The sequence below is a fragment of the Dasypus novemcinctus genome, chromosome 2, assembly GCF_030445035.2.
Source record: "Dasypus novemcinctus isolate mDasNov1 chromosome 2, mDasNov1.1.hap2, whole genome shotgun sequence".
In the NCBI taxonomy this organism is placed as follows: Eukaryota; Metazoa; Chordata; class Mammalia; order Cingulata; family Dasypodidae; genus Dasypus; species Dasypus novemcinctus.
The window spans coordinates 146395213-147504545 of record NC_080674.1 but is presented as its reverse complement, the minus strand read 5'-3'; the positions used below and the strand labels follow the sequence as shown (position 1 = coordinate 147504545).

The window sequence follows — 1109333 nt, the reverse complement described above, 5'->3', positions numbered from 1 at the left end:
AGGCATTCCCAGATTTGATTGCTGAGACAACATAGTTGGAGATTAAACGATATGGAGGAAACTCATTAATAAAAGCAGATAGATGGCTGCTGTGGTTGAGTAAAGGATACAACCCAAGCAATTTGGAAACTCCCTATTTCTAGACCTCAGCAACTCTAGAGGAGAATTCATTGTATCATGTGAGAATGGCTGAGGATTGAATAACCTGGAATTGATTTTCTGGCTGCACCAATACAATCCCTTTTCATGATATGTTTTAAGGTATACTTTTAAAACGTACGTTGTCCCCAAGACAAGTCACTGTAGCCAGACAATTTAAGGTAGTACTACCAGTAAAGGCTGACTGCTCTTCTATTTCCTTGGAAAGCTGGGCTTTTGAATTTGTAGTTCTTTTTTTTTTTCATGAACAAAAATCAGAACAGTGGTTTAGCAAAGGAATTGTACTTGATTTTACATTCTTTTTGTACAGCTACTCTCTATTATTATGTAGTTTGATATGGGATGGGCTCTGCCTAATGGTATTTAATCTATTGTTATTGGAATCTAACCCCATATCCATGCCCTACTTCATAGGAATTGCTAAGTAAAGAAATGACACTAGCTTTGCCACCTGACTCCAATAACACTTTCTTATGTTTGTCATCAGTCTGGTTTTAGCCTAAAAGTCACTTCTTTCAGGATGCTTTCCCTGACCAGCCACTCCAGACTAGGTAGGTGTCCCTAAGTTAGGATCCTGCTGTCAGAGATCGATCATGCTTTATTGTAATTATTGGACAACTGTCTCATTCAATAGACCGTCGGTTTCTGGCGGGCAGAGATGTTCCCCGTATCGTTCCTCTTTTAATTTCCAGTGCCTGGCATATGCAAGACACTTGATAAATACTTACTGGATGAATTCATGAATGACTGGCAGAATAATAAGCAACTCAGGAAAACCCCTTTCACTTTCATACTCACAGGTTGTTGAATAAGACAGCAACTCCCTTAAAAAAAAAAAAAAGAGCAGATATGACTCAAGTGGTTGAGTGCCTGCTTCCCACATGGGAGGTGCTGGGTTCAGTTCCCAGTACCTCCTTAAAAAACAAAAATAAACAAGTAAAACAAGTGAAAAAAACAACTCAGGGGAGCCAGTGTGGCTTAGCAGTTGAGTGCCAGCTTCCCACAGATGAGGTCCTGGGTTCAATCCTAGGCCCCTGGTAACTCAAAAGGAAAAAAAAGGAATCGATGTGGCTCAAGCAGTTGGGCACCCACCTATCACATGGGGGGTCTCAGATCAGTTCCTGGTGCCTCCTAAAGAAGACGAGCAAAATAGCAAGCTGATGCAACAGGTTGGTAGGGCGAACTGACACAACAAGATGATGCAATGAGATGACACAATGAGGAAATGCAATGAGGAAACACAATGAAAGACACAACAAGCAGGAAGCAGATGTGGCTCAAGCAATTGGGCACCTCCCTCCCACATGGGAGTTCCCAGGTTCAGTTTTCAGTGCCTCCTAAAAAGAAGATGAGCAGACACTGAGGGCACACAACGAACAGAGAGCAGACAGCGAGCACAAATGAGGGAGGAGAGAAATAAATAAAATAAATCTTTTTTTTTTTAATTCACTTTTGAGAAGTGGATGTAGCTCAGGCAACTGGGCTCCCACCTACCACATGGGGAGTTGCTGGTTCAGATCCCAGTGCCTCCTAAAGACAGCAAGCTGATATGATGGGCAGGCGTGGTGAGCTGATGCAAAAAGATGATGCAACAAGGGACACAGGGAGGAAAAACATAATGAGAACACAACAAAGCAGGAAGCAGAGGTGCCTCAAGTGATTAGGCATCTCCTTTCCACATCAGAGGTCCTGGGTTCAGCTTCTGGTGCCACCTAAAGAAATAAGAAAGATGAACAGACACAGCAAGTGAAAAACAACAAGGGGGATGGGATAAAGAAATGATTTTTTTAAAAATCACTTTCACTTAAATTTTTTAAAAAAAGTAAAAGTACAATCTATAGTATTCCAAGACTTTATGCCACAGAACTATGGTTGAAACCCAGTGTAGAGGGGTTAAAAATCCACTAGGAAGGAGGAGAGAGACTGCCCCTACCCTGTCCTCAGTGTGGATATCACTTCGCAAATGTGGACTTTCCTCTGGTGCAATGGTCCCAAAGGAGGAAGAGATGGTTGTGCACACTTGTGCTTCTCCTATTGATGTCAGTGGTGCGGAGAAGCAGAATATACAATGATACAGTGGTTTAGAATCAGGGCTTTGATGTCAGTGGGTTCAAGCCCTATTCTGCTACTTACTCATAGTATGAGGCTTAGACCAGTTACTAACCTCCTGAACCTCAGTTTTTCTCATCAGAAAAACATGGATAATGTTAGCATCTTCTTATGTTGTGTGGTTAAATAAGACAATGTATGTATAAAGTTCCTGGTCTAAAGGAAGTGCCCAACAAATATTAGCTATGATGACGATGATGACAACGATGATGATGATGATAATGATTTTTCTGAGAAAAATGGGATTATAAAAGACTGGTCCAGGTCAACCTATTGCCCTTGAGAGAGGTCAGCAAGCTCAGTCACTGTGTAGCTGGGCTCGATGTCCTGTTTCATGTTCCTAGTGCCCTCAACAATTCCTCTTTCCTATGGATCTTGTAGCAGGGGATTGAGAAAATATCAACTTCCTGTAGGCTCAGCCCATATTCCGTGTGGTAGCAATCTTGGGGGCCTCGGCCTGGAAAACAAACAGCTTGGCCATTTAATTTGAAGATCGCCCACAGACTCTCCTTGTGTCCTGGTGGAGAAGTGGGAAAGCAAAGAACGCTTGACTGGGGCAAGTTGTCCACTAAACTGTTAACCATGATTATTTGGATCCTTCAAAGGGAAGGTTAAACAATTTTAAAGTGTGACTCTGTTAGTCATTAAGTCTGCTGCTTAAATAAAGGATTTACCTATTTATAAAAGTGGCTTACATAGCGAAGGATGTGGACAAGTCATCTACTTATCCTGGGGTGGGATGGGAGGAAGGATTTGTAAAGATAAGAACAGAAACGAACTGGGAGTTCCAGATGAGTCTGGGGCCCTTAGAGAGGAGGGGAATCTAGGGGTTGCCCAGGGGAAATGGGAAGAGGGGCTAAGGACAGTGAGGCAGAATGGGGCAGAGCAGTGTAGAGAGCTGAGTAAATTCTGTATTTCTGAGGAACTTGGTAATTCTCAGTCTGTATCTTAAAAGGGCCCAGTTTCTTCACAGCTGGGGAGGAGATGAGGATTCAGAATTCAAAACCTGAGGGCTTTGACAGCAAACAAGATGTATAAGTCAAGTTGTGTTTTCAGTAGTATAGAAGACTACACCATATAGTGATATATTAATTAGTACATGCATAGAAAAATATCTGTATCTGGTGGTTATATGAGGGGAGATTATGAAGGACTTTTGCTTTCTAAGCTGTACATTTCTGAAATGTTGAATGTTTTACAATGAGCATATATTACTCATATACAGAGAAAAATCAAAAGTTTTAAATTTTTAAAATCTAATAACATATAATAGGAAAAATTGAACACAATCTATTCATTAATAGGGAATAGTTAATTCGATTACTATAATTCATATTATGGAATACTCTGCCACCACAAAAAGAATTAATTAAATCCCTATGTCCCACAGTAGAATTACCATAACGCTGTTGGTAAAAAAAAAATGGCAGGGAATGTGGTTGATATAATTCCATTTTCTGTGGGTTATGAAAGTCTCAATGATGTAAAAAAATATAAAAATTCCTCTAGCTGTAGTCTTAAGATTTGCACAATTTATTGTGTTACACCTCTTTGCAGTGGGAGCAGTGTCTGCTCATCTTCTTTAGGAGGCTCCGGGACCCCAACCAGGGACCTCCCCTGTGGTAGGCTTGCTCTCCAACTGGTTGAGCCACATCGGCTTCCCCAACACCACATTTTTAACAGTGATTTCTTAGTTGTCCCTGTGGAATTTCATGGGAAAAGTAAGGGAAGGATCTTTCTTTTTTTGCCTTATACACCCCTACATTCTTTACATATTTTAATAATAATCATGACTTGCTTTTGTTATTAGCAACAATAACAAAAAAGAAATAGAAAAACATATATATACATTTGTCTTCTATGGGATTCTCTAAATCATTCCATTGATTTCAAGAGCATTTTTTGCTGCCCTTCCCTCTCAGTGGGAAAAGAAAATGAAGAAAAAGCTTATCAAAGGCTTCAGGCAAATTGTATCCAGTCCAGATAAAACGGTTTTTGTTGTTGTTTTTGTTTTTCCCTGACTTCCCTCGAATGTGCCTTAAGGAAATTGAACTTTTGGGTGAAGCCCATCTCGTTTAAGCGAGAAAGCAGGTGAACCTTAATTGCTAATACCAGCAAGGCTCTCGGGAAAGAATTGGGATTTGGCAGCGAAGCTCTGCGTGGACGGTATCACTTTCTAAATGTCTATTTTCGCAGGTGCCCTAGAAGCATTTCTTGGGAAAGATTCCCGTGCCAATAAAAGTTAGCCAATGGAAATCAGGCACGGAGGCCCCGCAGGAGGGAGACGCAGGGGCTGGTTTTGAGAAACAGCGTCCCAAGGGAAAGCCGCGGGTGCAGCGGGCCTCCGCGCAGCCTCGCGCTCCGCGGCCCCGGGGCTCTGCCACCCGCCGCGGGCGCGGATCTGAGGGCTGCTGGGGTCGGAAGGAAGACGATGGCCAAAGACAAGAACCTCAACGGGGGGCGCCAAGAGGGGACGCCCGAGCAGAGGCTGCGGGCGACCTTGCCAAGCTTTCATTTTTCAACGTGACTAATGTAGAATTACCCAGGTCTGTCGTTAGAGCATGGCCCGGGAGAAGGGAGGCTCGCTAGGTTACCGTTTGTGGTGTTTATTTTTCTAAATGAAAATTTTTTTAAATATTTTTTTTAATCTGATTATAAAAACATGTTTGCTGCAAACGATTCAAACAATGCAAAAATCTATAGAGTTGAAAATGAAAGCTCTCTTTCCCTAATTCTACCCTCCCAGCAAAAATCACTGTTAACACATGGGTGTGTGTTTGCTCGAAGTTGGTACTGCAAACATTGCATGTATAAATGCACACAGTAAGTCATAGTGGTTAAAAGCACAGGCTGATTTTGACAATCAGCCCTTAACCTGAGCATTGGTTTTCCTAAAGGTAAAATGAGAAAATAATAACTGATTTTTAAATTAATGGGCTCACACTATACATAAAGTTTTGTAAATTTTACTTTTTTAAAACTTTATTTTGAAATATTTATAGATACCAAGGAAATTGCAAAGTAGTATGAAGAATTCCAGTGTGTCCTTAATCCTGTTTCTCCAGTGGTTACATTTTACACAATTAAACTACAACAGCAACATCAAAAACCAGGAAACTGATGTTGGTACAGTGTGTGTAAATAGTTCTATGTCATTGTGTCACATGTACAGATTCCCGTACTATCACCACAATCAGGATTCAAAACTATTCTGTCTGTACAGAGTTCTCCCTCCTGCTCTTGCTAGTCACACCCCTTCTGCCCAGCAACCTTAGTCCCTGGCAACCACTAATCTATTTTCCATCTCCAAAATCTTGTCATTTTGAGAATCTTATATAAATGGAATCATACAGTATGTGAACTTTTGAGATGGGCTTTTCTCACTGAGCAGAATGCCTGTGAGATGCATTCAAATGGTTGTGTGCATCAATAGCTCGCTCCTTTTAACTGCCAAGTGATATACAATTCTGTAATGTACTTTTATTTTTCAATACTGTTTCATGCCACAGATTACCTGAATAGTAGATGGGAAGAAGTTTCTTTTAAGAAGGAATGATACAATATCAGCATTTTGCAACCTCCAATGAATTAATGGATCTAGGCATAGAGTATCAATGGCTGCTAAGTACTCAGGAAGAGACAACCACACACTATGTGCCTTGAGGTAGAAGTACACAATACCAACCATGAAGTAGTCTTGCCAAAAAAAAAAAAAAAGGAAAGAAAGAAAAGAAAAAATCAAACCAGAATCTGATAGAACCTCTAGATCCAACAACTAATTCACAGGAAATATGAAGGACAGAAGAGCATGTTAGAACTATACCTTTGAAGGCAACCAGCAAAATATAGATTGTAAGAAACGCTATGTGACAAACAGCACAGTTTTTCCCCCAGCAAATAAGTTGCAAGTAAACACACAGAGAGATGGAGAGACCCATAAAACAAAAGAAATGTAGGAATCCCTACAAAAATTTGTTGACAAATGTTCATAACAGCATTATTCACAATAGCCAAAAAAATGGGGAAACAATGCAAATGTCCATTAACTGATAAAGGGATGAAAAATGTTATATCCATATGATGGAATATTATTCAGCAATGAAAATAAAAGAAGTATGTATTCATGCTACGACATGGATGAACCTTGAAAATATCATGCTAAGCAAAAGAAGCCAGTCACACAAAATACCACATAGTATGATTCAGTTTATATGAAATGTCCAAAATAGGCAAATACGTAGAGACAGAAGGTAGATTATTGGTTGCTTGATATTGTTTATAAATTCCAAAAATAGATATTGGATTATACTTGTGAACTGGTCTTTTCCTCTGGGCATATTATATTGTACTGGATTCTGAGGTTTCACTTTTACTTGATTAAATTATGATTAAGGCTTTGATTGGGCCATGTCAGTAAGATGAGGGTGGGGACTGACAGAGAAAACTACCTGGCAGAGCACAGGAGTTAGATGCCGAGTTTTGAGCTGGGGCTCCATGAAGTAAGCACACAAGAAGCAGAGCAGCTGGGCCAGGAGAGAATTGAGCCCCAGGGAGAGAAATAGAGCTGGTTACCTGATGGTCTATAGCTGACCTTGTGGAGCGAGCAGGGCCACTGAGCCCAGAGAGAAACAAGCTCGGAAAGAGAGGAACCCAGGAAGCCTGAACTTTTGGCAGACATCAGCAGCCATATTCTCCAACATGTGGCAACAGACTTTGGAGAGGGAAGTAACTTATGCTTTATGGTCTGGTAACTGTAAGTTTCTAACACAAATATTTTGCATCAGCACCCTTTTACCTGACTAATGCAGTTGCCTAGAGATGGGAGGGATAGGGGATTGAGTGATGGCTAAGAGGAGGTTTACTTTTGTGGGAGAGGGTGAAAATGTTCTAAAATTGGCTGTTGTGATAGATGTACATTTTTGTGAATATACATAAGTCCACTGAACTGTATATACACATTAAATAGGTGAATTGTGTGATATGTGAATTATATCTCATAAAGCTGTAATGAAAAAAATTTAAGAAACATCAATCACAACATGCAGGACTTATTTATATTTTGCTTCAAACTACTAAAAATGACATTTATGCAACAAGTGTTTAATATTCAGAAATAAAAAGAAATCCTACAACTCAACAATAAAAAAAGCAAGTCCTGAATAGACATTTCTCCAAAGAATATACATAAATGACCAAAAAGTACCTATTAGGGAAATGCAAATCAAAACCACAGGGAGATACCACTTCACACCTACTAAAAAGGCTACTATTTTTTAAAATTTTGTTTGTTGGGAAGTGGACTTGGCCCAGTGGTTAGGGCGTCCGCCTACCACATGGGAGGTCTGCGGTTCAAACCCCGGGCCTCCTTGACCCGTGTGGAGCTGGCCCACGCGCAGTGCTAGGAGTGCCCTGCCACGCAGGGGTGTCCCCCGCATGGGGGAGCCCCACGCGCAAGGAGTGCGCCCCATAAGGAGAGCCGCCCAGCGCGAAAGAAAGTGCAGCCTGCCTAAGAATGATGCGGCCCACACGGATGCAGCAAGATTACACAACAAAAAGAAACAGTTTCCCTTCAACAAAAAGAAACAGAGATTCCCATGCCGCTGACAACAGAAGCGGACAAAGACGACGCAATGAATAAACACAGAGAAGAGACAACCGGGGCAGGGGGTTGGGGATAAGGGGAGAGAAATAAATAAATAAATCTTTTAAAAAATTTTTTGTTTATTCTTAGCTACTAATTTATTTATTTATTTGTTTGTTTAAAGGAGGTACTGGAGATTGAACCCGAGACCTCATACATGGGAAGCAGGCACTCAAGCTACTGAACTACACCATCTCCTCTCTACTACTATTTTAAAAATTGAAAATTACAAGTGTTGGAGAGGATGTGGAATAATAGGAACACTTATTCATTGCTGGTGGAAATATAAAATGGTGTATAGCTGCTGAGGAAGACAGTTTAGCGGTTCCTCAGAAAGTTACAGAATTACCATGTGACCTGTCAATGCCACTTCTAGGTACATCCCCAAAAGAATCGAAATCAGGGACTCAAACACATACTTGCACACCAATGTTCATAGCAGTATTATTCACAATTGCCGAAAGATGGAAGCAACCCAAGTGTCCATCAACCAATGAATGGATAAATAAAATGTGGTACATAGGGAAGCGGACTTGGCTCAGTGGATAGAGCATCCGCCTACCACATGGGAGGTCCAGGAGTCAAACCCAGGGCCTCCTGACCCTTGTGGTGAGCTGGCTTACGCACAGTACTGATGCATGCAAGGAGTGCCGTGCCACACAGGGGTGTCCCCCTCATAGGGGAGCCCCATGTGCAAGGAGTGCGCCCCATAAGGAGAGCCGCCCAGCGTGAAAGAAAGTTCAGCCTGCGCAGGAATGGTGCAGCACACATGGAGAGCTGACACAACAAGATGACGCAACAAAAAGAGACAGTTTCCTGGTGCTGCTGAGAAGAATACAAGCAGACACAGAAGAGCACACAGCGAATGGACATAGAGAACAGACAACTGGGGCAGGGGAAGGGGAGAGAAATTAAAAAAAAAAAAAAAGTGGTACATACATACAATAGGATATTATTCAGCCATAAAAAAGAACGACATTCTGATACACATGACAGCATAGATGAACCTTAAAGACATTGTGCTAAATGAAATAAGCCAGATACAAAAGTACAGATGTTGTATGATATGAAATAATTAGTGTAGGCAAATTCATAGTCAGAAACTAGAATATAGGTTACTGTGGCCAGGGTGGAGGTAGGAAACAAGGAGTTAATGCTTAAATTGTACAGCATTTCTATTTGGGTTGATTGTAAAGTTTTGGTAATGGATAGTGGTGATGGTAGCACAACACTGTGAACATAGTTAACATCACTGAATTATATATTTGAGTGTGGTTAAAAGGGCAAATTTTAGGTTGTATATGTGTTACCAAATAGACTGTAAATAAACACAGTGAGTCCTATTGTTAACAATGGACTATAGTGAATAGTACAATTATAAAAATGTTCTTTCATGAATTGTAACAAATGTACCACACTAATGCAAGGTGTTAATATTGGGATGGTATAAGGGAACTCGGTATTTTCAGCATGATTTTTCCGTAAACCTACAACTTCTCTAATAAAAGAAAATGACATTTATGGGACAATTGAAATTTGAACATTGACGAGATATTTGAGGATACTAAGGAATTATTATTAGTTTTTTAAAGTGATAATAATATTATGGTTATGTTTTTTAAAGAGTCCTTTTCTTTCAGAGACACGTGTTGAAATATTTACATGTGAAAGGACATGATTTCTGGAATTTTTCTCAAAAAATACAGACGGGTTGTAAGTGAATGGAGATATAAATGAAACAAGATTGCCATGAATTAGTAATTGTTGAAGCTGGTAATGGATACAAGGGGTTCATTATAATGCATTCTGTCTCCCTTTACATAGGTTGAAATTTTTAAAAAATGATAAAAATACATATCATGAACATCTCTCTATGTCAAAACATAGATCTGCCTCCTGCTCTTTATGAGCTGTATAGCCTTCCATAATTATTTAACCAATTCCCTATTAGAGGACATTTGGATTGTTTCCATTTTTCTGTATTCTAAACAATATAGCAGGAGTCATCCTTGTACAAATGTCTCTGTCTAATTAACTGATAATTTCCTTAGAATAGATTCCTTGACATGAAAGTACTAGATCAAAGGGTTGGCATGATTTGAATTTTTGAATATATATAGAGATTGTTCTCTAGAAAAATCCTTGAGATTACCTATATACTGACACTAGCGATGGTACAGTGGTCATTACCAATCCTTTTACCATTTTTAAAAAACACTTTTATTGATGTATAATTTACTTTCCATCAAATTCACTTGTAGTATTCCATGTATGCTTAGATATACCACATTTTGTTTATTCAGTGACCAGCCATGGATAAACAACCCAAAGGTTGTTCCCACTTTGTGGCAATTGTAAATAATGCTACTATGTGGATGCATGTCTTTGTGTGGACATATATATTTTCATTTCTCCTGGGTAGGTACCATGAGTCACATGGAAATTCTATGTTTAATATTTTGAGAAACTGCTGCATTGTTTTCCAAATTGGCTGCACCATTTTACATTCTCACTAGCAACATATAAGAGTTCCAACTTCCCCACAATCTTCACCAACACTTATAATTATCTTTGTTGTAGCCATCCTGGTGGGATGAAATGGTACATCATTGTGATTTTGATTTGCATTTCCCTGATGACTAATGATGTTGAGCACCATTCATGGACTTATTGGCCATTTGTAAATATTATTTGGAGAAATATCTATTAAAATCCTTTTCTCAGTTTAAAATTGTATTATTTGTCCCTGAATCCTGTTATTCTTTGCCTGCATGCAAGGTGAAAATTTTTTCCATTTATTTTAATTATCAAGAGTTGGACAACTTTTCACATTTATTGGCCAAATGTATTTATCTTTTATGAACTTCCAATTGTTTGTTAATTAAATAAATGTTAATCCTTTTTTATAAATGTTAAGAATAGTCCCCATACTTTGCATTTTGATCACAGTAATTATATTTGTCATCGTCATTCAAATAGCACAAACTAATAAGGCCATAGACAGAGCCAGTACTTGGTCCCAATGCTCTGTGAATCTCCCCAAAAGCTTCCATTGAGGATTCTCCATCCTCTGGCCATACTGAAACAATCAGACCAATGGAGAAACTGTCCTTTGACATGGCGACTCAGACCTGCTCCTGGATGATCCCCTGCAGGCAAACACAACGATAATCAAGAACTGGTTTTTACTCCCAATCCACACTCTCCCTCTTTTCTAACAAGAACCTTAATAATATTATTTATCGAACACTTACTAAGTGTGCCAGACACTACACCAGCGCCTTATATATATATATATACCTCAGCAACCACCCTGTAAGATAGGTATAGTTATGGTATTCATGTTACAGATGAAGAAAATTAGGCCTAAGAAAGTTAAATATTAATAACTTGCCCAAGGCCACAGAGCTAGGAAGTGATGTGACTGGGATTGGACCTGAGTCCATCTGAAGGGCACCCCAGAACATGTGCCCTTGACCGCTGAACGGTGTTTCCCCACTTCTGCAGTCAAGGAGTCCTGTTGACTTCAGATGTGCTTGGGGAAAAGTCCAAACTGGAAAGGCGAAGGGAATATCCATCTATGAATACTCAACAGTGGGAACTAGAGTAAAGATTCTGAATCCTGCCATCCCACTGAAAGGAGAATGATCTTACCATGAGTGTCTCAACTTTTTCTGTCCTTCTTTCAACAAATAGTTTCTGAGCACTTAACAACATCCAATGCCTGGCACAATGGATGATCCATCAATAATATTTGTTGGGAGCGAATGTGGTTCAAGAGGTTGAATGCTGACCTACCACATGGGAGGTCCCAGATTTGGTTTCTGGTGCCTCCTTAAAGCAACAACAAAAACAAACAACAAGCAAACAAATGAAAAAAAACAACTCCAGGGAGCCAATGTGACTCAGAGGTTGAGCGCCAGCTTCCAAAATACAAGGTCCTGGGTTCAATCCCTGGTTCCAGTACTTAAAAAAAAAAAAAAAATCATTGAATGAATGAATAAATCATTGAGTGAATAAATGGGCATCAACTGTGTTTCAGGCATCATGCCTGGGTCTAGGGGAAATAATGAACAAGTTGACATTAAGTGCTCATGGTCAAGTGGAACAAAGGCATATATGTAAGAAATTATAACCCTGTAGGGGGATAAACCCTATAACAACAGCAAAAACAACAGTCATCATTTTTACTGAACCTTGGCTCTGAGCTTTGCTTCATTTAAATCCTCAATCACCCTATGAAATGGGTGCCATTTTTATTTTACAGATGAGCTAACAGATTCCAGATGAAGAAAATAAGGCCTTTTTAAAAAAAAAAATTATTTTATTTATTTCTCTCCCCTTTCCCCCTGTTGTCTGCTCTCTGTGTCCATTTGCTATGTGTTCTTCTGTGTCCTCTTGCATTCTTATCATGTGGGACCAAGAAACTGTCTCTTTTTTGTTGCGTCATCTTATTGCGTCAGCTCTCCATTTGGGCGGTGCCACTCCTGGGCAGGCTGCACTTTTTTCGGATGGGGCAGCTCCCCTTGTTTCTAAGGGCTGGGACAGCAGTGGGTGGGCTGGCTTCTCCAACTGGACACACAAAGCTCTAGCAGCTCAGAATGGTCCTGGGGGAAACTTAAAGCCACGTAATAGATGAGAAACAACTTCCCAAATGTCACTTTTCCTTAATAGTGATATCAATTTTTTTTTCAAGACAGTATTTATTATGGAGCAGAGTGCCAAATTTGTTTGGAGTTCTAAGATATAGCACAAGACTGACTGTGGCTTCCCCCCACCCCCCTGAGATGGCTCCCTCATCTGTTTGCTTGTTGTTTCTGCATGTTGTCTTTTGCCCATTGTGGCAGTATGGTTTTGTTTATGAATTTCCAAAAATAGATATTGGATTGTGTTTGTAAACTGGTCTGCTCCTCTGGGCATACTAGATTGTATTAGGGAAGTGGATGTGGCTCAAGCTACTGAGCTCCTGCATACCTCATGGTAGGTCCCAGTTTTGGTTCCTGATGCCTCCTAGCGAGAAGACAAGCAGACACAGAGAGCACACAACAAATGGACGCAAACGGCAGATAGCAAGTGCAAACAATGGGGGGGGGGAATAAATAAATAAAATAAATCTTTAAAAAAAGATTGTATTAGACTCAGAGGTTTCACTTTTACTTTATTAAATCAAAATTAGGGCTTTTTATTTGACCATGTCATTAGAGCAACTCGGTTTGGGTCCCTACCTACAGCTAGTGTACAGCTGTGGGCTATATAAACAGATGCTCAATCAAAGAGAGGGAAGAAAATTACATGGAGAAGGAGAGCACAGTGAGTTCAGTTTTGGATGCTGGAACCCAGGGAGAGAGTCAAGCTGTTCAACTGATAGTTTGCAGCTAAAGAGGCCAGAGCCCTGAACACTTGAGAAAGCCAGGAAAGAAACAAGCCCACAGGAAAGACAATCCTTATGCTAGCCTACAGCTGAGAGTGGAAGGAGCTGGGACTACAGAGCCTTAGGAGGAAGAGGAAGTCTGAACCCTCACAGAGACCAGAAGCCATATCGCTCCAACGTTGTAGCAACAGACTTTGGTGAGGAAAGTAACTTATACTTTATGGCCTTGTGACTGAAAGCTTCTACCCCAAATAAATATCCTTTATAAATGCCGACAGATTTCTGGTACTTTGCATCAGCTCCCTTTTGGCTGACTAATATACTTGTCTGTTAGTTTGTTTTTTCTTTTAAGAGGCACTGAGAACCAAACCTGAGAATTCCCATGTAGGAGGCAGGTGCTGAGCTGCTTGAGCCACATCCGCTCCCTGCTCATTTGTTTTTGCTCATTGTTTGCTTATTGTCTTGGTCGTTGTTTTTGCTTATTGTTTTGTTTTGTTTCTCAATGTTTGCTTGTTGTCTGCTCATTGTTTGTTTTCTTTAGGAGGCACCAGAAACCAGACCCAAGATCTCCCATGTGGGAGGCAGGCACTCAATTGCCCGAGCCACATCTACTCCCCAGGACTATGGCTTTTTTAAGGAAGATTTATTTATTTATGTATTATTTATTTATTTCCCCCCCCCCTCCCCGCATTGTTTGTGCTTGCTGTCCACTCTTTGTGGATGAAAGAGGAGCATCAAGAGTAGTGGGGGGAACAGATGAGGCCCAAGTGGTTAAGTGCCTGCTTTCTACATGAAACACTGTGTTCAGTCCCAGTGCCTCCAACAACAAACAAGCAAACAGAAAAAACAATTCAGGGGAGCCAGTGTGGCTCAGTGGTTGAGCACTGACTTCCCACATACAACGTCTTGTATCTAGGTTCAATCCCTGGCTCCGGTACCTAAAAAAAAAAAGAAAAGAAAAGTAGTGGGGAAAGTCAGAGGGCCTGAGCTGAACTGTGGCTCCTCAAATGACTTGTTATTTGAACGTGAGCAAATTTCTCTCTCTTAAAAATGTATGTGTGTATGCAATCGTATAAAACTAAAAGTAAAATTTCCACCCTTTTCACACTTTCCCTAAATCCCACTGCCTGGGACATCCATTGTTACCAGTTTGATGTGAACCTTCAGACCTTTTTCTTTCCATTTTTTATCTCTTTTTATAGATATATAAATTTGTGGTCCATTTATGATCCCATAAATGGGATCACACCGTTTTTTTCTGGCACTTGCTTTTTCACACATCAAGATAGCATGGTCATCTTTACTTGTCAGTAGATGCAGAACTACCCTTTCCTTTTTAGAGACTGTAAAGTATTCCATATATTGTATAATAATCAATTTAACTATCCTCCAGTTGAAGCATATTTAAATTGAGGCCAATTTTTTAGCACATTTTTCATAGATAAAATATTGCTGGGCCAAAGGATATGCAAATTAAATTTTTGATAGATATTGCCAGATTGTTTACTGAAGAGGCTGTATGAATTTATACCCCTACCAACAGTATATAAGACCACTTGTTTCCCCACACCTGAAAACATCCCCTATCATGTGTGAGGCCAGGCACACTTTTTCATATGCTTATTGACCACTTATTGGCTTTATGCCTATATCTTTCTGAAGGTCAGTTTCTTCATACAGACAAAAATTGGGATGTAGACTTCTGGAAATATCAACCATGAGAATTACAAGATCATGACTAACGTCAATTGCTGCTTCCCTCACTCCTGCTGCCTCATGTAGGCTTCCCTTTTGAAGAAGGCCTCAGGCACTGGAGGAAAGTCAGCAGGGGTTTCTGCTCTAAGTGGCTTTTGGGCCATGTAGCAGGTTGAAAAGTGGCACCCAAAAAGATATATCCAACCAGGACTGGCAAACGTGACCTTATTTGGAAAAAGGGTCTTTGCAAATATAATTAAGTTAAGGCTCTAGGCCCTGAGATCATCCTGGGTTAGGGAGTACCTAAATTCAATGACTTACAAGAGATAAAGAGGAAGAGAGTGTGGAGAAACAAGCCCAAAGAAGAAAGTCATGTGAGGATGGAGGTGGAGATTGGATTGATGTGGCCACAAGCCAAGGAATGCCTGCCACCACAAGGTAGAAAAGAAAGTGCGGTAGTTTGAGATTATTTATGAATCCCCTCAAAGACACTATGTTTGTAAACTGGTCTATTCCTCTGGGTGTGATCCCCTTTGATTGTATTAGATTCAGCTCAGATGTCTTTGATTAAGCTACCTATTAAGACTGGGGCTTTGATCTGACCACAGGGTTGAGTCCCTGCCCCCTTGGTGAGCCAATATATATGGGTACACACTCAAGACAACACACAGGAAGAGAGAGGAAGACAGAAAAGGAGAGAACTTTGTCAGTTTTGATCCTGGAGCCCTGTGGAGAGATGAGCCATTCACCTAATAGTTTGCAGCTGATATATATATAGGAAGCGCTCAGAGACAAGCCTTGTGCCAGCCTACAGCTGAGATTAAAACCTGGGCCCACAGACTCTTAAGAAGGAAGGATCTTTCTTCGCCTGCCGTCTTGCTTTAACACGTGGCAACAGACTTTGGTGAGAAAGTACCTCTTATGGTGCCTTCAGTTGGACTCTTTATGGCCTTGTAACTGTAAGCTTCTACCCCAAATAAATACCCTTTATAAAAGCCAACAGATTTCTGGTACTTTGTATCAGCATCCCTTTGGCTGACTAATACAGGAAGGATTCTCCCCTAAGCATAGGCCTGCTGACATCTTGATTCCCATTTCTGGCCTCCAGAATTGAGAGAGAATAAATTTCTATTGTTTTTAAACTACTAAGTTTGTGGTAACTTGTTACGGTAGCCCTATTTTCCTAACATATTGGAAACCCCCCAGCCAGTAGTAGCCAATGACAAACAGCATGTACATGGCATCAAAGGTGACACCGCTTTATGGAGCTGGCCAGAGACTCTGAAAATTAAACACAAGAGGCATCACAGAAGGTTCTACATCGGACCCATCTTACCCCTCCCTGAAGGTGGATGTCCAAGAGAAGGGTTGCCCAGAGGATAGAGCTCCTGGAATAGCCACTTATTTTACTGAATAATATTGAGCAGCAGCTTCTCCAGCTCTAAGCCCAGTTTCTTCATCTGTAAATTGGGTATAATAATAACAGGGTTGTTGTGGAAATCGATGAACTAATGTACGGAAATCACCAGGCATCTCACCAGGTAGTAATTTTAGTTCTTACAGATCTCCAGTAAAAAGCTTTCATAACTCTTCTCTGTATAGCTCACTTAAAAGTTGCTGTCAGTAGGTAAACAAATTCTCTTGCAGTCTAATTTCAATCTCTTCTACTGCAATTCCAGTTCATTCACTTGAGCTTCACAGTGAGAAGTAATTTCTAAGGCCTTCTTTAGCCTTTCCTTTTTTCCTCTGGTTCCAGGCATAGTCTGCCAGCAAGGGAAGGTGGCACGGGGTGGGGGGGATGGGGTGTGCTCTTGGGGGGTACCTCTCACTCTTTCCTTTCCTATCTCTGGAGACTCAGGTGCTATCTACTGGCCAAGGAGGTGTGAGTGGGGAACTTGAGGGGGTTGCCAGTACTCCCCCATGGCCAGTTTCTGTGTAACCTTCTTCTATCTCCACCTGAGATCTTCATACTTCTACCAAAACCTCAGCGGGCTTTTGACCCCTTCCAGGGATGAAGCAGGGTAGGAGTTGATTGGGCTAAGCTTGGTAGTAAGCCCCTGTCTCTGGCTTAATAACCATCATAAAGGCCTTCCTAAGGTCCCACGAACTTCAGTGCCTCCTAGGGGCTTTCACCTTCGGGAGGCTCAGTCACCTTTGATCCCTGGCTCCAGCCCTAGGCTGGGCCTCCTGAGGCAGCCAGGTGTGCATAACAATTCCCCCAGTTACCAGTGCTCACCACTCTCAGGGCCCTATCTTTAGCATTATGTATTACTAATGGTGAGCATTTATTGAGTGCTTATTAGGTACCATACTCCTCACAATTATTCTGGGAGGAAGCTACTGCTACAGGGAAGGAAAAGAAGGCGGAGAGCGTCCTTAACTGCTCAGATGACACAGGAACAAAATGGCCCTGCTGGTACTTGGAGGCCAGCGCTCTACCCCCTACACTGACTTCACTTCCAAACCTGCCAGTCCCCTCCGTCCTCAGTTTTCCCTGCATCCCCTAAACCAGGGAGTTTTTTTTCTACCAGGCCCTCCTCTCATCTCCAGCCCACACACTGGGATTTTCAATTCCTTCCATCATCAATCATTATCCCTCTAGTTACTCAAGACACCCTGGGGTCACAAAGGGATCAGCTGCGCTCCTTTCTCACCCTAATCCCTCACGGTCCAGCCACTCCTCCATCCTTTCTGGTACCACAGCTCACTGGGGTGAGGGTCAAAGGTTACCAGTGCTGGGAAGTTCCTGACCCTGGGCACTTTGTGGCTCCTGGAGAAGGCTGGGATTCGGCCTAGGCCAAAGCTTCAAGCTCTTTTGCCAAGTCCCTCTTTCCCAGAGTGACCAAGTCTGAATCTGACCCAGGCAGCCCACCCAGCTGTGTATCTTCAGAGTTCTGGCTCCACTAGCTCTATGGCTTCAACCAAATCACTTTGTTTTTCTGTGCCTCAGTTTCCTTATCCATAAATTGGAAATAAGGATTAGACCTATTTCCTCAGATTTGGTGAGAATTAAATTAGGTAATGCACATAAATCACTTAGCACAATGCATAAAATTAAATACTTGGGAAGAGTGGAGTGGTTTGGATTCAGCTTAGCTCCATGGCCCCAGATAGAGACTATCTCTCCCTCACTCCCCAACCGCACACTTCCTGTTGATAAAAGTTTCTCTCCCTTGCTAAAGAAGTCCATAATAAGCCCAGAGTGTAAGGGAACTGGGACAGCAAGCAGGGATGCCAGAATGCAGTGGCTAACTTGGCCCCATGATTATTTTCTAGTTTTAGTTCCCAATTCTCCCCAGGAATAGCTGCGAACCAACCCCACTCTACCCTGACCCTTGTACGCTTCTCCTCCCGCCCATCTACCTCCTCCTGGCAACAGCTTTTTCTGCCAACTTGACCCCTAAAATCTGATGCTAAATAGGTCCATCTGTATTTTGGCAATGTAGTCAAAGTTTTAAAACAATGTGACCCAGCAAGTTCATATCTAGAATGGTATCCCAAAATAACTAAGAAGTCTAGCAAAAAAAAAAAAATTTAACTTTTAACTTTCATTCTGAAATAATTTCAAACTTAGAGGATTGTTGCAAAAGTCATATAAAACCCATACAAAGAACTCCAATATATCTCCCATCCAGATACCAAGATGCACCAACTTTTAACTTCTCGACACATTTGCCATATCATTCTATCTATCTATCCATCTATCCACCTGTCTATTTTCTACATATCTGAGAGTAGGTACCTTAAAGACTTAATATTTCCATGTACATTTCCTATGAACAAGAATATTCACTTATGTAACTACCTTACATACTGTTATCAAGTTCAAGAAATATAACATATAAAACGTATAGTCTATATTCCAATTTTTGTCACATGTCCCAATAATGTCCTTTTGGGCCTTTACTCCTCCGTTATTCCATTATTAGATCCAGCCAAGGATCATGTGTCTGATTTGTCATTATCTCTTTAGTTGCTCTATTTTTGTAAATTGTGGAAACATAATACAACATAAACTTTTCCAGCTCAACCACCCACAAGTATACCATTCAGTGGGATCAATCACATTCACAATGCTACTCTCACCACTGTCCATTACTAGAACTTTCCCGTGACCCCCAGCAGAAACCCTGCAACCCACTGAGCATTAAGTCCCCACTCCCAGCCCCCACCCCCCTAGCAAGGATTGTGCTGTAAGGATGGTCTTGTCAATGTTTTTCATAACAGAAACAATAACCTCCATGTCTTATGATAGGAGATTAGAGATCTATATATACAAACACATACTTATATCTCTTCAATGAAGCAGTCTAAAACCGTTATAAATTGTGCAGCAGAAGGTTTCAAAGATGGGGCAAATATTCAGGATGTATTTTACTTAAATTTTCATATTTTTGAGGAAAATGTACAATATTTCTTTGTCACTTATCTGTGGTTTCTAATTTATTTGCAAATGGATCATGTATTAGTCCTGTATTGGAAGGGGGAAGCTCATATTTGGCAAAGCAAGTACGTATGGGGGTTGTACTTTGATGGCTTTGTACTTAACCTCTGGGTAGATTCCTGTCTCCCTGTGGTAAGAAGTCCCAGCAGATCTAGAAGTCTGGGTCAAAAGAAAGCAGCACCCAAAGAATCCATAAGGAAACCAGAGCTAATAAAGGAATTCAGTAAAATTTCAGGATGTGAAATGAATACACAAAAATTAAAAACAATATGAAAAGGAAATCAAGGAAACAATTTAATGTATAAGAGCATCTAAAAGAATAAATATCTAGGAATAAATTTAACCAAGGATAAAAGATTTGTACACTAAAAACTACAAAATATTGCTAATAGGAATTTAAAAAGACCTAAGAAATTGGAAAGACACCCCGTGTTCATGGATCAGAAGACTTAATATAGTTAAGATGTCAGTACTACCTACAGCAGTTTGATATAATTGATAAATCCCAAAAAGAAATACTGGATTATGCTTGTAATCTGATCTGTACCTGGGCATGATTGAATTATGATTAGGGCATTGAGTCCCCACCCAGTTCCCACCCCTTGGTGGGTGGGGACTCAAAGATAAAAGGCATGGCAAAGAGCAGAGTTGAGGGTTTCTGATGTTGAAGTTTGTTGTTTTTTTTTTTAAAGATTTATTTTTATTTATTTAATTCCCCTCCCCTCCCCCGGTTGTCTGTTTTGTGTCTTTTTGCTGCATCTTGTTTCTTTGTCCGCTTCTGTTGTCGTCAGCGGCACGGGAAGTGTGGGTGGCGCCATTCCTCGGCAGGCTGCTCCCTCCTTCACGCTGGTCGCTCCTTCACGCTGGGCTGCTCTCCTCATGGAGAGCTCCTTGCGCGTGGGGCTCCCCTACGCGGGGGACACCCCTGTGTGGCACAGCACTCCTTGCGCGCATCAGCACTGCGCATGGGCCAGCTCCACACGGGTCAAGGAGGCCCGGGGCTTGAACCGCGGGCCTCCCATGTGGTAGATGGACGCCCTAACCACTGGGCCAAAGTCCGTTTCCCTGATGTTGAAGTTTTGACGATGGAGTTTGATGCTGAAGACTTAAGCTGGAGCTCCGGGCAGTAAGCTCTTAGAGGAAAAAGAAGCCAGCCCCAGAAAAGAAACCTTGAACCCAGTGAAAAGCAAGCCTCAGGAACGTAGGAACCCAGGAAGCCTGAACCGTCGTAGCCATCGGCAGCCATCTTGCTCCAAATAGACTTTGGTGAGGGAAGTAACTTAAGCTTTATGGCCTGGTATCTGTAAACTCCAACCCCAAATAAATACCCTTTGTAATGCCCAGCAGATTCCTGGTATTTTGCATCAGCACCCCTTTGGCTGATTAATACACTACCCAAAGCAATTTATAGATTCAATACAATTCCTATAAAAATTCCAGCAGTATTTAAACAAATGGAAAATTCAACCATCAAATTCATATGGAATGGCAAGGGACCCCAAATAGCCAAAACTCTCTTGAAAAAGAAGAATAAAATTGGAGGGTTCACGTTTCCAATTTCAAATTTTATAACGAAGCTACAGTAATCAAAACAGTGTGGTACTGAATAGAATTAAGAGTTCAGAAATAAGTCCACATTATCTATGGCCAATTGATTTCGACAAGGGTGCTAAATCCATGCAATGGAGAAAGAATAGTCTCTTCAACAAATTGTACTAAGGAAACTGGATATCCACATGTAAAAAGAATTGAAATTGTTCCCCACCTCACACCAAATACAAAAATTAACTCAAAATGGATCAACAACTGAAATGTAAGGCCAAAACCATAAAACCCTTAGAAGAAAACATAGGAAGAAAGCTTCAGGACCTTGTATTAGTCAATGGATTCTTAGCTATGACAACAAAAGAAAAAATAGATAAATTGGACTTCATCAAAATTTAAAGCTTTCATGCATGAAAGGACATAATCAAGAAAGAGAAAAGATAATCCACAGAATGGAAGAAAATACTTGGAACTTATATATCTGATAAGGCCTTGATATCAGACTATACAAAGAATTCCTACAACTCAACTACAAAAGGACAAACAACCTACTTAGAAAATAGGCCAAAAACTTGAATAGACATTTCCCTAAAGAAGACATTCAGATGCCCAATAAGCACATGAAAAATTGTCCAACGTCATTGGTCATTAGAGAAATGTAAATCAAAACTATCTCACATTGACGAGAATGACTATTACTAAAAATAATAAGAACAACAACAAAAATAGAAAATAAAAGTACTGGGGAGAATGTGGAGAAATAGGAATGCTCATATATTGTCAGTGGGAATGTAAAATGGTACAACCACTATAAAAAACAGGTTGGTGGTTCCTCAGAAAGTTAAACATACAATTACCATATGACCTTGGAATTCTACTTCTAGGTATAGCCAAAAGAATTGGAAATAGGGATTCAGACAGATGACTGTACTACAGTTTTCATAGCAGCCTTATTCACAATAGCCAAAAGGTGGAAGTAATCCTGATGTCCATCAATGATGAATGGATAAACAAAATGTGATATATCCATACAATGGAATTTTTCTTTAAAGATTTATTTTATTTATTTCTCCCCCCTCACCACCCCATTCCCCCTGTTGTCTGCTCTTTGTGTCTGTTTGCTGTGTGTTCTTCTGTGTCTGCTTGTATTCTCACTAGGCAGCTCTGGGAACCAGAGTGGGAGAGAGGTGATTACTCTCTTGTGCCACCTCAGCTCCCCTGTTCTGTTATGTCTTCTTATTTTCTCTTCTCTGTGTTTCTTGTTGTGTCATCTTTTTTTTCCCAAAGATTTATTTTTTATTTATTTCTCTCCCCTCCCCCGCCCCAGTTGTCTGCTCTCTGTGTCCATTCTCTGTGTGTTCTTCTTTTTGTCCACTTCTGTTGTCAGTGGCACGGGAATCTGTGTTTCTTTTTTTGTTGCGTCATCTTGTTGTGTCAGCTCTCCAGTGTGTGCGGCGCCATCCTTGGGCAGGCTGCACTTTCTTTCGCGCTGGGCGGCTCTCCTTTTGGGGCACATTCCTTGAGTGTGGGGCTCCCCTACGCGGGGGCACCCCGATGTGGCACGGCACTCCTTGTGTGCATCAGCGCTGCGCATGGGCCAGCTCCACACGGGTCAAGGAGGCCGGGGCTTGAACCGCGGGCCTCCCATGTGGTAGACGAACGCCCTATCCACTGGGCCAAGTCCGCTTCCCTTGTTGTGTCATCTTGCAGCACCAGCTCTCCATGTCAGCTGGCACTCATGTGCAGGGCAGCTTTCCCATGCGGACTGCATTTCCAAGTGGGCCAGCTTGCCCTCACCAGGAGGCCCTGGGCATTAAACCCTGTACCTCCTATATGGTAGACCAATTGGTTGAGCCACATCTGTTTCCCCATACAATGGAATATCATTCAACCATGAAAAGAAGTGAAGTACTAGTACATGCTACAACATGGGTGAATCTGGAAGACATCATATTAAATGAATGCTAAGTGAAATAAGCCAGACACAAAAAAACAAATACCGTATGATTCTATTTATAGGAAATTCATAGAATGAGCAGATTTATAGAGACAGAAAGTAGATTACAAGTTACCAGAGCCTGAGTTTGGGGGTGAGGAATGGGGAGTTATTGCTTAGTGCATACAGAGTTTTTATTTGGATTGATGAAAAGATTTTGGTAAAGGATGGTGATACTAGTAACACAGTATTGTGAATGTAATTAACACCACCTAACAGAACACATAAAAGTGGTTTAAATGAGGAAGCAGATGTGGCTCAAGTGACTGGGCTCCCGCCTACCACATGGGAGGTCCATAGTTCAGTTCTTGGTGTCTCCTAAGGAAAACAGCAAGCTGACACAACAAGATGATGCAACAAGAGACACAAGAAGAAAAACATGAGAGAGACAAAAAAAGCAGGGAGCAGAGGTTCCTGGTGCCTCCTAAAGAGAATGAGCAGGATGGCAAGCTAGCGCAATGGGCAGGCACAGCAAGTTGCGCAACAAGATGACGCAAGAAGAGACACAAGAGGAAAACATAACCAGAGACACAACGAAGTAGGGAATGGAGGAGGTTTAAGCAATTAGGCGCCTCCCTCTCACATCAGAGGTCCTGGGTTCAGTTCCCAGTGCCTCCTAAAGAAACAAAACAAAACAAAAAACACAGCAAATGCAAACAACAATGGGGTGAGGAGAGATAAATAAAATCTTTTTTAAAAAAAGATTAAAATGAGGGAAAAAATCAAGTCTGATGCCAGAGACCATTTTCACAGCCTTCTTCCTAACACCCCTTATGGGTGAGTCAGTATCTCTGATATTGTGAAGTTGTGTTATGATTCCTTCTATGCAAATTCAAAGTGTATACCATACAGTGCAAAAATACCAACCTGAAAGGAAAAGTTTGCAAGAAATGTAAAAATCAGTAAATGAAAACTTTAGAAAGGCAGTAGCAACCTGAGCACTTCCATAGTTCCCTTTTAGCCTTTTAGATACTTTTTGGCATCTTTGGCAGGTCTGTTCAATGATCTAGAGAGTTGGGAGCATGACCCTGGCAGTGCCAAGAGGGGCTTGGAGCCTCCTTTTCTTTCTTTGATATGAATAAACGATACTTTTTTGTTCTCATGTAAATATAATTCCAAGAAAATTCACCCAGGGGTCCCCTTCCACCAGATGGGCCCCCTTGGTGTCTCCTGGCCTTTAGAGGTGCCAGGCCCTGCCCTAGTCCTTCTTTCTCCTATTGTCCCCCCATCCATTTCCTCTCCTCCCTCACCCAACTCCTCTGATATTGTCCTCTGTTCAGGTGGTGATCATACCAAGCTCAGGGTGACTGTGAATGACAACAACAGAGCTTTAACAGGGGGTAGTTCACACTCCTTGGGGAGCCTGCAGAAGGCTGAGAAGAAGATCTTAGCATCTTCAGTAGCATCTTAGGTAAATAGTATCAGGTAGATATTTATTGGTCAACACATGTCATGCAGGGCACTAAGCACTCTTACAGCATCTTCTGAGGCCTTTAACCACAGCACCACATTGCCTATCACTACTTCACTTAACCCACTCGCAGCACTTATCATATATTGGCGTCATGGGTTTATTCTTCTTTATCCTCCACCAAACTGTGATTCCCAAGAGGACAAGGATGACATTGTTTTATCTGCTCCACATGCCACACATTGCCTAGCCCACGGTCTGACACACATATTCGTAAGTACCAGGGAATGACTGAGATGGTGGGAAGGGGTTTTACGTTCCGCATCCCTCACTTCTCTGAGGCCAGCTCAGTTGAGAGAGGCTCTGGATGACCTGATTTGGGGGGGGGGGCAGGAGGGGCTGAAGGACATTGGGCATAGGCAAGGTTGTTATCAGGTTACTTACAGAGGTCTGCTGCTGAGGACTGCATTCGATCTCCACAGAGGCTGCCAGCTCAGGCCCTCCAAGAACACACATTGTCCTGGATCTGGCCTGCCTCCTCACATGTGCCTGCCTCTGGTTTTCAGGATACCAGATGCTAGTGGGCGGGTGACTCAGAGGAACCCATTCTCACAGCTGGAAAAGTAGTTCAAAGTGGGTGTGCAACACCTGTCTCCAAGAAACGATAAGCCAGTTCTGTCTGGAGATTTGACCTGGATCCTGGGCAAGTGGCCTCCTCAAGGGCCCCTTCCTTTTTTTTCCTTCCTCCTCTTTTCTAATACCCCAGCTTATTCACCTCCCAGCCATGTTCTGCTAATCCATTCTACCTAGAAGTAGTACTATTTTTGTCTCTAAAACTAAGCACAGAGTGCTCAAGCATGTTTATGATCATCACATATTGTCTCTTAAGACTTTTCATTTTATTTCTGATGATGCCAGTTCTGGGCATCTTAAAACGTTAAGAGCAAGGGGAACCTTAGAGAGATTGAGAGGTGATTATTAAGGGGTAGAGGGTTTTTGTTTTTTTTTTGTCTTTTTATTATTATTACTAGAATAATGAAAATGCTCTGATAATGACTGAAGTGATGAATGTACAATTATGTGGTTATACCATATGCCATTGATTGTACACTTTGGATGGATTGCATGCTTTATAATAGGTATCAATAAAATTGTTTAAAAAAAACACTTTAAGATAATTGGGTGAATGTGACAGGAAGGCTTTTGAGTTAGGTCTCAAAAGGTGAGGAGGGTTTTGGCAGGTGGAGTGGGGAAAAGGGTATTCCTGTCGAGGCACAGAGAACTCTATGATAAGGCCAAGAAAGGATATGGGGAAGGAAGATATGGAAGATGGCTGGGAATGAAACTGCAAGTCTTGATTGCCAAGCTAAAGATTTGGTCTGGATCCTGAGGGCAGCAGGAAGTTATTGAAGAGTTTGCGGCCTTTGCCGATATTCCAGCAATACAGAAAAGAGATAAAAATAGCTGGTATTTCATAATCACTTGCTTTGTGCTGAAATTATTTAACTTAGTTCTCCCAACAATCTTATAAGGTTATTCATGTTATTTTCATCTCATTTTAAGGAAAACTAAGGCATGGGAAGATTGTTTCCTCAAGGTCACACAGCTAGGAGTTGATCGAGAAGCCTATTCCCTTCATCATCATGCTAAGCAGGTCTGAGAGAGAGCAGGGGTCAGGAAAGGGTTCTGGATACATTTCCGATCACAGAGCCTGGAGAGCCACTACTCGGAGATGTGCGTGTGTGGATGACTGCGCTCTCAGGGATGATGCACAGGTTCCTTGAGCGACTGAGAGAAGAATGCAAATACGCAGGCTCTGGGGAAGAGCGCGGAGGAGTGAGCCAGAGCCACCCTGCCAATGGTCCCAGCTTCCGGGCGGTGATATTCCCAAGCTCCCCTGCAAATCGCGGCCTGCAGTGTGATCCGCGCAGGTGCAAGTGACAGCTGCCGCGACGGGTCTTTCCGGTCCTTCCTCTTCGTGAGCCGAGCGGGGCCGAGCGGGGCCGAGCGGAGCCGAGCGGGGCCGAACGGGGCCGAGCGGGGCCGAATGGGGCCGAGCGGGGCCGAGCGGGGCCGAGCGGGGCCGAGCGAAGTCGAGGTGGTCCGCGGAGAGCAGTACGATCTAGCGAAGCGCGGGGCCGTGGCGCTTGGGCTCGATGAGGTCACCACTGAGGGGCATGCCGGGAATTGGAGGCTCTAGGGCGGGCCACCAAAGAGGCGGGAGGAAAGGCAGTGGGTCCGGCTACGGTCTGGGCATTTCTGGCCGCTGTTCAAACAGTGGGCTCAACGCTCATCCGAGGGCGGGCATCCTGACTCTGGGGTCCGGGAAGCCGGCTTCACCCAGAGGCCTGCAGTGCAGCTCGTCCTATCTTCTCCACCCTTCAGCCTCTGTCCTCAGGCAGCAGCCGCGGCCAACGGGCGCTGACCCTCTCAGGGCCTTCAGAGTTCGCCTTGAATCTCCGTCTCGCTTCCTCACACTCCTCCGACTTTCTCACCTTGTTTTGGCTCCTTCCCCCCATTCCTTTGCCCTCGTGTTGCCTCCACTTTTCTTACACCTGACAGTCGCACATCACTCGCATTAAGTGGTCCTGCGGGCACCCCCATCCCCACCCTGAGCTGGCCACTTCTCTTTGTCCCCACTGCACCTTTTCTAATTCAGGCGAACATCCGCTGCACGCTGGACGACCACACAAACTAGCAGTCCAGCCCTCTTCCACCCGTTTTCCACGCTGCAGTCCGAAAATGGATCTTTGTAAAGATTCTGTTGCTCCCAGAACTGTGCTCTTCAGTGGTCTCCCGTTACCTTTGGTTTAAAGATCTGATATACTAGCGTTTTATGGCCTGGGCACTGTGACCTCCAGCTCATCGTTCATAATGCCTCCCTCACATGTTGACCCACAGTCCACTTGCATCAGAAACCACTGGTGGAGCTTGTGAAATGTGCAGATCTGGGTCCTCACCCCAAACTCCTCAGATCAGAATCCCTGTGAGTGATACCATGTACAACAAGGCCCTGGTGGTTAAGACCCACTTTTTGCAGCTCCTCAAAAAACACTAGGGCTCTCTTCCTTCCTGTACACAGGTTCATTTGCCTAGATGATATATCTCCACTTCCTTCAGATTGAAGTTTAAAGGTCATCCCTCCCCTGCTCTCTGAAGCTTTTACCACTGAAGCAGCACAAATGTACATCACTATTGCAAGGTGGTAAGAATGTGGAGAAGCATGGAAAAAATACAATTAATGTAATTTATAGACTATAGGCAACAGCAGTACTGTAATAGTCTTGCATCAATGCCAAAGATGTACTGTGTTAATAATAAGAGGATAAGGAAAAATGTACCAAATGTTCAGTATAGACAGGCCATAGTTAGTGGTAATAGTTTGATGATATTACCTCATAATTTGTAACAAATGTTCCACAGCAATGTACTGTGTTGGTGGAGGTGTGTCGTATGGAAATTCCACACATGTACATGATTGTTTTGTAAGTTCACAACTTCTTTAATAAAAATATATTTTTAAAAAAGCACTTATTAAATGGAGTTGTACATGTCTGCTTCTTTGTCCCCTCAATCAGAATGTAAACTTTCCATGTCAAGAACTGTATCTGTCTTGTTCATGTAGCAAGGTTCCTGACACAGAGGTGGGCTCAGTAAATATTTCAGTATTGAGTGAATAAATATGTGAGCACATTCCAAACTCAATGTACTTCTAGCACCTACAATGGCCCAGTGAGAGGGAAGAGGGACCCAGAATAAGCTGGGCCTGGGGATGGAAGAGAAGGGATGATAGGGGAGGGGGGTGAGTGGGCTCTTCCTGTACCCCTTAAGCCTGGGGTCTGGTGTAGGGACACACCTCCTCCCAAGAATGCCAAGGACAGCCTGTGCCCATATATCAACTTTCTTCTCTGTGGCCTCATGGACCCATCTCTCCTCCTCCTCAAGGATGTGTCTATGTAGTTGGGTCTTAGGGGATCTTTAGAATAGCAAAGGTAATAGCAGCTATGATTCTTACTGAATGCTTACCACGTGCCAAACGGTTCTAAGCGCTTGACATGCAGTCCTTCATGCTTCAAACCATTCCTTTGCGGATCAGGAAACAGTCTCAGAGAGGTTAATCCAACCCATACACTTGAAGGATCACTATGAAGCAGAGTGGCTGATAGGAAGTTACCTGGACAAGTTGGGAGCGGATGCATACTTGGTTTGGGGTGATAGTGCCATAGCTCTTTAGCTGGAAGAGAGGTGTGCTTTGGGAAGTATCAGCAATGATTGGCAAACCCTTCTTCTCTGCCTTTCCCCTTCTCCTCCTCTTCCGCCTTCTCCTTTGGCTTAAAACAATAGAAATTTATTTTCTCACAGTCCAGGAAGCCAAAAGTCTGAAATCAAGGTGTAGCAAGGGTTAAGTCCTTCTGAAATCCTTCTGGAAACAGTCCCATGCCTCTCTCCTAGCTTCCGGTGGCTCCCAGCAATCTTTGGTGTTCCTTGGCTTGCACCACTCCAACCTCTGCCTTGGTCTTCACATGTCTTCTCTTTGTGTCTCCTCTTCTTACAGGGACACCAGTTACTGGATTTAGGGCCCACCCTAATCCAGTATGACTTTTAAAAAAATTATTATTAGAGCCATTGCAGACCTACAGAAAAATCATGCAGAAAGCACAGAGATACCATATACCCCCGCCACATAATAATAAATATTATTATATATATTATAATTATATAATTTTATATGTTATTATATATTATATTATATTGTATTGTATTATATTATATTATTATATTTATCCTATTAACGATGGCCCACAGTCTACATTATGTTTAACTCTTTGTGTTGCAGTTTTTTTCCTAACATAAACAACCTAACATTTCCCATTTTATCCACTTTCAAATACATAATTCAGTGATGTTAATTACATTCACAAAGTTGTGCCTCTATCACCGTTATCTATTACCCACAATTTCCTCACCCCAAACTGAAACTCAGTACCAAATGAACATTAACTCCCTATCTGCCTCCTCCACCTGGCCCCTGGTGACCCATACTTTGTGGCAAACCCTTCTGGCCACGCTAAGGTGCCTGTGCTTGCTCCTCTAGGACCCACACCAGCTGTCGCTTTTCTTAGGTGGTCAAGTAGTATGGCCTACGAAACTGGAGTTGGGGGTTCTGGGCCTGCTAAGTCTGGCTTGCGAACTTCGGCAGGCTCCTGCCTTCCGGGCCTCTCTCTGAAAGAATCCTTGCCCAGACACTTCCAACCCATCCCACGGGCCTCTATTCATAGCCTCAGAGCACGATTAAGCTCAGATGCAGAAGCAGCTTTAATTAACTTCAGCCTTTTCCCAAAATAGCCCCTTCCCCCGTCTCACAGGTGCCCCTGGAGCACAAGATGGGCACAGAGGAGGGAGGCAGGAGAGAGACTGCAGAGGCCCTTCTGTCTGTACCTCCCTGACTGGATGAATTGTCCACTCCCCCTGCTGCAAGGCCTGGTTCGTTCCCTGGCTGGGGCTCCAGGCCCAGAGAGACAGGGCTCTCTTCTTCCTCCTCCTCTTCTTTACAGTCTGTCTTCCTACATTCATTCCTCAAAGGTGAGGGCCTCCTCTGAGCCAGGCATTGTGGTAAGCCCTGGTCTATAGCCATGAACGAGAGGACAGGTGGGTGATGGGGCTGCCTGTGTCCTAGTCAACTGGCCACCAGGTGTCACCAGCGCCAGCCACATGGCCTCTTGCAAGTGGGAGGAGAGATGGGCTGGGGAACTAAGGTTGGGTGAATCTGACAAACTTTGCTCAGCTTGTCTGAATCAGAAGCAAGTTCCTCAAGTGGAGAAAAATCCTCCCCATTTACCCCCTGCTAAAAAAGAATACTTTCATGTCTTCCTCAACAACCCAGCTCACCTAAGACCTTGGGAACTCACAAACTCTGTCCTGTTTGGAATCCTCCCTGCCGCCCCTCCCTCACAGAGAGCCCACCTTTCAGGCTTTTGCGAAACTTCTCCTGTGCCTGGCTATTTCACAGGGTAGCCTGGATTAGAAGGTTCTTCCTGACTTAGAGTCAAACTTTGAATCTGATTTTGACTTGTCATATTACTGCTCTCTGTGGTCACAAAAAAACAAGGATCTTCTGCCCTATAACAGTTCTTCAGACATTTGAAGAGGCCGTACAGGTCCCCTGGGTTTGTTTGTTCACCTGTTCATTCATTCATGACTATATACAGAGCATTTACTCTGTGTCAGGCCCTGGGGCTGTACCAGAGGACAAGCAAGGTTGGGGCCTGTCCCCCTCATGGCTTATGGTTTGTCTCAGAAACTAACACCCAAACCAGCCATAACAATACAGCATGTGCAAGGCCGAATTGGGAGAGATTCAGGCTGACCTAGAGCAGGAAGCAGGGCCCTTGCCCAACGTGGGGCCTGGGAAGACCTCCTGGGGAAGTGATGTGTAGGGATGAGTCCACTGTGATCAGGCAATAGGTGAGCAACTTCAATTCTGTTAAAATATCAATGTCTTTAAGAAAAACTGGGAGCATTTTGCTGGTGCCCTGAGTTTGGGCTTAGACTGTTCAATGGGAAATGCAGCATCATGGGGGGTGGAGAAGGGGGTGGTAAGAGTCATCCAGGCAATGAGTGAGAGCATGGAGTGAGGCGGGATTGACAAGGCCCAATCTTGCTGGAGTGATCAGTGAGGAAGGAGGCCTGAGAGCAAAGAAGAGGTACTTTCGGGCCCCTCAACGTCTTCTGGACACCAGTGGCCAATGCCCAGGTATGTTCTTGCATACAAGTTCACACCCACAAAATGGATTAAGCTTAAGAACATGTTTTTCTGGGGTACGTATAGCCCGAAACCACCACAGCAAGGGACAAGGGAGCCAGAAAAGCTTATTCTTGAGAAAGAACAAAGTTGGAGGACTCATATTTCCCCATTTCAAAAGTTACTACAAAACAACAGTATTCAAGGACAGACATATAGGTCAATGGAAGATAAATGATAATCCAGAAATAAACCCTCTTGTTTGTGGTCATTTGATTTTTGACAAGAGTGCCAAGACAATTCACTGGGGGCAAAGAATAGACTTTTCAACAAAGGTCCTGGAACAAGTAGATATCCACATGCAAAAGAATGAAGTCGGATGATTGCCTTATACTATATACAGGAATTAATTCAAAATGCATCACAGGGGAAGCAGATTTGGCTCAATGGATAGAGCATCTGCCTACACATGGGAGGTCCAGGGCTCAAACCCAGGGCCTCCTGACCCATGTGGTGAGCTGGCCCATATGCAGTGCTGATGCACACAAGGAGTGCGGTGCCATGCAGGGATGTCCCCCACATAGGGGAACCCCATGTGCAAGGAGTGCGCCCCCTAAGAAGAGCTGCCCTGCGTGAAAAAAGCACAGCCTGCCCAGGAGTGGAGCCGCACACATGGAGAGCTGATGCAGCAAGATGATGCAACAAAAAGAGACACAGGGGCAGTGCCCATGGCTCAATCAGTTGGGCTCCCATTTACCATATGGGAGGCCCTGGGATTGTGTCCTGGGGCCTTCTTGTGAAGGCAGGCTCGTCTGCACACCATGGAGAGCTGCCGACCCACAAATGCCAGGGAGCGCCGCCCACCTGCAAGCACCACGGAGAGCCAGCTCAGCAAGGTGACGCAACAAAAAAGGGGAGACAAGGAAAAACACAGCAGAGCGCTCAGCAAATGGACACAGAGAAAGGAAAAAAAAAACAAGCAAGCCACAAGGGGGAGCGATAAACAAATAAATACAGACACACAGAAGAATGCACAGTGAATGGACACAGAGAGCAGACGGTAAGTAAAAACTGTAAGGGGGGGGATAAAAAAAATAAAAAATAAAAAAATTTTTTTTAATTAAAAAGATTCCTGGTGCCCCCTGACAAGAATGCAGATGGACACAGAACACAGTGAATGGACACAGAGAGTGGACAATGAAGGGCGGGGGATGGGGAGAGAAATAAAAATATCTCTATATTAAAAAAAAAGAATAAATATAAAGTTTTTTTTTTAAGGTTATTGATCTTTTTTTTTATTATTCTTTTTTTCTCTTCCCTCCCTGCCCTGCCCCAGTTGTCTGCTTTCTGTGTTCATTCGCTGTGTGTTCTTCTGTGTCTGCCTGCATTCTTGTCAGGTGGCACTGGGAATCTGTGTCTCTTTTTGTTGCGTCATCTTGCTGCGTCAGCTCTCAGTGTATGCGGCACCTCTCCTGGGCAGGCTGCGCTTTGTTTGTGTGGGGTGCACTCCTTGCACATGGGGCACCCCTGCGTGGCACGGGCACTCCTTGCATATGGCAGCACTGCTGTGGGTCAGCTCACCACATGGGCCAGGAGGCCCTGGGGATCAAACCCTGGACCTCCCATGTGGCTGGTGGACACTCTATCAGTTGAGTCACATCCACTTCTCTAAATATAAAGTTACATCATTGTTTTTAGTGGTTACCCAACATTCCATTGTAAGATGAACTACAACTCAGTTAGCCAGTCTTCTAATGTTAGGCATTTAGATAATTTTTAGTTTTTCTCTATTGTAAACAGCACTGTCACAAGCATCTGATTCTTTTTTTTTAACAAATCAATTTTATTGAAACATATTAATAAGCATACAATTCATCCAAATTGTACAATCAGTGGTATTTGGTATAATCACATAGTTGCACATTCATCACTTCAAGCACTATTAGAGCATTTTCATTATTCAGTAATAACAATAATAAACAAAAGACAAACAAGAAAATTCTTCACCTCTCAATCTCTCTCTATTTCCCCTGCTGTACATAGCTGTTATTTCTGGCTATTCTTGCACATTTATTTATTTATTAAGCCTTTTTATTGAGATACATTCACATACCATATAATCTATCTAGTGTGTATGATCAATGGCTTTTAGTATAATCACAATGTTGTGCACTCATCATCACAAAAAATTTTAGATTTCATTACTCCAAAAAAGAAAAATTCCACACTCCTTAGCATGTTCTCCCTAGCCCTACATAACCACTAATCAAATTTCATCTTTATAAATTGATTTATAGCTTCATTTTATATAAATGGAATCATACAATATGTTACACAATATATTTACTTCATAGTAATGCAATCATACAGAATTTGTCCCTTTGTGTCTGGCTTGCTTCACTCAACATAATATTCATCCATGTTGTCATATGCTTTATGACCTCATTTCTTCTTACAGCTGCATAATATTCCATCTTGTGAATAAACCACAGTTTGTTTATCCGTTCATCAGTTGATGGACACCTGGGTTGTGTCCAACTTTTGGCAATCATGAATGACGCTCCTATGCACAACATTGTGCAGCTGTGTATTTGTGTCACTGCTCTAAGTTCTGGGTATATACCCAGTAGTGGTATTGCAGGGTTACGTGGTAAGTCTATATTCAGCTTCTTTAAGAACTGCCAAACAGTCCTCCACAGTGATTGTACCATTCTGCATTCCCATCAACAGTGAATAAGTTCCTATCTCTCCACATCCTCTCCAACACTTGTAATTCTCTGTCTTTTTAATGGTGGCCATTCTGTTACATGTGAAATGATATCTCATTGTAGTTTTGATTTGCATTTCTCTAATCATAAGTGATGTTGAACATTTTTTCATGCGTTTTTTTTGCCATTTGTATTTCTTCTACGGACAAATGTCTCTTCAAGTCTTTTACCCATTTTTTATGTAATTGGGTCATTTGTCTTTTTATTGCTGAGTTGTAACAGCTCTTTATATATCCTGGATATTAAACCCTTATCAGACATGTGATTTCCAAATATTTTCTCCCATTGACTGGCTGCCTTTTCATCCTTTTGAAAAAGTCCTGTGAGCTATAAAAGTGTTTACTTTTGAGGAGGTCCCATTTCTTTATTTTTTCTTTTGTTGTGTGTGCTTTGGGTGTAAGGTCCAAGAAACCACCACCTACCATAAGGTCTTGAAGATGTTTCCCTCCATTTTCTTTTTCTTTTCTTTTCTTTTCTTTTCTTTTCTTTTCTTTTCTTTTCTTTTCTTTTCTTTTCTTTTCTTTTCTTTTCTTTTCTTTTCTTTTCTTTTATTTATTTCTCTCTTCTCCCCCCCACCCCACCCCACCCCAGTTGTCTGTTCTCTGTGTCTATTTGCTGCATGTTCTTTGTCTGCTTCTGTTGTTGTCAGCGGCAAGGGAACCTGTGTTTCTTTTTGTTGTATCATCTTGTTGTGTCAACTCTCCGTGTGGGCGGCACCATTCCTGGGCAGGCTGCACTTTCTTTCGCGCTGGGCCGCTCTCCTTATGGGGTGCACTCCTTGCGCATGGGGCTCCCCTGCTCGGGGACACCCCTGAGTGGCACGGCACTCCTTGCACGCATCAGCACTGCGCATGGGCCAGCTCCACACAGGTCAAGTAGGCCCGGGGTTTGAACCACAGACCTCCCATGTGGTAGACGGACGCCCTAACCACTGGGCCAAGTCCGCTTCCCTCCATTTTCTTCTAGTAGTTTTATGGTCCTGGATTTTATATTTAGGTCTTTTATCCATTTTGAGTTGATTCTTATATAGGGAGTAAGATAAAGGTCCTCTTTCATTCTTTTGGTAATGGATATCTAGTTCTCCCAGCATCATTTGTTGAAGAGGCTGTTTTGTCCAGTTAGCATGAACTTGGCAAAATCAGTTGAGAGAAGCAGATGTGAAACAAGCAGTTGAGCTCCCCCTTACCACATGAGAAGTCCCAAGTTTGGTTCCCGGTACCTCCTGAAGAAGACAAGAGAGACAGTGAGCTGGCACAGTGGGCAGGTGCAGCAAGGATGAAACAAGATGACACAACAAGAAGACACAAAGAGCAAAGACAATGAGAGACAAAATAAAGCAGGGAGCTGTGGTGGCTCAAGCTATTGAGCATCTCCCTCCCACATGGGAGGTCTCAGGTTCAGTTCCTGTGGCCTCCTAAAGACACAGAGAGCACGGAGCGAATAGACACAGAGAAGCAGACAGCAAGCGCAAACAATGGGGGGGGGCGGGATAAATAAATAAAATAAATCTTTGAAAATAAAACAGTTGAGGAAGCAGATGTGGCTTAAGCAGTTGAGTGCCCACCTCCCACACGTGGGAGGTCCTGGGTTCAGTTTCCAGTGCCTCCTTAGGAAAAAGCAGACAACAAGCAAACAGACTGAGGGAGTCATCTTGGGGGGTGGGGGGGGGCACACACCAGTTGACTGTAGAGGTGAGGGTTTGTTTCTGGACTGATCAATGTGACTATCTTTATGTCAATACCTTGTAGCTTTGTAATATGTTGCAAGGTCAGGTAGTGAATGTCATCCCATGTCGCTCTTCTTTTTTAGAATGCTTTTGGCATTTTTGCACTTCCCCTGATTATTTCTTTATGAAGGATTCCAAGATGGATTGCTAGGTCAATGACTGTGTGTGAATTTTAAAGCATCCGGTGCATGCTGGTGGCAGGAAGAAGGAGCAGATTTGGAGGAAATGACGACTGGTGTGGGGCAGCTGAGCTGGCAGCAGTGGCGGAACTCAGGGCGGTTGGTGCTGGGCAGCCAGGCAGGCTCATGGAGGCACGTGGCTTCTTGGAAGGCGAGTCCTTGGGAGGAGGTGTGCAGCTGCCCCCTTGGGGAGGATCCTGCTCAGGCCTTCTCTTGGGCAACCTTGACATTCTTGGTCTTTTTTTTTTTTTTAAGGATTTATGTATTTATTTATTTCCCCTTCCCCTCTCCTTCCCCTCCCCCTGCCCTGCTGTTTTTGCTGTCTGTGTCCATTCGCTGGGTGATCTTCTGTGTCTATTTCTCTTTTTGTCTTCTCTTCTCATTTTTTCTCCTCTAGGATTCACCGAAATTCAATCCCGGGGACCTCTGATGCGGAGAGAGGTTCTCTGTCAGCTGTACCACCTCACTTCCTGGTCTCTGCTGTGCTTCACCTTGACTCTCTCCTTTGTCTCTCTTTTGTTGCGTCATCCTCTTCCTGAGTGACTCACTTGCACAGGCACTGGCTCACCTCATGAGCACTCAGTTTGCCACACGGGCACTTGTGTGGGCACTTGACTCACTGTGTGGGCACTTGACTCACTGTGTGGGCACTTGACTCACTGTGTGGGCACTTGACTCACCTTGCAGGCACTCAGCTCACCACGTGGGCACTGGCTTGCTGCACAGGCACACTTTCTCTTCTTCTTTTTCACCAGGAGGGCCCAGAGATCAAACCTGGGACCTCCTATGTGGTAGGTGGAAGCCCGATCACTTGAGCCACCTCTTCTTCCCCATTCTTTGTCTCTATCACAGCTGAGCCCTTGTCACCTCAGGGGTCCCTTTATGTGAACCAACATTAGGGGAAAGAAAGTGTAAGGAATGCCTTTCATTCTCAGGGAATGATTTTCCTAAAAGAGAATTTCCAGGAAGGCTTGGTTCTCCTGGGAGGCCAGTGGCATCTAGGAAGGTTGTGTTTTCCTGAGTCTGGTTGTGATGTGGGGCAGGGTCTGGGTAAAGACCTTCTGATCTTGGCAGGGATGAACAACTGCTGCCCTGTGGTTGCCAGCTCAACCCTATTCCCCCGCCTGTCCCTGCCTTCCGAATAGCTTATCAGCTTGCCAGGGATTGGCCAGAGACATCCCTCCTCTCAGAAACTTTAGGCATGAAATTTGGTCCTGGCACCTTCAATATCTCCTGTGAAATCGAGGCACTGGGCAAGGTGGACTTTGGAGCAACTCACCCGGCTTTAAGTCCCCACTCCCTCACTTCCAGCGATGGGACCTTGGGCAAGGTACTGCACCTCACTGAACCTCAGAGTAGCTATCTGTAAAATGGGATAATATTATACCTATCCGACAGGGTGGCAGGACAGATTAAATGAAATAATATACGTTAACACTTGGCATCAAGTAAGGAGCACAGAAAGTCCTTTTTTAAATCCACGGGACTGCCTGTTTAACTAGAACCTCTGAGTTCTCTGAGAAGTCACGGGCGCGACTTCTGCACGCCTTCCACTCCCACCCAGCCCTTTCCTAGAGAGCCTCTGCTTCAGGAGCTTTGCTCACTTTCCCCACCTTCTTCCTGACGTCATAGTCTTCAGAAAACGAAAGTCTGCCTCTGGAAATCAGAACAAAAATAGGGAGGAAGGGCAGCGCAGGGTAGTGTTCTGTTGCCTTGGGTTGGGTGTGGGGGTGCTGCCTTGGGCGCTGGGTGGGATGTGTCTGATCGTGGGCACGCGAGGGGGCGTGAGTGTGAGTCTCTAAAAACCCTCAGTGTGTGGGATGGAAGGGGGCCTTTCTCACGCTTTGCTCCCAGCCCCAGTACTCAGGGACGGCTCGAGGGGCTTGGGGGAAGGGTCCTTCCTTCCTCCCTGGGCGCACGCACCAGGCTCCTCCCGTGCCCACCCACAGCTGAGGTCTGGTGAGGTGCCAGGGCTGCAGCATCGCCGGGGAAGCTCTAATTTAGTTTAGTGTTTCATTGTTAGAGCGGCTGCCCTGGGCTGCCGGGAGCCGTCGAGCCAGGCCTTCCCTCCCTGTCGTCTCCCAGGAGCAACCTACGTTAGAGGAGGGGGAGGCAGCGCCAGAGCCCGCAGGGCCCGGAGGTGAGAGGGGCACCGGGGGCTGCCCTGCCCCCACCCCCTAAACTCTGGTTTTCTGCTCTGCGGGCTAAGGTCCCCCTGGGTGGATTCCAGGGGAGGGAAGCCCAGGTCCCCAAGGGTCTGGTGTAAGTCCGGTGGCAGTTGCTGCCGTTCTTTACTACGTCTGAGGTCTCACTGGGGCGGGTTGCACACAGGCGCGCACCTCTCCGCCTGCTCCACTTTTTCCGAACCCCTCCTGACACGAGCTCTGGGACGTTGTATGCCCAGCCTGCCTCCTAGACGTGTCTCCAAGACCAGCCTCTGGGTGGGGCTGGGTACCGGGCAAGCGGCGAGCTGGAGGGGGCTGCTCGCTCAGGTGGCCCCCTCCAGCCTGCTTTTGTCCATCCCATGGCCCAGGGATCTCAGGGTCCACAAGGCAGCCTCGGTCCTGCTGCGTGGCTGTCTGGTGGTCCTTTGAGGACCAGAGGCGCTGGCAGAGCACACGCTCCGGGGGCTGGTGCTCCGCCTAGCCTCCCTGCATCTGGGACTGCTATTAAGGGGTCTACAGTCTGGCCCAGGAGCGGTTCCACATCCACTCTAGGTGACTCCCTGCAAAACCCCGCGGTGGTGAGTGGACACCCCACATGTGTGATGTCCTTGACCCCCAGCCCCACAGCTCCCTGAGGCTCTCTGGCTGAGCTGGGCTGGGTCCTGGGGTTGGCTGTCACCTGCAGGTACCAGGGCAGCTCCTGGGTGGGCTGCCCCCTCTGCCGTGGGGCCCTGCTGCTGCTGACTTGCTACTTCGACTGCTCCCTCTCAAACTCGACTGGCCTGCCCCTCACTTGGGTGCTTGCCCTCCTGGGCCTCTCACAGGCACTGACCATCATCTTGGACTTCCAGGTATGACACAGAGGGAGGTGGGGGGGTCTGTCCAAGAGCAAGCTACAACTAGCGTGGTCTGCTCTGAGCTCAGTACTGGGAGTGCGGCATGCAAGCTCTGGGACTAGTTTAAGGCTTAGTATCCTTGGGGTGGAACCTATAATGGCCTGGAACAGTGGGTGCAATGATGATAGGGAAGCAAGCTGGGAAGCCTACTTGGAGGAGGAGGGCTCTGGGTGTCCTTCATGGAGGCCTCCTGGCCCCGCTGAGGTCTCTGCAGTATGTGAAAAAAGGAATTTCAGCATGGCCCATGGGCTGGCCTGGCCGTATGACCTCTGGTGTCCTGCCAGGGCCTTCCCCTTTCTCCTTCATTTCCAGACCTACCAGACACAGTAGGACCCACAGCCTCTTCTGCTTCCATAACTCACTCTACTTTTCAAGGCATTTTTGTGACCCCCAAATCATTTGACTTCCACAGTCTCCCTGTGTATTTTTTTTTAAGATTTTATTTTATTTATTTATTCCCGTTCCCCACCATGTTGTCTGCTCTCTGTGTCCATTTGCTGTGTGTTCTTCTGTGTCTGCTGGTGTTTTCTTCTCATCTTTCTCTTTAGGAGGCACCAGGAACCAATCTCAGGACCTCTGGTGTGGGAGAGAGGCTCTTATTTGCTTGAGCCCCCTCATCTCCCTGGTCTGCTGCCTCTTTCTGTGGCACAGGCTGCCAGCTCGTGGTGTGGGCCAGCTTGCCTTCACCAAGAGGAGAATTGACCCGGACCTCCCACGTGGTAGATGGGAGCCTAATTGCTTGAGCCGTATCTGCTTCCCCTATGAATTCTTTTATTATTTTTTTAAGCTTTTAAAAAATTTTGTTTTTATTTATTTACTTATTTTATTTATTTCTCTTCCCTTCCCCCTCGGTTGTCTGCTCTCTATTCTATTTGCTACATGTTCTTCTTTGTCCACTTCTGTTGTTGTCAGCAGCACAGGAATCTGTTTCTTTTTGTTGCATCATCTTGTTGTGTCAGCTCTCCGTGTGTGCAGTGCCATTCCTGGGCAGGCTGCACTTTCTTTCACGCTAGGCGGCTCTCCTTATGGGGCGCACTCCTTGTGCGTGGGGCTCCCCTATGCGGGGGCACCCCTGTGTGGCACGGCACTCCTTGCGTGCATCAGCACTGCCCATGGGCCAGCTCCACACGGGTCAGGGAGGCCCAGGGTTTGAACTGTGGACCTCCCATGTGGTAGACGGACGCCCTAACCACTGGGCCAAGTCCACTTCCCCCATGAATTCTTTTTTTTTTTAATGCTTATTTATTTATTTTTTTTAAGATTTCTTTATTTCTCTCCCCTTCCCCCCACCCCGGTCGTCTGTTCTCTGTGTCTGTTTGCTGTGTCTTCTTTGTCCGCTTCTGTTGTTGTCAGTGGTGTGGGAATCTGTGTGTTTTTTTTGCTGCATCATCTTGTTGTGTCATCTCTCGGTGTGGACAGCACCATTCTTAGGCAGGCTGCACTTTCTTTGGCTCTGGGGGCTCTCCTTATGGGGCACACTCCTTGCGCGTGGGGCTCCCCTACATGGGGACACCCCTGCATGGCATGGCATTCCTTGCGTGCATCAGCACTGCGCATGGGCCAGCTCCACACGGGTCAAGGAAGCCCGGGGTTTGAACCGCGGACCTCCCATGTGGTAGACGGATGCCCTAACCGCCGTGCCAAGTCCACTCCCTTCCCATGAATTCTTTCAATAAGCATTTCCTGTTTGCTGTGTGGCCTGCATGTGCATTTTCTCTTTTAATTCACACCCTGTAAGGATGGGACAATCATTCTCCCTATTTTAGAGATAAGAAAATTGAGGTTCCAAGGGATGAAGTAATTTGTCCAAAGTCACAGAGCTAGTGAAAGGAGGAGCCAGGATTTGAACCCAGGTCTGCCCAGAGCCTGGCACCTTGACCATTCCACATGTCTCATTCCTCTGACTTCCAGGCCCAGACTGTGACTCTTCCATACCTCATTGCTGTCTTCCCTTGACCACTGGGGCTTCCACCAGGAAATAAATCTGGAGCTAAAGGCTTGGCTCTGTGCACCTGGGAATGTCACCTTACAGGGCTTTGTTTCTCAAACTGGGGAATATGGCTGACCCAGAAATCTGGGAAAAGAAGTGAGGGGGAAGAGCTCATTTGGTCAGGAGAAGGGTAGTGGTAGTGTGTGGGGGGTGGTGAGGGTGTGCAGATACTCTGCTTCTCCATGCAGGGGGAGGGCACTGGACCCTTGGTTCCCTTGCACCCATACACTGAGGGGCCTAATGGCCTCGGTCTCTGTCTGGGTCAGTTGGGATATGGGGTTCGTGGAAATTACCTTTCCTTTTCTTGGACCTCCCCACCCCAGGGTTCCAAGCCTGAATCTGAAGTTTCAATAAGCTGCACGTCCTCTTCCCGGTGGACTGCGGGGTGCCTGATGGCCTGAACGTGGCCGAGCCTAACATTCGCTTCCTGCGCGCTGCCCCAACTGAGTGCTGACATGCTGGCATCAAGGGCTGGAGCTATGCCAACCGGGTCCCTGAGCTCCTGGAGCACGGGCAGCCGGTGAGCGGGCAGGGGGTGGGGTCTCTGCGGAAGGGTCAGAGCCCTGGGCCCCAACCAACCACTGGTGAAAAGTCACTGCCCTTTTCTGAGCCTTAGTTTCCCCAATTGCTGGGCAAGGTTCAGCTCTGGAGAACGATGATGATGATGATGATAAATAAACGTTTATTGAGCACTTACTGCATGCGAGACACTAAGTGCTCCATAGGACCTGTTCACTGAGTCCTCGCCACTGCTTTCTGGGGTTGGAACCATTATCCCCCCACTTTTCAAGTGAGGAAACTGAGATTCAGAGAAACAAAAGATGGATGATTTCAACTCAAATATACCATGCTCTTGGCCATAAAGATGCCCTAAATTAGGGGTTCTTAACATTTTTTGTTCCACAGACCCCTTTGCCAGTCAGGTGAAAACCACAGACCCCTTCTCAGAATGCAGCGGTAGATAGTTTTATGGCATACCAGCACCAATGTGTCCCCACAAAATAATGTCTTCGTGAATTTTAATTCAAGCTCACGGACCCCCTGAAATCTTTCCACGGACCCCTGGCTACCTGGTTAAGAACCCCTGCCCTAGACGATGGCAGTGAGAATTTGTGAAGGATTTCACAGGTGTGGGAGGAACCCAGAGCTGAAATCCAGAGTCCAGCCCTCACCCTTGCTGTGTGTTGATTCCCAGTGGAGTAGTTGACGGTTTTAGGAAAAGGATCTTTGAAGGGTAGAGTCAGCCCAGCCTTGGACCTGATTCATTCTCTCTCTCTTTCTCTCTTTGTCCCTCTCCCTCTTCCTTTTCCTCTCCCTCTCCCTCTTCTTCTTTCTATGTAATCTATGTGTGTGTGTATATATATATATATATGTTTTAATTAGAGAAATTGTAGGTTTACAGAAAAATCACACAGAAAATAAAGAGTTCCCATACACTGTCCATAAACAGTTTTTCCTATTATTAACACTGTACTTAGAGTGGTTACCTTTGATGAAAGAATATAATTACAACTGTGCTATTGGCTAGAGTCCAAAATTAGAGGTCACTGTTTGTGTTATACAGTCCTATGTGGTTTGGTGTATGGTTTTTTAAAAATTTTTTTGTTCTAATAACATGCGTACAACCTAAAATTTCCCCTTTTAACTACATTCTAATATATAATAGAGTGTTGTTGGTTACATTCACAAAGTTGTGCTTCCATCACCACCATCCATTACCAAAACTTTCCCATCATCCCCAACAGAAATTCTGTATCAACTAAGCATAAATTCCCCATTCCCTACCCCCACCCTGGCTCCTGTTAACCTGTATTCTAGTTTCTGACTCTATGAATTTACTTACACTAATTATCTCATATCAGTGAGATCATACAATATTTGTCCTTTTGTGCCTGACTTATTTCATTCAACGTGATGTCTTCTAGGCTCACACATGTGGTTGCACGTATCAGGGCGTCATTCCTGATACATGACCATGAACCTGCCCTGACTTTGGAAGTGTGGGTGTCAGAGGCAAAGGCAGGCGAGACAGCAAAGACCCCACCAGGACGGCCACCTCCAGGACTCATCTCTGTGGACTGAGGGAGCGGGGCGCCGGCCCATGGCACTGGGGTCCAGGGTCTATCTGCCCGGCCCTCGACTTTGTCTGCTCTTCCTCTCCCCTCCGCCAGGCAGGCATCTGTGTCCTGGAGTACACTGCCCCCTTGCAGACCCTGTTTGCCCTGTCATGGGATGGCTGAGCTGGCTTTAGCCAGAAGGATCGGCTCAAGCAGGCCAAACTCTTGTGCCGGACATTCAAGGACACCCTGACAGGTACACCAGAGTCTCAGAACAACTGCCGCCTCATTGTCACCACCACTGCCATCTGCAGAGATGTCTTCTGAGGGTCAAAGTCACTATGCCCAAACCCATGGTGATCCTCAAGACTCTGGATCAGGCACTCTTCTCAGCAGCTGGAGGTCTCCAGCAGAGCTGTTTCCTTCCATTGGGGTGGCATGCAGGCAAGGGCCCTGGACTTGACACCTAAAGATGAGTCCTATGGCCTTGGGCAAGTCCTTTCACCTCTCTGAGCCTCAGTATTCTCATCTATGAAATGGGATTATAATCATTGTCATATTTACCTCACAGGGTTGTTGTGAAGGCTAGGAGTGTTTGGATTTTTTGTAAATTCTAAATGCCAGGTAAAGTAAACTCAAGGGACGTGCCCGGTGTCTCCCATTTGCCTCTCCAGGCCTACTCTCCTCCCTTCCCTGACCTGGGATGACCTGTCTGGACAGCATCAGCAGGCTCCCTCATCCTCTGGCTCCTGCTCATGTTCGGTCTACGGGGCGCACCAGCAAGACAGAGGAAGGAGGGGGTGGAGTTGGGGATGTGGTCCCCTGGCTCCCTCCCTGCAGTCTCGAGGTTGCTGTGGGCGCTCTGCGTCTCTCAACCTAAATCGTCGCTCCTCCCAGGCTGCCCTCTCCTGAGCTGCCTATCGCCAGGTCCCAGGCCCTGCGTCCTCCACTTGCCCCTTCAGGCCTGGCGGGGGTGTCTGCTCCCCACTGATCTGGTGCTCATCCTGGAGTAATCACTCTCACTCGTGCTTTCCCTATGCCCTGCCCTTTCTAAATAGTCCCTTTTTAAAGGGCTCCCCAGATTACCCAATTTGAGGGCACCGTTGTTTTCCTGCTGGGACTCTGGCTGATACAAGGGAGTTCCCTTGATTACCTCAGTGTCTGAGTACACTCGCACATACATGCTTCCTTGCCCCCTCTTCATCCTCCCACGGGCAGTGGGCGTCATTTCAATGTGGATGGAGCCACAAGCTGGATGAAGGCATACAGTGACATCCCCTGCCTGCCCTTTCAGTGTCCTTGTCTCCAGTGAGAGGCTTAGGGGGCCGGAAGGGGCCATGGGCTGGGCTTGAGCCAGCACAGCAGATGCCACGAGTGCACACAGCTGCAACCTGGGAGAGAGGCTGCCCAAAGGAGCAACGTCCCTGAGTGAGAAAGCCAGCGAAGGGGTAAGGGAGACAGGGCTTTGTGTGCAGAGATGGGACATCTCGTGGGGCCCCTGGGACAACACCACACCTTAGCCATCACTATTAAAAGAGAGCCCCTGGGATGACAGCATGATGGCAAAATAGCCCCCGCCTGGGAGGGAACACAGCCCATTCCTGCTGGTTCCACAGGTCCCACCCACTGCGCCCAGGCTGGGCTTGTTCCCTCCCTCCCACCTTTGTTTTTCTCACAACTGCTCAGGAAGCATTTCCGAACATAGCATCACTCGCTGTGGAGAAATGCGTGCCCCCAGCCGGCCCCTGTTTTCCAGGCTGCCCCCGAGGATGACGGCAGAACCACGGGGAGAGGGGGAAAGCCCGCTCCTCTCCCCAGCTGGCCCCGAGGCCTGAGGAGCCTCTGGCATCCCACCCGCCATCCCTACACCTAGAAACCAGGCCGGAATCATGTGGTTCCCAAATGGGACCTTCCCCCACCCATCCAGGCCCCAGCGTGGCACTCGGGTTGTGGAGTCTGACGGCTCCAGGTTCAAATCCTGACTCTGCCACTTAGTACCTGCATCCACTTGGGTATCTTGTTAAGCCTCAGTTTCCCCGACTGTAAATGGGGATAACAATAGCCCCTCCTCCCACGGTTGCTGTGAGAAGGGAATGGAATAATGTTCGCAGGTCCAGGCATGAGCCCGAGGCCTAGCACATAGCGGCCGGCAAGGAGGAGCATCTGTTAACGGTAGAGCTGCCTCTCATGGATCCCAGAGGAGGCAAGTCTGTCCTCTGCCCATACCACAATCCCCACCTCTCTACCGCTCCATTTTCTGTTATTTCCTGGACTTTATGACTGTGCTTGGGGTCTCACAAAGGGTAAGCTCCAGAGTGGACTTGTTGCCCTCAGGTGTCCCCCAGGATGAAGCACTCAGAAGCCTTGCCACAAGCGTCTGCCTGTATGTTCTTAACTGCAGGTGAGTGGGGTTCAGCGGTGCCAGGGAAAGGAGCACTCTGCCAGGGACCTTTGCTTTCCTCACCTGCTGCATCGCCCCAACCTTCCTGTTAACTCTCCTGTCTCCTGGTCCCCATCCCACTCCCTCCTGCCCCACACAAGCTCCATGGAACTCTTTTTATTTCCTGTTTTTCCCACCAGTCGGAATGTTCTGGATCTAGGCTGGTTCCAGCAGTCCCATGCATGCAGAAAGTGGGTATGGTGGGTAGTAAGAGCTCCACACTCCACTCTCCCCGCTCTGGGAAGGCCAACAGAGGCAGTGGGGACCATTCAAAGCCAGTCGTAGGAATTACAAACGGCACTTAGGGCTGGCAAGGGCCTTGGAGAATGTGAGCAAGGCCTGGAGCCCATCGTTCAAAGGAATGCCCTACAGTCAGTCCCAGGGAGTGTGAGAAGGCAGGACGCCTGCGTTCTTCGCCCCAGCTCTCCCTGACCGGCCGTCATGGGACCCGGCGGCAGGGCAGGGCCTCTCCAGGCTTCTGACACCCCTGCGTGGGGGTAGGATGAGTGGTGGGATCTTCCAGGTTAGACTCACTCCGATACCACAGGGAAGGAGATGAGGGATGTGAGAAAGGAGCAGAGAAGGAGGTCCAGGGGTTTGGTGTCCCCGTAGAGGGACTGGCTTTGTAAGGGTGACCTCGAACACGGGGATGCTCACAACAGCAAGTTTCTGGGCAGGGCCCTCAAGCTTCTTTTATTTCTCCTGTCCACAAAAGGGCTTTCTCTATAAATATTCTGCTGAGAGGGCAACCCCAGTGGACTCCATGTGTGCCTCCCTGAAGCCCTGATGTCCAGGCTCCAATTTGCTTCTGACCTAATTCTCTGTCAGTTTATGTTCTGAGCCAGATCGAGCCAACTTTCCAAAGTCTTCCTTCTACAGAATTGTGACTTCCTCGATGCTGGACCTGCCATCAGGTGCAGGCCCCATCTGCGCTTCTTCATGACTGTCCTGGGGGTACAGAATCCGCCAGTGGGTGAGGTAGATGCCACCCTCCGGCTTTGGGGCTGGTGGCTCTGTGGGCAGGGTGGCGTGGCCTTGGTGCAGACTTGGCCCAAAGTGGACGGCCACCACGATGCCGACTGCCAGCAGGACAAAGACAGCGACGATCGCAGTGAGCTGGGGCAGCCCGTCCCCTCGAGGGGGTTCCCAGGCCCCACCCAGCACCTCTGGCAGTTGCTTCTGGGGCTCCTGCCCCGCTGAGCTGTTCACAGCTGGAGAAGGCCAGGAGTAGTGGTCAGCCTGGGAAGGGAATGACAGAGAGGGTGACATGAGCACTTAGACACAGAAAAAGACCAAAACAGACAGAGATGGAAGCCCAAAGGGAATTGAGAGAAGGAGAGACAGAGGCAGAGACAAAGGCAGAGAAAGAGAGAGAGTAGTCATGGGGACTGTGAGAGACAGAAGAACGGAGAAAGACAGAGAGAAATACAGAAATAGACACACAGGCAGCAACAGAGAGACCCAAGGAAAAAAACAGAGATGGATACACAGTGAGGGAAAGATAAAAGAGAAAAATAGAAAGAAGGGAATGAATATGTCTCAAGCAGTTGGGTACCTGCCTCAGACATGAGAGATCCCAGGTGCCTCCTACAGAAGATGGGGGAAACAGATGTCTCTCAACCAATTGGGCTCCCATCTATCATATAGGAGGTCCAGGGTTTGATGCCCAGGGCCTCCTGGTGAGGGCAAGCTGGCCCATACAGCGAGCTGGCCCATTTAGAATGCTGGCCCACACAGGGATGCCACCCTGAACAGGAGTGCCGCCCTGCATGGGAATGCCCAGCACGGGAAAGCTGCCCCGCGCAGAAGTGCCAGCTAATGCAGAGCTGACTCAGCAAGATGGTGCAACAAGAGACACAGAGGAAAGAAAATAAGAAGACATAGCAGAACAGGGAGTTGAGGTGGCACAAGAGAGTAATCACCTCTCTCCCACTCCAGAAGGTCCCAGGATCGGTTTCCGGAACTGCCTAATGAGAATACAAGCAGACACAAAGGAACACATAGTGAATGGACATAAAGAGCAGACAACAGGAGGAATGGGGGGGGGGGTAAAGAAATAAAGTAAATCTTTAAAAAAAAAGATGAGCAAGACAGTGAGCGGACACAAAGGGGCTGATGTAATGAGGAGACACAACAAGCAGGGAGCAAATGTGACTCAAGTGATTGGGCGCCTCTCTCCCATTTGGGAGGTCCCAGGTTCGGTTCCCAGTGCCTCCTAAAAGAGGAAAAGCAGACACAGAGCACACAACGAACAGACACAGAGAGCAGACAGCAAGCACAAACAACCACGGGGGAGGGGAGATAAAGAAAGAAAGAAATCTTTTTTAAAAAAGTGGAGACAGAAATAGAATTAGAGAGAAGAGAGGTAACAGAGAAAGGGAGACAAAGTCGTGCATAGGGACTAAGAGAGAGAGACTTCATTACGGTTTCATTTAGGGTTGGATCTTCCAAGTCCCCTCTCACTGGCCCCTCTTCCCAGGTCCCCAGCAAAATTCCTAAATAGAGCCTGTGCCCTGCGTCAGGAATCTTAGTACACTTTGGGCTGGTGTCCCACATACAGGGCAGTGGGCAGTGAGCAACTGCTTCTTAAAGGCCTGGACAAAGGGAGCCATTGTCCGGCATCCTAAGGCCTCAACTCATGGGGAGAGGCAGAGACTCAGGAAAGAAGGAGTACCCTGGAGGGAGAGGGAGAGGAAGAGAGAATAGGAACTCCAGAATCTTCATCCCACTATCCCCCTCCCCACTCAGGTCTCAGGACCAGGTTCGGGGGCCTGGGTGGGAGGGGGTGTCCAGTGTGGCTTCCTGGCTCTGCTCAGGATGTATCGAGGAGACCCTGTGCCAGCCTCTACCTCTGTCAGGGCCCCAGGGTTCCTCCAAAAGCTGGGAGCCTTGATCCCTGCCTTGAGGTGCTGGGCAGAGATGGGGCGATCGCAGAGAAGGTGGTAAAACCTCTCAACTTCAAGCCCCAGAGCTGGCTCAATCAGTTCTTTCTCTCTAGCCTTCTCCTTTCCCTACTGGACAATTCTGGGAGCAGATAGACCCCCCCGCCCCCCGCCGGCCCTGCCCCTGGGAAGGCAATTAGAGAGGCTGTCCAAGACAAACCCATCCCCTTTCATCCCTCAGTCGCACTGTCCCCCCCATCACGTGTCCCTTGGCATGTGGACAGCCCAAATGCCGGCTCCCCACCCCCTACAAGTATGAAGCTCTCTAGGGCCCACACTCTAGAAACAGAGAGAAAAAAGGGAAGCCCAGGCCACTGAAAGGCTGGGGGCCCCTTCAGGGCATCAGGCCAGCCTGGCAGGAAGCGGTGAGCGTGGCGTCTACCTGGTGCATTGTCCGGGACGGGTGCGGGCTCCCTCGGGGCTGGCGGGCAGCGGGTGAAGGAGAGCTGGCTGCCCAGCTCGGCCCCTACCCGAAGCTGCCACGTCTGCGGGGCTCCCGGGGCACACACCCTCTGCACACACACCCTTACCGCTCTCTCCCGCGCTTTCACTTCCGTGAGCGCGTGGGCTACTCGGGGCCCAGTCCCCTACTCTGCCTATACCTGAGCGGACTCGCTGGACCTGCCAGCTTCAGGAGCCTGGGGGCCTGCCCGCCCCTCCTCCACCAGGTCCGGACACCTGCCCCCCACACCCCCCTGTGACACCTGACTACACTCCAACCGATTTCCTGAAGTCTGTTGTCCTTTGATCTTTTTTAAATAAATGAAATATCTCAGACACACTGAAAAGCATAGATTAAAACACAATAAATCTCTGTGGCCCACCCACCTGCTTTGTTCATCTCTTGACAGTTTTGCCACATTCGTTTCAAAAAATTTTAAGGACCAAAATATTTACAAATAAAACAGAACCCACGGTCCAACCTACCCCTCCTCCTTACCCCCAGGGCTAACCACCTGATTTAATTTGCCATTTACCATTCCCAGGCAAGATACTCTCTTCCCTTTGGGATTTTAATTTCCCCTTTGTTTTTCACAAATATGAATTACGTGTACCTCTTTGCATTTGTTTAAATGTAACTTAATTTGAGAGAGAGAGAGAGAGTGTGTGTGTGGGTGTGTGTGTGTGTTTTAAAGGTCTAAGTCACAAAAGTGCCCACTGATCTCTCCTCTCTCTGGAGAGTTTTTTAAAAGAGAGTTTTTGTCCCAGCCAACTCCATGGGACCAACCATGCCTCATTCTGACCCATGCTGTACACGAACCCTCTCTCCCCCCATTCTAGCCAGGAGACCAGAGCCCCCCCACCCCCGGGAACTCCCTTCACCCAACACCTAGAAACAAGGAGGCAGGATAAAACTTCCTGGTTCTTTGCCCCTCAGCCAAGCTGCTCCAGGGCTGTGGGCCAGGCCCCAAGCAGAGAGAGAAGGAAGGGATGACAAAAGAGGGAAGAACGTGCCAGTGAGGGCCAGGCTGAGGAGGCAGGAGGCAGGGACTCCAGTCCAAGCCCTTCCTCTGCTAAGGCAGGGGACATAGTTTCCCCCCACCAGGGGCTGCTGGCCGTGAAGTTCCTAGGCTGACCGCCTCCCAATGCGGTGGAAGGCCATGGTGTTTCTCTGCCTTCCACCTTGGCCCATTTACACATCAGCCAGAGGGAATCTGGACTCTGCCGTAAGTCCAGAGCTCCAGTCACTGCTGTTGCCTCCCACTGAAGCCGGCCAGTAAGATAGGGAACCAATAGATGGATCTGGAACCTGGCAAGAAGTCCACGTGGACATCAAAAACGCCGAGATGGCTGCTGGACGACCCTCCCTGAGGTTCTGCCATTCAGAACAGGATTTCCTCTGGAAGCCAGGAGAAGCCCCGGGAATCCCCCCAGTACTTTATCATTGCGCCCTCACAGGGAATTGAATGGTGGGGTAATCAATCAAAACAGCAAACAGCTGGAACTCCTTCCCTGCCATTAGCAAACGGGTGGAATAATTAATTGTTCAAAAAGCAGGTTCAAGGCCTGAATTTGCTCTCTCTTGCTTTTGGACCCCTCTTCCTGCCCTCTGCACCCTGCTCTGGCCATTTTTCCTCTGCCATGTGGCCATGCAAGTAAAACTTGGCATTTATCATCTATAATGGGGAATTGTAGTCTGTAAATCAGCCCTCTTTATCACTTTTCAGCCCCTTCCTCTCTACCTGGGACCCATGACCTGTTCTCCCATTTCTCGTCCCTCCCTACCTGAATAAATTACTGGCCTAACTCATCCAACGTGCTCTTGAAATTCATTTCTGCAGCATAGTCAAGAACTGAGACAAAATCCAAAATTTTAACACCACCTCCTCAAGACACATGCCCCCTTGCTCTTTCACAGGCACCAACATTGGGGCTTGCAGTCCCTTAGCCCAAAAGCCCGAGTTCTAAGCCTTCTCCTGGCTAATTCTTTCCTGTCCTTCCCTTACCAGTCCTGGACTTAACTGCCTAGAAGGCTTCAGAAAGGATAAAGTGATGGAACTTCTGGGGTCAGACTATTGCCCCAGCCTTCTCTATCACTTCCCCATCTCTATGCCTGTGCACTGTTGTGCGCCTCCCTCCCCCAACCCCATTTTCAAAATCTTAACCGTCTTTTATGGCTTAGATCAAGTGTCACTGTCTCAGGGAGTGTATTCTCTAGCCCATTACACTTGAGTAGCTTTTTCTTTTCCTTGAACCCTATAGCAGTGTTTCTTGCCTTGCTCCCAAAGTTTGTCAAACTTTGTCATAGATTACAGGTGTGTGAGGTTCCTTTTTCCTCTTTCTAGGCTGTAAACTCCATGGGGTGGGGACCATGACTCATTCTCCTGCATTCCAGAGTCCATCACAGTGGCTGGTGTTACACAGCAGGTGCTGCACATCCTGCCCTTCACCCTGCAAACTCACAGAGAGCACCTTTCCCCTGAGGGAGGGGCCGTCTGAGCCACGAGCCAGTGTTCCCTGACTCACTCCCTTTGTGTCATCCTGGCTTTTGGCTGTCACAGAATCTATGGGGAAGGGTTCAAGAAGCTGAAATGATCAAGAATCTGCCCTTATTTTACAAAGAAGAAAACCTCTTTCAAGGCTTGAGAGTTAGGACCAAGGATATAGAGGCCCTGGGGTCCTCCCCACCACCACCCTTCTGGGTTGGAAGCCCCTTCCCCTCAGTTATGTACACTGGGGTCACACCCAACTCCCCAGGGAGGATGGAAGTGGCCCTGCTGCTCTGCGGAAGGCAAGAAGCAGCCCTTCCTCCCTCACCCTGTCCCCATGGGAGGAAGCCAGGGTTAGGGGTCTGTGGGGGCAGTTGAAGGAGAGGGGCTTCTGGGGACATCCTGAGCAGGCTACAGGAGGGTTGCCACGGTAGATGCAGGGGACTGTAAGAGCCAGTTGACTTTCCGGGCTCATCTTAAGCTCTGACCCCCTGGGATAAGCCAGGAGCAAGGGCTAGTCACCTTAATCACACCCCATTTCTAGCCTTCTTGTGAAAAGCTACAGCCTGTCAGGGGTACAAGGTTTCTTTTTGAGGTGATGAAAATGTTCTAAAATTGAATGCAGTGATGGTTTCAAACTCCCTGAATATACCAAAAGTCATTAAATTGTACAGTATAAATGGGTAAAATGTATAGTATGTGAATTATATCTTTTTTTCAGATTTATTTTTTATTTATTTCTCTCTCCTTCCCCCTCATTATCTGCTCTCTGTGCATTTGCTTTGTGTTCTTCTGTGTCTGCTTGCATTCTTATCATGCGGCACTGTGAAAGTGTTGCTTTTTTTGTTGTGTCATCTTGCTGCATCAGCTCTCCATGTGTGTGGCACCACTCCTGGGCAGGCTGCACTTTTTTTGCACAGAGCAGCTCTCCTTGCAAGGAGCACTCCTTGGGCATGGGGCACCCCTACATGGGGGACATCCTTGTGTGACATGGCACTCATTGTGCCTAGCAACACTGCATGAAGGCCAGCTTACTACATGGGTCAGGAGACCCTGGGTATTGAACACTGGAGCCTCATATGGTAGGTGGACACTCTATCAGTTGAGCCACAACTCCTTCCCTGAATTATATCTCAATAAAGCTATTTTTAAAATCCATCAGTGACATACCAGTACACACTTATTAGAATGGCTAAATCAACAACAAAGCCGTAGACCTATAGCTAGTCACAGTACTACCAGTCATAAAAGGAAAAACTGGAAGCAGCTTACATATTCAAAAACAGGGAGATGATTCCACAGACAACAGAAAAGTAAATAAATGACCATTAAAAGTGATCATTATGACACTCCTTCTCTTTTGGTGGAAATGTAGAATGGTGCAGCCTCTGTGGAAGACAGTTTGACAATTTCTCAGGAAACTAAATAAAGAACTGCTATATGATCCAGCAATCCCTCTACTAGGAATATATTCAGAAGAACTGAAAACAGGGACACAAACAGACATTTGCACACTGATGTTCATAGCAGCATTATTCACAATTGCCAAAAGTTGGAAACAATCCAAGTGTCCATCAACTGATGACTGGATAAACAAAATGTGGTATGTACATATAATGAAATATTATGCTGCTGAAAGGAGAAATGCAATTGGGATATATATGACAACATGGATGAAATTTGAGAACATTATACTGAGTGAAATAAGCCAGATATAAAAGGACAAATATTGTATGGTCTCACTAATATGAACTAAACACCAAGAATAAATACATGGAGTTAAAACTTAGAGTATAGGTTACTAGGAGATAGGATGAGGGCTGAGAAGGAGTACTGATGCTTAATGTATGTAGAATTTTTAATTAGCTTGACTGTAAAAGTGTGGGGATAGAGTTGATGGTAACACATTATAATGAGTAGAACTAACATGGCTGGTTTATAAATGGGATTGTGGCTTAAAGGGGTAGTTTAGGATGTAAATGTCAATGGAAAGAAAGTTAGAATATAATCTAGGGACTGAATAACATATTGAACCCAGAGGTGGATGAAGATTGAGGTTAATAGTACAAATACAAGAATGTTCTTTTATGAACTAGAACAAATGTACGACACTATTACCAGGTGGTAAGAGTATCATGATGCATGGGAAAATACAATTAATGTAACTTATAGACTATAGTTAACAACTATATTGTAATAGTCAATGTCAAAGAAGGTGCTATATCAACGTTAAGGGTCAATAATAGGGGGTATGGGATTTTTTCTTTAGGACTAAGGAAAACATTAAAAAATTTACTGAGGCGATGGCTGCACAACTCTGTGATGAAAATGAGAGCCACCAAGTGCACACTTTGGATGGATCGTATAAGGCATGAGATTGTATAACACACTGAACCATGGGTGGATGATGGACTGTGGTTAACAGTACAAATATGAGAATAGTCTCTCATAAACTCTAACAAACATACAATACTAATACATGGTGTTATTATAATAGGGAGTGTATGGAAAAAATATATCAAATGTAAGCTATGGACCATATTTAGTGGTAATAGTCTGATGATGTTCTTTTATAATCTGTAACAAATATTCCACAACAATGTAAGGTGTTGGTGGAGGGGTGATGTATGAGAATTCTGCACATAATGCGTGATTGTTTTGCAAACTCACAACTTCTCTAATTTAAAAAAAAAGCATATATATATGTATATATATACATATATATATAAAAAAGATCAATATGAAGACAGTGAGTCAGCAGAAAATACTTGTACTTTGAAGATAAGGTAAACATTTCCATTTCCTCTTCCCTTCCCTCCCCCTCCCTTCCCTCCCCCTACCTCCCCTTCCCTCCCCTTCCCTTCCCTTCCCCTACCTCCCCTCCCCTCCCCCTACCTCCCCTCCCCTCCTGTCCCCTCCCCTCCCCCTACTTCCCCTCCCCTCCTGTCCCCTCCCCTCCCCTTCCCTTCCCTTCCCTTCTGGAGTAATTCAGCCCTAAAGGTGGGGCAGAACAAGGTAGGCATCTGTGCCAGTGGGGGTGGGGAAGCCACAGTAGCCCGGAGCAGGGGGGGGCACAACCGCACTGTGGGGGACCACCCAGTGTGGAGAGTCACAGGCTGACTGGGGTATGGGAGGCATCCACGAGGCAGAGATGGGGGCAGAGATGGTAGCTTGGATACTACAAGGGGAGTGGTCAAATAAGTAAATATATTTTTAGGAAAGTCAAGGATAGTGGGAGGCATAGTGCTCACTGTCAGAGAAGAGCGCTGGAGCAGCTGTCCCCTAGAAGCAATGAAAACCCTTGCACCAGATCTCAGTTTCTAAACACCATTCTCCATTAAAGGGAACTAGGGCTCCTGGGAATAAATGGATGGTGCATTTCAGGGCTGGGGCAAAGTAAAGAGGAGACCGGAACATCTCATTATGCCAGAAAATAAGGAAGTGCTCAAAGAATGAAGGAGACATGTCGAAAGGGATGTGGAAACCAGTTTGAAGGAGCTCACAGTGGCCAAACGGGACAATTTGAGCATTGAATAGTGTAATGCATTGAATAAAACAGGAATTTTACATGAATATGTACAGATATGATTAAAAGAAATGAATAAATTGAGAATTTGAAGAGGAATGGAATATTTACATAGTTTCAAAATATCTCTTCACAAAATACTTAATTACACAGGGAAAAAGAGTACCTTTGAAAGTGGGGAAACCTGATTGTTGTAGACTGAATGGTAGTCCCCAAAATGATAAGTTTATACCCTAATTTCCAGAACCTGTGAATGTTATCTTGTTTGGAAAAAGAGTCTTTCCAAATGTTAAATTAAGGATCTTGAGATGAGGGAATCACCTGAATTTTCTAGATCCAGTAAGTGTCCTTAGAAAAATGTCCTTTAGAAAAGAAGACATGGCAGAGAAGATGATGGGACAACAGAGGCAGATAATGATATGATGCAAATACAAGTCAAAGAAAGCTAGGAATGCCAATGGCCATCAGAAGTTGGAAGAGGCAAAGGATGGATTCTTCTCTAGAGCCTTCAGAGGGAATGCAGTCCTACCAAAACCTTGATTTCAGACTTCTGAGTTGTAGAACTTTGAGGAAATGCATTTCTGTTGTTTGAAGCCACCAGTTTGTGGTAATTTGTTACAGCAGCCACAGGAGACAAATACACTAGCAGACACCAGCTTAAGGAATTGATCAAAGTGAACATCTCCAGTAATGGAACAAATAAAAATTGTGCACCATTTAATGGAATGCAATGAGGGGCAGACAGCATTGCTTCTGTGACATTCCTGCCAAAGATGCATAACCCAAATCTAATCACAAGGAAACATCAGACAAACAAACGAGGGCCTTTCTATAAACTGGACTGTAACTTTCAAAAGTATCAAGGTCATGAAAGTCAAATTAAGTCTGAGGAACTGTTCCAGATTAAAAGAGAGTAAAGGGACTTGATAACTAAATGCAATGAGTAATTCTGGACTGGATCCTTTTGCTGAATAGGACATTATTGGGACAATTATCAAAATTTGAATGAGATCTGAGGATTAGATGGTATTAATAAATCAATGCTAACTTCCTAATTTTGATGGCTGTACTGTGATTATGTAGGAGAATGTCCTTGTTTGTAGGAAATACACACTACAGAGTTAGGCGGAGGGGTTGATGGGACATCCTGTTGGCAATTTACCCTCAAATAGTTCAAGGGTAAAAAAGTTCTTTATAACATACTTCCAACTTTTCTGTAAATTTGTGGTTGCTTCAAAATAAAATATTTACTAAGAAAAGAAAAAATAAGGAAAAGAAGGATGCCCATCCTGCAAATGATTGCACAGATACGTATGTACACAGTTGCAGGCTGAGGCAAAGACTGGAAGGGAATCCACAACAATGATAATTGTATGAAGGAGGTAGGGTGATGTGTAACAATGATCTCAAATCTTTTTTTTTTTTTTTTTTTATTTTTATTGACTTTGTAATAATATTACATTAAAAATATATATGTGAGGTCCCATTCAACCCCACCCACCCGCCCCCCCCTCTCCCCCCCCCAACAACACTCGTTCCCATCATCATGACACATCCATTGGATTTGGTAAGTACATCTTTGGGCACCTCTGCACCTCATAGACAATGGTTCACATCATGGCCCATACTCTCCTCCATTCCATCCAGTGGGCCCTGTGAGGATTTACAATGTCCGGTGATTACCTCTGAAGCACCATCCAGGGCAGCTCCATGTCCCAAAGACGCCTCCACCTCTCATCTCTTCCTGCCTTTCCCCATACCCATCGTCCACCATGTCCACTTTTCCCAATCCAATGCCACCTCTTCTATGTGGACATTGGATTGGTTGTGTCCATTGCACCTCTATGTCAAGAGGAGGCTCAGATTCCACATGGATGCTGGATGCAATCCTCCCATTTTCAGTTGTAATCACTCTAGGCTCCATGGTGTGGTGGTTGTCCTTCTTCAACTCCATCTTAGCTGAGTGTGGTAAGTCCAATAGATCAGATTGTAGGTGCTGGAGTCTGTTTGATCTCAAATCTTTTGTGTTTTGTTCAATACATATGTGCTGAGGCCCTGTTATATGGCAGGCATTGTGCTGGCTTGTCGGGATGCTGAAAAGAGTAACACCGTTGGCTTGCAGTCTGCAGGAAAGAGTGCCGTGACATCTGTGCTGGGTGGACCCTAAGGACGGGGCCCTGCCCGAGCACAGGGCACACCTAACCCAAAGTGGGGGAGTGCCCCACAGGGAGACCTGTTTGAATGTGGTCCTCTTGCTTTTCTGTTAAGAATAACAGTAACGTTTGTAAGGCCTCCCTGAAAATTGTGGGTGTTCCATCTGCAGTGGGAGCTCTGAGGAGGAAGAGGAAGTCTACAGAGCATGGATGGCTGCTGGGAGGACCTGGCTTGAAACAAGTTAGATTCCAGGAAAAGTCACCAGATGATGTGTAGAGGGACCCGAGGGGCTCCTCAGAGGGGAGGAGACTGGAAAGGGGGCCAGTTTGCCGGCACTGATCACCACACATGTCCCGGGGGATACCACACTGGCTCTGGCCTAAACCACGCAGGGCCCTGGGCACAGTCGCTGCTGCTTCGACATCACATCCTCATCTGGGCTGCCGGGCTGAGTCCGGGAGCCAGTCTCAATCTGTTTCCTTCTATTCTTTGACAGGAAGCTCCTGGAGAGCCAACCCCCACCCCCTCACCCCGCCCCAGCACTCCCTCTCTCTTTTCCACTATGGACAGAAGCTTCATGAGCGGCTGCCTGCCCACCACATAACCAGCTGACATGGGGACCGCAGGAACAACACAGCTGTGCTGCGCGATCCTGGGTTTCCTCCTACTCCAAGGTAAGAGGCGCCTGCCACCTTCCTTTAGCAATTCCCCGCCGGAGGCTGGCGGTCCTGGGCGCTAACCCCTCCTTCAGGACCCACACCGCGAGCTCTCCAGCACTTCCCCCAGGGGAAATTCCAGAACCTCTCAAGACCGGATCAGTTAGATGAGGGGGAGGGTACTACGCTTAAACCTTTTGGTGGGAAAATTTCCGAGGTGATCCGGGGTCCCCACAGAGGCTGGCCTCTGAAATGTGGAAAGTGGAAAGCGCTTTGTATTGCGTGCGTGGCCCGAGAAGCCCACAGCTACTCCATCAAGCCTCGCCCTCTGCTCTGGGTCGACTGTTCCAGAAAAGAATTGTCTGTACTTAGGGGTCTTTTTTTCTTCGTTCAAATGAAGAGTACAACCTGGGAAGCTGGAAAATTGACTTTAAGCTCAAATGAGAGCAGGGGGGACTCTGGTTAAGGGGAAGAACTATTTGCCCAGGAGAATGTACACGACATCCTCACCCAGGGGGCTAGATCGCATGACCTCCAGGGGAGGTTCCACCGAAACGACTCTCTTCCAGGGCTTTGCCAGTTGATTCCTGGAGCAGCACACAGGGTCGTCTCATTAGGGAGCAATTGCTGGGAACCATGAAAAGTCCAGGAGATTGTGACTCACAGGGCAGCAACATCCTACCCCCACCCCCACTTCACCCCCCACAAGGCCTCTGTGGAAAAGTTTTGAGCCTGTGTTAAAAGCAACAGAAAAAGAGATCAAGAGTGCTGGATGCGGAAGGGTGATGGGAAATCTACTGGGCTGGCCCTTTCTTGGTGGTGGGGAGGGAGGGCCTGAGCACCAGAATATGCCTCCTGGAGAGGCTGGCTTCTCTAAAAACCCATGGGCTGGGGATAAAACTCTGATTGCTCCCCTGGAGGAAAAAGTCACAGATTCCATCTAGGGCTAGGGGGATTAGCCTGTGTGGAAACTGCAGAGATGGCAGAGGAGGAAATTAAATGATGAGACTCGTGGGATGGCATTTTCATAGATCTAAGTTTTCTCAGATTCCCTGCCCACGTCCTGGCCCTGGCAAGTGCCAAGGCTCCTGGATACCCTGTTTAAATTCCACCTAAACTACTATCACCCTTTATGTTTCCTAACCTCTCATCCCTAGAGCTCAGAACACTTACTATCTCCATTTGGGTGAACTGAGGCATCCTTTCGAGGATTTTCTGGCCCACAAAGGGGCATAACTGAGTATACACAGTCAGGGCAGGCTTGGAGGACTTGAGAGAACAGAGGAAAAGTAAAATAAGTCCAGGATTTATTGAGCACAAACTATCTGCCAGGCACTATGTTAAGTGCTTTATATACATTCTTTCATCCTCACAACAACCCGAGACATTGCTATTATTAATATACCTGAATTTTAAAGATGACAAAATGGAGGCTCAGTTCCCACAATTAAGTGACACAGCCAGGACTTGAACTCCAGCCTGTCAGACTCCAAAATCCATGATTTTAACTACTAAACTAGGTTTGCTGAGGAAAACGGTGGGGAAGAAGGGCAGAGAGAGATGGAGTAGAAGGGAATGAAGCAGGTAGGCATCAGGGAGCTCCCTGTGGCCTGCATTCTTTGGGCTCCTGCAGGCCCAGTGGTAAGAGGCACCCCTGCCTGCAGAAGCAGGTGCGCCCTAAGCGCCTCACCTACTCACAGAGGAATCTTCATTGGTGACAACAACAACAACAACAAAAAAAAAACTGGAGAAGGGGAGCAGAAAGGAGGCAAAGAGCAGACAACTGGGACCTGATGCTTGTGACTTTGGAACTCCTTTCAAGACACTAGTTTTCTTTCTAGATAAATGTGAGAAAGCAGTGAATTTAGTCCTCTCACTGAAAAATGAAGTTATGACCTTAGATGTTACATTAGGTATGCTTGATCAATAACTGATGATAGATGTTTTTAGGATGTGCCTTGGATTGAAAGCATTTTCCCAGAGTCATTCCAACTATTCTGCCTAACCCTGCTCCAGGCAGGAAGAGTTCTTTCTAACCTGGGCTTCCTACAAGTTTTAAGTATCCTCTTTACCCGCCCACCCAACAGAAGAATGGGGCTCATAGAGATGGTGACCTGGAGAAGCATGGCCCAGAGTTTGGGCCGCGTGGGCTTGGAAATAATTCATTCTACGCTATCCAAGTGATAGCACCATGGAGGAAAACGGTGGCTTAAGGAAAATAAACAGACCAGCAGGCTGCCACGGGCAGGGGTGGGCCCCTGGCACCCAGCCGCCTCTGTCCACCCAGGCCTGGGCTTAGTGCGTCCCTGATGATGAGAGGCCCAGGGAGCAGGAGGGCCAGGCCAGGGGCTACAGTCCCAGGCCAAGCAAAGGGACAGGAACTCAGCTGGGTGGCTCCACTTCCCCCACGCTGTTTTCCTTTCACATTGTTCACAGGTTTCTAGAATGATTTCATTGTGGAAAATGAGCGAACACAGCTTGACCTTACAGGTCCCACGCACATGACAGGACACATATATGGGTACATGCAGGCATCTGCATAGAGGCTCAGACATACACGTGTACGTGCAAAAAACTAATGAGGGGGATGCAGATGTGGCTCAAGTAGTTGAGTACCTACTTGTTATGTGGGAGGTCCCTGGTTCGGTTCCCAGGGCCTCCTAAAGAAAAAACCAAACAGATAGCAGAAGACAACAAACAAAAACAATGAGCAGGCAACAAGCGCAAACAATGAGCAAAAACAAGGAGCAAACAGATGAGGGAGCCATCATTTCAGGGAAGGGGGTGAACAAGTTGAAAAAACAAAACAAAAAAAACACAAAAACACTAAGAAGGGCTTCTGACTGGGAACTCCTGGAAATTGACCTCAATCTGTATTTGCAATGACCATTTCCGCCGTTGCCCCTGCCCGTAAGAGTAAATTTCCTGTGTGAGTAAACTGGCCGCTTGATCTAGAGCTGCATGCCTCCTGTATGTACCTCAGAACTTACTTCCTACCTCCAAAACCGGAAGAGGCAGAGAGCTAGCCCAGACAATCCCTAGTCCTTAATCCCATTTTATTCACCATATCTCCCCAACCCCTTCCTTTAGGGGTGGAGCCAGGATGACAATCTTCACAGAGGACAATGAATGGCCCAAAAAATTAATGTTACCTATAGCAGGTCTCTGGCCTTCTGTCCTTGGACATGCCACTTTTAAAAAATCACCTTCCCCTGATCTTGTGTCAGGTTGGTGTAAGACCCCCATAGGATTGAAGAGACAGGACAGGACTTTGGGACTCTGAACCACGCGGTGGTGATGGTGCTCGTGTGTCAGAGCCATCACCAGTCAGCCCTCTGCCAAGTGTGCCTGTTGTCCAGCAGGAGAGGCCTAGAAAGCCGAAAGGCCTTGGTTCTCGATGGGCTCTGTCCTGGACGAGAGACTTATCAAGCTGGTCTGTGTGTTTTGCTTTTTCTTACAGGCCACAACACCCAGCTCACGACAGCCCAGACCTCTAGCCCTCAGGGTAAGACCAAACACACAGGACCTTGAGGCCTGGGAGCTTCTGATGGGTGGCTGAAGGAGCTCTGGGCTAGTTCCACGCTGACCTTGGGTGATGGCGGCTGGGGCCAGAGCTCTCAGGACATCCAAAGCTGAGCACATGCCTTGAAAGAGGAGAGACACGGATGGTTGGCGGTGGGGTGGGGTGGGGAGAAAGCCTAGAAGGCATCAGAAATAGGGAAGAAGTGGGGGAGACAGACCAATGGGTAGCCTCAGATCATATGTTTCAGGAGCCTTCAGCCATCTAAGTCTGACCAGAGAGCCAACTACTCCCATCACAGGTGAGTGTGGTTGCCAAGGTGCCAGCCCCATCCACACCGCCTGGCCGTTCAACCCTGCTTGGAGCCCAAGGAGGGAGTGTGGGTCACCACACCTACTCCGTCTCCACTCCACATCTGCCCTGTCTCAGAGCCTTGCAGCCCAAGCCCTCTGCCTGGCACTGATACCCCAGGGACCCTGCCCTTCAGGTGACCAATCCATCTAGGCAGGGCCTGGTGAGGAAGCAGACAATTTCTGCTATAAAGGTGAATACAGACTACCGGGGGAACAGATAAGTAAACAGAAGCCCAGACTGGCACAAAGCAGGGTGAGAAGGTCGTGATGGGCGTAGCCCAGGAAAATGTCAGCCACTTCAGACTTGGGGGGCCAGGGAAGACTTTCCTCTGAAGCCGAGGCCTGAGAAGGAGCTAACCAGATGAGGACTGTGGTGGGGTGGGGGGTGGGAGGGCGTATTCCAGACAGAGGAAGCTGCACAGATAAAGGCCCAGGGGTGAGAGAAAGAAGAATCCCTTCTCTTGCAATTGAATGGACTAAAAAGCCCCCATGCACATGCTGACTGAGGCCCTCAGCAGGCCCATGGCGTCTTCCTTGTCCACAGCAGCTCTAAAGAAAGCCTCACAAGTCCCCACGGGAGCAAGTAAACCTGCTACGCTGGGGTCAAGCACGGTGGATGGTCACTCGCCATCCTCCCTGGACCTGGCTCAGTCCCAGCCTCAGAAGCACACATCAGGACTCAGTGAGTACCCAGGGCCGGGACAAGGGTGGGGGCGAAGGACCCTGGTTTATGTCTTCCCCACTTCAGGAGGCCCAGGTCCTGCCCGAAACCGGGGTCTCGAGGCCAGGCTCCACATCAGCAACACCCTGGTGTGGGGCGGCGTAGGAGAGGTGTGGAGCAGAGGCAGGAACTTGGGCCTGGGAATGACGAAGGTAAAAGGAACCTCAGCTTGGGGCTGATAAAGGAGTAGAGGTGAAGAGAGAGGGGTAGGAGAAATAATAGGAAAGAGAGGCAGGTAAAGTTGGGAAAGGGCCACTCTCCTCTCCTCTCACTGCTGGCCCTCACTGAGCAGTGTGGGAGCGACACTGGGGGTGTCCTCCACCCTGGCCACCCTGCTTCCTGGGGCAGCCCCAGGAACTCCAGGCAGCAGTGGCAGCCCAAGCAGAGGTATGTCCTGGCAGTGCACAGCAAAGAGGACCTGGTGGGATCTCTTCTTTTCTCTCATTCTATCCCTTGGCTCTGGGGTTTTTACACCCTCAGACTTATTTGGTGGAGTACATGGGGAGATAAGGAAATGGAATAGGAGCCAGGCCTTAAGTACAGAGGGGATGAGAGGAGCAGTCACCCCACTTGTTAAGAGGACCAGAAAGTTGGGCCTCTTAACTGGCAGCCTGGCTTGGTAGATCAGTTCCTGAGGATCAACGTCCCGTGCACTTCTTTCCTCCCACTTCAACCTGTGGCAAAACGTAAATGGCTCTTCCTTTCCTGGTTCGGCTCCCTATCTCTGTGGCATAAATCCCTTTCCTCTGGACCTCATGGGGTGGTGGGAAGAGCATACTGAGGGAAGGGGCCCGAACTTCCTGGAGCCCTCTGGAACCAGCAACTTGAGGAACTAGCAATACCATTCACCTGGCACATCGCCACAGGGCTAACCTCTTTCCCCATTGCATCTGGGTGGAGGTGCAGGGAGGGAGTCTTTCTTGGAGGGCATGGGTTCCCTCTGCAGTTCTTACCTGGGAGAAAGAGTTAGGGAAGCCAATGGGTCCCTAAAAGTCTGTGTTGGTCTCCTTTGCTGAGGTATACATCCCTACTTCGTCTTAGACACATCCCAAAATGTTACCCCCAAATCAGCCACCATGGGCCTGAAGCCAAGGGAAGACGTTACCATCCTGCCTAGCCCCACGTCAGAGACGGTGCTCACTGTGGCTGCATTTGGTAAGAGAGGGAGAAGGGGGTGCGTGGGAGGAGACCCTGACCCTGGAATTGACTTAGATCCAAGGTCTGAAAACACAAGTTCGAATCTCACCCGTGTGTTCTAGGAGGGCTTGGCTGATGGAGTAGGCCCTGGTGGGGGAGGCCTCCACTGGCCCTCCAGTCAGCAATCCTTGGCTCTGTTGGGTTCATGTTCCAATGGGATGTGGGGCTCCAGCGTGGAGCCCACCCTGGCGAGGGGTAGCAGACCAAGACCTCACTTGTTCAGCAGAGAAACGTAATTCACTTTGCTTCCAGAGCCTGTCTACACAGTTCTTAGCTAGGAAGAGAATTCTGGATTCCTGTTTCTCCCTTTTGAGCCCCCTCAGCCTCCCCTTCACCCTATTCTTTTTCCTGTTTAGGTGTTATCAGCTTCATTGTCATCCTGGTGGTTGTGGTGATCATCCTTGTCCTTGTGGTCAGTTTAAGGTTTAAGTGTCGGAAGAACAAGGAATCTGAAGGTAAATGCCCAGACCCTCCATGGGCCCCCTTTGCTCCTCTTTTCTGGGGGACCCAGAGCTAGGTTACATGACTGAGACCCAGCCTGGAGTTGCAGGAAGGATTGGCACAAATGTGCCCCTTGAGAACTAAGAGGGCCACCTGGACGGGCTTTGAGGGGCAGGCCGGGCTTCTGAGTTACAGCATTTGACGCTGAATTTGTGCCTTTGGGTTTTTACAGATCCCCAGAAACCAGGGAACTCAGGGATATCTGAAAGGTAAGACTGTCAGAGGTAAGGGAGAACTCATCCATCTGACCTCCTGCTCCTCTAGGAGGAACCTACACTTGCTGCCTTCTCCACACATGTAAAATCCTCACAGCCTCTAATGAGTTCAGGGCCAGGGTGGGCAGGACAGGGGCAGAACAGGAAGGAAACAATCAGGTGCCTGGAGATGGACTGGAACCTTTAGCTGCAGAGCGAAGCCTCTGTAACCCCCTCATGAAAAGAGTGGGAACTCAGGTTCTAATATACCCTTAAATGAGAAGACACTCCCTCATAGGCTGAGGAAGCAAGCGCTATGGTAGATACTTCATAATATCATCTCAAATTTCTCACAGCAGTTCTTCAATTTTACATGTGGAAAATTGAGGCTTAAGAAAGACTGTAATATGGTCAAGATCATACAACTAATAAATTGTAAAACCAAAATTTAAATGCAGATCTTTAGGCTTTAAAGCATATTCTCATTTCATTATGGTCTACCACCAAAATAGATTTTTCAAAAGGAAGGTCAATGTTCAACAACCCAACCCCCAGTTCCTTGATTCCCCATTGCCCTCCTTCCTCTCTGTAACCCAGTCTCCCTCCCTGCCCCTAGCTGCTCCACAGCCAATGGAGAGAAAGACAGCATCACCCTCATCTCCATGAAGAATATCAACGTGAATAACAGCAAAGGATGCCCCTCAGCAGAGAAGGTGCATTTTTCCGGGTTCCTTTCTCCCTTCTTTTTTTCCTGAGGCATAAAGAAGATACCTTCCAAGACTCAAGTTCTTCTCCCCTTTTTCCTACGTGCCACTCCCAAGAAGTCCACCCTTCCTGATTGTGTGTTTATTCTGCAGGTTCTTTAAAGGCAACCTTGGGGCCTTGCAGCTGATGCAGCTGCCCTGTGACTGTGAGGAGGAAGATTGGGGACTGGTGGGGGCATTGAACCACATATAAATTATTTTATTGTTTTGCATCTACTCCCAGATCTAAAGGACACTAGCATTCCTGCAGATCTTGGAGCAAGCTACTGATACAAGAGACTACCTTATGGACAGTCACTCTAGAAACACAACCCACTCCTCCACCTTCTCAGAGTCCTAAGAAAGAGGAGTGTATAGCACAAGAGCAAGGAAAATGGCGAGGTGGATTGGTCATTTCTACTTTACATTAAAATTATGTTCTGGTCTGAAGTCTAATTTCTTTTAAGGTTTGTGTTCCCATGTGTCTTTCTTTACTGAGTGTTCCAGAAGCCTTGGGACCTCCTTGCCTAGGCTAGGCAGGCATGCAAGTTTCTGCCTCCATGCGGAGCTCACTGAGAAACCTGGGAGGGGTGAGAACTTTTGTCAGGTCTGTCTCAGTTCACTTGGTTTATTAAGTAGGGTTGAGTGACTGAATCACCACCCTGAAAGAGGAGAGAGAAAAGGACTGTTATCAGTGAACCAATCATCACCAGTAAAGAAGTTTCAAGGTGGAAAGAAAGAACATGGGAGGCACAAAGCATTCTGACAAGGCAACTCCAATGGTGAGAGCTGAATAATATGAGATTGGCTACTCTCTGCTTGTCCCAGGGTAGATATGTGTCACCTTGGTCCCAGCCATGGGAAGAAGCCATTTTACCCCATAGAGCTGTTATCTTTGTGTCCTAGAAATAGAATAAAGAATCACAGAAATGCTGTAAAGTCATTTAAAGAGAAGGAAGAGAAGAAAGAAAGAATCTGTTTTCTTAGCAATAAGTCTCTCTGCCATGATACTGGTCCGTTAATGAATCTTGGTTGAGGAGAATCAATGGAAAAGTTATCTGTGTATGTCTGCATAGATTGTTTAAATTTATAAGGATTTATTAGTCAGCAGTTTAGAATACATAGAGATACAGATCCTGCCTTCTGAGATTACTCATTCTCAAACAACAATATGATATTTTATTCTGGACTTGGACTTCACAACATGATATGGGAGAGAAAGCATAGAACAAAATGTGTCACTATTCCTCTTAGTTTCCTAGGGTTCCAGTAACAAAGTACAAAAAACTGGGTGGCTTAAAATAACAGAACTTGATTATCTCACAATTCTGGAGGCTAGAAGTCCATATCAAGGTATTGGCAGGGCTATGCTTCCTCTAAGTCTGTTGGGTTCTGGCAGTACCTTGCCAGCACAATCCATGGCATTCTTTGGCTTGGGGCATAATTCAGTCTCTGCCTCCAGGACGTGGCTGTCTGCTCTGTCTGTCTGTATCCAATTTATAAGAATACTAGGCATGTTGGATTAGGGTCCACCCACCCAATTTGGACTCATCTTAATAACATCTTTATTTGGAAATGTATTTGGAAATAGGATCCCAATCATGAGACCAGAGGTTAGAACTTGAACATATCTTTTCAGGGGACACAGCTCAACCCATAACACCCTCTGTCTCACCAAACGATTAAAATGAGACTGAAGACTACTGGATTCCAAAATCCTCTAGGGCAGGGCCTATAACCATATGTTTGTGGTTCCTGATTGGTAGCACTGTGCCCAGCACATTGTAGGTAAAGAAAAATGACCACTGAGTGACAGAATCCTGGCCTTGAGGCTGGTCTCTGCCACAAACTTGCAGCTTGACTTTGGCTAAACCACCCCCTTTCTCCAAACCTATTTTCTTTTAAAACGAGGAGGAGCCTGAAATACTTGACTTTGCTTTTTTTTTTTAGTTCTTCTATTCCACAGTTCTATAAACTCCACACATAAGGAGAAAAAAAAGACCTGTTGAGTAGAAACACCCTGGTGTGTGTGCTAGAGACAAGCCTTATGTGACTAAAGCTGTGTCTGATATCCTCTGGTCTTCCATTTCCCTGAGTATTAGTGGGAGAATACACAGGTCTGGCCCTGTTCTGCCATACAGGAGGATATTGGGTAGGCGAAATGGAATAATAAATGTGTAAACGCTCAAGAAATAAAGGTACTAGTTGGCATGGTAGTAAGGTGGGCATTACCACCCATCCACCCCCAGATCCCACATCAGCATCAAGGCATTCGTTCTTCCAGCTCTTGGGCGTGTTGGCCGCTGAGGACTCACAGTTGAAGGCAGTTGTCTCACCTAAGTTTCCACCCCTCCCTAGGGACAGCCTGCTTCTAATTGTTGGGGGACGGAGGTAGAGCTAAAGACCTGGACCCCTTCAATTTCTCCCTCTGCCCAATCTTGCTTCCCTCACCCCTCACAGCTGTTCCCAGGAGCAATAAACCTTTGGCCTGCCATTCACAGTGTCTCAGAGTCTATTTCCTAGAATACCTAACCTACAACAGCAATATTATCATATTATTAAAAACAAAAACAAACAAACAAAAAACCTCAGGTATATTTGACCTAGACCACATCAAAATTCTAGAACAAAAATCTGTCATTGGGATAGAACTCTCTAGGTGACATAACAATGTCTACAAGTACTGGATTCTGTTTGAATTGTTAATGTTATTGTAACTGCCATGGGTACTTAGTTCAGCAGTTTATCTTACTGGATAATCAGGTCAAGGACATGGGTTTCATTCTAGGTAACTTAATTGATGTCTCCATTCTAAGGCCACAAACTTTCCCCTGACTACCTACAATGTCCTGCAGATATGAGCTGTTAGTCAAAAGGTATTTATGTGGTGGGGGTTGGGGGAGTGGAGCGAGGGGGGTGAAGAGATTTAATATCTCTGAGGCAAAAGGATTTTTACCCTGACACTGACACTGGAATACCACATGAGCCATGTTGATTGTCCTTTCTCTATGTAAGTATATCCTTTGGGAAAAGGTCCAGGATGACCTCAAACTGAATTATGCTTTTATGTATTAGAGGGGGGTCTGCTGGGGGATCCTATTATTTATGCAAATATAAGACTCCACCTCTGACAGGAAATCTGAGTGCAGCCTTCTGCAGCCCCTGCAGCTTCCCTGAGACCACATCCCTTCCTTGAAGTCTAGAAAACAGGATGATGGCCATTTACAAGATAGCTTCCTCTGACTGCATGGCCCTAAAGCAGGAATAGGTGGTGCAGGGTGGGGAGTTTCTGGGGTGCATCCTTCTCTCATTTCTTCCCCCGTCCTGTGGGAGGGCAACCAGTCAACCAACTCAGGCGTACAGACCCAGTCAGACCAGGAGATAATTTACTCTATCTTTCTTGCAGGGCTAGATGGGGCAGGTTCAGCATTTCAATCATATAGGGCACAGAACAACCTCAGAATCACCAGCAAAAATTCACTACAGTTCAACCAATATTTTTAAAAGTAAGTACAGAAGACTGATAGAAAACTAAGACTGTCCCTAGGTAGAATGATTTGGCAGACGAAGGATCACTGCAGGCCCCTTGGTCTAGTTCTTATGCACAGTTTCCTAAAGCCAGGCTAGTACTAATAAATTATATTTGAATCTACTGGAAGACAATGTGACTCTCTGCTCACTAGTCTCTCCCTGGGTCTGTAGACCCTCCCTCTCTCTCCTCTTAAAACTTCTTTCTATATCTATCTCCTTCTCTTTGAGAATTGCCTCTGAGATCCTAATTTCTCTTATCTCCTTCCCAGTTGCTCTTTGCTCTTCCCATTGGTTACCATCCCCTGGCACTCTTGGAGCCCACAGCTTTCTCTTGTACAGAACACAGAGACAGAATTTGACAATGGAAATTATTTTTGTTGAGTGGTCTGTGAGCTTAAGCGAAAACTGGCACAGAGGTGTTATAGTTGGGTTTGGGATTCTACATTAGACTTAGTGCTATAATCACAGAAAACTTCACCCCAGAGTATTAATTTAGATGCAAATAAGGGTATATTGCATGGCAATATCTGAGAAGGTGGCAATGTGGAATGACTTTTTGCTGGCCTAGAACTAAATGAATCAAGACTAGAAAAGAAGGGAGTGAGGTTTCATAGGATGAGGAGAGGTGAGGATGCTGAGATACCAGACATCTCCAACAGGCCTCGGCTTCCCAACTCTTGCCCAGCATCCTTGCCTGGATTCTGCTTCTAAGGAGCCCTATCATTCATAGCAACCTTTCTCAATCCAGTTACCCCCTACAGTACTCTAGCACCCTGACTTCACGGTACTCTGACATCTCCGAGACCTTTTCTGTGTCCCTGGACTCCAAGGCAGACCCCATACTCCCCTGTCCATCTTCTAGTGCATGCTGGCTAGCCTCCCCAAACCAGAGGAACTTCCTTCTCACAGTCACCTGATTGCTGTCCCTGATCAGGTTTCTCAGCTGCAGAGAACAAGGGACTCTTCTTCAGGACCCAACTTTCTGTGATTACATTGTTGCCTGGGGTGCATGACTTGGTCAAGGACCCAAAGTCCCAGAGCAGGGCTTTTGATTCACCCCAAAGTTTTCTCAGGTTTATTGGCATCAGGTAATTCATCTGATTTTGGATGGTCTGGAGTTTTCTGTACTAGTTCACTTTCCCCTACTCTTTTCTTTTTGGAAGAGGAGGCAAATCATCAGTTTTGGATTCAGGGACCAGAGTACAGGGAAAAGCAGCTTTCTAGCCCTTTTTGGTAGTGTTATGCTTTTTGCCTAATTTATGGATAATGATTACCAGACAGACTGGCATGGGGATCAAATTAGACATATCAGGACCTTATGACATACCCAATATACACTATCCTTCCCCTCCACACCACTACCTTACAATGTCAAGCCATACAAAATGGCTTCTCTTCCTCCAAGCCAGTCTATAACAGCGGCTAGCATTAATTAAGCACATCCTGCCAGATACGGTGCTGAATACTTTAGCATGATCTTATTATGGCTGACAGCAATCCCAAACTGATCTCTCTCTTTTTTTAAAAAGATTTATTTTTTATTTATTTCTCTTCCCCTTCCCCGCCCCAGTTGTCTGCTCTCTGTGTCCATTCGCTGTGTGTTCTTCTGTCACAGTTTCTATCCTTATCAGTAGCACTAGGAATCTGTGTCTCTTTTTGTTGCGTCATCTTGTTGTGTCAGCTCTCCGTGTGTGCAGCGCCATTCCTGGGCAGGCTGCACTTTCTTTCACGCTAGGTGGCTCTCCTTATGGGGCACATTCCTTGCGCGCGTGGGGCTCCCCTACGCGGGGGACACCCCTGCATGGGGGGACACCCCTGCATGGCATGGCACTCCTTTCGCGCATCAGCGCTGCGCATGAGCCGGCTCCACACAGGTCAAGGAGGTCCAGGGTTTGAACCGCGGACCTCACATGTGGTAGGCGGCCACCCTATCCACTGGGCCAAGTCTGCTTCCCCCAAGCTGATCTCTTAACCTCTATGCTAAATCTCCCCCTCCTAAGTCAAATGAAAATTATCAAATATCTAGACTGCTGTCATATTGTCAGTGCTTATGGGTTAGGGCTAAGGGCAGAGCACTGTTCTCAAGTGCTCCAAGGAAACTGACATTAGAAATGACAAAAGCCTCTGGCAGGCAACTAGTTTGGTAGTTTTCACACTTTTTTTTCCTTTTTAATATAAAAATCTTTTTATTAGACCACAAAATATAAGACAGAACAAAGCACAGCTACTTTGATTGAAGAAGGGTGAGGGGCTGAAGCTTTCTTTCTTTGGTGTGCCTTCCTCTTGTTTCCCACTCCCTGCCCCCGCCCCAGTATAAAATCTCAGAAGTATCTGCATATGGAGCTTTAAGAATTTCTTAATTTAAAAACTATGAGTCTAATCTTTTTTTTCTGATGATCATATTCTTTTTTTTTCTTTATTTTCTTTTAAATGTCACATTCAAATAATATGAGGTCCCCATATAACCTCCACCCCACCTCTCCCACATCAACAAACTCTTCCATCATTGTGGCACAATCACTGCACCCAGCAAATACATTCTGGAGAACCGCTGCAGCACACGGACAGTGGTCCACATTGTAGTCCACACTCTGCCCCAGTCCAGCCAGTCCCTGCAACACCACCATAACTCCAAATCCTGAAAATTCCCCCATACCATATCTCTTCTTCCATCTCCTGACCATCAGCAGCCACCGTGGCCACCCTCTCCACATCACTACTACAATTTCTTCCCTTACTAATCACAATAGTTCCCCAGCAGAACACCAGTAAGTCCACTCTAATCCATACTCTATTCCTCCATCTTGTGGACCTGGGATGGCTATGTCCAGTCCCCTCTACATCAAGAGGGGGTTTAGATTCCACATGGATGATGGGTGCAATTCTCCTGCTTGCAGCTGTAGGCACTCTTGGCTCCCTGGTGTGGTGGTTGACCCTCTTCACCTCCCTGTCAGCTGGCCAGGGTAAGTCCAAGAAACCAGAGGGTAGAAGCTGCAAGTCTGCTGAGGCCCAGGGCCTGGCCGTCACATGGACAGTTCTGAGATTCAGGTCTCCTGAGTATACATCAACCCAAACGCTGACCACAGGTCTGGTAAAAGTAACAGAAGAGGCATGTGTAGAAAGGTTATATCTGAGTCCAACTCCATCACAGGATCACAAACGCCAAAGTAGGGCCAACTGACATCGCCCTGAACTCCAGAGCCATCTGCCTTGACCATAGAACTTGTGGGTCACTGCAGCCCTCAGGAGAACCAGCACCTGGGTTTCCATCTACCTAGGCTGTCTCTGGTACCTTGCTGAGGCGTGCATAAGCATCACCCCCTGATAACCTCCCAGCTCTTTTTTGGAGACTCATAGCCATATAAACTCATTTGTCCTTTCCATTTCCCCCTTTTATCAAAGGTCAAAATGCTGTTTTTAACACCTGATATTACACGTAGGCTGAGATATTCTGCTGGTCTGAGCTGACCTCTTTGTTCATGGTCTTTTTGTAGTTTATGAATCGAATCTAACCTCATTTTATAGGTGAGGAGTCTGAGGTCAAAGGAAGAGGAAAAGGGAATTAGATGTGGTCACACAATGATTTACAGCAAACCCCAAACTAGAACCTATATCTAACTCTTAGGCCAGTGCTTTTTCCACTGAAAGTTCTTGTCCTCTTAGAGCTCCTAAGTGGGCATGACATTAATGATGACAGTGCCATTACTGCAGGGAAGAGCTGAATTGCATGCAATTAGGGGCTTTTACCCTTTTTCTGGTTTGTGTCCAGCAACCCCTTACTCTCCTCCTAACCCTAAACCCCTAACCTCCCCACTCCCACCCAAGTCTCTGCTGGTTGATACCATAACTGATTTGGTCTTCTTGGGTAATATCTTGGTGAATTCCAGGTAAATTTTTGTTTGGGGATGATCTTTTACCTTTTGCAGACCTGATATTTGGTCATCCCAACCCACCCATCTTCAGCAGCCATGAGTTAATAGGACACTGTACCCAACCACCTACAAAGAGTTGCTTTTATTCTTTGCTAGACCCCATGCAAACCTGGGTGGGGATCTGCAGCAGCTATTTCTTCATTTCCTTTTCACTAATCTCCTAGAGCCTGGTCCTTCAGAGAGGAAGTGAATGGATTAAGAAAAAGACTGGCCTGGAAGAGAGGGGGAAAGGGCTCACTCAATTGGGCCCAGAGCAGGCTGGGAAGGAAGGATAAGGAAAGAGGGGACTCTAATGCCATCCCAATTCTTTCTCTACTTCTGACCCCTAGCGGCCCCTGTGCAGGACTGGAGTCTGTGCCTGAGGAACTGGGAGGCAAGGAGGGAGCCCAGATTGCTCCTAACCCCTTAAATCGACCTCGTTTCCCTAGTTTTTTTTGACACTTAAGCTTGCCGGGGCTGAGTTTGCATCTCCAAAACGCATCTCAATCTCCAGAGCCTTGCGTAAGCTTTGCACAAAACCGGCATTAGAATATATTAAAATGGGCATCCCTGAGAAGAATATTAGTCCCAATGTCACTCTTTAGCCAATAATTTGCGAAGTCTTTCCCAGGCAGGAGCGCGGTCGTTTCTCCACGGATGTCCCCAGGAATAGGCGGGTCTAAATTACCATGTCCACTCTACAGACGAGGAGAAGCTCGGTCCTCAGTTACCACAGTTTCCTATCCTGAACAAGTAGCCGCACAGTAATCAGTGTGCAGCAAAGCCTCTCCACAGCCCCCGACCCCTACCTTTACCCCCACCCCAAGGTCGTACCCCTATACTCCTCCGTCTCTCCCACGGCCCCTCGCGCGGGGCCTGCCAGGAGTTGTAGTCCGAGCCCTCGCGCGTCCCCCGTAGCCTATATAGATCGGACTACAAAGCCCAGCATGCCCCGCGCTCCGCGCCCCCCTTTCCTTTCAGCCTCGGGCGCGGGGGAGGCCGGGCAGACCTGCTGACAGGGAACCGATATGTCGGCGACTCTGGGCAACGGGGAGCGCTGGACCGAAGGTACCCTCCGGGTCGGAGGGTGGGACGGGGCCGGGGACTGGGAGAGATCAGGAATGGGCTCCTGAAGGCGCATAAGGGCTGAACTCCTGGGCCTGAGGTGAGAGATGGAGGCCTGTGAGAAGATGCTGAGCCCGAGAAGGGTCCCGGATGGAATGGGGCAGGGGTCGGGGTCCGGAAGCCAGGAAATTTGGCCCGAGCTGGGGGCGGATTGGAGCCGCGTCACCAAAGACGACTTGTTGCCTCCAGCCCCCAACCCCGCCCCGCCCAGGGCCCCGCCCAGGCCCGCGGCGGTTCGGCCTCTCGGGACTAGAGGCCAGTTCGGTGATGCAGTCTCCTGCAGCTTGCCTGGCCAGTCCTTCTCCCCACGGACCCACAGTCCCTGGGTGGTCTTGTCTCCCCAGCCTGCATCAGGATCGATAAGCTGGTCTTTTCCTTCCTGGCCCGTTTTGCATCATGCCATGTACCTACAGTCAGGCAATAAGTATTTATCCAACACCTGTTATGTACCCTTTACTATGCGGAGTCTGGAGGTGCAGCCGAGATTTGAGAGATAACGGGCCTCTGAGTTCACAGCACTGCCAGTCCACTGAGGGAGTTTGATGGGTAAACAAGAAATTACAAAGCAGAGTAAATGTATACAAAGGTGGGGGGGAGGGCATGCTGACAAGTCACCACCAGCTTGTGCCAGAGGAGGCCTCATATAGGAAGTGTCACATATGACATGAAAGATGCATTGAAATTAGCCAGGCAGTCTGAGAAGATTTGTTCCAGGCAGAGGGAACAGCATGGACAAAGGCAAGAGAAAATAGAAACTATTGCTGATGTGAAAGGTGTTTGGCGGGGTAGGGCATACACTGCAAAGGTCCATGTGGGGAGATAAGAGGCTGGAGAGGCAGGCAAGAGCCATGAAATTTGGACAAGGAGAATTCAATAGTCACTGAGGAATGGTAAGGAGGAGAATGTGATTATATTTGATCATGCTTTTAAAGCCCTTCCTAGGTCCTCCAGATCAACATGAGTTCTCTGCCCTCTTTGACTTCATTGCTTGTGGCCCTCTTTACATTCTGTGGGCATCATGAATAATTAAACCTCACATTAGACTATAACTCCTTTATGGTCAGGATTAGCTCTTACCCATATATCCCCCCTGATCTATCTAGTCAACTTGTACATTTTAGTTCTTTAACTCTTAGTTTAAAATTATTGAGTTCATCTCTACTTTAAATCTTAGCGGTAGGAGGCATTGCTTTATGAGCAGTCTCTGACGAGGGACCATAAAGAAGAAACAGGCTTTCTCTTGCCCTAACACTAAAGGCAGGTTATTGGGCAGATGCCTCTTAAGCCCCCTTTATGGCTCTGAGTCAAGATTATTTGCTGACTGGCCACTGTAAGTTTGGTGGACATTATTATGCTTCATGTTCCTGGCATTTATAAATTTTTCTTGGTTGCCTCCCATATTTTCTGTGTTGTTTTTCCATGAAAGATGTTTATTCAGCTTTGTATGGCTGCTTAAAAATCAGTTTGATGTCCATAGTCTGGTCCTCACATTCACCTGTTCATAACTACAACAGTCTTCCAAAGAGTTGATTTACAGGGTTAGAGTGAGGCTTAATTGAAGGGCTATTGCTTTGCAGCCTACTTTGATGCAGTTAGAAGAAACAAATACCCGGAAGACAGACCTTCTGAGAGTCATGACTCCTGTGGTTGCTATAATTGCATGAAGGCCCAGAAGGAAAAGAAGTCTGAGAATGAGCGGTATCCAACCCGGCAGGGTGAAGGGAGTGCCACCTACACTGAGGAGCAACTGCTTGGGGTGCAAAGGTGAGCCTATGTTAGGATTAAATGAGTGGTTTTATGTGAAGTAATTAGAAAAGTGCCTGACACAGGGGATTTGTTATATAAGTTTTTTTAAAAAGATTTATTTATTTTTTATTTATTTCTCTCCCCTTCCTGCCCTCCCCCCCATTATCTGCTCTCTGTGTCCATTCACTGTGTGTTCTTCTGTGTTCTCTCGCATTTTTGTCAGCAGCACTGGGAATCTGTGTCTCTTTTTGTGTGTCTCTTGCTGTGTCAGCTCTCTGTGCGTGCAGCCCCACTCTTGGGCAGGCTGAGCTTTTTTTCACATGGGGCGCTCTCCTTGCGGGGCATACTCCTTGCACATGGGGCTCCCCTATGCTGGCAACACCCCTGCGTGGCACAGCACTCCTTGTGCATGTCAGCACTGTGCGTGGGCTAGCTCACCACACAGGTCAGGAGGCCCTGGGTTTGAACCCTGGACCTCCTATATGGTAGGTGGATGCTCTATCAGTTGAGCTAAATCCACTTCCCATGTTATATAAGTATTGACTGCTATTATTATTATTTATTGTTATTATTAAAGCACAATAGAACTTTAATAAAAGAGCTATGACCCCAGAGAGAGGACCAGGTGGAAATGGAAGATTAGGGTACAATCTGAGCTGACCACCCTGCTTCCACTTTGACAGGCAAAGAAAACGAACTAGATGTGGTAGACATTTATAGAGCACTCAAGAACAGAAAACACTTTATTTTCAAATACACATGAAATATTCTCCAGGATATGCCCTATGTTGGGCCATATAAGAAGCCTCAATAAATTTAAAAGGATTGAAATCATACAAAAATATTCTCTCTAAAATCAGTAATAGAAGGAAATGTGGGAAATTAACAAATATATGGAAATTAAATAACACATTCCTAAAATAACAAATAGGTAAAAGAAGAAATCACAAGTGAAATTAGAAAATACTTTGAGATGAAAGAAAATGAAAACAACATTCTAAAACTTACAGGATGCAGCTAAAGCAGTGCTTAGAGGGATATTTATAGCTATTAAATGCTTATATTAAAAATAAAAGATCTCAAATCAATAACCTAATCTTCCACATTAAGAAACTGGAAAAAAGAACAAACTAAACCCAAAGCAAGCAGAATGAAGGAAATAATATAGAGTGGGATTCAATGAAATAGAGAATAGAAAAACAATAGAGAAAATAATGAAACCAAAAGTCCCTTCTTTGAAAACATCCACAAAATTGACAAACATTTAGCTAGACTGACCAAGAAGCAAAGAGGGAAGACTTAACTTAGTAAAATTAGGAATGAAAGAGGAGACGCTGCTTACTGATCTTACCAAAATAAAAAAAAAAGTTATAAGAGAATAATATGAACAATTATATGCCAACAAATTAGATAACCTAGATGAAATGGACAAATTTACAAACTACTGAAACTGACTCAAGAAAAGTAGAAAATCTGACTAGATCTACAACAGGTAAAAAGATTGAATTAGTAAAAAAAACTTCCCGCAACTTAAACATCAATTATGCTGATCTTGAGATGGGATTTTCAAAGCAGCCAACCAGTGTTTCAAACTGGAACCTTGAGGCTAGTTAGTACCAAACTCAGGCCATCCTCAGCATTTGCCCACTCTTTTTTTCATTTTTTATTTTTTAAGGAAGTACCAGGGATTGAACCCAGGACCTCATACATGGGAAGCAGGTGCTCAACCACTGAGCTACATCCACTCCCCAAGGAGAGTTGGGTTTTTTTGTTTGTTTTCAGGAGGTTCCATGGATTGAATCCAGGATCTTGTCCATGGGAAGCAGGTGCTCAACCAGTCGAGCCACATCCACTGTCTACTCACTCATTTGTTTATTGCCTTGTATTGTTAATAGTATATTTGTCTGTCTGTCTACCCCCACTAGATTATATGCTCCTTGTAGGTAGGGACTGGGTCTTTCTTCAACTGTCTTTCTCATGGCACCTAGCATAGTGCTTTGCACATAGTAGTCACTCATTGACTAGTTTCAATAAAACTATTAAAAAAACACTCCTTACAAAGGAAAACTCAGGCCTATCTGACTTCACTGGTGAATTCTAGTAAATATTTGAAGAAGAATACCAATCCTTCACACAAACTTTTCCAAAAAATACAAGAGAAGGGAATTCTTTCCAACTCATTCTATGAGGCCAGTGTTACCCTAAGGCCAAAAACACTCAATGACATCACAAGGAAAGTAAACAACAGACCAATATCTCTTATGAAATACATGCTAAAAATCCTCCTCAACAAAATACTAGTAAACCAAATCCAGTAACGTATAAAAATAATTATACTGTCAGGGTTGCTATGACAAATATCACACACTGGTTGGTTTAAACAATAGGAATTTATTGACTCATAGTTCAGAGGCTAGAAGTCCAGCATCACGATATCCACAGGCCATTTTTTCTGCCAGAATCTACTATTCTGACATTGGCTTACAGACAATCCTTGAGATACCGTGGCTAGTAAATGCATCTCTGTCTCTGTCACATGTTTTAGTCTGCTGAAAGCAATATACCAGAGATGGTATGACTTTTGCAAGAGGGATTTATTGGTTTACAAGCTCACAGTTTTGAGGCTGAGAAAAATGTCCAAATTAAGACAATATCAGGTGATGTTTTCTCCCTGAAGATCAGCTGCCAGCAATCCTGGACTCCTTCATTACATGGCAAAGCACATGGTGGTGCCTGCTGGTCTCTCCCTTTTCCTTCAGATCTCCTCACTTTCAGCTTCTTGTTTCCCTCGTTCTTTCTCTTCTCTCTTCATATTTATCCCGTTTATAAAGGACTCCAATAAGAGGATTAAGGCCCACACTGGCCCTTACCGTAATTGAAGTAACCTAATCAAAAGGCCCTTAACTGAAGTAGCCTAATCAAAAGGCCCCACCCACAATAGGTTCACACCCACAGGAATGGACTAGCTTTAAGAACATGATTTGATTTTGGGGGGTACTTAAAATCTCAAACTACCACATATGATGATCTCTCTATCCTTCTCTGGCTTCTCCTGTGTCTGTACTTCCTCTGCTTATAAGGGCTTCAGCCATATTAGATGAAGACCCACTTTGATTCAGTTTGGCCTCATCCAAATAGGATCTTTGAAGGTCCTATTTACAAATGAGTTCACATCCATAGGACTAGGGGTTAGGACTTGAAATTGCCTTTGTAGGGGACATGATTAAATCCATAACATATACTATGACCAAGTAGAATTTATCCTAGGAATGCAAAGTTGGTTTAACACATGAAAATCAATCAATGTAATATACTATATTAAGAGAATAAACAACAAAAAATAAATAAATGATCATCTCAATAGAAGCAGAAAAAGCATTTGACAACATCCCACACCCTTTCATGATGAAAACACCAAACTAGGAAATAGAAGGGAACTTCTCAACTTGATAAAGGCCATCCATGAAAAACCTACAGCTAGTTGGACTTGCTACCAAGTCCAGATCCTACTGGGGCTCACACTGTCGATGCCTGCCACATGTGCAATCCTGGCTTCTTTCTGTTCCAACTCCCAAAGTAATGACCCTCAAGGATCAGCTTCTTCAGAATCTTTTTTGTTTTTTCTATATATATATATATATATATATATTTTATTTTAAAAAGATACAGAGAGCATACAAAATGTTACTTTAAAAAATACAGGGGAAGTGAATGCGGCTCAAGCAGTTGGGCTCCCGTCTACCATATAGGAGGTCCAGGATTCAATATCCAGGGCCTCTTGGTGAAGGCATGCTGGCCTGTGTGGCAAGCTGGCCCACACGGAGTGCTGGCCTGCACAGAGTACTGCTCCACACAGGAGTGCTGCCCTGCGCAGGAGTGCTGGCCCATGCAGAGAGCCCTGGGAAGTAAGCTCACAGAGGAGAGAGAAGCCAGCCCCAGGAAGAAAGTAACCTTGAACCCAGAGAAAAGCAAGCCCCAGGAATATAGGAACCCAGGAAGCCTGAACCCTTGTAGACGTTGGAGCCATCTTGTTCCAACACATGAAAACAGACTTTGGTGAGGGAAGTAACTTAAGCTTTATGGCCTGGTATCTGTAAGCTCCTACCCCAAATAAATACCCTTTATAAAACGAACCAATTTCTGGTATTTTGCATCAGCACCCCTTTGGCTGACTAATACACATGTACTCAACCACTTGAGCTATATCCGCTCCCCAAACTGGTATCTTAATAAAGGACTTGGCAGATGAACTTGCTCTTGTTAAGGTCATGGAAGACAAATTGAAGGGAGAGATGATGTATCTTCAACAGGGCAACCTTTTCCTTAGAACACCAAAAAAATTGTCTCTGGCAAAGACTATAATATGACTGTAAAATCCAAACTGGTTTTTATCATTGGGAAGAGGGAGAAAGCCATCTTAATTTGATCCACCATAGCATGAACATCTTTAAATTCATCATTCCTAATGTTCTAAAATGAGCCTAAACTGCAATTTAGCTTGCTGTTTCCAATCCAGTGGATATATTAACCTATGTGGCTTGGAAGATAAATGGCATTCCCAAAAATCATGTGATTGGAAGTGTTTGCATTCTGGAGTCAACCTGATTCTATTACCTAATGGGAGAGAGGCTCTGAATTCACCCATTAAGCTGTCATGGGTGGGTCCTTGGCAAACATGGAGATGGTAGTGTGCTGTTTGGAGTGGAATGAATGTTGCTGATGTCTTCCTAGAAAATCTGCACCCTGATTTAGGTACTTATGAGAATAAGAAACAGTAGTAAGAGGTTCACAAACAGGTGGTTTCTAATGTGTAGCAGTGATCACTTTGAGACCTTATATCTCTTGAGCCATTGGACTGTCTGTGGCAGATTTGGCAGAAAAGTATAATGAAGAATCTTCAATTTCCATCATAATTAAAGATCTCTATGGAATAAAAGGTGGTATCTTCCATTATGTACTTTGCATCTTGGGTCAAAATGGAATCTCAGGTATTGTAAAGATGTCTCCGACTCCTAAAGTAGAGGCCTGTTTGAAGAAGAGTGCAGATATACTTTAGGGGATCCAAAAAGAACTTCAATTTTTTTTTTAAGATTTATTTATTTATCCCCCCTATGCCCCTGCCCATTGTCTCTTCTCTGTGTCTACTCGCTGTGTGTTCTTCTGTGTCTGCTTGTATTCTCTTTGGGCCGCTCCAGGAACCGATCCTGGGACCTTCCGGAGTAGGAGAGAGGCAATCATTTTCTTATGCCTCCTCAGCTCCCTGTTCTGCTACGTCTCTTATTGTCTCTCCTCTGTGTCTCTTTTTGTGTTGCATCATCTTGCTGCTCCAGCTCTCCACATAGGCCAGCATTCCTGAGTGGGTGGCACTCCCATATGGGCTGTCACTCTGTGTGGGCCAGCTAGCTGCACAGGCCAGCTTGCCTTCACCAGGAGGCCCTGGGCCTCGAACCCTGGACCTCCTATATGAAAGATGGGAGCCCAATTGCTTGAGCCACATGCTCTTCCCAAGAAATTCAATTTTAAAGTTTTCTAATGTTGTACTACTTCACTTTCTAGGCTACAGGAGGATATTAGTTGGGAGTTGTGCATATTGTCTTTTTTTATCTGATCTGTGATTAAAGTTGGAATATTAAGACAATCTAGGAAAAACATCAATTTCCTAAAGTTAGAAATAAGAAATTTTCATACAACTTAACCGCTTTAGCCTGATGTTTAATGATATTTATCTTGGTGTAGTCCTGAATTGATTCTATAAAATAATTCTACCACCCTTAACTGGTTAGTATAAAATAGTTTTCCCACCCCTCCCAATGTTGCTTATGCTGCATTTGCCCTTCATACCAGAAGAATGTGAGTTTACTGTATAATTTCTGGTTCTTTCACCCAAAATGCCTAGTCTAACTTTTTCCCCCCATTCGTTCCTTGGACTCCAATGTGTAAATCCAATATTGCATGTCTTGTGTATAACTGCTCTAGAGGATCTTATTTTGTGTACTATATGTATCAGAGTAATGTATATTGCCATATAATGTTAAAAGAAAGATCTACATATAAAAAATGGAACCAACTATCCAAATGTTATACCCCAACTAATATACCAAATAAACTATGAAGAGTGAAAAAAAACCTAAGTTAATATTATACTTAATGGTGAATGACTGGATTCTTTTCTACTAAGATCAGAAACAAGACAAGGATATCTGCTCTTGCCACATCTATTCAACACTGTACTAGAAATTCTAGCCAGGGCAATTAGCCAAGGAAAAGAAATAAAAATCATCTAAATTGGAAAGATGAAGTAAAACTACCTCACTCACACATGACATGATTTTGTATATAGGAATCCACCCACAAAAAATTATTAGGACTAATAAATAAGTTTAGCAAGGTTGCAAAGTACAAGATCAGTATACAAAAATCAATTCTCATTCTATACATTAGCAATGAACAATCCAAAAATGAAATTAAGAAAATATTTCATTTTTAGAAGCACCAAAAAGAATAAAATACTTAAGAAGAAATTTAACAAGAGAAGTGTAAGGTTTATACTTTGAAAACTACAAAACATTGTGGAAAAATTAAGAACCTAAAAAAATGGAAATGCATCCCATGTCTATGGATTAGAAGGCCTAATATAGGTATAATGGTAATACTTCTTAAATTGATCAATCAAAGCAACCCCTATCAAAAATTCCATGGGAAACGGACTTCGCCCAGTGGTTAGGGCATCTGTCTACCACATGGGAGGTCCGCGGTTCAAACCCCGGGCCTCCTTGACCCGTGTGGAGCTGGCCCATGTGCAGTGCTGATGCGTGCAAGGAGTGCCGCGCCACGCAGGGGTGTCCCCCGCGTAGGGGAGCCCCACGCGCAAGGAGTGCACCCCGTAAGGAGAGCCGCCCAGCGCGAAAGAAAGTGCAGCCTGCCCAGGAATGGCGCCGCGCACACTTCCCGTGCCACTGACAACAACAGAAGTGGACAAAGAAACAAGACACAGCAAAAAGACACAGAAAACAGACAACCGGGGGAGGGGAGGGGAATTAAATAAATAAAAATAAATCTTTAAAAAAAAAAAATTCCAGCTGCTTTTTTTGCAGAAATTGACAAACTGATCCTAAAATTCATACAGAAATACAAGGGACCCATAATAGCCAAAACATTCTTGAGAAGAACGGAGGTAAAGGAGTCACACTTCCTGACTTTAAATTTTACTACAAAACTATAGTAATCAAGACATAGGGTCGATATATAGATCAATGGAATAGAATTGAGGTTCCAGAAATAAAACTTACATTTATGGTCAACTGATTTTTGAAAGTGTGCCAAGACAATAGGGAAAGAATAGTCTTTTCAACAAATGGTGCTGGGGCAATTGAATATCCACATGCAAAAGAATGACCTTGGACCTTTACCTTATATCTACAAAAACTAACTCAAAATGAATCAAAGACCTAAATATAAGAACTAAGCTATAAAAACTCTCAGAGGAAAACATAGGCATAAATCTATATGATCCAGTATTAGAAATGATTTCTTAGATCTGAAAAAGCACAAGCAAAAAAAGAAAAAAATAAATGGACTTCATCAAAATTGAAAACTTTTGTGTATCAAAATATACCATCAAGAAAGTGAAAAGACAGGGAAGCAGACTTGGCTCAACTGATAGAGCATCCGCCTACCATATAGGAGGTCCAAAGTTCAAACCCAGGGCCTCCTGACCCATGTGGTGAGCTGGCCCACGCGCAGTACTGATGCACACAAGGAGTGCCGTGCCACGCAGGGTTGTCCCCAGCATAGGGGAGCCCCACAGCAAGGAATGCGCCCCGCAAGGAGAGCCATCCCACGTGAAAAAAGTGCAGCCTGCCCAGGAGTGGCACTGCACACACGGAGAGCTGACACAGCAAGATGATGCAACTAAAAGAGACACAGATTCCCTGTGCCACTGACAAGAATGCAAGTGGATACAGAAAAATACACAGCAAATGAACACAGAGAGAAGACAATGGGGAGGGGGGAAGGGGAGAGAAATAAATAAAAATGTAAAAATAATAAAAAAAAAGAAAGTGAAAAGACAATCCACATAATGGGAGAATATAAACTTTTAAGAGTGTGAATGTTTTCTGAAATCAAAAAGTTCAGGAACTCCTTTTCTAGTATAAACCATTATCCCCTACTTCTTCCCATCTCTCTGTATTTTATGAATCAGTCTCCAAGATATATTGTTAATTTTCAAAAAGCAAGAAGTAGAAAGGTGTCTATAATTCCATTTATGTGTTTTAAAATGGGGAGGTCTTTATACATATGTTCTTTCTGTATTTAAGATTCACAGGAAACTTTTAATAGTCGTTGTCCCTCGGGGTGGAGATACGGGGACAGGGAATGTGGAAGGAAGAAGATTTTTCACTGTGTGTACTTTAGTACGTTGGATTTTTTCTTCGTGTATACATTGACTTTTAAAATTTAAAAAGATACCAATAAGGAAAAAAGATGAAGAAAAATAAACAAGGTGACTAGGTATTTCCTCTGGCTTTGCTATACTGTGGTTCATCTCTCAGGGCCTTAGCCTGCACCTTGATGTAAGGATTAGCATAATTGTTATACCCACTTGGCAGGGATAGAGAACAAATAAAACAATGGATGTGCAAATACTTTGAAAGGCATTAAGCTTAGGATGGAATGAGAATGTTAATGAATTTGACCGGTTCATTGTTGTGCTCATCAATTTTCTTTTAGCTTTGTTTTGGGGTTCCCAGATTAGAGGGAGGACTGATAGTATCTTGCAGTTAGATGTACAAAAGGGGCCTTTGTAGACCTACATATTTGCAATTTTTTTTTTTTTTTTTTTTTTAGGATCAAGAAATGCAGAAATTACTATGAAATTCTGGGAGTTCCACAAGATGCCAGTGATGAAGAGCTTAAAAAAGCTTATCGAAAACTCGCTCTGAAATTTCACCCTGACAAGAACTGCGCTCCTGGAGCAACAGATGCTTTCAAAGGTCTGATCCTGAGCTAATGCTTAATTCTGCTCTTCTATGGGCTTTATGATGGTTGATCACAGCAAATTATTTTCAGTCTCCTCTGAAATTTTTGTATAAGGTCATAAGCAGGCTTTTTTTCCTCCTAACACCTCTTAAATAGTGATTTTCAGCATAGCTCCCTGCTGCTTTCATTCACTGTTTTCATTTCCTAGCTCCTAAAACAAATACCATACCGTGGGTTAGTTTAACAATAGGAATTTACTGGCTTATGGTTTTGAAGCTAGGAGAAGTCCAAAAATCAGGCATGAGCAAGTTGATACTTTCTCCCTGAAGATGTGGCATTCTGGGGCTGGCCGCCTGCAATCCTTGGGTCCCTTGGCCCTTCTGTCCCATGGCAATGAGAAGCAGTATCTTCTTTCTCTTCCAGGTCTGTTAATTTGCAGCTTCTTTCCCTGTGACCTCTATAAGACCTCCAATAATAGGATTGCAACCCATTCTGATTCAGTTGGCCACAACTTAACTAAAAATAACATCTTCAAAAGGTCCTATTTATAATAGGTTTACTCCTACAGGAATGGATTAAGAACATGTTTTTCTGGGGTACATAACTCCAAGCTACCATTTTTATTTACCTTTGGGGGAAAAAATTGTATTTTTCTAATATCTATTAGAGCCATTCATTCACTGATTTCAGCACATATTTATTGGGGACCATCTATTTACCAGGTGCCAGAGTCAATAAAACATATGATTCCTCTTGTGGAACTTCAAGCCTGATGGCAGCTTGCAAATAAGGCATAAGTAGCATCCCCAAATTTCTTTGACCATGGACCTCTTTGTTCATGAATTCTCTATAATTAACATGTTCATTATGAAAAAAGCTGTGTATAAAAAATAAACAGTTATAGGTCAAGTCTTTTTTCCATTGTCTTCTATGATGATTTCAGAGATGTATTCTCAAAAAATATTTTGTACCCAGCATGTAAGTAAAAATTTGCTTAAGAGCTTCACTCCCAGTAGAGTCATTGATTCAGGCAAGGATCATCTATGGATTCTAAAACCATTGGATGAAAGGTTCTTGGTGAACAGGATATTCACATGATCTCAAAGTATCACCCCATGGAATATTTACTGATTTCAAAGGAGAAAAATTCCTTTGTGATAGAGATATCTGGCTGCCATCACATTAACTTAGTGATCCAACTTAGCATCACCAATAGTGGGACAAGTTAACGTTATGTGTCTCTTGATGTTGATACAGAAGAGCACCTAAATGGTATTCTTGCCAAAATATTTGACCTGAAACTAATAATGGGGCAACAGTCAGAATATAGAACATTCGATAAGAGCAACGGCCTGGACTCTTTAAAAAATTCAATATAATGAAAAATAATAAAGGTGGGGAGACTGTTGTAGATTAAAAGAAACTAAAGAGACATAAAGCTAAATGCAATACGTAAGCCTTGAATAGATCCATTGAATGATATTGAATCAAATTGATATATATATATATATATATTTTTTTTTATTTTTTATTTTTTGGTGTGTTAATATTGTGGTCATGTAGCAAAATGTCTTTCTTCTTAGGAGAAAGTCATATAACCTTCAGCCTACTTTAAAATGGTTCAGCAAAAGAAATTTATATATTATATATACATACATATTTGTATATTATATATATAATATATGTGTGTATGTATACAGAGTAGACAGAGTAGAGAGAAGGAGGGGGATGCTATGTAGCAAAATGTTAACAATTGGTGAATCAAGGTGAAGGTTATACATGTGTTCATTGTACTATTTTTTTCAATTTTTCTATAGGTTTGAAAATTGCCTAAAGAAAACAAAAAAACTGAAAAACAAACAGGACAGATCTCAGAAATTTTTAAATGGCAACATTTACCTCAAGGGACAATGCCTTTGTTAATATGCCATTGAGACTCTAACTCTCCCCACAAGTTTTACAAGGAAACGAATAACCCACTTTCTTTTAACATTTTCATGTAAGGTAAATTTCACAGATTAATGTCATTTCTTTGAGAAATTTGCTAGATTTCAAGGAACATGAATACTTAGGAAACTTTAATTTTTGTTTTTGTTTTTTAACAGCTTTTCTTTTTCTTTTTTTCTTTTTACTTTTAATTTTGAAATACTTTCAAACCTATAGGATAGTTACAAAAACAGTACAAACCCCACATAGGGAAATTCAACATAGCCCTACCCCTCCAGTTACCCACATCCGCTAATTAAACATTTTGCCACATTTGTCATGTCATTCTATCATCCATTTATCTACCTATTCATCAATCCATCTGTCTATCTGTATTTCTATTTATTTACCAATCCATTTTCTGAACACTTAAGTATAGGTTGAATACATCATGCTCCTTGAATACTGAAACATTACCAGGTACCTGTCCTAAGAACAAGGATATTCACCTGAGAAACCACCCTAAGTGCAGTTATCAAGTTCAGGAAATTTAACATTGATATAAAGCTTACAGTCTATATTCCAATTTTTTCATATGTCCCATTAATGTCCTTTTTTTTTGAGGTACTGGAGGGATTGAACCTGGGACCTTGTATGTGGGAAGCCAGCACTCAACCACTGAGCCACATGGGCTTCCCTGAGTTGGTTTTTTCATGTTTTGCTTTTTGTTTGTTTTTGTTTTTTCAGGAGGCACTGATAACCGAACTCAGGACCTCTCATGTGGGAGGCAGGAGCTCAACTGCTTGAGCCACATCCACTTCCCCCAGTAAAGTCTTTTTGAACCTTTTCTACACCCTTGTTAGAGCTTGTCCAAGATCATGTATTGTATTCAGTTGTCATTGTCTCTTTAGTTTCTTGCTTTGCTTTTTTATTGCAGTAAGACTTTAATACAATTCCCTAGCTAGAAAAATCATTTTAAAAATGCTCTTTCTGAATGTTTCTGATAGTGTTGACTAACTTAGAGTAGGGAGTAGGTGGAGATGTCTTGAAAGATTTTTTTGAGGTTTCTATTGCTCAGTGGTACAGAGATCCTATATGTTTAAATAAAATTGGACGAAGTTTATACATTTGTACATAGGAAGAAGTGATGGTAAGCATATGTTACCTGTTCAGCCTTTGAACCCTCATTAAGACATTAGCGATACATTTCTTCATTTCAAAAGACATTTTCAAAAGTAAGCTGAAATAAGATCATGTTGAGGATTTTGCTTTTAGCCAAGAAGGAGGGTTTTTACTAATTATTTAGGATATTGTTTCTAATTTCAAATTAGAATACCACTACTTAGGTGTGTACTGTTTCTAATCATAAACTATTACTCTTAAGTAAAATAAGGACACAATTTTGGTGAAATCCCTTGTCTGGGATTTGTAGTGACTGGGACCCTGGTCTGTGGGGTTCCTAACTTGTAGGGCTACTGTGATGACTCATGGACTACTGATGAGGAGTTAACTCTCACTTTAGCAGTAGTTCTTAGTTTGATTCCAGTGTTGTTTCTGACTTATCAAGAAATGGAAAGATCATGAAAAAGTTCAAGGGACAAGACCTTTGGTAAACTTTGTAGGACCGAACACCTCTCCTTAGGCCCCTGTGAAGTTATCCAGCAGCAGTCGCCTTTGGGCTCTTCCTCACTGTTACTGCAATCACCAGCTGCGTAGCAAAGAAGGTGTGCTCACAGGCTTTCTGTTTTGGGTCGCAGCAATAGGAAATGCCTTTGCAGTCCTGAGCAATCCTGATAAGAGACTCCGCTATGATGAATTTGGGGATGAACAGGTGACTTTCACTGCCCCTCGAGCAAGACCTCATAATTATTACAGGGACTTTGAAGCTGATATCACTCCAGAAGAGCTATTTAATGTCTTCTTTGGAGGACATTTTCCTACAGGTTAGTATCCCAAAAATTATATTTTGAAAAATTATATGTATTTATAGCTCTCAACAGAGGGTCAGTGTTATAGTAGAAAGAGCAAGGACTTGAAATCAGGTGATCTGGAATTCGAGGCGTCTCCAGCCCCGAGCTGTGCATGATTTTGACCAAATCACTTGTCTTGTGAACCCTCGGTTTCCTCACCTGCAAAGTGTGACTGATAATACCTTCCTCATAGAGCCACTATGGGAATTATATATATTTTTAAGTGCTTTATAAACAAATAGCAAAATGCTTGTTATCATTATCATCATTGCAAAATAGCATCCACATAAAGATAGAAGCTAGAAAAGTACCCTCAGAGATTTGGAGGTAAGTTAAATTTTATGAGTTGCTATTGAAGACACCAGTGATGGCAATCTGATAATGGGCAAGGAAGCAGACATGGGCATGCCTGACAGGATTCATGGCCCAAATGCTCATCTTTCACTTGTTAATTATAGGGGACTATTTAAATAAAGCCGGGAAAGATAAGCACATTCCAATTCCTGTTGGTTCACTTGGCTTACCTAGTGTCTTATTTTTCTACTGGATTAAATGACAGTACCTTCCAAGAGCCTAGTCAAGGGCAAGGACCTTAAAAATGGCAAGGAAGGAGGTTTGTCATGTCCCATACTGAGTTTTGGTTCTCTTTCTTTTAACCAGGAAATATTCATATGTTTTCAAATGTGACGGATGACACCCAGTATTACCGCCGGCGTCACCGACATGAGAGGATGCAGACGCGGAAGGAGGAGGAGGAAGATAAACCTCAGGTGCCTAGGGAGGAGAAAAGAGCTGTTGCCCACAAAGAGTTGTACTGAGCTGATCTTTATGATGTTATGATGTATGGTCAAGATTTATAAGTTAAACTTGAGAAATATTGCTAAAATATGTTTTAGGAAAGCAGAGCAATGGTGAGAGTTGGATAATTGGCGTAAATAGGCAAAAATGGTACCTCCCAATTCTTTGGTCACTCTTCTTGGATCTCATTTCCCCTGTGGGACTGTCTTGATTAATGTTTTCTTTACTGCAGAAAATAGGAACCTCCTTCAAAATATTCAGAGCTATACGAAGATTTAAGGTCAAGGGACTAAAGGAGTCTCATAAAACTCAAGGACAGGAAGTTATCTAGCCCTCATTACAAATGGGAACAGGAACTGAGAACAGCACCTGAGTTCTCCCTGTCTCTTTGGGGCCAGATTGTCTCCAGTTTTCCCATTCCTCTGTGTATCTGCTTTGTTCTCTCTAAGCCTTCTTGCTTGTTCTACTTCCTCTTGCAAATGGCCAGTCCACAGTGCCTAAGAGTATGAGTCCTTTCTTCAAATGACTGCCTAGCAGTAAAGGCTGATGAATCTCAAACTCAAATTCCTAGAAGAGAGAATGTGTTTATCCTCCTAGGTTTAGATATCTCCCCAGTCCAATCAGCTGTAAAGACAACAGAGTTGCCTTAATACTAACATTGCTCCTAGAGGCCCAGCCTGTAAGGGTCACAGTCTGGATCCCTTGGGTCCCCTTGAGCTTTATGGACCCTTTGGTACAATGAATTAGCAATTCCTATTTCCTTTGTGGAAAGTATCCTATTTTCCAATAAGGTTTATGTTGAAGAATAACATTTACACCAATATTTTTTTCCTTTTTCAGACTACATATTCTGCATTTATTCAGTTACTTCCAGTTCTTGTGATTGTGATTATATCTGTCATTACTCAGCTGCTGGCTGCTAATCCCCCTTATAGTCTATTCTACAAATCGTAAGTAAAATATTTATAAATCTTTCTTAACAACAGTCTGAAGTGTGCAAGACTCGAAGGTTTTATTGATACATTACTAACATTTCATTCCACCTTTTACTATAGAAATTATGGATTTTATGTGTAAAGGAACAGCTGGATAGTAATATTGCAGACAAAAAAACTACAGGCAAGCTCTTGTGTCCCTCAGGAGATGGGTTATTTTGTTCTACAGTGACATCATCTGGTCAGCTGCAGAACAGCAATAACTTTTATAAAGGATCCAAACCAAAAAGAAAAAAGAAAAAAAAAAAGGATCCATAGAATAACTTGATCTTCAAATTAAATCCTTATCATCTGTTAGAGTTGGAAAGGAACCTATTGGGCTTGTGATAGATCACTGGACTCCCATGGGTCTGGGAACACAGTACTGGAATCTAGTGATTATTTTCTATTTAGAAAGTTGTAAGACATTTATTGACAATAAGGCTATATAGTCCAACAATAGGATCACATTTCTTTGTTCTTTGTTTTTGCTGAAAATATAGAAATTCATTATAATGCTGGTTATTACATATAGATTATAATCTACAATAGGAAATTTTTTTGTGTCTTCATTTAATTATTTCAATAATTTAATTGATTTAGTTCTCAAAATTTGGTCGCTGGACCAGCTTCATTGGCGTCTTATTAGAAATGCAAATTCTTGGACCTCATTCCTCGTCTATTGAATCAGAAACCCTGGGGGTGGTGACCAGCAATCTGAGTTTTAACAAGCCTTCCAGATTATTCTGGTGCATACTAAAGTGTGAGGATCATTGGATTAATTATTTCTTTGATTAGCAATGAATAATGAGAACGGATGTGGCTCAAGCACTTGAGCACCCACCTCCTACATGGGAGGTCCTGGGTTCAGTTCCCAGTACCTCCTGAAAAAACAAAAACAAACAACAAGCAAAACAAATGATAAACCAAGTCATGAAGATGTCTCAGTGGTTGAGCACTGACTTCCACATACGAGGTCCTGGGGTTCAATCCCCAGCCCTGTGCACCTAACAAGAAAACAAAAATGAGTTTACTACTCATTATTGTAGTTTAGTGAACAAAAAAGCCTTACAAAATGTGGGATCTATGGGGTGATACATAGCTGGAAGAGTCTTTGTTGTTCATCATTGGGGACTGAAGACTGTCACTCTAAGTCAGTATGTCAGTTTCCTTGTACAGAGAAGAAAGCTGAGACTCAGAGAGAAGGACCATCACCAGGCCACAATGGCCTGATACCCTCTACTTCCCAACTTCCTATGTGTCTTCCTATGGTACTTCTACCTCCTTTCTTGTCAGGCCAGTGGGGTGGGCAGGAATCTGCTCTTCTAACACCTTCCCGAAGTGAAGTGGAAGCCATCATGGCCTAAGTTCTTAGATATTTGGCAAGATCCCTGGGGGAGCAGATGTGGCTCAAGCAGTTGAGCACCCACCTCCCACATTGGAAGTCCCAGCTTTAGTTCCCAGTGTCTCCTGAAAAAAAACAAACAAGCAAAACAAATGATAAAACAAACTCAGGGAAGCCAGTGAGGCTCAGTGGTTGAGTTGCTGGCTTCACATATACAAGGTCCTGTGTTCAATCCCAGACCCCTGTACCTCAAAAAAACAAAACCAAAAAAGATCCCTAAGTAGAAACATAAAAGGAGAAGCCTGAGGAAAAGGCCTATTATAGCTCTTTTAAGTTAGATTGTTCCATTTGAACAAAATAAGCTTGAATTTTGCCAACCTGTCAGTTTTAATTTGAATTTGAGTTCCCTTCTATACTCCCTTATGGTTAGAATTTAGTTAACTCAAGCCTCTTAATATTTTTGAACACTAGATACTGGTGGACATCTTAGACCCAAAGAAGTTAGCCCAGAACACATCACTAAAATTTTTCAGTTTTTTGTAGTTCTCACATGGCAACTATGTATGAAGTATATTTTATCAGGCCCTAAAAATTGGTGCTAGGTTGGTACAAGCAATCTGGTTATTTGTAAATAATTTACTGCAACATTAATGAGTTTATTCAACCACATTTACCAGTAGTTTATTCATTGTCAGGTACACTACACAATATTAAAATTATTTTTTTAAGCATTCAGCAGTCTACTTTTAGCATAGAAAGTAATAGAAGGTGAATCCTTTTAAGAAAATTCACAGTATGAACATGCTTACATAATATCAGTAATGATGACATTATACTTACTGCTTTGCTAGGGAAATTGTAAAATTCAGGTGTATTAGAAAATATGTGCATCTGCCCTAGAAGAAGTGATTGTGATATCTGTGAGGCCAGCGCTAAGAGTGTTATTTTCAGATATAACAAGCTGAACTGAGTCTTTCTGTCCTTGTTTCAGGACCTTGGGCTACACTATTTCAAGAGAAACCCAGAACCTGCAGGTGCCTTACTTTGTGGATAAAAACTTTGACAAGGCCTACAGAGGAGCATCTCTGCGTGACCTAGAGAAGACAATAGAGAAAGATTACATCGATTACATACAGACAAGTTGTTGGAAGGAGAAACAACAAAGTAAGATGTTCTAAAAGGGGTCTTAGCAGGTGGCCATGATTCTTAACGTAGGCCTCTGCTGCTTCCTGATCCTTCCTCTCTCTTCGTTTGGGTCACACATGTTTGGCTCATTCAGGATGCTACAAAAAGAAAAGTAAAAAAAAAAAAGTTTATTGACAGCACAAGTGTAGCCAGGACTTGGAAACCTTAGGAATTAGATGGTGCAGGGGGCTATCTGTGCTTATCTGTCTCTTTTTGGATCTCTGCCTCTCTGCCCATATGCCCTTTCTCTGCCAGTTGTCTTCCTTTGCTTCTTCAGGCTTTCCTCCTTCATAATCTTGTGTGGCCATGGTTTATTGTGGTGCTACCTCCTAGTCGTTCTCCCAACCCTACCACTTTATGCCCCTTTCTACATCACAAACTTCCTCTTTTGGTTTTCCTCACCAACTGTTTTGGTCCACGGTTTCCTAATTCAGCCTCCCTAGAGGGAAATCTGATTGATATTGCCTAACTTTTTGAGTCAGGCCAAAGGTTTGTAGGTTGCTGGTCTTGAGTCAGGTGCTCTGCTCCCATCCTCCTGTCAGCTGTGGCCACACGGAACAAAAGTGATCTGCCCCTTTATGGGTGTAAGTAGACTTTCTACTCTCTTTGCCTTTCTGAATACAATGGGGATGACAGTGTCTGCCACTTGGTTTATCAAGTCCAATGAGTGTGACTGGGAGTTCTGGTAGCAAGGGTAGGCCTGTCTCTAGATCAACAATGTTCACTTTTTATCCCACTTGAATTCCCCCCACACATACAATTAGTAACTGTACCTTATAAAACTTCAGTTTAGTTATTTTTTTTAATTAGTAGACTTTATTTTTAGAACAGTTCAGGTGATCAGAAAAATTAGGCCTAAAGTAAAGAGTTCACATATACTCCCCCTCCCCACCCATAAATCCCTTATTATAATCATCTATTGTTAACTATTGCATTAGTGTGGTACATTTGTTACAAATTATGAAACAATATTTATATAGTATTATTAACTAAAGTCCAGAGTTTACATTAAGATTCATAGTTGCTGTTGTACTTTTCCATGGGTTTTTAAAAAATCTTTAAAAAATTTTTTAATTATGGTAAAATATACATACATATAAAAATCATTTTAGCCCTTTTAAGTGGACAATTCTTTGACATTAAGTACTTTGACAGTACTATGTAACTTTCACCACTATCTATTTCCAGACAATTTTCATCATCCCAAACCAAAATGCATACTAGTTTAGCAATAACTCCCCATTCCTCTCTCCCCCTACTTTGATAACTACTATTCTCCTTTCTGTCTCTATGAATTTTCTTATTCTAAGAATTTCATATAGGAGAAATCATGCAATACTTGTCCTTTTGTGTCAGGCTTATTTCACTCAACATAATGTCTTCAGGGTTCATCAATGTAGTAGCATGCACCAGGACTTTACTTCTTTTGGGGCCTGAATAATACTGTACTGTATGTTTATCCATTCATCTGTTTATCCGTTCATCTGTTGATGGACCCTTGAGTTGCTTCCACCTTTCAGCTATTGTGGATAATGCTGTGATGAACATTCATGGAGAAATATCTGTCCTGCTTTCAATTCTTTTCAATACCTAGGAGTGGAATTCCCAGGTCATATTGTAAATCTATATATAATTTTCTGAGGAACCGCCACACTGTTTTGCACAGTGACCACCATTTTACATTCCCACCAACAATGTACAAGTATTCCTATTTCTTGCATCCTTGCCAACACTTGTTATTTTCAATTTTGTAAATAATAGCCTTTGTAGTAGATGTGAAGGGGTATCTCATTGCAGTTTTAATTCCTTTTCTTTAATGGATAATGAATGGATAATGAATGGATAACGGGAATCTTTTCATATGCTTATTGACCAGCTAAGTATCATCTTTGAAGAAATATCTATTCAAATCTTTGTCCTTTTTTATTTTATTTTATTTTTTAAAGATTTATTTTATTTATTTATCCCCCCCTTTGCCACTTGCTTCCTGTCTGCTCTCTGTGTCCATTCACTGTGCATTCTTCTGTGTCTGCTTGTCTCCCTTCTTGCATCAACTTGCTGTGCCAGCTGTCTGTGGGGTGTGGGCTGGCAGCTCTCCTCGGCGCGGGCCATCAGCTCTCCATGGGGTGCGGGCCATCAGCTCTCTGTGGGCACGGGTCAGCTTGCCTTTACAAGGAGGCCCTAGGGAGTGAACCCATATGGTAGACGGGAGCCCAGCCATTTGAGCCACATCTGCTTCCCCTTTGTCCTTTTTTAAATTGGGTTTGTTTTTTTGTTGTTGAGTTGTAGGAGTTCATTATGTAGTCTAGATTTTAAACCCTTATGAGATATAAGTGTATCAGGTCTTAAACTAATAACAACCTAGTTTGACTAGTACCAACCTAGTTTCAGTAGTAAACAAACACAGTACTCCTATATAGCTCCATCCCTTCCTGCTTTATATTGTTATTGGGTCAGTTATATCTTTATACATTGTATGCCCTTTAACATAGATTTAAAATAAAATGTTATTTTACACATTTGCCTGTTAAGTCATATAGGGGAGGGAAGCAGTTACAAATGAAAAGTACAATAATATAGGATATTATATTTACCTATGTAGTTACCTTTATGAGTGTTCTTTATCTCTCTTATGGCTTCAAGTTACTGTCTAGTATTCTTTATTTCAGCCTAAAGGGTTTCCTTTGGTATTTCTTGTAGAGCAGGTCTTCTGGTAATGAACTCTTTCAGCTTTTATCTGTAAATGTCTTAATTTTTCTTCCATTTTTGAAAGATAATTTTCTGGATATAAAATTCTTTGTTGTCAGTTTTTTCCTTTAAGGACTTTAAATATGCCCTTCCACAAACTTCTGGATTCCGTGATTTCTGATGAGAAATATGCTGTTAACCTTATTTGGGACCCCTTGTGTGTTATAACTTGCTTTCTCCTTGCTGCTTTCAAACTCCTCTTTGACTCTGGATTTTGACAATCTTGTTATAATGTGTCTTGGTATAGATTTTATCCTGCTTAGAGTTTGTTGGATTTCCTGGATGTATATATTCCTGTCTTTCATCTGATATGGGACATTTTTGGCCATTGTTTCTTCAAATACTTTTTCTGCCCCATTCTCTCTCTTGTTCTTCTGGGATTCCAATAAGGTGTATGTCCCACCTGTCCCTCAGACTCTGTTCATTTTTGTTCATTATTTTTCCCTTCTGCTTCTCACACTGGATAATTTCCATTGTCTTCAAGTTCACTTATCTCTTCTGCCGGTTCAAATCTGCTATTGAATCCATCAAATGAGTTTTTTGTGTGTCAATTACTGTACTTTGCAGCTCCCAAATTTCTGTTTGGTTCTTTTTTATAATTTCCATCTCCTATTTTGTTCAGAGAGCATTTCCCTAATTTCCTTTAGCTCTTTGTATATGGATTCTTTAGCTCATTGAACATATTTAAGACAGTTGAATTAAAGTCTTTGACTAATAGTTCCAATGTATGAACTTCCACAGGGATGGCTTCTGGAAAATTCTTTTTTTTTTCTTGTGAATGAGCCATGCTTCCCTGTATCTTCATATATTTTGTAATTTTTTGTTGAAAACTGGACATTATGAGTATTATGCTGTTATAACTCTGAAAATCTAGTTCTACCATTCCTCTGGGTTTGCTAAATGTTTTTGTTGTTGTTGTTGTTATTTTTGTCCTTGAGGGTTGGAACCATAAATCTATGACTTTTCTGAACTATTTTTGCTCCAGAATAGGGAATGGAAAGAGAGAGAAAAAAAGGTACTGTCTCTTTAAGACTCCTTTGTTGCTTTTGCCCCAGAGGGGTTGGAACAATAACCAACCTCAAGGCCACCCTCCAACTAGTTGAAGTAGCTGATCAAAAACAATGATCAGCAACCATCAGAACACTGCCTCCCACCAGCAAGATTTTGGAGACTTAGGTCTTTATAGCCCACCCTGGCACCAGCAAGCTGCACCAGAACTGAACCTGTAGTCCCCACTGCTGTCTGCCAAACATTAAGGGGAGAGGAGATGGTAGCTACTTCCAGGAGAGTGAAATTCACTGATATTTATCAGCTTCTTCCTCCAGCTCTTCCCTGGATGCAGGATAGTGTTCCACTGGGCTCCAGAGTTTCGAAATTGTTGATTCAGACACTTCCAGCTAGTTCAATAGTTGTTGTTTTTTTTTATTTGTTTATTTTAAAGTTTTTGTTGAGCTTTTATTGAGTTTTTAGCAGCATAACATCTACTTATCTTTTCCATTTTGTATTTAATAATAGATTCAAATTTATCTTTATCATATATGTTTTCATACAAGCTAATGCACTTTTTTTAGCAAATAAATTTTACTGATGAATATTAATAAAGCATACAATTCATCAAAATGTATAATCAGTGTTAACTAATATAATCACATATTTGTGCATTCATCATTTCAATCATTATTAGAGCATTTTCATTATTTCAGTAATAATAATAAACAAAACACAGACAAACAAGAAAATTCTTTACCTCTCAATCTCTCTGTTTCCCCTACTGTACAGAGCTCCTATTTCTGGCTATTCTTGCACAATTATTTATTTATAAAGCAGTTTTATTATGATACAGTCACATACTATATGATCTATCTAAAGTGTGTAATCAATGGCTTTTAGTATATCAATGTTATGCATTCATCATTGCAAAAAATTTTAGAAATATCTCATTACTCCAAAAAGAAAAACTACACACCCCTTAGCATGCCTTCTCTAACCCTACATAACCACTAATCAAATTTCAACTTTATAAATGGATTTATATTTACATTTTATATTAGTGGAATCATACAATATGTTACACAATATATTTGGTTCATAGTAATACAGTCATACAGTATTTATCCTTTTGTATCTGGCATGCTTCGCTCAACATAACGTCCTCCAGGTTCACTCAAGTTGTCATATGCTTTACGACTTCGTTTTTTCTTACAACTGCGTAATAGTCCGTTGTGTGAATATACCCAGTATGTTTATCTATTCATTGGTTGATGGACATCTGGGTTGTTGCCAACTTTGGCAATTGTAAATAACACCACTATCAACAGATGTCTGTTCGTGTCACTGCTCTCAGTTCTTCTGGGTATATACCCAGTAGTGGTATTGCAGGGTCACATGGCAAGTCTATATTCAACTTCTTTAGAAACTGCCAAACAGTCCTCCACAGTGGCTCTACCATTCTATATTCCTACCAATAGTGAATAAGTGTTCCTATCTCTATATATCCTCTCCAACACTTGTAGTTCTCTGTCTTTTTAATAATGGCCATCCTGATAGGTGTGAAATGATATCTCATTGTAGTTTTGATTTGCATTTCTCGAATGATTAGTGATGTTGAGAACTTTTTCATGTGTTTTTTTTCCATTTGTATTTCTTCTTTGGACAAATCTTTCTTCAAGTCTTTTGCCCATTTTTTAAGATTTATTATTTATTTATTTATTTCCACCCCCTTGCAGCTTGCTTGCTGTCTGCACTCTGTGTCCATTCGCTGCACATTCTTCTTTGTCTGCTTGTTTCCTTTTGTTGCATCATCTTGCTGCGCCCAGCTCTCCATGGGCGCAGGCTGTCAGCTTTCTGCGGGCATGGGCCAGCTTGCCTTCACAAGGAAGCCTTGAGACGCAAACCCAGGGCCTCGCATATGGTAGATGGGAGCCCCATTGATTGAGCCACAGCTGCTTCCCTTGCTTATTTTTCAATTGGGTCATTTCTCTTGTTATTGTTGAGTTGTAACATCTCTTTATATATCCTGGATATTAAACCCTTCTTGGACATGCGATTTCCAAATATTTTCTCCCATTGAGTCAACTACCTTTTCACTCCTTTGAGAAAGTCCTGTGAGGTACTAAAAAGTGTTTAATTTTGAGGGGGTCTCATTTATATATTTTTTCTTTTGTTGCACATACTTTGGGTGTAAGGTCCATGAAACCATCACCTACTACAGGGTCTTAAAGATGTTTCCCTTCATTTTCTTCTAGTAGTTTTATGGTCTTGGCATCTATATTTAGGTCTTTGATCCATTTTGAGTTGATTGTTGTATAGGGAGTGTGATAGGGGTTGTTTTTCATTCTTTTGGTTATAGATATCCTGTTCTCCCAGCACCATTTGTTGAAGAGACTATTTTGTCCTATTAACATGGGTTTGGTAGATTTGTCAAAAACCAGTTGACCATAGATTCTCAATTCTATTCCACTGATCGGTGTGTCTGTCTTTTTGCCAGTACCATGCTGTTTTGACCACTGTAGCTTTGTAATTTGTTTCAAGGTCAGGCAGTGAAATTCCTCCCATGTTGCTCTTTTTCAGAATGCTTTTGGCTGTTCGGGTGCACTTTCCCTTCCAAATGAATTTGATAATTGCTTTTTCTAATTCTGTACAGTAGGCTGTTGGAATTTTTATTGGTATTGCATTGAATCTCTAAATCATTTTGGGTAGATTTGACACCTTCACAATATTTAGTCTTCCAGTCCATGAACATTGAATGTCATTCCATTCGTTTAGGTCCTTACTGATTTCTTTTAGCATTGTTTTGTAGTTTTCTGCATATAGATCCTACATGTCTTTGGTTAAATTGATTCCTAGATATTCGACTCCTTTTGTTGCTATTGTAAATGGAGTTTTCCCCCTGATTTCCTCCTCAGATGGTTCAATACTAGTTATAAAAACATTACTGCATGTTTATCTTGTATCCTGCCACTTTGCCCAACTCGTTTATTAGCTAAAGTAGCTTTGTCGTAGACATTTCAGAATTTTCTAAATATAGGATCATGTCATCTGCAAATAATGAGAGTTTTACTTCCTCTTTTCCTATTTGGATGCCTTTATTTTTTTATTTTTTTCTTATCTAATTGCCCTAGCTAGAATTTCTAGTACAATGTTGATAGTGGGGGAAGTAGATTTGGCCCAGTGGTTAGGGCGTCCGTCTACCACATGGGAGGTCCGTGGTTCAAACCCTGGGCCTCCTTGACCCGTGTGGAGCTGGCCCATGTGCAGTGCTGATGCGCGCAAGGAGTGCCGTGCCACGCAGGGGTGCCCTCTGCGTAGGGGAGCCCCACGCGCAAGAGGTACACCCCATAAGGAGAGCCGCCCAGCGCAAAAGAAAGTTCAGCTTGCCCAGGAATGGTGCCACACACATGGAGAGCTGACACAACAAGATGACATAACAAAAAGAAACATAGATTCCCATGCGACTGACAACAACAGAAGCGGACAAAGAAGAATACTCAGTAAATAGACACAGAACAGACAACTGGGATGGGGGGGAGGGGAGAGAAATTAAATAAATAAATAAATCTTTAAAAAACAAAAACAGTGGTGATAGTGAGCATCCTTGTCTTGTTCCCGATCTTAAAGGGAAAGCTTTCAACCTTTTGCCATTGAGGATGATGTTGGCTGTGGGTTTTTCATATATGCCATTTATCATATTGAGGAATTTTCCTTCTATTCCTATCTTTTGAAGTGTTTTTATCAAGAAAGGATGCTTGATTTTGTCAAATGCCTTTTCTGCATCAATTGAGATGATCATATAGTTTTCTTACTTCAGTTTGTTAATGTGGTTTATTATATTAATTGATTTTCTTATGTTGAACCAGCCTTGCATACCAGAAATAAATCCTACTTCATTGTGATGTGTAAGTTTTTATATGCTGCTGGATTCGATTTGCAAGTATTTTGTTTAGAATTTTTGCATCTTATGTTCATTAGAGAGATTGGTCTGTAATTTTCTTTTCTTGTAGTATCTTTATCTGGTTTTGGTATTAGGGTGATGTTGGCATCATAAGAACTGTTGGATAATTTCCCTCCTCTTCAATTTTTTGCAAGAGTTTTAGCAGGATTGGTGTTAATTCTTTTTGAAATGCTTGGTAGAATTCATCTGTGAAGCCATCTGGTCCTGGACTTTTCTTTGTTGGGAGATTTCTGATGATGGGATTTAATCTCTTTAAATGTGATTGGTCGGTTAAGTTCTTGTATTTCTTGTAGTGTCAGTGTAGGTTGTTTGTGCATTTCTAGGAATTTGTCCATTTCATCTAGGTTGTCTAGTTTGTTGGCATACAGTTTCTCATAAGACCCTCTTACGATCCTTTTTATTTCTGTGGGGTCAGTTGTAACTCCCCCCCCTTTCATTTCTGATTGTATTTATTTGCTGCTTCTCCCTATTTTTCTCATCTACCTAGAAATTTGTTAATTTTATTGATCTTCTCAAAGAACCAGCTTTTGGTTATGTTGATTTCTTCTGTTGTTTTTTTTTTTTGTTCTCAATTTCATTTATTTCTACTCTAATTTTTTTTAAAGATTTATTTTCTTTCTTTCTTTCTCTCCCCTTCATTGTTTTGTGCTTGCTGTCTGCTCTCTGTGTCTGTTCATTGTGTGCTCAACTTCCTTTTTGGGAGGCATCGGGAGCCAAACCTGGGACCTCCTATGTGGAAAGGAGGCACCCAATTGCTTGAGGCACCTCTGCTCCCTCAGCTCTAATCTTATGATTTCTTTCCTTCTGCATGCTTTGGGATTGGTTTGCTGTTCTGTTCTTTTTCTAGTTTCTTTAGTTGTTCAGTTAAATCTTTGATTTTAGTTCTTTCTTCTTTTTAAAGCCAGAACCTCATATGTGGGAAGCCTGCACTCAACCACTGAGCCAAATTGGCTCCCCTTCTTCCTTCTTTTTTAATACAGGCATTTAGGACTATAAATTTCCCTCTCAAGACTGCCTTCACTGAATCCCATAAGTTTTGATAAGTTGTGTTCTCATTTTTATTTTTCTTAATATATTTACTGATTTCACTTGCAATTTCTTCTTTGACCCACTGATTATTTACGAGTGTGTTGTGTAGCCTCCACACATTTGCACATTTACTTTTTTCCTGTATATTATTGGTTTCCAGTTTCATTCCATTATGATCTGATAAAGTGCTTTGTATAATTTTGTATTTATTGAGAGCTGCATTGTGCCCTGGCATGTGGTCTATCCTGGAGAAAGATCCATGGGCACTTGAGAAGAATATTTAACCCATTGAATTTGGATGCAATGTCCTGTATGTGTCTGTTAAGTCTAACTTATGTATCATATTGTTCAAGTTCTCTGTTTCCTTGTTGATTTTCTGTCTAGTTGTTCTATATAATGATGTGAGTGGGGAGTTGAAGTTTCCAACTATTATTGTAGTGATGTTTATTTCTCCCTTCAGTTTTGCCAGAGGTTGCCTTGTGTTTTTTTGGGCATCCTGGTTAGATGCATAGATATTTATGACTGTTATATCTTCCTGGTGGATTGTCCCTTTTATTAATATATAATGGCCTTCTGTATCTCATAAATTTTTTGCATTTAAAGTCCATTGTGTCTGATATTAGTATAACTACCCCTGCTCTTTTTTTGGTTACTATTTACATGGAGTATTTTTTTCCAACCTTTTACTTTCAGCTTGTTTGTATCCCTGGTCTAAGGTGAGTCTCTTGTAAGCAGCATATGGATGGCTCATGGTTTTTTTAATCTATTCTGTCATCTCTATCTTTTGATTGAGAAGTTTAATTTATTTACATTCAATGATATTATTATAGCTGCATTATTTACTTTCACCATTTTCTTCCTTGATTTTCATATGTCATATCATATTTTTGTCTTTTTACTCTTTGGTTATCCTTTCTGCTATTCTTTCTTCTATACTGTCCTCCAAGCCTCTCTCTCTGGTCTTTTTCTTTCAGGTGCTAAGGCTTCCTTTAATATTTCCTGCAAAGTTGGATTCTTTTTCACAAACTCCCTTGGTTTTTATTTGTTTGTGAATATTTTATACTCACCTTCATATTTGAAGGACAATTTTGCTGGATAAAGAATTCTTGGATGGCAGTTTTTCTCTTTCAGTATCCTAATTGTATCATACCACTGTCTTCTTGCCTCCATGGTTTCTGATGAGAAATCCAGTCTTAGTCTTACTGGGTGTCCCTTGTTTGTGAAGGTTTGCTTCTCCCTTGCTGCTTTCAGAATTTTCTCTTTATCTTTGACATTTGACATTCTGAGTAGTATGTGTCTTGGAGTAGGTCTGTTTGGATTTATTCTGATTGAGGTATGGTGCACTTCTTGGACATGTAAGTTCGTTTCTTTTGTAAAAGTTGGGAAATGTTCAGCTATTATTTCCTCAAATACTCTTTCTGCCCCTTTTCTCTTCTCTCCTTCTGGAACTCCCATAACATGCATGTTTTTGTGTTTTGTGTTGTCGTTCAATTCCCTGAACCCCTGTAAAATTTTTCCTTTTTTTTTTTTTTAAAGATTTATTTATTTATTTATTTTCCCCCTTCCCCTCCTCCTGCCCTGCAGTTTTTGCTGTCTGTGTTGTCTTCTTTTCTCATTTTCTTTCCTCTAGGATTCACTGGGATTCAATTCTGGAGACTCCTGATGTGAAGAGAGGTTCCCTGTCAATTGCACCACCACACCTCCTGGTTTCTGTTTTGCTTCACCTTGACTGTCCCCTTGTCTCTCTTCTGTTGAATCATCATCTTGCTGCATGACTCACTTGCATGGGCACTGGTTCACCATGGGGACACTCACGCAGACGCTGGATCACCGTGTGGACACTTGCACTCACCACACAGGCACTCACGTGGGCACTGGCTTGCTGCACAGGCATGCTTTCTCTTCTTCTTTTTCACCAGGAGGCCCCAGGGATCAAACCCAGGTCCTCTTATATGGTAGGTGGAAGCTATCACTTGAGCCACATTCACTTCCCCCATTCTTCTTTTCTTTCTCTGTTCTTTTCTTTCTTCAATTTCAGTGGTTCTGTCTTTGGTATCACTAATTTTTCTGTCATTTCAAGTCTGTTGTTGTATGCCTCTAATGTGTGTTTTGTTGTTGTTGTGTTTTTTAGGAATGGGGTTGGGGATTGAACCCAGGACCTCATATGTGGGAAGCCAGTGCTCAAACCACTGAGCCACATTGGCTCCCCTGTAATGTGTTGTGGTTTTTTTTTTTTAATTTTTAAATATATTTTATTACAGAAGTTGTGAACTTACAAAACATCATGCACATATGTAGAATTCCCATACAACACCCCTTCACCAACACACCACCTACTGTGAACATTTGTTATAGATTATGAGATAATATCATCAGACTATTACCACTAAATATGGTCCATAGCTGTTTTTTTTTTTAAGATTTATTTATTTATTTATTTATCTCCCCTTCCCAGCCCCCCACCCCAGTTGTCTGTTCTGTGTGTCTATTTGCTGCATCGTCTTCTTTGTCCGCTTCTGTTGTTGTCAGCAGCACGGGAATCTGTGTTTCTTTTTGTTGCGTCATCTTATTGTGTCAGCTCTCCGTGTGAGGTGGCACCATTCCTGGGCAGGCTGCACTTTATTTCGCGCTGGGCGGCTCTCCTTACGGGATGCACTCCTTGCGCATGGGGCTCCCATATGTAGGGGACACCCCTGCATGGCACGGCACTCCTTGCGCACGGCAACGCTATGTATGGGCCAGCTCCACGTGGGTCAAGGAGGCCTGGGGTTTGAACAGCGGACCTCCCATGTGGTAGATGGACGCCCTAACCACTGGGCCAAGTCCGCCACCCATAGCTGTTTTTGTTTTTGTTTTTGTTTTGTTTTGTTTTGTTTTTAATATTTATTTTTATTTATTTAATTCCCCTCCCCTCCCCCGGTTGTCTGTTTTTTCTGTGTCTTTTTGCTGCGTCTTGTTTCTTTGTCTGCTTCTGTTGTCGTCAGCGGCACGGGAAGTGTGGGCGGCGCCATTCCTCGGCAGGCTGCTACCTCCTTCGCGCTGGGTGGCTCTCCCTATGGGTGCACTCCTTGCGCGTGGGGCTCCCCTACGCGGGGGACACCCCTGTGTGGCACGGCACTCCTTGCGCGCATCAGCACTGTGCATGGGCCAGCTCCACACCGGTCAAGGAGGCCCGGGGCTTGAACCGCAGACCTCCCATGTGGTAGACCGACGCCCTAACCACTGGGCCAAAGTCGGTTTCCCCATAGCTGTTTTTGATCTCACCTATTGTGTCGTTCAAACCCATGAGCTCTATTACTTTTCTATTCAGGATTTAAAATTTCTTCTTTGTGCTCACTAAGTGTCTTCTTATGTCATTTATCTCTTTAGCAATATTGTCTTTCAATTCATTAATTTGATTTTGGAAATGTGTGTGCATTTCTTTAATTAGTTCTTTCAAATCCAGTGTCTTTTCTGGAACTTCAACAGATTCCTTTTCTTGGGCCATGTCTTCCATTTTTTTAGTTTGACTTGTAATTTTTTGCTGATGTCCGTGCATATGATTAGGATGGTAGTTTACATCAGATGCTCAATTTTTTTCTCTTTAATAGGAATTTAGTGGTGGGAGGCTGTGTGTCACTGCTGTTCTTTGTCCTTGTTAGTTGCTCAAAACTGGGCTCTGGACCCAGTAATGGGTTGCAGACCTGCTTCCTAGGACCTGCTTTCTGGCTATAAAGGCCAGAAAAAGCCTCTCTTAACTTTTTTCTTTCTTTATCCCCCCTCTTGTGGCTTTTTGCATGCTGTCTCCTCTTTATGTCCATTCACTGTACGTTCTTCTGTGTCTGTATTTTATTTATTTACTATTTCTCCTCCCCCCTTGCAGCTTGCTTGCTGTCTGCTCTCTGTGTCCATTCTCTGCGGGCTCTTCTTTGTTCTCACTTGTCTCCCTTCTTTCTGTTGCATCACCTTGCTGAGTCAGCTCTCCACAGTGTCTGCAGGCTGGGCAGTGCTCCACAGTGTGTGGGCAAGCCTGCCTTCACAAGGAGGCCCCAGAATGCGAACTGAGAGCCTCCCGTATGCTGGACGGGAGCTCATCTGATTGAGCCATAGCCGCTTCCCTCTTAATTTTCTCATGTGCACTTCCTTATTCTGCCAGCAGATGGTGCTCTTTGGCAGACGTCTCAGTTCAATACCAGTAAGAGTGTGTTTGCAACAACACACACTGTGTCAGTGTGGTAGTGTTCCTGCCTAGAGGCTAAGAGCCTTGTAATTCAGACTTTCTCAGAGACAGTTCTCCAGCCTTCTCTGGCAGCCCCCTCCATTTTCCCGGGTAGGAAATTGTTCCACTCCTGTTTTCTCAACAATTAGTCCTAGTCAGTAGAGAGGGAAATTGGGAGGGTGAACTCTCTTTAGTCCCTTGCAGCACTCAAGGCAAACAATGGCACAGCCACTCAAGCCCTTCCAGGCCAGGTGGGACACAGCAGACGAAATTCGTAGTCAGAAGCTGAGTCAGCATAGGCTTGTCCCTCTCTCTCCCCTTTCCTGGGGTATTGGATCCCTGGAGCCCCCTTTGTCTGTAGCTGGCCCAGAGGCCTGAGAGTTTTAAAGTGTCCTTAGTGTGGGGGAGGGTGTCAGGAGTAGCAGCTGCTGGTTTCAATTCACAGTTTTGCCATCACGATTTCCTTCCTTTGTCCCTCTCTCTTCTGGGCACTGTCCAGCCTTCGCCTAGTGTCCTAAACCCTAGAAGATCTTTTTCCAGGCCATTCCAACCTGTCCTCTAGCTATTTTTCTGGCAGAGAAGAAAGTCCTGTGTCTTTCTAGTCCTCCATCTTCCTGAAAGTCTTTAATGGAGGGACTAATTCCTGGAGCTTCCTACTCTGCCACAGTCCTGTAATCAGTTGTTTGGTTTTTTGGTTTTGTTTTGTTTTTTTAAAGATTTATTTATTTATTCCCTGCCCCCTCATTCTCTGCTGTCTGTGCATTCTTCTCTGTCTGCTTGTCTTCTCTTTAGGCAGCACCAGGAACCAATCCTGGGACCTGCTGGAGTGGGAAAGAGGTGCTCAATCTTTTGCACCACCTCGGCTCCCTGGTCTGCTGTGTCTCTTATCATTGGTCCTCTGTGTCTTTTTGTTGCATCATCTTGCTGCACCAGCTCTCTGCTCGGGTTAGCTCACCATTCAGGCCAGCTTGCCTTCACCAGGAGGCCCCGAGAATTAAACCCTAGACCTCCTATATGGAAGAAGGGAGCCCAATTGCTTGAGCCACATCTGCTTCCCTCTAATCAGTTTTTTAAAAAGCAAAGTCTGACTCATTTTTAAACCTTATTACTGGATATTTTTAAACATCTAATAGTGTCTGATAAAATTAGCTCTTCAGTCACAATGCTACTAAGCCCTGCTGACCAATCACACACTCCCAACACCTCCCCAAGTTAATGTCTCCTTCTTCTGTGTTCTTTTTTTTTTTTTTAAGATTTAATTATTTATTTACTTCTCTCCCCTTCACCCCCCTCCCACCCCGGTTGTCTGTTGTCTGTGTCTATTTGCTACATCTTCTTCTTTGTCCGTTTCTGTTGTTGTCAGCGGCACGGGAATCTGTGTTTCTTTTTTTGTTGCACCATCTTATTGTGTCAGTTCTCCATGTGTGTGGCACCATTCCTGGGTAGGCTGCACTTTCTTTCGTGCTGGGCGGCTCTCCTTACGGGTGAACTCCTTGCACGTGGGGCTCCCCTACGCGGGGGACACCCCTGCGTGGCATGGCACTCCTTGCGCGCATCAGCATTGCTCATGGGTCAGCTCCACAAGGGTCAAGGAGGCCCGGGGTTTGAACCGTGGACCTCCCATGTGGTAGACGGACGCCCTAACCACTGGGCCAAGTCCGCCGCCCCTCTGTGTTCTTAAAGCACTTTGTTCCTTCTGCTAACATAGTTCTGAGAACACAAATTTAGTGTTCTTAGGTACATGATGGTCTCCCCTGCTGAAATATGCACTCTTTGAGGACAAAACCATCTTACTAATTTTGCATTCAAGGCCTCTGGCACAGTCCTTGCTTCAGAGCAGGTGTTCAACAAATGTCTTTTGAAAAGAAGGATCTCAGACCTAGAAAACAATAAAAATTCCAATGATTGTGAGTAACAGAATAGGGTTAGTGTCCTAACCCAAACCCTCAGGACCTTATCTGTTTCTGTTGGGCAAAGCCAGGTGAACTATAAAAGGCACTTTAGGAGATGGGTAGGCAATGTCTCTAGGGTATAAGAGGAATTCAGCAGGAAGAAGAAACTGCTTTTTTATTGAAAAAACTACCAGAAGGGTCAGGAAGTATTCTACCCCCATTGTTTAACCAGGCTTTGCAAGTTTCAAAAATCAAAGAATTTTGGAGCAAAATAAAGGCCTTGGAGTAAAAAAAAAAAAATGCAGTACATACATGGATCCAAATCCAATGAAAGCCATAGTGTATGTCCTGAAAATCTCCATTGTTTTGGGCCCTGAGAGGATTTTGCACTTATTTCTTTCTGTAAGAACTGGATGAATATCTGCATTTCACATCCTTCAAACGTGCACACACACACTACCACACCCTCCTTTGTAGCAATGAGATGCTGGAACTACACACTCTCTGCAAGGATTATACTTAAGTGGGTCCTAGGATTTTAGCACCATCCCCATGAGGCCTAGTTTCAGGGCTTTGGCACAGTCCAATTCCAAATAAAAATCCAATGGGTAAGCGCCATCTGCATACCCACAAGTTCCTAATGGTAGGCGGGGGTTGTTATCAGCACATACCCTTAAAAATCTATTTCTGACATTTAAGTATGGTGGCTCTCTGGAGTCTCCACACAACCCAAGTGCCATTTGAGAACAAGCAGCATCTGCTTTCTGGATCCAGGGGCAAGTGCAGCCAGCGAGGTTAAATTTAGCTCTTGGAAGTTGTAAAAATAAATGCACTTGAGAACAAAGTTCACTCTTGGCAAAATACCGAATGGAAACTGTTTTTAGCAAAGTTAGTCATTGTCTTTTTGGATCCTTTGTTCATTTTTTTTCCCTTTGCTTTTCCTTAGAATGTTTGTCTGGATGAACTTTAATGAGTAGTCCCTTTCTATAAGCAGTAGCTGCGCTGTTGACTTCTTCACAGCTGCCTCTGGATAATAGACCTGATGCCAGGGGAAGTCGCCATGCCCTAGCTGGACTGGACAAAAGTAACAGGCAGGATCTGCCTCTGCCCTAGCCAAGCCAAGCTGAGCAGCTGGCCCTGGCTGCAGAGGGACACTTGTTTCTGTGCCCTCGAGCAGAGTAGCAAAGTAGGTAGAAACTTAGGCTTCAAAAGGTGGATAAAATTAACTTCCTCCTAGAAAGGTTATGTGGATTCTATAGGATGGTGTGGGCATAACTTTTAGCACAGTATATGGCTGATAGTAAGTGCCTGGTTCCTGGTGGAGTCCAGGCCTTGCTTGGCTGTTCATGTAGACTGGACCTGGGTTCACTGTCTCCTGGGGCTGGATCATGAGGATGGTTGGAATCTTTTGGAGTCTTGCAGCTGGTATGACTATGATCTGGGCTGTTGTGCAGAGTGCTTGGGAGAGGCTCTGGGACTTGCTTCTCTTGGCAGTTTGCATTTAAGGCTCAGTGCTCTGTCCATCTGTTATAATAGCATTCAGGGCGTTGAAACCTAAAAGGGATCTTTATGTGAACATTTTGATAAGAATAAAAGGTATTCCCTTAATTCTGCCCCTTCCATAGATTTTTTTAAAGTTACTTAGAAGTTACTGAATACTAACAGAGCTTGTCAAAAGTAGCATATTTTTTGAGTTGACCTTTTGTTCATTGAAGGGTGAAAAGATTTCCTGGCAGTTTGGTGAGAAGTTTCTCTAAGCATGGTAGTGGGGGTGTGAGGCATGCTTCCTTGAATCTCTTGACTTTGTATGTGCAAGTGCATTGCTCTAGAGCAGAAGTCTGTGAGCTGGCTTTAGTGAAGCTTAGGAAAGTTTTATTTTAAAAAAATTTTTAATAAAGTAACTACAATGGAAGGCAGAATTCTATATTTTTTAAAAATTTTATTTATTTCTCCACCCTGCCCCGTTGTCTGGTCTCTGTGTCCATTAGCTGTATGTTCTTCTGCATTTGCTTGCGTTTTCCTGTGGCACTGGGAAATTGCATTTCTTTTTTGTTGCGTCATCTTGCCACATCAGCTCTCCGTGTGTGCGGTGCCACTCCTGGGTGAGCTGTGCTTCTTTCACATGGGGCAGCTCTCCTTGCGGGGCACACACCTTGCACATGAGGCACCCCATGCGGGGGCATCTCTGCATGGCACGGCACTCCTTGCACATCACAGCACTGCACATGGGGCAACTTACCATATGGGTCAGGAGGTCCTAGGGATCAAACCCTGGACCCTCTATATGGTAGACGGTTGCTCTATCAGTTGAGCCATGTCTGCTTCCCCAGCAATGTGATGTTCTGAGAAAATCATTCATATATGTGCAGTTACAGGAAGAGAGGGATGTTAACTTTCATCAGCTTTGTTGTGGCCTTCAATCCAGAAAATATTAAGAATCACTAGCCCTTAATGTTTTCTGCAATGAGATTTCAGGCAATGAGGCTTTAGAAAAGCTCAGTAAACAAAAAAACAAAGGAAATAATCTCAAGGAAAAGAAAAGTACAGAATCTGTCCCATACATTGGTGTAACTAAATGACTCCAGAGGATCAAAGGCGTATATCGATTTCATGCGGGCCTCCCAAATCAGTTTCCCGTATGCCAGAGGAGCCAGAGAAATGGAGTTAGTGCTGAATTTTGGGCAGGACATAGGAACAGAGGGCTTTCATTTGGGTGCAGCACATGATCCCGTGAAGCTCCATCACCTGCAAGGATGACTGTGCCAAGGCAAGCTCTGGCTAACGGGCATGGCAGGCACCCATGCCAAGCGCTGAGAGCACTTTGTTCTGGAGCCTGGGAGACCTGGTGCTTGCCAAGCAGCTTCTGGGCTGGAGCCCAGGCTCTGCAGCCTCCTTTGTAGAGGGAGGATATTCATGCATTCCCACCCCTCGCACTGGAGTCCTGCACTTGATCTGCACTTGGGGCTTTCCTTGGTGTAAACAGAATAATTGTGAGCAGGAATGCCAGACAGTATTTTGTGTTGATAGAAACTTATTCAGAAATCAGTGCCGATTGTTCCTCCTGACTAAGTAGTAATTCCTGTTTCCAAGCTGTTTGCTAATTAATCTGACAGGTGCTTCTCATTTTACCAGGAAAAACAAAATCTGTCAGATGAGTAAGAATGGAAAGGAATATTTCAAAATGATTAAAATAGCATTTTCACAAGTATGGTCCTTAAACATTGCATAACTGCCCTCTGTCGAAGGCTTTCTTAAGCCACACACGCCACCCAAGTATGCCATCCTGTTTGTTAATACACAACCTCTGGAGGTGCTTTTCACGCATTCCTCCCTAAGAATGTCTCTGAAACCTTATAAAAGAATAAAAAATAGAGGCAGCCAAACAGTGGCACCATTAGGTCGGGGAAGACAGCAGAGATTATATTCTGGTTAAAAATAGAATGACCTCATTTAATCAAGGAGACAAAGGTCCCTGGATCCAGATATTTCACTTTTAAATAGTCCAGCTGTTTTCTTGGCCTTTGAGTTGTAGACCCACATGTGGTGAGGGAATGGATAAAACCACCAGCAACCTGGCCTTCTGTAGAAGACATACCCACCAGAGGTAGGCTCTGGTCTGTTTGTGTGTGAGTTATGATCCAGTGACACAGGGGAAAGAATGAAGCAGCTGTCTTTGTTTCAGATGACAGGAATAGGCGACTGGACTCCACTCCTCCCCAACTGCCATCTGAATACCATTGTAGGAAGGCTGTGAAACAGTCTCCTCTTACTGCACACGTGCAGGCTTCCTAACTCCGGTGCCAAATGTTTTATAGATAAAAACTAAGTCTGGTGCTTTTATAATAGTGCACAAATACTGTAGGACGCCAGGATCACAGGTGTCTTTTAATCCTCAGCACCTGGTGGAGTGTAGCTGCCTGTTTCTTGGGTAAAAGTTTCTTAAATTTAATTGAAAGATTAGTGTTAAATAAAGTAAAAGGGGGCTTTGATCCCAAAAATATTGAAGTGAAACAAAAGGTCTCAACTCTCTTGATGAACTGGTTACCTCTTTTATCTTTCAGAGTCGGAGTTGACAAATTTGGCAGGATTATACAGAGATGAACGATTGAAACAGAAAGCAGAGTCGCTGAAACTTGAAAACTGTGAAAAACTTTCCAAACTTATTGGCCTACGTAGAGGTGGCTGAGAAGACAGTAGTCCTATGCAGAGTCAGGGTTTTGCTACTTGTTACTATTTATGTTCCTAAGCCATTTTATAATACAGAATTAGGAGTTGAACATTTTACTATTTGCTAGCTTTGGTGGGCAAAGCTGAAGGAGCTTGAGTGTGGAGCCAGACTTGTCATCACAGAATTCTTCCTGGGGATTGGCTTCAGGGACCAGGAATAGTTCATCTAAACTGAATTAATGGCAAAGCATTTGATTCAGCCCCCCTGCTCCATGCCTACCCTGTCTCTATGAATTTAGTTCAGGGCATCTCAGAGCAAATCCATGTTTTCTTCCTTCTTCCCTTCTTCAGGGATGTCTTAATACCCAGGCAGTCCTAGGCTTAACCAAAGCAAGTTAGTATTAGTTATTTACCATGCATACAAAGAATTATATCTCTCCCTTCATTAGAGTCATCATCTCGCCCAAGATTCAGCCTTTGGAACATGCTCCTACTCAATTTTGCATTTTCTAAGGGAAATGTGGTCAAATGAAATATATGGAGAAATTTAAACTCACTGTAGCCAATAGTCTTCTATTTCCCCAATCTCTGTCCAGAGTAACCAACATTAACAAACTGCCTGACTTAAGGTTCTTTTGTTTCCTCAACCCTCCCTCTTAGAGGGTCCAAAAATTAAGAACCATTGACATGCATTGGTTCAACAGACATCTCAGTGGGAAGCAGGGAGCTGGGGGTGCAGGTAAAATGCAAGGCTTAGTCTCTCAGCAATTCAGTGCAGTTTCCCTGCTCCATAGTAGAACCCAGAAAATGTCCTTTTTGTCATTTTCCCTTATGGCATCACATTTGAGCTAAGTTTCTATATTCTACAGGGGTTGTCAGACCCAAGAGAAGGCATTTGCCAGCCAGTCAGGCTGTTTGTTCAAGCTTAGAGATGGAGGGGAAAGGTCCTCTCTCTGTGGCTATGGGGGTAATCAGCCCTGTAGTTTTATATGAGACGCTTTTTCAGTCATTCAACATTTAATGAATTCCTACTGTTGGGCAGAGGCTCTTTTATATATATATAGATACAGATATAGATAGATATAGATTTTTTTTTTAACTTAAGCTTCTTCACAACTGTGAAGTAGGTGTCTTAGCCCTATTTCTTTAAAGGAGGACACCGGCCCAGAGAAGATAAATGGTTTGCACCGGGTCACACAACCGAGTGGCAGAGCTGGATGGATGGTAAACTGATGATCAAGTAGAAAGTGTAATATCATCCCCATCACTCGGGTGATTCTAGTCAGAATCTGTAAATCAGAGTCTTTCCTAAGGGTGCCCCTGTCCCTGGCACCTCCACCTTGGGGCACTGCATCCCTTCTACGGCAGCTCTGCATCCGTTCAAGACCCCTTTCAAACTGGTTTTTAGAAAACAGGATCCTCTTCACATAAATTGTGTATACAAATTAAGAGGGCCCTCAAAGGTAGGCAACCCCTCCCACTGGTGACAGGGAAGAGGCGAGTTATTGCTCAGGCTTGGTGATTCTGGGCCTTCCTGCTGAGGTGAACTACCTGGATTAAGCTACCCAGATTATCATGAATCTCTGAACTAGGAAGGATCCAATAAGTGACTGCAGTCTGCACTCCTTGTTTTCTTCAGGATGAAAGGAAAATTCCTGTTGTGAGGAGAGTATATACTAAAACTGGCTTCCAAAGTGGAACTTCCCCTTTCAGATGCACAGCCATATTTTAGGCAGAAGTGTCCAGCATGGTTCAGTCTGTGGGCACTTCACAGGGTCCATAGGTAAAGAGGGGGCTTTGGCAGATGGTAGAGGACAACTGCTCAGCTGTGTGTGTTGTGTGTGGGGGGGAATAGTTGTAAAGAAAGCCTGATTTTGCTGCCAAATGAGGTCCATCCTTCTGGTTTTGGGTGGCCTCCTTGACCCCTCTATATGACAGTGACTTTATACTGTAAAATGTGCCATTAAACCAAACAGGCCTATGAAAAGTTATTTACCTATACACCCCAAAATCTGAGCTCTTCTCTCCCAAACCCTAACCCCTAACCTCTGCTAGAAAACGGACCATAATTAAACTAACTTGACAAGTTAAAAGATGCTGTTCTAGATACCCAGGAATAGTGTAGTCACACATTTTATGGATTTCAGGGCAGAGAAGAATTATCTGTGATGATACTAAATGGTGGCAATACTAACTAACTCTATTAAATATCAGGTCTATTGTCTGTTACTATAATGTTGATGGTACAATTTTAGTTATTACCTAATAGACCAAAACAATCACATCTAGTTTTTTTCAAGGGAATGGTATTTGCTTTTGACTAAAGAACAGTTTTATCTATTTGGTACTATCCAGAGTATTGTTAAACTGCAGCTTCCCAGTTATATTTTAGATGGGTTGCCTGCATGGTGGTAAAATAAGCTTTTTCCTCTTGCCTATTTCCATTAAAAGATTTCTTGATCATATATAAACTATTTAGTTAAGACTTATTCTTTCCATCAGAACTTGATATTCAGCCCCAGACTGTTTCTATGAGCATTATTACAGTTTGGAGATGTGTGCGAGGAGAGAGGGGTTTGAAAAATAAGGCTTGAGACTCAAGAAGAAACTGAAGCTCTCATTTATTAGAAAAGGCGCTCTCTGTGCACTGCATGATCAGCACTGAGGAGGAAAGGATGAAAATCCTTCTCACCACAAAGAATATTGCTTGAAGGAATCCATGCCCCCAGATTAGGAACCCTGGGGTTCATCTGCTTAAGCCGGAAAACTTCTTAGCTTCCTCTTGATCAGCTCCAGGCCTCACAGTTTGAGAGAAGTGACCAGTAGGAAGACTGGTCTGCTTTCTGTTGCAGACTACTACTGCTTTCTATTGCAAGCCATTGGGAAATCCACAAGAACAAGAGAGCCAGGAGCCTGGCCAAGCTATGTTATTCTCATTTTCATCCTCACACTCAGGATTGGCTTTGTGAGGAGGCACTGTTGGGATTCCAGCAGCTTTCTGTTAGAACTAGTTACACATGCAAGGTCATTGTCTCTGCATGCACTGCTCCTCACAGGAGCTATGCTTAATTTGGATTTATTTTGGACTCATTTAAATTTAAGCTTAGTGTCCTAGTATATTTATTTCTGAAAAGGGCCAAGCTACTATACATCTTAATTTTGAGTCTTCATTATAGGTACCTTGTGCAGTGACCACTGAGTAATTAATTATATGTCCACGAGTTAGATATTGTCCAAGAGTTAGATATTGATTACATCATTTGCATCATACCAGTATTTGGAATTAAAGTTGCAAATGTTCTGTGACTAGAGCTGGGGCTAACACAGATGGAATCAGCTCCTGAAGGAGTAAGAATCATGAAAAAACTGGTCACCTGATCCACTGCATCTGAATTGAGTGTATTTTAACAGAGAAAACAAATTAAATGACTTTATACAAAAAGAATGGCTTTATATTTTTCCTTTGTTCTTTTACCTTCTTCCATGGCATCCTTGGGCATTGCACATTGCTTGACTCCCTTGGAGCCATTTAGGACTAGAGAATCTGTTGACCTCTTTTCCAGTCTTCTTTCACCTGTCAGTGGAATAAATCATGCTTAGGACAATAGATAGCATTTGTGGCGCCACCCATTCCATATTATTTTTCTATCAGAAAATAGCAGCTGTAGTATATTACAACCAATCTACAGATCAAAGCTACACTTAGCATCAGAAAATCAGGTGTCGTCCCAGTACCTCACTGAGCTTGTTCCCACAGCCTCATGTTTGGGAAAGTCTTGTTTAAGCATACAGTAGCACACGGATCTGTAAAGAGCCCAAGTGGTCATGATAACTTTCATTTGAGGGAAAGTCGAGATGAGATTTAATTCGGCAAATAGAATCTTTTGTGTGCCAAGCAGGCCGAGGTTATGGGTTGGGGGTGAGGGGGGATGCTGCAGGGAACAAGTGAGACCCAGCACCAAGGCTCCTGGAGCTCATCACCTTGTGGGGAAGCACCCCAGTAGGATGAATGTCAAAGGAGAAGCCCATGGGACCGCAGGGATCTATAACAAATGGATTTAACCCAGTCTAGGGGATCAGTGAAAAGAACTCGATGAAAAGATATTTGAAATATAATCACCCTTCACACAGAAGCAATTTTTTAATGTAAGTAGCATAGAAGTAGAAACGTCCAGTCTTTGTCTATGAACAGTACTATCATCCAATGAGGTACAAAATAAGAAAACTAGGAAACTGGTAATTGTTAATTTGGTGTCTCCCAGTGAGCCACATATTCATGCCCTTGTGTAGCCACCTTTCTGATCTGGGCTGGCCTTGGATCTACTCTGACCAATAGTGGCAAAAACTGGCCACTTCCATTTTTGCCCTTGGGGGAAGTCAGCCCCCATGTAAGAAGTGCAACAACCCTGAGACCACTGTGATAATCACATGAAGAAATCACGCAAGGAGAACCAGGGAACTGCGCTGACAGCAAGAATGGGTCTCAGACATATGACTCAGGTCGAATTGGTCACACCACCCAAGCTGAACAGAGACAAACTGCTCCGCCAAGCCCTGTTCAAAGTGCAGAATTGTGAACAAATAATAAAACAGGCAAGCGGATGTGGCTCAAGATACAAGGCCTCTGCCTACCATATAGGAGGACCTGGGTTCAATCCCTGGGGCCTTCTGGTGAAAAAGAAGAGAGAGCACACCCGCACAGCTAGCTGAGTGCCCATGTGGTGAGCTGAGTGGCTATTTGAGTGCCCACGTGGTGAGCCGAGTGCCTGCATGGTGAGCAGAGTGCCCACATGAGTGCCCGTGTAGTGAGCTGAGTGGCCATTTGCGTGCCCACGTGGTGATCCGAGTGCCTGCACAGTGAGCTGAGTGCCCATGTGAGTGCCTGCATGGTGAGCCAAGTGCCCGTGCAGTGCCCGTGCGGCAAGCCAGTGCCCATGTGGTGAGCTGAGTGCCTGTGCAGCAAGCTGAGCACCCGTGCAGTTAGCCTGTGCCCACACAAGTGAGTCATGCAGCAAGATGATGATGCAACAAAAGAGTGACAAGGTGAAGCACAGCAGAGACCAGGAACTGAGGTGGCACAATTGATAGGGAACCTCTCCACATCAGAGGCCCCCAGGATCAAATACCGGTGGATCCTAGAGGAGAAAAACGAGAAGAGAAGACAAAAAGAAACAGATACAGAAGCTCACACAGTGAATGGACACACAGCAAAAACAGCAGGGCAGGGGATAGGGGGGAAGAAAAAACAAACTGTAAAACAACAACAACAACAACAAAGGTCCTTAGCATGGCCTACAAGGCTGTGCCAAGTTCCTGGCCTCTACCCACTGTCCAAGTCCCCTTTTGCCCTGGACATCTTTTACCTTTCTGCTATATGGCCTTTTTGTTCCAGGGTCTCTGTACATACTCTTCCCTCTTTCAAATCCCTTTCCTACACACCTACCCCCTTTGCTCAGTGGCTACTAGTTATTTTGATTTCAGTTTAATCAGCACCTCACAGAAGCCTTCCCTAACACCCAAGATTGAGCTAAATTACTCTCCCCTCACTTCCTTAAAACCCATCATACCTGTAAAGTTATTTGAATAATGACATACTTTGAAGTTTATTTGATTATATATTATATGATCACATATTTGTCTTCCTCCCCCATAAGTCTAATTTCCAGTATGGTTTTATTTGAGTTGAACCTTGAAGGCAGTGACATGTCCATCTGTTATACAGATTTGCTCTGGCAGTGTAGCCCAGGTTCTTTGACACTCCTCCTGTCAAAAGACGGGGTCTACCTCCCCTCCCTTTGACTCTAGATTCCTTAACAGGATATAGCAAAAATGACATTATGCCACATTTCAGGCCTAGGCCTTAAGAAATGGGCAGCTTCCATTTCCTGTCATTTAGGATGCTTGCTCTTGAACCCAGTCACAACGTTATTAGAAAGTCCCAGCAGGCCACAGAGAGGAACAAAGACCCTTGGCCCTCAGCCTCAGCTGAGCTTTCCAGCTGACAGCTCCAACTTGCCAATCACATGAGCCATCTTGGAAGTGGAACTGCTAGCCCCCCGCTGACATTACATGGAGCAGAGGACATGCTTTCCCCCACTGAACCCTGCCCAAATTGCAGATTCATGAGGAAAAAAAATGATTGGTTTTTTTGTTTTATAAGATCTAAGTTTTGGAGTGGGTTGTTACACAGCAGTAGATAACTGGGACATCAACCAGAATGACAACACTGCAGAAAGGCAGCCCTCCCCCTGCACAGGATCACAGAGCTGATTGTGATGCCATGCCATCCTGAGCCTCACTGAGTGCTGGTGCCAGGGCCTCAGAGTGTTGGTTGGCATATGAAGTGGAAGTCTGTGGGAGTTCTCTACCTGGATGTCCACCCCTCACGTCCACTCTGGTAGGCAGGGTGAAGACCTGGATCTAGGGTTCTCCCTTGCTCCTAACTCCCTCCCCAGGGATCTGGCTGCTGGAGCTACAGCCTTTTCGAACTGGCAGAGCTGAATGTTGAGCAGCACCCCTGAAAGACCCTAGGTAGGGGATACATTCGGGGATCAATAGCCCAGAGGACATGCAGCTTCCTCCAGGGTGATTCGGGTGAACATTCACATTTGGCAAAGTTCTGAGAGAGCTCTGTGCTGAGGCACATGCCCACACAGCACCCTGTAGGTACACACTGTCCAATACAGTAACCTCTAGTCATATGGTTATTTAAACCTAAATGTTGAGAAGCAGACATGGCTCAACTGATAGAGCATCTTCCTACCATATAGGAGGTCCAGGGTTTGGTACCCAGGGCCTCCTGTCCCGTGTGGTGAGCTGGCCCACAGGCAGTGCTCCCGCACACAAGAAGTGCTGTGCCACACAGTGGCGTCCCCTGCATAGGGGTGCCCCATGTGCAAGGAGTGCATCCCGCAAGGAGAGCTGCCCTGTGCAAAAAACACAGCCCATTCAGGAGTGGTGCCGCACACATGGAGACCTGATGCAGCAAGATGATACAACAAAAAGAGACACAGATTCCCAGTGCCAAGAATGCAAGTGGACACAGAGCAGACAACGGGGGTGGGAAGGGGAGAGAAATAAAATAAATCTTTAAACATAAATGTTAACTAATTTTTTAAATTAAAAAAATCAGTTCCTCAGTCGCATTAGCCACATTTTAAGTGCTCAATAGCCACAGGTGGCTGCCTTATTGGATAGAATGGATAGAGAACATTTCCATTATGTTCTGTAGGACTGTACTGCTCTAGGCCCTTTAAGAAAGGTCAGCAGAGAAAGACAGTCTTGCCCTCAAGGACACGAAAACAGATGCAAGGAACAAGGAAAGACAAGGCTACCAGTGAAAGACCCACAAGATATTTGTCACGTCAAATATCCAGCTCAAATAGAAGCCCCTAAGGAGCTTCAGGGAGCAGCCTGTGTGGCTCACCTGAACTTTCAGCTTCCCTTCCTGGTCACTGATAACATTTATTCCAAACCCCTACTTAATATAGTCATTTCCTACTTGGGGGTTCAAATTCCATAAATTTGTTATCAATTATGTTCAACCAAAAAATGCAGCAGAGCATCATGGTTACAAACAGGGACTCTGGCATCAAACTGCCTGTGTCAGTGTCCTGGTCCACTGCTTTACCAACTTGGGTAACCTTCAGCAAGTTATTCATTCTCACAGGCCCTTCATTTCCTCATCTGCAATATGAGGATAATAGAACCTACTTTGCAGGGTTGTTACAAGGGTCATATGAAATATAAGTGTCCTGAAATAGCAAACTCAATAAATACTAGTTCTGATTTTCCCCAAGTGTAATCTTATTTGGGTTTCAAAAACCGTCCCCAGTGTTCCCTCCTGTATGTGGGGATTTGGTACACCTGTGTGATCAGCTTATCCCTCCCTGCTTTAATTTTAGAACCCTCCTCCTGCCCCACTTCGGCCCTCCTAATCTCTTCAGGTTCTTTAGGGCCCTGACATGGTGGCTCATGGCTCCAGTGTGCTTGTGCAGAGCCTGGTATCAGAGTTTGAAGACTGTTATTTTGGGGAGGCCATTCTGTTTTCCTATGACCTTCCTTCATTGCATAGGCTCAGGTCTCTTAAGTACTAAGTGTGTTCTAGAGGAAAAGAAATTTGGAGATTAGGGTGGAGATAAGAGGCAGGTGAAGGCGAAGCTGCTGGGGTTTTGCCTTCTGGCTCTTGTAGTCTAAAAGGCCCAGAGAGAAGGCTGAGGGCTGGTGTCTAAGCTGGGCCCTGCCTGCTCCTCAGGACTAGGTAAAAAAACACATGATACAACGAAAGTGCAAATTCCCTATAAACTTCAATTCCTAAAGGTTGTTTGAGTGTCCCCTCTCCCCTGGAGGCACCTTTAAGAGGCGGGCCCCACCCCTGCGGACAGACGAGGCCCCGCCTCCCGTTGCCAGGGTGCTCTGTGGCGTCTCGTTCTCATTGGTGGGCCACAGCGGGGAGGCGCCCCGCGGAGGCCATTTCCAACGAGCTGGCGGGGGCGAAAGATGGCGACGCCCCTCGGGTGGTCGCAGGGGGGCTCAGGATCGGTGTGTCTCGCCTTCGATCAACTGCGGGACGTGATTGAATCTCAGGAGGAACTGATCCACCAGTTGAGGAACGTGGTACGCAGCCCGAAGAGCTGGGCAGAGGCTGGGCTAGACGGCTCGCCGGTGGGAGCAGGCCAGACCGGGCTCCATGAAAGGGGCGTGGCCAGGGCACGTTTCTCCTGGCGTCATCGAGGAGGGGCCCGGATGAGTTCTGTCTGGCGGGGGTGGAGGCAGGGGAAGGGCGGAGATTTTTTGAAAATCTATCAGGGAATTTTAACTGACACCAAGCATGGCTCTCTTCTCTCTGCTTGGTTGCCGGAGGGCCTGCTAGATATTTTCCCATCCATTCACTGAGGCTCAGTTTCCCCATTTTTAAGGGAGATGACTGCGCTGACTTCCCAAGGCCTTCGCGTGCAGGCAGAGAAACTAAACATCCCTTCTAATCTGGACACTTCCCCCTCCCCGGCGCAGAGGGGCAGTGCCATGTAGAGTGCAGTAAGCACCGAGTTGGCCCTTTCCCATGTTAACTCTATAGGTCTCTGACTTTTCCCGTTTCTACTCCCAGTTCAGGCAGCAAAGCATGGGAGCTACAGATGACCTGAACAGGCCGTCAGTAAAATCCTGGCCAGTTGGCGTTTTCCTGTGTTTTGTTTTCTATATTAGAAGGGATTAGAAGATTGGGATGTATCCTCATCTCAGGAATAAAGCCAGAGTTCACATATATTCCTCACTTTAATGGTTCTAATTTAGAAACAGTTTTCCCTTCTGAGAAATTGGAGGGGGCAGGGCAAGGAGACACATGCCCTGTGTGTACTCTAATTCCCTGATTCCACAAGCCCTGTGTGTACTCTAATTCCCTGATTCCACAAGCTGTGTTCAGCTCTAGCCTCTGGATTACTTTCAGTTCTCTAAAGGTGCCCCAATCTTTTCTCTGGTAGGAGGCCTTTGCACGTGTGCTCTCACTGTTTGGAACACTTTTCTCTTCCATCCCTCTTCTGGCCCACTGCTGCTCAGCAGTCTGATCTCAGCTCTGGGGTCCCTCCTCTGCAAGCATTTCCGACCCTCAGGCTGGGTCAGGCGCCTCCTCTGGGCGCCACAGCCCTGTGACTCCCCTTGGCAGCACACACCCCTGTTAGAAGTACCTGGTTATAGGCTCCCTCCTCTATGAGACTGCTTGTTCCTTGAGGACAGAACCCAGAGTTGAGGCTCAGTTCATCTTGGGAACTGAATCTCCCTTCCCAGGGTCTCATTCTCATCACCGGTGCCCTGGGAATCATCCCGTTATCCCTCTTTGGTCCTGGTCCCTAGAAGACACCCTGCCCACCCCAGACCCAGGCCCTCCCTCAGCCAGGCTCTATTGCAGATGGTTCTCCAGGATGAAAATTTTGTCAGTAAAGAAGAGTTCCAGGCAGTGGAGAAGAAGCTGGTGGTGAGTAGTGGCCTACACAGGTTCCTGATCCTCCCGCATTTCCCAGGGCCCTTGTGGTTGGGGAGAGTAACTGAGTTCTGGCCTCGGAGAGCCTCCAGCCCCAGCAGTGAGGCCTTACGGAACCTGGCTTCTCTATGTAAAATGGGGCTGGTTAAAGGAGCCTGGAGAGCCTTGGGGGCTTGGAGTAATGAGGTCACTGCTGCTGCCCCTGCAGGAAGAGAAAGCTGCCCATGCCAAGACCAAGGTCCTCCTGGCCAAGGAAGAGGAGAAGTTGCAGTTTGCGCTTGGAGAAGTAGAGGTGCTGTCCAAACAGCTGGAGAAAGAGAAGCTGGCCTTTGAAAAAGCGTGAGTGGTGTGGGTGGGGAAGGGCAGGTGAAAGTTTGAACGTCCTGAATGCCTGCCAGCCCGCCCACCCGCCTGTCTGCTCTCCACCCCCCACCCCAGGCTCTCCAGTGTCAAGAGCAAAGTCCTGCAGGAGTCCTGCAAGAAGGACCAGCTCATCACCAAGTGCAATGGTAGGCGGGAGGGCCGCACCCCGCCCCATGCTTACATGCATGGGCTCTTCCCTAACAGCCCAGTGCCTGTGTCCAGGGCAGGGTTCCACCCCAACTTCTGTCCCCGGCTGAGGATACAGGCAGGCCCAGGCGGGCCACACCTTCGCAAAGGCCCTCAGGGGCCAGGGAGGCCCCGGAAATGAGGGAAGCAGTCGGTGTACAATATTCTTCACGGCCATAAAGAAACGGGCTCGCTCCCATTTTTCTTGAAACCTACAACCTTCTTAGTCCACCTTATTTCCCCCCCCACTTTTGATGGGTACTAGAAATAGTTGTACTTTTCTTATGACCATTGTAAGAGGAACAGGGCCAGCTCCTCTTTGTCTGGGACCCAAAAAGGAGAGGAGACTGTGGGGACATGGAGAGCCAAGTCCTCTCTCAAGGGCTTAAGCGCTTTGCTGTGGGAATGTGGGCCCAGTGTCTTTAAAAAAGAAAGTAGAAACCAGATTTTGACGGAAACTTTTTTGATTTTCTTGGTGTTCACTGATTTAAAAATTTTAGAAGCACTGCGTAGGCCAAGTAGAACATGTGTGTAGGCCACCAGTTTTCAACTCCGCTCTGTGCAGAGGCCTGCAACCCACTCATTGGCTTTGGTTGATGCCATGAGTTGTGGGGCACTTTCAGAGTCAGCTGCTCAGCTTCTCTAGACCCAGGAACCCCTTTCATTCTCCCGAATGCTAAACTCCCGTTACCTAGTTTTAGAAATAGATACGAGTGTCAGAGGCACCACCTGCTTCGTTAACTGTAGTAGATCTCAAGCAGACCAGAGCCCAGAGCCCAAGCCACAGGAAGTTCAAGGTCCCTCCTGGTGGAGTTCCCACCTGGAGCCTTGAGCACCCCCCCACCCGCCCACCTGGCCCTCTCCCTCGGGCCACTCTCACTGATAAGGGGCCAGCAGACAGTGTCAACCGTGCCAGTGAGATGCCAGGCCTCACGGTCCCCCCCCAGCCAAGGGCTGCAGCCAGGGTCTCTGGGGACCCAGCAGGCAGCCACTGCCTCCGTACCCAAGGCCCCTCATCTGGTCCTTTCCCTCTCACTGGGCATCCCCTACCTCCCTGAAAGGAACCAGGGCTTCTTTCCTGGTGGAGTGGGAGACATCCTCTCTCTAGGGCCCTTCCTACAGAGATGAGCCGAGGCCTCAGGGCAGGGTCTGCATGCGGAAGGTGTGTGTGAGTCTTGGGGACAGGGCCTGGCTGCTTCACCCCAGAATGTCCTGGACCCCTCCTGTGGGACCCAAGGCCTCACTGGAGCAGATCTGGTGACCTGAGACTCATGCTGGCCCGTGGGTCCCTCCAGCCCCACCTTGCATGGTTTGGGTTTGATTCTTTTTTTTTTTTTAAGTAGTTCTTTATCTTCTCAAAAGGATTTTTCTAACCGTTCTCTCATTTGGGTGCCCCAAGCTATTGCTTTAAAAGATTCACACAAATTTCTTACTCTTTTTCCCAAAAGAATTCTACAAACAATTAGACCAGATGAGCTGGATGACCTCAGACAGGGATGTTCAGTAGTCCTGGGCGCATGACCCGAGGAACTCATGTTCTCATTTCTTCCCTGCTCCTGGGTCTCTTTTCTCTTTTCTCTTCCATGCCTTAACTTTTTACTAGATCTCCTGTTGTGAAATCTTAAATGCTTCCACCTTTCTGCATTTTCAGAGCTTGTGTTCTTGTTAGTTCATCTTTTTTTTTTTTTTTTTTTGAGGTATCGGGGCCAAGAATTGAACCCCAGACCTTGTATGTGGGAAACCAGTGCTCAACCACTGAGCCACATCGGCTCCCCTAATTAATTCATCTTCGTCCAACCTTTGAAGACAGAGGGATTTTCTTCCTGTGAGGATCAGAACTTTCTAGGGCTTCATGAGGGGCAGGTTATATAAATGTAGCACCCACCTCCACCCCCAGATCCCTATACCCCCTTGGAATTTGACCTAAGACACAAAAATCATCCTTACATCTAAAGAGCACCTAACTGGGGGGTAAGCTTTGCCAGGCTGTCATGACTGGCTCCCCCGACCCCACTGTGGAATGCAGATTGTGGCTGTCTTTGTCCTCATATTACAGATGAAGGAACAGGTCAGAAAAGGGAAGCACCTTGCCCAAAGTGGTGATACTCTCTCATCAGTATTCGCTGCATTGAAATATAACTTGTTCATTGAGCCTCAACTTCCTTTCATGAACTGCCTCCTTGAAGGCAGGGACCCTGTCTTCTCCCACCATTCCTGAAGCCCCAGCGTCCAGCGGCCCTCAGTAGGTCAGGTTGGATTGAGGTGACTGACCATGTGATGTTTCTAAGTCCTAAATCCCCAGAGGACATTCCATTCATTCCAAAAATAAATTTATTATGCACCTACTATCTGCCAGTCACTGTTTCAGGTTCTAGGGATATAACCGTGAATAAAACAAAGATCTTTGTCCTCATGGAGCTTACATCCTAGTAGGGGATAAGACAAATGGGGAATACATATGTAGTATATTAGATATAAGTACTAAGAAGAAAAGTAAAGCAGGAAAAGGGCTAGGAAGTATGGGGAGGCATTGTAATTGTAGACCGGGGAAGGTCTCGCAAGGAGGTGACCTCTGTAAAGACCTGCAGGAGTTGAGGGCAGGAGCCCGTCATCTTCTGCCTTTGGGCAGGACTGCCCGCCTCTCTCCAAGGGCTTTCACGTACCCTCATGCGGGTCACTGGTCCAGAATAGAGTTGTGGTGTCACCGACACAATCATCGGACATCCCGCCCCCCCACTCCTCACCCTTTGAAAATTCCATAATAAATTCATTCATACAAAATGTTAGCAACTATTCGTGGAGAACCTTCGGGCAGGGGGGATCCAAGTTCTGAGAAGACCTTATTTCAGGAAGGAGCCCGTGGGATGGGGAGCCACCCCTCCTCCCTGCCTGTCTCCCCACAGAGATTGAGTCTCACATTATAAAGCAAGAAGATATTCTTAATGGCAAAGAGAATGAGATTAAGGAGTTGCAGCAAGTTATCAGCCAGCAGAAACAGACCTTCAGGTGAGGGGTCCAGGCCAGGCTGGGGGTTGTGATGGAAGTGGGAGCCAGACCTCCGGCCCCCACCCTCGCTGTCCCCAGCCCACACCCAGCCGGCTCCATTGCAGGAATCACATGTCTGACTTCCGGATCCAGAAGCAGCAGGAGAACTACATGGCCCAGGTGCTGGACCGGAAGCATAAGAAGGCCTCAGGGACGCGTCAGGCCCGGAGCCACCAGCGTCCCAGAGAAAAATAAAGTTGTAGTTGCTCTCCTGTTCTCTAGCTCTAGTGCCCGGCCTCTGCCTTCTCTGCTCTGGAAGTCCCCAAACCTGCCCTTCCCATCCCTGTGGGTCCTTCCCGGGCCTGGCCAGTGGCCTGTCTCCCTGGAAGGGCTCAGGGAGGAGGCAGCAGGCATTCCCCTCTCTTCCTCCCTGCCTGCCTCCTGGGCTTGCCAGGCCTAAGGGAGAATCCAGTTACCAGGGACTGGGTGGGGGACAGGCCTTGGACCACCTCCTGCTGGCCTCCCCTGGGCTCCGAAGGGGATGCTGCTCAAAGCCTGCAGCCTATAGCCTGTTTCTTCCCTGCCTCCCTTGAGTTGTAGTGGAGGCCGTGGGTGGGAGGAGCTGGGTCGTCGTCGTCTAGAAGGCTTATGGTATTTAATTTCTCCCGTCGCTAACAGCCCTGGTCATCCCATTAGCACCCCACCCTGTTCCCAGTGCCCTGGTAAATTTAACTCTCCCAGTGTGTCTGCAGAGCAGGAAGAGCTGTGCGTGTGTGCGTACAGGGAGCGTATGTGTGTGTGTGTAGCCACACCAGATCAAAGACTTCAAAGACATTGGGTTCCAGGAGCACAATAAAGTTGGAAAATCTGTTTCTATCACATAACAAGAATGATGTTATAACCTAATAACACATTTGCACCTTTTTGCACCTCCTCAGACAGAAGCTGATCAGTCTCCGCAAATGGGAGGAAGGGAGAAGGAAGGTGCTTTATCTATTTTTAAGGTGGGGAAGCAGTCTGGGGAGGGGCCCCGATTTGCTCAGCCTGCACAGGCAAGGCTGGCTGTGGTGGACAGGCTTGCTCCTCAGAGGCCATCGCTGATGGGACCCTAGGTGATGGTGGGACACATCCTGCCATGGGACCCGCTTCCGGCTGAGTCAGATTTGTCTAGTCTAGCCTCTCATCAGTGTGAGGGTGGTAGCACAGGAACGGCCAGTGCTCTGCGCCAGGGCCAGCTGGGGCCTGAGTCATAGCAGGACCTTGAGAACAGAAGTTTAAGGCAAGTGGTGCCCACTGTTTTAGGACAGTGACAGGTGGTGGCTGTCCCACTCCCCCCCATCCCCAGGGCAGGTCCTGAGGTGGGGGCTGGAATGAGGGCCTAGTGAGTATCCCTGCCTTAGGGGGGCTTTAGAGAGGGGATCACAAGCTACCCCAGAGGTTCTCAAGGTACCCACATCGGCAGCTAGGGCTTGTTCTGGGTGCTGAGTTAGCTCGTCGAAGCTAGAGCTGTCCATTCCATCCCCTCCCAGTGGGTCCCCAATGGGTCCAGCCAGGTTCAGAACCTCCCTGCGCCCTTCAGGACACCTTTTGTGGGGGTGGGGGGTGGGATCCCTCCTTTAATGCTCTTCTCTCGATCCAAGGTGGGGCAGGGAGTGGCTGGACTCTAGGCAGGTGGTGGGTGCTCCCATATGAGCTCTAGCCTGGGTAGGGGTTGGGAGGGCTGGGTGTAGGGATGTCCTGCAATCCTGGGAAGTTGCTGGGGGCTGAGAGGAAGACGAAGTTGCTGGTAAGACTTGAGTCGCCTGGCCTGCTGGGCTGCTTCCCTCTCCCAGGCTCAAACCCTGATCCGCAGGCCCCAGTGCTTGACCTCAGTTCCCTGTTGGCCTCAGTTTCCTCCCCTGTAATCGGTGGAATTGAGCCTAGTCCCTGGCTCCAAGTTGGACACCTGCCTTCCCCTCACCTGTCAGCCAAAGCCTGCAGGCCCACCCCAGGAACAGGACGGGGTTGGTTCGGCGGAGAGGGGAGGGCAGGTCGCTTCTGCTGCCCACGCCGCTGGCTGGGGAGCAGACACGGCCGCTTTAAGGCGCGGTGACCCCACGGCATCCGCGGGCGGGGCGGGGACAATGAGGGCGGCGGCGGTCCCCGCGGAGGCGAGCGCGAGGGAGGTAGTGCGCGGCGCCCGGCCCCACCATGCTGACCGCGCTCGCCCCGCAGGCTCTGCCCGGGCTCTTGGGGCGGCTGCCCGCGGCGGCCGCACAGCGCCAGGACTCCTCCGGGTCCTCAGGCTCCTACTACACGGCTCCGGGCTCTCCAGAGCCCCCGGACGTTGGGCCGGACGCGGAGGGCCGAGAGAGTTGGCCCTGGGTGGCCCCAGAGCAGGGGGCGGGCGCGCAGCCTCGCCTGTCCATCAGCGCCCAGAATAGCCGCCAGCGGCCGGGGCCCAGCTCGGGTTTCCCGCGAGGCCGGGGCTCGGGCCCGCGGCCACCCCAGCCCCAGCTGCGCACGCTGCCGTCGGGGGAGATGGAAGTCATCTTCAGCGCGGGGCCGCTGTTCAGCCCCTCGGACGCAACGGATCGCGAGGTGCAGCAGCTCACGGCGCCGACCTTCCGCAGCTTCTCGCCTCCCGGGCCCACGACTCCCGCTCTCGCCCCACCGCACTCCCAGGACCCCGACTGTGGCTCCCGCTGGGCCACCTACCTGGAGCTGCAGCCCCACGGGCCGAACCCCAACGCACCAGCGCAGTTTGAGTGTGTGGAGGTGGCGCTGGAGGAGCGCGCCGCGCCCGCCAGGCCGCGGACTGTGCCCAAGCGTCAGATCGAGCTGAGACCCCGGCCCCTGAGTCCTCCGCGGACGGCAGAGCCGCTGCGCCCCCGGCTGCTCCTGCGCACCGGCTCCCTGGACGAGTCGTTAGGCCGCCTGCAGGCCGCCGCGGGCCTCGTGCAGACCGCGCTGGCCAGAAAGCTGAGCCCCGCGGCCCCTGCCCCGAGCAGCGCCGCCTCCGGGCCCTCGGGGCGGCCGGAGCCTGCGACCCGGGAAACGGCCCGCAGCGCCCGAGGCGTCCAGGAAGAGGCCAGGTCTCGGCCACCCCGCGTGCACGATAGTTCGCTCTCTGCCAGAGCCCCAAAGCCGTGGCCAAGCCTCCGCGAGCGCGCGATTCGGCGCGACAAGCCCGCGCCGGGGACTGAGCCTCTGGGCCCCGTTAGCTCTAGCATCTTCTTGCAATCAGGGGAGAAGACCCAAGAGGTGCGCAATCCGGAAACAAAGACTCAGTTCCCGCGGGAAATCCCTTCGAATCGATCCATCCGGAGGGCAGAGAGCCCAAGCTTCGAGACTAGGGTCCCCTGGGACGTCCCGAATAGGGCCGTGGTGCCGAGGAGCCCTTCTCAGCCGCAGGGGGCTGCGAATGGGATCGCGCGGGGACCTCACCACTCGTTCCCGCAGGCTCCGTCCCACTGGGCTGTCGGGAGGGCGAGGAGCCCGTCGTTCCCCGAAGCTCCCTTCACACCGGAAAATGGGAATCCGACTGTCGAGGAAACTGTTAGCGGAAGGAGCCCTTCCCCTGCAACCCTTTCCCAGTGGGATCAGGGTGTTGCCAGGACAAGAAGCCCATCTCTCGAAGCTCCTCCGTTCCTTGCGCATCAGGCAGTCGGGGGTACAGCAGGGGACAGAAGAAGCAGGTCCCCGCCGGCCTTGTCCCCGTGGGAAGTTCCAGACCGTCCTCTTGGGGAACCGTGTAGTTTATCTCCCCAAAAGATGTGGCATCCCACAGTGCAAGACTCATCGGTAGCATCTACGCAAGGTCTGAATGGTGCAGCTCAGGAGCAGAGGGCGGCGTCTACACCATCTACACCAGGGACCCCGGAGCCCACGGAGGTGCAGAGTCCATCTACGCGGGACATCCCTGATCTTGCCTTCCCAGGCAGGGAGCCGTCGCCAGAGGTGGCTGCACCCGAGCCGTCCCGCAGTCGCCTCGCAGGCGCCCTTGACCCCGACGCGCGTCCGGAACCCTTGGGCCCTGGAGAAGTCGCCTCCGGACGCCCGCGAGTGGCCATTCCGCGGCCCTGCGACGTGCGCAAGATGGTGAAGACCACTTACGCGCCCACCTTCCCCGCGGGAACCCCAGGCTCGGGGCTGCCCGTGCCTCCTGCCGACCCCCGTGGAGAGGAGGGAGGCTCATCCGAGATGCAAGAGCTCCAAGCGCCGGGATCCCCAGCCCCGGCTCACTACACCTCCATTTTTCTCAAGGACTTCCTGCCCGTCGTGCCGCACCCCTACGACCTCTCAGAGCCGTCCCCCAACCCGGACACTGTCCCCCGGGACGCCTCGCAGCCCACCGGGGTCCCACGGCGGAGAGCAGAGAACAGCACGGCGAAACCGTTCGCGCGCACTGAGATCCGCCTGCCGGGTGCCCTGGCGTTGGGCCGCCGGCCCGAGGGAGCCCCGGGAGTCCGAGTGTGCAGCGCCGGAGGCGCGAAGAGGGATGCGGAGGCCCCGCGCCTGGTCCCCGAGGGCGAGGGTCGGACCAGCCCGTTAGGCGGCGCTCGCACCTCACCCCAGCGGCTCCCCAAAGCGCCAGCAGGGGCCCCGCCACCCCTTCTCAGCTCCCCTCAGGCGCACCCCAGCTCGAGCCCTGGGATAGCCCCCAAACCCGAGACACGCTCTGCGGCCCGCGAGCCCGCGCCCGCCGTCCAGCCGCCGCTCGGGCGGGAGCCCCCGGAGCCGACGGGCAGAGCGGCCCCGCCCCCGCCGCGCGCGGCCTCGGCGCCCCCCACCGACCGACCCCGCGAAGGCCCCCCCCGGGGGGCGCGCAGGCCACACGCGGCCGCGCAGCCGGGCAAGGTCCTGGTGGACCCCGAGAGCGGCCGCTACTATTTTGTGGAGGCGCCGAGGCAGCCCCGGCTGCGGCTGCTTTTCGACCCGGAGAGCGGGCAGTACGTGGAAGTGCTGCTGCCGCCCTCGCCCCCGGGGCCGCCCCGCCGCGTCTACACCCCGCTGGCCCTGGGGCCCGGCCTTTACCCGCCCGCCTACGGGCCTGTCCCTGGCCTCTCACTGCCGCCGTCCCCAGGCCCGCCGGCCCTCAGCAGCCCCCAGCCGCCCTGGGCCTCTGAGGCAGGGCCCCTGGACGGGATGTACTACCTGCCTGTGAGCGGGACCCCCGGCCCCGCCCCTCACCTGCTTCTCTGCGCCCCGCCTTCCCCCTCAGGCCCCTCCCAGCCCGGCAAGGGCTCCTTATTTCCCCTGGGAGGCCCGAGTACCTGGTCTTCATAGTGTCCACTGGTGGCCTTAGAGGTTCTGGCATCCAGCGTCCTGTTGTCCTTTCCTTCTGTCACCTCTTTCCCTGACCCATAGTCTTCCCACAGTCCATCCTGTAATCTTTAGTCGAGGTTACCTAAGAGAATGTATCTGACACCCCAGGGGCTGATGGAGCTGAGCTCAGGGAGAAGCTGCCTACTTCCCCTAGCAAAATTGTGTATCCTTTTCCCAAGCATAACAGGGTGTGGTGTGTGCATGTGTATATGCCAGCAAGCAAAGCAAAAGAAAATAGTAAAAGTGAGGAGTCCCAGAGCTTGTCCCCAGGAGCTGGCTTGAGGATGGGTCTGGGTTGGGAAGGCGGGGGAGGCAACAGGGAGTGGGAGCAGGAGACAGGGCTGCCCCCAGAGGAAGTGAGAGCTGCCTCTCTCCTTGAGGGTAGGCCCTGGTGGAATGGAGGGGGAAGGACTCTGGCCATCAAATCTGCTGTTCTTTGGGAGAGGATTTGAGCCTTGGCCTGCAAGTCTATGGGGAAGCAGGCTAATGCAGCCCCCAGGCCAGGCAGGGTCTGCGAGAGCTGTGGGTCCGTAGGTGGAGGTGGAGCAGGGAAGTCATGTGGAGAGCAGGTGTGGAGGGTCAGCCTGGGATTGGAGGTGAGGCGACTAGGGGTGAGGTGGGCAGAGGTGGCTGTCGTCCCCATGGGAGCCCTACCCCTCCTTCCACCCCTCAACCCCACTCTCCAACTTGGCTTCTCCTCCAAGCCCTCAGAACCGAGTTAGCTCATCCTGGGCCCAGGGGTGGGGGACAGGAGAGATGAGTCATCAGGAAGGTCTTATAGCAGGGGGGATTGTTGTCCTGTTGTCCTGGAGGAGCCTCTTGACCCCTCTGGGTGGGGTGGAGGGTGGGTTAGGGCTGACAGTGGAAGGGAAACCCCCCTGTGGGGCAGGCCAGAGGGACCTGCGGCCTCCTGGTTCCACCCCCTCAGTAACAGATACGGCCACCATGCCTGCGGCTGGTCACAGCTCGGATGGGGACAGGACCCGGAGGCTGTGCTCCAACTGCCTGGGGACTGCAGGAGCCTCTGGCAGGCCTTGCATCGGGGCTGAGGGGGATGAGGGGAGATGAGGAGAGACCTGCGGGATGGGAGTTGGTCTGTGTGGTTCTCAGCCTGCAGGGGCTGAGCTTTGCTGGCCTGGCCTGTGATGTGATGAGTTTGGGGAGGAGGGGAGTGCCAATAGTCGGGTGGCCTCCGCTAAGCTCCAGGCCTCTGGGTGTGTGTGTGGGGGGGTGAGGCAGGGACTCTGGAACGACCTGGACTGGAAGCCACGTGGGAGAACTATGGGTCAGGAAGGCCTGGACATCTCCCCTCAGCCAGTGACACCAACCACCCCTGGGTCCCTCACCTCATCCTGTGTGTGCAATAAATTGCTGACCTCTTGAGACATGATGGCTGAAACAATGTGTGTGAGGTGCCTGATTCCTGCCGCGTCCCTTTTTAGCTGTCCCCCCACCCCCCACGGTGCCCTCCCATGCCTGGTATGGCTGTGTGGAGGGCGCCAGGGAAGGATACCATTTGTGTCTTTGCACACGGTGGTGTTCCACCTCAGCGAGCTTGACACGCTGGTGGCCACCCCGGGGGCCTCATTCCTTCCAGCAACTGAGTGGCCGGTGGGTTTCGGGGTTGATCAGGCTAGCCTGGCCTGAGGTTTGTCACTTCTGCCTGAGTTCAGAGTCCTCTGCAGTAGAAAGTTGGCAGTGACCACCTCCCCCCCACCAGGTGCTCAGCACACTGTGTGGCACACGGCCAGATCCAGGACGTGGGAGGTATCGGCCTCCAGCATCCCTGCCCAGGGCCCGCCCCACCCCGGCCCCCGCCTTGCCTCATTGTTCCCTTCTGTGAAATGGGGCCGAGATGGCTGGAGCCAGGCGGTCCTGCCAGAGAAGGTGCACACGTGGCGTCTCCAGGGCCCGGGGGGAGGGCGCCGGACGGAGCATGAGGTGTTGCTTCCCCATTGGTCTGGGCCAGGTGTCCGGGGCAGCCCCACCGCGCGCACGCACATGCACAGCTGCACCCCAGCCAGAGTCCACGCTCCCCAAGCCCGCTCCGGAGGCCATGCCACTGCCACTGCCGCTGCTGCTGCTGCTGCTGCTGGGGGCGTGCGCCATCACAGGGCGCCCTGGGGACAGGGTCCCGCTCACCGCCACGGCACCACAGCTGGATGACGAGGAGAAGTACTCGGCTCACATGCCCGCCCACCTGCGCTGTGACGCCTGCAGGGCCGTGGCCTACCAGGTAAGGCAGCCCCTCGGCCCACAGTCCACTGCCCTGCCAAGACCCCTCCTCAGGCCAGACCCCTCCGTGTTTCCTGTCTCAGACCCCACCCCTGGCCTTTGAACCCTAACCTCCCACCCCCAGGCAGCAAGCCCCAGGTCAGACTTCCATGATAAATTGGCACCCACACCTCATCCAAAAACCGCCATCCCCCAGTTTGCCCATCTGCCTGATCAAGAGGCCAGGCATTCTGGGGCACCTCAAAGGGTCTTGGGATCTCAGGAAATCATTTATTTGTCTTCTCAGACTTCTCCCTTTCCAGGGCCATCTTAAGGTCTGAACTTCCTCCCAGTGCATGACCAGGGGTGCACTCGTGTGTACTCGTGTGCATGTGTGTCGCGTGCATGCATGTGTGAGGCCGTGGTCTGCGTGCACACACGCACCTGTGCTGCAGGTCTGTGTCTCCGTGTCTCTGCGTGTTTGTGCACATGGCCTGTAAGTACCAGCCTCTGTTGTTTCTTCCCTCGTTCCCCTTGTTTAAAATAGCATGTGCTAATGGGCAGAAGTTTCAGGGCAGGTGTGCCCTGGGCCTCTCCTGCCCCCGCAGCGTTTCCCATCCCCACCCCCATCCCAGGGAAGGGGTTCCGGCCTCAGCTGGCCCAGACCCAACTTGCAGGCTTCGGGGAGGGGCCACTGCGCAACTTGCCTCACAGGTGCTTCCTGCCCCAACGGCTCCCGGGAGCCGCCTGGGCGCCCACCCTCCGTCCTGTGCAGTCCTGAAGCCCTGGCTCCTGCTCCCTCCTTGTTCCAGATGTGGCGACATCTGTCAGAGGCCGAGGCCAAGCTTCACACCCCAGTCTCTGGGGGGCAGCAGGAGTTGAGCGAGTCAGCGTATACAGATGTCCTGGACCAGAGCTGCAACCAGAGCTGGCAGGAGTGAGTCACCTCTCAGCCCCTCCCTCTCTCCTCCAGGGACGAGCTGGTGGGTGGTGATGCCACTGTCACACAGCTCACACACGCTCCCCGAGGACTCTGGCCTGTGGTTGGGACAGGTTGGGGTGATGTCTGGGTGCCAGAGGTGGGAGAGCAGCCTCACCGGCTCTCTCTGGGACCCGGGATCCCGGGCTCCGCCTTATCAGGTCTCAGTTTTCTGTCAGAGCGATGCTGGGCACTGAGCTCTACAAATGCCTGTGAGGCGTTGTAGCCAACTCAGCTCCTCGTGGAGACGGGCCGCTCTCCAGCTGGGCTTCCACTAACGCTGCACCCCCCTGCTCCCCACGGCTACCAGATATGGGGTCCAAGAAGTGAACCAGGTGAAGCGCCTCACAGGCCCAGGGCTCAGCCAGGGGCCACAGCCCAGCATCAGCGTGATGGTCTCAGGGGGCCCCTGGCCCGTCAGGTGAGGACAAGGAGAGAGGGAAGGAGTGGGGCCCTCGGGGCCTTGGTTCGCCCCCCACCGCCGGCCCCTGTGGCTGGGTGGAGTCTGAGGCCCCTGCTCCTGCCGGGCTCCCTTAGGCTCTACGGGACATGCTTGCAGTATGTGGGGGAGTTTGGAGAAGACCAGATCTATGAAGCCCACCGGCAAGGCCACGGGGCTCTGGAGGCGTTGCTGTGCGGGCACCCCCGGGGGCCCTGCTCCGAGAAGACTCCAGGCACAAGAGAGGAGCTCTAATCCCACCCCTCCCGGTGTCATCAGCCCAGCTGGAGAGAGCTGGAGCTTCCTCTGGGCTGTCCCCTTTCCTTCCTGCAGGTTGGCCCAGGGGGCAGCGTGGCCATGCCCTGCTCTGCCGCTCTCCCTCCCTCCAGCTTTGGGGCCCTAGGGGCCTGGATGGGGACCAAGTCTTTTCCCCTCTGGATTCTAATAAAACCCAGTGGTCTTGACTCCTTCTCTCTGCAAAGGGTGCTCAGCATGGGGGGCGGTGGGTGCTGGGAGGACAGACATGGGTACTTCTGCTGATGTCCCTCCTACAGTGGGCCAAATACATGTCCCCACAACTTCCTGGAGGGAAGAACTATCTGTCATGGTTGGAAATGCGAGCGAGCTATCAAAGGCACATGGGACCAGTTAAATGCACCGTGAAACCTCAGGTCCTCAATTATCAAGAAAGAAAAGGAAAACAATGCAGGCCACCGTGTGGACACACCTACCATGCCACCTCCAAGCTACTCGTGCCCCTCCCAGAATGCTCTTCTCTCGCTTGGCCCACGTCCAGGGGCTGCTCACTTTCGAGACTCTGCCTCTGACCCCAGATGGCATGGCTGGAACTTGGGTGCCCGCCTGGGACAGGGTGGGGCAGGGTTCCTTGAACCAGCTGGATTCAGTATCTCCACTCCAAATCCTGCTCTCCCTAGTAGCTCCTCTGGCCTGAGACCCTCTCCCTAGAACAGAGCCCTGCTTGCCTCCTGGGTCTGAGAACCTGGAGTCAGGTGGGGTTGCCTCTTGCAGTTTCATTTATGGGTGTCTCTGACCCCACTGGCCCCTCGCATTCTCATCCCCATTTGACCGATGCAGGAACCAAGGCTGAGACCACAGGAGAGGCGTGGCCTAGTCCCAGGCTGGGGAGTGGCAAGGCTGGGAGGCGTGGGGGTGCCCCAGGCAACCTGACCACCCCACACTCCCTGCCACCTGCCTCTCTTCAACCCCCCGTGCCATCGGCGATTCCAGGACCAGCCTGGGGACTTTCCAGAGCTGAGCTGTCGGTGGGGTTGGTGTGGAGCCTGTGACCTGCACCTGGGGCCCCTGAGTTTGTGTAAAGGGAGACTGGGTGTTGTGGGTCCGTGTGGCCATCTGTGGCTCCAAGGCTCCGTGCACCTCCCCGGTCTCATCTCCAGTGTGCTGTGGTGTGGTCCGGTCTCCGGTGTGCCGTGGTGTGGTCTTGTCTCCAGTGTGGTCTCGTCTCCAGCGTGCCATGGTGTGGTCTCGTCTCCAGCGTACCATGGTGTGGTCCCGTCTCCAATGTGCCGTGGTGTGGTCTGTCTCCAGTGTGTCATGGTATGGTCTCGTCCTGTCTCCAGCGTGCCATGGTGTGGTCTGTCTCCAGTGTGCCGTGGTGTGGTCTCATCTCCAGTGTGCCGTGGTGTGGTCCCATCTCCAGTGTGCTGTGGTGTGGTCTGTCTCCAGTATGCTGTGGTGTGGTCTGGTCTCCAGTGTGCCATGGTGTGGTCTCGTCTCCAGTGTGGTCTCGTCTCCAGTGTGCCATGGTGTGGTCCCGTCTCCAGCGTGCCGTGGTGTGGTCTGTCTCCAGCGTGCCGTGGTGTGGTCTGTCTCCAGCGTACCATGGTGTGGTCCCGTCTCCAATGTGCCGTGGTGTGGTCTGTCTCCAGTGTGTCATGGTATGGTCTCGTCCTGTCTCCAGCGTGCCATGGTGTGGTCTGTCTCCAGTGTGCCGTGGTGTGGTCTCATCTCCAGTGTGCCGTGGTGTGGTCCCATCTCCAGTGTGCTGTGGTGTGGTCTGTCTCCAGTATGCTGTGGTGTGGTCTGGTCTCCAGTGTGCCATGGTGTGGTCTCGTCTCCAGTGTGGTCTCGTCTCCAGTGTGCCATGGTGTGGTCCCGTCTCCAGCGTGCCGTGGTGTGGTCTGTCTCCAGCGTGCCGTGGTGTGGTCTGTCTCCAGCGTGCCGTGGTGTGGTCCCGTCTCCAGTGTGCCGTGGTGTGGTCCCGTCTCTAGTGTGCCGTGGTGTGGTCTCGTCTCCAGTGTGGTCCCGTCTCCAGCGTGCCGTGGTGTGGTCTGTCTCCAGCGTGCCGTGGTGTGGTCTGTCTCCAGCGTGCCGTGGTGTGGTCTGTCTCCAGCATGCTGTGGTGTGGTCCCGTCTCCAGTGTGCCGTGGTGTGGTCCCGTCTCTAGTGTGCCGTGGTGTGGTCCGTCTCCAGCGTGCCGTGGTGTGGTCCATCTCCAGCGCGCCGTGGTGTGGTCTGTCTCCAGTGTGCCATGGTGTGGTCTCATCTCCAGTGTGCTGTGGTGTGGTCCCGTCTCCAGTGTGCTGTGGTGTGGTCTGTCTCCAGCGTACTGTGGTGTGGTCTCATCTCCAGTGTGCTGTGGTGTGGTCTCGTCTCCAGTGTGCTGTGGTGTGGTCTCGTCTCCAGTGTGGTCCATTGTGCTGTGGTGTGGTCTGTCTCCAGTGTGCCGTGGTGTGGTCTGTCTCCAGCGTACTGTGGTGTGGTCTCATCTCCAGTGTGCTGTGGTGTGGTCTCGTCTCCAGTGTGCTGTGGTGTGGTCTCGTCTCCAGTGTGGTCCATTGTGCTGTGGTGTAGTCTGTCTCCAGTGTGCTGTGGTGTGGTCTGTCTCCAGCGTGCTGTGGTGCTGTCTGGGTTGAACGCAGTGTCCTGGCACTGGGTGTGTAGGGGTGGGGCTCAGTCTCCACAATCCCCAGGGGAGTTCTGAGGAGGCCAGGGAGGTGGGGAAGTGCTGAGGAGTGGCTCCAAGGCTTCCAACCGGTCAGACAACTTTGAGAACCTAGTAGAGGGCGACAAGCAGGGAGAGGAGGACATACGACAGAACGGGCTGGAGACTAGACGGTGGACAGACAGATGGACTCAGGGCTGCGGCATGAAGCTGCTGCCCAGCTGGAGAGCGGTGCTGCTCATGGGTCTCTGGGGCAGGGCCTGGCCGTGGGCACAGCAACCCAGGAGTAGGTGGGCCCCAGGGGGGCTGGGGCTGGGGCAGCACAGCGGGGAGCAGAGCCGGGGACCCAGGCCTGGCCCCCAATAGCTCAGGCACCTCCAGCCCCTTGGGCCCTCCCATGTCGCCCTCAGGTGGCCAGGCTGGGCTGGGCTGTCGGGAGGGTGGCGGGCTGGAAGCAGGATCAGCCCCGCGGGCTCTCGGCCCCGCAGTGACCCGGGACCCAGCCCTTGGTTAGAACCCAGCGCCTTGGCTTCAAGGCTCGGCCGCCGCCGTCCTACGCGTCTTCAGCTTTGAACCAGGAGCTCTGCGTTCTCAGCTGGCCCTGCCTTCCGTCGGCGGTCCTGGCTGAAGCTGAGGCAGTCCTAGCCCTGACTCAGGGCACGGGAGCCCAGGCCAGCCTGCACGGCTCCTCCCCCAGGGACCCCTGCGCTGTGTGCCGCAGGCACCCTAAGGTGGGGGTGGGGTGGGGAGCGGTGCCTTAGCCCTTCCCCTAAATCCCGGGCTCCAGGGGGTGCACGGCAGAGACTCAGCCCGGGGCGCAGACCGCCCTGCCTTTTGGAAACGCTGTTCTAGAGCCTTGTCCCGCAGGAAGTCTGTTTCCTCAGCTGTGAAGGGGTCCGTGCCACCCGACGCCGGGTTACACGTGGCAGTGCAGATATGCTGCTAGGTGGGTGGTCGCTCCCCGGAAAGAGAGCGGCTGCAATGGTGATGAGAAAGGTTAACCTGCCGTCAACAAGTGGGGAGGGGCTGCAGTCTCCTCCCGTTCGTCACCCTGGGCTTGGTGGACTTCCAAGACTCGGAAAACAAGAGCAGGCCCCGTGCCCGGGTGCGGGCGCCGGCAGGGAAGGGCTCAGGAGGGGAAAAGTGGCAGAGGCTTGGGTGGCCTTTACCTCACAGCCAGGGTTAATGTGTTACCTCCGCCTGGACTCCCCTTTCGCAATCTGGCGCTGGGGATCTGGTTACAGATTGATTTCAAACCATGTCTGATATGTGGAGTAAAGTCCTCCACGGTGTTCGTGCAGCCATCCCTTCCTCTCCTCAGGAGCTGCTCACACCCGAGCCCAGCGATGAGGGCACAGGAGGACCCCGAGGGCCGGACACAGGTGCTGGGGGAATGGGCAGGAGCCGGGTGGAGGCAGGTTGGGTGGGGGCGCCCGAAGGCCCGGGCTAGGCCTTCTCCCTGGTGGGACAGGGACAAAGGAGCTGATGAACTTGATGGAGGGCGGCCGTCCCAGCGCTGAGTGTGTGAACTGGGGGATGGGAGGGTGAAGGAATCCTCAGCTTTGCGATTAGCTGACACCAGGCTGGGGGCCAGTTGGGGTCCTTCCTCCCCCAGGGACACCCTAAGGGCCTCCAGGGGGTAGAGGTGGGACTGGAGTGGGGCCCAGCCCAGGGAGGGCCTGCCCCGCTCTTGAGCCCCTTGGCCCTTCTCCGGGTCAGCGCAGGCACCTGGCTTACATTTTCCTGGCTAGAATGCCCAGGACCCAGCACCGTGGACTCGTTCCTGTGCGAAGCAGCATGAGGTGGGAGCCAGGTGTGGCCAGCCCGGGTGAGGGCGACAACAGTGGATGGGCTGTGGGGGAGGATGGGGCCCCAGGTGGGACCCCACTCTGAAGAGCTGCTGGCCACTTGGGCTGCCTACCCAGCTGGTTCTGGGTGGAATGGACTTTGCCTGTCCTTTGTCACCACAACCCCCCCCCCCACTGAGCCACTTCTTCCTACTGCCTGCAGCCTGAGTCCCTGGGCCCAGCGGCCGCCACGGATCCCCCGATGTCCCTGGCCACAGAGCCCAAGCTCGACATGTTGTACAAGATCGAGGACGTGCCACCTTGGTACTTGTGCATCCTGCTGGGGTTCCAGGTGGGCTTCCCGGGTCAGCAGGCCCCGCCCCCCTCCCCGGGCCAACAGGGCTATCTTGGGCAGCAGGAAGAGAAATCTAAGGTCACCGCAGTGGTTGTCACCCAGCAGGGGTGGGGAAGAAAGAGGCTCGGAGGAGCCTGTGTCACTTGCCAGGCAGGATCGGTGCCCGGGAGGAGGGACCACTGCGGCCACAGGGAGATTAGTAACGCCAGAGAGTGAGCGGGAGTGAGCAGGGCGCCCAGAGCAGGGGCCGCCTGGCTGAGGCCGCCGCAGGGGCTCCTGCACCCCGAGGCCCACGCGCCGCCCCGCGCTCCCCGCAGCACTACCTGACGTGCTTCAGCGGCACCATCGCCGTGCCCTTCCTCCTGGCCGAGGCGCTGTGCGTGGGCCGGGACCAGCATATGGTCAGCCAGCTCATCGGCACCATCTTCACGTGCGTGGGCATCACCACCCTCATCCAGACCACGCTGGGCATCCGGTGAGCCGCCGCGCCCGGCCCGCGCGGGCACGCGCACGAGGGGAGGAGGGGTGCGCGCAGCCGCGGGTGCACGCGGGCCCTGTGGTTTAGAGCGCCTGAAGGAGTGCTGCCTACTGGATCAGGAACCTGGGGCTTTGAGGGGACCAGCCCCTCAAAGGGGACCGAACCCCACACCAGGTACCCAGGACCATGGACTTCCCTGCCCAAATGGCCCTGAACCCGCTTCCAGGCTTCCAAGGGCCCCCTGGACGGCCGATTGTCCTGGGTGCTACCGCACCTGGTGCACAGCCCTAGACCTGGGTGGTCACAGGATGGTTGTTTGGGTGGTGGGGTGCGGTGAGGCTGTGAATGGAGCTTGGATGTCAAAACTAGCTTGGGGCCCTTCGCGGTGCAGGGGCCGTGCTGAGAAGGGAAGGGGCCTCCGTTTACTCTCTTCCTAGGGCCCTAAAAATGTTAGGGGCAGTCCTGCCTGGGGCCTCTGCCCTGCCTGTCCCGTCCTCTGTGGCCTGAGTCCCTCTCTCTCTGCGCCCCTCTCCCTCTCCCCCTTGTCTCTGTAAACCCACCTGCCTCCCCACCTGGCTCCGTGCCTCTCCCCACAGGCTGCCGCTGTTCCAGGCCAGTGCCTTCGCGTTTCTGGTCCCAGCCAAAGCCATTCTGGCCCTGGAAAGATGGAAATGCCCCCCGGAAGGTGGGTGCACTCCTGGGGTCCGCACTGGATGAGAAGGGAGCCATGGGCCTGGAGGCCTGAGGGACAGTCCTGATCAGATTCCAGGGCACACTCGTGCAGTGTCCCTGCCAGCCTGTCCCTGTCTGTCTCTCCCTCCTCCCACCATGCTTGGGTGTGTTTCTGTTTCTGCCTTCAGAGGAGATCTACGGGAACTGGAGTCTGCCCCTGAACACCTCTCATATCTGGCACCCGCGGATACGAGAGGTGGGTTTGCACAGGCGGTAGGACAGGCCTGGACCTGAGGAGGGGACTGGATGGGAGTGAGAGTCACTGATGAGTTGGGGGCTGTGGGGGGGTGGGTTAGTAGCTTTTTTCCAGCCAGTGACCAGGTCATGGACCTCTGTATGGCCACTGATAGGTGACCTTTGCCCTTTCTAGGTCCAGGGTGCGATCATGGTGTCCAGCATGGTAGAGGTGGTGATTGGGCTGATGGGGCTGCCTGGTGCCCTGCTCAGCTACATTGGGCCTCTCACAGTCACCCCCACTGTATCCCTCATTGGTCTCTCTGTCTTCCAAGCCGCTGGCGACCGAGCTGGCTCCCACTGGGGCATCTCCACTTGGTGAGGAGGTGCCAGCCCTCATCCCCACCCGGCCCCAGCACACCCCCACACTTTGTCCTACCCTCTTGTCCGACCTCCTGGCCCCAGCCTACCAGTCACCTCCTTCTTGTGCCTCTGTCCCCAGCTCCATTCTCCTGATCGTCCTCTTCTCCCAGTACCTCCGCAACCTCACCTTCCTGCTGCCTGTCTACCGCTGGGGCAAGGGCCTCACTCTCTTCCGCATCCAGATCTTCAAGATGTTTCCCGTGAGGAGCCGACGGGCGGCTGGGGCTGGGAAGCGGGACGGGGCTAGAGCAGGGGCTGGAGCTCTACCCAGGGCTGAGGCGGGCGCAAGGGCAGGGATGGCACGGGACCCAGAGCAGGCGGGGAGGAGGGCCCGGCCCGGGCTGGAGCAGGTGCTGGGCTGGCGCTGGGCTGAATGCAGTGGGGCTGCTTAGCCAGTGCCCGCAGCACCGCCCCCCGGCCCCGCTTCAGATCGTGCTGGCCATCATGGTCGTGTGGCTGCTCTGCTACATCCTGACCCTGACGGATGTGCTGCCCGCGGACCCGGCAGCCTACGGCTTCCAGGCACGAACGGACGCCCGCGGGGATATCATGGTTATTGCACCCTGGATCCGCATCCCCTATCCCTGTAAGCGACCCTACCTGGGCCCGAGATCCCTCTGCCACCACTGAGACCATTTACAAGGCCCCCGGTGACCCCAAGATAGCTGATGACAAACTAGCATCCTGTGTGCCAGAGGGGCGTTTTCTTCACAGCTGCGCTTCAGCTTCCTCACTGAGTGACCCCAGACAAGCTCCCACAACGGGCAGCTCCCCTCCCAGCCTGCGATTCCATTCCCCCGGCACCCCTCCACGGTCCTGCCCCACCCATTCTCCGACCCACTACTGTCTCCTCACTGTGTCTGTCCTCCTGCCTCCCCCCACCCCAGGTCAGTGGGGCCTGCCCACAGTGACTGCAGCTGCTGTTCTGGGCATGTTTAGTGCCACACTGGCGGGCATTATCGAGTCCATCGGAGATTACTATGCTTGCGCCCGCCTGGCTGGTGCGCCACCCCCCCCAGTACATGCCATCAACAGGTATGCCACCTGCCCTCCCCAGGATCTGACCTCCTCTGAGGCCACCCAGGAAGTGAACTTAGGGAAGGGGTTGAGTCACCGAGGTGTAGTTTCAGGTCAGCCACTCCCATGCTCCTGGTCTCATTTTACTTGCGAATGAAATGGGAATGCTCTCATTGCCCCCTCAGTGATTGTTGGGGGCAGCTGAAGCTATAACGGAGTCCGAGAGAAACCACAGTCCTTGACAACCTTCCCTGTGCATTCTTTTATCTGGTCTCTTACCTGTGAGGCAGGTACTGTGATTACCCCCAGTTTACAGATGAGGAAATTGAAGCCCAGATTTACCCAAGGGGGTAAGTGCAGGTGCCCTGGGACTAGCACTCAGACCTGAGCTCCTGACTCCCAGATCTACCCCCGGCCTGGAGAGGGGAGTACGAGGGACAGAGAAGGAGGAGAAGCCCGCATGGCTCCGGAGAGCGAGGGCAGCTAGCACGATGGGAGGACCCGGGCCTGGGCAGAGGCTGGCCCAAGCTCCCACTCACCCTCTTCTTCCAGGGGCATCTTCACTGAAGGTATCTGCTGCATTATCGCGGGACTGCTGGGCACGGGCAACGGATCCACCTCGTCCAGCCCCAACATCGGTGTCCTGGGGATTACCAAGGTGCGGCTCCTCCGGGACGAGCCTGAGCAGAAGCAAGCTCGCCCGCAGCCCACACGCGCGCCGCGCCTCGCCCGGGTTTAGTATCCCCTAGTCTTCGGCTCAGGGCGCGCCCCGCCCCCCGACCTGACCCTGCGCCCGGGCTCCCGGGGCTCCCCCTGCAGGTGGGCAGCCGGCGCGTGGTGCAGTACGGGGCGGGCATCATGCTGGTCCTGGGCACCATCGGCAAGTTCACGGCCCTCTTCGCCTCGCTCCCCGACCCCATCCTGGGGGGCATGTTCTGCACCCTCTTCGGTGAGTGAAGGGTCCGCGCCCGGGCGCGAGGGAGGGAAGGCCGCCCGGTCGCCGAGCCGCGAGGCGCGCGTGCGCGGCGCTCCAGCGGTTCTCCTGCGCCCTCAGGCATGATTACGGCCGTGGGGCTGTCCAACCTGCAGTTCGTGGACATGAATTCCTCCCGCAACCTGTTCGTGCTCGGTTTTTCCATGTTCTTTGGGCTCACGCTGCCCAATTACCTGGAGTCCAACCCCGGCGTCATCGACACAGGTGGCCCTTCCCCTCCCTGCCTGCGGGCATGTGTGTGTGTTTGGGGGAAGGGGGGTGATCCTGAGCACAGCCCTCTTCCTCAAAGGCTCCACACAGCCAGAGCCACAAATCCTGCCTAACTCTGAATGTCAATCAGCCACTGAGAGGATAATTAGCAGCTATCCTTTACTAAGACAATTTCTGTGGCCAGGTATTGAGTTTTACATGTGCTCACTTAATTTTCACAACGGCTACACCAGACACACCCTATTGTTATCTGTTTTATAGATGAGGAAAGCAAGGCTCAGAGAAGTTGATTTGTTCTAAGTCAACAACTAGCAATTGGCAGAACTGGGATTTGAACCCACGGATGGGAGACAGAGGAACAGGCTCCAAAGGCGGGGGTTTTACGTTTCCATCTGTGTCTGCTCAAGGGAGACAGTAGGTTGCACAAGGGAGAAAGCCCCTGAGCTACACTCACCAGATGGGCCATGATGCCCATTGGTACTTGGCTTATTCCACAGGCATCCCTGAAGTGGACCAGATCCTGACTGTGTTGCTGACCACTGAGATGTTCGTGGGTGGGTGCCTTGCTTTCATACTGGACAACACAGTGCCAGGTATGAGTCAGCCCTGGCAGGGGATGCAGAGCTAGGCAGGACTTGTATGCGCTCCAGCAGGAGGCCCCTGAGCAGGAGCTATAGCCAGGCCTGACGCAGGCCCTGCAGGGAGAAGAGGAACAGATGGGCTGGTGGAGCCCACTCTAATTGAAGCAAGAGACTACAGCACAGGCATACCTTGCAGGCCGTAAAGAAGATGGGCTAGAAGAGTAATTCCTGGACCCAGTGGGTCACTGTCACTCATTTCTTGGTGGCTACCAGGCAGAGGGGTGCCTTTGGCTTTCTTATAAATAGGATGGACACAAATGCAGTATCAGTTTGCTGGCAAAATCCATTCCAAAAATGCCAGCAGTTGACACACTAACTACTAGAAGAGCCTCTAATGCTTCCCTTTGGTACCATGGACTTTTTGCAAGGATTGTGGGATACCTCCTGGGATCCCCAAGAACTCTCCTGACCCATATATATGTGTCCAGTAAAAGTATAAGAAAAATGTTATAAGGTGTTCTAATAACCAACATATAATATTTACTGGACGACTGTTTTGGGCCAGGCATCGTGTTTAGTGTCTCATTTCATGCTCAAAAACCATCCTGTGAGGTAGAGGCTATTAACACTGTTTTATAGATGAGGAAACAGAATTAAAGGTTAAGTGATTCACCTAAGGCCACAAAGCTATGATGTTGCCAATCTGGGATTTTAACGAAGTCCACCTGATGGTAGTCCATGGTCTGTGTCCCAGCCAAGGCACCATGCTGCTTCTGCTAGAGGGCTTCAGGGGACCTGGGCTGGAGAATTGCGGATGGTTCCATGGAGACAAGGGTTAAAGCCTGCATCAGTATAGGGAGGTGAGAGAGGGATGGGAGTAGCAGGATGATGGCTCTCTGTTCCCAGCCATTTACCAGCCTCAAGATAGTCCCAGGCTCCACGTGCCTCCCTCTTTCTGAAGATCCAAGTGTCTATTTCACAGAGTATAGGAGTCAAAGCCTATCGACACAGCCAGTGGAAGGGAGGGTAGACAGGGAAGGCCAGGGCTCCCTGGGGGATTTTAGGCAGCACTAGATGATGGCAGAGTTCCTGGTAGCAGTTGTCCCTTGAATGGGTGGGTATCTGACCACAGTACCAAACCCTTTCCATTTAGAGGAAACTGGACTGGGGACTGGAGACCAAGAGTTTTCTTTGTGATTTGGGTGGCTGTTATTAAACTACCCAGATATTGTTAATGTCAGCTTCAGAACTGCCAGGCTGAATTCCTGGCATCCTCATCCTTCAATCCAACTGAGCATTTAGCAACTATCCCCGCCGAGGATCATAATATGCTTTATGCCACATAATCAACAGTCCTTCAATGTGCACTGATGAAGAAACTGAAGCTCAGAGTGGTTAAGTCACTGCTTAAGGTCACACACCTGCATTCAAACCCAGGTCTGACTTGCTCAGAACCCACCCAGATTTTAACCATGGATGGAATCACACTCTTCTGTAGCCCTTAACTTATTAATGGGACATTTTCCATTTGCTTGTCATTCTTTACCTATCCACAGCCCAACCTTAGAGAAACTGTCAATTTGGTTCAGCAAATGCTAGTGGAGCTTACCAACTTGACCCTGGGTTAGAAACAGGGGGATGTGCAAACAAAGCTTTACTTCTTAGCCCAAGACAGGAAGTAAAGCTGGGTTAAGTGAGCAATAAGGTCATTGAGCTGGGCTGGAGTCATCTGGAGGATTTCTTGGATGAGGGCAATTGAGTGGGGCCTAGGAGATTGGAGGGGACTTGGAGATGCAGGAAGGGCACAACAGGAAGGGATGTGGAGGGTATGCAGACTTGTCTGCCAGAGGGAGGGAGCTCTGGGCCAACTGTTGTGGGCCCACTGTTGGGTGCACTGGCAATGGGGAAGGGGGCAATGAGACACTGGTCCTGTGCCACACCAACAGCTCCTTCCCCACTTGTGTTCTTTATGCAACCAGGCCCTGCTCAGACGTAACCCCTCACCCTAGCCCAGAGCCCTCTCTGAGATTCGGGGACACAGTTTGGTCTGCATCTCTCATGGGTTCTCAGCCTGGGCCCCGGCTTTGTGGAATGTGCCTACATTCATTCACAGGGCACGTGGAAATCTCTCACTTCTTTCGCTACATTTGCAGTGTTTCAAAGCCTTTGCCAACCCCAGCCTTCTTGTGAAAGCCTCAGAGGTCTCACACTCCTCTCCCCCACCTAGTAGGGGAGAATGCCCCTAGTTATGAAAAATCCCTTTTGTGTATCCCTACCACCAAAAAGATTTTACATAGCTTGACTTTCTGGAGTTTGTATTATAAAAACAAGAGAGTTTGTTTTCCAAATACGAAAGCATAATATTGAGTATTAATACTGAATATAGTATTTCAAACTGTACCTCCTTGCCCACAGAGCATAGATGGGCACTATTTATCCCCACCCGCCACTCCTGGGGCCTAGCACACAACACATACTCACAGATCTTGACTGCCAAATTACTTAATCTTTCTGCCTGTTTCTTCATCATAACATTTTTTTTTCTTTTTTTAATGAACATGGGTGTGCAAATATCTGTTCAAGTCCCTGTTTTCAATTCTTTTGGATATGTTTCTAGGAGTGGGATTGCCAGGTCATATGGTAATTCTATACTTAGCTTCTTTTTTTTTTTTTCCATTTTAAAAACAATTTATTGAAGTATATCATTCATATATGAACACACATAAACAATAAGTCTATAGTAAAAGTTGTAAACTTACAAAATAAACATGCATAACATCATACAGGGCATCCCATACATCACCCCACCAAAAATACCTTGCATTGTTTTTTAAATTTATTTCTAAAAGATACTTCAATTACTAAAATGTTATAGAGAATATATAGAGGATTCCCACATGCCAAGCTCCCCACACCTCCTACATTTTCCCTCCTACATTTTCCCTACATCTTTCTACATCTCCTACATCTTTCATCAGTGTGGTACATTCATTGTAATGGATAAACACATTTTGGAGCATTGCCACTAAGCATGAATTATAGTTTACATTGTCGTTTACATTCTCTCCCATTCGATTCTGTAGGTTATGGCCAGATATATAATGGCCTGTATCTGTCGTTGTAATGTCATTCGGGATGATTCCCAGGTCTCGAAAATGCCCCCCTATTACACCTGTTTTTCTCTCTCCCTAACCCCAGAACATCCATGGGTCACTGCTCCCACAATAATGATATTTCTTTCATTTGTTGCAAAACATTTTAATAAATTATGAAAGAGCATCATCAAAGTATTACTACTAGCTATAGTTCATATCTTACATTTGGTGTATTTTTCCCCCAACCCACCCTTTTATATTTTTGTTCATAAACCATAATATTTATCTAAAGTGTATAAGCAATGGCATTTGGTATAATCACAGAGTTATGCATTCATCACTTCATTCAATATTAGAGCATTTTCATTACTCCAAAACAAAATAAACAAACCACTATCATATCCATATGTTAATGCCACTAATTACAAATCCTATGATGTGTTTTCACCATTTCTATTCATTTCCAAACATTTACAAACAACTTTTTATCAATTCTCTACAGATTAAAGCCCAGCTTTCCATTCTCTAACCACATTCTATTCACTGGTGACTTATAGTCTAGCTATTAACTCCATGAGTTTGCTCATATTTAGTTCATAATAGCAAAGTCATAAAATATTTGTCCTTTTGTCCCTGGCTTGCTTCAACCAACATAATGTCCTCTAGTTTCATCCAGGTTGTCATATGCTTCATGCCTTCTTCTTACAGATAAATAATATTCCATCTTGTGTATACACTGAAGTTTGTTTATCCATTCACTGGTTGATGGACACCTGGAGGCCCCAGAGATCGAAGCCAGGCCCTCCCATATGGTAGGCAGATGCCCAAACACTTGAGCCACATCTGCGTCCCCTCTTGTGTCTCTTGTTGCATCATCTTGTGTCAGCTTGCCTCACCCACCTGCGTAGTAGGCGGGAGCTCATCACTTGAGCCACATCCACTTCCCAGAAGTCTTTAATTTTGAGAAGGTCACATTATAAGGTTTAAGGGACCCCCAGTTACTACAAGGTCTTGTAGATGTTTCCGTACATTATCTTCTAGGTGATTTTTGTTCCTGGCTTTTATGTTTAGGCCTTTGACCCATTTTGAGTTGGTTCTTGTATAGAGAGTGAGATGGGGTCCTCTTTCATTCTTTTGGTTATGGATATCCAGTTCTCCCAGCACCATTTGTTGAAGACTGCTGTCCCAGAAAAGCAGACTTAATAGCCTTATCAAAAATCAATTGACTGTAGAGGTGAGGGTCTGTTCCATTCATCAGTGTGTCTATCTTTATGCCAATAACATGTTCTTTGACATTGTAGCTTTATAATACATTTCAAGGTCAGGAATTGTGAGCCCTTCAACTTCACTTTACTTTTTTAGGATGTTTTGACTATTTGGGACCCTTTTCCCTTCCAAATAAATTTGGTAGTTGACTTTTCTATTTCTGTAAAGTATACTGTTGGAATTTTGACTTGTATTATGTTGAATCTATAAATCAATTTGGGTAAAATTGACATTTTCACAGTGTTTATTCTTTCAATTCATGAGCATAGAACGTCCTTCCGTTTAGATCTTTGATTTCTTTTATCAGTGTTTGGTAGTTTCCTGAATACAGATCCTTTACATTCCTGGTGAAACTAATTTCTAGATATTTGAATCTTTTTGTTGCTATTGTAGATGGAATTTTCTTGATTTCCTCCTCAGCTTGCTCATTACTAGTATATAAAAATGCTACTGATTTTTGCATGTTGATCTTGTATCCTGTCACTTGCTGAGCTCATCTGTTAGCTCTAACAGCTTTGTTGTAGATATTTCCAGATTTTCTGTACATAGGATCATGTCATCTGCAAATAGGGAAAGTTTCACTTCTTCCTTTCCAATTTGGATACGCTTTATTTCTTTTTCTTGCCTAATTGCTCTAACTAGAACTTCTAGCACTATGTTGAATAACAGTGGTGACAGTGGGCACTTTTTTAAAAAAAGATTTATTTTTTCCTCTCCCCTTTTTTTTTCTAGTTTCTCCAGTTATTCAGTTAGGTCTTTGATTTCAGCTTTCTTCTTTCTTAATATAGGCATTTAGGGTTATAAATTTCCTTCCCATCACTCCCTTTGCTATATCCCATATTTTTATTTTGTTTTGAGATACCAGGGCCAGGGATTGAACCCAGGACCTCGTATGTGGACAGCTGGTGCTCAACCACTAAGCCATGTCAGCTCCCCTGAGCTGGTTTTTTCATTTGCTATTTTTTTTAGGAGGCACTGGAAATCGAACCTAGGACCTCCCATGTGGGAAGCAGGTGCTCGACTGCTTAAGCCACCTCTGCTCCCCACATTGTTTTGATAAGCTGTGTTCTTGTTTTCATTCGTCTTGAGATATCTTATTTCTCTTGCAATTTCTTCTTTGACCCACTGATTGTTTAGGAGTGTGTTGTTTAGCCTTCATGTATTTGTTAATATCCCCCTTTCCTACTATTCATTTCCAGCTTTATTCCATTATGTTCAGAGAAGGTGCTTTGTATAATTTCATTCTTCTTAAATTAATTGAGAGCTGTGTTGTGGCTCAACACATGGTCTACCCGAGAAAGATCCATGAGCATTTGAGAAGAATGTATAACCTGCTGATTGTTCTGTATATGTCTGTCAGGTCCAGCTTATCATATTATTCAAGTTCTCTGTTTCCTTGTTATCTTCTGTCTCATTCTATTGATGCGAATGGTGTGTTTTCTAAGTCTCCAACTATTATTGTAGAGACGTCTCTCTCTCCTTTCAGTTTTGCCAGAGTTCGCCTCGTATTTTGGGGCACCCTGGCCAGATGCATAGATATTTTTGACTGTTACTCCCTTTTATTAATATATAATATAAATTCTGTATCTCACTATTTTCCTGCATTTAAAGTCTGTTTTGTCTGACACCAGTATAGCTACCCCAGCTCTCTTCTGGTTACTATTTGCCTGAAATATTTTTCATGCAACCTTTCACTTTCCGTTTTTCTCATGCTTGGGTCTAAGGTGAGTGTCCTTCGGATAGCATAAGGACAGTTCATGTTTTCTTACCCATTCTGTCAGCCTATATCTTTTCATTGGGGAGTTTAACCCATTAACATTCAGTGTTATAACTATAAAGGCATTACTTACTTCAACCATTTTATCGTTCGGCTATCCTGTTTTTGTCCATCTTTTTATCCTTTGGGTTACCCTTTCTGACAGTCTCTTCATCATAACATTTTGTAAAACAGTGCCTATATACCTCTCATTTGAGAAAATGAGAAAATGAAATTAAAGCACTTAGCACAGCGCCTGATATGCTGTAAGTTCTCAATAAATACTAATTATAACCAGTATCCTATAGGGTTTTCTGGTGCTCGGGCCAAGTTTGGCAATCAGAAATCATGGATTCAACTTTTTAGGACTGTAAGGTATTTGGGAAAGATACTTGATTCAGAAAGTCTGCTTCAGAACTAGGTTCTGAAAGGGATAGAGGAGAGGGATGCTGGTGCTGGTAAGGGATGCCACTGTCCTCTTACAGGGAGCCCAGAAGAACGAGGTCTGATACAGTGGAAAGCTGGTGCTCATGCCAACAGTGAGACGTCCTCCACCCTCAAAAGCTACGACTTCCCCATTGGGATGGGCATAGTAAAAAGGATTGCCTTTTTGAAATACATTCCGATTTGTCCAGTCTTCAAAGGATTTTCTTCAAGGTCAAAAGACCAGCTTGCAGTTCCAGGAGACACTCCAGAAAATATAGAAACTGTGTCTGTGTGCACCAAGATCTGAAAAATTACTTCCAGGAAAGGTAGGATATGTATTAATTAGTCTTTGGCTTTTGTGGGAGGTTTGAATAATCAAAACATACTTGTGCTTTAGTCAAAGAAAAATCAAACTACTTAGGTTCTATTTTTTGTGTGTGTGTGAGTGTATGACCTATTTGAGTATCCTCAAAGGAAAACAGACTGAGTAAAAACTCAGTTTATGAATTTTGAGTGGAACTCCTCAGCCATTTTACAGTGAGATAGAACAGAACTTCCCAATTATGTTTCAAGTATGCTGAAATATACTAATCCCTCTGGGAACCTGAGCAGAATCTGGACCAAGTGGACTCTATTAGCCAATAGTTCCAGCTAGGCAGTTTCATCCTTTCACTCTAATATGGTAAACAAGTATCATTTTATGACAAGGAAATACATACAACAAGAATAGGGAAAAAATCCTCTCATATAAACTGCCTTGTTCCAACAGTGATCATAAAATTAAAACCGTCTGAAACAGGACGACTTCAGTTACCCTAAAACTATGCCAGTACTAGTCCTGATAGAGTGATCACATGTCCGAAGGGTTTCATACTGATCAACTGGTGCTTCTCTGAAACCTTCCATTTCCATTATGCAGAAACCTGGCTATCCAATTAAACATCAAAGTAGTTTCAATGTACATATGCTCAGAGAGACAGGAAAAGTTCCAACAAAATGACAGGACTCTTTCATATTGATAATAATAGCAATCACTTAAATAGAACTTTCTATGTGCCAGGTACTATCGTAAATGCTTAAAATCTATGAACTCCTCACACAATCCTGAGACAGATACTGTTGTTATTATATCCATTTTAAAGATGTGGAAACTAAGGCAAAGAAAGTCAAGGGACTTGCCCACGATCAAAGTAGTCGCATCCAGAAAAGTCTTAACCATTAGGTTATGTCTCTCTAATTCCAGTTTATAATCTCCAATCTTACTGCACTATGACAATTTGGCAGTACATGGAAATAAACCCATTTGTCCCTCAGCTCAGAGAAAGGTTCTATAAGCCTTATGTATTTGGCAACCTGCTGTGCCACTGATGGTACTGAGCTGTTAGATAACAGAGAGCAGAGGAGGAATGGCTGTATCATGACTCCAAAAAGAACAAGAATCAAAGCATGATTGTCTCTGATTCAGTTTCTTTAAAAACCCATCCCAAACATTAGTTTGGTTAACTTGGCAGTTTATCCTACTGGGACATAAGTGTTCACACGAGAGAATCCCCAGGAAGAATGTGAGCCAGAACTGACTACATGCCCTTCTTTATCTTTCTGAGTGAGACTCCTCTCATGGGGCTCTTCTTATTGATGGGAAAAGCCAAAGAAACCCTGGCCATCCTGACCCATCATTGCCAAAATTATGGAAATGACTTATTTTAGGCTAATACCAGGTACAAAAATCAAAATTCTTGAGATCAACAAGCTCATGGAAAGTACAGAGGACATTATCAAGAGCTGAGTAGGTCCAGGAGGCAGAATTGTGTGTAGAACCAGGAAATTGCTAGCTGGTTGATAATTTAGCCCAAATAAAGCTTAGCTACAAACATATAAATAAGCTTATGGTGGGGGTGGGGTGTCAAGGTGAATCGAAATTGTACACTCGCCCTATTAGACCTGCTATGACTTGTGAAAATCAGAAACCACAATGGAAGTTATCATTATGTTAGGTAATCAAAAAGTTTCTCAATATGGCTATCTATGATCGCCCCAACATTGCAGCCTGAGGACATCAAGAGGGTTCAGAAGGGAACAATCGGATTTATTTTACTACTGTATTTCAATCAGATACTTATATAGCAGCATACTTGTTACTATGCAATCTAATAAAGCCTGTTCTCTGCAGATCCTGCCAGCAGGGTTGTCCTGACATACTGAGTCCACACTAAAGTGGGTTATCATCAATGAAGGGTCTGCATTCAGGCATCCAATAAACACAACCACCAGCTCAGTTCTACTATTATTTATTTTTTTAAATATTTTTGAAAAAATATAATTTTTTTACAATATTTTCAACTTAAACACTATTCACACTGAACACGTATGGCAGCTTAACCTACCCAAATATGAAGTTTAAGAAGCCAAAACTGTTCTAGCTTTGTTAAAAGAAAAGTTGTGCTGCAGACTATTGTCGTGATGGTTAACAAAGCAAGGAAAAGCACCACTCAAATCATAGTGTTACAATTTCTTTGTTCATTTGGATTATGGATTCTTCAAATGTTAAATTTCACACAGGCATATAGCTATGATACAGTGGTCTTCTTAGAAAAAGATGCAATTTCAAATTACACATTTACTCAGATATAACATTAGGAGCAGAGTTCAACCTTTCTAATGTGATAACATAACATAAAAGGAATAGTTCTCATCTGTCATATTACTACCTTGGAACCTCAATAACCAAAGGCATACTTGGTCTGTAGCAAATTACTTCAAATTAACTAACAGCCTTCTTCAGAGAAAGGAGATTCTTTTTGATGGTGACAAAAGTCAATTGACATCTGAACTGAGAAATATACTTAACAATCAGAACTTAAATTTACTCATTAAGAAAAAAGTTTAGACATTAACAAGAGTTAGTTAACCCTAAGGAACCAGTTTAGCTTCAAGGAAGATTTAGTATGATTTAGAGGTCATTTTATTTGGTGCTTTGTTATAACTTGACTGGTGCTTCTTTCCTCACTGTCTTGAAATTAAGCCACAGGGACAATTCTATTTTCAGTAAATGTTTGAGAGCTTTTTACTTAATAACAGTCTCAGCACTTTTATTAAGCATGCAAGACTAACAAAACTTTGGCAATGCATAAGTGTAACACAGTGACAAGAGAGAGCTTTTACAATTAAGTCTTCTAATACTGCCTTCACAGTGTGGAAATTGTGCTACATCCACCAAAAGAGGGCCCCGTCTACTCAAATATTTTAGTACTTCACCCCAGGAACAAACTCCTTTGCATTTGGATTCAGATTGCTCTTGACCTGGAAAATAAATACATAAAAAAGCAAGTTCAATAACAGATAGCTCCAGATACCCAGAAGCATTCAACCCAGATCCACAGTCAAAACATCTTCCAAAAAATACAAGACAAAAGCAAGAACTCATACTGTTAGTTCAACTTAACCCAAAGTTTATGAAAGGAAAAGGAGAAACCAGATGTGAGCTATGCATAACATTATATCAAATTATATCAACCTTTCTAAAGAGAAAGTAGGAACTGAAATAAGTTTGCTCAAGTGTAATCAGAAACCCACTAAAAACTTTGCATAAACTAAAGGAATAGTACTCAACAAGGAATTCTATTAAATTATGATATGTGACTTTCTTTAAACACTTTCACACCATACAAACATGTTAAATAAATGTTGCCATTATGATTAAAGTAATTGGGGGAACTGTTTATAGATTAATTTTACTTTATGATCCTCAGTGAAAATATAGAGTTATTTTTCTACAATTGCTGTTTCCTAATTTCCACAGGAAGCAGTCAATAAATGAAAAAGAAAACTTCACGGGGAGTCAGAAGACTTAAGTCAAATCCCAGCTCTGTCCCTAACTTCCTATATAACCTTGGATAAGTCTCCACTCTGGGACTCAGCTTTTCTATCAGTCAAAGGAGGTGGGGGAGAGGGAAGGGGTCGGCCAAAAGCTGTTAAGAGCCACAGAGACTTCTATAGCTCTTAACTTTATTTTTCTAAGTCGATGTGCAAGAGTATAGGGAAGAATGGCTGGAAATTCTACTCTATCACATTTTGGGCTGCAAGTTGATAAAGAAAAGAAACCAGGATAGACTCCAGGGCCTGAAACGTACACATGCTGGCAGGCTCTAAGATAAAACCTGACCCCTTATTGTCACTTACTTCAAGACCAAAGCATAATATTAAACAGCATCTTAGAGCAATGAATCTCATAATTCATATACAACTATTTCCTTGGACAAGATAATTATTCTTCTCCACAGAGGAAGGTAAAATTTTAAGTGTGAGGTTCAAATTTTAAAAGCAGTGTTTTCAATGTGCAACCTGTTGGCAGCTACAGAAGCAGAGTAAATTAAAATAATCAAATAGACTTGAGTGGAACAAACAATTTTCTATACTACTGACTTATAATGGGTTTTCCAACAGACTATTCTGATCATACAGCTGCTCAACTGGGTTAGTGCCATTTACTGCAACAAAGGCTACACCACAATGTAAAGTTCAGTGTTTTCTATACAGTTCTTTAGAAGAATGGTTTCCAAATTCCTGTTTGGGTCAGGATGGTTGTATATTATATCCTCTGGGAATGCTTTTTAAAAACTAATATGCCTAGGAGATTAAGGGGCAGAGCCTAGGAACTGAGTTGGTTTTTTTCCCCTAATGCTTCACAGGTAATTATGAGGTACAGCCAGGGTAGGAAATCACTGCTTTTTAATCCTGCCCTAAACATCTGATGAAATGTGTGAAATTTTATCTGAAAGATTATCTAAAGTAGTGGCAAGAAGTCTCCTTGGTCTAAGACTAGCTCCAGAATGTTGCCAGAAGTCACTCCATGTCATAAGTGAGACTGGTGGAGGCCTGTTTTCATTGTAAATTGCAGCACAATTTCTGAAGGGGAAGATACACAGAACTCTTCTTAAACAGATGGTGGCTGGTTTTTCCACTTATGAGAAAGATGAGCTAGGTTTTTAAAAGATGAAAAATAACTTTTACCACAAGATCTTCCAGAGAAGAGCCATCACTGATAACAAGGTCGTTAAACTGGTCCTGGATTTGGTCCATAGTTTGTGGGAGATCTCGAGCTGGAATAAACCACTCATGTTCTTCTTCCTCTTCCAGCATTTCTTGGAAACAGCGTTCAATAAATTCTTCTTCCCATAACTCCTCTTCTATCTGGATTTATAATAAATAAAAGATAATTTATAGCATACTTAACCACCACTATGAATGGCTTAAAATAGCTTGAAGTCAGTCCATTTAAAAACACAATATTGTACTTCCTTCTTTCCTTCTGTGCCAAAGCAAAAACTTCTCCACATAAAGCCCTGAGAAGATCTGTTTAGAATTCTGATATCTTTACTTGTATTAGCAGAATATTATTTTTTCCACTGAGGTTGGCAAGGGAGAAATAGCAAATAAAGGAATAGCTCTCGGTGAGGAATGCACATCAGAATTATATACTTTAAAACTATATAAATACTCCAATCCCACTCAAAAATGACTGAGAAAGAATCTCTAAGGTGGTAGGATCAAGGCATGGGTAATTATAAACAAACAAACCAGGTGATTCTCACTGAAATAAGACCAAACAAATTTTTATTCTTAAACATTCCTTATGGTATATGGAGAGATTTAACTCTTCCATCACTACCAAAGCCAAAATCAGGGGAGTAACTAGAAAGAAGATGGGAACAAGTGCCAGAAATATGTTAATAAGAGACAATGTTTATCCATGTATTTGAGTTCTCTAAAGAGAATACTGGTGCCAGATATTTCAGGCTGATCAGATTGAGACGCTCAGGAAAAACAGCACAATTCTGTATCACAGTACAGGTGCCACCTGTCCCAATTCCTGAATTCTCTTGACTTTTCATGCAACACTGCAATCTAATTGGTCTGAGACAGTGGTTCCCAAACCGGACTGGTCACTGGAACCATCTGGGAGCTTGAAAACACATGATTCCCAGGCTCCACCCTAGTCCTCCTGAGTCAGAATTGCTAGGGGTGGGACCCAGAAACAAGTTACCCAAGTTATTTCAATAAGCAGTTAAGCCTAGCAGTAATCTGGTATCTAGACTATCCAGGACCCAAATAAAAATATAAGTGGTGACATATAAATCTACACATATCATATATAAGGGGCCGGATTAAAAAAACACACTTCAGGAAAAAATAGAGTCATTATTTGAAGGCTAAAACAAGCTATGTGAAGAACATGTTTGCACACAAAACTAACTTGTCTGTTGAATTCTTCTTCATTTTCCATCCACATGTACTCTGCAAATGGATTGTCATCTTCATGAGAATGACCATTAATAATCACATCTTCATTGATGATGCTTGGGCTAGTACTGCTGCGACTTGGATCTTTCATGGTTGGCGTTACTTGTAGTTTTTAACCTTATGAGAATAATAATACAGTTAATCTGTCAGTCATTCTTTCAGTTCTCAGTCAGCATCTACTATTACTAGGCATCATGGTTAGATGATGCACATGAAATATTAAGTGCACAGAAGTTGAGCAGATGAAAAGCTTCAAATAATTTTTTCAAATGATTTTAATGTTTAAAAAAAAATAGCTGAGAACAGCCTAGATTCATCTAAAGTTTTCTGTTAACAGCAAAATAAGATAATCAAATGCTTAAATGGAATCTTCAAACCATCCAATTTATATTAAATACCTCTGCTTCACAAAACAAGCATGGTGTGAAAGATTTAGTCAATGATTGAGAGACTTTATGAAAAGAAAATTCTACTTTAAACTTGTCCCTAAAGTCCAGAGATTGTAAGTGAAAATTAACAAACTTTTAATAACCTCTTGGTTTCTCAGTCCCAAGGTATAGCTCTTGAGCTCTCCTTCATAGCCCGTTTTCTTTTTGCCTTTTCTCTGGGTCCATCAAATTCCTCCATGTCTAGATTTCCCCAGTGTAAAATGAGTTTCAGGCATCTCTTTTTTTTTTTTATCTGAGTAAAAGGAGTATCTATTACAGTAGGTCTGGTTTCTTCCATTCACAAGTTGATACCATGATCTAACCAAATTGACATATTGCAGACTAAAACTTCCAAGCATGAGGGTTCAGATTCTACAATATTCTACCAGTTCATAAAGTTTGAAATACCTAAAACAGGTTTACATAAAACAAAAGTCATGTGTACATGAATACAGGCAGTAGTGTAACTTGTGCCAAAGGAAGGAAACAGCATATCTAATATGAAGGTACAGCTCCAAGAAGGCCTGTCTACTCCAAAGTTATCATAATCAAGTAACACTGAAACCAAATTTCCTACCAGAAAAAAAAAAAGGTTCAGAGAAGACTTGTTCTATGTGTGTTAAATGGCCCTTTATATTCAGTCTGTGGACTCATTCTTAAATGGTCATAAATTTGATAAAAATACATAGCTGTTTAGTATCTAACCTCGGCAGTCAGAGACAGAGAAGCCCCTACACACAAACATTTTCTCAAATACTAAATACTAATGACAGCATTAAGGGAGTGAAATTTTTAATTGTTAAGATGTCCTCAAATTAATATTACTGGGAACTTCTGCCTTATCTGTTGTTATATGTAAATGTATGAAAGATGCAGAGACAGACTGAGAGTTATGTCGTAGGGTATCACTAGGAAGAAAACATGATTTGGGTTAGTAAACAGCCACTGGGAAAGCAAACAAGACAGAAAGCAGATAATGCTATTTTTTTTTTTTTTAAAGATTTATTTATTTATTTAATTCCCCCCCCTCCCCTGGTTGTCTGTTCTTGGTGTCTATTTGCTGCGTCTTGTTTCTTTGTCTGCTTCTGTTGTCATCAGCGGCACAGGAAGTGTGGGCGGCGCCATTCCTGGGCAGGCTGCTTTTTCTTTTCATGCTGGGCGGCTTTCATCATGGGTGCACTCCTTGTGCGTGGGGCTCCCCCACGCGGGGGACACCCTTGCGTGGCACGGCACTCCTTGCGCGCATCAGCACTGCGCATGGCCAGCTCCACACGGGTCAAGGAGGCCCGGGGTTTGAACCGCGGACCTCCCATATGGTAGACGGACGCCCTAACCACTGGGCCAAAGTCCGTTTCCCAGATAATGCTATTTTTATTCATCATTAAACTTTAGATAAAAACCTTTTATTTTGATAAGTTTTGACTAAATAGCAATCAGTTCCTCTAAAGAAAACTACTTGTTTTTTTAATAAGTCAAATATTTCGGGAAGTGGACTTGGCCCAGTGGTGAGGGCGTCCGTCTACCACATGGGAGGTCCGCGGTTCAAACCCTGGGCCTCCTTGACCCGTGTGGAGCTGGCCCATGCGCAGTGCTGATGCGCGCAAGGAGTGTGGTGCCATGCAGGGGTGCCCTTGTGTAGGAACCCCACGCGCAATGAATGCGCCCCATAAGGAGAGCCGCCCAGGGCAAAACAAAGTTCAGCCTGCCCAAGAATGGCGCTGCACACACTGAGATGCAGCAAGATGACGCAACAAAAAGAAACACAGATTCCTGTGCCGCTGACAACAAGAGAAGTGGACAAAAAGAACATGCAGCAAATGCACACAGAGAACAGACAACTGGGAGGGGGGGGGAGGAAGGGGAGAGAAATAAATAAAAATAAATCTTAAAGAAAAAAAAACCCATTTATATGCTCATCCTTAAATGAAATATAGTTGAAATTTGACTTAAATATTATATATATAGTAGGGGTCAATGCTGCCACTGGGTGGAATCTTGCCTAATCTATGTATGAAACTATCAGTAAGCTATATTCAAAGATACCCCAAATTTATAAAAGCTTTTCATTATTATTTTCCCAATTTATATCCTACAATCTCTGTAAAGAATACTCATTAAGTTTTAACTTTTAGAAGACCACAAAATTAACAAATGACAGGGAGCATGTCACTTGTATGTTTAGTTAAAAACAGAAAAAAAAAAATAGAGCATATTCAATATTCAAATGAAATTGAATAATTAAATAGCAACTATATGAGACATTCCATCCAGAAGTACTTCTAACTTGATTTTAAGTATGCTGCATTTGACTAAGTATAGCTCTATATAAATGCAATCTTATTTTTAAAGCATTTTACTCACATTTTATGAGCACAAGCCTGTGCTAACAATGAAAATCTATAGCCTGGAAATCACTAAGCAACTCCTTCTCTCCTTGTTTGATGCCAATCAATCAATAAAATATAAACAAACAGTGCTTAGCCAACGTCCAATACCTGCTATTGACAGGGCCTAGGTCAGTGTTTTGCCCATTATCACCTCATCAAACTACCTGTGGCTTTGGTACAATTCCCAGTGAAAGAGTCTATAAAAGACCATAAATGAAACTACTTTCAGTTAAGCAATATTTGGGAAACAAATCATGACTGAAGCCACTGAGAACAAACTGGAGCCTGGGTAAGTAATCTTATACCTTAGACAGCTGAGAGAAGTAACAATTGCTGACGAGATTTCTGGAGACTGTCAGACAAATGAAAGCCAGAGGGGTAAGGATCATCTACTTCCAGAATGGCGACAAATCTATAATCATTAAGCATCAAAATGTACTAATATAAGTAAAGTATTGGATTTTTACTTTTCTTTCTATTAGAACCTATTGTTGATCCTTCTAGGATCACATTCTTTATACAATGTCCTCTGTGTATCTGTATGTATTGTGCTATTTTAAAAAATTGATAATATTCACATACTATAAAATTCACTTTTAAAGCACATAATTCAACAGTTTTTAGTAAATTCACAAGTATGTTTATGAGGTTGTACAACTATCACTTCTAATTCCAGAACATTAGTTCATCACCTCAATAAGAAACTCTATCCATTAGCAGTCACTCCCATCCCTTCCTCTCCTATCTCTGGTAACCAATAACGTACTTTCTGTCTCTATAGTTTTGTCTATTCTGGACATTTCATATAAATGAAGTCATACAATATGTGGTCCTTTGTTTCTGGCTTCTTTCACTGAGCACAGTTTTTTCAAAGTTCACGTACGTTGTAGCATGTATTAATACTTCATTCCTTTATATGGCCAAATAATATTCCACTTTACGGATATACTACATTTTGTTTTATATCAGTTGATGGACATTTGGGTTATTTCCACTTTGAGGCTATTACAAACAATCTGCTATAAAATTTGTATACAAGTTTTTGTATGAACAGATGTTTTCAGTTCTCTTGGGTCTGTATCTGTTATCCCTGTGTTGTTGTTTTTTAACTTTTATTGTGCTATCATATTTACATGTTATATACAAAAGAACAAATTTCCCCTTTTAAACATTTTTTATTTTTTTTTTAAAGATTTATTTATTTATTTAATTCCCCCCCCCCCTCCCCTGGTTGTCTGTTCTTGGTGTCTATTTGTTGCGTCTTGTTTCTTTGTTTTGCTTTTGTTTCTTTGTCCGCTTCTGTTGTCGTCAGCGGCACGGGAAGTGTGGGCGGCGCCATTCCTGGGCAGGCTGCTCTTTCTTTTCACGCTGGCCGGCTTACCTCACGGGCGCACTCCTTGCGCGTGGGGGCTCCCCCACACGGGGGACACCCTTGCGTGGCAGGGCACTCCTTGCGCGCATCAGCACTGCGAATGGCCAGCTTCACACGGGTCGAGGAGGCCCGGGGTTTGAACCGCGGACCTCCCATATGGTAGACGGACGCCCTAACCACTGGGCCAAAGTCCGTTTCCCCCCTTTTAAACATTTTTAAGCTTACACTTCAGTGGTATTAATTACATTTATAGGGGAGCGGACTTGGCCCAGTGGATAGGGCGCCTGCCTACCACATGGGAGGTCCATGGTTCAAACCCCGCACCTCCTTGACCCGTGTGCAGCTGGCCCACGCGCAGTGCTGATGTGCACAAGGAGTATCGTGCCACGCAGGGGTGACACCCGTGTAGGGAAGCCCCACGTGCAAGGAGTGCGCCCCATAAAGAGAGTTGCCCAGTGCAAAAGAAAGTTCAGCCTGCCCAGGAATGGCGCCACACACATGGAGAATTGACACAGCAAGATGACCCAACAAAAAGAGACACAGTTCCCTGTGCTGCTGACAAGAGAAGTGGACAAAGAAGAACACGCAACAAATAGACAAAGAACAGACAACTGAGGTGGGGAGGGGGAGAGAAATAAATAACAAAAACATTTATAATGTTGTGTTACCATTACCGGTATCCATTACCAATTCTTTTTCATTACCCAAACAGAAACGTACAAAATCTGTTCAAGTCTGTTTTCGATTCTTTTGGGTATCACCTAGAAGTGAACTGTTGGGTCGTATTAATGCTAACTTTATGAACTGTGAAACTGTTTTCCCAGTGTGTTTAATGTTAGCCTTTTAGTTGTGTGTTTTGTTTTAAAAAAGGATTTATTTATTTCTCTCCCCATCGCACCCCCCCCCCACAGTTGTCTGCTTTCTGTGTCCATTCGCTGTGTGTTCTTCCATGTCCATTTGTACTCTTGTCAGCAGCACCAGGAAATCTGTGTCTCTTTTTTTTTTTGCGTCATCTTGCTGCGTCAGCTCCCGTGTGTGCGGCATCATTCCTAGGCAGGCTGTACTTTTTTTGCGCGGGGCAGCTCTCCTTACGGGGTGCACTCCTTGTGTGTGGGGCTCCCCTACGCGGGGGACAGCCCTGAGTGGCACAGCACTCCTTGTGTGCATCAGCACTGTGCATGGACCAGCTCATCACATGGGTCAGGAGGCCCTAGGTTTGAACCTTGGACCTCCCATGTGGTAGGCAGACGCCCTATCCGTTGGGCCAAATCCGCTTCCCTAGCTGTGTGTTTTCAGCTTTGACAAAATAAGTGAGTGAAAACGATGGCTGACTCATTGACCATCAATCCAAAATTCTTTTCCCAAAGGGTAAATGCTGTCAATAATTTCTTATGTAGTTTTCTAAAAAATGTACATTCTTATGTAGTAATGGTAGTTAAGTACTGCATTTTAGGGTATAATTGACCACATCTTTACTAAAAATAGCCCTATGAATGCACTGTTATGGCTCAACTAATTTCAAAGATAAGGAAACTAAGCCTTAAGTAACTTGTTCTGGGTTACATGGCTAGTAAGTGGTGGACATGAAATTCAAACCCACAGCCTGACTCTAAAACATGCACTGGGTATCAATGCTGCTTTAAAAAATTTATACAAATCAGACAATTGATGCTCCAGTTATTTTTCTTCATAATATTAAAATTCAAGTAGTCTGTAGCTTCTAGGAGCAGTAAATCTGCAATATTTACTCTATGTAAAAACATTGATATACAATTTGGGAGAACATTAGAAGTTATCAAAAATAAAAATATGAGGGAGCAGATGTGGCTCAAGCAGTTGAGTGCCTGCTTCCCACAGGGGAGGTTCCAGGTTTGGTCACTGGTGCCTCCTAAACACAAAAAATAAGCAAATAAATGAAAAAACCAACTCAGGGGAGCCAATGTGGCTCAGTGAGAGCACAAGGTCCAGGTTCAGACCCTGGTACCTAAAAAAAAAAAAAAAAAAAAAAAAGATGGGGGAATGGGTTTAGCTCAGTGGTTAAAAGCCTGCCTCCCACATATGAGGTCCCAGGTTTCATCCCCGGTACCTCCTAAAAACAAAATTAACTCAGAAAAGTCACTAAACTAACAAAGAACTACTATAAAAGGAGCAACGATAAAACCCTGGAGAGGGGAAAGAATCTGATTTTCAGAGTTGCTGCACCATAATATTCAAAACTTTGTTTTCAACAAAAAATAATGAGGCATACAAAGAAAACAAAAAAGTATGGTTAATGTAGAGAAAAAAAGAAAGAAACAGAAACTGTCCTTGAGGAAGCCCAGTCATTGGACTTACTAGATAATTATGCTCAAAGAACTGAAGGAAACTAAGAGAATATCTTACAAATTAAAGCATATCAACAGAGATAGAAATTAAAAAGAAACCAAATAGAAACACTAGATTTGGAAAGACCAAACTGAAATGAAAAATTCACTAGGGGTGCAACAGCAGACTTGAGCAGGAAGAATAATGAATCAGCAAATTTGAAAATAAGTTAAGTTAGATAATCCAGTCTGAGCAGGAGAAAAGAATGCAGTAAAACAAACAGCATCTAAGCATACCAACATATGCATAATGGAAGTCCCAAAGGTGAGGAAAAGAAAGGTTAGCAAGAATATTTGAAGAAATAATGACTGAAAACTTCCCCCAAGTTTTTGAAAGACATGAATCTACACATCCAAGAAGCTCCACAAACCCCAAGCAGTGACCCAAACACTGAGACACATTATAATCAAAGGGTCAAAAGACAAATACAAAGAGGGACTCTTGGAAGCAGCAAGAGAAACAACTCCTCCTTTATAAGGGATCTTGAAAGATTAGCAGCTGATTTCTCATCAGAAACGGTCAGAAGGTGGTAGCAAGACATATTCAAAATGCTGAAAGAAAAAACTGCCAACCAGGAATTCTATATATATAGAAAAACTATCCTTCAAAAATGAAGGAAAAATCAAGACATTCCTAGATAAAGAAAACTTGAGAGATCACTGCTGGTAGAGCCCTACAAGACATGCTAAAGGAAGTTCTTCAGGCTGAAATGAAAGACTTCAGAATGAAATCAAAGAGCAGACAGTAACTCAAATCCACATGAAGAAATAACACCATAAAGGTAATGCCGTAAGTCACTATTAGTATATTTTTGGCTTATCACTCCTCTTTGGTTCCTACATGAGTTAAAAGACAAATGCAAAAAACAGTAATTATAAATCTATGTTAACAAGTACAAATATATAAAGATGTAACTTGTGATTATAACAACATAAAGGGGAAGAAGATGGAGCTATATAGAAACTAAATTTAAGCTGAATTGTAAATTAAGATGCTAACTGTAATCCCCAAATGTGTACTGCTGGAGTGAATCATTACCCCATTTAGAGGCAGCCAGAAACAAGCAGCTTCAAGACTCCAAGAGTCAATGAGCCCAAACCTATATGTTAGCCTTCCTTGGCTGGGACAGAGCTTTTCTCCACAACAGTACTTACAGAAAATACTGGAAGCACATATTTGACTGAATGATGTATGAAGGCTCAAATAAGATAACTTTACAAATATAGAGAAAAACAAACTCTGGGGTAGGAGAATGGGGAGTTATTGTTCAATTGATATGGAGTTTCTATTTGGGTGACGGAAAAGTTTTGGCAATGGATAATGGGGATGGAGGCCCAATTTTTGAGTATGTAATTAACAGCACTGAAGTGTATTCTCAAAAAAAGATAAAAGGGAAATTTTAGGTTGCATATAAGTTACCAATACACACACAAACCTACAGAGAACTGTACAACACAAAAAATGAACTCTAATGCAAACAGTGGGTTAAAGTTAACAATGTAATTATAACAATATTGTTTCATAAACTGTGACAAAAGTTCCACACTAATGAAAAATGTTAATAGGGAAAAGAAAACCACTTATGAGAAGGGGATATATGGGAATTCTGTACTTTCTGCATATTTCTGTAAACCTACAATGGCTCTAAAAACAAAAAAAACCCTCAGAATTCAAATGGTTGCTATCTTACCTTTGCTTTTATTTTTATCTGAATCACTTTAAAAGTGCTAGGAATAAACTGAAAGCCATTAATTTTTTTTTCCAAAATCTTTTTCCTGTTCACTATTTGTTTCAAGACATGTTTACAATGTTTTAAAATCCTAAAATTATCAGAAAATATAATTCAAAAGTCATCATTTTCCAGCATTAATTTCTCTAAAAAATTTTTGTTACCATAGTAGTACCTCAGCAAAGTAGTTCAGTATGTCTAACAGTTATTAAAACACATGCAGTAAGGCTTCTCAAATGAAAACTACAAAATAGTAATATGTTTGACAACCATCTAAAAATTTGAGAGCAGCTAGTCTTTATACATACTTGGGATAAATTTTATTTGAACAGGGAGCATTAAAGTGAAAGAAGTATTTGTAAAAAGTACACACTACAAAAAAAAAAATAGTTGTACAAATTAGGGTCTAAAGCAAAATCTAAGTTTTCCCCTCATTTCTGATCCTATCCGTAAATAATCAATATTAGCATCTTTGAAAGTATCCTTACATGTGTCTTTAGCTTATAGAAACATGCATAAAATAGTTTTTGTATTTTAATAGAAACATACTAAATATATTATAGTAAATATCTTTGTTAGTCAACACATACAGTTATCCTTCACTTTTTTGTTAGAACTGCTGGGTCAAAAGATGTGTGCATATACAATTTTAATAGCTGAGAAATCAATGGCCAAAAATATTGTGGTAATGTAACATTCTTAATACAGTGTCTGATCGGACCCATTTCTTTCCATCCTCAACAGTCCTGGATATTATCAATACTTCAGCAAATTGATAGACTAAATAAGGAATCTCAATGTTTTCCTTTATAGCTTCTAAGATAGTCTTATCTTGCTTAGTTAGGAAGTCCTTTCCTATCTTGAGATTTTATTTCCTTTACTTTCTCTCTTTATGTATTCAGGCATCTCATTTTTTCCTTTTTTAAAAACATACACAGATGACACAAAATGTTACATTAAAAAATATAAGAGGTTCCCATATATATTTTAAAACTAAATCACCTTTTACTTCACTTTTTAAAAAGATTCATCCATTCATCATTCATTCATTCATTCCCCCCTCACTCCCTACCCCCCAGTTGTCTGCTTTCTGTGTCCATGCACTGTGTGTTCTGTGTCTGCCTATTCTCTTTAGGCAGCACCAGGAACTGATCTCTGGACCTTCTGGAGTAGGAAGGAGGTGCTCAATCCTTGGCACCACCTCAGCTCTCCAGTATGCTGCATCTCTTATTAACTCTTCTCTGTGTCTCTTTTTGTTGCGCCATCTTGCTGCACCAGCTCTCCACTTGGGCCAGCTCGCTGTGCAGGTCAGCACTCTGTGATGGCCAGCTAGCCACACAGGCCAGCTTGCCTTTACCAGGAGGCCCCGGAAATTGAACCCTGGACCTCCCATATGGTAGATGGGAGCCCAATCTCTTGAGCCACATCTGCTTCTGTCCTCTCAATATTTTTATTGCTTCATTTCTTACATTTACATCTTTAATTCATGTGATTTTACCTTTGAATATGGTGAGGAGTTATCTTTTCATTTATTTTAAACTTTTAATTTTGAAATATTTTCTTTTTTATAAAATAACATATCTTTTTTAAAAAAATATTTATTTTTTAAATTTACTTCACTCCCCTTCCCTGCCCTCCCCACCCCAGTTGTCTCTGTGACCATTCACGGTGTGCTCTGCTGTGTTTGCTTGTATTCTTGTAGCAGCACCCGGAATCTGTGTTTCTTTTTGTTGCGTCATCTTGCTGTGTCAGCTCTCCGTGTGTGCGGTGCCATTCTTGGGCAGGCTGCACTTTCTTTCGCATTGGGTGGCTCTCCTTACGGGCCCACTCCTTGTGCGTGGGACTCCTTGTGTGTGGGGCTCCCCTACGCAGGGGACACCACTGCATGGCATGGTACTCCTTGTGCGCACCAGCACTGCGCATGGGCCAGCTCCGCACAGGTCAAGGAGGCCTGGGGTTTGAACCGCGGACCTCCCATGTGGTAGGCAGACGCCCTATCCATTGGGCCAAGTCTGCTTCTCTGAAATACTTTCAAACTTAGTGGACAGTCACAAAAAATACCCTATACAGACAACTCCAACACAGACTTATCAATTCCCAGATACTCAGATCCACCAATTTTAACATATTACCACATTTGCTATATTATTCTACTATCCACCCACCCATCCACCTATTTATCATTCCATTTTTTGAACACTTGAGTGTAGGTTGTATACATCATGCTCCTTGAACACTTAACACTGCCATGTACATTTCTTAAGAATAAGGATATTCACTTATGTATCCACCTAAGTACATACTTGTTTGTATGTCCCAATAATGTCATTTTTTTTTGTCCCAATAATTTCATTGAGTCTTTCCTTCCTCATTATATCTTACACAGGATCATGTATAGCATTTAATGTCTCTTTAATTGCTCACTCCTTTTTAATTGTGGGAATATACAGGCAACATATACTTTCCCATCTCAATCACTCTCAAGCATACCATTCTGTGGGATTACTCATATTTACAATGCAGTACTCTCATCAACTTCCATCACTAAAACTTACCCATTTCCCCAGACAGAAACTCTACCCCCATTACACATGAACCCCACCCCTCCCTGTTTCTCTGGCAACCTGTACTCTTTATGTGATTATATGAGTTTGCAAATTCTGATATTTTCTTTGTAGCTACCACAGGGCTTAAATTGAATATCCTAAATCTGTTAACACTCTTGTTCACTTTGATCAACTTAATTTCAATAGTATACACAAACTATGTTTCTATACAGTCCCAACACCACTCCTTTATGTACTTCTTGCTATAGCTTACCTATATATATACTATGAATCCAAAACTACTGATTTATCATTACATTTCAAATATTTGCCTTAGATCCTGTAGGAAGTATAAGTGGAGTTATAAACCAAAAATATACAATAGTACTGACATTTATATTTTCCCATGTCATTAACCTTACTGGAGGATCCTTATTCTTTATGAGGCTTCAAATTATTGTCTAGGGTCTCTTCCTTTTGATCTGCAGAACTCTCTTTAACATCTCCTGTGGGCCAGTCTTATCGTGATGAACTTCCTCAGTTTTGATCTGGGGATGTCTGAATCTCTTCCTCATTTTTGAAAGAGTTTTGCTGGATATAAACTTGATTGGCAATATTTTGCTTTCAGCATCTTAAATGTCTCCCACTGCTCTTACCTTCATAGTTTCTGATGAGAAATTGGCACTTAATTTTATTGAGGCCTCTCGCATACATAACATGTTGCTTCTCTCTTGCAACTTTCAGAATTCTCTCTTTATATCTGCCATTCAACAGTTCCATTGTTTATTTGATTATTCTCTGCCCCCTTCTCTCTTTTTTACCCTTCTGGGATTCCCACAATGATTCTATTGGTAAGCTTGATGGTGTCCCACAGGTTCCTCAAGATCTGTTCACTCTTCTTTATGCTCATCAGAATGGATAATTTCAGTTGTCTTATCTTCAAGTTCACTGACTCTTCTGCCAATTCCAACCTGCTGTTGAAACCCTCTAGGGAATTTTTTAAAAAAGATTTATTTACTCCCTGTTGTTGTTTGCGGTCGCTGTCTGCTCTGTGTCCATTCACTGTGCACTCTGTGTCTGCTCATCTTCTCTTTAGGAGGCACTGGGAACCCAACCTGGGACTTCCCATGTGGAAGAGAGGCTCCCTGGTTTGTTGTGTCTCTCACTGTCTTTCCTCTTTGTGTCTCTTTTGTTGCATCAGCTCACCTTCTCCAGGAAGCACCGGAAACTGAACCTGGGACCTCCCATGTGGTTAGTGGAAGTCCAATCACTTGGGCCACATATGCTTCCCTCTAGGGAATTTTTTTTTAAGGACTTATTTTATTTATTTCTCTCCCCTTCCTCCTGTTGTCTGCTCTCTGTATCCATTCGCTGTGTGTTGTTCTGTGTCCGCTTACATCATCCGGCAGCACTGGGAAACTGCATCTCTTTTTTGTTGCGTCATCTTGCTACGTCAGCTCTCTGTGTGCGTGGTGCCACTCCTGGGCAGGCTGTGCTTTTTAAATGTGGGGCGGCTCTCCTTGCTGGCGTACTCCTTGGGTGTGGGGCACCCCTATGCGGGAGCGGCCCCTGCATGTCACAGCACTCCTTTCTCATAACAGCACTGTGCGTGGGCCAGCTCACCACACAGGTCAGGAAGCCCTGGGCCTGAACCCTGGACTCTCCACATGGTAGACGAGCGCTCTTTATCAGTTGAGCCACATCTGCTTCCCTCTAGGAAATTTTTAATTTCTGTTAATTACTATTTCTTCATCTCTGTCTGGTTCTTTTCATAATTTCAGTCTCTCTACTGATGTTTTCTTTGTGTTCATCTACTGTTTTCCTGATTTCCTTTAGTTCTTTGTCCACGTTTTCCTTTTGCCCTTTGAGCATATTTAGGAACATATTTTTCAAGTCTTTTGTCTGGCTTGTCCCCTGTCTGTTCCTCCCCATTAATGGTTTTAATGGTTTCTAATGCTTTAATCTTCTCCTTTACCTGGGCTGTCATTTCCTGTACCTCTGCATATTTTGTAACCTTTTGATGAAACCTGGACATTCTTATATTTTAACATATTATTGTTGGAAGTTTAGACTCTGAGTCATTTGTTACTTTAAGTTTGCTCAGTGTTATAACAGCAATCTTTGAATGCCAGGAGCTAATTCTCCCTGCCTCCCCAAAAAAAGGAAAAAAGAAAAAAAGAAAACATTTTCCTGTTTTTGGAATTTGAACTGTGCAAAGAACTTATCCATACAATGAGTGTAAATAACTCAAGGCCAAAGTGTAGGTTGGGGTTGCCCTGATCCTTGTTGTAGTCATGTGTCCATAGGAATTCCCATTTTTAAGGATTTGAATGACCTCTCTTCCCTAGTAAACTGAAAGGTCCCAGGCACAGCACTGTCTGTTTTAAAGCTGGGAATTCCTTGCCCTAGGCAGTCATTTAAATGTTCTTCCACAGCGTTCTGATTCTGTGAGATGCCTTCTACACATAAGGCATCTTCTGGGAGGTTGAGTATGCACCAAATGTCCTGGTTCAGACCCTCAGGCCACCATCAGAGAAAACAAGTCAGATACACAAACTCCCAGTATGTACACAAAGACTACTCTGCTCCCTCTGAAACCAGGACCAGGGATCTGCACTGGGAACATAGACCAACTCTATAAAAAGCATGTGAGAGGTCGGGGAAGGGTCAGCCAGGGCACAAAGAGATTCTACTACTTTTAAGTGGGCTTTTTCTTGATTCAGTGCATGCCCTGTTACTGCAGTCCTTTACCTGTTTTCTGAAGCTGTGAGAATGTTTCTCCCAGTTCTTAATGGTGGTTCAAAAGTCTGTGGAAAGACAGAACTCTGAAGTGTCGCATTCTGCCATCTTCATCAAAGGATCTATATTTTTCCATGTGAATAATATCATCCCACCACTATTTAATGGAAGCCACTCTACATTTTTATCCTAATTATCACACTGTATTTGTTTCTATATTCTTTACTGTTATTATATAACAGCACAATTCATAGTTTTCTCCCCAACTTTTTACTTTGAAGAATATTAAACCTACAGAAACATCACAATAACAGTAAAATGAACACCTTACTTTTCACCTAGTTTCATCAACTATTAACGTTTTATCAGTTTTCTCTTTCTAATTTTTTCACCCCCCCCCCCTCACCGCCATTGTCTGCTCTCTGTGTCCATTCACTGTGTGTTCTTCTGTGTCCACCTGTATTCTCATCAGGTGGAACTGGGAATCTATGTCTCTTTTTTGTTGCATCATCTTGCTGTGTCAGCTCTGTGTGTGTGGCACCACTGCTGGGCGGGCTGTGGTTTCGCACAGGACAGCTCTCCTTGCACAGGGGCCAATCTCTGCACAGGGAGGGAGGCATCCTTACACCGGGACATCCCTGCGTGGGCCGGCACTCCTGGCACGCATTAGCACTGCACGAGGGCCAGCTCACCACACAAGCCAGGAGGTCCTGAGTTTTGAACCCCTGGATCTCCTATATGGTAAGTAGGCGGACGCTCTATTTGTTGAGCTACATCCGCTTCCCTATCTCTATAATTTTTTATTTAACAATCTGAGACGTTGCAGACATTATGACCTTTCACTCTCAAGTATTTCAGCATTATAACTTACTGTTTTGATTACAATAGCATTTTATTAAGTTTTAATATATTATAGTACAAGCCCCACTCCCAGTCTTTCAAGTTTTAGGGGGAAATTTTCATATGGACTTTTTATTCTTCACCTGAACTTTAGAATCATGTTGTCCAGTTCCCAAGAAAACATCCCATTGAGAGGAAATCTGACTGGCAGTCCACTAAATTTAACAATCTGAGGATTAATATTTTTGTATTAAGCTTTCTAGCCAAGAACATGGTACATCAATTTATTCAGATCTTGCTTAAGTCCTTTAAAGATGAATGAATCAGGGAATTACTTCTCCAATAATGCTGGGCTAGATTATTTGGACAGTCTTTTCCACTGAATATTGGAAGTGTTAGATAACATTATTTTCAAAGAACCTAATTAAAAGCCAGAGTGTTAACAAGATAGTAAGAAACTGCTAGACCAAACTTTAAAGGAAAGTGGGAATCCAGAAAGCTAAATGCAGCTTTTAAACACAGGAGCTGCTTTTGTCCTGAGGGCTTTTGCCCATTAGCCTTGTATGGACTCTCCTTGGCTGTCTGAGGAGGCAAGGACAGAAGTCAAGCTGGAAATCTAACAGAAGACCCGCTCCATACTAAACTCGAATACCAAAGGGATATGCTCAGAGTTAAGGGTGAATCAGAAGTAATGCCGCCCCCTCCCTGCCCCTGCAAAGTTCCTTGGCACTAGAGTATATCAAGAGGAAAAAAAGGTGTGAGGGGACCCTGAAACACTGTGACCATGGCTGGTCCTGTGGACGGGAAGAATTAAGTTCCAGAACATCTGAAGCTATGAAGTGAGTATAAGGTGGGCTTAAACTGATTGTGCCCTTAGTGCCAGTCAATGCCTGGCAAAAGCAAAAATGTAAAGCTTCTTGGGAGGAAATCAGCTTCATTCTAGGCAATAGGGACGGACCCCCACAAAGAATTTTTCAAGGACAATGAATAGCACACAAAGACAACCAAAGCCATAAGAAATCAACAGGCACGATGAGTAAAAACCAGCACCATCAACAGAAAACAGAAACAGACCCACATCAGGCTTCAAATAATGGAATTACATGGCACAGATTAGAAAATAAAAGATCATTACCTATCAAGCTTGAAAATTTCTTAAGAGAACAGCAAAGTATAAAAAAATGAATACATTTGGGAAAGAGCCCAAAACTTCTAAATATATAAAAACTTACAACATAAAAACTCAATAAATTTAACAGTTACAATAGAACTGGAAGATGGAAGAAACTGTCCAGAGAGCAGCAAAAAGCGGGGGAAAAAAAAAAGGAAGAGGTGTTGTCACGCATTACAGAGGAAAAAGAACAATCAAGGGAAACGGACTTTGGCCCAGTGGTTAGGGCATCCGTCTACCATATGGGAGGTCCGCGGTTCAAACCCCCGGCCTCCTTGACCCGTGTGGAGCTGGCCATGCGCAGTGCTGATGCGCGCAAGGAGTGCCTTGCCACGCACGTGGGGAGCCCCACGCGCAAGGAGTGCGCCCATGAGGAGAGCCGCCCAGCGTGAAAAGAAAGAGCAGCCTGCCCAGAAATGGCGCCGCCCACACTTCCCATGCCGCTGACGACAACAGAAGCGGACAAAGAAACAAGACGCAACAAATAGACACCAAGAACAGACAACCAGGGGAGGGGGGGAAATTAAATAAATAAATAAATCTTAAAAAAAAAAAAGAAAAAGAACAATCAAGTTCCAGAAAAAAGGAAAAAATGGGGCAGATGCATGATCTGAATCATTCCAGATGTGATGAAAACATCAATCTTTTTAAGCCCAAGAATCTCCAACTAAGTTATATAGATACATACTGAGTACATGATAGTCAAAGTGCAGTATATCAGAGAATTATTAAAAGTAGAAAAGACACAAAAGAGAAACTAATCAGCTACTTTTCAACAATATTAACAGAAGCCAAAAGACTACACTGAAAGAAAATAAATGAAAACCCAGAAAGCTAGACTTTGCAGAAAATAGCTTTCAAACATAAATGAATTGAAAAAATTTCCCTCCTTATACCTGGGACTAGTCTGAATAACAAGGACTATATAACCCTTAAAGGCAATAAAGGAAGGCAAATTAAATGGGCTTGATATTTTAAAAAATAGTACATCTTTAACAACCTTTAATATTCCCCCCCCCCCCAGGGTGTTATGACTGATCTATTCAGGTTTTCTACCACTTTGGTTAATTTTGGTAATTTCAATGTAACTCTTCAAATTTCTTCTGTCTCATAGATAATTTGATGTTCTTTTCCCCAATAAGGCCTAGGAATATATCTTACCTTTGAAAAAATATATTCCAAGTTTTGGAATGTGTAGAACTCTTTACATTTAAAAGAGGAAAATATGTATGTATGTGTGTACGTATTAGTTGTCTCTAAATGCATAATCTCTAGAAAGATATAAAATAAACTGAGAAGTAAACCATATCTGACAAGGGACTTGTATCTAGAATACATAAAGAACTATTACAAGACAAATAACCTGATTTTAAAAAATGGGCAAAGGATCTGAATAGACATTTCTTCAAAGAAGCTATACACATAGCGAACAACAAGATAAAAGAGTTCCCCGTCCTTAAACCATCAGGCAAATGCAAATTGAAGCCATAATGAGATACCACTTCACACCTACCAGGATAATAACAAAAAGGAGATAATAATTTTTAAAAAGTAACAAGTATTGGCTAGGATGTGAAAGATCTTAAATCCTCAAATCATTGCTGGTGAGACTGTAAACTGGTGCAGCCCCTTTGTAAAACAGTCTGACAGTTTCTCAAATTTTGAGATTAAAGCTAAGTCACCATATGACTGAGCAGTTCCACTCCTAGATATATACCCAAGAGAAATGAAAACATGCCCACACAAAAACTTATACATGAATATTCACAGCGGCATTATTCACAATAGTTCCAAAGCAGAAACAATCCAAATGTTTATCAACTGATGAATGAATAAACAAATTGTGGCATATCTACACACTGGAACATTATTCAGGCACAAAAAGAAATGAAATACTTGATACCTGATACAAAGTAGACGAACCCTGCAAAATGCCAAATCAAAGAAGCCAGTCAGAAAGGACCACATAATCTATGATTACATTTATATGAAATATCCAGAATTGGGCAAATCTATACAGAAAGAAAGTAAATTAGAGGATGCCTAGTATTGAAGATGAGAGGGTAATGGCTACAGAATACAATGTTTCTCTTTGGGGTAATGAAAATGTTCTAAAATCACTGTGGTGATGGACATACAAGTCTGTGAATATACTAAAAGTCACTGAATTGTACACTTTAAATGGGTGAATAGACTTATAGTAATTATACTTCCATTAAACTGTTTTTTAAAAATGAAATAATACTGGTTGCCTCTAGAGATGGGAACTAGGTGGGTAGATATTTTGCTGTATCTTTTGAGTTTTGAATGGATCATTATTAAAAATTAAACTTTAATAATAATAAAACCCTGTTTTTGGTTTTATTAATCTTTCTCCTTGTTTTCTATTTTACTAATCTCAGCTTTTCTCACTTTATTTCTCTTCTCTACTTAATTTCAGTATTTTTGCTGTTTCTCAAGTGACAAACACTTTTATTTTCAACCTCTCAGTAAGATTTTTATATCTGTAAATCTTCCCCAGACATTTTGACATAGAATATAATTTTCATTTATATAATTACAAATTATTTAATTTATAATAAGCCAGAGCAAGAGAATATGCAGAAGAATATTTTCTTATATTTCTTAATATCCAAGTGGCTATGGTACTTTTGGATTGCCTTTTAAGGCCCTAATTCTGGTTTTATTATAGATATAAAACATAGCCAGAAAAAAGCTTCACTTTTTGGAATTTAGTTTTTGTAAAAATATTCCTTGGCTCTGAAGAGAAGAACGTGTGATTTCTATGTCTAAGGAATAAAAATGATGTGTATGTATTAGGGTTGATCTTCTATATTCTTTGTTTTTGACTTTGATCTGTTAAATTCTGAAAGTGGTATATTCAAGTCCTCCATTGTAAGAACTGGATTATTTGACCTAGCCTAAGAATCTTTGTCTTTCATTGGGAATTAACATTTTTGATAACTTACATCTGGCTTTATGTCTTCTGTAATAAATTCATGTTTACTTTTTCTTAGTTTCTCTATAAATTCTATGAAATACTTTTCTCCTACTTACCCCCTCCCCCATCTCTTAAGTTTTGTGGAAATAATTTAGCAAGAAAAGAACTTTCTTTCTTTTGTAAATATCTTGTTTCAGCTGAGAGTATAAGATATTTTAGCACTGAAATTCAGAAATTTCACTAGATTTTGGTCAGATGAATAATTTTTTCCTATTAATGCTGCTCAGCACTCAGCGAACCCTTTTCAATCTACAAATGTAAGTCTTTATTAAACTAGTTATCTCTCAACAGAGTTTGTGAGAGAGAACAAAGAAATTCCTACACCTAGAAGTGTATTTTATGTTCTAATATTTGGCAGTATAGACAGTTAATAAAGTAATGACAGTTAATAAAGTAATGATTAAAAGCATGGATTCTGGAATCAGGCTGCCTTTCAGCTGTGTGACCATGGACAAGTTATTTAAACTCATCTGTAAAATGGGTAAGAATCAGAGAAACTGGAACATAGCAAAAAGTATTATCTATTTTGATGTTTATTAAACATTTATACAGTTAAACGTTGTTAGAACAAGGTACAAAGCAGAACTCACAGGTTGTAAACCTGTAAGAATAAAAAAAGTCACAGCAAAATCCCAATCAAAGGCTGAAACCCTAATCTCAACTGTAATGTAATAAAAGTGATCAGGTGAGAGTATGAATGAGAGTTATCAGAGTATGAATAGCACTGCCTGTCATCACTACTAATAAAAGCTCAATGTACATAAGAAATGCCTTAATTTCAAGTACCCAAGAGTGCATATAGTTAATAGCTACGTTATTGGACAGCACTGCTCTAAACAATAATATTAAGATAAAAAGAATCATTGGACCCGAACCTTGGACTGTATATCAAATGCAATTTATTAAGACATCCGTCTAACAGGATGGTCTAGATCACAAAGGTGATAATTTGGACAACTTTAATCTTGGATCAGTCAGAACTAGGTTCAAATCCCAGAGGTGTTGCAATTATGCCACCTTCAGGACCTTGGATATGTCACTGAATCACAGGCATCAGAGTATAAGGGTTAAAAGCACACAATCTCTGAACTACTTGGATTTGAATTCCAGCACTTACTAGCTGTGTGAAAGCGAGTGAATTAACATCTTATCTTCATTTTATAGTAGTAGCTACTCCCTAGAGATGTTAAGAGCATTAAATTATTAATATTTATGAAAGCACTAGAACAATGTCTGGTATTACTAAGTATTATGTAAGTATTTGCTAAATAAAATAAAAATAAATCAATTTTCTCAATTTCAATATAGGGAGAATAAATTTGCTCTGCCTACCTCAAAGGCTGTTGTGATAACAGGAAATATTCTGTAAATACCAAAAAGAAGTAAGGGTATAAAAGATCACTAGATTAAAAGAAAAGGGACAGGCCCCTTACTTCCCACCTTCCTTAATCTCCCACAATATTCATCAGTACTGCTGTGGTAAATGAACATTTTATAAATGTTCATATTTTCATTAAAACTGGAGCACCACACTCTAGATATCTAAAGAGATTAACCTAATAAGGTGCAGGGTTGCTTATTCAAGGAAGTCTGCTAGAAACTTACTCTGTCCCAAAGAGGGTAGCAATTACTTCAATGTGAGCTCTTAAGGAGCAATACACTACACTAAAAACACACCCAAGGCTTTAAACACTACAGTTAGTCTCCATTCCCTAACCCCAATTCCTTAAGAAACAGAAACAGATATAATTTTTTATATTATCTGTGAGGAATGATGAGGTTTCGTTCAAGTTCACAATTAACAAGGAGCATAAACAGACTAATTCGTCCCAAATACTCAATCTTTCCCACATCGGAAACAGAATCACAAAATGGCAAACACTGGGATTTTCATTAAAAATCCTCAGAGACCCTTTTCCTATTTGCAAACACAAACTGCAGGGGAAAAAATTTCGAAGGCTATTTGGTAAAAATGCAAACCACACCTAATCAACTGCTCATATACAATCTGTGAAAAACAATGCTACCAGGATAAACACAAAATTACCCTGCATATACAAAAACGCGAATATTTGTTTTCTGTTGAAATAAACGTCAAAGCTTGTCAGCCATGCTAAACCTTTTTCCAAAGGAAACTGGAAGCCAAAATCTTTCTAGAGTTTGGGATTTCTGTGAGGTGAAGGAATTGCAAAATCAGGGAAAGCAAGACAGCAAAATGAAGCAGAAAAGGCTCCTTTTAAAGAGTCATTAAAAAATACCACTGCTGGCTGGCTGCTTCAACAAACATTTTGAAAACAAAACTTCGCAAGTGCTATGGGGGAAAGAGTAGACGCAGAGTATTAAAGAGAAATTATAAGGTGAGAGGACCAGAATTCAATACGGTGAATTGGATGGGCCCTTTAAAATTCATCTAGCTCAAGCCCGCATGAAGAAGGGGTCCTCAGTATACCAGATAAAGATCATACTATCCAAAGCAATGTAAAAGGTAGGAAAGGCGAAGAAACAGTAGGAAGGGGCTCAGAAAGGTACAGGACCGCCAAAGGTTCCAGGCTACACCCCTAGAACTCAAGCCAGCCAGCCAGTCCCTCAGCCCCCTTCTACCATCACCTCCCCTTCGGCGGGAGCGCGCAAGCGCAGCGTGTAGGGAAAGCACGCGGCGACGCGCAGGCGTAAAGTGGGTAGAAACAATGAGCTTTGTTGCCGAGGCGGTGTGGGGGGCAGGGGGAAAGGGGGAGGGAAAAGGGGCTGGAGAGAAGGGGGGCCGAGAAAGTGCTATCCCGGCAACCCCCGCGCGCCACCAAGGACCCGGATAGAAAGCTGCCAGACCCAAATCATAAATAATGACAATGAGGAAAAAAAGCGACGGCCATTTCTCAGAGAAGAAAGAAGCCAAATCGGTTCATGTTCATCCCTCACACTCGGGGGAAATGGGCAAGGGACGACAGAGGCCATACGGGGGAGCGGTGGCCAACAACCCGCGGGGACCCCTAGGCCCCTCAAGCGTCGCCGAAGTCTGTTCCTAACCGCCGGGGCCGCCGCATCTTTCTCGCCACTCCGCCCGAGGGGTTTCCTCACCCAGTGCACGGCAGCGGGGACGGCAGCCAACGAATCCAGTCGGCCTCCGCGGATCTCCACAGGCAGCGCCGCTCCCCCGCTCGACGTGCGCTTCGCCCGCCGCCTCCCTTCTCCAGTCCAAACAAACACCCAGCCCGGAAGTGACTTCACTTCCTCCGCCACTGGCCCCGCCCACTCGCTGTCAACGCTGTCCTCCGGGGCCAGTAGAGGGCGCGCAGGAGAACGCGCGATCCCGAAGGTCTCTCCGTCGCCCAGGCCGCACACGTGTACGCGCAACCGCCTTCCCAGCGCTATCCCGTGGGATAATATACTGGGAGCCCTGTCCCGTCATACTAGGAGGGAGTGGAGTGGAGCCAGTGATCCCAAACCCACTAATTCTTTGGAAGGATGGAAAGCAGTTTGATGGGGGACCTGGGGAAAAAAACAGATCCGGACAGATAGCCCGATTCCCTCAATCACACACAAAATGAGAACATCTAATGACAGCTCATCCACACACCCTGACACACACGCCAAGTGATAGTGTCACACTAACAGTGTCATGTACCTAGTCACATATCCTGACACAGAACCAAAATAAACAATTCAAACTCATAGAGGCATATTAACTTGACCCACAAGCAACTGCATTCGGACACGTGCAGGCACACACAACCATACTTGAAACTGGACCTTTACAGATGCAAAAATAGGAATACAAGGGTTCCCACGCAGCCTGTGGAACTTTTGTGGGTAAGGGAATAAATGCCCTATCCAGACACGGGATAGAAGGGTGAGGCCTCAAGGCTCTAGATTTTCCTAGGCCATGATCCTGGGTGCACTAATCCATATTGTTCGGTATTTACTCATGCTTTCTTGCTGACATTGGAAGCCCCAAGATACGTTTGCAAAGTGAAACGAAGCAAGGTACAGAATAGTGTAGTAAATTTTTTTTTGAAATGTACACAATATATTTTGAAAGAGGACACATGAAAACATTTTCTTGGCTCTGGGGGGAAATGGGTGCGATTTACCCTCTATTGTAAACTCAAACTTTTAAATATATGCTTGCAATATCTATTAAAATAAAAACTCCCACCATGGGAAGGCTTGAATCCTGAATTAGGGTTACTCCTCCTAAGGGCCATTTCATTCCTTGAAAACCTTTAGATCACATCCCAAATCCCAAAGAAATAAACAGAAGTGTCCTGCCTTAGCACCCGGGTCAACTGCTTTGGATATATCTGCAGACATGTATCCTAAACTAGGAGGAAAATTTTGGCTATGCTGCCTGTTGAGCATACCAGCTCTGGGGGAAAGGAGATGGTGCTGCTTTACTTGTCTGTGGAATATGATACATGCAAGATGAGGAACCTGAAAGATAAACTATTAATCCAGTACGCTGGAAGATGCATGAACAGAAAATCAGAACAGGTGTTTGTTCAGGTTATCTGTAATTGACCCAGACACTTAAGTTTATCATGAGATGAAGTGAACTGGTTACTTAACGCAAACCGTTTTGATAATGGTGCTATTAAAGTAACCTTTGATAAATCCTCACTTTAATCTTAACATCTGAAAGGCCTACATTGTTTTTCTCAAGGGGGTTAAGAAAACTTAATGGACTTGAGTTCTTCCTGTTGCAAAATGCTCACAATACCCGTGGTATGTTTGGAAACTGATGGTAATCGTCTATGGATGAAAAACAGAAGAGTGAAAGCTAGACAACTATGAAGTCCACAGATTTAAGACTGCAGAACTCAACTGTTTGACTCAAATAGTAATAATCCTATTCTGAGATGGGGGTTGACATAGGAAATCAGTAGAAAAGGTCAGGAAGGCTCAGTGTGTTTTGTCTCCCACTCTGAACTATTTTTCTAGAGCTCTCCAGGTTTTATATTAAAATGAGTATACTTTGTAGTATGTATATTCTAAAATTGTATATGTAAATATACGAATGGATATAAGGCAAATACCTAAAAGAATGGACAAAAATGTTAACAGCCATGAACTTGTCAGATTTTGAAGGAATTTTACCATCTTTTCTCTATTGTTCAATTCTCTATGATTGCACTAATAGGAACTTTATAAATCCATACCCCAAGTAATATTTAATATAGGTCCCTATTGTAGTTATTGGTTTTGTTTCAATGCTTATTTTTATGATGGGAAATCTGCATTCTCTACGCACCCAAATAGTACTTAAGAACCTAGTGCTGTGGGGGTAAACAAAGGTTAAGTGCCTTTAACAAACCTGACTCCTAATACCTCAACAAATAAATGTCTACTCGTGCCAGCACTGTTTGATGTACTTAGAATATGACCCAAATCAGTGATTAGCATCATCTTCCCCTAGAAAGTGTTTTAATGAGGCTCAGGGCAGAAGTAATTCCTCTCCTCCAGCCTGGGACAAATCCTTGCCTTTTTAGGGCAGCTCAGCTACTACTTAAAACCAAGATGGGTCAGAGACACACTGGAGCTTGTTAGCAGAAGCCACTAGCAGGAAAACTAGGAGTTATTAAAATCTTACTGTTAAACCAATGATGACAAACTGAAATCACAGGTTTTCAAGATACTATTCATTTGCTAAATAGATTAACACACAGGGCATAAACTGGGGCTTATCCTTACACAAGTGGAGGGAAAACTCACATAAGAGTAGACTTAAATTTCTGTGAAAAACTTCCTTCCTTTGTAATAGCCAATTGAAAAGCCAACCCTGGCAAAGTTTAGCAGCTAGGAACTGGTCATGCTTTGGATGGTAAGGGACGAGAGTGAAAATTGAAGCACATTATTGTCCTAGGGCAAAGTAGGGCTCTTGCTACTGGTTATGTTCCCATTTGAATCAGATCCATAGAACTAACACCACTTCATTAATGGTGTCACATATGAAGCACATCAGTCCAGAGAAAGGTCATCAATAAGACTATACTATACCTAAGACTACTAATAACCATGCTGCGTTGCATGTATACAGCTGACAAAGGAGTAGGAAGGCACTTGACTTTTTATCTACACCCAGAGGTTGCATCGTGTTTGACATTTTCATTTAACGTTCATATTCCATACAGTACTTTGCAGCATTTCAAGTTTTGTATAAAAACTACAGCGGAGCAGGTGTAGCTCAGTTGGTTGGTTACTTGCTTCCCACATATGAGGTCCCAGGTTTAATGCCCAGTGCCTACTTAAAAAACGTCAAGGGCTAAAATTCTTTAAGATAAAGAATGTACGGTAATGCACTAAAAAAAAAAATTTAACCAGTCTTATCCAGAATTTAAAAAAATCTTACCCATTAATACTTTGACATCAGTATTTTCAGCGTTTTATCCCATTACTAGGGTTCCAACTGATCTTGTCTGTCTCAACTATAAAACTTACCAGGTAACATGCACCTGAGCAATGGAAGAGGTGCCATTCACTTGACACCAAGCCTTTTCACGAGTTCCTGTTTTTACTGAAAGCAGTCCTCATTAGAAATGGTATAAAAAAGAAAAAAAAAGAAAAAAAAAAAAAAGGAAAAAGGGAAACAACCTGGTCAGGCAATATAGTTCATTCCCATGACTTCACTAACCTTCCCTGAAAGGTCTGATTGTATTAGGTTCCCCACAAAACTTTTCTTCTGTTCCTAGCCAAAGAAAAAGAAAAGATGGTCTGAGGAGTGCAGTTAATTATAAACAAAAGGAACATCTAGGGTTCTGAAACAGGATGTCATCCACTGAAAATTTTAAAAAGGGGAAAAAAAAAAAAAAAAGGCTTTGCACAGGGGATAAACCCTGAAATGATGCTAACTACTATTTTCAGGCTCGGAAAAAAGACAAGATTTGCAAAACTTAACCAAAACTTCAGGTAAACTAACTAAACCAGGTACCTGGTTACCACTAACATTAAAACACTTAAGCTAAAAGAATGGTTCCTAAGAGTGAGGTCTCTAACCTCCATTAACTGAAAACTTGACACAAATTTCTCAGGATACATCCCTAACCCAGTAAATCAGAATGTTTTAACAAGCACTCCAAGTAATTTTGATGCATGTCAACCACTTAAAAACCATTAGCTTAAAGAAAAAGAATTCACACATTAATTTCAAGAAATCTTGGCTGTACTCTTGCCAGTCAGTGGACTTCCATCAGAATGAAGGGGCAGTTTCCCAGAAAGTATTTTTGGCTCACCTTTTAAAAGTTGTTTACTTGAACCCAAGCTCAAGAACGAGTTTAGTGCCTTGCCAAGGAATACAACCTCAAACTCATAACCATTCAATACTTAAGCTTTCAGATATAATAACCCATAGTCTATGATTAGAAATACCCAGAGCTGATCCTAGTCCCAATGCAAGCTATATCAAATATCCACTCCCTTTTAACCTTTGACCTAGAATCCCACTGTGAACAGAGATAGGGAAAAATCTAATTATACCATTCCTTTATTACAATATTTAAGTATTTTCCCCTCTTATCGAGTCATAAAAAAACAGGTGGGTGCCAGGCCACTCCCTCTTCAAAAAGCATTGAGAGAATGGATACGACCATAAAAGGTTTATTAGACTTTTTATTTTACCACCCAAAATCTCTAGGCAATATTAGTGCACACTCTATCCAAAAATTCATCTTCCTCAGAAATAAAATCTCTCAGATCCCCAAATTTATCACCAGTAAGTTTAAAAGAAATAATTGTAAAACCAACTCAAGGTGTTTCTAAAATTCTCCTTCAACTTACAGAAAAAACTTAAGATGAAAGTGAAGACTGAAAAGATGGTGGAAAATATGTTTTTGGAGTAACTGAAAACATTCCTATTGTGTAAAATGAGGTTTGTCCTAATTGGTGAAAAAAAAATTTTTTTTTACAGATTTAATTATAACAGTTAAGAAAGTTTATACTTTGTAAAATGGGACCAAATAAAGATATTAAAACTAAAGGTACTCCTTCCTTAGCCTTGGTGTATATATATACACAAAAAGCTACCACTGACAATAATTAAGAAAATAAAAACCAAAAGACCAAAAAAAAAAAAAAAAGGGTTCCATTGTACATGTACTTTCTATAGCTGCTGTTAGTTAAAATTTGAACCGAAGTTAGTAAAGGCTAAAATCAATTGCAGAAGTAAACTGGCAAGGATTTTTTGCACATGTTACATTAAAACACATTATTTGGCCTATAGTGGGAGACACCATAAAATTTCACCCAACTATCTGAAATATCCTCTAATACTTTGGGCATAAAAGTTTGAAAGAGAATCCCTCTCTATTTTTAAACATGTTTAATTGGGAGAACTAGACTCTAACTAATTACTATGTTAATTTCCAATTTAATTAAATGCTCAGAAATGTCTAAGACAACTTTTAATGCTTCTTCACCCTTAACATTTTAAGCTCACAATCTTTTCAAAAACCACAACTGGCCTGTCTCATTTTCAGTTACGTAACAGGAACAAGAAATCCACCAGCAGCAAAAGATTCAAAACTCAGATCTTTAGTAGCAGTCTAGCATATTCAATCTAGATTTAAAAATCAGTAATTTGTTAAAGCATGCACATAAGTATAACAGTGAATAAAAACCACAAGTGACAAATGTATTTGGTTAACATTCCAAACATGTATAACCAATGAACATGGCCTACGTTTCTTTATTGGTATTCACTTCAGTAACTTGAATCCACAGATATAAGCAGAATATAAGCAGAAAGTTACAAGTAAACACAGATTATACATGCAAATTTCTTTTCACAAAGGTCACAATGTGCAGGTACATGTTACATGTATTAGAAGCGTGCGTCTAGAATTATGGCCAAATTTTTAAAATGCAGAAATGTAAAATTACATCTTGAAAATATGAAGAGATGGTCTACACACTTCAAAACTCAAATGTTGCTTATACCAGAGATGTATGACAGCTACAGGATTCAAGTGACAAGCAATAAGATCTCAAGAAATTAATACTGGTCAAAGAGAACAGGAGTATTTTTTACATTTCACTGAAAATACATCAGCTACTAGAATACGAAATCTAGCAGGAACTTAGGGAAAAAATTACAAAATCTAAAGCCAATTACTTAATATTTCTTATTACCTAAACAACTGCATGACATTAAAAGAAAACTGCACCTGCATCTTAACTGCCAATTTCACATTAATGATGTTCTCCAAAAATGAAATGTAACCCAAAAGCTTCAAACTCCAAATAAAAAGTCTGCAAGGCTCAGATTAAAACGTGGAATGTTTCAGATGAAAGTAATAAAAATACAATTGGTTTTGTTCTTTATTGAATGGAATCCAAAGTTGTTGACATTTCTTTGAAGCCTGTAACTACTAAATTTCATTTCTCTGAGTGTTTCTACATATTTTTCTCAGTGGTGCAAGTTATCTTAAGTAGCTTACGTTGTCAGTCTCTAGAAAGTACTTCTGTCTGTTGCCATTCTTATAAAACAAAACTATTCTTCATTAACTTAACCGTGTATGTATTTTCGCTATAACACTTAAACACATGAACAGACGTCTATTATTTTTTCCACTAAAACAAAAGAGTACAATATTTTTTCTAGCTATCAGTACTGTATTTAAAAAAGGTTAACATTAAAAACAAAGAACCATTTTCTTTTGAAATCATTAAGCATCTTGAGTATCTTAAGCTTCCTTCTTCTGCCTGCGTTCTTCTGCCAATTTATTCAGAAATTTCTAAAGAGAGAAAAAGAATTACAAGGATTAAGTTACCTAAAAGAAACATAAATGGAAGCTAGAAACCAAATACCGAAATAAAATCCCTGTTTAGGGACTTGCATATAATTTAAAATATAACCTTGTCCAATATTTTTGCAGAAGGATTTTTACCATTTTAGTCAGAGTACAAAACTAAATTTGTTCAGAGGATGCAACAAAAAGGCAAGAAAAAAATGACAAAAGATGAAAACTGATTATTTCAATGTGAAATTAAACCATAATTTTTAGAGACGAGAAAACAAAAGACTATAATCACGCAGAAGAGCTGGTGCTACTCCAAGACAAGGGAATTGTTAAAAGTGACATGCATTCATTCAAGGCTCTATTCATTACTGTAGAGTTTGACAAGCTAATGGTCTGGTAGTAAATAACTTAGGTTTGTGGGCCATTTGGGCTCTGTTGAAACTAGTGAATTATTATTACAGTACTAAAGCAGTCACAGACAATACTTAAAAAGGAATGATTGTGGCTAGGTTCCACTAAAACTTTATTTACAAAAGCATGTCACTAGGCTGCAGAAATAGGTTGTAATCCCTGCATTATTTACGGCCCGTGGCTTCAAATCTGGAGTTCCTAGACACCTAAGACACTAAAGGAAATTTAAAATAAAAGATACAGTAAAAAAATCTAATCTAAAAGTTTCTTTGGAATCTATCAACACTGCAGCTACTAAAAATTGATGAAAAAGTTACAAGTCAACACTGTGTGAAAAGAATTTATTATCTATTCATTCATTGGTAAGATACATTACATAAAATTTAAGTTCTTAATGAAGTTGACAAAGTTCCTTCAAAATAGAAGAAAATAAAGAAAACCACCTACAAAAGACCAAATATCTAATTACAAAGCACAACACTATATATCAAGTACCAAGTACCTAGAGATCTTTCATTGCTCCAGTATCTGAGTACATATACTTTCTACCCTCAAACAGCCTGACATCAGAACAGTTAAAATAATCATACAATTTAAACTGCTGTTGGTCAAAATAGCCACCCTTTTTTTTTCATGTCCAAAATTGTTAGAGACAGGTAGTAGCAAAGAATATTGACGTTTAAAAGAAACAAGTGATAGAGCCAGTAAGTGGAATAATTTCTGAAATTCAGGCCTGTCTTAAATGTGATCTCCAGGACAAAGCACTATGCTGCTGGATCCACAGAAGGTACTACAAACATTTTACTTATGTATATTTTTCACTTATTTTCATAACTTACATGATTTGTTAGTTTTAACAAAAGAACTCTCTCTCTTTTAGAGTCAGCCTTACCTTCAATTTCTGATAATGAGGAAGGCTGCTGCAATGGGTATTCTTTGCAACTTCTTCATTAGTATAAAAGAGTGAACACAGCTTACAGTAAAACCCTGTTTTAGGTATCACATAGTCTACACCTAAAAACACAAACATATATTCTTACAAATTAAGTAAACTCAAGATTTTAATTAGTATTCCCATAATCTTTTTTTTCCTGTCAATATAATTTGAATGAGATTTGTGTGAAGTCCAATGTGGATCAAGCTAAAAAAAAACAAACAAGCAAAAACCAACCAACCAACAACACTCTTAGTAGTTGAGTTTGTACTTAACCGATTAGGTCCAACCTAAATGTACTCTTAAAAAGACAAAAGCAATGCTAAATTTTCAAACACCTTTATGAGGAGAAAAGAGAACATATTGTGGCATGGTAACACAAGAGTACAAGATCAAGAGACAAATACGAAGGAAAGAGTATATAATGATTAAGGTTTACAAATAGTTTTGCACAGAAATAAAGCTAATTAAAAATGCTACTAGAAATTTTAAGACAAATTTTTAAACCTTAGTTTAATAAATTTGTTTGTGGGGGAGAAAAGAGATGGAAGAACAAAGTCTTAAATCTCACCAACAGGAACATTGGGCTGATATGGTCCAATTCTATACTCATCTGGGATTGTATAGTCCTCCTTGTTTTCATCGCTTTGGCCATCTGCATTTTCACTTGTATCTTTGTTGGGATCATCAGCATTCTCAGCAGATTCAGCGCCTGGCTCTGTATTTTCCTCATTTTTAATTCCATTTTCCAACGCTGCTTCGTTTTCTTGATCAAGTTCCTCGATCTTGTCCACCTTAATTTCAACCAAACCATCATCATTTTTGTCACCAGATTTAAATGCCATGCCCGATTTACGAAGTTTTTGAAGTTCCGAATCTTCCTCATCACCAACCTCATCTAGAGTGACAAAACCTTCCACACTCCCTGGGAAACGACGCTGTTAAGAAAGACAAATTTACTCTGCAACAATTATCCTGCAGCATCCCTTCCATTTGCTTTACTTGAAGGGAAAAGGATAGCGTCTTTGCCTTTGCCTTTACCTGTCCTCTCAAAAACTTGACTTTCTTCTTCCAAATCACTGATGATTCAATTTAGCCTGTTTTAAAAACTAAATAACGGAAGACCTGCCCCATAAAGAGCAGGGAATAAATGATACAGTAACAACCCTATTCTACACTTTCTAAGATTATGCTGCTAGAGAATATCAAAGAACTGAATTGATAAAGGGAGTTTAGAGTTGTCCTTTTAAGACAGTACCTTATAATGAGATAATACTTGTTTAGAGAACATTTAGTCTAAAATAGTGTAGTGTTTAAGAATCAAACTCTGGAGCCTAAGCTCAAAATTGTGGTTTTGTCACTTATTACCTGTATGAACTAGGACAAGTTATTGAAATTCTGTGTCTCAATTTCCCCATCTACAAAATGCAGATAATAACGACATCTATCACATATGGTTACTGTGAGGATAAATTTAATTACCACATATGAAGAACCTAGAAAAACTTCAGGCATTAATAAATGTTAAAAAAACAAAACAAAACAAAACTTTGACAGCACTTTAGTATGCAAACTTACTACAAAACAATCATTCACTCCAGTCAGTACAATAGCCTTAACACTTGAAATTATTTGACCAAGCCATCAAATCCTGGTGACAATTATTTAATAATAGGTGTATGCTGCTTAGAAGGAACCAATGAAATACCTCATTTCACTCTACATTTCAAGAACCATTTAACACATGGGGCTTCAAAGGCATCAATTATATTCCTTAAGCTAGGTACTCAGTACATGGGTCATTTGTTTTATCATTTTTTTTATGCTGTGTGTGTATACATGCATTTATTTTCATATTGGTATTTACCTTAAAACCACTAATGTGACATTTTCTAATAAAAAATGTAAAGGAACAACAAAAAAAAAACCCAGTAGAATTATCTAATCAAGCTTCATTTTCCCAAATTGGAAGATTCTTTAAAGTTCAACAAATTTTGAGGAGTGGCAAATTGTTTTAGTACTCTGGGAACTTACTGTAAACTAATACCTCAAAACATTTTAAAAACAAGCGGAATAAAGGCTACCAGAACTTAACCACTATCATTACAACACAGAAGCATATGTCATTTTGTCTTTCTCCTTTATTATAAAAAAGTTCTCTTCCCAAGTTGAAACTTTTGCAACTCTAATGAAAAGTTCTATTTAATTTATATATTGCAGATTATTTATTGAAATGTTTATACTATAGTTTTTATATGGCATTTTTCAGAATACAAACGGCTTATTTTTCTTCCATCTGATCCTGCTAGGGTAAATAATTTATCTAATCTAGTATTTTAAAAAGTAAAACTGGTCAATATAAAACTCTTTACCTTTTTAAGTTTTTTCTTTGCTGCTGAAGAATTTGCATTTGCATCTTTTTTCACAGCTTTGTCTGAAGGTTCCTTTTTCCCATCAGAAGCCACATCACCTAAATTTGCAAGATCTGTCTCATCTCCCACTGAACTACCACTTTCTAGCAGTGCTGCTGCTTCTTCTTCATCTACAAGGAGCTCATCTTCAGATTCAAGAAGCATGTTAGGTTCTTGTTCTGTCTGGTCATCTTTTGTATCTTTCTCACCATCTTCACCTGATTTCTCTTCTTGTTCTTTACCTTCACCGGTACTTTCAGTCTTCTGGGAACCATCAGTTTTGGATTTCTTATCACTTGGAGATTCTTTGCCATCTGGAGAATAAGATCTTTTTCTGAAATAAAAAGTACATACGAATTCACTTGTGTGGGTTGGAAAAAAAAAATTTAATATACCAGGTACATGTAAACACAGAATGAAATTACCGGGATTTATCTTTTTTCAGTAAGTCAATGCCTCTGTTTGGAATCTAGAAGATAAAAAATTTTGCAGATGTTAAAAGAATACATTAAAATATAATCATTTGCAGATTATACAAGCATCAGAGTAAGTAAAAACTAGCGACTGTCCCTTAAAGGCATAACTGTAGAACTTATAAAGTGTCAGAAAATTTTTGGTATGGAAAATTTATTACAAGAGGGTATTTCCTAAGATACATAAATCAGGTAAGCATAATGAAAGGGCTATTTTGCATTTAAGGCAGTTTATTTAAAGAAAATATTCATTGCTCTAAGAATTATAAATCTTCAAAGATTTTACTTGCTAATAGTTTTTTCAGAAACAATTGTAAGCAAACTATAATCACCCCATCTTATTCAATCCCTTTAACCATAGCCAAGTATTCAAACTGCTTACAAAAATCATTCCAAGAGAATAGTGGCTTATAACATTTATGGTTAAAAGAACTCTGTTCAAATAAAATAGAAAAAAAAACAACAACAACAATGAAGGGGCAATTTACATACTATCGATTAAAATACTTTTGCTATCATAGAAGACCATAAAAGAAAGGTTGCTGTCATCCAGTAAACAAAACTTGCATTTTTATCATACAAAAAACATTTACAAGAATGCCGGATCCACAGGGTATATAGTCGTGGCAGATGGATTTGGAGCTCTGAGACATGTCAGAGGGCCCTACTTTGGAATTTGTGCTCCTGAGTGTGATGGAGCTGGACTCAGAAGTGACTTTTCTACACATGCCTCTTCTGTCACTTTTACTGAACCTGTGGTTGGTGTAGGGATGGTCCATACTCAAGAGACTTGAATCTCTGGACTGCCCACATGTCCAGCTGGGCCCTGAGCCTCAGCAGAGTGGCGACTCCTACTCTCTGGTTCACTGGTCTTACCCAGGTCAGCGAACAGAGGTGAAGATGGTCAACCACCACACCAGGGAATCAAGAGTGCCTACAACTGTAAGCAGAGGAATTGCATCCATCATCCATGTGGAATCTAAGGCCCTTCTTGATCTAGAGGTGGAGGGGACATCACCATCCCAGAGTCCACAGAATGGAGGAATAAAATATGGACCAGAGCGAACTGACTGATATTCTACTATAAAACTATTGTGATGAGTAATAGAAAATTTCAGCATCGAGCTGGAGAAAGTGGCCACAGTAGTTGCTGAGGGCAGGAAGAGGGTAAAAGAGATGTGTTGTGGGGGCATTTTGGGATTTTGAATTGTCCTTAATGATACAGCAGGGTCAGATGCTGGACTTTATATATCCTGCCATAACCCACTGAATGTACTGGGGGAGAGTGCCAACTACAGGGTAAACTATTATCTGTGTAGAGCAGCAGTGCCCCAAAATGTGTTCACTGAGTGCAATGAGTGTGCCGCAATGATGAGGGAGGTTGTTGGTGTGGGAGGAGTGGGGTGAGGGACTGGGGGGTATATATAGGAACCTCTTATATTTTTTAGTGTAATATTTTTTTTGTGACGTATGTATCTTCAAAAAAATACAATTTACAAAAATGATGGGGTGGGGGTGGGAAGTGGGTTATATGGGACTTCTTTTGTTTTTTAGTGTAACATTCCTTGTAATCTATTAACTTAAATTGAAAAATAAAATAAAAGAAAGCTGGGACTTGAAAGATGCTTAACAACAAACATTGACCAATCAATCACTACATACCCTCAGTACCAGTTTTTTGTACTTTTCAGACAGATCAACCTTCACACATCTCCCCTGAAACCAAAGGGCCTTTTTCAAACAATGATCAACCATTGCCATTGCATCTTCTCTGGTCTCCATCTCAATAAAGGCCTAAAAAAATAAATAAACCAAGACAGACATTATTTCTCAGATTTTATAGTACTCTAGTGTTTTATTATTATTACTGCCATCTATTTGTTAGGAAACTCCTTGGCATACAGATGCAGATAAAAGTCAGGTCAATGAATTTAATAAGGATAACCTGTCATTTTGTAAATTTTGTCAGATTTACAAAATTCCCCAAAATCACTGTAGGACAAAGATATTCAGTCTTTCTGGAAAAAAAATAATTAAAGCACTAAGCATAGACAATATTAAATCAAAATACTGGAAGTTTTTGTCTGGTGGATACAAACTTGGAATGCTCAGTTACAAAACGGTGTTTCATAGAAAAAGAAATAAACATCATTAAGGGAAAGACTGTCCTCACTCTGAGTTTTTAAAATGAAAACAAGGGAAGCAGACATGGCTCAACTGCCTACCACATAGGAATGTGATCCAGGGTTCAAATACAGGGCCTCCTGGCCTGTGTGGTGAGCTGGCCCACACGCAGTACTGCTGCGTGCAAGCAGTGCCGTGCCATGCAGGGGTGTCCCCCACACCCAAGGACTGCGCCCCACAAGGAGAGCTGCCCCGCATGGAAAAAGCACAGCCCGCCCAGGAATGGTGCCACACACACGGAGAGGTGATGCAACAAAGAGATGCAGTTTCCCACTTCCACCAGAAAATGCAAGCAGACACAGAAGAACACAGTTCCACCAGATAGCGCAAGGAGACAGAGACCACACAGCGAATGGACAGAGAGAGCAGACAACCGGGGGGGGGGGGAGGGGAGAGGGGAAAGAAATTAATAGAATAAAATGAAAGAGAAAATGTAATTAATTATCTTAATTTCACAGAATTTGAAGTTTGTAATGTCCACTGTGACACACCCTTTATAACACAACGATGGCGTAATAAATTGGTACAAACTTTTGGAAGAACAATTTGGTAATATCAAAGTAAAGTGCAAATATTCAGATCCAGAAGTGCACATTCTGAAATTTTATCCAGTTATATGCATAAAAGTATGCAAACATGCACATGTTGCTAAATCTATAGCAGCACAAAAGGTAAAGCCAAAAAACTAGCAACTGGGCATGTAAATACAATCATTTACTTAAAGGAATCAAGTGGAACGAGAAAAAGCAACTTGCTATAATATCATCTCAAAGAAACGGGGGTGGGGAGGGGGAAGTATACTTCTATACATAGAGGAAAATTTTGGAAGCAAATCCAAAAAACAGCATATTTAGTAAGCTGAGCAAAGAGATCTTTCTTTTCATATTATACTCATTGGTATTTATCAAATATTTTACCACAAACAGTTATTACGACTTAAAAAAAAGTCACCACTCAGAGAAAATCAGGAAGATGGTTGAAGAGTAGAATGAGCTCAAGGTACAGGGCAGTTATTAATCACCCAGACTTATCTAAACCACCTGTTTGGGGACTCCAGGAGACCAGATGAGCACCCTGCAACATCCCTGAATGAATGGAAGGAGGAGACTGCCCATGTGCAGAGAAGTTTCATAAGTAGAGCATTCCACACTGTGGAGGCCGGTGCCCATCCTCCACTGGTGGCACAAGCCGAGGGAGCTATTCTGTGGCAGGAATTGGTAGTCGACATTTTAACCCCATCCCCAGCTTGAAGGGCAGCGGGGCTGAGTGAAAATCACATTGACAGTAGGGACCAGCTACTTTCCACCCAGATAGAACTGAAGCTCTAGCCCTAGTCCCAGAGGCCCACTTCTGATAGAAGAAAGCTGGGGGTACCTGCACCAGACTCTACGGGAAAATACAGACCACACCGAGGAGGCTGGTGATCATCCTACTCTGGAAGCACAAGCCATATTAGGAGCTATTCTGTGGCTGGAGTTGGAATTTCCATTTTCCAGTAATGGGAGGAAGAGACAGATGGTCACAGACTTCAGCTATTGATTAGTAAATTTGGCTGGCTAAAGTAAAACCCTAAGAATAGCTAAAGATTGAACTGTCTAAGTTAGAAAGAAGGTAGTTGCCATTTTTGCTCAGCCCCTGGCAAGAGGGGAAGCTAGGCTGACTGAAAATCACTGTTGGGAAGCGGATCTGGCCCAACGGATAGGGCGTCCGCCTACCACATGGGAGGTCCGCGGTTCAAACCCTGGGCCTTCTGACCCGTGTGATGAGCTGGCCCATGAGCAGTGCTGATGCGTGCAAGGAGTGCCGTGCCATGCAGGGGCGTCCCCTGCATAGGGGAGCCCCACATGCAAGGAGTGTGCCCCATAAGGAGAGCCGCCTAGCGTGAAAAAAGTGCAGCCTGCCCAGGAATGGCACTGCACACAGGGAGAGCTGACACAGCAAGATGACACAACAGAAAAGAGACACAGATTCTGGGTGCCGCTGACAAGAATACAGGTGTACACAGGAGAACACGCAGTGAATGGACACAGAGAGCAGACAACTGGGGGAGGGGGAGAGAAAAAAATAAAAAATACATCTTTAAAAGAAAGAAAGAAATAAATAAAATCACTGTTAATGGAAGGGACTGGCTTCTTTTCACCCAGATGGGACTGTAGCCTTATCCTAGGCTTCAGCCCCATCTCTGGAAGGGAAGGTGGGAAGACCAGCACCAACTCTCTGGTTAGCTGCAGGTAGGTTCAGCTGGCACAGATGAAATAGTTTCAAGTTTACCAGGGTCATTTCTGACACACAGGGCATAGACTGCTGCCCAATCTGCAGCTCCATCCCCACCTCAGGCAGGGAAGGAGGGGGTGTGAAGCTTCATCAGTCTCTCTGGGCAACTACAGTCTAGGCCTGTACAAACTTAATTATTATTACACACAGCTGTGGCTCTGTCCCTACCCCTGGAAAAGGAGAAAGGGGGAAGAAGCTTCACAGATCCCTGAGGCAATGCGAGCAGCTTGAGCTTCCACAGCTTAGGGTACCGACTACTTCCCGGACCCTTACTACACAATTAGTAAGGAAGAAAGAGCAGGAAGCCCGAACCTAAAGAGAGAAACTGCACCCAGAATAAATACATCTAGTAAGCCAGATGCCAAGACACCAAACAAAAAATTACAATCTGTACTAAGAAACAGGAAGATATGGCAAACAAGATAAGCCTCCAGATGACATAAAGGAGTTAAGACAACTAAACACAGATGCTCAAACCAATCTCCTTAATAAATTTAATAAGCTGGCTAAAGAGACTGAGAATATTAAGATGACACTGGATGAGCATAAAAAAAGAACTTGAAAACATACAGGGAAAAATAGCCGATCTTATGCTTATGGGAATGAAAGGCACATTAAATGAAATTAAAAACATACTGAAAGAAGGAAAAAAAAACCACCACACTGGAGGGAGACGATTTGGCTCAACTGATAAGAACATCCACCTACCACCTGGGATGTCCAGGGTTCAAACCCAGGGCCTCCTAACCCATGTGGTGAGCTGGGCCACGTGCAAGGAGTGTGCCCCAAAAGGAGAGCCAACCCATGCAAAAAAGTGCTGCCCACCCAGGAGTGGAGTCGCACACACAGAGAGCTAACGCAGCAAGATGAGGCAACAAAAAAAGAGATTCCTGGTGCCGCTGACAAGAATACAAGCGGACACGGAATGCACACAGCAAATGGACACAGAAGAGTAGAAAACTGGGGGGAGAGGGGGGTAAGGGGAGAGAAATAAATAAATAAATAAATCCTGGGAAGCGGACTTGGCCCAGTGGTTAGGGCGTCCTTCTACCAAATGGGAGGTCCACGGTTCAAACCCCGGGCCTCCTTGACCCGTGTGGAGCTGGCCCATGCGCAGTGCTGATGCACATAAGGAGTGCCGTGCCACACAGGGGTGTCCCTGCGTAGGGGAGCCCCCCGCGCAAGGAGTGCGCCCCCCGTAAGGAGAGCCGCCCAGCACGAAAGAGTGCAGCCTTCCTAAGAATGTCGCTGTCCACATGGAGAGCTGACACAACAAGATGACACAACAAAAAGAAACACAGATTCCTGTTCTGCTGACAATAACAGAAGCGGACAAAAAAGACACAGCAAATAGACACAGAGAACAGACAACCGGGGTGGAGGGGAAGGGGAAATAAACAAACAAAACTTTTTAAAAAATCTTAAAAAAAAAAAAAAAAAAAAGGCAGCAACACTGGACTCACATAACAGCAGATTTGGGATCCAGAAGGATTGGTAAGCTTGAAGAAATGGACTCCAAAAGTGAACAAACAAAACAGAAGAAGGGAAAAAATTGAACAAGGTCTCAGGGAACTAAAGAGAGCAAGAGACACGCAAACATGTGTCATGGGTGTACCAGAAGGAGAAAAGGGCAAAAGAAATAATGGTAGAAAATTTCCCAATTCTATTAAAGGAAATATTCATGTCCAAGAAACACAATGTACTTCCATGAATAAATCTAATGGACGAACGAGACACATATAATCAGAATGGCAACTGTCAAAGACACAACTCTGAAAGCAGCAAGAGAAAAGCAATGCATAACATATTAGGGATACCCAATAATATCAAGTGCAGATTTCTCATCAGAAACCATGGAGATAAGACGACAGTGTATGACATATTTAAAATACTGCAAGAAAAAAAACTTCCAACCAAGAATCTTATATCCGTCAAGACTGTCTTTCAAATGAGGCGGCGTGCTAGAATATTCACAGATAAAGAGAAACAAAGTGTGTGTAACCAAAAGCCCAGCTTTCCAGGAAATACTAAAGGGGGTGATACAGTCTGAAAGGAAGAGACAGGAGAGAGAGACTTAGAAGAGTCTAGAAATGAAGATATATCAGTAAAAGTAAATAAAAGTCTTAAAAGAGTGGTAAAAATAAATGACAGATAAAACCCAAAGGTCAAAATGTGTAAAATAAGAACTGCCTTTATAGTAATAACAGTGATTGTTAATGGAGTAAACTACCCAACCAAAAGACAGACTGGTGAAATGGGTAATAAATATAAGCCACCTATGGTGCTGTGTGAAAGAGACTCACCTTGAGATCCAAGGATACCAAGAAATTGAAAGTGAAAGGCTAGAAAAAGATATTCCATGCATGCAGTAAAAACAAGAACAAAAAAACCCCAGAGTAACTATTCTTATATCAGATGAAAGAGACTTTAAAAGACACTAGTAATGTGCAATCTGAGAAGGAAGTCAGGAAAAAATTCCATTCATAATAGCGACTAAAAGAACCAAATATTTAGGAATAAACTTAACCAATGATGTAAAGCACTTGTATTCAGAAAACTACAATGCATTTTTAAAAGAAATTAAAAATTCACCAGCATTTTTCAAATAAATGAAAAACACAATTACCAAATTTATTTGGAAGGGCAAGGGGTCTGGAATAGCCAGAAACATCTTAAAAAGAAAAAAGCAAAGTTAGAGGACTCTCACTTCTGGGCTCTAAATCATATTACCTAGCTACAGTGGTAAAAACAGCATAGTACTGGCATAAAGACACATAGACCAAAGGAACCCAACTGACAGTCCAGGAACAGAGACTCTCACATTTATGGTCAAGTAATTTTTGACAAACCTGTCAAACCCACCCAGCTCAGACAGAACAGTCCATTCAACAAATGGTGCAGGGAAAACTGGACATCCATAGCCAAAGAAAGAGGACCCATATCTCACACCTTATACAAAAATTAACTCAACATGGATCAAAAGCCTAAATAGAAAAACAAAAACAAAACGAAAAAAAAGAAAAAAGAAAAGAAAAGAACCATAAAGCTTCTAGATGAAAACACAGCAAAACATCTTCAAGACATGGTGGTAGGTGGTGATTCTTAAAGGTGATAAGGACGGCTGAGATGGACTAATGACACTTAATGTATGCAGAAGCTTCAATTTACTGTAGAAGTGTGGAAAAGGGTAATCTAGGGATGTAAATGTGAAATGAAAGAAAGCCAGATAATAATCCAGGGACTGAGTAACACAGTAAACCCAGAGATGGATGAGAATTTTGATTGCTGGTAAAGATGCAAGAGTGTCCTTTTTTAGAGCAGATGCACATTCTTCTGCCGGGTGACAGTAATGTGGAAAAGCATGAGAAAACTACAATTGGGAGTGTCCTATGGACTGTGGTTAACAATAATACTGTAATAATCGTCCATCTATGTCAAAGATGTACTGAGATGATAATGGGGGAAGAGTATGAAAAAAGTGCACCAAACATACACTATGGACCATGGTTAGTGGTAATAATGTGTTATTACCCCATAATCTGTAACAAATGTTCCACCACTGTGTGGTGTGTTGATAGAGGGGTACTGTATAGTTAATTCTGCACATGTACATGAATTTGCAAGTTACAATTTTTGCAATAAAATTAAAAAGAAAAAAGAAGGGTGGATTTGGGGAAAAATACAACAAATAAGATAGATTTGGACTATAGTTAGTACTAAGAGTTTGACAATATTCTTTCATAATTTTTAACAAATGTTTCACAACCATGTAAGGTTGGTGGTGGATGTTTTATGTACGTTCATGTATAAATGATACAAAAATAACAACAGGGTGGGATGGGGGGAATTACACCAAATGTAAGATACTTTAGTAGTAATCTTTCGAGGATGTGCTTTAATCATTAATTAAAAATGTTTCACAACAATGCAAGGTATTAGGGATGGTGACGTATGAGAGCCCTGTATGATATCATGTATGTTTGTTTTTTAAGTTCACAACTATTACTATACACTTATTATTTATGTATGTTTATGCATGATACACTGAAAAATCTTACAGCACTTTCAAATGCAATCTTTTTCAAAAACTCCACATAAATATTACCTGACTTTTCATCCTCATCAGTATATAATTCTTTATTTTTCCATAGGGCTCAGCAAGTTTGAGGACAGCACTGTCAGAATAGCCAGAATGGGGTAAATTGCTGAGGTGTATCACACGTCCAAGTTCTTGCTTTTGATCAAACTTCTGATCTGGCTTCCCTTCAGGTTTCTTTATTTTTAATAAAAAGAAGAGAAAGTCAAGTTAAATGTAGGCAAATCTTTTAGAAGAAGAAGTCAATAATTAAGATTATCCCATTTATTCGCAACAATTTTAAATAGCCAAAAGTATTAAAATGATATATTAAAAATAGTGGGTTATACAATCTAGAAAAAAAAGATACTCAACTTACCTTTATTCTTTTATACTTCTGGGACAAATGGACTCTCACTGGCTTCCCAAATACTAATGCTGGTGTGGTTGTATAATAATCAACTGCAGCCTGAGCATCTTCTGTGGTTGCCATCTCAATGAATGCCTGAAATTAAACAAAAAATTATATAATATCACCCCAAACCAAAGTATTGAATCTCAAATGATTTGGCTCTACATTGGTACAAGTATTACATGGTTCTCCAAAAACAATTTTCCTTTTATAGCCATTATAAGCAATGTAATAATAAAGACAATTGTAGCTTAAGGATAATTTATTCAATTACTCAAAATCCATTAGTACTACAAACTGACTATAGATGATTAAAGATTAATGTTTAGCTCCTTTAAAAAAACCATTTGGTCCCTTTAGAAAATTATATGTATGAATAAAAAATATGCTCAATTCAACTCATACCTCATTAATTTTATTTAGAATAAGATGATTTGAGATGACTCCAAATGGTTCCACCAGCTGTAACAGCTGGTACCTCAAGTTTTTCCCTCGCTGAAAATCCATGATGTGAACAACTCTGCTAGTTTCCTAAAAGTTAGGGAAAAAATCAAATCAGGCCTTCTCTTTAAAATCAACAAGATACAGATTATCCACCATTAAAATTAGTCTATTATTAACCAGAAGATTACATACTTAAAGCAATGAACTTCTAACATCTTAGAGAATGACTACAAGCAAGAAGTGATACTATCTCAAAGTTGCAGAAATAGTCTATGCACTGATTTTTAAAAATTCAAACACTGTAAATATTTGGATAGCAAAGTCCTTAACAGTCTTGAATTAAGGTAAGAGCGCCACACTATGGGCATGTGACAAGAAAGTTTTAACTGCTATCAGTCTCACAGTTTTCAAACTAGCAATCTTCCTATAGTAAAGAAATGATACACATTCATTCAAGTAGTCTTTAAGTCAAATCACATTCCCCAAAGCAGAAAATAAAGTAAAACCAAGAGCTGCATTACTGACCACTCTGCCTTTTTGCATGTGTCTTGGTCCTTGCAGGTTTCCATTTCCAGCACCTTTGCAGGGGATGGAAGGAGAGAAGTTACTTTTTTTTTTGGCCTTGTAATATACGTGCTTTAACAGGCTATTAAAAAAAAAAAAAAAAAAAGACCCTATTCCAAAACGAATGAAAAAATATTACAAATATCCTCTTGTCTTATTATGCCATGTTATTCTTGAATTACATTTTAACTAGTCTTCTTGCCTGTATTTAATTTTTATGGTAAAAGCACTTAGATAAATATTAGCATGCATTTTATATAATCACCCAGATTTCCTCTTGGTCCAACTGCTGGCCCCCCAAGATGAAATGAGGGAGGTGGAGGTCCCAGAATTCCTGGTGCTGGATTTGTAGACTGCTGCAACATGAATGGATCCCCCCTAGGATTGTGAAGATATAAACAGAGCATCACAAACAGTCTATAGGAAATAATTAAGATTTATTGTTAAAGCACCTTTGCATGACTATGACTTCAATCTTGGGGGCATTTATGTGTGAAGGAATACTATAAAATAGCAATAAAACAAAAAATTTCTACAAAAAATGTTTTTTAAAAAATTCTTTCAAACACAGTAACTTTTACCAGACTCTCATATTCAATAAAGAAATTCTTAAAATACATTTGTTTGTGAAATGTTTAAAGTTAAATCTGAATTCCTTACATTGATCTCCTTTTACAAACAATTGCTTTAAAAATTTTAACTTACATTGTATGTCCTGTATCATTGTCAGGATTCCATTCTGGGTAGCTTTAAAAAGACCAGAAAATTAACTTTAAAATAAAACTGTTCTTTTCATAAAATAACCTTGTTTGGCCTCTAAAACAGATTATTTTGTTATATAAGAGCCTAAATATTAGAAATATTAGTGTTTAAAGCATGTCATATAGATAGTTCCAAAGATAAAATTTCAGAGTTTCAAAATAATAGATGAATGAGAATAAACTTGTTCTGTTTATGTTTGAAAATGTCAATAATGTATACTGAATTAATTTTTTTCCTATCATAAGGAGGAACATGCTGCACAAGGAGTTAGAAATGTAGGTTATATAAGGGAAGTAAGAACAGATCATAGGTCTTCTTTCTCCAATATTAAATATCAAGAACAGAGCTGAATTGTGGTACCAGAAAGAAGAGCCCCAACAGAGCAAGGCATATGTGAAAATTGCCACTCCAGTGAACAATGGGTATTGTGTGCTGCTGAGGAAGAGGGTACCTTGAAGAATTCAATTTCATTCTAGCAGCTTACACTAAGAAGAGGAAAAGGTATCTCAAAAGCTAAAAAATATATAATGAAGGATTTTGCTTGACAAACTAAGCTCTAATTTTAATGACCTTTCCCACAATTTTTTGTCTTCTACATATGAAAGGCTATCTCTTAAAAACCCTTTAAATAAAAAAAAGTTTATCTTAAAAAACATTCAGTAAGGTATTACTATCATCTTCATCTAGTATTCCATGAGATCCCACATGTAGACAACTTATTTGCAATAAATACTGCCTGGATAATATCAACAAGGTGGTAATAACATTGTGGATATAATGAAGAATTCCCCAAAACCAATCAATGGCTGTTTTTGATTCATGATAAGGATGCTTTAAAGGTATTTCAAACTCCTACATTTCAAGAAGAAGCTGGCATCGACGACTGTGACTTGCTCCATTGATATGTTGGCTCCACTCCTGCAGCAAAGTAAATTAGAATTAACAAAAATAAAGCGAAAATATATTTACGCAAACCAAACTCTAGCACATTAATCTCTATGCAGTTATCATACACTGTACACACACCTGCCCATTCATTTAATCACACAGATTTAATTTAAAACCGTTTTTCTGAATTGTTGTAGCTTGATCCTGCCCTCAAATACGCTACGCACATTCTTGGAAAAACTGAGTAACCTGGGTCAACATACCTTATAACAGATCTAACTGGGAAAAGATACATAGACTATCAAAAGATGAGTAGTAATTGATCTTCATATTAGCTAGGCAAATTAATTTCTGCTATGGACCAATTGTGAAATATTCATGATTTTAGTATTAGAACTGCTACTTCATAATGTATTATAAAATATCCATGTTTAGATCTATTTTTCCAGAATATGTATTCTTTAAATATGAATAGTCAAAAAATAGAATCTTTTAATTTCATCCAGCCTGAAAGACATGTGCCGAGAGTACTTCCTACTTAATATGCAATGAAAAACACGACATATTTGTGCATAGAGTAGCACTGCCATAAAAAGCTGAGTTGATTGAGAAGCTGAGCTGATTGAAAAGCAATGCTTTTTCTAGAAAATGCTCATCAAAAAACTAGTCTCCCATTATATTTCCCAAATATAAAGAGGAAAATTTCGGAGGGAAACATGACATTGCCAGTATTTGCCTCTTTGTGGTTTATTTTAAATTTGAAGGATTCAACTTTTTTCCTATTTTATTCAAATTAATTTCCCTTTATTTTGAAAACAATCTATGTGAGTTAACTTTTTAGGCAATCTAAAAAAGAAACTTGGACTCTGGTACCAAACCGCCTAGGGTTCCATTTCCAAAGAGGCCACCTAATACATGAGGTCCTTGATACAAGTTATTTATATTTAATGTGACTTAATATTCTCACAAGTTGTTGTGGAAAGTTAATAAATATAAATTGCTTATGAGAACGTTGCCAGGCACACAGGAAGTGCTCAAAAAAGGTGAACTAGGATTACACTGCTTATAAGGCCATCTTGCTTTACAATTCTTACTTTACAACTATTATTGTTTCACAAATTGAAGCAACTTCTACAATACCCACATTACCTGATACAATTATATTTGGAATAGAAAACATGGTCAGGCAATGTTTTGTTTTAAGGGAATTTTAAGAGTTGAGCTAAAATAAGGCATCAAATAATAAGATTTCTTTTTGGAAAACTTCAGAATGGTACTTCATAAATAGGATCCTAAATTACAAAAACTGATTTACATTACACAACAGCTTACATATATTCCTATGCCCTATTAGAAGGAACTAAAATTCCACAGGATTAAAATGGAATACACCCAGACATAAAGGTCCTTTACTTCCTCAGAAATTTGGTTAGCCATTAGCTACTATCATGAATTTCAAGCTAGACTGTTTCAAAAATAATGGCTGACAGCAATGGAATTTGGAGAGATCTCTCCAGCTGTCTCTACAATGAGGTATTTGGTGATATAAAAAGTTCCTACTTGTAAAGCAACAGGCCTTGATTTAGTTGAGGTTATTTTTATATGGCTATAAGCAAGATGGTGTTAAAAGATAAAATTCACAAAATTCGGAAGAGATTAAATAAATACCCTAATTTGTAATTTTCTTAACTAAAAAATCTATGGATTTTATTTAAAATATATTTAGTAGTGTTTTGGGAGAGGAATAAAAGTTATCCTATTAGGCATGTTTCTAATTCATAGGAAGAAATGAAAGGGTATATAGCTGAACAGGAATTATTTATAGCCAATCTCCTATGCTCTTTAAAAGCTCAAACTTTGAGTTGAGTAAAAGTGGAGTTCATCTTTCAAAGTGCTAGAAGGCCAAGATCATAATATTAGATATGTAACTCTGAAACCCACCTATTATTAATCTGCACTCATCTCTTACTGCCTGGTTTAAACTGAAGACTAAGGGTCAAGATGATTGAGGGAAAAAAAAAAAAAAAAAAACCCAAAAACTCAGGTCAGATTGATAAAGAGTAAGGATTCACTTTTTAAATTCAAAAGTTCCTTAAGAAAAATTACATTCACCTCGATGTCTTTTTGAAATACCAAAAGTTAAAGAAAGGATGTCTTGGAGAAGCATTTCCAGAGTGAAAGAATAAAGAATAATTTAAGGGCTTACTTATAGACTTCTACAAGGGAAGTTTAAGGTTTTCTAGAAGAGACTTAATGTTCTAAAATGATCTGGAAAGAGATAAAATCAATACCATCACTAAGGTTGTTTAAAAAAAAAAAAGACACTCCCATAATGACCAATTAATGTTTTTCACCTAAAAGTTTATTTCATAGTAAGAACTTTTGATCATGAGGGCTATTTAATATTTCAATTAAGTGAAAAGAACAGATTTTCCAAGTTATGCAGCAATACCAGAGAGCAGGATTAAACATTTAAAATCTTTTCATTATCTCCTTCTACAACAGTAATTTCCTCTATATTCATTGTTCCTACACCAGTTATAACAGGGGTCCACCGATAAGATGAATATTTGTTCTATCAATATCAACTATGTCAAGGAAACGAAAAAACATTAAAAAAACCCATGTGTTTTAAACTCCTTAAAATTGGTCAAATTTATAAATACCATCTATTTTGTAAATCAAACAAAAGGCCTCTAAAATAGTTCTTTAAGGTACCCAATTCCTTGGCAGAACACCAAAAATCCCTAAGCATTTTTACATTGTACCTCCTTGAACTAGATTAAGATTTTACTTTTGAATATCCAAACTTTCACCAAATATTTTCAAACAGCTCCTTTGTTAACTTAGATCCATTTAAATCAGCTTTCTTCAGGAACTAGAAGGTGGCAAAACTTAGAAAAGAATAATCATATGTAAAAATAGACACTTTTCTCTGATAAAAGTCCTCTTATGGTTCCCCTTTGTGATCCATTACAGCATTGAACTTTTCTATGTGCAAGCAGTAAAAAAATTAAAAGCCAGGATAAAAAGGCTTCCACCAACAGCTTTACAGTAATCTATACTGACTCCAGTAAGAAAGATTTTAAGTGCTCTAAAATTATTTTCATTTTAGACACTGAACAGGCAATTTTCCTCGGAATTTAGAGATCCTTTTTCAGAACCTTGGTCATATTGCCATTTCTGCTATTATAAAATTGGAGCCCACAGTTTAATGGACTCTTTCATTATAGCAACTCACCAAACCTTAAAATTTACTGAACAAAGGCTAAATTAAATCCCACAATATACTAAGTATATTTAAAAAAATTTGAAAAAAGGGTACCCTAAAAAGCATCAATCAAATAAAATATGATGACTTATGAGTCTGGGTTCTATTTCTTAAATGAAAATAAATCAATGACCTAAATTTAGCATTTATGCTATTTTATTTGGGTATGGATTAAAGATTACTCATTTGTAAACTAGTTTATCCATTATTTCAAAAAGGTTTTTTATATTACAGATACACATATGTATGTTTAGCTAAGAATTATTTTTAAAAGACATTTTCCAAAATACTCTATAAATTCAAAGAGGTCTCTTCTTTTAATTATCTAAGAGTCAAAAATTCTGAGATCCAAACAATGAAAGGGATGACTGGTAATACTTTTTAACAGAATTATAAAAACAAAATCTCTAATATATATGATTTAGCCTACTTAAAAATCAATACTCACTAAAAAGTGAATTTCAAAGGAATAAGCTGTGAAAAGAAAATGACCCTTCCAGATGTTGCTGTAAAAAAAAAAAAACAAACCCTATAATAGTAACCATCAAATTAATTTCATGGCAGTATAACATATTCCAGTTAAGTAGAATTTAACCAAAGAGCCCACCAGGAAAAATGGATGGTCACAGATTATAGATCAAGCTAGTGAAGTGCTACAAAGTTGACTTTAAGTCAACGGCACTGTATATTGAAAAAAAAATCAGCGAGAATGAATAATATTGAAAAAGTTGAAAGAGAAAGGCCAACATATTTAAATGGGCATGTTGAAAAAGTTCCCATTTTGCCAGATGTGATATGATAATTAAAGCAAAGGAGAATTGATTTTTTTTTTGTTCAAACGACTATATCAGAAATCTAAACCTAAGTCAGAAAAAGAATATGATTACGAGGAACATAGAGCAGGATACTGCAGCAGTTGATTTTTTCAAGTCTCTAACAGGATAGATGCAATATGGGTAATAAAAATGAGTTTGAAGTATGTTTTAAGAAAGTGTGGAAAAGGAGAAAAAAAATGATGAAAAATTTCAGTCACAGTATGAGAGTTTGTGTTAAAGGGAAACTAAAAAAGGAAGAATGAACTAATCTAAAATATGAAACATACTGAAACAAATACCAGGGCTCTACATTAACTCTTTCCCTGTAGCCACAGATAAGGAAAAAAAGAGACTTGTTCAAGAATACATCTTTACAAATCAGCAATCAAGACAGATGGAGAGTTGAAATCTAGCATCCTGAATGGCAGAGTACATTGACTGCAAAAAAAATTACTTAAAACAATTCAACAAAGCAGACAAAAACAAAACAAAACAAAAAACCCTGCTTAAATATGTGATTAAGAAGAACATATTGATGCCAAAAACCAACAAGATAATCCCAATGGATGACAGTTTTGTGGCCAGAAGTAAACTAAGACTGTATTAATGTAAAGCCCTGGTTTAAAATGCTCAAAAACAGTTACCTTCCAAATAAAGCAAGTGTTCTCAAAAGTATAAAAATTCTTGATCAACTCAGTGTCAGACTACAGAAATAGAGTAAAAGATATGGGTAAAAACAGAATAGGCACTACAATGTAAAAGAAATTAGAAGTATCTGTTGCATTAACTCACCTTATTAGAATGAACTGGCAAATCACATATAGAGCACAGATGGGGATAACCCTTCGGTAAGAGTCCATGGAAGTCTTCAATATTGCTACTTGGAGGAGCGCCTCTCTTTTTCTCAAAGAGAGATCTCTCTTGTAAGGGGCCAGGACCACGTCCCATCCTCTCATACTCACTGTCAAATTTATGATAGTTATGCGAGGTCTCACCAAAAAAAGAATCATCCCTACACCTTTCTCCATCTCTTAATCTGTCATCTTCATAATCCATTCTGTCATAATAACCAGATTCTTGAGAACGACTTCCATGGTCATAATCAAGCACTGGGTTGAGACTAGGACCACGATCATCAAAACTATCTCTTCTAAAGTGCCTTTTTTCTTCCCAATCATCCCTAGGTACTCTGTATGGTGGCTCCCGTGTAGCAGATCTGCCATCTCTACCATAACTCAATGTAGGGCCTTCTTCAGTTCTCCTCCTTTTAAGCTGTAGAAGGATTTGGGGCAAATTCTCAGGAGTAATCTTGTCCTCTGGATAACGACTCAGTTCATCTAAGTCTCTAGCAGACAGACCAAAGCTGGCCAAAATATTACTGGCCTGGTCTGCATCTCCACGGTGTTGAGAAGACAAAGGGAGTGGACCTCTACTTCCAATGTTAAATATAGATTGCAAATTATGGGAAGAAGTACTAGCAGAAGACAGTGCACTATGAGCTCCTTGTTGATTCAATGAAGAACTCATTCCAAGATTCATTAAACTAGCAAGGCGTGCAGTACCCTGGTTCATCCTTCCAAGAGATGCTGGCATACTTAAAGACTGGGTAGCAGCAGCAAGAAGGCCTATTCCTGCTGCAGACAGGTCACGCCCATGACCCTGCGAGTCCCTACCGAGAGATGACTGCTGGAATGACTTGGACATTGTAGAACTATTGCTTGTCTAGTTTTTAGATTAAAAAAAATTATTTTAAGATGGCCAAAAAGAAAGCTCACACTAGAAAGCTAGGTTAACTTTGCTTCAAAAAATGGTAACGCCAAGAAAAAGGATCAATAAGGACTGTAGAATCTTCTTCAAGCTGAGAACCAGCGGACAACTCTGTAGAAAAATAAGCAATTTTAGTCATAAATCCCTTTAAGTAGATGCTGTTTTTTAGAAAAAACAAAAAACAAAAAAAACAAAAACAAAAACTTATGCATCACGTTGATTTTAAAAAAAGCATTAAAGATCTCAAACTTATTACATATCTTAAACAGATTCCAGATGTATGCAGAGCCTGCATATAGATATTCTAAAAGTCTTTTGTGCTAAAGTTTACTAAAGGGAATTTCACAGAGTTTAAAAACATTTAAATAGAAGGGTTAGATGTCTGATCTGAGTACATCAAAATTTCAATAAAAATATAGATATAGATGGGTCTCTTCTTTTAGAAGAATAAAAATACACCCTATAGTATGATGCTTAAGTTCCAGAAGACTAAAAACAAAACAAAACAAAAACAAAAACAAAAACAAAAAAAAGGCAAAGTCAGCAAGTCAAAGATGAATCAGTTGTACTGTGATTTGGAAAATGAGACCTATTATCACTATCAGAAAGAACCAAGTAAAATCACAAGTAAATGAAGCTTAAGGTGTCAAGTACCTACTATAAGATCTAAGACCAAACATAATAGTTGAGACCTTAATGCAGCAAAATCAATTTGAGGTGAAGACAGATGTAGTAAGAAAAATGTCATTTCCTACAGTTTTAAGATTTTCTATCCACATTTAAACCATATAACTGCCTTCCTGTCTATCCTACACCAGGCAGTGCTTATTACATAGCTAATCTTATAAAGTAAGGAAAACTAAGTCTGATCAGTACATGAAAAGAAACCTCCCAAGAAAAACCCAGGTACAGGAAGCACAAGTAATTTAAAGAAGTGACAGTCTCCCCAAGTTAGCATCAAATGATGCTTATTTATTGCTCAGGGCTATAAGCACACCTAGAGCCCAAAACAGACAAAATAAAAATGAGATCTTAGTTACAGATTCCCTAAACTTTTCACAAGAATAACCCAATCGCATAGAAATTTTAAATCCTATTGAATATGATGTATAAGATGGAATTTTCATTTTCTTCCTTATCATTTTACCTCAGAAATCGGTTCAGTTACGTAAGAATTTGCAAAGCATTTATTTATCATAAGATAGTAGTTAATAAAGATGTACACAAATGTCTTCAGTGAAACATTTTATAACTACGTAAATCTTGTTATGTTTTCCATAGAATTAATTCTATTACAAGGCACCACTCAGAAGTTTTACACATTTGATCATTCATACATTCACACTGGTTAACTAATATATTTAATTTCGTTACAGCAAACACAAGTTAATATTCAATAGTTACAAGTCTATTATGGGACCAATTCCACCAATGATAGATTAAAGCAAGGATACACTAGACAAAGTGGAAGAAATAGTTTAAAAAAATAAAAGCTAGAGGTAAGAAAGATTTAGGTTAGATTTTTCAAAAAGATGTTATAAAGTTTAAAAAGACACAGAAATGCTATCAGGTGGCTGGAGTTAAGGATAATGTTTTTGTATACCAAGAAAGATGAATCTGAGAAAAGACACCAAAGAAACTAGTGCTAGATGAGATTCACTATATAAACTACTTAAAGCTTTAAAAGACAAGAGTAAGAATTCTCTGGATGAAAGTTTCTTTGATATGCGTTATAAATGCCACAAGAATGGCGGCTGAATTCACTGTATAATCACTGATAGGACTCTAAATTTTCATGCATACTTCCATTTTTTAAAATCTTAACCGTTAGAGGGTTTTTCAAACCCAAGTATCAAGGTTATTAATTGCAGCTTTGACCTTCAAGCTATAGCTAAAGCTTTGTATTGGAAAGCCAGTCTTTTGAAAGAATTACTCTTTTCCCTCAGGAAAATTATGTAATAGTATCATGATCAGTGTAAAATTTTAAAACTTTACAATATTTTAAGGGCCTAGGATTTTGAGATTATAGAGCTCTCAATTACTTTATCTGTATCTTACATAAAAATGGTGAATCTACAAAAGAAAAGGCTGAGAAGAAACAATAGAAGATAACCTTAAGGCAAAACAGAAAATGAATGTCAGGCAAACAGAAAAAGGGCAAGACAACGTAAATTCCACAACAATCTGTAATTTCAGAAAAATAACCTTAATATTTTTAAGAGTAACTTAAATGGTCGCCCTTAAGAACTTGACAGTTATATTACTGAAAAGCAACTTAAAAGTTCTGCTGTATATGTGACTGACGCACAAACCAAATTCTTAGAAACTTTTATTAAAACTAAGACGATAGCACTGTTGAAAAAACATTTATGAAAAGTTCTTTTATTACCTCTAGCTAATGTTTACCATAAAATGTACTATACAAGCCACTTAAATAGGACCTGCTGCCTATCAGTAAAGTGACCACAATACTAAGACATTTACTAAAGATCTTTATTTGCTTCTTTTACTGTTTTTACCCATAATGAAATTTACTTTTCATAGTAAATTGTACTAGAATCAGTGTCATTTTGAAAACCATTCCTTTGAAAGAACTCATCTAGAATGAAATGTCAATATCCAATCTACCCTTAAAAAAAATTTTTTTTAAATGGTGACAATAGTTTGATATTATCTCATAATCTGTAACGAATGTTCCACCACAGTGCAGTGTGTTGATGAAGGGATGTTCTATGGAGTTCTGCACTGTGTATGATTGTTTACTAAGTTCACAAACTCTGTGATAAAAATGTATTTTAAAAAATTATACAGTGGGTTGGGGGAAAATCCACCAAATATAAGACATGCACTATAGTTAGCAGTAAGATTTTGATGATACTCTTTAATAATTCGTAACATGTCTCAACAACGCAAGGTGTTGGTGGTAGGCTGACCCATGAGATCCGTATGTTATGCATATTTTATAAGTTCACAACTTTCACTATACACTTATTGTTTATGTATGTTCATATATGAATGATATACTTCAATAAAATGTTAAAAATTAAATAAAACCTTTTAAATAATTTTAAATGCCCATCCTTGCACAATCTTTCACCTCTACCTCAAAACCAGGAAATATTAAAAAAATAAAAATAAAAAAAGACTACCAACAATACCCATAATCTGGCTTCACAAATGCAGCTTACTACAATCTAGTGTTCAAATTTTTTACAACTTAGTGTTTTCAACATCTTTTTTTTTTTTTTTTAAGGAAGCACGAAGGGATTGAACCTGGGACCTAACATGGAAAGCAGAAGCTCAAACCACTGATACACTCACTTCCCGGATATTCAAATTTTTAGCCTAAGGGCTTAAAACTCATTAATGTAGACAATTCTATGGAAAATAATTAACCTAGAACTTAAACCTATTTCATGGTACAATTTTAAACCGTCCTAAAAATATCAGTCTGTTTTCAATAACTGAGCAAATATCTGTGTGATTAGGAAATAAGTTAATACTATTCTATCTCTTCATGAACAGTCATCTGATATTCTTTATTGGATTTCTCCTCTTCTCCAATTAAAAGTAACGAATACTAAAATACTTCAGAACACAAAGTTTAGCACACCCAGAAAATTCATGGGAAAGGAAAGTAAATGGTCATTTTACATATAGACATCAGTCATTTCTTCAGGATTATTTAGCAGGTTTGCTCCTTAAAAGGTATTGCACCAAAAAAATGAAAAACAAAACCTATAGCTTTTAAGTTAAAAATAAAAATGATACGTTTTAAAAGATATCTTTAAAAACAGCCTTGACTAAGTTCTCACTCATGTGAGATAAACACTTCTTAGAAACTAATTTTTAATGATTTAACCATAAAATATTGGTAGAGTAACTCATGAAAAAAAAGAGCTCCATGTTGACATTATTTTAGCCCTTTACTCTCAAATAAAAACTTGTAAACAACAGTTAGAAAACTATAGCTTGTTACAGTAGCATTTCCCCCTTTTTAATTATAAATACACAAAAAAGTAGTGTAGTGAGACTAAGAAGTTTTCCAGTTTTCCAAATGTTCTCTCAAGGCTGAACACCCTTGTGATTTCATTAATGTAAAAATTTAAGTTATATTTAGGGTAGCAACCAACAATACCAATACAATTGTATAGAATAAACAAATGTCCTAACCATGTCATAAATGACGAATAATTCACTATCAGCAATCTCAAGGAGGCATAATTTAGAATGGCAGCTGCTTGATTTTAGCCATCAATCACACACACATACAAAATACTCGTTATATATTCAAGATTCCTACAGTTAGGACTTTTTAAATGAAGTAGCTGACTCATTTATAAAGTACAAGGATAGGTTAATTATTCTTTCTTCCCCCAGATTACTGCCTTATCTTTTCATCAATCTTATCCTCATACATTAATTCAAAAATGGGTTTATAAAGAATTTACCAACACAGTTTCCATTTGATAAACGTTTAGAATTTCTTCACTTTAAGATTACAGTTTGAGTCGCCGATCTTTTCTCAATATATTTTAACATATGTCTTTTAAGGGCTTTTAAAAATGATTACAATATCTGAGGAACTACTTAATTTCTTTCAAGAGTTAAGCCACTCTAAATATAATGCTTTGTGTTTTTGAGTGCGATAATCTCATTTTATATACCTTTGGGTGAGTTTTTAGTAAATTATACTAAAAATTTTTAATTATAAACCCTTTAAGAAATAAAGTCTCAGCTCTAGCAATTTCAATTTTGTATAAAGCAGTATACGTATTACCACAAAACAGAAAGACTAAACATTACAAAACCTAGTGCCAGGAAGGATGATAAAACAAATATTAGTATTTGCAAGTGCTTTAAGACTTGCTCTTAATCCAACTGACAGACCTGGATTCAACTTCTAGCCCACTTCTTGATCCTTACGTCAATGATAGATAAGAGTGTTGCAGAATGCCTTCAGCTGCTGAGAAGATAAAAAACCTCATGTTAATCAGAAGGAATTCCTATTCGGATTTGGTATATTTCTTTTTTTCTAGGCTTAAAAAAATTTCCTAGTGACTTCCAATTAAGGCACTAAATATTTTCAGATTACCTCAATATACACAAGAAACTGGTTCAGTAAATCAAGCAACCCACAGTATAAGAGAAAGTTATCCCACTTGCCTGACACTGACTCTTGGTTTTATCTATGATACAAACTTGGTTTATCCCCTACTTATGGTTTCCCTCACTGCACCCGAAAGATATCCCCCTCCATTTAATGTCTACTCTTTTGGCTTCCACAAACATTTGTATAACTCTCTGATTTGGTATTAACAGTGATTTCTGGAGTCCATTTGCCTTGATTTAAATCCTGGTTCTACCACTTAAGAGTTGTGTGAAACTGAAGAAATTACTTTTCCTCACATGCAAAATGAAAATAAAAAATAATATCTCCCATGACAACTAACAAGGAGGTGATGATGGACAACCAACATACCAAGGAACTGAGAGAGTCTACAACTGTAAGCAAGAGAGTCCCATCCATCAGCCCTGTGGGATCGAAGAGCCCCCTCAATTAGAATCCTCAGGTTTGGGTAACAAACTATTGACTAAGGTAGGCTGGTATTTTACTACAGACTCATTGGGATTCTAACAATAAAATAAACTATCACTGATGTGGAAACAGTAGCCACTGGAGGTTGTGTGGGCAGCAAGAGGGAAAAACAGGTGTTTAATAAGGGGGCATTTTTGGGATTTGGGAATTGTCCTGAATGACATTGCAATGACAGATTCAGGCCATTATATATCTTGCCATAATTTATAAAATTGTGTGGGACAGAGTGTAAACTATAATGTAAAGTGTAATCCATGCTTAGTGGCAATATACTAAAACGTACTCATCAATTGCAATGAATGTACCACATTACTGAGAAATGTTCATGTGGGAGACGTGGGGGCCAGGGCATGTGGAAATCCCCTATATTTTTTATGTAACATTTATGTAATCTAAGTATCTTTAAAAAATTTTAAAAATTATCTAATTCCTGAGGTTGTAGAGAAAGGATTAAATAAAGCAACTAGAATAGTGTCTTGTATACAATAAGCACCGTAGTAATTATCTTACTTTTATTTAACTTTGTCTTCACAACCCTGAGAAAAAGTTAAAACCTATCTTTATTTTTAAATAAGAAAACAACCTTTAGAGGTGAAAGGACTGATCCAGAGATACATGATGAATTTATAAGCCTTTCCCTACTTCATGTGTATCAACTTTAACGTTCTATTTCTATTCAGAGCTGGAAATCAAATTTTAACGTTGTCACCTCTCACCAGAAGGCAGCTTCAAAGACCAGATTTTAAAACTTTCACAATTAAGACTGAGGAAGAAAAGATGTATTCTGCTGAAAGTGGACAAATTAAATCTCTTCCTTCTTCATTTTCTATTGCCAATCTGTCTTCATCTTTCAGCCCTAGTCTCTCTAATCCCTCTGCCACAGTATTACTCGAGATCCTTAGTTGTTGTGACTTTCAGCTGGCAACCTTGCTCAAAGCTCATCACTTTCCAATATAAACCTCCCGAAACATCACTTATTACTTCACCCTCTTGTCAAAAACCTATAATAGTCCCTACTTCATCTCATGAAATTTCACTATGCTTTTTGATACCTTTCATAACCTGCTCTGGTCCCACTCTACTTTTGTAAGCCTAGTTCCCACCATAACCCAAAATTATATGGGGGGGGGGGGGGGGATTGCTTGCTATTCCCTTTACAAAGCTCAGTGCTTGTATAAACATAACAGGTGGAATTTTCCTCTCTTCTCATTTAACATAATACTAGTAATTCTTTTAAATCCCAGTCCCCTTTTGTTATTACCCAGAGTGTTGCTATATGTTTTGTGTCTCCTGGTGCTTAAGTGCAAAAAGCTCCCTCTTCCATGGTGTTTTTCCAGAAAACTATGGAGCTCAGATGGACAGATACAGTCAAGCATTAAACTGGTCTGCTATTTCACATCTTCTCACAGCAAGAATATCTTAAGCACAAGTATTTGTGTTCCTTCCATAACTATTGGCAGAGTCAGATACTCAAATACTTGACTTCCAAATTTTCATGTATGGTATTCTTTCTTCTATGAGGTACTATACTAACGGAAGATGTTTAATATCCTTCTCACATACTAGGGGGAAAAAACATACAAATCACCTTGAAATATCTGAAAGGTATGCATCTTCATTAATTGAAAGCAACCGATGATACTAATAAGACTGGTATATAAAAAAATATTCTGCCTTAGTAGGGTATCAGCCACCACAGGCTACCGGTACTACTAGTAGGACACTAAGTCAAGGAGAATGTCAGAGATATGTTTTTTTAAAAGTTTCCAGAGAAAAAGCAAGTCTTTTATATATCAGTTTTTTAAGAGTTTGAAAAACTTAAAATCCTAAGGTTTCATTGCTACTTCAAGTAGATTCCATCCCACGTAGTCCTGCCACAGTAATAAACATACTCGAGTCAGAAGAAATAGTACAGCACTTTACAATTTCTGTATTACAAGTTTACATTTAAACTTATAAAAGAAATGAGCAGCAATAGGTCAAAGCTAAAGTTGTACTCAATTTTTTAAAAATCACTTGTGAAAACCTTTCTTAAGGATACCTATTTAAAATTTCTCTCAATCCATAGGCTTATTTCCTTTCTGTCCTACTTCTAGGTCTCCACTTTTCTACATATAAAAACCTTTTAAATAGAATTTCAGGGCCCTTGGTCATATTGTAATGACCCCATAATAATTATACCAAAAATTGCAAAACTACACTCCCCTCTCTGCAGCCCTTCCACCCCACCCCCCAAAACCTAGTTTCATCTACCCCAAATATTAGTCATCTACTCTTTACAACCTGTTGCCACACGGAGGGGCAGTTTTAACATAATCCTAAGGGAGGGACAGAAAAACAAGAACACAAATCCTTATCCGATTCCACTTACAATAGTTTTTGACCATTCTTTCAATAGTAAATGCCTGCAATTCATATTTTAACCTGGCAAGAATTCGTCTCAATAACAATATAACCAAATTAATATTTTTACATAAGAACATTTCCACATTTCTATTTGTCTACATACAATAGCCAAAATACCTTACACAGCAAGCACTAGCTTTTGTCATTTTTGAATAATCTGCATTTCAGATTTCAGGAAGCCTGCTCACTTCTATCTCAATTCCCCTTAAAAACATGATTTAAAAAAAAAAAAAGGCCCATGAGAATGTAAAGCAGTTCTTTATACACTTCTAAATACAAAGCTTTTTAAAATTACAAAAGTAAGTGCGATTTGTGAAAATTTCTGAAAAATTCAAAGGAAATACAAAAATACAACCATTCATAAAGCCAACACCCAGCGCTAATTACTGGACATTTTGGCGCGCGGGGGGGGGGGGGGGATCCTCTCAATTTTTATGATTATTTGCATATTATATTAAAAAACAAATCAAATTTCACATCAGCATAGTTTTATTTCCAGGTAATACTATATAGCATTATCACTTTCCCATTACTACTCTCCTCCTAAAACGTTGTTTTCAAGAGCTGTATAGATTTACAGATCTCCAACTGTTGAATCTTTTGGATTTTTAATGTTTAATAACCCAAGATAACATTTCTGTACACAAACCTTAGAAGTTATTCCCTGTAGACTAAATCCTTCCATTATTATTAGGCTTAGTTATTATTGAAGAGCCCTGTACTGAATTAAGATCCAAGGATTCTAGACCAGACAGGCAGCCATGCCACTGGTTAACTAACAACCACCCCCCTGGGCTTTAATCGCTTTTGTAAAATTAGCAAGTTGTTCCACATGGTATTTCTGAAATTATATAATGGACTTTATCGTTGCATACCTCACTTATTTATTATTAACTGATTTGTTAGCATTTACACTTCCCTTAAAAGCATTAGTAATAAAATTAAAATGCCTTAAGATTCCTTTAAAATACAACTGTTCAGACGAAAGGTGGTCAAGTCCTTCTGTATTGGTTCAAAATGGTATATAAATGCAACTCCAGTACACAGCTGAAAAGGGGATATATAAAGATGGTAAAGTGAGGAAAAACACACACACCCTCATTCTCTCTAGATATATAAACTCTCTCGGTGCATAAACTGTTATAACTATAACATGCATATAACGTTAAGTGCAAAGAAAGAAATGTAAACTTAAAGCACTTCAACACAAACATCTTCTGGCTAAACATTCTTTTCCAAATCTTACATAACCAATGAAAAGAATCATGTTGTAATTCTATTTTGTTTAATTTTAAGTTTACAAAAACATTTTCAGTCAAGTGGAAAAGGGATACCCAGAGCGTTTTTGCAATAAAATTGTCTCCCCCACCCTCGATTTATAAAATACTAATGTTAAAAAACATTGCCGATAGACTGTGTAGATAACTGAGCCATTAATGAAGTGAGTTTTTTAAAGGAAACGGGTTTTTTTTTTTAGGACAATTATGAAGAGATCCTAAAATTAAAATTCTGCCCACACAATCTGTTAACTGTTTACAGTGATTTTTAAATCTACGTGAGAAAAAAACCTTTTACCGACTATTTTAAATCTTAAACCAACCTTTGTATAACAAGCACAACACTGTTAACACAAAATCTCATGACTACCACCTGCGAAATCAACGACTGGTTTTTCCAGCGCTCTTAAAAGACTAGAAAATTCTCAATCGCCATAACCGTTCTAGAAACGTCCGGCTAGCCCTGAAGAACTGTAACTGATCCAACGGGAATATGCCAAAGAATAGTGCCACAGAACAGGGCAAACACCTTGGGGGATATTCATCCACAGTAATGGGTGAACTAGCAAATCCCTGTAGAACATAGAACATGGCACAGCGCTAGCAATGAAAAGAACAACGATGCGGCAACTACACCGCGGTACTCCAAACCCTTTGTCTGGAAACCGGAAGGTCCCACACCATACGATCCTCACTAAAGGAACTCAGACTAATAATTTGATAAAAAAGAAATGAGGAGACACTATAAACAAGCGCAAATCTACTGCCTCACTGCGTACTACTGGAGGCTTTATCCAGACGCCAGACGAAAAATGAGCGTTTTAACGTTTCATTTTTCGGCCATTTTTAACGCAATGGGGGGTGGGGAGGAATTGTTCCTGAGGAACGACTAAAACCGCGTGTGGGGAGGGGGCGGTGGACTGGGAAGCCTTAGAGGGCGCTGTGAGGATATAAAGCGAGCAGCGGCGCTAAGGCCGGGACAGCAGGGAAAGAAACCTTTCTTCAAAGAACTACGCTACCCAGAGCCTGCGAAATCCTCCATTTTGGAGCACACTTTGAGGCGCAAGAGAAAAACGCAAACTTTCTGAATCCCCTAACTGGGGTTGGCGCTATCAAGGACTTCGCTTTCCTAACCAACCTCCCCAAACGGCAGACAGCCCCCCCGCGACACTCCGTCCCTCAGGCCTCGTGCGCTCCTCCCTCCACCTCAGCGCTGGGGCCCGCGTGTAACGGGCTAGTCGTCCCGCCCCCGCCCACAGCAAACCCAGAACGCAGGAAGTTCGCCGCACAGCAACCCTCAGAGCCCCCCGACTCTCCCGCCGCACCCCTGGTCCTCGACTGGCCGCGTGTATCCCTCTCGGACAGCTCACCTCCGCCGCCCGAGGAGACTGGTTGCGCCGCCACTGAGCTCCTAACATGGCGGCCGCCGAGCAGGCGGCTCACATACGCAGCGCGGAGGGAGGCAAAGCGAACGAGCGGGAGCGAGCAAAAAAGGCGCGCCACCGGCCGCCCGCGGCCCCGGTCGCTGTCATTGCCCCATCCCGGCGGGGGCAGAAAGCCCCCAGCCATCCCACCCCGACTCTTACCCGCTTCACGCCTACCTTAGGAAAAGGGAGAGGGAAAAGGAGAGGTACCTCTCCCAGAGAGCGGGACGCGGAGGATCCCACAATCCTCCGCAGCAACGGCGCTGGCAAAAGGTGGCGGCAGCAGCACAAGAACAAATCTATTCTCGCGAGAGACTTTGCCCCCACCCCTTCAGGCCCCGTTTCGGCGCGCGCCAGGCCCCTCCCCCATCTCGACGCGCGCATCTCGCACGCGCACTGCCCTCTGGTGCCTACGCTCTCGGGGTGGAGCCCGCTTTCTCCGTAGCTGACTGAGGAGGGAAATGGGGAACCACAGCGCACGAGTTCGAGTCCCAATCTTCGAAAAGGTTTTCGTCAACCTCTAAATTGCATAATGTACAGATTTAAAGCGCCCGGGAATGGGGCCAAAGAGGGAATCAGTACTATTTTGGTTGTTTACTAATCGCAGGAATTCGGTGCTGGAGGAGAAGACCGAAAGCGCCCTCCTCCCCTCGAAATGACCATCACCGCCATTTGGTGAACTTGATTGACTGCAACATACCCATGTTACTGAGATACTTGGTCCAAACCCCCCCCCTCCCCCACGCCATCCCCATGTAGGAGGGATTTCGCGCTCTCTTTTTCTTTAGAGCAAAGGCGACGGTTCCGCCTTCCCGGGACACCTCCCAGCCCCAGACCTGATCTCTAGGCAAAAAATTGTTTGTGACTGCACCACCATCCGCCCTCCCCTCCCACATACTGTACTGGACTCGGCGCCTGGAGGGTAGGGAATTTTCCAGCACAACTACTGATTATTAGTAATAAGACATTTCTGGAGTGCTTAATACAGGCAGGGCAATGGAATGAACAGTTTACACACAACCTTACAAAAACTCTAAAGGTAGGTGTTCTTTTCATCCCATTTGATAGATGAGAAAAGCAGCACAACAAGGTTATGTAGTTTAACCAACATATAACTTGTTAACCCGAAGAGGCCTATCTTTAAAAATGAAATTTAACCTCAGGCTAGGGGCTTTAGTTATACTAAGAAATATGTTTTGGACCGGTACTTTTTACCAGGGATCCCAGTCCAAAACAAGATTGGGTGGGGATCACTTAAGGCTGCCCTTTTCAAAGTACAAGCTGAAAAAAATTTAATGGGTCCTCACTATCAACTTATTCAAAGAGAAAGGAAACGCTCCGACTGCATCGCATTGAGTAAACATTTGTTCCTGAAACTTGTTTCAGTTGCATATGAAAAAAATTGCTCTGGATCACAATATTGCTTTTTCTCAATCTAGTTTGATTTCAGTCCTTCTGGAGCACAGGGTTGGGTCACTGAGTTTGGCCTCAGGGAAATAATAAACTAGTCAAGTCAATATTTGCCCTCATGCATTTCCTAAGAAACTTAAGTTTGAGTTGTTATCTGATGCTGTAGGGGTTAAATAGGTGAAGGGGAAGCAGTACAGAAACTGGTGAATACTGTTTAATTGTAAACAGTATTCAGGGAGAACTGGGAAGCAGCTGGGGAGGCAAGAGGGCAAGTTCACTTGGGAACACAGGGAACTAAGTGGACAATGGCTTTTAGTTTAATCAGTGTTGTGCTTTCTTCACCACAAAGTTTTAGAGCAGTATCACTACTTTAAAAAGAAAAAATTCAAACCCCTTTGTAACCCCTGGATCCCTCTATCCTTCCCCAGGCCTACACAACCACAAATCTATTTCCATCTTTATAAATTTGATTTATATTTACATTTCATATAAATGGAATCATACAATATGTAGTGCTTTGTGTCTGGTTTGTCTCACTTAGCATGGCTTTTTTTTTTAAGGCATTATTTTGGCCAGTTAGTAAAAAAATCTCCTTAGATTAATGAGGTACTAAAGGATTTTTAAGTAGTATCCTAGATTTGAATTTTTGAAAATTCATGAATGCCATTTAGAAAACAGGGGCCAAAGATGAAGACATTTAGTCATTTTATTAACTTTGTTGGATGTGGAGGATGAGGGTGTCATGGAGAAATGACAACTAGATGGTTGTCTGTACTATTCATTAAGATAGGGATAACTGAAAAGGAGCAGCTGGGGAGGCAAGAAGGCAAGTTCAGTTTGAGACACAGGGGACTAAGTGGACAAAGGTGGGACAGGACAAAAATTATGGGGGACTGAGGCACAGAAATTATACTCTGAAAGGTCTAATTAAGAGCCATTGTTGGAAAGTGGATGTGGCTCAAGTGATAGGGCTTCAGCCTACCATATGGGAGAACCCAGGTTTGATCCCTGGGCCCTCCTGGTGAAAAAAAGTATGCCTGCATTGTAAACTGAGTGCCCACGAGAGTGCCAGCTCAGTGAGCCAATTGCCCACACAAGTGAGTCATGCAGCAAGATGATGACACAACAAGAGACAAGGTGAAGCCCAGCAGAAACCAGGAAGAGAGGTGACACAGCTGACAGGGAACCTCTCCACATCAGAGGTCCCCAGGATTGAATCCTGGTGAATCCTAGAGAAAGAGAAGACAAAAAGAGAAATACAGATTACACAGTGAATGGACACAGACAACAAAAATACAGCAGGAAAGGGGAGAATAAATGAAATTAAAAAAAAAAAAAAAAGATCCAATGTTGATAGGAAAGATAGCAAAGAAAAGAGGTAGTTGAAAAGATTGGGAAGGGATAATCCATAATGGAGGCCCCTAAAAGGATGAGAATGGGATCTGGAAGGATACCTCTAGTTGAAATGGAAAGGATGGTGGAATACATGGGCATTATACTCAAGTGACTTCAGTTTTCTGTGAAAAATCTCATGTTGAAAAGTGGGGAAATTTTGCAATGGCTGTGTGAAAAGTGGGACTACTGGTTTAGACCCCCAAAGGAATTTCTATTGGCAATGTCATGTATGATTTTCTAATCTTGGAGAAGGCATTTGTTACGATTAAGGGCTGGGACTCCTCTGAAAAAGAATTGTTTAAGTCCACTTTATAACTTTAGAAAAAGAATAAGGATCCACATTCGTCAGTCAATCTTGGCTCTTCTTTCAACTCAAAACTACTCAGGGTTTATTGATTCCTAATGATCTAGATTCCCCCCTTGTTTCACCAACTTTTAGATGACAGAATGCTCTGCCCCTCTAGAAGCCTAATATGCCTGCATGTCAAATCTGTTCAGATATGTACCTTCCTAGCTTTTGTATAAGGCTGTAATGCCATCTGGTGATCACATCGAGAAGAAAAACCAGAAACTTTTTCAATAAATTATTTATTGAGGGTCTGCTTAGTCATGTTGCAGGAGACTCAAAGGAAATAATTACAGGTGCTTAGAGCTTCATCAATGAATGGACATGAGAAATCAAGGTAATAATACTAAGATTTCATTCATCCATCAAATATTTATTCTATACAAAACAAGCCATTGAGAATCTTGGTCTGAGGTAGATGGACAAGGAAACAAAGTCTGGCCTTGAGGGGGCCCCCAAGTGTGAGCTGAGACTGATCAAGAGCTCTACTTACTTTTTGGTGTCTTGAGAATGGGTGTGGTATGCACCAGAGATGATAAACAAGAATTGCTGTTGAGACTTTGGTAATATACTAGGTAGTGCTAGATGGTGAGAAGGCTTTAAATGCTAGGATAATATAGCTTTAATCTGATAATAGGGACCTTTTATATTTTTTATACCACCCCACCCATTAAAACAGATTCATTATGTGAATATGGAAGTCATGCCACTGATAATATACTTTTAAAGTTTCTTTTCTGGGGAGAATAAAGGAATTACATTTCACCAAGGTGCAAGGGTTAGTATTCAGCAGCAAAACAGGATTCATACCCTTGAAGCTATCATTTAACATTCAGCAGCCAATATTTGAAAGCCTACTATGTGCCAAGCACTTGCCATTACACAGTAATAAACAAGATGAAGGGTCTGACTCCCATGGAGTTCAGGAGTCTAGTAGAATTGACAGCTATTTATGTACTATACTAAGCAGTTAATACATTTTAATTAGGATAAGCTTGAGGGTATTATCCCTCAATTTCTGAATTTTGCCTAAGGTCATGCAGCTAACTAGGGTGGAACTACCTGGAACTTCTATATAAATCTAAAACCAGAGCTTTTGAGAATTTGGTTATCCTGCCTCCAGTAGCACTGTCATCTCAGAATCTCCTGGGAATCCATCATCTTTGTTATTTTTTAACAGAGTTAATCTATTAAAAATGTGATTTAGGCTAGACCCAGTCTGTATAAAAACATAGAAAAAAATAAAAATTAAAAAAATAAAAACATAGAAAACCGTTAGGCAGTAATTCTTTTAGCACCTGGCAAAGTAGGGTCAGGTAGGGGTGCTAAAAGAGTTTTTGAGTACACTCCCTGTAGTGGTTTGAAGCTCTATGTACTCTTAGAAAACCATGTTTGTAAATCTAATCCATTCCTGTGGGTGTGGACCCATTTTAAGTAGGACCTTTTGATGAAATTACTTCGGTTAAGGTGTGACCCACCTCATTCAGAATTGGTCTTAATCCTACTGCTAGAATCCTTTATATAAGAATGAAATTGAGACAGCCATGAAAGCAAGAAACTGAAATCTATAAAACCTGGAAGAGAAGGGAAAAACCAGCAGACGCTGCATTGTGCCTTGCCACGTGGCAGAGGAGCCAAGAATCTCCAGCAGCCCATCCTCAATAAGAAAACATAGCCTTGAGGATGCCTTGATTTGGATATTTTCTTGGCATCAAAACTGTAAGCTCATAAATTCCTGTGGTGTAAGCCAACCCTTTTCATGGTATTTGCTAGAGCAGCCTAGGAAACTAGAACAATTCTCTTACATAAATTCAGTAACTATCAACTGTTTCTTGTGTAGTATAAGGATTTTCTATACACATATGAGCATTCACATGTTTGTGTGTATATATACACACGTGTGGTGAATTAAGGATGGCCAAATTCTTTGCCACTCTTCTCATCAAATGGTGTAATCTATCTTCCTTCTTGTAATTTGGAGGTCTCTGATTAAGAGACTACAGAAGAGACACTAACTTTTAAGATCTGCTTTCACCAACTTGGAATCCAGTTGCCATCCTGGGTTTCAAGCCATATGAAGAGGCTCTATGCACAAGAAGTAAGATGCTCCTTCCAGTCATCATCCCAAACTTAGCTCCCAGGTGACAGCCAGCTCCAACTGCCAGCCAAAGCAAGTTATTAGTGACATCATCAATATGGTGGGTTCCATCTTCCCAAATAATTTTTTAACAAGCAAAAACTTGCAGAATCAATTTTCTCAGAGCTCTGGAAAAAACAGTTAAAAGGGCTGCAGCAACTAGATGAGTTTCAAATCAAGGAAAAGGCCATTAAAAAACAAAGAAGGAAAACCTTGTGACATTGTTGCTGACTATAGATAGAAAATCAAAACCACTGTGGGGAAGTGGACTTGGCCCAATGGATAGGGTGTCCTCCTACCACATGGGAGGTCCGCGGTTCAAACCCCAGGTCTCCTTGACCCGTGAGGAGGTGGCCCATGTGCGGTGCTGATGCACGCAAGGAGTGCCCTGCCACACAGTGTCCCCTGCATAGGGGAGCCCCACGCGCAAGGAGTGCACCCCGTAAGGAGAGCCACCCAGCGCAAAGAAAGTGCAGCCTGCCCAGGGATGGCGCCGCACACAGAGAGCTGACACAAGATGATGCAACAAAAAGAAACACAGATTCCTGGTGCCGCTGATAAAGATAGAAGTGGTCTCAGAAGAACACACAGTGAAGGGACACAAAGCGCAGACAACTGGGGTGGGGGTGAAGGAGAGAGAAATAAAAAAATAATAAATCTTAAAAAAAAAAAAATCCACTGTGGAGGAATGCTTGGCAGTTCCTAAAGAAGTTGAATATAGATTTGCCATGTGACCCAGCAATATCACTGGTAGGTATGTACCCAGAAGAACTGAGAGCAGTGACACAAACAGACATCTGCACACTGATGTTCATAGTGGCATTATTTCTCAAAAGTTGGAAACAACCCAGGTGGTCATCAACTGATGAATAGATAAACACACTTATCTATTTGGTTTTCAAACTATGTTCCTATAACTCTGTCCTCCTCTCTACACAAATTTATGTTCGTGTCACACATTACATTTTTATACACTGTGTGCCAAGTACCATAGATTTATCTTTACTTTTTATGTATTTGCATTTTGCCTTCTGTAAGAAGTAAAAAGTTCAGTTACAAACCAAAAGTACAATAGTACTGGCATTTCTATTACCCATGTAATCCATCACACGATGGAATGTAATGCAGCTGTAAGAAATGAAGTCCTAAAGCATAACATGGATGGGCGGACTTGGCCCAGTGGTTAGGGCGTCCGTCTACCACATGGGAGGCCCATGGTTCAAACCCCGGGCCTCCTTGACCCGTGTGGAGCTGGCCCATGTGCAGTGCTGATGCACGCAAGGAGTGCCGTGCCACGCAGGGGCGTCCCCCACATAAGGGAGCCCCAAGCGCAAGGAGTGCGCCCCATAAGGAGAGCCACCCAGAGTGAAAGAAAGTGCAGCCTGCCCAGGAATGGAGCCACACACACAGAGAGCTGACACAACAAGATGACGCAACAAAAAGAAACACAGATTCCCATGCTGCTGACAACAGAATCGGACAAAGAAGAAGAGGAAGAAATAGACACAGAGAACAGACAACCAGGGTGGGAGGGGGAGGAGAGAGAATAAATAAAATAAATTAAAAAAAAAAAACAAACAAACATGGATGAACCTGGAGGACATTGTGTTGAACAAAGCAAGTCAGACACAAAAGGACAAATACTGTATGACTGTGCTACTATGAGCTAAATATATTGTGTAATGTGGCGTTAATAACTTGAATATGGGTCACCAGAAAATAACATCAAGGTTAGAGAATAGAAAGGGGAGGGTTAACTTGAGTAGAATTGGTAAAAAAGGATGTGTATTAATCTTTGGAAATGAATAGAAAGGTGAAAGAAAGCCCAACATGATGTTTGTAACTAGCAGTACTATTATGTGGGTATGAAAATGGTTGAAAGGGAAATCTAAAGTCATGTATATTTCTAAAAGGAAAGCTAAAAAAGTTAACATGGACCTGTAGAGCATATTAAAACTGCACTGAAATATGAATATGGGTAAAATCACATACAAGACTATTTTTCTTTGAAACTGAGCTAATGTATGTTAATATTCAAGAGGTTAATAGCATACAAAAAATATTCTATGTCAAAGAAACCAAAGTACTACATATTGTATGATTCCATGTATATAAAATGTAAATGTAAATCAATATATAAGGATGAAATTAGATCAGTGGTTATATAGGGCTTGGGAAGGACTGCTATGGGGTGTGGAATTTTTCTTTTCTGAGTAATTAAATTGTTTTAAAATTTTTTTGTGGTGATGGATGCACAGCATTGTGATTATACTAAAAGCCTATGTGATTATACCAAATAGCACTGATTATACACTTTGGATGAATTGTATGTTCTACTACTATGTATCAAAATTGATTTGTTAAAAAAACAGATGTATGAAGAAATAAAGACTTCTAGAAAAGGTAAATAACTACATGGGTAATAGAAATGCCAGTATTATCACACTTTTGGTTTGTAACTGCAATTTTCACTTCTTACAGAAGCCAAAATGCAAATACATAAAAAGTAACAGTAAATCTATGGTATTGGGCACACAATGTTTAAAACTGTATTTGTGACAAGAACATAAAGGGGATAGAGGGAAGGACAGTGATATTAAGAATATAGTTGGAAATCCAAAGAAAGTTAGCCAAAAACCAGGGCATTGCAGGGACTATTCCAAATAGGAAAAAAAACCTGATGGTTTAAGTTTCTTTTAAAGAAATTGAACAACTGATGGGTTAAATGTATGGCTTACAGGTGTTATGAGAGGGAGAATAGAGAAGTAGATGGAATCTTAGAAAGCAAGTGTAAAAAATACATCTGTAAAAAGCAAAACTACTGAAATAAGACCAGTTGGAGATGCTGCACCAAGGGTGGTTAAGATACTGATAGTGGGAAGTGGACTTGGCCCAGTGGATAGGGTGTCCGTCTACCACATGGGAGGTCCGCGTTCAAACCCCGGGCCTCCTTGACCTGTGTGGAGCTGGCCCATGTGCAGTGCTGATGCGTGCAAGGAGTGCCCTGCCACGAAGGGGTGTCCCCCGCATAGGGGAGCCCCACGCACAAGGAGTGCGCCCGGTAAGGAGAGCCGCCAAGTGCCAAAGAAAGTGCAGCCTGCCCAGGAATGGTGCTGCACACACAGAGAGTTGACACAGCAAGATGATACAACAAAAAGAAACACAGGTTCCGGGTGCCGCTGATAAGGATAGAAGCAGTCACAGAAGAACACACAGCGAATGGACACAGAGAGCAGATAACTGGGGGAGGGAGAAGGGGAGAGAAACAAAAAATAAATCTTTAAAAAAAAAAGCTACTGATGGTATTTGTCATTTGGAATAGATCTAAAAGACAAGAAAACCATCATTTTAGTAGTTAATCTGAAAGTCTGATGATTACAGGGGACAAGTGGATATTTTTGAGAATGTTAGAGAAAGACCTGAGGGCACTATACATGATAGCTCCCAAACCAAACTTACTAGGTATGTGGTCTTGGGCAAATAATAGCATTTACCTCGTAGGGCTGATGAGAAGATTAATGTAAAGATTTAGCACAGATCTGGCACATGGTTAACATCCTGTAAATGTTGCCAGTATTCTATAGCACATGACTCCTATATTTTTACATGACTATCCTAAAATGACAAAGATCCCAGATTCAAGGATTATTCATTTTTATAGAGTCCCACAGCAGAAATGTTAAAATTATCCTTTGAAATCTGGTTGTAACATAAGCTTTATCATGGCACCTACTTTCCAGTGCTACGTCTTCAAGTAAACGAGGTTCTGCAAGTTATCATTTACAAGGACATTATACATGATTTTAAAACTATAAAGATATTTATGGATTATAAAAAAAAGTTAACAAAAGCCCACACATATATTTTAGTTATCAGATGTCTCAAATCTGAATGGCAAATCAATTATTTTCATTTAATAGTTTTTGAGGCTAAACTTTGTTTCAAATAATTGTGTATGAAGTTATAATTTTACAGTCCACTAGCAAAATATTTGGAAATCTTACACCCTTATATGTCCCAAAAATGGTAAAAAACAAACAAACAACACACAAAAAAACCAGTGCATGTTATCCTCACTTAACTGAGCTATTATTGAAAAGCACAGTATTTTTATGCCCTTACTTTACTCTATTTTGAGTACATTATGACACATAGATATTAATATTCACCAACTGAGGCTTTTTAGTTAGCTGGCAGTAGAATTAAGGCTTCTTGGTGTAGGGAAGTGAGGTAAACCACAGAATCTGGTGAATAATACCTTTTCAAAGCTTTCTTACATGGTCTCTGTCTGTGTCTGGCTTTCTAGTAAATGTAATGGACAGGTACATAGTGTACTGTCACAGGCAAGGCTTTTCTGCAGAAGTACTGACTCAGCTGAGACCTCAAAGTAGCCAATTATCCAAGTGGAGAACAATGAACCAGAACCTTTGCAGTGGCCTAGTGGCAAAAGAGGCAATACGAAGGACTGAGTAGGGGGAAAAAAAACTCTAGCCAGTGTGGCCAGAAGGGAATCTGCAGACACAAAGATGAGGAACAAGAGAAGGAATGGTACGTAAAGCCTGATAGGCCGAGTTAAGATGAGAACTGTGTCCAGTTCACCCCAATGTCCAACAAAGAATTCATTTAATGAAAGCCCTAAACCAGTAAAAAGGGAAGAGTTATGACAAGGAATTAACATAGATTGTTGGCTCTTCCTCAATCTCAGCCCTGGAAATATTACACAAATAAGAGGTTGGGGTATCTAGGGAATATTTGAGAATCTCTAGTGGGACAGATCATGGCTGGCTCTGAGTACTGAGGGGTAAGATAAAGAAAATTTTCTGCTCTGTCCTTCAATTCTCCTTTTTATTGCCCTAGATCTGACTCATCACTGTATCCACTCTTCACTTTGGCTCCTCCCTTCTACCAGTAGGTAGAAAATCCCCATCCTCTGTGCTCAAAGGGTAAAAATAATCAGCCATCCCGGCAATAAAGCACTTACTATAAATAAAAGACAATAGTTTTAATCACCATTTCTAGATAAAACAGTTAAATGAAGCCCACAGAATAAAGTCTTAAACATGCATATTAAATATCCTATAACAAGTGAGGAAGCTATTAGAAACATAAACAGAAACAATTAAGAAATAAGAAACTCAGTGGGGACGGACTGATCAGCACAATACAGTGAAGGAGGAGATGACATCAGAAAGCATAAGCAAAAAAAATATTAAAGCTAAGAATTAAGGATTCCAGTAGGAATGTTAACAGTAGTTAAGAGTCCTAGAAAGAGAAAAATTGTATTGAAATAAATATTTGTTTATAGAACATAATAAGTGGCAATGAAGATCACAGTTAGAATGGTATTAATTTCCTATCCAATTCTCCAGCAGAAGGAAACAGGCTCCTTAAAGAAATGGCTGATTCTGACTGGGTCAGGAAATAGACAAGATGAGCCTGGAGCATCTTGTGGTTTCATAAAATGAGGAAATACTTTTAAAAGCAAAACAAAAAAACAACCCACAATGATAAGGTATGTCAGAGGGGCACAGGAGCCAACGGAGTCCCCAATGGCCAAAAGGGGAACAATTCTTGGGCAACAGAATACAGTAGTAATAGGTGATAATCCCAAATACAAACTAAATATCCATGCCCATAATAACAGAAATAAGTAAATAAGTAAAATGGGGAAGACAAATTTGTGTAGAGTAACACCATATTTAAATAGATAGTCTTCAAGAAAGTGGAGCATAACTCCCCACAGGTTTAGTGACTTCCTTCAAGTTAAATGTGGAAAGGTAGGCTGGAGGTAGTAACTTTACAGTAAAGAAACCTGACAAGCATGACCTCAGCCCGTTGATCAACGTTAGCATCAGCAATGCTAAGTCATTTACCCTTGAAAGGATGTGAGGAGAATGGCACTTTACATGTCGGTTTTCCAAGCCATAACCCCAGCCTAACAAGAAAAAAAGACAAGATTTCAATTTAGACATTGTGCAAAATACCTGACCATTACTCTTCAAAACTGTCACGGTCATAAAAAACAAGGAAGTCTGAGAAATTGTCACAGCCGAGAGGAACCCAAAGAGACAGTACAAGTAAATGTAACATGGTATTTCCTGAAACAGAGAAAAGGATAAATTAAGAAATTATTAATGTCAGCTCATTTATTGTTAAAAATATTAAGGTATCAATGTAAGATATTATGAGAACTCACAACTTTTTTGTAAATCGGAAACTATTTAAAAAAAAAAGTTATTGACAGGTCCATTAACTGGAGTTGTTCATAAAGCCCTATAAGTAAAAGATTCAGGAATCACTGTCATTTTTTAGTTCTTAATTAGTTCCTCTTAGCAGGATGTTTTCCTTCCTGAGAATTCTTAGGCACTTAATCACCTTTTTTGTGTTCCCTCGGGGCCTGCAGAATTTATTCCTTTGGAGTTTTGTGTTCCTGACTAAAATTTGGGAATGATCCCAAATACCAAAAATTTTAGAGGGTTCCCTGCCCTCCTTTAAATATTTTTCCTCTTTATGGTACAGGCCTAGGAACCTGAAATTGGCCAAAGAACTGGAGAGGCGCTTGTGTTTATTGATACTTATGGCAGGAAGCATTAAGTATCCAGTAACTCAGCCAGTCCAATCCCAATTCTCATTATAGCAGTGGAAAAGGATGAGAAAGGGAAGGAACAAATAAAAAGGCACCCTGAAATATTTTACTTCACGTCTACTTAGGACTCACTAGGAAATAAATTTCTTTGGTTTAAAAAAAAATCAAGACAACAGGAATAAGTAGGTGACTAATTAACTTCATTTATCAAGTAGGAAATTCCATTAAAGTTATTTTAACTGCATGATTAAGCCATTGAAACCTATTGGGGCAATGAATACATGCACACAAGCAGCAAGTTAATTATCCCTTTTCAAACCCCTCTTTGCACACCAGGTAATCCTACAGTGGTCAGAAAAAACAGCCTGCATGCTTAGAGGAATTTGATACCCCACATCTTAAACCTTAAAATTTTGACTGAAAATTTTATGAAATTCCAATTTCAGTCCCCACAAATAAATAAAGTTTTATTGGAACACCAACCAACCATGCTCATTTGGTGTCATATGGTCTATGGTTGTGTTCCATTAAAACAGTAGTTGCAACAGGGACCATATGGCCTAATTTATTTACTTTCTGACTTTACCGGCCTGGATGACATGACACCAAGGTCACACAGAAAGATTGCAGATCTCTGCCCTAGAATGATGCAGTATAAACCCATCTGGGCTGAAGCTAACTTAGTAAGGACCTATATGACAAAAGAACTACATACGTATCTTGTTGTACAGGTCAGGTCTGTCCGACATCTGAGATTCTGATGGAAGCAGATTTCCTACTCAGGTCAAGGCACCTAGTATTCAAGGAGGAAAAGTTATTACAGGCTGTCTCTAAGACAGTCCTTTTCTAACATGTAACACACAAAAAAACTGTTTGCACCCAGACTAGGACCAAGCCCACAAAGGGAGCCACTCCACTCTCAGAGGTGCAAAACACTGCCCTATAGGTACTTGCCCTCATCACCAAAACAGTGCTTGGGGCCAGACCACAGTAAAGGTAGTGCTTCCTCTTCCAACAGTGTAACACCATCACAGGCATCACACTGGCCTGGAAAGCTGACAACTGCTGGTTAATTCCTGAAACAGCTTTACCATTCTTATTTGTTTCAGATACCCAGGTAACCCAGGTAGAAGAATGGATAAAGATAACACTATAGGGAAACGGACTTTGGCCCAGTGGTTAGGGCGTCCGTCTACCATATGGGAGGTCCGCGGTTCAAACCCCGGGCCTCCTTGACCCGTGTGGAGCTGGCCATGCGCAGCACTGATGCGCGCAAGGAGTGCCGTGCCACGCAAGGGTGTCCCCCGCGTGGGGGAGCCCCACGCGCAAGGAGTGCGCCCTTGAGGAAAGCCGCCCAGTGTGAAAAGAAAGAGCAGCCTGCCCAGGAATGGCACCGCCCACACTTCCCGTGCCGCTGACGACAACAGAAGCGGACAAAGAAACAAGACGCAGCAAATAGACACCAAGAACAGACAACCAGGGGAGGGGGGGAAATTAAATAAATAAATAAATAATCTTTAAAAAAAAAAAAAAAAAAAGATAACACTATGAATTTAATGTTACTGTAAAAGGGGCATGGAAGCACTGGTCCCAGAATAAACTGCCAAACCCTTTGCACAAATAGGAAAAGCGGAATCTTTTTCCAATTACTTCAGTTATCTCATTCACCATTCTGGTTGTTCCTGCCACGTGCCAGCACTGTGCTTGGGGTCTGGCAGTGAATAAGTAAAGTACACTATCTTTTCCCTCATGAAACTTAACAAACTGCCAAAGGACAATACTGTAACTTCAAACCAAAGTCCAATTACTGGCAGATTCTGACAGTTTGTATTATTCAATTAAGGCCTTTCCTGTCCCTATAAATTCCTAAGGCTGAATGATGCAGATACTTAGAAAACCTACATACCTTCAGACCATAGCCACCAAAATCCTACCCAGAGGCTGAATTTGTTGGGAATAAATAAGTGATTTTGCCTCCAAATTGTTTCCAGATAGATGGACACCAACCAGGCCTGGTACATAGGAGGTAGTCAATGTTTGAAGGAATAGGGATATTTACCTGCAAACTCCATGAGAAGACTGCCTGCCTGCCACAATTTCCTTTCTTCTGGAGGCCAAGGATGCTCTACTATCGAATCATCCTAAAAAGAAATAGATAAGCCAAAGTGGTATATTTCCCACAGATTTTACTGTTCAGCACCTTAGCAGCTTACAAAGCTGCCTTTCTATAAAAACTGAAAGAGGATGCTGTCTGTCATTTATACTTTACCACCATTTCTATATCCTCAGTTAACTTTTTTATTTTCCATTATTTGCCTTTTTCTTGCCTAAGAGATGAGTATGATTAAAGCCCACCATTCCCCCAGCTCTCTAGACATTACTAGTCTTAAGACCCCATATGTAATAGGCTCTTCACAATGAACATTTGAGGCATTCACACAAAGCATTCGACGTTTGGCTAAGAGAATCCTTTCAAGAGAAAGCCAACTGATGGAACAAAACATGCTTTGATAAATACTACCCCCACCATCCATACCAGTTCCTCCTGTGGAAACTAGGATGTTGCTTTTCACAGAAGCAGCAATTATTGGACAAGCTCCAGCATCAGCCTGCGTGATAAGTATTTGCCTAGAACTGAGAGTCATCTCTTCTCAGAAAATTAGCATTCCCAAGTAAAATTACTACAAAGTGGACTCAATACTTACTGCTCAAAAGGGGCAACAACTCCTGAAATTCAGTAAGAAGCCAACACAAGTATGTCAGACCAAATCAGTAAGGTCTATCAGAAACATTGTACCTAGGCCTAGCCCCTCAATCCTGTTTTCATAGTTTATTAAAGAGCTAAAGACTATCCACACTTTTAAAGCAAATACAACATTCCCTGAACACAGCATTCTCAGTTATAAAACGCTAACACAAAGGGATCATGGTGACTGGCTTTGTATATTGGGAGAGCCTACACTTTGATTTCAGTGTAATTAGCAAATCCCCCATGTACTTCCTCCTCCCTATCAGGCCCCTTCCCCCCCACCCCCAGATGGCTCCCTCATCTGTTGATTGAGCTCATTGTCTGCTTGGTTTTTTTTTTTCCTTTAGGAAGCATGGGAACTGAAACCTCCCATGTGGGAGGCAGGCATCCAATCACTTAAGCCACATCCGCTCCCTGCTCATTTTTTTTTTTTGCTCTATCTTGTTGTCTGTCTTCTTTAGGAGGCACCAGGTACTGAACTTGGGACCTCCCATGCAGAATGTGGGTGCTCACCACTTGAGCACCTGCTCCCCCAGGTGATCACATGGCAGGCACTCTCCAAACAGAAAGAAAGCTGCTATAACAAATAAAAACCTGACTTTTCTTCTCTACTTGTACATCCCTCCCTGGGCTTGATTTAGCTTTGTTTAGTTTCCCAAGTATGATTCAAGTGACTTCATACTAGCCAAACTTGCTGGACCAGAACCACTGATGAAAATCTGGATTTTTAGGCTTCTCCCTACAAGTCAAGCTCTTGTAGGTTTAACTTTAGTGTATAAGCAACTATGCTGGCATCCTGGTATAGTTAACACAAAGTTGCCATAAACCATGCCCAGAATGCCAACCAGCTCTGGGCTGCTGTTCTCCCAGCAGTGTAACACTTGCCTAGGTACAAGGCAACCTAGGCAGCTGCCTACAGCTGGAGCCAAAGTGAGCTGAGAGGGTTGCACTCACCAGGGGTTGCATCTGCCTGAAGTCCATGGCTGATCCCTCTGTAATCAAAACATTCTGGGTTAAAGTCAACTAACAGTGAACACATGTATGAACTTCAGGGGCCCTACCCTCAAAAGCCCACAATCTTGTGAGCCACAAGAAATAAAGCCAACAATATAACTAGTTTACTCTTGGTTAACTTTGTTTTCATATTTTATTTGTTATTCATGTACCAGTGATTTCAACTGTTGCAATTTAATGGTCTAGTCCACAAGTATCAGGAAGCTTGACTCCATCACTTAGTAATACTGGGCAAGCAACTTAACTCTGTACCTTAGTTTCCCCATTTGTAAGATGGGGATCTTAATAATAGTACTTACTACGTAGAATAGTTGGAAGCCTTAAATGGAATGGAAGTTAAGCCCATAGGATAATATCTGGTGTCAGTGGGCACACAGTACTAGCCATCATCAGAATCTGGGTGAGTAAAGAAGTTACCCTCGGAGAACAATGGGGAACGAAACTGCAAAGGCTGGTTAAAACCAGATTGAAGAGGTCATTCCTGCCTCTTAAGGCCCCTCGAATGTGGGACCTCTTGAGGACAAAAGTAGCACTTTAGAAAAACTGGAAGCAGTAATGGGTGTGAGGGGAACTAGAGGCAGATAGGTTTCCATTCCTGCTAAGGAACTCAACTGTGGCTCAAAGCAATCATCAAAACGTTGCAAGAATTTCAATAAACATTCCTGCCCACTCCCCCATCACATAATTTACATTATGTTGGGTTAGGGTATCAAAGATCAGGCCTTTTTCCAGCCGTCCCCCAATTTCACTCCTGACTGCCCCCAAATAATTTTAAAGTAAGAAGAAACTGAATAGAAGAGGTTCCATATCCGGGTATGAAACTATCCTAAAAATAGCCTGCTCTTCTCAGGAGCTTGGATTGAAGAACTGGACCCGGCTATCGGACACGTGTTCCTCACAAACCCTCCTACGTCGCTAGCGCTGGCGCCTAAGGAGCAAGGCGCTCGGAATCCGTCTCTAGGTGACCCTCGGGGGTCAGGAGAGAGAGCAGAAGTTGGGGGAGGGCGGGTGGCGACTCCAGACCCACGACCTCCCAGCACCTCTTCAACATGCCCTCCACGCCCGGGGCCACGTGGGAATGAATCCCGATTTCGTTCCGAGCCCCGGCAGACGTCCTCCCACAGCTGCCTCTCGCTCCGGGCTAGGAAGCTTCCAAGGCCTCCGCCCGCGTGGTCCTTACTCACCGCACGTGTCCGGAGCTCGGCCAGGGACAGCCGCGCGGGCAGAGGCCGCGGGGGAAAGGGCGCCGTGCGCGCAGCCGAGCCCCGCCCCGGAGGCGCGCGGGGCCGGGCCCGAGTGGGCGGGGCCGGCCCGCCCAGGAAAAGCCGCTGTTTGAAAAACGCGTGTGCGGTGCTGAAGGTTTAAGCCTACTCCTTTTAAGGCGAGACCCCAAAAAGAGAAGGGCTGCATTTATTTGGGTCCCGTCGCATTTCTTCCTGAGGTGCTACAGAGGGAACCTGGACCAAGCTTCCAGCCTCCCCATACCCAGCGCCCCGGGGACGCTGTCGTCTCCTTAACGTGTGTGACGCCTTTTGGTTTCTGCAGGCCCAGCCCACGTTTTGGTTTTTTTTGTTTCCATGCAGACCCTCTTTCTGGCTTTCTGCGGCAGCTCTGTCACTCAGTTAATGGCTCGCCATCCATACGGGTCACCTTGGTCCGGCCTTCAGGATCTCTCTGAGAGGTTTTCGGATAGATTGTGCCTGTCACTCCTACAGTCTAGCCCTGCGGGGTCCCATTGGTGCAGAGGGATCTTTAGCTGAGCGGCAGACGCTAAAGAACACTGGCTTTCTCTGTCAGCTTTGTCCTGTCCTTGATCTGGACAGACTGCCCACCAGGAACCCAGCATTTCTGTTGAACACTAAAACTGCCTTCCGCCACTAGCTGGAGTCAGCTTGTTTCTGCTTTCCTGGGCAGACGGTCAAGTTGGAACCCAGTGGGGCAAGGCCCAGCAGCAGGAATTCCTAAATCCATTCCCATAAGTCTCCAGATTCTAGAGCCCTTCCCTTCCAGACCCTCTGAGATCTCCCAACTCCCAGCATCCTACTGGCTCTGCTGATCTACTGCATCAGGCACCACTGCCAGGAGATTCCACCCCTGGGAATCAGCCACTAGCCATTGGCATCTGCCAGAATGTTATATTATCTTATCTCTCAGCTCTTTCATAATGAAAAAAATGTGCTGCGTACCCCAATTCTGGCAGATCTCTCCAGAGAAAGCCTAGAGCCCTAAATTGACTCTAGCAAGAGACGCTAGTTTCTGGGGTTAAGAAAGCCACCAGAGGAGAAGTGACAAACAAATCCTCCTCAGTTTTGATGAAGGTGGACACAGACTCTGGCTTACATAAATACAGTAATTTAAAAGGTCACGTGACTGGCACTAGGCTGGTAGGCAGAACTCTGCTTTGCAGTTAAACAGGAATGTGACTGAGAACTGCTGCCATAATCAATGCCCGCATCCAGCTGTCAATGTGTTCATAAAAGAGGCTTATGAGAGCTATAAAATCAGGCAGATTGGGTGGATAATTGTCCTGCGGAGCTCTGCTAAAGGAGAAATTGAACTGGCGTCTCGTATATTTTGTTTTCTTTCCTTCCAAACTCGCAGATTGTAGAAGGCAGAGCTACCCTGAGGATTCATGAAAAAGAAAGATAAGGTTTGTGTGCGTATCATGTGCATGTGTGCTTTCAGAGAAGAGAGAGGAAGCAACTGAGGATAGGGAAATATTAGGCCCTTTGTGGAGAGAGGGACCAATGACCTGGCGATGATTGAATTCACGGATTAGTCCAGGTAGTGGCCAGGATTTGTGAGGAAGGACAGACAGCCATTATGGGTAAGGCCATTAGTGGACCAGGTCTCATGTCTTATTGAAAATGCAACTGCCTTTTTAAGGTATAGGCCATTCAGTGTTCTTTGAAGGAAAACCTGGATTATGGTTTCTACTTTCCTAGCTAAAAGAAAAGAAAAAAAAAAATCCTTATATCCAACTTTCTTGACCTTTCATCCTTTTAAATTCCGAATGCATTTTGGTGAGTTGATTTATTGTCTATTACCTGTAGTATCAACTACTTTTCTACTTTTTAATTTCTTACAAAGACAAAATTGTCAGAGATAATAATGAAAAAGAAAAGGGAAAATATCTATCACCAGAAAAAAAGGCAAAGGATTAGGACAGGTCCTTAGCTCTGAAATTATCCTCATAACTAAAAGGCTTGCCCCAAGTGATACTAGGTCCCCAAGCTTCCTGCCTGCCTTTGTTTCTCCTCCATCTGGCCTTCTCTTCTTGATGCCTTCTGCCCCCACGTCTGCCCATTTCCTCTCCTCCCTGGATAGAAACCACCAATAGAGAAGTATTTGAGCAGCTACTATGTGCTATATCCTGATTGGGTGCTGCAGATAAAGTACAAGCAATAGAGTTCCTGCCTGCCTCAAGCTTCATCTAGTGTTGGGGTGAAGACAAGAACTATAGGCATCTATGGGCCTTTGTAAGGGGGCAGCTAACCTAGCCTGGGAGGTCAGGGAGAATACTAGAGATGACTGTGTTCTCTCTGGATGATCTTAATGGCTTAGTGTAGAGGAGGGAACCCACCTCCACAGTGCTTGTCTTGCTGCTGCTGTGTAATTTTGAGTTACCCAAGTTAGAATGGGTGCCCTACAGTTGTCCTAGTTATTTAATTCTCAGAAGTATAGTTGAGGGCCTAAAAAACATGCAGTTCTGCTATAATTGTGGGCTGTATGGTCAGTGCAAATTATAAGGACTAGAAAGGACTTTTCATCCTGGTGATCTCAAAGCTCCTTCCTCAGTCTACAGAAAATCTTAAGGCATCTGGGTGAGCACATATGCAAAGAGGTTGACTATGTACTCCCATAATAATTATTCTGTTCAACATTTGCATACCTACCATGTAGAAGGCATGTAGAACCTGAAAGAGCCAGTATCTTTATCATCTCCAATAGTTGAAATTATATTATTAATATAATACCCTCTGTATAAACAAATAAAGTTCCTTAGACAATAGGCAATGTGGTACAAAGAACAATTGCAAGGCAGCCTGGGATTCTGGGTCCCTCTGCAGCATGTAGGGAAACATGTCTGGCTGGTGACATCAGCCAGAGCAGGACCAATTCCCATTCCTTCTTGGAGATAAGCACGTTGCAGGACTTGGCTCCCTCCTCATATGCCTCCAATTCATTTGGTTTCTAGATTCGATTTGTTAGTCTATTTCCATATCCTTCATTTGCTTACCACCCCAACCCCTACAAAGTCCAATGGCCCTCCAATACTGAAACCATTTGCCAGAAATTCATTAAGCTAAACACATGGGAAATTACAAAGGAGATTTCACTTGTCACTTAGGCTCAAATATAGAAAGTAATTTTAGAAGGATAGTGGTGAGAAGCTATTTTTATCTTGCTTGTTTGTGCTGAGTTTTCTTATCTAGCTGCCTTTCATTCTCTTCTTGGCTACCACTCTCCTTCCCTACTTCTTGAAACTAAATGTTAATCTCTTTAATCTTTATCCCAGATTCTTTATCTTCTGCCTTTGTCATTCATTCATTCAACCAATATTGAGTATCTACTATGTACAGGACCTGTGCTAGGCACTAGGAGGGATAAAATAATGAATAAGACAAACATAGTACTCACAATTATGGAGTTTACAGTTTAAAGAAAGGTAGACATTCTATAGAGTGAGTTCAGATTGGTCACAAGAAAACCTTGAGAGAATTATTTGCACCTTTATGATGACATTTACCCTCCAGTAAATTTAGCCTGAATCCCAGTATGTTTGGTGGGTATGATGGTTTGGATCTGTATGTGTACCAGAAAAATATATTCTTAAATTTAATCCGTTTCTTTGGGTATAAATCCATTGTAAGTAGTATCTTTTGATTAGGTTACTTCAGTTAAGACGTGTCCCACCTCAGTAGACACAGAGAGACAAAGCCACAGAGGAAGGAGCTGAAAGGTAAAATCAAAGGAATCTGGAAGGGAGGGGAAAGACCAGGAGATGCCGCCATGTGTCTTGCCATGTGACAGAAGAACCAAGGATTGCCAGCAGCCAGCCCCACAATGACACAGTTTTTGGGGAGAAAGGATTGCCTTGATTTGTACATTTCCCTGGCCTCAAAACCATGTATGAACAAATTTCCATTGTTTAAGCTAAACCATTTCATGGTATCTGCTTGAGCAGCCTAGGAAACTAAAATACTGGGTTAAAGAATAAACTAAATATCTCTCAAGAAATGCAAGGAAACCAAAGATACAGTTTTCTGTGTGATATATACAAGTCCCCCGGGGTAAAGAAAGCATGAGTTTGGGAGTCAGGTGTAGATGATTATTATTTTTTAAAATAACTTTATTTCAAATTGAAAAATGAAACAACAGGAAAAGGCATCTCAACAAGCTATGGAGGGAAGTGGATGTGGCTCAAGTGATTGAGTTCCCACCTATCACACAGGCGGTCCTGGGTTTGGTTCCTGGTGCCTCCTGTGGAAGATGAGTAAGACAGTGAGCTGGTGCGATGGGCAAGTATGGTGAGCTCCTGCAACAAGATGACACAACAAAGAGGCACAAAGAGAAAAGACAGTGAGAGACACAACAAACCAGGGAGCTGAAGTGGCTCAAGCAGTTGAGTGCCTGTCTCCCACATGGGAGGTCCCAGGTGCAGTTCCAGGTGCCTCCTAAAGGGAACAGGACCAGACACAGAGAACACACAATCAATGGACACAGAGAGCAGACAGCAAGTGCAAAACAAGGGGAGTGGGGTGATAAATAAATAAAACAAATCTTTTAAAAAACAAGCTGTGGAAGCATTACTCCTAAAAAGTTCTGATCTGATTCTGCCTCCGCCACTTGCACATTTGTTGTGTGATTTTAGGTAAGTGACTTAACCTCTGGACCTCAGTTCTTTATCTATAAATGGAAGAAGTAATCTCTACATTTTAAGTTTGTTGTGAGGCATGAATGAGATATATAAGGGACAAGGTGATATGTCGCTCCCCTTTCCATTACCTTCCTAGCTCAACCTTGAAACCCACAATTAAACACACACACTGCATAAAACAAAGCAATGCCTTGTCTCCTAATTGGTTCCTCAAATAATATTCACCAATCATATGCCCAGAGAAATGAGTTGTTACTATATTGGTTACTATACATCCTACTTTTGGCAGTAAGATCATTTGACTCCCTTCTGGGGTAAGGGAGAGGTAGAAAAAACGAAATTACAGGAAAAAGACCGAAATGAGCTGAAGTGAGATAAGGAAGAACTTCCTCACTGTGAGTGGATGCCTGGGAGAGGCTCTCCTTTGCTAAGAGTCTGTTGACTTGAGCCCACGGAGGGTCTACCTGCAGGTAGAGAATGAACCAGCTGATTGCTTCATGTCCCATTTAACCTAAGGAATCCTTACAGGAGGAATTGCTTTTTCTCTTCCTTTCCCAAGCCAGGCAAGCTCTGGGGAGATGAATGCTGCTAAGGAAGGCTTATTGTTCATAAGGAAGGGAAAAAAACGACAGCTGCCATTTCAGACACTTAATACACTACATTAAGAAGCTGCTTATTTGTTTTTACCTGATTCTGCCTCCCTGATAAAGAAGAAATCTCTTCAATCAGAGGTTCCTTGCAGCTGCCGCTTCCTCAAAAAGAAGCCTGGGCTCCAACTGTGGAAACTAGCAGAGGCAAAGCTCAAAGGACTATTTGGGGCTCTACAGGCAGCACTAGGATTCTTAGATTCCCCTCCTCCGTCCCCATCCGTATAAAATGTCAGGTTGCCTTTTTCTACAGAGTCCTTTTCAAAGGGAATTGGTTTAGTTGTCCTTTACTTCCCTCACCATCATTTTTCTTTCTTTCTCCTCCTCCTTTTCCTTGTTCTACTTTCCTTCCCTCCTCTCTTCAGTCTCCTTTTCTGTTTCTCCTCCCTCCTCCCAATCTCCATTTCAACTGTGGGGATCTCATTGCTTACTCCCACAGGGATTCCTGTTTCAAGAACTTTGAAATTCCTTCTTGACCTGAAAGAACAATACTATCAAATACAAATGCCAACAAAGGTTTGTTTGCTGTGTTTGTTCGGAGCAGGGTTTCCCAGACTTTGCTGGGGGGAAGACCTTTCTCGGCAAGACTCTCAGAGTCTTTTCGTGTATTAATGTGAATTGTGAATCTACTGGAGAGGGGTGTTGGAACCCACATTTCCCAAACCTCTGTGACCAGGGAATCTTCCTCCTCACCTTCCTCTGAACATATCCTGAGACAGGTGGCTTTTGAAACACGTTTCAGTAACACTTAAAATGTGTTGGATTTTTTAAACTGTTGTAACATTCATTGTCTTATTTGCCTTTACACCCATCCTAGGATAGGACAAGGAAGTTATAATAACCTCACTTTACAGATGAGTCAAACTGAGGCTCAGATAGGTTACTGCCTGGGCACATAGTCATGGAGCTGGCCAATGAACAAGAAAGCTAGGTCTTCTGATTTATGATCCTAGTGTTTCTCTACTGTCTTGTAGCACATTTAAATATAACACATGTGACAGAATAATAATGCCATGTGATAATAATATGGGATCTAGAAGATGATATACTGTTAATTGGTAAATTATGACAATTTTTTCCCATTCAACTAAATATATATTGTGCATCCACTATGTGTGAGTCACTATTCCAGGTGCTGGGGATAGAGCAGTGATCAAAATAGACAAAAAAGCTTACAAATTCATTTCTTCATGAAACTTATATTCTAGTGGGAGAGATAGAAATTATAAGATAAATACGTAAAATATGTTTTGTTATATATGTTATAATTATAAGGGCTAAAGGTAAAAAATAAAGCTGGGAAAGGGATAGGAAGTATGTGGGAGATGAAATTTAAAGGGTGGGAGTTCAAGGAGGGCTACACTGAAAAGGAGATAAGTGAATAAAGACCTGAAGGAGGTAAGGGAGTGACCATGCAGAGATGGGGCAGGCATTGGAGGCTCCAGCAAAGAAAAAAGCAAATGGGAAGGTCCTGAGGTGAGAGACACCCTAGGATTGATGCTGAGCTGAGGGGGTTTGGGGTGGTATGAGATGAAGCTAGAGAAATTGAGGGGGTGGGGGCCAGGTGCCAGATCTTACAAGGAAATGAGATGATATAATACAGATGATATGCCATGATATAATAACAATACCATATGACTGTTGTATTATGTTGCTGCATAATACCCCAAAAGCTTTAAGAGCTTAAAACAATAAATATTTATTAGCTGATGAATGTACAACACTGTGATTATACGAAAAGCCATTGATTGTACACTTTGGATAGAATGTATGGGAAGTAAATAAATCTCCATAAAACTACTTTTATTTATTTCTTAAAATAAATTATTTACTTATTTTCAAATATACTTAGATTACATAAAATGTTACATAAAAACTGCTTTTAAAAAATATTTATTAGCTCACACTGTTTCTGAAGGTCAGAAGCTGAGAGCACCTTAGCTAGGTGATTCTGGCTCAGGGTTTCCAATGAGGTTTCAGTCAAGTCGTCTGGTAGGACTATAGTCATCTGAAGACTTGAGAGGCCTGCAGATCTGCTTTCAGGCTTACTCATGTGGTTGTTGACAGAAGGCCTCAATTCCTTGCTCCATGAGCCTACCCACAGAGCTGTTCAGGACAGGATAGCTGGCTTCCTCACGGGTACCTGATCTGAGTTACAGAAAGAGAGACAGAGAAACAGAGAAAGAAAAAGAGAGAGAGAGACAGAGAAGCCACCGTGTCTTTTATAACCTAATCTCAGAAGTGACATACCATTACATCTGTCATGTTCTATTGGTCACACAGGCCAACCCTGGTACAGTATTATGTGGGAAGGGGCTTCACTGAGTATAACTACCAGAATAGGGGAATCCTTGGGGAACATTTTGGAGGCTGCCTACCACGACTGATTTGCAGAAAACATCCTTAACCTAACCATTTCTTCAACAAATATCAAACACCAATTCTGTGCCAGGTATTGGGGTGGGAAGCAAAGATTTATGGAGTGTCGCCCTTAAAACCCTGGAGCTCACAGTCCTACCTGGGTAGAGGCCTGGACAAACACACACAACACAGAGAGCAGGAGCTTCAGAAACCTGCTGAGAGGCTGAAGATTTTGTTTCAATGCTGTATGGACATGTTTATTTCTTCAAAGCCCTACTTCCTCTAAGCCTGGCCTCATTATCTCATTCACCCAATTAACAAGACTTGGAATAATCTTAGTTAAACCTGCAAAGAAAAAAAGAAAAATTGCTTTGAGGAGAGCTTTAGAACTCCAAAGGCAGTTTGGAACCAGTCTAGGTAATTTGACCAAGATGACACCGGGCTTTTACAAAGGGCAGAGTAGACCCACCCATCCCCTCAGAACCCCTTGGGGCCTCCTGTGGAAGAAAGGCATCCTGCAGAGATCCAGAAGAACGGTGACAGAGAATAGAGTGCTTGCTCCATCCATCCCTGAGAGCCAGTACTGGGTTTGTCTAGGGACCAAGACATGCATGTCCTGGGACTCAGGGCAGCCCTTCTGTCCACCTCCAGCCAGGTTAGGCCTTGGCCATGCAGCCAGATTCTGCCAGTTTCCTAAACTGAGCAGCAGATGGCATCACAGCCTCAGGAGCGAGCAGTTAAGGCAGCTGGCAAGAGCAAAGTCACTATAAGGAGCTCCTGGCCTGGCATCAGGGGCTGCTGGGGCCCGGCCCCTGCCTCCTCAGTTCTCAGCTCAAGTAAGTTTCTGCTCTGACCCCACAGTTAGGATGCTCTCAGGAAGATCCCAGAGCAGATCCTGCAGCCTCCAGTTCAAAAACAGATGGTGAACATGGGGTCTTTCCTGCGTCTTTTCTGAGTAAGGAGAAAATCAGGGGTTGCTATTCCCAATGCAACTGTTTTTTCTTCTGTCACTGCTTGTTTCTCTTTCTTGTGAGGTTCTGCAAGGAGTGTATCTCGGTTTGGGGGCTGGCAGGTCCCTGGCAGAAGGCTCCTGGGCTCGGCAGGCAGGGCCTGAGACAACTTTAGGTACCAGTTGGCTCAGGAAAGCATCTACGAAGTCCCATGGGATTGAAATTGAATCTTTTCTTCCCCAATGACCCAAATGGGGAGATACACCCCAGAACTGTCCTTCAGCAATGCAGGCAGGGCAGTCCTGGGTGCCTTCTGTCTGTGTCTCAACCTCCTTCCCTCTATGTTTTGGGCCCATTTTTTATCTCCTTCCCTTTTCCTCTGTCATCTTTATCCCCTTATGTCTTTTCCTCTGTGGATCTATTTCTTTCCTCTGCTCCAGGGTAGGGAAGAAAACTGGTTCTCAAACTGTCTTGGCAAAGAGGTGATGGGCATAGTGGCTGCCTAACCATTTCCTTTCTTTAGGGACTTGGACCCTCTCTATCCCCTCCCTCCCTCCCACCCTTCTCTTTCCCTCCCTCCTTCCTTCTTTCTGACCCTCCCTTCTTCCCTGCTGCTGCTTGATGGGCTAGTCCCTAAGACACCTGGACAAAGGGAGGTACAGAGGTCACTAAAAATATATACTTGGTGACCTTTAGCTCTGGAATTCTCTCCACCTCCAGAGCTTGTGCTCCCTGCTTTGTAGCTCTGGACAGGAAAGCTCCCAGGGGCAGCAAATGTTCTCAATAAACTTTTGGTGTTATTAAGATTTTGGTATGAGCCAGTTGGGGCCAGGGGCAGCTGGGGATGGGGGTGGGGGGGAGCAGAAAGAGATAGAAGGGATGTAAGACAGGACTGAATGGAAGAGGGGTAAGTTCCAACCTGTTCAGAATGCTTGACTGACTTCCATGACCTACAAGACAAATTCTCTGCCAATCCTGGCTCCCATCTGCCTAAAATGCCTTATCCCTCATTCCTCCTATACGTCACTTTACAGACTAAACTTAACACCACCACTTTCCCAGAACATGCCCGGTTCTTCAAGGCTTTGCCTGAGCCGTTCTGGAGAGAAAATTGTTCCTTGAACCTGTCTTTATACCAAATATCAGGAATCTTTCAGAGACCAGGAGCAGGTGTTGGGAAGAGACAGAGAGTATGTGTATTGGGAGAGGAGGATGGGGGTACTAATGAGAGGAGGGAGCAAGAAAGCTAACACGGCCCAAATAATTGACATTTGACAGAGGGCTTAGGCGAGACTGAGGGACAGGAAGACTGATGGGCATGCTTCTCTTGGCCGTGAGGCTAAGACTGGAGAAGAGGAAGGAAAGAGGAAAAGTGCTAGGGCGCCCCAGTGAAACCCTCATCCTCCTCCCTCTCCCCTGTTCTGTACTTCCTTCCTTCAGGGTCCAAATCCCCTCAGAGTGAATTGCAAGCCTGGGAGTGTTGCTAGGACTCACTTGTTTCTCTTAGGAGCTTCAGCTAAGGCCTTAGGAATCAAAGTCCAATTATAATACAATGTGGAAAGTGCCTTATGAAGACAAGTGTAAAAGACTAAGGGAGCCTGGAGGAGGATGTAGCTAACCCTGCCCAGAGCAGCCTGGGAAGGCTTTGTGGAGGGAGGCAAAAGAGATTGCCAGATGGACACTGCCTGACGGAAGGAGGTTTTGCCTGGTTTTGCCTGGTCCTGGTAAAGATGGAAGTATATTCTTCACTCCCTTTCATCCATCTCCAGAACTGAACTCTCTATGCTTCTCCTTCTCCCAGTCCATCCTTAGAATCACTGAATATTAGAACTGAAAGAAATCTTAGTGAACTTCTAGGGCATCCCTGTCTTTTGCATTTTATAGTTGGAGAAATTGAAACCCAGCAGGAGAAAGAGACTTGTCCATGGTCTCTCAGTGTCTGAGGAACTTAGACCCAGAACTCAGGGTTTCAGACTCATTTTCTGCTCTCATTTTACTTCCTCACCTTCTTTGGCCCCCATCCTCCACCCCCAACCCCAGGGGCTGGGGTTTTTTTCTCTAGCTGAGAACCTAACCCTGTTTTATCCAGTAATAACTATAATAGTTTCCTCAATTGAACATTAACTGTGTGTAAGACACAGTTCTAGATGTAGGGGGCACAGTCTCTATTCACATGTAGCTCTCATTCCAGTGTGGAGACCGAGGTTAAACAAATGAACAAGCTTACGATACGTTAGGTGGTAATAAGTGCTATGAAGAAAATTAAGGTTAGCAGGTTATGAGGGAGCCATTTTAGACAGGGGGGTGGATTAGTTATCTATTGCATAACAAATTACTCCTAAATTTAGAGGCTTTCGACAAAAATATATTTATTCTTTGTCAGTTTCTGAGGGGCAGGAATTTGGATGGCTCTGGCTCAGGGTTTTTCATGACCTTGTAGTCAAGATGTCGTTAGGACTGCAGCTGTCTGAAGCCTTGAACAGGCCTGGAGAACCCACTTTCAACACGGCTCATGCACGTGGCTGTAGGCTGGCGGCCTCAGCTGCTCACCACATGGCCCTCCACCGAAGGGCTGTTTGAGTGTCCTCATGACAAGTATTTACAGACTCTGCAAGGAGAGTACAGAGAGTTCCCATATCCTTCACCCAGCTTTCTCTAAAGTTAGCATTTTATACAACCATGGTACATTTATTAAAACTAATTGGAGGTGGTGCCGGCGCCGCGACCGCGGAGCGGACGGATCCCCAGCTCCCCGCAGGGGGCGCCTCCGAGCGGTGGCGGGGCCAGGGAGGCCCCGAAGAAGGTCACGAGATTGCCTGGGGCGGGGGCGGCGGGGGACTGCCGGCTTTCCGCCCCTCCCTCCTCACGTGACAAGCCCGGCGGAAAGAGGGAACTGGAGGCCGCGGCGACGCGCGCCACCGGGAGCAGGTTGCGCCTCCACAGCGTGACCCAGTCCAGAGTGACGCTTGTGGCTCGGCCAGGCTCTGGGCAGCACAAGGGTCTCGTCTGTACCAAGTTCCTAGCCCAGCCGGGCTCCCTGTACATTGTCCTCGGGGAATTCGAGCACCAGAAGGATGGAGGTTCGGTGGTGAAGCCCGGGTGCTGACTTGTGTGGAAGGAATCAATCTACCCCTGTTACAACCAGCCATCCAGGAGCAGAGGCTGTACTGCCAAGAGAGGGCGCAGCCAATAGGAAATGACAACTCCTAGCAACACCCCCATCGCTGCCACCTGCCCTGGGCCAAACCCAGGAGGTGCCCCCCCCATCGGTGGAGGTGCTGAACTGACAGCCTTTGGCTGGGGCCACAAAGTGGAGGGGAGATTTTTGTTTTGTGTTGTGTTTTAGTTTTTAATCCTTTCGTTATTCTTTTTTAAGGGAGGGGTTGTGAATCCAGCCCCTTCCCCTAATTTGGTACTGTTCCAGAAATGAGAACCTAGAGCAGGCGCCAAAGTCTGGCACCTCTCTCTCCAACCAAAGGCCAAGCGCTGGGGCGCGGGGGGGGGGGGGGGGGGGTGGGGTGGGGTGGGGGTGGGGGGGGTCGCAGGGAGCCTGTGCCTCCCTTGGAGTGATGGAGGGGTCCAGAAGGTCCTCGTGGATAAAGGCACCAGAGGGCGTGACAAAAAAAAACAAACTAATTAACATTTGTACAATACTCTAATCTGCTGTCTTCATTCAGACTTCACCAGTTTTCCTACTAATGTCCTTTTTCTGTTCCAGTATTCAATCCAGGATACCATGTTGCATTTCATCGTCATGTTTCCTTAGTCTCCTTTGATCTATGACAGTTTCTCAGTCTTGCTTTGTATTTTCATGACCTTGAAAATTTTGAAGAGTACTGATCACGTACTTGTAGAATGTCCCTCAGTTTGGGTTTGTCTGATGTTTTTTTATGATTAGACTGGGATTTTAAGCCTTTTATGACCCTGTCTTAGAAGTCACACCCAGTTACTTCTGCCATAAACCCAGCCAAAGCTCAAGGGGAGAGGAATTATGCTCCACTTCATGAAAGGAGGAGAGTCTAGGAATTTGTGGGTCTATTTTAGATTATTTTTTATTTTATTATTTTTTTAAAGATTTATTTATTGGGAAACGGACTTTGGCCCAGTGGTTAGGGCGTCCGTCTACCATATGGGAGGTCCGCGGTTCAAACCCCGGGCCTCCTTGACCCGTGTGGAGCTGGCCATGCGCAGTGCTGATGCGCGCAAGGAGTGCCGTGCCACGCAAGGGTGTCCCCCGCGTGGGGGAGCCGCACGCGCAACGAGTGCGCCCGTGAGGAAAGCCGCCCAGCGTGAAAAGAAAGAGCAGCCTGCCCAGGAATGGCGCCGCCCACACTTCCCGTGCTGCTGACGACAACAGAAGCGGACAAAGAAACAAGACGCAGCAAACAGACACCAAGAACAGACAACCAGGGGAGGGGGGGGAATTAAATAAATAAATAAACCTTAAAAAAAAAAAAAAGATTGATTTATTTATTTAATCCCCCCCCCCCCCCCCCCCCCCCCGGTTGTCTGCTCTCTCTATTTGCTGCGTCTTGTTTCTTTGTCCGCTTCTGTTGTCGTCAGTGGCATGGGAAGTGTGTGCGGAGCCATTCCTGGGCAGGCTGCACTTTCTTTCGCGCTGGGCGGCTCTCCTTATGGGGCGCACTCCTTGCGCGTGGGGCTCCCCTACGTGGGGGACACCCCTGCGTGGCACAGCACTCCTTGCGCGCATCATCACTGCGCATGGGCCAGCTCCACACGGGTCAAGGAGGCCCGGGGTTTGAACCACGGACCTCCCATGTGGTAAACGGACACCTAACCACTGGGCCAAGTCCGTTTCCCTGTGTGGGTCTATTTTAAAACCACCTGGTGAGGTGACATGTAACCAAAGACTTGGAACAAGCGAAGCAACCAAGTCATGGGGACAGGGTAAAGCACTGCAAACATAGGGGACAGTGAGAGCAGATGACCTGAGATAGGTGTGTGTGTGAAGCACGTTTGAGGGATATCAGGGAGCCAGTGTGACTGCACCAGAGAGCAAGGGGAAGAGGAGTAGGGCATGAGGTCATAAAGCTTGTAGGCTGGGGGTTGAGGGGGTAATATAGGGCCCTGTAGAACATGGTAGAGACTGTGTATTTTATACTGAGTGAAAAGGGAAACCATCACAAATGGGCAGTGGGAAGTTTTAGAAGGGTGACGTGATTTAAAAAAAGAAAAAAAAAGATCACTAGACTATTGGTGGCAAAGGCAGAAGTTGGGTGTTAGATGAGGAAGAACTCAGTGCTGCTCCAGAAGGAGGCTCTTTCCATAGTCCAGGTGAGAGATAATGCTCATTGTCTCATTTAATCCCTATCCCAGGGGCCATTATGAGGCTTAAATAAGATAACACATTTAGGGTGCTTGGCACATAGTAGGTGCTAAGTGCAACAAAGTCTCAAGGAGCAGTGAGTCTAGAGGAAGAAAATGAATATCTGTGGGCCTGGATAGTGTTCTTGTTTTACGCCAGTATGTGGCTGCCTCTGGAGATACGAAGAAGAGAAAATTCTTTTCTTGTGTCTAGGAGCTCAGTCTGGTGGGTTGGGCATTTCTACCATAAAGAATCCAAGTATAATGGGTCAAGTACTACAACTGGTTGGGCACAAGGGGGCTCTGAGGGTCCTGAGAGGAATGCCTGAATCTGGGAATTGGGGACAGCACCAAGGAGGACTTTAAGCTAGATGGAGAAGAGGGAAAGGGACCTCAGGGCAGAAAGAATAGCATGGAGGTCCCAAGGAGGGCAGCATGCTTCTGTGCCCACTTTTATACCAGTCCTCCTTCTGTGAAGCTCAGAAGAGGTGGCTGAGCCAGGCTTTAAACTCAGAGCCGCCCACACTCTGATACACTGCCAGCCCTGTGGTGACATGGGCCCACTGCACTTAACCCGTGGTCTTGCCAGTTAGACCCTCAACAGGCCCTACTGTGCTTCTGTTTTCAAAACCCTGAAGAGAGAGGAAAGGCCAAGTTTATTATCCCTGATTTATATTTACTACAGGTAACATTAAATAGCACCTACACAGAGGAAGAGAAAATAGCTCTTTGTCAGGGTCTGGGACTCCTGTGGCCAAGGCTCTGGCGAGGTTTGTCTGAATGAGGATGCAGGAAGATCAGTGCTATGGCCCTGAAACCCCCTTCCCTTACAGGCCTGCCACTGGTTATTGAAAAAACCGGCAGGATTAGTAGATACAGAGTTTCTGTTTGGGATGATAGGAAAGTTTTGGTAATGGATAGTGGTGATGATAGCATAACCTTATGAATATGATCAATGCCACTGAGTTGTACACTTTTTAAAATGGGAAATTTTGTTATATATATGTTACCACACCCAAAAAAAAGAAATCCTATAGAAGGAGGACTGAGTGGGGAGGGCTCTGCCCATTTTACAGGTGAAGAAAGGTACCTTGTACAGGGAGAAGACTCTGGCATGACACTGAACTTCCACTCGGCCTCTGAAATCTCCATTTGCATTCAGTCGGGTAAGCTTTCTCTCAGGAGAGCCACAAAAAAGAGAAACAGGAAAGTCAAAAGAACAAGAATGAGAGTGAGACAGAAATTGAGGGAAGGGGGCACAATTAGAGGATACAGAATTAATCATGGGACAAAAAGGGGGCAGAATGACTGAGGGAAGTTATAAAAAAGAAAACAGCTGAAGAAGAGGGAGGAAAAAATGTACTTTTTCTTCACTAAATAAATGTCAGCTGATAATAGTCTCCTCCACTTCTATGGAGCGATATAGCACCTTCAGAACCTGCCCTCAGTTTACCCTCACCCTCATCTATGTGGGAGGCAAGACCAGCCTTCACTCCTCATGAGCTCTCACTCTTTCATTCACACAACAAATATTTACCAAGAATCTAGTATGAGTCAGAAGCTGTTCAAGGTGCTGGGCATATAGCTGTGAACAAGGCAGTAAGAACATTTTAGAGAGTGGTATATGCTAGGAAGAAAATAAAATAAGATAATAGGATGGTGTTGGAGGGGGACCTGCTGCAGCTAGGGTGTCCTTATCTGTCCAGTGCAGGTAATAACAGGACTTTCCTCAGTGGGTTGATGTGAGGATTATAGGAGTTAATCCAGGTAAGTGCTTAGCACAGTGTCTGGCATAGGGTGAGCTGTCACTACTATTATCCTGGTGTGGTCAGGGCCTGGTTCTCTGAAGATGTGTTATCTTTATTGGATTGTGTGCTCTTTGAAGGCAAGGCCTATTATCTATCTTGTTTTCTATGTATAGCCAACCCCATTTCACAATGCCTGGTGTACAATCAGTAAATATTTGTTGGATGAATGAATAAATTCCCACTTTACCAATCAGCAAACCAAGGCTGAGAGATTTTAGGGGCTTTGTCTAAAGCCATCCAGCTAAGTTAATAGCAGAACAGGGACTGGAAGCCAAGCCTCTGGATCAGAAGGACTTTAGGCCTAAGGATTCTTAGAGCTCAGTCGTGATGCCCCTAGAGCCCAGCTGTTCTCTGGATACAGGTGGATGGAGAGTGTGTGTGGGGGGGTGTTATGGGAAGAGGTCTCCAGTGGCCTTTGATGCCACCTTCAAAGTGGACTTCAAAGAAGCCCTGTGTCCTGTGACTCTCCTTCTTTTCCCAACCTTTCCTGACCAATTAGGAAAGTGAGAGACTGGCATCCACCCAAACGATCCCTGAATTGTCTCTCCTGCTGCTGTGTTCCCCAGCAGCCAGCCACCCTTCCTGCAGAATCGTTGCCATTTGTTCTCACCTCTAAACCCTTGACTGCTGAGACAGTTTCCCTCCCTCCCTTTCTTCCTTTCTTCCTTCCTTCCTACCTTTCCCTTTCTATCGCTTATTTTTGCCCACTTGCCAAAAAGGCTCTCCGTTTCTCCCTGCCTCATCACCTCTCATTCATTCCTCTTTACAGATCTTTGATCTTCTTCGTTCCCCTTCTTCTTTCCCTCCTTCCTTCCCTCCCTTCATAAAGCAATAGCCTTGCTCTTTCCTCCCTAAATTGAAGGGCAGTAGTGTAGTAAAACAAATCGCTGTCAACAAAAGTACATTTCCACTGTATTCATCCCCATGCAGAAAAGATTTATCAAGGTCTCTTACTGTGTACTGTTATGTAAATGTGGCAATCCAGTGGAAATATGGTATCTGAGGAGTCTGAGGATAAAGTCACCATAAAAACTATTAGTTATCCACTGGGGCTCAGGTTTGGTAAAATCACTCACTACCGTGCATCCTTCCTGCCTCTTTCCCTCTAGGGGGAGAACTTGACAGGTGGTGACTGCTTATTAATTGTACTTCCTTCCTCCTTGGGCCCTGGGAGGTCACACAGAGGATCGAATGTTTGTAAAGTACCTAAGAAAGTATAAAGAGCTACATAATTCAAGGATATTATTATTTCTGTTGTCATGTGGGTTGTCTCTGTGCCTCTTCAGCTTGATGGATGGCTGTTCTGTTTGCAAGCCTGGACTAACCCCAAGCTTGGGTATCTGTGTCCTCCTGCCTGGCTGCAGCTAAAATCAATGCCTGCTCTTTTTCCTCTTTCTAGGCAGCCCTTGGACACCCCAGAATCACACTGATGTCTTAGAAGTTTGATAGGAAGATGAGCCCTTGAGGGGAACAGCATCCTCTGAGAGCTGCCACATTCCTACTCCACAGGCAGCTCCACAAGGTGATGGGGAACTAGGAGACAGGCTGGGGTAGAAACTCTTAGCCCCAGTCCGACCCAGGATAGGTGTACCAAGGGCCTCAGGATTGCATGTTCTGCTTTTACCGATGTAGATTCCTCAGGGGTCATCCTCAAAGACCCTTACACTGCCCTCTTCCCAGTGCAGGCAGGACAGCCTGGTGGTTAAGAGCCCAGGCTGTGAGTCCTGGGGTTAAGCCCCAGCCCTGCTACTTTCCAAGTTAGATCCCTCTCTCTTTTCTCATTTGCAAAATGGCAGTCATAATAGTATCTGCCTCATAGAGTTATTGTGAGGAATAATGAGACAAAACTTGACAAGGGCTTAGCATTTAGTGAAACAGTTTTGTTGTTGTTTCAAGTGTTGATCAGAATGCTTTCTTGATTGTGGGCCTTGTCCCTCAAAGGCCTGGCCATGGAGATTCAGACCTTATCTGGACTTCCTCTTCCAGGAAAGGACCCCTTGTTTCCCTTGGGGTCAGGCTGTTTCAGCCCAGCAGTCCCTAGGGACTGGAGCTGAGGAGCTGGAGGAGGCAATGGAAAGGCAAGAAGAGTTTTGGGGGAGGTGGGTGTCTCCTATGTTGAAATGTCAAGAGTCAGATCTGGAAGTGAGGAAGGTAGCGGGGGAGGAAGGAAGAGGATAGGATGTTTCTAAGCTGCCAGAATCCGGATAGGGCTGCAGTTCTGGGGCCCTGGCACTTCCTACCACCCCCAGTCTTGGGAATGAGTCACCAGAGGGAGGAATTGGGGAGGCATCACTCTCTGCCCACAGAGCAATGGGCTTTGCTCTCCAGAAGAGGGCTGGTGGGAGGGGAAGGAAATCTAGAACTCAAGGACCAAAAGGAGCTAGGATCAAGGGGAGAGAGAAAGAGCTCCTCAGACTCTTATTACCAGGCCAAGGAGGCCAGACCCCATCCTTCACCTTCTACACCAGCTTCATTGTCCTTCCTGGCCATAAGTAGTCAATCCACAATTGATTAACCTCTGCCCTGCCAGCCCTGAGCCAGCCTTCTAGTTTATAGACTCTACCAAGTTTTCTCCAGAGAAGGGTTCTTCATCTCCTCTGGTCACCACAGTGGGCATGGGGATGAGAGGCCACTCAGCCCTTGTCCAACTGGTCAACCTTTAAAGATCTCCTACTCTTTAAAAGCCTTTCTTTGCACCTGAGCAAACTGCCCATGATTCTTTTGCAGAGCTTGGGCTCTTTTAATTAAAAAAAAATTTTTTTAGGGAATGCCTGATCCCCTGCTTTCTAGCTCACATCCAACTTCTAGCCTTCTCTGTGTCCCTAGAACCCAGCCAAAGGTCAGGTACAAAAATTTGAATGTGGCCTTCACCCACAAGTGCTGTTTTTCCTTCCTCTCTCCTCTTCTTACTGCTGTTCCCTGACTCTATTTTATAGTTCCCATCTGATGAGCTCCTGCTAGGTGTCAGGTGTCTTTGCACATGAATTTATTTAATACTCAAAATGATCAAATGCCCATTTTACAGATAAGAAAGCTGAACTCATTGAGGTTAAGTAACTTTTTCAAGGTCACAGAGTCAATAGATGGTAGAACTGAAATTTGACAGCAAAGTCCTCACTTTTTTTGGTGTAAGAATCCCTTTATTATTTTTTTTAAGTACAACCATTAGATGTCTTAGTTGTGAAAAATTCATACAGAATTTTAAAGTTAATTTTTGGGTTGCCAGTTGCTTTTCATATATATATGTATATATATGAGAGAGGAAGAGAGGGAAAGTGGAAGAGAGGGAGAGCGATGTGGTGGATTGAATTCTGTACCCCAGTTTGGACATGTTCTTGTCTTGGTCCACATTCTGGTGAGTGTGGACCCATAGTAAATAAGATCTCTTCAGGTCGTTTCTTCAGTTAAGATGTGGCCCAACTGAATCAGGTTGGGGCAATCCAGATTAGTAAGGTCCTTTATAAGCAGAGTGAAAGTCACACAGAGGGAGAAGTCAGAAGATGGAAGTTAATGGAACCTGAAGGTGAAAGAAGAAGGCATCACTATGTGCATTGTGATGGAAATGCCAAGGAACCTCAGAGATTGCCAGCCAGCCAGGAAGTGCCAAACTCAGGAGAAAGCATGTCTTCTAGCCTCTGAAACCATGAGCTAATGAATTCCTGTTGTTAAGCCAACCCATTGCATGGTATTTGTTTTAGTAGCTAGGAAACTAAAGCAAGATATAATCCACATACCCTACAATTCACTGATTTAAAGTGTACAATTAGATGGCTTTTAGTATATTCACAGAGTTGTGCAACCAGCACCACTGTCAATCCTAGAACATTTTCATTACCCCATGAAGAAACTCTGTATCCATTAGTAATCATTCCCCATTTCCCGCTAATTCCCCCAGGCCTAGGGAACCACTAATCTACTTTGTTTTTTTATATTTGCCTATTCTGGACATTTCATATAATTAGAATTGTATAATACATGGTCTTTTGTTGCTGGCTTCTTTCATTTAGCATAATATTTTCAAGGTTCATCCATGTTGTAGTATGTATCAGTACTTTCTTTTTTATTGCTGAATACTGATCCACTGTATGGATATACCACATTTTATTTAGCCATTCATCAGTTGATGACTCTTTAGGTTGTTTCCACTTTTTAGCTATTATGAGTAATACTGCTATGAACATGTATAAACAAGTTTTTATGCTATGAACATGTATATACAAGTTTTTGTGGGGGCATATATTTTCAGTTATCCTAGGCGTGGAATTGCTGGGTCATATAGTAACTCTATCTTTAACCTTTTGAGGAACAGCCAGACTGTTTCCCAAAGTGGTTGTACCGTTTTACATTCCTACCAACAGTCCAAGTTGGTTCCAATTTACTTCACATCCTCACCAATACTTGTTATTATTATTATTATTTAAAGATTTATTTTTTATTTATTTCTTTCCCCTCCTCCCAGTTGTCTGCTCTCTGTGTCCATTCGCTGTTTGTTCTGTGACTGCTTCTATCCTTATCAGCAGCACCGGGAATCTGTGTTTCTTTTTGTTGTGTCATCTTTTTGTGTCAGCTCTCCATGTGTGCAGCGCAATTCTTGGGCAGGCTGCACTTTCTTTTGCACTGGGCGGCTCTCCTTACAGGGTGTACTCCTTGCACGTGGGGCTCCGCTATGTGGGGGACACCCCTGCTTGGTACGGCACTCCTTGCACGCATCAGCACTGCTCAGGGGCCAGCTCCACACGGGTCAAGGAGGCCTGGGGTTTGAACCGCGGACCTCCCATGTGGTAGACGGACACCCTAACCACTGGGCCAAGTCTGCTTCCCTGTTATTATTTTTAATTAGAGCTATCTTATTACTGTGAAGTGATATTTCATTGTAGTTTTGACTTGCATTTCCCTGATGACTAATGATGCTGAGCATATTTTCATGTACTTATTGGCCATTTGCATATCTTTGGAGAAATGTATAGATCCTCTCCCATTTTTAATTGGATTATTTTAGTTCTTTTTATATTCTAGATACAAGTCCCTTGTCAGATATATAACTTGCAAATATTTTCTCCCATTCCATGGGTTATCTTTCAAATATTGCAAATATTTTCTCCTATTCTGTGGGTTTCACTTTCTTGATGGTATTCTTTGGAGCACAAAATTTTAAAATTTTAATTAAATATCAATTTTTTTCTTTTTATGGTCACTTGTTATTTTGGTATTACATCTAAGAAGGCTTTGCCTAACTCAAGATCATGAAGACTTATTCCTACATTTTTTTCCAAGAGTTTTATAGTGTCTGCTCTTACATTTAAGTCTATGATATATTTTGATTTAATTTTTGTGTATGGAATGAGGAAGGGGTCCAATTTCATTCTTCTGCATGCAGATATCTGGTTGTCCCAGTATCATTTGTTGAAAAGACTGTTCTTTTTCATTGAGTTGTCTTGGCACCTTGTTTAAAATCAATTGACTATAAATGTGAGGGTTTATTTGTATAGTCTTCTGTCTATTCCACTGATCTATATGTTTATCCCTATGGTAGTATCACACTGTTTTGCTTACCATAGCTTTGTAGTAAGTTATTTTTTTAAGATTTATTTTATTTATTTCTCTCCCCTTCCCCCCCACTGTCTGCTCTCTGTGTCCATTTGCTGTGTGTTCTTTAGCGTCCGCTTGCATTATCAGGTGGAACTGGGAATCTTCATCTCTTTTTTGTGCGTCATCTTGCTGTGTCAGTTCTCCATGTGTGTGGCGCCACTCCTGGGCGGCTTTTTTCACGCGGGTGGATCTCTTTGTGGGGAGCACATCTTGTGTGTGGGGCACCCCTATGTGGAGGCGCCCCTGCGTGGCACAGCACTCCTTGCATATGGCAGCACTGCACCTGGGCCAACTTACCACACAGGTCAGGAGGCTCTGGGGATTGAACCCTGGACCCTCCATATGGTAGACAGACACTGTACCAGTTGAGCCACATCCGCTTCCCTGTAGTAAGTTTTGATTTTTTAAAAAAGATTTATTTATTTATTTATCTCTCCCCTTCTCCCCCCACCCTGGTTGTCTGTTCTCTGTGTCTATTTGCTGCGTCTTCTTTGTCTGCTTCTGTTGTCGTCAGTGGCACAGGAATCTGTGTTTCTTTCGTTGCGTCATCTTGTTGCGTCAGCTCTCCGTGTGTGCAGCGCCATTCCCAGGCAGGCTGCACTTTCTTTTGCGCTGGGCGGCTCTCCTTACGGGGCGCACATCTTGCGCGTGGGGCTCCCTATGGGGGGGACACCCCTGCAGGGCAGGGCACTCCTTGCGTGCATCAGCACTGTGCATGGGCCAGCTCCACATGAGTCAAGGAGGCCCGGGGTTTGAACCGCAGACCTCCCATGTGGTAGACAGATGCCCTAACCACTGGGCCAAGTCCACCGCCCCTGTAGTAAGTTTTTAAAGCAGTAAGTGTGAATCTTTCAACTTTGTTCTTCTTTTTCAAGATTGTTTTGGCTCTTCTGAGCCTCTTGAACTTTCATATGAATTTTAGGATCAGTGGTCAATTTCTGCAAAGAAGCCAGCTAGGACTTTTTTTTTCCAGCTAGGATTTTGACAGGGATTGTGTTGAATCTGTAGGTCAATTTGGGGAGAAAGCCTTAGCTCTTAGTCAGGACACCATGTTATCTATCAATCCCAATGCAAAAGAGAAGGGAAGAGCATGCAAGAGGAGAAGAGAATAAGAGAAGAGGAGAAGGGGAAGGAGGATGAAGAGAATAAAGCAAAAAGGATAGTGATCAATATAGAACAAGCAGAAGTGAATCCAGGTATGGGGAAGTCCCAGACCAATTGTAACTGGATTTTGTCTAGGTTCTAGACTATGCTGCAGAAATGAATTTCAAGAGCATGTTGGTTTAGTTAGGCCAGTGATTTATTAAGGTAGGGAGAGAAGAGAAATAGGAGAAAATTACAGATCATGGGTCCCAGGTAGAGACGAAGGGCCTGAAAAGTGATGAAGTGGGCTGATTTACAGACTACAATTTCCCACTATAGATTATAAATGCCAGGTTTTACTTGTGTGGCCATCATGGCAGGGGAAAAGTGGTAAGAGCTGGGTGCAGAAGGCAGGAACAGGCATGGGGACAGGGTGAAGGCAAGAGAGAGCAAGAGAGAGATTTGGCCTTTGCACTTGCTTTTTGAGCCATTAATTATTCCACCCCTTTGCTAATGGCATGGGAGGAGTCCCAGCTGTTTGCTGTTTTCATTGGTTACCCCACCCATCAATCCCCCAGGAGGGCCCAATAATAAGGCCACTGGAGAATATCCAAGGCTTTACCTGGTTTCTGGAGGAAATCTCATTCCGAATGGGAGAATCTTGTATGTGGGGTGGGTCTTCCAGTAGTCACCTTGGAGGTATTGATATCCATGTGGACTTCTTGCCAGGTTCCAGATCTATCTATTGATTTCCTATCTAGCCAGCTTCAAAATCAAGAGGTAGCATCTTGGGAACACAGAATTCTTCCTTACCAGACATATCTTCCATTAATCACACTTTCAACCCATATGTAGATAGATGGCCTGTCTCCTTCCCCACTGAGATCATTCTCCACTTTTCCTCAGGATCTCTTCCAAATACCTAAAGATTATGAGAATGCCTTATATATCTAGACAGTATATATATAAGTATATATATATATACTTATAGCCCCATGTCACAATAATGGAGAGAAATAAAATCTCATCTCCACCTCCTTTCCACAGTGGAAAGTGTTACAGCCCCTTCTTGGTTAGTAAAGGGAAGTTGGCCTGCCTTAGGGACTCTATTCTGGGGAGACTGGCATACAGAGGGTATGCATGGGTTTCAGAGGGTGCTCTGGAGTGTGTACAGGGTTGGCACTGAAACTGTGACTCTCTAACAGCCTCATGATCCAGTGAACTGTACTGGGCCCAAAGTGTCTTGCTACAGTCTGTACTTTCTGTACCTCAGTCAGACCACTTTTTCCAGCTAAGACCTGATGAAGGAGCGAGGATATGGAGGAATAGGCTGGAGGAGAAGTGAGCTTAACTCCCTTGAGGGGATAGTGAAGGGATAATTGAAGTTGTTCATTTGGCAGATGGTTTAGCCAGCTGTAGAAAATCCTATTAAATGACAATTCTTATCTCAGTGCCTGGATCCTGAGAAGAGCAGCTCTGGGCTTTGTGAAGACCAGGGCATAGTTTTGTCTGAATTCGGTCAAACAATCATCACTAATAAGAAACTAAAAGCTGACAGCAGGCAAATTTCAACCAGGTCTCCCTGCCTCTTCCCATCCCTCAAATCATCCTTCAATTATCTGGTTAGTTGAGCCTTTTTTCTCCCTCCTTGTAATATAAATAGTAAGCATTTTATGGGTCCCCATTAAGCAATATGATCAGCATCAATTACCTAATGAGACTCTGGAAAGTCGTGATTTAAAATCCTGTCCTCAATTGTGACTCGGCTTTGTCTGGTGCCAATGTGATAATTGCGGTGACATCCAAACTAATTGTACTCCAGATGTGGGGCTTCTGCTCCCAGCCTGGGTTTGACCCTGGGGAAAATTCACCCTCTGCCCAGGAGGGGCTGATCTCTGAAAAGGAGAGTTATATATGTCCTCCCAGGACTCAGGGGATGATGGATCAACCTGTCAGTTCTGTTCTGTATCCTCAGGATTTCTGGGCACTGAAGGAAGATGATGAGGCTAGAGGGAAGTGCAGTTACACAGGAGACTATCAGTTCCCTGAGGGCAGGGAGTTTTGTCTGATTTCTATGCCATTGAGTAAACAATACCTGGCACACAATAGAGGTTCCACAGATACCTGATGAATGAAGGAATGGAATCTCAGGATTTTCCTTCAAGTCAGCAGCAAGCCCTTCTCTTTGTAGATTCCCTTGAAGGGGAGACCTGGTAGAATAAGAAGTACTGGAGATAAAATTTTTAGACTTGTGGTTAGTTTAGGTGTAATTCCCTGAAGGTGAGGAGCTATTTTGGTGTTTCATGATGATCTTTTTAGCCTGAAAATTCTGTAAGTGCCCCATTTGGGCTAGTGGTCTGAGACACAAATATTTGTTAAAATCTAGAGAGGATTCATCTTCTCTCCCTCTCTCTCTAAACTCCATTCCCCCTCCCATAGCCTGTTTAAGTATGATATTCTGGCTTTCCCCCTCACTTTCTTAGCTCCTCTCTTGGATAAGAAACAACCTGAGGCCACTTGCCAAATCTACTCGTCAACTTTCAGTTGTAATTTGCTCGGTATCTCAGCAGCATTTGACCTAGTTAATCACACCCTTCCTTTTTTTGTGTGTGTGTATTTCATGGATTTTTAAAAAATTCTGGTAATATATATATATACAACATAAAATTTCCCATTTTAACTCTTTTCAAGGATACAATTTAGTGGAATTAATTCCATTCACAATGTTGTGCTGCCATTACCACCATCCATTACCAAAGCTTTTCTATTATCCCAAACAGAAACTCTGCACTCATTAATTAGTGAATCCCCATTCCTTCTCTCTCCTTCCTGTGCCCTGTACTGTATTTTCTGTCTCTATATGAATTTGCATATTCTCGTTATTTCATATATGAAATCATACAGTATCTGTTCTTTTGTGCCTGGCTTGTTTCACTCAGCATGATGTTTTCAAGGTTCATCCATGTTGTAGCATGTATCAAACTTCATTCCTTTTTCTGGTCAAACAGTACTCCGTTGCGTATATATCATATTTTGTTTATTCATTTATCTGTGGGTTACTTCTACCTTTGCTATTGTGAATAACGCTGCTATGAACATCTCCATTTACCTGGTTGTTAAAGTCAAATACTTAGGGGTTGTTCTTTACTCCTCTCTTTCTCTCAACCCCCTTTTTCAATCTATCAGTGAACCCTGTAAGCTATATTTTCAAAATATATTCTACATCTGATGACATTACACCAACTTAATCATTACAATCCTAGTCCAAGCCATCATATGTTTCACCTAGATAAGTGTAACAATTTAACTAGTCTCGTATTTCCACCCTTGCTCCTTACTTCAGAGTCTACTTTCAACCCAGTATTCAGAGTGATCTTTTTTTTTTTTAAAGATTAATTTATTTATTTAATCCCCCCCCTCCCCGGTTGTCTGTTCTCGGTGTCTATTTGCTGCGTCTTGTTTCTTTGTCCGCTTCTGTTGTCATCAGCGGCACGGGAAGTGTGGGCAGCACCATTCCTGGGCAGGCTGCACTTTCTTTCACGCTGGGCGGCTCTCCTTACAGAGGCACTCCTTGCGCGTGGAACTCCCCTACGCGGGGGACACCCCTGCGTGGCAGGGCACTTCTTGCGCACATCAGCACTGAGCATGGACCAGCTCCACACGGGTCAAGGAGGCCCGGGGTTTGAACCGCAGACCTCCCATGTGGTAGACGGACACCCTAACCACTGGGCCAAGTCCGTTTTCCTCAGAGTGATCTTTTAAGAACATTAAGTCAAATCATGCCTCTCTTTTACTCCAAGTTGTCCAATGAAATGGTGCTCGACATTATTATTCATCAGGGAAATGCATATGAACAGATTTAAAGTAGCTTTCTCATTACATCATATCAAGGGTACATACTATCCACATGACTTATCACTGTTGATGTTGACCTTGATCATCTGACTGAGGTCATGTTTGCCAGGTTTCTCCACCATAAATTTGCTCGTTTTCTCTTCTTTTCCAAACTTATTCTTTGGGATAAAGTTACTATGCAGTCCACACTTCAGGAGCAATGAGTTGTGTTCTACCTCCTTGAGAATGGAGTGTCTACATAAATTATTTGGAATTCTGTAATTCCTTTCTCCTGAAATCTGGAAAGCCCTTTCCTCACCTCCATAGCTCAGAATTCCTACCTGTCTTAAGTTGTTGAAAGCAGGTACTTTTGCAGTTGTAGTTATGCTTATTAGTAGATCCAAGACTAGGGTGCAAAATTTGAGGAGAGTTGTGCAAGTGAAAGTGAGTTTGTCTTTAAGTTTTGTGCCTCGTTTGCCTTGCCCTAGTACTGGCCCTAGAATCTTCTGCTAGACTGGGAGCTTCTTGAGGACAAGAATTTGGTCTTTTACTCTTGTAATCCCTAACACAATGACTGGTGCTTAATTGGTGCTCAGTAAATGTTCGTGAAAGAGAAGAAGGAAGGATGAATTAGAGGTTCACTGCCTGAGCCTCAGTTCCAAACTCTATCTCTTACTAGCTGTGGGAATCTCAACAAATTACTTCTTTATGTTTCAGTTCCCCATCTATGGAAAAGGGATAATAATAATATCTCCATCATAGGATTTTTTTTTCTATTTTAAGGGAAATTATTCTTTTCATTAAAAATTTCAGGGAAACGGACTTTGGCCCAGTGGTTAGGGCATCCGTCTACCATATGGGAGGTCCGCGGTTCAAACCCCGGGCCTCCTTGACCCGTGTGGAGCTGGCCCATGCGCAGTGCTGATGCGTGCAAGGAGTGCCATGCCACACAAGGGTGTCCCCCACATGGGGGAGCCCCACGCGCAAGGAGTGCGCTCGTGAGGAAAGCCGCCCAGCGTGAAAAGAAAGAGCAGCCTGCCAGGAATGGCGCCGCCCACAATTCCCGTGCCGCTGAAGACAACAGAAGCGGACAAAGAAACAAGACACAGCAAATAGACACCAAGAACAGACAACCAGGGGAGGGGGGGAAATTAAATAAATAAATTTAAAAAAAAAAAATTTCAAATTTATTGGCTTAAATTCTTTACAATATTCTCTTATGAATTAAAATTTTCTACTATATTTGCAGTTATGCCACTTTACATTTTTTTATATAGTTTATTTATGCCTTCTCTTTTCCTTGACTCATCTTGTCAAAATTTCTGGTGATCTTCTATAGTATCTCTATTTTTTTTTATTTTTATTTTTTGAGGTACCAGGGGCCAGGGATTGAAACTGGGACCTCATATGTGGGAAGGTGGTACTCAACCACTCAGCCACATTGGCTTCCCTGAATTGGTTTTCTTGTTTGTTTTGCTTGTTGTTTTGTTTTTGTTTTTTAAGGAGGCACCAAGAACCAAACCCGGGACCTCCCATGTGGGAGATAGGAGCTCAACTGCTTGAGCCACATCCGCTCCCCTATTTTCTAAATCATTAATTTCCACCTTTGTCTTATGATTTCTTCTCTCTATTCTCTTTTGAATTAATCTGTTTTGTTTTGTTTTTTAAACTTCTTGAGGTGGATGCTTTTTTCAGCTTTTGTTTTTCTTTATATAAGCATTTAAATCCATATATTTATTTGGCCCAACGGATAGGACGTCTGCCTACCACATGGTAGGTCCAAGGTTCAAACCTAGGGCCCCCTGACCCGTGTGGAGCTGGCCCACGCACAGTGCTGATGTGCACAAGGAGTGCCGTGCCACGCAGGGCTGTCCCCCGCATAGGGGAGCCCCACGCACAAGGAGTGTGCCCCATAAGGAGAGCCGCCCAGCACGAAAAAAGTACAGCCTGCCCAGGAGTGGTACCGCACACACAGAGAGCTGATGCAGCAAGATGATGCAACAAAAAAGATATACAGATTCTGGGTGCCTTTGACACAAGCGTACACAGAAGAACACACAGTGAATGGATACAGAGAGCAGACAACTGGGGGGAGGTGGGCAGTGAAGGGAAGAGAAATAAATAAAAATAAATAAATCTTTAAATCCATATATTTCCCTTTGAGAACAACTTGAGCTGTACTCCACAGCTATCTTTCATTTCTTTTTTTTTCTGTTTAAAAAAATATGATTGTTGGGGAGCGATGTGGCTGAAGAGGTTGAGTGCCTGCTTCCCACATGGGAGGTCCCAGATTCAGTCCCTGGTGCAGTCCCTGATGCTTCTAAAAACAAAAACAAAACAACAAACAGACAAATGAAAAAACCAACTCAGGGGAATCAATGTGGCTCTAAGGTTGAGCACTGGCTTCATACATATGCCCTGGGTTCAATCCCCTGCCCTGGTACCTCAAAAAAAAATCCTTGTGTGATGTGGGAAATCTGAAAACTATCTTACTAAAATATGATCACTCAACTTTTTTTACTAGACCTTGTTTAAGAAGTATCCAGTCACTGCCAACATAGATATACTGCCAAATAGGATAAATATTATCAAGCTAATTTGTTTATCTTTGCTGTTTAAGGAAAATTTTCCATGGTAGGAATCATTTCTAAATATCTCCATTTTGATTATTTTCTGTCCCATGAATGTAGAGTTATTTCCAAATCCATGTGGCCTTGTTATCTTTCTGTTGTTCAGTTCTATTTTGATTAGTGAAGGGGTCTATTGTATCTGATGAAATGTGCTCTCTGGCCTTGTATATGATTAGTATTTTTTTTTCTTTTTAATTTTTAAAATTTGGAAATACTTTCAAACAAATAATCACAAACCATACAGTAAACTCCAATATACCCTCACTCCCCACCACCCCCAAAATATACCCAGAAGTATCAATTTTAACATTTTGTCACATTTGCTTTCCTTTTTTCCCTCCCTCGCTCCCTCCCCTCTTTTTTCTTTCATCTACCTACCTACCTACCTATCATCAATCTATCTAATCTATTTATCAATCCATTTTTTTTTTTTTAGTTTATTTACCCCCCCACCTCGTTTGCGCTGTTTGCTCTCTCCATTTGCTGTGTGCTCTCTGTGTCTGCTCATCTTCTCTTTAGGAGGCCCTGGGAGCCTGGGACTGCCCAGGTGAGAGAGACATACTCATTCCCTCAAGCCACCTCAGCTCTCTGCTTTGTTGTGTCTCTCATTGACTTTCCACTTTGTGTCTCCTTGTTGCATCAGCTTGCTGTGCCTGCCTGTCATACCAGCTCACTGTCTTGCTCATCTTCTCCAGTAGGCACTGGGAACCAAACCTGGGACCTCCCATATGGTTGGCAGGAGCTCAATCACTTGAGCCACATCCACTTCCCCAAATCCATTTTTGAACACTTGAGTGTAGATTGTATACATCATGCTCCTTGAACACTTAAAACTGCCTGGTATATTTTCTAAGGACAAGGATATTCACTTATATATCCACCTAAGTGTAGTCATCAAATGAATAAATTTAACACTGATATAAAGCTTACAGTCTATATTCCAGGTTTTTTTTTTTAAGATTTATTTTTATTTATTTATTCCCACCCCCCCCCATTGTTTGCTCTCACTGTCTGCTCTGTGTCCATTTTTTAAAGAGTTATTTATTTATTTATTTCTACCCCTCCCTCCATCGACTGCTCTCTGTGTCCATTCACTGTGTGTTCTTCTGTGTCTGCTTATATTCTCATTAGATGGCTCTGGGAACCCATCCTGGGACCTTCCAGAGTGGGAGAGAGGCGAGTATTCTCTTGTGCCATGTCAACTCCCTGCTCTGCTACGTCTTCTTATTTTCTTTCGTCTGTGTCTCCTGTTGTGTTATCTTGCTGCACCAGCTCTCAGTGTTAGCTAGCACTCCTGTGCGGGGCGACTTTCCCATGCTGGGTGGCCTTCCTACGCAGGGTGGCACTCCTGCCCGGGGCAGCATTCCAGCATGGGCTGGCACTCCGCATGGGCTGGCTCGCCGCATGGGCCAGCTTGCCCTTACCAGGAGGCCCTGGGCATGGAACCCTGGACCTCCCATATGGTAGATGGGAGTACAATTGGTTGAGCCACATCCGTTTCCCTCTTTTTTCTTCCTTCCTTCCTTCCTTCCTTCCTTCCTTCCTTCCTTCCTTCCTTCCTTCCTTTCATTGTGGAAACAGATATACAACATCATGTGATCAGGTTTTGTCTACAGTCCATGGGTGTTTGAAAAAATCATTGTTGGCTACCTCATGGTGTTAATGTGAGTATAAACATTAGATAATACACACTAAGCACTTAAAACAATGCTTAGGGAAGCAGATGTGGCTCAAGTGATTGGGCTCTCATCTACCATATAGGAAGTCCAGGGTTCGATGCCCAGGGCCTCCTGATGAAGGCAAACTGGCCTGCACAGCAAGCTGGCCCACATGGAGTGCTAGCCTGTGCGGTGAGCTGGCCCCAGTGGAGTGCTGGCCCATGCAGCAAGCTGGCTCAAGCAAAGAGCTGGCACAGCAAGATGACGCAACAAAAAGAGACACAGAGGAGAGACAGTGAGAGATGCAGCAGACCAGGGAGCTGAGGTGGTGCAAGAGATTGAGCACCTCTCTCTCATGCTGGAAGGTCCCATGATGAGTTCCCAGTGCCACCTAGAGAGAAGACAAGCAGGCACAGAAGAACACACAGCTAATGGACAAAGAGAGCAGACAATGAAGGATGGGGGGAGAATAAATAAATAAATAAATAAATCTTTAAAAGAAAAAACAACAACAGTGCTTAGCCCTTAATAAGCAATCAAGAAATAGAGGTTATCGTCCTTGTCGTTGCTGTTGTTATTGACTGATGACAGTCTCAGTGGTTTCTCTGCGTGTCCCTGGGTGCCCCAGGAATTGGAGAACTTGAGCCCTCCCTCCTCTGTAAGTCAGTGCTCTACACATCAGTGTCTACACTGACCATAGGGCCTTTTAATCTTTGGTGCACAGAGAAAGCACCACTCAGCTCATAATACTTTAAAAAACTCAGGATTTGGGTTGAACAGACCTGTACTGGGGCTCTAGCTTGGCTCCACTTTTCTTACTTGTAAAAATGGGGATGATCTTGAGATTTGCATTGTTGTTGGGAGGTTAATGTGAAAGACTTCAGCACAGGGATGGGCAAAAAGCAGGCCTTTGATGAGTTTATTTCCCCCCCCTTTGAGCATGCAGGGATGGAAAGGAAACAAAATTAGAGTTCAGCTGACTGCTCTTACAGTATTCTCCACTCCCCTCTTCTGGAAGTCTCTCTTCTTAGAGAGCCTCAGTCTTCTCTTGCACGACTGCACTTTCTGATCCCCCTTCTCAGGGAGCAGCTTGAAATCAGCAGTGTCTTAGGGAGAGGGGAGAGGGAAGGGAAGAGCATGCTGTCACATGTGAATTAGCACCCAGTCTCCTGCCGAATTCCCTGACACATCCTTGGCCAGAATTTTCATTATCTCCAATCTGGAACAACCCATTTAGTTTTTCAGGCCTCCAGTTACCACATTCCACAGATGACAGCTCCTCAGACCCTAAAGTGAGAACAGAGTCATCCTCCTTGCAGTCGTACAAACTGCATGTCAGATGAACATCACTGGAGGCCACCCCTGCCTTGCCCTGGCTTACTGTTGAGTATTTCAACACTCACTGCGACTTCTACCTTCTCTGCTTGAGGCCTTAAGCCCAGTGTGCAAAAGGGGTTGGCTGATTTTCCTACCTTTGCTTCTAAGTTGGAAAAGGAGGCATGAAACACGGAAGCACAGGAGCTAAAGGGAGCAGGATAAGGGAGTCTTTTGGACTCTCTAGGGAAGCAAAAGTACTCTCAGACTAAGATCATTTTGCCTCTATCCTCACCACAAACTCTAGTTCCTTCATCTCCTGTCATTTCATTCCTCCAACTCCAGTTCTCACACAGAGATCAGACAAGGTTCATGTTCTCTGCTCCTGCCTCCAGGCTGCTAGAGAAAACCACAGAACCATGATCTCTTGCTCCAATATCTGATTTCCAGTCATGACTGGACCTTCATTGCCCTTTGGTAATACTTACAATCGTTCTCAGCTCCCAATTTCTCTCATTCTTCTGTTATGGGAATTTGGAATTGTTTCCACTTTTAGCTATTATAAATAAAGATGCTATAAATATTCTTGCCTTTTTGTGGACATATGTTTTTCCTTTTCTTGGGTAAATATCTACAGAATTGCATGTCATAGGAAAATGTATGTTTAATTTGGTAAAAACTGCCAAATGATTTTCCAAAATGATTGTACAACTTGGGACCCTTTTAAAAAAGAAAGATCCCTGGTCCTCATGCTGGATTTACTGAATCAGAATATTTCAGGGATAAAGGCCAGAAATCGTCTTTTTAAAAAGCTCTTCACGTGATTTTGATGCAGCTGATTCATTGATTGGTGTTTGTAAACCACTGGACTTCATTTGGTATCTTTGCTTTCTCATTTTTCATTTCCCCATCAATAAATGTAATTCTGACCTCTCTGTCCACCATGTATCATGGTCGTGTGTATTGGAATAGTTGACTAATAGTGATTTAAGCAGTAAGAACATTTGTTTATCTTAGACAAGAAATCCAGAGGTAGGTGGCAGCAGGTTTTGTTAACTCAGCTACTCAGTAAAGTCATCAAGGAGCCAGGCTTGGCGGTGGACTTGGCCCAGTGGTTAGGGCATCTGTCTACCACATGGGAGGTCCGCGGTTCAAACCCCAGGCCTCCTTGACTCGTGTGGAGCTGGCCCACGGGCAGTGCTGATGCACGCAAGGAGTGCCATGCCACGCAGGGGTGTCCCCCGTGTAGAGTAGCCCCCTGCGCAAGGAGTGCGCCCCACAAGGAGAGCCGCCCAGCGCGAAAGAAAGTGCAGCCTGCCCAGGAATGGTGCCTCACACAGAGAGCTGACACAACAAGATGACGCAACAAAAAGAACCAGATTCCTGTGCCTTGGACAAAGAAGACGCAGCAAATAGACACAGAGAACAAACAACAGGGGTGGGGGGTGGTTTGGGGGGAAGAGGAGAGAAATGAATTAAAAAAAAAAAAAGAAACACAGATTCCTGTGCCACTGACAACAACAGAAGCGGACAAAGATGACACAGCAAATAGACACAGAGAACAGACAACCGGGGCAGGGGGGAAGGGGAGATAAATAAATAAATAAATAAATCTTTAAAAAAAAAAAGGCTTTTCTTGTTTTCCTCTTTGCCATCCTCAGGGTATTTGCTCCATTCTTGGTCCTTGCCCCCTCACAGTCCCAAGATGCTGCCACAGCTCTGAACAGCATAAACTTTCATGACAACTTCAAAGGCAGGGAAGAAAGGAGTTGAAGATTTCTCTCTGAATATATCTCCTGTATTAGAGAGGAAAATCTTCTCCAGAAGCTTCCAGAAGACTTCCTCCCTAGTCTCATTGTCCAGAACTGGGTCCCTGTTCACCCCTTGATTTAAGGAAGGGAGAGGTGATGAAAAAAATATCTGACATTTTTGAGCCTCTATAGTGGGAGATAGTCCCAGCCTGTAAGGAAGAAGGATGGGAAAATGACTTTGGGGTAGGTAATCAAAAGTGTCTCCCCCAGACGTCATTGAAACTGCTCTTAGAAGGTTGCTATGGACCTCCTTAATTGCTAGATCCAAAGTCTTTTCTCCCGTTTTCCTTTTCCCTGAGCTCTCTGTGGTGTTTAACATTGCTGGCTCCTTTCTTTCTCCTCTTTATTGAAGCTCTTCTCTTGGTTTCTGCTTACACATTCTCTTTACCTCTGCTAACTCTCAGCCTTCGCCTTGGGCTCCCCTCCACTCTACTCCTCTTTATATGTTGGTATCATGCTGGGTTTTGAACCTGACCCTCTCTGGGCAGCTCTGAGCATTTAAAGCAGGCAATCCACCCTAACCATGTGACCGAGACCTAATGAGAGCTATTTGTGTGTCCTTCCCCTTAAACCTTTGTGTTTGGCCTTTAGCTTCTTTCCCCCACTCTGTCCTCTTTCTCCCTTAGCCATATTGTTGCTTCTTCTCTCCATTACAGAGTCATTGATCTTGATAAGGTTCTTACCAGGTTTTTTTTAAGTACAGACTTAAAGTTATTTATACCCTCGCATAAGGTGAATACTGGAACTGAAGGGCTCTTTATTTTCCAAAACACCCTGGAATTTTAGAGTAGAAGCTGAATTGCTCTGCATAATAAAGAGATGATGGATTTGGTGTCCCAGATTTTAAAAGATCAAGAAGAGAGAGACTAGTCAGTTGAGAACTGGGTGATAGAAGCTGAGAAGGACCCACAACTCATGGTTATATAAGAGGATTTGGATGAGACTGAAGCATGTCTGAAGCATGTAGCGTGATTCAATTTTACATGGACACTAGTGAGGGGACGACAGGTTTTATGAGGCTGGTCGTGTTGCACAGCCCCCCATCTGAGTCATATCCAGACTCCTGAAGCCTCTCGCTTATCTCCCTGCCTCCTGCCTTGTGCCCCTTCTGGTCTCCCCTCCACATGGCTGCCAGAGTGATCTTTCCAAGACATAGACCGAAGTCATTTCCCTGCTTATATTCTTTAATGTTTCCCCAACTGGTTTTTCTCAAAGCTGGGGTTCTTGGATCTCTAGGGACACATTCTCTGGGGTCTTGAGTACCCTTCAAAAAATTTATCTGTTTGAATTTTAGGATTATTCTTAAAAAATAATAATAATATAAGCATAGTGTATAATACAAAATGATTGCTTTATAAACAAGCTCTTTTAGGAGATTGGTTTGCACTTGTATTTATCATTTGGGTTGGTACCAAGTGAAATGTTGAAGTGACAGCATTTAACTTTTAATGCTGTAATTATTTTTTTATCTCAATGTTCACAGATATATCTGCAGCACCTAGAACACTGCCTGGCACACTGTAGACATTCAATAAAGATTTGCTCAATAAATAAATGAATGATGTTTCTCAAACTGAGTTCTGTGGACAGATTCTTAGGGATCTCCTACAGTTTGAGACTCTGCAGCATGACAAGTGAGGCGCTTCACAACAAGTTATCAACTAAGAATACTCAACCAGTAATTTTACCAGATTGTCTGGACAGGATGTGGGGGTGTAGTCCTCTTTGGAAAATAAAAAAGTGAAAGCATAAAGGATTTATGTGCATTTTGACAGGGCAGACGGGATATGCAATTGACTTGCAAATGCAGTGCAAATGACATGCAACTCCTCATGCAAATGAGCATCCTGTCTTTGGAATCAACTGCCAGGGTTTACACTAATTTGTCTGCAGTTCTAGCAGTACATCTTTCAAGGGTTTAGGATGGGAGTTGCTTTGGTGGGAATGTATGTGCTTTGGGGAGGAAGGGTGACCAGGAGGGTTTTTTTAAGAGGGAGTTAGTGTGGAGCTTTAAGCTGGCAGTTTAGTATACATAACTTATTTTGCTGAGCTATTCCAAGGAGAATCAGGAGGGGGAGCATGGGGAAAAGAGGGAGGACAGTGAAATTCAACTCCCTATGCTGCTTCAATTCTTTGGCCATCCCATATCTCCTGTCTCACCCATCTCACACCATCAGGGCTCTGGTCTACCAACTGGAGTAAAATATCCAGAGTCGAAGATCTCTGACCTTAGATCCTCCACCATAAAGACCACAGAAGAGCCCTAACTAAGAGCTCTTGCAAAACATATATGGAGGAGGTTAAGAGCATGGTATGGAGTTCTGCATTTCCTAATCTCATGACAAGCAAAATTTAGCTGAATTTCTATTAGTCCTGTTAGAAAAAGATGGGTGGTTATAAGAAGCATGGGGCCTCTCTGAGAAATATAATCTCAATACCAATGATGCAGTGTCTGACAAAATTGGAAACTTACTTAGAAATCTAAAGGAAAAAAGCGTTAACTGTGACTCTTTTCATTATAAAAGCGTGTTCTGCTTGTCTTTGGTATGAAAGGGAATTTTTGGTTACACAGACTTTCTCCTCAGTGATTATAAAAATACTGAGCAAATGAAACAAAAAGTCTCTAGCAGGTATATTTTTAATATAACTCAAAATCTGTTTTTTTCTCTGACACTGCTTTGCAATCAGACCTGGGTTCAAATACCCACTTCCCAGCTATTTAAACTTGGGCAACTTATTCAACCTCTCTGAGGGTCAGTTTCCTCATCTGTAAAATAGGAATAATAGTAGAACCCTCGGGAGGTGCTGTGGGAGTTAAGAGAGAGAATGTGTGCACTTACCATAGTGACTGGCTCATAGTAAGCATTCAATAAATGTAGCTGTTTACAGTGGTCATCTGTGGATTTACCACCTAATGTCCATTCCCCCTCCTTGTGTACTGTACCCCACTCCTTTTGGTGAATCATCATCCTTTTTCAAGTCCACATGGTTGTGATGAAGTTGACTACATCCTCAGCACCAGGAGTACAGCACATGATGTAAGTTTAAGCCAATCAGACCGCCCCATCCTCCAGGCCACAGTGATTGGTTCAGGAATGGGCTCATAGGTAATGACCATATGGCCCAGCAATTCCACTCCACTCCTTGGTATGTGCTCAAGAGAACTGAAAATATGTTCACACAAAAACTTCTACATGAATGTTCAAAGCAACATTATTCATAATAGCCCCAAAGTGGAATCAATCCAAATGTACATCGCCCGATGAATGTCTTTAAACAAAATGTGGTATATCTATACAATGGAATATTGTTCAGCCATAAAAGGGAATGGAGTATTGATTCATGCTACAACATGGTGAGCCTTGAAAACATTATGGGGAGGCAAATGTGACTCAAGAGATTGAGCTCCTGCCTACCACATGGGAGGTCCCAGGTTTGGTTCCCAGTATCTCCTGGAGAAGAAGAGCAAGACAGAGAGCTGGCATGATGGGCAGGTGCAGCAAGCTGACACAGCAAGGAGACACAAAGAGGAAAGACAATGAGTGACCCAACAAAGCAGGGAGTGGAAATGCCTTAAGCGATTGAGTGCCTTTCTCCTACACGGGGAGTCCCAGGTTCTCTTCCTGGTGCCTCCTAAAAAGAAGATGAGCAGACACTAAGAGCATATATTGAATGGACACAGAAAGCAGGCAGTAAGCACAAAACAATGAGGGGGGGTGTGGAATAAATAAATAAAAGTAAATCTTTAAAAAAAAAAGTTAAAAAACATTATGCTAAGTGGGAAAGAATTTAGGCTGTCTTTAACTGCCTCAGGACAATGTCCATAGTATCACTGTATCACCAGTTCTTAGCACAGCACCTGAACTCAACACATTTATTAACTGACACACTCAGGTAGGTGGAATATGTCTGATTTGTAATATGAAAAGTATTAGAGGGTGCAGATGTATCTCCGTGGTTGAGTACCTACTACCTATGTATGAGGTCCCAGGTTTAATCCCTGGTGAAGAAAGAAAGAAAGTGAGAAAGAAAGAAAGAAAGGAAGGAAGGAAGGAATTGCCTTGACTCTAGAAACAAAACAAAACACAAGGACTTCATGAAAAGTATTAGATTTGGTGCTCAATCAAAGCTGAGGTCTACTTGGACCCTTGGGGCTGCCATGTGCCTGGCACCATGTATTGATTAGTGCATTTGAACTTCAGTTTACTTTATGGTTAATGAGGGGCAATAAAACCTCTCAGGATTCTTGAGAGATTTAAATGACATAGCAAGTGTGGGAAAGCTTTACAAAATGTAAAGTTCTATTTAATGTTAGGGTATTATATTTGCTGTCATTATTGCCTATGGTGGGGGTGGTCAAGGCCAGAACTCCTAGACCCCTGCCACAAGGACGGGTCCCTCAACCTTACCCAACTCTCCATTTCTCAATCCTGCCAATTCCCCTGGAGCAGGTGTTAGGAGAGGGAAGGAGGATTCCTATGGCCTTACAATCCAGGCCCAGCCAGTGAAGATTTATTTTCCCATAGTGCCTCTAATGATGGCTCAATGGGTCTCATAATTCCATAATGATCTTGGTGCCAATACCTCCCACTGTGGATGTTCCTGCAGAGGCTGTGGAAGATGGGAAGCCACACTAGCTAAACAAATAAGAATGATTAGCTGCATGTGGCCAGTCCCTTTCTGCCCAAGCTGGCCTATTATGTGCTCCAACATATGGTGTAATAAAGACATTGTTGGGAAAACAACATCCAACTTTTTTTTTTATCCCCCCCCCCTTGTGGCTTTTTGCATGCTGTCTGCTCTCTGTGTCCATTTGCTCTGCGTTCTTCTGTGTCTGTATTTATTTATTTTATTTCCCTTCCCCACTTGCAGCTTGCTTGCTTTCTGCTCTCTGTGTCCATTCACTGCGCACTCTTCTGTGTTTTTGCTTGTCTCCCTTTTTCTGTTGTGTCACCTTGCTGAGTCAGCTCTCCACAGCGCTTGCAGGCCAGGTGGGCAGGTGAGCCTGCCCTCACGAGGAGGCCCTGGGAGATGAACCCAGGGCCTCCCATATGGTAGACGGGAGCCCAACTGCTCGAACCAGAGCTGCTTCCCAACATCCAACTTTTTTTTTGTCTTTATTTATTTTTTTAATGTTATATTCAAAAAATATGAAGTCCCCATATTCCCCCCACCCCCCTCACCCCATTCCTCCCCCCATAACAACATTCTCCTCCGTCATCATGAGACATTCATTGCATTTGGTGAATACATCTCAGAGCACCGCTGCACCTCATGGTCAGTGGTCTACATCATAGATCACACTCTACCACATTCCACCCAGTGGGCCATGGGAGGACATACAATGTCTGATAACTGTCCCTACAGCATCACCCAGGACAACTCCAAGTCCCAAAAACACCTCTACGTCTCATCTCTTCCTCCCATTCCCCACTCCCAGCAGCACCATGGCCACTTTCTCCACACGAATGCCACATTTTCTTCGATTACTAATCACAATAGTTCATGAATAGAATATCAGTAAGTCCACTCTAATCCATACTCTATTCCTCCATCCTGTGGAGCTTGGAATGGTTGTGTCCACTCCACATCTGTAACAAGAGGGGGCTTAGATTCCACATAGATGCTGGATGCAATCCTCCTGCTTTCAGTTGTAGGCACTCTTGGCTCCATGGTGTGGTGGTTGATCTTCTTCAACTCCATGTTAGCTGAGTGGGGTAAGTCCAATAAACCAGAGTGTAGGAGCTGAAGTCTGTTGAGGCTCAGGGCCTGGCTATCACATGGTCAGTCCAGAGATTCAGGTCCCCTGGGTATATATTAAACCCGAGAACCAACTACAGTTCTGGTAAAAGTAACAGGAGAGGCTTGTGAACAAAGATCACATCTGAGTCCAGCTCCATTGCACAGAAACACAAACTCCAAAGTAGGGCCAACTGACATGGCACTGAACTCCATCTGCCACCAACATCCAACTTTTAATCCTCAACCAGCTTGTGGAACAGAATATTCCTTTTTCCAGAAAAGCCTCTAAAACCTTGTGTCCCGGGAATACTCCCATACTTCTCCTTTCCTGTGGGTCTTATTTTTAACTGGAGGGAGAGTTTGTCTACCTGGCTAATACATCTTCTTTCTTTTTTTCTTTTTTTTCCTAAATACTTATTTTATTTATTATCGGCCCCCCCCCCTCACTGCGCTCACTCTCTGCTCTCTGTGTCCTTTCACTGTGTGCTCTCTGTGTCTGCTCCTCTTCTCTTTAGGAGGCATGGGAACCGAACCTGGGATCTCCCATGTGGGAGAGAGGTGCTCAGTTGCTTGAGCCACCACTGCTCCCTGCTTTGTTTTCTCTCTCATTGTTTTCTCTTTGTGTCTCTTGCTGTGTTATTTACCTTTTTCTTTTTTTAAAAAAAGATTTATTTTATTTATTTCCCTCCCCTTCCCCCCTGTTGTCTGCTTTATGTGTCCATTAGCTCTGTGTTCTTTGGTGTCCGCTTGCTTCTTATCAGGTGGCACCAGGAAACTGGTCACTTTTTTTGTTATTGTTGTTGTTGTGTCATCTTGCTGTGTCAGCTCTCTGTGTGTATGGTGTTACTCCTGGGTGGGCTGCGATTTTTTTTTTGCATGGGGCAGCTCTCCTTGCAGGGTGCACTCCTTGTTCATGGGGCACACCTACGCAGGGGACACCCCTGTGTGGCACAGCACTCATTGTGTGTGGCAGCACTGTGCGTGGGCCAGTGGCCTACCACATGGACCCTCCATATGGTAGGCGGACGCTCTATCAGTTGAGTCACAACCACTTCCCTTGCTGTGTTATTTTGTTGGTCACCTTCCCACACCAGCCCATTGCACCAGCTCTCTGCCTTGCTTGTCTTCTTTAGGAGGCACTGAGAACCGAATATGGGACCTCTCATGTGGTAGGTGGAAGCTCAATTGCTTAAGCCACATCCGCTTCCCCATCTTCTTTCAACCTTGCTATAAAAGCCCCCATATAGCATGAGCATGATGTATATAATATGTGTATTATGTGTGTGGGATCATTACTGGAGAATAAGTAGGGACAAGAAGCAGGGTCTCCTCTGTGAGTTTGTAAGTACTCACGTGTTTTGTGTGTGATTTATCTTGGCCCAGCCTCCAGCACAGGGGTTCTTAACCTTTTTTGTTCCAAGGACCCCTTTGCCAGTCAGGTGAAAACCATGGACCCCTTCTAAGTCCATACTATACTGTGTATTATTTATTTATTATTATTTTAATTAAATAATTTATACTGTGTATTATTTAATAAATATATCACACCCACCCACACCAACACATCTCCACAAGAATAATGTTTTTTAGAATTTCAATCCAAGCTCACACACCTTTGTTAAGAACCCCTGTACAACACCTGTGTTGTTAACCGCCATGAAAAAGAATAGTACCAATAGCTAAGATATATTCAGTACTTCCTGTGTGCCATATTCTGGACTGAATTCTTTTTTATTTTATTTTATTTTATTTATTTTATTTTTTGAAATATTACATTAAAAAAATATGAGGTCCCCATGTATCCCCCACCCCCCTCACCCCACTACTCCCCCCATAGCAACATTCTCCTCCATCATCACGACACATTCATTGCATTTGGTGAATACATCTCTGAGCATCGCTGCACCTCATGGGCAATGGTCCACATCATAGCCCACACACTCCCACAGTCCACCCAGTGGGCCATGGGAGGACCTACAATGTCCAGTAATTTGGACTGAATTCTTTATGTTTATTATCTCATTTAATTTTTGTAACAATTGTTGAGATCAGTACTAATATCATCTCTACTTTAGGGATAAGGAAACTCCTCTGTAGATTGGGTAGGGTTAAAGTGACTTGCTTAGTCAAGATTTGAACTCAGGCCTGTCTGATTCTAAAGCCTGTTTTTAACTTTTATTCCACAACCCCAATTCAGGTTCTCTGCTGATAATGATATTGGATTTGATAATCTAATGCTTTGAGATAGCAAACTTATTCTCTATATGTGGTCTCCCCAAGCTTTGGCCCTTGGTAATCTTCATTAGGGATAGTGTCAGAGGAGGGAAGGACTCCCATTATTGGCTTGTGGTGCAGGAGTGTGCTAGTGTACTGAGTTACTGTACCCATCATGTCCAGGAGTCCCTTGCAGTAGACACTATCCCTTCTGCAGCTCCCTACATGGAGAAATGGCCCTGGCCCTTGTGTTGGGGTAGACTAGGGGTGGGATATAGATTGCCTTTCAACAGCCCTAACGTGGCCTGTTTCTTTTTTTTTTTTTTTATCCTTTTATTATTCTTTTTTTTTAACAAACAGCCCCAGGGTTTGGTTCTTAAAACTCTTCCAGGTAAGGGACTAGAGATTGCAATGAGTTAGTTCAGTCAGCCTGGCTTGCTCTAAAGATAGACTTTAGATATTATTATTAGGGATTGTGGGAAGATGGCAATGACTAACAGGCAGAACTGAATGCTCTCACATAAACAATGGAAAAAGAGCCAAAAGCTATCCAAGGGACCTGCTTTGGGGGTCAGCACACCAGGATAGTGCAATACAACTACTAGGAAGGTGAGGGACAGGGAGAGGAAGAAACTGAAATGACAAACGGAGTTACTAAGGCCCTGTGACGGCTGGGAAGGGCTCCCCTCCCCCGCCCCCAAGATATTAATCTGGGGTAAAACCTCTGGCTCACAGCACCCAACTGAGAGGGAAACTAACATCTTCCTCCTTAGCAGCTGTTTCAAAGGAAAAGGACGGGGTGATTGGGGTGCTTTTCTTCCGTGTATTCGGCCAGCAGAGCCCACCTTGAATCTCCCATCTGGGATTCAACATGGGAACACAGGAAAGTCTAGACTGAATCACCTCCATGGAAAGATGTGCTAACTAGTGCCATCTACTAGCCAGTCTGGGAATTGCATGGACAAAACTCTGCACTCTGTCCAACCCTTAGGAGAAAATTTGTGACCCACTAGTGAGTCCCTGGTCCTATTTTGAAAACTTAAGCTGGGCAGTTTTTAAAGGCTGAGAATAAGTTGAACCAAATACCAAAGAAAAACTGTGAAAGGAAAAAAAAAATTAGGTGAGAGAGAAATTAGCCATCAGAATAAATTCACCAACATATTCAGATTCCTAGACATCAGCAAAAAATTACAACCCATACTAGGAAACAGGAAGAGATGGCCCAGCCAAAAGAATAAACCAAACATCCTGAGGAGATACAGGGTTTAATACAAAGTCAGTGATAATCACATAACTCTCCTAAATCACTTCAAAGAATTTAAAGAGAATATGACTAAAGAAATAAAGGATATTAAGAAGACACTGGGATGGGAGGAGGAGGAAGTGGGGAATCCATTTTTTGTTTTGTAGATGGCCAGGAAGGCATTTATTGGAGGGCACAGTTCTGGTGAGGGCAGTGCTGGCAAAGCGCTCATGAGTGCAGGGCCCACCACTTGTCCAAAGGGCCACAGTTGGGGATGTACTTCACCCCACAGCCATCTGGATGAGGTGCTTCTCAGTCACTATGTCTTTGAATTTGTCAGCATTGAACTGGGTGAAACCCCACTTCTTGGTGATATGGATTTTCTGGTGGCCAGGGAACCTGAACTTGGCCCTGTGCAGTGCCTTAGTGACATGCTCCTTGTTTTGAAGCTTGATGCGGATGGACATTATGACTTGGCTGATGTGGACCCCAGCCACCGTCCCCTGAGGCTTTCCAAAGACATCTCACATACCCGTCTGGAGCCTAGATTGGGGATGGCACAAGGTCATAGATGGGACCATCAGCACTCAATCCCATATATTTTTTATGTAACGTTTATGTAAGCTAAAGCTTCTTTTTTTTTTTTTTTACTCTTCCATTTTATTAGAGGCAAATGTTTTATTTCAATAGTTACAAAAGTTTTTTTCTAATAATATGGCAGACCTGTCTTTAAAATGACAGTATTTTGCCCTTTTTGCTACTTCTGTGCTCCATGTTTCAGCCCAGATGATGTGTCTTCATTTTTTTCCCTTTCCCTCCTCCTCCTCCTCTCTTTCCTCCCCCTCCCCACCCTGCTGTTTTGCTGTCTGTATCCATTTGCTGTGTGATCTTCTGCATTTGTTTCTTTTTGCCTTCTCTTATTTTCTCCTCTAGGCTTCACTGGGATTCAATTCTGGGGACCTCCAATGTGGGAGAGAGGTTCCCTGCTGCTTACACCACGTCAGTTCCTGGTTTCTGTCTTGCCTTGACTCTCCCCTGCATCTCTCTTTTGTTGCCTTTCATCTTGCTGCATCGCTTGCCAGGCCTGGTTTGCTGCATGGGCACGCCTTTACCAGAAGGCCCCAGGGATCGAATCTGGGTCCTCCCATATGGTAGATGGAAACCCAATCACTTGAGCCACATCCGCTTCCCTGTGTCTTCATTTATAGAGAGAATACTATAGAGTTTCTCTGGCCATCTCAGCTGGTCTTTGGGCAAGCTGTTGAGCCTCTGGATCTCTGTTTTCCTATCTTTATCATATCTCTGTATCCTTCTAGCACTTTCTACAACATGTAGTTGTTATTTTCCTTTGCTTGCTTTGGGCTACTCCCTAGAAGACAGTAGCTGCAGTGGGGACAGAGCCATGTCTGTCTTGTTCACCCTCATGTCCTTGTGCCAGGCACTGTCAAGGACTTCGCATGCATTTTATGATGGGATCCTGACAACAACTCTATGAAGCAGGCATTACTAACGTCATCGACATCCTACCATTGAAGAAATGAGGCCCAGAGAGGTTGAGAGACTGCCCAAGGTCACACAGTCTGTGTTTGAGGGTCATTGTCCTGTGTTTCCGAGTGCCCTCCATTTGAGTGTACAAGTGTCTCTGTTCATTCGTGTATCTGAGACTTGTCCTATTCATGTCCCTGGGGCCTGGCCTGTGTGCATGGTCCTGGGCCCAGGGCCTTGTGCTATAGTTTCTTCAAAAATAAAAAAATTAATTATAAAAAAATAAAAAATAAAACAATGGGAGAGCATAAAGAACAATTTGAAAGTCTGCAAACTAAAGTAACAGACCTTATGGGAATGAAAGACCCAAAGGATGAGGTTAAAAATACATTAGGTGGGCGGCAGACTTGGCCCAGTGGTTAGGTGTCCGTCTAGCACATGGGAGGTCTGCGGTTCAAACCCTGGGCCTCCTTGACCCGTGTGGAGCTGGCCCACGTGCGGTGCAGATGCGCACAAGGAGTACCGTGCCACGCAGGGGTATCCCCCACGTAGGGGAGCCCTACATGCAAGGAGTGAGCCCCATAAGGAGAGCCGCCCAGCATGAAAGAAAGTGCAGCCTGCCCAGGGATGGTGCCGCACACACGGAGAGCTGACACAAGATGACACAACAAAAAGAAACACAGATTCCCGTGCCGCTGACAACAACAGAAGTGGACAAAGAAGAAGACGCAGCAAATAGACACAGAGAACAGACAACTGGGGTGGGGGCAGGGAGGGGAGAGAAATAAATAAATAAATAAAAATCTTAAAAAAAACACATTAGGTGGGGAAGTGGACTTAGCCCAATGGATAGGGTGTACACCTACTACATGGGAGGTCCGTGGTTCAAACCCCAGGTCTCTTTGAACTGTGTGGAGCTGGCCCATGTGCAGTGCTGATGAGTGCAAGGAATGCTGTGTCATACAGGGGTGTCCCCCACATAGGGGAGCCCCATGTGCAAGGAGTGCGCCCCGTAAGGAGAGCCGCCCAGTGCGAAAGAAAGTGCAGCCTGCCTAGGAATGGTGCCACACACGCGGAGAGCTGACACAACAAGATGACACAACAAAAAGAAACACAGATTCCCAGTGCCGCCCAGAAGCGGTCGTGGAAGAACACGCAGCAAATGGACACAGAGAGTAGACAACTGTGGGCGTGGGAATGGGAGAGAAATTAAAAAAAAACATTAGGGGAAACAGATGTGGCTCAAGTGATTGAGCTCCCACCTACCACACGGGAGGCTCCAGTTTGGTTCCCAGTGCCTCCTAGAGAAGACAGCGAGCTGGCACGATGGGCAGACATGGTAAGCTGATGCAACAAAAGACACAAGAAGAAAAAAAGAAAACATAATGAGAGAGATAACAAAACAGGGAGCGGAGATTCCCAGTGCCTCCTAAAGAGGACGAGCAAGACAGCAAGCTGATGCAACAGGCAGGCACGGCAAGCTGACACAGCAAGATGACTCAACAGGAGACACAAGAAGAAAAACACAAGGAGAGACAACAAAGCAGGAGTAGAGGTGGCTCAAGCGATTAGGTGCCTCCCTCCTTTATAGGAGGTCCAGGGTTTGGTTCCCAGAGCCTCCTAAAGAAATAAGGAAGACGAACCGGCAAGTACAAAACAATGACGGGGTGGGGAGAAATAAATAAATAAAGTAAATCTTTTTAAAAAATATTAGAGGCACATAAGAGCAGATTTGAATTGCTTGGAGACAGAATTAGTGACTTTGAAGACAGAACATCTGAACTGGAAAAAGACAGGAGAACAGAAAGAGAAGAGAATGGAAAACATGAACAGAGTCTCAGAGAATTGAATGATAATGCAAAATGCACAAACATTTGCATTATTGGTGTTCCAGAAGGAGATGAAAATGGAAAAGGGGCAGAAAGAATATTTGAGGAAATAGTGACCAAAAACTTCTCAACTCTTATAAAGGACATAAATATCAATATGCAAGAAGAACAATGCATCCCAAAGAGAAGAAATCTGAACAAATCTACCCTGAAACACCTACTATTTAGTATGACAAATATCTGAGATAAAGAGAAGATTCTGAGAGCAGGAAGAAAAAAGCAAATAATCACATGCAAGGGAAACTCAGTAAGATATAGTGCAAACCTCTTATCAGAAACCATGGAGGAGAGAAGAAAATGGTGTGATGTATTTAAGGTACTGAAAGAGGAAAACTGCCAGCCAAGAATTCTCTATCTGGCAAAGTTGTCCTTCAGAAATGAGACTGAGTTCAAAGTCTTCTCATACAAACAAAAACTGATAGAATATGTTATCAAATGACCAGATTTGCAAGAGATACTAAAGGGGGTGCTGCAGTCTGAAAAGAAAAACAAGGGCAAGAAATTTGGAGAAAAGTTTAGAAATGAAGATTATTAGGAAAGGTAAACTAAAGGATAAGAAGACAGACAATAGAATGATATTACAACAGAGAGCTGAAGGATAAAATGGATGAAGTTGGTAATGCCTCTACAGTAATAACACTGAAAGTTAATGGATTGAATTCCCCAATCAAAAGACACAGACTTATAGAATGGATAAAAAAATATGAGCCATATATGTGTTGTCTACAAGAGACCCACTTCAGATGTAAGGACACAACCAGGTTAAAAGAGAAAGGTTGGAAAAAGTTATTCCAAGCAAATAGTAACCAAAAAAGAGCTGAAGTAGACCAGATAAATGTAAAATTATAACATTACAGTATATGAAGAATAATTACTCAGTGCCACTGGCAAATTGTTCCTGTGCTCAGTATTTTGTAATTTTTTTCATACAAAATAAACACTTGCTTTTAATTGAGGAGAACTGGAGAAGAGATATATTTTTGGGGTACTTCATTTTTCTTTAACCCTTTCTTATGCATACTCTTTAATTAAAATAATCTATCCGGATCAATAATGATTAGTATGACTACCGATGAAAAATATTTTGAGTTTTTCTGCCTTATAAAATTAGGAGTTGTTATGTGCTGTAATTCATTCCAATTAAATGTGAAGAATTCCCAGGAAAGAATTAGGGCCTAAGTGGAAATTTAATAACTAAGCCAATAACTTATTTCATTCTTAGAGATTAGTATGTCCAATAGTTAGAGCTGCAAGATAAAAATTAGAATTATGTTATAATTAATTTCTATTTTACTTGAATTATTTACATTTATAAATGTTTGTTGCTATGCTATCTATTTTTAAAATTGATTATATTAAATCTAACCTGGCCTTGCACTCTCTTTTTTTAAAATATATTTTTAATTTATTTTTAAAAGATACTTAGATTACATAAAATGTTACATAAACAAATATAAGGGATTCCCATATAGCACACTGCACTCTTTTTTAAAATTTGTAATTTCTTCCAATCTATTTTTCTATTTGTCTTACAATTTTACAATAAAGGACTTTTTAACAACTAAAAAAGCCATTGATTATACACTTTGGATAGATCATACGATACATGAATATATCTCAATAAAACTGCTTAATGAACAAATAAATAATTTTGCTGCTGACGCAGCAAGATGACGCAACAAAAAGAGACACAGATTCCCGGTGCTGCTGACAAGAATAGAAGCGGACACAGAAGAGCACACAGTGAATGGACACAGAGAGCAGACAACTGGGGGCGGGGGGAAGGGGAGAGAAATAAATAAAAATAATCTTTTAAAAACCCCAAAAGGACCTCATATTTTTTGAATGTAATATTAAAAAAACAAAGACAAAAAAAAACCCAAAAAAATGAGGTTCCCATATAACACACACCCCTCCCCCACCCCCATCATTTTTGTAAATTGTACTTTTTGAAGATACATACATCACCAAAAACATTAAATTATGAAAACATAAGAGGTTCCGGTATACTCCCCATCCCCCCACCCCACTCCTCCCACACAACAATCTCCCCCATCATTGTGGCACACTCATCGCACTTGGCGAACACATTTTGGAGCACTGCTGCACCACGTGGATAATAGTTTACTCTGTAGTTCACACTCTCCCCTGGTACATTCAGTGGGTTATGGCAGGATATATAATGTCCAGCATCTGACCCTGCAATATCATTTAGGACAACTCCAAAGTCCCAAAAATGCGCCCTCATCACATCTCTTCTTCCCACTCCCTGCCCTCAGCAACTACTGTGGCTACTTTCTCCCTGTCAATGATACAATTTCTTCTATTAGTAGTCACAAAAATTTTATAGTAGAATATCAGTAAGTCCACTCTAATCCATATTTTATTCCTCCATTCTGTGGGACCTTGGATAGTGATGTCCATTCCATCTCTATATTAAGAGGGGCCTTAGATTCCACATAGATGATGGATGCATTTCTCCTGCTTGCAGATGTAGGCACTCTCAGTTCCCTGGTGTGGTGATTGACCATCTTCACCTGCCTGTTAGCTGACCTGCATAAGTCCAAAGAACCAGAGAGTAGGAGTTGCAACTCTGCTGAGGTTCAGGGCCCAGCTGGCACGCGGACAGTCCAGAGAGTCAAGTCTCCTGAGTATACACTAATGCTGTTTTAATTTATCTACAATGGAATGTAGTAATGTAATTTATCTACAAATGTAAACATTTGTATGCTGTATGTATGAGTCTGAATATGTAAGTTATATGCACATGTGTGGGTGTTTGTGCCAGGTTGTATGTGTTATCTATGGAGCTTGGGGCAGATTGTATTTCTCAGAGGTGGCTGCCATGATATATCCCATCCCAAATATTCTTTGTACAATATGATGTAGCTACTCCTCCTATTGAGACGTGGGATCTCTTTCTCTCCCCTTGAATGTGGGTAGACTTTTGTGAAGGTCTCATCTAACAGTATGTAAGAAGTGATACCTATGTGACTTCCAAGGCTAGGTCATAAAAACTTTTATGCCTTATTCTCTTGAGATGTTCACTCTTGGAAACCAGCCACCAAGCTGAGAAGCAGCCAAGCAGCTACTTGGAGGAGCCCCTTGTCTGTGTCCTGGCTGACAGAACCAGCTGTGGTCCCAACCGATAGCTAGCATCAACTGCCAGCCATATGAGTGAGCATCTTGCCTTAGTTCAGCCACCCCAGATGACAGTACATGGAGCAGAGTAGATTCTTTCCTGCCAAACCCTGCCCAAATTCCTAAATGATTATTGTTGTTTTAAGCTACGAAATTTTGGCATGCCTTGTTATGTAACAGTTGATAACCAGAACAGGGCTATAGCCATCTGTCCTATACTTATTTCTGTGGTTCAGTGCTTCTGTGGGTGTGTGGGTACTTGTAGGCAGTGTTCATTTGTGTCAGATATCTGTGCGCATGAGTAGGGGTGTGGTCGAAGGTGCTTCTGGAAGCAGAATCATGGTTCTTGGGGCTCCACTTTGGCCTCAGTCGGATACTCTTTGGTGACAACCTTTTGAAATCTTACCTGTCTTCTGGGTCTTTTGTGTGCTTTTCTTTGAACCAGAAAGGTCTGTTTAGCTGAGAGCAAATGCAGCTAAAATTTACTGACCTGCACCTGGCCTAAGCCCTCTGACGCTGCAAAGGCCTTCCCAGCAGGTGGGAAGCTATCATCTAGAGCTCTTTCAGGTGCTGGAAATGCTGTTTTTCTCCTTTTCTTTTTCTGTTGCTGAGGAATTTAGAAATGAACCAGAGACACAGCAGAGTACAGCCAGTACGATCTTTGAGATCTCTTGAGGGTAGAGAGGCCTAGAATTCTTAATCCGTATCAAGGAAGCTGCTGATAGAGGCTCAGGGGTACTCAGATCTCACAGAAGAGATCTTTGGTCTCCACCCTGCTTTGGCTGCTACAGTCCATTCCATCTGAGTGCAGCTCAGAAAGTGGAGGCACCTGGTTCTAAAGATGCTCAGTTGGTCTCCCCTGTAGAACCCTTCAGCTTCCATGTTGGCAGCTGGACATAGCTTTTCTGGGAACACTGAGGGCTCTAGTTTCATATTCCTGCCCTTCCACTGCCTTTTAGGACCTCTAAAGCATTTGTGTCCAACAGATATTTCTGCAAGGATGGAAATGTTTTATAATCTGTGCCACTCATGGCTATTGAGCACTTGAATTATGCCTAGTGAAAGGAATTTTAATTTTAATTTAATGTTAATTAATTTAAAGAACACTTACATGTAGTTATTGTTTACCATATTGGACAGCAGAGCTCTAAAGATTTCAGAGTTTTATCTGAAAATTGGGGATAAAATCTGCCCTACTTACCCTCATAGGGTGGTCCAGAGCAAACTGGAGAGAAAGTCAGCAACATGAACTGAGTGAGCTTATTCTTATAGCTCTTTGTTAATATTTCTGTTCAATGGCCTTTTCTGGGCTGTTTACATTCTGTCTCTCATCTGATCCTGAACCCTTTAAGACATGAACTAGGTAGGGCTGTTTCACAGTTGTATCCTCACAGCCAATGGTTGGCACGTAACTGAGTGCTTATGTTCAAGTGAATGTAATGTCTGGAGTCCAGAAGAGATTCCTGGCATCATGATATTTGAGCCGGATGGTGATAGCAGGATGGGCAAAGAGGAAGAGGCAAGACAGTTTGGTGGTGGGGCCACAGCTAGGCCTTCTGCTCCCTATGCTCAACATTCTAAGCCCATCCAGACAGAGTAGTGAATGAATTCCTGATGTTGAGAAGGCTTCCACACAATGGGGTATCAGGCCTGTGGAAGATGAATTAAGAAGCTGATCAGAAGAGAAGTGATTTACACAAGATATACTGCTTGTTGAGGAAGATCAGATTTATCATAAAAATCTGCCTAGCCAGGGTTCTGGGGTAGGTGCTGTGGTTTCCTCTGATTTGATTGCTAGTGGCCAGGTTGAAGGTGATTCTTTGGGCTCTCTACTCTTCCAAGCTTCAGTTTTTCTAGGAAGTGTAAAATGGAAGCTAGAAGCTCTAACAGGGCTCCAAGGGAGAGACAACTTTTTGGTTGTTGTTTACTTATTTAAAAGGAGATTTTAAATTTATTTTTGCTCGATTACAAGAGTAATACAGAGAAACAAAGAGAGGGGATTACAAGCTCCTATGATCTCACCACGGACTTTGATCCCTGGACTTCAAACTTTCTGCCTTTACAGTGGTCTTCCTGGCTTGGGGGTATGTAAATAGAAGCTTGCTGCTTATCTTGGCCCCAATCCTGGCTTCAGCAGCTCAGGGGGCTTTAGTTCAGAGCTAGTTCTCCTGAGAAGGTAGTTCTCAGTCAGGATTTTTCAAGGCTTGGGATCTGGGGTAGGGGACAAGGATATCCCTTCCCACCCACCCGAGCTGCTTAGATCTGTTCCAAGAAGGAAGCCAGCCCTTGTGAGTGTCCAGGTGGACTCTTCTCGTTGTCTGTCATTCATTTATTCATTTATCATAAGATTTGAGCTTATTCTATTTTAAGCATCTTATTCCTATTAATATCTTTATTATAGCATGTGCCAGGCTACAATTTATAGAATTGAAATTTATTTTTTTCATTCTGAAGTTTATCACTCAGGCAATAGACATTTGCAGAGCATTTCTTATCTGTCCTTGTGGTACTAGGCAGTGGCACAAGTTCAAATTATTCCTGGGCTCAACTACTCTCACAGCTCTCCTGGATGTTCCATGAGAAAGTGAACTATTTTCTGTGCTTTCCTACCTAGTACCCAGAGAACGGTTCTATCTAGACCTTTCTCATAATTGGATACTACCCACTCATCTACTGCCCAGGGACTTGTCCTTAGCCCTGCTCTCCCTCCCCAGGCCACCAATCAAGATTTACTCAGGGACTGTGAAGTCAATTTTCCATCTGATTGAAGTAAACATAATTAAAAGGTGAATTGACTACTAGAAGCTCACATCAAAAAGGGAAAGGAGGGAGTGGATGTGACTCCAGCAGTTGGGCACCTGCCTCCCACACGAGAGTTCCCAGTTTTGGTTCCTGGTGTTTCCTAAAGAAGATGAGCAAGACAGCGAGCTGATGTGAAGGGCTAGCGCGGTGAGCTGACACAACGAGAGACACACAAGGAGACACAACAAGCAGGGAGTGGATGTGGCTCTAGTGCGTGAATTCCCTTCTCTTACTTCCTGACTGTATGACCTTGCATAAGTCCTTTAACCTCTTTTAGTCTCTGCTTCCTGTCTATAGGAAGGGGATGACAGTTCTGATCTTAAGAAGTTGTTATGAAACATATATATAATGTATATGCAGCACCTGGTATAGATAACATATTCAGCGGCAGAGCAGAATTAGAACTGCAAGTGACTATTTTAAAAACAATTGATCATTGTCAAAAATTCACACAGTACACAGGTATATAAAGTGGGTGGCTTATCTTGCAAGAATTTTCGAGGGACGGTTTTTTGAAACTCTGCTTCACAACAGCTTTACCTATCTTTTCCTCCTACTCATTCTGTTTTCTTTCTGGGGATCCTTCCGCTAGAAGGAAATGAGACTTGGGAAATCAGAGAAGAAACCTCCAAGATGCATTTTAGCAGAGGGAGGGAAGAAACACCGCTAACAACTCAGAGTGCAGCAGAGAGAGGGAGGCGGAGCCCGCAGTCCTGGCAGACTGCAATTGGGCGAGTCGGCCATAGACGTAACAGTCGCGCGCTCACGGGTCCCGGCGGTCGCCGTTGCGTCTGCGCAAGGGGAAGCTGGTTGCCGGTGCAGCCGCCTGGAATTGTGGGGCTTTTATCTGCCCCTCGGCTGCCGTGCGGGAAGCCGAAGGTAGGGGCGTGAGGGCCACCCGCTCCTGACGCTGGACAGAGGTCTCAGGGCGCTGCCCGGGTCTCCTTCTGTCACCGGCTCCTGCGCCCAGCAATGTTCCGGGGTCCCCACAATTCCCTCTCCTGTCCCCCGCCCCCCCCCCCCCCCCCCCCGTTACTGTTTCCGTAGCGCGTCTTACTGGTGAATGCTGGGCTCCTCAGTAGAGTCGGCAGACCATGTCGCTTGGCCCAAGGGTCTGGGGCCGCCATCCCTACATTTCTTACAACTTCTCCAATAACCCTTCTTCAGCGCTAGGGATAGTCCAACTGTGGGGGTGGGAGGTGGGGGCGGGGCGGGTTCTGGCTTTGCCTCTTTTTTAGCTTCCTTCCCTGCTCCCCTCTCCCGGCTTAAGTTTCTGCATCCGTTCAAAGAGGGGATGGATGAGGTAATCTGAGACCCCCTCCAGTGTTGACATTCTAGTTCTCGTGTGTGTCTCCTCTCTACCATATGGAATTGCACTCTCATCCCCCTCCTTTTGTATTTCTACTCTCTTATTCATGTTTTCCTTTGTCCTGGTACCTGGGAGACTTGGCTTTATAGTAGGGTTTACAGACTGGCTGTGCCTTAAATCACCTAGGGAGTTTGTATGTAGCCCAGGGCTTCACCCCTAGGGATTTCAATAAGGTGGGGCCTGGGAATCTGAAATGCTCGCAGGCGATTCTGATTCAGGTGGTCCCAGAATCCTCTTGGAGAGTCTGCTTCAGGGGGCAGGAGACTGGATGTGTGAGCCACTGGGAAGGGCCCCAGCTGGGAAAGTCCAGGAATCAGGAAATACCTAATACATGAGAGGCCATGGTCTTTGCCCCGTAGGAGCTAGAGGGCCATTCAATGCCTTTTTTTTTTAAATGCATTTTGACTGGATATGTAAGGTTAGTTTCCTAATAAATATTTTTAAATGACTGGCTTTGATTCAAGCCCATTTGGCTTTCTTGCCTCTATAAAAAGAAAACCACAACCGCTTTGGGGAATGGAATAGACTAGATTAATCCAGATTAGGTAAACAGATCCTGAGAAGAATTAATCCTCCCTCTTTGCTTAGAGAAGAAACTGATGTGTTTATAAACACTAACTGTTTGTTTTGACAGTGTGAAAAGATGTTTTGTTTTCTTGTTGTGTGTCTTTTTTATTCTTACCCCAATCAAGCTATTTTCTTTTCTGATAAAAATGTAATAGGATTTTTAAAATCTCCGCCCCCTTTGCGGCTTTTTTGCGTGCTGTCAGCTCTCTGTGTCCATTCACTGTGTGTTCTTCTGTGTCTGTATTTATTTATTTTATTCCCCCCCCCTTACCTTGCAGCTTGCTTGCTGTCTGCTCTCTGTGTCCGTTCGCTGAGGGCTCTTCTATGTTCTCGCTTGTCTCCTTTTTTTGTTGTGTCACCTTGCTGAGTTGGCTCTCCGTGGTGTCTGTGGGCTGGGCAGTGCTCTGCATTGTGCAGGCGAGCGTGCCTTAACAAGGAGACCCTGGGACTCAAATCAAGGACTTCCTATATGGTAGGCAGGAGCTCTTCTGATTGAACCACAGCCACTTCCCTGTAATAGGATTTTGATGAGCTGGGCTTGTTGATGTTAGGATTGATGTTTGTACAGCAGGGGTCAGGACTTGGTCAGTGACTTCAGTTGAGAACTTGACTCTTGGGTTCTTAAAATGCTGTTGAGGGGAGTGGGTATAGCTCAGTGGTTGAGTGCCTGCTTCACATGTACAAGGTCCAGGATTCAATCCCCGGTACTGCCAAAAAAAAAGCTGTTGCTATACTAGATTTATTTTAGTCTTTCTTTAGGTTTCTTTTTTTTTTTTGAGGTGTCAGGACCTCATGTGTCGGAGGCCAACACTAAACCACTGAGCCACATCAGCTCCCCTGAGTTGGCTCCCTTGTCTATTTGCTCATTGTTTGTTCATTGTTTTTGCTTGTAGTCTTTTTGCTTTCTTTAGGACGCACCAGGAAGCAAACCCGGCACCTACCATATGGGAGGTGGGTGCTAAACTATTGGAGCCATATCCACTTCCTGCTCGTTTGTTGTCTGCTGCTCACTGTCTGCTGTTTACAACTCATGGGAATGGAGAATATCATGTTAGTAGGGCTCTCTTGGCACAAGAATCAAAAGTTGCCTGGTACTCTGATTTCTGTTCTCTTCCCCTTCCCTACTGTCGTCTGAAGGCCAACTATTACTTGTTTTTCTGCAGAGGCCAATTTTGAGCCCTGATGTCCTTCACTGGCAAGAAAAAAAGACTAATAAGTGAAACTGAAAAGTGACAAAATAGATTTTAAAATAACAAATATGATAGAGGTTAATTCTCCAAGGAGTGGTGGTCTTCATAATGTGAGTATGGAAGAGGGGCTTGAGTGTGGCATCACCTAAGAGACAAGGCCATTATCAAAACCAGTTTTGAAATTCCATTTCTGGAATTTTCTTCAGAGACTTTTTTTTTTTTTAAAGATTTATTTATTTATTTAATTCCCCCCCTCCCCTGGTTGTCTGTTCTTGGTGTCTATTTGCTGCGTCTTGTTTCTTTGTCCGCTTCTGTTGTCGTCAGCGGCACGGGAAGTGTGGGCGGCGCCATTCCTGGGCAGGCTGCTCTTTCTTTTCACGCTGGGCAGCTTTCCTCATGGGCGCACTCCTTGCGCGTGGGGGCCATGTGGGGGACACCCTTGCGTGGCACGGCACTCCTGCGCGCATCAGCACTGCGCATGGCCAGCTCCACACAGGTCAAGGAAGCCCGGGGTTTGAACTGCGGACCTCCCATATGGTAGACGGACGCCCTAACCACTGGGCCAAAGTCCGTTTCCCTAGAGACATTTTTGAACAATATATGTCTCATCAATACATGGCATCATACTTTGTATGTATATCCCCATATGGCATGGTTAAGGAATCTTGTCACCTGACTTGTCTTCAGTTTTTTTTTTTTTAAGATTTATTTATTTATCCCCACCCCGCCCCACCTTGTTGTTTGTGCTCACTGTTTGCTCTCTTTGTCTGTTTGCTGTGTGCTCTCTGTGTCTGCTCATCTTCTCTTTAGGAGGCACCTGGAACAAAACCTGGGATGTCTCATGTGTGAGAGAGCACTTCAGCTCCCTGCTTTGTTGTCTGTCTTATTTTCTTTCCTCTTTGTGTCTCCTTGTTGCATCATCTTGTTGCATCAGCTAGCTGCGCCTGCCTGTAGCACCAGCTTGCTGTCTTGCTCGTCTTCTCCAGGAGACACTGGGAACTGAACCTGGGACCTCCCAAGTGGTAGGCAGGAGCTCAATTGCTTGAGCCACATATGCTTCTCTCTTCAGTTATTTTGAAGTGGACATATTAGGTTTTATTTTCTTTTTTAATTTATCTCCCCTTCCCCAGATGGTTCTCTTATCTGTCTGCTCATTGTTTACTCACCTTCTCCAGCAGGCACCGGGCACTCAGTGCTCAATGGCCTGAGCTGTATTCACTCCCTGTGGGCTGCAGTGTCTGCTGACTTGTGGCATCTGCTCATTTACGCATCTAGCTCACTGCGGCGGGTGCAGCATCTGCTTGTCTTCTTTAGGAGGCATTGGGACCCGAACCTGGGATGTCCCATGTGGTAGGTGGGTACCCAACAGGTTGAATTAAATCCGCTCCCCCCATTATAGGTTTTTGAAGTTTGGCGAACATCAGTTTTGATTCTGAGTCTACCACTTATTAGCCATATGATCTTGGACGAGTTACTTCACCTCTTAGACTCAGTTCTCCACTCCATAAAAAATATGAACAATACTTTGAGGAGTGGTTAAATAAGGTAATACACATGGAAGCTCTTGGGACATAGGAAATGCTAAATGTTTGTTTTCACTCAAAGAATGAAAATTTGTTATTAATGAGAATATTCAAAAGAATATATTGGTCTTTAGAGGCAAGTTGTACCTTTTTCCAAATAGGTGGATGCTTTCCAATTCTCTTCCCCTTTATATCAATATGTTTTTGAATTTATATGCTGAACTGCCACCTGTGTTTTTCTTCATTCATTTTCCATTTTTGCCTAAGTGAAGCTGTGCTGCCAAAGGCCGTCTGCCAGGCTCTTGGAATAAGCCTCTTTTTTTAGGAGAGCTAATCTGAACGTTCTTACAGTGCCAGCCCCTTGGTTGTATGTTCCTGGGGTCCCAGCAGGTACTTAGGTCACGGTTTGTAGCACAGGCATCTCTAACTCCTGGATTTGGTGTCAATTTGCAGACCCATCCTTGTGGAGCTAATCTTTTCTCTTTCTGAGAAAGGATGAATACTTTATCCTTTTCTGAGTCTGCCTTAAGCTGCAAGCCTTAGTCTTCCACAGCAGAGCGCTTCATGTTTTAATTATATGTGGTCTAAAGAGGGAATATCCTGCCTTTTTCTTTTCTTCATTTACTTTCACCAAAGGCATAACTACTGAGTGGGAGAGGAGACTAGCCTGTCGCCGTTCTGTTGGGGCTTTGGGTAATCCCTGATTCCTAGCATCAACAATAACCATGTTTGTCTTTGGGACAAAACCTTCCTGTAAAAGGTTCAAGCTGCTTAGGACACATGTGGAGAACCTCGTGGAATTTTCCTGAAAATTGTTTGTCTTGTGAGTAGTTCACACCTGGCATCCTTATTTGAGCAATTTCTTACCCTGGAGACAGAGAGACTCCACTAGCAACAGAGCTATGTTCAGTCTGTTCCTGTAGTTCCTTTAGTTTCCACCAGGCAGCTGGGGGTGGGGGATTGTAAACAAGGCTGTGCTTGTGCTGGCTAACTAGGTCTGCCCTCTTATCCCTCCTAATATACTGCCCTTGGCTTTGGCGTTTGAGGCATTGAAAGGGAAGTGGCATAAACAATGCAGTGTAATATTCTATGCTAAGGCCTTAAGGGAGGTCAAGGAAGAGAGATGGGAGCCCAGGTGCAGTTGTATTTAAATGCAGCTCTAGCTGACTCAAAAGCTGGACCAGGTGCAGTTGTATTTAAATGCAGCTCTAGCTGACTCAAAAGCTGGATTTGTGAGCTAATGGTAGCGCCCTTTCTGTTGAACTTTGCTGCCTCCCTGATGAGTTATCAGTAGGATATTTGACCTTTAGACTTACTTTTCTGGAGGACCTTCTAAGTGCCAGGCCCTGTGTAAGACATTATGGACTCTAAAGTGAAAAAGTCAATTCCTGCTGCTGAGGTGTTCACCGAGTTGTTTTTCCAGGGTGGGCATGCCTTAAGGCCAGTGCCCTTGTCATGCTCTCCTGGTTGTGCTCCTTGTGAGATGGCTGGCAGTAGTAAAGACAGTCATGGAAAGAATTAAGCTACTTATCCTTTAGGAGGGTCAAAGCTGTGAATTTGTCCTTACTAGTTCCATTTTCCAACAGTTGAGTTGGTGTAGCAAGTCCAGTAAACTTCTTGGCTGTAAAATATTTGTGAGCATAAGTATTAGTAAGAGTGACATTTCTGCTTTGCATGTTGATATTCCTAATAATTTAGAGCAGAAGTTGTTTGTCCCTTTCTAAAGTTGTTGTAGATTGTCTTAAAGCCTGTTAATTCTGTTAAGAGAATCAGAGAAGAAATGGAGTGGGGGTGGGTGTGGATATGGGAGAGATGAGTTTTACCAAAAAGGCCGGAACTGAGTTTATTCTTTATTTTTATTTTCTTCCAAAGCTTTGGCTTTTGAGGTGTTCCATTTACCATTTGCTTTTCTGGTATCTACTGGGCCTTCCCTTTCCAGAGTTGAGCCTGCTGTGCTAGCTCTAGTGTTCCTGCACTGGGGGCTGGAGCCTCTGGGTAATGTCTGATGTTTAGCCCATGTCACATTTTCACACCCACAGAGAAATGGGGAAGGGTATGCTTCCAAGGTCTGCTCATTGGCTATGTCATAATTGAGGAAGTTCTTGATTTTGTCTTTTTATTACCACTTACTATTATCATAGGCAGAGGAACATCCCACAGTCATCAGTGAACCAGTCACTACATTACCACAGAACTTTGCAAGTTCTACCCTCTCTGTGTTGTGAAAGACAGGAGTTCTAAAAACTGGAAGAAGAGTCTGAGATACCTCCAAAAGGTCTGGTGAGGAAGGCTAATGCCTATATACTTATAAATAGACATTTCTTTACCTCTGGGAATAGTCTCATGCATAAATGCCTCTCATTTCTGTGAGGCTCCCAAGAGGGCAGCAGCTTTCTGATGAAGCTCTAGAAAACTAGCAGGCTTCAGTCCAATGGAAATAACATGAAGTAGGACAATCAATATAGACACCATTGATTGGTCACTCTTTGAGTCCAGTGGGTAGCAGGCATTGGACACTTGAGCCAGCTCCTAAGCCAAGTATGTAAAGTCAATTTCATGTCCCCTCACCATCCTGAAGACAATTTTCCATCTTTGGGCTCAGCTCCTGAAGTCTAAAATCATGGCGTGCCTGGGCTGGAAGAAATCCTCTTTGAGATCTTTTAGTTATTTCCTTGCAACCACCAAGGCTGATCTAGTTCAGTTGCAAGGTGTGGCTATTTGTAGGTGAATGAAGACTCCAGTAATGTTGCTTTAATTCTGCTTCTGCCCAAAAGCTCTGCTTTGTAATATAGGTAGCATTCAATGGGTTCTTCTTTTATTGGTGACAAAACTGAGCCCTGGAGAAGTGAAGTGGGCCACATACCTTTTTTTTAAAAATGTGTTTTTATTAAGAAGTTGTGAATTTACAAAACAATCATGCACATGTGTGGATTCCCATACAACACCCCTTCACCAACACACCACACCGTTGTGAAATATTTGTTACAGATTATGAGATAATATCATCAGACTGGTACCACTAACTATGGTCCATAGTGTACATTTGGCATATTTTTTTCCATACCCCCTATTGCAGTTTGATATTATTTATGAATTCCAAAAAAAGATTTTGTTTATGTTTGTAAACTGGTCTGTTTCTCTGGGCTTGATACCCTTGGATTGTATTAGATTCAGCTGAGCTGTCGGATTAAACTATGTTAAGATTAGGGCTTTGATTTAACCAGGTCATTAGAGTGCCCAGACCCTTGGTGGGCTGATAAAACAGACTCTCATACAGAAGTAGAGACACAGAAAAGAAGAACCCAGAGATGGAGAGACAGCTCCATAAATCTGGCAGAGGCTTTGGGAAGAGAGATGAGTCTAATAGTCTACTTCTGACCTTGTGAAGAGACCAGAGCAGTAGAGCCCAGAAAGAAACAGGCCCCAGGGAGAGAGATGGGTCTATGCCAGCCTGAGATCAGAAGAAGCTGTTTCCACGGAGCCTTAAGAAGAAGGAGGGAAATGGACTTTGGCCCAGTGGTTAGGGCGTCTGTCTACCACATTGGAGGTCCGCGGTTCAAGCCCTGGGCCTCCTTGACCCGTGTGGAGCTGGCCCATGCGCAGTGCTGATGCGCGCAAGGAGTGCCCTGCTACACAGGGGTGTCCCCCGCGTAGGGGAGCCCCACGCGCAAGGAGTGCACCCATAAGGAGAGCCACCCAGCGCGAAGGAGGGAGCAGCCTGCCGAGGAATGGCGCCGCCTACACTTCCCGTGCGGCTGACGACAACAGAAGCGGACAGAGAAACAAGATGCAGCAAAAAGACACAGAAAACAGACATCCGGGGGAGGGGAGGGGAATTAAATAAATAAAAATAAATCTTTAAAAAAAAAAAAAGAAGAAGAAGAAGGAGGGCTGAAACTTCTCAGACATTACCTGCCATCTTGCTTCAACACGTGGCCATTGACTCTGGTTAAGGAAGTATCTCTTATGGTACTTTGAGTTGGACTCTTTAGGGCCTTGTAACTGTAATCTTCTACCCCAAATAAATACCTTTATAAAAGCCAACAGATCATGGTACTTTGCATCAGTACCCCTTTGGCTGACTAATACACCCCCCTATTATTAACACAGTATATCTTTGGCATTGTGCAAGAATATTACAGTATTGCTGTTACCTATAGTCCGTAGGTTACATTAATTGTATTTTTCCCAAGCTTGTCCACATTCCCACCACCCTACAGTAATGATATATATCTGTTCTAGTTCACAGAAGGACATTCTTGAATTTGTACTACTAATCACAATTCTCATCCACTTCTGGGTTTGCATACCTTTTTTAGGGCCACTAGTGTATGAGCAGGAGAGCTGGTACTGAAGCCAAGGGGCTCATACTTACAGACTGTAGAAGTTGCTAGAATTGCTTACAGTGTTATAAAGAATGCAAGATGCTATTATAGTTAAAATTTTATCTCTGGGTAAGAAGACTCCATCTCCACTGACTGTTCATTACCTTACAACCCTCACTATGGGTTTCCATTGACATGCTGGTTTTTCTCCTACTCATGTTGAAGTGTGTTTCTTCTTGTTCTACCTTAGAGGAAATAGATTGGTATTTCCCCCTGTATTGTGAGCAAAGAAATAGTGCTCAGACTAAACTGCTGTATTTTCTGTCAAGAATGGGGCTGGGTGCATCAGAGAACTGTATCTGGTGACATAAGCAAATCTTTAGTGTATCTTTAAAAGGAAAAGGGAAGGAATGGATAGTATATCAGAATGGTTTAAAAACATTTTAGAGGGAAGTGGACTTGGCCCAGTGGTTAGGGCGTCCGCCTACCACATGGGAGGTCCGCGGTTCAAACCCGGGGCCTCCTTGACCCGTGTGCAGCTGGCCCATGCGCAGTGCTGATGTGCGCAAGGAGTGCCCTGCTATGCAGGGGTGTCCCCGCGTAGGGGAGCCTCACGCGCAAGGAGTGCGCCCCGTATGGAGAGCCACCCAGCGCGAAAGAAAGTGCAGCCTGCCCAGGAATGGCGCCGCACACACGGAGAGCTGACACAACAAGACGACGCAACAAAAAGAAACACAGATTCCCATGCTGCTGACAACAACAGAAGCGGATAAAGACGATGCAGCACATAGACACAGAGAACAGACAACTGGGGTGAGGGGGAAGGAGAGAGAAATAAATAAATCTTTAAAAAAAAAAAACAGAAAAAAAAACCCCACTTTGGAGTGAGTCTTAGTTGGATTCATTTTCTGCTATCTACTTAATACCTGTCAGATTTTGGTCAAGTTATTTCTTTTCTCTAAACCTTGGTTTCCTGATCTGTAAAATGGAAATAGTAATAGTTACTTTTGTAGCTGTCTTGAGAATTAATTGAGAGAATACCTGGAAAATGCTTCTTCTGGCACGGTTTAAGGGCTCTGTATTATCTATATTATCATTATCAACAATGACAGCACCAGCAGTTTCTAGTTTCTGACCAAGACTTACTTTGAGCTAAATTATGCTGATCAAGCAAGTTTTATGTTAAACATTGCATCCTTGTCTGTCTTCCTTTGTTGGTTGGTTAGTTATTCCTATCAGCAGTAACAGCTAGTTCATGTTGAATAACTAAAAGTTGTGAGTAGGAAATAACTTCACAGCCTTCCTGCTATGTCCCCGGGTGCAGTTCTCACCTTTCTGAGGAGGTTTTTTCTAAACAGGAGCCTGAGCCAGTGGGCTCTGTTTTTTGGGCAGTGTCTGACATGGGACTTTTATTAGAGCAGGGCTGGCTAGTCCAGAGCTCGTCTGAGGCTGTCAGAGTGTGTTCTTGTCTCTTGCTTTCTGCTCTTCAGCCAGACATGAAGCAGTTAGCTTATTAGGAAACCTTGACTTCTGTCATGGCTTTCCTCTGATTTGTATGCCCATTTTTGGTCCTTGTGCAAGATTAGGGAGGTACAGTCAAATAAACTTGACTGAGATTTTGTGTGCAAGTTGACTCTTTTGCCTTTGAGGTTTACAGTTGGTTCATTGTAGCAATGGGAATGAGAACGAGAGTGGGAAAGAGCCCTGAAGCCACCCCCATTATATTGAGTTCAAGCTGAGTTTTTAAATAATCCAGTCACTATCATCACCATAGCCTGTTCCTTCTCTGAATGAAGCAAATATTGTACAATCTCATTGCTTTTAGGAAAGGCCAGCTGGTATTAAAAAGTGCTTCAAGGAAGTGCCATTGTCTTGAATTTTTTGGCAAGCCTCTGCAGTATCTTCCTCACCTTACTTCCCCTATTCTCCCAAGTTATTACAGGAACCTCTTCCTATCTCTTCTCTCCACCTTCTTCAGCGAGTTTTGCCTGATAAGTACGCTTCTGTATCCCTTTAGCAACACCCTGATTATAGAATTCAGCTCACTTAATCCTGGTTAGTTTGTTTGTCTCTTATTTGAGCTTCTCAAGAACGTGGACTATGCTTTATCTGCATCCCCAGCATAATGCTGAGTGTAACATGGACATCATAAATGCTTGTTGAATGAATGCATTTATGAAAGCTTGAGAAACAGCAATCCTGTTGAAATCCCTCTTCCCTGCAGCATTCCTGGACTGCTCCCTGGCCACAAGTTCAGCATGCTCAACTCCAGCAGCCCTTTGTATCTGAATCAGTATGATTCCTTAGAGTAAGTCTTTTCTCCCACCTGAATTTTAAATTTCTGGAGGGAAGAGATTGCATACCTCATTCCTCTTTGTGTTCCCAGCCCCCAGCATAATCTTGGCACATAGTGGATGTTCAGTAAATGCTTGGGAATGCAAGAGTCTTGCTCTTCGGTCAACTGACGTGCCTGTTTAGTTGATCAGCCTCCTCTGTCACTCACTGGCAAGGGGTCTCCAACTTAGATGTTTTCAGGGCTAGGCAGGGAACAATCAGTGTGATGCAACAGGGAATGATAAGCCTCTGCCAAACTGGAGAGCTTGTGCCCTGGGGGAGGGACAGTTGCTACTCAGTCCATTGTTGTCTGGAGTGAGTGTAGCTGTACTGTGACCTGATAATCTCATATTACAAGAGAAGCCAGAAATCCACATTTTTACTTGAAATCCCTGGGGACTACCAAAATGCATCTATGGTCCAGATTTGACCTATAGGCTACCCATTTATGACTTCTGGATAGAGGCTGGAGTTTCATACATTTAAGTTCTTGTGGAGGAAGAAATGGAGGAGAGACATAATCTGAAAGCTTTTGAGGGAATTTTGGTGAAAGCCTAGCTTTGGTTGTGAGTGTTCTGATTTTCTGTGGGAGTAATTTAGTCTTTTGCACTAGGTCTTATAGAGCATCAACTACGGTTTTGGACTTCATCCTCCCTTATATTCTGATTTCTTTGGGGTATGAAATGCAAATTTTGTCTCTAGAAAGATGGCGATCCACGGCCTTCTGTGATTTTTGCCCAGCCTCTGCTGAGGTAGGTTTGATGCTACTTCAAAGGGCCTGGTGGTCAATCTGGTACAACATGAGGATTTAGGGTCAGGCTTGACTCCAGAGACCTCTTGTGTAATGACATCTCTGAGAAGGGGTGCTGGGTGAAGAAAACACAACAGAAAGAGAAATATAGTGTAAGAAATTATTGCTTAAGTGCAGTCAGCCAAGAGGCAAGGCAGTATAATAGCCAGAGGGAAATCAGCACCTCCATGAGCCTTTAGCAAGGTAATATCTTATCCTCTGGCTGTCTCATTCTTTTCATAGTCCCTGAGTGCCCCTGGCAGTGCTTATTTACTTGGCTTTAACTTTCTATATCTGAGAATGCTGCCATCAATGGTATCCCCATTTGAGGCAGAATGTAGCTGACTGGAGTATCTTTGGAAGGATATATGAGAAACTGAAAAGGGTTGCCTCTGGTGAGGGGCCCTGGGTGGCTGCAGAACAGGGGAGGAGGGAGAATTACCTTTCGCTGTATACCTTGGTGTGCCTTTTCAAATTTGAACCATGTGCATGTATTGTTATTTTAGTGTATACGAGCAAACTCAAGTGTGGTCTGCTCTTCGAATTCCACTCTGTCTTGTATTTACTCCTTAAGTGTGGGTTTCTCTGCAAAAGAAGAGTAACTGTAAACTGCCAGTTGGAGGTAACAGCCTTACCTCCTGCTCTGCAGAAGTGTCTTAGGGGTTCTCGTCCAAACATCTCCTGGAATAACAATCAGGGCTAGTGTATGTTCAGTGCTTTACTTTTTTTTCATGGGCTTTCAAATACATTGTTTTATCTGATCCTTACAGCATCCCCATTTTATGGAGGGAAGAAATTATGTTCAGGGATTCTAAATGATTTACCTGGAGTCATACAGCTAGTCAGGGGAGAACTATAACTCATTTAGGTAGCCTTACCTTATTCATGCCCCTTGCTCTTAGTTTTTTTGACAGTGGTGTAGTTCTCTTTTTTTTGAATTCTTTTATGGGTTTCCAGAGCTGTTTCAGTTGAGGCAGGAGTAGAACTGTGGTGCTTCCTCTTCTTTCTTCAGGATACTCATTCTTCTCTGGAATCAAAGGGTCATTAGTAGGTTTCTCGATTCCTAGATAGTGTAAACTAAAGCTTCATTGGGGTGATAAAAGAAAGCTCAGATTGACAGCCTGGTTTCCTATTCTTTGCTAAGTATTATTGCTTGTATTAAGCAGAGGGCTTTGTTTCCAGGTTACAAATCTTTTTAGCAAAAAAAGATGTGTGAAATAGAATTGGAAGGCATAGAGTAGTCCTTGGATCTAATGTAATGCTCCACATCCCAGAGATTGTAAACATTATAAAGTGTACAAAATAGGTAATAGATTTGGATTAGTATCCTGACAACATATGTCTTGGCATGTAGGACATTTCTTGGAGATCCTTCTCACCATACACAACCTGCCTTTGCTGGGTACCCCCTTCTGGCAGGTCTTCCTAGCAGCCATTGTGCACCTGGGTGAGCTATCAGCTTCCCTAAGTTAAAAAAATTTTTTTTTAAATGATGAAAGCCCTCACAGTAGGCAAAATAAACAGACAAATCTAGATACAGTGCGTTTTAGTATGATTTAGCTTTCCCTGGGTTTGTCTAGTGTATTCACTTCCATTGGAAACACTGGCCAATCCTTGCCACCAGTCCCTTCAGAATACAACACTGAAAAATCACCTTACCCTTTCTTCTCTGATGTCCCTGATGTCATGGGTGTGGCAGTTCTCTGAAATCTCCAGGAGGCACTGAGTATCATGCAGGGAAGGCTCACTTGCTTCTAAGGACCAAGCAGAAATCCTTAGATTTTCACTTTTGCTACTTCTTACTTAAATCAGAATTAGATGACCTTCAAAGAGAATTCTATGCATTACAGACACAGCTTGGAGTGGGGAGGTTTCTGATAGCTCTTCTTTGCAGTCTCTGAAGAAAACTGATTGGGGGCATGCAGAGCTCATGCTCAGATTATGTATTCTTCATCTACCCTTGATTTGTCCTGTGCTAGGAAGAGTTGTCCTAGAGAGAGGTTCCAGTTGATGTCTTCATCAAGACCTCACTTGTGGACAGCTTTGCAAGTCTTGAAACTCATCTTTCATAATTCAACGAGCTTTGCTCAAGTTCCAGGGGGCTGTCTCTAATATGTAAAATTGATAAGAGAATATCAAGCCACAGGTCCTGGTAATTAATTAACTCTGAGAAACATGATTACCAAGAGATTTGTGTGCACAGGAACTTTATAGGAAAGGTTAGTTGGGGAACCAGATCACCTTTGGAAGAAATCAAAGCAAAATCAAAGCAAAACTCTTGGGCTGTAACATCAGATACACCCAAATTTAAACCATGCACTTGCTGTGGGACTTTAGATGAAATAGTTAACCTTGCTGATTCTATTTCTTCATCTGTAAAATTTCCTGGAGTTTTCAGATATATACACAAAAGCACACAGTAAATGTTTTATCCCACTTGATTTTCTCTATCCTTCCCTCCCTTTTCCTCCCCTCTAATCCCCTCCCTTCACGTGATAGGCTTCTAGGTCTATATCTGTAGTCTGACCAATATACACCTGTGAGTCTGTTAGGGCACCCTGGAATATATTGGAGATAGACTCATTTTTATTCTCTAGGTTCCCTTTTACATACTCTTTGCAGACCATGGCCTGTCTACCACAGGTTACAGTAGGAACAACCAGATTCTCATAGTTGTTTCCAACCCAAGGATTCTTTCTGGTCACCATTCAGTTCACAGTTACTTGCTGAGCACCCACTACATTCAGGTACTGCTCGGCCCTGGGAATATAGTGGGGAACAAAACAGACATGGTCTCTGCCCTCAGTAACACCTCTCTAATATCCCTCGTTAGGTGGGTTACTTCTTGGATGATGGTCTTGTTCATTCTGTGTCGCTTTATATTAATATCCTTCTGAGAGGGCCATCTTCTTTCTAGACCTAGGGGGAAGTGCCTTTTTGTGCTACCTGGGTCTTGCCTACTCCCAAGCAATGAGAGCAGTGTGCTGAGGCTGAAGGAGAAAGCCCCACGGTCTACTACTGCCTCGGCCATGTATGACCTGAGAGCCTGCGCTTGGCACTCCTGAATGTCCCTTTTCTCCTTGTACACAGATTATAGTGTTCACTGGTAATTTAAATTCAAGTAACCTTCCGCCCCCTCTCCATTAAAAAAAAAAAAAGCCCTGTGTGTTACAGGATAGAGAACAAAGGCCAGCGCTGGTCTCCTGGCAGGATTTGTTTTATCATGTGTTTTTTAATGTAGCCTCACAATGGGTTGCCTTTGCTTTAATAGGACTAATGTGTAATTCAGGCATATTGATATTCTGCAGTCATTGAATCTCACATCTTCTCTACCTTGTTTGTCACAAATAGCATAACAAGTGGATTTGGGGACCTTGGCTGACAGGAAGTAGGACTTGCTTCTTTGCTTTGGGCTCTGTATTTCATCCTGGCTCCCCGTGGGCCCTGGTAAAGAAGGCCTAACAGTCCGGATAATGGATTTCTCAGCTTCAAAATAGGGACTTGAAGATAGCACTCTGCTTCCCCCACCTCTCCCTGCTGCCAATTTTACCAGCAGTTGCCAAGAAGTGTGTGTAGGGAAGCAGGCAGAATGGCTCCCTGGGAACTATTTATTTTAGAACTCCCAGTGGAAAAATGCATTTTCCTCTTCTCTTGCTGTGGTGTGTGGCATTGTGATTTGGTACTGTTTGTCTCTTTGCAATACTGAGGCCTATTTACAACTCCTGCAGCTCTGTTGGGGTTTCAACAATAAATTCCTTCCTGAGTGGTGTTTCCCCCCAATTCCATCACCTTCCCAGGAGGCCAGGCAGGGGTGTCGACAATTAAACACCTAGCTGAGCCTATGTTTCTTGTACTGTGACCACTGGAGGTGGGTGAGCCCAGATGAGCGGTGTTTCTCACTGCTGCTGGGGCTGGGCATTTGCTGCAGTTGGATTTTGCTTTAAGAGTCACAACAGAGGCTTGGTTAGAAAGGAGAGCACACTGCGTAATTATTGCTTATGTACCAGTTAAACCTATCAGCCAACAGATGTCAAGTGCAGGGAAAAAGTTCAATAATGTTATTATAATGGCATAATAGTTATCATTATAATAATCAGCTGGCATAGCTTTTGATAAGAGGCAGATCCTGAAATGAATGCGGGGGAACGGTTAACCTTGAACTCTAGCACAATGAATGGGTACTTACCCTTGCAGAAAATGCCCTGTAGTTGCAGAAGATTTGGGTGTGGAGTTGCTTGCTCCCCTCTCTGCATAGCCAGGGAAGCTATGGAGGCTTCAGCTGGGATTGCTTTCCTGATGGTGTGACTGGAGCACACAGTCCTTTGGTTGAAGGTGCTCTGGGCTGCATGATCATTCCATCCCCCAGCACCAGGGGGTGCTGGGAAAGGTATGCACTTTACCTCTGTGGGCTCCTTTAAAATTTTCACAAAATGCAGCCTTATGTCCATTACTGCAGATGATGAACACCACTCCCTATAGTGAACTATGCTCCATTCCTGGGATGAGGGGGTGGATCTCAATTGTGCACATACCAGTTGTGTGGACTGTACTCAAGTCAGGCAGGCTTTCTCTTCCCAGGAGCTTACCAGGGGCTGCAGTCCCACTCTGGTTAGGAAGATCGTGGTAAAGGGGCGAGGAGCTGGGCTGGGCTCTAGGTGACACACAAAGGCAGCACTGGAGTAGAAGTAAGAGTCTCTGCAATCAGGAAACCCTGTGTTTGGCGTCTGACCTTGCCACTCATTGGCTGTTGGGCAAGTTGCTTAGTCTCTGTGAACATCAGCTATTGTATCAGTGTATCTGCTCATATATATATATATATATATATATATATTTTTTTTTTTTTTTTTTTTTAAAGACTTATTTCTCCCTACCCCCTCGTTGTTTCCATTGGCTCTTTCTACTTTGTGTCCTGGTCTTCTTTTCAGGAGGCAGGGAAACCGAACCCAGGACCTCTGATGTGGGAGGGAGCTGCCTAATCACCTGAGCCACATTTGCTCCCTGCTTTGTTGTGTCTCTCATTGTGTTTTCCTCATGGCTGTTGTTGCATCAGTTTACCATGGCTGCCTGTCACGTCTGCTTGCTGTCTTGTTTGTCTTCTTTAGGAGGCAGCAGGCACTGAACCTGTGACCTCTCTTATGGTAGGTGGGAGCTCAGTCGCTTGAGCCACATCTCCTTCCCTCTGCTAATCTTTTGCTCATTATTTTTCACTAACAGCCCTGTCTGAAGTTCACTATGCCTGGTAAAAAGCAGTGCTCTGGAAAGCCTTTTACCTCTCCTCCCCCTAAAGAATAGAAAGGCAGGGAGAAGACCCTCCTGCTTCTGGGAGAAGAGCTGGGGAGGGAATTTATGCTTCAGTTAGAGCTTCATGGGAGCTTCTTCAGGTGCTGGTGTTGCTTCTTGGCACCACAGTTATAGACCTTCTCTGAAGCTGCCTCTTCAGGGGATCCTTTGATAGTTACTGTTTGGAAGATAGGGTCTAATTGCCTTCCTTAGTGTCTGTGGCCCTGCCTCTCTCCCCTTTTTTCTTGGGTTGGATCACCTCCCTTGGGGAGTACTTGTTTCTTGCAGGGGCTACTGGTTTTTTGGATCAGTGACTTTACTGGGTAAAGATTTTTGTGTTTCTATCTGCCTGAACCTTTGCTGAGGACTTTTATTTTGATGATCTTGCATTCAGACAAGGGGTTGTCTTTTTAGACTATTTTTGGCTGTAGGCCAGCAGATCACTATGGCTACCTGCAGCCATAGAAAGTAACTTGTAGAAGAAATTCGGAGGAAGCAGATGTGGCTCAAGTGATAGAGCTTCTGCCTACCATATGGGAGGACCTGGTTTCGATCCCTTGGGCCTCCTGGTGAAAATGAAGAGAAAGCATGCCTGTGTGGCAAGCCAGTGCCCGCGTGAGTGCCTGTGAGGTGAGCCAGTGCCTGCATGAGTGTCGGCATGAATGCCCGTGCACAAGAGAGTCATGCAGCAAGATGATGATGCATCAAAAGAGAGACAAGGGGGGAAGCAGCTGTGGCTCAATCAGTTGGGCTCCCATCTACCATATGGGAAGCCCTGGATTCATGTCCTGGGACCTCCTTGTGAAGGCAGGCTCGCCTGCATGCTGCAGAGAACCGCCTGGCCCGCAAGTGCTACGGAGAGCCAACTCAGCAAGGTGATGCAACAGAAAAAGGGATACAATAAAAAAAAATATCAAAAAACAAAAAATGCAGAAGAGCACAGCAACAGATACAGAGAGTGAGTAGACAGCAAGCAAGCTGCAAGCAGGGGAGGGGAAATAAATAAAAATAAATACAGACACAGAGAGCAGACAGCATGCAAAAAAAAGCTGCAGGGGGGATTAAAAAAAAAAACAAGGGGAGAGTCAAGGTGAAGCACAGCAGAAACCAGGAACTGAGGTGGTACAATTGACAGGGAACCTCTCTTCCCTTAGACGTCTCCAGGATTGAATCCCGGTGAATCCTAGAGGAGAGAAAATGAGAAGAGAAGACAATACACAGCAAAAACAGCAGGGCAGGAGGAGGGGAAGAGGGGGAAAATAAATAAATAAATAAATCTTTTTAAAAAACATTTGGTAAAGGGGTAGGGGGATGGGAAAGACTACTTTAGCTTAATGTCATGTGGGGAAAACATCTCTGAACAGAACCCTTTGATTTGGACAGAGCTTCATTTCCTTTCTCTCTGAAGTTTTGTTCTTTCAGTCAAAAAATATTACATTCCAGAGATTATGGTACACCCTGGGATACACTTGTGACCAAGTCAGAGTTCCTGCTTAGAGTGTATTAATGAATAAAGACATCAATCATATTATAATCACACACATAAATATTGCAATTGTAATAAGCGTATTGAAAGAAAGGAATGTGGTACCATGAGAACATTTGACTGGGTGCTGGAGTGAACAGGGTGCTAGGGAAGTTTTCCCTGAGGAAGGTATATTTGAGTTAAATTTTTAAGAACAAACAGGTACTTACTGAGCAAAAGCAGGAGAGGTTGAAGAACATTTCAGGAGTATGACATCTATGAGGAAGTGAGAAAAGTGTGGCTGGCACAGGGAGTGAGAATGGGAATGGGTACAAGATGAGGCTGGAGGGATTGGCAAGGGCAGACAATGGGCTCTGAAGGCCTGGGTAAGGCATTTTGTATTTACCTGGAGAGAATTGGGAAACCTTTGGAAGGTTGTAAGTAGTGGTTGTGATGGAGAAATGATTGGATTTGCATTAAAAATTTTTTAGTTTATTTCTCCCCTTTCCCCCTTGTTGTTTGCACTCACTGTCTGCTCTCTGGGCCTGTATGTTGTGTGTTTGCCTTCCTTTTTAGGAGTCATGGGGAAACTGAACCCGGGACCTCCGAAGTGGGAGGGAGGTGCTCAATGGCTTGAGCCACCTCCGCTTCTGCTTGTTGTGTCTCTTCATTGCACCATCTCACTGTGTCAGCTCGCCACGCTAGCCCATGGTGTCAGCTCATTGTCTTGCCCATCTTTTTCAGGAGGCACTGGAAACCGAACCCGGGACTTCCCAGGTGGTAGGTGGATGCCCAACTGCTTGAGCCACATTAGCTTTCCTTGATTTGCGTTTTGAACAGATCACTCTGTTGGGTAGTATGTTAGATGTTTTTTTGTTATTTTTATTTTAAAAAGTTTATTGAAGTATGTCATTTATGAACATGCATAAACAGTAAGTGTACAGTAAAAGTTGCAAACTTACAAAGCAAACATACGTAGAATCATACAGGGCATCCGTGTCACCCCACCGCCAACACCTTGAATTGTTGTGAAACATTTCTAATAAATTATGAAAGAGCAGATTAGTTGGGTTTTGATAAGACGGTGAGAATGAAGATCAGAAAAGGAACGTTGCTGTGATAGGGGACCTGTTTCCCTTCAGTCAGCTTATGTGGCAATCCTGAATCCTTCTGATTAAGTCCCCCTTTCGGTTCTCCTAGTCAGTGTGTGGTTGGGGCCACTGGCCCCTTGGCAGACGTGATGACTCAGGGTGCCAGCACTTGACATCTTTACACCTGGCCAGAAAAAGGCCTGGAGGCTTCAGGCCCATCACTTGTTAACATCTGACAGCTACAGACCCCTTTGTAACCTGCTGTCTCACTGGTCCTCTGTTGGTAGCCACTGCTGGGTAGGGGCTACCCCTTTCACCTTCGATCACTTAAGCCACTAAATCTGACAGTCCTTAAGATGTGATGTGCCAAGTTGGCAGTGCCAACACCTGCGTTTTGTGAAACATTCAGCTCTGGATGATGTAGGTGTGCACATGTTCTCTCTCGGCCCCAGCCATTGTCTGTAGCTGGAGGGCAGGAAAGAGACTGGTGTTATTCTTCCTATTGTGTAGCTGGGAAGACTGAGATAAGGAGCGGCCCATCATATAAAGAAGCTGAGTGAGAGTCAGATGTTGTCAGACCAAGTGTAGGTGCATGGTGGGGCAATTCTAGGCCTGATTCCAGAGCCCTTCCTCAGTGGTACTGTGGTCTTGCCCACCGCTCCTTTCGCTCATGCATCTGAAGGCCAGTGCTCATAGGGGTTGGTCTTTGGACTCGGACAAACATTAGAATCGCTTCTGTACCACTTATGAGCTTTGGGACCTTACTTCACTTCCCTGACTCTTAGTTTTCTCAGCTTTAAATGGGGAATAATAATAGTATCTACCTCACAGAGCTCTTGTGAAGTGTAAATGAGAATATGTGAAAGGTTCTTAGCACAGTTTCTGCACAGGATAAATGCTGAGTAAAAGGTGGTAATGATCATTGTTAAGGTTAATTTGGCCAACATTTAGGAAAAAAAAAGTTTGTTATGTGGAGGGCTCCAGGCAGGATACTGGAGAAACAGAGGCATAAAGATGTGATCCTTTTGTATGACTTCACTTATTTGAAATAATGAAAATATGTAAGTTCATAGAGACAGAAAGTAGATTACAGGTTATAGGGCAGAGGGGAGGGGGAATGGAGTCAATACTTAATGGGTGTAGAGTTTCTATTTGGGGTGATGGTAAAGTTTGGTGGTGATGGTAGCATAACATTTTAAGTTTAATTAATTCCACTGAATTGTATACTTGAAAATGGTTAAAACGAGAAATGTCATGTTGTATATGTGTTACCACAATTACGAAAAGCGAAAAACATGTCCTGATTTTGAGGCATACAGTCTGTGGTTACTTCTCCCCTGCAGCTTGTCTCGTCCTGCGTGGTCATGCTTCAGTCACCCAGGGAACTCACCTACAGAGTATCCTGAAAGGGCTCCAGACAAGATGCCACTTGGTTGATACTACCGTTGGTGAAACCATTCCAGTTTCTCCTCCAGACCTCCAACACTCCCTGATTGTTGTTTGTTCCCTGCTAGTGGGGATGGTGCTGAGCTCTCAGTGTTGTGGTCCACTTCACTCTAGGACTGCACAATCTGGAGCAGCCTTCTTTTTTTGCTGCCTCTTATCATGAAGTCTCCATTTCCTGTCATGAACATCACTGGCCCCTCTTCTCTGATCCTTAAAACACTCTCCCTATTGCTGCTGTTAATTTTCCTTTGTGAAATATCATGTAAGATAGTTGGCATGGATGAGACTATGAAAAATAAGCTAGGTTGTATTTTCTACAAAGGTTTGTTCAGTACTAAGTTATTGAAATAAAATGCTTCCCAGTGGTCTTAGGGAAATGACTTTTGTAATGGGATTGCATTTGGTGGAGGTTTTGAAGAAGGTTAATTTGATTATATTTGATTCCTTTGTCAGGGGACAAATAAGCTTTTCACATCCTCCAAATTGGAACCTCTATTGATTGAGATGAGAAGATGTGCTTGTCTAGAGCTGGGTGTGTAGGTGCAGGTGCTGACCTGTGCTGGTATTTTCTTCCTCATTCCTTGGAATCTGGGGGTGCCATGATGAGTGTGTGTCCCTTTACTCGTCATTTTTTAAGTTGTGTGCACTGCATTCTTTAGGAAAAAGTAGAATTTCACTTGTGCTACTTACTAGCTTTGTGACCTTGTGCTGATTACTTTTGCAGCTCAGTTTCCTTATCTGAATAAGGGTATAGTGATATCCACCTTCTGGGGCAGATAGGATGAAATGAGATTCTGCATGTCAATATGCCTTGATGGACCTGGCAGATGGTAGGTTCTCAGTTAATGGAGATGATTATAATGCCTTCAGAGAACTCAAACCCCATCAGGGAGAAAAGCCAGAATAGGACCATAGGTGTTGAGAGAGGTGATTCAAGACCATGGGAGCAGTGAGATTGGGTTTAGCAATTTAGGAAAGATTTCTTAGAGAAGATGTTTGGAGTCAAGTCAAGCTCTAAAAATCTGTGTCCTTCACTGGGGAAGATGAATGGTTGCTTCAGTTAGAGGAAAAACAATGGTAACCCCAAATAACTGTTGTCTTCCCCCCTGTCAGAGAAATGATTGAAGTCATTAGTGCAAAGTGGTTGGGAGGCCCAGTTCTCTTGAGTCAGATTCTGGGTTCTAGCCCTGGCTCAGCCGTGCCCTTGTTGTGTGACCTTGGGCAAGTCAGTTCACCTCCTCTTTCCACCTTGTTTATCTCACATGTAAAATGGAAATGATATTATCTACACATAGGGTTGGATGATGATTAAATAAAATAATGTCTGTAAAACACTTAGCACAGTGTCCTTCATGTAGTATGTATTCAAGGCAGTATGTATTCAATAACTGGTAGATTAAAAGTCAATTAAGCATTTCTATTGGGAAATTAAGCTGTTCAGAAGCTCTGTGGCCAGAGAACATTTTTGAAGAGTTAGTCTACATCATGGAGTCAGTTATCAATTTTCCTCAATAAGTTGCTGTGACAGTTTGAAGCTTTTTGTGAATCCCAGAAAAAGATCATGTTTGTGAAATTAGTCCATTCCTGTGGACGTGGGATCCTTTGATTCGATTGAATTCGGTTGGGACCTTTGATTGGAGTACTACATTGAGGTGTGACCTGTGTGACCCAGGGAGGAGGCCTGCTTTGGGTAGTCTTACTTTTTTCTGACTTAAGGTAACTGCTAATGTCACCATAATGTAGCCATCCGATATTTTTTTGGTTTGTTGACTTCTTGTTGACTCTCCGATTTCCCTTCACTAGAATGTAAGTTCAATGAGAGTAGGGTCCAAATCTGTCCAGTTCACAACCATATTCCCAGCGCCAGACACATAGTACACGATCAGACATCTGCTGAATAAATGAACTTGTGAATGAGAATGTGTTCACTTTTCCTAGCTTTCAGAATCCAAGCACACTGGTATTCACATTGATACTGTTTTGTTTCCTAAATAAGTAGAATCAAGGTGATTTTTTTCCCTGCTCATTCGTTATTAGTTGGAACCTTCCCCCACCCCATTAGCTGGAACCTTCTGAGGAGAGACTTTTCCCCTTGCTTCATTTTATGTGACTTTCTTTCTTCCTGGCATTTTGTTATTGGAAAGGGGAGTTTGTGGTTGCTGGGCTTTGGACATTGATTTTTAGGCTTTCTATTATAAGGAACAAGTTTTAGTGCATTTGCTTGGAATAAAACAAACACAAAAGCTCACTAGGACATGGCAAATTTATCTCACTGATATTCTACTGACACTTTTTGCAATATTGCCTAAGTTCTTAGACAAGGACTTCTGACAAGAAATGACAATGGCTAGATAGAAACAAATTCACAGAATGTGAGTGGGTAGGAGGGTGAGACATGGACAGCTCAGAGGGGAGAGTAGCCAGGTTTTCAGGGCAAATGTTGGTGGGTTGAGTGAGGCCCTGGGCCTGTGGCAGGACTGCCCAGTGCTAGTGTGCCCAACTGGCAAGACCTAGGCAAACCTTCTTTGCTTTACTAGGGAAGTGCTTTAGGCTCCCTGGAGTAAGAGAAGTTGGGACTCTAGCTACCTTTTCAAATGTTTGAGTCCTAAATCCTGTCTGGATTTAGTGTATAAAATCTTAGGGATGGACATGAACAGGAGAGAGTGTTAGGAGCAGGTTTAGACAACAGAGAAATGGGTTTGTAGTTCTAAAAATGTGCTGTTTATTGAGAATAGTAGCCCTGAAGGTACTGATCTCCATTGGTTCCTAGAATTCCCTTTCTCCCAACCAAAGCCACTTAGCTCCTTTTCCTTCCTTCTAAGCACATGGTTACCTTAACTGGTGCTCTAATCTGTTCATATTTCTCTATTTATAAAGCTTTTAGATGCAGGACATTGAACAGCCTCCTTGTCAGCTCTCTCCTTTGCTTATTTTCCTCTTTTGAAGGACTTAGACTTATGGCTAACTTAGGGTGCTTGGACACTCTTGCTCCTACTTAAGGCCAGTGTCTTAACTTGCTATTGTTACTGATTATCCTCTCTTCCTCTTGGATTTTCTTTAACTTATGTTTATTTATTTATTTTTAAAGATTTATTTATTTCTCTCCCCTTTCCCCCTGCTGTCTGCTCTCTGTGTCCATTTGCTGTGTGTTCTTCTGCGTCCGCTTGCATTATCAGATGGCATTGGGCAACTATGTCTCTTTTTTGTTGCATCATCTTGCTGTGTCAGCTCTCCGTGTGTGCGGCACCACTTCTGGGCGGGCTGTGTTTTTTCCAGCGAGGCGGCTCTCCTTGCGGGGTGCAATCCTTGCGCGTGGGGCGCCCCTGCGTGGCACAGCAGTCCCTGCGCGTGGGCTGGTTCACCACATGAGTCAGGAGGCCCTGGGGATTGAACTCTGGACCCTCCATATGGTAGGCAGACACTCTGTCAGTTGAACCATGTCTGCTTCCCTAACTTATGTTTAAACGTATCTAGAAGACCACTTTTAGTGAAGGCATTAAAAAAAAAATTATTCTGGTAACATATATACAACCCAAAATTTCCCATTTTAACCACTTTCAAATACACAAATTTAGTGGTATTAATTATATTCACAGTGCTGTGCTACCTTTGCCAAACCTTTTTCACAATCCATTACCCCAATTTTTCCATCACCCAAACAGAAAATTCTGTACTGTCTAAGCATTAACTCCCCATCCCCCATGCCCCTACCCCTGGTTACCTACTCTATTTTCTCTCTTTCTGAATTTGCTTTTTTCTAGTTATTTCATATAAGTGAAATCATATATTTGTCCTTTTATGTCTTTCTTATTTCACTCAATAGATGTCTTTGAGGTTCATTCATGTGGTCACATGTATCAAAACTTAATTCCTTTTTTATGGCCAAATAAGTTTCTACTGTATGTAAATATACCACATTTTGTTTATCCATTCATCTGTTGATGGACACTTGGGTTGCTCCACCTTTTGGCTATTATGAATAATGCTGCTATGAACATTGGTGTACAAATATCTATTTGAGTCCCTGCTTTTCATTCTTTTAGGTATATATGTAGAAGTGGGATTGCTGGGTCATATGGTAATTCTATATTTAACTTTCTGAGAAACTGCCTAACTGTTTTGCACAGTGGCTGCAACATTTTATGTTCCCACCAACAATGTGCGAGGGTTTCTCTTTCTCTGCATCCTTGCCAACTTTTGTTTATTATTATTATTTTTTTAAACAGAGCCTCTCTGGTCGTTGTGAGGTAGTATCTCATTATGGTTTTGATTTGCATTGCCTTAATGATTAGTGATACTGAGCATTTTTCAAGTGCCATTGGCCATTTGTATATATTCTTTGGAAAAATGTCTATTCAAGCCCTTTGCCCATATTTTTAAAAAAATTACTGTTTTTTTCTATCAGTGTTACAAGTTACTCGGTTAACACAAGATAAAACTACAATAACAATAAATCCGGGAAATGGATGTGGCTGAACCAATTGGGGTCCCGTCTACTATATAGGAGGTCCAGGGTTCGATGCCCAGGGCCTCCTGGTGAGGGCAAGCTGGCCCACGTGGAGTGCCGGCCCCATGCAGAAATGTGGCTCCACGCAGGAGTACTGCCCTGTGTGGGGATGTTGCCCAGCGCAGGAAAGCCGCCCCGCACAGGAGTGCTGGCTGACATGGAGAGCTGGCGCAGCAAGATGATGCAACAAGAGACACAGAGGAGAGAAAATAAGAAGATGTAGCAGAACAGGGAGATGTGGTGGCACAAGAGAATAATCGCCTCTCTTCTACTCTGGAAGGTCCCAGGTTTGGTTCCCGGAGCTGCCTAATGAGAATACAAGCAGACACAGAAGAATGCACAATGAATGGACACAGAGAGCAGACAACAGGGGAAATGGGGGTGGGGAGGATAAATAAAAAATAAATCTTTAAAACAAAAACAAAACAAATCTGCTTTAATCAGCTCGTACATGCCCCCCTTATTTTTGTTCATGTCTCAAAATTGAGAGACTTGGGATGATGTCTACTCTGCTTCTGGCTGAGAAGGGATGTAGATATTATGGGGCAGAGGAATGGAATTGTTTTGCTTGCAGTTAAAGATACTCCTTGATTTTGGGTGGGACTGGCCCATCATCATCATTTTGTTAGTTATCCAGGGCAGGCCCAAAGAGCTGGAGAGTAGGAGTTGGCTACATATCTGCTGGGTTTCAGGGCTCACCTGGCATCGGAACAGTATGAAGGCTTTATGTCCCTGAGGAATAAACTTAACAAGTAAATTGAAAATTATAGGTTCAAATAAAAAGTAGAATAATGATTAGGAGGTTTATAAATGAGTATAACTATGTTTTATTGGGGAAAGATTTTTCATGTAATCCCAGATATAGCTTACCAAAGGGGTGTTGATTTCTTGTGTCTGTGGCTTGCCTGTGGTGTCTGGATGTCCCTAGCGCTCTCAGGAGCACTTTTTAAAAAATCAAATTTTATTGATATATATTAAGAAAGCATCCAAAGTGTACAATCAGTGGTATTTGGTATAATTCCATAGTTGTGCATTCATCACTTAACTATTAGACCATTTCCATTATTCTAATAATAATTAAGAAAGAACAACTCAGGAAGCGGATTTGGCTCAAGGATAGAGCATCCACCTACCACATGGGAGGTCCAGGGTTCAAACCCAGGGCCTCCTGACCCGTGTGGTGAGCTGGCCCACTCGCAGTGCTGATGCGCGCAAGGAGTGCCCTGCCATGCAGGGGTGTTCCCTGCGTAGGGGAGCTCCACACGCAAGGAGTGTGCCCTGTTAGGAGAGCCGCCCTGCTTGAAGAAAGTGCAACCTGCCCAGGTGGGTGCCACACACACACAGAGCTGATGCAGCAAGATGATGCAACAAAAAGCGACACAGGTTCCTGGTGCCGCTGACAAGAATCCAAGCAGATGCAGAAGAACACTCAGTGAATGGACACAGAGAGCCAACAATGGGGTGGGGGGAGAGATAAATAAAAAATAAATCTAAAAAAAAAGAACAACTCATCACCTCTCAATCTTTCTTTGGTTTCCTTACTGTACATAACTGCTATTCTGTTTCTCTCTCTCTAGTTTATTTGTATTTATATTTTGTATAGCTGGAGTCAAGCAATATGTTGTACCTTGTGTCTAGTTTCTTTCATTTAGTGTACTTTTTTTTTTCTTAACCCTTAATGGAAGATTATTAATATATTACTATATAAAACTGTCCATAGTTTGCTTTGGTTGTACTTTTGCCTGATACTAATACCTTGTAACAGTAACATTTGTTCAGTTTCAAAGAAAAAGTCATATGCAGTATTGCCCATATTTATATTTCACATGAGGTTTCACTATGCTACACAGTCCCATGTTATATTTTTTAGCTTTCCTTCTGATAATATACATGACTTTAGACTTTCCCTTTCAACCACTGTCATACCCATGTAGTAGTACTGCTAATTATAAACACTATAATGTGCTTTCATTTCTACTCATTTCCAAAGATTAACAAGCAACCTTTTTACCAGTTCTGCTCAGATTAACCCTTAGCTTTCTATTCTCAAACCTCATTCTATTTTCTGGTGACCTATATTCTAGTTATTGTTATTTTTAAAAGATTTATTTATTTATTTTATTTCTTTCCCCTCTGCCCCCCAGTTGTCTGTTTTCTGTGTCTATTTGCTTCGTGTTCTTCTTTGTCCGCTTCTGTTGTTGTCAGCGGCACAGGAATCTGTTTCTTTTTGTTGTGTCATCTTGTTGTGTCATCTCTCCATGTGTGCGGCGCCATTCCTGGGCAGGCTGAACTTTCTTTCGCGCTGGGTGGCTCTCCTTATGGGGTGCACTCCTTGCGTGTGGGGCTCCCCTATGAGGGGACACCCCTGTGTGGCAGGGCACTCCTTGCGCGCATCAGCACTACATGTGGGCCAACTCCACACAGGTCAAGGAGGCCCGGAGTTTGAATTGTGGACCTCCCATGTGGTAGATGGATGCCCTAACCACTGGGCCAACTCCACTTCCCTATATTCTAGTTGCTAACTCCATGAGTTTACCCAACATATTTAGTTCATAAAAGCACAATCATATGGTATTTGTCCTTTTATGTTTGTCTTGCTTCCTGCAATGTAATGTCCTCCAGGTTCCTGCATATTGTCGTATGTTTCATGACTTCATTTCTTCTTACTGCTTCATATATCACAATTTGTTTATCCATTCATCAGTTGATAGATACCTGGATTGTTTCCATCTTTTTGCAATTGTGAATAATGCCACTATGAACATTGCTGTGCAGATGTTGATTCGTGTCACTGCTCTCAATTCTTCTGAGTCTGTACCTAATAATGGTATTATTGCTGGGTCATGTGGCAGATCTATATTCAACTTCCTGAGAAACTATCAAGCAGTATTCCACAGTGGTTATACCATTCTCCCTTCTCATCAACAATGAGTAAGTGTTCCTGTCTCTCCACATCCTCTCTAGTACTTGTAGTTTTCTGACATTTTAGTAGTGGCTGTTCTAATAGGTGTGAAATGATATCCCATTGTAGCTTTGATTTGTGTTTTCCTAATTGCTTGTTATGTTGACCATTTTTTCCTGTGTTTTTTTGCCATTTGTATTTCATCTTCGGACAAATGTCTATTCAAGTCTTTTACCCATTTTTTTAATCGAGTCATTTGTCTTTTTATTGTTGAATTGTAGCGTCTCTTTATATTTCATGGATATTAAACCCTTATCAGATATGTGGTTTCAAATATTTTCTTCTGGTGAGTTGGTTGCCTTTTCACCCTTTTGACGATCCTTTGAAGTGCAAACGTGTTTAATTTTGAGGAGGTCCTTTGTGTCTGTTTTTTCTTTTGTTGCTCGTGCTTTGGGTATAAGATCCAAGAAACCATAACCTGTTAGGCTTCAAAGCCATACATCCATCAAACCTACCACAAGATCTTTTTTTCCTTTTTTTTTTTTTTTGTTCTTACCATCACGAGATTTGAAAGATGTTTCCTTACATTTTCTTCCAGTAGGTTTATGGTCCTGCCTTTTATATTTAAGTCTTTGATCCATTTTGAGCTGATTTTTGTATAGGGAATGAGATAGGGGTCCTTGTTCATTCTTCTGGTTATGGAAATCCAGTTCTCCCAGCACCATTTGTTGAAGACTGTTTTGTCCAATTAACGTGTACTTGATAGGTTTGTAAAAAACCAGTTGGCCATAGAGGTGAGGGTTTATTTCTGGAATCTCAGTTCTATTCCAGATTGATGTGTCTATCTTTATGCTGTTTTGATTACTATAGTTTTGTAGTATGTTTCAAGGTCAGGCAGTAAGAGTCCTTAACATCGTTTTTCTTCTTTTAGGATGTTGTTGGCTATTAGGGTACCCTTTCCCTTCCAAATAAACTTGGTAATTGCCTTTTCTATTTCTTTAAAGTAGGATGTTAGAATTTTGATTGGTATTGCCTTGAATCTATAAATCAGCTTGGGTAAGGTTGATATCTTCATGATATTTAGTCTTCCAATCTATGAACATAGAATGTTGTTCCCTTTGTTTAGATCTTACATGATTTCTTTTAGCAGTGTTTTGTAGTTTTTTGAATATACGTCCTGCATATCTTTGGTTAAATGAATTCCTAGGTATTTGAGTCATTTTGTTGCTATTGTAAATGGAATTTTCCCTCTGATTTCCTCTTTTTCAATACCAGTGTACAAAAATATCACTGATTTTTGCATGTTGCTTTTGTATCTTGCCACTTTGCTGAACTCGTTTATTTGTTTATTTATTTAAAAGATTTATTTATCCCTCCCCACCTCCCAGTTCCCCCCGTTTCCCCTGTTGTTTACTCTCTCTGTCCACTCACTATGTGTTCTTTTGTGTCTGCTTGCTCTGGGAACTGATCCTGGGACCTTCTGTAGTGGGAGAGAGGTGATTACTCTCTTGTACCACCTCAGCTCCCCTGTTCTGCTACATCTTATTTTCTCTCCTCTGTGTCTCTTGTTGTGTCATCTTGCTGCACCAGCTCTCTGCATCAGCTGGCACTCCTGTGTGGGGCGGCCTTCCCATGCAGGGCGGCACTCCTGTGTGGATCCACATTCCTTCATGGGCCGGCTCTCCGTGCGGGCCAGCTCCTTGCCGTGTGGGCTAGCTTGCCCTCACCAGGAGGCCCTGGGCATCGGACCCTGCACCTCCTGTATGGTAGACAAGAGCCCAATTGGTTGAGCTACATCCATTTTCCTGAACTCGTTTATTAGCTCAAGTAACTTTGCCATAGACATTTCAGGATTTTAAAAATACAGGATCATGATATCTGCAAATAGAATTTTACTTCCTCTTTTCCTATTTGGACGCCTTTTATTTTTTCTTTTCTAATTGCTCTAGCTAGAACTTTTAGCACATTATTGAGTAACAGTGGTGATAGTGGGCATCCTTGTCTTGTTCCCTATCTCAGAGGGAAAGCTTTAAACTTTTCTGCATTGTGTACAGTATTGGCTGTGGGTTTTTCCTATATGCCCTTTATCATATTGAGCAATTTCCCTTCTCTTCCTATCTTTTGAAGTGTTTTTACCAAGAAAGGATGCTGGATTTTGTTGAATGCATTTTTTTTTTTTGTATTGTGAAAAAAAGCATATTTTTATATTGTCTTTTTTTTTAAAGATACATAGATCACACAAAATGTTACATTAAAAAATATAAGAGGTTCCCACATACCCCAGTCCCCACCCTACCCACTCCTCCCACATCAACAACCTCTTTCATCAGTGTGGCACGTTCATTGCATTTGATAATACATTTTGGAGCACTGTTGTGCCTCGTGGATTATAGTTTACATTGTAGTTTGCACTCTCCCCAGTCCATTCAGTGGGCTACAGCAGGACATATAATGTCCTGCATCTGTCCCTGACATATCACTGAAGACAACTCCACATCCTGAAAATGCCCCCATATCACACCTCTCCTTCCCTCTCCCTGCCCTCAGCAACTCCTGTGGCCACTGTCTCCACATCAGTGATACAATTTCTTCCATTGCTAGAGTCACAATAGTTCTATAGTAGAATACCAGCAAGTCTACTCTAATCCGTATTTCATTCTTCCATCCTGAGGACCCTGGGATGGTGATGTCCACTCTACCTCTAAATTGAGATGGGGGTTTAGATCCCACATGGCTGATGGATGCTATTCTCTTGCTTGCAGTTGTAGAGTCTCGGTTCCCTGGTTGGTGGTTTACCATCCTCACCTCCCTGTTAGCTGACCTGGGTAAGTCCAATGAACCAGAGAGGAGGTATTGCAACTCTGCTGAGGCTCATGGCCCAGCTGGCACATGAACAGTCCAGAGATTCAAGTCTCCTGAGCATACACGAACCCCAGCACCAACTACAGGTTCAGTAAAAACTGGCAGAAGAGGCATATTAGAGAGGTCACTTCTGAGTCCAATTCCATCAGACTCAGAATGCCTTTTTTATTTCGGTGGAGATGATCATGTGGTTTTTTTTCTTTAATTTGTTCATGTGGTCTATTGGTTTTCTTATCTTGTACTACCCTTACATACCAGGAATAAATCCCACTTGGCCGTGGTGTATAATTCTTTTGATATGCTGTTGAAATCCATTTGCAGGTATCTTGTTGAGAATTTTTGCATCTATGTTCATTAGAGAGATTGGTCTGTAATTTCTTTTCTTGTGTCTTTGTCTGCCTTTGGTATTAGGGTGATGTTGATGTCATAAAATGTGCTGGGTAATTTTCCCTCCCCTTCAATTTTTTGGAAGAGTTTTAACAGGATTGGCATCAATTCTTCTCGAAATGCTTGGTGGAATTTACCTGTAAAGCTATCCGTTTCTGGACTTTAATGTTTTGGGAGTTTTTTTTCTTTTTTTAATTTTTTATTCATTTTTAAAAAATATTACATTAAAAAAATATGAGGTCCCATTCAACCCCATCGCCCCCACCCCACCACTTCCCCCATAGCAACACTCTCTCCCATCGTCATGATACATCCATTGCATTTGGTAAGTATATCTCTGGGAATCGCTGCACCTCATGGTCAATGGTCCACATCATACTCTCCCACGTTCCATCCAGTGGGCCCTGGGAGGATCTACAATGTCCGGTAATTGTCCCTGAAGCACCACCCAGGACAACTCCAAGTCCTGAAAACGCCTCCACATCTCATCTCTTCCTCCCATTCCCCGCACCCAGCAGCCACCATGGCCACTTTTCCCACACCAATGCCACATTTTCTCTGTGGACCTTGGATTGGTTGTGTCCATTGCACATCTATGTCAAGAGGAGGCTTAATTCCACATGGATACTGGATGCAGTCCTCCTGCTTTCAGTTGTAGGCACTTTAGGCTCCATGGTGTGGTGGTTGACATTCTTCAACTCCATGTTAGCTGAGTGGGGTGTTTTGGGAGATTTTGATGACAAATTTAACTCTTGAAATGTGATGGGTTTGTTATAAGTTCTTGAATTTCTTATAGAGTCAATGTAGGTAGTTTGTGCGTTTCTAGAAATTTGTCCATTTCATTTAGGTTTTCTAGTTTGTTGGCATACTTTGATTCTTGGTTCAGCCTGTTTTAGGTATTTAGAATTGTCACTTGTTGGAAATTGAGGCACAGTGGTCTGGTAAGGAGAGACGTGCTGTTTCCAGGCTATGCTTGCAACCTAATGAATGCAGTAATTAAGAGTTCTCAGCAAACAGGATGAAGCTGTTAAAGGCTGAAAGAAAAAATGAGCAGATAACGTTTTGTAGTAAATAGAACACTTAGACTTTATACCTTGAAAAGATTTTTTGAATTCCTTAGGCCATGAGTAGTGCTACTAGTTAACTGCATGTTGCTGCTTGTTTCCATGTGGACTGGGGTATATATAGAACCTCTTGTGAATAATAAAGTTGTCTGATGAGTCTCTACTCACAGACCCCCCTGTTCTCAGCTCTCTCAGTCTTTCTTTCCTTGTCTTTCTTTCTTTTTTTCTCTTTCTTTCACTCTCCTTTTTCTCTTTCTTTCTTTCCCGATACCCTTTGGGCCCAAACCTCCAACAGTTCCTGTTAGCTGCTCAAATCTGGGCCATGGACCCAGTAATGGGTTGTGGATCTTCTTCAATGGGCCTTAAAGAGGGAGGCTATAAAGGGCGGAAAAAGCCTCTCACTTAAAAAAAAAAAAAAAGATTTTATTTATTTATTTATTTATTTATTTATTTAATCTTTCTCAGAGGCTGTTCTCCAACCTTTGTTAGCAGCTGCCTCCCTTTTTCTGGGTAGGAAATAATTCCACTCCCCTCTGTCCCTGTTAGTAGGGAGGGTGATTGAGAGGATTTGATCTCTTTAGTTCCATGACTGCTCTGACGGCAATCAATGGCACAACCTCACCCAGCCTGGAAGTGCTTGTGGGACATAGCAGACCAAATGCATTTTATTTAAAAAAAATTTTTTTTGGTGGAGGGGGTTTGTGTATTCTTTTTTTTTAAATGTAAAATATACTTAAAATTTTTTTTTAAGATACTTAGATTACATAAATGTTACATAAAAAATATGGGGGGTTCTCATATGCCCATTCACTATCCCTTGGACATTTCCCCACATTAACAACATCCTTCATTTGTGTGGTACATTTGTTAGAATTGATGAACACATTTTGGAGAATTGTCACTAAGTGTGGATTATAGATTACATGTAGTTTATACTCTCTCCTGCACAATTTTGTAAGTTATAACAAGACATATCATTGCCTGTATCTCTCATTGCAATGAGCAGACCAATTTAGGGCCCAAAGCTGAATCGGCTTTAGGCTGCTGTCCCTCTGTCTCCCATTTCCTGAGACAATTAAAATTTTGTCTCCTCATAGGTTGGGGAAAAGCCACCAGTGGCTGTAGCTTCCACTCATAAGTCTCTCCATCAAGGTTCTTTTCCTGTGCCTCTCTCTTCTCTGGGTGGTGTCCAGCCTTTCCCTGTTCTAAACACTAGAACATCATTTTCCAGACCATTTCTGCCTGTCCTCTTGGAGAGGAGAGAGTCCCTTGTCTTTCTCGTCTGCCATCTTCCTGGAAGTCCTAATAATGTCATTTGATGCACCAAAGATTTTAATTTCTAAGAATTCCCATTTATCTGTTTATTATTGTAGCTTGTGTGTTGGTGTAAAGTCTAAGAATTCATTGCCTTATACAAGGTCCTGAAGCTATTTTCCCTTGTTTTTGTCTGAGTTTTTATTTTATTATTTTTTTAAAGATTTATTTTTTAAATTTATTTCTGTCTCCTTCCCCCCCCCCCCCCAGTTGTCTGCTCTCTGTATCCATTCACTGTGTGTTCTTCTGTAGGAATCTGTGTCTCTTTTTGTTGCATCATCTTTCTGATCATCTTTCTGACATCAGCTCTGTGCGTGTGCGGCGCCATTCCTGGGCAGGCTGCACTTTTTTTGCGCTGGGCGGCTCTCCTTACAGGGCGCACTCCTTGAGTGTGGGACAACCCTGCATGGCGTGGCACTCCTTGTGCACATCAGCGCTGCGTGTGGGCCAGCTCATCACATAGGTCAGGAGGCCCTGGGCTTGAACCCTGGACCTCCCATGTGGTAGGTGGACGCTCTGTCTGTTGGGCAAATCCGCTTCCCTCCAGCACAGTTTAAAGAGACAATTCTTTCCCCATCAAGTGGACTTGGAACTCTTGTTTTTTTTTTTTTAAAGATTTATTTATTTATTTCTCTCCCCTTCCTCCCCCACCCCAGTTGTCTGTTCTCTGTGTCTATTTGCTGCGTCTTCTTTGTCCGCTTCTGTTATTGTCAGCAGCACAGGAATCTGTGTTTCTTTTTGCTGTGTCATCTTGTTGTGTCATCTCTCCGTGTGGGTGGCACCATTCTTACGCAGACTGCACCTTCTTTGGCACTGGGCGGCTCTCCTTACGGGGCGCACTCCTTGCGCGTGGGGCTCCCCTATGCGGGGGACACTCCTGTGTGGCAGGGCACTCCTTGCGCGCATCAGCACTGTGCATGGGCCAGCTGCACACAGGTCAAGGAGGCCTGGGGTTTGAACCGCGGACCTCCCATGTGGTAGATGGACGCCCTAACTGCTGGGCCAAGTCCGCTTCCTTGGATCTCTTATTAAAAATGAATTCCCTATAGATATGAAGGTGCATTAACGAAAAACAAACAAACATTTTAGCTATAAGCCAGCAAGACAGGTATTTGAAGTTTCTGGGGCCAGAGATGGCTTTTTTTGTTGAACAGTGAGTGACTCTTTCAAGCAACTTTCTCTGGACTCAGAAGTCATTTTTTTTTTTTTTAAAGTTATTATTAAGCTTCTCACTTATTTTGCACAGCCTTTTCTGAGCTATATGATGATCCCTGTTCCTTTAATCTTTTCTCACGTGCTCCTTTTCCTGCCCTAGTGTTGTTTCTGCAATTCCTGTTCAAAGGAGTATTTTCTTTTAGAGTTTTTCACAAATGTTTACATTGGCAGGGTTGTAGGTAATATATTAGGCTCCATTTCCTTCCCCCCGCCCCCCAACATGCTTTTCTGTGATTGTAGAAATGCAGCTGGGATGTGTATTAGCCAAAGGAGTGCTGATGCAAAATACCAGAAATTGGTTGGTTTTCATAAAGGGTATTTATTTGGGGTAGGAGCTTACAGGTACCAGGCCATAAAGCATAAGTTACTTCCCTCACCAAAGTCTGTTTGGAGCAAGTTGATTGCCGACATCTGTGAGGGTTCAGACGTTCTGTGAGGAACGTCTGTGAGGGTTCCTACATTCCTGGGTTTGCTTTTCTCTGGGTTCAAGGTTCCTTACTTCCTGGGGCTGTCTTCTCTTTCCTCTGTGAGCTTACTTCCCAGGGCTCCAGCTTAAGTCTTCAGCATCAAACCCCAACATCAAAACTCTGATATCAGAAACCCTCAACTCTGTTCTTCGCCATGCCTTTTATCTGTGAGTCCATACCTGGTGGGAACTCAATGCCCTAATCATAACTCAATCATGCCCAGGTACAGATAAGATTACCAAACATAATCCAATATCTATTTTTGGAATTCATGACCATATCATACTGCTACAGGATGGTTTTTATTTTATTTTTATTTTTTTAAAGATTTATTTTTTATTTCTCTCCTCTTCCCCACTCCCTCCCCCGCCCCAGTTGTCTGCTCTCTGTGTCCATTTGCCATGTGTTCTTCTGTGTCCACTTGGATTCTTGTCAGCAGCACCCGGAATCTGTGTCTCTTTTTGTTGTGTCATCTTGCTGCGTCAGCTCTCCGTGTGTGCGGCACCATTCCTGGGCAGACTGCATTTTTTTGCACTGGGCGGCTGTTCTTACGGAGTGCACTCCTTGAAAGTGGGGCTCCCCTACATGGGGGACACTCCTACATGGTACGGCACTCCTTGCACGTATCAGCACTGCGCATGGGCCAGCTCATCACACAGGTCAGTAGTCCCTGGGTTTGAATCTTGGACCTCCCATGTGGTAGGCGGACACCCTGTCTGTTGGGCCAAATCTCCTTCTCCAGGATGGTTTTTAAAATGCACTGGTATAGTCTTCCACCTCATTTTGACTACTTCCATGATTCTGTCATTTAAATGTAGTTCAACCAAAGAGTCCCCAAATCGGGAGATGCTCCTGACCTTCAGGGGTGGTTGATGATGTTTCTGTATAGCCTATCAGATACCCATTTTTGTTTTTCAGACCTTTGTTTGTTTGTTTGTTTGTTTAAAAAGTTAAACTTGGGGAGTGGGTGTAGCTTGGTTGGTTGAGTGCCTGCTTCCCATGTATGAGGTCCCAGGTTCAATCCCCAGTGCCTACCAAAGTTAAAAAAAACTTTAACTTTTCTTTTCTCTCTCTCTCTTTTTTTTTGAAGTACCAGGGCTAGGGATTGAACCTGAAACCTCTTATGTGGAAAACTGGCACTTACCCACTGAGCCACATCAGCTCCCCTGAGTTGGTGTTTTCATTTGTTTTGCTTGTCTTTTTTTGTTTTTAGGAGGCACTGGGAACTGAGCCCAGGACCTCCCATGTGGGAAGCAGGTACGCAACTGCTTGAGCCACATCCGCTCCCCTTGAATCACTTTTTATTTTGACTTGCATTGATTTCCTCTTCTTTCCTTAAATTATGAGCAAGGATTTCTTCAAAACTGGTTGCCAACCTTTGTGTTCACAAGGATTTGGAGGTTCAAGCCTCTCAGCTTGGCCGCCTCCCCCTTTTTCTTCACCTGTTCATCTGATAGACTAATAGACTGGTATGAAAACAGGTCTCAAATGTCTCTCTTCTCTTAGACACACGCGTACGCACACACACATACACAGCAGCAGCATTCTAAGGAATGGGCACTGCTTTGAGAGGAATTCATCCTATTTTGCGCATATGGTCTTCATTGCAGCAAAATCTGAGAGACATCGATAGAGGTAGAATTAGTGAAGTGTTGTTTTTTTAAAATTTTTTTCTAAGAAGTCTCAGAACTCTTAAAATAAACTTGAAAAAATCTGGTGCTCAGAGCTTCAGCTCTGAAAGCAGAAAAATTGCAAACCTGGTGCAGTAAGACTCTCCTTCTCAACTCTGATCTTTTCTGTTTTTTTTTCTCTCAATTTATTTTAACATCCCCTTTCATGGTCTTACCTTTCTAGAAAGTCAATTCAGACTTTCCTTGCTGACTCATGGCAGGAGAAGCAGCAGGGCTTCTGGCCCTAATTTACGGCTCACATTTCTTCTCCATCCCTTCTCTTTGTTGCCCCAGTTTCTCATCTTCTAGTATCCTGCTGGCCTCACCCCCATTAGAATGGACAGTGTCACCTGGAGTGACATTTAGCCTTGAAATTTGGTGTTGTCAGGACTAGTGTAGTGATTTGGGGAGAATTTGGGAGCTGTTTTGTACAGTACTGCTAGATCAGGAGATGGGGATTTTTTTTTCTCTTCTTGGTACAATCTTTCTTTCCCCTTGCCTGTCAGTCCCCAGCCCTGGTGAGTCCTGTTGCTGGGGGAAATGGAGACTTCTTTACCATGATTAATTCTAGGATATTATCCTATGAAGTACAAAATAGCATTTCAAAGCAAGATGTCAGAGAATCTTTCTGCAGTTCCCATGGAGCAAGTTGACCTTTTAGCTTTTTTCAAGATCTTTGGGGGCTCATTTGAAGGGAACTAAAGCAATAATTAGGACTAAGCAAAGAAAAATTATTTGAAACTAGAATATTTTAATAAGAAGCTTAAAAAATCAGAACTTGCTGATACATAATAAATAGGAGTTTGAGCTTTGTTCTCACTTATTCCTTACCTTTTTGTATTATTTTTTGTTTTTCTCCCCCAAACTTTGGGACTCTCCATTATACTTTTCCCATTGTTGTGGAATTATATATTTATGCTTTGATAGGCTTTATTTCTTAGGGTACTTGTAGGTCTCTAGAAAAATTAGAAAGTAGTTCCCAAGTACCTTCAACACAACGTTTTCCGTATCATTAAAATTTTGCACGAGGGTGGTTCATTTGTACAATTGATGAACCAAAATTATTAGAATTATATTATTAGCTTAAGTCCATAGTTTACTTAGGGTTCATTCTGTGTCATTTTGCTTAATTTTTATTGTGGTAATGTATGTACAACATAAGGTTTCCCATTTCAAATTCAGTGTTATAATTACATTGGCAGTGTTATGCTACCATCATCAGCATTCATTACCAAAACTCCATCATCCCAAATGGAAAGTCTGTAGTCATTAAGCATTAAATTGGGAAGTGGATGTGGTTCAAGCAATTAGGCTCCTGTCTACCATATGGGAGGTCCAGGGTTCGATTCCCAGGGTCTCCTGGTAAAGGCAAGCTGGCCTGTGCAGCAAGCTAGCCTAAGCAGAGAGCTCGCCCACACAGATGGCTGGCCCACATGGCAAGCTGGCCCAAAAGCAGAGTGGTGACCCGCAAAGGAATGCTGGCCCATGCGGCAAACTGGCCTAAACAGAGAGCTGATGCAGTAAGATGACACAACAAAAAGAGACAGAGAGGAGAGACAGGAGAGACGCAGCTGACCAGAGAGTCAAGGTGGTGCAAAAGATTGAGCACCTCTCTTCCACTCCAGAAGGTCCCAGGATCGGTTCCTGGTGCCCCCGAAAGAGAAGACAAGCAGACACAGAAGAACACACAGCTAATGGACACAGAGAGCAGACAATGGGGTAGGTGGGTGGGAATAAATAAATATATATAAAAGCATTAACTCTCTAGTTCCCCTGCCCTCACTCCTGCTGGATAGATAACCTATACTCTACTTTACAAAAAAAACTTAAAAAAAATTTTGCACTTTTATTGACAATGAACATTAAAAACAAACAAAAACCAAACCAAACACACACATCCCAGACTTTTAGCAGATTGCACGTGCAGATACTTATGCTCTGTTTTTTGTCATATTGTCCCATGTATTAGAATTTCATTACTTTTTATGACCAAATAGTATTCCATTGCATGTATATACCACATTTTGTTTATCCATTCATGTGTCGATGGATACTTGTGTTGCTGCCACCTTTTGGCTATTGTGAGTAAGGCTGATACGATCATTGGTGTATAGATACCTATTTGAGTCCCTACTTCCAATTCTTTTGGGTATATGCCTAGAAGTGGGATTGCTGGGTTGTATGGTAATTCTATATTTAACTTTCGAGGAACTGCCAAACTGTTTTGCACAGTGGCTGCAACATTTTACATTCCCACTAACAATGTATGAGGGTTTCTCTTTCTCTATATCCTTGCCAACTTTTATTTTCTTTCTTTCTTTAATAACCTTTCTAGTGGTTATGAGGTAGTATTTCATTGTGGTTTTGATTTTTATTTCCTGAATAGCTAGTGATGTTGAGCATCTTTTCATGTGCGTTTTGTATATCTTCTTTGGAAAAATGTCTTAAGTCCTTTGCCCATTTTTTAAGTTGGATTATTTGCCATTTTGTAGTTGAGTTGTAGGAATTCTTTATAGATTCTGGATATTAAACCCTAATCATATACTGAGTTCCAAATATTTCCTTTCAATCTGTAGGTTGTCTTTTCACTTTTTTTTTTTTTTTTTAAGATTTACTTTTTATTTATTTCTCTCCCTCTCTCCCTCCTCCCTCCCGCCAGTTGTCTGCTCTCCATGTCCATTCACTGTGTGTTCTTCTGTGATGCTTCTGTCCTTATCAGCGGCACTGGGAATCTGTGTTTCTTTCTGTTGCATCATTTTGTTGTGTCAGGTCTCCATGTGTGCGGTGCCATTCTTGGGCAGGCTGCACTTTCTTCCCCTTCCCCATTTTCACTTTCTTGATAATGTCTTTTGCTTAAAAGGTTTTACTTTTTAAGACTTTCAGTTTATCTGTTTTTTGTTTTGTTGCTTGTCTATTTCGTGCAATGTCTAAGAATCCACTGCCTAATACAAAGTCCTGAAGATAATTCCCTATGTTTTATTCTAAGAGTTACATGGTTTTACCTCTATTTTTAGGTCACTGGAATAAGGATCTTGCTGTGACAGCCCACTGAACTTCAGGCAGGTGGAGGGTTCAGGGGTGGGCTGTCTTCAGGGATTGCTGAATCCAGGTGTTTGGTTCATCTGGGGGTGGGGGTAGGCTTGCTTTCATTTTTCCATCCATTTATTTACCCCCCAGGATTCTTCAGTACTCTCTGTATTTTTCTGATGATTCTCTCTGAGGAAATTAGGAATAAAAGAAAATTTCCAGGCAATTCTAAGAGCATTTTTTTGCCAGTCTTTCTTGGTACTTCAGAGGTGTAAACCAAAGATACGTGAGTTTGTCTCCTTATGGTCTTCTCTAGGTGATGATAATAGGGTCCCCCAGTTCACTTGGGGGTAAGCAGTTGTTATTGTATTAAGAGCTTGGACTTTGCAGTCAGACTTGCTTTCTAATTCTGATTATGCCAAGAACTTGCTGAGTGACCTTGGGAAAGAGACTTAACCTTTCTGAGTCTCACCTTCCTTAAAATAATGGTACCTATGAGACAGGATTGTTGGAAGCCTGGTACTTGGTAAGTAAATACTTTCTAAATGTTTAGCTGTAATTGATATTTTGAGATATCAATGGAAAATCAGATTGAATGTTCTTGGCAAGAAAAATAAGAAATGAAGTTACTAGAAGGACCTTGAAGGAAGTCATGGGATCAAGAGAGAGAAAAAAGAATCTAGCAAAATGAAAAGTAAGAGAACTCTGAGTACTCTAGTGAGATACCTCTTGTTTTTACTACATTAATAAGTTCCTAGTCTCCCATGTTAGTAATCCATCAAGATGATTGTTCTCCCAGGAAACACAAGCTGGTTCTTTTGGTTCCTCAGCAAAGATTTATTAGTCATGACAGCAGCCACAGTGTCCCCAATTACCAAAACATTATTATTTTAATAAAACATACTCTGTTTCATTGCCTGTGCTTTGAAGTGTTATAAATAAATAATTAAAGCTGAACTATACTTGTCAGAATAGGTTAGCAGAGTGCATTTTGGGATGCTGTCCTTTTGCTCTGACAATGTGTTTATTAAGTTGTCTGTTAATTCCAGGATTGTTTAACCCAAAGCACCTCTGCGTTGAGCCTGTTCACACCAACATTCATCCCAAAGACTTTGAGATAGGAGCTCAATGTTCCTGGGAAGTTATCAAGTGGTGAACAGCAATTCTCAGAGGGCAGAGGTGCAGCTGAAGTACAGTGATGGTCAGGGAGTTGTGGGTTTATGCTCATCCCCCATCATATCTGTGTGGGAAAGAATAAATTGTGGACTGGCTGGAGCAGAGCGACAGAAGTTAGGAGCCTCTTGACATCTTGGAAAGTAGTTAGTGCAAACAAATTAGATGAAAATTTTAGATGGTTTGTTTTGCTTTCTCATGAAGATGTTGGAGTCTGGGCTGTTTCTTTCCATGTCTGATAATTAGAACACTAAGGTGTTAGTTCAGTCTCTGAGAAGCCTGTGCCATGTCATTGGTGGAAGAAAGGAGAGCTCACCTGGTGCAGTGCAGGAGAGCTATCTGGTATCGATTGTTCAAGTCTTGGCAGAGTCACTGGTCAGGCATTGGATGGGTCTGGCTTGGGGAGGCTCTGTGCAGCAAAGGTGTGAAGTACAGGGCTCAAGAGCACATGCCTAGAGTCACAAGGACTCAGGTTCAGAGCCTGGCTTTGCCACTACTAGTTGAATGTATTAGTTTCCTGTGTTTGTGGATCAAATGAACACAAACTGGGTGCTTAAAACAACTGAACTTTATTCTCCCACAATTCTGGGGGCCAGAATTCCAAAGTTAGTATCATGGGGTTGAAATAAATATATTGGTCTCCCTCCAGAGGCTCTAGGGGAGAATCTGTTCCTTGTTCCAGCTTCTTGTGGCTGCCAGCATTCTTTGACTTGTGGCTGCATCAGTGCAACTTTCAAATCTTCTCTACCCTGTCTTCATATCACCTTTCTTCTATGTCTCTGTCACATCTCCCTCTGCCTCTCTTGCTTTCCCTCCCTCCCTTTTTTTCAGAAGCTCTAGGGGAGAATCTGTTCCTTGTTCCAGCTTCTTGTGGCTGCCAGCATTCTTTGACTTGTGGCTGCATCAGTGCAACTTTCAAATCTTCTCTACCCTGTCTTCATATCACCTTTCTTCTATGTCTCTGTCACATCTCCCTCTGCCTCTCTTGCTTTCCCTCCCTCCCTTTTTTTCAGAGGCTCTAGGGGAGAATCTGTTCCTTGTTCCAGCTTCTTGTGGCTGCCAGCATTCTTTGACTTGTGGCTGCATCAGTGCAACTTTCAAATCTTCTCTACCCTGTCTTCATATCACCTTTCTTCTATGTCTCTGTCATATCTCCCTCTGCCTCTCTTGCTTTCCCTCCCTCCCTTTTTTTTTATTGAGGTAAAATACACACAACATAAAATTTACCATTTTAACCTTTTTAAGTGTACAATTCAGTGGCATTATGGACATTCAAAATGCTGTATAACCATTACCACTATCTACTTCCAGAATTTTTTCATCTTTCCAAACAGAAACTCTGCAGCCACTAGATAATAGCTCCCCATTCCCCCTCTCTCCAGTCCCTGGTAACATCCAATCCAGTTTCTGTGTTTAAGAATTTGCTTATTCTAGATATGTCATATAAGTGGAGTCATACGTTTGTCTTTTTGTATCTGACTTAATTTCACTTGGCCTAATTTCTTTAAGGTTCATCTGTGTTGTAGCATGTATCAGAACTTAATTTCTTTTTATGGTTGAATAATTCAGCCTCTCTCTTATAAGGATACTTGTTATTAACTTTATTTTTTATTTTTTCCAAAGATTTATTTATTTTTATTTCTCTTCCCTTCTCCACCCCCCCATTGTCTCTTCTCTGTCCATTCGCTGTGTGTTCTTCTTTGTCCACTTAGATTCTTTTTTTTTTTTAAAGATTTATTTATTTCTCTCCCCTCCCCCCTCACCCTGGTTGTCTGTTCTCTGTGTCTATTTGCTGCTGCTTCTTTGTACCTTCTGTTGTCAGCGGCATGGGAATCTGTGTTTCTTTTTGTTGCGTCATCTTGTGTCAGCTCTCCGTGTGTGCAGCACTATTCCTGGGCAGGCTGCACTTTGTTTCGCGCTGGGCGGCTCTCCTTATGGAGCTCACTCCTTGTGCGTGGGGCTCCCTTACACGGGGGACACCCCTGCGTGGCAGGGCACTCCTTGTGCGCATCAGTACTGCGCGTGGGCCAGCAGCACACAGGTCAAGGAGGCCCGAGAACTGAACCGCAGACCTCCCATGTGGTAGACGGACGCCCTAACCACTGGGCCAAGTCCGCTGCCCTCCACTAAGATTCTTGTCAGAAGCACCGGGAATCCGTGTCTCTTTTTGTTGTGTCATCTTGTTGCATCAGCTCTGTGTGTTTGGCACCACTCTTTTTTTGCCCTGGGTGGCTTTCCTTATGGTGCGCACTCCTTGCACATGGGGCTCCCCTACTGGCAGGGCACTCCTTGAGTGCATCAGCCCTGCGCGTGGGCCAGCTCACCACAGGGGTCAGGAGGCCCTGGGTTTGAACCCTGGACCTCCCATTTGGTAGGCTGATGCTCTATCAGTTGAGCCAAATCCGCTTCCTGTGATTGGCTTTAGGGCCCACTGGATAATCCATTATAACTGTGTCAAGGTCCTTAATTTAATCACATCCACAAAGATTTTTTTTCTTATAATGGAGCGTTTACACATTCTAGGGATTAGGACCTGATATCCTTTGGTGTGGGAGGAGGGGCACCCGGCTTGCCTCAGTGGCAAACAGTGCGGCAAGAGGTGACACCGCCTCTGCCCACTGGGCCTAGACAAGGTGACCACGCCTGACTAGGCCTTTGCTGCTAACAGCTAGCCGGCACCGCCCTCCCCCTTCCTATCTCCCGCCTAGCCCAGCTCTCACTTCCCCTCCCCCCTCCCTTAGACCTAATCTCCTAGTACGCTGTTTGCCCAGCAACAGCTTACAACCACCTATCAGCTTAGTAACAGTGCCAGCCTATCAAGAGTTAGCACATACTCTACTGGCCAATCACTAGCCCAATGCCAGAACATTGCCTTATATGGAAACAGCATTTGCCCTAGCCAATCAGAACCTGCCACACCACTCCCCAATCTATAAATCTGCATCCCCTTCCGCAATAGACCAGACTTGTGCCATCAGCCTGTCTCCGTGACTTCCTCCTGGGTCGTGCGCCCTCCATGCCTTCGGAGCCCCCGAGGGAAGCCTCAGCGGCCGTACGAGGCTTTCTTCCCCACTCCAGGAACCCCGCTCGTCCCACAACGGGACCCCACTCGTCCCTTAACAGGGACCCCGCTCGTCCCACAACGGGACCCCACTCGTCCCTTAACAGGGACCCCGCTCGTCCCACAACGGGACCCCACTCGTCCCGCAACAGGGACCCCGCTCATCCCATAACAGGGACCCCGTTTCGTCCCTCACTTTGGGAGGCCATTATACTCTCTACCACACTGGGTAACCTTGGGCAAATGACTTTCACTAATCTAAACTTGTTTCCTTATCTGTGAAATAAAAATGGTTATCACATCTTCTGCACTGAATTGCTATGAGGCTTAAATGAAATCTTGGGTGGAAAACACAGTACCAGGCATATAATTGGTGCCTAGTACCTATTATTATTTGTATAAATAAAAATTTTGTATACAAATTTTTATAATTTTTATTATTTATTGAAAGGGAGGGAAATAGTTCTTAAAGAGTTTGACTTGGGACAGTCTCTACTCTCTCCACCATAGATGGCCCTTTTAGCCCTAGAATCTCTGGCCATGTCCCTCATAGTCAGTAGATATTCCCAAGGCCACCCTCATATACAAGCCTCATTTTTTCCTCTTTCAGTACATGGGTTGGCTTTTGGGAATAGTTTTAGCCCTTTGGAGAGTATCAATTGGCTCCTGCCCACTTTTGCCTAAACACTTAGGAAGAGGCTTTGATTCTGGAATTTTTCCCAATTACCATTTAAGGCAGTTTGCTGTGTTGCTGCTTCCCCATGGATAATTGTAACTCCATAATGAAGGATGGAAGAATATTATTTTTACAGTGGTATATAGTATCTGATAGCTATTAGCCAAAAGGTAAGTGTCTCCTGTGAGGTACTGCAAATACATTTTATCTATTCTATTATCGCTGTTTCACGAACACATCCCTGAAGCATTTTAATCTTGTTTCTCATACTTGTCTTCAAGTGAGGAATTGTTCTGATTTGCAACTTTGGGGGATAATTACTATGTTCATTAATTTCTGTTCTTTTCTTCCTCTCCATTTATTACTGGTTCCTTGAGAAAATTTTTCCTTATATCTACAGTAACGGAAGACAAGTGAGTTGATTAAAAGAGTGTTTTGCAATACTGGTTTTTCTAGCTCCCTTGGCACAGTGATTGGAGGACTGTGCCAGCATCTTCTTAGTTGGGATGAAGGTATTGCTGATCTGGGCTCAGATGACTAAGAGGCTTGGGGTAGGGGTGGGAGCTCTAGCCTCAGGCTGCATTGCAGATATTTTTTTTCTACTGAGGTATTCTTGGGCAAGGAACAGGAGAGGCTCACATGTTTTCCTTCTTACCAGTGATTCACTTGTAGACGTTATTGGAGCCTGTGCCGTGTAGAGGACATTGTGCTCCAGTATTGTGGGGGATGTGAATCTTGGCTTACAGGGGTGCTCAGTACATGCTGGTTAAGTGAATGTGTGGCTGGATTGAGTGGTTTAGTATTCAGAGAAGCTGTGGGGGCAAGCCAGTGGGTCAGTGCCTGGGGGCTAATGGATAAGGGGGCACTGTGACCTCTCTGGAGATGTAACAGAATTGGGAGCAACCTCTTGAGGGCTATGACTCTATAGCACTCTGATCTGCAAGAGGAAACAGTAGGGGAGGAGAACTATGTTGATGATGGCTTATTTTTTATTTTACTTTAAAACTTTTTATTTTGAAATAATGTCAAACTTATAGGAAAGTTGCAAAACCAATACAGAGAACTCCAGTATACCCCTTACCCAGATATCAGATTTACCAGCTTTTAACATTTTGCCTCAGGAATCCCCTCTTCTTTTTATTGTAGACTGGGACCGCTACTCAGGTTTGGTATAAATGCAGATGTTTTATAAATGCAAAGTAATTATCCAGGACGGTTGAGGGAGAAGATGGAAAAATAGTGGTTTATGCAAGTTGGCTCAGGACAGGGCAGAGGCAGAGATGTGTGCGAGTATGCTGTTTGGGAAAAGAATTGAAGAAGGTGAGAAAGCAGAAACCTGAAAGAATTTGAATTAATCTAGAACAGAATGGGAGCCCAGCTTAGATACACCTGTTCTGGGCAAGACACCCAGGAAAGAGCACTAAAGGGATTTCTGGCTGTGGGAATGAGGTGGGACATTGAGCGGTTAGCTTTGGATACTGGGAAAGGGAGACTGGGAAGAGAGAAAGGCTTAATTCTGAAGCTGGAGACCTAGCTGGGGGCTGGAGGGTAGAGGGTCTGGGTATGGAATTCGGCCTTTCTTCTGATGGCCCAAAACCGTTGAGTGGTTTCAAGCAGGGGAGGATAGAATCAAACTCATGTTCTGACTATGGAATAATTCTTCTAACATTTAGTCAAAGTGTGTACTTGCTATTTGCTGATCTCTTACCCCAATGTCCTGTGACACTGCAACAAAATCTGCCCATTTGCCAGAGCCCAAAGTTGCGCTGATAAGCCTAAGGGGTTCAGGACTGCAGCTCCAGCGTCTTCTGCAGCTCTCCCCGTTCTCACTTAAGCACTCCTTCACTGCAGCTTAAAATTCCTCAGCCACTGCTCCTTCCTCTGCTCCATGCTCTCTACAAATTGAAAATTTTTATGATAATGTCAAATCAATGGGGAAAGTTTTGAAAGGTAGGATTGAGAAATAAAGACTTCTTTGCCTTTTTCTCCCTGCAAGGGAATTTGACAAATATAGAAATTCTAAGTTATATGTTAAATATCCTTAGGCTTTCTTTTCCTTCCCTTTTGAAAGTTTTTTCCATTAACCAAAAATCTGACAGAGACGCTTGTGGGAAGATAATTCCTTTTGGCTGGAGCTTAAGCTCCACGTTGTGAGCTTTTTAATTTTCTTCAGTTGGCAGTGTGTTGGGACCCAACTGTGTAGTCGCTGGAGCTCATCACTGTCCTATTGCCGGAGAGTTATCTCTGTGAATCTGTATGTTTTCCCCTTGTACTTACGTAAGGAAGGCCAAATTAAATCAATTTTTAATCAAGTAGATGAAAGAGTTTTTCCTTAGAAAAGAAACCACAAGGTCCCCAAAGTACTGAATACAATAAAAAGTGAAGTTTTCATTTGCATGTGTGCCGTTAGGCATGGCTGTAATGTCAGAAAACAGGAGGTGTTGTTAAAGTAGTTATTTGGAAAGATGCAGGGCCAGGGAGATGAAAGAGAATACTTCTCTCTCTTCCCTTCTGCTCTATAGTAGTTTGTGCATGCCTATGTGTTCCCAGCACTTTGCACAGGTACCTGATTCATAATAGATGCTTGGAGATAACCTGAGTGAATGGAAGGATGGTTTTGAGCAGGGTCAGCCTTCTCTTCTGTTGTCCCCTTCCTCCAGCACCTTAGTCTGCTGTTTGTTCATTTCTTTCATCTATTTTTTCCTTCATTTAACCAAAATTTTTTCTTCCTGGGATGGTAAGGACCAATGGTAGAGAATGAAGGGGTTTCCAGGGAGCTGAGCCTGAGAGACATGGCCAGTCTCTCCTTCCTCTTCAATATCGATTTTATCCTTTATTTTGGGAAATAGGCTTTTAACTGCTACCAACACCAACATCATCCTCCAGAAATTTGCCTTATTCCTCTTGCTTTGATGGAAACAAATGGTTCCACCAAATGGTTTCCCTCATGGGGAAAGAGGGTGGTGGAGGGATGGAAGAGGAATGAAGACTTTTATGTCTGTATGGGCTGGGAGGAATGGGGTTGTGTGGACGTGAGCTTGCCTTGTCTGGGAATTGATCCCTGTCATCACAGGTGTGGTTTTGGGCTGTGGGCTCCCAAGGCATTGACATCTCCGGAGGATTCGCATGAGGCATCAATCATTGCTCCCAGCCCGTGTTTCTCCCAGCCCATGTTCTAGCTCGCTAATGATTGAATGGGTTCCCTCAGTGTCTCTCTTCACCTGAGGAAGAAAGTGACTTTTACTGAGAGCCTCTCAGAGGGGCTTAGTAGACTGGTTATTGAGTATTCCAGAAACACTGGTCAGAGCAAATAAGAGATTCATTACAGCTGTGTTCTTTCTTTGTTCTCATTATTTTGCTCTGCTTGGGTTTCCCTTACCTAAGAGGTAGGAGTGGCTTTAACCAATTCGTGCAGGTGATCAGAAGTGTGTGTGTGGGAGGGAGATATTTAGTAGATAAAACTGATTGTACCTGATGATGGATGGACATGGGAGGGCTAGGGAGGTGTTGAGAGAGTGCTAAGTTTCTGGCTTGAGCAATGGAGTGAGGCTGCTGTAGAGGAGGATCAGGATTGTGGAGGGAAGAGCATGAGCTCATCTTTGGATTTGAGAATGAAGCAGTCATATCCTATGGAGAGGCGACACGAAGACTATGCACAGAATCTGAGGCTGCTTTTTTTTTTTTAAAGATTTATTTTTATTTATTTAATTCCCCTCCCCTCCCCCAGTTGTCTGTTTTCTGTGTCTTTTTGCTGCGTCTTGTTTCTTTGTCCGCTTCTGTTGTCGTCAGCGGCACGGGAAGTGTGGGCGGCGCCACTCCTCGGCAGGCTGCTCCCTCCTTTGCGCTGGGCGGCTCTCCTTATGGGTGCACTCCTTGCGCGTGGGGCTCCCCTACGCGGGGGACACCCCTGTGTAGCAGGGCACTCTTTGCGCGCATCAGCACTGCGCATGGGCCAGCCCCACACCGGTCAAGGAGGCCCGGGGTTTGAACCGCGGACCTCCCATGTGGTAGACGGACGCCCTAACCACTGGGCCAAAGTCCGTTTCCCTGAGGCTGCTTTTTATCTTTATTTTTTTATTTTTTATTTTTATTTTTCAGGCAGCTTTTCTGTTCAAGTTGTCCACTGGGGTTTCAGGCCAATTCCAGGCTCTGTTTACTGGCTTCTTTTATTAATAGATGATTAGAATTTGCAAGCGCTAACCAACCCGTGAACTGCAAGGCAAAGGAGTGAGTTTATAAGCAGAGTTCATCAACAATGGTGACCAGTTAGCAGCAAATTGAGATATGTCTGAAACCTATCTGATCTGTTGGGCAAGAGAGTTTTTTGAATATTGTCATGCCACTCCCTGTAAGACCTTTGCTCCAGTTTTGCTTATTTGTTTGTGCATTTTTTGTTTTTTTTTAGGTACCAGGGCTGGGGATTGAACCCTGGACCTCATATATGGGAAGCTGGCACTCAACCACCAAGCCACATTGGCTCTCCCAAATTTTGTTTAAATAAATGCATGTTCCTAGTTTCATGCCTCCAGGCCTTCAAGAAATACTCTCACTTTTCTGAGATGCCTTTCTACTTTGTCTAATTCCTTTTCATTTTTTAATCTTTGAAGCTCACCTCTTCTAGGAAGTCCTCCCTGACCCCCATCTCCTGATGGAGATATCTGTATTCTCCTGCCTCAGAGCTCTCTGAACCATCTCTGTAATGATTCCTAAAACCTGGTACTTACTGTAAGTAAGTACTTACTTACTGCTGATTAACTGCCTGTCTCCATTGCCCGACTGGAAGCTCCTAGAGGTCAGGACCCCTATTTGTCTAGTTTTTGTATCCCTAGCACCTTGCACATGCCTGTGATGCAGCAGCTCTTAATAAATAAATGTGTTGAAGGATGAATAACCTGCCAGATGGAAGTGGTGGTGGTGGTGGTGACTGGATGTATGTACCCTTGTAGGCAGTAACGGTTTCTTTATCTTTTCATAGTACACCAAAAATGGGAGAGCAAGCAAGGTCTTTATAAAGTATTTATCTGGCTTGATGTGCCTGTTAACTCTCATTTGAGGGTGACATGGCTTTGGTGTGGGTGTGGAACCACAGGTAGTAAGTAAGCAGTGTGTTTGGGTTGCGTGGGCATGTGCTATTGTATTTTTCTAGATGCTTTCCATGTTTATGTGAGCCACAGCCCAAACATCATTTTTATGTCCCCCTGGATTTGAAGTGAGGGCTTGTGCCTAGTTGTTTATGGGAGTGGCTGCCTTTCAGGATGAGAGACTAACATCAACCAGACTACCTCTACACAGTATTTCCTACCGGCATCACTAGGGGCTGCAGTAGCTGTTTTAAGGAGAGCTGCCACAAGAGGAATCTCTGAGCAGTGAAATACAGGATGAAAGAATTGTAAAGAATTGCCTCCTACTTTGTGGGGAGGGCAGATCCTTTAGGCAGAAGAGAAGGTCTAGGGAGGGGCTGAGTGACAGAGACAAAAGGTAGTGCCATCCAAGAGGTGAGGAAGTGATTCTGGAAGGCAATTAAAAAGAACTGGGAATCCTGCTTTAAGGGTGAGACAAGGGAGGGCTACTTGGCATTTCACAGTTCCTTGGTGCTCTTAAAATGATGTTGTCTTACTTATGACCCAGTGGGATTGGGTTCAGAGCATCTGTTGCCCAAAATGTAGACTCTAAATGCTTACTGATCCTTGACTGAATGAGCTCTGCCTGGAGGTAGACAGACCGTTTCCTGGATATTTTTACCTGGGCAGGTAGCTAGCATGTCATCCCTTTTCAGCATATCTGGGATGATGAGAAGGCTAGCTGGCACACATTTCTCATGGAGCCTGCTTTGGCAGGAGAGACTTCCCAGGGTCCTGCTGGCATCCCTATCACAAGCTCACTCACTGGAACCCAGGGTCCCTCTGCGGGTTTCAGTCTAGCATACTGCTGCTGGCGTCGCTCTACCCTTGTCAGTTGCAGGCTGATGACTCCTGGCAGGCTGGGATTTGGTTGGTGGTGTCTTGCAGGACTCCCTGACCCTTACCTGCTGTCATGAATTCTATTGTGCCCCCGCAAGCACATGCCTCAATGTTTCATGATAGACTACAATTAAAGAAGAACAGATAACCAGATGGGAAAAGTATCTCTTGGGTTTATTTTTTATTTTTATTTTTATTTTTTTAAAGATTTATTTATTTACTTAATTTCCCCCCCTCCCCTGGTTGTCTGTTCTTGGTGTCTATTTGCTGCGTCTTGTTTCTTTGTCTGCTTCTGTTGTCGTCAGCGGCACGGGAAGTGTGGGCGGCGCCATTCCTCGGCAGGCTGCACTTTCTTTTCACGCTGGGCGGCTTTCCTCACGGGCGCACTCCTTGCGCGTGGGGCTCCCCCACGCGGGGGACACCCTTGCGTGGCACGGCACTCCTTGCGTGCATCAGCACTGCGCATGGCCAGTTCCACACGGGTCAAGGAGGCCCGGGGTTTGAACCGCGGGCCTCCCATATGGTAGACGGACGCCCTAACCACTGGGCCAAAGTCCGTTTCCCTCTCTTGGGTTTATGTGTGCTTTTTTAAAAAAAAATAAATTGTAGCCTAGTTTGGTGATTTTCCACGTTGAAATGTGCTTATTTGTGATGTTCTTGCTACCCTATGGAGACCAGCAGAGTTGTGAAGAGTAACCACCTCATTAGGAGACTTTAGGAGGAAACTGGGGCTCTCTTGGGACCTCTCCTAGGATATGCGCCTCTCCCTTTCCACAGCCTGCCAAGGCCAAGGCTCACAATGGGTCCCCAGGCAGTGTGCTCTGTGCCAGTGTCCAAGGCTCTTGAGGAATTTAATTAAGCAACTAATAGACTAGGGGATGTTTAAAGTTAAAAGTATGGTTTTATTGACACTAAATACAGTTATTTAAATATCAGTTAATTAGTGCTTTTTAATATTGTTTCTTTTTTTTTTTTTTAAGATTTATTTTATTTATTTCTCTCCCTCTTCACCACTCCCCGCCCCCGGTTGTCTGCTTTCTTGTGTCCATTTACTGTGTGTTCTTCTGTGTCTGCTTGCATTCTCAGTGGCACCGGGAATTTTTTCCTCTTTTTGTTGCATCATCAGCTCTCCATGTGTGCAGCTCCACTCCTGGGCGGGCTGTGCTTTTCTTGCACGGGGCGCACTCCTTGCACGTGGGGCTCCCCTACATGGGGGATACCCCTGGTGGCATGGCACTCCTTGCGCATGGCAGCACTGCACATGGGCCAGCTCACACACACCACAGCAAGGAGGCCCTGGGTTCGAACTCTGGACCTCCTGTATGGTAGGCGGATGCTCTATCTGTTGAGCCACATCTGCTTCCTTAATATTGCTTCTTGAACTCAACTTTGGTTACTACAGTTGACATAGATACTTAACAAACCCAAGTTCAGTGTGGAGGCCTATGGCACAGTGAACATGGACTTGGAAGAGAAGGGGAAGAGAGAACACATTTACAGAGAACAGGTTTACAGCTGTTGAAATAATTCATCTCTTTCCCTTGCTGATTGCTCTCATCTTTTGTGCTGCTGATGCAGTGGATTGTTAATGGGATGGGCTCTTGCTGTGCCAATCAGGGTTGGATGAAGCTGTTTTGATTGTTGGAAGTAAACTCTGAGTTTGGGAAGAACACTTTAAGTTTGAAATTAATACCATGCTCCCCTTCAGCCCCAGGACAGGATCTAAGCTTCGGGGTTATGAGGACAGCACCCTTCTAAGTAAAGGTAGGCCCATAATTGTGGAATATTATTGACTGGGCAGTGAGTGAAAGTGGAGAGATGAGAGTTTAGGTTCTAGGCGTAGGGTTCAGTTTACAGAGCTACAGACAAACTGAGTTATCCCAAGACAGAGCAGACACCTCTATAGAGGAGCTGGCCCTTTGAAGGTCTTCTTAAGTGAAAACAGCTGCTCTACATGCCTGACAGGTGAATATCACTATTCTGGGTTAAGGTGTTCATCTGCTCACCAGTGTATCTCTCCACCCACCCATTCATTCACTCTCTTGTTCATCAGCTATACTTTGAGTGCCTCCTGTGTGTTAGGCCCTGTACTAGCTAGTGATAGAACAGTGAATGAGAAAGGGTTCTTAACCTTGGAGGTTCATAACTACAGTACAGTTTGGTGGATCTTATGATAGAGAGCTGCACAGAGTATTATAAGAGTATGTGGATGACCAATAAAATATGGCAAGTCAAATCCAGGGGGACATAAAAATGATATTACAAGCTGGGCTTATCTCAGAATGCAAGGGTGGTTTGACATTAGAAAATCTGTGCACATAATTTGCTACATTAATGGGTTAAAGGAGGGAAGCGGACGTGGTTCAACTGGTAGAGCATTCGCCTACCATATGGGAGGGTCAAGTGTTCGAGACCCAGGGCCTCCTTACCTACGTGGTGAGCTGGCCCATCCACAGTGCTGCTGCATGCAAGGAGTCCCATGCCATGCAGGGGCACCCCTGTATGGGGGTGCCCCACGTGCAAGGAGTGTGTCTTTCAAGGAGAGCCGCCCTGCGCAAATAAAGTGCAGCCTGCCCAGGAATGGTGCTGCACACATGGAGAGCTGATGCAGCAAAATGACGCAACAAAAAAGAGATGCAGTTTCCCGGTGCCGCCGAGGGTGCAAGCATACACGGAAGAACATACAGCGAATGAACACAGAGAGCAGACAAAGAGGGGGGAGGTGGGTGAGGGGGAGAGAAATAAATTAAAAAATAAATCTTAAAAAAAAATGGGTTAAAGGAAAAACTGTATGATCATCTTAGTAGATGTAGAAAACATACTTGATAAACACCCATTCAGGAAGCAGATGTGACTCAAGCGATTGGGCTCCCATCTACCATATGAAAGGTCCAGAGTTTGTTTTCTGGGGCTTCCTGGCGAGGACAAGCTGGCCTGCGCAGGAGTGGTGACCTGTGCGGCAGGCTGGCCTGAGCGGAGTGCTGGCCTGAGCAGAGTGCTGGCCTGAGTGGAGTGCTGGCCCATGCAGGAGTGCTGGCCTGAGTAGCAAGCTGGCCTGAGCAGAGATATGGAGCAGCAAGATGACACAACAAAAAGAGACACAGAGGAGAGACAGACAAGAGATGTGGCAGACTGGGGAGCTGAGTGGCGCAGGAGATTGAGCACTTCTCTCCCACTCCGGGAGGTCGGTTCCTCGTGTTGGCTAAAGAGAGGTCAGGAAGACACAGAGGAATGCATAGTAAATGTACAGAGAGCAGACAGCGGGGGTGGAGGGCTGGAGGGGAGATAGATTTTTTTTTTAAAGATTTATTTATTTAACACTCATTCATAATAAGTAAGACCTCTTAGCAGTTTGGAAATAGAAGGGGTTTTCTTTACCCTATGACAGAGAATATCTACCAAAAAGGTATAGAAAACATCATTTTTTGTTTCTTATATTTTAAGAAAAGAGAAATATATAATGTACCCTTTACCCAGCTTCAGCAATTACTAATGCATGGGCAATCTTATATTCTTAGGTATCAAATATTCTTGTTTATCATATGTTACCTAAAGTGATTGCAGGGGAAGAAGATAGTGAGTTCAGTTTGAAATATTTTGAATGTGGGCTATTCAGTTGGAGGTGTCTAGTGGGAAGCTGGAGAGCTGTTTTAAGGAGAGTAGCCTCAAGAGTAATCTCTAAATCCTTGTTCCCCCAGTATGGTCCATTGATCAGCAGCACCAGCATCACATGGGAGCTTGTTAGAAATGCAGAATCAATCTCAGGTCACAACCCAGATCTACCAAACTAGAATGTACATTTAAGAAAAGCAAACAGCTTTTTGAGATTTAATTCACCTATCATAATATTCTCCCATTTATATTGTACAATTCAGTGGCATTTTAGTATTTGCAGAATTGTTCCCTATCTAATAACAGTTTAGTCACTTGCCTTACCCTCTACCCATTAGCAGTCACTCCCTATTCCCACCTCCCTAGTCCTTGGCAACCACTAATCTTCTTTCTGTCTCTATGGATTTGCCTATTCTGTTTCATATAAATAAAATAATTCAATATGTGGCCTTTTGTGACTGGCTTCTTTCACTTATCATAATGTTTTCAAGGTTCATCATGTTGTAGCCTATTTGGAAGAGAAGTGGTGAGAGCAGCATTCTTGCTTGTTCCTGATCTTAGGGGGAAAGCATCCAGTCTTTAACTACTTAGTATGATGTTTCCTGTGGGTTTTTCATAGATATCCTTTATCAGACTGCAAAAGTTTTCTTCTATTCCTGGCCTGTTGAGTGCTTTTTTTTTAATCAAGAAAGAGTATTGGATTGTGTCAGATGCTTTTTTCTGTCTATTGAGGGTGATTTTGTCCTTTATTAATATGTGTATTACTCTGATTTTTATTTTTAAGATTTATTTTATTTATTTCTCCCCTCCCCCCACAGTTGTTTCTTTTTTTTTTTTTTTAAGATTTATTTATTTTATTTAATTCCCCCCCTCCCCCGGTTGTCTGTTCTCTGTCTATTTGCTGCATCTTGTTTCTTTGTCCACTTCTGTGTCGTCAGCGGCACGGGAAGTGTGGGCGGCGCCATTCCTGGGCAGGCTGCACTTTCTGTCGCGCTGGGCAGCTCTCCTTACGGGGTGCACTCCTTGCGTGTGGGGCTCCCCTACGTGGGGGACACCCCTGCGTGGCACGGCACTCCTTGCGCGCATCAGTATTGCGCATGGGCCAGCTCCACACGGGTCAAGGAGGCCCAGGGTTTGAACCGCGGACCTCCCATGTTGTAGACGGACGCCCTAACCACTGGGCCAAGTCCGTTTCCCCACAGTTGTTTCTTGTCTCTTTTAGGAGGCATTGGGAACTGAACACAGTACCTCCCATGTGGGAAGGAGATACCCGATGACTTGAGCCACCACTGCTCCCAGATTGATGTTTGTATGTTAAATCAGCCTTGTCCTTAGTTAATTAAACTAACCTTGGATAAATCCCACTTAGTTATGGTGTATAATTCTTTTTGTATGTTGCTAGATTCAGTTTGAGCATACTTTGTTGAGGATTATTTGCAGGCGATGTCCTTTTCTGGTTTTGGCATCAGGGTTATACTGGCTTAGAATGAGTTGGAAAGTGTTCTTTCCACCCCTGTATTTCAGAAGAGTTTTTGAAGGATTGATAATTTTTCTTCGAACATTTGGAAGAACTCACCAGTGAAGCCAGTGGGGCCAGGGCTTTTCTGTGTGGGAGGTTTTCTGATGATTAATTCAATTTCTCTACATGTAGATCTGTTCAGATGTCCTATGTCATCCTCTTTTTTGTTTTTTAAAGAATTTTTATTTTATCCTTCCCCCCTTGTTCTTTCTTATGCTTGTTATCTGCTCTCTGTGTCCATTTGCTGTGTGTTCTTCTTGTCTTTCTCTTTAGGAGGCACCGGGAACTGATCCTGAGACCTCTGATGTGGGAGAGAGTCACTCAGTTGCTGGCACCACTTCATCTTCCTGGTCTGCTGTGTCTCTCACTGTCTTTCCTCTGCATCTTCCTTTGTTGTGTCATCTTGCTGCATCAGCTCTCTGTGGTGCAGGCCACCTTGCCTTCACCGGTAGACAGGAAGCCCAATTGCTTGAGCCACATCTACTTCCCCTGTTTCTTCTTGAGTCAGTTTTGGTGGTTTTTGTCTTTCTAGGAATTTGTCCATTTCATCTTCATCTAGGTTATTTAATTTGTTGACATACAATTGTTTGTAGTGTTACCTTATAAACCTTTTAGTTTCTATAAGGTTGGTGGTGATGTCCTCTCTTTTGTTTCTGATTTTAGTACTTTGAGTCTTCTCTTTTTTTTCCTTAGTCAGTCTAGCTAAAGGTTTGTTAGTTTTATCGATCTTTATGATGGATCAGCTTTTGGTTTTCTTGATTTTTCCCCCTATTGTTTGTCTTTTTTCTGTTTCATTTATTTCTACTCTAGTCTTCATTTCTTTCATTCTGCTTGCTTTAGCTTTAGTTTACTTTTCAAATAGTTTCTTAAGATGGAAGATTAGGTTATTGATTTTAAATTTTTTTATTATTAAAGAAGTTGTGAGTTTATAAAACATTCACACCTAAAATACAGGATTCCCATACACCACCCCACCATCAACTCCTTGCATTGTTATGGAACATTTGTTACAACTGGTAAAAGAACATCCAAACATTACTACTAACTATATTCGATAGCTTACATTAGGTATGTTTTTCCTACAAACCACCCTATTATTAACACCATATGTTAGTATTGTACATTTGTTTTAATTCATGTAAGAATGTTCTCATATTTGTAGTGTTAACCATAATCCATCATCCACCACAGGGTTCACTATACCTTGTACAATCCATCCAAAGTGTACACTTGGGCTCTCAGTTGCATCTCAGAGTTGTGTTGTCATATCTCAGTCAATGTTGAAGCATTTTCATTACCCCAGAAAGAAAAAATCCTTTACACTCTTAGGGTCTGCCATTGTAGATCCTTAGCATTGATACAGTATCTTCATTGCCATTGATGCAAAACTATTACAATATTACTGTTAACTATAGTGTATAGGTTACATTAGTTGTATTTTCCCCATGGACCATCATATTCTTAACAACTTGTAATAGTGATGTACATTTGTTCTAGTTCATAGAAGAACATTCTTGTATATGTACTATTATCACTAACCTCATCTACCACCGAGTTCACTATGTTTTACAACCCCAAGATTATCCTCTAGCAATCTTCTTTTTAAAATACAGGCCTTTATAGCTATACATTTCTCTTTTAAGCACTGCTTCAGGTCCATCTTATAAGTTTTGGTATGTTCTGTTTTTGTTTTCACTTAATGTATTTTCTAATTGTGTGATTTCTTCTTTGACCCATTTGTTATTTATGAATGTATTGTTAAATTTCCACATATTTGCCAATTTTCCAAAATTTTTTGTTGTTGATTTCAAAATTCCATTTGTGGTTGGAGAACATACTTTGTATGATTTTAATCCCTTTAACTTAATTGAGGCTTGTGTTGTAGTCTACCATATATCCTGGAGAATGTTTCATCTGCACTTGAGAAAAATGTGTACTGTGCTTTTATTGGGCAGAGTGTTCTATTTCTGTAGATGTCTGTTGGATTTATATTGTGGTTCAAGTCTTCTGCTTCCTGGTTAATCTGTCTAGTTGTTCTAGGCTTTATTGGAAGTGGGATACTGAAGTTTCCGACTTGATTTGTCCAGCTCTCCCTTCAGTTCTGTCAGTCTTTCCTTCCTGTATTTTGTGACTCTCTTGTTAGATACATAAACAATTATATGTTTAAAATTGTTATATCTACTGATGGATTGACCTTTTATCATTATAAAACGCACTTCTTTGTTTCTAAAAATAATTTTCACCTTAAAATCTATTTTGTCTGATACTAGCATAACTCCTCCAGGCTCTCCCTTGGTTACTGTTTATGTAGTGTATAATTTTCCATCCTATTCCTTTCTATTTATTTGTGTCTTTGAATTTAAAATGTGTCTCTTGTATTAATAGATAACATGTAGTTGGACCATTTTTCTAAAAATTCATTTTGTCAATCTCTCCTCCCTCCAATGCTGAGAGATGCTGGTTTTCATGGTACTATAGTTGCAAGGCCATTGGTTTTCACGGATTAGTCCCGGGATGGGGAGAGAAGAATGGGAATAGGGGAATTGAAGTGGCACGAAGCTCACGGTTTTTACCAGGATTCAGCCGTTTCTCTTGAGTAAATGCTCCTTGGATTGATGCAAACCTTTGGTTAACTTCCAGAATTCTGAAAAAGTTGATTTTCACAATTTTTGTTATTATTGCTTTTGTGGAGGAGCAGGTTTTCAGAGGTCCTTACTCCACCATTTTGGAAGTTTTCTTCCTAGAATGTACATTTTAACAAGATCCCCAGGTGATTCATATGCACATTAAAGTTTGAGAAGCACTTAATTAGGTAGTAAAAATAGGTTGGAATCATTCTGTAAACTGGCCTGCCAGGGCTGTGGCATGAGGTGGTGAAAACAGGTAGGTTTGCTCACAGAGGAGAGGAGTGAGTAGAAAGGGCTACTTTGAAATTTAGGGGAAAGGTATGACTGGAAATCGACATTTGACAGTCATTGGTTTAGAGGCTGTAATTGCAATCACGAGAGAGGATGGGATCCCCAGGGGGGAAGAGTGAGAAGAGTGGTGACTTGAGGACAGAACCCCAGGGGGAACCTCTCTCTTTAATAAATGGCAGCTGGAGGAAGAAGAGGCCATAAGGAAATGAGGACCGTCAGAGGACCAGAAGAGCCAGGAAGATGAGGGTCAGGAAAGCATGGCCACTAGAAGGCATCTGCTTGTTAGCTGGGAAAGGCTCAGCTACCTCAACCTGTGCAGGTGGATTGAATTAAATTACCAGCTGTCCAGCAGCAGAAAATTAGTTTTGAGGAGGGAAGATGAGCAGTGCTTTTCAGACTTTAGCATTCATCACAGTCATCTCCTGGGCTTGTTAGAACAAGTTGTTGGCCCCTTCCCCTAAAGTTTCTGATTTGGTAGAGTGGGGCCCCCACATTTGCATTTTTAACAGTTCCCAGGTGCTGCTTATGCTGCTGGTCTAGACCTTGGGGCTAGTTTCCAAGGATGGGAAGGAAACCTTATGTAATCACATGAGAGCAAGAGCCAGCGTCAGCTAGAGGACTGTGCAAGAACACTGGATGCCTGGCTGTGGGCAATCAAATTGGAGTGGAGGCTCTAGTGTACCTCTTGCATGGTTTGAGGTTTGGTTCACGCTGTTCTTCTTAATAGGCATTTTGCTGACCAGCAGGCCTGGGGCTGTGAGGCCCAGGCATTCCTATCTGGAACTCTGGCCTTGAAGTTGGAGTAGGTCAACTTTTCAACACTTACCTGTGCAGGCACCTCCATCTTGGCCACCCGTCTAGGGAGCAAATCATATTGATGATGCACACTGGAAGCTGCCCTGGCAAACAGGGGCAAGCTGATAAGGTGGACTTTTAGACTGCAGACTTTTCCCCATGAGCTCTTGCTTTCCTTGGGATGATGGATAGTTGATCTGGGGAACAAGAGGAAGACTTTGAGCCATTCCAGGACTAGATCAAGTCAGCTGATAAGGGAGTAGTTTCTGTGTTGAAAATAATATCTTCTTCATGTTTTCTTATATAAGTAATATTTCAAGAATACTCCACTGAGTGCAGCTTTCCACAGTTCTGAGTTCATATCTGATCATAGAGGTGGCCACACTTTCCTTCAAAGCAGTAATTCATACACACATGCTGTTGTGTTCTGCCTCCATTCAACAATATTTTATGTAACTGGTTTCATATATCACCACAGTTCATATTTTTACTCACTTTAATGGCAATATCCTTTTCCATTGTGCTATTCCAGATGACTCCTCTTTTAGAATGTTGATTTTGTTTAACCAAAAGATATTTTTTGAGTGCCAGGCACAGTGCTGGGCAATGAGCACATAGCAGTGGGTTAAGTGGACAGTTGTCTTTCCTTTTATGGAGCTCCCAGTCAGGGGGTTCTAGTTATTATAGGCCTGTGCAATGGAACTTCACTGACTTCTTGGAGAGTATAGCAGTTTGATATGGTTATGAATTCCAAAAGTAGATATTGGATTATGTTTGTTAATCTGGTCTGTACCTGGGTGTGATTAAGTTATGATTACCCTTGATAGGTGGGGACTTACAGATAAAAGACATGGCAAAGGACAGAGTTGAGGGTTTCTGAGTTTTGATGTTGGAGTTTGATGCTGAAGCCTTAAGCTGGAGACCTGGGAAGCCAGTACACAGAGAAAACAGAAGCAAGCCCCAAGAAGAGAGGAACCCTGAGCCCAGGAAGAAGCAAGCTCTGGGAAGAAAGGAACCCTGAACCCAGAGAGAAGCAAGACCCTGGAAGAGAGGAACCCAGGAAGCCTGAACTCTCACAGACGTTGGCAGCCATCTTGTTCTAAAACGTGAAAATAGACTTTGGTGAGGAAAGTAACTTATGCTTTATGACCTGGTATCTGTAAGCTCCTACCCCAAATAAATACCCTTTATAAAAACCAACCAATTTCTGATATTTTGCATCAGCACCCCTTTGGCTGACTAATACAGAGAGGGTGAGGAGGTTGTGTGTTCCTAGCCCTGGCTTCTATTGTTGCCTTCTAAAATGCAAGTGAGGCCTTGGCAGGGCAGTGGCAGTTCTGCTTGTAGCTTGGCTCTCAGTGAAGCTCAAAATCAAGAGCCCTGGTACCATGGCAGAGGCGGCTCAGAAATAGGGCTGTCGCAGCAGGGAGGCCTGCTGTTTCCTAGGCAATACTCTGCTTAATATTTTCAGTGCGTGGTCATGGCAGAACTAAATGTGGTTTCTGATCCCAAATTGGTAATAAATGTAGACATATTTAGAGTCAGAAACAATGCATTTAAAATCCTCTGCTCCTTAATTGTCCTGCCAAGTGCTGAGTTTAGTTTTCTTTGTTCTTGGCTACCTCCCCAGCCTCCCACCATCTCTCGGAGAAGGCACCGGAATTTCTCTGGGCGTTAGGTGGGATTGTGAAAGCCATGAGTTATGGCTCCCTGAGCTGGGTTGAGAAGCATCTGATTTTTGTGTTTCTGCCCACGTATGTAAATGTGTACACTTTAAAATTCATCTCCCTTTCAACTTTTTAAGGATTTGGGTTTATAAATAGCCTTGGACTCTCAGGCATGTTAAAAATAAAATACAGTGTTTCAGTTGCTGACTTACCTGGAAGACACAAGATGCCAACATGATAGTGGTGAGTTCCTGGTTTGGTGACCCATCCTCGTGCTTCCACAAAGTGTTTTTGTGAGTACATGCTGTTTTCCTGGGGCTCCTGAATTAGTTTAAGGAGCTCTCTAATCGTTGCCTTTCTCATTTCAAAGATGTAATGTGAGTTGCCCAGAACAGTAGCCATTTTCTCTTGGCATATTCCTTAGTAACAGTAGTACTGTTCTGAGACTCAGGCGTGGAAGGCTTGCCATCCATTGATTGGCAGGGCATCTCAGCCTGAGGACATGAGGGTATCCTTCGTATGTTCTGTTGCATGGTATGGTGTCCAGTGTGTTGAGGACTGAGGCTCATCTGATATATCTTTGCGTGGTACCTGCTTCTAGCATGTGAATGCTGAAATGCTTATAAACCAAAGCACCACAGCAGCTGGTACAGAATACGTGTTGGTGTGTTTTCTGATTGGCAGATGGCCAGTTCGTATCTATGGACTGCAAGTCACACCTGCCTATCTTAGTTCCACTAAGACAGGGGTTCTTAACCTTTTTTTGTCCCACGGACCTCTTTGCCAGTCAGGTGAAAACCATGGACCCCTTACTAAGACCACACTGTACTGTATATTATTTAATAAATATATCACACCTGTACCAGCATGTCCCGACAGAAATAACTTTTTTTTTTTTTTTTTCCAATTCAAGCTCATGGACCCCTTGTTAAAATCCCTGCACTAAGAGCCCCTACCCTCTCTGGAAGATTGGAGAGAGAAGAGGAAAAAGAGGATGAATTCTGATCCTTCTCCCACCCCAAGCTGTGGTGTGTGTAACTATAGAGAAAGGCCATTATACCTACTCTCAAGAGATCTAGTTATTATTTTCAAAGGGAAGGGAAGAAGGAGGCCCTGTGGTTCTTACTCTCTGGATGCTAGCTGACTCTGTCTAGGGTGGTCCCAGCCGTCTGGGTCTGCTGAATTTGCCCTGGCAGCTTCTGCCCTCCCTGACTCCCCCTTAGAGACAGGAGAGCAGCAGCAGGAATTTGGAGATGGATCTGAGTCCTTGGGCAGCTGGGCTCTGAAGTGGCTACTCTCAGCCAGCTCTTTGGTGGGCACTGATGTGGGTCTAGCCAGCATCGCCTGAAGCCTGCAGTGGGATTGCATCGGTGGCCCAGAGTGCAGTCTGAGTGTGTGGAAAGACCTGCAGCTTACGGGAGCTGGGCTCCGAGGAGGGAGTTGGTTGTCAGAACAGAAGACCATTCTGGGGGGATGGGGGGTGGGGGCGGTAAGGGTTCACTGCTTTTGCCTGTGCTGCTTTTTGCTCAGATTTTCTCTAATAGTAGTTAGTAGTGAGAGCTATCAGCTTCCTTGGCCCTCATTTGTGTCAGACACTGTACTGTTTATATTTTATTTATATTGTCTCAATACTGACAACCGTCCTACAAAATAGTTACTGTGATGGCCCTTCTACAGATGAAGAAATTGAAACTTAGAAAGTTTAAGCATCTGGGCCAAAGTCACACAGCTGGTCAGGGTAGACCTGGTAGATCTCCAGAGTCCCTGCTCTTTCTATTCCTTAAGAGTGCAGATGGATTGGACACAGACCAATCACTCTCAGGACTTCAGGTAGGGTCAGCGGGCAATATAAGGAACAGGTTCCCTCACCCCTTCCTGCCAGGAACTTATAGTCTAGGAGCTAGTGGGAGGCATACTGACCAAGTCTGGGATAGTTTTGAATTCACCAGGTCACTTGCTGGTGTGCTTAGGCAAGCCCCTCCACTTTAGTGGGCTCTATTTTCTTCACCTGCCATGTGGAACGGAACTGTCCTGTATATTTCCTGGATGGGGAGTGGGATGTGAGGATGTGAGGGGAGTGGGATAGACTAGTTGGAAATGAGCTTAGATATTTTCTTGGAACAACTTTTACCCAGTATAGGTTTTTCCTCTTCTGCTGAGCTCCTGCCAGATGGTTAGGAATATGTGAGGGAAGCAGTTGGGGCTAGGCTCTGTAAGGGGGAGCAGGGACATTTTTACTTCTTGTATAGCTGGGAAACTTGAATGGTGGGTGTTTAAGAGCACACCTCAAACTACAGAGGGTACAAGTGGCCTGGCTGCAATCTGAGTCAAGGGCTTTCTTCTTCCTGAATGTCATGTCTTTGCTTCTGCTGTGGGCAGGGCCATGCCAAGGGCATTCAGTAATTCAAGTATGTGTGTGTGTGTGTGTGTGTGTGTGTAATGTGCAGACAACTTGGACACTGTTGACGTGGATTTTTCCACAAGAGGGCCCCAGTAGGCTCATTTAAAAATTTCCTGTCCGGACACAAAATATGTGCCTTTTTATTTTGTGGCAGAACAAATGAAACGATTTGTCTGGTTTCTGTGGCTGATTTCTCAGGCCGCTGGAGATGCAGCATGGCCTGTGGAAAGAGCACAGGTTCTGGGGCCATATTGGCTGTATGAACTCTGGCAAGAGTTTAACCTCTCTAAATTTCAGGCTCCTTGTGGGTAAAATGAGCAGAATATTGGAACCACCTCAGAGGGTTGTAGTGAAAAGTAAATTAGCTTAGTACTATACTTGGACATAGAAAGTATCCCACAAATGTTGACTATGAATATTATTTGACAGAATTTATTTTTCTCTGGGATGCCCAGATATTATATCTGAATATTAGGGGAAGGTTATTTTTCTCTCTCCCCCATCCCAAGTGTGCTACAGGTATGAATATTACAGCTTTACAGAATGTAAGGACTAAAGCTGCTGAGACATCTGAGGCATGGCTGAACGCTCAGAGAAAGTAGAGTTGTGTCTGATGGGTGTTTCTTATTGGAGAGTTTGATTCACTGCCCCCTTGCTGTGCTGGTGTGACTTTTCCCATCACTTTTCTAACACATATGTGTACAAGATGGGTAGCTTTGCACCATCATAGGAACCTGTTGTATGCTTCAGAGAATCCCTCTGTAGTGCCACTGGGGCAAGTTTCTTCTATTTTCTTGAAGACCATAGTGAAAATGTTGAAAAATGGCATTTAGAGAAGTGACCCCAAATCTACAAATTCACTTTTCATAGTGTCCTATTCTCTTGCCTCCATTTCTTCACATGTGGACTCTATTATGAAGAGACCTCTGTCTGCCTCATTGTCAAGTCTGGTGGATTTCCTCATCTTCATTCTGACTGATCTCTTGATGTTGTTGCTCACAACTTGATTTTTCTCAGGATTCTTTCCACTCTTGACCTGTGTGATTCTACCTTATTCTTGTTGCTCTTATGCCCTGATTGTTTTGTCTGATTTCCTTGATTGCTTCTCTTTCTTTTCCTAACCAATAATGCTCTATTCTTGGCCCATTGTTCCTTTCTCTCTAAGCTCTGTAAGACAGCAACTCTGCTCTTGCTGCTTTGTGCTGATAGCACCAAAACTCTTGCCTTGTGCCTGCTCTCTCTGCCTCTTTGTCTTCAACAGATATAAAGTTACCAGAGCCTTTCTGGATCCACTGACAAACTTTTTACCTATGGCACTGAACTCTGATTTGCTTTGTGCAGATGTTGAGTGCCTGCCATCCACCTCTTGGGAGTTCAGTATATATAGAAAAGACCAGGAATGTCCTGCGCTGCCCTTCCCATTTCATCCCACCCCGTGTTGCCGGCCAGTGGATCCCTTTTTGGCTCCATGTGTTCTCAGGTGGAGCCAGTACTTGTCCCTGTACTGCCACAGGAAAGGCTTCTCTTGGGTTCTGCCTTGAGGGCAGCAGGAGGCATGAGAGTATTTTGGCCTTGTAGCTCTCCAGTTGGGAGAGCATTGAGTCCATATTAACCTTTTACCCTCCAGCAGCTTCCTCTGATTGCTTTCCTTTTTTGGGTGTCTTAGGTTGTTGAGAGCTATCATTTGCTTGGCCCCAGGCATGACTACTCAGGGCAGACTATGTCCCCATTGCCCAAATGGCCAGCTTGGGAATGTTCCAAGTCCAGCCTCCTAGCCAGTTAGGAGCTAGGCTAGGTTAGAAACTATATTTCCTTATAGTTCAAGGGTTTAATTGCTGTTCACCACCTGATTTTCTGCTTAGTTTATGTCTTAGGTGAAAAAAGGCCTGTTTGCCCAACAACTCCAGACATTTCTTTTGTCCTTCAGATTCTTTAAAAATCCATTTCTTTTCTTAAACCTTTGCACCCTCTTCTCTCTTGTCAGGGCTGTCCTTTCAATGTCCTCTTTGCATTGTTTCTTCAGCTTTGTATTTGCTCAGATTAGGTGGCGAGCTTCTGTTTGTGAAGAGGTGAGTGACTGTGTATGCACATGCGTTCGTGCTGCCCATAAATAGTAATGAATGTGTGTCTGTGGGAAGAGCTCATCCCCTAACCTTCAGTTTGTAAAGCAGGGTATTGTCTTATAGCTGCTTTTGCGGCAGGCTGTTAGTTCTATGTGGTGGTGGCCTGGTTCTCTGGAAGTGAAAACATTGGGAAAAAGCTCTGTACGGCTGTGTCTGCTTTGTTGGTCTCAGCAGAAAACTGACTTGGTCTCTGTTACCAGCTGCTGGGCAGGGCTGGGGTGGAGGGGTCGGGGAGGAGGGTTTTCCTTTAAACATCTTTTAACTTCACTTCTTGGGAGTAGCTATCCAACAAAAGGCTTTGGTTCTCACGTTGGAGGAATAGGGTCAGCGGCAGTGTCAGCAGGAGGCAGGCGCTCTGGAGCATGCTTCCATGGTGCCTGTGGGCCCACGAACAACAGTCATCCTCCAAGCTTCAGTGTTGGAGGGATATCTAGGGGCCGGGTGCTGGACCAACCACTTCCCAAGCGTTGTTTTAGTTAATCCTCCTTACCATTCTTTGAAATAGGAACTTTTGTTATCCCCATTTTACAGATGAAGACATTGAGGCCTAGTGAAGTTGAGTCCAAGATCACATATAGAGGAATTGGTGGATCCAAGAGTTGACCCTCCATCTGTCCAACTCTAAATCCATGTCCTATACTTCCTAACAAATATTTTCTTTATCTTAGTTTCCTCCTTATAAAATGGAGGTAGGAGTTCTTTCCGTTTTACTGTTTCCCAGAAGATTAGGGAAGACAAATGCATAAATGAACACTGTAGATTAAGAACAAGAGCATTTTATAAGATGGAGCTCTAAGGCCTCTGAAGTGGGCTGCTGCAGTGGCTCTGCTTGCCCAGGATACTCGGGACCTTTCCTTGTCCTCCCTCTGCTCTGGTCCTGAGACCAGGGCAGCCACTGTCTATAGGGCCTGTCAGTCATGTCAGAAGCTGCCACCTTTCTCTGTTGGCATCTTGCCATCCTCATCTGATTCTTTTGTTTTTCTGCCTTGAGAGAAGAAAAGTTAGGGGAGGATGTCTTTTTTTTATACAGGGCCTGGTCCCTTCCCCCATTCTTGTCTGAATTAAGAGAAGGACATGAGTTGCCAAGGGAGGCAAAGGCTAGAGAATCGGCAGGCCTCCTCCCGCCTGCTCCCTGAGCATCTGCTCCAGGCTGCAGTAAGCTGGCAATACAGATTGCTGAGAGCATTCAACCTCTATTTAAGTAGAGGTACAGCCTACAAATGACCAGTTTTGATAGAAAAATGGGCATTTCAAGTTCCTTATCTCTTTTGTCCTGAAGCCCAAGTATACTTAAGGAAAGACTTACTGGTGGAACATTGAAATTTGTTTTCCTTTTCCAGACTGAGTGATGGTGTTTTAAGTTGGAGGAAGGCCATAAATGTGAAGATGTAGGTCTGTCCTCCATTGAGGGCCAAGGATGATGAGAAGGTTTGTGCTGCAGAGCATCCAGGGGCAGGTGATCACGTGAACTGGGGTTATTGGGTGGCAAATGGTTTGGGGAGGGCACTGTCAGGCCGAGTGCGCCAAACCAAACTGTCTCAGGGGGACACCCTGATTTGGGCTTTGCATATGACAGGGACTGAGGTTCCTTTTTGCTGCTGCTGCTGCTTAAGTCCCTCCCTTTGATGGTGGGCCATCCTGGCAGGACCTAGCTGTGTGCCACTTCCCCTGTCCTCTTTCCTCCTCCTTCCCCAGCTTCAGCATGAAGCCCAGGGAAAACTATGTCTGTTTTCTCTCCACCTGCCACTGCCTGCATAAAGGATCAAGACCAGGTAACATGTCTGTAGACCAGATCTTAAGAGGACACTGTTTACCCATACCTGCATATCATAGAGTTTGCACCTGCTTTCTGGCTTCCCCTGCCAGGCCCGGGAAACCATCTTACACCTTTTTCACAGCCTAACTTTTCCGGGTCTCCCCGGTCTCTACTCCTGTTCACATTCTTTCCTTTTCTTTTCCACCTCTCTCTTCCCTGTTTTGCAAGAAAATATATAGAGGCAATAAATAGGTCAGGTGTACAATCCATGTGGAACTATTGGGGGGAGATGAGGGATCCACTAGTGAACCGATCTCTCATCCTGAGTATTGGCAGAAATGCTTCTGAGGGTGTTAGTGTGTGAGCAGGAGATGGAGGCTGCTGGGAGCCCTGTGGGAGCTGCCATTTCATTCCCCGCTGCCCCCTTCCCACTCTAGTTGGCTGGGGAAGCCGCTGTTTGTACATCCACAGTCCCGTACCTCTTCTTCCTCAGTCCCTTCCAGGTCTCCTTTTCCTGCTCATTTGTCTTCTTTACTCTTGTCTTCTTCCTTCTCTTCTCATTTATGTCTTCCTCTTTGTCTTTTTCCTAGCACCAGTTCCAGCATTTATCCCTGACTTGAAGAAGGGAGCGGCTGACTCTGTGTGTGTGCACATGCATACACATGTGAATACTCTCATGTAAGCCAAGGGAAATCTGTGGCTTTTAGGAAATCTTTGTTCTCTCTTATTATTTTCTGTTCTGATAATGCTGTGTGCCCCTTCCTTCTATCCTTTATTCTTTTTCCCCCCATAGCCAGAGCTGCAGGGTTAAGAAAGATATTATAGGAAGCTACAGGACTGTGCCCTCTTGTGACCCTTCTCCCTTGGTCTCCTGAGCCTTCTCCCTTCTGATGTGGCTGCCTCTACCCCTCGTTCCTCCTCACCCTGCCTGGCTCCTCTCCCTTTCATAACCAGGCATGCCTAGGCACCTGTCCAGAACCTAGTGTGGGACTGTGAACACACTCCCAGTCTGTCAGTGTGATTGGGGCCCCAGGGAGCCAGGTTGCTGGTGGAAGCTCATGTGGTGCTCAGTCATTCCATTTTGTCGACAAGAAAAAGAGGGGGAAACTGGCAGAAAGCAAAGGCTTTTGCTGCTGGGTGAGTGTAGCAGCTATTTTTAGCTCCCAAGCCTTTGCTTTTCCATTTGGCTGTACTTTTTTAACTCAGTGTGGGTCCAGCAGGGCTGTTTTCCTTCATGGCTACAGATGTCCTTAGGGAAAGTTTCCCTCTGCCCCTGAGGTGTGGGCTGAACAGGGGTTGCTAATTTATAGTAGGCTCTAGCAGGGCTTTAGGTCTCACTGCAGTCCTGTCACAGGACCAAAATCTTGAGGTAGAGCAGAGGAGTGTGGCAGGGGTGGGAGAGAGAAAAGGTGGATACTACACTCTTCAGAGATATTCTCCCATAATTTACTCGAATAAGACTTTATTAAGTAAACTGCCCTAATGAGGTGTTTTAGGGCTGAGTGATAAACATGCCAACCTTTGATAAGGGTCTGGGCTAATACACAATCTGTATTTTTCTGTTTTTGTTACAGTTTTTGTTGTTCATTTTGTTTTCTTTCTGCCTTTCTTTCCTAGATCATTTGCCAATTTGGATTAAGTTTTCTGGTTTAATGACAAACAGAGCATGAGTAGTTTGGCGAAAGAGCAGTTCCAGATTGGGCAAGCAGTTAGAGGTGTGGTGTGGATTATGGGGCAGGACAGGGGGCTCTGATCTCTGATGGCTGGGAAGGCAGGCTCTCTTTGGGGAACTCAAGTAGCATCATAGGGCTCGCCTGCCTAATATCTTTCCTGTGGCCTTGTGAATATAATCCAAATTCCTTTCCAAGCCCTATAAGGCCCTTTCCTACTCCTTTGACCTTATGTCATTTCACTGCAGATCTTTTAATTTTCTTTTTTCGATTCCTCAAAAATATCATGCTTCATCCGGCCTCAGTGCCTTTCCATATGCTGTTCCCACCATGTAGGCTCCTGCTTTTTCTCTGGTTGGCCCTTCTCATCCTCTAGATTTCAGCCCAAACTCATCTCAGTGAGGCCTTCTCTGAGCACCCAGCATGGCAGTGCGCTGTCCTCTGCGCCACTTATCCTGTTTCTCTCTCCCTGTGCCCTATTCCTTTCTATTAATACGACCGTGATTTATGTAGTCTGTGATTACTTGTCCATCTCCTGGATAGACTGTGAGCCCGTGACAGCAAAGACTGTGTCTGTTTTGTTTACCCAGTGTCTTACTACAGTAGATGATCAGTGAATATATTGAATATGTCAGATGGATTGAGATGATAGGGGTGGTGGCTGCGGCCTCAAGGGAAACTGGCTTTCCTGGGAATGAGAGAGCATCTCCTGAGGAGTGACCCTCTGGTTGACTCTGCCTGAGGAGACCGTAGTTGAGCTGAGGCAAAGGGGAACTGGATCGTTTTTGCTATGCCCTGCCCCAGGGGCATTGTGGACCCCTCTTGGTTTGACATAGGTCACCATCTCCAGTTTCAGCTTTTTTGATCTCCTAGGCCTTTTGGGATGAACTTGAACTTGTTTGGACTCCCTCATATGTGGGGGCATCCTGTAGAAGCAGGGGTCATTCCTTTTCCTTTCTGACCTGGAGATCCTGGAGATGGTCGTTTGTTCTTGCTCCGGGTTAGTGTTTCCTACCCTTTCTTTTTTTTAAGATTTATTTATTTATATTTCCCCCCACCCCCACCACCATGTAATCTGCTCCCTGTGTCCATTTGCTGTGCTCTTCTTTGTCTGCTTGTATTCTTATCAGGCAGCTCTGGGAACCAATCCTGGGGCCTTTCGGAGTGGGAAAGAGGTGGTTACTCTCGTGTCACTTCAGCTCCCTGTTCTGCATCTTCTTATTTTCTCTCCTCTGTGTCTCTCATTGTGTCATCTTGCTGCACTAGCTCTCTGCATCAGCTGGCACTCCTGCACGGGCGACATTCCTGCATGGGCTGGCACTCCACATGGGCCAGCTCACTGCATGGGCCAGCTTGCCCTCTCCAGGAGGCCCTGGACATTGAACCCTGGACCTCCTACATGGTAGATGGGAGCCCAACTGCTTGAGCCACATCTGTTTCCCATCCTACCCTTTCTTTTTCTGGTGAGAATAGTAGTGCTTTTTCGGAAATACAGGGTGGCATGTGGATAGGGCCAAGCTCCCATCCTCCGTATCTACCAGTAATGATCTGTTGCTTTGGACTTTGGGCTTTCATTTGGCCTGTGTGATCATGTTTGCACTTGACAGTAGCTCTGTGAGGCTGGTCTTTAGGTATTGAACTCTCCTTTTTATGGATGATGAAACTGTGAATGTGATAATGAGCCCTCAGTAAGTGGCAGATATTATTCTATAACTGGCTTGAGACTTCATAAGCATTATCATATAATCCTATAACCCTGTGAAAGAGATTACTACTCCCCCTTATTTTTTTAAACAGATAAACTGAGGCAGAGAAAGGTTAAGTAACTTGCTCAAAGTCACCTATCTAGACTTTGGTGGAGCTGGGACTCAAATATAAGTCTGTCTGCCTATAAAGCCCAATCTCCTATCCATGTTGTTGTGACTGCTCCTCAGAGTTATCATATGTCCAGGCCAAGATCATGCCATAGGTCACCAGAAAAGTCGGAACCATGGCTTAGGCATCCTCACTCCTGTCCTAGGCAACTTCCATTATACCATTCTTCTTCTTCCCACTGGGTCTATCTTCTCCTGCCCTAAATTTACCTACACATTCAGGTTTCCAGGTCTGAAGAGTGTTGCAGTTTAGGTCTCTGTAAGTCCCCATATAAATGATGAATACAATGCAATTTTGAGCATAGATTATACATTTAAATTTAGTGGTTTAAGTTTTTTTTTTAAAGATTTATTATTTTTATTTATTTCTCTCCCTCCCCCCCACCCCTGTTGTCTGTTCTCTGTGTCAATTTGCTGCGTCTTCTTTGTCCACTTCTGTTGTCAGCGGCATGGGAATCTGTGTCTCTTTTTGTTGCGTCATCTTGCTGCGTCAGCTCTCCGTGAGTGTGGCGCCATTCCTGGGTAGGCTGAACTTTCTTTCTTGCTGGGCGGCTCTCCTTATGGGGTGCACTACTTGCGCGCGGGGCTCCCCTATGCGGGGGCACCCCTGCGTGGCAGGACTCTCCTTGTGTGCATCAGCATTGCACATGGGTCAGCTCCACATGAGTCAAGGAGGCCTGGGGTTTGAACCGTGGACCTCCCATGTGGTAGACGGACGCCCTATCCACTGGGCCAAGTCCGCTTCCCCGGTTTGAGTCTTTGCAGTTACTTTAATGAGCAGAGTTGCTTAAACAGAGCGTCCTTGTCTCATTTAAACTTTTAACAGCTACTAGGTCCTGCACTTTGGTTTTTAAAGCAGCCAGGGCAAGTAGAGTCTCTACTAGACCCAAGGTCTGGCATCACTCTTAGACTACATTCACATCTTAGAATGATTACTAAAATTATCTCCTCTCCTAGAAACTTCTGGCATGGCTCCAGATAAATGGGAAGGATTGAATGGTGATGTGAAAGGCTTCATGGCTTGCAAATGCTGGTGACATGTCATCAGGCATGGCAGTGGTTTGGTTCAGAAGTGGATGGTTATAAAGGCTTATGTGGATTTGGGCCCATGTTACTTCACACACAGATAAGGTGGTCAGTATTTCTCTTTCCCTGGTGGAGCCAACACCACCTTCTACAACCTGATACTTTTTTTTTTCATATAACAAATTTTATTTTTAAAGGAGTTTTAGATTAGAGAAAAGTTACATTGAAAGTATAGGGAATTCCCATATACCACCCCCCCACACACATTTTCCCCTCTAATAACATCATACAGGGAAGTGGATGTGGCTCAAACAATTGGGCTCCTGCCTACCATATAGGAGCTCCAGGGTTTGATGCCCAGGGCCTCCTGGTGAAGGTATGCTGGCCTATGTGGTGAGCTGGCCCACACAGAGTGCTAACCTGTGCAGAGTACTGCCCTGTGCAGGAGTGCTGGCCCACGTAGGAGTGTTGGCCCGCGTGGAGAGCTGGAGCAGCAAGATGACACAACTAAAAAAGACACAGAGGAGAGAGAATAAGAGACGCAGTAGATCGGGGAGCTGAGGTGATGCAAGAGAGTGATTGCCTCTCTCTCAGAATGTCCCAGGATTGGTTCCTGGAGTCACGTAATGAGAATATAAGCACTGAAGAACAGGTAGCAAATGAACACAGAGAACAGACAATAGAGGGAGGGGGGAGAAATAAATAAATAATCTTAAAAAAAAATGACATCATTAATTAGTGTGGAACATTTGTTACAATTGATGAACAAATATTGACACATTGCTACTAACCATGTCTGTAGTTTACATTATGGTTTACATTTTGCACGTACAATTTTATAGGTTTGACAAAATGTATAACGATCTGTAACCATCACTGCAGTATCATGCAGAACAATTCCAATGCCCTGAAAATGTCCTTTGTTCCACCTGTTCTTCTCACCCTCCCCTCAGAACTTCTGGTAACCACTATCTTTATATCAGTGTTACTGATAACAAATCGATGATGAGGAAGGAAGGGACTGGGAACGGTTCTAGCTCATGCAAGAGTTTTGAGTGGCTGTGCAGTCCAATCAGGAGATATCTGCTTTTGGGTGGCTCGCAACCTTATAGGACATAGAGGCTTGCTTCAAGTTTGTCTACCCCTGTGGTAGAAGACCTGTGATATGTTCATAGAGGAAATGTCTGACATCTGTCCAACAGGTGACATCATGAAACTCATGATGCTGGGCGACCAGATACCAGCCTCCCATCGACCTTCTGTTTTCCAGATTTGCGGTCATCAGTCTCTAACTATGGTGCCCCGGGACCAGCCTCCATCAAGGAAAGCTCCTGTGGGCATGCTGCTCGGGCTGCTGATGGCTGCCTACTTCACCTTCTGCCTCAGCCATCAGATCCAGGTAGGGGTCTTACCATAAGTGGGATCCTTGTCGGGATCACCAGGGCTTGGGGTCACTGGGGCTGCTGTGGCTGTGGCTGTGGGGCAGGCTTTTGTTTTTCTTTCACCAGCACTGTGGCCAGTGCTGAATCTTGGTAAGTGTACTTCTTCCTCCTCATCCCTGAGTCCTTTGGCCTCTGTTTAAAGCTTGTGACATGGTTTCCCCTGGGTGAAAGATGCTGATGTTGATATCATCATTAGCAGCAGCAGTTTACCGTATGCCACGCATTATATTAAGTGCTTTATGTATATTCTTATGTAATCCTCCCAATAATCCTGTGTAGACAAATATAATTGTTATCCTCATTTTGAAAAGGAGGAGACCAAGGCTCAGAGACATTCAGTAACTTGGCCAAAATCAAACAGCCAGTTTGCAGCTGAGCTGGTAAGGTCAGGATTCTCTGTAGGAGCTGGATGCTTATGCAGTGAGTCCCAGTCCCAAGGAAGACTGCTTCTTCCTTTGTTCCTTCCTCTGTTCCCCTCCTTCTTGAGCTTTCTTAGTCCATCTATATCTCTGTCTCCTTCCCTACTCTTTCCTTTATACTCTGTCCTTTCCAGCCTTCTTTTCATTAACCTAGACCTCATTGCTCATGTTTTCTTTCATTGACAATGGCAGGAGCAGAACTGGCCTGGCTTCAGCACAATGATGCTCCTGGATCTATTTCCCTGTTTTACCCCAGCAACATGCTGCCCTTGACCAGTTCCTGATGCCCTCCTTTTTCTCTCCCTTGAGAAGCCCTCACTGCCAGCTCTCTGACTGACTTATCCTCCCCTGGCCACCTTCCCCAACCACCCAGGGCTCCTGGTACCTGTTAGGTAAAGCGCTGGAGGCTTTGGAGCAGGAGGCCCTTGAAGTGCAAATGATGGTCGTGATGAATTTAATAACAATCCAGCTTAGCTGAGGTTCACCTCTGGCTCATGGCAAGCTTCCACCTTCCCTCTGAAGTCATTTGTTTTCTCTCTGCCTTTCTCTCCACTTTTTGGAACAGGAGAGAACATAACTGTTAGGAGTCACGAATCCTTTTGAGCTTTTAATGTTCTTTAAGATCCTCTTCAAGGGCAATGAGAATGGGATCCCAGCAGCCCCTGGGGATGGGACTGACCACAGCATGAGGTTGAGGCATTCTCTGGCATGGACTGGCTATGGAATGGCCCAGAAAAGCAACTAAGAGTCTTGAGGGAAGATTGGGGCTCGTTCCCCTCCCTCACCTTTAGCTCATGAGGATCCCCGTGCTCCCCATCGTGAGCTTTAGCAGATGCACAATTAACAAAAGCATGCTGATGAATTTACTTAAGGGCTGCGTGTTAGTAAGTCCCTTTTGGATAATAGTCCAACCAAATAGATGAGCTTTCAGAGCCATAATTATTCTGGCCCATTTATATTAGCTCTATTGAGTCTAGTCTGAGAAAAATGTTAATACTGACTTTCATCAACAGAAGCTGCTTTTATCCTTATGTCTGTTCCTAAGCTATATCCATTTGTCATAATCTTTCATCATGTGCTAAGCACAAGTAGGAGTTGAAGCATCTTTTCTCTCATACCATAAAAATTGCTGCCCTGATGGCATTTAAAATCCAAATTATGCATCCAGCCGCCTTAACAATAGTGAAAACTGGGGTGGGGGTGGGAGGGCTCTTCTGTTCTCCAGAGTCTGGAGTCTAGGCAGGTGTTCCTGGTGACCTGAAATTACCTATCTGTGCAGGTTGATGGCCCTCCAGGAAAGGTTGATTATGTGTACCAGGGTAGGATCTGGAGCCAGTCTCCCTCCCCTATTCCTGCTATGGCACTTTCCTGGGATGCCACATTTTAGGTGCGTGGCCCCTGCAGGGCTGTGGTTGTGTGGAACTTGGCCTTAGAAGATATGGTGAGTGAGGAGGGAGGTAATGGAGTCCAGTGGGAGGAGCACATACCCTGGGTAAACCACGTATTACCACCTCCTCTGGCAAGTTGTTGACCATTTCTGAGATTTGTTTCCTCATCTATAAACAGAGTTGGCACCTTCCTTTTAAGGTTTTAGTGTAGATTAAATGTGCACCTAGCACAATATGGTCAATGGATGGTCAGTAAATGTCAGCTGTTATTTTTTAGTGAGGAAGTGGCTGCTTCTGTGGTTTAATTTGGGCAGTGTCAGACTCCTGCCCGAAAATGTTATCCTGACACTCTATCTCTATCCTAGTATCTATCAGCCCACCATTAGAGACTCATTCATTTTCTTGAATCTTAAAGGCCTTGGTGTTTAAGAATCTCTTCTTCACAAGCGCAAGGAAGTGTGACATGGTAAGCTGTTGTCAGCTAACACCTTAGCTGAGATTTCTTGCCATTCAGTTGAGTGGAAATTGGTACTTGGAGTGTATGGTGGTATGCGGAAGACAGTGCTGGGGATCCAGGAAGGGAGCCCTGAGAAGCCAGCTGGAAGGCATAGAACATGGAGTTTTATTTCAGAGCTGACCAAAGGGCTGGCCTGCCTTGCTCACCTCTTGGTCTTTCCCTCCTGTTCAGGACTCTGCCTGGGGAAAGAGAAAACCTAGATTTGCTTGCCCTTTCTCTGGGACTATAGTTTCTTACCTGACCCAAAGAAACCTTTGCTTGCAAAGGGAGAAGTGCTGCTAAATGTGCTAAGATGATCTCATTGCCCCAGCTTCATTTCTTCAGCACCCAGAATGCAACCGTTAGTGCACATAACCAAGTACAGAAACACCAAAAGTGAGTCAGAATTCTTGCATGGGCTTTGGAGGTAAGCAGGCCCAGATTTAAATCCCAGTTCTGCTCTTCTTAGCAGTGTGAGTTTGAGCAGGCTCCTGTTCATCCTTATCTGTAAAATGAGAATAAGGAGTCATTACTTTGCAGTTCAAACTCAGATCAGTTGAGGCATGGGAAGCACTTTTGCCAGTGCCAGTCATATGGTAAGGGGTCAATAAATGGTAGCTGCTGTTATTACATCCTCATCCCAGTGATCTGCTTTTCCTCAGAACCTTTTCTGAAACTTCTTTTTGAGCCACCTGTCCAACCTGTGGTATGTTCTTATGACTGAACTTCCATTGTTGCTTCTGAGTTCTTGGCCTTTGAGAATGGTCAGATGGGATTTGGGGAAACTGTCTACAGTCACCCGGAGCCAGATCTGGTGAACAGGATGGGCTGACCAGATAGGGGAGAACTGATTTTGTATCATCCCCACTAAAAATTGAGTGTACTATAAAATAATGAGAAGTGCATGTGTGTTTGTGTGTGTATGGCTTATATCTGGTTCAAAGATTCTGGTTCTGATTCAAAAGATCCTGGTTCAAACAATTTCGAGCAGTGGCAGGATTATTGCAAAAGTGTTTGGCCTCCCTAGAGCTTGAAGCATGTGATTCAGTGGTTCATCAGTCTCCTTTTTTAAATTCTTTTTCTCGAACCTACTCTGTTAATCTTGTTGAGGAAATCTAGGAAAAAAGGCTTTCCTGGTCAGGAAAATGATCAGGAAATGTCATCAAAATGATCTCTAGCCCTTCTCAGCACCTACTTTCCCCTTGTCTCTTTTTGTTTCTCTTGATGATGTGAATTCAGATGCTTACATCTGTCAAGAGTTACATTGCTAATAGATACCCTAGAGCAGGGGATCTTAACCTTTTTGTTCCACAGACCCCTTTGTCAGTCAGGGGAAATGACTCCTACTGTAATTTATTTATTGCATGCATTCATAAGTGAAGGAAATGCCAGATTTCAGTTAGAGGTCAGAGAAAATAAAGATAAGATAAGTTGATTTTTTCCAATTCAAACTCACAGGCCCCCTGAAATCTTTCCATGGACCCCTTGGGGGTCTAAGGATCCTTGATTAAGAATGCCTGCCCTAAAGCAAGAGTTGCAATTTGGAGCTTAGATATGTTTAGTTTGGCCCTCAGAGTGTTCTAAAAATAAGAAAGTTTCAGGAAAAAGCTGGATTTCTGTTTTCTCTTGAAGTTGAATGCCTTCATGGCAGTGGTGGACCAGCTGAGAAGCAGCTGTTTCCTTAGTCAAGGCAGGAGGGCTTCTCGTCCCACAGTCCCCACCACTCCCTGTTGCTTTACACCTGCCCACTTCTCTCATTTACATCCATCTCTGCCTGGCCCCTGGAGGCATTTTATTGACACACCTCTGAGGTAAATTTTATTAACCTTCTTCCAGTCCTATGGTCTAGTTTATTGTGCTTTAGGCAGGGCCTGACCAGCATGGCTGGGCCCTGGAGAACATAGGCTCTGGGTACTTTGCTGACAAGGTGGTCTTTGTTCTGGAGTGAGGGTCAGGGGACCCTCATGCCTGGTCTCCGACTGACTCAGGTACCTTGGCTTGCCTCTGAGATACCCAAAAGACACATCTGTCTGTGGTAGTGCCTTGTAAGGCTTAGGATGCAGGGAGGTAGCAATAAGTCAATTATTTTTTCCCCCAGCTGTTACAGATTAAGCCCTGTGCTAGGCATGGGGAATACAGTGATGAAAGAGATTGACACAGTTGCTTGCCCTTACAGAACTTGGATATTGGAAGTCCTTGATGCCTGTGTCCTTAGAATGTAGGATGTCTCCTGCCAGTCTGTCTGCTCTTTAACCTTATAAGCCAATGCTCTTCTGTTCTTGTTTTCTTTTGAGCTCAGATTTGTGCAAACTTCAATTTGAAAGTATGGGAGGGATTTGAGGATCAGTTTACACAGGCAACTGCTTCCCTAACCCTATTGGCCTGAATGATGCCATATTGTACAGTCACCTTTAGATGTCACCTATAAACTGCCTTTGCAAGTAATAATAGGAGTGGCTACCATGTACCCAGGTTTAGTGTTTTACAAATAGTGCCTCATGTAGTATACATGCTAGATACTGTTATTATTTCTACTCTACAAATGTGGAAATTGGGGCCTAGAAAGTTGTCATTTTCCTAGAGTCACAGAAACTGGGATTCAAACTTTGGATTTTCTGATGCAGTTTGAGTTCTTAACCACCATGCCTTAATCAGTGTCTCTCGTTACTTGTGATGTGATTTGAGGGTCACTTCTTGCTCAAGATATTTTCCTTACTGGTCTTTAACAAGGCCTGAAATTCTGCCATCTGAATTTCATGACTTTATTTCTTGTTAAAAGGCAGAAATCCTTGGAGGAGCTTTACATTGTCATCACCAAAACCTTAATACCTTAACTTTACTTCTGACAGCTAATTAAAGATCAGACTCTGGGAGATGAGGGGAGATGGGGAACCTATCTGGAACTGGAGCACTGCTTGAAAGAGACACATTGTTACCTCCCATGCAAAGTTAGCCTTGTTGGGAAACCTGATCTACATAGAGTACCTAGCAGAAGTTTGGGCTCATAGTTGAAATTCAAAAAATATCCCTTTTATCATTAGGGCAGGAATTGGGAGGTGGAGGAAGAGTGTTAACAGAGGAGGTAGGAGGGCTGAAATAATCTGGTATGCCAGTGCAGCTTCCTCCTTTCTCTCCCAAATGTAATTTCCAGTGCTCTGGAACCCCCTGATCCCAATTTCCTGAGGCCTTACTGCTTTTATGGAAGAACAGGTTTAAAAATTGGACAGGAAGGGAGGCTGGAAAGGAGCAAAATGAATAATACTTTCATTTTATCTTACATCTCTGTTTCCTGAGTTCAGAATGCTCTGTAGACACCATCTCATTAATCCTCCATGCTTTTTCTAGGGTGGAAGGAAACAGGTTTTAAGAAGCAGTTTCCAACTTGATCATCTTTGTCCCTCAAACCAGCTGAACTCCCGCCTTCCCATTTGCAGCACTTCCTCCATGGATTGGAATGTCCCAGAAGGGACACTACTTTCCTGCTGGGCTGCTTGAGAATCATTTGAACCTCAGCTGCTAGTGTTGGCACATCTGTGGTGGCCATTTGAGGTCATAATCTTCCTGTCATATGTGTGTTTTTTCTTTTATAAGTATCTTTCTTTTTTTGGTAAAGGTAGTAGGTATGAGTTTTAAATGTCAGACAGTATAGTAGCATATCAAGTAAAAAGTAAAAGGCAATAAAATTGTTAAAAGAAAAAAGAAAAAAAAGTAAGTCTCCCTTGTGTCCTTTTGCCAGTCCTTCTCTCCAGAATGGTCCTTTGTCCCCCACCCCTCCCCAATGATAGTTGTAGAATTTTATGGACTTTTTCCTCATGCATGTTCAAAAGTACCATATACACACCAAAACATACTATGCTGTGTTTATTTAGTCATATCACCTTGCATGTGTTGGTTCTTAGATTAAACGTGTCAAAGGAATTACAGGTGTCCAAACATATCTGGGAAGGGTAAGAGAGGCATGGGGGAGGTATCAGGGGAGAGTGTACCACCTCGGGCCACTTCTTTTCTGCTTTCTGGAGCCTAGTTGTCATCAGTCAAGCCCTCTGTTTGTTTTTTTTTCTCAGAAGGAGTTTGCACTGACCAACCCAGAGAAGAGCAGCACCAAAGAAACAGAGAGAACGGAAACCAAAGCAGAGGAGGAGCTGGACACAGAGGTCCTTGAGGTGTTTCACCCGACCCATGAGTGGCAGGCCCTTCGGCCAGGTACCAGCCCAGCCCTGTTCTCATACAACACATTCTGAATTCAAACTGCATATGTCCTTTGTCCCTACAGGGCTACTCTGAAGGAGCAGCCACTCTCTGGTCTGCTGGAGGAAACAGTGTGGTGCCTCAGAGCAGTGGCTGCCTCCACAGGGCTCAGGGACCTTCCTTTTTCCAGCCAAGCAGAGATTGAGGCATCTGAGTGCCCTGGAGGGAAGGCAGATGGTGGGTGGCCGGGCTTCCAGAGCAAGTGATTGAAAACTTTCTTTCCTTGCACTTCTGAAGCACAGGAGTGGCAGTGACATGTGCCTCGTTCTGCAAATGCTATTTTAGGCTCTGCTGCTCGGCTCAGGGCTGCTGATACATTGTTCATGGGAGAGTCCTGAGCACTGGTGTGGGGTAGGAGTAGTGTTCTATGTTAAAGGAGCCTATGCCAAGAAACGGGTTGGTCCCGGCCTGGATTTTAAATGCGGGACTTTCTGACCCTTTCACAGCCTGAGCCCAGGGCTTAAAATAATAATGAAAATAGCCAGCAATTACGGAGTGTTTACCATGTACTGGGCCTGTGCTAGGTGCTTGATGTGCATAATCTTGTTCAATCCTCACAATAATAATAGTAACTATTATTGGTCTTTATTTTCAAATGAAATCATTGAGGCTCAGGCTGGTTAGATAACTTGTTCATTGTCATTCAGCCACCCAGATTGTTTGACCCCAGGTCCTGGAGTCACCCTCTTTCACTTTCCTTTCCAGTCCCAACTGTCCTTGACTGGAGCCCTACTATGCTGAAACCTGGACCTGTTTGCAGAAGTAGACTGTTGGCATTCTGCACCATGGCAAGGTGGATGGCAAGTCCTGGCAGCTGCCGCAGTGCCATTTCATCAGCCTCTTGCCGATATTCATTGCCATGTCCTTGCTGCTCCCATTGCCACTAGTTGGCAAGGGCAGCATTGGCTATGCCAGCTATCTTTCTGTTAGCAATATTGTTCCTGCTGGGCTTACGTATGGGTAGTAGCTGCCACAAAGGCATGATGAAGCACTAAGGAAGCCAAGTGGAAGCTGATGGTGTTGGCAGTGGGAGGTTTTAGGCACAAAGGTACTGGTTCAGCAGATCCAACCCCTGGCTGCCTTCTCCCAATTTCCTTGTGAACTGGGAGTCCCTGTTCCTTGAGGACTAAAGCCAGAAGAGTATTAGGGATGGGGTGGCGGGGAATGTGGCTGAATCTGCTGGTTTTCTGTGATATAGCTTGTACCACTTTGACCAAAGTAAGTGCCGAGGGCAGTTGGAGGTTAATGTCCTGTGGCTGAGTTAGCAGCACCCTTTAAGGCCCTGGGTCCACATTGCAGAACAAAGCTGAAGAGTCTAATTTGGCCTTTGCCCAGCTCTCTGGGCAGTGGGGCTGCTGTTCATGGCTAAGCAAAAAGCCCTTCCCTATGTCCCTGGGGAGAAAAAACCAGAGCCTGTGTGACACGGGTGAAGTGTGGGCTGTTAGAACCTCCTGGAGCATTGGAGTAGAGCACTGATGTTTTACATTTAATCTGGGGCCTGATGCTCCATTGGCACCGTACTCTCTGCATTCCAGTTTCTCAAGGACCATCATAAACTCTTCTGCCTAAATTTCCCTTGAAGCTGCTCCAGCAGCTGTGTATTGCATATGAGCATGGACACTCGGGCCCTGAAGCTCATGGTGAAGCAGCTCTGGTACCTGTCAAAGCAGAACTAGTGAGGGAGGAACCGTGGGAGGCTTGTTCTAACCTTAGTGTCTGATGTGGGGTGGTTGAGGATCTGGCACCATGGAGTCAGTCAGACCAGAAGAGACAGACAAGACATTCTTAGGCCCCAGTCCAAGTTTGAGGTGTTTTGTATGTATATTGAGAAGGTTTTGTATATATATGTATGTATATTGTTTGGAAAATGACCTCAGTGATCTGTGTGGATAGCTGGCATTTGCCTTCAGCCACTGTATAATATTTACCACATTCCAAATACTGCCTGGAATCTTCCACCACCACTATCTAAACCTAAAAAAGAACATAGCCTATCCTGGTGACTTCTTTGAAGGGTAGGTGAATGGAGAGGTAGTATAATTTAGTGGTAAAGAGGACAGACTTCAGAGTCAGCCAGTCCTGGGTTTAAATCCTTCGGGGATCTTAGGCAAGTCACTGAATTTTGCCCTTTGGTTTCCCAATTGATGATGTAGGGGAAATGCCCTGCCCTACCTGCTGCAGAGGCCATGGTGAGGATGGGTAAGATGATGACTGTGAAGCCCCCTGCCCCGTTCCTGGCATAAAGCTATTACTCAGTATATAGAAGTTCTGATTTTGAATTGTTCACTCTTTTTTTTTTTTTTTTTCCATTCTTTTCTTACATCACCCCTTCAGCTCAATTGTGGGATTGGCTGCCAGTGAAGGTACATGAGTTTGTAGTCTTCTTGTTTTCTCCAGTCTTAAGATAGAGAAGATGTTATGTATGATATTAAGGAGAGACTTTCGTGGTCATGAAGTTTGGTCCTGCTTCTATCTCTCCCCAGACATTATGGTCAGGGAATAGGGTTAAGCACAAGCAGAAGGGGTTAGCAGAGCATTTCCTGCCTGCGAGTCAGGGACATGGCACAGGAAGATGGTGAAATCTCTTTTGGGGACTTTTAAGAAAATGGCAAATTGGGCTGTTTATATTGACAGTTACTGACCTCAGTTCAGTATGTTCTTTCCCCTTAGGTCTTTGGACAGAGCCACAGCTCTGTTGTTCTCGAGCCTCCAAGGAGGGGTTATGGGGTAGATGACCTGTTTTGATTGTGGTCTGGGTTCAATTGAAGGTAGATTTCCAGAGTGCCTGCTCTGGGCTGGAATTCCAGGGGACCAACCAGTGATTCATGGTGGGAATTAGGTCTCAATCATTCAGTACTGGAGCAGGTCACTCTCCTGCCTCTGTTATTACTGTCAGCGTCCTCACTGTGAGCTGCTTGTTCCTGGAAGTGATTTTTTTGCCTCTCTTTCTTCTGGTTTATTTTAGGATCTGCCTTACCTTACAGAGGCACAGCAAGCACTTGAGTGTGGATTCAGCTGTTCACAAGCAAGCAAAGGAAAGTTGCTTGCTGGCAGTTCTCTGGGTTCTTGGCAAGGCATTCAGGAATTTGTCCTGAGGTTGAGGATCCCTGAAGACCAAGACTTTGTGTCTGTGTACTTGTTATCACAGAAAGCTGGTCACAGCCAGATTTGGTGGGGCTTCTGTTCCTTGGCCATTTTCTGAGATCCTATTCAGTGCCAGGCACTGTACTGGTAGCCAGAGAGACAGATAATAGCTCACATTTACTGAACATTGCCTTTGCCAGGCATCCTTTGAGGACAGGTGCTGTAACTGTCCTCATTTTTACAGACAAAACTGAGTCTCAGAAGTGACTTAGTCAGACAACCAATAAATGGTAGAATTGAGTTTCAAACATAACTTTGTCTGGATCTAAGGCCTGAGATCCTAACTATAGAAACAGTGCCCTACTGTCTCTGAGTAGCAAATAGGACATGACCTTTACCTCTAGCAGCTTACAGTCTCACAGAAGATACAGAGAATGAGAAAAGCACCAAAGTGTTATGGATGTCCAGATAGAAGTGTCTGGGGCTCAGAGAGGAAGCAAAGGAGAATATAGCAAGGGCAAGTTCTTCTTTCTCTACCAGTAAAATCTTGGGAGGGGGACAAGTAGTCAAATTTTACTTATGCTGAACCTTCAACCTATCTTCAGCTCTGTTTGAGCTATGTGACTTTGGTCATGTTGCATAGAATCTCTGAACCTTAGTTTGTTCATCTGAAAATAAGGATGAAGATATCTACTTCACAGAGATGGTGTGAGAATTAAACAAGGTTAACATGTAAAATGTTTCTCAAAGGACCTAGCACAAGTGGCTGAAGTTATCATTTTTAGAAATATACCTTAGCCCTTGAAGTGACTTGTCTCTTTTCTTAGGGACCTGCAGGAGAAGTGGGGATGAGGAGGCAGCCTGGGCAGGGGGCCCGTTTGTCCTGCCCATTAGCCAGTGCCTGCATGTTGGCTCCATATGGGCCCAGGACAGCGCAGCCAGGCTCAAACTTGGGATGCCTTACTGGCCTGAGCTGACTTCCCTGCATGTGGCTGTGAGAGTCTCTGAAATATTGGCATTAGCACAAAGAGCCCACTTGATGGGAGCATGCAGGAAGCCCGTGCAGGGACACGTTCATATGAGGAGGGAAAAAAGGAAAAGGGAAAAAAAATTTCAAATCATCAACAACTGATGAGAGCAATCCAAGAATTATAGAGCACCAGCCATCTGGTCAGATCATTTCAGATCTGCACGAGCAATAGGAGGGAATTGAATTTTAAAAACCTCATTTATAGTAGACCAACTACTTTGGTTTTGAGTATTTAAGGGATAAGTCTGATTTCCTGTAGGCCCTGGACATCTGTTTGAAGGAACGCCTGACCCTGGTCTAGGTGACAGCAGGTTTGTCTCTTTGTGACCTTTGGTCCCTTGCAGCTTGGAAGGGGCTGCCTTTAAGGTGGGGCCAAGGGCCAAAACTCCCAGTGCCTTCTGCATGGCTCTGTGGCTTTGAGGCAGGTGACCCTTCCTCCCCTAACGTCTGCTTTGAAGCCTGGAAGGAGCTCCTTTATGGGTCATCTCATTTCCAGGATGCCCTGCAAGGGTGTGACCTGCTTCTGTCCCATCCTTCACAGACAGACATGCATACACACACCTGAGGCCCATGAGGCACTTGGGAAGCTTAGTTAAGGACAGTTCACACCCAAGCCCTGGTGTCTTATCAAAGCCAGGCAGTGGGGATTCTTGGCTGCCCCCAGGATATAATGACCTGGGGGACAAGTATAGCCATGGATCTCTGTTGAATGGTCTTCCCCACTGGCTCAAGCAAAGTGCTGTAAAGGTAGGGCAGGAACTGGACAGAGGAAACGGTGAGGTTTTTGTGTGAGTGTTGGGGCAGTTTCTCTCTTCTCTTGGATATAAGCTCCTATTTCTGGCAGCACCACTGCTCATTTCAAGGTGAGATGTTCACCAGAACTTGTTTTGGTACTGTTAGCTGTTTCCTCCTGCAGTGCCTTTTCTCCCCCACTTTGAGTCTTTTCAAGTCCCCTGTTGAACTTGAACAGTTTCCTGAGACTTTCATCTGTTCTTTTCCCTATACTTCTGGCTGGTTCTTCCCTGTTAGGCAGCCTTTGTTAAGCATTCCTCACTTTAAACATCTCCTTTGCTCCTTGATAGTACAAGTTTGCCAGGGGAAGAACTTAGAGGATGGTAGGTTGCCAGGCTTTTTGAGGCCCTTAAGAATAGTTTCTGAGGCTTCAAATTACCTTGTACTAGGAGAGAAAAGGATAGTGGGTTGGGTTACATGAAGGCCCTAGAAAGCTCCATGAGGACAGTTTAGATCTCTTCATTTCAGGGAGTCCTCATTTCCCATGTGTGAAGGTCTCTTTCTAGCCTCCTAAGAAGGCTGGCTGAGCCCCTCTGCAGCCAAATCCCACAGTGCCCTGAGTGAGTACATGGAGGCCAGGGCAGGAAGACTTGTGACTTCCATTGCAGCCACTGCCAAGACTGAGGCCATTTTGAGGCCACTGGCCAAGCTCTGCTGGCACTAGAACTCTCTGCCTGGGCTTTGGCCTTCATTACCTAGATGGGGCAGGCTCAGGTTCAGTTTGCAGTCTGTGGGCTTGGGTGATGGTGACTGGCTGTTGGCCAACCTCTTTATTACAAGCATCCCGAGTACTTCTCCTCCCCTTCCTCTGCTTCCAACCACCTATTCTCTCTGAGGTTTAAGCAAGAGTGCTCAGCACAGGGGCACAGCCTCAGGTCTCAAAGGCCTGGGCATCCAAACTGGCTGGAATAAAAAACAAACCTGTGTGGGGATAATGGAAAACCAGCTGCCCAAACCAGTCCCAGCCCTATGCCAAGAGTTTGGCTTTAGTTCAGAGACCCTGCATTGCCCTGACTTCCCTTCTTCCTCTAATATTGACCTCACCCCACTGGCTAAGATGGTTCAGGCCTCTCCAGTGTTAGGACTAACCAGGGGTGAGAAATAGCTCCCAAGAGCTGTCCTGAAGCTGAAATGAGAGGCCCTTTTCCAGAACTTCTTACAGTCTTAGTTTAGAGGTAGGAATTGATCTGTAATTTAAAGGGACATAATACTTGCCTAGGTAGAGAAGAGGACAAGCTAGGGTAGAGGGGACGATGACACAGTGTATCTGTCTGGGTGAAGAGACAGGTATGTGTAGAGGACTAATGGAATGCATGGTTGGCTGCATCCAGTCTGTGAGACATGGGAAAGGAGGAGGAAGGATGGAGGGAGATGAGGAGAACTGACAAAGGACAGAGGTTTAAAGATATAGTATTAAGTATAACCTAAAAGCACATGAAAAGATGTTCAGTATCATTAGCCATCGAGGAAATACAAATCAAAACCACAATGATAGGGAAGCAGACTTGGCCCAATGGATAGGGCATCCACCTACCACATGGGAGGTCCGTGGTTCAAACCCTGGGCCTCCTTAACCTGTGTGGAGGTGGCCCATGCTCAGTGCTGATGTGTGCAAGGAGTGCCCAACCACGCAGGGGTGTCCCCCGCTTAGGGGAGTCCCACACGCAAGGAGTGCGCCCCGTAAGGAGAGCCGCCCAGCACGAAAGTAAGTGCAGCCTGCCCAAGAATGGCACCGCACACGAGACCTGACACATCAAGATGACACAACAAAAAGAAACACAGATTCCTGATGCCGCTAATAAGGATAGAAGTGGTCACAGAAGAACACACAGTGAATGGACACAGAAAGCAGACAACTTGGGGTGGGGAGAGAAATAAAAAACAAACAAACAAAAAACCCACAATGATATACCATTTCACACCCAATAGAATGCTGCTATTAAAAATGGAAAATAACAAGTGTTGGAGAGGATGCAGAGAAATGGAGAAATAGGAACACTTATTCATTGCTGGAGGCAATGTAAAATGGTGCAGCTGCTGTGGAAGACAGTTGGCAGTGCCTCAGAAAACTAAGTATAGAATTATCATATGACCAGACAGTTCCACTACTAAAATTAAAGCAGAGACTCAAACAGATATTTGCACACCATTGTTCTTAGCGGCATTATTTACAATTGCCTAAAGATGGAAGCAATCTAAGTGTCCATCAACTGATAAATGGATAAATAAAATGTGGTATATACATAGCCACAGAATAATATTCAGCTGTAAAAAGGAATGAAATCTTGATACATGCAATAACATGGATGAATCTTGAAGACATCATGTTGAGTGGAATGGAGCGGTGCTTTCTGTGTAGGGTGTTCTGGAAGCCTTGCTTGCACTCTAATCAGGCTGATTGTATTTCTGTTCATGTTAGGGATTTGTTTTGTTATTATTCAAACTAGCATGTTGTTAGTCATACCTTTTCCCATAACATGTTGATTTTTAGCAAACAAAGATTGAGTTGTATTTTAATTTCTTTAGTTTCTAGAATAGTCTATTCAGGGTTTGTAATAATGCAGTTGTTTGAAAGAAGAGAACCATTTCTTTGGATTAAAAAATTTGCAGAATTTAAGGCAGTTCCAGTTGGTCAAGATGGTGGAGTAAGATGCTTCAGGGTGCTGTTCTCCAAATAGTAAGTTTTGAACAGCTAGCAAACACAGTTAAAGGGTTGCAGTAATTAGATGAGGGCCGAATCAAGCAAATTCAACTTTAAAAATTATAGGAGAAGCTCATAGTGCCCTTGGTGGCCCTGCCTCAACCTTCAGTGGTTGGGGTGGTTGTAGCAATTTCTTAAAATAAGGTAACAGTGAAGTTTGCCACATCAATTCTGTCTCCCTTATTGTCTCTGTTTGTTGTCTCAGCCATACTTGCTCCCTGCTGGTTGTGTCAGCTCATTGCATCTGCTTGTCGTCTATAGGAGGCAACTGAACCCAGGGAACTGGGAACTGAACCCAGGGCCTTCCATATGGGAGGTGAGTGTCCAACCACTTGAGCCACATCTGCTCCCTGCTCATTGCATCAGCTCGTTGCATCTGCTCATCATCTTTAGGAGGCACCGGGAACTGAACCCAGGACCTCCCATGTGGGAGGTGGGCACCCAACTGCCTGAGCCACATCCGCTCCCCATCAACTGACTTTTCATGGACGATTTCTCTTTAGCATGCAATGCTGTTTGATAGCATCTCACTCACAGTAGAACTTCTTTCAAGATTGGAGTCAATCCTCTCAAACCCTGCTGCTTTATCAACTAAGTTTATGTGGTATTCTAAATCCTTTGTTGTCATTTCAACAATGTTCACAGCGTCTTCACCAGGAGTAGATTCCACCTCAAGAAACCACTTTTGGGGAGCGGGTATACCTCAGTGGTTAAGCACCTGCTTCACATGTAAGAAGAGGTCCTGGGTTCAATCCCAGTACCTCCTTAAAAGATAAAAAAGCCACTTAAAAAAAAAAAAAGAAACCACTATCTTTGCTCAACTATAAGAAGCAACTGCTCATCTGTTCAAGTTTTATTATGAGATTGCAGCAATTCAGTAGCATCTTCAGACTCCACTTCTAATTATAGTTCTTTTACTGTTACTACTACATCTGCAGCTACTTCCTCCACTGAAGCCTTGTCCCTCAAAGTCATCCATGAGGGTTGGAAACCACTTCTTCTAAACTCCTGTTAATGTTGATATTTTGATCTTCACTCATGAATCACAAATGTCTTTAATGGCATCTAGAATGGTGAATTCTTTCCAAAAGGTTTTCAATTTACTTTTCCCGCATCTGTCAGTAGTCTATGGCAGCGTTAGCCTTACAAAATGTATTTTTAAAATAATAAGCCTTGAAACTCAAATTACTCCTTGATCCATGGGCTACAGAATGGACCCTGTGTTAACATGAAAACAAAACATTGATCTTTTACATCTCTTTCAGCACTCTTGCATGCCTGAGTACATTGTCAGTGAGCAGTAATATTTAGAATCTTTTTTTTTTTTTTCCTGAGCTATAGGTCTCAACAGTGGGCTTAAAATATTCAGTAAATCATATCGTAAACCAGGAGTTCTTAATCAGGAGTCCATGGATCCCTAAGGGGTCCATGGAAGGATTTTAGGGGGTCCATGAGCTTGACTTGAAAATTAAAAAAAAAAATTCTTGTGGGGATGCGTTGGTGCGGGTGTGATATATTTATTAAATAATACACGTATAGTGTGGACTTAGTATGATTTTGATTTTGATGTAGCGTGTTCCGAGTGCAGTGGATAACTGCCTGCAAAAAGGTTGGTAAGGATGGCAGAGATGGTTTTATGATGCTGTGGGAAAATTTGAATTTCTAAATGATTACCGAAAATGACTGTTTGAACAGATGTTGAACCATGTTAGGTTATCAGGTATTGAAATTATGGGAAAGTTGTAAAACATACTTTTGAATAATCCTAAAATTTAGTTTAAAGACATGCAGATGTTGAGTGTCATAAAACTATCTGCCACTACATTCTGAGAAGGGGTCTGTGGTTTTCACCTGACTGGCAAGGTGTCCGTGGAACAAAAAAGGCTAAGAACTTGTGAGCCTAAGTCCCTGAAATAAGAACTAGTCCTGGAGCTGCAGGGTGCCTAAGAGTTACCTCCTGAGAGCCTCCATGTTGCTCAAATGTGGCCAGTCTCGAAGCCAAACTCAGCATGTAAATGCATTGCCTTCCCCCCAGCATGGGACATGACTTCTGGGAATGAGCCTCTGTGGCACTGAGGGATTCCTACCAAGTACCAGCTGATGATATGACTAGAGAATGACCTTGAATAAAAGGGTCAACTCAGATCAGCAGAATATCTCAGCCTACATGTAATATCAGGAGTTAAAAATGCTTTTTGACCTTGAATAAAAGGGGGAAATGGAAAGGACAAATGAGTTTATATGGCTATTAGTCTCCAAAAAAGAGCCAGGAGGTCATCAGAGGAGTTGCTCTTACTCACACCTCAGCAGAGTCCCAGAGACAGGTAAAGTAGATACAACCCCAGGTATTGGTTCTTCTGAGGACTACAGAGACCCACAGGTTCTATGGTCATGGCAGATGGAGTTCAGTGCCATGTCAGTTGGCCCTAGTTTGGAGTTTGTGTTCCTGAGTGTGATGGAGTTGGATTCAGATGTGATCTTTGTTCACAAGCCTCTCCTATTACTTTTTACCAGACCTGTGGTTGGCGCTGGGGATTAGTGTATACTCAGGGGACCTGAATCTCTGGATTGTCCATGTGATAGCCAGGCCCTGAGCCTCAACAGACTTGCAACTCCTATCCTCTGCTTTGTTGGACTTACCCGAGCCAGCTAACAGGAAGGTGAAGAAGGTCAACCACCACCCCAGGAGGTCAAGAGTGCCTACAACTGCAAACAGGAGAACTGCATCCATCATCCAAGTAGAATCTAAGCACCCTCTCGATACAGAGGTGGAGTGGACATAGCCATCCCAGGGTCCACAGAATGGAGGAGTGGAGTATGGATTGGAGTGTGCTTGCTGATGCTCTATTCTGGAATTGTGATTAGTGATGGAAGTAAATGTGGCGTTGAGGTGGAGAAAGTGGCCATGATGGCTGCTGGGGGTGGGGAGTGGAAAGAAGAGATGTGATGTGGGGGCATTTTCAGGACTTGGAGTCGTCCTGGGTGGTACTGCGGGAACAGTTAGTGGACATTGTGTGTCCTCCCATGGCCCACTGGGTGGACTGGGGGAGAGTGTAAATTTAAATGTGGACCATTTACCATGTGGTGCTGCAGTGCTCAGAGATGTGTTCATTGAGTGCAGTGAGTATCCCATGATGATGGAGGAGGTAGTTGTTGTGGGAGGAGTGGGGTGAGGGGGGTGGGGGGGTATATGGGGACCTCATATTTTTTTAATGTAACATTAAAAAAAAAGTAAAGACAAAAATAAATAAAACATACACTAAAAAATAATAATAAGGAAACCTGAATTGCAGGGGTTTCAGCCTCCTTGTGAGTGTGCACATGTGCTAGAGACCACTTTGACATTGTGGGGAAGCCTAGAGACCCCTTCTCAGAAATATTTTTAAATGAGTAAAATAAAATACTAGATTAAAAAAAAAAGTTTAAGAACCCCTGTTGTAAACAGATGTGTTTTCATCGGGTTTTGTTGTGCCATTTATAGAACACAGGCAGAGTAGATTTAGCACAATTCTTAAGGGCCCTAGGATTTCGGAATGGTTAATGAGCTTTGGCTTCAGCTTAGTCACAAGCTGCATTAGACCTGAATAAGAAAGTCAGTCTGTCCTTTGAAGCTTTGAAGTCAGGCATTGACTTCTCTCCAACAAGGAAAGTCCTAGATGGCATCTTCTTCCACTATAAGGCTGTTTCATCTTCACTGAAAATCTGTTGTTTAATGTAGCTACTTTCATCGGTTTTTTTTTTTAAGATTTATTTTTAAAAATTTATTTCTCTCCACTCCCCCCCCCCCCAGTTGTCTGCTCTCTGTGTCTATTTGCTGTGTGTTGCTCTGTGACCGCTTCTATCCTTATCAGCAGCACTGGGAATCTGTGTTTCTTTTTGTTGCATCATCTTGCTTTGTCAGCTCTCTGTGTGTGTGGCGCCATTCTTGGGCAGGCTGCACTTTCTTTTGTGCTGGATGACTCTCCTTACGGGGCACACTCCTTGCGCGTGGGGCTCCCCTATGTGGGGGACACCCCTGCGTGGCAGGGCACTCCTTGCACGCATCAGCACTGTGCATGGGCCAGCTCCACACAGGTCAAGGAGGCCTGGGCTTTGAACCGTGGCCCTCCCATGTGGTATGCGGACGCCCTATCCATTGGGCCAAGTCTGCTTCCCTCATTAGTTATCTTAGCTAGATCTTCTGGATCTTGCTGCAGCAACTCTACTGGCACCTGCTGCATCACTTGCAGGTTTATGTTATGGAGACAGCTTCTTTCCTTAAAACCTCATGAACCAATCTCTCCTAGCTTCAGACTTTTCTTCTGCAGCTTCCTCACCTCTCTCAACCTGTGTAGAATTGAAGAGAGTTAGGGCTTGCTCTGGATTAGTCTTGGTTTAAAGGAATGTTGTGACTGGTTTGATTTTCTATCCAGACTACTAAAAAACTTTTCTATATCAGCAGTAAGACTGTTTTGCTTTCTTATTATTTGTGTGTTCACTGGAGTAGCACTTTTAATTTCCTTCAAGAACTTTTCCTTTGCATTCACAATTTGGCACAATAGGCCTAGCTTTCTGACTGTCTCGGCTTTCGTCATGCCTGCCTCACTAAGCATAATCATTTCCAGGTTTAAAATATGACTCTTCCTTTCACTTGAACACTTAGAGGCATTGTAGGTTTATGTATTTGTTTGTTTTTATTTTTTTTGTTTGCATTATGGTTTACATTTTAGACTATACACTTTTATAAATTTTTGATGAAATTTAACATGGCCTATATCCATTGTTTTGTTTTGTTTTAAAGACTTATTTATTTATTTTAAAATTTATTTCTCTCCTCTCCCCCCCCAGTTGTCTGCTCTCTGTGTCCATTCGCTGTGTGTTCTTCTGTGTCTGCTTGCATTCTTGTCAGCAGCACCGGGAATCTGTGTCTCTTTTTGTTGCATCATCTTGCTGCGTCAGTTGTGTGTGTGGCGCCACTCCTGGGCAGGCTGCACTTTTTTCACACGGGGCGGCTTTCCTTATGGGGTGCACTCCTTGAGTGTGGGGCTCCCCTAAGCGGGGGACACCCCTGCATGGCACGACATTCCTTACACGCATCAGCACTGTGCATGGGCCAGCTCACCACATGGGTCAGGAGGCTCTGGGTTTGAACCTTGGACCTCCCATGTGGTAGGAGGACGCTCTACCAGTTGAGCCAAATCCGCTTCCTTATATCCATTTTTGCATGATCTTGTGGAACACTTCCATAGCCCCCTAGTTACCCCTCTTCCATCTATTCCTTTTTTTTTTTATTTTTAAAATTTAATTGCCTTTTTTTTTTTTAAAAGATACATAGATCACAAAAAATACTACATTAAAAAAATATGAGGTTCCCATATATCCCACACCCTACTCCACTCCTCCCACATCAACAACGTCTTTCATCATTGTGGCACATTCATTGCATTTGGTGACTACATTTTGAAGCAACGCTGCACCACATGGATTATAGTTTACACTCTCCCCCAGTACATTCAGTGGGTTATGGCAGGATATATAATATCGGTGGACCCAACAGAACACAGACATTTGTCAATTAAGGTCGCTGTTTTATATGGATATGGTCTTTGGTGCCCCAAACAATTATAATAGTAACATCATAGATCACTGATCACAGATCACCATAACAGATATAATAATAATGAAATGTTATATTATAACAGATACAATATAAATTTGAAAGAACTATTGTGAGAATTACCAAAATGTGACACAGAGACACAAAGTGAGCACATGCTGTTGGAAAAATGGTGCCAATAGATTTACTCAATGCAGGGTTGCTGCAAACTTTCAATTTGTAAAAAACATAACTGCAAAGCACAGTAGAGTGAAGTCCAATAAAATGAGGTACGCCTGTATATGTCCAAAAGAATTGAAAGCAGGGACTCGAACAGATATTTGCACACCAATGTTCATAGCAGCATTATTCATAATTTGCCTAAAGATGGAAGATGAGTGTCCATCAACAAATGAATGGGTAAACAAAATGTGGCATATGTATACAATGGAATATTATACAGTTATAAAAAGAATGGAGTTCTGATACATGTGATAACATGGATGAACCTCAGACATTATGTTGAATGAAATAAGCAAAAAAGAAAAAGAAAAAGAAATAAGCCATACATAATAAGACAAATGTTGAATGATCCCACTGATATGAAATAATTAGGATCAGCAAATGCATGGAGTCAGATACTAGAATACAGGTTACTGGGTACTGAGGTCAGGAGTTAATGCTTGACTGGTATAGAATTTCTGTTTGGGGTGATGGAAGTTTTGGTAATGGATGATGGTGATGGTAGCACATCATTGTGAATATAATTAACACCACTGAATTATATATTTGAACAGTATTAAAAGGAAAAATATTAGATTATATATGCATTAATAGAATAGAATTTTTTTTAAAAGTTTGCAGATAGGATTTCAGTGACCATAAGTAGTATACCTCAGCAGAGGTAAGTTTTTTTTGTTTTGTTTTATTTTTTAAAGATTTATTTTTTAAATTTATTTCTCTTCCCTTTCCCGCCCTCCCCACCCCAGTTGTCTGCTCTCTGTGTCCATTCGCTGTGTGCTCTTCTGTGTTTGCTTGTATTCTTGTCAGCAGCACCCAGAATCTGTGTTGCATTTTTGTTGCATCATCTTGTTGCATCAGCTCTCCATGTGCGCGGCGCCATTCCTGGGCAGGCTGCACTTTTTTTGCTCTGGGCGGCTCTCCTTACGGGGTGCTCTCCTTGTGCGTGGGGTTCCCCTATGCGGGGGACACTCCTGTGTGGCACGGCAATCCTTGTGTGCATCAGCACTGCACCTGCGCCAACTCATTACACGGGTCAGGAGGCCCTGGGTTTGAACCTTGGACCTCCCATGTGGTAGGCAGATACCCTATCTATTGGGCCAACTCTGCTTCCCCAGAGATAAGTTTTTATAGAATAGTAATAATGGTGTATTTGTTAAGTTCTTTTTGCTTGGGGAAAAAAAAAGTTACTCCTTCACCCTACTCCAGCAGTACTCCAGATGTTGCATAGACATCATCTTGTTAATATCTCTTCCAACATCCTGGTTGTGCCAAGTCAGGCTTTTAAATAGAGGATGAGGAAGTTGTCTAGAGTCCCATGTCCAAGAATGACTGAGGAGGGATAGAACCCAGGAATTCTAGTCTAGATGTTGGGGGAAGGGGAGAAAACGAACATTCCCCCCCCCCCCCCAACCCTCTAGTATTAAATGCTTTTTGTACATTATTTCAGGGAATCTTCAAGGTGCCCAATAAGGGAGTGATTACATTTTCTCTTAGTCCCTTTTGGAGCCTGTGGTCAGTCAGTGAAGGGGATTAAGATCCCATTGGTTTTCCCAGGATTTCCTTTATTTCTTCTGCAGATAGTCCAGTACCTGAAAATAGTACTATTTGAGATTTATATGGGGACAAAATGGACTGTAATGTGAATTTTGGAGGCCATTGACATTGTGTATTAGTGAGGGGGGAGATAATATTCAAGAGGATACAGCTTAGATCTGTCTTATCTTGGTTTTCTAGGTGGGATCTTAGGAGTAGATCCAAATGTCCTTAAACTCAGTGGATTAAGTGGCCCTGTGTGCAGTGTGATTTGAAGGATATTAATAAGCTGGCTTTAGATCCTCATTGGGTCAGATAGCAGTTGGAGGGGCAAGAGGAATTGTTCTCAGAAGACCTTTAGCATTTCAACTTTCAGTATTTGATCAAAATGAGTAGTAGATGATACCTTGGAATTAGGTATAAAATGGTCGATTCCAAATGGGAGGGGTTCTTTCTTGCACAAAGCTGTCAGTAATAGGTGCAGTCGGATGAAATGTTTGCTTTGCAGGCGTTCATCTTAGTGATAGGATTGGGGGAAGCACGTTGGGGGGTGAAGGGAGGAGGAGAAGGGTAAGGGGAAGACAAGTCAAAGTAAAACTGAGTCTTTTTCATTTATTTGCTGGCATCATCTGTCCCTGCTTATGCATGTCAGTGAAAGTTTAGGTTCTTTTGTGGCCCGTTTGAACAAAATATTCTTTTTCTCTCTTCACTGTTTTCATGTACCCAGTTCCATTCCCTCCCTCACTGCCTGCCCTTTCTGCCTTCTTTCCTCCGTTCCTGTAATAGCCTTTACCTGAAGCTGAGTAGGATATGGAGATGTAAAGTTGAGAGAATATTTTCTCAGTTCTGCCAGCATCCAAGAAATGACTTCCAAGCCAATCCTTCTAGTCACGTATTCCACTGGTAAGTCAGAATGAGAGGAGAAACACATTAGCATCGTCAGAGAGGAGGTTTGGGAAAAATCAAATCTGTGTAACTGAGTAGTCTAAAGTCATAAGCGTTAAAAACAAACCCTGGAGTTCTCAGTTGTCCCCAGCCTCCCTCCACCGTTCTGTCCCTTGACTCAGGCACTTGCACTTCATGAATGGTTTGCACCTCAGCTTTCTCAAAGAGCTGATAATAAAAAGGATATACTGGTTTGTGTTGCTTGTCATTGGATATTTCTGGGCATGCCATGGAAAAGAAGCAATCCCGGAGGGATTTTTTTCCTCCTGTTTTTTTGTTTTTTCTTTTTTCACTTTACCCTGTGACCTCTATGTTTCCAGTGTACTTGGAAAGGCACCAGGAGGAGTGTTCTCCTGAGGTAGGCACACCCACACGTGCATGGATTTCCCCTCTGCCTTGTTTCAGTTCAGAGTGAAGTTTCAGAAGATCTGTGGCCTTCTCTGTCCTTAGGCCAGGAAGATGCTTCTTGTCAAGAGAAAGAAATCTTCTGGTTTTATGGGCGAACTTAGAAATTAAAGCTAAGTAGTTTGTCTCCTTTGGAAAAAAGATGAAAGCCTAGAATGCCCTTCCTTCAGAGAGGTGATTCCTTTAGAGAGGGAAGAGTCAGAGGGCAGAGCTAAGACTATATTTTAGCATCTGGTTGTTGTTACAGTGCCTTGAGCACAGGACACAATACAGTTTGTAGTCAGTCTCCTTGGGTTCACACCTCAGTTCTGCCTTTTACAGCTAGACAGCCTTGGGCAAATTACTTAATTCCAATCCGGTTTAATGAAATATCCCTATTGGTAAAATGGCGATAGTAATACCTACTTCATGGGGTTATTTTATTATTTTTTTATTGTTATTTTTAAAGATTTATTTATTTCCCCTTCACTCCCCTCCCCCCCGTTGTCTGCTCTCTGTGTCCATTTGATGTGTGTTCTTCTATGTCCACTTGTATTCTCATCAGTTGGCACTGGGGATCTGTGTCTCTTTTTGTTGCTTCATCTTGCTACATCAGCTCTCTCTGTGTGTGACACCACTCCTGGGCAGGCTGTGGTTTCGTGCAGGGTGGCTCTCCTTGCGCGGGGGCCCCCCCTTGCGCGGGGACCCCTCCTTGCGCAGGGGTTGGCAGTCCTTAGCGCATAGCAGCACTGCGTGTGGGCCAGCTCACCACATGAGCCAGGAGGCCCTGGGTATTGAACCCTTGGACCTCCTATATGGTAGGTGGACGCTCTATCTGTTGAGCCACATCTGCTTCCCAGAGGGTTATTTTAGACAGGGAAAGACTGAGGAACTGTCATGTATTGGAGGAGACTTAAGGAAATGTGACAACTAAAAACAGTATGATATTAGTATCCTAGATTAGAACCTGGAACAAAAAAGTTTGCTAGTAGAAAAACTGGTGAAATCCAAATAAAGCCTGTAGTTTAGTTAATAGTATTTTACCAATTTAATTTCTCAGTTTTGATCATCGTACTGAATGTTATGCATGATAATATTAGGAGATGCTGAATACAGGGTGTATAGGAACTCTCTGTACTATTTTTTACAATTTTTATGCAAGTCTAAAATTATTTCACAATAAAAAAGTTAAAATAAGTGAATATCCAAGTGATCTGTTAGGTAAAGGAGAAACTGACCAGGGTAGAGCCATGCCCCCCAGTACAGAAGATGTGCCATACTTAGTCTGACTGCTGGCATCAGAACAAGGGCTCTTACTAAGAAGCCCCATTGCCTACCTTTTTAGCCCAGGCACACCTGCTGTATAGAGGATAAATCTGCTGTAGGCCAAGAATTGGTCAGGTAACAATGCAGAGGCACACCTCAGGTCTGATCCTGCAGCCTGCCACAGAGATCCGAGAGGAAGCCACTCACTTGGTATTAGAATTGGCTGCAGGGCTAAGTGATCAGGACCCTTGTCTCTATTCCTTGGAATATAAATGAAGTTCTGCCTGTTTTATTCTTCTGTCTAAGCACCAATCACTGTGGCAATATGTTTGAAAATCGCAATGTCTACCCCTGTGCTTACTGTTTGATCATCCAGAAGAAAGAAAAATAAGTTCAAACAAAGCTTTGCAGTAATTTATTATTTTCTTTCCCATTTTAAGTGCCTTGCTCTTGCACTAAGCAGGTATTTTACTTGCTTTTCTTGAGCACAAAAGGTACATGTGCTTTTCTTATGACTGATGTGGCCATCCCTGCCATGCTAATAGCAGGGTTTGTGGAAGAAGGCCATTATTATCATTGGGAGAATGTGAATCTTAGAATTCTTATTTTTACAATGAAATCAGCTGTCAGGTGGTCTGGAAAGTATAGTCTTTCATTCCAGCACACAGCTCCCTCACAAGTATTTACCCTTGGAAGCCCGCGTTTTCTAAGTTAAAAAAAAAATCAATGCTAAAAAATGTTCTTTGTATTTCAACGCAGTGGCTGAGGTGTACTGCTTTTTGCTATTGAGTTATACATTTTATTGTCAGGCCCTTGGGATGCGTGTAGATTACTCAATTGTGTAACAAATGGCTGGTCTCTGAATTATGTATTGTATTATGGGTGAGTTCGTAAACCATATTTCTCTATAGGTTATTTTAGGCATAAGACTAGTGAACTGTCATTTCTCTTTTATTCACACATGACTAAAAAAAGATGGGGGATGGTGGTGGAAGGGAGAAATGTCTGGCTCGAAATTGAACAGTAAACCAACCCTGAAAGCTTGTGAATGCAGAGGCTTGAAGTGGACAGACTTTGGGATAGAGGAGAGAGAATCTGTTTAAAATTAAACCTTTTGCCATACCTTTGTTCAGGCTAGAGCCCCGCAGAAAGATGACTGGCTTTCCCGCTTCTGATCCAACAAATAATGAGTGGCTAGAGACAGAGAGTCCTGCCCCTTGAGTGGGCCTTTGGTACTCTTGCCTCTCCCCTCCCGCACATAGCCACTTGTGCTGATGGATGTGCAAACCCTGTACACATGGTTTGGCACTGCTTGACTCATGGAGATCGTCTTATCTCTTTTGAATGAGCAACTTTATGCTTGTAGCTCCTTTTCCTTGCACAGAGAGATTACCTTGTGCCAACTTCTGCCTTGTGATGGGAATGTTTACCTTCCCTAGGGACAGACACTATTCTTTTGGGGTAATGTCTGCTAGTGCTCTCTGCCCCTCATGGGAACATCAGCCTGTGCTCAAGGGTGGATAGTAGGAGGCGGCTAGTGGGGCGTGCAAGATTGCCACTGGGGCAGCCATCTGCCAGTGTTGCAGCTCCCAGCCTGACTCTGAGCAGGCTGCTGGGAAGGAGTGTCTGCACTCCAGGGCCTGCATATGTTATGCACTGCCCATTCCCTAAAAGAGCTTTCTGTGTATATATAACTCTTTTCTACCCTATTCCTGTATGGCCTGCCTCAGGGCACCGTTCAGAATCTCCTCTAATTATGCTGGAACTCAGCTTCTAATACAAAGCATTCAAGAGTTTCTGGTAATAGCTGTGTTTTTTTTGTGTGTGTGTTTTTTATAGATTTCTAAAATTGCAGTGAGCAACTGATTTATGGTTATGGGAAGATTTGCTTCTTATGGGGAAATTATCAACATTGCCCTGTTTTAGCTCCTTGGCAAAGGTATTTTGACTTCATCTGAAAGTACATCCTAGCCCTACAGTCTCGCCACCCACCTCCCACCCCCAAACTGGCCTAGCCATTTCCGGAATGGGTCCTCTGTAATTTGAGGAGGCTGCTCTAGCATTGGAAGGAAATTTGTGCTCAGCTGGATCACCAGTTGAGACCGCTACTTTTCCTGCACGTCCCTGCACATCACCCCCCTCCTCCCCACCTCCCCTTCCTGTGATGGAGGAGTTTTTTGCACATGCTGGTTAGTAAAAGGAGATTCATAACATGACTCAGTCCTCACCCACGGATCTAGGATTTCTGCCATCCAGTAAATTTTGGCAGGCAGACCTTGAGAATGGAGAGCAGATCCTGTCTCCCTTTTCCGGCACTATTCCCCTCATTTTATATGCCTCTTGGGTGGAGTCTGGGGTGTCCAACCTCTCATTTCTTCTGCTTTTCCTCCTGAGAAAATCTTGCTTCTCCTTTATGGCTGTCCTTTAGTACCTATGAGGTACAGGAAACTGTCTCTACATCTGAGACTTTGTGGAGAGACCTATGGCAAGAGTTCCACCCTGTGGTGTTTTGAGTGATTGCTTGGTGGCTACTACTGTGTTAGATACAGTGAGGGCATAGCAGATTGCCTTGGACTTAAGCTCCATAGCCTACCTGGGAATCCATTAAAACACGGAGATTGGCAGTCCCACCCCTCTATTCACTGGGTCTAGATGTACAGGTATGATTGTGTCTGTCATTACAACATTGACCTCTGAAGGTCATTGAGGCCTCCAGGCTAGTGCTGGTGAGACCATGATGCTGTTGAATGTGAGCTGCTTTTGGCACTGGGCTCTTCTCTGCCTTCTGAGGGGAAAGGAGCGTTAGGTTCTAGAAAATCCTCCTTGGCTATGAAGACTTAGTTAGACTTTGTCTTCTCACTCATCCCTAGATAAGTCAAAAGTACCCACAATAACAGAATGGGAGCCAAATGTGATATAGGGGGACTTGAGGCCACAAGAAACCTGGGGGGAAGGACAGAAAGAGAGAGAAAGCTGCTGGCCCACCACCTACTAGGACAAGTGAAAGGAGTACCTTCCTCAGCCTGGCCAGCTAGGGTGACATGTGCTTGGTGTACTCTTGGAAATCTAGGAGGAAGGCATGAGGCATGTACGATGTCTGCTCTCTTTGGGTAGATAATTGCTGCCTTTGAGCATAATGCCTCTGTCACCACACAGCTACACAGCTTGGGCTAAGCAAAGAGTCCTGAGTTTTTGGCTCCTACAGCAAGGAGACTGACCATAAAGGGGAGAGATTTAGGGCAAATCTGGACCAGGCCGAAGATGTGTCTTCTTTTTAGCTCAGCCAGTAGGGAGCTCTAGTTCTAGGAACTGCTGACCTCTCCCTTCTGCCCCTCACCCCCCACCCCCAGCAAGTCTGTGTGGATGTGTCTGGAGCTGAGGCTCTCCCTTCCAGCCTGAACTTTGTGGGCTCTCCTCATCTCTGGCTTCAACAAACTGACCAGCTGGCAGGTTCTGGAGACATCCCAGGCCCACAGCTTTTAAGGCTCAGCAGTGACAAGATATCTGTATTGTAGGACTGCATTTATTGGACTTCTTTTGAGATTAACTTTCCTGTAGTCCATGAGTGCCTCAAGGGGACCTCTTCAGAAGTTTTGGCTTCTTTTAAACTTCATGCTTGTGCCAACTCCCACATGCATTCTTGTGTTTTTTCATTTTAAACATGGTTGATGATGAATTGGGAAGAGGGAATGGGAATTTGCTTCCCTCAGCACCAGAAGTGCAGTGCCTCTAATTTCATTCTCTGCACTCTGTCTCTGAGATGAGCAGAGTCCTCTGTGCCCATGTTTAGTACCTCTGTGTTGCTGGACTCTCCTGGCAAAAATTAGGCTAATGTCTCCAACGACTGCATTAGCCACTAAAATGAGGTTCTAAATTGAAGGTACTATACCAAGTCTCTCTCCAAGGTATCGCCTTATTCTGGCTTTTATTATTCAAATTCATTCTTTCAATGATTCTCTGCAGACCGAGTGGCTAGTTCATTGTGGTACATTGTGGTAGCTGAAAGCCAAGATCACCTTTTAAAAAGTGAGGGAAAGAAAAGGAAGAAATAAAAAGCAAAAGATGAATGCTATGGTGCAAAGAGTCAGCATTTGTCTGGTCCAGGGGCCACTTGGCAGGCCTCTGCATTGCCCAGAATACGAGAGGAAGATGGACCTTGGAGGGGATGGCATGGAGTGGGGCGATGTCATTACATTAGTTGCATCTGTGCTTTGTACGTTCACCCCACCTCTCTCTTTCTCTTTTGTGTTTACTGAGCCCCTAAATGTACCCAAGTGCGTAATAGGGTGCTGAGAACTCAGGGGTGGGAGACCAAAGATCAAGACAGGATCCTTCCCTCAAGAAACTCTTAGTCTTATAGTTTTACTCATCTTCTCTCTGTTTTGGGTGTGTGTGTGAGTATGGAGGTTGAATCTTGGGATTCTTACATGTTACATTGAAAGTAGGAGAGTCTAGCGTTTCAACGCTTAGATAATTGAGAATTTGAGTCTTACATATTTGTTTTTAAAATGCTTTTTTTTTTTTTTTGACTGCTGACAAAGTAAAATGTTTTCAAAGGAGAAAACTTGGAAAACATAGAAAAGCACAAAGGGAAAAATCATCTACAATAAAACTCACCCAAATCTCACTACCCAGATATAAAGTTAACACCATGGCTTGTGTCCTTCCACTTGCTTTTTACAAAAATGCTGTCATTTTGTACATACCATTTTGAGACTGATACCTTCCATTTAGAAATAGGGAACTAAATTTTGGAGAATTTTGAACATTACAGCCTCTAGCACATAATTAGACACACAGTGAACATTTTCTAGGAACTGGTCTTCAATATATTCAATTGTATGATATACTAAATAATACTTTATTATTGTTGTTGGGCATTTAGGTGGTTTCTAGTTTTTCACTGTTATAAATAATTATTCAATGAACATGAAAATACATATGTATTTTATGTGCTCTCTGACTGTTTGTAGAAGGGATAAATTCCCCAAAGTAGAAGTGCTAATCTTTTCTTACTCTTTTACCCAGTGCTTCAGGTGGGGCAACCTCTTGTTTGGGCTGTTTAGATAACACCATAGTTTTGAGTAGCTCTCATTCCTGATCTGTACCACACATTAGATGCCTGGGATTTTGCCTCCACAGGGTACCTGGGTACTTCCCTCTTGACCAGGAAATCAAATAGTGGGCTTCAAGTGAGACAGGGCAGGAAGCACAAAACACATTTGTTCATTGTTTTGTGCCAAGACTGCAAGTTTCTCAGGGAAAGGGTGCTGGTTAACGTCTTCAATAGTCAGCAGTTATTAAGTGTTGCCTACTGCTGTCCAGCTCTGCACCAGATGGAGGAGCTATACAAAACAAGTCCCTGCTATCAAGGAGCTTACTGACTGATTAGATAACCCAAATGACATGAAACAATCCACACATATTTATTGAGCACCTGCTATATGGTAAATACTTGTGCCAGCTTATTGTGGAGGGGCCAGAAAAGGTGAGATGCTGTTCTCCTTAAAGGAAACTACAATATAAATAAGAGGATGTATAGGGAAAGTTAACTAGCCACACAGGTCAATAAGTGATAAATATCCTGTCATATAGACAGGGAACATTACAGAGGCTCAAGGTTGGTGGACACTGGAGTGTTAGGGCTGCTTCGGAGAAGAGGGTCATTTCATAGTGAGTCAAAGTAGTCTGATAAGGATGTATGGTAGCTGGTATTTGCCATTACAGCATTATTCAGGATGGTTCCAGTGTCCTGAGGGCACCCCACATTGTACCTATTTTTCCCCTCTCTCCCCTTGGTGCCTCCAGTGACCACTGCCTCCACATCAATGACAGAAGTTCTTCCATTACTAGAATAACTGGATCTGTGGTGGAATGGCAGTGGTTCTGCTCTGGTCCATTGTTTATTCCCCAATCCTGGGGATTCTGGGATGGTGGGCCTACTATGCCTCTAGTTGAAAGGAGGCTTGGATGGATAGGACTCTCTTGCTTGCAGTTGTAGACTCTCTCTGTTCCTTGGCATGGTTGTTGTCCATCATCATTTCCTTGTTTTTGTCCTGGGTGGGTATGGTAAACTGGAGAGTGGGTGTTGCTTCTCTGTTGAGATATGAGGCCCAACTGGCACATGGAAAGCCCAGGGATTTAAGTCTCTTGGACATGGGCCTGTCGAATCTAGTGCTAACTCTGTGTTTGAATATACGGGGCAGAGGAACTATGTGTGGGGAGACCATGACTGGGTCCAACTCTGTCACACTGGGGAGTATGGCTTTGAAGGTGGGGCCCACTGGCAGGACACAAGGCTCCCGGACTGTCAGCCCTGCCTGTGGTGTCTGGATGCCTCCAGATCCCTCAGGAAACCTGCTATTTGAGGCAATATTTACTGTGGCTGTCGATGAGATCCTGCTGAGACATGCATGAGTATGGCCTCTAGAATGACCTCCCGACTCAATTTGAAGTCTTTTAGCCATGTAAACTTATTTGTCTTTGCCCCTTTCCCCTTTTGGTTGGGGTCTTTTTCCAGTTGCATTGCTAGTTGGTGCTTGGTGGTGGTCCCTTGGTGCTGGGGAAGAGGGGCTCATCCCCAGGGGTCATGTCCCACACTGGGGGGAGGTCAGTGCATTTGTGTACTGAGTTTGGCTTAGAGAGAGGCCACATTTGAGCAACAGGGAGGCTCTAGAGAGGTGGTTCTTGGGCAGCCTCTAATGCTAGGTTAAGTTTTGATTTGAAGAAAGGGTTTGTGGGTACAGTCATCGGTATCGGGGACCTTTTGGTGGTCCATCCTCCTTCACTGGTTGCTGCCCCTGTGCTTGGGGCCTTCCTGCTGTCCCATTGGAGGGTATCGCAGGGCTCCCTAGGATGGAGGTTGGATATTCTTTTGGTTGTTGTGTGGATCTCCACCCACTGTGACTGTGCCCTATGAACACTTTGGATTTTTTCATTTGCCTTGTGGATGTGCCCCAGGTGGGCCTCCTCCCAGGCATCCCCCATCGCTGACACCCCACACCTGTGGTCCTCCCCTACCACGGTTGTGACCCTTCTGTGGTCCAGAGCTTCTTCAAAGATGAAGCCAATGGGATGGCTGAATGAAATTAATAAGGGAATGAAATAGTAATGGTGGTTTTGAAAGTGATGACTAGAATACAGAGAATGAGAGATAATCTGAAATAATGAAATAATAAAATAAAAAAGCAAAACAAAACAGAGTAGTCAGATAAAACTCAGAATAAGACATTAGTTGGGGCTTGAAGAAGAACTAGATGAGATGGACTGGGAAGGGTTTTCCAGGTGGTTTGGAACAGCTTGCAAAGGGGTGGTGGCAATAATGACTGTCCTGTGATGAAGAGCAAGTGCAGCACATCCACAGGAGCAGATTGAGGGTGGGGGATTACAGAGAGAGGAGTGTGAGTTAAGGTTGCATACTGAGAGTCCTGAAAGTTAAGGAATCCAATGCAGTACTAGGTATATAGTGGATGGCAACAAAAACTTGTTATGTTTGTCTCTCATGAAGGCACAGGCAAGAAGGTCTTAAATTCTCTCAGTGCCAGAATGCCCCAAGCTCAGTCCTTTGTTATATCTGCTCTTCTCTGTTTATATTTATATTTATGCTCTTGGTGATCTCAGGCAGCATTACAGGCTGCCTGAGAGCCACCTCTCTAGAGCCTCCCTGTTGCTCAAATGCGGCCTCTCTCTAAGCCAAACTCAGTACACAAATGCACTGACCTCCCCCCAGTGTGGGCCATGACCCCTGGGGATGAGCCCCTCTGCCCCATTAGGTCTAGCCCAATGGCTTTACATTTCATCTGTATGCTGATGACTCCCAGATTTATTTCTCCAGCACAGACTTTTCTGATCTCCAGACCCATGTATCTACCTGAATATTAGATATCTGCTTGGATGTTTTATTTATTTATTTATTTATTTATTTATTTACTTACTTACTTACTTACTTACTTACCCACCTACCTCCCCACCTCCCCACCGTTGTTTGTGCTTGCTGTCTGCTCTCTGTTTGCCTTCTTTTTTAGGAGGCGCTCGGAACTAAACTGGGACCTTCCATATGGTAGGCAGGTGCCCAGCTGCTTGAGCTACATCCACTTCCCTTGGGTGTTCAATAGGCATTTCAAATTTAGCATGTGCAAAACTGAGTTCCTGTAACCTTCCCCACCTCTATCCTTCCTAATACTCCTGCCAAAATTCTTGCAGCTTTTCTTGACTCCTTTCTTTCTCTCATACCCTACATTCTATCTGACAGCAAATCCTAACAGCTTTACCTTCAAAATATATCCAGAATTTGACCACTTCTCATCACCCCTATTGCCACCATCATCTCTCACCTGGATTATTGTAGTAGGCTCCTCACTGGCCTTCCTCCTTCTATCAGTAACCTGTTCTCAATACAGCAGAGTGACCCTTTTATCATTTCTTCCTGTGCTCAAAAATATCCTTTGGCTTTTCTTCTCACATAAAGTAAGAGTCATAATTCCTCCATGATCTCCACAGCCCTATGTGATGTGGGCCGTCATTGCTTCTGTCCTTTCATCTCCTATTATTCTCCCTCTTATTCTCTTTTCTAGCTTCCCTTACTTCCCTCACATCCCCTAAACACTCCAGGCCATCACACTTTGGGACTTAAAACATTCTTCTCCTAGATAGCTTCTTGACTAGAGTTCCCTTGCTTTTCTTAGGACTTTACTCAGAAGTGACCTTCTTTCCCAATGGCCAAAGCTAGAATGATTTTTTTTTTTTTTTTTTTTTTTTGAGGTACCCGGGACTAGGGAATGAACCCAGGACCTTGTATATAGGAAGCCACACTCAAACACTGAGCCAAATCAGCTCCCCTGAGCCGGATTTTTCATTTGTTTTGCTTGTTGTTTGTTTTTTTCTTTTAGGAGGTGCACTGGGAACTGAACCTGGCACCTCCCATATGGAAAGTAGATGCCCCACTGCTTGAGCCACATTGGCTTGCCTAGAATGATTGAAACAACAAAATTAATAATTATTTAGTTATAACTCAAAGTATAAAATACACATGACTCTCAACTGATATAAATAATGATTAAATAAATAAATAAATAGGGGAGAAAAGACAAATCTTTTACTTTTTCAAATCTTTGTAACTTTACAGTGGAGAAACTAGCAAGCACTACCTTGTGATCAAGGTAATATCACCTGTATTGTCGTGTAGGTATGATGTACCACCTGATATAATGGGATGATGAGAAGGGCACTTAACTTGTATGATTTTCTTCCTCAAAACCAATAACTCCTATCTGATGAAAAACATCAATCACACCCAACCTGAGGGGCATTCTACAGTACTGACCAATACTGACTCCTCAAACTGTCAAGGTTATGATAAACAAGGAAAGACAGAGATTCTGTCACAGATGAGAAAAGATATGACATCTCAATGCAACATGGTACCTGAATTAGATGCTGGAACAAAGAGGTGATATTAATGGAAAAACTGATTAAACCCAAATAGAGTCTGGAAATTAGTTAATAGTATATACCAATGTTGGTTTCTTAGTTTTCATAGATGTACCATGGTAATGTAAGATGATAACATTAGGGGAACTGAAATTAGGTGACAAAAGTAACAGGAACTCTCTATCGTTGCAGCATTTCTGTAAATCTGAAGTTATTCAAAAATAAAAACTTTATTTTAAAAAAGTTACCTTTCAACTAGGCCTTCCCTAGCCACTGTCTAAAAAAAGTTTTATCCCTCATTGACATTTCATATTCTTTTTCCCTGCATTATTTTACTCCTTAGCCCTTATCATTATCTAACTTACTATAGCCATACTTTGGTATTTGACTGCTTTGAAACTTGTTGAATTTGGTACTTGACGCATTTTGATGTGAAAATTTTGTCCGGTACTCATCATTTGTTTGGTACTTGAGGCAAAGCTAGAACTTGTTGGTATTGGTTGCCTCATGACTCACTACCCTTTCCAGCTGAAACAAAGGATCATGTGTTAGTCACCTGGTAGCTTCTGCCCTGTGCACATTCCATTACGGTTTTATCTTAGTTTCTGTGGTCATTTTGTATATTTTTGTGTTCTTTTTTTTTCATCATGGGTCCTAAGAAAATGAGCAGTGCTGAGCAGAAAAGAAAATTATTTTGTACAACCATTGAGCAAAAAAAAGAAATAATAGGTAAATAATGAGAGTGGTATTCGCATTACTGATCTTGATAGGGAATACTGGATGCCTAGAACAATGGTCTCTACTGTCATTAAGAATAAAGAAGTGATTAAAAAAAAAGGCTGATGTTGCTAAAGGAGTTAAAGCAGTAACAAAGCAGCATTCCCAGACACTTGAGGAATTGAAAAGCTGTTATTAATTTGGGTAAACAAGAAGCAGTTGGGGGAGAGGGGGCAGTATATCGGAAGCCATGATATGTGAAAAAGTGGCATGCCGATCTTTTGAAAAATTGGAACCAAATGAGAGAGTGTTGAAGTTTTTAAGGCCAGCCAAGGCTGGTTTGATAATTTTAAAAAGAGGACTGGTATCCATAGTGTTGAGAGACATGGAGAGGCAGCGAGTGCTAATAAAAAGGCTGCTGCTGAATTTGTCAGTGAATTTCAAGACTACATAGAGTGTGGCGGACTTGGCCCAGTGGTTAGGGCGTCCGTCTACCACATGGGAGGTCCATGCTTCGAAACCCGGGCTTCCTTGACCTGTGTGGAGCTGGCCCATGCGCAGTGCTGATGCGCGCAAGGAGTGCCACGCCACGCAGGGGAGCCCCACGTGCAAGGGGTGCACTCCATAAGGAGAGCCACCCAGCACGAAAGAAAGTGCAGCCTGTCTAGGAATGGTACTGCACACACGGAGAGCTGACACAACAAGATGACGCAACTAAAAGAAACATAGATTCCCGTGCTGCTGACAACAACAGAAGCAGACAAAGAAGGTGCAGCAAATAGACACAGAGAACAGACAACCGGGGTGGGGGGGAAGGGGAGAGAAATAAATAAATAAATCTTTAAAAAAAAAAAAAGACTACATAGACACTGAGGATTTTATTCCCCATCAAGTTTTTAACTGTGATGAGACTGGAGTTTTTTGGGAAAAAAAATGCCGAGTAGAACCTACATCACGAAAGAGGAGAAGGCATCAACAAGCCAGAATTTGTGGCTAGAAGCTTTTATTCAGAGAGACTTAGAAGGGTTTGAGGCTGACCCCAAGCCTGCAGGTACGGAGGGTACAGTTGTGCAGGGTATTGTATCTTTGGGCCACTCCATGGCTCTGGTGGTTGACGCTGCTGATGTTGAGGAGGTGGTGGAGGAACGTCGTGAAGAGCTCAGCACTGGGGAGCTGCAGGAAATACAGAAGGAGCAGCAAGAAGAGGAGGCTGAAGAGATTTCTTCAGATGAGGAGGAGATAAGGGAGGATGTCCCCAGTTTCTTGATAAGAAAAATGTGTGCAAAATGGGCAGAAGTTTAAAACTTGGTGGAGAATTACCATCCGGACAAACTACTGACTAGCAGAAATGTGAATTTATTGAATGACCAAACAGTTTCACACTTTTGAGGCATTCTGAAAAGAAGACAGGGGCAGTTCTCACTGGATACGTTTTTAGTGAGGGTGACAGAGAGTGTCAGAGTCAGTGGTGCAAGTTGGAAAAAGAGAGAAAAGAGAAGGAACACGTGAAGTGCAGGTGCCCGATGTTCTATTGGAGGGGGCTCTCCTTTCAAGCAACACTTACGTACCCTCTCCTCCTCACCACTCTCCTCCCACCATCCCATTAGGCCATGGGCTCGTCTCAGTACAGGTAGAGTGAAGTTTTTATTTTATTTAATCTAAGTATTTATTAACGTTTAGGTTTATTTCACATGTAAAGTAGTGATATACAACCTCATCTTTTCACATATTGCCTTAAAAATGTGGATTGTCTTTGGTTTGGGAATGCATTTATTTACATTATCCCTTATGGGAAAAATTTGTTTGGTACTCATCATTTTTGGTATTTATTGTGCCTCTCAGAACCAATTAACAATAAATACCCAGGTATCACTGTATGTATTGGGTTTCTCTGTGCCAAACACTGAAAATTTGTATGGTGAAGATAGTGGGAATGTGGACTATTTCAACAAATCCTGGTCAGTAGAACTTAACAATACTGGTTCGTCTTAAGGGAATTAAAATTCAGGATAATCTAAAGAAAATATCAAAAATGAAAAAACAAAACATTTTTTTCCTTCATTTTTTTTTCGTTAAGGAGACCTCGACTATGACATTAATCTGTTGCAGTTAGAATTAGATGAGATAAAACTGCCTGAAAAAAAACTTTTTTTGAGTTATGTTTCTATAGCTTGTTGAGCTGCCTTTTTCTGTTATTTTTGTGAATTTGAAATAAAGTTATTAATTTAAAAAAAGGACAAGGAAAACATTTTGAAAAAAAGAAGAAAATCTGCCTCATAGTGAGTAGTAAATACACAGGTTGGAAAAATGGATTAAAAAATACTTTAAAAAATGCATGGGGGAAGCAGATATGGCTCAATTGATAAGAGTTTCCACCTACCATATAGGAGGACCTGGGTTCGATCCCTGAGGCCTCCTGGTGAAAAAGAAGAGAAAGCGTGCCCACACAGCAAGCCAGTGCCCACATGGTGAGCCAGTGCCCTGCGCAAGTGAGTCATGCAGCAAGATGATAACCCATCAAAAGAGAGACAAGGAGAGAGTCAAGGTGAAGCACAGCAGAAACCAGGAACTGAGGTGGTGCAATTGACAGGGAACTTCTCTTCCCATCGGCGGTCTCCAGGATCAAATCCCAGTGAATCCTAGAGGAGAGAAAATGAGAAGAGAAGACAACACAGCAAAAACAGCAGGGCAGGAGGAGGGGAAGGGGGGAAAAATAAATCTTTTTTAAAAAAATGCATGGGTGATAGCAGTGCCCTGAGGGGTTGAAAGAGATTTGAGGACCTTCTTTGAACATCATGGAGAAGGACCAATCTCCTCCACGCCTATGCTTATGCCAGGGTGTCCTAGGTTGGATGCCCTGTAAGTTCCACTGATAATTTTATGGAAGTGGTGTTACATAGACATTGTATTGTTGGCATTTCTCTAGGTGCAAGAAGTGGAGGAGGATTGGAAGAGAGATAGGGCTGACTGAGCTCTGGAGGATTTGGGGCAGCGCCTGTCCAATAGTACCTGCTTTTTCTTGCCTTGGAACTTTAGTCATCCCATAATATATTTTAAATCCTCCATAGAACACACTTCTCAAAGAATGGAGTAGTACTGATGTGAGGCCTGAACAAAGTCACCAGGAACAACAAAACTCTTAAGGTAAAAAATACCCTTATGTCTGATACTCTCCATCTCCTGTTGTTTTCTAGTTCTTGTCTTCAGCCCAAAGATACAGCAGTTTTGCTTTCTGTTTTTGGTGCTGTGCTCATCATACCTGTGGTGCTCCCTGAACAAAGGCCTGTGCCATGCTGGGTACAGGAATTGAGCCTGGGCCTGGGGCTAGATTCCTTTGGAGACAAATAAGCAGGCATCTTGCATCCCCTTCCATCTTGTCTGTCTTAAGGAAGAGGCCAAGGGTCCCCCCTTTCCCTTTGTAAGTAGGACAAAATATTCTTTCTTAAGCTATTCAGATATCACAGTTGGGTTCAATCATTTGCAGAAATAGACTTATTATAAAAGGAAAAGCATTCAAAGAAGAAATTGTAACAAATAATGGGCCACCTTTTTGTTAAATAATTTTTTTCTTTTTTGGAGACCATTTAAAGTCTGAGTGTTTGGGAAAGAATTAAAAAAGTAAAAATAAAGAAAAGGAAAGAAAGGAAAAGAAACAAAAGTATTTACTGATTCTTAAGGGTAAATCTGAAGTTTCAGTGACTGTAGACTGCCGGAGGATTTCCCTCCTTAGCCCTCTTCCCCATCTTCCCCTACCTGTACACAATCCCCTTTTGGATGGTTAGGCCAGAAAAGCTGATCTCAAGAACCTGAGCTGTTCTAAGTCTCCAGCTTTGCCTGTCTGCTGCTCTGGCCAGCCTGGATAGCCCAACGTCTCATACAGCTGACTTGTTTTCATCTCCATGTCTTGGTGTGAACCCTTTCTACCATCTGCAGGGCTCTATTAGTTTTCTACTACTATGTAACAAATTACCACAAATTTCATGGCTTAAAACAACACCCATTATTATCTCACAGTTTATACAGGTCAAATGACTGGGCATAGATTAGCTGGGTAGTACCGTTTTGCTTTCCCAACAGCAGTGTTTGCAAGTGTCTATTTCCCTGCAGTCTCACCTGCAAAGTATGTATTTGCCAATCTGATAGATGAGAACTGGTATCTTCCTGCAGTTTTATTTTACCTTTCTCATATTGTGAATAAAGTTGAACATCTTTTCATATGGTTAAAGGCTTTGCCTTTCTTTTTCTGTGAATTGCCTCTTCATTATCTTTGGTCCTTTTCTCTGTAGAGTTGATCTTTTTTTTCTTTATTTTTAAAAGTTCTCTATATTTTAGGGATATCAACTGTTTGTGTTATAAGTTGCAGTTACTTTTTCCGGTTTGCAATTTATATTCTTAACTTTGCTTATGATATTTTTCATTCATTTAAAATTTTAAAAAAATCTTTATTTTTACATAATCAAATTTATTAATATTTTTGTTACTGCTTCTGGATTTTAAGTCATAATTAGGAAAATATTCACTATTCCCAGGCTATAGAGGGATTTACCCATGTTTTCTCCTGGTACTTGCATGGTTGCCTTTTTTATATTTAAATATCTGATTTATTTGGAATTTATACTAATATGTAGACATAAATAATGGATTTAATTTTTATCTTTTCCATATGTCTCTTTAGATTATCTCTACACCACTTATTAAAATGTCTATCCTTTCCCCACAGATTTGAGATGCCACCTTTATTGTATGCTATGTGTTTTTTTTTAAAGATTTTTAAATTTTTTATTTATCCCCCCCCCCTGGTGTCTGCTGTGTCCATTCTCTGTATGTTCTTCTGCGACCACTTCTATCCTTATCAGAGGCACTGGGTATCTGTGTTTCTTTTTGTTGCGTTGTCTTGTGTCAGCTCTCCATGTGTGTGGCGTGTGTCATGTGTACGGCATGTGTCAGCTCTCCATGTGTGCGGCGCCATTCCTGGGCAAGCTGCTTTCTTTTGCGCTGGGTGGTTCTCCTTAAGGGGCGCACTCCTTGCACGTGGGGCTCTCCTACACAGGGGACACCTCTGTGTGGCAGGGCACTCCCCGCGCGCATCAGCACTGCACATGGGCCAGCTCCACATGGGTCAAGGAGGCCCCAGGTATGAACCATGGACCTCCAATGTGGTAGGTGGACGCCCTATCCATTGGGCCAAGTCCGCTTCCCTGTAAGCTATGTTTTTATATGCAGTTGGTTTATTTCTGAATTTTATTTTCTGTTCCATTGGTCATTATGTGTATTTATGTACCAGGATCAAGCCATTTTAATTATAGAGGCTTTGCAATATGTTTTATTATCAGGTGAGTCCTTCTAGTTTTATTTCTGTGTATTCCTGTGTGTGTATGTACAGATGGCAATTAGATTCATGGGAACTGATGAACTCCAGTAGAGAGCCAAGGACTGAATATTTAAAGGCAGATAGAAGACATTAAGCTGGCAAAAGAACCTGGGGAAGGAGAGACTCTAGACCAGGGGTTCTTAACCATGGGTCCATGGAAAGATTTCAGGGGATCTGTGAGCTTGAATTGGAAAAAATCAATTTACCTTTATTTTCTCTGACCTCCGATGTTGAGTATCATAAAACTATCTGCTGCCACATTCTGAGAAGGGGTTCGTGGGACAAAAAACAGTTAAGAACCCCTGTTCTAGAAATAGAGAGGATCAGTGGAATGTAGTGTCAAGGAAGTCAGGGCAGAGTACTTTAAGACTGAGGTGCTGGGAGAGGATTGTGGGATGATGATGGGGTTGAACTAGTTCAAGATGTTCATTGTAATTACAAAGGTAACCACTAAGAAAATAATTTAAAAATATAGAGAAAAAGAAAGAAAAATGGAATTGTAATAGTCGGCCAAAGGAGCTCCCAATGCAAGTACCAGAAATCTGTTGGCTTTATAAAGGGTATTTATTTGCAGTAAAAACTTATACTTACAAAGCCATAAAAAGTCCATCTTAAGGTTGCTTTCTTACCAAAGTCAGTTGCTGCATGTTGAAGCAAGATGTTTGCAGGTCTCTGCCTTCCCCTCTAGGCTCCTCTTCCTCTTGAGGCTCCGTGCTCAGCATCTTCATGATTTCAGCTGCAGTTTGGCATAGGGTGTCCAATATCAGTCTCAGCTGTTCTTCCCAATCTCAGGTATAAGGTATCAGGCAAAATGACTCGTCTCTCCCTAGGTCTTCAGCTTGTTAGAGCATTCTTTCTGTCACATCGCCGAATCAGAAATGACTGAGCTCTCTCTTCCTGTGTGTGTGTGTGTCTCTGTGAGTGTTGTTTATATCAGATCCACCAAGAGGGTGGGGACTCATGCCCACTGATGTAGTTATATCAAAAGACCCCTCAACTGAATTTAATACAGTCAAAGGGTATCACACCCAGAGGAATAATTAGTTTACAAACATAATCTTTCTCTTTTTGTGATTCATAAAATAATCTTAGACTGCCACAGGAATCAAAATGGTGCATTAAGAAAAAGTAAGGGTAAAGCTACCATCTGTGGGATTATGACTGAACACCTCTAAGTCAGAATCCTGCCCAGGCAGAACAATACACAGTGCCGCAGAGCCTTGGTTGGCCTTGGTTGGCCTCAGATAGTCAGTGTCATGCCCCCCTCTCCCCCCTCCCCACCCCGCAAGGAGAACTGCCTCCCCCCACCTCCCCCCCCCCCACTTCATGAAAAAAGCACAGCCTGCCCAGGACTGGCACCACACACAAGGAGAGCTGATGCATCAAGATGATGCAGCAACAAAAAAGCAACACAGTTTCCCAGTGCTGCATGACAAGAATGCAAGCGGACACAAAAGAACACACAGCAAGTAGACATGGAAAGCAGACAACGGGGGGCGGGGGGAAGGGGAGAGAAATAAATAAAATAAATCTTAAAAAAAAAAAAAGTAAACACAGTGCCATTTTGTACATTCACAGTCTAGTTCCAAAACATTTCTATCACTCAGAAGGAAACCCTGTACCTGTTAAGAAGTTTCCTCTGCATTTTCCACTCCTCTTAGCCCCTGGTAACAATTTGCTTTCCGTCTTTACATGTTTATCTGTTCTAGATAGTTCATATACTTAGTCATATGTGACTTTTTATGGCTGGCTTCTTGCACTTAGCCTAAAGTTTTCCAGTTTTTTCCATGTTGTAGCATGTATCAGCACTTCATTCCTTTCTATGCATGAATAATATTCCATTTATATATATATACCCCAATTTGCTTATCCATTTATCTGTTCTGTTGGTGGACTCCCTATGTCTTTTTTTAACAAAGAAGCTGGAGATTATGTATTCATTCTAATGGAAAGGCTCCAGTGTACAGAGACAGGTGGAAGATTCAGAAGAAAGGGTGGGTAAGAGGTCAGATTCTCAAAAAGGCATACTCGATCCATTTGGAAATGGGAAGTTGGTGAAACCCATCTGATAGCTTCTATTTGCTCTGTGATGTAGAAGGCCAGGCCTTCACCCTGAGTGGGGAGTCATAGGTTCAAGGGATGGGTAGTTTATCTGAACAGATTGAATAGAATATGAGAGTGTGCTAACTAGAAAAATGTGTTTGTGATTGGTGGGTGGTGGTGGGTAGATACTTTCAATCTTTGCTCACTGTTTATTTCAGTTCACAGGTCTTTTGGGCAGTCCTTCAAATGCTGCATAGTCATGGAGGGGATGTTTAATGTGTTGTTTCTTTTTCCTTCTCCTTTCAAGAAAGTGTTCTAGTCACAATAGAACCTGGGGTCCTGTCACAGAGAGGACTCAGTAAAGTGTAGCCGCTTTACAAGTTTGAAAAGTTTTTGGTAAGTATTGCTGCTCAGGTTCTCCTGAAGCAGACGCTGAGACAGAGGTTGGGGTATAGAACGTTTCATTGGGATCAACCCCTGTGAATGAAAGGGGGAACAAACAGGATTGGGGAGACTAAGAAGTCAACTTGGGATGCAAAGCTGACAAAGGGCCAACCCAGTGAGTTTGCCCTTCTGATTGTCTTGCCAAAATAGCTAGGTTTTTATATCTGTACCTTGCTCAGTCGTCAGATGCAGACTGTCCTGGAAGGTCACAGTCTCAAGCAAAGTGGCTCACTGTAGTAGAGGCAGATCTTGAAGGAGCTACACCTGTAGGCTGACTGTTGACCAAAGGAAGTTTTCCCTTAAAGGGGAATCTGGGGATATCTGCTCCAGTATAGGCATTCTGGAACAGCTAGGATCCAGGCATGTGGGAGGTATGTTTCTTTAGGAGGATTCTTCCTGTTTGTGCCCTGGAAATTGTCCTTGGAAACTAAGCTGATGGACAGGAGCTGGGTGAGCTGGTGACAATGGTGCTAGAAGTTCTATTCTGCTTCTCAGGTTGAATGACATAAGCCCTGGCATTTGAGGACAGGGGCATGTATACCCATGGGGAGAAAAATCTTGCTTATTGGAAAGGCTTTATTCTTAATCAATGAACTGACCAAGAATGATTTGGATTTTGAAAACCTTTCAAGATATATTTTACCTCAGTATTCTTTGCCAGAAAATTGATGAAAATGAAAGGGCACCTAGTCAGCAGTCAGCAAATGTTCACTGAATGAGTAAATGAAAGGACCATTGTGGGCTGAGCAGAAGCAGGAAGCAGAGGGTCAGAGTTCTGTGTCATCTTTTCAGAGGGGTCTGAGCTCTAGACCTAGTGACTCAACAGGCTTAATAAATGCTTAACATGGAAAGACAGAGAGAAGGATAGAGCCTGGAGCATGGGCAGTGTTCCAGGGTGGAAGGAGGAGGTACCCAAGTTACACTAGATGTGAATGCCAGCTGCCTGAGCTGGCCTGTAGGAGGGGAGATGGTTGCCAGACAGAGGATGGCTGGCTGGGTGCATGCCACGGATAGCCCCTTGGGAAATGAAGGGGTGTGGTCTGGTAACCTTTTCCTCTCCCCATTGTTTAAGAACTGGGCACACATATAGGGGTGTCCCCCGAGTAAGGGAGCCCCACGTGCAAGGAATGCACCCCATAAGGAGAGCCGCCCAGCACGAAAAAGTGCAGCCTGCCCAGGAATGGCGCTGCACACATGGAGAGCTGACACAGCAAAATGACGCAACAAAAAGAAACACGGATTCCGGGTGCTGCTGACAAGAATACAAGCAGACACAGAAGAGCACACAGCAAATGGACACAGAGCAGACAACGGGGGCGGGGAAAGAGAGAGAAATAAATAAAAAATAGATCTTAAAAAAAAAAAGAGAGAGAACTCGGCATAAAGGAGAAAGTCTTTTACTTTAGCCCAGTTCCTCCTATATACTGAGAAACTTCAGGGTTCATACCCACTTCTCCTCTGTCATTCCCCTGTTTCTGGCGTCTTCCTCCCATAGCCTCATAACCTCACCCCCTCTCATTTTCCCCCCATTACTTAATACATTATGACACTATTGCCAGCACCCTTGATTCCCTCATCTTGTTGTCAGATGGAGCAAAAGGTAGGACTATAGAAGAACATTGGGTTAGGAATGAAGAAATGGCTGTTGGTATTGTTTATGTATGTTCATGTATGAATTATATACTTCAATAAAATGTTTTGAAAATGGATCGAAGAAAAAGAGCTATTAGGGTCTGGACTGGTGTTGATGTCTCATTGCCTAACCCTGGGAGGGGAGTGGTGGTAGGAGAGGGGAAGGGGAGGAAAGTCTATAACAATTTATTATTTTATGTTGAAGTTAAATTCTACGAATTGCTTCTTCATCTGTTACTTAAATGGAGTCCATTCTCATTCTTTCCTGATAACCTTTTCTCCATCCTATTTTTCAGATGTAGCCATGTCATAAACAGTTTCTTCTCTCTTTGCTTTCTTCCTCAGAGATTTCTAGCTTCATCTCATCACAGTGCAGATAGATGAGCCCCAAACTTATGTTTCCTACCTCAGCCTCATTCCCCGAACCCCCACTCCATATTTTCAGGCACTTAATAGATATATCAACTTATCTTATTGGTGCTACATACTGTTTTTTTTTTTCCCCTGTAGTGATCTTCTTTTTATTATTATTATTATTTATTTCTCTTCCCTTCCCCCCCCCACCCCCCAGTTGTCTGCTCTCTGTGTCCATTCACAGTGTGTTCTTCTGTGACCCCTTCTATCCTTATCAGTGGCACCAGCAATCTGTGTTTTTTTTTTTGTTCCGTCATCTTGTTGTGTCAGCTCTCTGTGTGTGCAGTGCCATTCTTGGGCAGGCTGCACTTTCCTTCGCGCTGGGCGGCTCTCCTTACGGGGTGCACTCCTTGCACGTGGGGCTCCCCTATGCGGGGGACACCCGTGCGTGGCACAGCACTCCTTGCGAACATCAGCACTGCTAAGGGGCCAGCTCCACACGGGTCAAGGAGGCCCGGGGTTTGAACCGTGGACCTCTGATGTGGTAGGCAGACTCCCTAACCACTGGGCCAAGTCTGCTTCCCACCACATCAGTCTTTGCAAGCCATTGTTCTTATCGTGCCATGATTTTTTTTCCCTGAAGAAACTGAAACACTTCTCCATTGTCTAGAGAGTCAGGGTCTGAGCGCTCAACCTGGAATGTAAGGCTCCACAACCTCTGTTTCTTCTCTTTATCTCCCACTGTAGCCCTACAGACACACAGACGCTTTCTAGCCATAGGACTGCTTCTGTTTCCCTGATTGTCCTCTCAGCTTTCCTTCCTCCTGTGTTTGTTCATGTTACTTCTTATCCACAGCTGCTGCTTTCATCCCTTGTCACACCCCCCAGTCTACACAATTTCTACTTGTTAAAATCAGATCAATTTATATCCATTGTAATGGACTAATATGATGCTGGTGAGAAATGAGGTAGATGTACATGTGCTGACGTGGAATGATATATTCAAGGCATACTGCTAGATGAAAGAAAAAATATGTACGGTATGATCTCACTCTTTAAAAAATTATTGTTCATAATTTAAATGAATTCAGAGAGGAAAATTGGTGAAAAATAGGGTAATTATATATTCCAGTATTTAAAAAAAAATAAAGGTTGCATATTTCTTTAGCAGTAGTCAGAAAACATAAAGCAAGAACAAAAAAGTGGGAAGAAAAAGTTCTCCTTAACCTTCAAGGTACATCTGAATTTTTTCCTCCAGTTTTTTCCAGTGGTAGGTGCTTTTACTCATATCCTCCCCTCCCCGCATATGCCTATCACATAAAGCTCAATCAAGCCTCTTATTACAGTAATTTATAGATTCATCTTATTCTCCTCTTCTTGCTCAGTGAATCAGGAACAATTGATGACATTGAAATTTTGAGCCCCTGAAGGGCCTAGCCCAGTGTCCATGCTCATTGGCTGCTCCATCAGTGTTTGCTAAGCTGGGCTGCCATACCTCAGGCATCTCTGGGCATCCTAGGGACTTAGAGCAGGAGCTCTCTGATTGATGGGGCTGATTGATCAGACTTTAATACATTTCCAGCTTCCTGACTAGGATCCAATTGATTATGATCAAAAAGGATGTGATTGGAATTCTTATCTGTGTTCATCCTAAGCCCTAGAGGAATCCATTCTCACGTAGCAACCTGGGCCCTAACCTAGCATTAGAAAAATTCAATTCAGCAATCCATGATGATACAAAGTAATTGAAGTATAGATTAATGCCTACAGGAGGAAATGATGTCCAGGCCCTAGGGAATCCCTTATTCTACCAGCCCACTGTGCTGTCCTGGATTGGAGCATAGATCCTGGTCTTTGCATCAAAGGATGTATAGCCACGTAGTGCATCAAAGGACGTATAGCCACGTAGTGAGAGACTTTTCTCTTTGGCCTCCCTCAGTTAGTTTTCTTGGAGTGAGCAGGGGTGGTGTTAAGAGCTAGTTAGGATTTGGTTGTTCCTAAGGGGCTGTCAGGTTCAGCATGTCTTCATCCTGACCCAGGGAGGCAGTGTTAGGTGATGGAAGAATCACTTTTTTTTTTTTAATCAAAGATTTATTTTATTTATTCCTCTCCCTTCCCCTCCTCCCCTGCCCCAGTTGTCTGTTCTCTGTGTCCATTTGCTGCGTGTTCTTCTTTTGGTCCGCTTCTGCTGTTGTCAGCAGCACGGAAATCTGTGTCTCTTTTTGTTACATCATCTTGCTGCGTCAGCTCTCCGTGTGTGTGGTGCCATTCCTGGGCAGGCTGAAATTTCTTTTGCATTGGGCGGCTCTCCTTACCGGGCGTACTCCTTGCGTGTGGGGCTCCCTTACGTGGGGGACACCCCTTCATGGCGCAGTACTCCTTGCGCGCATCAGCACTGTACGTGGCCAGCTCCACACGGGTCAAGGAGGCCCCGGTTTGAACTGCGGACCTCCCATGTGGTAGACGGATGCCCTATCCACTGGGCCAAGTCCGCTTCCCAAGAATCACTTTTGAAGTAAGACAAATCCGAGTTGGAAGACCCACTTCGGCCAACAACCTGAAGGCTACCGTAGGCAGGGATCACTGTGGGTCACAGGATCTAAAAGCCTGTAACTGAAGTATTCTCGTCTAAAAAGTGGGACACCTCCTCCCTCCCATAGTATTGTTGAGAAGATTAAATAAGATAATACAAATATAGCAGATATTTTTGTGCCTAGCACCCAGAGGTTATTGGTACCTGCTAGTTTCCTTTTTCTGCCCCCTTTACCCTTCCGTCTTTAAATGTTGGGAGTCCTATGACTTACCGTGAAAGTACTTACTAGGCTGCAATGTGAATGGCTTGGCCGGACCTCATTTTTTAGCAGCTGTGGCCTTTCTCCTCCATTAGGATTTTCTTCTCTGGTCCTTAGAGCCATCCACAAGGTCTACAGGTGGCTCTGTTCACAGTGGTGGCTCAGGGCACAGCAGTGTGGTACTGTGGAGATAAGAGAGGACTAGGGCAGGTTACCTGAGCTCTTTTTCATCTGTTTTCTTATCTGTAAAAGAGTAATATTCGTCCTGCCCCAAATTTGTATTGTGGTTCAAATGTCCCTCTTTCTGAGAGTCCATTCTCCCATTGTTCCTACAGGATGCTTTATCCCCAAAGCATGCTTCCCTTCTCATTGCCCAGCCTGTACTCCCTTCCCTACCCTTTATTGTCTAGGACAGGGATCTATTAAGCAAACCATCACTGATGCCATATTGTGGTAACAGTAGTTAAGGCTTTGCTCATAGTGTGGATTTTAAGTAGTTTTTAATAGAAGACACATATGTAGAAAATTGTATAAATGTAAATAAAAAATAATTTAAATTAGGTCCACCATAGGAGGCCCCGCGGACCACCTGCGGCGCATTTTGGCAGGGAGGGGTGGAACATGGAGGTGGCATAATAGGTTCTGACTGAGCACAGACCCTTCAGGGACTCTGCCGGGTCAAGTTGGTTGGGGGCTGCCCCGGCCACATTTGTCCGGGTGCGGGGAGTAGCTCACCCTCCTGTGCAACCACCTGCCAGAGTTTTGATTCCACACTACTGGGAGGCGTCCAGGCCTTGTAGGCATCCTTGCTGTGCTCCAGCAGGAACTCAGAGACCAAGCCAAGCCAGCAAGGAATGGGATTTCATATTTGGGGGAGTGGAGTTGAAGGGAAATCAGCCCTGCCCCTCATAATTGCTGCAACATGTTAATACCCCTCCTGGGGCCACATAGTCCCTGCACTGCTCAGGAATGCAGTAACATCTTGGTGGCCCTCATTCACCCAAGCTCCTCCAGTTTAGGCCACAACAGGAAAAGTCTTGCAGCACAGTTTTTATCCCTCCAGATCGCTTCAGCCCAAGAAACTTACTGTGTTTCAGACACCTCGGTTTTTACTCCTTAGGGTGCAGAAACTTGGGAATTAAGGAAATTATGCACTTATATAAAACGAAGCATGGTCCCAAGTTGACAGAAATGCAAAAATTTAAGCAATAAAGAAATAAATTATCTTATTTTTTTCTTCCTAGAATCCTGGCAAAAGCATACTTTTATGATCATTATCTTTACTGATTATATACACATGTAAGTTTGAGTTTCCAGTAGGATATTGTACTTTACTCTCCTGCATTTCATTTAACGTATAATTAGTTAAAACAAATCCCCAAAGTCCTTAAATCTGGAAAATTACATTGTAAATGAATCTATCTGTGATACAAATTAAAATACGTAAATGGCAAATAATTGCTTTTCAAAAAAATAATTTAAACTCTCCATGGGGGCGGGGTGGCAGTGGCTAAAACAAATATAGTAATCACCTTGGCTACTTTGGTTACAGAATCTAAACATTAAACGTAGTTCTGAATGTCCTGGCATTCAACAAAAAAAGGAAAATTACATAATATCATTTAATAAAAAAGCAACCGTTATATCATTTGTCTGCTGAGGAAGAAGCATTTTCCTGATACTAGTAAGAATTTATCTAAAAGTATTTTTTTTAACTTTTCATTTTGAAATAATTTCAAACTTTAAAAGCATTTTTTATTTTTTAAATTTATTTTATTTTATAATCAACATTAAACCATTTATTGGACAATGTCTTTAATAAGTTTTTAAAAACTGAAGAAATATTTTTTTGTAGTCTGTTCCTTATCTAAACCCTGAACAAAATCTGGGCATATACAGCAAAGAAGGGTTCAGTGAATTTGTTTTTTAGGGGATGAATCCATCGAGCATGGTTCTGTTTTAACTTGTTGCAAGGGTATAATATAGAACCCCTGTAGCTGAATGGGTAAAGAACTTGTACTTTAGACTGCCTTCCTCAAATATCTGCTCTGTCATATTTGTTTTTGGCAAAGATGAATAGTAGTCAGATTAAGATTAAACTATCTAGCCAGGATTTGGCACAATCCAGTTAGCCAGTGTTTCATTTTTTAAATAACTTTAGCTCACCACTCTTTATCTGGAATGATCCTTTTGTGTTCATACTGCATGCTTTGTAGCAATGTGAAAATCAACAGACACATGTTGACTTTTTAAAAAACCTGATCATTTGGTTAACTGTCTTCGTTAGTGTGTCCAGTGGGTGACAAATCAGTATTCAGCAGGTTTTGTGTATGTACATAGTTTTATTTGGAGATGAATACACTCATTTATAATCTTTTTTCAAGTGCAATAACACGTTAACCACCTCACTGAAGATGGTGGCCTTCAGTTCATAAGAGATTCTTTTGTATGAGATCAGAAGTATAAATATAGGCATTGGAGCCTTGCTGAGAGATGTTAGGTGTGGCTACATGAGAGAAAGTAGAAATCTTAGCTTTTCCTCTCAGTTCCTTTTGGTTTTCTCTTCTTAGGAACTTGAAGTTGGAGATGGGGAAGAAAAGAGTCATTGGAAAATGTTGGTGTGGCTGCTGCATGTTTGCTAATGGGAGATAATTCCTTCAGGCCCGGAAATGAAGGAAAACCAGAGGCTGTTTATGAATAAAGTGATTATGAAGTGATTTTCTTACTTTGTTGAACCTTTTGGTTTCAGATAAGAGGTCCAATTAGAAGTGGACTTTCATTTTCTTTAGTTCTTTTTACCATCACATGAGCCAAAGAAATCCAGGACAGTCCATTATACCTTTACCCCTTATTAATAGGCTATTTCCCATTCTGTCCCCCTCCATCTCTTAAAGTTGTTATCTGAATTGTTTGGGAAGACAGGGCATTCTATACTTATTTTCATCCATTATTTATGTTGCATTCAATTATATTCAGGCTTCCTTTCAGTTATGGAGACGGCCCTTGAGCATTTTTTGTTTTAGGGAGTAGGTATCTGTTATAACAATTAGCTCTGGAGTGAGGGGAATTACTTATAATTCTTGTCCTCAGAAGACATGGTACTAATGGATCCCTGGCCTCCTATCTAACTCCTCTAGAGAGCCACTGCTCTTGCTTACTCCTTGCTCAGGGTCTCCTGAATTGGATGTGGCAGGAGACACTTGGCATTGTAAACCAGATTTGAGTCCCCCAGACATGTCTCTGCTGCAAGGCCTCATGATTCCAGCTTATGTTTGTGCTGCCATCATTATTCTCTAAGCACTTTTCCATCTGATGTTTCACTGGGCCCTCACAGTACTCCAGGGATGTGCCATTTATGGAATGAATGTCTACTTCTGTACCACTAGCTACATGCAACTATTTAAATTATATAAGAGAAGCAGATTTGGCTCAATTGATAAAGCGGCTACCTACCACATGGGAGGTCCAGGGTTCAAACTTAGAGCCTCCTAACTCACGTGATGAGCTGGACCACACACAGTGCTGATGTGTGTAAGGAGTGCCGTGCCACGTAGGGGTGTCCCCTGTGTAGGGGAGCCCCACATGCAAGGAGTGCACCCTGTAAGGAGAGCCACCCGACGGAAAAAAAGTACAACCTGCCCAGGAGTGGTGCTGCATACACAGAGAGCTGATGCAACAAAAAGAGACACAGATTGCCCGTGCCGCTGACAGGAATGCAAGCAGACACAGAAGAACACACAGTGAATGGACACAGAGAGCAGACAACTGCGGGGGGAGGGGGAAGGGAAGAGAAATAAATAAATCTTTTAAAAAATAATAATATAAAATTTAAAAATTCAGTTCCTTAGTTTTATTAGCCACATTTCTGTTGCTCAATAGCTACATGTGACCAGGGACTGCTGTAGTAACAGTGCAGATATAGAACATTTCTATCATCAGAAAATTCTGTTGCACAATACCAGGCTAGAAAGTGGGTGGCTGATGCTGCTCTAACTTGATTGGCTGCTGGTGTGGAAACACAACCTCCTTTTTTTTCTTTTTTCAATTTATAAAATACAAATCAATTTTATTGATACATATTAATAAAACATACAGTTCATCCAAAGTGTGCAATCAATGGTATTTGGTATAATCACATAGTTGTTCATTCATCACGTCAGTCATTATGAGAGCATTTTCATCATTTCAATAATAATAATAATAATAATAAAAACCTAGCGAGACAAACAAGAAAATTCTTTACCTCTCAATCTTTCTTTATTTCTGCTGCTGAACATACCTGCTATTTCTGGCTATTTTTAAAAAACTATTAAGCAATTTTTTTGGATTTAATAACATACCATATGATCTATCCAAAGTGTACAATCAATTCTTATGTTGAACCATAAGAATTGCATACCAAGAATAAATCCCACTTGGTTGTGGTATATAAGTCTTTGATATACTGTTGGATTCTATTTGCAAGTGTTTTGTTGAGGATTTTTGCATATATATTCATTAGAGAAATTGGTCTGTAATTTTCTTTTCTTGTAGTATCTTTGTCTTTGGTGTTAGGGTGATGTCAGTCTCATAAAATGTGTCGGGTAATTTTCCCTCCTTCGATTTTTTGGAAGAGTTTAAACAGGATTGGTGTTAATTCTTTTTGAAATTCTTGATAGAATTCATAGATAGAAGCCATCTAATCCCAGTCTTTTCTTAGTTGAAAGATTTTTGATGATGGATTCAACTCTTTAAATTTGATCGGTTTGTTAAGTTCTTGTATATCTTGTAGCATCAGTGTAGGTTGGTTGTGCATTTCTAGGAATTTGTCCATTTCATCTAGGTTGTGTAGTTGGTTGGCATATAGTTTCTTACAATATCCTCTTATGATCCTTTTTATTCTGTGGGATCCGTTATTACTTCCCCCCTTTGATTCCTGAAGGTATTTATTTGCATCTTCTCTCTCTTATTTTTTTGTTAGTCTAACTAGGGGTTTTTCAATTTTATTGATCTTCTCAAAGAACCAACTTTTAGTTTTCTTGGTTTTTCTGTTTTGTTTTTTTTTCAATTTCATTTATTTCTGTTTTTTATTATTTCTTTCATTCTGCTTGCTTCGGGATTGGTGGCACAACTGGTATCTCCAGTTATTCAATACGATATTTGATTTTAGCTCTTTCTTCACTTTTAATATAGGCATTTAAGGCTATAAATTTCCCTCTTAAGACTGCCTTTGCTGTATCCCATAAGTTTTGATAAATTGTGTTCTCGTTTTCATTTATCTCAATATATTTACTGATTTCATTTGCAATCTCTTCTTTGACCCATTGATTATTTAGGAGTGTGTTGTTTAACCTCTACACATTTGCAAATTTACCTCTTTCCTGTCTATTACGGATTTCCAGTTGCACTCCATTATGATCTGAGAAGGTGCTTTATATAATTTCATTCTTTCTATATATAGAGCTGCATTGTGACCTAACATGTGGTCTATCCTGGAGAAAGATCCATGGGTACTTGAGAAGAATGTGTAACCTGCTGAGATAGGGTGCACTGTTCTGTGTATGTCTGTTAGGTCTAACTTGTTTAGCATATTGTTCAAGCCCTCTGTTTCCTTGTTGATCATCTGGTTGTTGTATCTAATGATGTGAGTGGTGTGTTGAAGTCTCCAACGATTATTGTAGAGATGTCTGTTTCTCCCTTCAGTTTTGAAAGAGTTTGTCTCATGTATTTTGGGGCATCCTGGTTAGGTGCATAGATATTTATGGTTTATCTTTCTGGTAGATTGTCTCTTTTATTAACATATAATGACCTTCTGTATCTCTCTTAACTTTTTTGCATTTAAAGTCTGTTTTGTCTGATATTAGTATAACTACCTCTGCTCTTTTTTGGCTACTATTTCCGTGGAGAATCTTTCCAACCTTTCACTTCAACTGATGTATTAGTCAGCCAATGGAATGCTGATGCAAAGTCCCAGAAATTTGTTGATTTTTATAAAGGGTATTTGGGGTAAAAGCTTACAGTACAGAAACAACCAGCAAGATGGTGGCAGAATAAGGAGGTCCTAGAGTTAGCTCATGCTACAGGTCAGTTAGTAATCAGTCATAGCTCTCTAAAACACCTGTTTGGTGGCTCTAGGAGGCGAGAAGAGTATCCTGCAACATTCCTGAAAGAGTGAACAGAGGAGATCGCCCATCTGCAGAGAAGATTTGTAAGTAGAGCATTCCATGCTGTGGAGGCCAGTGCCCACACTCCATGGATGGTACACTGGCTGGAATTGGTAGCTCCATTACTTAAAAGTGGGGAGGAAGAGAAGGTTGGGCACCAGCCTCAGCTACTGATTAGTAAATTTGGTGGGCTAAAGTATAATCCTAAGAACAGTTGAAGTTTGAATTTTCCTAAGTCAGAAAGATCTGTCATTTTAACTCTGCCCTTGGCATTAGGTGAAGTGGGGTGGACTGAAAATTACAGGGCTGGTAGGGACCGGCTTCTTTCCATCCAGATTGGATTGCAGCTCTAGCCTAAGCCCCAGCCCCACCTCCAGCAGGGAGGAAACTTGCAGGACCTGCACCAACCTCTCCAGGCAACTGCAGGTACATTTGGCTGGCACAGGCTGAATAGTCAAAAGTCTAGTGGGGCAACTGCAGTTATTTTGAACTTGCACAGCACAGAGTGCTGCCTATACCTGCAGCTCCATCCTTGCCCCAGGCAGGGGAGGAAGGGGTGTGAATCTGCATCAGTCTCTCTGGATAACTACAGTCTAAGCCTGCATGACTTGGATTATTGCATAAGACTGTGGCTCTGTCCCTACCTCTGGCAAAGGAGAAAAGTGAGAAAAGCTTCATCAGTCTCTGGGGCAATGCTTGCAGCTTGAACTTCCACAGCTTATAGCACCAACTATATCTTGGGCTTCTACTACACAACCAACAAGGGAGAAAGGGCAAGAAAGCCCTATACTCAAGAGAGAAATTACACCCAGAATAAACTAGTAAGCCAGATGCCAAAACACCAATAAAAATTTGCAGTCCATTCCAAGAAACAGGAAGATATGGCACAGTTTAAGGAACAGGATAAGCCTCCAGATGACATAAAGAAGTTGCAACAACTGATCATAAATGTTCAAACAAATCTCCTTAATAAATTCAGTGAGATGGCTAAAGAGATTGAGGATATTAAGAAGACACTGGATGAGCACAAAAAAGAATTTGAAACCATACATAGAAAAATAGCAGATTTTATGGGAATGAAAGGCACAATAAATGAAATTAAAAGTACACTGGATTCATATAACAGCATATTTGGGAAGGCAGTAGAAAGAATTGGTGAGCTTAAAGAAATGAACTCTGAAAGTGAACATACAAAAGAACAGATGAAAAGAATGGAAAAAATTAAACAAGATCTCAGGGAACTAAACAGCTGTAAGAGACGTGCAAATATATGTGTCTAGGGTGTCCCAGAAGAAGAGAAGGGAAAGGGCAGAAGGAATATTTGAAGAAATACTAATTTCCCAACCCTGTTGAAGGGCATAGATATCCATGTCCAATAAGCACAACATACTCCCTTCTGAATAAATCTGAATAGACCAACTCTGAGACACATACTAATTAGAATGTCAAATGCCAAAGACAAAGAGAGAATTCTGAGAACAGCAAGAGAAAAGCAATGCATAATATATAAGGGATACCCAGGGAAACGGACTTGGCTCACTGGTTAGGGCGTCCCTCTACCACATGGGAGGTCCGCGGTTCAAACCCTGGGCCTCCTTGACCCGTGTGGAGCTGGCCCATGCGCAGTGCTGATGTGCGCAAGGAGTGCCGTGCCACGCAGGGGTGTCCCCCGCTTAGGGGAGCCCCACGCGCAAGGAGTGCGCCCATGAGGAGAGCCGCCCAGCAGGAAAGAAAGTGCAGCCTGCCCAGGAATGGCGCCGCCCAAACTTCCAGTGCCACTGACGACAACAGAAACAGACAAAGAAACAAGACGCAGCAAATAGACACAGAGAACACACAACTGGGGGCGGGGGGGGATTAAATAAATAAAAATTAAAAAATCTTTAAAAAAAAAAAAGGGATACCCAATAAGATTAAGTGCTGATTTTTCATTAGAAACCATGGAGGCAAGAAGACAGTGGTATGATATTTTAAGATACAAGGGAAGCAGATGTAGCTCAAGCAGTTGGGCTCCTATCTACCATATAAGAGGTCCAGGGTTCAATGCCCAGGGCCTCCTGGTGAAGGCAAGCTGGCCCGTGTGGTGAGCTGGCCCATGCAGAGTGCTGGCCTGTGCCGAGTACTATCCATGCAGGAATGCTCCCTGTGCAGGAGTGCTGTCCCACACAGGAGTGCTGGCCCATACGGAGGGCTGGCACAGCAAGATGATGCAACAAAAAGAGACACAGAGAAGAGATAATAAGAGATGCAACAGATCAGGGAGCTGAGGTGGTGCAAGAGAACAATCGCCTCTATCCCATTCCAGAAGTTCCCAGGATCGGTTCTCGGAGCTACCTAATGAGAGTACAAGCAGACACAGAAAAACACACAGTGAATGGACACAGAGAGCAGACAATGGTGGGTGGGTCGGGGGGGGGGGAGATAAATAAATCTTAAAAAAATAAAAGATAATGCCAAGAATCTTGTATCTGGAAGATTGTCTTTCAAAAATGAGGATAAGTTTAGACTATTCACAGATAAACAGAAACTGAGTTTGTAACCAAGAGACTAGCTTTGCAGGAAATACTAAAGGGTGTGCTACAGTTTGAAAAGGAAAGACAGGAGAGAGAGGCTTAAAAGAGAGTCTAGAAATGAAGATTATGTCAGTAAAAGTAACTACAAGTGTCAAAAGAGTGGTGAAAATAATATATGACAGATAAACCCAAAGGTCAAAATGGGTGAAATAAGAACTGTCTTTATAGTACTCACATTGAATGTTAATGGAGTAAACTCCCCAATCAAAAAACAAAGACTGGTGGAATGGATAAGAAAATAAGAGCCACCTATATGCTATCTGCAAGAGACTCCTGGATACCATAGATTGAAAGAGAAGAGCTGGAAAAAAATATTCCATGCACGTGGTAACCAAAAAAAAAGAAGAAAAAGGAAAAGATAAAAGCTGGAGTAGCTATACTTAGATGAAATAGACTTTAGAAGACACCAGTAATGTGCAATCTGAGGAGGAAGTCAGGGAAAAAAGTCCATTTACAGTAATTAAAAGAATCAAATATTTAGGAATAAACTTAACCAATGATGTACAGCACTTGTATTCAGAAAACTACAATGCATTGTTTAAAGAAATTTAAAAAGACCTAAATAATTGGAAGAACATTTCATGCTTACAGATCAGAAGACTAAATATTATTAAGATGTCAATTCTACCCAACTTCAAACACAGATTCAATGCAATCTCCCCAAGAAAATTATACCGGCATTGTTTAATTAAATGGAAAACATGTTTATCAAATTTATTTGGAAGGGTGAGTGTTCCCAAATAGTCAGAAACATCTTAAAAAAGAAAAGCGAAATTGTGGGACTCTCACTTCTGGACTTTAAACCATATTACCTAGCTACAGTGATCAAAACAGCATGGTACTGGCATAAAGGCAGACACATAGACCAATGGAACCAAATTGACGGTTCAGAAACAGACCCTCACATCTATGGTCAAGTGATTTTTGACAAATCTGTCAAACCCACCCAGCTCAGGCAGAACAATCCATTCAACAAGTGGTGCTGAGAGAACTCGATATCCATAGCCAAAAGAAAGAAAGAGGACCCTGTCTAACATCTTATACAAAAATTAATTCAGAGTGGATCAAAAAAGCTAAATATAAAAGCAAGAACCATAAAGCTTCTAAAAGAAAGTGTAGGAAACATATTCAAGACCTAATGATAGATGGCGAATTCTTAAAGGAGATAAGAGGAGGACTAAGACAGACTACTGATACTTTTTTTTTTTTTTTTTAAAGATTTATTTATTTTATTTAATTTCCCCCCCTCCCCTGGTTGTCTGTTCTTGGTGTCTGTTTGCTGCGTCTTGTTTCTTTGTCCACTTCTGTTGTCGTCAGCGGCACCCGCTTCTGTTGTCATCAGCGGCACGGGAAGTGTGGGCGGCGCCATTCCTGGGCAGGCTGCTCTTTCTTTTCACGCTGGGCGGCTTTCCTCACGGGCGCACTCCTTGCGCGTGGGGCTCCCCCACGCGGGGGACACCCTTGCGTGGCACGGCACTCCTTGCGCGCATCAGCACTGCGCATGGCCAGCTCCACACGGGTCAAGGAGGCCCGGGGTTTGAACCGCGGACCTCCCATATGGTAGACGGACGCCCTAACCACTGGGCCAAAGTCCGTTTCCCTACTGATACTTTTTTAAAAATTTATTTCTCCCACCCTTCCACTTCCCCCACCCCATTGTCTGCTCTCTGTGTCCATTCATTGTGTATTCTTCTGTGTCTGCTTGTATTCTCTTTATGCAGCTCCAGGAACTGATCATGGGACCTTCTGGAGTGGGAGAGAGGTGATTACTGTCTTGTGCCACCTCAGCTCCCCTGTTTTGCTACGTCTTCTTATTTTCTCTCCTCTGTGTCTCTTGTTATGTCATCTTGCTGCGCCAGCTCTCCACATTGGCCAGCACTCCTGCACGGGGCGGCTTTCCCAAGTGTGCTGGCACTCTGCCTGGACCAGCTTCCCTCACCAGGGGCCCTGGAACTCAAACCCTGGATCTCCTATATGGTAGATGGGGGCCCAATTGGTTGAGCCACATCTGTTTCCCTACTGATGCCTAATGTACGTAGAAGTTTCAATTAGCTTTTACTGTAAAAATGTGGAAATATTTAGAGTTGATGGTAGCACATTATAGTGAGTAACAACTGATTTATAAATGGAATGTGGCTGGAGTTGTTAGTCTAGGGATGTAAATGTCAACTGAAAGAAAACTAGAGCATAATCTAGGAACTGAATAGCACAGTAAACCCAAAGGTGGATGAGAATTGTGTTTGATGGTACAGATGGAAGAGTGTCCTTGTGCACTAGAGCAGATTTATGTCACCATTGCAGGGTGATGGGAATGTGGAGAAGCATGGGAAAAATACAACTGGAGTGACCTATGGACTGTGGTTGACAGTGATACTGTAATATTCATGCATCTATGTCAAAGATATATTGTGTTGATAATGGAGTATGGAAATAGTCTGCCAATGTATGCTATGGACCATGGTTAATGGTAATAGTCTGATGATATTATCTCATGATCTGTAACAAATGTTCCACTGTCATGTGGTGTGTTGATTGAGGGGTGTTGTATAGTAATTCTGCACGTGTGCATGACAGTTTTCCAAGTTCACAACTTCTGCGATAAAAATATATTTTAAAAAAATAATAGGTTGAATTGGAGAAAAAATACACCAAATGTAAGATATGGACTATAGTTAGTAGTAAGATTTTGATGTTATTCTTTGATAATTTTTAACAAATGTCTCACAGCAATGCAAGGTGTTTGTGGTGGGTTGATGGATGGGACCCCTGTATGATATTGTGTTTGTTTGCTTTGTAAGCCACAACTTTTACTATACACGTACTGTTTATGTATGTTCATGTATAAATTATATGATAATAATAGGGTGGGTTGGGGGAAAAATACACCAAGTGTAAGATTAAAAAAAAAAAAGAAAAAGCCTACAAGTTACAAGACACTAAAAAGTCCAACTCAAGATACCACAAGAGGGAAGTGGATAGAGCATCTGCCTACTATATGGGAGGTACAGGATGCAAACCCAGGGCCTGCTGACCCATGTGGTGAGCTGGCCCACATGCAGTGCTGATGTGTGCAAGGAGTGCCGTGCCACGTAGAGGTGTCCCCCATGTAGGGGAGCCCCACGCGCAAGAAGTACACCCCCACAAGGAGAGCTGCCTTGAGCGAAAAAAGCGCAGCCTACCCAGGAGTGGCACCACATACACGGAGAGCTGATGCAGCAAGATGATGCAACAAAAAGAGACACAGATTCCCAGTGCCACTGACAAGAATGCAAGCGGACACAGAAGAACACACAGTGAATGGACACAGCAGACAATGGGAGGGAGGGTAGGGGAGAGAAAGAAATTAAAAAAAAATTTTTTTTAATCTTAAAAAAAGATACCATAAGAGAAAAGCTGATGTGGCTCAAGTAACTGAGCTCTTACTCATCACATGGGAGGTCCTGGGTTCAGTTCTTGGTGCATTCTGGAGAAGACGAGCAAGGCAGCAAGCTAGCATGATGGGCAGGTATGGTGAGCTGATGCAACAAGATGACACAACAAGGAGACAAGCAGGGAGATGTGGTGGCTCCGGTGCCTCCTAAAGAGAAGATGAACAGACAGAGAGCACACAGGAAATGGACACAGGGAGCAGACCAAGCACAAAAACAATGGGGCAGGGGGAATAAATAAATAAAATAAATCTTTTTTTTTTTTTAAAGAAAGATACGCTAAGATGTATTTTCTCACCCAAAGTCTTTTTTTTTGCTTTCATAAATACATTTTCTTTCTTTTTTCTTCTTTCTTTTTTTAATGTTACATTAAAAAAATATGAGGTCCTCATATACCCCCTCCTGCCACAACAACAACCCCCTCCATCATCATGGGATACTCACTGCACTTGGTGAACACATCTCTGAGCACTGCTGGATCACATGGCCAGTGGTTCACATTATAGTCTACACTCTCCCCCAGCCCACCCAGCAAGGCTACAGGAGGACACATAATGTCCAGCAACTGTCCCCACAGTACCACCCAGGACAACTCCAAGCCCCTAAAATGCCCACACATCACATCTCTTCTTCCCACTCCCCACCCTCAGCAGCTACCATGGTCACTTTCTCCATCTCAATGCTACATTTACTTCCATTACTAATCACAATAGTTTCAGGATAGAATATCAGTAAGTCCACTCTAATCCATACTCTATTCCTCCATTCTGTGGACCCTGGGATGGTTATGTCCACTCCACCTCTGTATTGAGAGGGTGCTTAGATTCCACTTGGATGATGGATGCAGTTCTCCTGTTTGCAGTTGTAGGCACTCTTGGCTTCCTGGTGTGGTGGTTGACCTTCTTCACCTCCCTGTTAGTTGGCTGGGGTAAGTCCAATAAACCAAAGGGTAGGAGTTGCAAGTCTGTTGAGGCTCAGGGCCTGGCTATCACATGGACAGTCCAGAGATTCAGGTCCCCTAAGTATACACTAAACCCCAGCGCCAACCACAGGTCTGGAAAAAGTGACAGGAGAAGCTTGTAAACAAAAATCACATCTGAGTCCAACTCCATCACACTCAGAAACACAAACTCCAAAGTAGGGTCAAGTGACATGGCACTGAACTCCATCTGCCATGACCATAGAACCTGTGGGTCTCTGTAGCCCTCAGGAGAACCAATACCTGGGCTTGTATCTACTTTACCTGTCTCTGGGACTCTGTTGAGGTGTGCATAAGGGTGACTCCTCTGATGACCTCCTGGCTCTTTTTCGAGACTCATAGCCATATAAACTCATTTGTCCTTTCCATTTCCCCCTTTTATTCAAGGTCAAAAAACATTTTTAACTCTTGATATTACATGTAGGCTGAGATATTCTGCTGGTCTGAGTTGACCCTTTTACTCAGGTCAACTGAGTTGACCTGAGTTGTGGCTAGGTCGTTCTCTAGCCACATCACCAGCTGGTACTTGGTAGTAATCCCTTGGTGCCAGGGAGGCTCATATCTGGGAGTCATGTCCCACATTGTCACCCAAAGTCTTTTGCCACATATTGCCACAGGATTGTGGACGTTATCTGCTAGGATTCAGCTTTCCTCTTTTCTCTTAAGGCTCTGTAGGCCTAGCTTCTTCCAGTGTTAACTGTAGGCTGGCATAGGGCTTGTCTCTTTTCCTCTGGGGCTTCTTTCCAAACTCAACTGCTATGTTCTCTTTACAAGGTCAGCTGGAAACTTATCAGGAGAATGGCTCATCTTTCTTCCTGGGGCACAGAATTATCTTCTGTGTCTGTGGCGCTTTCTCTCTTCTCTTGCATATCTGCTTCTGTGTGTATCCTTGGTTGAGTGTCCATTTATTTAGCTCACAAAGGAAGCAGGGATTCAGCTGAGTCTCCCTAATGGTGTGGTCAGTACAAAGCTGTGGTCAAATCAAAGCCCTAATCTTGATTTAATCAAGTAAATGTAAAACCTTTGAATTTAAACCAATTAAAGTGTATCATGCTCAGAGGAACAGACCAGTATCTCTTTTTGAAATTCATTAATAATATCAAACTGCCACAGGTTTGTATCCCTGGATCTAAGGTGAGTCTCTTGTAACCAGCATATAGATGGCTCATATTTTTTTATCCATTCTGTCAGCATATATCTTTTGATTTGGGAGCTTAATCCATTCACATTCAATTATATTACTGTAAATGCCTTATTTATTTCCACCATTTTATTCTTTAGTTTTCATATGTCACATCTTATTTTCATCTGTCACTCTTTTTTTTTTTTTTTAAGATTTATTTTTTATTTATTTAATTCCCCTCCCCTCCCCCGGTTGTCTGTTTTCTGTGTCTTTTTTTTTGCTACGTCTTGTTTCTTTGTCCGCTTCTGTTGTCGTCAGCGGCACAGGAAGTGTGGGCAGCGCCATTCCTTGGCAGGCTGCTCCCTCCTTCGCGCTGGGCGGCTCTCCTTACGGGTGCACTCCTTGCGCGTGGGGCTCCCCTACGCGGGGGACACCTCTGTTCTGTCACTCTTTTGGTCATCCATTCTACTATTCTTTCTTCTCTTCTCTCCTCTAAGCCTCTCTCTCCTGTTCTTTCCTTTCAGACTCTAAGGCTTCCTTTAGTATTTCCTGCATGGGTGGATTTTTTATTTTTTATGACCTCTCAAGTTTCTGTTTGGTTGTGAATATTTTATACTTACCTTCATATCTGAAGGACAGTTTTCCTGGATAAAGTTTTCTCAGCTGGCAATTTTTACCTTTCAGTATCTTAATTTATCATACCTCTGTCTTCTTGCCTATATGGTTTCTGATGAGAAATCTGCAGTAAGTCTTACTGGACATCCCTTGTACATGATGGTTTGCTTCTTCCTTGCTGCTCTGAGAATTTTCTCTTTATCTTTGACATTTGACATTCTGAGTAGTACGTGTCTTGGAGTAGGTCTGTTTGGATTTATTTTGATTGGGGTATGGTGTGCTTCTTGGACATGTAAGTTCATTTCTTTTGTGAGAGTTGGGAAATTTTCAGCTATGATTTCCTCGAATACTCTTTCTGCCCCTTCCCCCTTCTCTTCTGCTTTTGGAACTCCCACGACATGTATGTTTTTGTGTTTCATGTTGCCATTCAACTCCCCTGCTCAATTTTTCCCATTCTTTTTTTCTCTTTTCAACTTCAGCTGTTCTGTCTGTGGAATCACTTATTCTTTCTTCTGTCATTTTGAGTCTGCTGTTGTATGCCTTTAATTTGTTTTTGATCTCCCCTATCATGTCTTTCATTCCCATGAGCTCTGTTACTTTTCTATTCAGGTTTTCAAATTCTTCTTTTAAAACATGTAATATTACACCATAAACATATAGGGGACGACAGACTAATAAAGTAAACCACAATGTAAAACATAGGATAACTAAAAATTTAGAAAACTGTATATCCTAAAGTATGGAACACAATGTAAGCACGGATGACACCTTGTTTGAAAGCTATTGTCTCAGAGTCTGTACATCACTTTAAGTAAATATGATATGAATAAGTTATAAGAACATCGCTGTGGAAGGGAAAGGTTTAATGGTAGATGTGGGGGAGTACTGTATATTGTATATATGAATTACTGTGGACTAGGGCTCTTGTGAAGAGAAGTTCAATAATTAGGAAAAAAAAAAGATAGGATGTAGAATTTTTCCAAGTCAACACATATTCAATATCTAACCTTTAAACCCATCGCTATATGCCATTTTACTAGTAAGGGAACCTGACATTATATTGGGCTTCAATTTTCAGGAAGTTTTGGATCACAGAGTGGTTCAACAATGGCAGCGGAGGAATACTGGTATAGGATACTATCGACAGGTGATATATGGCTGACAGGGAGCTGTACAGGGCATATGTCCAGGGTGCATGGTAATGTTTGGATATACTCATAGTGGCAACAATTAAAAACTACAGCTGGGGGGGTACTGAGTTCCTGGCTGGAGGTGCTCTGTCGTGGTCCCTAGGGAACAGTGGCAATCCCCCAGGTGCAACGGTAAGGACCAGGAAGGAATGAGGGTCCAACAGGGAGAGCATGATACTAATGACTATGCTTGTGAGCCTATATGCCTGAAATAAGAACAAGGCCTAGAGCAGCACTGTGCCTGGGAATTTCCTCCTGACAGCCTTCATGTTACTCAAATGTGGCCAGTCTCGAAGCCAAACTCAACATGTAGATGCAGTGCATTCCCCCCAGCATGAGACATGACACCCGGGGATGAGCCTCCCTGGCACCGAGGGATCACTACCAAATACCAGCTGAAGATGGAACTAGAAAATGACCTTGAATTAAAGATTCAATGCGGATCAGCAGAATATCCCTGTCTACATATAATAATATGACCTTAAAATGCTGTTCGACCTAATGTAAGGGGGAAATAGAAAGCAGAAATGAGTTTATATGGCTACGAGTCTCTAAAAAAGAGTCTGGAGGCTGTCAGAAGGATTGCCCCTGTGCACAGCTGAGCAGAGTCTGGGAGACAGATGGAGTGGATGCAATCCCCAGGTGTTGGTTCCTTTGAGGGCTAAAGAGACCCATGGATTCTATGGTCATGGCAGACGGGGTTCACTGCCATGTCAGATGGCCCTTCTTTGGAGCTGGTGTTTCTGCGTGATGGAACTGGACTCAGATGGGATCTCTTTTCATAAGACTTTCATCCTACTTTACTGGAATTGTAGTTGGTGTTGGGGTTTAAGATATATTTAGGGGATTTGAATCTCTGGACTGACAATAGGATAGCCAGGCCCTGAGTGTCAACAGACTCCAGCTCCTACAGTCTGATTTATTGGACTCACCTCACTCAGCTAAGATGGAGTTGAAGAAGGACAACCACCACACCTTGGAGCCTAGAGTGCCTACAACTGAAAGCAGGAGGATTGCATCCAGTATCTATGTGGAATCTGAGCCTCCTCACATAGAGGTGCAACAGGCACAACCAATCCAAGGCCCACAGAGAAAAGGTGGCATTGGAATGGGAAAAGTGGACATGGTGGCTGATGGATATGGGGAATGGCAGGAAGAGATGAGATGTGGAGGCGCCTTTGGGACTTGGAGTTGCCCTAGATGGTGCTTCAGGGGCAATCACTGGACATTGTAAATCCTCCCAGGGACCACTGGATGGAATGTGGGAGAGTAAGGGCCATGATGTGGACCATTGACCATGAGGTGCAGAGATGCCCAGAGATGTACTTACCAAATGCAATGGATGTGTCATGATGAAGGGAGTGAGTGTTGCTGGGGGGGGAGTGGTGGGGTGGGGGTGGTGGGGTTGAATGGGACCTCATATAATTTTTTTTTTTAATGTAATATTTTTACAAAATCAATAAAAAATTAAAAAACAAAAAAACAAGAAACCAAATTCTTCTTTTAACTCATTAAGTTGATTTGGGAAATTCGTGTGCATCTCATTAATTAGTTGTTACAAATCCTGCATCTTTTCTGGGGCTTTGATGTGTTCCTTTTCTTGGGCCACGTGTTCCATTTTCATAGTAAGGCTTGTTATTTTTTGATGATATGTAAGTATCTGATTAGGATGATGAGTTTGTTCAGATGCTCAATTTCTCTCTTTCATTGGGATTTAATGGTGGGAGGCTGTTATTGCTGTTCTTCAATTTTTTTTTTTTTAAGATTTGTTTTTTATTTATTCCCTTCCTTCCCCATTCTGTTTTTTGCACTTGTTCACTGTTCTCTGTGCCCATTTGCCAGGTACTGTCTGTGTCTGCTTGTCTTTTCTTAATTGTCTTCTCTTTTAGGAGGCACCAAGAACCAACCCTAGGACCTTTGATGTGGGAGAGCAGTACTCAATTACTTGAGCTACCTCAGCTCTCTGGTTCGCTGCATATTCCATTGTTCCTCCTCTGTGTCTCCACTGTTATGTCATCTTGTGATTCCAGCTCTCCTCGTGGGCCAGCTCTCCTCATGGGCCAGCTCACTGCATGGACTAGCTCGCTTTCATCAGAAGGCCCTGGGAATCAAACCTGGGGCCTTCTATATGGTAGACGGGAGCCCAATTCCTTGAGCCATGTCTGGTTTCCTGTTCTTTGATTCTTGGTTCAACCTAGGTCTTTAGGATTATCCCTGTTAGTTGCTCAAAACTGGGTTCTGGACCCAGTAATGTGTTGTAGAGCTGCTTTCTAGGGCCATAAAGACCAGAAAAGCCTCTCACATACTTTTAATTTCCAAACATGATACTCTGTGGTACCCCTCTCAGTTCAGTGTCTGGTTAGAATATGTTTGCTGCAACACAGACTGATCAATGCCTAAGAGGATTCAGCTTGGAGGTTAAGAGCCTTGTAATTCAAACTGTCTCAGAGAGGGTTCTCCAACCTTCATTGGAAGCCCCCTCCCTTTTCCCGGATAGGAATTAATTTGACTCCCTTCTGCACCTCTACAATCAGTCCCGGTTAGTAGAGAGGGAGATCAAGAGGGTCTGATCTCTTCAGTCCTGGATCTCTTTAGTCCCCAGCTGGCTCTCAAGGCAAACAGTGGTGCATCCCACCCATCCTAGAAGGGCTTGTTGTACACAGCAGACCAAATTGTGGGTCAAAAGGTGAGTCAGCCTTAGGCTGTGTCCCTCTCTCTGCCCTTTTTGTGGAGGTGCGTCTTCAACAATCAGTCCCGGTTATAGAGAGGGAGATCGAGAGGGTTGGATTGCATTAATCTCTGATTTCTAGTCCCAAACTGGCTCCAAAGGCCAACAGTGGGGTAGCCCCCCCCCCCCCCCCCCCCGACTTGGAAGGGCTTCTGGGACCCAGCAGACCAAATTGGTGGGTCAGAACCTGAATGAGCCTCAGGCTGTGTCACTCTCTTTACCTTTCCTGGGGAGGTGAATCCTGGGACCCCTATATCTATAGCTGCCGGCCCAGCAGCCTGAGAATTCTGAAGTGTCTTTAGTGTGGGGGAGGGTGTTGGCAGTAGCAGCTGCTACTTTTGACTCATTGTTTTGCTGTCGTGATTCTTTTCCTTTGTTCCTCTTTCTTCTGGGTGCTGTCCGGTGTCCAGCCTTCTTCTGGTGTCCTAAACCCAGGCCGTTTTTGCCTGTCCTCTAGCTCTTTTCTGAGAGAGAAGAGAGCCCTGTGTCTTTCTAGTCTATACTGTCTAGTCTGTATGTCTCTTAAACAGCTGCTTGGTGGTCATTATTTAATATTTTGCTGTTTATTAATTTGAAGTCATCAAGTGAAAAGTGCTAGATATTTTTTAGCTAAGATTCTCAGTGCTTAGGTCCTCTGCCTCTAGCTGCCTGGCATATTTTGTGGTTGTGGTTATCCATCTGCTGGGAATGGTGAGGAGTTGACATGCTGGTTGTGAGGATGAGCTTCACAACAGAGGCGAGTCTGAGCACATGATTGGCCTCTGTAGGTTGCTTCTGGCCTTCTCCTGCTACTCTGACTCTTCCCCAATAGGGAAGTGTGGAGAAAATAGGTCTGATGAAATCTGGAGGTCCAGCTGGGAAGATGCTTAGATGTTAGGAAGGACCTAGATTTTGAAAATCAGGACTAAAGGGTTCCAGGAGAGTTAATGTGGTTCTAGAAACAAAGGGAATTCTTTGTTCCCTAGAAATTTCCATGAGAGACTGAGAAGCTTTTTTGTCTTTTGGGCAATTATAACTTCCTTGTAATTTTTTTCAGGCAAAGTAGAGACACAAGCATGTATAGAAACCAAATATTGTTTGTTTTGGTACCCAGAAGTGTAAATGTGAGATTTTACATGGAAAAATATAGCCACATTACACAAGTGACCCTAGAGGGACATCTTTGCTGCATGGAGGATCCCTGGGCTCATACCACATCTTTCCCTCTCCGAGCATCCCCTCTAGATATATATCTCCTTGCTCTGTGCTTTGGTTTGCTTGGGGTGCCTTAGAGGGAATGAGGACAAAGGGAAGCACACTCGTATAAAGCATTCCTTCCACCCTGCCATCCCCTCCTCTTAGGTGCACTAAAGCCTATTTTTTCTCCTAGTGTAAGCTGAAGATTTGATCCAAATAAATTTTTCTCTAACAATGAGATTTAATTAGTAGGATTTTGGGGAGTTTTGGGGTTTCGAGCATTTCCCTGATACCTCTCCAATCTCATTATATCAGTGACCACTTACCTATCCAGATAGTTTGTGTATAAGTTTTCTGTGTCTGTTTTTCAAAATTCAGAGCTACTGCTTGTACATTTGACTCAAATAAAGGCAGCAGACTGCTTGGTTGCGTCTTGATGGAACTGTGTCTACTGCTTTGCCTTTTAGGCTGATGGCAGGTTTATTCAGAGGGCAGGCTTTGTGGGAAATTCCTTCTATTGTGCAGTGAGACCTCATTGACTGGGCTCAGGAAGTGATGGTAGCTATTAGGAAAAGCTATGGGCATTAAACAATAAATCCCTAGAGAAAATTAAAAAGGTTGCTAGATTGGAATCACAATCCAGAGAGGAGCAGTTATGGGAAATGGAGTTTTTTTGGTGGATTGGAACTCTGGCTTCTTTTCCTGAATTTGTACTTATTAGAATTTTAGTTAGGAAAAGCTGATGAGAGCTTAGAGAAGCACCGGTTCCACTTGATGGGTGGTCTGTCAGATAATAATTTTTCTTTGAGGCCTCAGTATCTCCCTAGCGATCATAGGAATGTCCCCTCCATTCCACTGAGTCTACAGTCAGCAGCTGTCCTTTATGGGACATGCTGCCCTGCTGGGAACTGTACAAAAATTAGTTTAATAAATCATTGTCTCTGGCCACTGTGAGCTTGTAATTGAATGTCATGGAGAATATTTAACTGGTACTTGTGAAATATGTAAAATATCTAAAAATGTGAAATAATGAGAGAGTCTTGGGGATTGGATAAAAGAAATTTGGGGAAAATGTAATACATGTCATAGTTTAAAACTTCTATAATTTCTAAGTAATTTTGTTTATTTTGGAACCAAAGAAGGAATTAATTGTAACATGCTTTGTTCCTAAAAGTATCATGTATTTAGAAACAGGAAATCCCATCAAAATTTGGGAAACAATTTGTTTTGAGATTGTATATGGGGCAGGGGATGCTTAAAGAACCAGAGTTAGCCCTGAGAGACGAATAGATTTTTCCTTTTTGCAAGAGGCTCTTTCAATGCTCAGGTGTGTCTCAAAGGTCTTTGTATAAGAGCGACCATTAGCTGTATCAATTGATGGAAAATTTGTTTCCTAATCACTGCACTGGTGAAATAATGCGGTGACTATAAATCTGACATTTTTGACATGTGGCCCCAGTTTTTCCAATTTCTACCCACATGTCAAGGCTCAAGGAATAATCATTTGCGCTTCTAAATGGAGAAGCCCTGAGGTACTGCAGCCCAGAGATTGGTCGCAGGATGGGGTAAAGCACAATGACTGTATCAGTATCAAGCTTTTGCTGTTCCCAAGGTCTATATATTCAACCATTTTAGTGGCTTTCTGTGTAATGCATTTGACTTTTAGCTTCTGTTACTAAAGTAATGGTAACATATTCTGTTTTCCATTTGTTTATTTATGGTCTTGTTTTCTGCCCTTGCAAAACTTGATATAGGTACAAAGCTTCAGAAATGTACACATACTAGAGTAATAGATAACTCTGATTTGGTTCCAAGGCAATAATTTAAGTTGACACGTTTAGCTGATAACATAAAACACAAGAGAGAAATAGGATCAGTTTATAAATGCCAGCTGAAGCCTGGAGAGTGAGTTGCTGCCTTGGAGCTGACTCTGGTACTATTGTTTTGTTTAATATATTATGAGGCAAAATAAACTGATGTCTGTGAAAATCTGGCTGACCAAGATTAAAAGAATAGGACTGTAAATTAGCTGCTTCCTTTATGCCACTTTAAGCAACTTTCAGAAGGGACTAAATGACAGGACTTTAGGGTTCTGGAAAGGACTCGAGGTCCAGCTTCTCTGAAATGCCAAGAGGCCGAGAGAGGAGATGGGCTTGCTTGTGCAAGCCTGTTGGGAATAGAAGCTTGTCAGCTTTCTATACCCCATTGTGCCTGTCTCTGTCCTAGGTAAATGGAACCTTAGAATGGAGGAGATTGTGAAGTCTTAAGTGTCTGGAAGCTAGATCTTATGGAAGGTCATCGTAGATTCTGTCACTGTGACAGCCATATTCATCCAAAGTGATGATTGTGACATATTTTAGTGATTAGGCAAAACTGGAATCAATTCAGCATAATGGGGAATTGATACACAGGATCACCATCTCCCACATCGAAAATAAATATTCCTGCTTTATTTTGACATTTATTCCCCATAAATGCACTAGCATGTGTTTACCACTATTATGTGGTTGTGTTTTATTCCCGGTGACATGCTCTATTGTTAATGTTTACAGAGCCAGGGAAAGTGGCAGAGACTGTTTAGGGAATCCAGGAGCAGTTTGTTTTTAGGAAACTAGTTTCAGTTTTGCATAGTTTGTAGGATGGACATAAAAGCTAAGTGCATATATCATTTTCATGCCTCTCAGTGTTGCCACACACTCAGAAAAGTCTTAGGAGTATTACTTTTCCTCTGTAGAGATCTGTCTTGCTGCAAAGGAAAAATAAAATTCTAGAGGAAGAAAATTTTTAAAAAGTCATGCTTTTCCATCCATCTGCCTCAAGGCAGAACTGCACTGAACCCTGTTTATGTTGGTCAGGACACCCCCCCATTCAGAGGTTTCTGTGGATAATGTTCTGATACTTGTAGACTGGTGATTTGTGCTTGTCAGTCATGGGCAATTAAAACATAACTTAGAGATGCTTAGTTTTGGAGGCAAGAGGGGGTAAAGGAAAATGATTCTTATTTTAAAAACTCTTTAATCTCCTCTGCTCCTACCTCTCTCACCATTGCCAGTGTAGGTACAAATCTCCCTCACATGCCCATCCTCTTCCCCTCTTTGGCTTTTTTGCATAAGCTTTGAGGGTACATTGGCTGTTTGGGTAAGGAATCTATTTAAGGTAATTTGAGATAAAAGCATTGAGGTTGAATTCAGCATCTTGTCAGGTCGTGTGTGAGCAAGCTCCCTGTCCCAGGTTTCTGGACTGCCTTCTTGTAAAGACATAATCCTACCAAAGTTCGTTGCTGCTTCGTAAAACGTGTTAGAATGAGTCTAAGAGTGTATGTTGATTATAACTGTGGTTTTCTGATTTTTTATTTCTGATTTTAGAATAGTTTATGCTGTAGGTATATAAATTTGTAGAGACCCCAAATTATAACAGTATATTTTAAGACACCCCAGATGAACCCATTCAAACTGTTGGTTGGTTTGTTCTTTCTAGTCCCCTCTTTTTTTTTTTTTTTTTTAACATAGCTTTATTTAATTTTCTACTAATAAAAGTGTGCAGTAAAGGGTTAACTCAGCAGGCTTAGGGAATTCAAACCCTGTACATTTCAAAGAAAGGCCTGGTCCTTGACCTGGCTCCTGGGAGATAACCTCTGAGTCCATGGAATATCCTGCTTGATTGGAGTATTTTTATATACCTAAGATCTTGGACCATGCCAGATAGTTTATACTTACAATGTGATTTATTGTCCATTAAGCAATAAGTCCCCATCCCTTTTTTCCCTCAGCCCTTGGTAACCGCTATTCTGCTTTCTCTTTGAATTTGCTTATTCTAAATGTTTAACATAAGACAAATCATACTATAGTTGATCTTCTGTCTAGATATTCTATCAATTATTGAAAACAATGTATTGAAGTCTCCAGCTATTATTGTAGAATTATCTCTTTCTCCCCTTAATTCTGTCAAATTTTGCTTTGGCTCTGTGGTTAGGTGCATATATATTTATAATAGTTATATCTGCTTGCTGAATTGAACATTTTATCAAATATAATACCTTTCTTTGTCTCTTGTAACCTTTTTGACTGAGTCTATTTAGTCTGACAGTAATATAGCCACCCTGATTCTTTTTTAGTCACTATTATCACAGAATATATTTTTCCATCCTTTTACCTTCAACCTTTTTGTGTCTTTGTATCTAAATTCATGTAGAAAACATATAGATGGTTCATATTTGTTTATTCCATCTGCCAATCTGTGTCTTTTTATAGCAGAGTTTAATTCATTTACATTTAAGGTAATTAATAAGGATTTACTTCTGCATCCATTTAGCTATTTGTTTTCTATATTTTTATATTTTTTTTGCTCTTAATTACTGTTACTGCCTTTTTTGCATTTAGTTGATTTTTTTATAGTGACCATTTTGATTCCCTTTTTCTTTACTTCTCTCTGTGTTTTTTAGTTATTTCCTTTGTGGTTACCCTTTTATTACGGTGAATATCTTAAACTAACAACCTAGTTTGAATAGTACTAATATAGTTTCAGTGTTATACAAATACTCTACTCCTATACATCTTCACCTGTCCCCTTTAATAATGGTATTGGCTCAGATTACATTTTTATACATAACATAAATTTTTATGTTTTACACCTTTGCTTAAGTCATATGGGGGGAAGCAGTTACAAATTAGAAGTACAGTAATATAGGACTTTATATTAGTTTGTGCAAAAGTAATTGCGGTTTTGTGTTGTTGAAATTTGCCATGTGATATTAGAATACATTCTTAAATGTTGTTATGTTATACATCATTTTAATGTGTATTTCTCGCTTTATGTTTTTTTGCTAATGACTTATTACTTGCTGTTTATTTTATATTTATTTTAGACTATGGAAATGATGTTAGACAAAAAGCAAATTCAAGCAGTTTTCTAATTTGCTTTCAAAATGGGTCGTAAAGCAGCAGAGACAACTTGGATCATCAAAAATGCATTTGGCCAGGAACTGCTAACAAATATACTGTGCAGTGGTGATTCAAGAAGTTTTGCAAAGGAGATGAGAGCCTTAAAGATGATGAGTATAGTGGCTGGCTAGTGGAAGTTGACAATGACCATTTGAGAGCAATCATCAAAGCTGATCCTCTTACAACTACCTAAGAAGTTGCTGAAGAACTCAATGTCAACCATTCTATGGTCATTTGGCATTTGAAGCAAATTGGAAAGGTGAAAAAGCTCAATAAGTGGGTGCCTTGTGAACTGACTGAAAATTTTAAAAATTGTCATTTTAAAGTGTCGTCTTCTCCTTTGCAACAACAACAAACCATTTCTTGATCAGTTGTGACTTGTGACAAAAAGTGGATTTTATACGACAACCGGCAATGACTAACTCAGTGGTTGGACTGAAAAGAAGCTCCGAAGCACTTCCCAAAGCCAAATTTGTACCAAAAAAAGGTCATGGTCCCTGTTTGGTGGTCTGCTGCCGGTCTGATCCACTATAGCTTTCTGAATCCCGGCGAAACCATTACACCTTAGAAGTATGCTCAGCATATTGATGAGATGCACCAAAAATTGCAATGCCTGTAGGCGGCATTGGTCAACAGAATGGGCCTGATTCTTCTCCACGACAATGGCTGACCACACTTCGCACAACCACCGCTTCAAAAGTTGAACGAATTGGGCTACGAAGTTTTGCCTCATCTGCCATATTCACCTGACCTCTCACCAAATGACTACCACTTCTTTAAGTATCTCGACAACTTTTTGCAGGGAAAATGATTTCACAACCAGCAGGATGCATTAAATGCTTTCTAAGAGTTCGTTGAAACCCGAAGCATGGATTTTTATGCTATAGGAATAAACAAACCTATTTCTCATTGGCAAAAATGTGTAGATTTGTAATGGTTCCTATTTTGATTAATAAAGGTGTGTTTGAGCCTAGTTATAATGATTTAAAATCCACTATCCAAAACTGCAATTCCTATTGTACCAACTTAATATTTATCTATGTAGTTACCTTTATTTTTTATTCTTTTTTAAATTAAAAAAATTTTTTATTTTATTTTTTTTTCTATCTGCTTGTGTCATTTTTTTGGTGTGTCGCTTTGCCACATGGAGGCCTGTGCCTCTTCATGCAGGTCTGGGATGCCTTTTTTCTTTTTTTTCCCAGGAGGTCCTGGGAATCGAATCTGGGTCCTCCAATATGGTAAATGGGAGCTCAATTCCTTGAGGCACAGTCACTTCCCTGTAATTACCTTTAACATATAAATAAAACAAATAACAAATAAAGTCTTCTTTATTTCTTCTTATGGCTTCAGATTACTTTCTAGTGCCCTTTTATTTTGGCCAGAAGGACTCCCTTTAGCATTTCTTTTAAGGCTGGTCTTCTGGTAATGAACTCTTTCAGCTTTTGTTTATCTGTAAATGTGTTATCTCTCCTTCATTCTTTAAGGATACATTTTTTGCACACAGAATACTTGATTGACAGTATGAGAAATCCACTCTTAATCTTTTTGAGGATCCCTTGTATGTGACAAGTCACTTCTCTCTCATTGCTTCCAAACTTCTCTATTTACAATTTTCATAATTTTAGTATAATGTGTTTTTGTGTGGATCTCTTTGAATTTGTTCTGCCTGGAGTTTGTTGAGCTTTGTGGATGTGTATATTCATGTCTTTCATGAGATTTGAGACCATTTGGGCCATTATTTCTTAAAATTCTTTTTCTGCCTCTTTCTCTCGTGCCTTCTGGGACTCCTATGACATGTATGTTGGTGTGCTTGATGATATTCCACAGGTCCTTTAGGCTCTGTGGATTCTTCTTCATTCTTTTTTGTTTTTGCTCCTCACCCTGGATAATTTCAGTTGTCTTATCTTCAAGTTTATTGATCCTTTTTTCTGCTTGTTTAAATCTGCTTTTGAATACCTCTAGTGAGTTTTTCAATCCAATTGTTATGCTTTTCATCTCCAGAATTTCTGTTTGGTTCTCTTTTATAATTTTTTTCTCTTTATTTTGTCCAGAAAGAAGTTTTCCTGATTTCCATTAATTCTTTGTGGTTTCCTTTAGTTTGTTGAACTTATCTAAGTTGATTTAATATCTTTTACTAATAGTTTGAATGTATGAACTTCCATAGGAATGACTTCTGGCAATTTTTTTTTCTCTGAGAATGGGCAATACTTTTTTTTAATGTTTTACTTTTTTTATTGCCTACTGGACATTCTGAGTATTAGGTTGTAACTCTGGAAATCTAATTTTCCCTCTCTTTTGGGATTACTGGTTTTTCATTTCTAACACAGATGGCTTGGATGGACAGATAGATAAGATAACATGGCAAATGCATAGAATGTTAAAAATTGGTGGATATGGGTACCTGGGTGGTGGGTATGTAGGAGTTCTCTGTATCAGTTATGTATTATTTTTACAGTTGTCATGTAAGTTTGAAATTATTTCAAGATTTATAGATAAAAAAAGTAGAGAAGTCATGTCTTATCCTTGATTTCCCTAAAACCTGGCACATAGTAGGTGATCAGTAAATGTCTGTTTAACGAGAAACAAGAACCCAAATAACTAAGAGAAAATGAATAGAGTAAATACCATTAAAAAGGAATAATATGATATTCTGGAGATTAGGAAGAAAGAAGCACAATGTGTAAAGTTGCATTTATGGGGTTGGTGTTTGAGCTAGGCCATTAAAAATGGGTTAAACTTGACAAGCTAAAAGCAAGGAAAGAGTATCAAGGACCAAGGAAAGCATGGGGGTGAGTTTGGCCAGTGCATGGGGTACCTTTGGATAAGGGGAGGTAAGGCAGAGAGAATCAGGAAGGGATCTTACTGGGTTTGGTAGATCTGGAACAGCACTGGGGGTATTGGTACTTTGGAGGGCAGCAAGGAATCACTGAAGGTTTTTAAGAGGGGAAGCCCTTGGGGGTGCTTCTCCTGGCTGCAGTGGATTATGTGTTGGCACAAGGTGGGAACATTTATCTTTACGGTGGAGTTTTGTTTCATGATCTCTTAAGGTTCTTTCTAGCTCAGGATGCTGGGGCCCCTGGAGTTTGCCTTCTTTTTCATAAAATTGAAATGGGAGGCAGGAAGAGAGTGTCCTCAAGATGGCTCATTGGGAATTGACTTCAATCAAAGAGGCTCTTGACCAAAAGTGTTAGGTAGGAACTGAATCCCCTTATGAGTGGGAGGGGACCATCAACATCTGAGCTTCCAAGTACTGCCTGATTACCTGTAGGGGACTTGAGAGTGTAGAGCAGGTAGAAGTGTATATAATCAAGTGACAGTTGGAAAGGTCTCATGAGGTACTCAGGATTGATAGCATTGGTGGACGGAATAGCCGGTGGAAGGAACAGCTGTTTGGAAGGCTGTGTGGATGTCTGGAGCAGGCTGCTTGTAGGAAGTATACACATCAACATGTTTGCTGGAGCATCAGCATTGTACTCAGTGGCCCAGAACATCTAGGCCTCCTCACCCTTGCTTGGATGGATACCTGTCAGCATAGCCCCTGAGAAACGGAAAGCCAGAGTAGGGCAGCTGCTTTTGTAAGCTCTTTGGTGAATTGTTGCAAAACTGGCTTAAGGCTATGCTTGAGCTAAGTTTATCAGGAACCAGAAACCTTTCTCCCTTGTTGCTGGTGGGCAGTTGTTCTTATTTAAATCCTCCCCACATTTACCAAGCTATGCTGCTGGATATAGTTTCTTTGAATTCTGTTCTGTATCTGGGGAAGTGGGACAGAGACTGCCCCATCTTAAATGTATTTGGTTAGCCTGCAGATGACCTGAGCCAAGGAACGTTGTAGTGGGTTTTTTCAGTGTCTATAGGCCTTATTTAACTGGCTCTTTTGCTGCCTTCTCAATTTATATGTCCTTCAGGCTTCATTGTTATTGAACATTTTGCAACCTTAATGAGGCAATCTGATATGGCAATTCTACAAAAATCATATATTCACCTCTCCTTTGCAGAACTCACCCTGGTATGTTTTAAAAGCCTATTAACACCCAGTTTGACCACCTGGCATGACACTGGCCCCTCTCTCATAGCCAGGTAAACTGAGCAAGTCACAGGAGAAAAGACCCAGGCAAATACCATTATTGAGAGTTCTTTGGCCTCAGTCCTAAGCATCTCACATACATTCCCTCTTACTTCTCACAATGAATTTTGTGGATTCTGTGAAGTGGGTACTGTGAGCCCCATTCTGCAGATGAGAGTCAAGGTCTCAGATCTGGTAAGCAGTGGGACTGAGCCTGGAACATGGGTCTTCCTGAGCCTGTGTCCTCCACCACTGGACTGAATCACTGCCTGGGTCACCCATATGCTAGAGGCTGTAGCTCTAGCTCCTTCTGGTGAAGCTAGCAGTGCCGATGAGGAAAGCTGAGCATAGCGCTTAGTAGTTCTCTTATTTTAGATGATCCCAAACTTTAAACTGAGAGGCAGCAAATTGGGATCAACATTAAACTTTGACAGATGAAAGAAGGCTCAGGTGACAGACCTTTGTTTTGTTGTTCCAGTTACCATGGTTAAGGAGGACCCATGTACAGTGGGGAGGTGGGATAGGCAAGGAATTGGGGCCACTTGCTTCTATGACTGCCTTCCCTACACTGTACCTTTTGTTTCATCTGCCTCTTTCCCACTCTGATTTGCATTCTCTCCACCCTTACCCCCCAAAAAAGCCAGAGATTGCAGAGCCCCATCCTTTAGAGCAGGATCAGAGAAATTCTGCCCTTGGAATTCTGCTGCAGTAATACCTATGAATTTCCTCTCTTCACTGCAGGGAACATCCCAGGCAAGGGACTTTTGCGATAGGCAGTAGGAAATTTGTAAAGGTCCAGAGGACCTTGAAATAATTCTGAGCACCATGTTTACAGATATAAAAGAGAACAAATGGAGCCAATTATAATGTCAGGATCCCTGGAGACTGACGGGGGGGTTGGGGAAAAAAGAATTAAAAATTAAAGCACAGTATCTTGGCACTTTGCTTTTGTAACCCTCTTATTAAATTATGACTTCTGTTTGAGGTAAAGAGATGAGAACAAAGGGTATGTTTAGAACACAATCTTTGTGTTTTTAATTTGGCTAATGAGTGGTTTTAGCACTTCATTTGGTTCTCAGTCAACCTGTGTTCAAAGTGTCAATCAATAAAGATCATGAAAAACAAAGACTCAAAAATGGTTATACCACTCCTGCTAATGAGCTCCTAATGATATTGTGCCTGGGTGGGAAATGCAGCCACTCTGGAATCCTCTAGTGTTCTCCAGAAAATGAGCAGTAGTGGGGTGAAGGCCCCTGACCCCTGAAATGGGACTTCACTCCTAGTCTGCTGGTTTTTTCCCCTCCTCATCATGAAGTAAAGCTCATTGTCAGTATCTCACATTTAACTTCAAAGATAGAAATTTTAAAATGCAATTTTCCCCCCCTCAATAACTCCTAAGTGGGTTTGGAGAGCTGGAAAAACTATAGCTGTGCTGTGGTTTATTTCCAGCAGCTTAGCCTTAGGTCTCTCAGTGATTCTCTTCTTCTAGTTGTTTTGTTTTTGTTTTGTTTTTTTTTTTAGCCTTTTCTCAATCTCCCCACCCCCAGCACACACATGCATGCATACAGTTGAAAACAGAGTGAAATATAAACATGTTCAAGATTTTGTGGGGGTGAGATGGTAGAGATTTGATAGTAGAACTACAAATTCCCTAGTGCCTTCTACAAAAGTCCCTTGCCTGGGATGCTCCCTGCCATGAAATGAGAGGAACTGCATAGGTATCATTGGAGCAGAATTCCAAGGGCAGAATTACCCTGGACCAGCTCTCAAGGATGGGGCTTTCTACCCTTATTTATCTTAACAAAAGAGAAATGGCTGGTGCTAGTGGAACATAGTTGTCAGGGTTATTGAAAACCAGATTCCCAATACAGATGTAAAAGCCCAAGTGCTCTGCTGAAGAAGAGGCTGTGTCACCTGCTAGTCTGACTGTGTGGTCTTTTTTTTTTTTTAAGATTTTTATTTTTTATTTATTCCTCCCCCCACCCCGTTGTCTGCCTTGTGTCCATTCGCTGTTTGTTCTTCTCTGTCCACCTGGATTCTTGTCAGTGGCACCGGGAATCTGTCTCTTTTTGTTGCGTCATCTTGCTGCGTCAGCTCTCCGTGTTGTGGTGCCGTTCCTGGGCAGGCTGCACTTTCTTTCGTGCTGGGCGGCTTTCGTTATGGGGCGTGCTCTTGCGCATGGGGCTCCCCTACGTGGGGAACACCCCTGCGTGGCACGGCACTCCTTGTACACATCAGCTCTGCATGTGAGCCAGCTCACCACACAGGCCAGGAGGCCCTGGGTTTGAATCCTGGACCTCCCATGTGGTAGGCGGACACTCTGTCAGTTGAGCCAAATCCACTTCCCTGACTGGGTAGTCTTTTAAGCTAAAGAGGCACATAGGACACATTGTGGGTGGAGATAGAAGGGGGGAACAAAGGAATAGATAGGCCTGGAAGCAGGCACCAGGAAACCCATCATGTGTGTCGGGGTGAAAGCAGCTTTTCTCCCTTTCTTTCCTGTTCTCCTATTTACCCTTGGGGTTTATTAAATTTTGGGGCCCTGACAGGTTCCCTGGGCTTGGGAGAGGAGTCACTGTACATGCTTAAAATCTAGTGTTTTGAGGTGAAGGAAGGCTGACAGGCCAGTGATGGGATACCTAGTTTTTCTGGCCAAAATACTATCGTCCATTACAAAAGGTTGTCTCAGTCTTACCTTCTTTACTCATTCTCCTAGTTCAGGCTTCATTTTGTCCAATTAGGAAAATTATAGCAGCGTTACAATTGGCCTCCTTGCTTCTTCTGTCCCTGAGCTTTAAGTGCTTCAGATGGCCTCACGAGCATGCCCACTTCTTTGCTTGCCTGAAAACTGTTTCAGGACTTGGAACCCTTAAGTTTTTCTTTGCCCCCTGCCCTCTTCAAAGGCAGGGATTAATCTTTTTCATTGTAACTTTGCCAGTGCCCAACACTGAGAATGCACATAAAAGCTATGGTACAAGTAAAAAAAAACACTCTTGCCCAGTCCTCAGTCAATGACCTTGAGCAACTGGTAGAAAGAGGCTTACTTCATCCTAGACATGGTTGCTTTTAGCCCTTGTCCTGATGGCTGTGGAGGGAACTCCTCCCTTTGTAACACAGGAAATTGAGGTAGCATTTATAATCCTTGTCCTTGGAAAGCAATGCTCTTGTAAATTCTGTGTATAGAGGCTGATGACCACCTGCTGTCTTTCCTCCTGAAAACTGGGAAAAGAAATTGCTTAGGTCACACCAGATGAGATTTTTTTTTCCCATGAGAGAAAGCAGGTTTATTAATGCTGGCAGAAGGACAGGAGACAGGGGTGTCTCAAATCTGCCTTACTTGAACCTCAGGGAGCAGAAGTTTTTATGGATTCAAACAGGGAAGAGTAGAGTGGTTACCATCACAATGGCAAGTATGCACTAGGGTGAGCCTAGTACTGAAAGAACCATAAACAAAGGTAAACTCAGACTAGAATTACCATCACGATAGTAAGTATACGCAAGAAGAAGCTAAATCTAGAGTACCATGAACAGGGGTGAGGTCTGTTTAGAATGACCATCACAATAGCAGGTCTAGGCTAAATTCAGCCAGTTTCAGCAATTTCAGATATTAACGTTTTGCTATTTTGTAATATAAAGGCATCTATATAATGATATTGTAATAATAATTATTTGTTAATTCTTAACTTTTTTTTTTAAAGATTTATTTTTATTTTTATTTATTTAATTCCCCTCCCGTCCCCTGGTTGTCTGTTTTCTGTGTCTTTTTGCTGCGTCTTGTTTCTTTGTCCGCTTTCTGTTGTCATCAGCGACATGGGAAGCATGGGCGGCGCCATTCCTCGGCAGGCTGCTCCCTCCTTCACGCTGGGTGGCTCTCCTTACGGGTGCACTCCTTGCGCGTGGACTCCCCTATGCAGGGCCCCTGCGTGGCAGGGCACTCCTTGCACGCATCAGCACTGCGCATGGGCCAGCTCCACAGGGGTCAAGGAGGCCCGGGGCTTGAACCGCGGACCTCCCATGTGGTAGACGGACGCCCTAACCACTGGGCCAAAGTCCGTTTGCCATGTTAATTCTTAACTTTGAGTTACAGTTTCAGGCTTCATTTTCACTTCAAAACAAATTGGGCACTTTTGTTTACCAACTAAGTAACTAAAACTATTTTAATGTTAGGTTATGGGGGACAGGACTACTTCAGTCAAGACCCTGGTGTTTGTAGAAACCAAAATGGGGCTGGATTCAAGTTGCTGTGTAGAGGCTGATGACCACCTGCTGTCTTTCCTCCTTGAGAACTGGGAAGAGAAATTGTTTAGGTTACACCAGGTGAGATTTATTTTTTCCATGAGAGAAAGCAGGTTTATTAACACTGGCAGAAGGACAGCATCCTGGAATAGGATCCTTCACCAATCTCAGGGAAGGGACAAAGACTACTCTTAACTGCTGTTACTGGATTTTATTTAGGTTCTTGGCTATGCTGCAGAAGTTAATTTCAAAAGCACGCCGAGTGAGTTAGGCCAGTAATTTATTCAGGTAGGGAGGGAAGAGAAATGGGAGAAAATAACAGAAAATAACAGAGCAGGGGTCCCAGGTAGAGAGGAAGGGAGTGGAAAGGGATAAAGAGGGCTGATTTACAAGCTACAGTTCCCCATTATAGGTTATAAATCCCCAGGTTTATTTGCGTGGCCACATGGCAGAGGGAAAAAAATGGCGAACACGGCACACAGAGGACAGGAAGGGTCCGCAGGCAAGAGAGCAGGGCAAGACCATGCTCAAGCCTCTCGGTTTGCTTTTAAACTGTTAATTATTCCACCCATTAGCTAATGGCAGGGGAAGAGGTTCCAGCTGTTTGTTGTTTGGCTTGATCACCCCACCCATCAATCCCTTTGTGAGGACTCAATGATAAAGTTCCTAGGGAACATCTGGGGCTTTTCTTTGTTCCCAGAAAGAAGTCTTTGTTCTGGATAGCAGAATCTTGGGGGTGGGGGTCTTCCAGCAGCCACCTTGGGGGGTTTCTGATGTCCACATGGACTCTCTGCCAGGTTCCAGATCCATCTATTAATTCTGTCTTACTAGTCTGCTTAACTGCTACCTGCTGGCAAGGAAGCGATGTTAGGAATTTTTCTGGTGAAAGGTGGGATCAATGCAATGAAGATACTGTTGATCAGACATTCCTTTTTCTGGCAACTGGTCTGGAGAGTCTGGTTTGCTACAAAGAGCCCAGTAGCCTAGAATTGCTTAGAAATACAAAGATATGCTTAGTTTTATGATAACTTACTCATAAGGCAAGGGAAGCTGTGTAGGGACAGAATTTCAAGGAACAAAAATGAAGGAAGCTATGCTGGTATTTAGTGGAGTTTGTTTAGGAGAAAAACCCATAAATTCTACTTAGCTAGGCTCCAGATAATCCCTGCTACTAGGAAAGAGATTACAACAGGAAAGCAAGGCCAGCAAGGGTGTTAAGTTAAATATGCATGTTGGGTGTTTTCCTGAGCATGCAGTGTTTCCTGAAAAGTCATTCAAGGTTGCACCCAGAGATCTAACATAGTGGATAGTGGTTAATTCAGAACTAGCATGAATGTTACCTATATACTCATTTTTAAGAAATGGCCTTCTCTAAATCATTTTATTTTATTTTTTTAAATATTTATTTTATTTCTCTCCCCTCCCCCCCATTGTCTGCTCTTTGTGTCCACTCGCTGTGTATTCTTCTGTGTCTGCTTGCACCCTCAGTGGTATTGGGAAACTGCATATCTTTTCTGGTGCATCATCTTGTGCGTCATCTCTCCATGCGTGTGGTGCCACTCCTGGGCAGGCTGCGCTTTTTTTCACGTGGGGCGGCTCTCCTTGTAGTGCATACTCCTTGTGAGTGGGGTGCCCCTGCGTGGCACAGCACTCCTTGCATGCGGCAGCTCTGCATGTGGGCCCGCTCACCACATGGGTTAGGAGGCCTTGGGTATTGAACCGTGGACCCTCCCATATGGTAGGTGGACGCTCTATCAGTTGAGCCACATCCACTTCCCTAAATCATTTTATAAGAACTTAAACCAAGTCCTCTTTGCAGAGTGGTTCTTACTGCTTGTTTGCTGGGGAAAATTATCCCTGAAGTCCTGTCCCATATAGGGGATGTCTAGTGAGAGTTGGGCTTAGAGAGGCAGGACCCTTTGAGTAACAAAGAGTTTCTCTAGAGGTTACCCTTTGGCATTAATTACAATTAGTTTAGCTTTGTCATTACAGAAGTAAGTTTCATAAATGCAAGCCTCTAGACTCAGGGCTTCGCTTATTAGCATGTTTCTTTTTCAAGGTTTAACTTGTAATGTTATGTTTCTCCAGTCCCTTAGGGAGGCTAGCAAATACCTTTCTATTTTATGCCCAAAACAATTTGAAATGCATTAGGGTATTACACCAGTTCTGTACAGAATATCACAATCTTAGTCACTGTTTTAGGCTCTATGTTAGATATGCTATTTAAATAGGCTGAATAGTCAGGTTAAATTAGGTAGTATTCTACAGAAATTTAAAGAATTTTCTTGACAAAATAAATTTCTTCTTTCTGGTCCCCATTGTACATAAAGTTTTAAAATATGGATAATATTACTTTTTTCCTTGTATCCTGATTCTCCTTAGTCTTTAGCTTAGGCCCATTTACCTTTTAATTGAAGTATGATTCTTTTTAGCTTCTTTAATTGGGGTGGTCTTTTAGACTTAATCCTGCTTTTACAGCACCTTTAGAGCTGGTTAACATTAGCTCTGAGTTCCAGATGTGGTACAGGCCCTTAAAACTTCTAGGGAGAGAAGTGGATATGGCTCAAGTGATTGGGCTCCCATCTACCTTATAGGAGGTCCAGGGTTCGATTCCTGGGGCCTCCTGATGAAGGCAAGCTGGCCTGTGCGATTAGCTGGCTCGAACAGAGAGCTGACCCATGTGGAGTGCTGGTCCACATGGTGAGCTGGGCTGAGCAGAGAGCTGGCGCAGCAAGATAATGGAAGAAAAAGAGACACAGAGGAGAGACAACAGGAGACACAGCAGAATATGGAACTGAGGTGGCACCTCTCTCCCGCTCTGGAAGGCCTCAGTATCGGTTCCCGGTGGGGCCTGAAATAGAAGACAAGCAGACACAGAAGAATGCACAACGAATGGACGGACACAGAGAGCAGACAATGCGGGGGAGGGGATAAATAAACCTTTAAAAAAAATTCTAGGAAGCTGTTAGGTTATACACAAAGAATAAAGCATTTTAGGACTTAGAAATAACAATTAGAGATCAGAGCTCAGGTATAAATATGACTGCTACAAGAGTATAATCTAGACCCTATTTTCTTTATGAATATAAATAAAGCTGTTTCTAGAAACCATCAACTACAGACCATAGTAAGAGTTTTGTTTCATTGTACTCCCACTTTTACCAAGATTATGTCAATCAGCAAGCAAAACATAACTTACAGACTCTTGCCTTTTCTTTTAAAGTCCCTTTTTGCTGAAGATGGGCTGCCTGCATTCTCTTTTAGAGAAGCATCAGAGCAAAATAGTGTAATGGATAAGAGATTTTGGTTATTTTCGTAGCATATCACATTCTTCTAAGAATAAAACTATACACAATATCATCATGCAGATCAGTTTTAGGATAGAGTAGACAGTGAGATCATTAAAACATACAGTCCTCAAATATATAGGTTATTTTCATACAATCCCCAAATATATAGGTGAATTGCACATTTAATTTCTCCTTCATGTATTTTCTTCTAGAAGGATACTGTTTACCCCAATGAAACGTCAGCAGTACTAGAAGAAAACTACTTTTCTATTATTTTATGAGAACCTAAGATTCCCAGTGGAATAAAGATTAACTTCTTATTATCATTGTATATATAATATTTCCCTTAGTAGTAAACATAATAAGCCTGCACATTTACAATAGTCTTCAGAAAAACATAGTTCCTGAGTGTGATGGAGTTGGCCTCAGATGTGATCTTTCTACACATGCCTCTTCTGTCACCTTTACTGAACCTGTAGTTGGCGCTGGGGTTGGTGTGTAGGCAGGAGGCTTGAATATCTGGACTGTCCATGTGCCAGCTGGGCCCTGAGCCTCAGCAGAGTTGTAACTCCTACTCTCTGGTTTGTTGGTCTTAACCCAGGTCACCTAACAGGGAGGTGAGGATGGTCAAAGGCCACACCGGGGAACCTAGAGTGTCTATAACTACAAGCAGTAGAATCACATCCATCAACCATGTGGGATCTAAGCCCCCTCTCGATATAGAGGTGGAGTGGATATCACCATCCCAGGGTCCACAGGATGGGGGAATAAAATAAGGATTAGAGTGGACTTACTGGTATTCTACTATAGAACTATTATGACTAGTAATGGAAGAAATTGTAGCACTGATGTGGAGAAAGTGGCCACGGTAGTTGCTGAGGGCAGGGAGAGGGAAGAAGAGATGTGATGTGGGGGCATTTTTGGGACTTGGAGTTGTCCTAAATGATATTGCAGGGACAGATGTGGGACATATATCCTGCCATAACCCCCTGAATGGACTGGGGGAGAGTATAAATTACAATGTAAATTATTATCCATATGGTGCAGCAGTGCTCCAAAATGTATTCACCAATACATTGGGTGTGGGTGTGGAGTATATGGGAACCTCTTTTATATATATATATATATATATTTTAAAGATTTATTATTTATTTATTTCTCTCCTCTTCTCCCACCCCAGTTGTCTGCTCTCTGTGTCCATTCACTGTGTGTTCTTCTGTGGCCACTTCTATCCTTATCAGCGGCACGGGAATCTGTGTTTCTTTTTATTGCGTCATCTTGTGTCAGCTCTCTGTGCGCGGCGCCATTCCTGGGCAGGCTGCACTTTCTTTAGCGCTGAGTGGTTCTCCTTACAGGGCGCACTCCTTGTGCGTGGGGCTCTGCTACGCGGAGGACACCCCTGCGTGGCAGGGCACTCCTTGCACACATCAGCACTGCGCATAGGCCAGCTCCACACGGGTCAAGGCCGCCCCGGGTTTGAACTGCCGACCTCCCGTGTGGTAGGCGGACACCCTATCCATTTTGTCAAGTCTGCTTCCCATCTCTTATATTTTCTAATGTAAAAATTTTTGTGATCTTGTATCTTCAAAAAAAAATACAGTAAAAAAAGAAATAACAGTGTGATTATGCACAGTATTTTATGAGAAACCAGTTTTTTTAAAAAAAGCAAGTTTATAATCTTGTTAAAAATTCTGATCAGATTAAAATTTGACTAAAACTAGCATTGTTTAACGTCTCATTTAAATTTTTCAACAGTTTACACAAATATTATGAGCTTTCAGTTCTGGAACATATTTTTCCATTGCGAATTAAAATATAAATAGATTGATGTTAATTTTCATAAACGTATATTCTTTAGCACATCCCTTTTTACAAGGTGAAAGAATGAATTCTTTTGTAACAATTCAAAATTAAATCCTTAAGGGTTTTATTAGAATATTAAAAGCTGTCAGGTTTGAACATTATATTTAAACAGGCTTAACAGGCCTCTATCACATTAACAAATAATTTAGTTAAATAGTTTGGAAAAGATAACTTCTAAAATAGCAGCAGGTTTGTATGTTTTAAAACCATTAAGGATATGAAAAGGTCAACATGCTTAGTTAGTATTGATCATAATAGTTTAAGGTGGTGTCTGACAGGTTTTTCTGCTATAATAGAAAAATTATTTGTATTCAATATCAACTCATAGATTTCTACTTAATGATTTCCCAGAATCAGTCATTTACATTGTGATCTTTCAGTTTAGAAAATGCTTTCACAAATTTCCCATAACTATTCATAACCATGAAGACTAGTTACTTCATCTCAAGACAAATTTTATCTTTAAATAAGCTTATTGAATTACTGTCAGCAACAAGTAAAATTTACTTCCACTAGCCCTTCTACAATTTTCCATATCCATTCAAGTCTTGTACATATTTCCACCCTCATTTTATGAAAACCAGTCATTTTATTTTAGGACAAAACATACTCCCTTAAACAAGCTTTCACAAACCTGCTGCTGCTTCCTGTATTCATTTAAGTTGTGTGTCTTTCATTCTGTTCTGTGAAGAACTAGTCATTGCACTTTAGCAAAGCAATTGTTTTTGAAAGAAGTAATTTCATTAAAGAAAAACTTATAATTTTCATCATCTTAAAGAGTTAACAGACTTCATGCTACTTTATTTTATTAGTATCCATATAAATTTAGTGAGATTACTCCCGATAGAATAAAATAAAAATAATAGTTTACGTAAGAAATATTTTCTTTTTTCTTTTCCTCCATAGGTTAAAACCTCTTTGTTTTCATAATTGTTAAGAACTTCAAAAGCATACTGGCTATCAGGCTCTGGAGAATATTTCATAATTGTTTTTCTTTTAATCATAATTTCGAAAAAACCTTTTTCCTAGCTTTCAAGGACTTTTTCTTTACTTACTGAAATTTGGCCATTGGATTATTAATTACTTTCATCTCAAGGCTGTTAAAATTTAAGTGGGGAGTTACAAAACAAACTATACACCACAAGGCTTATTTTATAATATCCCCTTTGTCCCTATCACTTTTAATCTCTAATCCTAGTAGACAGAATTCTAAACTAAACTTGCATCTCTCCCATCTTCCCACACCCAGCCCATCCCCCATAGTTTCCCAAAGTGGTCTTAATGAGTCACTCAAATTCATTCAAGGTTAGGAGAAGACCCTGGGGGTAGGATAGGCTAGACAGTTTATAGAGGAATTCAGGGCAACTTTTTTAGTTTTAGGGTTTTTTTCCCCATTTAAATAGTTTCTTTAGTCAGATTTTATATGACCTTTTTAAATCCTGTTTGGCTTTTCTAATTTGGGCTCCAGAGTGTTCGTTTACATATATAAGTGCTTATTTAAATTTTTAACAAGTTGGATAAAGCTCTCAAGGATATTAGCTTCCAGAAGTATGAAAATATACATTGAACAAATAGATACAAACAGGGAGTTAGACACAAAAACACAAAACTCACTAATTTAACTTAAAATTCTTATTCTCTTACAAAGTAAGTTTAACTGTAAAATGAAATTATATTCAAAAGATCTCTTTGAAGGCTGTTTCTGCTTATTCTAATCTACACTTCTACCACACAGTTTTGCATAAGAATTTCGTGCCTTTTAGTGATTGACTTATAACCAAATTGTTCCCAATGCTTTAAAATACAATCTTTCCCCCCAGCGTGGGACATGACACCCGGGGATGAGCCTCCCTGGCAACGAGGGACCACTATCAACTACCAACTGATGATGCAACTGGAAAATGACCTTATACGGAAGGTTCAATGCGGACCAGCAGAATATCCACGTCTACATAAAATACCATGACTTTAAAATGCTGTTTGACCTAAAGTAAGGGGGAAATGAAAAGGAGAAATGAGTTTATATGGCTACGAGTTTCTAAAAAAGAGTCTGGAGGCTGGCAGAAGGATTGCCCTCATGCACAACTGAGCAGAGTCAGAGAGACAGATAAAGCAGATACAACCCCCAGATATTGGTTCCTTTGAGGGCTAAAGAGACCCATGGGAGTTATGGTCATGGCCGATGGGGTTAACTACCAGGTCAGATGGCCCCTCTTTGGAACTGGTGTTTATGTGTGATGAATCTGGACTCAGATGGGATCTCCCTTCATAAGACTTTCATGCTAATGTGCTGGAGGTGCAGTTAATGTTGGGGTTTAAGATATATTTAGGGGATTTGAATCTCTGGACTGACAATGTGATAGCCAGATCCTGAGCCTCAACAGACTCCAGCACCTACAATCTGATCTATTGGACTTACCACACTCAGCTAAGATGGAGTTGAAGAAGGACAACCACCACACCATGGAGCCTAGAGTGATTACAACTGAAAATGGGAGGACTGCATCCAGCATCCATGTGGAATCTGAGCCTCCTCTTGACATAGAGGTGCAATGGACACAACCAATCCAATGTCCACATAGAAGAGGTGGCATTGGATTGGGAAAAGTGGACATGGTGGACGATGGGTATGGGGAAAGGCAGGAAGAGATGAGAGGTGGAGGCGTCTTTGGGACATGGAGCTGCCCTGGATGGTGCTTCAGAGGTAATCACCGGACATTGTAAATCCTCACAGGGCCCACTGGATGGAATGGAGGAGAGTATGGGCCATGATGTGAACCATTGTCTATGAGGTGCAGAGGTGCCCAAAGATGTACTTACCAAATCCAATGGATGTGTCATGATGATGGGAACGAGTGTTGTTGGGGGGGGGGGAGAGGGGGGGTGGGGGGATGGGGTTGAATGGGACCTCACATATATATTTTTAATGTAATATTATTACAAAGTCAATAAAAAAAAAATATTCCCAACAGAAAAATAAATAAATAAATAAATTTGTATAAACAAACAAACAAAAATACAATCTACACCTTTCCTTTACTTCAGAGCTCTACTTATTTCCCATTTAACTTCCAGACAGACCTCGCATGGGTAATACCAGTTCCAGTGTATTTTCAAGACAGAAACCAAGACCTAGGCAACTTAGCTTAGCAACACTTCCTTATACCAGGGGCTGCTCCCGTCCTTATTAAAAAACCAGGCATTGAAAAACCACTTACAGCTTTGGCAGGAAACTAATGTGATGCTCAGGATACTTGCTTGGCACTCAATGGTGAGATTGCTCCTTGTGAATAGTAAGGGGTCTTCGGCTGGAACTCCAACCTGCAGTCCTTAGACCAATTCCATACCCAGAACTAGAAACCTAGAAGCCTAAAAACCAAGAAAGCAAGTGTGGGCTTGCCACTTAAAGAGTCGGCAGGAGATTTAAACTATCCCTCCAGAACCAAAGAAACTAAAACCAAGACCAAAACCAAGTTAATTTTATACTCACTGAGGTCATTGAAGCCTCAGGGAAAACTGGGTTCTCTCATGACCTACTGCTTTCAAGATCCTTGATGCTTGGGGTGGGAGGTGTTGTGTGTTGTGTCATGCCCCTCCCCACCCCAGTCTTAGAGATAACAGGACTCTGGCGCTCACTGGACTGGAAGTGTGGATGTCTAACCCCTAGGGTCGAGTGTTCCACTAGGTAGTGATCTCCTCATGGGTTGCGGGGTCCCATCTGGGGTGCCACATTGAAGGATACCCACAGAGGTCCCTCTCATTTTTGCCTGGAGCAGCTGAATTGGAGTCTACCCCAGGATGGTCATGAGAGGAAGCAAGTTTATTAACTTTGGAGGAAGAACAGGAGAAGGAGGTGTCTCAAATCTGCCTTCCCAAACCTCTTATGTTTTTTAACGTAACATTTTATGTGATCTATCTATCCTTAAAAAGAAAAGACAATTTAAAGAAATTAAAAACAAAATCTTCCTTCCCAGATGAGACTTTGAGGGGTAGTTCTGGGGAGTGGTGGGGGCTTTCAGAATAGCTGTTCCCTGAGGGAAACTATGGAGTCTCTTACTCTGATGGACTTTAATGCAGGGATGGGATTTCTGCCCATAATGAAAAATTAGAGAGCTCTTCTAAGGCCTTTCCCAAATTCTAGATTCTATAATGCAGGGTAAAAAAATCACTTTGGAGAATATTTTTATGTTTCTTATTTTGCCATTGTTTAGTCCTTTTAGAATATGCATAAATAAGTTTCAATTTAGATTGGATCACTGTATGTTTTGCTGTAAAAGGTCTCTGTGTTTCCCTTAATAATATAATGTGAAGCCCTTAGTTCAGGATTCAACACCCTGGAGAGATTTGGGCACATTTCTTGTTACTGGTTCAGTTCAAGTCTCTGCCTTGGAGACAGGATAGATGCTCATTTGTGTAGAGGCGAGGATTTTGCCAGGACTTGTTTGAGGGTTTTGAATAAAAAAGCAGGCAGAGAGGGCTGTAGTAGTCATGACAACCTATGGCAGCCTATGCAGCCTTTGCTCTGACCAGCCCTGGTTAGGAGCGTGGAGGACCCAGTGAGGTGAGTGCCTTTCCTTCCTGTTCCATATTCTTCCTATCTTTCTGGTCTGGGGTGGTGGGAGGGAGAGGTGGTTTGGCATTCAAGATGACCTTTCTGGAGGCCTACTGTGTGTCTGGATCCGAGCCTGAGCGCTGGTCCCTGCCCTTCAGAGACTGAGCCTAATTGGGTGTTTTTATTCTTGTTAACACATACCTACAGGACTTGATAAGTAAAATGTCTCTTTCATCCTGTTGGCATTTTATCTCTTTTGGGCTGTGTCCCCTGGAGCACTTTTAACTTCTGAGCACAGACACAGTTGTTTTCTCATTTGTTCTTACGATCTAGCACAGTAAGGAAAGCAGATATGACCAGTTCTTCTCATTTGACACATAAGGGATTAAGATTCAGGAGGATGAAGAGATTTGGCTAAATTCACCCAACCATCAAAAACAGAGCTGAGTGGGCAGCAGTGTACCTGGGCTCATGGTGGCATGGCTAGCTCTCATCTGAGCAGACCATGCCAAGGCAACCCTTGATTTTCTGCCTTTGTGTCCAGGAATGACTTGAAGGGTCCTGGAAATGGAGTGGGAGTTTTCCAGGCAGGATATAGACTATACCCTGTGTCTCTCACTCCTCCTAAAGCCACTCCCAAGCCTTCTGATGCCAAGGCAGACAGGCAGAGCAGGGAGACATCTCAGTTGGCCCTTCCTCCATCAAGGCAGGCACTACCCAGCCGGGCCCTCTCACTCCAGCAGGGCCAATTTTCTACTCACTTTTGGGCCCTTGCATGGGTTGGGATGAAAAGACTGAGCTTATTAATAGGTGAAACTTAGCTTTTCCAGCAGTCGCAAATTGTCGGTGAGCTGAATTCCATTTATAGATATGTTTTGTTTGACTTTTACATTTTTAAATTTGAATGCTTTTAGAAGGGGCATTGTTCAGGGCCCTGACTGCTCCCTCATCTTACAGGTCCTCCTCACTCCCTTCTCTTACCTACCTGCCTCCCATGAGCATTTGAGTTGGCTCCTACCTCTCGGGTCCCTATTTCTCACCTGCTGTCCTACCAAAGTTTCTTTTGCCCTGGTGCTTCATGGCTTCAAGCTTCCTAGGCTTCTTTTCCTCTTCCTGCTCTGTGGAGAACTGCCTTCCAGGGACTCTGGCTGGGCTCTGAGCTTAGCTCTCTATCCTGGTCCCTAGCAATACTTGCTATTGCATCAAACTGCATCTGATAAACTAATTGCTTTTCAGGGATACAAAAGGAGAGGGTACTACTTTATCCAAAAGATGGGATATTTAGTTATTTATTTATTTTACATTTAAATACATTTCATTTTGTGTTTTCCTCAAGTCTAAACAAAAAGATGGGATATTTAAAAAACAACTTTATTGGGGCATAATTTACATATCATAAAATGCACTCATTTTAAGGGTACAATAGGAAAAATCATCAAGCATTCTAGGGAAGGTTATAAGAATAGTCAAGTGGTTTCTAGAATATGGTGTTTCATGGACCAGAAGAACTTCAAAAGAAAAGTTGGGGGACCAAAGGATGACTTTTTAGTTTGCAGATTTAAGGGCCTTATCATCAAAATAACCAACTACCTTCCATCATCATAGTTATCGCATTTTATAAAAGGACTTTTTAACACTAAAAAGCTAGAAACTATCTTTTCAGAAGAAAATAAATATATTGCTTATTCTTAACTTCCTTGTTTCTGGACTGTTGGAGCAGATTGCCGCAATAAACAAACTACCTCAAAACTCAGTGGCTTAAAACAACAGTAATTTCTTTTTGTATAGCTCTGAGTCTTAGAACGTAGTAATGGTTCACATGCTTTTCATAAGTCCCCACAAATAAACGATTAAACCAAGCAGCATCGGGGTATGGGGGGAGACCACAAAATGGAATACAGCACAAACAAATGAGCCCGAGTTCATTACAGATAAATAACATAATCATACTAAATAGGGTAGGGAAGAAAAGAACTAATCTGAGTAACTATGAAAAACCGTGTCTTGGCTGGATGCTGAAAGGCTCAAGATAAAAGAGCTGTACATAAATGCTGTAATCTTTTTGGTAAAAATGTTTTTCACAGGGGTATAAGTTAGCAATTCTGAAACTACTTCATGTTTATATTAGAATTGAACAATAAGTAAATATATTGTAAATAATGACAGCCCAGTTTCTCACTTTTAGAGAAAGAAGGTACAAATAAGGGATGAGGGATGGCTAACAGGAACTCTATGCTGTTGGATTGGAATCTGAGCTATCAGTATAAACTGGTAGTTTTTAAAACATATATACAGATAAATAGATACAGAAATATAGATGTGTATATGTGGATGGCTAGTACACATACGTAAACTTTCTAGCTCTGACCACTAAGATGGCCTAGAAGCAATGACCCTCCAGTAGTGAAGAGCAAACTAAGCACTCAGATTTTAGTTTCTAAATACTGTTCTCTGATGAAAGGAATCTTTGAAGTGGTTAATTCTAAGACATAGGCAAGGAAAAGACAAGATGAGTCTGGAACATCTCATGGAACTAGAAAATAAGGAAATACTTTAAAAAAAAAGGAAAGCAGATTTGGCTCAAGTGATAGGGCCTCTGCCTAGCATATGGGAGGACTCGGGTTCCATCCCTGGGGCCTCCAGGTGAAAAAGAAGAAGAAAAAGCATGCCCATGCAGCAAGCTGGTACCCATGTGGCGAGCTGAGTGCCCATGTGGCAAACCAGTGCCTGTGTGGCGAGCCAATGCCCACACAAGTGAGTCATGCAGCAAGATGATGACACAATCCAAGAGAGACAAAGGGGAAAGTCAAGGTGAAGTGCAGCAGCGGGCCCAGGAACTGAGGTGGTGCAATTGACAGGGACCCTCTCTCCACATCAGAGGTCCCCAGGGTCAAGTGCCAGTGAATCCTAGAGGAGAAAGACAAGAAGAGAAGACCGAGGGAGAGATAGACACAGAAGATCACACAGTGAATGGACACAGACAGCAAAAATAGCAGGATGGGGGAGGTAAGGGGAAAAGGGGGGAGGGAAGGGAAAAAAGGTGAGGTAAAGGGCTTGTCAGAAGAACACAAAAACAAACTAAAGGGGCTCCTAATGGCCAAAACTTGCACAACAAACTAAATAGTGATAGTATCAGATTATAACCAATAGAAAAAAAAACCAATAGGAAAAAAATATCCATGAGTCCATTTTGTTATAAATAAATAATTAGGTAGGTAGAAAAGTTACATTTTTCCTTGTAGTGAAATTCCAGTTAATAAATGTAGAAGGAAGGAAGGAAATATAAAATCACTAATAAGCAAACACCGCAGTGGTAATATTGCAGATCAGTTCCACTGGTGGGCAAAACTGAGGAGAAAAGAGATTTGCATAGTGTGGCAGTTTGATATTTATGAATTCCAAAAAGAGAGATTATGTTTAAAAACTGGTCTGTTCCTTTCCCTTTGATTATATCAGATTTAGTTGAGATGTCTATATTAGTCAGCCAAAGGGGTGCTGATGCAAAATACCAGAAATTTGTTGGTTTTTATGAAGGTGTTTATTTTGGGTAGAAGCTTACAGTTACCAGGCCATAAAGCGAATGTTACTTCCCTCACCAAAGTCTTTTGCCACGTGTTGGAGCAAGATGGCTGCCGATGTTCTGCCAGGGTTCAGGCTTCCTGGGTTCCTCTCTTCCCAAGGTTCATTCCTCTCTGGGCTCAGCTCCTCTGTTTTCTCCACAAGGTCAACTGTAGACTGAGGCTCTCTAGAGTTTGTTTCTCTCCACAAGGTCAGCTGTAGACTATCAGGTGAATGACTCAGTTTCTCTCCCTGTGGCTTCTGCTATGTCTAAGGAGCTGTCTCTATTCCTCTGTGTTCTTCTGTGTGTTCACTTCCCACACTCCAACTCCAACTCCAACATCAAAACTCCAACATCAAAAACCTCCAGTCTGTCCTTTGCCATGTCTTTTATCTGAGTCCCCACCCACTGTCAACACCCTACTGACTTGGCCTAATCAAAGCCCTAATCATAATTTAATCATGCCCAGGTACAGACCAGTTTACAAACATAATCCAATATCTATTTTTGGAATTCATGATTATATCAAACTGCTATAATGTCTTATTAAATTATGTTAAGATTAGGGCTTTGATTCAACCAGGTCATTGGAGTGGGACTCAGCATTCAGTCCTAGTCCCCTAGGTGGGATGATAAAATAGATTCCCCCCTGGAAGTAGACAGACAGAGAACAACAACACAGAGGAAGAGAGACAGCTCATTAGACACATAAGAGGCCCTGGAAAGAGAGATGAGCCTGATAGTTTACAGCTGACCTTGTGAAGAGACCAGAGCAACTGAGTCCAGAAAGAAACAAGCCCTGGGGATAGAAACAGCCATATGCCAGCCTACAGTTGAGATTGGAAGAAGCTGGGACTAGAGCCTTAAGAGGATAAAGGAAGGCTGAACTTCACAGACATTACCCGCCATCTTGCTTCAACACATGGCAACAGACTTTGGGTGAGAAAGTAACTTTTTGGTATCTTGAGTTGGACTCTTTAGGGCCTTATGACTATAAGCTTCTACCCCAAATAAATACCCTTTATATAAGCCAACAGATTTCTGGTACTTTGTGTCAGCACCCCTTTGGTTGACTAATACACATAATATCAAAGTATTTTCTTTGTAATTTTTTTTCTTTTACAATTCATGGTCCTTTTTAGTATATTCACAAGATTGTGCAGCCATCACCACTGTCTAATTTAAAAACATTTTCACCACCCCAAAAAGAAATCCTGTACTCATTAGCAATCAGTCTCAATTCCCCTCTTCACTACCTCCCCTGGCAATCACTGATCTGTTTTCTGTCTTTATGGATTTGCCTATTCATATAATATATATTTATATTTCATATAAATAGAATCATATACTATATGGTCTTTTGTGACTGAGTGCTTCCATACTTTTTCAAGGTTCATCCATGTTGTAACATGTATCAGAACATCATTTCTTTTTATGGCTAGATAATATTCCATTGTATGGAAATATCACATTTTATTTATTCATTTGTCAGGTAACGGGCATTTGGATTGTCTCTATATTTTGGCTATTGTAAATAATACTACTCTGAATATTTGTGTACGAGTTTTTTATGAACATATGTTTTTATTTTTCTTGGGTATATACCTAGGAGTGAAATTGCTGTTTCATGGGAAATGGACTTGGCCCAGTGGTTAGGGCGTCCGTCTACCACATGGGAGGTCCACGGTTCAAACCCTGGGCCTCCTTGACTCGTGTGGAGCTGGCCCATGGGCAGTGCTGATGCGTGCAAGGAGTGCCCTGCCACGCAGGAGTGTCCCCCGTGTAGGGGAGCCCCACGCGCAAGGAGTGCGCCCCGTAAGGAGAGCCGCCCAGCGGGAAAGAAAGTGCAGCCTGCCCAGGAATGGCATCGCCCACACTTCCCATGCAGCTGATGACAACAGAAGCGGAGAAAGAAACAAGACGCAGCAAACAGACACAGAGAACAGACAACCGGGGAAGGAGGGGTGGGAATTAAATAAATAAATAAAATAAATCTTAAAAAAAAAAAAAAAGAGAATAGAAAAACAATAGACTCAATAAAACCGAAGGTGGTTCTTTAAAAAAAAAAAAAGAAATTGCTGTTTCATGTAGTAACTATGTTTATTTCAGAATCTGCCAAACTGGGTTCCAGAGAGGCTTCTTCTATGCTTTTTGTTTATTACAGTGAAGAAGCTGAGTGGAGATTATCTTTATTAAGTGATCAAGGCCAGTATCACCAGTTACAAAACATTGACATCATGATCCCTTTGCTATAAAGCATGGAGAGGGACATGGCATCATTTCTGTGGTGCTTCTGCCAGGGATATATGATGTCATCTTATCTTGAGAACATATAAAAAAGGCTCAAATAACTAATCAATAGTTTTTGGGTGTGTCAAGGCCACTAAAGATAAGGAAAGACTGAGGAACTGTTGCAGACTCAGGAGACTAGGGAGAAATAACATCAAAGGCCATGTGGGGTCCTAGAACAAAAAAAAAAGGACATTAGTAGACACTGGTAAGATTTGAAAATGATCTTTAGTTTGGTTAATGGTAGTGCTAATTTCTTTGTTTTGATAATTCTATGATTATGTAAGATGTTAACAATGGGGAAGGCTGTATGTAGGATATAGGGAAACTATTATGTTTTACAACTTTTATGTGAGTTGAAAGGTAGTTCCAAGTAAAATAAACAGTTATTTGTTCTCACTCACATGTCTGCAGATCAGCTGGGCTTGGCTGAACATGAATGAACTTGGCTTGGTGCCAATCTGTGGTTTGCATCCATGTCTGCTACAAGAGTATCTCACCCATCTTGGATCAGGAGGCCAACAGTGGCATATTCCTCTCATGGTGATGGCAGAAGTCCATGACACAAGTCAACAGTGCAAGCACATTTTAAAACCTCTTGTGACACATTTGCGAGCATTCCATTGGCCAAAGCATGTCACAAGTCATGTCAGAAGTCAAAGGGTGGAAAAGTACACTCCACCTGTAGAGGGTGGAACTGCAAAGTCTTATGGCAAAGGGTGTAGATATAAGGAGGGGGGAAGAAAACTGGTAAAAATGATGAAATCTCCCACAGATTTTCCTTTTCTTGGGAAGAGCAGGAGGATATTACCTAGGTCTTAGGCTGTGAATTGAAGTCAGTGGCAGAATGTGCTAATGGGCCTTAGTTAATATGGATAGCTCACCTCATGCTGGGGTACTCAGCCTTGGGATCTGACCCCCAAGAATCCAGTGGTGGGGAGACTAACATTATAGGCTTTGCAGGCCAGTTTGTCTTTCTGGGCCCCTGTCTTTTGTTTTTCGTGTTTTTGTTTCTTTGTTTGTTTGTTTATTTATTTATCTCCTCTTCCTCCCCCACCCCCCAGTTTTCTGCTCTCAGTGTCCATTTGCTGTGTGTTCTTCTATGACTGCTTCTATCCTTATCAGCGGCACCTAGAATCTGTGTTTCTTTTTGTTGCATCATCTTGTTGTGTCAGATCTCCATGGGGGCAGCGCCATTCTTGGGCAGGCTGCACTTTCTTTCGAGCTGGGCGGCTCTCCTTATAGGGCGCACTCCTTGTGCGTGGGGCTCCCTTACGCGGGGGATACCCCTGCGTGGCACAGCACTCCTTGCACACATCAGCACTGCGCATGGTGGGCCCCTATCTTATTTTCTGGCTCTCCCCTTGGTTCCCACCCTCCAGTGCTTATTAACCCTACTTGTAGAAGCATGTATCCTGTGGCTCCTCTTTGCCACTCCTCTTCCCCAGTGTTCACAGAAGACCTAGAAGGACACAAGTCAGATCACACTTGCTCTGACTTGGCCCTTTTCCCAGTGGGTTGGAAACATTTGAATACTGTATTTTCTGCTGCCTCTTCCACTGCTGCTACCATGGCTGGCTTTGTGTATTTTAAATGAACGTAACCTGTATTTTAAGTTAATGCTATTGTCGTTGCTCTTGCCCCCTGTGGTGGCTTATGTGAAGGGAGTAATTTTGGAATTTTCCTCAAAGAAATTAATTGATTCACATAAGATCCTAGTCTCTTCCTTGGCCCACTTAGCACGGTCCAACCTGTTAGGTTTTGAAGCTTATAGACTCACATACTTTCTTCTTTTCAGTCTCTTCCTTTGATTTTTCAGAAAAATCAAGACATTATTATTTCTATTACTAGTCTTAGTACATCCCTACTAAAAATAACTATTACCATGACTGCTAATTATTATGAATCTACCTACCCTAGTGAAAATCTTTGTTGGCCTTTCCATACACCCCTGGGTCAACTAGGATTTTCTTTCATTTTCAATTTTTCACTCAATAAATATTTTTGAGGGTTTATTATATACTAGGCCCTTGGGATAAAATGGAGAGCATTTATATTAACCACATAAATACAATAACTAAAATATAACCACCAATTGTGGTAAGGGTTATAAAGAAAATTTTTGTGAAAAGCCTTTAGAGGGCACCTGGATCTGTTCTTGGAGAATGGAGGATGCCTGTCAGAGGAATTGACTCTAAGCTGGGAGATGGACACTGGGGCTGCAAAGAGTGTTCCAGACAAAGAGAATAGCAAATAAAATGTTCCCATGGTAGGATGGAGCATTGTATTTCCAGTGTGGTCTATAGTGTGGGAAATGAAAGTTAAGCAAAGCTGGAGAGGCGAGCAGGGACTAGACACTTTAGGGCCTCATTGACCAGGGTGAGGATTTTTATCTTTATCCTAAGAACTTAGGAAATCATGAAAAAGATTTGTAGGAGGAGAATGACATGGTGATGTTTGTATTTTGGAGAAAAAAATAATTAATTGTAAAAAATAGCTGGATTGAAAGTTAATAGTAGATAGAGTAGGCTAGCTAGGAGGCTTTGCAGTGTCCAGAAGAGAGATGGTGATGGCCTGAACAACAGCAGTGGAGGGAAAGATGAAGAGGAGTATGAATTCAAGAGACATATAGAAGGAAAAATTGAGAGGTTTGAACATAGATAGATTGGGTATGGGAGTATAGAAGTTTGATATGGTTATGAATTCCAAAAATAGATAGTGGATTATGTTTGTAATCTGGTCTGTATCTGGGCATGACTGAGTTATGATTGGGGCTTTGATTGGGCCACATCATTAGGGCGTTGAGTCCCCGCCCCTTGGTGAGTGAGGACTCACAGATAAAAGCCATGGCAAAGGACAGAACTGAGGGTTTCTGATGGAGTTTTCATGTTGGAGTTGGATGCTGAAGTCTTAACCTGGAGCCCCAGGAAGTCAGCACACAGAGGAAAGAGAAGACCTGAGCCAGGAGAAGAACAGAGGAATAGAGATGGCTCCTTAGACACTGCAGAAACCTCATGGAGAGAGACAGAGCCATCCACCTGATAGTCTACAGCTGACCTTGTGAAGAAACCAGAGGACCTGAGCCCAGAGGAACAGATGTCGAGAAGTAACTTATGCTGTGGCCTGGTATCTGTAAGCTCCTACCCCAAATAAATACCCTTTATAAAAACCAACCAATTTCTGGTATTTTGCATCAGCACCCCTTTGGCTGATTAATACAGGGAGGGAGGGTGTAGTCCCATCCAAGAAGGGACTATGTTGTTTGTTAGGTTTTAGGTCTCTCCATGTGAGGCAACCTCTCATCTCACAGAGGAGTGTACTGGAGTAGTTACCTCCCCCTACCCACCACCATCTTAGGAACAAGATAGGAGTTGCCAGTTCTTTGTTGTCCTTGCCAGTCTGTGTTCTGCCTCATCTCCCATAATCATCTTCTCAGTCATTATCTTTCTTTTGCCACCCCAACCTGACTTTCTGATGGCCTGCTGTCCTAGCGGCTTCCCCTGTTCCACCAGCCTCTTCTGCTCTTTAGGTCTTGAATGAGGCATGTCAGTTTTTACATCTGAGCCTTTGCATGTGGGCACCCTCTATTTGGGTTTCCCTTTTTACCTAGATGAGGTCTCACTTTTGGCCTCATTTAACCCCCAGTTCACCTTATTTGGAATCCTTCCCAGAAGGATTTCCCTACTTCACTCTGAACTTATATATGTATAATTATTGCAGCATTTTGGGTGGATTTTGGGTGAGAAGAAAGATCCCATATGTACTGCAAGCTTCCATTAGTCAAGGATACAGAAACTCCCCTTGAAGCAGGTAGCAGGAACAGAAGTGGCATGATTTGGCATGGTGATTCCCTGACTCCTTGGTTCTCTGAGGGGGGCATAGTCAACTGGTAAAACTTGAAGTTCAGTACGGTCCTGCCAGAATTAAGATAACTATTGAATTCTTGCTGTACCGTTACCCTTTTATACTCAGGGTTTAACTGATCATTCAGAGAGAATTTACACTATGTGTTTCCCTGGAAGGAATTTTTTTTCCCCCCAGGTTTTCATCCTTTTTTGGTTCTTGAATCAAACTCGGCAAGGCACTGTAATCCTCTGGAGAGAGAAAGCAGAGTCAGTGCAGTCAGGGATCAGAGAAGAATCGCAGTTTCTAGATTTCTAATCTAGTGAAAATCCTTTTCCCTGAATTCTGTATCCAGAGGCTATTAAAATTTTTCTTTGTATTCCTAGTCCCTGACACAGTGGCTGGTATATAACAGTTGCTAGGCAAATATCAGTTGCATGAATAAATGAATGAATGTAACATTCCATTTGTAGTATGTGATCTTGCACAGTTGCTTTTTAACTCTCCTTGGGTAACTTTGTGCAGTTTATATGAATATCCCATCCATTCACAACACTTGCTTTCCCAGCCAGTGGATAAGCTTCTCTGAGACAGGTGGGCATGGGTTTTCAATTTCTCTTGGATCCATTCCTTGCATCCTTGGCTTGCTACATCTCCTACCTTCTAGTCTCTTCCTTTTTCCTTCTCATAAATGTTAAGTGCCACAAATTTTATGTGCCAAGCTCTGTTCTAAGGGCTGGGGAAATAAAAAGGGAGGAGACATAGTTCCTGGGAGGAGGAAGCCTCATAGAAGGAGTCTCGTTAGCAGATGGGGTTGGGGAGGCATAAGCATGCCAGGATGGCAGGCTGTCTGGGGTTCTGTGGGACCGAGGGGAGGGGAGGAAGGGGGTCATGGAGGAGCTAGTAACATAGCTGCATCCTATGGGATAAGTAGGTATTCACCTAGGCATTGAAGGTATATAACAAAAAGGCTTGTTAACTCAATTTAAAGAAAAAATAGAATGGTTTAAATATTCAGATTTTTATGGGGAGGATATTCGTTTCTGGATTCAACTGTGGATCCCATTGCCCACCTTGCCTAATACCCTCACTAGACACGGATTAGAAAAAGGTGTGTGTGTGTTAGAGAGATGAATAGTTTGAGGAGGTAACTGAGCACAGCAGAGTCTGTTTTCCTTAAGTGAATAAGTTCTGTTGGCTTGTTAGCCAATCATTCCATTCCTATATCTCTCCGAGGACCCTGTGCCTCATGAGCCTTCTCTCTTCTTGGCTTTCAGGTCAGGCTGTGCCTGCAGGATCCCATGTGCGGCTAAATCTCCAGACTGGGGCAAGAGAAGTGAAACGCGAATATGAAGATAAATTCCGAAAGAATTTGAAAGAGTTGAAAAAAGGCAAAAGGTATATGATCAACCCTAGACTAAGTGAAGGCATCAATTTTGTAATACTGAAAATAATGACAATGTGATGTTTCTTACCGAAATTGATGCCTTTTTTTTTTTTTTTTTTGAGGTACTGGAGGCTGGGGATTCAACCCAGGACCTCATATGTGGAAAGCCAGCACTCAGCCGCTGAGCCACATTGCCTTCCCTGAGTTGTTTTTTGTGTGTTTGTTTTTTTAAAAATGCAGTTTCCCACCCCGCCCCCCTTGTGGCCTTTTTTTTTTCCTGCTTGTTGTCTGCTTTCTGTGTCCATTCTCTGTGCGTTCTTCTAAGTCTGTATTTATTTTTATTTATTTATCCCCCCCTTGCAGCTTGCTTACTGTCTGCTCTCTGTGTCTATTTGCTGTGCGTTCTGCATTTTTGCTTGTCTCCCTTGTTTTGTTGCGTCACCTTCTGAGTCAGCTGCGCTTGCGGGCCAGCGACTCTCCGCAGCGTGTGGGTGAGCCTGCCTTCACAAGGAGGCCCCAGGTCGCGAACCCAGGGCCTCCCATATGGTAGATGGGAGCCCAACTGATGGAGCCACAACCACTTCCCTTTCGTTTGTTTTTGCTTGTTGTTTGCTTTTTTCAGGAGGCATCAGGAACTGAACCCAGGACCTCCCATGTGGGAAGCGGGCACTCAACCACTTGAGCCACATCCATACCCTTTTATTTTAATATGAAATTTAATCTCCTAGAATTTATGATAAATCTGTCAGGTTTTTATGGAAGTTTACTTCTATAGTCTTTGGAAAGAAACAGTTTGCAAAGCAAATTGATACTTTAAAAAAGGCTGTAGGGGGAATGCTTAACCTGCTTTTAAAATGAAGCTGTTTTCCCAGTACTTTAAGAGCACCCATTTGAATCCCAACAGTTAATGCACTGATTACAGATGAGTCATCTATTCATTAAAACAATCCTGTTAGGCCTTCTGCTTTGCAGTAATACTTCCTTGGTGAACAATAAAATTGCATTGTAAAGTCTTTAATTCAGACTAACTTTTCCTCTTGTAGTCCATATTAAAACAGGTTTTCTTATAATATAAAAGTAGAAACAACTGCAGTTCTCCAGTGGCTAGAGGTTCCCTTAATTTTTAATAATGAGTTTGGATTATTTGATTTTGGAGAATTCTCTTTTTTCCTGTTCTTCACTTTGAATTAAAACATTTTCTCTGCTTCATATTTCCTGCATGAAGGGGAAGGAGGTTGAGGTATGTGGTTGTAGGAGCTGCAAGACTTGTGTACTTGGAAAGGTCAGTATTCCAGCCATGAAGTTTCTTATACTGGGGCCAGCATACTATGACCTGCAGGCTAGATTGAGACTGCTGCCTGTTTTTGTATGGCCTGCAAGCTAAGATGGATTTTCATTTTTTAATGGTTAGAAAAAAATCAAAAGAAGAATATTTCATGATACATGAAAACCAGATGAAATTTCACATATCAAAGTCCATAAATAAGTCCATAAATATAGTTTTATTGGAGCATAGCCATGCTAATTCAATTATGTATTTTCTGTGGCTGCTTTCTTGCTACAGTGACAGTGTTGAGTAGTTAGGACTGAGACTGTAAATCCCACAAAGCCTAAAATATTATCTGGTCCTTAACTGATGGTTTACCTGAAAGTATTGGGAATCAGTCCTGGGTTGAGTGGTTTAGTGTTACTCAGTCTTTTGATTTTTGTTATTTTAATGACCCTTATTTATGAGGCATCCTAAAATTAGAAAGGGATCTTAGAGATTCACTTCTTACCTGAATCCTTTCCACAATACTCAGCCTATTCATATGCACCTTCAGTCATGTGACACATGTAACCTCACCAAGCAGCCTGTTCAGATTTGGGCAGTTTTCACTGATAGGTAATTCTGCTTTATACTGAAATTGAGGTAGTTGGCCTCTTTAGTCACTGCCAACTGAAGGACCTTTCATCTGCCTCCTTTTGTCTAGATTGGCCATATCTGGAGTGGCCCAGGACACAGGATTATTCCTTTCTCACACCATCTAAGAAAAAATAAAATGTCATTGTTGTAGCCTCTGCCAACTTCCCTCCATCCCCAAGACTACTTTCAGGTAGTCTTTTTATTTTATTTTTATGAAATAGACTTTATCAGGTAGTCTTTTCTCACATTTAAGCCAAGTCTTTCTTTTTAAAGAAAAAACCTATTTTTTTTCTTGGTTTAAGAATGCTGAGTTAGAAACTAGGCTAATTTATAGTTTTTTATTGTTGGTTTCTATTCCACACAAAGTTATTTCTCCAATACCTGACCATAGATCATCAGTAGGAGCTGTCTGTTGCTCATATCATTTAGAATATAAAACCTCAAATAGAGCGCCATGTATTTGATCCAATCTAGTCAAAGCATAAAGAAAAAATACTTGTTCCCACTTCTGCCTCTTTTGCTTGGGAGTTTTTCTAAGGACTGGGTGCTGGACTGGCCTCTGGGAATGCTGAGCAGGTCCTCTGCTTTCTCATTGTTTTCAGCTAGTGACAAACTTGTCTGAACAGAATCCCAAAGGCATTGACAGAGTGGTATGGATGTTCAGTGCTGTAAATTCAGTGAGTCTGTGGCTGCCTTAGGCAGTGACTTACTCTTCCTGGAGTGGACCTCATCCTGTGCTTCCCGCAAGTCCACCTAACAGTGTCTTCCCAATTCTAGCACTGAAATGGGAACAGAAACCTAAGGGCAAGGCAAATCTCCTGAATTGTTAGAGTATTTTGCTTATGTGTTTATTTTGCTTTGGGAGACAAGATACACAGTTTCCATCAGATTGTCAAAGAAGCTGGTGATCCTACAATGATAAGAACCACTGTTCTGGGGAAATGGACTTGTCCCAGTGGTTAGGGAGTCCTTCTACCACATGGGGGGTCCACGGTTCAAACCCCGGGCCTCCTTGACCCGTGTGGAGCTGGCCCATGCACACTGCTGATGCGCGCAAGGAGTGCCGTGCCATGCAGGGGTGCCCCCTGCATAGGGGGATCCCACACGCAAGAAGTGCGCCCCGTAAGGAGAGCCGCCCAGTGCGAAAGAAAGTGCAGCCTGCCCAGGAATGGCGCCCGCACACAATGAGAGCTGACACAACAAGATAACGCAACAAAAAACACAGATTCCCGTGCTGCTGACAACAACAGAAGCAGACAAAGAAGAAGATGCAGCAGATAGACACAGGGAGTGCTGTGCTACGCAGGGGAGCCCCACGCACAAGGAATGCGCCCCGTAAGGAGAGTCTCCCAGCGCGAAAGAAAGTGCAACCTGCCCAGGAATGGCGCCGCACACACGGAGAGCTGACACAACAAGATGATGCAACAAAAGAAACACAGATTCCCGTGCTGCTGACAACAACAGAAGCGGACAAAGAAACAAGACGCAGCAAGTAGACACAGAAAACAGACAACCGGGGTTGGGGGGGAGGAGAGAGAAATAAATAAATAAATCTTTAAAAAAAAAAAAGAACCACTGTTTTAAGAGATGAGGATGCTCCATTAAGGATAATCTATGCCAGCCTCCCCACTAGTCTGCTGGATGTGTGGCTGGCCATTCTGGTATCTAGAGTTACAATATCTGTGAACTCTAAGACCTCTAACAGGGCGATTGACACTTTGGCTTGTCCTAGAGAGTCCTCTTGGCACCCCCTGATGTCCTCCTAGCTGCAGGATTCCTACTTGTTGTTTATGCTTTGCAGTATCGTCTTTATGGGTTTTAATACGTAGTACTGGTGTTTAAATATCCTTGTCATCATCTCCCCAGCCTATCTGTCTTTCTGCCCTTAAACAACCAGCTTTGTTGAATCATCCCCCCATGCTTAGGGGTCTCAGGGATGAAGTATGTCCAAGTTGTCCAATCTTGGGTAGAGCACCGACCAGGGGGTGGACCAAGGACAGGGCCACTGACTTGATCTATTCATTCATTTCATAAGAGACTTATTAAGTGCTCATGTTCAGATACCAGGGATATAGAAGTAAACAGACAGACAAGCTGGCAGATAGAAAACAGGTAAATAATACAGAAATAAGTTAATTACAGATCGTGATAAGTGCCAGGGAAGAAATAAGGTGATGAGTCCCTGGGGCAGGCTATTTTAGATAGGATGGTTTTATAAGGCTTCATCAAAATATTTGAGCTGAGATCTGAAAATGAGGAAGATTTAGCCATGCAACAAGATGAGCTTGTAGGTTTAAAGTTAGAGCATTTCAAACAAGAAGAACAATCCTTGGCTTTATCAAGGAGAAGCAAGCCTTTGTCAAGTTTGAGAAATAGAAAAATGATCAGAGTGGATAGAGAGTAGGAGAAGGAAAGAGGCTGATAAAAAATGAGGATGGAGAGGTAGGCAGGGGCCAGAACTAATGGGGTTTTGAGGAATGTGTTGAGTGTTCTTCATTTAATTATTTTTAAAATTTTTTAAAATTAGAGATGTAGATTTACAGAACAACCATGCATAAAATACAGGATTCTTGTATACCACCCTATTAAGACTTTGCATTGGTGTGGTACATTTGTTAAAATTGATAAAAGCACATTTTTATAATTGTTCTATTTACTATAGTACATGGTTTTTGTTAGGGTTCACTCTTCGTGGATTTTTAACAATTTTTAAATTCTAGTACCATATGTACAACATGAAATTTCCCCTTTAAAAACCACATTCCAATATATATTAAGTGCTTTTAATTACATTCTCAGTGTTGTAGTATCATCACCACCATCCATTACTAAAACTTTTCTGTCATCCCAAATAGAAGTTCTGAATGTTTTAAGCCTTAACTCCCGATTGCCTACCCCAACCCTGCTCCTGGTAACCTGTATTCTATGTTCTGATGCTATGAGTTTGCTCTATTTCATATCAGTGAGATCAAATAATATTGTCCTTTTGGGTCTGGCTGATTTCACTCAACATGATGTCTTCAGGATTCATCCATGTTGTTTCAGGTATCAGAACTTCATTCCTTTTTATGGCTGATTATTATTCCAATATGTGTGTATCTACCATATTTTATTTATCCGTTCATTGACTGATGAACACTGGGTTGCCTCTATCTTTGGCAGTTGTCAACAGTGAACAGCATTGTGCCAATATATGTTTGATTCCTTGCTTTCAGTTTTTTTTTGGTGTATGCCTACAAGTGGGATTGCCTGGTCACATGGTAATTCTGTACTTAAGTTTCTGAGGAACTACCAAACTGTTTTCTACAATGTATGCACCATTTTATATTCCTACTAGCAATGAATGAGTGCTCCTGTTTCTCCACATCCTCTCTAACACTTCTTAGTTTCCTTTTTTTAAAAAAAAAATATACTAGCCATTCTAGTAGGTGTGAAATGGTATCTCATTGTGGCTTTAGTTTGCATTTTCCTAATAGCTAATGATATGAGTATCTTTTCATGTGCTTTTTGACCTTTTTTGTATCTTCTTTGGAGAAATGTCTTCAAGTCATTTGCCCATTTTTAAAAATTGGATTGTTTTTTTTTTTTTTTTGTTGAGTTGTTTTCTGGATTTTTTAAAAAAAGATTTTTATTTATTTCTCTCCCCTTCCCTGCTCCCCCCCCACCCGTTGTCTGCTCTCTGTGTCCATTCGCTGTGTGTTCTTCTGTGTCCACTTGTATTTTTCTCAGCGGCACCGGGAATCTGTGTCTTTTTTGTTGCGTCATCTTGCTGCTTAAACTCTCCGTGTGTTCGGCGCCACTTCTGGACAGGCTGAACGTTTTTCGTGCTGGGTGGCTCTCCTTACAGGATACACTACTTGCAAGTGGGGCTCCCCTATGTGGGGGACACCCCTGCGTGGCACAGCACTCCTTGTGTGCCTCAGCACTGTGTGTGGGCCAGCTCATCACACAGGTAAGGAGGCTCTGGGTTTGAACCCTGGACCTCCCATGTGGTAGGCGGATGCTCTATCCATTGAACCAAATCTACTTCCCTGTTTTCTGAATATTAGACCCTTAACAGATATGTGGTTTCCAAATATTTTCTTCCATTGAGTAGGTTGTCTTTTTATTTGCATGATAAAGTTCTTTGATACCCAGAGCTTTTAATTTTGATGAGACCCCTGTAGCAGTTTGATATAGTTATGAATTCCAAAAATAGATATTCCTGGATTATGTTTGTAATCTGGTCTGTTACTGGGAATTAATGAATTATGATTAGGGCTTTCATTGGGCCACATCATTAGGGTGTTGAGTCCCCACCCCTTGGTGGGTAGGGACTCACAGATAAAAGGCATGGCACAGGACAGAGTTGGAGCTTTTTATGCGGGGGTTTTTGATGTTGGAGTTTTGATGTTGGAGTTTGATGCTGAAGCCTTAAGCTGGAGCCCTGGGAAGTAAGCTCACAGAGGAAACAGAAGCCATCCCCAGGAAGAGAGGACCTGAGCCAGGAAAAGAACATAGAAGAATAGAGACAGCTCCTTAGACACAGCAGAAATCCCAGGGAGAGAGACAGAGCTATTCACCTGATAGTTTACAGCTGACCTTGTGGAGAGAGGCAAAGTCTAGAGAGGCTCGTAGTCTATAGCTGACCTTGTGGAGAAAACAGAGAAACAAGCCCCGAAAGGGAGGAACCCAAGAAGCCTGAACCCTCACAGACATCGGCAGCCATCTTGCTCCAACACATGAAAATAGACTTTGGTAAGGGAAGTAACTTATGCTCTATGGCCTGGTAGCTCCTACCCCAAATAAATATCCTTTATAAAAACCAACCAATTTCTGGTATTTTGCATCAGCACCCCTTTGGCTGACTAATACAACCCCATTTGTTTTTATAAGGTTTATTTTATTTCTCTTCCCCTCCCCCCCAGATGTCTGCTCTCTTGTGTCCATTCGCTGTTCTTCTGTGTCCACTTGCATTCTCGGTGGCACCAGGAATGTGTCTCTTTTTGTTACATCATCTTGCTGCATTAGCTCTCTGAGTGTGTGGTGCCACTCCTGGGTGGGCTGTGCTTTTTTTTTTGCACGGGGCTGCTCTCTTTGTGGGGCGCACACCTTGTGTGTGGGGGTCCCTAGCAAGGGACACCCCTGTGTGGCATGGCATGCCTTGCATGCATCAGCACCATGTTGGGGCTAGCTTACCACATGGGCCAGGAGGCCCTGGGTTTGAACCCTGGACCTCCTATATGGTAGGCGGATGCTCTATCTGTTGAGCCACACATATGCTTCCCAATACAGCCCCATTTATCTATTTTTAGTTCATTGCTTTTGCTTTGGATAAAATCTAAGAAACCATTGTTCAACACAAGCATTGTTAAGCTTCTGAAGATGCTTCCCTATGTTTTCTTATAGGAGTTTTATAGACCTGGTATTTAGGTCTTTGATCCATTTTTAATTGGCTTTTGTATATTGTGTGAGGTAGGGGTCTACCTTCATTTGTTTGCAAATGGAGATCCAGTTTTCTCAGCACCTTTTGTTGACAAGACTATTCATTCCTAATTGCGTGGACTTGGTCACAAATGTGAGGTTTGATTTCTGATTTCTAAATTCAATTCCATTGATCTATATGTGTCTCCTTGTGCCAGTACCCTGCTGGTTTTGTTTTGGGTTTTTTTGGTTTGTTTTTTTTTAGGAGGTACTGGGAATTGAACCCAGGACGACCTCATTCACAGGAGGCAGGCACTTAACCACTGAGCTACACCTGCACCATTATGCTGTTTTGATTACTGTGGCTTTGTAGTAAGTTTTAAGATTGGGAAGTGTGAGTCCTCTCACTGTTCTGTTTTTTAAGATGGCTTTGGCTATTTGGGACCATTTGCCTGCCCATATAAATTTAATAATTGGCTTTTCCATTTCTGCAAAGAAGGTCATTGGAATTTTGATTGGGATTGCATTGAATTTGTAAATTGCTTTGATAGAATTGACATCTTAACAATATTTATGACGGTGGACTTGGCCCAGTGGTTAGGACATCTGTCTACCACATGGGAGGTCTGCAGTTCAAACCCCGGGCCTCCTTGACCCATGTGGAGCTGGCCCATGCGCAGTGCTGATACGCGCAAGGAGTGCTGTGCCATGCAGGGGTGCCCCCTGCGTAGGGGAACCCCACACGCAAGAAGTGCGCCCCGTAAGGAGAGCCGCCCAGTGCGAAAGAAAGTGCAGCCTGCCCAGGAATGGCGCCCGCACACAATGAGAGCTGACACATCAAGATGATGCAACAAAAAACACAGATTCCTGTGCTGCTGACAACAACAGAAGCAGACAAAGAAGATGATGCAGCAAATAGACACAGAGAACAGACAAACGGGGTGGAGTCAGGGAAGGGGAGAGAAATAAATAAATCTTTAAAAAAACAAACAAACAAAAAACAATATTTATTCTTCCAGTCCGTGAACACGAAATGCCCTTCCATTTATTTAGGTCTTCTTTAATTTCTTTTAGCAATGTTTTGTAGTTTTCTGTATGCAAGTCCAAGTCCTTTAGTCCCTTGGTTAGATTTATTCCTAGATATTTGATTATTTTAGTTGGTATTGTAAATGGAATTTGTGATTTCTTCTCTCAATTGCTCACTACAGTTGAGATACTACAGATTTTTGAGTGTTGCTCTTGTACCCTGCCACTTTGTGGAATTTATTAATCCCGGTAGCTTGGTTGTGGATTTTTCAGCATTTTCTGTATATAGGATCGTGTCATCTGAAAGTAGTGAATGTTTTACTTCTTCCTCTCTGATGTAAATGTCTTTTATTTCTTTTTCTTGCCTAATTGCTATAGCTAGAACTTCAGTACAATGTTGAATAACAGTGGGGACAGTGGGCATCCTTGTCTTGTTCCTGATCTTGGAGGGAAAGCTTTCAGTCTTTCACCATTAAGTAGGATGTTAGCTGTCAGTTTTTCATATGTGCCCTTTATCCTGTTGAGGAAGTTTCCTTCTATTCCTAGTGTTCTAAGTGCTTTTATCAAGAAGGGGTGCTGGATGCCATCCAATGCTTTTGCTCCATCAGTTGAGATGTTCACATATGCTGTTTGTTCGTTTTTCTTTCCTTTGTTCTGTTAATGTGGTGTATTACATTATTTGATTTTCTTATCTTGAACTATCCTTAGAGACCCAGGATAAATCCCCCTTGATCCTGGTGTATAATTCTTTTGATGTGTTGTTGAAATTGGTTTTCTAGTATTTTTTTGAGGCTTCTTACATCTCTGTTCATGAAGAATATTGTAGTTTTCTCTTCTTATGTTATCTTTTCTTTTGGTACCGGTGATGTTGACCTCATCGAATGAGTTAGGGAGTGTTCCTTCAGTTTTTTTGTAAGACTTTGTGCAGGATAGGTGTTAATTCTTCTTGGAATATTTGGTAAAATTCCCCTTTGAAGTTATCTAGTCTTGCCTTTCTTTTTTTGGAGGGTTTTAATTAGTGATTCAATCTCTGTACTAGTTGTTGGTTTGTTCAGATCCTCTATTTCTTCTCGAGTCACTATGTGTAGTTAGTGTTTCTAGGAATTTGTCTCTTTCATCTAGGTTATCTAATTTGTTGGTGTACAGTTGTTCAACTCTTTTTGTCCTTTGTATTTCAGAGTGCTTGGTGGTAATGTCCCTCTTTCATTCGGATTTTAGTCATTCATGTCCCTTTTTTTTAATTTTTTGTCAATTTTGTTGATCTTTTCAGAGAAACAACTTTGGTTTTCTTGATTATCTCTATTTTTTTTTTTCTGTCTTAATCTTTATTATTTCCCTCTTCCTGCTCACTTTGGGTTTTGTTTGTTCTTTTTCTAGTTTTTCCATTGTTGAGGTTAGGGCTCTGATTTGAAATTTTTCTTCTTTTTTAATGTAAGCATTTAGAGCTATACATTTCCCTCTCAACACTGACTTTGCTGCATCCTATAAGTTTTGTTGAGTTGTATTTTCATTTGCCTCAAAATATTTTTCTTTTACAGATTTATTTATTTATTTAATCCCCCCCCTTCCCCCGGTTGTCTGTTCTCTGTGTCTATTTGCTGCGTCTTGTTTCTTTTGTCTGCTTCTGTTGTCGTCAGTGGCATGGGAAGTGTGGGCGGCGCCATTCCTGGACAGGCTGCACTTTCTTCCACGCTGGGTGGTCCTCCTTACAGGCACACTCCTTGCGCATGGGGCTCCCCTACGCGGGGGACACCCCTGCGTGGCACGGCACTCCTTGTGCGCATCAGCACTGTGCATGGGCCAGCTCCACACGGGTCAAGGAGGCCCGGGGTTTGAACCGCAGACCTCCCATGTGGTAGACGGACGCCCTAACCACTGGGCCAAGTCCGTTTCCCTCAAGGTATTTCTTAATTTCTCTTGTGATTTCTTCTTCAATCCATTCATTGTTTGAGTACATTGCTTAATTTCCATATATTTGTGTATTTTCCATTTTTTCCCGTTAATTGATTTCTAGCTTCATTCTATTGTTGTTGGAGAGGATACATTATATGATTTCAGTGTTTTTTACTTTAATGAGACTTGTCTTGTGACCTAAGATATGTTCTATCTTAAGAATGATCCATGTATACTAGAGAAGAATGTGCATTTTGTTTTTGTTGGGTGAAGTGTTCTATATATGTCTGTACTAAATATATTGTTGGTTTAGGGTATTGTTCAAGTCTTATATTTCCTCATTCTGTCTAAATGTTCTGCCCATTATTGAAAGATGTCTATTAAAGTCTCCTACTATTAATATAGTACCATCAATTTCTCCTTCAAATCTGTCAGTATTAGCTTTATATATTTTGGGATTCTGCTGTTAGTTGCATATATATATTTATAATTGTTACATCTTCTTGTTGAATTGACCCCTTCATCACTATATAATGACTGTCTTTGTCCCTTGTAACTGTCTTTTACTTAAAAATCTATTTTACCTCCTTTTAGTATAGCTACGCTAGCTTTCTTTTGGTTAATACTTGCATAGTATATTTTTTCCATCCTTTCACTTTCCATCTATTTATGTCTTTGAATTTAAGGTGAGTCTCTTGTAGATAGCATATAATTAGGTCATGCTTTTTTAAAATCTGTTCTGCCAATCTATTTTTATTTCATTTTTTTAATCTTTTTTTTTTAAAAGATATAGATCACACAAAATGTTACATTAAAAATATAAGAGGTTCCCATATATCCCACTCCCCACATCCCTCACTCCTCCCACATCCTCACCTTCTTTCATTAGTGTGGTATATTCATTGCATTTGATGAGTACATTTTGGAGCATTGCTACACAGAATGGATTATAGTTTATGTTGTAGTTTACACTCTCTCCCAGTCCATTCAGTGGGTTATAGCAGGATATATAATTTCCTGCATCTGTCCCTGCAATATCATTGAGTACAACTCCAAGGCCCAAAAATGCCCCAGTATCACACCTCTTTTATGATCTCCTTGCCTTCAGCAACTCCCATGGCTACTGTCTCCATATCAATGGTATAATTTCTTCCATTGCTAGAGGCACAATAGTTCTATAGTAGAATACCAGTAAGTCCACTCTAATCCGTATTTTATTCCCCCATCCTGGACCCTGGGCTGGTGATGTCCACAACTCCTCTAAATTGAGTGGGGGTTTAGATCCCACATGGCTGATGGATGGAAATCTCCTGCTTGCAGCTGTAGACTCTCTTAGTTCCCTGGTGGTGGTTAACCATCCTCACCTCCCTGTTACCTGACCTGGGTGAGTCTAATGAGCCACAGAGTAGGTATTACAACTCTGCTGAGGCTCAGGGCCCAGCTGGTACATAGATAGTCCAGAGATTCAAGTCACCTGAGTGTACACCAACCCCAGCACCAACCACAGGTTTCAGTAAAAGTGACAGAACAGGCATGCATAGAGAGGTCACATCTGAGTCCAACTCCATCACACTCAGGAACACAAATTCCAAAGCGGGTCCATTGACAAGGTGCTGAACTCCAGAGTCATCTATCATGACCGTAGGACCTAGGTGTCTCTGTAGCCCTGAGGAGCACCCCTACCTGGGGTTGTGTCTACTTTGGCTGTCTCTGAGATCCTACTGCGATGTGTGTAAGTGTGACCCCTCTGATGACTTCCCAACTCATTTTGAAGTCTCTTTGCCATATAAACTCAATTGTCTTTACCATTTCCTCCTCTTATTCAAGGTCTTTTTCTTGTATCACCAGCTGGTGCTTGGTAGTAATCCCTTGACTCCAGGGAGGCTCATCTCTGGGGGTCATGTCCCATGCTAGGAGGAAGGTAATACATTTACATGCTGAGTTTGGCTTAGTGGCCACATTTGAGCAACATGGAGGCTCCCAGGAGCCTCCTGAGACTTCTCAGGAGGTTACTCTTAGGCACCCTGCAGCTCTAGGCCTAGTTGAAATTTCAAGCACACAGGCTCATAAGCATAGTCATCAGTATCAAGGGCCCATCATTGGACCATCCTTTATTTATTTATTTTTTTCACACTTTCTCCCATCTTATTCCTTTTTTTTTTTTTGCCTTTATTTTTTTAATGTTACATTAAAAAAATATGAGGTCCCCATATACCCCCCACCCCCCTCACCCCACTCCTCCCTCCATAACAATAACCTCCTCAATCATCATGAGACATTCATTGCATTTGGTGAATACATCTCTGAGCACCGCTGCACCTCATAGTCAGTGGTCTACATCATAGCCCACACTCTCCCACAGTCCACCCAGTGGGCCATGGGAGGACATACAATTGGACCATCCTTCTTTACTGGTCTTTGCCCTTGTACTTGGAGATTGTTGCTTCTCCATTGGGAACGTGACAGAGTTCCTGGAATGGGAACTCAGCACTCCCTCAGTTGTCGTGTGAAACTCTACCACCTATGTCAATACCCAGCGAACATACGAACATATAATATATGCCCTATATGCATGCCCTGGAGAACTCCCTCCCACCCATGCATCCCCCATCAATGATACCCCACATCAGTGCTCCTCCCCTGCCATAGTTGAACCTCTGTGATCTAAAACTTCTTTAAAAATGAAGTCTAATATATTGCCAAATTGAATTAATAGGAAAATGAAATAGTAATGATAGGTGTAAAGATTAGAAATAGAATACACAATAATTTAAAAAACTAAAGTAAAAAATAAATTGGGGTATTAAAAAATGAAAAATATAAAAAAATTTTTTTTGACATTTTGCCTTTCACCACTGTAATAGGTGTTGCTCTGTATGTACAGTGCAAGGCAATCTCTTCCATTTCTTCCTGAGTGTCTATATCTTTTTTTTTTTTTTTAATTACATCTTCAAAATTTTAAGTGACAGTAAACTCACTTATAGAATACAGGGAATTCCCATATACCCAACATCAAACTCTTTTCCCCCTTTCCCAGCAATGATCTTTTTACATGTGGGTGTTACCTTTGCTGCAGCTGATGTACAGATATTGAAACATAGCCGCTAACCATAGTTCCATTCTGGTTTGCATTCTGGTTTACATTTTAGACTGTACACTCGTATAAATTTTTGGTTACATTATGGCTTACATTATGGTTTACATTTTAGACTATACACCTTTATAAGTTTTTGGTGATAATATCTCGGGATCATGCAGAACACTTCCATTGTTCCCCAGTTACCCCTTATTCCAACTATTCTATTCCTCTCTCCCCCTTCCCTTGAGGCCCACAGTAACCAAGCTTCACTGCTTGAAGCACAAGATTCATAGATACTTGCAACAATGCTGAGGGCTTGATACACTAATCTGTCCTCCCCTATTGGGAGGCACCCATGCTCTTGAGAGACACCCTTCTCTCTGTTTGAAAATGTCAGGCCTCCCCAGGATGGGGGCATAGCACCTTCCTGCTCACTGTATGGGTCTCCACCCACTGATATAACACAGTTTTTTTTTTAAAGATTCGTTTTTATTTATTTCTCTCCCCTCCCCCCCACCCCCACTTGTCCGCTCTCTGTGTCCACCTGCTGTGTGCTCCCCTGTGACCACCTCCATCCCCACCAGTGGCACCCAGAATCGGTGCCTCCCCTTGTTGCGCCATCTCTCTGCGTGCAGCGCCACTACTGGGCAGGCTGTGCCCTCTTTTGCGCTGGGCAGCTCCCCCTATGGGGCACATTCCCTGCGTGCAGGGTTCCCCCATGTAGAGGACACCCTGGCACAGCATGGCACTCCCTGCGCGCATCAGCACCACGCATGGGCCAGCTCCACACCGGTCAAGGAGGCCCGGGGTTCAAACCGCAGACCTCCCATGTAGTAGGCAGATGCCCCATCCACTGGGCCAAGTCCGCCTCCCTGATACAACACACTTTGACATGATGAGCACTCACACACTCCCTAAAAGCCTGCCCCAGGTGCACCCTGTGCCAGATGCCCCCTGTCAAACACATTATATCAGTAACCCTTCCTTATTAAATTTTCTAAAGAGTTTTCTCAACATTATAGTTTGAACTACATACCCGACAATTTCCTGTGTTAACTTGCTCTCCCCCAACTTTCCCCCCAATTCCTTGGACCATCTGACCCATCCTCCCAACCCTAGCCCCCTCAAGCCTGCAAAACCCAACCCAGTAGTATCCCTGTACCCCCATCTTATCCCTTCACTGCACAACTTCTTACCTCTTCTTTATCATAGATTTTTGCCTGTGTCAACGTTGGCTCACAACCTTCCTCTCCCCCCCTATTTCCTATAAGTCTATCTTCTAGTCTCTAGCTCTCTGAGACAGCTTGATTTGCTTAATTCATATCAGAGAGATCATGTCATATTTGTCCTTCAGTCCAATCTGTCCATTGATGAAAAGTTTAATCCATTTACATTTAAAGCCACTACTAATAATGAAGGACTTTCACCTGCCATTTTGCTAGTTAGTCTTTTTAAGTCTTATGCCTTTTTTGTCCCTCAATTCTTCCATTAATGCCTACTTTCATATTTATTTGATTTTTTTTTTGTTATTATATATATTGAGTCCCTTCTTGTTTCTATCGATATATTTTTCATAATTTTCCTTGTGGTTACTATCAGGTTAAAATTTAACATCCTAAATATATAACAGTCATATTTGATTTGATACCAATTTAACTTCTATAGCATATACATATATTGTTTCTATACCCCTCCTTTCCTCTTTTTTTTTGTGCTTTTTACAAATTACTGTTTTGTGCATTATTTCCAAAACCATAGATTTTATCATTACTTTCTATGCTTTTGCATTTTAGCACCTATAGGAAGTAAGAAGTGGAGTTACATGCCAAAAAATGCAATACAAGAGTGCTGGCATTTATAATTACCCAAATGGTTACTGTATTAGGGTAACAGATCTGACAGGATATGGATGCAGTCACCTTGATGATTTAAATCCATGAAATTTTCTCACAATACTGTCAGACCAGTGCTTGCTTGACCAAACAACTGGGCACCATAACTTGTCCAAGTTGACACATGAACTTAACCACAAATTACCTTAACTGGAGGTCTTCATTTCTTTATGCTGCTTTGAACCTCTGTCAATTGTTTTTTCCTTTCAGTCTGAAGAAATCCCTATAACATTGCTTGTGGGTGGGTTTAGTGGTGGTGAACTCCCTCAACTTTTTTTTTTTTTTTTTAACCTGGGAATGTCTTAATTTCTCCTCATTTTTAAAAGAAAGCCTCACCAAATATGAAATTCTTGGATGGGATTTGTGTTCTTTCAGCACTTTAGGTATTTCAATCCACTGTCTTATTTATTGCGTCCATGGCTTCTGATGAGAAATCAACACTTAATCTAATTGGAACTCCCTTAAACATAAGATGTTGCTTTTTCTCTTGCAGCTTTCAAAACGTTCTCCTTTCCTTTGCATTCGACAGACTGAGCAGTATGTGACAGGGCATATTTTTCTTCAAGTTTATTCCTCTTTGGTGTTCTCTGGGCTCCTTGGATATGCACATTCATATCTTTTGCTCATTTTGGGACTTTTTTTGTTTTGTCATATTTCTTTAACTATTCCTTCTGCCTGCCCCGTTCCTCCTTCTTCTCCTTCTGCAACCCCCAAAATGCATATATTGGTGTGCTCGATGGTGTCTCAGAGGACATTTAGGCTATTTTTACTTTTAATAAATCTTTTTTCTTTCTCGTCCTCAGCCTGACTTATTTCAAGTGTCTTGTTTTGGAGTTCACTGAGTTTTTCTTCTGCCAGGTCCACCTGCTGTTGAAACCTTCTTGGGAATTTTTTATTTCAATTCTTGTGTTCTTTAACTCCATTAGGTCTGTTTGGTTCTTTTTTAAAATTTCTTTCTCTTTATTGAGATTCTCATATTGTTAATTCATTGTTTTCCTGATATCCTTTAATAATTTCTCTCTGTTAATCTCAATCTCCTTGAGCATAATGAAGATGACTTTTTAAAAGTCTTTGTCTGGTATGTCCACAGTCTGGTGTTCTTCATTGATGTTTTCTAGATTTTTATCCTCTTTTTTTGTCTTATAATTTAGTAATATTTTGTTGTACACTGTACATTTTAATACTTTAAAATGTAAACTCTGAGATTTATTCCCTGAGTTGTCTGTTTCTTGAGTTTGAAACCACCTGATGATTTGACAGAGATTTTCTTGAGTATTTGCCCTCTTATCAGGAAGGTCCACCCTAGGCAAATTTAAAGTGCAGTGTCCTCACTGTCTTTTCTGGGCCTGTGTCTTGTCCTGGGCTTCTACCTGCTAGTGGCCTATAAAGAGTTTCCCTCTTTATAGGAGTTTGAATGCCCCCTTTACTTCCCAAAGACAGACATTCTCCCTTCCCCAGGTGTTCACTGCCCAACTTAGAGGAGGTAAGCTTTTGCCCCAACTGTATCTTACACTGCTTTCATTGTCTCAAGTTACTTTTGCCTGGGGGGCAAATTCTGGAGGGGTGGGGGGGATGGGGACAGCTGGAGAGAAGTTTCCCAAGTCAGTTTTTCCCTGTCAGAAGAAGGCCCGGGAATCAATAAGGGAGCACTGGTTGCTGGTTGGCCCCAAACTGCTCTGGAGAAGAAATAGGGAGGGATCAGGAAGGGTGCCAGGAACTTCTTCCAAGGCTCCCCAAAGCTGTGCTTTCTTTACCTATGCAGCAATTGTGGCCCTTCATCTGTCTTTTGCAGTACTGAGGAAGATTACTATCTCCCCCCTGCCACTCCAAATTGGTCCCTTGTCTGTTTGCTTGTTGTTTTTGCTTGTTGTTTTTTATTGTTTTTGCTTGTTGTCTGCTTGCTTTTTTCTTTAGCAGGCACTGGGAACTGAACCTGGGACCTCCCATTTGGGAGACAGGATCCCAACTCCTTAAGCCACATCTGCTTCCTGTTGTCTTTTTTTTTTTTTAAGAAGGTACCATGGATTGAACCTGGAACCTTGTACATGGGAAGCAGGTTCTTCACCACTGAGCTATACCTACTTCCCGTACTGTCTTTAAATCTCTTCTGCCACCTTTGTTTGGGGTGGGCTGGAACAGTGGCTGCCCTCAAAGCTGGGCCCTAGCAATCTGAAGTAGCTAATGAAAAACTATATTTGGTGATCAGCCTGTACTGACCCCATATCCTGGGGTAGTGGATTTTTCTGTCCCTTTCTGGCACCAGCAAGCTACACCAGGGTCTGGACCCCGCTGTAAGCCTGCTGTGAGAGTATGTTATGGGTACAGGTAACCCCCATGTGGAGAGAGTGGTTTACTGGTATTTACCATAATTTATCATCCTCTTCCTCCAGATCTTCCCTGGATGCTGTGTAGCGTTTTACTGGACTCCAGACAGAGTTTCTCAATAGTTAATTCCTGCCTGTTTAATAGTTGCTTTTGTTGAGAGACTGTTTCCTGGAGATTCCTACTTTGCTGTCTTCCTACAATTCTCCTTTATTTCATTTTCAGTGTAATAGATAGTCACTGGAGGCTTTGAAGGAGAGTGATTTGACCTAGTGTGATAATAGAAAGATCACTCTGGTTGCTATGTGTGTGGAGAACAAATTAAAGGTGGATGTAGCAGTTTGATATGGTTATGAATTCCAAAAATAGATATTGGATTATGTTTGTAATCTAGTCTGTACCTGGGCATGATTCAGTTATGATTAGGGCTTTGATTGGGCCACGTCATTAGGGCTTTGAGTCCCGATCCCTTGGTGGGTGGGGGCTCACAGATAAAAGACTTGGCAAAGGACAGGGTTTGAGGATTTTTGATGTTGGAGTTTGATGCTGAAGCCTTAAGCTGGCGACCCGGGAAGTTAGCACACAGAGGAAAGAGAAGCAAGCCCCAGGAAGAGAGGAACCCTGAGTCCAGGAAGAAGCAAGCCTTGGGAAGAGAGGAACCCTGAACCCAGAGAGAAGCAAGACTCTGGAAGAGAGGAACCCAGGAAGCCTGAACCCTCATAGACATCGGCAGCTGTCTTGCTCCAACATGTAAAAATAGGCTTTGGTGAGGAAAGTAACCTATGCTTTATGGCCTGGTATCTGTAAGCTGCTACCCCAAATAAATACCCTTAATAAAAACAAACCAATTTCTGGTATTTTACATCAGTACCCCTTTGGCTGACTAATACAGTGGACAACAGAGAAAACACAGAAGCCATTGAAACACCATTTCAGTAGCCCAGGCATGACATAATTGTGTTTAGTCTAGGATGTGACATTGGGGAGTGAGTGAATTTAGTGATTTAGTTTGGAAGTAGAGCCAACAGGGTTTGCATATGGTTTTGATGCAAGGGCTGAAGGAAGAGGGGTTGAGAGCAAAACCTCATTTTGGGATTTGTGCAAGTGGACACTTAGAGATACCATTTATGAAAATAGATAAGAGTGGGAGAGAAACAAGTTTATGAGAAGAAAAATCAAGAGCTATGTTTTAGATGTCATAAATTTGAGGTACCTTTTACACATTGAGGTGAAGATATTGGATGGGTCGAAGATGTAAATTTGGATATCATTGGCAGATAGAACTAAAGAACTAAAAGAGCTAGGGGAGTGTGGAGATAGAGAAAATTGTTCAGGATTAAACTTTGATGCATTCCTGCATATAATGTTCAGGTAGGAGAGGAGAAAGTAGCAAAGGAGTTGGAGACGGAGTGAGAAAGGGAACAGCCAGGAAGGGTATGGTAACAAGAAGCCAAGGAAAGAGAATATTTTGAGAAGGGAGGGTGACTGTGTAAATGCCACTTAGTGATTAAGATGAAGTTAGTGAAGGTTCCATTGGATCTGGCCATCTAATTTTTTGGTGATTTTAGTGTAGTTGTGGAGGCAGAATCCAGAAGACAGTGAATAGCAATGTGAGTAGGAGTCAAGAAGTGAGCATAGTGAGTGAAGCCAACGTGTTCACAAAGTTTTATTTGGAACAGGAGCAGGGAAATAGAAGATAACTGGAAGAGACTGTGGGGTCAAAAGAATGTCAGTATGCTAATAAAAACAATCTTATCAAAAGGGAGAGAGTGTGCAGGAGAGAGGTATAGTTATGGGAGTTCAAGGTTTTAAAAAGGCAAATGGGATCTGGAGCATAAGTTTGATAGGAGCAGGGATATCCATTATAACAGAAGGGAAAATAGAGAGTGATTCAGGTACAGATTGTTTATTGAGTTGATGGGAAAATGAGGGAATTCCTGCTGGTAATGTCTGTTTTGTCAGTAAAGAATGAGGCTAGATTGCCAGCTGGGGTGGTGTTTGTGTAGATTTGTGTGTGTTTTGTGTTTGTATGTGTAGTTGGGACTGAGAGTGAGTGATGATGGATTACGTGGGAGGGTGAAGCCTTAAGGCAGTAAACTGAGATACCAGTCAAGATAGGATTAGTTCTGACCACATTTTTTAGAGGTTGGAGGAGATAGTCTCTTCAGGTTATAGCCCTGGTTATGTAGCTGCTGCAAAGAGTGGGGGCAGGGCAGTGACATCCTCATTCAGTTTTCAGTGCATGGTGCTCTGTGGGAAAAGGGATTCTACCTCCTACTTACAGGATTGTGGTGATTTGAATGAAATACTACCTTTTTTTTTTTTTTCCTCCTCTTTTTTGAGTTACTGGGGACCGGAGATTGAACCCAGAACCTTGTATTTGGGAAGTTGGCACTCAACCACTGAGCCACATCAGCTTCCCTCAGTTAGTTTTTCATTTGTTTTGTTTGTTCGTTTTTTCAAGAGGCATGTGGAATTGAACCTAGGACCTCCCATGTGGGAGGTGGGCTCTCAACTGCTTGAGCCACATCTGCTTCCAAAATACTACTTTTATTTTATTATTTTTTTTAAGATTTATTTATTTACCTTTCCTCTCCCCATTGTTTGTGCTTGCTGTCTGTTCTCTGTGTCCATTCATTGTGCGTTCTTCTGTGTCTGCTTGTCTTCCTTTTTAGGCGGCACCAGGAACCGATCCTGGGACCTTCTGGAGTGGAGAGAGGCACTCATTCTCTTGTGCAGCTTCCTGGTCTGCTGCGTCTCTTATTGTCTCTCCTCTGTATCTCTTTTTGTTGTGTCATCTTGCTAAGCCACTTCTCCATGCAGGCCAGCACGCCTTTACCAGGAGGCCCCAGGAATTGAACCCTAGACCCCCTATACGGTAGATGGGAGCCAATCACTTGAGCCACATCCGCTTCCCCCAAAATACTACTTCCAAAGGATTAACACAGTACTTGACATATGGTTAAGTGTTCAGTAAATAGGAGTGGTTATCTATTATTAATTAGATTAGGAGGACTGAGGTTTTAGAGAAGACATTGTTTTCCCCAGGTCCTAAAGCATCTCTAGGATGAGTCAACGACTAAATAAGCAAAGCCTGGAGAGTTTGTCTCTTTTGAGAGTTGAGGCCTGCTTGGGTCTTAGACGGTGAGGCTGTTGTGCTCATCCTTCCTGAAGTAAAGCAGGCCAGTAGCTCCCTTCTCCCCTCCTCTGAAATATCCTGGGTTATCTTAGCTCACCCAAAGCTGGACAGTTTTGCCAGGTACACAGTCCATACTCCACACTTCCCTTTGTCTGCATCACCCTCGTTCTTACCTTTATAGCTGAACTGAAATGGGTACTGGTGGCAAAACCTTGACCCTGATGGATGCCCTCTCTCCAGTCAAGATGAATGGCTGTGACTTGGATCAGCTCCACGGGTCTTTGTGGGGATACCACTTGTAGTCTCAACTTCCTGAGATCACAGCTGCGTTGCTTCCTTTTCCGTTCTCCCCTTGGAGGTTGGCTGTGAAAGGTAGTTGGCCTTGCTTCTAGTCCTCGGTATGTCAAACGTATTCCGGTGCCAGGTTGACACATACTCCTGCATCTCCTCTGTGCCCAGGGTTTTTTTTTTTTTTTCAATGCATTTAAAAAAAAAATTTTTTTTTTTTTAAGATACATAGATCACACAAAGCCAGTGTGAATTTTCCAACCTAGTTTTGTAAAAACACGCTGTCTTGTCACACCAGGTCATGCACACACTGGGGCAGTTCAGAACCCTGTTTTTCCCTTTCCTAGATGAATATTTAAATAGGATGCATGTTACTCCCTGTGTCTGTGCCCACTGCTTTCCCAGAGGTCCTGCCCTGGCCTGTGCTGAAAGAACAGCATCATACGGACATTCTGGGCTTGTTTCTACCTGAGCAGCTGGCTGAGAGCTATCCTCCCTGGTGGGCTTCTGACCACCCCATGCCTTTTCTTTCTCCCTCATAAAGAGACTCCATCTTCAACAGTGCCTTTCCTCCCCACAGCTTCAATTTAAGGTCGTCCTCTTGGACTTCTGTCTGACCAAAGGCAGTGATCGGATAGTGCACTCAGAGTTAGAGCTGCCTACCTAGCTCCTCTTGGGGTGCCAGCCACCCAGGGGTCTTTTCTTTCGTGGGGAAGATAGTGCCTCCCTGCTGACTCTCAGCTTCTTTTTGGACAGGCTGGACATCAACAGCAACACCTACACATCTCAGGACCTCAAGAGTGCACTGGCAAAATTCAAGGAGGGGGCGGAGATAGAGAGTTCAGAGGAAGATAAGGTATGTGATGTCCCTTTCAGGGAGTTATTTAAGCCTGTAGGATGGCCTTGGTGTTTTTGCAGATAAGGTAATCACATTTTCTTGAAGCTTTTGCAATAAATGTGGGATAATAATAATGTAAAATAAGTTAAAGAACATTTAACACCAACTAAGAAGCCCTTTACAGACTATTTTAAAACCTAATGCTGGGAGCATTTCTGTCATAGTAAAAGGTTAGGATCCAACTTTCCATTACATGGTTGGGAAAATTGAGATACAGAGGTGGCCATACTTTCCATTATCATAGACATGAGGGGAAGAACAGAGATTAAAACTCTTATATCCTGACTTATCTTGGATTAGGCAAGCTTGTTCCAAAAGGACAGTTGTTTGGCCAGGAAGGAAGAAGCCTTGGTCCTTGTCCTTGTCCTTTAAACCTAAAGGAAATTAATTCCTTTTTCTAGACCTCTGCTTACTGAAATGTAGATCATGGGGCTGAGATAAGAGGATGGCTGAGGTTTCTTCTAGCTCTAAATTTCTCTACAAGGTCAAGGACTGAGAAGGGAATAGGGGCAGGATCACAGCAGACAGATGGTATGTAACCCCTTAGCTGTGCTCCTATAGTCAGGGAGGGCTTGTAGTACAGACCCATACCAGAAAGAAATCTTATTCTTAGGTGGATCATGCTTTCATGTAATGGGCAAAGAATGTCACAAATAATTCCTTCACATTTCCAAATGAGTCCTTTCAATCCTTGAAAGAATCTTCTTAAATAGCCACCTTGGAGACTTTTGACTCTAACTTTACCCTTCTCCTTCTCCTCCCAGACCCTTTGGCCTTTGTCTACCTTTCTACCCTTTCCCCAGAATCCTGAGCTGTCTGGGAGGGGAAACCTCAGGTTCTTACTGTTTGTGTGTTAATGGAAGAAGCTAGGTCCTTCAGATCTTTCAGAGCTAAGTATTTCTGAAACAAATGAATCAGTTTTGTTTTTTGGAGCTGGTATTGACCTAATTAAGATGTGTTAATAAGCAAGCCAAGTCATGTGTTTTTTTACTTAAGTCATTACAACTTTGGCATGGAGAGTACATGTGGTGTGGGAGGGGAAATAGCAATGGATGATGGAAGATGATGCTGAAATTCTGTCTTACCAATTTTGCATTAGCTGTGGGGGATAAGGAAAAGCAAATCCCCTACTTTGTGAAGGAGAGGACCAGAGAGGACAGATGAGGAGAGGAGAGGAGAAAGAGCATGTCTAGGAGCCTGGGAGAGTGACTGGTTTTCCTGTAGGTTGAGCTCATTCCCACGTACCACCATTCAAGTTCCCCTCACCATGGGCTCCATGGTGCTGATGGGAAAACAGAAATCAGTCCCTGCACCAAGTCTTCTCTGAAGATGGAAGACTTACTCTACCCTTTCTCTTTGCTCTCTCTTTTTTTTGGAGTGTAATTGGATTTTCTTTTCTTAGGGAATGGCATTTTATTTATTTTTTCCCCCATTATTCAGTCAGTATATAAAAGTAGGAATATCTATGAAAAGATTAAAAAAGTGGAAAAGCAAGAGATTATTTTAAAGTTTTCAGTTACTCTTTTTTTTTCGATGAAAAATAATCTTTCCCCTTGCAAGGGGAAGCTCTCAGTACCAGTACCCAGATGCAAGATGCCAAGTTCCAGCTAATTTAAGCCAGCTGCCCTCTTCTGAGGCAGGACTGTGTAACCTCTTTCTTTATTTTCATAGAGTTTGAATTGTTAGCTCCTTCATTTATGTGGTGGGTCCCAGGATACTTTTCTTGCCTTCAGTTGGAGCTCACCTGGACTGACTCAGCTTGGTGCCAGTGTGCTTGCTGAGCTGACTCTGGAAATGGCAAATCACCTGGCTTGAAGCAGGCTGGGGAATTTCTTACATGTCTGAAGATCCTGGCTGCAGTTGCCATCATACTTTTTGTTTATCCGTCTTTAAACCCAGCCTTTGTAATGGCTTACAAGTTGTTTCAGTTTGCCAAAGGGCTGCCAGTGCAAAGTACCAGAAATGGTTGGCTTTTTTGTTTGTTTTAAAGATTTATTTTATTTTTTCATTTCTACCCCCATCCCCCTTTTTGTTTGTGCTTGTTGTCTGCTCTTTGTGTCTATCTGTCTTCTTTTTGGGAGTCACCAGGAACTGAACCCAGGACCTCTCGTGGGAGGGAGATACCCAATTGCTTGAACCACATCTGCTCCCTGCTTGTTGTATCTCTTGTCATGTCTCCTCATTGTGTCATTTTGTTGCATCATTTTGTTGTGTCAGCTCACCATGCCAGCCCATCCCATAAGCTCGCTGTCTTGCTAGCCTTCTTTAGGAGGCACTGGCAACTGAACCCAGTACCTTCCATGAGGTAGGCGAGCACCCAACTGCTTGAGCTACCTCCACTTCCCAATGGGTTGGCTTTTATAAAGGGGAATTATTTGGGGTAAAAGCTTACGGTTCCAAGGCAGCAAAATATCCAAATTAAGGCATCAGCAAAGATTCTTTCTCACCAAAGCCAGCTGCCACATGGGGAAGCAAGATGGCCACCCATATCTGCCTTCCCCTCTAGAATCTCTCATCTCCCAGAGCTCAGCTAAGGGCAACCAGACATAGGGTTTGTCTCTTTCTGGGCCTCCTCTATCAGTCTAGGCTGCTCTACTTTATTCGTGAGTTCAGCTGCATGGTATCAGGCATATGGTTCATTTCTCCCTGGGCCTTAACAAATTTTTTTTTTTTTAAATAAATAAAACCAAACATTTATTTACACCAAAGATTTCCAACACTGGATCTTTCACATATGAATGACAAAGTATTATATATATACACACAGCAAGGGGTGGCAGGGCTGTAACAAGAGAGTTTATAGTTTTCCCACAATTACAGGTCTACTTTTCAGTTTCATTGGAGATAGTGGCTCTGTGCCTGCCCCTCAGATGAAACTTACATGACTGAGGGGACAGGCCTTCTCACTGGATGCCATGTGAAAGAGAAAAAGAAGGTAGAAAGCTTAAAATGAAGCTAAGTGTGGCCACATCTCCCATTAGCTCTTCAAGAGTTGCTAGCATGAAACCTATATAGACAATGTTTGTTTCTTTTGTAAAATGCAAGAATGAATGCCCAAGTAACTGAATACAAAATGGCCAAGTCAAAGAAAACTGAACACAATTCTACCTTCCCTTCTACCATTTATAGAGCACAGCGTGTTGGGAGATAAAAGGGAGGGATGACAAAGTGAGGAGTCTGGGATGGAAGGTATTAAAATTTTAAACTAAATTTTAAAATTAAAAATTACAAGTAAATTGGAATTAGGGTTAGGTCAATAAGACATGATTCACAATGAACAGAGGTTTTTAGGACCGCTCTGCAATTTGGATAGATTTTTAACATCTCAGTGCAACTAAAACTTGTTTCCACTAGATCACCAGGATAACCCCACGGAAACAATTCTGGAGTAAAGTGATGTAAGTGACTACATTACACTGTTCTTATAGGTTAGGTCCTCTCTTCCTCCTTTCCTTTCTGCCTCCTTCCTCCTTTCCTGCCTCCCTTGAGAAGCTACATTTTTGGGAATCTCTGGAGAAAAGCACGAGATACAAAACTGCAAGCTGTGGGCTGGTGGGGGAGCAATGGTGGGAATGGAAAGAAATCTCCACTCAAACGCAGCAGCCGGGATTGAGGGCCTCAACAATTTGAGCCTCTCAGGGGCTTCTCTCTTTGCAGCTTGGTTGTGGGCAAAACTATAGTCCTTTTCCTTATATTGCAGGATCCCTAGGGGTACTTCCTTTTCCTGTATTTTGTTTTTTATCAGACCCAGCAAGAGGGCTGAGACTCAACCTGAGCCATGCCTCATTGATGTAGATCAGTTGAAAGGGTCTCATACCCACAGGAATGGATTAGTTCACAAACATAATCTTTCTATTATTGGAGTCAGAAAATAATTTCAAAGTGCCACACAACTATGGGATCATGCTTTTGCCGTTTATAAGGACAATACTGTTAGATATTGGGCCACATCCTATCAATTGAGTGTTTTTCTGGTTTTGATTCTTTTGGAGAAGAGTATCAATTCTGTTGTATCCAGTGGTACCTTTGTAGATTTGCGTGGTTCAGTTCTTCTCAGGGCCCCTTGCTTCTTGGAAAAGCCTTATGTCTCCCCCCGCCCCCAATAGATGAGGACTTTTGTTGTTGAGTCTGATCCATTTATCCCTTTGTTATCAAACAGATTCCTTGGTGCATTATATTTTATTGTGTCAGCTATTGTTTACCTGTGTCATACAAATTGCTCCATTAAAAAATATGGCCTTCCTGAGCTTCTAATTATGGACAACATGGAATTGACTCATTTATCCCTATTTCTCCTGCAAAGATCAACAAAAAACCCTGGACATAATACACAAAGTAAACTTAGGAAGACTCTGAAAGGTGGAAGGAAGAAGATAGGCCTTCAGACTAGAGGAATGATATGGTAGTGAGTTTCCTGGGCTTTCTTTTTTCCCTCTATGTAGTCCAGACTAGGCACTGGAAAAGTCTGTAACCTGGAAATGCCATCAGGTGCAATTAAAAAAAAGCCCTAACAAAAGCCTGCTCTTTCTAGACAAAGGAACAAGAAAAGTATAGCCTAACAGACAAAAACCTTTTTGAGAATACCCACCCTACTTCACTCAAAGACTATGGGAACTTCACTCCCTCTACCAGTAGTGCCAGTGGGAGCTGTGTGGGGAGTCTGGACTCCATCTCCCTTCTGGCAGTAAGAAACTATTCCTCCACCAAGGTAATGCCAGCAGCAACTTAGTGGTATAAGGTAGTGTTCTGCTTCCTTAGTCAAGGGTGGTATTAGTGAGGGACAAGCAGGGGACTTGAATTTCTACCTCCTGCCTAGTAGGGAAGCCTAGACCTCCATCCCCTGCTCAGTGGTAAGAACCTACTCCCTGTTTCCCCTGCTGGGGTGGTGCCAGCAGAGGCCAAGCAGGGAACTTGAACCCTTATCCCCTGCCTTCAAGCACCGAGGTAGTGTTTTTGCTTTGCCCTGCTGAGGTGAATAAGGAGCCTGTCCTTAAGCCTTACCTATAGGCAAAAGGTAGTATGAGGCAGCACTCTTTCTTCCCCACTGGTATACTGTTAGTGGGTATGAGAATTTTTAATTTCCACTCCCATACTAGTGGTAATGAGGCTGTACTTAACTTCCCCCACAAAAAATGGCATCAGTGGAGGCCAAGAAAGGAGCCTGATTTCCACTACCATTGTCCATGGTAGCAGGTGATACTCTTTCCCCACTCAACTACAGAAAGGGGGGAGGATTTTGGAGAGGAGGGAGATAGAGAAATGGATTTTGAATGTGAAGTCCTGGGCAGAAGCCCTAGTGACCCACTAAGAACCTGACTAGAATTAACACAGCAACTGACAACTAAAATACAACCATGTGGAATATTGTCCAGGTTTTCAGATTGGCTTTTGAGTAGCAAACAAGAGAAACAGACCATAATAGTACTGTAGAGTCTCTGAAAACGAAATTGTCATTGGTGTCATAGCCCACGAAAGTAGTCCACAATCAGCACACCAACCCCAGAGTGACTGTGTACTAAAAAAGAAAGTTAAATACCACCCACAATCTCAAAACTTAATACCTAAAATATCAAGGATATAATAGAAAATTACTCATCATACCAAAACTCAGGAAAATCACAACTTGAATTAGAAAAGATAAGCAATAGATGTCAACACTGTGATGACTCAGAAATTGGAATTATTTAAAAAGGATTTTAAAGCAGTCAACATAAAATGCTTCAACAAGCAATTATGAACACTCTTGAGACAAAGGAAAACTTCAGAAAAGAAATAGAAGACAGAAAAAGGACCAAAAGGAAATTGTAGAATTGAAAAAAATAAACTCACTGGATAGGTGTTTTAGTTTCCTAGGCTGCTCAAAGCAAATACCATTAAATGGGTTGACTTAAACAATGGGAATTTATTAGATTACAGTTTTGAGGCTGAGAAAATGTCCAAACCAAAACATCATCAAGGTGATGCTTTCTTCATGAAGACTGGCTGCTGGTGATCCTTGGCTCCTCTGCCACATGGCAGGACACATGGCTGTGTCTCCTGGTTTCTTTCTTCTTTCTGGGTTTCTTTGATTTTGGCAACTTGCTTCCTGTGGCTTTCTCTCTGTGTCTGAATTCATTCTCTTATAAAAGACTCCAGTAAGAGGACTGAGACTTATTCAGATTGAGTGTGTCACATCTTAAATGAAGTAGCCTCATCAAAAGGTCATACTTAAAATGGGTCCATACCTAAGGTATGGATTAAATCCAAGAAAATATTTTTCTGTGACACACAGCTTCAAACCACAATAGGCTTAAAGCAGGGTAGTGATGACAGAGGAAAGAATCAATGGATTTGAAGACAGGCAAATAAAAATTATGCAACCTGAGTTACAGAGAGAAAATTGAGAAAAAGAACAGAGCTTCAGAGACCTATGGGATTATAAGAAAAGATCTACTATTTTTTTCATTGAAATCCCAGCCAGAGAGGCTAAAAAAATATGGGGCTGAAAAAGTATTCAAAGAAATAATCATTGAAATTTTCCAAATTTGATGAAAGTCATAAAGTGTACAGATTTAAGAAGCTGAGTGTACCCCAAACAAGGTAAGCCCAAAGAAATCTACACAAAGACACAATAGAATCAAATTTCTGACACTAAAGAGAAAAAAACTCTTGAAAGCAACTAAAGAGAAACAGCACATATGGGAACAATAATTGAATGACGGGGAATTTCTCATCTGAAACCATGAAGGCCAGAAGGATGTGACACAACATTTTTCAAGTGCTGAAAAAAAAAAAAGAACTCTACACTCAGCATTCTATAACCAATGAAAATATCTTCCAGGAGTGAAAGCTAAATCAAGATATTCTCAGACAATGGAAAATTAAGAGAATTTGTCACCAGTGGGCCTACTTAAGAAGAATGGTTAAATGGTATTCTCTAAATAGAGAGGAAATAGTAGCAGAAGAAATGTAGGATATCAGGAAGGAAAAAGGACCAATGGAAGTAATAAAAATAGGGGAAATTATAATAGACTACTCCTCGTGAGTTGTAAAAATTATGTTTGATAGTTGAAGCAAAAATTATGACATCATCTAATAGAGTTTGCAATATATGAAGAGAAAATATCTGAGTATTAAACAGGGGAAAGTATTAAGGGACTAATTGGAGATAAGATTATTTCTATACTTAAAGTATAAAATATTTATACCAATAAGCTATGATACATTATTTAAGTATAATATAATACCTAGGCAGTAATTTTTAAAACTGTACAAAGAGGTGCAAGTCCAGAGCAGATCCAAGTGGAGGGACTTGGGTCACAGCCACCGAGATGGGGGAACCTGCCAAGGAGGCCTCATCCTGATCTGGGTTGCTGCTCGCTGCCCCACACACTTCACCTGCTTTCTTTCCTCCCTAGCCCTTGTCCAGAGGCCCACATTGCCACCCCATTGTGCCCGCCATGGAGAAGACGGAGTTGATTTAGAAGGTGAAGCTGTCCCAGCGAGCCGTGCTTTACGATGATATGACAACCTGCATGAAGGCTGCAATAGATCAGGGGGTCAAGCTTTCCAAAGAAGAAAACAACCTGCTCTCAGTGGCCTACAAGAACATGGTCGGGAGCCTGAGGTCCACTTGGAGGACCATCTCCAGCGTTGACCAGAAAACTGACAGCTCTGACAAGAAGTTGCAGCTTATTAAGGACTACTGGGAGAAAGTAGAGTTGGAACTGAAGTCCATCTGCACCATGGTCCTGGAATTGTCAGATAAATATTTAATAGCCAGTGCAACTAATCCAGAGAGGAAGGTCTTCCATTTGAAGATGAAGGGAGATTACTTCCAGTACCTTGCTGAAGTGGCATGTGGCGATAATCAAAAACAAATAAATAATAGTGAATTCCCAAGGAGCTTACTAAGAGGCATTTGATATATGCAAGAAGAAAATGCAACCCACACATCCAGTCCACCCAGGACTGCCTCTTAAATTTCCTGTATTTTACAATGAGATCCTTAATAACCCAGAACTTGCCTGTACACTGGCTAAACAGCTTTCAGTGAGGCTAGCGCTGAACTTGATACACTGAATGAAGACTCATACAAAGACAGCACCTTCATCATGCAATTGCTTAGACACAATCTAACATGGCCATCAGACAGTATAGGAGAAGAATGGTGATGCAGTAGAAGAGGCAGAAAACTAAATGCATACAAGAGTCATCTTTATCCTCAAGAAACCTTTTTACACATCTCCGTTCCATATTCCACTTGGATTTCCTATAGCAAAGAAACCCATTCATGTGTATGGAGTTCATACTGCAGCTTTGGGAAAACTCCATTCCTTGATTTATGTTTGTCTTGGCCTTCCTGGTGTGCAGTACTGCTGTAGAAAACTATTAATAGCTTCATTTCATATAAGCATAAGTGCTTCCAAACACTTATGTAGAGGACTAAAATGTATTTGGTATTTAGGCAATCTGAACCAATTCTGCAAGTTACTGTGAAGATATGAAAATGTAGTTAATTACAATTAAAGAATATTCTACATAACTTCTTTTTTTTTCATTTTTTAAAAATTTATTTTTCTACATAACTTCTGAATTTCTATATTCTCCCCCTTACTCTTCTTTAGGGATTTCCTTTCAATAAGCAACTTTTCCATGCTCTTAATATATTCCTTTTTTAGTAGGAATCCAGAAGTAGTAGATTGGATGGAAAAACATTTGACATTTCTAGGCTGAGGGTGACTAATTGAAATGCCTCCTACATAATATACTATGGAAGTCAAGTATATCTGTGGCAACAGGGAATTTCCTTATTCCCTTTTCATATGCTGCTGTTTAAGTTGACAACTTCCCTTCTCAATAAAAATTCACTTATACTCCTAAACAAAACAAAACAAACAAAAAAAAAACAAAAAGCTGTACAAAGAGATATACTGAAAAACACTATAGATAAACTAAAATGGAATTTAAAATATGTAACCCACCAGAAGACAAGGGAAGCAGAAGAACAAAGACAGAGGGAGCAAACAAAACAAAAAATAAAATGGTAAACTTAAACTCCACCTTATGAATAATTACATTAAATGGCTTAAATATACCAGTTTAAAAAAAACAGGGATTGGCAAAATGGATAAAACCCAACTATATGCTACCTACAAGAAACATACTCAAATATAATGATACAGGTAGGTTGAAAGTAAAAGAAAGGCAAATATATGTGTTAATCCAAGACAACAACAACAACAACAACAACAACAAAACAAGAGTAACTATCAGATAAAATCAACTTTCAACAAAGAAAATTATCAGGGGCAAAGAGGAAATCATGTGTAATGATCAAAGTATCATCTCATCAGGAAGATACAGGAATCCTAAAGGTATATGTATCAAATAACAGAGCTTCAGAATACACGAAATAAAAACTGATAGAACTGAAAGGATAAACAGACAAATCCACAGTTATTGCTGGGGACTTCAACACCCCTTTCTCAGCAATTGATATGACTACTAGAGAGAAAATGAGCAGAAATATAAAAGAACTGAACAGCATCATCAACCAGTAAGTGTTGTTGATATTTATAGAAAACTTTCCAACTATAGCAGAATGCACTTTCCAATAGACCATATTCTTGGTTATAAAACAAACCTCAACAAATTTAAAAGAATCAAAATTATACAGTGTGTGTGCTCTGACCATAATGGAATCAAACTAGATATCAAGGGAAGTGGACTTGGCGCAGTGGTTAGGGCGTCCGCCTACCACATTGGAGGTCTGCGGTTTAGACCCCGGGCCTCCTTGACCCGTGTGCAGATGGCCCATGCTCAGTGCTGATGTGCGCAAGGAGTGCTGTGCCATGCAGGGGTGTCCCCGCATAGGGGAGCCCCATGCGCAAGGAGTGCACCCTGTAAGGCGAGCCGCCCAGCGTGAAAGAAAGCACAGCCTGTCCAGGAATGGCGCCGCACACACGGAGAGCTGACACAACAAGATGACGCAACAAAAAGAAACACAGATTCCCATGCCGCTGACAACAACAGAAGTGGACAAAGAAGATGCAGCAAATAGACACAGAGAACAGACAACCGGGGGCGGGGGGGAGAGAAATAAATAAATCTTTAAAACAAACAAACAAACAAAAACTAGACATTAATAACAGAAAGGTAAGACAAAAATACCCAAAACACTTGAGTCAAAGAGGAAATTTCAAGGGAAGTAAAAAAAGAAAATATATTGAACTGAATGAAAATTAAAATATAACATTGAAATTTGTGGTATATAACTAAAGGAGGGAAATCTATAGCACTAAATGCTTATATTAATAAGAACTGAGGGAAGCGGCTGTGACTCAATCAATTGGGCTCCCATCTACCATATGGGAGGCCCTGGGTTCACATCCCAGGGCCTCCTTGTGAAGACAAGCTGGCCTGCACTTGCAGAGAACTGAAGGCCCTTGCCCATGGAGAGCTGGCACAGCAAGGTAACACAACAAAGGGAGATAAGAAAATACAGAAGAACGTGCAGCAAATGGACACAGAGAGCAGACAGTAAGCAGGCTGCAAGGGAGGGGGGAATAAATAAAAAATAGAATATAAATAGATGGATGGATGGATAGATGGATAGATAGATGGATAGATAAATAGACAGAACTGAGGTCTCAAAATGTGCTCCTACCATAAGAAATAGAAAAAGACAAGGAAAATAAGCTCAAAGCAAGCAGAAGAAAAGAAATAATAAAAATCAGAAATCAATGAAACTGTTAAAAGGAAAACTCTAGAGAAATATCAATGAAACTAAAAGCTGACAAACCATTAGCAACACTGAAAAATGAAAGAAAAATCAATAAGACACAAATTACCAGTAGCAGGAATGAAACAGGAACTAACACAGATCCTGCGGATGTTAGAAAGTTAATAAGAAAATACTATGATCAACTCCATGCACATAAATTTGGCAACTTTGGTGAAATAGTCCGATTCGTTTAAAAACACATACTACCCAAATGTACTCAATATGAAATTGATAATCCAAATAGTCCTATAACCATTAAAGAAATCTAACTTGAAGAGAAAAGCCTCCCCCAAGAGAAAACTCCAGGCACAGATAATTTCACTTGAGACTCTATCAGTCATTTTAGAAAAATTGATGTCTTAGTTCTGCAAAATGAAAGAGGGAGCATTTTTTATGCCCCTCACACACAGTTTTCCCTCTTACTAACATTTTGCATTAGTGTGGTGCACTTGTTACAATTGGTGAGCCACTATTATTATATTAACTAAACCTTGTAGTTTACATTAGGATTCATTCTTTGTGTTGTACACTTCTATTTTTCTTTTTTAAAAAATTCTATTGTGGTAACATATACAAAATAACATTTCCCATTTTAACCATTTGCCAGTATACCATTCAGTGGTGTTAATTACATTCACAGTATTATGCTACCATCAACACCATCTGTTACCAAAACTTTTCCTTTTCCCTAGACAGAAATTCTTCTCAGCTTATTTTATAAATCCATTATTATGCAGATACCTAATTCAGGCAAAACACAAAAAAGAAAACTGTAAAACAGTATCTTTCATGAATATAGATGTAAAAATCATCAACAAAATATTAACAAATTGAATCTAGTAATGTATAAAAAGAATTATATACCACAACCAAGGCTGGTTCATTGTACAGTAATCAACCAATGAACCATATCAATAAGCTGAAGAAAAATCACATGATCATGTCAATTGATATAAAAAAAATGTTTGGGGGAAGCAGACTTGGTCCAATGGATAGGGCATCTGCCTACCACATGGGAGGCCCACTGTTCAAACCCTAGGCCTTCTTGACCTGTGTGGAGCTGGCCCATGCACAGTGCTGATGCGCACAAGGAGTGCCCTGCCACGCAGGGGTGACCCCCACACAAGGAGTGTGCCCTGTAAGGAGAGCCACCCAGCGTGAAACAAAGTGCATCCTGCCCAGGAATGGCGCTGCACACATGGAGAGCTGACACAACAAGATGACGCAACAAAAAGAAATACAGATTCCTGGTGCTGCTGATAAGGATAGAAGTGGTCACAGAAGAACACAGCGAGGGGAGCGGCGGACTTGGCCCAGTGGTTAGGGCGTCCGTCTACCTCATGGGAGGTCTGCAGTTCAAACCTCGGGCCTCCTTGACCCATGTGGAGCTGGCCCATGCACAGTGCTGATGCGTGCAAGGAGTGCCCTGTCACGCAGGGATATCCCCTGCGTAGGGAAGCCCCATGCGCAAGGAGTGCACCCCATAAGGAGAGCCGCCCAGGGCGAAAGAAAGTGCAGCCTGCCGAGGAATGGCACTGCCCACACGGAGAAGTGACATAACAAGATGACGCAACAAAAAGAAACACAGTTTCCCATGCCTCTGACAACAACAGAAGCGGACAAAGAAGACGCAGCAAATAGACACAAAGAACAGATAACCAGGGGGGCGAGGGGGGAGAGAAATAAATAAATTAAAAAAATCTAAAAAAAAAAAAAAGAAGAAGAAGAACACAGCGAATGGACACAGAGAGCAGACAACTGGGGGATTTAAAAATAAATCTTTTAAAAAAATGTTTGGGAAATTCATAATAACTCAGAAACCTAGGAATAGAGAGGACCTCCCCCAACTTGATATAGAGCATCTACAATAAATTACGTTCAACATCATACTTAGTAGTAAAAGACTGAATGCTTTGCCGCTAAGATCAAGAACAAGACAAGGATGTCCACTCTCATCACTTTTCCTCGTAATAGTCCTAGCCAATGCAATAAGGCAAGAAAAGGAAATAGGCATATGGATTGGAAAAGAAGAAATGAACCTACCCATCCCTATTTCCAGAGGACATGATTTCTATGTAGAAATCCCAAAGAACCTACCAAGAAACACTCCTATAATTTATAAGTGAATTCAGCAGGATTACAGAATATAAGACCAATACAAGTCAATTGTACCTCTGTATGCTAGGAACAAACATGTGGAAACTGAAAATAAAAACAGTACCATTTACAGTTGCTCCTCAAATAATGAAATACTTAGAAATAACTCTAATAAAATGTTGAAAATTATAAAATGTTGATGAAAGAAATCAGGAAAGACTTAAATGGAGGATATACCATGTTCCTCAATTGGAAGGAAGCACAGTAAAAGTCAGTGCTTCCCAAATTGATCTGTAGGCTTACTGCAATTCCTATCAAAATCCCAGGAAAATTTTGTAGATATAGACAAGCTTATTCTAAAATTTACATGAAAAGACAAAGGAACTAGAACAGTTAAAACAATTTTGAAAAAGAATACTACAGCGGAGGAATACTGGTATGGGATGTTATTGACAGACGGAATGGGGTTGACAGGGAGTTATACAGGGCATGTGTCCAGGGTGCATGGAAATGTTTGGATATACTCATAGTGGAAACAATTAAAAACAACAGCTGGGGGGGTACTGGGTTCCTGGCCGGGGTGGGGGTGGCTCTGTTGTGGTCCCTAGGGGAGCAGCGGCAGTCCTCCAGGTGCAATGGTAAGGACCAGGAAGGAATGAGGGTCCAACAGTGAGCCCCTGATACTAATGACTATGCTTGTGAGCCTATACACCTGAAATAAGAACAAGGCCTAGGGAAACGGACTTGGCCCAGTGGTTAGGGCGTCCGTCTACCACATGGGAGGTCCGCGGTTCAAACCCCGGGCCTCCTTGACCTGTGTGGAGCTGGCCCATGTGCAGTGCTGATGCGCACAAGGAGTGCCCTGCCGCGCAAGGAGTGCGCCCCATAAGGAGAGCCGCCCAGCGCGAAAGAAAGTGTAGCCTGCCCAGGAATGGCGCCGCCCACACTTTCCGTGCTGCTGACGACAACAGAAGTGGACAAAGAAACAAGACGCAGCAAATAGACACAGAGTACAGACAACCGGGGGAGGGGGGGAATAAAATAAAATAAAATAAATAAATCTTTAAAAAAAAAGAGAACAAGGCCTAGAGCAACACTGTGCCTAAGAGTTCCCTCCTGACAGCCTCCGTGTTACTCAAATGTGGCCAGTCAGTCTCGAAGCCAAACTCAGCATGTAAATGCAATGCCTTTCCCCCAGCGTGGGGATGAGCCTCCCTGGCACCGAGGGATCACTACCAAGTACCAGCTGATGACGTAACTAGAAAATGACCTTGAGTTAAAGGTTCAACGTGGACCAGCAGATTATCCCTGTCTACATATAAAAACAGGAGTTAAAAATGCTGTTTGACCTAAAGTAAGGGGGAAATGGAAAGGACAAATGAGTTCATATGGCTATGAGTCTCTAAAAAAGAGTCTGGAGGTTGTCAGAAGGATTGCCCTTATGCACACCTGAGCAGAGTCTCAGAGACAGATAAAGTAGATATAACCCCAGGTATTGGTTCTTTTGAGGGCTGAAGAGACCCACAGGTTCTATGGTCATGGCAGATGGGGTTCACTGCCATGTCAGTTGGCCCTTCTTTGGAGCTGGTGTTTCTGCGTGATGGAGCTGGACTCAGATAGGATCTCTTTTCACAAGCCTTTTATGCTATTTACTGGAATTGTAGTTGGTGCTGGGGTTTAAGATATATCTAGGGGATTTGAATCTCTGGACTGACAATATGATAGCCAGGCCCTGAGCCTCAACAGACTTTAGCTCCTACACTCTGGTTTATTGGACTTACCCCACTCAGCTAACATGGAGTTGAAGAATGTCAACCACCACATCATGGAGCCTAGAGTGCCTACAACTGAAAGCAGGAGGATTGCATCCAGTATCCATGTGGAATCTAAGCCCCCTCTTGACATAGATGTGGAATGGACACAACCAAGCCAAGGTCCACAGGAAGGAGGAATACAGTAAGGATTAGAGTGGACTTAATGATATCCTGTTCATGAACTGTTGTGGTTAATAATTGAGAAAATGTGGCATTGGTGTGGAAAAAGTGGCCATGGTGGCTGCTGGGTACAGGGAATGGGAGAAAGAGATGAGATGTGGAGGCATTTTTGGGACTTGGAGTTGTCCTGGGTGGTGCTCCAGGGACAATTGCTGGACACTGTATGTCCTCCCATGGCCCACTGGATGGAACGTGGGAGAGTGTGGGCTATGGTGTGGACCACAGGCCATGGGGTGCAGCGATGCCCAAAGATGTACTCACCAGATGCAATGGATGTGTCATGATGATGGGGGAGAGTGTTACTGTGGGGGGAGTGGTGGGGTGGGGGCAGTGGGGGTGAATGGGGACCTCATATTTTTGAATGTAATATTTTTTAGAAAATGAATAAATTGAGTAGAATTTGGGGAAAAGAAAAAGAAAAAGAATACTAGAGTGGGCAAAATCACTCAGATTGGTTTTTAAGACTTTGTAGCTACACTAATCAAGACTGCAAGGTACGAGTAGAGAGAAAGACACACAGATCAATGGAGCAAAATAGAAATAGTTGAAATATATACACAGCAATATACCCAACTGATTTTTTACAGAGATGCAAAAATAATTTTTTAAAAAAAATTTCTCTCCCCTTCCTTCCCCTGCCCCCCCCCCCCAGGTGTCTGCTCTCTGTGTCCATTCGCTGTGTGTATCCCAGTGGCACTGGGAAACTGTGTCTCTTTTTTGTTGCATCATCTTGCTGCATCAGCTCTCCATGTGTGCAGTGCCACTCCTGGGCAGGCTGTACTTATTTTGCACTGGGCAGTTCTCCTTATGGGGCACACTTCTTGTGCATGGGGCTCCCCTACATGGTGGACACCCCTGCGTGGCACAGCACTCCTTGTGCGCATCAGCACTGAGCATGGGCCAGCTCACCACACGGGTCAGGAGGCCCTGGGTTTGAACCCTGGACCTCCCATGTGGTAGGCGGATGCTCTATTGGTTGAGCCAAATCCACTTCCCACAAAAATAATTTAAAGAAAAATAGTCCTTTCAACAAATAATGCTGAACAACTAGACATATATAGGCAAAATTGTTTCACCTTTGTTTAAACTCACAACTTATTCAAAAATTCAAAATCTGTTAATTAATAGATTTAAATGTAAAATATAAAACTGAAAAACTTTTTAGAAAAAAACATAAAACATCTTTGGGAACTAGGGCTAGGTAAAGAGTTCTTTTTTTTTTTTTTTTAAAGATTTATTTATTTAATTTCCCCCCCTCCCCTGGTTGTCTGTTCTTGGTGTCTATTCGCTGCGTCTTGTTTCTTTGTCCGCTTCTGTTGTCGTCAGCGGCACGGGAAGTGTGGGCGGCGCCATTCCTGGGCAGGCTGCTCTTTCTTTTCACGCTGGGCGGCTTTCCTCACGGGCGCACTCCTTGCACATGGGGCTCCCCCATGCGGGGGACACCCTTGCGTGGCACGGCACTCCTTGCGCACATCAGCACTGCGCATGGCCAGCTCCACACAGGTCAAGGAGGCCTGGGGTGTGAACCGCGGACCTCCCATATGGTAGACGGACGCCCTAACCACTGGGCCAAAGTCCGTTTCCCGGTAAAGAGTTCTTAAGACACAACACCAAATGCACAATCCGTTAAAGAAAAGAAATATAAATTGGGTTACATCAAAATTAAAACCTTTTCTCTGTGAAAGACATTGTGGAGAATATGAAAAGAAAAGCTACAAACTGGAGGAAATATTTGCTAGTCATATATCAGCAGTGTTCCCTTTTACAAGATATGTGGGACTGTAAAAATGTCCTGCACCCTGAAACTTTGCAAAGCAATCTTAATAATCAGTGGGAAAAATGATTGTTTCATGATCTTTAAAATTTGTTATCAGAACATTACTGTCAGTTTTTAAATGTATAGTGAAGTGAAAAAAGTAATGCTAATATTTATTTAGTCCACTATAACTTAAAACATTAGAAACGTTGAGAATTAAATTCTTTCATTTTTTGTAAAATAGCTACTGAGTGGTGTGAATAGTGTTTAACTTCTTATTGTGTGATTTATGATAAGGAGTTTGCATATGCTGAGAGTTTATTTAATGTGAATTTTTTCACATTCACTTCATCCTTTTCATCACTTTTCTAATTTATATTGATAAGTCTTCCTTCACTTATTTTTTCTGGCTCCATAGCTAGAGTATATCAAATGGCAACTGTGTGGACATTTTCATGGTCAGCTATTTCTCCTATAACCCCATTTATGTTCAATTTGAATTTCACTAGAAGAATTACCATTTTTGGTTTCTTTGCTGCACTTTGATAGTCGTTGGTCAGTTCCTTCTTTCTGTTATCATGCTTGTAAAATGTTATATGGACTTATCACTGGGAGACAAGGAGGCAGCACAGCTACATGTTTTGCTGTCTGTGGGAACTAAGTCACAGATGCAGTGACCAATCACCAACAGACTTTGAAAGAAGTGATATGATTGGTCACTGATCATGAAGGGCATCTGTTATTTGTGTAGTCATTTGTAGACTGAAGAGCCATCAGCAAAGTTTGTAATTTATGCAATTACCCATAGCTAATATACTGTGGTAACAGAAATTTGAATCATGTTGGGGAACTGGGGTTATTTAACTAAACCATGGTATTAAAAACTGGTACATATCAGAACTATGCAAAGTAAGGACTACCAGTGTCTGATAAAGGACTTGTATCTAAAAAATATATAGTTACTTTCAGAACTCAGCAGTGAAAAACCAATAACCTGTTTAGAAAATGGACAAAGGACATGAATAGCTATTTCACCAGAGGATATATGAATGTCACATAAACACGTGAAAAGATGTTTAACATCATTAACCACTGGGGAAATGAAAAGTACATCCACAGTGAGGTATCATTGGACATCTATCAGAATGGCTAAAATAAAAAGTGGTAATAATACTAAATACTGGTGAGGATGTGGAGAAATTGGAGCTTTCATACATTGTTGGTAGGAATATACCAACATTATTGGTACATTTCAGTTGTTCTGAAAAATAGTTTGGCAGTTTCTTATAAAATTAAACGTGCTCATTATATGACCCCAGAAATTGCACTTTTGGGTATTTATTCCAGAGAAATAAATCTGTTCATACAAAACCTATGTGTGAAAATTCATAGCAGATTTATTTATAATAGCTGAAACCTGGAAGCAACAAAGATATTCTTCAGCAGATAAATGGTTAAACAAACTGTGGTATATCTATACAACGCAATACTACTCACCAATTAAAAGAGATGAACTCTTGATATGTAAAATAATTTGGATGGATCTCAAGGACATCATGCTCAGTGAAAGAAGTCAGTCTCAAAAGATTATAAACTATGTAATTCCATTTATGTAACCGTCTCAAAATGTTCAAATTATAGCAATGAAGGACAAATTCGTGGTTGCCAGGAGATAGGACAGGAGGGGAACTGGAAGGAGGATGTCTGGCTATACAGGGGGGCAGCACAATCAAGTTCTTTGGTAGTTGTGGAACAGATCTGTAGCTTGATTGTTCTGGTGGTTACACAAATATACTTGTGGGTAAAATTGTATAGAACTATATACATACACATACATACATTACATGTAAAAACTGGTAGAATTTGAAAAAGACCTGTAGTCTAGTTATCAGTATTGTATCTTAATTTGATGGTGTACAATATCAAAAAATATTTTATCATAACTTTGTACAGTTATGATAATGTACTTTCATTAAATAGGATGTGGTATACCACTGGAGGAAGTTGGGTAAATGTTACATGATACTCTCTATACCATTTTTGCAACTTCCTCTGAATTTATAATTATTTCAAAATAAAAAGCCTTCCTGAGGGCCAGGCACACATAATTTTTGTGGAGCAGAGATGGGTAATTTCCTATCCTAACATCCCATAACTCATCTTGCCTTTCATTCCATAGCTCTAGACAGTGACTCAGCCTTGCCAGAACCCTTTGCCTAGCCTTCAGCAGCCATGCAGGATCCTGTAGCTAGGTACAGTGAGAACATTTCTCTGTAGTTTTAGCTCCAAGAAGCAGAATTTAGCTCTCCATAGATGTGATTGTTTTGCTAAAATTTTGGTCATTTTTTAACAAAAATTATTTTGTAAAATAGAGAAGTTGCAAGTTTATAGAAAAACCATGCATAAAATACAGAGTTCCCATATACCACCCTATTATTACATCTTACAATAGCCTGGTATATTTGTTACAATTCATGAAAGAACATTTTTATAATTGTATTATTATTTTTTCTATTTTTTATATGAGAAGTTGTGGGTTTATAGAAAAATCATGAATAAAATACAGGATTCCCATTTACCACCCTATTATTAACACCTTGCATTGGTGTGGTACATTTGTTGCAATTGCTGAAAGCACATTTTTGTAATTGTACTATTAACTTTAGTCTGTGATTTAACTTAATATTCACTGCATGTTGTACAATTCCAAGGATTTTTAAAAAAATCTTTATTCTAGTATCATATATATGACCTAAAATTTCCTCTTTTAACTACATTCCAATATATAATTCAGTGCTGTTAATTATAGTCACAATATTGTACTATCATCACCACCATCCATTATCAAAACTTTTTCATTATCCCAAATAGAAGCGTTTTATATTTTAAGCCTTAACTCCCTATTGCCTACTCCAACCCTGTCCCTGGTAACCTGTATTATGGGTTCTGACTTTGCTCTAATTATCTCATATCAGCGAGATCATACAATATTTGTCTTTTTGTGTCTGGCTTATTTCACTCAACATGATGTCTTCAAGGTCCATCCGTGTTTTTGCAGGTATCAGAACTTCATTCCTTTTTATGGCTGAATAATATTCTATTGTGTGTATATGCCACATTTTATTTATCCATTCATCAGTTGATGGACACTGGGTTGCTTCCTTGTTTTCAGTTCTTTTGGGTATATACCTAGAAATGGGATTGCCTGGTCACACGATAAATTCTATAACTTAACTTTCTGAGGAACTGTCTTCCACAAGCAGCTGCACCATTTTACATTCCCACCAGCAAAGAACGAGTGCACCTATTTCGCCACATCCTCTCCAACACTAGTTATTTTCCTTTTTTTTTTTTTTAATATACTAGCCATTTTGGTAAGTGTGAAATGGTACCTCATTGTGACTTTGGTTTGCATTTCCCTAATATCTAATGAAGTTGAGTATCTTTTCTTGTGCTTTTTAGCCATTTGTATATCTTCTTTGGAGAAAAATCTATTCAAGTCATTTGCCCATTTTTTAATTAGGTTGTTTGTCTTTGTGTTGAATTGTAGGATATTCAACCTTTATTAGATATATGGTTTCCAAATATGTTCTTCCATTGAGTAGTTTGTCTTTTTACTTTCGTGATAAAGTCCTTTGCACAAAATCCTTTAATTTTTCTCTTTTTTAAAAATATATTTTTATTACAGAAATTGTGAACTTACAAAACCATCATGCGCATGTGTCGAATTCCCATTCCATATCCCTTCACCAACACATTACATCACTGTGGAACATTTGTTACAGATTATGAGATAGTATCATCAGATGATTACCACTAACTGGTCCATAGCCTACATTTGGCATATTTTTCCCATACTTCCCTATTAACACAGTACATCTTTGGCACTGATGTAAGAATGTTACAGTACTGCTGTTAACTATTGTCCATAGGTTACATTAATTGTATTTTTCCCATGCTTCTCCACATTCCTACCACCCTGCAATAGTGATGTTCATCTGTTCTAGTTCACAGAAGGACATTCTTGCATTTGTACTATTAACCACAATTCTCATCCACCTCTGAGTTCACTGTGATATTCAGTCCTTATATTATTCTCTAGCTTTCTTTCAATTGACATTTACATCCCTAGACTACCTTTTCAGCCATAATCCCATTTATAAACCAGCTGCTACTAACTATAATGTTACCATCAACTCTATGCACAAAAGCCTTTCATTTTGAGAAGGTCCCATTTATCTATTTTTTTCTTTCCTTGCATGTGCTGTGTGTATAAAATCTAAGGAACCATTGGATACTGAAGATGCTTCCCTATGTTTTCTTCTATTAATAGTAGTTTTATGGTTCTGGCTCTTATATTTAGGTCTTTAATTCATTTTGAATAGACTTTTATATATGTTGTGAGGTAGGGGTCCACTTTCATTGATTTGCAAATGGAGATCCACTTTTCTCAGCACATTTGTTGATGACACTATTCACTCCCAATTGAGTGGACTTGGCACCCATGTAAATAACTATTTGCCAACAAATGTGATGTTTGATTTCTGAATTCTCAGTTCAGTTCCATTGGTCTATATGTGTCTCCTTGTGCCAGTACCTTGCTGTTTTATTACTGTGGCTTTGTAGTAAGTTTTAAGATCCAGAAGTGTAAGTACTCTGACTTTGTTCCTGTTTTTTAAGATGACTTTAGCTATTTGGGGTCCTTTATCCTTCCGTATAAATTCGATGATTGGCTTTTCCATTTCTGCAAAGAAGGTCGTTGGAATTTTGATTGGGATTGCATTGAATTTGTATAATTGCTATAGGTAGAATCGATATCTTAACAATATTTAGTCTTCTACTCCATGAACTTGGAATGCCCTTCCATTTATTTAGATCTTCTTTGATTTCTTTTAGCAATGTTTTGTAGTTTTCCGTGTATAAGTCCTTTACCTCCTTGGTTAGATTTATTCCTAGTATTTGATTATTTTAGTTGGTATTGTAAATGGGGTTTTGATTTCTTCTCTCAATTGTTCAGTATATTTGAAACAATATAGATTTTCAGGTGTTACTCTTGTACTCTGCCACTTTGTGCAATTTTTTTATTAGTTCCAGTAGCTTTGTTGTGGATTTTTCAGGATTTTCTGTGTATAGTATCATGTCATCTGGAAGTAATGAATGTTTTACTTCTTCCTTTCCAACGTGGATGCCTTTTATTTCTTTCTCTTGCTTAATTGCTGTTGCTAGAACTTCCAGTACAATGTTGAATAACAGTGGGGACTCTGGGTATCCTTGTCTCATTCCTGATCTTGGAGGGAAAGCTTTCAGTCTTTTACCATTAAGTAAGATGTTAGCTGTGGATTTTTCATATGTGCCATTTATTCTGTTGAGGAAGGTTCCTTCTATTCCTAGTGTTCTAAGTGTTTCTATCAAGAAGGGGTGCTGGATACTGTTAAATGCTTTTGCTGCATCAGTTGAGATATCCATGTGTTTTTTTCCCTTTGTTCTATTAATGTGTATTACATTATTTGATTTTCTTTTCCTGAACTATGCTGGGAGACCTGGGATAAATCCCCCTTGATCCTGGTGTATAATGCTTTTGATGTTGTTTGAAAGCTATTGTCTCAATATCTGTACATCAGTTTCAGTAAATATGGTATGAATATGTTAAAAGATTATTGCTGTGGAAGGGAAAAGGTTTTATGTTGGATATGTGGGAGTATTATATATTGTATATATGAATTACTGTGATCTAAAACTCTTGTGAAGATAAGCTTAATAATTAGAAAAAAGAAAAAAAGATAGGGTATAGAATTTTTCCAAATTAATATGTATTCTATATCTAACCTTTAAACTCATTGCTATATTCCATTTTACTATTAAGGGAATATATTGGGCTTCACTTTTCAGGAAGTTTTGGATCACAGAGAGGTTCAACAATGGCAGCGGAGGAATACTGGTGTGGGATGTTATTGACACGGGACACATGGTTGGCAGGGAGTTCTACAGGGCATATATTCAGGGTACATAAAAATGTTAGGATATTTTCATAGTGAAAACAATTAAAAACAACAACTGAGGGAGTGCTGAGTTCCTAGCCAGGGGAGCTCTATCACAATCCCTAAACGAACAGCAACAGTCCCCCAAGTGCAACGGCAAAGACCAAAAAAGAATGAAGGTCCAACAATGAGCCCCTGATACTAATGACTATGCTTGTGAGCCTGTGCACCTGAAATAAGAACAAGACCTAGAGCAGCAATGTGCCTAAGAGTTACCTCCTGAGAGCCTCCATGTTGCTCAAATGTGGCCAGTCTCAAAGCCAAACACAGCATGTAAATTCGTTGCCTTTCCCCCCAGCGTGGGACATGACTCCTGGGGATGAGCCTCCCTGGCGCCGAGGGATTACTACCAAGTACCAGCTGATGATGTAACTAGAAAATGACCTTGAATAAAAGATTCAACTCGGACCAGCACAATATCTCAGTCTACATATAATAACAGGAGTTAAAAATGCTTTTTGACCTAAATCAAGGGGGAAATGAAAAGGACAAATGAGTTTATATGGCTATGAGTCTCTAAAAAAGAGCTGGGAGGTTATCAGAGGGGTTGCCCTTATGCACACCTGAGCAGAGTCCCAGAGACAGATAAAGTAGATACAACCCCAAGTATTGGTTCTCTGAGTGCTACAGAGACCCACAGGTTTTATGGTCATGGCAGATGGAGTTCAGTGCCATGTCAGTTGGCCCTTCTTTGGAGCTGGTGTTTCTGTGTGATGGAGCTGAACTCAGATGTCATCTCTTTTCACAAGCCTTTCCTGTTACTTTACCAGAATTGTAGTTGGTGCTGGGGTTTAAGATATACCCAGGGGATCTGAATCTCTGGACTGACCATATGATAGCCAGGCCCTGGGCCCCAACAGACTTCAGCTCCTACACTCTGGTTTATTGGACTTACCCCACTCAGCTAAAATGGAGTTGAAGAAGGTCAACCACCACACCATGGAGCCAAGAGTGCCTACAACTGAAAGCAGGAGGATTGCATCCAGCATCCATGTGGAATCTAAGCCCCCTCTTGACACAGATGTGGAGTGGACACAACGAATCCAAGGTCCACAGGATGGAGGAATAGAATATGGATTAGAGTGGACTTACTGATATTCTATTCATGAACTATGGTGATTAGTAATCAAAGAAAATGTGGCATTGGTGTGGAGAAAGTGACCATGGTGGCTCCTGGTTGTGGGGAATGGGAGGAAGAGATGAGATACGGAGACGTTTTTGGGACTTGGAGTTGTCCTGGGTGGTGCTGCAGGGACAATTACCGGACATTGTAGGTCCTCCAGTGGCCCACTGGATGGAACGTGGGAGAGTGTGGGCTATGATGTGGACCATTGACCATGAGGTTGCAGCAGTGCTCAGAGATGTATTCACCAAATGCAATGAATGTATCATGATGATGGAGGAGAATGTTGCTATGGAGGGAGTAGTGGGTTGAGGGGGGTGGGAAGTATATGGGGACCTCATATTTTTTTAATATAATATAAAAAAAATTAATAAAGACAAAAAAAAAAAGAGAATATGACAACATAGATGAACCTGGAGGATATTATGTTGAGTGAAGAAAGTCAGACATAAGAGGACAAATAAAGTATGATTGTGATATCATGAAATAAATATATTTTGTAAACTAATGGCATTAATGATTAAAATATAGTTCACAAAAAATAGCATAAGGGTAGAGAAAGGAAAGCTCATGTTTAATCTGTGCAGAAGTCATAAAAAGCTATTTGGAAATCTTCGGAAATGAATAGAAATGGAGAAAGCACATCATAGTGTATGTAAATAACACTGCTATTATATGCTTATGACAGTGAATGAAAGGGAGAGATTAAGAACATGTATACTGTAGAAGAAAAGCTAAAAATTGTATCATGGAACTGTGTAACATACTGAAACCTCAGGTAAAATATGAATATGGGCTTAATGCATCTAAGAGACTTGTTATTTCTTAATATAAATACAAATAAACTTAGAAACAGAATAACAGCTATGTATGTCATGTGAGTTAGAAAGATTGAGAGGTGATTTTTTTGTCTGCTTTTTGTTTTTAAAAATAATTATTGGAATAATGAAAATGTTATAATAATGATTGAAGTGATGAATGTACACCTGTGTGACTATACCAAATCCCATTGATTGTCCACTTTGGGTAGCAGTTTGATATGGTTATGAATTTCAGAAATAGATATTGGATAATGTTTGTAATCTGGTCTGTACCTGGACATGGTTGGGTTATGATTGGGGCTTTGATTGGGCCATGTCACTGGGGCATTGAGTCCCCACTCCTTGGTGGGTGGGGATACACAGATAAAAGGCATGGCATAGGACAGAGTTGAGGGTTTTTGATGTTGGAGTTTTGATGTTGGAGTTTGATGCTGAAGCCTTAAGCTGGAACCCTGGGAAAGAAGCTGACAGAGGAAACAGAAGCCAGCCCCAGGAAGAGAGGAACCCTGAGCCCAGAAAGAAGTAAGCCTTGGAAAGAAAGGAACCTTGAACCCAAAGAGAAGCGAGACCCTGGAAGGGTGGAAACCAGGAGGCCTCAATCCTCACACTCATCAGCAGCCGTTTTGCTCCAACACATGAAAATAACTTTGGTGGGGGAAGTAACTTATGCTTTATGGCCTGGTGTCTATAAGCTCCTAACCCAAATAAATACCCTTTATTAAAAAAAATTTTTTTTTTTAAATTCTTTTGATATGTTGTTGAAATTGGTTTTCTAGTATTTTTCTGAGGCTTCTTACATCTCTATTCATAAGGAATATTGTGGTTTTCTCTTCTTGTTATCTTTATCTAATTTTAGTATGAGAGTGATGTTGGCTTCATAGAGTGAGTTAGGGAGTATTCCTTCCTCTTCAGTTTTTTTGGAAGACTTTGAACAGGATAGTTGTTAATTCTTCTTGTTCGTTAAAATTCCCTCTGTGAAACCATCTTGTCTTGGTTTTTCTTTGTTTGGAGGTTTTGATTAGTGATTCAATCTCTGTTCTAGTTATTGGTCTACTGAAATCTTCTATTCTTTATTTTTTCCCCTATTTGGTTGCATTTTCATCTTTTTGGTGTGTCACTTCACCATATGGGGGCCTGCAATTCTGGGATGCCTTTTTTCTTTTTTAAGCAGGAGGTCCCGGGGATTGAACCCAGGTCCTCCATACGGTAAATGGGAGCTCATTGCTTGAGCCACAGTTGCTTCCCTTCTATTTCTTCTTGAGTCATTTTAGATAGTTTGCGTGTTTCTAGGAATTTCTCATTTTCACCTAGATATCTAATTTGTTGGTTAACAGTTGTATATAGTATCTTCTTTTAGTCCTTTTTATTTCAGTGATATTGGTAGTAATATCCCCCTTTTCATTTCTGATTTTATTATTTGTATCCTCTCTCTCTCTTTTTTTTAATCAGTCTAGCTAAAGGTTTGTCAATTTTATTGATCTTTTCAAAGAACCAACTTTTTGTGTTATTAATTCTCTCTGTTGTTTTTTTCTCTATTTCACTTATCTACACTCAAATATGGAACATGGTTTTTTTTTTAAGAGAGGTGACTCATTTCTTTGGTTGGTGTTGTATGGAGTACTTAGAATTGTGGCTAGAAATCCATAGGTAATAGATGAGCAATTTGCAGCTGACTTCTCATCATCCTGCTTTTTATAAATATTCATCCCTTTTCATTTTTCTTAGAAGATACACAAACCACTGTGACCTTTCAAACTGTCTTTTTGAGCGCTACCCTCTAAAATTGGGAAGAAACAGGAAATGTCACATATATAATATATCCAATTAAAACCCTTTACTCAGGGAAGTGGATGTGGCTTAAGCAATTGAGCTTCCACCTACCACATGGGAGGTCCCGGGTCTGGTTCCCTGTGCCTCCTGAAAGAAAGACAAGCACACAATGAATAGACATGGCAAATGCAAACAGCGAGGGGGTGGGGAGAAATAAATAAATAAAATAAATCTTAAAAAAACAAACAAACAAAAAGTCTTTACTCACCTCCAACATAACTTGGTTTTAAAATATATATGTATGGAATGAGGAGGGATTCAGAGAAAATTGTTTGAATTTTGGGTATAGTATATACAGTAATTTAGCCATTGTATAAATTATACACCTGTGGTTACATTGACAGTAATAACAGTGGTTTAATTTTTATCAGCAATTTACTCCCATTCTGACAGTTCTTTACCCTCAGTTTCCTACGTCTGGGTTTCCCTAAAATATTACTGGGTTGGACAGGGCAAGGCCAAGTTATTTTATGATGTGGAAGGTAGAGAACCAGGATATGGCTTTTTGCACCTCAGACCTCAGCTTTCCCAAGAGACAGATTGAAGGTGAGTTTATGTTACTTCCCCTGTCCTCAGTGATTGCAACAAGAAGACTTTCCATTCTTCCTGAATATTGGAAGTTGAACTTGAATAAGGCAAGCTTGGAAAATCCCTTGTGTTTTTTGGGAAGAGGACTATATGGGTAATCTTTGATGGCTCTCCTTTCTGGGCATCTGAGAAGATATCAGGATTTTTTTTATAGCACTGACTAAAGAAGGTTTTAAGTCTGGGAGCAGCAGTTCTTTGAGTATGGGCACCCGTGGTAGACTGCAGAAATCTTGGGAAGATGTCTTCAAGTGATTTGATTAATCATTTTTGTTGCTCTTCTTAGGCAAGGCAGGCAGAAGTTAAGCGCCTCTTTCGCCCCATTGAGGAGCTGAGGAAGGACTTTGATGAGCTGAATGTTGTCATTGAGACTGATATGCAGATTATGGTACGGCTGATCAACAAGTTCAATAGTTCAAGTTCCAGCCTGGAAGAAAAGATTGCTGCACTCTTTGATCTTGAATATTATGTACATCAGGTACTGTATTTCTGTGACCATCACGCTGTCCCAAACCCTAATAAATTGACATCAGCATCTTTACTTTTCTTCCAGGGCATACTGTATCATTAGTCTAGTTAAATGTCTGTTGTAGTAAAATACACTCTTAGAGCCTAGAGCCAACCCCATTTTTGTTTGGAGTGTTACCTCCTTTATGTTTTCAACACTGAGGATACAACAGAACTTAGAGTCTGGAGAGAGGAACAGACAAATGAATAATTATAAAATAATTTACGATGGCCATAAGGGCTTGAGAGGGTGAAGCAGAAGTATATAAGAGAATTTAGCCTAGGCAGGGGCATTAGGGAAGGCTTTTCTGATAATATGACATTTAGGCTGAACATTAAAAGGAGGATTAAGGGTTAGCTAGGTGAAGAGGAAGGATTCGAGCAGGGAGTGGCAAACTATGGTCTATAGGCTAGAGCTGGCCTGCTGCCTGCTTTCATAAATAAAGTTTTATTGCAACACAGTCATGCTGATTTGTTTACATATTTTTTTACGGCTGCTGGCATGCTACAGTGGCAGAATTGAATAGTTTTATCAGAGACCATATAGCTCACAAAGCCAAAAAATATTTAATATCAGGTCCTGTATTAGTCAGCCAACAGGGTGCTGATGCAAAATACTAGAAATTGGTTGGTTTTTATAAAGGGTATTTGAGGTAGGAACTTACAGATACCAGGCCATAAAGCATAAGTTACTTCCTTCACCCAAGTCTATTTTCATGTTTTGGAGCAAGATAGCTGCCAACCTCTGCGAGGGTTCAAGCTTCCTGGGTTCCTCCTTTCCAGGGTCTGGCTTCTCTCTGGGTTCAGGGTTCCTCTCTTCCCAGGGCTTGCTTCTTTCTGGGCTTGGGTTTCTCTCTTCCGAGGGCTTGCTTCATTTTCCTCTGTGTGCTTACTTCCCAGGGCTCCAGCATCAAACTCCAACATCAAAAACCCCCAAACTCTGTCCTTTGCCATGTCTTTTATCTGTGACATGGCCCAATCAAAGCCCTAATCATAACTTAATCACGCCCAGGTACAGACCAGATTACAAACATAATCCAATATCTATTTTTGGAATTCATAACCATATCAAACTGCTACAGGCCCTTTATTTTATTTTTTAATTTTTAATTTTATTTACTTATTTTTTGTTTGTTTTTTCTTTAGGCCCTTTAGGAAATGAGACATGGAGAGGTTATGTGCCAACCTCAGGTAGCCCAGCTAGTGAGTAGTAGAGCCAGGATATGCAACAAGGTCTGCCTGACCCTAAACCCTGTCCTCTTAACTGTGTGGCCATTGTGGTACCTTTTAAATGTAGCTCTAAAGGGAATAGGTGGAGCTAAGCAGAAGTTGCCAAGTGAAGCCATTCATTTATTCAATAAATAAATGTATTGATTGGTTGCTGATTCTCATGCACTGTTCCAGGCTCTTGAACAAAATTGGAGCTTACATTCTAGCAGAGGTAGATAGACAATGAACATAACAAATAAGTAAATTATACGTATATTTGAAAATGATACGTACTATAGAAAAACAGAAAGTTGAGTAAGGTAAAGATTGGCAGTGTTGGGGAGGAAGAGGGTAGCCAGTACAAAAAACTGAAGATGGGACCGTACTTCATGTGTTTGAAGAACTGCAAGGAGGTCAGTGTTGGAGCTAAGGGAAGGAGGAAAGGAGAAATAGATGAAGCTCAGACATAATAGGAAGAGATCATGGAAGCTCTTATATGGCATGGAAGAGTGGAATAGGATATTATTGGAGTGTGTTGTACAGAAGAGTGATGTGATCTGACTTTGAAAAGTATCCCTGTGGCTGCTGTGTTGAGTATTAGCTGGGGATGAGGGACATGGGTAGAAGCAGGGAGACCAGAGAGGAGGCTGTTGCAGTAATCCAGACTCAGGCAATGGCCCAGGAAGCCTCTGTAATCATAATCAAAGGCTTGTTTGAGATCCTCATCAGAACATACATGTCCTCAGCATCCTCCCACGCATGATAGCATCCTTGTTCTCTATAGATGAGGCTAAAAGACAGCCTTTCTTTCTTTAGTACTTTGCCAGCTTTTGTTGTGAGAGAGGGTGAGTATATACTGTGTCTGTGTCTGCAGGAATTATGGGGCAGCCTCTTCATCTTCTCTTTCTGTTCATAACTCTTGTTCAGGCCTCTGATAGCAGAACTGTAATCCTTTAAGGAAAAAAATGGATCTAGGTTTTTGTTCCCTTTCCAGTCTTTCAGGGGTAAAAAGGAAAACTCCAGCGGCTTTTCCATTCTAGGTATATAAAGAATTAAGGATCCTCGGGGTTATTGTCCAACTCAGTCGTGCTCTGATCTTGATAGCTTTCATTTTTTTCCCATCTTAACATACGTGGATGGATCTTTAGGTATCAGGTTTCTATAAGCTCTTGCTTTAGTTACAGCATGAATGGCCAAGGTAACTGAAGAGCCTGTAATGTCCAGAAGGGAGTGAGTGCACAGGAGACTTGGGCTAGAAGTGCTCTAACAAAGTTAGTTTTTTCCCCATGTGCCTTCTGGTTGTCAAGCAGTGTCATCCCTTCAGTGACGTTCCACCCACTTTTGCAGGTCCCTGGGTGGGCTGAACAGTGTCTTCAACAGCACCAGACTCAACGTGAGGTCAACCCAGGAACTAGTCCCCTGGCAGAGGCCAAGCTTGCTCTGTTGGCAGATGGGTCATAAATGTTCTGGGTGATTGGCCTTTTGCTTGGAAGTGTAAGGTCCTTGGCTTAGGACTGTCTGTCAGGCTGTCATGCATCAGTGTGAAGTTGTGATTTCACCGGGGAATTGAAGAGGACACAGCTTGGCCTTGCTTTCTAATTACAGCAGGGAAATTGAGGTGATATACTGGCTTTGAGCAAGATTGAACTGTTTAAAGCAGTAGCTTTGCCTGTCCATTCCTGTTCTGTACTGAATGGAGGTTGTGAAGAGCCCTGGGTTTCAAGGATCAGAACTAGGTCTGCCTCAGGATTCCTCATAGACATATTTGAATTATTAAACAGAACTTATGGAAAGCAAAAACTTGCATATGGAAAACAGTTTATAAGTTATTTATGAGGAGTGGCCTCAGTCTGCCCCATCCACCCTAAGGTGGTGTATTTGCCTTCCCTCATGTGACTCTTTAATTATTTACCACCATTTCTCCCTTTCTCTGTTTCCTGTTCTTTCATTGCCTTGGTGCTCTGGTCCTTTCCTTTCCTCCTGGGTGTTGGCAAAGGTCCTTTTCTGTCTCCTTAAAGTGCACTCTCCCTCTGCCTTGAATTCCTCTCTGCCTTCCCCACCCCATTCTGAAGGCAGCCTGGGAAAAGTTCTGGCCCCAGACTCAGGTGGGGAGCTGTGAGCCTGGGCTCTGTGCTTTCTCCTGTGTGACACTGGGCAAGGCCCAGCTTTTGGGCTTGGTCTGTGCAGTGGACAGAGAAGGCTTCTTTTCTTCCTCACCTCCAGTCAAAGGAAAAATGAAAAAATGTCTTGAAAAGGCTGAAGTGCTTATATAAATGTCAGCCTTTATGTTGTACTGAACTATTGTTGTAGTATTAGACTATAGCTAGAATAGAATCTCTGTGACTCTGGGTTGTGTTGCTTTGGGACATTCATTCTACTAGGAACCCATACCACCTTTGATTAGTGGCTATTGCATGTATGGATGACAGGATTCTCAGCCTTGGTTTTGTATCTAGAAAACCTAGAGGCAGGTCTATCAAAGGAAAGGCAATGAATTCTTAGACTTTAAAATTGGAGCATGTGAGGAAGGAAGGCTCTCCGTAAGTATTATAGTCAGCAAAGCACCCAACTCGGAATCTCTAGTTAGCTGGGCTGTGGCCCAGTTACTCTTCTTAAGGACAGATTGGGGCAGAAAAGTCCCTGCCTTGGTCTGAGGCCTCATGGCACAGAAGACTACATACTTCCTTCACAAATCTGGATTGACCATTTCAATATGTCTGTGGTGCCAGGGCCCCTTCATTTTGTTATCACAGGTACCCCAGATTCCCTTTTGACACACAGTGGAGTTTATTTCAGGTATAATTTACCTGATCAGATTCATTCATTAGTTCATTAATTGTTTACTGAGTAACTGTGTGCCCAACACTGTTCTGGTCACTGGGCTACAGCACTTGAAAGGCAGATCAAAACTTCTGCTTTGTGGAGATTTTATCAAAAAGTATAAAAATGATTTTCCAATTGGTAAAAGCAGGCTAAGCCCAACCATATATATTGGCAGAGTCAAATACAATGCTGTCATCTCAAATGCAATTTCTATGTCAGAGCCCTCTTCCAGTTTGGAGGCAGAGGCAAGGACACAGTCAGATAGGAAACTGCTTTGTGGAATTTGGAGGGAAACAGTGAGTAGAAATCACGCTGTTATTGGGATCTAGCTTCCTGAGTTATCCTGGTGATTTGTAGAATGGTTCAGCATGCTGGCAAGAGGCCACCTTTGTAGCAATAAAGGTATTTTCAAGGGAGTCTGCATTTTATTATGTGGGTAATGACCTTTCTGAAGAAGTTAAGTCTTCTTGTTCCAGGATACTAATGAAACTTGGTCTCCTAGAGAATGAAAGATTTGAGTTTGGACTCAAGTCTTTGGACCTTAAATGATAGCCTAGACCAGGTGCTGTTCAGTAGAACTCTCTGTGATCATGACATTGTCCATTACAGTAGCCACTACCCACTAGCCTAGACTAAAACCTTTGAGAAGAGGCTTTTCTGCCGGTCCTCAGATTCAGCCAAACTGAAAATGTATCAGGTAAGAAAGAGGGAATAAAGGGTAATTTTGCTGTTCCTCTTTCAACACTCTTCTAGTCCCCTACCATGGGCCCCTTTTATAGTTCCTGGCTTTTAATTTTAAAATTGGGGTTTTTTTCCTCTTTTTTTTCTTTTTAAGCATCTGCTACCTCTTCTGCCCCCATTGGGGCTTGATGTCGACAGGAAGCATGGCACCATTTAGTGGTGCTGATGACGCCATGGTCTTTGTATTAACAGCTTGTACTTTTTAAGCTATGTGACTCATTATGGTATTGGAATTTTCCAGGACATGTTTGGCATCAGCAATAGCTAGGTGCCATTTCTGTTGATTCCCACGCAGGTGCTCATACATCATGTTAGATGAATTAGAAGCTCTAAAATTTAAGCTTATTTAAAAATTTAGTTTGTTTTTGCAACCCCTTTCCTAGTTAGTCAGAAAGGCCACCACTGCTTTTTACTTGGTTTTTTTATTTGTTTTTGGACAATCATCAAAAGAAGTTGTATAAGAAGAGCTCTCCCTTCCTTGATGGTTGTATTGTACTAACTTTGTTGCAGATGGATAATGCACAGGACCTGCTTTCCTTTGGTGGCCTTCAAGTGGTGATCAATGGACTGAACAACACAGAGCCCCTGGTGAAGGAGTATGCTGCCTTTGTGCTGGGTGCTGCCTTTTCCAGGTGAGCAGCATAGAGGATGTCCCATTGACCAGGATGGTTTGGCTTCTTCTGGCGAAATCTAGCTCCACTCTTGGCCTGATTGGTTGGGAAGAAGGTTATAGTTGAACCTCCTGCGTATCTCTACCCACATGTCAGTCAATCCCAAGAGAACTCAAGTAAGACTTGTATACTGCCCTTATTCTAAGTTTATATGAGGGTTTTTACCCATGTTATCATCATGTAATGATTCTCTCTCCTCTCTGATATATATGAATATTTAATAACACATTTGAGGTTATAGTCTGTTTTATTCAAAGCTAATAAAACAGACAAAACATAGATAGTAGGGAAGGAGGGGAATAAACACCAGGAGTCTATCCTTATGACAGTGAAGCTATATTTGATGATGAATAAATGACCAATAAATTGACCAAGTAGGGCCTGTTGGGGGGACTGTGTCTTCCCCTAATTGTCTGGAACCAATCAATATGAAGTCTTGTTACCATGCTATCTGGGTGGGAGTTGTTTAGAATTTCAGTTAGTATAGTTTGTGCTAGAAGATTGATCAGGCAAGGAGAGTAAGGAGACAGCATCTCCAAGGAGTAGACACAGAAAGATATGAGGGCCCCATATCATTATACTCAGACTAAAAAGGTCAGGATGTCTTCATGCTGCAGTTGGTCCATTGGAGCTATAATTCATCCCATTAAAAAGCACATTTGCCCCTTGGACCATTTGTGCCTCTAAAATAGGAACCAATAATCTGATTTCTGCTGCAAGGACATGGATGATAGCTATTAGGGGTTGTCCTGCTTGGCTGCAGTGACGGTGATTTTGCAGGAGAAAGGCTATTCTGAATATATTTACCATTGGAGGCTTTCTTTGGAAACGATTTCCTTTGTCTTTCATCCATGCTCATCTTTATTTAATTAGAAGTTCTTATTCCCTTTTATTCTGAAAGGCTCCAGCATCTTTTTCTTATTAATAAATTGAGGGACAGAGCTGGAAAGCGCAGAAGAGTTTCCCATGAGGAGAGGCTAAGAGCACTGTGGGCCTTTCTCTTCTTTGTTTGTCTCCCTTATAATTACCCTGCCTTGATCTTCAAGCCTTGATTGTCCTGTGGTTGTGTTGTTGACAGGCAAGGATAGGTCCTTTGGGATTTCTCCACCACCATTGGTTTCATCTTCCAGGGCCAGAGCATTGCTCAGGAAGCCCAGAGAAAGATCCTCCTGTGTAATAATTTGAAAGGTAGAAGATCTGTGAGTTTGTCATTGGTGGTTGCAGTTTCAGTCCTGGCAAAGTCCAGGACCTTATCCCTGTGAGGTTTTCGAGGCTTGAGGCCTTACTGAGGCTCATTTTTTTGTTTTGCAAGCTAGAAAAGAACTAAATCAAACATTATTAACCTCTTTTCAGACCCTTCTGGAAATCTTTCCCATAATTCCAAATATCTTCTTTCTATCTTCAGTCTAAACAAATTATCCTGCTTGTCCCTTGCCTTTGCTTCTGGAAATACGTTTCTTAGGGGAAATTGGGGTACCATCTTGATATCACATCCTAGTTAAGGGGAACTAACAGGATGACTTGACATGCACACATTGGGCCTGCTTAGCAGGCCACGACTCACCCAGGACTCTGACAATATATGACATTATAAAGACTTTTCTGTGATTGTATTAGCGTAAGACCATATTAACATTTATGCAACATCGCTAAAATTTAAATAGAGATAAATATAAAATATTGCAATTTAATATTTTGGTAGTAAGCAAACTGATATATTCATAATGTTCTAGCCAGGCTTTTGATGGCTCACTGGGGGGCTGTTATGGTGACAGCATGGTATGGTGTTAGAGCCTTTAGAAACCAACAGCAGGCTCCTGAACATCATGAAAATGTCAGGGTTTTATGCAAAGAGGAACTTGATGCAAGGTAAGAGTATTTCTGTGCAGAGAGGCAGGTTTCAGTGTTCTAGTCATATATTCATTCTTTACTCTTGATTCCCTAAGTATCGGCTTTGTGCCTGCCTACCTGCCTGCAACATATGTGTGTGCATACATATCATATGCATGCACACATACACACAGTGGTTGGATGAGCTGGCTCTTTGTCAAGAGAGCATTCAAGGTGCCGGACTTGGCCCAGTGGTTAGGGCGTCCGTCTACCACTTGGGAGGTCCGCGGTTCAAACCCCGGGCCTCCTTGACCCGTGTGGAGCTGGCCCACGCGCAGTGCTGATGCACGCAAGGAGTGCCCTGCCACGCAAGGGTGTCCCCTGCGTAGGAAAGCCCCACGCGAAAGGAGTGCGCCCCGTAAGGAGAGCTGCCCAGCAGGAAAGAAAGTGCAGCCTGCCCAGGAACGGCGCCGCCGACATGGAAAACTGACACAAGAGACACAGATTCCCGTGCCGCTGACAACAACAGAAGCAGACAAAGAAGATGCAGCAAATAGACACAGAGAGCATACAACCAGGGTTGGGGGGGGAAGGGGAGAGAAATTTAAAAAAGAGAGAGAGAGCATTCAAGGGATAGTGAGCATCTTGAGATCATGGAGGTCTGTCCTTCTAGGTTTTCTGCTGATGGACAAGAATACTGCCCAGTTCATCCAGATGTTTGAGTATTTGGGAAGAGTAGGCAGACCACTGAACCTGGAGTCAGAAAATCTAGGTTCATGTCTTACCATTTCCTGGCTGTGTGCCCATGAGCAAGTGATTTCACCTTTCTAAACCTCAGCCCTTTCATTTGGGCTGGGAACAATAATAGGTGTCCTGTGCATAAGATTGAGCATCAAATAACATGATATATAATAAATTCTGTGAGAAAGGTTTTAAAGTACCTACCAAGTATAAGATGGAATGTCATCACCACTATGTGTCCTTTTACTAAGAGTTTTCACTATAGGGATATTTTCTTAAGTTGAACTTAAATCCTCCTTTCTATACTGTAGATTTTTCTCCTCATTTTTCTTTTCTGCTAAGATGCTTTTGTTCTTCCACCTGTTCTTAGTGCTAATCTTGCCACTTCATGTGGGTGTTTATTTGCCTGCCTGGGTTAATTGCTTAATAGGGCCTCTACACCCATTTCTAAGGATGAAGAGATTTCTTCCCTGGTGTCAAATATTAAGCAATTATTCCAAGATTAAGAAGACGGAGTTGACATAACTATAACTGACATGGTTACTGAATGTTACATGGCCACCGAAATAATGATTATTCCTTTATTTAAATATTATTCACACTCATTTTCTGCAATTTTTTGCCCATTTACAAGGGAGACTAAGTCCTTGCATAAGGAGATTTGGGGGTGGATGCTGATGCTTTTAGCAGCTTCAGCTTCTCATGGTGTCACTTAATTTTTAAAACCTTCTTTCTCCTTTTCCAATTCAGTTATTTTCATTGGCCTTTCTATGACCTGATTTCATCTCACAATGGTACCTATGTGTCTATCTGCAGTCTGACCTACCAGGAGTCTCTGGAGTCCCAGACAAGTTATCTGTTTCTTTATAAGGGCAGTCTCAGCAAGGCCTTGTGAATTTCAGAGGCCATGCAGCCTTCTAGAATCTGGTTTTGGTTTTACCTCTGAGAAAGCTGGCTCCCTGCTTTTGTTTTTCTTGCTTATCTCCCTGTTCATAGGCTTTACCTTTTCACCATCAGGAGTTAAACTATCAAGAAACTGGCATTTCTTTCCTAGGAAATACTAGTGTTTGATATTTTCATGCCTCTGCTCCAGTCACTTTTAGTCTCCTACGTCCATCTCTGTATCTCTTATTTTCATCTGTACATGTATGAATTATTCTGCAATTACATGGGCTTTAAGTATTCATTGTATGCAATGCTTTTGTTTGAATCAGTCCACAGTTTTCAGGATGTCATGGAACTGATCCCTTTACAACTAAGGATGTACACATGCTGAGATTATTTTCCATTATCATGGATCACTAGGACAGAATTCTGGCCTATTCTCTCTCACCTTGGCACCTTCCTCCATTTCCTTGGAAGATTTTGAGTTACACATATCCCTTTATAAAATGAATGTTCCCTGGGAAGCAGACATGACTCAACTGATTGAGCGTCTGCCTACCATATGGGAGGTCCAGGGTTCAGTACCCAGGGCTTCCTGGACTGTGTGGTCAACTGGCCCATGCACAGTGCTGCTTCGTGCAAGGAGTGCCGTGCCATGAAGGGGTGCCCGCTGCGTAGGGTGCCCCATGCACAAGGAATGTGCCCCGCAAGGAGAACTGCCCCATTCAAAAAATGCAGCCCATTCAGGAGTGGTGCTGCACACATGGAGAGCTGACGCAGCAAGATGATGCAACAAAAAGAGACACAGATTCCTACCTGACAAGAATGCAAGTGGACACAGAAGAACACAGTGAATGGACAAAGAGAGCAGACAACGGGCACGGGCAGGGACAAGAATGTTCCCATCCCCATCCTCTTACCCCGTGCTTTCTTGGCATCTCTAGTTTCCTCTGTTGTCCTCTCCTCACTGAGATTGTTTTGTTTTGTTTTTAGGAGGTATCAGGGATTGAACCTCATACATGGGAAACAGAAGCTCAACCACTGCACCACACCCGCTCCCCTCTTCATTGAGGTTTTACCAATTTATTTTTAACCATTTGACCAATGTCATATCATCATATTCCATCTCTTTCTGTTGGCCACCAATTTCCAGGATACTTTCCTGCTGTCCTCAACAGAATTTCAGTGCTTGTCTGCATCTTCAGCCCTCTGTCTTTCCTGATGGCTTTTGTGAGCTTGCTGGGGGCCAACATTCTCAACTCCGGTCACTGTTATCTTCACTTTTGCTTTCCACTGAATACCTTGGAAGTATTCTCCATTTTTTCCAAGATCTCATATTCTCTAGCTACCACCATTTTATCTTCCCATATTCCTTTTTTCTGATGAACATGCTTTTTTTTTTAATGCATATTCTTTTTTTTTTAAAGATTTATTAATTTCTCTCCCCTTCCCTCCTCCCCCACCCCAGTTGTCTGTTCTCTGTGTCCATTTGCTGCGTGTTGTTATTTTTGTCCGCTTCTGTTGTTGTCAGAGGCATGGGAATCTGTGTTTCTTTTTTTGTTGTTGTTGCGTCATCTTGCTGCGTCAGCTCTTCGTGTGTGCGGTGCCATTCCTGGGCAGGCTACACTTTCTTTCATGCTGGGTAGCTCTCCTTGCGGGGCACACTCCTTGAGCGTGGGGCTCCCCTACACGGGGGACACCCTGCGTGGCAGGGCACTCCTTGCGCGCATCAGCACTGCGCATGGGCCAGCTGCACACGGGTCAAGGAGGCCCGGGGTTTGAACCGCGGATCTCCTATGTGGTAGACGGATGCCCTAACCACTGGGCCAAGTCCGCTGCCTGAACACGCTTTTTGACCACATTATGGCCTTCAGTCTGTGCACACCTTCCTGTTTCCCCCATCATATCAGTGGTCTTCACACTCTTTCTCTTGAGTCCTTCCCCATGGCTCACAGATGTACTCAGGTTACCTATCCATACCACCAACCTGTCCATTGCCTTCAACCCGCCAACCTATATTTTTCCTTCCCTTTACTTCAGACTTCTTGGAAATGTTAAAAAGGGGGGGTGGGGATATATAAATGATTGCACTTGTGCATTATGTTAATGTTCTCAAAACTACTATTCCTCTAATCTGGTGTCTGTCCCTACCATTCCTGAATTTTTCAACAGTTCTTTGGCACCACTGACATTTCTGTAGCACTCAACAATGTTTACCACTCCTTTCCTTTGGAAACTTTACTTCTTAGCTGCCATGCCATTGTAGTTTCTTGGTTCTGGGCTATCTGTAATTGATTATTCTCACTCTCTCTCTTTTTTTAAACAAATCAATTTTATTTATACATATTAGCAAATCATACAATTCACCCAACTATACAACCAATGGTATTTAGTATAATCACATAGTTGTGCATTCATCACTTTAGTCATTATTACAGCATTTTCATTATTTCAACAATAATAATAAGAAACAAAAAACAGAAAAAAGCAAACAAGAAAATTCTTCACCTCTCAATTTCTCTATGCTTCCCTGCTGTACATAGCTGCTATTTCTGGCTATTCTTGTACATTTATTTATTTTTAAGCAGTTTTATTGAGAAATATTCACATACCATATGATCTATCCAAAGTGCATAATCAGTGGCTTTTAGTATAATCACAGTGTTGTGTATTCATCACCACAAAAGATTTTAGGACAATTTGATTACTCCAAAAGTTTTGTTGCTTGAGCTTTGGGTGGAAGGTCCAAGAAACCACCACTTACCACAAGGATTTTAAGATGTTTCCCTCCATTTTCTTCTACTAGTTTTATGCTCCTGGCTTTTATATATAGTTCTCTGATCCATTTTGAGTTGATTCTTCTATACCAAGTGAGATAGGGGTCATCTTTCATTTTTTTGGTTATGGCTATCCAGTTCCCCCAGCACCATTTGTTGAAGAGATCGTTTTGTCTTGTTCACATGGCTTTGGTAGGTTTGTAGAAAACTGGTTGGCCATAGAGGTGAGGGTTTATTTCTGGACTTTCAATTGCACTGATCGATGTGTCTGTCTTAATGCCAGTATCATGCTGTTCTGACCACTGTAGCTTTGTAATATGTTTCAAAGTCAGGCAGTGAAATTCCTCCCACATTGCTCTTCTTTTTTAGCTATTCTCTTCCCAAGGAATTTGGTTTTATTTCTGTAAAGTAGGCTGTTGGAATTTTGATTGGTATTGCATTAAATCTGTAAATCAGTTTTGGTAAGATTGACATCTTCATGATATTTAGTCTTCCAATCCATGAACATGGAATGTCTTTCCATTTGTTTAGGTCTTCATTGATTTAGCATTGTTTGCAGTTTTCTATGTGTAAGTCCTATAGTTCTTTGGTTAAATTGATTCATAGGTATTTGAGTCTTTTTGTTGCTATTGTAAATGGAATTTCCCCCCTGAGTTCCTCCTTAGATTGTTCAGTACTAGTGTACAGAGACATTACTGATTATTGCATGTTGATCTTGTATCCTGCCACTTTGCTGAACTCATTTATTAGTCCAATTAGCTTTATAGTAGACATTTCAGAATTTTCTATATATAGGTTAATGTCATCCACAAATAGTGAAAGTTTTACTTCCTCTTTTCCTATTCGAATGCCTTTTTCTTCTTCTTCTTGTCTAGTGCTCTACCTAGAACCTCTAGCGCAATGTTGAATAACAGTAGTGTCCTTGTCTTGATCCTGATCTTAGAGGGTAAGTTTTCAATCTCTCCCCATTGAGTAGGTTTTTCATATATGCCCTTTAGCACAGTGAGGAATTTTCCTTCTATTCCTATCTTTCAAAGTGTTTTTAATAAGAGAGCATGCTGGATTTTGACGAATGCCTTTTCTGAATTGATCGAGATGATCATTTATTAATGTGGTATATTATTTTAATTGATTTTCTTATGTCAAACCACCCTTGCATACCAGGAATAAATCACACTTGGTTGTAGTGTATAAGTCTTTGTTGGTTTCTTTTTTTTCCTTAATAATTGGTTTAATAATCTCTTGGTAGAAGGATCACATTTGGTGTTTTTTGTCTTTTTGCTTAATAATATGTATTTCCTTTTCCTTTTCCTTTTTTTTTTTTGCTGCAAACATAGGTAACTTATATAGTTTAGGTAATAAATATATAATTCCATTTAGTACTGGAACTGAGCCATAAGAGGTTGTCAGCACTTGGCAAAATCTTACATAAAACATGATGAAACCTTTCCAATAAATATGCAATTTCTGGAGCTTTTTAATTCATTGATGAGACTAAATACTACCAATTTTTGATGAATGTATATTAATTCAGTAAGTTTTGAGATAGCTAGAGAATTACTTAAAAGGGAGTGATGACTGATTACCACTAGAAGATAAGCTCATTTTTTTAAACTTCATTTTGTACATTTAGTAATTGAAAATATAAACATTTAAAAAAGAAAAAGAAAACAGTTGAATAAAAACCTCAGTTTTCAATTATTATAGTGGATACATATAAATTTTTTTAAATCATACAATATGTTACACAATATATTTAGTTCATAGTAGCACAGTCATATAGTATTTTTCCTTTTGTGTCTGGCTTACTTCACTAAACATAATGTCCTTTAGGTTCATCATATTGTCATATGCTTTACAACTTCATTTCTTCTTACAGCTGCATAATATTCCATCATGTGAATAGACCACAGTTTGTTTATCCATTCATATGTTGATGGATACCTGGGTTGTTTACAACTTTTGGCAATTGTGAATAATGTCGCTATGAATATAGGTGTACAGATGTCTGTTTGTGCCACTGCTCTCAGTTCTTCTGTGTATATACCCAACAGTGGTATTATAGGATCATGTGGCAAGTCTACATTCACCTTCTTTAGGAATTGCCAAACAGTCCTCCACTGTGGCTGTACTATTCTACCTTATCCCAACAGTGAATAAGTGTTCCTATCTCTCCACATCCTCTCCACCACTTGTAGTTCTTTTTTAATAATGGCCGTTCCGATAGGTGTGAAATGATATCTCATTGTAGATTTCATTTGCATTTCCCTCATCATTAGTGATGTTGAGCATTTCTTCGTGTGTTTTTTTGCAGTTTGTATTTCTTCTTTGGACAAACGTCTATTCAGGTCTTTTGCCCAGTTTTTAACTGGGTCGCTTGTCTTTTTATTGTTGAGTTGTCACATTTCTTTATATATCTTGAATATTAAACCTTTATCGGCTATGTGATTTCCAAATATTTTCTCCCATTAAGTCAGCTCCGTTTCACCCTTTTAACAAAGTCCTGTGAGATACAAAAGTATTTAATTTGAGGAGGTCCCATTTATCTTCTCTTTCTTCTGTTGCATATGCTTTAGGTGTAATGTCCAAGAAACAATCACCTACTTTATTAGCTCAAGTAGTTTTGTCGTGGATACTTCAGATTTCCTAAGTACAGGATCATGGCATCCCCGAACAGTGAGAGTTTTACTTCCTCTTTTCCTATTTGGATGACTTTAATTTTTTTTTTCCTTGTCTAATTGTCCTAGCTAGACTTTTTAGTACAATATCGAATAACAATGGTTACAGTGGGCATCCTAGTCTTATTCTCAATCTTAGAGGGAAAGCTTTCAATCTTTCCCCATTGAGTACAATGTTGTTGGCTGTGTTTTTCATATATGCCTTTTATCATATTGAGAATTTTCTGTTCTTTGATAAAACAATTTTTTTTGTTTTATCAAAAAAGGATGCTGGATTTTGTCGAATGCCTTTCTGCATCGATTGAGATGATCATGTCTTTTTTTCCTTTACTTTGTTAATATGGTGTATTACATTGATTGATTTTCTTATATTGAACCAGCCTTAAATACTGGGAATAAACCCCACTTGGTCGTGAGGTATGTCTTTTTTTTTTTTTTTTAAGATTTATTTTTTTATTTATTTCTCTTTCCTTCCCCGACCCCACCCCACCCCCAGTTGTCTGCTCTCCGTGTCCATTTGCTGTGTGTTCTTCTGTGTCCTCTTGTATTCTTGTCAGTGGCACCCAGAATCTGTGTATCGTTTGTTGCGTCATCTTGCTGTGTCAGCTCTCCGTGTGTGCAGCACCATTCCTGGGCAGGCTGCACTTTCTTTCGTGCTGAGCGGCTCTCCTTACGGGGCGCACTCCTTGTGTGTGGGGCTCCCCTACGCGGGGGACACCCCTACATGGCACAGCACTCCTTGCGCGCATCAACACTGTGCATGGGCCAGCTCACCACATGGGTCAGGAGGCCCTGGGTTTGAACCTTTGGACTTCCATGTGGTAGGCGGACACTCTATCCTTTGGCCAAATCTGCTTCCCTGATGTGTGTCTTTTTTTTAAGATTTATTTATTTATTTCTCTCCCCACCCCAGTTCTCTGTGTCTATCTGCTGCGTGGTCTTCCTTGTCCGCTTCTGTTGTTGTCAGGGGCACAGGAATCTGTGTTTCTTTTTTTAAATTTTATTTTATTTATTCATTTTTTAAAAAATATTACATTAAAAAAATATGAGGTCCCCATTCACCCCCACCGCCCCCATGTGTTTCTTTTTGTTGCGTCATCTTGCTGTGTCAGCTCTCCGTGTGTGCAGCATCATTCCTTGGCAGGCTGCATTTTTTTTCACCCTGGGCGGCTCTCCTTACGGGACGCACTCCTTGTGCATGGGGCTCCCCTATGCGAAGACACCCCCGCGTGGCACAGCATTACTTACACGCATCAGCACTGCGCATAGGCCAACTGCACATGGGTCAAGGAGGCCCAGGGTTTGAACCACGGACCTCCCATGTGGTAGACGGACGCCCTAACAACTGGGCCAAGTCCGCTTCCCTGATGTGTGTCTTTTGATATGCTGTTGGTTTCTATTTGCAAGTGTGTTGTTGAGAATTTTTACATCTATGTTCATTAGAGACATTGGTCTGTAATTTTCTTTTCTTGTAGTATCTTTATCTGACTTTGGTATTAGGCTGATGTTGGCCTCAAAATGTATTGGGTAATTTTCCCTCCTTTTCATTTGTTTGGAAGCGTTTAGACAGGATTTGTGTTAATTCTTCTCCAGATACTTGGTAGAATTCACCTGTGAAGCCATCTGGTCCTGGACTTTTCTTATTGAGAGATTTTTGATGACTGATTCAATCTCTCTAAAGGTGATTGGTTTGTTAAGTTCTTGTATTTCTTGTAGAGTCAATGTAGGTTGTTTTTGTGTTTCTAGGATTTTCTCCATTTCGTCTAGGTTTTCTAGTTTGTTGGCATACATGGTGCAGCCTGTGCACTAGTGTCCTCTCCTCGAAATCTTTGGGTTTGGGTCGAGAGGATTGTTTAAAGTTATGTTGTCAGTGATTTAAAACAACACTGTTTATGTCAGACCCATTTTTCTGACCTTGACGAAGGAGTGAATGTGTGCCTTGCCCAAGCCTGCCCCTCAGTGGCCACTGGCAAGCTCCCTGCTGGCAGGCATCCTCGTTACTTCTTGGGGGCCCTGCTGGCCCTGCCTACAGTCCCTGCTGGGTCACCACCCCCGGGCAGCATGTGGGGTCCAGGGTAGGTGTGCCCATCCATGAGAGGAAAGCAGTCAGGGTCCCCGAAGAGGATTGTAGAAAAGGTTTTGTGCCCTCGGGTAGAGCTTGTACCCCTCATATTTATAGTCTTAATTTATGCAGTCATCTCTGTGTGCAAACAAATGGCTTTTGTAATATTTTGTATACAGTCCAGATCTGGTTGTTGTAAATAAGTCATTCTTGTGTATAAATAAAACAAGACTGTTTTTGATCTTTAAAAAAAAAAAGTTTATTGGTGTATAGTTACTCATAATATCTTTTTTATATGTATCTGAGGTGCCAGGGCCAGTGATTGAACCCGGGACCTTGTATGTGGGAAGCCAGCATTCAGTTACTGAGCCTCATCAGCTTCCCTGAGTCAGGTTTTTCGTTTGTTAGCTTGTGGTTTTTTTGGTTTGTTTTTGTTTTAAGATTTATTTATTTATTTATTTCTCCTCCCTCCCTCCATTGTCTGCTCTCTATGTCCATTCACTGTGTGTTCTTCTGTGTCTGTTTGTATTCTCATTAGGTGGCTCAGGGAACCAATCCTGTGTCTTTCCGGAGTGGCAGAGAGGTGATCATTCTCTTGTGCCACCTCGGCTCCCTGGCCTGCTGCGGCTCTCATTGTCTCTCCTCTGTGTCTCTTTTTGTTGCATCATCTTGCTGGGTCAGCTCTCCGCATGGGCCAGCATTCCTGCACAGGGTAGCACTCCTTGCACAGGAAAGCTATCCACATGGGCCAGCTCACCACACAGGCCAGTTTGACTTCACCAGGAGGCCCTGGGTATTGAGCCCTGGACCTCCTATATGGTAGATGGGAGCCGAATTGCTTAAGCCACATCTGTTTCCAGGTTTGTTTGTTTTTAAGAGGCACTGGAACTGAACCCAGAACCTCCCAGGTAGAAATAGGTGCTCAACTGCTTGAGCCATATCCGCTCCCTCATAATATCCTATGATCCTTTTTATTTCTGTGGGGTCAGTTGTAACTCCGCCCCCCCCTTTCATTTTTGATTGTGCTTATTTGTATCTTCTCTTTTTTTTTTTTTTTCTTTGTTAGTCTAGCTAAGGGTTTGTCAATTTTATTGCTCTTCTCAAAGAACCAGTTTTTGGTTTTGTTGATTTTCTCTTATTTTTTTGTTCTCAATTTCATTTATTTTTGCTCTAATCTTTATTAATTCTTTCCTTCTGCTTGTTTTGGGAATGGTTTGCTGTTCTTTTTCTAGTTTTGCCAGTTGTTCAGTTATAACTTTAGTTTCAGCTTTCTTTTTTTTTTAATATAGGAATTTAGGACTATAAATTTCCCTCTCAGCACTGCCTTTGCTGTATCCCGTAAGTTTTGGTAAGTTGTGTTCTCATTTTTATTCATCTCAATATATTTACCAATTTCATTTACAACTTCTTTTTTGACCTGCTGATTATTTAGGAGTGTTTTATTCAGCCTCCACATAGTTTTGTTTTCACCTTTTTTCTGTCTGTTATTGATTTCAAGTTTCATTCCATTATGATCTGAGAAGGTGCTTTGTAAAATTTCAGTCTTATATCTATTGACACTTGCCTTGTGACCCAAATTATGGTCTATCCTGGAGAAGATCCATGAGCACTTGAGAAGAATGTATAACTCGCTGAGTTTGGGTACAACATTCTACAAATGTTTGTTAGGTCTAGCTCATTTACCGTATTCTTCAAAATTTCTGTTCCTTTGTTGATCTTCTGTCTAGTTCTATCTAATGATTTGAGTGGTGTGTTGAAGTATCCAACTGTTATTGTAGAGATGTCTTTTTTTCCCTTCAGTTTTGCCAGTTTGTCTCATGTATTTTGGGGCACCCTGTTTAGGTGTATAGATATTTATAACTGTTATTTTTTCCTGGCCCCTTTAATTAATACATAATGGCCTTCTGTATCTCATAATTTTTTTTGCATTTAAAGCCTGTTTTTCTGATATTAGGATAGCTACCCCTGCTCTTTCTTGATTACTGTTTTGGATGAAGTTATTTTTTTCAAGCTTTCACTTTAGGCAGTTTGTATCCCTGGGTCTAAGTTGAGTCTCCTGTAGGCAGCATATGGATAGCTAATGTTTTTTATCTATTCTGTCAGCCTGTGTGTTTTGATTAAGGAGTTTAATCCTTTCGCATTCAATGATATAACTGTAAATGCATTATTTACTTCCACAGTTTTATTCTTTCTTTTTTGTATGTCATCTCTTATTTTCATCTGTTTTTTTACTCATTTTGTTACCCTCTCTGTTATTCTCATCTTCTATACTTTCCTCCAAGCCTCTCTCTTCTGTCTTTTTCTTTCAGGCTGTAAGGCTCACTCTAACATTTCCTGCAAAGGTGGAGTCTGTTTTAAGAACTCTCTTAGTTTCTGTTCATTTGTAAATATTTTAAACTCACCTTCATATTTGAAGGACAGTTTTGCTGGATAAATATTTCTTGGCTGGAAGTTTTTCTTTTCCTGTATCCTAATCATATCATAACACTTTTTTCTCACCTCCATGGTTCCTCTAAAGAAGTCTGTACTAAGTCTTACTGTGTATCCCTCATATGTGATGGTTTGCTTTTCCCTTGCTGCTATCAGAACTTTTTCTTTATCTTTGACGTTTGACATTCTGAATAGTATGTGTCTTGGAGTAGGTCTATTTGCATTTATTCTGATAGGGGTATGCTGCCTTTCTTGGACATTTAAGTTCATTTCTTTCCTGAGAGTTGGTAAATTTTCTGCTATTATTTCCTCAAATACTCATTCTGCCCCTTTTCCCGTCTCTTCTCCTTCTGGAACTCCTATACCATGTATGTTGTTGCATTTCATGTTATAATTTGACTTCCTGAGCCACTGCTCAATTTTTTCCATTCTTTTTTCTCCCTTTTCTTTTCTCTTCAGTTTCAGCTGTTCTGTCTTCTGTATCACTTATTCTTTCTTCTTCTGTTTCAAGTCTGCTTGATATGCCTCTGATACATATATATATATATTTTTGAAGATACTGGGGAATAAACCCAGTACCTCATACATGGGAAGCAGGCACTCGACCAGTGAGCTACATCCACTCCCCAGTGAAAGTTATTTTTTCTTTTGTTTGTTTTTTAGGAGGTACTGGTGATTGAACCCAGGACCTCATTCATGAGAAGCAAGCGCTCAACCATGTGAGCTACATCTGTTCCCTCTGACATGTTTTTTTTTCCTCCCTCTTTTCCTCCCTTCCTTCCTTTCTACAAATATCACATAAAAAGTATAGGGGATTCGGGAAGTGGATTTGGCTCAACTGATAGAGTATCCTCCTACCACATGGGAGGTCCAGGGTTCAAACCCAGGGCCTCCTGACCCCTGTGGTGAGCTGGTCCACACACAGTGCTGATGTGTGCAAGGAGTGCTTTGCCATGCAGGGGTGTCCCCTGCATAGGGGAGCCCCACAGGGCACAAGGAGTGTGCCCTGTAAGGAGAGCCACCCTGTGCGAAACAAGCACAGTCTGCCCAGGAGTGGCGCTGCACACACGGAGAACTGACGCAGCAAGATGACACATACAAAAAAGAGACACAGATTCCTGGTGCCACTGATAAGAATACAAATAGACACAGAAGAACACACAGCGAATGGACACAGAAAGCAGACAACTAGGGGGGAGGCGGTGGGAAGGGGAGAGAAATAAATAAAAAATAAATCTTAAAAAAAAAAAGTATAGAGGATTCCCATATGCCCCACTCCCCACATCTGCCTCATTTTCCCACATTAACAACATCCTTCATTAGTAAGGTACATCCATTGCAATTGATGAACACATTTTGGAGCATTGCCACTAAGCATGGGTTAAAGTTTACATTGTAGTTAACACTCTCTCCCACCCAATTCTGTAGGTTATGGCAAGATATATAATGGCCTGCCTCTGTCATTGCAATGTCATTCAGGACAGCTCTCAAATCCCAAAAAATGCCCCCATATTACACCTGTTTTTCCCTTTCCCTGCCCTCAGAACTTCCAGTGGTCACTGCCTCCACATCAATGATATAATTTCTTCCATTGCTAGAATCACAGTAAGTCTATAGTAGAATATCAGTAAGTCTACTTTAGTGCATAGTTCATTCCCCAATTTTGAGGATTCTGGGATGGTGATGTCCATTCTACCTCTAATTGAGAGGGGACTGCAATCTCATGGGGCCGATGGATGGGACTGTCTTGCTTGCAATTGTAGACTTTCTCGGTTCCTTGGTATGGTAGTTGTCCATCATCACCTCCTTGTTAGCTGTCTTGAGTGAGACCAATGAACTGGAGAGTAGTTGTTGCAACTCAGTTGAGATTCAGGGCCCAGCTAGAACCTGGACAGCTCAAATTTTTAAGTCTCTTGGACTTATCATACCAACTCTACTACTAATTATAAGTTCAAATCAAAGGACAAAAGAGCCATGTGTAGGGAAACCACAACTGAGTCTACCTCTGTCACTAGGGAGCATAAATTCCAAAGTAGGGCCCACTGGCAAGGCACCAAACTCCTGAGCTATCTGCCCTGACTAAAGTGTCTGGATGTCTCCAGAGCCCTCAGAAGTCCTGCTATTTGGGGTAGTATCTATTTTGGCAGTCAAAGAGATCCTGCTAAGACGTGCATAAGTGTAATTTCTGGAGTGACCTCTGGACTCACTTTGATTGCTAGAAATATAGCCTTTTGAGAATACATGACATGCATTTTGGGGGAGAAATTAACTAAATCTTAAATGATTCAGGTAAGCCGACTGTGAGTTAATAAGGTAGCATAGATTACATCTAAAGACATCGTGGGGACAACTCAAACAGCCTCTTACAGTTGTTATTCTGTTACTTTTCTATTCAGGTTTTCATATTCTTTGTACAGAGTGTCTTTTTTTTTTTTAAGGTTTACTTTATTTATTTTTGCCCCCCCTTTGTTGTTTGCATTCACTGTCTGCTCTTTGTCGTGTGCTCCCTGTGTCTGCTTGTCTTCTGTTTAGGAGGCACCAGAAACCAAACCCGGGACCTCCCATGTGGTAGGTGGGCACCCAAGTGCTTGAGTCATATCTGCTTCCCTGCTCGTTGTCTTCTTTTTTTTTTTTAAAGATTTATTTATTTCTGCCCCCTGCTCTGGGCCTCCCCCCCGCTCCCGTTGTCTGCTCTCTGTGTCCATTCACTGTGTGTTTTTCTCTGTCTGCTTGTATTCTCATCAGGTGGCTCCAAGAACTGGTCCCAGGACCTTCTGGAGTGGGAGAGAGGCAATTACTCTCTTGTGCCACCTTAACTCCCTGTTCTGCTACATCTTCTTGTTTTTTCTCCTCTGTGTCTCTCGTTGCGTCATCCTGCTCTGCCAGCTCTCAGTGTCGGCCAGCACTCCTGCACAGGGTGACTTTCCTGCACTGGGCAGCCTTCCCATGCAGGGTGGCACTCCTGCACAGGGTGGCATTCCACCGTGGGCTGGCACTCTGCATGGGCCAGCTTACCATGTGGATCAGCTTGCCCTCACCAGGAGGCCCTGGCCATCAAACCCTGGATCTCCCATATGGTAGACGGGAGCCCAATTGGTTGAGCCACATCCATTTCCCTGCTCATTGTCTTCTTGATATCCTTTTTCTCTTTAGTCATATTGTCTTTCAACTCAATTTGATTTTGGAAATTTGTGTGCATCTTGTTGATTAGTTCTCTCAAATCCTATGTCTCTCTTGGGGCTTCAATATATTCCTTTTCTTGGGCCATTTCTTCCATTTTCTTAGTATGGCTTATAATTTTTTGCTGATGCCTACGCATCTGTTTAGGATAGTGAGTTTACTCAGATGCTCAATTTTTTTCTCTTTCGTAGGGATTTAGTGGAAGGAGGCTGTGTGTTACCGTTGTTCTTTGATTCTTTGTTTAACCTGATTTGGGTCTTTAGGATTGTCCCTGTTAGTTACTCAGGTCTGGGCACTGGATCCAGTAATGGTTTGCAGATCCACTTCCAAAGGCCTCGTCGGGGAGGTTGTAAAGGCTAGTAAAAACCTCTCTTACTTACTTTTAATTTCCTCATGCACTTCCTTCATTGGCCAGTAGATGGTGCTCTTTGGCAGCCCTCTCTGTTCAAAGCCTGGTCAGAGTGTGTTTACTACAACATCAACTAGATCAATGTGATAGAGGGATCTGACTGGAGGCTCAGAGCCTCATAATTCAAACTTTCTCAGAGGCAGTTCTCTGACCTTTGCTGGCAGCCCCCTCCCTTTACCCAGGTAGGGAATAATTCCACTCCCCTCTGCATCTTCAACAGCCAGGCTAGGTCAGTAGAGAGGGAAACTGTGAGCATTGGATCTCTTCAGTTCCTTTCTAGTTCCCAAGGCAAACAATGGTGCAGCTGCACCTGGCCTGGCAGGGCTTCTGGTACACAGGAAACCAAATTTAGGGGTCAGAAACTGAGTCAGCCTTAGGTTGTGTCCTCTCTCTCCCCTTTCCTGGGGAGGTAGATCCATAGGGCCCCCTTTCTCTATGGTTGCTGACCCTAAGGCCTGAGAATTCAAAAGTGTCTACAAGGTGGTGGAGGATGCTTGGCAATTGTAGCTGAAGCTTTGAACTCACAGTTTTGCCATCATGATTCTTTTCCTTTGTTCCTTTCTCTTCTTGGCATTGTCTCATCTTCCCCTGGTGTCCTAAACCCTAGATGATATTTTTTTTAACCTGGCTATTTCTGCCTGTCCTCTAGCTGTTTTTTGGGGGAGAGAAGAGTCCTGTGTCTTTCTAGTTTACCATCTCTCTGGAAGTCTGATTACTGTCTTTTGTCTTTTATAGCAACATCATCTTCTCAGTTTTCTAATTTGAGCTATTCACCAAAATTCTTCTGGCCTTGTTCCTCATCTCTCTTTTCAATTTCCCCCCAGTGGTCCTATCTATTCCAATGTTTTCAAATTCTTCCTCATTCTGGATGACTCCTTTATCTACATTTAAGTCTAGCCTTCCCCCTGAGGTCCTGTCTTCCATTTCTACCAGACTTTCCAATTGTACCTCAAACTCAAGAGAAAGAAAAAGGAACTGATTTTTATCTGTATCATAAGCTAGGTCCCCACCCCCGCATATTCTGTTTTTGGCACTCTGATTGTAGTAGTCACCCAAGCTTGAAACTTGTGTGTGATAATCAAGTCCTCTTTTTTCCCTTCACTTTTTCATTCAGTTGTCGAGTGAGTCTTGTGGACTTTCCCCCCACTGTTGTTGTCTACTAAACAACCATTCCTCCTTTCTTCTCTACTTTAATGAACATCGATAGTTTGAGGGCAGCAATATGTTCAGGGAGAGAGTTCCCTCTCTCCTAATTCTGGGAAGTGAGCCATGATTAGTCTAACCCAGCATGATATTCCCATCCTCCATGGCTGGAGATTGGTTTAAAGATAGGTTTGTGACCCACTTCTGACCAATGAGACACAGAAATGTTTGTTGAGAGGGCTTCTGGGAAATAGTTTGCTCCCTTTTAAAAAGGGAGAGATAGCAAGGATACCCTGTTCGTTTCTTCCTGTCTTGACTACACTTGTCTTGGAGCTGTAGCAGCTCTCCTGGACCAGTGAGGTGAGAAGCCCAAGAACACAAAGCCAATCTGCTGATGAGGATAATAGAGGGGAAAGATAGAAGGATGCTTTATGATGTAGTTTAGCTACCGTAGTGATTCTGGAACTGTCTTCTTCTAGGCTTCTTGTTGTGGGAGATAATCTAATGTTTTGTTTTGGTTTTTTGGTGGAGGGGGGCAGTTAGTGTTTTTTGCTTTGTTTTGTTTTTTGGGAGGTACTGGAGATTGAATTCAGGACCTTGTTCATTGGAGGCAGGCATTCAACCACTTGAGCTATATCTGCTCCCCTGTTTTTGTTTTTTTCAAAAATTAGTTGTTATTCTGTTTTGTGCAATTGTAAACATATCCATATTAATGAAATTTCCAAAACCTCTCTGGGCTTTTTAAATTCCTTTCACATCCCCCTTTCTTCTTCATAGCATTCATCTCAATTTACAATTATATATTTGTTTGGTTTCTTGTTTACTGTTGATATCTTCTATTAGTGCAAGGAGGACAGGATGCTTTGTTTCTGTTAATCTTTCTGTCTTATTGTTTATAGACTAGAACCCAGTATTGAGTGGATGGTCAAGAAATAATTATGAATAAGTAAATTAAGAAGAAGCAAAGTAATAAACTGATACAATGTAGAGACTGAGTGGAGAGTACTGTCTTTTTTATTAATGACGTAATAGTTAGTGCATGATTCAGAAACTGCACCTTGACCCTTTAATATCTAAGGCCATGGAAGTGAGTGCATAGCCCCATTGGCTGAAAGCCCAGAAAATAAAAGGTTAAAGATTAGGATGAGGTCAGAAGATAGAGATGCCAGCATTTGAATAAAAGTTCAAATGTGACTTCTAGGACTAGTTCTGAACTCCTGGCTCCAGTAGTTGATTCTTCCATATGCCTCTAGTGACAGAGGCAGTTCTCAAATTGTTTTGTATCTGATAAATTGATTAGCATATTAACCAAGACTGGTCCAGGCAATTGGATAGCCATAGTTCTTAAACCACATTCAAAGTCTGATTACTTTTTTCAAATGACAATTAATGACAAACGGAAAATGAGCTCTAAGCATGACCAGCTGCCCTGAGTACTGCAGGAACCAAGACTTCATTCTGCAGATGGAGGCACCACTTTACTTAATGAACTTGTTCTTTCAGCACTTCTTTTGAATCTTTATCTCTGTGACGTGCATCTGCCTCCTCCACTTCTGTGTGGTTACCTGTGAATTCTTCTGTTATTGACTACCTCCTCCTTAATTTCTTTCCTGTATAACCCCAGCCCACAAAATTGTTTCCTTTATCTTCATTAGCATTTGTTATCTGGACTCCTAATCTGACTTTTTATTACACCTACTTCTCTATTGTACTTCAGTTCTTTCCTCTGTGTCCCCAGTATAATTGGAAGCTTTTTGAGAATTGGAATTAGTGCCCAAGTCTCAGGTACCCATGGCACTTTATAGAGGATAGATTTCATGGGACTGCTTTGGGCATTTCACAGTACAAACCAAATGGTCTAACAAAGGTGAAATCACCAAAAGTCTTTGAGAGGAAGGAAGCAACTAAGAGAAACAAGGCTTTTTATTTTCTCTACTTTTATTTTGTTTGATTTTTCTTCCAGTGAGTATGTATGGTTTTTGTGATTTTTAAAATTTAAACAATAGGTAACAACAAATGATCATCAGAGCAGAGTCTACTGTATCTAGCATATTGTGGTTTACATTTCCCAAGAAACCCTCTTGATTCAGAATTCCTGAAGATACTGGATTAATATTTAAATGTTTCCTTAAATGCTTATTTTTGCTGGCAAAAAGCTAGAAGGTCATTGCCTTACATAACTCCAGGAGGGATTAATAACATCATACTCTTTTTTCCCCCCTGAGTGGCTTATTGTCTGCGCTCGTTGTGTCTGCTGTTCTTCTTTAGGAGGCATTGGTAAGTGAACCCGGGACCTCCCATGTGGGTGGCAGGTGCCCAACCACTTGAGCCACAATCACTCCCTGCTCATTGCATCAGCTCGTAGCGCCTGCTCCTCTTTAGGAGGCACTGGGAACCCATCCTAGGACCCTCCCATGTGGGAGGTGGCCACCTATTCTGCTTGAGCCACATTTGCTCCCAATAACATCAGATTCTTTTTTATGGTGCCCCTGCAAAAAAGTGAGGGAAATCCGAAACCAAATACAATGGAAAGCACAAATCCTAAGATACAGAGTACTGAAACTGAGAACTGGCCTGGGGACATTTGCCATTCCCTAGTGACTGAGAGCTTTTGATTTGAACCAGGCTTCATCAATTTGGGTGGAAGAGATAAGGCCTAGGGCCAAGGAAAGGGGGAATTAGAAAAATGAAAATCTGCCCCTCAAAAGGAAATATTAAGAAAACTTGGCTTTTCCCTTAAAAATTCTTCACTCAAACCAACTCTTCAGAGCTTTTGGGCTGGGAATTGTTGACAGAAAAGGTTCTTGTTCCATCACAGGAAAGAATTCGAGGACCATGCTAGGCAACAAGATGGTTTATTGAACATTGTTAAGATATTGAACAATTTTAAGGAAGGAAAGTGGGAGCAAGTGGGTAGGGCATGTCCTGAGAAGCACATGGGTAGCCTCCCAGCTGAGAGCTACCTCAAGGAGTTGTTAGTTGACATCTTAAAGTCCTTGGGCAAGGAACCAGTTACTGTAAACCTTGTTTGCATAACTTTACACACCTCTTGCAGCAGGTGTCTTTCTCCTGAAATCTTGTAACCTGTTGTCCACTGCTGATCTTTCCACTTATAGGGGTCTCTGACTCTCCACCTGCTCAGATTTCTAGAGAAGTGACTCTCCACCTTCCTCAAGCCTGCCTCAAATCTCTAGATAAGTGACTTTCCACCTGCCCCAAGTCTCTAGATATGTGATACTCCACATGCCCCAGGTTCCCTATCCTCCTTTTGTGACCTGAAAATCTCCAAGCTGAGAATTTTGTTTAAAATGGTCTTAACACATTCTAAACTGGAAAAAAAAAGTTTGCAACTTATATCACAGAGCATAATTCGCCTAGTATATAGAAAGAGCACCTAAAAATAGAGAATAAACACACGAACAGCCCTGTAGAAAAATGGATTTCGACACACACAGCTCACAGAATAAAAGAATTGCAGATGGCCTAACTATAAGAAAAGATGCTCACCTTCTCTCAGGAAGAGAAAGACCAATTGACACTACGCTGAGATACTATTAGGTTGGTGCAAAAGGAATTGTGATTTTGGACCATGAATTTCAAATCATTATGACTAGGTTCAAACACATCTTTATTAATCAAAATAGGAACCATTATAATCAACACATTTTTGCCAATGAGAAATAAGTTTGTTTATTCTTGTAGCATAAAAATCCACGTTTCGGGATTTGATGAACTCTTGGAAAGCATTTTCTGCATCCTGCTGGTTGTGGAAGTGTTTTCCCTGCAAAAACTTGTCGAGATGCTTGAAGAAGTGGTAGTTGGTTGGCGAGGAGTCAGGTGAATAAGTGGATGAGGCAAAAACTTCATAACCCAATTTGTTCAACTTTTGAAGCAGTGGTTGTGCAATGTGCAGTCAGATGTTGTCATGGAGAAAAATTGGGCCCTTTCTGTTGACCCATGCTGGTTGCAGGCGTTGCAGTTTTTGGTGCATCTCATCGATTTGCTGAGCATACTTCTCAGATGTAATGGTTTCACGGGAATTCAGAAAGCTTTAGTGGATCAGACCGGCAGCAGACCACCAGCAACCAGGACCTTTTTTTCGTGCAAGTTTGGCTTTGGGAAGTGCTTTGGAGCTTCTTCGTTGTCCAACCGCTGAGCTGGTCATCGCCAGTTGTTGTATAAAATCCACTTTTCGTCGCACATCACAATCCAATTGAGAAGTAATTCATTGTGTAGAATAAGAGAAGACAACACTTCAGAACAATGTTTTTTTTTGATTTTCAGTCACCTCGTGAGGCACCCACTTATCGAGCTTTTTCACCTTTCCAATTTGTTTCAAATGCCAAATGAACGTAATAGAATGGTCAAAATTGAGTTCCTTGGAAAATTCTTATGTAGGTGTAAAAGGATGGGCTTCGATGATTGCTCTCAATTAGTCTTTGTCAACTTCCAATGACTGGCCAGTACACTCCTCATCTTCAAGGTTCTCATCTCCTTTGCAAAACTTCTTGAACCACCACTGTACTGTATTTTGTTAGCAGTTCCTGGCCAAATGAGTTGTTAATGAGGCGAATTGTTTCCGTAGCTTTATGACCCATTTGAACTCAAATAAGAAAATCACTCGAATTTGCTTTTTGTATAACATCATTTCCATAGGCTAAAATACACATAAAATAAACAGCAAGGAATGTCATTAGCAAAAAAACATAAAGTGAGAAATGCACATTAAAATGATTATAGCATAACCACATTTATTTAAGAATGTATTCCAATATAAACGACAAATTTCAACAATGCAAAATTGCAGTTACTTTTGCAACACCCAAATATTTCTCACCTAGCACATTGGCAGAAGTCTAAAATCTGACAGCATGTTCTGTTGGTCAAGCTGTGGGAAAACAGGCTGCCATATATACCTGGTAGAACTATAAAATGGTACAGCCCTTATGGAAAAAAATTTGTCAATATCTAGCAAAATTAGCTATATATTTACCCTTTGAAAGAGTATTCCCACTTCCAGGATTCTACTTGTAAAGTACATTGGCAAAAATATAAAAAGTCATATGTATACCCAAGGTTATTTGTTATAGCACTATTTGTAGTAACCCAAATATGCATCAGTAGAGAACTGATTGAATAAAGTATGTAATACAGAATATTTCCATAGTGATATATTGCAGGACATATTGCTAAATGAAAAGGAAGATGGAGAAAAGTATGGGTAAAATCATGTGTATGTGTTTAAATATATATTTTTTATTAGAGAATTTGTGGGTTTACAGAATAATCATGCATAAAATACAGGATTTCCATACACTACACCACCACCACCACCACCTTGCATTGGTTTGGAACGTTTTTTATAATTGTACTATTAAAGTCCATAATTTAACTCCGGGTTTACTGTTTGTGTGGTGTAGTTCATGGATATTTTTTAAAATTCTGTTGCCATATATACTTTCTAACATTTCCCCTTTTAATCATATTCAGATATATATTTCAGTGCTGTTAATGGTATTCATCACCATCCATTACCTAAACATTTCCATCATTCCAAATAGGAACCCTTTACATTTTAAGCCTTTCCCTATCTCTACCCATTCCCTATCTCTACCCTGTCCCCTGGCAACCTATATTCTAGATTCTGACCATTTGAGTTTGCTTATTCTGATTGTTTCAAATTAGTGCTATCATACAATATTTATCCTTTTGTATATTTTTAAGAATTGAAAGTTAAACGGTTACAATTGGGAGAAGACTTTGCAACCCTGCAAATATCTTACATCATTTTAATACTAAAATGTAAAAATCCATAAAAATCAAAAGGAAAATGGAACAACTGAATCTTGTCTACAGAATTGCTGGCATAACCATACAGAGAGGAACTATTTCAAGTAATTTTAAAACCCAGTAATTTGACTATATAGCACTAGTTGGATATGTCTGAAGGACAAAAATCCTGCAGAACTTTGCAGAAATTTTATTGTGATGGTGTGCTGGTATTGATATTGGTATTCTGAAACTATTGTATATATTGTGGGCTAAAGGAAATTATTGTGGTGTCTCTGAAAACCAGGATTTTCAGCACGAGAGGAGATACTGATGTAAAGTCAGAGATTTTGAAAAATCTCCCATAATCCTGAATTTGAATCAGAAGTATTGGCAAAATAGTATAAACTCATGATAAATTTTATTATCTTTTATGTATTACTTTTATCAAAGATTACTAGGGACTTGTGAAAAGGACTCAGGAATCGACCTGGAAAGGTTCCCATTGGCTAAAGATGGGGCAGTTTGTGTTTCAGGAGACAATTTGTGTTTCAAGAACGATACTAACTGAAATGAATCAAAACACTTCTTTAGTTCATCATGTTACTTTAAAAAGGAAAAAACAACAACAACACATCTTAGTCATCTTTGGAGGATACTAAGAAAGAAATTCATTAAAATCAAAAGGAGTGAAAAATGGAAACAATCAAGCATTTATCATACCTTTCCAATACAAAATGAACCTCAGGATAACCAAATAGTTAATGAGGAGAAGCTTATCTTTATAGATATATTCCTTCTAAAACAGAGTGAAATGATTAGAATATAACCATTTCCCTAATGAATTAATGGATCTAGACCTTGATCATTAGTGGCTGCTGACATTACAAAAAGAAAGGCAATTGAACATTTATTTTCCCAGGTCTGACTGCTCAAGGCTCAAGGCTGTGTTTCTTCAAGACAGAACTACAAGTGCTGGAGAGCATATGGAGAGTTAGGAACACTTATTCACTGTTGGTGGGAATGTAGAATGGTACAGCCACTGTGGAGGCTGTTTGACAGTTCCTTTCAGGAAGTTGAATATAGACTTGCCACATGACCTGGCAATAACTCTACTAGGTATTTGCCCAGAAGTGTAAGAAAGAAAACTGTACCTGTAAGACAAAAAAAGCTCACCCAATAGTGGATGAGAAAATTTTATTAAGGATCTTGCAAGTATGGGTGCAACCTAGATAAAATGGCCAGCGCCAAACAGCAAGAAACACATTTATACCCTAACCTAACATGCAGGTCCCTCCCCTGTTCTGCACTGATTGGGTGCTTCAGAGGTTACAGCCTATCTGAGCCATCTAAGTAAGTTCCTTGGTTCCCCTCTCAGTCCCTGCTCCCAGTGCTCTACACCCCAGCTGGCTGGGTGGGCTGGGTGAGCTTTCACTATTGGCTCTGCCCCCACATCTCACCATTGGCCCTTCTTGCCTTGGCCCCACCCCCACTTCTCACCATTGGCCCTTCTCACTTTGGCCATACCCCCACTTCTTACCATTGGCCCTTCTCACTTTCACACCACTTTTCAAATTCCTGGCTGGCCAAAGCCCCTAGAACCCCTTTCCCTCCCTGCTGGAACAGCTCTGCAGGCTCCTGGCTTCCCCTTTGTGAAAACTAAAATTAACCCTTTCCTACAGAAGAACTGAGAGCAGTGACACGAACAGACATCTGCACAACAATATTTATAGCAGCATTATTCCTGATTGCCAAAAGATGGAAACAACCCAGCTGTCCATCACCTGATTAATGGATAAATTGTGGTGTATACACACAATGGAATATTGTGCAGCAGTAGGAACAAATGAAGTCATAAATCATATGACAACATGGATGAACTTGGAGGACATTAAATTGAGTGAAGCAAGCCAGACACAAAAGGACAAATACTATATGATTATGCTACTATGAAATAAATTTATTATGTAATCCCATGGAGTCAATAACTTGAATATCAATCACTAGAAAATAGAATGAGGTTAGAGAATGGAAAGCTGAGGGTTAACTGTATAGAACTGGTGAAAAGGTGTTTGTTTCTCCTTGGAAGTGAATAGAAAAGGTGAAAGCCCAACCTAATGTTTGTAACTAGCAGTAATATTATGTGGATATGAAAGGAATTTAAAGGGAAAGTCTAAAATCATGTATATTACTAAAAGGAAAAATAAAAAATGTAATGTGGAACTGTATAGCATAGTAAAGCTTCATGTGAAACATAAATTTGGGTACAATTGCATATATGACTTTTTTTTAAATTGAACAACTATATGTTAACACTACAAGATGTTAATATCAGACCCCCAAAAAAGTATACTAAGTGAAAGAAACCAGAAAAAATACTACATATATTGTATATATGTAGTATTTATATAAAGTGTAAATGTAAATAATTTATAAAGATGAGGTTAGATTAGTGGGTTATCTAGGACTGGAGAAGGACTACTAAAGGGTGTAGAGTTTTTCTTTTTGGAGTAATGAAATTACTCTAAATTTTTTCATGATGGTGAATGCACAACATTGCGATTATACTAAAAGCCATTGATTATACACTTTGAATAGATTGTATGGTATATGGATATTTCTCAATAAAGCCTTAATAAATAAATAATTGTGCAAAAATAGCCAGAAATAGCAGTTATGTACAACAGGAGAAGCATAGAAAGATCAAGGGATGAAGAATTTTCTTGTTTATTTTTTGTTTATTATTATTGAAAAAATGAAAATGCTCTAGTGGTGATTGAGGTGATGAATGCACAACTGGATGATTATACCAAATACCATTATTGTACACTTTGGATAAATTTATATTTTATTAGTATGTATCAATAAAATTGATTTGTTAAAAATATTTAAGATAAATATCTACCAATTACAGTATATTCAAATACTGATAAAAAAGCAATCTGTGTATATGTATATGTTTACACATATGAGATAATAAGGTGACTTTAAACACAGGTAAGTATTAAGTATTTGATAATAGGGAATTCTTTGTTAAAATTTTTATAATGGTGTGATGGATATGTTTTTTAAATTTTATAAATAAAATGATAGGATATCTGAATTTTGCTTTATAATTATCTGGAGGGAGTGTGTGTTAATGGAAGGGGACATAGATGGGCCATAAATTTTAAAGCTGGGTGAAGGGTTCAAGGAGGATTATTATACCATTCTTTACTTGTTTATATAGCTGAAATTTCCATAATAAATTGGTTTTAAAAATGGAATTCCAAGGTGGTAGTTGTGGCAGTTAGATATTATTTATGAATTCCAAAAAGAGATATTGATTATGTTTGTAAACTGGTCTGTTCCTCTGGGTATGATAACATTTGATTGTATTGAGATGTCTTTGATTAAATTATATTAAGATTAGGGCCTTGATTCAACCACATCATTAGGGCATTTAGGGTTGAGTTCCCACCCCCTTGGTGGGCTGATAAAACAGACTCTCACACAGAAATAGATACACAAAGAAGATGCACAGAGGATCCTGCAGCCCCAGGAAGAGGGATGCGCTTGATAGTTTACAGCTGATCACGTGATGAGACCAGAGCAACTGAGCCTAGAAAGTAATGAGCCTCAGGAAGAGAGCGGAGCCATTCGCCTGCTATTTGCAGCTGAAGAGACCAGAGCCCTGAACAGCTGAGAAAGCCCTGAAAGAAACGAGTCCCAGGGAGAGAGACTAGCCTTATGCTAGCCTACAGCTGAGATAGGAAGAAGCTGGGACCATGGAGCCTTAACAGGAAAGAAAGCTGAACCCTCGCAGACTTCACCTGCCGTCGTGCATCAACATGTGGCAACAGACTTTGGGTGAGAAAGTACCTCTTACGGTACCTTATTTTGGACTCTTTAGGACCTTGTAACTGTAAACTTCTATCCCAAATAAATACCCTTTATAAAAAGCCAACAGATTTCTGGTACTTTGCATTAGCACCCCTTTTGTTGACTAATACAGTAGTGTTTACATGTTACTAGTGAAAGTACATATATAATACAGATCCTCTTGGAGACATCTTAGAGCCATGCCTCAAAACATTTCCCTACCCCACCCCCACCCCCAAAAAAATTCCATTGATTATGAGCTCATAAACAAATATCATACACATAAAGAAATAAAGTACCGTGAATGAAAGTCAGCAGAAACAAGATAATCAGACATGCAAAAACTACATGTAGTAAAAATCTGAGGTTATAATTAATTTAATGTTTAAAGAACTAAAAGATTTTATCAAAGTTTGAGCAAAGAATAATAGACTATCAAAATAATGACCTGACAGATTTGAAAAAAGTCCAAATAGAACTTCTACACATGGAAAATATAATAACTGCAATAAGAAATTCAGTAGACAAGGTAAATAGGCACAGTTGAATACTTTAGCAAATTGAGATATAGAATTGAAGAGTACAGCACAGAGACAGAAATGGAAAAATGAAACAAAAAAGATTGAGAATGGAGATTAGAATGAGAGCATCTAACATTCTTTGGGTTTTTTGGTTTTGTTTTGTTTTTTTAAAGATTTATTTATTTATTTAATTCCCCCCCTCCCCCGGTTGTCTGTTCTCTGTGTCTATTTGCTGCATCTTGTTTCTTTGTCCGCTTCTGTTGTCGCCAGCGGCATGGGAAGTGTGGGTGGCACCATTCCTAGGCAGGCTGCACTTTCTGTCGTGCTGGGCAGCACTCCTTACGGGGCGCACTCCTTGCGCGTGGGGCTCCCCTACGCGGGGGACACCCCTGTGTGGCATGGCACTCCTTGCGCGCATCAGCACAGCGCATGGGCCAGCTCCACACGGGTCAAGGAGGCCCAGGGTTTGAACTGCGGACCTCCCATGTGGTAGACGGATGCCCTAACCACTGGGCCAAGTCCGTTTCCCTTGTTTTGTTTTTTAAAGATTTGTTGATTTCTCTCCCTTTCCCTCCCATTGTCTGCTCTCTGTGTCCATTCACTGTGTGTTGTTCTGTGTCTGCTTGCATTTGTGCAATGCGGCACTGGGAAACTGTGTCACTTTTTTGTTGTTGTTGCATCATCTTGCTGTGTCAGCTCTCTGTGTGTGCGGCATCACTCCTGGGCGGGGCTGCACTTTTTTCACGTGGGGCAGTTTTCCTTGTGGGGTGCACTCCTTGCGAATGGGGCACCCCTGCACGGCACTGCACGTGGGCCAGCTCACCACATGGGCCAGGAGCTCCTGGGTATCGAACCCTGGACCCTCCATATGGTAGGTGGACACTCTATCAGTTGAGCCACAACTGCTTCCCCGTCTAACATTCTAACCAGAATTTTAGAGGGGTATAAAACAAAAAGAATGTGGAATGGGCTGTATTTGTAGAAGTTTGGCTGATTCTTTTCCAGAATTGATGAAGTGTATGAATTCTGATTCAGGAAGCACATTGAATCCCAAGAAAGATCATAAAAATAGCCAGAGAAAACCTAGATTAGCTACAGAGTACTAGGCTAGGTAGTTGGCAAAAAAGAAGGAAAATAATTTTACCCTTGGTATTTTCAGACAGTTGCTTGGTATGCTAACTAGGCTCTGTGTCCACATTTCATCAGTTCTAGAAATTAGTTGCTATCTTGGTGCCCTTGCCTGTCATTTCTTTCCTGACTCTATGTACACCCCATTAGACATCTGGATTCAAGGAACAATCCACCATGTTCCCCAAACTTGGAGGTACCCAGGTATGCCAGGTTTCTCATTAAGTGCCTCTTCATCACCTGAAATTATTGGAAAGAGTATAATTCATCTCTTTGAACAAAGAGAAGGGTAGAACTACTGAATCTGGTAGAGAGGCAGCCAGCATGTGCTACTTTTTTCTTCTTCCTATCAGGCCTAAGTTACTTTCAATTTCTGTATTTATTTTTGAAAGTTTTATTGGTTTTATGGAGCATATACTTTGCTCAACATAAAATATTTAAATGATACAGGAAAGCACAACAAATAAAGTAAAAATTACTCTGTTACCACTTAACTAGAGGTTCAAGTTAACTTAGTTAATAAATATTTTCCCAAATATTTCTGCATAATACCACATATATATGCAAGATTTTACTACTATACCTGCTGCTTACAAACTACTTCTCACCTAGCAGTTTGTCAGCAATGTCTTCATATATCAAAAAATAAAGCTTGCCATTTTCATTATTAATATTATATAATGGTTCCCTTGGCTGTGTGTACCATACTTTGTCATTTCCCTATGATAAATACTAGGTCGTTCTAATTTTTTCCTTATTACGAACACTTAGTCATTTATCTTTTTGTGTGCATCTTTTCCCACTTGGGTGATTATCTCCTTAGGATAAAATTCTAGAAGTAGAATTGCTGTATCAAAGGATATACACACTTTGCATTTTTCCAACAATTTATTGTGAAAAATTTCCAACATACAGCAATGTGAAAGAATTTCACACTGAGCACCTATATAACAGCCACTAGATTCTACCATACACATTCTACTGCACATGCTTTATCAAATATCTATCCATCAGTCCAGCCATCAATCCATCTTATTTTTTGGATGCATTTCAAAATAAATTTTAAAATCAATAGATTAACCTCTAAATACTTGAGCAGCAAATAATTAATTAGAATTCAGTATTTGTTTACAAATTTTTCTTTTTTATTTTGCCCCTCCCCTTTATATTAATTGTGGCTGTTTATTTATAAATTCAGTTGTTTTCCAGTTTCATACAGATGCTCCCTCTGACTCGCGGTCGTTTCAGGCAGCAGAATAGGTCTAGGGGTGTAAGTGGAGTCTGGGGGTGGCCTATAAATTTTTCTTTAGAATATAATTTACATACAATGAAATTCTCAAATCTTAAGTGTACGTTCACTGGTTATTAACAAATGCACCTCAATCAAGAACATTGTCATTGAGGAGCATAATGTATACAACCTCTCTCAAATATTTAGAAAACAGATGACATTTATACAGATAGATACTAGGTAGAGCAAAGGTGACATGCTTATGGTAAATTTGGGTATCTGGATGGGGGGAGTGTGTCGGAGTTCTATGTATTGTTTCTGAATTATTTTTGTAAGTTTCAAATCATTTCAACATTTTTAAAAAAACTTAATTTGAAAAAAACAAAACAAAACATTACCATTATCCCAGAAATTTCCCTTATACCCCTTCCCAATTGATTTCCTTCCCCCATGCTCCAAGAGGCAACCACTTTTCTGATTTTTTTTTATTATATATTAGTTTTGCCTATTTTAGAACTTCATATATATGGAATAATATAGTGCTTCTCAGAGTCATTCATTTTGTGTGTATCAGTAATTCATTCCTTTTTATTGTTATGTAGTCACATTTTCATTTTGAATCAAATTGCTAACCTCTCCTCCCAGTTTACTGTGTTATTGATAGTGTACGCATTCTATTCCTATACCTTCACCATCACTGCTTTTGCCCAAATTTTTTTTTACTTTGCCAATCAGAAATATGAAAAATTATACTCCTTTACATTTTACTTTCATTTATTTGCCAAGGTAAATATATTTTCCTTTCTCTATTGACCATCTGTATTTGTGTGTCTTATCAATTCTCCTCTGTCTGTTCTTGGCCATTTTCTTTTTTTTTTTTTTAATATGATAAGTATTTTTTTTTTTAAGATTTATTTATTAACCCCCCCCCCCCCCCGCCCCGGTTGTCTGTTCTCTGTGTCTATTTGCTGCTGCTTCTTTCTTTGTCCGCTTCTGTTGTCATCAGCGGCACGCGAAGTGTGGGCGGCACCATTCCTGGGCAGGCTGCACTTTCTTTTGCGCTGGGCTGCTCTCCTTACGGGGCTCCCCTACGTGGAGGGCACCCCTGTGTGGCACAGCACTCCTTGCGCGCATCAGCACTGCACATGGGCCAGCTCCACATGGGTCAAGGAGGCCCGGGGTTTGAACTGCAGACCTCCCATGTGGTAGACGGATGCCCTAACCACTGGGCCAAGTCCGTTTCCCCATTTTCTAGTGTTAGGTTTGTTTGTTTAGTGAATTGTAATTGCTCTTTATATTTTAGGGATTAACATTTTGTGTTGCAAATATTTTTTCCATGTTTGTCATTTTTCTTTCAACTTACATTCTTTTATAAATATATGTATAAAATGTATTGAAAAAATTGTTAATCTTTTATGGTTTCTGTTCTTTTTTATATGCTTATTAGTAAAGCATTTTCTACACTTGAGTACATAAATGTTTTGGGTATTATTCCAAAGGTATGAAATATTTCAAACATAAAGGTGAGTTCAGAAAATCTTGCACCCATTACTCAGATTTAATAAACTAAATGTTGCTATGATTGCTTCAGATTTCTTAAAAAGAAATAAAATGTTAGATTTGGTTGAAGAACCTTATATAATCTTTTCTAATTCCATTTCCCTCTTGTCTCTTCCACGGGTGACCCCTGTTCTGAAGTTGGTGTGTATTATATCTTTGGTTTTCATAGTTTATTTTATATATCTATCTTCACAGTCCACAGCTTGCTTGATTTTTAAAAAAAGATTTCTTTCTTTCTTTCTAGTTTATTTGTATTTGTATTTTGTAAAAGCATTTATATTATATGCAGTATCACCTGTATTTGTATTTTACATGAGGTTTCAATATGTTATGTAGTTCCATGTTACATTTTTACCTTTCTTTCTGGTAATATAAATGTCCTTAGGCTTTTCCTTTGAACCACTTCATACCCATACAATAGCTCTGCTAGTCACAAACACCATGACGTGTTCTCAACATTTCCATTCATTTTCAAAGATTTACAAAAAGCATTGTAACTACTTCTGCACAGATTAACCCTCAGTCTTCCATTGTTTACCCTCATTCTATTTTCTGATGACCTATATTCTAATTATTAAGGCCATGAGTTTACATAATATATTCAGTTCATAATAGTCCAATCATACGGTATTTGTCCTTTTGTGTCTGGCTTGCTCCACTCAGCATAATGTTCTCCAGGTTCGTCCATGTTGTCATATGCTTCACAACTTCATTTCTTCTTACTGTTGCATAATATTCCATCATGTATATACACCACAATTTGTTTATCCATTCATCAGTTGATGGGCACCTGGGTTGTTTGCAACTTTTGGCTATCATGAATAACACCACTATGAAAATAGGTGTGCACATGTGTATTCGTGTCACTGCTCTCAGTTCTGGTGTATACCTAGCGATGGTATTGCCAGGTTACATGGCAAGTCTATATCCAACTTCCTAAGGAACTGCCAAACAGTTCTCCACAGTGGCTGTACCATTCTACATTCCCACCAAGAATAAATAAGCATTCCTATCTCTCCACATCCTTTCCAACATTTACAGTTTTCCAACTTTTTAATAGACCTGTCTACTGGTGTGAAATGATATTTCATTGTTGTTGGTTTTTTTAACAAATCAATTTTATTGATATATTAATAAAGCATGCAGTTCATCAAAATGTATAGTCAATGATATTTGGTATATTTGCATAGTTGTGCATTAATCGCTTCAGTCTTTATTAGAGCATTTTTATTAATTCAATAATAACCAACAGAAAACAGACAAGAAAATTCTTTACCTCTCAATCTCTGTATGCTTTGCCTACTGTACATGGCTGGTTTTCTGGCTGTTTGATCCAAAGTGTATAATCAATGGCTTTTAGTATAATCACAATGTTGTACATTCATCATCTCAAAAATTTTAGAACAATTTCAATACTCCAAAAAGAAAGACTCCACACCCCTTAGCATTCCTTCCTCAGATCTATGTAACTACTAATCTCATTTCATCTTTATAAATTGATTTATATTTACATTTCACATAAATGGAATCCTACAATATGTAGAACTCTGTCTGGTCTCCTTCACTTAGCATAATGCTTTTTTTTTTGTCTAATATTAACATTTTGTAGTATTAACTTATATTTGCTCAGCTTCAAAGAAAAATGATCTTATATATGCATTTCTACCCATATTCATATTTTACATATTTCACATAATGTATTTAGTTCATTATAGGGCAATCATACAGTATTTGTCCTTTTGTGTCTGGCTTGCTTTACGCAACATAATGTCCTCCAAATTCATCCACGTTGTATATTTCACAACTTCATTTCTTCTTACTGCTGCATAATATTCTATCATGTGTATACTGTACAATTTATCCAATTGGGAAGATGGCATCAGATTTCTCACAAAAACAATGGGGAAAGAGACAAAAGCTGCCTGAGGGACCTGCTTTGGGGGTCAGCAGGCCAGGACAGTGATTCACAAGTCCCAGGAGAGTGAGGGACAGCAAGATGGAGAAGCCGAAACAACAAATTGTGAATTGCTAAACCTCCATCTCCTGGGGAGAGATCTCCTCTCCCACCCCTGAGGTATTCAGTGGAGCTAAACCCCTGACTCATTTCAGCTGACTGAAAGGGGAGGAGACGTCTTCCTCCCTGTCAGCTGTTACAAAGGAAAAGGGAGGGGAAGTTGGGGAGCTTTTCTTCAGTGAATTCACATATCTAATTAGGATTTAATATCCATGATATATAAGATCATACAATTCAACAATTTAAAGACAAAGTATTCAATTAAAAAATGGGCAAAGGACTTGAAAAGACAACTGTCCAAAGAAGAAATACAAATGATGAAGAAATACATGAAAAAATGTTTAACATGACTAGCAATTAGGAAAATGCAAATCAAAACTACAGTGAGATATCATTTCACACATATTAGACTGGCTGCTATTAAAAAGTCAGAAAACTCTTAACTGTTGGAGAGGATGTGGAGGGATAGGAATGCTTATTCACTGTTGGTGGGAATGTAGAATGGTACAGCCACTGTGGAGGATGGTTTGACAGTTCCTAACAAAGTTGAATATAGGCTTGTTGTGGGACCTGGCAATCTCATTTGTAGTTTTGATCAATATTTCCCTAATCACTAGTGATGTTGAACATTTTTTCAAATGTTTCTTCACTATTTGTATTTCTTTGGACAATTGTCTTTTTAAGTCCTTTGCCCAATTTTTAATTGAATAGTTTGTCTTTTTGTTGAGTTGTATGATCTCTGTATATATCATGGATATTAAACCCTTATCGGATATATGATTGCCAGATATTTTCTTCTGTTGAGTTGGCTGCCTTTTCACCCTATTGACAAGGTGCAAAATATTTAATTTTGAGGATGTCCCATTTATCTATATTTTCTTTTGTTGAATGTGCTTTGGGTGTAAGGTTTAAGAAACTACTGCCTATCACAAGATCTTGAGATGTTTTCCTACATTTTCTTCTAGGAGTTTTATGGTTGTTGCTTTTATATTTAGGTCCTTGATCCATTTTGAGTTAAAATTTGTATAAGGAGTGAGATAGGGGTCCTTTTTCTTTCTTTTGGATATGGCTACCCAGTTCTCCCAGCACTGTTTGTTGAATAGACTGTTCTGTCCCTGCTGGGTGGGTTTAACAGTCTTATCAAAAATCACTTGATTGTAGATGTCTCGGTCTATTTCTAAGTTCTTGATTTAGTTCCATTTGTTAGTCTGTCTGTTTTTATGCCAGTGCCATACTGGTTTTTTGTTTGTTTATTTGTTTTAATCACTGTAGGTAAGTAACATGCTTTAAAGTCAAGAAACCTTCATTCTTCTTTTTTAAGACATTTTTGACTATTCAGGGTCCCTTTCCCTTCCAAATAAATTCGATTATTGGCTTTTCAGTGTCTTCAAAAAGGCTGTTGGGATTTTTACTGTTATAGCATTGAATCTGTAAATCAGTTTGGGTAGACTTGACACCTTAACGATATTTAGTCTTCCAAGCCATGGACACAGAATGTCTTTCCATTTATTTATTTATTTATTTTAAAGATTTATTTATGTATTTATTTCTCTCCCCTCCCCTCCCCCGGCCCTGGTTGTCTGTTCTCTGTGTCTATTTGCTGCGTGTTCTTCTTTGTCTGCTTCTGTTGTTGTAAGCGGCATGGGAATCTGTGTATCTTTTTGTTGCGTCATCCTGCTGTGTCAGCTTTCCATGTGGGCGGTGCCATTCCTAGGCAGGCTGCACTTTCCTTTGCACTGGGCGGCTCTCCCTATGGGTCACACTCCTTGCACATGGGGCTCCCCCATGTGGGGGACACCCCTGCGTGGCACGGCACTCCTTGCGCGCATCAGCACTGCACATGGGCCAGATGCACACGGGTCAAGGAGGCCTGGGGTTTGAACCGTGGACCTCCCATATGGTAGATGGATGCCCCAACCACTGGGCCAAGTCCGCTTCCTTCTTTCCATTTATTTAAATCTTCAGTTTCTTTTAGCAATATTTTGTAGTTTTCTGAATACAGGTCCTTTATGTCCTTGGTTAAGTTTATTCCTAAATATATGATAATTTTAGTCACTATTATAAATGAAATTTTTTAATTTCCTCCTCAGATTGCACATCAGTAATCTATAGAAACACTATTGATTTTCACATAATACTCTTGTATCCTACTACTTTTCTGAACTCATCTATTAATTCTAGTAACTTTGTTGTTTTTTTAGGATTTTCTAGATAAAGGATCATATCAGCAAATAGTGAAAGTTTTACTTCTTCCTATTTGGGTGCCTTTTATTTCTTTAGCTAGCCTAATTGTGCTACCTACTACTTCTAGTACAATATTGACAATAAGGGTGCAGTAGGCATCCTTGTCTTGTTCCTGATCTCAGCAGGAAAGCTTTCAGTCTTTCACCACTGAATACAATGTTAGCTGTAGGTTTTTCATATATGCACTTTACCATATTGATAAAGCTTCCTTTTACTGCTGTCTTTTTTTTAAATTGAAGTATATCATTCATACATGAACACACATAAACAATAAGTGTATAGTAAGGATTGTGAACTTACAAAATAAACATATATAACTTCACACAGGGGTCTCATACATCACCTCTCCACCAACTCTGCATTGGTGTGAAACATTTGTTACAAACTATGCAAGAGCATTGTCAAAATAGTACTACCAACTATATTCCTTATTTTACATTTGGTGTATTTTCCCCCAACCCATATAATTTTTTAAAAATGTGTTTTTGTTACAGATATTGTGAACTTACAAAACAATCATGCAGATGTGTAGATTATTTTGGAGTGTTTTTATCAAGAAAGGGTGCTGTATTTTGTTAAATGCCTTTTCTACATTAATCAAGAGTATTATGTGATTTTTCTTCTTTAATTTATCAATGTGGCTTATTACAATTATTAATTTTCTTGTATTGAGCCACCCTTGCATATCTGTGATAAAATCCAGTTGATCGTGATGTATAATTCTTTTAATGTGCTTTTGGATTTGGTTTGCAATTATTTTGTTGAGGTTTTTTGCATCTATTTTCATTAGAGATATTGGTCTGTAATTTTCTTTTCTCATAGAATCTTTATCTGGTTTTGATATTAGGGTGGTGTTGGTTTTGTAGAATGAGTTAAGTACTCTTCTTTCCTATTCAGTTTTTTGGAGGTGCTTGAGCAAGATCAGTATTAAATAGTCTTTGAATGATTGGTAGAATTCACCTGTGAAGCCATCTGGTCCCAGGGGTGGGGGTGGGGGTGGGGTGGGGGGGTGTTGATAACTGTTTCAGTCTCTTCACTTGTAATTGGTTTGTTGAGGTCTTCTCTTTCTTCTAGGGTTAGTGTAGATGGATTGTGTTCTTCTAGGAAATTGTCTATCTTGTCTATATGCTCTAGTTTTATGGCATACAGTTGTTCATAGTATGCTCTAATGATCTCTTACTTCTGCGGGGTGAGTAGTAATGCCCTCCCTCTCATTTCTGATTTTAGTTTTACATCCTCTCTCTCTCTTGTGTGTGTGTGTGTGTCAGTTTAGCCAAAGGTTTGTTGATTTTGTTGATCTCAGAAGAATAACTTTTGGTTTTATTGATTATTGTTTTTTTGTTCTTGATTTCATTTATTTCTGCTTTAATCTTTACTATTTCTTTCCTTTGGCTTAGTTTGGGATTAGTTTGCTGTTCTTTTTCTAGTTCCTCCTGGTATGCAGTTAGATCTTCCATTTTAGCTCTTCATTCTTTTCTAATGTAAGCATTGAAAGTTATAAATTTCCCTCTCAGCACTGCCTTTACAGTGCCCCATTTTTTTTTAAAGATTATATATTTATTTTCCCCCCACCCCATTGTTTGTGCTCACTGTCTGCTTTCTGTTGTGTGCTCTCTTTGTCTGCTCATCTTCTTTTAGGAGACACGGGGGGCCAAAACCAGGACTTCTTATGTGGGAGGGAGGTGCCCAATTGCTTGAGCCACATCCACTCCCTGCTTATTATGTCTCTCATTGTATCTCATTGCATCATCTCGTTGTGACATCTTGGTGCATCAGCTTGCCATGCCAACCAGTCATGTCAGCTCGCTGTCTTGCATCTTCTTTAGGAGGCACTGGGAACTGAACCCAGGACCTCCCATGTGGGAGGCTGCTTGAGCCATATCTGTTCCCCCTGCCATAGGTTTGGATATATTGTGTTTTCATTTTCATTTTCTCGAGATATTTGCTGAATTCTCTTTCAGTTTCTTCTTTTACCCACTGATTATTTAAGCATGTGTTGTTTAATCTCCATATATTTATGAATTTTCCCTTTTTCTGTCCATTATTGATTTCCAGTTTCATTCCATTATGATCAAAGAACGTTTTGTATAATTTCAGTCTTTTTAAATTTATTGAGACTTGTCTTGTGAACCAACATATGGTCTATCTTGGAGAAGGATCCTTGAGTACTTGAAAAGAAAATGTATCCTGTTTTGGGGTGCAGTTCTCTATAGATGTGTTAGGTCTAGTTCATTTATCATATTATTCAAGTTCTGTTTCTTTATCCTCCATCCAGATGTTCTATCCAATACTGAGAGTGGTATATTGCAGTCTCCAGCTATTACTGTAAATATATCTATTTCTCCCTTCAGCTTTGCCATTGTATACCTCATGTATCTTGGGGGCACTCAGGTTAGGTGCATAAATATTTACTGGTTATTTCTTCTTGGTGAATTCCTCCTCTTATTAATATATAATGGCCTTCTTCATCCCTTCTGTTTTGCCTTTAAAATATATTTTGTCCACTACTAATATTACTACTCCAGCTCTTTTTTGGTTACTCTTTGCACAGAATACCTTTTTCCATCCACTCACTTTTAACCTGGTTGTGTCTTCACACCTGAGGTGAGTCTATTGTAGACAACATATAGATGGCTCATATTTCTTCATCCATTCTGTGTCTTTGTCTTTTGATTGAGGAGTTCAAGCCATTAACATCTAATGTTACTGCTGTAAAGGCTTTTCTTACTTATCCATTTTATCCTTTCACTTTCTGTTGGCATACCATACTATTATCTATCTTTTTACCCTTTAATTTACCCTTCCTAATAATCTTCATTTCTACACTCTTCTCCAAGTCTCTCACCCTTGTTTTTTCCTTTCAGGCTGCAGCACTCCCTTTAGTATCTCTTATAATTCTGGTCTTTTGGTAACATATTCTACCAGTTTTTGTTTGTCTGTGAAGACTTTGAACTCACCCTCATTTTTGAAGGACAATTTTGCCGGATACAGAACTCTTGGTTGGCAATTTGTCTCCTTTAATACTTTAAATTCATCATACCACTTTCTTCTCTCCCCTGTGGTTTCTGTTGAGAGGTCAGCACTTAGTCTTATTGAGGTTTCCTTGTGTAGCAGTTTGCTATTGTTTATAAATTCCAAAAATAGATACTGTGTTTATAAACTGGTCTGTTCCTCTGGCTGTATTAGATTGTATTAGATTGAGATTTACTATATTAAATAAAGATTAGGGCTTTTATTTGACCACATCTTTGGGTGACTTGGTTTGAGTCCCTGCCCCCCCCCCTTTTGTGGGCTCTGCAAATGGATGCTCAAAGACAGGGAAGTAAATACATGGGGAAGGAGAACACAGAGAGTTTAGTTTTGGATGCTGGAGCTCCAGGGAGAGAGCGAAGCTGTTCAACTGATAGCTTGCAGCTGAAGAGACCAGTGCCCTGAACAGCTGAGAAAGCCCTGAAAGAAATGAGTCCCAGGGAGAGAGACCTTATGTCAGCCTACAGCTGAGGTAGGAAGAAACTGGGACCATCGAACCTTAAGGGGAAAGAAAGACTGAACCCTCACAGAGACTGGAAACCATCTTCTCCAACACACAGCAAAAGACTTTGGTGAGGGAAGTAACTTACTCTTTATGGCCTTGAGAATATAAGCTTCTACCCCAAATAAGTATCCTCCATAATACCATTCTGGTATTTTGCATCAATACCATTTTTGCTGACTAATACACCTTGTATGTGAGATATTGCTTATTTATTTATTTATCCATACCCCCTTGTTGTTTGCACTTGCTGTGTGCTGTGTCTTTAGGAGGCACTGGGATCTGAACCCGGGACCTCTTACATGGGAGGGAGGTGCCTGCCTTACCTCCATTTCCTACTTTGTTGTATCTCTATGTTTTTTTCTTCTTGTGTCTGTTGTGTCAGCTCATACCAGCTTGCCATCTTACTCATTTTTTTTTTCTTTTGAAGGCACCAGGAACCTCTGTTCCCTGCTTTGTTGTGTGTCTCATTATGTTTTTCTTCTTGTGTCTCTTGTTACATCTTCTTGTTTTGTTAGCTTGCCATGCCTGCCCGTCAAACCAGCACACTCTCTTCTTTAGGAAGCACCAGGAACCGAGTCATGGACCTCCCAGATGGTAGGCAGAAGCTCAGTCACCTGAGCCACATCCACTTCCCCATTGCATTTCTCTTGCTGCTTTCAGAATCCTCTCTTTTTCTCTGATGTTTGTCATTCTGAATAGTAGGTGTCTCGGGGAAAGTCTATTCAGATTTATTCTTTTTGATGTCTGTTTTCCTTCTTGGATATTGATATTTATGTCTTTCATAAGGCTTGGAAAGTTTTCAGTCATTATTTTCTCAAATATTCTCTCTGCCCCTTTTCCATTCTCCTATTTATTTATTTATTTATTTCTCTCCCCTTCCCCCCCCACCCTGGTTGTCTGTTCTCTGTCTATTTGCTGCGTCGTCCTTGTCCACTTCTGTTGTTGTCAGCGGCACGGGAATCTGTGTTTCTTTTTGTTGCGTCATCTTGCTGTGTCAGCTCTCCGTGTGTGCGGCGCCATTCCTGGGCAGGCTTCACTTTCTTTTGCGCTGGGTGGCTCTCCTTATGGGGCACACTCCTTGCGCATGGGGCTCCCCTATGCGGGGGACACCCTGCCTGGCATGTCACTCCTTGCGCATAAGCACTGCACATGGGCCACCTGCACATGGGTCAAGGAGGCCCAGGGTTTGAACCGCAGACCTCCCATGTGGTAGATGGACACCCTAACCACTGGGCCAAGTCTGCTGCCCTCTCTTCTCCTTCTGGGACACCACTTATACGTATATTTGTGAGTTTCATGTTGTCATTCAATCCTCTGAGACCTGTTCCATTTTTTTTCATTCTCTTCTCTTTCTGTTCTTTCTTTTCCAGTTCACATGTTCTGTCTTTAAAATCACTAATTCTCTCTTCAAGCAATTCACCTCTGCTCTCACGTGCCTCTAATGCAGGGGTGATTAATAAGGGATCTGTGAACTTGAAATTCAAAAATTATTCTTGGGGGGACATGTTGATGCAGGTGTAATATATTTATTAAATAATACACAGTATAGACTTAGTAAGGGGTCCATGGATTTTACCTGACTGGCAAAGGCATTTGTGAAACAAAAAGGTTAAGAACCCTTCCTCTAATGTATTTTTACTCTCATCCATTGTGTCTTTCATTTCCATAACGTCTGTTACTTTTCTTTGCAGGCTTTCATATTGTTCTTTATGTTCATCCACTGTCTTAATATCCTTTATCTCTTTAGTCGTATTTTCTTTCAGTTCTTTAAATTGATTTAGGAGAGTTGTGTGATTATCATTAATTAGTTGTCTTAAATCCTGTATCTCATCAGGATATTTAATTTGTTCCTTTGGCTGGGCTGTCTCTTCCTGTTTCCTAGTATGGCTTGTAATTTTTTGCTTATGTCTAGGCATCTGAATATGATTGTGAATTTACTCTGATGACCTATTTCTCTCTCTTGCCTATTTTTTTTTTCTTCTTCACAGCTCGTCTTTGATATTTGGTTCAACTTACTTTAAAAGTATTTAAAATTACACATTGTAAGTTATCAAAATCATGCCAGGGATTCACCAATGAGGGCACAGATTTTCTCCCAGGGGTATAGAAAGAACAAAAAGCAGTTTTTGTTCATGCAATTTCCAGACCTGCCAGCAGTTGCAGCTTGTTGACATACCTTTCCATGGAGATGTTTCTTTCCATCTCCATTTTCCTGTGTCTTCATGTGGTCAGAGCTGAGAATCAAAGTGGGTTCTGCGGGCTGAATTCACTGAAGAACACCCCTCCCCTGACTTCCTCTCCCTTTTCCCTTGTTAGAGCTGACAGGTAGGAAGATGTCTGTTCTCTTCTCAGTCAGCTGCAGTGAGCCAGGGGTATTACCCCAGCTCAATATCTTGGGGAGGGGGAGGGGAGCCCTTCCTGGCTACAGAGGGGACTTGGTAATTCACGTTTGTGGTTTTGAGTTCTTAGTCTCTCTGTCCTTCACCCTCCTGGGAGTTGTGAAGCCCTATCCTGGTCTGCTGACCCCCAAAGCAGGCCCCTCGGACAACTTTTGGCTCTTTCTCCACTGTATTTGTGTGCCTGCCTAATCTGATGACATCTTCCCAAAACTCCCCCTGCAATTATTTTTAAGTTTGGGAAGTATGAGTCCTCCAACTTCATTCTTCATTTTCAAGATGGCTTTGGCTTTTTGGGGTCCCTTACCCTTCCACATAAATTTGATGATTAGTTTTTCCATTTCTGCAAAAAAGGTTGTTGGGATTTTTATTGGAATTACACTGAAATTGTAAGTCACTTTGGGTGGAATTGACATCTTAATATTTAGTCTTCCAGTCCAAGAACACGGAATGTCCTTCCTTTGTTTAGGTCTTCTTTGATTTCTTGAACAATGTTTTGAGGTGTTCTGTGTACAAGTCTTTTATCTCTATTGTTAGATTTATTCCTTGTTATCTGATTTTTTGATTATTTGATTATTGCTATTGGAAATGGGATTTTTCTAGTTTTTTTTCTTATTGTTCATTGCTTATGTACAGAAACACTACTGATTTTTGGGTGTTCATCTTGTACCCTGCTACTTTGCTGAATACATTTGTTAGTTCTAGGAGCTTTGTGGTAGATTTTTCAGGATTTTCTGTATATAGAATCATGTTGTCTGCAAATAGTAAAAGTTTTACTTCTTCTTATCCAATTTGGTTGCCCTTTATTTATTTTTCTTGCCTAATCGCACTGGCAGGAACTTCCAGTACACTGTTGAATAACAGTGGTGACAGTGGGCACCCTTGTCTTGTTCCTGATCTTAGAGGGAAAGCTTTCCATTTCCAAGTAGGATGTTAGCTGTGGATTTTTCATTTATATGTCCTTTATCCTGTTGAGAAAGTTTTCTTCTATTCCTAGTGTTCTAAGTGTTTTTTATCAAGAAGTGCTAGATGTTGTCAAATGTCTTTTTTGCATCAATTGAGATGATCACGTGGGTTTTTTCCCCTCCATTCTGTTAATGTGGTCTATTACATGCATGATAGATTATTTAGTATTTTTTGAGAATTTCTTTTTTGCTTGCTAGGTGGTTGATTTTTTTTTTAAGATTTATTTTTATTTATTTCTCTCCCCTTCCCTCCCACCCAGTTATCTGTTCTCTGTGTCCATTTGCTGTGTGTTCTTTGTCCGCTTCTGTTGTTGTCAGCGGCATGGTATCTTTGTTTCTTTTTGTTGCATCATCTTGTTGTGTCAGCTCTCCATGTGTGCAGTGCCATTCCTGGGCAGGCCGAATTTTCTTTCGTGCTGGGCGGCTCTTCTTACGGGACATACTCCTTGCGTGTGGGACTCCCCCATGCGGGGTGCCCCTGGCGTGGCACAGCACTCCTTGCACGCATCAGCGCTGCGCTGGGCCAGCTTCACACGGGTCAAGGAGGCCCGGGGTTTGAACCGTGGACCTCCCATGTGGTAGACAGACGCCCTAACCACTGGGCCAAGTCCGATTCCCTGTGGTCAGCTCTTAATGATTGTTTCAAACGTTTGAAATTAGTAGAGACTTTCTATTTAACTAGTATATAATCAGGTGGGTTTTTTGTTTTGCTTTTTAAAGATTTTTTAAAAATGTGTTTGTCCCTTCCCCCTCTTTGTGGTCACTGTGCGCTCTCTGTGTCTGCTCATATTCTCTTTAGGAGGCACTGGAAACCAAACCTGGGACCTCCCCTGTAGAAGAAAAGCATTCAATCACTTGAGCCATCTCAGCTCCCTGGTTTGTTGTCTCTCCTTGTCTTTCCTCTTTGGGTCTCTTTTGCTGTGTCATCTTGTTGTGTCAGCTCAGCACACTTGCCCACCGTGCCAGCTCACCTTCTCTAGAGGCACTGGCAATTGAACCCGGTACCTCCCATGTGGGAGGCAGAAGTCCAAGTCTAATCACTTCAGCCACATTTGCTTCCCTTTTTTTTAATGTTCCACATGTGCATGAAAGGAAAGTGTATTTTGTAATTTTGTTCAAAACTTCTTTATCCTTACTGATTTTTTGTCACCTTGTTCTAACACTTACTGAGAAAAATGTATTAAAATCTCACACTGTGATTATGGATTTGTCTCTTTCTCCTTATAGTTCTATTTTTCCTGTATGTAGTTTTAAGCTTTGTTAGAAGGCATATACAGATTGTAAATCCTTATATCTGGTGAATTGAATTTTTTAATCAGTTTTTTGTGTTAATTTTGTCCTTATTCTTGAAAGATATCTCTGGATTTAGAATTCTATAATGGCAGTTGTTTTCTTTCAGCACATTAAATATATAATTCCATTCTTTTAAGATGCTGGCTGTCAATTTGTTGCTCCTGTGACATTAACCTGTCTTTTTTCCCCTCTTTCTTTGTTTTTCTGTATTTTTTCACAATGAAATGTCTAGGTGTAGTTGTTGTTTTTTGTTTTTTTTTTTAGCCCTGCTTGGAGTTTGTTGAATTTATTCAGTCTAGATTTATGTCTTTCATCTATTCAAGAACATTTTCAGTCATTATCTCTTCAGATATTCCCTCTGCCCCCTTTTCTCTGTCTTACTGCCTTAGGTTCCAATTAAACATGTTAAACTGTCTTATTCAATATTTCATGTTTCTTAACATATTTACCACATTTTTTCCTCTGTGTGTCTCATCCCTACCTAGGTCTGGATAATTTGTGACTTATCTTCCAATTCTCTTACTTTCCCTTCTGCTGTGTCTATTTTATTTAATCATTCATTAAATGTTTAATTATGGGTTTTGTGTTTCTGATTTTTAGAAATCTTATTGACTCTTTGTCAATATCTGTTATGTTCCTTTTTATAATTTCCTGTTCACTACAGCTCTTTTTGAGGATGTCCTTTATTTCTTCAAACATTCTAAGCATAGTTATTTTATAATCTGTGTTTCATAATTCCAGAGTTCTTTCTGTGGTCTATACCATTGGTGCCCAGTTTCCTTATGGGCTGGTTTTTTTTTTTTTTTTTTTGCTGTGTTCTATTCTTTGTTCTTTAAACATTGTCCAGGGCCTAGAATTAAGATGCCATCTTTCAGACAAGATTTGTGTTTGCTTCTGCCTGTTGTGGGGGCTTCTTCTGCCGCTGGAGTACAGCCGGCGGATCGCTGCCGGGGGTCGGGCCTACGCCACGGCCTGACCAGGGCGGCAACGGGCGGCTCAAGGCTTGGAGGGGACGCGCGGTCAGATGGAATAAACCATGGAGACAAGGTCTATGCGCAAGTCTAATTTATTTGAGGAAGTACACTTAGTTATATATGGTTGGGTAGAGGGAGGGGTTGGAGCTAGGGCGGGCTGACTAGGGGTGATAATGGATAGGCGGAACTGGGCAGGTGGCTATGAGGTAAGCAGTGGCTAAGGAAGAAGGCAGATTATATGTTGGCAACGTGGGCGGGACTGGCGGGAAGGACAGCAACGGCTGGAAGAAGAAGATAACAAAGGCTGGGGGAAGGGGTGGAGGGAGGCAGCAACATCTGCCAGGTTCCTGCAGGTAATTAACAATCTAGGACCAAGGGATGTAAACCTAGGTTGCAAAACCATATTGTGTTGTCAGCTTTTCAGGGTCAGTTTTTTTTTTTCTTTTCCCCACTTTTCCCATTAATTGCCACTGTAGTCTTTCTTATTCACTTAAGCTAGGATCCTAAAAGACTATACTATTCTAATCATCTTGTTACTTTCTGATGCTTTCAAGGAGGTATTCTTTATATTGTATCCAACTTGTTTGGTATTCTCAGAGGAGGAGTTGATCTAAGTAACCTAACTCACCATTATTGCAGATGTAAATTGGCTATTGGTTTTTTAAAAAGATTGCTCTTACTGAACCATTTTATTGTTCCTAATAGCTTTTCTTTTCTTTTTACAATCATATACCTATAAAGAATGATAATTTTTTCTCTTTTCATAATAGTTGTGGTAACAGGTACTTCTGTGTCTGTTTTATTAATTTTTTTATTAGAGCAGTTGTAGGTTTACAGAAAAATTGTGCAGAAAGTACACACCCCCTCCACACACACTCTCACATAGTTTTCCCTGTTACGCATACTTTGCATTAGTGTGTACCATTGTTATTATTGATTTTAAAATATTATTATAATTATATTATTAACTATAGTCCTTGGTTTACATTAGGAGTTACTTTTTGTATTGTACAGTTCTATGGTTTTGGTTTTTTTAAAAAAAATGATCCTAAAATTAATCATTTAAAACCCTTTCAAGAATACAATTTAGTGGTGATAATTACATTCACAATTTTGTGCTATCATCACCACCATCATTACCAAAAATTTTCTTGTGTCTGTTTTTAACAAGAATGCTTTTAGTATTTCATGATTATACACAATGCTGGTGGCATTTGGTGGATGTGGATGTGGATGTGTGTATATGTTTAATTTGTGTATTTATTTATCTTTATAGATGTATTTATTTGATTGATTTTGGTGAATTTTATGGCTTTTCGGAATCTACCAAGATGACCATATAGTATACTTCTCCTATGACCTTTCTTTCTTTTTATTTATTTATTTATTTCTCTCCCCTTCCCCCGCCATCCCAGTTGTCTGTTCTCTGTGTCTATTTGCTGCATCTTCTTTGTCCGTTTCTGTTGTTGTCGGCGGCACAGGAATCTGTGTTTCTTTTTGTTGCATCATCTTGTTGTGCCAGCTCTCTGTGTGTGCGGCGCCATTCCTGGGCAGGCTGCACTTTCTTTGCCACTGGGCGGCTCTCCTTACGGGGCGCACTCCTTGCGCATGGGGTTCCCCTACGCAGAGGACACCCCTGCGTGGCAGGGCACTCCTTGCGCGCATCAGCACTGCACATGGCCAGCTCCACATGGGTCAAAGAGGCCCGGGATTTGAACCGCAGACCTCCAGTGTGGTAAATGGACGCCCTAACCACTGGGCCAAGTCCGCTGCCTATGACCTTTTTTTTTTTTGGTTAATTATATTTATGTATTATCCAATAGTGAATCATCCTTGCCTTTGGGGAATGAACTGTCTTGGTCATTGTATTAGTTATCCATGGCTGCATAACTAATTACCTTAAACTTAGCAGCTTATAACAACACTCATTAGTTACTTCACAGTTTCTGTGGGTCAAGAGTCCAGGCAAGGTGTAGCTGGGTCTTCTTCAAGTTTGCAATCAAGGTATCAGCAGGGCTGAGGTCTAGCCTGAGACTTAACTGGGCAAGGATCTCCTTCCAGACTCACGAGACTGTTGGCAAAATTCAGTTCTTTGCAGCTTGTCTGGCTGAGAGTCTCAGTTTCTTGCTGACTGTTGGCTGGAGGCACATGGCCCTCTCCATAGGCAGCTCACAACATGGCAGCTTGCCTCTTCAAAGCCAGCAAGGGAGAGTTTCTCAGCTGGACAGACATTACAGTCTTACTGTTATCACAGACATGTCATGACATATATCCTGTTACCTTTGCCTTATTCTCTTGTCTAGAAGCAGGTCACACTCCCATACCCAAGGAACAGTATTTCACAAGAATGTGAATACCAAGAAGCAACAATCGTGGAGCCATCTTAGGGTCTTCCCACTGCAGCCATAGCGTATTATTATTTTAATGTATTGCTGAATTGCATTAGCTAGTGTTTTATTTAGTATATTTGTATCAGTTTATTGGTTTTATTGTCTGTGTGGACTATTTTTATCAGGTTGTGGTCTAGACATTATGAGCTTGCTTGTAACTAACAGAAAATGGCATAAATAAGATGGGCATTTCTTCTCTCTCATGTAAACAGTATCTTCAGGTCAGCAGCCTAGGGCTGGTGTGACAGCTCTGCTCTGCGTTGACACCAGGGCCTCAGGTTCCTTCTAGTCACGCTATGATGCCATCCCAAATGAATAACCCTTTCCTCATCCTAGATGGGAAAATCTGCATTCCAGAGAGCAAGGTGAAAGTTAGGACACAGACAGAGAAAGAGCACTTGGAAGTCTCTTAAGGAAGATTCTGGAAGCCATCAAATGATACCTCTGTTTATACTCCATTGGCCAAAAACTTAGTTCCTAGTTGCAAGGAGGCTGAGAAATGTAGTCTTTATTCTTTATTTGCCCAGAAAAAATTATGCAACTGTGGAAGAATGGAGAGTAGACACTGAAGGACCACCGGAAGTGTCTGCCAGAGCTAACTTATTAAGAAAAAAAAGTTTCTCTTTTCTTTTTGCTCTGGAATGTTTTAGTGCATAACATTGCCTATATCTTGGAGATTTTAAGAGGTAACTGCGAAATTACCAAATGACCTAGTTTCCTATTTGTAGAATGGTCAGGACTTGAAATGCACAGTATACCAAAGCACATACCTGCCCCAGGTATGGTGTGGATGTGAGAAAAGTGGGTTGTGGGATAGAAGCCAGTGAGAGGCACAGACTCTACAAGTATGTCATCTTATTTAATCCTTGTAAGATCCCCTGGGGTGGGCAATGGTATTCTGGCTTTATGGAGGACGGTACCTGCCCAAGGTCACTCAGCTAATTTATGGGAAAGGTACGCTTAACCCAGAGTTTTGATATCAAAGGCCATATTCTTTCTGTAGTTTGAAGAACTAAGATACCCACGGGAAGGGCCTTCCTTCTTTAGTGTCTCTTAGTGTCTCTTTCTTTACCAGTCACACAAACTCTTGACTTTGATATTTGAAAGTTACAGGAGATGGGGAGGGCGTGGGTGGGATTTGTGGAAAAGTCTCTGTTTTCAGGCTATTTTCCATAGCCAACAATCTGAGTGGTGGTGGGGACATAGCTTGATAAAAGACTATTCTGTTGCCTTCCTTTTCTTCTAGGGTCCGCTTATATATATAGATGTCCAGTGGGCACTGACTGGGTTACATGTCATGGGGAATCGCATACCTATAGACTTTTTTTTTCCTCTCCTCCCCCCCCCCCCCCCGTTGTCTGCTCTCCGTGTGTTCTTCTGTGTCCACTTGCATTCTTGTCAGGCAGTACCGGGAATCTGTGTCTCTTTTTGTTGCGTCATCTGACTGCATCAGCTCTCCGTGTGTGTGGCGCCACTCATGGGTGGGCTGCGCTTTTCTCGTGTGGGGCAGCTCTCCTTGCAGGGCACACTCCTTGCACGTGGGGCACCCCTGCGTGGCACGGCACTCTTTGTGCACGGCAGCACTGTGCAGGGGCCAGCTCACCACACGGGCCAGGAGGCCTTGGGTATCGAACTCTGGACCCTCCATATGGTAGGCGGACGCTCTACCAGTTGAGCCACATCCACTTCCCTACCTATAGACTTTTGCACACTGGCAGCAAACCCTGAAAATATCTCTGACCAGCCTTTCCGGAAATAGACCTACTCAGACAGGGGCAAGCATGTTTCTAAGCTCTGTTGCTCTAGTTCATTTCCTTGAATGATCAAGCCCTTTCTAAGGGTCACAACCTTCTCCCATCTTACCTCCTTTCTTCTGTCCCCTCCTGCTAAGTGCTACAACTACTTTTTTTTTTTAAGGAAATACTGGGGATTGAACTCAGGACCTTGTACCTGGAAAGCAGGTGCTCAACCACTGAGCTACATCTGCTCGCCCTGTCAGGTACTTCGGAATGTTTTGGTTATTGAATTCTGCTCAGTTAGTAGATTTCTCTCCCAGTCTTTCTCATGCTGGTAACAGTCGTTCATTATTTAAAGAGAATCCATAAAGGGTAGGGGGAGAGCAATAATTCAAAGGTGATAGGAAATGATCTACTCTATCCATAATGATAACAGCCATGCCTTGCAGCCCTGTGCTGCTGTCTGGGTTGACGACCTGGCAGGAAGTCTCCGGGCTTTTTCAGGAAGTTGGCTGCATCCCATTAGCTCCCAGTGGTGCAGAGTGTTTAGTGAACAGCACTGAGTAAAAGGAGCTGCCATATGGCTGTGAAGGGAAGGATTTCCTTGTCTTGGACAATTTATAATCCCTTCGTTTCAGGGAAATCTCTAAGACTAGCTTCTCAGGCTGCCTCCCAGCCCCCACTGCATTTTACTTGTATACATAACCTTTGAGGTTTAAAGCTAATTTATTTCAAAACCCCCCACCTTTGTTTTTTTTTACTTTTCTTCTGTGTTTAATCTGTTGCCTTGGTCCCATTGCCATTTCAGACAGGTTGCCAGGAAAGGATTATTGCTGGGCCCTGCTGCCCAGCCTCCATCCAGAGCATCTGGCCAATGTCAGCTGTGGAATGTCTCAGAGGCCTTTCTTCTTTGTCTGACTGGCAAGCACAGGATGGGTTAGGTTGTAGACTTTCCTGTGATGGAACCTTCCCTTGGCACAGCACCCAGAAAATGGAAAGAATAAAGGGAACTGAAGGCTCTTTTAAAAAGCCAATTGGAAAGTGTGTGAAAATGCAATCCATCTGCTCAATTCCTGAGTCCTCCCCAAGTTACTTTTTGTGGGGATTACCTGCTTAGTTAGGTTCTCATGGCAAGGAGTTGAGGTTGACGGCTGTCCAGCAGCATCTCTGTTTGGCATTAGACTGGGAGTTCTGGGGGCAGGTGATGCATCCTGGAGGGACTTTCCTTAAAAGTGGTCACTCTGGCACCCTTCCTCTGAACAAGTAAGTGTCTTTTTACAACCTTCATTTTCTTGGTGGAGGAGTTGGAACTCTTGGGTAAGTATAGGCCCACATTGGGATGGTGTGTTAGTTAGCCAAAGGGGTACCGATGCAAAGTACCAGAAATCTGTTGGCTTTTATAAAGGGTATTTATTTGGGGTAAAACCTTACAGTTACAAGGCTGTAAAGAGTCTAACTCAAGGTTGCTTTCTCACCAGAGTCAGTAGCCACATGTTGAAGCAAGATGGCCACTGATCTCTGCCTGGGCTCTCCTTTCCCTCTGGACTTCCAGTCCTCTCTCTGCCCATTAGGGCTCGTCTCTCAGGGCTTCCTCTATCAATCTTGGCTCTCTTCCCAAGGTCAGCTGTGGGCTGTCAGGCAAATGGTCCATCTGTCCCCAGGGCCCCAGGATCAAGCATGACAAAGCTCTCTCTCTTCTAGTGCCTTTTTTTTGCAGTACCGTCAGCCTGGGATTGAACCAGGGACTTCGTATGTGGGAAGCCAGCGCTCAACCACTGAGCCACATCCACATCCCCTGAATTAGTTTTTGTTTCGCTTGTTGTTTGTTTTTTGTTTTTTTAAAGATTTATTTATTTCTCTCCCCTTCTCCCCCACCCCCCTGCCCCAGTTGTCTGTTCTCTGTGTCTATTTGCTGCGTCGTCGTCTTTTTTCGCTTCTGTTGTCAGCAGCGTGGGAATCTGTGTTTCTTTTTGTTGTGTCAGCTCTCTGTGTGTGCAGCACCATTCCTGGGCAGGCTGCACTTTCTTTTGTGCTGGGCGGCTCTCCTTATGGGGTGCACTCCTTGCACGTGGGGCTCTCCTACGTGGGGGACACCCCTGTGTGGCACGGCAGTCCTTGAGCACATCAGCACTGCGCATGGGTCAGCTCCACACAGGTCAAGGAGGCCTGGGGTTTGAACCACAGACCTCCCATGTGGTAGACGGTTGCCCTAACCACTGGGCCAAGTCCACTTCCCTGTTACTGTTTTTTCAATAGGCACGGGGAACTGAACCCAGGCCCCCCCCCCCATGTGGGAGGCAGGTGATCAACTTCTTGAGTCACATCTGCTCCCTCTTCTGGTATCTTCTTTTTTTTTAAGAGATAATCCCATGTATCTTTTTAAAAAAGAGTTATTTATTTATTTATTTCAACCCTCTCCCTCCATTATCTGCTCTCTGTGTCCACTCACTGTGTGTTCTTCTGTGTCTGCTTGTATTATCATTAGGTGACTCTAGGAACCGATCCTGGAACCTTCTGGAGTGGGAGAGAGGCGATCATTCTCTTGTGCCACCTCAGCTCCCTGTTCTGTTACATCTCTTATTATCTCTCCTCTGTATCTTTTTGTTGCATCATCTCGCTGCATCAGTTCTCCCTGTTGGCCAGCACTCCTGTATGGGCCAGCTTGCCGTGTGGACCAGCTTGCCTTCACCAGGTGGCCCTGGGTATCAAACCCTGGAACTCTTATGTGATATGCAGGAGCCCAATTGCTTGAGCCACATCCACTTCCCCTGGTACCTTCTTGAGTGAGTGTACATTTATATCTGCCCGCCAAGGTGGCAGGGACTCAACCTGAGTCACACGTTACTGACATGGTCGAATCAAAGCCCTAATCTTAACAGATAATTTAATGAAGGGTCTGTCAGCTGAACCCAATATAATCAAGGGGTATCACAACCAGAATAGATTAGTTTACAAACATAATCTTTCTCTTTTTGGGATTCATAAGTAATCTCAAATAGCCACAGATGGGTACTAAGATTCAAAGAGAAGTGGAAAGCAGAAAGTGGTTCCAGCAGTAAACTTGCTGGGTATTTCTCAGCCAGGAAGTGACTACAGGAACAGGCAAACCCTGGTCCATACTGATAGCATTTCACATGACATCCCTGCTGCACAGATGCCCTTGCCAAATTGCTCTGGACAGTGATCAGTGGCTGTGTGGAGGGCCCTCAGATCCCACTCCGTGCCTCCGTTGAAGTGATTTGTTCAAGACCACAGGGCCAGCTGGTAGCCGGAATGGAAAGATGACTCAGGAACTCATGTTTTTCAGGCAGAGATCTGGCCTTCAGGTGGCATTTCCTGCACAGGGATCTGAAATGATGTGTGTCTATAAGGTTCAGAAAAAGCCCCCTTCACCAGCTCTGTAACTATTAACTTGCCTTCAGTGAGCAACAGTTCCCTCTGGTGCAGATGAGAAACTGTTGGGGGCTTGCCAAGCCACAAGGTGCATCGTGGGGCAATGGATGTCTTATATAAAGGAGACCAGCCTTCACTCCCCTCCCCTAGAAGCTTTGGGCTCTCTGGGTAAGCCCAGATGCTTTATCTTTGCAACTGAGAAAAGAAAGAATAAAAGGCTTGGTTATTTGCATTTTCCCTATGGAATCCTGCTGACAAGTTAAGAATGCTTCCAGACCCAGGCAGCTGAGTGGTTAGGCCACGACCCTTTCATGGTCATGTTCTGAGTAAAGAGGCTATCCTTAGAGGGGTCGGAGGGGCTGACTTGGGGTTGGGAAAGAGGGCTACATCTGGAGTGCTTTCTGAGGCATCCATTTTCATGCTTCTTGGACAGCCAGGCTCTTTACAGAAGACAGCAGCTACATGTCTTGCCCTTGAGAGGGATGTGAGAGCTTAGAATCCTCAGGGCCAGCTTAAAATCTCCAGAGGTCCTGAACACTGAAAAGAATACGGTGCCTGACCCACCCACCCCTCACCATTCCAAATAGATAATCCAATAAAATAGAATTCAAATTTTTAAGTTAAGGCCACTAGCTCCATAATGACTACATAGATTTTTAAAAATATAATTTATCAAATATCAGCTTGACTCAACTTTTTTCCCAACATTTTTTTGAAATGTACCCCTGGTTTGCTGAAGCCCAAGTACAGGTCAAGTCTATTATCTGTTGGGTGATCCAACATTGGGAGTTTCTTGTTCTCTTGAGGTCCTACCCTCATTTTAGGATTTGGGTGGCAGGAATTATTTTACAATCTCAAGAATTCTGAGGTTTTTAAAAAATTGTGTCATTTATTTAATATCTTTACCCAAACTGAACATTAGAATAGCTCTGAAATTTTCTTCTAAAAAATGCATTTTCTTCTTGAGTGCTCCATGATGAAATCAGTCTTAATTTCAGTTCAACTAGTGTATAAAAACACACAGTGAGTGATTATTAGTCCCTGAAGGAGGCAAGACAGATGGAGCCCAGAATGGAATTGGCTTTATGATTAATTGAATCCTTGAAGAGTTGAATAGCGTTAGAGCTGATTCGGCCCAATCAGTGCCTCGAGACGGCTGCTACTGTCCCAAGCCTGAGAAAAGGAAGGGTCACAATAACCCAGATTCATCCTCTATTAAAATGGAATTGAATATACACACCAGACGGTTCCCATTTTTAAACCATTGATGCAGGATAATTGGAATGGAAACAAACAAGATTAGAACTAGATTACAGGTATTTGTGCAAGTTGCCTCCTAAATCAGAGTCCATGATTTGTTGTAAGGATACGTTATCATTAGAGTGAATCATTGAAACTCAGAGGCACATCTGGAGCTGTCCAGCAGGAGGGGAAGAGCAGGGAGGAGTTTGCACAGAGAGCTGCTTGGGGTTGATAACTAGTTACAACTTCAGAGTGCTTGAGTATTTTCTGACTTTTCAGGCGTAAGTCTTCCAGAGAGAATTTTAATTTAATTTCACTTTTTTCTTTCCAGCAGGGATGCATAATGTATGGGTTTGAAATGACTGCCTCTTCTCCACAGTGAATAGATGGAGGTGTTTTTTTAAAGTTTGAATCAAATGGTCACCTCAGGCAGCTGCTGCCCAGGGGATTCTGCAATCCAGAGAGAGGGGAGGGAGAAGGCCTGGTGCAGTGGGGGGTTGCGGCCACATTCAGCACCAAGTCCCCCAGACGGCAGTGCCCTGGTTTCTTTCCAGGGTGGCTGTTGTACAGAACATCATCTGTGGAGAGAGAGAGCTCTAGATTTGCCTTTGCACAAGGTCTAGCCCTCCAGAGCCAGAGCTAAGGGAGGAAGCCCACGTCTCTCCCTCACCCCTCCCTTGCCTTTCACCACCACCAGCTCTTGCCACGGTCTTGGGGTGGAATATGGGCCAGGCAGCCCTGATCCTGAGGGTGACTCTGATCTAGTCCTGAACTCAGGGATCTAGACACAAGGATCCCAACCCCAGGCCTATGGTCAGCTAACTGACTTTGAGTAATCAGTTTACATACATGGAACTTTAGGTCCCTCCTGATAGAAACAAGAGGACTAGATATCTGGGATTCTTTCTGACTTGCGAAGTGTGACACTGTCCCTTTCCTTCCTGAGCTGATTTCAAGGTGCTGGTGCCCATGCCAAGTCCCTGGCATCGTGCTATACGTGGGTTTAGGATGACAGGCCCATAGAAACCCCATCTGTAGGTAAACCTCACCCTTACCTTTGAACTATGCTTTATTCTTTTCATTTTTCCTTTTTAATCTTTTGTGAGGCTGCAGGCAGCTCATTTACATGGGAGTCAGCCAGTAGGAAAGTGGCTTGAAGTCTACTTTCATTTCGCCTTGGCAGGTGTTTTCTTGTGGAGTTGCTAACCAGGCACGTCATGGAAACAAGTATGGCAATGTATCTTAGGAGAAGTTTTTAAAAAACAAAACAAAACGAAACCACAACACCTCCCTTGATGACATTTCTCAACTTTGGCATTCTCCAAATTCAACATACTTAAAAGACAGTATCCCCAAGGGGAGGAGATGGGCTTCTTAGTTCCACAAGAGTGATGGGGAAACTAAGCCCTGGACACACCCTTGGGCCACTGTGGAGAGAAGAACAGGCCCTGCATCTCTTCTCCCCATTTCCCCACTACCTGTCCCGCCGATGCCTTGGCCCTGCTGCCTGCTCTAGTTGTAGTTTCTGCTCTTGCCATTGTGTCAGGCACAAAGGAGTCTAATTTGCCTCTTTTGCTGGTATCCCCTTTGTGAAGAATAGAGCCTGAGAAGCACTAATCCCCCTTTGTCTGATACAGACTTTGTTCTGGTCAGAGGCCTCTCCTCCCTTTCTGCTGTAGCCTCCGCTGGGCCCATTGCCCACTCCCTAGCTCAGGCCCCCAAGAGCATTGCTTGGCAGATTTCCATTCCTGCCTTTGTGTGGACGTGTGGGGATGGAGTGCAGGATGGCAATTCTGCTTGGGCCATGCCTGATCCCCTGGAGCTGAAAGCCTTGAACATACCTAGGAGAGGGAGCAATTGGCCAGGGAATGTCATTATTGCCTGGGCCTAAGTAGTTCTTGGCACCCAGGGACTAAGGAACTCACTCCTCTTTTGTGCTTGAACCTGGAGCTTAGCTCCCATCTGCCTAAAGTGCTGTTATTCCTGGAGTCCTGGACATGCAGCTGCTCTATTCAGTGACAAGAGGACAGACTAGACGTTAACCCTGCTGGCTATATAAGGTGTGGGAGGAACTTGGCTGTGTCCTTCCTAGCCTTCTAGTCTCTAGGGCTTGGTTGGTTAAAAGGCAGCTGTGCTCATGAAACTCGTCCTCTGGGCCAGGGGGCATTCTAGCCACCTCAGCTAATCCCCTGGCATAGTCTGATGTGATACGAAGCTTTTATTTTGGCCTCTGCCTGTCCCACCACTCTTTCAATGCCCAGAGCGGTGGACATAGTAAATATCATGGAAGACAGCTGGATGTGCTGTTCTCAGAGGAGGAAACTCTTGTCTGGGTTGGCTAAGATGTGTCTCTTGTTTCTAGGTAAAGGGATGTGTCTCACAGAAGACATCTCTGCATGACTGGGTATCATCATCACTGACATTCACATTTTTGCCAGGCCTCTCTCTCCCTTCTCTTGGTTTGGGGATTCTCTCTTGTGACTGATGATCAAGCAGTGTTGGGAGGGCTGAAATGTGACTGGGAGAGAGGGTGGTGATGGCACAGGAAGCTACTTGGACGTACATTTCATGTTTGTCCAATGGTGTAAGAAAGACTTGTCCTTGCACTGCTCACCCTGTGTGGCACCCCAGCCTCTGAACTACTAGGCAAATGTAACCCTTGATGACAAGCAGGAAGCAGGGGGCGGGGGGCGGGGGGCAGACCAGGTAGCACTTGGTGAAATCCATCCCTCACCCGGAGAGAGAGATACTTTTGGAGCAGTGCCTGATGATACCACCCCAGTCCTCCTTCCCTACCCCACACACACGTGCCCTCCAATGGGTTTGTTGTTAAGAGGTGATTTTTGTCAAATATCCCCCAAAGAACCATAATGGAAAAGCCCTACAGGAAACAGAGATGTTAGCGCATCCAACCATGCAGAAGGACCCAGATGTTGGGAGCCCCAGAGTCCCCACTGGCGTGCACAGTGACTTCAGCCAAACCCCTTGGCCTTTCTTTGCCTTTACCTAGAAGTAGGGAATATTCTCCTATACCTCCTGGGGCCATGGAGGATAGATGAGATTGTCCCTATAAAATTCTCTGAGTGTCTTGAAAGAAAAATGTTGTCTCTCTGCCAGTTGTTGTTGTTATTAAGAGTGAAACTTGAAAATCAATAGGGCATTGTTCTGAGGAGCTGCAAGTACTGCCCATGCATACTCATCTTGCAATTTATTCTCACCTTTTCCTAATGAAGGGAGGGCAGATGCTGCCCACCCTGTATACCTACCTACCTGGTAGCTGTGAGGATGAACTGCAGTGTACTGAGCACAGATGGGGCCTCTGAACTCTGTAGCTGTATTTGGTAGCCATGCTTGTCACCTGTAGCAAGCAGGCTCAGAGGGCCAGCTTATTTGACAAATGTTTCCTGAATTTCAACTTTGTGTTAAGTTGACACAGCTACCACCTTTGAAATGTTTAGAGTCTAAACCGAAACATGAAGAATGTTTAGAAACAACCAAAGAATACCTACAGTATGCCAGGTGCTGAGCTAAGGTTTACATACATTTTCTCATTGAATCTGGCCAAGTGAGTACAGTATTATTTCCAGTGAGAAAATAGAGGCTTGGGAGGGTCAAGTACTTGCCCAGGTAGCACAGCTAGTTCATGTTAGAGCCAAGGTGTGAAACCAGGGCACATAACTGGACAGCCCGCTCTTAGCCACTGTGCCCTGCTGAGAGACGATACATGCTGTGAGGATGAAATCCCAAACTCAACAGGGCAACTTTCCCCCAGAAGTGACTTGGGCAAGATTCTGGGTATTTGGGACAGGATGGGAACTACAGCCCCAGCTGACCACTGGCCCACATACAATCTGTCTGCCCATGAGTGATTATCAGCCTCTATTTCTAGTCTTTATTTCCATGTGCCATAGATCAGATCCAACCCAGGAGGAAAATCCCAGGGTATGTGTATCAGCACCCGCAAAGGATAAAAAGCTTGATTTCTGCCACTTATCGATCCCATGAAATGACCCTCATCAAACACTCCTGTGAAGAAGTAGACACTGATTGTTCCCTGGAAAGGGAATTGTTCCTTTCTCAGTTCATTGGGTCCTGGTACCTTTGAAGTTGAAATCTTCAGCACAGTCCTCCATTCACCTGCACCTTCCTTCCTGAGGGCTCTTTTGGGTGTCAGTGAGAATGTGGGTGCCCTCTGAGCAAGGCTCATCTCTGCTTGTGGTCCTCAAAAGAAACTTCCTTATTTCCAGAGACAGATACCCAGGGTGAACCTCTAATGTAAATGTGAGGCTAACATGGCAGCACTGAACCCACCACATGGGGCAGAAAGCTTGTTGGCACCGAGCACAGGAGAGGGACCCTGCCATTGGGGAGAGGGTCAAGCACAATATTTTGAGCAAGCAATCTTTTATCATTTATTTAGCCACTTTAAAAATAGATACCACCCTTTCTTTCTAATTGGCACCATTTGTCATCCTCTGTCCTTGCTTTTCACATACTGAACTGTTCATGAATATTTATTTACCTTCCCAGAGGCAGCTGCATATGTGTGTGTGTGTGTGCATGTGTGTCTCTCAAACTCACTCTGTCCCTCCTTCCTTTCGTGTCATAAAAGGTGACCTAGTGGAAGGTAGGGAATGGAAGGTCAGGGGTGTTTGTCTTTGGACCCCTCTTTGACACCGAAACTGATGAGTTCTCACACCTCTATTCTACGGCCCTGCTTGTTTGTGAGATTCCCTCTGCCCCTGACTTAGCATCATAGCAACATAGCAGTTGTCCAAACTGCCTCTTTCAGAACTCAGCCAAGCTCCTGTATACTATTGTTCTAGCCTCTTTGCCAGGCTGGTGGAATACCTCCTGTCACCAGTCAATTCCAGAATCCTTGAGTGCTTTGATAAGGCACCCTGGTGTGGGCATTCAGCTTTTAAGGTTTGTTTTTTGTTCTTGGCAAAGGCTAGATGAGGGGAATGGGAAGCCAGCTTTCACTTTCTGTTTTCCCAGTAAAACCTCTGCTTGTTAACCACACTGGTACATGGGTCCTAGCAGTTTTGAAAAATAGAGTAGCCTGGCCTGCCTCAGAGATGTTGCACAGAGCTGAGGACTCTGGAGAGGACCTCCCCCTCATAGCCGGGCCACTCTGCCTGGGGTATCTCCATCCCTGAGCCCTTGTTCTGTCTTTTGCTCTTCAGGGTAGCTGAAAAGACAGAATAATAGCCCAAGCATTTATATGAGTTTATTATTGGTGATGGTGTATGCTTCTCAGACATGTTGCATCTAACACCCCTGATGTACTTTTCCCTACACTACTGTGGAAGATCACATTCTTTCCCTCTTAATAAATTCTCTACACCAGAGTGATTCCAGATGGCATCTTGTTCATGCTGCCTTCTGGCAAGGAAGCCCTTTCTCATAGCCCAGCCCAACATTTAGCTCTTCTGGCCTTAAAACTTCATTCAGTCAAAAAATGAGTGTCTATTATGTGTCAGGTACTCTGCTAGACTGGGGACACAGTGGTGAACAAGACAGGTGGGCCTCTTTTCTTACATAGCTGTCCTTTTAGTCAAGAGAGACAGACAATATACAAATTAATTTTTAAAGTCATTCGGTCATTAGGGTCTTCTATCCAGGGTCTTCGAATAATGTGAAGCTGGGTGAACCTGCAGGATCTAGCCTGACAACTGCAACTGACCACAGCCCTGCCAGTTGTATGATGGGGGAGGAAAGCCAGCTGCCAGGAAACACTGAGCACATAGTGTGCAAATATTGTTTGTGTGTTTTGATTGAATATAATTGGTGAACATGTTTTTTTTAAGCAGTAGTATTTTTTTGTTTGTTTCATTCCATTCTTGACCTAGTTTCTCTTTAAGTAGTTTATTATGGAAAATTATCACACTAACTTAAAAAGAAAGGGTGGGTAAATGTGTAAGTTGTCTGCCAGAAAATTAAATAAAAATACCAAATATGAAGAAAAAAAAGTCAGTCAGTGCCTTATCAAAATGGAAAACTTATACTTCAAAGGATACCGTTAAGAAAATGAAAAGACAATCTGCAGAATGGGAGAAAATATTTTCAAATCATCCATCTGATAAGGGACTTGTATCTAGAATATATAAAGAGTTGTTATAACTCACTAATAAAAACACAAGTTACACAATTTGAAAATGGGCAAATGATCTGCATAGACAGTTCTTCGAAGAAGATGTACAAATGGTAAATGGGCACATGAAAAGATGGCCAATTAAAAAAAATAGATGGCCAATAATTAGCCATCAGGGAAATGCAAACCAAAACTACAATGAGATATCACTTCATACCCCCACGAAGATGGTGTTTTATTTTTTTCATAACACTTATTACTGCCTGACTTTTTAAAGAGACGGATAATAACTAGTGTTGGTAAGGATGTAGAGAAATTGGACTGTGAACGTAAAATGGTATATCCACATAGGAAAACAGTCTGGCAGTTCCTCAAGTGGTTAAACTGAGTTACCATCTAAATTTGACTCATAAATCCACTTGTAGGTATATGCCCAAGAGGCATGCAAATATGTGTCCATAGGAAAATCGTACATGAATGTTCATCATAGCAGCATTATTCATAATAGTCAAATGTGGAAACAACTCACATGTCCATTAACTGATGAATGGATGAACAAAATGTGGAGTATTATTCATCAATAAGAAGGAATTGAAGGACTGATACACACTAAAAGGTGGATAAACCTTAAAAACTTTATGCTCAGTAATGGTAGCCTATCACAAAGGATCACCTATTGTATGATTCCATTTATATGAAATTTCCAGAATAGGCAAATCTGTAGAGAAAGAAAGTAGATTAGTGGTTGCTTAGGGTGGGAGTTTGTTGGGGGTAGGGAGGGACAGCTAAGAGAAATGAGTTTTTTTTCAGGATGGTGAAAATGTTCTAGGATCCATTATGGTGATAGTTGGGCAATTTTTTGAATACACTAAAAGACACTGAATTGTACATTCTAAATGGGTGAATTATGTGGTGTGAATTATATCCTAATAAAATCGTTTTTAAAAAGTTAGCCAGCAATAAATGCTATTAAAAAAAGAAATACAGCAGAGTAGGTGTAACTCAGTGGTTGAGTGCCTGCTTCCCATGGATGACGTCCCGGATTAAATCTCCTGAAAAAAAACCAAAAAGGATTATGTTGGGGTACTTTAGATGGGGTAATTATGGAAGGCCTTTCTGAAGAGGTGCCATTCTGACCTCAGCTCAGATGTCAAGATGGAATCAGCCAGTACAAATTAGAGTGAGAGTTTTCCTCACAGAAGAAATAGCCAGTGCAAAGGCCCTAAGGCAGTGACAAACTTGGCCAGTGAGAAGAACGGCCAAAAGACCATTGTGGCCAGAGTGGAATGAGCCAAAGAGAGACAAGGAACAGGCAAAGCCGGGAAAGTTGGCAGTTTGCCTTATAGGGCTTGTAGGCCAGGATATGATATACTTGAATTTTATTCAAAGGACAATGAGAAGCCATTAGCTGTTTTTAATCAGGGGATTTCAAGATCTGATTTACATTTTAACCCTACCGTCCCCCCCACCCCCCCACCCTATCCCCAGTTGCTTTATAGGAAGAAAATTCCTGATGAATGTAGAGCCTCCTTCATTGTCATCTTACAACTTTCATGTTAGAAAGTTCTTCTTGGTGTCTAGTGCAATTCATCCCTGGGTGGTAGATCTAATAGCCAGGATAGCTCTTCATATCCGGGAAAATTACTGTTCTCCAGAAGGAGGAAATGGAGATGGAAAGCTTTCGTGTTTCTCCATGGATGTGGCTGCTTTCATCTTCAGCTTGTGGCTATCCAGGCTCTGGACCATGGGGTCTAACTGGCCATGGCACCGTGCTCCTAAGATGAGGACGGAGATTCTGCTGTCCCCACCAGCCAGCAGCAGACCTGCCTCCTTTCCCAGAGGCTGAAGCTGTTCTGTAGGTAGGAGCATGGGGTGCTGTGTAGAAGTCTCACAACCCAATGCCAGTTTGAAATGAGCTTTTACAGCTCCAGGTGGCTCTCAAGTGGCTGGGCGATACCGTGAATTAGAGCATAAGGCACAGGCTAGACTGTCTGGGTTTGAATCCTGACTCTACTAGTCATCTGTTGTGTAACTTTGGACAGGTTACTTAATCTTTCGAGCAAATTCCTCTGCTCTAAAGTGGGGAAAATGATAGCACCTTCCTAGGATAGGTTGTTGTGGAGGATTAAAAATGTTAATACATGTAAAACATTTAGAAGAGTGACTGGTGTTCTGGTGCTTGTAGAGTGTTAACTGCTATTATTAACTTCTTTTTGTTCACCCAAATGTTTTCTCATAGAGTCAGCTCAAGACTGAAGTGTGCTTTGGGGAAGGCATTATTAGATGGCACATAGTCATTAGAGCTTTGCTCAGTATAAGCTTTTCAAACATTAAAGTAATATGTAATGTAGAAAGTTGAAATTATATCAAAAGGATATAATCAGTTGCAGGAAAAATCCTGTGGTAGTTTAATCAGGTATGCAAAAAATATTAGAGTGCTTATTAGGTGCCACCTCACAGGGTGATTGGGAAGAGTAAGGGAAATCCTGTAGGAAGAGTACCAAGTACATGCCAGGCACCCAGTAATGGTAATTTCTCTTATTGTTTTATTGTTGTCCTTACTGGAGGCAGAAGCACAGGAAATGTATTTTCTGTGAGCTCTTTCTTGACTGGAGAGTCAAGAAGGTCATCAACCTCTTATATAGTGTCCTGGATCTGATGGGATTAGTCAGGGATTTTGGTGGCCTGATTCTTCCACTGATGTGGCACTTGCTGGAAACAGAATGCTGTGAAATATGTGTCTCCTTCCTATTCATTTTTATTAGCTATGTATTGCTGTGCAACAGATTCCATGCAAACTTAGTGGGTTAAAACAATAGCAATCATTTATTATTTCTCACAGTTTCTGTGGGCCAGGAATTTGGAAGTGGCTTCTGTGGCTGGCTGTGGCTTGGAATCTCATGAGTTTGCAGTCAAGATGTTGGCTGGGACTGGGCTGTAAGATTTGGTTCCAATTCACGTGACTGGCAGTTGTGCTGGTTGTTGGTGACAGGCCTCAGTTTCTCTCCACATGGGCTTCTCCATAGGGCTGTTCAAGTATCCCCATGATATGGTGGTTAACTTCCTCTAGAATGGATGATATAAGAGGGCAAGGCAGAAGCTCCAGAGCCTTTTATGACCTAGCCTCAGAAGATAACACTATCACGGGCCAGCCGTGATACAGTGTGGAAGGAGAGCTATGCAAAAGCCAGAAGGTGAGGCTCATTGGGGAGCATTTTAGAGACTGGCTACCATACCTAGTATCTACATTCTATGTTCTAGGCACTGTGGGAAGGGCGACCCTACACAGGGGTCCAGTCACCCCAAAGATATCAGTGCTTGCTGTGGCTTACAGAGCCTCCTTGCCCCTGTTCCAATCACACAATGCTGAGTTGCCCAGCTCAGTAACTGTTTCTGGGATGGAGTCGTGGCATGTTAGGGGGAGGACAGTGGTTTCCTTTTAGAGTCTTAGTCATGGTTATGGAGCAGGCTAGTTTAGGGAATGAAAACACAAATCTGGGACCTGGCAGAAAACCATTGCCATGAAACACATGGCCATGGAGTCCCATCTGGAAATCCTCTGAGGGAAAGACTCCCCTGCCCCCCCCCCCAAAAAAAAAAGCTGCTGCAAGAACCCCACAAGAACCTCATTCGGAATGGGATTTTGCCCAGGATCAAGGAAAAGCCCTGGATATTCCCAAGGGTCCCTATCATTGGACCCTTCAGAGGAATTGATGGGTGGGGTAAGCAGTCAAAACTGGAAACAGCTGGAACTCCTCCCCCAAATATTAACAAGAGGGGGGGGGGTAATTAATAGTTTAAGAAGCAAGCACAGAATTTAAATCATCCCCTTTTTTGCCCTTTTTCTCTCTCTGCCTGGACCAGCCTACAAGTATACCTGGAACCATAATCTGTTATTTTCTTTCTCTTCTCTCATTTTCTTAATAAACTACTTGTGTAACTAAACTGGCATGTTCTTAAATTCTTTTTTGTAACATAGCCAAGAACCTAGAGAAAATCCAGCAACAATGGTAGATGAAGTGAGTGATAGAAGACTGCACTCTCTTGGGAGTTGCCAATGACCTATGTATCCAGCCTGGATTTCCTGAAGTGGATTTGCCAGCTGACCAACTTCTTCCTACAGTTTTCTTGCTGACCTTTCAGAGGACGGGTTTATTTTTGGCACCTTGAAATGAGGGTGGTTGGTATTATCCTTTAAAAGGGCTGTTTTTATTGCTGACAGTTCCATCTGTTCTGTAAGGAAGACACTTCCTTCCTAAGTGGAAGAGGTACGGGTTGGGTGGCAGAGAACTTCTTGGGGAAGAACCTGGGCTCTGGACAGACATACAGCTTGACTTCTGACTCTTGCACGTACTGCTGTGTATCCTTGGGAAGTTTCTTAACCTCCCTAAGCCTCAGCTTCCTCAGTTGAGAAGTGGAAAGGACAATAGTGCTTCACAGACTCATTGTGAGGATTAAATGAGTTAATGTTTGGGTGCATATACAAAGCTCCTAGCACAGAGCCACAGCACGTAGTAAGGAAATGCAATGAGAGCTGTCACTAATAATTTTTTTTTTTAAGATTTATTTATTTCTCTCCCTTCTTCCACCTGCCCCAGTTGTCTGTTCTCTGTGTCTATTTGCTGCGTGTTCTTTGTCCGCTTCTGTTGTTGTCAGCGGCATGGGAATCTGTGTTTCTTTTAGTTAGGTCATCTTGCTGTGTCAGCTCTCCGTGTGTGCAGCGCCATTCCTGGGCAGGCTGCACTTTCTTTCACACTGGGCGGCTCTCCTTACGGGGCACACTCCTTGTGTGTGGGGCTCCCTTATGCGGGTGACACCCCTGCGTGGCACGGCACTCCTTGCGTGCGTCAGCACTGCGCATGGGCCAGCTCCACACGGGTCAAGGAGGCCCGGGGTTTGAACCGCGGACCTCCCATGTGGTAGACGGACGCCCTAACCACTGGGCCAGGTCTGCTTTCCACTAATAAAATTACTAATGTCAATATCATCATCATCATCATCATCATCATCATCATCATCATTATGCTCGTTGATTCCAAAGGAACCAAGTCAGAGACTGTGACTTGCCAAGCAACCCAAAAGGAATCTGGGCCCGGGAGCGAGGTTTCCTTCCCTCTTCTAGCATTCATACTTTCCATCTTGAATTTTCTTTCACATGATGCCAAAACCACAAATAGAAGTTTGGGCAACTCTTAATTATCCCTAGTGTGAATAATTCACTCTGAGATAATCTGTGTGCCTGGCTTGCTTCCCAAATCCTCTGAGTGGATTATTCTTCTCTTTCAATTATTCAACAGTGTGAGTAATTGGGAGCTGGCATTAGAATGTGAAGGTTGCAAGGTCATCTCCCATTGTTCTTAGTTGCTCAGCCCTGCCATTGGTGATGCTTCAGAGAAACATGGAGGCTGTAGAACTGGGTCCAAAGTGGGAGGCAGGGAGCAGGGGTGGTGATGGGCAACGAGGGCTCTGGGCTGACAAGCACAGAGAGGCAAAGCCTCCAACTGCAGAACAGGAGAGACAGTTTTCAGAGGCTGCCTTCCCTCTCCCCTGGGCAGAGAGAGAGGCCTTGTCAGAGTCAAAGGTCATGCTTCACCAAGAAGCTCTTTGTTTTGTTTTGTTTTTAAAGATTTATTTTCTTTTTTCCTCCTCTCCCACCCCATTACCCCCATTGTCTGCATTCTTGTGTCCATTCGCTGTGTGTTCTTCGTGTCTGTCTGTATTCTCATTAGGCAGCTCCAGGAACCTCCTGGGACCTTCTAGAGTGGGAGAGAGGTGATTACTCTCTTGCGCCACCTCAGCTCCCTTGTTCTGCTACATCTTCTATTTTCTCTCCTCTGTGTCCCTTGTGTCATCTTGCTGTACCAGCTCTCCATGTTGGCTGGCACTCCTGCACGGGGCTGCATTCCTGCATGGGCTGGCACTCCGTGTGGGCCAGCTTGCCCTCACCAGGAGGCCCTGGGCACCGAACACTGGACCTCCTATATGGTAGACGGGAGCCCAATTGGCTAAGCCACATCTGTTTCCCCCAAGAAGCTCTTTGGATCTGAATTTGGCCCTGGAATGATAGACACTTCATGGAGGCTTTAAAAATACGATTGACTATCCCTCCTCCCTTCTGTGTGCTGCTCTGTTTGACTTCAGAGAACTGCCCCAGGAGACCTGATTGTTCTTTGGGTATAGTAGGGTCTCTACATTGAAAATCACATGTGTAGTAATGACCCATTCATTACTATATAAAAAATAAATGGGTGAAGATTCATATATATATATTTATACTGTTTATGTATTATGTGCACATTCATACTCACACACCAGTTCTTATCTCTGAGGGTATGAGGAATGGGGGTATGAAAAAGAGGAACTTTACCATTACATTTTGCACTCTTCCATGCTGTTTGAGTTTTTTTTTTTTTTACCATAAGCTTATATTCTAACTGAAAGAAAGAAAAATTATAAAGTTAATACATAAAAGAAGTTACTGTTGGATTTTTCTGGCCTCAGCCCCTTGAACTCTCTTTCACCTCTTGTGACCCCTTTTTGGGCCCCTTTACCCTTATACAGCCTTTAATTGGCTTGAGGTTTACCCAGATGCCTTCAGCCAGGTTGCCAATTAGGCATTCCTCAGAAATACCGTTGCCTAGGCTCATCTCAGAGTCCTGCTTTCCTTGGGGCTTTGCAAGCACTTCTCTACCCCAAGTCACCAGGTTCTTCCCTCCTGCCCTCATTCCCCTCTCTCTTGCCTGAGAAGCCAGGAACCAACTGTCCTAGGTCTGCTGGGTCCAAGGTTACCCTGAAGGTATCAGCATGGGCTTCTTTGCCTCTCGGGAGGATTAAACTCTTGATTCAGTACTATTTGATGTGTGCAATTTAAATCTCTGGACTTAAAAACACACACAAGCACTACTTTCATTTAATTTGTGGCTCAAGAAAAATGTTTGAGTGCAGTTTCTGGTTCACAGTTGCTGAGGTTCATTCCAGGTTTTGGCTGTTGATTGGTTCTAGTCTGTGCTCAGGAAGAGCAGGGCGAAAATGTGAGGTGGAAGCTTTCTTGGGTGTGGGGCTCTTAACAGTAGCAGTAAATTGTGTGTGTGGAACAGGAGCAGAGCCAGTTCAAAGAGCTCCTGGCCAGAGGGCCTATCCACAAACAAGCTGTTTTTCAGCCTGGCTCGATGTTCTTAGGTCTGGGCTCAGCACGGGTGCACTGAACCAGACCTTCAAATGTGACTCCAGAGTACCAGGCATGGCCAGAGCATTTAGCTGCTTCAAAAGAAGGGGGGGGGGGGAGCTTCATTTTCCTGCTTTTTTGGTGAGGGCCTCCATGGGCAAGTAACGATGGCAGAAAGAACTTGGAACCCACCTATTGGCCAGCACCACTACTTAGGTTAGGCCCTGGGTCAGTGGTGAAGTTGCTGGAAGCACTTAAGAATGTGTAGCACTCAGGAGCTGAAGCCTGTGGATGCCTTTCCTGGGTCTGGCTCCTGAGGGTCCCTGATTGTTGGCTTGACAGGGGATGGGCTCCTCCCTGTGCTTTATACTGTATAGGTTTCCTAATCGTGGGGCTGTTTGGGCCCATGCGTGGGCCTTGGGGACAGGTCTAAAAGGAAGGGCTCATGTTAAAGTGAAAAGCCACTGTATTAGTCAGGGTTGTCTAGGGAAACAGAATCAGCAAGAGATATCTGTCAATAGTATGCAATTCTGTAAGAGTCTCTCACACAGCTATGGGGATACACAAGTCTAGGTTCTGCAGGCACGCAGCAACCAGGGCTCCAATGAAAGTCCAATGAAGGTTCTTTTTTTTAAGATTTATTTTATTTATTTCTCTCCCCTTCCCCCCACCCCATCCCTCTTGTCTGCTCTCTGTTTCCATTCACTGTGTGTTTTCTGTGTCCACCTGCATTCTTGTCATGCGGCACCAGGAATCTGTGTCTCTTTGTTGCGTCATCTTGCTGCGTCAGCTCTCCGTGTGTGCGGCGCCACTCCTGGGCAGGCTGCCCTTTTTTTGCATGGGGCAGCTCTCCTTGAGGGACATACTCCTTGCACATGGGGCTCCACTATGTGGGGGCACCCCTGCATGGCACAGCACTCCTTGCACGCTTCAGCACTGCACAAGGGCCATCTCACCACATGGGTCAGGAGGCTCTGGGTTTGAACCCTGGACCTCCCATGTGGTAAGTGGGTGTTCTGTCAGTTGAGCCAAATCTACTTCCCCAATGAAGGTTCTTGACGAGTTCTGGGAGATATTGGCTGTCCAAGACGAGCTGGGAAATTCTCCCTCAGTGCTGGAATCACTTCCCCTTTTAAGGCATTGAAGTCATTGGGGTTAAGCGTCACTCATTGCTGAAGGCATTCTCCCTGACTGATATAATTATAACCAGCTATCTATGATTTACCACTGCAGTAAAGTCAACGGTGACTAAAGTCCATAAATGCCCTTGTATTACAGTTAACCCTGTGCTTGCTTGACCAAACAACTGGGCACAGTTCCCTGGCCAAGTTGACACAGTAGCCTAACCATCACAGCAGTGATACTTTTGGGGCATTTAAAGTTGGTAGGGGGAAGCGGACTTGGCCCAGTGGTTAGGGCGTCCATCTACCACATGGGAGGTCCGCAGTTCAAACCCCAGGCCTCCTTGACCTGTGTGGGGCTGGCACATTCACAGTGCTGATGCGCACAAGGAGTGCCATGCCACGCAGGGGTGTCCCCCACGTAGGGGAGCCCCACGCACAAGGAGCACGCCCCGTAAGGAGAGCCGCCCAGCGCGAAAGAAAGTGAAGCCTGCCTAAGAATGGCACAACCCACACGGAGAGCTGATAGAACAAAATGACGCAACAAAAAGAAACACAGATTCCCGTGCTGCTGACAACAACAGAAGTAAACAAAGACGACGCAGCAAATAGACACAGAGAACAGACAACCAGGGGAGGGGGGAAAGGGGAGAGAAATAAATCTTTTAAAAAGTAATAAAATAAAATAAATTTGGTAGGATCAATTTGAAAGCCCCAGCCAGGTCAGATACCTGGCCAGACTTTCAGTCTAGCACCAAACAGCTAATTATTCCTTACCTTGACTTGAGGTGGTAAAACAATTTAGTGAGCTGGAAAGGCCCTTGTTTTATGTTGCTTTGGGTCTCCCAACACTTCCTTCTATAATATTTGTGTCCTGTCTGTTCCCTTCCTGATTGGGACTGGTCATATGACCTAGGAAGCCACTCATAGTACCTCCTCCACCTTTACAGTGATTGGTCCAGGGGCACATATGACTGCAGCAGGGCCAAATGGAACCCTTCCCTGGAATTTTATGCCAGGTGGGAGGAAGACATTCTCTGTAGTTGAGGATTGCCGAGTTGGTGTTTTCAGGGGGGCTACCAGTGGTCCTCAGACCATCCCTCCCGGGAGAAAGCAGCCTCAGCCAGAGAGGGAAGCAAAGCCTAAAGATTCCACCTGCGAGATGGCCTCGCTGATATTGTTTGAGCTTTGGGACCCAGCGATGTTTTTACCTTTCTCCTCCTCCTTCATGATGGGGAGTTTGAATGCAGTTTTGGTCACTTAAAATCAGAGTTCTAATATAAAACAGCTCCCAGCTGCTCTGTTAGCTTCGATTAGCTTACAAATAGTTAATATCATGTCTAGGGATGCTGCTTCCTTGGTGAAACCTTGTGCCTAACGCTGTGTTTCCTTCACATTGGGTGTTCATTTCATGTTCCTATCTGAGTAACTACACCCTTAACATCTGCCACCAGTTTTGGGAGGAGAATAGAGGCGAGCTCAGATCTCCCAGCCTGCCTCTGTTGATGGCAGGGTATTCTTTTTTCCACGTGTGCATTTTTTACTCCCTTTCCTCTTCCTCTGCTTTTGCAGAGATAAATGCAAGTCTGTCAGTTTCGCTTTGCGGGGGCCTTGCCATACACACCAGTGGTGGGGAGTTAACGGTCTACCTCAGGCTGCCGTCTTCCAGATACAGACGGCACATGGCTTGACACTGTTTTCAGCTCCAGGTCTAATTATTCCCTTCTGGAATCAGGCTTGGAATCCCTTGGTAACCAGCTTGAGCCAGTGCTGAATTTATTGAGACTACAGCATCAGGACAGTGTTAGAGGTTCCTTGTCCACTGCTTCTTTCCCAGGCTGCTTGTACCAGCTGCAAGGTCCTCATGCGGCTGTTAGGTGTCTCTCTGTGGCAGATTCATTGTTCCATATTTTTATTTAATTACTTACTTTTACAGCTCTTGGAATAAATCTAATTATCCATCTGTTATGCTACATTATGCCACTGCAGTTCATGCAATTCTTTCTCACTGTATGTTATTTGTCAACTTGACCTTGCCCTCTTCCAGTACTCTTGTATCTCTGTATGGCTGTGTGCCGCCTCCTCAATGGATCCCCAGCACCAGTCAACTGGGATCCTCAGGTTCCCTGTGGGTAACTCTGAGATGGAGCAGAGGCTGGTGGGGCTTGGAGTATTGCAGGAGAGTGGTCAGGGAGCCATCTCTGATGTGATGCCAACCTGACAAAGGCCTAAAAAGTTGGATTGGTATTGGAGTGCCAGGAAAGAAAACTGAAGTTCTGGCCGTCAGCCTGAGGGCTTTTTCAACGAGGACAGCCGGGTGAGGTCAAGTTGAAAGGAAATGACAATGCCTGCCTGAACATGTCTGTAGACTGCCACACCATCGCTGCAAGTGATATCCCTCCTTAGGAGTGAGTCAGGGCTGATCTTAGACAAGGGCAGAGGCAGGAGTTCCTTACTGGTCAAGGTGATTGATTTCAGGAACCACATGTAAGTACTCGAACCCCAAATCTCTTCTGCTGCTGCCTGAGATTCTAATACTCTTGGGAATTAATTCTTTGGTTTTGTGCATCTGGGCACCTCTTTGTAGGCAAATGCAGCTAGTCTCAGAACACCTCTTCCGTATCCCTTTATTCAAGAAAGCAGCAGATGGGTGGGGATGGGGACACATGAGGGAGTTGGTCAAGGGAATCAAACTAGAGGGAGAGGGGAAAGAAGGCAAAATTCAAGGCATTGGCTGGGGCCCGCCTTGTGTGTGTTCTTGGGAGTAGGTGAGGTGCTTAGAAAGGTAGAGAGGCTATGTGTCCAGCCCATTCACATACTTAGTTACGGACCTCAGCAATCCAGCCCTCAGTGTCCCAGCTGAGCTAGGGTAGGGGCTGGGAGCCGGTATGTCCCTTCAGGCAGCGCCTGTTCAATGGAGTGCCCCCAGGTGCTGGACATTGGGCTAGACCATCAGGAGAGTGAGGTTACAAAGCACAGCCCTTGTCCTTGAGAGTTTGTACTTTAGCACGGGGAGCAGATTTTGACCAAGTCTGTTGAGAGTAATGAAGAGAAAGAGGGCCCTAGTAGTGAATGCCAGGGCCCCTGCTGGCCAGGAGGCCTGCGAATGTTTGTCTAAGCAAGTGCGTTAGGGTGAGACTGGGAGGAGTGGGAACTATTGAGGAGCAGGGATGGGGGAAAGCAGAGGCAGGAGAGAGCACAGTTTGTTGGAGAAATTCCAGAGGTAGGTGGGGGAGTGGGAGGTTCTTCCTTGTTGTCACTGTTGGCCCCGATTCCTGAATGGAACCACTGAGACTGCTGCTGCTACCTCTTCCAATGCCGGCGGCCCTTGGGGGACGAATGTGTAGCCAACGTCTTTCTGTATTGAAGGCTTTTGGTCAGAGGCTCTGAGTTTTTTTGCCTCATCCTCCAAAGTGTCCACAGCCTGGAGCAGTGTCTGCTACACAGGGCTAACTTGGCCTGCCCTGTCCCCGCCCGCCTTCCTCCTTCCCCTTTCCCGCCTCACCTTAAAGACCTTCTGACTTGGATGGGCCGGATCTCATTATAACCTTGTGGCTGGGCCCTCCGTTTTCCCTTCCAGGTTAAGACTTGGCAGGCATCAGAGACTCCCAGGAACACCCACAGGCCTTCTCCCTTAATGATCTCACTCCCGCCCTCAGTCTGTATGGTCCCCTTAGCCTAGCTTTCCCACCAGAGCCTCTGGTGACTTTCTACAAGTTTCCTCTTATTCCAGCAAGCAGGAATCAGTGACTAATTGCTGGTATTTTTTCCTTAACACTCTATTTATATAGCTTGTCATGCTGGGGTGCGGGGGGGTGGGGGGGGGGATTTAATCAGGGTTGGAGTGGGGAGGAGCTCTGCTGTTCCCTGATACTGCCATCATTGGACTGAGACTTTCGTGGCATTGATGTCCACACTTTGTCTTTATTCTTGTATTTTTATGTCGTGTCGACATTTGGTTCTTTGAACATCTAACGTCCCTTTTATGCGTCTCATCTCCCACAGAAGATTGTTGTATTTTGTCCCCCACCTAAGCTGCGTTTTCCTTCTGTCAGATTTCTTGCTTTCTTCTTTATTGCATTTTGATCAGTGCGGCCATGTAGGTCTGGGTTTTATTGGGAGCTTTCATCTTCCTGGCAGTGGCCCTCAGGGCCTGGGTCTTCTTGCAAAAGCTGAAGTATGACTCAGGGTCCTGAAGCAGAGCTTTCCAGGCCAGGGCGAGAGAGCCCAGCTTGTTATCTGTCCAGGAGTACTTTAAGCCCAGTGGTTCTCCAGTTTGAACATGCATTAGAAGCACCTGGGGAAGCTGATTTGACTCAACTGATAGAGTGTCTGCCTACCACATGGGAGGTCCAGGGTTCAAACCCAGCACCTCCTGACCCGTGTGGTGAGTGGCCCATGTGCAGTGCTGATGTATGCAAGGAGTGCCGTGCCACGCAGGGGTGGGAGCCCCATGCGCGCGTGTGCCCGGTAAGAAGAGCCGCCCTGCACGAAAAAAGTGCAGTCTGCCTAGGAGTGGTGCCACACGCATGGAGAGCTGACACAGCAAGATGATGCAACAAAAAGAGACACAGATTCCCAGTGCTGCTGACAAGAATGCAAGCAGACACAGAAGAACACACAGCAAATGGACACAGAGAGCAGACGGGGGAGAGGGGAGAGAAATAAATGAAAAATTAAAAAATCTTAAAAAAAAAAAGAAGCACCTGGAAGGCTTGTTAAACTATATAGCTCACCAGGCCCCACCCCTAGAGTTTCTGATTCAGTAAGCCTGGGACAGATCTCAAGAATTTGCATTTCTAACATGCTCCTGGGTAATGCTGGTACTTCTAGTCCAGGTACCACACTTTGAAAATCACTGCTGTAGTGTAATTCCTCCTTCACCTTGGCCAGAGTGTCCAGGGTCCTAAGGAGGAGAGAATAGAAAGAGTCCTTGTTCCTTCTTCTCCGTACCAGGTCCAAGAATGCTTCCCAGCTCACCAAAACTATATCCTGGAGGCTTTGGTAGTGGCATCTTTACAGTGATTTCACTTGACCTATCTCATTTGATCCTCACAGCATATCCATTGGTACAGTAGCGCAGCTTCTTGATAGATAATAGAAGTAAAGTTTAGTTAAGGATTCCTTCTTGGCTACTTAGTCATTTGTGGTGTCATCCTGGTGAAACCCAAGTCTCCTAACTCCCACTGTAGAGCTTACATGACTCTGTCACTTTATAGCTATGTGACTTTAGGTAGAATTGCTTAGCTGTCTGTGACTCAGTTTTTTGATTAGTAAAACGGAGTTAGTAATATCTGTCTCATAAGTTTATCCTGAGGATTATATGAATTAATATTTACAAAGCATTTAAGAGCTATTAAGTGCTGGCATTTCAGAGTCCATACTCTTAACCTCCAGGAAAGGCTGACTTTATTGTTGCATTTCTATGTCAAAGAAGCCCAGAAGACAGTCCCACCACTCAACAGACAGCATGATTAGGGGTCCATCAGGTTGGGGTGCAATCACATTGTCAAGATGCCCTGTCTGTGATCCACACTGATAGGTGCAGGAAATGGGGCAGAGGAAGCCAAATAGATGCCTCTCGGAATTCAAGGTGGAGCTGTAGCCCAGGGGCTGGCTCAGTCTGTGAAATCTAATACCAGGAGACGAAGTTCCCAGGGTCATCTGATCCACTCCCATAGGAGCTGCTGCCTTCCAGGGTCTTCTGTAGCTCAGCCCTAGGGTAGCCCTTGGGAGTTAGTTTGGAGGGAGGAGAGGCTGACTTTCCCCTGCTGGTGTTTTGCTCTCTTCCTGTCTTTCCTCCACCTACTGACTCAAGGGCATTTTTGGAAGTAACTGGGAGTTTGAGTACTAGGCCCATCCTGATAATGCTAATAATATTGAACTTATTAAACACTGTTGCATTCAATACCTTACTTACTCCTCACAACGACATTATGAAGTAACTCTTAGTTTACAGATGTGGAAATTGGGCAAAGACAGGTTAATGAACCTTTCTAAGGTCATGCAGAAACGAAGTCAGGCCTGTTAGGCTCCAGAGTCTGTGTTCTTTACCATTGCTTAGCTGTCTCCTTGGACATATTCATGGGGTTTCCCTCTGAGGTGCCTCTTCCTCCTCTTGTGGATGCCAAACCTTGGCCCGTTGCCAGGATCCTTTGCCCCTGAGCTCAGCATCCAGGATCTGGGAGCCAATAAAAATGTTTTATTCACCTTTGTATTATTGCTGGATTCCCTCTAGGTTCTTGGCTATGTTACATAAAAGAATTTAAGAACATGCCAGTTTAGTTAGGCCAGTAGTTTATTAAGAAAATGAGAGAAGAGTATAGAAATAGAGAATAACAGATTACAGGTCCTCACGTATACTTGCGGGCTGGTCCAGGCAGAGAGCGATTTAGCTCGTGTAGTTACTTTTTAAACCATTAATTTTTCCTCCCCTTGCTAATGTTTGGGGGAGGGGTCCCAGCTGTTTGCTGTTTTGATTGATTACCCCACCCATCAATTCTCCCAGAAGGCTCCAATGATAAGGCCCCTTGAGAATATCTTGGGCTTTTCTTTGACTCTGGGTGAAATCTCATTCCAAATGGGGAATTCTCGGGGGTTTCTTTCATCAGCCTTCTGATGGGAGTCTTTCTCTCAGGGGATTTCCAGATGGGGTTCCATGGCCATGTGTTTCATGGCCATGTTTTTCTGCCAGGTTTTAGATTTGTCTTCCAATTCCCTAAACTAGCCTGCCTCAGTATCTTTCACAGAACCTAACATAAGTCCTTATACACAGAGGGAAGCAGACTTGGCCCAGTGGTTAGGGTGTCCATCTATCACATGGGAGGTCTGCGGTTCAAACCCCGGGCCTCCTTGACCCATGTGGAGCTGGCCCATGCGCAGCGCTGATGCACGCAAGGAGTGCCCTGCCACGCAGGGGTGTCCCCTGCGTAGGGGAGCCCCATGTGCAAGGAGTGTGCCCCGTTAAGGAGAGCCACCCAACGGGAAAGAAAGTGCAGCCTACCCAGGAATGGAGCTGCACACATGGAGAGCTGACACAACAAGATGATGCAACAAAAAGAAACACAGATTCCTGGTGCTGCTGATAAGGATAGAAGCGGTCACAGAAGAATACACAGCAAATGGACACAGAGAGCAGTAATTAATAGTGCCCCCTTTCTCTTTTAAAAGTGCCCCAGTTTGGACAATAAATTATGTGGTCACTCTACTTATGCATGACTGGAACGCCCAACAGATTATCAAAGAAATAAATCCCAAATGGTGACGTTTTAAGCACTTTAATAGAGAATTGAGGCAAATGCTCTGCTCATCACCCCACAATCTACCGCAAAGGACCATTTCTAAGACCGGACTAGAGGTCTGTAGGGGTCACCAGACCTGTATTCAGATTACTAGAGCAGGAGTTCCACTGTGGCTCCATGGAAGTGTCTGACAAGCAAGGCCAAAGAGGAAGGGGTGAATGAAGCTTTTGCTTCCCTGCCTCGCGGCTGGCAGGAGAAAGGCCCTCTTCAGCATTTAACTACTCTCCAGCCACCTACCCTTCCGATGGGACAGATGGAGCTGGGGGTAGGGTAGGCTTTCTCCACAGTGCTGAAGTATGCCCTCAACCCCTGGGGGCACCCTGGGCTCAGCTTCCAGTGCTTTCACACCCGGGGTTCTGCTCACCTCAGCTCTGCCCTGATTCCCGGGCCATGGATCTGCATTGGGGTCTCTGGGCTCAGACCCACACTCGGCCCCGGCCTGAGCAGGCTGCATTCCAGGATGGTCCTTGCCCCGGTTGCAGGCAGCTGGGAACTGCTGTGCATATGTCAGTTCACACTTGAACTGTTTTAATGTTTTTCTTTTAAGTTGCAATCTAAAATTCAGCCAGACAGGCTTTAACGAGCACTAAATCGTCAAGCCTTTTGTTTCCCTTGCTATTCAAGCCATAGGGATTTTGTGTTTGATTCAGCAACAATTGCTGAATCTTAAACAAACCATTTACATTTTGACCTAACTATTTTATGAGTGCAACTTTTTCTTTGGCTTTAGAGTGATTCCAGCAGAAGGCCTTTTAATGATTAATCAGAAGAAGAGTTAAAAAGGTTTGTAGAAGGTGATACTTAACATTTTCTTCGAGAAAAGTGGATTTTTATCTGAATTCAGTTGTGTAATATAGAGAGAATTTTAGCCTTTCTCCTCCCATCATAATGACTTCTTTTTTTTTAGATTTATTTTTTTAAATTATTTTTCTCCCTTTCCCCGCCCTCTCCCGCCCTCCCTCCCCCCCGCAGTTGTCTGCTCACTGTGTCCATTCTCTGTGTGTTCTTCTGTGTCCACTTATATTCCTGTCAGTGGCACCAGGAATCTGTGTCTCTTTTTGTTGCGTCATCTTGCTGCTTCAGCTCTGCATGTCTGCTGTGCCACTTTTGGGCAGGCTGCACTTTTTTTGCACTGGGTGGCTCTCCTTATGGGGCACACTCCTTGTGCGTGGGGCTCCCCTATGCAGGGGATGCCCCTGTGTGGCACGGCACTCCTTGTGTGTATCAGCACTACGCATGGGCCAGCTCATCACATGGGTCAGGAAGCCCTGGGTTTGAACCCTGGGCCTCCCATGTGGTAGGCAGATGCTCTTTCCATTAAGCCAAATCTGCTACCCCCATAATGACTTTTGATCTTGTTAAAGTCATTCTTCCAGGAAGCCTTCCTGGTCAAGCCCTCCAATTTCCAAATTATGCCAATTATTGAGGTCAGTCCCCTCCGACCGTGACTTGCCTAATAGAGTACATCTCTGCATACCTCTGTTGGCTATTAATTTTGTCTAATAGAGGCAAGAACTGTTTTCATTCTTTATCCGGCCCTAAGATGCTTGCTTAGCTGAGGACCTGTGTACTTTGGGCCCAATCAGTATTTGTTGACCAGTTGATGGGACAAAGAGCCTCAAATAAATAGCATGTTTACCAATGAAATCATCTATCATTCTGTCTTCTGAATCTGTAAGTAATTGGGGCTTTTCTCCAGTTCTTAAAGATCCTCTGAGAGTGAGAGGCCTTTGCTTTCCTTCTAGACCCCATTCCAGTATCTGATGAGTCAGGCCAAAGGGTGGTGGGCAAGGTCAAGTCTCCCAGTTTTGTCTCTGCATCAAGGGAAGCTCTGTCTCTGTCTCAACCTGGAAGAAAACAGAGCCCAGCTGGGGAGTCAGCAGAGTCCCTCTCCCCAGTGTTCTCCTCTGTTACACTGGTGGCTGGGGACAGAAACCCCATGCTAGCTGGAGCCGTGAGCCCATCCATAGGAAATGGGGCTGGCTGTGGAAGCCATGTTGATCTGCCCCCATGGAAACCAGGCTGCCTTGGTGCCACACATGCTTCTCAGAACTAGAACTAATTGTTCATGAAGATCTTTCCAAATACCAATGATGCAAAATATTTGGATGGTTCACCATATTGTTCACCATATTTAAGCTGTCAGAAACCTTAAATATCTGAGCAAAACCTCAGCAAACAAAGGCTATTTTGGGGACTTGTTATGTATGTTACATAGCAAGAGATTTGTAGTCTCTATCCTGTAACAAAGCATTTCAGTGTTGTCATCTTCAGCTATAGACCATTCCACAGTCCTTGCCTTTTCTTTGGCTTTTAAGACATGGCTCACTCAAGAACATTTCAGCAGTTGTGTGGCAAAAGCAAAATCGGCCCTGCTTGATTCCATTGGCTCTGACTAAGAGTGTGACGAGGTCTGAGGGCGAAGGTGATTGATCTCCCAGCACATATCTCAGAACTCTTGAAGACATGATTTGGGTGAACAAGGAAGTTTCTTCCTGAGCCACAAAATTCCTGTCTGAAGGTGTGTTTATTTGAGCAAGGATTGGCTGGTTGATTTCCCTGGAGCCCTTAGTATCCTGCTCTCCTTCAGCCACTGCAGCTACGGGTTCGTTATACCACCAGCTGATATAGGCAACCTAAAATAACACCCTCTCTGTGTTCTCTAATGAACTTGATAAACCTCACTGTGTGAAAAATCTCCCATATGTTTTAGCCTAAATTTTCTTCTGCTTAACCTTATTACTTCTACCTTGCCTCCCTCAGACTGCCTGAGACAATTATTCAGAGACATTCTTTGAATAATTATAGGCCACAGATAATTTCTCGTTAGCCCTCTCTCTTCCATCTCCCCTACCCTGTGGTCTCCCTTTAGCCTGTTCTAATTAGCTTCTTTGATCCCTTCCTCCCCATCTCTCCCTTTAGCTTGTTAATTACATTTCTCCCCTGCGAATTCTTTCGGTACTGTCTTTGTCCCTCCAGCCTGAGTAGCTAAGAATGAGAATCTAGGGCTACTCAGTGAGAGGTGATCCAAAGGTGGAGAATCCTTAACAAAGGACTTTGGTAAAACAATTTCTACTAGGTTGCTGGAGGGGGTATATTGTTGTTCCTACTGTGACTGGGCTGAGAGACACCTTCTGCTGGGTTGTAGGATGGTGTGAAGACTGCTGCCCCCTCCTCACCCTCGTTTCTGAGCTCCCCCGCCGAATGACCTGGACCAAACCATGCCCCCCCACTCTTCAAGTACGATGGACAGGACGATTCCGCCCTCTGCGCTAGATTCTGGCTGCATGGGTTGGACCCTTTGGAGGTAGTGAGAAGGAGGAGTTACCTTCTGAGGAGCCTGAAAACCCAGGCATTCTGTCTTTTTTAACAGATAAGAAAAATTTTTTTTTGTTAAATGGTATAATGTAGTATAATAAAACAACTATTGTTTGAATGCTGGTGTTTGTCAGGAACCATGTTAATCTCTTTATATGTATTACCACATTTTATCCCCACAACAATCCCAGGAGATAAATATTATGATTTATCTCCATATTGGAGATAAATAAACTGAGATCCAGAGAGGGTTAGTAACTTATTGCAGCCATACAGCTTGAGAATGCTGGAACTAGGACTTGAACCCAGGACTCTCTGACTCCAGAGCTGCTCTTGCTCACTAGTTTGCTTACTAAATTCAGAATTTTTGGTGAAAAAAAGTCCAGATCATTGGCCCATGTTAAAAAAAAAAGTCACCTGTTGATTCTTATTGTGGAAGAGGCTTTCTGAAAATATGAAACTGGTGCAGGGAAGTGAATGTGGCTCAAGCAGTTGGACACCCACCTACCACATGGGAGATCCTGCTTCTGGTTCCCAGCACCTTCTCTGAAGAAGACGAGCGAAGCAGAGAGCTCACCCAACAGGCTGGCATGGCAAGTTGATGCAACTAGACAATGCACCTAGACGACACAACAAGCAGCGGGTGTGGCTCAACCAATTGGGTGGCTCAACCAATTGGGTGCCTCCCTCCCACACCAAACCCAGTACCTCCTAAGAGAAGGTGAGCAGACACAGAGAGAGCACACAGCAAACAGAGAGAACAGAGACCAAACAGCAAGCACAAACAATGAGGGGAGCAGGGGGGAATAAATCTTTAAAAAAATAAAACTGGTGCAGAAGCAAGCAGGTTTGACACTTAATGGGTCTTTCTGAGCAGCTAGAAATCTCCTTCCACAACAAACACAAATCTGATAAATTCTTGACTTTCATTCCTAACTCACTTTTCTGACAGTTTCATCTCCCAGGTTAAGGAGACCATAACAAAAGGGGGCCCACTGAAAGAAGGGTTTGTGTGGTGAAGTGAAAATATTGGGAACCTTAACAGAAAGTGACAGTGATGGTGTTTGGAGAAGCAAGGAAGGCAAAACTCTCTGAATCTGAGTCGATGGAATAGCAGCTTCAGAAAGTCCAGGAAAAGGAGGTATGATCTTTGGGTCTGAAGTTTAAAAAGAAGGATGGCTAATAGTCTGAGAATTGAAATGAGCTTAATAAAGTCACAAATGATTGCTGCAAGGAACAAGAAAGCAGATGCCTAAAGAGACAGACATGGCAGAATGGGGAACAGTTAGAGTTGTGATTTATATCTAAGAAATGAAAAGGGGACCTATAACCAAGAACAAATAGAGAAGCAGGTAATGTTCAGAGCCAGAGGAGTAGCAGGGAAGACTTTAGGCCACCTGCTTCAGTCAGAAGATTCAATGTAGCAATGAGAGAGAGGGCATCTCTAGTCTCTTTGCTATTTCTATTTTGCCTTTGCCTTTTTTTTCAAGGAAAAAATGGCTTTCCTGCTGGAAAGAGAGAAACTAATATGGAAAAGAAGAACTTGAGCCCAAGAGTGTGAGGGAAGAATAAAAGAGCCAGCTGACTTCTAATTAGTTAGGATCTGCAGAATCAAATGTTAAATGAAAACTATGGACGTCATCTTCACACCTGTGAGTGTACAGATCTTTATGGCATTGTGGGGGTTAAGAAAAGGACCAGAAGTCAGGGTGGGTAACGATTTTGTCTTTCAAAATGACAGGGCAAGTTTTTGAGACTTGTAATTTGCAAGCATTTCTAAAGAGAAAAAGTGATCTTTTGGAGCTAGCATAGATAACCTCAGAACAGATCTTGTAAGACTAGCTTAATATTTCCTTCCCTCTTTCCCTCCCTCTGTCCCTCCCTCCTTCCTTCCAATTTTTTACTTGATTTATCTTTTTTTAAAAATTATTTATTAGATAAGTTGTAGGTTTACAGAAAAACCATGTATAAATAATACAGCAGAACAACCAGCAGGACGGCAGAGGAGTAAGGAGCTCCTAGTGTCAGTTCCTGCTACAGGACAGTTAGTAAATACCTAAAGCTCTCTGGAACTAACTGAAGCACCTGTTTGGGGGCTCCAGGAGACCAGAAGAGCATCCTGCAACATCCTTGAAGGAATGGAAGGAGGAGACTGCCCATCTGCAGAGAAGATTCATAAGTAGAGCACTCCATGCCATGGAGGCAGGTGCCCTTCCTCCACTGGAGACACAAGCCGCCTCGGGAGCTGTTCCATGGCTGGAATTGAAAGCTCTACTTCCCAAAAACGGGGCAGGAAGAGACAGTTGGGCACCAACTTCAGCCACTGATGAGTAAATTCAGCAAGCTAAAGTATAATGCTGAGAACAGCTCAAGTTTGAGCCTGTCAAAGTCAGAAAGAGTCCAGTGGCTGCCATTTTGACTCCATGCCCAGCCTGAGGGGAAGCCAGGACCAAAAATCACAGTGACGGTGAAACTGGTTTCCTTCACCCAGATCGGCCTGCAGCCCTAGCCTAGGCTTTAGACCCACCTCTGGCAGGGAGGAGGCTGGCAGGCCGTGCACCAGCCTATGCAGGTAACTGTAGGTACCTTTGGCTGGCACAGACTGAATAATCGGAAGTCTACCCAGGCAACTGCAGTCATCCTGGACCCGCACCACATAGATTGCTGCCCATGCCTGCAAATCCATCCCTGCCCCAGGCAGGGGAGAAAGGGGCATGAAGGTTTATTAATCTCTCTGGGCAACTACAGTCTAGGCCTGCACAACTTAGATTATTCCACACAGCGGTGACTCTGTCCTACCCCTGGCAAAGGAGAAAGTTGGGAGAAGCTTCATCAGTCCCTGATGCAATGAAAGCAGCTTGAGCCTCCACAGCTTATAGCACCAACTACATCCTTGGCTCCTACTGCACAACTAGCAAAGGAGAAAGGGCAGGAAGCCCTGAGCTAAAGAGAAAAACTGTACTCAGAATAAATACTCTAGTAAGCCAGATGCCAAAACACCAACAAAAAATTACAATCCACACCAAGAAGCAGGAAGCTATGGCTCAGTTAAAGGAACAAGACAAGCCTCCAGATGACTTTAAGGAATTGAGACAATTGATCATAGATGTTGAAACAAATCTCCTTAATAAATTCAATGAGATGGCTAAAGAAGACATTGGATGAGCACAAAGAAAAATTTGAAAGCATACATAGAAAAATAGCAGATCTTATGGAAATGAAAGGCACAATAAATGAAATTTTAAAAAAACATTGGAATCATATAATAGCAGATTGAGGAGGCAGAAGAAAGGATTGGTGAGCTTGAAGAAATGGCCTCTGAAAGTGAACATACAAAAGAACAGATGAAGAAAAGAATGGGAAAAATTGAACAAGGTCTCAGAACTTAAAGACAGCAAAAATGTGCAAACATACATGTCATGGGTCTCCCAGAAGGAGAAGAGAAGAGAAAAGGGGCAGAAGGAATATTTGAAGAAATAATGGTAGAAAATTTCCCAACCCTTTTGAAGGACATAAATATCCATGTCCAAAAAGTATAATGTACTCCCATCTGAAAAAATCCAAATAGACCAGCTCCGAGACACATACTCATCAGAATGTCAAATGCCAAAAGACAAAGAGAGAATTCTGAGAGCAGCAAGAGAAAACCAATGCGCACGACATGTAAGGGATACGCAATAAGATTAAGTGCTGATTTCTCACCAGAAGCCATGGAGGCAAGAAGACAGTGGTCTGATATATTTAAGATACTACAAGAGAAAAACTTCCAGCCAAAAATCTTATATCCAGCAAGATTGTATTTCAAAAATGAGGGCGAGATTAGAATAGTCACAGATAAACAGAACCGAGAGAATATCTAACCAAGAGACCAGATTTTCAGGAAGCGCTAAAGTGTATGCTAGAGCCTAAAAAAAAAAGACAGGAGAGAAAGGCCTGGAAGAGAGTTTAGAAATGAAGATTATATCAATAAAAGTAATAAAAAGTGTTAAAAGAGTGGGGAAAATAACATATGACAAAGCAAACTCAAATAGGATTAAACTTAACCAATGATGTAAAGAACTTGTATTCAGAAAACTGCAACTCAATGTTAAAAGAAATCAAAGGCCTAAATAACTAGAAGACATTCCATGCTCATGGATTGGAAAACTAAATATCATGAAGACGTCAGTTCTACTCAAATTGATAATAGATTCAGTGCAATCTCAATAAAAATTCCACCATTTTTTTGAAATTGAAAACATGATTATCAAATTTATTTGAAAGGGTAAGGGATCCTGAATAGCCAGAAACATCTTTAAAAAGGAAAAGTGAACTCTCATCTCCAGACTTTATATTATCTAGCTATAGTGGTGAAAACAGCATGGTGCTGGCATCAAGACAGACACATAGACCAATGGAACCATATTGATGGTTCAGAAACAGACCCTCACATGTATGGTCAAGTGATTTTTTATGAGGCTGTCAAAACCACACAGCTTGGGCATATGCAAACCTATATCCAGAGTATGTGTCTATTCCAGTTAAAACAAATCGCTGCCCCTTCCATGGTGGAAGTGGTCTAATGTAGTCAACCTCCCACCAGGTAGCAGGCTGGTCACCTCAAGGAACGGTGCCATATCGGGGGTTGAGTGTGGGTCTCTGCTGCTGGCAGATTGGGCATTCAGCAGTGGCTGAAGCCAAGTCAGCCTTGGTAAGGGGAAGTCCATGTTGCTGAGCCCATACATAAACTCCATCCCTACCTCCATGGCCACTTTGTTCATGAGCCCACTGGACACAGACAGGAGTGGCTGGGGAAAGAGGCTGAGCATTAACCACAGAATGGATCATCTTATCTTCTTGATTATTAAAGTCTTCCTCTGCTAAAGTTACCCTCTGGTGAGCATTCACATGGGGCAAAAAAATTTCATGTTTTTTGCCCACTCAGAAAGGTCAGTCCACATACCTCTTCCCCAGACCTCTTTGTCACCAATTTTCCAATCATGTTCCTTCCAAGTCCCTGACCATCCAGCCAAACCATTGGCAACAGCCCATGAATCAGTGTACAAATGCACCTCTGGCTATTTCTTCTTCCAAGCAAAATGAACAACCAGCTGCACTGCTAGAAGTTCTGCCCACTGGGAGGGTATGCCCTCACCACTGTCCTTCAGGGAAGTCCCAGAAAGGGGCTGCAGTGCTGCAGCTGTCTACTTTCGGGTGGTTCCTGCATATCGTGCAGAACCATCTGTAAACCAGGCCTGAGTTTTCTCTTCCTCAGTCACCTAATTGTAAGGGACTCCCCCAGAGGCCAAAGCTGTGGGCCGGGAAAGAGAAGGTAACATGGCAGGGGTGGTGACCATGGGCATTTGGGCTACTTCCTCATGTAGCTTACTCGTGCCTTCAGGACCCACGTGAGCCCTATCTCATATATACCACTTCCACTTTATTATGGAGCACTGCTATGCACACCCAACATTATGGTTTGGTGGGTCAGACAATACCTAGCTCATGATAGGCAACTCAGGTCTCATGGTAACTTGATGGCTCATGGTTAAGCGTTCAGTCTCTACTAAGGCCCAGTAGCAGGCCAAAAGCTGTTTCTCAAAAGGGGAGTAGTTATCTGCAGAGGATGGCAGGGCTTTGCTTCAAAATCCTAAGGGTCTGCATTGTGATTCTCCTATAGGGGCCTGCCAGAGGCTCCAGCACCTCCATTTGCCATGGAAACTTCCAGCACCATTGGATCTGCTGGATCATACGGCCCAAGTGATAGTCAGCTTGCACAGTAGTCTCTTCTTGTTCCAGTCCCCAATCAAAACTAGCAACTTTTCTGGTCACCCAGTAAATGGGCCAGAATAGCATACCCAAATGAGGAGTGTGTTGTCTCCAAAATCCAAAGAGACCAACTAAGCATTGTACCTCCTTTTTGGTCGTAGGAGGAGCCAGATGCAACAGCTTATCCTTCACTTCAGAAGGAATATCTTGACATGCCCCACACCACTGGCGACCTAGAAATTTCACTGAGGTGGAAGGACCTTGTATATTTAGTTGGATTTATCTCCCATTCTCTCTCACGCAAATGCCTCATTAATAAGTCTAGAGTCTTTGCTACTTCTTGCTCACTAGGTCTTATCAACATGATATCATCAATATAATGGACCACTGTGATGTCTGTGGGAGGGAGAAACAATCAAGAGCCCTGCAGAATATATTATGACATAGGGCTGGAGAGTTATTTAGACCCCTGAGGCAGGACAGTGAAGGTAAACTGCTGGCCTTGCCAGCTGAAAGCAAACTGTTTCTGATGGTCCTTACACAATTGAAAAAAAAAGTATTTGCCAAATCAACACCTGCATACCAGGTACCAGGGAACATATTGATTTGCTCAAGCAATGATACCACATCTGAGACAGCAGATGCAATTGACGTTACCACCTGGTTAAGTTTATGATGATCTATTGTCATCCTCCAAGATTGATCTGTTTTCTGTACAGGCCAAATAGGAGAGTTGAAGGGGGATGTGGTGGGAATCACCACCACTGCATCCTTCAAATCCTTGATGGTGGCACTAATTTCTGCAATCCCTCCAGGAATCCAGTTTTGCTTTTGGTTTACTATTTTGTTAGGTAGGGGCAGTTCTAGTGGCTTCCACTTGGCCTTTCCAACCATATTTGCCCTCACTCCACAAGTCGGGGATCCAATATGGGCATTCTGCCAGTTACTGAGTATGTCTATTCCAATTATGCCTTCTGGAACTGGGGAAATAACTGCAGAATGAGTCCGGGGACCCACTGGACCAACTGTGAGACGGAGCTAAAACTCTGTTAATCACCTGACCTCCATAAGCCCCTACTCTGACTGGTGGACCACAGTGACATTTTGGGTCTCCTGGAATTAATGTCACTTCTGAACCGGTGTCTAATAATCCCCAAAATGTCTTATCATTTTCTTTTCCTTGATGCACAGTTACTCTGGTAAAAGGCCGAAGATCTCCTTCGGGAAAGGTGGGAGGAAGATTAAGAGTATAAATTTTGGGTAGTTTACCAGGATCCTTCCCCAAGGAGACCTGGCCTCCTCTTCATTCAAGGGGCTCTGGGTCTGTAAACTGTCTGAAGTTTGGGAATTGATTAAGGGGCCGTGATTCTCTGTGTCTGTAATTAGAGTTAGGGTTTCGTTCACTCAACCCAGAACTTTTCTGTTTATACAGATCCTGAAGAAATTTAGTAGAATGCCCATCTACTTCACTGCTAGGTACCCCATGATGTATTAACTAATGCCATAACTCTACATGACTCATACTATTTTAAGTGCTTTTTAGAATCTGCCTTTCATTGCGGTAGCTACGCCTACCTTGACTTTGGCGATTAACTCCTGATACTTGACTTTTACCAGACAGACATCCAATCATCCCCATTATGTTTAAGAATTCTAATTCCTTCATAGTCCTCCCTACAGTAATATCTGGACTACAGAGAAGAGCAACCACAGAGCTCTTCAGGGAAGATGGAGTTTGTCTTATAAATTTATTCTTCACAGTCCTTGTCAAAGGTTTGTCCTCTGGGCATTCCTGGGGTTGGTGAGCAGCTCTCAAATGGTATGTCTGTTCTAGCATTCCAATCTCCCTAAGCCTTTGAATTCCCTCTTCTACTATGTACCAGGACAAATTGGGCATCTCAACCTCAGGCATGCTAGGCCATCTTTTGGCCCATGTTTCAATCAGCCACCCAAACAAACTGTTACAGCCCTTTCTATCCCCTTGAGCTACAGTATTGGATCCAGAATTTCTGCTTAGTGGATCCATATCAATAAATTCAGCCTGATCCAACTTTATATTCCTTCCACCATTACCCCACACCCTTAATATCCATTCCCACACATATTCCCCTTATTTCTGTCTATATAAGTTAGAAAATGCATGTCGTTCTTTCTGAGTATATCTTACGTCCTCACGGGTCACACTTTGTATTTCACCTTTGGGGGATTATTGTGATTTTAGTCTAGTAATAGGTCTCAAAAAGAACAGAGGTGGTGGGGGTTGGTAAGGAGAAGGATTATAAATGCCTTGCAAGCTACTGACCTCAGGGAATTCCCTTGCATTTTCTTTCGGTGAGACAGGATTAATCTCTTCAGGCAGGGGTTGGAAGGCAGTTTTCTCAAGGCAGACTGTAGGCTGGGCAGTGCATACTGGAGTTTGGCTGGTAGGTGCCTCAGGGCTGGGAGAAGGTCCAGACTCCCTTGGGCAGGCTGGAGCCTGGGCAGGGCTGGCTTCAGTTTGGCTGGTACCACCTCAGGGCTGGAAGTTGTTTCAGACTTCCTGGGGCAGGCTAGAGACTGGATGATGTGAGGTTGACAAGGGATGGTCGGAACAGGGCCGGCCATGGCAGGCTTATCTGGTAAAGTCTCAGCAGAATTCCAGGTTCCAATGTCTCCATTAATATCGTCATCATATGTCTCCATCCATATGGTCCCATATGTCTCCATCCCAATGCTCTGCATTCCACTCTTTTCCAATCAAGCCTTCCCTTTAACTGCAGAAACCCCGAGGGGTTGAGATTTTGTAACTCCTCTACTCGTACACTGAGAATCTGAGTTTGGTTCTCAGATATTTCGAGCCTGTGGCTACAGGAGACAAAATTTTCTTTGAGAGCACATGTTGAGACTTTCCCATCATCCATTCAGTCTTTAAGTTTCAAATTTGAAGCCTTTAACTCATCTCTTTCTTTTGTAACAGTATCCAGAGTATCTAGGAGTAGCCAGCCAACATCATTATACCATTTGACTCCACAAAACTCTGTTAAGGTGTTGAAAACACTCTCACCCAGATCCTAGCTTCTTATAAGCATGGAAGTAGGGGAATCCAGTGATGCTATTTTGTGTATCTCAATTGCCAACTCACGCCATGGACTGTTAGCAGCCTCTTCGTTATTGGAAAAAGGAGTTATCAGTAACCTTGAGTCCAATTAGGGTAGAGAAACGATTGTAAAACTCCCAGAGCCACCTCAAGCACCCCATGTTTAAGACTTTGTTCCTCAAGAACCATTCCCGGTACCAAGCTGTATTAGTCAGAGTTCTCTAGAGAAACAGAATCAACAGAGATATCTGTCAATAGTATGCAATTCTGTAAGAGTCTCTCATGAAGCCGTGGGGATGCACAAATCCGGATTCCGCAGGCAGGCCACAACCAGGGGCTGCAATGAAAGTCCAGTGAAGGTTCTCAATGAGGTCTGGGAGATGTTGGTTGTCCAAAGACAAGCTGGGAAATTCTCTCTCAATGCTGGAATCACTTCCCCTCCCTTTTAAGGGATTCAACTGATTGGGTTAAGCGTCACTCGTTGCTGATGACAATCTCCCTGATTGAGGTAATTATAACTATCTATGATTTACCACTGCAGTGAAGTCAATGGTGACTAAAGTCCATAAATGCCCTTGTATTACAATTAGCACAGTGCTTACGTGACCAAACAACTGGGCACAGTTACCTGGCCAAGGTGACATAATAGCTTAACCATCACAGTGTGGAAATGTATAGAGTGGTTGGTAACAAATAGTAACAGTTTATGAATGGGGATGTTGCTGAAAATGGTAGTCTAGGGATGTAAATGCCGATTGACAGAATGCTAAAGAATAATATAGGAACTGAATAGCACAGTAAACCAAGAGGTAGATGAGAATTGTGGTTAATGGTACAGATATAAGAGTGTCCTTTGTGAGCTAGCACAGATGTACATCACTTCTGCAGGGTGGTGGGAATGTGGAGAAGCTTGGGAAAAATACAACTGGAGTGACCTATGGACTGTGGTTAGCAGTAACAATGTAATATGCTTGCATCTATGCCAGAGATGAATTGTGTTGATAATGGGGCAGTATGGAGAATGTGTGCCAGATGTATGCTATGGACGTGGTAACAATCAGATGATATTATTTTATCTGTAACAGATGTTCTGCCACAGTGTGGTGTGTTGATAGATGGATGTTGTTTGAGAATTCTGCACATGTGCATGATTGTTTAATAAGTTTACAACTTCTGTCATAAAAAATATATTTAAGAAATAATAATAGGTTGGGTTGGGGGAAAAATACACCAAATGTAAGATAAAGAATATAATTAGTAGTAAGATTTTGACAATATTCTTTCATAATCTGTAACAAATGTCTCACGATAATGCAAGGTATTGGTGGAGGGTTCATGTATGGGACCCTGTATAATGTTTTGCATGTTTGTTTTGTAAGTCCACAACTTTTACTATATACTTATTGTTTATGTATGTTCATATATAAATGATATAAAGATAATAATAAAAGGGTGAGTTGGCAGAAAATACTTTGGTTAGTAATATTTTGACAGTGCTCTTTAATTATTAGTTTAAAATGTTTAACAACAATGCAAGATATTGATGGTCAGGTGAGTTAGAGTGTATGATGCTATGTATGTTTGTTTTGTAAGTTCACAACTATTACTATACACTTATTGTTTATGTATGTTTATGTGTGAGTTATATACTTCAATACATTTTTTTAAAAATTAAAAAAAAACAATGCAGTGTTCCCATATTCCCCGCTATTGTTGACTCTTTGCGCCCCATTATTGTTGACTCTTTGCATTAGTGTAATACATTTGTTACAACTGATGAAAGAATATTAAAATTGCAGTTGCACTATTAGCCATAGTCTAGTTTACATTAGGTATATTTCCCCCTTATACACTGTATTTTGCATTAGTGTGGTATGTGGTACATTTGTTATAATTCATGGAAGAACATTTTTATACTTGTGGTCTTTAGTCCATCATTTACAAAAGGGTTCAGTGTATTATACAATCCTTTGTTTTATCTTTCGATTTTTATTCAAGTACCTTGTAAGTGACCTAAAATTTCCCCTTTTAGCCACATTCGCATATATAATTCAGTGCTTTTAATTACACTCACAATGTTGTGCTACCACCACCACCATCCATTTCCAAAATTTTACAATCAACCTAAATTCTGTACAGATTAAGCATTAATTCCCCATTCCCTATTCCCAGCCCAGCCCCCAATAAGCTGTATGCTATATCCAAATAAGCATGAGTATGCTTATTCTATTTGTTTCATATCAGTGAGATCATATAAATATTTGTCCTTTTGTGTCTGGCTTATTTTACTCAGTGTAATGTCTTCAAGCTTCATCCATGTTGTTGCCTGTATCAGGATTTCGTTCCTTTCTATGGCTGAATAATATTCTGTTGTATGTATGTACTGCATTTTATTTATCCATTCATAAGTTGATGGACACTTGGGTTGCCTCCATCTTTTGACAATTGTGAATAATATCATTATGAACATTAGTGTGCAAATATCTGTCCAAGTCCCTGCTTTCAGTTCTTTGGGTATATAACTAGTAATTAGATTGCTAGGTCATATGGTAATTCTACACTTAGCTTTCTGAGGGACCACCAAACTGTCTTCCACAGTGCCTGCACCATTTTACATTTCCACCAGCAATGAATGAATGTTACTATTTCTCTGCATCTTCTCCAACACTTGTTATTTTCCATTTTTTAAAAATAGCAATTCTAGTGGGTGGGAAATGGTATTTCCTAATGGCTTTGATTTACATTTTCATAATAGCTAATGATGTTGAACATCTTTTCATGTGCTTTTCTAACCATTTGTGTATCATCTTTGGAGAAATGTCTATTCAAGTCTTTTCCCCAATTTTTTTTAGGAGGTACCAAGGATTGAACCCAGGATCTTGCACATGGGAAGCAGGCACTCAACCACTTGAGCTAAATCCTCTCCCTTCCCTGTTTTTTAATTGGGTTGTTTATCTTTTTATTGTAGGGTTTCTTTATATATTCTGAATATCAAACCCTTATTTGATATGTGGTTTCCAAATATTTTCTCCCATTGAGTAGATTGTCTTTACACTTTCATGATAAAGTCCTTCATTCTTTTGCATATGGATTTCCAGATCTCCGAGCACCATTTGTTGAAGAGACTGTTCTTTCTCCATTGAGAGGACTTAGCAGCCTTGTCAAAAAGCAGTTGGCTATAAATGTGAGGGTCTGTTTCTGATTCTCAGTTTGATTCCGTTGGTCATTATAGCTATCCTGTGCCAGTACCATGCTATTTTGACCAGAGTAGCTCTGTAATAAGCTTTAAAGTCAGGAAGTATGAATCCTTCATTTTTTTTCAAGATGTTTTAGTTTTGTTAATGCTCTCTATTGTTTTTTATTCTAAATTTCATTTATTTCTGCTAATCTTTGTTATTTTTTTCCTTCTGCTTGCTTTGGGTTTATTTTTCTCTTTCAGCGTCAGAAGAGCTGACTTGTCAGTGCAAGTTCAGGCTGATCCTCTCTACTTTGAAAGGGTAGACTAGGGACCAACGGGTATAAGTTTCAAGGCATCAGATGATGTTTTTCTAGCAGTTGGAGTAGTTTAAAGCTGCTAGAAAATCATCCTTTGACAAGCATCATAGTAATAATTTAATCAAGAATAGTCAATGAATCTAAAACTAGCAGGTGAAAGTTTGATGAGGCATAGACTGTCTCCAAAGTCCCAAGCATCCCTTCACAAAATGTTTATTAACTTCAGGGACCAACAGTTTATTTACAGTGGAAAAATTTGGCAGGTAACACCGTAACCAGGTAATCAAGTAAACATGACCAGTTGTGGAACTAAGCAACATGCTGTGCCTCCTGATGTGATCCACTGAGAAGGTCACTACATCGCTTTTGCAGTGTTCCCACCAAAATAAATAACCTCAATCTTATCATGAGAAAACATCAGACAAATCCATACTGAGGGGTTTTACAACATACCTGACCTGTGCTCTTAAAAAACGTCAGTGTTTGGAAGACAGAGACATACTAAGGAAGTTAGTGTTCCAGATTAAAGGAGACTCAGGGTGCAATGCTACTCTGTGCACCCGAGGCACTTGCATGTTGGGCCAAAAGTATTTTTCCAAGAAGGATATTATTGGGACAGTTGGTGAAATCTGAATATCTATAGATAATTGTATCACTGTTAGTTTCCTGATTTTGATAGTTGTACTGTGGTTATGTTCTTAAGAAATATACATTGATACATTTTGTGGCAAAGGAGCATCATATTTGCCATTTACTCTTAAGTGTTTCAGAAAAGAAAATGTGTGTGTGTATATATAGAAAAAGATAATGAAAAAGCAAAGGTAATAAAATGTTAACAATTGTTGAATCACAGTGGGAGTTCTTTTACTGTTCTTGCAACTTTTCTGTTATTTTTTGTCTAGTTAATTTTCTGTAGTTTTTTAAGTGCCCAGTCTGAAATGATTTTTTTAAAAAGTGACCTAGGTGATTGTGAGACAGTGCTGTTTGAGAACCACCGGATATTAGTCAGGAAGGTTCTTTGCTGCCCCTCCCTGCGACTCCCCTTCTCTCCAGAAGTGGGCAGATTATCACCAAGTGTGGCTGGAAGCGGCCCAGGGACCTGCTTGTGAGCACTGTCTTCATGGCGAGCTGTGGGTTTCCCATATTTGCTGTCGATTGGCTTCTGCTTGGGGACAGCATGTGAGTGGGTCAGGTGAGACTCCCCGGTGTCCAGATGGAATTCCCGAGGGACCCAATGTGGTTCCCACCACAGGCGTGTGGTTTGCGGCCGAGTTACAGGCGAAGGTTCCCTTTCTCTCCAGGACTTCGCCTTCATGTGGATGAGTTGTGAACCTGTTTATTCAAGTTGGTAATTGTCCATATCTTCCTTGATCGATTGATTGCCTGATCCCTGGGGAACCAGCCCCTTTTTAGGATCACACGTGGTCAAGGCCACACGCTAGGGCACAGACAAGGAGGGGCCACCAGAGAAGGAATCTCTCTCTGGCCAGGGTGGTGCGAGCAAGCCCCGCTCACGACGGGATGGCAGAGGTTAGGCCTGACCTCAGGTGCCCTGAGCTCTCTCCCCACACCTGCAAAGCATCTTCTCCATGGCAGAGTTTCCCCCTTTCTCTGTTATTAAGAGAATGAAAAAAGAAATTGTCCTACTTAGAGATACTGTGAGGACTCAAGAGTCTTGATTGTCCCGGGAAGAGACCTGAGTCCTGGTCTGGACCGGGCACCCGGATGACCCAGGTTCTGCTTCAGGAGGTTCACCTTAGTGTTTCTGTGTCCTCCAATCCTTAATTTTTCAACCTATTCCTCATTTTCTGTCTCAGCCCTCTGCCTTTTCTGGTTTCTCTCCTTTTCCAGGGATCCACATTCCCTCTTCAGCCCTTGTGGCTGTGACTCCCCCCTGAGCAGGGTCTCTGTGCACACCCAGATGCTTTGCACACGCCCTTGGTTCCAGCAAGGCCGGCTTCGTGGCTCTGCAGCCTACACTCAGAAGAGCCCCGTGCTTGCTCTAGTGCTCTGCCCCTGCTGTCTTGAAATTCCTAATGGTTTTTGAACAGGAGCCCCGCATTTTCATTTTGCCCTGGGCCCCAGGGATGAAGAAGCGCAGCTCCTGGGTCTCTAGCAGGCAGCATTCTCGTGGGGTCCCTGGCAGGCTTGGCAGCTCACCCTGAGATCAGCTGTACCACGACCCCTTTACGCCCCTGCCCCAGGCACATGCTCAGTTTCAGTTAACTAAAGTCTGCCCTCTAACCCTTGGCAGATTGCTCACATTGCTGTCACCCTGACCCAAACTGTTTGGTTTCTGCAAATGCAATCACTTCCATTTCTGCAGTCTCTCCCCCACCCCACAACATTTACAGAGTAGCAGCTGCTATCGTCCCTCTGCACACAGACAGCTGACTTGCCTGCTGATTGTGAATATCCCAGTAATCCAAGTGCTAATGGTATTTATTCAGTCCAGCCAGCTCAGCCCTGAACAAGGTTTATTCTCATTTATCATGTCGGAGATGAGCTATGTCCATATCCTTCTGTTGACTTTGAGTACACCAGCCCCCTGAGGTCACTGAGAGGCAGATCAGGCCCCTGCCCTTTCAGCCCACTCAAACCCCCAACTGTCAGGACACCCACCGGCCAGCCAGCAAGACTGGTCCCTCCAGGTAGGGGTTGCACCTCTTTCAGCCTTAACCCAGTAGCCAGCATTTTGGCATTCATTAGCATTCTGTCCTTATCACCAGGTATTTTTAGCCCTGCCACACAGGTGGGGAGACTGATGTGAAGGGACTTTCCCAAGGTCATCAGCCATTGTTCACAGGCTTCCTACCAAGCATCCTCCTGGCCTTGGCCTTGCTCATCCCCTGGCCTCAGTCTGAGCGGGTCTGGCCCTTCCCCCAGAAGCACAGTGATGAGCGTCCAGAGCCCGTGGCTGAGCTGCCTGGGCAGCGAGGGTCTTGGTTCTCAGAGCAGGTTGGTGTGTGCCCAGCAGACTGCTCAGGAAACACCCGGTTCCCCCGCCCCAGCCTAGATGCATGGCGGGCTCCCCCCTCCCCTTCTGTGTTTCCTCAGCCCCTGACTGGGCAGCACTAACAGGCCAGAGTGCAGAAGGGCATTTGATGGACAGCGTGTCTGGGGAGCCCCTGAAGCCAGTCGGGCACCCTCCTTTAAGCGGGTACTGAGATGAGGAGGGGGAGCAGGGCAGGCCCAGGCTGCCAAGGCCACACTCGGCCACAGGCCCACACTTGGCCCACAGTCCTGCTCTACCCTCCCAGGTGACTCTCTGTTGCCAGCGAAAAAGTGGATCTATTACCTTATAAAAGTGTCCTCAGCAACTGGAAGAAGGTCATCAGGCGCTCTCTGGTTTACTTCTGTGTGTAAGCTCTGTCCCGTCCTCCTCTCAGCAGGCTTCCCTCCACGGGTGTGGGGTCAGGGTGTGCCTGGGGGAGGATGGGTGGTGGGATTGACTGCTGTTGGCAGGGCTGTAGATAGCTCCTGACTTACACCATCCTCCGTTCTGGAAAAGAGAACTGCCCTCTGTCCCGCCTTCAGTGTAGACAATGGAAGGCCCCCGTGTGCAAGCCCCGGGCCATTCACTGCAGCCCTGGTGACGGCGGGCCCTGGTGGGCCAGCGCGGTGCCCTCCCCTGCAGCCAGGAGGTTGGGATCAGCCCCATCGGGACCCCAGGGAGTGAGAGAAGGAACCATTTCACAAAGGAAGCGAGGAAAGGGGTGTCAATACTGGGGGGACAGGGAATAAGGGATGCTAGGCTGACCTGGGTGGGGGTTCTGCCTGGCTTAGTGTGCCCCCAAGCCCACCTCCTGCCCCACGGGCTGCTGTTCTGCAGTGTGGCCCTGTCTAGTCTGTGTGCTTTGGGGGCTCTTATTTCCACTCCTCACTTTGCCTGGGTGTGGGCTGAGGGAGAAGGAGCTGCTGGCCTGCTGGGGGCAGGGTCTGGCCCTGTGTTGCCCCTCCTCAGTCCCTGCCAGCACATCTCCTTGGTCCTGTGCCCGCCCTGGTGTCTGCCTGAGAGCTGCACCTCTCAGCCTCATTCCATGACTCCAACGGGTCTCCTGGCTTCTCTGCACATGTTCTTGCTGTTCCCTGAGTGCCTGCCCTTCCTCCTGCCCCAGCTTGACCTTGCCTGCCCTCCAGGGCTCCTGCCGTCTGCCTCAGCCACGCAGCCCTCCTGGTTTTTCCAGACTTCCTTCTGCTTCCTTTGAATCCCTACTGACCTCAGAGCCACTTGGTCTGGCCTATGGTCACACAGCCATTCATTCACTCACTCTGAAACCTATAGCTAGGGTCTTAGGTGTGGTTGGTTGCATGTGTGGGTCGTGTCTTGTTCAGTGTTGGGTGGCAGAGATCAAGTTCTGAGCTTTCCCAAGGATCTGCCCTGCTAACAGAGGGTTATCTGAGCAGCTCCCCAGGCAGCTGGTCTCTGGGTCTTTTGTGGGGCAAAGTGCTGCCTGGCCCTAACTCCAGACTGGGGCTCCCATGGGCAAGAAGCATCAGGAAGCCACTCGTCGTCACATCTCTAGAAGCCTTGGCTTTGAGTCCCCCTGGAGTTTGAGTCTTCTTTCCCCTTCTACCAGGTTATGCCTCTTCCAGGTGGGCAGAGTCCAAATCTTCTGAATGTTGTCCCTGCTCCTCCCACCCCCATGCTGGTGACAGGGCCGCTGCCCCGGGAGGTACCCAGGAAGTCTGAAGGAAGGGCCCTGGGCCCATCGTGCTCAGGGCAAGTGCCTCCTTGGACCCCCTGCGTTCCTGTGCTCTCACCTTGTCCTGGGGTTGGCTGGGTCCCTTTCTGCTCTCTGGATCGTATTCTCAGCAGCTGTGTGGACAGGGAAAGAGCTCTGTGCACTGCTCCTGGAGGGCCTTCTCTCTGCCACGTGGTGGTCCCTTGAGTGATAGGCTCGTTGGTGGTGCGCCTCTGTTGGGCCTCGCTGCCACCGTCTTTGGGAGGCAGCACTTGACACTTGTGTAAGTTTTCCAGGGTAGTGGTTGTCTTTTCCTAGACCCTGCCTGTCTTGGGTGAGCAGTGCTCAGGCACACGGTGGCGAAGATGGTCCTAATTAGCTCAGGCTTTGATGAAGCCGCTGCTCTCTTCAAGTCGGTGGAGCAGGAAGGGGTGGGGAGGCCCCTGCGTCAGCACCTACCTGCCTGTCTGTCTGGAAAAGAGCTGTCACCGTCCCTTCCCCAGGGGCCCGGTCCACGTCCAGGCTGTTCTGAGGCACAGGTAGCGTTGCAGTGGGACAGGCCCCCGCTCTGCATTTCCTTCCTGGCTGAGAGATGGCAGAGGGAAGAAGGAGCCTCCCCTCTTAGAGAGGAAAGCTGGGGCTCAGAGGGCTGAGTCTGCTCTGAACCTGGAATCTGGTCCCTCTTGTACAGCCGCCTCGGGCTCCTTTGCTCCCCCGTTTGGCCAGTGCTGTGGAGCACCTGCTGTGTGCCAGGCCCCCCGCAGGCCGCTGGGCACTGGCCATCTCTCTGGTTGCTTCTCCTTTTCCCGGGTTTCTGACCAGGAGCCCATTCCCTCTGGTTTCTTTGCTTCCTCACACCCTGCCTTGTTCTCCAGCGCATCCTATCAAGGTCAGGGGTCAGAAGAACAGGTGGGGTTTCTTTGGTTTCCAGCGAGCTTGTGGCCATGCTCAGGTAACAGAGCCAGAGATGGCAGAGACCTGGGTGCCTTGTGGCCTGTCCAGGTGGGGGGACAGCCATTGACCTCTAGCACCCCACCCTCAGCCCGGCCGTCCTGGCTGCTGACCGCAGGCTTTTACACGCCTGCCCCTCTCTTGTCTAAGTCCCCTTTAGTGGGCAATTGAGTGCAGGAAGTGACCTTGCCGAGCGCCCCCAGGTCCCTGTTTAGCACTCGCTCCTTAATTAATTGCTCATTCCATCTTAGGAGGCAGGAAACCAGCAAAAGAGGTCTCTCTCCTGCTTGGGTTCCCAGCCATGTCCCCTCCCTGACACCCTGCCCTGGTACAGCTCTCACCCTCCAGCCCCCTGTCATTTCCAGGGCTGAGTCTGAAATGTTTGTTTTAATTGCATCACTGTTTCTCCAACCCAGAATGGGGAAAGAGTTTGAGAGACAGCTCTGAGCTTTGAGTGTTTCAGTGTTGCCTGATTGTTGGCACATTCGTGGCTGCGTGCATGCGTTTACCCATTCATCCTCTATTGTCTAAGACCCTCCTACGGGGCCGGCTCTGTGCCAAGCGCTAATTTAGGAGACGGGGAACCTTGCAGAAGCTGCTCTCCTAGAGTGGGTAGTCCAGACAGGTTGGTCCTGTTTCAGGGTCCACTCGGATGTGCAGGGGCTCCCTGGACCTCACTCTTCCTCCTTGTGCTCCTCCCACAAGCATTTACTAGGTGCTGTCTGTGTGCTGGATCCAGGAGGGGAGGGGAGGACTGGGCCTCTGCTCCTGCCCTCAAGGAGCTTCTATCCCAGAGGGGAACAGCCCCCCATTGTGTAACATGTGTCCCCAATCCTGAAAGAGAGAGCAGCTGACATTGGCTTGGGGAGCATTGGGGGGGCTTCTCCCAGGAGGGTCGCTGAAGTGGACCTTTAGCCTCGGAAGGCTTTTAAAGTGGCAGAGGTGATTCAGCTCCCCAGGTCAGCCCTAGTCCATTGGCTGCTGGAAGGGCAGGTTCAGCCTGGGGCATCCCTGCTATAGGCTGTTGTACCCCAGTGGGTCCAGCCCACATCAGCCAGTCTTTGTTTTCCCAGCTAAGTTCTAGCTTTTCTGGAGTAGAAACCTCTCCTTGTGCCCTTTGTTTTCCCCTGGGGATGGCTGGTATGCTGTCAGCTCCCGAAGCACCTGGATCCCTGGGCTGGCCAGAGTGGAGAGCCCACAAGTCAGTGAGCAGAAGCAAGATCACACTTTCCTGTGCTTCCTCCTCCAGCAACCCAAAGGTCCAGGTGGAGGCCGTCGAGGGCGGAGCCCTGCAGAAGCTGCTGGTCATCCTGGCCACGGAGCAGCCTCTTGCTGCAAAGAAGAAGGTGTGTGTCTACCCCCTCCTCCTGCCCAGCCCCCTGTGAGCCGACATTCCTTTCCAGAGCCGCGTGCAGCCCCCTGGGAACCCAAGGGGTCCTCCGCTGGGTGCTGCGGGGCAGAGGGCAGCCTCAGGCTGGTGGGGGGCGGGGCCTGGGGTCACTACCTCTGGGCAGCCTTGGAGCTACATCCTTCCTGCCCCAGGCCTCTGCTTACCCGCTGTTCGACCACTGGGTGATATCACAAGTGTTCTGAGGTCCCTTCTGTCCCTGACAGTCTTGGGATGGAGTTAGGAAGAATGGAGATTGGCTGGGTTGTTGGGTCACCTCCAGCTGCCTTTTCTGGGCCTTGGGGCATGTCCAGCTCTGTGTGGGCCTCACCTGCCACTCCCCACGTGCCTCCCCAGGTCCTGTTTGCACTGTGCTCCCTGCTCCGGCACTTCCCCTATGCCCAGCAGCAGTTCCTGAAGCTGGGGGGCCTGCAGGTCTTGAAGAGCCTGGTGCTGGAGAAGGGCACGGAGGTGCTGGCCGTGCGCGTGGTCACCCTGCTCTACGACCTGGTCACCGAGAAGGTGCGTGCCAAGACTGCCTTTCCTCCCCCTTCTTTGCTTTGTGTTTGCTTCTGGCCATTTGATTCTGGCCCCTTCCCAAGTCTTACCTATCTGCCCATCCATCCATCCATCCATCCATCCATCCATCCCTCCCTCAGAACTGCATGCTCCTGAGCAAACAGGCCAGCCCTGGGCTGGGCAGACAGGGATGCTGTGGGAGGCCTCCTTGGGCCCCTAGCCCAGGATATCCCATGGGAGGTAACTGCTAAGCTGAAACCTGAGGGCTGGTCAGGAGAAGAGGACAGGCCGGGGGCGGGGGACGTGGTCAGGGCGGTGTTCAGGCAGAGGGGGCAGCATGACTCAAGGCCAGAAATAGCCAGGGTCAGACCTTCATGGAAATGAAAGGCCGCTGGGCTGCAGCATAGTGTGGCTGGTGAGGAGCAGGTGAGGTGGAACAGCGGAGCCAGGAAGCCACTCAAGGGCCTTAGGCCATCACAGCAGCCGGGAGCCCAGGGAGATCCAGGCTGGAAGGGTGCTAAGGGATTCTAGACTTGGAGGTGCCTCCTGGGAGCTCGGACTCCAGGCAGGGGCTTAGGACGGCTGCCCTTGGAACCCCGGGGACCTCAGCTGCTGGGCACCTGGCAGGAGACTTGGTGCCCAGCCTGCTTTGCTCTTTGTAAGCCTGCAAGGCATCTTAATTAAGGAGAGAGTAAACCTAGCCAGGCCTGGATTCTTAATCCAGCTGCCGCAGAGAGCTTTGGCAGGGCTGGCTCAGTTGCCTCTCTTGGGCCACACGTGCCACAGAAGAGCAGGCTGCGATTGGTGGAGCAGGGCTGAGTGGCGCTGACATCGGAGCTGACAGGCTCTGCCGCCCTGCCCTGCTCTGCGCACGCCCTCCCCCCGGCCTTTCTGTCCTGGAGCAGGTCAGGGCTGTTGCTGTCAGTCACTTGTTCTTTCTCTTTCTGTCTCTCAGCCTGTCTCATCTGTCTGTCCACCCCTTCCCTCTCCACCCTCATGCTCAAGCTGCAGAAACCCAGTTTCTCAGAACAGCAGGCAGCCATGTGCAGCTCAGATCCAATTAATAAAGCCGGACACAGTGGACGTCCTGGGAGTGGTCCAGCAAGCCTAGAGAAGCACATGTACATTGGCTTGGATTTCCCAGGAGAAACTCGTCTCTTTCCTCTGGCATCTTGGGTTTCCTGTCCCCAGCCCTGTTGTCACAGGCACGATGGCCTTGGTCTTCTTCTGAGTGCCACCAGGGCTACCTCAGGAGCCTACTGCTAGAGCCTTTGGATGCTGTCATGACGGGGGAGCTAGCGCCCCTCCACAACAGTGGAGAGATGGCCACCCTGCTCCAGGCGGAGGACAGCGAAGGAGTTTCAGCCAGAGGCTTAGGGTAGACATCAGGCCATGCCCTAAGAAAGAACGAAGGGAGAGCTGCACTGGGGGCAAGTCCAGAGCTGTTTGCAGATAGAGGTGGGTCGGGGTGCCCTCTGGGCACCTAAGGGCATGTTCATTGTGGGGAGACAGCAGCCGAACCGAAGAATTCCACCTGGAGAGTGTGCACTCACCTCTCAGATAGCCCGGGTCCCTGGCTCACCCCTTCTGTGGTTTGCAAGACCTTCCTGCAACAGGGCCTCTGCTGAGAGACGCGCCCCCACCGTCTGTGGGCCCTGCAGAGGGGGTGCCACGCTGCGGGCTCTGCAGGGCTGGAGGGACCCGCACACCCGCCTGCTGGCACACTCCCACCAGGGCTCCCTGGGTGTCTGCCCTGCCAGACGCGCTCCGTGCTGGGGAAGGAGTGGGCAGTCCCCGCCCTCCCGGCGCTGCCCGGCTGACACTGACTAGAGACCTACCTGGGTAGGCCAGGCCTGTGGTGAGGGCCTTGACCTCTTCTGGGGGGCCAGGGAAGGTGAGTCCTGTGTCCCTGAGAGCTGAGGAAGAGGAGTTAACTGGACCGAGGGTGGGGTGGGGGTGCTCCTGGAAGAGGAAAGGGCACGTGCCAAGGCCCCAGGGCTGAGTTAGTGCGACAGCAAGAGTGTGTGGGACTCGGGGGACGCGGCCAAGCGCCGGCAGGGCCAGATGCCAGTGGACTTTCAAGTCCCAGGGACAGGATTTAGTCTTCATCATCAGAAATGCCAAGTCGTGCAGGGTGGGGGCTGGGCAGCCCATTGGAGGAGGGCGGGGACGCAGGCTGGGAGTGGGAGCCCGTGGGCTGCAGTTGTACAGCAGGGGGCGTGTGGTGCCCAGGCAGGCCTGGGAGGTTCGGGATGTGTTTGGGGCGGAGCTGGCAGGATTTGGAGGGAAGGTAGGGAAGGGCCCACGAGGTCCTCGCACTCAGCCTCTTCTGGGAGCAAGGCCCCGCCCCGCTCGGGTTTCACCTGCCAGCCCCAAGGCCCTAAGCCCTGCTTCCTGTTGCCACCAGGCTTGCTCAGGAGGGCCACTTCGCAGGCTTGCCTCCTGCCTCCCCGGTGCTCTGAGGCCCCGTTCCCTCCTGGGGTCAGGGCAGGGATTCCTTCTTCCTTCCTTCGCACAGCACCTTTAGTCCAGCTGGCAGGAGGCACCTCGGCACATAACCTCTGCCTCGCCTCTGTCTGACATTTGAAAGCAGCCGCTTGCTTGTCAGGTTTTAGGCGCTTCCTTTCCTGCCTGTGGCAGCCTGGAAGACCTGGTTCCCACGTAGCAGGCTGCTTGCAGCTGGGTTTCCGTCCTTTACAGACGGAGGCCGAGCACGGGAGTCCTCTGCCCAAACCTTCCTCACCTCCCCAGGCCCTCGGTGCCAAGACCACCCCCTTGGAGGGGCTCCCAGGGCTCTGCGCGCTCTGCCCCAGCCCTCGGGCTCCCTGCTCCACCAGCCACGACAGCCGCCGCTCCTCACACGGGGCAGCCAGCCCTGTCGTTGGGCTCTCCTGGGGCGTGGACTGGCCCTCCACCCTGTGTCTTTGGGTCCCTGCCCACTTACCCCTGAAGCCTGGAGGAGGTGATGCCCTCGCTCCACCCCCTCACGCCCGCAGCAGGCGCTCCCTCCCCGAGGGGGTGTGCTTATCGTGCTGTAATGACGGCTCTGTTGATCACGAGTTGATCACGACAACGACGACAGTGATGCTGCTGCAGCCAACGTTTGTCGAGAGGTGTATGGCCTAATAGTTCTTGTTCTTGTAGCTGACGTTTGTCACGCATGCACCGTATGCTGGGCACTGGCTGCATGTTCATTATTTCATCGTGTCCTCCCAACAGTCCTGGTGGGATTTTATTATTTTCATGTAAGAGTTGCTGACTTTGGCGCTGACTTTGAAGTTAAGTGACCAGCCCAGGGTCGCTCAGCTAGTCAGTGGTGAAGCAGGAATTGAACCCAGCCTGTCTGCCCTCATACTAAATCTGGTTAAATTTGCCAGGCTATTTAAGAGTCATTCAGATAATTTTTATGGTCCTGCTAGACCCTGAGCTCCTAGAGGGCAGAAACCATATCTTCATCTAGGTTTCCCCATCACCTGGCCCAGTGCTCAGTTATTTTTGACAAGTGGATGGGATGGACAGACAGCTAGACATATGGATGGGTAGGCGAGCATGTGTGAAGCCATGGACCCAGCTGGCCTTCTCCCAGGTAGATCCTTTGAGGCCCAAGGGGACAGAGAGCACGGGTGGGGACTTGAGGGCCAGCCACACCTTGGCACCCGCAGGGCAGAGCTGACTTGGGGCGAGTTGACGGTTTTCTCTGTGTTCTCCCCCACTCCCGCCCTGGCGCCCGCTGTGTGCATGGCAGATGTTTGCCGAGGAAGAGGCTGAGCTGACCCGTGACACATCCCCTGAGAAGCTGCAGCAGTATCGCCAGGTGCACCTCCTTCCAGGCCTGCGCGAACAGGGCTGGTGCGAGATCACGACCAACCTCCTGGCCCTGCCCGAGCATGATGCCCGCGAGAAGGTGCTGCAGACTCTGGACGCCTTCCTGGTCACCTGCCGGGACCACTACCGTCAAGACCCCCAGCTCGGCAGGACACTGGCCAGCCTGCAGGCTGAGTACCAGGCACTGGCCAACCTGGAGCTCCAGAATGGCGAGGATGAGGGCTACTTCCGGGAGATGCTGGGCTCCGTCAACAGCCTGCTGCAGGAGCTGAGATGAGGCAGCCCGGCCGACCCCGGACTGCACAGGAACGCTGCCAGAAAGGCTGCACCGTACCAGCGTGCATGGGGGCCACCAAGCAGGAGGGAGGACTGCCCCCCTGGGGCACGGAGGTCCTCTGGGCAGAGCTGACTGGGCCATTAAATGGAAGCATGAAGGCCACTCCTGTCTGTCTACTGTGTGCCTGTTTGTCATTGCAGACTGGGCACAGCACTGTGGTTGGGGGACTGTGTGGGAACCCTGGGGGGAGTTGGGAGAGCCTGTGGGTGATGAGACCCTGAGGCCCCCGTGGCACTCTGCAGTCGCAGACCCCAGGGACGGGCCTGGGCTCAGGAGCTGGAAATGCCTGGCTCAGGCCCAGCTTTCGTCACCCAGCAGCCATTGGACCTTGGAAGTCACTGAACTCCTTAGAGCCTGTTTTCTTACCTATCAAAGGGGAGAGCACAGAGCCCTGTGCTGGTTCCTTGCCCACCTGGCTGAGGGACGGCCGGGGGTCACCTCATCACCCCCTCTACCCTGTGCCAAAGTAATGCTTTGAGGCCCCTTGCACTGGTGGAAGCTTGAGAGGGCATCCTCACACCAGGGGTGCCAAACCAGCCCAGACGGAGGACGTGCCTGGCCAGGGCCTGAGGGGGGGGCGGGGCTGAGCAGTTTGCCAGACCCTAGAGGCCTTTGGGTGGGGGCGCCATGGCGGGAGCAAGGGATCCTGTGACGCGGGCAGCGGGGGAGGAGCCTCTCCACGCCCCTGCCCCTGCCCCATGCCGGGGCTGGAGCTGGGCCAGGCTGCGGGAGGAAGCCGCAGGGGCAGCCAAGCCCGGCAAGTCCTGGCCCCCACCCCAGAGGGGCCGAGCACCAGGCTGGGGCCTGCTGGAGGTTGCCATGGCAACCCCGGGTCCGGCTTTCCTGATTTGGATTCTGGTGTGTTTGTTTTTCAGCCTTTCCCAATGCACCAGAGGCTCGTTCCTGCGGGCTCAGGCAGCCCCTCCCAGCTGCCAGGAGGTAACGGAGGCAGGGCCAGTGCTGGGCAGGTCCCTGCTTTCCCTGGCTCTGGCCGAGGACGTAGAAATTCCAGCTTCACTAAGCCGAGGGGAAACTGAGGTCCAGAGAAACAGAAAGCAGGTGGCCTCCTTCCCTCCAGCTCCTTTGCACAGTCACCTTCTCCTCAGCCTCGGCCGCTCTCCTGCCCACCTCAGGCTTGGGAGAAGACCTGTTGCCTACACAGAGCCTCCCAGGAGGGAGGACGGAAGCAGGACCCGAGGCTGATGCTTTGGAGTAACTATTCCTCCAGTTAGGAAGCCTCACAGGCTGGGACACAGTGGGGCTCAGACACAAAAGTCTACCAGATTTGTGGTACTACTTACCTCATAGCCTTTATTTTTAACTCTCTCAAAAAGCCTTTGAAATAGATATTTTACAGGTGAGGAAGTCGAGGCTCAGAGAGGCTAAAGGGCTGCCTGAGATCACACAGCTTGTGGCTAACAGAGCTGGGATTTGGACCATGCTGTGGAAGGCCTTGGGTGTGCGTCTGAGAAAGGGGAAGTTTAGTTTGACAGGCAGTGGAGTGGGGGACCTAGACCTGCTGGGTCCAGAGAGATGCCAGAGCAGCTGCGGCCTGGGCAGAGCAGGGCAGGGCTTGGGAAGGAGGTGCCGGGCTGGGCTAAGGCTGAGGTGAAGGGAATGTCAGCCCTGCCGTGGGCTGCAGAAGGGGCTGGCGAGGCTCGGGAACTGGGCTGCTCCTGGCACACAGGAGGCTTGAGGTAGGGCTTGGGGACAGGCCTGGTCTGGGCTTGTCCTTGCAGAGGCGAGCACCGAGGCTGCGGGAGCGGGCGCATTGCGCGAGGGTGGAAAGCCCGTGAGGGGGCTGCTGCCGCCGGCCACGGGAAGGCTTTGGGGTCAAGCAGGATGACAGTGGGACTGGGGCTCCCCAGGGACCTTCAGGGCTCTGTGACCACCAAGGTCCCATCCGGAGTGTGGGCAAGAGGCCCCCTGGGAGGAGAAACACCAGCAGAGGCCGCCAGGTATGCGGCATAAAATGGTCAGAGCAGAAGGGAGACTTTGACCTTCAGACCACAAACTAGGGAGGTCTCTGGGAGCCAAAGAAAGTGTGGGGGGTGGAGGGCTCTAGTGAGGAAACTGGGCTAGCGCCGGGAGGCTGAGCCATGAACTGGATGGGACTACGCCCGCCTTCTCACCCGCCCCCACATACACAGAGCTGGGGGGCGTGGGGTTGTGCTGGAGCCAGGGCAGCGTTTGCTCTGCTGGCTCCTTCCCGCTGGTCTCATCGGGTTTCATCCTGGGCCTCTAACCTCCTGGGCCTGAGTCCTGAGGCAAGCCCTCCGGGAGGCAGAGATGACCAGACCTCCAGCGGGGGGGGACTGGGTGTGGGCTCTGGTTCTACAACCCAACGTATCATTGACTCTTATCCGTAGGTCTGGCAGGAGCCCCATCTCTGCCTTCCCTTTGGGCACCAAGCTGCACGCTGTGGCCAAGGGGCATGCCCTGGGCCTGACTTGAGGGAAGTTCACGGGGGTAGGAGAACCTTAGTCACCCGGACTTGGGAGATGCCACCTCGTCCTGCCAGGTTCTAAAGACTACTTTCCTCTTACTCCAGCCCATCACATGGTGGCGCTCCTAGGCTCTCGGCCTTATGAAGGGGACTGGGAGGAGAGCTGTGAGGGGCACAGGCTGATGGTTCCCTGCTCCTCACGTGGGAGGACAACAGGGCTGGGGAGTGGGCTAGTGGCCCTAAGTCCCCACAATACGGGGATAAAGATGTCAGGAGATGCAGTTTTAGAGTGAGTGGTCAGAGAAGGCTGCTCTGAGGAGGAGCATGGGAAGGAGTGAGGCAGGGAGCTGTGTGAGGGTATGGGCAGTGCTTTGAAGGCTAAGGGATTGGCAGATGCAAAGGTCCTTAGGCTGGAACAGGGCTTGAGTAAGTCAAGAAAAGCAGTGAAAGCCAGTGTGCCTGGAGCAGGGTCAGCTGAGGGGAGAGGAGTGAGCTGATGCCAGAGAGGTCATGGGGAGGGAGATCTTGGAGGCTGCGGTAAGGACTGTAGGTTTTTCTTTGTGATGAGAGCCATTGGAGAGTTTTGAGTCCTGTGACTTACGTTTAACAGAATCGTTCTTATTGTGTGAGAACAGACCACACAGGGACAGGATGGAAGCAGCAAGGAGCCTGTTGCAGAATCCAGCTGAGGTGATGAGGCTTGAACTAAGGTGGTCATAGAGGAGGTGGTAGAAGTGGTTTAAAGATAGAGCTGAGAAGATTTGCTGACTGACTGGATGTGAGGTGTGCAGAAAGAGGAGCCAAGATGAAGCCTCACTTTGGGGTTTGAGAAAATTGCGGTGTGTGGAGATGCCATTCACAAAAATGAGGCAGATAAAGGGAAGAGTGGGGAAGAATGGTTAGGACTTCAGTGGACATTGGTTTTGGACATGTTTATATTGAGATATCAGTTGGCCATTCAAATGGGGATGTTGAGAAAGCTGGAGATAGAATGTGGAGCCTAGAGAAGGGGTCACATCTGAAGAGACTTGGGAGCATTGTGTGTAGAGCCAGCTCACACCAGCTTGTGGGCAGTGTGGGTTCAGAAACCTTGCAAGCTGGTTAACCATAATGCTGGTTAAAGATAACCACTATTGAAAATTAAATTTTATAATGTTACAATTCAGTAACTTCTATTTTTAAAAAGCCTTTTTTTTTTTAACTAGGAAAATAAGAACAAGTTAAACCCAAAGAAAGAGGAAGAAAAGGAAATAAAGAGCAGAAACCAATAAAATTGAAAGCAGAAAACCTGAAAGAGAAAACATGATAATAAAGATTGGTTGTTTTTTTAAAAAAAGACAAATACTACATTATTAATAATGAAAGAGAGGATGGCACTACAGACCCAAAAAGTTTAAAAGGAGAATGAGACTATTACAAACTGCTATGTGCATAAATTTGACAGCTTAATAACGGACAAATTCCTTGAAAAAAAAAATCTGTATTTTCTGTTTTTTGGGTTTTTTTTAGTGTCAGGACTCCTTTTTCTTTCTTTTTTTTTTTTAAGAGTTCATTTATTTATTTCTTCCCAGCCCCTCATTGTTTACATTTGCTGTGTCCATTTATTGTGTGCTGGTCTTCTCTTTCTAAGAGGCACTGGGAACTGAACCTGGGACCCAGGGCGTCTAATCACCCAAGCTCTCTGCTTTGTTGCATCTATCATTGTGTTTCCTTGCTGTGTCTCTTGGTTGCACCATCTCATTGCATCATCTTGTTGCAGCAGCTCGCCGTACCAGCCCACTGTCTTGCTTATCTTCTCCAGTAGGCACTGGGAACTGAACCCAGACCTCCCATGTGGTTGGTGGGAGCTCAGTCGCTGAGCTACATCCACTTTCCTAGTTTTCTGTTGATGCTTTAATGAATTACCACAAGCTATTGTCTTAAAACAACACAGATTTTTCTTAGAGTTCTGTAGGTCAGAAGTCTGACATGGGTTTCATGAGGCAAAATTAAGACTTCTATAGGGCATGTTACTTTCTGTCGGCTCTGGGTAGGATCCATTTCCTTGCCTTTACCAGCTTCTAGAAACTGCCCACGTTGCTTGGCTCATAGCCCCTTTCCTCCATCTTCTAGCAAAAATGAGTTAAGTCCTCCTCATATGACATCACTCTAACCTCCTCTTCTGCCTCCCATCTTCCACTTTTAAAGGACCCTTGTTATTACATAAGACCCACCTGGGTAAACCAGGATAATCTAGTTTAAAATCAACTGATTAGCAAACTTAATTCCATCTGTAACCTCAGTGCCCCTTTGCCATGCAACATATCCACAGGTTCCAGGGATTAGGAAAGTGGACATCCTTGGAGGGGCATTATTCCGCCTATCACAGACACAAACTACCAAAACACAAGAAGAAATAAATAACCTGTATAAGTCCTATATCTGTTAAAGAAATTGAATTCATAGTTAAAACGTTCTTACAAAGAAAACTCCAGACCCAAATGGTTTCAGTGGCTATCTTACCAAATAGTAATATCAGTTCTACACATTCTCTTCCAGAAAATAGAAGAGGAGGGAACACCTCCATACTCATTTCATGAGGTCAGCATTAATCTGATACCAATACAAAACAAAGGCAGTACAAGGGGGGGAATCTACAGACCAATAATCCCTCATAATCGGCAGTGAGGCCAGGGGTGGGGGTGGGCTGGGGGAGTGGGATCTTAAGAGACTGTGGTAAGGACTTTAGATTTTCCTGAAGTCCCTACCAGAATCCTCAATGCAAAAATCCTGAAAAATTCGCAAATTCAATGCAGCAATATATATTAAAGGCTAATACACCATGACCAAATGGGGTTGATCCTGGAAATGCAAAGCTAGTTCAATATTTGAAAATTAATCAACTCAATCTTATTAACAGACTAAAGAAGGAAAAAACATCTATTTCAATAGGTGCAGAAAAAGTATTTGCCAAAATCCAACACCCATTCATGATAAAAACTCTCAGCAAAGTAAGATGAGAGTAGTACATCCTTAACCTGATTGGGGGGAAAAAAAACAAAAAACATGAAAACCCACAACTAATAGGAGAAAGTGAATTCCTTCTCCCTAAGACTGGGAATAACTCAACATTTTAATTGACGTCCTGTGCAGTACAATAAGACAAAATGAAATAAAAGGTATACACATTGGAAATAAATAAAAACCTCTATTCACAGAAGACATGATTGTCAATGTAGAAAATTGTGTGGACTACGAAGAAACTCCCAAAACTGATAAATGAGTGTAACAAGGTCATGGGATATAAGCTCAATGTACAAAACTTAATTGTATTTCTATATACTGGCAATAAACAATTGGAAATCAAAATTTTTAAAACAGTACAATTTACAGCAGCATTGAAAAAATGAAATACATGTAAATTTAACAATATGTGGGCAGGATTTATACACTGAAATCTACAAAACACTGATGAAAGAAATCAAGACCTAAATAATGGTGAGATTTATGGAATTCATGGATTGGAAGACGTAATATTGTTAAGATGTCATTTCCCAAACATTGATCTATAGATTGATTCAATGCAATCCTTATCAAAATCTCAGTAGGAATGTTTGTATATTGAGAATCTGATTCTAAAATTTATATGGAAATGGAACTAGAATGGTGAAAAGAGTTTTGAAAAAGAGGAACAAAACTGGAGGGTTCACTACCTCATTTTATGGCTTCCTATAAAGCTATAGTAATCAAGAAAGTGTGGCATTGAGGAAAGGACAAACACATAATCAGTGAATCACAATAGAGTTCAGAAAGAGACTACACAGTGAATTGAGGGTAATTCAAAGGGTGCCAGCCCCGCTCCAATGGTGCTGCACCATTGGGACATCCATATAAAAAAAAAAAAGGACATCTATACTTCACATTTTATACAAAATTCAACTCAAAATCGATCATAGACCTAAATGTAAAATTATGAAACTTTTAGAAGAAAACAGGAGAAGAATCTTTGTGGCCCTGATTAGGTAAAGAGAACTTCAGTACAATATCAAAAGCACAATCCATAAAATAAAAATTTGATGAACTAAATCAAAATGTAAAACTTTTTGTCTACAAAAGACATTAAGAAAATGAAAAGAGAAAATATTTGCAAATCACATATCTATAAAAGGACTTGGATCCAGAATATATAAAGCACTCTCAAAACTCATCAATAAGAAAACAACCCAATAAAGATTTGAAAAGGCAATTCACAAAAGAAGATACCCAGATGGCAGATAAATACATGAAAAGAAGCTCAACATCATTAGTCATGAGGGAAATGCAAATTAAAACCACAATAAGATACTACTACACATCTATTAGAGTGGGTAAAAGAAAAAGTGATAATACCATCTGCTGGTGAGAAAGATCAACTGGAACTTTCATATTGCTGGTGGGAATACAGAATGATACAGCCACTACGTAAAATGGTTTGATAATTTCTTGTAAAGTTAAGCATGTACTTACTGTGCAACACAGTAGTTGTACTCCTAGGCATTTACCCCAGAAACATGAAAACCTATGCTCACTCAAAAACCCTTACAGGAATGATTACAGCAACTTTATTTGTAATTGCCAAAAAGTAGACAAGTCCCTCATCTGGTGGACAAACAATGGTACATCTGCACAATGTACTATAATAGCAATAAAGTGGAATAAAGTATTGATAGACACAACAATATCCATGCATCTCAAATGCATATTAGGTTGAGTGAAAGAAACCCAAACTCCAAAAGCTACATACTGTATGATCCCATTTATATGACATTCTGGGAAAAGGGCAAAACTAGAGAAAGGGAGTTGCCAGGAATTAAGGGAAGGGGGAGGATTGACCCCAGCGGGACAGCATATGGGAATCTTTGGGGGGTGGGTGGGTGCTATTCTGTAGCTTGATTGTAGTCACAAGATTCTATGCATTTGTCAAAAATCTTAGAATTGCACACCGAAAAGAGTGAATTTTACTGTATGTAAATTTAAAACTAAATTTTTTAAAAAGGTGATAAAAAAGCACATCCCTTTCTGGTAACTTTACTACATTTTACTATTATTGTGCTCTTAAGGCTATTTACATCTGTTGTACCTGGATAGTGGAAATAAGACATGATGATGTGCTCCTGTTCTTTTCCTCTCAACTCCATGTTCAGGGACATCAAGTTGATAGCTTGAAATAGGATGTGGTGTGAATATTTACACCTTGGAAATTGGGAAATGCTACAAATCAAGGCTTTACATATTGTGTTTTTTTTTAATTATCCAGACTTAAAGAGATGAAGAAAATGTTAATGCTGTTTAAACTTGAACGTATGTTATATCTCTAGCAGTTACATTGTGAATAACAAATGATTGAGAAAATTGTCTTACAGTATTTGATAACCATTCTCTGATTCAGCAAAGGAGTTGCTAACTGACAAGCCAGTAGAATTCCGACATGTGTTTCTGTTGTTTAATTTTCATCTTACTCCATCAGGTAAACAAAAATATCAACTGACATTCATGTCAGAACTATACTTGTTTGACAGTTGCAACCATTGGCTGGCTGTGGATTCTAGAGTTGAGCAAAAATCAAGTAATACCTCCTATGAGAATCAACTGGCTGTACAGAATTTTTTAAATATCTTTTTTATATGGAATTTATAGTAAGGAATATTGGGTTTTCATTACTATTTGTAAATTGTGGATTACAATTCCTTTATAGTAGTAACCTTTATAATAAGTGAACGTGTGCATATATACACATACACCCCTTCATCGCCATCCGGAGAGCCAGCTGTTAAAATTTTCCCAGCACACACTGCTTGGAGGCTGATGGGGTGAGTGTAGACAGAGAAGAGCAGAGCCCCAAGGGCTGAGGCCTGAACCACCTCGACTTGGGAGGTCAGGAAGAGAATGCGCTGGCAGAGAGACAAGGAGCGCCATCAGTGACGAGTATGGAAGCATGGAAATCTAGAGATGTGATGAGGAAGGAGTGGACGCCGGCATCACATCCTGCTGCCAAGAGGGTCAGAGGAGGCCTGGCATGGAATGGTGTGAGCTGGTGGAAGTGGAGGCAGTGAGTCCAGAATCCTCTGAGCAGTGCTGTCAAGGGGATAGGAGAAATGCACTCATTGGAGGTTTTTTGGATTGTTTTTTCTTTCCTTTTTTTTTTGTTTAAATATGAGAGATATCAAAATAATGAAAACATGTTTTGTATACTGATGGGAAAGAGTAGGGAATTTTGATAGGACAGGAAATAGACGGGAATTATACATGTGAGTTCCTTAGCAAAGTCCTTGGGTGGGCCAGGAGGGTGGCTTAGCCAGCGGTCTGGAGAGTTCCTCCATCCTAACAGAAGTCTGAGTCCCGAGGAGCAGACCAAGGGATGGGCAGGCGTGGTGCGCGAGAGCGTTAGGGAAGCCGCAGCTGACTGCTGCCCCTCAAGTGGGCCTCCTGGAGGAAGCCTGGGGAGCTGGGCCCCAGTCACACCCTGCAGCCTCACGCAGCCCCTGCCTGCTCCTTGGTGCCCAAAGGAACGGCTAGAGCCGGGGCAGGGAAGGCTTGGAGGGCCTGGATCTGGAAGCTGCGTAGTGGGGCTGGGCTACTTGCTAGTTGGGGGACTTGCGGGAGTGCCTGGGTCAATTTCCTCAGCAGTCACGTGGGAGCAGTAAACATCAACACCTCACCAGTTGGTTGTAAAGATGAAATGGGGTCTTGACACCGACTTTGAGAGTGAAATGCTCACCCCGCCTTAGATCCTGGGCTCCAAGGAGGCGGGGTGAGCATTTCAGGATTGCCTTGGGCTTCGACTCTCCAGGCCTCTGGCGCCTTCACAGCTGCCCGCTTCCTGCTTTCCAATATTTTTTGATAGATTGGTTTAAATCAATAAGTGGTTTGCGCAGTTCAACAAGTATTGCCCAGCACGTGCCAGGCGCCCAGCACTTTCCTGAAGGACCCCCGGTCAGTGCAGTGAGGATGGGGGGGAACAAGTCTGAAGCAGAGATGAAGAGTGACATCCTCACTGAGACCTTAGAGCAAGGCATGGGTGTGGGCTGGGGTTTTCCATCATGACCGGAGGGATGATTTTAGGTGAGGTATAAACAATATTAAAATGTTATTTTAATGTATATTAGACAAAATGCAATTAGCACATCAAACATGATTTCACAGATACTGCTTAGGAGGAGGCTACGTTGGGTATGGTAGTCTTTTTTGATAAATAATAGTATTAAGGTCAGAATGAGGATGTGGCAAAGGTGATGACAGAGGCAGGTAGGTGTCTGAAGCAAAGACCAGGCTCGGTGATGAGGTCACAGCGAGAATGAGGGACCTGCCCGGGAACCAGGCTCCAGACAGCAGTGCGGGTGCAGATGGCTGGATCAGTGCTGGAATTTCAAGGACACGCATAACTGCCAGCAGGTCAGGTGGCAGTGGGCAGCCTCCAGAGAGAGGGCTTTAGGCAGGGGCTTAACTTTGTCAACTTTGTCATAAGTGTGTTAGGAAGATTACTTTTGCTATGAGCAAAGGATGGATAAGGGGTGCTGGGAACTGAGGTAGGAAGCAGAGTTAGGATGAAAGCTCGGGGTCTTGGCTTCTACTGGAGAGAAGTGGATGGATTGAGAGAAAACAGAGGTAGATTGGATGGGACCTGGGGACCATTTTAGCCATTGTCAAGTGTACAATTCAGTGGTATTAATTACAATTACAGTATTGTGCTGCTACTACTAACATCCGTTACCCAATCTTTTCATACCCTCAAACAGAAACTCTGCACTTCTTAAACAATAATTCCCTATTCCCCTCACTGCCTGGCCTCTAGGTAACCTGCAATCTACTATCTGTGTCTTGGTATTTCATATATACAAAATCAAATATTTGTCCTTTTGTGTCTGGCTTATTTCACTCAACGTGTCTTCAGAGTTCATTCATGTTGTAGCATGTATCACAACTTCGTTCCTTTTACAGCTGAATAATATATACCACATTTATTTATCCATTCATCGGTTGTTGGATGCTTGGGTTGCTTATACTTCTTGGCTATTGTGAAAAGCACTACTATGGGTTGGGCTATCCATGGAACTGGGGGAGGGCTGGAGGAAGGAACGGGTCAACTTGGGATTTGTAGGTCTGTGGTTAAAACTACAATGGTGGGAATGTTCTTTTAGCAAATGGCGCAGGGGAGCGTTACTGGTGCAGGGTGTTGGGGGTGGAGGGATATGTGGGAAAGGGTGCATCTAGGGCATGCCTCTGGAATATGAAAGTGTTCGTCTTGTCATAGGGTATTATTGCAGTGTGTGGAGACCCACACAATAAGCAAGAAAATATTACACTCCCATCCTGGGGCGTCCTGCTATGTTCTCAAATAGAGATGCAAGTCTCTCTCGAGAAAACAGTCCCTAATAAAAAGATGGACAATATGTCAAGTCCTCAATATTAATGCATGTAACTATGACCCTTATTCTTTAAAAATTGCAACTTAGTGGCTACCAAGGATCCAGAGGGGAGGAGGAGGGAAGAATGGATGGAGCATGGGGCATTTTTAGGGCACTGGAATCGTTCTGCATGATCTTAGAATAATGGATACAGGCCATTATGCATTTTGTTAGAACCTGTAAAAATGTATGGTACAGAATGTGAACCATAATGTAAACCATTGACTATGGTTAGAAGCAGCGCTTCAAGATTTTTTCATCAATTGTAAGAAAGGTACCATACTCATGTAAGACCTTATTAATAGGGGAAATCATGAGAGGGGGAGTGGTGGAGTATATGGGAATTCCCTATACTTTCAATGTGACTTTTCTGTAACCTAAAGCTTCTTTGGAAAAAAAGACACTGGGGGAACATACAGAAGAAATTGTCACTGTACGTAAAAGATAACATCTTACAGGGATGATAGATAACATGCAAAAAAATTGTATTTTATTTTGTATTTTTGTATTGCTTATATTTATTATTGCTTTGCTTTGGCAGAGGTTTTGCATTGCAGAAAAGCCGCAGCTGTGACAGAGGAGGATCACTGGGGTGGGTGTCAGTGGTGGGGGCATGTGTGCTGAGGGGTGCACCTGGGGCATGTCTCCAAGGAATATGAATGTGTTCAAGTGGTCATGGGGTGTTGTCTCAGTGGGTGGAGACCCACAGAATACTGAATTCCCAGCCAGAGGAGTCCTGATACATCCTCTGTAAGTGGCAAGAATCTCTAGAGTACATGGGCATTGCCCATGAAGGAGGACTTATGACCCTTGTTCTTGTGAAATTCAAACATAGCCTAGTAATATATATCACCTAAGAGTTACCTCCTGAAAGCCTCCTTGTTGCTCTGATGTGGCCGCCTCTCTCTAAGCCAAACTCAGCATATAAACTCACTACCTTCCCCCCAGCATGGGACATGACTCCCAGGCATAAGCCTCCCTGGCACTAAGGGATTATTACCAAAGGCCAACTAGCAATGCATTTGGAAAAAATGACATTGATTAAGAGGGGAAAATATTAAATACAAATGAATTTTTATGGCTAAGATATTTCAAAGTGAGTTGGGAGGTCATTCCAGAGGTTTTACTTATGCTTGTCTTAGGAGGATCTCACTGCTGCAGTAAATAGTGCCTCAAGCTGGGAGGATCTTGAGGGATCTAGAGACATCTGGACACTATACGCAGGGCAGACAACCCCAGAAATTCTACACCATATCAGAGGGGCTTACCTTGGAAAATATGTTAATCTATCCCTCCAATGTATCAGTTAGACTCATTTATGATTTTCCTACACATGGTTCTTATGCCCTTTTTAATTGAACCTATAATTAGCACTATACCCATTAAATGTGTCCCAGAGACTTAAATCTTTGGGCTGTGTTCATATGCTGGTTGAGCTCTGAATCTCAGCAGAGTTGCAGCTAACACATACTCTCCACTTCATCGGACTTGCCCAGGATAACTAACAAAGGATGATGACAGACAATGCCCACCCCAAAAACAATATCTACAACTGCAAGCAAGACAGTTTCATCCATCTGCCCATGGAATCTAAACCCCCTTCTCAGTCAAAAGCAGAGTGGACATCACCATCCCCAAATCCTCAAGACAGAGGAATAAATGAACATAAAGGGGGAATGCAACTATAGACTGAAGTAGACTTATTAATTAGAGTAGTTGAGTTTATAAAATAATCATGCGTAATATACAAGATTCCCATATACCAACCTATCAACAATGCTTTGCATTGTTGTGGAACATTTGTTACAACTGATGAAAAAGCATCAAAATATTACTACTAACTATATTCTATAGCTTATGTTAGGTGTATTTTCCCCATAAGCCAGTGTGGCAGTTTGAGATTATTTTATGAATCCCAAAAATAAAAATCATATTTATAAACTAATTTATTCTTGTGGGTGTGATACTTTTGGTTGAAGTAAATTCAGCTGAAGGGACTTTGATTAGGTTACTTGATTAAGATTGATTTTAGGGCTTTTGACTGCACTACATCAATCAGTAAGGCATAACTCAGGTTGGGTCTCTGCCTCCTTGCTGGCTCTAATATAAGTGGAAACACAGAGAAAGACTGATTGAGACAGACACAGGAAGAGAGCTGTCATTTTTCTGCTCTGTGAGCCTAACAGAAAGGAGGCTTGAATAGCGGAGGCCCCATGGAGAGATGAGCCATTTGCTGATGACTTACAGCTGAAGTTGGGAAGAGAGCAGAACAGCTGAGACTGATAGAGGACACCCTAAGATACAAGCCCTATGCCAGTTTGCAGCTGAAATAAGGAAGAAAGCAGAGCAACTGAGCCAGAAAGGAAGCCCGGATGGGAAGCAGAGATCAAGCAGAGATCGTCCACCATCTTGCTTCAACACATGGCAGCTGGCTTTGGGAGAAAGCACTTCTTATGGTGCTTCCAGGGGTGGTGTTGGGCAGATCACATAGTCCAAGAGGGACCCTATGGCCTGCCAGCCACTACCTTCTCAAACGTGTCTGCCACTGTCTTTGGGGAGAGGTAGCCCACTACTACACAGCGGTCCCAGTAACTGCTACTATGAAGAAAGTACTCAGGGTTCTCACGATGAATCAGGACTTTCAGAACCTGTAAGAAGTGAAAATGGAGTTACATACCAAAAAAACCCCACAATAGTATTGACATTTATAGTTACCAGTATGGTTATCTTTATCAGAGGTCTTTATTTTTTTAAGATTTTTAAATTTAATTCTCTCCCCTTCACCCCCACCCCCACCCCCACCCCAGTTGTCTGCTCTCTGTGTCCATTCACTGTGTGTTCTTCTGTGTCCGCTTCTATTCTTGTCAGTGGCCTGGGAATCTGTCTCTCTTTTTGTAGCATCATCTTGCTGCATCAGTTCTCCGTGTGCATGGTGCCACTCCTGAGCAGGCTGGACTTTCATGCTGGGCAGCTCTCCTTATGGGGTGCACTCCTTGAGCGTGGGGCTCTCCCCTGCATGGCATGGTACTCCTTGTGCACATCAGCACTGCTCATGGGCCAGCTCCACACGGGTCAAGTAGGTCCTGTGTTTGAACCGTGGACCTCCCATGTGGTAGGCAGATGCTTTATCTGTTGAGCCAAGTCCACTTCCCCTTTATTTTCACCACTTCAATTCATATCTGAAGCATTCCCTTGAACTCTGCTTGTATAGGGCAGGTTTAGTCGTGTCAAACTCCCTAAGCTTTTGTTTATAGGGGAATACCTTAACTTCCCTCTCATTTTTAAAAGAAAGTCTTGCTGGATATAAAATTCTTGGTTGGCAATTTTCTTTTAGCATTTTAATTATTTTGTCTCACTGTCTTCTTGCCTACATAGTTTCTGATAAGAAACCAGCACTTAACCTTATTGGAATTCCCTTGTACTCAACTCATACTATTCTCTCACAGCTTTCAGCGCTCTCCCCTTGCCCTAGGCATTGGATAGTTTGATAACTATGTGTCTGGTCATGGTTCTTTTTGAGTTTATCCTGTTTGGGGTTTGTTTGGCTTCTTGAATGTGCACTGTATTAGTCAGCCAAAGGGGTGCTGATGCAAAATACCAGAATTTGGTTGGTTTTTATAAAGGGCATTTATTTGGGGTAGGAGCTTACAGTTACTAGGCCATACAGCATAAGTTACTTCCCTCACCAAAGTCTATTTTCATGTGTTGGAGCAACATGGCTGCTGACGTCTGTGAGGATTCACGCTTTCTGGGTCAGCTCCCCTATTTCTTCACAAGGTCATCTGTAGACTATGAGGCTCTCTAGGCTTTGCCTCTCTCCACAAGGTCAGCTGTAGACTATCATGCGAACGGCTCTGTCTTTTTCCCCAGGATCCAGCTTAAGACTTCAACATCAAACTCCAACATCAGAAACCTGCAACTCTGTCCTTTGCCGTGCTTTTTATCTGTAAGTCCCCACCCACCAAGAGGCAGGGACTCAATGCCCTGATGATGTGGCCCAATTAAAGCCCTAATCATACCTCAATCAGGCCCAGGTACAGATCAGATTACAAACATAATCCAATATTTTTGGAATTCATAACTGTATCAAACTGCTACACACTTATTCAAGTATTTCATTAAATTGGGAAGCTTTCTGCCATTATTTCTTTAAATATTCTTTCTGTTCCTTTCTCCTTTCCGAAACTCCCATAATATGTATATTGGTACATCTGATGGTATCCCACAGATTTCTTATACTATTTTCTTCTTCTTAAAAGATTTTTTAAAAATGTATTCTCCCCACCTCATTGTTTGTGCTCCGTCTGCACTTTCTTTTTACTTGTTCTTTCTCCTCCTCCTGTTCTTCTTTTATCTCCTCAAGCATATTGTAGATTGCTTTTAAAGTCTTTGGTATGTCCTAGTGGTCCTCTTCGTAGATGGTTTCTGGATTTTTATTTTGTTCCTTTGCATGGGCCATCATTTTCTGTTTCTTTGTTTATCTTGTAATTTTTTGCTGCACAATGTACATTTTAATATTTTAAAGTTTTAACTCTGGTCCTTAAGTTTGTGTCTAGCTAGTGATATGACACAGATTTCCAAAAAATGCCAGGCACTAACAAAAACAGACACACCAAAGCATAAAGCACCTTTTGGACTTTGCAAACTGATTCTGCTTTGGCTGTTAGTTTCCTTCAGTGCTCAGCTCTCACATAAGCTCAGTCCAAGCCTGAGTGGAGCCGTGGAGTGTGCTTCTTCTCCTGGGCTTGTTTATTGGTGGCTTTAGGAATTCCACCTACTTATGTTTTCAGTAGTTCCAATGCCCCTACAGTTCCTTTGAATTAGACTTTCATCCCCTCCTGGGTGTTTTGTTGTTTGAGTTAACGCAGGTAGTCCTTTGCCCAAGGCTGTTTTGACTTACCTCTTTTACTCTTTTAGTTGTCCTCAGGCTGCTTCTCAGCCTTCAGAACAAGTTGTGGAAGAAGAACCCAAGACCAGTTTCCTGGTTCAGTCTTTAGGCTTCCAGTGGATAGTCTGGCACTGACATACAGGAACTCCAGGATATGCCTAAGGGACACTCTACTCCCTCTGGAATGGGGCCAGTGACCCACACTGAGAGTGCAGGCTGCTTCCACAGGGCTCTGGGGAGGGAATAGGAGAGGGGATAGCAGGGGCACCACAACCTTTACTTACTGTTTCTCAGGCTCCTTTTCTCAGAGTCAGCACTTGCCCAGGTACGGTAACCCTTAAAACTGTTTTCTGGAGTTTTGAGGCAACTCTGCCAGTTTTTGCTGGTTGTTCAAAGATTCTGTGGGGGGATGGTACTCTGAAATGTCTTATGTTACGGTCTTGGTAGATCAGTTCATGGGATAAGGTGGCTTTTGATGAAACATTTTAAGGAAATCCTAAAATAAGTACAGAGCCATCTTTGAGGAAAGTACATCCCAGGCAGTGGCAACCACAGTGCAAAGGCTGATGCAGGTACAAGCTTGGTTGAGTTCGGGGAATTTCTGAGACCAGGGACAGAAGCAGAAAACAAGAGAATGGTGAAAGAAAAGGCCAGAGAAGGGCAAGAGACCACTTAGAACTTTGGCTTTTACCAACATCAATGGAAGCCACTGGCAGCTTTGAGCTAAGGGAATGACATTGTTTTATAGAAATTATTCTGACTGCTGTGTAGAGTGCGCACAGAGGTGGAGGAGCCAGGATGCAGCAGGGCGTCTACTGGCGATGTGACAGTGGTCTAGGCCTGTGGCAGTCTACCGCCTGGCACTTGCACCCGCTGTTGTCCTTTCCCATATTTATCGGGTTGGGTCTCTGTGACCAAGAGAATATGAGAGAAATGATGGTCTATCACTTCCGAGAACAGGTTTTAAAAAAACCACTATAGCTTCTGCATTAGTCAAAGGGGTGCTGATGCAAAGTACCAGAAATGTCAGCTTTTATAAAGGGTATTTATTTGGGGTAAAAGGTCACAGTTACAAGGCCCTAAAGAGTCCAATCCAAGGCTGCTTTCTCACCAAAGTCAGATGGCATGTGTAGAAGGATGGCGGCGATCTTGACCTGGTCTCTCCCAGGGCCTTCCTCTTCCTCTTGAGGCTCTGTGGGCCCAGGTTCTTCCTGATCTTGGCTCGAAGCTGGCGCGTAGGGTTTGTCTCTCAGGGCTTACTATATCCAGCTTCTGGCACTGGCGCCTTCCATTCTGGGCTTTCTCAGCTGCAAACCATCAGACAAATGGCTCATTTTCCTTCCCGGGGCTGCAAGATCAAAGCCCCCTCCTCTTCCATGCCTGAGGAGCTCGCTCTTCCCATCTTCTTCTGTGTGTCTTCTTGAGTGAGTGTCCATTTATACAGGCCACAGGGAGCAGGGACTGAATGCAAGCTACAGAAACATCTTACTTATGTAGCCCAACGAGAAGCCTAAATTGATTTTATCAAGTAAACTTAATCAGAGGCCCCTAACCGAATCTGATATTATACAATCAAAGCGTATCACACCAGAGAAACAGACCAGTTTACAACACAATCCTTTTTCTTTCTTGGGATTCATAAATAATATCAAACTGCCACAGCTTCCTTCTTGGTTGCCTTCTCTCAGCTCGTTCACTCTGGGGACGCCAGCTACCAGGCTGTGAGGTGCTCTATGGAATGGCCCACGCAGCAAGGCACATGCACTCAGAGCTTGGAAGCAGATCCCCCAGTGCCGGAGGAGGCTTCAGAGCCCCCAAGTCAGAACCACTCAGCCAAGCTGCTCCTGGAGTCTTCAGAGATTGAGTGAGGTAATAAACATTTGTTGCTTTGGCTGCTGAGTTTTTGGGCAATTTGTTAAACTGTAATAACTTACACAGTGATGAAGGCTTAGACCAGGTAATAGTCTGGTGGGTGGATGGATGTTGGATTCACTTTAAAGGTAAGGTTTGATATTTAGGCATTTGGCCTGAGAAATAAGGTAACCAATAGTGCCAACTAGAGAGGTGAGGAAGACAGCAGGGAGGTGGAGAGAGACGGCGAGCAGTTTGGAAGGTCAAGTTTGACGGTGTATTAGACCTCCAGGTGGAGAATCCAGGAGACAGTCACACAAGCTGAGTTCAGCAGGGAAGTCAGCATTTGGATGGTATAAACCAGCAGTCTGGTTTGACATTAGAAGAGTGAGTGTAAACAGAGAGCAGAAGGGGTTCAGGTCCTCAGCCCTCGACCACATTTAACAACTAGGAAAAGGAGAACGAGCATCTCCGAAGGAAGCAAGCCACAAGGAGAGTCCTGCGTCGCACACGAAGCGGTAAGGGAAGGAGCTCAATTCTGAAACATGGTAAGAGGAGGAGGCATGCAGCCCCCTGGCACCAAGGAGCCAGCCACCTTGGCAAGAGGGACAGCAGTGGCGAGGCGGGGCCGAGGGCTCACTGGGACGGTGTGCAGGGGGATGGAAGCGGGGAAGCGAAGCGGGACAGAGACCCGACACTTCAGCAGTTATGCTCGAGATGGGGATGCTTGCAGGGAAGGGACACGGGGTTGAAGAGGGCGTTTACCTTTAAGGCTATTATGATGGTATGGTTGTACACTGACAGCAGTAATTCAGGAGAGAGAGGGGAGATATTCATGGTGAAGTCAAGGAGGCCACCAAGGTTTTGACCTAACCTCCTGGAAGAACAGACGTTAGAGTCCCAACTTGGGGATCACTGGCAGAGTAGGTGCAGGTTGGGGCATTTGAACGGACAAGGGACACTGTTGTGTGGGCTGGCCTGACAGATGCAAGGCCATAGAGCCCTCAGCCAGAGCCCTCACGGGACAGCACTGTCCCAGGGCCAGGAGGAGGATACTCAGGAGGGCGCAGAGTACTGCAGGAGCGGGGGGCAAACATGACCCTGCTGGAGCGCGGAGAATACAACTCGGGCCTTGTAGACTTGGTTTCATAGTGGACTTTATTGGGAAATGTTAGTGTACAAAATTCAAATTCATAAAATTTAAATAAGATGCTAAAATTATACCTTGTAGCTACAGTAATCACTATAGTAATCACAAATAAGGTAAAGTCTAAATTATTGCCTAAGCAAACACTATTTTGTCAGGCTTCTCTCGCAAGCCCAAGGCAGGAAAAACTGCAATTATTAGAAATAAGCCCAATGGTGAATCTGCATGTGAAGCTGGAAGGGGGTGGGGGCATGTTCTGATTACAGCATCACAACATTCTAGTCTGAAAAAGGCAACTTTATTAATGTCCTGCAGCAAAGTACATTAGTAAATTTTCATTTTGTCAGCAAGCGAGTAATCCATTTTATCCATGATACCCTGTTATGTTTTGCTGGGTTCTGCATGGTTTGTCCCTCTGAAGACCTTTCTGGGGATGTTCCCTCTCCAGGGGCTGCTTCCTCTGATGCCCACAATGCTCGCTGGTTACCCAAATGCCCGACTGCCACTGAGCACACGAGCGCCACGGCTTAGCCAGGAGTGTTATCAACAAGCTAATGTGATTTCTCTTTGGTTATGGAATTTTTATTTAAGCTTATAAAAAAATATATAGATAGAAATAGGTTCCTGAATCCTAAAAGCAGTTTTGACCAATTTAAACACAAACATGTCCTTGCAAAATTCACCACCTGGCCAATTAAAAATCTGCCTATTTCCCTGTGGAATCTAACATCAGTGATCTATTTAGCAAATACATCTGCGTGAAGAACAGCGGCTGATCTTTAGGAGCGAGGGTGGGGCAGCCGGCTGGGGCAGGCTCAGATGCTGTCCATGGCTTTGAACTCACTCAGGGCCTGCACCGGGTTCACGTGCTTCTTCTGCGAAGCCCGTTTAATCTTGGTCTGTGTCTCATCCTGTTTCTCTCTCTTCACTAAGGGCTTTTTCTCGGGCGCCTTCATCTTCCAGGACACGGCAGGGAGGTTGAGGGAAGCCATGCCCTGAGACTTCTGGTACTTGGTGGAGGCCACGTAGGAGGCCTTCACAGTCTGCACCACGGCGTTCATCAGGTTCTTGGCTGCCTGGATCAGGGACATGGCACTGTCCACCTGAAAGGCACAGACGGGGCGGTGAGGACACGGCCCTGGCCTCCTGCCCACCCCCACGAGGGCCTGGGCCTGCGGACGCTGACAGCAGCCCCATCTCTCATGACGGGATCTCAAGGGCTGCTCTTATCCCCATACCCTGGAGATGCTGTGTTTTGGATCCTTTGAAGAAGAAAAGGGAGTGGTAATGAAAACAGGCATCTTAGTAGCCCTTTTCAAGTTTTTATTCACTCAAACTAGTTGAGGGAGGACCTGCCTCTTTCTTTTGGGCCCTGTGAGGGCTCACATGGAGCTACAACCACAAGTACCAAACTGAGGAGGAAGGGGAGGGGGAGGGGCCAGGCCACCCAGGCAGACCCCCATCCAGCAGTCACGACAAGGGTCTCCTCCACTCATTTAGAGAATTTAGAAAACTGCTCCCTCGTGAGAGGGGCATTTATGTTGCAGAGACGGTATATCCCCAGCATATAAAGTATTTCTTTTAAAGGAAATTCAGTGGGACTAGCAGAAGCCAGGGGGAATCAGTGAACCCCAGCACACCCAGCGTAACTTCCTCCTTCCCCCACGACAAGGTGAGAAGAGGTCCAGAACTGTGACATAGTAAACAGAAAAAGGAATAGATACTTGGGCACTCTGAGGGGTGGAGGGAGTTTGAGGAAGCAACTATGCAATTTTTGAACAGGCTAATTCCTCTCTGGGGAAAAAAAAGGCAAAGAAGATAAAAATACTTTTTCCCAGTGAGTGGCCAGCAAAAGGGAAGAGGCCAGCCCTCATAATAGCTCACAGCTGTCACTGCACCATGCTAAACAGAGCTACAGTTGAGCAGTGACTAGGTGACGTGCAGCCCTGGGCCCCTGGGACCAAGGTGAAACCTCAGTGTTTTCCACCACGGACATTCCCAGTTTAGGACAGGTAAGGAGTGTGTATCTGGGCAACTGGCTGCTTTCATTCTGGACAAGGGCCAGCACAATCCCACTGACCACCCCTTTTCACCAATTCCACTCACCCCGGAGACAACGAGCTCTCCGCCGAGGTTCTGCACCTCGGCCTTGACTTTGCTGCAGATGTTGAGCTGGTGGCAATAGAGGGCGATGCGCTGCAGGTAGGCCAGCAGGTCCTGCTTGCAGGCCGAGTCTGGGCACTGAGGGGAGAGCAAGCACAAGCAGGCCCTCTGCTCAGGGCTATTTCTGAAAGGCTCAGTATGGCACTAACATGCTTTCTTGTTCTCCTTGCTAGAGCAAAGGGCCCGAGAGATAAGCTACGTGGAGGAATGCCTCGTTTTATTGTGCTCCGCAGAAATTGCATTTTTTACAAAGTTTGTGGCAACTCTGCAACGAGCAAGTCTATTGGTGCCATTTTTCCAATTAGCATGTGCTCACTTCGTGTCTGTGTCATGTTTTAATTAAGGTACGTACAGAGATTTTTTTTTAGACACAATGCTACTGTACTTAGTACACTACAGTCTAGTGTAAACCTAACTTCTACATTTTAAATCCATGACTTGCTTCATTGCGGCACTCTGGAACAAACCCACAGTCTCTTCCAGGTATGCCTGAAGTTACCTGGCGGCAGTCACCACCCCTACCCTACTATCTGCTTGAGGATGGAGGCAAGTGATGCAATTTAAGTGGTTCATGAAACCCTGACTCTGCTGCCCAGCACTGGCTGTACTTTCTTTTAAAAGATTTATTTTTTATTTATCTCTTCCCCCCTCTCCGAGTTGTCTGTTCTCTGTGCCCATTCGCTGTGTGTTCTTCTGTGACCGTTTATATTCTTGTCAGCGGCACCGGGAATCTGTGTTTCTTTTTATTGTGTCATCTTGCTTTGTTAGCTCTCCATGTGTGCGGCGCCATTCCTGGGCAGGCTGCACTTTCTTTCGTGCTGGGTGGCTCTCCTTACGGGGTGCATTCCTTGCGTGTAGGGCTCCCCTGCGCGGCAGGGCACTCCTTGCACGCATCAGCACTGCACATGGGCCAGCTCCACATGGGTCAAGGAGGCCCAGGGTTTGAACCGCGGACCTCCCATGTGGTAGGCAGACGCCCTATCCACTGGGCCAAGTCCGTTTCCCTGGCTGTTCTTTCTGATCCTCCCTCTCACTGACTGCTTGACGGCAGGGAAACCACTCCTGTCAAGGACTCCACCCCAGGCCTGTGGACAGTGTGGAAGCCATGCCATGCCTTGCCCAGGTGAGAACAAGCTCCAGCAAGCAAAAGCCTGGGTATGGGGCCAAGTCAGAATGTTTTAACAAGGCGATAACCCTCCAAATGTATAGCTCTTGTGCTCAGAGGCACATTATCTGCTCAAGAAGGAGGCACGACTGTAAATACCAGATGAAAGATGGCATTAATTTCAGGCAAATGAGGAGGAGGGATGAGTTAACCCAAGCAAGCAGAGGACTTGGGGCTGCTGAAGACCTGACCAGAAGAAGGGACCTTCTTCAAGGGAGAGAAGGCCCTGCCTGGTTCCTCCTCTTTCTGGCTCCAGTGCTACAGAAACAGCTATGGCCCAGAGAAAAGAACTGAGAGCTAATAAAGACAGAGGGTAACAGCAGAGGCTATTTTTAGCTGGAGAATTTCAGAACATATACACCTGCTTCAGGGATGGACTCTAATGCAGATTGGGCTGGCTCATATGACTTGTCAAAGAAACAAATCCAGAAATCCTTTAAAATCTATGCTTGTATTAACCAAGAAGGTTGGCGAGTAAAAACTAATTTTTAAGATGAGTAGAAGACTGCGGTGGCCCATGGAAGATATGGTTAGAGCTGCCCAAGTCCCAGAATGGAGTGTGGAGACCCACATGACAACTGTGTCACTTACGTGGTCGGCAATGGTGCGGCCAAGCTTATCCATCCTGGATCCTGCCTCAGCAATTTTCTTGGCAGCACTGATCACATCTGATGTATTTTTGAGTGGTCCTTTACCTCTGAAAAAAGAGAAGGATCATGGTATATGAAGCCCTCAGAGCTGACAATAAAAGGACAAGATGTCTACAGAGCAGCAGGCCCAGGGCTGCCCTGGAACACAGTCCTGCCTGCCTGACCTGCCCGTGTGGGTGACCTGTGGGGAAGCAAGTGGCTCACCGGGTAAAATCCGTCATCTCCATCATAATCATGCACATCTGCTTGGCCAGCACAATGATGTCGTTGCCACTGTCATCCCATTTGGACACTTCTGCATCCAGCTTGCTCTTTTCTTCCTGGAAGCTGGCTACCTGTTCTGCAATTTTTGCTTTTTGCTCCTGGGGAAGCTGAGCCATGATTGCCTGAAATCAGAAGCACAGTAATCTCTTACATAAAGAAAATATGAAGTCCTTACAGTGCATTAGCCGAGAATATTTCCAACAGCCAATATACGACACAGGTAGGATAATACTTTAATAGATTTCATTTTGCCTGAAGGGCTATTTCTTTTCATTTTGTGCAAAAGTTTATGGCAGACTGAATTCCTGACCCACTTTTAAGAACAAATTCTAGTGTGGAGGGCAGTGGAGTGTGAGAGAGACATAGAAGGCTACTATGGGAGCTCCATGATCACATCTGCACGGTCAGAACCTGCTTAGCTTCATTCTTCACAGTGTTACCCTTTGCCTCCTGCCTTGGGAGAGGAAACGGGAGAAAGGCTAATGTGTGGAGCCCTTTCCCTGGAGGGCCCTGAAAGGACATTTCCTAAGGCCATATTTTAATTTATAGCCCCAACTTTTCAAGTGAACTATAAATGTGTATGTTTTGAAGAGGGCAGGCAGAGGAGAATTTGCTAAGGAATGTACATTTTGGTGACTTGACACGGCATTTAAATCTACTCGTGCAGCACTAGGAGATCTGTTGCCCTCCTCATAGACTCCGGGGTCCTGAGTCCCACTCAGCTTTCCAAACTGCTCATGACTGACTGCAGCTTAAAACAGAGATGCAATCACTGTCCAAAATGATTTCCAAGGAAAGAGGAAAGGTTTCTTAGCAATATTTCATGGCATCCTACCAAAAACATAAATGCTATTGATAATTTAATGTCTCAAATGCAACAGCTCAGGCTGGTTTTCTTGAATGTACAATATTATCTTTTTTTAATACATGAATAATGAAATATTTCATACCTATGGCAGCACTTAGATGGGCAAAAGAACAATCTTTTCAAATCTCAAATCCTTTTAACAAACACCCCACTGAATGGATGGGCTTAAACGAAAGCCTCAGGTCAAAGTGGAGGAGGCCTGTGCTCCTGCCCTGCTCCCAGCTGAGGAGACCTTTTGGAGGAACTACAACAGACTTGCAGCTGCCACAACTTTGGTCAATGTCACTCCTACTGCAGGAGAAAATGGGTGGAAAACAGTGTTTGGACTATCAGGAGTGTGTTTTCCTGGAAAAGGCCTGATAAAGATAGTGAGGCCCTGCAGAACAAGTTAAATTGCTCCAGAGGGCGCTTCCTTACCCGGGCACTTTGGCCAGCGATCAGCTGGTCATCTTCTGTCTGGATGCTTGTTCTACTTCTGACATCAAAATCTTCTGTCTCAAAGTCAGAGTCATCCAGCTCCTCGGGAGTCTGCCACCAAGACACCATGAGTCAAAACAACCCAAGCATCCAGGCTCCAGCACTGGAGCCCCAGGGCCCACCACCCCAGCTGGACACGTGGGGCTACACACTGCTCAGCATACACCCAGGACCTGCTGTTGATAGAGGTCCACGTCACGTGAACTCTGCTGCCCCTAACCCCGAGGCCTGGACAAAGACAGACTCGTTGAGCTGCACTTGGAGAACATGAAGCCTGGCACCAAGATACCATGACGGAATTCTGGACTTTCCCAACCAGCTCTGGGTAGTAAAGTTAAAATCACTCATCATTCATCTGAGAGTCTCCATTCCACCCGTGCACACGCCAGGCACCACATCAGCACTGCCTAAGAACCAAGAGACGCTGCCACGGGCTTTAGGGCTTCAGTGTCCACCACTGAAACAAGATTCTCTTTATTTGTATAACACAAGGTTTTCACTTCTTAATGTAACTTGCCCAACACCTGTATCTTAAGACTAAGGTGAGAATTGTCCTGGGTGGAAAAGGTTGCAGTCTTAAAAAGAGAGGTGTTCTTTTATATGCTATTAAGCTGACTCTTATGCCTTTCCCACTTTGTGACAAAAAGAAAATTAAATGAATCCTGGGGTACCAAAGGCTGCTATGAAGGTAAAAACAGGCAATGTAATCTTTTGTTTCTTTTTTGTTTATTTGCCCAGCGCCCTGGGTTTGCATGATGGAGTGTCTGAGAGCCCTCTGTTCACGCCAGCCCACAGAGGTCCCTGGACTATTCCTCAGGTGATGAAAATTACTGCTCTTAGAGAAGATAGGTCAAATAGGACCCTGGGCAGGTGGCACATCCATTCAGTCACAGGGAGAGGAGTCGAACACCCCTGATCCAGGGAGCATCACCAGGGGCTGAGCAGTCCAGTCCTCATCTGACCGCAATGGGGTTCTGGCAAAGCAGTGCCTGGGGCACCCTTCAAGGGTAAGAATGACTTCAACTTGCCTTAGGGAAATACTGCCCCATCTGAAACTAACGTAAGAGACTTTCTCTTCTGTGGTTCCCTTCTAACTCACACAGAAGCTTTATACCGTTTTAATTTCGTGACTGTTTCCCTAAATTAAAGCATCAAGGCCAACTCTTGTAGCTCCATGTCTCTGTCCAAGTTTGGGCATTAACTTGCAACTAACAGTCATTGTAGTCAACATAATTAAATATAACTCATTTTAACAGCTTTTAGATTCATGGTTTTAATATACTGCCACTGCATCTGTTGAGTTCCAGAATGATGCATTGCTCAAGTTTAGCAAATGATAAGAAGCTGTTAAAATGTCTGAAATGCCGTTACTCACCCTTATCATCAACACCGCTTTTCTGATGTCCCGGATGCCATCGTACACCAGGCGGGAGGCGTCAATAAACTCGTTCTCATCCATGGGCTGGGCGGGATCTGAGCTGAGGGCCTCCACTGCTGCTTCCACTTGCTCGGTAAACCGTGGCATGACTGTGAAGAAAGGGGCAAGCAGACCCTGCTGGCCAAGCAGATACCATCCTTCCACCAACCTTCCTTAAATTTCTCCATCACACAAGAGGTTTATGATGAAGAGCCTTTACTTCTATCTATGTTGAAGAGCAGTTATGTTTAAAAAATTAAATGCAGTATTTTTCAAACATTTGAGTTATTTTCTTTGTGACCAGATTCCACAATATAGATAGGGTTTGGATGGCTGAGAACATGAGGTGTGATTAACTCGAGACCTTGTTTAAAATTGGAATCCGACTTTAGTATTTATTCTCTAACAGTAGACTTAACTCACAGGTTGTCTTTGTGTTCAGAATTAGACCCGAGATCACCCATTACTGTGAAGGAAATGCGCTTGTGAGGCCTTAATTTGGCTGACCGACTTCCTATAGGTCTGATGCACCAGTCAGACTTCTCTAAGCTGAGTGCCGATCACATACCCTCTTAACCACAGGGCCTGACATTCTTTTCTGGGCTGAAAATATGGCCCTGCCCCACCTAGACCATCTGGTGTTTGGGGAGCACTGGACAGGGAGGGAGCCCCAGTACCTGTGTTAGACAGCAGCTTGGTGGCCTCCAGCACCTTCTCCGTGTAGACCCCTGGCTCATAGTTGTCCATCTCTGAGGTGACTACGTGAATGACCCGAGCTGCCCGGCCTCGAATTGCACCAGCTGTGCGGTCCAGCCCATCCACATCTTTCTCTTGGAGAGCAATGACGCATTTGTTCACATCTTCCAAAATGTGATTCTCTGAGCAACAAGCAGAAAGCTGAATGAGGGAAGAGGTCTTCTACTAGAGGTGACAATGCAAGACAGTATCAATCATTTATAGAGCACTCTGCGCCAACCACAGAGCCAAAGGCTTTCCATGTCATCATTTCACTGAGGTGAACAGATTAAATGTTTGATTAACTATCCAACAGAAACACAACCTGACAGCACTGCAAGAACAATCTTCATTCCAGGTAAGAGAAAGAGAGATTGAGAGAGAGAGATACCCATCTTTGAGGCAGAGTTTTGTAAGCCAGGCTGAAATTTCAGATCACAGAAAAATTAAAAACTTTTCTTTCTGCTTAAATAATTTTGATGACCTTACATTTCAAAGTCTAAATCTGAACAGAAGTTTACCAAACCCCACTATCACCTCAGCCCCCGAGATGCTGATGGTGCTCAGACAAACTACCAAGAAGCCAGCACAGCCCTGGAAAGATGGTGCTGCTGAAGTGCAGGCTGAGGGCACTGAGGAAGTCCACCGCGGACACATACTTAGGCCCTTCTCATCATTGTGAGTTGAGCCTGTTCGTTATTTGCAGGGTGCCTCGAGGTAGAAACCCTTGCATACTGTTGAACTGAAAATGGCTCCTGCCACTCATAGATAAGGGTTTGGAGGACCACCAAAACTACTTTCCCTCAAATCAACATGCTTGGCAGCTGGCCATACACTTCCTGCTCTGAAACGGGCTTCTCTGAAATGGGCTTCTTCAAGACATGTAAGAATCTTAGAAACCGTCTTTAAAGATGTGCTCACTCCATTAAACCAAGACAGTACTTTGCATAACAGGTGAGAGACTGTTACTCCAAGTTCCTCAGGAAGAGGGAGAAAAATTACAGCGAACGTAAACATCTTTGCCTGCCCTAGCCCAGCCCTGGCTACCTTATGCCGACTGCTTTCTCATGCAATTCACTTCCAGAGGACAATGTCCTTCCCCCCCACACCTCTGCTGACATATTCAGTCAAGTTATATGACAGCACCTAGAAGGGAACCTCTTAAGATAACTAAAACAAGAAATTATTCATAATACTTTTTCTTCTTGTCTCAAGGTAAGCCACGGCAACTGGTATTTAGCAGATCTAGTGAAGAATAGTGCCACCACAATGCCCTGCCTTTGGGCTTCAGGATCCCCACGTGTCATGGCCCAAGAACCAAGGGCCCTCCTCTTTAGACATATATAGACAAATACAGACATATCTGAGTCATTAAACAAAGTGGGTCAGCCCACTACCCTCCATCTAGATACCCATGTTTTTAAAAATCAATTTGGATTTTCTTTTTTTTTTTTAATTTTTTATTCATTTAAAAAAAATATATTACATTAAAAAAATATGAAGTCCCATTCAACCCCACCGCCCCCACCCCCCACTCCCCCCACAGCAACACTCTCTCCCATCATCATGACACATCCATTGCACCTGGTAAGTACATCTCTGGGCATCGCTGCACCCCATAGTCAATGGTCCATACCATAGCCCACACTCTCCCACGTTCCATCCAGTGGGCCCTGGGGGGATCTACAATGTCCCATAGTTGTCCGTGAAGCACCACCCAGGACAACTCCACGTCCCGAAAACGCCTTCCCATCTCATCTCTTCCTCCCATTCCCCGCACCCAGCAGCCACCATGGCCACCCTTCCCACACCAATGCCACATTTTCTCTGTGGACACTGGATTGGTTGTGTCCACTGCACATCTATGTCAAGTGGGGGCTTAGATTCCACATGGATACTGGATGCAATCCTCCTGCTTTCAGTTGTAGGCACTCTAGGCTCCATGGTGTGGTGGTTGACCTTCTTCAACTCCATGTTAGCTGAGTGGGGTAAGTCCAATAAATCAGAGTGTAGGAGCTGAAGTCTGTTGAGGCTCAGGGCCTGGCTATCATATTGTCAGTCCAGAGATTCAAATCTCCTAAATATATCTTAAACCCCAACACCAACTACAATTCCAGTAAAGTAGCATGAAAGTCTTGTGAAAAGAGATCCCATCTGAGTCCAGTTCCATCACACAGAAATACCAGCTCCAAAGAAGGGCCAACTGACATGGCAGTGAACCCCATCTGCCATGACCATAGAACCCGTGGGTCTCTTTATCCCTCAAAAGAACCAATACCTGGGGTTGTATCTACTTTATCTGTCTCTGAGACTCTGCTCAGGTGTGCATAAGGGCAATCCTTCTGAACCTCCAGACTCAGATGTGTAATAACAAGGTTCTGTGCGCCCTTTGCTCTGGATATCTTTATCAGTGCAACCTTTTACACACATGGAAGATAATAATACTGTTTAAAACTTTATGGACATTTACTATGTGTCAGGTACTATTCGGAGTGTTTGAGCTTTAGTTCTCTGTTTTTATCACCATTAATCAATGAGGAAACTGGGAAACAGAAATGGGAGTCGAAAATCAAACCTAACTTCACTAGCTATATGGCTTCCTCCAATGAGAGAAACTCTTATTTTTAGTTCTGCATTTTTGCTATTAAAAACAAAAACAAGTTAGGTACAGTAATTCTTTCATTCAATGACCTCACAATCAGACTAAAATTCTTCAGGTACACTGACACTTAATGAAGGAAAGTACAAACTGTCTCCAAGCATTTAATGCAATAGATTGTTTCCAAGAGCAACTGGTAGGGAAATGTAAGAAACCCAATCAGAGCCTCTCTATGCAACCAAGTGCATCTAAAAAAAAGAAAACTTCAGCTTATAAGCAAAGTAAACGAATGAGAAAGTAAAGTGCATTTCCATGGAAAATGTTTATCATATACAATTCAAATGAAATTCAGTCTATTGCTTTGATAAATCTCAAACTACTTTCCTTAAGGGATTAGTCAATATAAATATATTTTTGGTTTGTTGAATGTGCTCTAGCATCTTAACCCAGATCAGGCTGGGGAAGAGGAGTTCCTTTTCCTTCTTCCCTGGAGTGGCATGTATGCCTGTCTCCATTATCAAGTGCCACTATCGGCGACCTAAGTGCATCCTCCCTGCCTCCCCCCAACAGCCTCATCCAACGCTGGCATCAGGGTCTTGGTGGTTTTACCAAGTTACATATAAAATGACTGTTACTTTTAGAGACACGTTAGAACATGAGGTGTAGTAACTATGAAGGAACCTGTGTAAGGACCAATGGGACAGAACGTCCAAGGACCAACACAGATAAAGCAGCAGAGGCGTAGTTCCTAAATAACTTCCTTTGCTGGGTTCCCAGTGAATGATAGGTCTATAGCGAACATCCAGAGCCCCATGGATCCCAAGAGGGAGCCTGATGGTGGGAAATCATTAGTGGAAATATCCCACAAACTTCCTCACCACGCCAAAGGAATCAATGAAACCTGGTGTGACAGTTCCTGTGGGTTTGAGATCCGTTTGTTGGACTATGTCCAACCCCATCAGAAACAAACCCATCTGGTACCAGAGTGCCTCAGGGCAAGGGGAAATGGCCTGAAAAGGCAAATGGGTCAGATGAGGGTGAGGCCAGCGATATTTGGCTTGTTTAAATTCTGTCCATGACTGCTGCAGATGACAGCTGCTCTCCAATCCACGATGCAGCACACCTAGCGATGCCGTGAACTGTGGCAGAGCCCAGACTGGGGACCTGACCCGGCAGTACAGTCAACAGGGGGGCTCCCAGCAATGAGGACCAGTCACACCCCCGCCCAGACGAACTAGACTCTAGTCCCTCCCATAAAAAGTGCTAAATAAAGCTGCCATGGGTGATGCAGGTATAAGGGTAAGAGAGCCTGGATACTAAAAAGTGGTCAGTGAGTGCACACTGTGGAGGGACTGGACAAGGCATGGATCTGTACAACACAGCGAACCATGTGCTGGATGAGGGACGATGGTTAACAGTACAAATATGAAAGCATTCTCTCATGAACACGTACAAATGTAGAACACTAATACATAGTGTTGATAATAGAGGGTATATGAAAAAAATACTTTAAAAGTAAGCTATGGACCATAGTTAGCAATATATATTTTTTTTAAAGGAGGTACCTACCAGGTATTAAACCTGGGACCTGAGGAAGCGGACTTGGCCCAGTGGTTAGGGCGTCCGTCTACCACATGGGAGGTCCGCGGTTCAAACCCAGGGCCTCTTTGACCCATGTGGAGCTGGCCCACGTGCAGTGCTGATGCAAGCAAGGAGTGCCGTGCCACACAGGGGTGTCCCCGTGGAGGGGAGCCCCCACGCGCAAGGAGTGCGCACCATAAGGAGAGCCACCCAGCGTGAAAGAAAGAGCAGCCTGCCCAAGAATGGTGCCGCACACACGGAGAGCTGACATAAGATGACGCAACAAAAACAAACAGATTCCCGTGCTGCTGACAACAACAAAAGCGGACAAAGAAGATGCAGCAAATAGACACAGAGAATAGACAACCAGGGTGGGTGGGGGGGAGTGGAGAGAAATAAATAAATAAATCTTTAAAAAAGGGGGGAGGATGGTAAACACAAACGAGTTTATTAAAAAAACAAACAAAAAAACCCAGGACCTCATACATGGGAAGCAGGTGCTCAATCACTGAGCTATACCCACTCCCCAGCAATAATATTTTGATGATGTTCTTTCATAATCTGTAACAAATGTTCCATAACAATGCTGGGTGTTGGTGGTGGGGTGATGCATGGAAATTCTGCACATTAGGCAGGATTGTTTTGTAAGCTCACAATTTTGCTAATTTGAAAAAAAAAAAAGAAAAGAAACCACTGCCCCCGCAAAAAATGATAGGAAAAAAAAAAGGGCAAAAGACATGAGCTATTATTGCACAAAAAAGAAAATCAAAATTTCAATAAACATATGACATGAAACTAAACCTCACGTATAAACAGGAGAAATACTAATTAAAATCACAATGTATTATCACTACACCCCACCAAAAGGGCTGAAAATTAAAATGACCATCAATCCCAAGTGTGTGAGAGGATTTGAAGCAATAGGAACCATCACATACTGCTGGTCAGAGTGTAAATTGGTATAGCCACTTTAGTAAACTATTTGGCAATATCTAGTAAGGCAGAACATTTACATACTACCTCTAGGTTTACATCCAACAGAATTATATACAATTTGCACCAAGAGACATATACAAGAATATTTATAGGGTCTATTAAAAAGTACAAATAACCCAAATGATCATCAACAGCAGAATGATGGCTAAATAAACTGTGGTAAATTTGTACCAAAAAAAAAAAGTGGTCAATCCAAAAGAACGCTACCCATCTTCTCCATCCCATGCTCCTAAATAGTGTACTATAAAAATCAGAAGAACTGTGACCCGCCCTTGCCCAATTATTTAATTACTTGACATTACAAAGCAAGCCTGTGACAGAACATTAAAGAAAAACACCCAGTAGACCTCTAAAATTCTCTGAAAATACCACCACTCCCTGATTCAGAATTGTTCTGTTTTATTGTGCTAAATGGAAACTGTTTAAACATCTTTCCTTCAAGTCAACCTTTCTTAGACTCTCCTACATATGCATAAAAATTGAACACAGCAGATAAAAGTCTGTTAAGAATTTGATTTCTCTTCACTGTTCTGTTTTAGGTCATATACCGTAAAGATACTGCTGGATCCCACCAAATGCTGCTACAGAGAATACCTTTTCTTCTCTGATTTGAAGAAAGCTACACGAGGGACATTTGATTCTATAAAATTTTATTTTGCTGCAAGAAGGCCTGAAAATCCCTTGAAACCAAGCCTGAGATATTATAACTTAGTCACAATAAAGAAAGTTTAGGAACGCAGTATCTATCCAGAGGGGACTCTGCATTTAGATATCCGAATTTGTTGTTTGCTTAAAAGTATGCAGTGAAGGTGGAATGTTTTTCCCTAAACCTATGAAAGAGAATATTCCAGTATTTCATTGGGAAAAACAACAGAAGGCCAAGATTTCCCAAAAAAGCCATTGCTGCATTTTTGGCACCTGCAAGGATGTGCTTGCAAATGGTTTTTTTTTGCCTTAAAGTACCAGCACCTGCAATTTGGCAGTCCTGTAGCAGCACAGTTTACTCCCCTTTTTGCAGTTTGTCTGCTCCCCAATTTCACAAGTAAAGCCAAAGCTACCAGTTCCAAGGAGAGAAAGCAGACAGGAAAACATTGGTATGCGGAACACACCATCACCCTTATATAGGTCACTGCTGGAGGACTGCACTGTGCATGTCCTTAAGCCCGCATCTGTTTCAAGCCCCACTGCCACTCCTATCTCCCACATTCTAGCCCGTGGTTCCCTGGGGTGACAGGTAGTTTCAGCCCAACAAGTACCCAGACTCTGACTCTGCCCATAGCCACGAGCCTCAGGAAGCCTGGCGCTTCCAGAGAGCCAGCAGCGCAGCCACGCCACGGGCACAGAGGCCTGTCCATCTCTGTGTGATAACATTATGAATTGCTTTTGACAGACATTTTCTATATGAATGCAATTTACTATGTCATTACCAGTTTATGTTTATATAATGAAATCAACTGTTTTTGTAAGGTGAATTACCCAGATTTATTTCCTTTTTTTTCCAAGTTCACAATTAAAAGGCACTTAAATATTTCCTCCCTGTTTTCTATCCATGCCTCATACAGAAAGAAGAGTCTTTGGAAAAGTAAGCAGTTAAACTATGAGAGGAGAGGTTTTCCAAGAAGGGAAAATAATATTTTAAAAAGAGAATAAAGGCGATGATGCCAGGAATCTTTCTCCTAGGTTTCAGAGCCAATGACGAGGAATCGCAGCCTCTCCCAGGAAACAGGGCCATCTCTGTTCTAAACACAACACTTAGCAAGAGGGAAGGATGGTCCTAGCGCTGCCTGGGTTTCGCCGCAGGCTCTCATACTAAGCACACAAAGAGAAAAACCTCTGCGGGCCAGCATTCTCACTTCTGGGATCAAGACCAGGGTTTCCAGCCCCGAGATGAGGTAAAGAACTTCAATCCCACATCTGCCTGCTCAGGATCAGGAGCAGCCCTTTGTGCTTTTTGTTTTTTGTTTAAAATGAAAATCAGGAGTGGCTGTAATTCAAGTGGGTGAATACCTGCTTCCTATGTACAAGGTCCTGGGTTCAATCTCTGGTACCTCCTTTTTTAAAAAAAAAAGAAAAGAAAAGAAAACCACCATAACATTGTTGCTAAACTAACTGATTTACCTGCCTAGACTTGGGGGATTGTTGATTGTCTACTTACTGTAACACAGATGAAAGCAGTAATACACAAGCTCATGTGCTTCTCTGGGGAACCACCTTGTTACCTGAGACAGCCAAGAAGTCATCAATGGAAGTAATGTCATCAACAGCGTCTGTGAGAACACGGACTTGTTTTTCCCACTGTTCTTTAAAAAGATCCATGTTCTCTTGGGCCAGTTTACTCTGTGGTTTTGCTGCTAAAGCCAGTGCAGCATTGATAACCTGCAAAAGACATTTAAGATCATTGTTCATTCTTTTCCTCACAGCCACGCAGATAACACAGAAGGGACACCTTCGTCAGTAGTGTCATGGCTGTGTCTCAGTCTTTTAACTAAGACACAGGAATTCTACCACACACCTTACAAAGGAGAGTAGAGTTAAACAATAGGCTTTATAGATAAATGCAGGTATAATAAGTATTTGGAAAATTTGGACAATTATAAAACAATATATGACAGTCACTGCACTCTCTACACTCTGTAATAGCAACTCTTAACAACTTTTGATATTATCTTTCAGGCTGTTTTCTCCTCACACACATTTTAAACAGGTCCAAAATTACATAATTACATTCTATGCTACAAAGAATTTTTTTTTTTGCTACAAGAAATTGACTATCCTGTTGCTTCCTTTTAATACTTGTCCATATCATTAAATAAATGTTGAAAGCATTAGCTGTTTATTATTCCATATTATAGGATGTATTCTGCTATTTTCCTATTGGCATTTCAGGTTCTTTATATGTTATCAAAGTTCATTCCTAAAAAATACTTTGCATCCCAATTTCAAAGGCAGCCTTTTTTCTTTTTAACTGAGGCATAATTAACATACATAAACTGCACATAAAGTGAGTAATCTGTAAAGTTAAAAAAAAAATCGAACAAAATAGCTTTACTGAGATAGAATTCACCTAACATACAATTTACTCTCTTAGAGAGTACAATCTGATTTTTTAAATGGATATTCACAGTGTGTGGTCATCACAAAGTTTAGAATATCTTCCATCACCCCAAAAAGAAACTCGACACCAAGTGGCCATCATTGGCCATCATTTCCTACTTTCCAGAACTGTGAGTCTTAGGTAATGATTCATCTACTTTCTGCTTTTATAAGATCTGCCTATTCTGGACATTTCATATCCTTGTGTGATTGGCTTCTTTCATGTAGCATCATGTTTCCAAGGTTCATCCACCTAGTAGCATATATCAGTATGCCACTCCTTTTTATGATTCGACAACATTCTACTGTATGTATATACCAATTTTACTAATCCATTCATTAGATGATGGACATCTGAGTTGTTTCTACTTTTCAGCTATTACAAATAATGCTGCTATGAGCATTCTTACACATATTTTTCTGTTTTCATTTCTCTTGGGTATTTATCTAGGAGACGGACTGTTGGATCATATGGTAATTCTATGTTTAGCATTTTGAGGAACTGCCAGATTGTTTTCTACAGAGGCTGTACTACTTTACAGTCCCACCAACAGTGTATGAGGGTTCCAATTTCTCCACATCTTTGCCAACACTTATTTTCTGAGCTTTTTAATTTTTTAAGTTTTACTACACTCATCCTTGTGGGTGTGAAGTGGTGTATCTCATTGTACTTTTGGTTTGCATTTACTGACGGCTTATGATGTTGAGCATCTTTTCATGTGCTTACTGGCCATCTGTACATATTTTTTGGAGATATATCTATTCAGATCCTTTGATGTACATGTTGAATGAGTAATGAAAGTATTAGAAAAATGAGAGGATCTTTAGTAAGATTTCTAGGTAAAAGAGTGCTTATGGGTTATTGGGAAAAATGTTATTTATACTAATCCAACTTGAAAAGTAACCAAAGACAGGAAGAAACTGCTGCCTCTGGGTGAGGTAAAAAATAGTTGCCACAGGGAAGTGGATTTGGCTCAATGGATAGAGCACCTGCCTACCACATGGAGGTCCAGGGTTCAAAGTCTCCTGATGCGTGTGATGAGCTGGCCCATGCACAGTGCTGATGTGTGCAAGTAGTGCTGTGAGTGCTGTGCCATGCAGGGGTGTCCCCCATGCAGGGGAACCCCACACGCAAGGAGTGCGCCCGTAAGGAGAGCCACCCTGTGCAAAAAAAAAGTGCAACCTGCTCAGGCTGCGCAGCACACACAGAGCTGACGTAGCAAGATGACGCAACAAAAAGAGACACAGATTCCCAGTGCCGCTGACAAGAATACAAGCGGACACAGAAGAACACACAGTGAGGGGACACAGAGAGCAAACAACTGGGGGAGGAGGGGAGGCAGGGAAGGGGAGAGAAAAAAATAAATGAAAGTAAAAAAAAAAAAAGTTGCCACAGAAGTATCTGTGTATGCTAGGCTAAAAATAGGAGTTCGGTACAATTTTTTAAGGTGTCATGAGAATAACATGCTGGCAGATGAAGTGTCTAATTTCTAACACATTGGAGGGGTATTAAAGAATGATGTTCTCAACGTAGCCCCCAAAGACTGCAGGTGATAACCAGATGAAAGCAGCAGCAAGCCCACTACACAGATGTCATATTCCTCATCCCTCCTCAACACCGCGACAGCAGCAGACTTGATGCAATTATAGACGTGTTGGCAGAGTCCTTCTTTTATTCTGTAATATATCTTATCTCATATAGTATAAAGGAGGAAGATCACCTTGTCCAAGGTTAACTTTCCATTTTGCTTACAAATAAAAATAGTGATCTGAAGTAACTCCAGAAAGAATTTGATAAAATTTAATACTCATTTCTGTTGACTTTTAGTAAACTAAGAATCCTTAACATATTACTTTAGACATTCAACATGATACTTAGTGATGGAGAGTGGTAGAATCATTTATCATTTTTTTAAAAAAAGTCAAGATTTTCTTGACCAGAATACCTACAATTAACTAGCATCAGTGAAGTAGCAATATTATAGATTTTCCTACCAGTGGGGGAAAAAATGGAAAGAAGACAATCATCTGAATGCAGAAGACCTTTGTCCATCTAGGAAACTGAAGTTAATCAACTGAAAAACCACTTAAAATTAATAAGCATTCATTAAGGTAGCCAGAAATGATACAAACTGATTAAAAACCAATAATCTTTCCATATACCAGGGGAAAAAAAGCAACATAAAATGGGGGTGGGGGTGTCAGATCTTTATAAAAGCAATTTATATGAAATGCAAAGGATTCAATTTGTAAAGAAACCCATTAGACTGAAGTAAAAAAAAAAAATGGGGAAGCAGAATTGGCTCAACTGACAGAGCATCCGCCTACCACATGGGAGGTCCAAGGTTCAAACCCAGGGCCTCCTAACCTGTGTGATAAACTGGCCCACATGCTGATGCGCCAAGGAGTGCCGTGCCATGCAGGGGTGTCCCCCGTGTAGGGGAGCCCCACGTGCAAGAAGTGCACCCCATAAGGAGAGCCGCCCAGCGTGAAAAAAGCGCAGCCTGCCCAGGAGTAGCGCCACACACGCGGAGAGCTGACACAGCAAGATGATGCAACAAAAAAGAGACAGATTCCCGGTGCCTCTGACAAGAATACAAGTGGATACAGAAGAACACACAGAGAATGGACACAGACAGACAGCAGACAATGGGGGGCACCCGGGGTGGGGGGAGGAGAGGGAAAAAAAAAAGGAAACACATTCCATGTTTGCAAGTAGAAAGACTCAGTATTTTTAAAATATCAAATCCTCCACAAATTAGTTTTAATGTTTTTTGGAATTCCCACCAATATCCTAAAAAGCATTTTTTTAATAGGAGTGGGAAGACACTGATGTATTTATTCACAAATTTATCAAGAACAATAAATTCCTGAGAATAGCCAAAAAAAATCTTGAGGATAGAGAGCAAGAGCAATGAAAGGAGATGGTTAAAATGTAATATGAAACTGTAGTAATTAAGACAGAACAGAATAGTTTAGAAACAGACCCTATTTTATGGAAGAATTTAGTATATGATAAAAGTGGCATCACAAATCAATGACGAATGAACTATTTAGTATATTTTGGCACATTTCACATTTGATAGGCTATTTGTAGAAAAGAAATTACAGCCTCACTTCATAATTATATTTATGTTTTCAGATTGTTTCCAGATAATGAATGAAATTAAAAATAACAAAGCTAGAAGAATGTATTTATTCACTTATTGAATAAATGTTTAAAAAGAAACTAATTCTATGTCTAAAACAGTCTTTCCTATTTCCAAACAATGGAAGAAAATTATTTATAAACCTGACTATATCAGTTCTGTATTTAAATATACATATGAAGAGATTAAATATATCATGTTAGATAAATCAGTAAGGAGAATATTAAAATACCAGTAAAAAAAAAAGATGAAAAGACATGGACAACTTATCTAAAGTGAAGTACAAATGATTAGGATACAACTAGGGGGAAAAGTTTACCCTCATAATCAAATAAATACAAATTAATTTGAGTTATTATTTTTGCTTATTAAATTTTTAGAGTCCAAATTAAAAACAACAACAACAACAAAAAAAAACTAGGTACTACCACAGTGCTGAATGGAAACTTTAAAAATGCTGCTTTTACCTGAGACCTCCAGCACAATACTGAAGTTTAATAGTATTTCCTGACACTCAGGAAATTCTCTGTCATATCACTAGGTGGATACAAACCTAAGAAAGAGATCTTTCAGGGAATAAATCCCAGAGCTAACATTTTAAAATATTAAAATACATAGTGTGCAATGAAAGATTTCAAGCAAACAAAGAAACAGGAAATGATGGCCCATCCAAAGGAAGCAGATAAAAATCCAGAAAACATCAACAAAGAAGAACACACTGTGAATTATATCAAAGACTTATAAAAACATGATCTTCAATATGCTAAGGAAAGGAAAATACAGAGAAAGAATGAAAGGGTATCAGGAGAACAATGAATGAGCAATATTAGAATCTTAGTTTAAAAAAAAAAAAAGACATTTTAGAAAGGATCCAAACAGAACTACTAGAGGTGAAGACCATCATAATAAATGATATGATAAATCCCAGAAGGGTTTGTAGGATGCAGCTAAAGAAGTGATTTGAGGGAAATTTATAACATTAAAAATGTTATATTAGGAAAAAGGCCTTCAAATCAATGATCTTAGCTTCCAAGTGTAGAAACTAAAAAAAGAAGTGCAAATTAAACCCACACAGAAGAAAATAATAAAGATTAGAAATTAATGAAGTAAAAAACAGAAAGAGAAAAATCAAAGAAACCAAAAGCTCTGGTTGTTTGAGAAGATCAATAAAACTGATAAACTCTAGTCAAACTAATCAAGAAAAAAAAATAAAAGAAATAATTTATTAATACCAGGAATGAGAGAGAGGACATCACGATAGATCCCAGATATTAAATGATTAGGAAATATTGTGAACAACTTTATGCCAATAAGTTCACCCTTAATGATGTGGAAAAATTTTCTAAGAGACAAATTACCAAAGCCCACTCAAGAATAAACAGATAGTCTGAATACCTCTTTATCAGCCGAAGAAATGGAATTTGTTAAAAAACCTTCCCATTAGAAGCTGGGCTGACAGTTTCTTTCATGCAAATCAGCCTGCAGCCCGCCTAGGCTTCAGCCCCACCTCTGGAAATCAGCTCCACTAACCCCTCGATGGCGAGGACCCTATCTTGTCATTTTATCCACCCCCACTGCCGTTAAAGTAGCTGAAATCACCCCGTGGATACACCATAGCTGGGTCAAACAAGCTGCCCCAGAGTCCTAGACCTGTATTCAAGCCACCCATAACTCAACCAAACTCATCTTGCAAAAGCACAAAATGCTGAGCCCTGCTCCAGTCACACCCTGGAAGCTGACTGGTCCACACATGGCTGAAGGTTGAGGATGGAACACCAAGCTCTGTTCCAATCACACCCCAGAAACTGATTGGTCTATGCATAGTCGAAGAGTAGGAATCTGGTTTAATCCCAGTTACAATGTCCCTCTGGTTATTTTCCCTACTCCTAGCCCTGACCCTCCCTTGGTTGCAGGTCGGCACCAGCCTACACAGGTAACTGTAGGGAACTTTGGCTGGCATAGACTGAAAATCAGAAGTGTGCATAGATTGCTGCCCACACCTGCAGCTCCATTCCTGCCCCAGGTAGGGAAGAAAGGGATGTGAAGCTTCATCAGTCTCTCTGAGCAACTACAGTCTAAGCCTGCATGTGGATTATTCCACATAGCAGAGACTCTGTCCCGACCCATCAAAGGAGAAATTTGGAAGAAGCGTCATTGGTCCCTGGTGCAATGAGGGCAGCTTGAGCCTCCACAGGTTACAGCACCAACTACATGCTTGGCTCCTACTGCATAACCAGCAAGGGAGAAACGATGGGAAGCTGTACATTAGACAGAAAAACTGCACCCAGAAAAATACATCTAGTAAGCCAGATGCGAAGACACCAACAAAAAATTACAAGCCACACCAAGAAACAGGAAGCTATGGCCCAATTAAAGGAACAAGATAAGCCTCCAGGTGACATAAAGGAGTTGAGACAACTACTTATAGATATTTAAACAAATCTCCTTAATAAATTCAATGAGATGGCTAAAGAGATGAAGGATATTAAGACGACACTGGATGAGCACAAAAAAGAATTTGAAAGCATACATAGAAAAATAGCAGATCTTATGGGAATGAAAGTTGCAATCAATGAAATCTAAAAAACATTGGAATCATATAATAGCAGATTTGAGGAGGCAGAAGAAAGGATTGGTGAGCTTGAAGAAATGGCCTCTGAAAGTGAACATACAAAAGAATAGATGAAGAAAAGAATGGACAAAATTGAACAAGGTCTCAGGGAACTAAATGACAGCAAAAGGTGTGCAAACATATGTATCATGGGTATCCCAGAAGGAGAAGAAAAGGGAAAAGGGACAGAGGGAATATTTTAAAAAATAATGGTAGAAAATTTCCCAACCCTATTGAAGGACATAGATATCCATGTCCAAGAAGTATAATGTACTCCCATCCGAAAAAACCCAAATAGACCAACTCCGAGACACATACTCATCAGAATGTCAAATGCCAAAAGACAAAGAGAATTCTGAGAGCAGCAAGAGAAAAGCAAGGCACAACATATAAGGGATACGCAATAAGATTAAGTGCTGATTTCTCACCAGAAACCATGGAAGCAAGAAGACAGTGGTTTGACTCATTTAAGATACTACAAGAGAAGAACTTCCAGTCAAAAATCTTACATCCAGCAAGACCGTCTTTCGAAAATGAAGGCGAGATTAGAATATTCACAGATAAACAGAGACTGAGAGAATTTCTCAGCAAGAGACCAGATCTTCAGGAAATACTAAAGGGTGTGCTAGAGCCTGAAAAGAAAAGACAGGAGAGAGGGGCCTGGAAGAGAGTCTAGAAATGAAGATTATATCAATAAAAGTAACTAAAAGTGGCAAAAGAGTGGTGAAAATAAAATATGCGAGATAAAACTCAAATAGGAATAAACTTAACCAATGATCTAAAGCACTTGTATTCACAAAACTGCAAGTCAATGTTAAAAGAAATCAAGAAAGGCCTAAATAACTAGAAGAATATTCCATGCTCGTGGACTGGGAGACTAAATATCATTAAGATGTCAATTCTATTCAAATTGATACACAGATTTAATGCAATCCCTATAAAAATTCCACCAGCATTGAAGAAAAAATTGAAAACATGATCATTAAATTTATTTGGAAGGGTAAGGAGTCCTGAAAAGCCAGAAACATGATAAAAAGGAAAAGTGAACCCTCATCTCCAGACTTTAAATCAATACCTACCTACAGTGGTAAAAAGAGTATGGTACTGGCCTAAAGACAGATGCAATAGACCAATGCAACCAAATTTATGGTTCAGAAACAGACCCTCACAGGTATGGTCAAATGATTTTTGACTAGCCTGTCAAACTCACACAGCTCGGGCAGAACAATCCATTCAACAAATGGTGCTGAAAGAAATGGATATCCATAGCTGACAGAAGGAAAGAGGACCCCTATCTCACACCTTATCCAAAACCTAACTCAAAATGGATCAAAACACTAAAAAGCAAGAACCATAAAACTTCTAGAAGAAATTATTGGAAAATATTCTCAAGACCTGGTGGTAGGTGGTAGATTCTTAAAGAAGATGAGAGGGACTGAGTGGACTACTGATGTTTACTGTATGTAGAAGTTTTAATAAGCTTTACTGCAAAATTGTGGAAATGTATAGAGTGGATGGTAACGCACAGTGAGTAACAGCTAGTTTATAAATGGGGACGTTACTGAAAATGGTAGTCTAGTTATGTCAATGTCAACTGACAGAAATGAGAATAATCTAGGAACTAGTAAACCAAGAGATGGGTGAGAATTGTGGTCGATGGTAGATGCAAGAGTGTCCTTTGTTAGCTAGAACAAATGTATATCACTACTGCAGGGTGTTGGCAATGTGGAGAAGCATGGGAAAAATACAACTGGAGTGGCCTATGGACTGTGGTTAGTAGTAATAATATAACATTCTTGCATCTATGCAAAAGATGCACTGTGTTGATACTGAGGCAGTATGGAGAATGTGAGCCAAATATACACTATGGACATGGCAATAATCAGATGATATTAGTTTATCTGTAGCAAATGACACACCACATTGTGGTGTGTTGATGGAGGGGTGTTGTTTGGGAATTCAGCACATATGCATGATTGTTTTTATAAGTTTACAACTTCTGTCATAAAAAAAACAGATTTCAAAAATAATAATAGGGTGGGTTGGGGGAAAAACACACTAAATGTAAGATAAGAACTATGATTAGTAGTAAGATTTTGACGGTGTCCCTTCACAGTTTGTAACAAATGTCTCATGATATTGCAAGGTGTTGGTGGAGGGCTGATGTATGGGACCCCTGAATGATGTTATGCATGTTTGCTTTGTAAGTTCACAAATTTTACTATACACTTAATTGTTTATGTATGTTCATATATAAATGATATAAAGATAATAATAATTGGATTGGTTAGGGGAAAAATACTTTGTTTAGTAGTAATATTTTGACAATGCTCTTTTATCATTAAAAAGGTTTAAAAACACTGCAAGTTATTGGTGGTAGGGTTGAGATGTTATATATGTTTGACGATATATGTTTGTTTTGTAAGTTCACAACTATTATACATTTATTTTTTGTTTTAAAGATTTATTTTTTTATTTCTCTCCCCTTCCCCCCCAGTTGTCTGCTCTCTGTGTCCATTTGCTGTGTATTCTTCTGTGACCGCTTCTATCCTTATCAGTGGCACCAGGAATCTGTGTTTCTTTTTGTTGGTCTGTTGCATCATCTTGTTGTGTCTGCTCTCCGTGCGTGTGCACCATTCTTGGGCAGGCTGTACTTTCCTTCACACCGGGCTGCTCTCCTTAGGGGGCGCACTCCTTGCGCATGGGGCTCCCCTATGCGGGGGACACCCCTGCGTGGCAGGGCACTCCTTGAGCGCATCAGCACTGCACGTGGGCCAGCTCCACATGGGTCAAGGAGGCCCAGGGTTTGAACCGTGGGCCTCCCATGTGGTAGGTGGATGCCCTACCCATTGAGCCAAGTCCGCTTCCCTATACATTTATTGTTTATATATTTTTATGAATGAGTGATATATTTCAATAAATTTTTTTTTAAAGTCCTAAGCCCCCCCCCCCAACACACAAAACAAAAAAACCTTCCCACTAAGAAAACCCCAGAAGGCTTCATTGGTTAATTATCCCATCATTTAATTGAAGAATACCAATTATCAATAGATTCTCCCAGAAAACTGAAGAGGAAGAAATTTCCCAAGTATAATACAGACCAGACAAAGATTTTCCAAGATAAAAAAAAAAACAGACCAACATAAATATGCAAACCTTACAGAGAGACCTCAGTGGCTCTGAGGGCCTGTTACTAGCCTAAAGAAATATCAGTCAATAGGGAACAGGGGGGGACGCAAGGAATGCTCAGAGACTTTTAATAAGAAGCATCTCTCTGTCGAGTTCTATGAAATTGCTTTGAAAGAAAACTAGGTTAGAAAAATCCAGAAGTGGAGAAGTGAAGAGATTCAAAGTTGAAGAGTAATATGATTGTGAAATAATGTGTGAGTTCAGGTCTATCGTAGCCCACCTGCCTTGGATGCTCCTTTACGGCATCTATTTCCCTACCACCTACAGGATAGGGATGCCTGGGTCTGTGCTTATTTGATGCTTGTCAGGCCTTCCAGCCAGTAAATGATTAGGGTTCCCACAAACACAATGGGAGAATAACCAGTATGGAAGATAAATCTGAGGTAGAAGAAAGAACAGACAATTTTGGAAGTTATTTCTCAATTTAGTAGGAAGTAAAAAAAAATTTTTAAAAAATGTAGATAAGTGCTAACTTCAAATACTCAATTACTCTTTGTGTAGATTTGCAAAAAGGCCATGTATTAACACCACACCATATGAATTAAAGCGCTATATTCGCATTAACTCAAATGTGTAATGCTCATTCTCACATAATGAATTAAGAAAAATAAAATATTAAGTAAGATCATCTCCAGAATGCCATCCTCTGATTTTAAATATTCACAATTGCCAGAAACCTGCTGATGGCAGGGTTCTGTTGTTTCTGTTGTTGTTCTGACCAGTACCAAACAGTTTTGAATTGAAATATGCTAAGCAGCTGCCATGGACTAAGACATTAGCATGTCTAGAGCAAGACAAAATGTCTGGGATATGTGGGGTAAAATATTCAGTTCCTTCCCCAAAGAGTTTGATTCATTTCTTGAAAAAGCTTGCAGGGCAGGGGCTCTCTGCTCAGATAGAGGCAGGTCCCCTTCCTGGTGAACAGAGTGAGATGGCACAGTCACAAAGCATGACAAGGAGAGCTGACCTACTTCCTTTCTGACTCATGAGGAAGAGTGAATCGTTAAAAAATGTAGTTGCTTTTTGCCCCAGACAACAAAATAAAGTCATTTTCAGGTTACTTCCTCCTCGACTCAAAATATCAAATATTTAGAGTTAATGTTGCTTAACTGCTAAAAAGTTAGTACTTTAGAACTGAATTTCCCATTCCCAAAAGTTAACTTACTATTAGGCAAACTGAAAAATGGGGAAGGAAATTCTGCTAGGGAGTCCATTGGTTATGTCTCCCACCAAAAAGGGACAATGAGGTGAAGGAGCCAGCACCCGACTATGGATGGAGCCACAGGACAGCGGCCCCCAGGGAAGCTGCTTGGATAGACCCAAGCAGCAGCGCCGAGCTGCCGAAGGGCGTGCTGGAAAAATCTAGCATGCACTCCGAACTGTGGTCAGAGGGCAACAGTAGCCTCACAATAAATTAACACACACTTTGATAAATGCTTATCTACATGATGCAGAATATTAAATGCCATCTTAAACTCCTGGTGTATTAACTAACTAGCTCAGGTTGCTCCTGGTGCCTAGAGTACGTTCATCAAGCAAGCCAGTGACTCTGGAAGAGAACCCTCAGGACAAGGAGTGCTGTCTCTGTGATCAATGCCCACAACAGGCTGAAGAGTAAAGAGAGGGCTCCACCACCAGACACAATCAATTCCTTCTTTCTTAGTGGGACACCATCAGCTACCTTGAAGGAGAGGTCCTTTGAACACGAAATAGGTGGGTCAGAGTAGGCCAAATGAAGCCCCTGTAGAGTTTGAGTTACTCCCCTCAAAGTCTTCCAAAAATTTAAATTAGTTACCAATCATTTAAGATTGAGACTTGTGAGAAATATCTAAATTGCCGGCTTCCCTTTAAAAATAATGAATGGCTCTGCAGTAATGGGCAGAAGTGGAGCTGCTTCATTTAGAAACACATGTGCTTTCCAGGTTACCATTTCCACACCTGCCAACACCTACTGCATTTACCGTTACTGAGCCTGCCAGGTACTGTGGGTGAAGGAGTTTGAGAATTCAGGAGAATAATCACACCTGGAGAAACACCCTTTTACCCAGGACATACACCAATATGCAGGGTGGTCTGGGCACTGTCTAAACCCACTTCCCCTAAGGTTTATTCTAGTAGCAGAAATAAAGCTGTAAAGGAGAGGGAGAAATGATGCTCTCTGATGCCAAACTCAAACCTGTGCGATGTGGCCCAGCTGCACTGATTTATGTACATACCACCGCTTTCATTAGGATCCAGGAGACGCTCCATGTGATCTTTTTCCTGGGCTTTAAGATCATTTACATAAATACTCTTGGTAGGTGTGATCGGCGTATGTTACCATCTGTTTCAGCCTATATGTGAAAAGCATTGTCGCTTTTCAAGCATTTCAAAGCCAAATGGAGAACCAAAGACATTAAAAATAAAGTGCTGATAGGGTAAAATGGCAAACTTGAGGAAAAAATGCCAAATCTTTAGAAATCTGCTCTAAATTTATATCATGCAACTTGGTCATGCACAAACTTTCTGTAGGTGGTGATTAAATCCATTGTGCCTATTATCTATAAAGCTGTCAATCAAAGGTGGATTTCATGAATGGATTAAAGCTGGGAAAATGTCCACCAGATGATCTGGATTCACAATCACCCCATCACACTAATATTAGGACAAAGCAACTCTCACCAGCAAACTAATCCACAGGGTTGGGAATTAGAACAAATGCCCTAACTAACCTATGAAGCAGTTAAGTTTCCTGATTAATAACCACCAAGACAGGCTATACTGATTTTGGTCACCTACTTTGAGTGTTTGGGATTATTTATATGAAAGAGCCAAAGTAACAGTCACAGTGTATTTCAAAGTTGGTTGCAGATGCAACAGAAACTTCACTTCTGTGACCTCTATACCATTGCTCTAGTCTGTTTGCTTATTCTCCTTTATTCGTGGCCACTGCCATTTGGCAGGATACTTAGAGTTAAATGTAAGTCCTCAGGCAGCAGGTAGCCCTAGCTATGTATGGGTCAACTTTAAAGACACACCTGAAGTCAATCCAGTATTTCAGAAATAGAGATCATCACAGTCTCTCGAAAGGACACCAGCACATATGGAAGGTCTACATGTGTGTCTACATCAGCTCTAAATTCAGACTGTGGCAGAGAACAGGGAAACTGCAGCCTCAATGGTAAAACATCTCATTCTGGAAGCACAGCTCCTTCCACGAAATACCACTCACACTGATCAGAAAGCAGGATCAGCTCCCCTCATATGAGGCAGCAAGACAATGGGTATCTTAACAGGGCATCTGCTGATCTGTGTGCCTCAGTCTTTCTAAAGTCCCAGACTCTTAACCTAGCCTAATAAGCACCAGTCTTCCAATACACCTTTAAAAATGGAGAAAAGTTCTCACGCTTTTATTTCAGTAGCTGGTTGAAATAATAAAATATCTGTATTATAAGGACATTACAGGGTACATTTTAGGACATTGCAGAGTAAGGGGGCCTAGCTCTTGAATCTGATTCCCTCCAGCAAAGACCCAAGCACCAAACATTAGAATGGAGCATAGGTGGGTTCCTGCTATCCTTTTGGGCCAGCAGGTAACCATCATGATTTCAGGACTGCCAGATGCTTGCAAATGGCCCACCCTCACGGACGGTGTACACTGGGTAGTATTGGGCACTGCCTACATGCCATTTTCTAGCAAGGGAAACCACGATGAATTTTCAGTGAAGGGCAAGGCGGTAGTAAGATATGATGCCCCAAGTAAATGTTACTTGAAGTTAAACAAATTTTCCCAAGCTGCACAGATTCTGGATCAGTACACTTACCTAAGACTTCTATCTAAAATCCTAAAAACTAAACGAAACTAACAAAATAAGCCACATATACAGTCTAAACAAAACCCAATTTGGTGATACCTCAAACACTGCCAGTCATACTTTACCTGAGGACAAAGGGCTTCTAACTGGCTTGCGGACATTCGAACAAGCTTCACCCCTTCTTCGTTGTTTGAGATGGAACAGGCCAGGTTTGCAACCTAGAAGAGAGAATTACATAAAAAAGATCTTTGAAGATTTCTCTTTTCTGACTGCTAAGAGAAACAACTAATGCCCACCCTCTTCCCTAATCATTCCCTAATCAATAGACGACAAGACCACCCGCGGTGCTTTATTTTCAAGAGACTATCTGCTTATGGGGACATGTTTTTTTAGTATGCTAAGAAAGTTATACAGATTTGAAACATAGGTGACATTGTGGGTTGGTGGAGAACCTTGCAAGATCCCAGGGTCAGTAACTCACAGGCTTTCTGCAGGTTCTAAGCTACCTAAGTGGTCACTTCAGAAAGTAGTTCTCCTGGTATGGGCAATGACATGAGAAAAGCTGAGGAATCAAAGGTATCAGGAAAGAACTGGTGGTAAACCTCAAATAAAAATGTATTTTGCAGCTGTTCTTGAAGGAGAAGTTTCTATTCTCATTTGACAGGTGAATGGGTGCTTATTTTAAGTCAAGATGAGTTTCATGTGAATGCAAGATTTATTTTTCTTATCAAAATTGTATTGAGACAAACCGAGATGAACAAAAGGCCGTCCTCATCAATATGGAAAGAGAAACAGGGATGACTGTATTGTAGTTAAGAGTAAAATTGTCCTTTAAGTGGGTTCTCAAAAACAGTGACAACAGGACTCTTCCTACAATGATGCTGCTTACTGTGAACTAAAATCTTTACCTTCCCACCCAACTGTCTCAATGATACAGCTCATGTACAACTACAGCCAGAAACCATCTTTCCAACTTGTCTCATACTTCCTCTGCTAAAGCTCTGGCTCTGCTGAGAATGTGGCTCTGTGGTCACTTCAAAGGCTGTGATCACTCTTCCATGTTCCAAGTGAATAGGCTTGACAATTCCATTAGCAATACCAGGACCCAACTGAATCCATAGTGCTGAGACACATCTTTCCCCCAGTTGCAAATTGAGATATGAATGTTGGAGGCGTAGGCAGTTGAATATCAGAGGCACTTTCTGGGAATTTAAATGCCAGAGTATAAATAAGGGCAATGGCAATAACCTTTGATTTTCACTCCTCCACCCAACTGAAGCACATAAACCCACAAGAAAAATTATACACTATTATGGCTGTTTTGCAGTGATACAGTTAAGGACTACCAGCTTTCTCTTAAGACTGCTAACTATCAGAATCCAGCAATGACTAATCACAATAAGAAACAAAGGAAGTAACATGGAATTTACACATAAAAATATAAGGAAATTGAAAATTTGGTCAGATCGTTAATGTTAACAGGGCTTTCAAAAATCACATGAAAAAGAAACATCTGTGCTTCCTGAAGCTTACCAATTCTAACTTCTGGTGTCAACTGGACTGGAACAAAGAGGCACTTTTTTCTGATGACAATCTATATAGCTGATTTTAGATGTCTTTGCTTAAAATTCACTGCAAGATAGACCCAAGCTAAAATTTTACAAAACAAAGACTTTTTAAAAAACATTACACTCCCAAGTGTATGTATCATGATGCTATACTGAAAGAGAAAGCTTAAAAGAGATGTGGTTTTCATGAAGGGTAAGCTATACCTTCTATTGCTTCAATACCTTCAGAAGGCATTTTGAAAACCAAATATCACATTTGCTTTAGATCACTGAATTAGCACTTTGAAATAACAAAGATCCCTGGAGAGATAAGTGTACTAATACCCAGTACTCCTTCCCTTTCCCATCATTTAGGAGACCAGCCAAATATAAGATTTATCAAGGTCAGTATTGGCTTTCTGCCTTCCACCCTCTACAGTACAATTTTATTTGAATTTATATTCTCCCCAATTTTATGAAACCTCAAACTTCGGAAAAATATTTAAATTAAGAAACAAAAGCATATATAAGTAATACCTACCACTAGATCAGACACATGAGGGTGGTGTATGGATAGAGCTGAAATTGTCAACTTCATTAAACCATCTTTCCTGTTTCCTAATACGAGTCTTAACAAGACAAAAGTTAAAGGAGACTTCTCTTTATTTTAAAACATTACCTAAAAATGTTCCTGAAGTACCGTTGGAGCAATGTTCTACAAGAGTACGACGCCTGTTTCAGGAGGCCACACTGCCTCCCACTGCCAGCATTCTTCAAATGAATGAGCTTCAATTCACCCCCCAGGGACAGTGCTACTTACTTCTAACAAGGACAAATGTGCAAATGCAACATCTGGACCCCAGCTCTCTGTAACCCATGAACCAGTGCCACACTCAACAGCAGTAAAGGCTAGTGGGGGGTGGGGGGGTGGGGAGGGCTTCCTAAAAGCCTCCTTTGGCAGAAAGTCTCAAGTTCTAGAAAGTTGGGGTATGGTTAATACTGAATCTAGAGAAGAGCCTGAAGTTTGAAGTAAAAACACTCAGAACACCTAACTTCACAAAGACCCCAGCAGAGTTGAGACTTTGTAGAGGAATGAGGAATATCTTTAGATTTGTTCTGAGAATAAATCCTGTCTTTGCTACAACAGTAACTTATGTATAAGTAATTGAAATGTCTCTGATTCTTGTTAACCCAAGACTGACTATGACCACAAGCTGGAAATCACAACGCCCTCTTTTGCATTGCTTCTGCCTATACCATGTAACATTGGGCCTTGTAGAAAAGCAAAAGACTTCAGGGAAATTTGCACCCTCCTGACAAAAAACAAACAGCCTTGGGTTTTGGCTGGTTTCAGGAGTAGCCCAATAACAATCTGAATTGTCCAGGAAAAAGTTGCCACAGCAAGGCTGTTGTCAGATCAACAAAGATGACACTGAAACATGACAGAAAAGACAACTAGATTTTAAGTTAAATTTATTAAACTAAATTTTGTGTTGGAAAAATATCCCATGATGACAATTTTTCTTCCATTATACATGGGTTGATGACTTCAAGTTGAAATTTTCTTAAGTTTACCAAGCACAAGTCATTTCCCACTGCCCTTAGTGACTGATCCTGGGTTCATGTTTAGCTGAGTTGTTCCAATGCTCCTTATACCCTGAAACCTTTGTAAGAAGGAAAGATTTCTTTTTGTTCTTAGTAATATATTAATTATCTGCTCCCATAACTTACCTGTACCTGTTGTATGAATCAAACCTGTGAGAACAACTGGAAAGGGAGCTTTAAAGTTTTAAGATAGTGACACCACAGCCTAAGTAAGAAGCAGGACAAAGGCATGAAACTCAAAACCAGAGCATTCATAATGTAGCCTCGAGTTGAGCTACTACCTGAGTTTTCTTCTTTAAAAATGGTTAAAACAAGCCTTAACTCTCAAAAAGCTAAATATAATAATCAAAACAATAACTCAACTTTTCCAAACTTGTCATGAGAAAGTGAGAAGTCCCAACTACAGGTAATCAGGTACATTTCAGAACTATTGAAGAAGTATATAACAATCACTTCCAAACCCCCAGGGGAAATGAGAGAATACAGGTTAAGCCCATCTTTCCAATGTTCAGGGAAGGGTGTTGGCTTTTTACTATGAGGAACGAGACATCTTATTAAAAAATGAAGTCCAGGGGCAACCGGCAAGATGGCGGCGGAGTAAGGAGCTCCTGAAGTCAGCTCCTGCTACAGGGCAGTTATTGAACACCCAGAGCTCTCTGGAGCTAGCTCCAGGGGCTCCAGGAGGCCAGAAGAGCATCCTGTAACATACTTGAAGGAATGCAAGGAGGAGACTGCCCATCTACAGAGAAGACTTGTAAGTAGAGTGCTTCACACCACAGAGGCCAATGCCCATCCTCCACTGGAAGCACGAGCTGCTTCGGGAGCTGTTCTGTGGCTGGAATTGAAAGCACCACGTCCCCAAAATGGGGAAGGAAAAGACTGTTGGGCACCAATTTCACCTACTGATTAGTAAATTCAGTGGGCTACAGTATAATTCTGAGAACAGCTGAAGTTTGAGCCTGTCCAAGTAAGAAAGAGGCCGGGAGCTGCCATCTTAACTCCATGGCTGGCACAAGGGGAAGTGGCGTGGACTGAAAATCCCAGTGCTGGTGGGGAACAGCTTCTTCCCATCCAGATCACATTGCAGCTCTAGCCTAGGCCCCAGTGCCACCTCCAGCAGGGAAGAAACTGCAGGGACCTGTGCCAGCCTCTTGACGAAATTATCAGCCCAAGCCACAGAGGTCGGTGATTATCCTACTCTGGCAGCACAGGCCACCCCAGGGGCTATTCTGTGGCTAGAATTGGATGCTCCATTTCCCAAAAACAGGGGAGGAGGAAACAATTGGCTGCCGATTTCGGCTACTGACTGGTAGTCTCAGCTGGCTAAGATATAATCCTGGGAACAGCTGGGGTGTGAATCTGCCCCAGTCAGAGGAGGCCCATGACTGCCATTCTGACTCTGCTCCCAGCCTGAGGGGAAACCAGGACCAAAAATCACAGTGACAGGAAGAATCAGTTTCTTCCACCCAGAGAAGCCTGCAGCCCCACTAGGCTATAGCCCTGCCACTGGCAGGAAGGAGGCTGGCAGGCCCTGCACCAGCCTATACAGGTAACTGCAGGTACCTTTGACAGCAACAGACTGAAAATCAGAAATATACCAGGGCAACTGCGGTCGTCCTGGACCCACACTGCATGGCCTGTTACCCACACCTGCAGTTCCATCCCTGGCCCAGAAAGCGAGAAAGGGGCATGAAACTTCATCAGACTCTCTGGGAAGCTACAGTCTAGACTTGAATTTTTCCACAGAGCTATGACTCGGTCCTTACCCCTGGCAAAGGAGAAAGTTGGGAGAAGCTTCACTGGTTCCTGGCACAATGAGGGCAGCTTGACCCTCCACAACTTACAGCACTAATTACAACCTTGGCTCCTACTGTACAACCGGCAAGGGAGAAAGGTCAGGAGGCCCTAAACTAAAGAGAAAAACTGTACCCAGATAATCCAGATGCCAAGACACCAACAAAAAACTACAATCCACATCAAGAAACAGGAAGGAAAAAAAAAAAAAGAAACAGGAAGCTATGGCCCAGTTAAAGCAACAAGATAAGCCTCCAGATGACATAAAGAAGTTGAGACAATCATAGAAGTTCAAACAAATCTCCTTAATAAACTCAATGAGATGGCTAAAGAGATTAAGGATATTAAGAAGACATTGGATGAGCACAAAGAATTTGAAAGCATACATAGAAAAATAGCAGATCTAAGCATGAAAGGTGCTATCAATGAAATTTAAAAAGCATTGAAATCATATGATAGTAGATTTGAGGAGGCAGAAGAAAGGATTGGTGAGCTTGAAGAAATGGCCTCTGAAAGTGAACATACAAAAGAATAGATGAAGAAAAGAATGGAAAAAATTGAACAAGTTCTCAGGGAACTAAATGACAGATGGCAAAAGGCGTGCAAACATACGTGTCATGGGTGTCCCAGAAGAAGAGAAGGGAAAAGGGGCAGAAGGAATATTTGAAGCAATGATGGTAGAAAATTTTCCAGCCCTATTGAAGGACATAGATATCCATGTCCAAGCAGCACAACATACTCTCATCCAAAAAAATCTGAATAGACCAACTCTGAGACACATACCCATCAGAATGTCAAATGCCAAAGATAAAGAGAGAATTCTGAGAACAGCAAGAGAAAAGCAAGGCACAACATATAAGGGAAACCCAATAAGATTAAGTGCTGATTTCTCACCAGAAACCATGGAGGCAAGATGACAGTGGTCTGCTACATTTAAGATACTATGAGAGAAAAACTTCCAGCCAAGAATCTTATATCCAGCAAGACTATCTTTCAAAAATGAGGGTGAGATTAGAATATTCACAGATAAACAGAAACTGAGAGAATTTCTAAGCAAGAGACCAGATTTTCAGGAATCCTAATGGGTGTGTAAGAGCCTAAAAAGAAAAGACAGGAGAGAGATGCCTGGAAGAGAGTCTAGAAATGAAGATTATATCAATAAAAAATAACTCAAAAGTGTCAAAAGAGTAGTAAAAATATGACAGATAAAACTCAAAGTCAGGAATAAACTTAACCAATGATGTAAAGCACTTGCATTCAGAAAACTACAAGTCAATGTTAAAAGAAATTTAAAAAGGCCTAAATAACTGGAAGAACATTCCATGCTCATGGATTGGAAGACTAAATATCATTAAGATGTCAATTCTGCTCAAACTGATAAAAAATCAATGCAACCCTGATAAAAATTCCACCAGCATTAAAAAGGAAAATTAAAAACACGGTCATCATATTTATTTAGAAGAGTAAGGGGTTCTGAATAGCCAGAAACATCCTAAAAAGGAAAAGCAAACACTCATCTCCAGGCTTTAAATCATATTACCTACCTATAATGGTAAAAAAACCAGCATGGTACTGGCATAAAGACAGATACAAAGACCAATGGAACCTGATGGTTCGACCTCACATGTATGGTCAAGTGACTTTTGACTAGCCTGTCACACACACACAGCTTGGGCAAAACAGTCCATTCAACAAATGGTACTGAAAGAATGGGCTATCCATAGCCGAAAGAAGGAAAAAGGACCCCTATCTCATGCCTTATCCAAAAATTAATTCAAAATGGATCAAAAACCTTAAAACAAAAGAACCATAAAACTTCTAGAAGAAATTGTAGAAAAATACCTTCAAGACCTGATGGTAGGTAGTAGATTCTTAAAGGAGATAAGAGGAGGACTGAGTGGACTACTTATGTTTAATGTATGTAGAAGTTTTCAATAGCTTTAAGGTAAAAGTGTCGAAATGTATAGAGTGGATGGTAATAAATAGTGAGTAACAGTAACAGCTAGTTCATAAATAGCGATGTGGCTGATAATGGTAGTCTAGAGATGTAAATGCCAATTGACAGAATGCTAGAGAATAATCTAGGAACTGGATAGCACAGTAAACCAAGATGTGGATGAGAATTGTGATTGATGATATAGATGCAAGAGTGTCCTTTGTGAGCTAGATCAAATGTGTATCACTACTGCAAGGTGGTGGGAATGTGGAGAAGCATGAGAAAAATACAACTGGAGTGACCTATGGACTGTGGTTAGCAGTAATAATGTAACATGCTTACATCTATGCCAAAGATGTACTGTGTTGATAATGTATGCAGAATGCAAGCCAAATGTACCCTGTGATCGTGGTAACAAATCAGATGACATTATTTTATCTGTAACAAATGTTTCACCACAGTGTAGTGTGTTGATAGATGGATGTTGTTTGAGAATTCTGTACATGTGCATGATTGTTTTATAAGTTTACAACTTCTGTCATAAAAAATATATTTAAAAAATAATAGTAGGATGGATTGGGGGAAAAACACACCAAATGTAAGATAAGGACTACGATTAGTAATAAGATTTTGACAGTATTTTTTCATAATTTGTAGCAAACATGTCATGACAATGCACGGTGTTGGTGGAGGGTTAATGTATGGGACACCGTATGATGTTATACATGTTTGCTTTGTAAGTTCACAACTTTTACTATACACTTAATTGTTTATGTATGTTCATATATAAATGATACAAAGAAAATAATAGGATTGGGAGAAAATACTTTGTTTAGTAGTAATATTTTAACAATGCTCTTTAATCATTCGTTAAAAAGGTTTAAAAACAATGCAAGTTATTGGTGGCAGGGTAAGTTATGAGAGTCCCATATGATATTATATATGTTTGTAAGTTCACAACTATTATTATACACTCATTGTTTATGTATGTTTATGTAGGAGTAATATACTTCAATAAATTAAAAAAAAAAAAAAAAAAAAAGAAGTCCTGCCCAGAGGGACCAACTTCCAACAGATCTCAAGTTGCAAGCAAGGTATCTTGGCCCCAAGTCCCAAGTTGGCTAGGGCAAACATGTGCCCCTTCCTGCCAAGGATAGGCTAGAAGTACCACAACCTCTCAGGACCGCTGTGTGGCAAGAGCAGGTCACCCTGGCTCCTCTTCTGCCACACTGCAGATGTGGAGCAAACAATTCAAGAACATTTCCTGTTTGGCTTTAGGTGACATCTTGGGTTTTCAGTTCTGCTGTGATTAGGATGATGTTATATTGCCCTTGTACCTCTATCTCCCTTATAAAATACTGCCTGATGACTTGGGGCATGTCATGAGGTACATCATGAAGCACGGGGAAAGCACAGATGAAATTTAAATTTACTGTAGATAATACACAGTAGGAAATAAGAGCAGTCTGTGTGTGTACTAGCAGTTGCTTTGTATCGCTATTGATAATAATCATGGCTGTCACGTATAGTCCACTTTTTTTTTTAGACACTGACCATGTTTCGCTGACGTCATACCACCAATCTTTCCAACACTCCAATAAGGTAGGTACTATCATCCACATCTATTAAAGAGGAAATCAAGGCTCAGAGATGTTAAGAAACTTGCCTAGGGAGTAGAGGTGGCTCAAGAGATTGGATCCCTCCTCCCCACATGGGAGGTTCCGGGTTCAGTTCCTGGTACCTCCTAAAAAGAAGACAGAGAACACACAACGAGTGGACACAGAGAGCAGATGGTGAGCACAAACAATAATGGCGGGCGAGGGGGGATAAATAAATCTTTTTCAAAAAGATTAAAAAAAAAAAAAGAAGAAGAAGAAACTTGCCTAGGTCACAAGAACAGTAATAGCAGAAGCAAGATTCAAACCCCAGTCTGGCTAAGCCTAAACCATGCTAGTACTGATTTTCTTTACTTTATTAAGTAAGTGAAAATATGGCTATTTCCATTAGTGGCATTCTCCTTGACACAGAATATAAGATGATTCATGGTATTTCTTAGTAATTCTCAGAAGACTGAGCAATTCAAAGGATCACCAATGTTGCACTACTACCATCTTTAGTGAAACACCTTCAGTGAAAGAATGAATTTAAAAAAAGAGTCACCAGGAAAAGGGAAATGGTAGAATATCTGTCAGTCTTAGCATTGACTCAAAGGGCAGAGAAAAAGCAAAAGTTCTTCCCACCCCAAATGCTAACGAAAAGCTGGTCTTTCACAAGGGCTTAGGTATAGAATTTGTATTAGCTATATGTCTCCTCTCCCCACAAAAACTAAATGGAACTTCAAGAAAAAGGTAATTACTTCTAGCATTTCTAGAAATTAAAACAATATTGACTAAGAACTGCTGAAGTAGGAATTAGTATCCTGGAAAGTCACACTGAAGATTATTCAAGAAAACCAAGAAATTTTACTATAAAAGAGGTTAAGGAGACATACATGCTAGACTGAAAAGATGTATTATTCAAATACAAGAATTTCAGAAGGAAGGTAGAAAAGGATGAGGAGAGATGATACTGAAACAGAGAATAGCGGAAAACTTTTCAGAGAGGATAAAATATGTCAGACTTGGGAAGACACACACACACAAAATATTCCAGGGAAGCAGCTCTGGCTCAAGCAATTGAACTCTCATTTACCATATGGAGGACCCAGGTTCAATCCCTGGGACTTCCTGGGGAAAAAAAAAAAAAAGAAAAAGAAAAACGGGTATCCCAGAACTGCGTGGAGACAGAGCAGAGAGGCACAAGGCCCCTGCGCGGTGAAGTGATGCAACAAAAAGACAATGACACGACCAGATAGAGGGAAAAAAAGATAAAAGAAATATATATATATATATATATTCCAAGCAGGGCAAACAAAACAAAGTCTACAACGAGGCAAGGTGATATTAAAAAAAATAATAATAGCCAAAGAGTCAACACAAATTCTCTACAAAGAAAAGATACTAAGATTGTCTGCTGACTTCTTAACAGCAACAATGAAAGCCAGAGACAGGGAAATAATATCTTCAAACCACCAAGAGGAAAAAAAAATCAACCTAGAGCTACACATAATATAATTCTTTTCAAGAATTAGGACAAAATAAAGATTTTTAAGAAAGAAAAAGACTACATTTTCAGGGATCATTTCTACAGTTCATTACTAGAGAAGGTTCTCTGAACATGTAGGGCACTGAAAGCAGGAGGAGGTAGCACAGCGTTCTCTCCTGAGGGTGAAGCCGGCTCTAGGTGTTGCTTTCTTGCAACTGCCTTTTGCCATTGATAATCGTTTTTCTCTTTCGTTTTGGGAGAGTGAGACAGAGAATGCAGTCTGAATGGGGGAAAAAAAATATATATATATATGTATATAAAGGAAAAAAAATAAAGGAAAAAAAAATAAAGAAAAAAAACCTCAAGTATATTTATTTTCAAAAGATCTTCCCTCCCTCTACTAAAGAATTTTCTCAAGAATATACTGCAGGAAGAAAAGGAAGTGACCCCAGAAGAAGGCTGAATACTCAGTGAGAAATGAGAAGCAATGAAATGTTCTATGAAGTGGGCAAATTTCAGATGTTGAAAAATTAATTAAAAAAATAAGAATAGTGTTTAACTTGTGAGACTGAAAAATAAGAGAACCAAAATAGTAAACAATAATAATGTTTAAGCAAGTTGGAGAGCACATGAAGAAAAGCATTGTAACATACATGTGTTGTTTCAGAACTTGGAAAAGACACACATTAATTTTAATCTGTGAGTTAACATGCATGAGAAAATATCCAGATACAAATAATCAAGCAGAAAGAGAATGATTTCCAAAGAAGGAGGAAAAATAGAAGGAGGTGGGGGACTCAATCAATTCTAAAAAGGAAGGGTTAGAGATAGAGAAGGAGGAATGGAAGAGGAAGGATAAAACAGAGAGAGAACGAAATGCAATGGTAAAAATGAATCCAAATGTCAAATGAAATAAACGTGTATGTATAAAATTCTCTAATAGGAAAAAAAACTACCAAACTAAAAGTAAATACAATGTTCTTTCCAAGATGCATTTAAAACATAAACAAACAAAAAGACTGAAAGTTAAAAAAAATTTTTTTAATTAAAAAAAGGGAGGAAACACAATCACAACCCTCCCTATATTGCCACTGGCTGAGGACCACATGCCAGAGTTAGTCTCTCACCAGATCATAGATGGCTGTCTGGATCACAACTCAGTGGCAATTGAAGGTTATGACTTTGCCTTTTTCAGAGAGTAGTTACAAGGAAAACAAAAACCAAAAAAATGATGTAGTACATAGGAGGACCCTATATGAAAGTCCATCTAAGAAATTCTTTTTAGATTTTATTGCTAAAATAAGCTCTAGTTCCCATGAAAAAATGCACATACAGACTCCCCTCCCCCCCTCCAGGAAGCAAAGTACCATATCTGAATTTAGCATCACAATTACAGTTCATAATTATTCTTTATTCTTTTCCTTCATTCTGATTTTCTACATTTATTTTATCATACATGTTTTTGTTTAAAATAAGTCATATTAAATCTAAGTTTAGAAAGAGGCATGACAAATATAAGCATATGTAGTAAATGAGGCAAAATAGGATCAGAAATACTGAATTTACAAAAACATGATAAACAATTTTCAACAGTGTGGCTATTTTGATACTTTCTAAAAGGCTTTCATTTGTAGATCACCACCCAGATGATCTGTAATTATTTATATTTACATGGTATCAATGGACCACTTTAAAAGTTTCCTTTTTTTTTTATCATCAGTAAAGCTAGAAAGGAAGCCTGTAACAGTCTGAAGTTCTTTCATGAATCTCAAAAAGAAAAAGATTTTATTTTTTAATTAATCCATTCCTGTGGGTGTAGAACCTTTGGATTGGACTATGTCAGTTAAGCATGAGACAGCTTAGTTCTCCACCCTCTTGCTGGGTCTGATACAAGACGGGGAGAGGGGGAAAAGCGAAGGGGGAGAGAGGGAGAGGAAGCCACCGTTTTTGACCCTGCAATGTGACAGAGGAATAAAGGATCACCAGCAGCCAAAGCTTAAGCACCAAGCCAAGAGGCAAGGGCAGAGTAGTAAGGAGCTCAGGGCAGAAGAGACGAGGTTTATGCCTGATTAGCTCAGAGGTGAACTCCGGAAGAAAGCAGAGCAGCCAAGACCGAGAGAGGACTGAGGTAAGAGACCAGCCCTGTGCCTTGCTGCCCACAGCTGAGGTCCAGGAGAATGGAGGGGAAGGCAGAGACCTCAGCAGAGACTGGTGGCAAGACCGCTTCACAACATGGTAGGACCCCAAGGAAGCATCTCTGCTGATGCTCTGATTTGGTCATCTCAACGCCTCAGAACTATAAGCTTCTACCCCTAATAAAGCTCCTATTATAAAAGCCAGCATGGGAAACAGATATGGCTCAACCAACTGGGCTCCCATCTCCTGTATAGGAGGTCCAGGGTTTGATGCCCAGGGCCTCCCGGTGAGGGCAAGCTGACCCACCTGGAGTGCCAGCCCATGCTGGAATGCCGCCCCACGCAGGAGTGCACCCCTGCGTGGGAATGCCGCCCAGCGTGGTAAGCCGCCCTGCACAGGACTGCCAGCCAACGCTGAGAGCTGGCACAACAAGAGACAAAGAGGAGAAAAAAATAAGAAGACGTAGCAGCACAGGGAGCTTAGGTGGTGCAAGAGAGTAATTGCCTCTCTCCCACTTTGGAAGGTCCCAGGATCGGTTCCCAGAGCCACCTAATGAGAATACAAGCAGATACAGAAGAACACACAGCGAATGGACACAGAGAGTAGACAACAGGAGGAAGGGTAGGTGGGTGGGGAGAGACAAATAAATTTTAAAATAAAATAAAAGCCAGCCCATTTCTGGTACTTTGCATTGGCAGTACTGTGGGAAACTAAGACCGCTCATTTAAACATGCCTTCCATCAGCTCCATGGAGGAGGAAACAGGAAGGTATGTATCTTCCTGGAGTAGAGTCAAGGCTGGGCAAGGTGCTTCCTTAATCATTCCTACCAATGACCCGTGAGAAAAGAAGAAACTTGATTCTCCCTGAGAACAAGGTTCCTCCACTATCTTTACTTTATTAAACCAAAATTTGACCAGGTGGTTAAAATCAGCCAAAACAAAACAAACGAAAAACCCTTTTGGGGAGAAGGTGTTAAAACCAGTACATGCAAGTCACTTTTGTGTTTCTCAGTCCCCGGGAGATATCTGAACTTATGGACCCTTGAAAATGGGGGGAAACCAAGCTCAATATGCTTAGAGAATTATTCCAGAATCCAAGGTCAGCATTCCTCCCAGGGACACCTGATTTCTTTCATGCAAATACCCTACAATCCTAGAAAACTGAGGTTTCATTTAATTTGCTATTTGCAAGGCTTTCAGTCTACAGTATCAGAGAGGCAGAGAAAATACCCAAGATGTCACAGGTAGATCATATAAGGTCAGTGTTTCATTCAAATCCTCCTCACAGAGACTTCTTCAAGGCCACTTTATCGCGCATTATCAGCACACTACAGTATAAAAGTTATAATGCAGATCATTCAATCTGCAGTTAAAATACACATTTCAAACCAATAAAACCATGCCCTATGAAGTCCTGGATAATGGGATATACTAGTGGGGGTAGAGGGAGGAGGATAGCAGGTAATGATAATCCAGCTCAAAAGCATACCAGTTACATTCACTTTTTGGTTCTTAATTCACAAGGCAGTGAACAAGATATAATCTTATTGTAGCAAATTCATTATAATAAAAAGCACAGTTTAATACAATGTCTGGGGCCAAAGGAAAAGGGATACTAAATGATATATACTTTTTATAGGCAGGATTTCATGAACGGCATTTTTCCTATTTCACTTTCTCCATCAGTGAAATTGAAAAAGGACTCAAAAGAGAGCAAAGTTAAAGGGAAAACGGATTGCTCTTTAGCTATTAAGCTGCTCATAGCCAAAGGAGGTGGGCAAAGAATGAAGTAATTAAAAAGGATACATGGGTGTTGCATTATTGACAAAAACAGCTAATATTTCTGACAGCAAATAAATTTTTCCCCTCAATACATTTTAAACTGAAGAGTATGAAGAAATCATTAACTTGACACATGGAAAAGTATAAAAGGTGTTGTTATCTTGAAGCATAGCCATGCCACTTCATAAACAGATGAAAGAAAAGCCCCCAGCCCTATACTCCAGAATGTGGGAAAACAGTGAAGAGACATGCCAATACCGGTCCCTCAGCTCTTGCTCCCCCACTCAGGGAATTTTGAGGACACGCAACATATATTCACCCTTCACACAAGAAAAAGAAAGGGCTTCAATTCCCCATGGAGAGTTACCAGACTCCACCCACCATGGCGGTGTGAAGCAGTAAGAAGTCCTCGCTAGATCCTGAGAAAATAACAGGAAAGAGAGACCTTGTGTCAAAAATCCTGCTTTATGTTTTCATGTAAGGTCAAAGAAGTCATTTAATAAGAGTCCAAAAAAACAAAGAAACAAAAGACAGAGAAAAAAACAAACAAACAAAAACTTAAGTCCAACAGGCACCAGCACTGCACAACCTCACTGGTGCTAATCCTGAACATAAAGGGGGATCTCAGCAGTCACTACGTGGCTCTCATTACTGAAAGCAACGCTGCATTTCTATGATATGATATACATAGAAGTCACCATAACAGGTTTCCATTTCTGAGTGGATGTACTCCCTAATACTACTTGGGAACTATTAATACATTTGAAGCAACTTTATCTGACACCCCACATTAAATCATAACCTTTTTATATTATTCAGTCTGGGGGAAAGTTTTTCTATTAAAGAAACACATAAAACTTCCAAAAACCAAGTTAGCAAGAGCCAACACATCTGCTCCAATTTTATTTTGGTCGCATATTAAAGCGTTGCTGACAGAACAGCTTTTGCTCAGTTTCCATTTTAAACTCTGATAAAATGGATAACTTTTCACATATCATCTCAGTACCATTTATACTATATTATACACAAAATATACACACAATATACAATACATATTTATTTTGATTGTTTCTCTCTCCAGTAGAAGGTAATCTTCATGCAGGTAGAGATTTTTGTTTCATTCACTAATATATTCCTAGCCTACAACAGTGCTGGGAACATATTACAAAAAACATAAATATTTGTTTTAAGAATGTTACAATTTTTTTCTCCCTCAACTAAAGAAAGTTTACGATAGGTTTGTGAAAGCTTTGTTCTAGCTAAAGAAAATATTGCGCAAATCAACTGTCACTTAACCTTAAAAAGAAGAAACTGCAAATTTTTCCTATCACCTCCATATCCCCCCAGGTTTTATATTTCATATTCTCATGTACACATTATACAGAATGTGTAAGCTATGATGCTCTTTTTGATAAACATTCTAAATTCTTCAGAACAGGACAGAGCTTACTGATACTGCTGTTCATTCATAACATAGAGCTCTACCTTTCTCGAAGTATAGTCTTCAGACTACCTGAATCAGAACCACTGGGGATGGGGCCCAGGAATCTGAATGCAATGAACCTGAGAAACTCTAATTTAGTTTGTTAACTTTGAGAACCAGTAGGTTCATTCATTCAATAGCTACTAAGCACCTACTATGTCCCAGGCATGGTTCTAGGACCATGTTCTCATAGAGCTTACATTCTACTGGAGTATGAGGTGGGGGGCAGACAAATAAAATTAAACAAACCCAATATATCAAATAGTGATAAATGTTATGAAGGATATAAAACAGGATGACAGGATAAAAAAATGACTGGTAGAGGATGGGATGTAAAGGGTGAGGAATCCAAGAAAACATCTCTAAGGAGGTGACATCTGGGCACAGACCTATATGATAAGAAGTAGGCACATTCCAGGTAGAGGGCCTAACAGTACAAAAGACATAAGGTGGTGACAAGACTGCGTATGGTCCGAGTGGAAGTAGTCAAGCATGGTGGGGGCTAGTCAGCAAGGCAGACAGGACCAGGCAGTTCTCAAGGCAGGGAGGGGACCATGCGGGCCATGGTCAGAGTTTGATTTTAGGAATTTATCCCAGCTGTGCCTGGAAGTCACTTGAAGGGAGGTTCTGAAGAAAAGGAATTACATAATCTGATTTAAAGGGATCATGTTTGCAGCTCTGCAGAAAAGAATCTTGAGGAAGACAAAAGTCCAAACAAAGAAATCAGTTAGGTGACTGCTGCAGAAATCTTTCAAGAGGTGGTGGCTCAGACTAGGGACGTGACCATGGAAATGAAGTAGAATGATAATAGTATATATTTTGTTGGTAGCATCAAGAGGACTTGTAGATTAGATATGGACATGGAGGAAAAAGAAGACAAGGGTGGCCCCTAGATTTTTGGCTTGAGAAACTGGTGGGATGGTGGTTAGGAAAAAATAAAAGCACATAAATGTTTAACTCAGCACTATATAAAATAAAAAATTAAGTAGCCATATATGATAAGCAGGGAAAAAACACATTAGAAAATTATGGGGGAGTGAGATGCTTGGGATCTGTCACCCCACAGGAGCTTTGAACAACCAGCAAGAACTGACAGAAACATCTTTCGCACAGCTTCAGAAAACAGTTAAAGGATTGCAATAACAGGGCAAATGCTGAACCAAGAGAAAGGCAACTTAATAGTGGTAGGATCTCATGGTACCCTGGCTGGCCGCTTCCCTATCTCCTCAAGGGCTCTGTGCTTGGTCTGGGTTCTGGAGGGAGCAGAGTAACCCTCATGCATAGACTAGGAGCATATTTGTCTGGTCCAATCTCTCTGGTGGTAGCCTGAAACTGAACCAGGATACTCACTGCAGGCTCACTGTGGGAGAACTTGCCCTGCATATAGAAGGCAGTTCATAGAGCTCTGCTACTGAAGGCTGTGGGAGAGCATCAAGTTGTGACTGCCTGAGGAAAACGACTGCTGGCTGGACAATATACAGCAGGATGCCCAGGATCAGGAGGAAACCAATTCCTAGGCCACACATGTATGCCCAAAGACACAACCCATGCACTTTGGCCTTGAGCTATTCTCTAAACTTACTGTATGGATAAGACCTGAAGGAAAGCACTTACACAGGGCAATCTGCAAAGACTGGGAAAAATGTTTTCTTTTCTTTTTTTTGGTTAGCTCCTGGCATTCAAGGAAATCTCTGTCATATAAAACACTAGCTGGATATGAGGTTAAGGAATGGATGCCTCAAAGTCTAAATTCTAGCAATAATACATAAAAATATCAAAATGTCCAGGTTTCCCAAAAAATGTAAAGAATCAGGAAGTGGTAGCCAAGAGAGTGTCATAAATTTAGGATGTTATTTAAGTCCCATCATACTACAAAGAAAATAGTACAGAATATGAAAACTCACAGAAACAAAAATTAGAAAACAGGTTGGGGGGATGGGGAGCAGGGAAAATGGGGAATTAATGCATAATGGGCATAAGGTTTCTGTTTGGGGAGATAGGAAAGTTTAAGTAATAGAAGGTGGTGAGGGTAATTCAATATTGTGAATGTGATTAATCCCACTGAACAGTATGCTTGAGAGGGTTTGAGATGGAAAGTTTATACTGTATAGATGTTTCACAATAAAAGAGATGGGGATAGGGGCAGCGGAGGGAAGAAGGGGAAAAGAGAGAGAGGAAGAAAGAGAGAAAGAAACTAAAGAGACAATGACAACTAAATGCAATACTTGATACTGGACAGGAACTAAACAAGGGAGGAAGGCTCAAAAGGATATTAATGGGATAATGTGGGAAAAAATTGGAATATAGACTGTAAGCTTTGGTGGTTAAATAAGTGAATATCCTTTTCTTAGAAAACATACGTGGCAGTGTTAAGTAGTAAAGGAGAGTGATGTATACAACCTACACTCAGGTGTTAAGAAACTAGATTGATGTGTATATATAGACAGGAGGAGAGACAGAATGTCTGACAGAATGACATAGCAAATGTGGCAAAATATTAAAATTGTTGGAACTAGGTATTTGGGGGTATGCTAGAGTTTTCTGTATGAGGTTTGTATCTTTTTCTTTTCTTTTCTTTTTTTGAGGTATCAGGGATTGAAACTGGGACCTCATACATACTAAATAGGCGCTCTCAAGTCTGAGCTATACCCATTCCCCTGTATCAATTTTACAGTTGTCCTTAAGTTTGAAAATATTTCAAAATAAAAAGTTTAAAGAAATTATAGCTATTGTCATGGAAACATGTTCCTAGTATTTAACAGAAAAAATGGTACATATACAGTAGATATAGTAAGATCTCATTTTTAAAATGTCTGGAAGAATTCACTCAAATGTTTACAATATATTTTTTTGAGTTATGATCTATCAAAAGAAATCCATATATAGATAAAATAATGTACAAATGTACCCCAAAATGTTTTCTTTATGCTTTCATTTTCTAAACATTCTAAAATTAATTTGTTTTTTTTTTTAATTTTAAGTGCTATTTAAAAATGGCAGTGGCCCCAAACTACATTTAAACCTTATCTAGATGTGCACTTTTATACCCCCCCGCCCCCTTGCTACATAGGGATGCTTTCAGAGGTTCTTGTAATTTCTCTAATAATAAAGAGATTAGGCACACCTTGGCTGATGAGAGTTTTATGTGATCCCAGATCCCCACTACAGCAAATACACAGCATCTCCAATAGGTTGAGAGAAACCTGGCTTCACTAGAGTGTTGAAAAGCACATTTCTAACAACCAATAAATAGGCCATATACTTTTGGGATCAGAGGTGAGAGGAGTTCATCTAATCCCAGTAGTAGCTACCAGATGTAAAGGAGCATCCAAATGCTCATGGGGAAATAAAATTAAAAAAAAAAAAAAAAATTAAATGTAAACCCAAAATATTTTTGGAGAATGTTGATGGCATTAAACATAAAGCAAGGTGAGAATCATCATGCTTAAACCAACACTGATAACTTCTCACCCTCAAGTCATAGCCAGAAAGTCACTTTGTGAAACAGATGTTCTCCACCAACCTTTCAATTTTCCTTTACATTTTCTACATACGTTTTTCTAATATGAAATTAACAGAGCCTACTCAGGGAAGTGAACTGCTGCTGGACCAGATAATCCTTCCTACAGTTACCTCGATTTTGAAGAAGTGACTAACCATGACAGATACGGAAAAGGATATGAGGAAATACTATAGACATGTCCTATCTATAGAACTTGGCAATAAAAATAAAGGGATTCTAAACTGGGAGAACAGGAATGATTTCTAATGGTAATCTGAAAGGTTCTATCCTATGTCTTGTCTTAGACAACTTTCTGAACATCAGATGGGATAAAAGGAGAAAAGATAGGGGAGGGAGGAAGTACAGAAGTTCGGAAGGGACAGCCATGAATATTAAGAACATTTTAGGGTACTGGAGTTGATCTGCATGATCTGGAATTGATGGATACATGCCATTATAATTTTTGTCAAAATCTATAAAAGTGTATGGTACAAAATGTAATCCACAATGTAAACCACTGACCATGGTTAGTAGCAATGCTTCAATATTTGTGCATCAATTCTAACAAATGTACCATACTCATATAAGATGTTATCAATAGGGAAAAATGTGAAAAAGGGAGGGAGCGAGGTATAGGGGGATCCCCTATATTTTCTATGTGACTTTTCTGTAATCTAAAGCTTCTCTGAAAATAAAGAAGGAAAAAAAAAAAAGACACTGGGGGAAAACACAGAAGAAACTTTTATGTCACTGTACGTAAAAGATAACATAGCTGATGAAAGATACAATGTAGGGAAGCGGACTTGGCCCAGTGGATAGGGTGCCCACCTACCACATGGGAGGTCTGCGGTTCATCCCAGGCCTCCTTGACCCATGTGGAGCTGGCCCATGCGCAGTGCTGATGCGCGCAAGGAGTGCCATGCCACGCAGGGGTGTCCCCCGCGTAGGGGAGCTCCATGTGCAAGGAGTGTGCCCCATAAGGAGAGCCGCCCAGCGTGAAAGAAAGTGTAGCCTGCCCAAGAATGGCGCCACACACACGGAGAGCTGATGCAACAACAAAAAAGAAACACAGATTCCCGGTGCTGCTTATAAGGATAGAGGCGGTCACAGAAGAACACACAGTGAATGGACACAGAGAGCAGACAACGGGGGGGGGGGGGGGGGGGGGGGAGGAGGAGAAGGAAAGAGAAATTTAAAAAAAGACACAATGTAAAATAATTTTTTAAATTTTTTGCTTTTTGTTTTTGTGCTTTTTAAAATTATTTATATTTTTTTGGGGGGGGCTTTGTTTTGGGGAAGGTTTTGGATTGCAGAAGGGTCACAACTTGGTAGAGGAGGATCCCTGGTATGGGGTGTCGGGGATGGGGGATGTGTGGGGAGGGGTGCACCTGAGGCATGCCTCTATGGCATATGAATATGTTCAAGTGGTCATGGGGTATTATCTCAGAGGGTGAAGACCCACAAAATAACTGAAAGAAAACTCAATTCCCACCCTAGGAAATCCTGCTACCTTCTGTAATAGAACAGCAAGAATCCCTAGAGTACATGGGCAGTGCCTAGCAAAGGAGGACTGACCAATACACCAGGCCCTTGATATAGGTACTGATACTTATGAACCTCACTCTTGTGAAACTGAAACTTAGCTTAGTATTCCACATTACCTAAGAATTACCACCCGAAAGCCTCCTTGTTACTCAAATGTGGCCTCTCTCTAAGCCAACCTTAGCATATAAACTCACTACCTTTCCCCAGTGTGGGACATGACTCCTAGAGATGAGCTTCCCTGGCACCAAGGGATTATTATCAAGCACCAACTAGACCTTGACCAAAAGGGGGCAATATTAAATACAAATGAGTTTTTATGACTAAGAGATTTCAAAGTGAGTCAGGAGGCCATTTCAGAGGTTACACTTGTGTGTGTCTCAGGAGGCTCTCACTGACTGCCACAGTAAACTGTGCCTCAATCAGGAGTGCTCCTGAGGACTTAGAGACATCCAGACACTACAGGCAGGAAAGACAATCTCAGGAATTTGGCACCCTGTCAGTGGGCCTTACCTGGGAATACATGTTCCCCAATGTAACAGGGTGAGACTCATTTATAATTTCCCTACATATGGCTCTCCTGACTCTTTTATCTGCACCTATGATTAGCACTATGCCTGTTAAAAATGTGTACCAGAGACTTAAATTTTCTGGCTGTTCGTATACTGGATGAGCCCTAAATCTCAGCAGAGTTGCAGCCAACACCCATTCTCCATTTCAGCTGACTTGCCCAGGACAACTAACAAAATGATGATGCAACGCCCATACCAAAAACAGAGGGTATCTACAACTGGAAGTAAGACAGGTCTATCCATCTGCCCCATGGGATCTAAGCCCCCTCTCAGTCAGAAACAAAGTAGGCATTACAATCCTAAAAAACTCAAGATTGAAGAATGAACAAACAAGGTGGGAACGCAACTATGGACTAAAGTAGACTTCTTATTCTAGCACTGGAAGAACTCGTAACGATTCAAAGGCAGTGGTCACAAGAGATTCTGAAGGGAGGAAAAGGGAAGAATAAGTATAACATGGGGCATTTTGGGGACATTGGAATCTTTCTGAATGACATTGCAATGATGGGATACAGGCCGTTATACATTTCATCAAAACCTAGTAAAATGTTCAGTGCAAAGTATAAACTATAATGTAAACAAATTATTGATCATGGTTAGTACCAATGCTCCAATATGTTCATCAATTATAACAAATGCACCACACTAATCAAAGATCTTGTTAATGGGGAAATGTGTGTTGGGGGGGTAGTTTATGGAAATCTCCCTATATTTTCAATGTATTATTTATGTAATCTAAAGCTTCTTTAAAAAATTAAAAACAAAAAACAATGCCATCAACAACCCTGATAGGTTAGAACGAGAGACTGAATCTAAGAAGTTTACACTAGAGAAGAGTCAAAACTGCATATAGAACCAAACGACAAGTCATACCCATATTAACAGGAATGGAAATGACAGAACTGAGCAGCAGCAACCCCTGGAAGGAGCCCCCTCACAGTGAGCTCAGCGGGAATTGCAGAGTGGGGTAGCTGCCCAAAAGGCTACAGTCAGAGTCTCCCTCTGGACTGGCAGAGGCCTTGGCTGCTCTATGCCTGTAAGCCTTTCCCTGCAGCAGGTCTTCTCAGTGAGGTATGGCACTTGACTGAGGGCATTCAGAGAAAGGAAAGGATAAAGAGAATCCCTGAAAAGCCCAAGGAAATCACCTAGACCAGGACTCTCCAAAAGAAATATAATGCAAGCCACAAAGGTGTGCTGACATTTTTTAGTAGCCACATTAAAAAGAGTAAAGAGAAAATTATACTGTTTTTCAACCCAAAATATTATCATTTCAGCAAGTAATTGATATAAAAACTGTGATTTTTTTTTTAAACAGATGAGTTTTATTGCATCTTTAAAATATCACAAATAGGTCAGGCATCTTGTTCTTTCCATTGCTGAACAACTCTTACATCTTAGTCATCAGCCTGCTGAACTGTTTCTTTTTGAGACATACATACCATCCAAAATTTTTCTGATATCCTTGCTTTTAACTGTTGTGGCTTGCTGAATCAAAGCAGCTGATTTTATACAATTTCAATGCCAATTCCTTCAAGAATTAACTCATCTTCCTAGGCTGCAGATACAGAACCAGCAATACCTGACCCCACCTGAACCCTGTAGATGTATTCTACACCCAAGAATATTTTCAGATTTCAAGAGACCCACTCTCCTGAATAACAATGTTGATGGGGAAGGAAGCATACAAAGACCTCACACTATAATGGAAGCCCCAGGTAACACCCTTTTTCTCATGTTCTGAACAGATAGTGAGAACTGTAGTCAGTTCCTTTCTATTTCCCCATTTGTCAACCTGAAGCCTCTTCTTTTTCTTTCCCACGTAGACTGACTTCTACATTGATGTGACTGAAGTCCCTCCACAGGGATCCTATGGGGTCCTTCACAAGAACTGTGCATCCCTTCAGCATCATGCCGACATTCCCAAAAACCCTTTCTGGAATGTTGACAATATGGTTGCTGAGAATGGTCTTCATTTTCACAGCAGATATGACAAAGAACAAATTGCAATATTTCACATTCTCTTTTTATACTAAGTCTTCAAAATCAGGTGAATATGTTATACTTATAGCCCCTCTCAATTCAGACTAGGTATGTGTGTGTGGTAGGAAGTCCCAGGAAGTAGACTTTGGCTCCATCAACCAACGGAACATGCTGCCTCTGAGGACGGGGAGTTTCCAATGAAACTGAAGGAGTCCATGACTGTAAACCTCCAAAGGATGCCGAGCAGGAAGGGATTCACACACCAGACTGAGAACCTATCATCCTATGAGGAAGGGCCACTCGCTCTAGTGTGAGGAGGTAGAATGAATTCCCTGAAGATAACAGAAAACCTGGCTATTATAGGGCAGAAACTCCAGGAATAAGCAAATTCAAACAAGGCAAAGAACATTAGATAGGAGAAGGAGTAATGCACTGGATGAATGTCCACAAACAGGATATACATAAGGCTGCAGGAAACACACTTGCCTTGTTAGTCCAGCTACCTGAAAACCATGCTTTCCACCCATTTTAAAGATGAGGAGGCACCCACTTTGAAGATGAGGGGCACTGACCCTCCCAAATATATCCAGTAGCATTCTCAGTGGTTGCAGATTCTAAGCCCTTCCCTTCTGGCAAGAGGCCTATCACCATACCAGGTAGGCCCAGCTTTTATATGGCACTCTTACTTCCCCTATACCTGCACAGGGAAAATGACAAATGGACCCTAAAATCCAAGTTGGCCCATAGAAATTTACCCCATTTAGGAAAGAACTAATGAAAAAAAGGAAGAAGTCAGAGATTAAAACAATCACAGTGAAGTATTTTATCTTTGCTTAAAACAAATCTCTCACTAGTTAAAAGCCTACAGTTATAATATAAAAGTGTTGTGTGGAGAAACCCTGTCACTGAAGAATAAAGTTCTGCCATGACTCAGGAGTTTGAGGCTTCTACATTTTAAAAACTCATTTCCTTTTCATGCACATATGCAATTACATACCCAAGTGTCGCTATTACCATAAATGCAATTTAACGTTTGCAGAATGGCAATACAAAGCCTATGGTTATGCCTCAAGCAAGGAAAAGCCATGTGTCATTTAATACATATATTTGATGGGGTGGAGGGCATGGAGAAGGGAGAGAGGTGAGAAAGAGATCAGAATTGAGCTGTGATGGAGAACACAAAACTCTGAGGAGCACATGGCTGGTAATATTCAGATGAAATAAAAAGAATAAGCATGGACAAAGCTTCTCAAACAAGGTCTCCAATGTCATCAGGTTGACCCACTGCTTCCCTGTGGGTGTTAAACAGGTGAGCTCAAGAGGCACATCTCTCATTGCTGGAGTTCTTTACCCTAAGATAGTTTCTTTACTTGAGAAATGTGTGAAGTACACACACCTACCACTCAGTAAGCACCAGCTCTGTCAAGTTGGAGAGGCTGGGATGTTGCAGCTGGCCCTTTTTAAGGGGCCCCGAGCTTCAGGAGAGACTACACCAGCCCTCTGAGGTTCAGCTAACAGATCCAGCCATTAAAGGTGCCCATACACCAATGCTGTGAGCTGGCAGGGTCCTTGCTTCCTACCATACAGGCATACTGGTGGGGCCCAAACCACCACCAAACTTTCTAAAACATAGGCTACTCACAGGAAGTTGGCTTCTGGAAGACAATCTTTGTACATCTGGAAGTTACATCCCATGCTGTCATGTTAGTGCTGTGAATAAGACTAAGCTTAGTGGAGACAAAAAATGACATGTCTCTGGGAAGTGGATGTAGCTCAAGCAACTGGGCTTCAGTCTACCACATAGGAGGTCCAGGGTTTGATACCCAGAGGCTCCTGTGAAGGCAACCTGGCCCATGTGGTGAGCTGGCCCACATGGAGTGCTGCCCTGCGCATGTAGAGAGCTGATGCAGCAAGATGATGCTACAAAAAGAGACAAAGAGGAGAGACAATAAGAGATACAGCAGACCAGGGAGCTGAGGTGGCATGAGAGAATGATAGCCTCTCTCCCACTCTGGAAGGTCCCAGGATCGGTCCTGGAGCTGCCTAATGAGAATACAAGTGGACACATAAGAACACACAGCAAATGGAGAGAGCAGATAATGGAGGGAGGGGGAGAAATAAATAAATCTTAAAAGTCTCCCAATTTTCATTCCAAATGCCGGAATAATTAACCTGAACCTAATTAATCTGGTTCAGAATAACACTTAATGCCCAAAGAAAACCAGATGCAAAATCGGTAATGCATTTAATATAATTACTGATATTTTCCTTGGAATATTTTTATGTTATTAACCTGGCCTAATGTCACTATAAATCCAAATGTACAAGACATATATTTTACATAAAGGTTCATTTTCTGTTCTTACATAATGACCAACCTACCAAATGGTCTTTGGAATGTCTTTTCCCAACATTAGATGTTCTGCATTAAGGGTAAAAAATCAAATAACTAGACATTATGGCTAGCCTATGTCAAATTTCCAAAATATAGTAATAACAAACTAAACAATAGCTTAATTTCAGTTATTAAAAGGTAGGAACAGGTCTAACTTGCCTGGAAATTAAACGGTAATTCATTCCTCTTTCAAACTTCTTGCCACCCTACAAATCAACCACTTACATACAGATTACTACAATGCAAACATCTAATTAGAAGCACACTAGGGCTCAGTTTCTTCACTCTTAAAATAGGAAGAATGAGATGAGTCCAAGTCTCAGGCTAAGCATTTGACATACAGCCTTACTTTTAGTCCCCACAATATTCCCAAGATTGGTATTATTAGTTGCACAGACTAATTCTACAGATAAGAAATAGAAATCCAGAGAGGTTAAGTAACTTGCCAGGATGTAGGCCCAGGCAATCTGGCTCCCAAGCTCCAGCTCATAGCCACCACTTTCTTCTGTACTGTCTTTTGAGTCTAGACATGTCATTATCTAGCTTATTCTTCATTAAGTAGAAATGTTAAATTTCTAAGACAGGAACTATCTATACTTAATTATGTAAATAATTAATGTAAACTGACAAAAAATGGTAGTTTTGGATAGATTTGAGTGATAATGAAAGACTATCATTTTATACATATTGCATATTAGGTGAGCCCCTAAAGTTAGCTGATTAAATAATATGTGATTAAAAATCACCACACTACCAAGTTATCTACAATTAATGAAACTGCTAATAAACTTACCTCAATCAATTTGTTGGCATGTTCACGGAAAACTTGGGCATACTCCTTAACTTCTTTCTCATTTCCATTCTTTGCAGCTTCAATCAATACTAAAAGTGGAACATTGGTTTCCAGGAAAGAATCTGAAACGTGGTCCATGACAGCTTTGCGGAGCTAATAATTAAATTGTAAAATGTGATATTATTTCTGCAAGAAGATAAATCGCCTTTCTCTTGTACTTTTAGATCTCGCGGAAGTGCGTGCTAGACGGGCTGCACTTCATGAAGCTCCCTCTTGGAAGCCATGCAGATATACAGACTGCAACACAGGAAACGCACAACTGTGAGAACAATGCGTTCCACTGCAATTACAGCATTTTAGCAACAGAATTTCAGTTTTGAAAACAATGTCCTTTTTTCTTGGGAATTACAAGGCTTATTTCTTAAAGGAACAGGAAATAGTACTGGGTTGAATAGCCTTGAAATATATGTAATTAACCTAATTGGCTAAATAAAAATGACAAAAGAGAGAGAGAGAAAAAAGCATTTTCTGATTTATCTGAACAAAGTTAGCACACTATGAACCTTAAAACTGAAAGGTCATCTTTATAACCATTTCTGATACTGCTTCTCCAAAAGGAAATTGAATGAAGATTTAGTGCTATATTCTATCTTTAATTTTTTTTACATCAGACGTGAGCAATAAAATGTCCCTCCACTAAATCTTGGAAATTGTGTGTTATTACATCTTCTAAGTCTTAAAACATTGTTTTATATATTCACCCCGACCTTCTTTAAAGACTAAAAATCTGATTCCCAAAATACGTGATTATTTAACATCAAATGAAGATTCCTTACTCTATATTTACTAATTAGGAAAACTGAGCACCCCAAATAGCTCTTCATCTACAATGTTCAACTGTAAACTCATCTCCATCAAAGATCTCCAGCAAGGATCCCAGGGAAATATAAGTTTGTAATCAAAATGAGGCAAGTCAAATAAATAACTGGGATTTCTGTATCTATTGTACATAAGCTAATGAAATAAGATCCTTCAGAGTATGTTTAGAGGTCCCCAAGTCATTTTAAATTTATTCTCTTCCCCACACATTGCTTTCATACTAGAGCTAATTTATTCCGTCCATTCCCCTGGGACGGAATTATTCTAGGTCCTCCTGAGATTTTACTAGCCATTTAGAGCTCATTAGCAAAAAACAGTAACTTTCCTGTGAAAATCTACCCTCTCCCCTCAATAAAATATACTGGGATTTTAATAAAAACTACAAAAATTGAGAACCTGGGAAAACAATTGATACTTTCTTCCAGCTCACCTGTCTGCGCAAGTCTCTGGTTTTCTTGGTCATTTTATCTATTGCAGAATTGAGTGCATCACTTCTTTCTTTACGTCCAGCCTGGGGGAAAAAAGAGAGAAAAAAATGTACATATTTTAGTACTTCACAAGGAAACTTAATGATAACTGATAGCTACTTATGCTTAAAATAACACTGAAAAAAACTTTAAAAATGATTCAGCCCAAAGTTAGAAAATAACGGGGGTTGGAGGGGAGGGATTGGGAGGTGGAACTATGTGGCTTTGTTCATAAAAACCTAATCTCCCAAGTCTTTTTTTAGGTTACAGCTTATCTGATGATTGGAATTGAGGCAAGTTTGTCAAAATCAGAGAAGCTTAAAGTTTGGTTTTAAACATCAAATTTATATTTTAATTGAAGGTTCAATTCACACCAATTTCATTAATGAACCAGCTCTCCTTGAACTGCAATCAAGAATAGGTTACAGCTGCTTTTGATGAACATCGAGATTTCAAGAATGTCATGATGTGAAAGATGGCACCTGGCACTGGAACAATATGAGACAAATTTTAAAACTAAGATATATCAGGACAGGTTAGAGTTAATAATGCATATTATACAGGTCAAATAAGAATGCTCTACAAAATTACTTCAGTCATATTTTTAAAATTCTAGGCTAAGCATAATACAATTGTATTGCAAAGAAAAGAACATATTAGCCACTACTGGGGAAGTAAGTAAATTAGCATTTCTCCAGAGGTCAGGAGGGTGAGTTGAGATGTGCCCAGAGAACATTCTAAGCAGAACTGAAATAGATGGTGGTCGAAAGAAGAGGGACAAATGCAGTTATCCCAGGTAGAGCTAGCCACATCCCTGCAAACTAGCAGAGGAGAAGAAAAGCCAGGGATCAAGAGCCCTGTTAATGTTTACTGAGAGCCTTTTATGTACATTTGTTATTCACTTTGCCTTTGTTAAATAGGGACAATGCTACTTGTCCCTCACCCCCATCTCTATGGACTGTTAAAGGAGAAAGAGAGAAGGAATATTGGGGGCTATAAGTTCTTTAGAGCAGAGGACAGAAAAAAGACAAGAAAGAATTTTATGAATATTAAGAGTTAAAAGTAACTGATAAATTGATATGGTCACTATCAAATTTGATCAGGGTTACACCCCTTCCCCCCAAAAAAGTAAAATTTAATAGGAAAAAAGTCACCAAACAAAAAACCTTTTCAGATAAGAAAACTTCTTTGTGAAGGAATAAACTGGAATTTATTTAGGGCCGTAAGTCAGAAGAGGACTCAGGTTGAGAAGTATAATTAGTTAATGGCTACCTCAAAGATCAAAAAGGGAATAAAACTAAATAAAAATCAAACTGACCTAACAATTACTGCTTTAAATGGAAATCAACTCTGAGGGGGGTGTTGAGGCAGGTTAGTAAAGGGAAAGAGGGAAGGTGGCTAGAACGGGGTAGAGAACATGGCCGTGAGACGCCACCTGGAAATCCTGCTACTAAGAACAAAGCTAGGAAGACCCACCTATACCCTGGCCCCAAGGTCCCATTTGGAACTCTTTCTGGGGCAAGGGAAAGCCTCAGATAACTCCAAACAAGACTCCTACTGGGTCCCTGAGAGCTAACAGGTGGGGATGGTGAGGCAACCAATCAAAACAGCAAACAGCTGAGACCACGCCCCAACTTTAGGAAGGGGGAGGAGGAAAGATCTTAAAAAGGCCTGACCTGGTTGGTGCCCCAGTGCACAACTCACCCTGTAGAACACCTGTAACTCATGCCTTAGGTTGTGTAATTATCTCTTTTCTTGTTTCTTAATAAACTCTTAACCCTCTTGCTTACCCACTCCACCCCACTCCACTCTGCTGCCCCACCAAAAAAAGAAAAAGTCTCAGCACATTTCTTAGACCAGGGGTTCTTAACAAGGGGTCCATGAGCTTGAATTTAAATTAAAAACAAAACAAAACAAAACCTTATTCTTATGGGGACATGTTGGTGCAGGTGTGATATATTTATTAAATAGCGCACGTATAGTGTGGACTTAGTAAGGGGTCTGTGGAACAAAAAAGGTTAAGAAACCCTGCTTTAGACACTCAAGCACTCCAAGTAAACTTTTCTAATAAGCCCAGTAAAGTTGCTACAGTTTGTCTTTGCTCCTACAAATGCTTTTCTATGTGTTTCTACTAAATGACCTGTTTCAGAAAACATTTAGAATCTGTAACCCAAAAGCTGGGCTCAGTGACCTCATGAGAATCTAATCCCTTTCACTTTGAACGCCCAAGAATTCTGAATTTTAGTAGAAGGATTTATTTTGAAAGTTATTTAAAAGCAAATCTTTGAGCATGACTTTTGGGGAAATCATATTCACACAGCAAAATTCACTTTACGATGCAATTCACTTAAAACTCTGTCAAGCTACTCTAAAAACCAGTGAGGTTTATGTCTTGTTAATTGGGAGGGGCAGTTGAGGAACAGTTATTCACTGAACATTCTGAGTAATGGTAGACTGCCTTTTAAAACGAAGCATCACTTAAAAAAAATGCAGTCCAAATAACAAATTTAAGATGCTGATCATTTAAAATAATAGGGACTGGGAAGCAGATATGGCTCAACAGATAAAGCGTCCACCTACCACCCGTGTGGTGAGCTGGCCCACACAATGCTGATATTCAAGGAGTGCCGTGCCCCACAGGGATGTCTCCCGCGTAGGGGAGCCCCACGCGCAAGGAGTGTGCCCTGTAAGGAAAGCCACCCCGCGCGAAAAAAGTGCAGCCTGCCCAGGAATGGCGACACACACGTGGAGAGCTGACGCAGCAAGATGAAGCAACACAAAAGAGACACAGATTCCTGGTGCCACTGACAAGAATAGAAGCGGACACAGAACACACAGCTAATGGACACAGAGAGCAGACAACTGGGGGGAGGGGGGAAGAGAAAAAAAAATAGATCTTTACAAAAAAATAAATATAGGGATAAATACACACACATATACTTAAAACCTTAACACTGAGCTTGACAAAAGCAGAAAGCTTGCTGATCTGTAAAACAAAATTTTACTCTCCTGTGAAATTAAAGCTGTTATGATTTTTATTTCTAGTTTTAGCTGGCAAAAGTAAGTGGCTCAGGAAGGAGATGTAGCTCAAATGGTTGAGCACCTGCTTACCATGTGCAAGGTCTTAGGTTTGGTCCCTACTACCTTCTAAAAACAAATGAAAAAACCAACTTTCATTGGGGAACAGATGTAGCTCAGTGGTTGAACACCTGCTTCCCATGTACAAGGTCCTGGGTTCAATCCCTGGCACCTCCTTTAAAAAAAAAAAAAGTAAGTGGCTCAAATACATTAGGAAAGGCAATCCTGTAGCATATAATAGTTATTAAAAGTAGAAAGAAAACTTAAATATAAATGACCCTCAGCTTCCACCTAATCTAAGAGAATCCATTCCACTGAGCAGAGCAACCACTCAGGTTCATTCCTTTTTTTTTTCCTCCCCCCCCCGCCCCGCCCTAATTGTCTATTCTGTGTCCATTTTGCTGCTATTCTGTGTCCATTTTGCTGGGTATTCTTCTTTTGTCCGCTTCTGTCGTTGTCAGCGGCATGGGAATCTGTGTCTCTTTTTGCTGCGTCAGCAGCTCTCCGTGTGTGCAGCGCCATTCCTGGACAGGCTGAACTTCCTTTTGCACTGGGCAGCTCTCCTTAGGGGATGCACTCCTTGTGCGTGGGGCTCCCCTACATGGGGGCACCCCTGTGTGGCACAGCACTCCTTGCGCACATCAGCACTGTGCGTGGGCCAGCTCCACACAGGTCAAGGAGGCCCAGGGTTTGAACCGCGGACCTCCCATGTGGTAGACGGACGCCCTATCCACTGGACCAAGTCTACTTCCCTCATTCATTTTTGATATGCACATACCTGCCAAGCAAGTGGCAAAGGGGCTTTTAAATGAAACAGATAAGGCATGTTTAGTGCCTCAACATAAGACTCCTCATCAAGTAAACATCTGCTTGAGTTAAGAAGCAGCAAAGGTTATTAGCTGAGATGACTTCCAGCAACACAACTCTGGCTGAGATGGTGAAGAAACTGTCAAACCCATCTTTAACAGAAGCATGAAGAAGTTGTTTTACTTCCTTGCTGTGTGGATGAACTACTATTTATTTAGACAAACTCTTTACTGAGCCCTACTTTCCATCCTTTGGAGTGGGCATGACTAGCCATAATCCTCCCCTCACAGGGCTCATAATAAGAAATAAAACATTTTAGAACACATAATTCAGAGATACCATATAATATGCAGAGTAAAAGGAATTCTGAATGGCACAACAGTGGATCAGAGCAGTAAGTAAAAGTCATGCAAAAGCGGTTACATTTAAATTAGGCATTGATTTTAAATCAGGCTAAGATTACTGGTAATCAGGGAACTCTTCTGGTTTCTATCTATGTTGATTAAAAAGAAAATTTTTCCAAAGGGCTCTGATGCCCTTTGCCTTACAAAAGACAAGGGGTTCTCAGGGAATCTGCTTACTGATGATCCTATAACACCTTATGGTCACCAATTGATGCTGGAACTTTAGTATAATATGACAAGTGGTTTGTTTGTTTTAATATTAAGAAAGACCCCCTTGCCGTAAGTATATCAGAGCAAAAACTTTAAAACCTTTTTCAAAAGACAAATAACTTGAAGAAATATCTGTAAAACACATGGCAGTTAATTTCTTTAATAATACCTTACAAATCTTTAAGAAACCAACCAAATTTGGGGGTGGAGGTAGGAATGAGAAGATGAAATATATGTAGTCTGTAGGAAAAGAAGAAAAATGCCAACATACAAATAAAATGATGCTCAATCTCACTCATAATTAAGGAACAAATCAAAGACAGCATTTTTCACCAATCAGATTCACAGCCATTTTAATAGTTTGTAGCGTCCACTACGTTGTTAAGATGAAGGGGGAACCCCTTCACTTAAACATAAGTAAGCTTACAGATTATTTGTCTAATATAGACTGTTAGTGAACAGTGCAAACTTACAGACTATTGGGGGGGATGTAAAAAGGCTTTTAAAAATTTTGGAAGGCAATCTGACAATGTCTATCAATCTTAAACATATATATCTTGTAACCCAGCAATTTCACTGCTACAAGCTTAGCTTACCTATAGACTTGTCTAAGTATACAAAGATAATAGCTCCCAGGGAAAGACAGCCTTACCCACTGCTGCCTTTTAAGCCTCAGCAGCCCCATCGAGCAGTGTGCCATTCAAGGTTCAACATCTCAACAGGATCCACATGTTTACAAGCTAGTATAAGCCCTTCATAATTCAAATGATCTTGCTCTCTTGAGCCAAATTTTTGTCAACTTCTTTTGTATGGACAACATATTTGATTTTTGTTTGTTTGTTTGCCTTGGCACATGTCACTCCCCCTCCACCCCAGAGCACACTGGGGGTTCTGAGAGAATGACATTTTCAAGCTTGACAACCAAGTCTGCTAGTACCTAGCAAATACAAATGCAAATTCATTCCCTTTAAATTTAGCCAAATGGGCTGGAGAACCCACTAAAATTGAAAGAAAGTCTTCAGTATGAATGTGTATCTTAATTCTATCTTGTGCAAATGGCTTTGTGTAGCCTGTGGCTTTCTATGTAGGTAGGAGGAAACACATCTAAATCAAAAAGCTACACAAAATTTAGAGCGCTCACAGGAAGGACAAACCCAAACATGGCTATTTTTCAGATAGAAAAAACAAAGTTATCTACAAATGAAGAAAAGAGGATACATGAATGCAATGAAGCCACCAGCAGAACAAGAATAAAAAGGGTCTGGCCATATAAATTTCCATCTATCTATGGGCATTGATGAAGACTTCGGGACAGGCTATTTTGTTTTAATGTTTATGCTAGGGGAAATAAATGATCTTCACTGTTTAAATGTATGTCTGCCCAGTATTCTCCTATGGAAATCTTTCCCCTCCCCTACCGTCCGACCCACTTGCATCACCTCAAGATTTATTGCTGAATTGCCTAGCCTTGGGCATAGACCACCACTCTAGCACAACAGGATTTGGCTGTCAATGATCCTGTCCCTGCCATACTTGGACTCTAAAAACTATTACCACTTTTTGATAAATGTAAATAGATTCTCGCACTAGCTGCCAAGACTCCAGAAACAAGGTTTATTTTTAACATAAGAGATCTAGGGAAGTGGATGTGGCTTAAGCAACTGGGCTCCCATCTACCATATGGGAGGTCCAGGGTTCAATTCCTGGGGCCTCCTAGTGAAGGCAACCTGGCCTGCACAGGAGTGCTGGCCTGTGCAGAGAGCTGGCGCCGCAAGATGATGCAACAAAAAAAGACACAGAGGACAGACAAAAAGAGATGCAGGAGACCACGGAGCTGAGGTGGCACAAGAGATTGAGCGCCTCTCTCCCACTCCTGTTGGTCCCAAGACTGGTTCCCAGTGCCACCTAAAGAAAGGACAAGCAGACACAGCAGAACACAGAGCGAATGGACAGAGAGCAGACATCAGGGGATATAAATAAATAAAAATTTAGATTAAAAAAAATCTATTATTAAAAAATAAAACTGTATGTTTAAAAATAAAGCAAACAAACAAAAAACATATAGATCTCTAGGGCGCCCCTGTGCAACACCTCTGGTACAAGGGTTTTACAATTTTTGGAGTTGAACATGATTAGTATAAGAAACATTTGGTCTTTTAGCATAAAATATCAAGCTACTTCTCAAGGACAAAAGAATGGGAAATTTTATGTATATAACTGTACATCTGTTTCTTCAATTGTGTGTGTGTATGGGGGTAATTCTCTCTGATCAGTAACATATATTAAATGTGAATTCTCATATGGAGGAATGCAGACAAACACAGCCACCCAAGGCCCGCTGCTTGATTCAATTTGCTTAAAACCATTTATAGAGAAGAGAAACAAGGAAGATTTTACTTCTTCCTTTGCCTTTGCTTAACATCTAAAGCAGTGAAAATTGAAACAGATGATATGGATAGTACCTTCCAGAAGTAGTACTGCCACTTTAATTAAATCAAAGGCAAATGTAAACAGAATAAAGCTACTATAAAATTAAACTAGGGAAAAAATTTAGTTCAGAATGAACAAGAGCTTCCATTTAGCCCTTTTAGGTAAAGAAAAAGATTTTTTAAATTGATACAAAATTCCATCAATGGGAATAGCTTACTCTAACCACTTTTACGGCAAATGCCAGGTCTTTGGTTCCACACTCTGTATCTTTTGAACTCAAAGGTATATACTGGAATACACACTGTAAGCTTTACATCAATGTTAAAACTGTTGATAACTGTACATAAGATGGTTAGTAAGTGAATATCATTGTTCTTAAGAACCGTGCATGGAAGCATTATGTGTTCAAGGAGTATGATGTATACAACCTACTCTTAAAAGTTTAGAAAATATATAGATAAATAGACAGACAGATGGATAGGCAGATGGATAGACAGAATGATATAGTCAATGTGGCCAAATGTTAAAATTGGTGGATCTGGGTATCTGGAAGGGGGGGGGTATATTTGAGTTTTCTGTATGAGTTTTGTATTATTTTTGCAACCATCTAGCAGGTTTGAAATTATTTCAAAATTAAAAGTTTAAGAAAAAGAGAGAGAAAGCAGGTGAGAAAGAGGCTGGTACCCTAGAAGGGCCCTGGCTATGGTAGATACAGCAGGCATTACTGCCCACTTCTCTAGATGCCTCAAAAAAATTAATCTTCAACTACATCTGTGCTTCTCTGGGCAATTTTCTTTACCTACAGATCTGGCATAATATAATTTAAATAGCTTCTGTTAGTGTAGAAGAGGTAGGCCAAGAAGACTAGAGAGAAGAAAGGGGGGAGGGCCTTCTAAATTTTCACATACAGTCAGTCATTCCTAATCACAGTTGCTCTAATCCAATTGACTCAAATACTTTTCTCAACATGGAACTAAGGTTGTTACTTGAGGGAAGAATTAATAAGAGATGCAGACAATAAGCTCCTCCTGCATGGCAACGATTTTTCTCATCAGAGGGTACATTATTTCAATAATGTCATTTATAATATTCCAAAGGCTTTGTTTCCAATTAAAAAATTTAAGAGAGACTACCCCTATGAGACACGCCTCCTTGGGACTTTTAGGGGAAAGTTCCTGCAGAACAATGGTTCTGAAACATGGAGTCACAGGTCCAAGAATCTGATTAAACCTATAGGTCTTGTTCACAGAAAAATGCACAAGCAACACAATTTTACATGCCTGTCTGTAGTCCATTTAAGAACTCCTATCCTCTAGAGGCTACGGAAAGGATCAGTGTCAGTGGGGTAGTGACATTCTCTGGGTCTAAAACAGGACACATCCAGCAAGCAGGAACATGGTGGGAGTACTAGTGCAGCCTGAGAACAAGATTCCTATAATGGGCATCTGAGGCTTGGGAACTTCCCTTCAACCTTGTGGAAACGGCACCACATTCTGAGGCTCTGTTTTCCTAATTTTTCCTTCCTCTCTCCTTTCACAAGTGTTAGACTTGCCTTCTGGTTTGGAGCTCTCCCAGCTTATTCCTGCTTCTTTCTCTCTACTCTGAGACATTTCCCCCAATAAAATTATTGTACTTCAAATTCCATCTTAGGGTCTGCTTCCAGAAGAACCCAAACTGACACACCTGCATTTCTGTAATTCACAACACCTTTAAACAGGATCCCAAGGAAGGGACCTTGAACCTCCCAGTCCTCAGTTCAGTATCACACTTCAAGACAGAAACCAGACTCCTTCAGACATGACTCCTTGACTTGCTCAATGGAATGAACCCTCACAGGCCAACAGTCCAGTGATGGTCATTTCACAGAAACAATGGGTATTTTGAGATTTCTGCCTTCAGGTCTGAAATAAGACCCACTGAGGATAAGTGCCAATGGTAATTAAGAATTTGGTATATAGGGTCAAATCAAAAAGTCAAGATGTGTATCTCAAAGGCCTTACCTTCTCAGGTCTAAAAATGTAACAATGACTCATGCTAGAAACATCTTTCACATTTATACAACATTAAACATGGAGTTCTGCCTTCCTAACCAAGGTCTGAAAAGTGATGACACTATTCAACAGGGAGAAGAGAGTTAGGTCAAGTAAAAACAGTCAAAGCAAAAATCCTATTTGAAAATAGGAGTAACCTCCTTTATTTACTAGAGAGATACCAACCACAGTTAGTATGAGTCTCAAAGCCAGTTCTTAACGTGTGCCTATAGAACTATTAAGTGTGCAAATGCTCTGTCACTTGAGTGCCACAATTCCCCAATCCCTGAGTCAGATAAGAATTCCAGTCAAAGGTGTAGATGAGAGTATGAAGTGAATACAAGGGACTGTGCCAGAATGCCGTCAGACTGTAATTCTTGTCCTGAATAATATCTGGTCCACTGATGCTTAGGACTTGCTTGCAATATTAAAATGATTTCATCAACCTTTCTCCTAGTGGACCATCAAAGATCAACTTAGCATTATTTTTCCATCAGCTGGTATAAAACATTGTTATAAAATAGGGACAGAGAAGAAGTCTTTATAGAGGTCCCTGAAATTCTCAAAAAGCAAAGCAATCAAATGCTTTTTTGGTAAGCTTATTATTATTATTTTTGCCACCCTTTATTCTCAGTTTATGAGGTTAAACTCTTACTGACAAACAGACCAAGTCCACTTAGCTAGTTTATGAACACAGGCAAAGCAAATCAGTCGTCTTAATCAAATTAAGCCATACTTCTATTTTAACCAAGCATGACAAGGCAATTGAGTAGCTTTTCAAATTACCAGAGCAGCAGGTACTATCTTGCATAGGCTGGTGTTAAATCAGCACTTCATAAATCGTAGAAGCTCCATAGAGAAAGATGATCTCTCTCTCTATGCAGGATCGGCAGTCTAACACTGGCTCTTGCAAGCGTTAAAAATCATCACTCTGCTAACCCAACTCACTGTTCAGACGGGTCTTCTTGAATGCAGCCTTTATTAAACCTCAACGCTGCTTCCTACACTGAAGTCAGGAGTTCTTCTTTCTTGCTTTATTTTAATCGGGGGAGGCGGGGGTCTTGCCACAACCCCAATACTGTTAAAAAGCACGGTGCTTTATAACAGTAAAGCTTCTGGAAAACCCAAACAAAAGACACGTCACCAGGTGACGTCAGCCTATATACAGTTCTGTGTGGTCGCAGCACATAAGCAAATCCATTCTTGTGCCGTTTCTCGGAAAAGCTTTTCAGTAAATGCACTCATGCTGCTCCAGGAGCTCTTCTCTGCAACAAGCAGCCCATCTGCCATCAACAAGTTAAGACCGAGAGAACTAAGGGCTGCGGGAAGGAGACTGAAGCTTTGATTGACCAGCTGAGCAGTCAGAGAAGAAAAAAATTAATAATTTAAACTGAAAATTGATTTAGGGGAACAGATCGGTCACAGTAAATGAAGCCAATGCTTTCTATGGGAATATCCTAAGGAAAAAACAAAACAACTCTCCCTGGTGGATTCAATTTTACTCGGAAAGCCTGGGACACAGAAAACAGGAAACTGGTCAAAGGCTCTTGCATATTAGAGCCCTTTACAGACTCACTGCGTTGAGTCTAAGAACCGCGACTGAATGCAGCCTCCAATGTGCTCAGAAGAATGGGTAAGTCCACGCATTTATATGTCCTGTACAGCCAGCAGGGAATCACGCTTTTAAAATGAGCCACTGAATTCACATTTTATGAGTGAAATCATTGTCACATTTTTGGATTCTGAGGTTTAGATACAAGCATACATTGCTGATGACAGGGGCATGTTTATCTTCTTTAAAATGGTTTAAGTTTTGTTCCAGTCATACTAACAAGGTTAATTTTTCTGCAGCATATGAAAAATAAATTATATGCAGTGAAATATTTTGCTATAATGTTATATCATTTTTTAAAAATAGCCCATATGATCTGCTGAAAAACATCCTATCTTCTTGTTTCCTTAAATTATATTCTGCAGGCTTACATTTCAAGTGGCCATTAGGGGCCCCTATGCTGGCAGCAATATATGCAATGAGTATGGTTTTAAAAATGCTGCCTGCCCTGGGTATGGCATGTCCACCCAAATGCCGATGCGAGAAGCTGCTCTTCTACTGCGACTCTCAGGGCTTTCACTCGGTGCCAAACGCCACAGACAAGGGCTCTCTGGGCCTGTCCCTGAGGCACAATCACATCGCAGAGCTCGAAAGGGATCAATTTGCCAGCTTCAGTCAACTTACCTGGCTCCACTTAGACCACAATCAAATCTCAACAATAAAAGAAGATGCTTTTCAAGGACTATATAAACTTAAGGAATTAATCTTAAGTTCCAACAAAATATTTTACTTGCCAAACACAACTTTTACCCAACTGATCAATCTGCAAAATTTGGACCTGTCTTTTAATCAACTGTCATCTCTGCATCCAGAGCTCTTCTATGGTCTTCGGAAGCTACAGACCTTGCATTTACGGTCCAACTCCCTGCGGACTATCCCAGTTCGCCTGTTCTGGGACTGTCGTAGCCTGGAGTTTCTGGATTTGAGCACAAACCGTTTGCGAAGTTTAGCTCGCAATGGATTTGCAGGATTAATCAAACTGAGAGAGCTTCACTTAGAGCACAACCAGCTGACAAAGATTAATTTTGCTCATTTCCTACGGCTAAGCAGTCTGCACACGCTCTTCTTACAATGGAACAAAATTAGCAATTTGACATGTGGGATGGAGTGGACCTGGGGAACTTTAGAAAAGCTAGACCTGACTGGAAATGAAATCAAAGCCATCGATTTGACAGTGTTTGAAACAATGCCTAATCTTAAAATACTCCTCATGGATAATAACAAGTTAAATAGCCTGGATTCCAAGATCTTAAACTCCCTGAGATCTCTCACAACGGTTGGCCTCTCTGGCAATCTGTGGGAATGCAGCCCCCAGATATGTGCTTTGGCGTCCTGGCTGGGAAGTTTCCAAGGTCGGTGGGAGCATTCCATCCTATGCCACAGTCCTGACCACACCCAAGGAGAGGATATTCTAGATGCAGTCCATGGATTTCAGCTCTGTTGGAATTTATCAACCACTGTCACTGCCATGGCTACAACTTACAGAGATCCAACCACTGAATATACAAAAAGAATAAGCTCATCAAGTTACCATGTAGGAGACAAAGAAATCCCAACTACTGCAGCCATAGCAGTTACTACAGAGGAACACTTTCCGGAACCAGACAATGCCATCTTCACTCAGAGGGTAATTACAGGAACAATGGCTTTATTGTTTTCTTTCTTTTTTATTATTTTTATAGTGTTCATCTCTAGGAAGTGCTGCCCTCCCACTTTAAGAAGAATTAGGCAGTGCTCAATGATTCAGAACCACAGGCAGCTCCGATCCCAAACACGACTCCATATGTCAAACATGTCAGATCAAGGACCGTATAATGAATATGAACCCACCCATGAAGGACCCTTCATCATCATTAATGGTTATGGACAGTGCAAGTGTCAGCAGCTGCCATACAAAGAATGTGAAGTATAATATCTACCCATCATCAAAAATCACATCAGATAAGTAACCTATTTTACATAGTAGGGGCTAAATACATATCTAATTTTTACCAATGGTGACATTAAGCCTAATTTTCCAAACCAAGTGGAGACTTAGTTTTCAAAGTGTTGAAGTATTTTTAATTTTTTTAATGAAACCATATTTTAAGTGTTAAATGAAGCAATGCCCACATTAATTTGCACTCCTGCTGAAAAGTCTAAAAATGTTCACTTCAAAATAAGACTGTAATTATCTATGTAATTACATACTATCATGTGTAAACATTTACACTAAGGTCTCCATATGCTATTTTTCCCACTGAAAGCAGTTTGGAAAGAAGTTACTGAGCAGAAAGAGATAGGGATCAATACTCGTTAGATCATTGCTCTCCATCCCACATACCACAAATGGCTTGCTGCTTAAAAGGAGACTTAGCAAGGTTCTCTTGTATGATAATTTGTTATTAACTTAAATCTACAATCTACTGTCAGTATGGGAGGTATATTTATCCTGCTGAAGATTGGTAAATATTAAACACTCTTCCAGAGTTTTTGCCTGGGTTAGTAGATATTATCAAAGTCCCTGTTATGAAATCAGAGCCGTTTATGTAATTCTAATAAGCCAAGTGGCTTTAATGTATTTAACCAATGAATCCTAGTGATTGTGAAAAGGTCTCATTACAATGAAATCAATACTAAATAATTACACTGACTTATCACACATCTCTAGTTTGACATATTATACATGTTGATTTTTGTGGCATTTACACAATTATTTTAAATTAGCACTAAATTACCATTTTGCTAATTAATTTACTAAATCCTGTATTTACATTTATATATGAAAAAAATTATTTGAGAGAAAAAGGATAGTAAATTTAATAATCCTATAACATGTTCCCTCCAGCTTTAACACACACACACACACACTCTCCCTTTCTGTAATGATCAAAGATGGTTTGACAAAGGGATTTAAACCTTTCTTCTGCCTTTTTCTGATCTTCAAACCTCAAAGAGCCAAATTAAAAATAACTGGCTAGCAACAGGCATAACACTGATTCTTGCTAGATTATAAAAGGAACGATGAAAAAAATCGCCTCCTAAAACATTACACACTAAACTTTGACCTATTAATAAAGATATACATCCACATTTTAAGGGTGAAGGGGACAATGTATTGCCGAGGCAACCTTCCCATGTTGAACACTGCACGTGCCTATGCAGCCACACAGCAAGAACCAGAAGGCGGGCAGGAGGAGAGGGAAAGGGGGAAAGGCAACATTCTGAAATCTGACTCGTGCTGAAGCAGGTTAACTGAAGGCAGCCAAGAGTGAGGCAAATGAGTAACTGTACATAATCTGCATCAAACAGGACAAGGCCCCAAGATTTGTGGCTGGGGGGTTTCCTGTAGTGTTAATATAAACATTCCATAATTCACAAATAATAATAGTGCCACACTTTGCATGAAGAACCACAAGTGTTTAATTTCTTCAATTAGGATTTCTACAGAAAAACGACAACATTTTGGGATTTAACTCTAAGTTCCAAATTCACCCTTAGAATTCTCCCATAAACAAAGTTCTACATATGTAGTAGCAAAGACTGTTAAATCAGGGCATTGACTTGATTTTAGAAGAATGGGCATTTTTAAAACTGCATTGGGGGGGGTGGGGAGCAGGGAGGAGCATAAATCCTTAGAGAAAACCATAACACACACACACAAGTAATAGAAACACACAGTTATTTTTTCCTTCACAAGACCATTAACATAACATTCTTCATTCAAAGCATGTTTTCTACCCAGGATTGAATCAAAAGCAGTTTAAGATTATAGTTTAACCCATAAGATTTAGTCATATTTTTTCTTCTTTAATACTAAGAGAGGAGTGCCTACCTGTGTTTCCTAGAAAATATGTCTCAGTAAAAAAGCAAATAAGATTATGTTATGGTTCAAATGTACTCTAAATTTTTAAGAGGAGTAGATTACTTTGGCAAAGTCTTAGCCCAGCCAAGTTTAGCTGATCATAAGCATCAAGCATTAAATGTCTTCTTAAACCAGACCCAGGGCTTGCCTGGGCAGGGAAAAGAGCTGATTCCACAGGATCGAGCACAGCTCATTACCTCCCCACAGAGGAGCTAGAAGCCCCCTACAAATGAGAGTTTCATGAGCTACAATTTTTCCAACCCATTTATCAGAGTGACCACAGCTATTTGTCAGGGGACAGCTTGGTCACAACACAACTGCCTTGAGCACCCAAGATTCCATCAGCCTGAAGGTAAAGGAGAATTTTCCATAATTTCAACTTGAATCTAAATTAATTCCAATTGTGAGTAGGAAGAATGAAACATATTGGCTGGGAAACCCCACATAAAAGCCTACGTAATTGGAAAAGATGGAAAAATGGAATAGCATGACGTTTACTAACTGAGGAGAACAGCATAGGCAAGGCCACCAAGGCCTACTTTCCAGGTGAAAAAAATTGTGCTTTTTGCCCTCTGAGAAAAGTGAACACTTCCAAACAGGTATTCTCTTTTTCCATCTTTCTTACCTATAGAGGGCAGGATCCATTTAATTTTGTTCTATTTGTATTTTGCTATCAGCACAGGATTCACGATGAGATTGGTAGTCATCTGTGCTCTCTTTACCAACTGGTTAGGGTGGGACAGCTCACAGCCACACTGCAGAGCCTGTTAACACAATGTTAGGGCTTGTGTTTTTCAGTGGGGTTTCATCTTCCTCCCCAACCCCCATCATTTGTTTTTTTGTTTTTTTTTCATTTTTAAGGTTGGCGGAAATAACCCTTAACCAAGAACTAGAGAAATAATTAAATCTCTCTGGAAAAAAGGAAAGTTAAAGAAAGCTACAACACTATACCCACATATACCCAAGAGCTAGTTTGGAATCATTTATATTCATTTCTGTAGCTTGGCTGGGATTTCAAATCCCTTTCTGAAGAGTGGGCTGATGAATCTGCAAATCCACGTACAAATCTGAGAATACCCACTGCCAATATCTAAAAGCAAAGATACTAAATTTTTAGTCAAAAATCTGCACTAACACATGTAATTTCTTAATGTGCCTTAGTTAATTTCTGTACCAATTCAATGAATGGAATTGATTGAACTTCCCAACTCCACTAATTATTAAAACCCATCTGTTTGTTCCAATGCTAGTCACTAAGAGCTAGACTCCATCTTTCCAATAAAAATGAGCCCTGTGTAATGCTAAGTCTGAATCCTAAATTCCAAACCAACACATCATTTTCTTGAAGCATACTTCCTACACACAGCTATCAGGAAAAAAGTTATAAATGCTCTGTTTTCTCTCTGAGGTATGTTTATCAGTATGAAGTATTTTAAAGAATATTTTTAGCAGCTGACTTACGAGATCATTTTCCTAACAATACAATGAAACCCTGTCACAGAAGTCTCATTTGAGATGTAGTTATTCATCTCTTAATGGTTAAAGTCCTGCAGCCAGAAAAAAAACAAAGATAAAGGTAGTAAGCAGGTCCATCCATAGATGTTTCTCCACCTAACCTGGTGAAAGCTTACAGTATTTGAAATAAGGCCAAAACAAATCGAAAATGATTGTTTAAAGCTTTCATACTGCTGTTGCAAACATTTGGAAACTTCTGCTACTCTTTCAATTAACCTTTTCTTTCTTCGGTGATTAAAAAAAAAGTCTGATCTATGGAATGTTTGGTGACTCTTCCTATCAACACTGAGACTGGAGACTCAAAGTATATAGTCCAAACATTGTGTTCAATCATCCTTAAGAGTCTTTTTTTTTTTTGGTGGGAGGTGGGCAGGTGGATTGAGTGTGGGAGGAAAATACTACTATATAAGGGTCTTGGGGTGGGGGGGAAAGGGTAACAAAGTGCAGTGTACAGAAAAGTTTTGTTATTAAAATTGTGTATACTGTAAAAAGTGAATGCCTTTCCTTTTTTAAACTTTTCCTAGGTAGCTTATCATTTTGACACGTGAAACTTGAAAAGCCACTGGTGACACATACAGAAACCTTAAACAAACAGTTATTTTATATCATATTCCAATGTGTCAGCTGTAAAAAGGAAAGCGAGTCATCTTGTCTTCATTCAGAGAGGCAAAAAAGTGGGGTGGGGTGGGGTGGGGTGGAAAGCTAAAAAGCCATCATGCCAATTAAAAACAGCCCTGCTATAAGAAGTTGCCCTGTCACAACCCTTAGCAAGTGGACAGACGGCAACCTGTGGGGCTCACAGGGCCTAGGGTGCACTCTGCCCCTCCCCCGCAGTGGCCTGCCACCACAGCCCGAGGAGCTTCAAGAAGGCACCCAATTACCTGCACCTAGCGCACAGGGACGTACCTCTGCCTCCAGGGTCAGCTGAGGGAGACTGCAGACAGTTTTCCGAGGTGAGTGCAAGTCAGGAGGTCCACAGGTGCTGGCCATGCTGGGACCACCAGAATCCCTACGTGACCCACACCAGACACCAGTTCACTAAGTATGGACAGGGGAAGGAAGGGAAGTTTTTAAACTAGTGCCCCTTGTTTGACACAGATAAGCACCCCCCAAGACAAGCTGCTGGGTGGTGCTGGGGACAGACACTGCCCTGACCTCCAGAAGTTGACTACCAGAATTTCCAGGACTGCCCCTCAGCAGCGAAGGAGGTCCAGACAGATGGGAATATGCAAGGCCACCCCTCTCCCCAGTGTCCAGTGACACTGGGATCAGAAAGGCTAACAAAGAGCCAGAACTCTGATGCCAGTTATCTCAGCAGTAAGTAGGGCATAGGCAGGAAGCAGAACACACAATTTTACTGTCAAACTTGCATGGTATGTACTCCAGGGCATAGGTTGGTGGTTTTAAGTGCACAAAAGGAACTAATTCCTATACTTACAGAGTTAAAAATCAGAGCTTATTATTAACAAACAATTCTTGAACATTTTAATCTTGAAAATCCCATATAAAGCTACATGTGATTTCTTTATCAGTTATTTTAATTAATTCTGCCTGTATGCCACAGCATTCTCAGGTTCCCACTCAAATTTATAATAGCTTTCTTCAAGGCCTGTTTAAAGAGATTTTTTCTTTTTTTTTCTTTAAATATATCTAACCAGCTGGGTATTCAAGTCTCCCTTAGAGAAGCAAAATGTACTACAAATTTTCCTTTACAAAGAGAGAAGGGGAAAAGATACGAAAATCACAGCTATTCCAAACATAGCTCCTAAGCATGAGTTTCACCTTCCTCCTCACTAGCCAATGTTTTGGGAAGACTTTAAGGGACAGAACCTTGAAACTCTTTCCCCTATCTGAAAGGGACGTTAAAGAGCAAGGAATTTCCAAAGTACCCTGAGGAACCCTATTGTGGAAAGTCCACAAACCAAACAGACCGCCCCTCTATATATGGAAGCCAGGAAGCAAAGGCCTCCAAACTCAAGAATCCCTGCTAGAAATCCACTGGAAGGAGTGCCTGTGAACAAAAGCTCAGACCAGAGAGGGCAACAGGTCCACCCCAACCACAGAGAGAAAGGTCAGTCAGCACCCCACAAAGGCTCAGCCCTCACTTGGGAACCAGATTTTAAAACTGCAGCCCCAAAGTCAATTCCTAAAGCATTTTACAACTTTAAGAGACTACCAAGAACCACTGAGAAGAGATATAAAAATGTCACAGTTAAAAACATTAATTTTACTGAATCGTGTTTCAATTGACAATTGTGTATAGAGCACATCTTTTGGTCCTGGTATTTGTAACCACCCCCCGTCAAAAAAAAAATGTACACAATCTCTAGGTGACTTTTTCTGGAATATCATCAGACAAAAATTTCATAACCACTTATATTAGCTGTTTGTTCCAGCATTAGGAGAGCCAAAAAAAATTCCTAGCTGCAAAACACATGGAAGGCAACAACAGGAGCACCCCAAACCTCTGAAAACAAGGTTATCTCTTCTTTACATAGAAGCTCATTCTATGGAGCCACGGAAACTTAGAATAATATATGTACAGAACAGTTAAAATAAGGATGTAAAAAGATCAAAAGCAGAACCTCTTAATCCCAAAAATCCAGGATGTTTCAAAGGATGCCAGATCCTCTTAAAATTATAATGTAGGAGCAGGTACAGCTCAGCTGTTGAGCACCTGTTTCACATGTACAAGACCCCAGGTTCAATCCCTGGAACCTCCGTTAAAAAAAAAAAAAAGTTATAAATCAATATCACGTGTGAGTCCAGAGAAATCTACACCAGATCTTAAAGGGTTCTGATAACTAACCCCCACCCCAAAGGGGGGGTTAGGGAGCAATGAGGATAATGAAATGAAATGGTTACTTTTTTTCACATTTACCAATGTGGACCTGATCTTCCTGGTAGCCCAGGCAAAGTACAAAACCAATAGTTTTCATCTGATAAAAGGAAGAATACTGGTTTATTTGGAGAGGTGTTTAGGTGCAAAAGTCTGAATTATTTGTAAAATGAAGCTAGCTGTAAAAACAGCAAAGAACACAATGGACAGTGTCTTCAAGGAGGTCTTAGAGAACAGGCAGAACATGTTCCTATGTTAACCCTTGATTCAAAAACTTAGGCTAAAGAATTCTACACAAGCATGCTGCTTGCTTTATGGTAATCTAACATTTTTGGAGACCCAAGGCTGGAGTCCAGGATGTCAACAGGAATGAATGTGTACCCTCTTGGAAGAGAAGCTCATGCTTCCTCCTTATCACATCCATAGGGACCCCAAACTACAGTGTTCCAACACCCAAGGGACACTTGGTAAAGACCTACTACATTATATTACACATCTTCTAGACTCAGAGTACAGTCTGAAATTAAAAACATTTTCTGGGAAGCGGATGTGGCTCAAGCGACTGGGCTCCCGTCTACCATATGGGGGGACCCAGGTTTGATTTCCAGGGCCTCCCAGTGAAGGTGAGCTGGCCCAAGCTGCAAGCTGACACAACAAGATGATGCAACAAAAAAGAGACAGAGGAAAGAAAATGAGAGACGAGGCAAATCAGGGAGCTGAGGTGGTTCAAATATTTGAATGCCTCTTTCCCATGTCGGGGGTCCCGGGATCGGTTCCTGGTGCCTCCTAAAGAGAAAGATGAGAAGACAAGCAGACATGGAAGAACACACAGCTAATGGACACAGAGAGCAAACAGCAAGTGGAGGTGGCAAGGGGTGGGGGGAAGGAATAAATTTTAAAAAATAAATTTTTGAAAGAACCATCTTCTACCACATGAATGAAGTGAAGCACATTTCATGCATCATCTCTAGTTGTGCTGATGATAATCATAAATGTTCTTTTTGGATAAGAATCTTTAAGATGACAACTAAATTCCCTAAGAAAGAACACATTTAAAAAGATGAAGTAATTCTGGTCTTAGCAGTTGTCAGAAATTTAACTGTTTCTCAAAAATTTAGAACTCATTCTACAAATGAGAAAGCAACATAGATTTCAAAAGGAACAAACAGCATAGCCATTAAGAGGCCTGCCCCATACTTGGGCCTGTGATCCTGGACAAGTTCTTTATTTCACTATGCATGACACCCCTCACCCCTAAAACACAGAATTAACAGCAGTAACAACTATAGGAGCAGGTATTAATTACATTTAAAATCCTGACAATAGCCTGGCACATAGTAAAAGCAAAATGCTTGCTATTTTTAATAACAATACATGGAGAACTAGAACTACATCAAGCAGAGAATGTAACCACATTAAAGAAATATTAGACTAATGTGTTGCTCCCCAAAACTCCCTACATCCTAGGCTTTCTTCATCTTCCAAGTGAATGAACAGAATTCAAAACTAAGGTTGATAATAACCCAGAGCTTTTAATAAGACTCAACAATCTGGATATACTTTTTCATCTAATATTGATATAAAAATGACCACACTATTTCACAGTCAAGTTATCTGCTTTACAAAATGTATTATAATATTAGACATGATGGTACTCTGGTTTGGCTTTATTGGTTTAATTTAGATCAAGGCTAAACTTCTAAATGTTTAGAATCCGTAATTCCAAAATCCCTTCTGGGTAAAGCACTTAAAATCAAATGATGCCTCTTTTCTTTGTTCAGTAAAATTATATAAGACAATACATACCACCCATTACCATAAACTGACAATACTTTTCAAAAGAACTAAGAAAAAACCTCATTGATGTCTTACCTTCTGACAATTGCATTTTAGGACAAAACACATGACTGAGAATTGAAGATCACTGGTATGCTCATTTTTGCTAAGAAAAAAATGTACTTCAAGTCTACCACATCTAATTTAGGAAGCAACCCATCCAACGGTAGCAGATTTGGTTCCCAGGCAGCTCTGCCAGAATTATTTTGGGGCAGGGAGGTATATGAATTTAAGAATGAGGATAACCTGTTAGCACATAGGATTTTGTGATAGCTGGATAGTGACCCTTCAAATTATCCAAAGTCTAGTCACTATAAAACTTGCTTAGACATAACCTGTCTGAAATATACATACATTCAATCTGATCAGAAGCGGCAATTTTATGGCTGAGATTTTTTTTTTTAAATCCAAAAACTTCTTTCTTAGCATTGTCTTTACAAGACCATGCTCCAGTTTATCCAACAAGGTAAATTTTTTATCTCCTTCTCACCCCCAACTCCTGTTCCACATCTCCTTATCCTGGACTTGCTCTCTGTCTATGTTTCTCAGTATACAAACAAGCTTTACAAATACCTGCTTCTCCTGTGGCTTCCAAATTCCAAGGAAAATCACCTTATTGACAGGAAACCATTTTGTTACACTATTAACACTGCTTAGCACCCATCTTCCAAAAAAAAAATCTGTAATTCAAACAACACTTCCCAACTCTAAAAAACTGAGTGCCTGCAAACTGATCTATACAATATGAGACATGCTATTAGAAGTATCTTCACTCATCTGAGCAGCCTTCTCAGTCTGCTCTTCCCTTTTTATAAATTCAGGTATAAAATAACATTTTTTCACTTTGTTTCACTTCGCTTTCACAAGACCAGGAAACCAGACATTCAAAATGTATTCTTTTTGTTTTAATAGTTAGCACTTCACTCAGATCTCTGACCAAATAAAATCCACAAAACCCTTCACACCTTTAACATAAATAGTTTATTTTGATGATTTTGTGTGGGGGTAGGGAATGTGTTTTGGGGCATAGGACCTGGCTGTGAAAATTTTGGAAATGTAGGACTCTTGGGGTAATAATACTTAGTAATAATCCTCATTTCCCTCATTCATGAGCTAAAATTTCATTTCAAGTTTGTCAGGATTCCATAGAACTGCTCACAAAAATGACCATATGTTCCACCAAGTTTTTATTCCAAACAAACAAAAAAAAAAGACAAGAAAACCAGGCACTAATAACTAATGGACTGGGAAGCAGATTTGGCTCAACTGAGCATCCGCCTACCACATGGGAGGTCCAGGTTTTAATTCCAGGGCAGGATATCCTGACCCACGTGATGTGCTAGCCCACGCGCAGTGCTGATGCGTGCAAGGAGTGCACCATGTAAGGAGAGCCGCCCCGCACGAAAAAAAAAAAAAGCGCAGCCTGCCCAGTAGTGGTGTTGCATACACGGAAAGCTGACGCAACAAGATGACGCAACAAAAAGAGACACAGATTCCCCGTGCCACTGAAAAGAATACAAGCAGACACAGAACAGACAGTGAATGGACACAAAGAGCAGACAACTGCAGGGGTGGGGAGAAGAGGAAAGAAATAAATAAAAAATAAATCTTAATAATAACAAATGGACTGCCGCACATAGTTCACACAGAGAATTGTGTTTAGGAGTGACCCTGACAGTGCTACTTCTCAGTAAACCCCTCTACTTCCCTTTGAAATTTAATAGAAATAAAAAATGGCAGTGAGAAAGAAAGGGAAAAGAATCTACCATTCTGAATGCACTCCTGCAGGTGAATGGGGCAGTGCCTCAGTCCCCACATCTCTCTCTGGTTTCCTGACAATCTCTTAGGCCAGTGTGTGCAAAACTGCTCCTTGACACTTGACATGAACTTCCAACAACTAGGGACCATTTTATTACAGTGTTAAAATTGCCAGCCTAAAATTTATCTATTACTCTCTATGAAAACCTAATAGCAGGTGGTCAGAATTTTCTTCCATTTGATGTAGCATTCCTGGAATGTCAAAAGACATTACAGTGCATAAGTGATATCATCATCTAGATGCCCATTTGTGCTCACTTACATTTAGATGTGAAATGAATCATAGATAGGCTATAAGGAACAAGACAAACTCTAAAGGGTTTATTTAAAGTCCACTAGACATTCCCTCCAAACGTATTAACCTACATTATAGTAAATATTACTAAGCAAATATATTTCCCCCTAAAAACACAAATTTACTAGCCACAAAAATATCAATATATTGAAGATCTCTCCTTCTAGACATTTTATGTCAATCTTTTAAAAAAATCACAAAGTGTTAATAATAAGGAAAACTGGGGGAAGGGGTAAATGGGATCTCTACTTTCTGCTTGACTTTCCTGTAGACCCACAATTTCTCACATATACACACACATACAAAGGAAAAGAAGAGAGAAAAAACTACCCAGGTGATTCCAATTTGCATCTAAAGTAAAAACCTTTGTGCTACTGCAAGTTCCTAAAGCGTGTTTGTTGTTCAAAATAAAGTAATAGAGAGAATGGGAAAGGAAGAAAAAATCCCACAACTCAGGTTTAAATTGGGGTAAGTGCCTGGTGATTAAGTAACACCTATGATAGGCTAGACTCTTTATGCTATTATTATCAACTAGCATTTTAACTAATTGAACTCCAAGATCTGATATCAATTGAGATCAAGAAGGTTATGGGAAGCGGATTTGGCTCACCTGGTAGAGCATCTGCCTACCATATGGGAGGTCCAGGATTCAAACCCACGGCCTCCTGACCCGTGTGGAATTGGCCCACATGCAGTGCTGATGCGTGCAAGGAGTGCTGTGCCATGCAGGGATGTCCCCCGCAAAGGGGAGCTCCACGCACAAGGAGTGTGCCCCATAAGGAAAGTTGCCCCACAGGAAAATAGTGCAGCCTGCCCACGAGTGGCACCACACACATGGAGAGCTGATGCAGAAGATGATGCAACAAAAAAAGAGACGCAGTTTCCCAGTGCCGCTGATAAAAATATAAGCAGACACAGAAGAACACACAACAAATGGACACAGATAGCAGACAACTGGTGGGGGTGGGAGGAAGGGGAGAGAAATAAATAAAATAAATCTTTAAAGCAAAAAAAAAGAAGGTTATGGATGGAACAAGTTGGGAAGAAGAAGGATGGGGTAATGGCGAAATATTAAGATTCAGTTTCAGATTTGTTAGAGTTGGGGTGTTTATTAGCCATCCAAGTAAAGGTAACAAATAAGACAGTTGGATATACAAGTCTGGAGTTCAGGGAAAAAGTCATGGCTAGATATGTCAATTTATAAGTCATTATAGCAGTTTGACATGGTTATGAATTCCAAAAATAGATACTGGATTATGTTTGTAATCTCGTCTGTACCTGGGTGAGATTAAGTTAAGATTAGGTCTTTGACTGCGTCATGTCATTAGGGCATTGAGTCCCTGCCCCTTGGTGGGTGGGGACTCACAGATAAAAGGCAATGGCAAGGGACAGAGTTGAGGGTTTTTTGAAGTTGGAGTTCGATGCAGAAGACTTAAGCTGGAGCCCCAGGAAATAAGCTCACAGAAGAAACAGAAGCAAGCCCAGAAAGAGAGGAACCCTGAACCCAGAACCCAGAGAGAAGCAAGAACCTGGAAGAGACAAACCCAGGAAACCTAAACCCTTGCAGCCATCGGCAGCTATCTTGCTCCAACATGTGAAAATAGATTTTGCTGAGGGAAGTAACTTATGCTTTATGGCCTGGTATCTGTAAGTCCCTACCCCAAATAAATACCCTTCATAAAAAACAACCAATTTCTGGTATTTTGCATCAGCACCCCTTTGACTGACTAATACAGAATTTGGTACTGAGGAATGGGGAAATGCTTTTGCAACTACCGAAATGCTAGAATGGTTTTATAAATGGGGAAGGGGTATTTCTTGGAGGAATTGTGAGATACTTGATGGAAAAGGTCTGGATTGCTTTGAAGAGACTGTTGATAGCAATATGGATGCTAAAGAGACTTTTTATGAAGCCTTAGAAGTAAATGATGAAACTATTATTGGAAACTGGAGGAAAGGCGACCCATGTTTTAAAAGTTGCAGAGAACTTAGCAAGATTAACTCCTGGTGTTTTATGGAAGGCAGAATTTGAAAATGGTGAGCCTGGGCATTTAGCTGAAGAAATTTCCAAAGTAAGCCCAGAGAACGCGCCTTGGCTTCTGCTTGCAGCTTATAGCAAAACACTAGATGAGAGAGATATGCTGAGGAATGAACAATTGGGGTCAAAGAAAACAGAAACTGATTCTGTAAATTCCAAGTCTATGGAAATCAAGCTCCCAGATGACAGTGCCCCACTGGAGGACTTACCTAAACTTGGAACTTGTAAATCAAGATTGAAGATACAGTTATCTCAGAAAGACTTGTGGCAAGTCTAATTGTCTCATGGCTTTGACCCCAGCTTCTTGCATGCTAAATTAACAGAATTTTTGAGAGAGCCGTATGAACAAAACTACTGTCAGCCTGGAATAAAAGGGACATGGAAAGGAGAGACTGAAGGGGAAATGACTTCAAGAAGAAAACCATGGAAGCTGAGATGTGGAATTAAGACATCACCTTGGGCCAAGAGAGGAACCCCACCCATGTGTACAGAGAGGGTGAGTTTGCCCAGCAGTTGAAGAGGGTCAATGTTCCTGTCTGATATGTAGGAGAGTTTTGCTGCCCCAGGGTACAGAGAGAGTAGAGAACATTCCCCAAGGATTAGGGTGGTTAAGGTTAGCACCCAACAGGTCTGAGGGGTGGACCTGTCCCCCATGGATTAGGGAAGGCCAGGTGGTCAACTCGTTGCTCTAAGAGGGTTAAGCCTGTATGTATGCCAAAGGTTAGGGGAAATGTTGTCTTCACATCACTGAACTAGGTAGGGGTGTTAAGACTCTAATCCAAAGATTGGGTAAGGTATGGCAATCACCCCAACACTCTTCAAGAGTGAGGTCTGGAGTTTGGTCAACACCCAGATGCTGGATGAAGATGGAACCAAGAAAATGGCCATTAGGCAAGCACGTGAAAGGGTGCGTTCCCATAAAGCACCAAGGAGAAGGAACCATTATTTTAAGAATGACTCTTAGACTGAAATCAAATGGAGAATGCCAGGCAGGTTTACTGAACTGCAGAGGACCTGTGACTCATGTTTTCTTCCCAATTTCTCCTTATTGTAATGAAAATGTTTATCCTTTGTCCATTTGTGTATTGGAAACAGATAAATGGTTTTATAAGTTTCAGAGGTCTACAGCAGACAGGACTTTGCCCCAAGACAAACTGTATTTCTTTAAATTGATTGTGATAGGATTTACTACTTGCATTGTTACTGATTTGAAGTTTTTTCGAATATGGAATGTCTTTTTGGAATTCAGAGGGTGGAGTGTAGCAGTTTGATAAGGTTATGAATTCCAGAAATAGAAATCGGATTATGTTTGTAATCTGGTCTGTACCAGGTATGATTAAGTTATGATGAGGGCTCTGATTGTGCCACCTCATTAAGGCATTGAGTCCCTGCCCCTTGGTGGGTGGGACTCACAGATAAAAGACATGGCAAAAGGACAGAGTTGAGAGTTTTTGATGTTGGAGCTTGATGCTGAAGCCTTAAGCTGGAGCCCCGGGAAGTAAGCTCATAAAGGAAACAGAAGGAAGTCCTGGGACAAGAGGAACCCTGAACCCAGAGAGAAGCAAGATCCTGGGAGAGAGGAACACAGGAAGCCAGAACCCTCACAGATGTAGGCAGCCATCTTGCTCCAACACATGAAAATAGACTTTGGTGAGGAAGGTAACTTATGCTTTATGGTCTGGTATCTGTAAGCTCCTTCCCCAAATAAATGCCCTTTATAAAAACCAACCAATTTCTGGTATTTTGCATCAACACCCCTTTGGTTGACTAATGTAGTCATCATCAGTGAAAAGAGATATTTAAAGTCATAAGCCCTGGTAAAAGGAACCAGATATGGCTCAAGTGATTGCACTCCCGCCTGCCATGTGGGAGGTCCCAGGTTCAGTTCCTGGAGCTTCCTGGTGTAGGGAAGCTGGTGCAACAGGCAAGCGCAGTGGACTGATGAAACAAGATGACACATCTGGGAGATACAAAGAAGAAAAACAATGAGAAACACAACAAACCAGGGAGGTGAGGTGGCTCAAGCGGTTCAAGCGATTAGCACCTCTCTTCCACATAGGAGGTCCCAGGTTTGGTTCCTGGTGCCTCCTAAAGGAAGATGAGCAGACAGCAAGTGCAAACAACAAGTGGAGGGAAGGGAGGGGGAAGAGGGATAAGTAAATAAATACCTTTAAAAAAAAAAAAAAAAAAAAAAAGAACACCAAGAAAATGAGGATAGAATTACCCTGAGAAGGGCATCACAGAACCAGAGTATTCTCCTACAGCAGTCTGATGAATCTTTCAAAAATATCTATCATATGGCAGTCACCAAAAAAACAGGGGCTAGTTTCAAGGGCAGTGTCCTCTCTATATTAAAGTCAGTTGAGCAGAGCCTGTTTTACAAGAAAACTCATGGGAATAAGGTAAGCTTAATTCAGGAAAATGATATGAAACACTAGATATCAAAGGAATATTTATCAATTACAGGTGCTGCACATACACACTGCTTTAAGAAGTGAGAAAGATGACTATAATATGTCAAGCAGGTGCTGAAAATGGTCCTGCCTTCCATGAGGTCAGTGTAACAAACTAAAGAACCAATGAAAGACCATGAGATAATCAGAAAAAGCACACTTTGGGGGAAATGCACAGTTCGTGTACTTGACCTACAAGACAACCAAATATTCAATAAAAAGATAACTATATGTTTTCTATATCTTGATGGAGATTTGGGTTACAAGGTGTACATATTTATTAAAACTCAGAGTACACTTAAGATTCATACATTTCACTGTATTATAAATTTTATTTTTTAAAAAATGGAGATCTGGGAAAACAGATGTGGCTCAACCAACTCGGCTTCCATCAATCATATAGAAGGTACAGGGTTCGATGCCCAGGACCTCCTGGTGAGGGCAATCTGGCCCACATGGAGTGCCGGCCCACGCATGCAGGCCCCACACTGGAGTGCCCCCCTACATGGGAGTGCTGCCCAAAGTGGGAAAGCCACCCCATGCAGGAGTGCCAGCCGACGCAGAGAACTGGCGCAGCAAGATGATGTAACAAGAGACACAGAGGAGAGAAAATAAGAAGACTTAGCAGAACAGGGAGTTGAGGTGGCATAAGAGAGTAACCCGCCTCTCTCCCACTCTGGAAATCCCCAGGATGGGTTCCCAGAGCCATCTAATGAGAATACAAGCAGACACAGAAGAACACACAGTGAATGGACACAAAGAGCAGACAGTGGGGGAGAATAGGATAAATGAAAGAAATCTAAAAACAATTTGGAAATCTGGTTAATGATACACATGCTACAGTGTTCAGAGGTGAAGGATACAAGTATCTGCAAATGACTTTGAAATGCATCAAAAACAATTAGATGGATAGATATGTGATAAAGCAAATAGAGCAAAACACTAATCACAGAACCTAGGATACAAGTATATGGGTATACATTTTGTACAATTTTTTCAACTCCACTATGTATGAAAATTTTCATAAGAGTATTGAAAGATAAGGAAAAAATATAATTACAATTATAATTCATTATATGGGCAATCTAACACACTTCTCAGACCTGCTATATAGTATGATGGCCAAGAGCTCAGACTCTGGAGCCAGGCTAGTTTCAAAGTATAGCATCTACTTCCTACCTGTCTTTTAATCTTTATGTCTTAGTACCAAATTCATGCTTTGAAGATAAAATGGGAATGCATACAAAGTGCACAGAACAATTCCTGGCACACAGTAAGCACTCAAGTATAAGCTGTTGCTCATTATTATTATTGATTTTTAAATAATTCAAACATTAAGTATAGCACTCCAACTTCTACTATACCCACATTAACCAATACAAGATGCTGAAGTGACAGACCCCTGTCCTCAGGAATTTATAGTGTACTTGGAGATAAAACTAACAACATACAATAAATAACTAAAACAATAGAATAAATTTAAAAAAATGTGAAATGCATTGTGTCAGATTACTAATATTTCGAGGACAGGCACTGAAGAATGCAGTGGAGAAATGAGACTTGAGGTTGCTACAAAAGCACCAGCAGGATTTCAATATGCCTGGGGACACGGATTGCCAGAGCCACAAATCTGACAGATGATGCCACTAAGTGCAGCTACTCTCAGCTTGATCACCGTAGGGCCAAATAACAAGGGTTCTCTGGGGCCAGGAATAGAGTTTAAATTCAGCATGATCAGCAAGAACAGCCACTCTAGATCTCTGAAGAAGGATGGGATATGTTGATCAAGGCAGTGATTTAGAAAAATGAATTCTGGCAAATTTTCTTTTGCTTACAAAAACAAAACCCATGACTTTCACTACCAGAAAAGGGCTGCTAAGGGAAAAAGATAAGGGAAGAGATTGATTTAAATCACAAGTAAAGGATTCAAAACAAATGGTCATTCTATATAAAGAGATCCTACAACTCGATAATAAAAGAGCAAGCAATCCAATCAAAAAATGGGTAAAAGATTTAAATAGACATTTCTCCAAAAAGGAAATACAAATGGCCAAAAAGCACTTGAAAAAATGTTCCATATCACTAGCTATTAGGGAAATGCAAATTAAAACAAAAATGAGACATCATCTAACACCACATAGAATGACCATTATTAAAAAAACCAGATAACAGTAAGTGCTGGAGAGGACGTAGAGAAATAGGAACACTCCTTCACTGTTGGTGGGAGTGTAAAATGGTGCAGCCTCTGTGGAAGACAGTTTGGTGGTTCCTCAGGAAGCTAAACATAGAACTGCCATATGATCCAGCAAATTCCTCTACTAGGAATATACCCAGAAGAACTAAAAACTATGACACGAACAGACATCTGCATACCAATGTTCATAGCGGCATTGTTCACAATTGCCAAAAGATGGAAACAACTCAACTGTCCATCCATCAATGAATGGATAAACAAAATGTGGTATATACATACGATGGAATACTATGCTGCAGTAAGAAGAAATGAAATTGGGACATGTGTGATATCATGGATGAGTCTTGAAGACATTGTATTAAGTAAGTCAGACACAAAAGAACAAATATTGCATGGTCTCATTAATATGAACTGAATACAAAAAATAAACACATGAAATTAAAACCTAGAGTATAGGTCATTAGGAGATAAGAGGACGGTTGAGAAGAACTATTGCTGCTTAACGTATGTAGAAGTTTTAATTAACTTGACTGTAAAGTGTGGAGATTGGATAGAGTTGATAGTAACACATTATAGTGAGTAGCAACTGGTTTATAAATGGGATTGTGGCTGAAAAAGGTAGTCTGGGAAGTAAATGTCAATAGAAAGCTAAAGAATCCAGGGACCGAATAACACAGTGAACCCAGAGGCAATTGAGGATTGTAGTTAAGGGTACAAATGCAAGAGTCCTTCTGTGAGCTAGAGCAGATGTACGGCACTATTGCAAGGTGATGGGAATATGGAGCATGGGAAAACTATAACTGGTATGACCTATATACTGTGGTTAACGGCAATACTATAATATTCTTGCATCAATGCCAAAGCTGTACTTGTTGATAATGGAGGTGTATGGAAAAAGTATGCCAAATGTATGCTATGGACCATGATTGGTAGTAAGAGGTTGATGATATTGTCTCATAATCTGTAACAAATGTTCCACCAGGGTGTGGAGTTGTATGGGAAATCTACACATCTGTATGACTGTTTTGCAAGTTCACAATATCTGTAACAAAAATACATTTTTTTAAAAACTAGTATGGGTTAGGGGAAAAATACACCAAATTTAAGGACTATAGTTGGTAGCAATATTTTGACAATGCTCTTGCATAGTTTGTAATAAGTGTTTCACAACAATGCAGAGAGTTGGTGGAGGGGTGATGATATATGAGACCCCTGTGTGATGTTACGTAGGTTTATTTAGTTAAGTTCACAGTCTTTATTATACACTTATTGTTTATGAGTGTTCATGTATGCATGATATACTTCAATAAAAAATTAAAAAATAAAAAAACAAAACAAAACAAAAAAACAGGTAAGAGCGAGCAAAAGACTCCCAAAGAGCTCTGCTCAAGAGGAATGGGCAGCAGGTTAGGTGTACGGAAAAAAGACTGAGAAATCATTTATTCATAAGGATGTACTAAAGAAAACTTCGGAGTTCCAATATTAAATTTCAAGTGTCCACCACTACTTTCCAGTAAGAAAATATTCCAAAAAGATAAAACAGTTTCACTCTAGTATGCTTCAATATTTACTGCATTCTTTTCAAGTCTCAATAAGGACTTCCTGGACACAGAAATGCAGAACCAGTTTCTGCTTTGTAAAATATGAAGGACAGACAAGGGCAAAAGCACTTCTTGGGTTCCGTTCACCCTAGTAAAAGCTATTCCCCTTTCCCAATTTTAATTGTGTACTCTTAAAATTTTGCAAGATATAGCTTTAAAAACTTTTAGGACAATCATTTCTGGCTCCCTAATGTGGTGCAAATATTAAATAGAAATGCAGTAGCACAGTGTAATGACAACCTGTTAATTTTACTCCCTCACATACTACAAAAGAATCTTATTATAAGGTTTAATTTGCTACTTTCATATATAAGAGGCTCATTAATGACTTCACTGTTAGAAACCTCAGTGCAACTGCTGGCATGGCTGCCAATACAAGTTTAATAAAACCCCCAAACTGTTATCTACCTCCCATCTTAATAACAGAAATTAAAGATGAGAAATGACATCTTCAAGGGTTACACTTCACAACAGCAACAAGTTTCAGGATTTTAGAATCCCTTCATTTCCTGCCCAATTTTAACTCTATCATGTCTCTTGTTGTCTCTCCATAATAAAATACCTTATCTTTCTAGAAAGAATCTCAGAAACCATCAAAAGAGCTCTCCAATGTCTCAAATAAGTACATTTTTTTCTTTCCATATTTTCATTACAATCAAGACTAACAAGTCAAGTATCAGAGATACTTAGGCAAACTATAAAAATTATCAGATGGCCAGACTTTTTCCACAGGCTTAAGAATTCTGCATTAATTTTTATCTAACCAAAGTAGAAAAAAACCAACCCAGATAGGAAACATCTACCAGAAATCAATTTGTTACTTCTTCCAGCTCTTTTTACAAGAAGGAAAGGGATGTACTATTTTCTTCTGCTAAGAAAGTGACAGAATTGAGACCCTGTCTCATACACCAAACCTGTTTGGAAGGGTGGGTTCCCTGTACACCTTCAGGTATGAGTCAGCAATTAAGAACACTGGTAAAAAACAGCATTCTAAACTATAAAAGAGAAGATAAACACTTATCCAAGGTGCAAACTTTTGAGAGACTGCCGGGGGTGGGGTGGGGTGGGGAGTGTAATCCAGTATGTATTGGGTTCTCTGATTACTATTAAAGGGTTTCTACTGGTTAATTTGTGGTTCCCTACATTTATTGTAATATTTATAGATATTATATATAGATAGGAAATACAAAGCTGACTGTTTAGACCGCCTGGTGAGAACACTGAAGGTTAGAAAGCCAAAAGTCATGGGTTTAGTTTTTGTGTGAACCAGTTTTGCTTTTCACCTCATAATCCCCAATGTTTTTTCTCTCTAAAATTGAAAGAATCTGTCAATGGTTACAAATGGTTTCAAAACTGTGGCAGGAACACTGAAAATACATTACCAATGCTGAAGGAGAGATTACTCAGAATTCATACCCAAGGACTAAGAAATACCTCTACATTCACAGGACATTATTATATAGGCCCTTTTATTTTATTTTTTTTTAAGATTTATTTTATTTATCTCCCTTTCCCTCCCCCGCATTGTCTGCACTCTGGGTCTACCCGCTGTACGTTCGTCTGTGTCCACCTGCACCCTCGGTGGCACTGGGAAACTGCGCCTCCCTTCTGCTGCATCACCTTGCCCCGTGAGCTCCCCGGTGTGCACGGCACCACTCCTGGATGGGCTGTGCTCCTTCACACTGGGTGGCTCTTCCTGCAGGGCGAACTCCCCACACAGGGGCGCCCCCGCATGGCGCAGCACTCCCTGTGGGCAGCAGCCCCGCATGTGGCGTGTGGGCCAGCCACCACACAGGCCAGGAAGCCCCAGGTATCGAACCCTGGACCCTCCCATATGGTAGGCAGACACCCCATCAGTTGATCCACGTCTGCCTCCCCATTATAGGCCCTTTTAAATAAATAGTATCTTCACAGATTAGGAAAGAACAAGATGATATCTGTTTTAAGTTTCCTGGGCTGCTCAAGCAAATACCAATACAATGGTTCACCTTAAACAACGGGAATTTATTTGCTTATGGTTTTGAGGTAAAAAGAAAGTTTGAATCAAGGCATCATCAAGGCATTGCTTTCTCTCCAAAGCCTGTGGCATTCGGGGGCTGGCTGCCATGATCCTGGGCACATGACAAGGCACTGGAGGCATCTCCTGGTCTCTCCCTTCTCTTCCAGGTTCAGCTTCTTGCCTCCTGTGACTTTTTTCTCTCTCTGAGTTTCATTCACCTTATAAAGGACTCCAGTAATAGGATAAAGACCCATCCTGACTGAAGCAGGCCATGCCTTCAGTGAAGTAACCTCATCCAAAGGCCCTACTTACAATGGGTTCACACCCACAGGAATAGATTAGATTTAAAAACATGTTTTCTGGGATACATACAGCTTCAAACCACTACAATACTGAAAAAAGAATAAGAAAAGAAAAAAAAATCTAGTCAAAGAAAAGGGAACTGAAAAAATAACTACAGGGAGGCTTATTTTGGTATTTTTTCTAATATTGAGAGGTCTAGTGGGTCAAATGAGTTCTGCCTTAAATCCTTTATTCTATTTTGACTGTACCACATAATTTCTATATTTTACAACATTATTACAGTTGGAGGAGTTTGTCAAACTGTTCTTTCCTCCTCTTCTCCCACTGAAGTTTCTCCTCAGTGATGCTTGGCAACCCACTCATTCAGCTTTTCATTCCATCTTTCCTTACTTGGGAGCTATCACACTTTTATACTTTTCACTTAAGTCTATGTAAGAGTGTGTGTATAAGGCACAAATACATGCATTCAGCTGGAGAAAAAAATGGAAGCAAACAGACACAGATCTAGATAAAATAGCTCCCATTTATTTCAGAAAGAAAGCCATTATTTAGCTCATTTCTTGCTGAAGTTTTTTTTTTTTTTTCTTTTTAACTTCAGCTGCCCCCTCTGATTTTGAGTCTTGTACTCGCCTTTTCTACTTGATTAGGGGAAAAAAATCTCTCACTTGAATATATGTAGAGTTGTATTCAGTGTTTGCATTCAGGAACTTATATCCATAAGTAATTTGAAGATATAAAATTTGCAGATGTGGATAAAAATAAAAGCAAAACAAATATTCTTAAAATTATTTATGAGTATGGAAACCTGCAGATGTGATGTCAAAGGACGTTTACCACAGGATGCTAGAGAAGGAAAGGCTCTGAAACGTAACTAAATCAGCTCCATGGCTGGACATTTTTCCTGTATCCATCCAAAGTCGAATGAATTCTGATTCTAAATAATTAAAATGGCCTGTGTAAAGGATTTTTTAAATTCTAAAAGCTCAAACTTAGGCAAAATTATTACCTTGTAGTCAACCATAAATTTTTTTGAAAAGAAATTTGCATTTGGACTATGTCAATTTCTATGAAGGTTTTCATTTGAGATGTGAGAATTCTTTCCTAGAACCATTGGGTTGAACGGTCTTCTTTTTTTATACTACATTTGCATGTGCTCATTCTGTTTGGAAATCTCTTTAGTTCTTAAACAAGAACTAGGAAGAATTCCTTTGTTATACAGCTGTGTTAAACAGGTTTGTGTGGAAGAATGAAGATTTCCCTTCTGAAGAGTAATTGCTAATAAAGGTTCCTAAAACACAAGCAGTAGTTATTAGTGTCAATAATTGCTGGACTTATTAAAATTAATTGAACATGTAGTAGTAAATGTAGGAAATGTTCCATTATTCACCTATCAGCATGTCTCAGGCCAAAAGGAAAAACTAAATCTGTTAGTGTTGAAGCACAACTAAGCTGAGACCATTTTCTTAATTTAAATTAAAGCAAATATTTCCTATTTGTCACATAATTTGTGACAAGGTAGTATTTCGATTATTTAATAAATCATATAAACACAACTATTCAATTGGAAGAAAAATTAAGTTGAAACCAGTATCTCACCAGACAGATGAAAGATTAAGATGCAATTTTAGTATGTCTATTTAGCTAATCTAAAACGATATTTTCCAGAATCCCCTTCCCTGAGTAGTTCCAGGTTAGCCTGGGCCACAGGAGACATTCTTCCGTGAGATTTGGAAGGCAGAAAGAGCAGTATCTTCTTTTTATGCTGGAAAGGCAGGTGCTGGCACAAGATGCTACTACAGGCCATACACATTATTGCTTCTCTGCTGGCTCACTTTGTTGTCATGGGGCAGCAACCAAGACCAGAGCTCCTACAGGATTTTCTCCTTCAGCTTTTTTGACTCTTGCCTAGGTACATGTTTTGGTTTGTGATAAGGGAGCCAGTTTCTCCTTGACAAAACCTCTATCATCGCCAATGATGGACTCTTGGAGGTAGTAAAAGGCCAATACCAGAATGTCTGCATGGGATCCAGCTCATGTTCCATAGTGACCTTGCTTTACATGTACCATCTTCACTTACCAACTGCCTGCCCTGCTACTTCTAGCTCCAGCACCAGATTCAAAAGCAACAGCCTTATGTAAACTGTTTAACCTTTTCCCCTGACTGCATAAAGTCAGATCCATATAATAAATTCTTTATATCGCTTTCTTCATTGCTTTGCTTCTGCAATTGAACCCTGAGTGACAACTACATCTATATGTATGTGTCTGTGTGTGTGACTATGAATTCCAAGATAGAGAAGACATCCTCACCTAAAACATGAAAACCCCTAGCCATAAAACAAAGATAAAAACACACACATGAAAAACAAAACTTTTATATTATGGGGGAAAAAATACATAAGCAATGTCAAAGGACAAATGATTCAGAAAAAAATACATGCAAAGATGATGGCTAAAAGTAGATTAACAAGCCATTTACTTCACATCCATCAGAATCGCAAAATAAAACAATACCTACTGCTACAGAGGATATAAATAAAAGACTATTTTCTTACCTTGGTAGTACAAATGCAACTAGTTTAGCCTTTTTTGGAAAATAATTTGTCAACATTCATTGAAATAAAAATATAAGGAAACGGATGTGGCTCAAGCGATTAGGCTTCCATCTACCATATTGGTTCAATTCCTGGGGCCTCCTAGTGAAGGCAAACTGGCCTGCAATGCAGAGAGCTGGGGCAGCAAGATGACATAACAAAGAGAGACGCAGAGGAGAGACAGTGAGGGATGCAGTAAACCAAGGAGTTGAGGTGGCTCAAGCAACTGAGTGCCTCTCTCTCACACTGGAGGTCCTGGGATCATGTCCCAGTGCCTCCTAAAGAGAAAGACAAGATGAAAAGAGACAAGCAGACATGGAAAGAACACAAAGCGAATGGATACAGAGAGCAGACAGCAAGTGTAAACAACAACCAGGGGGAGGAGAGGGTAAAAAATAATAATTAAATTAAAAACAAAACCAAAATATACATCTATTATATATATGCACCCTACAACCTAGCAATCACATGGAAATAAAATTCAAAATCAATACCATATGGGGAAGCGGACTTGGCCCAGCAGTTAGGGCGTCCGTCTACTATATGGGAGTTCCACGGTTCAAACCCCAGGCCTCCTTGACCCGTGTGGAGCTGGCCCATGCGCAGTGCTGATGTGCGCAAAGAGTGCCCTGCCACGCAGGGGTGTCCCCGCGCAGGGGAGCCCCACGCGCAAGGAGTGTGCCCGTAAGGAGAGCCGCCCAGCATGATTCCCAGCACAAAAGAAAGTGCAGCCTGCCCAGGAATGGCACTGCCCACACGGAGAGCTGACCCAACAAAATGACTCAACAAAAAAAAGAAACACAGATTTCCATGCCGCTCACAACAGAAGCGGACAAAGAAGACACAGCAAATAGACACAGAGAACAGACAACCGGGGTGGGGGTGGGGAGGTGAGAGAAAGAAATAAATAAATAAATCTTTTAAAAAAAGAAGAAGAAGGAGAAGGAGAGGGAAATAAAGAGGACCCAGCAAGTATATGATCCCAATTATGAAAAAGTTGAGTTGTGTGTATGTACAAATTAAAAGACAGGATTACCACTATTTTTTATTGTATAGTTGTACATGTTAAAGTACGGCCTGTTTCTCATTATTATAGCATTTAAAGAGCAATATAAACTATAGGAAGGGACTATGAGAGCTCTATAGTAGTCATCAGATTCACTGTGTCTTGGAAAGTAAGGTAAATGACAACCATATAAAGTAGAAAATGAAAGAAGTAGAAGGCAGTGGAGAACAGTGATTCCAGGAAAGGCTGGAATCACTCTCCTGGAACAATGCCCAAGAAAGAGGTAAAAGTACCTCCCTGCACTAAGCCTGGATACAGGAAACATCAATATGGATGGATGAGATCTGGCTGTTAGCCCACAGCCTCAGAGTCACAGGCAAGGTTCATCTTCAGTGGGGATGCAATGATACACTTATTTAAAAATATACTGACACATTCCATATCCCTCCAGTACCTAAAGAATTAATGCCAGGCCCAGGAGAGGCCTCCAGAATCCTGTTCCAAGCAGTACTGACTAGGCAGAACCCAAGTAACTAGGCATACAATATACCAAGTTTCTCCCCTGCTTAGAGGCACGAATCATCCACCCTACCATGATGCTACTAGAGACCACCTTTGCCCACAGGCAGCACAGCACCACCTTCGGTGATCATCCGAAAAACCTCTGGAAAATGTGAGGCCAAGGGCCCAGGAGCCCTGATGTCAGAGATCAGGCACAATTACTGCCCAGCAGGATAGGAAGCGAGGCTCAGTAAGACAGGAGCTTAATAAGAAAATCAGGAAGGTAATGTGGGTTCTCCTCTTTCGTGATCATCCATTACACGCTCTAGACAGAGTACATTTTGTGAAATTACCCTGAACCTGAACTTCCCAGGCATATATCGCTGGTGATATTATATTGTATGTTCTCTACTGATGCCCACAGGTACAAGGCAGAGGGCTTTTGTTCATTTGTTTATTTACTGAACCATCTTCTTTCCTCCTAGAACATAGCAGGCCAGGTTTTACCTACAACACTTTAGGTAATGTTCAATATTCCCTAAAATGAAATGTCAAAACTCCTTTAAGCATGGCTAAAGTTAAAGGTCCAAAATTAGACTGCAAAAACTATTACCAGTTCCCCCAAAAGAGATATATTTTTTTGGTAGTGGTAACGGGCACATTTTAAATCTACAGAGGCACTATCTTTTGGGCTCTAAACCCAGAAAACATTTTCTGGACAAAAGCCAGGGTCAGGAGTTAAAGATGATAGTTGTTATTGGGTAAGCAAAACTGAGAGACATAGTGAAATGATAAAAACTTCGTCATTACAGCAAATAAAGACTACTTTAAATATCTATGATGAGAAAAAGGTAATAAATTATCCTGTGACCTGACATTCTAGAACAGTCATTTGAAAGAAGATAGTAAATACATAACAGCTTTATAAATAATACACTAAGATGGGCTATTACTAATATTAATAACAGAATACCTAGAATACCTTGGCTAAGGCCACTCAATCTGACTTGCTTGAAAAACAATTCAGACATGAATCAAGACACAATGATTACATTTCAGAAATGTGAGGTTTACAGACTTTGATGCAATAAGATACAATTAGCTGATGTCATGATAGAAGGAACAGGAACAGAGACATCTGGGATTAAATGCCTAAGAAAGCAGCAGAAAGGCAAATACAAACAGGAAACAGCTTTCTTAAGAGTTAAAAAGAAGATGCAGAAGTTCCTGTCAAAAGAGAAGGATATGGAAAGAGATCGAGTGGCCATAAAGATAAATTAAGTTTTAAAGAGAAAAATTAAGGAGAAATCATCACAGTAAAATCTATTTCACAATCAAGAGATATAATCCTCAATACAACATCAAAAGACACAGTAATATTTAAATTAATGACTGTGTGCATATGTTTGTATGTATTTGTGCTTACGTGTATTTTAATGCATATGCACATAGCATTTCTGGAAGATAATACAAGAAACTGTGGGGATACAAACTGGAAGGCCAAGGATGAGTTCCTTCTCACTATATATATACCCTTTATTGCCTCTTTTAAAAATCTTTTCTAAAACTTTATATTAAGCATAATGCCTTAAGGATCTCAGCCTAATAGAGGCTTCTTTCAAAACAAGAAACCTGTAAGAGTCAGTAAATAAAACTTTCCTATTACTTTTAGTTTAGGTATCATTTCTGAAGCAACTAACCATTCATCCAATGAGCAAGTTCACAGGAAACATCTGAAAGCATAAGCAAAGAGTGATGATGCCAGTCAACCTGTTCAGTCTAGCCTAACTATAAAGATTTTTCCTAAAAACATTTTCTTCTTCAGACATTTTAGAGCTCTAACGAGAAAGAATGATCAAAACATAAAATGGAAAAAGAGCGTCTAGGCTTTACTCTACACATCCCACTAACATTTTTTTTTTTTTTTTTTGAGACACTGGCAAAGTCTAAACTTACTGCTTTTGGTTAATTATTCAACCAGCTACACAAGGTATAAATTCTGTTAAACAATGAGCAAATGTTTGCTGGTGGATTTATTAATAAGACCTGAAAAAGCCTTTTTCATAATTCCTTTTTCCTCTAGTCCTAGATTTTTAAAAAATAAACTAAAGAAAAAATATAGACACAATTTACAGAAAATTAATGAGAAAAGAAACTACAGATGGCTATAGTATTCAAATAAAAAATCTATTTCAAATGCAATCACCAAATAAATCTAAAACGGGTGAGAAAGAATAATGAAAAGATTTTATACAGAGATGCCTATACAAAACTCAATTCAGACACTGAACACTGACCATCAGGCTTGCTTCCACATGTCATATAACTCAGAATTAACCTCAAAGAAGTATGCCAGACTCAAGCAAAACATACATTTTAAAAGTAAAGAGAACATATGAATCTGGGAATAAAACCACTGACTTTAGGCAAGGCAGCTAAGGCAAACGGAGAGCAATAAAATAACCTCTGCAACACGGTCGGCAGTGACACACTGGCTATACAAGAGGAAATTACTAGTCTTTAGTTAGATATTATTACCAGAGTGAATATAAAAAAGGTAAAATCCTTCAAATGTATCTCACCATTGCTGAAAGAGAAGAGGGAAAAGTATAGGAGCGGAAGACAGAATTAAGCCCTTTCACTCAGGTGAGTAAGAAATCCAACTACTGGAAGTCAGTGGAAAGCAGAGTTAAGTTTTTTAGAAAAGCAGATGGCCTGAAGTCTGAACTATCTGAATATAAATAACTTTATTAGTAACAGCAGTAGTAATAATAGTGTTTATAGCAGAGGCTGTGCCCTACTGTGCCAAACATTTTACACGCTCACAACAAGGCTATATGTGTAGACACTATTACCACTCCCAACTCACAGGTGAGACAACTGAGATGGGAGATTTCAGGTGTTAGAACAATGTCTCTCCACAGAAAATCCCTTCAATAAGAAATTTACCTTAATATCAACAACCTATGTGCATTAGTAAACATGTAGTTCAAACAGTTTCAAATTGGGTAGATTGTATCATCCTAGAAGCAAGACGGATGCATTCCAGGTTGGCAAACAGAATTTAAAAAGGAAAGTGGGGGGAGGGGAGGGATGGATGTGGCTCAAGCACATGGGAGGTCCCGGGTCAGTTACTTGTGCCTCCTGAAAAAAACAAAACAAAACAAAACGAGCAAAACAAATGGAAAAAAGAAAAAAGAAAACAACTCAGGGGAGCCAGTATGGCTCAGTGGTTGAGCACTGGCTTCCCACATATGAGGTCCCAGGTTCAATCCCTGGCCCTCAAAAAAAAAGGGGGGGAGGGAGGGGGTGGGAGAACTTAATTTATCTCTGGAAGGGTAAGGTAACAGTAAGTGTTCCTGACAACCTCACAATTAATGAGAGATATACTGGCCTGTAAATCTCTGCCATTTTCAGTTTCTACATTCAGCTCCTCAGTCCCAGAGAAAGAAACGTCAACATCATTAATGCCCAGCTCCAAGCAGCCAAAAGAACTGGAAGCTGCCCCAATTTTCCCCTTCTGTAATTCATCTTAAGTTTACTCGGGGCAGCAAAGATATGTCCCATTTCCCAGAGCATCAATTAAATAGAGAGGGTACTCCCCAAAATAAGCTCCCCGCTATATCCCACACTGATCTGAGAGTGACTATCTCAACCAAATACATCTTCTTTATTGCCTGCCACCATGTCTGAAATTCCAGTGCCAGGTTTCTCTCTGAGAATGTTCCCATTTGTAAAAATGCAAATATCTTCCAAAGAAAGGAACAATAAAAGGAAGGAAGAAGATATATTTGACTATTTCAACTGACATTCTGACTATGAAATTCAGACAGCCAAAAAGGAAAGATGCCATTTTCCCCCTCATGATTTTGTCTTTGGTGCCTGTTACAGCTCGGTCTGGTAGCAAGCACCACCAGAAAAAAAAAGAACAAATCAGGTAGCAAGTTAACATTAATGAAATCCCACTGGAAAGAAGTCACTATGGTTAAAGTGAATGAATCCTTGTTAGTGGCTGTAATTTTATATTATGGACACCAATTATAGTGAGACATTTTCTGCTGGCTTCTATGATGGAAAGGTACAAGTTTCTGTGATAAAGTCTCAGGATCATTGAAAGTTGTACGGAGACCATCAACCTTGGGCTACCCCTTGGATTCACCAAAGTTGAGAGATTTGCAGCTTAGCTCTTCTGGGCAGTAGGAAACTCTGTAGGGCCGCCATGTGGGTCTGGTATGTTTAACAGGGACCAGGAAAAGCCTGCATGACACAAACTAAAAATCGAAGCTGTTGTGCTAGCAAAAGAACTTCCCAAGGAAGCAAAATGAGTAAAAATCTACTGCAGATAAACGAAGTAATAAATGTTGCTTACACCAGCAATCTGCTACATCTTTTTTGCAAATACTTCAAATTCAAATGGGCCTAGAATATATGCAGTCCTACTATATTTTTATGCTTGCCACTATTTCAACCATAACTTCCCCCATCCAAGGCCATTTTATTCCTCTGATTCCCCCAAAATTCTGGAAAAGATCATGTAATTAATATCAAAATTGATCCCTTTTCAACTTTGTTTTCATTGTTGCCAGAGTGGTATAATCCAATCCTAGGATAGCATATGCAGAATCTTCAAATAAGAATCCAAAGTAATGAAAGTGTAATCATTTAAAGGCCAACAATTTTGTGCGTTGTACATTTTCGGAGGAGACGAAATAAAAGTGCAAAGTAGTCAACTTGAAATGGTACCTGCTCAAGCTGAATTCTATTTTTGATTAAGCAACTCTTAATTTAACATAATCATAATTTAAATGAAGTAGCCAAGAAAACTGCAGACTATTAGTTCCTGTTCCATATAAGGCCAGATGATTAAGGGGACCGCTCTATGCACAATGTAGACTTTTAACATAGCCCAGTGACACTGATAACAGTAACAGACATGGGCTCTGTTTCAAAATGAAGGGAACATTCTTGACCACACAGAAGAATGAATTGCCTTGACTCCTATAGAAAAAACAATTAAAAATACTCATCACATCATTAAAATACACATGCATGTGAAAATGCATGTCAACATTTAAGTACTAAATTTCAACTAGCCAGGACATGTCTATCACAGTAAGTATAAACTAAAATGTTCTAAATGCATTTTTTTCTTAAAAGTAGCTTTTAATGAATTCTCAGTCTAAATTTGTACCTTCTATCTCCAGGATCATAAATTTAACCAGTCTCTAAAAGCTCTTCAGGTAATTCCTGTTTCTGAAAAGGGGTACTAAGGCAATTAAAACTCTAAATTATGCACCCTCCACATACAAATGCACCACTTTTTCACACCTACCCACAATTAAACAAAACTACACAAAGACTAAGCTCATAAACACATTTCTTAAGGTTTCTATCAAATACTACCTACATGACACAAATAATCTATAGTCTATGGCACATGCCTTTCTTGGGTTTAAGAAAGTAGAAACTAGCTCTAAGACTGTGCTGAACTCAACAAGACCTTACAGAATGTTAGACACTCTCCTTCCTCCACCCACATTAAATACACGCCCCCTAAAACTGTTGATTCACCGGATTCTCAGCTGCCGAAGAAAGTAGACTAGTTTAGTGTTTGACATTTCCTTTTGGCAGTCATTAGTCCTTAATGTGTCACTGTCTAGAGGCTAAACGAAATACTTTTATTCGTTTCTACTTCAGTGGCTCATTTTCTTGTGCCTGAGGTAATTTAACAAAGGCTAAATTCACCCCAAAAGCAAGCTGCCAGTTTAAGACTATAATATAAAAATAATAATTTGATCAAAACACTTCCTTCCACAAGCTCCTTATCACTAGTCTCTGGGTCTGTCCTGGTTTCTTATGCAGTAATTTCTACAAAGAAACAAATTAAGAGATAAAAGCAAACATTCCCCAAGGCCTCTAACAAAGTCAGTGAGTACCCACCAACAGGCGGAAAGAGAACTCCTTCTAGCTAGTCCTACTTGTAAAACAGTTCTTTACTAGTTTTTCAATCCCACCAAGCCAAGAGGTTTGCCATCCCCTGGCACTATAATCAATTCTTGGTTCTAAGTCTATTATTGTTTCTCCTTTTGCTCACTCCCCAAAGTCAATCAATGCAAACCTTTCCTTCTACTCTATATATCCTATTTAGTATACATAGTTCTATACCCTTATTGTTTATGGATGTTAATGTATGAATGATTAATTTCAATTAAAAAATTTTTAAATAGTTATATACTTGCTTCAGTGCTTTATAATTATAAAACAATTTCATTTGCATCATTTTTTTAACCTCCATCCTTTTTTTTTTTTTTTAATTTTTTTATTTTTTATTGACTTTGTAATAATATTACATTAAAAATATATATGTGAGGTCCCATTCAACCCCACCCCCCCACCCCCCCTCTCCCCCCCCCAACAACACTCGTTCCCATCATCATGACACATCCATTGGATTTGGTAAGTACATCTTTGGGCACCTCTGCACCTCATATACATTGGTTCACATCATGGCCCATACTCTCCTCTATTCCATCATGTAGGCCCTGTGAGGATTTACAATGTCCGGTGATTACCTCTGAAGCACCATCCAGGGCAGCTCCATGTCCCGAAGACGCCTCCACCTCTCATCTCTTCCTGCCTTTCCCCATACCCTTTGTCCATTATGTCCACTTTTCCCAATCCAATGCCACCTCTTCTATGTGGACACTGGATTGGTTGTGTCCATTGCACCTTTATGTCAAGAGGAGGCTCAGATTCCACCTGGATGCTGGATGCAATCCTCCCATTTTCAGTTGTAATCACTCTAGGCTCCATGGTGTGGTTAACCTCCATCCTTAAGAATTATCTCCTTTAAGTCAGATCTTCGCTTATCTTTGCCCCAAAAAAGAGCATAAAAAAAAAAAGAGAGAGAAAGACAATAGTAGATAGGATGTTTACATTCATTCAAACAAGGTCACCCTAGTTAGGGGTCATGTCTTTTTGGGAATCAACAGCAAAAATAAGGAATCTGAAACCATGTTGGCCAAGAAAACAGAGTTTAAGCCACCTAAACTTGTGTTGAGGGAAGTGGATGTGGATCAAGCAGTTGGGCGTTTGCATATCACATGGGAGGTCCTGGGTTCAGTTTCCTGCTCCTCCTAAAGAAGATGAGCAAGACAGCAAGCTGACACGACGAGATGATGCAGCAGGGAAACACAATGAGAGACACAACAAGAAGGGAAAAGATGTGGCTCAAGCAACTGGGCACCTCCCTCCCACATGGGAGGTCCTGAGTTTGGTTTCCAGTACCTCCTAAAAAAGAAGACAAGCAGATACAGAAAGCACACAATAAACAGACACAGAGAACAGACAGTGAGTGCAAACAACAACAGGGGAGGAATAAATACAAAAAATAAATCTAAAAAAAAAATTGTGTTGAAGCAACTTCTCAATTAATAGAAAACCTACAGAAGGCAAGCCCACCCTCCACCCAAAAATCAAACAAACCCGATTACTGCTATTAAATGTCATTCAATCAACGTCTAATGAATGACAATATAAACATCACTACTAAGTTATATAATAATCAAGTAGGCAAGAAATAAAAAGTTTCTTATAATACATGATAAAACTTTAAAAATATGACTCAGGGAAGGGCCATGGTTCTGGTAATTTCTTAAGAAACCAGACTAGATTAAGAATTGCCTAGATTAAGAATTGATCAATTTTGTCCTTTTAAAAAAGGGCTCACTAAAAATTTTTCTAAGAAAAATCTACATTCAATCAATGGCACAGTAGTTACACTCCTTTTTTTGCTTCAAATAATACAAATCAATCTAGTGACAAAAAGTTTACTTCGATGACAAGTATGGAAGAATCCAAGTACAGCTGGACAAGGGTCCTTGGGGTCAGCCACACAGGAAGCCCAGGAGCCTCCTCCTAGCTGGCTGTACTCTTCTCCAGTTTCAAATGCCTGGCCCATTCTTATCCTTCAAGCTGCTGCTCACCCACAAATTTACTTTGTCATGACCCCTCATAATCCCTACTCAACTTAATGGCACCATTTCTTGCCTCAATTTCCACTGCTAACTGCCTCCTTTTCCTATTATTTTCCCTTACAAATTCCTAAGAGAATCTAATTGGCCTAAGCAACCTCACAGGCACCAGCCAGTAAGCAGGGACTGGGATGGGATAAAACCAGGCCTTCCAGGGGTTGCAAGACAGACAAATGCCCTCAAAAGAGCTGTAAACATGACAAGCACTGAATCCTTAAACATCTAACATGCTAATACCTGTCCAAGCAAAGAGAATGATGGTAAGAGATATCTATTTTTATATTTTATGTTTTATTATGGGGTTTGCCAAACTAATCAAAAAGGAAAGAAAATAGTAAAGGAACTCCCTCATGTAACCATCACCAAACTTTAACAGCCATTGGGATTTTGCTGTTCTTGTTCATTTATCACACTTCTATCAGTTTTTTGTTGGGGTTTTTAAAAATAAGTACATGTCATTTTTTAAAGGGATTCTCTTATGTTTCCCATTCCCAATAAGCCTATGTTCATATCTGGATATACTTAAATCATGAGGGTTAGGAGCACTGCAATCTGACCAAAGCCTCAAATCAAAAACATAGTTATTGACATTTATTATCATAAGCCTAAAATTAATACAATCTTTGTCTCAGAGTGGTGTCGGGAAAATGGCTAACATTGCCCTGGATCTAGGAAAACTCAATCAAAAAGAATAGTTTGATTCTAGCCTCTAGAAAGAGTTTACCAAAATTAAACAGCTATCGACAGCAAATAAGATCTAGCCACTAGGCTCAAAACTATCTTGAAAAGAAATACTGCCATGATTAGATAAATTCTAATTTTATAATTTGATCTCTTTTCTGATTGCTACAAAATTTATTATTACTTTGAAACAGGAAAATCTAACGAATGTCTTCTTAAAGCTTTGAGTTCTTTTCCTCATTTAAGAAACTTATTGGTCTAAGAAAAACCAGCTTTGGAGAACTGAGGGTGGCAAGAGATCTTTTATCACAAGAGGAATCACTAAACAAGGGTATCTATAAATGACCAGCTTTTTTTTTAAGCCTATGGAAATATATATTTTTTAAATTTTTAAATCAATTTACTGATACATATTAATAAAGCACACAATTCTTCCAAGGTATTAAATCAACAATATTTGCTACAGTCACATAAAATCACATAGCTGTGCTGAACGACCAACTTTTAAAAACAACTCTTATATCATGACTTTATTTTTTCAGCAATACAGAATCTTAAAATCAAAGTAAACAATATGTTCTGCTTCCTGGCAACAAGAATATTTATCAGTATGAGCTTTAATGATTATAGTTGAGTATCACTGGACAAATATATGTGATTTTTCTTATAAAATATTTCAGGTCATTTTATAACAGGGCATCTTAAGCAATGTTTATATAGACAGAAGAACAAGGGCAAGCCAAAGCACAAATCTTTTCTTTCTGAGAAGTTGAGTTTCATATGCAGAGTCTACAAAATCAGTTAATTCATCCTCAAAGCATGAAGGAATAATTAGGACAAGTATGATTCAGAGTTAAATTTAAAGGACAATCTGCAAAGAAGCCCTGAAATAAGAAGCCACCCTGCATTCTATTTGGTATACTATTACAAACTGCAAATTACAAACCAAAAGTTAGAATATCTGCTACTGGAATAAAACCCAAATAGGAGACCCATCGTTTCAACACATCTGAAAATAATACTTTAAAAAAGATTTTTTAAAAATTTCTCTCCCCACTCCCCCACCCCCAGTTGTCTGCTTTCTGTGTGTTCTTCTGTGTCGGCTTGTATTCTTGTCAGTGACACCCGGAATCTGTGTCTCTTTTTGTTGCCATCAACTGGCTGCGCCAGTTCTCCATGTGTGTGGTGCCATGCCTGGGCAGGCTGCACTTTCTTTGAGCTGGGTGGCTCTCCTTACAGGGCACACTCCTTGCGTGTGGGGCTCCCCTACGTGGGAGACACCCCTACGTGGCACGGCACTGCTTGTGCGTATCAGCACTGCGCATGGGCCAGCTCCACACGGGTCAGGAGGCTGGGGGTTTGAACTTCGGACCTCCCATGTGGTAGGGGACGCCCTATCCGTTGGGCCAAATCTGCTTCCCTGAAAATAATACTTGTAAGACAATTTACTGATAAGATGTTGTTTTGCACAAGAAATAGCTAGCTCAAAGGAAATACTTTCATTATAACATGTTTCCAAAACATGCCATTATGAAATGGCCCTAATGCCATTTTCAGAGACTCTGACCAAACAGTATCAATTCTCGGCAGTCTCTGGTTCTAAACATCCAATATTCCACTTTAAAATGAGGAAGCTAGTGACTAACAAGTACTTACCAGCAGCCATCAGATGTGAACACAGATGAGACCCAAAACAAACAGAAAAAACAAGGACATCCACTCAGAGAAGAAAAACATCACATTTCAAAGACTTTCACCCTTCTAATTTTGCATTACGACTAAGAAATATGTCTTGGAACCAAAGTGGTAACTTTCAACAAAGCAAGCCTGAAGGCAGAGAAGAGGAAATTTCATGGCAGAAAGGGACATACTTGTCTCTGGCAAGAATAGTTTGGAAGCTCAGTGCCTCACAGAGAAACTGAATTTCTTGTCGTGAAAAGCATCTGAATAACACATCTCAAAGTATACTTAAAAGGAACAAAATAAACCCAAAGCAAACAGAAAGAAAGAATTAGTAAAGAGTCAAAATCATGACATTGGAAAGAGAAAACTCAGTGAAACCACAAAACTATTCTATGACCCAGCAATTCCACTTCTAGTTATATATATCCAAAGAATTGAAAACAGGGACTCCAACAGGTATTTCTATACCAAAGCTCACAGTGACATTATTCACAATAGCCAAAAGACAGAAGCAACCCAAACATCCATCAAGGAATGACTGGATAAACAAAATGTTGTATAAATATAAAATGGGATGGTATTGAGCCCTAAAAAAGTAATGAAGTTCTGAGTCATGCAACAAAGTGGATAAAACTTGAACACATCATATTGAGTGAAATAAGCCAGAAACAAAGGGGTCAAATATTGTATGACCTCACAGATATGAAGTAATTAAAATAAATAAATTCAGAGTCAGAACTAGAATACAGGGGTAGGGAATGGGGAGTTAATGTTTAATTGGGTTGATGGAAAAGTTTCAGTAATAAATGGTGGTGACAGTGTCACAATGTTGTGAACATAATTAGCAGCACTGAATTCTACATTTGAAAGTGAGTGCAAGGGAAATTTTAGGTTGTGTAAATGTTATTAGAATAAAAATCAAAGAAAGAAAATATATAGAATTGTTAGTACAAATTTAATAATATTCTTTCATCAATTGTAAAAATAATAAAAGCTATTAATAATAAAAAGGTATATGGGAACCCTGTATTTCCTGCATTTTTCTGTAACCCTACAACCTTCCTAATTTATATATATACACATATATATATATTTTATATATATATATATATATATAAAAGGATAATAATGTAATGCTGCCAAGAACTCTACACATATAAATTCATCAGCTAGATGAATTGGGCCAAGTCCTCGAAAGCCACAACTTCCAAAATTTACCCAAGAAGAAATACATAACCTAATAGTTTTATTCATGTTTCCAAAAATATTAGTTGGTGGGACTAGATCAAGAGTCAGCAAATTTCTGCAAAGGATCAGATTAGGCTTTGGAGGATATATGATCTTTGTTGCAGCTATTCAAGTCTGCTGTTAGAGCAGAAAAGCAGCCATAAATAACATGCAAATGAATGGGCTTGGCTGTATGCCAATAAAACTTTATTAACATAAATGGGTGGCAGGCCAGATTTGATCTGAGGGCTTTAATCTGTTGACAAGTGAAATAGTGGATAACTAATCTCACCTCCAAATTCTAAACTTTACAATTCTACACTTACATGGTCAAAAACCACTTTGACATATACCTCTAGGAAATAATGAAGTAAGTGCTATCACAAAGAATTAATTGGTTCTGTTTTGACCAAGACTTGCTAGAAACGCACACTGTAATAAAAATTCACCTCTTCAGTCAAATCAGTCTTGAGTGAAATATTACCTTATAAAGGATGAGTCAAGAGCTTAACAAATATGAGAAATCCTCAAATATCCTGTATTAACAGTACTTCAGAAACACAGTATATAGTTATTTTTTTTAAAAACTTAAAAATCCAATTTTACCTAATATAAGAAACATTGTTCAAAATGGGGGACAGAGAGAATTTAGAAGAAAATTTACATTGACCACCATCTGACCACTTAGGGACAATTACCAATATTCTGATGTACGTAAGAGTTTTTATCTCTTTTTTTTTTAAAGATTTATTTATTTATTTATCTATCTATTTATTTATTTCTTCCCCCTTCCCCCCCACCCCGGTTGTCTGTTCTCTGTATCTATTTGCTGTGTCTTCTTTGTTCGCTTCTGTTGTTGTCAGCGGCCCGGCAATCTGTGTTTCTTTTTTTGCATCATCTTGTTGCGTCAGCTCTCCGTGTGTGCGGCACCATTCCTGGGCAGGCTGCACTTTCTTTCGCGCTGGGTGGCTCTCCTTACAGGGCACACTCCTTGCGCGTGGGGCTCCCCTACGAGGGGGACACCACTGCGTGGCAGGGCACTCCTTGCGTGCATCAGCACTGCTCATGGGCCAGCTCCACACAGGTCAAGGAGACCCAGGGTTTGAACCGCGAACCTCCCATGTGGTAGATGGACACCCTAACCACTGGGCCAAGTCCGCCAAGTTTTTATCTTTTAATCCCAAAACATTTTTAAACATGAAATCCTCTCGAGCCTGGCTGACATCTGAAGAGTACAAAGGCCAGATGTGATCCAAGGATGGTCTAACAGCAATCTCAAGGTGGCTAAAACCCTATCTATCTGCAGCCTGACACTGGGCAGGCTTCCACGTCTACTCCATCATCCTGACTTCAAGGGACCACTCCACTATTGCTCCATTAGGCCAGCACCATTTGATCTAACACATAACCAAGCATCTTTCTGAGTACAAAAGGTTAAGAACTTGACTGTTAAATACTGCAATTCATAATACCAGAATAGCATATATAGAAAGTTCCTCAAAACACTTAGAAAGCAACACAAAATACAACTGGTAATGCTTCTTCCTCAGTTAAGAGGGTCTTCTAAATGTCTCATCATGTACCATAAGAAAATCACACATTAATTTTTAACAAGTAGTGCCCATATTAAACAAATGCACTGTCAAGAGAAGCAAGTCCCATGCATGCTTAAATTTTACATGCAATGTAACATCTATTTATATCTAAATTCTCCTAAATATACTAGGCAGCTAACAGAAAAGCTTACGCTTACAAATCAATAAAATATATATGCAAGTACAACTACAGAACTATGGACTACAAATACCGGTATGATTCTATTACAGGAAAACAAAGGATTCAAAAAAAAAAAAACCAAAAAGACGAATCAGCAAACTAAATGTAGGGATTAAAACTATGAAATTTAGGAAAGAACAGAGGGAAAAACCTTACACTTAGATTTTACACTGAAAGCATAAGCAGAAAATAAAAAATTGATAAACTGTACTTCAACAAAATTAAAAGGTTTTGTGCACTTTAGGGAAGTATCAAGAAAGTGAAAAAACCACCAACAAAATGGGAGAAAACATTTGGAAGCCATGTACATAGGATTAAAGTTTAATATCCAGGGGAAACGGACTTTGGCCCAGTGGTTAGGGCGTCCGTCTACCATATGGGAGGTCTGCGGTTCAAACCCCGGGCCTCCTTGACCCGTGTGGAGCTGGCCATGCGCAGCGCTGATGCGCGCAAGGAGTGCCCTGCCACGCAAGGGTGTCCCCCGCGTGGGGGAGCCCCAAGCGCAAGGAGTGCGCCTGTGAGGAAAGCCGCCCAGCGTGAAAAGAAAGTACAGCCTGCCCAGGAATGGCGCCGCCCACACTTCCCGTGCCGCTGACAACAACAGAAGCGGACAAAAAAGCAGACAAAGAAACAAGACGCAGCAAATAGACACCAAGAACAGACAACCAGAGGAGGGGAGGAAATTAAATAAATAAATAAATCTTTAAAAAAAAAAAAAGTTTAATATCCAGAACATATAAAGAACAAAAAGAGGGAAACAGACTTGGCCCAGTGGTTAGGGCGTCCGTCTACCACATGGGAGGTCCGCGGTTCAAACCCCGGGCCTCCTTGACCTGTGTGGAGCTGGCCCACGTGCAGTGCTGATGCACGCAAGGAGTGCCATGCCACACAGGGGTGCCCCCCGTGTAGGGGAGCCCCACACGCAAGGAGTGCACCCCGTAAGGAGAGCCGCCCAGCGTGAAGGAGGGTGCAGCCTGCCCAGGAGTGGTGCCACCCACACGGAGAGCTGACACAACAAGATGACGCACCAAAAAGAGACACAGATTCCCATGCCACTGACAACAACAAGAGACAAGATGCAGCAAATAGATACAGAGAACAGACAACCGGGGTGGGGGGCAGAAATAAATAAATAAATCTTTAAAAAAAAAAAAAGAACAAAAAGCAAACACCCAATAGAAAATGGGCACAGGACTTAGACACTGCTCCAAAGAAGATACATAAACGACCAATAAGCACATGAAAAGATCCTCAACATCATTAACCATTAGGCAAATGAAAAATAAAACCATAATAAGATAGTATTTCTTACACACTGAAAGAGCTTTTTTAAAAAACCCTGGAAATAAGCGTTGATGAGGATACGGGGAAATAGGAACCTTTGAACGTGTTGGTGGGAATGTAAAATGGTGCATCTGCTGTGGAAAACAGTTCGGCAGTTGCTCAAATAGTTGAAAATAGAATTTCCCTGCAATCTCACTTCTAAGTTGTGGTGGTTTGAAACTGTATACCCAAGAAAAGCATGTTTTTAAATCTAATCCATTCCTGTGGGTATAAACCCCCTGTAGGATGTATTGATAAGGCTATTTCTGTTAAGGTGTGACCAACATCATTCAGGATGGGTCTTAATCCTCTTACTAGAGTCCTTGGTAAATGGAATGAATACAGAGAAACAGAGAAAAAGCCGTGGAAGCAAGAAGCTGAAAGCAATAAAACACAGAAGAGAAGGGAGAAAAACCAGCAGTTGCTGCCATGTTCCTTGCTGTGTGGCTAAGGAGCCAAGGATTGCCACAGTTAGTCTTGGGAAGAAAGCATCGCCTTGATGATGTCTTGATTTGGATATTTTCTCAGTCTCGAAACCATAAGCTAAGAAATTCCCTTTGTTCTACCTGAACCATTTCATGGTATCTGCTTTAAGCAGCCTAGGTAACTAAAACATAGGTCTATACACAAAAGAATGAAAGCAAGTAACTGAACATTTTTGAACATCAGTGTGCACAGTAGCATGATTCACAAAAGCCATATTGTAGAAGCAACACAAGTGTCAATCAGATGAATGGATAAACAAAATGTTGTGTATAGATACAATGGAATATTACTCAGCCTTAAAAAAAGAATTAAATTCTGATAAATGCCTTTACATGGATGAACCTTGAAGACGTCATGTTGAGTGAAATAAATTAGACAAAAGGGACAGGTATTATACAGTTCCTCTTATATGAAATAGCTAGAATATATTAACTTTTAGATATAGAGAGTAGAGTATAGGTTACCAGGGTAGGGGGCAAGGGAATTGGGAGTTACTTATAGGGATTTTGAGATAACAGGAAGTTTCTGATAATGGATGGTGGTGAAAGCAGCACAACACTGTGAATGTGATTAATTCCACTAAATGGTATGTTTGAGAGTGGCTGACATGGAACTGTTTATGTTATCTTTCCACAATTTTAAAAAATGGAAGAGCAACTAAAAGACAACAATTAAATGCAATATACAACCTTGCACAGGACTGAATTAATGGAAAAGAAAAGTCTCAAAAAGACATTACTGGGAAGTAGGTGAGGCTCAAATGATAGAGCATCCACCTACCATATGGAGGTCCAGGGTTTGATACCCTGGGAATCCTGACCCATGTGGTGAGCTGGCCCATGCATAGTGCTGCCGCGTGCAAGGAGTGCCATGCCACGCAGGAGTGTCCCCCATGTAGGGGAGCCCCATGTGCAAGGAGTGCACCCCGCAAGGAGAGCTGCCCTGTGTGAAAAAACCACAGCCCACCCAGGAACGGCATCACACACACGGAGAGCTGATGCAGCAAGATGATGCAACAAAAAAGAGACACAGCTTTCCAGTGCCGCCTGATAATACAAGCAGACGCAGAAGAACACAGAGCAAATGGACAGAGAGAGCAGACAACAGGGGCGAAGGGGAAAGAAATAAAAAAATAAATCTTAAAAAAAAAAAAAAAAGACATTACTGGAGCATATCAAAAAGATTGAAAAATAGACTGAAAGCTTTATATCAATGTTAAGTTTTAACTAGATAACTGTGCTTAAAGTAGTTACATAAATGAGCATTTTCTTCTTAGGAAATGTACAAAGGACCACTATGAGTTCAAAGAAGATAAGGTATACAACCTACTCTCAAATGCTCAGAAAAATAGATAAACTGATAGGGCAAATGTGGCAAAATGTTAATTGGCGGATCTGGGTATCTGGCGGCGGTTATATTGGAGTTCTTTCTGGGTTTTGTATTATTTTCACTGTTAGTCTAAAATTATTTCAAAATCTTAATTTTAAGATTAAAAAATTTAAAAGAATTCATAGCATATTGTAAAACAAAACTCAACCCCAGTAGCTATACATCAGTCAACTTAAACATCCTAGTATGGAAGTATACTCTAAAAAAGCCTTCTTGTTCTACTCATTTCAAGCAGCTATACCAGACATGGGTTTGGGGTATTTAATTTCAGAACAGACATTTTAAAGCTATAGAGTGGGAAACTCCCCATCATTAACAATGATGATGTAAAAGTTTATTTGTAGACTTGGGAATATGCATGATGGTAAAAGTATTAAGAGCTCAGATTTTCAGGTCAGACATATTTGGTTTCAAATCCCAGCTCTATGTGATTGTATTTTTGGGCAGGTAACAAACCAAAAGGGTTATAATGGGGGTAAAATAAGTAATGAATGTATATCTCTTCCTACAATGGCTGTTTATATCATAAACATTGTAATAATACAGATTGTTAAAGAAAGAGAAGGTAAGAAATTATATATCTAGAATGCAATATACCAAAAATAGGTGATAGGATTACAGGAGATATATCATTATCATAGAACTTTTATAATCAGAAAAAAACTTAAACTATTCTCATTTTGAAGATAAGAAAATATGGCCACAAAATAATGCAATAACAAGATCATCACAGAGTCCTTTCAAAGCTTGGGAAGCTCTGCCTATGCTAATGTGATTCTAGGAAAGCATTCACAAAACTGAGAAGGGATTATCATCTAAATTGAGTGTTTTCCATCACTACAATAACAATATATCATCGTAAGGGATGTTTAAAAGTGAATATTGAGGAAGCGGCTGTGCCTCAATCAGTTGGGCTCCCGTCTACCATATGGGAGGTCCTGGGTTGGCATCCCAGGGCCTCCTCGTGATGGCAGGCTCCCTGCACGCTACAGAAAGCCGCCAACCCGCAAGTGCCATGGGATGCCACCAGCCCGCAAGCACCGCAGAGAGCCAACTCAGCAAGATGACACAACAAAAAGGCAGACAAGCAAAAACGCAGAAGAATGCGCAGCGAATAGACACAGAGAGAGGACAGCAAGCAAGCCACACGGGGTGGGGGGGGAGGGAGATAAATAAAAATAAAATACAGACACAGAAGAATGCACAGCAAAACGGACATGAAGCAGACAGCAAACAAAAAGCTGCAAGGGGGGGGATAAAAAAAGTGAACATTAATTGCACACTAGTCATACATTCCATATCAAACTATTATCAAATCAAATTAAAATTTTATTCCTGCTGTATTAACATAATAAAACTCTTCAAATGCATGTCCAATCCTATATAAAAAATATCTAGTTATTGTCATTCCTCTTGTTAGATCCTACGAACATGCTCCAATATTTTGGGGCAACAAGAGAGATAAAATTTACTTTAAGCAACACCATCCTCTCCAGGTCTTCAACTGTACCAATTTTCTTCTGACTAAAACTACTCTTAGGTATAAGCAAAAAAACAAGCTACAGTGGATGAATACATGTGGATTACTGTGCCAGAGTCACTGAAGAGGCAGAAACTAAACTCCTATCTACTCACCTTAGCCAACTGGTTACCCAGTACTAAGAGCTATCCACAAGAAATATAATATGAGCTAGAAATGTAAACTACATATGTATTTTTTCTATTAGCCACATTAAGCTTAATAATATATTTTATTTCAAATAATATATACAAAATATTATCGATATATTGAGATATTTTAGTCTTTTTTTGTGTACTAAGTATTAGATACCAGTTTGTATTTTATACTTAAAGCATGTCTCAGTTCAGACCAGTCTCATTTCAAGTGCTTAAGAGCCCCATATGGCTAGTGGCTACTACAGGGCAGCACAGAGCTAGAGCTACTCAAGCCCAAGACATATGCTTGTTCTCATCAATTACAAGCCCTAATTCCAATCAGTCAACCACTGGCCACGAACTCCTGAGTAAAACTGCTCAGATTAAAAACCAAATGCAATTCATTTCAAAGACTGAGAAGCTTCTATATTTTAGACATTCTGTTAAGTATTTTCAGATTTGGGTTTGTTTGTTTTAAAGGAGGGTAATGTTTTTTGAGGGGGTAAAGGAGGAGGGCTATGGTAATAGACTCAAATATACTTGGTCCTAATAAATACCATGCAAAAAAACAATTCAAGGCACATGTCCTAACAAGGGGAAAAAGGAACATCTAAAATGAGCATATCCCTCAGCAAAATAAAGGATACGAAATAAGGAATTCAGTTGCACACAGTAGAGGCACCTTCAAAAGGGGTTTTTCACTTCCCTGAAACAACTTCAGAGAACATTATGAACTACAGCTGGACTCCAAAGTCTGCAAATATCTAAGGAGTAGAAATTTTAGCCCATTAACCTGGTAGTTTGTTTTAGCCTATTAAACTAATAGTTTGAATCCTAGTTAAATGAATATTTTATGTTAATTTGTGGAGGACATAAAGATGTTAACATTTTAAAAAATGCTCTGCATAGAAAAAAGAAAAAGCTGGAAATATATATCTCCAAATGTTAATAATGCTGGTGGGGGAAGCGGACTTGGCCCAGTGGTTAGGGCGTCCGTCTACCACAAGGGAGGTCCGCGGTTCAAACCCCGGGCCTCCCTGACCTGTGTGGAGCTGGCCCAGGCGCAGTGCTGATGCACACAAGGAGTGCCATGCCACGCAGGGGTGCCCCTCACGTAGGGGAAACCCAAGCACAAAGAGTGAGCCCCGTAAGGAGAGCTGCCCAGCGCGAAATAAAGTTCAGCCTGCCCAGGAACGGCGCTGCACACATGGAAAGCTGACACAGCAAGATGACGCAACAAAAAGAAACACAGATTCCCGTGCCGCTGACAACAACAGAAGCAGACAAAAAAAAAGAACACGCAGCAAAAAGACACAGAGAACAGACAACTGGGGTGGGGGGAGGGGAGAGAAATAAAGAAATCTTTTAAAAAAAAATAATGCTGGTGGTTTCAGTGATTTAATGCACACATGACTTTCAATTATCAAAAACTGTAGTAACTTCTTTCAAATTTAATTATATTTCATTTTCATTTCAATCCATTCACTTTTTAAGCTTTTAAGATTATGAACCCATCCAAACTGTTTTCCTTACTCTAGAACCCTCACTGGCAGAAAAACCTTAGACAGAATAGGAACAAATTAAACTTAGCCACAATAACTGATTTCATTTCAACAAAACCTGGAAGTCGTTTGGGGAACAACAAAGATGCACTGATTGGTCATAAAACTTGTCATGTATTTGAGGCATTTCCATGACATGAAGTAGGCAGGAATCAAATTCATTGTTTTTACATACTCCCCTCTGAGAGAGTTGTCCAGTTACAGAGCCAAGACTACCCTCCAACTCTTCAAACCAAAGCATAAGCAAGAGCATTAAGGCTGAAGATCTCCTGACCCCTCAAGCCTTGAAAAGGAAATTCGGGAGGGGCAAAATGGTGGCAGAGTTGGAAGCTCCAAGAGTCAGCTCCTCCTGCAATGCTTAGTAACCACCCAGAGCAACTTGAAGCACCTGTTTGGGGAGACTCAGGAGACCAGAAGAGGATCCTGCAACATCCTTGCAAGAGTGGAAGAAGGATACTGCCTATCTGCAGTGAAGACTCGTAAGTACAGCATGCTACGGAGGCCAGTGCCCATTTCCGACTGGAGGGACAAGATGCCTCCTGAACTATTATTATTCCCTGCTGGAGTTGGAAGCTCCATTTCCAAAAAAGAGGAGGAAGAGCTGGTTAGTCCCTGACTTCAGCTAATAATTAGTAAATTCAGCTGGCTAAAGTCCAATCATAAGTACAGCTAAAGTATGAACCTGTCCAAGTCAGAAATAGGCAGCAGTCTCAATTTTAACACCACACCCAGCATGAGGGGAAGAAGCAAGGCTGACTGAAATCACAGTGACAGTATGGAGAGGCTTCTTTTAATCCAGGTCAAATTGCTGCCCTAGCCTGGGCTCCAGCTGAGCCTCTGGCAAGGAGGAAGCTAGGGGAATTTGCACCAGCTTCTCTGGGCAACTACAGTGGCTTTCAGCCCACACGGACTAGATTGTTGGGCACTCGTGTGGCACCATCCCCATCCCTGAAAGGGTAGGAGGAGGGAGAGTGTTTCCTCAGTCTCTCTGGGCAACTGTAGACACTTTCAGGACGCACAGACTAAACTGTGGGATAACTGTAGCTCCACTGTTGCCCCTGACAGGGCAGTCTCTCTGGGCAGCTGCAGTAGCTTTAGGCCCCAAACACAAGACTGTCGTGCACACCTGTGGCTCTAGCCCCACCTGTGGCAGGAGAGAAGAGGCGCTGGTACCTTGTCGGTCCATCTGGGCAACTGTGGTCAGTTTTGACTCACGTGACTTAAGTTTATTGCCCACAACACCTGCGGCTTCATCCCTGCCCAAGGCAGGAAAGGAAGGGCAAAAAGTTTCATCAGTCTCTCTTTTGACAACTGCCAATGGTCTTGGCCTGCTGGCCTGGACTGCTGCACACGGCTGCAACTCCATCCCTACCCTGGCAGGGAAGAAAGGTGGGAGAAGCTTCATCAATTCCTAACTCGGGCAGCTTCAGCCTCCACAGCCTTCAGTACCAACTGCATCCTCAGCTCCTACTCTGAAACCAACAAAGGAGAAAGGGCAAGAAACAGATGAAAAACAGCTGAACAAACTCAACTGGCTAAACACAAGCCACTATAAAGATCCAAAATACATTGAACCAAGAGAGGTTATAGCACAAAACCAATCAAATAGAAAGCCCTAGGCTAAAGAAAGAATCCAAGCCCAGACTAAATACATCAAGTAAATCAGATGCGAGACACCAATAAAAAATTACAAGCCTTGAGGAGCAAGTGTAGCTCAGTTGTTGAGTACCTGCTTTGCATGGATGAGGTCCTAGGTTCAATCCCCGGCACCTCAGGAAAAAAAAAAAAAAGTACTGCAATAAATGTTTGTATTAAAAAAAAAATTAGAAGCCATACTAAGAAACAGGAAGATACGGCCCAGTCAAAGAAATAAACTAAACCTCCAGATGACATAAAGGAGTTGAGACAGCTAATCAGAGATGTTCAAACACACCTCCTTAATGAATTCAACGAGATAACTAAAGAGATTAAGGATATTAAGATGACACTAAGTGAGGACAAAGAATTTGAAAGTATACATAGAAAAATAGCAAATCCTATGAGGATGAAAGGCAAAACAAATGAAATTAAAAATACACTGAAGGCATATAACAGCAGATTTGAAGAGGCAGAAGAAAGGATCAGTGAGCTTGAAGAGAGGGCCTCCAAAAGTGAACACACAAAAGAACAGATAAAGAAAGGAAATAATTGAACAGTGTCTCAGGGAACTAAATGAGAGCAAGAGACGTGCAAACGTATGTGTCATGGGTGACCCAGAAGAAGAGAAGGGAAAAAGGGTAGAAGGAATATTTGATCAAATAATGGTAGAAAATTTCCCAACTCTTTTGAAGGACATATATATCTGTGTCCAAGAAGCACAATGTACTCCCATTTAAATAAATCTGAACAGACCTACTCTGAGACACATACTAATCAGAAAGTCAAATGCCAAAGATAAAGCAAGAATTATGAAAGCAGCAAGAGAAAAGTGATTCATCACATACAAGGGATACCCAATAATATTAAGTATGGATTTCTCATCAGAAACCATGGAGGCAAGAAGGCCTTAAGGTACTCCAAGAGAAAAACTGCCTGCCAAGAATCTTACATCTGGCAAGACTGTCTTTCCAAAACTAAGGGCAAGTTTAGAATATTCACAGATAAAAAGAAACTGTGTGTAGCCAAGAGATCAGCTTTGCAGGAAATACTAAAGGGAGTGGGACAGCCTGAAAAGAAAATACGGGAGACAGAGAACTAGAACAGAGTCTAGAAAAAAAGATTATATCTGAAAAAATAACTTACCAGTGTAAAAACAGTGGTTAAAATAAGATGACAGATAAAACCCAGAAGTCAAAATGAGTGACGTAAGACCAGTTAATGGATTAAAACTCCTCAATTAAAAGACACAGACTAGTGGAACAGATATGAAAATATGAGGCATATATATGCTGTCTACAAGCGGCTCACTTTAGACCCAAGAATACAAATAGACTGAAAGTGCAGGGCTGGAAAGAAGATACCCCGTGCATGCAGTAACCAAAAAAAAAGGTGGAGGAGCTATACTTATATCAGATGAAAGAGACTTTAAAAGCAAAGCTATTATTAAAGATAGGGAAAAACAATATATATTAATAAAAGGGGCAACCACCAGGAAGAAATAACAATCATAAATGTATATGCACCTAACCAGGGTGCCATTGCTCTTGTGGCTTTCTCTCTTAGCATCCCTGGGTTCCTCTCTGTACTTCCTCTCTCTTTTCTCTCTGTATCCATCCCATTTTTAAAGGACTCCAGTGAGAGGATTAAGACCCACCCTGGGATACAACTTACTGAATTAATCTAATCAAAGGCTCTTATCTGAAGTCATTTAATCAAAAGGTTCCACTTACTTAAGTTCACACCCACAGGAATGGGTTAGCTCTAAGGACATGATCTTCTGCAGTCCACCCAGCTTCAAACTGTCATACCTTGTCAATGTTTTTTATTTCTCTTCTGGCTTCAAGTTACTGCCTAATGTCTCTGTATTTCAGCCATTTCTACTAGGATCAGCCATCTGGTAAGGAACGTAAATGTCTTCATTTCTCCTTCATTTCTGAAAGATAACTTAAAAATATATAGAATTCTTGATTGACAGTTTTGTACTTTTTTTTCCCCTTTGGGGACTTTAAATGTGTCATCTTGCTGTTTTCAGGTCTCCATGATTTCTGATGAGAAACCCTTTATTAATCTTATTGGGGAGAGTTGAGGCACCCTCTCAATAGAGAGGTGGAGTGGACATAGCCATCCCAGGGTCCACAGAATGGAGGAATAGAGTATGGATTAGAGTGGACTTACTGATACTCTATTCTGGAACTACTGTGATCAGTAGTGGAAGTAAATGTAACACTGAGATGGAGAAAATGGACATGGTAACTGCTGAGGGTGGGAATGGGAAGAAGAGATGTGATGTGGGGGCATTTTCAGAACTTGGAGGTGTCCTGGGTGGTACTGCAGGGACAGTTACTGGGCATTGTATGTCCTCCCATGGCCCACTGGGTGGACTGGGGGAGAGTGTAAACTAATGTGGACCACTGACCATGTGGTACAGCAGTGCTCAGAGATGTATTCACTAAGTGCAAAGAATGTCCCATGATGATGGAGGAGGTTGTGGTTATGGGAGCAGTGGGGTGAGGGGGGTGGGGGGCATATGGGGACCTCATATTTTTTTAATGTAACATTAAAAATAAATTAATTTTTAAAAATCTTATTGGAGATTCCTTGTAAGTGACAAACCACGTCTTTCTTGCCGCTTTCAAAATCCTCAGTCTTTGAATTTTGTAAGTTCACTATACAGCCTGTGTCCTGGTGTAGATAGATCTCTTAAAATTTATCCTGTTTGAAGTTTGTTGAGCATCCTGGATGTGTATATTCATGTCTTTTATCAGATTTCAAAAGTTCACAACCATGATTTCTTCAAATTCTTTTTCTGGCCCTATCTTTCTCTCTTGACCTTCTTGAACTCCAACCATGCGTGTGTTGGTATGTTAGATGGTGTAGCAGTTTGATATGGTTATGAATTCCAAAAATAGATATTGGATTATGTTTGTAATCTGGTCTGTACCTAGGCGTGATTGAGTTATGATTGGGGTTTTGACTGGGCCACGTCTTAGGGTGTTGAGTCCTCACCCAATGGTGGGTAGGGACTCACAGATAAAAGGCATGGCAAAGGACAGAAATGAGGGTTTCTGATGTTGGGGTTTGATGTTGAAGTCTTAAGCTGGAGCCCCAGGAAGTAAGCACACAGAGGAAAGAGAAGCAATCTCTGGGAAGAGAGGACCTGAGTCAGGAGAAGAACACAGAGGAACAGAGATGGCTCCTTAGACAGGGCAGAAACCCCAGGGAGAGAGACAGAGCCATTCACCTGATAGTCTACAGCTGACCTTGTGGAGAGAGGCAAAGTCTAGAGAGCGTCATAGTTTACAGCTGACCTTGTGGAGAAAGCAGCTGAGCCTAGAGGAACCCAGGAAGCCTGAACCCTGGCAGACGTTGGCAGCCATCTTGTTCCAACATGTGAAAATAAACTGGTGAGATAAGTAACTTATGCTTTATGGCCTGGTATCTGTAAGCTCCTACCTCAAATAAATGCCCTTTATAAATGCCAACCAATTTCTGGTATCTTGCATCAGCACTCCTTTGGCTGACTAATACAGATGGTATCCCACAGTTCCCTCAGGCAATGTTCATATTTATGTTTTCTTTCTGCTCCTCAGATTAGAAAATTTCTTGTCTTCAAGTTCACTGATCCTTTCTTCTGCCAGTACAAATCTGCTGCTGAACCCATCAACTGAGTTTTTAATTTCAATTTACTGTATTTTGCAGCTCCAAAAATGATTCATTTTTATCATTTCTTTATTTTGTCCAGAAAGCATTTTACTAATTTCCTTTAGTTCTTTGTATATGGATTCCTTTAGCTCTCTGAACATATTTAAGACAGCTGATTTAAAGTCTTTGACTAATATTTCCAATGTATGAGCTTCCTTGGGAGTGGTTTCTGACAAATTCTTTTCTTTCAATAAATGGGTCATATTTTCCTTTGTATGTATTATAATTTTTGTTGAGAACAGGACATTCTGAGTATTATGTAGTTTAATCTACTTCTCCCACTGCTTGGGTCACATCCGCTCCCTTACCACCTTTTTTTTTTTATATTATGACACAAAGTACTACTTGTGTTAACACTCTTGGGAGAAACCAAAAGGTTACTCATGACAAGGGGTGAACAGATACAGCAGTGTGAAATTATTTTATGTATCTGAAGAGAAATATTATGTTTGTAAACCAATCTGTTCTTTTAGTGTGATGTCCTTTGATCACATTAAATTCAGCTGAGGAGCCTCTGATTACATTTCAGTCAATTTAGGGCTCTTTACTGAACTACATCAATGAGATGTGACTCAGGTTGAGTCTCTGCCCACTGCTGGATCTGATATCAATGAACTCACAGGGACAAAGGAAAAAGGGAGCCAGTATATTCGATTCTGCAACGTGAGAGAGAGGACTGCTTAAGCATGACGCCCCCATGAGGCTGGGCCCATGGAGCAGCTCAAGAGGAGACCAGTCCTGCTAGTGCCTGAGAGCTCACAGCCGAACTTGGGATGAGAGCAGAACAGCCAAGACTGAATAGGAGGTCCAGAAAGAGACAAGCCCTATGCCTGTTGCTCAAAGTTGAGCTCTAGGAGACAATAAATTCTGGAGAGGAAGGCAGAGACCTCAGCAGAGATTGGAGGCCATTTTGCTTCACTATGTGGCAAGTGACTGTGCTCCCACCTACAAAATGGAGGTCCTGGGTTTGGTTTCTGGTGCTAAAGAAGACAAGCAAGACAGCAAGCTGATGTGAAAGGCTGGTGCAGTGAGCTGATGCAACAAGATGACATAAGAGACAGGAGAAAAACATAATGAGAGGTACAACAAAGCAGAGAGCAGAGGTGGCTCAAGTGATTAGGCACTTCCCTCCCACACTGGAGGTCCCAGGTTCGGATCCCAGAGTCCTTTAAAAAGGAAGGTAAGCATACAACAGATAACACAGCAAGCACAAACAATGAGGGATGAGGGGTGGGGGTAGGATAAATAAAAAAAATAAATCTTAAAAAAAAAAAAAAGAAGCCAACATGGGAGAGGATGTAGCTCAACTGGTTGAGTACTTGCTTCCCATGTATGAGGTCCCAGATTCAATCCCCAGTACCTCCTATATATATATACACACACACACATATAAAAGAATTTTTAAATTTTTTTTTTTTTAAGTCAACACATTTCTGGTACTTTGCATCAGCAGCCCTTCAGCAAACTAAAACATTGTCCCAGGGATCTAACCAACCTAAGAACTCAAGGGATGTCTTGTAGATAGATAAGGAAGCTCTAATATGGAACAATCAGAACAGATTTATCATATACTTTTTCCCATCAAGGATGTTTTTAACACATTTTCCTAATCATAACTATACCAGACACTTCTGAACCACTCCAACACTCCACAACAGCAAGTAATTCACATACATGCCACGGAACCTTTGTTTCCCTGCTCAAGACTCCAATATTGTGTACTATTCTTCACCTTAACCATTTTTCAAAATATTTTCTGATTTTCCAGCTTAGAAACATTTTTAAATGTGCTTTATCAACTGCTCTTTCCATTTGATTTAACTAAATCTCTAATCTCATTTTTCTGAGGTACATTACCTAAGATCAAATGCGGGAACAGCTTAAAATAATTCCATATGCTTCACTAATTTCACAATATGATACAAACAAGATAAACACAAGAAGGCATTCATCTTCATCCTAGGAATTCTGTCATAATTCACCATTATACATTCACTTATATAAGTATAAGTGAACAAACAAGATGTACAGCAAATGAACAATAAGAAAGGACCAAGATTTTTTTCTGAAAAGTGTTTATATATGCGGGGTGAGGGAGCGGGGAAACGACACTAGTGACAAGTAATTCATCTTGGCCCTCTTTTCCTTAAAATTATTTTATACAATTATTTAATTTATTACTTCTTTGCCACTACAAAATATTGGCTACCAGGTCTAAACAACAATGACTCTAAGTTAGCATAATTGGACAACAGAGAAAAAATCCACAATTTTAGTATTATAGTATAGTGGAGAAAGTGGAGAAAGGCAAAAAAAAAAAAAAGAGGTGTCAAATTCCACAGCACAAGTTTTCAAACACAAACCAAAAAAACTTCAAAAACACTACCCGGTTTGCCTAATAACAATTTTATTTGGTAATTATCTACTTTTTTGACATTTTATACAGTTCATAGAAAAAAATTTTCATAAACTACACATATTAAAGAGACAGGTAGTCAACATTCCCTTTTGACCAAAAGTAGATGGCCACCTAAATATAATAATGTAATTTAAACTATGTAGCAGGCTCTTATTCTTAGGAGAGTCAACTAAGTATCACAATGTCTCCAACTTATTTTCATACGTTTCAGAAGAAAAAAATATACATGTGTGTATACATATATACACATACATGCATGATCATGCGAATTATTCTGTGCAAGAGGAAAGAAAAGTAAATGTGGCAGGATGTTATTGGTGCATCTAAATAAAAGATATACAATTTTTATAATTTTTTTTAAGTTTAAAATTTCTAAAAATAAAAAGTTGGGGGAGGAAATGCCACCTAGAAAGCCATTTATCCATTCCTTGAAGAATTGTCCATCAAAAAAAGCCTAGAAGCCAAGACCATAATTGAGATTTATAGTTAAAACATCTCATTGGTATAGAAAATTCCTCAGACATGAATACCTTAATTCAAAAGAAAAGTTCTGATACTCACATTGCCCATGTACTCCGACAGGAGATCCTGCAGGGCCTGGCGGACAGCATTGCACTCCGCCACAATTCGCTCACGCCGGTCATCACGTGTGCAGGATGAGTCGGCCATCAGGGCAGCACCGCTAATGATGCTTTCTAGGCGCTCCTCCAGGGAAGGCCTAAAGCGCTCCTCACTGAAGCTCAAGGGGTCCACAATGATTTGTTTCTGCAAAGGAAGCATTACCAAATATTAGTGCTAATCACTGATGCCCCCGTTATCAAAAGTAAGCAAAGTATTGATTAGGAATGTCAAGATTTAATACAAAAATTCCAACAGATGAAAGAAAGATATGTTTTTTGGCAGATGAGTGGTCATAGCTTAAGTTGGCCTGTGGTGGATCAATTCACAAAGGCGTTTGAAGAAATTCTATCCAGCCAAAAGGGGACTGGTTAAGTTACATTACCACAAATGCAAATACAACGGTGTTAGCATGAAAATCATGCTCAAATTACTTAACCTAATTATCTACAGGTCAGTGTATAGATATTAATAATCACCAAATAAGAGGAAAACAAAAGTTACCTCTCTCTTTTTATGTGCAAAATATAGACAATATCCTAGTTATATGACATTAGCAGAATTATTTTGCCCCAGAAGTTTTTAAAAATAAAAACAAAACAATCATCTGTCCTCAAAGTTTCAGAAAGGAATGCATTTATAATGAAGTTCAATATATTTTCCTCACATCATTCATCTAATCAAATTTCATAAATAACTCAAAGTCTCAAATGTATCCTGTGGTGCCAAAGTTAAAAGATTTTCTTTCCTCAAAGACCTCCAAGACAATTCTTCCCAAAAAAGCTACTCTCTGTAGTCTAACTGCCCTTATTAGAATAAAATCTTTCTCCTCTTTCCACTGAACACAGCCACTGTCAGTGACAAGTGACATCTGGTTACAAGCAAATCATAGGTACAAAGTCAAACATCAACACCCTCAGACAGCAGTACTGGCCTCTCTCCAACTCCTCTGCTTGACTCAATTTATCCTCATACTCGTGTCTGTACAAATATTCTGCCTTACTTTTTCTTTATAGGGACCATGCTCCAAGCATACTTTTCATCCTTTTCTTCCAAAGAACCCTCAATATTAACATTGAACATGCAATACCTTGAGTTTTTTATTAATCTACATTTAAACTGGTCATTTTTCTTACCAGATAAGGTGATCAAAGGATTTATCTGGTCAAACTGCATATACAATGTTTTGTGGCCAACAGGAATGAGAAATGCAAGGGCAGAGAATTTTAATAGAGTCTTAGAGTTGCAACATATCTGAAATCACTTAGTACAACCCCCTCATTTTAAGAATGAAGAAACTGTAACCCTAAGAGGTTAAGTGTCTTCTGAAATAGATCACTCAACTTAGGACAAAATGCTACCCTTTCTGTTTAAAAAAGGCAAATGGCTAGTACTGCCAAATCTGAGGGAGAAAAAATAGTGCCAGTAAGTTATAAGACACATCATACAAGTTTTCTATATAGTTTAAGGTTCCAGAACAAAAATTCAGAAGTTCCAATAGCATGGTCTTTAGGCTTAACACTGTCTTTATGATTTACGGCTGATTTGTAAGTCTTAAATCAGTCGTGTATATTATCATGGATCACTTACCCAAGCAAAAGTAAAGGGGTGAGACAAAGATAACAAAGAAAAGGTAAAGGCAAGGAAAAACTGCACTCCACTACACTGATTCTATACTTGAAAGCATCCTGTTTACTTATGAAAGATGATGGTCACCTAGAAGACAAGTCTTTCTTACTTTAAAAAAAAAAAAGCTGCCCCAACAGTTGATTTAAAAAACAAAACAAAACAAAACAAGACCTTAAAAAATCTTAAGCTGCTGCCATCTACTGGAAGCCACGAGGCATTGTGGGTAGCAATCAAAAACACAAAACACTATGCACAGGATAGTGATCTAGGGCATCATCAAAAAAAGGTCATACTATGGCATTATCCTAAGAAAATATTTTAATCCAAATTTGCTTCTGCTTGATTAAATTTTGTCCATTATTCCAACTTCATCAAGAAGAAAAGTGTATCTAAGGTAGACAAGATTTTAGGATGACAGCACTTCTGCGACAGTCACGATGTGTCGGTATCTCCCACTAGACTTTGAACAGAGCCTATGTCCACAATGTCTCCGTATCTGCCATGGCCTCCCATCTGCCAGGAGATCAAACTCTTGGTTGAAATGAACCAAACTCACATCCTCAATAAAGAATGACCTCATAGAAAACACAGTTCATAAAAGAATTCAGACATTTAACTCAAATTTAAAAAAGAAAAGACAAATGCTGCTGTAGACCAAGTCAAGATCAAGTAGACTGATGATTCATAACTCTTTCTTTCCACTTAGATTGCAAATCTAGTGGAAACTAAGCTTTCATCAGAAACCTTGATCACAGTTCCCCCAGGAAACTGTTGTCTTTTTGGGCAATGATAAGAGCCTGAAGTTTCCTCCCAAGTACAACTTACATCAAAGTTATTGAGCGCATATGCCAGTTCTCCTCCTCCACCCTGGTGCTGGGAAGCATCATCTGACGCGGTAGCCTGGGCTGCGTTAGAAATGCCTGTGACCGCCTGCTGCAACTGCTTGTATATCAGATCCCTGTTGGCCTTATAGGCTGCAACATCTGGGTGCTGTAGGCATGCCTGGGATGCAGTATAGAGAATCGGAACATTTTTCTGGAGGATTCCTCTGGCTGCAGCCATCTGATCACGATGGCCTACATCTTTCAGTTCCTACAAAATAAAAGAAGAAATTAGAAGTCTTTGTATGGGGTATATGCATATAAAACTTTGACAATAAATACTGAGAAGCTAGAGTTTCTTCTAATTAGACACTATTTTCATTAACAGTCTGCCTTGGAAGTTAATTACAAAGGAGGTAACTATGCCTTAGAATTTAAGAGATTGAATTTTAGAACCAGACAGACCTGGGTTTGAATCTCCAGCTCTACTTTCTGGCTATTGTGTCCTTACTTAAACTCTCTGTACTCAGTTTCTCCTTCTGCAAAACAGGGCCAAATAACAGTATCCTTCATATAACTGTCTTGATGACTGAATGGGATAATAATGCATGTGAAGCACCTATGGAGTACTAAATAAGGCACTACATGAAAAGCAATTCCTAAAATTGCCTAGCATCTTCATTACAACCATATAAAGATGTACGTACATATTCCAACCAAAATAGAAAGATTATTGAAAGACACATTTAAACAGCTTAAAAGTCAATATAAGGATTGTGTTTCTGTCACACAAGCTCATTATAAGAGTTTTGTTCAATGCAATACCAATCAAAATGCCAACAGCTTCCTTTACAGAATTAGAAAGGCAATTATCAAATTCATTTGGACAGGCAAGTGTACCCAAATAGCCAAAATATTCTAAAAAAGAAGAGTGACTTGGGAGGACTTCACTGCCTGACCTTGAAGCATATTACGAAGCCACAGTGGTCAAAACAGCATGGTACTGGCATAAAAATAGACAAATCAATCAGTGGAATAGAAGTGAGAACCCAGAAATAAACCCTCATCTATAGTCACCTAGTTTTTGACAAACCTACGAAATTAATGTTAATGGGACAAAACAGTCTCTTCAACAAATGGTGCTGGGACTACTGGATATCTATATCCAAAAGAATGAAAGAGGATCCCTCTCTCTCTCCCTATACAAGAATCAATTCAAAATGGATCAAGGACCTAAATATAAAAGCCAGGACCATAAAACTACTAGGAGAAAATGGATGGACACCATCTTCAACACCTTGTAGTAGGTGATGGCTTCCTGGACCTTACAACCACAGCACGTGCAACAAAAGAGAAAATAGATAAATGGTATCTCCTCAAAATTAAGCACTTTTGTACCTCCAATGACTTTGCCAAAAGGGTAAAAAGTCAGCCAACTCAATGGGAGAAAATATTTGGAAATCACATATCCAATAAGGGTTTAATATTGATGATATATAAAGAGATGCTACAACTCAACAATGAAAAGACAAACGACCCATTATTTAAAAATGGGCAAAAGACTCAAATAGACATTTGTCCAAAGAATAAATATAAATGGCAAAAAAACAAAAACAAAAAACAAAACACATGAAGAAATGCTCAACACCACTAATGATTAGGGAAATGCAAATCAAAATTACAATGATATCATTTCACACCTATCAGAATGGCCACTATTAAAAAGTTAGAGGGAAGAGAAGAGGACTTGGCCCAATGGATAGGGTGTCCGCCTATCACATGGGAGGTCCACAGTTCAAACCCCGGGCCTCCCTGACCCTTGTGGAGCTAGCCCATGTGCAGTGCTGATGCGCGCAAGGAGTGCCCTGCCACGCAGGGGTGTCCCCCGTGTAGGGGTGCCCCATGTGCAAGGAGTGCGGCCCGTAAGGAGAGCCGCCCAGTGCAAAAGAAAGTGCAGCCTGCCCAAGAATGGCGCCGCACACACAGAGAGCTGACACAACAAGATGACACAACAAAAAGAAACACAGATTCCCGGTGCCGCTGGTAAGGATAGGAGCAGTCATAGAAGAATGCACAGCAAATGGACACAGAGAGCAAACAACTAACTGGGGGAAGGGGAGAGAAATAAATAAAAAATAAATCTTTAAAAAAAAAAAGTAAGAACTACAAGTGTTGGACAGGATGTGGAGAGATAGGAATACTTATTCACTGTTGGTAGGAAAGTAGAATGGTACGGCCACTGTAGGACTGTTTGGCAATTCCTAAAGAAAATTAATATAGAGTTGACACGTGACCCTGCAATAGCACTACTGTGTATATCCCCAGAAGAAATGAGAGCAGTGACACATACAGACATCTGCACACTGATGTTCACAGCGACATTACTGACAATTGTCAAAAATTGAAAACAACCCAGGTGTCCATCAACAGATGAATGGATAAACAAACTGTGGCCTATTCACAAGAAGGAATATTATGTAGCTGTAAGAAGAAATGAAGTCGTAAAGCATATGGCAACATGGATGAACCTGGAGGACACTGCTGAGCAAAAGCAAGCCAGAGAGAAAAGGACAAATACCGTACGACTGCATTACTATGAACCAAATATACTGTGTAATATATTCATGATTCAAAAAAAAATTTATAGGTACCCAGTACATTTAATTGAAAAATGTATGATGTTTTTATCCAACTGTGTTTTCTTTTCAGTTTAAAATTATTTATATTTTCAATTACTAAATGTACAAAATAAAGCTGAAAAAAAAGAAAAAGTTTTGTGAAATTTGGGTCAGGATATCAAAGGCATATATAAACTACGCAAACTGACATAGGTGAGGATGTGGCAGGCTAACTTCACAAGCACATAACTCCACCTCTTCCCTCGCCCTCAGACCACCTTAGGACACAGAGTATGTGTATCCTTCACAGGGTAAATTCAGTAGTTCCCTCATCAAAAACAGGCCATTAGGGGAGTGGATGTGGCTCAAGCAGTTGAGTGCCTGCTTCCCACAAAGGAGGTCCTAGGTTTAGTTCCCAGGGCCTCCTAAAAATAAAACAAAAAAAGAACCACAAGCAAACTCAGGGGAGCTGATGTGGCTCAATGACTGAGCACCAACTTCCCACATACAAAGTTCCCCAGGCCCCGTACCTAAAACAACAACAATGGGGGGAAAAACACAACAACAACCAGACCATTAAATTCTTTTACCATCTATACACTTATGAAGGTGTTAATAATACAGGGGACATATAGGAGTTCTGTATTTTCTGTATGATTTTTCTGTAAACCTACAATTTTCCTTTTAAAAAAAAGTTGGTTCTAGGAAATAGTTCCAGGAATGGGAAAGATTTTGCATAGGAAATTGATGTTTCTCCATATTCGTTTCTGTATTTCCCATGGTCATGTATTAGTTCGAATAAACTTTTTGAAATTTGAAAAAAAAAAACATGAAGGTGTAAAGCTGAGTCCCACGTGCTCCGTGGTTTTGATCCATGATTTTATTTTATTTTATTTTATAGATTTATTTCTTATTTATTTCTTTCCCCTTCCCCGCCCCACCCCCACCCCCGGCTGTCGGCTCTCTTTGTTCATTTGCTGTGTGTTCTTCTGTGTCCGCTTGCATTCTTGTCAGCGGCACCAGGAATCTTTGTCTCCTTTTGTTGCGTCATCTTACTGCGTCAGTTCTCCAGCTGTGCAGAGCCACTTCTGGGCAGGCTGCACTTTTTTCACACTGAGTGGCTCTCCTTACGGGGTGCACTCCTTGCGTGGGGCTCCCCTACACAGGGGACACTGCTGCGTGGCACAGTACTTCTTGTGCACATCAGCAATGTGTGTGGGCCAGCTCACCACATGGGTCAGGAGGCCCTGGGTTTGAACCCTGGACCTCCCATGTGGCAGGCAGACGCTCTATCTGTCAAGCCAAACCCGCTTCCGGATCCATGATTTCATTGTATCACTAGGTACAGATGTGACCTTGAATGAAATTGTCCTTTTTCAACTTCCTCTATCCCACAATTATGATTCACAGTAAAAGGATTTGAGGTTTCTACTACTGGCATCTACTTGGTAGAAAACTAGGCTGGGTAAGAGATGGTAAGTGACACCAACAATAAGAAAGATTGGAAGGGGGTACTTCTGGCATCCTGTTGTTAATTATATTACTCAGAAAAAAATAACAAGTATTTAGTAAATGTGGATCAATTAGGGTGACAGCCTGACTGACAAGATCTGTTCCAACCCTGATTTACATGTGGTCACTGATTTCCAATGTTAATGTCGCCAAATGAATCTTCTGAGTACATAACTAAATGTTTCAAAAGTATTACATATGTAAATAGTAAGAGAAAATTGACTAGCACAAAAAGGCCAAAGTCAATTACTCAATTAAAAGTCTGACTTAGCTATTTAATGGCTCATCTTTCTAGATGAGCTCCTAATTAAGCATTAGTGACACCAAACTGTCTTCCTTTATCTGAAACTTCATCTCATTATATATTTTAGGTCTGCATCTTTATTCAAACCTTGTATAATATGACAGCTTACTTTTCCTCCTAGAATTCTTTTCTCATTTGGAATCTGAATTTGCATTTAGTAGCTCATGGAGCCCCAAATGCCCTACAGCACAGTACGTTAAGCTAAATATTCAGAAAACAGGACCCTATGGATTTAGAGAATCAGGGATCATTTCAAGAATCAAGCTATAACAAGGGGTCGAGACTAACCATTATGCTTCAACAGCTGGTGCACATGTTCTATATGGCATTTCTAAATAATCTTGCCCTCACCACAATCTCAGAGATTCTAAATCTTCCAAGAAGGCATTCGCCTTTAAGCATTTATATTGTCCCCAGTTCTATAAAATGCTTTGCAATCAACTTTGGCATTCCTCCTAAGTATCTATAACCTAGATCAGTACAGCTACTTAAAGGTTACCAAAGATACTTGTGGTCATAGAAAGTTACTAGGTATCAGAATTGCTATTCAACACCTGACCTTCCTAAAGTCACTGGCTGACCTGGTATAAAGTTTTACCTTCCCAAAGACTATATTAAGGTAAGTATTCAGGAACAGGACCCTGTGGATTTAAAGAATAGGTGATCATTTCAAGATACTGAACCTAACCACTACACTAAAACAGCTGACGCACCTGATCTGTGTAGCATTTTCTAAACATATTGCTTTCACCACAAAGTATCTCTGATAGACTCCTATTTACCCAGTATGGTGGATATATTTTAATCTATAATGAAAATGACAACTAAATAACCATCATTAGTCCTAACTGCTGAAAGTGTTCAACTTCCTCTCTTCAGCATTGTTGTTACCTCAACACAAAGAAACTATATTTTGTTAAGATAAGAAAATGGATATTGTCCACAGGGCAGCACTATTCACTGTAATAAGAATCAATCAAAATTATTCTTTTCAAGACATATAATGTGAAGTAAACCAGATTAACGAAAACAGAGTTCGGTAAGGAAGTAACTTTAAGCTGGGCTCTTTAGGGCCTTGTGACTGTAAACTTTTACCCCAAACAGATACCCTATATAAAAGCCAACAGATTTCTGGTACTTTGCATCAGGACCCCTTTGGCTGACTAATACACAATCTAGTCCAGATTATTTACAAATAAAATACTGGCAGTACTATTACAAATGCCTCTGTTCACGTTTTTAGAAAAATAATCATAGAAACCAGAGTTCACTATTGCCCTTAAGGAAATACTCCTTTTTCTAGACTAGTATTGCCTGCAAAGATGAGATACTCATTGAAGGGGTAATTATTACATACTATGTTTGGGGAAAGAAGAAAAAGTCAAAGGTGATAATATCCCAGGGGCCTAAACATACAGCAGTGAAGGAAATCTGTCAGAAAACACACAGTGGGAAAAACATGGTCAGTTACTGAAGGACGCCAGGGTGCAGTACCCAAAGGGAGAATGAAGTTTAATTCCCAAGAAAAGCATTAGTTACAGAAATACATCTCAAGCCCAGTCCTAGTTTTGTGAACAGGAGGCACACAGGAACCCAGGAGTTCATAGCCAGCTACTCAATGGATTTTCTTATAGGGAGATAAAGCTAAAAGAAACTAGGTCCAAGAAAACTACAAATGACTGTAACATACCATAAACCCAAGAAAAACTTTAAATGGGAACATGTATCCCAGCAGAGAACAGACAATAAAAGCAAACTGGATATGGGTTAGGGACAATGTTATAAAGATACAGGCAGGGGACAGGGAAACCAGAAGGCTATTAAGGCACTTTAGGTTGAAGGAGCAAGGAGAAATAGCAGTTACTATAACCCAGGGAGCATGCTGTGTGAAGAATACCCTCCCACATACACTTCCAGCCACCGAGGGCAACCAGCAGGGAGGGAGCCACGGGAATCAAGTCCCTAGCCTTACTCTCCTTCCTACTCTGATATCTCTCTGGTGCTGCAACTGACAAACTCAATCAGAAGCCAAAGGACAAAGGAGCACATGGATGAAGTCCAGATGGGTCAGCTTCCTAAAGCAGAGAGCAGGGTGAGTAAGAGTGGAAAGCAGATATAGAGGTAGCACAGAGAAGATTATCCAGCATGTACACAACTCAGGATTTTTGTGATACCTTATTTCAGAAAGATACGGCATTTACCACTACTTTTTAATCTTTTTTTTTTTTAAGAATTCTTCACAGATTGATGGCACGTGGAATTAAAAATCAGGTAGTATTATTTTCCAGTAAGTTTCTCCAACAGCATGCAAGATATTGGACTGTTGTTGTGTTTTACCTCAAGATCATCTATTTATTTATTCTACCATTTTGCAAAGATGCACAATAGTAAGTTAACAGTCTAAATGTTCTTATTTTACTCAAAAAATAAATGTCTTCATAAACCAAGATCAGACTAGATTATAAGACAGCAGGACTGTCCAAACTTTCTTTTTTTAACCATGACTAACATTTATTTCACTTACTCAAATGAGAATTTACATTAAGAACTTTAGGTAAAATAAATAGTGAACATAATTTGGCCATCTTGCCATATTTACAGAATTATATTATCAAACAAGTAATCATGATCAATAAGCAACAGCAAAAAGAAAAAAATCCACTTATGATTTATATGATGGCAATATAAGCCAAAAGAAGAATAAATGATAAAAGGACATTGAATCTACATTAACTGAATTACTCAGGCAGTACACTAAATCTATTATTCTATGTAACATTAAGTTTTGGAAATGGAAAACCAGGATCTTTATATGTACAGGGTCAGTCTGATCACATCTTGTGAGGAACATGGAGTTAACCTATAGCTTGAAACATGAGCAATAACTACTATTCACCAATTGCCTACTGCTGAGGATGTTTAGTGTCAGATGCATATTAAACATTTTACCTCCATCATTTAATTTAATCTTCTCAACCCTATGGGGTAGAGATTTTACACTAATATAACCAAATGAAAGTTACTAAGAACTCTCCAAAGCCAGATGCTGTCATATATTAGACATTCACAGTATTAACAACCATCTTCCTTTAATAAAAACAGGAATGGGTCTGTAATAGGCACTGCTGGTTGCCTACTCAAATCCATTATCTTCTTTGACCACCACCCCTATTTTCTTCCATCTGTCTGAACTCCTGTTGGATTCCTGGTCCCCAGGAAGGCTACCCTAACCCTATTACAGGGCAGAAGGTGGGTCTTGATTACCCAGTCAGACATGGTAACTCCATTCCTCTTGAAAACAATTCAGATTTAGAGTAAGTGATCTCTAGATTGTTGCTTATAGAGAGCCACATGGAAGAAACGTACCTTTTTGCCCTCTGGACATTGATGTGTGCTAATGTCATGCCTAAAGCTTCTGCAGTCATCCAAAGACAGGTATATACTGCAGACAGACTGAAAAATATCAAGAAACTGGACCATCGATGACACTGCAAAGCCCTTATATTTAACAAGTCTGGGATCACTTAATCTACCTTGGGACTTCTAGTTAGTGAAAAAATAAATCCCTCATTGTTCACTCAGTTTCAGAGCTGCATTTCTGTGAACTGCTGTGCAAAGTATCCTGATAAACATATTGCCTAATCATAAAAATTCACCTTTAAGAGGCTGTGACAGTTTGAAGCTTTTGTGAATCCCAGAAAACATCATGTTCTTAGAACTGATCTATTCATGTGGGTGTGGGATCCTTTGATTGTAACCCCTTAGGGCCTTTAATTGGACAATGTCAGTGAGGTGTGACCCATGTTAGGTCCCTGCCCTCTTGTGGGGTCTTATTTAAGAGGAGAACTAAAAGCAGAAACACACAGAGAAAGAGAGCCATTGCCATTCTGACCCTGCATGTGAGAGAGGACTCCAGGACCTCCTGCCGCTGCAGAAACTCGAATAGGCTAAAAGAGAGGCCAGGGGCTGGAATCAGAGGAGCAGCCCGAACCTGAAGAGACAGGCCCAGGAAGAGATGAACCTTATGCCTGATTGCCCAGTTGAGCTTGGGGAAAAGTACACCTGAAGGAGAAAGCAGAGACCCCATCTTGCCTTGCCATGAGGCAGGAGTACAAGATCACCAAAAGTCGACCTTTCATGAGACAGAATCTCTGATGATGCCTTGATTTGGACATTTCCACAGCCTTGGAACTGTAAGCTTTTACCCTAATAAATTCACTTTATAAAAGCCAACCCGTTTCTGATATTTTGCTCCCAGCAGCTTTAGCAAACAAAAACAGGGGCTCTTTTTAAAATTAAGAAATACAGGGAAGCAGATTTGGCTCAACTGATAGAGCATCCACCTACCACATGGGAGGTCCATGGTTCAAACCCAGGGCCTCCTGACCCGCTTGATGAGCTGGCTCACGCACAGTGTTGATGTGCACAAGGAGTGCCATGACACACATGGTTGTCGCCTGCATAGGGGAGCCCCATGCGCAAGGAGTGTGCCCCATTAATGGAGAGCCGCCGTGTGCAAAAAATGTGCAGCCTGCCCAGGAGTGGTGCCACACACAGGGAGAGTTGACGCAGCAAGACAACGCAACAGGAAGAGATACAGATTCCCGGTACCACTGACAAGAATACAAGTGGACACAGAAGAACACACAGCGAATAGACACAAGGAATAGATAATTTGGGGGGGGGATGGGATAAAAATAAATAGACATATAGACAGACAGACAAATAGACAGAACAAACACAAAAGCTTGATCAGGACTATGGATGTTTTAAGAAGTTGGGTAGCTATGTTATGTGCTCCTCTCTGCAGAATACACACCTTAAATACAGCATCCAATAGGAAGAAGACAGGACAGGTTTCAGAGCAGCCTAAGAACAAAATTAGTCAAAAGACTATCAAAGCTTGGAAAAATTACAACCGTGTTCCAAGTACCACAAAACACAAATTTCTAATATGGTGGATATTACAACAATGAATAATAAGAAAAACTTAGAAGGTAACAAAACAATGGGGAGGTAGAAACATTTTCTGATATAGAGGTAATTCAAACATTTTTAACCTGTTTAGGTTTCAAAATTTTGAATTAAACTCTACCACCAACAAAAGTTAATCCTTGAGCACATATAACAAAGGCCTATTACCTTCCCTAGATACTACCTTGAGGCCGAACTGCAAAGCTACCTAAAGTAAAATTGGCATGAGAATTACAATAGGAGCATAAGGTAAATGAAGCTTTATTTCAGCTTTATTAATAGCACAATACGGAAAAGAAGCATCTTAAAATATTTCAGCAGAATTATATTGGCAGAGGGAGGCAATGTAAGGTACCTTCAGAAAACTTAGGCAAATGGATTTTTTCCTACTAGGTATTAAGATAAACAACTTTAATAGATTCCCAAATCATGACTGTACCTGCTGCCTTTTGGCTGCCATAATGTTCAGTTTATCCACTTCAGGCTTCAGGGCTTTATACTGTATTCCTAAGTCTTGTTCAGTGCCAGCATTCCTCAGTTTCAAAATACCATCTTCCACCTATAAAACAGGTACCCCCCTCAAAAAAAAATTCTCAACTTATACAAGTATGTATATAAAGATAAAGAAAGCCAGTACAATACAATGAAAAACTTGGCTGGTCTTTGTTCCCAGTTCTCGGGGAAGTAATTTCTAGTGATAAGGTCTTTCGTTATTCCTGGAGGGCCCAGGGTCACTCCTCACAGTCCTTATGCTAATGAAGTGACAGGGTGGAGGCTGCCACACCAGAAAGACCAACCAGGGGTCTAGAAGGGCAGGCTGCAGATTGAATTCAACCCCTTGATTTCACCAATCACACCTACTTCATGGGACCCAATGTGAACCTAGGACACTTGGAGCTCCAATGACCTTCCACAACTGTCAACAACATCGCTGTGATGAGGTTAACACCATTTGACTCCAGTTCTGACTCCATGTGGAAAGGAAGCTTGTATTTGAGACCCTCCCTGACATCTCCCTATGGGTCTTTTCTTTGGGTATCTTAGTTGTAGATTTTACTATAATTAAGTTATAATCATAAGCATAGCACTTTCAGTGAGTTCTGTAAGTCATTCTAGTGAGTTATCGGATTACTGGGGGTGGTGAGAACTCCCAAATTTGTGGCCCAGTGGTCAGAAGTGTGGAGACCTGAAGGGCAATTTTTTTAACCTGTAGAGTGTGGCCTAACCCTGGATCATTAAGAGTCAGAACTGAAATAAATTAACTGCATTATTTGCAGTTGTGTTTCTGCAATCTACATAGCCAACAATCCAAACAATGGGCCTCAAACATTTGAGCACCTATTACATGGGAGCATTATGGAAAGCTCTGGTTCTCAGCAGGGAGGACAGCATTATATTGACCTCTATCTAAAAAGTATACAATTTACTGTATTCTTGGTTTCTCAACTCTGGAACACTACTGGTATAAGGAAATATTTAATCACTACTGCAAAAGGCAGAGTCAAAACAATACGTTCTTCATTAGAACAAGAACAACACTGGCTCAGAGTGCGGTCAGCATCATGTACACTTGGAATAGAGGAGTAAATGGAAATTGAACAAACATATCCCAAGTTCAAAACCATACAAAATTCTAAGAAATACTGAACTAAGTCCGGCCAGTAGTGGCTTCACTGTGACAGAGAGAATAAATTACAGACCCAGGCCTATACTTACAACTTTCAGTTGAACAAGTAATTTGTAGACATCTGCCATGTCAGCCAAAATCAGCAGCCGAGTAACAGCAGAAAGCAAAGCTCGGGCTGCCCGAACCATGTTGCCCCGCTTCACAGAAGAGCATGGATCATCTGCAAACTCTCCCGCTGCACTCTTCATCAAATCGCCTGTTTTACAGAATGAAAAAATTAATTCAGCAAGAACATATCCAAAAAACTGTTGTTTTTAAAATAAAAATAGTCCAAACTTTAGATATTTCATGCACAAAATTTCATTTATTTTTGTTGTTTGTTTTTCTTTTGTTTTAATGTGTCACCAGGAAAAGCACCCTCATGTATTGCTGGTAGAAGAATATCTCGAATGAGATTTGGCACTACATAGCAAGAGACTTAAGGGAACGGATGTAGTTCAAGCGGCTGAGTGCCTGCTACCCATGTACAAGGTCCTGGGATCTTGTAAGGATCCCCAGGACTCCTTTTAAAAGAAAAAAAAAAGAGGTTCAATTTTTCCCTTTGACCTAATAATAATCCTTTATAGAATGTACCCTTAAAAAAAAAAACCTACAACTTGAGTGGGAGGAAAAAAACAAATCTAATGCAAACTACCCTCACATCCACAGGATGATAAAGAAATATGGCAACCATTATGTAGGACCACCACACTTCATTAACCATCCTGATTATCTAATGTATAAAGAAGCCCTAACAGCCATGATGTGGACCATTGACCATGAGGTACAGAGATGCCCAGAGATGTACTTACCAAATGCAATGGATGTGTCATGATGAAGGGAGTGAGTGTTCCGGGGGGGGGGGGGGGGGGGTTGAATGGGACCTCATATAATTTTTTTTAATGTAATATTTTTACAAAATCAATAAAAATAAAATAAAATAAAATGAAAAAAAAAAAGAATCACTAACAGAGACTTGCCGGTATGTGAAAAGACAGTTCTCTCGGTGACTCGATCATTTTATTCACAGTAAAACACTGGCAACAGCTCAACTACTCAATGATAGGCAAACTAGTTACATATATTATGGTGGAGCCTAACAATGGACTATTACACAAATACTAACACATATCTGAAAAAACGTGAAGGCTTATCAATTAGATCTTAAGTAGAAAAGAGACAAAGTTATAAATGTACATATTTTAAAGAAAAAGTTGGAAGTCAAAGGCAAATGATAGTTACCACTAGATTACAATTTGCTTCTTTACATTATTCTATATATGTAAAAACATTTTCCACAATGAACAGGTATTCTATCTATAATCAGAAAAAAATTAAGCTAAAATGGTATAAAACAGATTTTACTTTAGTTATTAGGGATATCCAGCTTATACAATCATGAGTACAGCGATGCTAAGAATTTACTTGCAACATTTCCTGGAAATCTTGTATAACAACTTATTGTTATTCTAATTAATAATCTATTAGGGTATCTATTGTCCCTTGCTTTTTATAACTGGAAAGAACTATAGGGCTAGGGCTGTGTGTGTCTTGCCCAGCTGCTGGACTGAGAGGACATGGATGATGACTAGGGATTCCTGGAAAAGCAATTATCCCTCCCTTGGCACAGAATGTGTCCACTTCAGATTAAAGCCTAAAGTTCATTCACTTTGTTATTTCTTCCATGAAATATAAGACAAGGCATTCTCAAGAAAGCCTAGCTATTTCTAAAAAGACCTACCAAATTTCTCCCAACTATCAACTTCAGTTGCAGAATATGAGCCGGAAGAAAGCGAGGTGATGGTGTCAAATTCATCCTCATACTCGTAGGTTAATTAGGCTTGGAAGTACTATACAGTACAAAGAGTAAAATAGGCCCCACATCTACGGCATGTCAGAAATAACTCACAATGAATAATATTATATTTAAAAATAAAAGTTTTTCCTGGTTATAATACAGTATCCCCTTATATTAGGAAGATACAGGCATATAGCAATCATCATGTGCATATACAATATTAACAATGACATCTCATGGTATTTAAAAATAGCTCATTTATTTGACAAATATTTTAGCACCTATCATACATCAAGGACTGTGTTAGGTGCCAATGATACAGCACACAAGAGACAGCCCATGGCTACCACAGAACTCTGTGACAGGGAAAGCAAACAAAAGATGCCTGAACAAGGCACCTGCACTCAAAGGGTCACCAACCACGCATTACTACAATGCAATCAGAATTACAATAGCCCTGTGGACAAGGAGCTATGGGACTATAGCAGGAAAGTTATTTACTCAGGGAATAAGTAATCTGGAAGGCCTTGCAGAAATATCTGACTTAGGCCTTAAACATTAAGTATTTATTGAGAATTTACCATATAACAAAACAAACAAATCCACTGCCAGGAATATAAAGCTACACAAAAGCATCCCTGCCTTCAAACAACTTAGAATGTAGAAAAGAGAGTTGCAACCACATAGAAATTATTTGGCACTTTAACACATAAACTGTAAAAAATGCACAAGTGTCATGGGATTTCAAAGGAGGGAACACTAATGAGCAGTCTGGAGAAAAAGTGAAATGCAAGCACCAGCTTTATGGAAGACACAGCATTCTGAAATGGACCTATCCCTAGAAGGATAAGATTATAAAAATAAATAAATAGATACATTTATTTAAAAAGTAATACCCATTCAGTTACAGGAAAATAATTTTAATAGGCAAATCAAAAGATGAAAAAACGCTTACAATCCTGCCCACCCAGATTGCTGTCCTGTACGTACTTTAATTTTATTCTCCTTTTTCTTTTCTTTATGTTTTCTTGTCTAAACCAAGTTTGAAACTGTACACTTTAGGAAAGAAAGAAAAGGAAGCCATCATCAGCTTACCCTTCCCTGGAGGCAGGCAGGCAGGCATTATGCTGCTAGTGTGCACAGCCTGTACACATTACCTCACAAAGGTAAGAGACTAGAACATACTGAAATTGCAGCAAAAACGCTCCATTGGGTTTTGTAGTGATGTATAAAGACGAGAACACAATTAATGGCACTCAAGGGCTGACAACGTGAACATGTGAGGATTTTAGGCCACACCACACTAAGCTTTCTCTTTTAAATCATCTCTGGGGCACACGTTTATGTTAAGAAAGGTCTGGGGCAATAGTTAGGGGAATCACCCACCCATGCAGAGAGAACCACAACTAGCAATTACTCACAGCTTAAAATTTTGAACTTGTTAAGGGATTTATGTATATCTGAACCATGCAAAGTGAAAACTGCCTGTAACCACCTCCAGGGTTGCTGTGGAGATGAAACTAAATGCTCTGTGACACCAAGTACTGAGCAGAATGCTTAGCATAGTGCTTCACATTCCCCTACTATCTATTATCACTAGTGGGATTATTTACAGACTGGTATGGGCAGGAGGGAAGAAGTACAAAGGGCACTAAAGACACAACTGAGGAATGAAAACTAATTCACAGACAGGAACACACATAATCAGGATCACAGAGGGAAGTAAGGGTCACAAGAATGGGAGAAGGAGGTACTTGTACCTTCAGAAGAGAAGTGAAGACAAAGATAACAAGATGCTTCCATGTACAATGAAGCCTCGCAGTGCTGGAGGATCCCAGTTTACTCAGAAGCAGGAAGCAAGGCTCTCTCCAAAAAACTGAGCAAGGTGAAAATGGCACTGACAGTTTAAGGACAGTGGAAGAAACTCTGAAGCAGATACTATGGAAAATGAAAAAGGGAGTTAACCAAAGGTGAATGAAGGAATTGTGGGTCACAGATATAGGCCCATTTTCCACTTCTGAAGGAAAAAAAAAAAAGACGCTGAAATTTTAATTGGGGATTATGTTGAATCTTTGGGTAACTCCTTTTCAAAGCGGCTGCATCATTTTACAGTAACATCAGTAATGTACAAGGGTGGACTATAGATTTTAATGCAGATTGGGAACCTAGCTTGCTACTTAATCACGAATCATGTTCAGTAATGTCATGATAATAAAATAACTGAATAATCAGAAAAAAAAGAAAAAACAAGTAAAGGCCCAAATTAGGCCAAACAGGATGAATTTAAGGTAGACTCTTAAAACTATAATCCTAATCCTCTATCTAAATAAATCACACCTCTTCAAAGATTAGCTCATGTTTAAATCAAAAGGTCTCATAGACAACTTCAAGCTATCATTTAACCTCACTGCACATTGATTCCCAAATTTTCACCAATGCTAACCACTCTTTTTGTCATAACTTCCACCTTCCTCTAAATTCTTATTCCTACCTAGGCTGTTCTTAAACAATTTTATCCTTCTAAAGCTGGCATATCATTTCAAAATAATATCAGGTTAAATGACAAACAAGTGAAACTGGAACTGAGAAGCAAGTAAATTAAATATGTTTAGGTCTACTCTAGTCTCTCTTAGCTTACAACCGTAAGTGCAAAATCCTTAACCTCATGTCTAACAACATATGGTATCAGTAATGAAAATATAATTAGAAGCACATTTTAAGATGGGATAAAACATTCAAATTTTCTCTATTCACAAAGCTATGAGCAAACATAAATAAGTCTCTAGCTAAAATCAAAGTCCTCAAACTTCTGTTGAATGGCTATCTCCCTATAAAAGGATCCTGACACTAAGAATGACTTGGAGCTAAGTTTTTTTAAAAAATTAATGGACAAAGGAATCAAGAATTCTTAAAAAGTTAAAAAAAGAAAAAGGTAACTGTCAATTAGTTTACAAAGCACTGTTCTAAGAAATAAAAAACATTCTTACACACAAAAAAGCAAACTGGAAAAACTGAGGCAGGTTGGCAATTTGTCCAAGGTCAGCAGTAAAGGCTGAAAACAGAACTGTGACTTCTAGCCATGTTATTTCAATCATCTAGTATTAACTAAGATGAAAAGGAGATGAAACTTGAGAGAACCCACGGCAGTACCATCTGCCATGAAATCACGTTTGTCAACACGCCCTTCCCCTTGGCATATCCCTTGACTAAACTGGGATAAAAGTTAAGCTCCTCTAGAGTTCAAACCAAGGACAAAGGGCAACTGTAAAGGAATGAACCAAAAAACTCAGGGTTCTGCATTAAAACAGGGCAGGATCAAGGCCTTTATAAAGCATCAAATATTTTGAAAAAATTCCCTTCAAAACAATCAAACTTTGTAACGTTATAGGGGAAAGACAGGCTTGGGGGGGGGGGAGATTATATTTGGAGTGGGGGGAGAGTAAGGGAGTGGGGGGGGGGAGCGAAGGAGGTGGAGGGAGGGAGAGAAAAGAAAAATAAAAGACTTGTTTTTTTCTTTTTTCATCTGAATCCGAGAGGCATGAGATATGCTAAGTTGGTCAGTTAAAACAAAGAATATGGGGTGGAGGTTATATGGAGACCTCATATTTTTTTAATGTAACATTAAAAAAAATAAAGACAAATAAATAAATAAATCAAAGAAAATTACAAAATAGTGCTAATAAATATATATGACTTTGCTACCAGAATCACACGGTGTAGATAAAACAAAATAGAGAACTGAGTCTGAATCCCAGCTTTGTTGTTTGGTGGCTGTGTGACCTTGGGTACTATATCTCTACCTGTTTTCTCTTTCGTAAAACAAGAATACCATCTCTCATCTCACTGGGTGTTATTGGAAAGTAATGAGATAACATGCAAATCACAGCGTCCAATACACAGTAGATGCTCATACAAACTAAAACTTCTGTTCCCCTTTCCACCTTCTCACCCACTTTCTTCAATTTTAAATCTATTCTGAACATGGTCATTAGGTGCACACTGCCGTTTCTTACACTTTCAGAAATACAGTCATGCTATCAAGTTTACCAAAGGTTGGAGGAAAAGGTGGCTTTTAATTTGTGATGCTGAAGCAATCTCCATGATGCAGAATGTACTAAAACCTTGTCCTTTTATGGTACTAGCCACAACGTTTTATATCCATTCCCTTTGCTAGGCCTCGTCCCAAGCTGGACCAACCCCTCGTCCGCAGCCAGACCCCACCGCCACCAACAGAGCAAGCCGCCACACTAAAACCTTGTCCTTTAATGGTACTAGCCACAACGTTTTATATCCATTCCCTTTGCTAGGCCTTACTTTTTCTATCTGTTAAAAAAAAAAAAAAGTGGGATCAATAAGGCAATCCATAGTCCCTTCCAGTTCTGAGGAACTTCCCCATTCACAACTTCACATCCCAAAATGATGTTCCTAGAACAAGAACAGCTCCCAGCCAGGATGCCATGGCAGAGGGTTCCAGGTCCTCAGAAATCCAGGCTTCAAGGAACCCCAAGGGATAATAATGGGGGAAATGGACTTGGCCCAGTGGTTAGGGTATCCACCTACAACATGGGAGGTCTGCGGTTCAAACCCGGGGCCTCGTTGACCCCTGTGGAGCTGGCCCATGCGCAGTGCTGATGCGCGCAAGGAGTACCCTGCCACGCAGGGGTGTCCCCCGCGTAGGGGAGTCCCATGCGCAAGGAGTGCACCCGTAAGGAGAGCCGCCCAGCGCGAAAGAAAGTGCAGCCTGCCCAGGAATGGCGCCGCCCACACTTCCCGTGCTGCTGACGACAACAGAAGCCGACAAAGAAACAAGACGCAGCAAAAAGACACAGAGAACAGACAACCGGGGGAGGGGGGGAGGGGAGGGGGGGAGGGGAGGGGAGGGGAGGGGAGTTAAATAAATAATCTTTAAAAAAAAAAAAGAGGGAGATAATAATGGTAAGTTATTGCTTGACCAGATATTGTTGGTCAGACCATATGCTGCTCTGCTAAAAAAGACAAGAAGTTTACCAGCCCAGTAGAAGATGGCTTATCTTCTGTAAATTAAACAATCCAGCCACACCAAGTCTTTATTAATGGAATTTTTAAAAATTTTCACCTTAAATAGCAGATATTATATAATAGTCTGTACTGCACAGTGAGAGTAGGGATCATAATGTGTTTATGTCATGGGGAAAAGAGGAGAGAGACTACATAGACATTTAAGTCTATGTACAAAGTCATATACAGCCTGTTAAGTGATTCGTTTCTGCTGTTTGTCTTTTTTTTTAAACTTTGTATAATAACATACTTTTATAAGAAAAGCTTTTTAACTTTTCCTATTAAAATTAACAAAAAATTATAATACCTTTAATTTTTATGTGTGTGATACATAAAACTCGGTGTTCCTTAAAAAGGACCTAAAAAAAAATCTATATACGAAAGATCTCTTTTCTAAGGTATAAAAATCCCATGGCTATTACTGTCATTGCAAAGTGGAGAAAGAAAAATTAGCATACATTATTAAATCTTTTTATAAAAGCTTTGTAAAATTGGCTATCTTAAGAGGCTTATCTAAAACATGGGAAAGTGAAGTGGTAAAATAAGGGGGTCACCTGCAACTCCAATCTCACTGTTGCCATTTTTTGTTTAGTTGCCACTAGGGAGATTCACCTATTACATAGACCCAAAGTAGGCATTTCTTAAACAGACATTTTATGAAAGCATGTTGTCTGTAATCAACTGCCAAATTCAACACAGAAAGGATATTTTAAGACACCCACCTGACCTTGCTTTTGTGGACCAAAAATCACAAACCTACCAAAGTGACAGACGCTTCCAGTGAGGAGTTAAAAGCCCTTTACCATATTATACATATTCAAGTTATCTATTCATTCAGGATCAATTTCATGGCCATACACAGAATTTCAATGTACCCTATCCAAGTGATTTCCTGGATGACCTAGCTCAAGTCACTTTGCCCTCCTTATTTCAAAATGATTTTAAAAGTCTGAAACTGTTTCCCTCCCAGATATCTCAGACTATACTTTTAACATAATGGCAGACTTCAAAATTTTAAAACAAAATTTTTTAACTATCATTGCATCTATTTACCATAATCCTTTTAAAAATTTGAAAAGGTGAATAAAACTCTGGCCATAACAATATTAAAAAGAAGCCTTTAGTTTCCTGGTTCAAAATAACCTCCTTAAATCATACACTCTATATGAGATATTATTGAGCCATGAAACACCGCATTGTTTCAGTGATCAAACAACGCACTCTAGAAGAATGCTTAATGATACTGAAAGATGTTCAAGATTCATTATGTGGAAAAAGTAAATAACACAAAAGGGCATATACCCATGTGAATATATTCATAGGAAACAAACTGGAAGTGTTTAGACCAAAATGTGAACCACTGGTTTTATCTCTGGGTGACAAAACTGTAGGTGATTTAAATTTTCTTTCTTTTTCTCTTATTTTCAAAAAATGTTCATTGCAGAAAATTAAAACTTCTGTCTAAAAAAATTTTTTTTGTAATTCTACCCTGAAGAGAGGGGAGGGGGGAGAACAAGCAACCAACATCACAGGCAAGCCTATTATAAAGTGCCCTGTACTCAACAAATTAGCATCATTTTACATAGTGAAAAGTAAAACATGCCCAGCCCTGGATTTAGATAAGTGAAACTTTCCTAGTCCATGATTCCTAATTCCTGAAATTTGAAATTTACATTTTAGTGCTTTAACTACATTGACAAACTATTTTAATACCAAATTTTCTTACATATAACTAAAGAAAGATATCAGCAAAAAGTGATATTGTCATTCCACCAACTCTCATCTTACAAAATAAACTGACAGGACCAAGATTTCACATTATTTGTTAATTTCACGATAACCTAGAGTTAACAGGCATTTTCTACTCCCACACTGTTCCCTTCCCTCCCACTCATCCACCACCCCAAAAAACATTCATTCTCCATGATCTGGTAATCATGTAGGAAACAAAAATATTAATTCATTCTCCATGATTTGGCAATCATAGTAGGAAACAAAACAAAACAGGAAACTTCACAACATACACTATAGAAGGGACAAAATGGTAGAATATATTTGGCATAAGCTACATGCCCTGTGACTTCCAAAGATGAACCTGAATAAAACAATTCAATCCTTTCCACCTTCACCCTTTCCATTCAATCAGCGAGGGATAGTTGGCAAAATCACTGACCCCTAGATGATACCTCCATCTATGATTAAAAATACTCCCTGACTGATTCTTTAAAATAACTTTCTGGGGTCCACAAAACTGTTTATCTTTTGGAAGTCAACCCAGGAAATAAACATTTACTATCGAGAAATTTAAATACTATAAGCCCTTCTGAATCAGAGCCTATAAAACCTCTCAATCTAACCTTTTCTCTACCCCCCTGGAGGTGAAGAAAGGAGCTTTGAAAATTTCTTTTTCCAGATGACTAACAGAACACGTTTGGTTTTTGTTTTTGTTTTTTAAGTTAAAATAAAGTTACCACACATATTCATGTTCTTGTTTACTTTACTAATTCAAGAGTGCCCTGCTATTCAGAAACACTCCGAAGAAGAGAGGCACTTACTTCCTAATTACACATTCAAATAAATGCATAACATGCATTTCGACTTGGAGTTACTTCTTAAGAAATTAACCAGTATAAACCACTTTACTGCGACATCAAGGTAGAAGTAACGCCCAAGTCAAAACTGGAATACCTAAGATAACTTCCTCAGCTGCACTTAAGGCAGTAATGTTAGCCAATATAATTTAAAACTACTATTACCCTGGTTAGTGCTATTTATTTTTATGAGTGTAACAAGACAGAACAAAAGAAAGGACTAAAAAAACAAGGAGCAATTTCAAAATGATGGGAAACATTAGAATTTAATAACTTTCTTCTCCTTTCCTCATTTCCAAGCTGCCTAGGTCAGAACCCGAGGATTTGCAAAGCAGCATATGCTCACACAAGGATAGTGATCTAGAAGCAGACGGCATCCTTGGCACGTCCTAGGTTAAAGAAAATATAACCTCCACCCTAGAGACTTACAGTTTAAGTCAGACAGACAACTTTAAGACATAAAACACCCAGATGACAACCAGTTAATGATTTTCCAGAATTTATTATTTTGCTTTTCCTACTCAAGCTAAATTAAGAGCAAGAGAAAATGGATTAAATGGTGAGACTGGAGGAATGGGAGTCAATAACAATTTTTAAATTAATCACAGAGATCAGGAACATACAAAGGGTAGGAACTAGAGTGGAAGCACTTCTAACAACAGACCCAGCCATAAGGGAGATCACATGAAAAGAGACATGAGAAAAATAAGAGAAAACTGGATGAAAATCCTACCAAGACGGTAGGAGAAAAACACAAGATAACAAATGAGAAATCAGAACTCAAAGCAAGAGTATGAGAAAAATCAGTTGATTTCTTTTTAGGTTTAATGAAGAACATGATTGCACCAATCTGAAAATCTAATTAACTTTAATCTTTTCAAAATGTTAAATGTTTCCCTACTATTGCTCTTTCAGAGGACCATTCGTAACACTTTTTGAAACCCATACTCAACAATCCAGAAGAGGAACACTTGTTTATCATTTTACTCCTGTGAAAATTTAAAGAGCCCATATGTAAGATGAAGCTCATGATCCCGATGTGATTAAAACCACACTAACCAGACCAAATTAAAACACAATCTCTCTCACACACCCACACAAAGCTCCTCAAAGCTTTGTTTTAAATCTTCACAATGTAATGCAGCAAGCCCTAACTCCACTCTGCCTCCTGTCTACCTCTCAAACCGTACTGAAACAGTCACTGACAACTGCTTTGTCCTGATCACATCAGCCTTTTAACATTTATCTTCTAGGATGCCTATATTAGAAGTGCATACATCAGCCTCAAATTGTCAACATCTGCACTGGACAGGAGACTCATCTCCACCTCCTTCAACCTGACTGGATCCTGTAGTCAGGTGCCAGGGAGAAAACTGTGCCTTAAGAGTCAGACAGCTTTATCCTTTTGTCAGGAATTTAATACATTGTTTTTCTTAAAATTGACTTGCCAAGATTCATAATAAAAAAAAAATAGAGAGAAGCAGTTGTGACTCAATTGACAGAGCATCTGCCTACCACATAGAGGGTCCAGGGTTCGATACCCAGGACCTCCTGACCTGTTTGGTGGCTGGCTCCATGCACAGTGCTGCCACACGCAATAAGTGCCACGCCATGCAGGGGTGTGCCCCACGTAGGGGTGCCCTGCATGCAAAAAGTGCGCCCCGCAAGGAGAGCCACACCGCACGAAAAAGGCGCAGCCCGCCCAGGAGTGGCGCCGCACACACAGAGAGCTGATGCAGAAGATGACGCAACAAAAAAGAAGCAACAGTTTCCTGGTGCCGCTGACAAGAATACAAGCACACACAGATGAACACACAGTAAATGGACACAGAGAGCAGATAACGGGGCTGGGTGGAAGGGGAGAGAAAATAAAAAATAAATCTTAAAATATATATATATATATTTAAAAATAATCACACAGATGTGTATATGTGTGTATATATTTTTTTCTCCATATATTCAAATCATTCAGGCTGTAACAAGGAAGATGATATCTATATCTTCAACTACACAATTATTAGGATAAAAGGAATGTCTCTATATCGACTGATGTACACCTTATCACCTATCCCTTTATGACATGTCCTAAGAGCCCATCAGTTTTATCTGACTGGATAATTCTATGCTTTCAAGACTTAAATAAGTTGAGCAAAAAGACTTAAAATAATTCACTTACAGGGAATTGGCTGTGGCTCAATCAGTTGGACTCCCGTCTACCATATGGGAGGCCCTGGGTTCATGTCCGGGGCCTCCTTGTGAAGGCAGACCCACCCACACGCTGTGGAAAGCTGCCCAGCCCGCAAGCACTGCGGATAGCCAACTCAGCAAGGTGACAAAACAAAAAAGAGAGACAAGCAAAAAAAAACACAGAAGAGCATGCAGCAAATGGACACAGCAAACAGACAGCAAGCAAACCGCAAGGGGGGAAGGGGAAATAAAAAATAATAATAATTCACTTACAAATCAAGTATAGGTACACTAAGATCACCAAGATGCTAGCAAATTCAATAGTTTTAATTCTATTGTTTCAGCATACCCATAAATACTGCTTTTTGCTCCAAAACTGACAAGACACTTATAGCAGTTTGATATGGCTATGAATTCCAAAAATAGATACTGGATTATGTTTGTAATATGATCTGTACTTGGGCATAATTAAGTTATGATTAGGACTTTGATTGGGCCATGTCATTAGGGTCCCCACCCCTTGGTGGGTGGGGACTCACAGATAAAAGGCATGCAAAGGACAGATTTGAGGTTTTTGATGTTGGAGTTTGATGCTGAAGCCCCGGGAAGTAAGCACACAGAGGAAACAGAAGCCAGCCCCAGGAAGAGAGGAACCCTGAGCCCAGGAAGAAGAAAGCTCTGGGAAGAGAGGAACCCTGAACCCAGAGAGAAGCAAGACCCTGCAAGAGAGCAACACAGGAAGCCTGAACCCTCGTAGACATCAGCAGCCATCTTGCTCTAAAATGTGAAAACAGACTTTGGTGAGGGAAGTAATTTATGCTTTATGGCCTGGTATCTGTAAGCTTCTACCCCAAATAAATACCCTTTATAAAAACCAACCAATTTCTGGTATTTTGCATCAGCACCCCTTTGGATGACTAATACAGGAAGCACTGGGAACTGAACCCGGGACCTCCCATGTGGGATGCAGATGCTCAACCACTTAAGCCACATATGCTCCCCTAACTGAATTTTTTAAGAAAGCTCTCTGCCACTAAATTCCTACTCCTGGAAACAAACCTTAAGGATATGATCAAAAAAAAGGAAAAATGCACATACAATGGTGTCAACCCAAGACAGCTTTGTTACTATCAAAAATATAAAATGTATTATTAGTCCAATAGAGAAATTATGCAATAGAAAGTATGCACCTTTTAAAGATTATATAAGTTCCAAAGTAATACTAAATCATAAAAAAATTACCTGTAATTAGTGTTAAATTTTTTAAAAATAAAGTATTAACACCAGGCAAAATTATATGCATTTAGCCATGGTCTTAAAAGGGAACACAAAACTAAATATAAAATACAATTTAAAATGGCTTGGGAAAAAACACAGGTATAAATCTAAGAAAATATGCATAGGACTTCTATGCTAAACACTGATGAAAGAAATCAAAACAGATTTAAATAAATGGAGAGACATACCATGTTCATGAACTGGAAGGCTCAACATAGTAAACATTTCCATCTCTGCAAACTGTTATATAAATTTAATATAATTCCTATCAAAATGTCAGATTTTTTGTTTATATAGACAAGATTATTTTAAAATTTATATGGAAAGGCAAAGGAACTAGAATACCTAAAACAATTTAGAAAAGGAAGGAAAAAAGTGGAAGGAATTATTCTACCCAACTTCAAGAATCCTAAGGGCTCTAAACTTAGAAGAATACGCTCTAATTTTAGGTAATTCATCTGGAGTTCTTAACAGCACACACTGCCTCAACACTTACTAAATAAGTCACAGGAAAAGAAATTAAGTTTTCACACATTAGCTCCCTTAATTTTACCTATTGAGATCAGTCATTTGCACAGACCAACCTGACAGTTAATTTGCATGGTAACCAGCCAATTCCTCCTCTCCAAAATCTGTTATAGTTCCTTCCTTAGCACCTCCATTTCAAACCTCTATTGTGATTGTCTCCAAAGGGACAGTCTTGCCCCAAGCTCTCTCCTCACCCCTTTAACCAACCCCTCCTGCACACAGCTGAGAGACTAATCTCCCCAAACACCACTTCTCATATTGTGTTGTTCAGATAGCAGGACTTCTTAAAACAGGAAGAAAGCTAAGGAAACATGTTGTGATGTAAGAGAAAAGCTTTAAAAATAAAGTAGGAAGCAGATGTGACTCAACCAGTTGGGCACCTACCTACCACACAGGAGGTCCCAGGTTCGGGTCCGGTGCCTCCCAAAGAAGATGAGCTAGACACTGTACCCACCGCAATGAGCAGATGCCTAAACAAGTAGGTGCCAAAAGCCAGCAGTCACAGATAAAACCCACTGTTGCCCAGTGTGCCAATCATCTATTCAAACCCTCCACCAGGCAGATCACCAGAAACAATGCGGGGGTTCATAAAGATGTACCCTGGGCCTTCTCCCTCATCTACCTAAAAATGTCCATGAGCTACAGGGAAGGAACTACTGATGCCACAGCAAGTCTCAAGTCTTGGCTTTTGAGAACCAACTGTGAATTACAAATAGTGGCCTTAAAAACCCTATTCTGGTTCAATCTATTCCTCATCACTCTACTTCTACTTTACCATTACTGGTCCGCTTTTCTAATGTCTATCCTATATCAAACACATTTCATTGAAGTTTTCCATTTCTGCTCCTCAGATGTCCCCTAACCAGCCAAAGGGTCTCTTTTTTGGTCAGAGCCCTATTCCAGATTCATAAAATACATATACCAATAGGCAGCTTCTATTCTTTTCTACGTACTATTAAAATAGATATGCATGGAGAGTGACTGCTAAAAGGTTATGAGGTATCTTTTAGAGTTGAAGAAAAAGTTCTAAGATTAGATAGTGGTGATTGCTGCACAATTCTGTGAATATACTAAAAACCACTCAATTATATACCTTAAAAGGATAAATTTTATGGTACGTGAATTATATTTCAATTCTTTACCCATTGTCCTGCATTCACATTTTAAATTTTGAGAAAAGAACCCTTTCTCACATACTCCTTGGTGAATACAGTTAATTATCTTAAACATTTAAGTGACCATCAAGGACCAGGGATCATGTTAGGTACCAAACAGAATGGACACAGAAACTGCCCTCCTGAAGCTTGGAAAAGGGAAAGCCACCAAGTATTTTAATTACCACTGTGTTAAGAAATAAGAAGAAAAAGTATGAGGCGAAAATAATCAGGATAAGGAGGTCCCCCAAAAAAGGAAGGAGAACATCTAAGAGGTACATGCATGCCTAAACTCATATATGGTAACTACTCAACAACTAAGTTCATCTCCTGAGGTTCCTCATAACACGGCAGCTAATTTCCCCCAAAACAAGCAAGTCCCTGGAAAGAGCCAGGCAGACACTATACCTTTTTGATGACTTCACTTCCAAATAGAATAGTATCAGTTCCACAATTCTTTTCATTAGAAGCTAGACTCTAAGTCCCACTCACATTCAAGAAGGAGCAAAGTTAGGCCTACTTTTTGAAGAAAGGAATGTCAGAGAATCTGTGAAGATAGTTTTTGTTTTTATATATATATATATTGTTTTTTGTTTTTGAGAAGGTACCGGGGACTGAACCCCAGACTGTGTACATGGGAGGCAGGAGTTCAACTAAAGAGCTACACCCACTCCCACTGTGAACATATTTTAATGCTGCTACAAGGTTTCGCATGCATAAACAGTTTCAACAACATAGCCAATAAGGCTTGGTTGATTAAAGAATTTGTGCTTAACCATCTTTATAATGTATATTTTGTTTTATTTTTGATAGGTGAGAGGTTTCATCATTATTAAGATTCTCCAAAGAAAAAAATAAGGCAAGGAAAAACCAAGGCACTTTAATCTTTCATACTAGATATGATAATTATGATAGAAGCCAGTTATATTTTGGTTTTTAGTTTTTTTCTTTTCGCAGGGAAAAAACAAATTATAATAAATAGATCAAAATCATAAATAACTGCAAAGCTGTACTAGGTAGGATAGAGCCATATAAAAGATTTCCCAGATATAAACAAAAGTAACAGGAAATCACAAATTTAGATATGCACTGAAATAACAGGGGGGAGGGAGGGATGCATATTATCCCATATTACTACAGATTTGCATCAGAGAAACTTCTGAAACAAGCAATATGGACAAGGTAAATGAGAAGCTGCCTGTAATAATTAAATGCGTTTTGAAAATAAAATGTCTAGCGTCAATGAGCATGCAGAAATTTTATTTTAATATTTTGGGAAGTTTCATTATAAGAGGCAAAAAGGGCTGGGAAGCAAAATTTTCATACATGTGACAATGAAGTAAATAGCCATCCTGAGCTCAGTAGGAAGCTCAAAAATGTTCTGAACTGGAAAATTAAACTGCTTTCAAATAAATACATTCAAAACCCACTTAGCTAGTATTATGGAATTTAAGTAATCTCATCATTTGCAGTATTTGAAATATTTACCTTCAGCCTGAAAAGTGAGAAAAAAATATTTATCATTCCAAGATTTTCAGTTCACAAATTAATAACAATTTAATATGTTGCCCCTTTTTGAGTACTGTTACAGAGATAAAAGACCTAAAACTTCACTGGAATAAAAACAAAATTTTTAAAAAGACTTCGCAGGACTATATGCACGTCATTGTTAGAAACCAGAAATTCAATGAGCTTGTCTCAAAGTCCAGTAAAGAGCCTGCACAGAGCAAGGGCTCAATTCCCCTAAGCTGCAATCCAATAACCCTTTAAAAAAAAAATCTAAAAAACTTCGGCAAGAGGTGATGTTCTCCTGCTAGACTATAACCTAACACAAATCTACAGGTTTCAAGAAGTTTATCTCCCAGATTTAAAGTCCTCTTTTCATACTTGAAACTCCATAGAGATGACAATTTTTCTAACAGTGTGATGTGGATTACCACTTCACTTTCTATCAATTCTCGGTTTTCTAAAACATGATTCCTTTAAGCCCAGACTTACTCATTTCAAACTCAAAACAGTTCAAATGTGCATGACTAATTTAACATATAGCCATTTACATGGCTGACAAAATGGGACAATTCCAGAGTATTTTTTGGAATGGTTAACCATGCCTCCATTTTGCCACCACCACATCTTCAACATGAACAAAAAGATATCACACAGAATATAGAATGAAAGGTAAACTTCTGTCCCATTTATTTCATAACAAATTGTGGTTCAAAGACCTAACTATTGCCTAAACACCCAAGAAAAATAGTTTCACATTCTACAAAAAGATGTTCCTCTGTATGCATCTCTCCCAATTAAAATATAACTCAGTACAACTTAGTAAGTCTCCAATAACTGAATATTAGAAGTCACTGAGCAACCAGCAAACATAAAGTCTCCAAGGATTCATTTTCAGGAAAGGTCTCCCTCTCTATTTATAAAAAGCATATTGACCTACCTTGTTTTCGAACATCTTCTACAGCAGCCACAAGCTCCTCCTTGAGAAACTGACTCTCTTTTGCAATTTTATCACCCTTCTCCAAGAAATTCTCAGTTGCTTGTTCAACAGATGCAGCCAAAACGTGGGCCTTCTTAGAACGACCCCTCTTCTTATTAGAGGGTCCTTTACTATTGGTGTTCACCAGGGTGGTAACCTGAAAATTTCATTTGTAAAAATTTAACAACAGTCAACTAAAATTAAAATAAGAGAAAGACTAATATCTTTACGATAACGGAATAAATTATTCATACAGGAAAGAAGCAAGGCATTTATGAGATTGCACTAAGCATTAACAACATACAACTTCTTCTATATTTAAGACCACACTAATGATACTATATTTAGTTTCAAAAAAAAAAATTTTGCTGTCTGTGGCAGTTTGAGATTATTTATGAATCCCAAAAAGAGAAAGATTATGTTTATAAACTAATCTATTCCTCTGGGTGTGATACCCTTTGATTATATTGGATTCAGTTGAAGGGCCCTTGATTACATAGCCTGTTAAGATTAGGGCTTTGATTCAACCATGTCAGTAAGGTATGATCATGCCTTCAACATGTGGCATATTGACTTTGGTGAGAAAGCAACCTTGAGTTGGACTCTTTACAACCTTAGAACTGTGAGCTTTTACCTCAAATAAATACCCTTTATAAAAGCCAACTTATTTTCTGATGCTTTGCATCAGTACCCCTTTGGCTGGCTAACACTATCTCATTGTGTAAGGTAAATAATAAATATTTAAGTCCTCAAAAATAGGTTTTTACTTTGATTTTACAAATTAAGAAACAATTAGTTGTGGTATATACACACAATGGAATATTTTTCAGCTGTAAAAAGGAGTGAGGTTCTAATATATGCAACAGCATGGATCAACCTTGAACACATCATGCTGAATGAAGTAAGTCAGACACAAAAGAATAAATATTGTATGTTCTCACTGATATGAAATAATTAGAATAAGCAAATTCTAATAATAGAATGTGGTTAAAAAGAAATTTTAGGCTGTATAAATGTTACAAGAATAAAAAGAAAAAAGAAAAAAATATAGAAGCAGCTGTGGCTCAATCAGTTGGGCTCCTGTTGACCATATGAGAGGCCCTGGGTTTGTGTCCTGGAGCCTCCTTGTGAAGGCAGGCTTGCCTGCACGCCACGGAGAGCCGCTGGCCCACAAACACCACAGACAGCCGACTCAGCAAGGTGACAGAACAGAAAGGGAAATAAGCAAAAAAAACCGCAGAAGAACACACAGTGAATGGACAGAGAGAGCAGACAGCAAGCAAGCCGCAAGAGGGGGGAATAAATAAAAATATAGACACAGAAGAATGCACGGCGAATGGACACTAAAGCAGACAGCAAGCAAAATAAATAAATAAAGCCGCAGGAGGGGATAAAATTAAAAAAATATATATAGGACTATACAACACAGTGAATCCTATTGTAAACATAGTTAGGCCATGAGTACAACTATTAAAAATGCTCTTTCATAAATTGTAACAAATGTACCACACTAACACAAGGTTTTAATAATAGGGTGGTATATGGGAACTCTGTATTTAAATATGATTTTTCTGTAAACCCACAAATTCTCTAATTAAAATAAACTTTTTTTTTTAAAAGTTAAGTGATAAGTTAGATATATCTTTTTTATATGTCACCAGGAAATTCAAACATAGTCAACAATGAACTTGGCTTTACCAAGGACACATTTTTGTCCTGGTTTTCAACCTTTGCAAAGTATTTTAAAATAACTTGCTTCTCAAGTCTGTTTAGTTTATTCACACAAGTCTCAATAATTAATTAAAGTCCCAGAATGTGAATCATCATTAATATGGATAATGGTGAACTGTACTCAGAAACTCAACTTCTAGGTGCAGATGTTCTATACTCAGAGTTTGAAGACTGTTAAAGATTTGTTACTATAAAGTGCCACTATAACAAGACCTACTGAGGACTACTGTAGATGGGCTCCAAGAAAGCACATACTCCCTTGAGCATTACCACACACTCCTACACAACACACACACACACACACACACACATATATATATATATATATATATATAGAGAGAGAGAGAGAGAGAGAGAGAGAATACTAGTTTATATTTCTGAGTAGGAATTTACTTTTTAAAAAGGCTAGTACAGGGCAGCAGATGTAGCTCAAATGGTTATGTACCAGCTTCCCACATATGAGTTCCCAGGTATCAGGTGTTCAAATCCCTAGCACCTCTCCCACACACACAAAAAAAACCAACAGCTAGCACATGCCACTAAATCTCCTTCTCATTCTCTCTCACAAACATACACATAAGCACACACTAGTGAAGTCTGGCAATACTATACAAAGTACATAAGATAGTTGCTAATGAAATTCCATCCCGTTATGGTACTTGAATTTGCAATAGAATATACCAATAGAACATACCAAACTTACACTGTCAAACTAATGGCCTGCTAAGTGATAGTACACAACGGAAGGTATGTTAGGCAGAGCCAGGAGACTTAAAAGTCAAGCTCCACATCCCACCTTTCTTGGGTTTCCCTTCTAAGGAAAGGGTGAGGTTTCCTCAAAGTGTTAACATTTGGAAAGGTGAACTATATACTACTAACCCCTAATATTGCCAATAAGAATGAAGGAAATGGAATCAGCTGTCTATCTAAAGGGTTAAATGAATCCACACCTCAACATTACTAGTGCTGTCAAAACACTGAAACATCATTTAAGTACTATCAACCTAAACTCAATCATTCAAATTAAGGCTCTGAACTTAATAACCTTATTCTTATGTTTGTTACCATGCCCACTGCTGTGGAACCAGGGATTACATGTTGCTACAACAATAATAATAACCATGTATTTCTGCTCACAAATTCTTACCTGTGTAACCAGAGGCTCCAACAGTCTTTCAACTGCCAGAGTCCTGATCTCTAGACTTTTGGGGTCCCATTTGAAGTTTATGTTACCTGTGTGGACAGCAGTCATTTCTGAAAGAAACAAAAAGCCAAAGTCAGGCAAACATTGTACACAAACATGAGAAATATAAAAAACGCCTCCTACTTAAGAGCATTTATATCAGGAAAGCTAAACTCATCATAAGATGGGAGAAAAAAATTCTTACTTCCTGAACACAAGGGCTCCAGTATCTTTTACAACGTTTATACATAAGGTTTCTAGTTTACAAACATTAGGGATACAACAAAAGAACATTCCTAAATCCACTTGAGCTTCTCTGGCACCAAGACATTTCTACTTCCAGTTTTCTACCCCAACTTTAGAAGCAAGATGAAAAGTTAAAGTGAATGAAGACTACTACTGAATGAAGAAATTTCTTCAGAAACTAATTTAACACAAAAGACTGATTTTTCTTATTCCACAACATTTATAGTACAGTAGTATCTAAAAGGTACACCTCGGGAAGCAGACTTGGCTCAATGGATAGAGCGTCTGCCTACCACATGGGAGGTCTGCGGTTTAAACCCCAGGCCTCCTGACCCGTTCGGAGCTGGCCCACGTGCAGTGCTGATGTGTGCAAAGAGTGCCGTGGCATGTAGGAGTGTCCCCTGCATAGGGGAGCCTCACACACAAGGAGTGCACCCCATAAGGAGAGCTGCCCTACGCAAAAGAAAGTCCACCCTGCCCAGGAGTGGTGCCACACACATGGAGAGCTGATGCAACACGATGACACAACAAAAAAAAGAGACACGGATTCCCGGGCAAGAATGGAAGTGGACACAGAAGAACACGCAGCGTGAATGGACACAGAGAGCAGACAACTGGGGGCGGGGAAGAAATTAAAAATAAATAAATAAATAAATAAGTACACCTCACTTGATTCCTTGAAGTATACTTACAAAACAACTTGTCTTACTTTATTGAAACATAATACTCAAGACTTTCAGCAAGGTGGCAGACTTAGCCCAGTGGTTAGGGCATCCGTCTACCACATGGGAGGTCCGCTGTTCAAACTCCCGGCCTCCTTGATCCGTGTACAGCTGGCCCATGCACAGTGCTGATGCACGCAAGGAGTGCTGTGCCACGCAGGGGTGTCCCCCACGTAGGGGAGCCCCAGGCGCAAGGAGTGCGCCTCGTAAGGAGAGCCGCCCAGAGAAACAAAGTGCAGCCTGCCCAGGAATGGTGCTGCACACTCAGAGAGCTGACACAATATGACGCAACAAAAAGAAACACAGATTCCCGTGCCGCTGCCAACAACAGAAGTGGACAAAGAAGACGCAGCAAACAGACACAGAGAACAGACAATTGGGATGGCGGGGGGAGAGAAATAAATAAATAAATCTTTTTTTAAAAAAAAGACTTTCAGCAAGATGGCGGGTTAGAGAGACAGGACTCACTTCTCTTCTAGAAAAGCAGCTAGAGATCAGGAAGAAAAAAGGCCTAGGGAAAAAAGTTCTACGGTTTAGGACACCAGGGAAGGCTGGACAAAGAAAAGGAATCTTGATGGAAAGACTGTGAGGAGAAGCTGCAGCTGCTGGTACCCTTCCTGCCACTCTCTGTGCAGTCACTTTTGAATTCTCCAGCTAGCTGCTAAGGACAGAGGGGACCACAGGGATCCACCTCCCCAGGAAAGGGGAGAGAGAGGGACACAGGTTGATTCTGAGTTTGATCAACAAATTTGGTTGGTGTCCCAGGAGTCCTTCCAGACTGAGTGGGGCCACACTATTGTTTACTTTGGGAGTCAGCATGGGACTCGAGAGATCAGACCCTTTTAGTAAACTTCCCTACTGACCAGGACTGGTTGAGCACACAGAAGGGAGTGCAATTATTTCCTACCCAGGAAAAGGAAGGTGACCACCAGCAAAGGCTGGAGAACAGCCTCAGAGAAACATCTGCTGGTGGACCAAGGAAGTGCATGTAAAATTAAAAGTACATAAATAGAGACTTTTTCCTGCCTTCACAGCTTCTGTCCCCAAGGCAGTTGGAAGCAGGTCTGCAACCCATTACTGGGTCCAATGTCCGGATGTGAGCATCTAACAGGCACAATCCTAAAGACCCAGAACAGGTTGAAGCAATAATTAAAGAATGGCAGCAAGACACAGCCTCCTGCCACTAAATCCCCATGAGAGAGAGAAATTAAGCATCAGAGTAAACTAACCATGCTAATCAGATGCCTAGACATAAGCAAAAAATTATAAGCCATACTAAGAAAATGGAAGAAATGGCCCAAGCAAAGGAATATATCAAAGCCCCAGATGAGATACAGGATTTGAGACAACTAATCAATGAGACTGATACAAATCTACTAAATCAACTCAATGAGTTGAAAGACAATATGGGTAAAGAGATAATTGACATTAAGAAAAACACTTGGGGGAAGCAGCTGTGACTTAATCAGATGAGCTCCCGTCTACCATATAGGAGAGCTCGGTTAAAGACGAGAGAAAAGCAAGAACATAGAAGAACCCACAGCGAATGGACAGAGAGAGCAGAAAGCACACAAAAAGCAGCAAGGGGTGGGAGGGGATACAAAAACAACACTTGGGTGAGCACAAAGAAGAATCGAAGACCTGAACAGAAAAATACAAAGCTTACAGGAATGATAGACACAATAGGTGAGATCAAAAATACATTAGAGGGAAGTGGATTTGGCTCAACGGATAGAGCATTCACCTACCACGTGGGAAGTCCAAGTTTCAAACCCAGGGCCTCCTGACCTGTGTGGTGAGCTGGCCCATGCTCAGTGCTGATGCGCATAAGGAGGGTCGTGCCAGGCAGGGGTGTCCCCCACGCACAAGGAGCACACCCCATAAGGAGAGCCACCCAGGGCAAAAAAAGTGCAGCCTGCCCAGGAGTGGTGCTGCACACACGGAGAGCTGATGACACAACAAAAAGAGACACAGATTTCCCATGCTGCTGACAAGAATACAAGTGGACACAGAAGAACACACAGCGAATGGACACAGAGCCGACAACTGGGCAGGGGGGGGAGAAATATAAAATATATCTTTAAAAAAAAAGAGGTCTTGGGGTTCAATTCCCAGCCCTAGGACCTGAAAAATAAAAATAAAAACAAAAACAAAACATTAGAAGCAAACAACCGCAGACTTGAAATGAAAGAAAGAATTAGTATTGCAGAAAATAGAATAGATGAAACTGAAGAGAAAAGTGGGAAAAAAACTGAGCAGGAACTCAGAGAGTTGAAGAGCTGAATGATAACACAAAGCCCAACAATACATGTGTCATGGGAGTTCCAGAAGGAAAACAGAGAGGAAACGGGGCAGAAAGAGTATCTGAGGAAATAATGGCTGAAAATTTCCCAACTCTCATGAAATAAATGAATTTACATGTCCAAGAAGTGCAACACACTCCAACCAGAATAAATTGGAATGGACCTACTCCAAGACACATACTACTCAGAATGTCAAATGTCAAGGATAAAAGAGAAAATTCTGAAAACAACAAGGGAGAACCAAACTATCACATACAAGGGAAGCTCAGTACAACTTCGTGCAGATTTCTCAGCAGAAACCACGGAGGCGAGAAGACAATGGTATGACTCAATTAGTATACTGAAAAACTGTGAACCAAGAATCCTTCATCCAGTAAAATTGTTCTTCAAATATGAAGGTGAGTTTAAAATAATCACAGTTTCTGAGAGAGTTTGTAAAAAAGAATCCTCCTTTGCAGGAAGTAGTAAAGGGAGCCATACAGCCTGAAAGAAAAAGACAGAAGAGAGAGGCTTGGAGGACAGTGTAGAAGGCAAGACAAGCAGAAAGGATAACCAAAAGAGTAAAAAAGACAAACAAAAATAAGATTAAGACATATGAAAGGCAAAGAATAAAATGGTGGAAGTAAATAATGCATTTACAGTAATATCATTGAATGTGAATGGATTAAAACTCCCCAGTCAAGAGATAGAGGCTGACAGAATGGATTAAAGAATATGGGCCATCCATATGCTGCCTACAAGAGACTTACCTTAGACTCAGGGATACAAACCAGTAGAAGTGAAAGGCTGGAAAAAATACTCCACACAAATAGTAACCAAAAAAGGGCAGGATTAGCTATGCTAATATTAGACAAAACACACTTTAAACACAGAGAAGTTATGAAATATAGAAGGCCATTATGTATTACTATAACATAAAGGACAATAATAGAAGGAACATAAATGTCTATGTACCTAAGCAGGGTGCCCCAAAACACCTGAGACAAACTCTGGCAAAACTGAAGGGAGAGGGTGAGCTAGACCTAACAGACATATACAGAACGCTACATCCCAAACTCAGCAGGTTATACATTCTTCTCAAGTGCTCATGGATCTTTCTCCAGGACAGAACATGTTAAGTCACAACGCATATCTCAATAAATATAAAAACAATAAAATTAAACAAAGCACTTTCTCAGATCATAATGGAATGAAACTGGAAATCAATAATAGAGGGGAGGGAAGAGGATTTGGCTCAACGGGTAGAGCGTCTGCCTACCACATGGGAGGTCCAGGATTCAAACCCAGGGCCTCCTTGACCCATGAGGAGCTGGTCCACGCGCAGTGCTAATGCGTGCAAGGAGTGCTGTGCCAAGCAGGGGTGTCCCCCGCACAGGGGAACCCCACGTGCAAAGAGTGCGCCCCATAAGGAGAGCCACCCAGCGCGAAAAAAGTGCAGCCTGCCCAGGAGTGGTGCTGCACACACAGAGAGCTGATGCAGCAAGATGACGTAACAAAAAGAGACAGATTCCTAGTGACATTGACAAAAATACAAGCGGATACAGAAGAACACACAGCAAATGGATACAGCAGACAACGGGGGGGGGGGGGGTGGCAGGGAAGGGGAGAGAAAAAAAATAATAGAGGGGAATGGGGGAAATTCTCAAATGTGTAGAGGCTAAGCAACAACTCCAAAACAATCAGTGAGTTAAAGAAGAAATTGTAAGAGAAATTAGTAAATATATTTAGACAAATGAAAACAAAATATTTTTCAAAGCTTATGGATACAAGAAGGGAGGGCTGAGGGGAAATGTATAGCCCTACTCTCCTACATTAAAAAAGAAAGAGCTAAATCAAAGATTTAACTGAACAACTGGAGAAACTAAAAAAAGAACAGCAAACAAATCCCAAAGCAAGCAGAAGGAAAGAAATAATAATGATTAGAACAGAAATAAATGAAATTGAGAAAAAAAAGAGAAAATCAACAAAACCAAAAGCCCGTCCTTTGAGAAGATCAATAAAATTGACAAACCCCTAGCTAGACTAACAAAGAAAAAGAGAGAAGATACAGATAAATAAAATTAGAAATGAAAGAGGCGAGGCTACAACTGACCCCAGAAATAAAAAGGATCAAAAGAGAATATTATGAGAAATTGTATGCCAACAAACTAGACAACCTAGATGAGGACAAATTCCTAGAAACAAAACCTACATTTACTCTAAGAGAAATACAACTCAACAAATCAATCACATTTAATGAGATGATTAAATCATATTTAATCAGTCATCAAAATCTCCCAACAAAGAAAGGTCCAGGACCAGATGGCTTCACAGGTGAATTCTACCAAGCATTTTGAGAATTAACACCAATCCTGTTTACACTTCAAGTCTTTCAAAAAATTGAAGAGAAGGGAAAACTTCCCAACACATTTTATGAAGCCAACATCACCCTCATACCAAAGCCAAATAAAGATACAAGAAAAGAAAATTTCAGACCAATCTCTCTAATGAACATAGACATAAAAACTCACAACAAAATACTTGCAAAGAGAATCCAACAGCCTATCCAAAGAATCATACACCATGACCAAGTAGGCTTTATTCCTGGTATGCAAGGGTGGTGCAACATAAGAAAATCAATTAATTAGCCCGCATTTCTTAATTTGGTTAAGAAACTCTAATCAAGATTTAATTTCAAGTTTATAGAAAATATGTGGATACATATATCACATGAAACTGTGAGCAAACAATCAGACAAATTCAATATGTATGACATTCTACAAGACAACAGACCTTAACTCTTCAAAAAGTCAGTAATATAAGAAAGGAGATAAGAGTACAAAAGAATCTAATGCTATATATATATATGTGTATATATACATACACACACACACCTTGTTTACACCCTGGTTTGAAACAAACAGCTGTAAGACATTGATAGGAAAATTGGTAAATTTATAATATTTATTAAATGTTAGATAATATGGAATTACTGCTCAATTTCTCAGGTATGATACTGGAATTGTGGCTATGTAAAAAAAAACGACTTTTATTTTTAGCTAATCATGCTGAAATATTTAGGAGTGAAATGTCAAGATGGCTGCAACCTTTCAAATGGTTCCTCAAAAATAAAAATGAATATATACAGAAAGAGATGAAGAAATTATGAAAAAATATTTAACTGTTGAATCTAGGTGGAGGACATATGGGTGGGCATTTAAAGAATAATTCTTTCAACTTCTTTGTATATCTGAGGTTTCTCATTTTTAAAATGGGGGGAAATGCTATGGAAGTATATGGGGAAAATGTTCAAAATACATACTATTATGGATTGAAAAAAAGATTTCAAATCAATATAAAGGATAACTGTAGCAGGAAATAAAAGTACTTGGAGGGGAAGCAGATGGGGCTCAGCCAGTTGGGCACCTACCTACCACATGGGATGTCCCAGGTTTGGGTCGGGGTGCCTCTTAAAGAAGACAAGCAGACACAGTTTCCGCAGCATCAAGCTAGACACTGCACCCGCTGGACCAAGCAGATGCCTAAAAGAGCAAATGCCACAAAGCCAGCAGACACCACAGCCCGTGGGGAGAAATGTAGCTCGGGGCGTTGGGCACTCGCCTCCCATGTGGGAGGTCCCAGGTTCAGTTCCCAGTGCTTTCCAGAGAAGGCAACCAAACAATGAGCAGAGAGACAAGAGAACCATGGTGAGGGAGGGGGTATAAAAATAAATACTAAAGCAAATAAATAAATCTTAAAAAAAAAAAAGTACTTGGATATATGCACCAAAATATTTCCAGTGACTAACTCTAAGGGTTAGGGATTATGGATTTAACATTCTTCTCTCTGCTTAACTATATTTTCGGATATCATAAAATTACACAAGTACTTAGAAAAAGTTATTTTTATAATAACAAAATAATAAGATCTTTACTTTCCAAGATGTAAGGCAGACAAGTGAATCAAAAGGCATGTTTGATCATCTCAACCACTCTGAACCTGTTTCCCCATTTAGAAAATAGCCTACCACCACCTCTTCAGAGGGCTTTTGTGAAAATTAGAGAAAAACAGATAATGATCCACTCAGTAAAAAAAGATTCCAAGTCCATGCTGATTTGAATAAAGAAGGAAAAGTTCTTCTGTACAATAGAAAAACCAACTAATAGAGAAAGAAACATTACCATTTAGGAACCATCCAAGTAAATCATTGATTCAGGCAAGAATCAAAGGATACTAAACCCAGTGGGTGAAAGTTTAATGATGACCTGAATGGTTATGCAGTCTCACAGCAACTCCCAACTGATAATTTACAACAAAGGGAGGAAAACAGTAACATTACAATGGAGAATCCTGGTAGACACCACCTTAACCAAATGATCAAAATTAACATTCCCAAGAATGGGTCAAACTGACATCATGTACTTCCTCCTAATGTAACAGACTGGGCAGGATATAACATCACTTCTGTGGTATTTCCTGCCTTGTGTACCTAATCTCAGTGAGATATTCTACAAAATAACTGGACTGTAAGCCTCAAAAATGCCAAAGTTAGGAAAAACAAAGATAGACTGAGGAAACTCTTTAAAATTTAAAGGATGTCAAAGAGACACGACAACCAAATGCAATAAGTGATTCTTTTTTTTTTTTTTAAAGATTTTTTATTTATTCCACCCCCCCATACCAATCTTCCCCCATTGTCTGCTCTCTGTGTGCATTCACTGTGTGTTCTTCTGTGACTGCTTCTATCCTTATCAGGGGCACCAGAAATCTAAGTTTCTTTTTGTTGCGTCATCTTGTTGTATCAGCTCTCCCTGTGCGGCGCCATTCTTCCCTTTTTCTTCCTCCAAGGACAAGGTAGAAATGCACATCTGTGACTAAACCACTTTTTTCCCTCTCCCCTTCCCCCACCCCCAGCAGTTGTCAGCTCTCTGTTCCATTCAATGTGTGTTGTTCTGTGTCCGCTTGTATTCCTGTCAGCGACACCAGGAATCTGTGTTTCTTTTTGTTGCGTCATCTTGCTGCGTCAGCTCTCTGTGTGTGTGGCACCATTCCTGGGCAGGCTGCGCTTTTTTCACGTGGGGTGGCTTCTCCTTACAGGGCTCATTCCTTGTGCGTGGGGCTCCCCTACGCGGGAGACACCCCTATGTGGCACAGCACTCCTTGCACACATCAGCACTGTGCGTGGGCCAGCTCACCACACGGGTCAGGAGGCCCTGGGTTTGAACCCTGGACCTCCCACGTGGCAGGCGGACACTCTATCAATTGAGCCAAACCCACTTCCCTAAACCACTCTTAAAAACCTTAAGAATATGTGTTTGTAAGAGTGAAAAAAAAAAAAAAAGAAAAAAGAAAAATAATGTGTTTGTACCCTCACCCTTAAACACAAGCTTGACAAACAGGTAGACCCTTTAAATATTGTTGAAAAACACTGATGCAATAAGAGTTTAATATCCAGAACACAAACTCCTACAACAATGAAAAACAACCCTATTAAAAAATGGGCAAAAAACTTGAACAGACATTTCTCTAAAGAAAATATACAAAAAACCAACAGACACATGAAAGATACTCAGTATCATTAGCCATTAGAGAAATGAAGAAAAAAAACAAAACATAAGACATCACCTAACACACAAAAGAATAGCTATAATAAAAAAAAAAAAACAACTGAAAATATCAAGTGATGACAAAGACACATGGAAATTGGAACCCTGGTACACTGTTATTGAGAATGTAGTAAAATGGTACAGCCACCACGGAAAACAGTTTCGTAATTCCTCAGAAAGTTAAACAGAGAAACAGACTTACCATATGATCCAGTAATTCTACTTCTAGGTACATACTCAAAAGAATTGAAAACAGGGACTGATTGCACATCAGTGTTCAAAGCAGCATTATTCACAAGAGTCAAAAGATGGAATCAACCCAAATGTCCATCAACAGATGAATGGATAAACAGAACATGATATATACATATATAATTAAGCCATACGAAGGAATGAAGGGATGTCGACTTGGCTCAACAGATAGGGCCTCTGCCTACCACATGGGTGGCCCACGGTTCAAACCCCGGGCCTCCTTGACCCATGTGGAGCTGGCCCACGCACAGTGCTGATGCTCGCAAGGAGCGCCGTGCCACACAGGGGTGTCCTCCATGTAGGGGAACCCCACACAAAAGGAGTGCACCCCATAAGGAGAGCTGCCCAGTGTGAAAGAAAGTCCAGCCTGCCCAGGAGTGATGCTGCACACAAAGAGCTGATGCAACAAGATGACTCAACAAGAGACAAAGATTCCCAGTGCTGCTGACAAGAATGCAAGCGGACACAGAAGAACACACAGCAAATGGACACAGAGAACAGACAACTGGGGCAGGGGGTAGGGGGGAAAGGGAAGAGAAAGAAATAAAAATAAAATCTTAAAAAAAAAAGGCATTAAGTCCTGATACACGTAATAACATGAATGAACCTAGAACAATCGTGTAGAAAGAAACAAGACAGACACAGAAGGACAAATATTGAATGATCTCACTCATCATATGAAAAAAACTACAATACGCAATTTCAGAGACAGAAAGATTAGTCATGAGGGCGAATGAAACTTAATGCTTAATGGGTACAGACAGTGTGATGGAAAAATGGTAATGGATGGTGGTGATGATAGCACAACATTGTGAATGTGATTGAAGCCACTGAATTGTATAACTGTAGGTGGTTTAAATAGCAAATTTTATTTTTCATATGTTACCAGAGGAAAAAAATATATATATATGTAGGTGCAGGCATCATCTAATATTTCACCAAAACTAAGAATCAAGAAATTCTAGAATCACTGGAAATAGGGTGCTATGGTAATCTGAAGCTCTAAGTAACCCCAGAAAACATGTTCTTAAATTGAATACCATCCCTGTGGGTGTGAACCCATTATAAGTAGGACCTTTAGATGAGGTTAATTCAGTTAAGGTGTGACCCACCTCAATCAGCATGGGTCTTAATCCTATTTCTGGAATCCTTTATAAGAGCAATGAAATTCAATGAGAGAGAGAGTCACAGAAGCAAGGTGAAATCAAGGAAATCAGAAAGAGAAGTAAGAAACCAGTAGATGCTGCCATGTGCCTTGCTATGTGACAGAGGAGTAAGATCACCAGCGGGCAACCCCAGAACATCACAGTCTTCAGGGAGACAGCATCACCTTGATGATGCCTCGATTTGGACATTTTCCTAGCCTCAAAACCGTGAGCACTGTTTTAAGCTTTAAGGAGCCTAGGAAAATAAAACAGGAGTCAAAAGGGATGTGGATTTTCTAGTAACGCTAAATGCCAGTTTCCAGGGAATATGTTTCATTGCCAAATGGGCAAATTTGCTCTTTATGCTTTTTATGTCAGGCCCATACTTTAGTTTTTAAAAGGTTATTTGTTCACTAACTGACCTGCCGTTTGCTCAAGTAAATATCATCAAATGTCACAGATTAGACATTTCAGAAGGAATGATTTGTACCATGGATCCTGTGCATCCTAGCATTCCACAGGCATTCCATCAACACAAGTAAAACTAAAAACCTTTCAGTTTCAGGGGTTGTAGAGGGAGAAAGGCCAAGAGGAAGCCTAAATAAGTGAAGCAAATCTGCAAATGGGCATTTAGGCAAAGTGTTCACATGTGCGTTTAATTATTAAATAAGGACAACCACTCACTTCCCCAAAGAAATACACTTCCATTCCTGAAACAGAAAGCCTTCTTGGTCTTTTGTTTTCCTAATTTTGATACTTTGGGATACAAAATAATTCCACTTTCTTCTAAACAAAGGCAGTATAAGCAAAATAATGAATTGCAAATGATCCGTGGTCTCTCTGGGACTGCAGGGACCACTAGGAGGGGCCAAGATCAGTAAATCTAAAAGCAAGTGCCCAGTCTAAAGGGACAGCTGCCCAGTCAATCTCTACCATGCAGGAATGTAACCCAAGGTTACCAATCATCTGATTTTCTTTTTAAAGCCTTATTTTTATTTATTTCTCTCCCCATCCCCCCCCCCCCCCCCCGTCCTTGTCTGCTCTCTGCGTCCATTCGCTGTGTGTTCTGCGTCCACTTGCATTATCTGGCAGCACTGGGAAACTGCATCTCTCTTTTTGTTGCATTATCTTGCTGCGTCAGCTGTGTGTGTGGCACCACTCCTGGGCCGGCTGCGCTTTTTTCACGCGGGGTGGCTCTCCTCAGGGGGCACACTCCTTGCTCATGGGGCACCCCTACAGGGGGCGCCCTTGCGTGGCATGGCACTCCTTGCGTGCGGCAGCACTGCATGGGTCAGCTTACCACACAGGTCAGGAGGCCCTGGGGATCAAACCCTGGACCCTCCATATGGTAGAGGGATGCTCTAGCAGTTGAGCCACATCCACTTCCCTCAATCATCTGATTTTCAGAGAAGCCAGACATCATGAGCTCACATGAAATCTCTAAACTTTCATGTTAGTGACTCCTTTCAAAAAAGTTTTTACCTCTGTACAGGACAGACAAATGCATCTGTAGACTGTCTGCCCCAAGTTCCCACTTTGCCATCTCTGAATATGATGCTCCCTCAAGGGAGTGGATGTGGCTCAAGCAGTTTAGCGCCTGCTTCCCACATGGGAGATCCCGGGTTTAGTCCCCAGATGCCTCCTAAAACGAACATATAAGCAAACATGTGGAAAAAAACAACCCAGGGGAGTTGATGTGTCTCCCGTTAGCAGTTAGCGCCGACTTCCCGTATACAAGGTCTCAGGTTCAATCCCCCGCCTTGGTACCGCAATAAAGAAAATGTTCCCAGGTCTCTCCTACTTCTACATTCCAGAAAGCCAGATCCTCTTAAATAATGTCCAAAGAGGTAGGTATCCTGCCTCCCCCATAAAAATTCACCAGTTTCAAGCTCCCGCTAAAGGTGTTAAAGTGTTAAAGCAAAGGACTCACTCACTCACTTACATTGAGAAACTTGAAATATACAGACACTTGAAAATTGAGAACCCATTGAGTGTGTTTTCAAGTCTTTCAATAACATGATGAAAGGAGACGGCCTTGTGCGGCATCTTTAATCAGAAGGGCTGCCAAGAGCGACTCTGAGCATTAGTAAAATAGACTACTGAGGTGAGTATGCTTTTCATGACCCCTACCCTAAAACGATTTCGACATATAGAAGTTGAGAGCTTAAAACCTAAAGAGAACATGTTCGAGTGGAAAGAACACAGGCTTCTGGTACCAGCCTTGTCACTAACGGAGTCTCTGACCTTGCACTTAAGTTACATCGTCTTTTGGGAACCTCAGTTTTCTCAAATATAAAATGAAAGGGATTGAATGCTATGCTCCAAGTCCTTCTGGCCCTAAAATTCTTCTATTCTTTTCATTTATATCATTTCTAAAATCTTTGAACTGTTTTATTTAACTTAATTTTTCCCATGTTTAGTCTCTGGTCTTCCTAGCTATATTTTAAGGATGGTAACTATGCTTATGCTTCTTTATATCTCTTACATCTCCGGCAAGGTGCTTTATGCAGAGGAAAAACAGAATATTAGTGGAACTGAATTTACACAACCTGATTTGAAAATATTTACAAGCCTACCAAAACAAAGCTCCTGCCTTAATCTTAGTCATATCTTCTGGTTCTCTACAATTAATGTTATTGTTTAGAGTAGCTAAACAAATAACTTTTAAACTCTTGGCAGTTTCTAGTTTTCCAATTAACTTACAGAGCACTCCTTTGCAAGGTCTATTACAAAACCTACTGCAGTTAGCCAATCTTAATGAATTACAGCAACCTTATGTTTTTCCAGGAGGAATCATGCTTAGTAGAACTAAATAAAAAATTAAACTGTAGTTATTCAGTCTTCATTACCTTATAAATGGCAACACCGGCTATAAAACAAAAAGTTTGCTATAAATTCAGAAAGGGGAGAGAAGCAGGCGTTTGACTAGCAATCTTTATAATAGAAAAAGAAATGGAGACAAGGAGAAAAGTTCCATCAAACCCAAGGATTCTGTTGGCAAACTGCTACATTTCCCCATAGAACTGCATACCTTCTCTAAAGACATTAAACGTTCATTTACAACAGAATGGTTACATCATTCTTAAAACTGTCTGCTCCAAAGCTTCAGGCTATCCTTACCATGCTACTCAAAGCCATTTCTTTTTTTTTTTTTTTTTTTTTTTTTTAAAGATTTATTTATTTAATTTCCCCCCCTCCCCTGGTTGTCTGTTCTTGGTGTCTATTTGCTGCGTCTTGTTTCTTTGTCCGCTTCTGTTGTTGTCAGCGGCATGGGAAGTGTGGGCGGCGCCATTCCTGGGCAGGCTGCTCTTTCTTTTCACGCTGGGCAGCTCTCCTCACGGGCGCACTCCTTGCGCGTGGGGCTCCCCCACGTGGGGGACACCCTGCGTGGCACGGCACTCCTTGCGCGCATCAGCACTGCGCATGGCCAGCTCCACACGGGTCAAGGAGGCCCGGGGTTTGAACCGCGGACCTCCCATATGGTAGACGGACGCCCTAACCACTGGGCCAAAGTCCGTTTCCCATCAAAGCCATTTCTTTGTTTCTTACTTCTCGGTTTTTTTTAACAGCAAGGTTAAGTTGATGCAATGTTAGGATGGTTCATTTATATGCAAAACAGAAAGTTTAGAGATTAAAAGTACCCACAGCAACATTAACTGTCACACTACACAAGATACAGGATTTTAGGTTACTCAGTGCTGTCGTAGGTATGCCAGGCTGCATGTGCATTAAGGGAGTTTAACACAGGTGTGGGAAGCTCAACTCTCAAATCTCTTGGGAACTGTTAAAAAGGTAACCCTTATAATTTAAAACTCACTCTGTACATTAAGAATTGTGTACAAATTGTTCATAATGTCTGTGCTGATCTTCAAAACAACCAATAAAAATCTCAATTATGAAAGAAAAAAAAAAACCTACTCTGAAAATCGTACTCTGCCTCTTTTACTAACGCACCCCACCCCCAACCACCCAAGCCTGTCACCTTCTTCTAAAATGTGAACCGGTTAGGTTTTGGGCAGAAGGGATATGAAAACAAAAAGTATAAAAATGCAGATGGCCCAAGTATACAAAAAGAAAAATTTTCCCCCCCAAGAAAGCAGTCTATTTCTGATCTCAAATACAATATCTTCATCAAAAAAAAAAGTATCAGGCTTGGTCAAACCTGAGATCCAAAATATAATCAAAGTAAAACATTTCCCATCTTCTACAGAGCTGCTGGCTTACATGACCACCAACTCAGCATATATATATACATTTTATATCAAGCACTTACATGGCACACTACAGAAGTTGTCACTCTCTTTCCAGGTGTATAGACTTAAAGGAAAAAGATACTTGGCTAGATCTTTAAAAATAATAACTATATTAATAAAAAGCACTTAAATCACTCTTATTTTGTTCTTTTCCTTATTTTCTTGAGGGCCCCAAAGGCATTGGGGAAACACAAAGGAACAGCTGAATGAAGGGACTGCCATGTCCCAAGCACCAGAAGATACACTTACGTTGGAGGGGGGGGGGGAAACAGGTGTAGCTCATGTAATTGAGCACCTGTTTCCCATGCACGAGGTCCTGGGTTCAATCCCTGGTACCTTCTAAAAAAAAAATACACTTATTACCAAAAGCACTGAGCAAAAGACAAAAAGCAGATCCCCTAAAAATAGATGATCAGCCAATTCAGTGAATATTGTGTGTCTTCTCCTACAGTCACTATTCCAAACAGCACTGAACAAGACAAAAATGGATGCTGCCTGAATTCAGGAAGCTTAACCTTTAGTAACGGCATAAGTAAATAAATAAGAGAATATCAGCACTAGGAACAATATTAAGCAGAGTAATGGGATGGAGGGATATGCCTTTAGGCAGAGCGCTCAGGAAGTCTTTCTTTGTGATAACATTTGAGCTGAAATCTAAAGTCAAGAAAGAGCCAGACAAGTGAGTATCTGGGTGCCAGAAGAGCATTCCAGGCAGAGGGAGCACAGCTATGAGGTTGCATTTTGTAGGACTCAGAAACAGAAAGTCAACGTGGCTGGAACATAGAGAAAGAAGAGGTGAAAGATGCAGGGAAGGAAACATAAAACAAAAGCTCCTGAGGTGAAGCAACCATTTGCTGTATGGACCAGCTATTTATGATTAGTCTATTTAGCTTCCATCCTATTATGGTTGAGACCATTCACAATGGGCCAGTGTTGGATAGAAAGCTGCGTTAAGGCCTCATAAAAGATAACTGATTACGGATGCCAAGGAAGTTCCTGTTTCCATTGAGAAACAAGATGACTCTGGTCTGAAAAGCAAAGAAAATTAAGCAAGCATCTGGACTGGAGGCACAAGAGAAAGGAAAGACAAAAGGGAAAAGAGGATTTTGTTTTAGAACAATGGGACTAAGGCAGAGAAACTTTTCACACAGCTGAGGAAAAGCTCACATGAAGAGGAACATATATACAAACAAAAAGATGCCTGGATTTTAATAGCGAATCTGGGAAAATACCCAGATTGATCAAGAAAACAACCAAGAACCGTCTCTAGGATCTGTTTTATAATTATGACTTATTTCATCATTCATTCATCAATGACTAACCAATTACCATGTCCCAGGACCTGCCCCTTGCCAGAGACAGAAAGACTAATTAGAAATCCCTAGCAGATCATCCCATGCTTAATTAAAGTTATTTAAAAAATTTTTTAAAAAGGTGCCTTCACAAAAGAGAAATCTGGCAGACGCCACTTAAATAATTAAACTTAGCATCCCCATCAGTGGAACAACCTAACAACCATTGTAATACCCTAAGAAAGATAAATCACATATGCAGCATTCTTGTCAAAAGTAGAAACAATCAAACAAATCCAAATTATGGGACATCTACAAAACTGGCCTAAACTCTTCAAAAATGTCAAAGTCATTGGGTAAAAAAAAAATAATAATAAAAAAAGACTGAGAATCAAGATGAAAGAGGCATGACAACTAAATGCAATATGTGGCCTTTTATTGATTCCCGAGTTTAAAAAAATTAAAAATTAGAAAGGACATCATAGGGACAAGTGGGGGAATTTGAATATGAATATGGACTGCACACGAAGATCTTGATAAAAGGCAGATTTTGATTCAGTAGTTCTCAAGCTCCCAGGAAAAGTCAATGCTGGTACTTGATACTTTTTAACAAGATATTACAATATTATGCAATATCTTGTTAAAAGCAAAATACTGCATAATATTACTATGTCAATGTAAAATTTCTTGTATGATAATGGCAGTAAGGTTGTTTAGGACAACGTCCCTGTTCTTAGGAGTTATATACCCTAGAATTTAAGGGTAAAGTACCATGATATCTGCAGTTTACTTTTCCCGTGATTCAAAAGAAAGTTTAAAGTAATTGAAAAATTCTGAAAATGCTAACAATTGGTGAATCTAGGTGAATAAATGAATCAGGTGCTCACTGCACTATTCTCTTAACTTTTCTGTAGGTTTGATAATTTAAAAATAAATAAATAAATTGAAGGGAAAATGCCCTGGCAGAGCTCACAGGAAAATAGATACAAAACCACAAGAGATGTGAGGTTGAAAAGTATTCTCCATTAGTGCATTGGGGAAGCTTCGGGAGCACCCTGGGAGTCCCCAGTTGGCCAGGAAGCCTGATGCTCTGACATATGGGGTGGGAGGGCAGCTGTTTCAGATTGCGCAACGGGACAATGGCATCAGAGAATACTGACACCTTCCACGAATCTCAAGTGTAAGTAAAAAACAGGATGGGTAGGGAGTGGATGTGGCTCAAGCCGATGACAAAGAAGTCCCAGACTCGGTTCCTGGTGCCTCCAAAAAACAAATAAAAACAACAAGCAAAACAAAACAACTTAGGGGAGCCAATGTGGCTTAGTGGCTGAGTGCCAGCTTCCTACATACAAAGTCCCAGGTTCAATCTCTGGCCTCAGTACCAAAAATAAAAAATAAAATAAAGGATGGGTAGTGAAATAGCAGAAGATAAGCCTGCCATTAGATAAGCTAAGAAATGAAGAAGGCATTTGAGGTCTGGACTTTATCGTTCCTAACTGAAAAATACTTTGCACTCATTCTAGTATTACTGTTCATAAGTTACTCAGCAATGAGAAATCTTGAAGCCCCCTTAAAAAAACAAAGGAACCAACCCTGCCTCTTCCAAGTACTATAGTAGGCACAATGTGGCCAGCAAGTGTCTTCACCACTGGCCTAGATTCTCCCCATCTCTGGTTTAGAATATCTAGGAGTCTTCTAATTGCCAATCCTTCTCCCCGTCATCACTCTCCAGCAGCCACCAGTTACAGTTCTCACTGGGTCATTCCTCCTCTGAAAAAAAACAAACAAATTTGGGATTGCTAATCCACTGCCAGAGCACGAAGCCAAAAACCATAAACAAACCTGATCAGCACTAGCCTGTCAGCCTGATCACCTGCCTAAGTATTTCCCAGTGCACATGCCTGCCTCCAGACCTTTTATAAACTGTTTCCTCTACCCAGAGCACCCTCCAGACCTTTTCAACTGGAAAGATACTCCTCTTCCTTCAAGACTGATATAAATATCTCTTCTGTCTCCACAGAAAGAGCTGTTCCCTCTTTCCTGGGTTCCTCCAAACACTTTACAAGAATCTCTATTTTTTTTCTCTCTCTCTCCCTTCCCTCCCCCCACCCACCCGCCCCAATTGTCTGTTCTCTGTGTCCATTTGCTGCATGTTCTTCTTTGTCTGCTTCTGTTGTTGTCAGCAGCACGGGAATCTGTGTCTCTTTTTGTTACGTCATCTTGCTGCGTCAGCTCTCCATGTGTGCAGCGCATTCTTGGGCAGGCTGAACTTTCTTTCGCGCTGGGCAGCTTTCCTTACGGGGCACAATCCTTGCGCGTGGGGCTTCCCTACGCGGGGGGAACCCCTGCATGGCTCGGCACTCCTTACACGCATCAGCACTGCGCACGGGCCAGCTCCACATGGGTCAAGGAGGCTCAGGGTTTGAACTATGGACCTCCCATGTGGTAGGTGGACACCCTATCCATTGCGCCAAGTCTGCTTCTCCAAGCATCTCTATTAATCACTTGATTATATCTGGGCATCTGTTTTCCCTGAAACACAGAGCTCCCTTGAGTACAGGGGAATGGCGGGGGGGGGGAAACGGACGGACCATGGCTTTTTCATCTAATATAGCATTCTTGGGAAGATGAAGTGGCTCAAGCAATTGAGCTCCTGCCTACCACATAGGAAGTCCCGGGTTCAGTTCCCCAGGGCGTCCTGGAGAAGACGAGCAAGACTGCGAGCTGGCATAACGGGATGGTGCGGCAAGCTGACACAACAAGGACACACAAAAAGAAATGACAATGAGAAACACAACAAAGCAGGGAGCTGAGGTGGCTCAAATACTGAGTGTCTCTCTCTCACATGGGAAGTCCCAGGTATGGCTCCCAGTGCCTCCTGAAGAAAAGATGGAAAAAAATAAAGAAAAGCTGAGCAGACACAGAGAGCACACAGAGAGCACACAGCAAATGGATACAGTGAGCAAACAGCGAGCACTAAACAACAGCGGGGGGGGGGGGGGGCTGTAAATAAAATAAATATTTCAAAAAATAAAAATATATAGCATTCTTTACATGTTTAACTGAATTGGCTCAACCATTTTAGGTTTCATCTAGCAACAATGACATGGAAAGAAAGAAATGCCTCTCTTGTTAGAGCTTAGCAAAAATGGCAATATACTGTGGATTCTTAACTACACAGGCTAATCCCATTAGTGTGTAATTGAGGTGCACAATGGTGGCTTATACATTCTTCATATATCCTCAACACCTGACATGAAAAGCAAGCTATTAATAAATGTGTCATATTTACTTGAACCCTTTTCTGCAACTTAAGACACTAAATTTTGCCATAGACCCTGATTCAATAAAGCTACCTAGAAACATCATATCTTTCACTGGTCTTAATGATTGCAAATAAGCTTAAATTAACTCTCAAGTTATGTCATTTTTGCTTCCTTGGGGTTTTTCCCCTCCTCACAATGGATCAAGCTTACATTTCAGTTTGCCTCATCTCTGAAAAATGACAGTGTTCTACAGATACACTTCAAAGTCAGTCCAGAGGTTTTCTGAGAACATGGTGACCCCAAATCCAAGGAAGACAGAAAATAATAACCGATTATTAAAGGAAACATCTGCCAATCTAGAGATTCCCAGGAAAGAAAACTCCATGAACACTGACTCATCAGTAATGGTAACTTCCTCTCCCTTGCAGCCTCTGGCTTATTCACTAACATTTTTCACAGACCATGATTAAGAGGCTAGATTAATACTGAAATATTTAATACAATGAAATATTCAATATACCATGAAAGAATAGTAATGATGCATCTTTGCTTGGAAAGAAAGCATATTTCAGAACCGCACAGGGCAAATGAACTATTCGCAAAGACACCTATCTTTCACATCACTTGAAATGGGGCACAGTGAAGTCATTTCTGAGCTATGTCTAAGTCAGCATTTTCAATTTCAACAACAGTCTGAAGTCTAACCTGGTTAATATAAGCAATACAGCATTATGCAGTCTAGTAATTAACCAGGCCTCCAACTCACATCTTTAATTCATTATGTCAAATACTAACAAAATAAAATAAAACGTAGCAATAAAACATTTTCAAGCTATAATTGATAGTCCACTTATTTATAACAATATTAATAAGGAAATCTCAGAACAAGAGAATGAGGGAGTCTACAGCTCACCATAATGGGATGGTGCAGTCAAAACTAAGCCACTCAGCAAAGAATTAGCCTTTAAATTAGCAATTAAAGAATAAGACCAATTACTTAAACTCAGATTAAATTGGACTAAATTACTCATTTAAAAGTTTTAATGCAAAGGATAAATTTTTCTTCCTAAAGCCCTGGAAATCTCTTTTTAAAAAAATAAACTCTTACAGATGAAAATTACATTAACTACCACAATGTAATTCCCTCCCCTCTTTCAATAAAATGGGAACATGGAAAGGATGACTGAAATTCTAAAAATCAAATCATACTGCTCATACAATACTTGTTTCAGATGATCAAATGTTTGTTAGATATTTATAACAACTGAAATTGCCCTTCTAACTGTATTTACATTATATGTCATATTGCAAACTTGCAGCCAGTGAAAAAGCAAAATAAATCACAATCAAAAAGTGGAGTTGATAGATGACAGTCCATCAACAAATAAATAGAAATGCATGCTGATTTCAAGCTCCATTAGAAATGGCATTGGGAGCATGTATGCACGTGGAAGGAAAAAGTTTGATAGTTTTGTAAAAGCTAACAAAGAAAATAATGAATATTTACGGGCTCTGACAGAAAAAGGAAAATGCTGAAGTGTTGTTTTGAAGCACGGGTATTTCTCCACACGCTAAACTTTCAAAAAGGGAAAAACACAGTATAATGTGCTCCCAAATGAGCAAACAGCATGAGACAGAGCAAGTCAAGCCAGAATGTCCACTTCCCCACAGTATTTACCCCATTCAAGTCAGGCCCACAGTGTGAGGCTGCATAACTGATACCTTCAAGACCTAGAAGCAAGGCCTAGAGCTGCTCTATGAGACTCACCCAGATGCCTGATGTGTGTATTTCCTTAAGAGAAAACGGAAGGTAAAAATAAGACAAATCCTCCAACAAGTACAACATGTATAATCACCAAAGTTTCTTTTAAGACTTCAAAGGATGTGGCTTCAGTCACTAATGAGGAAAAACTGATTTGGCCTAGGAAAGTAGAAGTAAATGCATGTTTTTCACTACTTGTTTATAAAAGGTCAAACTCTCAAAAAATACATATATTATTTTTTCCTTTTTTGTACATTTTAAATTCACTCTTTTTTGGTGTACTGTAAGTTGTGACAAACTCATACAGTAGTAAAGTTACCTCCACAGTCAAGATATAGAAAAGTTAAATGAATTCATTTCATTATCACAACAGCATGTACATACAACTGAGCCACAGACTATAAATATACAGAATAGTATTTTACCTGAAGAGCTATGATGGCATCAACCTCTTAGAAGGCTGAACTACACAGGTAAGAAGGTGGCGGTGGTGGATCCATAACCATCCTCGACAAAGAGCAGTACCAGGCAGAAATTCACTGCTACTCCCTCTGGATGACAGCAACACCAGAAGTGGCCCAGCCGGGGCTTATTTCACACTTAACCAGGCTGAGGGACATTCCAGCCTCCACCCAAGAAACCCTACCTTTCTGTTTAATTCAATGCCAGTCTACATTTCCCACAGCCAACAAGTCAAACAATAGGAGGAGGAGGTTGACAGTGGAAAATACCTTACTATACACCATAGATGCAGATAAACTACCTTTCTGGAGGGCAATTTGGCGAAATTATAAGGCTACAAAAAGTAGCAAACTTTTTCCCTCAAGAGTTCTACTTCTAAGCATTTTTTCTAAGGAAATAATCAAGGAAGGGCAAAAAGCTTTAGTTACAAACTAAAGCAGCCCTGGAAACAAGCTAAATGTCCAACTGAGGACTTATCACAGAAGCCACATGATGGAATAGGAGGGGATTGTATATTTGTATTGTGAGATTAGCCATATACCATTATTCTAAAGCATACATATTTCACATATTTAAGTCTGAAATCTGAAGTGCCTTACAAAAGCTTTTCCTAATTTATTTGGCAGCATGTTTTTTTTCTTAGTGATACATAACATAAAGGTTAACCTCATGCTAATTATAGGGGGAAACGTTCAAGTTATAAGGGGACAGCAGATTATAAATAACACAAAGTAAAATCTAGGTTTTATGAAAGTTATAGTCAGTATACATGCCTAGAACAAATATTAGAAGATACACACCAAAATGTTAACAGTATTTAGCATCAGGTGTATAATGAGTTTGTTGGATTTTTTTTTTTTTTTAGTTTAATGAACTAAAAGGCAAGTCACGCCTCCAACCCCATATCAACTTGGTACACCCTATACATAGCATAAGTATGTCTGCCATACCTACTAACTCAATTCTTATTGAACAGTACCTGCTATGGGAAAGAAACAAGTCAGTATCACAGGAGACAAATATACAAAATAATTTAATTGCCTTGGGGGAGCTCTAGTACCTAGCAAAAGAATTTACAGTCAGAAGAGTCTTCAGGTAGGTAAGTCAGGAGCAACATGTTAGTTTTACTCCCAAGACGATCCACTTAATATAGATAAAAACATGTCATGTTCTGTCCAACACTCCATAATTCAAAGTATGAATTAGAGTTTCATCACATAAGTTAAAATAAATATCCTTTATAAATCATCTAATGCATTACACAGATGACAAAAGTTCAAACTCTTTGGGTAGAGTCTCAAGATTAAAAATGAAAAGCACATTATCATCATAATTTATCAGATAATAGACATATAATCAATGACAAATTAGCAGCAGCAGGACACACCACACCACTTAACTCTTTGTTGTTTATTACAAGCTTTGAAAAATTACATTTTCTCATTCTTTCCAGAAGCTTTCCTTGTTCATCTTTACCATCCAGCTCACTATGCTGGAGCAGTAAGATGGCTACAACACTAAGTTAGTCCCTGCTCTAAAGGCATTCACAATTCAGCCGAGCAAATGAGTTTAAATATATATACACAAACACACACACATACACACACATCCGTAAGAGTTCAGATAAATTAAATCAGTTCCAAAATGATGGTCAAAGTTTCAAAGGAAAAAGCATGTTAATCAGCCTTCAGAGATGTTCAGCATTTTTGACAAGAAGGGATGGAGCTATTTCAGGAAAACAGCAAAGGAAGTACAAACACCTGGCAGAGGCAGAAGACATGCAGCAGCAATTTACAGTAGAAAATAAGGCTGAATAACTAAGTCAGGACCAGAACTTAGAAGGTCTTGAACACCAAAGAGTATGACCTTTCTCTTCAGTGCAATGAGTACCAATGTTTCTCAAGTAAGAGTGAGAGTTTTGCTTATACAGAAAAGACTGGAATTTCTAGGAGGGAATTCAACTAACTCTGGCAAATACTTCCTGAGCAACCACAATGTTCCAGATACTAGAATTAAAAACTGAAGGTGGTGGAGGGATGAGAAGCAACTGCAAAGAACACCAGGGAATTTGGGGAGTGCTGGAAGTTTTCAATTTCTTGATCTGGGTGGTGTTCACTCTGTAGGAATTCATGAGGCAGATTCTCTTTGATTTGAGCACTACGCTGCATGTATGTTATACTTTTAAAGGTCTGTTATTAAAAAAAAAAAAAGCCTAGACCCTGCCTCAAAGAAGCTCCCATCTAGGAAAAACTTGTCCATAAAAAGATTTATCAGTGTCAAAGAAGATATACAAGGTATCCAAGAAGCAGGGAGTGTCCAAGAGAAAACCCAGAAGCAATGATGTCTTAGGTGCTTTTAAAGAATAAATGAAGAAGGAAAAAAAAGAATAAGTTTGTCAGGTAAATAAGAGAAAGAAGGGTGGCCCAGGCAAAAGATGAACATACCAAAAAGGCAACAAAGCAAGCAATAGAATAGTTTATCTAGAGACCTGCAAGTAGTTTCAACAGTTCAAAGACAGTTATATATAGTCAATATATATGCCTATATTTCCGTAAGCTAACAGCGGTAACAGAAAAGACAAAAAAGGAATAGACATAAAGTGAATATCATGACTGATTAGACGTGGGTGGAAAGCAAGAGTGATGTGCTAGAGATGGTTCCCAATTATCCAAGAACAATTTGGTATTTGAGGCCCTCCATAATCTTACTGTTGCCTCATCTGTCATCGCTCTACCCTGAAACTTGACTTGGGACAGAAAAGTCTTTTCCCTTCTTCATTCAACACACATCTAATTTGTCCTGCATGCCAATGGCTAAGGCTACCAAATCCCGGCATCAAGGGACTGAAAGGCTCCCTCTTTAGTAGGAAAAGCAACAAGGATATTAACAATAAGGTACCAGGAAACAGATGTGGTTCAACCAACTGGGCTCCCAGCTACCATATAGGAGGTCCAGGGTTCGATGCCCAGGGCCTCCTGTTGAGGGCAAGCTGGGCTATGCAGTGAGCTGGCCCACACGGAGTGCCAGCCCACGTGGGAATGCTGCCCCGCACAGGAGTGCAGTCCCACGTGGAAGTGCCACCCTGTGTGGGAATACCACACAGTGCAGGGAAAGCCACCCTGCCAGGAGTGCCAGCCGACGTGGAGAGCTGGCGCAGCAAGATGAAACAACAAGAGACACAGAGGAGAGAAAATAAGAAGACGTAGCAGAACAGGGAGTTGACGTGGCACAAGAGAGTAATCTCCTCTCTCCCACTCAGGAAGGTCCCAGAGCCACCTAATGAGAATATAAGTGGACACAGACAGCAGACAACAGGGGTAATGGGGGGGAGGAGTAAATAAATCTTTAAAATAAATAAATAAGGTACAGGCAGCAAAACAGAGTACGTCACCCAGTGTGCAAGGTTTGCTGGCAGAAATGGAAGTTTAACACTCAGCTGAGTGGAGGGTGTGGGGAGTGGGGCATATGGGAATCCCCTATTTTTTTTTAATGTAACATTTTGTGTGAATGATATATCCTTTAAAAATAAATTACAGATGTGGCTCAAGTGATAATGCCTCTGCCTACCATATGGAAGACCCTGGGTTCAATTCCTGGGGCCTCCTGGCGAAAAAAAAGAAGAGAAAGCATGTCTGCATGGCGAGCCAGTGCCTGCGTGGTAAGCCAAGTGCCCGCGCAAGTGAGTCACCCAGCAATATTATGAGGCAACAAAAGAGAGACAAAGGGGAGAGTCAAGGTGAAGCACAGCAGAAACCAGGAACTGAGGTGGCACAGCTGACAGGGAACCTCTCTCCACATCAGAGGTCCCCAGGATTGAATCCAGGTGAATCCTAGAGGAGAAAAAATGGAATGACAAAAAAAAGAGATAGAGAAGATCACACAGCAAATGGACACAGACAGCAGCAAAAACAGCAGGGCAGGGGAGGGGGGAAATAAATCTTTTTTAAAAATTTTTAAAAATTAAAAATATATTAAAAACAAAAAACCACTCAGCTGAGCCTTGAGGTATGATTAAAAGCTCATCAATGAGGAAGCAGATATGGCTCAACTGACAGAGCACCGCCTACCACATGGGAGGTCCAAGGTTCAAACCCAGGGCCTCCTGACCCGTGTGGTGAGCGGGCCAATGCACAGTGCTGATGCACGCAAAGAGTGCCGTGCCACACAGGGGTGGTCCTTGCATAGGGGAGCCCCATGTGAAAGGAGTGTACCCCAAAAGAAGAGCCGCCCTATGAGAAAAAAGTGCCACCTGCCCAGGAGTGGCGGGAGAGCTGACACAGCAAGATGATGCTACAAAAAAAGACATAGATTCCTGGTGCCACTGACAAGAATACAAGCGGACACAGAAGAACATACAGTGAATGGACAGAGAGAACAGACCGGGGGGGGGGGGGGGGGGGGCGGGTAGAAGGGGAGAGAAATAAAAAAATAAATCCTTAAAAAAAAAAAAGCTCATCAATGAAAGTGACGGGTACAAGAGCTAGGGGAAAGGAGCTCTGCATCCCAGTGGAAACGTTTACAGGAAGCACAGGCCCCACATCTCATCCATATTCAAGTCCTGTCTCAATTCTCCAAATTACAGCTGCCTTTATCCCTACTACCTTCATCCCCACATCTTCCTACCTCAACTCCTTACTTGCGCTTGCACACCAATACAAGCCTTCTCCAAGCACTAGCACGAGAGATCTTAAAAGGAAATCAGGGGAGGCAGATGTGGCTCAAACGACTGGGTTCTCGTCTACCATATGAGAGGTCCAGGGTTGGATTTCCGAGGCCTCCTGGTGAAAGCAAGCTGGCCCGTACAGGAGTGCTGGTGCAGTAGGATGACACAATAAAAAGAGATGCAGAGGAAAGACAATAGGAGACAAGGCAGACCAGAGAGCAGAGGTGGCACAGGAGATTGAGCGCCTCTCTCCCATTCCAGAAGGTCCCAGGATCAGTTCCCGGTGCTGCCTAAAAAAAAAGACAAGCAGGCACAGAAGAACACACAGTAAATGGACACAGACAGCAGACAGCACAAAATAACAGGGGGGAGGGGGGTAAATAAATCTTAAATAAAAGAAAATAGAAAGTCAGATGGTGAAACTCCCTACCATGTCTTCTGATAGCTGTACAATAAAATCCAAACATGGCCCTGCCTTCCCTGACAATCTCATGCGGGGCCTTCTCCACACCCAAGCACATTCTACACAGGCCATCTCTCAGGATTCTAGCACATTGAGTTCTTTGCTGTTTCAGGAACTTTATACATGGAGAGGGTCCTGTCCCCTCTGTCCAGATCTTCACCAACACACACAGGCACATGCACACACCCCTCAACAAATAGGAATGTCTTTCGTGCCTCACACTAATGTCATTTTCTCAAAGAAATTCCAAGACCACGCAAGTTACTTCTGATCTCCACATCTGGTTTAGGGGGCAAAGGTCAGAGAACAAGGAGTCCCTTTGCGGACATAGTGAGTTTGGAAAGCCTGTGCGACACCCAAGGAGCTCTCCAGGGCACAGATGATCCCGTGAGTCAGGACAGACATCTGCACTCAATCAGGACAGACATCTGCACTCAAACAGAGGTTTAGACTTCAGCACATCAGGTGGACGTCAGGGAGAACAGCACACAGCAGTGATTCTCAACTTGGGGTGGGGCACCCTCATCTCTAAGTCACTGTATGGAATGAAATGTTACTGATGGGAGCGAGGCTGATGCCACACCAATGGTATGGACACAGAAAAGGACCGAGATACACTGGATAAAACGCAGGGTACAAAAGACTGAGACACAATAGCCAAAAGTGTAAGGAAAATCAGGAATGTTGTCCCACAATTCCCCCAAATTCCTATGTCCTTTTATGCTTCTCACTTCCTCCCTTCATCTGACAAACCCTGCTCATATTTCAAAGGCCAGTCCAAAAGGCACCTCCTCCCGGAAGCCTTTCTTGACTTCTTCAAATAAAACCAATTACCCTTCCCTATGTCCCCAAAGATTTTCTTTTATTGCTAGTACATAATATTTGACCTATATACAATAGTTTCTCAACAGTACCGTTAGGGCAGTTATTGCCGTCTGCCTTGTACTACACTGTAAACCCTTAGGAACAGAGAATATGTCCGATTCAACTGTGAGACTTCGAGAGAGTGGGCAAAAAATTTTTAACTTAAAAAAAAGTCAAGAAGGGCAAATAATTGGGCAGAGGCTATGGAGAGCTCTTCCACTCATTCCTCTTGTAAAATAAAATAGTACATCCTAATTACTTTGACTTACAAGTTCGTATTTTGTTAAAGTAACACACGCTTATATAGTTTATAAAAAATCACTATTAAACACAAAACACCCTCTCATCAAAATGTCTATCCTGTCAAAACAATACAATGATATAGTCATTTCAACAAAAATATTAAATGCCCATAGTTTAGCTGGGGACTTAATATATTGCCTTTTCGAGATTACTGTGAATTCTGTACAAAAGGAATGCAGAAATGCTGCAAAGACGCTGGAGGATATACGAGGGTGTCAATCCTGGATTTGGACCAACTGCCGCCTGCATTATTGGGAAGCCTTTCCTGCCAAGCCAAGGTTAGGCATTCAGTCAAAAATTGTTTCCAGCAAGTGATTCTTTCCCCCCACCTCCACCCCCTCACACATACAGACACAGTCCTTTAAAAGTCAACAGAAAGACTCTTTATAATGCCACTTTTGAAAACGAGGACTAAAGTGCGTCCAATTAACAAACACAAGTCTTGAGTAATTAATTCCACAATAAAGGTTAACACGGTACACGCCAAAAGTCCACACGGGCGTGGCGCACCTCACCAACAAGACTGTCAGGGAAAGGGAGAACTAAAACTTTCATATTCGCTCGGGCCGGGAATGAGAGTGTGCGGGCTCAGCCAAAGTTCTCGGTTCAGCAGTGGGGGGAGTTTTAGCGGCCGGTGAGGGGGAGTTGGGGCTAGAGAAACCATAAACAGGCAAAAGATAATCACATCACCGGAAAAATCAATTCAACGAACACACACGCAAAAGGAACAACGCGCGGATTCTTTACAAGAAGGCAGCCGGCCGTGGGGGCCCGGCGCGGGCCTGGCGCGCGCACCAAGTCCACTCGAACAAACTTTAGAAAGCGGGAGAAACTTTTCGCGGAGGATACGCGGGAGCTGCGCGAGGCCTGCGGCTTTCTCTTCACCAGCCGCTCGGCCCCTCAACTTCCCGAGCGCCAGGAAGCGCGGGCCCCGCGCGGCCAGGGCCGGGGGCCACGCAGGGGGAAGCGCGGGGAGGCCCGAGGCCCGACCCGCGCCCCACACGCAGCCCGACTCCGGGCGGGGCGGCGGGGGGGCCCGTACCCCGCGCGCCCGCGGGGCGCCGCTCCGGGAACCCCGGCCCGAGGACCCCCGGAGCCCCGCACGGGAGCCCGAGCCCGCGCCCGCGCGAAGGAGGCGGGAAGACAGGTACCTGCGGCGAGCAGAGCGAGCGCAGGAGGATCCCGAGGCCCGAAGCCGACGGCCGCCGCTTTGTCTCCCTCCCGTCCGGCTCGGAGGAGGAAATGGGCCGCCCCGCGCCCCCGCCCCCGCCCGCGGCCCGGCCCCGGCCCCGCCCGCCCTTCCCGGCGCCTCCCTCCCGCGCGCTGTTCCCGGTGCCTCCCGCCGCCGCTGCCGGGCCCGCTCCCCTTGGCCCTGCTGGACCCCCGCTTTGTAGGGGAACCCCGACTCGAAGACGGCCTGGCGCGGCCAGGCCAGAACCCCCTGGGGACCTCTGGCTCTGCTTCCTCACCGCAGAGTTACTTTATCCCAGGCCCCAAGAGGGTGCTCCGGCCTGAGTGACCCTGCGAGGAAGGAGGAGCGGCGACTCCGGGAACGGCCGGGCGGGAGCGCAGGGAGCGAGGTGAGTCACCGCGGTGAGCTCAGGTGAGTCTCGGGCCGCGGCCCCACTCAGGCCCCGCCCGGCCCGAGCCCCACAGACCCGGGCGCGGCTGCGCGAGGTCCCGGGCCTGCACTCAGGTGTGTCTCAGGTGATCGCGAGTCACTTGCTCTCTGAGAAGTGCTCTGGGTTCATCCCCTGGTTTTACCGAAGGAGAAACTGAGGCTAAGTAAAGGTCCCACAGCTTAAGGCAGAGTGGAACTCAAAGCCCACACAAACAAGTTTAAGAGACCTGGATTCTAGCCCTATCCCGTTGATAATTTAGAAAATTTTATTCTCACTCTGTGTTTCTTATCTACGTAGTGAATACTCTTCAAAAGAAAATACTACAAAACAAACACAACTTACTGTATACTTGTTTTTTTAACAAATTAGTTTTATTAATACGTATTAATAAAGCATACAATTCATCCAAAGTATACACTCAATGATATTTGGTATAATCGCATAGTTGTGTATTCATCACTTCAATCATTATTAGAGCATTTTTATTATTTCAATAATAATAAAAAACAGACAAGAAAATCTTCACCTCTCAGTCTCTCCATGTGCTTCCCCTGCTGTACATAGCTGCCATTTCTGGCTATTCTTGCACAATTACTTATTCAGTTTTATTGAGATATATTCATGTACCATATGATCTATATAATCAATGGCTTTTAGTGTAATCACACTGTTGTACAGTCATCACCACAAAAAATTTTAGAACAATTTCATTACTCCAAAAATAAAAACTCTACACCCCTTAGCAGTCCTTCCCCAGTGCTTCATAACCACTAATCTAATTTGGTTTTTATAATTTGATTTAAATTTATATTTTATATAAATGGAATCATACAAGATGTAGTACTTTGTATTTGGTTTCTTTCAGTCAGCATAATGTGGGTTTTTTTGTCTAATATTAACGTCTTTTAGTATTAACATACATTTGTTCAGTTCCAAAGAAAAACAGTCTTATATGTGCAATTTTACCAATATTCATTTCACATGCAGTTTTACTATGCTATACAGTTCCATGTTACATTTTTTAGCTTTCCTTGTAGTAATATAACCTTAGACTTCCCTTTAAGCCACTTTCATACACACATAATGGTACTGCTAGTTATAAACGTTATGTTTCAGCATTCACCTATTCTTTTCATTTCAAAAGATGAACACATAATTTTTACTAATTCTGCACAAGTTAACCCTCACCTTTTCATTTTCTAACCTCATTCTATTTTCTGGTGACCCTTATTCAACTTATTAACTCTATGAAATTACACAATACAGCACAATCATAGAGTATTTGTCCTTTTGTACCTGGCTTGCTTCACTCAACATAATGTCCTCCAGGTTCATCCATGTTGTCATATGCTTTACGCCTGCATTTCTTCTTACAGCTGCTTAATAATCATTTGTGTGACTATAACACAGTTTGTTTATCCATTCATCAATTGATTTATACCTGGGATGTTTCCAGCTTTGGCAGTCATGCATAACGCCGCTATGAACATCAGTCTGTTCATGTCACTGCTCAGTTCTTCTGGATATATACCTAATAGTGGTATTGCTGGGTCGCCTGGCAAATCTATATTCAACCTCTTTAGAAACTGCCAAACAGTCCTCCACAGTAGCTGCACCATTCTATATTCTCACCAATAGTAAATAAGTGTTCCTATCTGTCCACATCCTCTTCAACACTTGTAGTTCTCTTTTTAGTAGTAGCCATTCTAATAGATGTGAAATGGTATCTCATTTTAGCTTTGATTTGCATCTCCCTAATCGCTATAGTGAAGTTGAACATTTTTTCATGTGTTTTTTTTCCATTTGTATTTCTTCTTTGGACAAATATTTATTCAAGTATTTTGCCCATTTTTTAATCAGGTCGTTTGTATTGTTGAGGTGTAACATCTTTTTATATCATGGATATTAAACTGTTATCAGATACATAATTTCCAGATATTTTCTCTCATTGAATCAGCTGCCTTCTCACCCTTTTGACAATGTCCTTTGAGGTACAAAAGTTTAATTTTGAGGAGGTCCCATTTATCTATTTTTTTCTTTTCTTGCTTGTGCTTTGAGTGTAAGGTCCAAGAAACCACCACCTACTACAAGATCTTTAGGATGTTTCCCTCCATTTCCTTCTAGTAGTTTTTTGGTCCTGGCTTTTATATTTAGATCTTTGATCCATTTTTTACTTTATTCTTCCTTCATTATTTTGGATGTGGTTCTCCACTTCTCCCAGCACAATTTGTTGAAGAGACTGTTTTGTCCTGTTAAAGTGGACTTGGTAGGTTTGTCAAAAACCAGATGGCAATAGGGTGAGGATTTATTTCTGAACTGTCAGTTCTATCCCACTGATCAATGTGTCTGCCTTTATGCCAGTATCATGCTGTTTTGACCACTGTAGCTTTATAATATGTTTCATGGTCAGGCAGTGAAATTCCTCTCATATCCATACTTTTTTAGAATGCTTTTGGCTATTTGGCTATACTTTCCCTTCCAAATGAATTTGGTAATTACCTTTTCTATTTCTCTAAAGTAGGCTGTTGGAATTTGGATTGGTATTGTATTAAATCTATAAGGCAGTCTGAGTAAGACTGGCATCTTCACTACATTTAGTCTTCCAATCCATGAACATGGAATGTTTTTCCATTGGTTTAGGTCTTCATTGATATCTTTTAGCATTGTTTTGTAGTTTTCTGTATATAGGTCCTCTACTTCTTTGGTTAAATTGATTCCTAGGTGTAGCAGTTCGCTGTAGTTATGAATTTAAAAAATAGATATTGGATTATGTTTGTAAACTGGTCTGAACCTGGGATGATTAAGTTATGATTAGGGCTTTGATTGGGCCATGTCAGTAGGGCGTTGAGTCCAGGCCCCTTGGTGGATGGGGACTCAAAAGGCATGGCCAAAGACAGAGCTGGGGCTTTTTTTAATGGTGGAGTTTTGATGTTGGAGTTTGATGCTGAAGTCTTAAGCTGGAGCCCCAGAAACTAAGCTCACAAAGGAAAGAAGCAAGTACTTACTGAGCCTGGAGAGAAGCAAGACCTGGGAGGAGAGGAACTCAGGAAGCCTGAACCCTGGCAGACTTCAGCAGTCATCTTTCTGCAACACATGGAAATAGAACTTGGTGAGGGAAGTAACCTATGCTTATGGCCTGTTATCTGTAAGCTCCTACCCCAAATATATACCCTTTATAAAGCCCAGCAGATTTCTGGTATTTTGCATCAGCGCCCCTTTAGCTGACTAATACAGAATTTGGTACTGAGGAGCGGGGAAGTGCTTTTGCAATTACGGAAATCCTGGAATGGTTTTATAAATGGGTAGGGGTATTTTTTGGAGGAATTGTGAGATGCTAGGAAGAAAAGACCTACAGTGCTTTGAAGGGAATACTGACAGCAATATGAATGCTAAAGAGACTTTTTATGATGCCTTAGAAGTAAATGATGAAACTATTACTGGCAACTGGAGGAAAGGTGATCCATGTTTTAAAGTTGCAGAGAGCTTAGCAAGATTAACTTCTGGTGTTTTATGGAAGGCAGAATTTGCAAATGGTAAGCCTGGGCATTTAGCTGAAAAAATTTCCCAAGTAAACCCAGAGAATGCAGCTTGGCTTCTGTTTGCAGCTTATAGCAAAATGCTAGATGACAGAGATATGCTGAGGACTGAACTGGCAGGCACAAAGAAAACAGAAACTGATTCTGGAAATTCCAAGCCTCTGGAAATCAAGCTTCCTAAAGAAAGTGCCCCATTGGAGGAATTAACTAAACTTGGAACTTGCAAATCAGGATTGAAGATGCAGTTATGTCAGAAAAACTTGTGGAAAGTCTTACTATGTCATAGCTTGGACCCCTGATTCCTGTATGTTAAACCAACAGACTTTTTGAGAGGGCTGTATGAACAAAACCACTGTCAGCCTGGAATAAAAGGGACATGAAAAGGAGAGATTGAAGAAGAAACTGCTTCAAGAGGAAAACCATGGAAGCTGAGATCTGGAATTAAGACATCACCTTGGGCCAAGAGAGGAACCCCATCCATGTGCACAGAGAGGGTGACTTTGCCCCAGCGGTTGAAGAGAGTGGATGTTCCTGCCTGATGTTCTTAGAGAATTTTGCTGCCCCAGGGTCCGGAGAGGGTACGGCACATTCCCCAAGGATTAGAGTGGTTAAGGTCAGTACCCCGCAGGTCTGAGAGGAGTGGACCTGTCCCCCATGGATTAGGGAAGGCCAGGTGGTCAATTCATTGCTCTGAGAGGGTTGAGCCTGTATGCCAAAGGTTAGGGGGAATGTTGTCTTCACGTCACTGTAGTAGGGGGGTTAAGACTCTAACCCAAAGATTGGGTAAAGTGTGGCAATTACCCCATTGCTCTTGGGGGTGAGGTCTGAAGCTTGGTTGACACCCAGATGCTCGATAAGGGTGGAACCAAGAAAATGGCCATTCGACAAACCTGTGGAAAGGGTGGGTTCCCATATGGCCCCAAGGAGAAGAAACCATCCTCTTAAGAATGACTCTCAGACTGAAATTGAATGGAGGATACCCTGCAGGTTTACTGAACTGTTCTGGACCCCTGACTCATGTTTCCCTCCCAATTTCTCCTTATTGTAATGAAAATGTTTATCCTTTGTCTGTCCATTTGTGTATTGGAAGCAGATAAATTGTTTTGTATTTTTCAGGGGTCTATAGTAAATGGGACTTTGCCCCATGACAAACTGTATTTCTTTACATTAATTGTGATATGATTTAATACTTGCATTGTTACTGATTTAAGCGTTTTTTTAATGTTGTAATGTCTTTTTGGAATTCAGAGGGTGGAGTGTAGCAGTTTGATATAGTTGTGAATTCCAAAAATAGATATTATGTTTATAAATTGGTCCGAACCTGGGCATGATTAAGTTACGATTAGGGCTTTGCTTGGGCCACGTCAGTAAGATGTTCAGTCCCTGCCCCTTGGTGAGTGGAGACTCAGATAAAAGGCGTGCCAAAGGACAGAGTTGGATTTTTTTTTTAAAGATTTATTTTATTTATTTCTCCTCCCCCCGTTGTCTGCTCTCTGTGTCTATTTGCTGCATCTTCTTTGTCCACTTCGGTTGTTGTCAGTGGCATGGGAATCTGTGTTTCTTTTTGTTGCATCATCTTGTTGTGTCAGCTCTCCATGTGTGTGGTGCCATTCCTGGGCAGGCTGCATTTTCTTTCGCACTGGGCGGCTCTCCTTACGGGGCACACTGCTTGAGCGCAGGGCTCCCCCACACGGGGACACCCCTGCATGGCACGGCACTCCTTGCGCACATCAGCACTGCACATGACCCAGCTCCATATGGGTCAAGGAGGCCCGGGGTTTGAACCGCGGACCTCCCATGTGGTAGACGGACGCCCTAACCATTGGACCAAGTCCACTTCCCAGATCTTTTTTTTAATGTTGGATTTTTGATGTTGGAGTTTGATGCTGAAGTCTTAAGCTGGATCCCCAGGAAGTAAGAACACAGAGGAAAGAGAAGCAAGCCCTGGGAAGAGAGAAACCCTGAGCCCAGAGAGAAGCAAGACCTGGGAAGAAAGGAACTCAGGAAGCTTGTACCCTGGCAGATGTTGGCAGCCATCTTGCTCTAACACCTGGAAATAGACTTTGGTGAGGGAAGTAACCTATGCTTATGGCCTGGTATCTGTAAGCTCCTACCCCAAATAAATACCCTTTATAAAACCCAGCAGATTTCTGGTATTTTGCATCAGCACCCCTTTGGCTGACTAATACAGTAGGTATTAAATATTTGAGTCTTTTTGTTGCTATTGTAAATGGAATTTTTTCCCCTGATATCCTCCTCAGATTGTTCAATACTAATGTGCAGAAATATTACTGAATTTTCCATATTGATCTTATACCCTCCACTTTGCTGAACTTGTTTATTAGCCAAGGTAGCTCTGTGGTAGACATTTAAAATATCAAAAAAGTGTAAATGTTAGGAGGTGGAGAGACTGGAATATGCTTATCCACTGTTGGTGGGGATGTAGAAAGGTACAGCCACTGTGGAGGACTGTTTGGAAGTTCCTAAGGAAGGTGTATATAGACTATCCATGTGACCTGGCAATATCATTACTAGGTATATTCCCAGAAGAACTGAGAGCAGAAACATGAACAGACATCTGCACACTGATGTTCATAGCAGCATTATTCACAATTGCCAAAAGCTGGAAACAACCCAGGTGTCCATCAACCCATGAATGGACAAACAAACTATGGTATCGTCACACAATGGAATATTATGCAGCTGTAAGAAGAAATGAAATCTTAAATCATGTGACAACATGGAAGAACCTGGAGGACATTATGTTGAGCAAAGCAAGCCAGATACAAAAGAACAAATACTATATGATTATACTACTATGAACCAAACATATTGTGTAACATATTGTATGATTCAAAAAATTTTTATAAAACTGGATTTACTCAAAAATTAAGGAATCAGAGGAAAACATATGGAACTGTCTTATCATTATTGTCCCAGTAAGTTTAGCTAACATTAACTACAACAAAAACTTGCACAAAAATCCATTCATTACTAAATGAAATCATTGAAGCCCCTCATAAAAAATGAGTCTTTAAAAAAAGACTGTGGGAAGCAGATGTGGCTCAACGGATAGAGCATCTTCCTACCATATAGGAGGTCTAAGATTCAAACCCAGGGCCTCCTGACCCGTGTAGTGAGCTGGCCCATGCGTAGTGCTGATGCATGCAAGGAGTGCCATGCCACACAGGGGCATCCCCCACGTAGGGGAGCCCCATGCACAAGACGTGTGACCTGTAAGGAGAGCCGCCCCCGTGCAAAAACAGCGCCACCTGCCCAGGAGTGGCGCCACACACATGGAGAGCTGACACAGCAAGATGACGCAACAAAAAGAGACACAGATTCCCAGTGCCGCTAACAAGAATGCAAGCAGACAAAGAACACATAGTGAATGGACACAGAGAGCAGACAACAGGGTATGGGGGTGGGGAGAAATAAATAAAAAATCTTTAAAAAAAAAAAAAGACTACTTTTAAAAAGAGCTAAAAACTTCCATTTTCAAGTAGTGTGTAGTTTATATTTTGAGTAATGCTTTCATTCTTAGCTAAAATTTATATTAAAACGATAATATTTAACACTCAAAAAAAAGAATTTTCTAAATATAGGCTCATGTCATCCACAAATAATGAGAGTTTTACTTCCTCTTTTCCTATTTGGATGCCTTTTTTTTTCTTGTTTATTTGCTCTAGCTAGAACTTCTTGCACAATATTGAATAACAATGGTGACATTTGGCATCCTTGTCTTGTTCTGGATCTTAGGGGAAAGCTTTCAACTTTTCCCCATTGAGTACTATATGATGTTGGCTGTGGGTTTTTCATATATGCCTTTAGTCATATTGAGGAATTTTCCTTCTATTCCTATCTTTCAAAATGTTTTTAATCAAGAAAGGATGCTGGATTTTGTTGAATGCCTTTTCTGCATCAATCAAGGTGATCAGGTGATTTTTTTTCCCTTCAATTTGTTAATGTGGTATATTACACTAATTGATTTTCTTGTGTTGAACCACCCTTGCATACCAGGAATAAATTGCACTTGGTCAAGATGTGTAAGTCTTTTGCTATGCTGTTGGATTCTATTTGCAAGTATTTTGTTGAGAATTTTTGCAACTATGTTTATAAGAGAGATTGGTCTGTGATTTTCATTTCTTGTAGTGTCTTTATCTGGCTTTCTCTTATTAGGATGATGTAATATTGGCTTCGTAAAATGTGTTGGGTAATTTTCCCTTCTCTTCCGTGTTTTGGAAGAGTTTAAACAGGATTGGTGTTAATTCTTGAAATGCTTGCTAGACTTTTCTTTGCTGGGAGATTTTTGATGATGGATTCAATCTCTTTAAATTTGATTGGTTTGTTAAGTTCTTGTATTTCTTGTAGTGACAGTGTAGGTTATTTGTGCATTTCTAGGAAATTGTCCATTTCATCTAGGTTGTCTGGTTTGTTGGCATACAGTTTCTTGTAATATTTTCTTATGACCCTTTTTTATTTCCGTGGAGTCAGTCATAACTTCCTCCCTTTCATTTCTGATTTTATTTATTTACATCTTTTCTCTTTTTTCTTTGTTAGTTTAGCTAGAGGGTTGTTAATTTTATGGGTCTTCTCAAAGAACCAGCTTTTAGTTTTGTTGATTTCTCTATTGTTTTTTTGTTCTCAATTTCATTTATTTCTGTTCTAATCTTTCTTATTTCTTTTGTTTTGCTTGCTTTGGGTTGGTTTGCTGTTCTTTTTCAAATTCCTCCCGTTTTTCAGTTAAATATTTGGTTTTAGTTCTTTCTTCTTATTTAATATAGGAGTTTGGGGCTATAAATTTCCCTCTCAGGACTACCTTCACTGTATCTGATAAATTTTGATAAGTTGTGTTCTTGTTTTCATTCATCTCGCTGTATTTACTAATTTCACTTACAACTTTTTCTTTGACCACTGATTGTTTAGCAGTGTGTTGCTTAGCCTCCACATTTGTGCAACTTTCTCGCTTTCCTATTATTAATTTCCAATTTCATTCCATGATGATCTGAGGAAGTGCTTTGTGTAATTTCAGTCTTTTTATATTTATTGAGACCTGCATTGTGATCTAATATGTGGTCTATCCTGAAGAAAGATCCATGAACACTTGAGAAGAATGGATAACCCACTGAGTTTGGGATATAACATTCTATATACATCTGTTAGATGTAGCTCGTTTATCATATTGTTCAAGTTCTCTGTTTTCTTGTTGATCTTATGTCAGGTTGTTCTATCTAAATGATGTGAGTGGTGTGTTGTAGAGATGTCTCTTTCTCCCTTCAGCTTTGCCAAGGTTTTCCTCATGTATTTTAGGGCACCCTGATTAGTTGCATAGATATTTATTGTCCCTTTATTAATATAAATTGTTCCTTTTATTAATATTAATGCACATTGAGATTTATTAAAATTGTATGCTTTATTAATATGTATCAGTAAAATTTATTTAATATATATATATATATAATGGCCTGATGGATTGTCCCTTTTATTAGTATATAATGGCATTCTGTATCTCTTCTAACATTTTTGCATTTAAAGTCTGTTTTGTCCAATATTTGTATAGCTACCCCTGACTTTTTTGGTTACTGTTTGCATGGAGTATGTTTTTCCCACCTTTCACTTTCAGCTGGTTTGTATCCCTGGGTCTAAGCTGAGTCACCTGTAGGCAGCATATGGATGGCTCATGTTTTTTATCCATTCTATCAGTCTAGATCTTTTGATTGGGGAATTTAATCCATTCGCATTCAATGATGTTATTGTAAATGCATTATTTATTTCCACCATTTTATTCTTTGGTTTTCATATGTCATATCTTATTTTCATCTGTCTTTTTACTCTTTTAGTTATCCTTTCTGCTATTCTTGTCTTCTATACTCTCCTCCAAGTCTCTCTCCTGTCTTTTTCTTTTAGGCTATAAGGATCCCTTTAACATTTCCTCCAGTGGTGGATTATGTTTTACAAACTATCTTAATTTCTGTTCATTTGTGAATAATTTATTAATTTTTATAAACTTGATTTTTTAAAAATTTATCCTCCTGTCCCATCCCCCCCCAACATCATTGTTTGCAGTCGCTGTCTGCTTTCTGTGTCCATTTTTGCTATGTACTCTCTGTGTCTACTCGCCTTCTCTTTAGGAGGCACCAGGAACCAAACCCAGGACCTCCCATGTGGAAGAGAGACTCTCAATTGCTTGAGCCACCTCAGCTCCCTTGTTTGCTGTGTCTCTCATTGTCTTTCCTCTTTGTGTCTCTTTTGTTGCATCATTTTGTTGTCAATTTACTGTGCCTGTCGCCACTCCAGCTTGCCTTCTCCAGGAGGCACCAGGAACCGAACCTGGGACCTCCCATATGGCAGGTAGAAACCCAATTGCTTGAGCCACATCTGCTTCCCATTTGTGAATATTTTAAATTCACCTTCATATTTGAAGAACAGTTTTGCTGGATAAAGAATTCTTCGCTGACAGTTTTTCTCTTTCAGTATCCTAATTGCTTCATACCTCTGTCTTCTTGCCTCCATGGTTTCTATGAGAAATCAGCACTAAGTATTACAGGGTGTCCTTGTATGTGAAGGTTTGCTTCTCCCTTGCTGCTCTCAGAAGTTTCTCTTTTATCTTTGACATTTGACATTCTGAGCAGTATGTGTCTCGGAGTAGGTCTATTTGCATTTATTCTTAGACATATAAGTCTAAGGGGGACACTGTGCTTCTTAGACATGTAAGTTCATTTCTTTCATGAGAGTTGGTGAATTTTCTGCCATTATTTCCTCACATACTCTTTCTGCCCCTTTTCCCTTCTCTTCTTCTTCTGGAACTGCCATGACATGTATGTTGTTGCATTTCATGTTATCATTCAACCCCCTGAACCCCTGCTCAATTTTTTCCATTCTTTTTTCTCCCTGTTCTTTTCTCTCTTCAATTTCAGCTGTTCTGTCTTCTGCATAACTTATTCTTTCTTTGTAGGGTGGCACCGTGTGGGAGCGCGGCAACAGCAAGGGTTGGCTCGTCTCCAGGCACCGGTGCGAGTCGGACCCGGGTGGCGGGAACGGACGTTAAGGCCCTCCGCTTGGGGTTCGGGCGTACTGCCCGCCCCTCTGCCCAGCTGCACCCGCTTCCCCCTCGGTGGCCTAACCCCGCCTCTCCCCCGAGGGCCACCGCCGCGCCATGACAGCCCCGCCTCGCTGCCGCCGAGAACCCTGGCTACCCTGTCTTCTGCCCGCAACCAGTGATGCACCCCTGCACGAACCTATCAGCCGTCTGCCGCCCCCCGGCCATGCCCCCTGCCCCTCCCCCGTCTTCGCCCTATATTAACCGCTGTACTTCCTGAATAAATCAGACTTGCACACAGATCCTGGTCTCCTCGGTAGTCTTCTTCCCACCGCGCGTCCTCCGCACCTTGCCGGCCCCGGAGCACCTTCTCGGAAGGCCCCTCCGTGTGTTGCAGCCCTCCGCCCGAGCCCACACCGCCCCTGCAGCGGCCCTCCGGGCGAGCCCACACTGTGACATTTGGCGTCCAACATGGGGGCAACAACTTCCCGGCCGGACCCCCACCCGCCTCGCCCGCAAGGTAAGGACCCCTGTCTTCGCTAGGCCCCGCCGTCGGCGCCATGGGCGGCCGTCTTTCCTCCCACCAGGCGCCTCAGGTTAGGGCCCTTGCCGGCCTTTTAGACACCAATCATATGAATGTCTCAGTAAAGCAGCTCCAAATGTACTGGGACCTTTTGCTGCCTTTCAACCCCTGGCTCTCCACTTGCCAGCTGTGGGACCCGGACACGTACACTAACCTCATTGACCGCGTCACGGCGGCTATGGAGTATGAGAACAAGCATTTTCCCCCCAGCCTTCTCCCCACGCTCATCGCCATTCGCTCGTGCCTCCAGGGCACCCCCGTCAATCGGGACGCTTTCCACTGCACCTGCGGTAAGAGCAAGGGAGAGGGGTCTCAGTCAGACAGTGATTCCAACACCGAATCCTTGTCCAGCTGCCTCAACAACGCCCTGGACTCTTGCCCGCCCAAACCAGACGCGCCTACCTCACCCCAAGATGGCGAACTTCCGCCTTCTTCTTGGGAGGATAAAGGGAAGTCCCTCCCCCTATACCCGCCCCCTCTGGCCACGGCGCCATCTTGGCCCCCGCCGGAAGAGAAGCGGCCGCCATCTTACAAGCCGCCTACCCCCTGGGGCAGTCCGCCATCTTGTGAGGCGCCACCATCTTGGGACGAGCCACGTTCTCGCCCCACCCCCTGGGCACCCCCCGCCGCGGATCCCTCATCCGCCAGAGGGCCCATGGGTACTTGGCCCCCGCGGGCAGAGGCCCCCGCGCATCAGATGCCGCTCTTATACCCGCTGAATGCCGCCCCCTCGCGGCACCGTCCGCAGGATCGGTACCCCTTTACAGCCGACAAAATAAAAAACCTCCGCAAGGCAGTTAAAGAGGACGGCCTCGGTAGCCCGTACGCCCAACATTTGCTTGAGGAGCTTAGCGTTCCGTATGACTGGGTTTCCCTCGCTCGGGCCATTCTAACCCCCGGCCAATTCATCGACTGGCGTGCTCACTTTACATCAGAGGCAGAAAAGCAAGTGGCACACAACACCCGTGTCGGGGCTCACCATCCCCCGGACGCTTACACAGGCACAGGCCAATTCGCCAATCCGGCCCAATATCACAACGCCCCCCCCGAGTTCTGGCTCCAACTTCGCGAGCTGGCTTTACGCGCTTTCCGCAGCTGCTCCGCCACCAGACCTGAGCCACTTGCCAAGCTAGTCCAACAAAAAGACGAAGACTTTGCCGACTTCGTATCCCGGGTTCAGGAGGCCTGCAAGCGCAAGGTCCCTGGCGAGCGTGTGCAACAAGCCCTTGCCCGGGAACTCATTCTGGAAGGGGCCACCAATGCCTGCCGACAAGACATCCTACCAATGAAGGAAAGGGGAGTACACGACTGGATCCTGGCCTGCTCCCACATAGACCCGCAGGCCACCGCGCTGGCTCAGGCCATAGCCACGGCCATGTCCCTCTCCTCCGACTGCTTCAAATGCGGAGAAACCGGACATTTTGCCCGCGTATGCCCTCATGCCGCCCGACCACGACCATCCACGAACACGCCTCGAGACACCGGAGGAGCCAGACCACGCGCGCCTCCCACCCCATGTCCCCGCTGCGGCAAAGGATACCATTGGGCCCGTGACTGCCGCACCGCCAACAGCCAACGGCAGCCTTTAAACGCGAGAGGGGGCAGGCCTCAGCCCCGCCAGCAAGAGGCCGCTCACCCACGCCACCACCCCCTGCCGTAATGTGGACCGTTCCACTGGGACCCAAGAAACCAATAATGGAGTTAGAGGTTGAAGGCCAATGGTTCGAGGGAATCCTTGACACCGGGGCAGAAATATCCTGCTTCCCAGAAACAGCCGCACACAACTGGGGTGTGCTCCCTGGCCCCCGCGTCATTGGAGCCACCGGAACAGCTCCCTCATTCCAAACCAGCCGAGATCTTATTTGGAAGGACAAGGAAGGCCGCCAAGGCACCTTCCGCCCCCTTGTCCTGCCCGGCATCAACAATATCCTCTGGGGCCGGGATGTCCTCTCAAACTGCGGAGCCATTCTATCCACGGCTCCCCCCCAATGATATATGCCACTGCTCGCATTACACCTCCAGCACCCACTCCTCTTGAATGGGATACCGAGGAGCCCATTTGGGTGGAGCAGTGGCCCATCTCAACCCAGAAACTCTTAGTTCTCCGAGCTCTTGTCTATGACCAGCTCGACACAGGACACATTGAGCCATCCACCAGTCCGTACAACTCACCCGTCTTCGTCATTCAGAAGAAGTCAGGCAAGTACCGGCTCCTCCACGACCTGCGTGAGATCAACAAGCACATCCGCCCAATGGGCTCCCCCCAAACGGGGTGCCCCCACCCCACGGCTATACCTAGACACTGGTGCACCGCCACCATCGACATCAAGGACTGTTTCTTCTTCATTCCACTGCACCCAAAAGACCGTCCAAAATTCGCCTTCACGCTCCCGTGCACCAATCACCAAGAAGTAGCTGAGCGTTACCAATGGCGAGTCCTCCCGCAAGGAATGCGAAACAGCCCGGCCATCTGCCAGCTTTATGTCAATAAGGCAATTCAGCCATTAAAGAACTTTGCATACATTGTTCATTACATGGATGACCTTCTCGTGGCGCATGAAACCCCCGGAGGCCTCCAAGCCATCGTCATGGCATTACTGCGCCATCTCAACAACCTTGGCCTACAAGTCCAACAAGATAAGGTACGCATGGAGCTCCCCTTCACCTTTCTAGGCTTCAACATCCACAACACCATCACGCCTGCGGCCCCCCAACTGGCCATTCCGCAGAAGCTATCTCTGACAGAGCTACAGCAAATCTGTGGGCACATCAATTGGCTCCGTTCGGCTCTCCCGATCACCACCGCTCAACTACAACCCCTCTTCACCCTTCTGCAAACCGACCAAGACCCTCCGCAGGCCATAACAAAGAAAATCGCTATTACCTCGGCTGCGCAGGAGGCCATCCGAGCTGTCAATGATGCCCTGCGAGAATGCCAACTGCAGCGTCACGACCCCACCGGGCTCCTCTGGCAGAAGGGGCCCCTTCTCTGGCTCCATACCACCAAAAGCAAGCTCAGAAAAATCGGCCCGCAAGTCACCCTCTGGATCTCCTTGGCCATTGACCTCGTCCGGCAATGCACCCACACATATGGTACTCCCCCTGACACCATTGTGTGGCCGCTTGATGCCAAGAAAACCACTGCGCTGCTTCTGTCCAGTCCAGACATGCAAGTCCTTGCGGAACTCTTCCATGGCAAATTTGACAACCACTACCCCAGCCATCGGCTGCTTCAGGGCATCTCCCAGTTATCCTTCATCCCTCCACCGCACCACCCCTTCCCGTCTCGCCGCCCCTACCCATATGCCACCACCGCCTTCACTGACGCCTCCAAGCACAAGTTCGCAGCTGTCATCTACTCGCCTGGTACGTCAGAGCCTCAAATACTCATCCACATCAACGTGAACTCTGTCCAGGTAGGAGAGCTCCAAGCCGTCGTCCTAGCTCTCCGCGCCTGTCCCGACAGACCCCTCAACATCTTCACCGACAGCCTGTACACCTTGCAAGTCTGCCAAGTCTTGGCTTTCGCCACGTTTTTTCCTGCCAAAAGGCCTATCGACCAAGCACTCCTAACTCTCCAGAGTCTCTTGGAAAACCGCACGGTGCCCTGGTACATCGCCCATGTGAGGAGCCATTCTGGCCTTCCTGGACCTATCGCCGCTGGCAATAACCTCGCCGATCAAGCCGTCCAAGCCCTCCCAGCCTCAGTAGAGCGCTCGGGAGGCCGACCGCCCACCCCTCCACCTGGCGACCTCCTCAACCAAGCCAAGCTACTCCACTCTCGATTTCACTTCTCTGCCAGGAGCCTTCACAAGTTGTTCCCGGAACTTTCCATCCAGGCCTGCAAGCACATGGTCAGATGCTGCCAAACCTGTGCACCCCTTCTGCCCCTTGGGCCGCTACAGCCGCAAGGAGTTAATCCGCACGGGCTACGCCCCAATGCCCGATGGCAAATGGACGTCACCCACGTGCCCCAGTTCGGCAGGCTCAAGTATCTCCATGTGGCCATCGACACCTTCTCCCACCTGTGCTATGCCGTTCCCCTCCCAGGAGAAACAACCAAGCACTGCATTCAGGCCCTCAGACAAGCCATCCTCTTCATGGGAGTCCCATGGGACCTGAAAACCGACAATGGACCAGCATATCGCAGCGCTTCCTTCGCCGCGTTCTTGAGACTATACAACATCACTCATCACTTTGGAATTCCGTTCAACCCCCAAGGTCAAGGCATGGTTGAACGCACTCATCTCTTCCTCAAGCATCTTATTCAAAAGGAAAGGAGCAACCATCCCTGCCACACACCTGGAGAAATTGTCACCTCTGCCTTAATCCACCACAACCTCCTCTGCTTTGATGAGGATGGCCTTTCCCCAGTACATGCCCATTGGGGCCCGTCCTACCGGCCCACACAGGCCCCCCTTGTTCAGTGGAAAGACCCCAAGACTAACATCTGGTCAGGGCCTGCCCCCCTCCTTGCCCAGGGTAGGGGTTTTGCTTGTGTCTTTCCAGATGACGCCGCCCAGCCCATCTGGATCCCAGGACGCCTCATCCGGCCCGCCACTGCCGAACCGCCTGACCCGGAGAGAGAAACGTCGCCAGCGACACCTCGCCCCTCAGATGGCCATGATGACCCTGAATGCCGAGCCCGACCCTCTCCGCCAACAAGTTCTGCGGCTACTCCACCTAGCCCAAGCTGAAAGGGCCCGGCGGCCGCCGCCACCCACCTTCACCCCCCCCCCCCCAAGACAGGCTTCTCGAACGCGCTGCCTGGCGAGGCCCCCCCCCCCAACAAAATGAGCGCTGGCCCTTCCTCTTCCACCTTCTTCGGCGCTTAATAAAAGAAAAGGGGGAAATGTAGGGTGGCACCGTGTGGGAGCGCGGCAACAGCAAGGGTCGGCTCATCTCCAGGCACCGGTGCGAGTCGGACCCGGGTGGCGGGAACGGGCGTTAAGGCCCTCCGCTTGGGGTTCGGGCGTACTGCCCGCCCCTCTGCCCAGCTGCACCCGCTTCCCCCTCGGTGGCCTAACCCCGCCTCTCCCCCGAGGGCCACCGCCGCGCCATGACAGCCCCGCCTCGCTGCCACCGAGAACCCTGGCTACCCTGTCTTCTGCCCGCAACCAGTGATGCACCCCTGCACGAACCTATCAGCCGTCTGCCGGCCCCCGGCCATGCCCCCTGCCCCTCCCCCGTCTTCGCCCTATATTAACCGCTGTACTTCCTGAATAAATCAGACTTGCACACAGATCCTGGTCTCCTCGGTAGTCTTCTTCCTACCGCGCGTCCTCCGCACCTTGCTGGCCCCGAAGCGCCTTCTCGGAAGGCCCCTCCGTGTGTTGCAGCCCTCCGCCCGAGCCCACACCGCCCCTGCAGCGGCCCTCCGGGCGAGCCCACACTGCGACATTTCTTCTGTCATTTCAAGTCTGCTGTTGTATGCCTCTAATGTGTTTTTTTATCTCACTTATCATGTCTTTTGTTCCCATGAGCTCTGTTACTTTTCTATTCAGGTTTTCAAATTCTTCTGTATGCTCGCCCAAGTGTCTTCTTGATGTCCTTTTTTCGTTAGCCATAGTGTCTTTCAACTCATAAATTTTGGAAATTTATATGCATCTCAATTAGTTTTCTGAAGTCCTATGTCTCTTCTGGGACTTTGATTTATTCCTTTTCTTGGGCCATTTCTTCCATTTTCTTAGTATGGCCTGTAAGTTTCTGCTGATGTCTAGGTGTCTGTTTAGGATGTTGAGTTTATTCAGATGCTCGATCTCTCTCTCTTTCATAGGGATTTATTGGTGGGAGGCTGTGTGTTACTGCTGTTCTTAGTTCAGCCTGTTCTGGGTCTTTAGGATTGTCCCTGTTATTACCTCAAATCTGGGCCCTGCACCCAGTAATCGGTTGCAGACCCACTTCCAAGGGCCTTGGGGAAGGAGATTGTAAAAGCCAGAAAAAACCTTTCTTACTTATTTACTTTTAATTTCCTTGCATACACTTCCCTAGTCCACCCGCTGATGGTGCTCTTTGGCAGCCCTCACAGTTCAGTGCCTTGTCAGAGTGTGTTTGCTGCAACACAGACTGGATCACTGTGATAGGGAAGGCTTCCTGGAGGCTAAGAGACTTGTGATTCAGACTTTCTTAGAGGCAGTTCTCCGGCCTTTGCCAGCAGCCACCTCCCTTTTCCCAGGTAGGAACTAATTCCACTCCCCTCTGCATCTTCAACAGCCAGTCCTGATGAGTAGAATGGGAAATGGAGAGAGCTGGATCTCTTTAGTCCCTTGCCAGCAACCAAGACAAACAATGGCATGGCCGTGCCTGGCTGGAAGGAAGGGCTCCTGGAACACCAGGTCAAATTTGTGGGTCAAAGTTGAGTCAGCCTTAAGCCGTGTCTGTCTCTCTCCCCTTTCCTGGGAAGGTGGATCCCTGGGACCCCCTTTGTCCGTAGCTGCTAGTACAAGGCCCGCGAATTCAAAAGTATCTGTAGCAGGGGAAATGGCTGTGGCTCAACCAACTGGGCTCCCGTCTACCATATAGGAGGTCCAGGTCTCCTGGTGAAGGCAAGCTGGCCCATGCACTGAGCTGGTCCACGCAGAGTGCCGGCCCATGCAGGAATGTGGCCCCGTGCAGGAGAGACACCCTGCGTGGGAAAAAGCAACCTCATGCAGGAGTGCCAGCCAACACGGAGAACTGGTGCAGCAAGATGACACAAAAAGAGACACAGAGAATAGAAAATAAGAAGACATAGCACGGGAGCTGAGGTGGTACAAGAGAGTAATTGCCTCTCTCCCACTCCAGAAGGTCCCAGGGCAGCTTTCTCGGAGCCACCTAATAAGAATACAAGCAGACACAGAAGAACACACAGTGAATGAACACAGAGAGCAGACAACAGTGGGAAGGAGGGGGTGAAATAAATCTTTAAAAAAAAAAAAAAAAGGTGGTTCAACTTTAAAAAACAAAACAAAAGTATCTATAGCAAGGGTTCTTTTTTTAAAAAAAAAAAGATACATAGATTACATAAAATGTTACATTAAAAAAATATAGGGGTATAGTAGGGATTATTAACCTTTTTTGTTCCAGGGATCCTGTATTAGTTAGCCAAAGGGGTGCTGATGCAAAATACCAGAAATTAGTTGGTTTTTATAAAGGGTATTTATTTGGGGTAGGAGCTTACAGATACCAGGCCATAAAGCATAAGTTACTTCCCTCACCAAAGTCTATTTGGAGCGAGATGGCTGCTGATGTCTGCGAGGGTTCAGGCTTCCTGGGTTCCTCCGTTCCTGGGGCTTTCTTTTCTCTGGGTTCAAGGTTCCTTCTTTCCTGGGGCTGGCTTCTCTTTCCTCCACATGCTGACTTCCTGGGGCTCCAGTTTAAATCTTCAGCATCAAATTCCAATATCAGAAACACTTACATCAAAAGCTCCAACTCTGTCCTTTGCCATGCCTTTTATCTGTGAGTCCCCACCCCTTGGTGTCCTAATGACGTGGCCCAGTCAAAGCCCTAATCATAACTCAATCATGCCCACTAATAGATCAGATTACAAACATAATCCAATATCTATTTTTGGAATTCATAACTATATCAAACTGCTACAGACCCCTTTGCCAGTCAGGTGAAAACCATGGACCCCTTACTAAGTCTCCACTACACTGTGTGTTATTTAATAAATATATCACACCTTCACCAACATGTCCCCACAAAAAATTTTTTTTTTTTTTAATTCAAATCAAGCTCATGGACCCCTTGTTAAAAACCCTGGTCTATAGGTTGGGGGAGGATGCTGGTAGTTGCAACTGTGGCTTTTAACTCACAGTTTTGCAATTGCAATTCTTTTCCTTTGCCCTTCTCTTCTGGGCAGTGTCCAGCCTTCCCCTGGTGTCCTAAACCCTAGAATATTTTTTTTCCATGCTGTTTCTGCCTGTCTTCTATTTTTCTGAGAGGGAAAAGAATCCTGTGTCTAGTCTACCATCTTCCCAGAGGTTCTCCCATACTTGCTATTAACCTGAGATAGAAAATCTCCTATTGAAATGCTGAACAAAGTTGATTTCAGCATTGACCTATGAATCCAAAATAATGCAAAACAACAATATCCACTGCTGTCTCTGTGGTGAGTAATGAACTGTGTACAAGAGAGACCTTTCCTCAACATACCACCCATTATTCACATCTCTCGCTCACCTAAGGAATGCACACTTCTTTGTGCTGTGTTCTCTAGCACAATGCCCATCCCCTATGAAATGTCCAGTGAACATCTGTGGATGTTCACAGTGTGATTTAAACTGCTATAGGTTTGTGTAGTTAAGAGGTGCTGACAATGGGCAATAAGATCATGAGGTGGGGGGCAAAAGGCCTTAAAGAGAAAAGCATACCTTGATGTAGCAATTTGATATTATTTATGAATTCCAAAAAGAAGGATTATGTTTGTAAACTGGGCTGTTCCTCTTTATAAAAACCAACAGATTTCTGGTACTTTGTACCAGCACCCCTTTGACTGACTAATACACGTGATTAGACCCTTCTTTTCCTGCCACACCCTGTGCTGTTTCTGGCTCCAGGGTATTTGCTCCTGTAATTGCCTCTGCCTGGAGTGGCTATGCCTTCCCTCCACTTCACCTGGTCACCTCAGAACAGAATATTCAATCAATATTTTTTTCAAGTATCAAGAGCAAAAGCAATGGGATTATGTTCCAGAAATTTGTATATCCCTCACTTCACTCAGGACCATCTACTTTCTTTGAGGGGCTCCGTGTACAAAAATCATTAAAAATTTCAAGAGGATGACAGTATAGCATTAAACCAAGCACCAGGCCTGTGTAAGCATGGACCCAGACTTCCCATACCATATTTTATTTACCTGAATTTATATATCTGAATCCTCCAACAAACTGTGAAGTTCCTAAAGGGCAGGAACTATTCATATGGTAGATTATCAATAACTGTTTCTTGAATGAATGAATGAGTGTCATTAATCTTGAAGAACGTATACGATTTCAAAAGAGAGAAATGAAACCTCACAGGTGAAGGAATAAATAAAGCTAGAACTGAAGATCAATGTGCAGGGTTTGTTTGGGGAAGAAGGGTCCAAATGACAGAAATAATATGATGAGAGGTTTGCAGTGTCCCGTAAGGATGGAGTTTCAGAAATACTTTGAAAAAGCTTCCTGGAGAAGACTTGATCATTCACTGTCTTCCAGGCACTTGCTATGTGCTGAGGAAGCATCAGCAAATACAACTGATTTTCTCTCTCTTCTCACACAACTTAAAATGTAGTGGATGGGAAGAAGATATGGCTCAAGCGATTTGGCTTCCACCTACCATACGGGAGGTCCTGAGTTCAGTTTCCAGTGCCTCCTGGAGAAGGTGAGTTGGCACGGTGGGCAGGCACAGAGAGCTGATGCAACAAGATGGCGCAACAAAAGAGACACAACAAACCAGGCAGCTGAGGTGTTTCAGGCGATGAGCATCTCTCTTCCACATGGGAGGTCCCGGTTTTGGTTCCTGGTGCCTCCTAAAGAGATGATGAGCAGACACAGAGAGCACATAGCAAATGGACACAGAGAGCAGACAGCAACTCCAAACAACAAGGGGGAAGGGAAATAAATAAAATAAATCTTTAAAAGAAAAATGTAGTGGAAGAGGCAGATATTAAAACAAGTAAACTTAAAAAATGAAAAAAGGAAAGTGTGAAGATGGGGGGAGATATAAAATAAATAGGTTTTGGGGAAAATTAACCTAACTTCGGATCAGTGCCTTGACCAAGTGGCCTTTATGCTGAGATCCACCAAAACTGCTGTTATCCAGGTTCCAGAAGGCCTCCACATCACCAAATCCAGCAGTCAGTCTCAGTCCTAGGCTAACTTGTACCATCAGCAGCATTTGCTCACTCTCCTCGAAATAATTTCTTCACTCAGCCTCCAGAGCACCAAGCTCTTCTGATTTTCCTACTTGGCTGCAGATTCCTAGTCTCCTTTAATGATTCTTTCTAAACCCTCCCAACCTCTACATGTTAGAGCAACAGGGGTTCTCAGAGTGCAGTCTGGGGCCCCTGGAATCCTTTCAGGAAGTCAGTGGGATACGGAAGCAGATAAGAGAATCCAGCTATTTTTATGAAGGCAGACATTAAAGAGATATGAAAAAATGCAAAGCAATGCAAAAGCAGTGGAACTTCTCACTGATTTTTTTTTTTGGTTTAAAACTATTTTTTCTTTAAAAAAGTGTTATTTATGATAATGTGCTAGGTTATTGTTATTTCTAATGGAATTAATAAATACATATTTTGAAATTTTCTATTTTAATTTATAATTTCTAATATTGACAGGTAAAACTCACATATACAAAAGCTCTTTGATATCCTCAAATATTTTCAAGAGTGCAAACAGGTCCTGAAATTAAAAAGATTAAGAATTGCTTATATTTATTTTTAAAGATTTATTTATTTATTTTATCTCCCGTCTCCCTCATTGTGTGCTCTGTGTCCATTCACTGTGTGTTCTTCTGTGTCTGCTTGCGTTCTTATCAGCGGCACTGGGAATCTGTATCTCTTTATGTTGTGTCATCTTGCTGCGTCAGCTCTCTGTGTGTACGGTGCTACTCCTGGGCCAGCTGCACTATTTTTTTTCACACAGGGCAGCTCTCTTTGCAGGGCACACTCCTTGCGTGTGGGGCTCCCCTATGCAGGGACACCCTTGCATGGCAGGGCACTCCTTGTGCGCATCAGCTCTGTGCATGGGCCAGCTCACCACATGGGTCAGGAGGCCCTAGGTTTGAACCGTGGATCTCCCTTGTGGTAGGCAGACACTCTTATCAGTTGAGCCAAATCCACTTCCCAAGAATTGCTTTTAAGAGTGTGCTAGGACTCTATCCTTTTACTTCTACCCTTAATCTCTTAGTGAGCTATCCAGTGTTTTAGCTCTCAATTGTGCTGACAACTCCAGATTTATAGCTCCAACCTAAAAATCTTCTCTGAATTCTATTAATTTTTAAATTTTTCTTATGGTAATATACATATAACATAAAATTTCCATTTTAACTACTATTATTAAGCATACAAGTCAGTGACATTAATTACTTTCACAATGTTGTGCTACTATCATCACCCTCCTTTACCAAAACTTTTCCGTTACCCCAACAGAAACTCTGTGTCCATTAAGCATTAACTCCCTCTTTTCCCCTTCTGAAATCTGTATTCTACTTTCTGTCTCCATAAATTTGCATATTCTAGTTAGTTTCATGTAAGCGAAATCATTAAATATTTGTACTATTGTTTCTGGCTTACTTCACTCAATTCCATGTTCCCCAGAATTCTAGATTCATGTATCTAGCACATTACTGGATATCTCCATTTGAATATCCAGTAGGCATCCAGGCATCTCAAATTTTTTATGTCCAAAACTGATTATCTGGTATTTCCCTTCAAACCTCCTGATCATTTTCTTCATTTCATGGAAATGGCAAGTCCAGTCTTATTATTTAGGTAAAAAACCTTGGAGTCATCCTTGACTATTCTCTTTCTATCACACATTTCACATCTGATTCCTCAGCAAATCCTTTTGGCTCTAACCTCAAGGATATATTCAGAATCTGCCAACTTCTCACCATTTCCACTATTACCATCCTGAGCCAAGCCATCATCATACCTTAGTCAAAATCTTAAGTAGCCTCCTGTTGTGGGTTGAATCGTGTCCACCAAACAGATAGGTTGAAGTCTTAACCCCAGTGCCTATGAATGTGAACTTATTTGGAAATGGGGTCTTTGCAGATGTAATTAAGTTAAGATGAGATCATACTGACTAATGGCCTTATAAGAAAATCAGGTGAAGACACAGGGACACAGACACAGAAGGAGAACACCATGTGATAACAAAAGAAGATATTGAGGTAAAGCATCTAGAAGCCAAGGAACACTAAGGATTGCTGGCATCCAGCAGAAGCTAAGAATGGCATGCAGCAGATTATCCCTTAGGGCTTCCAGAAGGAATCAACCTTCTGACACCTTGACTGAAGACTTCTAGCCTCCAGCACTATGAAACAATAAACTTCTGTAGTTTTACGTGATTCAAGTGTGTGATATTTTGTTATAGCAGTCCTAGAATACTAACAGACCCCATAAGTGGTCTTCCTCCTTATGCCCTTGTATTCCTCAGTCTAGTCTCAATTCAGCAGCTAGAGTGATCCTGTTAGAATATGTCAGAATATATCACTCCTGCCTGCTCTGCTCCAAACCCTCTAATAGCTCCCATCTCACTCAGAGTAAAAGGCAAGTTCCTTATAAGGGCCTCCAAAGCTCACCTGCTCCTTCCCTCCAGCCCCCACACACTTCTCTGACACACTGGCCGCTTTGCTATTCCTGGAACTTATCAGGCAGGCTGTGCCTTAGGGCCTTTGCTTTCAGCCTAGACTGCTTTCCTTCAGTTAGCTGCCTGACTCACTCCCTCACCTCCTCCAGGTCTTTGCTCAGCTGTTGTTTTTTAAGCCAGGGTTTCTTTTGTCTACCCTATCCAAAATTACAAGCCTTTTCCTCAACATCTCATCCCCTTCTTTGCTTTATGTTTTTTCGTAGGGTTTCTCCCTTTCTGTTTTTTCCAATCTTCCTCCCACTAGAACATAAGCTACATAAGGTATGGAATTTTTGCCTGTTTTGTTCACTACTCTATCTCCAGTGCCTAGCATGGTGCCTGGCACACAGCAGACATCTCATAAATATTTGATAGATGGATGAATGGATGGGACCTAAAGAAGGCCTAAATGATCTAAATGAGGGAGGGAGAGTTTGATTCTAGACCAAGGGAACAAGCAAATGTGAAGGCCCCAAGGCCCATTCCAGGAAAAAAAAAAAAACCTACAGTTAGAAGCTGTTGAGATAGGCAGACGCCAGACCAAAGGGCTTTGTAAGGCTTTGGGCTGTATTGTGAGGGGATTGAGAGCCACAAAGGATTTTAAAAATAGGATGACATGATCAAAAATTCATTTTGGAAAAAGCAGATTGTAAAGCAGGGCATATAATATTCCATATATGTTTATAAACTGTGTACATATTTGTTTTTTTCCCCTCTTTATTTTTAAAGGAACTTTAGATACAAAATACATACTTGTTTTAATGGCCTTTTTTCATAGCAGTCAAGATGATTCATTTAAAAGTCTAGGGGAGGGAAACGGACTTTGGCCCAGTGGTTAGGGCGTCCGTCTACCATATGGGAGGTCCGCGGTTCAAACCCCGGGCCTCCTTGACCCATGTGGAGCTGGCCATGTGCAGCGCTGATGCGCGCAAGGAGTGCTGTGCCACGCAAGGGTGTCCCCCGCGTGGGGGAGCCCCACGCGCAAAGGAGTGCGCCCGTGAGGAAAGCCGCCCAGTGTGAAAAAAAAGTGCAGCCTGCCCAGGAATGGCGCCGCCCACACTTCCCATGCCACTGACGACAACAGAAGCGGACAAAGAAACAAGACGAACCAAATAGACACCAAGAACAGACAACCAGGGGAGGGGGGGAAATTAAATAAATAAAGAAATCTTTAAAAAAAAAAAAAAAAGTCTAGGGGAAAGCGGATGTGACTCAAGCAATTGGGCTCCCATCTACCATATAGGAAGTCCAGGGTTTGGTACCCGGGGTCTCCTGGTGAAGGCAAGCTTGCCTGCATGGCAAGTTCGCCTGAGTGGAGAGCTGGCCATGCAGAGTGCTGCCCTGTGCAGGAGAGCTGGCCCACACAGGAGCGCTGGCCCACATGGAGGGCTGGCCCATGCAGAGAGCTGGCGCAGCAAGATGACACAACAAAAAGAGACACAGAAGAGAGATAGTAAGACATGCAGCAGATTAGGGAGCTGGAGTGACACAAGAGAATGAGTGCCTCTGTCCCACTCCAGAAGGTCCCAGGATCGGTTCCTGGAGTGCCTAATGAGAATGAAAGCAGACACAAAAGATCACACAGCAGATAGACACAGAGAACAGACTATGGGGTGGAGGTGGGGGGGGGAATAAAAAAATAAATCTTTAAAAAATTAAAAAATAAAAATAAATAAAAATCTAGGGGGAATCCGCAACATGGCGAAAGTAAGGAGCTCCTAGAGTCAGCTCCTGCTACAGGGCAGTTAGTAATCACCCAGAGCTACCTAAAGCACCTGTCTGGGGTATCCAAGACACTATGACCATCCTGCAACATCCTTCAAAGAAAGGAAGGAGGAGACTGCCCATCTGCAGAGAAGATTCCTAAGTAGATCTCTCCACGCCTCAGAGGCCAGTGCCTCTCCTCCACTGGCAGCACAAGCCCCTTCAGGAGCTATTCTGTGGCTAAAATTGGAAGCTCTACTTGTCAAAAATGGAAGAAGAAGAGATGATTGGGCACTAACTTCAGCTACTGATTAGTAAATTTGGTGGGTTAAAGTATAATCCTAAGAACAGCTGAAGTTTGAACCTGTCCAAGTCAGAAAGAGGCTGGTAGCTGCCATTTTAACTCTGTCATCAGCATGAGAGGAAGCAGATGGACTGAAAATCACTGTGCTATAGGGACCAGCTTCTTTTCACCCAGATCAGATTGCAGTTCTAGGATAAGCTCCAGCCCCACCTGCAGCAGGGAAGAAGCTGAGGGAACCTGCACCAGCCTCTCCAGGAAAATACAGGCCACGCCACAGAGGCTGGTGATCATCCTACTCTGGTGGCACAAGCCACCTCAGGGGCTATTCTGTGGTTGGAATTGGAAGCTCCATTTCCAAAAAATAGGGAGGAAAAAGATAGTTGGCCACCAACTTCAGCTACTGATTAGCAAATTCGTCTGGCTAAAGTATAATCCTAAGAACAGCTAAAGTTTGAACCTCTCCAAGTCAGAAAGAGACTAGTAGCCACCATTTTGACTCTGCCCCCAGTATGAGGGGAAGCCTGGCTGCCTGAAAATCTCAGTGCCGGTAGGGACCAACTTCTTTCACCCAGATCAGCCTTCAGCCCTAGCCCACCTCTAGCAGGGAAGAAGCTGGCAGACCCTGCACCAGCCTCTCTAGGTAACTGCAGGTATATTCGGCAGGCACAGACTGAATAGTCAGAAGTCTACCAGGTCACCTGTGGTCATTTTGGACCCACACAGCATATATTGCTGTCCACACCTGCAGCTCCATCCTCACCCTAGGCAGGGGAGAAAGGGGCTTAAAGCTTCATCAGTCTCTCTGGGCAACTACAGTCTAGGCCTGCACTGACTTGGGATTATTATACACAGCTGTGGCTCTGTCTCTACCCCTGGCAAAGGGGAAAGTTAGGAGAAGCTTCATGGGTCCCTGGGGCAATGAGGGCAGCTTGAGCTTCCACATCTTACAGCGCCAACTACTTCATTGGCTGATACTACACAACCATCCAGGGAGAAAGAGCAAGAAAGCCCTAAACTAAAGAGGAAAACTGCACCCAAGAAAAAAAAAAATACATCTAGTAAGCTAGATGCCAAGACACCAATAAAATATTACCATCCATACCAAGAAACAAGAAGATATGGCCTAGGTAAAGGACAAAAATAAGCCAGATGACATAAAGGAGTTGAGACAACTAATCATAGATGTTCAAACAAATCTCCTTAATAAATTCAATGAGATGGCTAAAGAGATTAAGAATATTGAGAAGACATTGGATGACCACAAATAAGAATTTGAAAGCTTACATAGAAAAATAGCAGATCTTATGGGAATGAAAGGTGTAATAAATGCGATTAAAAATACATTGTAATCATATAATAGTAGATTTGAGGAGACAGAAAAAAGAATTGGTGAGCTTGAAGAAATAGCCTCTGAAAAGAACAGATGGAGAAAAGAATGGAAAAATTGAACTGGGTCTCAAGGAACTAAACGACAGCAAGAGACATTCAAACATATGTGTCATAGATGTCCCAGAAGGAGAAGAGAAGGGAAAAGGAGCAGAAGGAATATTTGAAGAAATAATGGTAGAAAATTTCCCAACCCTATTGAAGGACATGGATATCCATGTCAAAGACGCACAATGTACTCCCAACTGAATCCAAATAGACCAACTCTGAAATACATACTAATCAGAATGTCAAATGCCAAAGACAAAGAGAGAATTCTGAGAGCAGCAAGAGAAAAGCAAAGCATAACATATAAGGAATACCCAATAAGATTAAGTGCTGATTTCTCATCAGAAACCATGGAGGCAAGAAGACAGCGGTATGATCTATTTAAGATACTGCAAGAGAAAGACTTCCAGCCAAAAATCTTATATCTGGCAAGATTGTCTTTCAAAAATGAGGGTGAGTGTAGAATATTCACAGATAAAAATAAACTGAGAGAGTTTATAACCAAGAGACTGGCTTTGCAGGAAATACTAAAGGGTATGTTACAGCCTGAAAAAAAAAAAAAAGAAAACAGGAGAGAGAGGCCTAGAAAAAAGTCTAGAAATGAAGATTATATCAGTAAAAGTAACTGAAAGTCTCAAAAGAGTGGTGAAAATAAAATATGACAGATAAAACTCAAATAGGAATAAACTTAACCAATGATGTAAAGCAATTGTATTAGAAGACTAAGTAGCATTAAGATGTCAATTCTACTAAAGTTGGTGTACAGATTCAAGGCAATCCTGATAAAAATTCCACCAGCATTTTTTTAAATAAATGGAAAGCATGGTTATCAAATTTATTTGGAGGGGTAAGGGATCCTGAAAGACAGAACCATCTTCAAAAAGGAAAGGCAAATTTGCAAGACTCTCACTTCTGGACTTTAAATCATATTACCTAGCCACAGTGGTAAAAACAGCAGGTACTGGCATAAAGACAGACACATAGACCAATGGAACCAAATTGATGGTGCAGAAACAGACCCTCACATCTAAGGTTAAGAGATTTTGACAAGCCTGTTAAATTCACCCAGCTCAGGCAGAACAGTCCATTCAACAAATGGTGCTGGGAGAACTGGATATCCATAGCCAAAAGAAGGAAAGAGGGTCCCTATCTCACACCTTATTAAAAAAATAACTCCTTTTCTTTCCTAAAATGTACCAATTCCTTTCCCATATCAGAGACTTTGCATTTGCTGCACCCCGTACTTGGAAATCTCTTCTCATTCTTGAGGGACAACTTGGATGTCACCAGGTCAGAGCCCTTCCTTACCCCACCCTCTCACCCCAGTCTCTCTCTACCACATCACTGCATTTCTATTTTTTATAGCACTCACCCCTCTCTATAATGGAGGATAATCAGGTGTCATCAGAGCCAAGGATTTGGTCACTGATATCAATTGATGGCATTTGGGTTGAAACTTTCTTATGTGACATTGCTGAACATAGTGCACATACCTACAAGGGTTAAGGCTATGCTAAGAGTATTACAGAAAACACAAGTCAAACAGCAAGACTTTATAGAGTATTCTAAAAAATAACAGAAAGAGTCAAAATGTTAATAAAGATGAACAGTCAGAGGTCATTTTAGAGCTCCTCTACATGGTGAAAGCATCATTATTGTTTATCTACCTCATACTGATAAATAGCTTTACAGTTTACAAAGCTCTCTTCTGGGTGTTCTCTCATTTGAGGCCCTCCACAACCTGTAAGGAAGATAAAAACCAAGATGAATGAAGATCTGAGAATGATGAAGATGAGATTGAACTTGGCAGCTTTGAAATGAGAGGATGGAAACTCTTTACCACCTTGGCTGGCCATGAATTGATGATCGCCCCTCCCACCAATCCCCTAATAGAGGAGATCAAAGGGACTCACCTGGAGAAGGCAACCACGGGGGTCAGATGTGGAGAAGAGTCAGTACAAGCATAAGGTACAACCAGAGCCTGGGACCACTCTCTACATCAAAGGCAACTGTATGTCTGGTGCTCCTGGCTGCCTGGCACTTTCAGTTCTTTTTCAGATTGGGTAGTGTGGCGGGGAGGGAAGCAGTGAAGGCCAAGGCCACCTTGGGGTTTTACCTGTTTGCTTAGCTCACATCTTCTTCTCTGTGTAGGTCAATAATTCTCAACATTGACTGCACATTAGAATCACCTGGAGAGTTCGTTGGTTTTTTTTAAATACTGTACCCAGCACCACCGCCCAGAGGTTCCTATTCAATTGTTCTTGGTTAAGGATCAGCACTTTTTTAAAAATCTCCCTGGGTGTTTCTAATGTGCAGACAGAGTTGTGCAGTATTGATACCTAGCCTAAGCCTGAGTGGAAAAAAAGAAAAACCATATATTAGTCAAAACTCAATCATTGGGAAGTGGATGTGGCTCAAGCGATTGGGCTTCTGCCTACCATATGGGAGGACCCGGGTTCAATCCCTGGGCCCTCCTGGTAAAGAAGAGCCAAGTCCGTGAGGCAAGCGCTGCAGCAAGATGATGACGCAACAAAAGAGAGACACAGGGGAGAGTCAAGGCAAGATGCAACAGAAACCAGGAACTGTCTCTCCCACACTGGAGGTCCCCAGTGATCAAATTCCGGCGAAGCCTAGAGGAGAAAATGAGAAGACAAAAAGAAACATACAGAAGATCACACAGCAAATGGACACAGCAAAACAGAGGGGTAGGGGGCAGGGGGAGAAAAAAACTCATTTGCTCATACAGTAATTATTACTCTCAATAACTAAAAATAATAACCCATATTTTCTTTGAAACTGAACAAATTCTGTTAACGTTACAAGATGTTAATATCAGGCAAAAAATACAACCAAAGCAAACTATGGACAGTAGTGTTTGGTAATAGATTAATAATAGTCCTTTAAGGGTAAAAAAAGAAAAGAAAATGTACTAAGGGAAAAAACTAGACAAAAGCTACTACATATTGTTTAACTCCATCTATACAAAATATAAACATAAATAAATTCAAGAGATGGAAACAGAATAACAGCTATATATGGAAGGGGAAGGATAGAGAGAATGAGAAGTGATTACTAGGGGTTAGAGGTTTTTTTGTTTGTCTGCTTTTTTTATTATTATTGGAGTATCTAATAATGATTGAACTAATGAATGCACAACTATGTAATTATACCAAATACCATTGATTGTACACTTCAGATGGTTGTATGCCTTATGAATATGTATCAGTAAAACTGATTTTTTAAATTAATTTTTTAAAAGTTAATAACCCCTATTTACTAAGTCCTTGGTATATGCTGAGCTCTGCTCTAAGAGGTTCATGTTTCACCCAAACCTCTCAACAATCCTAAGATAGTTACTACTATATTCCTCATTCTAGAGATGGGAAACAGGCTCAACACTTGGTAGCACTGGGAACTGGATCTGCCAGAATCCAGAACCAGGCACTTAGCCTCTAAAATGGTAATGGCATTGAAAAAACACACACCAAAAAAACTATGTGGAAAAGCCAACACTGATCTTCAAAATTGTTTTCAGGGCAGCGTATTTGGCTCCATTGATAGAGCGTCCGCCTACCATGTGGAAGGTCCAAGGTTCAAACCCTGGGCCTCCTGGCCCCTGTGGTGAGCTGGCCCGCATGCAGAGCTGATGTGCACAAGGAGTGCCATGCCATGCAGGGGTGTCCCACGTGTAGGGAAACCCCACACGCAAGGAGTACGCCGCAGATAAAAGTGCAGCCTGTCCAGGAATGGCACCACACACCTCTAGAGCTGATGCAGCAAGATGACACAACAAAAAGAGACACAAATTCCCGGTGCCACTGACAAGAATACAAGCGGACATAGAAGAACACACAGCGAATAGACACAGAGAGCAGACACAGGAGGCTGCGGGGGAGGAGCAAGAAAGGGGAGAGAAATAAATAAAAAAACAAATCTTTAAAAAAAGAAAATTGTTTTCACGTCAGGATTACCCCCTGCTGGAGGTCATTTAAATGTCTAGTTGTTATGCTGTATACATTTTTGCCTTTTTACATAGCTTCAAGCAGTCTGATAAGTGGGCTGGTTGGGGGTTTGGAGAGGGTCTGGGGCAGGAGCTCACTTGAATACTTTCCTGGCCTCTTCTAACAGAAGATGCCATTGGCTTTAAACTGTAAGTTAAATTTTAAATAAGAAGAACCAAACATAGTCCCTTGACACTTTTGAAAGATGTGTAAGCATCTCTTTATTCATGTTATTCATCTTCCCTGCAGAAACTGAAATCAACACTTAGTTCTTAAAATCATTTGGCAGTGGGTGTTCATGAGTCTTTCCTCTTCGATGTGATCAAAGACGTGTACACAAAAACAAACACTTCCTGCCCCTTTCACGCTCATGTATTTTTTTATAACAATGGGAAAGAGATCCTGGGGGGGGGGGAGGGGCGAGAGTTAAAGACTGTGACAACCAAGCAAAATTATGTCTAAAAAGAAGTCATTTAGAAAGGGGAGAGGTTTGAGAAGGGGGTTGTGCTTTTTACTTCCTTAAAGCATAAGTGGGCTTTATTATGGAAAACTGGTTCTTTGTATTCACCATTTTAAAAGTTCTTTCTTTTTTTCAAGATTTATTTTGTATTTATTTCTCTTCCCTTCCCCTACCCCCAATTGTCTGCTTTCTGTGTCCATTTGCTGTGTGATCTTCTGTATCTGCTTCTATTCTTGACAGGCACCCAGAATCTGTGTCTCGTTTTGTTGCATCATCTTGCTGTGTCAGCTCTCTGTGTATGTGATGCCATTCCTGGGCAGGCTGCAATTTTTTCACACTGGGCGGCTCTCTTTACAGGGCGGCACTCCTTGCACGTGAAGCTCCCCTACACAGGGGACACCCCTGCGTGGCACAGCACTCCTTGCACACATCAGCACTGCGCATAGGCCAGCTCCACAGGGGTCAAGGAGGCCTGGGGTTTGAACCTTGGACCTCCCATGTGGTAGGTGGACACCCTATCCATTGGGCCAAATCCACTTCCCTCTTTTTTTTTTTTTTTCAAATCTGGATTTTCAGCTTTTTATAGAGTACGAAAAGTGTTATCAAAGTAAGAATTGTTAAGAGCGGATATGGCTCAAGTGTTTGAGCTCCTGCCCCCCACCTTGTTCAGTTTCCAGTGCCTCCTGAAAAAACAAAAACGAACAATAAGCAAAACAGATGAAAGAGCCAACTCTGGGAAGATGGTGTGGCTCAGTGGTTGAGCGCCAGTTTCCCACATGAGAGGCCCGGGGTTCAATCCCAAGCCCCTAGTAAATAAAAATAAATATCATGGCAGATGGGGTTCACTGCCATGTCAGTGGGCCCTTCTTTGGAGCTGGTGTTTCTGCATGATGGAGCTGGACTCAGATGGGATCTCTTTTCACAAGGCTTTCATGCTACTTTACTGGAATTGTAGTTGGTGCTGGGGTTTAAGATATATCTAGGGGATTTGAATCTCTGGACTGACAATATGATAGCCAGGCCCTGAGCCTCAACAGACTTCAGCTCCTATACTCTGATTTATTGGACTTACCCCACTCAGCTAACATGGAGTTGAAGAATGTCAACCACCACACCATGGAGCCTAGAGGGCCTACTACTGAAAGCAGGAGGATTGCATCCAGTATCCATGTGGAATCTAAGCCCCCTCTTGACATAGATGTGGAATGGACACAACCAAGCCAAGGTCCACAGGAATGAGGAATACAGTAAGGATTAGAGTGGACTTAATGATATCCTATTCAGGAACTATTGTGGTTAATAATCGAGAAAATGTGGCATTGGTGTGGAAAAAGTGGCCATGGTGGCTGCTGGGTGCGGGGAATGGGAGGAAGAGATGAGATGTGGAGGCATTTTCAGGACTTGGAGTTGTCCTGGGTGGTGCTGCAGGGACAATTGCCGGACATTGTATGTGCTCCCATGGCCCACTGGATGGAACGTGGGAGAGTGTGGGCTATGATGTGGACCACGGGCCATGGGGTGCAGCGATGCCCAGAGATGTACTCACCGGATGCAATGGATGTGTCATGATGATGGGGGAGAGTGTTACTGTGGGGGGAGTGGTGGGGTGGGGGCGGTGGGGGTGAATGGGGACCTCATATTTTTTTAATGTAATATTTTTTAAAAAATGAATAAATTGAGTAGAATTTGGAAAAATAAATAAATAAATAAGAATCTTTGCATTATAATATAAACCAAATTAAATTAATGCATTTTAGACATCAGCTGTATCAGTAAATGAGTCATCTATCTCCATTCATTGTTTCTGTTGCCTAACAACAATTTTCTAAAAATTCCAAGAAACTTATAGAAAAAGAAAGCCTGTTTGAAACAGATTTGACTGATACATCTGCCAGGAATTTTTTCATGACTTCATAGTTCCCCATATGGGCACTCTGAATCCAGGAGAACTAAAAGTGGAAAACGAGGCAGCCTTTGTTTTTGGTTTACCCATGTAGAATTTGATTCTGGGTTGACCGGAGTCAAGCAGGCTGCATAGGTCCTGGGACTCCTGGACTCCAGGAGCTCACAGTGGAGTCCAGCAAACCTACAGTCTGGCTCTCTTCATCAGTCTTACTAGTCCAGCTAGTATTTTTGCATGTTTGTATGTATATATTTTTAAAATCATGGTAAGTCACTCTTCTGTGAGTATGGCAGGACCTGTCCCACCATCACAAAAGACTATTAATAATCATATTCATTCCTTCACCAGTTCATTTGCTCAATCAAGAAATATTTTGGAGCACCTACTATGTGCCACACCTTGTACCAAATCCTTGGAAATACAGTGGTGGACAAGACAGACATGATTTCTGTCCTCATGAAATTTACATTCTAGAGAGGAAGATAGACAATAAGCAGGTAATGATTAAATGAACGATATTTTAGATGGGGGTTAATGTTAAGGAGGAAGAGTTTAGGTAGAGGAGTCAGGAAAGGCCTCACTGAAAAGGTGATGTTCGAGCTAAGGCTTGAATGACCAGAACGAGCCCTGGGATGAGCAGCAAGTACAAAGGCCCTTGGGTGGGAATGAGCCTTGCATGTCCAAGGAACTGAAAGAAAGCCAAAGTGCCAAGGGTAATGAGCGGAGGAAAAGAGTAGGACTGGTTGAGGTGTGAGCAGTGGGCAGGAGTCTAATCACGTCAAGCTGTGTAGGTGATGGTAAGGAGTTCAAGTTTTACTTTAAGAGTAATAGGAGGATGGCAACAGACTGGTAGGCAGAGCTGAGTGCTCTCACAAAAACAACTGAGAAAGAACCAAGAGCACCCCAGGGACCTGCTTTGGAGGTCAGCAGACCAGGACAGTGCTACACAACTCCCAGGAGGGAGAGAGACAGACAGACAAAGAAGCCGAAAAGACAAATGTGAGTTACCAAACCCCCACAGCAGCCAGCAAGGGCTCCCCTCCCCAACCTCCAAGATACTAGGTTGGGGTAAAACCCTTGTCTCACTGTAGCCAACTGAGAGGTACAGACATCTTCCTCCCTATCAGGTGTTTTCAAGAGAAAAGGGAGGGGATGTCAGGGTGCTTTTCTTCGGTGAATTTGGCCAGCAGAGCCCGCTTTGAATCTCTGATGTGGAGATTCAACACAGGAATACAAGAAAGCTGAGGCTTAACACCTCCATGGAAAGGTGCATTGACTAGTGCCATCTGCTGGCTGGTCTGGAAAGTGCATGACAAAAATGGCTTGCACTCTCTGTATCCAAACCCTGGGAGAAAATCTGCGCCAGTGAGTCCCTGGCTTGATTTTGAAAACTTAACCTGGGCAGTTTTTAAAGACTGAGAATAAGTTGACCCAAATATCAAAGAAGAGCTGTGGGGGGAAAGAAACACAATAGGCAAGAGAGAGAAATTAGCCATCAGGGTAAATATACCAACATATTCAGATACCTAGATATTAGCAAAAAAAAAAAAATTACAAGGTGACACAACAGAAAGACATACAGATTCCTGGTACTGCTGACAAGAATACAAGCAGACTCAGAAGAACACACAGTGAATGGACACAAAGAACAGACAACTAGGGGGGGAAGGGGAGAGAAATAAATAATATATATTAAAAAAAGACACTGGGAGAGCATAAAGCACTATTTGAAAGCCTGCAAGTTTGCAAAGAAAAACAACAGACCTTAGGAATGAAAGACATGATGGATGAGATTAAAAATACATTAGAGGCACATAAGAGCAGATTTGAATTGCTTGAAGACAGAATTAGTGATTTTGAAGACAGAACATCTGAACTGGAAAAGACAGGAGAACAGAAAGAGAATGGGAAAAATGGAACTGAGACTCAGGGAATTGAATGACAATACAAAATGCACAAACATTTGCATTATTGGTGTCCCTGAAGGAGAAGAGAATAGAAAAGTGGCAGAAAAAATATTTGAGGAAATGAGTGAGAACTTCCCAACCCTTATGAAGGACATAAATATCAATATCCAAGAATGATAATGCACCCCAAACAGAATAAATCTGAATAGACCTACCCCAAGACACCTACTAGTCAGAATGGCAAATATCAAAGATGGAGGGTTCTGAAAGCAGCAAGAGAAAAGCAAAGTATTAAATGCAAGGGAAACTCAATAAGATTAAGTGCTGCCCTTTCACCAGAAACCATGGAGGAGAAAAGAAAGTGGTATAATGTATTTAAGGGAAGTGGACTTGGCCCAATGGATAGGGCATCCATTCTACCACATGGGAGGTCTGCGGTTCAAACCCTGGGCCTCCTTGACCCGTGTGGAGCTGGCTCATGCTCAGTGCTGATGCGCGCAAGGAGTGCCGTGCCACGCAGGGGTGTCCCCCATGTAGGGGAGCCCCACGTGCAAGGAGTGCGCCCCATAGGGAGAGCTGCCCAGCATGAAAGAAAGTTCAGCCTGCCCAGGAATGGCACTGCACACACGGAGGACTGACGCAGCAAGATGACACAACAAAAAGAAACACAGGTTGCTGTGCCACTGACAACAACAGAAGCAGACAAAGAAGAACACGCAGCAAATGGACACAGAGAACAGACAACTTGGGGGGGAAGGAGAGAGAAATAAAATAAATCTTTTAAAAAAATTTATTTAAGATACTGAAAGAGAAAAACTGCCAGCTAAGAATTCTGTATCTGGCAAAGTTGTCCTTCAAAAATGAGGGTGAGTTTAAAGTCTTCACAGACAAACAAAAACTGATAGAATGTTACCAAAAGACCATATTTGCAAGAGATACTAAAGGGTGTGCTGCAGCCTGGAAGGAAAAAAACAAGGTGAGAGAGTTGTAGAAGAGTTAAGAAATGAAGATTATTAGGAAGGGTAAACTAAAGGATAAGAATACAGACAATAGAATGATGACTGCAGAGCCGAAGGACAAAATGGATGAAGCAATTTGAAGTTTTCAAGTAGCTCTTCACATCTATCCAAAGAACCCTGAAATATGGAAAGATGACCTTTCTTGGGCAAGAACACTCCAGGAGCAGCAGAAAGTGGCACAGCGGATTAAAAAGAGTGAATCATCAGCAGAAGTAAACAGATTTCTCTCCAAAGTCAATTCCTGAGCATGACTTTGAAAGTGATGAGATTGTTACTGTTTATGCAGCTATTGCTGAGAAACAGAAGACAACTTCAACAAATAAAACAATGGTTATTGTGTCTGCTTCTGGGACTGTAGAGACTGTAAGGGAGAAGGAAGATGGTGCTTCAACACCAGATGACTCTGTTCCTATCAAAGCCCGATGAAGGAAAATGCATAGCATGAATTATTTGAATCTGTCCTTTTTTATTATCATTTACAGTTTTAGACATAGGGACATTTATTCCAGAGAAACGGGGCAAAACTACTATTTGTAAGATAAGTTTTTCAGATGAAGCATATAAATCTAAATGGTAACATTATTGTATAGTATTTGGGCTATGCTTTGATAAGTTATGGCTTGTACTTAAGATCAGAATTCTGAGCAAAATGTTTTTGACATGTAAATTTAATTTAATCCAAATATATGGATGGATATATTTAAAGACACAACCTGAAAAGCAAATTCTTGAGTAGTAAATAACTTGGTCATTGTTATTAAAATGTCTACTCATTGACTTTTGTTTTATGATAAAGGAAATAAGAGATTGCTCTCTCTCCTAAAAATATACTGCTGTTACTATGCACTGTTTTCCTTGCTTCTGTAGAGTAGGTTTGTCACAAACCTTAAATGTTTTTAATAATCATTTTGACTTAAAATTGTGGTTTTGTTATATGTGGAATCTTTGAAAGTTCAGCCAAAAATGCATCCAAATGTGAACATTCTGAAGTTTCTCTTAATTCTGATTTGTGCTTAAATTTTTGGCTTTAAAGAAATTATAACAATGGAAGTTTGCCTCATTCAGTATTTGTTAGATGTGTGAAGTACTGATAATATCACAATGATGGTTTTATTTTTTAGATTATTACTGTAAGTTAGTTAGTCCTTACTACAAATGAGTCATTTTTCTTAAATGTGCATTTTTTTAGTGACTGGATTTTATAGATACATAATAAATTGTACTGCTACATTTTAAAAAATAGAGGATAAGGGAAATGGATGTGGCTCAAGCAGTTGGGCTCCTGTTTACCATATGGGAGGTCCAGGGTTTGATGCCCACAGCCTCCTGGTAAAGGCAAGCTGGCCCATATGCCGAGCTGGTCCACACGAATGCCAGCTCATGCAGGAAAACTGCCCCATGCAGGAGTGCCGGCTGATGCAGAGAGCTAGTACAGCAAGATGGTGCAACAAGAGACAGAGGAGAGACAATAAGAAGATGTGTCAGAACAAGGAGCTGAGGTGGTGCAAGAGAATGATCACCTCTCTCCCGCTCCGGAAGGTCCCAGGATCAGTTCCCAGAGCCACCTAATAAGAATACAAGCAGACACAGAAGAACACACAGTGAATGGACACAGAGAATAGATGGGGGGTGGGGGGAGAAATAAATAAATAAAATCTTTTTTTTATAAAATAGGGGATGATATGGGAGAGGGAGGAGGGTACATGGGAATTCCTCATAATTTCTATGTGACTTTTTTGTAATCTAAAGCCTCTTTTAAAATAAAGTTTATTATATTAAAAAAAGAGAGAGAGAGTAATAGGAAACCCCTGGGTGCCATGAACATGATCTGGTCTGTATTTTTTAAAAAGGTTCAATCCCTAGTACCTCCTAAAAATTTTTTTTAAAAGTCACTTAGGGGAAGTGGACTTGCCACAGTGGTTAGGGCATCCGTTTACCACATGGGAGGTCCGCGGTTCAAACCCGAGGCCTCCTTGACCCATGTGGAGCTGGCCCATGCGCAGTGCTGATGCGGGCAAGGAGTGCCCTGCCACGCAGGGGTGTCCCCACGTAGGGGAGCCCCACGCACAAGGAGTGCACCCTGTAAGGAGAGCTGCCCAGCGCGAAAGAAAGTGCAGCCTGCCCAGGAATGGCGCCGCACACACGGAGAGCTGACACATCAAGATGATGCAACGAAAAGAAACACAGATTCCCATGCAGCTGACAACAGAACAGAAGTAAACAAAGAAGATGACGCAGCAAATAGACACAGAGAACAGACAACCGGGGCAGGGGGAAGGGGAGAGAAATAAATAAATAAATAAATCTTTTAAAAAAAGAATAAAGATATTTTCACAATTTAAAAAATAAGTCACTTAGGCTGTTATATGAAGAATGAAGTGTAAGGGAACATGAATGCATGCCTGTTATCATTCATTCATTTGTGTGTCTAGTCAAAATTATTTTTTGAGTGCCTAATTGCCAGGCACTGTGCAAGCACTGGGAAATCATGGTGGGTAAACCATTATTCCTCCCTTCAAGGAGCTTACAGGTCAGCTGGGAAAACAAAGAAGTACGTATGCCCTTTTAGTGTAATGAGCTAAGTGCTGTGCTGGGGTAATTTCCATGTGTTAAGAGAGCCCAGAGGAATTCATTCATTCATTCATTTAATAAATATTTATGTGTAAAGCTCTTGGGATAAAATAGTGAATAGACAAGCACATACCCTCACAGCATTTACAGATAAGTGGGGGAGAAAGACATTAATCAGACTCTGTCAGTGACATATCATTACCCATTGCAAGAAAAATAACATGAGAGTGGCTAAGAGGTAAGCCTGGGGTATAGTCCAGGAGGACTCAGGAGAAGCTGTTTGAGCTGAGGTCTGAAGAATGAACTGCAAGTAAGTAAAGTAGGTAAAAAGGGAAAGTGCTAAGGCCCCAGTGAGCTCCTGCCAAAACTCTCTGGGTCAGGAAAGGCTTTCTAACATTTAAGCTGAGTCCTGAAGGATGAGTAGGAGTTAGCCAGATGAGGAGAGTTGGAGAGGAGAGAGAGGCATTCCAGCAAGGCCTGTGCAAAGGCGTGAAGGCAACAGAACTTAGCGGATTCAAGGAAAAGCAAGTGTTTCAACAAGTCGGCTGTAAAGTGGGCCGGGTTAATCTCTCTTTGTCCATCATCGTGTGTGCGTTTGCCTTCCAGTTTTGCCATGTCTTCTCATAAGACTTTTAGAATCAAGCAATTCCTGGCCAAGAAACAAAAACAGAATTGCCCCGTTCCTCAATGGATTCGAATGAAAACTGGCAATAAAATCAGGTTCAACTCCAAGAGAAGACGCTGGAGAAGAACCAAGCTGGGTCTGTAAGGAATCGCACATGTGATGACTCACATGTTTACACCATATCAAGTTCACTTACATCTTGTTGAAAGAGACTCTTTCTGAATAGTTAGACTTTATTGGAAGAAAATACTGTTTTTGTTGGGTTTTTTTAATGCTTTGGCATACATAAGTTGGTTCAGTAGTAAATATGTGAGACCTTTTGTTTGAAAAAAAAAAAAAATAAAGTGGGCCTACATGGCATGGTGAAAAAGGTGGAGAAGTGAGCAGGATCAGAACTGTGCCATGCTAAGACATTCTTTTAAATTTTATCTTGAGAGCAGCAAGAAAGTGACAGGGCCAAAAGGAATATTTGAGACTGCTTCGGCCACAGAGGGGAGGCTGGGTGACGCCCCACAAGGGGCCTTTATCTAACACAGCAAATCCTCCGTGAAATCCCTCTTGGTAAGTTTCTCTGGGTTGAGGGAAGGCCAGATTAGCAAATACCATTGGCCATCTCATTGCTGCCTCTTTAGTGGCCCAGCCTGTGCACTGCAGGTGTCATGGATGACATCTGCTCCTTATGCTGAGCACCAAACCACGAATGTCTCTAGGACTGAGCTCAACAGGGACCCATTTCTGTTGCCTAATGGACAGTGATGCAGTACACAGGCAAGGACCACTTAGAGCTCAATGGTTTATTCTTCCTCATTAATTTACTTAAAATAAGATCATGACCCCTGACAACTAGCATTTGCCTTCAGCAGTTTTGTTCTCACCATGAACTACTTTCAAACAAACTCTGACTCTATGGACCAAAGCCCTTTTCCCCCTGGTTTTTGGACAGTGCCTTCTGACTTCCCTGTCCTCCAAGCGTCTTTAGAGTTAGAGGGTGGAGGAGAAGGTGTTCACTGAGACTGAGGCCCAGGGGATCAGGTGAGTTTTCTAATTTGTGATCTAGGCAGGTCCTCCCAACTTCACATGGCTTCCCATTTGTTACAGGATAAAACCTAAACAATTTGGCCTGAGGGAAAGAGTAGTACCGAGCCTTTTAAGATCTGTTCCTTTCTACCAGCCTGGAAGCTCTTTCTTCAGATCTTCTCATGGTGGCTCCTTCTCACAATTCTGGTCTCAACTCAAATATTACCCCCTCAAAATGGTTTGCTTGACGAGCATTCACAGGGAGCTGGCTACTCATTACTAACCCATTAATCTTTTGTTTATTTTAATAGCCCATCACCATACAAAATTATCATTTATGTTTCCTTCTTGCTTATTGTCTGTCTTCTCCCTCTAGAATTGAGCCTAACATTGGGGATTTATCTTTCTTTCTCATTGTTTTAACCTTAGTACTTAGAACAATGGCTGGCACATCGTAGGTGCTGAATGAATGAAAGAATGAATGAATGAATGGTCCTGGCCTTTATTCCCAGCCTCATTTCACTCCATTCCTATACTCACTCCCTAAGCTTTAGACAAATGGAGGTCTGTGGGGGTCTTCGGACCTGCCTTGTGAATTGAGGCCCCGAATTCCTTCAGCCTGGAATATCACCAGCATTCCCCCCCACACTCATTTTCCTTTTTCTTCTAGATTCTGAAATCCTTCCAGATAGTCAACCCTGGAACATACCTCTCTCAAGACTAGATGAGCCTTGCAGATGCAGTCAGCTGCCTACCCTACCTGTGAGCTCCTGAAAAAAGGCACCCATTCACTTCCTTATCCCTAGCACAATAATCAGCACACAGTCGGTGCTCCACTAAGGTTGATTGATTGACCAGATAGCAAGATGTAGTTCAGAGAAACATAGATTAGAAAACCATGGTCTTTTTTATGACAATGGTAGGAGGGGTTATCACAAACCTAAATCTACAGCAGAGAGGCAGCCCCTTCTTATTGGCCAAACCAGGAAAATAATGCTATATTAAATTCTGGTAACTAAGAGCAAAAGCAGGTGGACATGGCCTAAAAGACTCTGCTTCTCGTCCTTCATGCACTTCCAAGTGGGCGAGAGCCGGTAATTCACTAGTGAGAGATGCAGGAGGGGTCTCACTATCCAAGTAGGCAGGACCAAACAAAGAGGGGGAAAAGCACCAGCTAAACCTTGCACAGTGCTTCCCACTCCACTAAGCGCTTCCTTAAAACTTCTCTCACTGGGGTCCAAGAGGAAGGAAAGTAGTTAACATCCTGCCAGTGAGTCTGAGAGGTCCAGCAGCCTGCCCACAGAGACACCGCCAGGAGCAAGGTGCTGTATGGCTGTGCCTTTATTCTGTGCCCTTACTGGGGAGCCTTTACCATGCTCGCCAAAGCTGTAGTTGCTAAGCTTTTAGAAATCTGTGTAATTATTGTCTAAAATACAGAACAGCAAAATGTACAAATAGTTGCTTTTAAGAAAGGCCTTTTGGATGATGCTGTTGCTGATGATTGCTGAAGTTTGATGATGATGATGATGATGAAGATGCTATCCTTAAAGATGGGCCGGGAGGAAACTGCTCTTACAGCGCACTTGGCTCCAAATGGAGTATGTCTGGAAACTGATGCAGAAATATCATGAAAGCCCAGCCTTTCCCTGAGTAGAACCGAATTATTTACCAGCACCAGCCACAGCACTGTCCAGTCACAAAATTTCTCAAAGTCAGCAGAAAATAAGAATTGCTTCAAATATTGTTTTGATATTAGCTTGTTTTGATTGGCAGCAGTTGACATCTTGTTTTCTGCATCCCGTGATTCTTGTTGGCGTTCTATTTTAGCATACGGTTATAAATAAAACAACTCAATGAGATAATATCAGAAAGGCTCTAAGTGTGCTGACAGGTACCACCATCTCATTAATTGTGAATACAATGTAACTTGGATTTTGGGGTGGGGGGGAATGAGGTTGACAATCACGTGTGGTATTTTTAAGTAGGTAGGTGTGGAAAGTACCCACACATGCGGCCACAGCATCCCTCGGAAGAGTAAAGAGCACCTTACTTCTCCCAGGCGTAGAGGGGATGGAGCCGAGATGGCCTGGCAGTGCTTCCTCAGCAGACGTGAGAGTCACCAAAACCCCCGCCCCCACCTCCAAGTTCAGTGCTTGGTAAAGCAGCTGCCAGCAAACAGCATAGGAAGGCTGTCTCATCTCTGTGGGCAGTGAGGCCTCCTGCTGAGATGGACGGGATCATGCTCAGTCCTGGCGGCTGAGACAAGCAGCCACAAAGACCAGTACCACCCAGGAGCCTGGGGTCTGCATGTCCAGTCCATGGGAGAAATGTCACCACCTCCCCCAGGGACAGGCCAGGGTGGGGGTCGTCCCTGGATCACCCACTGGTCTTCTCAGCCAATTTGGCAGCCAGGGTAAAAATAGCACCAGCCACATCATTTCCAAAATTAAGGGTGATGCTATAGCAAATGTATGCAGATGTATACAGACACAGATGGGAACAAGTGTATTTAATTGTAAATGAGTCAGAACGGAGAAAATGAGATTTCCCTTATATTTGGGTTCCAAAAATTACAGAGAAAATGTGCCTGAGGCAGAAACAAACCAAAAAAAAAAAAAAGATGTAGGTAGGCTACTGAGCCCGGAGCCACAGGAGAGGCAACCTTTGGCATCCCGAAGGTTGGAGTGGCTTTGCTCGCCTCTGGGAAGTATGAAAGAGTCCTGGCTCCAGAGAGCCTGATCCCAGAGGCCCTGAAGGGGCCAAATTGCTAATGGGGTGACACAGGCACAGATGAGCAGGACTCTGTGCCTCAGCCACATTCCACCCATCCTGTGCCAGAGAAAGTGCAAAAAGGAGGGCTGGGCGGGGACCGTCCCAAGGAGGGACCCAAAGGCCAGCTTTCATGTCACCAGCAAATCAAATTGAGGCAGAGAAAAAGGACAGAAAACATCTCCACCCAGCTCATGCAGCCGAGAGGGAGAGGAAGGACAGCAGATATTTGGTGTTTATTTTATTTTATTTTATTTCTCTCCCCTTCCCCCCCACCCTGGTTGTCTGTTCTCTGTCTATTTGCTGCATCTTCTTTGTCCACTTCTGTTGTTGTCAGCGGCACGGGAATCTGTATTTCTTTTTGTTGTGTCATCTTGTTGTGTCAGCTCTCCGTGTGGGCCGCGCCATTCCTGGGCAGGCTGCACTTTCTTTCGTGCTGGGCGGCTCTCCTTAGGGGTGCACTCCTTGCATGTGGGGCTCCCCTACACGGGGGACACCCCTGCGTGGCATGGCACTCCTTGCGCGCATCAGCACTGGACATGGGCCAGCTGCACACGGGTCAAGGAGGCCCGGGGTTTGAACTGCAGACCTCCCATGTGGTAGACGGACGCCCTAACCACTGGGCCAAGTCCGCCGCCTATTTGGTGTTTAGAAAACATGACTTCTCCTTAACTAATGTTAAGAAGGCACCTAGGAGAGTGCCAGACTGCTGTTAGACATTCAGTAAATACTGGAACAAGGAAAGGGAAGAGAAAGAATGGAGGGAAGGAAGAATATGTCACCCCACAAGCCTCTCCCAGTCTGTTAAGGGAAGCTGGTGCTTTCTGCAGAAGCAGATAGGTAGATTTGCTCACGTAAAAGGAACATGCTTGAAAAGACCCTGGCAGGTTCCCCAAAAAGTTAAACGCAGAACTCCCATATGACCTGGCCATCCCACTGGTAGGTATATACCCTAAAGAACTGAAAGCAAGGACTCAAAGACATACTTGAGTATGTTTATAGCAGCATTACTCAAAATAAGCAAAGGTGGAAGCAACCCTCGTGTTCATCAACAGATGAATGGATAAACAATATGTGATCTGTGTATATACACACAAGCACACACAACATACACACACAATGGAATATTATTCAGCTGTAAAAAGGAATGAAGTTCTGATAATGTGCTACAACACGGATGAACCTCGAAGACATCATGCTGAATGAAATGTCAGACACAGAGAGACAGCTATTATGTGATTCTACTTATATGAAATAGCTAGAATATGCAAATTCATAGAGGCAGAAAGTAGAGTACAGGTTGTGGGAGTAAGTGAAGGCAGGGGGAATGGGGAGTTAGTCCCTAACGGGTTGAGGGTTTCTGTTTGGGGTGATGGGAACATTCTGGTAAAGGATGGTGGTGAGGGTAGCACACTGTGTGATTAATATCCCTGAATGATATGCTTGGGAGGGGTTGAGATGGAAAGTTTAAGTGGTATATATGTTTCCACAATTTTAAAAAGAGAGAAACTAAAGAGATGATGACAGTTACATGCAATACAAGATCCTGGACTGGATCTAATAATGGGAGAGAAAATGCCCAAAAGGATATTACTGGGACATACGAAAAAAAAATTGGAATATAGATAGTAAATGTTACATCAATGTTAAATTTCTTGATTTTGATATTTCTACTTATGGTGGCTACATAAGTGAATATCTTTGTTCTTAGGAAATGTACAGGGAAGTATTAAGTGTTCAAGGAGCATAATGTATACAACCTACTTTCAAATATTTAGAAAATAGATGGACGGATGGATGCATAGATAGGTGGCTAGATAGAACGATACTGCAAATGAGGCAAAATGTTAAAAGTTGAAATTTGGGTGGAAGGTATATTGGAGTTCTCTCTATGGGTAATGTATTAATTTTGCAACTATCCTGTAAGCTTATAAATATTTCACAATGAAAGTTAAAAAAAAAAAAAAAAGACACTCATGTCCCTCTCTCGGGGCTCAGGCAATGGAAATGAAAGTGAGACCCACCAGCTCCTGCCAGGGCCTCCCTCCCTGTCAGCTCATCCCCTCCACACACAGCAGTCTGGGAAGACACATCTACCTCCTGTGCCTGAGCAATTGTAATTTGCCTCTCAGGGAACAGAACAACATTGGTTTCACCACAGTGGGTGATCTCTCCTCATGGCAGCAACCTGACATATGAGTCGGGGAGCCGTGTACATCTGGCCATCCTCAGAGCTGTGCACAGGGTCTGACACCTCGAAGGCATTTAATAAATTCTTGTGAGTTGAGGAACGTGTGAATGATGAATGAATGCAGTCAAGACTTTTCCTGCCCTAAAATGGCCTCACTCTGAGGTTTGGGCCCTTTAGCCCTCCCTTGCCTGGCTTGTTTCCTCTGTGTATAGGTGATTGATTCCCTGCTTCCCTACCTGGGGAAGCAGCAAACAGCTCCTTTTTCTTCCGGTGCAAATCTGGCTGGAGGATTCCAGAAAGGCAAGAAACACAAAGGCTCCTTGGGGGAAAGGGCTACAGGAGCCTTCTTCCCCAGCCAACCCTGCATTCTTTGGCCAGTTGCCTTTGCAGTCCAAGCCTTATCTCCCCAGGAAGCCCAGCTAGGTCGGCCTTGCTGACATTTAAAGGCAAGCCAACTCTCCACTCTCCAGTCTACTCCCTCCGCCTCCACCCCCAGTCCCATCCGGGGATTTGAGCACTGAAGAAAACAGGGTGCCTGATGTTCTGCAGGTCAGCTCCAGGGAGGTGTCCTAGCTAAACCACTCTCAGTGCTGCACACCCAGGGTAAAACAATAACCCAGCTCTGCAGGTCCTCAGAGCCACCCTCTCAATGCCTGTTGGATACAGGAAGGAAAGGCAAGAAACAGCTCACAGTGTTGTTCTGCACAGCTCTGTGCAGCCCAGCAGCTCCAGACTTCCATATGCCGGCCTGCTGCAAGGGTTTACCCAATAAGAAATCAAGGAGCATTGAACAACTGGTTAAAAACAGAGCCCTGGGTCCTGCTTCTCACCGGCCTTAGTTCAACACTGGTTTCCTGCAGAGCCTCAGTGCCCAAGCTCTGCCACTTTATTAACAGTAGAAGACCAATTCCCCACCTCCTTCCACCTGCCGTTGCCTTCTTTGCCTGACTCTGCACTACACGTTCTACTTTCTAGCCTCTCCATCTTCTTTCCTCTCATTTTTCTTCTTCCTCCGCCTCACCTGTTCCAGCTGTTTGTAACTTTACAGTTGATGAAGTTCTTTCAGACCCATCAGGTATAAGTGATGAGTTAAGTGGCAACTGTGCCAGAGTGAAGACAATACCTATACCAGACTAGGAGATGGAAGGCAGATTGAAAATCTGATGGAGAAGAAACTTCGCTAATGTTGTACCCAGCAAAACTATACTATAAGCGTCTTGTTGAGGCTTCATCTTGACTCTGGGCTTGGGAAAAACAGCCCCTCTCTTTCATCTCCAAGCAAGACCTAAAGGCTGACTGACATCTGCTTGTGCTTTGTGAAATGCCTGAAAAGGAAGTTCAAATAGTTTTTTTACGAGGTGATGCCAGAAAACACTGGTAGAGAATTAGGAAGTGAGACAAGGAAGCGGGGGAAGCCACGAAAGGGTGTTATTCAGTTGTTAAGTTACTTCTGTGGACAACTCCAGCATGTATCTGCTGGGAATCTCTAGAAGATGCCTCCGGGTTACCCCAACTGAGGGGTCAGGAAGCAGGGATGTTTACCCACAACCCCCACTTCTGACATTGGTGGAAAGCTGCTTCCCAGCCCAGCTGAGCCTTTAACTCGCTGGCACTGCCCACTTGCCCTGTGCAGAGGCCTTGCTCCGGCAGCCAGAACAAAGCCCTCAGGCAGAGTCCGGGGCGTGCAGTAAGCAGTCTCTGGTGGCCTAGAGGTGAGCGCTGAGAGGAACCGAGCTGGGTAACAACAAGGTCTGCAAACTCCCTTGACCTTCCAATCAATGCCTCTTTCCTTGAGCCAATGCGAGTGGTTTCTGTTCCTTGAAACCGAGCAGTTCTTCCCTAAGATATCTCCCCTCTCCCTCACCACTCCTCACAGCTTTCCAAGGCAGCACAAAGCTCTCTCACCCTCTCTTCTTTCTCTTGTCCCTGTTGCCTTAGAAGGTCCCTCTTCCCGGCCCCAAAATGTCTTTGAATCTCCACTCATTTATTTTTTCCTTCTTGCCTCCTTGGAATGTTTTCCTTCCACCAGAGTGTGTGTTGACTGTACACACATGAGCATGAACACACACACACACACCCTGCCTCCTCCAAGACATTTTCTATTATCAGTTACCCTTCCTGAACCAGCCAGCGTTCTGGGCAGGGGAGCAGACAACAGTGTTCCACAGAGAGCAAGCAGCAAGAGCAGCAGGTGAACAGTCTCAGAGGGGCCCCACCCCAGCGGTCTCCCACTGCCTACGTACAAGTCCAAGTTCCTGAGCCTGGAATTCAGTACCCTTAATCCAATTTACCAGTTTTATCTTATCTGCTTTTGTCTTTTTTCTATATGTTTCATTAATCAAGCAAATATTTATCAAGGGCTGACTATTGCCAAGCCTGGACCTGGCACCAGGGAAACGGCAGTGCCTAAGTCAGGCAGTGGTACACGGTCCCTTGACCTCAGAGGGTTTGTAGCCGAGTAGTGGTGGAGAGATGGGGCTGCAGATCATAGCAAGGCTGGCCTTCTCTGAACCAGAGAGCCTCGGGGGGAGGAACCCAGCGCCACCGCCCTCCTGTCCCTGTGGCCCTCCTCACCTGTGCTAGCCAGCCTCCAGCTATCTCCATCTGGTACTCACCCCTGGTGTGGTTCCTGCCCACACTGTACCAAAGTTGGTTTGCAGCCAACAGAAAGTGAAAGAAGTAATGGAATGTCACTTTAAGATTAGGTTATAAAAGACTGTGGCTTCTACCTTCGGCATTCACTCACTTGCTCGCTTTCAGAGTCATTTGTTCTGGGATTCAGTTGCTATATGTCCTGAGCACTTCTTTGGAAAGGCCCATCTGGTGAGAAACTTCTGTCAACAGCCACATGAGTGACCCGCTTTGGAAGTAGTTCTTCAGCCTCAATCAAGCCTTCATATGTCTGCAGCTTTGGTCGGTACAACCTTATAAGAGACCCTGAGCCAGAAATACCTTGCTAAACTGCTACTTAGCAATTTCTGACCCTCAAAATTACATGAGATAGTTAAGTGTTCTCTTTTTTTAAGTTGTCTTGTTTTGGAGTAATTTGCTACAAAGCAATAGATGACTAATAGATCCCTTTTCACCTATAACCTTCCCCTGGATAAGCAGGGCCTTTCTGCTTGTCTCATCTGGTTTCCACTACCCACATGCTCCCATCTCTTGATGGGCTCCACAGAAAGCATTACAATGTGATGCTGAAGCCACTTTCACTCAAAAGACAGCCTCAAAGTTGTCTAAAACACTACACATATTTCTTTCCCTTAGTAGTTTTTCCCCTTAATTTACGTTCCCTTATATAACTCCAGGTAAAAAAAGAAGCCCTAAGTTCCTGATTCACTTAAACTCACCACTTCCCTATGGCTTTGCGAGAGTGATTTGATGTGAGAAGTCTTTCTCTGCGTTGCGTAAAGCTTCTACTCTCTTTGTGAACAAAAGAAGTGAGCTTGCCAAGAGTAAATGGAACCTGGACCACAAAAGGTTGGAGTTGGATTTTAAATCTGGAATTTGTGATCTCAGAGTGGGTTCCAAACCTGGCAGCATATTTGCCCCCCTCTGATTTGGTCTCTCTGCCTCATTGGGCTGCTCTTTCCATCAGAGCTATATAAACATTTTCCAGGGAAGTTTCCTCAGAGGACATGATGGAAGTACGCACTCAAATACAAAATTATTTTTATGCTATAGCACAGGGGTGGAACTGAATCGCAAAACTGAATTTTCTTTCAGCAGAAAGTTCAAGCTCTAGACTTTGGTTTTCCCCTGTTAGCTCTTAATTTCTTTCTTGAGGAGTTCTGAAAATTCCCAAGGAACACTAAGCTACCTAGTTACCCCAGTTCACCACTCTAAGATTTAACACTGAGGGATCATTTCTCCAGGCTCTGTGATAATTCCAAATGGAACCGAAGACCTGTATTAGTCAGCCAAAGGGGTGCTGAGGCAAAATACCAGAAATTGGTTGGTTTTTATAAAAGGCGTTTATTTGGGGTAGGAGCTTACAGTTGCCAGGCCATAAAGCATAAGTTACTTCCCTCACCAAAGTCTATTTCTACATGTTGGAGCAAGATGACTGCAGACATCTGCAAGGGTTCAGACTTCCTCAGTTCCTCTGGGCTCAGCGCCTCTGTTTTCTCCACAAGATCAGCTGTAGACTATCAGGCGAATGCGTCTGTCCCCCCAGAGCTCCCGCTTAAGACTTCAGCATCAAATTCCAACATCAAAACTCCAACATTGGGAAGCAGATGTGGCTCAACAGATAGAGCATCTGTCCACCATATAGGAGGTCCAAGGGCTTGATACCCAGGACCTCCTGGCTCGTGTGGTGAGCTGGCCCATGCAGGGATGCCCCCGTGTAAGGGTGCTCCCCGTGCAAGGGGTGGCCCCTGCACAAGGAGAGCTGCCCCGCACAAAACTGCAGCCCACCCAGGAGTGGTGCCACACACATGGAGAGCTGACGCAGCAAGATGACCCAACAAAACATGAGACACAGATCCTCAGTGCTGCCTGATGAGAGTATAAGTGGACACAAAAGAACACACAGTGAATGGACACAGAGAGCAGACAACAGGGGGTGGGAAGAGAAATAAGTAAATAAATCTTTATTTTAAAACTCCAACATTAAGAACCCTCAACTCTGTCCTTTGCCATGCCTTTTATCTGTGAGTCCCCACCCCTAATGATGTGGCCCAATCAAAGCCCTAATCATAACTTAATCACGCCCAAGTACAGACCAGATTACAAACATAATCCAATATCTATTTTTGGAATTCATAATAGATATCTATTGTCAAACTGCTACAAGACTGAAAAGAGAGAAGCAGTTTTCACTACTTTGGCAACTTTAGTTCCTCCCTTTTGGCATGAGTGCAGATTGCTCTGGCATGCCCTGCTTGGTGTGCCCTCTTCACCTTCTTCCTTCTTCTTCTCTCACCTTTTCCTCCCCTCCTGTCTGATTCTGTTTCTTTCTCTTTTAAATGTCTAAAGGAGATAGGGGAATAGGGAATACTATTTATTTTGGGTTTCTTTTGTATTATTCTTATGAGAATACTATTTATTGAACACCTTCTATGTTATTCCTTTTACTCCTCACAAGAACCAAGTGAGGAATGAATTTTAAAACATGTCTTCAAATTATTTGACCCACCTCTCATGAAGAGGGGTCTCTGTCCTCTCCCTTAGAGTCTAGGCATACTGGTGACTTCTTTGACCATAGATTATGGTGGAAATGATGCTATGTGATTCCTGAGGCAGGCCATAAAAGGCCATAAGAATGGGGGGAGAAGTGGGGTGAGAGGGGTGGGGGGTATATGGGAACCTCATATTTTTTTAATGTAATATTTTAAAAATGAATAAAGGCAAAAAAAAAAAAAGATTAAATGAGATTAAAAAAAAAAAAAAGGCCGTAAGATTCCTGCCTTGTCAGCTGGGATACTCACCTAGAGTCATCGTGTAAGAAGGCTCTGAGCTACCATGCTATGAGGAAGCCCAAGCACGTGGAGAGGCCACGTACAGATGCGCTGGTCAATGGTCCCACCGGAGCCCAACCTTAGATTCATTCCAACCCAATCACCAGACATGTCAGTGAAAAAGCCTCCAGATAATTCCAGTCATTATAGTCACCTATGAATTCAAGTCATGCCAGCTGAAACCCCAGACATCATGAAGCAGAGGCAAGCCATCCCCACTGTACCCTGTCCAAATTCCTGACCCACAGAATCTGTGAGCATGACAAATTGTGTGGTTTTTTTTTATACCACTTAGTTTGCAATTGTTTGTTTCACAGCAATAGATAACGCTAACAGTATTATTATTCCTGTTGCACAGATGTAGAAACAGAGACTTGGAGAAATTAAGTTATAAGGCTAGTAAGTGGCAGAAAGAAGATGTGGACCCAGGTCTGTTTGAATAGCAAGCCCACAGTTTTTCCACTAGGGACCCAGCAGGGATAGGGTAAAGGGACTAGCTGGGTTGTGTGTGGGAATCGATATGGTTGCACTTTTCCTCATTTGACCTACACCCCAAATCCTGTGCTCATCTGCCCATCACAGGGCAGACATGCCCACACACTCTACCTGCTGGGGCTATTTGGCAAAGATCAATCCAGTGTCCCTGACTGGTTATTGTCCAATGCTGAGTGTGGGGAGCTGGGGCAGCTTCCCTGGGTCTAGAAGCCTCATCTCCAGTGGGTCCCTGGTGCCTTATTGACCCATTTCTTCAGGCAAATCCTGACCTCCAGGAGATGTTCTGAGCCAGGGTCTCTTTGAGGACCAATCCAATGCCCTTTGAAGACTGGCCTAGAAAAACCTGGGTTCACTCGTGGGTGGAGGGGTGGCAGGTTTGACGCTTTTTCTTCCAAGGAAAGGGGATATGGGATCTGGTCTCTCCTTTCTCTTCCCTGTTTACAATGGTGCCGAGGGTTTCATTTCATTTGTCTTTATAACGTCCCTGGAGGCTGTCAGGTGCCAGGTGCTATAATAAGTGTGAAATTTAACTACTTTTTCATCAAGGCAAAAAAATCCAGCCTGCAGAAATTCAATTGCTGGGAATCTGCTTGTAAAAGACAGGAACCCTATTGTCAACTTTAAATAAATTGCAACTGAAGCATGATCAGGCACCAAATTATCACAGTAAGTCCTCTCAGGAGCTCTTACTGCCCAGCAAGGGACTAGAAAAAAGAATTTGTCCAGGAAGGGGGCCAGACTGAAGCCATAGCCCTGCTACCTCTCAAGGCTGGAGGCTCCCAGCGCCCCCACCCCTGTCTTTCTTGGGAATGTACCACTCTCCCCGCAGAGGCTCCCTGTGCTCTGTAGACCTTCTTCCACATCCTCCCCACATGCCCTCAGTCCCACCTCCAGGCCTTCCTTATTTCTGGTGAGTGCTGCAGGCTGAGTTTTCCAAAGCTATGACCCTGGCCATTAACCTTTGAAGAGCAAAATGCCAACAGTGCTGCATGATGGGGAGCACGCCTTCTATTTACAGCTGCTTTTTCAGATCACAAGGTGCTGGGCAAAGAGAGACTTTTGCTTTAATAAATAGCAGGCGCTTAGAATTAATGCAGGGCTCTGAAGGGATTTGAGCAAGCAGTGGAAAATCTAGGTCAAGCAAAAGAAGCTGCTGGGCAGCATACCGCAGGAGGGATCTGGGGCCGAAGCTATTAGGAGCAGTTTTGGCCAGTGTTTCAGAGAATGGAAATTAATATTAATTGAGCTCTTACTATACCATACAAAATATATTACATACCTTATTTATTCTTCACAGCAGATCTGTGAGGTCCCATTTTATGGATGAGTAACCCGAGGCTAAGAGAGAAGGAATTAATGAACAGAGGCTAATTGACCCAAGTCACACCACTAATATGGGAAGGACCTAGGATTCAGTCCCAGATTTGTCCTACTCCACATCCTCCATTTACCCACTGCTGGAGAGAGATTTATTATACTTGCCATGGCACAAATAACCCAGTGTGTGGGATATCTCACTTCAAAAAGTAAACGTATATAAAAAGTTAAAGGTTATTCCTAATATGTTTGTAGAATAAACTGAATGAAAGGATATTTTGTACCCTTTGAGAAGGTTCCAGAAAAAACTCTGAAGATCACCTTTTGGGGACCACGATATAGCAGCTTCCACCAGTCCTATCTCTGTCTCCTGAATCCCTCCTAGTTGAGCCAAAATGCCATCCCACTCACAGTGCTTCTCAAGTATCTACCCACCTTTCTTTTCTTTACCTTAACTTAAAAATGACTCCAAACACCTCTCTCTGGAGGCTGGCGGAAACTTGACGCCTGGTCATTTTGCCTGTTCCTGCAACCCTGAGCGTCTCAGGTAGCGTCAGGGGGCCTCTTTCACTCAGCCACTGATACACCCACTAGTGCTTCAGGTCAGGAAGCTTTGGGCCCGGACTTGGGGGTGAGGTGAGTTTCTAAAATGCACTCCCTCAGAGGAGTGGTGCTCAGGTCTCCATGTCTCAGCAGACCCCTGACTTTAGGTCTGGCTGCCCTCCAGGGCATCCCCCCTCTCCCCACCCACTCTAGGAGCCCAGCACAGGCTCATCAGTGAGCCTGGGTTTGGGGGGAAGAAACAACACAAAATGGGAAACTTGCTGCTCATCCCCCATTACTTCCCACTACAGGAAATGAAACCACCATTCACTCAGTGGCAAGCCAAAAACATAATTGTTTTCAATTCCTTTCTTTATCTTAAACCCTATCTTATCTAATCCATCAGCCTGTTGTCTCTGCCGTCAAAATACATCCAGAATCTGGCCACTTCTCATCACCTCCAGTGATCCACCTCAACCCAAGTCCACAGCATCTCTTATTGGAACTTTTGCAGTAGAATACTACAATTCTTGCTCCCCTTTAGTCTATTTTCTGCACAACATCTAGAGTTTCATCATCCAATACAGTGAACATAAGACACATGTGGCTCTAGATTAGTATAAATTAAAATTTGTGTTCCTCAGTCACACTTACGAGTGCTCAGTAGCCACAAGTGGTTAGTGACTTTCATACTGGACCGCACAGGCATCAACACTTTCATCATCACAGAAAGTTCTATTGGGAAGTGCTGATCAAGCATGAGCCTTTTAAAATTAAGTTAGGTCATGTCTCTCTCCCCATTCCAAATGGTCTGATGACTTCCCACCACACTTAGAGAAAAGAAAAAAAATTCCAAAGACCTGCCCATGATCTACAGACATCATTTGAGTGACCAGGTCCTCTGCTAGGCCTATTTTATTTCATATTGTTCTGTCTCACTCAGTTCCAGGTACCGGCCTCTTTAACATCTTTTGAATATACCGAGCGTGCTCCTTCCTCAGGGCCTTTGCCCTTGCTGTTCCTCTGGCTTTGAACTATCTTTCCTTAAATAATCACATGGCCCACTCCCTCTCTTCATTTAGAACTCTGCCCAAATGTACGGTCCCCCGTGATCATGTGAAAAATGAGTGATGTCCTTTCCCTCTACCCCAATTACCCTCTATCTGCTTATTCTGTTCTATATTTCCTGATAACACTTTTCACTACCTACCTGACATGGTATTATATGTTTATGTGTTTATTGTCCGTCTCTGCCACTAAAACACATGCTCCGTAGAGGTAGAGGCTCTATCATTTTATTCACTGCTCTATCCCTACTGCCAGAACACTGCAGTAGGCTTCCTGGCACATAGGAAGGAATCAATGAATGTTTACTGATTGACTGAATAACTGAAAGAATGTTTTCTGTTCTGCAAATGTCCCTGGGGCAAAGAATTACATAGGACTTGGCTATCTCCTTTGAATGGTAAAGGGCAAAAAAGTAGGGACAACAAATGAATTAATATCTCAATCAATTAGCCTGCGTATTTAGTCAGCCAAAGGGGTGCTGATGCAAAGTACCAGGAATCTGTTAGCTTTTATAAAGGATATATATTTGGGGTAAAAGCTCACTGTTACCAGGCCCTAAGAGTCCAACTTAAGGTACCAAAAGAGGTACTTTCTCACCAAAGTCTGTTGCTGCATGTTGAAGCAAGATGGTGGGCATGTCTATGAGGGTTCAGCCTTCTTTCTCTTAAGGCTCCATGGGCCCAGCTTCTTCCAATCTCAGCTCAAGGTGGAGGTCTTATTTCTTTCCTGGTCTTCTCAGCTGCTCAGGGCTCTGGTCTCTTCAGCTGCAAACTATCAGGTGAATGGCTCAGCTCTCCCAGGGGCTTTAGCTGTTTGCACCTTCTCCTTTCTGTCACATGGCAGGACCGAAATGGCCAAGTTCTATCCTCTTCTGTGTCTTTTATGCATCTTCTTGAGCGTGTGTCCATTTATATAGCCCACCAAGAGGGTGGGAAATTAATCCTGAGTTACACTCTACTGACATGGTCTAATCAAAGCCCTAATCTTAACATAATTTAAATCAAATAAACATAAAACCTTAGAACTTTATACAATCAAAGGGTATCACACCTAGAGGAACAGACCAGTTTACAAACATAATCGAGATCTCTTTTTGGAGTGCATAAATAATATTCAACTGCCATAGCCTGTTACAAGCATACAATAAAGAATTTGGTATATATACTGTGTCTTATGCTGCTATAAGGCTTGTGTGTGAAAACGTGAATTTGTTCCAATGTGCTAGATATGTTGGAACAACTTGAGCAAAACACAAATTTCACCTCTGCTTCTGTACGATTTCATCCTCAAGAAACAGAAGGTGAATGCAGAAAACTGCACCCACGTAGGAATACACAAAACATGCACAAACTCACACCTCAGATGCCTACTACCGACCTTGGTTCCCCACCCTGTTAGGAGCCAGGCCCACCCACAGCCTGCCTTCCAACTTCCCACTGAGTTTCAGGTAACCCTCCTCCCACCACTGCACAGTAAGTCACAAGCTGCTACTTTTCTGACACCCTCTTACAAGCAAACTTCAGGTCTTTTTCATGGTCAAGTGTCATATCTACCACAGTATTTCTGTTTTTCTAACATCCCTAAAACTGTGTGATGGGTCGAACTGTGTTCCCCCAAAAAGATACACTGAAGTCCAAACCCCCGTTATCCCAGAAAGTGACCTTATTTGGAAAAAGTGTCATTTCACGACAGCCAGCCCTAATCCAGTATGACTGGTGCCCTACCAAGAAGGGGAGAAGAGACACAGAGAATATCAAACGACAGTGGAGGCAGAGACTGAAGCCTGAGGGTTACCGGCAAACTATCAGAAGCCACGGGAGAGACATGGAACAGATTCTCCCCACAGACTTCACAGAGAGCAGGCCTTCCCAGCACCTTGATTTCAGCTTCAAGCCTCCAGAGCTGTTTTAAGCCACCCAATTTGTGGTACTTTGCTATGCCAGCCTTAGGAAACTAGACACTGTGCTACCGTTTTTACTAGAGACACATTAAAAAAAGATAGGAACCTAAGGAGGTTTTGGGAGTTTCCCCAGAAGCTCTGTCTCACAACAGAACTCACTGTACTGGGCTCCCCCTCCCCAGGTGGAAAGCACCTGAAGGGCAGGAACCACGTTTTATTTATTTTGAATCTCCAAAGCGCCCCCAAGACAATTCCTCGGCCTGTAAGAGATGTTCCCCAAACGTGTCGCTCAATTCATTCCACCCTAACCTCCTTTCAGGATATCAGCATTAGCACCTTCTGCTCAATCTTGTGATCAAACTGAGCTTGGCACTGGGGTGACGAGAAGAAGGCCCAAGGAACCCGCTCAGGCAGGGAGCGCCTTGGCCGGCAGCTTCCGCGGGTCCTCCCGCCGCGGGAGAAAGGCATTTCGTCTAGGGCCAGCCAGAACCAGCCCGAAACCTGGCCGCGGCGCCGGGCTGCGGAGCGCCCCGGGGAGGTGGCGGAGGAAGGGGAAGTGGGGGAGCTGCACGCTGTCGTGGGGCACCCAGCACCTCCCGGGCCGCACGGAGGCCTAGCCTAAGATGTATTCACATCACAAAAGTCTATGGACCAGAAAGGGAGAAAATTAACATAAATTACCTCCCCCTGACATCCTACCTTCCTTGGCAGCTAGAGATCAAGTTCAAGGCAGTGCCAGAGGAAAATCAGGCCTTGAAGCAGAGGTCTTAATGAGCTAAAATACCACCCCAGACCCTCCCTGGAAAACAATAACTCCCCCATCATCTGAGCCCAGTAACAAATTATGCAGGGCAAAGGACCCTAGGAAGCTAACTCTGTTTATGCTGCTTTCTAGCCAGTCCTTTGTGCAGTGGGGGCTTTATGTAACTTTTGGGGGTGTGCAAATCTTTGCATGGGGAGATGTTAACTTGTTCCTCTTTGGGTGACCTCAGGGTGTCTCTGCCCCTCGCTAGTACTTCATGTCTCCTACTGTGCTGGTCGTGAGAGAACTGTCTCCACGAGGAAACTACCTCCAAGGTCTCTTGGGATGTAAAGCATAAACACCCACCCGCTCTCCCCACGCCGGCATGCAGGGTTTAGATGGGCTGTGGTGAGGCTGAGACTGCGGAATTCCTTGGCCTAAGATTTGAGTTTCCAGTTTGAGAGGCTGCGGGAAAGAAGAGAGGAGATGTGCAAAGCTGTTGGGAGAAAGTGGATCACAACAGCAAAACAGAAAGCCGGTATAAGAAAAGAAAGGATGAGCAGTGGCTGAGAGATGTCTAATGGTAGGAATGTCCAGGGGACTTTTAAAAATTAGAGAAGATGGAGGTGTGCAGAAAAATTGTGGCAGAAAATACACACATAGTTTTCCCTATTCTTAGCATTAGTGTGGTAACTTACAATTGTTGAAATAGTGTTATTATAATATTAACTGTAGTCCATAGTTTACATTAGGGTTCACTGTGTTGTGCAGTCCTATGTTATTGTTTTTTTAATTTTTAATCTAGTAACATACATACCACCTAAAATTTCTTTTAATCACATTCAAATATATTTCAATGGTGTTAATTACATTCTTAATGGCAACCATCACTGCCATCCATCATCAAAACTTTTCCATCATCCCTGTCAGAAACTCTGTACCAATTAAGCATGGATTCCTCAGTCCCCGCCTCCACCCCCATGCCTGGTAACCTGCATTCTACTTCCTAACTCTATAAATCTGCTTGTTCTAATTATTTCATATCAGTAAGATCATACAATATTTGTCCTCCTGTATCTGGCTTATTTCATTCAACATGTTTTCAAAGTTCGTCCATGTTGTTGCATGACTCAGAACATCATTCCTATTTATAGCTCAGTAATATTCCACAGTGTGTATATACCACATTTTGTTTTTTCATTCATCTGCTGATGGACACTTGAGGTGCTTCCATCTTTTTGTCTAGGGGACTTTATTTTTTAATATTTATTTTCTTTATTTCTACCTTCCCCTCCCCCCACACACCGTTGTTTGCGCTTGCTGTCTGCTCATCTTCTTTTTTAGGATGTGCCAGAACCGAACCTGGGACCTCCTATGTGGGAAGGAGGCACCCAATTACTTAAGCCACATCTGTTCCCTATTGTATCTCTCATTGTGTTTCCTCGTTATATCTCCTCACGTGTCATCTTGTTGCGTCAGCTCACCACACCAGCCCGTCGTGTCAGCCTGCTGTCTTACTCATCTTCCTTAGGAGGCACCAGGAACCAAACCCAGGGCCTCCTATGTGGTAGGAAGGTACCTAACCGCTTGAGCCACATCTAATTCCCATCTAGGGAACTTTTAAGAACAGCAATACCCAAGCTTGAATTTTAATTTGTTGGCTAACTGCATGGTATGTGGCTGCTTCTGTTTCCCTCACACTTTCAGTAAAATTCTTCCACACACACCCTTGAATTGAGGTTGCTCTGGAGAGTGAAGGTATAGGGGAAACATGAGAGGAGAAAGGGATGATGCACATAGTAGGGCAAAAATTCAGCAGAAACAGGTAATAATAGAAATACTTTCATTGTACTTACCAAATGCCAGATACTCTTCTAGATGCTTTATATTCATGTTACTAGAAACTCAGTTAAACCTCTTAGCAACCCTATGAAGGAAGAGCAATTATTATTCTCATTTTACATACGAGGAAACAAATATTGAGAAGTTAAATAACATGTCCAAGGTTGCACAGCCATAAGTGGTAGAGCTGGGATGTGAACCTAGACTCCAAAGCCATTCTTTTAAACACTGTGCAATACTGCCCTTCAAAAAGTCTCGAAGACATGGGGTTGGGAGACACAGGGTTTCCCGTTGTACATGAGGATGGGGGAGAGTTGAGTCCTTCTATCTGAACATGGAGGAAAGGCAACCCCATGTGGCTAGAGGATTTCGGTAAACCCAAGGGGCTGATTCTTGGGACGTATTTAATTTAGGGAGGGAGAGAACCAGGTGATGCCTAAAGTTCTTTCCTGCATTAAGGGTCTGTGAGGCTAAGTTGGGGGTTGACCCTAGAGGAGATTGTAATGTAGTTGTGGAGGAACACCTATCTGGAACAACTAGACTATCTCTCTGTGGAATAGAGAGTTTACAAGGCAACAAGGCAGAAAGAGCCAGTGTGAGGTCTGTGTGTCAAAATGGTGTATATTGGATGAAGTGCTTTGGGGAAGGGAAAACCAGGGAGACTTCCTAGAGGACAGGGACTTGACCTTGAAGGCCTCCTGTAGGACGATGGGCTGGGAATCTCATTTCCTAGTCCCAGCTAGGCCTTTCTTCAAGCTCCTTCGCTTTATTTCCTCTGTTTCCTGGACTTCTCTTATCAAATCAGCAAAACACAAGGAAGCACCTTGTGGGTGGGTGGGAGCAGATTGCTCAAAGGCTGGGTGGGCCAGTCAGTCCATACGTAAATGACCTACAAAAGCTCTGGTTCCCAAAAATGGTCTGTAAGCTGAACCTGAAGGGAAATACAGACTTCCCTTAATGTTTGTTTTTCAAATGAGATATAATCCGCATCTTGTAATGATCGCCATTTTAAAGTCTAAAATTCAATGGTTTTTAATATATTCACAAAGTTGTGCAACCATCACTACTATCTAATTCCAGAACATTTCATCACCTGGAAAAAAAACCCTGTACCCACTGCAGTAATTTCCCATTTCCCCCTCTCCCAGCCTTGGCAATCACAAGTCTACTTTCTGTCTCTGTGGATTTATCTGCTCTGGACATTTCATATCAATGAAATCACATAACATGTTATCTTTTGTGACTGACTTCTTTCGCGTCAACATAATATTTTCTAGGTTCATCCATGTTGTAGCATGTGTCAGTACTTCCTTCCTTTTTACAGCTGAATAATATTCCATTGCATGGATGCACCACATTTTGTTTATCCATCAGTTAACAGACATTTGGGTTGCTTCCACTTTTTGTCCATTACAAATAATGCTACTATGAACATCTGTATACAAGTTTTTGTCTGGGCATATGTTTTCATTTCTCTTGGGTAGATTATTAGGAATGGAATTGCTGAGTCATACAGTAACTTTTCACAATTATTGAAAAGACTTTCTTTGCCCAATGAATGGTATTGCCATCTGTCTTAATTAGTTTACCAGGGCTGTTATGAAAAATTCCACACAATGGCTTGGCTTAAACAAAAAATACTTATTGCCTCATGATTTAGAAGGCCAGAAGTCCAAAATCAAGATAGCAGCAAGGTCAAGCTTTCTCCTGGAACCAGTGGCATTCTGGTGATGGCAGTTGTGTCTCACATTGCAATCTCTCCATCTTCTCTAGCTTATTCTGACTTCTCCTGGTTTCTGGCTTCTGCCTTTTACTGACTTCTGGCTTCTTTTGTCTGACTGTGTTAGAATTTCCTCCCTATAATAGTCTCCAGTCATATAGGTTAAGACCCACCCTGATTCAATTTGGCCACACCTTAACTAATAACATCTTCAAAAGGTCCTATTTACAAATGGGTTCACACCCATAGGAACACAGATGAAGACTTGACTCAATTCTCAAAAGCACCCTTGTTTTTAAAAATCAGTTGATGATAAATGTTTATTTCTGGACTCTTCAATTCTATTTCTTTTTCGTTTTGGTTTAGTTTTTGGTTTTTTGGTTTTTGGTTTTTTTTTTCAATTCTATTTCATTGATCTATATGTCTATCCTTATACTAGTACCTGTCTCCATTACTGTAGGTTTATACAAGCATACCTCAAAGGTACTGTGGATTTGGTTCCAGACACCACAATATAGCAAATATTGCAATAAAGTAAGTCACCTGAATTTTTTGGTTTTCCCAGTACATAAAGTTATATTTACATTATACTGTAGTCTTAAGCATGCAATAACATTTTGTCTAAAAAATCAATGTACATACCTTAATTAAAATGTGACAGAGACACAATGTGAGCACATGCTTTGGAAAAATGGCATTGATAGACTTGATGTAGTGTTACAAACCTTCAATTTGTAAAAAAAAAAAAATGCAATATCTGTGAAGTACAATAAAACAAAGTACAGGGAAACGGACTTTGGCCCAGTGGTTAGGGCGTCCGTCTACCATATGGGAGGTCCGCGGTTCAAACCCCGGACCTCCTTGACCCGTGTGGAGCTGGCCATGCGCAGTGCTGATGCGCGCAAGGAGTGCCGTGCCGCGCAAGGAGTGCCATGCCACGCAAGGGTGTCCCCCGCGTGGGGGAGCCCCACGCGCAAGGAGTGCGCCCATGAGGAAAGCCGCCCAGCGTGAAAGAAAGTGCAGCCTGCCCAGGAATGGCGCCGCCCACACTTCCCGTGCCGCTGACGACAACAGAAGCGGACAAAGAAACAAGACGCAGCAAATAGACACCAAGAACAGACAACCAGGGGAGGGGGGGAAATTAAATAAATAAATAAATCTTTAAAAAAAAAAAAAAATAAATAAATAAAACAAAGTACAATAAAACAAGGTACATTTTTAGTAAGTTTTTTCATTGGAAAGTGTGAGCTTCCCAAATTTATTCTTCTTTTTCAAGTTGTTTGGTTCTTTTTGGTCCCTTGAATTTCCATATGAATTTTAGGATCAGCTTCTCAATTTCTGCAAAGAAGCCCACTGGGATTTTGATAGAGATTGTATTGAATCTTCATGTATTCCTTTGCCAATGCTCTTCCTTTCCTTATATACATGTGAGTTTCTGAACTATATCATTTTTCTTATCTCTGAAGAACGACTTCTACCATTTCTTGCAAGACAGGTCTACTGGCAACAAATTCCCTGTTTTTGTTTTGTCTGAGGAGGTCTTTATTTCTCCTTCATTTTAAAGGATCATTTTGCTGGATACAAAATTATAGGTTGATGGGTTTTTCTTTCAGCACTTAAAATATTTCATTCCACTCTTTCCTTGCTTGCATAGTTTCTTATGAGAAATCCAAAGTAATTTTTATCCTTGTTCCACTTTAGATAAGGTATTCCCCTCCTCCAACTTCTTTGAAGATTTTCTCTCTGTCTTTGTTTCTGCAGTTTCCATATGGCATTCTTACGTATAGATTTTTATTTATCTTACTTGTTGTTCTCTGAGTTTCCTGGATTTGTGGCTTGCTTTCTGTCATTAATTTTGAAGAATTCTCAGCCATTGTTACAAGAAATATTTATTCTGCTCCTTTCTTTCTTCTTCTGATAGCCCCATTACACACACATGCTGCACCTTTTGTAATTATCCATAGTTCTTAGATAGTTCTGTTTTGTTTTTGGTTTTGTTTTCCATTCTCTTTCCCCTTTACATTTCAGTTTGGGAAGTTTATATTGATATATATTCAAGTTCATTTATTCTTTACTTGGCTGTGTCCAGTTTACTGATGAGCCATCAAAGACAGTCTTTATTCCATTAGTTTTTTTTTTCTTTAAGATTTATTTTCCCCCCTTCCCATCCTCCCACCCTCATGTTTTTGCTGTCTGTGTTGTCTTGTCTTCTCATTTTTTCTCCTCTAGGACTCACCGGGATTCTATCCTGGAGACCTCTGATGAGGAGAGAGGTTCCCTGACACTTGCGCCACCTCAGTTTCTGCTGCACTTCACCTTGACTTTCCCCTTGTCTCTCTCTTGATGCATCATCATCTTGCTGCATGACTCACTTGCGCGGGGCACTGGCTCACCACATGGGCACTCGTGGAGGTGCGTGTGCAGGCATTGGCTCACCATGCAGGCACTCATGCGGACACTGTCTTGCTGAGTGGGCATGGTTTCACTTCTTTTTCACCAGGAGGTCCCAGGAATCGAACCCAGGTCCTTCCATATGGTAGGCAGAAGCTCTATCACTTGAGCCATATCCGCTTTCCTATTTCATTAATTTTGGTTTTTTTAATTTGTTTATTTCTCTCCCCTTCCCCTCCCCCCGCCAGTTGTCTGCTCTCTGTGTCCATTTGCTGTGTGTCCATTAGTTTTTGATTCCTAGGATTTCCTTTTGATTCTTTCTTAGAGTTCTCATCTCTCTTCTTATATAACCCAACTGTTCAACTTTTTCCATTAGAGCCCTTAATCATTATTTTAAATTCCTGGTCATCATTATTGTAAATTCCTGGTGTGGTTGTTTTGAACCGTACATACCCCCAAGCAAATTATGTTCTTAAAGCTAATCTATTCTTGTGGGTGTAAACCTATTGAAAGTAGGATCTTCAGTTAAGGCATGACCCAGGATGGGTCTTTATCCTCTGGAATCCTTTAAATGGGATGGAGAGAGAGAGAGAGAGAGAGAGAGAGAGAGAGGGAGAGAGAGGGGGGGGGAGAGAGAGGGGAGGGGAGAGAGAGAGAGAGAGAGAGAAAGAAAAGCAAGAAGCTAAAAGCAGTGAAACCCAGGAGAGAAGGAAGAGGGAGAGATTAGCAGATGCTGCCAAATGCCTTGCCATGTGACAGAGAAGCCCGGGATCACCAGTGGCCAGTGTTTAGGAAGAAAGCAGCACCTTGATTTGGACATTTTCTCAGCTTCAAACTTTAAACTAATAAATCCTCATTGTTTAAGCCAACTCATTTTATGGTACCTGTTTTCAGCAGCTAGGAAACTAAAACACCTGGTCTAATAATTCCAAAATCTCTGCCACACCTGAGTCCAGTTCTTGTGCTTGCTCTGTTTCTTCAGATTGTGTTTTTTATTAACTTTTAGCATGCCTTGTAATTTTTTTTTTTTTTTTAAAGCAGGACGTGATGTATTGAGTAATAGGAACTGAGATATGTAGGTCTTCAGTATGAGGTTTTATATTTATCTGGCCAGGAGTAGGTTGTGTTTACTGTTTGCTGTAGCTGTAGTTGTCTAAGGCTTCAATTTCCTCAGTGCCCTTGCTTTTGTCTTCCCTGTTGTCTTTGGGTTTCCTTAGAGACTCCTTCTTAAATAGAGTTTGAGCCTTGCAGTTCTTTCAGCTAAAATCTACTGTTATTATATAGAAGCCCTGTTGATGTGGTGGCAAAGTGCATAGGGAAGAGACACATTCTATCATTTTTTAGTGAGCCTCTGTCCCTGGGCACAAGTGCCTCTCAGCAATTTTTTTTCCCCTTTAGGAGAGTCAGGAAGGCTAGAGGGGCCTGGACTTGGGTCATTTCCTTCCTCCAAGTTGTATAAAGCTCAGGTGAAGTCTTCTCCCTTGCTGGGTAGACCTTTATTGTGGAGAATGCTCTGGGCGTGTTTCACAATAGTTACTTTCGCCCTCCCCCTGGCCATACATGAGGAGATTCTTTCCTTAATTTCACTAAGAACCTAGTGAGGTTATCAGAAGTAAATCCCATTAAAATATGGTGGCTCCCTTAGACTGGGCCCTCAGGAGTTTTTAACTCTCAAAATAGTCTACACTCAAACTCTGTTACCATTTAAGTATTCCTTCTGGTTCCTGGCCCCAGTGTTTCTGCTTCAGGTAAGCTTATCTGTATCCTCTATATTCATCTGTCCCTACAGTTTTTGGGGTGGCAGTTTGCTCTGTGACCTCAATTCTCTGAGGAATGTTAAGAGAAATCATTGATTTTCAATTATTCATCTTTTCTCTTATTGTAAGGTGGCTGAGATTTTAATAGGAATTGTGCTAAATCTGTAGCTTAATTTGGGAGTATTGTCATTTTAGCAATAGTAAGTCTTCCAATCCATGAACACAGGATGTCTTTCCCTTTATTTAGGTTTGCTTTCATTTTTTTTCAAGAATATTTTATATTTTTCAGTGTATCTTTGCTTACTTTTATGCTGCCCTGGCTCAACTGTTGCAGGGCTGAAGAGTTAAGATATGAGATGGAGTGCAGGGGTTGCCAATGTTTCCTAAACAAGGGTGAGACCAGGAGTCTCCTGGAATGACCCAGGCTGGTGCTGGACAACTACCAAAGGGCCTCCATGCTGAAATGCTGGGTGCAGCTACTGTAAGCACGCGCTTGGCACTGTTCCTGCCTGGCCACTCACTGACTCTCAGCTCTTGAATGCTGAGATGGAGAGTCTCTCAGGCTAGTTGTTCCAGGAAAGCATCTTCTTCTTGGGCCAGCCTTGGATCAGCAGCCCCAGGGACCCTGAAGTTCAGCTCTGTCTGCCCTTGGAATTTCTCTTGCCAGGAAGAACAAGGTGTCTTCTCCAGGAATGTCATTGGCAGAGAGGGCAAGAACCATGCAAATTATATTTCTAAGCCCTTTCCTAATCATATCAAAGTCCTTTGCAAGGAGTCTTCTGGCCTAACTGGAGTTTGATAATTATAAATTAATTCTAGCAGAAATGCTGACTGTAGGAAAGCAAGTTAGAGCAAATTTGTTTCATATTAAAGCCATGGCCAGATCATCATGAACCTTCAGGGTATTTATTTTTCCATCAGCTCCTCCCTGCTTCCCCCACCTCCCTCTGTGGCCTGGCTGAGCTGGAAACTCGCCTAATACAAATAACTGCATTAAAATAAAATCATGCAAAAGCTCAGGGGAACACGCCTGAGTAATGGAGAAGATAATAAGCTTGGACAAGCACCCCAGTACTCTCCTCTTACTCCCTCAAGGCAGGCGCAGGTTCACAACTGATTTGGGAAACTTCTAACAGTAAACAGGAGAGAAACTAGAGCTTAAGTGGTTGAAGAAAAAAAAATAATGTACCAGATCCTATCACTTCATAATCCTCAGTCAGAGATCTTCAATCTCTGAAGTAATTTTCATTTTCTGACTTATGATGGGGGCAGCGGGGGGGAGGCAGTGGATATTGAACAAAATAAAAAGAGAAAGCGGTGGAAAGTAAACCAACACAGAGGTGGCTGCATTCACTCCTTCCTCCCTTCCTTCCCATTCATCAGACATCTGAGCGCTGACTCTCTCCTAGGCATTGTGCCAGCTGCTGGAGATGCAGAGATGGGGTGGGGGGTGGGGAAACAACCTAGTCCCTGCCCTCGAGTTGCTCACAGTGTCAGGGGGAGGCAGATGTGTTGCCAGGTAAGCCACACTACCACCAAACTGGGCGTTTCCAAGAGTCTGCAGCTTACCACTCCTTCCCCTCAGCTTGGGTTGGGCCAAGGGACAGGCGGTTGTCATCTCACCTCTGCCTCCAGGAGCTGGAAATTAGGATTATTAAATTCACCACTTAAAAAAAAGAGAAAATGAAATGAAGGAAAGAGAGGAGAAAGAAGGGGAGAGGAAAGCAGGGAGGGAAGGAAGAAGAAAGGGAAGGGGAGAGAGAGGAAGGGAGAATGTCTTCCCCTATAAGATGACTTTTCCCAGTCCTTTGGAATGGAGACAATTCCTTGGACATACGGTCAGGCTTCAGGGTTGAGGTTGATAATCAGGAGATCCTGAAGAAAAGCCAAGAAGAGTGTCTGAAAGGTAGTTTGTTCTGCTGCTGCCAATAACATGGAGCTCCTCCCTGCCTGCCTTCCCAAGAGATGGTGAAAATAAGAAGAGGGTAGCTGAGAAGGGTCTTAGTGTGTGCAAGAGAAGCATCAGGGGACACCGCTCTCATGCCAGCAGCAACAGCAGCATTCCACTGTGCAGTTGTTTGGGGATAGCTGGGGGCTGGTTTAGCTAATTATGCCCCCTCAATTCTATGGTTTTTATCCTCGGGCAGGATGACTGTTTTCAGCTCCTCCAGGACCTGGGTTTTTGGTGAGAGTCATCCCTCACATCTTCTCTCAGTGTGAAATGGATTGCTGCATTTCCAGGGCTTAATTGTCTGCACCAGCTAAAAGCACTCTGCCGGTAATGAAAATACATCCACTCTTTTTATCAAGAAAAAAAAGATAATAACTCAGCCAGCTTTAGCTTACATTTTATTGAACATCAGCCCAGCTTGTTTCCAAGGACATCTCTGATATAAAGCACCGAAGGCTACAGGGGGTTTGGGGGGGCTGAGAAAAGACCTGGGGGAATGATGGGTGAGACGGTGCCCTCTTTACCCCCTCAGAGGACACAGCTTTCCAAAACCAGAGCTATCCATTCCCAGGAGCTGGAGGACGTGACTACTGAACATTTTAAACTCTTGTATCCCATATGGAAGAACAACAACAACAGCAATTATAATAACCGTGGTGCTTCACAGTTTTCAAAGGACTTGCCAAATTATTCTTATTTGATCCTTGCAAACTCCCTGAAGGGCTAGCAGGGCAGACACTTCTGTATCATTTTTATAGATAAAGAAAGTGAGGGAAGTGACTTAGTGTCATCAGCTGGTGGTAGAGTCAGTGTCTGATACCTGAGCTGGCAGTTTCCACGACTTCTTACCCAGAGGTGGGGTCGGTCCTGGATGGAGGACTGTTGGGGGGGGCGGGTAGGGGAGAGGGGAGCAGAGCGTGCGGAGGGTCCCTTGTACAGTGGGGCAAGGCCTTTAGAGATTTATGCAGTTAGGAAAGATTACCTTTGAAGAACCTTAGACAAGCTCTGAACCACCTCAGTTCCACTCCATAGCCTTCTCTTTCACCAGCACTCCAGTCACGCTGACCTCCTGAGGCCAATGTTCCTGATCACCTACTTACAGCCAGCTGTTCCCCACTTCTTCCTTGCTCAGAGAACCCGGGTTTTGCTCTCAGAAGCCTAGTTATTGTCAGAAGTCTGGAGCACAGGTTCTTCAGTGAAGTTGAGTAGAGGGCAGGTCTCCCCTGTGCTCCACTGTAAACCAGTCTTAGTAATTACGTTCCCCTTGCCAGGGACGAGCTTAGGAATGGGCATGTGATGAAACTTGATTATCTTATGAAATGTAAAGGGAAACGTGTGCAGAATCTTGAGAAGGGTTTCCTTGGTCTGAAAAGAAAAGGGTTTGCCCTCTTCTTTTCTGCCGCTGGACACTGTATAAAGATGGAGGATGTTGCGTAAGATTGGAGCTTCAGTAGCCATCTTGGACCTGGATGGAAGTCAGCCCAAACGAGTACCTAAGCTGAAAGGAGATGGTCTGACCCTTGGTGCTGCTGATTTGTTAAATTATTGATCCATAGAACACCCGCCTCTGTCAGGCTTCTTTTTGTAGTATAATAAAACTTCTCTTCCTTTATACTAAAAGTGTACTCAAGAATCCATCTCCTTTCTGTTTCTCATACCCTCCAAGTATGTTCTCATCTCTGAACCTCTTTACCTGCTGTTCCTACTGTCAAGAGCTTTTCTACTGGATGTTCACACGGCTCTCTCCTCATCATTCGGGCCTCAGCTCAAATGCTACTTCTCCAGAGAGACCTTTCATGAATCACTTCACCTAAGCCAGTTTTCCAGTCACTATGCTTTCTTTTCTACATTTACTGGTCTCAGAAATCATCTTTTTATTTATTTGCCTGTTTTCCTTATCAGAGTGTCATCTCCATGTAAGTAAGAAATATGCCTGGCTTGCTCGCCACTGTACTCCCAGCACCTGGCAGGGTCCTGGCATGTAGACACTCAGGAAACATTTACTGCATGAGTAAAAAAAAAAAACCCAGGGACAGTCTCACCATACAGCTCCCCCATTCCCTTCTCCCCTGTGACTAGGCAGTGTGTCTGTACCCTTGGCCTTTTGCCAATTCCTTTTACAAAAATCTAAATCTCAAGACCAGAAAGAAATAAAGAAGGCAGCAGAGAAGAAAAACATTATAAAAGCAAGATTATTTTATGCTTAAATGTAAAAGGAGAGCAGGCTGATTGCATAACATATGTAGATCTATGCAAATTACCATGCAAGTTAAATAGGGGAGGTTTGAAGTGGTGGGAAGTCCAAATCTCACGTTTGGTGTGTTTTCCTTCTCTATGGGAAGTGGTCTCAACTTCTCAGGCTCAGAAAGTGGGGTGCTGGCATACAGGGGGAAGAAACCCAATCGAAAGTTACACAAGTAAAAAGGAATTTAATTTGGTTGTTGGGTTTTTCTAAGAGACAGAAATAAAATTCTTTCCATTTATCCATGGTAAATATTATAAATAGAAAGCATGAAACTCTATATTTGGTTTTCTATAATAAGCAAATAAGATTACAGGGGTAGAGGGGAAAAGGAAACAGGAAAAGAAGAGCAAGGGCAAGAGGCCAAGACAAAACCCCCAAGTTGCCCAAAGCCTAGAGGCAAGAACCTAATCCATGGAATAATTCTATATATTAATAGGAGAAAAAACAAACAAAAGCAGACCTCTGGTTTAAAAAATAAAAGGATATACATTTTCAGAGTTTGTTTTAAAACTGTTTAAAGTCGTACCTACGGGATAAAGGGTCCTCATTCATTTGTTCAGCAACTGTTTTTTGAGTCCCCATGTCCCAAGCCTTGAAGAGGTATCGGGGAACATCTGATGTGGGCACAGAACCTGCCCTCACGGAGCTGACATTCTATCCAGTTCTCTTCTAATTTGCAATGAGGAAAACACTCCTTAGAAGGAAAAAATCTTTCGTCTCATTCCACAGAGGAAAAGGTCCACTTTAAGGAGTGCCACATTGTGGGGTCCATGTGGTGCTACTGAGGACTTAAGGGCCCTGCGCAGATTTCCCAAGGCCAAGCATCAGTGGGATTGCCTTGCAATGATCGCAAGGGGAGGCTGAGCTGATGTGGTGAGTTTTCTGGGAGATTACCGATTTCAGACATTTTGCACCAATATCCTCTTGTCACCAGCTTCTCCCTATCCTCTTGTCCACCGTCAGCACCCATGAGTTTCTGTTACCACAGTTGCCTCCTGACTGGTGTCGCTGCTCCCGCTGCTCCCAAACCTTGCCTCCCCCTGTCTGTTCTCCACACAGCAGCCACAGTGGTCCTGTTAAAATGTATGGCAGAGCTTGCTCTTCTCTGCTCCAACACACTGCTGGTTTCCTGTTCACTCAGGAATGAACCGAAGTCCCTACAAAGGCCTAGCAGGCCCTAAACCCCAATCTTCCTCTCCTCCTCCTTCCTGTTCCTCCACAGACCGTCAGGCTGTGCACTCGGCACGCTCTGCCCGAGCACTGCCCTGCTCCCCACAGCCCCCACAGCTCTCTGTCTCACCTCTTCAGGCTGTCACCTCATGGAGGCCTTCCCCAACTAACCTACTCAAAATCTCAAACCCCTCTGCCCTCCATAAGCCATATCTTCTTTCCCCACTTTATTTTTCTCCATGGCTCTTATCGCTTTCTAAGTTATTGCATGTTTTACTCATTTGTCTTGTTTACTGTCTGTCCCTTCCACCCCTGCCTGCAGAATATAAGCTCCCTGAGAGCAGGGGTTTTCATCTGTTTCATTCAATTGACAAATTAGGCACTTTTAAAAAAGCATGTATTGGCATCCTTTTATTTGAATAAATTTAGTTTTACAGAAAAAAGTGACAACATTGCTTTCGTTTTTGTCATTTTACAGAGAAACTGAAAATGCCGTCAGAGGCTCAGCCTGGTCCTAACGCTGATGTTTGGGAAGCCCTGGCCCGGGGGCTCTAAGTCCCTGGTGACAAAGCCCGGCTCCCACCCGCACAGCCAGCCCCAGGAGGGGTGGGCCCTGACTGGCACTCAGCTCTTATCAGCTAGATGCCTGAGCAGCAAATACCAGAGCCTCCGCCTAAACGTAGGCAGATTTACTTTGCAGACGGTGAGGATGCGTTTTAATTTGTTGATGTGAAATCTTAATTGAACTAAACTGCTAGAGGTAGTCTCTGTTCTCTGTCATAGTCTTAATTTAGTTGGCAAAACAAGATATCATTAGAGGAAAATTACAAGCAAAGACGCAGTGCCCAGAGGGTTTTAGGGAACACCCTTCTGGGGTGGAGGTGGGGTGGCATGTGGCTGCCACGAACACAAACCCCATCCATACAACTAGGATGAAAACTTGGCTTTCCAAAGACACTCCAGTGGTGTCACGAAGGATCAGACATACGAGCCCTCCCACAGCTGCCAGGCTAAACACTGCTCCTGCTCATGCACTCGATGCTGTATTTTTAGTGTTAGAGCCGGAGGAGAGGGGAGAATTTCTTACCCAAAAGTACAGAAGTGTGGGAGGTGCCAACTCTATCACTCAATTGCTGAGGGACCTTGACAGGTCGCTTCCCCTGCCTAGGCCTCTGTTCCTCCATCTGTGCATCGAGGAGGTTGGAATCCAAGTCCCTGAAGGTGCCATCACCAGCATACCCTGTGTGACTCTCGCAGACTCCCAGGCTTATGTCAGGGCCCAGCCTCTTGCCCACCAAATCCCAGCTATGCAATCTACCCAAGTACTTGGCCGTGGCATATGCTCACATCACTGGCCTCGCTGCCCCTACAGAAAGGGGGCCGGGCTGCAGGCCTTTCACTAAAGTGGCCTCATTTCTAACCCACAGAACCACAGGTTGTGATTGCCTTGCTCTGGGAGAGGACCTTAGGAGCGAGTCTCTTGGTGACAGATGCCCATCTCACCCCTTTCCCATTTCCTGCTCACAGGGGCCTCCTACACATGCTGCTCACCCCACCCCAGCAACCTCTGTGCACCAGGCCTGCCCATGTCTGGAGAAACTCTTGCCAGGGCCTTGCTCCAAGCTCACCCTTACTGCAGCACCCCAGACAGGCTGAGGCAAGTCACCAGTGGCAGATGGCAGGAACTGGGCTCCCTGGGCAATCCAGCTCTGAGTCCTGTACTATCTTATTCCAAGAAACACCTCTACAAGGGAGTTCCCAGAAGAGTGACGCAGGCCTTGGTATCTCCCTCTGAAACCCAGCTGAAGAAGTGCTGGGGGCAACTTCCGTAGGGGACAGTTTCCTGAGCTCGCAGATCCTCACCCTTGTGATTCACTGGCTAGAACAGGAGGGTCGCAGGTCCCAGTCACCTGCGTTTAGTCATGAGCTCTTTCTCATGTAAGTGCCAGGAGGCTAGGAAAGAAGCAATTCCATATAGAAGAAGGAGTGCAACCTGCAGTGGTAGCCATCTGGCAAATCCCTTCTGTTCTTGGAGACTTTCTGCCTCTATCCAGTGGCAGATGATAATATTGACCTCAGAGAACTGCTATGGGAAATGAGACAACACAAAGCTTCTAGATGCCAGGCACTGTGTCTGGTCCATAGTGTGTGGACCAGAGTGCACAAGTGGCAGCTGTTGGTACCATTATTATCATTAAAATCCTAGCACAGGGTCTGGCATCCAGAATGTGTCCAATAAGTGGAATTGTGCTTGTCATCCACCAGAGGACACGCAAGGCTACAGAGGTCCTTTCAACTCTTCGGAGATGGTGGCAAACTCTAGATCACAGAGACACATCCCTGAGATTCCTCTCTCCCTGAATTTTTCTGCCTTGCTCTGCTTCCCCCTCAGTCTGTGAGAAGGCCAAAGGCCAAGGTCACAGAAACTCAGTGTTTTTGTTTCCTGGGTTGCTCAAGAAATACCATACAATGGGTCAACTTAAAAAATGGGAATTTGTTCACTCATAGTTTTGAGACTAAGAGAAAATTCAAATCAAGACATCATCAAGGTGATACTTTCTTCATAAAGACTGGCATTCTGGGACTGGCTGCCAGTGATCCTTGGTCCTTGACTCCTCTGTTACATGAAAATGCACATGGCGGCCTCTCCTGTCCTCTCTCTTTTCCTGGTTCTGTTGAATTTTACTTTCTGGCTTCTGGTAGATCTCTCTGAATCTCATTTTACCTATAAAGGACTCCAGTAATAAGATTAAGAACCATCCTGAGGTGAGCCACACCTTAACTGAAGTAGCCTCATTAAAACGTCCTACTTACAATGGGTTCACACCCACAGGAATGGATTAAGTTTGAGAACATGTTTTTCTGGGGGTACATACAGCTCTAAGTTCTCCCATTCCAATAGCTATTTGATGGAGTAATGCCATTTGGGAGATAAATTGTGAGCTCTGCCTTTTTCCATCCTTGGTGGGGGCTGGAAATGGCTTTTTTTTTTCCATCACAGGATGGAAAGATTGAGGGTGCTTACTTTATCTGTTTATTTATTTTAAAGATTTATTTATTTTTTCTCACCCCATCATTGTTTGCATTTGCTGTGTCTGTTTGTTGTCTGCTCATCTTCCTTTAAGGAGGTCCCGATTCCGCAACCTCCCATGTAGGAGCGAGGCACCTAATTGCTTAAGTCAACTCCGCTCACTGCTTTATTGTATCTCTCCTTGTGTTTTCCTTCTTGTGTCTCTTGTTGTGTCAGCTCACCATGCCAGCCCATCACTTCAGCTCACTGTCTTGCTTATCTTGTTTAGGAGGTACCGGGAACCAAACCTGGGACCTCCCATGTGGCAGGTGGGAGCTCAGACACTTGAGCCATATATGCTTCCCAGAGGGTGCTTACTTTAAATGCATCATGACTTCTTGTACAGAAAGGGCCTGGACTTAGGGCCAGTCTTCCTTGGGGCAAGGTCCTTCATACCAGTGTTTTGGTAGACATTGGTGAACTCAGCCCTTGATTAAACAGGACTCTTTACTGAACGTGTCAGAAACCTCACTGAAACACTAATACAAACGGGAATGCATTGGCTCCCAGATTGGAGAGGATTCTGGTGAAGGGTCAAAAGAAGGTAGAGCTTTGAGAACAAAGGCCAGAGACATGCAGGGGTATACTCTGTCTCCCAGGAAGAAAATAGAACCTGGAGGTGAGGTAGAGACTGGGCCCACTTTATGTTGGGAGGTCAGAGAAGGACAGTCATGGGCAGATGGATGGATTGGGCAGCTCTAGGCAGAGGTGATAGCCAGTGCGAAGGTCCTAAGGCAGGAATGAGCTTGTTCAAGGAACAGAAGAAAGTCAGTGTGGCTGGAGAGCAGTGAGCCAGGAGGAGAGCAGTGAGAGATGAGGGCCAAGAGGGAGGCTGGGACCAGATCATGAAGGATGTTATAGGCCAAGATAAGGATTTTAAAAATTTTATTCAAAGGATTATGGGGGAAGCCATTGGAGGTTTGTTTTTTTAAATAAATTTTATTGAAGTAAGTCATTCATACATAAAAATACATAAACAATAAGTGTATATTAAAAGTGAACTTACAAAACAAACATGCATATCATCATACAGGGTTCCCATACATCTCCCCACCACCAACACCTTGCCTTGTTATGAAATATTTGTTACAAACTATGAAAGAGTCAAAATATGACTACTAGGAAGCAGATGTGGCTCAAGCATGTAGCACATGGGAGGTCCCGGGTTCAGTTCCCAGTGTCTCCTAAAGAAGACAAGCAAGTCAGTGAGCTGTCCTGATGGGCTGGCACAGCGAGATAACACAATAGAGCTACAATGAGATGATGCAAAAAAGAGATGCAAGGAGGAAACACAACAAGACACGCAATATGTGGGAGCAAAGGTGGCTTAAGCCTTTGGGTGCCTCTCTCCTACCTGGGAGGTCCCAGTTCAGTTCCCCGTGCCTCCTAAAAAGAAGACAAGCAGACAGTGAACAGACACAGAGAGCAGACAGCAAGCGCAAACACGGGGGGTCAGGGAGAAGTAAATAAAATAAATCTTTTTTTAAAAATTACTACCAGCTATAGCCCATATCTTATATTTGGTATATTTTTCTCCCAACCCACCTGATTATTAACACCCTATCTTAGTATTATACATTTATTGTTCATGAGAGAGCATTCTCATATTTTTCCTGTTAACCACAGTCCATCTTCCACCCCTGGATTCCCTGTGTTGTACAGTCCATTGGTGGGTTTTAAACAACAGAGGGATTTAATCTAATTTATGTTTTTAAAAGAACACTCTGGTTGCTATGTAGAAAGGAAGCCAGGGGTTGAGGTAGAAGCAGGTTTGTGTGGAAAGGCTAGGAAAAGAGCAGGTTTGGACAGGGGTTGGGGAGAAGAGCTCTGGTCATATTAAATTTGAGACATCAGATGGGGAGTCAAGTTGGCTGATAGGTACATGTATTATTTTTCTAGGGCTGCTGAACCAAATGTCCATAAATTGGGTGACTTAAAACAATAAAAATGGATTCTCTCAGAGTTTAGGAGGCTAGAAGTTCAACATCACGGTATTGGCAGGGCCATGCTTCCTCACCTCCTCCAGCTTCTGGTAGCCCCAAGTGTTCTTTTGCTTGTGACAGTATCACTCCAATCTCTGTTTCCATCTTCACATGGCCATCTTTTCTCTATGTGTTCTGTGTCTGTGTGTCCAAATTTCCTTTTTATTGTAAGGACACCAGTCATTGGATTTAAGACTTACCCTGATCCAGAATGACCTCGTTTTAATTTAGTTACATCTGCAAAGACATTATTTCCAAATAAGGCCACATTCTGAGGTTCTGGATAGACAAGACTTTTGGGGGAAAGGAGACACTCTTCAACCCAGTATAGTACATAGGCTGAAACTCAGGGCAGAGGTCTAGTTTGGATTAATTTGGCAGTATGGAAAAATAGTCATGAGACTAGCTGTAGATAGAGAAGTGAAGGGGAACTAAACTCAGCTCTGGGACTTTCCAGTATTTATTGGTTTGGTAGAAGAGAAGGAGGAGGCAGAGGAGACAGAGAAGTGGCCAGTGAGGGAGAAAAAATAGGACTGTGCAGTGAGTGTCCTGGAAGCCAGAAGGAACGCATGGTTCAAGAGGGAAGGAGGGGAAACGGACTTTGGCCCAGTGGTTAGGGCGTCCGTCTACCATATGGGAGGTCCGCGGTTCAAACCCCGGGCCTCCTTGACCCGTGTGGAGCTGGCCATGCGCAGCGCTGATGCGCACAAGGAGTGCCGTGCCACGCAAGGGTGTCCCCCGCGTGGGGGAGGCCCACATGCAAGGAGTGCGCCCGTGAGGAAAGCCGCCCAGCATGAAAAGAAAGAGCAGCCTGCCCAGGCATGGCGCCACCCACACTTCCCGTGCCGCTGAGGACAACAGAAGCAAGACAAAGAAACAAAGAAGACAAAGAAACAAAACGCAGCAAATAGACACCAAGAACAGACAACCAGGGGAGGGGGGGAAATTAAATAAATAAATAAATCTTTAAAAAAAAAAGAGGGAAGGAGTAGTCAGTTGTGTTGAAAAGGATGAGGACTGAGAAGTAGCTCTTGGATTCAGCAACAAGCTGAATTGGTGACCACACTAGGACAGTTACTGAGGAGTGGTAGGGATGGAAACTGTGACAATTTGAAGCTGGGAGGACCCAAGAAGTTCATGTCCTTAGAGCTAATCCCTTCCTGTGGGTGTGAACCTATTGTAGGTGAGACCTTTTGATTAAGTTATTCCAGTTAAGAGACTTTGATTAGGTTACTTCAGAAAGGCTTGACCCAGGGTGGACCTTAATCCTCTTACTGGAATCCTTTGTAAACAAGATGGATATGGAGAGCCAGACAGAAAGAGAGAAACCCAGGAGCTCAGAGGGGAACCCACCAAAACTGAGAAAGCCATGAGAGCAAGAAGCTGAAATCAGTAGAACCTGGGGAGAGAGAAAGCCACAGAAGGAACAGCCAGAAGCTGAGAGCAACAGAGCCTGGAGGAGAAGGCAGAGACTAGCAGATGCCACCATTGTGCCCTGCCATGTGACAGAAATCCAGGGTCACTGGCAGCTGTCTTTGGGGAGAGAATTTCAACTGGTGCCTTGATTTGGACATTTTTCTCAGCCTCAGAACTGTAAGCTTATACATTAATAAATTCCCATTGTAAAAGCCAACCCATTTTTGGTATATTGCTTTGGCAGCCTTTAGCCAACTAAAAGAGACACTCATCTAGAGTGGCTGAAGAGAGAATGTAAGGGGAAGAAGTGAAGGAAGTAATGATATACAACTATTTCAAGAAGCTTTGCTGAGAAGCACAGTAGAGAAAGCAGGTAGCAATTAGAGAGGGAAATGGAGTTATGGGAAGGCTGTTTATTTATGTCCTCAAGCTGGGAAATATTAGAAAACTTTTGTATGCTAATGAGCATGTTCTAGTGCATCAGGTGGCCCTCAGTGGGAGCAGGTATGCTCAGTCACTGAAAAAGAAAGGAAGGCAAATCCTCTGGATACAGATGCAGGTAGGTAGATGGAACTGGTGCTAGGAAAATGAGGGAGGTCCTGTCTGATTGCTTCTATTTTCTCCATGAGATATGAGGCAAGGTCATTAGCCAAAGGTGAAGGGTGAAGAGACAGGAGATGCTTGAAGAGACAGGAGAAGGTAGGAAATAGACTTTTTTTTTTTTTTTTTTTTGAGATATCAGGGCTGGGGATTGAACCTGGGACCTCTTAATTGGGAAGCCAGCGCTCAAACACTGAGCCACATTGGCTCCTCTGAGTTGGTTGTTTCATTTGTTTGCTCATTATTTGCTTTTGTTTTTTCATGTTTTTCTTTTTTAAGATTTTCAAATTTCTTTTTAATTTATTTTTCTCCCCTTCCCCCCTTCCTCCCCATTGTCTGCTCTCTATGTCCATTCACTGTGTGTTCTTCTGTGTCCGCCTGCATTCTTGTTAGGCAGCACCAGGAATCTGGGTCTCTTTTTGTTGCATCATCTTGCTGCATCAGCTCTCCATGTGTGCGGTGCCACTCCTGGGCAGGCTGTGCTTTTCACGCAGGGTGGCTCTCCTTGTGGTGTGCACTCCTTGTGCATGGGGCATCCCTATGTGGGGGATACCCCTGCATGGCACAGCACTCCTTGTGCATGGGCCAGCTCACTACATGGGCCAGGAGGCCTTGGGTATCGAACCCTGGACCCCCTATATGGTAGGCAGATGCTCTATCAGCTGAGCCACATCCGCTTCCCTGCTTTTGTTTTTAGGAGGGACAGGAGATCGAACCCAAGACTTCCCATGTGGGACTCAGGCACTCAATCACTTGAGCCACATCTGCTCCCTAGGAAATAGAAATTTTTAAGAGTGGGAAGGTGAATATATTAGAGAAGTGTAGAAGGATTGAAGAGCAGTGTTAAGTAAGATTTCCCATTCACACTTGGGACTCTTTCTAGACATCTTTATTCTGGGTGTGCACCTTTTCTCAGGAGAGGACTCTGGTTGGCCCTGTTTAAGTAATTTGCCTACCTCAGGTCCAGCTGTCATGTCCAGAGGAAAAGATACTGACTGGCCAGACTTGGGTCACATGCCTACCCCTGTAACCAGGAGCGGTGTTGGTGCTATGATCAGCAGTCCCTCCAGAACCACACAGAATATGCATTGGGGAAGGAGAAGCTCCTCAAAAAAGCAGGGATGTGAGGTAGACAAAAAGCAACAGATGTCCACTCTCCCCTACTGCTCTCACAGGGTTGTCCTGAGGCCAAGTGAGACAGTGTCTGCAAAATTGCATTGTCACTGGGAAGCAGATGTGGCTTAAGCAGCTGGGCACCTGCGTACCACATGGGAGGTCCTGGGTTCGATCCCTAGTGCCTCCTAAATAGGACGAGCAAGACAGCAAGCTAATGCAACAGGCTGGTGTGGTGAGCTGGCACAAAATGACACAATGAAGAGACACAATGAGAGACACAAAAGCAGGGAGCAGAGGTAGCTCAAGCAATTGGGCACCTCCTTCTTACATGGGAGGTCCTGGATTCCATTCCCAGTGTCTCCTAAAAAAGAAGACGAACACACAATGAACAGACGCAGAGAGCAGACAGCGAGCACAAACAATGATGGGGGAGGGCTGGGAGAAATAAATAAATTTTTAAAATCTTCCACAGCTCTACACAAGGTGAAGGATTATTAGTACAGTAACACGTAGTAAATACTGGACTCATTTATTCATTTGCTGACTCGGTAAACAGTTACTGCGCCTCTAGGTGAGGTTTTGTGCTAGGTTCATGAGGGATAAGAGACAAATCATGAATCAGATGTGATCCTCCCCATCAAGGGACTTAGGGTTTAATGTTTGCCAGGTTTTGCTGTGATGACAACTCCCAAATCATCATGGTTTATAACCACGAAGGCTCATTTTTGGCTCATCAGCTGCAGGTTAGTTATGGCTCTGCCCCAAATGTCTTCTTCATTCTAGCACATGCTGTTCTCATGACAGAGGGTAAACAGGGCAATGGCAGAACCATGTGATAGCTCTTTAAGCTTCTACTTGGATAACTTCCTTCTCATTCAGTTGGCCAAAGTAAGTCATATGGCCAAATTGGATAACAATGGGGTGGTGAAGTATCCTCCACCCAGGGAGGTATTGAAAGGCACATGGCAATGTATAAGAAACTATCAGGGAAGCGGACTTGGCCCAGTGGTTAGGGCGTCCGTCTACCACATGGGAGGTCCAAGGTTCAAACCCCGGGCCTCCTTGACCTGTGTGGAGCTGGCCCATGCGCAGTGCTGATGCGCACAGGGAGTGCCCTGCCACGCAGGGGTGTCCCCCGCATAGGGGAGCCCCATGCGCAAGGAGTGCACCCCGCAAGGAGTGCGCCCCGTAAGGAGAGCCGCCCAGGGCGAAAGAAAGTGCAGCCTGCCCAAGAATGGTGCCCCACACACAGAGAGCTGTCGCAACAACAACAAAAAAGAAACACAGATTCCCGTGCCGCTGACAACAGAAGTGGACAAAGAAGAAACAGCAGAAAATAGACACTGAGAACAGACAACTGGGGCAGGGGGAAACGGGAGAGAAATAAATAAATAAATCTTTAAAAAAAAAGAAAAGAAACTATCATACTTTTACAGAGAGAGGATGTGAATAATTGGGGAAAATAATATAATCAACACAAAGGGGTAGAAGTACATGAAAGTCCATCATACAAATAGAAAAGAGTTCAAAGTCCTGTGATCCAGAGGATTAGGGATTTAGAGGCGGAGAGCAATTGTTTACAGTTCAAGAGATCAGAGAAGCCTTCCTGGAGGAGGTGACTTTTGAGATGGGTCTTGAATAATACTTAAGGAACTGTACAGGTATAGAAGAAGGCGGCATTTTAGCAGAGGGAATGGCATATAGAATACTTGGAGAATGGTGGATGGTTTAGTTAGCCTAAAGCATAGGAACTGGGAAGAAATAATAGAAGGATGGTAAAAATGAGATTCTGTGCCATTCTCCAAGAGGACACAGAGGCTCGCTCTCCTACCCAATAATCCAGCTGTCCAGCCATAGGGTCCTGGACTGGGGAAGTGTCTGCAAACTGCTAGTCACCAAGTTCAAAGCAGGTGAGTCTTTGCCCAGACTCTCCTACCCTTTCTAGCTTGGTCAAGCCCAGGCCTGGCCCAAGGTCAGATTCTCTCTTCTATCAGTTTTTGTTCAAAATCTTGTTGGGAGTTATGCTCCCAATGTTCTAGAAAGGTTTCTGGGGGTTTTCTGTTTGTTTTCTCTGCTTGCCTCAGCCAGACTGGTATCCAGGGGACATTCTCACGTAGAAAACCCGGATGGGAAACCCAGACAGATCTCCATGAGACCTTCCCAGAGGCAGGGAGATGGTCAAGATGACCTGGTGCAGCGCCCGTCCTGACAATGTAAGCCTCAGTCCTCACCGTGCTGCCTTCTCTCTTTCACTGCAGCAATAAAAGGAGCTGTTTTGTCTTGTTTTGTTTTGCTTAGAAAGAGATTCCAGAATTTATTTTGTTCATAATGTCATAAAAAAATATATAATAGCTCTTTATAGTAGCATGTATTACAGTATGAATTTCATTGTCTTTTTGGATTCAGCTTATTATTACAGCAATGATTTCGGTTAAATGTTTACATAACAGAAACATTCTGTTTCTTATTATGTGATAAGAATGAGATGATCAGTAAAATTAATTTTACAGAAATCTTGTTTGCTTTGTCATTATCAAATTACAGTACACAGATGGGAAAAGCTTTGTGAGAGTGAGTCCTGGCTTGTTGGAATTAATGAGCTGCCTGCCACTCAGTGGTCTGATTGATACTGGCCCTGGGCAGGTTTGCACTTTTTTATTTTCTGGAGGTAACAGAGATTGAACCCAGAACCTTGTACATGGAAAGCAGGCACTCAACTACTTGAGCAATGGCCACTCCCTAATGAGAGTTGTTTTTTACAGTTTGTCTTGTTTTTAGGAGGCACTGGGGATCAAACCCAGGACCTCATACATGGGAAGCAGGCGCTCCAACCACTTGAGCTACATCCATGGCCCAGGCCTGCACTTTTACTCATTGATGCCCTGCAGCCTGCTGGAAGCATGAAAGGAAAACAGGCTGATTAGTACTTGCCAGGAGACAGGGGCAGAGGTCACAGGGAGGCCTCCCACTGCCCAAGAGGCACCTGCCCGAAGGTACAAGTGCAGCTCAGGGTGCTGCTGCCAGGCACAAACCTTGGTGGTCCTGTCTCAGGAGAGACAAGGCGATTTCTCCCTTAGGTGGCCTCTAATATCAAGCACCTCAGTAGTAGGTGCCAGGGCCCATCTCAGGCTGAGCAGGGGCTTGCATGTCACTCATTTCATCACTTAGTCCCTCTAAAATACGGCTAAGCGCCCACCCCGACGAGGCTCTGTTCTGGGTGCTAGGGATACAATAATAAACAAGACAATCTCCCTGCTCTGGCAGAGCATTGTTTTAGTCGGGGAAGCAGACAATAAACAAGTAAAGAAATAAATAAACAAGATAAGGTGAGTTAGTAATAAATCCTGTGGAGACAATCAAAGGACGATGTGATAAGAGTACCTGGGGATTGAGGAGGCTTAACTCTAGATTAGGTGGTCAGGGAAGGCTGCTCGCACAGTCGGCAAATATGCTGAGACCTGGGGTGTGGGAAGGAACCACTGCAAAGTGCTGGGGGATGCGGAGGGGATTCTAAACCCCCCGAAACAACAGGTATGCAAGGAGGATGACTGGTGTTGAAGTTGGAGAGTTAGATAAAAGTCAGATTAGGCAAAGTTCTACAAAGCCAAGTTTATTAGTCAGTAGATGATCAGGAAAAAATCAGAAATCACCTTAGGTATTTCAAAGAGAAGGAAATGAATTCGATGAATTGGTAGCAAACATACTGGAAAGATGGAAGAGCAAAAAGAAAGAGGCAAAGTTATCCAAAGATCAGAAGTTACAGGAAGTCATTGCTAGCCCTAAGCAAGGAGGAGCAAAATGGAAAATGGTAATAACCACAGTCAGCCGAGGCAGGTTAGCATAGGAAATGAGGGAAGGCAACTGGTCAGAAGGAGGCCATCACCAGCACAGCCGAGACCCCACAAGGAACATAACCACGAGGCCCAGCCCAGAAATCCCCTGAGGGGAGGCAGCTTCTGGGAAACAAAGCTGTAACCATTACAACTGAAGAACCCGGTCACAAGGTCCTATTTGAAACTCCCGGGCTCAAAGAAGCCCCGCAGAAATCCAAACAGAAAGGCCTCCTATTGGTTCCCTGAAAGCTAAAAGGTGAAGACAGAAAGACAACCAATCAGAACAGCAAGTAGCTAGGTCCCCTCCCCAGCACGGGGAAAGGGGAGGAGGAAAGCACTGGCCGTAAAAACGCCTACCCGGCCCCAGTGCGTCTCTGCCTGGAGGATGCCCACACTCACATCTCAGGGGCATGCTTTCCCTTTTCTCTTATTTCTTAATACACCTGTTGTATTAGTCAGCCAAAGGGGTGCTGATGCAAAATACTGGAAATCTGTTGGCTTTTATAAAGGGTATTTATTTGGGGTAGAAGCTCACAGTTACCAGGCCATAAAGTGTAAGTTACTTCCCTCACCAGAGTCATGTTGGAGCAAGATGGCTGCCGATGTCTGCAAAGGTTCGGGCTTCCTCTTCCTCTCAAGGCTCCACGGTCCCGGCTTCTTCCAATTTCAGCTGTAGGCTTGAATAAGTCTCATCTCTCTCCTGGGACTCGTTCCTCTCCAGGCTCAGCTGCTCTGCTCTCTCCACAAGGTCAGCTATCAGGCGAACGGCTCATCGCTCTTCCCGGGGCCTCTGCTGTGTCTAATGGAGCCTTCTTTCTTTCCTCAGATATCTGCTTCTCTGTTTATTTACTTCCAGGGCTCCAGCAAAGGGGCAGGGACTCAACGTCCTCCTGATATGGCCCAATCAAAGCCGTAATCATAATTTAATCAAGTAAGAGTAAAATCTCTGAATCCACTACAACCTAATGTACCCAGAGGAACAGACCAATTTACAAACATAATCCATTATCTATTTTTGGAATTCATAAATATATCAAATTGCTACACCCATCTACTTGCCTCATTAACCTGGTGCATCTGTGAATTCCTTCTCTCTACGTAGCCAAGAACCTAGAAGCCCAGTGCCAGCAACACTAAAATTGCTGTACCACTGAGGCTGCTATATAGGGACTGAACTGCCTGAGCAGGAACCAAAGAGCTAACAATGTGGTCACTGCTAGAGGTGCCGTCAGAATGCAGAAAAAACAGCTTCTTTCTTACTCCTGCTTCCAACTGGCAGAACCTAACAGGAAGCCGCATGTCATCGTTTCCAGGTTTCTATGACAAATTCCACACAATGGGTTGGCATAAACAATGGGATTTTTTTAGGAGGTACCAGGATTGAACCTGGGACCTTGTACATGTAAAGCAGGTGTTCAACCACTGACTTCTACCCAATTCCCAACATTGGGAATTTATTGGCTCACAGTTTCAGAGGCTGGAAAGTTTGCTTCCTCTGGGGCTGGTAGCATCCTGGTAGACTGGCAATCCTTGGGTTCCTCGGCCTTTCCATCACCTGGCCAGGTCCTCTCCGTTCTCTTCTGGGTTCTGGTGACTTCCAGCTTCCAGCTCCTCCCTGTGGCTTTCTCTCCTATAAACACTCAAGTGATAAGATTAATACCCATCCCTTAACTAATACCCATCCCTTAACTAAAAGAAACATCCTCAAAAGGTCCTATTCATGATGGTTTCACACCTGCAGGAATGGGATTAAGATTAAGAACACGATTTCTCTGGGGTACGTAATTTAACCTACCATGCCAGCTATCAAGGGAGTACAGATGTGGACTGCAGGGTCCCAGGTCTAAGCGGGAGGGTTTGGAAGGGCAAATGCGAAGCTGGAAAACAAGCACTGTCCAGCACTTCAGGGTAAGGAGTTTGGATATAATTCCACAAACCACTTTCCTGAGCCCTGCATTGGATATGCAGAACAGGCTGCCAGTCACCTCATTCCACAGCTGTAAAATGAGAATGACCACAGTCACAACTTCATAGGTTTGTTGTCAGGATTCAGGAGATAACTGAATAGGTAGAAGACTTAGCACAGGGAGATGGATGAGGCTCAACCAATTGGGCTCCCATCTACCATATAGGAGGTCCAGGGTTCGATGCCCAGGACCTCCTGGTGAAGGCAAGCTGGCCCACGTGGAGTGCCAGCCCAGGAGGGAATGCAGCCCTGCGCAAGAGAGCTGCCCTGAGTGGGAATGCTCCCTCGCGAGGGAAAAGCTGTCCCATGCAGGAGTGCTGGCTTATGTGGAGAGCTCGCATAGCAGGATGACGCAACAAGAGATGTAGAGGAGAGAAAATAAGAAGACATAGCAGAACAGGGCAGCTGAGGTGGTGCAAGAGAGTAATCACCTCTCTCCCACTCAGAAAGGTCCCAGGATGGGTCCCTGGAGCTGCCTAATGAGAATACAAGCAGACACAGAAGAACACACAGTGAATGGACACAGTAGGCAGACAACGGGGGAAATGGGGGAGGGTGGGAGGGAGAAAGAAATAAAAAATAAATCTTAAAAAAAAAAAAAAGATTTAGCACAGTGCCTGGCACTTAGTAAGGTCTGAATAAATGTTAACTATGTATGACGCTGTACTGACAGTATGACCAGCATCACGTGGGGCATACTCCACCTTTTGGATGTGATAAAGAGGTCCCAGCATTTGGAAATGTCTTAAGGAGAGTTCAGTTTCAAAAAACTGAAAGGACTGGTGAATCTCCATTCCTAGCATCGCTCCCACAGGGCTCACGTGGAAGACTTTTGTAGTGTTCTGCTTCTACAGGCTCTGCTTGGGCCAAAATGGGAAATCCAGAGTATATGGAGTGTGATGAGGGCTGAAGGAATCTGCTGGAAGAGTAGTACTGGGGTGCCAGAAAGACAGTGAGCATCATTCTGCTTATCAATTGCTGTGTAACAAAATACCTCACAGCTTAGAGCTTTTTTCTTAGGATCACTGTCCTGCGGGTTGAGAATTTGGATAGGGCACAGGCCAGGGCTTGTTTGTGTTCTACAATGTCTGGGGCCTCGGCTGGTAACATTAGAAGGCACCATTAAAGAACAGCTGGGACTGGAATCGCTGAAGGCCTCGCACTCCTAGGTCTGGTGCCTGGGCTGGGGCGACTAGAAGACTAGGACTGCCAACCAGAGGGCACACATGGGGCCTCCCTCTAGGCTGGGATCCTCACAGCACGGTGGCCACGGGGTGACCGGACTTCTTATGTGGCGATTCTTGGCTCTAATCAGGGGCATTTCAGCTAACAAGATAGAAGCTGCATCGCCTTTTATGATCAAGTCTTGGAAGTCTCTTTTTTTATTATTATTATTATATTTATTTTTAAAAGATACTTAGATTGCATGTTACATAAAAGATATATATATAAGGGATTTCCACATGTTCTACTTCCCATACCTCCTACTTTCCCCCACTTTAATAACTTCTTTCATTAGTGTTGTATATTCATTGCTGTTGATGAACACATTTTGGAGCATTGCCACTAAGCATAGATTAGAGTTTACACTCTCTCCCACTCACTTCTGTAGGTTATGGCAGATTATATAATGGCCTGAATCTGTCATTACAATGTCATTCAGGTCAATTCCAAGTCCTGAAAATGCCCCCATATTACACCTCTTTTTCCCTCTCCCTGCCTTCAGCACCTTCAGTGGCCACTGCCTCCACATCAATGATATAATTTCTTCTATTGCTAGAATACCAATAAGTCTGTAGTAGAATACCAGTAAGTCCACTCTAGTCCATATTCTATTCCCCAATCCTGAGAATTCTGGGATGGTGATACCCACTCTTCCTCTAATTGAGAGGGAGCTTCGATCTCATATGGCCAATGGATGGGGGAAGTTTCTTTGTGTCACTCCTGCTGCTCCCTACTGGTTAAAAGGGAGTCCCAAGCCCATCCAGATTCAAGGCAAGGGGAACGATACTTGACATTTTGATGGGGGAATGACAAGGTTCTAGAAGAGCTTGTGAGATCAGAGATATTGTTGTGACCATCTTTGGAAAATATAATCTGCCACAAGCCTGCAGGTTAAAACTCATACTTCCCATGGGTCTCGTTCCTTGCCAGCCATCTTCAGAAGACCTGGTCTGAGTTCCCTGAGGAAGATGGAGCCAAAGGCCTTAGCCATCAGAGGAAGCCTCCCCACGAACCAGAAAAGGAGATCTGTGGCCTAGAATAAATCCTGAGAGAGTTCACTGGTAAACACACAGGGAGCATATATCACATGGCGGCTGGATACTGTGCCAGGGAGTCCCACCACGTAGGTCACTGAATGATCATGATGATGATGATGATATTTACTGTGTTCTTATTTGGGATCAGAAACACTTTTTTTTTTTTTTTTCATTTAAACCCATAGTACCTGAAATGCACATCTTAGACACTAAAAAAGGTTGCAAATTAATGATAGAAGGCTTTATCTTAAGTTAGGAAAAAAAGAAAAACAACAACACAGCAAAATAAACCCAAAGAAAGCAGAGGGAAGGAAATATTAAGTCAAGAACAGAAATTGAAGAAGTAGAAAACAAATAAGGAATAGAGAGGATTTACAAAGCCAAAGGCTGACTCTTTGAAAGTCTCTGTAAAAATTGATAAATCTCTGGTCATACTGATAAAGAAAAAAAAGGAAGAAAGAAGACAAAAATAATCAATGTTGTATTGGCCAGCCAAAAGGGTTCTGATGCAAACTACTAGAAATCTGTTGGCTTTTATAAAAGGTATTTATTTGGGCTAGAGCTTACAGTCACAAAGCCATAAAGAATAAGATACTTCCCTCACCAAAGTCTGTTGCCATAAATTGGAGCAAGATGGCTGCTGGTTTCTGTGAGGGTTCAGCCTTCCTCTTTCTCTTAAGGCTCCATGGTTCCAGCTTCTTCTGATCTCACCTGTAGGCTGGCATAAGGCTCACCTCTCTTCCCAGGGCTTATCTCTTTCTGGGCTCCACTGCTCTGCTTTCTCCACAAGGCCAGCTATAAACTATCAGGCAAATGGCTCAGCTCTCTCCCCAGGACTCCAGTGTCAAAACAGCAAGCTCTCTCCTCTGCCATGTCATTTTCTGTGTGAGTCTCTACCCACCAAGGGGGCAGGGACTCAACATCCTACTGATGTGGCTGAATCAAAAGCCCTAATCTTAACTTAATCAAATAAAAGTGAAACCTCTGAATTTAATACAGTCAAAGGGTATCATGCCCAGAGGAACAGACCAGTTTACAAACATAATCAGTATTTCTTTTTGGAATTCATCCATAATATCAAACTGCCACAGATGTCAAGAACGAAAAGAGGGAAATCACTGTGAATGCTACAAGCATTATAAAGAAAATAAGTGGCTATTATAAACAAATTTTGTGCCAATAAAATTGAAAATGTATATGAAATGGACAAATTGCTTGAAAAATAAAATTTACCAAAACTGACTCAACTTGAAATAAGAAATCTGAATAATCCCAGACTGAAAATTCAAATTTAAAGAAATTGAATCAGAAGTCATAATTTTTCTCACAAAGAAAACCTCTGCTTCCATTGAAGAGTTCTAATTCTTATAATACCCCTATGGAGAAGGTTAGGATTCTCTTTTTCTGATGAGGAAACTGGAGCTCAGAGAGTTCAAGCAATTTGCCTAAAGTCATAGAGCCAATAAAGATCAAAGGCCCTGCCTGGCCTGGCTCCAAAAGCAGGGATCTTAGCTGTTATACTCTCTAGCCTCCTCTTCAAATGCTAAAATTAGCCGCATATTGCTGAGACCAGCTCAGCAATAGGTCTACAGGAAGGGAAGGCAACACAGAACTGAAGAAATAAAAGGACAGAGAGAAAGACACAAGAGAAGAAACAAAGATTGGACCAGGGAACTTCACAGCTTTTGAAACTGAGAGTCTCAACCCTAGTTTCCACATGGTATTTATCTGAAAGCTAACGAGCAGCTGTTTGCTGCAGGAAGCAACTTGCAACATCTTCTACAATAGCAGGAGGCAACTGCAACATCTTTTACAATAGTAGGAAGCAACTGCAAGATCTACAGTAAGGTAACATTTACAATAACAGGAAGCAATTGCAACATCATCTACAATAACAGGAAGAAACAAATAGGTAAGCCAGGTTCCCACAACAGCATATACCTGAGGGTGAAAGCCAAGGTCCTAATCCTGAAAGTGCAGAAACCAACAGATTCCAGATTTACAGGGATGCAAGATACAGCTCTTTCTGCCTGGGAAAGCCCTAGAAGTGAGGAATCTGGCTAGATTTCCTGCCCCACCATCCTATTAAAATACTTCTCCATGAAGAACCATAAACCCTGCCCAAGCCCCACAGCCGTACCCACCTCCCCACTCTCTGGATGCCCATATTGCTGTATCTGGGTCTCTTCTGTCTGCTGAGTATCATTCTCACCAGTGTGTTCCAACCTTGAAAATGCATGAACCCCTGAGATTACAGATCCTCGTTTGAGAAAACGGCATTAAAAAGTTAAATGCGGGAAACGGACTTTGGCCCAGTGGTTAGGGCGTCCGTCTACCATATGGGAGGTCCGCAGTTCAAACCCCGGGCCTCCTTGACCCGTGTGGAGCTGGCCCATGCGCAGCGCTGATGCGCGCAAGGAGTGCCGTGCCACGCAAGGGTGTCCCCCGCGTGGGGGAGCCCCACGCGCAAGGAGTGCACCCGTGAGGAAAGCCGCCCAGCGTGAAAAGAAAGAGCAGCCTGCCCAGGAATGGCGCCGCCCACACTTCCCGTGCCGCTGACGACAACAGAAGCAAAGAAACAAGACGCAGCAAATAGACACCAAGAACAGACAACCAGGGGAGGGGGGGAAATTAAATAAATAAATAAATCTTTAAAAAAAAAAAAAAGTTAAATGCCAGGAAAGTGGATGTGGCTCAAACAGTTGAGCTCCTGCCTACCACATGGGAGGTCCCAGGTTCAGTTCCCGGTGCCTCCTAAGGAAGATGAGCAAGACAGTGAGCTGCCATGATAGCCAGGCACAGTAAGCTCACACAACAAGATGACACAACAAGAGACACAAGGAAAACATAATAAGAGACACAACAAAGCAGGGAGCGGAGGTGACTCAAGCAATTAGGTGCCTTCCTCCTACATCGGGGGTCCTAAGTTTGGTTCCCAGTACCTCCTAAAAAAGAAGACCAGCACACAAAAAACAGACACGGCAAATACAAACGACGAGGGGTGGGGAGAAATAAAAAAACCTTTTTTTTATAAAAAGGTAAATGCCGGCACCCTAGATGATCACTGGGGCTCTGAAAATCATCATCCAGATTATCCAGAGTAGGTTCTTGTTAAAATGCATTTGAAGATTTTCACTGAAATAAAAACTCAATTTAAATATTCTCATAGCAAACTTTGTGGTCCCTGAAGATAGATTTTATCTTTATAACAGGCATGAACTGTTCTATGATATAATGTAGCATTTCATTAACTCTCTAAATCAAAATTAAATCCACCTTAATTCTGTAGAACACTAGACTCTTGTTCCATCTCTTCACTCCCTCCTGAGTAATAGCATTCTCTACCCATGTTCTTCGCAAGGTGATTTTGTTGGTTCCTCTCGCTGTGGTTGAGTGTATTTCTCCATCCCTTGACACTAGTCTTGGCTGTGACTTGTTCTACTTAGTGGTATATTAGCAGACATGACAAAACAGGGCTTAAAAGGGGGATTGCTCCCTGGAGCTGGTATTCTCGTGCTCATCTCCATGAAATGAGCATTCCCAGGCTAGCCTGCAGGTCCCAGGAGGAAGATGAGAGACTCATGGTGTAGAGCAAACCACCCCAGCCCAAAGCCACCTCCCAACTCACCCCCAGCTAGCTTCAAGCACACAGCTAAATAAGCACTGTTGGATGTCACTGAAGTCTTGTGGTTGTTTATTACACAGCTTTGTTGTGGCCATAGCTACCTGATAGAAGCCCCTTCCATCCAAGGTTACCAGGTCCTAAGTGCATGCCCTTTGCCACATCTGTCCTGCCTGATGTGCTATAAAGTGCATCTGAAGGTGGAGGCTCTGAGGCATCCCTTCTGTGACAAGCCCATGGAGACCTTTACCAAAGTCCCCAAGGGTTGGAGAAAATACGGCGCTTACTGGGACACAGAGACTGAAATGACTATAGATGAAGAAAGATATATTGAGAAGCTCTCCCAACAGAGGGGGTCTGAAGAACAGATTTCAGCCCCCTCACCAGCATGGTGGGGGTTTGAAGAGAGACTTCAGCCCACCCCTGGGAGGGGGGATTTGGATTTATACAGAACTTTCCTAGGCGGGGAAATGATAGTTGGTGGGAGGGGGTTGAGGGTCCGAGTGAGGTGCAGGGGCCAATGGGAAGCCCTAGAGGTGGAACTTTCCCTGGTAGTGACTAGAAGACAGTGGGTTAGGGAGGTATGGTTTCTTGGAATGCTGCAGGAGCAGATGTTTCTTTGTTTTATAGGAATTTTATCTCCCTCCAATATGTAGGTAGGGAAGGTTTCCATTTCCCTTTACTCCCTATGTGGTTTCTTTATTTAACCTGTGGGGGAAGTGCCATACCCTTGGACATGTAGGTTTATGGGGGATGGGGTTACCTTTCCCAGTGCATGTCAGGGGAAACTGAGCTACAGCTTGTTAGTTTTTGCAGACCTCTAACACCAAGACTGTGGCCCTCTGTGCTCAGTCCTCACAGGCACTCAAGGCCTTCAGTGAAACATGATTGCCTGGTTTGATTCTTGGCTACATAACCTTGGGCAGCTCATTTAATCTGTCTTTGCCTCATCTGTAATGTGGAAATGGTAATAGTACCTATCTCATAGGGTTTTTGTGTGAAATAAGCAGTCGTGTGAGAGGTTGAGATTATTTTATGAATCCCAAAAAGAGAAAGATTATGTTTGTAAACAAATCTATTCTTCTGTGTGTGATACCTTGTGATTGCATTAAATTCAGTTGAGGGAACTTTGATTAGATTACTTGATAAACTCACTTTATGGCTTTTGATTGGACTATGCTAGTGAGGTATGACTCAGGTTGAGTCTCTGCCCCCTTGCTGGTCTGACATAAAAGGAGACACAGAGACACAGAGACACACAGGCATACAGGGTAAAGAAGCTGACATATTCTATCCTCCCATGTGAGAGAGAAAAATACTGCAGCTTCACCCACAGCTCTGCTGCAAGGAGAGATGCCCCCAAAAGGCTCAAAGAGGCTGAGCTCACAGAACAGCTCAAGAGGAGACGAGCCTGCTATATGCCTGGCTGACCTCAGCTAAGCTCAAACCTCGGGAAGAAATCAGAGCAGCCAAGGTGGTCCAGAAAGAGACCGAGCCCTCAGTTGGGCCCAAATCTCTGCAGAGAACAGCAGCCATCTGGCTTCAACACGTGGCAGCTGACTTTGATGAGAAAGCACCTCTTCTGGTGCCTCAGTGTGGACTTTTCTCGGCCTTGGAACTGTAAGCTTTTAGCAAAAATAAATCCCCTTTTTAAAAGCCAACCCATTTCTTGTACTTTGCATTGGCAGCCCTTTGGCAAATGACAGTAGCATGTAAACTGCTTAACACATAGTAACAGTCCTGACACAGAGTAAGTGCTCAATAAATTCTAGCTGTTACTATCATCATGTAGTTGCTCACCCAAATATTCTTCGTCCTGGGTCCTACCATCTCAGAGGTACTGCGTTCACATGAGCTCAGGTGTCTGTCACTGAAGGAATCCAGAACTTTCATTCCCTTTCCAGACTTAAGCGTTCCACCCAACCCTCTTGAACTGGGCCCATACCTTTTTAATCTGGGGAGCATCAAGCCTCCATCCTAATCTCTGCTAAGACCTGTTGGGAAGTTGTCTTCTGGTTAGTCTGCTGCCTGCAGCTTCCCCTCTCTACCAGAAACACACCATTCCCCTTGGATGGCAAACCTTAAGGGCATAAAGCCTGGCTCTGCTCCCAGGCGGGGTGGAATGCCTCGTATTCCTTCGAGGTGAGTCTGCAACTGACAAAAACTAGACAGGGTTATTCTCTCAATTGGTCATTCTGTTATATTTAATTCTCAAAATTTCCCTATCAGGCTATGAATTCCTTGGCTATGTTTTATTTATTATGTATAACCAGAGCTTAGGACAGAGCCCACACTTAGCAGATGTTTGATAAATGTTGAGTAAATGAGTGAATGGGTTACAGGGCCAACATAATTTCCAAACTAGGGATGGAGCAAAAACCATAAGCACCTACTGTGTGCCCAGCCCGTGCTCAACAGGAAAGCCCATATAAGAAAAGTACCAAGGCACAGAGCCTGGTACGGCAAGTCCTTTAAAATTTAGGTCTTGAAGGGAACATAACGCAAGCACACAAAGCCCAGTGACCAGCTTGGTTCAGAAGCCACTGTGGGCTTAGTGGGGGCACAGGAGGTTTTAGGAAGGAAAAGGCAGGGTGTGACCTAAGGCATGAAGGTATGGGAGGACAATCAGGGGAAAATCCACTGCCTTATCAGATGTCCAAGAACCTCACTAACAAAGGCACAATGAAGGAATACATAAACTATTGTGGAAAATAACCAGGAGACCGGCCTGAACTGGCTGTAGGATTTGCAGCAGGGAGTCACCAGAAGTAAGCTTGGCTATTTCAGGCTGTGGCCTGATAAGTGGAGACCAGGAAGTCAGGCCAGAGGGTGGGTCCTGCAGGAGCAGGTATACCAGTTTGATATGGTTATGAATTCCAAAAATAGATATTGGATTAGGTTTGTAAACTGGTCTGTACCTGGGCATGATTAAGTTATGATTAGGGCTTTGATCGGGCCACATCAGTAGGACGCTGAGTCCCTGCCCCTTGGTGGGGACTCACAGATAAGGGACTTACCAAAGTTTTCATTGATTTTTTAATAGAAACAACAATACTTATTCATCTCCCATTCAAAGATCATAGGTTTGCCTAATATTTGATTAAATTATGTAATTACTATAGCAAATACTTCAGTTTTCTGTTGTTATATAACAGAAATGTTGGAGGCTTAAAGGGACAATTTAATATCGTTTTCAATTTTTCAATCTGAGGGAAAAAAAAAGGGCATGGCAGAGGACAGCGTTGAGGGTTTCTGATGTTGGAGTTTGATGCTGAAGTCTTAAGCTGGAGTCCCAGGAAGTCAGCACACAGAAAAAAGAGAAGCAAGACCCAGGAAGAGAGGACCTGAGCCAGGAGAAGAACACAGAGGAATAGAGACAGCTCTTTAGATACAGCAGAAACCCCAGGGAGAGAGACGGAGCCATTTGCCTGATAGTCTACAGCTGACCTTGCGGAAAAAACAGAGGAGCTGAGCCCAGAGGAACCCAAGAAGCCTGAACCCTCACAGACATCGGCAGACATCTTGCTCCAAATAAATACCCTTTATAAAAACCAATCAATTTCTGGTATTTTGCATCAGCACCCCTTTGGCTGACTAATACGACAGGCAATACAGAATAGGTTCCAGAGGAGAGTGTGTCCCATCTCCACTAGCTGGAGAGACTTCCTTTACTCTTATCCCAGGACCAGGTGACATTCAAATCCAAGCCAGAAACTCCAGATATGAGCCCACAAGAGGGGCAATCCCCTCAGGTCCTCTAAAAAAAATGTATTTGTGAGGATTCTTTAGTTACAAGCAACAGATACCTCTAGATAACTTAAGCGAAAAAAAAAAAAAAAGATTACATTAGAAAGAAGTGGGGGTGGCTCACAGTATCAAAGAAAAGCTGAAGAGGCTGGTCTAGAAAGATGAGGAACCAGGACAGTGAAATCAATGGAGCCAGAGCTAATGGATGCTCATGGTGCTGCCCTGGGGATAAATGAACTCCATTTTCATGACACTCCATTCAAGATTTAAGGAAGAGAGAGGACCTGCTTGGCCTAGCTTGAGTCACATGTCAATCTCTTGGCCAAGTGATGGAGGGAGCCTTCACTGACAGACATCAAGACATCAAGACGACATTAACTTCTGAAGCCGTGCGCTGAAGCTGGTGCCTAGGTAAATGGATACTGGGTGGCCAAAGATGGCAGCTCTCTACCACAGGAGGGGGGCACTGGAAAAACCTAGGGCCCAGCTGGTCTTGGAGGTTGGGGAGAGGGGAAGGATGGAGCTGTCACCTGAGCCCCTGGGTACACATTTGTGGGTGGACCCCTATGTCTGTCTCTGTCCCCATCTCCGAGCTTATTAATAGAATCCACTCCAAGTTCCTCCCTCAGGGCCTTCAGGGTGACCAGGATGAGAAATGAACTAATGTGGAGGAAGGGATTTACTAAGTTTCAAGCTGGGGACCTCAGGACAGAGTTGAGAAATGGACCCACAGAATTTAATGATCTAAAGTTGCAAGGGGGAGGAGGAAGGGACTTGGCATTTCCAGAGATAAGACAGACAGGGACGTCAGGCCCTTTCTCAGATTTCAAAATGTTGAGAGGTCCAGGGGGCCCTCCCAGCTTCCCTAAATAGAAATTTGGAAGATAAGAAGCAGTGCCAATGCAGGGAGAAGCAGGGAGAAACCTCCCGCCTATGGAAAGAGAGTCAAATGGGACAAAGGTTTGTTAGGAAAGTGGAATTGCCCAACCTGCCTGCTCCTAAACCTGGCCAGGAGAACGGGACCATCCGAGAGCCCCGCTGCTGAACAACTGGGCTAGAGGTGGACTCAGGGGCTGGAATTCTCCCCAGTGGATGGATCCTCCCTTGAGCCGACCCCAGCCTGCAAAGTGGAATGGGTTCTGAGCACAAGGTAGCATGGAGACTTGTAAGCTTTTTAGATACCAGCGAGAGGGTGGGCTTAGGGGAGAGGTGACATAGAAGGAGATAAAAATATTCCAGGGAACAGATGTAGCTCAAGTGTTTGAGTGCCTGCTTCCCACATATGAAGTCCCAGGTTCAATCTCTGGTATCTTCTAAAAAGAAAACAAACAAATGAAAAAATCAGCTTTCATTGGGGAGTGGATGTAGCTCAGCTGTTGAGCACCTGCTTCCCATGTTTGAGGTCCTGGGTTCAATCCCCAGTACCTCCTAAAAAATGTTCTGGGTTCACTCTCCACCACCCTGGCTCCTTTGCCCCAGCTTCCTGGTGGAGTTAGCCAATGGGAGGCACTAGCAGGAGATAAGATGATAGCAGGAGAGAGAGGTATGAGTTCCCACCCTCAAGCCCCCACCCCCGGGCCATGGTGTTGCCAGCAGCTGCATTCCTCTACAGAAGGCGGCAGCTCCTGCAGGCAAGGCTGTCCCACCACTGCAGCTCTCACCAGACACCACCGCCGCCTCCTACCCTTCCAGGGCAGAGCAACTAAAAGTTTCCTTCTATGGCTAGACCCTGGGGGCCTCAAGCCCCCAAGGCCCTTTGTTGTTTCCTGTAGCCCCCCCCTACCCACGACTACTGCCTTCATGAACCCTTTCCCAGTTTACCCCGAGTGTCCATCCCGTTCCCGCGGGGGCCTGACGGGAACAGCCTCCCCTGGTGCAGCGGCTGGAGACTCGCCGCCCTCCTGGCCCCTCGTTGGACATCTCTGCCCGGGGTTGCCTCAGAACAACCACTGACGATCAAGGAAGCTGGAGCAAGCGTTCTCTGGTTATTCTGTCATCTCCCTGTCTTCTCCTGTGGAGAATAAGTAATGAACAGGGACTGGCCAGCGCAGGAAAGGCCTTAGCAGCAGGTCCTCTGGCCTCAGCTGTCCACTCACGTGGGTTCTTCCACCTCCAACCCGACCCCAGTCCCTCCTGGTGCAGTCAGCCTATTCCTGGTCCGTGACAAACAGCAGCGCTGCTCTCCGCCTTTCTAACCCACCCTTACACTTCCGCTGTCTTCCACTTGTCTCTTCCTCTGCCCAGAAATAATCCTTTTCTCTGCCCCCCTTCAGAGCACAGTGGGGGCGGGGAGAAAGGCAGGGCCTTTTTCTGGGCCTGGTGCTCACAGCTGGGAGACCTTGGTCTCCCCAGGAAGCAGCTCGCAAGGGCAGGCCTGTCTCAGACAGAAGACAAGACAGCTGCTCATTAAGGAAGCTGAGAACCAAGGGAGGTGACTAATGGTGTCAGGAGCCGAGCCCAGCGGGGGCAGAAAAGTGAGCAACGGCATTAGCATTGACTGTGGGAGAAAAGAGAGGAGAGGCGGTGCCCAGAGCAGGTAGGCTCTCACTCCGAAGGGATTCTCTCAGGATTAAACAAAACCTGCCTCCTCCCGCAGCCTGACCCTCTCCCTCTAAGAGCTGTCATCTTAGGAAAGAGGACTACTCTGTCACCTTGTGTGGGAGAGAGCGGTTGAGACATGGCTTCAGATAAGGCTGTTTATCCACAGTTCTGCAAACATGGGCGAGTGTTTAATACGTCCTGGGGAATGTTCTAGGTGCTGGAAACACAGCAGTGAATCAGACAGATACAAACCTCCACCCTCTTGGAGCTTGCTTTCTGGCTTCCTCTTGCATTTAAAATCCAACCTCCCTTCTCCGGTCCACAAAACTGTGCAGGGACTGGCCTCTGTCTTCCCTCCGACTGCGTTTCGTGGCCTCCTCTCTCACTCTGCTCTAGCTCAGAGGCCTTCTTGCTGCACCCTGAGCATGCCAGGTCCATTCAAGCCTCAAGGCTCTTGCATTGACTGCTGCTACTGCCTGGAATATTCTTCTCCCAATTCTCCTTCTGGTCAGTCAACCAAGCACCTTCCTGAGCAGAGAGAAAAATATTTCAGGCAGTGGGAAAAGCCTGTTTAAAAGTCCTGATGTGGGAAAGAGCTTGGTGTGTTTGAAGAGCTGAAAGGAGACGGTGTGGCTGGGACACAGAGGGCAAGGGGCAAGGGGAAGTGATTTAGCCAGAGATCCCCTGAAAACAGAGCCTGGGACAAAGGCCGTGATCCGGGGAGCAGGAGCAAGGCGCAGGGGAGGGAGACAGAAGGGGATTCCATGTGAGAAGGTATCACTGAGTGGGTCACAGCTTCAATTAAAAACCTTATGGGGGGGATCTCAGAACTGCCCACCTGTGGCAAGAAAGAAGGGAAAAAACATTTTTTTAAGATTTTATTTATTTTTCCCTACCCCCTCACTGTTTACACTTACTGTGTCTTTTCTTTTTTTTTTTTTAAGACTTTTTTTTTCTCCCCTCCCCACCCCCACCCCGGTTGTCTGTTGTCTGTGTCCGCTTCTGTTGTGGTCAGCGGCACGGGAATCTGTGTTTCTTTTTCTTGCATCATCTTGTTGTGTCAGCTCTCCGTGTGTGCGGCACCATTCCTGGGCAGGCTGTACTTTCTTTCGCGCTGGGCAGATCTCCTTACGGGGCGCACTCCTTGCGCATGGGGCTCTCCTATGCGGGGTACACCCCTGCGTGGCACAGCACTCCTTGCACGCATCAGCACTGCGCGTGGGCCAGCTCCACACAGGTCAAGGAGGCCCGAGGTTTGAACCGCAGACCTCCCATGTGGTAGACAGACGCCCTAACCACTGGGCCAAGTCCGCCGCCCCTGTCTTTTCATCTTCCTGTTTCTTTAGGAGGCACCAGGAACCAATCCAAGCATCTCTGATGTGGGAGGGAGGCACCTAATCGCTTTAGCCACCTCCATTCCCTGCTTTGTTGTATCTCTCCTTATGTTTTCCTCCTTGTATCTCTTATTGCATCATCTTGTATCAGCCCACCACAGCTGCCCATTGTGCCAGCTCACTGTCTTGCTCGTCTTCTTTAGGAAGCACTGGGAACCAAACCTGTGACCTCCCAAGTGGTAGGCAGGAACTCAATTGCTTGAGCCACACCCACTTCCCAAGAGGGAAATTTTTATCCAGTGGTTCCCACCCTCTTTGGTCAAGAGTCATCTAGGATATAAAAATAAAAAAGAATAAAAAAGACACGTCTGGGGTATTAACTACCCTGCACTGCTGGGTGGTGCAGACATAAGAGCCAAGCAGTTCCCTGGCCACAGAGAGGTCCTGGAACACAAGCAAGAGGGTAAAGTTAGGAGCCTGAGAGCAGGGTGCCATCAGGGTGCACCTGCATGAACTGGTAAAGCCTCTTAGAGCTGGTTGTTGCAGCAGTGGCTGGAACAAGAGGTAAGGCTGAGAGAGTTTGAAGTGGAGCACAAGAGCGTCAGATGGAGTAAGAGGGGCATGATATGAGGCTGGAGAGGGAGGCTGGAGGTAAGAGGAACGTGCCGTGTACACTAGAAGAAGACAGGTGGAAGCTGGGCAGGCAGATGTCCCCCACACAAGTGGAAGAGGGAGTTGCCATGCTGTGAGGCCCTGGGCACAGCCACTGGTGCAACCAGGCCACTGCCGTATCCTGAGGGTGGCATTTCTCATTTTGGGGGGAATTTGCTAAGCATCCCACAGCATCATGCCATGGGAAGGGTGAGGAGGCAAGGCATGGAGGTGTTTCTCCAGGGACCTGCATGTGCCCTGTGTTGGATGGAAGTCTGGGGGGGGGGATTGTTTATTCCACGACACTGACCTGGTGCCTCTGTGCACATTCAGCATCTATTTACTGAACATCTACTACGTGCCACACACTGTTCCAGGCCCTGGGGATGTGGCACTGAACAAAGCATGGCCCCTACCCTCACTGAGCCAGTGGGTGACATGCTGCTCTGGTACACATTCCGGAAAGGCAGGTGCTACGTGGTGGGGGTCTATAATGCCCCTTCACTTCCTCCATACTCTCCCGTTGTCCCAACTCCTACATCCTGCTTCCCTCACCCAGCGCCACACTCAAGGCCCCAGGCAGGAGCCCCAGTCCAACCCCCTTGCGCTGGGGGCCAGCTCCTTTGATTTCTCAAGCTCAAAGTTGCCAACAGCCAGAGGCAATGAGAGCAGTTCTGGAAAGCTAGCTGCTGGTACTCTGGGCTGGAATGGGCAGCCCAGGAATAATTGCCTCTCTGAGCGGTTTATTAGAATGTGCACGAGCTTCCCGCTTCTTGTGGGGGCCATTTCCCCCAGGACCCCTTCTTAACCTGAGGAACGGAACAGGCTTGCGAGGCCAGCGGGGGCTGCTTCGAGGAGAAGGTGGGTCAGCCTTGTCTCTCGCCTTGCTCCTAAACCCGGGAACTTGAGCAGGGGTTTGCAGAGCACCTGCACTCTCTGTCTGCCACATGCACCAAAGTCTCACTACCTTGTGGTCATAAAGTTCCTCCCCAGGTCTGCCTCAAACCCTCGGGCTGTGCAGGGAGTCTCTCGCTGCACAGGCTGAGAACCGGGCGGCCTGAGGCCCTGCGGATCTGAGCCTCCCCCTTGCTGCGGTCCTCAGCTCAGGATGCCTCAGCTCAGGATGCCAGCTCAGGATGCCTGCCCCCCGTCCAGGTTTCCCCAGCGGACGCGTCCTAATGCCAAATCCTGGCCCTGCCAGAGCAGGGGCCGCCCCGCGAGGGCCGCCTCCCCCGCTGCTGTCTTTGGGAAGTGAGGAAGAGAGCAAGACAGTGGAGGGGAAACAACTGAAAGTGAGGGCAGAGGTTTCCTTTACCAGTGGGGCCATCCAAGGGCACGGAGACTGTCCTGCCCGCGCCCAGCCGGCGCCTGCCAGCCTCTCAGCCCCGCAGGCCCAGCGCCCAGTGCCCTCGGCCAGGTCGGCAGGCGGCGGGGAGAGGCGTCCATCTCCACGCAATTATTGCAGCTCTTTGGCTCGGCGGAACCCCTCTGGGACTACAGGTCCGCTGAATATGTTCTCTCTAAAATAATCACCCTTCATCTAAGTTATGACATGGTCCCCAGGGATATAATGAATGGCTGTCAGCGCCGGCGCGGGAAACCGCAAGCCTGTTTGGCTTGCCCTGGCACGGGCCGCCGGGCCCTGCTCACGGCTCCGGTGCTCCTCCAGGGCCGCGGAAGGCAGCGCCGTGTCATTCCTCCCACCGTCTTGGCTCCTGGAAAACTAGTCATTCTCCTTCTTCTCTCTCTTTTTTTTTAATTGGGGTGAAATTCACATAACATAAAATTAACCACTTAAAAGTGAATGATTCAGTCCCTACTCATTCTTCAAAATCCTGATCAAAGATCAGCTTTGATCGCCTTCTCTGAAGCCTTGCCTGATCCCTTTGCAGGCAGGGATCCCTGATCTGGTTCCTTCAGATCAATACTTCATTTTGCAGTTCAAACAGTCTGACCTTGGACAAGTTACTAATTATTACCTGACCTCTGTAATATGGGGATAATAAGTCTCCTGCTGGGCTAGTGAGGAATTAGAGATAATGTATCTTCAAAACCCAGTGTTGTGCCTGGCACGTGGGCAGTGCTCAGAAAATGACAGCTATTGGAGTGATGAGAGCAGCGATGACACTCTTTCAGTGCCCTGTTGACTTGTCACCTCTCCTAGATTGGGGACTTCTTCGGGACAAGGGCCACAGCTGAGTCACTGCTGCATCCGTAGCACCCTGGTTGGTGCCGAGTGAGCACCCAGTAAAGGGCAACAAATCATCATTAGGACACTTAAAATAACACTAGCTGGCCTTCATTGAGTGTTTATCATGTGCCAGGATTATTTCATCTAATCTCACAACAATCCTATATGCTATTATTACCCGGTTTTACAGATGAGGAAACAGACGCTTATCAAGTTGAGACCGTCTGCCAGCGGTTGCACGCAGGAGTGAGGGGTGGAGGCTGTTTTGGACCAGGGCAGCCTGACTCCAGAGTTTTTGACCAGCTCCCACACTCAATGGCCTAGCATGCTCTCACCTGTGAGACAATCCTCGGCCCCCCTGTCCATCTCTTGCACCCCACCAGGATCCCTCCACAACTGGGTTTGATTTCTTTCTGTAGCGCAAATCATGGCACACAGTAGGCCTCCAATCCATGTTTTTTTTTTGTTTTTTTTTTTAAAGATTTATTTATTTATTTAATTTCCCCCCCTCCCCTGGTTGTCTGTTCTTGGTGTCTATTTGCTGCGTCTTGTTTCTTTGTCCGCTTCTGTTGTCGTCAGCGGCACGGGAAGTGTGGGCGGCGCCATTCCTGGGCAGGCTGCTCTTTCTTTTCACGCTGGGCGGCTCTCCTCACGGGTGCACTCCTTGCGCGTGGGGCTCCCCCACGCGGGGGACACCCCTGCGTGGCATGGCACTCCTTGCGCGCATCAGCGCTGCGCATGGCCAGCTCCACACGGGTCAAGGAGGCCCGGGGTTTGAACCGCAGACCTCCCATGTGGTAGACGGACACCCTAACCACTGGGCCAAAGTCCGTTTCCCCAATCCATGTTTTTTGGATGCCTCCCACCCCCGGGCCTCACAATCTACCTTTGACTTTCTCCTTTCTCTGCCTTCTTTTCTCAATCACTCATCCAAAAAATGTTGACTGGTTGGCCTACGCGACATAGGAGAGCCGTGACCCCAGGAGGAAAAGCTCTCCTGTAGGTGGGTGATGTGTCTCTTCTTCGTGGACCTGACAGCACCCTGGGTGAGGCACCCTGAGCAAGGTACTGTCGCCGCTGCCTCTGAGCTTCTTCAAGCCCAGTTCATGCTAGGGAGGGAGAGGAAACTTTTAATTTTTATTTCTCCCCTTGATTCAGAGTCTGGGCAGCTATTTTGACGGCTTCACTGGAATATTCTTTAATTCTGGGTTTCTTTTTCTCATTATGGCTCGAAAATTAAAATCTCTGTGCCTTGGGCAAGTGACGGCTGAGTGAGGCGCGGCCGCTGCACCACACATTTCTTATTTAAGTCAATTTGGAAACACGAATGCTTTCTCTCAGGGCAGGTGACTGAGAGAAGAGGACAGGGCAGACTTTAGCGTCCCTCCTTCCCACACCGTGGCCATTAATCATCCCATTATCCCTGCAGCCCTCACTGACCTGGCCTAATCACAAACTTAGTAACATCCTGCGCTTGTAAAGCTCTCCGCATGCATCATTTCTAGCCGATCCTCACAACAGCCCTCCAAGGAAGGAGAGCAGGTGTTGTTGGCCTGTTTTGTGTGTGTGTGTTTTAAAGATTTATTTTATTTATTCATTTCTCCCCACCCCTCGTTGTTTGCCTTTGCTGTGTCTGTTTGTTCTGTGCTGGCCCTCCTTCCAGGGGCACCTGGGACCTCCCCTGTGGCGAGGAGGCGCCTAATCACTTGATCCGCCTCCACTCCCTGCTGTGTTGCGTCTTTCATTGTTTTCCTCCTTGTGTCTCTTGTTGCGTCAGCTTGCTGCGCCAGCTCACTGTCTTGCTCGTCTTCTCTAGGAGGCATGGGGAACCAAACCTGAACCTCCCAATGTTGTAGGCGGGAACGCAATTGCTTGAGCCACATCCTCTTCCCTTGCCCCGTTTTTATTCATGAGGGAACTGAGGGTCCAGCCATTTTACAGACGAGAGATGGAGGCCCCTGGGGTCCCTGGGGAGGGAGCATTGGGGCAGGGGTGGTAGAAGCTGTGGCCCCTTCCATTCAGATCCCCCTGTGTCGAGACGAGGCTGCTGGGTGGGGCCACCCCTTCTCATTGCCCCAGGACCCTGAATGGGGTGACGTGATTCAGGAGCAGTGAGAGCCAAGGCAACTCCCCCACGCTGAGCCTCAACTTCTTTATGTTTAAAAGAAGGGTTGCCCCAAGTTATATCTAGCACCTACTTGTAGGGCTTGGGCCCAGATCCCAGGGAAATGAGGGCCACGGTCTCGCTTGCTTTCCCCTCACTGTCCTTGGTTGACAAGGGCTGCGACTCCCCATGCGAGCACAGCCAGCTATCTTTCCTTGCTCTTTTCTCTCTGCCAATCTCTTCCTGATTTGCTCGCAGACTCGCAGAGGGATATTTTGGTCCAGATGTGCTCTCCCAGTGGAGAGTCAGAACATCCCTCTTAGAGAACCTTCTGGTGGAAGGTGGGGGACTTGCCTCGAACTCATGGCCAGTCGCTGTTTTCACCGAGCTTAATCTGGAGGCGCTTGGGGGCTTTCCAAGGTCAGGACCTGTGGGTACCCTCGGTCGGGAACAGTTTTCCCTCACAGGGAGACACAGGCTGGGCTGCCTCTCAGGCCGTGTTAGAAGTTGTGACCGCTCTACTGGCAAACAGCAGCGCCAGCCTTCCTGGCGCACCAGGACTGGTGGAAGAGGAGATCTTGTTCCAGCTTTCCTTCCACCCAAGCTATCTGATAGTTTTCCACATTCACCTACTACTTCTGTGGGCTCCAGAGCCCTGCTAGATGCTCCCTGTGGGAACCAGGGCCCAAGGCGCCACATGCCCCTAACCTTCTCCAACAACGTCATGTTGATCCTGATATGAAACGAGAGCCACTCTGTCTCCTCCTCCCCAGGGAGTGGAATATCAGGCCACACTGCCCTCTTCTCCAACGCCCCAAGCCCAGGCGCCACAGAGAGAACCCCACAGCTAACCCAAGCCAGCAGAAGGGACGGCCTGGGCAACCAGGGGCTTTCTAAGGATTGGGTGGGCAGGGGAGAGAGGTGAGGAAGGGAGGAGGGAGTGAATATTTACTGGAGATAAAAGACAGATGCATTATTGAGGCAGGGAAAAGGAAAATAGGCAAAGTGAACAAGTGAGGATTGAAATCAGACAGATCTGGATTCAGATTTCAAGCTGTGACATATTGGGAAAACTCTGGGATCCTATTTCCTCCTCACTAAATTGGAAATCATCCCAATGGTGATTATCCTATAGTGTTGTTGCAGCATTACATGAAATAATGTACGTATGACATTTACATGGTGTCTGGCATATATTAGGCCCTCAGTAAATGGTTGCCACTATTATTATTGGTATTGGCACTGTTGTTGTTGTTGTTGATGGTGGTGGAGAGTTAGGAAGTAGGGGTTAGAAACTAGACTTTCTCGTTAGTAGAGAGAGCCACAGCGAGCAGGGGGAGACAAATCCCCAGAACGGGGGGTCTCTGCCAGAAGCTAATTCCAGTCTCATGAGAGCCCAGCCTTACTTCTCCAGGGTCATCTTGTTTACACAAACATAAACCTAAAGGCTCTGATTTCCCTGGGACAGCTCACTTTACACTGGGGACAAACAGCTTCTTGGGAAATGAGTAACAGAGACTTGGTAACAGACAGGGTCCCTGTTGCTGCGAGATAAAGGGGCCCCTGTTTTGATTCCCGTCAGCAGCAAGGGATGACGCTTGCTCGGGCTGCCGCTGTGCCTGAGGGCCAGGCCACAAGGAACAATGTCTGGGCAGGTGCCAAGGCCTTGGGAAAGGCCTGCGGTTCCAGGAGAGAAACCAGAGGAGCCCCAGCAGCACTGCCTTCCCCTCTGTGCCGCTCACCCCACCCCACCCCACATTTCCAGCCCTCCAACCCCCATCTGTGACAAGGAGGGAGGGACCAAGTGGAGACATCTTGGGGTAGGAGGATGATATGGACATTGGGCTTTTCTTCTGGGAAGCCGGTGTAGAGTAGTGGAACTCCTCCTATGTCATTTTCTGGAGGCCCAGAAAAAATGGGGTAGCAATCCTAAGATGCTGAGAAGAGCCACAGCTGGCAGCTTCCCCTTTCTTCCCAAGGTCCCCCTTTCTTCTTTCCCTTTTTTTTTTAAATTATTTTACTTGTTTATTCCCGCCCCCCTCACTGTTTTGTGCTTGCTGTCTGCTCTCTGTGACCGTTCGCTGTGTACTCTCTGTGTCTGCTCATCTTCTCTTTAGGGGGCACTGGGAACCAAATCTGAGACCTCCCATGTGAGACAGAGGCACTCAATCACTTGAGCCACTTCAGCTCCCTTGTTTGTGTCTCATTATCTTTCCTCTTTGTGTCTCCTTGTTGTGTCATCTTGTTGCATCAGCTCGCTGCACCTATCCATCATGCCAGCTCGCCGTCTTGCTCAACCTTGCTAGGAGGCATTGGGAACCAAACCTGGGACCTCCCATGTGGTAGGCGGGAGCTCTATCGCTTGAGGCACATCTGCTTCCCTCTTTCCCTTCTGACCCTCTCCTTTCCCTCCTTTTCTCTGCCTGATCCTCTTTCTCCTCTCCTTATCTACAGGCTGACTTTGCAAGTTTTCAGCTTCTGTGTCCAGACCCCCTACAAATTCAGGAGTCTCCCTCTTTGTTTCTCTTGTTCCCTCTCTTCTCCTTTGTGTCTCTGGCTGTCTCTCCGAGAAGTAGGGATTCCTGCCTTTTCTGATAGAGGCTCTAGAATAGCTAAGACCCAGGGCTGGGGTAGCTCAGGCTCTTCAGGGAGATATGGGGGTCATGGGTTAGGCCTGTGGAAGAGGAAAGCATGAGCCGGCTCATGAGAGCATGAAGTTGGCAAAGACAAATGGAATGCAGTATTGATTGGGCTCTGGGTGACTCACCACCTACGGGGAGAATCTGGGAGAGTGATGTCATTGTTGGAGCTGGTGGAGACATTGGCAGCTGAGCCCCGTCCCTGCCATGAGACCTTTCCTGCCTTGCCAGCTTCTTTACCTCCCCTCTTCGCAGGGCAGGGCTGGGGAGGCAGCTTTCACCTCTGATGGCATTTAAACCACAATGTGGTTTTCTAATACAGAGCTTTTCCTTCCCACATCCTCACCACTTCCTCTGTCTGTCTCAGTTGTGCACTAACGTGCACATAAGCATTCCCTGTCTCACGTGGTGTGTATGCTTCTTACCGGTGCAACAGCTTATGCACATACACATTCATCCAAGCATTCACATGACACACTCATACACATACACTCACCTACTCGTGCAAACTCCCACCTGCCTTCTGTTTCCATCAGTCGGGCGTATCATCTAAAGTTGGCCTCCAGACAGTGTTAGGGGTCTCTAGGGAGCTGATTCTTCCTGGGAATGATCTGAGAAAAAACTCTTGTGTGCTGTTGTCTGCTGGCATCTTGAGGTCATGTACCTCTTGACTCCAGTGGCTACATACTTGGTCCTAACCAAGCTCAGCATTTTGGGTAAGCATGGATGTCCCCGACTAGGGGCACATAGTATGTGCATTTTCAACTCCCCAATCAGGGGTGTATTGGGAAGAGATGAGGTGGGAGGGGGTCAAGGAGTGGTAAGATCTGTGGGGAAGGGGAATCTGGGTAGAGTCAGAGACTCCAAGGCAAATATCATCATTCCTGCCTGCCGTCCCTCCAATTGCTTGTATCTTTCTTTTTCCCTCTACATTCAAGAGAGAGAGAAAGTTGAATCTCACTTGGTAATAAAGTCCCAGGAATCCAGCTTAAGCTGAGGCAGAGAAAGGATTCCCAGACATGAGTATGAATATAAATGCTATGTAAATCACATGGAAATGTACTGAAAGAAAAATAAATAGCTGATGGGGCCCCCAAAAAGAACAACTAGCCTGAGGTGAAGGGAGTGAGGGAGTGAGAGCCCCAGCAATGGCATGACTTTGGAGTCTGGGTGGAGCATGGAGCCATTCAGCTCTCTAGGGATCCTGGCCTACTGTGATGTAGCAGAAATGGTTTGGTTTGGCCACAAGTACCAGGTGACAAGCATTTATCAAATGCCCCAGACCTTATGACAGAGGTGGATATTCTATGAGGCTAATGTAGCTTAAGTTTAGGGCTCCTCATTTGCACCCGTCCCTTCCAAAGCCTGCACTAAATTTTGTACTTGCAAGTTGATATTCTTTTTCTTTCTTTTTTTTTTTATAAGTTAGTTGGATTCGAAATTCTTTTTTTTTTTAAAGATTTATTTATTTATTTATTTATCTCCCCTTCTCCCCCCCACCCCGGTTGTCTGTTTCTGTTGTCTGTTTCTGTGTCTATTTGCTGCATCTTCTTTGTCGGCTTCTGCTGTTGTCAGCGGCACGGGAATCTGTGTTTCTTTTTTTTGTTGCGTCATCTTGTTGTGTCAGCTCTCCATGTGTGCGGCACCATTTCTGGGCAGGCTGCACTTTCTTTTGCGCTGGGCGGTTCTCCTTACGGGGCGCACTCCTTGTGTGTGGGGCTCCCCTATGCGGGGGACACACAGGCGTGGCAGGGCACTCCTTGCACGCATCAGCACTGAGCATGTGCCAGCTCCACACGGGTCAAGGAGGCCCGGGGTTTGAACCTCGGACCTCCCATGTGGTAGACGGACGCCCTAACCACTGGGCCAAGTCCGCCGCCTGATATTCTTTTTCCTAAAGAGGGCTTCTCAAACTGTATAAGTTTTGGGTCCCCCAAAAAACTGGATCCACTTCTGCATTGAAGGGGATAACCATGTGTAGCAGTTTAATATTATTGATGAATTCCAAAAAGAAATATTGGATTATACTTGTAATCTGTTCTATACCTGGGCTTAATTGAGTTATGAATAGGGCATTGGGTCCCGGGAATCACAGATAAAAGGCATGGCAATGGCAGGGGAGGAATACTGGTGTGGGATGTTATTGATAGGGGGCACATGGTTGTGAGGGAGTTCTCCAGGGCATATATACAGGGTACATAAAAATGTTAGGATATTTTCATAGCGTTTACAGTTAAAAATGACAGCTGAGGGAGTGCTGAGTTCCTAGCCAGGAGGGTCTATCACATTCCCTAATGGAACAGCAACAATCCCTCAAGTGCAAGGGCAAAGACCGAGAAAAGAAGGATGGTCCAACAATGAGCCCTTCATACTAATTACTATGCTTGTGAGCCTGTGCGCCTGAAATAAGAACTAAGCCTAGAGCTGCAGGGTGCCTAAGAGTTACCTCCTGAGAGCCTCCATGTTGCTCAGATGTGGCCAGTCTCGAAGCCAAGCTCAGCATGTAAATGCATTGCCTTCCCCCCAGCATGGGACATGACTCCTGGGGATGAGCCTCCCTGGCGCCGAGGGATTACTACCAAGTACCAGCTGATGATGTAACAAGAAAATGAACTCAAATAAAAGGGTCAACTCAAAAAAAAAAAAAAAGGTCAGCTCCAGCCAGCATATCTCAGTCTACATGTAATATCAGGAGTTAGAGATGCTTTTTGACCTTGAATAAAAGGGGGAAATGGAAAAAACAAATGAGTTTATATGCCTATGAGTCTCCAAAAAAAGAGCTGAGAGGTCATCAGAGGGGTCTCCCTTATGCACACCTCAGCAGAGTCACAGAGACAGCTAAAGTAGATACAACCCCAGGTATGGGTTCTTCTGAGGGCTACAGAGACCCACAGGTTCTATGGTCATGGCAGACGGAGTTCAGTGCCATGTCATTTGGCCCTACTTTGGAGTTTGTATTCCTGAGTGTGATGGAGTTGGACTCAGATGTGATCTTTGTTCACAAGTCTCTCCTGTTACTTTTACCAGACCTGTGGTTGGCACTGGGGTTTAGTGTATACTCAGGGAACCTGAATCTCTGCACTGTCCATGTGATAGCCAGGCCCTGAGCCTCAAAAGACTTGCAACTCCTACCCTCTGGCTTATTGAACTTACCCCAGCCAGCTAACAGGGAGGTGAAGAAGGTCAACCACCACACCAGGGAGTCAAGAGTGCCTACAACTGAAAGCAGGAGAATTGCATCCAGCATCCATGTGGAATCTAAGCCCCCTCTTGATATAGATGTGGAGTGGACATAACCATTTCAGGGTCCACAGGATGGAGGAATAGAGTATGGATTAGAGTGGACTTACTGATATTCTATTCATGAACTATTGTGATTAATAAGCAAAGAAAATGTAACACTGATGTGGAGAAAGTGGCCATGGTAGCTGCTGAGGGTGGGGAGTGGGAAGAAGAGATGTGATGTGGGGACATTTTCAGGACTTGGAGTTGTCCTGGGTGATACTGCAGGGACAGTTGCTGGACATTGTCCTCCCATGGTCCACTGGGTGGACTGGGGGAGAGTGTAAACTATAATGTAGACCATTGACCATGTGGTGCAGCAGTGCTCAGAGATGTATTCATCAAGTGCAATGAATGTCCCATGATAAAGGAAAAGGTTGCTGTTATGGGAGGAGTGGGGTGAGGGGGGTCGGGGATATATGGGGACCATTAATGTAACATTAAAAAAATAAATTAAAAAAAAAAAAGAAACTGAGTGCAATGGAGTGGATGGGAAATCATATTTCTCCTTGAATATTCATGAAGTCCATTTCTAATGCCAAATATTATTTCTTTAAACCCTACCTCATTGGAACCTGGGCTGCTAAATTAGCATTCTGGAGATTTTTCTCCCTTCAGCCTTGCCTATTCCAATTTATTATATAACTGACATTAAGAATAATATTCCTCAAGGGTCATTTTGCTTGCATAACTCCTTTAGAAATTCTCCAGTTTGTGGATTGGTAGCTCTCTCTGCACTGGGCACCCATGACATCTTGGTATTACCTCTGTGGTAAGGTAAATATCTCTTCATGTATCTGGATCCTTCTCTAAACCAAGAGATTATCATGAAGAGAAATAATATCTTATACAATTATTTTTCATATTCCTAAGATTTAGCACTTTTCCCAAAACAGACTTATAAAAATGTGTCATGTGTGTTTATTTAATAAATGGATAAAATTACAAAAAGAAAAGGCATGGCAAAGAACAGAGTTAAGGGTTTCTGATTGGAGTTTTGATGTTGGAGTTTGATGCTGAAGTCTTAAGCTGGAGCCCCGGGGAAAGAGACAGAGCCATTTGCCTGATAGTCTACAGCTGACCTTGTGGAGAAAACAGAGGAGCTGAGCCCAGAGGAACCCAGGAAGTCTGAACCCTCACAGACATCAGCAGCCATCTTGCTCCAACATGTGGAAATAGACTTTGGTGAGGGAAGTAACTTATGCTTTATGGCCTGGTAACTGTAAGCTCCTACTACCCTTTATAAATACCCTTTATAACTCCAGCAGATTTCTGGTGTTTTGCCTCAGCATTCCTTTGGCTAATATAGACTTTTTATAAATGGGTAAGGGGTATTTTTTGGAGGAATTATGAGATGCTTGATGGAAAAGGCCTAGAACACTTTGGAAAGACTGCTGATAGCAATATGGATGCTAAAGAGACTTTTTATGGTGCCTTAGAAGTAAATGATGAAACTATTATTGGAAACTGAAGGAAAGGCAACCCATGTTTTAAAGTTGCAGAGAATTTAGCAAGATTAACTCCTGGTGTGTTGTGGAAGGCAGAATTTGAAAACGGCGAGCTTGGGCATTTAGCTGAAGAAATTTCCAAAGTAAGCCTGGAGAATGCAGCTTGGCTTCTGCTTGAAGCTTATAGCAAAATGCTAGATGAAAGAGATATGCTGAGGACTGAACTGTTGGGTTCAAAGAAAACAGAAACTGATTCTGGAAATTTCAAGCCTATGGAAATCAAGCTCCCAGATGAAAATGCCCCATTGGAGGAATTAACTAAACTTAGAACTGACAAATCAAGATTGAAGATGCAGTTATCTAGGAAAGACTTGTGGAAAATCTTACTGTCTGATGGCTTGGACCCTTGCTTCCTGCATGCTAAACCAACAAGATTTTTGAGAAAGCTGTATGAACAAAACCACTGTCAGCCTGGAATAAAAAGGACATGGAAAGGAGAGATTGAAGGAGAAACAGCTTTAAGAGGAAAACCATGGAAGCTGAGATCTGGAATTAGGACATTACCTTGGACCAAGAGAGGAACCCCACCCATGTGTACAGAGAGGGTGAGTGAGAGGGTGAGTTTGCCCCAGCAGTTGAAGAGGGTGGATGTCCCCACCAGATGTTTGGGGAGAGTTTTGCTGCCCTAGGGTACAGAGAGGGTGGAGCACATTTCCCAAGAATTAGGGGGGTTAAGGTCAGCACCCCACAGGTCTGAGATGGGTGGACCTGTCCCCCAAAGGTTAGGGAAGGTGAGATGGTCAACCCATTGCTCTGAGAGGGTTGAGCCTGTCTGCCAAAGGTTAGGGGGAATGTTGTCTTCACGTCGCTGTACTAGGGGGTTAAGAAGACTCTAACCCGAAGATTGGGTAAGGTGTGGCAATCACCCCAACACTCTTGGAAGGAGAGGTCTGGACACCCAGATGCTTGATGAAGGTGGTACCAAGAAGATGGCCATTGGGCAAGCATGCGGAAAGGGTGGGTTCCCATAAGACCCCAAGGAGAAGGAACCATCCTCTTAAGAATGACTCTCAGACTGAAATCGAATGGAGGATGCCCTGCAGGTTTACTGAACTGTTCTGGACCCCTGACTCAGGTTTCCCTCCCAGTTTCTCCTTATTGTAATGAAAATGTTTATCCTTTGTCTGTCCATTTGTGTATTAGAAACAGATAAATTGTTTTGTAAGTTTCAGAGGCCTATAGCAGACAGGACTTTGCTCCAAAACAAACTATTTCTTTAAAATGATTGTGATATGATTTAGTCCTTGCATTGTTACTGATTTAAGGTTTCTTCGAATATTGTAATGTCATTTTGGAATTCAGAGGGTAGAGTGTAGCAGTTTGATATGGTTATGAATTCCAAAAATAGATATTGGATTATTTTTGTAATCTGATCTGTAACCTGGGCATGATTGAGTTATGATTAAGGCGTTGAGTCTCTACCCCTTGGTGGGTGGGGACTCACAGATAAAAGGCATGGCAAAGGACAGAGTTGAGGGTTTCTGATGTTGGAGTTTGATGCTCAAGTCTTAAGCTGGAGCACCAGGGGAAAAAGGCAGAGCTGTTCACCTGATAGTCTACAGCTGACCTTGTGGAGAGAGGCAAAGCCTCGAGAGCCTCATAGTCTACAGCCAACCTTGTGGAGGAAACAGAGGAGCTGAGCCCAGAGGAATCCAGAAAGCCTGAACCCTCGCAGACGTTGGCAGCCATCTTGCTCCAAATAGACTTTGGTGAGGGAAGTAACTTATGCTTTCTGGCCTGGTATCTGTAAGCTCCGACCCCCAATAAATACCCTTTATAAAAACCAACCAACTTCTGGTATTTTGCGTCAGCACCCCTTTGGCTGACTAATATACCATGTAAAATGTGGACAAGTTCCCTGTTCTTAGTTGAATTACCAGCCTCCTCTGAAACCATCTATCAGAAATGCCTGTCTGTTTACGTGACTTGTATTTCCATTCTTCTGGGTCAAAGAGGATCTGATGATCTCCAAGGCTGCTCAGGGCACCAGGACGCTGTTTCTCTGCCTTGGGGCTGTTGCAGGAGGAGGGTGAAGGAGTGCATCCCTCTTGCCCAACCCCTGAGAACCCCAGGGAGCAAGCCCCTGATAATAAATAATACCTTACATCTGCAGAGCCTCTGCCTGTTTCTAAAGGGAATGCATCCTTTGATCTTCACAACAACCCTGGGGCACGTAGAAGAGGTATTATGGAGATCTGTTACACCCAAGGGACTGGTGCTCAGAGAGGTCAAATGCAATAACAGTTACTTCACTTAAAACACTAGTATTACAGCAGACACGGTTCAAGTGTAAACTCATTGAATCTGCACAACAACCATAGCAGGTAAGTATTATTATTATTCTCAATTTAGAAATGGGGAAACTGCACAAAGGAGTTAAGTAACTTGCCCTCATCAGACTGCTAAAGAACAGCAGAGGTAAGATTTGAACTCAGGCAGTCTGGCTACAGAGTCCTTGCTCTTAATTAGCTCACTATTCGAATAGCTTGTCTAAGGTCACAGGCCAGAAATAGCAAAATCAGGTGCAAATCCATATCTGCCTGACCCCAGAACCAGCCCTTTCTCCTCACGGCTAATCATGACCACCTCACCATGAGCCAGGAAGTGTTCAGACTGCTTATGGCCAGGGCCTCGAAGGGAGGGCAAGGGGATTGGTAGGCAGCCCCAGTGGTTGCTCCCAAGGGCCAGGGGCTGGCCACAGAAAAGGCCACTCAGGAAGGATGAGTACAGGGGTTCCCCTTGGGCTAACAGCTCAGGTTCTGCAAAGAACCTGGGGAAGCTTCTTAGAGAAGCTGGAATTTCAGTTACTTCCTAGGCACTTAAGAAACCAGGTCTTTCCACTCCGGGAATTCCCTGACAAATGAGATCAAGATTACAGTCAGAGGTGTGTTTAGGGATATCACAATGGCCACAAAATAAAGGATGATGGATTAGAGGTGGGGGTGAGCAAAGGGAGGCAAGTTAGGAGATGGTTGCAAAAACCCAGGTGAGAAATGATGAGGCCTCAAACAAACCAAGACAGTGGCTCTGACGGGGAGAACAGGGGTGCTGCAGGGGTGAATGAACGAAGGGTGGACAGGGATTTTTTTCTTCAAATGGTACAGAGCACCAGTACCATTCAGGACTCAGTGGAAGCAGGGGGAGGGGGATGGCAAAAAGCAATGAGGCCTGCAGGATAAGCAGCCCTAAGGCTGCCAGAGTTTCAGCACCCCCTCTTCCTGCTCTCTGGGCCTCCAGCCAGGCTGGTTCCCCCAGGCTGTCTGTGTGTGTGTGTGTGTGTGGTGCTGGGGAGAAGTGTCAGCCCTGGGCTCTGGGGCCACATCACAGGGAGGTGAGCTATGGGGAACATCAGGGAAGCGTGATTTAGAGTCTCATTCCCACTGCCCTTCACTGCACTGCAAGGACAGTTCAGTGTAATATATAATTACCGCCGCCCAACAGACTGCACTGTACACAGGGCGCCCCACCTTCCTCTCATTCACTCCCGCTTGCCTCCAGACTATAAATCAGTTTTCAATCCTGAGAGTTACCTGTAAATGTTCAAGCTCAGGATCCTCGCCTCATATTCCTACCTCCGGGGCGGGGAGGGTGATTCCGGCTCTGGGTGGCCCAGTCTTCCCCAGCCCTGATTCTGATATCAGTGCTATCCCCTGATCGCTGGTGGGAGGGGCAGCGGGGAGGCTGCTGGAGCGCCGGCATGGGGCGCGGGGTGGGCGGCCCTGGGTCTCCTCAGCTTGCTGCTGCCCCACGTCCAGCACTGAGGACACACTCCTAGCACTTGGGAGAGAAGGTGTTGACACTGATCCTCCCCCAGAACGGCGGCTTCTTCACTACCCCTAGGATGCGCCAGAAGGAGGCAGGGGCTCCTTTCCAGGAGGGTCCTGGAGTGACAGCGCCCTCACCACCAGCCGGGGTGGGAAAGCCCCCGGTATACCCCGGGGGTGAAACAAGGGCAAATCACAAGAGGAATTTTTTATCTGTACCTAGCAGGTACCTTGAAGACTGTGATCCTCCTGTTTTTAAAAGTTGGATTCTTTACTTCTCCCCTGCCTTCTTTCCTGGTCTTTCCTAGAATGGCTGCAAGAGCCTCCTCACTGGCCCACCTGCACCACTAGTACCCCTCCCACACACACTTTTGCTTCTCCATCCCCTGATTAAATCTCTTCTCAAGCTTCCCTCCTCTCTCAGGATAACACCGAATTTCTTACCATGGTTCACAAGACTTGAGACTGCCCACCTTAAGTCATATTACCCTCCTTGGGTACAACTCTTCCCCACGTTACCTCATTCCAGCCATACTGCTGTTTCTCTGATATTCCTGCCCCTGGGCCTTTGCACTGGTGGATCCAGCAGTCTGGAATGCTCTTCCCCAGCACCTGCTCTTCCAGATCTGCTCATAGATCAGCACCCTTCCCGATTTACCCCATCTGAAGTAGGTCCCTCTGGCTCTAACTAGTTACTTGCCAGCTCAATACCCTGTTTATTGACTTTGTAGTACTTACCACAATTCCTACTTCTGTATTTATTGGCTGGTTTCCTCACTTTTTGCGGCTGAGTGAAGGAAGCGACTTCATTGCTGTATTCCAGGTAGTTAGCATAAAACCTGGCATAGAGTAAGTGTTCATTAAATATTCCATGAGTGACCCAGATGCATGGGGTGTGGCTGCCAAGAGGAAGTTTTACAAGCTGAAGCTGACTTTACTTACCCCTACCTCACCTGTGAACAGCAAACAGCCAGTCACCTGGTCCAGGGGTCAGTGGCCATCATTCCCTACCTCTCCTCCCAGCGAGATCCCCGGATTGCCAGCCAAGCTTGGCCCAGCCCAAAGTGATACCTGTGCGCACTGCTGGGGGCAGAGGGCAAGAGCACAGAAAGAGGAAGGGGTGTGTGGGCCAGGGCCTCGAGCTGGGGACAGCAAGGGGAGCTGAGGAGGAGCTCTTTCACACATCACAATAGTCACGAAGAAAATGCAGACAAACTGAAAGCAGCTTTTAATAAACAGTTACAGAGCAAGCTGCTCTCATCCCTTAAATGGCTTTACTGACTGAGGGGAGCTTCCTGGAGGAGGAGGGGCTGGAAATGGCTGGAACCGACTCCACGGCTCCCTTGCTCTGAGCTTTCAGATTCAGTTCATGCTTCCCGTGGCTAATGGAAATCTCTAACCTCAGCCTCCCTGTTCCACTCTCCTCCCCCGCCCCCCGGAGTCTGGGGAGCCTGAGGCTGCTGGATGCAGCATCCTGGGTCTAAAGGTTGAGAGAATCCCTGGGTCTGTAAGCAACTGAGTGTGGCTGCAGGGACGCAGCTCCGTGGGCTCCCTGGTGACCAATGTAACTACTCGCAGGCAAGTGGAAACAGCCCTGCCTCTGTGTTTAAAGGTATGTGTGCTGTGGGCGCCTGTGGGCTTTTGTCCCCCACCCCTGGAGCAAGCACCATTGTGTTTAGCTGCTCTGCACTCACCCCATGACTCCATCCATTTGTACTCCTGCTCAGGTTGTGGGGAGCGGGAGGGCGGCGGCCTCAGCTTTTTTTAAGGATTACTGACTTTTAGCAGAATGACAATAAACTGATGACACATGGAGGCTCCGGAGAGAAGCCAGAGGAGTGACTGGGAACGGAGTGGAGGTTAGCCAGGCTTGGGGGCTTAGGGACTCTATGTCTCAGAAAGCCCGTTCCAGCTCTGTTTAGATTTTAGAAAGCTAAGGAGGTCCAGGGGACGTTGGAAACATGTGGTCAATTTCCTCGGCTTGTCCTGCCCACGTCTGCCTGAACCCTCCATCCCTTGCTTTGTGGCTTCTCCTGCCCTCCTGTGACCATGGAGCGTGAGGGGGTAATTCCACTCTTCCAGCTTTCCCCACCCTGCCCCAGGTCCAACCCAGAGGAGGAGGGAGGGAACCACTAGACGGTGAATAACGTGGAATTCTGAGAGGGGCAGGGAGCCACACATGCAGGTGAGGCGCCAAAACTGGAAAGCTGCCCCTTGGGCATGGGACGTGTCGAGACAAATGGGCCTCACGGTTGCCCGTAATGGATGGAACGGATAATGGAAGGGCCAAGGGAGTTGGTAGTGTGGAACGGGGAGGAAAGTCCAGACGCTCGGAGAGCATCCACTCTGGAGGGACCTGGGCCATCGCCAAGCACAAACTCCTCACACGGATCAGAGAAGTTAAGTGATGCCCTCTCCCAAAGCTTTCAGGGAGCTTTCACACAGACCTGGGGCTGCTGCCCACAGGACCACGCTGGCAAAGCTCTTCTACCCCACCTCGGAGAGGGAGCCACTTCTACCCAAGCTGGCGCTCCAGCCCCCGTCGCACAGCCTGGCACACAGTAAGTATTCAATAAATATTAGCTGTTGTGAGTATTAGCATAATCTCCTGGTGGGAAGGCTCTGAGGGTGGTCCCTGGAGAGAGGGGCTCAGCTTCTAGGACCTGGAGTCACGGGGTGAGGGGGGCCGAGCAGGCACGGTGCCAAGCTGCTCAGCCCAAGGAGTAAGCGGACCGGGACCCTGGCCCCGCTGCAGCCTCCGCCTCCCCTGCCCCTCCTCCCAGGTGGTCCTCACTCTGGGACCTTTGGGGAGTCCTTCCTCTGTCCCACGCAGGCCCAGTGACCTTTTGCTCAAGTCTGCAAATATATTCTTGGCAAATCTTGGAAATGAAATTGTGCTCAACATTTGTACAGGGCTTTTCTGCCGCCCAGGTCTTTACAGACATTAGTTAAATGGAGAAAGCGGAGGGCCCGGCCTCCCCAGAGTCAGGGGCTCCAGGCTCCTGACCTGGGCGGCCTTGGCCACGTTCCTCAGCCTCGGTCCCATCCCTCCCTTCTCGTTGCCCTGCAAGGCTGGGCTTATTCCCAAGAGCCCAGCGCCTGAGGAGTTGGCCACCTTATGAGAACCAAGGGAGGACGGGCCCTGACAACACGGCGAGCAGGAAGGGCCCTTCCTGAGCTCATTCTGCCCCCCAGCCAGCCAGAGCCAGCAACTGAAAGTGTCATCATGTGCCTGCCATGAACGGGCCAGCCACCATAGGAGCCAGCCCTCCCCTGCTTTGGGACAGACAGACAGACAGTAATTATAGCTAAGACAGGCTGCCAAAGCTCCTTCCCAGAGGGCTAGGGGAACAGGGCACACACAGCTATTTGGCCTGGTCCAGGCACCAGGGCCAAACTCTCAGCCCATCTGGGAGTGAGAATCCTGGAGAGCTGCTCCCAGCCTGGAGAGAAGCCCCTAAACCTCTACCCACCATAATCTTCCTCTTTCTGGCCACAGTGGCTGGAGGGGAGGAGACCCCAGTGCCAGTGTCATTTCCTGCATCCCCACCTCCCCCAACCCACCTGCTCCTCGCCATCCTCAGGCCTGGCCTGTGCCAGCCATGAGTCAGCAGTGGCGCTGCCCTCCACCAAGTGGCAAGTCAGATCCTTCCCCCCCTGGGGAGAGGGAGGGAGAAAGAGGGAGGAGGAGGCAAAGGGACAGAGGGGAGATTGGGAGGCAGAGGGACAAGAAGACAGAGAGAGATCCAGGACTAGGGCCGAAAGAGAAAGACCAAGAGAGAAACAGAGATACTGATCTAGGGGGCCAAGGCCATATTTCAGACTGAAACTGTGGGAGAAAGGAAAGGAAGGCAGCCAGCAGGAGGAGGGAGGAAGGAACAGCCTCAGAGTGACAGTGGTAGGCACCAAGATTGTACATCTCTTGGCTCAGCCGGGACAGTCCCACAGAGAGCCCTGGGGCCTGCAGGGTGCCCTGGGTCCCTACAAGGGGTGCCTGCAGCCTCTTCTTCATATCCCCGGCGGGACTGCTCCCGCACAGGCCTGCCTGGGGCCTGTGGGCTCCTCCCTGACCCCGCCGAGGACTGCAAGCCTGGAGACCCAGGACCCCCCTCCCCTGCTTGGCGCCCCCCAGGCCTGCCTGCCCCTGCCCACCCTGAGCCCATCAGTGTCTGCCTGGCGCTGACTGCGGAGTCAGCAGTTCTGGAGGCCCCGCCAAGTCCAGCAGAGGAGGGCCTGACCTCCCCTCACCGTAATCATCTGTCTCACAAAAAAATAGGCATTGAACTTCATAAAACCAATTAAGGCTGCAGGGCCAGGGCATCGCAGAAAGCAGGAGTCCAAGCAGCTCTGGCGACAGTGGGAGGCAACTCCAAGGGCAGAGCAGTGCCTAATGGCACCCCTCCTCTCAGGCCCGGCCCCAGTTCTGGGGGCTGGACACAAAGCTCCTGCAGAAGCAGCAGAAGAGGAAGGACTGGCTGGCTGGCAGGGACAGTGCGCACTGGCAGCACCCGGTCTCTTTTGTGACCAGCAGTCCAGCCAAGCCTGGTTCCTCCCTCAACAGTCTTCTGGTTCCAAGAAGCCTCAAGAGCTTCTCATCAAGTTACCAAGGCAACCACAGCCCTGCAATCCCTGCAGTGATGGTGGAGAGAGCAGAGACTGACAGCAGCCCCACACAGGCTGCTGGTCCCGCTTCCCTGTTCAGCCGATTCCGGGATCCGTTTTACCGTGTGTTAGAGGTTTGTTGTACGCAGCTCAGTCCCACGTGGCTGAGAAGACAGCATCAAAGCTTCCCTCACTGTCAGGAAAATGGGGTGGGTGGAGGGCTCCTCCATGACTTCCCGGCAGACCAGACTCTGCAGCTCCCCGCCCAGTCCTACGTTTAAAAGGCCCCTGGGTTTCTCTTCCATAACCACCTACTCCCTCCAGAGTGGCCCCCTTGGGACACAGTACTGCGAAGGGATCATGAGCACGGACTGATTTGGGATGAGGCAAAAGTGGATTTGGCTCTTAGCTTGATCATTTTCTAAGACTCCATGGCCTCACGCAAGTCACTTCTCTCTGAACCTCAGTTCCCCTAGCTGTAAAATGGGGATAATATGATGGTTTTGCTGGATTTAATGACACCATGCATCTATTAATAATGTCCTTGCAGGGCCTGGCACTAGGTGACCTAAAAAATGACAATAAAGACTGTTAAAATTTTATCATCATTAACTACTCTTTTAATTTTTATTATTAAGCATGTGCCTCTGTTTACTTATCTAAAATTGGAATCATAATTAGACCTAATTCAATGGGTTGTTTGACGATTACCTGCGACAGAGCATGTGAAACTCTCAGCCCAATGCCTACCCCAGGGAAAGTGCTAAGAGCCCTTAGTATTGATCCTTTCTCTCCTCCCCCTCCTCCAGGCCTTCAAATTTGACCTGAAAACTTGTAGGGGCTGGAGAGCCATCACCAGCAGGAGGGGCCCTGAAAATGAGGCTTCTGGAACTGCAGTATGTGTGTGTGGGGAGGGAGTCATTCCCACCAGGCAGTGCCAGTGAACTTCCTACTCACTCCAGACCAGCACCGAGCCTTTCCACTCCCTCATTTCCATCCCAGGGTCTCAAGTTGCCCTGAGCAGACTGATGTCTAGCTAGTGCCCAGTATGCTGGAAAAAGGGAATAAATAGGCATTCAGAATGAGAAAAGGTTTTGCCCCTATGCAGAGTCAGATGTCCAGCTGGGGGAGGGACACAAGGAACAGGGTGACACTTGGGTGGGGCTATGATGCCTCTTTTTTTTTTAAGATTGATTTATTTATTTCTTCCCCCCAGGCTGCTCCCAAATCATCACCTGCTTTCTCCCTGAAAACACCAACACTCCTCCTGGGCCCAGCTACACATTTTGGCCTTTGAGACCAGTCCTCTTAGGCCCCTCACCCCTAGGCTGCCAAGCAACACAGCACTTGAGGCTGATCACAGAGGGCTTTGGAAGTAACAGACTTCCTTATCCTCAGTCCTTCCACACGTCAGTGCTGGTCCAATCACACAGCAAATTGCACAGGGGATTTTCATTGTGTGCCACAATCAGAGGGTAGGCTGGCACTGCAGCTGGAAGAACTTAGTGAAAACCCAGGAAGAATTTCCTGGTTGAAAGAGCAGAGAGACACAGGGAAGAGGCAAGCTACGGACTTGCTTCTCTTCAGATTTTCAATCAGAGAAGGCCCCATTCTTACCCCCTACTGTCCTGGGGAGATTGAGTTGACCCCTCAGTGGAGGCAAGGTAGAGTAGGGATGGTTGAAAGGACTCTGGGGGCATTGGAGGATGGGGCAGTTCTCCTGTCAGGCCCTCCTAGGGTCCCCAATGTGGCAGAGTCCCCCCACTGGGCTTGTCTTCCGCTTCCCCCATCGCCCTCCTGACTAGCCCAGAAAAGATGCTGCCTTAATTTTCAGGGCATCCCTGAGGCCTTGTATTAGCCAGGGTTCTCTAGGGAAACAGAATCAAAAGGAGATATCTGTCAATAGTATGAGATTTTATAAGAGTCTCTCATGTGACCATGGGGATGCACAAGTCCAGGTTCCACGGGCAAACGGCAAACCAGGGCTCCAATGAAAGTCCAATGAAGGTCCTTGATGAGTTTCCAGGAGACTTTGGCTGTCCAAAGATGATGAGCTGGGAAATTCTCTCTGGATACTGAAATCATTTCCCCTTTTAAGGCATTCAACTGATTGGATAAAGCATCACTTACTGCTGACAGCGATCTCCCTGATTGATGTAGATGTAACGAGCCATCTATGCAGTAAACTCACTGGTGACTAAAGTCCATAAATGTCCTTGTATTACAATTAACCCAGTGCTTACTTGACTAGACAACTGGGCACAATTACCTGGCCGAGTTGACACATTAGCCTAAGCATCACAGGCCTTATGGGATGTGGTGGGGCCCTCATGGCCTGATAGTTCCTGTAGATCTAGACTCTAGGAAGGACCAGTGAGGCTGGGGTCAGATGTCAGGGGCCAGACCTGAGGATGATTTGGGCATGTCCTCCCCTACAGCAAATCCACACCCTCGAGCCTGTGCGCCCAGCTCTGCTGGCAGCAACGCCTTGGTCTCTATCCTGGGGATCCCATCTTCCATACCAGCCACCACACCCTGGAAATTGGAGGTGCTAGAAGACAAAAGTTCAGGGCAGAGGTTATAGCTCAGAGATTGTGTGCCTGCTTCGCATGTACGAGATCCCAATTTAATTCCCCAGTACCTCCTGTAAAAAAAGGGAGCTTGTGTTTTGGGGAGTGGCTGTAGCTCAGTGTTTGAGTACCTGCTTCCCATACATGAGTTCCTAGTTCAATCCCTGGTACCTCAAAAACAACAACAAAAACACCTGTGCCCATACATCAGTCCCCACACAGGACCTGTTGCTGGGAAGGAGGAATTTCTGAGGGTCTGGTAGCTCTGGGATGAGAGGATGTGGGGATGAAGAAACCTGAGGAAGACAAGTGGAAAGCAAGCAGGAGCAGGACCTTGGGGAAGCTGACCCCTTCTGGGCTTTCCCACAGAGCAGCTGCTGCCCAGAAAAGCCCAGCAGTGTCAGCAATGGGATCAGGAATGCACCACGCCCACCAACTTGCTATCACCCCGGCCTCCCATTCCATCTTACTCCCAGATAGGTCCGGGAGCAGCTGCGGAGGGCTGTGTTAGATCTGGGAGAAAGAGAGAAAGGCATGTTTTTTTTCCATGATGAAGAACCTAGTGAGCAGGGCATGAGAAATAGCAATACATATTAATCTGGAAATAATTCTGAAGAAAATGGAGACATTCGGTTCCCCAGAGGTAGTCAAACCAGGGTCAGCTGCTGGGGCTGCCAAGGGGCCAGGAGATATACAGTCCTCAACCTGGACCAAAATCGTGCCTTGCCTCGGGCTCCCAGAGGAGACCTGCCCAGTCCTGCCCCACTGACTGAGCCGCCTGAGGCAGAGGTCGGGTCCCTTCCAGCCCAAGGGGTCTCAGGACAAGTCAGAAAAGTCAGTTTTCTCTCAGGTCTCTGTTTCTTCCTGCTAGAGAAAGATTGCTTCCTGCTCCAGAAGGGTCTTCCCTGCTCATCTTCAGATTGACAGATGCACAGGCAAAATTTCCCATGTTCCTGAGCCGGCTGAAGACCACCACCCAGAATCCCCTCTTGGGATGACCCAGGAGCGCCCCCTGCTGTCAGGTTTGGCTGGAGCCAGATAGGGGTGGTGGAAGGAAGGAGGAGGAGGCGTAAAGAAGGGGATTTTTCTTGCTGCACCCACCCTCCAATAGAGATGCCGCCGGAGGAGGCCCCACCAGAAGGGGCGACACTTCAAGTTTCCCCCTTGATGCACTGCTGCATCCTGAATCAGAGAATCCCTGGGGGACATCAGGAACCTGGAAGGGAGATGTGCAGAGAGCAGTGGACCTGAAAGAAGGGCTCCTGGGCTGTCACTCCCAGGCCCCTGCAGCCTGGCCCCTGGGCACATGCCTGGAGCTCTGAGGACGGCTCTGCAGCAGCTGTTCCTAGCTTCAGGAGAAATGTATAGCAAAACCAGTCTCCTCCTCCTCTGAGCCTAAGAGAGAAGGGGCTGTGGCACACGCAGTGATTTGTCTCATTGGAATGAACGTGTGGTGGGGCATCTGCCAGACTTGGGGAGCAAAGGACAGGAGTCCCTGCTTCTCCCCAGCAATTTCCCCAGGTGCTAATGAAACGCATCCAAATTTGCCACTGGCAGATATTAATAGCTGTTTCCAAAAAGACCTCCAGCTCCTTGTCTGTAGCACAGGAGAGACCAGCATATTCCTCGGGTCTTTTTAGCTCTAACATTCTATGACCCAAAGACTCCACAGCCACCTCTAGGAGCTACCTTCTCTCCTGGACCACCTGTTACTCTCCACTCCCAGTTCTTCCTTTAGTCTGATATAAATCTATCTTGCTGTATCCTGAACAGTGATCCTGGCAGCTGAACAGAGGATCTACTGCATCCTGGCAGAAGAAGGGAGGAACCTCTCTCTAACACTTCCCATATGCGAGATGGGGTGGGGGGTGGGGGAGGGAAGGGTTGCTGAGGGAAGAGAAAGAAGACTGAATAAGATGCAATTAAATATCTGAGAGAAACCATCTGACTGGCTGGTGAGGTCGGGAACAAGCCTCATCATTGTCTCTAATCATTTTCCCTCTAAACAGTTTATAGCTGCCTCTCTGTGCTCACACTAAAGGTAGGCGTGGGCATGTGCGCACACGTGTACACACACGTCACACGCTTAGCTTGTGGGGCAGGTCTGGCTGTGTATGGGGTTTGAGGGGGCAGCAATCCTCTCTTGGCTCAGAGTATCACCCCCACCTGTATAATTACCTTCCCTCCCCACACTCTGCTGCCCTCCACCCCCACCCCAGCTCCAAGCCCTCCAGCATTAGGTCTCTGTGCTTTCAAAACAGCTCCCTCCCTGAGTGCCACCTCCAGAAAGTGCTGAGCTACAAGAATGAGGGTTGGGGGTGGAAGAGAAGAGAGCTGGTCCTCTTCCCTCCAGCACTACCCCTTCCAACAGCCCCTCTCTCTCCTCCACCTCTTTCATCACTGCCACTGACAGCTGCACAAACTGCCCTCCCCCCCTGAGCCGTGGGCTGCTGGGGATCTGCCTACTTCCCCAGGCGGGAGACAGCTTGGCAAGGGGGAGGGGTAGGGGGAGGGGGGGAGCCTAGGGCAGCATCCCCTGCGTTGCCTACCCCTCTACCTCCCTTCCCCCCACAATGAAAGAAACAAAAGGGAAAGTCCTACCAGTCAATCCCCACAGCCACTTGGCTATTACCCCAGCTCCCCTAAATCCCTGCCTACAGGGGGTTCCCAGCCCGGCCCTGCGGTAGCCTCTGCTTCTCAGACCTTGGAAAATCTGGAAAGTCACTCCAGGATATCTCACCCAAAAAAACAAATCTGCTCTTGGAATGCAGGGAGACAGTGACAAATTCACCCACACACTAGCGTCCTCCTTCCATTAACTCTTACGTACAAATGATTCCTTTAAATCACAAAGGATGAGGCTGGGGGAGGGGAAGGCAAGGCTGTGACATCACTCTCCAGCAGGGATTCCTCCTTCAAACCCGCCAGGGACAGGCAGGAAAGATCCTGCACACACATACTGCAGGGACTCCTGGGAAAGGCGATGGAAAAGAGATTCTCACGCCCCACCCCCACGCAAAGGGCCACCTGTGACCTAAGTTCAGGTCCACGTTCCTCTGCCCTGAGTTCTTAGAAAGAGAACACACCCACGGGCTCACCCAGCTTTCCCCGCGGTTTTGGTTTCTGAGCTCTGGTTGCTCCTAGGTAGGGTGGAGCTGCCTGCCCGCCAAATCCCCACCTCTCAGGCAGACAACAGATCTCGCCCTGTGTGAGCAGTACCCAGGAGCACCCAAACTGGCGGAGCAGAAGGATAACTAGGATCTGCCCTGCAGTTCCCGGTTTACTCATCCTTCTCAATTTATCCCATTTAATGCCCTTGCTAATTTTACAGAAGAGAAGTGGAAGCTCAGAGGGGTCCACTAGCCCAAAGCTATGCAGCTACAAAGAGACTGATCCGAGGCAAACCTCGGTCTCCCACGTCCAAAGCCTGCCAGCAGGGAGATCATGTCCTAGTAGGGAAGGGGGCCAACAAGCAGGTGATGTTTCAGTTGCTAAGGGTGCCCACCTACCCTGGGCTCCAGAACACAGATCCATCAGCTCCAACCCACAGCTCCAGCCCCTGCCCGCTCACACTGCCAGTCGGAGGTTCGTGCATCTTAGAGTTTGGGCCAGGTAGGACCTGGAGGACAAAAGGGACCGGGAAAGGAAAAGCTGCCGTTTCAACGCGGCCCAGGAGCAGGAAAGGGCAAAAGAGCTGGCAGATGGACCTGGTTTGTGGGAAGACTAGGTCATGGGAAAAGTGGGGCTACAATGCACCCGGCAGAAGCATAGCTTTGCCCAATTGGCAGTCTGAGTACTTCTCCCATCCTCTGTTCTCTCCATCTCTTTCCAAATTGCCTGCTTCCAGGTGGTATTCTGTCCAAATGGTCACCCCCACACACACCCCCAAGAAAGGACTGCATGTGGAGGGACGCTGTGGACTGCTTACTGACATCGGAGACTTCTTTCAGTAGCAGCAGGCTGGGGAGCTGGCCGCTCAGCCCACCAGAGGAGCAGCTTGTGATGTGCTGTTCCAGCAGATTGGAGAGGGTTCCCCATGGCCCAGACCCGAGGCTGAGGAGCCAGGATGGAAAAAGCAGAAGGAGGAGGCTCCTGAGCTCTTGGCCAACCAGCCAGTTTATTGGTAGCTGGAATGGAGGTGCCTATGTAGGTTTTTGTTACCTGGAAGCAGAAAAGTCAGCATTATCCAGCCCTTTAATTCTGATAGCTGTTGATCTCTGTGTTGGGGTCCCTCTTAGAAATTCTCAACCTCTCTCAGGCCCTGGAGGAAAAGAGAAAAGAGAGGAGTCAGTCACTGGCACTATCTTGCTCACTCCAGCTCCCCATGTCTCTTAGCAGCAGAAACTCGACTCAGCTCTGTTTTTTGGGAGAGCAGGGAGTACTTTTCCCTCCCACCATCTTATGAAACTGCTGCTGGTTTGTGTGGTCTAGTGGGACCAAATGTATCAGGCGATGTCAAGAGGAGCAAGAGACAAGTATTTCAAGATTGGATTCAAAGCATTCTCTCTGAAAATATTATCTGGTTACCCTTAAATGAGGCTACTTCAAATGCCCTGCTCTTCTGTAGATCAAAGCCACAGAACCCCGACTCTTTAGGAGTGGCTGCAGAAGCAGCAGCCAAAGCAGAATCACAGAGTTTTAGAGCTGGAGGGTCCTTCAGGGTCCCTAGAGTCCAGGTCAAAGGCCCTTGGTGGCAGAATAAAGTATGGGCTTGGATTTTTTTTTTTTTTTTTTTGAAGAGGGAAGCAGGTGACACAGGAGAGAGTCTTTCGTGCAAAAAGCTGTTCAGTAAATGCTGGAAGAGAACCACTGGTACAGGAATATGCTTCCTGAGGGGGCATGTATGCTCTTTTTTTTTTTTGAGATTTGTTTATTTCTCCTCCCCACCTCCACCCTGTTGACTGCTCTCTCTGTCCATTCGTTGTGTGTTCTTGTGTCCATTTGTATTCTCATCAGGCAGCACTAGGAATCTGTGTCTCTTTTTGTTGCGTCATCTTGCTGCGTCAGCTCTCCGTGTGTGTGGCAACACTCCTGGGTGGGCTGCAGTTTTGCGTGGGGCAGCTCTCCTTGCGCAGGGGCCACTCCTTGCACGGGGGACACCCTTACATGGGGGCTTCCCTGCGTGGGCTGACACTCCTTGCGTGCAACAGCACTGCGCATGGACCAGCTCACCACACGAGCCAGGAGGCCAAGGGTATCGAACCCTTGGACCTCCTATGGGGTAGGTGGACACTCTATCTGTTGAGCCACGTCCACGTCCCAGTATACTCTTACTGGAGGGGAGAAAAGGCTAGAGTGAGACTGGGAGTTCTTGTGACTTCAGACAAGGTGACCAGGGGACCTACTCTGTCACCTCTACCCAAATGGAGGTGGGAAGACAGGTCTTCATGAGGTCAGCCTCCACACTAAGCTGTCGTGAAGCATTCTCAGGCCACCTCTGCACCTACCAGAATCCTGATCTTTGTCTAGACGCTTCCTGCTTCCTCTCCAGTGGAGACTGAGAAGCTGGTGCAGACACTCACCAGTCTCCCGTTTCACAGCATTGCCATTAGGAGCCTGATTAGCAGAGCCCCATGCTGGGCTGCTAATGGTTTGGGGACATTAAGCATAAATGGTTTCCCAGAGTGGGCATGAGCAGAGCATAAGAAGAAACAAATATTTTAATATCAAAGAAATACAAATGTTAAAGGGGAAGGGGTTCCCTCAGCTTACTCTGCATCTAAGGATCTACCACCCTCTACCTGCAACAGTTTCTATAATTCTCAGGTCCAGGGATTCCCTGCCCAGGGAGATGTGTGTGGATGTGTGTGTGTGTTGAGGAGAACAGATCATTCATCCAGACATATGGAAGTAGAGGGTATTCTTGAAGATTTACAGGGAGAGAGATTACTGGGCCTGCCTTGGCCATTTTAACCCTAATGGTCAGGAAACCTTGATGTTGCATTTAAATTCATCTTGCTATAACTCAAGTACACTTGCCCTTGGTTGGGGACAGGAGGAAGGAATTGAAGTTGGGATAGGACATCTTTAGACGCCAATTAGTAGCTCTAGGCCAGTGGTTCTCAAAAATCAGCATCAGCTGAAAATTTGTCAGAAATGTAACTTCTCAGGCCTCATCCCAGTCTACTGAAGCAGAAACTCTGGGGTGGGACAGGCAATCTTGTTTTTAATAAGCTGGTTCTGCTGTAGGCCAAAGTTGAGAACCACTGCTCCAGGCCCTTCCTCTCTAACTGAAGGGGCATGTCCTGAGAAGGAAGAGCTAGGAAAGGATGCAACAAGCAGCTTTATCCAAAGGAAAAAAAAAAAAAAAGGAACTTTCCCACAGCTAAGCCTCTGATCTTCTTGGGCTATAAATGTCAGGGAAGTGTCTAGGTGGCCCTGCATGGAGGAGTCTGGGAAAAATAACCTTTTGCATTTTGCCCAGAGCAGGAAAGGACAAAGGAACAATCGGTTCAGGTGATTTATCTCCTGTTCAGCCCAAGCTTTCACAGCTGGCTTTTCCTCCAGCTAGGGCCCCTGACGCTTCCATCCCTCCCCTCGCCCATCCCGGCCCTCTTATGCCTTTCCCCCTTATGCATTGAGACTGGTTCAAACTGTTACATAAACAAACCAGCAGTGACTGAAGCCATACTCCATTGTAAGAAAGAACTCTTTTTTGGAAGAAAACAAGGCTCATCCGATTGTGGAGAAGAATTTATTTTCAATCTTGCAAGAAGGGGCGCACAACCACAAAACGTGGCTGGCGCCCTGAACAAATAAAGATGACACAATTTATACCCCTAAGCCTAGCACACAAGCCCTTCTTCTGTTTCTCGACGTAGATTGAATACTTTAGAGGTTACAGCCTATACTTTTCCTGCGCAAAAGCCTTTTTTTTTTATTTACTCTTTATTATTTTTAGATTTATTTTATTTATTTCTCTCCCCTTCCCGCCCCCTCCAGTTGTCTGCTCTTTATGTCCATTCACAGTGTGTTCTTCTGTGTCCACTTGGATTCTTGTCAGTGGCAGGAGGAATCTGTGTCTCTTTTTGTTGCATCATCTTGCTGCATCAGCTCCTCATGAGTGCGGTGCCACTCCTACGGTGGGCTCTGCTTTTTTTGCGCAAGGCGCCTCTCCTCGCAGGGTGCACTCCTTGCGCATGGGGCTCCCCTATGCAGGGGACACCCCTGCGTGGCACAGCACTCCTTGGGGCAGCACTGTATGTGGGCCAGCTCACCACACAGGTCAGGAGGCCTTGGGTTTGAACGCTGGACCTCCTATATGATAGGTGGATGCTCTATCAGTTGAGCCAAATCCACTTCCCCCCAAAAGTTTTTTATTAACTGCTTCCCCCATCATATTCCAACTATTTTAGCTTTTACCTGCTCCTTTTGCCAAATAAGGAATGGAATTTAGTGCTTAACTGGAATTGACTTAGCTCTTTCTTGTGCATTCTTCTTACTGGCTATAGGACTGGCTTAAGCTGGTTTCCTTTGTTCCTGCTTAACCCGTGAGTGGGAGACTGAGGCAGTAGGCTGTCAGGTTGCCTTAATTAATATTTTCTTCCTTTATGTGAGAACTAAACTGATTTTCATTTCTTACATCCATAAAGAGAGGAAGACTCCCACTATAACCCAGACCTGCAATCTATTATGGGGCAGCCTCTCTTATAACCTCCCCTTACCCCACTCACCCTACCCCTCCATCCCCTCCACTCCCCAGGCCACCCCAGTTCATGGTGCTGTCATAAAAAAAGAGAGGAGCCACTCTTTCCCTTATCTTTTATACAACACTGGAGTGGTTACACTTATAAAAAAAAAAAAAGAAAGGAAGGAAGGAATGGAGGGAGGGACAGAGGGAAGGAGGGAAGGAAGGGAGGGAGGGAGGGGAAGAGAGGGAGGGACAGGGAGAAAGAAAGAAAAAGATCTAGGCTTCTAACCAACCCATAAGAGGGACAGGAGTGGTCTACAATTTAGGCTGTTTTTCTTAACTGGATGCCTCACACGCCAGATGCTTAACAACTACTTGATAAATGGAACTGAAGGGAGCTCCCAGAAGCAAGCGAAGGAGTTTCTGCTTCCAAACTTGAATCAGAAGAGAGATCAATTAGTGAGTCCTTCCTGGAATAACTAGGGAAGAAGCCCTATCCTGCTGCCTTTGTGCCCATGCACTGCCATCTTCATTCTTTCTTTCGTTCAACAAGCATGTAGTGTACACCTATTATATGGACCCTAGATCTTATGTTCTAGTGGGAACAAACAGATATAAAGTTGTGGCATAGATAACTTAGCACCACCCAACTCTGACGGCCCTTTCCTTAAAGTAAACTGTAAGCTAAATTCATCTAGTCACAAGACATGCCTCAGGAAATACTTGCCTGAGATAAGTAGATCTTAAAGTCAGTACATCTGTAACTATCTGACCTTTCCCTCCTTGTGTAAATAATATGAACATCTGCTTCTTAGATCATAATCACACCCCTGCATGCCTTGATAAATATCTTTAAAAATATATACCTTTAATCTTGAGCCAAGTACTGCAAGTAGCAACCACAATAAAAGACCCGCCAACTTCTCGGTAGGTGTCGCTGATCAAGCTTGGAACCTTCATCTCTCCTCCCGCTACCAAGGATGAGCCCCCCACATGAGCCCCCTGATAATCGTTCATTTACTTGCCAAGCTGGACTCGTCTGAGTTGTTCTTTCGCCTGACAGATCCCTCTCAGTTCAGCAGGAAGTTTTTCTTTACAGCTCCTCACTATACCCAGAACAAAGTAAATAAACATAATATTTCAAGTGGTGTTAATTGTTTCAGAATAAAACAAAGTGGGATAAGGGAACTAGGAATGGTGGGAGTGGGAGCCAAGAAAAGCCTCTCTAAGGAGATGATATCTGAGCAGATACCTGGGAGTAGGATGTTCCAGGCAGAGGAAATAGAAAGTACAAAAGTCCTGAGCTGAGGGCATTTTGCAAGGAGTCTGGAGTGGAACGAGCAAAGGGGAGAGAGGTAGGAGGTGAATCAGAGAGAAACTGGCACTCAGATAATGCAGGTCCTTGTAACCCATGGTAAGGACTTCCTTCGGAGCAAGATGAAAAGCCATTGGAAGGTTCTACACCTAGGAGTGATGTACTCTGATTTAGCACGACCTCTCGGGCTGTTGAGCTGAGAATAACCTATAGGGGGCAGAGCAGAAGTAGGGAATTCACTTAGGAAACCATGGCAGAGACTAATTGTTTTTCCAAATTCATTATCACCTTTCACATTTTAGCTGGGTACATGGCTGTTCAGAAAAAGGACTACATTTCCCAACCTCTTTCCTTCTAGTTAAATTTAGCCATGTGACAAAATGCTGGCCAAAGGGATGTGAGCAGAAGTGATATATGCAAATTATAGGTCATGTTCTTAAAGGCATAGGGCTGCCCTTCACTTCTTCCTTCTTCCCTTTCCATTGGCTGGAATCTCATGGGCAGGAAGGTGGCAGCTGAAGTAGCCAGTTTAGCCCATGAGATGGAAATTAAACACTGAAGATGACAGAAGAGCAAGCCAGAAGGAGCCTGGGTCCCGAACACTATGGAGTGACTGCATCATCCCTGGACTACTTACGTGCAAGTTCACACTTGGAAAAGAAGCAATTTCTACTTGTTTAAAACCCTGTATAAACAATGGTGGCTCTGACAAGAGTGGTGGCAGTGTAACTGAACATAAGGGATCAGATTCTGGAGATAATTTGAAGGGCAGAGCTGATGGCATATTCTGAGGGATTGGATGAGGGTGTGTGAAACAAAGAGCCAAGTCAAGAATGATGCCTAGGTTTGGGGCCTTGTAGAATGGAGTTGCACTTACTGGAATGGAGAAGACTGGGGACTCCTGAGTTTTAGAGGACTAACAATGACATTCACATGGAGAAGGCAAGTGGGAAGCTGGATATGAATTTAGGTTGAAGATATTCATTTGGGGGTTATTGACATATAGCCGGCTTTTTTTTTTATATTTATTATTACTATTTTTTTTCTCCCCTTCCCCCCAACCCCCCCCCCACCATTGTCTGCTCTCTGTGTCTATTTGCTGCGTGTTCTTCTTTGTCTGCTTCTGCTGTTGTCAGCGGCACGGGAATCTGTGTTTCTTTTTGTTGCGTCGTCTTGCTGTGTCAGTTCTCTGTGTGTGCAGCGCCATTCCTGGGCAGGTTGAACTTTCGTGCTGGGCGGCTCTCCTTATGGGGTGCATTCCTTGCACGTGGGGCTCCCTTACGTGGGGACACCCCTGTGTGGCATGGCACTCCTTGCACATGGGCCAGCTCCACACAGGTCAAGGAGGCCCGGGGTTTGAACCACAGACCTCCCATGTGGTAGGCGGATGCCCTAACCACTGAGCCAAGTCTGCTTCCCGATAGCTGGCTTTTAAAGATGAGATGATGGGATTATTTTGGGAGAGTGAGTAGAGAAGGACAGAAGTATGATGACAGTCCTGGGGTACTGTTGTGGATAGAGATTAGGACAATGAGGAACAGCCAGCTAAGAAGGTAGAAGAACCGAGAGAGGGAAGTGGACATGGCTCAACTGACAGAGCATCCATCTACCATATGGAGGATCCAGGGTTTGATCCCCAGGGCCTCCTGACATGTGTGGTGAGCTGGCCAACGTGCAGTGCTGCTGCCATGTGCAAGGAGTGCCATGCCATGCAGGGGCATCCCCGCTTAGGGGTCCCCCACACGCAAGGAGTGTGCCCTGCAAGGAGAGCCGCCCCGCCTGAAAAAAAGTGCAGCCTGCCCAGGAGTGGCGCCGCACACATGGCGAGCTGACACAGCAAGATGATGCAACAAAAAAGAGATGCAGTTTCCCATTGCTGCCGGATAACGCAAGCAGATTCAGAACACACAGCGAATGGACACAGCAAAGGGGGGGCCGGGGGGGGGGAGGAGAAGGGGAGAGGAATAAATAAAATAAATCTTAAAAAAAAGAACCGAGAGAAGCAGGTCTTGGAGGCCAAATAAGGAGAGTCTTTCAAGAAGGAACTAGTGACCATCTGTGTCAAATGAGTAAGATGACGACTAAGAGATGACTGCAGATATTGGCAATATGGAAATCCTAGGTGACCTTGACAAGATAATTTTGTTTTTCCAGTGGAGCATTGAGGACAAGAGACAATAAGAAAACAGGAAGAGAAGACAGAGTACAGATAATTCTGCATTCCTGGCAGGTAGACACCACTCCTGCAATCTAACTTCCATCTTCCTGTTACAGTTTCAAGCGTTGTGGAGGACATTAGGGCACTCGGCAACAAAGCCTTACCCAAGGCCTGCCCCCACCCGTCTGAATGACCCCGCAGTCTCTCCTCCCCAGAGCCCAGGCCTCCCTGCCTGCAGCTCGGCCCCTACCCTGCTGGCTTGCAAGGCGGCTCTCAAGGGCTGCCCAGGCAGGCTAGGCAGCCAGGCCTGACTCCCCCGGATCATAATTAGTGCTGCTGCTAACAGTGTTTGGACCCTGTGGAACAGCAGCCTGGGAAATTCTGATATTTCCAATTTTCCCCCTCAGTGCTTTCCTGGATGCAATCTCCCAGTCAGTGCCTTATGCTCCAGCCCTGGGCCACAGCAGTCTCCTCAGGGAGAATTAAGTCCATGCCTCAGATGTCACTCCAGAGGACCTAGTCAGCTAGCTAAAGTCATCTCCTGGCCATATCATGGCATTATCATGTTAGCCCAGGCACCATCTTCGGAGCAAGTAGGGGAGTTGCTATGCGGAAGGGGTGAGGGCACCAGGCCAGCTCCATGTAGAACATAACCGAGCATTGCTAGCAGTGTGATCAGAAAACTGAAGGCTGGAGAACGAGGAGTCCTCCCAGACAACTATCTCTGGAATTTCAGCAGAAACGCAACTCAGACATCTATTCTTCGATGATGAGGCATTTGCCTGGTACTCCTCTCTCCAGCTGCCAGGGCCCTGGGCACTTACCAGGGGCTGGGCATCCTGGAGCTAGGCCTGGTCAAGGCTCAGGCCAGCTCTCCTCTGCTCCAGCAGCCTCAAATTCTGGCCTCTTACCCAGGAAAATGCTCCACTAGCAGGAGTAGCCTGATCTCCCAGGTCTGGGGACTTCACTTCATTGCCCCAGTGGGCCTCTAGCTCTTTGGGGAAGAGGGCTGTGGTGGGTCCTGTGCTGCAGGGTCTTGGTAGAAGGGCAAGAGGGTTTCCTGGGTTAAGGGCACTGAGACTGACTGTTACAGGGGAAAAGAAGGAAACCAGCATGTATAAGGTGCCTGAGACACAAGAGACCCAATGTAGGGTCTTGCATGTTTATCTCATGTCATCCTTATTGTTATCCACATTTTTACAGATGAAGACACTGAGAAGAAGACAGCAAAAATAGTTCTCCCCTTCCCAAGGATAGGCAGGCAGGAAAAGGATTTGTATCCAAGTCTCCCCAATTCCAAAGCTTGTGCTCTTTGTATTTCCCCACTCTGAGTTGTCCAAGGTCTAGGCCAATATGGGAATAGCATCATCAAGTGATGTCATTGATGACTAGTGACTTCATACATGATGTCACATGCAGAGAACTGTGACCAGTAGTGGGAAGGGCTCTACCCAGCATGGTTTGTAGGCCTCAGGAAGGCTTCCCAAAGCAGAACCAGGAGCTATTAATCAAAATCTTCTGTCCTGGAAACAACCCAAATGTCCATCAACTGGGGAATGGATAAACAAACTGTAGTATATACACACAATGGAATATCATGCAGCTGTAAGAAGAAATGAAGTCATGAAGCATATGACAACATGGATGAACCTGAAGGACATTATGCTGAGTGAAGCAAGCCAGACACAAAAGGACAAATATTGTATAATTTCACTATTATGAAATAAATATAATGAGCAAACTCGTGGAGTTAATAGCTAGAATGTAAGTCACCAGGTTAGAGAAGTAACCAGAAAGTGGTTAGAGAATGGAAAGCTGAGGTGTAGTCTGTGCAGAATTGGTAAGAAAGTTTTTTGTAAGTGTTTGAAAATGAACAATGATGAAAGCACATCATAGGATTTGTAATTAGTAGCACTAACATATGGGTATGATAATGGTTTGTTTTTTGTTGTTGCTTTCTTTTTTTGGAGTAATTAAAATGCCCTAATATTGCTGGAAGTGTTGAATGCAAAATTCCATGATTATACCATATGTCACTGATTGTACAGTATAGGTAAATTGTATGATTTATGAACAACAACCAAAAAATAGGGTGGGTTGGGGGAAAAATACACCAAATGTAAGATATGGACTATAGTTAGTAGTAGACCTTTGACCATGCTCTTTCATAGTTTGTAACAAATGTTTCACAACAATGCAAGGTGTTGGTGGTGGGGTGATGTATGGAAGCCCTGTATGCTGTTATGCATGTACTTTTACTATACAGTTATTGTTTACATATATTCATGTATGAGTGATCCACTTCAATAAAATATACATGTATATAAAAGCCCGTCCCCCCCAATCTTTTGTCCATCTCACAACCAGCAGGAGAGGGTCCCTTACACATTCTCCTTTAAACTGGTCCCTCTCTCGAAAGCTGACTATGTGCATTCCCAGGGTATTAGACCTTGACACTGCTCAGCAACTCACCCTCTGCAGCATGGAATAATGAAAAGAATATGGGTGATGCAGTCAGACAGGTCTGGGTCTAATTCGTGTCTCTGTCCCTACAAAACCATGGGACTCTTGTGGGAAAAGAAGCCTCCTCAAGGTAGCTCAAACATGGAAGTGGTCAGAATGCATGAGGAGCAATCTGGGGCCTCTGAGGAAAGTCCAGGGATAGGTGCTGAAGCTAGAGAGGCTCCTGGATTTAAGACTCTGCAGCAGCTGGAGATCGTGGCTCTTCCTTCTCTTGCACCTCAGCCCTTATGTGAGTCAGCCATGCTGGGAGTGTCTGCTTTTCTTCCAGGCTCTGGTCCCTACTAGAGAAATCTTTGCTTAGGTTGAAGTCTCCAAGAGAGGGAATCTGATTGGACCAGCTTGTCTTCTTGCACCAGGTCAGAAGCCAGAAATGACTGGCCAGCTGAGGGACTGATTGTCTCTGAGTCAGTGCCTCCCTCTGACCCAGTCACCTAAGGCAGAGGGGCATGGGAGTAAGTCAGTGGTGCTTTAATAAATTGGGGAAGACACCGGGAGGGGATGTACTCAAGCAGTTGGGGGTCCGCCTCCCACATGGGAGGTCCCAGGATCGGTTCCTGGTGCTTCCTAAAAGATGATCAGACACAGAGAGCAGAGAGTGAGCCCAAACAACGGGGCGGGGGAGGGGGCGGTTGTAAATAAATAAATCTTCTTTAAAAATAAGCAAATAAATTGGGGAGGAGGAGGTTTCATTTGCCATATAATTGGCCTGCAGCAAAGTGTTGGTTGATACAAAGTCCCCAAGAGGGGGCCAAGGGGTAGGTAAGTAAATAGGTCTGATATGCTGTTACTTTAAGAAAGTTCCTTAACCACTCCAAGACTTACTTCTTTCTTCATCTATTCAAATGGGATAATAACTTCTACCTCACAACGTTGTTGTAAAGACTAAATGACCTCGGAGGCAAACCCCAGAAGTGAGATGCGTGGCGGTCGCGCTCACCAGATCCTGATGAACAAAATAAAGCAGACATAATTCATCTCTAGAAAGATCATTTATATCCTGGCACTTGAAATGCTTTGTATGTAGAATAGCAGTAAATATGGAAAGAGAGAAAGTAGATGATGATAAAAAAACCTGAGAATTCTCTGGACTTCTCTGAACACTTTAACCAACTTGAATTGTTGGAAACACAGGGACACCTCATTCCCATGGGCACCCAAAGTCTCTGGGTAGGCAATTCTGATGAAGACGAGGAACAAGATGAAAAAACTGAAGAGTGGTATCAACTGCAAGAAAAGAAAATGGAAAAGATCCAAACAAATTGCTTCTTTGGGCTGCTGAAAAAAATCGGCTTGCTACAGTGCGCAGACTTCTCTCTGCAAAGGCCGCTCACGTGAACGCTAGAGACAGGACGAGTACACCCCTCTCCATTGAGCAGCCTACAGCAGACACCTAGAGTTTGTCCGCAAGCTGGTTGGGCAAGGGGCCGATGTTCACGCAGTGACCGTTGATGGTCACAGCACTTGCAAGTGGAATAATACCAGAGCGGCTTCTTTCCTCCTTCTGCACGATGCGGACGTCAACGCCCAGACGAAAGGCCGCTTGGCCCCCTTGCACCTGCTTGCGGGGAACAGCGAGGGCAGGGAGACCCTGGAGCTCCTCCTGATGAACCGTTACCTCAGGCCAGGGCTGAGGAACAGCCTGGAAGAGACTGAGCTCGACATCGCTAGGAGAACCAGTAGCTACCACTACCTCTTCGAAATTGTGGAAGGCTGCACAAATTCTTCGCCTTCATGTTAACCTTCTAGTAATTTTCATAAGTTTCTAAGAACCAGTGCCTCCTTTGTGTGAGATGTAAAACATTCCAGTGATACACAGTTGACATCACAAGTCTTACTACCACAATTCAGTGGCATGGTTAGCATGGCCTTCCAGGTGGATTGTCTGACCTGAGGTCAGCTTCCTTGAAAGCTGTTTGGCTCCATTTCTAATGATTTGTGGTGTTGGTGACTTTTTAACTTATTTTAAATAGCCTATACTTAAAAACACAGCACGGGTTGTACAGAAAACTAAAGATATTTTTGGTGCTGATCCAAGAGAAATGTATTTTAAATATCCCACATCTTGGATCTTTGCTTAGTATTTAGTATATTGGCATGTATTTTTATACTTGAGCTAAATCTTTATTAAATTGGCCTTTTGTGAACTCTCCATTTTTTCCAGGTAAGGCAGCTCAGAATTTAAAAGTCTTAAATACTCTGGTGCAGTTCAGCGGCCTTTTCTACATTAGCAGAGCCAGATGCTTTTATTTTAAGCCAGAAGGACTTCTGAGGAACTTGGATGACTTGATATGCTGAAAGAACACCAGAACACTCTTGTCTCTTGGAGTATTTTCAGAAAAGCATTCGCCGGTGTGTAACCCACGAGCGTGGAGCACTGCCTGCGGATGGCCCTGCGGCACCTGGTCAGCCTGTACGAGTCTCCACCGCTGAGTCAGTGGGACCTTGGAGCAGGCAGGCAGCTGGACCGTGTCCGCGGGCCATTAGGTGTCTGCTGCCCAGCTGACTACCTGTAACTGGTTTTGGCCCCGCCATCGAGCGCACAGGCTATGCTGAGTTTCCAAGGCCCTCCTTTGTTGAGATGTTACAAAAACTAGGTGGCCAGGGGAGAGGAATTCTAAGAGTGAGGGGGTGATTACCAGATTGGAGCTGGGACCGCAAAGGTGAGACACTTTTTTAAAAGCCATAGTGTGGATAGTAACAAAAAAGCATTAATATAAATATTCAAGAAAAATAAAGTGACAGTTAAAAAAAAAAACAACTAAATGAGAGAACAAAAGTCAAAGGACCTGGACACAGAAGGTACTTACTATATGTTGGTTTCCTTTCCCTTTCATTCTCTAGGAAAGGCCATTTCCAATATTATGATGCCTTCAGCAAACCCCTAAGCTAGGGCTCTGTCTTCTCCAGCAGGATAAGGGCTCCCTGAGAACAAGCACCATGACTCTTTCTCTTTTTGTTTCCTTCTTGGCACTTCCACTTGATATATTTTGTTCTCTTTGGTTGAAATGGGTCTCCTAGCCAAGTGCCTAGAGGGAGGGAAAGATGAGGTATTCTCCCTTATAATCCTGAAGAGCCTGTATTGCTAACTAACTCTTTCCAAGAGCCATTGGCAGCATGAGTGATGGGGAGCAAAGAGGGGTCCTATGTCAAAAGGAAGATAAATTTGCCACCACGCTTAGGAGGCCACTTTGATGGAATGCCTAGGACAAGGCAGTATTTTTTTTTTAATGCTATGAGATAATTAAAAAGGGGGGACTTCCCTCAAAGAGAGCCCAAGGGCACTTGTTTTTCAGTGACTAATTCATTCTCAAAGGAGTTGTCCTAAGCCTCATTCAATGATTGACACCACAAATTTTTATGAAATGTCTACTATGTGCCTATCTCTGCTCTCATGGAACTTACAGTCTTTTCAGGAAAAGATGTTAATTAAACAATCCCTCTAAGGAATATGTAAATATAAACCCTCATAAGTGTTGTAAAGGAAAGGACCATGGTTCTATGAGAGCATATAACAACCAACCTGATCTCGGTTATAGAATGAGACTATGTCTCATCCTGAGAGCAATGGGAGGTCATTGAAGGGTTCTAAGCACGGTTTTGATCAGATTTGCTATTTGAAAACAATTACTCTGACTCTACGAGTGGATTGAAGAGGGACTTTTGTGTTAATTCCAATAAGAGATAATGGTGTCTATGACTTTGGTGGTGGTAGTGGAGAGAGAGAAGTGGTGGATTAAAGAAACACTTAGGAGGTAAAATTAAGAGGACTTGGTAACAGATTGGATATGGGAGTAGGGGGAATGCAGTGACCATAAGGATTCCAGCTTGTGTAACTGGATGGAAGACAACAAGGGAGAAAGTCACAAGTGAAGTCTTAGATATGTTACTCTTGAGGTGCCTTTGAGACATCCAAGTGCATGCCTGTCAAGTTGGCAGCTGGATATATGGGATTGGTCAGGCCTAGAGATAATAAATATGTGGGTCATTTGTTCAGAAACAGTCCAAGACTCAAAGGCAGTAGATGAGTTCACCTAAAGAAAAAATACAAAGAAGAAAAGAAGGGCCCAGGGCCAAGCCCTGAGGAATTCAGACATGTCATTTAGCACAGTTATTCTCAAAGTGTGGTCCATGGACCCCTAAGGGTCACTGAGATCCTCTCAACAGTTGATGAGGTAAAAAACATTTTAATATCACTAAGACATTATTTGCCTTTGTCATTGTGTTGACATTTGCACTGATGATACAAAAGCAATAGATGGTAAAAGAGCTAGCATGTTAGCATAAACCCAGGCAGCGGGCTACACTGTCATCGTATGCTTCATTGCCAAGCACTCACAAAAATAGTTTCACTTCCACTTAGAGTGTTCTTGATAAGGCAGTAAAGAATATTAATTTTTATAAAATATCAACCCTTGAGTACATCCTTTTTATATTCTGTCTGAGGAAATAGGAAGTATACATAAAGCACTTCTGCTGTATCCCGAAGTACAGCAGTTGTTGCCAGGAAAAGCACTTGTACGATTGTTTGAGTTTCAAGCTGAACTAGCCTCTTTTTTCATGGAACAGCATTTTTCACTTGAAAGAACGACTGAGAGAGAAACTAAGGTTACTCAGACTTGAGTACTTGGCAGACAGTTTCCCAAAAATGAACAAAATGAACCTGTCACTTCGAGGAAAACAACTGACAGTATTTGTTGCCAATGATAAAATTCAAGCTTTCAAATGAAAATTAGAATTTTGGAACACTTGTCTCTGCCTCCATGAATTTGACAGCTTCCCAGTACTTAAAAACCTTTCTGATGAGATTGATGATGACATAAAGAAAATCATTTTAAAATATTTTATAATGAAATGTTAACAGAATTTGGAAGATCTATATAGCTCAGTGAACCAATATTTTCCAAAAGACCAATGGGTGATGTTATGAAATTCTTTCAAAGTTCAAAATAAACTATGAATTTTAGTGTAATAAAGCAGGAATTGACATGCTTTTAGATTCCACATTGCAACTAATCTAAGAAACTACCAGGTGTCGAATTTTGGTGTAGTATCAAAGAGAAATATGCGAGAATTACATGAAAACTAAAATACTTTTCTCTTTTCAAACTCTGAGAGACCAAATTTTCTTCCTTTACTTCTACCACAACAACATACTGAAACTGAATGCAGAAGCAAATATGAGAATCTGGGTATCTTCTATTAAGTCACATATTTAAAAGATTTGTAAAAATGCAAAACATGCCATTCTTGCTACTAATTTTTTATTTTAGAAAATATAGTTATTTTACACCAAAATGTGTTTTATGCTAAAATATGATTTGTTATGATTTTTAATGGATTCATAAATAAATATTCTGAGAAATTTTAAATTTCTGTTTTAATTTTTAATGCTGTAAATATTGCTAGGTATAACCCTCATAAACAAAAGCTCTTTGAGGTCCTCAATAATTTAAAAAATGCAAAAGGGACTCCTGAGACCCAAAAGCTTGAGAACTGATTGTTTAAAAACTGTAGTCCCAAGGTCAACACAAAATCAGTAATGTTTCTATACAGTAGTAATGAACAATCTAAAGAGGAAATCAAGAAAAAAATTCCATTTATAATAGCAATTGAAAGAATCAAATATCTAGGCATAAATTTATTTTTTATTTTTTTGAGGCATCAGGGCCAGGGAATGAAACTGGGACCTTCTACATGGGAAGGTAGCACTCAACCACTGAGCCACATTGGCTCCCCTAAGCTGGTTTTTTCATTTGTTTGCTTGTTGTCTTTTTTTTTTTTTTGAGGCACCACGGATCTAACCAGGGACCTCCCATGTGGGAAGCAGGAGCTCAACTGCTTGAGTCACATTCGCTCCCTGTAGATATAAATTTAACTAAGGACGTAAAGGACTTGTACACAGAAAACTGCAAAACATGGTCAAAAAGAAATTAAAGAAAACCTAAATAAATGGAAGGACATTTCACGTTCATGGATTGGAAGACCAAATATTGTTAAGAGGTCATCTCAACCCAAAGTGATTTACCATAGTCAATGCAATCAATTCCAATTGAAATTCCAACTGTCTACTTTGCAGAAATGGAAAAGCCAATCAACAAATTTATGTGGAAGAGTAAGGGCCCCCAAAGAGTCAAAAACATCTTGAAAAAGAAAAACGGAGTTGGAGGACTCACACTTCCCAATCTAAAACTTATTACAAAGCTACAATAATCAAAACAGCATGGTACTGGCACAAGGGCAGATAAATAGACCAACAGAATAAAATTAAGAGTTCAGAAATAAATCCTCACATCTATGATCAATTGATTTTTGTTTTTTGGGAGGGTTGCTTTTTTAGTTTTATTTTTATTAGAGAATCTGTGAGCTTATAAAACAATCATACATAATGTACAGAATTCCCATATATCACCCTGCCACCAACACCTTCAATATTGTGGAACATTTGTTACAAGTTATGAATATGACCAATTGATTTTTTTTCCAGTTCATCTTTTAAATTTTTTTTGAAAAATTCCTGACGTTAGAGAACTAAACTGAAGTGTATTAATATTCCATTCTTACACTTCCGTAACAAACAGAAAAAAAAGTTCAGGAGCAAAAACAAAACAAAACAAAAAAACAGGGAGAAGCTTATAAAACTAAATATAGATCTCGGCATTAACAGCTGAACAGAGAAAGGAATTAAAACACTTTAATTTAAAAATCATAGGGGAAGGAGATGTGGCTCAAGCAATTGGGCTATAGTCTACCAAATGGGAAGTCCAGGGTTTAATTCCTGGAGCCTCCTGGTGAAGGCAAGTTGGCCTGCATGGTGAAATGGCCCATGTGGAGTGCTGGTGCAGCAAGATGATGCAACAAAAGAAGACACAGAGGAGAGACAATAAGACACAGTAGACCAGGGAGGTGAGACAGTGCAAGAAATTGGAGTACCTCTCTCCCACTCTGGAAGGTCCCAGGATTGGTTTCCAGTGCTACTTAAAGAGAAGACAAGCAGACACAGAACACAGCAAAGGGACATAGAGAGCAGAGATAGGGGGGTGGGGGTGGAGGTGGGGTGGGGGTTGTGAGGGAAGAAATAAAGAAATAAATCTTTAAAAAAAGCATCATGAGTGAATGATAAAGTGAGTCGAAACTGAAAATTTACGAACTATTTAAAACCTGGAACCACTGACTTCAGAAACTACACAGATGGATCACAGATGGTGGTGAACTGAAGAAAGGGATTATGGATGAATGCATTGTTCTAGATGCTCCCCATGCTACCCATCTCTGAGGAAAGTCTGACATTGATCAGATATTGAGCCAGGTGCTTTCAACAGATCCAGTTGTGGTAACCAGCCTATCGATCAATCCTTCCACTGGGTTGGCAATTTTGATATGTGCCCCAAACAGCTGACAGATCTCATTGATTTTGGTGCCTTGATGCCTGATTATGCAGCCAATCAAATAGTTTGGAATGGTGAGTTCATGAGAAGTAGTTTGAGCAGATGCATTCAAACCTGCACTGAATCCGGTGTTGCCATGTGTCATAGGAAAGTGAGATTGTTGCATTGCCAACTGGTGCATCTTGGTCAAATCTGGCCATGAAATGGCACACTGTTCTTGAACGGTGTAGGCCTCTAAGAGGGTGGTCCCTCCAGGTCAAGGTTGAGGGACATGAATGGGGTAGTGTGGGGAAAGCTTGCACTATCTCTGCCTGTGCTGAACCTGTCCTGACCACATGCAAAGATGACTGGAAAACTGGATGGCTTGGGATGGTATGGCATGGTCACACCCTCAAGGAGGGTGAGGGACTGGAAGAGAGTCTCCAACATGACCACAGAGATCTGTTTGACACACTCAGTGATGGATTGTGGAATGCCAGTTATAGTGATGGTCTGCTCAGTTGAGTTGGGGAGCATATCCCCTGCCACCTGGACTTCAGCTCCTGTATTCTCATATTTCCTTGATCTTGCAACCACCTTTCCCAATGAGAGAGCCATACTGACTAACAGGGACCACCGGTCTCAGAGTGACTGGGAATCTGCTGTGCTATAAGTCATAGAGTTGCTGATGTCCTCTTCCAGTTTGTCAATGATCATAGCAAAGGCTTTAAAGATGCCATTAGTGAGTCCAGCCAAAGGAATAATTCTCTCAGGACAATTCTCTTCTGAGATGCTGATACATGCACCGCTTTCCTTGTGTGTCTTCTTGATTTATTCTCCTTTCTTTCCAATGATATTGCCACCTTCCTTTCCATGCAGAAGTAGCCAGATGGTGAGAGTGACATTTAATCCACCTTCAATCACATCAGTGTCCATGGCAAGCAGTGTTCTGAGGAGCTGGACTTGGAGTGGTCAAGTAGTCTTTGGTCACTGGTGGAGTGAAAGCCAAAAACTGCAGGGGCAAAGAGACTAGGGGTAAAGGGGAGCAGGAAGGAGAAGGGCAAGAGGCTGGGAGACAGAACAATAGGGGTAGGAGGGAAGATGAGGAGGACCCTCAGGCAGGCAGAGGAGGAAGGGGAGGTGAGGAGGAGGAGAAGAAGGAAGAGGGAAAGAGATCTGGGGTGGAGAGTGGACAGGAGATGGCTGCAGCTGCTCTGGCTACTACCTCTGCTGGTCTGGGACTGAGCAACTGATTTTTGACAAGGGTGTCAAGTCTCTTGTGGGTAAAGAATTGTCTCTTCAAGAAATAATATTGGGAAAACTAGAAAACCATATGCAAAAAATGAAGGTGGACCCCTACCTCACACTATATACAAAAATTAACTAAAAACAGATCAAAGACCTAAATGTGAGAATCAAAACTATAAAGCTCCTACAAGAATACATAGGAAAACATCTTCAGATCAATCCTTTTAGCTATATACCCAAAAAGAATTGAAAGCAGGGACTCATGAACAGATCATTGCACTCTGATTTTCATAGAAGCATTATTCACAATTGCTAAAAGATGGAAGCAACCCAAGTGTCCATCAACATGTGAATGGATAAACAAAATGTGATGTATACATACAATGAAATATTAAAAGGAATGAAGTTCTGATACATGCAACATCATTGGACCTTGAAAGCATCATGTTGCGTGAAATAAGCCAGACACAAAAGGACAAATATTGTATGATTTCACTGATAAGAAATACTGAAATAAGCAAATGAATAGAGACAGAAACTAGAATACAAGGTATAGGGGCCAGGGTGGGTGTAAGGAATGGGGAGTTCATGCTTAATTGGTACAGAATTTCTGTTTCGGATGATGGAAAAGTTTTGGTAATGGATGGTGGTGATAATAGCAAAACATTGTGAATATAATTAACACCACTGGATTATATATATGAATGTGGTTAAAAGGGGAAATTTTAGGTTGTTTATATGTTACTAGAATAAAAATCAAATAAAATAAAACAACCATAGGACTGTCAATGAACCCCAATGTAAACTATGGATTACAGGTAATATAACAATTAAAATAATATTGTTTCATCAATTGTAACAAAGGTGTCACATTAATGCAAAGTGCTAATAATAAGGAAATCCATTGCTTTTCTGCCTTTTGGCTAAGATCAAGTATAAGAAAAACTGGGTCAGAGTCTGTGGGAACTGTGTATTTTCTGCATGATTTTACTGTAAACCTACAACTTCTCTAATAAAAAATAAACTTTAAAAAAACTGTAGTCCTTTGTTTTAAGAGGTTATTCTATCCGTCTCCATGAACTTGCTTGGAATAAGCCATCCCTCTTAATAAATACCTCTAGGGAAGAGGAACTATTACAACTCACATATACTCACCATGTTTTGGAGCTACAGAAATGGACCCCATCAGTTCCCAAAAGAGTCCTTTAAAATTAGAAAGCACCCCCCCCCCATCCTTCTTTCTTCTCCCCAAAAAGTAATGACACAAATGACTCAGTCAAAATCAACGCATTAGCTCATCAATACCACCACCTCTTTATATCAGTGCATGCTTCCATCTGTGCTGGTCAGTGGCAGGGAGGATGAAGGGGGCAGATAGGGTCACATCTGTTTCTAAAGTGCCAGCACATTCAATTTGTCTAGTATTTTGCATGAATTTCCTCTTGAGTTCACAGGCTCCTAACTCCGCAGAATTAAAACGGAATGAATTAATTAGCAGCCTGCAAGGATGTTCTGGGCCTGGCATGCTCAGGAAATATGGGACAGGGGGAGAGGAAGCAGTGAAGAGAGTCTTAAAGCTTTGGGGGTGGGGGGAGAGGCAAAAGACCCATCTCAAGTGTCAGCTCCTTGAGAGAACCTTCCCCAACTTCCCTAGTCCCTTGATTGGTAGCTCTCCCCTCAGCTTTGCTTCTTAAGAAACTTCTTCATAATCAGACCCCAAATTTCCTTTCTAGTCCCTTTTTCAGACACTCCAACCAGATACCTCCCACTTCTATTCATATTAAACCATTCTCCCCACATATCACAGCTCTTTGTGCTTCTGTACATGAATTTATTTATTGCACTGCACTAAAATAATTGCTTACATGTCTGACTCTCCCATGAGACCAGTAGTTTTCCAACCTCTGGGTTTCATGTATGCACTGAATCCCACTCCTAAGCAATATGCCACCTCAGAACAACACTTGCTCCTTTTGGTCCCCAGACTGACTTCCAAATTAGTTTTAACCCACAGGTCCCATGTCACAAGCAGGATGATGCATTCTCATTATAGTGCAGTAATTTGAGTTTAGGTAACAATGCTGTTTGATAGCAGGACTGTGACTGACTAAGTGATATAATTTGAAGGGATTGGTGGGTGGGTCATGGAAACTCATGCCTGACTAGTTTTGGTAAAAGCAGGTGACCTTCACAACATCTGTAATACAAATATATTCTAAAAATAACAATAGGGCGGGTTGGGGGAAAAATACACCAAATGTAAGATATGGACAATAGTTAACAGTAAGATTTTGATGATATTCTTTCACAATGTGTAACAAATGTCTCACAGCAATGCAAGATGTTGGTGGAGGGTTGGTGTATGGGACCCATGTACGATGTTATGCATGTTTGCTTTGTAAGTTCACAACTTTTATTATACACTTTTTGTTCATGTACGAATGACATACTTGAATAAATAAAATTTTTTAAAAAGCAGGTGGCACATTCCATTACCACATGAAAGACAGAGTCAGAGGCCCCTCTCTTAGGGAGTGCCTATTCCTGTTTCACCAGTTTTTCCTAATATACCTCCTGGATACCCATGATAGAATTGCCGTTCTCCAAACCAGATGAGATGAACCCAGCCCTCCTGGGACACCAATGATCTCCGTGTGCTGCCAGGAGGAGCAGTCCTGTCTAACGGGAAATTGCTGAGTCCTGGCGCTCTCTGGGACCAAGGGCTTTCCTATCTCCCCCACTTCTGAGTCTGGGGATGAGAAGTAGCATCAGAGACTTCTTTTGTCCAGTAAAGCCCTGTTTCTTGCATATGTTCCACTCCATGTATGAGAAAAGCCTGTTCTTAGCTCCACCTTTGGAATGAGGAAATTAATCTTTAACCATACTAAAACAATGAACAGTAAATTTACCCCACATGCACACAGTGTTTGGAATATAACAAAAGACTTCTCATTTTGCCAGGTAAGGAGGAAGGAAGGAAGGAAGGAAGGGAGGGAGGAGGGAACCAATCTGCTATCAACTCTCTTTTACCTACTACTGTCTTTTCATTAAAGAATGGACGTTTTTAAAACAACAACAACAGCAACAACAAAAAGGAAGACTATAACCTCAAACCAAAGTGAGGAGTTTTTATATTGAATAATTTAACTTTATTTTGTCTCATGCACTGTCCTTGCTTTTTCTCATTTCACCATGGTAGTGAAATGGACCATAGAATACTCTAACATAAGGTTGGGAGGAACAGAACTAGCTTGTGAGCCCCTCTAGGCAGGGAGTGTTTTTCATCCATTTTTGTATTCCCAGGGCCTGACTCAGAGCCTGGCTTATGATAAGTATTTGTTACATTTTGTGGGAAGTGAACAGAGGAAGGGAAGAAAGAAGGAACTCCCCAGTAGAGGACCAGGAAGGAGATTTTCGCTGTACTTGGGACCCCAGAACAACCCACTTCTACCTCCACTTTATTCTGTAACCTCTTTAGAAAGCAATGATCTGATCATTCCACTTTCTTGTTTAACAATCGTTAGTCGCTCCCCACTGACAATGTGATAAAGTTCAAACACAGCAGATTACACCAGTCCCTTCACAGTTGTTTTCCAACCTTCCTTTCTTGTTCTCTTTTCAAATACTCCTGCAGAATGCCCCTCACCTCTCTTCAGAAAAACTCACCATTCTCTCCATTAACCACAGTCCTCTCTGCTTTTGCACATCCTGTTCCCTCTGCTTGGAATCTGTTTTTTCCTCTTTTCATATTCGCTAACTCCCAACTCATCCTCTATGAAGATCTAGTTTATGTGCCTCTTTTCCTCCCTCTTTCATATTAGTTGCTCCCTCCTCTGAGATAACACAGTATCTTGTGTAAGCAATTGCCAACCTCTATTGTGATTATTTCTGTGCCTGTCTCCCCAACAAGTCTATGGCTCTTGGAGGATAGGGACCATGACTTTTTCCATTCTCACATTACCAGTGTCTTGCATTGTTTGTGAATAAATGAATGGGAAAAACAAACAAACAAAACAACAACAAAATAAAACAACGAACAAACCAACTAACCTCTCTAACTTGCTTTGTAGTCCAGAGTTAGAGGCAACTATGGATTCGGGGAGTAAATTCATGTTCCTTCTCCTGCAAGGTATGAAAAGTGGTCTGAAATGACCCCACTTCCTTACCAAAACCCCAAATCCACCCTCATTACCTTTAAGGTTTGAGGTATTTCTGAGGCTGGTCAAGGAAAGTCATTTCACTACAAATCCCTTATCCAAACTCTGTACTCCTCTGCTGTGAAGTTACCCATGCCCAGAACACCAGCAGGGGTCTTAGTGCTCAGGAAAGGGAGAATCCAGGTTGAGATCTTTAAACTTAGGTTTTTGTTGAAACTGAACTTGCAGCTGATGGCGAATAGAGCCGGAGTGTGTTGATCACTCCCACACACTTCCCAAATATAAAATGTGGGAAAATATAAGATCTCACCCTTGAAACCATCCTTTCCTACGGTCTTTCTCTGCTAGTTCCTAATTATGAACACAATTAATTTTAATAAGTCACCCCCATCAATTTCACATTAACTTATCACATGTCTTTCAGACATTATACAAGAAAGTGGGGGAAGCAGCTGTGGCTCAATCAGTTGGGCTCCCGTCTACCATATGGGAGGCCCTGGGTTCACGTCCCAGGGCCTCCTTGTGAAGACAGCCTCACCCACATGCCACGGAGTGCCACCCTGCCCGCAAGCACCACAGAGAGCTGACTCAGCAAGGTGATGCAACAAAAAGGGAGACAGGTAAAAACACAGAAGAGTGTGCAGCAAATGGATACAGCAGACAACAAGCAAGCTGCAAAGGGGGGAGAACAAATTAAAAAATAATAGATACAGAAGAATGCACAGTAAATGGACACAGAGAGCAGACAGCAAGCAAGTCGCAAGAGGAAGGGAATAAAAAAGGGGGGGAGGGGGGAGGACTCATGTCTTTAAAATAACCAGGGCATGGCTAAGACTCCTCTGTCCCCAACTCCTCCTGCCTTCTGACAAATTAGCCCATTTGAGGAGTTTCTAAGTGCTGGGAAATGGGGATACTTGTGCCTGTCCAAGTCTAGACACACTTTGCAGGATCATACCTTCCTCCGAGTCCAGTGGTCCAGCCAGTTCATCAGCACCCCAGGGCGCGAGGGGAGATGGGAAGGCCCAGAGTCAAAGGGCCCAGAGGCTAAGAAAAACCACCCTCCACCCCGGCTCTCCATCCTATCTGTTAGAAGCAGGATTTCAGGCTGTGTAGACTTGGAGTCTGAAGAGTCTATCCCAGGGGCAAAACTTCTCCCTTGGCTGATCTAGCCACCCTGAGGGAGGCTGTAGGTTTTGTTCACCCATAAGTAGTGGTATTTGTCCACTTCTCCCAACTGTTAGTAAATAATGCCCTTCAGCTGGATGCATAGGATACCCAAAACAAGAACACTGATGTGGATGCCTAGTCTCCAGTATCCACTCTGCCTGTCTTTTCCTCGGTGAAGTGAGTCTTCACAGAGAACTTTTCATTAATTTCTACACAGGGGGTGCCTTCCCAGGCTGGGTTCTGAGCCAGGAGCCTGGCTTTCCACCCACTCGGCTAGCTGCTGACCAAAAGGCCATGGTCTCGGTCTCTCTAAACAATTTTTTCTTTATTTCTTTTGGTTGCTGTTTTTCCTGTGTTGACTGGGTTCTGACTGTAACTTTTGGCTTGATCCTTCTCTCACCGGCTCTCTGGCCTGGCTTCTTCTAAGGGGAAGTCTTTTTTTTTTTTTTTTAAAGATTTATTTATTTATTCATTTCTCTCCCCTCCCCCCCATAATCCCGGGTGTCTGTTCTCTGTGTCTTTTTGCTGTGTCTTCTTCTTTGTCCGCTTCTGTTGTTGTCAGTGGCACAGGAATCTGTGTTTCTTTTTGTTGCATCATCTTGTGTCAGCTCTCCGTGTATGCGGCACCATTCTTGGGCGGGCTGTGCTTTCTTTCACACTGGGCAACTCTCCTTATGGGGCGCACTCCTTGCGCGTGGGGCTCCCCTACGCAGGGGACACCCCTGCGTGGCAGGGCACTCCTTGCACGCATCAGCACTGCGCATGGGCCAGCTCCACACGGGTCAAGGAGGCCCGGGGTTTGAAGCGCGGACCTCCCATGTGGTAGATGGACGCCCTAACCACTGGCCCAAGTCCGTTTAGGGGGAAGTCTTGAAGTCAGGATTGCTCCAAGCAGTCTCTGCTCTGCTCAGCTTCTCCTCTAGATCTCCTGACAAATCTGTCCCTAGAGTGATCCTGGTAAGGATCCCAGCATGTTATAACATCTTCTCTTATATGTTCTTACCTAATCTGCTTTCCTTCAATATTGCAGTTAAGAACAGTGATAATAGTGTTAGTATTAGGATAAAAAAAATCCTTCAGAGGCTAAACGCATACTCCCCGAATTCTAACCCTCTTTTCACGCAACCAAAATATACGAGGGCCTTCAAATTTTCAGTACAGCCCCTGCTGGCACCTCTTTGAGCTCTGTCATTTATATCTAGAAAAGCACTTAGAGCAAGGGGCTAGGGGCGTGCTGGCATCTGCTCCTTTTCTCATTTCTGTTCACAGCCTGCACCCTCCCCACCTTCATAAGCCAGTTCTTATTTCAAAAAGCCAAAAGTAAGAAGGCCATTCCCCATTGTTCATCAGGCTCCACACTTCCTCCCAGTGACACACGTGTTTCATGCCCTCTACTCACCCTCTTTCCATTACCTTTCTTTTCTCCCTCTGCCTCTCCTCCCACTCCCCTTCCAGAGGGAGTTCAGAGACTGTGCCCATCCCAAGGCCATACACTCTTCCTAGAACTTTCTGGGCTCAGTCCTGGCTGGGTAATTGGTCACAGTGCTAAATATATACTTCATGATACACTTTGCATTCACTCATTTCCTCATGCCCTAGTCCCAGGCTGTATTTCTATCAGAGATAACTCTACAGAAACCTGCTGTCCCAGAGAGAATTGAAAAATTCCTAGGGGATCAGGTGCCATAACACAGCTGGGTTTATCCTCCTTATTCCAACAGCAGGAATTATAATCTCAGAGCTGGATTGACCCATAATGCTAAGGCACTGGCCCTGCAAGACTGGATCTGAACCAGCAGTCCAGATTTCTGTGGGAACAGCCCTTCTGCAGGCACTTGCTGGTATTCCTCTTGCTGTCATGCTTTGACATCCTTGTGGGTAAAATATACAAGGGTGCAATAGCACACACGGGGTAAGGGCATAGGGATAAGGAGTCAACCGGAATTAGAGCTCTGCTCTTAGACCTACTATCTACATGACCTTGGTTAAGCTACTTAACTTCTCAGAGCCTTAGCTATGAACTAACAGTACTCCTGGTTAGAAGGACTAAATGAGAACATGTTGGTGAAGCATTTAATACCATGCTTAGCACATGATGAGCACTCAATAAATATTAGATGTTATGATCATACATGAATAGACATCAATAAATCAGATAAACTGCTAAAACCCATCATAGGCTGTTTAAATAAAGAAATACAGCCTTACTAGTTCTTTAAAGTATTACCTCCAGGAATTGCTTTAATGACTTGCTAGAAAAAAAGTGATTTCTAAGTACCTATTGTTGGAATGCAAAGATTTACTTAAAAGAGGTGAAAAGTAACTTGTTTTTTTGAGTGGATAAACATTCCCCTTGGGATCTTTACAAATTCCCAATATTTTGTATGCAAATAGTACAAAGATAAACTCCAGCCTTTTTAGGTGAAATTATCATAAAACTGTATTTCTGAGCTCTGAGTAGATGAGGTTTTTACTTGATAGAAAAGGAGCCATTGCCCAAATGAAATGTCCTCATTTCAAAAGCATGAGGAAAAAAACGTCTACCCAATGTTTCTTCCTTTTACACATTTTTATGCTGTGAAATATTGGCTAACAGTCAACCTATTGCACACAAACTATCAATTTTCAATTATCCATGCGTCGATTATCCAAGGAAGACATCTAACTAACCCTGTGCTGGCTTCTTTCTGTTTTGTCCTGCCTATTTTGGTGGTTACAGAAGGAAATGTAGTTGGTTCTTCAGAAAAACATCTTTGTTTCCTCTCTCTCCTCGCTGCGGGTCTCCCTTTCCTAAACCTCACCGGGAGGAAAGGGGAAGGAGAGGAAGAGAGGAAAGGAAATCATGATTACATGAGCCCCCCCTGCCGCCCCAGCAGAGCAGGCTGTGAGAAACAGAAGGCTCCTGCTCCTTGGGTGCTGGCATCTCTCTTGCCATTTTACTGAAACTTTGGAGTGTTTTTCTCTCTGCTGCACCCACGCTCCATCCTCTCTGCCAAAGCTCCTTGTTGTGACAGAGTGAGAGGACGTAGACTTGGGGGAGGGGAAGGCAGCTAGGTAGCCACCAGGGGCTGCGTTACTGCTTCCCATCCAGGAGCAGGCGAAGGAGTTGGGGGTTGAATTACGCTCCAGACAAATCCTAGAAGTCCCCTAGAGCTGAACCTCATTTACACGCGGAAAGCCTGGGCACAGCCCTCCTCAACGCCCCAGTCACACACACACACAGGACTGGAGCTCAGCAGGCAAAGCACACCTTCAGCAACATTCCCGCCAGAAGCCCAGCTCCTGGGTGCAGATCAGCCCAAGGCAATGTGCCTCAGGGCCCCCCTCTGATCCCTCTTCCCTTTGATGGGCTGGAGAATGCTGGCTGCCAGTGCTGGGCTTACTTGTGGTATCAGGGAATGACAAGTCTTGAGGGTATGGGCTCTATTATCACCCAGTGCTTCAAACACTGGGACCACCAGTGGCAGAGCCAGCAGAATTCTCAATTCTCTCCTCAGTAGCCTCTGCCCAGAGCATCCACGGGCTCGCTCCCAGCCTTCAGCAGCACACCCTGGAAAGCACAGACACAAGTCCTGGTCAGGGGGCAGAGAATAGGTGGGCTATAGAACACAAGATGGGCAGCCTCACTCCCCTCAGGCTCAGCTGATGGAGGAGAAGTCCTGGCTAGTCTGAGGGAGGAGGCCCCTCCACATGTAGGAAAGAGAAAGGACTTTCCTTTCTTTTAAAGCTCCAGGAGAAGCAGCCAATGAAAGCCTGCTGATAAATCTGAATCCCCGGCTTAAATATAGAGTACCCAAAGAACTGAGAGCCGGTCCACAGACAGCTAGCTGTACACCAATGTTCATAGCGACATTATTCACAATTACCAAAAGATGGAAACAACCCAGGTGTCCAGCAACTGATGAATGCATAAACAGACTGTGGTGTACACATATGATGGAATAGCATTCAGCTGCATGAAGAAAGGAAGTCGTGAAGCACATGACAACATGGATGAACCTGGAGGACATAATGTTGAGTGAAGCAAGCCAGACACAAAAGGACAAATACTGTATGATTTTACTATTATGAAATAAGTATAATGAACAAACTCGTGGAGTTAATAGCTAGAATATAAGTCACCAGTGAATAGAACGTGGTTAGAGAATGGAAAGCTGAGGTTTACTCTGTGCAGAATTGGTAAAAATGTTGTTTGTAAATGTTTAGAAATGAATAGAAATGGTGAAAACATTTCTTAGGTTTGTGATTATTAGTGCCAATATATGGGTATATATGCTAATATGTCGTTGAAAGGGAAAGTCTAAGGTCATGCATATCACTAGAAGAATAGCTTAAAAATGAAACATGGGACCGTATAACACAGTGAACCCTCTTGTTAAAAATGAGTATGATTAATAGTGCATATGTAAAAATGCTTTTCTCTGAAACACAACAAATGTACATTAATGATGCAAGAGGTTAATACCAGAGTGGTATTTGGGCAAAATACAACCAAACTATGGACAGTAGTGTATAGTAATATATTAATAGTATTTTATCAATGGTAAAAAGAAAGGAAGCATGCTAAGTGAAAGAAACTAGAAAAAAAGTACTACAGGGAGCAGATGTGGCTCAAGCGATTGAGTGCCTGCTTCCCAAATGGGAGTTCCCAGTGCCTCGTAAAAAAAACAACAAGCAAAACAAATGAAAAAAACAACTCGAAGAGGTGATGTGACTCAGGGATTGAGAACTGACTTCCCACATACAGGATCTTGGGTTCAATCCCTAGGTCCCCTGTACATTAAAAAAAAAAAAGAAAGAAAGAAAGAAATACTACATTTTTTTTTTTACTCCATATTGTTTGACTCCATCTTCAAAAAATGTAAATACAAATAAATTACAGAGTTGGAAGATTTGCAGTTATGTCTGTCAGGAGAAAGACTGAGAGTTAAAGTACTAAGGGCATGGTTGGTTTTGTATTCGTTTGTGGTTTTTTTCCTTTTCTGTTTTTTAGAGTAATGAAAATGCTCTAATATTGACTGAAGCAATGAATGCACAATTTTGTGATTATACCAACAGCCATTGATTGTATACTTTAGATGAACTGTATGGTTTATGAATATGTTTCAGTAAAATTGATTTTAAAAAACATTAAAAATAAAGAAAGGACCCAACATTGCCAGGCTAGATCTTGATCAGGAAAATCAAAAACAGAACATTCTCTATGATATGAGGATAAAAGGTGGGACTTTATGGGCTCAGCTGCAAATAACGAGGCTAAGCTAGACTCAGCCAAGCCAGTACACTGCCTTCATTCCTTCCTAAATCCTTCTCCTTATTGACTGTCTACAGTATTCCTTATACTTTATGCACATGGTTTTATTTTAATTTAAATAACGCCATAAGGTGTTACTGTAGAGAAAGTTGAGAAAGTTAAAAGTTTAGGGATTTTAAATTACTTGATCAGGATTACTTGACTAGCAAATGAAGGAGCTAGGATTTGCCCCCACGCCTGGGTAATTTGCTCTTGTCACTGCTTCTCACGAGCAAGGCACGCGAGGCAGACATGGCTCAGCTGATAGAGCCCAGTGCCATGGGTGATCGCTCTAGAGCGGTTTCTCCCTCAGGACCCCACACTTTTTTGGACAGTGTGCTGCACAGCTGCAAAACATCCAGCCCCAGATATGCAGGGAATGTGTTGATTCAGAAATATTTTTAAAATTAATAAGAACAAAGCGATGCAGACTGTTCATGGCCAATGTGCCACCTAAGTTGGAATGTGCCAAACTCCCTCCTCCCTCAGCCCCTTCTCTCCCCATGTCCTGGCTGTTATCCACTTCTTTCAGGCAGGAAAAGTCCCTCATTCCCTCAGGGTGTTCGTCTGCAAAGCTCGCTTGGCAACTGAGTAGCTTCCCAAGGCTCTGAATTCTCTCACAGGCCACCACATGTGTGCGTGTGTATGTGGTGAGGAGAATTTTTCTTCTTCATAAACTGAAGAATGAATCCATTGGTTTCTCTACCTTTTGTGTCTTAGTTTGCCAGAGCGATACCGCCAAGAGGGTCCCTTGGTCCGATACACACAGAAGCCAATACTGAGTCACCAAGATTTCGAGAAGAGTTTACTGCATGGTCTGACAGCAGGGAGTTGGCAAGCCTCAGATCAGTCTCCCAGAACAAAATGGGCTCTGGGATTTTATACCGTCTAGGGAAGGTGAGCTCAAGTGATCAGCTAAAGATGGGGTGAAGTGCCGCCGGCCAAGCCGTTTAGGGGAAGGCGGGGCTAAACCGAGCATGCTCTGTTGCGATTATGCTTGGTCCTAAAATAGAGGCCTAGCCTGCTCTATGACTAGAACCACTTTGAAACTGCAGCAGAAACAGTAACTTTTCTCACATGGGGAGGTCGCAAGTCTCCCATGAATAAATATGAAGAGGTGGAGCATTTAAACAGAAGTTTCTGAAAACTTCTACAAACCAATAAGGGATGGGCTACTCTGAAAAGTGGGTTAGTGAGTGGCAGTTTCAAGAGCTGATATGACAAATACCACATGATCAGTTGGCTTAAACAACAGGAATTTATGGGCTCACAGTTTGGAGATTTCTAGCCAAAATCAAGATCTCAACCGGCCATGTTTTCTCCCAGGGTCTGTAGGGTTCTTGTGCTGGCTTGCCACAAGCTTTGGGGTTTCTTGGCTTGCAGTTGTGCCTCTGCCATCTGGTGCTGTTTCCTTGGTCTCCTCATGGGCTTTCTCTGACTTCTGGCTTCTTCTGACTTTGGACTTCTGACTGACTGCATCTGAAATGCCTTTGCTTATAAGGACTTCAGTTATATGGCTTAAAGCCACTTTGATTCAATTTGGCCTTATCTAAACAGGATCTTCAAAGACCCTATTGAGGGAAGCGGATTTGGCCCAACAGATAGGGCGTCCCTCTACCACATGGGAGGTCCAAGGTTCAAACCCAGGGCCTCCTGACCTGTGTGGAGCTGGCCCATGCGCAGTGCTGATGCACGCAAGGAGTGCCCTGCCATGCAGGGGTGTCCCCCGCGTAGGGGAGCCCCACATGCAAGGAGTGCACCCCGTAAGGAGAGCCGCCCAGCATGAAAAAAGTGCAGTCTGCCCAGGAATGGTGAAGCACACACAGAGAGCTGACGCAGCAAGATGACGCAACAAAAAGAGACACAGGGAAAAAAAAGCAAGGGATGCAAGTTTTCTTGATAATGTGGGTTTAATAAAGTGAGTTTTCCCACATCTCTGAGGGTCGAATTGTGAACTAGAAATTACCTCAGCATTCATCAATAAAGGAGGATTAAACATATTATGACATATTCATAATACTGAGTACTTTTCTCATATGAATGTATATTTTCCCTCTGACCATTTAAAAAGTACAGAAACTCAGAAGGAAAATTATAATAGCAACACTGTGTAATCACAAATTTTGTGTACTGATATTAATATTCCCAGTTGTTCATATAGTTGTTGTTCATATAGTTACCTATATATGTACATGTATGTATGTATGTGTGTGTGTGTGTATATATATATATACCCGTGAATTCTGTATTTTATGATCAATAAAATATATGTAAACTTAAAAAAAAAAAAAGACACAGATTCCGGGTGCCACTGACAAGAATACAAGTGGACACAGAAGAACACACAGCAAATGGACACAGAGAGCAGACAACTGGGGCAGCGGAGGGGAGAAAAATAAATAAATAAATCATAAAAAATTCACAAATGAATCCACACCTTAACTAATAATAACATCTTCAAAAGTCCTGTTTGCAATTGGGCTTATACAAACAGGAATGCAGATTAAGGCTTGAACATGTCTTTTGTGGGGTTCATTGTTCAATCCCCAACACTACAGGAAGATGTCCTTGGACAGGCACTTAGTTTCCCATCTGCTTTCAGGAAGCAGGTGTGAGAGCTGCTCTGTGAGGTAACACCTATAAGTTGGGCTTTCTTGAGGATGACCAAACTATAGATTATTCTTCATGGAGGGGCTGCCCACAAAAGTTCATCTCATTTTTATCCCACACCAAACGGAGCTGCTTTTCCCCTCAGGCCAAAATTCATTCAGAAACTCTTTCATTCAACAAATATTTATTGAGCACTAAGGGCCAGAAACTGTTCTAGGTACAGGGATATGGCAGTAACAAGACAGAAACGCACCCTGCTCTCATGCAGCTTGTATTCTAGTTGGGGGAAGGCAGGTAAGAAGCGAGCAAACCAATAATCAGTACCAGAGTGAATATCAAATAAATGGATATGACAGAGCAGGGATCAGATTGGCAAATTACAGCCCACGAGCTAAATCTGCCCACTATCTGTTTCATAAATAACATTTATAAAGTAAATAAAAAATGCTCAGTGGGGGACTACTTTATATTTTCTCTTTTTATTTGTACTTTTAAATTGATTTCTAAAATAGATTCAGTGACTGTAAATTTAAAAAAAAGAAAAGAAAAGAATATGCAGTGAAGTCTTTCTCCCACCCGTTTCCTAGCTATCCAATTCCCCTACCTATAAGCAACTAATGTTAATTTCTTGTGCATCCTTCCAGAGAAATTTATTCATATAAAAACAAATACACGGGGAAGTGGACTTGGCCCAGTGGTTAGGGAGTCCATCTACCACATGGGAGGTCCGCGGTTCAAACCCCAGTCCTCCTTAACCCGTGTGGAGCTGGCCCATGCACAGTGCTGATGCACGCAAGGAGTGCTGTGCCATGCAGGCGTGTCCCTTGCGTAGGGGAGCCCCACGCACAAGGAGTGCGCCCTGTAAGGAGAGCCGCCCAGCATGAAAGAAAGTGTAGCCTGCCTAGGAATGGCGCCGCACACACAGAGAGCTGACACAGCAAGATGATGCAACAAAAAGAGACACAGATTCCCGGTGTTGCTGATAAGGACAGAAGCAATCACAGAAGAACACACAGCGAATGGACACAGAGAGCAGACAACTAGGGGGAGGGAGGGGGGAAAGGGAGAGAAATAAATAAAAATAAATCTTTAAAAAGAAAAAAAAAGCAAATACAGGGAAGTGGATGTGGTTCAAGCAATTGCGCTCCTACCTACCACATGGGAGGTCTGGGTTCGTTTTCCCGTGCCTCCTAAAGAAGACAGCAAACTGGTGCAACGGGCAGACAGGGCAAGCTGACGCAACAAGAGACACAAGAAGGGGAAATGAGGGTAACACAACCAGCATTTCTAGAGGCAGTTCCTGCGATCAGAATTCTCAGTCCAGAAGCTTGGTAAATAAAGGCTTTGTAAAGATAATGGTTATCAACCTGAACTGAGCTCCACCAGAGCTCTGCTGTGCAAAATGTAGGGAATTCTCAAATTATGCAATAGCTGGGTAGTAGGAATACCTACTGTAGGTATCTGGGAATACCTATTATTTGTTCCCTATCTTGGGGAAGGCAAGTGGAAGTCGAGCACATAGTCCCTACACTGAAGGAGTTTATAATCCTGCTAGGGAAGAAAATTTGAACATGTGACATAATGATAGGTTAACCTAAATGGCACAATTAGTTCAGAGAAGCTTGGGATTGACAGGGGCAAGAGCTATCAAAGAACCTTTCAAAGGGAAGGAGAAATGTGAGCTCAGTCTTAAAGTATAGGGAGAATCTGAATAAAAATAATAATTAAAAAGGGGTAACATGAATAAAGAGGACAGCAACTGACACAGTAACTACTCAGGCCCTGGCAACTTCTTTTAATTATCATCATCATCATTATAGCTACTTAAAGTTTACAAAACACTTTCTCATAAGTGATCTCATTCGATGTTAACAATACCTCTGTGATCGGGTAGGGCAAGTGCTACTGTTTCCATTTTACAGGTGAAGAAACAGAGGCTCAGGATAATTAAACACCTTGCCCAAGGTCACAGAGTAGAAACTGAAACCCAGGAGTGGTGACTCTAGGTAGTGTAGGTCTCCCTCATTATGGAGAGAGGAAAGAGCAATTCAAGCAGGCAGAGCAGCAGGAACAAGAGAAAGAAGCAGGGAGCCCTGGAAATCCAATTCCACACCAGTTGCACCAGGCGTGCTCTCTCTTTAAAGGAGCCTGCAAACCCTGCCTTCTCTCCTAAACAGCCCCTGTATTCCCAGATCACAGGCCCTGGCTCAGGAAGAGGAGAAACTTGTTAGTGGATAACCTCAAAGGAGTAGTGGGTGAGAGATGGTCACTTCTACCGTCTCATTAGCCCTGCAGACCTACACGCAGAGTCATAGGACCTGCAGGCTGTCAGAGGCAAGTTGCTAAGCCTGAGGCCTGAAGTAAATTAGGCCATGCCTCAGACAAACAAGATTCTGTTTCTCATGTTAAGTATGCGTGTGGATTAAAATGCCATCTACTGTTTTACCGGTCACCTTTCTTTTCTCAGCTCCTGCTGAACGGCTGCAAAGCCTGTCTTGCACACCATGCCCTCAGATCCACCTGAGCACATTGGCATTGCTCAGTCACTTCCCAAAGGAGCCAGGCTCTGAGGCCCACAGGGCAGGGGGGCTGCAGTGACTGCCTTTGGAATGAGCCTGCCTTCTGGGTTGCCCCTGGCAACCAAGCTGCATGAGTGCACTCCTGAGTGCCTGTGAGAGCTGTGTGTCTCCTAGAGGAGACTTGGGAGCTGGGAAGAGGGGGGAGCTCCCTGAACCTCCACAGAATGCAGGGAGCAAGCCAGTCATTGTCCTCATGCCCTCCTCCCAGCCCCAGCGCCCGCTCTGCTGATAAGCACAAGTGCCCTCCTCTCAGCTGTCTTTCCTCAGGACCCTGGAGGGTCTGCTCTCGTAGGGAGAACCTGTCCTGTTTGTCCTGTAGCAGAGATCCAGGCTTCAAGTAGCCAACACCCTTGGCTAGTTCCTGGCACACCATATGCCCTCCAATACCTAATACCATGTCACCCATTAACCTTCAGCGCCCTTTTCCCCAGGCAGGGAGAAGTGCCCCTCCAGATGTTCCCATAAAACCCTGAGCATCCCTCTATTGGAATACACATCACCCCATTGTGTATTTGTTTTTGTTAGCTCCTTGAGGTTAAGGCTGTGTCTTATTCTAGCACGGGACCTTGCACACAGTAGGCAAAAAATAAGTGCTTATTGAATGAATAAGTGAATGAATGAGAATATAAGATTCTGACAGGAGAAAACAGGTGAGGCAGGAGGGAGCATTTCAAGCACTGGCTGGAGTAGGCAGAATGTGTGGAGCACAGAGGGGATTTGTCTAGAATGTAGGATGTGAAGGGAGCACGGGAGGTAGGCCAGGGCCATCCCGGACAATGTTGAAAGTTCAATTAATACATTTGGGATAGGAGAGAGGCAGGCTCACAGCAGCATATTAGGAAGACAGCTCTGGCCAGGTGTGCAGGATGGACTGGAGGGGAGAGCCAGCTGGCAGGGAGACTAGTCAGGAGACTGTTTTGACAGCCCAGACTTGACATGTCGAGGGTCTAGACAAGAGCAGTGACAGGGGATATGAAAGCAAGACATAAATAAACCACCCAGACCCTGTTGGATAGCTTCTTCACACAGTCTAGGAGCTGTCAGCTGCTGCCTGACCTTGGTTAATTAGCATCCTGCCATTGCCATCAGAGCCGACTGGCCACTGAGCACTTTGCTCTCTGCAAAACTCCCAGCTGCCACTCTAAGTGCTGCTGTTCCTTCAAGCGGCCAGAGTGGTGGTGCGGTAGAGGGTAAGTCCAGCAGTGCACTTCCCAAACCAATAGTCCTGGAAGAGTGTCCACTGTATTCTACAGGCTTTTACAAAGAAAAATTTTAAAGAAGATCTCTACTCAAATAATTTTGGGAAACCCTGTATTAAACAAAGGGACACCAATTTTTTTTACTGGGTTATCTTAACGGGGTCCTATACCCCTTAGTACTTATTAACCATAAATGATAATGGAGCCTTTTTCATACCAAACCCATTCAAAGCTCCTAAAAAGGCAGTCACAAAACAGCTGAGAGGCTCTGGAATCAAACTTGTTTGCCTTGCCTCCTGCCAAACACGTTTGGACTACATATATCAAGCACATTGCCTGCACACCCACCAACCCTGCTTAGAGGAGTAGCTTCACTCACAGCTCTACTCAGATGAAGTAAAGAAGCTGGTTACAAGTTCTGGCTCTAAAGCCAATCTGCCTAAGTTCAAATCCTAGTTCTACCACCAGATAAAGATTTCGTAAGAAAAGAAAACTGATTTTTTTAATTGGGTTGTGTAGTGGTTTGATATGGTTATGAATTCCAAAAAATAGTATTGGATTTATGTTTGTAATCTGGTCTGTACCTGGGCATGATTAAGTTATGATTAGTGCTTTGATTGGGCCTAGTCATTAGGGCATTGAGTCCCCACCCCTTTGTGGATGGGGACTCACAGATAAAAGGCATGGCAAAGGACAGAGTTGGAGGGTTTTTGATGTTGGAGTTTTGATGTTGGAGTCTGATGCTGAAGTCTTAAGCTGGAGCCCCGGAAAGTAAGCTTACAGAGGAAAGAGAAGGCAGCCCCAGGAAGAGAGGAACCCTGAGCCCAGGAAGAAGCAAGTCCTGGGAAGAAAGTTACCTTGAACCCAGAAAGAAGCAAGACCTTGGAAGAGAGGAACCCAGGAAGCCTAAACCCTTGCAGCCATCGGCAGCCATCTTGCTCCAACATGTGAAAATAGACTTTGGTGAGGGAAGTAACCTATGCTTTACGGCCTGGTATCTGTAAGCTCCTACCCCGAATAAATACCCTTTATGAAAACCAACCAATTTCTGATATTTTGCATCAGCACCCCTTTGGCTGACTAATGCAGGATTTGGTACCAAGGTCTGGGGAAGTGCTTTTGCAATTACCAAAATGCTGGAATGGTTTTATAAATGGGTAAGGGGTATTTTTTGGAGGAATTGTGAGGTGTTTGATGGAAAAGGCCTAGATCACTTTGAAGAGACTGTTGATAGCAATATGGATACTAAAGAGACTTTTTATGGTGCCTTAGAAGTAAATGATGAAACGGTTGTGGGAAACTGGTTTACCTGTTCCTTATTGTAAATGTTACACCTGTTCTATTGTAGCTGTTGCCTTATTACAGATGTTGCAGTTGTTCCCTATTATTGTAAATGATATTGAGGTTCTGATGGCAAACAGCTGCTCGGTAGTTTCCAATAAATACGAGGTGGAAACTAGAGTCAAGGCTCTAAGTTCCAGAAGCTGTGAGTCCCTTGGTCCTAGCTTTATCTCCTCTCTTGTGTGTTTCTCTCTCTGTCCCTTTATTTCTTTAAGTTCTGCCTTGCCTTCCCTTCAAGCCAACCTATTGTGAGCTGATTGCAGCATGACACTATTATTGGAAACTGGAAGAAAGGTGATCCATGTTTTAAAGTTGCAAAGAATTTAGCAAAATTAACTCCTGGTGTTTTATGGAAGGCAGAACTTGAAAATGGCACCCCTTTGGCTGACTAATACAGGTTGTTTCTCTTTTTATTGCTGATTTGCAGCCTCTCCCTATATATCATGAATATCATGAATATTAAAACTTTATTGGGTATGTGTGTATTTAAAAAAACAGGCAAAGACTTGAATAGATGTTTTTCAAAGAAATACAAATGGCAAAAAAACACATGAAAAAAATGTTCGTCACTAGCTGTTAGGGAAATGTAAATCAAAACCACAATGAGATATCATTTCACACCTACTAGAATGGCCACTATTAAAAAGAGAATTACAAGTGATAGAAAGGATCTGGAGAGATAGGAACCCTCATTCACTAAAGGTGGGAACGCAGAATGGTACAGCCACTGTGGAGGACTGTTTGGCAGTACCTAAGGAAGCTGGCTATAGACCTGCCATGTGATCCAGCAATACCACTACTGGGTATATACCTAGAAAAACTGATAACAGTGACACAGACATCTGAACACTCACTGATGTTCATAGTGGCATTATTCATGATTGCCAAAGATGGAAATAACCCAGGTGTCCATCAACCTATGAATAGATAAACAAATTGTGATGTATACACACAGGGAAATATTATGCAGCCATAAGAAGAAATGAAGTCTTAAAGTATATGACAATAGGGGAAGCACAGAAAGATCAAGATGTAAAGAGTTTTCTTGTTTGTTGTTTGTTTATTATTATTATTGTTATTGAAATTATGAAAATGCTCTAGTGGTGATTGAAGTGATGAATACTCAACTAGGTGATTATACCAAATACCATTGACTGTACACTTAAGATTAATTGTATTCTTTATTAATATGTATTGATAAATTTGATTTGTTAAAAAAAATTTCAGGCCTGTACCCCTTATGAATATAGTTATAAAAGTCCTCAGCAAAATCTAGCACTCTAAATCCAACAGCACATTAAAAGGATTATACCCCATGACCAAGTGGGATCTACCCTGGGAATATAAGGGTGGTTTGACATATAAAATTCAAACAATGTCATTCACCAAATTAAAAGAATGAAGAAAATCAGATGATCATCTCAATTGATGGAGAAATGTCATTTGGAAAAGTGTCCCTTTTTGATAAAAACACTCAGAAAAATCTAGGAATATAAGGGAATTCCCTTAACATAAAGGGTGTATTTGAAAAGCCCACAGATAATGTTATACTCAATTAAAAATAACTGAAAACTTTCCCCCTAATATCAGGAATAAGACAAGGATGCTGCTATTGTCACTGCTATTCAGTATTGTACTGAAAGTGCTAGCCAAAGCAATTAGGTAAGAAAATGAAATAAAAGTCGTTCACATTAGAAGGGAAGAAGTAAAACTACCTCTATTTGCAGATAGCATGATCCTATATGTATAAAATCCTGAAGAATTTACAATAAAGCTACTATAGCTAAAAAATGAATTCAGCAAAGTGGTGGTACAAAGTGAAAATGCAAAATCATTGGTGTTTTGATACACCAGCAATGACCAATCTGGAAAGTAAATCAAGAAAACATTTTTTTTTACAATAGCAACTGAAAGAATAAAATATCTAAGAATAAATTTAACCAAGGATGTGAAGGATTGATACACAGAAAACTATAAATCATTACTGAAAGAAATGAAAGAATACCTAAATAAATGTAAAGATATTCTGTGCTTAAGGATTGGAAAACTTAATATCAGTAAGCTGTCAATAATATCTAAAGTGATTTAAAGATTCAGTGCAATCCCAATGAAAGTTCCAACTTCTCTGTTTTTGTAGAAATGGAAAAGTTAATGATCAAATTCATATGGAAGGGGGAAGCAGGTGCAGCTCAGTGGTTGAATGCCTGCTTCACATATACAAGGTCCCAGATTCAATCCCCAGAATCTTCTTAAAATTTTTTTTCATATGGAAGACCTAAGGGCCCTATATAGCCAAAACCATCTTGAAAAAGAAGAATAAAGTTGGACTACTCATAGTTCCCAATTTCAAAATTTATTACAAAGTGCAGTAATCAAAACTGTATGCTACTAGTACAATGATTGACGTATGGATAGACCAATGGAATAGAATTGAGAGTTCAGAAATAAATAAGTTAAACTTTAAATTTTGAAATAATTTACAGTTACAAAAATAATACAAAATCCATACAGAGGACCATACAGAGGACTAGAACATACCCCCCAATATTTCTGCAGATATTCTTTCTGCCCCTTTTCCATTCTCTTCTGTTAGGACACTGATAATTTGTATGTTTGTGTGTTTCATGTTGTCATTCAATTCCCCAAGACTCTGTTCCATTTGTTTCCATTCCTTTCTCTGTTTCCTTGTCTCTTCCAGTTCAGATGCTCTGTTCTCAAAATCACTAATCCTGTCCTTGAGCAATTCAAGTCTTCTGTTAGGGGAGTGGGTATAGCTCAGTGGTTGAGCACCTGCTTTCCAGATACAAGGTCCCAGGTTCAATCCCTGGTACCGCCTTTAAAAAAGAGGACAGTTGGAAAACTGCTGGAAGGTTTTTAAAAGCCATTGATTGTCCACTTTGGATAGATTATATGGCATGTGAATATATCTCAATAAAACTGCTTTAAAATAAATAAATAAATATGCAAGAATAATCAGAAATAGCAACTATGTACATCAGAAGAAGCATAGAGAGATTTGAGAGGTGATGCATTTTTTGTTTGTCTGGTTTTTGTTTATTATTATTATTGAAATGATGAAAATGCTATTATAATGATTAATAATGAATGAACAACTTGATTGTGATTATGCAAAGACCATTGATTATACACATTGGATGGACAGTATGCTGTACTAATATGTATCAATAAAATTGATTGGTGCTCAACTACTGAGCCACATCAGCTCCCCTGAGTTGTTTTTGTATCTTTATTTGTTTGTTTTGCTTCTTGTTTGCCCTTGTTGCTTGAGCCACATCCACTCCCCTCTAATGTATTTTATTTTATTTTTTTTTTTTTAAAGATTTATTTATTTTTATTTATTTAATTCCCCTCCCCTCCCCCGGTTGTCTGTTTTCTGTGTCTTTTTGCTGCGTCTTGTTTCTTTGTCCGCTTCTGTTGTCGTCAGCGGCACGGGAAGTGTGGGCGGCACCATTCCTTGGCAGGCTGCTCCCTCCTTCGCGCTGGGCGGCTCTCCTTATGGGGGCACTCCTTGCGCGTGGGGCTCTCCTACGCGGGGGACACCCCTGTGTGGCGCGGCACTCCTTGCACGCATCAGCACTGCACATGGGCCAGCTCCACACGGGTCAAGGAGGCCCGGGGCTTGAACCGCGGACCTCCCATGTGGTAGACAGACGCCCTAACCACTGGGCCAAAGTCCGTTTCCCTCTAATGTATTTTAATCTCACCCATCGTATCTTTCATTCTCATAAGCTCTGTTACTTTTCATTGCAGGCTTTCAAGTTGTTCTTTAGTGCTCACCAGTGCCTTTTTTTTTTAAGGGTGTTTATTTATTTATTTTTCTTCCCCTTCCCCCTCCCTGATTCTGCTGTTTTTGCTGTCTTGTGTCCATTCGCTCTGTGATCTTCTGTATTTTTTCTCTTTTTGTCTTCTTTTCTCGTCTTATCTGGGATTTGATCCTGGGGACCTCTGATGTGGTAAGAGGGTCCCTGTCAATTGTGCCACCTCAGTTCCTGGTCTCTGCTGCACACCACCTTGACCCTCTCCTGTGTCTCTTTTTTGTTGCGTCATCATCTTGCTGTGTGACTCACTTGCACAGGCACTGGCTAAACCATGCAGGCACTCAGCTTGCTGTGCAGACACTCAGCTCGCCACCTGGGGACTGGCTCACCACACAGGCACTCACGCGGGCACTCGGCTCACCATGTAGGCTGTCAGCTCACCACGTGTGTACTCATGCTGGCACTCAGCTCACACAGGCACTGGCTCTCCACGCAGGCACTGGCTTACCACGCAGGCACTCAACTTGCCATGCAGGCACTTGGCTCGCCATGTGGGCACTCATGTGGGCACTTGGCTCACCACATGGGCACTCAGCTCACCACACAGGCACTAGGCTCACCGCATGGACACTCAGCTCACCACGTGGGCACTGATTCACTGCACAGGCACACTTTCTCTTCTTCTTTTTCACTAGGAGGCCCCAGGGATTGAACCCAGGTCCTCTCATATGGTAGGCAGAGGCCTATATCACTTGAGCCACATCTACTTCCCCCAGTGTCTTCTTAATATCCTTTATCTCTTTAGTCATATTTTCCTTCAATTCTTTGAATTGATTTAGTAGATTTGTGTGATTATCATTGATTAGTTGTCTTAAATCCTGTATCTCATCAGGACATTTTGCTTGTTCCTTTGGCTGGGCCATCTCCTCCTATTTACTAGTGTGGCCTGTAATTTTTTGCTGATGTCTAGGCATCTGAATATGTTGGTGAATTTACTCTGTCAATTTCTTTCTATTGCCTAGTGTGTTTTTTTCCCCACAGCTCTTCTTTGATTTTGGGTTCAACTTATTCTGAGTATTTAAAATTGCCCATCTTAAATTATCAAAATCAGGCCAGGGACTTCCTAATGGTGGGCAGATTTTCTCAAGGCTTCAGATTAAGAAAGCCCTAAAAGCAGTTTTTCTCCTTGCAGTTTCCTAGCCAGTCAGCAGATGGTGCTTGTCAGTCAATCTTTCCACGGAAGTGTTTCTTTCAACTCCAGCTTTCCTGTGCTTCTGGTCTGCCCAGAGATGAGAGTCAAAGCCCGCTCTGCTGGAAAAATTCACTGAAGAGAAACCACTCTCCACCCTCCGCTATACCCTCCCTCTTCCCAGGGAGGAAGACTTCCGTTCCCTTCTCAGTCACCTGCAGTAAGCCATGGGTTTATCCAGTCTGCATGCCTTGAGGATGGGGGTTGGGAGCCATTGCAGGTGCCATGGGAATTTAGTAATTCATGGCTGTCATTTTGGGTTCTTCATCTCTCTGTCCCTTGCTCTCCTAGGGATTGTACAGCACTGTCCTAGTCTACTGATGCCAAAGCTGGTCCCTTAGACAGCTTTTTGCCCTTTCTCCATCATTTTTGTGAGAAAGTTGAGCCCTGCCTGCCTATTTTGACACCATCTTCCCAGAAGTCTGAAGTTTCCCCTTTTAACCACATTCACCTATATAATGTAGTGCTGTTAATTACACTCACAATATTGTGCTACAATACCAGCATCTATTTCCAAATGTTTACAAACAACCTAGATAGAAAGTCTGCACAAATTAAGCATTAACTCCCCACTCTCTAAACCCTATCTATCTTCTGGTAAACTAAATCTAGATTCTAACTCAATGAATTTGCTTATTATAGTAAGTCCATATCAGTGAAATCCTGTTTTAGTTTGCTAAAAGCTGCTGGAAGCAATATACCAGAAATGGGTTGGCTTTTACAACGGGCATTTATTACTTTAACAGCAGTTCTGAGGCTGTGAAAGTGTCCAAATCAAGGCACCATCAGGGGGAGCTGATGTGGCTCAGTGGTTGAGCACTGGCTTCCCACATACAAAGGTCCTGGGTTCAATCCTCAGCCCTGGAATATTAAAAAAAAAAAGTCACCATCAGGAGATCCTTTTTCCTGAGCTGCAGCTGTGGGCAATCAGGCACATGGCAAGGCACAAGGATAGTATTGGCTCATCTCTTGCCCTCTCTTTCAGACCTCTCCCAGCTTCTGGTTCCTGGAGTTTTCTCTCTCAGCTTTTGGGTTCCTCTCTGTCTCTGCAGTTTTCTGTCTTTGTGGCTTTTCACTCCTCTGTTTATAAAGGACTCCAATACGGGATAAAGACCCACCCTGGTTCATGCCCTACTATCATTAGATATGATCTAATCAAAAGGAAGGTCCCTTGACTGAATCTAATCAAAAGGTCCCATCTACAATAGGTTTATATGCACAGGAATGGATTTGCTTTAAGAATAGAATTTTCTGGGGCTCACAAAAGCCTCAAACTCCCACATCATAAAATATTTGTCCTTTGGTATCTGGCTTATTTCACTCAGCATAATGTCCTCAACGTTCATTGATGTTGTTGCGTACATCAGAATTTCATTCCTTTTTATGACTGAATACTATTCCATTGTATGTATACACCACAATTTGTTTATCCATGCATCTACTGGTGGACACTTGGGTTGCTTCCATTTTTTGGCAATTGTGAATAATGCTGCTATAAACATTACTGTGCAAATAGCTCTTCAAGTCCCTTCTTTCAATTCTTCTGGGTATATACCGAGTAGCAGGATTGCTGGTCATTCTATACTTAGCTTTCTGAGGAGTTGCAAAACTCTTCCATAGCAGCTACATCATTTTACATTCCCACCAGCAATAAATGATAGTTTCTATTTGTCCACATCCCCTCCAACACTTGTAGTTTCTGTTTTTTTAACAGTAGCCATTCTAGCAGGTGTGAAATGATATATTGTGGTTTTGATTTGCATTTCTCTAGTAATTACTGATGTTGAGCATCTTTTCATATGCTTTTTAGCCATTTGCATATTCTCATTGAAGAAAGACTATTCAAGTCTTTTACCTATTTTTAAATTAGGTTGTCTTTTTACTGTGGAGTTGTAGGATCTCTTAATATATTCTGAATATAGAACTCTTAGCAGATATATGGTTTCCAAATACTTTCTCCCTTTAAGTAGTGTGACAGTTTGAATTTGGTGAATCCCAAAAAGAGATTATGTTTTTGAGCTAGTCCATTGCAGTGAGTGTGAAACCCTTTAATTGCGTTGGATTCTGCTAAGGGACCTTGATTAGATCTCCTGATTAGATCGCTTTTATTGGACTACATCAGTAAGGCATGACTCAGGTTGAGTCTCTCTGCCCTCTTGCTGGGCCTTATATGAGTGGAGACACAGAGGAAGAGACACACAGAAAAAGGAAGCCACCATTTTGATCCTGCCATGTGAGAGAGAAGCCACAAGAGACTGAGAGAGGTCCTGGAGTTTGGAATCAGCAGATGTCAGAGGCATGGAAAAGGCCCCTGAAGTGATGGGCCCATGGTGCAGCTCAAGGCTGAGGAGATAAGCCCTGCCATATGGCTGATCATCCTAAACTGAACTCCGGGTGATGGTGAGCCTTGAGGGGAAGGCAGGGACCTCAGCAAATCTCAGCAGCCATCTTGGTTCACCAGTGGCATAACATCAGGATTACCAGGAGCTGACTTTGGTGAGAAAGCCTATCTGCTAAGCCCTTGATTTGGAAATTTCATGACCTTGGAACTGTAAGCTTTACCCTAATAAATTTTCCATTATAAAAGCCAACCCATTTCTGGTAATTTGCATTGGCAGGCCTTTTGCAAACTAAAACAAGTAGGTTGTCTTCTCATTTTTGTGGCAAAGTTTCTAATTTTAGGAAGGTCTTATCAATTTTTTCTTTTATTGCTTGGCTTTGGGTGTAAAGTCTAAGAAATCATTGCCTACCACAAGATCCTGGAGATGTTTCCCTACATTTTCTTCGAGGAGTGTTGGTCCTTGTATTTAGGTCTTTGATCCATTTTGAGTTGATTTTTTTGTATGGTCTGAGACAGGAGCTCTCTTTCATTCTTTTGCGTATGGATATCCAATTTCCCCAGCACCATTTGTTGAAGAGACTATCTTGCGCAATTGAGTGGACTTGGCAGCCTTATCAAAAATCAATTGGCCATAGATGTGAGGATCTATTTCTGAACTCTCAATTCAACAATTTGATTCCATTGTTCAATGTATCTATCTTTTTTTTTAAAGATTTATTTATTTATTTCTCTCCCCTTCCCCCCCACCCCGGTTGTCTGTTCTCTGTGTCTATTTGCTGCATCTTCTTTGTCCGCTTCTGTTGTTGTCAGCGGCACAAGAATATGTGTTTTTGTTACATCATCTTGTGTCAGTTCTCCGTGTGTGCAGCAGCACCATTCCTGGGCTTTTCGCGCTAGGCGGCTCTCCTTACAGGGTGCACTCCTTGTGCATGGGGTTCCCCCACGCGGGGAAATCCCTGTGTGGCAGGGCACTCCTGGAGCACATCAGCACTCCACATGGGCCAGCTCCACACAGGTCAAGGAGGCCCAGGGTTTGAACCGCAGACCTTCCATGTGGTAGACAGACACCCTAACCACTGGGTCAAGTCCACCGCCCTATATCTATCTTTATATATCTGTCATTTTGTTACCACAGTAGCTTTAAAGTCAGGAAGTATGAGTCCTCTAGTCTTCTTTTTCAAGATATTTTTAGCTGTTTGGGGCTGCTTACCCTTCCAAATAAATTTGATAATTGGTTTTTCCATTTCTGCAAAGTAGGTTGTTGGAATTTTGATTGAGATTTTGTTGAATCTGTAAATCATTTGGGGTAGAATTAACATCTTAACGATATTTAGTCTTTCAATCCACGGACACAGAATGTCCTTCCATTTATTTAGTATTTTTAAAATTTCTTTTAGAAATGTTTTGTCATTTTCTATGTTCAAGTCCTTTACATCCTTAATTAAATTTATTCCTAGATATTTGATTCTTTCAGTTGCTATTGTAAATTGAATTTTTTCTTTGATTTCCTCCTGAGATTGCTCTTTACCAGTGTAGAGAAACACTACTGATTTTTGTGTGCTGATCACGTACCTTGTCAATTTGCTGAATTTGTTTATTAGCCCTAGTATTTTTTAATATCCCCCCCTTGTGGCTTTTTGCATGCTGTCTGCTCTCTGTGTCCATTCGTTGTGCGTTCTTCTGTGTCTGTATTTATTTATTTTATTTCCCCTGCCCCTGTGCAGCTTGCTTACTATCTGCTCTGTGTCCATTCACTGTGCACTCTTCTGTTTTTGCTTTTCTCCCTTTTTTGTTGTGTCACCTTGCTGAGTTGGTTCTCTGAGGCGTTTGTGGGACAGGTGGCTCTCCACAGTGTGTGGGTGAGCCTGTCTTCACAAGGAGGCCCCAGGACACAAACCCAGGGCCTCCCATATGGTAGAAAGGAGCCCAACTGACTGAGCCACAGCCACTTCTCAACCCTAGTATTTTTGTTGTAGATTCTTCAGGACTATATCCTAGATATAGGATAATGTCATTTGCAAAATGTGAAAGTTTTACTTCTTCCTTTCCAATTTGGATGCCTTTTCTTTCTTTTTCTTGTCCAACTGCTCTGGCTAGAAACTCCAGTACAATGTTGAATAACAGTGGTGACAGTGGGCATCCTTATCTTGTTCCTGATCTTAGAGGGAAAGCTTTCAGTCTTTTACCATAAGCATGATGGCAGCTGTGGGTTTTTAGTATATGCCCTTTATATTTTTGCAGAGCTTTTCTTCTATTCCTATATTTCTAACCGTTACTATCAAGAATGATGGATTTTGTCAAGTGCCTTTCTGCATCAATGGAGATGATCACGCGGTTTTTTCCCCTTCATTTTGTTAATGTGGTGTACTACATTAATTGATTTTCTTATTTTGAACCACCCTTGCATACTTGTGATAAAACCCATTTGATCATGGTGTATAAGTCTTTTAATGTGGTGTTGGATTCAATTTGCAAGTATTTTCTTGAGGATTTTTGCATTTATATTCATAAGAGAAATTGGTCTGTAATTTTCTTTTCTTGTAGCATCTTCATCTGATTTTGGTATTAGGGTAACATTGGCTTCATAGAATGAGTTAGATAGTGTTTCTTCCTGTTTAATTTTTTAGGAGAGTTTGATCAGGATTATTAATTCTTGGCATGATTAGTAGAATTCGCCTGTGAAGCCATCTGGTCCTGGTTCATGCTCTCACTCAAATTCCTGAAACACTGCTTAATTTTCTATTCTTTTTTTTTTCTATCCGTTCTTTTTTTTTGGGGGGGGGGAGGGCTGAAGATTGAACCCAGGGTCTCATATGTAGGAAGCCAGCACTCAACCTCTGAGCCACAATTGGCTCCCCTGAGTTTTTTTTTCATTTGTTTGCTTGTTGTTTGTTTTTGTTTTTAGGAGGTACTGGGGACCAAGCCCAGGACCTCCCATGTGGGAAGCAGGCACTCAACCATTTGAGCCACATCCACTCCCTGTCTATCTGTTCTTTAAACTGTATGATTTCAATTTCCTTGTCTTTTAGTTCACTGATTCTTTCTTCTGCTTGTTCATATCTGCTGTTGTGTGCTTCCAGTGTTGTTATTTATTTTTTAAGAGGTACCAGGTGCTCATGGGAAGCAGGTGCTCAACCACTGAGCTACTGAGCTACATCCACTCCCAGTAAAATTTGTTCTTTCATTTGTTTGCTTGGGTTTGTTTTTTTTTTCCAGGAGGTATTGTGGAATGAACCTGGGACCTTGTACTGGGAAGTAGTAGCTCAATCACTTGCACTACATCTGCTCCCCTCTAGTGTATATTTAATTTCTACTATTGTGCCTTTCATCCCCATAATTTCCATTAAGTTTTTTTCAAATTCTTCTTCATGTCCACACATTGTCTTCTTTATAACTTTTATCTCTTTATGCATATTTTCCTTCATCTTCTTGAATTGATTCAAGAGATTTGTTTGAATGTCTTCAATAAGTTATTCCAAATTCCCTCACTCCTCTGAATTTTTAATTTGTTCTCTTGACTAAGCCATATCTTCCTGGTTCATAGTATGACTTGTAATTTTTTTGCTGTTGGCTAGGCACCTGATTATCTTGATGAATTAACTCTGAAGATGAGTTTCTCCCTCTTGTCTAGGGTTTTATTGTTGATTAACTTTGTGTTAAGGTTCTTATTTGATGCTTGGTCCAACTTATACTGGCTCTTCAGAATAGCCTGAGTTTAACTGATGAAATTTTCTCAGCTCTTCTTCATCTGATTCTTGCCCTGCATAAAATTTTTAAGTTTACACTTATTGTTTTACTTCCAAGAGAAAGCTTCCTTTCCTCTGTTCCTTCTCTGAGAATCTGTTCCGTTCTCTTTTTGTGCAGAATTTTCTCCCCAGCTTCTATGATTTGTTTAAATTCTTCCCCTCACTCATCATTCCTCACTCAATGTCCCATTTTCTTTATACTTTTCAGTTCTGGGATCCTCCAGTCTTACAGAAGTTCAATTTAACCACCACCCTTTTTTTCCCCTCTGTAAGGCTTTTCTGCCCCTGGTTTCTTCCATTAGGGTTTCCCACCCAAGGGAGCCAAATGGGGTCAATCCAGAAAGATAAGTCCTTCCAGAAAAGTCCATTTTGTGTTTAGGGAGTTCAGCTGATAGTTACTGGCTTGAGTGAGTGCAGCAATTGGCCACCATTCTGCTTCAGTTTCTCTCTTTCTGCCTCCCCCCTGGGGGGCCCTTTGTACACAGCACTCTTCAGCAGCTATTGTTCCTCCAGGGGTCTCTGCAGACTTGGTCTCAGGATATGCATGGGGTTCTAACACACTTCTGTGAATTCCACTATAGTCTGTCCCCATGAGAGAGAACCAGGCTGCCTCCTCTGGAGAACTCCAAGCTACACAGGACCAAGTGAGGGGGAGGGAGGTGGACTGGTGGGTCTGGAACAGGAATTTCCTACATGATATTTGTCTCTTTGACTCAGCATTTTTAGAGTCCTTCTCTGTCTCTACCATGCTCCAGGGTTCTAAGCAAGTGGAATTTGCCTTTATATTCATGGAATCTCTGGGGGAGTTTTTTCCAGGGGATGCCTTACATTGCCATGTTCAGCCAATTGATTTTTTAAAAGAATGCTATATCCACTCAATGGGGAAGGAATAGTCTCTTCAACAGGTGGTGCTGGGAAAACCAGATATCCACATGCAAAAGAATGAAAGTGGACCACTATATCATACCATATACAAAAATTAACTCAAAATGGATCAATGACCTAATTATATAAGCTAAAACTATAAAACTCTCATAATAAAATGTAGGGAAATATGTTCAGGACCTTGTGCTAAGCAGTGGATTCTTAGACTATACACCAAAAGCATGAGAAACAACATCAAAATTAAAATCTTTTACATCAAAGGGCATTATCAAGAAAATGAAAATACAATGTACAGATGGGATAAAATATTAAAAACCATATATGTGATAAAGGTATACTATCCAGAACATATGAAGAACTCCTACAACTCAACAACAAAAAGATAAACAACCCAATTAAAAAATGAGCAAAGACCTTGAATAGACATTTCTCTGAAGATATACAAATGGCCAATAAGCACCTGAAAAACTGCCCAACATCATTAGTTATATTAGTCAAAGGAGTGCTGATGCAAAACACCAGAATTAATTGGTTTTTATAAAGGGTATTTATTTGGGGTAGAAACTTAATTAGTAGGCCATAAAGCATAATTTACTTCCCTCACCAAAGTCTGTTGCCACATGTTGGAGCAAGATGGCTGCCAAGAGTTCAGGCTTCCTGGGTTCCTTTCTTTCCAGGTCTTATTTCTCTCTGGGCTCAGCTGCCCAGCTTTCTTCACAAAGCCAGCGATATGCTATCAGGCAACCAGCTCTGTCTCTCTCCCCAAGGCTCCATTCTCTCCAGGCTCAGCTGTTCTTCTCCACTGTGTGCTTACTTTCTGGGCTCCAGCTCAAAAGCTCCCAACTCTGTCCTTTGCCATGTTTATTCTCTGTGAGTCCCTGCCTATCAAGGGGGTGGGGATACAATGTTCTACTGATGTGACCCAATCAAAACTTTAATCATTATTTAATCAAGTAAAAGTGAAACCTTGAATCCAGTATAATCTAATATGCCCGAGGAGAAGACCAGTTTACAAAAATAATTCAATACCTATTTTTGGAATTCATAAAAAATACCAAATTGCCACACACATAAAAAGGGATATTATTCAGCCATAAAAAGGAATGAATTTCTGATACAAGCTACAACATGGATAAACCTTGAAGATACCTTTTTTTTAAAAGATTTATTTATTTATTTCTCTCCCCTCTCCCCCCACCCACCACCCCGGTTGTATGTTCCCTGTGTCTATTTGCTGCGTCGTCTTCTTTGTCCACTTCTATTGTTGTCAGCGGCACAGGAATCTGTGTTTCTTTTTGTTGCATCATCTTGCTGTGTTAGCTCTCTGCATGTGCGGCACCATTTCTGGGCAGGCTGCACTTTCTTTCATGCTGGGTGGCTCTTCTTATGGGGCACACTCCTTGTGCGTGGGCTCCCCTATGCGGGAGGCACCCCTACGTGGCATGGCACTCCTTGCATGCATCAGCACTGTGCATGGGCCAGCTCCACACGGGCCAAGGAGGCCCGGGGTTTGAACTGTGGACCTCCGATGTGGTAGACTGACGCTCTAACCACTGGGCTGAGTCCGCTTCCCTGAAGATACCATTTGTGAGACACAAAAGGACAGATATTGTATGGTTCCACTTACATGAAATAACCAGAAAATGCAAATTCACAGAGACAGAGTAGAGAACAAGGTTACAGGATTGGGGATGTGAAGGGTACAGGGAGTTAATGCATAAATCTTACAGGGCATGCTTATTTGGGGTAAAGGAAACATTTTGGTAATAGATGGTGGTGATGGTAGCACAACATTGTGAATGTGATTAATGCCACTGAATTGTATGCTTGGGAGTGGTTGGGATGGGAAATTCTATGTTGTGTATATGTTACCAAATTCTTTTTTAAAAAGTGTGGCAGTTTGAAATTATTTTATGAACCCCCAAAAGAGAAAGATTATGTTTGTGGGCTGGTCCACTCCTATAGATGTGAGATCTTTTTTCAATAGGACTACCTCAGTGAGGTTTGACTCAGGTTGAGTCTCCACCCTCTTGTTGGATCTGGTAAAAAACAGAGACAAACTGGAAAAGAGGGCTCTGCCATATTTGATGCTGCCAAATGACAAAAAGGAGAGGCTCAGGTTGCTGAGGCACCAGGGAGAAATGAGTCATTTGCCGAACAGCTTGCAGCTGAAATCAGGAAGAAAGCACAACTGAGCCTGAGAGAAGAGTCCTGGTAAGAGACAAGCCCTATGCCTGGTTGCTCTCAGCTGAACTCCAGGAGATAGTACAGCTCAGAAGGGAAGGCAGAGACCAGGCAGAAATCCTTACCATCTCGCTTCAACGTGTGGCAGCTGACTTGGGTGAGAAAATTCTTCTTAAGGTGCCTTGATTTGGACCTTTCATGGCCTTGGAACTGTGAGCTTTTACCCCAAATAAATACCCTTTATAGAAGCCAACACATTTCTGGTTCTTTGCACTGGTAGCCCTTTTGGAGTGGGTGTAGCTGAAGAGATGATGACAATTAAAGGCAATACATGATCCTAGACTGATCTGACCATGAACTTTCCCAGGGCAGGTCACACTCAGTCCTATAGATTTGTGGGTAGGCAGCACCCCCAACCATCTAACTTTGCCTCTGGAAGTGACTTTTGAGAGGAGGAGAGTTGGTGAAGGCAATCTAGACAGAGGGATGCCAGCAGCGAAGTTTTGGATCAGAACTGCTCTGCCCAATCTTTTTTCCCCCTCCCCCTCCCCTATCCTGATGTTTTTTGCTGTCTATGTCCATTTGCTGTGTGATCTTCTGAATCTATTTCTCTTTTTGTCTTCTCTTCTCGTCTTTCTCCTCTAGGATTCACGAGCATTTTGATCCTAGGGACCTCTGATGTGGAGAAAGGTTCCCTGTCAATTGTGCCACCTCAGTTCCTGGTCTCTACTGCGCTTCACCTTGCCTCTCCCCTTCATCTCTCTTTTATTGCGTCATCATCTTGCTGCGTAACTCACTTGCACGGGCACAGACTCGCCATGTGGGCACTCAGCTCACCACGCAGGCACTCACGTGGGCACTCAGCTCACTGCGTCTGCCCCCTCTTATCATACACTCTCTTCTGGGGAAATTCCCAGCAACTGTGATATTTTTGGATTCAGTATTCTGCCCCGATGTGATCTGACAGCAGCTAAAAGGCTACAAATGGGAAGATCCTAAGACTGAAAATACCTGGAAATGTGGCTCCTTGTTACTATCCTTTGTGTTCTCTGTGTACTAAAGACTCAGAAAGTGTTAGGCACTGAATTTGTCCGGGAGGTTTTTGTTTGTTTCTTTCTTTTCTTTTTAGGAGGTACTAGAGATTGAACCTGAGACCTCGTCCATGCAAAGCAGGTGCTCCACCACTGAGCTGCACCCGCTCCACTCCAATAGGTTTTGAGTCTCATTCATTAGCCACGGTAAAAGGCATCTCATTCTTCTCTCACCTCCAGAGAAGACCTTAACTTAAGCATACACAGGCAGAAAGTAGGTATGTTTGCTTCCTTTGTTTCTCTCTTCAGATCTGTTCCTTCTCTCTTTTTGCAATAGAAACCAATTTTCTCTGGGAGACAGATGGAGTGGATGCAATCCCCAGGTGTTGGTTCCTTTGAGGGCTAAAGAGACCCACGGGTTCTATGGTCATGGCAGATGGGGTTCACTGCCATGTCAGATGGCCCTTCTTTGGAGCTGGTGTTTCTGCGTGATGGAACTGGACTCAGATGGGATCTCTTTTCATAAGATTTTCATCCTACTTTACTGGAATTGTAGTTGGTGTTGGGGTTTAAGATATATTTAGGGGATTTGAATCTCTGGACTGACAATAGGATAGCCAGGCCCTGAGCATCAACAGACTCCAGCTCCTACAATCTGATTTATTGGACTCACCTCACTCAGCTAAGATGGAGTTGAAGAAGGACAATCACCACACCATGGAGCCTAGAGTGCCTACAACTGAAAGCAGGAGGATTGCATCCAGTATCCATGTGGAATCTGAGCCTCCTCCTGACATAGAGGTGCAACAGACACAATCAATCCAAGGCCCACAGAGAAAAGGTGGCATTGGAATGGGAAAAGTGGACATGGTGGCTGATGGATATGGGGAATGGCAGGAAGAGATGAGATGTGGAGGTGCCTTTGGGACTTGGAGTTGCCCTAGATGGTGCTTCAGGGGCAATCACCGGACATTGTAAATCCTCCCAGGGACCACTGGATGGAATGTGGGAGAGTAAGGGCCATGATGTGGACCACTGACCATGAGGTGCAGAGATGCCCAGAGATGTACTTACCAAATGCAATGGATGTGTCATGATGAAGGGAGTGAGTGTTGCTGGGGGGGGAGTGGTGGGGTTGAATGGGACCTCATATAATTTTTTTTAATGTAATATTTTTACAAAATCAATAAAAAATTAAAAAATAAATAAATAAATAAATAAATAAATAAATAAATAAATAAAAATAGGCGGAGTCACCAGCTTCAAAAAAAAAAAGAAACCAGTTTTCTCTCGATCACCCCCCAGCTTCTGAATCCTAGGACTTATCTCTCTCCTCCCCTCAACACCCTTCTCCTCTCTGAACAGAATTATCCCAAAATTTCCCAGAGGGGACTCAAAGTCCCCATGTTTTTGTCCTCTGAATTCCAGGACCTACAATTTTTCATTACAAGGGGGAAAGGATGAATTCCTTAATTGTTTCACCCATCAGGCTCCCTACCCTGTGGGGATGAAAAGGCAAGTGGCCTGACCCCCCATTCTACTGTCGCCAAATAAGTACCTTTCCCAACTCCACCTCAGCTGCCCAAGCTGCAATGGCACACAGACTAAGGGAATCACCAAGTTCCCTCAGGGAACCACAAAGGCCAACGCACCAGATTTACAGCTGTAAATTGCGACTCAAAGAGGACATGGAGGAAAGCTCCAAGCTTTTTTAGTTTTCCCCAATACACACACACTTCAAGGAGATGTTAATGGAGTTGTCCATTAACCGCAGCAATTGCCAGAGCAGTAGGCTGACTGAATCCATTTATTCCAAACTATGGCTCCTATCACATAGCTCAGGTCTTTTCATTTCCACAATACTTGAATGCCGACCCTTGATCTGAGAGTCCACATGCTTCCCTGGAATACACAGGTGCCTACCTGTCTACCAGCCACAGAGCCATGAAGAGATGGGAGGAAAGTGGAAAAGCACCACACATCTCCTGAAGCCCACCCATGCCCAAGAAAATGTTGCTTGAAAAGCTCCCGACTGTAGAATCTTTCTCTATGACAATTGTCAATAATTATAACAATTTACTACAGTGTTATTAAGTTGAAAAGCCACTTAAGAGGAAGACTGCCTGTTTCCGAAGACTCTGGCTTTGAGATCAGCATTACCTGTCATTCCTATCTGGTATCTGCCCTGTTCTCCATCATTAGTTATTAGAAAGCTATATACCTTGCCATCTGTTTAGAATGAAAACAACAAAACAATTTTAATTGCAGTATTTGGAAAAATCGAGTGTCAGCTATGTATAATTTTTTTAAAAGTTTTTTTTAAAATGTGTCTCTCCTTCCTCCCCGCCCTCCCAGTTGTCTGCTCTCTGTGTCCATTCGCTGTGTGTTTTTCTGTGTTCACTTGTATTCTTGTCAGTGGCACCGGGAATCTGTGTTTCTTTTTGTTGTGTCATCTTGCTGCATCAGTTCTCTGTATGTGTGGTGCCACTCCTGGGCAGGCTGTGCTTTTTTCACACGGGGTGGCTCTCCTTACAGGGTGCACTCCTTATGCATGGGGTTCCCCTATGCAGGGGACATTCCTGGGTGGCACGGCACTTCTTGCATGCATCAGCACTGCGCATGGGCCAGCTCACCACGCGAGTCAGGAGACCCTGGGTTAGAACCTGGACCTCCCATGTGGTAGGCGGACGCTCTATCAGTTGAGCCAAATCTGCTCCCCAGCTATGTACAATCTTGCAAATTATGGGAACATTGCTTGGTCAAAGAGTGGAACTCTGGCTTAGCACAGGAGTCAATCTTTGCTGCTTCTCCCAGCATTCTCTCTTGATCTGTGATTTTGAATAAGCCATTCCACAACATTAACTGATTGCTACTGTATGCTGTTCCTCCTGGCACAGCCCTTGGCTTCATCTTCCTTGTAATTTCCCAATATCCCCAAGTGGTTTCCTGGACATTATGACCAGAAGGCTCCTCAAATCAGTTTGCCTAATTTGATCCTTTCTTGCACTGACCTTACCTTTCTTCATACCTGACTTTAGAACGTGCCATCCACAAAGACTGCTGACCCCATAATTTGCCTTTCTAAGCATTTTCATTGGGATGAGCTAGATGTACTCTTCAGTTAAAGAGTATAGACAATGCATGCTGAATTGGACTTGTGTTCCTTTCCAAGCATTGCTTTCTTAGGAGATGAATCTCTCTCCCATTCCTTAGTTATTCCAAGGCCACATGGTTTGGGAGGAGCAAGATCCTCCCCCCAACTTCAAGGGTGGGTACCCAGACCTAGTCAAATAGATTACTCACCACCTCTGGACACAACTGGTTCGGGGAAGGGTATATAACTCAAAGCAGACCAATCACAGTGCTTTCCGAGATTTTTGCAGGCACTATGGATAAAGATGTATACTCTCTCCCTCTATAATAGTGAACTCTGAGAGTGGTACTGGTGCTGGTTTGAGGCTGCTGGTGGCCAATGGCTGCCATGTGTGGAGAGTCTATTTGGGAATGATGCAAAGCAGCTACAAATAAAACCAAGTGATGGAGATAGCTTACACCCTGATGTATCATATGAACTCATGGATCTAGTCATTCTGAAGCAACCTACACTTTTCTGGAGATGTTTAGGGAAACAGCAGACAGCTGCCTTTCAGTTGTCTTTCTGGGATAAACCCAACTAGTCTAGCTAGAAATTATTGTAGTAAATGTGTTAACTACTACATTTATCTGTTACTCTCCATAAAGGCTACCAGAGAAGCCCTGACAAATCCTATATTCTAAGTCTGCAGCTACATTAAGAGACCCATTAATTCCTCCTCGTATAAAGAATGCTGTTGTCCTGTGTAATCAATCACCCATTAATTCATTAACAGTATTTGCCAGGTGCACAGAGCAGGATTCTACTTCACCCCAGCCCAGCCTGTGGCTCTCTTGTAGAGTCAAGTGGGTGCCATCCATTTCTCGGTCTGTAAGGAAGGATGTTGGTAAAGGAGAATAACTATCATGCTTTCCAGTGCTTTGGCAAAACCTCAGATGCGAGGCCTTTTGGCCAAACAACTGCGAATTTATATTGTTGGAGCACTTGTTGGGTCTCTGGGGTTTGCAGCTCTCTATAAATTAAGTGTGGCTGAACCAAGAAAAAAGGCATATGCAGATTTCCAAAGACACTATGATTCCATGAAAGATTTTGAGGAGATGAGGAAGGCTGGTGTCTTTCAGAGTGCAGAGTGATTTTGGAACATAAAGAGTTCCCTGGATATTTATCACTGACCTGTCTATGCTCCTGAATTTAGTAACTTGAATATGTGGGCTATGGAATAATTTCTCTTAATAAATAAATAATCAACAAATACTATGAAAACAAAAAACAACAAAAAACAAAAACAAAAAGAGTCAAGTGGGAGGGATGAGATTCAGAGAGATAGAAATGAGACACACCCAAGTGGCACCATTCCTGAGGGCCAGAAGCAGTCAGATTCAAGAGCAATTATTTCAGCAAATAAGAAGGCTTGCCACAGAGCTATTAGGTGGATTTATAGGTGGCACTTGCCAATTTTCTACCTTTTATCATACAATCCTAGAGAATGAGTAGGACTAGCTATATTTCATAGAGGGAAACTCCATGCTTCACAGATGGTGAGTTAGGGCATTGAAATGCAACCCAGATCTCCTGACCCTTTAAATTTTCTCAAATGTATTTTTCATTTCCTCTGTAAGTTGACAATGGGGGTACCAGGGTTAGAGACAGGGTAGGAGAATCATATAGGTTCATATAAAATCCAGTAGGAGAGAGAGAAAAAAAAAGGTTCTTTATAATTGGATTGAGGAGAAATGGTCAAAAGCTACTTGTAAAAAGCTTGGGAGGGAAACGGACTTTGGCCCAGTGGTTAGGGCGTCCGTCTACCATATGGGAGGTCCACGGTTCAAACCCCGGGCCTCCGTGACCCGTGTGGAGCTGGCCATGCGCAGCGCTGATGCGCGCAAGGAGTGCCGTGCCACGCAAGGGTGTCCCCTGCGTGGGGGAGCCCCACGCACTTGCGCCCATGAGGAGAGCCGCCCAGCGTGAAAGAAAGTGCAGCCTGCCCAGAAATGGCGCCGCCCACACTTCCCGTGCTGCTGACGACAACAGAAGCGGACAAAGAAACAAGACGCAGCAAATAGACACCAAGAACAGACAACCAGGGGAGGGGGGAAATTAAAATAAATAAATAAATCTTAAAAAAAAAAAAAAAAAAAAAGCTTGGGAAACAAGAGGTCAAAGTACAAAGCAGACTTAGAACTATTATGAAAATAGTGAAAAATATCCCCTAATAACTGGTGACAAAGAAACTCAGGAACAAAATAACATCATGAAGAAGCCAACAGGCTAAGCAAAACTTGGCAGAGGGGTGACAGGGCCTGAGTACCTGAAGCCCCCATCAGAGCAGGGAGTTCCCTGAGCAGGCGCTGGGCTTCTCCCAGAGACCTCTGGGTCCTGTCCAGGGGAGGGTGGAGCCTGGCACACAGCTGGTCCCCAATTGGAGAAAAGCCCACCCAACTAATTGTGCTGTCCAGTCATGGCTCAAGGCTCTCACAGTCAAGTTGTTTCCTTTATTGTTGGAACCTCAGCCTATGCCTCTATGCTAACAAGACTATTTACATCCTTGGAGGCAAGGGAAGTGTAGCTGTCACCAGATGCCAGTTGAAGGAGCTGTCTACTGCTAAAACAGCTCACTGTCTCCTCCTCTTCTTTCTCAGTGGACCTTTGTTCTTTGCTTTTTCGACATAGGAATAGGGGTGGTTGTTGTTCCCCATGCTAATTGTCATTGGTCATCAATCATCATCTCTGTACTCACAGAGAACTATATAGTCATTGGTTTGCTTTGCTCAATACTTTACCACTTGGGAGAGTTATTGTCTTAGGTTGGATTCCTTAGAAGCAAAGCGTGAGACAAGATTCACGGCACATGATTTATTGAGGAGTATCCTCAAGAGAAAGGAAATGAAGGAGGCAGGAATGAGCAGGAAAGGAAGTGGTCTCAGCTTTGTGCCTGGCCTCAGCCTGACCCCATGAGGAAACTCAGGAGCATAAATAGCACCAAAGAGTTGTTCCTTCCTTGAGGTAAAAGGGCCGGCCTTGGTACCCCTTTGGCTGAAAGCTGCAGGAGAGTATGGGAAGGGTCTGCCATTCTCCAAGAGCAATTTTCTGCAGAAGGAAGCATCTATGATCCATTCAAATCCAATTCAGTAGCTGGAGGATGGGTACACTGCCCTGATAAAGGGGATCTAGGCAGGGTACCAACAGCATCCATTACAGCTACCATTTTGTAGATAGGGAACAGGCAACCTCAAGGTATATTTGTTCAATGAGAGTCATTTAATTGCCAACCATGTCCTTGCACCTAGATTCTTCTGGGAAACCCATTTGCTGGTGGATGCAGAAGTGACAAGTTAAATCTCAACTAACTAGCCAGGCCTATTCTCTCCAAAAAGTTTATCTTTCCTGTATTTCAGCAGATGCTGCTTCTTGCCCTGGGAAAATAGGACTGTGATTGTTTGCAAACTTCAGTCCTTGGTAAGTATTCTGTAGGTGACAGCAGGAGCATCTGTCTCCTTCTATCTGGCTCAGGCTTTGAAGCTCAAGAGCGGAACAATTAACATTCTCTTCAGCCCTCAGACAGTTCTCTTCAGCCCTTGTTAGTCTCATTTTCTTCCCTCCTGGCTGGCTTTTTTCATCAAGAGCAACATCTTCCTTGTTCCTAGAACCTTTTCTTCTCTTTAAAGAGCTCTAGGCTCCAGGGACGCCTGTGGCCAAGAGACTTGCCAGACTCCTCTGGACTCCCAATGAGAAGGAGACTGTGCAGCCTGCTCTGCAGCTAAGAATCCAAGCACCCCAATGCTAGCACAGCTGATTTCAGGACTGCGCAAAGGACAGGTCAGAGGTGTTCCCTCTGGCTTCCTGGGCAATCTGCAGTGGTTATGCCTTTGGCTATGGAGGATGCTATCTTGCTGAGTGCCCTAATCCACCCCTACTGCTTATTCTATCTGGATTTGGGCTATTTGGATAGAGGAAGTCAGCAGGGAGTCAGATGCTCTCCCTTTAGAGAAGAGGAATCTACTCATTGCTCCATCTACATCCTGGAGCTGTGAGAGAGGTGGGAAGGACTCTCCATTTCACAGAAGGGGTTCTGTGGTCCAGAGAAGGGCAGAAGAAGTTCCCAGTGACAACACCATTCATGACTCCATTATTTATTAAGAGCTGCTATATATCCAGAAAAGAGGAAGAAAATAAACTCAGGGGAGCTTAAATTCCACTAGCTCCAAAATAAATTTCCTTTTTCTTTTTTAAAGACTTTTTTATTTTTTATTTATTTCTCTCCCCTTCCCCCCCGCAACCCAGTTGTCTGCTCTATCCATTTGCTGTGTGTTCTTCTGTGACCGCTTCTATCCTTATCAGTGGCAACGGGAATCTGTGTTTCTTTTTGTTGCATCATCTTGTTGTGTCAGCTCTCCGTGTGTGCAGAGCCACTCCTGAGCAGGCTGCACTTTCTTTCACACTGGGATGCTCTCCTTACGGGGCGCACTCCTTGCACGTGGGGCTCCCCTATGCGGGGGACACCCTTGCGTGGCAGGGCACTCTTTGCGCGCATCAGCACTGTGCATGGTCCAGCTCCACATGTGTCAGGGAGGCCTGGGGTTTGAAGCGCGGACCTCCCATGTGGTAGGCGGACGCCCTATCCATTGGGCCAAGTTCACTTCCCTAAAATAAATTTCTTAAGCAATCAACAGATTTTAGGGAGAGAGACTCTAGTGCCTACAATTCAGACAGAAGAACGAGTTAGGCAGATGGTTGTTCAGCTTCATTATCCAAACTTTTCTCTTAAAGGCTGTTGTTTCACATCAAGAGACACAGGATATATTCCTGTGTCCTCCCCAAGGTTCTTCAGGGGTGAGGGGATTGTGCCATAGTCTTCCACTGCCAAGGACCTGCTTCCATCCTCTTCACATCTTCCCTTCTCTTATACCCTTTAGTTATCTCAGGCATACAAGCACTCACTCCTTACAAGTGCTTCTGCAGTAATTCCAGAGAGACGTATGAAAACAACCTCCCCAGGAGATTATATTTTGCCAAACTCCTTTGCAGACAGGACAATAGTCATGGCAATGGGGTGCAATCATTTGTGTTCATTTTCCTGTCTCCTCTGGCCATGGAGCTGGGCCCAGCATCACTCAGCACACTAGCCCAGGAGGACCCAGAGGCACACAGAGAAGGGCTGCTACTCCATCTGCTGGCTTGACAGCAGCTCCAGAACAGATCCTTTGAATTCCTTGCATGGCAGGCTTTGGCTCTAAACTGATAGAAACAAGATGTCTTTTCATCACGATAGAGTAAAGATATTGAGCTATGTTGTCAAGGGTGATGACATCTCCCCTTCTTGCCTTAAACCCATAGACACAGATACAAATACAGATAGAAAACATGGAGTCAAGGATTAATGATCTCCCTAATAGGATCTGGGGAAGGAAGCCTCGCTGTCTATGGCTCTGCTCTGAGCAAGCATTGCTTTGTGGCTATAATAGGAACCTGCACACAATAAGAAGACAGCTCCAAATCTAAGGCAGGGAGGGGGTATTTAGAAAAACACATTTTCTTTTCTTCTTTCCATCAGTGCCTTCATCTCTACTTGCCTTCTTTATGAAAAATGCTTCCTTCTGCATATTATTTAGCTATGCATCAGGGCTTGCAATCTATCCAAAGCCATCTTTCTGCTCAGAATTTTTCATTTATCTATCCATACCAAGGCAAGGAAAAGATGAGGGTTTGTTTTCATTTCCTTGTTGCTAAAGCAAATACAGTGAAATGGGTTAGCTTAAACAGTGGGGATTTTATTGGCTCACACTTTTGAGGCTAGAACTCCAAATCCAGGTGTCCTAAGGTGATGCTTTCTTCCTAAAGTCTGGTGTTCTGGGGCTGGCTGCCTGCGATCCTTGGTCCTTGGCTCTTCTGTCACATGGTAATGCAAACAGCAGCATCTTCTGGCCTCTCCCTTCTCTTCCAGCTTCCACCAACTTCAGCTTCTAGCTTCCTGTGCTTTCTCTCTACCTGTCTGAATATCATTCTGCTAAAAAAAGATTCCAGTAATAGGATTAAGGTCCATTCTAACTGAGGTGGGCCACATCTTAACTGAAGTAACCTTATCAAAAGGTCCTACTTACAATGGTTCATACCCCAGTAATAGATTAAGTTTAAGAATAACATGTCTCTCCACACCACCGCAGGGTCCATTTTATATATGAGGACAAATAAACTCTCGATAGGAGAAGGGAAACAATGATATTATTTACCCTTACTCAGCAATTAATGTCTTGGTTTGTAAAATCCCTTATTTGACTATAGTGACTATACTGTGCTATTTGGAAGTTTCAACTGAGACTCCAATATGCAGTATTCATGTCATACCAAAGCGAGGTGCCAACAAACATACAAATTTTCATAGAAAACAGTTGAAAATCACTTATGGAACTCTAAAACCTTCACCCATACCAGTCAAAAAGAAGTTGTTGGATATTAAGAGAGGGTTTTTTACAAGTATTTATTTGGTAAGAAGCATTGAGAAGCGGATTTGGCTCAACTGATAGAGCGTCCACCTACCATATGGGAGGTCCAAGGTTCAAACCCAGGGCCTCCTGACCCGTGTGGTGAGCTGTCCCAAGCGCAGTGCTGATGCGTGCAAGGAGTGCCATGCCACGCAGGGGTGTCCCCCACGCCATGAGCAAGGAGTGTACTCTGCTAGGAGAGATGCTCCATGCGAAAAAAGTGCAGCCTGCCCAGTAATGGTGCCGCACACATGAAGAGCTGACGCAGCAAGATGATGCAATAAAAAGAGACACAGATTCCTGGTGCCGCTTACAAGAATGCAAGTGGACACAGAAGAACACACAGCGAATGGACACAGAGAGCAGACAACGGGGTGGGGGGGAATAAATTAAAAATAAATCTTTACAAAAAAAAAAAAAAAGAAGTGTTAGTGTGCTATGGGTTCCAAACAAAAGCAAGAGAGGTGCTTGTGTTTCACCACGACCCTGAAAAGGTCTTCAAGGGGACCCTTCAGAGAGCTTAATATGTTTCTCCTGCAGTTGAGGAGACAGAGTAGATTAATTACATCCCAAGAAATGTAAGGACCGTGATATGGCTGGCAGCTACTCTGAGATGCCAGGATCTGCCCATACTCTCAAAAGATTGTATAGGCATAGAACCCATTTCTTGCTGCCCTGAAGTGGACCATATGAGTAGGAGAATGCTTCAGAGATCATCTTAGATCCTGTCCAGTAGGGCTGTTGAGAGGAGGATAAACTGCCTTAAGAGAAGAGAAACCAGAAAAGGACTGCTCAATTCTTAGAGGCTATGGAGGGAGAAAACAACTGGCCGAAGAGAGTCCAAAACCCCAGGTCAGGGAACCATATGGGGGGGCGGGTAGAGAAGAGTGCAGATCTCTGAAGAACCCACAAAAGTTTAAACATTGTGAGAAGAAAGGAGAAAGCCAGGTTTGAGCATTGACCACTTCCAGAGACTACAAAGGCAGCTTCAATAACACAGACAAGTAGTCATTTCTGTCCCCTCCTACTTCCCTGTGCTCTAATCCTGGAAGGATCAGACTCCTCAGAAAGAAAGAAGGACCTCACTCCATTTTTGCACCTGCAGCAGGCCCCAGGTGGGAGAGGACAAATAGTTTAATTTGAAAACAAAATTGGAAATATTGACCATATATGAGCTAAACATTGACCATATATGGGCTGAGATCGTGTTTTACTAATTAAATTGATATAGGGCTTCCTAATCCCTACAAAGATCCAGAATGATATCAGTCCAGGGACTGGGTTAGGACCATCACGACGGAGGAGGTTTAAAGACATGCTAGAACCAAAAAGTTTCTTTTATGATTATACCCCATGACTCCTACTTGTCAATGTTCTAGTTATAATTTTAAAAGTTGTTCCTCCAACTTGACTAAAACAAACAAACAACAACAACAACAACAACAACAAAACACACCAAAGGTGTGGAGGAGGTGCTATCAGAGCTAATAGTTCTTGGCTTAACAGCACTTAGATTTCCTTATGGAAAATGAGTTGACGGCTTCAAGCTATGCACCAGTTCTCCTCTTCCTTCTTAATTTCCTGAAGGATCCTCTGCTTCCTCCTTCTGTTACTCTGTAGTATGTACCACAGTCCTAAGTGTACACATTTTTAATAACATCCTAAAGCTCCCCGTCTGCCCTATATCCTGTCCCCTTGCACCCTGTCCATCTTCAGCAATTACACAGAGTCAGAGATAGCCCGACAAAGTTTCGGAGTCTCCTCTATGGTAGCACTTACTGCCTTTTTTTTCTTTCTCTCTTTCCTCATTCTTTTCCTATAATCAGAAGGATGAGACACATACATGTACACCTATATACAAAACACTGTACAAATAAAATATTCATGGGAAAGTGGCTGTGGCTCAATCAGTTGGGCTCCCATTTAACCATATGGGAGGCCCTGGGTTTGTGTCCTGGGGCCTCCTTGTGAAGGCAAACTCGACAGCATGCTGCAGAGAGCCACCTGGCCCACAAGCGTGCTGCCTGGCCCACAGACGCCACGAAGTGCCACCCGGTCTGCAAGCACTGTGGAGAGCCAACTCAGCAAGGTGACGCAACCAAAAAGGGAGACAAGCAAAAACACAGAAAAGCGTGCAGCGAATGGACACAGAGAGCAGACAGCAAGCAAGCCGCAAGAGGGGAGGGAAAATAAAAATAAATAATAAATACAGACACAGAAGCACGCACAGCAAATGGACACAGAGAGCAGATATCACGCAAAAAATCACAAGGGGGGAATAATAATAAATAAATAAATAAATAAATAAAAATAATTATATTCATGGATACTCTGCCCTCTAGGAATGGAAAACTTAAGACAGTTAACATTAAACAAACAACCATAAACATACAAATAGCAAAGCAGCATTAAATCAATATATGAATGAATAGCACAGTAAATGCATGTTTGAGATAGGAAGCAGAGTCTGTCAGTCAATGCCTGTTTACTGAACATCTCCTAGATGCCAGCACAGGGCTAGGTTCTGGCAATAAAATGGTGAGCAAAACAAACACAGTCCCTGCGTATATAGAGCTTTCAAAATACCAGAAAAGATAAACACTAAAGAATTTTTTACTAAAAAGTAACTTATTGAATATAAGTGTGCAAAGTGTTGTGAAAGATGATATGCAATACTGATCTGGGCATTAAGAATCTAATCTAGTCTGAGGATTAGAGAAGCTTGCCTACATAAGGAATTAGTAGGGTTAGACAAAAGGCTAAAAGGGAAGGCAGAAGCACCACATTCATGGAACTGAAAGGTGGCCTGTGTGGCTGGAGTCAATCTATCTCTCAAAAGAGAAAGGGGTCAAGGTGAGGAGGTTGAAGCCATCAGCAGATTCACAGGATTGGAAGGAACTTAAAAGATCATTTAGGGAAACAGATTTGGCTCAACTGTTAGAGCATCTGCCTACCACATGGGATGTCCAGGGTTCAAACCCCGGGCCTCCTGACCCATGTGGTGAGCTGGTCCACATGCTGATGCATGCAAGGAGTGCCATGCCATGCAGGGTGTCCCATGTGGAAGGAGTGCACCCCGTAAGGAGAGCACCCCACACAAAAAAAGTGCAGCCTGCCTAGGAGTGACACCACACACTCAGAGAGCTGACACAGCAAGATGACACAACAAAAAGAGACACAGATTCCCAGTGCTGCTGATAAGAATACAAGCAGACACAGAAGAACACACAGTGAATGGACACAGAGAGCAGACAACTGGGGGCAGGGTGGGGAGGAGGGGGAAGAGGAAAGAAATAAAAAATAAATCTTTAAAAAAATTAAATTGAAAAAGATAATTTAGTCTAACCATCTGGGTGATGCGGGAATCCTCTTTGCCCTTTCCACTTCATTGGGTCCCAATGAATATGAGGCTGGAAAGGGGTTGGCATCGGGTCACAGGAGGCTTGTATAAAAGAGTAAATAAAGTGTCCATGGAGCCCCAAAGGCCGAGACATGAGAGTTCTTGGTTCCATTGCTCTGATCCCAGGTTATGGTTAGAACTGCCCCTCTGATCAGCCTATTTTTGTGAAGACACTCACAAGATCAGCTGAGGAGAAGCAGATAACCACCATTCACATTTATTAGCCACTACTCAGTGGAAGGATAATTACTTTGAGCAGGTGTCAGAAAGGTTGATTGTTCAGGAGGACCTGGCTAATTTGCATTCACGACAACAAAACTATTGCAGTGGGTCAACCACGGCAGCCTGCAAGCAAGACAAAGGACAGCAAAACCAGAGTGACCACCACCCAGAGGAAACTGGCCAATTTACTCTGAAGGTAGAATTTGTTTGCCATCATTAGGGTAGTTGCCTCCTCCCGAGTTGGAGGCAGAACAAGGAGGCCTCTCCTTGGTGATACACCAGTAAAACACTCACATTTTCATGGCAGTGATGAAACCTGGCCACTTCCTCACTTCATTTTCCTGATGCTCAAGGTATGAAGGGGCTGGGTATGTCAGGAAGAGTCCCATGTCCCTGTCATCACCATCAATCAGCATTAAATAAGCACCCCACAGCAGGAAGAGTTCTGTGATGGCTCAGGATACAACAAAGTAGAGATCTCTGCTCTTGAGAGGCTCACAAATCTAAATAAGGACAGTAGAAACATGTGCCAGAAGGTAAACGATAACTTCAGGTACCAAATGGATGTACAGAGGAGAGCTAGGGTTTCATGGAGGACTGGATCACTGTGGAATGGCCTGACCCCCAGCTTTCAAGAGCTGGCACTTGATCTGGATGTCACATTGCAGTCAGGTGTAGCAAGGAGGTGGGAAAGTACAGTGGGAATTAGAGGAACAGAGTTAGACCAGTGGTTTCTAACAAAGGAATCATGGGCAATCAGGCTTCAAAGGCAAAGAAAATCATGAAAGGCCCGAAAGGTAGGCTAAGGAGCTGTGATTTTATCTTGCAAATAGTGATGATGCCAAGTAAAAGCAGGTTCTTTTCTCCTGATGTGTCTTTAAAGTCAATTTCTGGGAAGTGGACGTGGCTCAACTGATGAGTGTCCATCTACCATATGGAGGGTCCAGGGTTCGATCCCTAGGGCCTCCTGACCCATGTGGTAAGCTGACCCACATGCTCTGCTGCCGCGCACAAGGAGTGCTGTGCCACACAGGGGTGTCTCTGCATAGAGGAGCCCCACACACAAGGAGTGTGCCCTGCAAGGAGAGCTGCCCCGCATGAAAAAAGTGCAGCCCAACCAGGAGTGGTGCCGCTGATGCAGCAAGATGACACAGAAAAAAAAGAGATGCAGTTTCCCAGTGCCGCGGGATAATGCAAGTGGATGCAGAACATACAGTGAATGGAGACAGAGAGCAGATGGGGGGGGGGGGGGAAGAGAAATAAATAAAAAATACATCTTTTAAAAATAAATAAATAAAATCAATTCCTGTAAGAACAGTGACATTTTCTTCCATTTCTTCCCCATTGTCTTTACTTTTTTCATTTTATCTTCAAAGAAGTTTTAGGTCACAGTAAAGTCACATACAAAATATAGGGGACTCCCATATACAAAACATCCTCCCCTTTTCCCCCCTTCCCTATTAATAACCTTTTTACATGTGGATGGTACATTTGTTACAATTGATGTACAAATATTGAAATATAGCTACTAACCATGGTCAATGGTTCACATTATGGTTTACATTTTAGACAATACACTTTTATAAATTTTTTATGAAATTTAACATGGCCTGTATCCAACATTGCAAGATCATGCAGAATACTTCCACTGCCCCCTAAATACCCTCTCTTCCATCTATTCTATTCCTCCCTCCTCCTTCCCTTGGGGCCCACAGTGACCACCAGGCTTCACTCCTTGAAGGACAAGACTCATAGATACTTTTAATAACACTGAGGGCTTGACACACTAGTCTGTCCTTCCCTATTAGGAACCACCCATGCTCTCAAGAGAACCCTCCCCTCTGTTTGAGAACATATTGGGCCTCCCCAGGATGGGAGTCCAACTCCTTCCCACTCATTATGTGGGTCTTCCTCCACTAATACAAGACACTATGATAAAACAAACAGGGATGGGACCATTCCAGCCAGCTTCAGTAATTTCAGGTATTCTTTACCTTTTGCTATGTTATAATATAAAGCCATCCATATAATGATTTAGCAAATATAATTATTTATTAATTCTTAACCCTCAGTTACAGTGAGAAGTCATTGAAAGTTTCTGGCAGGAGTTTTAAGATAATTAATCTGATGGAATGTGCAGAATAATTTGAAGGGAGAAGTGGGAAAAAGCAAGGAAGCTGGTTAGGAGATCAGTATGTGGCAGGAGTTGACAATTTTAAAATGTTTCTTCTCTTTTTTTGCTGCACTGGAAGGCTAGATTCCCTTTACCTCCCAGGGAAGTTTAAGGGAAAGGAAACAAGCTTTGGCTGTTGTAATAGGGGTTTGGTATTTAAAAGGCCTCAAAGACTACAGTAAAATGAGAGAGGCTATGGCTTAAGGACATTAGCCTCAGAAAGGCATGATTCAGGGAGGGGCTTCATGCAGACTAGAAAGAGAATTCCCTAGGCTGGGGAGGAGGAGGAGGAGAAACAGGTTTGTAGGACCTGGAACCGGGGAAGCCAGCCCTTACTCCCTGGCAGCACCTGAAAAGGAAGACAGACCCTAGGAAGGACTGGCAACATGGTACATCCATGAGACAGGACCCCAGCCACCAGGATTCACAGCCTCACGAAATTCCTGTGAGGTAAGGATGAAGAGCAGGTCGTCAGTCCCTGGACCTGAAGGGATGGTGCAAATGATAGAGACAGCAGGAGTCTCAGGGATAACCAACAACTTAAAGACCCCTGCAATGCCATGGCCAAGTATAAGATCCTGTAACCACAATTCAAGACTCCAGATAAGAAATAAATGAAGTTAAATTTCCCATCAGTCAGAGGGGATAGGAGCACATTATTGGCAGTTATCTTTATTTAAGAATATAAATCAATATGAGGGAAACGGACTTTGGCCCAGTGGTTAGGGCGTCCGTCTACCACATGGGAGGTCCACGGTTCCAGCCCCGGGCCTCCTTGACCCGTGTGGAGCTGGCCCATGCGCAGTGCTGATGCGCGCAAGGAGTGCCCTGCTACACAGGGGTGCCCCCCGCGTAGGGGAGCCCCACGCGCAAGGAGTGCACCCATAAGGAGAGCCGCCCAGCGCGAAGGAGGGAGCAGCCTGCCGAGGAATGGCGCCGCCCACACTTCCCGTGCCGCTGACGACAACAGAAGCGGACAAAGAAACAAGACGCAGCAAAAAGACACAGAAAACAGACAACCGGGGGAGGGGAGGGGAATTAAATAAATAAAAATAAATCTTTAATAGATAAATAAATAAATAAGTAAATAAATATGATACTTCCTACACATATCAATGTGTATACTGACGGTCATACTGAAGCAGGCTAGTAAGATAGAGAATCAGTAGATGGATCTGGAACCTGACAAGAAGTCCACATGGAAATCAATAAACCCCCAAGATGGCTGCTGGAAGACCCCCACCCCCAAGATTCTGCCATTCAGAACAAAGATTTCTTCTGGAAGCCAGGAGAAGCCCCGGATATTCCCCAAGGACTTTATCATTGGGCTTTCATAAGGGATTGATGGGTGGGGTTATCAATCAAAACAGTAAACAGCTGGAACCCCTCCCTTGCCAACAGCAAAGAGGTGGAATAATAGTTCAAAAAGCTGCGGGGGGGGGGGGGGGGGGGTAGGGGGGGCTCTGAACACGCTCACTCACTCTCCCACTCTCTCATCTCTGAACCAGTTCCTGCCCTCTGCACACAGCTCTAGCCATTTTTCTTCTGCCACATGGCCATGCAAGTAAACCTGGGCATTTATCATCTATAATGGTGAACTGTAGCCTGTAAATCAGCCCTCTTTATCACTTATCACCCCCTTCCTCTCTACCTGAGATCCCTGATCTGTTCTTTTCTCCTACTTCTTGTCCCTCCCTACCTGAATAAATTTCTGCAGCATAGCCGAGAACCTAAATAAAATCCAGTAACATATTTGGTGAGCCAGTCCAGGAGTTTATTGGTGAATGAAACTATGGCCTACAGCTTGTCTAATGCCTTCCTTTGGTTCTCTATTTTAAACGGGTTCACCTACGAGCCCCCACAGGACTTAATATCAGGAGGGAAGGGGCTGGGGCTCGGGAATTCTCTTTGTCCATGCCCCACGCCCAGGCTTGTGAAATCTCACCCCAGCCAGGATAGCTGGGTCATAGGGCAATGGCTTAAATCATGGCCTGCCAAGACAGAGTTTCCCCAGCAGAGCACCAGGCCCTGTGATGCTTCTTTTTCAAGCCATTTTAGCAGCTGGATTCTTTGTCCTTGGGCCTGCCTACCATTGCCTTCTCCCGCCTTCTCCTCTAGGGGTTGCATGGCAATGGTGGAGAGTCAGGACTTGCCCCTCCCAGCAGGTCCATGCCTTTGCAAGCAGCATTCCTATCTGTCCACCTGGAGGGTGAAGTGGGAAGGCGTGGGCAGAGTCAAAATGGATGCCATGGAAGTTCCCTTCCCCAGGGCAGTTATGGCCAGGATACCTTTACATAATTAACCTTTACCCACATTTTTACCTTCCTGCTTCTTGCCACTGAGACTTCTGGAAGGATAGGAGGAAGAAGGACTATTCAGCTTGGGAGCTTCAGGTTGAAGTCTATCCAGCCTGTCTCCCAAGTCCAGAACAGCCCTGGGAATGCCTGGCAGCAGGGTCTCTGATTCCTGGGGTGTTGGGAACTAGAGAAGTAACTCTGAATGTCCCCCAAGACTTTTGAAGGCTTGGGTGCTTCGATTCAGAGTGCAGCCGGTCTCAGACCCTGGAATTTAGGGGTGCCGAGAACCAGAGCAGTAAACTGAATGGCCCCCATTCCTTGGGCCCATCCATTCTGAGAGCAGCCAAATCTCCCCTGGGACAGACATCTCAGGCACTTTGATTTGGGGCCACTGCTCGGTCTCCTACCAATTCAGCTTGGGCTCATTAAACTGATATCTGGAATCAGATACCCAAGACCTAGGTGGCCCACAAGGACCACAAGCTTCAGCTCCAAGTTATGTGGAGTGGTGAATGGTTTTAATCAGACTAGGACTCTGGGATGCCAGAATGGTTGACTAAAAGGTACTTCTTCATTCTTCCTAGAATAATGGGCACAGTTTCTAGCATACCAGCAAACTCCCTATAGGAGTCTCTTCACAGGAATCAAGAAATTCTGTCTACTGCTGGTCCACATGGCCACGGAATAGCCAAGAGCAGTCTCTGTATCAGACCCTAAATTCCAATTAAACCAGTGTAAGAAAAGAGAACAAATAAATCTGAGGCCCAGAAACCTCATGTTGTGTCTCCTTAAAGAAATGAGGAAATACACCTCAAACTTCCATTAGTTTAAACTCGATTGTTCCTATAAGAGGTGTGAATAGTGATCAAGATAAAGAAACTTCCTGTGCCATCAATTAAGATCAAAGAGCTCCTTGAAATGCTAAAGGTATAAAATTCTCTCTTCTGTTTTAATCTGTGCTTAACTTTAATCTGTGTTCAACTTTGAAATCTGTGTTTAACTTTGTCAGTTTGCTTGTGCCTAGGAAATCAGATTTTGGGCTCACCTGTTATATATTGGATAACAGTGAAAGGTAACCTGAAAATGAGTCTTTAAAAGTCAATACTGGGAAACGGACTTTGGCCCAGTGGTTAGGGCGTCCGTCTACCACATGGAAGGTCCGCGGTTCAAACCCCAGGCCTCCTTGACCCGTGTGGAGCTGGCCCATGCGCAGTGCTGATGCGCGCAAGGAGTGCCGTGCCACACAGGGGTGTCCCCCGCGTAGGGGAGCCCCACGCGCAAGGAGTGCACCCATAAGGAGAGCCGCCCAGCGCGAAGGAAAGTGCAGCCTGCCCAGGAATGGCGCCGCCCACACTTCCCGTGCCGCTGATGACAACAGAAGTGGACAAAGAAACAAGACGCAGTAAAAAGACACAGAAAACAGACAACCAGGAGAGGGGAGGGGAATTAAATAAATAAAAATAAATCTAAAAAAAAAAAAGTTTCCTTCTTAAAAAAAAAAAAAGTCAATACTGTTGGGAGCGGACTTGGCCCAATGGATAGGGCATCCACCTACAACATGGGAGGTCCATGGTTCAAACCCCAGGCCTCTTGACCTGTGTGGAGCTGGCCCACACGCAGTGCTGATGCATGCAAGGAGTGCCCTGCCACTCAGAGGTGTCTCCCACATAGGGGAGCCCCACACGCAAAGAGTGCACCCTGTAGAGCTGCCCAGCATGAAAGAAAGTGCAGCGTGCCCAAGAATGGTACCACACACATGGAGAGCTGACACAACAACATGATGCAACAAAAAAGAAACACAGATTCCAGGTGCCGCTGATAAGGATAGAAGCAGTCACAGAAGAACACACAGTGAATGGACACAGAGAGCAGACAACTGGGGGAGGCGGGAAGGGGAGAGAAATAAATAAAAAATAAATCTTTAAAAAAATAAAATAAAAGTCAATACTGTCTTGCTAGTGGATTTAATGTATAAATCACAAGTGGAATTAATTTAATTGCTAGAAAAGCAGAGAAACTTCACAAAGTTGTTACTGATAAAATTCTTGTGGCTTAGTTAATAAAGATATTAATGGCAATTCATGAAAGAAACCAGTTTCCCTGAGCCTTCAGTAGCCTCAGTGAATATACATATAATTAATCTTGCTCATCCAAAGTCTGTTAAAGAAAAAAATTAAGTTCTGAAGCAAAGGAAAATTGTATGAAAGCATTGGGACATTTTGGTTATAAGCCATTAATTAAGGAACAAAATTCTTGTGCAAAACTGCATAGTCACAGTGCAAATTAGAGTAATTAAAAGGAGTCTTCAAATAAATCTTTTAAATGTTATCTTACAGTTAAACTTATTTTGTAAGAGAATTGAAAATTATTATAACAGTGAGTCCTGTGTCAAATTCTATTCATGTAAATTCCATTGGCTGATAATTGTAATCTAAGGTAACTTAACCAGTCTATGTGGTTGTGGTTAATTATAAAGAGTTTGTGAAAGCATCTTCCAAACTGAAGCATTTAAATGGCTATTTCTAAGAAGTCATTATTAACTAGAAACCTAAATTGATATTTACGGCAAAAGTAACTTCATAGCAGTGAAGCCTGTCTGGAAGTCACCTCTATGTGCACATTCAAGTGGTGGTAATGAAAAGTCACCTTGATTCCATTAGCACTCTTCAGTTTTCATTTTTAAAAAATAGAAGTAGTTTTTCCTCTACTGCAAAGGTAAAATACCTGTGTAATTAATGTTTTCATGGTAAAAGTGTAAAAGTAAGAAGCAAAGTACTAAAAAGTTCATTTGATATGTTACACATTGCATTGGAAGTGTTTAAAAAGTGTATAAAAATCAAGAAATAGACTTCAGCATTGTCAAACTCTTGTGCAGTCAAACCAGGCCTTTAATACATTGCAGGTTGCCTCTACATTTGGTTTATTGGCTAGGTTGGTCACTGACAATAAAAGTATATACTACATTTCTGGTTGTGCTCCTGAAGTCAATGGAGACTATGTTGCAGTTTCAAACTCCTGCAACAGCCAACGATGGCTTAGTACAGCCAAATGTACAATGGATATTGCCTCCAGATTGGCACTGTTTCATAGTACCAGAGAGTGCATAGCACCAGACCAGTGGAATACTGGAATCTACTTTCCTACCTTCTCTATAGGGTCAGCAGTGCCACAGCTTCTGTGAAGAACATACCAAGTAGAGCAATGAATACCAGAGTACTGCAAGTAAAACTTAAACACAATTGGCATTATAGCTTGCTCCCATGGAGAGATAACATGTAAGGTATTGCAAAGCTGGTACTTAAATCTATTGCAGCTCAAAGAGAAACTTATGCATTGAGTAGTACTTTAATCAGTATTAAGTACTGTACTTACATTCTATTCTAGATATATGTCTGATGATTATGGTGATATTTCTATTAGATCATATGCAGAAAAACATTGAACATGTTATAAGTCCTGGTAAACTTATCTCCCTCCTAGCCTTTATTATAGTTAAAGGAATGTCCAGCTTGGTGTATTAATCCTGAGTGAAACTAGCTTCCCAAGAAAGTGCCAGGTCACCAGAAGCACTTGATTGGATGTACAAATGCCAGTCATCGGATGGCCTGAAATACCTCTTCAAAAGAAAAAGCTAAGTAGCATCTGTGTCAAAGTCAGCTGTTCCCTCTAACTCTAGCCCAAAAGCCTATTCCTAGGGGGAAGGCAAACCAAACTTCCCATTAAGAAACCTTGTCTGTTTTCATCTCCTATACCTTAACTAAAAAGGGCAATGCCTCTTCTCATTCTTCTCTACCATAGGAACTGGGATTAACAATTTATACCTAACCCCATTGTCTATTGTAATCTTTCCCTAGAGCTAACCAACATAAAATATCTCAAGGAAGAATACTGTTTCCCATCAACTTTGGGAAAATGCAGTCTTTGCAGGCACCTGTCCTTTTCTACTTCTGTGGTCCAGTGTCCTCTTAGTGGGACCATATATTCTCAACATTCTAATTAAGTTTATTTCTTCCAGAATCAACATGTTGTTAGCCATATGGAGACTTCATCCAGCTTCTCAAAGGATGCCAGATCCATCTTCCTCTGAAATAAACTAGCAGAAGGGTTTTACACCTTGTCAGGTTGGGCCTACTGCCCCTAACCAGCAGGAAGTAGCTACAGAAGAATGATCATCTCCCTTCAGCAACCCTTTAAGGTTAAAGGTGCAAACTCTCAAGAAGGGGGGGCGGGGAATGAAGCAGGCTAGTAAGATAGAGAATCAGTAGATGGATCTGGAACCTGGCAAGAAATTCACATGGACATCAATAACCCCCAAGATGGCTGCTGGAAGACCCCCACCCCCAAGATTTCTGCCATTCAGAACAAAGACTTCTTCTGGAAGCCAGAAGAAGCCCTAGATATTCCCCAAGGACTTTATCACTGGGCCCTCATAAGGGATTGATGGGTGGGATAATCAATCAAAACAGTAAACAGCTGGTACCCCTCCTCTGCCATTAGCAAAGGGGTAGAATAATTAACAGTTCAAAAAGCCAGTCCTGGGGGCCTGATTGTGCACTCGCTCTCCCGCTCTCTTGTCTCTGAACCTGTTCCTGCCCTCTGCACATTGCTCTCGCCATTTTTCCTCTGCTGCATGGCCACACAAGTAAATCTGGGCATTTATAATCTATAATGGTGAATTGTAGCCTGTAAATCAGCCCTCTTTATCACTTTTCACCCTCTTCCTCTCTGAGACTCCTGATCTGTAATTTTCTCCCATTTCTTGTCCCTCTATGCCTGAATAAATACTGGCCTAACTTACCCAGTGTGCTCTTGAAATTCATTTCTGCAGCATAGCCAAGAACCTAAAAAAATCCAGTAATAATACTGTTGCTGGATTTTCTCTAGGCTCTTGGCTATTGTTAGAGAAAAACGGCATTCACTGGGTCATGGAAACTGACAATTGCAGGCAGAAAGTTTATTGGGAAGCTCTCCCAACATCAGGGGACTGAAAAATAGACTTCGACCCCCACCCCGCCAGCATGGCAGGCATCTGAAGAGAGACTTCAGCCTGCCCCTGGCAGAGGCAGTTATGAATTTATACAGTACATCTATAGGTGGGAAAATGCCTAGTCAGTGGGAGGGGGTTGGCGCTTGGGTAAGACCCAAGGGCCAATAGGGATGGCTAGGGGGTGATGGGCTAGGGGTAGTGAATCCTAGGGATGAAGGAGGGCTGGTGGTGTCATGTGGCTCCTTTGTCTATTCTTATGAGGAAATGAACTGTATCTGGACATGTAGGCTCTGGATGGGGGGCTGTTATATGTCACAGGAATGCAAGTCAGTTTGTTAACAATTATAAACCTTGTGGTCAGTTAATCATTATAAACCTTGTGGGGAGGGGGAAGGGGAGAGAAATAAAAAATAAAAATAAATCTTTAAAAATAAAATAAACCTTGTAAGGGAGAAACCTGTAACAGCTATGTTACAAAAAAGAATTTAAGAACATGCCAGTTTAATTAGGTAAATAGATTATTAATAGAATGAGAGAAAAATAAAATAAAATAAAGAGATGGGTCCCAGATATACTTGCAGGCTGGTACAGGCAGAGAAAAGACAAAAAAGGAAAAGGGTTGATTTACAGATTACAAATCCACATTACAGAGTTCCCATTAGAGATTACAAGTTCCCAGGTGTACTTGCATGCTGGTCCAGGCAGAGTGAGAAAGGAGAAAAAAAACCCAGAGCAACTTAGTCTCTGTGCTTGTTTCTTAAACCATTAATTACGGTTCCCCTTGTTAATGTTCAGGGGAGGAGTCCCAGATGTTTGCTGTTTTGATTGGTTACCCCACTCATCAGTTCCCGGGGCAGCCCAGTGACAAGGTCCCTTGATAATATCTTGGGCTTTTCTTTGATCCTGGATGAAATCCCATTCCAAATGGGAAATTCTCACGAGGTTCTTCTAGCAGCCATCTTGTGGGGTCTTTCTGTCAGGGAGGGTTGCCACAGCCACATATTCCATGACCATGGTTCTTCTGCCAGTTTCCAGATTTGTCTTTTTATTCCCTAAACTAGCCTGCCTCAATACCTACTATAATTGCTACAGTTCAAGTATAAAAGGATGAGACTAGATTAGAATGATAGCAATGAAAAGACAAAGGCATAAGAGTCCCAAAGATAATATGCAGGAATAAAGAAAAGGACTTGATCTACCACGAGTTTACAGAAAATCTCAGGACACATAGGGAATGCAGGAAGTTTCTCCTTGCCTCTGTCACTCTCTGGAAGCACACCCATAGGGGACTTAAGTAAACGCTATGAGTTAGTCTTAGCATGCAAAAATTATTATAAAATGCAACTTTAAAAAGCTTTATTCTCTTCACAGCTCTATGTTAGGGATAAGTAAACAGGGTAATAATAAAATTTTTAAAAGAATAAGATTTAGTCAGAGTTTCTCTGCTTTGTATCAGATATAGAGGACACTAGCAATACTGAGATTAATAAAACTCTAACTGTCCTTGTGATGCTCACAGTCTACTTGGAGAAATGACATGCCAACAAATAATTAAACTCCCCTGTGATGTGTCCAAACTGAGCTGGGAATAAATGCTCTAGAAGCACAGAGGATGGATGACAAACTCTGCCTTAGAATGGTAGAGAAGGCTTCACAGAAAAGGTAACATTTAATTGGGTTTTTCAGGATGAACAGGAGTGTGACATTTGTATAACAAGGACAAGAGCATTCCAAATAGCAGGAATAGAATGCACAAGGCATGTAAGTATAAAAGAAATGGTGAGTTTGGGTAGGGGGAAGGAAAGAGGGATGAAAGAGGAGTTGGCAGATAGGCAAAGGACTTGAATAGACATTTCTCCAAAGAAGATATACTAATGGCTAAGAAGCATATGAAAAGAAGCTCTCACACTTCCCGTGCCGCTGACGACAACAGAAGCGGACAAAGAAACAAGACGCAGCAAATAGACACCAAGAACAGACAACCAGGGGAGGGGGGGGGAAATTAAATAAATAAATAAATCTTTAAAAAAAAAAAAGAAAAGAAGCTCAACATTATTAACCATTAGGGAAATCCAAATCTAAGCCACAGTGAGATACCATCTCATATCCATGCGGATGGCATTTTTTAAAAAACAATGACAAAACAAAACAAAACAGAAAATAAGTGCTGGCAAGGATGCAGAGAAATAGGAACCCCTGTGCATTGCCAGTGGAAATGTAAAATGGTACAGCTGCTGTGGAACAGTTTCATAGTTCCACAGAAAATCAAACATGGAATTACCATATGATCTAGCAATTCCATTTCTAGATATATACCCAACAGAACTGAAAACAAGGACTCAAACAGATATCATTACATCAATTATTCATAGTAGCATTATTCACAATAGCTAAAAGGTAGAAGCAACACAAGTGTCCATCAACAGATGAATGGATAAGCAAATTGTGGTATATACACATAATGGAATAGCATTGAGCCATAAAAAGGAAGTTTCTGATACATGCTACCACTAGGATGAACCATGAAGGCATTATATTGAGTGAAATGTCAGAGGCAAAGGAACAACTACTGTATGATTTCACGTATATGAAATCATCATACCTAGAATAAGCAAATACATACAGACAGAATGAGGATTACAGATTACCAGGGACTGGGGATAGGGGTTTTGGGGATGGGAGAGGGAAGTTATTGCTTAATGGGTACAGAGTTTCTGTTCGGGGTGTTAAAAAGTTTTGGTAATGGATGGTGGTGTTGGTAGCACAATATTGTGAATGTAATCAATGTCACTCAATTGTACACATGGCAGTGGTTAAAATGGGAAGTTTAATGTTGTATACATATTACCAAAAGAAAGAAATTTTAATTAAAAAATAAAAAAGGAGTTGACAGGAAATGAGCCTCCCAAGATTTTCACAAGATTAAATTACAAAGATCACATAAGTGATTTTTACAAATTCACAAGTAGGTAAGGAGCTCAGAGGTGGGATTCACAGGATTAAGAGGGATTATCATAACAAATATGAAAACATGATTGCACTCAGGGAAAAAGATGTTCTGCAGGGAACTGGCTCCTACAATCTTTAACTAAGGCAGGTTACCCACATGATCAACATGGGCGGGATAGCCATTCACATATTCACCTAAAAGACTTCTGAGATACACCAAAGAGAAGTCACATGTCACTGGCAATATGGCCCCATGCTGGAGACCACAAAGAGTTATAGGACACTTACCTACCCTCAGATTACCTTATAGCCTCAGGTAAAACTTGTTTTTTCCCTGTTTTTCCTCTTTGAGAGCTTCTCATTAAAAGCACTAGCATGGGAAGCAGATCTGGCTCAAAGGATAGAGTGTCCACCCATCACATAGCAGGTCCAGGGTTCAAACGCAGGGCCTCCTGACCAGTGTGATGAGCCGGCCCACATGCAGTGCTCATGCACACAAGGAGTGCCGTGCCATGTAGGGGTGTCCCCCGCGTAGGGGAGCCCCACACGCAAGGGGTGTGCCCCATAAGGAGAGCCACCCAGCGCAAAAAAAACACAGCCTGTCCAGGAGTGGTGCTGCACACATGGAGAGCTGAAGCAGCAAGATGACACAACAGAGACACAGATCCCCAGTGCTACTAATAAGAATGCAAACGGACACAGAAGAACACACAGCAAATGGACACAGAGAGCAGACAACTGGGGGAGGGGGTGCAGGGAAGGGAAGAGAAATAAATAAGTAATAAATCCTAAAAAAAAAAAAAAAAGCACTAGTAACTTTTCCTCCCTAAATAATGTCCAGGAGTGGGTACAGTTAAGTGTTTAAGTGGTTGAGTGTCTGCTTTGCATGTATGAGGTCCCAGGTTCAATTCCCAGCATCTCCAATTAATTTAGTTAATTAATTAATTAAATACATAAAGTCCAACCTCAGAGCTTTCTCCATCAACCAAGTATGCAAACACCTAAATCTAATATCCATATTCCGGAAGTTTGGATAAAGCCTGGGAACTGAGAGGGGGAGTCTGGATGGAGCCGGGCAATTTGGTAGAGGGCTACACTTGCCTATTAAGATAAGCATAGCTTTATTTTCTTGTTATTGGGTTTTTTTGTTTTTTTTTTTAAAGGCTTTAGATATTTTTCTTTTTCATTTTTTTAAATTTCTCTACCCTTCCCCCTCCCCCCCAGTTGTCTGTTCTCTGTGTCTATTTGCTGTGTGTTCTTCTTTGTCCACTTCTATCCTTACCAGCGGCACCAGGAATCTGTGTTTCTTTTTGTTGCATCATCTTGTTGTGTCAGCTCTCCGTGTGTGCGGCGCCATTCTTGGGCAGGCTGCACTTTCTTTCACACTGCACGGCTCTCCTTATGGGGCACACTCCTTGCACGTGGGGCTCCCCTACGCGGGGATACCCCTGTGTGGAGACACCCCTCCGTGGCAGGGCACTCCTTGTGCGCATCAGCACTTTGCGTGGGCCAGCTCCACACAGGTCAAGGAGGCCCAGGGTTTGAACCGCGGACCTCCCATGTGGTAGGCGGACGCCCTAACCACTGGGCCAAGTCCACTTCCCAAGCATAGCTTTAATCAACAGCAACTTCGTGTAAAATATGGCACAAGAAAAAAATACCCCCAAAAACTCCAGAGGGTTTTTTCCTAATAATGTGCCTCAAGATTTATTTAAATGTCTGAATCCCATTTTCAGCACATTAAAGATCTGTATTGCAAATCTACAGGTTATATATTTTGTGATGTATTTCTGATAGAATTCAGAGATCAGGGAAGAAAATATATTACTGATAGATTCTTTGAGGGCAAAGAAAACTGACCTCAACTAAAAGAAAGGTAATTTGGGTTTAATCTTCAAATAAAAAGTGCATTTGATTATGAAAAACAATCATCTAGATTCACATTTTTGTGTTTAACAACCACCTTGAAATTGGTCTGCCTCAGAGGACAGCACGATTCTGGGCATGAATGATTTATGACATTCATGAACTTGGCAACTACATCAGTTTTCCTACACCTGGCACCCAACACCACCTGCATGTTAAGTGAAGATTTATGATTTATAAAACTCACCTCATTATACAGAGGTACATGAATTGTCTTCTATGTGCAGTCTATAACTCCTAAGACAGATGAGAAGGCAGCTATGTCACAGAATTTATGGCTCCTTCCTGCTAAAGCTGAAGTTTTGGAGAAAAACTACAGAAATAACTAGCCCTTCAGAGAAAAATAGCTTTAGCTAATAATTACACACCCAAATGATGAAAGGGCTATAGTCCACCAATACATCTTACATTAACAAAGAGACTAACGGCAAAAGTCACTTTAATCACAGCACTGAACTGTGTCTATATTTTGAAAGCTGCAGTAATAGAAGGGAAGGAACCTAAGTGAATCTTTAGAAATATCAAATACTCTGTCTGTTTAATTTTTTCCCCAGTTTGGTGTCTGAGTCCTCTTGCTGAGATTTTTTATCAAGTGGCCCAGCCAAACCTCAGAAATAGATTTCAAAGAAAAAAATTCAGTACTGTAGCAGTTTGATATTATTGATGAATTCCAAAAAGAAATATTGGATTATGTTTGTAACCTGATCTTTTCCTCTGGGCATATAAGATTATATTGGATTAATCAAGTAAACCTCTTTTGTCAGTAGGGCATTAAGTACCCACCCATTGGTAGGTGGAGACTCGCAGATAAAAGGCATGGCAAAGGAGAGAGTTGAGGGTTTTTGATGTTGGAGTTTGACGCTGAAGCCTTAGGATGGAGCCCCAGGAAGTAAGCATACAGGAAAGAGAAGCAAGCCCCAGGAAGGGAGGAACCCAGGAAGCCTGAATCCTCACAGATGTCAGCAGCCATCTTGCTCCAACACGTGAAAACAGACTTTGGTGAGGGAAGTAACTTATGCTTCATGGCCTAGTATCTGTAAGCTCCTACCCCAAATAAATATCCTTTATAAAAACCAACCAGGGAAGTGGACTTGGCCCAATGGATAGGGTATCCACCTACCACATGGGAGATCCAGGCCTCCTTGACCTGTGTGGCACTGGCTCATGCGCAGTGCTGATGCGCTCAAGGAGTGCCATGCCACGCAGGGTTGTCCCCTGCGTAGGGGAGCCCCACGTGCGAGAGAAAGTGCAGCCTGCCCAAGAATAGCGCCACACACACGGAGAGCTGACACAAGATGATGCAACAAAGGGAGATACAAATTCCCAGTACCGCTGATAAGGACAGAAACAGTCACGGAAGAACACACAGCAAACCGGACACAGAAAGCAGACAACAGGATGGGGGGCGGGGAAGGGGAGAGAAATAAATAAATAATAAATCTTAAAAAAAAACAAAAAACCAACCAGGTTCTGGTATTTTCCATCAGCACCCCTTTGGCTGACTAATACAAATACGTTGTATCCAATGACTTCCTATGTACACTCACAAAGTGAAAAAAAGAAAATTTTGAATTGCATTCTGAAATGCTGCTTGCTTTCAGAGATGTTTTAGAAATGCAGCAAATCTTTCCTTAAATCCTGCCCCCTCCCCACCAAAAAAAAGAGAGCACAGAAGATTCAATGGAATAAACTCATATACATCTCAAGAAAGAATAAGACTATACAGTTAGGGAAGCAGATGTGGTTCAAGTGATTGGGCTCCCATCTACCATATGGAGGGTCCCAGTTTCAGTTCCCGGGGCCTCCTGGTGAAAGCGAGCTGGCCCGCACGACAAGCTGGCACAATAAAAAAAAAAGAGAGAGACACACACAGAGAAGAGATACAACAAACCAGGGAGCTAAGGTGGCTCAAGCAATTGAGTGCCTCTCTCCCATGTCAGAAGGTCCCAGGATCAGTTCCTGGTGCCTCCTGAAGAGAAGATAAGCAGACACAATAAAACACACAGTGAATGGACAAAGAGAGCAGACAACTGGGGGTATTGAGGGGGAAGGGGAGATAAATAAATAAAATTAATTAATTAAATAAATCTTAAAAATAAAAGAAGACATCATGGTGGGAAGCAGATGTGGTTCAACTGATAGAGCGAGCGTCTGCCTACCATATAGGAGGTTCAGGGTTCAAATCCAGGGCCTCCTGACCCATGTGGTGAGCTGGCTCACACACAGTGCTGACGTGCACAAGTGCCATGCCACGCAGGAGTTTTCTCCACATAGGAGAGCCCCATGCACAAGGAGTGCGCCCCACAAGAAGAGCCGCTCCACACAAAAAAAGAGCAGCCTGCTCAGGAATGGTGCCACAAGATGACGCAACAAAAAATAGACACAGATTGCTGGTGCTGCCGAGAATGCAAGTGGACACAGAAGAATACAAGTGAATGAACACAAGAGAGCAGACAACGTGGGGCAGGGGGGGAGGGAAGGGGAAATAAATAAATAAAATAAAATCCTTAAAAATAAATAAAAGTTTTTAAAAAGAAAAAAAGAAGACACCATGGTACTAGGAGTGTTTCTAAATAAGGTGTGGTTCTTAATCTCAGCCCCCATAAAAATTCCCTGTAGAATTTGTTAAACGTGCAGATTCCTTGGCCCCACCTCAGATTTAGAGAACCCAAGTCTGTAAATGGGATGGGATGCTAAGGCTCTGCACGTTTAAAGAGTTTCCCAGTAATTCTGATGGCCTACTGAAGCTTTGGAAACATTGCAGTAGCAGAATTAGAGAAGAAGACGTAAAGAATTTGGGCTATGAAAAGAGCTTAGTCAGTACAGACAAGAACACCAGAAACCCATTTGTGAAAGCTTGAAGTTATGTACCCCAGAAAAACATAATCTTAATCCATTCCTGTAGTTGTGATCCCATTGTAAATAGAACATTTTGATGAGGTTACTTCAGTCAGGGTGTGGTCCAGCCTTAAGCCTATCACTAGAGCCATACAGAGAAGACCACAGAGTTCTCTCTGAGAGCCACAGGGACCAGGCAGAAGCTGGAAATCAGTGGATCTGGGACGGGACAGAAGACACTGCTATGTGTATTATCATGCGACAGAAAAGCCAAGGAACCCCAGATTACTGGTCAGTCAGAAGATACTAAAAAAAAAAAAAGAAGATACTGATCATGGGGGAGGAAGCTAGTCTTCGGGACTCTGAAACTATGAGCCTATAAGAAACTGCTGCTGTTAAGCTAACCTGTTCTATGAAATTTATTTTAGCAGTTGGGAATCTAAAACAATGTTTTTGAAAGGAAGGCAGATAACTGGCCACTATAGTTTCTTGCTATAGCCTAATCAAAAAGGAGGAGCCACACTCCCTGTTCTTCCAGAACGTTGGCTTTGTGGTTATTGAGACAACGCCTATACCTCCTTAATTATTTTTCCATTAATTTTCATTGCCTAAGGAAACGTGGGCATTTCTTCTTCGGAGAGGCAAGGTTGAAGAAACTTGGAAACCAACAGACCCTCACCTAAAGAGGGCATGTAATTCAGGACAATTGAAAAGACGGCTGACATGATTTCACTAATTATATACCTTAAGGAGTGAGGATGCGATCAGAGGAAGAGAGTATATATTCCAGTTATCTGAAAGCATTTGAAAAAGTTCTGTGTGAAATAAACATTTAATCTGGGGGGGTGGGAGGTGGGATATATGGGAATCTCTTATATGTGTGTGTGTGTGTGTGTATTTTATCCCCCTCCCTTGCGGCTTTTTGCTTGTTGTCTGCTCTCTGTGTCCATTTGCTGTAAGCTCTTCTGTTTTTTCACTTGTCTCCCTTTTTGTTGCGTCACCTTGCTGAGTCAGCTCACCACAGCGCTTGTGGGTCGGCAGCACTCCACAGCATGCAGGCAAGCCTGCCTTCACAAGGAGGGCCTGGGATGCCAACCCAGGGATTCCATGCGGTAGATGGGAGCCCAACTGATTGAGCCATAGCTGCTTCCCAATATTTTTTCTTTTAAGATTTATTTTTCTCCCCTTCTCCTCCCACTGCCCCAGTTGTCTGTTCTCTGTGTCTATTTGCTGCATGTTCTTTGTCCACTTCTGTTGTTGTCAGCGGCACGGGAATCTGTGTTTCTTTTTGTTGCATCACCTTGCGTCAGCTCTCCACGTGTGCAACGCCATTCCTGGGTAGGCTGAACTTTCTTTTGCGCTAGGCGGCTCTCCTTAAGGGGTGCACTCCTTGTGCATTGGGCTACCCTGCGCGGAGACACCCCTGTGTGGCACGGCACTCCTTGCGTGCATGAGCACCGCGCGTGGGCCAGCTCCACATGGGTCAAGGAGGCCCGGGGTTTGAACCACGGACCTCCCATGTGGTAGACAGACGCCCTAAACACTGGGTCAAGTCTGCTTCCCACCCAATATTTTTTAATGTAACATTTTTTGTGATCTATGTATCTTCAAAAAAATTCAATTAAAAAAACATAATGTGTGAACCTAAAAAAAAAACATTTAATGTTAAAATCATATGGGTGATTTCTCAAATGCATACTGTTTCAGTTTCCTTATTGCTAAAACAAAACCATGCAATGGATTGGCATAAACAATGGGAATTTATTGACTCACAGTTTTGAGGCTAGGAGAAATCCAAATCAAGGCATCATCAAGGCAATGCTTTCTTCCCAAAGACTGGTGTTCTGGGGCTGGCTGCCAGTGATCCTTGGTCCTTGGCTCCTCTGTCAAATGGCAATGCACCTATCAATCCCCCTCTTCTCTGCCAGATCCCACCAACTTTCCTGTGGCTTTCTCTCCACCTGTCTGAATTTCATTCTGCTTATAAAGGACTCTACTAATAGGATTAAGACCCATCCTGATTGAGTTGGGCCACACCTTAACTGAAGCAACTTCATCAAAAGGTCTTATTTACAATGGGTTTACACTCAAAGGAATGGATTAAGTTTAAGAACATGTTTTTCTGGGGTATGCAGCTCCAAACCACCACACATACCAAGTAAAAAAGAAGGCTGAAGGGGAGCAGATGTAGCTCAGTGGTTGAGTGTCTGCTTCCAATGTACTAGGGTCTTGGGTTCAATCCCCAGCACCTCCAAAAAAAAAAAAAAAAGAAGGCTATAGAGCAGAAGAAACACTTACTAGCTGTAGAAGCTTGTGAATTCACTGATTTTCCCTATTCCTCACCTATTAAATGAAAAGTTAGATCTTAATATCTAAGGTTCTCTTTGTATTTCTAGAACCCAAGTTCAATTCCCAGTGTAGTATCTTTTTCACTATATCATGCAGTCAAGAATAAGTTAAGGGGAAGCTGACTTGGCCCAGTAGTTAGGGCGTCCGTCTACCACATGGGAGGTCCACAGTTCCAAACCCTGGGCCTCCTTGACCCGTGTGGAGCTGGCCCATGCACAGTGCTGATGCGCCCAAGGAGTTCCCTGCCACGCAGGGGTGTCCTCCGCGTAGGGGAGCCCCACGCCCAAGGAGTGCACCCCATAAGGAGAGCCGCCCAGCGCGAAAGAAAGTACAGCCTGCCTAAGAATGGCGCCACCCACACAGAAAGCTGACACAACAAAATGACACAACAAAAGAGACACAGATTCCCGTGCCACTGACAACAACAGAAGCGGACAAAGAAGACACAGCAAATAGACACAGAACAGACAACTGGGGCGGTGGGGAGGGAAAATAAATAAATAAATCTTTAAGAAAAAAGAATAAGTTAAAATTCTGTCCCTTTAAATTAAAAAATTCAGAAAAGACTCCTACATGCTTAAGAATTAAATATTAAATGGATATTGATGAAGAGCAAATATCTGCTTTTATCAACCCTACCCTCTCCCCAAATAAGGCTTCCTGCACAGGATCCTTGACCTAACCAAGAACCAACTGTTTTCCAAACCTGAATTAAATTCCAGAGCAAGGTTAACCGACTGCCTTCTATACTCTGTGCAATGAGCTCATATTAACACTGGGATATAAATGTCCTATCTAATCAAAGTGGCATTTTAGTTTGATATATTGCAGCTTTACCTTTCTTTCAGGGTCATTCTCTCTCTTCTCTTCTATCAGAAAGAGCACAGGTTACCAGGCATTCAGTAAAATGAAGCTTATTGTCACCACCCCTGGGGACAGAGACATCACCTAACTTAAATACTTCTTATGCTTCACTGAAGCAACAATGTGAAACATAGTGCAACTAATGCCAAAAGGGAAAAGTAGTAACTGTCTCCTGAGATCTGCTGCAGGTACATAAAAAATTCCAGGGAAAACAAAAATGACAAATCTCTGCAATAGGCAACATTTTTATTTCCTGAAGATGGCAGGAGCCACAGCATTATATTCATCTTTGGGAAGACTGAATAAAATGTATTCTGAGTCACCAATTTGAAGAGACTTTGCTTTAAAAATATAAACTTGATCCTATGAGTTATTTTATAGATTGAACTTCCTTTATAGTTATTTTAGAAACTAAACTACATATAAATTTGAAAAAGTGCTTTGTTTTCTTCCACTGCCCAAAATAACTGCTGTTATAATGGCTTAGGCCAGTATTATAAAACTCATCTTGGGAAGCGGACTTGGCCCAATGGATAGGGTGTCCGTCTACCACATGAGAGATCTGCGGTTCAAACCCCAGGCCTCCTTGACCCGTGTGGAGCTGGCCCATGCGCAGTGCTGATGCACGCAAGGAGTGCCATGCCACACAGAGGTGTCCCTGGGTAGGGGAGCCCCACACGCAAGGAGTACGCCCCGTAAGGAAAGCCGCCCAGCATGAAAGAAAAGTGCAGCCTGCCCAGGAATGGCACTGTACACATGGAGAGCTGACACAACAAGATGATGCAACAAAAAGAAACACAGATTCCCGTGCTGCTGACAACAATAAAAGTGGACAAAGAAGAACACGCAGCAAATGGACACAGAGAACAGACAACTGGGGCGGGGTGGGGGGAAGGGGAGAAAAATAAATAAAATAAATCTTTTTTTAAAGATTCATCTTTTTTTAATGTGGAAACAAAGATTAAAGATCAAAATCCAGTTTGTTTATTAGGCAGCAGAGCCTAGTTGTTAGCAGTGTATGTTCTGGGGTCAGTCTGGCTTCAAATTCCAGCTCTGCCATTCGAGTGCTATTTAACCCCATAACCACTCTAATTCTCAATTTCCACATCTGTAAAATGGCAATACTAATAGTTTTTACTTGAGACCATAGTTATGAGAAATTCCATTAGATAATGTATATAAAACTGTGTGGCACTTAATATTCAACAATCGTTAGCTATTACTATTTGAATGACAATTCTTATTAATGGCTGGGAGCTAAACACTCAAAAGACGAAATTAGTTATCTATTTTCAAATATCCTAAAATAACAATTATGCCAGTTAAAATATTACTTAAAATATATTATGCACAGGTCTGTTTAGTAAACCTTTACCCATATGTAATTTTCACTCCCCAGTGTGACAGTGAAATGACAACAGAAAACTGAAATACAGTATTGTCCTCAATGGTGAAAAATTATACTGCATAGCTGTGGATCTAATTGTTCATTCTTAGTCATTTGCACCCTTCTTTCTCTTTATACTCAGGATATTTTCTTCAAGTCATCAGATTGGAGGCTATATTAATTTGCAAAGCAGTCCAGAAACCTGTTTTTATCACTGGCATATATTCTAAAACGCCCATTCTTAGGTTCTTGCTTACAATATCCAGCAATACCACATCCCTCTTGTGGTCATGGCGAGTAATTACTAAACTCCTGACTGGAAACTCCACTAAGGTCAATCATACATGTACACACAGAATTGTGGCCTCAGACACCCTTTACCTAATACCATTTGATGCCAGGATTATTTTGATGAGCACTTTGTGGTTCATTCCTCTCCATGTTATTTTGCATCAGTGTATTGTCTTAGAACATAAATCTCTACAAATAGGGGTCAGAAGCCTATCTCTGAAGGAAGTACAAAACAAGAGAAATGGAAGAGATTACACTAGTGCGGATAATATAATTGCTAACATTTAAGGAAGAGTGTATGGGAGGGACTATTTTCCCTTTGGAATCTTCATAATCTATAACGATGTTATGTTTGACTTTTCTGTTTATTTTCTTACATTGCCCTCAGAATGTTAACTCTTCAGGGTCTTCTTTCCCTCCCAAACTTTCCCCTGCCATTTCCTTCACAATTCCTGACACAATGGTGTCACTTAACAATAGTTTTTCTGAATGAAGAGGTAGAGTCCTCGGGAACCGTTCTCTTTTAAAAGAGGACTTAAGGCTTTAAGAACAAATTGCTTCATTTCCACAATCAAGCTCTATCTCAACTGTCGTCTCATCAGTGGGTTCTTATGTTTTGTTTTCGCTATATTCCCACCACCTACAGCAGTGTCCAGTACGTATTTGTTCACTCAATTAATTTTATTCTACCCTTTTCCTAAAAACCTGAAACAGGTCACAGGTACAGAGTAGCCACTCACATCTCCTTGTTACAGAATCCACAGCCGCGGTTCCTAGCAACCGGCCCAAGATTTGAGAACGGCCAGAAGAGCCTTAGTCAGGTCCAGCACAGCTGGGCAGTGGAAGAGCCTGAGCTCCGGTATTTTTTCTCTTAATGGTTTGCATGACGATTAGCCTAACGCGACCCCATGCTCTGGGCGAACAAAAGCTGCCTTAGTAGTTCGAAACCCGAAATCGCTTTGGCAGAACACAAACAACGAATTTATCTAAACACTGCACATCAGGCGTGTTTCAAGTTATTGTAATAGCAACGGGCAGTAGAAAAACGAACAAAGGGCTGAGTCAAGCAACAAAAGACCTAAGACTGAGGACTGCACTGAACAAAACCACAGGACAAGATGGCGCATTCCGCCGGCAGCGAGAGCGAGAAAAAATGACCAAGCACTCGGAGCGTGCACGCGCCCGGGCTCGTCCCAGGCTACGCACAGGAAAAGTCGCGCGCGCTGGGGCACCCAATGAGTGCAGCAGTTAGTCTCCACCCTCGTTTTCCGCCACTCCCTGCGCACATGCGCTCCAGGCCGTAATCCGGGTATCAGCTGCGCAGGCGCAACAGGCCCCCCTTCCCCTACACCTGACGCAAGTAGACTGAAATCCGTTCGCAGTTTATCCAGTGTGACCTTGAGTCTTTGCTGCCGCCAAGGACCGGGGCTGTCCGAAATGCTGCCTTCATATTCCCTATAGCCGCATCGACTCTCACCGCGTCTATACCCGCCGCGAACGGAACGGTAGAACACGTATTTTCAACCTTCATGTTGCGGAGCACATTATCGGTACGCCTTGACTCTGGGAACGACGGTCAAGTAGTCTCTGGTCAGGCGGCGCCCGGGGCGCCTCAGTGGAAGAGCGGGCCTGCGGGACGCTGCGATTAATCCCCGCCCCCCACCCCACGTGGTTGGAGGTTTCCAGAAGAGTTGCCAGTGCCGCGCCGCGCAGCTCCTGGCGGTCCGAGCTCGTTTTTGCTGTGTCCTATTCTTAACGTCTAGCCGCCATGATTAGTGCCAGCCGAACCGCGGCTGCCCGTCTAGTCGGCGCCGCAGCCTCGCGGAGTTCCACGGCCGCCCGTCACCAGGTGAGGGACGCCCGGGCCTTTCTCGGGGGGGCTCACGGCCTTGGGTCTCAGTGCGGCAGGCCGCGCGCCCTTAGGGGTCAGAAGTCTCCGGGTGAGATCAGAAGGGAAGGAATATAACGGATCATGCATAATTTAGCGCCGCTGGTCCAAGACCTTCGTGTTTCTGCCTCGATACTTCTGGCTTTGCTGAGTCATAACCCTCGCGATCTGGTCTTATCCCACGGAATAGCGGGTAGTGGATTTGCCTGTCCGTTCTGTGGCTTGTTGGACAGGTTTGTTCTTGAGGGGGCAGCTACACTGAGACTCTAGGCTTATTTCTCAAGAGTCGAAGGACGACTGCCTTTCTTGCATATGTAAAAAATACAGAATATAGGAAATGAAGGAAGAAAAAAAAACCTAAATAAGTTGAAAGTCACGTTTCTATTTTTTTGCTTAGGAGCATTTACCTAGTTAGTACCCAAAAATACTTGGTATAAAATAGTTTTTGTTGTTATTTCTGAAAAATAAGCAGATCCAGGGATCGGCTTGCAGATGGTATGGTTGCAACCAGAAACTGATTTTTTGGGAAAAGGAATTGTATTTCTCTTTGGGGTGGTGTGGGATTTAAGGAAAAGTTTGGAGGTTGGGTTTTAATATCTTTCATTCTCCTGGAATCTATTGATTTTAGATGTAGCCTCAAGATTAGTAATCCTGCCTCCTTTAACCCAAGATCAGAGAATATGTCTCTGAGTAACTGAATTTATACCTGCAGGACTCTAGAGTAGTAGTTTTCATCCAGGGGCAGGAGGTTTGGCGATGCCTGGAAGCCCTTTTGGCTTTTTGGTGGGGGGTGTGGCAGGTTTCTAGCAGGTAGGGGCCAGGAATGCAGCTAAATGACCTACAAACAATGTGCTGGAACTGTCCTCCACAACAAAGATTTGGCTCCAAATGTAGTGTCTTGGTTGGGAAATTCTGTTGTAATGTAATACAAGACAACTTTGTCGATTTCTTTTTAATCCAAGTTATTTGGGACGTTTCATACTATATTTGTAAAAATTTGCTCTGTTTTAATACTATAATGCCTCTTGCAGCATTCCATTGTGCTTTATAGTGATAGTCACTCAGTTTTTAAGTCTCAAAGTTCCATGTGTTCCTTGGAAGAATAAAATTAGACCAGGTACAGTTTTCTTAATATAGTTGATACTGATACAATATTTTCTTCTTGTTTTTAGGATGGGTGGAATGGCCTTAGTCATGAGGCTTTTAGAATTATTTCAAGGCGGGACTATGCGTAAGTATAATTTCTTTTCATTTGGAAAATACCTGTTAAACCTCAGAGCAGTGATTTCTAATTGGTGATTAACTAGTTCTCTCAGGGAAAAAAAATTAATTAATTCTCTCTATTTATAGAATATTATGTGCTGCTCTCAATTCTCTTATCAAATGTTACTTTATTATGTACTTCCTGAAGTCATTTTTGAAGTAACTAAAATAACAATAACCAGGGAATTGTTTTAAATGTCTTACAGATCAGAAGCAATCAAGGGAGCAGTTATTGGTATTGATTTGGGTACTACCAATTCCTGTGTGGCTGTTATGGAAGGTAAACAAGCAAAGGTGAGCATGATTGGAAGCTCTGGGTCATATAATAGAAAAACTAGTATCTAATCCAGAATTCTATGTCCTTCAGCTAGTGTAAGGAACTATGACACCTGATGATTCATTCCCTCGCTTGTATTTTAAAAGCTTCTTTTGGGGGAGGGGGAAGTAAAAGCTGCTTTTAGGTTCTCAAAGATTCATGTGAGGTAAAAAAAAAAAAAAACCTTTGTCTTTAATTGCATGGTGCTCACCATTGAATGGATTTGTCTCCCCAAGATAGAATTTTTATGTATCCTGGATAGAAGAATAGTGACTTGAATATGGAAGATGTGGTTCTGTTTTTGTTTTGGCTTGATTTTTGTTGTTATATTTTGTGGATTTTAGTTTTTAATTGTAAGAAAAAATGTCTTAAAGTAAAGGACTAAATATAAATGTTATATTTATAACAATATGGTGAATGTTTATTGCATTTACTAGTAATTACCACATCACTATTCACAGAGCAGTAAGGCATGCCTTTTTAATACTGTTTTTAAGCATTTGTTTTTTGTCTTAAATTGATGAAAAGACACTATTGATGATTGGAACCTCATTCTTTATAATCTTGGGAGTTGTAGGTGCTGGAGAATGCTGAAGGTGCCAGAACCACCCCTTCAGTTGTTGCCTTTACAGCAGATGGTGAGCGACTGGTTGGCATGCCAGCTAAGCGACAGGCTGTCACCAACCCAAAGAACACATTATATGCCACCAAGCGTCTTATTGGCCGGCGGTATGATGACCCTGAAGTACAGAAAGATATGTGAGTAAGCGCGAAAACATAGTTTTTGCAGGAGTCATACAAAAAAAATCTTTCAGCTCTTTTATCAGGATTCCTAGAATACCTTGCCTTTAGTCACTTTATATATTGTTTCTGGTGGTAAGTTGCCCCTGCCAAAAGGGTATCTCCTTTGAAAAATTCATTTCACATATTAGGTCTTTACCATATATTGATACGATATATAAAAATTTGGCTAGGCGCCAGGCATTCCTGAACTGTTTAAACTCCTGTTCATCACATACTGATCGAATGTATCTATACACACAAAGAAATTGGAGTTTTTTTTGTTTCGTTTTCCAAGTTAAAAATACTACTGGTATAGTTTCCTGTTGTGAAAATTTTTCCTTTAATGGGAAGTAAATAATGTTCCAGTTTCATTAAGATGTTTTTACACATTAGTGGTTGTTTTCTAAAGATTTTCGTTGAATGAATTCCTAAAGTTCTCATTTGTTGGCCCTGGGGTCCCTTGGGATGCAGAATAGACATTCATGGTGCATGGTAACTATCTCCTAGTAGGTTAAACTGGTGGGTTTTTTCAAATACTGTTTTTGTGTTTCAGCAAAAATGTTCCCTTTAAAATTGTCCGTGCCTCCAATGGTGATGCCTGGGTTGAAGCTCATGGAAAACTCTATTCCCCAAGTCAGATTGGAGCATTCGTGTTGATGAAAATGAAGGAGACCGCAGGTGAGTGGAGTTTCATTAATAACTAGAAAAATTGAGAGAACTGGGTGATTTCTTTGATATCACTGCTTTGATACCTCAGTATTCTATCGATGAGACTGATGAGTTTTACATAGAAAACCTAGGAATGGCAAAACTTAGTTTTGTGGGGTTTTTGTTTGTTTGTTTGTTTTTTGGTTGTTTTTTGTTTTTGTTTTTGTTTTAGGTTTTTCCCCAGTGAGGTGGCTCCCTCGTTTGCTCAGTGTTTTGTGCTTCTGTTTTTTGTTTTTTCTCTAGGAGGCAACAGGAACCAAACTGAGGACCTCCTGTGAGGGAGGCAGGCACTCAATTGCTTGAGCCACATCTGTTCCCAAAACTCTTTAACTCTTTAAATTTCCCCTCCAGGTTGAATTTATCTTCAGATTGTCCTAATGGTGACTTGCTTGTTTTCACTTTTTTCTACTAGAGGGATAGTGTTCTGTATTAAAAGTCAGGAGACAAAACATTAACTTTTTTTCTCCTTAAGTAAAACTTAGGCCTTTCCTTTTGAAAAAAACTAATGGCCATTTTTAGTCTGAAAGTAGGTTGTTGCCAGTGGGAGGCACATCTGAACACGTGCTTATGGCTTGGTAAACATTTATTAAAATGTTGGTGAGGGGAACAGATGTAGTTCAGTGGTTGAGCACCTGCTTCGCATGTTCAAGGACTCGGGTTCAATCTGTGGTATCTCCAAAATAAAGTTAAAGTTGAGGCATCTCTCTCAGCCCACTGTGGGCCACTCCAGCCAGTGCACTGTCTGAGCACCTCTGTGCTCTCAGTAACAGCCTTCGAGAGCACCCTGGGGGTACCCCTCACTGACCTTCCAGCAGGCCCTGGGCTCTAAATCCATCACATACATGTTGGCACAAGTTAAAGGATTTAATATGAAGCCCAGAAGCAGATAATGCCAAATAGTTTATATACATTTGGTGAGTGGGGCAGTGTTTCCTTCTCACACTGTTCCTGAGATGGCTGAAATTAGTTGAATTGAGTGTAAAATGGAATATACCAAAGGTGTTAGCGAATAAGGGTCTCAGAAAAATTAAAGGTCACCAAATGCTGACATGGAACAAGGATTCCAAGGAGTTCCAGATGCTAATGTCATAATGTAGGTTCTAGAGAGGATTGTTGTAGCAGGAAATAAGACATTCCATTTTCAAGACCAACAGATCTTGACCTTATTCGGTCAGCTCCCTTTAAACTTCTGGCACTAAAAAAAAAGACCACTGGACTTTCTGGATTTAGAAAGACCTTCTCCAAACCCTTCAAATGAGGAAATCCATGCACTTGGCAGGCTAAAAAAAGAGCCCTCTGTGATTGAAAATTCTGTTCACCAAAATGGACAAACTGATCAGAAATGATAGCACGTATGGCATTGCAAATATAGATACATCAATTGAAGGAACATCAGGTGACATGACTGTTGTAGATGTAATTTCATTAAGACAACCGGTAAAATAGATGTCTACAGCTTCTAGAGGAGGAGAACAAAGAATGTGTTAAAAGATAAATGGTCACGTATTCAATTACTGTAGCATTCTTGCTGCTTAATAGTTGGCTCTGGTTTCACTGCTAGAGGTAACCTCAGCTTTCAAAAACTATTTTGTCTCAACAGCTGGAAACCAAGAATTTGCAAACTTCTTTGTTAATGGTTTTTTATGGTCCATATCCTAAAAATGTATTTCTTCCAGAAAACAAGGTGAAGGAGCTAGATTTGCAGATGTAAAGATATATTCTGCAACTGAGCTGTATTCACTTTTAACCAGTTCTGCAATTAACACCTTAAAATTCTCCCTTTGAATGTTTTGTAAATAGGTGCCAGTTTGTTTTTGAAAGGAATTAATTCTTTGCCTCATCATTAGTTTACACAATCAGTTCTCTGAGTGGGAGAGATATGCATAGAAAATATATTTAGAAAATACCTGTAAAAGGAAAACAATATTTGGTTTCGTTTCTCAAACACCGTTTTTTTTGTTGTTTTTTTTAAAAGATTTATTTATTTCTCTCTCCCCTTCCCCCGCCGCCCCAGTTGTCTGTTCTCTGTGTCTGTTCACTGCGTGTTCTTGTTTTTGTCCGTTTCTGTTGTCAACGGCATGGGAATCTGTGTTTTCTTTTTGTTGCCTCATCAGTGGCACGGTAATCCGTTTTTTTGTTGCCTCATCTTGTGTCAGCTCTCCGTGTGTGCTGCATCATTCCTGGGCAGGCTGCACTTTCTTTCGCGCTTGGCGGCTCTCCTTACAGGGCGCACTGTTGTGTATGGGGCTCCCCTACACTACACAGGGGACACCCCTGCATGGCAGGGCACTCCTTGCGCACATCAGCACTGCGCATGGGCCAGCTCCACACGGGTCAAGGAGGCCTGGGGTTTGAACCGCGGACCTCCCATGTGGTAGGCGGACACCCTATCCATTGGGCCAAGTCCACTTCCCCTCAAATACTGTTAGATTAAAATGCATTTTGTTAATGGGTATTTTTGCATGTGCAACTCAACGTGAACATTTTTGGAGTCATAGTCTGATGTCAGATTTAAGAAAAACAAGCCACCTAATAGTTCATGATTACCTTCATTGAGCACCAGTACATACTAAATTAAAGGAGTTCCTAACATTTCCACAGTCTTGCTTTCATTTTAGTTTTGCAGGTGGTTTTCCGTAAGATACACTTTTACCAAGTCCATGTGTGAATAATTTTACAAACTACAGTATAAGGTACAAAAGTATTGTATTCGTAAACTGTCAACCAGAAAGTTAAAGGTGTGAGCTCTTGGAATTTCAAGCAGTATCTTTAATTGGAACATATTCCTGCAAGATTTCTGTGTCAGCTTACATGCTAAAAAACCAGTGAGTGTTGCCTGTGCTCCAAAGGATGGTGACTTAGGTTGTTAAGCTGTATTAGTAATTCTTTTGCCTGTTCTTTCTGGCAAAATCTCATGAATTCCATTCTTTGATTCTTTTCCAGAAAACTACTTGGGGCATACAGCAAAAAATGCTGTGATAACAGTCCCGGCTTATTTCAATGACTCTCAGAGACAGGTGAGGTCAATTTGCATTCTTAGTCATGAAAATTAACAGTGCTTAGGAGACAATGGTGGGTAAATGCCTTTTTCTTTTTCTCTAGGCCACTAAGGATGCAGGTCAGATATCTGGACTAAATGTGCTTCGAGTGATTAATGAACCCACAGCTGCTGCTCTGGCCTATGGTCTAGAGAAATCAGAAGATAAAATGTAAGTTTGTGCAGTAAATTCCACCTGGATATGTGATGCTAAATTCATGGGTCCATGAGACTTAACCTTATTTATTGGTGATTGAGCATTACACTTAAATCAGAAGTGTCCTGCCTTGACCTTTAAGACCGTGTGGTTTATGTTTCATTCAAGATCATTCCTTTATTTAAGTATTGGTAATTTTTGCCTGGGTATGCATATTGGCAAGTGTTCATCCAAAAGTATGGTGAAATACTGTCAGCTTCATTGTTTTTGAAATGTAAATTTCTTTCGTTTCACCTAAATGTGTTTTACGTTAGCTTTTTTTTTTTTTTTAATTTTATTTCTCTTCCCTTTTCCCCCCCTCCCCTGCCCCAATTGTCTGTTCTCTGTGTCTATTTGCTGTGTGTTCTTCTTTTTGTCCGCTTCTTTTGTCATCAGTGGCATGGGAATCTGTGTCTCTTTTTGTTGTGTCAGCTCTCCGTGTGTGCGGCATCATTCCTGGGCAGGCTGCACTTTTCTTTGGCGCTGGGCGGCTCTCCTTACAGGGCGCACTCCTTGCGTGTGGGGCTCCCCTACACGGGGACACCCCTGCATGGCACAGCACTCCTTGCGCGCATAAGCACTGCGCGTGGGCCAGCTCCACACGGGTTAAGGAGGCCCGGGGTTTGAACTACAGACCTCCCATGTGGTAGACGTATGCACTAACCACTGGGCCAAGTCCGCGTCCCTACGTTAGCTGTTAAGACCACATGTTGGGAAGCGGACTTGGCCCAGTGGATAGGGCATCCGTCTACCCCATGGAAGGTCCACGGTTCAAACCCCGGGCCTCCTTGACCTGTTGGAGCTGGCCCACGCACAGTGCTGATGCGCGCAAGGAGTGCGCCCCGTGAGGAGAGCCACCTAGCGCGAAAGAAAGTGCAGCCTGCCCAAGAATGGCGGCGCACACATGGAGAACTGATGCAGCAAGGTGATGCAACAAAGAGAGGCACAGATTGCCATGCCACTGACAACAGCAGAAGCGGACAAAAGAAGAACACAGCAAATGGACACAGAGAACAGACAGCTGGGGCGGAGGGGGGGGGAAGGGGAGAGAAACAAAAAATAAATCTTTTTTTTAAAAAAGGCCAAATGTTAAAAGACATGTAACTTAAGCAGTTAACACATTTCATTTACACCTCAGGAAAGTAAGGTTTTGTGAATTTGATTATTGAAATTTATCTTTGTGATAGATTCTGTTCTATAATGCCATCTTTTTTATTTCTAGCATTGCTGTATATGATTTAGGGGGTGGAACTTTTGATATTTCTATCCTGGAAATTCAGAAAGGAGTGTTTGAGGTTAAATCCACCAATGGAGATACTTTTTTAGGTGGTGAAGACTTTGACCAGGCTTTGCTACAACACATTGTGAAGGAATTCAAGAGGGAGGTGAGTTACCAGTGTGGTTAATGTGTAAACATTTGGATATTGAGAGTTTCTTTGCTCAGATTGCTGCATGCTTTGTTTACAATTTTTTGTCCTTAAATAGTGCGTGTCTTCAATTGGTACTTCTGGTTCAGTGGGTAACTGAATTACTCTGGTCACTATAGCCTCAGACTGGGACAGACAACAGATATGGAATTCAGTGGACAGTATTGGAAAAGGCATTCTAGGAACTCCTCTTTTTTTTTTTAAGATTTATTTATTTCTCCCCCCACCCCCGTTGTCTGTTCTCTTTGTCTGTTTGCTGCATCTTCTTTGTCCACTTCTGTTGTCGTCAGCGCACGGGAATCTAGTTTCTTTTGGTTGCGTCATCTTGTTGTGTCAGCTCTCCATGTGGGCGGCGCCATTCCTGGGCAGGCTGCACTTTGTTTCGTGCTGGGCGGCTTTCCTTACGGGGCGCACTCCTTGCACGTGGGGCTCCCCTACGCGGGGACACCCCTGTGTGGCAGGGCACTCCTTGTGCGCATCAGCGCTGCCAATGGACCAGCTGCACACAGGTCAGGGAGGCCCAGGGTTTGAACCGCGGAACCTCCCATGTGGTAGACGGATGCCCTAACCATTGGGCCAAGTCTGCCACCCTAGGAACTCCTTTTTCTATCTAGAATCCTGGGGCTGACAAGTATCAGTTCTGTGTTTACTCCAGGCCCAGGTATCTTATCAGTATAGGTTATTTTAGGATTTTTAAGGAGAATAAAAAGTAATTCTCTAATACTTGTTTATGAAGGTATGACTCCAGCTTGTGTTTATCTAGCTTATTTTTGCAGTTTTAACTGGTTATTCATCACTTCCCTTACATTGTACCTTCATTTTGTAGACAGGGGTTGATTTGACCAAAGACAACATGGCACTTCAAAGGGTGCGGGAAGCTGCTGAGAAGGCCAAGTGTGAACTCTCCTCATCTGTACAGGTAAGACATGAGCAAATCCCAGCAGCCTTGATGGAAATTTTCAGCTTGAGTTTATTTGAATAGTATATCCTAATTGTTCCAGTGTCAGTCTGGTCAGTTTTTTAAATAGTCTTCTGTTAGGTGGGAAAAGCCATTGTGAGCAAAGAAGGAGTTTGTTTTTTATGAATGGGCTAAAATTTTTACCCACCTAAAATTATTGGAACCAAATAATTACAATTGAGATGTGAAAGCAGATATATTTCTTTACTTTTAAGTTAAAGGCAGTGATGTTACTGCTTCATATTTAATTTAAAATCTCCTAGTTTAACTGTATAAAATTAGAATTACTGGCTATGAAACATGATTGAAGGCTGGGATATGTCTGCCTGTGTAAGTTTCCCTCTGTAAGCTTCAAATTTGTTCAACTTCTATTTGAGGTGTGAGCTTGTTTTGCTCCAGTTCTGAGAGGTGATATTTCACTTTGCCATAACTACATAGAACAGAATTGTACAAAGGTACAAAGCATGCTATGGTTAAATGAGAGACCCATCTAAATGGAAGGCAGGAGATCAGTTTCTGCGTTCTTGGATGACAGGAGGGAGAGGGAGGAGGTACTTACAGCACCTACCATTGTGTTGGCAGAGTGGTTGCTGCTAATTAACCATCAGTGAAACTTGGATTTCCGTTTTGAAGTGGCTGTGAGAAGTGACAAAGTCGTACAGTCTTATCCATGATGTTGTGTTTTCCCTCTATAATATGGGATAGCCAAACTTTGCAACGCAATAGTTTTGGGATCAAAATATATGGTTCTTTCAGAGGAGAGCTTTTTTTCTTCCCAGGGACTTGGAACATTTGAAGAGGAAAGGGGGAGGTTGGCTGCATTTAGTGTGGCTATATCCTATTGTCAGGCGTTGGTATTGTTTTGCAGAATTTTGCTATTATAGCACCATTTATTGAGTATCTTTAATTATTATTATTTGCATGCATGACTGTAAATCTTTAAGATAAATTCCTAAAAGGATTTATTACCCCATGGAGTTTCCAGTGTGGTGTGGGGAGATAAACATTGATCCCAAAATTGTGAAACCAGAAGCACTGTGGTGTAGGGTTAAGAGTAGAGTCTCAAAAAAAAGAAAAAGAGTACAGGCTCTGCAGCCAGATTACTAGGATTCAAATCCCTATCATTACTTATTAGCTGAATGATTTTGGCTGATTTACTTAAACGTTTTTGTACTCTCCCCCTTAGAGTTGTGAAGATTGCCAAGTTAATACATAAAACATGCTTAGAACAATGTAAAAATAAGTAAGTGCTGCCAGTGTGTAATATATTACAAAAGTAAAAAGTGCTGCTACAAAGAAGAGGTTACAATTATAATAGAGAAACCTGACTTAGGTGTTTGGCATATTAAGAATAACTTATGAAAGGTGAATTGACCAGGAAAAGATAAAGGGAGCAGCATGTATGAGTGACGCTTTGGGGGTGAGATGGAGTGCATCTATGTGAGAGAAGTGCAGAGAAGTAGGGGGAAGCATGGAAGATGAAGTTAATAGGCTTTATAGATTTCAGGTTTCATATCTCTCCTGATATGAGGGAGTACAAACCAGTGAAGTTAAGTTATGGATAGTGCCGTGATCATATTTGGATTTGTGAAAAGTGCTGTGGCTGCAGTAGAGTGGAGAATTGTTTGGTGGGGGATACCATGGCAGAGGGCAGCCTGAGTGGATGATGGGAGCTATTGTATAGTTATTGGGGGTGGGGTAGGAGGTTGGACTTCAGTGTTATGGTTGTGACAGAGAAGTGGTTGGATTTTTAGAGAAATAAAGGAGGTAAGCAGGATGCAATTTAATGGTGGACTGGCTTCAGAGGGTGTATTAGTCAGCCAAAGGGGTACTGATGCAAAATACCAGAAATTGGTTGGTTTTTATAAAGGGTATTTATTTGGAGTAGGAACTTACAGATACCAGGCCATAAGGCATAAGTTACTTCCCTCACCAAAATCTATTTTCACATGTAGGAGCAAGATGGCTGCCAATAGCTGCGAGGGTTCAGGGTTCCTCCCTTCCAGGTTCTAGCTTCTCTCTGGGTTCAGGGTTCCTCTCTTCCTGGGGCTTGCTTCTCTTTCCTCTGTGAGCTTACTTCCCGGGGCTCCAGCTTAAGGCTTCAGCATCAAACTCTGTCAAAAACTCTGGCATCAAAAGCTCCAACTCTGTCCTTTGCCGTGTGTTTTATCTGTGAGTCCCCACCCACCAAGGGGTGGAGACTCAATGCCCTAATGACATGGCCCAGTCAAAGCCCTAATCATAACTCAATCATGCCCAGTAGTAGACCAGATTACACACATAATCCATTATCTATTTTTGGAATTCATAACTATATCATAAACTGCTACAAAGGGTTAAGAGTCCTGAAGTTGTTAACAATTGCTGTTAATTTTTAGGGTTTAGATGTGTGCCAGCCAGTACTTTAGGCACATGTGGGTATTTTAAGTTAAAATGAAGTAAAATTTAAAACTTCTGCTGGTTTGTACTAGTCTCTTCAGGTGCTGAGTAGCCGTTTGTAGCTAGTGGCTTCTGAATTGGACAAAGCACACAAATTTCTATTGGAATAGCGTGGTTTAGATAATTAAATACTATTTTCTGGTTTGGTTTACTAACATTTTACAAGGCAGGAAATTGTTGTAGCAACATCACTTTTTCTACAGAAGGTGTGTTGACGGTAATAAGCATTTAAATGTCCAGGTATTTTCTTCTGAAAAAAGGTGGTTGAGGATCTGCTCCTTGGTCAGTCTTTACTTTGTGCTGGGCTTTGCTGTGATGTAAAATTGGAGGGAGGTGGCCTAAGATATTATAATTCTGGACCTGAGGATCCACCCCGGGATAGCTGTTTTCAACATAATCAGTGATGACTTTTGCTAGTCTAAATATTTTTAATTGTACATCTTAAGATCCTATACCTTGGCGGCGTACTTGGCCCAGTAGTTAGGGTGTCCATATACCACATGGGAGGTCCATGGTTCAAACTCCGGGCCTCCTTGACCCGTGTGGAACTGGCCCGTGCGCAGTGCTGATGCCTGCAAGGAGTGCCCTGCCATGCAGGGGTGTCCTCCGTGTAGGGGAACCACACGCGCAAGGAGTGCGCCCAGTAAGGAGAGCTGCCCAGCGCAAAAGAAAGTGCAGCCTGCCCAGGAATGGTGCCGCACACACAGAGAGCTGACACAAGATGACACAACAAAAAGAAATACAGATTCCCGTGCCGCTGACAACAACAGAAGCGGACAAAGAAGATGCAGCAAATAGACACAGAGACCAGGGTGGCGGGGGAAGGGGAGAGAAATAAATAAATAAATCTTTATTTATAAATAAATAAATCTTTTTTTTAAAAATCCTATACCTTGTTTTAAGATTTGGGGTTTATTAAATACTAGATGCCACATGGTTTGACTATAGCAGTGTTAGTTGCTCTCTGAATGTGGTGACAGTTCAAGACAGTTCTTGTACTTCTCATTCAGAGCATTTCTCGAGGCTTCTTACCATCTTCCTGAAACTTACAAAGCCAGGATTGGTGGCAGGGTATTTGATTCATAACCTGTGTTTTGACCTTTTCTTCACATATATGGAATATTTTTAGAACTTGATGAAAGAGAAAATGTTAGTGTAACACTTAATGTATGCTTTTTTTTTTTTTTTTTTTTAAGATTTATTTATTTATTTAATTTCCCCCCCTCCCCTGGTTGTCTGTTCTTGGTGTCTATTTGTTGCGTCTTGTTTCTTTGTCTGCTTTTGTTTCTTTGTCCGCTTCTGTTGTCGTCAGCGGCACAGGAAGTGTGGGCGGCGCCATTCCTGGGCAGGCTGCACTTTCTTTTCACGCTGGGCGGCTTTCCTCACGGGCGCACTCCTTGCGCGTGGGGCTCCCCCACGCGGGGGACACCCTTGCGTGGCACGGCACTCCTTGCGCGCATCAGCACTGCGCATGGCCAGCTCCACAGGGTCAAGGAGGCCCGGGGTTTGAACCACAGACCTCCCATATGGTAGACGGACGCCCTAACCACTGGGCCAAAGTCCGTTTCCCTTAATGTATGCTTAATGGCAGGACAGTTCATAAACTGGTATATTCCCTGCTCCATTCTTTGTTAATAACTGTAGAGACCACATTAAAACAGGTACTGTGGTGCTTGTCTTTGGGGAGAGTAGGAAGTTGCCTCTTAAAGGGTCATTTGGGGTATTTCAAAGAAATAAATGTAAGTAACACCACTGGTATTTTGCCCACTCTTCCTTTGCAGACTGACATCAACTTGCCCTATCTTACAATGGATGCATCTGGACCCAAACATTTGAACATGAAGCTGACCCGAGCTCAGTTTGAGGGAATTGTCACTGATCTAATCAGGAGGACTATTGCCCCATGCCAAAAAGCCATGCAAGATGCAGAAATCAATAAGAGCGACATAGGAGAAGTAATTCTTGTTGGTGGCATGACTAGGATGCCCAAGGTATGAACCCATGGAATTCTTGGTCTGGAGAGAAAAGAGTGAGAGAGTGCCAGCTTTTGTTTCATAAGTCAGGAGGTTTATGTTGTGCTAAGGATATGAATATGCAGCCTATTCTGCCAAGATGATCTAAAAGTGGGGAGTGAGTTTGTGCCATCACATCCCTCCAGGTTTTTTGTGGGTTGGTGGGTTTTTTTTGTTTTGTTTTTTTTTGTTTTTTTTGTTTTTTGGTTGTTTTTAACAAGAAGAGAGATTAGGAAGGGCAGAATGTTTTTGGGGTGGTATGGATGGGGTCCTGAATTAGTCTTTTAGAATTTTTGGAGTAAAACAGTGGTTAAGATGAGCGATAGCTTAAACCCTTGGTACTAACCAGCCTCCAGGGAATGTTTGGACATGTGTATGTCCAGCACAGTTTCAGATTGCCTCTCTTCAACAAAAATTTGTGCAATGATGCATTTTAGTCAACACATCATTCTGAAAAGACAAGTGTTTGGAAAACTAATGGCTGAGCACAGAACCTTTGGAAGGTGCAATTCTTGCTTTGTTGTCTGAACAGAATTCTCTTGGACCAGAGTTGGCCACATTAGTATTTTCTTAATGTTAACTTTGGAATATATGTTCAGAATAAGTAGGGGTGGTGGAGAGGGAGACTTTGGGCCAGGAGAATACCTTTATTCTACTAAATTATTGCAGATAATAGGCAAGATTACTTTTCCTTTAGCATTAGTAAAATAAGCAGGGGGGAAGAAGTCCTACATTGGTGTCAGTTACTAATAGGGCATCAGATGAAAACTTGGACTATATTATTTCTATGGCCCTTTGCCTGTATCTTCTATTTGTAATGTTTTAATGTGTGTGATACAGGACGCGAGATAACAAAACTTAAAACACATTTTTCCCAAATTAAAAGAGCTGGGAATGGGATAGTCAACTTGAATAAAGTTTATGAATATTGCCTACATGTGATATGTTTATATCAGATTATTAACAACTCAATTACAAAATAGTAATCGAAGAAAATATTCTTGGATCTGGAGCAGTCTTTCGTTGGAGGCTTGGGGCACACTTGTGCTGTCTCAGCATCTTTTCAGGCAGTGGTCCTGGGTAGTTGGTGACAGAGTCTTTCTTTTGATTCTCAGGTTCAGCAGACAGTGCAGGATCTTTTCGGACGAGCCCCAAGTAAAGCCGTCAATCCTGATGAGGCTGTGGCCATTGGAGCCGCCATCCAGGGAGGTGTGTTGGCTGGTGATGTCACAGATGTGCTGCTCCTGGATGTCACTCCCCTGTCTCTGGGCATTGAGACTCTGGGAGGTGTCTTTACAAAACTTATTAACAGGAACACCACTATTCCAACAAAGAAGAGCCAGGTAAGAGTCACTCCTCCCTACCTTTTGCAGAGATAATTAGATTCTGTAAGGGATGTGATTGCAGCCACGTTAGTTCGTTGCTTTTCCAGAAAATTATTGTGTTGGTGCAAAAGGAATTGCATTTTCAGACCATGAACTTTAAATCATCATAACTAGGCTCAAGTACATCTTTATTAATCAAAATTGGGGGGGGGGGCGGATTGGAACCATCACAATCAGTACATTTTTGCCAATAAGTTTGTTTATTCCTGTAGCTTTAAAATCTGTGCTTCAGGATTTGATGAGCTCTTGGAAAGCCATTTCTGCATCCTGCTGGTTATGAAAGCATTTTCCTGCAAAAAGTTGTCGAGATGCTTGAGGAAGTGTGGTGGTTAGTTGGCGAGAGGTCAGGTGAATATGGCGGATGAAGCAAAACTTCATAGTCCAGTTTGTTCAACTTTTGAAGCAGTGGTTGTGTGACATGCAGGTGGTGTTGTGGAGAAGATTGGGCCTTTTCTGTTGACCAGTGCCAGCTGCAGGCGTTGCAGTTTTTGGTGCATTTCATCAATTTGCTGAGCATACTTCTCAGGTGTAATGGTTTTACTGGGATTCAGAAAGTTATAGTGGATCAGACGGGAGGCAGACTACCAGTGACCATGACCTTTTCTTGGCATAAATTTGGCTTTGGGAAGTGGAGCTGCTGCTCAGTACAATCAGCAAGCTGGTCATTGCCGATTATCATGTAAAATCCACTTTTTGTCACACATCACAATCCCATTGAGAAATGGTTCATTTTTGTTGCATAGAATAAGAGAAGATGACACTTTAAAATAATTTCTTTTTCAGTTAGCTTGTGAGGCATACACTTAGCGAGCTCTCTCACCTTTCCAATTTGCTTCAAATGCTGAATGACCGTAGACTAGTCAATATTGAGTTCTTCAACAACTTCTCTTTTAGTTTAAGAGGATCAGCTTCAGTGATTGCTCTCAGTTGGTAGTTGTCAACTTCTGATGGCTGGCTACTAGACTTCTTATCTTCAAGGCTCTCATATTCTTTGCACAAGTTCTTGAACCGCCACTGCAGTGTACGTTTGTTAGAAGTTCCTGGGCCAAATGCGTTGATGTTATGAGTTGTCTCTGCCTCTTGGTGACCCATTTTGAACTCAAATTTTTAAGAAAATTGCTCAAATTGCTTTTTGTCTAACATCATTTCCAAAACCTAAAATAAATATAAACAGCAAGTACTAAGTCATTAGCACAAAAACATAAAATGAGAAACGCACATTAAAATGATTTATAACATAACCACAGTGCACCAACCTAGTAGTTGACTGAGAGGGTAAGAGTAAGACTTTCTTGGTGTGTTCTCTTTTCTGGGAAAGGTCTGATAAGTAGTGTCTCCTTAACAGATTAGCATAGCTTGACAAAAGGAGTTCAGCATTTGGAACTGAATTCCTTGTGCTTTTATCTCTCAAAGGCAATAAAAAGAATGGCCTAAGCTGAGACTTTCCTGCTTTCCCAATCCTGATTTTTTTTTCCCCCCTGAAAATCTATGGCTCTTACTCTCTCTGTGCAGTGATGTATTTGCCAACACATCATTCTGAAGAAAAATGTGTGGTAACTTCTGTGACTGAGCACAAGATACATCTCCTGTTTCTGACTCCTGTTTTCCCGGAGGAGTATGTTTTAGCGTCTTGTTTTTAGCCCCTGTTCTTGAGGCTTTCTTTGCTAATGCAGCGTCTTAGTACTGCACATTTGCTTAGATGAAAGAGTACCTATTATGTTCTCTTTTGCTGTACTAATCCTGCTCCTGTCTTGCAAACACGTAAGCCTTTGTTCCAAATAAAGTGTTCATTAGGTTCCTTCCAGTCTTAAGATGTGAAGTTATTTCTCTGGTTTGCATATGACTGTATAAGGGGAGTAGTTTGATCAGATTGCTAACCCAAGTTGTCTTCATTCCTCCCTAGGTGTTTTCTACAGCTGCTGATGGACAGACTCAAGTGGAGATAAAAGTGTGTCAAGGTGAGAGAGAGATGGCTGGAGACAACAAACTTCTTGGACAGTTTTCTTTGGTAGGTATTGTGAATCTCAAATATTGTGCTCCTATATATCTTCTGTTCACCAATGTAGGCTATATTCTGCTCTCTAAAACTATTACTATAAACCATTGACATATATATAGATATAAGCAATGTTACCTTGAGAAGAATATGTGCAGAGGAATTCTGCCACTGCATAGCTTCAGTTTTAACCTGGAAGCTTAGCTTGTTCCTGGTGGCTTAAGAACTTCATCAAGAAGAGAATAGGAAAGCAGATGTGGCTCAAGTGATTGCACACCCTCCCGCCTACCACATGGGAGGTCCCAGGTTTGGTTCTTGGTGCCTCCTACTCAGAGTGCCTCCTAAAGAAGACGAGCAGGAAGTGAAGTGACGCAACAAAGCAGGGAGCAGAGATGGCTCAAGTGATTAGGTGCCTCCCTCCCACATCAGAGGTCCTGGGTTCAGTTCCTGAGGCCTCCTGAAAAGACCAGCAAAGAACAGACACTGGTGGGGAATAATAAATAAAATCTTTAAAAAAAAAAAAAAAAAAAAGAATTCAGAAACAGTGCTAACTAAAAGAAATTCTTCGTTTCTCCTGACTATTACTTTAAAAGACATTTGAATTCTTTGCTGGCATCTAATCAGCATTGCTTATTTGTTCATGATGAGCCAAAAAATTGTGGGAAAGTTTGCCATCACACTTGGCCCCCAGATAAGCCATATGTAGTGGTTACTTGATATAGTCAGTCTTCACTAGTTTAATTTCAGGCAGTAATGAAATTATTCTTACAGGTGTTTTTGTGCATTTAATTAAGTTGAAAGTTTTCACTTGTTCATCCCAGGAACCAAGTAAACTGTTCCCTAGAAGACTAGAGGTTTGGAAATATAGGACTAGACCCTCTAAGGGGAGCTTACTCTGGATATTTTTGGATTTTAGATTGGAATTCCCCCAGCCCCGCGTGGAGTCCCTCAGATTGAAGTTACATTTGATATTGATGCCAATGGGATTGTACATGTCTCTGCCAAAGATAAGGGCACAGGACGTGAACAGCAGAGTAAGTCATCCTTATCAGACCATAAGAATTGAGGGGGAGTGGATGCGGCTCAAGCAGTTGAGCACCTGCTTCCCACACAGAAGGTTCCGGATTTGGTTCCCAGTGTCTCCTTTAAAAGAAAAAAACAAAAAATGAAACAGCCAACTCAGGGGAGCCAGTGTGGCCCAATGGCCGAGCACTGGCTTCCCACATGAGGGGTTCTGTATTCAGCCCCTGGTCCCAGTACCACAAAAAAGTAAGTAAGGGATCTTAGAGTTCCTTTCTCTTGTGAATTAGGTTGTGCTTATCTTTTCTGTCAACTCAAGAGGATGAAGATTCATCTTTGTCCCTTTTGTCCTTAGTTAACAGATTCACATTAATTGTTATTTATTCCCCAAAACGAGGGAGGCACTGAACCTTTGGTCTGCTTATTATAGGACAAGAAGATATTACCACTCTCATAATTCGCATCAAGATTAGCTATTCTGAGCGAGCATACTCTTAATGTGCTAGAGGAAAGGAGAAAAGAGATGTATACCATACCTGGGAACTAATGAGATGTCTTTTCACTACAGTCGTGATCCAGTCTTCTGGTGGGTTAAGCAAAGATGATATTGAAAATATGGTTAAAAATGCAGAGAAGTATGCTGAGGAAGACCGGCGAAAGAAGGTGATTATTTTCAGCTATTTCACTTCTGAGCTTATTGAACCTTTGTAAAAGTAGGAGGTAAAAATGGGGTTCAGATATGGGATGTTGACCTATTTTCTTTTGCCCCCAATCTATCCTCCCTCCCTCCCCTTGCCTCATAACCTATGAATGGAATGACTTTTATTTTTTCTCAGTCCTTCCCTGTCAAAGTTTTCATGTTCTAGAACTCATCTTAAATCCCTTTTTTTTTAAGTTCTTGCCTTGATGTCAGCCTACTTGAAATTTTTTTTTCAAGATTTATTTATCTCCCCTCCTGTTCTTCCCCCCCCCCCCCCCCCCCCGGCGTCTGCTCTCTATGTCCTCTTGCACCCTCAGTGGCACTGGAAAACTGCATCTCTTTTTTGTTAAGTCATTTTGCTGCATCAGTTCTCCTTGTGTGTGGTGCCACTCCTAGATGGGCGGCTGAGTTTTTTCCACACAGGGCAGCTCTCCTTGCAGGGCGCACTCCTTGTGCATGGGGCACAGCACTCCTTTCGTGGGGCAGCTCTGCGCATGGGCCAGCTCACCACACAGTTTAGGAGGCCCTGGGTATTGAACCCTGGACCCTCCCATACGGTAGGCGGGCGCTCTATCAGTTAAGCCACGTCTGCATCCCTTAAATCCTTGAAGTTGCCCCATGCTACCCCTGACCATAGTGATTTCTCTATCATATTGTTTTTATTCTAGCTGTATGTAGCATTTGGCATATTGTCTTGTCCAGTGTGGACATTAAGCAAACTGATTTATTGGAAAGTCTTCATTAATGCTAACTTTTTATTTCTCTCAGGAACGAGTTGAAGCAGTTAATATGGCTGAAGGAATCATTCATGACACAGAAACTAAGATGGAAGAATTCAAGAATCAGCTCCCTGCAGATGAGGTGAGTTGTATTTCGTCCTTCAGAAAGGTGGGAGGCATTGCCATCAATATTCAATTTTCTTTGTGGTCTTGATCGGTTTAATAACATTGCTTATGAATTATTACTGTTAAATGTAATGAGACAGAAGACCTGGGGGGAAAAAGTGATTTTTTAAAATCAATTATTAGTATGTATTTATACATAATAATAAAAACATTTACAAGTAGAACTGACAAAATTAAGTTTTTGTTTATTTTATTAAATACCCAAAACACCTTTATTCTCAACATTGGTAAAAAAATAAATAACATACTTACATTATGGTACAAAAAATAATTAGGAAGGATAGGTATTCCACTTTATACATACACTGTGTATGTATATAATCTGTAAAACAAATTCACATCTCAAACAAGCCCAAAACCTTAGATGATAGTCTTAACTACTATTAAAAGAAATAGCAATAAAGTCTACTGCCCAGACCATAAGCTTCAGAGCCAGTTACCCGTTCTGGAACGTGTAGGGTATAGGTTGCTATAGTGCTTCCAAGGCTAAACTTACTTAAAGGACTTAAAAGTTATTGTGAGATTAGAGTTTTGACAGCTGGGAAGGTTTACTGTGGATTTCCTCCACCCACCCCCCTTTTTTTCCTTACAACAAAGTGAGGTTTTTGTTGTTGTTTTTAAGTGCAACAAGCTAAGAGAAGAGATTTCCAAGATGAGGGAGCTCCTGGCTCGAAAAGATAGTGAAACCGGAGAAAACATAAGGCAGGCAGCATCCTCCCTTCAGCAAGCATCATTGAAGCTCTTTGAAATGGCATACAAAAAGGTAGGTACAAGGGTTATGGGTTCTGCTCAGCAGAGAGCTTTGTTTGCTTCTAATTTGATCTTTTGTTTTCCCCTTTCAGAATTTTAAAAGAACATTCATGTGTACCATACAGGATTCGCATACATTACCCCATTACCAATACCTTACATTGTTGGTGACACATACATTACTAATGATGAAAGAACATTGTCACAGTATTACTGCTGTCTATAGTCCATAGCTTATATTTGCTATGTTTTTTCCCACAAACCATCCTATTATTAACTCCATGTATTAGTATTATATGTTTTTTAACATTTCTAAGAGAAAGTTCTCATATTTGTAGTTAACCACAGCCCATCATTCACTACAGAATTCTTTGCATTAAACAGTTCCCTGCCTTGTACAATCTACTGTAAGTGTACACTCATTGACTGTTTTATCAGAGTTGTGGTGTCATTAGCTCAGTCCATTTTACTCCAAAAGGAAAAATCCCATATCCTCTTATAGCTCCCCCATTAACCTTAGCATTGATAAAGTACCTTCTTAGCCATTGCTGTAAAAACATTGGCGATATCACTGTTAACTATACCCTGTACGTTACATTAGTTCTATTTTTCCCAGCATGCTTGTATTTATAGCACAGTCATTGTCCATCATTGATCACTCTAGATTATCCTCTAACTTTCTTTCAGTTGGCATTCACCTCCCAAGACCACTGCTTTCAGCCACATTCATATTTATAAGTTGGCAGTGTTGATTATACTCATTATAATGTGTTACCATCAAATAACACTTTTTTTTTTAATCCCCCCCCCCCCCCCCTGGTTGTCTGTTCTCTGTGTCTATTTGCTGCGTCTTGTTTCTTTGTCCGCTTCTGTTGTCAGCGGCACGGGAAGTGTGGGCGGCGCCATTCCTGGGCAGGCTGCACTTTGTTTCCCGCTGGGCGGCTCTCCTTATAGGTGCACTCCTTGCGGTTGCACTCCTTCCGTGCATCAGCACTGCGCATGGGCCAGCTCCACACGGGTCAAGGAGGCCCGGAGTTTGAACCGCGGACCTCCCATGTGGTAGACGGACGCCCTAACCACTGGGCCAAGTCCGTTTCCCCAAATAACACATTATAAAACTGCTCTTGATTACTGTCACTGGTGGCTCAGCATAGCCATTTATGGAATTGGGAGTGAGTAGTGGAGTTGAGTTGGAAACATCCCATCACCTTGAGTGGGGATGGGGTTAAAGGGACGTAATTACTGAAACCAGCAGTAGTTTGTGTACAAGGGGAGAAGGGTGGGATAGAGAAAGGATAAGGAGTCTGGTTCCTTCATTTTGGAGTTCAACAGAGAGCAAGCTGTTAGCCCTGGCATTGAATCTGAATGTCTCTCAAATGTTTTCTTAACAGATGGCCTCTGAGCGAGAAGGTTCTGGAAGTTCTGGCTCTGGGGAACAAAAAGAAGATCAAAAGGAAGAGAAACAATAATAGTTGCAATAAACTTTGGATCAGAAAGGAGACCATATTATGACGCTTGGGAATGAAGGGACTTCCTGAGCAGAAAAGGGCAACTTCAGTCTTACTGTGTTTTTGCAGTATTCTATATATAATTTCCTTAATGTGTAAATTTAGTGACCATTAGCTAATGATCATTTAACGAACAGTAATTCAGCAGTGCAAAATTCACAGTGTTCTGTCCTTAGCCTAGCATTTTCCTGCTGCATGTAAAAGTGGAGAGGACAATTGATCATTATAAAGACTTAAAATTGTTCTGTGCTGTAGTGGCCATATTTTTTAAGGGTTGGAACATGTCACAACAATCAAGGTTGTCAGTCATAGAACTGGAATGGACTATTTGGGAGTGAGATCCTTTTAGTTAGCTGAGTACTGCTGTCCAATGTGTACCATGGGGTCCTTCTGTCGAGGCCCTGCAAGGCAAGCCAGCCATACCTTGTTGGAAACCAGGGCAAGGGAAGCTAGATATAGACAATTAAGTAACTATTTGTTAGGTACAGCTTTTAAAACAAGGTAATAATGATGCTCCGGAACTCTTCTAAGGCACTTTTCTAGCTGTCTTTATAGCCTATGTGTCTGGCGCCTACACCCTTAATAATTGTTTTTTGATCCATTCTGGATTTTTTTTTTTAAATAAATATGAAAAACATCTTGATCTCTTCATTTTTGAGGTGAGAGGCCCTGAGATTTATATTCAGTGCTGTGATATGACTCATACTTCATTCCCTGATCTCAAGTCACTGAAGAGAATTACAGGATTTTGCTAACTCTAAAAATAGAAATTCAAGATTTTAAAAGTACTTATATACTGAAACCGTAAGCAGTATCACAAAGTGCAAGTCTGGCTCCGAGGGAAGGAAACAGTTTCTAGATAATTTGTTGGCACGAAAGATAGGACTTTTTTAGGTGTTTAGCTGCAAATGGCAAAAAAACAACCCAAAATTGGCTTACAGTAACCAGTAACATAATAAGTCCTAAGGTATAATTTCAGTGGCTCAATGTCAGAAGCCCAAATTCTTCATAATCTCAGTTAAGTATAAACAATTATTTCCCAAATCTTCCAGCAGACTTCTCATATTTCATAAGTGACTATCACATGCCTGTGCCTAAAGGAGTCTGTCAATCAAGAACATGGGATTAGATTTTATGAAGAATTGTTTTGTGGTTATGATGGAAGGTAGCATTTCTGGTTGGTCCTTGTCCACTGAAAACCTTGCATTTCCAATCAATTGTGATAATTAAAAAGCCCGCCCTAGATTCCAAAACACCACATTTGACATTAGTCAAGATTTAATCCTTGGGGACTGGGGAGAGTAGTCCAACATCCCTTAAACAAAATTTAGGTTCTATTAGAAAACGAGCTGCTGGATTATTAGGTACCCACAGCTACTGTCTGAAGGTCTTCTCTGGGTAGTGGTGAACACATGTATTTCAGTTAGCTATTGATAAAGCTGACAGGACAAACGGCTTTGGAAGGCAAAAAATTTGTTAGGTATAGTCTCCCTTTTGTCATGTTTAATGGGTCCTAAAAAAGACCAACAAATCTTAGCAACTTTGACAGTACATCCAGAATCGCCATCTCTATTCCTACCACTTAAGAATAAATTTACCATCTAGAGGATTGCAAGTTTAAACTGGTCTCCCCACTTACTTAAAAACCCTTGCTACCTTGATTTTTTCTCACAGCAGCCAGTAATCTTTTTTTTTTTTGAGGTACCATAGGCAGGGGATTGAACCTGGAACCTCCTATGTGGGAAACCAGGCAGCCACTGAGCCATATCGGCTCTCCTGAGTCAGTGTTTTCATTTGTTCTTTTTTTTCCAGGAAGTACTGGGAACCAAACATGTGACCTCCCATGTGTGGGGGTTGGATGCTAAACAGTTTGAGCCACAACCACTCCCCACAATGATCCTTTTCAAATCAGAGCACATCATTTCCCCATTTTAGCTCTTCCTTAAACCTACAGGCTTCATGTACTCTGGTCCCCTTAACCTCCTCCCTAGCTTCCAACTACTATCTTCTCACACTGTCTTCCCCCAGAGAAGGGGTTCATGTTTTTCATAAGCTTATGAAATGTCATACAAAAACTCACCCTGCCAAGTCACTGTCATTTCCTATCCCTCTTACCTGTTTTTCTCCAAAGCATTTATTACCACTTGATTTGTTTATCCTTTCATTAAAATGTAAGCCCTGTGAAGCCAGAGATGGTTTTCATCATTTCTCAGCACCTAGAACAATGTCTGACACACAAACACTCAAATCTTTAGTCAATTTAAATCTTCCCACTGCCCAAAAGTTGAGGTGGTTCCATTTCTCCATTAGAGGTAAAGGTGTCCCTTGTTTTTTAAATTCATTTTTATTCTGTCAGAACTGGTGGCAACTTATACCAAATGCATAAAAGAGAACTGGTGGCAACTTAAACCAAACCCATGAAAGGTAAAAAGTTCTTAGAAAAAATCCAAAGAGAAATGGATAGTAATGTTCGAGGACTGAAAATGTGGCCTGAGTTTTCCTGGGCAAAGGGAATAGGAGTGGCCAGAATAAATGAACTCATTTTATACTGCCTAGGTAAGGAGATCCAATTCCACTGCTTCTGTGAAAAATTCTTGAGAAAATTCTTTATGCTGTTGTTTACCCAGGTGGGTTTTTTCCTCAGCTTTCTAATTTTGGTATTTTCAAACCTATTATAACAAAAGAATAGTATAAAGAATATACATATACCTTTCTCCTAGAATCACTGGTTAACATTTTGTCACATTTACTTTCTCGTAAATATATAATGGTACTTTTTTTTTCCCCCCTTTCTATCATGACACTTTACCCCTAAATGCTTCAGCATCTATCTTCTAAGAGCACAGGACATTCTCCCCCACAAATATCAAAATACAACATTGATACAATTCTTTAATTACTGAATATACCATCTGTGTTTTGCGTTGCCCTAACTGTCTAAATAACATCCTATTTTTATTTTCTATTCAGGATTAAATCAAGATTCACATTGTACTTAATTGGTATGTCTTCTTTATCTAAGGATAGTTCCTTTGCCTTTTTTTACTTTTCATGACGTTGACATGTTTTAAGGGTACAGGCCATTCGTTTTGCAGAATGGCCCTTGGTTTGGATTCATCTGATTTCCCTAGTGCTCAGTCACATATACATTATTGGTAGGCATAGTAGATAGGTGTTGTATCCTTATCAGTGTCTCAATTACCAGATAGTAAGATGTCAGTTTGTTCCACTATTGCTTTGGTCCACCACATTTCTTTATTATAAGGCACCCATTATAAGTAATCTGAGGATAGGTTAATTTTTAACATTTATACTAGAGATTTTGTAGCAAAAAGGGGCAGTAAAGAAATTCTCCAAAGATGGTACATGAGAAGGCTAGGAGTGAAAAATAAATTCAAGAAAAGACTTTTACTATCCCTCCCTCCCCCAGTTGTCTGCTGCTCTCTGTCCATTCGCTGTGTGTTCTTCTGTGACAGCTTCTATCCTTATCAGCGTCACCAGGAATCTGTTTCTTTTTGTTGCATCATCTTGTGTCAGTTCTCTTGTGTGCAGCACCTTTCTTGGGCAGGCTGCACTTGCTTTCGTGCTGGGCGGCTCTCCTTACAGGGTGCACTCCTTGCATGTGGGGCTCCCCTACGTGGGGGACACCCCTGCGTGGCAGGGCACTCCTTGCGCACCTCAACACTGTGCATGGGCCAGCTCCACACGGGTCAAGGAGGCCCAGGGTTTGAACCGCGGACCTCCCGTGTGGTAGGCGGACGCCCTATCCATTGGGCCAAGTCCACTTCCCGGCTTTTACTATTTTAGATACCACACAACTATCCTTCCCTTCTCCAATCTTAAGGCTGTTAAGGGCTTTGTCTTTACCTGACCACTGGTTAGTTTCAGAAGGCAGAAATGGATGAATGCTAGCCCTAAGACAGATAAGGAGCTGCAACGTGAGGTACACCACTTGCTCTGTGAACAGCACAAAGGATGTCTTATTTTAGCAATTAGAGAAGTAATATGAAACAGCCATTTCAGTAGGTCAAAAACAGTTGAAAGGAAACCGATGTAACTCAACCAATTGGGCTTCCACCTAGCACATGGGATGTCCCGGATTCAGTCCCATTGCCTCCTGGAGGTAAGCGGGCACAACAAGATGATGCAACAAGAGAGACACAGAGGAAAGACAGACACAACAAATCGGAGCTGAGTTGGTGCAAGTGAGTGAGTACCTCTCTTCCACAAGGGAGGTCCCAGGTTTGGTTCCCAGTGCCTCCTAAAGAGAAGATGAGCAAACGCAGCACACAGTAAATGGACACAGTGCAGACAGCGACCTCAAACAATGGGAGGGGGGGGGATAAATCATTTTTTAAAAAATCAGCTGAATATCAACAAATTTTATTGCTTTTAATATTTATGTCACCAAATCCATTTCTCTACAGCAGGGGTTCCTAACCTATTTTGTTCCACAGACACCTCTGCCAGTCAGGTGAAAACCACGGACCCCTTACTAAGCCCACGCTATACTGTGTATATTATTTAATGAATATATCAAACCTGCACCAACTCCCCAAGAATGTTTGTTTGTTTTTATTTCAAGTCCACTGACCCCTTAAGAACTCCTGTTTTACAGCAAGTCAGGAAATTTTTCACACTAAAAACAAGACCACCTGAACACTAAATCAGCATTTAATAACAGGCACCAACCTTGAGTAACATCAGGAAACAGAAAAATAAAATGTTCCACCTAAATTACAGACTCTAAAATGAGGCTCTTAGATCTTCCCATGACCTAGAGGGGGGAAAGGGGAGGCCACAAACCACTGATAAAAAGCGCAAGACTGACATTTTTCCTAGGAAAATGGTCTATTGCTTTCACTGTTTTCTCAAAGGAGTTTGTGACCTACAACAGGTTAAGAATCATAGATTTCCTACATGTAAAATCAATCTGCCTTTAGACCTAACTGGTCAGACCCTCTGTTCCCATCCCCCTGATGCCTGCTACATGAAGGCTTAGTCTTATTTTTAATGTTTGGTTCATCAGCTTACTATCTCTCTTACTGCCCCAACTTCCCTGGGATTATTTTGAAGCAAATCATAAACTCATAATCAAACAGTTACTCATGAACATTTCAGTATGTACCTCAAAAAGGCTTATTCTACAAATTAAAAAATATTGTTAATGATACCTAAAGAAAAAATTCACAACTCCTAACAGCAATCAGAGTGTTCAAATTTTTCCCAGTAATTTATTTTTTTAAAATTTGAATTAGGAACCAAATAAGGGCCACGCCCTAAATTGATTGACATGTTCCTTAGAAGTTCCTCTTACAGGATTCTGTGAGCCTTCTTTCCCCCCTTTGCAATTTATTTAAGAAACTGGATCACTGGTCCTGTAGAGTCTCCTACATTCTAGATTTTGCTGATTGCATCCCTGTGGTGTCATTTAATGTCTTCCTGCCCTTGCTTGGTATGACTCAAATCCAATTTTTTGGCAAGAATACTTAATAAATGGTGTGTATGTCCACCGAAGGAACATAATTCTGGTTGGTTCTCTTTTGTCATGTTAGTGACCACTGAGGATTAGTACCTAGATTTCTAATTTCATTATTCTACTTCCATGCATTGTTTTGTTTTTTTAGTTGGAATACTCTATAGTGAGACGCGTCCCCTAAGTATCTACTAACAGTTACCCTGACATACAGTTCACGTAGGAAATGAAGATTAAATGCCCAATTCTTTTCCTTTACTAACTAGTTTTTTAGAAAAAATTGGCTCAGTAACAACAAAGGCGAGACTATTATGGCTTCTTGGGTTTTGTCATGATTTCATGGATTATAATTCATGCCTTTCAATCCATTGCAACTATTCTAACTGGCATGTGGGAGGAACCTCTTCTCATTGGCTCTTACGTCCTTCTGACAGGACTCCAGTAGTCTTGCTTACTGATATGACAAGATATTTCAGTCTCATATGTTCATTTCTGCTCAGTCTCAGAAAGAGCTACTTCTCCTTTTATACTGCTATCTATTTATCAAGCGTACATCTTTTTCCCCAAAAAAAGACAACCATAAGTTTAAGAACTGGACTATATCTAAAACTTTCCTGTGCTTGAGAGAAAACTGATTCACAATAAATATTTATGGAATTGAATTCTAGAACTCTCTTTTGAGTCAAACAGGGCACCACTGAAAACATTAAACACTTGCCTACGCAGGTGGCCCAAGGGTTAACCTTTCAGTCTCTTCCAATTATTATTTTTTTATCCTCAAATCTATGGCAAGTTTCTTTTTAACAAGGGTGACAACTCCATTCAATGGCGAAAGAACAGTCTCTCCATCAGATAATGCGGTTAACCAGAAATCCACATGCTAAAGAATGGATCTGGATCTTTAACTCTCACCATAAACAAAAGTTTTTTAAATGGATCAATGACATAAATATGGGAACTAACACTATTTAAAAGCTTAAATAAAACACAGAAAATAACTTCAGGACCTGTTTTTACACAATGGATTTTTAGATTTTTCCTGCAATGCAAATGCAAAGACAATGAAATTAACAATAGTTAATTAGACTTCATCAACATTTAACATTTTGTACATCAAAGGACTTCATGAAGAATGTGAAAAGCAACCTATGGAATAGGAGAGTGTTTGGAAATCATATATATTATGAGATTTTGGGTTTATTTTCCCTTAGTGTGGAAGTTTTAATTAAGCATTTAGTTATATTTTCCTAAAGAAAATCAGACCCTCCAAGTTCTTAATTTTCTCAAGTTGTATGATTTATGAGTTCAGGCCTCTTTGTCATAGCCTGCTAATTATTTTTATGGACTGTGAAATTACCTCCTCCAGCTAGTGATGTCTCCCTAGAATGAAGATTCTCCAAAAAGAATTCTTTAAGACAATTGAAAGAATGAGAATATGGAAAAGAGTTTTAGTTTTCTTCCGGCCTTATTTTCTTAAAGGAGGAAATTGGAGAATAAAACACTTAAAAACTGCTATCTGCTTAATTTAACAAGACTTACAAATTCATGTAAAAATGGTCATGTAGAAAGAACACTGCTGTCATTCCTTAGTTGTATTCCTTACATTTCACTACTAAGTGTCCACTGGGGAATAAATGATACCCTACACTTGCCCACATAGATAGGCAAATCTGAGTTATGTCAAATACACAAGTCTTAAATTCTGGAGTTTTATAATATATCACTACAGCTTAGATACTCTTCATTGGCTTTTACTTAATATAAGAGTTCTTTATGGAAGCTACAGAAATACATTCCTCAAATTCATTATATTTAAATACAATCAGGGGAAACGAACTTGGCCCAATGGATACGGTGTCCACCTACCACATGGGAGGCCTGCGATTCAAACCTGGACCCTAGTGGAGCTGGCCTATGTACAGTGCTGATGCGCTGCAAAAAGCCGTGCCACGCATGGGTGACCCCCGCGTAGGGGAGCCCCACGCGCAAGGAATGCGCCCCATAAGGAGAGCCGCCCAGCGCGAAAGAAAATGTAGCCTGCCCAAGAAAGACACGGCACACACGGAGAGCTGACACAAGGTGACACAACAAAAAGAAACACAGATTCCCAGTGCCACCGGTAAGGATAGAAGCTGTCACAGAAGAACACACAGCAAATGGACACAGAGAGCAGACAACTGGGGGGGGAGGATAAATAAATAAATACATCTTTTTGGTAAATAAATAAATACAATCAGGAACTTGAAGGCAGATTAAACACTCTTTATTGATCTCCATCTACTTTATGAATTGTCAGCACTTTAGAGAGCATAATTCAGAGATTTTTCAAAGGATTATTTTTCTAGGTGCAGAAACAGCTTTCTTTTTTAAAACAAAATCTTGTATGGAACTTGGATCAAAGGATTGGGACAGGGAAAACACACAACTATTCAGATACCTAGGTCCAGAGAAAAAGTCATTCATTTTATTTACATAGTTAGGGCATATAAATACCTGATTTTTTCTTTTTTTAAGGAAGCATCAGAGATTGAACCCAGGATAGCACACATAGGAAGCAGGCACTCAACCACTAAACTAGCTATACCCACTCCTCAAATACTTGATATTTTAAACTTTAACTCTGAAAAGATCCAAATTTCTAACAATCATTAATGAACCAGCTAGTTATGCAGGAGGAAAAATCCCACAGACCTATTTTACTGGTTCCCTCTTTCCACAAGAAAAAAAACAAATCCCTAGAAATTATATTTGACTTTGTTCTTTAGTTTCTCAACTTCAATTTCTGCTGGGGAATTATTAGGTAAAGATTCTCAACAGATGAGTGTGGAAAGTGTGGAAGAGGAAAGAACAAATTAAGGGAAAAATTAAGGAACTCACTAACATTCACTGATGATTTATATGTTTGCTAGGAATGGTAGTAGGCACTTCACATAAACTATTTAATCCAACAATAATCCCACAAAGAAGGCAGTATCCCATTTTACAGATAAAAAGATTCTGAGAGATTTAAGAAGTATTTTGCCCAAGTTAAGCAGAGTCAGGGTTCAACCCTAAAGCCGCCTAGCTTCAAACGTCTGTCCTGTAACAATCCTGTTGACTTCCAGACAAGTCAGACATAACCCTTAGCATGCCGTTCTACAGCCATTGCTTCCCTGCCTTCCTCATCTTGCTTTGAGAACTAGCCTCCACCCTAGCAACCAATTATCTCATTCTGTGGCTAACTGCACTATGTTCTCAAGTTGCTATTGTTTTCAACATCAAAACTTACAGCATCCCTGTTCCATTCCTCTCAAATCTCTTCTGTCCCAGCTTTTGCCTCTAACACTTTAAATCTCCATTTCTAAATGCAGATAGTGAATTTACATCAAGTAGGCAGGTGAGCTTTGGGGGCTACAGTTAAACTGCCTGGGTCTGGAATATTCTAAGAAACAAACTGCACATCTTGGTAAGACCGAAAGACTGACAAACAGCAATCGTACCTGTGATGTCACCAAGCTTACTTCAGCATGAATCACACAGAAAAGCCTGTGAGCTGGTCTAGAAAGCTTATAAAGTCATCGTACCTGGACCTTAAGTAATGCTATAAACACAAACATATAAATGAGCAGGAAAGGTAGACCAAGGTAATCCAGTGTAGAAAGTAGGAATTGGGATAAGGAGAAGGAGGTAGGGGAAGCCTGGCACACAGTAGATCCTCGTCAGTCAGTAGGCAGTGTTTCTGAATAACCACTTTAAGAAGATCCATTACTAAGCACAGTGGACAGCACACAGTAGGAGGACAACAAATACTATGTAATGAATGAATGAACATATGCCAAAAAATTACAAAGTGGAACCTGAAGAAGGGACTCCATCCTGGGTAAATTCATTTCCTAAGGGAGAGAAGACTTTCCCCATAATAGGAAATCTGACTGGGTCCCCACCCTAGGAAAACATAGGCAATGGGGTAGCTGCATAATAATGCACAGTATACTCTGAACATGGAGTCTGGAAGCCATAAACTAGATGTGTAGCTCTGAGCATGTTCTTTTCACCTTTTTGCCTCAGTTCCAACAACTATGAAATAGGGGTAGAACTCCCATCTCCAAATATGAACAAAGTTGAGATAACATGCAAAAAGGATTCAAAGCCTACACAATTACAATTGCCTGACATCACAACTTGTGGATCTTATAAGTAATCTCAAACATAATGGGCCCAAGATGTAATTTTCAATCATTCCCCCAAACCTACTCATCTTTCCCATCTCAATAAATGTCACTATTTCAATATTCTGGGAGCCATTCTTGTTCTTACTCATGTTCCACATCCTATCCTTTATTCAGCCCTATCATTCTAACCAACAGGTATATCATTATCCATCCACTTCCATCTACACTGTCACCATTCTAGTAGAAACTACAACCATTTCTTACCTGAATTACCATGGCAGCCTAAATGGTCTCTAGGCTTTCACTCTTTCTCCAATCCAAGCAGAAATGTGTCCTTAAAATGGAAACCCTAGGGAATCAGATTTGTCTCAATGGATAGGGCATCCACCTACCACATGGGATGTCCAGGATTCAAACCCAGGGCCTCCTGATCTGTGTGGTGAGCTGGTCCATACACAGTGCTGATGCATGCAAGGAGTGCCGTGCCATACAGGGGTGTCCCCTGTGTAGGAGAGCCCCACATGCAAGGAGTGCGTCCTGGCAAGGAGCCGCCCCCACGTGAAAAAAGTGCAGCCTGCCCCGGAGTGGAGCTGCACACACAGAGAGCTGACACAGCAAGATGATGCAACAAAAAGAGACACAGATTCCTGGAGCCGCTGACAAGAAAACAAGCCAACACAGAAGAACACATAGTGAATGGACAGAGAGAGCAGACAACTGGTGGGGGAGGGGGAGGAAGGGGAGAGAAATAAATGAAAACTAAATCTTTAAAAAAAAAAAAAAGGAAACCCTACCTACTTGTCAGCTCCCCGGCTTTAAATCCTTTAAACTGCCTACTGTTCATAAGATGAAGGAGCCAAACTCCTAAACCTGGCTTATACAGCCCTATGTGATGTGTTCTGTGCCTTCTCGGCCACTCTTCCTATTACTGACCTCACTCCAGCACACTGGCTTTTACGTACTTCCACAAATGCGTTATCCTCTCTTCTGCCATATGCTGTTCCCTAACTGACACATTTATCTGACATACTCCTGCTCATCACTCCTTTCATTCCAAAGTTGGGACCCCTGTCATACTCACCCAGAGCATGCTGCAGTACCCTCCACAGTTATATACTTGTGCACTTATTTTACTACACAAAAGTATAAAATCATTAACAGTTATAAACCCAACATGACTGTAAGATGTTTGGGTCACCCATCTATCCCAGGGCTAGCACAAAATTTGGGCTCAAATATTTGAGCGAACACAACTAAGGCGATGGGAGATAAAGTAGCCAACTAAAAAACCTAACTCAAAATAAAAAAAGTTCTCATTTATAACTCCGCCCATCTTGCTTCAACACTCTTCCACCTCCCCTCTTAACAGCTCAGACCAAACCACTTATAGGGTCAGATACCTCAGATCTCCAACTTCTGGCAGCCCCTGCCTTCTTCCACCCCACCCCACAAAGTTCCAGGCCCAAAGTGATATCATCCCACCCATGGGACGAGAGGAAACCTGCCTCTTCCCTCCCTGGGGCGGAGGAGCCCGGAGCTCCCAGGAAAGGGGTGGAGGAGCTATGGCACCCTGGCCGGGAGACGGAACACTGATCCGCGCAGCCGCGATGCAAGCAGACCCGGGAACTGCGCACCGATGAAGCCGCGAGGCGTTTCTTTGCGGCTTCTCAGGGGCCGTTCAAATTGCTCGTCGGGGTCCGGCAGCCTAGCCGCGAATCACCGCAACCTCAGACACCTGTTCGATTCACAGAAGAGGGATGAAACAGACCAGACCACTGCGCCTCGCCCTTTAAGAACCGCCCTACTTCGAGTTTGACGGGGCTCCGAGTAAATCCTCGCGAGAGCCACCGGCTTCCGGTCGTTTCCTCCTCTGAGCTTGCCGGGCCGGAAGGGAAGGTGCAACCCCCTGCTTCACACCCCTACCTCAGAAGACTGCGCGGCCCGTGCTGCGGCCAATCAGCGGGCCCATTATAGGCTGCGACTCAAAGAGCCAATGGAGAGTCGGGTCGCGCGCAGAACTTCCCCTCGTTCGCCCCCGTCAGCCCCCTCCTTTCCGCTCACCGCCTTCTACTCCGCCCCTGACGGAGGAAGTGATGTCACAGGCCCCATGTGAGCAGATTGCAACACATGCAGCTGCCTGGAGAGAGGGAGCCGGTGTCCTACGTCAGAGCCGCCGCCGCCGCGGAGCCGCCGCCGGGGAGGAGCAGCCGCTGCCGCCCAGGACTGGGCCCTTAGGTAAGTCGGGAGAAGGGGAAGACCGGTGACAAATGCGGTGGGCCGCGCGGGGCGGGGAGAGGAGGGCCGCTTAGGGGTGGTGAGTAAGGGGGCCGCTCTGCCCCAGCGGCGGCGCTAACTCTGTGGTCTTGGTGTCTCCGGGCCCCGCCGGGCCGCTCTAGGGAGGAGGAGGCGAGAAGATGGCGGACGACCCCAGTGCTGCCGACAGGAATGTGGAGATCTGGAAGATCAAGAAGCTCATCAAGAGCTTGGAGGCGGCCCGCGGGTGAGCGCCGCGTCCGGCCCCCCCCGGTGTCCTGGTTCCCGGACCCCTCAGGATGGCCGCCCCCGCGCCGCATGGCCGGATGAGGAGAACCAGGCACTAGCCAACTCCCGCCTTCTGGACCTCTGGGTAGTAGCTCCCGACTCAGGGGCGAGGGGCTTCACGGTTGGCCCGAGAAAGGGTCCTAACCCCACTTGAAAGTAAAGGGTCGCCCTCCTGGGGCTCAGACCTCTCTTCCTCCTCGCGGTAGGCCACCGCTACTTTTGTACCTGGCCCTCGAATCCTCGAGCTCCTCACTCTTCGGGCTCCAGGTGCTGCCACCCGATTCGGGAGTTGTGGGAAAGGGCCCGGCCTTCCTTTCCGAACGCCCTTCTCTTGATTTCCTCTTTCACCTTCTCTTTACATTCCTCAAACAGGCCTCATTAAAATGGCCACCCCCACCCGACCCTCTGATATCTGGGTGAAGTTGGGATGAGGCGGGAAAGAGAGGTGGCTAGGGACAATCTCATTCTCACTTCACTTGGTTTCTCTCTCGGTCTTGCACCTCTTCCAAGATGACTTCCCCAGGTCCTTTTATTACCCCGGAGCGTCTTGCTGGTAGCTGTTCCAGGACCTACCTATAAACTGGAAATGCCAAGGCGTGCTGGGGGAGGGAAGGGAAGGAGAGGTTTTGGCTGACGAATATATATCTCAGTATCCGGGAGAAATCCAGATTATGGAGCCTTTTGGTATGAACCAAAGCAACAGGGGGCCCTGTTGGCCTTTTACTAGAATTTCTGGGGGTATATGTGGGGTAGTTATCAAAATTTTTGAAGAGGAGGCTAAAACCCCTCTTAATTCCCATATAGTAGTGCTTGTTGAAATTCAGAACTAAATTAAATGGGGTTTTAGTCTTTTCTTTGTAAATTTTGATAAACTGCAGGTATGTCCATTGTGAAAAGTAGACTAGACAGAAACTGCCCCATGTATGCTTTTTAGGGAAAAAATTGTTGATCATTTTGGAAATTTGTGCCAGAGGTATTCCTGTCTTCTCACGTTATTTTGTTCCTTTCCTGGTCATAGAAACTTTTTACTTACAGGAAATAAGTGGCAAGAAAAAAGGAAAAGGAAAAAGTTCTTGAAACATTACTTATTTGTACATCTGAGCATTCTTAGAATAGCAGGGTGGCTTGCTTCAGGCCTTTTGGAAAGTTGATTTCAACACAAGGATTAAATATGGATTCGAACCCAGGTTTGCCTTTGACCAATAGATTTGCAATGGTAAGATGACCACCTCTTGAGCTCCTGGTAATATGAGGTATATGTACTTTCATTATGGGCCAGGGGTTAACAGACTGGTTTTGCCTTGATATTTTGTTCTTAATAAAGCAGCAACAGTTCTGTTTAGGACAAGGCTTCTGAAAGTTGGCCCTATTTGGCGACTTGGGCTTTTGTTCACTCTTTCTGGCAACTTGTTTGTATTCCTTAGCTTTATTTTCTTCTAATTTAATAGAATATGTAGGTCTAGTTAATAATCTTACAGGAACTTGAACACAGATGGTTCTGTGCCATATGGTAAAATTTATTATTCCCCAAGTGTGAGAATACTGTATAGGAGGGATAATATAGGTCATGACCCATTAATGATACTCTACCAGGAATTAGCCAGGTTCTTTTGTTTCACTGGGATTTTCTGTTACTTGAAGCTGTCAGTGAGTATTGCCTTTTATAGATTTTTTTTTTGGTTGTTTAAAGTGGATATGACTTGTAGATTTGTTCTGTAATTACTTTCATTTAGAGGCATTTCTTAGGCAATTTGCTTACCCAGGTTCACACATCAAAATTTGCATATATTGTGTTCTCTGAAACAGTCTAGAATATGAATTTACAACTGTAACTTGCCATCTATCTAAGTGAAGAAGTAATTTTGGAGGTAACCCTGCTAAATATGTAATAGCATTCTTTTTGACTGTTTGATGAAGGAAGCTCATTCTTAAATTTGTTTCTAGCCAGGTTACTGAGCCACTTAAAATTTTAAGCCCCTGTTTTAAGTTTTTGAAGGCTTTATTCCTTAGTTTATGAAAGTTCAGTAAAGTTTAAAGCATATTAAAAATGAAGTTCTTAGGCATAACTTTTCTTGGAGTGATAAAGCTAGTTTGAACATTTTAGACAGGATTAAGCTGTCTAAAATAGCTGGGGAGTTTTCCTCTAAATAATGTGATTGATATTCATGTCCTACTTTGCTTCTCCCTCCCCTATCCCACCCCATGCTTACTGTTAGAATTTCATTGCATCTTGAGCCCATGAAATTTTAAAATCTTGGCATTCTTGCTTATTAGTAAGGGAGTCTGAAATTTATTCTGTTTGGTTCAGAAGTTCCCCAATACCTATACAAGGTTTTAGATTTTCAGAGCTAGTGCACAGATAAGTGCTTAATAAAGAGAAATATTTTTCCTTCTTTGCCTAATGCTAAAATAGTTTTAGGAAAATTGCAATGAGCTAAAAGACAAATTGGGTGGCAAATGAATCCATGTATGCTGGTGTTTGGGGGCAACCTGTGGGTTTCAAAAGTAAATTGAGACTGTTTTCAAGCATGATTATTAGCACTAGATTAATGGCGGATTAATTAAATTGTTTTGGAAATGAAGAAATTTCCCCCAGCAATGCAGAATTCTGGGCATGAGAATCAGAAATAGGTCTGTTTTTAACTAGCTATTAAAATATGTTGGGAGAAGGATAATTATGAAATTGAGATAGTCAATAAGTGATTACCTCTTGATATATAACCCAAATATAATGTAGTTCAAAATGGACTCCCTAATAAAGTACATCTGAACAGAGTATGGTATCTAAGCAGAATAATTGATGGAGCATTTGGTATATTGTAGACACTGTGCTAAGAGATACATTATTTCATTTAATCCTTGCAACAAAATAATTATTGCCAGCATTCGATATAAGAGAACTGGGGCTGAGAAATTAAATAGCTTGTTGTCCAGAATACCACAAAGCTAGAATGTAGCAGAGCCCAGGACTTAAACCAATATGCTGTACTACACTGTGGATGTGTTTTTTGGTTTTCAAAAAATGCAAAGTTGGATATACTCAGAATGTAATCTGAGCTATAAACAGACTCTATTTTTTTATCTCATGTCATAGAAGAGCATTTATAGGAGCTAAAATTGCTAAAATAAGGTATTTGTTAGGTTCTGTTTTATAGCCAGCATCAAACTTAAATCTTTTGAGTTGAAAGAAGTGTTACATATGACTTAAATTGGTTTCATATAAGCATGATTGAATGTCAGTTTCTGTGTGTGCTCATAAAATAACCAGTTATTTTGCTGTACATAAGCCCTACTTAAAGTTGGCAATAGTTCTTCCAGTGCTCCTGGTATGTTCTCCATAGTTGGCTTAATGAGGACAGTTGTGTACATAAGCCAAAACTGGAACTTGGGCCATGCAAGTGGAACCATGGTTGTGCTATCTTAAATAGGGATCTCAAGCAGGGTTCCAAGAAAGGTAGGTGGAAAATTTGGGGGTTTTTAATGGCTTTTTGCCTAGATTCTTTGCAAATACAGTGCGATGATTTTTTTGTGGGTTTTTTTTCCTCCTCTGTTTTGTGCCAGACAGTATTTGTGTGTAAGCTAGCCCCAGAAATAGTGTTAGAAGCTTTTTAGTTTTTGGATAATTAACTTAACCACCAGAGCCATTTCTAGCCAAGGACAGTCTGATGAATGTGACAGAGGAACACATAAGGTTAATTTGGGCTAAGTTGTGTCTCTGGGTATTAGAATATTTTTTCACTTAACTTATGCAGAGAACCTTGTATATTTCAGATATAATGAGAACTCACGTAATCTTCAACCCATGTTTGAAGATGGGTGCAACTTGTGAACTTCATTTGGGTCTTCTGTAGTCGTTGGGCGATTTAAAAGCTAGCTGTTTAGATTAAAATGACTTGTAGGTATCTTGATTTTGAAGGAACTCGAAATTACCTGACCATATGTGACATACATGCATCTCTTCTGCCCCAATATATAATCATGTTTTTTAAAATCTCTGCAGAATTCCTCACATTGTGTTAAATTAAAAGTTAATAATTTTATGAGATTGTCAGAGACTTACAGAGAAATGATATAGGACAGATAGCTTAATATCTGTATGCTTTGAATAAATTAAAACAAGTTACATGTGTTGAGTAACTTCCAAGTGAAAATTGTTGATTAATAGAACACACGTGATACAGGGAATATTCTCAAAGCACTGAATTTCAGGTACTTTAAAATTTTACAAGGAAGTGCTTGTTATAATTAAAGCGATACTTTGTAGTCTTTCATATTGATACCTGAGCCATTCATTGTTCAGACTTTTAAGAGGGCTTTTTATCATCTTGTCTGGCTTGGAGGGTCGTGCAGGGAAGGTCTGTCCACCCACCCCTGTCTCTGATGGTTAGACAGGTAAAAGACTACAAGAGACAAAAGTCAAGAAGTAAGATATTTTAAATTGCTCAAGAAGAGTTGAATATAGAACAGGCAATTACAGAGGTCTTGGTCTCCTCACTGCCTACCCATCTAACCTAGAGCAAGTTATTCTTTCCAAGCTTTGGTTCCACACCTGTAACTATGACAGTGATTTTGAATGACAATGAAGTAAGATCATGTAAATGAAAATGCCTAGCACCACATTTGCCACAATAGAGTCCTTTGTAGATGTTAGTGCTTTTCTTCTTCTTGTATATACAAACATTGGGAAATTAAATAGTTAAGGAGTAAGGATTCTAATGCCACCAACAAACAGGTCTAAGGCATAAGAAAAAGTGGTGATAAAGGGAAGAAGGGAGATGAGAGTGTATGTGACAGGGTGTGGTGGTGTTCCTCAGTCCCCTCTAAGTGTCATAGGCCACCTGCCTCAACATGGAACTAGTCTTAACAGCTGTTGTATTCTGGCACGGAGTGCTCTGCACTGTGAACCTAATGAACAATTACTCTGTCTGAATTTCAAGTCTTGACAGACTTCTCATTGTAATAGCAGATATACTTAACCTTCCACAGAAGAAAGGCTTACTCCAGACACACTCTTAGGTAAACAAGAGTGCCTAATTAGAATACCAGAGTGCAGTGTGTGTTATAGCTATACCCCTTCCCCCTACTCGCACACACCAGTTGGACTCGTATTGCAGAGGACCCTTTTTTCTCTGATCTTGTGGTTGAGGGTGTGCTTAAGTCAGGCCCCTACATAGGAAGATGTTTGTGAGAAATTTTGAAGTTATTGTCAGTTTTGCAACAGAACTAAATAATATTGGATCCTTTTTGAAGAGTGGGAGGAGAAACTTACTGGCTTTACCTGAGCCCGCTGCTGGATTTAACCAACCAAGGACTTGGGCAGCAGAAATTTCTTCTGAGTCCAGACTCTTCTCTAGGGATCTCAGAATAGAACCTTCTTCTAGGATACATTCCATAGAACTGCCATAATTCTTCAGCAGCCTGCTATCGTAATGAGGGGGAGAAAGAAATTAGCGGAATTCAAAGCTCTTTTTCTCCAGCAAGTTGGAAGTATTATGGAAGTGTGAGGTTTCTCATTGTGGCATTGTCCCTCTGACAACCAGCTTTGCCTTATGCAGTTTGACACACTTTGAACCCTTGCTTGTCGATTCAGGAAGGTAAACTTCCCTTTCTTTCCTATTTTAATCACTTTATAAAGAACTATATTTGAATCTAAGCAAATGAAGATTAAGAAAAAGAACAGTTTTGCTTTTTTCTCACCTCCCCAAAAGTATAATGAGTTTGATTAAAAGATGTGGTTTCATTATTCTCTTATTGGTAGAAAGGTGAAAACAGACTTAATTCTTTTATATTGATAGACTGAGCAAACTTTCTGTGTTTTAATCGAGCCCTTTCTCTCTGTCTTCTTAATTTTTTATATAATAGGTGCCTTAGCATTTTTGTTATATTTGCTTTGTCCTTTTTTTTTTTAAGGGAGGTAGTAGGGATTGAACCCAGGACCTCATACATGGGAAGCAGATGCTCAGTCACTGAGCTACATCCACTCTTTGCTTTGTCCTTTTTTTAACCAAGTTGTTTTCTACCTTTAATTTAACAACAAGTTTTCAGACAGGTAAGTTTCATCTGGTTATACTTTTACTCTCTTTACATTTGCAGCAATCCTCCCTACTAGGTTTAGAGCGCCTCACATTTTCAGGTGCTTGACAGCTGCCACTTGTTGTGCAGATAACCTGTATTCTTCTGTTTTCTCATTTTCATTTGATTCTTTCAGGTCTCATTTAGAATAATGATCCTTATCAAAAGAAAGATTGTCTTTTTCCTGCCATGTTTGTGGCCTTCTTAACTAGATTTTTCACCAAACGCACATCTAGATATATGAAAGGTGAAGCCCACAAATGCATTTTTATTACTAACCAGCCAACTAATAAACTTCATCAAACATCTGCTGTGAGTTTGACCCTGGGTATTTTGGAAGAAATACTTAATAAAATGAAAGCATGCCCTAAAACACCACTCAAGTGATAGGAACCATTTCCAGCCCATATAGTATAGAATAACACACAGTATGTTTTGAAGAGGGTGTAGTGTAAGCAGGTGATTAAGACGAAAACTCAAAGGGAGGTGTGTTATGTATGAGCAGGGTCTTTTTTTTAACATGAATTTGCGTGTCATTCTTGCACAGGGGCCATGCTTATCTCTGTATGGCTCCCATTTTAGTATATGTGCTGCCGAAGCGAGCACATGAGCAGGGTCTTGAATGAGGTGTTGAATGTTGTCAGAAAAGCATTAGGGATTATGTAATTTCTCAGGCAGAATTTAGCAAATGTTCTAGGCAAGGCAAGTGTTGTCAAAGAATGTTACTTGGGTTTGGTGGTGTTTGGCTGATACAGTATCTTTACTACAATGGAAGAGTGAAGGAGTAACTGGTTTGCAACTTTGAAATTGTAATTGAAATTCATTCAGGGTTTAAAAGCCAGTTAGTCTAAAATTTGGTCCAAAAGCTTTGTGTTGGTTGATACTTGTGAGTTGTCAAGGTATTGAAATAAGTATTGAAAATATTGAGCTTTTGCATATGTGTACCCTATTGGTAAAGTTGGTGGGACAAAATTTAAGATAATCCCAATACAGGTTTTCCTTTTAGCCTAGATAAACTTTAGTTTGCATGTAATGAAAATGAATTAATCCCCAAACATTAATTCCTAATGTCCGATTTTTTTTACATTTTGCTGCAAAAAGTTCTCCTTTACTTTCAAGCTACCCTTTTTTCTGGCATCTTCTTGCTTTTATGGCTCCACTTGACTAAGGTAGATCCTCAGGAAAGGTGGGTTAGACTCATGGCTGAGATGTGTTTTAATCAGGTAGTAAAGTACAGAAAGATTAAGTAGATTGTCTCATATCACAGCCTGGTAGAGGCAGTGCCATATTCTGTTCACATTTTTCTGATTTCAAAACTTTGATTTTAACTGTTCTACTACACTGCCTTGCTCTTTGATTAGCGTTTCTTTCGCTGGATAGAAACATCTTCTGTTTCTTTCGGAAAAGATGACTCTAGTACATGGAGTTTTGCAGTTTGCTAGAGGGAATAGGTGTGCTGAGACCCAGGCACAAAGATAAAGGAAAAATAGGCATACTATGTGCATATCTATCCTAGGAAGAGCTTAGGTGCTGACTATGTTTTTTCTTAATGAGTATCAGTGGAAAGGGGAATAATTTGCTACTAAAATCCCTCTCCAAAAACTCATGTATGTATTAGAAAGAATATTAACAGGAAGGTTGTGGCTTTGTTTTATTTGAAAAATATTTCCTTAATGGTCAAGAAAGATATAAGGTAGGCTTCCAAGTGCCGTGGCTCTGTTGGCCAACAGTAGCCTGTCCTAACATTTATACAGTCCCATGTAGAACCTTGTAGCCGGTGGCAGTGAGTCCCTAACACAGGTTGTGACTGATATCTCCTGGCTTTGCACGGCAATAAGAACACTAGAGACATTTTCCAGCTTCTGCTGCTCTCTGGTGGAATATTCCACTAGCTTAGTTTTGTGAAGTTCTTCTCTTTAAGACATTCAAATGCCTGTAATTGTGGGGGAAAGTAATACTCTACCAGATGTGTACATTTTTGTTTTAGATGCCTCAGTAATCCCAGTCCTTTTGAGGGTAAAACACTAAAACAAACCTTGGCAAACTTTCTGCTGAAAAAATGTTGGGGCATCTGAGTTTTTCTACCCCTGGCGTAGAGGCTGCTTTAATGTTCAAATCTTGCCCTTCTCCTATCTGCCAGTTGCATCTGACCCAAAGGGCACTTCCACAAACCACTATCTGCAACTCTGTCTAGTTCCTTTGAACGGCAACAGAATTCTCCCTTCTGGTATGGTATTCTAACCAAATTCTTTAAGGGCAGTCCCATCCACCTCCTAATCTACATCATTGATGGGGGGGGAGGGAGCGGTGAACATCAAGATGAGGACTAACCTGGTCTTTAAAGATTAAGGGTGACAAGAAGTGTTTTGTTGTGGTAAGAGACTGATAAAAGAGTGCTTTGAGTTTTTTAATGAAGCAAAAGCAGGAGAAAATTTGTTTTCAGCCACTTAGTTTCTATCTAAGATCTGACAGATTTTTTACTGATATTATATTTGATGGCTCAGTATAAATCTCTGGTGTCTGCTTAGAGAATATATAAAGAAGACTGTTTCTGGTGTTAGGAATTAGCCAATTATTCATTCTTTAAATGTTTGCGTGCCCCCCCCTACTGCTAAAATGAATTCTGTCCTCAGGAAGTTTATGGACCTAGTATAAGTGATTTGTTCTTATTTGATACTTGTTGGAAGAGAAAAACAAAGTCAGACCTCAGGCTTTTAGGATGAGGCTGATTCAGATGTGACTGACCCTGGTGTATATCAAAATATTGAACCCAAAGTTAGCAATGAAGGATAAAACCACCTAAGTTTTTATATAACATAGCTGTTTAAAGTTTTAGAAGGGATTGACTCTCTGTCGCTTTGCCTTTTGATGAATTACAAAGAACAATTTCCAGTGTTTTGGGCTATTTTTGGTTTGGTTCTTTTGTTCTGTTGGGAGATTTGGTTGTTCCTATAATCCAGTAAAGTTGATGACCACCTACCACAATTCTCTTCTGTGTCTTACCCAGATTGAAATAAGACTTCAATACCACTTAACTGTTTTTTTTCCCCTCCCTTTTTTTTTTTTTTTTTTTTTCACTTCTAGTTGTGCTGTGGTATTGATTCTTTCCAACTTATACTATTATAGAGCAAGTGGGAGAGGGGCAAAGAGCTAGAATTCCATCTCCTTATATTTAATGAACACTTAGTATCAACTGGTCATGCTCGGCTCTTGACACATTTATTATCTTACAGAATCCTCATAACTTTGTGAAGTAGGTAGAAACTGAGGCCCAAAGGGATTTACATAATTTGTCTGAAGTCACACAGCCATAAATAATGGGAAAAGAACTTGACCCCAAAAAGATATCTTTAGTTTTGTACACTTGGTAGAGGAAGGCAAATAGAAAACCCACAGTGAATTTAAAAAGGAGTTTTGGAAAGGGAGAAGAAATTGCAGAAGAACTGATTGATTTTAATTTGGTGATTTGTAAAGTGCTGCTAGCTTGAAGCTTTCCAGAATTGAGCATTTTGAGAAAGCAGTGGATGTAAGCTTGAAAGGGGGCTTATGGTAGAAACCTTGGCCATCAATGTTGTAGGCCAACCCAGTTATCAAACATTGGAATGAAAGCTTTGTAGGGGGACTGGGAGAGGCAGGTATAGTGGGAGGTCTCTAAAATATTAGTAGTCCTACCTGGAAGTAGTTTTGTTACTTGGATGGTGAGGTGGATGCAGAGCATATGGTGGAGAAAGGGGTGTTCTGGCTGGTAAAAATTGGGCATCTCTGAGCTGTCACAATTCAGCATGTTTGTGTTGTTGCTAGGGTAAATGTAGCAGCTTACCTACAGCAAGTGGAATCTGTGGGTTTCTCTTTTTTAGGTGGGAGTGAGGTCATAAAAATCCTTTTCCCTCAGCTTGCCGAGAGAGATTACCCTGCTTCAACACAGAAAGCAAGCCAGGCACAGTGAGTCTCAACCCTAGCTATGCATTATAGTCAACAGTATTTGAAAATTCAGGCTCCATCTACCCAGTCCACCACCACACCATTTGTATTCTACCTATTCAAGAGCTATTAAATCAGGATGAAGGTGAGAGATCTTTTGTTTGTGTTTGAGATAAAACACTTTGGTGTTCTAGAAAATGTTCCAAAGATTCTGGGAAACTGGTCAATGGACAGACTTGTAGGAACCACCTTTTCTTTCAAGCTTTTTATCTACCTATCTTCCTTACTTGTTCTTGAGCATTGTAAATGATGAACATATGCACATAGACACACCTCCACCCGTAGCTTTCCTCTGTTTCCTTTAGTCCTTCTTCCTTAGTGAACTCTAAGTCAGTCCTGGCATTCAAGTAACCCTATTTGAATGGCCCCTGTCCACAGTACTCAAGAGCCAAGAAACCCTGAATTGGATGAGTAAGTGGTGGCACTACACTAACCTGTCCTGTCCTTGGGAGAGACACCTTCTCTATTACAGCCTCTTTTTAAGAATGAGAGAAGGGGAAACTGTTGGCTATTTATTTAACTTACCTTCCTTTCTGAGTTTTTTGTCAAGTTTTATTTACTGTCTAAATTTAGTCTGTTTACAACTTCTGCCTGTTATTTCTCAGGAGTTAGTCCCTTCAATAGAAACATTGATGGACACTTCCTTAACAAGGGGGAAAATCGATGAGAACAAGAAGGGTTTCTAAGAGCAGAAACAAGCTTTGTGGGACACATAGTTTTGTTTTGTCCAGTTTTTATAACCTGCATGTGAGTCATTGCTCTTTAGCTCATGATTCATTGTCTCTTGAATGAGAGCCTTTTGATTTTGGAAAGGGATATAGTGACAAAGCAGAAGAATGGCTGAAAACTATTTGAAAACATTTTTTTAATGTTGTATTTTGCCTATAGAGCCAACGGCTACTTAGAGTTTTATTTCTCATTCTTCCCTGAGGAGTGTTCCTCAACTTTTTTTTTTTAAGATTTATTTATTTCTCTCCCCTCCCCCCCACCCCGGTTGTCTGTTCTCTGTGTCTGTTTGCTGCGTCTTGTTTCTTTGTCCGCTTCTGTTGTTGTCGTCAGCGGCACGGGAATCTGTGTCTCTTTTTGTTGAGTCATCTTGTTGTGTCAGCTCTCCGTGTGTGCGGCGCCATTCCTGGGCAGGCCGCACTTTCTTTCGTGCTGGGCGGCTCTCCTTACGGGGCGCACTCCTTGCACGGGGCTCCCCTACACAGGGGACACCCCTGTGTGGCAGGGCACTCCTTGCACGCATCAGCACTGCGCATGGGCCAGCTCCACACGGGTCAAGGAGGCCCGGGGTTTGAACCGCGGACCTGCCATGTGGTAGACAGACGCCCTAACCACTGGGCCAAGTCCATTTCCCTGTTCTCTCCACTTGAACATGAAAAAATTAAGCTTCCTTGATGTTATTTCAATGTTTATACAAACTGGTCTAACAACTTCGATTGGATGGGGGGGCCTATTTGCCTTGTTTGGAAACTTTCCTGGAAAACTTTAATCTGCTGGTATTAAACCTAACATACAAAACATCAGGAGTTATGAAGTAGCCTTTAAATTTCTAAAGAAAAAAAATTCTGAGGAAGCCCTCCACTTAATAATTCCATGTTTCCCCTTCTCATAGTCAGGTGTCTCATGATAAAGGTGAATTCAGAAACTGAATGTTTCCCCCACAGAGGGTAGGAGAGGCATGCAGGGAAACTAATGAAAGGTAATTTTTTGCCACATAGTTCAAAATTCTAAAGTTGCAAGAGGCCAAGACTTAGCAGTTTGGTAAAAAATCTACCAAACAAAAAAAAGTTTTGTAAAACTACACTTCTGAACCATTGTTTTAATGAAATTTTGAAACAAGATTATGATGTTAAGTGTCTTCAGTGGTTTGTTGCATGAGTGCATTTAAGGTTGCCCTACTGAGTGCTATACAGTAAAGGAGCTTAATGAATGTTTATCTTTTTTTTTTTTTTAAGATTTATTTTTTATTTATATCTCTCCTCTTCCCCCCTACCCCCTGCCCCCCATCTGCTCTTTGTGTCCATTTGCTGTGTGTTCTTCTCTGTCCACTTGCATTCTTGTCAGCGGCCCCAGGAATCTGTGTCTCTTTTTGTTGCGTCGTCTTGCTGTGTCAGCTATCCATGTGTACAGCACTACTCCTGGGCAGGCTGTGCTTTTTTTCCACGCAGGGCAGCTTTCCTTACAGGGGCGCGCTCCTTGCGCGTGGGGCTCCTCTACACGGGGGACACCCCTGCGTGGCACGGCACTCCTTGTGCACATCAGCTCTGCATGTGGGCCAGCTCACCACACAGGTCAGGAGGCCCTGGGTTTGAACCCTGGACCTCCCATGTGGTAGGTGGACACTCTATCCTTGAGCCAAATCCGATTCCCTAAATGTTTATCTTAACCTATCTTCCATCCAAAGTAAATAGCTGCTTATCTTAAGGTCATTGCTTTGCCCTCCATATTAACATTTGCTTTAGGATTTCCTTCAAGCATTTTGGGTTCCCTCAGTTAATTTGTCCCAGCATCCTCTTAGCCTCATACTTTCTGTCCTCTGGGGTTTAGTACCTGAGTCTCTCCTCATCTCTGAGCCTTTGCCTCTGCTATCCTTGCAGCCCCCATCTCATTCCATTCTCTCTGCTTATTGCCTCTTTGCTAGTTTCATCTCCAGAAAACTGCTCTGTAAGTCAAAGCACAGCAGCTTTTTAAAAACTGAGCCTTTTTGAGAAATAGCACCCTGATCCCTAAAGAATCCAGAAGCCACTAGGGTTGGGAAAACACACCCCCTTGGAATTGTTCACCTGAAAGAAAGCATAAGCCAGTAAAGTCAATATTCAGAGTTACCTGCCCTCGTTGAATATTTTCATATTCTGCACACACGTGATTGACAACCCCAGTGTAGAGACAAGTAGGTGGGCATCTAAAATTGAGACCATGTTGAAGCTGAAACATATTTGCCCAGAACTTCCAGCCACTCCCAGAGCAAACCCCTTCTCTCCTTCTTGGCCTGTGTAGAATTTGGCATAAGTCAAGACAGAATTCTCAGAAGGCTTTTTGGAAATTGACTTTAGAAGCTTAGCAAGATAAACCATTAGAAGAAAAGTAGCTTTTATTAAAATTGATTCTTTTAAAGTAAACTCCAAAACCCACTGACTTTAAAGAGCATGCGTTTTTGTTTGTTTATAGAAAACAAATTTCAGTTTGTTTCATTTGAAAATTCTTTTTTCATCCAGTTCAGAAACTGGCTGCATGCAGGATTGTATGTGTGGCTAATCTTTTGATTTCTAGGATCTGTGTCCTGGTTTAGAAAAATGCTTTTGTGTAGTTCTGCTAAGAAAATTAAAACTAAAAGCTCGAGAGCAGAGAGAAAGAGTGTACAAAGGGTTCTTTCTGAGAATCACTCTAGTTTGTTGGTATTATGTTTGAAATTTTAGCTGGTTTGGATAATGGGAATATATAACGTTTATGTAGATGAAGGAATAACTGTGGGTAGAGTGGTGTTTTGGAGCTTTATTTTAGATGAAGAGTATATTGGAAACAGCATTTTGTTTTATTATCATTCTGCTTGTGTTTATGATGACAACTAAAGCTGTATATCATAAGTTTTCCTAATTCTCTGGTTTGATTACAATATTGCTCCTATATCCAAGGGGTGGCAGCAGAGTACACCATACTCTATTCTCTTTGATGAACTTATAGTTAATTGAGGAATGTATTGTAATGGTTGTGAACGAGCCTTCTCGGTTTTGAGTAGATACCCCAACAGAAGGCTGATTTTGAAGGTGTCCTGTCAGATGACAAACTGAGTTGGTGGTGCAAGGACAGGATAGCCAGCTTGTCTTCTTGTAAAGAAAGCTCTTGGATGCTTTAAAGGCCTGTATCATTTACGACTAAGAGAAAACTTCCTGAGGGCAAGGTCATCCAGGTGAGCTCCCTTTCCGGTGTTAATACCAAGGAGAAACGAACACCATGGTGCACATTAAATTATTTTTACTATATGAAGATATGGTTCCAAAGACCTGATTCAGACATATTCAGATTTCAAACACTTGGGGTTACAAAGCTAACATAGGGATTTTCTGTGCTTTTGTTGTTTCCCTCACTATGCCTCTTCCCTTCTTTCTTTCTAGCCACTTGGCACATAAGCCCATTTGACTTAATGTCATACCCATCTTTCCAATATCTCTTTTCTTGCCAGCTTCCACTGGACTCTAGAAATGTGAAATTCTATTACAGTTGGCATATTATATTAGGCTTCTGTGAAATTATGCATGCTCGGTAATTAGGGGAAAGTTTGCACATTTCTGGCAGCTTCCCATTTATCTTTCTTGCTCCAATCTGTTCCCTCATGACCCTAATAATGACAATTATTAAACTTGTCATGGCCCTTAGGGACCTGATCTATGAGAACTTTAGGAAGCAACTTTAGGAAGCAACTTTCTTAACAGATTCATTATGTATCCAGTAGAAATAGTTTGTAAAATAGCATCATATTTCCTTGAATTCCTTGGCTCATATTATGTTAGCCTTTGTCTTTAATATGTAAGTCAGATCAGTTTATACTGATAGCTATTTTAATATAAAGGCAACCTTCAGATCTGGTAAGGACAGATTTGGGACTTTTAATTTCCAATGTACGTGTATGCTGTGGATTTAATTCTGTACATATTGTCACATGTACTCCTTAAAAATTTAGTTTTTTAACAATAACATTAACATTTAAACTTTTTTTTATTGTGGTAATATATGCAACAAAGAATTTCCCATTTCTCTTTCTGAATTTGCATGTTCTAGTTATTCTGCACAAGTGTAATCATATAATATTTGTCCTTTTGTGTCTGGTTTATACAACGCAACGTGGTATCTTCAAGGTTCATCTGGGTTGTACCGTGTATTAGAACTTCATTCCTTTTTACAGCTGAATACTACTACATTGTTGTATGTATGATATTAATACATTCTGTTTATCCATTCACCTTCTGGCAGACATTTGGGTTGCTTCCATCTTTTAGGTGTTGTGAATAATGTTGCTGTGAAGATTGTTTAAATATCTGTGCAAGTCCCTGCTTTCAGTTAGTGTATATACCCAGAAGTGGAAGTACTGGGTCATATGGTAATTCCATACTTAACTTTCTAAGAAACTGCCGAACTGTTTTCCACAAAACATTACATTGTTACTTCTCACTAACAAGGTATGAGGGTTCCTATTTCTCTGCATCTTATCCAGCTCTTGTTTTCTGGGTTTTTTGTATGTTTGTTTTAAAATAAGAGCCATTCTTGTGGGTGTGAGGTAGTATCCCATTGTGGTTTTGATTTGCATTTCCCAAATGGTTAATGATATCGAGCATGTTTTTATTTTCTTATTGGGCATTTATATGTCTTCCTTGGACTTTTATCTGTTTGACTTTTTATTATTGAGTCCTAATAGTTCTTCGTATATTCTGGGTACATGTCCCTTATCAGATACATGAGTTACAAGTATTGTCTCCCATTCTGAGGCTCTTTTTGGTTTGTTTTTTGTTGTTGTTTTTTTATAAAAGGTACCAGAGATTGAACCCACGACCTCGTACATGAGAAGCTCCCCAACAAGTGTTGTTTTTGTTTCTCTTCATTTTTTCATTTGTTTGTTTCTTTTTAGAAGATACCAGAGTTCAAACCTGGGGTCTTATGTGTGGGAAGCCAGTGCTCAACAGCTGAGGCACATCACCTCTCCTGAGCTGGTCCTCTTGTTTGTTTGCTTGTTGTTTGTTTGTTTGTTTGTTTTTTACTTTTAGGAGGCACCGGGGAACAAACCCAGACCTCCCGTGTGGGAAACAGATGCGCAACTGCTTGAGCCACATTCACTCCCCACAAGCATTTATAATTTTGATAAAGTCCAGTTTATCTACATAACCCAGTATTTTAAATAGTACTTATTTCCATATAGTTTGGCTATTAATAAGCGTTCATACATTTGCATTTTCTAAACCCAGAAGAGAGTCGAATGAGGAGAGCACGCAAGGAATATTGCTTAGAGCCACGTTTTTTTTTTTAATTAGAGAAATTGTGAGCTTACAAAACAGTCATGCATAATTTGCAGAATTCCCATACATCAGCCCTCCACCAACACCTTACATTGCTGTAGAGCCACCTTTTTTGAAAAGGAACCACCTAGAATGGCCTCCCCAGGTGTTTTCAATTTGCAGCCAGTGTTAAGAACTGTTATGTTTGCTTCTAGTAAGAACCAGGAATATTGAAATTAGGTAGTTCTAACTGTTGATGCTGGTAAATAGCTTGGGGAATGTACAGGTAAAAGATAAAGTTTTTTCATCGGTATTGAGGTTAGAGAGAAAGAGGCTGGTAGCTCTTCAAAATGGACCTCCCCTGTTTGACAGGGCCTTGGTGGTATGCCTCACAGTTCAGAGTTTGGTCCCGATTTTCAGTTCTGGTTCTAGAAACTTGAATTTGGGCACCCAGAGTTTATCAGGATTAGTGCCTTGCCTTTTTTTTTTTTTTTTTTTTTTTTTTTTTGAGGAGGTATGGGGGGCTGAAGCCAGGCCCTTTCACATGGAAAAGGCATTCAGTCACTTCTTGAGTTACATTCCCTACCTTGCTCTTTTTAATCAAACTCAAAAGCAGTTGATATGTAAAATGTATGTTGCCATTTACATAGACGGTAAATGTCCTTGTGGTTTCATGATTGGGATGTTTTTGTGCATTCCAAAACTCCCATTATCAAAGGCAGATAAATTAGTAATGATAAAGGTTTTGGTGAGCTTAGAGTTTAAAGCAAAGGAGGGAACAGAATGATTAAGTGATATTTCCTTTGAACATTCAAAAGACTCGTTGCTTTGTTCTGCCAAGACATCTCCCATTCAAAAGCACACAACCTGCCAGATTCCAGCCTTTGGCACTCCCTTCCCGAAGCTCCTCTCTTTATCCTTTGGGGAAAGAGGTCCCCACACATCCCTTCAAGACCTTACTTCTTTACATAGCTAAGCTCTCGCTCGCTCGCTCTCTCACTGGCTTGCTTTCTCGCTCTCTCTCTTTGTCTTCCAATAATTGAACACCTACTGTTTTCTGAACACTGTACCTAGCTCTGGGTATACTTTGGAGCAATACAGGTATAGTCTGCCTTTCTGATCACTTTGAGAGTGGCCTTATATCTGTTCTCTGGTGGACATCTAGCTCATTAGAGCTTCCTTTACTAATAAGCATGAATTTAAACTTTACTTACGTGGCATTTGACCATCTAATGAGTTATTCTTTCTTCCACAGCAATGGCACAAGCATGATTTCGTTGATCATTCCTCCCAAAGACCAGATTTCACGAGTGGCAAAAATGTTAGCAGATGAGTTTGGAACTGCGTCTAACATTAAGTCACGAGTAAACCGCCTTTCAGTCCTGGGAGCCATTACATCTGTACAACAAAGACTCAAACTTTATAACAAAGGTAATCTGGAGCTTGGTCATTTTTCTCCTCTACTTTGTCTTGGTTATGTTTTCCACTTTGATCCTGCGGTGGTACTTTGGGCTCTTTCAGCCAGTCATTTCCAATATCCCTTTGGCCTTGCTTTTTTGTTTTGTTTTAGTTTATTTGTTGGAAGTGAAGTAGAAATTAGGAGTACTTAAAAAGATAACTCCTATCAGAAACAACTCAGAAAGTTTTAAAATTACAAAGAGAATTCTTCCTAAATGATTTAAGGATACTTCTGCTTTATTTAAATTATGAGCCAAAGGGGAAGGGACCATATGCTGAGGGAACAGTTTCTATTAATTAGAGAACTTTAGCTGTGGATTTAAGTAGAAAAATTGTTTATGTTCTTTGCAGTACCTCCAAATGGTCTGGTTGTTTACTGTGGAACAATTGTAACAGAAGAAGGAAAGGAAAAGAAAGTCAACATTGACTTTGAGCCTTTCAAACCAATTAATACGTCATTGTATTTGTGTGACAACAAATTCCATACAGAGGTAAGAAGTTCAAGGGCAAAACATTTTCTTAACCCCAAAAAGAAGTCCTGCACCCATAAGAAATCACTCCCCATTTCTCCCCTCCTCCAGCCACTGGCAACCACTTATTTATTTTCTGCCTCGGTAAGCTTAACTGTTGTGAACATACCATGTAAATGGAGCCGTACAATATTTGGCTTTTTGTGACTGGTTTCTTTTACTTAGCATAATGTTTTTAAGGTACATCTCTGTTGCAACATATATCTGTGCTTCATTCTTTTTTTTTTTTTTTTTTTTAACCAAATTATACTCCTTTGTAAGGATTTGCCTCATTTCACTTATTCATCAGTTGATGAACATTTGAGTTGTTTCTGCTTTGGGGCTGTTATGAATAATGCTGCTCTTAACATTCATGTTTTGTGTGTATATATGTTTTCACCTTTTAAGGAACCGCCAGGCTATTTTCCAAAGTAGTTGTATTTTACATTCACTCCCACCAGTGATGAATGAGGGTTCCCATTTCTTTACATTTTTGCCAACAATTATTATGTCTTTTGATCATAGCCATCCCAGAGGGTGTAAAATGGTATCTTCTGCTTTTGATTTGCATTTTTTTGATAACTCTTGAGCTTTTTTTCACATGGTAATTGGTCATTTGCCTGTCTTTGTAGAAATGTCCAGGTTCTTTGTTCATTATTATTATTATTATTTTAAGATTTATTTTATTTCTCTTCTCCCCGCCCCCCTACAGTTGTGTGCTTTCTGTGTCCATTTGCTGTGTGTTCTTCTGTGACAGCTTCTATCCTTGTCAGTGGCACCGGGAATCTGTTTTCTTTTTGTTGCGTCATCTTGTTGCGTTAGCTCTCCGTGTATGCGGCACCGTTCTTGGGCAGGCTGCACTTTCTTTCACGCTGGACAGCTCTCCTTACGGGGCACACTCCTTGTGCTTGGGGCTCCCCTACACAGGGGACACCCATCGTGGCATGGCACTCCTTGCGCATCAGCACTGCGCATGGGCCAGCTCCACACGGGTCAAGGATGCCCAGGTTTGAACTGCAGACCTCCCATGTGGTAGGCAGACGCCCTATCCACTGGTCCAAGTCTGCTTCCCCCTCATTATTAAATTGCACTATTTATCTTTTTTATTATTGAATTGTAAGAGTTCTTCATATATTCTCAATACAAGACCCTCATCAGGCATATGATTTGCAAATATTTTCTCCCACTCTGCTGATTGTCTTTTCATTTTCTTGTCAGGGTCCTTTTGAGGCACAAAAGTTTTCTTTGCTTTGTTTTGTTTTGTTTTGTTTTTGAGATTCTGGGAGCCAGGGCTTGAACCTGGGACCTCATATGTGGGAAGTTGGTGCTCAACTACTGAGCCACCGACTCAATTTTGTTTTGCTTGTTGATTGTTTTTGTTTTTTCAGGAGGCACCAGAAACCAAACCCAGGACCTCCCATGTGGGAGGTGGGCATTCATCTGCTTGAGCCAAATCCACTCCCACAAAAGTTTTTTATTTTGGTGAACTCCAGCTTATTTCTTCTTTTGTCACCTGTGCTTTTGCTATAAGATATAGCTTTACAAGGCATCTGTTTTATCTCCTCCCCACCTCCCCATCATGCATTTTAAACAAAAAGTTGGGTGAAAGAATTTAATTTAATGCTATATGCTGAGACATTCATCCTACCACTTTGGGGATAGCCATATTTCTAGTACCTTCTTCATTTACTGTCAGCATTGTACCCAGTACATCAAAGCTGGCTATTTTTTAAAAAAAAAATTTGTGTCTTTAGTAGCAGGACTATAATAAGAGTTTCATTGTTGCTGCTGTTGTTGTTTTAAACTTTTGAGCTACAGAGAAACCTTATTATAATGACCTAAATCAGTCAACAGTAGGCCCCTAGTTCAGTCTCTTGCCTTTCATTGACCTAAGGAAAAACCTCTACAGTATAATTTGAACTGACATTTGTCGACACAGTGTATAATGGATGATTTTTGCTAAACTGACAGGAAGTCTGATTTCAGTTGGATTTTGGTTGACTGCACAGAAGGTCAAGACTATTTTTCTCTTGGCTACCACAGCCTCCTCCTGTCAGAGGCTTCATTGAGGAAACTTTATATCTGATTTGATGAAGGCAGATTTTTAGGTCTTCGTTGATTTAAACATTACCTGGTACTCATGTTGTCTGATTATAGCTCACTTATTAACTTAACCCTCATTGGTAATTCTAAACCTTAACTATGCTTCCAAGATACTATTTAAATCTTGTTAGCTTTGTTGATTTTTGTTTTGTTTTGTTTTGTTTTTTTGTCTTCAACAGATAGGTCCATATCTAGAGATGATTAAAGCATGTTGCACAATACAATTTATGTCCTATTTAATCTGAGTAATTATATATTCTTCAGAGAGAAAAATCTATTCCTTAATAAACTTGTTGAAAACCTCAATCAAGCTACGTAATGGAAATCATTGTGATAAGACTGTATTTTTAACATGTACGATATTCATGTCTTCATGCTATTAAGTATAGTTTGAGTAAAGATTGATTCTTATTGATTAATCTCCTTACTGGTCAATTTTTGAAGAAGCTAATTTCTTCCTTAGTTAAAATGGAATAGGTAATAATTACTTTGTTCTGAAGGGGCCACCACCTAGCAAGTAGTCATCTACCAAACCTACAGTATTTATACTCCATCACGAAAACACTTCGTCTTTGTGAGTCCCAGGGGTGTTGTAATATTTACTCTAAGGAAGATTTTCCCCCCATTAAAGAAAAGCAACAAACTCAGATTCATTAACTATGGTACCTTTCAAGTAAAATTGAGTTTTATATCAAGGTATATTCATGATACTATGACCCAGAAGTTAAGTGTAGCAGTTAAAAACTAGAATACCTTTCAAAAGACTGTTTCTGGGTTTTATATTCATGAATTCTAGAGTTGCATTACAGAATTATCTCATTTGCCGTGGTGAATACTGCCTATTAACGCTGGTGTTAATAATTGTAACAGAAAGTCACCTTTTGGAAGTTAGACCCTTAGACTTTGAATTTTTGTGCTCTATAGACAATCATCAAGTCTAAAATCAAGGACTAGGAAGACGTTGAGCCCTACAACACTGTATTGGTTTCTGTGTTCACATGCCCTGGTCAGGTATGTTGTAGGGCCTCACATAGGAACCAGGTTTGTTGGTTGGTTATTTCAGGTTATATCAGATTCAAATTTGTCTGTAAGAGTTATATGTTTATAGCTGAAGTCCAGAAATTGTTCTAAGAAATAGTTTTGCCATGGTATTTATATCATGATGAGCATTGTAAAAGGGCTTGCATACGTTCTTTTGGATTTTGCTTGGTCTTAGCAGTGCTTTGAGGCTTATTTTGTGATACATGTGTTCATTTTCAGGCTCTTACAGCGCTACTTTCAGATGATAGCAAGTTTGGCTTCATTGTAATAGATGGTAGTGGTGCACTTTTTGGCACACTCCAAGGAAACACAAGAGAAGTCCTGCACAAATTCACTGTGGATCTCCCAAAAAAACATGGTAATATAGGAGAAATTGATTTCACCTATTCTATGTCTAGCAATAAGGAAACAGTATCATTGGGGGGAAAATAACCAGGATGGTGGAATGACTCATGATTCGTTGGTGTTCATAGCTTTTATTTATTTATTTTTTCCCTTTTCCTTTCCTGTCATATTTTGACTTTTCTTTTGACATCAGAATTGGTCTCCTCTTTCTGAGGATGAGTAACACTTTATACTAAGCATTTGGTTAGGGAATGGTGATTTTTCTTGAAAGGACATGATTTTATTTTTTTCTAGTTGATATCTTATACTTCTTAATAATTACCCTTTTCTCTCACTACTTTTTTTGTGTGTCAAAGGTAGAGGAGGTCAGTCTGCCTTGCGTTTTGCCCGTTTAAGAATGGAAAAACGACATAACTATGTTCGGAAAGTAGCTGAGACTGCTGTGCAGCTGTTTATTTCTGGGGACAAAGTGAATGTGGCTGGTCTCGTTTTAGCTGGATCAGCTGACTTTAAAACTGAATTAAGTCAATCTGATATGTTTGATCAGGTAAGTGAGAAGTAGCTGCTCCCTTCATGAGTCTAGATGGGAGTAGGCCACTCCTGTATAGGCACTGAGACACATGTCTTTTTGACTTACAATAAAATGTCTTCTCTGTTAAAAAACCTAGCTCTTGGGTTAAATGGTGACACATTTCCAGGTTTTAAAATGTTTCCCCATGCTTTTCTGGGCCCTATCTCTTTTGAAATCGGTCGTTTTTAGGTGGGATCCTTCTGGGCCCTGTGGAAGTCCTTAGTTCATTGAGTTGCCATAATTGGCTTAAAAGTGGAGCTGGATCTACAAATGAGCAGCTAGCTTTTCCTTTCTTTTTCTGATTCACTTTCTGGAGTTAAGTGAAGCAGTGAAACTCAGCAATATGACAGAACTTGTTAAGCTGAAAACATTTAATACCAGAAAGATCATGTGGTTTATGACGTGGGCTCACCTATGACACATTCCCAGGGGGTCATCTGGAGGAGGTAACCTTATAGTAGAAAGCTCACCAAAGAAGATTATTTGTACCTTATTTGGCAGGAGCCAATAGTTCCCCCTTTTCCCTTACCAGAAACTTTTTTTGTTTGAGTTTAATGAGTTAGTCTCTTATAAGTTTAATAAAATGCCTTATGCAATTGGCTGGGGAAGTTTATCCTGACATTGTTAGTGGAAAGAGCAGCTCTTAAGTTAACTGACTCCATCTGATAGTCTCAGACTTTCAGTGATCATGGTACTGGGCTTTTGCATGCCATTAAGAGGTAGTGGGTCTTGGTCTTGGTCTTAGTAGTTTCCAAAGGGACTGATGATACCTGTTTTTCCTTTTTCTTCATGTCAGAGGTTGCAATCAAAAGTTTTAAAATTAGTTGATATCTCCTATGGTGGTGAAAATGGATTCAACCAAGCTATTGAGTTATCTACTGAAGTTCTCTCCAACGTGAAATTTATTCAAGAGAAGAAATTAATAGGTATCAATGAAATACAACTAATTTATTTATTCTCTGGGCTGTTTCGTGTGAATATATGTGCATATACATGATTGTATGTATGAAACAAGACTCCAAAAAAGTAAAAGAGAGGAAGATTTAACATTTATTAAAACCTTCCTCAGTAGTGCAATCTTCTTTTTTTTAGGAGGTACTGGGGATTGAACCTGGGACCTCGTATATGGGAAGCAGGTGCTCAGCTACTGAGCTGCACCCACTCCTCACAATCATTATTTTTTTATTTAGTTCTTCCTTTATTCATTATATATAATAAATGTGTTTGTATTTCTGCCATTTTTACCCTCTAGCAGTAGGAGCCAAACTATAACCTTATTTCCCATACTAATTATCCTTTATAATAGAGTGATGAATAGGCCTCTGGCTTATGTTACATGCTCAATTTTACGGTTTTTTTTTTTTTGTTTTGTTTTTTCTCTCTCTTGACTCTCATTCTGTGTAAGAGGGCCTATATATACAAGGGAAATTTTAATATATGTCGTTATTGGCCTATTCCTAACCACAGGACGATATTTTGATGAAATCAGCCAGGACACGGGCAAGTACTGCTTTGGAGTTGAAGATACACTAAAGGCTTTGGAGATGGGAGCTGTAGAGATTCTAATAGTCTATGAAAATCTGGATATAATGAGATATGTTCTTCATTGCCAAGGCACAGAAGGTATGAGAATTTAAAAATAGGGTAGCTATTGTTGACCTGTGTATTCAAGAAGCCTGGGGTAGCAGTTTGGGAGGGAGACTGATTTCAGGAGCAATCAGAAGGTCCCCCTCTCCTTCAGCCTGTTGTCCATTACCAGCATAGATTTTTCTACCTGAACTGTTTAATGTCTTCTTAAAAGATTGTTCAAATTTTCTGAGGACCAGGACTGTGCTTGTCTGGTATTTTCTTATGATAGGAGCAGCATACCTGACAGATATTCAGTCATGCAAACTAAACATACCTGTGAAAGAAGGTTTATAGAATGAGTTTAGCAGCCTTCTTCCCAACCTCATCTCATGGAATGTGTGTGTGAGAGCCAGATTAACACATTTTTCCCCCTTAATACTACAGAGGAGAAGATTCTGTATCTAACCCCAGAACAAGAGAAGGATAAATCTCATTTCACAGACAAAGAGGTATGTCATTATTTTCTTGGTTTGGTGATATATTCAAGGAATCATAAAACCATGTGTTATAGAGTACTGGCAGCATAGAGTATCAGCCTTGGGAAACCAAACCTAAATTTGTTGGGGGACAGTGGGATATGGTCAGCTCCTGTCTGCCACATACTGGTCTATTCCAGAGAAGGAAGTGAGGTCATGACTGCTTCAACCCTTTATTGAGGTACCATGGCTGGGGATTAAACGCGGGACCTTGTATGTAAGAAGCCAGCCCTGAACCACTGAGCTACACTGATTCCCCAGTGAGAGCTGGTTTCTTCTGGTTGGTTGGTTGGTTGGTTGGTTGGTTGGTTGGTTGGTTGGTTGGTTGGTTGGATGGATGGATAGTTGGTTTTAGGAGGTACCAGGAATTGAACCTGGAACCTTGTACATGGGAAGCATTTAACCACTTGAACTACATCCAATTCCCTTAGCCCTTATTTTTTAAAGTAATTAAGCAATCAGGAAAACATTCTAATCCTTGAAATGGTAGAGCAGATTTAATTTAATAGTGCCCCTACTATGCTGTGCAACCTGTGCTGCTTTCTTCAGTTATCTGCTCTTCCCATGAAACAGCTTCTTCAGTTTTGGTCTAAATGCATATTCTCAGTTTAAAGTGTTACTTCCCAATCCAGATCCTTTTTTAGTGATAATTTCCTCAAATTCCATGCCAGAGGGGTTTGTTCTTCATGAGGCTGCTCCAAAAGCAGTTCGGACATGTCTCTTCTGGGCTGTTGACTAAGTGCTGCTTCTAGAGTGAACAAGAATTGTAAGCTGAAAAACCACTAAGTATGTGTTGACATTTCATTGCTCAGGTTAGAGTCTAGAGAGGAGTGTTGTTTGAAATGGTCAGAATTTCTATGCTGTTATATCACGTAGAGAGTTTTATATCTGTACCTACACATACATATATACATAGTGAAAAAAGGAAAATGAGAATGATGATTGCAGGGGTTGTGTATAGGGGAAACGAAGTCTTGATGTTTCCTAATCCTGATGTTTTTGTATTTTATGGTCACCTCTATAGACAGGACAGGAACATGAATTGATTGAGAGCATGCCCCTGCTGGAATGGTTTGCTAACAACTATAAAAAATTTGGAGCTACATTGGAAATTGTCACAGATAAGTCACAAGAAGGATCCCAGTTTGTGAAAGGATTTGGTGGAATTGGAGGTAAGTAGCAAATCAGAAAGCTGAACTTAAAACCAGGGTCCTTGGCCAAGACCTTTCCTTGGTACCCTAAAATAACTTGCTTCAGGCGAGGTATGTTCCCCATCCACTGAGGCAGAAGGCTATGATAGCACTTAGACCGCAGATTCCTTTGTTTGGGCTATTTTTATCATCCCCTCATTGCACTCTTACTCCACAAGGAAGTTGGATTTTTCCTTAGAGTGAATCCTCTCTACTTCACACAGGTGACTTACCACTTGGTTTGTTTCCCCAGGTATCTTGCGGTACCGAGTAGATTTCCAGGGAATGGAATACCAAGGAGGAGACGATGAATTTTTTGACCTTGATGACTACTAGGTAGTCGACATGGGTCCGGCAAACTGTGCCTCACCCTCCAGCATCCAACCCAAGGAGCATACCCGTGGTGGAATCCAAAAAGATCCCTGCCTTACAATTGGAACATTTCCAGAACTTAATCCATGAGCATTGGATAGTGAAAAGAAAACCGAAACAAAACTAGACCCAACCCTACACTTTGGTTTGTCATGATGTCAGCACAGCAGCCTACAACTAAATTCCTAAATGCCACTTGGGACTAATTTAAAAAAGAATCCCAGTTTTTACTTTTACTTGATGGTGAAATTGGTTGCTCTTGTATTTTATGGGGAAAAAAATGATTTTTTTAACCTTCATACATAGAAGCAAAAAATACTTTAACTGCTGTAAACCTTCAAAAATTAATAGAAGTGAGATCATACTGGTTTGTTTCTTATTTTGATTGGAGAAAAATTGCTGCATTTCGCAGTGACCCATTTACATGGCATTCTCAGTTTAGACTGCATAAGAAGAAATATATGTGGTGAAATGTTGGAACCATTTCTCTCTTGGTCTCTGTTTAATGTTGAAAGGGTGAGCTAATAGGCAATTTCAACTTTATTCCCTCACACCACCTCTCCCCCTCCAAACTGTCAGTTTCAAGGATAAAAAATTGCATTTGAAAAGTCAGCTGAGTTGAAGATGTGGGCCAGTGCACTATTTCCTTCCATCTGTTTTGCAGACGTGTTTGTGCCCACAGGTCTGGAGCCCTCAGCATCAGTTGCTTTGACATGGGTTCCCATAATCTTAATCTACTAGAAACCAGTTTGGGATGGGTATGATGGGGCTTCTGTGCTTTTGCTGGGATTGTAAGAAATAAAAGATGCAATTTAAGCAGAAGCAAAAAAAAATTTAAAGAAAATTTTATTTTATTTCATTTTGCTTGGGTCTATCCTTGGTAAAAAGGGAGGTGGTCGTGTTTTCCTTGTGTTGGATGGCATGAGATTATGTGAATGTTTTGATCTTTAAAAAATGAACTGCAAGGTTTAACGATGGACGAGACATGTATGACTGTGCATGTAATTATAAACCCCTAACCTCCTGGTGGGGTTGGAGTATCTGTTTCAATATGGGATTTAACAAGCACCTCTCATGAGAAATTATGGGAGGAGGGTGGGAAGGTCAGGGGCGGGAAGGGATGGGACACAGCTTTCTGGCACCGAGGACTTAACCATGTTGCATCCAAAAGTGGGCCTGAAGACCTGAAGCTTATGCTTCACGGCTGGGCTGTAAGTTGGACGTGAACTCAGCTAATATGCAAGGTCATGGCATGCCTGAGATGGTGACAGTGAACAAAGTGTATAGGATGTGCCCAGTGGTAGCAATGTAAAAGTATACCAAAAGGACTTTGAAGGACCAAAGGTTTAAAAAGTCAATTGGTATCACCCCCACACTGACTAGGGTAGTCAGGGGTGTATTTGGTTTTCAAATTGGGTACGTTTAACACTTTAGTGCCTGACTGCTGTTCTTCACTGACTTTTGACTCAGTCACTCGTAGCTTTATTGGTCTGAACCAGCTCCTTGTTCCCGGTTAAAGACCTGCCTATCGTTCCAATAATCCTGTTTCACTTGAATGAAGGGAGTATGTCTTAAAATGCAAAGCTTCTAGTTCTCACACTGTATTTCTGAGGTCCAAATGACTGTCTGTCGATGTGTAACCTGATGTCTCAACCCCCAGTGAGAAGAGTCAATTCTTTGGTGTTTACCAATGCGGGAGGCTTCACCGGAACAGGCTTTTGCTTTGGGCTCTGCTGTTTGTTTGCAGAAAACCCAAGAGCAGGCAAGCATGCTCTCTTCACAGCAGTACCTTAGGGTTTTGCCATTGTAAATGGGTCTAATGTGATATGACAAGACCAGAGAAATTGGATGTAAATTTACATTTTTGAATATGCTTGTTGTTTCACATGATACATTTAGGGTATGCAGCTCCTTTTTGTAGTTTTTATTTTTACTATTTAAGTTTGGAAATGATGCCAAATTTTTGTATTTCTTTAATCAATGTGTTCTCTTCGGTGATATATATTGCATTATATATTGATGTGTGTATCAATATATACTGATATGTATTACACTTACACATACAAACACATAAATAAGAGGGGGTGAAAAACGTAGCCTTTGCATTCTCTATAGCCTCTGCAGAGAGATCCTAAGCAGCAAAATCTTGGTGTTGTGATGTACAGAAATGGAGAAGAGTATTAAACCATATTTAAGAATATACTTTGTGTGCTTGAGATTCTTTAGGACTGTTCCTAGAAAGGTTTCACCTGTGGAGATAATACGAGTGAGCTCTTTGAGGCATATATGACAGCTAAAATAATGGCTAATGTTTCAACCTTAAATTTGCTTTCACTACATTTGCCTATGGAAGGATATATGCAAAAGACATCTAAGGTTATGATCCCAAAGTTACGTGCAGAGGGGAAGGAGGTTCGAGCTGCTGGAGCTGATCTAAATTGTTTCTTCCACATTATATGTGCACTCAAAGGGGAATTTCACTTTTTTTTTTTTTTTAAGGCATTTCAAATATGTTAGTATGTGATTCTCAGCCACCCTTGGAGGTAGATGATATACCCCATTTTACAAGTTCTGAATCTGAAACCAAGAGGTTAAATAGTAGCTTTGTAATGGCAAAGCCAAAATTTTGTCCTGATCCTAATTCCAAAGTTTATTCTCTCTCCTTTTTGTTGCCTTCAAGTCCTGTAATAGATGAAGAACAGAAATTACATATAGGCCCTTGACCTCCTGCCCACCCTGACCTTGTATGCCTTGTCCTGGTGGGAGACTATTAGCCCCATCCTTAGGTCAAATCTGGTTGGCCCGGCACAGCACGGTTTCTAGGCCAGGTCAAGAGTAGAAGGGAATTTCTTCTTTGTTTTCTCCAGATGTTGAGTTGCATAGAGCCCCTTCTATTTGGTACTTTAGGAAACTTAGTTGAAAAACAAAATGGTCCAGATTTCTCCAGTTTTGAGAAAACGTAATTGTACCAAAATGGGCCAGAAATGGATTTTTTAGCATGTTTCAAACATTTTCTTATCTGCTCTAGATGGTGGCCCCATTGAAACCCAGTGACCCCCTGGAGAGAGGCAGGCATGCCTGTACATGGAGGAGTTGTAATTTTTCTCCTCATGTATCTGTAGGTGCTGTTCTTCAAAGTCAAATGTTGGAAGGTGGGACAGTGGTGCCGGATGCGTGGGCTCCAGTACTTACCCGTCTGGGCCTGCAGCACTTGCCATCTTTTGTTCTCTGGCTCTGGTTTCCATACCATGACACTCCCAGACAGGCACAGCAGACTTGGGGCTGAGTGCCAAGGTGGAATCTAAGCTTCATGCCAGCTTTTCCTTTGTTGCCAATTTGAGTGTCAGCTGGTACTCCCCCACCCGCTAAGTCCCACCCTAATTGGTACGGTGCCTCTACGGGACTTAGGATCTGCCCAGCCAAGGAGTGTAGAAGCATCACTCTAGAGCCAGTGAAGCAGGGTACAGTTGCTTGTTTTGCAGCAGTTTCTGTGCCGAAGTTGCTAAGGGCACGACTGAACGAGGAACTAGAAGTACACGTGAGAGAAAGCATTTTATCTCCTCCACCATTTTCTCCAAAAACCAACTCTTGTCTATTCCAGGTATATTCAGGTAGTGTACATAATCTCGAGGAGCCCTTCCCTGAAATTGCCCTGGGGGACTCGGAATATGGGTTTTTTAAGAATAGCTCTGGTTCTGGTTCTACAACTTGAATGTTTTCTTAGCAGCATAAGAAGGCCATGAATCTGAATAGCCCTTCCAGCTGTAAAGCTATCAGGATGGCAGGGTGGTGAGCAGGAGGTCTGAAGTTGAGATTAAGTCCTGGATATATAAAATCTGAGCCCTTGGCAAATTACTGAACCCCTCTGAGCTGCTGTTTTCAACCCTTTAATGCCCACTTGATAAGGATTGTGGTAAGGGTTAAATGCAATAAAGCATGTGAAGTGCATGGTGCATTGCCTGGCACTTAGCAAGGACCCAGGTGGGAGTCTTTCTGATGGTGATATGTCCATTACCAACCTTGGGTCTCTGAAGGTGGCCAGGGTTTTTTGATGCTGGTGCCCACAAGGTGGTGCTAGAGTTAAGGATAGTGACTACAGAAAAATCTTGGCTGAGGGAGGAGAGATTTCTAACAAGCATGAAGAGGTGCCTGGGACAGCTTTGTTTCCCTTTAACATAGAAGTGGAAAGGGCAAACTATCACTTGTTCTGCCTTTTTAAAAAATAGTTAAGCTGTATACACCACTTAGAGCCTTGTTTCTCTAAACTTATTTGCCGTGCTTCCTCATTTATGAAACACATGCTCAAACTGTGTTCTACATAGATACACTTTGAGAGCATCATTTAACTATTTTTAACAGTTCAGAGTTATGAACATCCCATTATAGAACAGTATGATGCAGAGATGTGTTTGGGCTCTAACTGGTTCCCAAAGCATTTAAAATTTTGGTTTCATTCTTGATTCAAATTTGGTTTTTAATCAATTTGGATTGAACTCAGACATCAGAATTTAGAAGTTAATTTTCCTGCAAGATTTGTGGTTTAGAAGAATCCCTGCTCTGAGTTAGCCAGTGGGACTGAGGCTGGGAACTGAGGCCTGGGAGCTGGAAGGGCTAGAAGAGCTGCTGTCACATGCTTCAGGGATTAAATGAGCCTTGGGGGTGGTCTATGGCTGAGTGAGGTGAGGTGATATGAAGAACAGGGGCTTCCTGGGAGGGCTCCTTAACCCCTAGCTAGGCAAGCAACACTGAGGGTGAGGGGAGGAAGTGAGAGCTCTGCCTGGGATTTAGAGCCCATTCCCAAAAACAAGTGTCATAATACTCTAGTCCTTTGTTTACAACCATACCCTTTTGTAGCTCTTGTTAACCCAATACTTTAACTTCTTAGAAAATCAAAATTTTAGCACTTGAAGGGGCCTCAGGCCTCACCTATTCCAATACCCATGTTGAAGAGATGAGGCTGAATCCTAGATAGTAACATATAGCCTGTCTGACTCTTGTAGCAAATGAGCAGAAACAACATGAGCACCTAATACTATGACTTCAAATCCAGTGTCTTTCACATGGGGAAATCTTTGTGATTCTTCCTCGAATCCCTTTTCTCTCCATAGTATGGATGAAAACAGGAAAGATCAGAGAGTAAGTGGCCTAAAGCCAAAGATAGAGCTGGGAGGGGAAAGGTGGCCAGTATCCAGGTGGGGTTACAAAAGCTGTTTTGAAGTCACTTCCCTGTAAATCAGGGTTGGCTCCACTGTGTAGATTAACTGGATTCTCTAGCCCCCAGGGTTCCAAAGTAGCTCCATCTAGCTTTCCCTGACTGCCAGACTTCCAGCTCCTCCCACTCTGCTGAAATCACTACCTGGGCTCAACCACTTCTGCTCCTTGTTTCATTCCCACTCAAAGGAAACCCAGAGGCCAAACCTGTTTCCAGGGAAGAAGGATAGAAATTTCAGAGAAAGACTTCAAACAGAAATGGCAAGGATCTTACCATGTTTTGAAGAGGGGTGGGGGAGTGGCTGGGCTTGGTAATGGGGAGAAATCAGGGCTTGGTAATGGGGACGCCTACCCTGGGTGATGTGGTTGTCCACACCCAAGAACATTCCGAGCCTAGAGTCCCAGGGAGGGCAGGATGAACCAGCTGAATGTGCAACTGGTTACCTCATGACACTGTTCCACTGGAGGCCCTGCAGAAGGGCAGGGAGGAAAAATTTGTAAAAAGGCAAGGAAGACATTTGACAAAATCCAGCATCCTTTCTTGATAAAAACACTTCAAGAGATAGGAATAGAAGGAAAATTCCTTTATATGTTAAAAGGCATATACGAAAAACCCACAACCAATATTGTACTCAATGTAGAAAGGTTGAAAGTTTTCCCACTAAGATCAGGAAAAAGACAAGGATGCTGGTTTTCACCATTGTTATTCAACAGTGTTCCAGAAGTTCTAACTAGAGCACTTAGACAAGAGAAAAAATTAAAGGCATCCAAATAGGAAAAGAGGAAGGAAAACTCTCACTGTTTGCGGATGACATGATCCTATATTTAGAAAATTCAGAAATGTCTACCACAAACCACAAACTTGAACTAATAAATGAGTTAAGCAAAGTTGCAGGAAACAAGATCAACATGCAAAAACGAGTAATTATTTTGTACACTAGTATTGATCAATCTGAAGAAATTGGGGGGGAAATTGCATTTTACAATAGCAACAAAAAGACTGAAATACCTAGGAATCAACTTAACCAAAGAAGTACAGGACCTATATGCAGAAAACTACAAAACAATGCTAAATCAATAAAGACTTAAACAAATGGAAAGAAATTCCATGTTCATGGATTGGAAGACTAAATATGAAGATGGCAATCCTACCCAAACTGATTTATGGACTCAATGCAATAACAATCAAAATTCCAACAGCCTACTTTACAGAAATAGAAATGGCAATTACCAAATTCACCTGAATAGTCAAAAGCATTTTGAAAAAGAGCAACATGGGAAGAATTTCACTGCCAGAACTTGAAACATACTACAAAGCTACAGTGGTCAAAACAGCATGATACTGCAATAAAGATAGATACATTTATCAGTGTAATAAAATTGAGAATCCAGAAATCAACCCTCACCTATATAGTTAGTTGATTTCTTACAAACCTAGCAAGTCCATGTTAAAAGGAAAAAATCTCTTCAACAAAAGGTGCTGGGAGAACTGGATATCTATAACCAAAAATATAAAAGAAGACCCCTATCTCACTCCCTATACAAGAATCAACTCAAAAAGGATCAAAGACCTAAATATAAAAGCCAGAACCATAAAACTATTGGAAGAAAATGTAGGGAAACACCTTAAAAACCTTGTGGTAGGTGGTGGTTTCTGAGATCTTACACACAAAGCATGCACACACAAAAAGAAACGGGACCTCCTCAAAGTTAAAAACTTCTGCACCTCCCAGGACTTTGTCAAAAGGGTGAAAAGGCAGCCAACTCAATGGGAGAAAATATTTGGAAATCACGTATCTGATAAGGGTTTAATACCCAGGATATATAAAGAGATATTACAACTCTACAGTAAAAAGACAAAGACCCAATTAAAAAATGTGCAAAAGACTTGAATAGGCTTGCCACGTGACCCTGCAATACTACTACTGGGTATATACCCAGAAGAACGGAGAATAGTAACAAAAACAGACATCTGCATATCAATCTTCATAGTATTCATGACTGCCAAAAGTCTATACTCACGATTGCCAAAAGTTGGAAATAACCTAGGTGCCCATCAACCAATGAGTGGATAAACTGTGGTGTATTCACACAATGGAATATTACGAAGCTGTAAGAAGAAATCAAGTTTTAAAGCATATGACAGCATGGATGATCCTGGAGGACATTATATTGAGTGAAGCAAGCCAGACACAAAAGGATAAGTACTGTATGATTGTGTTACTACGAACTAAATATATTGTGTAACATCTTGTATGATTCCTTTTATATAAAATGTAAGTATAAATCCATTTATAAAGATGAAATTTGATTAGTGGTTATGTAGGGCTAGGGAAGGCATGCTAAGGGGTGTGGAGTTTTTCTTTTTGGAGTAGTGAAATAATTACAAAAATTTTTTGTTGGTAAATACACAACATTGTGATTATACTAAAAGCGATTGAGTATAGACTTTATTTTTTTAATATATTTTTTATTTTTTAAAGCTACATAGATTACATAAAATGTTACATAAAAAAATAAAGAGGATTCCCATATGCCGCACTCCCCACACCTACCTTTTCCCACATTAACATCTTCCTTCATCAGTGTTGTGCATTCATTGCAACTGGTGAACACATCTTGGAGCATTGCCACTAAGCACAGATTATAGTTTACATTGTAGTTTACACTTTCTCCCACTCCATTCTGTAGGTTATGGCAGGATATATAATGACCTGTATTTGTCAACACTATGTAACTCAGGACAATTCCAAGTCCTGAAAATGCCCCATATTATACCTCTTTATCCCTCTCCCTGGCTTCAGTGCTTCCAGTGGCCACTGTCTCCACATCAATAATACAATTTCTCCCATTGCTAGAATGATTATATACTTTCAATAGATTGTATGGTATGTGACTATATCTTAATAAAACTAATAAATAATTGTGCAAGAATAGCCAGAAATAGCTATGTATAACAGGGGAAACAAATTGAGAGGTGAAGAATTTTGTCTGCCTTTTTATTATTATTATTGAAATAATGAAATGGTCTATAATGATTGAAGTGATGAATGCACAACTATGTGATTATACAAAGTACCACTGATTTTACAGTTTGGATGAATTGTATGCTTTATTAATATGTATCAATAAAATTGATTTGTTTAAAAAAAAATTTTGTACAATTGTGCAAACATCCCCACAATCCAGTGTCCATCAACCCAAAGTTCCTTCATGCCCCCCTTTTTTTTTTTTTAAGATTTATTTATTTATTTAATTTCCCCCCCCTCCCTTGGTTGTCTGTTCTTGGTGTCTATTTGCTGCGTCTTGTTTCTTTGTCCGCTTCTGTTGTCATCAGCGGCACGGAAGTGTGGGCGGCGCCATTCCTGGGCAGGCTGCTCTTTCTTTTCACGCTGGGCGGCTTTCCTCACGGGCGCACTCCTTGCGCGTGGGGCTCCCCCACGCGGGGGACACCCTTGCGTGGCACGGCACTCCTTGCGCGCATCAGCGCTGCGCATGGCCAGCTCCACACGGGTCAAGGAGGCCCGGGGTTTGAACCACGGACCTCCCATATGGTAGACGGACGCCCTAACCACTGGGCCAAAGTCCGTTTCCCCTTCATGCCCCTTTGCAGTCAGTTCCTGCTCCTACTCTCAGCCCCAGACAACCACTGATCAGCTGTCTCTATAGTTTTGATTTTCTAGAAATTTCATATTAATGGAATTAAACAATAGGTAGTCTTTTATGTCAAGCTTCTTTCACCTATCATTTAGATGAATTTTTCCCAATTTTTTTTAATTAGAGAAGTTGTGAGCTTACAAAACAATCATGCATAATGTATAGAATTAATTCATACACATCACCCCTCCACCAACACCTTACATTGTTGTGGAACATTTGTTACGGATTATGAAAGAACATCATCAGACTATTACCACTAATTATGGTCCATAGTGTACACTCAGTATATTTTTCCATACACCCCGTTATTAACACCGTATATTAGTATTGTACATGTTATGGTCCATGAGTGAAATTCTCACATTTATACTGTTAACCACAGTCCATCTTTCACCATATGGTTCGTCAGCTGTGTTATACAGTCCCATGCCTTGTACATTCTATCCAAAATGTACACTCAATGGCTCTCACTTTCATCATAAAATTATGCTATCAACACGCCAGTGAACATTGAACATTTTTCTTAGTCCAATAGAAAAAGTCCCATATCCTATTATTGACCCATAGGGTTGATAAAGTACCTTCTTTGACATTGATGCAAGAATATTACAATATTGCTGTTAACTATAGTCCATAAGTTACATTAATTATATTTTTCCCATGCATCACTACATTCTTACCACCCTGTAACAGTGACATACTTTTGTTCTAGTTCATAGAAGAACTTTCTTGTATTTGTACTGTTAACCACAATCCTCATCTTCCTCTGGTTCACTGTTACTCAGTCCCTAGATTATTCTCTAGCTTACTTTATTTTTTTTTAATTTCTCTCCCCTTCCTCCCTTCACCCCGTGTCTGCTCTCTGTGTCCATTCACTGTGTTTTTCTGTCCGCTTGCATAATCCGGCAGCACTGGGAAACTGCGTCTCTTTTCTGTTGCATCATCTTGCTGCGTCAGGTCTCCATGGGTGCGGCGCCACTCCTGGGCCACTCTCCTTGCACGGTGCAGTCCTTGCACGTGGGGCACCCCTATGCGGGGACACCCCTGCATGGCATGATACTCCTTGAGCATGGCAGCACTGCTCATGGGCAGCTCCACACGGTTCAGGAGGCCCTGGGGATCGAACCCTGGACCCTCCATATGGTAGACGGATGCTCTAGCAGTTGAGTCACGTCCGCTTCCCTCTATCTTTCTTTCAAATGACATTTATGTCCATAGACTACCCCTTTCAGCCATAATCCCATTTATAAACCAGCCATGTTAATTGTACCCGCTATAATGTGTTACCATTAGCTCTATCCATTTCCACACTTTTACAGTCAAGCTAATTAAAAATTCTACTTAAGCATCAGTACCTGCATTAGTCAGCTAACTGGGTGCTAATGCAAAGTACCAGAAATCTGTTGGCATTTTCTACCCCAAATAAATATAAGATAGAGGCTTACAGACACAAGGCCATAAAGCGTAAATTACTTCCATCACCAAAGTCTGTTGCCATGTGTTAGAGCAAGATGGCTGCTGGTTTCTGCAAGGGTTCAGCCTTCCTCTTCCTCCTAAGGCTCCATAGTCCCGGCTCCTTCCTTTCTCAGCTGTAGGTCAGCATAAGGCTTGTCTCTCTCCCCAGGGCTTGTTTCTCTCTGGGCTCTTCTGCTCTGCTCTTGCCACAAGGCCAGCTGTAAACTATCAGGTGAATGGCTCGTCTCTCTTCCCAGGGCCTCTGCCTTGCCTCATGGAGCCTTCTCTGTTTCCTCACATATCTGCTTCTCTGTGTATTTTCTCCCTGGAGCTCCAGCATCAAAACTCAAACTCTCCCCTCTGCGCTGTTGTTTTTTCTGTTTAGACCCCACCCCCTTGCGGACTACTGATGTGGCTGAATCAAAGACTTAATCATAATTTAATCAAGTAAAAGTGAAACCTCCGAATCTAATACCATCTAATATGGCAAGAGGAAAACAACAGTTTACAATCATAATCCAATATTTATCTTCAGATTCATAAATAATAACAAACTACAACAGTGCCCCATCTCAGTCCTTGTCCTATCTCTAGTAATCTATAGTCTAGGTTTTAACTCATTCTTTGTATTTAGTTCATATTCATGAGACAATACAATATTTGTCCTTTTGTGTTTGGCTTTATTTCACTCAGCATAATGTCTTCAAGTTTCATCCATATTATCGCTTGTGTCCCAAGTTCATTTCTTCTTACAGCAGCATAGTATTCCATCATACGTATAGACCACATTTGTCTATCCATTCGGTTGATAGATATTTGGATTGTTTCCAGTTTTCAGCTATTATGAATAATGCTAGGAACTTTCACATACAATTCTTTGTGTGAAGATATGGTTTTGTTTCTCACGGATTGACATCTGGGAGTAGAATTGCTGGGTTGTATAGTAAGTGCACATTTAACATTTTAAGAAGCTGCCAAGGAAAGTAGATGTGGCTCAGGTGAATGGGCTCCCACCTACCATATGGGAGGTAACAGGTTCAGATCCTGATGCCTCCTAAAAACAGCGAGCTGGCACAACAGACAGGCACAGTAAGTTGACATAAGAGACACAAGAAGAAAAAACGTAATGAAAGACGCAACAAAGCTGGGAGTAGAGGTTCCTGGTGCCTCCTAAAAAAGAAGACAGTGAAGTGACATGATGGGCAGGTGCAGTGAGCTGCTGCAACAGAATGACACTCCAAGAGATGTGGGGAGGAAAAACAAAATGAGAGACACAACAGAGTAGGGAGCAGAGGTGGCTCAAGCGATTAGGCACCTCCCTCCCACATCAGAGGTCCCAGGTTTGGCTCCCAGTGCCTCCTAAAAGAAACAAGGAAGATGAACAGACACAGCAAGTGAAAAACAATAAGGGGGTGGGTAGAAATAAATCTTAAACAAATAATTGCCAAGAGGAGCTGATGTGGCTCAAAGGTTGAGCGCTAGCTTCTCACATGAGGTCCCAGTTTCAATCCCAATATCTAAAAATAAAAAATAAAAAAAGAAGCTGCCAATTCTATTTTACATTTACATTCCCACCAGCAGTGTATGCAGGTTCTAGTTTCTCCATGTCATTACCAACACTACGTATTGTCAGCTTTTTTTTATTATGGCCATTCTAGTGGGCATGAAATGATGTCTCATTCTGGTTTTGATTTGTATTTTCCTCATGACTAATGATATTGAGCATCTTTTCATGTCCTTATTGGCCATTTATATATCTTTTTTGGTGAGGTTTGAGTCTTCAATCGTATGCTCTGTATTAGTCAGGATTCTCCAGGGAAAGAATTGACAGGAGGTATAGAGAGAGAGATATATAAAATATTTTGAGACTTATTCTAGAAATTGGCTCACATGACTGTGGGAATGGGCAAGTCCAAATTCTGCAAAGCTGGGAACTCCAGTGAAGGTTTTCCAGGCATTCCCCAGGAGAAGCTGGCTGGCTGAAGTAGAGACGGAAATCCTTCTAGCTGCTGAGATCATTTCTCCTCTTAAGGCCTTGAACTGATGATTGATTGTGGATGTAATCAGCCACAGATGCAATCAACATACTGATGATTTAAATCCACACAATATCCTCACAGTAACAATCAGGCCAGTGCTCGTTTAGCCAAACAACTGGACACCATAACCCTAGAGAAATCCACAGATGAACTTAACCATTACAATCTCCAACTTTGCATTTCCATGGATGGAGAGAGAGGGAGCCCCTTTGTCTCCCATATGCCTTTCTTCCTTCCTTCTTTCAAGAAGCATTTAACAGGAGACAGGGCAGCACAGTGCAGGGGCTTAACAGCACGGACGCTGGTCAGATGTCCAGGGAATGAGAACCACTCTGCCACGTAGAGCTGGGTGCCCTTGGGCATGTTACTTAACTTCCCTGTTTCAGTTTCTTCATGTTAAAAGTATTTTGTTATATAGCTAATGTATTATTTATTTAAATAATTATTTCATATATTACATTACATAAGTGGCCTCTACAGGCAAGCACTGTGCTAGACCCTAGAAGACAGTCCTGAGCAAGAAACACAGGCCCTATCCTCATGGACTTCAGGCTGCTGGATCACATCAATAAATGTGAAATCCCAACTGGATAAACGCCGGGGGGAGAGCCACACAGGGGAATTTGACTTGGCCAGTGAGCCCAGAGAGAGCTTATCTGAGACACTGAGAGCTAAAGAGCATCCCAGGCAGTGAGAACATGTGCTGGAGGGTCCCCAGCACAGATGAGAAAGGAGGTGAAGGAGACCAGAGTGGCTGAAACCCAGAGAAGGGAGGGGAGTGTGATGGAAGATGAAGCTAGAGAGGCCAGCAGTAGCAGACCAGGATGAGCCGCAAAGGCTTAACTGAGAACTGGAGAATGTATTCTGAGGGACAGAATACATTGAAAACCAATGTACTTGGTTTTCAAAAAGGGCCTTCGAGCCACTGTACCCATTTGAGAAGAGAGCCTGGGGCTAAGTTTTGGAGCACTGGGCCACTGAATGCCAAGTAAAGGAAGGTAAAAGCAGAGGAAGCTCTAAGGGAGGAGCCGGAGAGGAGGGAGGAAAACCAGGGCACTGTCCATCAAGCCATGGAAGCGATGAAAGGATTCAACAGGATTTCAAGAAGAGATGGTCGCATGCTTGTCAAATG

The 1109333-nt window shown here is 42.9% G+C and overlaps 14 protein-coding genes, 2 long non-coding RNA genes, 5 other non-coding genes and 4 pseudogenes across 83 annotated transcripts; 17 read left to right on the top strand and 8 right to left on the bottom strand.

Moving 5' to 3' along the window:
- Positions 1 to 36987: 36987 nt before the first annotated feature.
- On the top strand, positions 36988 to 43651 carry STING1 (stimulator of interferon response cGAMP interactor 1). The gene is given in 7 exon segments (XM_071218636.1): positions 36988 to 37116; positions 37872 to 37926; positions 38382 to 38457; positions 38459 to 38503; positions 38637 to 38802; positions 41193 to 41357; positions 43009 to 43651. Coding segments are annotated over 7 exon segments (849 nt in total). The 3' UTR covers positions 43222 to 43651.
- A 2351-nt stretch (positions 43652 to 46002) lies between these two features.
- On the bottom strand, positions 46003 to 48795 carry SMIM33 (small integral membrane protein 33). The gene is made up of 2 exons (XM_058306307.2): positions 48659 to 48795; positions 46003 to 46573 (listed from the first exon to the last, which is right to left on the bottom strand). The coding sequence occupies exons 1-2, from the start codon at positions 48665 to 48667 to the stop codon at positions 46208 to 46210; spliced, it is 375 nt and encodes a 124-aa protein (XP_058162290.1). The 5' UTR covers positions 48668 to 48795; the 3' UTR covers positions 46003 to 46207.
- An 8618-nt stretch (positions 48796 to 57413) lies between these two features.
- On the top strand, positions 57414 to 65221 carry ECSCR (endothelial cell surface expressed chemotaxis and apoptosis regulator). Of its 7 annotated transcripts, none has more exons than XM_058279637.2 (9): positions 57417 to 57560; positions 61003 to 61047; positions 61313 to 61363; positions 61960 to 62097; positions 63154 to 63291; positions 63690 to 63788; positions 64007 to 64043; positions 64645 to 64741; positions 65016 to 65221. In XM_058279637.2, exons 1-9 carry the CDS (start codon positions 57500 to 57502, stop codon positions 65019 to 65021), a joined length of 672 nt encoding a protein of 223 aa, XP_058135620.1. In that variant the 5' UTR covers positions 57417 to 57499; the 3' UTR covers positions 65022 to 65221. The 7 variants fall into 7 exon arrangements, with proteins under 7 accessions (XP_058135623.1, XP_058135599.1, XP_058135593.1 ...); XM_058279633.2 differs by having other exon boundaries at positions 57418 to 57560; positions 64886 to 65221; XM_058279616.2 differs by lacking the exon at positions 65016 to 65221 and having other exon boundaries at positions 57415 to 57560; positions 61963 to 62097; positions 64645 to 64980.
- A 2295-nt stretch (positions 65222 to 67516) lies between these two features.
- On the top strand, positions 67517 to 114688 carry DNAJC18 (DnaJ heat shock protein family (Hsp40) member C18). Of its 2 annotated transcripts, none has more exons than XM_058279605.2 (10): positions 67517 to 67559; positions 68178 to 68277; positions 73195 to 73281; positions 74916 to 75102; positions 83932 to 84077; positions 87747 to 87932; positions 88620 to 88729; positions 89598 to 89707; positions 92068 to 92240; positions 111141 to 114688. In XM_058279605.2, exons 3-10 carry the CDS (start codon positions 73242 to 73244, stop codon positions 111263 to 111265), a joined length of 1077 nt encoding a protein of 358 aa, XP_058135588.1. In that variant the 5' UTR covers positions 67517 to 67559; positions 68178 to 68277; positions 73195 to 73241; the 3' UTR covers positions 111266 to 114688. The 2 variants fall into 2 exon arrangements, with proteins under 2 accessions (XP_058135588.1, XP_058135583.1); XM_058279600.1 differs by lacking the exon at positions 67517 to 67559 and adding an exon at positions 67560 to 67647.
- A 5010-nt stretch (positions 114689 to 119698) lies between these two features.
- Positions 119699 to 125649, top strand: SPATA24 (spermatogenesis associated 24). Of its 3 annotated transcripts, none has more exons than XM_012519414.3 (6): positions 119701 to 119862; positions 121151 to 121216; positions 121431 to 121561; positions 121661 to 121731; positions 124621 to 124777; positions 124882 to 125037. In XM_012519414.3, exons 1-6 carry the CDS (start codon positions 119746 to 119748, stop codon positions 125009 to 125011), a joined length of 672 nt encoding a protein of 223 aa, XP_012374868.1. In that variant the 5' UTR covers positions 119701 to 119745; the 3' UTR covers positions 125012 to 125037. The 3 variants fall into 3 exon arrangements, with proteins under 3 accessions (XP_012374867.1, XP_012374868.1, XP_004477880.1); XM_004477823.5 differs by having other exon boundaries at positions 119702 to 119862; positions 124675 to 124777; XM_012519413.4 differs by lacking the exon at positions 124621 to 124777 and having other exon boundaries at positions 119699 to 119862; positions 124882 to 125649.
- A 1218-nt stretch (positions 125650 to 126867) lies between these two features.
- Positions 126868 to 131453, top strand: PROB1 (proline rich basic protein 1). The gene has a single exon (XM_004477822.3). It carries the CDS (start codon positions 126947 to 126949, stop codon positions 130022 to 130024), a length of 3078 nt encoding a protein of 1025 aa, XP_004477879.2. The 5' UTR covers positions 126868 to 126946; the 3' UTR covers positions 130025 to 131453.
- Positions 131454 to 132031: 578 nt separating this feature from the next.
- MZB1 (marginal zone B and B1 cell specific protein) lies at positions 132032 to 134159 on the top strand. The gene is made up of 4 exons (XM_004477820.3): positions 132032 to 132299; positions 133090 to 133214; positions 133567 to 133677; positions 133794 to 134159. The coding sequence occupies exons 1-4, from the start codon at positions 132120 to 132122 to the stop codon at positions 133948 to 133950; spliced, it is 573 nt and encodes a 190-aa protein (XP_004477877.1). The 5' UTR covers positions 132032 to 132119; the 3' UTR covers positions 133951 to 134159.
- A 2576-nt stretch (positions 134160 to 136735) lies between these two features.
- Positions 136736 to 155265, top strand: SLC23A1 (solute carrier family 23 member 1). 7 transcript variants are annotated; one of them, XR_009181478.1, is made up of 17 exons: positions 136736 to 136904; positions 137940 to 138000; positions 138370 to 138420; positions 138629 to 138757; positions 139078 to 139235; positions 139835 to 139923; positions 140099 to 140166; positions 140341 to 140522; positions 140647 to 140767; positions 140997 to 141153; positions 141455 to 141602; positions 142137 to 142242; positions 142404 to 142533; positions 142639 to 142782; positions 143286 to 143381; positions 147173 to 147276; positions 149972 to 150123. XR_009181478.1 is itself a non-coding variant. In XM_071218350.1 (17 exons), the coding sequence occupies exons 1-16, from the start codon at positions 136804 to 136806 to the stop codon at positions 150217 to 150219; spliced, it is 1839 nt and encodes a 612-aa protein (XP_071074451.1). In that variant the 5' UTR covers positions 136736 to 136803; the 3' UTR covers positions 150220 to 150238; positions 153712 to 155265. The 7 variants fall into 7 exon arrangements, 6 of the variants coding, with proteins under 6 accessions (XP_071074451.1, XP_058135503.1, XP_058135508.1 ...); XM_071218350.1 differs by lacking the exon at positions 147173 to 147276 and adding an exon at positions 153712 to 155265 and having other exon boundaries at positions 150122 to 150238; XM_058279520.2 differs by lacking the exon at positions 147173 to 147276 and adding an exon at positions 153712 to 155265 and having other exon boundaries at positions 149972 to 150238.
- A 28147-nt stretch (positions 155266 to 183412) lies between these two features.
- MATR3 (matrin 3) lies at positions 183413 to 217355 on the bottom strand. Of its 35 annotated transcripts, none has more exons than XM_004477816.5 (16): positions 217086 to 217279; positions 211093 to 211168; positions 205228 to 206313; positions 200318 to 200379; positions 199405 to 199446; positions 198965 to 199077; positions 198661 to 198713; positions 198097 to 198222; positions 197659 to 197784; positions 197310 to 197477; positions 190409 to 190540; positions 188699 to 188742; positions 188235 to 188607; positions 186434 to 186656; positions 185821 to 185942; positions 183413 to 184511 (listed from the first exon to the last, which is right to left on the bottom strand). In XM_004477816.5, exons 3-16 carry the CDS (start codon positions 206137 to 206139, stop codon positions 184461 to 184463), a joined length of 2547 nt encoding a protein of 848 aa, XP_004477873.1. In that variant the 5' UTR covers positions 206140 to 206313; positions 211093 to 211168; positions 217086 to 217279; the 3' UTR covers positions 183413 to 184460. The 35 variants fall into 35 exon arrangements, with proteins under 35 accessions (XP_004477873.1, XP_071074429.1, XP_004477872.1 ...); XM_071218328.1 differs by having other exon boundaries at positions 217119 to 217239; XM_004477815.5 differs by having other exon boundaries at positions 186434 to 186800; positions 217086 to 217217.
- A 1651-nt stretch (positions 217356 to 219006) lies between these two features.
- Positions 219007 to 233843, bottom strand: LOC101445619 (uncharacterized). 3 transcript variants are annotated; one of them, XR_011650011.1, is made up of 6 exons: positions 233730 to 233843; positions 232486 to 232523; positions 230842 to 230923; positions 229498 to 229575; positions 228070 to 228294; positions 219007 to 219547 (listed from the first exon to the last, which is right to left on the bottom strand). It is a non-coding gene; the product is annotated as an uncharacterized lncRNA (long non-coding RNA). The 3 variants fall into 3 exon arrangements; XR_188956.5 differs by lacking the exon at positions 219007 to 219547 and having other exon boundaries at positions 220286 to 228294; XR_011650010.1 differs by lacking the exon at positions 219007 to 219547 and having other exon boundaries at positions 220286 to 228294; positions 232486 to 232539; positions 233730 to 233792.
- On the bottom strand, positions 229651 to 229852 carry LOC111760391 (small nucleolar RNA SNORA74). The gene has a single exon (XR_002794087.1). It is a non-coding gene; the product is annotated as a small nucleolar RNA SNORA74 (small nucleolar RNA).
- Positions 233844 to 286706: 52863 nt separating the features above from the next.
- Positions 286707 to 623280, top strand: SIL1 (SIL1 nucleotide exchange factor). Of its 12 annotated transcripts, none has more exons than XM_071218308.1 (11): positions 286708 to 286831; positions 360249 to 360377; positions 366791 to 366926; positions 413421 to 413493; positions 461174 to 461294; positions 482988 to 483087; positions 510425 to 510616; positions 515929 to 516050; positions 614680 to 614776; positions 615175 to 615339; positions 619082 to 623280. In XM_071218308.1, the coding sequence occupies exons 3-11, from the start codon at positions 366903 to 366905 to the stop codon at positions 619436 to 619438; spliced, it is 1251 nt and encodes a 416-aa protein (XP_071074409.1). In that variant the 5' UTR covers positions 286708 to 286831; positions 360249 to 360377; positions 366791 to 366902; the 3' UTR covers positions 619439 to 623280. The 12 variants fall into 12 exon arrangements, with proteins under 12 accessions (XP_023440247.1, XP_071074409.1, XP_058135453.1 ...); XM_071218307.1 differs by having other exon boundaries at positions 286720 to 286831; positions 366788 to 366926; XM_004477814.4 differs by lacking the exon at positions 413421 to 413493 and adding an exon at positions 289052 to 289188 and having other exon boundaries at positions 286731 to 286831; positions 366788 to 366926.
- Positions 490472 to 491391, top strand: LOC139439897 (14-3-3 protein theta pseudogene; annotated as a pseudogene).
- A 14966-nt stretch (positions 623281 to 638246) lies between the features above and the next one.
- CTNNA1 (catenin alpha 1) lies at positions 638247 to 822461 on the bottom strand. Its single transcript, XM_058279415.2, has 18 exons — positions 822330 to 822461; positions 793562 to 793668; positions 790645 to 790840; positions 773676 to 773842; positions 772399 to 772518; positions 762556 to 762822; positions 760045 to 760248; positions 694465 to 694545; positions 693156 to 693308; positions 667130 to 667222; positions 653388 to 653544; positions 645935 to 646135; positions 645216 to 645367; positions 643781 to 643891; positions 642436 to 642617; positions 642173 to 642278; positions 640360 to 640494; positions 638247 to 639356 (listed from the first exon to the last, which is right to left on the bottom strand). The coding sequence occupies exons 2-18, from the start codon at positions 793664 to 793666 to the stop codon at positions 639069 to 639071; spliced, it is 2718 nt and encodes a 905-aa protein (XP_058135398.1). The 5' UTR covers positions 793667 to 793668; positions 822330 to 822461; the 3' UTR covers positions 638247 to 639068.
- Positions 677045 to 677257, top strand: LOC111760386 (small nucleolar RNA U3). Its single transcript, XR_002794082.1, has one exon. It is a non-coding gene; the product is annotated as a small nucleolar RNA U3 (small nucleolar RNA).
- LRRTM2 (leucine rich repeat transmembrane neuronal 2) lies at positions 704296 to 710922 on the top strand. The gene is made up of 2 exons (XM_012519401.3): positions 704296 to 705093; positions 705438 to 710922. The coding sequence occupies exons 1-2, from the start codon at positions 705090 to 705092 to the stop codon at positions 706982 to 706984; spliced, it is 1551 nt and encodes a 516-aa protein (XP_012374855.1). The 5' UTR covers positions 704296 to 705089; the 3' UTR covers positions 706985 to 710922.
- A 120451-nt stretch (positions 822462 to 942912) lies between the features above and the next one.
- Positions 942913 to 1034592, bottom strand: LOC139439891 (uncharacterized). The gene is made up of 4 exons (XR_011649996.1): positions 1032048 to 1034592; positions 1031523 to 1031632; positions 947747 to 947846; positions 942913 to 943566 (listed from the first exon to the last, which is right to left on the bottom strand). It is a non-coding gene; the product is annotated as an uncharacterized lncRNA (long non-coding RNA).
- On the top strand, positions 958249 to 958949 carry LOC101417624 (ankyrin repeat domain-containing protein 49 pseudogene; annotated as a pseudogene).
- On the bottom strand, positions 964455 to 965511 carry LOC101443123 (poly(rC)-binding protein 2 pseudogene; annotated as a pseudogene).
- Positions 1034593 to 1035354: 762 nt separating the features above from the next.
- Positions 1035355 to 1058568, top strand: HSPA9 (heat shock protein family A (Hsp70) member 9). The gene is made up of 17 exons (XM_004467018.5): positions 1035355 to 1036489; positions 1037701 to 1037759; positions 1037998 to 1038085; positions 1038685 to 1038866; positions 1039444 to 1039568; positions 1042542 to 1042615; positions 1042701 to 1042807; positions 1044054 to 1044216; positions 1045085 to 1045177; positions 1049437 to 1049646; positions 1050783 to 1051010; positions 1052956 to 1053060; positions 1053965 to 1054082; positions 1054637 to 1054731; positions 1055537 to 1055629; positions 1056296 to 1056436; positions 1057815 to 1058568. Exons 1-17 carry the CDS (start codon positions 1036409 to 1036411, stop codon positions 1057890 to 1057892), a joined length of 2040 nt encoding a protein of 679 aa, XP_004467075.1. The 5' UTR covers positions 1035355 to 1036408; the 3' UTR covers positions 1057893 to 1058568.
- LOC131274213 (mitochondrial fission factor pseudogene) lies at positions 1040552 to 1041265 on the top strand (annotated as a pseudogene).
- LOC111766210 (small nucleolar RNA SNORD63) lies at positions 1050086 to 1050157 on the top strand. Its single transcript, XR_002798311.1, has one exon. It is a non-coding gene; the product is annotated as a small nucleolar RNA SNORD63 (small nucleolar RNA).
- LOC111766211 (small nucleolar RNA SNORD63) lies at positions 1052559 to 1052627 on the top strand. The gene has a single exon (XR_002798312.1). It is a non-coding gene; the product is annotated as a small nucleolar RNA SNORD63 (small nucleolar RNA).
- Positions 1058569 to 1069158: 10590 nt separating the features above from the next.
- Positions 1069159 to 1098036, top strand: ETF1 (eukaryotic translation termination factor 1). Its single transcript, XM_004467021.5, has 11 exons — positions 1069159 to 1069793; positions 1069955 to 1070058; positions 1087398 to 1087573; positions 1087952 to 1088091; positions 1091473 to 1091611; positions 1091955 to 1092145; positions 1092966 to 1093095; positions 1093637 to 1093792; positions 1094183 to 1094247; positions 1095299 to 1095446; positions 1095718 to 1098036. The coding sequence occupies exons 2-11, from the start codon at positions 1069973 to 1069975 to the stop codon at positions 1095798 to 1095800; spliced, it is 1314 nt and encodes a 437-aa protein (XP_004467078.1). The 5' UTR covers positions 1069159 to 1069793; positions 1069955 to 1069972; the 3' UTR covers positions 1095801 to 1098036.
- Positions 1076674 to 1076777, bottom strand: LOC111766209 (U6 spliceosomal RNA). Its single transcript, XR_002798310.1, has one exon. It is a non-coding gene; the product is annotated as a U6 spliceosomal RNA (small nuclear RNA).
- Positions 1098037 to 1109333: the final 11297 nt, after the last annotated feature.

Excerpts from the sequence above, each read along its gene's own strand:
- ECSCR (XM_058279610.2), top strand. The coding sequence starts at position 57,500 with ATGGGGACCGCAGGAACAACACAGCTGTGCTGCGCGATCCTGGGTTTC. Across the intron at positions 57,561-61,002 it reads GGGTTTCCTCCTACTCCAAG|GCCACAACACCCAGCTCACG; the intron begins GTAAGAGGCGCC and ends TTTTTCTTACAG. Across the intron at positions 63,292-63,689 it reads GCTCACTGTGGCTGCATTTG|GTGTTATCAGCTTCATTGTC; the intron begins GTAAGAGAGGGA and ends TTTCCTGTTTAG.
- DNAJC18 (XM_058279605.2), top strand. The coding sequence starts at position 73,242 with ATGTCGGCGACTCTGGGCAACGGGGAGCGCTGGACCGAAG. Across the intron at positions 75,103-83,931 it reads CAACTGCTTGGGGTGCAAAG|GATCAAGAAATGCAGAAATT; the intron begins GTGAGCCTATGT and ends TTTTTTTTTTAG. Across the intron at positions 88,730-89,597 it reads AGGAGGAAGATAAACCTCAG|ACTACATATTCTGCATTTAT; the intron begins GTGCCTAGGGAG and ends TTCCTTTTTCAG.
- SPATA24 (XM_012519413.4), top strand. The coding sequence starts at position 119,746 with ATGGCGACGCCCCTCGGGTGGTCGCAGGGGGGCTCAGGATCGGTGTGT. Across the intron at positions 119,863-121,150 it reads TCCACCAGTTGAGGAACGTG|ATGGTTCTCCAGGATGAAAA; the intron begins GTACGCAGCCCG and ends GCTCTATTGCAG. Across the intron at positions 121,562-121,660 it reads AAGCTGGCCTTTGAAAAAGC|GCTCTCCAGTGTCAAGAGCA; the intron begins GTGAGTGGTGTG and ends CCCCCACCCCAG.
- PROB1 (XM_004477822.3), top strand. The coding sequence starts at position 126,947 with ATGCTGACCGCGCTCGCCCCGCAGGCTCTGCCCGGGCTCTTGGGGCGG.
- MZB1 (XM_004477820.3), top strand. The coding sequence starts at position 132,120 with ATGCCACTGCCACTGCCGCTGCTGCTGCTGCTGCTGCTGGGGGCGTGC. Across the intron at positions 132,300-133,089 it reads GCAGGGCCGTGGCCTACCAG|ATGTGGCGACATCTGTCAGA; the intron begins GTAAGGCAGCCC and ends TCCTTGTTCCAG. Across the intron at positions 133,215-133,566 it reads TGCAACCAGAGCTGGCAGGA|ATATGGGGTCCAAGAAGTGA; the intron begins GTGAGTCACCTC and ends CACGGCTACCAG.
- SLC23A1 (XM_058279520.2), top strand. The coding sequence starts at position 136,804 with ATGGACTCAGGGCTGCGGCATGAAGCTGCTGCCCAGCTGGAGAGCGGT. Across the intron at positions 139,236-139,834 it reads CAGACCACGCTGGGCATCCG|GCTGCCGCTGTTCCAGGCCA; the intron begins GTGAGCCGCCGC and ends CTCTCCCCACAG. Across the intron at positions 141,603-142,136 it reads CCAGTACATGCCATCAACAG|GGGCATCTTCACTGAAGGTA; the intron begins GTATGCCACCTG and ends CTCTTCTTCCAG.
- MATR3 (XM_071218323.1), bottom strand. The coding sequence starts at position 206,139 with ATGTCCAAGTCATTCCAGCAGTCATCTCTCGGTAGGGACTCGCAGGGT. Across the intron at positions 197,785-198,096 it reads TTCTAAATAAAATTAATGAG|GCATTCATTGAGATGGCAAC; the intron begins GTATGAGTTGAA and ends GTTTAATTTCAG. Across the intron at positions 185,943-186,433 it reads TCAGCCCAATGTTCCTGTTG|GTGTAGACTATGTGATACCT; the intron begins GTGAGATTTAAG and ends TTGTGTTTTTAG.
- SIL1 (XM_058279441.2), top strand. The coding sequence starts at position 360,189 with ATGAAACTCATGATGCTGGGCGACCAGATACCAGCCTCCCATCGACCT. Across the intron at positions 510,617-515,928 it reads TTGAATATTATGTACATCAG|ATGGATAATGCACAGGACCT; the intron begins GTACTGTATTTC and ends ACTTTGTTGCAG. Across the intron at positions 516,051-614,679 it reads CTGGGTGCTGCCTTTTCCAG|CAACCCAAAGGTCCAGGTGG; the intron begins GTGAGCAGCATA and ends TTCCTCCTCCAG.
- CTNNA1 (XM_058279415.2), bottom strand. The coding sequence starts at position 793,666 with ATGACTGCTGTCCACACAGGTAACATAAACTTCAAATGGGACCCCAAA. Across the intron at positions 693,309-694,464 it reads CCAGAGACTTGCGCAGACAG|CTCCGCAAAGCTGTCATGGA; the intron begins GTGAGCTGGAAG and ends TTTAATTATTAG. Across the intron at positions 645,368-645,934 it reads CAAGCTGCTGTCTAACACAG|TCATGCCACGGTTTACCGAG; the intron begins GTACTGGGGCTC and ends CTTTCTTCACAG.
- HSPA9 (XM_004467018.5), top strand. The coding sequence starts at position 1,036,409 with ATGATTAGTGCCAGCCGAACCGCGGCTGCCCGTCTAGTCGGCGCCGCA. Across the intron at positions 1,042,616-1,042,700 it reads TCAATGACTCTCAGAGACAG|GCCACTAAGGATGCAGGTCA; the intron begins GTGAGGTCAATT and ends CTTTTTCTCTAG. Across the intron at positions 1,045,178-1,049,436 it reads AACTCTCCTCATCTGTACAG|ACTGACATCAACTTGCCCTA; the intron begins GTAAGACATGAG and ends CTTCCTTTGCAG.
- ETF1 (XM_004467021.5), top strand. The coding sequence starts at position 1,069,973 with ATGGCGGACGACCCCAGTGCTGCCGACAGGAATGTGGAGATCTGGAAG. Across the intron at positions 1,070,059-1,087,397 it reads AGCTTGGAGGCGGCCCGCGG|CAATGGCACAAGCATGATTT; the intron begins GTGAGCGCCGCG and ends TTTCTTCCACAG. Across the intron at positions 1,093,793-1,094,182 it reads TCATTGCCAAGGCACAGAAG|AGGAGAAGATTCTGTATCTA; the intron begins GTATGAGAATTT and ends TTAATACTACAG.